Source organism: Hemicordylus capensis, chromosome 1 (assembly GCF_027244095.1).
Source record: "Hemicordylus capensis ecotype Gifberg chromosome 1, rHemCap1.1.pri, whole genome shotgun sequence".
Lineage (NCBI taxonomy): Eukaryota > Metazoa > Chordata > Lepidosauria > Squamata > Cordylidae > Hemicordylus > Hemicordylus capensis.
This window is the reverse complement of record NC_069657.1, coordinates 66,814,006-67,967,438: the sequence shown is the minus strand read 5'-3', so window position 1 is coordinate 67,967,438 and position 1,153,433 is coordinate 66,814,006. Positions and strand designations below refer to the sequence as shown.

Sequence of the window (1,153,433 nt, the reverse complement as noted above, 5' to 3'; positions counted from 1 at the left end):
CCGTTTAATTTTTGAATTAGAAATTCCACACTCAGATTTACATTTGGTATGTGAAATGTTTTCCCAACCATTCAAAATTCAAATGGTCTAGACTTATAGGCATCCCTTGGTTTTAATTTGGAAAGGTTGCAAATACACTAAAAGCTGTCAGCTGTGAAGCACTAATTACCAAAACATGTTAAGTATCAAATGCTCTCAGATACCATTGCATATTATTTATCACATGGTGTGGTCATTCACACAACCAGGCAGGTGGTGCGGTGGGCGGGCAGGAAGGCTGGTTGAACTCACCTTACTGTTTCTGGGAGCACAGATTGCACACCCAGTTGATCTGTGCTGCATGGTGCAGCGTAGAGTTCTGGAAGCCAGGCCTCCAGATATCCCACAATGCACCACCCAACATGCACGATGCATTGGGGGATTCCCCCAGGAGATGGGCACTCTAGGTGTCCATCTCTGTGTCCACTGGGGCTGAACGTAGCTCCAGAAAACACATGACCCTGGTCCCCAGATTAAGAGCTCACTCGAGCCCTTAACCCTAGCTAAGATCCGGGTTTCAAGGCTGGGCTAGGTGGTGCTGCCCTGCCAAGGTTGGGCCTGATTCCTGAAGTTCTCACACACAGCCTAACCTTGGCTGGGCTTCTCTAGCCTGGGTTAGGGTGCATGTGAGAATAGCCTTGGTGTCAGATAAAGACTACTACTGCATATCAGATGCAGTACTGTCAAATACTGGATTTCAGATATTCGGCAAATACCTGAGATCTGAAGAACACTGGAAAATACTGAACAAAAAAATTCACACAGGATAATTTTGACGTGAATTTTTGGGCTGCCAGTTCCGATGCTATTCTCACTGGGAATTACGAGAACAGTGTTGAAACTGCCTTTTCACAATGCTTAGTAGGCATGCAGCAGCCCTGCTTCCGGAAGCAGTGTAGGCATGCTTTTAGGGGCTCAGACACAGCATCTGCACCTCTTTCTTCCGTGGATTAGGATCTGCGCAGAATGTAAGCCCCAGTTACAAGTGTATTTAGAATGTTGCATGTGCTTCATATACATTGCCTCAATAATCCTTACAACAGCCCTGTGGCTGTCTAAATGCTGTATCAAATTTATTTATTTATGATGATAATTTATTTAAATATGATACATAAATTTATTTATCAAATTTATTTAGATATGATGATAAATAAATTTATTTATCAAATGGCACTCCAGACATGAGAATTTTTAACAACTGTTTCTATATGAATTCAAGAAACAAGCAAGTTAAAAATTGCTCTTGATGTCTGTCAATTATTTATTCTTGCAATGTCTGTAGGGAAAAGGGCTTCCAAACAGTATCTACATTTAAGCTGGGTTTTAAGATGTAATCCATATGGAAAGATATCTCTGAATTATATGACTCTTCATTTATAATAGACCAATTAGCAGTAATGTACTACTGTATAGTTCTGCTGGACTGTAGCAGATCTTCCCTGCCCTTAACATATAGTTTTGGCAACAAACTTTTACAAAATTGTTTCCTTGTACATCTCTGGTGAAAAAACCCACATAACATGCCAATGTGCTTATCTTTCTGGAAGAAAACTAATATAGATGGCTGTGTCTTATTCTTCCCATGTCTACTGATATAAAAAGCTGGAAAGAATGAAAGTTGACATTGATGATGAAGATGATAAAAGGAGATTAATAAACCAATCTGGATTAAATTGTTCAGTTTCGAATCCTTCTGCTAGATGGTCTTTCATGTCTAATTATACAGTAACATTCAGTATCCCATTCACAGTTCTGCATTGTTCACTGGAATGATCCAGCCCAAGTTAAGAACTCTTAATTCCCATATATTTCAATAGGAGAGATTTATGCACATATTTAACTCTCCCACTTAAATCAGTGGGAATTAAAAGTGCATAACTGTGGCTAGATCATGCCCCATCTGTTTTCATTCCCAGTTGAGCTAGCAGATCTCCACAATCTGTGACCTAGCAGCTGAATTCAACCCATTAACCGTGTGTGATAACCACCAGGTGCTTGAAAACTCATTTTCCCACTCCCAGGCAGGTAGCAAAAAGAGGAGGTTTACACAGCCTCTTGTAGGTGACCACACATGGCTCATGAGCTGCATTCAGCTTGGTAGGCTAGACATTATATGAGTATGTAAGCAGTTAGCCAAAGTATTTACCAGTTTTTTCTTCTGGAAACAAGCAGGCTTTGGGTCTGATGAAAACTGAATCCACTGACACATCTTGAATCACTGCTTCAGTTTGGCAAAGGCTATTGGCTCTGATAATACGTGCTGGAAAGTGTTTAAATCTACATCAGCTCACAGTTGGACTTATAAGGAGTTATAGTTTATCTTCAGTTCATTAGTAATAAAACTACTTACTTGAAGTATACTAATGATGCTGTACAGATCATGGATGACACTAAGCTTTTGTGAGCCAAATTAAAGTAGTTCAGTCAAAAGTAGATTTGCCCAATATTTTCCAAACATTAAGAAAAATTTAATACTTTAATTTTAAATTTAATAAAATTTAATAAAAATGGATACTTCCCATTTTAACTATTTTGAGATAGAGTGCTTGTGACTTCTTTGATTGGGGTCTCAAATCAATCAATCAATCAATCAATCAAAGCCCTAGTTCACATTCACCTGGGAGCAATAGGTTTCCTGCTGTGCCAAAGGGAGGGCTGAGCATATGGGCCACTATTTGGAGCACCCACATCATATGTTAATTTAGTGCTTGGTGATAGTAAGAACCCCTCTGCTGCTCCTCTACTACATGAAGCCTCTCTCTCTGGAATAAATTTCTGAATCAGGCCTAAGACTCCAAACCTGATCCCCACCACCACCGTTAATTTCCCTGTGCTGTGATGTCTGGGCTCCAAAGTCCAGGGCCTCTACACTCCCTGGGGGGCCCCAAATCCTCTTTAGTCTGTCCTGGGTGGTGTGGTTTGTGCCCTCAAGGATCAAGGTGTTAAAAAATGATGCTTAACTTACAGTGGGGGCCCTCCAAAGACCTTTAGGTCCAGGCTCCAAAATTACCTAGGTGCACTTCTGTTTTAGGGTGCCACAAGACTGTTTGCTCTTCTTGCTACCCCTCTGGTACAGATATCATATAATTTTAGAAAATCTTTATACCCATTACAGCTGTCTTTTCTCATAGATTATGAAGAGAAGAATTGTCATACACATAGACATACATACAGATTGCAATTTGTGTGTTCAAATGTGGCCTCTGTTGGAAATAGAGTGGTGGACCCAAGAGAGCTTGCTCTGATATAGCAAGGCATTTCTTGTGTTCTTCTGAATCCTCTGGAGCTGTTGTACATAGTGAAATTGTTTGTTCTGAATCGACATCCAGACTAACAAAGTGCTGGTGTTACATATTTCAGACTGTGTGCTTCAGAGTGAAAATCACCACTGCCTGTAGCATGTACACAGCATTAGCTACACCAGTGGCATTAATAGTTAAATGGCATTTAACTGAGATCCATAATCTGGAAATGATCCTGATTATTGATCCCAGTTAAATGCTATTTAACTGCAGTAATTTGACAAGAATTGCCCAGAAATCCCACATTCTCATGTCACATTCTGTGGGACCAAAAAGGGCTCAGCAATTATGGTGAATAATGCTCCCATCACTGTGAAAATGCGACCCTCCCATACATACACTGTAGGGAGAAATTAGTTACTAGAATCTAGGAGGGATATCTTGCACTGCCTTACTAGTGCATGTCACAGGTTGTTCTGTTCTTGACTCACAAACTGATTGTACTTTTTGTCACCCATACTGCCTTCTTCCATCTTTCTCTGCTTTATTCCCTCCACTCACATTAAACATTCCAGATGGCAATGTTTGATTCTGACCCATAGGTCCATAAAATCTGTGGACTAGACACAACTGTCAGAGTGTGTGTCTAAAAAACATTTGGCAACTTAATAAGACTCATGGCAACAGAGTGTTACAGTAAGTTCTTGGAAGCAATGTCATGAAAAAGTGCTATTTTCATTAGCAAAATATTTCCTTGAGACTATGTAGCTAGCTGGAAGTTTTCTCAAAGCCTTTACTTCACTGCAGTGGTATTCCTGTGAATTCATAATTGCTTCCTCTCTCTGCTATAATGTTGTTCTCTTCCATTTCTGAAGCAATGCTGGAATTCTCAACTCTGACCACAAGAATTGTTTCTAAAATGAACCACTAACTAGTAGATTAGTTTTTCAAGATCACACAAATCCCACTACTAAGCATGTCCGCCCCCCCAATCTATATTAGAAACATCCCCAGATACAAGAGGTTTACAGGTACCCAAGTGCAGGTAATGTCACATGATCCATAATGGAACCAGAAACTGTTTTTGTTTTGTTTTTAAATCTCCTCACCCCCATATCACCTCATTAAAAATGGCGGGGCCTACAGAACTGTGGTTACTGTAGTCACAACAAGCTGCAAAATTAGCATACATAGTCATACTTGGAACCTGAATAAAGGCTCCTGCTTCCACTTTTCCTTGCAAAATCTGTGGTCTAAGTCACACATAAAACAATGGTATGGCAAGTCTTCAGAAGCAACTGGATGGAGACTACATCTTGCAGCAAACTATTCATGTGAAGCAACTCACCATGCAGATTTAGAAACATTTCACCATGTCTTTACAAACTGGGGCGGGGGGCGGGGGAGAGAACAGTGGCATCGTAACATGGCAGCAGTCCTTGTCCACATTTGCCACCACTCCTGCCACCGCACGCAGTCCCCATGCTCACTCGTCACTGATGTCAGCAGCCAGCAGGTGGTAGGGAAGGCGAGAAGACCAGTGGGCCCGAGGTGGCAGGCGGGCCTGAGGCACCAAACTGGCAGGGCAAGATTGCTGGCAAGGCTTCTGGTGACTCTCCCCCCACCCCTGTGGGACCCTGGGTGCCCATGTTCTTGCCGCTTCATTATAGATGTGCCCCTGACACAGAAAGTTTATCAGCAGCATGGTGAAAAACCTAAATATGTAGCAAACTACTTTTCACAAATAGCGTCCTGCGGAAAAGCCTTTCTATGACGGCAGTTCAAGTGTCTATCACATCACTGGTTTGCATATGTGAATTTGGCCTAATACTGTAGTGATTAGCATTTATGATTCTGCTTCTAGCAATAATGGGCTGCATGGGGATGATCCGTCCTTGCTCAACAACAGATCTTATTTAAGCCATTAAACAAACCCTAGTATCTGAGCAGGTATGATTTTAATAGCTCTTAAAATAGCCCCACATCTAATGAGCCACAGCCTTTCATATTGATTAAAAATCTTTGTATTTACCAGGGTCCCTTTAATTGATAATTTCTGCTTCCACTAAATACCTCATATTACACACACTACTTGAAACTTAATGATAAGCACATCACTGATGTACACAGGGCTGGTTTTTGTGGCATCTAACTGAAAATCTTCATCTCTGCTACAAGAAGCCCTACAGCAGAGGGAGAGACCACCTGTTTCCCAGACAGCCCCCAGGGTTAGATACTGGTGTTGGCTGTCTGTTGCTGTTGAGTGCCTGCCTGCAGGAGAGGGAGAGGGTGAGACCATCCACCAGTCCCATGCTTGACCTGTGGGATTGTGGCCTCTGGCTGTGGCTGCTCTGCAGGATCGGGGCCCAAGAGTGATTCAGCAGTCCCTGTTTTCCATCTGTCCAGAGTGGTCATCTTTGGACATACACAGGGATGCTGCTTGTGGCAGAGGGCCCACCACCAGCAGGGTTGCCACTGAAGGGGTGACACCAATGGGGTCACCCCTTTGGGGGAGCCACTTCGGGGACAGCGAGGGTGAGGGCCAGGTTTCCTGGCCCAAGAATTCACATGTGGGTGAGTATTTAATGTTGTGGCTTCTGTTTTAATCAGTCCTGGGTGATTTTGTTTTAATTCTGTTTATAAATGTGTCTGGACATATCTGGAGATGGGGAGACAGGGGGCGTATCCACTGATCTTGGGGTGGCAATTCCAGTGGTGGTGGGGAACAGAAGAAGTAACGTTGGCAGGTCAGTGGGCCATTACAGGGGAAGGGGACTTGGAAACCTAATCGCTGTTTCCCCTTCTGGCTGTCCTGCCAGCTCTTTGACTTTGGGGAGCAGTGCCAACCAACCTTCGAACCTCACCTTGCTCCTTTGTAATGCCAGGTTGGTCCAGAACAAATCAGAAACCATCCATGATTTGATTCTGGATGAAGGCGTCAACCTGGTATGTATTACAGAGACCTGGCTGGGGGAGGCTGGGGACACAGAGTAGTCCCAGCTTCTCCTTCCAGGGTACTCTTTTGAGGAGCAGGTGAGGTACCATGGGCAGGGAGGTGGAGTGTCTGTGGTCTGTAAGAATAACCTCTCCCTTACCAGGATCCCTGTTGAAGTATCAGACCATATTGAATGTGTGTACTTAAGTTTGGGGACAAGGGATAGATTGGGACTTCTGTTGCTGTAGCGATCGTCCCGCTGCTCAACCGAGTCCCTAACTGAGCTGATGGACTTGGTGTCGGGCTTGGTGTTGGAGTCCCCCAGGCTTGTCAGAGGTACTGCTTTGCGGTGGTTCCACTCCTGCCTTTCAGGCAGGTTCCAGATGGTGTCCCTTGGAGACTGCTGTTCTTCAAAATCTGAACTTTTGTATGGTGTTCCTCAGGGCTCTGTATTGTCTCCGATGTTTGATTGATTGATTGATTGATTGTTAAATTTATATACTGCCTTCCATTAAAACAATCCCAAGGTGGTTTACAGCAAAATTTAAAAACAAGATGGTAAAAAAGACACAATTAAAATATTAAGTGAAAAATATTAAACAGATCTGATTAAAATTTTAAAACAAAAGCATAAAAGCAATACAGAGCACAAAGAGCAGCAGCAGATAATCAAATAAATGCCTGGGCAAAAAGCCAAGATTTTACACTCTTTCTAAAAGCTGTGATGGAGACCGAAGAGCGAATAGCCACCAGGAGAGCATTCCAGAGTCTGGGGGCAGCAACAGAGAAGGCCCTGTCCCGCATGCACGACAACCGAGGCGGCCCAGAAGGATGTTGTTCAACATCTACATGAAACCGCTGGGAAAGATCATCAGGAGATTTGGTGCAGGGTGCTAGCAGTATGCTGATGACACCCAAATCTATTTCTCCATGTCAGCATCATTAGGAGAGGATAACCTCCCTGAATGCCTGCCTGGAGTCGGTGATGGGCTGGATGAGGGATAACAAACTGAGACTGAATCCAGATAAGACAGAGGTACTCATTTTGTGGGGTCAAAACTTGGGAGATGGGTTTGATCTGCCTTTTCTGAATGGGGTCAGACTTCCCCAGAAGGAACAGATGCGCAGTCTAGGGGTGCTTCTGGATCCAAGACTCTCCCTTGTCTCCCAGGTTGAGGCAGTGGCCAGAAGTGCCTTCTATTTACCTTTGGCTGATACACCAGCTGCATCCATTTCTTAAGATAAACGACCTCAGAACAGTGGTTCATCTGCTGGTAACCTCCAGACTGGATTACTGCAGTGCACTCTATGTGAGGCTGCCCTTGTATGTAGTCCAGAAACTACAGTTGGTCCAGAATGAGGCAGCCAGGTTGGTGTCTGGGTCATCTTGGAGAGACCATATTACTCCCGTATCGAAGGAATACAGAATAATTGTATTCCGGGCAAAATACAAGGTGTTGGTTATAACCTATAAAGCCCTAAATGGCTTGGGCCCTGGGTATTTAAGAGAAAGTCTTCTTCGTCATGAACCCCACCGCCATTTAGATCATCAGGAGAGGCCCATCTGCAGTTGCCACCAACTCGTCTGGTGGCTACTCGGGAACAGGCCTTCTCCGCTGCTGCCTACTGAAATAAGAGCCTCTCCATCTCTGACAGCTTTTTAAAAGTCTTTAAAGATGCATCTGTTCACCCAGGCTTTTGATTAAATATTATTTTAATAGTTTTAATACTGTTTTAAAATATTATTTTAAATTTTTTAAATTGTTGTAACATTTTAACTTTTTGTTTTAACTAATGTATTACTTTTTCTGTTTTTACTTTGTTGTAAAGATCAATTCAATTTTTAAAAGGTTAAACTCTCCCAACTACATGCTTCATAACCTTGGAGTATGTCTCCTAAGCTGTGTTACAGGTCTTGTTTGGATTTTATTACCACTTAGTAGCTATGATGGAGTGAAACCTACACATTTTGCAGTCTTATTGATTTCATTGGGTATATACTTACGTTTCTCCCACTGAATTTAGTGGCTGACATTTAGAGCAGCCAAACTGGCTCAGAGCAGAGAAGCTGCTCTGAGCTCAGCAAGATTTTTCCTGAGCAGGAGTGCGGGTGGGGGCGGTGAACATAAGTACATTTTAAAAGCCCTGCTGGCTCAGGGCAAAGGCCCATCTCGTCTAGAATTCTGCTTCACACAGTTGCCAAATGTGTGCATCTAGAAAGTCCATAAGTTATTTCTGTAAGAAGGGTAGTGGATAACCAACCCTTCCCATTGCTGTTTTCTAGCACCTCGTGTTCAGGGGCATGCCACCTCAAAGTGATCTTACTATTTCCTGTCTCTATAAGCACTCTTTGCCTTCAAGACTATGTCCCTGAAGGTCACACAAACCTCAAGGACATATTGCTGGAAGGCAAAGAGCAATTATGGAAGCTGGGGAGAGCAATGAAAATCACTCCCCTCTCCCTCCCCATGCACACTCTGCTACCTGGGAAGATTCTGGCTAAATGCAGAGCAGCTTCTCTGAAGCAGACTCAGCTCCATTATGTCCTGATTTGGCTGTTCTGGATGTCAGCTAGTGGGAATTAAAAGTTCTGTGATTTGGTGGGGTTATGTCCATTTTGTTTTCTTTAAATTATACCAAACTGATGCAGTCACAGGATCCATGCTGTGTTCCAGACACTGGAAACCCATAATGTGAGTTACCACCCTCAGGGAAAACCTCACACCAATCCCTCAAGATTACAACAACTGCTTTGTGGTTGACTACCAGATATGGGAGGAGGAAATCAGCTTAGACTGAATGTTACTTAATGCTATTTTAAATTTGCCTAGACTATCATAGGTTGCCTCCTGCATTTCCTGGGAGACAAGACAATCACACACAGGGACATAGGCAGCTAAGCTGCTATATAAAAGGCTACACACATGGCTTCTGATGGGTTTTCTGGCTTATAAATATCTATTAAACATAATTCCCTTCCAAAATGCAATTTCAGCACTTGGGAGTTTTCTTTTTCTGAGAACTGAATGAACAGAAGCTATGTTTCATATGAATTCTCTAGCCTCTGCTGTCTAGTTGGCATTAACTTTTCCATTACCAATGCTTCTCAAACTTTTTCATAACAATGCTGTCTGTATTTGGAGGGAGGAGACTGAGGATTAATTTTCCCTGTGGGTGGCTTCAGCCAGCTATGCAATTACTACCAGCAACATGATGTGCTAGCCTGGAGACACCTTTTACTTACAGTGCCAACCAAGGAGAATCATTAGAGATTTTAAATAAGGAAAATTCCAGATAACAGCACATGTGTGCCATCGAAGGTACTGTGGGCTTGCATGTCATATAGTAGTTATAGCATCATCAGTGTATAGGGTATTTTGAATCATACTCTGACTGGCCTAGGTAAATGTGTGAGGGAGAAGCATGGGTATGCATGTCTCTCCCCCACAAACTGCTGTGCTGACTCACCATCACCTAACTGTCAGAGAGTGCTTCAGATACCACCCCTCTGTGCTTGGTCCCAGGGGTGTAGCTATAATTGAGCGAAGGGGTTCAAAGAACCCGGGGGGCCCAGCTCCTGAGGGCCCCCCAGCTGCACCCCTCCCTATTTCCTTCATTATCTCCCTCACTCCGAGGGGCCGCCGGAGAGAGGAGCGAACATGGGGCCCTCTCCCCTAGCTACGCCCCGGCTTGGTTCAGATGCTACATTAAATTTATATTAGAATGAAGCATAGAAGAACCATTCAAATGAAACTCCCCTCCCATGCATTATTAGGCAATGGTGTCGCAGCACACTGGGTGTGGGGGAGATGTTTACACCTACATTCCTCCATCATGCATTTACATGGGCCAGATCAGACTACTGTCCAAACCAGCCCACTTACATTTGAAAGCAGCATGCTCAGAACTGTGTAAATTGCATGCCAAATAAATTAAATTCTGTGCTCAGAGTATATCATACAAATGAAGTACAATTGTATGAGGTGATAAGCATGAGTTTGTTGCCAGCTTTTATGCTTCCAAATAATGTTTAGCAATGACTGAGGTGACAGACATGACAAGAGACAGAGAGCAGTATGAAGATTATGGGCAGGTGAGCAGGAGGGCCCAGAAGGCAGTGAATGGAAGGACAAGGAACTGAGGCTTTACCATCAACAACTCCTGAAAGCCCTGCTCAGTCTCCTCTAGTTCCTGAACACTAGTTAAAACACTATCCACCTGCTTCTTAGCTATTTTCTGCAACCACCATGAGGTTTAGATAATTATTTTTGTTTAATAACATGAAACAGAATTTGTCAAGATGGTAGCCTCTCTTCCAGATTGCCTGCTCATGTGATGGCTCCATCAATGTGCAAGTTGCATATGGCCGCAGCAAACTCACATATCATTATGATCAAATTTGAATTTTGTATCCTATCCAATAATCTTTTTTGTGTTTGAGAGGTTTGTGCCAGTGGGGATCCTGTAGAGATGTTGGGAGTGGGGAGTCAGGAGAAGAGAGGGAAAGGAGGAGGAAAGGAGAGGAAGAATGGTTTCTTAATAAAGTTATCAGTTAAACCTGCATAAGATACTTTGTGTTTACAAGGGAATCCGATAGAAAACATTTAGGCTGCCTTTGGGCAGAACATCAAAGTGGAGGCAACTGTGCAAGAGGTTCAATCTTGTGGTTGTCGGAATGCATGAAACCAACCCGAGGTTTTAGACCTCAAACCGTAATCTGAACCTTCGATTTGTAGTGAGGTTCGCTGCTGAAACCTCAGGTTTGAAGGCGGCATCATGTCATCCAAATTCTGCCATTGTTGTAACCTGGGTTTTGTGCTGTGGCTGCTCCCGGAACCATACAGAGGGTGGCTGAGACCAGCCCAGAAATGCATCAGCTCTATGTGTGCTACGCTTCTCGTTGGCTGCCTCTCCAATCAGTTGCCCCACCCTCCACAGTCTGCACACTCCTCCTTCCATTGCCTGGCAACAGGGACGCAATATTGACACATTCCAAGCTTCAATGCATTTAAAGGGAGAGAACCAAATTGGGGAAAGCCCGCTTTCCACTGTTTCATGGTCCCCCTGTGTCAATCTGCACAAAAAGGATGGGATGACAAGACAGACACAGTGGGAGAGCTCTCCTGTAATAAAGGACTGCATAAGTATGTGCACAAACACATGGAGTCCCAGTGACTCCAGGAGTTGGATAACTTGGTTGTTTCCCAACAAAGATCACACATGCCAAGGGACTGATACCACATTGCTTGGCAGAAACACCAGTGTGCTGACCCAGTGCAGAAACCCGCAGAAACCCCATCTGTGGAAACCTTCCTGTTATCCATAATATTAAGAAAGAGAGAACATGTATCCCCACAAATCCCCTGTCTGTATCTGTCCATTTGGTTGTGTTACTTGAGCAACCTGCAATGCACACCTTGGCACATTGCCCAGCATGCAGGACCTTTAATTGCAGTTTCCATACAAGATGTTTCAACAGCTTCCAGCCAGGCAAGAGGCACATGTGCAAGGAACCCTTTCATTAGTAACATGCCTGATCAAGTGCAGCTACCCAGCAAGAATCCTTTCCAATGTGTTGCGTGTAGAGTGTGGTCAGTCAGCAGGTCATTGATTTCCCTGGATGCCTGGACAGTGCCCATATTATTAAGGTTTCCATGGATGATGCCACTCCCGCCAACTGTTATCTAGTGGTCCCCTAAACACTGTACATATATGTATGTGTATCCAAATGTTCTGCCTTGGCCCCCTGGCTTGGAAGCGCCACAGACTGGTGTGGTACTATGTGCCCTAGCAAAGGAAAGTCTACCATCAAAGGGATAACCCAAACTTTGGGATAAAAGATAGCCCCAAGAATTCTGTTCTAATTTTTTGTACCAGGTTGTAGAGGAAGGAGCAAGCATGCAGTCTCGGCCATACCTTCTGAGAAGAACTGTCCTGGGTTACACCTGGGTGGTGTTTGGACAGGGACATATGCAATAGATGTATGCCCCTTCTCCCAAGGAGCGCTTCCTCATGAGAGTGACAGGCCATAGAGACATGCATGCAGGCCAGAGGACTGTTGCTGCCCAGCTCGGCTGCTAGATCCCTGCAAGCCCTGGGGAAGGGTATACCTTTCCTGGTCCTGGCAACTGCCACAAAGCAGGAGTCCAAGTGCTCCCTCTGGCAGTCTGGTCTCCCCGCAACACATACCCATGCATTGTATTGTATTTTCACCCCGCACAGCCACCTGGCTTGCCAGGGATCCCTCTAATCCATGGGTGCCATGCCCCAGGATGCCCCTCAGTGGCCAATTAACATATACTGCAATGCCAGCCCCAGTCTGGGCCATTTGAATGTGGACTAGGATCTATCCCCAGTGTTTCCCTAGTCTGCTCACCTGAGACCGCCCAGACACAGCTCAGACTCCTTGGGAGTCTGGAAGGGTTGAGTGGCAATGGAAAGGTGCAGAATATGAGTTCTATTATTAACCAGAGCTACCAAGAGCCCTACATCAGCAGGAGCCCCTAGAGTTAGACGGTCTACCTCATGAGCGTGTAATGGAGACCCAAAGCTCATGAAGCCTCTGGTGCTCCCCAGTGGGCTGGCACTCTCATGAGAGAGCTAATCCCCAGCCAGCAAGCCGACACAGGAGCAGGAGTATGTTGGGTCCTCCTGGATTACTTGGCTCAGGCCTACCATTCCAAGATCATCCTTTGTCATAGTGGACCAAACCCCAGAATCCTTTGCCTGCCCTCATATACATGTTCACTCCTAGGAAGTCATCATGACCCCTTCCCAAAGTAACAGAAATTTAGTGCCCCTCTGTACCCCACAATACCACTAGTTGTGCTTGTGCGAGACTGTATGACTGAGGGGCCCTTGCAAGGGCAGTGTGCAAGTGGGCATGTGCAATACCACCCTCAAAGATCGTGGCCAATGGTTGCCACTCTAATGATGTCCTGATGCCTTGCCCACAGGCTGGCAATGATGGTACTACGGAGCTTGCTGGGATGAAAATTAAGGCCTCAGTGGACCAGTAAGAGGGAGGGGGCCCTCTGCCCACAAACCAGAGGCTGCAAGTCCATGGCTCAATGACAGTCTGAGGGATTATTCCCAGGCTCACACATTAACCACAGGTTCATCTACATGAAGTTTCATGCTATGTCTGAAGGCAGCCTCTGTTTATCATCTCTATGAGCATATAGTCACATGTGAGCTGACTGGAACTGTGCTAGAGCTGTGTGTGAACAAATTACCTTTTTTGCAGTTTTTGGGGGGTAACAGTTTATGGTGGTAGTTTATTCCTAGTTGTTCACATAATACTCTCAGCAGACATATAAGAGAGGTATCACTTATTTCCAAGGTCAAATGTATTCCAATGATTACAACTCTAGTTCACTCAGGCCATCTGGGCAGGATCAAAGCAGGCAAAGTGTCTTCTCCTGAACCCAAATCAGTGCTTACAGAAATGAGAGCTTATTCTTCAGTTTACCAGTGAAATGGCCTTCGTATTAAAGGAATCTGTAGCTTACACTACTTTCCATATGTTTTTGCAAGTATGGATCACCATGAGGGAAGTCATTTAGAGTTTTCCTTCAGGTGCAAACAAGTCCAACTCCATTCCTGGGAAGAAAAAACAACAGCAAATTTGGCAGTGTGGTTAAATTGCTACTAACGTTTCATAGATTTCTAAGCTAAAGACACTCATGCCTATTTCAGCACATGGGATCATGGGGCAAAATCTTGTCCATATCGAATGCCATCCACAACAGTTCATTGGGCCATGCAGAATTTTGCTTTTGGAATGAGCACAAATGTTAATTTTCAAAAAGCAATGGTATTGTGATGTAGCCATTTTGCTTTGGATGGAAGGTTATGAAGATGGATAGGTTGGAGCATTAGGAAAGAGAAATGTGAGAACTAAGATCTCAGATCATCTTGGCTGGAGTTCATGCCATCTCAAGATATGAATCCGGAAGCTGTTATTGAGAAGAAAATAATTATGAACAAGCGAAGGGGAAAAGAGTGAGCAGAAGATAAAATTGCTGAGGTGATGGGAAAACAGTGGCTGAATATGGAAGAAGGATGAGCAGAGACTCCCTACCAAGCCATGCCAAAGCAGTGGATAGCAAGGATGAGTAAAGAGGCTATAGACTTACTTTACAACTTCACAGCTTCAGCCCTCCTGCAGATGTTGGCCCACAACTCCCATAATCCCTAATTATTGGCCATTGCAGCTGAGGATTATGGGAGTTGCTATCCAAAAAAACAGCTGGAGGGCTGAAGTAGAGCAGCCTTGCTGTTGATATATTATTCCATCTTTAAAAAGCAAGGCAGGTGGCTGGGTATGGTACAAGTGGGAAGCCAAAAGCTGAATCCTATGTGTAAGAGTAGGTACTCATGATTGCTTTGCCATGGGTCAAAATGGCTGAGAATCAACATGGCAAGGCTTTTCCTGGAGCCACCACATGCTGAAGCAATTGTATGATCATTTCTGTTAGGAGACGTAAACAGCTAAATAAGTACGGAAAAAGGAAATGCAAGCATGCCATTAGTAAATCCTGAGGCAATGTGGATTAATCTTAAACCTTTAGTTGTAGACAGACGGCAAGATTAATTGCACGTGTTTCAACCACCTGAGACAGGAGGCGACTGTATATATTCCATAAATGGCTACTTCACATTTTTAACAAGCTGTTAAATTGCTACTGACCAGAGACTAGAAGAAAACTCCAAATGCTGCCAGCTGCACTAAACAACTTCTGCTAGAATAATCAGACTGCAGACGATTCATTGAAAAGAGTTGTTTTCAAGTTCAAAAATGTAACCCCAAATAAGGGCAAGACAGGTTAAATAAAGCATTTGCTGCACCAGACGAAAAATGATAAATTGGCCAGGGACTGCCTTGAAGGAAATTCTTGACTACTTTGTAGTTTCCCCTAAATGAAAGGACACATGCTACAGAAGGACTCGTCCTTCTAGTCCTTTCCAGTAGGTGCGTTTAAAAGGCTTTGTGCTTGAAAGAATCACCTTGCCAGGGCTAATTTTAGTTTTATTTTCAAATAATTGGTATGTTTAGCTTACTAGGTCACATATCCTAGCTTTACAAATATGTTTTCTAAAAATATACCAGTATGATCTCACCTCCCACATTTAAACCTTGAAAACTCAGTATTTAAAACACTGTATAAAAATGTATGTCCGATCAAAAATATATATCTGAACTGATCAAATATGCCATCAAAACATATGCTATGGGGATTTGGACATATGAAATTCCATGGAGCAGCTGTGGCCAGGTGTCCTTTCCACCCACACCACATGCTATATATCATGTCATTTGTTATAGGGCTAGAACCAAGTAATCTGGAACCAGTGAACAGGAAACTGAATCGTCAGTCTAAGCAGCTCTACCATTATTTGTTTAATCACTTCCTGGAACCAGAAAGGTTAGGTGATGCATTCTGCATCCTATATAAACCCTTCCTTTGCCCTGGCTCAAAATTTGTGCAACATCAAAGCTGTTTCTTGCTCTTGCTCTTGTTCATACTCTCTAGCTTGTTCATCCTTCTCTCTATTACATTTTCTATTCTGAACTGTTGTGACTGAGCTGGCATTGCTCCCTAATAATAGATAACCTTTGCTCCCTCAGCTTAATTACTAGGTATGGTCAGATTTTTTTTAGCTTTGGTTCTCAGATCTGAACTGTGCTCTGCTTTGCTTTCTCCCTATGTCTTTGACTGAGGCTCAAACTGCATGTGACAGCAGCAGAGCCATCTGTTAAAAGCTGGGTATGCCCTAATATAAAGTGAGGGACTGATTTTAACAGCAAAAGGCCATGTAGGTGGATGAACCTTTCCTCTTCCCACAGGTTTCATACTAAGAGGAATTAAACTGAGGAAGGCGTACTTGAAAAAAGTAATACAGCCACTTTTGAACTGTTTGTTTGGGGAAAAACCCTCACAAAAAAAACACCAGGTTGGAATTGTGGATGACTCTACCAAATACAGACCTGCTTGGTGTAGATTTTCCAGCCAAGGGCCCCTGAAGTCAGTGACTGAAGGGCAAGGTTCTGAAATACCAGAAGATGCTGCTCTATCGTCCAGGCAAAGGCAGTTGGCCAAAAGCCCAGGCTCCTAGAATTTATAGCAGGCCCAGCCAGTCCTGGGGCTTCATCCTGCTTTCCAATAAATGAAGGCAATATTGCATACCTCTGTTTTTGTCTGTGCCTGAAAATAAGTCTGAGGATTGATCAAACACAGTCAAAAATAGCTTACTAGGCAAGGTTCCACCTCAGCCTGTGAAGTATGTTTTGAATCCGTGCCTTTTTCTTTACATACCTCTGACCCCCAGTTGAGAATATAGATACTTGCATATAGGAAGAGAGCTGAAAACAATTCTGGGATACAGTACGTCCCACATGACTTCACTGAACATACTCGAAGAAACAGTCCTAATAATAGTCCACTGCACTGGATTCAAAATATTATTTTTATAGTCTTAACAGTCACCAACATTTCAATCACACAATTAGAGTTGTGTCGCTTGGGAGAAACCCGTCAGTAAACGGGTAGCATTGTTTCAATATAACAGCAGACTTAAAGGTATAATGGGAATATTGCATCTGTCCTTTTTTTTGGCGATTATCAAGGAAATTCTGAAGGTATAGAAAAAAACTTAACATTTAAATCTTATTGAACAGGTTAGGACATGCAGGATATATATACTGAGACCTGGCTGGGGGAGGCAAGTGTGGGCCAAGCTTCTCCCGCCAGGTTACTCTGTTGTTGAGCAGGCTAGGGGAAGTGGGCAGGGAGGGGGAGTGGCTGTGGCCGATAAGAACGTACCAGGGCCCCTGTGAGACAGTTGACTTATATTGTTTGTATTTCTGAGGCTGGAAACTAGGGATAGATTGGGGATTCTGTTGGTGTACCATCCACCCAGCTGCCCAACTGATTCCCTAACTGAGCTGACGGCACTGGTCACAGATTTGGTGCTGGAGTCTCCCAGAATTTTGGTGTTGGGGGACTTCAATAGCCACTTTGGGGCTGACTTGTCTGGTGCAGCTTAGGAGTCCATAGTAGCAGTGTGCCCGAACCGGTCCGGCGGCCATTCCAAAGAATGGCCGAACTGCCGGACCGGTCCGGCCCTGCCTGGTTCGGGTCCGGGTGGGGGGTATGCCTTTAAGGGCGGGAGGGCTTGCTTAGCCCTCCCGCCTCCTTGCCCCCGCCAGCGCCCGTATTGAACAGTATAGGGGCGCTGGAAACCAGCCACCCCCCCCCCGCCGCCGCCGCGGCGAAATAACCCCCAAAGTCAGCCAGCCAGCCAGCCAGCCCTCCCTCCCTCCCAGCTAGCTGCCCTCCCACCCACCCACCCGCTCGCTCACCCGCTCGCACACTGGATAAAAAACGAGAGGAGCTCCGGCACAGAGCTCCTCTCGTTCGGAAGGCCTCCTGAAGAATGGCGGCTTGCGCGCGTGCGCATGCGCGTGCCGCAAAGCACGCCGTTCTCCGGAGGCCCAGTCTACCCGCCGGGCCTAGCTGGGAGGGAGGGAGGGCTGGCTGGCTTTGGGGGTTATTTCGCCGCGGCGGCGGCGGGGGGGGGGCGGCTGGTTTCCAGCGCCCCTATACTGTTCAATACGGGCGCTGGCGGGGGCAAGGAGGCGGGAGGGCTAAGCAAGCCCTCTCCGCCCTAGAAACAAGGCCCCCCTTCGGTGCCGGTCCGGACTTCTCCGGACCGTGCACATCACTAGTCCATAGTAGCCAAGACAACTATGGGCCTATCCCAATTAGTTGTTGCCAGCCACACACACTATTTGGTCTTTTGTTCAGATCAGGTGGGTGTTCAGTAGGTGGGGGATCCTGTGGTTTCCCCATTGTCATGGATGGACCAAAACCTGGTTAGTTTGGTTTCACAGCCACAATTCACCCCTGCAAGGGTGGTGACCTATTAGGATGGTCCATCCAAAAAGGCTGCTGGATCCTGTAGGATTCCAAAAAGCCTTGTAGGGCTTTTATGTTGGTGCTGCCAGTGATTCTGCCGATGTCTTGGTGGGAACCTAGAATAAGGAACTCACCAGGGCAGTAGACATGATTGCTCCTAAGAGTCCCTTCCAACCTGCTTCAAAAATAGCCCCTTGGTATACAGAGGACTTGCGGGGGCTGAAGCAGCAGGGTAGACAACTGAAACGCAAGTGGAGGAAAACTCAGTTCAAATCTGACAGGACACAGCATAGGACCCATTTGAAGGTTTATGAGGAGTGGGATCCTGGAATTTGGTCTGCATGCATTGTGTCTGCAGGTTTGCATTCAGCAGAGCTATCTCGGGTTGTGAGGAATTTAATTTCTACTCCTTCTTTCTTAAATGAGTCCCCAGAAATGTTGTTCTGCTGTGATGCATTTAATGGGTTCTTTGGGGACAAAATCTTCTGTATTCAGGCCGACTTGCACTCTGCTATTTCTGCAAAGTGGGTGTCCAGTAATCCCTCTTGCAGTGTTAGATTGGATCAGTTTCAGTCTGTGATTCCTGAGAATGTGGACAAGCTGCTTGGGGCGGTGCAGCCTACCACTTGTTCTCTAGACCCTTGCCCAACTTGGCTGCTTTTATGTAGCAGGGAGATTGTTGGAGGTGGCCTAGTTAATATCATAAATGCATCTCTGAGGGAGGGTAGGGAGGCAATGGTTAGACCACTTCTTAAGACCACTTCTTCCCTGGATCCCTTAGCGGTGGATCCCTTCCCTGTATCCCTTAGTGATGGATCCTTTCCCTGGATCCCTTAGCAATAGGCCAGTCTCCAATCTCCCTTGGTTGGGCAAGGTGATTCAGAGGGCGGTGGCTGACCAGCTCCAGGTGGTTTTGGAGGAAACTGATTATAATAGACCCATTTCAAACTGGCTTTAGAGCTGGCTGTGGGGTTGAGACAGCCTTGGCCGACCTGATGGATGACCTTTACCAGGGAATCAATAGATAGAGAGTGACTCTGCTGGTTCTTTTGGATCTCTTGGCAGCATTGGAGACCATTAACCATGCTATCCTTCTGGATTGCCTGGGGTTGTTGGGGATAGGTGGCACTGCTCTGCAGTGGTTAGAACATAAGAATGTAAGAGCAGCCCTGCTGGATCAGACCCAAGGCCCATCTAGTCCAGCATCCTGTTTCACACAGTGGCCCACCAGATGCTGCTGGAAGCCACAGGCAGGAGCTGAGGGCATGCCCTCTCTCCTGCTGTTACTCCCCCGCAACTGGTACTCAGAGGCATCTTGCCTTTGAGGCTGGAGGTGGCCTGTAGCCCTCCAACTAGTAGCCGATGATAGACTTCTCCTCCATGAAGTTATCTAAACCCCTCTTAAAGCCATCCAGGTTTTTGGCTGTCACCACATCTTGTGGCAGAGAATTCCACAAGTTGATTATGCATTGTGTGAAAAAGTACTTCCGTTTGTGGGTCCTGGATTTCATGGCAATCAATTTCATGGGATGACCCCTAGTTCTAGTGTTATGAGAAAGGGAGAAGAATTTCTTTCTATCCACTTTCTCCACACCATGCATGATTTTATAGACCTCTATCATGTCTCCCTCTAGTCGTCTTTTTTCTAAACTAAACTGGTTCCGCTCCTATCTCTTGGATAGATTCCAGATTGTAGAGCTTGGTGACAGTTGCTCCTCAAAATGGGAGCTGTTATATGGAGTCCCTCGGGGCTTCATTCTGTCACCACTGCTTTTTAATATCTACATGAAACCACTGGGTGAGGTCATCAGGAGATTTGGTGCTGAGTGTTATCAGTATGCTGATGACACCCAAATCTACTTCTCCTTGTCATCCTCATCATCAGGAAATGGCATTCATTCCCTAAATGCCTGCCTAAAGGCAGTAATGGGCTGGATGAGGGATAGCAAATTGAAACTGAATCCAAAGAAGGCAGAGGTGCTCATTGTAGGGGCTCAAAATCTGAGAGGTGAGTTATATTTTCCAGTGCAGGATGGGGTTGCACTCCCTCAGAAGGAACAGGTACACAGCTTGGGGCTACTCCTGGACCCAGGCCTCACCCTAGAAGCTCAGATGGAGGCTATGGCCAGGAGTGCTTTCTATCAGCTGATTAGACAGCTGCATTCATCCCTAGAAGAGGGCAACCTCAAAACAGTGGTGCATCAGCTGGTAACCTCCAGGCTTGACTATTGCAATGAGCTCTACGTGGCACTGCCTTTGTACGTAGTTCGGAAACTTCAGTTAGTTCAAAATGTGGCAGTCAGATTGGTCTTTGTGGCAACCCGGAGAGAGCATATTATGCCTGTTTTAAAACAGTTACACTAGCTGCTGATATGTTTCTGGGCAAAATACAAAGTGCTGGTTATTACCTTTAAAGCCCTGAATGGTTTAGGTCCAAGTTACCTTAGAGAGCACCTTCTTCTGCATGATCCCCACAGCACGTTAAGGTCATCTGAGGAGTGCCATCTCCAGTTATCACCGGTGCATCTGGTGGCAACTCAGAGGCGTGCCTTCTCCGTAGCTGTTCCTGAGCTGTGGAATGCACTTCCAGCAGAAATCTGTTGTTTGAGTTCATTGTTGACTTTCAGGAGAGCCCGTGAAACCTATCTGTTTGGCCTGGACTTCCAAGTTTTTTAACTAGTTTTAACTGTTTTAATTGTTAATGGTTTTATGCTGTTTTTAAATTGTTCTGTAATGATTGTTTTAAACAGATTTTTTTGTTGTTTTTATATTGTTTTGTAATGATTGTTTTTACGGGGATTGATCTGTGGGTTTTGTTTTTGTTGTTGTGCACCACTCAGAGCCATTTGGATAGGGCGGCATATTAATTAATTAATTAATTAATTAATTAATTAATTAATTAATTAGATAAATAAATAAGCAAGCAAGCATCTCCCTTTCTCAGAGACTTGGATGCAGGAAAAGAGGAAGTGTAACCCTGAGTATGTTTAACCTTCTGTCAGATGCGGAGTGCATTGAATAACTTTTTACCCTGGTACATTGCTGTAGGGAAGTGTCTGTGACAGAAAGTATTCTGAGGGAAAGTGCGGGGAAAGGAGATCTTGAGAAGGAGTGAGATTAAGAAGATGAATTTTTGTCAAGAAGCAGGGCAAAGACTGAACTGCTGAAATCACTCATCACTCACTTAGCTACAGAGTCAGCACCAGGAGCCAGGGAGGCTTGGCCTAAGAACTGCAGAGAAGCATGAGGATTGGTGCTTCATCTCTCCTGTATGGATTATAAAAAACTGCAAGACTCCTGTGGTCTGTTTCATTTTGCTTGCTTCTACTTTTCTGAACAGGGGATTGGGGTTTTTTTTTTTAATTTTAAAAAATAAACTTAAATTAAAACATATGTATATTATTTTATTTAAATACACATGCATATTATATGTGTAAAATCTGTATTTGTTTGTCGATTACTTTAAAGCTTTATAATGATTACATTTGTCTCTGAATTCATTTCATGATTGGTGTCTGATGTGTGGATTTGGGGAGAAATAGGAGGTTACAGAAGCGCAGTCTCTCTCTCTCTCTCTCTCTCTCTCTCTCTCTCTCTCACACACACACACACACACACACACACACACACACATCACTTTCACCACCTTCTACAGAATGTGTGCAGCAGCCCTGAGAAACACTTCAGAATCATATCTGCTCATGATGTGATTCTGACACAGGAAATTGTGTTCCATATTAACGTCTATAAAGAAAACATTTGTGGTTCATCCTATTTATTCCTTTGCTGTATCCTTGATATTTATTGACTGCATGGATGGATAATATATAAGGAACTTGGTTTTGTTGCTTACTTGGGAACAGAGAACGGCTGCCTAAAATAAAATCATTTTTGAAATATCCGTGGCATTTTTTAGAAAAAGATGTTACTCTTTCTAAAGGAGCTTGAGTCTGATTGTTTCCGCATGAGACTTAAATTGGAGACACTAGAGCTTATAATGGAAAAATTCAGACTTGATTCTGTCCACCTCATTGTTTTGATGGACTTGAGTAATGCACATGATGTACACAAAGAGTTCAAGTAACACCAAGAGAATTCTTTGGATCAAAAAATTTGTCTTATTTCAGGACAATGTTGTTCAATTCATTGAGTCATGGTATTCTCATTTCCAAAGCTGATATTTCCTTTCCCAGTTAGCAATGAACTTTGAAAAATTGTTTTGCATTACTGCTTTAGACTGTAATTATATACTTAAATAAGCAATAACTGAACACATCAAAAGACTTATAAAGAGTATTGTGTCACCATAAAAACTAGGAAACTTACTGAAGTTATCCATTAAAGCTTCTGCTACACATAGAGGGCCTTTCACAGAACCGTATGGGGGTAAGCTGGGGTGTTTGAGAGCTCCTATCCTAAGCATCAAGAGATTATCACAAGCTCTGTTTCAGTCACCAAACCCAGCAAACACACAAGTAACCCAGGCCAGGCCTCCATTGCTGAAATCAGGAGCTGGAAGCATAGAAAGTCCTTCAAAAACCTAGAAAGTCTTCCCAGCATGATTTGTGCTGCAAGTAGACTGGAAAGCCTCATTACATCAGCAGCTGCTCTCTGATGGGCTACAAAGGAGAAGAAGCCAGGCCCAGCCCTGCTGAAGCAGCTGCAAGTATAGGATCAGAGTGTGCTTTGAAGAGTGACATATTCACAGATGGTAGCACCTGTAGCCAACTCCTGGTAGTTGCTAGAAAAGGTAAATGGATCCACGTGACCAGAAAAGCAAGGTAGAAGAGCTCTCCTATCCTCCTACCAGGTTAAGAGCAGGGTACAAAAGCTAGGCTACCCAACCTGGGTTGAGGAATTTTCATGTGTCCCGACAACTATGCAAAACAGGGTATAAGACCTCCAACCTGATGTTGACGGTAGTGTGTACAGGTCTTATTTATTTATTTATTTATTTATTTATTTATTTATTTATTTGAATTCTATACCGCCCTTCCAAAAAATGGCTTAGAGCGGTGTGTTAGTCTTTAAGATGTCACAAGATTCTCCATTTTTACTGCAAGGAATTGATATGGCAATCCTTCTAAAATAAGTTGTCCTTTGGGGGATCTCCAAGCATTATAAATCTGGGTACAGTGTACCTGTGGAGGCGGGGGGGGGGCAATCAGATTGTACCGACTGGTCCACCCCATTGTATCACTGAGGAGTGGAAATGTTAGCATCTCAGAGAAAGCATTCATAACTAATATCCTAGAAAGTGAGTGTTGGTATTACTTTGTTAGATAGTTGAGAAATTTGGTTTTTTTAAAAAAGGCAAGGTAAGCACATTGCCCCCTGCTGCATCACTACATGTGAACAGAGCAGACAACTTAGCAAGCACAGGCCAAAATGTTCTCCCCTTTCCCTGAAAATTATCTTTGCTTGCCACAAAATGACAATGAAGTCTTCCTGGCCGATATAAACTTTCTTCATCATTCTGCTATAATCCAATTCATCCAGAGTTACACAAATAACTGAAATGTTCTGTCAATCATTTATTTGGGCTTTTCCAATAGAATACAAATCCACTGTTAAGTATCCAATGTTACTATTTTATTATACAAAATAGGCATTGCAATTTAGTAGGTCTGTGTACCTGTAAAAATGTCAGATCAATTAGACCTGATTTTTTTTAAAAAAAAGTTGAGTGAGTTGACAACACTCCACCCCCCACCCGCCGCACCCAGACCCCACAACACTGTCAGTGCCAGAGCTGGGTCAGTACTGACCCAAACTTTTACTGATATTGTATCAGACCAATTCCCACCCACCCCACACTGCCCTCCTACCTCCCCACACCCTTACCTTTACACAGATCCTCTTCACTCCATACATTGCATGAACCAAGGTGAATACCCAATAATCCTCTGCCTCTTTTTCTCCATCATGAGCTGAGCTCCAGTGCTGCTTCTGTTGCAGGTGATAAATTCTTCCCAGGTTCTGAGCTCTGATCCTGCAGCTTCTAAGTGATAAGGGAATTCTATACAGATTGAGCCTAGATAATATACCTTGGGGACAGTAAATTTAACAAAGGGGGGGGAAGCATTAAAGAATACCAAATAGGAGATCCTGGTGACAATGGGCCTATGGAGTGGTAAAGATTGGTTGTCACTATAGGATTCAGGCCATATACCAATGAAGTCAATAGGGCTGGTGCATTCAACATATTAGTGCACACAACTGCAGCACACACAAATCTTCTAATAGCACCTTGGACAAGGAATAAGATCTTTGAATAAATTTCCTCGCAGCTTTCAGCAGCATGGAAGATCTCTCCAGTAACAGCTGTACCCAGCAGTGCTGAAAATCTCTCTTCAGTAATCAGTGGCATTGGATATATTTATGGAATGTGCATAATTTCCTCTGCTAACTAAGCTAACAATCAATATTCTACATGCTACAGAATGAATCTAAGCTAAACTCATTATGCCTGATTTTCCAGTTTTACTGGTGAAAATGATGCAAAACTGGAAGATATATTTTAGTGGCTGACTTGAATACACACATTACATCATGCTTCAAAGCCATTTGCAATTTCAGAACCTCTGTGGAATTTCTGATGGCTGTTCTTATAAAAGAACAGGAGGAACCTTATTTGTCTACCATGTTGGCTTGTGTTAAACTCCAGAAGGTCAATTACTATAAAAGGGGAAATCACAAATTCCTAGCGGCTCAGGATTATGGTTTGAGTGTCAGGAAAATGCAGTGTCTCAGTAACAGTTGTACAAGTCGGGGAATGTTGTATGGACTGATTGCACTCTTCAGGTTACTCCTGCATATTCCATGCTCGAGGTGGGGCAGGGGGCGGATCAGGGATCAATGAAGGGCCCTAGTCTCCTGTAAATTGTAGTAACTGGGTGAAGCACAGAAAGCCTTAGGCTGAAATCCTGCAATGTGGTAACAGACATTTATTCATTCATTCATTCATTCATGTTTATTTACGGTCATAGACCAAAATTTACATACATAATAATACACGTAATAAAGTAATAATATATACATAATATAATCAGGAACATGGACTCATCCTAATCAGCAATTTCCCGTTAGCATAATCTGATTTACCATCTGTTGTCTAGCCTTCTTAGCTGCCTCACAGAACTTAGCAACTTTAAATGTTACTTCCTCCTTCTGATCTGAGAGCAGATAGTTGACGTAAAATGCATCTGTATGCCCTGGGAAATCAGTCAGTAAGGAGGAAATATAACAAGTTCGTAAGTCCCTATAAAAAAGACAGCGGAGTAAGATATGGAAGATAGACTCCTGTTCTCCAGAGCCACAAGGACATAGTCTCTGTTCTTTTGGGATCCCTCTAAATTTACCTTCCAACTCAGCTGAAGGTAGCACATTAAACCTGGCCAGTGTAAACATCCTGCGATATTTAGTGATAGTAATCTTACCCAGGTAATTCGCAGGTTTAGTATTATACATTTGTAAACCTAGGAAAACTTCTTTAGAGATTAAAGATCGATCAGTCTGCATTTCCATATCATAGATCCGCTGCTTTAATATCAGTCTTGCGTGACAAAAACCCATTTCTAATAGACCATCCAGGCTAAAGCCATATAAACTTATTTGGCGAGATATTGACTGCTTCCAGCTAGAATTAAATTTATCAATAAAAATTAAGTGAGCAAGGCCTATAGAAAAGAAAGACAATCTCAACCAGAAGCTGAGAATGGAAAACCACATCCGGGCTTCCATCTTAGGCATGCCAGTTTCCATCCTCAATATTACATTGGGAACACATCTAGGGATCTGTAGAATAGATCTCAGAAACTTTGTCTGAACTATCTCTAGTGGAGTGCAGTTAGTATACGGGCCCAACTGTGACCCATAAAGCAATTGAGAGCAGACTTTAGCTGTAAATAACTTAAGGGCAGCTGGTACAAATTGAGCCCCATCTTGGTGGAAATATGATTGAATGGCCAATGCCGATTTACGTGCATTTTGGGTAACGTATTGCAGATGTGCTTGGCGTTTCGTAGAGGCCTGGAAAACAACCCCTAGATATTTAAAGATCTTAACCTGTTCTAGTTTATGTCCAGCCAAAGACCATTTCAAGGTCTTTGGATGTTTAGCAAAGGCCATAATTTTGGTCTTGCTATAATTGATTTCCAGAGCGTATTCATGGCAAAAATTAGCCAGAGAGCAAAGCGCTCTACGGAGGCCAACAGGAGTCCGAGATAAAATTACTGCATCATCTGCATAAAGCAAAATATTAACCTGTCTACTGGCCAATTTAGGTGGATGGAAAGATGGATTAGTAATAATATCCACAATGGGGTTAATATAATAATTGAAAAGAGCTGGGGCAAGTATACAGCCTTGCCTCACTCCTCGAAAGGTAGGAATTTCTTTAGTGAGGATTCCAGCTGAGCTACATCGAACCTTCAGACATGAGTTCTTGTGGAGTTTATATATTAAAAGTAGCAGACGTCGATCAATAGAGGAGTTAAACAGTCTTTCCCATAATTTATCTCTGGATATGGAGTCGAATGCTGATTTAAAATCCACAAAGGCAGCAAAAAGAGTGGAACGGGGTAGATTAGAATATTTCTCCGCTAGATGTTGTAAGACTAAAGCATGCTCAATAGTAGAATGACTGGCCCTAAAGCCTGCCTGCTCATCAGCCAGCACCTGCTCTTTGTCCATCCAGTCCTGGAATTTGTTAAGTAGGTGAAATGCATACATTTTGCCAATAACATTAAGAAGGCTAATAGGGCGATAATTAGATGGTAAATATCTTTGGCCTCTCTTGTATATAGGAATTACAATCGCCAATCCCCATTCACTAGGGGGCGAGGTTGTCTGATCAATTGCTGTAAACAGAGAGGCTAATACCGGCAGCCACCAATCCATATTATTCTTGATGGCCTCTACCGGCAAATTATCTGAGCCAGGGGCCTTACCAGTTTTAAACTGATTCACTATTGAAGCAATCTCTGTACATGTTACTGGGGTCCACTCAGGTAATAGGTTAGGGTCCAGTTCCTGTTATATTTGTAAAAATGTTGTAGTTGCTCCCTCTCTAGCATATAGAGCACGGAAATATTCAGTCCATTCTCCAACAGGTATATAAAAAGATGGCGGGGAAGGTCTGAATTTAGAAGAGAATGATACCAAAGACCAAAACAAAGACACGTTTTTAGCCTGTGCGGCACAAATAAGACGCTGCCAATCTAGCCTTTTGGCCTCCCTTTTTTTTTTTTGCAAGTAAAATTTTATAAAATCTTTTTTTGACAATCAGATCTTGAGAAGTGACCTGATTAGAGTTAGATCGATAAAGATTGTAAGAGTTAATAAGATCCGTTTTTGCTGCACGGCATTCGTAATCAAACCACGGCTGGGAAAATCCAGCACGGGGCTTAGTATTTTTAGAATTGTTAGCAGTTAAAATTGGGTAAAAAGAGCATACTAGATTGTTATAATTTTCTATTAAAATATGACTATCTGTAGCATCTGTCATCTTAGCATGGTATTGCATGCAAGCCTCAGTCTTTAAGTGGTTAGTAACACGTTCATTTAACTGAGAGGTCCATTTAAGTCGTCTGGGCTGGGTTGCATTAAATAACCCTAAATCACCAGGAGGTTCCATAATATCTTGATCAATAGTTTTCAAATGGAGTGTAACCGGAAGGTGGTCACTTTCTAAGTAGTCATCTATTTTGAATCTCACTACATAGGGAGTTAAAGCTCGAGATATTGCTATGTAGTCAATCAATGAGGGTCTGGTGCCTGACCAGTGGGAAAATTCTGCTGGGTAATCATCCTCAGTAGCACCATTAAGGATGAGCATGCCCAGCAGATCAAAAGTCAGCTTAAGTTTAAGTCCCTGGAAGTTGCAACCTAAATCCTTGGACAGACGTTGAAGTAGTGGGGCATTTATTACAGTTTCAGGTGGACACTGATTATATTTATCAAAGAGTTTCAAATCAGTAGGTCCTATCCTGGCATTGAAATCCCCAGCAATGATTACAAAAGACCCAGGAGAAGCATCTTGACATTGCTTAATATAAGTCTTCATTTTAGACCAAGTACTCTTAATCCTTTCTAACTGGTATAAAGGAGGAATATACACATTTATTATTAATAAGCCAACTGTCTTAAATTTAAGTACGACTGCCATAGCAAGTTGATCTAGAGGAGGGAGTCTTGAAATTTCTGCTTTGATGGATGTTTTAATATAGATAGCTAACAGACATAGATAGGTAACAGACATAAACTGTCCCCTTTGCTAAGCAGGGTCCACCCTGGTGGTTTGCATTTGAATGTGCGACTATGAGGAGCCCCTGGTGGCGCAGTGGCAAAACTGCCGCCCTGTAACCAGAAGGTTACAAGTTCAATCCTGACCAGGGGCTCAAGGTTGACTCAGCCTTCCATCCTTCCGAGGTCGGTAAAATGAGTACCCAGAATGTTGGGGGCAATATGCTAAATCATTGTAAACCGCTTAGAGAGCTCCGGCTATAAAGCGGTATATAAATGTAAGTGCTATTGCTACACGTGCGACTACATGTGCGAGCACTGTAAGATATTCTCCTTAGGGGGTTGAAAGAGCACCTTCATATTTGCATGCAGAAAGTTCCAAGTTCTCACCCTGGCATCTCCAAGATAGGGCTGAGTGAGACTCCTACCTGCAACCTTGAAGAAGCCGCTGCCAGTCTGTGTAGACAGTAATACTGAGCTAGATAGACAAGTGGTCTGACTCTGTATAAGGCAGCATCCTCTGCCTATGTTCCTATGCAATGCCAGATACACTGCAATATGGCACACTGTTCAAATCAAGGCCTTCCCTTCCTATGTCTCACTTTAGAGCACGCAATAGCCCACTCTAGCTATAGCTCTTGTACATGGTGGCGCTCATTCTTCTGCTAAGAATACAGTGAGCCTTGGGAGTGCTCTAAGGTGAGGCATTGAAGGTAATTCCTGGCACACTCGTATTGTGCTATGTGCACAGGCAGCATGACAGGGGAGGGGAGGGTTATGCTGGAGCTCCATTAGATGTACCTCCATATACACATGGTGTATGCCTAGTTTTTAACGATAGATCACTTTCAGCCTTGCCCCCTCTCATCTTCAAATGCATGGGATTTGATTATGAGAAGCAATATACTGCTTATCAAAAGTAAAATACTAGGTAGAATCCACAGGTGCCCAGCTCCCATTCAATTCATGCTCCTGGTGGTTCGTGCCTGCTATAAACTACATTACAATTACTCAGTGCCTCTAAATTAATATAAAACCAATTACTAAATCAGAAGAATATCACAGGCATCTGGGGCATAGTGACAGCTATAGAGCCCACATATATCCTATTCAGGTCCTTGTGAATTCCACAAATTAAATTATACTCTCCGGCTCTCTGGGAATGTGATGGTTGCTGGTTATTAGAAAACTTCTATCTTCCAACTTCATCCAGTGCTTCATTTGCATATTTCTGTAAATAAACCAGATATTATAAAGTCGTCATAAGTCTCCAGTGACCTCTTTTTTCAAGGGAAACCTGAATCCAAGCAGCGCTGCAACCTCTGGAACATCTTACTGCTCGAGACGTGGACTGAGAGCAGTGTAACAATTGCTAAGGTAAAAATGCAATAGCTCTTCCTCAGGTTTCATATAACCATCACACACACACAATTGGTATGGTAATGAAAAGAATCCACAGAAGCAAGGAAATTAAAATTAAAGCTGTAATTCCATGCTTCACTCACTCTCCTGAATCAAACTACATTCTTAAAGACCACCCAGAACAAATGGGATCATGGGCTTACTCAAGTATGTTATGAACAGAATTTCTAGTGTGATTCTTATGTATTTCTGTTACAGATTTAATTCAGATTGAGAGCATAGTTTCTCATGGTTTACTTACTTTGTGCTTTATTAGCAGTGGCTGACTCCCCTCTCTCCACTTTTTAGAGGAAAAAACTAATACTGAAAACTAACGGCTTTTAAATATTTTATTTTATTTTATTTTATTTTATTTAGCACATTTCTAACTGGTCCAAACTTACTTCTCTGGATGGCTTACAATAAAACTAGAATATTGTCAGTGAGTAGGCTTTATTTTTATAAACAATCTTGTAACTGTCTACTTTTTCATAATTCCATTGGAAATTAAGAAAAATGTGTCAAAAACTTAACACTATCAAGAAACTTTCATTATATCCAAATATTGGACAGTTCAAATTGGAACTGAAAGTATGTGGTGTTTCTCATAGCTTGTACTTTAAAATTGTTTTGCTTCATTTGAAGGGAAAGGCAGCCTCTCTATGAAATACTCAACCATCTTATTGTGATCAAAAAATTGGAGGGTTCACACATAACAGTGGCAATTAAGTATGAGAAAGCTACTGGTTCCCACCAGGTACACATCTCCACTGCTGGTTCCATGTCAAGAAAACCCAGAAACGCTGGGTGGGAAATGTCAATAACTGACCTCAACCCATCATTCTCCTGACATTCTTAACCAACATTTGAAATTAACTTGACAATGTCAGGCTGAAGTCAGTTATTAAATCAACCAACACACTCTACCCAACATTTTCAGGTTCACATGACACAGAAATGGTGGCAGAAGCTGTAGTGTGCACCCGGCAGAAAATAGCAGCTCTTCCATACTTATTTGCTGCCATGTGAATTTGCCCTAAGAAAAATTATTCCCACAAAAATATTTTCAGACATGGACTGTACCAGCAGACCATACACTGAGCATGGCTTCCATTGCAGGGCTTAGCAGTCATTTTCCTTCCTGCCACACCACATGACATGCCATTTCTGGAACAGCTGAGTGATTTTTGATGCAACCTGGGGAATGCTTGGGGGGTAGAGAGCAAGAAGCCCTTATTCATGTGTACAACCCTTCTGCACTCCTAAAAGGATTTCCTATACAGCTGCCATCAGGGGCATTCCTTTCATGAAGCAAAGTGAGGCAGCCACTTTAGGCAACAGATTATTGAGTAGAGGTAGCCAATATGTACCAGCGGCACTCAGACTATTTGAAGCCAAGTTGCTGGCACAATTACTCTATGGTGCCCACCCAGAACCCCCCTCTACCTTTAGTATATTGGAGCGTGTCCAATATAAATTTCTAAGAGTGGCCTTACAGGTGCCTAGCTGTATTTCCAATGCCACTCTGTCTAGAAACCGGCATGATAAAAGTTGAGGCTAAAGTCTGGATGACTGCTCTCAATCACTGGCTCAATTTAGCTCTTTGACCACAGGGCCTGGCCCCATTAATACTGCAGGACAATTTCCAATCCTCATGGAAGCAGGCAGTCAATAGTAAGGTGGTGCTATTGGGCTTCTTCCCATCTCACCTCCTTGCTATGGGCAGTGACAAGGCGAAAAAGGCCATCAAACAGAGGATCCTGGATACAGAATGCCAGGTGGATCTAAGTATGGTTCCTGGATGTCAGGCCTCGGACAGCTCTAGGTTCATGGTATTCCTCCCCGCTACATATTTGACCCAGCTGGAAATACCAAGTCACAGAAGGGCGTTCACCCTTGCCCGCTGTCATGCCCTTCCATCCACTGTTTTGGAAGGTAAATACAGGAAGATCCCATTTACAGAAAGGCTTTGCCCCTGTGCCTCCGGGGAGGTGGAAACCACGGAACATGTACTCTTGTCTTGCCCGTTTTATAAAGATAGCCGGGAGAAGCTCATATTTCCTCTGCTTCGCAACTACCCCGGCTGTTCCAGTCAAGTCTACATTAAGATGTTGCTCTCAGATGAAAAGTGAACCTTCACGTACAATGTTGTTAGGTTCTGTGCGGCAGCGTGCAAGAGTTGTTGGACCCTGACTGCCAGCCCATAACCCATGGTTTAACTACTGACCAATTTATTTAAACATGTTTTTTTTTAAATACTTTTTCTGTATTAGTTGCTTTTAAATTATAATTAGATATGTACTTATATATTTAACTATGTTTTATCTCCTTTTTACTAGTCATCCCATTAGAGTATCCCTTATATCCCTTATAGACCAATTTTATATATAGATTGCACAAAATTGCTTATATCAGTTAGTTGTTTTATCAGATTTATTAGTCTTATCTGTTGTCTTCCCTTATTTTTTAGCTATCCCACTTTTACCCTTTAGCATATCTTATAGCTTATTTTAAATATTTTATACTTCTTAAACATTTTTATATTCACTGATAGTTGTATATATTTACCTATGCTAGTTTTTGACCGTAATAAAGCTGTTTGATTGATTGTGCGTCAGCAAGGCAGGACGGTGCTCCCTACCACTATAATCAAAGCAGCTCTTCAGTATCAATCTGACCCTTGTAAGCTCTGCAAGCAACTTGCAAGAAACACAAGGAGAGAAATGAAGGATGGTAGCAACCTTCCTCTTCCCTGCCTCCCTGCACCACTTTCAACCACTTGCAAGGGCTAGTTCTTGCAAGGGCTAGTTCTTGCAAGGGCTAGCTGGCCCCCCCACCAGAGGTGTGGGTCAAGGCAATATTTAGCACCTTGCATCATGCACCACAACACCTTACATAAGAACACAAAAACAGCCCTGTTGGATCAGGCCAAGGCCTATATGGTCCAGCATCCTGTTTCACACAGTGGCCCACCAGATGCCTCTGAGATCCCCCTGGCTGCTATTAAAAAATGCACTAATATTTCCCTTGTTGCTATAAAAATGCATTAACACCAATCCACCAGGTGGGAAAGTGTGCACAAAAAGGGGCTCTTCGTGTATTTCCCCAGGCTGATAGTCTGGTCTGGGAACCACCAACAATTTGTTCAAGGGAGCAGAGGACTGGATTAGTTCTCCCTCCCCACAAGCAGATTATCAGTATCAGTATTGAACTCAATTTGATCAGAATCCTGGATCAGACTGTCAGCCCCAGGAAACACATGTAAAGTTCCTTTTTCTGTGTGCATCTTCCAAATGGTTCAGAGTTAATATCTGTACCAGCCATCTTCTATCATGTTATCTTAGGATTCATGGATGTCCTTTATTTAAGAATAGTACATCTGTGTGGAATATAATGGATGTGTCTTATTTCAGACATCTCAGCAGAATGTTTTGTTTTTTCAAAGTTTTCATCTGGTAATGCTAACCTTATGGTCTGTAACACACACACACCCTCCCCCTTAAAACTATTAGAATGTCTTACAACATTTTGTTATACCCTCTAAAAACTACTGTCAGCACACACCTCTGAATTGCATTTTACCTGCACTTCCCATTTCCAATCTGACAAGCAAAAATAACCCAGCTTACTTTTACACATCATATAATACTATTCATATAAAACTTCCATTGTATTAAGTAGCTACTGATTTCCTTTTAAAGTTGCTTTTCATTTCCTAAACATGATTTATGATAAAAACAAAATATTTTGGAATTTCCAACTCCCATAGAAACAAGATCTTTATGTCTTGTTTTCTCTTACTAAACAGTGCTGTTCTAGCAGCATAGCCAATGTAAAACCACAGTAACCACCAAGAGTACAGAAGAAACTTTGCTCTCAAACTGGGCAAGAGCAAACAATTTGGAAATAATAACCAGCAGTTCCTAACCAGTGTGCCGTGACACCCTAGTGCACCATGGGACTCTGGGCAGTGTACCGTGCTGACTTCCCTCCAAAAGCAGGGAGTTGAAACTCCCCATTTTTGGAGCTGACTCGCCCCATAATTCATTGGGGGAGTCATGTTTCTCCTGGTGCATAAGGAGCAATTCAGCTCCAAAAGCAGGAGTTTCAGTTCCCCACTTTTGCAACAGACTCATTTCCTTAGAACTCTTTATGCCCAGCAACTCATGGGAAAATATATAAATAAATAAATGTGCCCCAATTCTTTTTTAAATCTGAGTGTCTCAGGATGAAAATGATTGGGAAACACTGCTTTAAATAAAGACGTATGAATACTAGGTTGGATCCTGACTCCTGGTCGAGTACCATTCTGTCATCGGAAGGTCCATCCATGGTTCAAGGAATAGAAGGAGAATTGTGCTTACACAAGGACCTCTTGTATGAGTGCAACACTCTTTCCATTATCAGAGGCAGCTTCCACTGTTCGGATCCAACCCAGAGTTACCGGTTTATTTTGCAAGCCTATACACACAATATGATACAACTGACCATCCTTTTATCCTTCTCTCCATGCCATAGAGCTCTGGGATACTGTCCTCAACTGTTTTCCATCCTACTCCTTGAAATACAGAGTTAACTTTTTCACTGGAAGAAGCTCCTGCTTTGCTTTTCCCTGGGGTCTGGTGTTCCCTCTAATAGGGATTCCCATATGTTGTTGATTACAACTCCCATAATCCCCAAGCAAAAGCCATTGCAGCTGGGGATGCTGGGAGTTGTAGTCCACATCTGGGAATCCCTTTTAGACAGAACACTGCCGGGGTCATTCTTAGTCCCTTGCTTTTCTGTCTCTGACCCTGGATAGCTTAGGACTCAAACCTTCCTCCTAAGGACTACATCTCCCAGGCATCCCTATGGTTCCCAGTTATCCTGCACAAGTGATGAGCTTCCTCTATGTCACTCCCTGCTTGTCCCCACCAGACACTCCCAAGGAGCACTGCAGCTGCCCAGCTTTCCCCATGCCAGTGCTGAGCAGCTTTTAAAGAGCAACCACAACCACCCTTCTACCTGTGGCAATTGCCCCATGAGCAGCTTCCTCCTTGTGGTGTGGGCTGGGAATTCCAAAATGGAATTCCAGCTTTTACTGAAGTGCACAGTTCTAATTTGTATACGGCCCCAAACTTGCATCTCTGGGTGATTTACAACGAATGCAACATAATTAAAACATTAAAACAATTTAAAACAAATTCACATTATAGATCTAGTTAAAAGCTTGGGTGAACAAATGTGTTTAAGTGTCTTCTCAAAAACTGTCAGAGCTGGGGAGACTCTTACTTCAGCAGGGAGTGTATTCCAAAGCCTTGAGAGGGCAACAGAGAAGGCCCATCCCTGAGAAGCCACAGACAAGCCAGGCGTTCTCTTAGGTGCTAATAGATACAGCTTATTTAAACTGAGTATTATCAAAGCAAAATAAACACTTTCTGATCCAAAAAGGTTTCTCTTTCTCCATTGCACCACCAAAGATTTATCTAGCAAGCAGCTCATTGTTATTAGTCTAAAGACAGAGTCAAAGATCTACTCAGGTCCAGATTGAGCAACAGCATCCAAGTTACTGAGGGAGGCCAAGTCCAGATGAGAGATCAATTCTAGCCAATGCTTTGTGGCATATGCTATGCTATTCACTCTCAGTCATTAGCTGCTGACACAGACTGGGAATGGATCCTTGTCATGTGCTTCTCCTTAATCCATTATTTGCTCAGAAAACCAGGAAGATGCTGGGTCTATTTTTTATTCAAGGCAGCAATTAACCAAATATGCTATTCTTTGTTCATTTGTTTGTTGGTTTATCTATCTACTTATCTATCTATTATATTTGTATACCACCCCAAACTGCCTTCTCTGCGTGGTTTACATCAACATAAAATAAATTAAAACAGGAATTAAAACCTTAAAACAATTTAAAGCCACAAGTCCAGTTAAAAGCTTGGGTGAATAAATTCCCATATCCTTTTAAAAGGTTGTCAGAGATAGGGAGGCTCTTATTTCAACAGGGAGTGCATTCCAGAGTCTCAGGGTAGCAACAGAGAAAGCGGGCTGGTGGCAACTGCTGATGAACCTCTCCAGATGACCTTAATGGGCGATAGGGCTCATCGTGAAGAAGACATTCTTCACCCAGGCCTAAGCTGTTTAGGACTTTATAGGTTATAACCAGCACATTGTATTTTGCCCAGAAATATAGTGTAGTTCTTTTAATCATATTATTATTATTATCATTTATTATTTATTCTATTTCTATACCACCCTTTCGAAAATGGCTCAGGGTGGTTTACACAGAGAAATAATAAATAAATAAGATCGATCCCTGACCCCAAAGGGCTCACAATCTAAAAGAAACATAAGATAGACACCAGCAACAGTCACTGGAGGTACTGTGCTGGGAGGTAATATAGGAGTAATATGGTCTCTCTGAGATGATCCAGAGAGCAACCTAGCTGCCACATTCTGTACCAACTGCAGTTTCCGGACTGTGTACAAAGGCAGCTCCACATAGAGTGCATTGCAGTAGTCAAGTCTGGGGATTACCAGCATATGTACTACTGTTCTGAGGTCATTTATGTCAAGAAACACACACAGCTGGCGTATCTGCCGAAGCTGATACAAAGCAGCTCTGGCCACCATCTCAACCTGAGACACCAGGGAGAAGTTTGGATCCAGAAGCACCTGTTCCTTCTGGGAAAGTGTGACCCCATCCAGAGCCAGCAGATCAAAATCATCTCCCGAGTTTTGACCCCGCACAATAGGTACCTTCTCTCATCTGGATTCTGTCTCAGTTTGTTGTCCCTCATCCAGCTCATCACTGCCTCCAGACAGGCTATGCCTTCCCCTGATGATGGTGACCTGACATGGAGAAATAGATTTGGCTGTCATCAGCATACTGATAACACCCTGCACCAAATCTCCTGATTATCTCTCCCAGCAGTTTCATTTATAATTCTATACCAATTTCCCAACTATTCTGCCTAAGGGAGTATTATTGAGAGATTGGTGACAATGGTTACAAGCAAAATCAGTAACAAGATTGTGTGTTTTTGATGTAAATGGTATGAAGCACTTGTATGAAGATATTTCCGTGTTTTATGGAAATATTCAGGAAATATTCCTGCTGAATAAGAAATACAGTACAGTACATAGATATACATGAGAAATATATAAAGGGTTGTAACTTGTCCTGAGTCCATGTGCTGTGGTGCGATATTAAAAGAAAAAATTGTTAAAATAGTAGACATTTTATAAATAATGTTTGTAAAGGAGAATAATTACATCTGTGCATGGATCAGCCAAAAGCAAAGATAAATATCATGCTAGGCACTTGCATTTTGAATCTTAATATATGCTTACAGGAACAGCTATAGACATCTGTGAATTCCACATACTGGAATGGCCTTTTTTCTTTTTGCTAAATGCAAATTACCATCAAGCTTTCAATTCAGGAAGTTATTTGTCAAGTTTGAAATAAAACTGGCAGTCCCTAAGCCTTCCTGGTGTACACCATTATGAATGCCAATGACTCTACTACCCTCTAATGTTTACTGACAACACCTTGAATTTCTAATTCAACTATAGCCAGAACAGACTAAATATAGTTAAACTGACAGCACTAATAGAACCTTCTGTATGTAATGAAATGTAAATATTTCTGATTAAATTATTTTTAACACAATACAGCTGTACTGGGAGCTGTTTACTTCTGGAGTGGAACTTGGCTCAAAACAATCTCAGGTGCCAGTCAATCTGTTTTGTCATTTCTAGTTAGTTCAGCTTCCTTAAAATGATGAAGGAGATGGAAATATTCCATTTTCTTTTACCAAATGGTGCAGGTAACTGTTGGGACACCCTGCATGTGGTCTGGCCGTGGTTCCTCCTTCTGCTATCAGCACAGTGCAGCTGCTGTGGCCCCATTCCTACAGGTATGGTATCCTTAGTTCACCTCCTGACTTTCCATTTTGTCTGTCCCATCCTACAGATGCCACACATGCCTGGCTGCCATTTCTTTCAGGAAGCAACTGCTTTATGGCAGTCAGGCCAATTAGAGCTTGGCCATTTTGCCAGCAGAGAAAGAGAAGGAGGATCTGTTAACCCCCTTCTCCTTGACCTAAAATGGTTCCTGAAAGCAGTAGTCCTAAATGGCAGAAGAGAGATGGCGGAAATGCCCAAGATTAAGCTGTTCTGTCTGTAGCATATGCTATACTGCTAGAACAAATTAGCCAATTAAGAACAACAGCCCAGCTGGATCAGGCCCAACACCCATCTAGTTCAGCATCTCGTTTCACACAGAAGCCCACCAGATACCTCTGGGAAGCCCACAGGCAAGAGGTGAGAGCATGCTTTCTCACTTGCTGTTGCTCACATGGAATTAGTATTCAGGCGCATCATGCCTCTGCGGCTGGAGGTGGCCCATAGACACCAGACTAGTAGCCATTGTTAAACCTGTCCTCCATGAATGTGTCTAAGCCCTTTTAATGCCATCCAGGCTTAAAGATGTTACCACATCTTGTGGCAGAGAATTCCACAGATTAACTAGGTGCTGTGTGGAAAAGGACTTCTTTTTGCTGGTCCTAAATTTCTTGGCAATCAGTTACATGGGATAACCCCTGGTTCTAGTGTTGTGAGAGAGGAAGAAACATATCTCTCTGTCCAATCTCTATACTCCATGAATAATTTTATACACCTCTATCATGTCTCCCCTTTGTTGCCTCTTTTCCAAGGTAAAGAGCCCCATTTGCTGTAGCCTAGCCTCATAAGGAAGGTGCTCCGGGCCCCTGATCATCTTGGTTGCCCTCTTCTGCACCTTTTCCAGTTCTACAATGTCCTTCTTAAGATATGGTGACCAGAACCAGCATTCTTATTTTCAGTCCCTTCCCTAATGATCCCTAGCATGGAATTGGCCTTTTTTTTACATCTACTGAGTGAACTGTAAAAGTGGCTGAGTCAACACTTTCAAAGAGCTGTCCACCATGACCCCAAGATCTCTCTCCTGGTCAGTAACCAACAGCTCAGATCCCATCAGCGTATATGTGAAGTTGTGGGGGTTGCCCCAATATTTTGCCCCAACCACATAGAGCCTTTGGAGTCAGGTAGTTTAGTTTACACTATTACTATTACTATTACTATTACTATTAATTAATTAATATGCATCACTTTACACTTAATTACATTGAACCACATTTGCCATTTTGTCGCCCACTCATCCAGTTTGGAAAGATCTTTTGGAGCTCCTCACAATCTGTTTTGGATTTCACTACCCTAAATATTTTAGTGTCATCTGCAAATTTGGCCACTTCGCTGCTTTTCCCAACTTCTAGATCATCAGAAGGACAGGAGACAGAGGGTAGGAATAAATGGACAGTTTTCACAATGGAGGGAAGTGGGGTCCGACAGGGATCTGTACAGGGACTGGTGCTCTTTAACATGTTCATAAAGAGCACCGGTCCCAGAACAGATCCCTGTGGGACCCCACCTCTTACTTCCCCCCATTGTGAAAACTGTCCATTTATTCCTGCCCTCTGTCTCCTGTCCTTCAACCAGTTACCAATCCACACATGAACCTGTCCCCTTATCCCATGACTGTTAAATTTACTCAAGAGCCTTGGGTGGGGGACTTTGTCAAAAGCTTTTTGGAAGTTCAAGTAGAACTTGAAAGTCAGCCAGAAACCACGGGTTGGGAGGGGGTGGGAGAAGCAGGCCGGGTGGGCATCAGAGATGCCCGAGTCAGAGAGAACTAGGGGCGGAGATGCTCTGCACCCGGTCAGCTAGTTTAATCTATTGCACTCCATGTGTACATATCCCATTTTTCATGAATATTATTTAATCAATAAGAAATAGTATAGGACTCATTGAGGGAGTTATTCCTATTAGAGATAGCACCTTTCTCTACAAGATCCCCACCACGTTACGATCATCAGGAGGGGTCCGTCTTCAAGTGCTACCAGTTCATCTGGTGGCGACCTGGGATCATGCCTTCTCAGTTGTTGCTCCTAGGTTGTGGAATGTGCTCCCTTTGGATATAAGAGGATTATCTTCCTTGGACGCCTTCAGGAGAACCTTAAAGACCCATCTCCTTAGCCTAGCTTTTAATGATATCTAGCTAATTGTAATTTTAATGAATTTTAATCTAATTTAAATGTGTTTTTTTTAAATGTAATTTTTTAAATTATGTGTTTGGTTTTAATGTCAGCTGCCCTGATCCAATTCATGTAAGCTGAATGAATGAATGAATGAATGAATGAATGAATATAATATTCTGTTCAGGTCCATAATAAATAATGTCCAACGTATGAGGTGTGACATACTGTAATGAACTTTTCGTGGTAGTAAAAACTGCTTATGTATTCTGCTTGGCAAGGCAGGGTAGTCAAATGCTTGGGATTCTCTGTAAGAAATCATGTATATGGCTTTAATATGACAGGAATATCCTATGGTGCTTATTTGAAAATTAAGGAGCGCTTAGTCAGAACGGTAATACTATTTGAAGAAAAAATGGATTTGAATGGATTTAGCAAATATATGGCATATGTTTTTTTCTAAATGGAAGCTTTAGTTAGAATGAGAACAAAAAGAAGATAATAGATTCCCCCCCCCCCAGCTTCTAGAGTACCTAAAATATTGTACAGGAGACCCTCTTTTTTCTAAGGGGTTACATTCTCAACCACATCTGTGAATGCCAAACTGTGATATTTGAAAACTTGTGCCTATTGGAATCTTGGGGTTAAGTTTTTCAGAACATTGCAAAGCACTGAAAATCACCAAAAAGGGGGAGGGAGGCACAGAAATAAGAGGAACACAGTACTCCAGCTGTCCAGCTCCACCTGTAATGGCCACGAAACCCTCTGATTTTCACACAACCAATTCCGCAGAAAAATCCATTAAATACCGGGGGAGAGCCCCAACATGGCTCCACACTGCCTGCAAGCTGGAAATGACACCAGAAGTGGCAATGGAAGTGTGAAACACACATGCAGGAACTGTGATGCAAATAGCCAAAAATTACCCCTGCAATAATGGAAACCAGGTATCTATAGCCTGACCACAAGTAGCCAAAACCTTGATGGGAAAACCCATGGAAAACAAGGGTCTCCTGTACTGCCATTCAAGCCCCATGTGTATTTGTAGCTTTGTGGTTCTAATAGCAGATTCAGCAAAACATGGTGCGTATTGTTGAAAGAGAGCCTATAGCATGTGAGTCCTGTCTCTTTGAGGCAATCACTCAGCTCCCATAGACACCTGTGACCGTGGCAGGATCACTTACAACACAATTCTGTGGATGTTTACCTGGAAGTATCCCACTAAGTTAAGTGGGGCTTACTGCTAAGTAAGTGTGCAAAGGATTGCAGCCTCAATACACCTGGTCTCTTGTTTTAGATAAAATAACATTTACATGCTTGGAAAATATAGTGAAAAAACTGAAATGTACAAAAGATTTAACCAGGGCTGCAGTGAATTTTGGGAGTTTTCAATTTTCAATTAGAATTTACACCACTCAAGGGGTGGGCATTTTTATCAGATTCGTACATGAATTTCCTGAATGTTTGCTTAATAGGTTTGCTGTAATCATCTAAAATTTGTATCCATTATACAGAATGGCCCAAAACAGATGCACTATAGGTTTCAGTTTCAAATGGTCTGCAAAAACCTGCTCACATGAGCAATTATGAAACAAGCATACTCAGGGAAGTCCCAGTGCTATCTTCTATGAATAGGATTTTATCTGCACTTCTAGAGTGCCCTGCTCATGAAAACTATCTGAACCAGCTCACATAGTTGGACTACAGTTCAAATTAGGCAAAAATTCAGTGCACACTTACATGAGAGTAAGTTCTTCTGAACACAGTGGAACCTACTTCAAGTAAACATGCATAGTAAACTGCAGTGTTACTATAATTGAAACTATAATGCATGACTTCTGTATTACCATCTATATTTATTTGTAATATGTAAAACCAAAGAACATCAAGCCATCGTAGGGCAACACCCCACTAATACCAAAGAAGTAACTGTGTTGGAGAGTAATGGGATTCTTCTCAGCTAACCAGAGTTGTCCAGATGGGAAATGATCTGGTAAGTTCAATCTTTTGTGGCTCAAAAATGGAATCCACCTTCTGTGTATCTTGACAAGTTTGTTACCACCTAATTTACAGCTCAAATGGTTGTTTGCCTCTATCTGGGAGGAGGGTGTATTTGATTAATTACAGAATCGGAGTATGAGGTACAAGAGTCCCTGTCATCCTATTTATTTGGATCAGTTTCAATCACTGCCATTCACAATATGACTCTGTTGTTTTACTCTGGTTTTTAATGAATTATGTTGTAAGCCACCATGAATTCATTTATTAAGAATGGTGGCATATAAATATTTCAAATAAATAAATAAATAAGCTAGCTAGCTAGCTAGCTAGCTGCCAGAGAGTATGTGAGCAACCAACTCCAAATTGAACTACCACCTATCTTGGCTAGTAAAAAGTGTCTGAAAGAAGCTCTATTCTTTGCTGTCTAAGAATGTGACTAGCTTACTGAGAAATGGAAGAGTGCCAAATACTTCAAATCTGCATCCAACCATGTCAGATTGTGACTGCAGGTCAATCACCTTATTGTTTTTTAAGGAAGTTCAGTTTGCTGTGAGACCATTAAAGAGAGGCAGAAGTAAAGAAAGGCAGCTATAATAGTGAACTTCTCTTGTATAAGATGTTACATTTTGCCTGGTATTAAATACGGAATTTATGACTCATGGCTTTCAGCTCCATTCACCAGATCACAGCCTACCATTCTTTTCTGGTTATGCCCAGGGGAGGAGCTATAATAGGGTGGATAGGTTCAAAGAACCTGATCCATCTAGCTCCTGGGAGCCGCCTGACTCTTGTAACTCATACTCAAAGGTGCTCTTACCCCTAGACTTTGAGGCTGAAATCCAGGGCCTCAACAGCCCCTGGGGGCCCCCAAATCCTCTTTAGTCTGTCCCAGGTGGTGTGGTCACCCGGTGGAGAATGATGATGATTAATTTGCAGAGGAGGGGGGCCTCCAAAGGCCTTTAGGTCCAGGCTCCAAAATTACCTAGGTGCACACCTCTGCTCATGCTCTGAACTCTCCCCTGGCCAGAGCCCCAGAAGGGCTGCACAAGCCCTCCAGTGTTGGGAATTCTCTCTGGTAAGAGAAACCCTTTTTCATCATAGCAGAGTGCACAGAGGCACAACACAGCGGAATTTAGTTAGGCATGCATGTATGCTGAGAGTAAAGTAACTTGGAGCCAGTTCATAGTTTCAAATCAATATAAATGGTATTTATTAGAGAACTCCATTCTAGAGTTAGGATCTCTACTCTATCTATCAAGCTGGATGCAGATGGATTCTGCATCTCTGCACACATGGTGCAGGGAGAGGAGCTTGCATGTTGCAAGGTAGAAGGAAGGGAAGAGAAGGAAGAGAGGAAGAGGACGTGCAAAGCAGGAAGGAAGTTAGTTAGTCCCTAAGAGTAGCAATCTACATTCCAAAGGGACAGTGTCAGAGCAGTAGAGAAGGGATGACCAGTGTCTTGACCCTCTAGCCCTCTGACTCACTAGTCTATCCTCCACTGTCATTGAGACAAGAAACAGCACAAAGTCCTTCACTTCCAACACAGAGTTCATCCATAGCCAGCATTTTCTGGCTGGGTGCATGAATCTCTATCTCTCTCTCTCTCTAGAGGGAGAGAGAGGAACATTCATCCAGCCAGCCAGCAAACACCGACTGGGGATGAGCTCTGGAGGGCTCATGCAGCCCTTGCAGGGCTCTAGACACGCCCCCCCTTGTGTGTTATGTCATGTGTAACAGGGTGTGTCCAAAGTTCTGGAGGCCCACTGCAAGTCCTCCATAGCTCATTCCCAGCCAGCAAACGCTGGCTGGGTGCATGATTTTCCTTCTCTCTCCCTCTAGCAAGGGAGAGAAAGGGAAATAAATGCACCTAGACACCAAGCGCTGGCTGGGAATGAGCTACAGAGGGCTTGCACAGGCCCTCCAGGGCTCTGGCCATGCCCCTTGTGTGTGACATCATGTGCAAGGGGCATCACTGATGCACGCACCATGTGTGCTCGGTGGAGCCGCCAGAGATTAGGGTGAACCCAGGCCCTCATCCCCATCACTCCACCTCTGGCTCTGTCCTCACATTCACTAGCATAACAGGCACCATACAGTGAATATGTTGTACAACCCATACAACAGGTTGTACTAGTTCCATCTAGTACAGTGCTGGATGGAACCAGTACAAGTTGAGTTGAGGACAGACTGGATGGAACTAGTACAAGTACATCCCTACCTGATTTGCTGTCAGCTGCAAATGGATGTTGGTGCCTCCGGATCCAAATGTGAATGCACATCTCTATCAAAGTACCACATGGAATCCAAACTGCAAATAGCACTCTTTTGCAGGCAGGTATCCCTGGACTAAGCCCATCATCTTGCACCACAATTGTAACCTAACATGAACAATGCATGTCACCAGTGGTTTTGTATCTCATGTGAAAATAGTGCCTTTTGTTACTGTGTAGCATAAAACACATAACATATGTTGCTGCTCATTTTACCAAGCATTACTTCTTGGTGCTAACCAGAATCGGCTTTTTCAGTCTCTTCTAATTCTGCAAATGAGTTGTGGCACATACAAGCTGTACTTGGCAACAGCTGGAGAACGGCAAGTTATATAACTAGGCTGCTTTTCTAAGCATCTGTAAATCTAATTTGTCTAAAACTAAACCACACAACCAAGCATTGGTCCTAGAAACAAAATTCAGGTGTGAAGCTTTTACTGGATTAAAGAAACTTAATTAAACATCTATAGAAAGGATTTCTACTTATATTTTTGTTGACTAAGAAATATGATAAATGCAATGATATAGCAGGGTGGAAGAGAAATGCTTGAGTGGGTATGTGCATACATATTCCCATTGGGGGTGTGTGTGTGTGTGTGTGTGTGTGTGTGTGTGTGTGTGTGCATATTCTAAGAAAGGAAGCATCCTAAGATTACCAAGGCAAAAATAACATAGGCTGGCAGTGGCTTTCCAGGGCTTCAACCCTACCCTAGCCAGAGATGCCAGGAATTGAACTGGGGCCTTCTGCAACCCAAGCAGTGCTATGCCACTAAGTTACATTCCTTCTCCTCAAAGTCCCAGCAAATCTCTGATGTATGGGATGAGCTCTACTTAACTCATGATGGAAATACTGTACTCTCTTTTTTTATTATTCCTTTAAATACATGTTCCCGGTTTGAAATAAATGTTCCAGACCAGAAACAGAGTCTGTGGCACAGCCCAGGTAAGTTCCACATCAGATTAACCCCGAGGTTTCCTATAACTCACATTATCTCCAAATAAATATTCACATTCTTCTTATTTAAAGCAACTGATGGAGAAGGATTCTTCAACTGATAGATTATCATAACAAGTTTCAACAACTCTCCATTTCCCATCACTGTTTTCCTCAGGCCGCAGAGTGCAACCAGCGATTAAGCCCAGCATCTGAAAAATGTCTTGCATCTCTTATACCAAGAACAGCTTGTCAAGAGTATGAAAAACAAGGCTGTTGTCTAATTAACACATTATAAAACAAACTCTAACCAAAAGCTGTTGAAAGAGAATCAAGTTAATCCATTTCTTTGATTGTTTGCCAATGCCTTGCTTTTCTCTTGATTAAAAATTAACTGATCTAGGACCCAGGGATAAACTTCAAAAATGTGCAGCATTTTTTACATTCTCTGTTTTGAAATTCCCTTTTTGGTCCAGAAACAAACAACCCAGGTTAAAAACTTGAATCACACTGGCATAATAAATCAGGATTTTAGTCAGGTATATACTTCCCAAAGGTTTTCTTGTGCTTCTCCAACCATGCAGATTAGTGTTATGGGAACACTGAATCTCCATACCATTCACTTTAACCTAAAGTCTTCCAACATCCCTCCAACAACTGGGATAAGCAGGGAAACCATTAAGCCCAACTCAAATGCTAGTTTTGAACGTGCATAGGTACCCACTAGAAGTGCCACTTGAAATATAGCACCTCCGAGTTACTACAACCCTCCCCTAAGAAGTATTCATCTGCCTATGCATATTTCAAATGTTATAGTACATTTGCTAGGGTTGCCAGGTCCAGACAGAGAAAAAAGTCTATATCCTTTGCCCAAAAAGTGGAAATAGAGGACACTTTTTACAAAAAAAAAAAAAAAAAATCCAAAAAGTGTCCACTTTGCAAAAATTTTTGCATACTTTTGGTATTATATATGCATATTTTGATAAAAATTGTATAATTTGAGAATAAAAACAGCTCACCACTGTGAAGCTGATGACCAGGTGAACTGTATGTCTGCTGTCTAGGTGCAGAGTTTTCAAGGGCCCTGCTTCTTAACTATAAATTCACTTCCTGGTTAGATTTACCACACACACAGTCCTCTGTCCTCCTCCCCCACAGGTCACCCAACCTTCTCTCCCCAACCAGGCCAGCTCTCTTGGCTCAAGGCAGGGCAGCCAGCCGGCTACTGAGCCAGCCTCTTTGCATGCTGGCCCAGCGGTGTGTGCACAGTCTCCCACTCGCTTGCTGTTCTCTACGACAACAAACATTTATATACCGCTTTTCAACAGAAGGTTTCACAGTAGTTTTCAAAGAAAGATATACAATAAGATGTTCCTGTCCCCAAAGAGCTCACAATCTAAAAAGAAATAGAAGGTAACACCAGCATCAGGCACTGAAGGGGTGCTGTGCTGGGGTTGGATACGGCCAGTTGCTGTCCCCATGATAAACAGAAGAGATTCACCATCCCCAACACCACATGAAGCAAGCTGCACCTGCCGGGCGCACCTATCCGTGCTCCTGCATCACATGGCTCTGCAACCTGCCACTGAAGCAGAACCTCCCCTCTGGCTTTCCTATTGGATGGATGGTCAGTAAGATGCCAGCAGGGGAAGGAGAAAGAAGAGAAGCTGCTTATGAAAGCAAAGTGTTCTGAGCCAACAAAATGTTCCAGCTGCTCCCCAGAACCTCAGACACAACAAATGCAAAAAAACTCATTTGGGCCGCAAAATATTTGTTTGTTTGTTTGTTTGTTAAATTTATAAACCGCCCCATCCAGAGGCTCTGGGTGGTGTACAACAATTTTTTTAAAAGACATAAAACCCACAATTCAAACACAATGCTAAAAACAATATTAAAACAATTCAAAAATGATTAAAACCATTTAAAACCAATTAAAATACTTTTAAAAAAACAACAACAACACTTTACAAGCTTTGGAAGGCCAGACCAAACAAATAGGTTTTTAGGGCTCTCTTAAAGGCCAACAGCAAGCCTAAACTGTGGATATCTGCCAGGACTGCATTCCATAGACCAGGAGCAGCTACAGAAAAGGCCCGGTTCCGAGTCACCACCAGATGTACCGGTGGTAACTAGAGATGGACCACTACAGATGACCTCAACAAGCAATGGGGATCATACCAAAGAAGGTGCTCTCTAAGGTAACCGGGACCCAAGCCATTCAGGGCTTTAAAGGTAATGACCAGCACTTTGTATTTCACCCTGAAACATATCGGCAGCTAGTGCAGCTGTTTTAAGACAGGCATAATATGGTCTCTCCGGGTTACCCCAGAGACCAATCTGGCTGCCACATTTTGAACTAATTGAAGTTTCTGAACTACGTACAAAGGCAGCCCCACGTAGAGCACATTGCAGTAGTCGAGCCTGAAGGTTACCAGCTGATGCACCACTGTTTTGAGGTTGCCCTCTTCAAGGAATGGACACAGCTATCGAATCAGCTGAAGCTGATAGAAAGTGCTCCTGGCCATAGCCTCCTCCTGAAATACCATGGTGAGGCCTGGATCCAAGAGCACTCCCAAGCTGCTTACCTGCTCCTTCTGGGGAAGTGCAACCCCATCCAGCACAGGAAGGTCTAACTCATCCCTTAAATTCCAATCCCCCACAATGAGCACCTCAGTCTTGCTTGGATTCAGCTTCAATTTGTTATCTCTCATCTAACCCATTACTGCCTATAGGCAGGCATTTAGGGAGTGAATGCCATTTCCTGATGTTGATGATGATGATGATGATTGATGAGAAATAGATTTGGGTGTCATCAGCATGCTGATAACACCCTGCACCAAATCTCCTGATGGCCTCACCCAGTGGTTTCATGTAAATATTAAAAAGCATTGGTGACAGAATGAAGCCCTGAGGGACTCCATATAATAGCTCCCATTTTAAAGAGGAACTGTCACCAAGCTCCACCATCTGGAATCTGCCTGAGAGATAGGAGTGGAACCACTGCAAAGCAGTGCCTCCTACCCCCAATTCCCCCAGGCGATCCAGAAGGATACCATGGACGATGGTATCGAACGCCACCAAGAGATCCAAAAGAACCAACAGAGTTACACTCCCTCTGTCGATTTCCTGCTAAAGGTCATCCATCAGGCCAACCAAGGCAGACTCAACCTCATATCCCACTCTAAAGCCAGTTTGAAATGGGTCTAGTTAATCGGTTTCCTCCGAAACCGCCTAGAGCTGGTCAGCCACCACCCTCTCAATCACCTTGCCCAACCATGGGAGATTGGAGACTGGCCTGTAACTGTCCATCACTGAGGGATCTAGGGAAGGCTTCTTAAGAAGTGGTCTAATCATTGCCTCCTTCAAACAAGGAGGCATCCTACCCTCCCTCAGTGATGAGTTAATGATATTAACTAAGCCATCCCCAAAAATCTCCCTGCTAGATAAAAGCAGCCAAGTCAGGCAAGGATCCAGAGAGCAAGTGGTAGGCTGCACCACTCCAAGCAGCTTGTCCCCATCATCAGGCATCACAGATTGAAACTGATCCAATCTAATACTGCAAGAGGGATTGCTGGACACCACCTTAATAGACTCTGCAGAAACAGTGGAGTCCAAGTCAGCCCGAATACAGGAGATTTTGTCCGCAAAGAACCCATTAAAAGCATCACAGAAGAACAAAGTCCCCGGGGATTGGTTTGAATTGGAAGGCGCCTGAATCAAACTCCTCACAACCCTGGACAGCTCTGCCAGACCCAAACCCACAGAAGCAATGCACGCAGACCAGAATTGGTTTTTTGCCACACGCACCGCCTCCGCATAAACCTTCAAATGGACTCTATGCTGTGTCTTGTCACATTCAAGCTGAGTTCTCCTCCACTTTGCACTCCAGTCAGCTACCTTGCTGCTTCAACCCATAACGCCTCTGTATATCAAGGGGCCACTTTTAAAGCAGATCAGAAGGGACACTTAGGAGCAATCGTGTCTACTGCCCTGGTGAGTTCCCTATTCCAGGTTCCCACCAGGGCATCAACAGAATAACTGGCAGGACCAACATCAAAACCCTCCAAGGCTTTTTGGAATCCTACTGGATCCAACAGCCATCTCGGGAAGACCATCTTAATAGGTCCTCCACCCCTGCAGGGCTGGCTTGTGGCTGTGAAACCGACCTTAACCAGGTAGTGGTCTGTTCATGACAATGGGGAAACCACAGGATCCCGCACCCACGGAACACCCCCCCTGATCTGAACAAAAGACCAAATCAAGTGTGTGGCCAGCAACATGAGTTGGTCCTCAAACTAGTTATAGGCCCATAGTTGTCATGGCCGCTATGAACTCCTGAGCCGCACCAGATAAGTCAGCCTCACAATGGATATTGAAGTCACCCAGAACCAAACGTCTGGGTGACTCCAACACCAATTCCAAGACCAGCTCTGTCAGCTCAGTTAGGGAGTCGGTTGGGCAGCGGGGTGGATGGTACACCAACAGAATCCACAATCTATCCCTATTTGCCAGCCTTAGAAAGACACACTCAATATAAGTCAGCTGTCGCACAGGGGCCCTGGTAAGGGAAATGTTATCCTTATGGACCACAGCCACTTCACCCCACCACCCATATCCCCTAGCCTGCTCCACAACAGAGTAGCCTGGTGGAAGAGGCTGGGCCCAAACTGGGCCACTAGCCTCCCCCATCCAGGTCTCAGTTATACAAGTCAGGTCGGCTCCCTCATCCATGATCAAGTCATGGATGATTTCAGTCTTATTCTGAACTGACCTGGCATTGCAAAGGAGCAAGGCTAGGTTCTGTGGCAAGGTGGTGGAACTGCTCCCTGAGGCCAGAGAGCTGACAGGGCAGCCGGAAGTGGAAACAGTTACTAAATTACTGGTTTCCCTTCCCCTGTAACAGCCAGCTGCTCTGCCAATGCCAATTCTTCTATTCCCCACCACAACAGTAATAGCTGCCCCAGAGCCACTGGGGCAGCTATAGTCCCATTTTATAGAGGACATGGGACTATTTATATAGTCCCTCATTGGCAATAGTCTCATGTCCTCTATAAGAGTCCCTCATTGGCAACCCTAGCGTTTGCAGAGGACATGCATCAACTGGACCTTAAGGCTAAGGGTTAACCTATGCATTGGAATGGGGAGATAACACAAAGGGAGATGAGACAGGTTTCTAACAAATAATCGTTGCTAAATAAATTTCTAAAAAATCAATGTTTTTCACAAGCAGATCTGTTGAGCTGGATAGGCTAGAAGTGTTCACAGCAAAGGATATTTTTGCCTTTTTCTCTCTCTGCCAGAAACAATGATTGGGTTTGTCTCTTTCTGTTATGATCCACCTTTGTTTTGAGGTTCATTATTCAGATTAGGGAGATGCATGTCCATCTCTTGGCTTCTGAATTTCTGGTTGTTTCCTAATTAAATTGATCAGGGACTGTATTCTGAGCTGGGAATCTGACCTTATTTGGAATACCAGAATCTGGTGTTTTTCTAACTTAATTAGTTTTATGGATGATGGGACACCCTGGCTTGGAGCAGAGTCCTTGTTTTGAATATGGAAATACTTGATGACCTTTACAAAATAATGCATAATGGAGTGGTTTTCCTGGAACCTTTAGTCAGACTCAATCACGCCTTTACATGTTCTTTAAATCTTTCTGAGCTGGGCAGGGAAATTTATCTGCGTTTTCCCATTCCAAAAGCATTTTTCTGGTGTGTTAGTTGCTCCTGCACAGCTGGACCTGGGGGTCTTCCCTCCAGCAGGGACACAGACATGAGTGAGGTGTGCTAACATAGTGGCTACTGTCAACACAATCTAGCATTTCAAAAGAGGATCAGGTACTGGTAAAATAAAACCTGTGGCTGTCATGTCACAGAAATCTGGAAGTCCCAAAGCCAAGAGTGCAAGCTACAGTTTCTTCCATTACCTCTACCTAGCCATTGGCTGAGCTGTCTGATGTCACACAACATTCATGAGCATTCTAAATGTTTATGGCAACCTCGTAGTACACAAGACCTAGAGAGAGAAATGGCAGCATGCTGGTGGTGAGGAAGACATGTGGAGAGTCAAGAGGCCACAGGGGCATAGTGGCTAGCATCCTTAGGGGGGGACGGAACAGAACTCTAGGATAGTGTATCAAACGCATGTATGTGCTGTTGACTGGAAGGAGTCAAAGAAGTGAAGTGTGACTGCTGTGTTCACTCAAAGACACCCCACTGGCAGGAAGGCCTAGCAGAGGGAGAGCCAGCAGACTCACCAGCCAGCTGTCCCAAGCATGGAAGGCCTGCACAAGGACCAAGGGGATCTGCAAGACCAATCATCCTCCCCATACAACATCTGGAAGTATTTCAGCTGGGTTAGGGACAGGGGCAGAAAGGCAGGTATACTCTGGGGCTGCATTTAGAGCAATGGGGAGAAGGTCAGTAGGGGTAGAGCAGCAGGATATGGGCTTAGCCGGACAAAGGAAAATTGGGAAGGAACCCAACTACATTACTGTCTGGGACAAAAAGATTCTGTATGGGCTTGCAGGTGTAAAAGCTGGAACTCCACTTGGCTTAACAAGCCGGAGAGGAAATAGCTTCAGTACATGGCTGGAACCCTATAGATACCGTTGTTCCCCTAAGCTGAATAAACCCTGTTATTTTGAAGCAGGGTTTGTTCTTGCTTTGAATACAAGTATGGCTTACTCTGTACCCTTGATGTAGAACTCCCCACATCCTGGGTGGCAAAGATGGCAGGCTGAATTTAAAATAAGCCAGTTAAAATGAAAGTACCGTAAGGAAATAAATACATTTTTTAATCTGATTAGCAACTCTAAGATGAGTAATTATTAAAATAACTTACTATATAAAATGGTGAGAGAAACCCTGTAGACCACCCAGAGTTCCTTTGAGGAAGGGAAGGATAAAATGTAAACATTATTTATTTATTTATTTATTTACACAGTCAGGCAAGTGTTATTGACTGGTTTGTTTTATTCAGACATCAAGTCCTTCCCAAGGACCTGGGATGGCTGAATTTTATTATCAAAGTTGTTGCTGTTGTTATTGATATCGTCGCAGAATATAGACTGTTCCCAGAAAGGTTGCTTTTTGTAATTGGCTGATGGCGATTTCTGTGGCCCCTATGGTGTTGAGGTGCTCTTCAAGGTCTTTTGGAACTGCACACAGGGCGCTAATTACCACTGGGATTATTTGGGTCTTTTTCTGCCACAGCCTTTCAATTTCAATTGGTAGATCTTTGTATTTGGTGATTTTTTCTATTTCTTTTTCTTCTATTCTGCTATCCCCTGGTATTGCTATGTCGATTAGTTTAACTTGTTTTTCTTTCTTCTCGACTACAGTTATATCTGGTGTATTGTGTGGCAGATGTTTGTCTGTTTGTAGTCGGAAGTCCCATAGTATTTTTGCATCTTCATTTTCTACCACTTTTTCAATGTTATGGTCCCACCAATCTTTGGCTACAGGTAGCTTGTCTTTTTTGCAGATGTCGCAGTGTATCATCCCTGCTACCTTGTCATGCCATCGTTTGTAGTCAGTCTGTACAATCTTTTGACAACAGCTGATTAGGTGGTCCACTGTTTCATCTGCTTCTTTTCAAAGGCAGCACTTGCTGTTTGTGGTGGATTTTTCGACTTTTGCTCTTATTGCATTTGTTCTTAGTGCCTCTTCTTGTGCAGCCAGTATTAAACCCTCTGTTTCTTTCTTCAAGTTGCCATTCTTAAGCCATTGCCAGGTCTTGGTGATGTTTGATTTTCCACTTATATTGTGCAAATATTGACCATGCAGGGGCTTATTTTTCCATTTTTCTGCTCGGTTCTTGACTTGTTCTTTCTTGTAGGCCTGCTTGGTTTCATTGGTGTTGAATATAGTTTTGCGTTATTGACCATTTGAAGTGCATCTTCTTCACTGTCCTTGATATATTCTTCAAGACCTCTTCTCTCCTCCTCGACTGTTTGATGGACTTGCAGCATTCCTCTTCCACCTGAGCTGCGAGGGAGGTATAGCCTATCTACATCACTGTGGGGGTGCAGAGCAGGATTGATGGTCATGATTTTCCTGGTCTTACGATCTAGTGTCTCTAGCTCTGCCTGGGTCCAGTCTATTATTCCTGCAGTGTATCTGATAACAGCTATAGCCCAGGTGTTTGTGGTGTGTATGGTGTTCCCGCCATTGAGTTTGGACTTGAGGATTTTTCTAACTCTCCTGATGTATTCATTTCCAATTTTTCTTTTAACTTCAGTAATGTTCTTTCTCTTCCAGATTCTTAATGTTGCTTCCATTCCCTCGCTATACCTCCCTCGCAGCTCAGGTGGAGGAAGGAATGCTGCAGGTCCATTCTATTCCTTCTGTTTTTGTTATTTTTCCTCTGTTCATTATTAATGCAGCACACTTGTCTAGTCCAAACTCCACTGCTATATCGCTACTGAATATACGGACAGTGTTTAGCAGTGATTCGATTTCTGGCTGGGACTTTCCATACATCTTCAGATCGTCCATGTACAGCAGATAGTTTATTTTACTTGATGTTTTAGATGTTTGGTATCCAAGGCCTGTTTTGTTTAGTATTTGTGAAAGTGGAGTCATGGCGATTACAAACAACAGAGGGGATAGTGAGTCCCCTTGGAAAATGCCTCTTCTAATGCTAACCTTTCCAAGTGTCTCGCCATTGATTGTTAACTGTGTACTCCACATGCTCATTGCTTTTTAAAATAAATATCTGAATGTTTTTACTGACACTAGTTGTTTCTAAACATTTTAGCATCCATGTGTGAGGCAATGAGTCGAAGGCTTTCTTGTTAGTCAATCCATGCAACACTTAGATTGGTTTTTCTTCTCTTGCAATTTTCTAAAATCATTTTGTCAATCAGCAGCTGGTCTTTTGTGCCTCTGGTGTCCGGGCAATTTCCTTTCTGTACAACTGGAAGCTGTTAGTTAATAAGTGTTGCATCACTTCATCTGCTATTATTCCAGTTAATAATTTGAACATGGTTGGCAGGCAGGTTATCGGTCTATAATTACTTGGAACTGCACCTTTTGCTGGGTCTTTCATTATGAGATGTGTTTTCCCAGTTGTTAGCCAATGTTCAATATCACCCCCTTGAAAAATGTGATTGAACTGTTTTGATAGTTGTTTATGAAGGCTTGTTAGGTGTTTAAGCCAAAAGCCATGCAGTTCATCGTCACCTGGTGCAGTCCAATTTTTAATTTTCTTTGCTCTTTCACTTATTAATTCTGGTGTTATTATTAGAACTTGCATTTGTTGGTTACATTTTTTGACCTCTTTCATCCAGCCTGCTTTTTTATTATAATCTATTAGATTGTCCCATAATTTCCCCCAGAATTGCTCTGTTTCTTCTTTATTTGTTGTTTCTACAGTTCTTGCAGTTTCTCCTTCTATGCTTGGTAGAAACGTCTCTGATTCGACTGGAATTGGAGATTCTGCCTGTGTTGTGTAATTCTGGCTTTGTATATGCCTATCTTCTTTGACACTGCTGTTATTTGCTGCTTTATTATTTCCAGGACTTCTCTAATTTTCCTTGAATCTAGGTGGTATTTTTGGATCAGATACTGTTTGGTGTTTTCATTCTCTAGCTTCTTGTCTTTCATATCTTTCAATTTACTAGCATCTGATCTAAGCCTGGTGATTTTATTTTCTAATCTAATCTTCCATTTAGGTGATGTACTGCTTTCTTTTTTTTACAGGTCCACTGATCTTATATCCGAGCTCTTGTGCTGTTATTGTTGCTGCACTGTACATTAGTTGGTTTGTTTCTTGCAAATTATTGGTTGTTATTTCTGCAAGTGCAGCATTTATATCTTTTAATGCCTGAGCAAGTTGTTTTTTGGCAACTGTTTTTAGAGCTTTTAAAGTCAAACCCTGGTGGTTGTTTGGTTCATGTGCTCAGTTATTTTTTGCTTTAGTTCTTGTTGCTTTTCTGTTAAACGGCATTTGGGTTTTTGAGGTGAAGGCAAAGGGGAGGTTGCCTGGTTTTGATTTTGAAACAGTTCAGCAACAGTGACATCCTCGATTGCCAACACCTCCTCCACCTGCGCCTGAGCAACTGCTTCAGTTGGTGGTAATTCTTCTTCCATGTCTTGAGCCTGTGTTGCTCTTTGCAGTTCTTCCAGCTCAACTCCTGTGAATACTTTATTTCTTATTATGAATCTTCTCTGGTCTGCTAGCCTTTGTTCTGTTATTTCTGTATCTGGATGCTTCTCTTTCCAAATTTGGTACATTCTTTTAAAATAGCCTCTTCTAGTTGGACTAGACTTGTAATAGCAGATCATTATTTCCTTGTTGGCATTTTTCATATATTTTTTCCGGTTAAGCGACATTTCTTCCAGTAACCTTGCAGTCTCCAGCCCTGGTTGCTCAACTGAAGATCCTGAGTCCTGTTGCCCACTTGCCAGCAGATGTCCAGGGACTATAGCACCTGGTGCAGTCCTTGCTGACCCGGGCGACAACCGATCCGGTATAGATTTATTAAAGTTACGTCTCACCATATTGTTGATGGGAGAGGCACTCTTTGTCTGGCTCCTCTGGTGAGACCTGTCCAGTATGGTTGGACCTCTGGCATAGCTCTCACTTTCCTCAGAGCACGCAAGCCCCACAAGCACGCCAAGGTAGTGCCTCACTACTACTACTACTACTACTACTACTACTACTAATTATTATTATTATTATTATTATTATTATTATTATTATTATTATTGTATTTCTATACCACCTGATATAGAAATCTCCAAGCAGTGTACAAGTTTAAACATAATATAAAAACAATATAAAACAGTTAAAAGTTCATAAAACAGATAACAACAGCCTCAGTAAGTTAAAACATATTAAAATTAAAATTTCAGTTAAAAGCCTAGGAAAACAGGTATGTCTTGAGGTTCTTCCTAAAAGCAAACAGAGCAGGAGATGCTCTCATTTCAGCAGGGAGCATGTTTCAGAGCCAAAGGGAAACCATAGAAAAGGAACAGTCCCAAGTTGCCACCAAATGAGAAGCCGGCAACCATAACCGGGCCTCTCCAGATGATCTTAATAGGATTAACAGCATTCATGACATTAAAGGCGTTCTATGAAGTAACCTGGACCCAAGCCATTAAGGGCTTTATAGGTAATAACTAGCACTTTGTATTTCACCTGGAAACATATCAGCAGCCAGTGCAGTTCCCTCAAAACTGGTGTTAAATGGATAGTCGCTTCACATTGACCCAGAGGGCAATCTGGCTGCCACATTCTGTACCAATTGTAGTTTCTGAACTACGTACAAAGGCAGCCGCACACAGAGTGCATTACAGTAGTCAAGCCTAGAGGTTACCAGCATATGTACTACTGTTTCAAGGTCATTTGCCTCCAGAAATGGACATATCTGGCGTATCATCAAAAGCTGATAAAAAGCACTCCTGGCCTCTGCCTCAACCTGAGAGACCAGGGAGAGTTTGGGATCATCCAGGGGCACTTCCTGACTACATACTTGATCTTTTATGGGGAATGCAACCCCATCCAGAACAGGCAGATCTAAACCAACTCTCAGGTTCCGACCCCTTACAGATAGTATCTCCATCTTGTTTGGATTCAACTTCAGCTTGTATCCCTCATCCAGCCCATTGTCGCCTCCAGGCAGGCATTTAGGGGGGGTCATGCCATTTCCTGATGAAGTTGGTATAGAGAAATAGATCTGGGTGTCATCAGCATATTGATAACATCCTAGACCATACCTCCTCATGATCTCACCCAGCAGGTTCATGTAGATGTTGAAAAACACTGGAGACAGTATGGAGACTTGTGGAACTCCATACTTTAGTTCATGCTTTGCAGAATAACAGTCTCCACGAGATACCATCTGGAATCTGCCAAAGAGGTAGAAACAGAACCACTGTAGAACAATGCCACCCAATCCCACCTCCTTCAAGCAACCCAGGAGGATACCATGGTTGATGGTATCAAAAGCCACCAAGAGATCCAAAGGAATCAGCAGAATCACATTCCCTTTGTCAACAGCCATTTGGAGATCATCCATCAGGCTGACCAAGGTAGTCTCCACCCCATAGTCCACCTGAAAGCCAATCTGGAATGGGTCTAGATCAGGGCTGCTCAACTTTGGCCCTCCTGCAGATGTTGGCCTACAACTCCATAATCCCTAGCTATTGGCCATTGTGGCTGGGGATTATGGGAGTTGTAGTCCAAAAACATCTGGGGGGCCTAAACTGAGCAGGCCTGGTCTAGATAATCTGTAATCAGTAATAAATAAATACATACATGCATTTTTGAGAAACAATATGTTTGTCCTTACACATAGTTTTTTGCATAAATGCCTTTGTGAATAAGAGGAAGGAATGTGCCTTTTCCTTCCTTTTAGAATAAGAGCATCTGCTTAAGAGCATCTGCTTTGCATGCAAAAAGTTCTGAGTTTACTTCCCAGAATCTCCAGTTAGAGCTGGAAAATACTCATCTGAAATCCTAGAGACCTGCTTCCAGTCTATGTGGACAGTACTGAACTAAGAAGGACCAGTGGTCTGACTCAGTATAAGGCATCTACCTACGTCAACATCCTATTTTTGTAAAGCTTTCCTGAAAGAGAGATAATTTTGACACATTATAGAAGGTGTATTGATGGTCTTCAAGATTCTTTCATTTTATTCACACAGCTATCTGTGCGAGATAACCCAGTTATGCTGCAGTTTACCCAGAGCAAATGTCATACCACTGATTAGAAAAAGGAAAGACATAGGACAACATCCTGACTAATGGTGCACACATGCTTCTAACAAAAGAACAAGTGCAGTGCTAGCCTCCTTGCTTTTGAAGCACAGGAGTTCTTGCACAAGAGTGATATTTTTTATACTCTCCCCTTGCTACAGAAGCACTCTTTGACCTGCAGAAACGTGTCCCTAAGGGCTGCATGACTCTCAGAGACACGTTCCTGCAGGTCAGAAAGCACTTCTGGAGCAAGGGGAGAATGGCAAAAATAGTTGAACTCTTGCACAACAGCACTCACACTTTGGAAGTGTGCTTCTGTTCAAAGCAGGCACATATAGATAGTCAGAATGTCATCCATAGGAAGTGTGTACCTTGTTTTATTCTAGTTATTTCTTCTGTAATCATTAGGTACAGCATTGAACTTGCCATTCTGACATTATTGTCTTTAACTTCTTGACCATGGCTCTGACCCTCAGCTTGACACAAAACTCTGACCTGATTTACTGACTGCAATCTTTTGGCTTTAAATTAATTAGGGTTCCAAATCCAATATATTTTTGGCTTTTCTGTTTACAGTGCACTCTGATTTTGACCCTAACCTAACTATAGCTCCAGATGATAGACAGAATGATCAAAATATTTCCTTCAAACATAGTAACCTTGGAAGTAATAAGGAAGTTGGACACCTAGAACCATAAACTTAATAATCCACTATTTATCCAACATGTTCAGTGAATGGAATGTGTAGAGAGGGGTGGTAGGCAGGCCAGCTGCTGTTTGTGCTAAACTAATCTCAAAGTGTGAGAGAATGTGACAAACAGTTGCCACATCACTTGAGGGGGAAATTAGAATTACTAGCCAACCCGCACAGAGCATCTGTGCGCTCTTTGGGGCTGGCTGTTCCCTTCTCCCTCCTGCCCCACTCTTCCTCCCTCCCTTCTGCCCCACACTCTTACCTCTCTTCCCCTCCCTCCCACCCCACTTTCTCTTGCCCTCCCTCCCACTCCCTTCCACCCCACACTCTCTTGCCCTCCCTCCCTCTCCCACCCCTCTCTCACCCTCCTGCCCCAGTCTCTCCTGCCCTCCCTCCCCTCCCGCTGCTCCTCTCTCCTGCCTCCCCTCCCCCCTGCTGCTCTCTCATGCCCTCCCCCACCCCACTCCTTCTTGACCTCCCCCCTGCCCCACTACCTCTTGCCCTCTCCTCCCCCTCCTCCCTGCCCCACTCCCTCTTGCCCTCCCCTCCCCCTCCCCCCTGCTCCACTCCCTCTTGCCCTCCCCTCCCCCTGCAATTTTTAAAAGTTCTACTTACCGGGCCGCTGCTGCCGCTCCTCCTCCCGGGCAGCAAAGAGGAAAGTCCCGCCGCCCGGTTCCCTCCCACCCCAGTCTGCCACGGGCTCCTCCTGGCCTCGGCAGCCGGTCCTGGCACCGCCTGGCTGAGAGCCGCCTCTGTGGCCTGTCCTGCCGGCAGGCCTGCCACGCCAAGTGCCGCCTCTGCAGCCTGCCGTGCCCGCTGCCACCGCTTGCCAGTCTTTGCGGCCAGCCACAGGCCAGCCACCTCTCCCCCACCCCCACCTTCTGCCCCAGTATCGGGGCCCGCCACCCAGCCCCCCACCACCCGGCCACCGCCCGCCTCACCGCCTCAGCTGGGCCCGCCACCGCTTCGCCGTGGCCGGGCCAGGCCCACATCCACCACCCATCGCCAGGCCGGGCCCGCCAGCGGTCCTGGCTCGCAGCTGACCAATTCTCCTTCTCCTGGGTGTGCCAGCCAATCAGGCGCCTCCACAGCCCAGCCAATCAGCTGGGCTGCCGGGATGCATTTTCCTTGGCACACCCAGGAGAAATATATATGTGTCTATGTATATATATGTGTCTACATCTACATGTTTCCTATGGGGAAATCCAGTGGTCCCCACATACTAGTAACTACCACTAACATCAGTGTAGCATAAATTGAGATCCTATGCATGCCCAGCAATAATGGAGACAGTAACATGTAGCTAGTAGTATCAGGTGACAACTACTGACATCCTGACTAATGAAGCATGAGGAGTCTGTGGGATGCACCAGAAGCCCTCACACAACCCCCCAGTCACCCTGCATGTGCACTGTTCTGCAAAGCGGATAATACTTCCAAGCACTGCTCATGCTCCAGAAGTCCTCTGTAAGATTGGAAGCACATTGCTGACCTTCAGCAAGATGTGTATGAACTTACAGAGCCCACCTCTATAAGATCATGTTTCCAATCTTACAGAGCCATGTGCTTCCCATGGAGTCATCCCCCTGCTCCATGCCGCAGTGCTCAGCAGTGGACACTATTAGCCTCCAGCAGACCACCTCATGAACCACCACAATATGCAGCCCTTCTGCCTTTAACACACAGTGTGCCATAGAAAAGGAGCCTCTGGATGAACTGGATTATTAGGAGAAACTAGTGGCATTACTTTTATTCCACCAGAAAGCAAAGCTTATGTATAATTTTGCTTCAGTAAAGTACCAAGTGCTCCTCTCTTAAGAGAAATGTGTGTGGATCATATGAGAAGCCTTTAATCAATACCAAACCCAGAAGCACTCATCATAAAGCATTATACTGATATAACATCCAGAGAAATGGTAAACAAAAGACCTATTTTTTGGTTGTCTTCCTTTACTTACTGGTTATTTTCCTGCTGATATTTAACTGGGCAAAGAAGTACCTTTTAAAGTGATGGCTGAGCTCTCATATTTAGCAGAGAGAGAGCCAATATCTCTATTCAGCCAAGCATAGCGTCCTCCCACCCCCAATAGCTGATGCATGGCTGATGTGTTGTTTTTTAGACTGTGAGGCCCTTTGGGACTAGGAACCATTTTCTTACTCCTTTTGCTATGTTAACAATTTTGTGAACTTTTTGTTGCTGTTGAAAAATAGCATACAGGAGGACCTCGGTATGCATGAGGGTTCCGTTCCAGCTAGTACTGCGGATACCAAAACCATGGGTCCCAAGGCATTAAGTCTATGGCATCACAGGGGTTAGGTTCCTGATGCCTGAAAAAACCCACTGAAAAAGCCAAAAAAGCCCCCCAAACAGCAAAATAAAGAGAAATGAAGGGCCCTACTATGCTCTGCAGGCCTTCAGCAGTCCAGCGATGCCACCCCAAGCCCCAAAGTCCAATTTTTCCATGAAAAATAACTGGAAAATGCCATTTTAAAATGAAAATGAGCCCTCAAATGGCCCCTACACTCAAAATGGCAGCCAGAAATTACCTCCATGGTCATTTCTGGCTACCCTTGATCCGCAGATATGTGGGTTTAACCATTCCCCCCCACGTATACCAAGGCTGGGTGCCAATTACCCAACCACAGATACACAAAACCTGTGCTATGAGGACCTCCTGTATAAATATTCTTAATACATAAATGAAATGAAATGAAATATTTTTAAAATACCTTGAAAATTAAAATAAAATCTTTAAAAGTCAAGATCTAGGCCTGGATGTTGAATGAAGTAAAGGTTACTGCTGTAACTGAATGGTAAATTAAGCCCATATTGCTTGCTGGCTGGGGAAAAACATACCATAAAAAGAGGATTAACTTTTACAGTTGTGAAGATCTGACAGTAAATCCACTGACTACTCCACCCAGGACCGTATAAATGTTAAAATGAAAAAAAAAAGCAAGGAGAGGTTCTTTTAAAATGATTTCCCCCCTTTGTTTACCTTTTTCAGTAGTTAAGCATGATTCATTCTCAACCCAAGAGAGAATTCTTTAAAAAAAGAAATAAGTGGGGTGAATATTTTGATTTTTTTTTAAATGTAGTAAATTAGAATAAATAAATGATAGCTTTGTTATGAATACAAGTTTAAAATCCTACTGCCCGCTGTCACCAACCGTATAATTTCTTATGATTACATGTGCTGAAAAGTGAAAAACTAGAAGACAGGAACTGTTTTATTTCAAAGTTTTTCAAGTGACAGTACTGAAATTCTAGACAGAGACCATCATAATATTTCTCCCACAGAAATGTTCAAAACAAAGTATTTGCCCAATATGGGAAAAAATGTTAAGTGCTCGTTTGGGAGTTTTTTCAAGAAAGGGGATCAGTATCCCCTACACTCTCTCAAATAAGTTCAACTCTCCTGAGGATCCATCACCTTTAATACTGCATAACACAAGTGCTAAATGACTTTCCCTTATGCTATGTTTGTATATTGTAATTATTTAATATTATATCTAAACACCTTTCTCACCCACTTCAACTGTGAAAATCTAACTCTGGATTTCAGAAAATAAGTGGTTCTAAATTCATACTACCTGCCAATTTAGTGAGCAAACTGAAAATTACACAATATTGACTAGACATCCACTAACACATTATTACCACTTTCTTGTATACAGAAAGGTTAAAGAATTATAAAGGAGGGTATATTAACGGGTGCTGAACTTTGTTCTAATCTGTTTTAGACCTCTGGACAGTATTAGTTACTGCAAGCATAGGATAAAAGTCATTCTAGTTTAATCAATCAAATATGTGTGAAAATCATAGGAGGGAACACCAGCCATACACATAACATGAAGTATAGTATCATAGCAAACAGTCAAGAGAGAGAATAGAATTGATTCATTTTTCTAAGATTCCCCCCCTGTGGGTTTAGCAGTGAGATGAGTGAGCAGCCATTTTTGCTGCATTATAAGAGATTGTGCTAGTGTTTATTTACCATTAAATTTATCTTGTTGTTAACTGCCCTGGGGTCCTAGGATAAACAGTGGTATAAAAATATAAATAATAAATACAGAAATAAATATTATAATATAATGTATAAAGCAAAGGACAATACTTGGCTTATTTTCTAGATTACTAAGTATTAAATTGGAAATGCTCTGCATACATTATCTTCCTGAATTCAAGAAAGAATTCTTCCTGCATTCAGTGCTTGCCTCTGTAGACAAGCGCTGAACATGAAGATATCAGGGGGCATGTCTGTGAAATGCATCTGTGTGGGAGGTTTGGCTAACCGGAGCACTCTTATCACATTCACTGAATAAGAAGAGAAAACTTATGAAGAGAACTTCATATACTCAAATATATTCTGGGGTTTATCCAAAGCAGAGACTTCCATTGTGTGGGAACTCAATATCCCTAATTATGGTGCTGGTCCCTTCCTTTTGCTATCAGTCAGCTGTCACCAGAGCTGGCATCACAACAGCTGCTGAGGGCCCAGAACCTTGAGGGCCCACTACTGACATGTGTCCTGGACCTCTTCTAGGGAGGATTTTGCCCAGACAGCAACCAGTGGCAGGTTGGGCCTCCTTCTTCCTACCATGAGTATTGTGGTGCAGTGGCTTTTTAGTTAGCGAAAATGCTGTTTCTCCCGTGGTCAGTGCAGTGGCAAAAATGCTAAAACAAACCATAACACTGCACAGTCAACACTAGTTACAAAGGGACCAGGTCAGATGCATAAAACATTTTGTCCAGGGCCCCTCTGAAAACTGAAGCTAGGCTTGCCGGTCACACCCTGTTATCGCCTGCTGTCTGTGTGTGTGTGTTTCTCTGTGTGAGTGTGTATATGCATTTGTTTGTGTAATATATTTATAGGAAATGCCAATAAGAACTAATTAACTCTGAATCTTGTAGTTCTTGAGGGAGCAGGTCACACCTAGCACACACACTCTTTGAGGCAGGTCTCATGATCAGTGAGACCCGCTTTTGCCGGTTTTGCGGGGAGAGCGGGCTAAGCAGACGAGCAGGGCAAGAGCCCTGGGCGGCCGGATCAGCCGCCCATATGACTGCCGGCTCGGTGACGGAGCCAGCAGGGGCTGGAGAGTTTGGGGGTTGCGTGGCCGCCCAGAAACTCCCTGCACGAGTGCACAGGGCATACTGAGGAGACCCCCGAGCTGGGAGGCTGCTTTTCAGCCTCCCACCGGGGGGTTATCTCATGAGTAGCCGCGGTGCGGAACTACGCCGCGACTACTCATGATCCCAAAAACCGGGTTTGCGGAGCACTCGCTCCACAAACCCAGTTTAAGGGGACGGCTACTTGAGCGGGTTACCTGCTCAAGAACCACTGGGCTCACAGCAGAGCCTGGTGGTTCATACAACTGTAGGAAATCGGGCTAGCGGAGGCTAGCCTGATTTTCTGCAATTGTGTGAATAGCCTCTTTGTCTCTCGAACTCAGATCCTATGGTTTTATGTACAATCTCTCTTTTCCCACCCACCCACCCCTAGAAAAGTGTCTGGGCTGGCCACCTGTGATTCAGAATATTGCTGGTTCTATTCTGCTTCTGATTTGCTCCCTCAAATCTCACTTATAACAAAGTAAGTTTGCATAAACCTCCTCAAGCATGATGTATAATTTAGCCTCTAAATTTTTGTTGGCTGTTTGGCTGGCTTTCTCTATAAATTATTATTATTATTATTATTACATTTTATATCCCGCTCTTCCTCCAAGGAGCCCAGAGCGGTGTACTACATACTTGAGTTTCTCTTTCACAACAACCCTGTGAAGTAGGTTAGGCTGAGAGAGAAGTGACTGGCCCAGAGTCACCCAGCTAGTTTCACGGCTGAATGGGGATTTGAACTTGGGTCTCCCCGGTCCTAGTCTAGCACTCTAACCACTACACCATGCTGGCTCTCTCTATAAAGTGATCTATAATTTGGTCTCTAAAGCACAATTACTAATTTGGCCTTTAAAGCATGAGCTATCATTCATCCTCATTTTTTCCCCACAGGGGAAAAAGCTGCCTAAGCTGCCTAGAGGCCTACCTCGGCCGAGGCCCTTTGGACCACTAAACCTGGGTAAAGTGGGTCAGTTTCCACCCACTTCTGCCACACTTGGGGTCGGTGGAATCTGACCTTTAGATTTCAAATAAAAGCATACACCATGACAATTTCAATGGGAGGGGGGGATATTTTTCAGCATTTTAAAAAAATGGCTCTTCAATTCCCTAAGAAAATATCCACATGCAGCAGCATCTACCTATTCATAGAATCCCAAAGAAATGTGTGTGGGATTGGAGGCCATTATGCTGCAGAGTCAGAGTCCAAAAAGGCACGTACACTCTTTGATCTTCTGCACTTTGGGCTCTGGCTTGGGCTGGGGTCATTGTCAAAGCTTGGCCACAGGCAACTACCAGAGTCATTCAGAATCCTAAGTTAGGACTGGAGGTCCGAGTAAGGAAGGAACCAGAAGTGTGAGGGACAAACCAAGAAGCAGGATTAGGAAGCATCTCATGCAGAGTGTAAGAGCTGAAGCCAGTGATCCAAGTTGAGCAGACAGACCAAGAACCAGGATCAGAAAATAAGCTGATAATCTTGAAGCCACAACCAGAGATCAAATTAGAGGCATAGTACGATTGACGTGGGCCCTGGGACAAAAAGTGAAGATGGGCTCCTGCCCCCTCCCACCTTCTTCATCAGAGTGGCAGGAGGGGGAGAGCATAGAGTAAGCTGTGTCACAGCTGGTGGCCCCCCCCTTCTCTCAGGTCTAGGGACCTTTGCCCCCAACCCCCTTTGTTCAATGATACCTTTATTTGTCTATATAAATTGCTTTGAGAACTTCTGTTGAAAAGTGGTGTATAAATATTTGTAGTAGCTCTGACCTACTACCTAGGTCAGAGCCAAGCAGACAAACAGGGATTGCAAAACACTACACACTAGGACCAGAAAAGCCTTGATAATGAGGCAAACCTTAATCCAAACAGGAAGTCTTTATATCCTTCAAGAAGGATCCAATAACTAGCCCAGCTGAGGTGGGACGAGTCCAAGACCTGAGAACAGGTCTTGGAAAGTGCTCAGTGGTCTGCCACGCAAAGCATCTGTATAAGAAGTTTATGGCTCACAGCTTCAATCCAGGCAGTTCCTGACAATGTGGAAGGGTCCAAAGCACTGAAGACTGGAGACTCGATAAGTGCATGCACTCTTCAGCATCCATTTCACCAGTGTTTTGCATCCCATGCCCTAAGTGCATTCCTTTCCAGTGAGTTCTGAAATTCTAGTGTTCCAGGCCCCCTTGATTTTTTCTTTTAAGACAAGCTTTTAGGACATGATTCTGCCAATTCTTTAGCTTCTTTCAGATCATGAAAAGTCACTTTCTGTAAATATAACCACAGCTTTAACACTAAGCAAAAGCAAGATTCATGCAAACTTGCTACCTATTCTTCATTATAATTACCCTATTCTGAGTGCTCTTTCCACAATTAGTTATGGATGGAGTTTATCCAGTTTTTCCATGAAGACAGAATTGTATGTTTCAATGAATTTCCAATCTGTTGCCTTCAGTCTCCAAAGAGGAAGAGAATAAGAGCTTCTGCAGAAAGCAATGAACAACAATAAGTATGCTTCTTTTAAAAGGAGTTGTTTTATAGCTGCTTCCTTCACAAACACAAAGAAGTTATTCCCACGATCAGTAGAAAACGGGCTAAGGGAACCTAGCCCGCTTTCTACTGATCGTTGGAACCACCAGGCTCGCCCTAATTCCCTCTTCCCCTTAAATGAGGTTAACGGAGCAAGCACTCAATTAACCTCATTTTTTTGCTCGTTTGCCGCCGCAGCGCATGGCAACACACGAGCAGACTCCTGACTAGAAGGCTGCAGCCTGAAGCATGCAGGGCATCCTGGAACTTCCGGGGGCCAAGTGGCCCCTGATCCCTGCAGCCTCCACTGGCTCCATGTCGGAGCCGGCAGTTGTGTGGGCAGCCAATCCGGACGCCCAGGGCTTGGACGCTGCTCATCTGCGGCTAAGCCCGCTCTTCCTGCAGACCCGCCAGAAGCTTTTCTCACTGATTGTGAGAAGAGCTTCAAAGTAATCTTAGATAGATTTAACTATCAGCCTTTTAGTTTAGAAAAAAATATGACTGTGGGGAGACGTGATAGAGGTCTATAAAATCATGCATGGTGTGGAGAAACTGGATAGAGAGAAATTCTTCTCCCTCTCACGTAACACTAGAACCAGGGGTCATCCCATGAAATTGATTGCCAGGAAATCTAGGACCAACAAATAGAAGTACTTTTTCACACAATGCATAATCAACTTGTGGAATTCTCTACCACAAGATGTGGTGACAGCCAACAACCTGGATGGCTTTAAGAGGGGTTTGGATAACTTCATGGAGGAGAGGTCTAACATCGACTACTAGTTGGAGGGCTACAGGCCACCTCCAGCCTCAAAGGCAGGATGCCTCTGAGTACCAGTTGCAGGGGAGTAACGGCAGGAGAGAGGGCACGCCCTCAACTCCTGCCTGTGGCTTCCAGCGGCATCTGGTGGGCCACTGTGCGAAACAGGATGCTGGACTAGATGGGCCTTGGGCCTGATTCAGCAGTGCTGTTCTTATGTGCTTAACTAAGAGTTTATTAGAGACAACTCCATTTTCTGCTTCTCCTTTCCCTCCCTTCTCCTTTCTAACTCTACCCCACCCCCCACTCTACAGGATCTCCACTGGGACAAACTTCTAAACAAGAAAACAAAAAATATACTGGATAGAGTACAACTGGAGTGGATGGTGGTAATATATCATAGTAATAATAACCTAATCATAGATGGTGGTAATATATCAAGTAATAATACATAAAGGCTATTCACATGAGGCTTGAGTAGGGATGCTCATGTGAAGCACTGGGATCGAGGCAGATCCTAGCACTGTCTGCCCCATTAGCCCGCATTTTTTAACCCGGGTTTTTACCTCAGTTAAAGGGCGTGAGCATGCCCTTTACCCCAGATCTGGGGTCATGTAAATGCTCAGGCTGCAGACAGCTCAAGCAGTCACAGAGCCAGGCACCTAGAGTGCCTGGCTTAAGGGGGAATCCTTCAGTGCACCACACTGCTCACATGGTGCATTTTGGGATTCCTGGAAGCCAGGACTCATTTTCCCAGCCTCTGGAGATCCCTGCTGCTTGAAGCAGTGCAGATTGTGTGGGTGCACAAGCTGTGCACCCACATAAAAAGTTGGATCATCTGGGGGGAAGGTAAGATCACTCTTGCCTTCCCCCTGCACTCTTGCTGCCAGGCTGCAATTGTTGTGTGAACAACCTTAAAGTGCTGTTAATTTGCCTATCAACCCCACTGAAAATTCTGAAAACTGAAATGGCTATATAGCATAATAATAATGACTCTATAATAATAAGACTCTATAATGGCCACAAGGCTTCACAACTTACTTTTCAACTCTATATTTAACCATTAAACCAAAATGCTCTTTATAAATACTTGTTATGACACTTGATTGCGATGAGCTCCCTGCTGATTTATGCACTTTGGCACAGTAATAGGTAGCCAAAATGGTAGATCGTCCATAATTTCCCAGGTTAAAAGGTGTCAAGCAGCCCTATTTTCATGGTATGTTTTCCTAGTCTGTTGTTGTAGTCATCACTGTTTTGAGTTCAGTCAAGCCTGAATTTAGTAGAGCAAGTTCTTTTCCATTTGACCTAACACTTGGCAGAACTTCTTAGGTAGAATGTGGGTTATTTTAACTTTCCATTTTATACTGTCATCCTTTTAAAAAATACAATGCCAGTTTGTAACTGCTTTGGGGCATAGATAGGTCAGGCAGATAGTTCAGTCAATGAATCAATAATGTTAAATGTCTCATAGGATCAGCCTTTCTCAGTGTTGCACAACAGCACTAGAAGTCTGCTGCCAAACTATTAGTTGGTTAGTCCAAATCAGTGATTCTCAAACTTGGGTCCTCAGGTGTTATTGGACTTCAACTCCCATAATCCCCAACCAAAGGCCACTGAGGCTGAGGATTATGGGAGTTGAAGTCCAATAACACCTGAGGACCCAAGTTTGAGAATCCCTGGTCCAAATCAATGTGTGAAATCCAGTGCCACTCCCCCTCCGCTGCCCACAAATGACTTTTGCCCTTGCTGACCACCTAGAATTCTCAGGTCATCATGCTACAGCAATGGTAGACATCACAGCTGACAGTTCCTCCCTTGTTGTAACTCTTAGTCCAATAGCCCTTGCAGAGCCTCTTGACCTATCATCCCTATGCCTTCTTGGCTCCCTGAGCCTTCAAAGCTCCCTTGCTTGACCATTTTCATCTTTCCAATAACATTCAATATTTCCAGTGTTAATGCTCTAGATGGGGTTTTGCTCCAGTTCTGCTGCCTTCTTTGTTCTTCTTTCTTCAACTCCGTTCCTCTGCCAAACATTAGGCTTGTTTCACACAACCAAAATCCAGGTAGGGAGAGCACCCAGTCAGGGTAGAAGATCTGGACGCACTCCCAGTCAGCAGTTGTGTGAGCTTTAAAATCAATGTAGGAGGATGGGAGGGAGAGTGATTGTATAGGAGGCAGGATCTAGGCCAGATGTGTGTGCCCTAGCCAGATTCTCTCCCAAGCATTTTACCAAAGTGGAGAAAAAAAATCTGACCCAGCTCCCACCTCACACATGATCACTTACCTGTCCTCCTACCTTGATTTTAGAGTTCACATGACTACCAATTGGGAGTGAGCCTGGCTCCCTAGCCTAGCTGGGCACTCCTCCTACCTGGATTTCAATCATTTGAACGAACCTATTGTTTCCTCAAGTTCTTGCTTTTCAACCAGCTGCCTGCTCCGCCACTCTTCCTTTGCTACTGAGACAACTGGCCAACCTCCCTAAAATGCCTGTCTCCTCACCCTGTCTCCCTACCCCCAGTAGAAGTACACCATTTCTCATGTGCTTGATGTTGGGGTTTGTGATTATTTAGCAAAGCACCAAGGAAGCTACCACTCCAGTTACAGTGTTCAGAGTTTAGTTGTTGCAGCTATTTAAGTAACACGCATGGAGATCACTGTAGAGTCTAACTAAATTGATTTATTGGTGAAGTACATTTGAGATAGGAAAGACCTATCCTATCTATCAGCTACATAATGGAGGGGGGGGGGAGAGAGAGATGTTTCCATCTTCTCTTTAGGAGGAAAGGAAGAGGACTGATTTACTACAGGAAGTACCTGAGGAGTCAAGGCAGGGGTCATAGAGCAGAGGCAAGCCCCTTAGGAAGAGAGCTGGTCTTATGGTAGGAAATTTGTCCCCTTAGCTAAGCAGGGTCCACTCTGATTGCATGTGAAAGGGAGACCAAAAGTGTGAGAAATATAAGATATTCCCCTTAGAGGATGGAGCCGCTCTGAGAAGAGCATCTAGGTTCCAAGTTCCTTCCCTGGCATCTCTAAGATAGGGATGAGAGAGACTCCTGCCTGCAACCTTGGAGAAGTTGCTGCCAGTCTGGGTAGACAATACTGAGCAAGATAGACCTATGGTCTATGGTCTAGTATATGGCAGCTTCCTATGCTGCTATGGTCATTAGGATAGTTGGTGCAAAAAGGTGGATGCACTGGAGCTCCATCTCCAACACTCCTTCTCACCGCCTGTCGCACCGACTCACAACTCCCATCTTCTCATGCAGCATCTGGGATCTGTCTCTGGGCAGTGTCTTAGTTAATCCACCATCTCTTCCAACTGGACTCCCTCTTTTTCTTGCATGTCTTGAACATAGTGATACTTTAGGGCAATGTGCTTAGTTTGAGACTTCATCTTCTCCATCTGGGAGATCTGGATACAACTTTGGTTATTCTCAAACATTACTGTGGGCTTTGGTTTCTCAGTCCCAACGTCCGATAGTAGCTGGTGTATACACACCGCTTCCTTGTATGCTTCAGCTGCAGAAATATATTCTGCTTTTGTGGATGAGAACGCAACAAGTGACTGCTTGAGGCTAGACCAACTTATGATTCCATTTCCATACAAGAATAGGTGTCCACTGGTGGACTTGCGGTCTGTTTTGTCTTTGCCCCAGTCTGAATCCATGTATCCCACTAGTCTGGGATTACTGCTTGCTGGAATCTCCAATATGTAGTGTACAGTTCCCTTTAGGTATCTTCCCAATCTTTTGACTGCAACTCAATCATTATTGGTTAGTGCACTTACTTTTCTGCTCAGGATTCCCACTGCTGAAGCAATCTGGCCTTGTCACTGTGGCTATATACAGAAGCTTTCCAATTGCTTTTCTGTATTGATTGTTGGCTGGTAAAGGCTCGCTGTCTCCATATTGCTTCCAGAAATTTGCATCCATTGGTGTATTGACTTCATTGATATCTGTCAGTCTCAGGCATTCTAGAAGATCCTTTATCTTCTGCTTCTGGTTGAGAAGAAATGTCCCATCCCCTTCTGTTTGGATGCCAAGGTAATAGGAGATGCTTCCAAGTGCCTTCACCTCTATTCCCTTGTTCAGGCGCTGTACAATCTCATTGCTGTGTTTTTCTTCATATGCCATAATCAAGTCATCTACGTCAGGGATTCTCCGCGTGTGGTTCCCCAGATGTAATTGGACTTCATCTCCCATTATTCCCAGCCGAAGGCCACTGGGGCTGGGGATTATGGGAGTTGAAGTCCAATAACATCTGGGGACCCACACATTGAGAAACCCTAATCTACGTAACTCAGGATGTAAGTCCATCTATTGTCTCTGAATCTTGAATATAGGCAGGGTCAGCTTTTCTGTGTGTGAACCCTGCCTTAAGTAGCAGATGATTCAGTTTCTCATTCCAAGCTCTGGCTGCTTGCTTTAAGCCATAGATGCTCTTTTGTAGTTTGCACACAAGCCCCTTCTTTCCAGGTACCTCAAAGCCTGGTTTCTGTTGCATGTAGATGTCTTCCTTGATTTCCCCATGAAGGAAGGCAGTCTTTACATCCAAGTGGTCAACTTGCATCTTTCTGGCTGCTGCCATGCTGAACAGTATCCTAATTGAAGTGTGTTTCACAACTACTGCATAGATCTCATCGTAGTCCTCACCATAGTTTTGGGGGTATCCTTTGGGTACTAGTCTGGCCTTGTAGCACTGTACATCCCCTTCCGCATCCTGCTTTACTTTGAAGACCCACTTATACCTCACAGTCTTTCTTCCAGTGGGTAGTTCCACAAGTCTCCAAGTCACATTTTTGTGCAGGGAATCAATTTCTTCTAATGCTGCTTTTCTCCATTTCTCAGCTTTATCAGCTAGCATCTTTTCTAGCCATGTGGCAGGTTCTTGTATTTCTCCTCCTTTTGTCACGAGTGAGAGCCTTTGGGGTGGAACCCCTTTGTTGGGCCTCTGTGAGCGCCTCAGTTCCGGCTCTGGCTGTGCAGCCCCTTCTGAATCTGGCACAGACTGGCTCTAGCTTGTCTGGCTCTAGCTTCATGAGGGTCCACTCACATGGTTCCTCTTTCACCTGGATCTCTGGCACAAGTTCTGGTACATCACATCTAGTTGGCCCTTGTCTCTCATCAAGATACACCACATTGCAAATTCTGACCTCTCCACTTGCAGGATCGAGGATTCTGTATCCCTTTGGGCCAGGTGCATATCCAACCAATACTCCCAGTTCACATCAGCAATTGAGTTTGGCCTTTGGGACATGTGCATAAGCCTTTTATCCAAATAGTCTGATATGGTTTAGAGAAGGATTGTGCCCATGCCATAGTTAAAATGGTGTCTTGTCTATTGCTTTGGTTGGCAATCTGATTTGCAAGTAATTTGCAGCCATCACTGCTTCTCCCCAAAATTTATTTGCCAAGCCAGCATCATGTAACATGCATCTGTTCAGTTCTAGTAGAGAGTGATTTTTTCCTCTCTGCCACATCATTCAGTTCTGGTGTGTATGCGGGAGTAGGTTCATATGAAATCCCTTGTTCCTCTAGGTATCTTTTCATGTTATTTGACATCTATTCACCTACATTGTCTGACAACCTTAGTCTTTGAGACTTTCTTCCAAATTTCTTATTGACCAGTGCAACATACTCTTTAAATTTTTCAAACATTTGACTCTTCTCTCTCAGAGGATATACATAAGTAAATCTTGAAAAATCATCAGTAAATGTATGTAGTGCCTGCCACCCATACGGGGTTCAAATGGACCACAGACATCAGAATGTATAAGTTCCAGAAAATACTGTGACTCCCTCTGTGTTTGTCCAGAAAAGCTGGGTCTCACCTCTTTATTAAGTAAGCAACATTGTCATCTAGTGGCAGCTTCTTTGTATGACTCCACTGTAAATTCGTTAATTCGTCCATTTTTCTCAAGCTCATTTATCATTTATTTGCCTATGCGCTAGTCTTTTATGCGCTAGCCTGCAATGCAGTTCAGCTATTCCTCTCCACATTTAAAAAAAATTGTGTTCCCATTAGCAACAAAAACAGGAACTTTGTAATTCTTGTCCAAATCAATAAACAGTTCAGGGAAATTCCTGTTGTATTCACAGACTGTGAGTCATCTCTGTAGCTATGGTAACCAGGTTTGCCTCCTCTAGAATTCTTTCTGCATTTCCTGCCTTTGCAGATGTGTAACCAGGGTGGGGCAGGCAGGGCACGTGCCCTGGCCACAGCTGAAGGGGGCGCAAAGTGGTCCCCGCCTAAGCTACTGCTGTGGCTGTGCTACGCTAAGCAGCTGCTGTTCCCCACCTTACTGTGCCTTGGAAGGCGGCTGCTGTTCTTCTGAGGACAGGACAGGACAAGAGAGACATGGAGCCCTTAGGTATTCCCTTCCTGGTGCCACCTTATGCACCACCTGCCAGCCCTTCATTGGGGAACCCCTGCAAGGGAGGGGAAAAGGCAACCAGAGGCAGGCATGTGCGTAATCAAAGCAGAGGCAGGAGTGTGTGTACTAAGAAGAGGAACATGTGTATAGAAGCTTTTCCTCCTGACCCACTCCAGCCTGGAGAACCAGTAAGCTTTGTACTTTTTTGTCTTGTTTTTTAAAACATTTTAGACAGCAGGAAACTTTGGAGAGTTATGTGAGCTGGTGAAGAGGGAGGGAGGAAGCTTGAAGAGGAGGAGGAGGTGCCACTGCAAGCCGCCAATGACGGCTCCGACTTTTCCCTTCCCCCTGCCTGCCTCACTTGCTGCCTGCCTGCCTGGCTCTGTTTTGCCTCCTTTTTTCCCTTCTGAACCACCACACAAAAGAAGAGCCAGGAGGAGTGGAAAGGAAAAATGCAAGGCTCAGGCTGGGAGAATTTGCTCCCCAGCTCAAGCGCGCTGGCTCACGCGTGCTCTCTACCCCCCTCACCTCTGTCTTTCTCTCTCTGCTGCTGGGTGGGAAAAAGGAAATGAAGATGCAAACCCAGAGCATTGGCTTTTGCTGCTGCTGCTTTGCGTAGCTTGGAGTTTCCCTCTGCCTCGGAAGCTCTCAAAATAAGGAAAGGGTTAACTCTCCTGGGGGGGGGAGCATTGATTTCGCTGCCAGACATGCCCTCCTAGCAGGAGAAGGAGCCTAATTGGTCCCCTGCTGCATTCTTGAGCTCCTGGTCGCTCTGCATTTGAATGAAGTGGAAATGTCTGGCAGACTAGCTGAAATCTCTCTTGCCTCATCTTCAAGGAATGTAAAAAAAACCCCACCTATATCAAGCAGCAGTGATATAGGAAGATGCTGAAAGGCATCATCTCATACTGCGCTGGAGGAGGGAATGGTAAACCCCTCCTGTATACCAAAGAAAACCACATGGCTCTGTGGTTGTCAGGAGTTGACACCGACTCGAAAGCACAACTTCATTTCCTCTGGATGGAAGCTCCCATTGATGTTAATAGGAGCAAAATTCTCTGCTTCTGAATCCACTAAATGAAATAAATAAATAAATGTTGAGGCTGAAAAATAGGCAACAGTGAATATGCTGGGAAATGCTATTTGATTTCATTAAGTGCAATGGACTAAAAAAAGGCATGAAGAATAAAGTTCTCTTCAAAGAGCTGAGCAAACTAAAATGTTTGTTTTAAAAACCTGTAATACAGTTGGCCATAACAACATTCCTCATAGTATGAATGGTAGTGATTTAATTTTGGCATGTCTATGAAAGATACAATAAAGCACCAATTAAAATTTTATTTTCATTAGCCAGCTGGTTTTTGGTGGATTTTTTGTGGTTTTTTTAATGATTTTCCTGTGATAGGAGTTAGTGGGCACTAGGGACTGGAATGATGCTTGCAATTCCTTTCATTTTTAATCTCAGAGATTTTTAAAATATGAAAGGTTAAAAAAGGACTCATTTTTTCCTGGAGGAAAGGTGTTTAATGCTAGCCTTTGCAAACAACCTATAAAAAAGACCCATGCTATTCTTTAATATTTTTCATTACAATTGAGGGTTAAATCTACCTGGAAATATCTTGTGTTATACTGTGTGTGATACACCTTGAAGGAAAGAACAATTTATTTGCATTAGGTTATATACAAATGAACATTCTATCTGTATCTATTAAATATTCATACCATAGGAACCTTCAAGAGGCATCCTGCATAACAAAATTATACAAATGTCCTTTGTCATTAATAAGAGGGCATTTATATTATTAGTTGGGAAAATAACATAAAAAGCAACTATAAGGAAATTCCAGACTGCCCACAAACATTTCAAGAGTCTTGGGGATTTTCCAGAGAACTAATGAGAGAGAAGGAAAAAATACTCAGCACACTTAAAAAGCTGACAGTGACACTTCATAGAAGCTTTGTATTCTTTGTATTTCACAAATCTTTCAACACTTTAATAACTCCCAGGCATTCCTTGTTTCAAGGTCAAAAGAACAATGTTGCTCAGGGAAAAAACACCCAGTAAAGCATAGATAAAAATACTAAACTAATCTTTCAGGCATCTCCTTTACAGCATATACCTAGTAATAAGTATCAGGTTTCTGCTTCTGTTGGCTTTGCTACCCACCATAAGGAATTCCAGAATTTCCCTTTGCCATAGATTTATCCGAGGGTTATAGGAAGACAGCCGTGCTTTTCAGAGTTAGTTCATGATGCAGCTTTATTGCTGGAAAATAGCAGCATATATTTCAGGACCTGAGCTGCAAAATATACAGTAGCAAGTTTTATACAGAGGTCCTGATAAAGAAAATGTGTATGTAACACTCAAGGACAAGAAGAAGAAAAACTACTACTAGTAGAAAAACATTGTCGTCTCGGGGTTGAGGCTCATATAAGATATAATTCCCATCGTTCTTATTCCAAAGTGGCTATATTGTGGACCACTTAAGTCATGACTTTCACATTGGAATTTAAATCTTAATTGCCTGTGTCTGGGATCTGGGAGTTGAACTGGAAATCTCATAGTTTGAGGCACAAGCCCTATTCGGACATATTGTACCCATACAGGTGGGGCAGGGGCGGCAGAAAATGAGCTGCAGGTACAGCTTGTTCCTCTCTTCTTGCCCCACCCCAGCTGCCTTACTCTTCTTCACCTTGCCTCACTGCCACATTAACTCCAAGTATGCAGGCTGGTCATTCACTTGGTTCCCCAACATGGTGAAGGGCAAGCCCATGCTCCTAGGATTGAAACGGCTACAGGGAGAGCAAGGCAGACAAGAATGGGAATAAGCCACACTTGTGGCTTGTTTTCCTCTGCCACCCTGGATGGGCCACCACTGGTTACCTGCATTCAGATGTCTATACACACACACGTATCTGTTGTTTGGGCTAAATGGAGCGATGGTTAAGGATACAGTGGGTGAATTTACCAGCTGGTCTCAGCTAAGAGCGAGTGTTCTGGACAATTTATTTATTTATTTATTTATTTATTTATTTATTTATTTTGATTTGTATACCGCCCTTCCAAAATGGCTCAGGGCGGTTTACAATTAAAACAAACAACTAAAACAGTAAAGAGCTAAAACAAATTAAAAAACAATATAACAATTAACAATTTAAAAACATTTTAAAACAACAATTAAACAATTACAGTGAATTAAAAACCCTGAAATCAGGTTTTGAATTTTAAAATAAAGCAGATATTAAAAACCCCAAAATTTAGGAAGCTGAGAAAGCTTGGGTGAAAAGATGGGTTTTCAGGTGTTTTTTGAAAATTGCCATAGTCAGTTTTGAAAATTGACTATGTATTTGTATAATGGAATGTGCTTAAGTCTCTGATTCAATTTAGCATCGAGGGATGAATCGATAGTGACCTGCTGTCCCTTATCTTAGACAGGGTTCCCCTTGAGGAGGTTCCCCAGTTTGACCATTGTGAAGGTTCCCAATTAATAAGGGCCAAATGGTCTCTCCAGATAGAAGAGCAAATCAAGGATATTTTGGCAGCAGATTACTCCTTCCATCTCCGTACACTTATTTTGGCAGAGCCCCCAAATGCAGGCATCCTTACCCACTATCAAATCCTTGTCCAGAAGATTCAGCACTGTTTGGCCCAGGCTGCTAAAATGGACCCCAGTAGAGGATGTAAATCCCATAGCTGGTTTGATCAGGATTGTATTCTATTCCAAAAAGATCTGGTTACAAAATTTAAACTCTACAGGGCCAGTGCAGATGCAGTGACGGCGCAATAAATTTTAGATTGGAAGAAGCAGTATAAAGCATTGATAAGCGGGGAAAGGAGAACTGAAAGAAGGGAGGCCTGGGAACTTTTGTATGCTGCCTCCAGAATGAAATATTCGAGAACATTCTGGAGGATCGTGTTGGCCAGTCCCAAAAGGAGCTCCCTTAAGTTGGGATGTCATATTTCAGCAGACACTTGGGTGACATAATTTAAGAACCTATATCTGGCCAACTGTATTAGGGGTACAACCCTACCACATCGTTTGGATGCGCTTCCCACTTGGCCTCTGGTCACCTCTCAAGAAATTGCTAGTTTAGTGGCCCAATTAAAACCAGGCAATGCACCTGGAGTGGACCTGATCCATGCGGAGTTATTAAAAGCAGGTCTCAATTGGTGGGCCCGTTTTGGTGAATCTCTTCTCCTATATTGATTGGGTAGGTTGTATACTGGAAGAATGGAACACAGCTGTTACTGTCCCTTTTCATAAGAATGGACAGCACTCCAATCCATCAAATTATCACCCAATAAGCTTGTTGAGCATAGTTAGCAAAGAGTATGCTAGACATCTTTGTAACAAGCTTATTGATTGGGCAGAGCAAGATAACATCCTTAGAGACAAACAGACTGGCTTTTGAGCTGGTCAATCTACATTGGATCAGTCCCTGGTTATAAGACACTTAGCAGAAAAGTATACCAACAATTCCTCCTCCTCATATGCGGCATTTATTTATTTCAAAGCTGCTTTTGATTCTTTCCCTAGATCTCTACTCTGGAGCAAATTGGCCAATACCTTCATAGACCCATGATTACTCTTCCTCATCCGTATGCTATACGACAACACTTTATTGATAGTAAAGTGTAATAATAAAGGCCACCTGTTTGAACCTGTTGCTATGCAGAAGGGGGTTAAGCAAGGATGTATTCTAGCTCCCTTTCTATTGAATTTTTACATTAATTCTTTAACCCCCCTCTTAGATAACCCTGACATCCACCAGCCTAAGCTAGCTGGTAGACCCATCTCGATTTTACTTTATGCCGATGATGCGGCCATACTATCAAGAATGCTAGTTGGTATGAGGAGGGCGCTACGAAAACTCACACAGTTCTATGAAGATGAATCGCTAGTTATAAATACACAAAAGACCAAGGTCATGGTATTTGCAGAACATAAATGGCAAATTAATGGGTGCAGGGTTGAGCAGGTTAAGACCTATAAGTACCTCCATCTAGTTTTTCATGCAAAAGGTTAGTGGGGCCCACAGTGTGAATACATAGCAGCAAGTGCGCAGAGGAGTGCATCTGCTGTACTTAAATTATTTCACACTAATGGGGGACATTACATTCCTGCAGAGGTTAGGGTGTATCAGGCTAAAATACTGACACAAATGTTCTATGGGGTCCAGATTTGTCCCACCTGTAATTTTAAGCTCTTAGAAGTGGTACAATCTGGATTTCTCCGTGCCATTTTCCAAGTCCCCAGATGCATATTGAATGCTATCTTGCATTTGGAAACAGGGTTGACCAGAGTTGAGGCACAGGCATGACTTCATACATTTAATTACTGGCTTAAATTATATGTCTACCCCCCAGGGCCTTGCCCCCTTGGTTCTGAAAGATGACTTTCACTCATCCTGGTGCAAGAGCCTCTATGACAATTTGGGCAGATATGGCTTCTCGCTGCAATATTTATTGGCTTTGGGTCATGATGCTGCCAAAGAAATTATTAAACAGTGTGTGTCAGATAAGGAAAAGCAATTGGATTTCAGTCTGGTTATCACCAGTAGCACTTCAGGTGGTTTTTCAAACTACCTCCAGCCAGCTGCATACTTCACCCACTTGACCACCTTAAATCAGAGGAGAGCCTTTTTGCTGGCTTGGTTTAATGCCTTGCCTTTTGCCATTTTGGATGGCAGATTTAAGGGGATACTGCCAAGGAACTGGCTATGTGCATGTGGTTCGGGTGACGCTGAGTCTGCCTTACATGTTCTTTTACACTGTGCCTATTATAGGGGCATTAGCACTATCTGTATCGAACCATTTTTTAAAAATAGGCCTGGTCAATCAGAAGAATATTATCCAGGGGCGTAACTATAATAGGGCAAGGGGAGACAGTTGTCTGGGGGCCCACTGCCTTGGGGGGCCCCTGGAGGCAAGTCACATGATTGACTCCCTCAGCTGTGCACCTGCCTGGGCTTCCTTCAGTTGCATTCATCCTCCAAAATTAATGTGGGTGTTAAGACCTGGAGCTACCAGAACAGCAGGTCTTTCTCTAGTACCATTAAATGACTTGCATCGTCCACAATTTACAAAACCTAAAAAAAAATAATTTAGGATGATATTCCCAGGATACCTGAGGGACCTCCTGCTCCCAAGCACTATTCAGCCTCATTTAAGATTTCTTTACTTCATGAGCTGAGCTTCAGTGAGTGGGGGCATTTTAAAATCTTGTCTCTGGGCCCACTCCAACCTTGCTACGCCCCTGATATTATCTCCTATCTTTGGGCAGATCAACATGCAGCTGTTACAGTGGGGACAGCAAGATTCTGTGCAGCAGCCTGTAAACTGAGATGGGAACAACTGAGTAGTTGTAACTGAGATTTTTGTGTAACCTGATGTTTTGTTATCTAGTTCTACTGTTTTGATGTTGTTTTGTTTTATGCTGATTTATATTTTGGTGTTTATGATAACTGGTCATTGACTGTAATAAATTATTTATTATATTTATTATATTTATTATTTATTAACACAGTCAAACAGATGTTATTGACTGGTTTATTTTATCCAGACATCGAGTCCTTCCCAAGGATCTGGGATGGCTGAATTTTATTGTCAATGTTGTTGCTGTTGTTATAGATATCGTTGCAGAATATAGGCTGCTCCCAGTAAAGTTGCTTTTTGTAATTGGCTGATGGTGATTTCTGTGGCCCCTATGGTGTTGAGGTGCTCTTCAAGGTCTTTTGGAACTGCACCCAGGGTGCCAATTACCACTGGGATTATTTGGGTATTTTTCTGCCACAGCCTTTCAATTTCAATTGGTAGATCTTTGTATTTGGTGATTTTTTCTATTTCTTTTTCTTCTATTCTGCTGTCTCCTGGTATTGCTATGTCGATTATTTTAACTTGTTTTTCTTTCTTCTCGACTACAGTTATATCTGGTGTATTGTGTGGCAGATGTTTGTCTGTTTGTAGTTGGAAGTCCCATAATATTTTTGCATCTTCATTTTCCACCACTTTTTCAATTGCATGGTCCCACCAATTTTTGGCTACAGGTAGCTTGTATTTTTTGCAGATGTTCCAGTGTATCATCCCTGCTACTTTGTCATGCCTTTGTTTGTAGTCAGTCTGTGCGATCTTTTAACAACAGCTGATTAGGTGGTCCATGGTTTCATCTGCTTCTTTACAAAGGCAGCACTTGCTGTTTGTTGTGGATTTTTCGACTTTTGCTCTTATTGCATTTGTTCTTAGTGCCTGTTCTTGTGCAGCCAGTATTAAACCCTCTGTTTCTTTCTTCAAGTTGCCATTCTTAAGCCATTGCCAGGTCTTGGTGATGTTTGATTTTCCACTTATATTGTGCAAATATTGACCATGCAGGGGCTTATTTTTTCCATTTTTCTGCTCGGTTCTTGACTTGTTCTTTCTTGTAGGCCTGCTTGGTTTCATTGGTGTTGAATATAGTTTTGCGTTATTGACCATTTGAAGTGCATCTTCTTCACTGTCCTTGATATATTCTTCAAGGCCTCTTTTCTCCTCCTCGACTGTTTGATGGACTTGCAGCATTCCTCTTCCACCTGAGCTGCCAGGGAGGTATAGCCTATCTACATCACTGCGGGGGTGCAGAGCATGATTGATGGTCATGATTTTCCTGGTCTTACGATCTAGCGTCTCTAGCTCTGCCTGGGTCCAGTCTATTATTCCTGCACTGTATCTGATAACAGGTATAGCCCAGGTGTTTATGGCTTGTATGGTGTTCCCGCCATTGAGTTTGGACTTTAGGATTTTTCTAACTCTCCTGTTGTATTCACTTCCAATTTTTCTTTTCAGTGTGTGCAATGTTATCAGCCTGGAGAATGCCCAAGTATTTGTAATGTTCTTCCTCTTCCAGGTTCTTGATGTTGCTTCGATTGGGCAGTTCTATTCCTTCTGTTTTTCTTATTTTTCCTCTGTTCATTATTAATGTAGTACACTTGTCTAGTCCAAACTCCATATTTATTATTATTATTATTATTATTATTATTATTATTATTATTATTATTACATATCTGTGTGAATTACTGTGCTTGTGTTCATTTTAAGAGTGAACCTTTGTACAAGTCCCTCAGGGTACAGATAGAAAGTGCATTGTGTTTGGTACAGATAGAAAGTGCATTGCTGTACCTACATTCAACTTGTGAATAATGATACCTGTGTGCAGATCTGTCCCTGTTTACCCTGTACACAGATTGTACGAGTGTTGAGTAAAATGTGTGAACTGGGCTTAATAGCTAACTGATAAAGCTAAGCAGAGTAATATGTGTTCAGGCTCCAGAATCCTCTTCAAGCACAGAATGAAAAAGGGATGTCTGTGTTACCAGCCCTTCTCAATAGCAAGCAGTATGAGTCCTTTAGATCAGCCATGCCAGGTATAAAAACCACGGGCCTTGCCTTCTGCCTCTGCTAAAGCTCTTGTTTTCAATGTGCCTTCTGCCTGCTGCATCCATCCCACTGACTCCAACCTAACCCTGACACTGTGAGCACACCCTTTAGGCACTTCAGTAGACTTTGCCCTGAAGTTATTATTTAGGGTGATTTCATACATAACACAGGAAGTCCGGTTACCATGAACCACCAATTCCCAGAGCACACATGGGACCCAACTTCTGGTGTCGTTAGACGTGTCGCCCAAACCCGCCAATGTCAGCATGTACAACCTGACTTGTGATTCTGAACCGAACATCTGTAACCAACTTCATATCTTGGTTATAGATGTAGGGTTTGGCACCACAAGTCAGACAGAACATGCCAACATTAGCAGGTTTGGACGAAATGCCTAATGTCAGCATGGTCATCCTGACACTGAAAAGGCAGGCTCTCACTTGTGCTCTGGGAACTAGCAGTTCCTAGAAACAAGACTTGCACTGTTAGGTGTGAAGCTTAGTGAATAGCAGTCAGATTGGGACACATACCCCCTGAAAACAAGTTCTGGGTTTTTTTACGCCATCTCACTGTGGTCCCAGTTCATGAGAGGCCCTGGTCCAACTGCTGGTTACTCTGGTAGAAAGTCCAACTAAGTTTTTGGAAAGAAAGGAAAGGTCAGTTTGGCTGGAATTTAATCTGTATAGGTCCTAGGGAGAAGTGAAGATGTGTGAGCAAGTAGGAAAGACTGAGACTAGAATGCTAAGTGAGAAGAAGAGGTCCTTGGTCATAGGAAAACAAAGCTGCAGGGAGGTCAAAGGAAGAGGGCAGAGCTGACTAAGAGATAAGAAACAAGAACTGAAAGAAGAAAAACTGAAAGAAAATTATTCAGGCACACAGTGCCCATGATCAAACAATGTCACATGGTGTACATTATGCACATGGGATGTCTCTTATATTGTCAGCAATATACCTTGTTGCAGGCAAGATATCACTGGGTTCAGTGTACTGAGGCCTGCAATAGAAGGGGACCAGATCTGGTCAGGCAAACAATGGAGGAACAGGACCAAGGCTGGCTCCTGGAGCAGGAGCAGGATTTGGAGAGTTCTGGGCTATCCACCAAGGGGTGGGAGGATGCTGCTTCAGCAGAGGTCTGATTCCAAATGAACCTTCAAATAGCTTTGCTCTCCAGCTTCTCTCTCTAGCTCTGTCCCCTCCTACAAGAATTGCCAGATCTTAAAAGGACAATGCTCTGTTCTGTAGACATTGAGGAGCTTCCACCCAGGTAGACTGGTCCTCAGAGTGCCCCTCTTGTGCCTGAACGTGAAGACAAGGACATAGTCTCTGGCTCTGGTGGAGGATGTGGGCCCAATGTGTCTGGAGCTTCCTACCTCAACTCATTCTCCAACCGTTCATGGGCTCCCCCAGCTGAAGGGTGTCTGAACATAGGCTATGACGCAATGGCAGGAGAAAGCCCTGTATGCACATGGACCTTCATGTTCCATGGAGAATAGACATCTCATTCAGTTCCATTGGCTGGATTTCAGCCAATATCCTCTCAGCATGTCAGTCTCTGGAATCCTTCTAATATACTTATTAAGCATGTGTTGTGGAAGAACACATATATTATATATTATTTCATTTGATTGATGCAAAATGTTGAACCAAAGGCATAGTGCATTTTCCTACTCATCCCCACAAACTTATAGGATAAATTAACCATAAAAAATGACCACCTTTAGAAGGATTTTTCACTTTCCATTTTGGCTTAGTTTACACTAGATTGGTGAATACCATTTTGAATAAATGTAGATAACTGCTTGGAAAGGAAATAGTTCCCTACAGAATAACCAGCAATAAAATAGGAACACCAGTCTCTTTCATTGAGCTGGCTTCCAGTAAGCAATGTAAAGATATTAAGTCAATGTCATCTTTCTTACTCCCCACCTCTACCTTCAAATCACAGTTTCAAGGTAAACAGCTTTAAATTCTTAAAAGTGCACATCTAGTTTAAACTGTATGTATATGAATATGTGAGCATAGTCAAAGAAAATTAAATAGCAGTGAAAAGTGTAAACAAGACTGGTGGTTACTATTTGTAGGGATTTTATAGTAAATGTAGCCATCTTGTGGAAGAAAGTAGAACTGCAAAGTAAGCAAGTTAAATAAGTGTATGTGCCTTAAATAAAATTGTTAGGTGACTTTCACATTCCCATCCCAGCCACAGATTAGTTTAACAGAGGGCCATTCGAGGGTGTGTATCCATTCAGTAGTGCAAAACAAACATATCACAGTGATGATCAGGAGGTTGAAAATTTGTTCTGGTTAGTTCCAGAGAGATTGCTAATCCTTGCTTACCAGGGATTGCTATTTTAGCACATCTGCCAAATGAGAAATAAATATACAGTGCACAGACTCAGTGATCAGGCACACAGATTTGTTCTAGGTGCTCCAAGACATGAAGAAAGGCAAAACTGTTTACCACTAATACCTCATCACAGTTTGAAATTGTGCATGAATCAACCAAATTTAACAACACTTCCAGGCCTACTATATTAATTTATACCAGATGAATACATAAAACATATAACAGACTAATACAACTCCTGAGCTTTAATTAGCTTTATGCTATTTTAAATGGTTTTATTTTTCAATGTGAACTGCCCTGAGATATTTTTGGATGGGCAGTATACATTAAATGATATAGAATAAATAATATATAAGTAACCTATAAGGTCATTCTCACAACCATTTATCCTGAGGCTGGGGAAGAAGGCAGTAGCATTCTTAGCTTCCCAGGCAAGGCTTGTGTGGACAGCCCCTTATTACCTTTCAAAACGAATGTGACAATTCTAAAATCTTTCCTTGTTTTTCTGATGTTTACACTGCTCAGTCTGCTCCAAACCTCTTTGCTTCCAGAGTCATATCACTTCTGCAGAAAGAATATGTTTCACTTTTAGAATATCTTTTCTCCTCACTGCTCCTTTGAAAAAAGTGTTTGATTCAACAATAACCACAACTGTGTTATGGTGCAGACATGATGTTGCTTCTACCTCAGTCATGATCAGGCCCCCGAGGCAAGCTGCAGGATCATATGCTTTTAGGATCATGTAGGATCAGGTGAATATCTTTTTATCTGCCCAGATCTTTTAGGCAATTAGTTTTAACTGGCTTTGTATTGTTTTATGTAGCCCGGCCTGTTGGAATGTTGGGATTTACGATGAATGAAGGGAATGAGGGGGATTTGCTATATACATTGTCTCTGTTCTTTATCTAAGACATGCTTGTATATATTTGAATGTGTCTGTAGTATTGGCTTGGAAGTTGAGTCACTGTGTTAGTTTGTCTCCACACTTGCTGACTTAAATTCAAAATAAGAGGTTCTCGCTCTCGTTTCATAAAAGACTGTTAGCCTCTTTCTTGTTTTCTTAGCCTATGTTTAGTAAGTAATAAATATCAAACTCTTGTTTCTCAGTTAAAGTTGGCTTCCTGTTCAATTACTTATGAAGGATAAGCAATTTATCTGCAACACTGAGTTATGGGCCCAGTTGAAAATCAATAAGTTGTAAGATAACAAAGAGTTTGTAGGCAAGAAAGCTGGACAAGATGACTACTTTTGCATCTGTGGGGAGGCATCCCAATGTTGAACTGCTCAATGAAACAAACTACAGAAAATGGTTTGCAGAGTGAAAATGTTGCTGAATACACTTGGACTGTATTATGCTCTGGAAGAACAAAGACCAAGAGAGAATGAAGAAAAACAATGACAATGGGATTCTGCAAACAAGCAAACTATGGGACACATAAATCTGACTGTAAGTGATCAGTTAATCTATCATATAGAAGACAAAAATAAAGCAAGAGAGATGTGGGAAAGATTAAAGGATGTCTTTCAACAAAGAACTATGACTAGTCAAAATGCTGCCACTGTGAAATAAAATATTCAGAGGGAGAGAGTTTGCAGGAGTACATGTGCTCATTTTGGGGGATACTGAAAAAATTGGAACTGCGGGAGATAAATATGCCTGAGCCAGCAAAGATTGGACTGTTACTTAATACCTTGCCTAAAGAATATGAGGATATTGTCAATTTTCTGCAAATTAAAGAAAGTGTGACTTTGAATTTTGTGCAGGAACATTTACAAGAATTTAATTTGAAAAAGCAAACAGAAAGGGAAGAATCAGTTAAAAATCAAGTCTACAAAGTTACCGATGGTAGGCAATGTTTTATATGTGGAAGCACCTTGCATTTGAGGAATGCTTGTCCTCGTAAAGAGCAAGGGAAATATTTTCAACCAAGAAAAGGGAATAAGACTAAATTCCAGAAAAATGGACTTCCTAACAAACAAACCTGCCTATGCAAAAGTGAAAACAATGAAAATAATGCTGAGAAAGATGAACAATTGTGCACTGAAAAAGAAATTCTCTGCAGGGTTGATGCAAGACAAAATAGAAAGAAAATATATTTAGATAGTGGAGTCACTTCAATAATTTGCACAATTTCTCTGAGACGAGTATGGGAAGTCCTATATACCTAGCTAATGGGCAGCAAATTTTTGCAGAAGGAAAAGGGACAGTTTATCTGAAGTGTAATCTTGGTGCGAAAAGAGTTAATCAAGTGTGTATCCCAGGGGCATACAATATACCAAGTCTGCAAAACTGTTTAATGAGTGTAAAAACAGCCACAAGGTGTGGATGTAGAGTTCTTTTCAGAAGGGACCATTGCTTATTTCAAAGGACAATCACGATGACAAATATTAATATACGGCTCTTCAACCAAAGTTCTCAAAGCAGTTTACATAGAAAAATAAATAATACCTAAATAAGATGGTCCCCTGTCCCCAAAGGGCTCACAATCTAAAAAGAAACATAAGGCAGATACCAGCAACAGCCACTGGAGGGATGTTGTGCTGGGGTTGGATAGGACCAGTTGCTCTCCCCCTCCTTAATATAAGATAATCACCACTTTAAAAGGTGTCTCTGCTGAGTTAGGAGGGGTAAAGGAGGAAAATTTATGATGAAAGGCATATTGAAAGATAATCAACTGTATGAAATAGATTGCAAAAGAGAGCAAGCTAATGTTGCAAGTGAGTGTGCACACAAAGATTGCATGAGTTTATGGCATCCAAGCAAGGATTGTATTTCAAAATTAGTAAAAGAACAAGACCTACAAGTTAAACCATGCAAATCTGAAGTCAAATGCACTGAATGTGTTAAAGCAAAAGGAACAAGGGGCACATATTCATCAACCACAGAAAGGCAATCCAGTGAGGTTTTGGATTTGATTCACAGTGATATTTGTGGGCCCTTTCCCATAAAGACACCAGGAAAGCATTTCTATTTCCTGACATGCATAGATGATTTTTTTTTTTTTTTTGCTTGCTATACTTACACTTACCTACTCAAAGAGAAAAATGAGGTGCTGCCAAAACCTAAAGAATATGTTGCCAGAGTAAGCAACAAGTCTGGAAGAAAACCTAAGGCTTTGTGCACTGATACTGGTGGGGAATATATTGGGAAGGATATTGAGCAATACCTAAAAGAACAAGGAATTAAGCATGAGAGAACAATACCTTAAACTCCAGAGCAAAATGGAGTGGCAGAGAGAAAGAACAGAACTTGGATTGAAATGTCTTGAATAGGGGTGTGCACAAACCAAAAATTGCAGTTCAGTTCAAATTGGGACTGAATTCAAACCAAACTGCTGATCCCCAAACCAGTTCATTCCAATGGACTGACCAGTCTGTTCAACTGAACCAGTTCATTGAGGGGCTATATTTGTAAAGGGGAATCCGATCAGGATTCCCCTTTATAAGCAAAGGGGTGGGGGAATCCTTGGAAAGTGTTCTAATGGGCAGCCAGGGGCAATGAGAGAAGTTGATTAAGATTCTTACAGGCCCGGCTGGGGCCTCTAGCACCACCACTCGCCCCCCTGGCACAGCCCTAGCATACAGTGCTCCCTCTCCAGCAACCCACCTGTGAAGTGATGGGGCGGTTCCAACCTCCATGGATTTGTGGAGGCCGGAACTGAGCTGCCACTGCACAAGTAGGTTGTTGGAGAGGGAGTGCCACGTGCTTGGGCTGTGTGTGGGGGTGAGCAGTGGTGCCAGTGGCAGTAGCCACTGCTAGGCCATTAAGAACCTTACTTCTCTTTCTACCCTGCCCCCTGGCCACCCTTTAGAACATTTTTCAAGGATTCCTTCACCCCTTTGCTTGTAAAGGGGAATCCTCACCAGATTCTCCAATATAAACATAGCCCCTTGATCCCAAAATGGTCCAACACAGACTGCCTCCAGTCCGGTTCATGATCAAACCATCGAACCAGACTGGTTTGAGGCAAACAGGTTTGGGATTGAACAGTTCATGCACACTCCTAATCTAGAAGTATGCTTCTTGACTCAGGTCTTAAAAACAAGTACTGGGAAGAAGCTGTAATGATTGCAACTTTTTTGCATAATAGACTTCCAACTAAACTAAAAGAGTAACACCCTTTGAACTGTGGAATGGAACAAACCATAACTTAAAGCATATTAGAACATTTGGATTCAAAATATTTGCACATATTCCTAAAGAACTAAGAAGAAAATTAGATTGCAGAAGTGAAGAAGGAATATTTATAGGTTATTTGCTGAATAGTAAAAGCTACAGAATACTTGATCCTATCACAGAGACTGTGGAGGGGAGAATCAGGGGTGGCATAGCACTGTATATTAAAGAAGAGATAGAATCCAACAAACTAGAAAACCTAGGAGGACCAGAGTCCTCCACAGAATCACTATGGGTGACAATACGAGGACTGAAAGGAAATGTGTTATTAGGGACATGCTATCGATCTCCAGATCAAGATACTGAGAGTGACCTGGAACTGGAGAAGCAAATTAGAGAGGCAACAAAGAGAGACACAGTGGTAATAATGGGTGATTTCAATTGTTCACACACAGACTGGGTACTGTCAAGGTCTGGCCAGCTGCTAGGGAAGTCCACGAAGCAAGCGGAGCTGCTGATATCGGATATGGCTTGGCTGAACGCTGTCGGCAAGGAATGTTTGACGAACGTTGATTCTCAGCAATGAGTAGGAGGTTAGAGTTGTGATTTATAGGGCAAGCCGAGAGCTCCCAGCTGGTAGGAATTCATGGCTTGTCAGCCCTCAGCAAGAGGCGTTTGCTCCTCCTAACAGCCTCTAATTGCGTCCTATGTCTCGTGATTCTGCGCTGTTGTGGAGTCACTGGTGTTCCATTAGGTAGCTCTTCTCCGCATTGGTCCCCCACGCCTTCTGCTGACTCAGGTTGCCGTGCCTGCTCTAAATCATTAGTTGGATCTACCACAGCCGTTTCATGAACGCTGACAGCTGGGCTCTGCCCCTCAGACACTCCTGAATCGGCTGGAAAGTTGACAGCTTCCCCTTCCTCCTCGCTGTCGGAGCTCGAGGGCATGACAGGTACATTATTTATTTATTATTTATTTATTATTTATTTATTCGATTTCTATCCAAAAATGGCTCAGGGCGGTTTACACAGAGAAATAATAAATAAATAAGATTCACATTCAGGTAGTGAAAAAGAGGCCAAATTTCTAGACATGCTAAATGTCTGTGCCTTAGAACAGTTCATTGCTGAACCAACCAGAGTGATGGTGGAAAGATTGGACTTAATCCTGAGTAGTGCCCAGAATCTGGTGCGAGATGTCAGAATTGCAGAATCATTGGGGAACAGTGACCATGGTATGATTCAGTTCAGCTTATATGTGAGTGGAGCATTGCCAGGGAAATCCAATACTGATGTGTTGGACTTCAGAAGAGGAAACTTCTCAAAAATGAGAGGACTGGTAAAAAGTAAGCTGAAAGGGAAAGTCAGGAGGGTCAAATAACTCCAGAAAGCATAGGACTTATTTAAAACCACAATAATAGAAACTCAGAATATATACCATGAAGGAGGAAAGGTACCACCAAGTTCAGGAGGGCACCAGCTATAAAAGGGAAGAAGACTTCGTTCAGAAAATGGAAGTCCTGCCCAAGTGACCAGAAAGGAACATAAACTCTGGCAAAAGAAATGCAAGGAGACAATTAGGAATGCAAAAAGAGAGTTTGAGGCACACATCGCTAGAAGTGTCAAGTGGAATAACAAAAACTTCTTTAAATATATCAACAGCAGTAAACATGCTAGGGAGGCGGTCAGACCCCTAGATGATAAAAGTGTAAAAAGCATTATTAAGGAGGATAATGAGACTGCAGAGAAGCTGAATGAGTTCTTTGTGTCGGTCTTCATGGTGCAGGACAGTGACCATATAGTCCAGGGCTTCTCAACTTTGGCCCTCCTGCAGATGTTGGCCTACAACTCCCATAATCCCTGGCCATTGGCCACTGTGGCTGGGGATTATGGGAGTTGTAGTCCAAAAACAGCTGAGGGGCCTAAATTGAGCAGGCCTGCCATATACCCTCTCCAGAACTGAGCTTCTCAGGCTTGGAGGATGAAGAACTGGGCCAATTTGAGGTGATGAGAAAGAGGGGCTATTCTTACGATCACAAAAATTGGGCTAGGAAAATCCTAGCCCAATTTTTGTGATTGTTAGAACCACCGGGCTCGCAGCCGAGCCCGGTGGTTCCGGAGCGTCTAACCCGCTCCTGTAGCCCACCTCTTAGCCCGGGTTTGCAGAGCGAACACTCAGCAAACCCTGGCTAACTGCTCGTGAGTAGCCTCAGCGCGGCTCTGCGCCGTGTCTACTTGTGGGTAGACCCCCGGCCGGGAGGCTTAAAAGCAGCCTTCCAGCTCGGAGGTCTCCCCAGTATGCCCTGCATGCTCGCGCAGGGCATACTGGGGCTTCCGGGGGCCGCGTGGCTCCCAAGCTCCCCAGCCCCCGCCGGCTCCGTCTCAGAGCTGGCCATCATGTGGGCAGCTGATCTGGCCACCCAGGGCTCCCTTCCCACTCACCGGTCAAAACTGGGTCTCTCAGATCGTGAAACCCAGCTCAGAATGTTCAAAACTGTCTTGAAAAAACTAAAAATTAACAAATCGCCAGAGTCAGATAGCATCCACCCAAGATTTCTGAGGGAACTCAAATGTGAAATTGTTGGTCTCCTAGCAAAAATATGTAACTTGTCCCTACAGTCAGGCTCTGTACTAGAGGGTTGGCAAGCAGCTAACGTAACTCCAATTTTCAAAAAGGGATCCAGGGGGGATTCAGCACTGGCATAACTAGGGAAAATGGCGCCTAGGGCAAGCACTGAAATTGCGCCCTCCCCTAAACATCTGACACGCATCTTTCAGAAAACTTGTATTTTGGAGTCATTCTCAGGTGTCAGGACTTGGGACAGTTTAGACTCTTCTTCTGAAGCAATTAGTTGGGAACAAGCTAAGCTGACTAATCAGAATTGAAAATGGTTGTTGGCTGACAGACAAGTGCTGAAAATGGTGCCCCCTTTAGGGTAGCTAGCTTGTCTTCTTTGGAAGCCATGATACTACTGGATGCCACCTCCTGAAACGGCTCTGTAGAGTGTTCTTAAACCTGGACTGTAACACCCCCTGAGATTACCAACTGCCTTTATCGGAGAAGGGCAAAAGCAGCTGTGTCTATATCTATGGCTATGATATGTTGAGAAAACACTGAGCAGTGGGAAATAAGAATTTAAAGGATTGAATTTAAAAACATGGGAGCAATACAGTGACAAGCACTTTATAACCCAAGACAGAATGTGTTTGGAATCACATTAGACATTACAGTATTTTATCTATCTTTAGTTATGTTAAGGCTCCTGGCAATGGAAGGTGAAGTGCTTGTACTGTGTTAAAGATTTATCAGGCATGAGTACAGAGTAAATATTTATCAGGCATGAGTACATCCATTCCAAAAGAAATATTGATTTCTGTTCACTATTATATGGCTTCTCTTTAACGGAAGATGAATATTTCTTTTGCAAATGAACAGTATCCCCATCCATGTTGTATCAGATCAACTGATACAGTTGAAAAAATGTTTTCTTGTTTTAATTTACCCAGGACAGGGTGGGGGGAGAAGAGGGTGGTTGAGGAAAACGGTTGGGTGTGCGGGGCTGCTGCTTGAGCATTAGAATGAACATTCAACTGGAAAATGCAATTAGGGAATGGATAAATCAAATTATTTTTTCAGTTAGATATTTGAAAAAACCATTTTATTAAAAAAATGTGTTCTAGAATCTTTGCACATCTCTTGGTCATCATGGCATTATAGGTGCTTGCGCTCCCCTCAGATGCTGGGCGGCATTCACACAACTGCTCTAGAGTATGCAATGAGCAGAGCAGCTGCTGGCTTCTTCTTGGGGTTCAGGGTTTCCCCCCTCAAATTTGGCTGAGGGGGTGGGGTGGCTCAGGGTCCCCCCCCTCAAATTTGGCTGAGGGGGGGCAGCGGATGGGTGAATTCCCCACGCCACCCCGACAGACAGTAACTTGGAGTGTGGGAGAGAGGTGTCGGCGAGCTTCAGCCTACTCTTAAACTTCCCCTAGGCTAGGCTAGGCCCTGGTGCGCCGCAGGACCTGGGAGGGAGGGAGAGAGGCGGCAGATTCTGGGCTGGTGTGCAGCGGCGGCGAGAAGCTCTGCGGCATCCCCTGCTGCTGCTCGGGGAGTTGTGTGCCTGAGAGCTAGGGACGGGAGCCGCCAGCTGCTGCGGAGGCCCACGCTGCACCCCTGAGCACACTGGTGCTAGCTGCCGGCCCGCCCCCGTCCATGCGTGCCTCTCTCTCTCTCTCTCCTCTTTCCAGGCTGAGAGTCCCTAATATGGTGGCTGCGTGGCCACACCAGGACCTGCTCACCAGGGCCTGCTCCCTGCTCACCAGGGAGCCTTGTGATGCTGGGTTGTTGTGGGGTGCATCGAAGAAGGATAAGCTCCCCCAGACCACCCAGCAGGGAGGCAAGGGCATTGCATTGCACCCCATCAAGCAGGCCCTGGCATGGCTGCCACATGATATTGGGAATGGGAGGCACGCACAGAGAGAGAGAGGCACGCACAGACAGGGAGAGAGAGAGAGGCATGCACAGACGGGGGCTGGCCGGCAGCTAGCACCAGCATGCACAGGGGCACAGCGCAGGCTGCAGCACCAGCCAGTGGCTCCCGTCCCTAGCTCTTGGACACATGACTCCTTGAGCAGCAGCAGGGGATGCTGCGCGGTGCGCACCAGCGCCAGGGAGCTTCTTGCTGCCGCTGCACCCCAGCCCAGAATCTGCCGCCCATCTCCTTCCCTCCCAGGTCCCGCGGCACACTCTCAGTCTCTCTCACCAGCCAGGAGCTAGCCTAGCCTAGGGGAAGTTTAAGAGTAGGCTGAGGCTCGCCGGAAAACCCTCAACTCCCAGAAGAAGCCAGCCACAACCACCCTCCTCCCTCACTAAAGAGAACATTTTAAGAAAACCAAAAAAACAGCATGTCTTCAAACGCACACACCGTCCGTGAACCACTCGGCAAGGGGGAAACTTAAAGAATAGGCTCTCTGCAACCATTTCCAACCCCCCCCCCCCCCGCCCAGTAAATTTAATTAAAATAAAAGTTTTTTTAAACACACACACACACTTACTTACTTACTTACTGGATGCTGGCTGCACACTTTATTTTGAAGTGACGATGAATGGACAATGAAATCAATTAATGAATGGATTCTTCTCCAGAAAACAGGCAGCCCGAGCAGAGAGACTCAACAGAAGCCGCGTGCAGTGTGTGTGGTGGTGACCCACCGGCGGAGGCCTCGCGCTGCAGAAACGCGAGGGGGCGGGGGAGTGCCCAGCCAGCCACAGTAGCCAATGAGGAACAGAGCAGCAGCAGGCAGCACTGCGGCACTCCGCCCGAGACACAGCGATGCTCAAGTCTCAGGGCGCCAAAAGAAGCTAAAATGGGGGGGTGCGGCATGGGGGGGTGCTGGGGGTGGGGCAGACAGTGGCATTTTTGCACCCCCCCAAGAGGTGCCCAGGGCACATGCCCTGCCTGCCCCCCCTGGTTACGCCCCTGGGATTCGGGAAATTACAGCCCAGTTAGCTTAACTTCGGTGCCGGGTAAATTGATGGAAAGCATACTCTGGTTGACAGAGTATACTTGCTTCCAAAAAGCTTTTGAAAAAGTTCCTCATCAAAGACTCTTGAGTAAACTTAGCAGTTATGGGATAGGGGGACAGATCCATGCATGGAACAGTAACTGGTTGAACAACAGGAAACAGAGGATGGGAATAAATGGACAATCTTCACAATGGAGGGAAGTGGAGTCCCGCAGGGACCAGTACTGGGACCAGGGTTCTTATATAGATTAAAACAAGCTGCCAGCGCTTGGAATGAAAAATTAAACCAATTGCTTCTAAGGGAAGGATTCAAGCAAAGAAAAGCTGATCCCTCCTTGTATACATTACAAGGCTCAGAGATGGAAGGTGAACATATATTCTCATATATACGTGGATAACCTGAAAGTGTGCCATCAAGATAAGACAGATCATGATGAATTAGTGAAAAGTTTAAGTAGAGAACTGGAAATTAAAGATGATGATGATGATGATGATTTATTCGATTTCTATACCACCCTTCCAAAAATGGCTCAGGGCAGTTTATACAGAGAAATAATAAATAAATAAGATGGATCCCTGTCCCCAAAGGGCTCACAAACTAAAAAGAAACATTAGACACCAGCAACAGTCACTGGAGGTACTGTGCTGGGGGTGGATAGGGCCAGAGGCGTAGCTAGGGAAAATAGCGCCTAGGGCAAGCACTGAAATTGCACCCCCTGTCCAAACATCTGACACCCATCTTTCAGATAACTTTACTATAATATCAGCTGAAAAATATAAGTCAAGCTCATTAATCTTTTAAAATTTCAAAAACTATTTAGCAGTGGATGTAGCCAGATCAAAAAATGCTGGAAAACTACAGATTTCAGTATGCTGGGGCTCATGAAATACCCACATACTATGTGGAGGTGTACTTGGAAAACTAAACAGAAGTGCCTGTCTAATTCTCTACTAGGCATTGTAGCATAACTATTACATAAGTTTTAAAAATAAATGGAGAATTAAAGGATATGCAGAGTCAACTGTGTCACTGCTTGGAATATATTCTAGTATTTCAGAAAGACAGTTCAAATGAGAGAAAGAGAGCAAGAAACTCCCAGTGGCCGTAATACTAAGGATTTCACACTGATTCAAAAACAAACTCACCATTAATAACCATATTATTAAGACACCACATTTAACTCACTTATCATAAGAAGCAAAATAAGAGCAAATGAATACAACCCTAGTTCATAAGCTTCAGATCAGTATTCACAAGCCCTGATTCTCTGTACATAGTGCCAAACTGAATATGTGTACAGTGACTTATATTATATTAAATTATTTTTTTTACCTGTAGCCTCTTCGGGGGGCTTCCTATAGGCTGTGGGAGGGGGGGTCTGCAAAGGTTACCTCTCCCTCTGCTGGCCTCTAGGGCCTTGCAGAGACCATTTGAGCATATGCAGTTGCTATTTTTTAAAATAATTGGTTATTTTAAAAAATGGCAGCTGAAAACAAAATGGCCACTGCGCATGCTGAAATAGCCTCTGCAAGGCCTGGCATGGCCTAGGGCCTCACAGAGGCCATTTGAGCATGTGCAGTGGCCATTTTGATTTTGGTGGCCTTTTTTTTTTTTAAATTAATTTTAAGAATTTGTGCCCCCCTTCAAGTGGCGCCCAGGGCACGTGCCCTGCCTGCCCTACCCTAGATACGCCTCTGGATAGGGCCAGTTACTCTCCCCCTGCTAAATAAAGAGAATCACCAGGTTAAAAGGTGCCTCTTTGCCAAGTTAGCAGGGGTTAAAGATCTAGGAGAAATGTCATATTATCTAGGAATTCAAATAAAAAGGCAAGAAGATGGGAGTTTTATTCTAAATCAAAAACAAAAGATGGCAGACAATGGAATGTCTTGGCTTGACAGAAATGAAGAAAGCAATCACCGCAATGGAAATAGGTTTTCCATTGAAAGAGAATACAGCGAAACTTTGGAAAATAATAGCAAATACAGAATGGGGATTAGAAAGTTGCGCTCTCTCTCTCTCTCTCTCTCTCTCTCTCTCTCTCTCTATATATATATATATATGAAATGTTTCCTGACCAGACACTGCAGCACTCATTGGGATATTGTGCAGAAGAGTAAACTCACCATGTTTCCAAGAGAGACTATACTGCAGTTAAAAGGATTGGACAATATCTATACTATTGGATAGTCCCTGTGACATCACTGATGATGGTGTCAACAAATCTCAGAAGGTGGGACTGAACCCTTCTCCCATCTGTGCTTTTATACCTGAAATAGCTTTAAAAACAACAACAACAATTTTTCTCCCAGTGAGGCTCTGTGAACTATGATAACCTCCAGGTTGGAGATTTGGAGATCCAGGAAAACATGGTCAAACCATACAAGAGAGACCAGTTAATCACTCAACTCAAGCTGTAATCCTTTGCATAGTTACCTGAGAGTAAGCCCTCCTGAGCATAGTGGAAATTACTTCCAAGTAAACATGTACAGGATTGACCGGCATGGATGAAATGCATGAGAAAGTGGCCAAAACGCAAAAAGCACCTTCCTTGAGAAAATGCATTAGCACCACCTGGTGGCTATCTTTATCAAATGCATTTAAAGAACTTCACAGTAATGGCAAGCAGAAACTATTTGAAACCGGTTTGATTTTTATGGCTTCCTTTCAAGAAATGATATTGTGTGAGAATTCCTTGTTAGAACTCCCCAAACAACTCTTACTGTTACTTATATAAAACGCTTTGTCTTGCATAAATTGCTTAGCTACATGACACTATCAAGTCCTGTTTCTGTGGCTGTTTCAGTCTAGAGTGCTTGATACTGTTGAACTGCTGTTCTTTTTCACTGTTACATAAAATGCTTCAAATATTGGGCAGAGTGGTACAAAAGTATTTTCACAAACAAAAAGAAAATAAAAATTAATTAATGGAAGCACAGTAGTAGTAGTAGTAGTAGCAGCAGCAGCAGTAGCAGAAGGTTTTTCAGAGTCATGATTATTGAAAAGGTCTGACACATTAAAATTTGCAATGCAGAAATACTCTATCTGTGCTTGAGATTATCACAATTAGACCCTATTCAGAAACAACCTTCCCCCCTTCCTTGTTTAGTAAACATGTGAGCAGGGAGTGGGAGTGTACCTGCTAGCCGCCATGCCCTTCCCATGCTGACAAAGCCACCAGCCATGCCCCTGGGAGGGTGGCCACACATGTGGTGTTCATCTGAAAAGTGTTTGCCCTCCACAGATACACCTGTACAAACAGAAGGCCACCTGCAGATGAACACTGAGTGTGTGGCCATCCAGGGCATTGCCAGCAAGTGCACTGGCATCAGAGGGCATGACTAGGTACAACCTTACTCTCCCTGCATGCGTTCACTGAATGCCTAGGAGGTCTTCTGGACAGGACTATGTTTTCCATATATCCTAAGGGCCTGGACCTTTTGCTTTATACCTCTATATGTAAAGGGCCCTTATGGTCATGACTGTGGTAGCTGCTGACTCCCAAGTTGTTTCCACTTGGACAGCTAAACCCCGAGAAACCGAGAGTCTGCTATACACAACAGAAATAAACAGGCAAGAGCATCATAGGCACGCTACATCTGGAACTGCTCACTGCCGTCATTTATACAAGAGCATGCCTCAGGCAGTTCGTCTCTAACTTTTTCCTTCATACTTGACTTGGTTGCCTGGGCTACTAAGCTGGTTGCCATCTGCTGCAACAATAAAGCATAAAGCTGGAGCAGTCAACATTCCTAAACTAACGCTCATAAGCAAAAGACTTCATATGACCCCAAATCATAGATACATATGCCTTTATTTCCCGCTCTCCATCCCTCTGCTGTAGCTCTTCAAAAACCCTACTTCTATAACCTGCGGTACATTTTAGATTCAAACACGCCAACAACCAACTGATTTATCTTTCCTGCTCCTTATATCCTCAGATCATACTGCTGCTGTCATATCTATGATAACTTTTCTAGCAAGAAATGCAGCCAACCATAAGATTTTGTATAAACATATATTAATAGCAAGATGATAGCTATTCCATTCCTTTGTAACTTGTGCTGAATTAGCTACTGCGTGCAGAACCAAGTGGGTATCCTAGAAAACACTGAGGTCATTCACACAATCAAAAATTGTGTTCTGCCCAGGCTTGGGGGCTGTGTACTGTATGCTCCCAGTTTTCGGTTACATGGAAGCAAGGTAAGAGGAAAACCTGGGTAGTTATGTGGAAGCAAGGTGGGAGGAATTTAAATTAATTAACAATTAATTTTAATTGTTTTTTAGCCTACTGTCCTTAAGGAGAGTAAGCTTATGAGTTCACCTGGCACTGTGTGTGTGTGTGTGTGTGTGTGTGTGTGTGTGTGTGTGTGTCCATGTGTCTGTCTGTCTGTCCATCCGTGTGTGTATCCCAATCAACTTTGCAATGCCTAAACCAATATGAACCAAATTTGGTACAGTTGTTGTGAGTGACACATAGGGTTACCTCAATGGCATGGGACGGTGAGCGGGAAGGTTTGGGGCGGTGAGCGGGAAGAGCGGGCTAAGCCCGCTCTCTCCGCTCACAAGCGGGGAGGGAGCCCTGGGCGGCCGGATCGGCCGCCCACACGATTGCCGGCTCCGAGACGGAGCCGGCGGGGGCTGGGGAGCTCGGGGGCCACGAGTGGACAGGGCATACTGGGGAGACCCTCGGAGCTTGGAGGCAGCTTTTTGCCTCCCCTCTGGGGGTCTACTCGTGAGTGGGCATGGCGCAAAGTTGGCTTGCAGCTGAGCCCGGTGGTTCTGACGATCGGGAAAAATCGGGCTAGGCTTTCCTAGCCTGATTTTTCCCAATCGTGGGAATAGCCCCATAGTTTGTAATGTCACCCACCCCGATTCAAGATGGCAGAAATGTGAATGTTTGAGGTGCGAGTGGGTGAATTGTGGACCTAACTGATCTGAAGCAAATTTGGTACAGTTGTAGTGAGTGGCACATAGAGACACGTCAATGGTGTAGTTTGTGAGGATGTAATCCACCCCAATTAAAGATAATGGACAAAAACATTTGAGGCACAAGTAGGCTAACTTGTGAACCACCTAACCAATTTGAACCAAATTTGCTACAGGTATAGGAACACATAGGGACAGCTTAATGGCATAATTTGTGATGATGTCATCCACCCCAGTTCAAGATGTCGTATGTGTGAACATTTAAGGCTGAAATGGGCTAACTTGTGAAGATTGTAATTATCAATAAGATTATAGTGAAAGGAAAGTAGGCGGATTAGTTCTTACCAGAACAACTTGTGTTCTGTGAAATTGTTTTGCTTGTGGCGATCTATTCCAATTGCACAGGTGTGCTGGAGCGCCTTTAAGTTCTCAAGGGCTGCTAGGCCAGATGGATAGGCCCAGCAGCCGCTCCACCCACTGCCGGGGGGGTGGGGTGAGGCCTGCTTGGCTTACCGCCCACCGCCCCACCCCCCAGCTGCACACATGGCGGCTAAAATTATGGGGGGAAATTGGCGGTTCGGTGTGGCAGGGCAGAGGCGGCAGGCTTCTGGAGAGCCCCCCCCCCCAAATGCAGGTTGTTGTGGGTTTTTTATGAGGGGGACATTGCAGCAGGGGGGCCTAACAGAGTGGGGCCTCATGGAGGTGGGGTGGGGCCAAAATTACCTAGATGTGCCACTGCCTGAGAGAAGAAAGCAGTGGCTAAAATCAACATTCTGTCCCTAGGACTCTGAGTCTTAAAAAGGCCTTGAGGGGGAGGAATCATAAAACCAAACCCTAGAACATAATTGGATATAGGTAATTTCCTAAACAGCAGTCATTTCACAACTAAACTTGCAAAATGAAACTAGATAGTTTTTATAGAATTAAGACCATCAAAAATATAGCTTTATTAATTAATACTCTGCATTTTTCCATCTGTAAATTACAGCAGACACCTGTCCATTGGGAACTGCAGAGAGACTACAATTTATTCCACATAGGTCATTATACACATAACAGATGGTTAACATTCTGTCTCCATTAATCTGGGCTAGAGTTCAATCGGCAATTTAGAGGTGAATGACTGTATCCTATTAGTAGTCCCTTGAGCAATCTTGTCTCCAACTGGCAAGCTAAAGATTATCAGATAAGCATGGTGGCTGTTAATATCCCCTCGGATAACTAATTTATGTCACATTTCAGAGTACAGTTCGATCTTAACAGGAGCTTTGTTGCATAACTGCCAAGACATTTCATTTACTGGATCTTTTATTTCTAAAAGAATAAGAAATGATATTATACTGACAAACTACGAAGACCAGTTGGTCTAGTATTGCCTTGTACAGTTAATTAATGAAGGCAGATTGGCAAAGGGCAAAATACCAGAGGAAGTGGGAAATGAACACGATCTACATCTTTATATAAAAGCAATCTGGAAAAAATACAGAAATGGGCAAGGAAAAATATAGTTTAGTATAAACAAGCTAAAAGGTGTTTTTTTTTAAAAAAAAAAATCAAAGTGTAACCCCCACCATTACTACCAGTACTATTGGTAGGTTCCCTAAACTGTCAACTAAAGGGTTTATGATCTCCCCTCCACTTTCTTAATGGATTGTGAAGCATGCTCAGAACATCCTTAGACTCTTCTAAAGTTTTCAAGTCCAGCAGAAAGCTCCTGCGGAGAGATGAAAAGAGAGATTTGAAGATCTTCTATTCTTTTATGAACTTGCTTATATATTGCAGTTCTTCTTTGGGCAAGATTTGCACGCCAGTTTGAGATTCTAGACAGACCCACCTGACCTCGTTGCACCAGGCCTTCGTCATTTCGGCTGCTCGCCCACGGGACTTTCAGTATGGACTATGCAGGAGTACTGTTGGGATAGTTGGTTCCCTTAGAACAAAGAGACTGGGGTTTGGTTTGAGTTTTATTTAGTGGCCCTGTGATGATATTATATGTATGCTTTGTGATTTTCTACTAATTTTTAATTGGGTATTTTAAGTTTACCTCTATGTATGCTTGGCAAATTTGGTTCTACAAAGAAAAAAATGTAAATGTTTATAGATCCTTGAGTTTGGCATAAGAAATTATATATTTTTTTGTTCTCTTTCTCTTTCTTGCAACCACTGGGAAATACTCTCTCTCTCTCCCGCCCCCCCTCTATATATAGAGAGAGAGAGGTGTGAACCAAAACCCCCATTTCCTGAGTAAGAGGGGTTACACAAGTAAGAGTTCAGAATAGTATCACCACTTCACATTGTTATAGAAGAGCACTTTACTTCTTGGTTAAAAAAAAAATCAATTCCTCAATACTTTCTTAAATAAGAGTCATACTTGTCTGAGCACAGACTTTATACAGGAGATTCAGAGTCTCTTAAGCTTCCATTACCAAATGCTCTTTTCTGTCCATGCTTTTTTCACAATAAATGCTTTTGTATAGTTGTAAAAGTGACTCGAGCAAAAGCATAGTTTACCATCAGAGCCGACAGCTCATATGTATATACTGTATGTGTGAATTTAAAAGTATATATATGCTGTGCATACAAATAATAAATAATAATATTAATATTTTAATTCCACTTTTTGACCCAAGCAAATCTCCAAAGTTACTAACAATCATAAGGCTAGTTCAAAACATCACCCAGAACAACAGTTAAAAACTTAGTTCTGCACAATGTCCCTGTCATGACCCAACGGCAATGCACAACCAAGCAGCAGCTCTCCAAACAAAGACACCAGAGAGGAGCAAAGCAGATATAATTCCAAAAGAGACAGACCAAACAAAGGATTTATCTGGGCATGGTCAAAGGCAAATGGGTGGCTGGGACGAGTTGGAAATAGAGATGTGCATGAACCTGTTCGGAGGCCCTTTTATGGGCCTCTGAACAGGTTCAAACGCTGGACAGTTCAAAGGTTCAACAGCGGGGGGTGTCTGCCTTTAAGAGCAGGAGAGGATGCACTCCACACACACACTCCCCGCATTTCTCCCACTGGCGCTTGGTTTCCTAAAAGTCTATCGGGGCAGCAGCATACCTTCCTGCCTCCCCGTTGCCCCCTTTACCGGAAGTAACTGGAAGTACTCGATGCACCTGAGGACATCATGCACATCACACGCACACACTTGACATGCATGCTCATGGCCAGCACACACAGGTGTGTGGAGTACTTCCAGTTACTTCTGGTATAGGGGGCAACAGGGCGGCAGGGAGGTCCGCTGCTGTCCTAACTGACTTTTAGGAAACTGAGCGCCGGCGGGGGAAACTTGGTGGGGGAGGAGGGTAAGTGAATCCTCCCCTGCCCTTAAAGTTATCCCCAACACCACTGTCACACAAGCCCCCGCAGGTTCCATACACTTCCCTAGTTGGGAAAGGGTTTATGGGGTTAGCTGTGTAACCAAATGCTGTCATCTATGAAAGAAAAATCGGGCAATTGGAGGAGAAGTCTTACTGGAAAATGGAGAGACAAAGGGGTGGGGCCAGGAAGCCAAGGTGTGTTCTATAAGGACAGCAGAGTCAATGAGGAGACTCTGGTAGATGCTTTTTAGAGACTCACAAGGCTTGGGTGTTGAATTTCCAACTTTGGAGGCTGCTTTCCAGGAAAAGAAGAACTGCGGCTCGGCCATAAGAATTTTATGGAGTTTCCTGCGGGCCACTGGATTATATGACTGGTTGTAGCTGAGGAATTTCTTCTCAGAGGTCCGTAAGTGGTGGTTAGGGGGCATTTTTTGTTCTCAAGAGGAGGAGAAGGCTGCAGTCAGACTCTAGAACAAGCTTTTTTAGAGCAACAGAGGCTGAAGAAAGGAAATCAGCAAAGGGTGGGTGTGTGAAGGGTGCCGGAACCTCTTCACTCCCTTTCAGAGACTCAAGCAGGCCTAAAATTAGAAACAATAAAGGCCAGCAGTGGGACTTTTGATTATAATCCCCCTGCCTTGCCTGCACAAGCATAAGAAGAATTCTGTTTCTGACTGTGATTAGAAATAAATTATGACTGCTTGTGATGTCTGAACCAACTAATATCGTTTTATTCTAATCAAGTTGCTTGGAATAAAATAAGATATGAAACCTGCTTCAAAAATTGGGTTCAGATCTCATTTATTTAAAGGAAGTTAGCTAGAATAAATCAAATGTGGTCTGTTCAAACATCACAACCACCTTTAGTTTGTTTTTAACAGCAATCGGAAGTAGAATTCTTCCATGGCTTCTGTGGGCAGAGGAGGGGGAAGCATATGCTCCTGAGGCTCAGGGACATCATGCAGAACCAAATTTTAATAGTGATTCTGTACGATAACTGAAATTGCTCATAGAAAACAACCGATGAAATAAATTAAAACATTTTTTAAACTTTAGTTCTTCAGTATCCCAGTTCTACATATTATATAGAAATGGGATTGGGGGGTGGATTACAAGCCCACACACATAACATCATCATCCCTATTTCATCTTTGTGTGTTACAGGACAATTTGAATGCTTTGACTGGCAAGCTACTCAAATGGAAGGGCTTGCCACTTGACTAGGCAAATTCATAACTGGAAGACTGCTAGGAGAGTCAAGATCAGACTGATGATACAAGATAAATTACTAGTATAGAGATCAGCTACAAGTAAGCAAAGGGAGAGACATCAGACTGGGGTGCAGTATCAGGAAGCAAAGTGCAGCGAAGGAACCAGGACATCTGTTTAGGCTAAAACAGGAACTAATCAAGTCAGGAAAGCAGGCCAAAGGGATCCCAGATGGAATATAGGAGGAGTCATGAAAATGGAATGAAGAACCAGAATGAAGAGACAAGGCCAAATCAAGTAAGAATTAGACTCAAGAAACTGAAGTAAGACAAGGTATGTTGACAAGGAATGTAGCTGCCTCCAGGAGATTTACATACAAACCAAAGGCCAAGTAAGGATAAGAAGCTGCCAAAGGAGGGTATTAGAGCAAAGGTGCCTTCCACAATATACCTCTAGGTACTGATCTGGCTGAGCAGCACCATTTACTTCATAGCTCTGTGAGTAATGAGTCAGATACTGGAGTCAGCTAATCCATAATCTAGTCCTGCTGTGCTAATTGCTTACCATGGTTGGACGGTCATCTGGGGGACAATTCCTGGGTTCAGGAGTTAACCTCGCGTTGGCCGTGGTTTCACATTATGTCCAAATGTGGCCTCTGTGTGTTCTAATTTCACTTCTTCCACAACCAGATGGCAAAATAAAGAATATGTACTTTACAGTATGTGGGTTGTTTTTAATAAGTTCTGTTTGCTGCCTGGAGTACCCTGTTATGAAATAAAAAGGTAGGATAAAAATCATCAATAAATAATATATAAAAAATAGTATATAAATAAAAGAATGGGTGATGTTAGCATTATTGTGAAATAAATGTAGGATAAGACATGCAAATAAGAAAGATTATTTTACTTTGGGCCAGTGCAAGACTGTGAGACCAAATGACCGGAGAAAAAGGGCTCGAGGGAGAGCAGGGAGAAAACTTCCCCACAGATTATTGCCTCCGGTCTGGGTGCGGAGATTGCACACCCAGATGTGCAGCTGCCTTCTCTAGCAGTGCAGAGGGCTGGAAGGCGCCCCCTGGAACTCCCATAATGCACTGTGTGAGTGTGCGGTGCATTATGAGGATTCCCCCCAAACCGGCTGGAAGCCCTGCAATCTCCCAACCCCGGCTGCAAGCAGCCAGGGCTGGAAGAGACAATTTTAAAAATGGGGCTAAAGGAGTGTTACTTCATTTATGAGGATGGCTGGCTTGGCGGGTTTGCCACCAAAATACCACCGGGATTGGGCACAATCCCATTGGTTCTCACATGCGGGCAAGACCTGGCTTGGCTTAGTTAGTCCAGTTTTGCCTGTGCGTGAGAATAGCTTCTGTGTGTGTTCTACGAGTTGTACACCTGCATCCTTTTTGACATTTCAAGATACCACAGGTTTCTCCCAGATCTAGCACTGTTTCATTAACACCCTTAAAAATACTGCTGCCCTAAGTGGCTTATTCTCTTTGACCATCACATAGAACAGCCCTGCTGGATCAGGCCCAAGACCTACCTAGTCCAGTATCCTGTTTCCCACAGCAGTGTTCCCTCTAAGAGGGATTCCCAGATGTTGTTGACTACAACTCCCAGAATCCCCAAGCAAAAGCCATTGCAGTTGGGGATTCTGGGAATTGTAGTCAATAACATCTGGGAATCCCTATTAGAGGGAACACTGTCCCACAGTAGCCCACCAGATGCCTCTGAGAAGACTACAGGCAATAGGTGAGGGTGTGCCCTCTCTCCTGTAGTTGCTGCCCTGCAACTGGTATTTAGAGGCATCTTGCCTCTGAGGTTGGAAATAGCCTGTAGCCATCAGACTAGTAGCCATCACAGCAACAATTGTTTGTATTGAATACACTGTATTATCAAACAAGCAATACAACAAATAAATAATTAACCCCTGCTAATTTGGCAAAGAGGCACCTTTTAACATGGTGATTCTCTTATTTAGCAGGGGGAGAGTAACTGGCCCTATCCACCCCCAGCACTGTACCTCCAGTGAGTGTCTGTCTGATGTTTCTTTTTAGATTGTGAGCCCTTTGGGGACAGGGATCCATCTTATTTATTTGTTATTTCTCTGTGTAAACCGCCCTGAGCCATTTTTGGAAGGGCGGTATAGAAATTGAATGAATGAAGGAAGGAAGGAAGGATAAAATTTGTTAATATGCTACACTTAGGTATTTACTAAAAGAAGCCTCAGTTTGACTAAATACAGAGTGAATAATCCTTCCTTCATCAAAGCAGAAAAGCCTTCAATTGCATCAACCATGTCAAGTTGTGGAATATCCTTAGGAAAATGGGCATCCCAGAACATCTCATTGTTCTCATGAGAAACCTATACACAGGACAGGAAGCCACAGTCCAGACAGGACATGGTGAAACAGACTGGTTCGAGATCGGCAAAGGAGTAAGACAAGGCTGTATACTTTCTCATTCTATATTCAATTTATATGCTGAAAATATACTGAGAGAAGCTAGACTGGAAGAAGATGAGCACGGTTTTAAAGTTGGAGGAAGAAACATTAATAACGTGTGCTACACGGATGACACCGCTCTGATAGCTGAGTATGCAGATGATCTGCAAGCTCTAGTAATAAAAGCCAAGGAGCACAATGAAAAAATGGGACTACAACTGAATGTAAAGAAGACTAAACTAATGACAACGGGTACAGCAACCAGCCTCAGAATCGACAATGAAGACATTGAAGTAGTAGATAACTTCTGCCTTTTAGGATTGACCATCAACAGTAAAGGATCCAGCAGTCAAGAAATACTCCACAGACTAGCACTTGGTAGGGTTGCAATGAAGGCCTTGGAAAGGATATTTAGATGCCGTGACATGTCTACACCTACAAATATTAGAATCATTTGGACAATGGTTTTTCCTGTGACACTCTGTGGATGCGAAAGCTGGACTTTGAAGAAGCAAGATAGAAAAAGCATTGACGCTTTTGAACTTTGGTGCTGGAGAAGACTTTTGAGGATACCATGGATAGCCAGGAAAACAAACAAATGGATCATAGAACAAATCAAACCAGAATTTTCGCTCGAGGCACAAATGACTAGGCTCAAACGATCATATTTCGGACACATTATGCGAAGATCCAGCTCCCTTGAGAAGTCTATAATGCTGGGGAAAGTGGAAGGAAAGAGGACGACCAGCAGCAAGGTGGATGGACTCGATTATGACAGCAATGAATGCACCACTGTGAGACCTTAAAGGCCAAGTTGAAGACAGATCATCCTGGAGAGAATCTATCTATGTGGTCGCTAAGAGTCAACACCGACTTGACAGCACTTAATCAATCAATCAGTCAGTCATCAAAGCAAACTTAGGATCCTTCCAGAGACTACAAAAAACTCCATGGCCTGAAGAACTAGCCAGCAAGTTGGGAGCGACAGCTAACTCAGCCTCCAGGTGCTCCTGCAGGCACGTGTTGAGCTAATGAGCTGGTCAAATGGCCAGCAGGAAGGAACCTCGTACAATTTCACAATGCCATCTGTTGGCCATTTTTGTGCAATCTGCAATGAAAATTAAAGTTATTTTAAAGTAGTTTCAAAGAACTGCAGTTTTTTATTGCTGTTTGCATTCTGGAAAGACTTTTAGGAGGGGTTTCAGCTGGACATAATTCACAGTTTAGGTTTATACCTAATCTATAGACAGTTTAAGTTGGGCACACACACAGAGCCAATGACAATACATCCGGGTGTATCTGTTTTTTAAGCAAACCTTATGCAGACTTGTAAATATTTAAAATCTGACAATACTGAGGTTCAATATTTAATCTAATGAAACAAAAGAAGTATGAGTGTGTTTGAAATAAGCAGAAATTGCCATATTGCTACCCTATTGACATATAAATGGTGCTGCCTGTAAATGACATTCTACTGTACTTGAAGTATCTAATTCTCAAAGCTCATTAGAAAAAGTGCTAATTATACTGACAGTCCTGACTAAACAAACCAGTTCTTTCAGGTCATGTGATCTTTTCTGCTAAAATAAATGCTGACTTTCTGTGTACGCATTGTTATTGCTCCATTTGAAGACTGTGACACAAAAAAGCAATCAACTGCATTTTAAATTACAATACCCACAATATTTCAAGTTAGTCTGCTGGATCAGTTTCCTTTTGCAACTGATAACAACCAGTGATAAGGGCAGCATATAATGGTGGAATGAAGTGTTAGTGAGCTCATCCCAACATTTTATTTCAAACTATCATCCTGCATTTTAAACCCACTGGCTAGGATTCAGCCCTGCAGTTCTGTGTGGAGAAATAGGTTTGGGCTTGTGTTTCTCTCTGAATGGCAACCCAAAGCTCCTAGCTATAGATTGTTCTTCTATTTTCAGTGGATCAGATGAATACGTGAGGACTTTATGTTATCCGTTCATGCCTGCACAGGAGCCTTTGGTATCCTAACTTCATAACTCAGTTCTGCACTTTAACACTTCTGGTTTTTGCCAATAAGTGTATATTGTGATGGCCCAGATTTATTAAAAGTGACACTGTTGGGCTGTGTGTGGGACCTGCTTATCTGTAGCTTTCTGGTCCTAGTCTTATTGGCCCAAATCTCTCATACTCTGCAACTCAAACTCAGAATCAGATGGGTCCAAGAGGCTGCTGCTATAACCAGCCTCTTCAGTTAGCCTCAGAAGCATTCCCTGCCCTTAGCATGGCCCCTCCTAAGAGGAAACCATGAAAGCCCTCTCAGCTCCTCATGGAGCTGAGTAGGTATCCTTCTAAGCATTTTATCTACCCTTTTGATATCCAAAACTTTCTCAAACTGTTCCACAGCACCCATAATTTTATTTATTCATTCAATTTATATACCACCCATCCTAAAGTGGCTCAGGGCAGTTTACACTAAAATTAAAAATACATAACAATTAAAATTAAAAACCAATAATCACCTGAATCAAGCAGCATGGAATGATTCCTAAATCTGGATGTTACTCCAAACAAGGCTTTGTTCACTATTTGCAGTTGTAAGTAACTGTGCGGATTCCTTTTTGTTGTCTTTTGTCGGAGACGCAAGTTTTGGGTGGTATAGAAATATATTAAATAAATAAATAAATTATAAGTTATGCCTTTCAGGGCCAGCCCACTAATGAGAGTGGTGCAGATTGGATGAGGCATTAGCAAAGGCGGCATCCCACCTCTACTGCCTCACTGGGCCCCCTTTCACTTTTTCTGTCCTGCTGCTGCTAACAAACAATACATGCTGTAAATCTCCTCACTCTGCTTTTAGAAATGGCACAGAGTGAGGAACACAGCAGCAGGAGGAGTACACATTTTCTGCACTATAGGGACTGAAGTGGATGTTTCTTGCTGCTCAGAGACCAGCAACTAGGAAAATGAGCTGTGATGATGGTTGCACACACACCCCACCAAGTAGGAGGGGTGGAACAGGTCATAGGGAAGTGGTGTCAGCAAGATGAAGGGGGCAGAAGGTCTGGGCATGGCAGAAATTTTTCCGTGGAGCATTCTCTGCACATCACAGGAAAGTGGCTGTGTGTTGGAAGAGATGAGAAGAGAGGTCCAGGTTGTAGAAGAGGGAGGAGGAGAAAAAGAAGGGTCTCATATGGGTGGGGGGAGGACAATTCTAGGAGTATGAAGATGGGGTGGCAACTTATCAAGCTGCGTTAGGCACAAGTGAGACTTGGGCCAGGCCTGTTGCCTTTCCTTCTGGAAATTTGGAGCTTTTTTTCTGTACCACAAGGGCTGACTGGTTTGCAGTTCCTTCAGTCAGGACACAAATCTTGTCTAGGGTGAAAATTATTAACCTACCTAGAATCAAAATCATTGCATGCCTCTCTACCTCATGGATCCTGATTCCCAGATAGATAGAATCAGGCAATTCAGTCAATCCCTTCCCTGTTCCTGTGGGATATTTTGTGGACACCAAACATGCAGTGCTTGGGTCAAGGTCCATAAATATCAAGCAAACCATTCTGCTAAGAATTGTATCATCTTTGCAGGGGTGTAGATATAATTCATCGAAAAGGTTCAAAGAACCCCAGGTCCACAACTCTTGAGGGCCCTCCAGATCCACCATTCCCTATTTTCTTCATTATCTCCCTCGCTCTGGGGGGCCACCAGAGAGAGGGGGGGTGAACACGAGCCCTCTCTCCCCTAGCTGTACCCCTGCACATTTGAATATCTGGATGTCTACAGATGCTTTATTTTTTATTCAGAAATACCTGGAATTCTTCTCCTTTTCAGGATGTTTACAGTCATCAAATTACTTCTGAGGCAGCTTCTTAATCATCATCAACTCAGGACATTGCATAGCAACATGGTGATGAAAATATCTATGTCACCTTACAATGCAATGTGCTGGTGCAACATCAGATCATCATTAGAAGACTGTCACATGCTTGGAGCACAGCATCTACAAATCATCAAAATGCTTCTTGAGTGAATGTCTGCAAAATCCTTACAGCACTAAGACAATCCTGTACAGTTACTAGCGACTAAGATCACTGAACTGAATTAGAACTGAACTGAACTGAAGATGGCTGCCTAAATCCAAAGAAACTGGAGTTATGTTGGAGTTATAGAGTTTAATGTATCCGTGATGTTGTTGTTGTTGTTATTATTATTTAATGTGATGATGATGATGATGATGTCTAAAATCACAGACACTATTTAGGATTTGGGAGAGCACGGAGAACACAGCGCTGTGGCAATTTTCGAGGTTTTAATTTCTCTGCGAGTCAAGGCATAAACTGATAACAAAATTTAATATTGCCTTAAATTAGTTAAGTTATATGAATGAGGACAAGACGCAGGAGGGGGGCTGAGGTCGTATTCACAATGAGAGGGAGGGAACTGATTGATTGACAGAGGCCTGGGGCAGATTAAATACACAGGTGAGATGCCTATTTTAACTCTTTTTACAGCCGAGCCACTCCCTGCAAAGCTCCTTCCGTTGCACCGAGCGAAACACCCCGGTCCCCGACCAGAAGGGCACACATCTTTCCTGAACAGATGCCACTACTCTGAGGAGCTTGGAAGCGGAGCATTACTGCCGCAATCAAAGCCATCATCTGCAGAGGTCGGGCTCACGCGCTGGCACCAGGCGCGCCGCAGGGATCGAGACCTGAGCCGCTGCGTGTGCGCGCATATGACCGAAGAGAGAGGAAAGGCTCGAGCAAACAAGGAGGAAGGAGGCGGAGAGAGAAGCGCCTGTGCCACCCTCACGGCCCCCGCCTGCCCGGACTCTCCAGTCCGCCCAGCATGCATCGCGGCGTAGTTTGAATGGCGCTGGCTAAGCTGAGTGGGCCCCGGCGCTAGGACTCCACCGCCGCCCAATTCTGCGGCTTCCCCCTGAGGCTGGGTCAGCACAGCACCGCCGCCCGCGGTTCTGGACCATGAGCGGCTGCCGGTGAGTGACTGCTGGGTCCTCGGAGCCAGCCTAAGCCGTGATCGGCGGCCAGGCCGCTTCATTCACACTTTCTTCCTCTCTGCCTGTACACAGGTGGGGAATCGGCTTCTGGAGAGCGGGTAGTCCGTCGCGGAAAGGGCGAGGGGCTGCGTTTTGCCTGCGTCCCGCTCTCTCCGCCCTTTCTTCCTTTCTCCCTTGCCCTTTTCTGGGGCGTCCCTTGGCAGGGAGGCCCCCTGCTTGCTGCTCCCGACGGGAGGAGTGTTCATGGGCGGGGATGGAGTTGGCTAGTCTCTACCTGTCTACGAGCCACCCACTTGGCAGTGCATGTTGAGAAGGCTACACCTGTGCCGTGGCACAAGGGTATCCTCAGCAGTCACTGTCTGTCAGAGTTACTGGGGGGCGGTGGGATGCTTTTGGAAACTCAGCAGCTCTGCCTCAGGCCGAAATGTTAAAACCGCCAGAGCGATTCTTTCGAACCCCACACACGCCCCTAATTCTTGAGGGTGTGCGGGACAACGTCGTCTTGTTTTCTTTCATCCTCGCCCCTTGTAGCTTTACAAACGGCCAAGGCTGTGTAACTTTTACAGGGCGAGCATAGTCTGCGAGCTCCCCTGTGATGAAGTAAGTGTGTACAGTATATACTAGTAACACGGCTTGCAGGCATGCCTCCTGTACCACCAAGTCCAGACTTTCTGTGTCACCAACAGGGGCATAGCTAGGGAGAGGGGGCCAGTGTTTATCCCTCTCTATGGTGCCCCCCCCCACCAGTGAGAGAGATAATGAAGAAAATAGGGAGGGGTGGGGCTGGGGGCCCGTGTTCTTTGAACCCTTTTGCTCAATTATAGCTATGCCCCTGGTCACAAAGTATCCGAAAAAACTGCCAAAGTTTGTTTGAACCCTAACTCATGCTTTCCAGTGGGAGAGTTTTCCCACATTTTCTGGGAACTTAATGAATTTTTCCAGGGTTTCCCATGTCTTTGGTAGTCTGGGCAAGATCTTCAGCCTGCCTGTGAAAATGGCATTTTTCTATCTTTTGTGGTTTGGTCTGGGACTTCTGTGTCAGTCAGTGAGGCCCAAGCAGCTTTATATTATAGATATAGCTTCTGCCAGCCAATCTTGACAATATTTAGCCATCTCACAGGGGCTATCTCTTGCTTTTGTGAGCCCCGACTCCACCACCCAGTAATTAATCAATACTGTTCCGGGTCTGCCAGAAAGAGAAGAGTCTTTGTTGCTGTTCTGCAGTGCAGATCGCCTCTGTTAGCTTGGGACTATGGGCTGCCACCCCCTAGCACCCTTCCCACAGCCCTGTAAACAACAACTGGACTTCTGGTGTACAACATGTTTAAGAGTGTAGTTATTGGGGAGTAAGCCCTAGAAGTTGCTTCTGAGTAATCTGGTTTTAGTACTGCACTGGGTTTTTCTTTACCACAAAGTATAACATAATAGGGTTGTTCTGTATTGTGTGGGGTGATATATATTTTTAAGACCTTTCCTTTTTCTTGTAAAATCACATGAAAGCATATGTAGCATAAAGGTGGGTAGACATACCTATGAAAGAGGCAGATTTAAAACATGTGCCAGGACATTTGCTGAGTTATTTGGTGGTGTTACTGCTCAAAGAAGCTAAATCCATGTCTAATTCAGGCTGTTTGGATAAATTCTTGTACCATTTGGTTTTGGGAGAAGATCCTAAAACCAAATGGTACAAGGAGGAGAGCTGGTCTTGTCCTAGCAAGCATGAATTGTCCCCTTTGCTAAGCAGGGTCTGTTCTGGTTGCATTTGAATAGGAGACAACATGTAAGCACTGTCAGATATTCCCCTTAGGGGATGGGGCTGCTCTGGGAAGAGCAGAAGGTTCCAAGTTCCTTCCCTGGCATCTCCAAGATAGGGCTGAGAGAGATTCCTGCCTGCAACCTTGGAGAAGCCACTGCCAGTCTGTGAAGACAATACTGAGCTGGACGGACCAGTGGTCTGATTCAGTATATGGCAGATTCCTATGTTCCTATCCATGTTTAACATGGGACAGCATCATAGAGACTTGTATACAAGGAGTAGCTTCTTTTAGTAGCCCTCTTCAGATGTTTTCAGAACAGGACACCATCCAAAATAGACGTATGGATGTACACTGTCCAAAGTGGGTCTGCCATCTCCACGGCGCATCACCCTTTCTCCCACCTGTGCCGTCGCAGTTGCGGTGTTCATCTGGAGAGGTGAATGCCATAAGCAAGATGGTAGGTATTAGGGATGTGCTCTGAACTGGGCAGCCCCGTTTGAAGGCGGGGGGGTGTCTGCTTTTAAGGGTGGAGGAGGGTGCATTTACTCCTCCCTCCGCTTTCCCATCACTGGTGCTTGGTTTTCTCAAAGTCCATTGGGGCAGCAGCATACCTCTCTGCCGCCCAGTTTCCCGCTTTACCGGAAGTAACTGGAAGTATTCAGCATACGCACAGGCGCGTTGAGTACTTCTGGTTTACTTCTAGTAAAGGGGGCAATAGGGTGGCAGGGAGGTACACTGCCATCCCAATGGACTTTGAGAAAACTGAGCGCCGGTGGGGGGGGGAAGCAGAGGGTGAGGTAAGTGCACCCTCCCCTGCCCTTAAAGGCGCACACACACCCCATCTTTGAACCAGCCAGTGTTCGAACCTATGCAGAGGCCCATAAAAGGGCCTCCGAACAGGTTTGTGCACATCCCTAGTAGGTGCTTACATAATTGGCATCACACTTATGGCATTTACCTCTTCAGATGAACGCCGTAACTGTGAGCAGTGCAGGAGGGAGAGTGAGTGATGCACTAGGGGTGGGACCTTTGGTCCCACTTTGGATGACACATACAAGTATGCCATTATGTTTTTAAGGTGTATAAAGAGGGCTAATGTCATTCTGCAAAATGTCACAACATTAATTATGCCTGCCCTTCTTGGCAGCTACCATCTATCATAACAGGACTTCAGCCTTTTTCACATCATGTTACTCTGATTGTGTTCTGTATTTCATCAGCTCTGAATCAACACCTAGGATTGTACATATTCAGTCCTAATCTGCAATACTTCTGTCACAAATATAGTTCCAGGACTATAATACTTTAAACCTTTTGTTTAGAATCTAGCATACTTTATTTTTGTTCAGGATGCTTTCCATTTTGTATATCAGCCTTCCTCCAAGATGTTCTCAACAGGTGTGTATGTACAGGTGAAACTCGGAAAATTAGAATATCGTGCAAAACACAGTCCATTAATTTCAGTAATGCAAATTAAAAGGTGAAACTGATATATGAGACAGACGCATTACATGCAAAGCGAGATAAGTCAAGCCTTAATTTGTTATAATTGTGATGATCATGGCGTACAGCTCATGAAAACCCCAAATCCACAATCTCAGAAAATTAGAATATTACATGGAACCAAGAACACAAGGATTGAAGAATAGAACAATATCGGACCTCTGAAAAGTATACAGTGTACTGTGCTTGATTGGCCAGCAAACTCGCCTGACCTGACCCCATAGAGAATCTATGGGGCATTGCCAAGAGAAGGATGAGAGACATGAGACCAAACAATGCAGAATTGCTGAAGGCCGCTAATGAAGCATCCTGGTCTTCCATAATACCTCATCAGTGCCACAGGCTGATAGCATCCATGCCACGCCGCATTGAGGCAGTAATTGCTGCAAAAGGGGCCCAAACCAAGTACTGAATACATATGCATGCTTATACTTTTCAGAGGTCCGATATTGTTCTATTCTTCAATCCTTGTCTTCTTGGTTCCATGTAATATTCTAATTTTCTGAGATTGTGGATTTGGGGTTTTCATGAGCTGTACGCCATGATCATCACAATTATAACAAATTAAGGCTTGACTTATCTCGCTTTGCATGTAATGCATCTGTCTCATATATCAGTTTCACCTTTTAATTTGCATTACTGAAATTAATGGACTTTTGCACGATATTCTAATTTTCCGAGTTTCACCTGTATGTGTTCCCAGTTGCCCTAGTAATAATTATGTATGTGTGATTATGCTGAGAGGTAGTAACAGTTATTTGAAGAGAACTACCAAACTTCCGTAGTTTGTAGGGAGTATTTGTGAGTTTTCCTCAATATGGCAAATAAGAACTTGGGAAGAGGGGCACTCCTGCTAGGGAAAATGACACAAAAGGAGGGGTTTAAACCATCTGGTCCAGTGTTGTGGCTCTGGAATTGGAGGATGTTTGTAGCAGTTGAACTTACAATTATTTTTAAAACTTCAAGATATATTTTTTTCATGCTATGAAGAGAATAAATATGTCCACCCTTTATCATTCTGAAGATGTTTTGTGATTAATTATGGGATAAAAGCATTCTGCCCCAAAGAAAGTTGATGAATGTTTCTAGAAAGATTTTTAATCTCCTCTTATTTCATTAGAATGGATCAGTTTCAATTTGTGACTCCTGAGGATGTGGACAAGCTTCTTCGAGGTGTTCAGCCTACCACCTGTTCTCTAGATCCATGCCCAACATGGTTTATATCATCTAGTCAGAAGGCTGTTAGAGATGGCCTAGTTGACATCATAAATGCCTCCCGGGGGGGGGGGGGCAAGATGCCTCAGTGTTTGAAGAAGGCAATTCTGAGACCTTTACTTAAGAAGCCTGCTCTAAAACCCTTAGTGATGGATAATTATAGGCCAGTCTCCAACCTTCCTTGGTTGGGCAAGGTGATTGAGAGAGTGGTAGCTGATCAACTCCAGGTAGTTTTGGAGGATAGTGATTATCTAGACCCATTTCAAACTGGCTTTAGAGCAGGTTACGGGGTTGAAATATCCTTGGTCAGCCTAATAGATGATCTAACCAAGGAATTGGAACAGGCTGTTTTCAATATGCTGATGACACCCAAATCTATTTCTCCATGACATCATCATCATCAGGAAATGGCATAGCTCCCCTAAATGCCTGCCTTCAGGCAGTAATGGGATAGATGAGGGATAATAAATTAAAGCTGAATTTAAACAAGATGGAGGTTCTAATGATGAGGGTTCATAGTTCAAGGGGTGTACTAGAACTTCCTGTTCTGGACAGGGTTGCACTCCCCTTAAAGAAACAGGTATGTAGTATGGGGGTGTGTCTAGACCCAGGCCTTACCCTGGTGTCTCAGGTGCAGGCTATGGCTAGGAGTACTTTCTTTCAACTTCAGTTGATAGAACAATTGTGTCTATTCCTTGAAGATAATTATTTCAAATCTGTGGTGCAATCACTGGTAATTTCTCATAAGAACAGCCCTGCTGGATCAGGCTCAAGGCCTATTTAGTCCAGCATCCTGTTTCACACAGTGGCCCATCAGATGCCTCTGGGAAACCCATAGGCAAGAGCTGAGAGCATGCCCCACTTCTGTTACTCCCCTGGTATTTAGATACCAGTTTTTAGATAGATACCAGCAGTGGTCCCTCTAATTTTTTTTTTTCATCTCTGTGCAGAATGTGTTTTGTGCAGTATCAAGGAAGTGTGTGCACACCTACATTCAGAGTTGGGCTTTCCTGATTCAACTTGAGTGGGGTCTAAAGTGAACTGAATGGACATCCAAAAACTTGTGAGCGTGCGCACGCCTTATAGGGAACAGTGGATACCAGTGTTTTTAGATAGGCATTTATATATCTCTGTTTTACTGCAATGCACTGTATGTGGGGCTGCCTTTGTATGTTTGGAAACATCAGTTCAAAATGCAGCCGCTAGATTGGTCTCTGGGGATTTTCAGAGAGACCATATTATGCCTGTTTTAAAACAGCGGCACTGGCTGCCAATAGGTTTCTGGGCAAAATACCTGGAAATTGCTGGTAATTACCTTTAAAGTCCTAAACGGCTTAGGACCAGGTTACCTGGAAGAGCACCTTCTTCAGTGTGATCCCCACCACACTTTAAGGTAATCGAGAGGTCCATCTCCAGCTGCTGGCGGTGACTCAGGATCAGGCCTTCTTTGTAGCTGCTCCTGGGCTCTGGAATGCACTGCCTATGGATATTATTTTATTTATTTTATTTTATTATTTTATTTAACATATTTTTCTAATGCCCAAAATTTATGTCTCTGGGTGGATTACAACAAAATAAAAACAGAAATTAAAACATTAGTTAAAACAAAGTTTAAAACATTATAACAATTTTAAATTTTTAAAACAATATTTTAAAACAGCATTAAAACAATATTAATTAAAAGTCTGGGTGAACAGATATATCTTTAAAGACTCTTTTAAAGCTGTCAGAGATGGGGAGGCTCTTATTTCACTAGAGAGCGCATTCCAAAGCCTCGGGGAAGCAACGGATAAGGCCTGTCCCTGAGTGGCAACCAGACGAGCCGATGGCAAATGCAGACAGACCTCTCCAGATGATCTCAGTGGGCAGTGGGGTTCATGACAAAGAAGACATCCCAGGGCCCAGGCTGTTTAGGGCTTTATGGGTTATAACCAACACCTTATATTTTGCCCGGAAACATATCAGCAGCCAGTGTAGCTCCTTCAATATGGGAGTAATATGGTCTCTCCATGATGACCCAGAGACCAACCTGGTTGCTGCATTCTGGACCAACTGTAGTTTCCGGACTACATACAACTGGGCAGCCCCACATAGAGCGCATTGCAGTAATCCAGTCTGGAGGTTACCAGCAGATGTACCACTGTTTTGAGGTCGTTCATCTCAAGAAACGGACGCAGCTGGCATATCAGCCGAAGCTGATAGAAGGCATTTCTGGCCACCGCCTCAACATCCTAATGTGTTGACATGGATAAATAGATTTGGGTGTCATTGGCATACTGGTAGCACTCTGCACCAAATCTGATTATCTCTCCCAGCGGTTTCATGTAGATGTTAAACAAACAACATCGGAGACAATACGGAGCCCTGAGGCACACCATACAAAAGTTCAGATTTTGAAGAACAGCAGTCTCCAAGGGACACTGTCTGGAACCTGCCTGAGAGGTAGGAGTGGAACCACCACAAAGCAGTGCCTCCCACTCTCAACCCCCTCAGACGCTCCAGAAGGATACTGTGGTCGATAGTGTCGAAAGCTGCTGAGATGTCCAAAAGGACCAATAGAGTCTCACTTCCTCTGTCCATTTCCAATTGGAGATCATCCATCAGGCCGACCAAGGCAGTCTCCACCCTATTGCCAGCCCAAAAGCCAGTTTGAAATGGGTCAAGATAATCAGTTTCCTCCAAGGCTTAAGAGCTTTTGCAGCCTTAAAACCAGCCCTAAAAACAACTTTTTAGCCTGGCCTTTAGTGACTACTGAAATGATTTTAAACTGGTTTTAATTTTGTTTTAATGAGTTGTTTAGTTTTTATATTTGTGAACCGCCTAGAGCCATCTGGGTGTGGTGTTTGAAACATAATTGTTTTATTTATTCATCAGATGTTTATAACTTCCATAAACCATATGGTAGCCATAATTTCTCAGTACTGTTGGTGTAAAGTAGTATTTTAGATAGAAATGGAACCAGGAAAGCATTTAATAATAATTTTACTCTTTGTCTCTGCCTCGTTACCTTACCCTCCCGTTCACTTTTACTGCTTTCCCTTTGTGCTGTAGAAGTACCAATGGACTGCCTTCTTCTGAGTCAGACCATTATTCCATCTAACTCAGGATACTGACTGGCAGGGCCTCACTCAGGCTTTAGATGAGTCTTTCCCAGCCCTAGCTGGAGATGCCAGGGATTGAACCAGGGGCCTTGTGCATGCAAAGCATGTACAGTATCCTGAGCTACAGCCCCTTCCAAAACTTTGGTCCGTGCATCTCCTTTGGAAAGTAGTCACAACCTAGCTTCCTTTTTCCTCAGAAACATTTTACACAATAGTTGTTCCTGATACACTGAAAGCTGCTCACAGTATTGAATCTATTATATTAATTCTCGTAGACATGCCTCTGTTGGGATGTGTCCCAGCAACCCAGCGGATTGGCTGGGCAGCGGAGGCTCCGGATTGGCTGAGCAGCGGGAGCTCATGCACGGCAGGAGGCCCGGAGTTGAGCTGCTGGCGGGGCAGGGGGTGGCTGCGGCCCCGGGGAGGAGGCAGCGGCCCCAGCCATGCGGGAGATCCCACTGCTTATTTGCCCGGCTGCTGTGAGGAGGCTGTGGCCGTCGCGGCCACAGCCTGGGCTGGGAGGGGGAGGGAGCAGGACAGATGGGAATGGGCGGTAATGGTGGCGGCGGGGCCCTTCTTGGCCACCCGCCACACTGTGAGGCTCTGTGGGGGGGATGGAAGGGGGCTCTTGAGTGCAGGGCTGGAGGGAGGGGGGAGAGAGGAGAGACTGGGGCAGGAGGGAGAGGGAAGGAAAAACAGCTGGCCCCATAGCGCACAGATGCTCTGTGCGGTGTCGGCTAGTACTGCTTTATTTTAAATAGTACGCCCTGCCGTTCTAGTGCACAGCTGCTCAGGGTGGCTTACAGCAGATAAAACTATATATTGAATTTGTTTATCTGTTTTAATTATTGATTTTAAAGTTTACAGATGTGTTAATTAGGGATGTGCCTGGAACCGTTCCAGAGGCGGTGGGGGTGCTCCCTTAAGGGCAGGGGAGTGTGCACTTACCCTTCCTGCTGCATTTCCCCCGCCGATGCTCAGTTGCATCAAAGCCCCTCGGGGCAGCAGCGTACCTCCCTGCCGCCCCATTGCCCTCACTGACTGGAAGTGGCTGGAAGTACCGGGCGTGCGTGCACCTTTCACATGCATGCGCATGCCATTTGCCCTGCATGCACATGATGAGCGCATGCATGCTTGGTACTTCCAGCCTATGAGGGCAACGGGGTGGCAAGGAGATACACTGCCGCCCCAAGGGGATTTGATCCAACGGAGCACCGGTGGGGGAGAGGTAAGTGTACCCTCCCCCACCCTTAAGGGAACACCGCCGCCACCTCTGAAAGGCGAAACGGCTCCTGTGGCTGAAACGTGTGCACCACTTTGAGACCTGGTTATAGAAAATATAGAAATGTATAAATATAAAACTAATAGAAACCAAATGTAAAAGTAGCAAATTAAAACCCACCAGATTCAAGCTGCATATAAAATTCTAAAGAGCCTCTCTAAAAAGATGGATCTTCGAGTGTGTTTTAAGTGGGGAGACAAGGGAGGAAGCGTGGTGAGGCTATTCAGTTCCAAAGGTCTGAGAGACTACAACCAAAAAGGTCCTCTCTCTGGTCCCTGCCAATTGGATCTCAGTGGCAGGGTCATGTTTCATATGATTAGCAGAATCGCATGTTGTAGCTTTTGATGGAATATATCCTTTCACTCTGTATGAGGAGGTTGTATATTTAAGTCAGGGCTGTACAACTTTGGTCCAGCTGCACAACTTCAGCCCTCCTAAAGATGTTCCATCAACCCTGAGTATTGGCCACTGTGGCTGGGAATGGTGGGATTTGTAATTCAAAAACAGCTGGAGGGCCAAAGTTGTGCAGTCCTGGCTTACACAAAACTGTTTTCAGGAAGACCCCAGACTCTCCTGTTTTTGCAAGCTTTTAATTAGAATTAATGTTATGGTTTAATAATTGTTTTATACTATTTTTAATCATGTCTCATATATTTTAATCTGTATTGACTTTTAAATGTTTAAAATTTTGTACCACCTAGAGATGTACATATCATCAATCATATTTTATATCATCTAAATAAATTAAACACCCCCCCCATAACTGAAAGAGAGAGAGAACCTTCTCTATACATACAAAGCTAGTATAAAATTAGTTTATCGGATCACTTCTTGTTTACTAGCATAGTGAATTGTGGGGATGCTCTGGCAATATATAAAATTTACTTCTCTAAGGCGTACCCGTCGCTAATCCCATGTATGGCAGCTCTCGCGAGAGTTTGCAAGCAAACTGCCAGCATGGGGAGAGGAAAGCGCCAGTGGACAGGCTTGTAGGTGAAGCAGGAAAGATGGCCGGGGTGGGAAGAAAACGGCGGCGGGTGGGAAAGAGCGGGGAGCATTAGAGGCACAGATGCTTTGTGCCTGGACCAGCTAGTTAATTTTGATTTCAGCAAAGCGTTTGACAAAGTTTTGCATGTTGTTTTGGCTAACTAACTGGTCAGATGTAGACTAGATCATAATACTGCAGGTAGATTCACAACAGATTTCTAGAACTACCCAAAGAGTGATCAATAATGGCTCCACATAAACACTGGAGGTAGGTTTTGAGTGGAGCCACAGGGCTTGGTCCTGGGTGTGGTACTTATCAACATTTTTACCAGTGATTTAAATTATTATCTATATATTTAATTCTCTTAGCTGGCATGCGTGTCTTGGATTTGGTGGCGGAACTCTCGCGACACGTTGTGAGAGTTCTGGCCTTGGGGGCGAGAGTTGTGGGCAAGAGAAAATGGCAGTGGCTGCGGGCTGCTACCCGGCCTGAAAAGGTGGGGGGGATGTCCTGGCCTGGGTAAAGAGGCAGCCTCGGCTGGCCGCTGGGAGGCAGCGGTAGGACAGCCAGGCCGTCCCAGGTGAGGAGGAGGAGGCGGCAGCGGTGGGTGAGGAGGAGGAGGCCTTGGCTGGCCCCTGGGGAGAGGAGGCGGCAGCAGGGCGAGGCAGCGGCCTCGGCTGGGAGGCGGAGGCAGTGGGATGGCCTGGCCTGGCCAGGCCGTCCTGTCCCAGGTGAGGAGGCGGCGGCTGAGAGTGTTTCCGGCTGGTGAGAGTGGCTGTTGCCACTGGGCCGAGGAGAGAAGGAAAGTGGCCAAGGGGAAAGCTGGGGCGGGCGGTTAGGAGGTGGTGCTGGTGGCGGGCCTGGCCCAGCCTGCAAAAAAGCAGCTGTTGTTGGGCCGAGGAGAGAGGTAAAGCAGCAGTTGAGGGGAAGCTCGGGGTGGTTAGTTAGGAGGTGGTAGCGGAGGAGGAGGTGGCGGCAAGCCCGGATGCTGAAAGGAGGCGGCAGCGGGCCCCGCGCGCCTGCTGGGGTCAGGTCAGGAGGTGGCGGTTCTTGACTTCGGGCAGGTGGTGTGGAGGTGGGGGGGAGAAACTGGCCGGCCGGGGGTGGGAGAAGTGGGCCCGGCGGGCATCAGAGACGCCCCGGGGAAAGAGTCAGGGTGAAGGGAGGAAGAGTCAGGGAGAAATAGGGGCGGATGGTGAGCGAAGCTGGCATGGGGGTGGGCACGGCTGGCCCCAACTAGTGCACAGATGCTCTGTGCAGGGTCAGGTTGTTGTTGTTGTTTTTCATTTTATATCCTGTTCTTTCTCCAAGGAGCCCAGAGTGGTGTACTACATACTTGAGTTTCTCCTCACACAACCCTGTGAAGTAGATTAGGCTGAGAGAGAAGTGACTGGCCCAGAGTCACCCCGCAAGTGTCATGGCTAAATGGGGATTTGAACTCAGGTCTCCCCAGTCCTAGTCCAGGACTCTAACCACTACACCATGCTGGGTGGAGGGAATTCTCCAGTTTGCAGATGACCTAGAACTGGGAGGAAAGCTCACAGAAGGAAAGAATAAACTTAATAATAACCTTGATGGTTTCAGCCCAGTCTTCCATTCTTTTCTTTTAAAAAATTTTTTTTATTAATATATCAAGGAAAAAGAATACAGAAAAAAGAAGAGTACACAAATGTAGTACATAACATATCATATATGTTTTAAACATCAATCCAGGAGTCAAGTATCATATCAACATCTTATCCTAACCATTCAAAGTCCACTTAGAACATTCATCCACCAATTAAAAATGTCAAACAAAACATCCAACAGAATAATTAAGTATCGAAGTTAAGCAATTATAAAGGAGTAATTCATGGATTCAATAGCAGAGAAAATCCAAATCTCGGATGAGGTATCCGGCCCTGTGACAAATTGTAATGTATAAAAGGTTCCTAAGTACAACTAAATTTATCTTCTGATTTATTTTGAATATATATGAAGTAATTCTAGCCATTGAGGCATATTCCCAAAGTTTAAGATGCCACTTCTATAGTGTCAGTAACGAGTGAGTTTTCCAATAAGAAGCATAAAGCATTCTAGCAGCAGTTTTTTATATATATGACAGCTCTGTATATTCTGCTGGTATATGAGACTTGGTAATATTTAACATAAAAATCTGTGGTAAACAATGTAAATCTATTTTTAACATTTGTTGCATCTTGCGGTGAACTAACTTCCAAAATTTGCAGAGCTTTAGTACATGTCCACCACATGTGATAAAAGGTTCCCAGCTGATTCATACATTTCCAGCAATTTCTGGGATAGTTATTGTCCATCTTTGAAATATAATTGGTGTGATATACCAACAAAAATACACTTTATACCAATTTTCTCTTAAAGAGCTGTTTGCTGTAAAGTTAATGTTCACTTTCCATTGGTATTCCCATTGTTGCCTGAATTGCTATATTCAAATTCTGCGTCCATTTAATCATGCAGTCTTTAACTTGCTCTGATGCTAAATCATACTCTGAGAGCCAGCGTGGTGTAGTGGCTAGAGTGCTGAACTAGGACCGGGGAGACCCGAGTTCAAATCCCCATTCAGCCATGAAACTAGCTGGGTAACTCTGGGCCAGTCACTTCTCTCTCAGCCTAACCTACTTCACAGGGTTGTTGTGAAAGAGAAACTCAAGTACGTAGTACACCACTCTGGGCTCCTTGGAGGAAGAGCGGGATATAAATGTAAATAATAATAATAATACTTCACTAACAGCTTGTATATAAGACCCAATAAGTGCTTGGCATTTTTAGTTATTAATATTTGAAATTCTGTCAAATCTCTGAGGATACTACCTTGCTTTTGTATTTCCTTCTGTACTATGCTGTTTATTTGTGAAAATTTGAAACCAGGAAGGTTTACTCACCCATTCCGATGAAAGAACCTGTATAGACTTCATTTTTGTTTTCCCAGTGGTCAAACTTTGTAAATTATGCACTGTTTCTCTCCAGTGAGCAAATCTTATAGTATGTTCTTCTTCATGGGAAAAAATATTTAATATTGATACCAAAGGAGCTAAAGGTGGGCTTATTCTTTTTTATGTTTATCCCAAACACTTAATAAACTACTCCTAATGGAATGACCCTTTATATCTATATCTGATCTTCTTATATCAGTCCATAAATATTTATGCTATCCTTCTGAAAGACTTGACTCCTCCATGAGCATAATCCATCCATATGTTTCTGTAATCCATGTAAGGCAACTAGCCTGATAATATAACTTCAAATTCAGAATTCCAGTCCTCCATGTTCTTTTGCATCTTGCATTACCTTAAACCTGACTCTGGGATTTTTAGAAGCCCAGAGAAAAGTTTATTTTCCTTTGCCACTCATTCAATGTCTCTTTTCCATTCTAACGAAGTAAAATTCAACAGTAATACATGTGAAAGGGATCTTGGAATTGTGTTTTCACAAGATGAACATGAGTAGGCAGTGTAATGTATTAGCCATTTTTTGCAGTTGCAATTTGGGTAGCACTTATAGAATCACCATGTTAAAAGATGCCTCTTTGCTAAGTTAGCAGGGGATGTTATTTCAGGTGTAAAAGCACAGATGGGAGAAGCATTCAGTTTCACTTTCTGAGATTTGTTGACCCCATCATCAGTGATGTCACCGGGACTATCCAATAGTATAGATATTGTCCTTTTAACTAATTCTCTTCCCCTCTTCCCCCCCCCCACCCCGCATGATGCAGATCAGGACTGAGACTGACAGAGAGGGTGGTTTGCCTAAGTCCACCTAATGAATTCATAGCTGAGTTGAGATTTGAACCAGGAAAGTCCTGATTTGCAGCTCTGCCTCTTAGTCCCTATGATCCACCAGCTACAATTAGTGCCAAGGCATAGCTTGCCAAATGTCTTAGCCATGGTTTTAAACTGTTGTTTGGTACATTTTGTGGCTAGTGACTGTGCTGGTGTGCACATGTAAATGCCAACCATAGTTTGCTCTGAAACTGAATGGGTGGGCAGGGGCTGATGACTTGAAAAAAGGGAGTACATGTGAGACTGCACACTAGGCAGTCTAGCAATATGTCTGCATTAAGCTATTATGGAAGAAATGCATGTTGTTCCTTCTCAGTTTAGATATGACTTTCCCTATGCCAGACTAGAATTGCTTTTCTATGGACTGCAGTCTTAAGACCACTCATGGAGTATTTGTTGCCTAAGTGGTTATAGCATACTTCAGTAAGTGGTTGCATGATTCCAACACAGTGTGCTAATTAAGATGGGCATAGGACTCAGTTGTACAAATCTGTCTTATAACTCTACTAAATTACTCATGTAATAACCAGCAGTTTCAGCTGAGCTTAACAGCGTGGCTAGACAACTTTTAATTTGCTAATTAAGATTACTAGGATTCTTGTTCTGGAAGTGACACATGCTCAGAGACTGAGCCTCTCTGAGTCTGCTTTAATATATCTTTGTTTATAAGGTCTTCAGGGCATGGTATGTACTGTGTTAGAAACGCCAGCCATGCATGCTACCACAACTTGCGCTTCTCCCAAAATATAGGACTGGTTCTCATTTTCATTGCTGATGTAATAAAATTGCTAGGAGGTGATTTTAATGCAAGTCAGTGTGGTGTAGTGGTTAGAGTGCTGGACTAGGACCAGGGTGACCTGAGTTCAAATCCCCATTCAGCCATGAAACTAGCTGGGTGACTCTGGGCCAGTCACTTCTCTCTCAGCCTAACCTACTTCACAGGGTTGTTGTGAAAGAGAAAGAGAAACTCAAGTATGTGGTACACCGCTCTGGGCTCCTTGGAGGAAGAGCGGGATATAAATGTAATAATAATAATAATAATAATTTTTGCATTATAAAGTGTGTATTTGAATATTAGTACCACATCAGAAAAGTAAAACTTGTCACATCCTGAGAATTACTACTACCAATGAAACTGCTGTTTTTCCAGATCACAGTTGTGTAATACAAATGCTTTATGCCAAAATAGAGTAAAAATCTGCCACAGGTGACTCTAACCACATGGGAAGTAGTCATGAGAACCAGGCCTCAAACATAAAATTAATAGTTATGATTATTTTCTCAGCATGGAAGTAAATGCAGATTGTCTGCAGTGCAATAGCAAACTTGTAAAACCTAGCGACTTGTTCTGTAATTTTGTTGGTTTAAAAATGTATAATTATGACACTCAGCACATAAAGTGGAAGAATGAAATTGCATTGCAGTGCACACCCTTGAAATGCTAGTTATTGATGTAATATAAATTATCTTAATGTACACAGAACTGTGGGATGGCAAAACAAATGAGGCTGAGATCCTGAAATTACTTAACAAGATTACATATAAAGTAGACCTCATTACGTTTTTTTAATTTGTAAATAACTTCAGGAATGAGATGTGTTGCTTTAAAAAGTGAAGTGTCAACATTAACATTATAATATTATATACAGCAAAGCTGCCACAACAGGCAGACTATATTTGCTTATCCTTCTGTTAGTGTTATAAAGGTGTTGATGCTTGGAGCATGGTACTGGGTTGACTTGGACTCCTGCCCAGTGTTTCCTCTAACAGGGTTTTCCAGATGTTGTTGACTACAACTCCCAGAATCCCCAGCTGCAATGGCTTTTGCTTGGGGATTCTGGGAGTTGTAGTCAACATCTGGGAATCCTTGTTAGAGGGACCACTGCTCCTGCTTTGCCCAGTGCTGCTGTTTTGAGGAAGCACTAGAAAAGCCAGCAGCTGTATCTTCCAGTCTAGCAAGACTGAAGATGAGAGTTTCTATTTATAGACTCTGCAAGGCATGTATGCATTGGCATATCACCCTTGACAGCATGCTGCTCAGCCTGAGGCTCTAGAAGATGCTTGTGGAGACCTAGTGTTGATAATGGATTTTCTCATATAGTTTTAAGAAAAGGAAAAATGAAAGACAGGGTTAAGGTCACAACACAGACAGTAACTAATTTTGTATTTTATTTTTTTAATTATAGAACTTGAATTTGGTCGCTTTTAATGTTCTGTAGTCCTTAAATCTGTGTGCAGAATGAGTTTTGTTCTGGGCAGCAGTGTGTGCGCATGTGCATTCAGAATAGGCCTTCCTGATTCAACCTGAGTGGGATCTAAAATTAATTGAGCGGACATCAAACTTGTGAGCATGTGCCTTAGAGGGAACACTGTTTCTGGTTTATAGATGCAGTGCTATCTGCCTCATTATTTTTCTTTTTAACTTCCCAAGCAGTTGTATATAAAGCATGTATACATTTCAGTACTTGTTGTGTCCCTTAAATGCACAATGATGTGCAAAGCATTTCAAACATGTCATCTGATGGCCTCAAATTTCATGGTGGGTGTAAAACAAAGACACTGTCCATTCATCATTCTGTGTAAGGTTGCATTTGTTTGGGTGCCTTAAATGGAGAAAGAGTCAAAGAATTGGTTTTGAGTGTAGCAGATTCCTAGAAAGAACCAGCATACACATGTTGTACATGTGAACGGAGTATATCAATGCAGCATTCCACACATGCTGAAGCAATCATATCATTCCTCCCTCTTTCTTCAGTATGTTACTTTTACTCCATAACATGAGTAATTTGCAGACAGCAAGGGGCTAGATGGAGACATGGAGACTTATACAGATTTCCCTTTTCTTGAACAGCTCATTATGCTGTCTTGCCCAAGGGCACACATGCAAAGGCAAGGCGTGGCAACAAGGCATTGCTGACTTCAATTCTGTGTGCACAAGCACTGCACACACAGTGGGCTGAGTGTTCCCATTAAGTAGAAGTATAGTATAACATACTATATATTTTATGCCATAAGTATACCAGTTCTTTAGTTTTTATTTAAGCAATAATTACAGGTACCCAATGTAATAAGATTAAACTGCAAACTGCTGCAGCTTAGGGTTTTCAAGCGTGCCTGTTGACACATGAGGAAAAAAACATTGCAGGGAGCACTCTGAGGGATGGGAGGAGGTTCTTGGATTCTTTCCTCCTGGTTCCCCCCTGAAGTGATAATTTGAGGACCAATGGTTAAAGTGGCCCCCAATCTGTGTGGTACAGCATCGGGACAAGGTCTGAACCCCTGCCTCCCTCTACTATATTGCCAACCCCAAACCTAAGTGTTACCTGGTGGAAATTTTGAGGCTGGTTGCATAGCAAGCTGTTCAGCTAGTCCCAAACTTGAGGAATAGTGTAGGAGGATCACTAACCTTCTGTATGGTGTATTCTGGAGCACCTTCCCTTTGAGACGAGGCTACAGCATCTGGGGCTCTAGAGCCTGGAAAAGAGAGGTGACCAAGGGAAAACATGAATGAGGTATATAAAATTATGCATGGAGTGGAGAGAGTGGATAGCAAGAATTTTCTCCCTCTCTCACAACACTAGAACCAGGGGTCACCCCATGAAACTGGAAGGTCAGGAAATTTAGGACCAACAAGAGGAAGTACCTTTTCACACAGCACATAATTAATCTATGGAATTCTTTGCCATGGGATGTGGTGGTGGCCACTAGCTTGGATGGCTTTAAAAGGGGCTTAGACAAATTCTGGAGGACAAGTCTATCAATGGCTACTAGTCTGGTGCACTGTTCCCTCTAAGGCATGCACATGTGCAGTTCATTTTAGATCCCACTCAGGTTGAATCGGGAAGGCCCCATTCTGAATGCAAGTGCACACACATTGCCTTGATACTGCCTCCCAGAACAAAACTCATTCCATACAGAGATGAAAAAAATTAGAGGGACCGCTGGTCTGGTGGCTGTGGGCAGGGTGGATTTGATTTAAATCAAACTGATTTAAATCACGATTTAAATCATTAGCAGGGTGGATAAAAATAAAAAAAATCCGATTTAAATCAAAAAAATCTGATTTAAATCTTTTTTTTATTTTTATCCACCCTGCTAGTTTTAAATCATTTAAATCAAATCCACCCTGGCTGTGGGCCAACTCCATCCTCAGAGGCACAATGCCTCTCAATACCAGTTGCAGGGGAGCAACAGTAGGAGAGAGGGCATGCACATACCTCTTGCCTGTGGGCTCCCCAGAGGCATCTGGTGGGCCACTATGTGAAACAGAATGCTTGACTAGATGGACCTTGGGCCTGATTCAGCAGGGTTGTTCTTTATGTATTTGAGAGTTCAGGGCTGAATGTGCAATCGGCTGCATGGTGAAGCCTTTGCATAGTATAACATGGAGAAGATTTCAGAACAGACTGCACAACAACCCAAGTAGTTCAGTAAGTTTGGGGGCATGTTCTACACCCTTCTCTGCTATCTGGGAAGGTTTTTGGTTAAGGGAGCAACTTCCTCCCTTGTTTTTAACGATTCCTAACATTTCCTTTTGAGAGAGCTTTGCATATGATCAGACATTGTCAGGAGGAATTTGAGGGTTTTGCAAAAATTCAAAACCATTGTGCACCCTAATATTTTTCTTGTATCCCAGGTAATCATTCCCCACGTATGTAGAAACCTCTGCTTTGTCAGTGGCTGAGCACTTTTCACTGCCCCAGTGATTGCTGCAGGGCGTTCAAGTCTGCTAGTAAAGGGAATGATGAAACTAAATGGCTGACATACTCTGTAGCCTTAGCAGGGCATAGCGAGAGCTCTGTTGCAAAGAATGAGTAGACTAGCTGCCCTGAAGACTTGCCTTACAGAGCATTGCACAGGGGAGTGGGATTCAGTTTTCACTTCTCTCTTCTCTCCACAAAAGCCTAGTTGGCTTGTAGAAATATGTTCCTGGGGGCTGTGCAGCCCCCTCAAATGGGTTATGGAGAGCTTAGATATAGGTAACCATTTGGAAAAATTAGATCAGTCATAATTGGGATTATAGTTTTGGAGATATTGGCAGATCACTTTGTTGGGAAACTTATGTTGTGACTAGTAGCTTTAATGAAGTTTACAAAAAGTATTAGTGAAGACTGGCATAATGTTGAAGTAAATTAACTTTTCTTTAATTGCCTTGGAAACCAGGGATTTTGGAGATTATGGCATCTGAAGCCCAAAATGTTAGAAAACGGAACCTACTATATCCTGAGGGTCATTCTGTTGATCTCCCTAGAAAGAGGAGCTCTCATTCCATTAATGAGAACATGAAGGAGGTAAGTGTGTGCATGTCAGTTTTTTTTGCCTCCTTTCAAATGCTTGAAGGTGTTAATTTCCATAGGTACTGATTGGGCTTGGACCAGGCCAAAGGGTATTGCCATGCTCTTGTATACCTCCCGTTCATTTAAATATGGGTTGTACAGGATAACTTCTTGGTAGGTTGTGTTCATAGTGTACAGACACCAGAGTGAAGGGGTTATGTTGTTAAGCTTAAAAACAAATAATGCTCTACTTGTGAATTTACAGTTAACTTTCTGAATGACAGAGCTATGATTAGGGTGGCCAACTATAGATAGCAAATATATAGAAAATGTTTGCTGTGTCTGTGCAAGAATATTTCAAGAAACAGTCCAGGATGCCACTACTTCCTGATGATAAACTTTCTGGAATCTTTACTAGGATGAAAGTGGTGACTCTTGATCACAAACCTGTTCTATTCCAAATACTGAACAGAATATAAAACTAGAGACAGCTCTTTAAAACGTCTTCCAGAGTTTGGTACAGTATAACCTACCAGCTGCTGCACAATAAACTCCCTAAGTGACCGACCTACCTACACACCCCAGTGTTGGTAAATAGTCTCACTTTTTGGCCTGATAGCTTTGCACTGCTGTCAGCAATGTTCTCTCTAATTTTTTTCATTTGTGTGCAGAATGAGTTTTGTTCTGGGCAACATTATCAAGGCACTGTGTGCACATGTGCATTACTATGTGCCAGTATAGAGAGAACGAACAAACAACACTAAATATGTAAGGAAAGAAATGTATCTTAGAATTCTATTTACAAAATTGGATTTTTACTTGCACTTTTAAGTATAATAAAAACACTTAGCTTTGCATCACAACAACAACCTGAACTATACTTAAACAGTTATTATTGTAGGTGATAATACTGTACTGGCTGGAAAAGGACTGCACTTCAGAAACATTGTTTTCTCAGTGTCATGGATTGAGTGTTTGTCTGACATGCAGTAATTAAAGCACAAAAGCTTTGCCAAAAATGTTTGTTGCAACCCTTCAGATATGGGCAGTGCCAGGCAGGAGGGGATGCCCACAAAGAAGTAGCTCACTCACCTGACACCCCCAATTGCTGGATCCTTGCAGTAACTTAAAGGAAAAGCACTTGTCACATACCTCAAAGCAAGGTTCTATTCTTTAACATTATTGGGGTGTGTATGTGTAGAGGGAGAGCATTTCATAGAACTATAGAATTGGCAGAGGTGTTTTATACATTTAGCACAACTCCTGCTCAATTGCGAAATCAAGAGCTAGTAGTTATATGCATACAAAGAGTTGCTATCTTAGCTGCAGTGTTAATCCCCAGGTAAATTTACCCCCATAGATCAAGTTGTCTATGCAAATGAGCATTGACCAAAATAGAGTTCCTCTGGCAAGAAGAGCAGCAACCATCAAACCACATCCATGTAAATTGTAATGGCCATATTTCACCGGAACTGCCCCCCCACAAAAAAATTCTCTTTGAAGAGAAACTCTTCAAGAAACCTCCAGTCAGTAATGAACTGACCTGCCTAAATCATGCTCCCACGCCCCCTGCACAATGGACTCGCCCAGCTTGTAGCATATACCTGCTTTCACCCCTGTGCCAAAGGAGCATGGATTTCCCCAATTAAAGAACCACAGCGGGTGACGATTACCCCAAGAATCTTAAACTTTGTTTTGGTTTAGAAGTGTAAGAACTGTCTGCTTCAGCTGAGTTTTGGGGGTTTATGGTTAATGGCAGAAAACTTCTGTCTGTGTGTGTTTTTTTAAGCATGGAGCTTTATTCTGTGCCATGTATAACACGTTGCTTATCCCAAGCCTTTGGGATGGGGCAAGCTAGACATTAATGTCTGCAACAGGGTGGTAAAAGTGTGCTGTCAAGTCAATTTTGACTCCTAGCGCCCACAGAGCCCTGTGGTTTTCTTTGGTAGAATACAGGAGGGGTTTACCATTGTCTCCTCCCACGCAGTATTAGATTATGCCTTTCAGCAGCATCCCATATCGCTGCTGCCTGATATAGGTGTTTCCCATAGTTTGGGAAACATACCTATAGTCTGGGAAACATACCAGTGGGGATTTGAACCGGCAACCTTCTGCTTCCCCCCTCCCCCAAGCATTAACCCCATTGTTGAATTCCCTCACCTCATAAATGATCTAGAAGTAGGGGTAAGCAGTGATGTGGCCAAATTTGCAGATGATACCAAACTCTTCCGGGTAGTGAAATCCGAAACAGATTGTGAGCAGCTCCAAAAGGATCTCTCCAAACTGGGGGAGTGAGCAACAAAATGGCAAATGCGGTTCAGTGTTAGCAAGTGTAAAGTGATGCACATTGGGACAAAAAACCCCAACTTCAAGTATATGCTGATGGGATCTGAGCTGTCAGTGACGGACCAGGAGAGGGATCTTGGGGTTGTGCTTGACAGCTCATTGAAAGTGTCGACTCAATGTGCGGCAGCTGTGAAAAAGGCAAATTCCATGCTAGGGATCACTAGAAAGGGGATGGAAAATAAAACGGCTAACATTATAATGCCCTTATACAAAACTATGGTGCGACCACACTTGGAGTACTGCGTACAATTCTGGTCACCACATCTTAAAAAGGACATTGTTGAACTGGAGAAGGTATAGAAGAGGGCAACCAAGATGATCAGGGGCCTAGAGCACCTTTCTTATGAGGCAAGACTACAGCACCTGGGGCTTTTTAGTTTAGAAAAAAGACGTCTGTGGGGAGACATGATAGAGGTCTATAAAATCATGCATGGCATGGAGAAAGTGGAGAGAGAGAAATTCTTTTCCCTTTCCCATAACACTAGAACCAGGGGTCACTCCATGAAATTGATTGCCAGGAGGTCTAGGACCAACAAACGGAAGTACTTTTTCACACAACGCGTGATCCACTTGTGGAACTCTCTGCCACAGGATGTGGTGACAGCCAACAACCTGGATGGCTTTAAGAGGGGTTTGGATAAGTTCATGGAGGAGAGGTCTATCAATGGCTGCTAGTCGGAGGGCTGTGGGCCACCTCCAGCCTCAAGGGCAGGGTGCCTCTGAGTACCAGTTGCAGGGGAGTAATGGCAGGAGAGAGGGCACGCCCTCAACTCCTGTCTGTGGCTTCCAGCGGCATCTGGTGGGCCACTGTGTGAAACAGGATGCTGGACTAGATGGGCCGTGGGCCTGATCCAGCAGGGATGTTCTTATGTTCACCCTACCACATAATCATTCCTATGATTATGATAGGAATGTAGCCCTGCTTGAAGGTTTGTCTTATTACCCTGTCTGTGAACTTTCCCTTTGCATCTGACACACAGCACAACAATTCTTTACGATTTAAAGGAGAGCAGTTATTTTCTCCCAGCAGCCGCCCTATCACCATTCTCCCCACTGCCACCACTGCTCTTTCTCCCTTTAGCCATCCCGTTGCCATTCACACCGCTGCCACTGCTTTTCTCCCTGCCACTGCATTCTATGGGGAAACTGGCTCTCCTGCTCTTACTGTGGCAAGAGCCTATTGGAAGTGGCAACGGGCGCACATGCACCCTGACGCCACTATCAAGGCACATGTGTACCTGTCGCCATTTTTAGTAGAGGTCTTGCCATGGCCAGAGCAAGGGAATCGGCTCTATCTACACGAGAGAATCTATTTCCCTGCTCTGGCTGTGCAAGAGCTAATATGGCACCAGCGCAAACACTGCAATGGGGACAGGAAAAGGCACAAGCAGCCAGCAGTCTTGCAGCATGGGGCAAGACTGTGCAGCGACTTAAAAGCACTGTGCAGGGCTCTAGACATTTGTGTGTGCATGAGCACGCACTCAGCTTAGAGGGAACATAGGCTGTCAGTACTTTTAAATAACTGAACTTTATGATAAGCTCTACCTGAGATTCCTGAAGGAAGAACAGTATTTGCCAGATGTTTTTGCTTTTGCCACCCTACTTTAGGACCTATCCCTGAATTGCCACACTTTAGTATTAATGTGGTTATGAGCCACATATTAAGTTATGCTTCAGGTGATATAATGCGATTATGGTCTCTGTATTCGGCTGAAGGAAAAACATTTTTCACACTTGATGGAGGGAACATGTAAAGCACAAATACATGAAACTTATAGAACCTCAGTTTGGTGATGAAAACCTGAGACTTCTGGCCACTGGTCTCTAGGTCCTAAACATCTGGCAGTGGCAATGTAATTGAGAAATGATAAATGAATGCTGCCCATAAAAACTATCCCCCCAAAAGTAGCTTTGTACAGTCAAAGATGGTAACAGCAATGTTTCTAGATACCTGCCTTCCTTTATCTTACCAAAAAAAACCCCAAAACCTCACAACAGTGTATTTAGTTATCATATGAGGAACCCAGATGGTCAGTCAGAATATAAAAAAATAACACATTCAACTGCTGAACCATCTCATTACATGCATAATAGTATCAAAAAGATGGATACTAGCTAATTTGTTCTCATGGGGATATCTCAAAGATATACTTTATAAAAAGAAAACGATCACGTAGCTCTCTAAAAAGTAAAATAAAGCAATTGGCACACAGTTATTCAAGGCACTGGCAGTCTCCATGCTTAAAGAACGTAGTCTCTCCCCCCCCCCATTTCATTAATGAAGAAGGACATTGTAGCACAGATTGTAGTTCAAAGTTTTCTCATACCTCTGATGTCATAATCCCATCTCTCCAAAGATGTCATAATATCTTGTCCTTCAACTAAATGGTCAGAGCAGCCATTGGTGGTTGTGCTTCTGCACAACAAAATAATTAGATTTTCCCCAGGGACTAGTAAAACAAGATGAAAAAGCCTGGTAAACTGTAAAATAAGTTTTAATCCAAACTCCAACACTTATGTTTTTATCTCATTCTTAGGGTAAGAAATCTGCAAAACATTTGGCTTTTTGCACAAGCAGGTAAGAACTTTTGTAAATCTTGGGGAAAATAATTATATAGTATATCTAGTGTTCAAATATAGAAGATGGGGCAAGTTTTCTGATTTAAATAATCAGGGAGGGAAGCATCTTTTAGTCCATTTTCTTATAGCTAAGGTTAAGATGTTCTTTCGTATGCTAGCAAATAAGCTGATGAGTGTTCTTCTCCCACCCCCCAAGATCTCTACTTGAGTTAATGATGCACTAAGGAGAATAGTTGCCTTTGTATCAGAAATCTGCACAACTTGTGATCATCCATACTGAGCACAGTTTACAAGCCATATATTGTGGACTGCCATGTGCCATGCACACACGCACCAGTTTTTGCATAGGGCAACACAAACAGGAGGCTTATTGAGCTCTTTCCCCGCTTCCAGCCACATACATGCCTGGTGGGCTCAGTTCAGTTCAACTGGTTGCAAATTATGTATTGTATCACTTCAACAATGGAGGAGAGCTGGCCTCGTGGTAGCAGGTGTGAATTGTCCCCTTTGCTAAGGTTCCCGGTTTTTATTTGAATGGGAGACTACATGCGAGTACTGTAAGATATTCCCCTTAGGGGATGGGGCTCCTCTGAGAAGAGCATCTGCATGCTTGCATGCAGAAGGTTTCAGTTTCCCTCCCTCCCCAGATAGGGCTGAGAGAAACTCCTGCCTGTAACTTTGGAGAAGCCACTGCCAGTTCGTAGACAATGCTGAGCTAGATGGACCAATGGTCTGATTCAGTAGAAGGCAGCTTCCTTTGTTCCTAACAAGCCTTCACGTGTTCATTGGTTGGGAGGATACTATATTCACTGGCCCACATGGTGCACAACATTACAGCTCCATGACACTGTGCCTTGGAGCTGCTGTGGAGCCCCGACTCTGGTAAGAATGGGAGGTAGCGCTATCAGCTCTTCCACAGTTTCCCCAATTGTCCCACAACCCTGTGCATCATGTTAACAACTGTCTTTCGAGTATTATTTCCATTCCCTTGTACATGTTCTGGGAGCAATTGAAAACACATTTGTGAAGGTTTCTAGTAGCCCAGACAGAGGACAGTGTTCAAATTAATCTAAATCCTGACTGTCCTACCAGCTTCATTGGATATGTTTTATATAAATTGAAGCACAGACGTGGATTTTGTCAGTGCAGTTTTCCTCATGTTACTTTCTAAAAGTCGTCAAAACATACTTTCAAAAAGGGAAATCTTATTTCAAAACATCAGAAGTTGAACTGCAAAATTTTAAAATAAAACGTTTTACCTTAAGATAGTAATTTAACTCAATTGTTTTTGCAGATCAACGGTTGGACAAACTGTGACCAACCCCCATCCTCTCTTCAGAGTAGTATATTGCAAAAGAAAAGTTCACTATCATTCTCCAAAGCCTTGTTTCAGAAAGAAACAGCTCCCTAAAGTTGGGAGCTGTGACATGGCAAATAAGGAAAATGAACTAGCATGTGCAGGTAATCTGCCAGCAAAATTGCCTGCTGATGGTCGCACATTCTTACTGAACTCCACTGATTCTGGTCGCTCTCAAACAGAGAGCCCTTCATCAAGATATAGTGGGTTTTTTTCAGAGGTAAGTTAAACTTAATTTTGTAATTCTTGCTTTAATACAACTGGTATTGCAGAATTCATAGCTAATGTTAAGTTTACTAGTATTCTCTTGTTTTGAGGTTCTTGTTTTTCATTGTTTGTCTTTCTCCAAGTGTAAACTTCCTGGGGCAGAGAGCTATATGCTTTCTGAGGTATTTAATCCAAAGAGACTATAATGTATCTATTTCAAGTGTACCTTGATGTCCTGTAGTTCTGTCTTCAGAAAGAATGTCATATTTCAAGCCTACATACCAGCAAATAAGAACTAACATGGCCATACAAAAGCCTGATCTCCCCCCCCCCCCGCTATACCCTTTACCTGGTCCTTAGTGGGCCTTTCAAAGTTTAATCAAGGTGTAGTTAAGAGTGTTCACTTCTAAGGAAAATAATTTGTGATACTTTGAATTGGATCCAGAGGAACTCATTCAGGCGGGGTGATTTCTGCCAGCGTTCTTCTCCATCAGCAGTCTCCCAAACTATCTCTCTCTCTATTGCTGAGGGTCCTCTGGGCCTTGGGATTGGCTATTTGGCGGCAAGAGGACACCAAAGGGCACTGTAAAGATAGAGGGTTGAGAGAGCCACATTCATCAAGCAGAACACCTTTCATGGTATGCTGGACCCAACCCTTCTGTGTTTGACATAAATGCTATTGTCTTGATATCTCATGCACCTCCTAGAAGTAGCCACCACCTGTGTTCCGCAGCACTACCAATTGATGTCCTCATGTCATCGGCATGCCTGTGGTCCAAGACTGTAAATCATTTTTACTGCTAGTGATCTGTTTATTATCTACATTTTTTTAAGGCGGCTTTTCTGCAAAGCACCCAGAGTGGTAATGCAGCTTTATTAAGACTCAAGATTGTAACATGGACATAACTTTAATAATTAGAATATAATATAACTGAGCTAGCATGGTGTAGTGGTTAGAATGCTGGACTAGGACTGGGGAGACCAGAGTTCAAATCTCCATTCAGCCATGATACTGGCTGGGTGACTCTGGGCCAATCACTTCTCTCTCAGCCTAACCTACTTCACAGGATTGTTGTGAGGAGAAACAAGTATGTAGTACACCGCTCTAGGCTCCTTGGAGGAAGAGTGGGATATAAATATTTTAAAAAATAAATTAATTAATCCTTATAGTTTTATATTACCCAAAGAGACAATATCTGTTTTTAGGACACCTTTGTTATAAGTTATTCTCCTTTATTTCTGTTGTTAAAGGTGATGAAACATCTGAATTTTCTGAGATTAAAACTATATATAATTTTATAGTGCCTGGTCATCAATTAGGGGGTTGGATTGTTCCAGTCTCTAAACCAGAGTGGAGAATAGGGTGTTCCCAATGATAAACATGTTTATAATTTAACTCTGCTAAATACAGTGACTAAACATTCCCTGAGGTTTCAAACAAAAAAATTCCAACACTCCACTGTGTCTTTCATAGCCAGAGTGTGCTGTAATTGCATTCTGTCTTCCTACTCTTTGTAGAAAGACAGAGAATATCCAGACTATCCAGTGCGGTTTCCATAGTTGGGGAAACGCAGCCATGTGCAGTATTTCCCTGAATTATTTATTATTTGCAGGGACAGTGTCAACCTTGGATCTACAACATATACTGTAGATATGTAGGGTAAACGTTATATATTTTTAATCCCACCCTTTCTCCAGAGAAGTTTACAGCAGTGAGCTACCTTGTTCTCCCCTTCCATTTTATTCTGGAATCATCCATATGAGTGATACTGACTGGCTCAGGGTCACCTAGAATGTGATTTAAACTTGGGTTTCCCTGATCATAGTCCAGCATTGATCATTATATGACACTGGCTCTCTAATAATAGTGTTCCATAAGGAGCTGTACTTAGTAGCATTTAGCATCATTGAGACCCAACAGGACAGGAAAAGTGTAGAAGTACAGTTGCTAGTTCATGTCTGTTTAAGTCCTTCTCATGTCTCTAGGTTTCTGAAGATCACGATACTATGGCACAAGTCCTCTTTAGTAGAAATCTGCGGCTGAATGTAGCTTTAACCTTCTGGAGGAGGAGAAGTATAAGTGAGCTTGTCGCCTATTTAGTGAGGTAAATATGGAAAAGAGCAGAGCAGAGCACAGCTCCAGTCCACTATGTGCTGAAGATTCCCATAGGCTCAGTAATGCCCAGATTTCTTTCTCTCTCTCTCTCTCTCTCTCTCTCTCTCTCTCTCTCTCTCTCTCTCTCTCTCTCCCCCCCCCCTTCCCCCTCTTCCCTGGTACCTCCATGGGCACAGATTGAAGCCTGGATGGGGATATAGGAGGTTTATACGGTCTTCCCACTCACCTTAACTGCTGTGTCTGGGTGCTTTCACAAGCACCCAGACACAGAGGAGGGAGGAAAGCAGGCATCTGTTGAGCCTGTGGGAGTGTGACTATTATGCCTGCAGTATATGGGATCTTAACTAAAAGTTTTGTGTCTCTGATTTTTTTTGTAATATCAACTATTGCTAGTGTTCTATATTTTTGCTTAATTTAAGCAATGTTTGTTCAATTTCCTGAAATATTGAGCTTTGAAAATCCAGAAGAATCATAGAGAGCAGTGACTAATGATTTTGTCTCTCTCTGATGTTTCTAGGATACAAGATCTTGGTGTAGTGGTAGACTGCCTTCCTATCCTTACAAGCAGGTAAAAGAGAAAAATCTAGAGGAAACTGTAACCCTCAGTAGGTAACCTTGTGGGGTAACTTTGTATCGCAGCTGAACACTTTCTGCAGTGATAACTACCAAGTTTTTAATTCTGTAATGTTGTCCTTTTATGACAGTGTCACTAGAACCCCAGTATGCAGAACCCCCAAATATTGTATAGTTACTCTAACTGATTTGGCCTTTGTGGATGATAGTGCCTTGAATAACTGTTCCCCAAGCACGGATGGGTTTTTCCCCCCTGTCAGGATATAAAGTTACCCCAAGCAGTGTTCCCTCTAACAAGGATTCCTAAATGTTATTGACTAAAACTCCCAGAATCCCCAGCTACAATGACTTTGGCTTGGGGATTATGGGAGTTGTAGTCAACAACATCTGGGAATCCCTGTTAGCGGGAACACTGACCCCAAGCCCATTTTAATGATTGGGGTAACTTGTTACCCAAATGTGATTTCTGCTAATAGGACTATCTGTATATCTTTGACAGAACTTACAAAAGTAGGCCAGAGTGCATTCAAAGTTCATTCATACCTGTCCTGATTTCCTTGGTAACAAATCGATGGCCTCCTAGGAATGTTGTTTTTGTGAGAGAGATGCTAAACCTGTCAGTGGTTGGGGAGCATGGAAAACCAAACATCACTCAGGATTACACTTAATAAAATGTGAGGTGGATAGCCTGGACCATTTAATCTGCATGACCAGTTGCAGACATAAAATCAGTGGGTGGCCAGTGGCACTGCTTTTCAGTCTTCTATATATTGCTGGTATTGCCAAGCCTTATTCGTTACCCCTGCTAACTGGGCAAAGAGGCACCTTTTTAACATGGTGAGTCTCTTTATTGAGCAGAGGGAGAGTAACTGGCCCTATCCAGCCCCAGCACAGTACCTCCAGTGACTGTTGCTGGTGTCTAGCTTATGTTTCTTTTTAAATTGTGAGCCCTTTGGGGACAGGGATCCATTTTATTTATTTATTATTTCTTTGTTGATCCTTTTGTGGAAAAGCGGTATATAAATATCTGTTGTTTGATTGGATCACAGTCCCACTTGGAAACACATCTCAACTATTACCACTGCTACCAACACAAGTATACTGCTTTTCAACAGAAGTTCTCAAAGCAGTTTACATAGAAACATAAAAAATAAATAAGATGATTCCCTGTTCCAAAGAGTTCACAATTTTAAAAGAAACGTAAGATAGATACCAGCAACAACCACTGGGAGGATGCTATGCTGGGTCTGGATAGGGTCATTTGCTCTCCCGCAGCTACACAGAAGAGTACCACCACTTTAAAACATGCATCTTTGCTCAGTTAGCAGGGTTTATCAGTCTCCTTGGATAAGACTGCCTGTTCCTCACTAAGGCTGGAGAACAGTGGACTGAGGGACAAATGTAAAGAATGATGGATGTCCGTAGTCTAAACCAGCCCATCAAATCAGAAATGATCTCCATGAACTACAACTTCGCACAATCTACTACAATTGTAAACACTTCAAGCCAAAATGTGTGTCAAGGCCTTTGCCCAAAGGCACTTGACTGGAAAACCAGGAAACACTGTGAAGAAATGGAAAAGTGGTTACTTTGTTAGTTCCGAGAAAAGACTTATTTTGAATTATATGAATGTAGTTTCATCTCCTTCAAAAATGTTGCATAATACCTTGATAACAATAGCTCAAGGCACTATACATTTCAAACAGTAACAATGTTTACTAAACAGTTACCGGTAGTTGTAAATTAATACTGTTGTCACTGATTTCTGATTGTGCATGTGGATGGGGCACATATTATAGATTATAGTGACAATAATCCATATGGGATACAAAATTACCCCACAATGGTAGAAATTGATATATTTTCATGATACCTAATGAAGGTTAAATGTAGTCTAGGTTTTGAAAGTACAATCTTATACATACTGACACTTCATATTTCAGCTTGCAGGAAGAAAAACCATATATTTCTGTTGGCTGCTGTGTAGATCTTCTGCCATTAGTAAAATCACTGCTTAAAAGCAAATTTGAAGAGTAAGTTTAAAAATATTCTTAAATGTGAACATTTGACTGCTGGTAAAATAAATGTCAATCTTTTCTCAACTTGCTGCTGCAGTTTATTAACCAATAACATTCATAGAATTGTGTCTGTATTGGGTCTGAAGATCATCTAGTCTGACCACCTTGTGCTACCACTATTATTCCTGCACACTAACACTCAAATATGCACAATCAACTTTCCTTTCTGCTTGTAACGTGCTGTATCATTTTAGATGCACCTGCCCTCACTCAGAGTCCTCTAGCTTATTAGTAGACCCTTTTATATGTAGTAAAAGTGTTCCAACTCACCTCCCAGGAGAGAATTTCCTTGACATGTTGTGGGAGGGTAAATCCAGAGCAGCCTTCTCTGGGCCAATTTCTTGCTGTTTCTGTGTAAGAATGTTTTAAAGATGAGCTGTCTAAGTAGATTTCTTTGTGGCTAAGAAACTGAGCTACGAATCGGGATGTTTCTGGTTCAAATGCCGCCTCTGCCTAAAGCTAACTCACTTGTTAAGTTTAGGCAACCTACTTCCTCTCAACCTTGGCTCCCAAGCTGCAGTATGGGGATAATGATGATACTAGCTTACTATAGAGAGGAGAGCTGGTCTTCTGGTAGCAAGCATGGCTTGTCCCCTTAGCTAATCAGGGTCTGCCCTGGTTGCATATGAATGGGAGACTAGAAGTGTGAGCACTGTAAGATATTCCCCTCGGGATGGAGCCACTCTGGGAAGAGCAGAAGGTTTCAAGTTCCCTCCTGGTTTCTCCAAGACAGGGCTGAGAGAGATTCCTGCCTGCAACCTTGGAGAAGCCGCTGCCAGTCTGTGAAGACAATACTGAGCTAGATAGACTAATGGTCTGACTCAGAATATGGCAGCTTCCTATGTTCCTAACTTTGGCATCCCAGTCTCCAACCACCACCAGCACATCTTGCTTGCATGTTCTGTCAGTTTCAGACTGGACTTGAGCATAAAACTCATCAACTTCTGACTGGTCTGACTCAGTATATGGCAGCTTCCTATTTTCCTATATAAAGTTGTTGTAAAGGTTACATCAAGATATTAAATGTGAAGTGCTTTGCACACTAAAAAAGTACTATACAAATGCAAATTATTATTTCAGGTGTGAACTCTCCTGCAGGTTGTTGGTTTTTTTTAGGGGGTTCTTTTGGTAATACTAAAATCTCTTGTTCCAGATATGTGATTGTTGGTTTAAACTGGCTTCAGGCTGTGATTAAGAGATGGTGGCCAGAGCTCTCTGCCCATAAAGAAAAGATAGAGGATGGGTAAGTTATATATTAAAAAACCTATTCGTATAGTATGGAACCTAATTTTACTCTGGGGTGGCTGGGGAGGGGGCAGTATTTATCTTGACTACTTTTTTCTGAATTACATTTGCAGTCTATTTTTGTAAGCTGTAGCAAAATAGTCGTAGTTGGAAAGGCCATATTATCTAAAATTACCTTGCTGTTTAATACAATACCACCTTAATATCCACAAGCAGTATTTTTAAATGTCAAGAACTCCAAACTGTTTGTTATGGATAACCGCAACAAGGTGGCATTCATTGTTGTTCAGATGCAATGATGTCAGACAGCTCAAAATATATAAATCAGACATTTTAAGATTTAATAACTGAGAATTTGTGGATGTCTTCCCAATAGTTAACTATAACCTCAGTATTTTATTATACATGTTAGAGATGGGGGTGGGTGGGTTAAAAAGTTTATGAGAACAAATAGGTACAAAACCTTTACAAAAATCTTACTCTGCAGAAGTATTTGGTGACATACTTAAGGGTGGCTAAACTATTTTGATGACAAAGTTTGTCAGAAAATAAGGCTATTCACACGCGTGTACAAAACCAGGCTAAGGAAGCCCAGCCCAATTTTGCATGTGCGAGTGTACCACCAGGATCGGGCCCGATCCTGGCCACTCCATGGCAGCAAACCTGCCTATGAAGCCTCCCTCATTTTTTCAGTCATTGGTCAGCTGAGTCTAGCACTCCGGGAAAGGAGGGGGGATCCCTCTTTTCAGTCACACAGTGAATGCACTCGCACAGTGAATTATTGAAGCTCCAGGGGGCAGTGCAATGCGTCCCAGCGCTCTGAATCTCGGGGTTACCAGTAGCAGCTGGTGCTCATCTGGGCAGACAGCCCACCGAGGGAAGGGGAACTGCTCATCTGTGGGGATGGGAGCTCTTCAGGGCTTCCTCCCCACAAACCCTATTGCCCTTTCTCACTGGTCTTGAGAAATGGCTCAATATCAGGGAAACTGCCTCCTGCAATCTTTTCATAAGAACATAAACAGCTTTGAATATCTTTGAGAAATCATTTATCTGTGGATGCAAGTAAAATGTCCACACTAGTTTGGTTTAACAGTCATTCAGTCTTTCAGGGAACTCTGCTAATCATTTGTTCTGTGAAATAAGGCCAGGATCTCTAATTAGAGAATTCTTGGCACCTTTTCAAACTAAAATTCCCAGGATTCGGGCACAGGGGTGAGTGGGGGAGCCATATATACATTTGTTTTGTGGGCTGCAGTCTGAAACCAATTAATTGATTCACTGTGTTAAGGTGAGATTTTAAAAATTTGGCATCCAACAAATCTTCTCGGCCTCCAAGGCATCCTCTGCTACAAGCAATATTCAACAGCCATCCCTTAAGTGCTAAGCTGCTTAGCAGCTGCTTTCTTTCCTCTGTCTTCTCACTGGAGGAGCTCATGCAAAACGGCTAAGCTGGTGCAGGGCCTACTATCAGGAGTACAGATCTCCCTCTAAGCATTTGAGTTTCCCCCCATGTGCTACTGAATGTTCCCACTTCTGCCAAATGTAATAAGCAAAATATTAAATCCTCAAAACATCTTTCTGTCCCCTAGAAGTGCCTCTTCTTTCTCCCCAAAGAATTGTAATTGCATGTCTATCTGCCACGATCTTGTTTTTCCGCCTGGTCAGGAATGAGGGAAGGTTTAGGTAGCTTGATTACTCTTCCTCCCCTCTTTCTGGCCTGTTCATGCTTGAGAAGGGTGAACAAAAAGCAAGCAAACCAAGTAGCTAGCAGTGCTCACCTGAATTCAGAGACAGAGGAGACCCCTTTCTCTCCCTATTATTATGATTATTATTAGGAAATGGTAGGTGAATAGGAGCAGTTAGGTGACTTTATATATTGAGAGTGTGTGCGTGTGTATTCTTATTTGTAGAGAGCTGGTCTAGTGTTAGAAAGCATGAATTGTCCTGTTTTGTCCTGATCTTTCTCTTTTCATAGAAATATTCAGATTTTAAAGGAACAATTAAGTGGATTGTGGGAACAAGAAAATCGTCTTACTTTGGTCCCAGGATATACGGGTAACATAGCAAAGGTAACTGGTTCTCACTAAAATAAATTAATTTAATAATTATTAAATTAGATTTGTTGACCCATGGAGTCAGATTTGTAGAACCTGACTTAAGCCTTAAACTATAATCTGTTTTATTTCTACATGTTTTATTAATCATAAATCTGAATTTGGTCTTCAGATACGAGTTAACAATGGCCTACACTGAAACAAAGAGATGAGTATAGGGAATGCTTCTATGCATTGAGGGGAATGATGATTTTTAGCAATCTCCCCTCTTCCCTCTGCAGCTGTCTGTGCCACCTGAAAATATGTCCCTATACAGGTGGACCTCAGTATTCACTTGGGTTCTGTTCCGCGATTGTACCACAGATACAGAAACAGTGAATATCAGATGATTGATCCCTATGGGATCGTGGGGGTTAGGTTCCAAAGCGGCCGAAAATTGGCCAATTTTTGTGGTGGGGGGGAGATTCTTACCTTGTTCTGATCCCCACCCGAGTCACGATGTGCCCCCAAAGCGGTCGGAAATCATGGGTTTTTTTCTCTTTTTTGACAGGAGCCGTTGTGGCTCCAGTCCCTAAAATGGCAGCTGGAAATGACCTCTGCACTTATTTCTGGCCACCCCAGCCCATATATGTGCAAGGTCAGCGTGTCGTGTCCCCCCCCCCCTTTTCACATATGCTGAGGTCAAGTGTCTTTTTTTCTTACCATAATTAAGGATAACAAATCCGCAAGTAAAGAGGTTTGCCTATATAATTGTTCTGAGGAAGTACAGGTGAGTGCAGAGGGAGTGGGGAATAGCTGAAAATTAATCCTCCCCCTTGTGTGTGCATGTTGTGTGCTTCATCCACAACTCTTAGCTTGATTACAGGTCAGTAAGAATATTTTTTTTCCTATAGGAGGCTTTCCAGACAGAGGGTGGGGTGGTGTTTTGCAGGAGATTCAGTGGACTCTTATCATTATGCATTCTGGGAATCATTGCAGAGGGTCCACACTAGCAATGTTCCTTCTTTCTGTTTTCTGTCTGCCCTGCATCGGCAAATATTACAGGTTTTGGTATTTCCCTGTTCCCATTTTTCCACCCACTGCTATCAGTCCTCTTTCAACATTCTGCCGTCTGTTTCCACCCACAATTCTAGCATGCTAGAAGGATATTCTAAAAAATGAATGATTTCACGGTATTAAAGTGCTGTGTGTTTATTCTTTTTCTCAGATGGTGTTAGTTTGTGCTATTCTTTAGGGAAGAGGGTTTGCAGCTGGCAGCACCCCCTCCTTCCTGGCTTTGCTATCTCCTCTTAGAGTTCAAAATCAACTATTAGCGGAAGCTCTTGCTCATCCGTCAGGACAGCTCCCCTTCCTCATTCACACGGCCAAGTGTAATTCATTAACCCTTTCAAAAACATTAAGGAATGTTGAAGATTGTCACTGCTTCTCCCAGTCACTTGATCCCTTTGGGATCCTGCACCCTGGAGAAGAGAGACAGGTTTCAAGATACAAGTCTTACCCTGCTGAAAGCATCATTTCCCTCCTTCCCTCAAGTTTCCCTGCTGCCTCTCAGTCAAAGCTAGAGAATCGGCAAAGAGCAGCATGGGAATCGAGCAAGTTTGTTGCAACAATAAACCAGAACCACAGCAGCTTCCTCTCCTCTTCCTCTCCTCCCCCCCCCCCAACCATCTTGGGAGAGGATGGACTGCTCATCCCCAGCTCCTACATCATCACCTATGCAGGTAACAACACATCTGCAGCTTTCACACTATCCAGCCACATATGGGTTGTCTTCCTGCAATATTTCTCCCTGCACATTCAAGTGAGGGGGAAATCTTGTCTGGAAGAACTCCAACTCTGTCATGAATTTGGTGGCTAATCATTAACAAAAAAGGGCAGCCAGCAACATTTCCTGTAGGAAAGGGAAGTTGAGGTGGTATAAATCACCATCTTGGAAAGCCTCTCAGTCAGGCCATGGGCCTGTAGGTATAATGGATTAGCTTTTGTGTGGTGTTGCTTTTCTCAGACTCCCCCTCCCGCACAATACACACACTGCATGTGTGACCCATTAGGAAGCTGGACTGAATAAATCTGGATTATTATAGCTGCTCTTCCATTTCTGCTCAAGCTCAGTTACGCATCCCTTGGTTCTTTGCCTGATCATTAGTCTGATCCTTGCTCTCTTTCTTGTGCCCCTTAATGCTGCCTCAGAATGTGGGCCTCTTCTCTCCCCCTTCCCCAAGTGTATTGCTTTCATTTTAATCAGTGAAAACCAATTCCGGGTAACAAATGGGAAATTGAAACAGGCTAGCTGAAACTTACTATCTTCCTTGGTGCAGTAATACTAATTCCTTTTCTCTGCATTATTAGAGAGAGGAATAGAATAGCAGTCAGTATGCAGTAAGCTCTATGATTTGAAACTAAGGGATTGCGAAAAAGCATAACAGCATTTTATAGCAATCTAGTATTCGAAGTGCTTCACATAACATCTTCCTTACAGGGCAGCTGCAAGAATTACAAGGTCAGTAGAATTATCCCTATATTGCAGATAGGGAGCTGAGAGAGAGTGTGGCTCGTAACCAGCAACTTTCTGATTTAGCTCAGTCTTTTCACCTCCATGCTATACCAACTCTCACAAATAACTGTGCATGGGAGAGAAGGGGAGAATGCTGCCCTTACCAACTCATGACTAAGTGTTTTCTTATCTGCCCCTATCATTCTCATCCTCCTCTTTGCTTCCTGAAACTGTCAGTTTGGGTGCAGGTACACAAGAACAAAAGATGCACCTTCTTCACTTTCCTTGCTTCATTAACTCTGAGTTGCAGAAAAGATGGATTTTAGAATCTCAAGCTTCAAAGCATGATGATGAGCAGCTGATGGTGATGGTCTGCTCTTTTGCAGAGCTTGCACACAAAGAACTAGGAGCTTTCTCAAGGAGTAAACTAACAGAACTTGTCTCCAGTTCTGTCTGTCTCATACATAGTCCAGTATTTTCCTAACAAGATAATTATTGTGTTGGACTAGGTGCTCAGTGAGGTGACTGGAGCCATTAAGCAGGGTTACAATAGAAAGACTAAGGGAAGATGAGTGTTCCTCCATTTACGATCATGAAGCTTAATGTCCCTCATAATTGGAACCAGCTGCACCAAATGGCCAGGGTGTGAAAAACCCAGGGAAAGTTACATGATGTGCACACTTTCAGTAAATGAACTTCTAAAATCCCCCAAAACAAAATGGAGATTCTGACCTAGGCCTAAAGAGAATCCTTTCTTGACAGGGGGCACTGGTGTTCATTCCCAGCACCTTTTCATTCAGCCCCAAAGTTTCAAAGGTTAATGACTGATGAGGGCCTTTTTAATGTTTTCATCAATACTTGCTGAGTTACGGAGAGAGAAAGTGATTGTGGAATAGGTTATATCTGATCAATGTTGGTGGTTGTGTGACTGCTTATGTAAATGCACACCTACAGTGATCAGCAGATTAACAGATTCAGTGTATAGCTTCCACCTCCATTCCAGAGGCGAGTTCACACACATACAGTTGTGTTTGTTATTTGGGGTGGGGGATAATCCCCCACACAAAGATCTTAAATGCTAGCCCCCTTCCACCACAAAGCTATGATATGTCTGGTGAGAAAACAAGAGTTTGACGCCTTTCCTCCTCAGAAGCAGGAGTTGTCTTGAGGGAGTATTCTTCAAGCTGAGATATTTTCCACTCTTTTTGTTCATACCCTTCTTTCCCTCCCTCCTTTCACCACTGAGTTCTATTAGCTCTGCCAGCTTGTTGTCTGTTAAGTGACCTCTCCATCCACAAACATTCCACTCCATTGAGTTACACTGAGGTAGTTTGTTGGTAGGGTTGCCAACATTTCATTGCCAGAATGAGGGACACAAGTTTGTGGGGTTGGCTGCGGGGGCTGGGACATGAATGCAGTAGTAATCAAGAGCCTGAGTATCATTGACGTATATGTAATTGAATTATATGCTACTGAATAAATGAGGGACAAATGCTGTCCCTATAGGGACCAACATTTCATCCCTGAAATGAGGGACATCCTGCATAATGAGGGACAGTTGGCAGCCCCATTTGGTGGGTTTGAGCCGCATTAGGGTTTTTTGTTCCTTTTTAGATTTTTATGAAACTGCTGTATCTGCAGCTTATGCTGCCAAATCTGCCAGTAACTCTCTCCCACAGGGGCTCTGGTTATGCATCCATAAGGCTCATAACACTTCAAGCTCTTTTGGAAATAGATACAAGAATGTGTGCCATGAATTGCTCTTTCAGTTAATTTAAATTTTCCCCCTTTCTGCTTTCTAGGATGTGGATGCTTATTTATTACAGCTGCACTGACGTTCTTGGAAGACAGAAGTGTGTATGTGTGCACTGATGTGTGCGTATTGGCTGGAAAAGCCCTTCAGTTAGCCCTGAACTGTGTACAGTTTCCAAAAGGACACCTCTTCTGAGAACTGTCTTAACAGAGGAGAACCAGACTTTCAGTACAGTTTAATACAACTACTAAAAACTCATCTGCTTCACATTGAAGTGGAAAAATTTCTAATAGGAGCAACTTTTACTTCAGTGAGGTGAAAGTGCACTATGAAAACTCTGTATGCCTTTGCTGCATTTGGGGATTTGTTCAGTTACTTGAGGAAGTCATGAAAGCACTACTATGTTTCTACTGCATCCTTGTATAAAACAGCAAGACTAAATCATGAAGACAGAATTGCAGAACCAGTTACTAGGAACCACAAGAGACCAGTCGCCATAAATATTTTTTAAACATTGTTTTTTCAAATGGATTGTAAAAATGTGTGTATTTTCAAGATGTTAAAATTTTGAAATGTTTCCTGTATTGAAGCTATGAAACGTGTCTGCTATATTAATCAAGATATTAAAGACTATTTTTGTTGCACTACTGAGAAACTATACCTAGCAAGAGGCCTTAAATACTACTATTGCAATTAGCCAATATAATAAAAATCCTTATAGCCAATATATTAAGATGCCGTATAGAGGTATGAAAACTCCTTATTAAAAAGAATCAGGGCGTTTATACAAATTGTGTACAAATCATTTTGCACACTTAAATATTTTAAGTGGATATTTCCACTGACTGACTACTTATGTACATGCATGACAGTTGTGAGAGGACTAAAATATAGACATGGATGTGGAAAAAAGCTGATTGTAAATGTCAGCAGAATGGTGAATCTGTAATATCTTAATATATTTTGTTTATCATTTACATTATCTGCAGTTGAGTAAACAAAGCATTACTACTGTTTTCATGTTTAATTTCCAGGTCATTTGACCTCTTCTGCTATACTTACAACTCATCCAACTCATCCCGGACCTCTTCTGCTATACTTATAACTCCTACTCTAGAAATGTTTACAGCCAGGGTAGGCCTGTGCTTTTCAGATTTAATAACGCATTTGCTACCTCCTCTAACAAATGTTGCTGCACATCTTGCAAATTATAGCTGCCATATGGCCGTTTTCCTGACTTAATATTTAAACTCAAGAGGAATGCAATACTTTCAGTACAAAAGTTTACAGCTGTACTTTGTCTTACTAATTTGTAATATTTTAGTTAAAGCTGCTGTGGCTTATCAGCTATATTAAAAAAGAGAGAGAGAGCTTGATGGGTTTTGTGGGATGGCACCTTTTTCTTTTATGTAACTAGTAAATGCTTGTCCAAATAAAATTCTATAAAGTGCCAGCTGTGCACTGAAATGTAAATGTATTTTTGCAGCATACCAACCAAACAGATGGATTTAATTTCTTTTAAATAAGGTCTGGAGTTATACTTCAGCTGCAGCCAGAGGCGTAACTAGGGAAAACGGTGCCCGGGGCAAGCACTGAAATTGAGCGCCCCCCTCCCCCCGCGTCCCCAACATACTTCTGACTGACACACATGTTTCAGAAAACTTTTATTTTAAAAAATTACAAAAATTACCAAAAATTTCAAAATGCACTACATACTTAGGTTTTTCCTCACAACAACCCTGTGAAGTTGGCTTGTATCTCAAACATAAGAATTATGATGCAATGATTATGATTATGATGCCCCTCCCTCACGCCCTGGTTCTGTTCCTGACTTTCCCTTGTGAGTGACTGTATTTTAACAAAACGAAAACCAAGGACTCCAAAGTAATTCGAGGGACTAGGGTGATAGTGCTAAAGACTCCTTATTCTCCCGCTGTTAAAGAAAGACTCCCCTTTTCCAAAACCGCGCGCTATTTACACCAGAAAAGGTTTCAAATGGAGGGGGAAGCATTTATGCTTTGTTTTATGTTACGATTTCAAAGTTAGAAAAACTATAAAAGGGCCATTTTAGAGAAGATATGCACTGCTTTAGTTGCATATCCTGCTTTTTTGAGATTCCCTGGAATTGAATAAAGCGATAATATACACCTTTGCTATTTAAATTGGTTGGAGAGTATTTATGACAATAAAAAATGAAATGGCATTTCAGATGCAACATTGGTTACCTAAGACCACTCAGATTTAACTAATCTTCATCACACTGACAAAAAGAGCAATTAAAATTAAAATCCATGACTAAAACCAAACCACTTTGGGGTTGTTTTTAATGAAAGGTGGTATATAAATTTAACAATAAATGTTTAGAAGTATATACTTTCACCCCCTGCCCAACCTACAATTAATTCCAGCTTATTTTCAAAGGGCTTCAAGTTTTATTTACAAATTACATGGCAGCACCAATGTTTAAGTAATCGCTAATTGCTCCTAATGATAGTTTTACTTATAGTTAAATTTATATACCACCTTTCATTAAAACATTCTCTGTTCATCTGATTTTCAGTCTGGTTAATTAAATCGGTGGAGGTTTAGACTTTCCTGATGGGCTGAAACAGCTAATCCATTTTGATGATGACATATAATTAAATTAGCTTGCATTACATAGTGAAAAAGTCCAGGAAGGGAGAGATGGGGGGATGTGGAACCCAAGGTTCCACATCCCCCCATCTCCCCCTCCCTGAACCTTTTCAGTTAAAACATGGTTAGATTATAGGGGAGGAAGGACTTGAATGAGCAAAAAGGGGAACTGGTTCGGGCATTCAGGAAGTTGTTCAGAAGAGGGAGTTGTTCAGGAAGTTTGCTCTGGTGCGTGTCCTCCTCTCAACGCATGCGCGACTGGCGGAGGGCACGCCGGGGAGTGAGAGTCAGAGACTTGGACTATGAAGACGCTGCGGCGCCCAGTGCTGGATGAGCAATGACAATGGGGGGGGGGGCGCGCCGGGACCAGGGGAGGGGGACTGCTCTGCAAAAAAAATATAAAATAAAATAAATCAAAAAAAATTCCCCGGCAAATCGGCGGGGGCACTTTTTGGTGCCCCCTGCCAAGTGGCGCCCGGGGCACATGCCCCCCCTATAGTTACGCCTATGGCTGCAGCACCTCTGCCCATGTATGTTAACAGAGGTGCTTGCATGTGCACTCTCTGTCACTCACTCACACCCACCCACACGCCCCATGTTGGCCTTCTGCAAGTGTGGTCAGAAGCAAGGGATCTGCAAGCTATGCCAAGGATCTTTACATCTAGAAAGCTGTCAAAACTCAGGCCTAGTTCTGTCATCTTGCTTTAGACGCTTGTAGCTGTGGGGAGGTGCTCTACAGTAACACTGTAAATGGACCCTCCTTCAGGGAAGGGCAGACAAGGCTTGTAGGATCTTGTTTGATTGCTTTTCTCTTACTTAAACATTGAGGTCTACCAGCTGGAACTGCAGTCACAAAATGCAGAGGATTGAGAGAATGGAGCCAGAAGCAAAGTGGGTGCTGGCAGAAGAGAAGCAGACAGATTGTCAGATAACAGGCACGGAAGTAGGTAAAAAGGCTGTTCTCGCAGCCAGCCTAGCCTGGGCTTAGCTAACTGTGTGGAGCTGCAAGATCCACGTGGATGCCAGTGTTCCTGCAATTCCTATGCCCATGTATCACCATAACTGCCTTGGCATTATGGCCTGAGAATGCGAAGTACCCACCTGCAAATAGGGCTGTCATATCATTCTCATTTCAGGCAGCGAAATATCTTGGATTGTCCCTGCTTCAAAGAATCTCCTGTGTGCCTAATGTTTGAACTGCTGTCACCTTTTGTGTTTAGGGGTTTGCGTTCAAGGCAACCAAGAGATTTTTGGTTCAGTTCTGATTCACTTAAAAAACCTCTCTGGATTGGTTTTTGATTCAGGTTTGGTTCAATACCCAAATATCAGATTAGACAGAGGTTTGCCATGAGAAGCCCTTATGGATTGTTCCCTTAACATATTGGGTAGACTGGCTCTCAATGAGAGAGACAATGGGATATGACATAAACATTTTCACAGCTGCTTGAACGAAAAGCAAATTGCCTTTGATTTAAAAAATGCTGTTGGTAAATGTAGATTGTAAGTGGGAGAAAGAGCACATGTCTTTTTAACTTTGGTGACTAAATTGGAGTATCTGAACAGAAAACTCTTAAAGAAGTGCCACTTCTGTCAGGGTTTTCATTTCAGTCTGTTATACATGTAATGTTATTGTATAATACAGGAAATTGTAACTTCTTGAAAGCAACACGTTGATTCACTTAACATCCCTTGACATGAAATTTGCCTTTGATCTACAAAGACGTGGAAAGTCACAATCAAGAATGTTTCTGCTGTCCAGTCATTAGAACTCTTTCAGAATATGCTAAAGAAATTTGATAACATATTGCAAACTAGGACTTGCTTGTTCCCTAAAATGTGAATGGAGAAGCCTTTAGACAATTTGAAGCTATGTCACATACGGAACCTGTTGGAACCACTTGTATCATTTACATATACCAGTATTGCTGGATGAGCCGCTAAGATGGTTTGTGAAGAGCCAAAAAGGTAAACACAAAGTCACCAAGAATTCTTGTCCTCCTGCATTCCAGGTGAAGAAATCTGGCATTCTCATCTTAAATATCTATGGTACTGTATCTTCCTTCAATGCTGGTTCTATGAGCTTGAGGAAGAGTGGGGAGGAAGGCTGCTAGCACTTACCTCCCTGCAGATGATTCCTCTGTCATTGTTGGACAGCCTATCCAAAAGGATACCATGACCAATGGTAGCAAAAGCCGCTGAGAGATCCAAGAGAATTAACAGGGCTGCTCTTTCCCTTACTATGGCTGCAAGCTGCAAAATAAAGTAAATCATAAATAAGCGTGAGATTGTTTTGATTTCGCTGAGTTTCATTAGCCTAGCCTAAAGTATAAAGGGTAGCTCTCTAGAGCTTGAGTGTAGTCCAGATAAAATATGGGCTTTATCACAGATCTAACTTTTTCTGGTGTTTTGAAAATAAAAGTATGAGAATGTGAAAGACAGCTTCTATGGGTATTGGGCAATAAACTGCAAAACACACACACACACACACACACACACGTGATAACACCATGTTCCAAAGAGGGTGTGTATGTGAGTGAGAGAGAAAAGAGGCACACCCTAGCAATAGTGATCAGCAACTAGTAGAGGCAGCCACAAATCAAACTTTCCAATTCCTGTTATCAACTCAAAGGAATATTGACCATAGCTGGGACTGGTCCACTTTGTGCAATGGAGGAGGGGGTCCTCCTGACACCTTGGCCCATCATCTTCATTCCCTCTGAAGTGTGGCTCTCCTGTATAAAACTACTTGCTGGTGAAGGCCCTAACATCATATTTTGTTTTAAAAGAAAAAAATGGTCCCCAGGTTTGCTCTAAAACACCTTATGAAAAATGTATTGCAGAAAACTATAACATCAGTTTGAAGTTTGTTCAGTTCTGTTTATTCTATATATCACATGTGCTGCTGAATGAAGCCTGTAATAAGCTTTTGCAATCACTCTATTTTTCTATTTTTCTTTCGGAAAGAGGCACACTAGCACTATATATAAATGACCTGCTGCAAAGAGAATAAATGGCACTAGCTTAATACACAACTAGCAAATTCTTGATATGGACAAGCTGCTTGGGGAGGTGCGGCCTACCACCTGTTCTCTGGATCCTTGCCCAACTTGGCTGCTGCTATCTAGCAGGGAGATTGTTGCAGGTGACCTAGTTAATATCATAAATGCATCGCTAAGGGAAGGTAGGGTGCCCCTTTGTCTGAAGGAGGCAATGGTTAGACCACCCTTAAAGAAGCCTTCCCTGGACCCCTTAGCAATGGACAGTTACAGGCCAATCTCCCTTGGTTGGGCAAGGTGATTGAGAGGGTGGTGGCCAACCAATTCCAGGCAGTCTTGGAGGAAACTGATTATCTAGACCCATTTCAATCTGGCTTTATTGCTGGCTGTGGGGTTGAGACAGCCTTGGTCGGCCTGATGGATTACCTTTGCTGGGGAATTGACAGAGGGAGTGTGACTCTGTGGGTTCTTCTGAATCTTTTGGCGGCGTTCGATACCATCGACCATGGTATCCTTCTGGATCACCTGGTGTCATGGCTCAGACTTCTGATTTAGAAGAGTCAGAGCAGGACGATTTACCAGCTAGTGAGGGATTAGAGCAGTGATTCTCAAACTTGGGTCCTCAGGTGTTATTGGACTTCAACTCCCATAATCCCCAACCAAAGGCCACTGAGGCTGGGGATTATGGGAGCTGAAGTCCAATAACACCTGAGGACCCAAGTTTGAGAATCCCTGGATTAGAGGAACAGCCACAGGATTTGGCAGAGAAACCAGACTCTGGAGCTGAGGATTCGCAACAGCTGCCAGACATGATCTCTGATCTGATCTCTGGGATTTCACCTGTCTTAAGACAACGTCTCAAGAGGCAGGCTCCGTGGGAGTCGCGCAGGTGTAGGAGATCCCAAGAAAGAAAGCCAAAGTGCTGACTCTGGGAAGCCTGATTGGCTGCTGGTTCTCTTGAGCCATATATATTCAACAGTCTCTCTTTGCTCTGATGCTGTTTGCAACTTCATTGGCTGCAGATAGTGTGCTCTTGAATTTCAACCATTTCTGTGTCCCAGTTTGCCTTGTCTGTACTTTCCTGCATTGTTCCCTTAATTCCTTGTTCTGTGTTCTTCACTTGTTTCATTCCTTGTTTTGTCTTTTCCTTCCACTTATTACTCAGTTAGTGTTAGAGGGGGATACCTAGTTTCAGTACAGGGGACTTAATCCATTGACTAATTGTTCTGTGAGCCTTTTATTTTCCTTCATTTGGTTTCACTGCTGCTTTCTAGTTACTCTCAGGGGGAGTGCTGAAGGGGGTTGTAAAATCCTGTTGGGTTAGCTGAGCTAACAGATTCATGACACCTGGGGGAGTTGGGATAGGGGGCACTGTTTTGCAGTGGTTCCGCTCCTATCTCTCGAGTAGATTCCAGATAGTGGAGCTTGGTGAAAGTTGCTCCTCAAAATGGGAACTGTTATATGGAGTAATCCAGGGCTCCATTCTGTCACCAATGCTTTTTAATATCTACATGAAACTGCTGGGTGAGGTCATCAGGAGATTTAGTGCTGGATGTTATCAGTATGCTGATGACAGCCAAATCTACTTCTCCTTTTAATCTTCAGGAAATGGCACTCATTCTCTAAATGCCTGCCTACAGGAAGTAATGCTCTGGATGAGGGATAACAAATTGAAGCTGAATCCAAGCAAGACGTAGGTGCTCATTGTGGCAGCTCAGAATGGTGAGTTAGATCTTCCTGTCCTGGATGGGGTTACACTCCCCCAGAAGAAGCAGCTTGGGAGTACTCCTGGACGCAGGCCTCACCCTGGTATCTCAGGTGGAGGCCATGGCCAGGAGTGCTTTCTATCAGCTTTGGCTGATTTGACAGCTGCACCCATTCCTTGAAGTGGATGACCTCAAAACAGTGGTGCATCAGCTGGTAACCTCCAGGCTTGACAATTGCAATGCGCTCTACGTGGGGCTGGCTTTTCTGCATAGTACGGAAACTTCAGTTCAGAATGCGGCAGCCAGATTGGTCTCTGGGGCAACCCGGAGAGACCATATTATGCCTGTTTTGAAACAAGTATACTGGCTGCCAATATGTTTCCGGGCAAAACACAAAGTGCTGGTTATTACCTATAAACTAAAGCATTCTGGACCAACTGTAGTTTCCGGACTACATACAAGGGCAGCCCCACACAGAGCACTTTGCTATAGTCCAGTCTGGAGGTTACCAGCAGATGTACCACTGTTTTGAGGTCGTCTATCTCAAGAAACAGATGCAGCTGTTGTATCAGCCGAAGCTGATAGAAGGCACTTCTGGCCACTGCCTCAACCTGGGACACCAGGGAGAGTTTTGTGTCCAGAAGCACCCCTAGACTGCATACCTGTTCCTTCTGGGGAAGTATGATCCCATCCAGAACAGGCAGATCAAAATTGTCTCTCAAGTTCCGACTCTGCACAATGAGTACCTCCATCTTAGCTGGATTCAGTCTCAGTTTGTTACCCCTCATCCAGCCCATTACCACCCCCAGGCAGGCATTTAGGGAGGTTATGCCCTCTCCCGATGATTCTGACATGGAGAAATAGATTTGGGTGTCATCAGCATACTGATAGCACCCTGCACCAAACCTCCTGATGATCTCTCCCAGCGATTTCATATACTGTAGATGTTAAACAACATTGGAGACAATACGAGCCCTGAGGCACACCATACAAAAGTTCGGATTTTGAAGAACAACAGTCTCCAAGGGACACCATCTGGAACCTGCCCGCGAGGTAGGAGCGGAACCACTGCAGAGCAGTGCCTCCCACCACCAACCCCCTAAGACGCTCCAGAAGGATACTATGGTTGATAGTATCAAAAGCAGCCGAGAGGTCCAAAAGGACCAACAGAGTCACACTTCCTCCATCAGTTCCCAGGTGGAGGTCATCCATCAGGCTGACCATGGCTGTCTCCACCCCATAGCCAGCCTGGAAGCCAGTTTGAAATGGGTCTAGATAATCAGTTTCCTCCAAGACTGTCTGGAGCTGGGAGGCCACCACCCTCTCAATTACCTTGCCCAGCCACAGAAGTTTGGAGACAGGCCTGTAGTTACTCAGCTCTGAGGGATCCAAGGCCGGCTTCTTTAGAAGCGGTCTAATAATTGCCTCCTTAAGACTAGGAGGCATCCTACCTTCCCTCAGAGATGCATTTATTATCTCTACCAGGCCTTCTACAACAACCCCCCTGCCAGATAGTATAAGCCATGTTGGGCAAGGGTCAAGAGGACAGGTGGTGGGCTCCACTGTTCCCATCAGCTTGTTCACATCCTCAGGAGTCACAAACTGGAACCGATCCAACCTAACCATGTAAGAGGAGTTGCTGAATACCTCCACATTAGATACTGAAGTAAGTGTGGAGACGAAATCTAAGTCGGCCCAAATACGAGAGATTTGTTCCACAAAAAATTCATTAAACACATCACAGTGGGTAATGGATGGTTCCAAATTCTGATTCAAGGGAGGAGGGGCACATACTAGCCCTCTCACAGCCCTGAACAACTCCGCTAGATGTGAACTTGCGGATGCAATACGGGCAGAAAAGAATAGCTTCTTTGCCACACATATTGCCTGGGCATAGGTCTTCAAATGAGCTCTATGTTGCAATCTGTCAGATTCGAGCTGAGTCTTTCTCCACCTGTGCTCCAGTCGTCTACCTCACCGCTTCAGCCCTGGCAGTTCTTCCATACACCAAGGGGCCAGTTTTGAAGCGGGTCAGAGAGGACGCTTAGGAGCGATCATGTCTACTGTCCCGGTGAGTTTGCTGTTCCAATTCTCTACCAGTACATCAACAGGATCGCCGGCAGAGCCAACACTGAACCCCTCCAAGGCTTCTTGAAATCCTATGGGATCCAATAACCTTCTCAGGTGGACCATCCTAATAGGTCCCTCACCCCCGCGAAGGTAGGGTGTGACTGTGAGTCCAACCTTAACCAGATGGTGGTCTGTCCATGACAATGGGGAAATCACAGGTATCCCCACCCATGGAACACCACCCTGATCAGAGTGAAAGACCAAATCAAACACGTGACCTGCAATGTGCATCGGTCCCGAGACCACCTAAGATTTGCCCATAGTCGTCATGGCCACTATGAACTCCTGAGCCGCCCCAGACAAATTGGTCCCGAAATGAACATTGAAGTCACCCAGCACCACAAGCCTAGGGCACTCCAACACCAAACCTGAGACCAAGTCTGCCAGCTCAGTTAGTTACTCTGTTGAGCAGCAGGGTGATCGGTACACCAACAGAAGTCCCAGTCTATCTCTGGTCCCCAGACTTAAGCACACACATTCGATATGGTCTGACACTCTAATAGGGATCCTGGTCAGGGAAAGGTTATTCTTACAGACCACAGTCACTCCACCTCCCTGCCCACGGTCCCTCACCTGCTCCTCAACAGAGTACCCTGGAGGGAGAAGCTGGGACCACACAGGGCCCCCAGCCTCCCCCAACCAGGTCTCTGTAATACATACCAGGTCGGCACCTCCAGACAGAATCAAATCATGGATGGTTTCTGATTTGTTCTGTACCGACCTGGCATTACAGAGGAGCTGGGTGAGGTTCCATGGGTGGTCGGCACTGCTCCCCAAGGTCAAAGAGCTGGCAGGACAGCCGGAAGGGGAAACAGCTAGTAAATTTCTACGTTCCCTTCCCCTGTAATGACCTGCTGACCTGCCAACATTACTTCTTCTGTTCCCCACCACCACCAGAATGGCTGCTCCATAGTCTGTGGTCACACACCCTGTCTCCCCATTTCCAGGTAAGCCCAGACACATTCTAAAAGATCCTCACACAGGACTAGTTAAAACAGAAGCCCCATTATTAAATGCCTCCCACATACAAATACCTGGGCCAAGAGGCCTAGCTCTCGCTGTCCCCCGAAGCGGCTCCCCCTTTGGTGTTGCCCCTTTGGTGGCAACCCTGTTGCCACTGGCAGCACTCCTATATAGGGCCAGAGAGATCCCCTCTGGTCAGCTGACAGGCAGGAACTGCTGACTCACTCCTGACCCCGATCCTACAAAGCATCCACTGCCAAAGGCCACAGTTCTACAAGTCATGCAGGTGACCGGCAGGTGGACTCACCTTCTCCCTCTCCCTCTCCTGCAGGCAGATGTTCAATGCAGCAGCAGCAGCAACAGACAGCCCATACCAGTTTCACCCTGGCGGGTTGTCTGGGAAGCAGGTGGTCTCTCCCAAGGCTGCAGGGCTTCTAACAGATTAGAATGCATCTGTTTCTTGAGACAGACAACATCAAAACAGTGGTACAATTGCTGGTAAACTCCAGGCTGGATTACTGCAATGCGCTCTATGTGGGGCTGCCCTTGTACGTAGTCTGGAAACTACAGTTGGTCCCAAGGCTTTGGAATGCGCTCCCTAGTGAAATAAGAGCCTCCCCATCTCTGACAACTTTTTAAAAGTCTTTAAAGATGCATCTGTTTTCCCAGGCTTTTAACTGATATTGTTTTGATTGTTTTAATGTTGTTTTTAGAATATTGTTTTACATTTTTAAATTGCGTATTAAATTTCTTGTTTTTAAATTGTTTTGTTTTTCTTTTTAATTAATGTTTTACTTTTGTTTTTATCTTCTTGTAAACTGCCCAGAGACATACGTTTTGGACAGTATAAAAATATGCTTGCTTGCTTGCTTGCTTGCTTGCTTGCTTGCTTTATTTATTTATTTATTTCCGTCTCCAGTTACCACTGGTTCATCTGGTAGCGACTCAGAGTGGGGCCTTCTCTGTAGCTGCTCCTGGGCTGTGGAATGCACTCCCAGCAGAAATTCGTGATTCAAGATCATTACTTTCCTTCGGGAGAGCCCTTAAAACCTATCTGTTTGGCCTGGCCATCCAGGGTTTTAAATGATTGAAAATTTGTTTTAAAATTATTTTAAATGGTTGCCCTGGTTCTCCAGGGTTTTTTAGCTGTTGAATTGGTTTTATTTTGTTTTTATAGTTTTGATTTTAACTGTTAACTGGTTTTAATTGTTTTTACCTTGTTGTAAACCGCCCTGAGCCACTTTGGAAGGGCGATATATAAATTGTATAAATAAACAAACAAATAAATAAAAAGAACAGGAATGTCATATATTTTTTGCTTTTAGAACTATATCAGTACTCAACATTATTAAGTGATCTTAATATTGTCAGTGGCTGACATGATGCACAGCATCTCATTGACATTGCAATCCATGTTGGGGCTGCTGCAGATATGTAAGGCAGCCCAAATACTGCCGAGAATGAGCAATTGCACAGGCAGAACTGCCACCATTATTCCCATTTGCTGGAATTGCCTATCAACTCCACACCATCATCCATGCTGTGATCTGCGATGGGCTGCTGCAGCCCCAACAAAGATCACAGCAATGATGGGACACTGCACATCATGTTGGCCACTATACTTTGTGTTTGGGGATTTACTCCATAGTTGTCTGTTTAAATAAATCTTTCCATCACCTTTTCTTTCCAGTGCAGCAGCAGGGAAATGGTGTGCAACATACCTCTCCCATCTGCTTTCCATGGGGCTAAAAAGGCACACAGATTCTTCCCACACAATATTAATCTGCTTAAATGCAACTTTTTGGCTCATTTCCAAGCCACCAATTAAGTGCTGTCATTCTCCCAACAAAATAGCTGAGGGAGAAATTACCTGTAAAAGTGGTACCCCCGACTTTATGCAGTGAAAATCAAAATCTCTCAGGATTCCAAGCAGATGATTACAGTTCAAAACTGTATCCTGGTGACATCATACTACAAGACATTGAGGTGTGTACATTATTTATGTAAGCAATGGCACATACAGCCAGTATGTGTACAGTCCCTTTAAGTGTACCTCACACTTAGGCCTTATGCATAATGTATGCATAGAGTCAAAGTACTGAATGTGTAAAATTATGTGCTGCAAAAATAAGTTTTATAATAGCTATGTTAAGAATAGTATTGCCTTAATCCACAACTGCCACATGTACTGTGATTTGCACATGGAACTTCAGTGTATGGTCAGCTCACAGTGTATATTTCTTTATACATGCACTGTTGCCTTCTTCATTGGGGAGAAAAAAATGACCCATTCATGTGTGAGAGCTCTGTGTTCATGTAAGAGCCACCATCCCTGAAAGCAACCAGAGGATCAACATGCAAATATGAAAAGCTTGTACTCTTTGGGGGCAAAATTATGTTGTTGTTGTTGTGGGGGGGGGAATTATGTTGTTGTTGTTGTTGTTAAAAATATCTATATGTTGCTTTTCATCACCATCAGCAACAATGTTCCACAGGATGGAGGTCAGAACAACCCTGCTCTGCATTCTACCAGATCTTATAAAGCACAAAGATGATGCCTGGATGATCTGATGAGTAGGCCTATATGGGGAGGGACACTCCTTAAGATATACAGGATCCAGACCATTAGGAACTCATGCCTGATTTTCAGTGGCACAACATGATGCATCATTTTTGCTCATCATAAGATCACAGATTGAATTTAAATAGCAGGCTACAGTTTATGCCATTATGTTGATTTAAGGAAACCATAGCAAACCCTTATTGTGCAGAGAGAAAGATCTGATGCTCAACAGCATTGTTAGAAACAACACACCTGTCTGGGCTTCACTGAGACTTTGATTTCAGAAATTTATGGATGGAGAGGTTTTAAAAGCAGGACTAAAATAGAATAAAGTTTGTGAGCCAAAGACAATTCTAATATAGCAGCCAAGAACATTATGCTTCAAGGCTATAACTCAATAAGCACCAACAATTAAAATGTTAAATGGTTTCTTCTATTGTCTGTGTTAAGAATAGATGCACAAAAGGGCATGCAACCTCCCACATATCAGCTCCCACATGGTTGCCTAATGATATATTTAAAACCCTTAAATGCCAGTCCAACAGATACAGCGATGGAGGCAGATTTATCTCTGTGGCCAAAGAAAATGCTTCAAATGGAACCAGTAGAGGACAGAACTAATTGTTAGGTTAAGTGAGCCAATACAATAGTTCACTTGCACCCATTTTTAATGTTCAAATGTTCTTATGGAACTCCTAAGTGCTGTTTTGAGAGGGAAGCTTATTTCCTGTCCCCAAGCAATCCAACACGTTACAAAGATTAAGGTCCAGGGGTGTAGCTATGGGAGAGGGGGCCCATGTTCACCCCTCTCCCCAGCGGTCCCTCAGGGTGAGGGAGATAATGAAGAAAAAAGGAGAGGGTGGAGCTGGGGGCCCCTCAGGAGCTGGAGGGCCCAGGTTCTTTGAACCCATCTGCTCAATTATAGCTACACCCCTGTTAAGGTCCCAGCACCTGTCATATGGTAATAGCTAGTGGCCACTGACCCCAGTCTATTTGCATATGGTCACAAATGGCCAGTCTATTTGCATATGGCCAGTCTATTTGCATATGGCCACAGCATATGACCACAAATAGAACAAGCTGTTTTGCTTGGTGTTCTGTGAGGAACTTACCTATTATAATTGCATAATCATATGGTGAGTCAAGATAATTGCTGGGTAAAAATTCAAGGCCACCATCCTTATTAAGGCTTGGGTTGCAGGATATATAAATGTGTGTTAAATCCCTGAAAACCAGGAATTACCACTGAAGCATGCATCTGCACGGTCAGAAATCTGCCTGTTTGCTGACTGCCTGGCCTAATTTTTGTAGACATTTTTGTAGACACTGTCAGGTGGAGGGTCCTGATATTTCTGAAGTGACTTCAGCCAACTACTACACACAACTACAATAATTATTTTGGATGTTTGTTGCTTTTACATATCTGCAGATTAGACTTGAATCTCCACATAGTCACTCTTACAGGTTTTTTAAAACACCAAGGCAACGTTAAAGTATGTTTCTTTTTCTTGTCTTTTTTACATGCTTTCTCTTGGCTTCCCTCATCTTCATTATATACTTACAGATCCTTAACTTGAGCTGGCTTCCCCTATGCCTAAAGCCATAATCACATTCAGAAATATTTATAGTAGGCCCGATATGGGAGACACAAGAGGAGAATCCCTAGCCACCACAGAAGAAGCACCAGAGACCCAGACAACGTTTGTTGCTCCATTCAGAGAACTTTGAAGCTGTCACTGAGACTATGGGAATTTGGCAAAACATTATGTGGGAGGGAAGCTCAAGAGACAGCTCTCTAAGCTGCAATTTGGCAGGTGCATCTTTGTAGTAAAACACGCTTTGGGTTAATATTTTGTAATGGATATTACTGGATATTGTGTGAGGCCACCTTGTGATTAACTGCAGATATGAAGTTTATTTTGTACACATGACATAGCCAGTATGCTAGAGAAACAGACTATACACACCGAGCACAAATTAAATGATGAAAGTTTCCTGACATACATACTCTTGGAACTCCACATGGGCATATTTACAAGGATAGTAATTACCCACAAATTATGTGACTCACTTCAGGCTTTAGTTGCATGAGAAAACAACAAAGCCATTTCCCTCAAACATCTTTCCTTCATCCATTTTTATTAGTAATGTGAAAGATATTTTATCTGTTCTGGGGAAATAGGATATCCACAAACTTGGTGCAAAGATATGTCAAATTTGGCCCCTAACTATCAGATCATGCCTGTAGGGGTAATACATAGACCTTAATTTGTACTTGTGTCACTCAAGTTGTAACAGAAGTTCAATGCATTCTCGGAAGAGATTTATTTTTATTTTTATTAGAAATAGAATGAGCAGAATAAGGAGTTTATGCTATATCTATAGATATTGGACTTTTACTCATTAGTGCTGCTGCTACCATTACTGTCTTGTTTTTTCCGCTTTGGTGTAACAAGGAAGACTATTAAGTTCAGCTTGGGGATGTGCACTCTTGTGATACTGTAGCAAGGATAGATGGTTAGTATTGCCGGTCCTGATCCATTGGTGCGTTGGATGCAGTTGCAGGTTGGAGTGCGCATGTAGATTTTCTTGCAGGGGCAAAGTAGAAAGCCAGGAAAGAGAAGAAGCAAGTGGTGCTGTGTGACAACTCTTGGGGTAAAGAATCAATGTGTTATAGGTCCATGTAAGTGTGGGTCGCTAAGAGTTGCTATGTAGTTCGCTAAGAGTTGACACTGACTTGACAGCACTTAATCAGTTTTTAAAAGTGTGGGAGAAGCATCCTGGTAGGCCACTGTGTAAAACAGGATGCTGGACTAGATGCGTCTTGGGCCTGATACAACAGAGCAGTTCTTATGTTCTTATCCTTTCTCCTTGGGTCTGGGGTAGGTTCTGAGAGTTCTCTGGGTGTTCTGAATGCTCACCTAAACATGTGCTTGGATTTGGGATACAAACAGGCAAATTCATGCCCTGGGGCAGTGCAGAAGTCAAGTTCCCTGACTGCAGGGGCTGAAACTTGCATGTAACAAAAAAGTTCATGTTTGCATGAACCAATCAAGTATGTGTGATCTTTAAGAAACAAAAGGTGGAATGGCTGGTCAAGTATGTGTGGAGTACTGAATGGATGAACTCAAAAGCTTTATCTGAGACCAGGACATCTCTTCCTGGGAGAGAGATAGGTTTCCTTTTTCTGTTAATGATCCTACCTCTAGATCCTTGCCAGCTCATTAACATTCTGAAAAGAGACTGGGGTATGTACCATGCTTATCTGGGTTGTTGTAGGAGTGATTAGCAAGGCTAATCCCATTGCAAAGGGGGTTAGCTATTTCTCTTGTGAAGGTCTCTTTGACCTGGGTCTGCTTGCTAGAGTTTTCCTTTTCACAAAAATGGTAGTGAAGAGAACATAAGAACAGCCCTGCTGGACCAGGCACAAGGCCCATCTAGTCCAGCATCCTGTTTCACACAGTGGCCCACCAGATGCCTCTGGGGAGCCCACAGGCAAGCGGTATATGCATGCCCTCTCTCTTACTGTTGCTCACCTGCAACTGGTATTGAGAGGCATTGTGCCTCTGGGGCTGGAGATGGCCCATAGCCACTAGACGAGTAGCCATTGATAGACCTGTCCACCATGAATCTGTCTAAGCCCCTTTTAAAGCCATCCAAGCCAGTGGCCATCACCACATCCCATGGCAAAAAATTCCATGGATTAATTATGTGCTGTCTGAAAAAGTAGCTACTCTTGTCGGTCCTACATTTCCCGACCTTCAGTTTCATGGGGTGACACTCAGTTTCTAGTGTTGTGAGAGAGGGAGAAAAATTTCTCTCTGTCCACCCTCTCCACTCCATGCCTAATTTTACACACCTCAATCATGTCTCCCCTTAGTCGCCTCTTTTCCAAAGTAAAGAGTCCCATTTGCTGTAGCCTAGCCTCATAAAGAAGGTGCTCCAGACCCCTGATCAATTTGTTTGCTCTCTTCTGCACCTTTTCCAGTTCTACAATATCCTTGAGGGTCATGGACGTCATGGAGTCATTTGTTATACTGACCTTGGACAGTGTTGCCCCATGTTTGCTTGTGCTAAGTGACCGATATTGCATAGTGTTCCAAATATGAGCATGTACAGAGTTCAGGATCCTGTGAACTCAGGTATCCAAGAGTGTGGTTGCAAGCCTGTGGCAACAAATCTCATAGAGGGGTGCTGTTTGCAACCCCAAAACAAGCTGTTTTGGAAACAGAAGGAATGGATTGTGTTGGAAGGAAAATAATGTTTAAAACCCATTTTCTATGTAGAGAGCTAAGCAAGTTTTTCTCTGGACTGTGGCCAGTATCTGTAACATTAATATGTCTACTGGTGGCTATGGTTCATTGGGCAAGGATTAAGGAAGTGATCTCTATTAAAACAAAAACATTTGTTGCTTGCTAGGATGGACACTCAGGGTAAGTTGTGGGTACACAAAGCGGGCCGTGAGTGGCACCCAGCTGTTCAGCAGGCGTGGAGCAGTGAGATGGTGTCCCCATGCATCTCTGCTTCCCATAGTGTCCTCTAAGTAACACAAACTGGTTCATAGCTGCAGCAAGCATCATTGTAAAAACTGTGGTTTTTCTATTGTTTGTGTACGCACTTTTGAAATAGGCAGATAGACCTGCCTTTGTAACTTCAGAATGCATTTGTTCTCCACTTTTGTAGCTGGTCTCTGCTTTACCAGGCCCCTTCCACTCTGGCTTTGGAACCATCAGTTAGTTTTTAATGAGTTTTTTGTGGACAAAATATCTTGTACTTGAGGCAGCCTGGATTCCATTGTTAGTGCAGAGTCTTTAGTGGGGTTATCCAGTAACTCCTCTTGTGTGGTTATATTGGATCAGTTTCAGTTTGTGACTCCTGAGGACTTGGACAAGCTGCTTGGAACTGTGTGCCCTACACCTGTTCTCTTGACCCTTGTCCAACATGGTTTATATTATCAAACAGAGAGATTGTTGGAAAGGGCCTGGTTGAGATCATAAATGCTTCTCTGAGGGAAGGTACGATGCCTCATTGTTTAAAGGAGGAGATTATTAGACCTTTTTTTGAAGAAGCCTGTGTTGGATCCCTCAGAGTGGGGCAATTATAGGCCTGTCTCCAAACTCCCGTGGTTGGCCAAGGTACTTGAGAAGTGGTGGCCTCTCAGCTCCAGGCAGTATTAGATGAAACAGATTATCTAGACCCATTTCAAACTGGCTTTCGGGCAGGTTATGGGATGGAGACTGCTTTGGTTGGCCTGATGGATGATCTCCAAAGGGGAATTGACAGAGGGAGTGTGGCTCTGTTGGTCTTTTTGGATCTCTCAGCAGCTGTCGATACCATTGATCATGGAATCCTGGATCACCTGCGGAGACTGGGTGTAGGGAGCACTGCTTTGCAGTGGTTCCGCTCATACCTCTCAGGCAGATTTCAGAAGGTGTTACTTGGAGACTGCTGCTCTATGAAGCAAGAGCCTTTGTATGGTGTCCATCAGGGCTCCATTTTATCTCCAATGCTTCTTAACATCTACATGAAACCACTGGGAGAGATCATCAGGGGATTTGGTGCAAGGTTTTATCAGTACACTGATGATACCCAAATCTACTTCTCCATGTCAGTTTCATCAGGCAATGGCATAACTTCCCTAAATGACTACTTTGAGGCAGTAATGGGCTGGATGAAGGATAACAAACTAAGACTGAATCCAAACAAGACAGAAGTTCTCACTGTAGGAAGCCGCAGTTTAGGAAATGGGATAGATCTGCCTGTTTTTGGATGAGGTTGCAACTCTCCCAGAAGGAACAGGTTCACAGTTTGGGAGTACTTCTGGACCCAACCCTCTCTCTGATACCTCAGGTGGAGAAGAGCTGGTCTTGTGGTAGCAAGCATTACTTGCCCCCTTAGCTAAGCAGGGTCCATCCTGGTTGCATATGAATGGGAGACTTGATGTGTGAGCACTGTAAGATATTCACCTTAGGGGATGGAGATACTCTGGGAAGAGCAGAAGGTTCCAAGTTCCCTCCCTGGCATCTCCAAGATAAGGCTGAGAGAGATTCCTGCCTGCAACCTTGGAGAAACCGCTGCCAGCCTTTGTAGACAATACTGAGCTAGATGGACCTTTGGTCTGACTCAGTATACGATAGCTTCCTATGTTCCTATGAGTGCTTTCTATCAGCTTTGGCTGGTTTGCCAACTGCACCTGTTTCTGGAAGTGAGTGACCTTAAGACAGTAGTGCACATGCTGATAACCTTCAGGCTTGACTTCTGCAATGCACTCTATGTGGGGCTGCCTTTGTATGTAGTCCAGAAGTTGCAATTAGTGCAGAATGCTGCTGCCAGATTGATCTCCAGCACATCCCGTAGAGACCATATTACTCTGAATGTAAAAGATCTACACTGGCTACCAATAGGTTTCTGGGCAGAACACAAAGTGCTGGTTATGACCTAAAAAGGCCTTAACAGCTTGGGCCCACAGTATTTAAAAGGACACCTTCTTCATTATGATCCCCATCACCTATTAAGATCTTCAGGAGAGGTTTGTCTGAGGGTGCCAACAGCTCGTCTGGTGGCAACTCAAAGGTGCATCTTCTCTGTGGTTGTCCTGGGACTGTGGAATGCACTTTCTGCTGAGATTAGTGCAGTTGCATCCCTGTTAGCTTTTAGGAAATGACTGAAAACACATCTTTTCAGCCAAGACCTTTAGTTAGTTGGTGTTTTTATGGATATTTTAATCTGGTTTTATGTTTTAACTGTTAATTTCTTAGTTTGTTTTATTCTTGGTTTGTTTTATGCTATAAAAGTCACCTAGAGACTTCAGTAGTGGGTGGTATACAAATTTATTAAATAAACAAACAAATAATAAATTATGATTTATTCACTTTTACATGTATAGCCTGTGCTTCCTCCAGACTGGTGTACGTGATTAAATGTATCCTCCCACCAGCCCTGTGAGGAAGGTTATGTTGAGATATAAGTACTGTTCCAGAGTCATCCAGTGAGTTTCATGGCTGAATGGGGATTTGAACTTGGATTTCCCCAGTTTAGTCCAGCACACTAACTACTGTACCACTCTGGCTCAGAGTTCTTTTGTAGTTGTTGAGTAGTATTCATTTTTGAAATACTATAATCAGGCAGACAGAGCTGTCCTGGTGACTTAAGGATGCATTTACTCTCCACAGAAGCAGCCTTTTGTAGCTGGTCTGTGCTTTACTTGTGGCTTGTACAGTCCTTTTCCTGTGTGAGTGTGCTTGTGCTTTGATCCTGCCATGTTAGATACAAATAGCACTTACATTTATATACCGCTTTATAGCCGGAGCTCTCTAAGCGGCTTACAATGATTTAGCATATACACAATATTGTAGTCCTGTTAAGCACTATAAAGCTAAAGCAGCTGAGGTTTTCCATATTACTCTGTATATCTGTTGATGAGCATTTGAGATTTGTGTGCTTGTGTGCGTGTTTGTGTTTTGATCTCACTTGTTAGCTACCAATCTGCACTCTGCCAATTATTGCTAAGGCACCCGCCTAATTGAGGCTCCACCTTTGCAGCTGTCCACAGTTGGCTCCACCTCTCACTACCTGTGGCTCCACCCATCACCTGCCCTGCCTAGTGCCCCCCCTTCCCCGCCCAGTCCCAGTAACCACCAGTTGCCACTATACTGTAGGTAAGGACATACTCATTTAGTTGCATGCAATGAGGGAGATATTTTGCTGCAATTTTTTTTCATTGTATAAAATTGGTCTGTGGATGATATAGAGAGAGTCAGGTGTGAAGTGGGGAAGAAGTAAAATATTGTAAGCTTCCCTGAGTGTAAAGGATTGGACAAGATATAAATTCTAACAAACTGATTAATTGAATAGAACTCACAAATGATACATAAATTTGCCACACCTCAGACTTGCACATTGTTGATTAATGCAGGGGTTCTCAAACTTGGCCCCCAGATGTTGCTGGACTACAACTCCCATAATCCCAGCCATAGTGGCTGAAGGCTATGATGGGAGCTGTAGTCTAACAACATCCGGGGACCCAAGTTTGAGAACCCTTGGGTAAATGTATCCAAGTGTTGCAACAAGAGAAGGCTTACACCTTCATGCCCCACTGTGAGCATCCAAAGATATTAGAGTGTTGAACTAGATGTACTTTGGTTTGATCCAGCAAAGCAATACCTATTCTCCTGTTTGCTCTTCTAATTGCTGCAGAACTTTAAACACACTCTGCACGTCTACCACATGTGAGCCTCCTGAGCTTAAAAGGCTTACCTTGACCTTATCAGCACTGTGCTCTTCCAGATGGAGTGATGTTAAGAAGGCCTTTTCTGCCACCTTAACAGATACTTTTCTAAATATTTTAATCTGACAGAGAAATGAGCAATTCCGCCATTTGAACACACCAGAATTAACCAATCCTGACCTGCAGATGTATGTAATTGCTCAGGCATCGATGGAACAATAGGAAACCCAACAAAAGCCAGCCCAGAGGTGGTTAAAGGGTGGTGGTGGAGGTTTGTCTGATAACAGAACACAAGAGCCTTGTGGAATCAGGCCCCAAACCTATCTAGTCCAGCATCCTGTTTCCCACACTGACCAATCAGATGCCTCTAGGAAGCCCACAAGCAGGAGATAAAGATATGCCCCCTCTCTTGCTGATGCTCCCCTGCAACTGGAATTCAGAGGCATCAGTGGCGGAGCCTAACTGCCGGCAGCCCATGTGCGGCCCCAGCGGCGGCTCCACTGACCCCATCCCTTGCGTCTGATGTCAGACGCGGGGGACATGGTCTGGCTCCCAAACAGAGCCTTGAGGCTCCATTTGGGAGTTGGAGTTCAACTCCCGAAGGGGCTACATGGCCCCTTTGGGAGCTAAACCAGCACTCCCGTGTCTGACATCAGACATGGGGGGCGTGTCAGGGCTGCGAGGCATGGCCCCTGATTTGGTGTGGCCCGGGTTCTTTGAACCCGTTGGCCCAACGGTAGCTCCGCCCGAGAGGCATCCTGCCACTGGAGTTGGCAGATGTACATCGACTAGTAGCCATTGATGGATCTGTGTTCCATGAACACTTCTAACTAGCCCCCTTTTAAAGCCATCCAAGCTGATGGCCATCACAACATTCTGTGGCAGAGAATTCTATAGATTAATTATGCCCAGTCTGTGTGAAAAGACAATGGCTCACTTACTGTGTGACAGACATGCTTGGTGCTTCCATGGCACTTGAAACCCTGCCAACGTGGCTTGCAAAGGCTGGAAGGCTCTGTGCCTAAGGCGCACATCCTCATTCTTCTGCTGCTGCTCCCATTGGGAAGTGTGAGGACATGCTCCTTAGTAGGCATGGAACCTCTACACCATTGGAAGCTGTGCTGGCGGAGTTTAAAGTGCTGCAGAAGCAGCAAGCATGCCCACCACTTAGACAGGTGACTCACTGCACAGTATGTGATCCACTTCCTTTTGTCCTACATTTCCTGCCAGTCAGTTTCATGGGATGACTCCTGGTTCTAGTACTGAGAGAGGGAGAAAATCTTCTCTGCTGCCAACAAATAGAACCTTGAAGGATAAGTTTATCTTCTTCAGAACTGAAGACATCAATCCTATACATTCTTACCTGGGAGTAAATCTTTGAAATCCAACTTCTGGAAAAGCCTGCATAGGATCAGGCTGCAAGAACTGCAAATTTTAGTAGGAACATCTATTCCACACACCCAAAGGTGTTATTTAAACTGTGCAAACAAAACTGTGAGGTATCTACACAACTGCCAGTAGGGCACCTTGGGCTAATCAGCATTATCCACATTCTGTGGCAGTCTCATAACTGACAACCTCCTTTACAAATGGTATCAGTCCCCAGCAACCAACCAAATTTTCACTCTCAGGTGAGACACTCTCTCATTTTCTTCTGTAACTTCTCTGAATGCTTGACTCAACCTTTGTTCTATAACAGAGTCCTTTATAGTGCGTGACTTTTCTTTTTTGTTCTTCAGTTTATTTGACATATAAATACCAAGACTTTTTTCATGTTCAGTTCCTATTAGGGTCCTCCATATGCAGGACAGAACCACCTAATGGCGCAGTGGGGAAATGAATTGATTAGCAATCCAGAGGTTGCCAGTTCGAATCCACGCTGATATGTTTCCCAGACTATGGGAAACACCTATATTGGGCAGCAGCGATATAGGACGATGCTGAAAGGCATCATATCATAGTGCGCAGGAGGAGGCAATGGTAAACCCCTCCTGTATTCTGCCAAAGACAACCACAGGGCTCTGTGGCCGCAAGGAGTGGAAACAAGACTCAACAGCACACTTTACCTTTATATGTGGGACAGCGGTGGGAAAAGCACATCAGTATGACAACGTAAATAAAACAGGCGGAACAGAGAATGTTTTGTTGCAGTAATCACATCTCTAATTCCAAAACATAACTTTGCTTATTGGTGGTGACGTGGTTGGAATGAAACGTTGAGGTTCTGGACTATTGGTGAAAGTGTCAGACTGCAGAAGAGAAGGTGAAAGCTGGCATTTAGTGTATGAGGTTCATTAATTTTGTGTATAAATAACAGTAGAACAAGCATTTGTGGAATTCAGTGCCCTTACCTCTTCTAAAGGATATTTCGATGCCATTATGTGTCTATACCTACAAAGATTAGAATAGTTTGGACAATGGTTTTTCCCATGACACTCTATGGATGAGAAAGCTGGACTTTGAAGAAGCAACATAGAAAAAGTATTGAACTTTAGTGCTGGAGAAGCCTTTCGAGGATACCATGGACAGCCAGGAGCCACCTAATGGTGCAGCGGTTAATGACTTACTTGACTAGCAAGCCAGAGGTTGCTGGTTCCAATCCCTGCAACTATATTGGGCAGCAGCAATATAGGAAGATGTCGAAAGGCATCATCTCATATTGTGCGGGAGATGGCAATGGTAAACTCCTCCTTTCTTTCTACCAAAGAAAACCACATGGCCAGGGGCGTAACGATAATAGGGCAAGGGGAGACAGTTGCCTGGGGGCCCACTGCCTTGGGGGGCCCTCCAGAGGCAAGTCACATGACTGACTCCCCCAGCCGCGCACCCGCCCGGACTTCCTTCAGTTGTATTCATCCTCCGAAATTGATGTGAGTGTTAAGACCTGGAGTTACCAGAACAGCATATCTTTCTCTAGTACCATTAAATGACTTGCATCGTCTACAATTTACAGAACCTTTAAAAAAATAATTTAGGATGATGGTCTATTGTGGCACATGAGAGATAGATAGATAGATAATATATATACATTTTACTATGCTTTTTGTTTCCACTATTCAGCCTCATTTAAGATTTCATGTGCTGAGCTTAGTGGGGGGGGCATTTTAAAATCTTGTCTCTGGGCCCACTCCAACCTTGCTACACCCCTGCACATGGCTCTGTGGTTGCCAGGAGTCGACACCAACTTGATGGCGCAACTTTACCTTTAAGTCCCACAGAACACAGTGAGGCTTACTTGTGTGTAGAAATGATAGCATTGTGCTGTATGATTCATGCCTGATATCTTTACTCTGTTATACAAGGGTCTTTGGAAAGTTTGCAGGAATGTGCTTTGGCATCAAATACACAACTGGACAAACTATCTGTGAATTCTTGTACCTTTTTAATGGACTGTTTTTGAAGTACAGAATAAAGACAAATGTGTAAACATTAGTTGTTTTCTAAAAGTATTTTAATTGATTTTAAATGGTTTTAATTGTTTTTGAATTGTTTTTATATTGTTTTTAGTACTATGTTTTCAATTGTGGTTTTTTATGTCTTTTAAAAGTTGTTGTACACTGCCCAGAGCCTCTGGATGGGGTGGTTTATAAATTTAATTAATTAATTAATAATAAACATGTACAACATATTTTTTTCAAATTTTTTGTACAATTGTTCGAAGTTCATCTAACAATAAAAACATAACCAACAACAGTTGACTGCGTCAAATAGTCTTTAAACTCAAAGAAGTCCATTCCAAATATTTTTCGGCCCTATATCTTGTTTTGTTCTGGCTGTGTGCGTTGACACAATGCTTTCACAGCATTGTAACAAAAAGAGCCAGTTCCATGCCTTTGCCTTTAAACCTGACAGCAAGCAAAAGTTCATCACGTACCGTTTTGCTCTTCAGCGCATCTAAATCTGTTAAAAGTTGCCTTGTCATAAAGCATTTAAAAGCACAGAAATGCTACCCCCGCCCCCTCCCCAATTATCTACCTTCTCTAACTTCGTTTGTACTTTTTCGGGTGCAGGAGCCGATTATTTCAAAGCACGGCGTTGAAATAATGCTATTTAGAGGGTTAGAGACGCGGAAAGGAAGCCTCTAGCCCTGCTTGTTTTAGTTCCGAATTTTAATATTCGCTCCCGCCCCTTGTGGTTTATTTCCTCCTCCTCCGCATCGTTCTTGCCCCCTCCACGCGCAAGGTTTTACCAAAAGCGACGCGCAACAGGGGCTCGCGTGGCGAAGCCAATTAGGTTGTAGCCTCTTGCGACGTATGCGCGTCTTTGTCACGTGACGGCGCACCCCGCCTCGTACTGCGCATGCCCCTGTGCAAGAGAGCGGCCCTTTCTCCTCCTCCTTCGCCCGGCTCCCTGCTGTCTTCCTCCCGGCGTCTCACTGAGCAGTCATAATGGCGGCCCGGCCCGGCAGACTCTCTGGGGCGCTGGTGTTGCTGCTGGCGTCCCTGCTCCCTGTCCGGTCGTGGGCGTCCGAGGTGACCGGCGGCGGCGTGGAGTCCCTTGGCGCTGGAGAACGGTTCAAGATCGAGGGTCGTGCAGTGGTGCCGGGAGTGAAGCCCCAAGACTGGATTGCGGGGGCTCGAGTGCTGGTGGACGGGGAGGAATACGTCGGCTTCCTCAAGTGAGTAGCATCCGGGGCGGCCCTTTGCCTCCCTCTTGCCCCATTCTCCGCCTAGGGGTCCCGCGTCCTGCCTCGCTCTGCCGAAGTTCCGCCTACCCGGCTGACTTCACTTTGACCTACGGTGGGAGGGATGTCGGGAACACGATCGCCGCCCTCTTTAGCGAGGGGGGCGCGAATCAACACCCCGAGGGCCGATCTTTGGGGGAGAGACGAAACTGTTGTGCTTGTGGGGGTGATTTTCCTGTGTGAGTCCAATGAGGGTTGTAGGGAGGACATTTGTCTCTTGAAACGTCTGCTCCATGGGGTTGGAATAACTTTCAGAGAGGCATGGAGTAATCTTGGCGCTGCGTTTCTGCTGTCTCATTTTCTTGCATCCTTTAGGCATGCCGTAGTCTCGCCTTTAGAGAAGTCTCCAAGTTCAAATTGCAGTTGCTGTCATTTCGGTTGGTTAGGGTAGGGTAGAAAATGTTCCCTGATCACAGGGTGGTTCTGGTGTAACAGTTCAGCTTGGGAGAGGACTACCTGCACATGTTTTTGCAGAACTGGTCTTGTGAGCAAGATTTTAATATTAACTCTGGGTCTTGTCCAAGGAGTTACCCACTGAGAAATTATAGTAGATAACTGCTTATATAATTTGCCCTATAAGTCGCAGATGATTTGGAAGAAGTCTTTGATATCCTTTGTTTTGACTGTGGCTGGACCTTTGTGAACTAGAATTGTGGTTATGACTAAGTTTCCCTTCCTAAGTACTTCAAGTGTTTCATGTGTTTTGTAAAGCCAGCAGTAGCCCTGTAAGATAGACAAGTATGGTGTCATTTTCCACATATTACATATCTGAGGCTACTGGGGCCTGAGGCTAAGGGAGTATAAGGCCCCCCCAAGGATCCATAGCCAAGCTGATATTTTAACTTAAAACTTGCAGCTCAGACTGGTATGCATTGTGCTGCACTTGTTCAGTAATATGGTAAGCCAGTGATGTAGTAAAGCATCATATTATGAATTGTTTAACAGCAGCTGTAATCACACTCTTGATGGATGCTTAATGTTCTAATATTAGTTTGGTGGTAGATAAACTGTTTGTATGATTCAGTAGGGCTTCTTTATGTAAAATGTTGTATCTATTGTGTGGTATAGTTCAGTTTATAGTAATCTCTATTTTAACAGGACAGATGGAAGCTTTGTGGTTCATGATATTCCTTCAGGATCGTATGTAGTTGAAGTTATATCTCCAGCTTATAAATTTGAACCAGTACGAGTGGACATCACTTCAAAAGGGAAAATGAGGTGAGTAACTTTCACTTTTTAAAAAAAATGGCATATTGAGCTAAATTTAACTGCAGAAAGTGGCAAGAAGGCAGAGCTGGTGGTTCTGAATGAGCAAGTCTTACTCAAACATTGAGTGTCTCCCACAGATGCACTTCTGCTGCATGTCTTGTGAAATTTGCTTTGTCTTGCAAGGAACAGGAAAACATTCTATCCCATTTTACATCCACATATATGGATATGCACACATGACAAAACATAGGGTTGAATCCAGGGAAGTCTGAACAGAGTGCTTCTCACTCATTCAGGCTTTTCCACATCTTCCTCCCTACTACCCAGGCTATCCCTAGCAGGGTGTGGGGCTGGGGGTTAATCAGCATTTGTGGGGGCCTCTTTAACATTTTAATATAATATACATTATATGTAAAACACACACACAAATATACACATTTGCATAACTTTGATTCCAAAAAGCATCATCCTCCCCATGCTTTTTACATGCTCTATCACATGGGGGGGGAACCCTCTTTATAAACTGAAAACTCTCACATTATGGAAAAATATTCTTCACCCTGCCCTTTTGCTGCTCTCTTGGTTTCCTGTGTGAGTTTTTAATATAGAGAATCAGATGTGTGTGTTTGAGATAACCAACAATGCTGTCCATATCGTTACCTCCTTGTATTGTATGTGTGTACACTCTAACCAAGAACATGCCCCAGGCCCTTCTGCAACATTCAGGCATTTCCTTAGCAAACTTATAAAGGCTTCCCAGGAGGATGAAAATAAAGAGCAACCACAGAGCTTGCAAGAACAGTTCTTCTCTTATAGCGACTGCCATTCATAACTTCACTCGCAAATGAATAAACACCACAGTTCTGTTCTTTCTCTGGACCTGAGGTTTTTTTTTTAACATTCTCACTGTGGCAACCCAGTGCCAGGCACACGCTGGCAGCTGGCTTGCTGCAGGTGTGTCTGCCCGGCCGCCGAGTCAACGTTGCTACTGCAGTACCTCTGCCTTCTCCTTTTCCTCTGCACAGTGCAGCTGGCAATCTCAGCCTCCAAGAGTCAGTGACTGCTGCCTGCCTCAGATTCTCACCTGGGTGCTTGGGCCTGTGGCCCCACACAGTAGATCTGACTGCTCAGCTCTCTCCTGCTGCTGTGCAGCCCTCCTGCTCGCTCTTGTCCTCCCTAGTTGCCTTGTGCATGCCATGCGGTTATCACAGGTGTGCGAGTGTGCACACAGTGTGTCAGTGCTAGTTGAGAAAACAGGGCAGGCTGCTCGGGAAGTGTGCCGAGTGTGGTGCCTGCCCTAAGGACAGCCCTGCCCCCCCCCACTCCTCTGCTGCTGCTCCTCAGCCCACCCCCCGCTCCACTGAGTATCCAGCAGCGCTAAGGAGTTTGATCACTTCCCGCTTCGTTCCAGTGACCGGAGTGGTGACCCAACTTCCCTGAACTATGTGTGATATGGTAACTAAATGAGAGGCATGCTTTGCTCTATTGCCTAATCAGGTCGCACCTTGTGATCTAGTATCCAGATCACAAGGTGCCAGGAAGTTCACCTCTTTCCTCCTTTGTGCGAGGAGAGATGCAAACATTCCAGTGATGCGTATGCTGGATACTGACTCCCCCCCACTCCTTTATTACAATAAGATTACAGTACATAAACATGATCAAAGATAGTAATAATACATGTGAGTATAACTGAAAAATAAAAATCTGTTAAACATAACTTAAACATAAAATGCAACCAACGTAGGAGAAAAAAGGGAGTGGGGTGTGACACCGTCTTCAAGGATATATCTTCTGTTTCAAAGCATAAACAATTCATTAAAGTTTGACCAAATAACTGAAAATAATTCTTCTTTACCTTGCCAACAACAACAAAGCAGTTCAAATGCTGACAGGGAACACATATCAGTGATACAAAGTTGCAGTTCAGGAGGGAATTTGTCTTTCCAGTGTTGTATTATAATCCTTTTGGTGACACCCCAAGCACAAAGAATCCACAATTCTTGATATAATGCTAGATTCCATATGCTGGGGATGTATCCCCACAGAACATGAATGTCATTAACAGGCAATAACTGCAATGTCATATTTACTATGTAGTGGTTTATAGCCTTTTTCTTGGAGCAAGCACACGCGAGGGAAAGATATGCTGAATCATCCCTGCAGAGCTGCCTGGCCAAGCTTCTCCCTAAAACTCTTCGGTATTGTTGGTAGGTTCAAAATGGCTGCCACCACCACCCCTCTTTGCAACAGAGCCTGAACCTCCCTGGGCGTGGAATCTCAGGGAAACTCTCTCTTGATTTTACTCCTGGACAAGTATGAAAATGTTCCATGTGTAAGCCTGCACGTAGTAAGGAAACTGATAGCTGCTGAGCTCCTGAGGATGTGTTTGCACCAGAGTAACCCCCCTTTTTACCCCTAACCCCCCCCTTTCCTGAGTTAAAAAAACAACTCAGGCTTGTAAAAAAACAAAAACAAAAAGAAAAACAGCTTTATTCAAGTACTACAGGCTGCTTCTGTCTGAAGATTTCTCAGCTACAGATAAAAATACTCAGTAGGTTACAATAATACTTCAGAAGCACCCCAAATGATCAAAAATTAAAAACAAAACAAAAAAATCTTGGTTACCCAGTTGCAAAGAACAGGTGTGTAGGAAAATGCAAAAGCACACTTAAATGCATACAGAGTCTTTTTCTACACCCTAGGTGTGTAGAGCATAGGCTAGTGTTTCTTGTTTGCGAAAACAGAGTCTTGAGGTTCTTCCAGAAAACAAACAGAGAATGACATGCTCTTATTTCAGTAGGGAGCATATTCCAAAGCCCTGGGGCAGCCATGTAGAAAGCCCGGTCCTGGGTCGCCACCAAATGAGCTGGTGGTATCTGTAACCATGTAAAAAGCCTGGTCCTGGGTCGCCACCAAATGAGCTGGACCTCTCAGAAGATTGTTACAGGCGGCAGGGTTTATGACAAAGGAGGCGCTCTCTTAAATAGCCTGGACCTAAGCTATTAAGGGCTTTATAGGTAAGAACCAGCACTTTGTATTTCACCCAGAAACATATCGGCAGCCAGTGCAGTTCTTTCAAAAGTGTTATATGGTCCCTTTGTGTTGTCCCAGAGACAAGTCTGGCTGCCACATTCTGTACCAGTTGTAGTTTCCAGACTATGTACAAAAGCAGCCCCACATAGAGCACATTACAGTAGTCGAGCCTAGAGGCTACCAGCATATGTACCACTGTTTTAAGGTTATTTGCCTCTAAAAATGGATGTAGCTGATGTATCAGCTGAAGCTGATGAAAAGCGCTCCTGGCCACCTCCTCAACCTGAGAAACCAAGGAGAGCTTTGCGTCCACGAGCATTCCAAAGCTATGTACCTGATCTTTCAGAGGGAGTGTAACCCGATCCAGAACAGGCATATCTAAACCATCTCTCGGGTCCTGTCCCCCCCTCACATTCAGTACCTCTGTCTTATTTGGATTCAACTTCAGTTTGTTATTCCTCATCCAGCCCATTACTGCCTCCAGGCAGGCATTTAGAGAAGATATGCCATTTCCTGATGAGGTCAGCATGGAGAAGTAGATCTGGGTGTCATCAAGATATTGATAACACCCAGCACCTAGTGATTTCATGTAGATGTTAAAGAGCATTGGAGACGGTATGGAGCCTTGTGGAACTCAACACTTCTGTACTTGCTTAACGGAACAACAATCTCCAAGTGCCACCACCTGGAATCTACCAGAGAGGTGGGAGCAGAACCATTGTAAAACAGTGTCACCCAATCCCACCTCCCTCTGGCGGTCCAGAAGGATACCATGGTCGATGGTATTGAAAGCCGCAGAGAGATCCAAAAGGATCAGCAGAGTCACACTCTCTCTGTTGATAGTCAGTTGGAGATCATCCATCAGGCTGACCAAGACAGTCTCAACCCCAGAGCCCACACAGAAGCCAGTTTGAAATGGGTCTAGATAATCAGCTTCCTCCCAGACTGCCTGGAGGTGAGAGGCCCCCACCTGCTCAATCTTCTTGATAAGGTTAATATCTCCTCCTTCCTCCGAAAACATTTCTGGAGAAGAGGATGGATGCTAGACTTTCTTTCTTCCTCCCTTAGAAACCATTATGAAATTCACGGCAGGACTCCCCAAATGGAAAAGTAAAAATAACTACCTGTTTAATGAGCATGTCTCCACTGCTATGAAGAGATTAAGCAGTTAATGATAACAAAACCAGACAGGAGGCTTTGGAGCATGCTGAAGTGTAACTGGTCACATTGCCATCTTGACCATAAGTAAGCTGGATACTAAATGAGAGGCGTGCATGCGCCCTGATGCCTGACCAGGGCACACATGCGCCTCTCTAGTATCCAGTTCACCCGGCACTGTGAAGTTCAGTCACCGCTCTCTTTGCATGAATGAGGAGGGAGGCGATAGAACTCTTTAGCACTGCTCTTGTTGGCTACTGAGTGGGGAGGGGTGCAGAGCAGCAGCTGATGGGGAGTGTGCAGGCGGGTGGACCCAGCCACGGGGCCTGTGGGAGAACAGGGCCGGGGGCGATCACCCTGCTGAAAGGACAGACCTGCCTATTATGACTCTCTGTATGCTGCGTTCTTCCTCTCCTAGTAGGTCAGAGACCTCTAGAACATGGAATGGGGCCTGCAGCAGAAGAAGGGGATTGATGGATATCAGGGGGACACCTTATATGAGTGGAAATGCTTCACTTTTCTACTCATGCTAAGAAGCTTTTTGGACCACCCTATAAACAACAGACTTGGAGCAGCAAATGGATATTAATTTAACGCAGGGCTGTACAACTTTGGCCCTCAGTTGTTGTTGCTCTACAACTCCCATCATCCCCAGCCACAGTGGCCAGTAGTAAGAGGAGACGAGACTTGTAGTCCAACAACACCTGGGGTGCCAGAGTTGTGCAGCCCTGATGTAACACTTCACTTTGATAACTGAAAAGGTTCTGTTCATTGATCTTCATTTTTTTAAAGGCTTCTACCTACTCCCATCTATATCTGCATTATGTCGTTTGCATGCTACCTAAAACTTTGAGATTAATGTTCTGCCTTTCAAAAGTTAATTTGGTAGAAATGATTTTAAAAATGCAACCTCGCTTGGTCTGACAGTATATACTATAGTCTCTGGTGCAGATTTTTCTGTTCAAGAGTATTATTATTTTAAATGCAAAGCTTTAACTTCTTCACAACCCTCTAAGGTATTAGACTAAGCCCTTCTGTTGAGAATTGTGTATGTTCCTTACGAATGTACATAGTACTTACTTATGAAACTTCTGTCCTGCCTTTTAGGCACCAAGACCTCACAAGGCAACTTACAAAAACTGGCAATGCCACAATAAAGCATGGATTAACATTTAAGAGTACGTAGCCTAGGTACAGTATCTTCCAGGTCAATGGAGGGGCCTCACTTCACCTTCAGCTGCAGCCTGATAGAAATGGCTGCAAGAGGACAGGGTAATTTCTTGGAGGGGCTTGGAAAAGAATATTCTCCAATTTGAATTATTCCCAACTATCCTTCTACTAGAAGGGATGAAAATAGTTCAGAGAGTATTCTGAATTAATATATCTGAAAACAAAACTGCAAAAATTAAATGAAATGTAATTAAACGCTCAACATGCACCCACTAAATCTTCTAATATTTGGGGGAAAATATTTTCCAAGTAAAGATTAACAAAACTATATTACCACATGTTTCATCAGGTATTCATAGACATAGTGAAAGTAAAAGGCTTGATTTATCTTGCTTTCATCTTGGAATTGGGATGCGAGGGAGAAATGATGTAAACTGCTCAGGCCTCTCTTGCAGAAAGTTGCACCAAATAAGCTGAAACAGATGAACAGCTAATACAGAAACACTTGGATGAGCAAGTGATTAGGCCAGCAGTCCTGCATACAACTATAGTGCTTAAATTTCTTCGAAGTCAAAGGAATTTAAGTGGCTACAACTTTTTCACAGAGTTGCAGCTTAAGTACAAATGCTGTGGGATAAATTGTCAAACTGGGATAACTTTTTAGGTGGAGAAATGGTAGAAAAAAAATGCTTTTAATCTCTTCCTCCAGAGCAAGATACGTCAATTACATCAAAACATCAGAAGTGGTCAGGCTGCCATACCCACTTCAGATGAAATCTTCTGGACCTCCTTCTTACTTCATAAAGAGAGAATCTTGGGGATGGACAGATTTCTTAATGAACCCCATGGTATGTATGGAAGCATTTTAGTGCCCTGCTTTAGGAGTTAATGGAAACATTAAATAGGGCATATTGTTTCTAGAGGAGATTATAAAGTATATACTAAGGCTTGTTTTCAAATAAGCATCATCTGTGCAATGTACAAGAAGCCTCTCTAGAGGGTTAGTTAGTTACATCAGCTTAACAGGGATTTCTTGTAGTATGTCGACTGGGAAAAGCTAGAATAATTATGGAGCAGTGGAAAGTTAAGATGGCATCATCTATGCCAGTTAGAGTTTTATCTATTTACAACAACAAATATTTATATACTACTTTTCAACAAAAGTTTCCAAAGTGGTTTACATAGAGAAATAATAAATAAGAAGATGGCTCCCTGTCCCCAAAGGGCTCACAATCTAAAAAGAAACTTAAGACAGGCACCAGCAGCAGTCACTGGAAGTACTGTGTTGGGGGTGGATGGGGCCAGTTACTCTCCCCCGCTAAATAAAGAGAATCACCATGTTAAAAAGGTGCCTCTTTGCCCGGTTAGCAGGGTTGCTGCCCCATTTTACATAAAGAAGGCAGAAAAGAGTATGCTTCTAAAATACAGATTAATAAATATGTTCATGAATGTATAATAATAATTATTATTATTAAAAATGTGTTAATTTCTTGCTTGTCCCACCTATACACTTGAAATTGCTGTTGGTGTGGGGCGAGAGAATGTATGGCAGGGAGTGTGGGAAAAATATATTGCATGTACATGGATCCCTCAAAGATCACCAGTTACAGGTGAACAACCTGTTTTTCTTTCCCCCTACATTGCTTAGCAGAGTCCTGTCTCCTCTTTACTTCTATGAAATGGGCCACTGTGTGCAACCAGTATGCTGTTGTCTTTTGTTTTCACATGACCCAGATTCTGTAACCTCAGTGCTTATTTGGGAAACATGCCAACTCTATTTGGAACTAGACAAGACTGAAGTAATTATGGTCACAGTTGTTAGGGAAGTTAATTATAGCCCCCAGTAAAAGAGGTTGCTGCTCTCTGGTCATGCAAGTTCACAGGGTAAGGGTGGTCCTAGACGTATAGCTGTATCTTGAATTGTTAATATCCTTTCCACCAGAATGGTAAATGGTTGTGGTTGCCATCAAACAATGTAACATTCACTTGACAATTCCAGGTTTCTGCAGATTAGTCATTGTGGCTTCTGCTTTGCATTAAAACAAAAACTACTGAAGTAATTTCTCAAGTTTTATGAAACAAGTGTTGCCCCTCTCCCCCCCACCTTTATTTTGCCATCGGCTGGAAGTCCTAGCAAAAATCATGACTCCTTCTGAGAAGTGGGACAGGCCACCTTCCCAGAGACTCTTTAAGACCTGTGTGTCCTGAGAGGGAAGGTAGAAGAAGAGAGCCCCAGCTAGGGAGCTTATACCATCAGCAACTCAAGGGATCCTCAATGGCCTGAGACAACTTGGTTCTATCTATTGTGATTTGTTTTTTAAATTGTAAAATTGTTCTAAATGCCATGGCTGGAAAGCAATATATAAACACAGTAAATAATGTCCTTTGAATTTGTACTGTTTAAGGTTATGATGATGATCCTTCCATTGCTGATCTTTGTATTGCTGCCTAAAGTTGTCAACACAAGTGACCCTGATATGAGGCGGGTGAGTAATCTTTGCAAAGGTTAATGTTGAGAATACGGTCTCTGAAAAGACCACCTCAATCTATTTATTTATCTATCTATAAACATAGGCCAAGAATGTCTGGGGAAACAATAATGATTTTGCAGTTACTGTTAAGGTAGAAATACAGTAGTGAACCAGAAACATCAGCCCTAAGTAAGGTCTTTCAGTCCAAAATTGACTACAGAAAATTTGATCTCTAAGAGATGCTAAGTGGAATAAACTATGTGCAGACTGTGTGTGTTGTATAATGTATTCAGAATACAGCATTTTATATTCAGCCAGGGATAAGATGGAAAATGCTATGGTGAAAGAACAGAAAGTGGGAGAGTGTAAAGAGGATGGAATGTGTGTTGGTATGGTGAGACCAGGAGGTCACAAACCAAGCATAAGACTGGATGAACCTTTTATGCATGTGAGTGTGTCAAAATAGTCTCCTTTTAACCAAAACCTTCAACTTTCTGTTCCCATCCACAAGAGGGATTGTGGTCTGCATCAAATTTCACAGCCCCACTGATAGCAATTGTATAGGAACATTCTCAGCTGTCCCCTTCTACTGTTGTTGAGAAGTTATAGAGAGCTGTGACAGGAAGGATTTCATAAATTCACTAGTAGCCTTTCCAGTTGGAGTTGCTGTAACATTCCACTTTAGACAATCTTATTTGGGTGATAGCCAACTGGGTCCATCACTTTCCTATTAGCAGTTGTCTTGCTAATGTTAAAAGAAATCAGAGATAAGATCTCTGGTAAGAGATGTTTATCTGGACGGGGTGGGTAAGAGAATGTTTTTGTATTGAATGAAGAGAATGTGTTGAATGTATTGAATGGTGAGCATCTACTGTGATTTGATTTCTTGGGTAGTTTTAAAGCTAGGTTGAGCATACTGCTTCAAAGTTTGTATGGGTCATGGGAACTAATTTTATAGTCACAGAAATCAAACTACCAGTCTTCCTATATATGTGTGTGAAAGTCAGACATTTCAGTCACTTTATATTGCCTTAACACAATAAGAATTCACATTCAAATCATACTCTTGTGACAGATCCATTCATTATAACATGGTTAAAATATGATACTTATTGAATTATCCTAATTTATTGTCCTTTCACCATGCGTTATACCGAATAGCGGAAGGCTAGAACAAAATGGAGATTCAAGGTGTTTACTCAATCTTCTCTGTTTAGCAGTGTTTGTTGTGTCTTTGGCTGCTTCTTTTTTGGGGTTCAGTTGGTATTTATTTCCTCTTTTTCTGAATGACCACTGTCTTTAGTAGTTCTTTACAGGTGTCCAGATTATTTTTATTTTATACTTATTACAGTCTAAACCCCAAGATTTCAAATTCTTTAGGTTGAACTAAATATATTGACTAGCTGCTTAGTGGCACTAAACTGGGCTACATCCATTTACTAATGTGAACCAGTATGGGGGCAGGGTTCTCTTGGGTAATGCATTGATTGTCCAGTGGTGAATTCCTGGTTGCACATCCTCTGTGGTTGAACAGGCTGGAGTGGAAGTAACATCTTCTGTTAGTAATTTTTGTCTCCTAGCCTATCAAAATTAATGTATCACATTGTTACTGGATTAGTTTCATATACAGAAAAGAGAAAGATCCAGACTAATTAAGACAATTGCTAGATACTATTTAAATAAGAGGCCATTGTTGGAAGGAAACCGTTTTTGCAGAAATACTCACTCTTGAGAAACATATATTAGAAGAATGGCAGTTCTTAGTCTTTAAAATTGGTTTAAAAACAAAGCTTTGAATAGTATAGATTCTTGGATTTGAAACTAGGAGATGTTTCAACAATAACTGAGCTTTTCAGACATAACACTTCTAGGTAGCAGGTGCTTGTCCTGTAAGACTACTTTAGACATGGTTATTTCTGCCTTTTGCTTTTAGAGCTTTCTTTTCATCTTTTATATAAAGTAATTTTTTTTCTTTTTAATGTAGTTCAGGCTGTGGCTGCATAAAGGAGTCTGTAGTAGAGGTATATGGTAGAGAGCAGCTGCAAAATGGTATAACCACTGAGAGAACAATCAACTTGCTGGATGTACTTTTAATATATGGTTTGAAGATGGAATCTTGGGTTTTGCTAACACACTCTTCCATTTTTGTGTGTATTTAGGAAATGGAGCAATCAATGAATATGTTGAATTCTAACCATGAGTTGCCTGATGTGTCAGAGTTCATGACAAGACTTTTCTCCTCAAAATCTTCTAGCAAGTCGAGTGGTGGTAGCAGTAAAGCTGGGAAGAGTGGGGCAGGAAAAAGGAGGTAGCTGTTTCTTCCCTTGGAACCACAATTTGCACAGCACTATTATGTGGTATCATCTGTACCTTCTGTGGAAGAACAAAAAGCCACTACTGTAACCTTAATCCAGTGTGAAATTGGATGCAATACAGCTGTTGTATGTGGTGTAGCTTTTTAACCTATTTAAATATCTTGTTCTTTAAACACATGGGGACATAGTTGCAGTTCTGTATCTCTGTAAAGTCAATATTGATGATGAATAACTTCTTTGTAGAGAATGACATTAAAGAATTTAAATTATGTGCAATACATTGATTTATAAATAAGGAATTGCTAAACTATTTCAAGAAATGAAAAGTGATTGTTTAAAAAGTATTAACAGTGACACATTCTTCTCTACCATATAGGCTAGAAATGCAGAATATTTTCCCGCAACATTTTGCATCACTTGAGTCCTAAGTTTTTCAGTGGTAGAACTCCAGCATATGTTTAGACTGTTTTCCTGTTTGTAGCAGTTCCTAAATTTCCATAACAGTTTGTGAAATAGTTGGGGTTGACTTGGTCTTCTGTGTTTTGATCTATTGTTAAAACATAAGATCCTTTTATTATATTCTGTCTCAAAAATCTTAACAAAAGCTTTATATATGCAGATATACATGTTATAACTGAAAATGCCTTGAAGAAAAGAGACTAACAGCCAATCCTATGTTTGAGACAAAATTATCACTGCTAGATGGTGGTTTGTACTAGTGCATGGCTAGTTCATATCCCATGGTCTCTTACAGAAGTGCAAGCATTCCATTAGCGTTTATCAGAAGAATAAGCAGAGCTGATGGGTCCCCTTAGCACTTATGCTAAAGTCAAGGCTGTAAAATACTCACTCTCTCTCTCCTCCACATAGTGTCCAAGAAGGCTGCCAGCTAGCAGCAACAGTAGCTTTCACCTCATTTGTGTTTAGAGATGTGCACAGAGGTGTGGTCTGGTACCTGCGGGAGTCTCCTTTAAGGGCGGGGGTGTCGCACTTACCCCTCCCACCACTTTTCCCCTGCCAGCACTCTGTTTTTCCAAAATGTTTTTGGAGCAGCAGCGTTCTTCCCTGCTGCCCCTGCCCCCATTGTTTGCCAGAAGTACTGATCGCCTGTGTGCCCGCCTGCCGCACGTTGCTTGTGCTGTGTGCATGCAGTGTGCGTGGCGGGCATGCGGTGGCGGCAGATGCATGCTTGATCAGTACTTCCAGTATTTCTAGCAAACAACGGGGGCGGGGCGGCAGGGAGGAACGTTGCCGCCCAAAAAACATTTCGGAAAAACGGAGCACTGGCAAGGGAAAAGCAGTGGGAGGGTTAGTGCAACCCCCCTGCCATTGAAGAATCCCAGTCACACCGGGGCATGTTCGAATCGGTTCGGAGGCCTCTATAATGGCCTCCGGACCAGTTTGTGCACATCCCTGTTTGTGTTCTTGTAGCCTTCCTAACCCTCAGTCTGTATGTGGAACTGGGAGACTGAACTGTCTGCTTTCACTTTGGGACAGTGAGGTTTATTTACATTCTTTGCTCTACTACAGCCTGTAGTTTTAGTGCAATACACAACCAATAGGCATGATTATCCATGGCTGAGAAGCCTGTTGTGCAGGGGAATGCCCAGGGCTTCTCAGAGAAGATGCCACAGCTGCTGTAAATCACACACCACCTACCTTCATACCAATGCTGATATATCTTAAGTTTTAACAACTCAGTCTGAACTGATGACAAAGCAGTCTTTCTAGGTATTATCTTATTTGGAACAAAATTGCCTCTGTGCTCTGAGGCATTGGGCATTCTAAAGCTGCAGAGGAACCACTATAGTAGGAGAGCTGGTCTTGTGGCAGCAAGTATGAATTATCCCCTTTGTTAAGCGGGGTCTACCCTGGTTTGCATTTGAATGGGAGGCAACGTGAGCACTAAGGTATTGAAGTAAAGGGACCAATGGTCTGACTTAGTATAAGGCAGCTTTATGTGTTCCTAGCTGCCAAGTTGCTATCCTCAGCATTCAAATGGTGCCTCAGTCCAAAGGGTCTCAAGGATAGTCTCATGGAAATAAAGCATTGTTTTTCTTCTTCCTCTGGGGCTGCACTGTTGGGATGGAGCAAAAGTACTCAAGAGATACCTGCAGGTGTGCTATCAGTAATTTCATCAGCAGTATTGAATTACTCAGAAATATCTTCAAGAAACTACTTTGTCCGTTCCAAAAGCTGAATAATTGCCTAGGGTTATGCTGGAAGCCTTAGGAGGTGCGGATGTCATCAGTAAGGAAAGCAACTAAAACTTGCAGTTGATCTCATAGTCTGATCAGAGAAGTATTCTGTGTTCAGCTGAAAGCAATTGGTCTCTAAACTGATGATTATTACAGAATTATGTGCAAAACTGATAATGAGATTTTAAAAGCATTTTGCGATCAACTGTACCCTAGACTTAATTGCTTCATTTGGGATGTTTTTAAAGGGGTCTGCTGAGGCCATCTACTTAGCATATAACAAGGAGGGATAGAATTAATTGAACAACTATATCAACTGGAGTATTCTTATAGAGAGCAGGCGTAAAAAATATTCAGACATTAATAGCAGCGAGGGAGAAATTTAATCTTAGACTCATATAATAGAGAAAGCTGTGACTTATACAAATTAAGGATATTACTGAAAGAGGAATGAGGCTTACCATCTTTTTGCATGGAGGTTGGCCTAGAAATACCACAGAACAAAGAGGGTAACCTATTGTAAAAAAATAAATAAATAAAATAGCACCATCAAGGATCCATTGCAGTTCTGGGGGAGAATGTAACAATAAAATTGCAATCATAGTGAGTGTCCCTGTAAAAATACATTGTATAAACAACTCTCATTAGCCATCCATTGTAAGACAGCTAACTAAAAGCGACAGTGCAGAGCTAGCCGGAACAGACCTTACCCCACTCTAATGTTTGATTCCACCATGCACTTTGATCTACCACTGTGGAAAGTACTGTGGAAGTCGCATATGTGTGTTGGTGAAGGACCTGATATTAAGAACATAAGAACAGCCCTGCTGGATCAGGCCCAAGGCCCATCTAGTCCAGCATCCTCTTTCACACAGGATGGAAGCCACAGGCAGGAACTGAAGCCACAGGCAGGAGTTGAGGGCATGCCCTCTCTCCTGCTGTTACTCCCCTATTCTGAGGGAGTGCTGTGAGCTCCTTGTATGTCTACAAGGAGAATCAAAAGCTGTTGGATTAGCAGTGTTTCCCAGGCCAGTAGTAGCTCACATAAAGCTTTCTAAACACCTCCCACAAAGAAAGAAGCTGCTGTGCTGTTGTTGAATATACCTTGAGGTAGGACTCATTGAGGATCTACACACGATCAAGGTGTAGTGCCTCAAGGGGCATGGCTTAGCCCGCTCTCCCCACACACAAGCACTTGCTTGTGTCACTTCGGTTGGGCGCTCCTGTGCCTGGCCGTGGCTCTCTGGGGATTGGGGGAAGGGGAGTGCTGTCGCCTGCCCCCCCCCCCTTGTTCCAAGGATCACTAGAAGCCAGGCTGGGCTCCCTTCCCTTAGCCCAGTTTCTAGTGATCCTGTGAATAGCTTCATTGAGTCCTTTTTCACAATCTCATGAGCAGACTTGAGGGCAGGTGGCAGAGAAGGCTAGAGCAGGTTACCTTTCCTGCAGACAATCTTGTAGAGTTGCTGGGCACACCGATCGCATACCCAGGCGAACCACTGCTGCCCCACACAGTGCAGAGGTTCGGGGGTCGGAACATGCATGGTGCATTGTGGGGATCTCCTGCCCCCCGAGATGACAAGGAGCCCACTTCTGTGTCAGTGCCGGCAGAGAGCAGTCATTCCAACATACGAGCAGTTAGCCCAAGTTAAGGGCACACACACACCTTTAACCTCGTCTAACCAGAAGGTTTTGTAGATGGGTTTGCCGCCGAGGTGCCTCTGGGAGCCCTGGGGCTCTCAGTGGTTCTAATGGGCAGCCAAGCCCAGGCTTAGCTGCTTTAGCCAAGTCTTGGCTGCTAGTGAGAACAGCCACGTTGCTTTTTCCCTTTCATGCAATTTATGTGTGCCTAATGGAGAGAAACAGAACTATTGATTTTTTTATTTTATTTTTTTGTGACTTGGAATAAGAACTGAGATTCTGTATCAGCTAGATATGACTTTCTGATGAATTTCACAGGATAGAATCTATTTCAGTCATCAACCACTGATTTTTCACACTATTTCAAATTTCAAGCTAATATTTGTTACACCAAAACATTGGCTCAGAGCTACTAAATACTCTACATCACTTCCGTCAATGTTTCCTTCTGCTAGCAACCCAATAAAACTCTTTGGAAGTATTCTGGGCTGCAATCCTAAGTACATTTATTAAAAGGTAAGTTGCATTGAACTCAGTGAGAGTTACTTCCAAGTAAACATGCATAGGTTTGGGATGAAACAGCAGTTAATAATATATGAAGTCTGCCTCTATCCAGCTTTTTAAGAGCCTCAAGCATGCTTATATCATTTATAAAATGTCACGGAGGCTCTTAGGCCACTCTCTTTGTTCTTTTTGTTTTGTGAAGTAATTTTCATCTAAATGTACTTGCAAAACGCCTTTCACTTCAACATTAAATCACATCATGAGACATATCATTGGAAATATGCCTGTTTCTGACCAACACCATTCATAATCATAACATTTGCATTCTAGTGCCATTGTATTTTATGCCCTCCAACACGGCTGGCTGACAAATTGGCATGCTATGGTGTGAGGTAGCAGAAGGGAGCAACTAGGTGAGAAGCAGCCAAAGTAGGGGTCAAGGAGGAGACAGTGGTGGAGTGATTTTTAGTGGTCATTTCTACAACCCCATAACTCTGGCCTGTGTGCCACCTGTCTGGTAAGAATGTGCACAGAACCGGTTTGGAGCCCCTTTATGGGCCTCCGAACCGGTTCGACCGGTTCGAAGGTGGGGGGGGGGATAACTTTAAGGACTGGAGAGGGTGCCCTTATCCCACCCCCTACTGTCATGTTTCCTCCACCGGCAGTGTTCTCAAATATGGTCCCGCCGGGGCAGCAGCATGCCTTCTTGCCACCCTGGTACATCGTGGGCTGGAAGTGGCCACCACTAGGGGTGTGCACGGAACCGCCAACTGTGGTCTGGCACTGGGGTGGGGGGTAGCTTTAAGAGCGGCGGGAGGGTTTACTTACCCCTCCTGCCGCTTTCCTGCTCTGGTGCTGTAATTCTAGGAGTAATTGGGGCGGCAGGATATCTCCCTGCCGCCCCTTCCCTGCTGTTGCTGGAAAAAACTCCCAGGAGTCCTTTGCACGCACTCACGTAACAGAGACATCGTGCGCGCGCTTCACGTCTCTGTGACGTGCATGCACGCAAAGGACTCCTGGGAGTTTTTTCCAGCAACAGCGGGGAAGGGGCAGCAGGGAGGTATCCTGCCGCCTCAATTACTCCTAGAATTACAGCGCCAGAGCGGGAAAGCGGTGGGAGGGGTAAGTAAACCCTCCCGCCGCTCTTAAAGCTACCCTCCACCCGAACCAAACCACCCAGGTCCGGACCGGTCCAGAGGTTTTTTCAATGGCCTCCGGACCGGTCTGGGCCCATCCCTAGCCACCACGATGTACCGGGGCGGCAAGGAGGTACACTGCTGCCCTGGTGGGACCATTTTTGAGAACAGCGCCAGCGAGGGAAACACAGTGGGGGTGGGTGGGTTAAGAGCACCCTCCCCAGTCCTTAAAATCATCCCCCCCACCACCTTTGAACCAGCATTCGCCAGTTCCGTGCACATCCCTACTGTCTGGCTAGGCAAGCAGGAGAGGCAAGATGAAGAGTTACAGCAGCAGTGGCTGGGCAGACTTGGACAGTACTTGTCTGCTTCTGCAGTTGCTCATCCTGGTTCTGCGTTCCGCTGCTTCTTTTGGCTATACGAGAGAAAGACTGAGCAGCAGGACATCCAGCAACAGTGGCAATCGCAGCACATCTGCACTAGCCGGCCTCTCTCTGGTAGGGCAGATAACATTCCTTCTACAGAGTGCCCAAGAATCCTTTGCATCATTACTTGGGTGGCTGTGGATGCTCTTCTGCATTAATGCTGGGCACTGAACATGCTGGCAGCTGCATGAGAGCCTCAATCTTTGCATTGCTTTCAAAAATGGAATATATCAGTGTGGAAAATGGCATCATTGGAGCAATATTTCCCAAACCATGTGGCCTGAGAACTATCACTGTGCCATGAGAAATAAATGATGAAAGAATGAAAGGCTGCTGTGTGCCCAAGGTATATGGACTGCCTACAGAAGGCTGCCTACAGAGCATCTATATGGTCAACTGCCCTGCTTCTGTCTTACTCAAATTTCTGTCTCCTGCGGGGAGGTTATTCTGCCTTGAGTCAGTGCAGGAGATGTGACTAGATCATTCAGTCATTCCTAGTGCAAATATGCAGCAGAATACTCTGACCTCAGGTTGCATCACTGCATGAATCCCTGCTCTGTGTTTGCCTTCTTCTCTTTCAGATGAAGCAGTCATACAAGACACAAGATGGGTGGGTTCTTCTGAGGACTGATCCTTCTCGCGTTTAGAGTCAAGCTAAATATCACTTGAAGCATATACATCACAAGTGTGTGCTTTTAAAAAATTTTATGTTAAACAGCAGCCAGATTGGAGCCCCCATAGATTAGGACCATAGCAGGGGGCATTAACCCTTCCCCTCCCACTGGCAGCTTTTTGCCAAGCTACAAAAGCTCGCATTGGCACCAATTGAAGCTCCCCCACTCCTTGGCAGATAGTTGTGGTGGCCCCATTCTGGACTGCAACTACAGTGGGGGTAGAGCTTAAGTTTCCTTTCCCACCACAGTAACAATCCATGGGGCCCTATTTAAATGTGTGGGAGGAGGGGGGTTCCCAAGTTCACACTTGCAAAGCATGTTCCTAAAGTAATATATAGTTTGACCGTCATACATTCCAAAAGCCAATCTTTTGGGATTGTGCCTCCAATTTTAATTCAAAATACATGTGTGCCCCAGAATGTGTGTCCTCTTGCACCTTAACAAGCTCCTGAACATTCCCAATCAGTCAGTTCACACAGGATATAACTGCATGCAATCACTCTGAGAGCATGCGAGGCTGGACTGCTGTGGAAATGCCATATATGTGAATTGGTATCCCTGGTGGATATGAAGCCGCCCCAATTTCTGTGATGGTGGTAGCAGTTTTTTAAAAATGGGAACAGTTGCAGGGATTGGGGCAACCACATGTGGAAGGAGCAATTGATGCAAATGGTGCCTTTATGCGAGTCTGACCCAATGATGAGTCTAGCCTCAGGCAATCAAACTAGAGCTGCATTAGCCCCAAGAATCCCAGCACAAGTCCATTCATCCTTGCTATTATCCAGTCGGACTGGTCCCCAATAAGAAGATGAAATTATTTTTAAAATTATTGGGTCTTACTATTGTACTGGTCTGTGACTGTAACAAAGTATCTGGATTTGGGTTACATCCAAAGTAGCATAAGTGCAACTCCATTCACATAGTGGGGCTTTCCTGACTCCTCCTAACTATTGCTGCTCCCTATGCCTCTGAAACTCTGCTTTTGAGGGTTGGGAGACTCTCCATAATGTTGTCAGACATATACATGGTTTGCCTCTGATTCTGCTGCACTAGGACATCTAGTCGGAGGTCATTTTCTGTCACTGCCATTGGCCATTGCACCAACAGAGGAGAATTAGCACCCGTCCTAAGATTTCTGTTGCTAAAATGATTGTTTTCATGGATTTAAACGAAAGTATCCCATTTTAATTCCAAGTAAACCTTTTCAGCTGGTTTGGCTTATCCATGGTTTCCTATGTATAGTAACTGAATATCTGTTGGCCATAATCAGTGTTTTGAAGTCTATAATCATATGTGCAAAAACATTTGAGTTGAAGCCTTTAGTTCTAATGCAGTATGGCTTGCACATTATGCTTAATAGCTTTGTGTTTCAAATAAGTTTACAAAACAAAACAGAGCAAGTCCATTTGTGCATCTGGCAGTCGTTTCAAGAATGTCAGGTGACCTCCTTCTCACACGTGCACATTGACTTGCCATTTGTTAGTAATGGCTGCAAAAAGCTCCCGGTCTCAGAGGACGTGAGACATTGTCCTTCCATTTTCTTTTGTGGGTAAATGTCCTTCCTCCTGTTGCCCTCATTAAAAATGAAAGGCAACAAAGAGCTCTGCCTTTAGGAACTTGCTGCTAAAAAGGGCAATTTCATTGGCAGTTTGCACACTACCTTTCCTACTGAGTCATTTCTACACACATTTCCTTTCTTTGACGAACTACCCATATCATACACTTTGGAGCTCATTTGGTGGCTCCATTACTTCACCTATGTATTAAATTGTTAATAGGCCAGCTTACAGACATTTGTTGTCTTTCCAGCAAAACTTTGTCCTTTCCCTGCTGTTCCCTCAATAGAACAAAATGATTGTTTTGCAGACAACTGCTTGCAGGCTTTCAGCACTGGTCTTTCTTGAAATGGGTTCATGCTGCTTATCCCTCTTGTATATTTAATACTTTTCCTACAGTTTATGTCTGCACATTTTTATGACCTAATTTTTATATCATGTTCCAAGACCGAAGTTAAAATAAGCTATCTTGGAATAGGCATATTTTTACAATAGTGGGGCATTTTACTTAGGATATTAAAGCAGTTTATCCAAATCTGAAGTAGGGAATTATTCCTCTGGCTTTTGCTGTATGCTTCTAAATAATAACCAATTTGCTCCATTTATTCCTATGAGAATAGAATTAGAAACATACAAATATTCTATTTCCTGTGTGCTGTTTGAGTTCTTATCATCTGCAAACTTGGGTTTCTGCTAATGAAGCCCAGTGCTTATACCATCTGGCAGTAATTCCAGGGTCTGCTGGACTAGGACCGGGGAGACCCGAGTTCAAATCCCCATTCAGCCATAATGCTAGCTGGGTGACTCTGGGCCAGTCACTTCTCTCTCAGCCTAACCTACTTCACAGGGTTGTTGTGAAAGAGAAACTCAAGTATGTAGTACACTGCTCTGGGCTCCTTGGAGGAAGAGCGGGATATAAATGTAATAACAACAACAACAACAACAACCACCTGTGGAGATGATATTCCAGAGCATACTAAAGGTAGTGGGTATGACCCACAACAGGATCATGTCCTGACCTAAAGTGGATTGCACCACCAACACCACTTTATTTTTTTGCTTCCAGCCTGGTCTACACATGCAGCAAACTGAGGTGGGAATGAGGTGGCATAATGGACAGTACTACTACAGACTACACATTTGTGGGATCACCTTTTAGAATGCTCCACTACAGTGAGAAACGAGTCCAGGATCTCAGCATGCCTAAGGCAGGATGCCAAATGCCACTCTCCACTTCCCTCTTGGGCACACACCCTCCTCCTCATTTTCCTTTGCAGCAGCTAGCGATCACCTGATTCAGCAAGCAAATGCCTCCTCCTCTTCTTCCTTCTTCACAATGGTAGTAGCCACCACCTCCACCACTTCTTGATTTGGCCTGCACATCCTCATCCTTTCATCCTTATCCTTTGCATGTTGAGCTAATTTGAAAAGTGGGGAGAGGAGAGTTGGAAAGCAGAGTGCTGGGGACCTCTAGAAAGTGTCCTCCCAGTACTCTATTCTCCTCTACACATTTCCTCTTCTATTCCTTCCCCGGCATGAAGGAAGTAGAGGAGGGTGCATGCAGGCTGCTGAGTCATATGGTGGCAGGTGCTGCCACAATGAAGGGAGAATGAGTAGCAGACATCCATCCGGTTGTCTGATAGTGGACAGAAACAAAATCACGGATTGTTACTGGGAGCTCAGAGGGGCAATGCAGGTCCAGAGGGGGTAGGGAGTATGCCCCTCCCCGCAATCTGTTACTCTAGGTGGCCACCTCACCTGGCTTTGTCACTTTGTTGGTCTTGTTCCTCAATGTATACATATGCCTACAAGTAGAAAACAAGCATAGTAGAGAAAATTCTAGACTAGAAATTTGCTCCCTGATGTGCTAGTGGGTGGGGGTTACAAGCATGGAGTTGTTTACATAGGGAAAATGGTATAGTCCTCTCTATTGTCTCAGGATTCTACAATGTTCTGTTGACTATGTAGATCAAGCTTCAGTTTTCTAAAGCAGAAACATGGAAAATAATAATAATAAAATAAATAACAAACAACAACCTGCAAAACTAACTATAACTATACCTGTATGCATGGCATTTTATTACACAGAATGAGAAGTCAAGAAACAAGAAGGAGAAACATGGGTGAAATTGTGAAACATTAGAAGTGGGCTCCTTGTTATAGTCTGGTGTTAAAAGTGGGTCTGAAAAACTTGAGGGGTACTGAACAAGACCTGGTGAAATCTCCAGTACGATTGGCAAGACAGAATCAGCTCTAGTAGTGAGGAATATGAGATTCAGGGCAGCAGTGACGAGAACAGGGTCTCAGGTGATATTAGTCTGGTTCAGATCAATGGCAGCCCCCACCCCCATAATGACTCTGGTAGTGGGTGTGCCACCAGCAGACTCATGACTTCGCAGGAATTACATGGAGCTGCCGATTATATGAACCAGTGCTGCCTCCACATAGGGTCTCCAATCAACTGCTGTGATTTTAGAGATTTTACTGAGCTTCTAATCAGATAACAGAAGGATATAAATGACACAAAGCCTCTCAAACATTTCTGATACAATGGAAAGGTTGTTTCTCTGGGAATAAGGAAAGAGCTGCGCTCTCTCTTCTGTCGGATTCTTAACCCTCCTACTTAACTTCTGCTTTTCCAGCTGGAGGGAAGGAAGGAAGAGCGAGATGCAGGGAAGATTTAAAGGAGTCCTGCAAAAATAAATACATATTCTGAAAGAGGGAGACACAAAGGAAAATGGCTTGAAGAAAACTGATGATGGCAACTTTGGGATCCACTATTTGTTTTGGAAAGGAAAGGAAAGTGTGACATCAAGTCAGTGTTGACTCCTGGCAACCACAGAGTCCTGTGGTTGTCTTTGGTAGAATACAGGAGGGGTTTGCCATTGCCTCCTCCTGCTCAGTATGAGATGATGCCTTCCAGAATCTTCCTATATCACTCCTGCCTGATATAGGTGTTTCCCACAGTCTGGGAAACATACCGGTGGGGATTCAAACCGGCAACCTCTGGCTTGCTAATCAAGTCATTTCCCCAATGCGCCATTAGGTGGCTCCTGTTTTGGTAAGTATCTGGTGTTAATTATGTGAAATTGTTCTAAGTGGGATGACTTGGGACCAAACTTGATACAGTAGGAGAGCCTTGCATTTATGTGCATTTATGCATATACCGTATTTTCTGGTAGAAAGGCTGCATCAGCATAAAAGCTGCACCATTGGAAATTGAATTTTTTAAAAAATCACATCAGAAATGCCACATCAGCATAAAGGCCACAACTAAAGCACCAAGTATACACACACCCTTCCATTTCCCATGGACAGCCATTTGCGCTCCACATGAGGGCATTTTGGCCCCTTGCTCTCTCTCCTCCCCGCCCCCCCGAAGGTGTTTGCTTGGGTGGGGGTGACCAGATTGGGCCTGCAGCGAGGCCATGGCCATATTTAGCAGCCAGTACAAGTGCTACAGGGGCAGTGGTGTTGGGAATTCTCTCTGGAAAAAAACCCCTTTTCATTATTATTATTTATTTACACAGTCAGAAAGGTGTTATTGACTGGTTTGTTTTATCCAGACGTCGATTCCTTCCCAAGGACCTGGGATGCCAGAATTTTATTGTCAATGGTTATAGATATCGTCGCAGAATATAGGCTGTTCCCAGTAAAGCTGCTTTTTGTAACTGGCTGATGGTGATTTCTGTGGCCCCTATGGTGTTGAGGTGCTCTTCAAGGTCTTTTGGAACTGCACCAAGGGCACCAATGACCACTGGGATTATTTGAGTCTTCTTCCGCCACAGCCTTTCAATTTCAATTTGTAGATCTTTGTATTTGGTGATTTTTTCTCTTTCTTTTTCTTCTATTCTGCTATCCCCTGGTATTGCTATGTCGATTATTTTGACTTGTTTTTCTTTCTTCTCGACTACAGTGATATCTGGTGTATTGTGTGGCAGATGTTTGTCTGTTTGTAGTTGGAAGTCTCATAATATGTTTGCATCTTCATTTTCTACCACTTTTTCAATTTTATGGTCCCACCAATTTTTGGCTACAAGTAGCTTGTATTTTTTGCAGATGTTCCAGTGTATCATCCCTGCTACCTTGTCATGCCTTTGTTTGTAGTCAGTCTGTGCAATCTTTTTACAACAGCTGATTAGGTGGTCCACTGTTTCATCTGCTTCTTTACAAAGGCGGCACTTGCTGTTTGTTGTGGACTTTTCGACTTTTGCTCTTATTGCATTTGCTCTTAGTGCCTGTTCTTGCGCAGCCAGTACTAAACCCTCTGTTTCTTTCTTCAAGTTGCCATTCTTAAGCCATTGCCAGGCCTTGGTGATGTCTGATTTTCCACTTATATTGTGCAAATATTAACCATGCAGGGGCTTATTTTTCCATTTTTCTGCTCGGTTCTTGACTTGTTCTTTCTTGTAGGCCTTGGTTTCATTGGTGTTGAATAGTTTCTCGTTATTGACCATTTGAAGTGCATCTTCTTCACTGTCCTTTATATATTCTTCAAGGCCTCTTTCCCCCTCCTCTACTGTTTGATGGACTTGCAGCATTCCTCTTCCACCTGAACTGCGTGGGAGGTATAGCCTATCTACATCACTGCGTGGGTGCAAAGCACGATTGATGGTCATTATTTTCCTGGTCTTACGATCTGGCGTCTCTAGCTCTGCCTGGGTCCAGTCTATTATTCCTGCAGTATATCTGATAACAGGTATAGCCCAGGTGTTTATGGCTTGTATGTTGTTCCCGCCATTGAGTTTGGACTTGAGGATTTTTCTAACTCTTCTGATGTATTCACTTCCAATTTTTCTTTTAACTTCAGTGTGTGCAATGTTATCAGCCTGGAGTATGCCCAAGTAGTTGTAATGTTCTTTCTCTTCCAGGTTCTTGATTGTCCATTGGGCAGTTCTATTCCGTCTGTTTTTGTTATTTTTCCTCTGTTTATTATTAATGCAGCACACTTGTCTAGTCCAAACTCCATTGCTATATCGCTACTGAATATACGGACAGTGTTTAGCAGTGATTCGATTTCTGACTGGGACTTTCCATACAACTTCAGATCATCGATGTACAGCAGATGGTTTATTTGACTCAATGTTTTAGATGTTTGGTATCTGAGGCCTGTTTTGTTTAGTATTTGTGAAAGTGGAGTCATGGCGATTACAAACAACAGAGGGGATAGTGAGTCCCCTTGGAAAATACCTCTTCTAATGCTAACCTGTCCAAGTATCTCGCCATTGATTGTTAACTGTGTACTCCACATGCTCATTGCTTTTTTTATAAATATCTGAATGTTTTTGCTGACACCCGTTGTTTCTAAACATTTTAGTATCCATGTGTGAGGCAATGAGTTGAAGGCTTTCTTGTAGTCAATCCATGCAACACTTAGATTGGTTTTTTTTCTCTTGCAATTTTCTAAAATCATTTTGTCAATCAGCAGCTGGTCTTTTGTGCCTCTGGTGTTCAGGCAATTTCCTTTCTGTTCAACTGGAAGCTGTTAGTTAATAGGTGTTGCATCACTTCATCTGCTATTATTCCAGTTAATAATTTGAACATGGTTGGCAGGTAGGTTATCGGTCTATAATTACTTGGAACTGCACCTTCTGCTGGGTCTTTCATTATGAGATGAGTTTTCCCAGTTGCTAGCCATTGTTCAATATCACCCCCTTGCAAAATGTGATTGAACTGTTTTGATAGTTGTTTATGAAGGCTTGTTAGGTGTTTAAGCCAAAAGCCATGCAGTTCATTGTCACCTGGTGCAGTCCAATTTTTAATTTTCTTTGCTCTTTCACTTATTAATTCTGGTGTTATTATTAGATCTTGCATTTGTTGGTTACATTTTTCGACCTCTTTCATCCAACCTGCTTTTTTATTATAATCTATTGGATTGCCCTATAATTTCCCCCAGAATTGCACTGTTTCTTCTTTATTTGGTGTTTCTATATTTCTTGCAGTTTCTCCTTTTATGCTTTGGTAGAAACGTCTCTGATTTGACTGGAATTGGAGATTCTGCCTGTGTTGTGTAATTCTGGCTTCATATCTGCTAATCTTCTTTGACACTGCTGTTATTTGCTGCTTTATTATTTCCAGGACTTCTCTAATTTTCCTTGAATCTAGGTGCTGTTTTTGGATCAGATACTGTTTGGTGTTTTCATTCTCTAGCTTCTTGTCTTTCATATCTCTCAATTTACTAGCATCTGATCTAAGCCTGGTGATTTTATTTTCTAATCTAATCTTCCATTTAGGTGATGTACTGCTTTCTTTTTTTACAGGTCCACTGATCTTATATCCGAGCTCTTGTGTTGTTATTGTTGCTGCACTGTACATTAGTTGGTTTGTTTCTTGCAAGTTCTTGGTTGTTATTTCTGCAAGTGCAGCATTGACATCTTTTAATGCCTGAGCAAGTTGTTTTTTGGCAACTGTTTTTAGAGCTGGAAGTCGAACCCTGGTGGTTGTTTGGTTCATGTGCTCAGTTATTTTTTGCTTTAGTTCTTGTTGCTTTTCTGTTAAACGGCATTTGGGTTTTTGAGGTGAAGGCACAAGGGAGGTTGCCTGGTTTTGGTTTTGAAACAGTTCAGCAACAGTGGCATTCTCTATTTCCAACACCTCCTCCTCCACCTGCACCTGAGCAACTGTTTCAGTTGGTGGTAATTCTTCTTCCATATCTTGAGCCGGTGTTGCTCTTTGCAGTTCTTCCAGCTCAACTCCTGTGAATACTTTATTTCTTATTATGAATCTTCTCTGGTCTGCTAGCCTTTGTTCTGTTATCTCTGTATCTGGATGCTTCTCTTTCCAAATTTGGTAAATTCTTTTTAAATAACCTCTTCTAGTTGGACTAGACTTGTAATAGCAGATCATTATTTCCTTGGCATTTTTTGTATATTTTTTCTGGTTAAGCAATGTTTCTTCCAGTAACCTTGCAGTCTCCAGCCCTGGTTGCTCAACTGAAGAGCCTGAGTCCTGTTGCCCACTTGACACCAGATGTCCAGGGACTCCAGCACCTGGTGCGGTCCTTGTTGACCCGGGCGATGACCGATCCGGTATAGATTTATTAAAGTTACGTCTCACCATATTGTTGATGGGAGAGGCACTCTTCGTCTGACTCCTCTGGTGAGACCTGTCCAGTATGGTTGGACCTCTGGCATAGCTCTCACCTTCCTCAGAGCACACAAGCCCCACAACCATGCCATGGTAATGCCTCACTGGGGGTTTCATTATTATTATTATTATTATTTATTTAGCAGAGTGCACAGAGGCACAATACAGCGGAATTTAGTTAGGCATGCGTGTATGCTGAGAGTAAAGTAACTTGGAGCCAGTTCATAGTTTCAAATCAATATAAGTGGTATTTATTAGAGAACTCCATTCTATATAGGAAAGTGAGGAGTTAGGATCTCTAATCTATCTATCTAGCTGGATGCAGATTGATTCTGCATCTCTTCACACATGGTGCAAGGGAGAAGAGCTTGCATGCTGCAAGGTAGAAGGAAGGGAAGAGAAGGGAGAGGAAGTGCAAAGCAGGAAGGAAGGAAGTGTCCCTGAGAGTAGCAATCTACATTCCAAAGGGATCGTGTCAGAGCAGTAAAGAAAGGATGACCAGTGTCTTGACCCTCTAGCCCTCTGACTCACTAGTCTGCCCTCCACTGTCATTGAGACAAGAGACAGCGTAAAGTCCTTCACTTCCAACACCCCTTCTCGATGTCTCGTGACTCAGTTCACAAGATTCATTTTCTCTCTCAGCTTTTCAGAGCAGGGTCTTGGTAGTGGCTTAGTGAGTAGATCTGCAAGCATTAAATTTGTTGGGCAGTAGATCAGCTTGATTAGTCCATCCTTTTGCAGATTTCTTACTACATGATACTTCACATCAATATGCTTAGTATGCCTCTTTACATCTTCTTGTTTGGAAAGTTGAATGCAGCTTTGGTTGACTTCATACAATGGTATGGGCTGTGGTACATCTATACCTAGATCTTTCAGTAGTTGACACAGCCATTGTATCTCATGACAGTCCTGTGCAGCTGATACATATTCTGCTTCAGTGGTTGATGATGCTGTTATGTCTTGCTTGGTGCTTGACCAGCTTATGGCTCCATCTCCATAGAAAATTATGTGACCGCTGGTGGATTTCCTTTCTGTTATATCTCCACCCCAGTCTGCATCTACATATGCTTCTAGTTTTGGTTTAGTGTTAGCTGGTAGCTTGAGCTTAAAGTGTGCAGTAGCCTTTAGATACTTATCAAGTCTCTTAATTGCATTCCAGTCCTTGACTGTTGGTGATGCAGTCTTTATGCAAAGTAAGCCAACTGCTGTACTAATATCTGGCCTAGTGAGTGTACTCATGTATAGAAGCTTACCCAATGCTTCCTGATATCTGTGGTTGTCAGATAGTGGCTCAGTTTGATCTTCTTGCTTTATGTAGTTCTCTTCCATTGGAGTTGGTGTAGGATTCGCATCTTCCAGTCTGAGCAGGTTTATCAGGTCTTTAATTTTCTGTTCTTGGTTGATGAGGAAACTTCCATCTTTCTCTCTTTGTACTTGAATGCCCAAGTAGTGTGCAATGTTGCCAAGTTGTTTGACTTCCACATCTCTGTTTAGATGATGCATTATTTCGAATCAAATCATCAACATACGCCAAAATGTATGTTCATTTGCCATCTCTGAATTTCGTGTACAGGCAGGGATCAGCTTCACTTCTTTTGAAGTTTGCTTGAAGCAGCATTTCATTTAGTTTTGTGTTCCATGCTCTGGCAGCCTGTTTTAAACCATAAATTCTCTTTTGCAGTTTGCATACAAGGTCCTCTTTGCCTTTCTCTAAGAAACCTGGTGGTTGTTGCATATAAATGTCCTCTTCTAGCTCGCCATGCAAGAATGCAGTTTTCACATCTAGGTGTTCAACATGCATTCCTTTGCTAGCAGCAATACTTAACAGAGTCCTTACTGTGGTGTGTTTGACCACTGGTGCAAATGTTTAATCATAATCTTCTCCATATTTTTGCGAATATCCTTTCACTACTAATCTGGCTTTTCAGCACTGAATCTCACCATCAGCATCATGTTTGAGTTTGAAAACCCATTTGCAGCCTATAACTTTCCTCCCTTAAGGTAACTTAGTAAGAGTACAGGTTTTATTTTTCTGTAGAGCCTCAAGCTCTTCAATTGCAGTTTGTTTCCACTTCTGGGCTTCTGGTTGTGGTAGCTGGGATATTTCCTCTCATGATGGGAGGTTGTTCCGCCGTTCTGGTTGTTCCGCCGTTCTTGCAAGGTAGGACAGTCTCGGGGCTGGAACACCTCTGGTTGAGTGCATTGATCACCTCACCTCACCCTCTGTGGTCCCTTCCATTATCTCAGGTGCGGCTGGTGGATCACTGGGGGTCTCTGTGTCGAGCGTGGTTGGATCTGGATCTGCTGTCTCCTCCTCCTCAATTCCGCTGGGATCAGGAAGCATAATCCAGTCATCAGGATGTTTGGTCTGGTTGCTTGCTTCGGTGTAGGCCCCCTCTGAAGACGTAGCTCTTTCATTCTCATCAAAATACACTGATCTGCTTATGGTTATCTTGTTGGTGTCAGGATCCAGGATTCTGTAGCCTTTGGATTGTGCTGAGTAGCCTATAAAAATCCCTTTTTTGGCCCTAGCCCCTAACTTAGTCCTTTTTCCTTTGGCATATATGAGTAAGCCGTGCTTCCAAAGACACGCAAATGCGCCATTGATGGCTTATGACCATGCCAAAGTTCATACGGTGTTGTTCCTACAGGCTTTGTGTGCATTCTGTTTTGTATGTATGTAGCAGTGATGATGCCTTCTCCCCAGAGTTTCTGTGAGAGGTGTGCGTCAGCAAGCATGCATCTTACCATATCCAGGAGGCTTCTATTTTTTCTTTCTGAGACTCCATTTTGTGATGGATTGTAAGCTTCCTTGGTTTGATGCACGATTCCATGTACTCTTAGGAACTGCTGTGTGGCGCTGGACATATACTCGTCTCCATTGTCTGTGCACAGGATCTTTGGCTTCTGCTCAAATTTGTTGCTTGCCATGGCCACGTAGTCCTGGAGTGTCTCGAGCATCTGTGATTTCTCCTTTAGTAGAAAGACAACTGTGTATCATGGGAAATCATCGATGAATGTGAGAAAATATCTGAAATTACCTATGGCTGCTGGTAGTGGTCCAGATATATTGCTGTGGATCAGCTCCAGAGGTCTTCTGGTCTTTCTTTCACTCTGCTTAGGAAATGGCTTTGCTTTGGACTCAAGACAACAAACACAGTTAGTCACAATGTCACATGGTACAAAATCAATGCCATCAACTAATCCCCTTTCCTCCATGTTCTGGATTGACCAGTGTCCAGAATAAATTTTTCATCGCCTTGCATCAGGCAAACAATGAAATTCTTATTTGAATCTCTTTCTGTAAAGTCAGCTTTCCTTGTCTGATTCTTGGGACAGTTTGCCACCTTGTGGCCAAACTGGTTACACAGAAAACATCTAAAGGCATTAGTCCCAGTGGGCCTCATTCCAGGAGCAGTCTCCCAGCTGGCGGTCATGTGACCACTCTCTCTGGACTGAGTTCCTTTGGCAACTGAGCCGGACCTCTTTGTATGTAAATGTGGGGGGCTCATGTGGTTTTCTCTTGCACCATTCCCTCCACACCTTGAGTTTCCTCTGGAATTGCCAATTGTTGCCTTAAGAGCAAAGTTATTTGCCAATTCTCCTTCATATCAAGAATTCAAAACTTGTCTTCTGCTTGCTTCAGCAGAGATAGTTTCCACAAATCTCTCAAAGGTTAGGTTAGCGGTGTGGACTTCCAATTGGCCAATTATATTGCTATAGCTGGGGGGCATGCTTAGGAACAGAGCTCCCTAGATTTCCCAGCAATCAATTTCATGGGATGACCCCTGGTTCTTGTGTTATGTGAAAGGGAGAAGAATTTCTCTCTCTCCACTTTCTCCAGCATCATACTTGCATCAGCGTATACTTGAAGTTGGAGGTTTTCATCCCAATGTGCATCACTTTACAGTTGCCGACACTGAACCAATTTGCTACTTTGTCACCCACTCACCCAGTTTGGAGAGATCCTTTTGGAGCTCCTCACAATCCGTTTTGGATTTCACTACCCAAAAGAATTTGGTATCATCTGCAAATTTGGCCACCTCACTGCTTACCCATGTTTCTAGATCATTTATGAATAAATTAAAAAGCACCGGTAACAGATCCCTGGGGGATCCCACTTCTTACTTCCCTTCATTGTGAAAACTCTCCATTTATACCTACCCTCTGTTTCCTGTCTTTCAACCAGTCAGCAATCCACACATATATTTGTCCCCTTATCCTATGACTGCTAAGTTTCCTCAGGAGTCTTTGATAAGGAACTTTGTCAAAAGCTTTTTGGAAGGCCAGGTATACTATGTCAACTGGATCACCTTGATCCACACACTTGTTGACACTCTCAAAGCACTCCAAAAGGTTTGTAGGCAAGATTTACCTTTGCGGAACCCATGCTGGTTCACTCCCAGCAGAGCCTGTTCTTCTATGTGCTTTACAATTTTATCCTTGAGGATGGGAGAAATTCTTCTCCCTCTCACACAACACTAGAACCAGGGGTCATCCCATGAAATTGATTGTGGGGAAATCTAGGACCAACAAACCAAAGTACTTTTTCACACAACGCATAATCAACTAGTGGAATTCTCTGCCACAAGATGTGGTGACAGCCAACAACCTGGATGGCTTTAAGAAGGGTTTGGATAACTTCATGGAGGAGAGGTCTATCATCGGCTACTTGTTGGAGGGCTAAAGGCCACCTCCAGCCTCAAAGGCAGGATGCCTCTGTGTACCAGTTGCGGGGGAGTAACAGCAGGAGAGAAGGCATGCCCTCAACTCCTGCCTGTGGCTTCCAGCGGCATCTGGTGGGCCACTGTGTGAAACAGGTTGCTGGACTAGATAGGCCTTGGGCCTGATCCAGCAGGGCTGTTCTTATGTTCTTACCCGAGAGATAGGAGCAGAACCACTGCAAAGCAGTGCACCTTATCCCCAACTCCCCCAGGCGATCCAGAAGGATACCATGGTTGATGGTATAGAATACCGCCAAGAGATCCAAAAGAACCAGCAGAGTCACACTCCCACTGTTGATTCCCGGTAAAGGTCATACATCAAGCCGAGCAAGGCTGCCTCATCCCCATAGCCAGCTCTAAAGCCAGTTTGTGATAATCAGTTTTCTCCAAAACTGCCTGAAGCTGGTCGGCCACCACCCTCTCAATCACCTTGCCTAACCAAAGGAGATTGGTGACTGGCCTGTAACTATGCATAGCTAAGGGGTCCAGGGAAGGCTTCTTAAGAAGTGGTCTAACCACTGCCTCCTTCAGATAAGGAGGCACCCTACCCTCCCTCAGTGATGCATTTATGATATTAACTAGGCCACCTCCAACAATCTCCCTGCTAGATAAAAGCAGCCAAGTCAGGCAAGGATCCAGAGAACAAGTGGTAGGTCAAACTGCCACAAGCAGCTTGTCCACATCCTCAGGAGTCATGTTAATTTCCTTTTCCTCCTCAAGGCCTATGTGGTCTGGTGCTCTTTTTCTCTCAATGTGTGTAATGGGTTATTCAGGAGTTAGTTCTTCCTCATAGCTGCAATTATAAAGAGGCCTCTCGACGAAGTTACCAGTCTCTTTTGTGCTGTATGCAGAGCATGGAGTGCAGTAACCTCTCTCCCCATACCAAACATGCTTTAAGGGATATTATACCATCCATTGTGAAGCTACATGCCTGAAACAAGCTGCCTAGGGCACAGATTTTGAGGGGTGGCAAACTTTGAGGTGTTCTGTTACTCTCACCTTCTGAATCACTCACCAGGTAGGTGCTGGTGGATTTCCTGACTTGGTTACCCATGGAGGCCTCTCAGGCCAGGCCAGGGTAGTCTACAGGACCTCAGAGAGCAGTTGATCCAACAGCACCCCAGCTCCAACTTTTATGTCACTTGACCCTGACTACCTGCTTCAGGCTCCACCCCTTCTGTTGCCGAGTAGTTGCCCCTGGGTCCTGTACTTTTGCAGCTAGCATTGGTTTTCCAGCTAGCACCTTGCTTTTTGTGCTCAGGATCTGAGTCCTGGCTGTCATTTGAGATTTTATACTGGTTCCAGTGCAGCTGCCAGTGGCACTCTTTGGACTGGACTTCTGGGATGAAGTCTGATCCTCGGCACCAGGAGGGGGACTCCAAATGTCCTGGGGGCCTCCCTGAAGCCCCCCACTGCCCCCACGCCAATCTCTTTCCTGTGTGCCACCATGTGGGCGGTTGGGAGCTGAGGAGTGAGAACCGAGCGGGCCTCCTCTGTGGCAGAGGTGGCCAAGCCACTGGTCCTGCCAGGCCTATCTGCACCTGCTGGTAGACTGAGCACAGGCGAGCCACTCCCACTTACCTGTGCAGTGCAAGTCTCGAGCATCTCGGACTTGCAACAATTGAGATTCACACTGCGCAGTCAGGCCTCCAACAGGCCCGGACAGGCCCACCAGCCCAGTGAGACCAGTGGCTTGGCCACTGCCACCATAGAGGAGGCCCGCTCAGCTCTCATCCCCCACCTCCTGGCTGTGCACATGGCAGCACACCCAGGAAAGAGATCAGTGTGGTGGGGGGCATGGTGGGAGACTGCTGGGGAGGAGACTGCTACATGAGAGCTGGAGGCCCCCCAGGGACAGTACATGTGTACTGCATGGTTTTCCCCCCAATTCCTCCCCGTCCAGCTTTCCCTAAAGTGGGGGGGGGCTCATGGCGAGGAGAGAGACCTCTAAAGATCTTTAGGTTCAGACTCCCGAAATGCCTAGGTGTGCCACTGGTGGTGGCTGCTGCTAAGAACAGGAGAGGAGACACTCTAGTCTAGTGCTGTCCTTTCCCCTTTCCTTCATTTCCTCTTCTGTTCCTTCCATCCTCCTTTTGAAATTCACCATGGAAGAAAGAAGTGTATTCGTTTAGAAAAAAAGGTGACTAAGGGTAGACATAGCAGAGGTTTATAAAGGCCATGTTCTCACGATCAGCACAATCATAGTTAAAGGGTGATTGGTAAGCCAGGCGTGCTCTCCCGGAGCATGACATGACAACACTTTAGCGCTGATCGTAGTCCCGCTGCTGTGGTTAACTAAGATTAAACTATGATTAAGTAATAACTATGATCAGATTGTAGTTACCAATCGTAGCTGAATTGGAAGTCATATCGTGATACTGACCGGCAGGAGATTTAGGACCGATAAAAAGGAAGTACTCCACACAGTGCATAATTTGTATATGGAATTTGTTGCCACAGGATGTGGTGATGTCCACCAGCTTGGGTGACTTTAGAAAGAGATTAGAAACATTCATGGAGGACAAGCCTATCAATGGTTTTTTGTCTCGATGGCTGTAAGCTACCTGTAGGCTTAGAGGCACAATGCACTTGAATACCAGTTGCAGGAGAACAATGGCAGGAGAGGAGTATGCCTTCATCTTCTGCTCATGGGCTTCCCAGAGGCATCTGGAGGGCTACTGTGGGAAACAGCATGCTGGACTAAATAGGCCTTGGGCCTGTTCCAGCAGGGGTCTTCTGATGTTCTCCTTATGAAAAAGAAGTGACTACTTGCCCACCTATTGACAGGACACAGTTCATCTCCACTGCAGCAGCACCAGCCAAGAGGACAGGAGCAGGAGCAGGAGCAGGAGCAGGGGACAAGGGGATGGCATTTGGTACCTTGCTTCAAGTGCCAGAATATCTTGGGGTGCTACTACCACATGCATATAGCTCTGCAGAGTCCAGTGGCAAATGAGAGTCAACAGACAGAATCCTATCTGCAGAGCACTGCATTAGAGGAAGGGAGCAAAAATGCAGTGGCAAGTTGGATCAGGCCCAGATGTTTGACAGGACTTGAACATTAACTCGCTTCTTTGCATTTTCACACTGGACCTCAAGGTGCACTTTATCCAGGAGAAACATATTTAGACCTTCTGTATACCACTTAAGTTGTTCTCTGCTACATATGATGTAAAGACATCCGTTCCTTTCTGGAATGATGTAGGGATCTGGGTAAACCTTGTCCTGAGGACTTCTTGGAGGCTTTCAAATGTACTTCTTCTACTAAACTACATTCTGGCAGTGTGGGGCCCTCTTGTCAGGAACTGAAAATAACTATTTTGGATACTCCTTGTGGCTAAACATCTGGTTCTGCATTACTGAAAGAACAGTATAAATACATCAGGGGACAGAAGATCTGCTTTGCTTGTTTTTGCACACATGGTATATCAGTGACAGAACCTCATGAACACTTATTTGGCTATATAGATGGTTTGTATAGAAACCTTCATAGGACAGAAATGACAGTCAGTGACCCATTGCATTATCAATTTAAATGCTGGTACCCCTACTTCCATTGGATAACCAAACCAAATCCCTGCTCTTTCTTCCATATCTTTATATTTGATAGGCAGCACCCAGACTAGTTTGTCATGACTAGACACCATTGAAATCAATGAGATAAGTTAGTCATGGCTAACTTAATTTCAATGGGACTTAGTCATGATGACTAATTTCATCTGGATACTCCCTTATGTATTTGTAGTTAGGTAAACAATGTGACACTCTATGGATGAGAAAGCTAGACTTTGAAGAAGCAAGATAGAAAAAGCATGGATGCTTTTGAACTTTGGTACTGGAGAAGAATTTTGAGGATGCCATGGACAGCCAGGAAAACAAACAAATGGATCATAGAACAAATCAAACCAGAATTTTCACTCGAGGCACAAATGACTAGGCTCAAACTATCATATTTCGGACACATTATGCGAAGATCCAGATCCCTTAAGAAGTCTATAATGCTGGGAAAAGTGGAAGGAAAGAGGATGACCAGCAGCAAGGTGGATGGACTCAATTACGACAGCAAGGAATGCACCACTGAGAGACCTTAAAGACCAAGTTGAAGGCAGATCATCCTGGAGAGAATCTATCTATGTGGTCGCTAAGAGTCGACACCGACTTGATGGCACTTAATCAATCAATCAAACAAACAAAAAATGTGAAAAATACAATAGTAAATAGAAAAAAGGGAGTTAACATGCAGTTTAGACATTGCTTGCAAATGAACTTTAGTCCTATATTTATACACTTTGCTAAAAAGTGGTTAGAATTCAATCTGTTCTTATAGGAAAGCCTATGCATACTTACAGTTCTATGCATACTTACTTGGACTCACTGAAATCAGTGGGACTTACTTTGAAGCACACATGTATAGCACTTGGCTGCAAATTTCTTTTTAAACTGTCTTCTAATGCCAATGTGAGGGTAGCTCGTTCTCCCTTGATGCTGCTGCTAGGCATTATGGATAAGCAGTGATCAGAATAGGGCTCATCCTTCCAGAACTGTGAACTGTGGATGACGTTTTGGAGGGTGTCCCCCCCCCCCCGCCGCCCTCTGGAGGTTCATTTAAAAAAGGAAAAGAAGCAGTGGATTCATAGTGAAATCTTAAGATGAATGGAACTTTGACCTTCTTAAGACACATATTCGTGCATACAACGTGTCAGAGTAAAGTCCACCCGCCAAAACACAGGCACACTGGAAATGTAAAGACTTGTGAAGATTGCTGGCCTTCCATCTCTGAGATAGAGATCTTTGGCTGAGCTGTTCACCTGGACTTCAGCAGTAGGCAAAGTACATATTTATCCCGTAGCTTTATGTGCAGTTCTCTTCCTTCCAGTTGTCAGTTTGAACAAGAAAGGTAAGCTCTCCCCTCATTCTATTGTCTATTTCTTCCTTTTTCATTTTCCTAATCCAATGTTCCCATCTACATTTAATGTTAAATGTTTTTTAAATATAATTTTTAAAGCAGCATATAGTTTCAGAGTGAAGTGTGAGGAAAGGGGAAATGTTTGACCCTTTCTTTAAAATTCCAAGAGCTGGCTGTAGGCGTTTGACCTATTCCTAGTTTTCCAGTTTGAATCTTGGGTCAAATCTATATTTTATCTTAGAAGTGGAAAGTCATGACCTCATTTTTGAATCATATGAAAAAAGCTTTACATGAAAAAAGAAACCATGACTTGGGGTTGGATTTTGCTTTAGGAAATTATAAGTATAACATCATAAAAACAATGATGGAAGACATGAATCCTTTAAAAAATATGATAGGAAATTTTATATTATTACTTTATTAGTAAATAGTTTGAAAGATAGTGAAAATAAGAAACATTTTGTTTGTTCTAAAATATGATACATAGTTAATTTTTTCTGTACTTAAATTGGCAGGATTTTCATTCATTCATTCATTCATTCATTCATTCATTTTTGACAGTATTTAGAGTCAGTTTTTAAGCTTAGAAATCCAATACGTTTTCTGAATTTCTTAGATGAAGGCTTGTGCTCAATGAGCAACCGAACATGGTTCATTACAGACGCTAGTAATCTGTACACAAGCCCTAAACGGCTTGGGTCTGAGGTATTTAAGAGAGTGCCATCTTCTTCATCAACCCCACTGCCTGTTAAGATCATCTGGGGAGGTTTGGTTGCAGTTGCCACCGCAGTTGTGATTGGTGGCGACTCAAAACTGAGCCTTTTCTAGAGTTGCCCTAGGACTCTGGAATGCACTTCCTAATGAAATTAGTTTCCCCTTCTCTGAATGTTTTTAAGAAGGACCTGAAAACATACCTGTTTATAGTTTTACAACTTTGGTTTTAGAGGGTTTTTTAAATTGTATCTTAAATTGTTTTAATTATGTTAATGTTTTAATGGTTTTATACTGTGAACTGCCCAGGGACTTTTTTGTATGGGACGGTATGTAAATGTACTAAATAAATAAAATAAAATAAACCCCTGAACTGAAATTTGATGCTTAATAGCACAGTCATTTATCAGGACATTGTAACTGCTTTCTCCACCTTACTCAGAGCTGGTGTTTTTGCATATTTAAGTTCTCCCTTTCTGTGCCAGAGCTTCATTTCAGATGTGGTCCAGGGAATGCAGCACATCTGTTCTGATAAAGGAGATATGTGCTTTTAAATTGAAACTTTGACGTTACATTATTTTCTATCTGCTCTTAGCATGATCACAATTGTGCTATATAATAGTGATTGATACAACAGGATGAAATGTCTTTTGTGAGACAGGAAAGTTGTACATATCAAAGAAGTGGTCTGTCACAAATGCGCTGTGACACATAAAAAACCTGAGCTGCCAAAGAGAAAAGAAAAGTCATTTTTGGCAGATCCTGGCTGCTGAAACCAGGTGTTTCAGTTTCTTTTCAAGAATTTCTCTCTGCAGGCAATCAATCTTGTAATGCTAAATGCCAGTTTCTGTTAGGTTTCCAGCTTTCATCTAAGTGAAGGGCTTCCTCAAGATAAAATGCATTTGAAAAATTCAATAGGATGTATTCTGCCTCTGCTACTTCACTGTGGACTATGGACAAGTGCAGACAAGGCCTTTGAACTTGCGAATTCCCACCTGCTCCCACCAGAAGGCTATGCGAGGTTGATCAACATTAATGCAAAAGGTACTAAATGAGTGAGAGGTGTGTGTGTGTGGTGTGATGTGATGTGATCAAGGGGTTTGGTCATATTCATATTCTCTATGAAAAACACTAAGGTGTCTTCAGGGGTGTTCATTTTCAGAAAAAGATTTAAGGAGGTTTATAAAATGATGCACGATTTAGAGAAAGTGGACAGATCTCTCTCTCTCTCTCTCTCCCTTCCTTATAATTGGCCCCAGGGCACTACCTTTGCTGCTTGAATAAAAGGTAATATGCTGCCCTGCCACCCCTGTCAGTCTGCCCCTCACCTGGAGCTGGGACTGATGTCAATTTTCCCCTTCAGCAGCCCGTCCTACCTTACCTGCTCCAGTACTGCCCCTCCTCTCTGTGTGCCAGTCTCACCTTCCGGGCATCCTCTGCTCCAGCCCAAGCTCTGTTTTCAGGTCCAGCCAGCGGCTGCAGCCTCCTGCTGGCCTCTCCTCATTGATGCTGCAGCTCCAGCACCAGAGTTCTCTCTCTTCTCCACTGTCTATTCAGCACCAAGCTCAGCACTCGCCACCCTGTGGTGAACTTGCTGCCCGAGGCTGTTGTCTCACTTTGCCTGATGTTATAAACAGTCTCCCCTGTTTATAGGAATAGTTCTCAGAGTCACCCAATGAAATTGTTTGGCAGTAACTTAAGGACAGACAAAACAAAATGCACAATTGATAGATAGAATTCCATGCCATGAGATGTGGTGATGGCCACTGGTTAAGATGGCTTTAAAGGGGAATTAGACAAATCCACGGAGGACAGATCTATCAGTGGCTGTTCTGAAAGAGAAATGGAACCTGTATGTTCAGAGGTGAATATGTCACTGAATACTAGCCACTGGGGGAGGGGAAGAGGGCTTATTACCTTCATGCCCTGCAGGTAGGCTCTCTGGGAGCACTTGGTTGGCCATTCAGTGAAATAGTGACAAGGATGAGAAGTCCTGGAGACAGAGGGAAGCGGACCAAGACACTGTCATACATCTGACTCAGCTCAGAGTTCCACTTTCTGTGCTCCCCTGCCTCATGTTCAAATGAACGAAACATCTTCCAAATGCGGGAAATGTTTTTCTGGTATTTTGTTCTGGAGTGGTTTTCGTTTTGTTCCTATGGTTCTTTTAGTTTAGTATTTTAAAATTCTATTTTTCAGCATGTTCTCCTCTTCTCTCCCCTGCCCCTAACCTTTCCTCATAGATTTATTTCTTCTGTGGTATCAGTATTTAAACTGTGAAGTTTTAAATGGGATTGTTGATTTTACTGATATTGTGTTGCTTTGGGGACATCAGAAAGGGGGAACACATCACGTACATATATACATGCATGCATGATGCTGGATTAGAAGGACTAGACTAATCTGTCTAACCCAGCATGTATGAGTGTTTGGTGTTATATAATTTAATTATTAAATTGGTTAGAGAGAAGTTTCTCTCTCTCTCTTGTACAACACTAAAACCAAGCATCATCCCATGAAACTGACTGTCAGGAAATTTAGGGCAGACAAAAGGAAGTACTTCTTCACACAGTGAATAAACTATAGAATCTACAGAAATGTTGGAGATGGTGACTAGCATAGATGGCTTAAAAGGGGATTAGAGCTATGGCAGGAGAAGAGATATGTCATCATCTCCTGCTTACAGGCTTCCCAGAGGCATCTGGTTGACTATTGTGGGGAACAGGAAGCTCGACTAGACAGATTTTTGATCTGATCCAGCAGGCTGTTCTAATGTACTTCATAGACTTCACTCTAGATTTTTTCTATGATGTTATAATGGTATAGGAAGCCACATAATGGTGCAGTGGGGAAGCAACCTGCCTAGAGAGCAGGAGGTTGTTGGTTCGAATCCCCGCTGGTGTGTTTCCCAGAATATGGGGAACTCCTAAATTGGGCAGCAGCAATATAGGAAGGTGCTGAAAGGCATCATCTCATACTACTATAGAAGTCAATGGTAAACCACTCCTGTCTTCTACCAAGAAAACCACATGGCTCTGTGGTCGCCAAGAGTTGACACTGACTTGATAGCATAATCTTTCCTTTCCTATATTAGTATAAGGGTGTTTGGAGGTCAAACATAAAACTGTGTATTAATTAATATCGAGGATGCTGCTTTTCATTTTCATATTAAATTGATCTCTATGTATTTTGCAAAGTTAAGTTTAAAAAAACCTCCTTTTTCTTCTCACAGTCATATTCCCCTGACATTCATTATTTGGAATCTAAGCTAAAGTCAATTGTCAGCTCAGATGCCATTGCATATATTGACTGGCTCTAGAAATTAATAAGGAAATGATGATTGGTATTCTTTCTGAGAGGAAAGGAACACCTATAGCTATACAGACAGTCCAAGCTATTTGTCCCTGAAGGATGCATGTAATGTCAGGCTCCTGTGAATTGTCTCATTCGTTGTGTGTGTTGTGGTCCTTAGGAATTGGAGTTTTCCTGTACTAGGAGACAGCTGAAACTTGTGAGAGAGGGAATTTATGCTTTAAAAATACTATTTTGTCAAAAGGAATAATCATGTTTCTCTTTCTTTTTTAAGAGACATGGATGAAGGGAGGCTTTTGCACCATCTTCTCAACTAATTCCAAATCTCTGACTTTGAGCAGAGACATCCCCCTTCACTTACAGGAAATGAAAAACTAGCTATAACTATAACTTCACCACTGTTCCAGGTCTTAAAGTAGACACAGATCAGCTAACAAGGGAACATGTTTATATTTGCTCAGTCTTACGATCTCCTGTAGCTATATGTAGGGCACATGACAAAAATATACCAATACTGGCTCTTATACTGTACAAACTTCCATGTACATTGTAAGGCAATATGCACACAGTTGTGCAAGTGTGCTCTTCTGCACATGTAAAAATTGCACAAATGCAGTTGCACAATAGTGCAGCCATTATTTCCAAAGGCTATACTATCACGCAACCACATTTGCCCAATTTTTGCATGGCGCAAGAGCTCATTTGGCCAACTGCAGGCAAGTTGTGTTACAACATGCATGGAAGTTTGCACAGTATGTGATAAGAACAATGTATGCATAAGAACAATGTTAGACTTGACCACAAAAGGACTGTGAGTCTTCACTCTATGAGCCTTGCAGGGACTTTCAACATTTTGTTGACTTGGCAAGATCTCACTACATATATAACTATATTCATTTGATCATCATGTTCATGAAGTATTTTGCCTCTTCAAAATCACATTCTATCCTAAACAATGGCCAGCATCCAGACTAAGTTAGTCATGAATAAGTCCCATTAGAATTAATAGGATTTAAGTTAGTCATGATGACTAAGTTTTCTCGTTGATTTCAAAGGTGCATAAATATGACAGATTATTCTGGATGCTGCTCAGTGTTGCCATTAATTTTAGTGTGCATACACATATAACCTGGAAGTATTATTTAGACTTTGAAATGCTTAGATACTTCCCAAATCATGATGGAATAATACTACATTTCTTATATTTGAAGGCCAGAGCCTATTTTTGTGACAAGTTTGTAAGCCAAAACTCAGAATAATTTTTAAGTGCTATTTTTTTCTTCTTATGCACAGAGTATCCAAGGGACTGCTATGAAATTTTGAAGCAGTCTAAAGAAAACCCCAAAGATGGTCTTTATGTCATTCAGCCAGGAAAGCAACCCATTGGTGTGTTCTGTAATATGCAAGATGGAGGCTGGACAGTAATTCAGCACATTACTGCCAACAGTACAGTGGACTTTGATAGAACCTGGCAGGACTACAAATATGGATTTGGCTCACTTCATGACAACTATTGGTTGGGGAATGAATATATGCACCAGTTAACCATCTCTCCAATACCATATACACTTAGAATTAAACTTGTAGACCTTAATGCTGAAGTCAAGTGGGGACAGTATGAGCCATTCCACATTGAAGATGAAGCATCTCAGTACAGAATCCGGCTTGGTCTGTTTAAAGGGAATGCTGCTGATGCTCTGAGTCAAGATACAGAAGCATATCTCCATGACAACCAGAAGTTCACTACAAAAGACAAAGATAACGATAACTATTTTCAAAACTGTGCCAAACTAGAGTACAATGGCATTCCTGGTGGAGGCTGGTGGTATGATGCGTGTGCTGGAGCAAATCTGAACCGACGAAATGTTATCTATTGGCAAAAGGATTGTAACAAAGCACATATGTGTAAGTATGCTTGGATGATGGTGAAGCCCACTGACTACAGCCGGGACTGTTCCAAGACTTGTTCTTCTCAGAAAGATGAACTGTAAACAGCTATGAAATCCAGAAAGAGATTGGCTCGCTCTTTAACTTTCCTGTTGAAGCAAAATGTTTCCTTTGGTTGTATCTTTTTGAAGCTAATCTGAGTATAAAAATAAAGCCAAATCAAAAATATGAATAATGAGCACCCCAGAGATGATTATTTTCATTCCAGTAGTAAATCCTGAGAGATTGCCTAACAGAGACATAGGGACATAGGAAGCTGCATTATACCAAGTCAGACCATAGGACCATCTAGCTCCGTATTGTCTTCACAGACTGGCAGTGGCTTCTCCAAGGTTGCAGGCAGGAATCTCTCTCAGCCCTATTTTGGAGATGCCAGGGAGGGGACTTTGAATCTACTGCTCTTCCCAGAGAGCTCCATCCCCTAAGGGGAATATCTTATAGAGAAAAAGGCTTACATCAGAGGTGTCAAATGGTCAACCCACAGGCCGGATCCAGCCCACAAAACTCAGCAATCCAGCCCCTGACAAGCAGCTGCTTCCCTCCCTGGCAGGTTTCCCCCCACTTCGTTGCCTCACTGCACTCCCAGCCTGCCAGTCTCTGCTTTGGCACACAGTGTGGTGGGGGAAGAAAAGTACCAGTGGTGGGGAGAAGAAACACGGTGGTGGACAGAAACAGCCAGCCATTTGGCCACAGTGTTTGCCCTCTGCTGCCCCATTGTGCTCTGAAGCTGTCTGGTTGGAATGGTGGACAGCTATTGCTCTGGCAGAGGGCCTCAGCCAAGCCGATTTCTTCCCTTCTTCCAGCCACTGAGGTCTGGCAGTTAATGTGGAAGGAGGAAACTAGCTGGTTAAAGGGAAGGCTGGCAAAGGCCAATACTAAAAGGGTAAACATTTAAATGGGAAAGTACTAATGAGTTTCTTAGAGATCATTTTTTGAACTTATTTTTATTCAATATCAGCAGATTTGGGGAGGGAAGTCAGAGCTTGATGATAAAATGCCCAGGGTACCAAACTAAAACAAAAATAAACCAGGAAGGATCTGAGGGTCATATGGACCTAATGATAATCTCAGCTGGAGTAAAAGTAATTGAATGAAATGTAATGCTACAAAGCATAAAGTATTATTTGGAGGTAAAAATAATTTTCTCAGGTCTTGTGAACTACTGAAAATAACACAGAAAGAGTTGTTGAAAATCTGGAAATTGCACAAAATAAACTAGCAATGTGCAACTTGGGGGTAACTGAAGGTCATTAGGAAATAGTTCTAAAAATACAAACAAAATTCAACTTTCCCCTGAGTATATTCTGGTGTAAAAAGTAGTGCATTCAGCCAATTTAAGTGGCAGGGCAAGGGAAGGAGGAAGAGGGGAGAGGGAAGAAGAAAGTGAGAGAAAGAGCGAGGAGGATGAGAGAGAAAGAAGGCGGCATGAGGCGGTGTGAGGTGGGACAAGGTGAGTGCAAGAAGGTGGCGTGAGGTTCTGTATGCCCCCCCCAAGGTGCATTGGAATAAAATCCGGCCCACAACCTAATTTGAGTTTGACACCTTTGGCCTACATGTTATTAATGATCAGATAAAGTGAGTATATATCCAGTATATTCACAGAGCATAGTATGCTGTAAAGATTGTCAAGTAGCGACGTATATGAAGAAACAATGCTGAAGGATTGTGGTAGAAGAAAATACTAAGATACGTCTAAACTTTAAAGAAATGCATATTAGTCAGGAAGAAAATAAAATCATAGCTATTATATCTGCTTTAAATTAAATAGGATACATGAATGAACTAGAAAAGCTGAATGAGTTTTGTAGCAATTTCTCTTGTTTTTTTCTATTACTTTCTATGGAAAGTAATCTTTTTTCCTAGTTTCCTTTCAGCCTCAGCAGTCCACACTGCAGTGATTTCTGAGCTGCTGCTGTCTTTGAAGAAGAAAGAAGGGAAGCAATTAATGCAAAAATGAAAAGCTCCATGCTCCCTTAGAAACTGTTTATTGTGGTCTGAGCTTTTTGGGGCCCTTCCAGATGGAGCTTCCATATACAGCAGTTCTCACGGGTTTCTTTTGTGTACTCATAATTATTTTTCATCAACTCTGGGGTGGAATGTTGCCAGTTGATTATGTATGCCTCCCCCTGTTCCCACCTGCTCACTGGGACTTTTCGAAAAATGTTAATTTTGTGGATATGCACTTCTGGATTATCCTCAACATTCCCCTCCACTTCTGTTGAGACTCCCATGGAGCTTGGTATGGAAAGGAAACAAGTTGTTCTAATAAGAACTAATCTGCCTACTTGTCTTTCACTATCCCTACAACTGGACTAAATTTGGTCCAAATCAGATAGGCACTTCACAAGTTAGTCTACTTGCACCTCAAACATTCATGCAGCTGCCATTTTGAATTGGGGTCGATGACAATATCACAAACTATGCATTTGAAGTGTTCCTATGTGCCCTACAACTGTACCAAATTTGGTCCAAATTGGTTCCCACTTGCACCTCAAATGTTCATGTGTCTGCCATCTTGAATAAGGGAGGATTATATCATTAAAAAGTATGCCCTTGAGCCATCCCTATATATCCCTACACCTGTAGCAAATTGGGTTCAAACTGGTTAGGTGGTTCTAGCTCAGTTGTGCCTCAAATGTTCGTATGTCCACCATGTTATTTCCACCATATGTATTCATATGTCTACCATCCACCATCACATCCAAATGGATTGTAAGGAGCTCCAAAAGGATCTCTCCAAACTGGGTGAGTGGGCGACAAATGTGCATCACTTTACACAGTTCAGTGTCAGCAAGTGTAAATTGATGCACATTGGGATGAAAAACCCCAACTTCAAGTATTCACTGATGGGATCTGAGCTGTCGGTGACTGACCATGAGAGGAATCTTGGGGTCATGGTGGACAGCTCGTTAAAAGTGTTGACTCAATGTACGGCAGCTGTGAAAAAGGCCAATTCCATGCTAGGGATCATTAGGAAGGGGATTGAAAATAAAACGGCTAATATTATCATGCCCTTATACAAAAACAAAACTATGGTGTACTGCGTACAATTCTGGTCACCACATCTAAAAAACGACATTGTAGAACTGGAAAAGGTGCAGAAGAGAGCAACCAAGATGATCAGGGGCCTAGAGCACCTTTCTTATGAGGTAAGGCTACAACACCTGGGGCTTTTTAGTTTAGAAAAAAGATTACTGCAGGGAGACATGATAGAGGTCTATAAAATCATGCATGGTGTTGAGAAAGTGGATAGAGAGAAATTCTTCTCCCTCTCACACAACACTAGAATCAGGGGTCATCCCATGAAATTGATTTCCAGGAAATCTAGGACCAACAAACCAAAGTACTTTTTCACACAACGCATAATCCACTTGTGGAATTCTCTGCCACAAGATGTGGTGACAGCCAACAACCTGGATGGCTTTAAGAGGGGTTTGGATAACTTCATGGAGGAGAGGTCTATCATCGGCTACTATTTGGAGGGATAAAGGCCACCTCCAGCCTCAAAGGCAGGATGCCTTTGAGTACCAGTTTCAGGGGAGTAACAGCAAGAGAGAGGGCATGCCAGCGGCATCTGGTGGACCACTCTGCGAAACGGGATGCTGGACTAGATGAGCCTTGGGCCTGATCCAGCAGGGCTGTTCTTATGTTATGTTCTTATCTTGAATTGGGGTGGATGACATCATCACAAACTATGTTGTTGAGGTGTCCCAGTCCTGATGTGTCCCTATAACTGTACCTGATTTGGTTCATATTGGTCCAGGCATTACCAAGTTGATAGCGGGGGACACACAGACAGACAGACACACAGACGGAATGCCGGATGATCTCATAAACCTCTGGAAAGTAGGCTAAAAAGGCCCATATATTCTACAGCTGTATGACAACAGAAGAAGGGCTGCATGTTCACAGGAAACCTTTTGAATCCTCGCACTGGAGGCTTCTTGTGCAGTAGATCAGGCAGCGGGGGTGGAATAATTTCCATGTCTCTCCCCTCATTGCAAAAGCCCTTTCCACTTGCATAAATTTATTCCTGAGGGTTTTACAGCCCTCAGGAATAGATTTATGTAAGTGGAAAGGGCTTTAGCAATAAGGGGAGAGACATAAAAATTGCTATCCCTCCCCTTCTATTCCACCCCATTCACTATGCAAGATGTCTTCTACAGAGGAATACTGAAGATTTCCTGCAGAGCCTCAGCTGTTCTTCCGTCACCATATGGCTGTGCGTCATGTCAGCCACTGTTTGTTGTGGTTTTAACTATTCCCTGGTTCTCTGAACATTGTTGCTGATCCTCAATTAATCACTTCCAGAAAGACTATGAATCATTCTGTTTTAATGAGTTTGTTGCAATCCTATAACACTTTCCTGGGATTAAGTCCCATTAAACACAGTGGGATTTATTTTCAAGTAAACATGCATATTTTGTGCTGTCAAGATCACAATTTCCCCCTTTTTATTTTTAGCGTTTTTAATGTTAACTTGCTGCTCTTGTGCACTTGTTGCTCTTGTGCTCTTTTGATTACTGTGAGGAATAGAGAATCAGCTATATAGCACAAGACCACAACAGTGCTAACTGTTTCTCTAAAGTACCACAAAAACAAATCTCTATAACAAGAAATCATTCAAATGCTTATAACTTTAAAAAAAATAATTCATGACAGAATGGAATGAAACTTGCATGCATGGTAGTACCTTCTGAAGCTATGATCCTTCCCCAACATTTCAGAAAAATAGCCCCAGTAGTTTACATGCAGGTACACTTTAAAATCTTGAAGTTTTTCAGGCTTGGCTTTTTGCCCTTTAAATCCCCACTAACCGACCCCGCACAGAGCATCTGTGCGCTCTTTGGAGCCAGCGGTTACCTCTTCCCCCCGACCTTCTGCCCGAGTCTCCACTTCCAGGCCCAGCTGCCTCTCCTCCCCACCGCCACTTCTGCCCCCCCTTCTCCCCCCTCTCCTGGGCTTTGCCTCCGTGGCTGGGCTGGGCCCACTGCGCCCTCTGGCCTCTGCGGCCAGGCCTGCCACTGCCATGGCAACCAATCCTCCTGGGTGTGCCTCAGCCAATCAAGCCTGTCCGCCGCCCAGCCAATCAGCTGGGTGCTGGGACACACATTCCAAGGCACACCCAGGAGAATTAATATAATAGATGCTCAGAATGTTTGACATGGGGACAATGGCTGACATGATGTGCAGCATTTATGGAGATGTAATGATGTGCCCTGGGTCTGCTGCAAACTGATAAGGCAGCCCCAATTCTGTTCAGAAGCATTGGTTGGTTGTGCAAGAAGCACGCTGTGTAAGCCGGTGTTTTTTATGCACAGCCCTACTTATGGTTTTTCTCCCACTGCTTCTTGGAAGGAAGCCCCATTAGCAGCATTGAGGTTTACATCTCAGTAAACAGAATGGGAGCAGTCTTCAGTAACAGAATTGTGTGTGGGGGGGGGGCGTTCTTTTATTTTTTTAAAAAAAAGAAAGATAGTGTGTCTGTGTCTGTGTAAAAGATTGAAAGAGTGGTAAAAGGTTAACTATGAGAAGCAGGCACAGTGGCAAAGGTGTGCCAGGTGTGGAAGGGAAGCATGTCCTTGAGACCCAGACCTCTGATACATTTGCCATCTTCATGGAAAACCACTCCTCCTTAAGTTATGCTATGGTTCATCTACACCTTTCCTTATCACTCAAGTGGTTCTGCTAGCATTTTCAAATCAGAATAAATGAGGTCTGAAAAATAATGGGGATATTACGGGAGCAGCACAAATTTCATAAGAGATGAGAAGAGCATCATCTGGGCACTCCATAAAATTCCCCATAACAATCAGTGTTCATGATGGAATAAACCTTCATTTGGAAGGCCCATAGGCAACAACTTACTTTCTCAGCTGCATGAAATAGGCTCATATCTACAGCACAGCACAATAAACCAGTCAGTCTTTAAGGAGATACAGCAGTTTTTGTTTCTGAGATGCTAGAGAGCACCATCAATATTGTTTCTAACAAAATTGTGTTGTTTTTCAGGAGAGACTGTAGGATTGAATGCTCATGTAAGTGATTCATGATCAAATAGTTAGCAGCACAAAAGGAGCAAAAATGGTAACTAACATATGTGATTTTTCAAGAGCAGTTCCACATTCTCATTGTTGAAGCAGAATAGATGTGCTACGTGACGTGTATATCTGAGATATTCCATCCAACAGAGGGCAGTGCTGTATATGAATGTCAACAAGAATATTGTGTTACAACCTAGTTACAGATTCATCTTTTGTATAGAGGCTTTTGTCAAATTTATCTAATTAAAAGAAGTTAATTATCTAATTAAAAGAAGTTGAAAGAAGTTAAAAGGTCTTTGTACATCTGCATTGCAGTAGGGTGCATTTTTAAGCTACAAAATGATATTCAATACATCTGTCCTTTCCTTGTCATCTGGAATAAATGAACCTTTTCTCACGAATGAGTGAGGGGTTGAGGGTGGGTTGTGGGAAAGGCAGCAGAAGCTCATTTTCTCCACAGACAAGCAACGTAGAGTTCCTGGGCATGCAAATTGCGCACCCAGACTAGTGGTCCCTCTAACAAGGATTCCCAGATGTTGTTGACTACAACTCCCATAATCCCCAAGCAAAAGCCGCGACAGCTGGGGATTCTGGGATTTGTAGCCAACAACATCCGGGAATCCCTGTTAGAAGGAATACTGACCCAGACAGTCTGTGGCTGTCATGGGCAGTGCAGCGGTCAGGATGCATCACTCCACAGTGCACTGTGTGAGTGTACGGTGCAAGTGGGGATCGCCCCAGCGACGGGCAGGCACTCATCATTTTTTCAGCGCCGGTTGAAAGCAGCTGACACTGACACGTGGTCAATTGACCGGGGTTAAAGGAGCCTCCTTAATCTCTTAGACCAGCTTCTTAGCCGGGTTTCCGGCCGATAAGCCACTGTGAGACAAGCAGATCCTGGCGGTTCCCACAGGCAGCCAAACCCAGGCTTGGCTGCCCTACCCTGTTCTTGGCTGCTTGTGAGAACAGCCTTGGTGTTTTCAGTATTTAAGTTAGAACATGTTTTGTTAGATCTTATTGCCTATATATTCTCCTGTATTTCTTTCCCTTATTTCAAAATCTAATTCTTTCATATGAGACTAAAATCCCCCATATATCATCAGTCTTTCTTTCCTCTCCCTCTGCTGTTCATAAGAACATACAGGATTACAGCAGTAACTAAAATATTATGATTCTCTTTTGATTTCTGCTCACTGGTAAACCCCACCTCTATTCCACCTCTAATTCAGATCAGTCTCCCCCAAATCATTTGTTTGGTTGTGAAAGTAACTTGAAGCCTGTTGAGCCTTCACATGCCCCCTTCCCCCTCCTCTTTGTGTCTTACTCTACTCACTTAGGAACATAGGAAACTGCCATATACTGAATCAGACCATTGGTCTATCTAGCTCAGTATTGTCTTCACAGACTGGCAGTGGCTTCTCCAAGGTTGCAGGCAGGAATCTCTCTCAGCCCTATCTTGGAGAAGCCAAGGAGGGAACTTGAAACCTTCTGCTCTTCCCAGAGCAGCTTCATCCCCTGAGGGGAATATCTTGTAGTGCTCACACATCAAGTCTCCCATTCAGATGCAACCAGGGCAGACCCTGCTTAGCTATGGGGACAAGTCATGTTTGCTACCACAAGACCAGCTCTCCTCTCCTCTTAGGGGATCATGGTTTGTTAATTAAACCACAGCTCTGCTGGTTGTCCAGACCCAATAGCTGTGGCTTAATTACGGTTGTTAAAGCACAAATTCCAGGTCCAGATGACACACGAGAGCATGTGAGCTCGGCAGGCATTGAACTGTATTCACGTCCTAACAGACCATGGCTTGTTGCATCATCTGAACTGGCCATAACCCTAGTTTACTCCTAGTTTATGTTCCAGGCTGGGCCTTCCTCTCTATAGCTATAGTTCCTTTATAACATGTGATTGAAAATAATAATGTCTTCTTCAGAAGTTATCTCCCCATGTTCAGTGATCGTGGGGAAAGCAGGAGTGTACTGAATAACAATTCTCCCATGCTAATGCACTCCCTAGCCACACACAGACACCACTGAGCACCCCTACATTTAGCACTTGTCTGCAGATGCAAGCACTGGACAAAGGGATAGTTTCTTCCTGTGATTTAGAGCTCTGGCTATCATGGGGATGTGGCTGGTTGTCCCCCTCCCCCCGTCCCCCGCACATTCGGTAAACATGGAGAGAGAACATTTGAAGATGACTAGTTAGCATACTGAACATATCGCTAGCTGCTTTCTTCTACACCTGTAGCATTACTGCAAAATGCAGTGATATCTTATACATTTTTCTTTAAAAAGACTGACATCCAGGTGAATGATGCACACAAACAACAAAGGAAGCACATGTGTGCTGTGCAACATTCCAGACTAAAACAGTTATGCTGGTTCCCACAGTTCCAAGGTCATTGCTATAATGGCTATGTTAAGAAGCATGTAAGTTGGCATCTGCCTATTATGTGCCTCTCACCTGAATTTCCAGCCCTCACTTATCACCTTTCTTGCCACTGCAATGCTGATTTGTCTGTCACCCCAATGATGAATGCACATTTGCTGGCTCCTGACTGGTTCGCCTCCATTTTAGAAACCATCACCTATGCTAAGGTGTTCTTACAGGGTATTACAAAGCCTGTGCCCCTTTAGTATCCCTGTTCTTGGAGACCCTTTTTTCTACTTTTCCTGCCCATCTGTATGGTACAACAAGATAGCAGTACCTTAGCATCATCTCCTTCTATTTAGTCCCTGATTTCTGCTTCAGGGATGGATGATGGGAAAGAAACACATTATTCAGCCATTCCAGTTTGTTCTTTCCTACTTCCATTACCAGAACTGTATGGGTTCCAGTCTGCTCTCATGCAGCTCTTATAACATATGAACTGGTTTAGAACAAGCATTTGCCTTCAGTTCCTAAGGCACTCTGGTTCTACAAGAAAGCATTTAAAGACACAATTCAGAATAATTCGTTTCCTGTTCCTTCAAAATGACAAAAAGGTGTGTGTGTGTGTGGGCGGGGGGACAATTAAATGATACGTTGCTATTGGATACCTCTTCGCTCTCTTCCCTGCCCTACTCCCTTTTATGGAAGCATAATATACAAGAAAGCAATAAACACACTCCATTTTAATACAGTTCCAGATATTTACAATGTATCCCAGAGTTCGGCAGTGTAACGTCTCCATTTTTAGCAGCATAGGTTGAGCACATAGTTAATAGTTACACTTAACTGATACTTTGGCATCCATCACGGTGTAATCTTATATATCTACTCAACAAACAGACCATAAACATTTATAAAAACATTCCTGCTCAACAGAAACTGGTGACAAAAATTACTTTCCATTTAACTTCAATAGTAAAAGGCAAAGCTTTTCTTCAGCAATAACATTGCAGCTAGCAGAACTTTTACAGTCTTACACATTTTGCCATTATTACACAGATTGTGTCATAAAATTGAATGCCATTCTAATCAAACACACATATCATACACATATGTATGTTTGTTCACATTCAAAATAAGCAAGTGTAACTCAAAAGCATACTCTATGCACAGAAAATGCTTCAATGGTGACTGAAGAAAGTAATCAAAGAGGTCTCTATAATAACCCACACTTTCCTTTAGCAATTATATGCAAAAGCATCAAAAACAATTGGCACAATACAAAATGCGTGGAATCAATAATATTGAATCTAGAATATACATGTTCACATTATTATACAAATAGTTTTAAATGATATCTAATCCCCTCCTTTTAAATTAAAAAGGGGGAATCCTTTGTAAACAACTTGCACAGTAGTCAAGTTATTTACAGTGTTGTAATTAACACAGCTATAGCTGCAGAGGAGGAACCTTATCTTTTCCAATGCACCAGTTATTAATTTAAATGCTTATGACATCATTGGAAGCAAATATAAATATACAATAACTCTCATGAAATTTGCGATGTAATATCCGAAGTGTGCAACATTACATTTCACAACTGTGCAGTTACCATATTAAGCTATAGTTGTAAATGATGCAATACAGAGATCCACTCGACACTGAAACCCAAACTGTGCATGTATTCATCCTTGAACTCGGGCAGGGTAGTTTTGTGACTGGAGTTTATGTTTAAGTTGCAATTCGGCAAACCTTTAATGCCAGAGCTATGGAACAACAAAGATTCATTTGTTTCTGAAAACTATAGATCTTTCCAGTCCTACAGCCAATAAGGTAAATCTTGCTGCTAAAGGTTTGCAGGATTGTACCTTAGTGTTGTATTCCAGTCTTCATTCCCAGCCCAGAGCTCAGGTGCACTCCTGTTCATATACAGAGCATGAATCATCATCTCTGTTCACTTCAGTGAGGGGAACATTTCCATATAAGCAGTGTCCCTTTGAGTACATGGAATTGTGCCCTCTACAGAAGTGAATGGGGAAGCCCTTGCTGGTAGGAATCTCTGTGTGTGCTGCAGATCTCCCACACCTATTGGATCAGGGTGCTGGGACAGAATAGCTAGGCTCTGCATCATTTTAAATCTTTAGCTTTCTGTGCTCTTGTATAAATAACCATTTATTTTCATAGCACTTTGTACACTTTGACTTCTGTTGCTTTGTGCTTCATCAGTTTACTTTGATAGCTGATTTTAATTGCAATTCTCAGACCACTTACTCTGTAATTATCCCAGTTACTGCCTTTATCCTGTCAGTTCCTCATCTCTACTGCAACAGCTATGTGGCATAAGTACCCTTCTTTATACAGAGAGACACTAAAATAGCCATTGTATATATCCTTTTCCTATCCTGCCAGAAGGGTTATAGCCTCAGTAACTTCCTGCTGATGCTTGATGGACTTCCCTACTTGTGCTGGGGATTTAGGCATTCAGCTATTGCCACCAAAAATCTAAAGGAAAGAGAGGTAGGTGATTGACTCATCTCTCTTTTTCACATTGCTTTAGTCACTTCTATCTATTTGACTGACACAGATGATGTGATTCATGGAGTAAGCTGACTCAAAATTATTCAATGAGTAAATGTTTGTAAAACTGGATACAGAATTGCAGTGTTAAGCATTAGCCTTATGATAGTTAAAATACCTGTTTCACATACAGGAGCTGTTGCTTCTTCAAGCAATACCTTTCTTTTTAATATGGTATATGTTTGTAAACATACTGGCAAACCATTTAATTTATTTCAAATAATTTGCTTTCAAGAAATGTGTTAGGGTCTAAAGTCCCAAATCTAAAAAGTTACTTGGGAGTAAAGCTAATGAAAGGTCAACATTATAGTTAACTTTACTCATGAGTAAGTGAAACTCAGCTCATAACTTAAAGCTGCACACATCCGGAACACACATGCTTGGAAGTTCCATAGAAATCAAAGGAGCATTGCTTAATGTGTTATAAAACTCCAGTACAGAACGAAGGCAAATCCACAGAAGGAAATAACATAAAACTCACATAAGATTGCTAAGTAATCTTATTTCTCCTTACTTCCAAGAAATGTGTTTAGGATTGGGGTGCTATAATAGTTATTTGGAATGGTAATAAACAAGTTGTATTCTTGTACCATTTTCATGGATGCCATACTTTGGATTGCAGGCAAGATTGCAGGTAAGAGCACATAAAGTTAGTTCTGTTTTTCATTTCAACAATCCAAATACACTGGATTTAAAAAACAAAACAGCTTCAGAACTATTTATGTATGAACAAATAAAATTCAAAATAAAATTATTACTGCCATTATTTGTAGGTAACATTAATTTCTCAAAGTTAGTACTGTTATTGGCTCCTTCATTTGCAAAAGACACCACCATACAGTCCATTTGCTACTGACCCTCACAGAAGAAGAAATAAATCTCAGACAATGTTCATAGCCTTGCAACGAACACCAAGAACAAGTCTGTCCAAAGATCGCAGTCATTTATTGTTGGCCAGTGATATTTGCCTTCCTTCTGCTTCCATGCAACCAGGAAAGACTTCTACCAGGAGTGTTTCCAGACAGCGATTTAACTTTAACCACAGAAGGGCAAGTGTGCGTTCATATATCGCCTGGCTTTAAGTTGAAGTCCCTGCGAGCTATTGGGGAGCACGCCATACACAATTCAGGTTTTTCATTGCTCATTAGAGTCTGGACCAATTTATGTAAGATGTATTTCTAAATCCATCTTTTGTGTCTTTTTTAAAGGCAAATTCAAAATATCCTTAACTCTCAGTACTTCACCCCTCTTAATCCTGCGGTAAAGCCTACTGTCTGGGAAAGCTCCAGGAGAAGTTATGCTAAGCCTCTTCTTATTGGACAGTTATAATTAATCTGGAGAAAGCTGTTAGAAAAATACGTAGGAAGGCGCAATGTTGCGTTCTAATAATGTGGACAATGAATGTATGGATCTAGTCCATCACTGATCATTATGGTCTTTTGACTTTCTGCTTTATCTGGTAGAAGTATGAACACGAAACTTCCTAAGATATAGACATTAATACTGCTCCACTGAATAGTCATTGACAATTACACCAATGTTTATCACTGTGGCTGCTTTCTTCATAGTCATAAGTATATATTTATAATCACACAATTTCCTTCTTTTGTTTCCAGACATTCAAAGCAACAACTCTACAAAGAAAGACTTGTGGCCAATTTAATTTACAGTGCCTGGTCAAGGCCAATTATTTTTCAAACACTTTAATTTAAATTAAGGCAGCTTTGTATTGCCCTGCCAGTATAACTTCTCTTCCATTTTCTTCTTCTTCCACTGACAGAAGAGGAGCAACTTAAAGGTTTTTCTGAAAGTTTTGTTACAGAGAGCATAGCAGATTGGGTTAACAGTACTATTTACATAGCATAACCAATAGCCAAGGTGCCACAATGTTGGAGGAATACAATCTGAGCAGAACGTGGAGACCAAAACCATTATATTGTATGGTGTCCAAGTGATTATGAAAGCTAGAAGAATGGCACTTAAAGTCTGGGCTGCTTTACGCTCCTTTATAAGAACCATTCTTTTTCTTTTAGTGATTTGATTATTTATGTTTGGATCCATGCTTTTCATGGAAGTGTCCTTGGATAAAGTGGCAGAACATGGAGTGATTTTTACTTTTCGGCAGCCATTGTTAGTTTCTGGGGTGCCAGCAGCTTTAACCACTAAGCGAAATTTATAAGCTACACATTTGTTACTTTTTTGAACATGGCCTTTGGTTGGTGTTAGAAAGTATTTCTGAGTCTCATAGTCCTTTTCTGTAGGATGGTCTTTGATTGAAGCTTCCTTCTTCTCTTCTGTATGTTCATCATCCTTCCCTTTTACTGGGGTCTTATACACTACTTGAAAGACTGAATCAGAGGCATGTTTATCCTCTTCTTCTGAAGATGCATAGCTGCTGCAAGTGGTTAGTTGGTCTGCTTTAGACCATTCATGACAAGTATTTTGAATTTCGGATGCTTTTGCTGTTGCTGAAGTACTTCGACTGGATGAAGACCATGAAGCCTGACATCTTTCCCTTTTCGCCAAGTTTTGTTGCTTGCAACTAAAACATGACTTCAGCAAGGCTTTCTGGGGCTTTATCATTTCAAACTCAGCCACAGAATTAGAACCTTGAAGTTCAGCCAGGTCTTTGGTGCGTTTTTCAGTCTCTTTATAAATACGGCAATACAAAATGGTCATCACCGAAACTGGAATATAAAAAGCTGCAATTGCAGTACCAAAGGTGATAATTGGTTCATACAAAAACTGTATCTGGCATTCTCCAGGTGGGACAGTTCGTTCCCCTACAAAGTACTGCCAACATAAGATTACTGGTGCCCAAAGGATAAAGGAAATTAGCCAGGCTAAGCCAATCATAATGCCAGCCCTTTTGGGTGTGCGTTTAGCCCTGTAGGTCAATGGCCTTGTGATAGAAAAGTATCGGTCAAAACTGATAACGAGCAAATTCATTACAGAGGCATTGCTAGCTACGTAGTCCAGGGCCAGCCACAAATCGCATGCCAGACTTCCAAGAGACCAGTATCCTATTAATATGTAGGACGTATAAAGATTCATGGAAAATATTCCAATGATAAGGTCAGCACAAGCAAGACTGAGTAAATAGTAATTGTTCACTGTCTTGAGTTGGCTGTTGACTTTGAAAGATATCATTACAAGAACATTCCCCACTATGGTTATTAAGCTTAAAATGGCTGTTACAGTAGCAATGGTAATTACTTCCCAAAGGCTATGACCTTCTAAATGTTTATGGTTTGCAGCTGTACCATTGACAACAGTTGAATTGCTATACAATTTTTCTTCCATCCTTTTTCTTGGCGTATTAACATCAGGTTCTTTTAAGTTGCTATAGCTTCATCATCTGTCCTTTGAAGAAGACACCTTTTTTAATGATAGAGAAAGAAAAAGAGAAAGCTCATGAAACATTAAGAGTCCACAGACAAATGTATTTAGCACAATCTGTTAGATCAATGTACAATTTCAGTTATTAATTATGCTGCATTTCAGAGATATTTAAATATTCTGTATGCAATTTACAGATACCAAGTAAGCACAATGTATTTTAATATATAAATTTCTTTTACTGTAAGAGGATGTAGGCTTCTGATTTATACAGAACTTTTCAGGCAAAGGTTTATTGATAACTGAATTATTAAGTAACAATTAGGTAAGTATAAGAACATAACAACTCTGCTAGATTAGGCCCAAGGCCTATATAATCCAACATCCAGTTTCACACAGTGCCCACCAGATGCCTCTGGGAAGCCCACAGACAAGAAGCGAGGGCATGTCCTCTCTCCTGCAGTTGCTCCTCTGCAACTGGTATTTAGAAGCATCTTGCCTCTGAGACTGCAGGTGGCCTATAGCCCTCAGACTAGTAGCTATTGATAGAACTGTCTTCCATGAATTTGTTTAAGCCCAATTAAACATCAGCTTTAGCAGAGGGTAGAAGAGAGAGAAACTGAGCTTATCAAGTACCCTGTGACACCCTGTCCTGGAAGACAGTGTGTAGAGCTTGTGGTGGGTCAGTGGTGCACTAACCGCCAGACCTTGAGGACCCAGTCTGGTCCTCCAAGTCCAGGGGAGCCTCCAAATAGCCAGGGCTGGGGGTCTCTGGCAGCCACACTGCGCCTGCCCCACCAAAGCTCCGGTTTTTGTTTTTTTTAAAAAACCTCTTACCGTGGCCAAGGGGTGGCTGCAGCGGAGAGTGGAGCAGTCCTTCCCCCACTCTTCCCGCTGGTGGTGGAGTGGGAGCAGGAGCAACACTGTGCCCATCCATTTGGGCCAGTGTCTTTAAGCAAATGTGAGGTGACCCTGCGCAGAGAAGGTGACTGCAAGCCCGTGACATCACGGGCGTGCGATGCTCTCTCCACTGTGCAGGTGCGCCTCACATTTGCTTAAAGATGCTGGCCCGAATGGATGGGCACAGCCAGGGGCGTAACAAGGCTGGAGTGGGCCCAGAGACAAAATTTTAAAATGGGCCCCTCATTGATACACACACACACACACACACACACACACACACACACACACACACACTTCACAATATAAAGTCATGTGACTTGCCTCATGTGACTTGCCTCTGGGGGCCCCCTCGAGGCCTGGGGGCCCCCAGGCAGCCGCCTCCCCTTGCCTAATAGTAGTTACGCCCCTGGGCACAGCGTTGCTCCTGTTTCCACCCCACCGCCGCCAGGGGAGGGGGGGGAGAAGGACTGCTCTACTACCCCCCTCCCGCAGCCACCATTGGGCCATGGTAAGAGTTTTTGGTTTTTCCCCAAAGCAGAGTTTTGGTGAGGCGGGCCCCCCAAAGGAGGTTTGGGGGAGCCTGGCACAGGGGGCCCTCTTGCAGCTGGGCGGTCCAGGCACCCAAATTACCTTGGTGTGCCCCTGTGGTGGGTACCAGCCGGCAGCTGCTTCTCTGTTTTCCTGAGGCTCTCCCTCTTTGGGAGCAACATTGCTACGGGCCTCTGTAGGTGGTAGAGCTGCAGCTTCCTGGAGGGCCCAGAGTGCTGACTCAGCAGTTTCTGCTGGGCTGTGCATCATTTCCTGGGCCAGCAGTATAAAAGAGCATGCTGCCTTGGCAGCAAGCTCGCTGCTAGTGGGGTTGCCACCAAAGGGGCAAGGGCTCTACTCTGCTTGCTGGGAATACAATTTTAGCTGTTTAATTATGTGCCTGGGTGAATGTGAACCTGGGGAGAGCTGGGGATGCTTCATTTAGTGTGGTTACGGGTAGGGGAAGGTATGGGGTGGGGTCTTGTTTACACCAGGAGGGGGGGAGTGTCTTGACATCTTATACCTATCCCTTCTTCTGGCTGGGAAGGGAGAAGAAGGGAACCCTCTGGGAGGGTACCTGGCTGCCATACCAGCTTGTCCTTTGGGCTGCTGTTTAATTCCAGGTTGGTCCAGAATAAAATCTCTATCATCCATGATTTAATTGTGGAGGAAGGGGCTGACCAGTTTTGTATTACAGAGACCTGGGCGGGGGAGCTGGGTTAGATTAGTTTTTCCCAGCTATGTCCACCTAGGTATTTAATGCAGCATCAGCATACGCTGGAGGGCCAGAGATGTAGGGTTGCTGTAATTTATAAAATCTCTATTTTCCTCTCTAGGCCCCCTGTCCAAGTGAATGCCGGTTCAAAGTGTTTGTACCTGGTGCTGGTCTCTCAGGACCAGAGGTGCACTGAGATAATTTTGGAGCCTGAACCTACAGGCCTTTGAGGGCCCCTCTCCCCTGCAAAGTAAGCATCATCATGCTTGGCTGGGTGACCACACCACCTGGGACAGACTAAAGAGGATTTGGAGGCCCCTAGTGACTGTGGAGGCCCTGGATTTCAGCCCAGAAGTCCGGGGTAAGAGTATGTCTGCTTGGGACAGAGAGTGGAGATTCTGCTGGTGTACTGCCCACCTTGCTGTCTAGGTGTATCCCTGCCTGAGCTTATGGAGATGGTCTTGGATTTGGTGTTGAGGCCTCCAAGAATTATTGTTCTGGGTGACTTCAACATCCATGCTGAGGCTGCCTTGTCTGGGGTGGCTCAGGATTTCATGGCTGCCATTACAACCATGGGGCTGTACCAACACATTGTTGGCCCAACACATGAACTGGGGCACACTCTGGATCTGTTTTTTTACTGGGCAGTGGGGTGGTGATTTGAAAGTAGGGGATATGTTATTTGTGCCCTTCTCAGATAACTTCCTTCGGAGGTTTAGAGTTTCAGTGGCTATATCACTCTGCAAAAGTGGGGGACCTATTAAAATGGTCCACCCCCAGAGACTAATGGACTCCAATGGATTCCTGAGGGTCCTGGGGGATTTTCCAGGTGGTATGGCAGGTGCTCCTGTCGAAGCTCTTGTTGCTCTTGGAATGGAAAGAAAGCTCGGGCAGTTGACACAATCACTCCCAAGTGCCCTCTCCCACGAAGCAGAACCCATGCAGCGCCTTGGTATATACCTGAGCTGAGGGCGATGAAGCAAGCTGGGAGACGGCTGAAACACAAGTGGAGGAAAACTCAGGGTGAGTCTGAGTGAACACAGGTTAGAAATAATTACTGAGCCTTTTCTGTGACAGTGATGGAACAGAATATGTTTTTTTCCATCCACCATTGCATCCTCTCAGTGTCGCGCAGCAGGGCTTTTCTGGGTGGTGGGACGCCTCTGGAAATTTGGCCCCAGGCAAGATGTGTTAGAACCCTTGGTAGCACCTTATGATGCACTTGCACAGCACCTTGAGAGTAAAGTCACTCGCATTCACCAGAAGCTGGACTCTACAGCTGATGCAGTGTCATTGGGAGAGTGTTCAGAGTACCACCTGGACCAGTTTTGCTGGAAGAGGTTCAATTATTGGTGCCCAAGGATGTAGACAAGGTGTTCAGTTGAGTTTGGTTGACCACATGCATGCTTGATTCTTGCCTTTCATGGCTTATTAAATCTAGTAGGGAGGGAATTTTTAGCTGGGTCCAACAGGTTCTAAATGCCTCATTGAGAGAGGGAGTGGTCCCAGCTAGGGATGTGCACAGAACTGTTTTGAAGAACCAGTGGTTCCGCTGGTTCGAAGGCGGTGGGGTATCCCTTTTAAGAGCGGGGGGGAGGGTGCACTTACCCCTCCCGCAGCTCTTCCCCTGCCTGCGTCAGTTTTTGAAAAAACCCATTGGGGTGGCAGTGTACCTCCCTGTCGACCCGTTGCCCTCGTCTTACGGATATGACTGGAAGTCACTGGCGTGCCTGCACAGTGCATGTAGGCACGTCAGTGACTTCTGGTCATATCTGGAAGATGAGGGCAATGGGGGGGCAGGGAGGTACACTGCCGCCCCGATGGGCTTTAGCAAAATGGAGCGCTGGCAATGTGGTGGGGGGGGTAAGTGCACCCTCTCCCACCCTTAAAGATACACACACACACCATCAAACCACCTCCACCTGGTTCTATGCACATCCCTACCCTGATCATCTCCCAGTGTGGAGATTCCAGAATACAATGAGTTAATAGTTGGTTGGGGAATGGTTGCTAGGTAAGCCTGATTGTCAAGAGGGCATGGCTATGTTCTGAATGGAGAGTTCTGTGAATGAGATCCTGCAGAGGGCAGTTAGAAAATGACAGTTGGGGCTGAAGAGAAAAAGAACTGGAGTTGGCGGGGTGGTGGTGAAACAGAGGCTTGGAAGGTATGTATAGGAAGGAAATTGTATTAAGAAAAGGGGAGCTAACTGAAGGAGAGAGTGGAATAAATATCTTTCAAAAGAGACTTCCAAGGTGGATATAATTTACCTTGGAACTCCTAAGCCTGAGAGTGGGTATTTATTAAAGATTGGTAAACCGTGTAAGCCATCTAATGGTGCAGCGGAGAAGCAACCTGCCTAGAGAGCAGGAGGCGTTTTTTCGAATCCCTGCTGGTGTGTTTCCCAGAATATGGGAAACTCCTATACTGGGCAGCAGCAATAGGAAGGTGCTGAAAGGCATCATCTCATACTGTGCAGGAGATGGCAACGCAAGCCTCTCCTGTACTCTATCAAGAAAACCACATGGCTCTATGGTCGCCAGGAGTTGACACTTACTCAACAGCACAATCTTTCCAATATTTTTCCCCAAACTGTGTAACAGTTAACTATGATTAACAAAATCTATAGCCAGGATACGGAAAGATTAGTCTTTTAAAAGGAACAATACAAGATTCAGGTCAGGGACTGAGTGGAGAAGAAAACCAACTCAGAGATCATAGCCACTGACCCTCATTAACACACTGTAAAGCAAATAACATCTTAAAGACTGGAACCAAACTTGTAAATAGTTGTATAGTCATCTGAAGAAGAACACTGTTCTGAAATATAACTTTCAGCTTTTCATTTAGTCCTGGATCTATGGTTGGTTCATTCCCAAGCCTAATGCCATTACTTGCAAGTATGCAAAAATGGGTAAAGAGGAATTTTAAGAAAGTAGTGGCAGCAACAGAGAAGGGAAGAAAGTGGTGCAAGGAAGACATTAAAAAGAAAGGGTTGCATGTGGGTTGCAACTGTGGCACCCAACGTTTTAAAAAGTCTTCTCAAACCTTCAGGAGAAAAATCTTAAAGGACAGTGGAAGTGTAATAATAGCAATAGGTGGGCTAGAGGTGTGGCTATTAACCAACCTTGCACATCTCTCAGTTTTGCTTCTGTGAAAAGTCCAAACAATCGTGTTTTATGAGACTGGATTTTTCCTCATTACTAATTTTCACAGGTAGTTTGTCATAAATGCAAGAGATATATAGAAAAATGTGAAACATCACTATTGCTTTTAACTTGATAAGCTTGATTCTCAACTGGGATACATGTGATCAAAGCATGGAGAGGAAACACTTGCAATGTCACATTGATAGCCATATGTAAATTATATAGTTTAAATCTGGGATTAATGCTCTCTGTTCATCTGGGTAATATAATTGGGACACTTATGGTCAAACTGCTAGTTGCTACATATAAAATATGGGATTTGCTGTGCTACTTGAATCAAAATGTGTTCGGAAGGGGGAAGAGAGAGAAAGAATGAGACTGAGATGTGCACAAAAATGTATTACTAAATGGTGTGTTGTATGTCATGTGCGTAAGGCTGCTACTTATTCCAGCTTTTCAGATTACTTTTAAAAATGGATCAGTTTCTAGGGCACTTTCAAACATGAGACTTAAATTAGTTTGTTAAGCAGATGTAAAATCTTATTGGCCATAATGCATACTCAATTTCAAACTGGCTTTCTTCTCCTTGCTGAAGCAGATATTAACATCTCTTATACATGGTATAAATAGCATAAGAGGGGCTTAAAGGTGGTTTTTAGTGCCATGTACAAAATGGACTTTGGAAATATCTGGTTTATCCCTTGAGTTTTTATTGGTCTAGAAATCTGCACATGGGACAAAAGAAAATATCAAAATTAATTTTACTTGAACATAAAATGAAAAAAAAAAGTATAATTGAAAAACAAAAATTAAAAAGGAATACAATCATAAAAGCGATGAGTAGCAACAAAATTTAGGAAATGTGCAGAGGCTGCAGAACAAGCCCTGGGATCCTAACTATAGTTCAAGAGGACACTCCATCCCTTTGCTCTGGGGTCTAGCCATTAGCACTACTGTCAAACCATTTGTTTTGTGAGCTCTTAGACATCAGTGTACCTATGGACACCCTTCCTCCTTGCCCATTTGGTACATGTAGCAGTGGCAGCAGCTTTGCTGGTGCTGCTATTTCCATCCAACACTGTGGACTGGGTCCTGAATGACCAGGTGGGAAGGCAATTGAACAATAATGAGGTGGCTGCTGCTGAAACTGAGCTGGGTGTAGGATTGTCTCATGTCCAAGATTGGCCTGAACAAATCCAAGAATTGGATGTCTTGTACAGGATGTAGAAAAGGTATTGTTCTGGATGTCCAGGAATTTGAGCCTGAAGATTGCTTTATGAATTTTACCAATTTTTCTGTTGCTTCTATCCAGGCATCAGGGGCGTAGCTAGGGGAAAAGGGGCCTGTGTTCATCCCTCTCTCTGGCGGCCCCCCAGAGTGAGGGAGATAATGAAGAAAATAGGGAGGGATGGAGCTAGAGGGCCCCCAGGAGCTGGGGGTCCGTGTTCTTTGAACCCTTTTGCTCAATTATAGCTGCACCCCTGCCAGGCATTGTTACTACATGGTGCTAAATGTTTACAAGTCCTATATTCTTACCCTTTCTCTGGCACCAAAGCGAGATAAGTCAAGCCTTCATTTGTTATAATTGTGATGATCATGGCGTACAGCTCATGAGAACCCCAAATCCACAATCCCAGAAAATTAGAATATTGTGAAAAGGTTCAACAGTCTAGGCTCCAGGTGTCCCACTCCAATCAGCTAATCAATCCATAACACCTGCAAAGGGTTCCTGAGCCTTTAAATGGTCTCTCTGAGCCTTTAAATGGTCTCCCTGGCCCCCACTCAGGTCAGGGAGTTTGAGCAGTGCATCCTCCTGCAAATTCAGCCAGATGCTTTTGGGTTTGATCTAAGCTTCTTTGTTGGCATTTGGCTTCAGGGCTATTAGAGGAAGGAAATGCAGGACGAATCTGAGCTCTGCCACTTCCTTTGGTTAAATGCGTTATAGCAGGCAGTGGGAGAAAAGGCAGCTACTGTTTGCCTTGCATTGTGGACAGCATTCCGTGTGTACATTTTGTTTGCACAGCTACAGCTTTATCTGTGCAGTGAGTGTGGCAGCACAAGAAAAATATCCCCAACTTTTTTTTAATTGATTAAATGAGAGAGTAGAATTCAGTTGCCATTTTTGCTGTGCCAGCTTTGAGATGAATAGCACCAGTGCAAGAGTTGGATTTCTACTTCTGGTTTCTAGTCCTTCTGGTTGAACAGTGTTTGCAAAAGCCTGAAAATATTAGTGTCTTCTTAGGGCTTATAAATGTGAGGTGAAGGGAGGGACTGAAATAAAGGCAGATATACTTATGGTAGGGATGTGCACGAACCTGTTCAGAGGCCTGTAAAAGGGCCTCTGAACAGGTTCATACACCTGGAGGTTTGGCCGGTTCAAAGGTAGGACGGATAACTTTAAGAGCGGGCCTGATGTGCACATGTGCGCCGGCTACTTCTGGTCCAAGGAGAGGATGGGGTGTCAGGGAGGTATGCTGCCATCCCGCCAGACTGGTTTTACAGAGAGCGTCGGTGGGGGAAACTGGCGGGGGGGGGATAAATGCACCCTCCCCCACCCTTAAAGTTATTCTCCCCGCCTTCAAACTGGCCACTGGCGGTTCCGTGCACATCCCTAATTTCTGGTGCAACGCCTGCTGTTTTCTTGATACACTGGCTGGATTACTCTGTTTGTTGACCTGTTTTTTTGCATTGCAATGCAACAGAAGAATAAAACTAAATTTTAAAGAAAATAAGCTGCAGATATTTCCCACTTGTTCTAGTGTAAGCTATTTTATTTGATGCTTTTTGATACCCATTCTTCATTTCAAACAACTTCCTACATTCTTATGGAAACCATGACAGCAAATTTGGAAACAAATACTCTTCTGTTTTAACAGGGGTGTGTGTGATGTTATCCACTCTGTGTGCACATTTAGTTCTTGTTGTATGACATTTTATTTATTTATTTGTATACCGCTTTCCAATAAAAAGTTCTGAAAGTGGTTGACATTGGAAAGATTAAAAAAAATACATTATCCCATCCCCAAACTAGTCGATTGGTTTTGGTTAATCTAAGGCATGTGTGAGTTCCAATCTCCAGGATATTTTGAAGGAATGGGAAGCCTACTGTTTTTACAGGATAAGAGCAAGAAAGCAAGGATGAATTCAAACTTAAATAAATATAACTTAAGACAACAGGGATTTATTTATTTATTTTTATTTCATACATTTATTTATTTATTTATTATTTTATTATTTAAAACAAAATATTCATTTTATAGTCCGCTTTTAAATACCAATTGCTATTAAAACAGAAAACAGATAAGGGCAATTGGCCAGCTGCTTGAATATTGAAGTATTATCACTTCCAGTAACTGTTTGTTGAAGTATATGTTTTTATTATACTTTGTAATAAAATAGAATAAAATCGTAAATACACTTCTTTCCTTCCATATTCATGGTGTGGGAGTATGTGGGCATACGTGAACGTGTGCACATTATGTACAGAGGCACATAATAATGAACATGTGCGCACAACTGCCTTGATACTAGGGGTGTGCATGGAACAGGTTCAGAGGCCCTTTATGGGCCTCCGAACCGGTTTGAAGAACCAATGGTTCCCCTGGTTCAAAGGCAGCAGGCGTCTATCTTTAAGAGTGGGGGAGGGTGCACTTATCCCTCCCGCTGCTGTCAGTGTTTGTTTTTCAAAGCCCATTGGGGTGGCAGGGAAATGGTACAGGGAAATTTTAAGAAAAAGGAGAGCAGGTCCTTACAGCTTCCTGCTGGGGCGCCACATCCCAATAATGCACCCCCCCCTTACATGCAGTCCCAGCACGTGATGCACACGTTCATTACTGAGCACCATAGATGATGCTTGAACAAGAGTGCATCATGTGCAAAAGCCTTGGCAGAGGTATAATATCCTATTTACCTGTATCCAAAACTAGGTTTTTCCCAAGTTCTTTGATGTTAGAAATTGTCTTAAAGTCTGACAAGTCGTGTGGGTGTTTGTGTTCAGAGTCGTTTTCCTTTCAGGTAAATACGGATATAACCTATAGTTAACCAAGAGAGTAGTCTTGAATTTAGACATCTTCGATTCTGGAAAATGCAGTATGTTGTCTAGAGAACTGTATTATTTGGAGTTTGTTTACGTTTATCTCAAGAGCCTAACGTAGGCACTGCATATTGGTGGGGATAGTTGACTACTTGTACACCCACTTTTGTGCGTGGGTGTAGTTATTATGTGTTTCACTTGTGAGGAACTTGCTGCCCCATCCAAACCACGTTTACTTGGAATTATGACTCTGTTTTCAGTGGCTGTTGCTTCCAAGTAGGCAGACGTAGGATTGCAGAGTCGTGTGTAGCCAGGGCCGGTGCTAGGGTTTTTTGCGCCCTAGGCGAGATCACCTTCTGGCGCCCCCCCCCCCCCGGCCAATCATATTTCAAACACAGATGTATTATAGGAATGAAAAGCACAGAATTTGAAATCCCCCCCCCCCCCCGCCAGCGCTCATCGGGGCAGCAGCGTTGCCCCCTTTACCGGATGTAACTGGAAGTACTCGACACGCCTGTGTGCGTTGCACACGCACCCAACGCGCACAGATATGTTGAGTACCTCCAGTTCCATCTGGTAAAGGGGGCAACAGGGCGGCACGATGCCAGCCCAACGGACTTTTAGGAAATCGAGTGCGGGGAGGGGAGAGAAGTGCACCCTCCCCTGCCCTTAAAGTTACCCCAGGCCAGTTCCATGCACCTCCCTAATGTGGGGCCCATGGAGCAGACTTGCAGGAGCTAGGCAGCCAGGGGAGCCAATGGGATGAGAGGCAGTAGGGATGGGGGGGGAACCCTTCTGGGCAGTCTCGCCCCGCAGTGAGCCAGCTGGCTGGGTCCAGGGGGGCTGGGGGGAGGTGGTGGTGTCTTGCCATGGAGCTGGTGGCCCTTTGGCTACTGCCGGCCACCAGGCACTGCCAGGCTCTCCCGGGGCTGTGGCTGCTGGTTTCTGCAGCCCTCTTGCCTGATGTCTCTGTGCCACCCACAACCCTAACCCTACCCCCCCACCAGAGAGGGAGCAGCGGCAGTCCGCTGAGTGTGCGGGGTGGGGGGGGGCAGCCTTCTTGCAGGTGGCGGCAGCAGTGGCCTGAGCCTCCTCCTTGCAGGCCTCTCCTCCGCGGCCGACCAAGCAGGCGCTGCTTTCCGCCCTCCTGCCGCTTGTGCCGGCGGCGTCGCCGTGCGCCCCGCGAGCTCCTCAGTGGGCAACTGCCAGGCTGCTGCTGGGCGGGTGCCACCACCGAGGCCCTCGACTCAGCCGCGGCGGGCTTCCCGTGCTGAGAGTCACTCAGCAGAGCCGGCCCGCTGCTGATGGCGGCTCCGGGGCGCCCAGTGGCCGGTCGGGGCTCTGGGGTGAGGGTGGTCGCCCTCCTCCTCCTCCTCCTGCAGCCACAACTGGCAGGCTGGGCAAAGCAGGGCGTGGGCGCGGGCTGGGGAGCCCCGCCACGCCAGAGGCGCGGCTGGCTGGCTGGCCGGGGTTGCGGGGTGCCCAGCAGCAGCAGGCCGCTGCCCGGCAGGTGCCCCCACTGGCTGGCCTTCGATGGGAGCCTCCGCGCGGGGGGCTCCCTCTGGAGCGGGAGGCGAAGGCGGTCCTCGCAAGGCCTGGACTGCTCCGTCCAGCAGGCGCAGCACGGCCAGAGAGAGCGAGCTGAATCCCACCCCGCCCCCGGAGGAGGCGGCGCCGCCTGCTTGCTGCTGCTGCTGCTGCCTCGGGGGCTGGTCGGGGCCTGCTGCTGCTGCCTGCCTGGCCCCAGCGCGCGTGGCGGGGGGGAGCCCTGGGATGGGGGCGGCGGCAGCCCCGGGTTGGGTCCCCCGCCTCGCCCCGCCGCCAGACAAAGGGCTGCTGCCTTGTCCTGCCTTCTTGGCCCCTCGCTCTCCCCCGCCAGGCAGGGGCCTGCAGGCTGACCGTTCGGGGTGGGGGGGCGGCAGGCTGGCCAGCGCGGCGCCCCCTCCATTTTGGCGCCCTAGGCAACTGCCTAGTTCGCCTTAATGGACGCGCCGGCACTGTGTGTAGCTCTGCAGTTTAAGCTCACACTGGCATTATTAGCAATAATAAAGAGCGCACACTACGCAGACGAAGTAAAGAACTAAATGCTGGGCTTTTCCGGGAGGCTCGTGGTGGCTAAATTTTTGCTTATATCTGAGGAGGCGCGAGTAGTTAGTAAGCCGTTTCTAGCGTCTTCCTCCTCGCTAGGCCCAAACCTGGCGCGTTCTCTTGTTGCCGCTTTCAGGGGCAGAGCGGCTTGTTTCCCGGAGGAGGCGGAGACCCGCGCGGGCCTAGCCCAGGCCAGCGGCAAGAAGCGTAACGCGCAGAACTGCTCTCATCATGCAGCCCGAACGAGGCGCCCGGCCCCGAAGGGGAGGTGGGCGGCCAAACCGGAGGCGACCAAGTGGTAGGGAAAGACAAGCGGAAGGTGCTGGAGGCAGCAGTGAAGATGGATGCAACCGAGGAGGAGGCGGGAGCCGGGGAAGAGGCGGAGGAAGAGGCGGGGGACACGGCAGGCGAGACGCTCGTGGCAGAGGGATTGCTGAGCCTCCCTCTCCCTCCGAGCACTCGGTAAGAGAGAAGACCGTCCCTCGCTGCGAGGCTAAGGTGGAGCTAAAGTATCAGCGCCCCCCCCCCCCGCTCCCCGCCACACGCCCCGGCGGCACACAACTTGCAGATAACAATGTTTCTAATCGACTTGGACTCCTTTTCGAGGTAGACCGAGTTCTGCAGTACGTGTCACCCACCTGGAGGCGTTTTTCATCTAAGGCCCTGCTATGTCTTTTCAGTCCGCCTCCTCCCCCATTAGTAGCCAAATTACTAACATATATTTGGGGTTGGAAGCATCCCCATCGAAAAATATCCCGTAGTAGTGTCTTGTTGCTCCGAAAAACGCTGAGTCGTGTGTTATGCGTGAGTCTATTGCATTTATAACACAATTGTGAGCATGTTTACTCAGAAGTAAGTCCAATCAAGCTCACCAGGACTTACTTCCTGGAAAATTTGTCTGAGTTTGCAACCTTCCTGTGGCACAAGGTTTCATGTACTAGGTAAAGTGTGCTGTCAAGTGTATTTCAACTCCTGGTGCCCACAGAGCCCTGTGGTTTTCTTTGGTAGAATACAGGAGGGGTTTACCATTGCCTCCTCCCACGCAGCATGAGATTATGCCTTTCAGCATCTCCCTATATTGCTGCTGCCTGATATAGTACCAGTGGGGAATCGAACCGGAAGCCTTCTGCTTGTTAGTCAAGCATTTCCCCACTGCGCAGGGAAGCTAGGACCTACTGCCAAATGCCGGAAGTGTTATCCTCAGTTGGGAGTTTATATATATTTTTATTTATTTTTTACATTTATATCCCGCTCTTCCTCTGAGGAGCTCAGAGCTGTGTTCATACTTATTTTTATCCTTGCAACAACCATGTGAGATAGGTTAGGATGAGAGATACATGACTGGCCCAGAGTCACCCAGTGAGTTCATGTTTGAATGGGAATTTGAACTCAGGTCTTCCTGGTCCTAGTCCAACCACTACACAATGCTCGCTCTCACAGGTAAAGAGAAAAGGTGACTTTTTTGGTTTTGGCTTTTAAATGGGAGGGACTAAAATGCTGTTGAAACTCGAGTAGCGGTGGGTCTGGGACATTTCTTTCTGCAGAACTAGAAAATAACACCATCCTACTCCTTTTCAGGGTGGATAGGGCCAATTACTTTCACCCTGCTAAATAAAGAGAATCACCACGTTAAAAGGTGCCTCTTTGCCAAGTTACCAGTTAAAAGGAGCTGCTTGATTATGAAGGAGAAGCTTGGACTTTGCTAGGAGTTTGTTGGCTTGCCTACAAAGTGGCTGATAGATGCACATACATATTATGAACAGCCTTGCCAAATGTACTCTATAAAATAATGCTAGGTCAGTTTGATAGCACAGTAAGCAAGCATTTGCCCAGACCCGGACACCGTCTTTTCCAAGATTCCATACATTTTGGCTAGCCTTGGTAGCCGAGCTACAGTTTCTGGTTGCCAAACTAGGACCCTGTCCCTCTTCATCATCATGATCTTATGGATGTTTACTCAGAAATGTCATCTTATGTTAAATGGGGCTTATTTCCTGTCCCCCTCAGAGGAGTAGGTGAGGATCATCCCAGTAAATGTACTGGGCTGTACAGTTCAGCACAGATGTGAAGCTAGGCTGGGGCTGTTTTAATGGCAGGCAGGCAGCAGAGGTGCTTGCAGTGCAGCTGCTGCCCATCACTAAAATGGCCAGCCCCAGCCCAAGACTGGGACTTATTTGATGGCAGAGAGGAGAGGCAAAAATGCACGACAGTTAATATATGCCTATATGCGACTTGAATTCTCAAAGTTGGGCACAGAATTAAGAATTTATAACATAAAATCAACAAAGGAGAAGTGACACAGAACTGGACCAGGTATCAGTAAAATCAAAATAGATACCTGTTTAATGTGTTGGAGGAACCAATGTGAAGGTTCAAAAGAGGAAAAGTAAGATGAGTGGTTAATACCATTACTTAAAATCAGGGTGGATTTGATTTAAATCAAACTGATTTAAATCACGATTTAAATCACTAGTAGGGTGGATAAAAATAAAAAAAATCCGATTTAAATCAAAAAAATCTGATTTAAATTAAAAAAATCGGATTTTTTTGATTTAAATCGGATTTTTTTGATTTTTATCCACCCTGCTAGTGATTTAAATCGTGATTTAAATCGTGATTTAAATCAGTTTGATTTAAATCAAATCCACCCTGCTTAAAATACAGCAATAATGGGGGAGAGAATTACTTGACTTTGATCTTGTTATGCGAGTTCACATACATTCTCAGTAACTACAACATCCTTATGATAGGGCAGTTTAATCTCCATATTACAGATATGAGGAATAAACCACTGGCTGGTTTCTTTAAGTCATCCAGCGAGTTCATGATACTGGCGAGATTTGAACAGGGTTCTTCCTGGTCTAGAGCCTAGTCTCAACAATATTACTGCTAGCTCTCTGTTTATAATTGCAGTTGGAATCAATAACTGTGAAAGGCTCAGAGTAATTTTTATAAATTCTTAGAGTAGGATGCAATGGACCATGTGAAATCTCGTATGTCAAAATATTCTCAACAGATGTCTGTCCAGCCTTTTTCTTTAATCTTCTTCACACCTCCCTAGGCAGCTTATTAAACTGCTTTCATACCACCCTTTTCACATTTGTTAATTTTTCTATATGCTTCAGCATTGTAGAAATTAACACCTGCTATTAACTTTCGAATTTGTAAGCAATACAGTTCTGAGGCTTTTAATGGTGGAAATTGTTTTTGCTACTTGCTTTAACTAAAGGGGCACTCCTGTGCCTCTTTAAATTAATGTGTTAAAGATACATTGTACATGTGACAATTATACGCATGTGCCTTTGCCACACTGATGGTGAATGATCAGTGTTCATCCTTTTTTCCTACACAAAAGTGACATCTGTGTAGAAAAATTATGACAATTTTGTGAAGTTGCAGGGGAGTAATGGCAGGAGAGAGGGCATGCAGTTGCAGGGGAGTAATTATAATCATTATTAATTAATTAATTAATTTATTTGATTTGTATACCGCCCTTCCAAAATGGCTCAGGGCATTTAAAACAAACCACTAAAACAGTAACGAGCTAAAACAAATTAAAAAACAACAATTAACAATTTAAAAACATTTTAAAACAATTAAACAATTACAGTGATTAAACAATTTCAGTTGTTTTTTGAAAATTGCCATAGATGGGGAGGATCGTATCTCAGCAGGGAGCGCATTCCACAATCTTGGGGCAGCGACCGAGAAGGCCCATCTCTGTGTAGCCAGCAAACGAGTTGAGGGTAACTGGAGATGGACCTCCTCAGATGACCTCAGTGGGTGGTGGGGCTCATAACGAAGAAGACACTCTCTTAGATACCCAGGGCCTAAGCTGTTTAGGGCTTTGTAAGTTATAACTAACACTTTGTATTTTGTCCGGAAACCTATTGGCAGCCAGTGTAACTCCGTCAGTAAAGGAGTAACATGGTCTCTGCGAGATGACCCAGAAACCAACCTGGCTGCTGCATTCTGAACCAACTGAAGTTTCTGGACTACGTACAAAGGCAGCCCCACGTAGAGTGCATCACAAAAGTCAAGTCTGGAGGTTACCAGCAGATGTACCACAGTTTTGAGGTCATTGATCTCAAGAGACAGGTGCAGCTGATAGAAAGCACCCCTGGCCACCGCCTCAACCTGAGAAACCAGGGAGAGGTGTGAATCCAGAAGCACTCCCAGACTGTGAACCTGTTCCTTTGGGGGAAGTGTGACCTTATCTAGAACAGACAGATCAAAATCGTCTTTAGAGTTCTGACCTCGCACAATAAGTACCTCAGTCTTATCTGGATTCAGGTTCAGTTTATTCTCCCTTGTCCAGCCCATTACTGCTTCCAGGCAGGCATTTAAGATATGCCAGCTCCTGAAGAAGTTGACATGGAGAAGTAGATCTGGGTGTCATCAGCATATTGGTAACACCCGGCTGCAAATCCCCTGATGATCTCTCCCAGTGGTTTCATGTAGATGTTAAAAAGCATTGGAGAAAGTACGGAGCCTTGAGGGACACCATATTTAAGCTCAGATTTTGAAGAGCAACAGTCTCCAATCGACACCATCTGGAATCTCTCCAAGAGGTAGGAGCAGAACCACTGTAAAACAGTGCCTCCCACCCCCAACACCCTCAGACGTACCAGAAAGATACTATGGTCGATAGTATCGAAAGCTGCTGAAAGATCCAAAAGGACCAACAGAGTCACACTTCATCTGTCAATTCCCAATTGGAGATCATCCATCAAGCCGACCAAGGCAGTCTCCACCCCATAGCCCGCCCGAAAACCAGTTTGAAATGGGTCTAGATAATCAGTTTCCTCCAAGACCGCCTGGACCTGAGAGGCCACCACCCTCTCAATTACCTTGCCCAGCCATGGGAGGTTGGAAACAGGCCTATAATTGCTCAACTCTGAGGGATCTAATGCAGGCTTCTTTAGAAGAGGTCTAATGATTGCCTCCTTAAGACAAGGAGGCATCCTGCCCTGCTTCAGAGGGCAGGAGAGAGGGCACGCCCTCAACTCCTGCCTGTGGCTTCCAGCAGCATCTGGTGGGCTACTGTGCAAAACAGGATGCTGGACTAGATGGGCCTTGGGCCTGATCCAGCAGGGCTGTTCTTATGTTCTTAAGTTCTTATGAAGCAGTCCAGTGATTAACATTTTGCAATAGCAGAGTGTACCCACTTGGGGGCAGAGTGTTCTATATGAAGTATTTGGTAGGAATTAGGCATGCAGTACCAAGTGTTTCTGCTCAAATGATCTGAATAAAGTTCTTCCTCTGAGTTTTGGGAGTAACAGCCACATGCATTAGTGGAGAAATGTTGTCATGCAGCAGTGGTAATTTGGTCCATGAGCAGGCAAATTGCAAAGCTTGAACAAAGCTTGTTGTCTCAGTATATTGTGACTTTTAACAGGATCACATTTAAAATGGGCTCTAGGCACATTTTTACCATTTAATTGGTAGGCATAGAGATGTTCATGTAATGACACCAAGAGTGCAGCTATTACTGGTGGTATTTCAGCAATCTGTTGCCTTCTACTATAGGATGGCAGTAACCTCTGTAGTTTCCATGGAAACTCTGTTTACCCCTTCCTGTGTAAGGGAGGTTCGGTTTGAGAAATCTTTAACTTGTTAAGTCATGTAATATACACACAAGTTCACACCAGTGTACCCAATATTAGTTGATTTGCAATATTGGAAACCATCTGGTCACAGTGGAGTAGAATACTCCAACCATAATCATGTATTGTTTCTGAAAAGTTCACCATTTTTAAACCACTATGAGTGTGAATAACCCATGCTCATGATGTTCCTTTGACATTTTTTCAAGGTTTCTACAGATTTGCAGAGTAGATGGACCACACTTCACTGCCATTATTATTATTGTTGTTATTATTATTATTATTATTTATTTACACAGTCAGACAGGTGTTATTGACTGGTTTGTTTTATCCAGACATCGAGTCCTTCCCAAGGACCTGGGATGGCTGAATTGTATTGTCAATGTTGTTGCTGTTGTTATAGATATCATTGCAGAATATAGGCTTTTCCCAGTAAAGCTGCTTTTTGTAATTGGCTGATGGTGATTTCTGTGGCCCTTATGGTGTTGAGGTGCTCTTCAAGGTCTTTTGGAACTGCACCCAGGGTGCCAATTACCACTGGGATTATTTGGGTCTTTTTCTGCCACAGCCTTTCAATTTCAATTGGTAGATCTTTGTATTTGGTGATTTTTTCGATTTCTTTTTCTTCTATTCTGCTATCCCCTGGTATTGCTATGTCGATTATTTTGACTTGTTTTTCTTTCTTCTCGACTACAGTTATATCTGGTGTATTGTGTGGCAGATGTTTGTCTGTTTGTAGTCGGGAGTCCCATAATATTTTTACATCTTTATTTTCTTCAACTTTTTCAATTTTATGGTCCCACCAATATTTGGCTACAGGTAGCTTGTCTTTTTTGAAGATGTTCCAGTGTATCATCCCTGCTACTTTGTCATGCCTTTGTTTGTAGTCAGTCTGTGCGATCTTTTTACAACAGCTGATCAGGTGGTCCACGGTTTCATCTGCTTCTTTACAAAGGTGGCACTTGCTGTTTGTTGTTGATTTTTCGACTTTTGCTCTTATTGCATTTGTTCTTAGTGCCTGTTCTTGTGCAGCCAGTATTAAACCCTCTGTTTCTTTCTTCAAGTTGCCATTCTTAAGCCATTGCCAGGTCTTGGTGATGTCTGATTTTCTACTTATATTGTGCATATATTGACCATGCAGTGACTTATTTTTCCATTTTTCTGTTCGGTTCTTGACTTGTTCGTTCTTGTAGGCCTGCTTTGTTTTATTGGTGTGGAATAGTTTCGCATTATTGACCATTTGAAGTGCATCTTCTTCACTGTCCTTGATATATTCTTCAAGGCCTCTTTTCTCCTCCTCTACTGTTTGATGGACTTGCAGCATTCCTCTTCCACCTGAGCTGCGAGGGAGGTATAGCCTATCGACATCACTGCAGGGGTGCAGAGCATGATTGATGGTCATGATTTTCCTAGTCTTACGATCTAGCGTCTCTAGCTCTGCCTGGGTGCAGTCTATTATTCCTGCAGTGTATCTGACAACAGGTATAGCCCAGGTGTTCATGGCTGCTTGTATGGTGTTCCTGCCATTGAGTTTGGACTTGAGGATTTTTCTAACTCTCCTGATGTATTCACTTCCAATTTTTCTTTTAACTTCAGTGTGTGCGATGTTATCAGCCTGGAGAATGCCCAAGTATTTGTAAGGTTCTTTCTCTTCCAGGTTCTTGATCTTGCTTCCATTGGGCAGTTCTATTCCTTCTGTTTTTGTTATTTTTCCTCTGTTCATTATTAATGCAGCACACTTGTCTAGTCCAAACTCCATTGCTATATCGCTACTGAATATACGGACAGTGTTTAGCAGTGATTCGATTTCTGACTGGGACTTTCCATACAACTTCAGATCGTCCATGTACAGCAGATGGTTGATTTGACTTGATGTTTTAGATGTTTGGTATCTGAGCCCCGTTTTGTTTAGTATTTGTGAAAGTGGGGTCATGGCGATTACAAACAACAGAGGGGATAGTGAGTCCCCTTGGAAAATGCCTCTTCTAATGCTAACCTGTCGAAGTGCCTCGCCATTGATTGTTAACTGTGTACTCCACATGCTCATTGCTATTATTATTATTATTATTATTATTATTATTTTAACATTTATATCCCGCTCTTCCTCCAAGGAGCCCAGAGCGGTGTACTACATACTTAAGTTTCTCTTTCACAACAACCCTGTGAAGTAGGTTAGGCTGAGAGAGAAGTGACTGGCCCAGAGTCACCCAGCTAGTTTCATGGCTGAATGGGGATTTGAACTCGGGTCTCCTCAGGTCTCCCCGGTTCTAGTCTAGCACTCCAACCACTACACCATGCTGGCTCTCGTCGCCATCTGACATTATACACAAAATTCACACACACTCACACTATTGTATTAAGAATGATTCGAACATGAGTGTAACACATTTGCTGGTGTCTTCTCAAAATAAGAGCTAGTTTCTTACATGCTGAGTAAACAAATATAATTGTATATTGAAAAATCTACATAAAAGATCTCTGTTCAGATTATTATGAATAATATGCTTAATATTTTATTATCTTGTTCATGTTGGCACTTTTGTTGTGAATATGCTGTTCCTGTATTATATGACTGTGATTATGAAAAAGCTAGGCTAAATCTGGAAAGACTGTGTCAAATTAAATTGAATTATGTTGTATTTCTGTCATTTTGATTGGCTGGCCTCATTGCCATGAAGATGAAAGATTAAATATAATTCTCATGTGGACAAAATATTGTTTATGAATATAATTACTGGCAAACATAAAATAGCATTTCAGCAAACTTACAGTGACATGCAGTTTTATGGACAAAACTGCTTGCCAGAAATGCATACATTTGCTTTCTTAGCCAATTAGAAATTTGCTGAAATTATTAATTTGTTTTGGCAAGAAGCCATTATACTAGTTTACAATGACATACTAACAGCTAAATCACAGAATTAAATGTTCTTGATGCTGTGGTTATTAGAGCCGAAAATGAACAACTCTAAATCCCAGCATTTCATGCCATTATATAGCAAGGAGATATTTGAATCCATCCTGGATTCAATAAAAGCCGATGAGCTGTGTAAAACAAAGATATTTGGTTCTAATGTCTGAAGAGTTGAGACACTGTAAGGTGTGGTGATGATGGAGAGGAAGAGGGCTGGTTTCTTGGTCAGTTTTTATCTTAAAAGCTACAGATTCCAGAACAACACATATATGTGGCAACATAAAAGCTACAGCATGCTAATTGCATTTTACTTTAATTGTAAAATTTGCATTTTACTGTTTAAATATTTTAAGTTGTTTGTAAGCCACTTTGAGGGTGTGGCATATTTGAAAAGTGGGGAATAAATCATATAAGTAAATAATTAAGTGGGAAGTTCAACGTAATCCCCTACTTCTTTTCCTCATAATTGTGGAATTGGACCTATTTTGGAGAGATGTCTGTGCCCAGTTTTGAGCACAGTCTTGGAGGACTTCTGCTCAAAGCTCGCCTTTCGTCTTTTCAGCTTTTAACTTGCAAGTACAGTATATATTCTTGGTTTGATTTACTTTGAAATATTGCTACTGAAAATTTGAATCCTAAGAATTAAGGGCTGGAGAAGGGCACTAGAAATAAAAACTCTGAGATGAACAGCATTTGGATGGCTACCATGATGACAAAGGGGATGAGAGTAGCATTCTCCTGGGTAACAGTACCCAAATTAATCGATCTGTGACACTGTTTTATTATTCAGAATATACCACATGTAAACAAAAAGTTCTCAAAGTGGTTTTCATAGCAAAAGGAATGAGAAAATGGCTATCTGTCCCAAAAGGGCTAACAATCTTAAAAGAAACACAAGGGAGATGCTACTGGCATGATGGTATACAGGGTTGAACAGGAACAGTTGCTATTTCCCTGCTAAATATGAGAGCCACTCCTTTAAAAGGTGCCTCTTTTCCCAATTAGTGTGGGTTATGTGTGCTGGAAGGATTATATTATAGATCAGGGTTATAATGACAACACATAGAATTAGAATGACAAATTCTGCATTTTGTCACTGCATACTAGAGAATAAATCAGTCTGCAGATTTGCTATAGTGTCCTACTATAAGTCTGTAGAAATAGTTGTAATTTAAATGAAAACCAGCAGTGTACCCTAATGTGCATCAAAGTCCTAATTGATGGAATTGTGTAGCATGGACTAGTGTTGCTCTAAAGACTGCTTGCTGCATCTATAGCATGGAAGCTGGGCTCCTTTGATGATAAGGAGAAGCTGAGCTGCAATTTAAGAATGACAGGGTTCTGCCAGTCCCAAACCCTTTGAGTGAAAATCCTGTTCACCAGCTGTTCAGGAGAGAGAGCAGGGCTGATTTAGGACCCTCTGTTCTGCCTTCCCTTCTACCAAGCAGCTCAGGATTTTGGCTTTTTGATAGGTTCTTTGCCCCTGCAGCTCTATGTTGGTGTTTTTGTTTTTTTTAATAACAGTGTGGTGTCCCCTTGATTCCATGGAGGATGTATTTTGCAGGCTTCGGAACAGATTCTACTACTACTACTACGACGAATATTTATATACCACTCTTCAACAAAATTCTCAAGGTGGTTCACATAGACAAATAAATTATACATAAATAGGATGGTCCTTTGTCCTCAAAGGGCTCACAATCTAAAAAGAAACAAGGTAGACACCAACAACCGCCACTGGAGGGATGCTCTGTTAGTGTTGGATAGAGCCAGTTGCTTTCCCCCTGCTAAATATACAGGTGAAACTCGGAAAATTAGAATATCGTGCAAAAGTCCATTAATTTCAGTAATGCAAATTAAAAGGTGAAACTGATATATGAGACAGACGCATTACATTGCTAAGCGAGATAAGTCAAGCCTTAATTTGTTATAATTGTGATGATCATGGCGTATAGCTCATGAAAACCCCAAATCCACAGTCTCAGAAAATTAGAATATTACATGGAACCAAGAAGACAAGGATTGAAGAATAGAACAATATCAGACCTCTGAAAAGTATACAGTGTACTGTGCTTGATTGGCCAGCAAACTCGCCTGACCTGACCCCATAGAGAATCTATGGGGCATTGCCAAGAGAAGGATGAGAGACATGAGAACAAACAATGCAGAATTGCTGAAGGCTGCTAATGAAGCATCCTGGTCTTCCATAATACCTCATCAGTGCCACAGGCTGATAGCATCCATGCCACGCCGCATTGAGGCAGTAATTGCTGCAAAAGGGGCCCAAACCAAGTACTGAATACATATGCATGCTTATACTTTTCAGAGGTCCGATATTGTTCTATTCTTCAATCCTTGTCTTTTTGGTTCCATGTAATATTCTAATTTTCTGAGATTGTGGATTTGGGGTTTTCATGAGCTGTACACCATGATCATCACAATTATAACAAATTAAGGCTTGACTTGTCTCGCTTTGCATGTAATGCGTCTGTCTCATATATCAGTTTCACCTTTTAATTTGCATTACTGAAATTAATGGACTTTTGCACGATATTCTAATTTTCCGAGTTTCACCTGTAAGAGAATCACCCCTTTAAAAGGTGTCTCTTTGCTCAGTTAGCAGAGGCAGCAAGCAGTCTCTAGAGCAGGCCTGCTCAACTTCGGCCCTCCTGCAGATGTTGGCCTACAATTCCCATAATTCCTGGCTATTGGCCACTGTGGCTGGGAATTGTGGGAGTCGTAGTTCAAAAACAGCTGGGCGGCCTAAGTTGAGCAGGCCTGCTCTAGAGCAACACTATGATTATTATTATTATTATTTTTACATTTATATCCCGCTCTTCCTCCAAGGAGCCCAGAGCGGTGTACTACATACTTGAGTTTCTCTTTCACAACAACCCTGTGAAGTAGGTTAGGCTGAGAGAGATGTGACTGGCTCAGAGTCACCCAGCTAGTTTCATGGCTGAATGGGGATTTGAACTCGGGGCTCCCCGGTCCTAGTCCAGCACTCTAACCACTATACCACGCTGGCTCTGTCCATGGCCTTGGACTGAGCAACTTTAGTTTGCTGAACTTGCAAGGGTTGCCTGTGAACCAGCTGTCATACATTGATTGGAAATGGTTCTCTTAGAGCTTCTTCTGGTTAAAGTAGGGTTTTGGAGCTGCTGCTTCACATGCTGTTTCTGTGATATTCCAGTAATGCTGGAAGATGCAGACCATGTGGGAGACATCCATGTCATTATTCCTTCCCATGCTGGCATTGCTCCAGCGTCTCGAAGGATTGCTGCAGGTGAAAGCAGCCACAGATTTTCTATCCTTTCTAGCTTTTTTCGTGTGCTGATGCCTGCCCCCCATCTGGTGCAGTAAGTGGGATTGCTTCACAATTAAAGGTGTTAATTTCCGTCTTTTTGTCTGGCCCTTCCTTGCCTTCTGTGTGGTAAATCTGGAGTCTTGCTTACTACATCAGGCAAGGGATATAGGCAACAGCAACAACAGAATGTGTAGTCTCTGCATCTCCTGATTCAACAGTAGATTTAAAAGTGAAGGAATCTTCAGACTGGCAAGTCTGTCTGATAATGGTCAAAGCTATGTCTGCTTCTAGCTGACCCTTAAGCATGATAGAGTTGTAGTACTGTTTGTGGTTGTAGCAGACGGGCAGAAACAGAAGCCTCATACCTAAGTAGTGTATACCAAGAAGGAGGAAAGGTACCACCAAGTTCAGGAGGATGCCAGCGTGGCTAACAAGTAGAGTCAGGGAAGCTATAAAAGGGAAGAAGACTTCCTTCAGAAAGTGGAAGACCTGCCCAAATGAAGAGAACAGGAAGGAACATAAACTCTTGCAAAAGAAATGCAAGGACACAATAAGGGATGCAAACAGAGGGTTTGAGGAGCATATAGCTTGAAGTTTCAAGGGGAATAACAAAAACTTCTTTAAATATATCAGAAGTAGAAAACCTGCCAGGGAGGCGGTTGGACCCTTAGATGATGAGAATATGAAAGGGATTATTAAGGAGAATAAGGAGATTGCAGAGAAGCTGAATGAGTTTTTTGCATCTGTCTTCTCGGCGGAGGATACGGACCATATACCTTCTCCAGAATTGAGCTTTTCAGGTTTAGTGGCTGAGGAACTGGGTGAATTTGAGGTGACAAGGGAATATATTCTAAACTGTCTTGAGAAGCTAAAAATCACCAGGGCCAGATGGCATCCACCCAAGAGTTTTGAAGGAACTCAAATGTGAAATTGCTGATCTCATAGCAAAAATATATAACTTGTCCCTACAATCAGGCTCTGTACTAGAGGACTGGAAAGTAACCAGTGTGACTCCAATTTTCAAGAAGGGATCCAGGGGGAAATTACAGGCTGGGATCCAGGGGGAAATTACAGGGATCCAGGGGGAAATTATAGGCCGGTCAGCCTAACTTTGGTTCTGGGTAAATTGATGGAAAGCATATTTAAGGACAAAGTTGTTAAACATATAGAAGAACAGGCCTTGTTGAAAGGAGAACCAACATGGCTTCTGCAAATGCAAGTCCTGCCTCACTAACCTTTTGAAGTTATTTGAGAGTGTCAACAGGCATGTGGAGAAAGGTAATCAGCTTGACATAGTATACTTGGTCATCTAAAAAGCTTTTGATAAAGTTCCCCACCATAGGTTCTTGAGTAAACGTAGCAGTCGTGGAATAAGGGGACAGGTTCATGTGTGGATTGGTAACTGGTTGAAGGACAAGAAACAGAGAGTAGGAATAAATGGACAGTTTTCACAATGGAGGGAGGGAGGAAGTGGGGTCCCCCAGGGCTCAGTACTGGGCCCAGTGCTCTTTAACTTGTTCATAAACAATCTAGAAGATGGGGTGAGCAGCGAAGTGGCCAAATTTACAGATGACATTAAACTATTTAGGGTAGTGAAATCTACAACAGATTGTGAGGAGCTCCAAAAAGATCTCTCCAAACTGGGGGACTGGGCGACAAAACGTCAAATGCAGTTCATTGTAAGTGATGCACATTAGGGCAAAAAACACCAACTTCACATTTATACTGGTGGGATCTGAGCTGTCGGTGACTGACCAGAAGAGAGATCTTGGAGTCGTGGTGGACAGCTCATTGAAAGTGTCATCTCAGTGCATAGCAGCTGTGAAAAAAGCTAATTCCATGCTAGGAATCATTAGGAGGGGGACTGAAAATAAAAACGCTAATATTTTAATGCCCTTATACAAATCTACGGTGTGGCCACATCTGCAGTACTGTGTACAGCTTTGGTCACCGTATCTTAAGAAGGATATTGTAGAACTGGAAAAGGTGCAGAAGAGGGCAACCAAAATGATCAGGGGCCTGGAGCACCTTCCTTATGAGACTACAGCATCTGAGGCTCTTTACTTTGGAAAAGAGGCACCTAAGGGGAGACATGATTGGAGTGTATAAAATTATGCATGGAGTGGAGAGGGTGGATAGAAATATTTCTCCCTCTCTCACACCACCACCAGGGGTCACCCCATGAAACTGAAGGTTGGGAAATTTAGGACCGACAAGAGGAAGTACTTTTTCAGACAGCACATAATTAATCCATGGAATTTTTTGCCATGGGATGTGGTGATGGCCACTGGCTTGGATGGCTTTAAAGGGGCTTAGACAGATTCATGGTGGACAGGTCTATCAATGGCTACTAGTCTGGTGGCTGTGGGCCATCTCAAGCCTCAGAGGCATGATCCCTCTCAATACCAGTTGCAGAGGAGCAACAGCAGGAGAAAGGGCATGCACATACCTCTTGCCTGTGGGCTCCCCAGAGGCATCTGGTGGGCCACTGTGTGAAACTGGATGCTGGACTAGATGTGCCTTGTGCTTGATCCAGCAGGGGTGTTCTTATGTTCTTATATATTATACAACAATCAGGATGCATTTTTAAGATCTGCAAGGCTGGTGAAAATGATATACTTTTCTTTTGGTGTCTGCTCATCTTAGAATCCGTCTTCTAAATCCAACTCTTTATTTGTGTTGGTGCCCTTGGCACTCTGGATACACTTGCCTAGTTTTCTGTATTGAATGGCTTGTCAGGCATGCTTGTGATTCCTTCTCCTTTAGAAAAGTAGGTCACCCCCACCCCATCAATGGTGACAGCATCTTTTCCATTTTTGAATGGTGAAAGATGAATCCACCTGGATTCATATTTGGGTTCTTTATTCTCATTGGCTAACTTCATGACAGTGTACTCATTCTCAAATTGGAGCTTTAGTGTTTAATTCCAAAGGTATAAAAGTAGCATAAATTGGTGTCTGATCTTAACCAGGCTGTCAAACACTCAAATCTCACTAATTATTAAATGCTGTATTATATGTTCCCCATGTTACAGTGGTTATTTCCACTCGTATCAAGAACCAAATCAAGACTAGCCTAGTTGGTCTGAAACTAATGTAGAATGTAAAATTTAGGGTAGAACCGAAGCAATGGTTATCGTCATTTACATCCATAAAAAGTGGACAGTAGATCTTTGTCTTTGATCAGCAAAAAAAAATAAAAAGTAGCTCACATTGGCATCCAGTCAAATCCTTTAAATATGAAATTTCTAACTGTTGGTACTGAAAGTGTACTATACTGCAAGCTTACCTGGGCTAGTACGTCTGAGTTTTTCATTGAAATTACAACAGGATGGCACTAAGTGGAAAGATGGATGTTCTATTTCTGTCAGTTTGATTAAGTTTCTTTAAACCATCTCATTTTAGCCCATACTCGTACAGTTCTGGCCTTCCCAGAATATGATAAAGATTGAATCTCGAGTCACTGGTGACTAGACTTACTGTATAGTCTTTCAAACTAAGAAAGTCTAAGGAAGTTTCAACACTAGAATGATGGACCAATCTGGCTGTAAAAGAAAGGAATGCATGCAATTGATGCAAAGTCCCTCCCCTCCTCAGTGAACATGAAAAGTTTTGGTGATTGGAAGAAGATTATGGATTTAAAAGATTTTTAACCAGATTTAAAAAGATTTAAAAGATTTTTAAAATCCATAATCTTTTTTAAAATCCATAATCTTTTACATGATCCCCACTGCATGTTAAGATAATCTGAGGAGGTCTGTCTTCAGTTGCCACCGGTTTGTCTAGTGGTGACACAGAGGTGGGCCTTCTCTGTAGCTGCTCCTGGGCTGTGGAATGCACTCCCAGCAGAAATTCGTAATTTGAGATCATTGCTATCCTTCAGGAGAGTCCTTAAAACCTACCTATTTGGCCTGGCCTTCCAGGGTTTTAAATGATTAACTGCTGTTAATCATTTAAAATTGTTTTAAATTGTTGCCCTGATTTTCAAGGCTTTTAGCTGTTTTATTGGTTTTATTGTGTTTTAATAGTTTGATTTTAATTGTTAATTTGTTTTAATTGTTTTTATCGTGCTGTGAACTGCCCTGAGTCATTTTGGAAGGGCGGTATATAAATCAAATAAATAAATAAATAAAGGCCAAAGCAACTATTTTGCAGCCTGGAATTGTGATTCCGTTTAGCCATGCAACAATCTTTCTCCCTAACTCCATTTTTAATAGTACATTGTATTAAGGTGGGCTAGAGAAGGGTAGATGATCATTAGGAGATCAAAGTATTGTGTGTTGGTATTATTATTACTATTTGTATATTGCTTTTCAACAAAAGGTTAACAAAGCAGTTTACATAACAAAAGGAGTGAGAAAATGGTTTTGTGCAGGAATGGCCCAAGGTATTTGGGCACCTGAGGTGAGGTGAAAAATGCCACCTCACCTTGTGCACCCCATCTCTGAAGTATTCTTAAAGGGGGTTGTGGTTGGGAAGAGAAGGCTGATAGTAAGCAGCCTCCTCTTGTCACTTTGGCCAGCTTTCACAAGGGTGCTGGGGCAATGACAAGAAGCTGTCAGCAAACAGCTTCTCCTTAACAAAGTAGTGAGGACTCTGCGTGAAGAGGGAAGGTGTCCTTCATGGAAATTTGAATATGACGAATATTTATATACTGCTTTTCAACAAAAGTTCCCAAAGCAGTGTATATAGATATAAATAAAAGGGTTCCCTGTCCCCAAAGGGCTCACAATCTAAAAAAGAAATATAAGATAGACACCAGCAACAGTCACTGGAGGGATGCTGTGCTGGAGATGGATAGGACCAGGTGCTCTTCCCCTGCTAAATAAAGAGAATCATCACCTTAAAAAGGTGCCTCTTTGCTCATTTAGCACTGAGCAAGACTGCTTGGAAGAGAATCGTGCTTCCCAAACTTAGGAGTTTGGGAGGCAAGTAACTTTTTCAAGCAGTCTAGCAAGGAATTCCCTTGAGAAAAATATTGCCATCAAATGCATTGGGAATAAATGATCCTTTTCATGCAGCTGTTTTTGTCTTTACCCTTCTGGTGATCTGCAGCTGATACTGATCCTACATACTGTGCTTTGATCTTCCTCCTCCATGCTTTGCAAGGATCAGACCGGAAGCTTCCAACCTTTGCAAAAGCTCAGCACAAGGAAATAGTAACCACTTTAAAAGCCACCTCTTTGCCCAGTTAGCAAGAGTTATATAATGGGTGTTTAACTGGGATGCTGTTGTATTTGTAGCTTAGTAACACTTGTCAATAGGAGGAAAAAGTCTTAACCAGGCTCAAATGTATTTTGCCTAGGCAATGCAACTTCAACCATGTATAATTTAATCAGTTTCCCTCCTCCTTTGCTAGTTTTACAGGGCATGGTCTGCTAGGGGCTTTTCCAGCAGAACCCCCCACCCCCGACTGGAACAAATCTAGGAAGGAATATCCAGATGCTCTTCTATTAAAATGTGTATATATAGGTCTTAGAGGAAATAGGAAGCTTGACTAAGCAAAGAGCACAAGCCTTTTTAAGAATGAAAGAAATTGTAGGACTTAATGGTTGGTGGTTTGTCATTAAAACACTTTCTGTTCTGCCCAAGGTTTAAAAGAACACAGCTTTATGGCTTAAAAGGAAACTGTTAGCAATGAACAGCAGGTGGAGGAGGCAGTCTGACCTTTTCTTTTCATATTGATCATATCCAGTATTGTACATGGCTGTTCTAGCTGTTAGAACAGAAGTAGTAGTTGGCTGCTAAAAGAAGCATTAGAAATGATGTCCACCTCCAGGTTTTTCTGTCGTCCTGCAGTGGGACATCATGGACTTCCTGCAAACGTGACTTAGTAAAGCCTGGTTGCTAAGAGGAGCAAAGCACAACACAAGGGACTAGAAGGGACAGAAGAGTGAATTTCCTCCCTTTCATGAAAGGTTAAGAATAAGCTTAAAAATATGTTGATAAGAACACCGAATCTGTCTGGCACTGAGAGAGAAACCACAGGCAAACTATAGATGAGACATGTAGGTAGCCAGAATTAAGTCAGGACTTCAGAAGGCCTTAACAAACTGTCCTATGTGAGCCCTTCTGCCACCATCACTTGAATAATATGGGCATAGCAGTGGACACTTTTGCGCAGTGATGCCAACCGTGTAGGTGGTGGTGGTATCATCATCATCATCATCTGTTTTATTAAGCATATGTATATACCACTTTCTGGAGAACGTTTGCAACAAAAAATTCTCAAAGTGATTTACATAGAAAAAGGTTATAAGATTATTCCCTGTCCCAAAAGGGCTCACAGTCCAAAAAGTAAAAGAAGTTATACACCAGCAACAACCACTGAAAAGATGCTGTGCTGGTCTCCCCTTGTTAAGAATAAGAGCTCCACTACATTAAAAAAGATGTCTCTTTGCCCAGTTAGCTGGGGATATGTAGATTTACAGAGTAATCCTAATTGTGTTTTGTTCAGAAGTATATTTTTTTTTCCTGTGGGATTTTCTTCCAGATTTAGGACTGTAGCCTTATAGTCAGTTAAAGATCTTCTCTAAGGTGTATTATTTCATCAATTGAGAGCCAACTCTTTTGTGTTTACCAAATTCTAAAGATTGTGTTGTCTTCCACTTTTTTTGTTCTTCAAAGGAAAAGTGTTAAGCACCATCCTCTGATCCATAGTTGTTTCTGAATACAGTGTTAATATTTCAATGTTTATTTCCTAGATTACCAACAGTTCAGAATGTAACACACCAAGAACTGCTAATTTTAAGTAACAAACCTCCCCCCTGCTGCCCAAGTTATTGAATTAGGATTGCTTTAAAACTAAATTCTGAGTATTGTAATGAGAATTTGTGAAACCTAAGTCATAGGTAAAAGAGAGATAACTTTGTGATGCAATTCTTAAGAATACCAGGAGATATGACACAAAGCGGGTGGGGGGGAGGGCTCAAGAGTAGGGATGTGCAATTCGGATTTTCAGTGTTTCGATTCGGATCCGAACCGAAACACCCCCGTTCTGTTCTGTATCCGAATATACAGAACACCCCTGATTCGAATGAGATTTTCAATGAGACACCATGAATCCACTCTTATTTGCTATCATAGAATCCACACTCAGAACACCTCAGAAACAACAGAACCCTGTACCCCATGGGTTAGAAACCCTTGGGGGTGGTTGGCACCCTATGTGCACTACACCACCACTCGCTCTGGGCCACCGCAGCACCCCCCAAGTGCACTTATGGGGCTGCTGAAAGCTCCATTATATTATACCTTATGAGGAAAAACCTTAAAGACGCGTAAACTTCAACAATTCACCAAAAATCAGCCCTCTGCACAAATCCTTTGAAAAAATTCAGGTAGCTTCCTTGCCCCTACCCGGCACTACCACCAACCCCACACCGCTCTAGGCCACCCCTTTCCCCCCGGCGTGAAGCGATACACCCTCCAATATACCTAATGGGAAAAACCTGAAAGACGCATAAACTTCAACAATTCACCAAAAATCAGCCCTTTGCCCAATCACTCTGCAATTGGGGTGGTAGCCTCCACCCATTAGGCACTACCACCCCACCCCACTCTTTTGGCCCAGATCCCACGTTATGTCCCCGATCTGCCGCAAAGACACTAAAACTTCAAAAATTCACCAAAAATTAGCCCTTTGCCCAATCCCTCTGCAATTGGGGTGGTAGCGTCCACCCATTGGGCACTACTACCCCACCCCACTATTTTGCCCCTGGGACCCGAAATCAGAGTAGAAGAATTTCAGACCTTTTTGCATTGAAGTCAATGGGAGGCAAAAAGGCAGGAAATTCAAATAGACGTCAAAATCCGAAAATCCGAATATTCGGAGCCGAAATGGAGGTGATTCGGTTCGGCTACGAAAAATTTCAGCTGGCCAGAAGGGTGATTCGGTTCGGATCCGAATCACCCAAAATTGGCTGTTTCGGGTACAGATCGTTCTGTACCCGAAACGTTTCGCACATCCCTACTCAAGAGATGGAGAGAGTTTGACCTGTGAAATGGACCAACACTGATAATTTGAAAACCTGCAGTTTGCTTGGAAGCGAAGCCATTTTCTTTTATTTCCTAAAAGTCAATGATGATTTTGTTTCCTTTTTATACTTAATGCATTCTAGTTGAAAAGTAAATATTGTCTGCCTCTAGATGGAAGCATAAATCTTAAAGCAGCATCCATCTGTCCATCTATATAAAATTATCCTAAATGTACCTGTCGCTAATCCCATGTGTGGCAACTCTCGCAAGAGTGATAAGGATGAGCAGGAAGAAACTGCTGGCCAGGAGAAGGGGGGGGGGGGGAGAAGCGGCAGCCCGGCCGGCCCCCCGCTTGGGGAGCATGAAATGAAGATGGGGGGGAGATAGGGAGAACTAGGGGTGCAGATACTCTGCACCAGGTCAGCTAGTAGTTTTTCAAGGCTTTCACTGGAATTGGAAAGGCCAAACAATAAATTGCCTCAACAGTGAGAATTCTTCCATTGGGTATAATTAAGAAATGTATGTAATGTTCCAATCTTAAAATATCCAGAGAAGTAGTGGCAGTAATATTCTGGGGTATGGTGTTGGCTTTCAGAATGGAAATTGTTTCTTCATATTTAATAACCAGTGGTGAATGTGGAATAAGGGGTAGAGTAGAGTAAGTGCTAAATTATTCTTTAATTGCTTGATTAACTGTTAAGGCACAATTATTAAGGCAAAATTATTCCTCAATAAATTGCTGTTCTGAACGTTCTTTACCCCTTCTGATATGGCTTTCAACCAGCATTGTTGGGATGTGCCAGGATAAGTGGGGTTGGTCAAATCCCCATTGTCTGTCATACTCCCTCAGCTCTATACCATGCTTTTCTTAATCTGAACATATAGCTGAATAGCCTACATGCTTTGCCTGTGTTCTGGGTTAGTGAAAGAGCCTTGAGGTTGCTTAGCAACCACCAAACATGCATCAGAACTTGAAAACCAGTAAGCCATCTTTGTTCCCTTTCTTTATTTGATTTCTGAAAAAGCAAGCTGACAGTGGTACTGCAGTTATTGCCATGAATGGAAAAGTCAGTGGAAGTCTTGCTTCAGCTTTTACATTTTGTTTAATGCTGAAAGTCATTGCACACTTACTTGAGAATAAGTCCCATTGAATTGGAGACTTCTTCCAGATAAACAATTATAGGATCAAAGCATTTATTGTACATCATACTTTAGCTTGCGTTCTTATTTGCACTGCATTTGGGAAATCCATGAGAATGTTAGCATGAGTAAACTCAATGCTTGCTAATGAAAGAAGTGGGAGAAAATTATTTTTGAAATGTGCCCGAATCAATTGATTTTTAGGGCTGCCTGAAAAACAAGATGCTGTCTGATAGTAGTAGGGAAACAGCTTGTCTCCATTGAAGACTGAATGCGTGTAGAACTTTGCATCACTATGTCAAATTCCATTCAAATCACTTTTGTTTGGAATAGCCACAAAGATAGGTGGTACCCAGTCTTCTGCTATGTTTATGGCTCTCAAGATTGAGCAAGAGACTATAAAATATTTTATATTAGTGGCACAGAGATGTTTTCCTTCAATGTAGCAATCTAAAAAAGAATTGTCTCTGTAGTGATGCATAACTACATTGCTAGTACAAGATTACGTTGATGTCCTTTTTTATTGGAAAAATAGGGGATGACAGGAACACTATTACTTATTTTCAGCTATTTTACACCTGACTTTTTCTTTTGAAGTCACTGGAAGGATTTCATTGAATTTAAAAGTGTGGGTGTGGAGGAAGAGAATGCACAATAAGTTTCTCATTGTTAATAAAAATAGTCTGAATAGTCAGACTTCTTTCTTGACAGCAAGGTTTTTCAACCTTGATCGTTTTTGTGTCATGATGAAGGTGGTAGGTGTGTATGTGTCTTTCCCCCCGCTGGGGGATATCATTTATACTAGTATCCACACCTTGATGCTGCTTCTGTTTTAAAAGAAAAGATACATTGCTTAAGGATGAGACTTCTGTTTCTGCAAACACCAATAAAGGAATTTTGTATGTATAAGCTTTATACTTAGAGGGTGTTATTAAAAGCTTTTTTAAAAAATTACTGTTTGCTTTTCTGCCTGCGTACTTGACTTCAGAGAAGCTCCTATTAGGGCCTCTTTGATAAGTTTTTGTTTGTAGGTGGAGACTAATTCCTCAGTACAGTGTTGTTTAGGAATGGTGCACAGGTGTTTAAATTTATGGTATTTTGCTAACAAAACAAGTGCACATAGTTACCTGTTCCTTACCAGACAACCATAGGCATATTTAATTGCTGGCAAAAGCAATTTTTATATGCATAGGTTATTCATAATTGATGTTTGTCCATTGCATTTTGCAGTTGAGACTTGATTCCTGAGAATAAAAAATATAGTATGAAGCTATGAGGAGGTCATGTCTTAGACTGGAATGGGCTTATGGCAGCCGTAGTTATGTAAGCTGATGTGTTGGAAGGATGATGGGGCAAAGAGTCCTTTGTAAATTGTTTCCATGAGTGCTCATTTTGTTTCTCTACAGCATGAGTAATTTTAATTCTGGCTTCAACCCTTCCAGCAGTTTGTGAATGAAACAGCCAAAGCTAGGCAACTACACAAAGTTTGGTTCTCTTACAAAAACAATTGATTTCCTTAATGGCCATGCTTTTCTGATATTTAGGTTGCCCTTTGCTGTATTGGGAGTCTGACCAGCTGCATTGTATTTGTTGTATCTATATATTTAATTCTCTTAACCAGCATGCATGCCCAGGATTTGGTGGCGGAACTCTCGTGACACGCTGCGAGAGTTTGGGACTGAGGGAAATACCGGTTGGGGGTTGGAGGAGCCCGGAGGGGGAGCCCGAGGACAAGGAGATGCCACTCTGGCGACAAGGAGATGCCACTCTCGCCACCCTAGCGAGGGTGGCGAGAGGAGACGAGGCGGCGGGAGGCTGAGCCGCGCTGCCGAGAGGAGCTTGGTTGGGCAGGTGGCGGCAGCGGGCTCCTGAAAATGGCCGGGCGGAGGATGGCGCAGCAACTGGGGCTGTTGTGGTGGGCATGGGGGCTGGGAGGGGGGAGAGCAGTGGAGGAGGCGGGTGGCGGGTGATGAGGAGGCGGTCCCTGGCAGAGAAGGTGGCCAGCGGGCGAAAATGACGGGGAGTGGACTGGGGTGGAAGGGAGAGGGGAAATGGCGAGGAGAGACTAGTGGCGCAGATGCTGTGCGCTGGTTCAGCTAGTTGTGTTGTATTTCTCTTTAATGACAGTAAGGTGTCGTACCTAAAAAGTGAACCTTGCTGATTTTTCTTTAGTAACAAATCACTTAGCAAGAGAAAAAACAAAAAGAGCTGTATGGATTAACAGTCAGGCTGGGTTTAGATAATAACCTAAACCATAGTTTAGATTGTCATCTAAACTAAGCAGTGGCAAATCTTCTTGGGCTTTATTGTTCACAAAGGGAGGAATTCGTAAGCTTCCACTCTTGGTTTTGGATAAAATGTAGTTTCTCATTGTATCTGAACTTGAAAAAGAGTAGCTTATTCTAACCGTGTTCCTTAAAACTGTTGGAAGGAAAGGACTTTGCGCTGTCTCTTTGCCTCAGACAGTGGAGGACAGACTAGTAAATCAGAGGGCTAGAAGGTCAAAGACATTTGGTCATCACTTCCTGCTGCTCTGATGCTATCCCTTTGAAATGTAGATTGCTAATCTTCTGGGATTCAACTTCCTTCCTCCTTCTCTCTCTTCCTACCTGGCTGTTGACCTTGCAACATGGCAAGTCTCTTGCCCTGCACCATATGTGCAGAGAAGATGGTGAATCCATCTGCATCCATTTAGATAGATAGATTAGAGATCCTAAATCCTCACTTTCCTATCTAGAATGGAGTTCCTTAATAAATACCTTTTTATATTGATTTGAAACTAGCAATTGGCTCCAAGTTACTTTACTCTTAGCACACATGCATGCATAACTAAATCCGCTGTGTTTGTGCCTCTGTGCACTCTGCTATATTGAAAAAGGGATTCTCTCACCACAGAGAATTTCCAACAAAAACAAACCAGGATCAAGCCATCTAATAAATAACAGTTTCCTGAGTTGGACATAATGAGAAATTGTGATTTATTTGAAACCAAAATGAAAACTTTGATTTGCATTTGTGGGAAAGAAGAGGAAAGGTCAGGGGCATGAGCCTGAAGCTTGCTATGACTCATTCATGAAAATACAAGTCATGTTTTATGTGATGGTTTGAATTTGGCATTAGTTTGAAGTGATTACATAAAACATTATTTTTTAAGTAGCCTTTAAAAATGCACAAGGCAGTTAAACAAAATAAAGTATCCCTCTCTCTTGCAGTGACATTTTTCACACATACAAATTCCTATTTCTGCTCTTGGTGGGACATGCACAGGAAACAGCTGCAATTGGTTGGGTGTTAATACCTGATTTTTGAGTGGTACGACCAGGGTTACTAGAAGCTCAGACCAGGTTATCATCTCAGCATTTTTTTTAAAGGGCAGAAGCCTTCATGTGGTAATTTTACTGTTTCAGCAGGAGGGTGGATTTGTACAATGTGCTTTTTTCTAGCGTGGGCAGCATTTCAGTCTTCCACGCAGAAACTGTGCCCCATTACAAATCCATATTTGAAAATGGGAGAGCCAAGTCACCAGGAGCTTTTCCGGACTGCGTGCTTTATTACATGAGGAAGTGGCTTAAATTAGCAAGATGAGAGTATATAAGTGTAAATTAGCATAAATCTGAGTAAAGCTGGGACTATTCACATTGGTGGATCCCTTCTTGACTTGAGCTGTGGGTGGCTTCATATCCCTCGACTGCTGCTTCCTGGGCTCTAACAGAGGCACTGCAGCTCCCGTGGGGACCAGAGCCAACATGGCTGCTCCATGAGGAGGAAGAAGCAGCAGTGGTGGTCCTGTCACTCTGTCAGCTGCTCTGCTTGCCCTGGCTTCCCACTGCCATTCGCTCTCACTGCTGATCCTGCCTCTGCTTTTTGTGCTTGGAGTGCTGGGAGGATGACGAGGAGGCGCCAGTGGCAGCGGAGGCCCCAGTGGCTCTTTGGAGGCTAACTTAAGAGGCTTCTGCAGTCAAAAAGGCAACTTGAGGTGTTTGCCAGGGATTGGCTGGGTCACTCATTCTCTGGGGCAGAGTTTTGCTAATCCCACAAAAGCATTTTCAATACTCCCCCAAAGTGCAACTTTTAAAAGTTGCATATACAGAACATTATGAGCACATTGTCAAGAAAAAAGCAGAATAATGCCACTGGCTGTATGAACGACATGGTATTGAAGTTGCTGTAAATACCCTCCTTGTCTGAACTCCAACCCACCCACCCCTAAGAGTAGTGAAGGAGGATTGAATCGCCATTTTAAAAACCTTCACCTGGAGGTTTTCCATTATCAAGAAGCTAGAAGTTACATCTTGTGCACATGTCAGTATTTGTCCCTAAATGTGAGTGAATGGTGACCTGTTTTTGTGTACATCTTGCCCTTCAATAAGAAATGCAGATAAAATGTTAATTTGCATAATTTAACTGGGTTAGAGTACTCCATCTGCATCCATATAGCATTGTGGCCAACAATAGCTTTCATTCTACAACAGAAGTTCAGTCTAGTCTTTCTCTTACCTCTATGAGATAACCAGTATACTTGGTATTGGTCTCGGGTTTGGTGTTGGAGTCCCCCAGGCTTATGGTGCTGGGGGACTTCAATATCCACTTTGGGACTGGGTTGTCTGGTGCAGCTCAGGAGTTCATAGCGGCCATAACAACTATGGGCCTATCCCAAGTGGTCTCTGGACCGACACATATTGCTGGTCATACTCTTGATTTGATCTTTCATTCTGATCAGGGTGGTGTTCCGTGGGTGGGGACTCCTGTGATCTCCCCATTGTCATGGACGGACCACCATCTGGTTAAGGTCGGACTCACAGTTGCGTCCCACCTCTGCAGGGGTGAGGGACCTATTAGAATGGTCCATCCAAAAAGGTTATTGGATCCAATAGGATTCCAAGAAGCCTTGGAAGGATTTGATGTTGGCCCTGCCGGCGATCCGGTTGATGCCCTGGTGGAGAATTGGAATAATCAGCTCACCAGGGCAGTAGACATGATCGCTCCTAAGCGTCCTCTTCGACCTGCTTCAAAAATGGCTCCTTGGTATATGGAAGATCTACGGGAGCTGAAGCGGCAAGGTAGGCGACTAGAGCGCAAGTGGAGGAAGACTCGACTCGAATCCGACAGATTACGACATAGAGCACATTTAAAGATCTATGCTCTGGCTATACGTTCAACAAAGAAGTGTTTCTTTTCTGCCCGTATTGCTTCCGCAGGCTCTCATCTGGCAGAGCTATTCAGGGTTGTGAGGGGTCTAGTAGGGCCCCCTACTCCCCTGAATCCATCTTTGGAACCATCAGTTGCCCGCTGTGATGCTTTTAATGAGTTTTTTGTGGACAAAGTCTCTCGTATTCGGGTCGATTTAGACTCCACAGTTATCGCAGTGTCAGATGCAGAGGTATCCAGCAACTCCTCTTGTGTAGTTAGACTGGATCAATTTCAGTTTGTGACTCCTGAGGATGTGGACAAGCTGCTCGGAATGGTACTTTCTACCACCTGTCTGCTTGATCCTTGCCTGACGTGGCTTATACTATCTGGCAAGGGGGTTGTTGTGGAGAGCCTGGTGGCAATTATAAATGCCTCTCTGAGGGAGGGCAGGATGCCTCCTTGTTTAAAGGAGGCAGTTATTAGACCTATTCTTAAGAAGCCTGCCTTGGACCCCTCAGAGTTTAATAGCTACAGGCCTATCTCCAACCTCCCATGGTTGGGCAAGGAGATTGAGAGGGTGGTGGCCTCCCAGCTCCAGGCGGTCTTGGAGGAAACTGATTATCTAGACCCATTTCAAAATGGTTTTCGGGTGGGCTATGGGGTGGAGACTGCCTTGGTCGGCCTGATGGATGATCTCCAATTGGGAATGGACAGAGGAAGTGTGACTCTGTTGGTCCTTTTGGATCTTTCGGCGGCTTTCGATACAATCGACCATAGTATCCTTCTGGAACTTCTGAGAGTGTTGGGGGTGGGAGGCACTGCTTTGCAGTGGCTCCGCTCCTACCTTTCTGGCAGATTCCAGATGGTGTCGATTGGAGACTGTTGCTCTTCAAAATCTGAGCTTTTATATGGAGTCCCTCAGGGCTCCATATTGTCTCCAATGCTCTTTAATATCTACATGAAACCGTTGGGAGAGATCATCCGGAGATTTGGTGCTGGGTGTTATCAGTATGCTGATGACACCCAAATCTATTTCTCCATGTCAGCATCATCAGGAGAAGGCATATCCTCCCTGAATGCCTGCTTGGAAGCAGTAATGGGATGGATGAGGGATAACAAACTGAGACTGAATCCAGACAAGACAGAAGTACTTATTGTGCGCGGTCGTCACTCGGGAAGCGATATTGATCTGCCTGTTCTAGATGGGGTCACACTTCCTCAGAAGGAACAGGTACGCAGTCTGCGAGTGCTTCTGCATCCACACCTCTCCCTGGTTTCCCAGGTTGAGGCAGTGGCCAGAAGCGCTTTCTATCAGCTTCGGTTGATACGCCAGCTGCGTCCGTTTCTTGAAGTTCATGATCTCAAAACAGTAGTACACTTGCTGGTAACCCCCAGACTTGATTACTGCAATGCGCTCTATGTGGGGCTGCCTTTGTACGTAGTCCGGAAACTACAATTAGTACAAAATGCGGCAGCCAGGTTGGTCTCCGGGTCATCTCGAAGAGACCATATTACTCCTATATTACAGGAATTGCACTGGCTGCTGATAGGTTTCCGGGCAAAATACAAAGTGCTGGTTATAACCTATAAAGCCCTAAACAGCTTAGGCCCACGGTATTTAAGAGAGCGTCTTCTTCTGCATGATCCCCATTGTCCACTACGTTCATCAGGGGAGGCTCGTCTGTGGCTACCTTCATGTCGTTTGGCGGCCACCCAGGGACGGGCCTTCTCTGTTGTTGTCCCGAGACTTTGGAATGCACTTCCCGTGAGAATAAGAGTCTCCCCATCTCTAGTGGCTTTTAAAAGGGATTTAAAGACTCATCTTTTTACCCAAGCTTTTTAACTTTTTAGCTTTTTAACTTTTTAACTTTTAAATTTTTAAACTTTTGATTGTTTATTATTTGTTTTAAATTGTTTTTAGTATTTGTTGTTGTGAACCGCCCTGAGACCTTGGGGTTAGGGTGGTATAGAAATGTGTTAAATAAATAAATAAATAAATATTGACAAAGGGGCCTTCTCTTTTCTGATATGTCGCCTATGAAGTCAAAGTCAAAGGCCTGATGTCCAGTGTGTTTTGTAGCTTTATAGTCTTCTAGAAATGTGCATGACATAGATTAAAAAACTGTATGCCCAGTACCTCTCTCTCTGCTTGACCTTTTTTCCTAATTAAACTTATTTTTACCTTCAGTCGGTTTCTGTAAAGGTCACAGATGGAGCAAGCACATAATAAAATTATTTCTCATTGCATGATTTCCCTCCTCCAAGATATTGTGATAATTGAGGGGTGCAATATTTTTGGTAATAGGAGAGTGACTGTGGAGAAGTAATAAGTGATTGCTGTAAGAGGGCACTAAGGGAAGCTGTACCTGTGGATATCTGAAATGTTTAAAATTGTCAATATGAAGGCAGTGCAAGTAAGTAATGCATTGTGGTTTTCTCAGATTTGTTTTCTTTATTGTCCAGTTTTATAATTTGACAATCCTTATAGATTTAACTTCAGCGGTAGCATTGTTTAAAACAGCTGCATGTTAGCAGCAGAAAATGTTCTAAAGCTAGAGAAAAGTCATGCTGTTTTGCCTTCAGACCATAATAGTCATCTTCAGGCAAAATCTGAAGAGAACAAAGCACAAATGCATGAGGAGTCCTAACACCTATTTTAACTTCTCTGTGATATCTGATAAAATTGCGGTTGAATTATTTTTACAAATGGTTCCAATCATTAATTGGAAGGAGAATGAGCTTATATCCATAATGTGAAACTTGAAAAGCTGAGAAGTGTAATGGAGAGTGATTTAATTAATTCCAGTGAGACAACAAACTGGATTATATTTTTTTGATTTCTCGTCATGCTATCTCTTCAGTCAGTCTCTACATTACTTAAAATGCCATATATTTTATCATGCCAGTTCTTTTATAGTGATGCACCTTTCACAGCTTTTTAAATATAGAGTGAAGAATCAGCATTTTGACTTTCGTCTTGGAAAAACAGAGGTTCTGTTTTTAGAAATAGTTACTTGGATTGTTCAGAAAGTTGTATTTTTCTTTGGTTGTATTCCTTTGTGGTTTCCTCTGAATATATTGAGTTGGCCATTTTGAAATCTATGAATAAATCTATGACTACAATTTGCTTCCGGTATTCCATGATGAGTAGTTAGGAACATGACAAAATAATGTTAATAGTTTTCAGAGAAAGATTTGTAGCAAGTCTGGAGTCTGCACTGAAAATCAGTGGGCCAGGAAACTAGCCAAAGCCTGCTGTCATGGGTGGGGAAAAACTTGATAGACTGTGTGTGGTTTTTTAAAAAAATGCATCTGTACCCTATGGTAGCGATGTGCATGGAACTGTTCAGCGCTTCATTCTAGGAGTGCTGAACCGGTTCTGGCATCCGGTGTTCAGACCAGTTTGGAGGGGGTGGGGAGGTCACTTTAAGGAGCAGGGAAGGAACTGCCTACCTGCCAGCCCTCGCCCTGCCACTTTTTTCACAGTTGTCTGATTTTATCCTAAATAGTGGGTTGTGTTCCAGATCATGCCTCAGGAAGACAGGAAGTAGAGTTCAAAGTTGTAAGCCAATATCCGGTAGCTAAGTAGGCGGCGCCCAATACCCCAGTTCCATTCCTGTCTCTCCTCAGGCAGCACGCCTTCAAGAGGGCTCTGCTACCTTCCTTCTTCAGGCTGGATTTTTCTCCTTGTCTTGTCTCTCCTTTGCATGTTAGGGTGGGTAGGGAGTCCTTGTGGCTATCCCATTCTCCAAATGTTGTTTTTTGTCTAAGTGACATCTATTTAATTATCCCAGCTCCCTCCCACCCGAGCATGCAGGGGACTTTGGGGGTTCCCGTTTCAGAGGGTCTTCCCTCTGAATTCCAACTTGGGTCCCCCCAGGCACAAAGCCTGCGTCACGGGCTCCCGTCCCGCGGTGGACGTGCACACTCCACCCGCCTTCCAGCGATCCTTTTTCCAGGTTATGGGGAGGGCATCCGTCACGTGATGGGTTTGTCAGGCTCCGCATGCTCCAAGACAGGGCCAATCAGAATTTAGCACATACTCTATCCCCTTCAGCCACTCCCTTAGAGACCCAGTTCTGGTCCTGTCTAGCTCCAAGAACGGTTGTGCCTTTGTGAGGTCCTGATCTCTTGCTATTCTTATTCTGTGTGCGAAAGGGGGAAGAGGAGTTGCTTGTTTCCCAGTATTTACTTTTTGTCTTGTACCTCGTAATTCCTCAAGAAAGAAATCAAAAGCTGCAAAACAAAAGCTGTGCATTTCGGAGGGCAGTAAAGCCTCTGGAGTGCAAAAAGCTTCCTCAGAGAGGCTGAATGACCCAAATGGAAAGTGAAACTGCCAGCAGCGCGGCTGAGTGAGTGCTGGCTTTTGCTAGCGGTATGCCAGCAGAGTTTTTTCCAGATGTCTTCCTCCAGCCCTGCTACAAGCGCAAGGGGCTATAGTAAGGGGTGCTGGCTCTTTTCTTCATTACGAGCCCAAGTTTGCTACCAATCGGAAACGACCTGGATCCAGCACAGCAGCTTCTGACTCTGCATTTCCCTCAGTTCTCTGCTGAAGCGGCCCGCGCCTGGATTTGAACTATGGCTTAGCAATTCTGTCGCTTTTAGGGTGTTCCTCAGGCCGATAGATCCATTGGTCTCTCTCCCCTTCTAGCGAAAGTGATCGGTTTGCTCCCAGGTCTCCCAGAACTAACCTACCTCTGTCTCAGAGGAAGCCCTTATTCTTCCACCTAGTTAGACGCAGATTCCTCCAGATATTCCTCATGATTAATACTCACCTTTACTAGTGTGGTGTAGTGGTTTGAGTGCTGGACTAGCACCGGGAAGACCCGAGTTTGAGTCACCATTCAGCCTTAACTTTGGCTGGCTGGTTCTGGTCCAGCCACTTCTCTCCCGGCCTAACCTTCTTCACAGGGTTGTTGTGCGGAGAGTCTTAAGTATATAATTAAAAATGCAAATATATTGATACTTTCAGAGGACTCCTCGGCTCTCTCTTCTACTAAACAGAGTGAAGCATTCTAGGAGAGAGAGCAACTCATTCAAGCCAGCTCATTTAGGCTTGTCCAGCAAGCAGACTTGTAGTGCTCTTGGTTCACACACGTTGGGCCATTAAGGACATACAGAGTACTGGTCTTGTGGTACCAAGCATGACTTGTTCCCTTGTCTGGGCAGGATCTGCCCTGGTTGCATGTGAATTGGAGACTTGATGTGTGAACACTTCAAGATATTCCCCCTCCCTCCCCTCAACCCCCCCCCCCAAACCCAACAACAAACCACCACCACCAAATAGGTTGTATGTACTTCCAGATGATGTTATCTTTCTCTTAGTCTTCTATGTTCTAGATGCCCTGTGGCACAATTGCATTCTAGAACGTTAATGGACGAGGAGCATGGTGAGTACCCAGGATTTCAGAGGATTATCAGTGCTATTTCCTAATCCATGGGTGCGTGATGACGTATTGTCGGTCACCAAGGCAGTCTCTGCTAACTCTACCTTGCGAGGGCTGCTATAACACTGACTAAGGAGCTGCTCGGCTGTTCCACCTGCAAAACAAACAGTTTTGACACAGCATTATGAACCTTGCTAAAACAGTGGCATTGCCGTCATTCTAGCCGAGACTGCATGCAACATGCCCCTTGGTCACTGGCTGCTGGGGTGGTGGTAATGAGGAGGCGCTTATGGTTAATATATATTAGTGCTTAGACCATAGCCTTAAGCTTAACCTGGTATCCTCTTCCTCCTTAAGGGCTAAGTTTTTCCCTGGTCTGGGCCCTTCTCTTGAGGTCATCTTCGCCACTACAGGTCCATATTCCGACATTTCTCCAATGCTGCATAGGTTTGTAATCCTGCCAATAAGTCTTACAGGATACACTTGGCACCAACAGGGCCAACAGCAACGGTTCCAAAGGTAAACAGGAACCAGTCTTCCAGGTAGCCCTTCTGACCAGATTCCAGCATAGTCGAAATCTTTGCCTTGGAGGCCAGCTTCCTCCTTCTCACAGCTTGGAGCCATTCTTCTGTGGCCTCGTGGGTTCAGGATTGCTTTTCCCCAGGGCATCCACTTGGAATTCACAGTTCAGCAGCACGGCCAGGTCTTTCACCTATGAATCAGGTTCACGCATTCGAGCCAATTCCGTCAGTGGAGCACTTCAAGGGAATCTCCCCGCTTTCGTTCCTGATGCCCCAGACAGCTCCTGAGAGAGGTGCTCAATCTATATCGCCTAGCTGCTTCATCTAGAAGTGAACCTTACGGATGCTATCCGTTTGTCACATCTTGGAGGCCCTACACAAGGGGAGTTTTCTAGCATCCATAGTCTTATCGAAGTCCTGCTTCCGGTCCCCATCCACCCATCCTACTGCAAGTTTCTACACTTCCAGGCTCTGGGCAGACACATCCTAGACACGACTATGCACTTCAGCCTCTCCTCTCGCGCAGGGCTCTAACCAAGATAATGGTGGCCCTCATATACAGGATACGAGAGGAGGAGCCTCACGTGCATCCCTATTGGCCGATCTGTGGATACGTTTCCCCTCTCTTCCGCAGGTCCACAAGAATGTGCTCTCTACAGATCAGACCCCCACAACTTGTTGCCACTAGGCAGTGGAGTGACCTGGGTCTCTCCCAATCTCTGCTATTGTTGGAGCCCTCTTAATCATGGTTCAGGGCATCTTTCACCCTCATTAGTATGCATAGCCAAGATGGTGTATTGGGCCCGCCCGCTCCTGACCTATCCACGGATCTCCCCACTATGTCATAACGTGTGGATCCATGATTCTCTGCTTGGAGACCACCCCATGGTTCTGCTGGCTCTCCCACTCCCTCCAGGGATCCTGTGGCCATTCCAGAGCTTGTCTCCTCCAAGGCTTTCAAATGGCTCGCACTCATATCGGAGGGCATTCAGCCCCTCCGCTGGTAGATATCCCCAGACTCCGCCAGGGGGCGGCCTCTCTCACCTCCTGCAAGCAAGGGGTTCATGGAAGGCGCATACAGATCAAGTTACTCTTACTGCACGGAGAAGTTCTCTGGCTATCCGGAGATTTTTCTATTCTAAAGGAGATGAGATCATTTTGGCTGCCTTGAAATTATTTGCGGCCAAAGTTAGGAGCCAGCTATTATATGGGGCGCAACTTGGTCCCTTTCCTTCATACCAGTCTATGGATGTGGTTCAAAATGACTTCCTTAGGGCTCTACTTAGATTACCTAGATGTGTCCCCAATGCATTATTAAGGTTCGAGTTGGGTGTTCTGAAGATCGAGGTCTGGGCCTGGTTGTCTATTTTGACCTATTGGCTTAAAGTCAGATTTCCACCCCCAAGGATGGATTTCTCTTATCTTGGCTGATGTATTCCAGCCCACTTGGGACCAGGCTATCCAGGACAAAATTGTGTCCTTGGGTCTGTCTATGGACTACCTGGTCCTGTTAAGTCACAACCAGGCCAGGCAGATCCTGAAACAAAGATTCTTGGACTTCGAAATCCAACAAGAACTTTCCTGAATCCCTGATTGTACTAAAAGGAAGTTGGGTTTGAGCAGTTCTAGTTGGGGCCCTGCTGCTTATTTGAATGCCTTGAGCTTGACATGCTATCAGAGGGCCTTTTTTAGAGCAAGACTTGATATGTTACCTTCCACGGTGCTCTCAGAGAGGTTTCTGGGGATTCCTAGAGAGGATAGATTATGCCCATGTGGTATGGGGGAAGTCAAATCCATCCAACATGTTTTGTTGCGCTGTCCATTATATAGAAATTTAAGATGTTCCTTACTTACTCCTCTTCTGACACCCTTCCCAGGTTGCTCTGGAGATTTTTATGTTTCCTTTCTTCTTGCGGATAGAACTATAGATGTCACCTTTAAGGTGGCTAAATTCTGTTCTATTGCAGTACTGTTGCGGCAGCGAGCTTTTCTTTGATTAATTTTAAAATTTTATTGATCATTTGTTTGTGGATATTCATCTATATATTTAAATATTTCACTTCCTTATTGTATTTTTCTATGCTATGCGATGTTTTGTTATGTTATGTTATGCTGACCTTGGGTCGCAAATAAAGAACTTTGACTTTGACACCTCCCGCAGGATCACGGTGCCCACGGAAGCGACCCCTGACAGCCTGGGGAAACACTGCTTCTCTCCTTGGCATGGGACCCCTGGTGACGCAGGGAGGCCTTCCTGAATATCCACCTCTTGGAACTGCGGGCTATCCACTTGGACCTCACCCAGTTTTTTCTTACATGATTTTTGCAGACAGCATCATGTTGGTACACACAGCCAATGTGGCTGCAAATGCTTTCATTGCTGATCAGGGGGGTACGAGGTATCGCTCCAGCATGAGGGCAGCCACTTCCTATTTAATCTGACTCTCCTCTTCCTGATATCTATCATGACAGAGCATATAGCGGCACACTGAACCTGTTGGATCATGACAGCGCATCTTAGCAGCAGATTGAACCTTTCAGTGGACTGGTTCAGCTGCCAGATCATAGGTATGGGCTCTCCACCCGGAGGTTCTCCATCTAACCTTGCAGGTGTTCGGCTTGATCTCCAGGGATCTTCGCCTCTCAGGCAATCACCAGTTGCCCGGTTTTCCTCGCCAGGTCCCTTCCTTAGCCAAGAGCATGGATGCTCCCACGGTTGCCTGGCCTCTGGGCTCCCCCTAACCGTTCCCTCTAGCCTCCATCATCGCCAAGGTGCTACGGAAATGGGTCCTTCTTATGGCAAGCATCATTCTCATCGCCCAGGGTATCAGATGCCCGTGGTGCACGGACCCGGTCTCTCTTTCCGTCCAGGATCCGCTACCTGGGCCACAAGGGCAGGTATTCCTTCGCCAAGGGCCACCCTCCCTTCTTCAGCACACAGACCCAGACTGGATCCACATAGGCTCATGATGGTTGAAAAATTCCTCCCTGGTCGGGCCTGGTATCCGCAGTGGTACGACATACCATTCTAGCCCCCAAATGTCTCTCAATTGTCTTTTACAAGTTCCTGGTCAGTGTTTTACCCGGGGGGCGTGCAAGATGGATCTCTCTCCTGCCATGGCAGGGATATCTGAAGTATTCTTTCATCCAAGAGGACCTTTTTTCAGGTTGGTGATCCTTCACCCTGTGCAATTTGTCTCAGCACCGGCTCCGGTTTTTTAGTCCTCTTTCCTGGAGTTGCTTCAAGCTCCATCCGCATCTCAATCATTCTCCTGTAAGGTGCCGACTCTTTGGCCCCTCCTTCCATCCACAGATCTCCATACCGGGATCCAAATAAGATTTTCACTGCTCTCGCACGCCCTTTCTGTCAGCCCATCAGTTCAGTCCTCTTGAAGATCTTCCCTTACTAAGTCTCCTTCTAGTTTTCGTCCCTCAGTGCAGAGGTCTCGGAACTAGCAGCGCTACACCGCGCTAGGACTCATGTTGCCTTTACAGAGAAGGCAGTTACCTTTCATTCTTAGTTCTCTGTGGGGCCCTCAGGACCTACCTAAAACAAACTAATCCCCATCGCATTTGGTCACCATCCCAGAGCTATGGGTATGGGTCTCTAAAGCGAACTTAGCCAAGTGAATAAGGGCCTCTATCTCCTTGGTTCCAAGACTCTGTGCTTTCCCGGACCGTCTTCATGCAACACTAACACATCAACCGCCTTCACGACCAATGCACCACTCCAGGTCATCCATAAGGCACGCTATCTATATGACTACTACACAGGCTTCCATCTCTGTTCTCCAGCCACTACGAGATTCCACATCTCAGGCTGAACAGGCAGTCATGCCCTGTTCCATTTCTCACAATAGGTGGTTTAATGTCCGCTTCTCCCTCCTAATCCCGGTTCCGTGCACATCCCTACTCTATGAAGGCAATGGTGGATGAAATCAGGCCTCCATAGTGGGAGTATAGAGAGGGAGACGTAACTGCCTTCTGTTTAAAGTCCTACCCAGTATAAGTGATTTCATATGATGATGAGAAAGGGGAATTACTGGCTGGCCAGTGCCCACCTGAGAGGGCCATGACATTGCAGAATTTCCCCCCCAAGATAAGTGCAATATACCATAGGATAAAATCTTGAACAAGACCCAAGATTTACAGTTTGGAAGAAGTTGGTTTGACCTGGGAGCAAGGTTTAGGAGTGGCAAAAAGAGGAAGCCTTTGTACTACTAACAGAGGACTGGAATCAATGAAAGGCGCAGATCCAGGCAAAGGAGTGCCTAGTGTAAGCTTTGGATTATATGCTGCCTGCTGCTGCTGCTAATACTACAACAACTATTTATATACCAGTTTTCAACAAAAGTTTCCAAAGTGGTTTACAAAGAGTACTTCCTAAATAAATAAATAAATACTGATGGACCCCCTCGCCAAAGGGCTCACAATCGAAAAAGAAACATAAGATAGGCACCAGCAACAGTCACTGAAGGACTGTTGTGCTGGGGGTGGTGGATAGGGCCACTTGCTCTGCCCTGATAAATAAATTGAATCACTACTTTTAAAGGGTGCCTCTTTGCCCAGTTAGCAGGGGCAGATGTGTCCCAGCTGTGTCTGCTGCTGAAAGATAGAGACCTGGTCACTGTTGTTGAGATTTTGATGACCTGCTGATTAGATTGTACTCTGCATGGTACAGAATTTGCTTCAAAACAAATTACTGGTAATTTTTGAGAAGGGAAGGCCAAGACTCAGAACATAAATTTATTGATCCTATATGATGAAAAGTGGGTGATGGGGTCGGTGTTTTCAGAATCAAGTGTTTTGAGAACTTCTCTGCAATAGCAGATGGAAGATAGATGTGTTATAACTTTTAGCTGTCAGGCTTTTTGTTTAGTTGGGGTGGCAGAGAAAAAGAATGGTTGTTTGCTGAATGCACTGACCTCCAGCACAGACATTTAAATAGTCAGTTGACAAGAATCTGCTATCTAGCAGATCTGTTCTTATGTTCTTATTGAATTCTTATGTGAAACTCCGTTAGTCCTGGAGAATTAGTTAAGCAATGAGAGAGTGGAAAGGGGCAATTTCAGGGAGAGGAAGAAATGGCTGTCCTAAACAAATGTGTACCTGAAGACCCAAACAAAGGTTTTGTGTCAAGGGGGCAAATGTGGTTTTTGTTTGGTTGTTTTTGGTTAATGGGGATTGTAATGACTGGATTGTAAAGGGATTGTTATATCTAATGAGAGAAATATTTAGTGGTGATGGAATCTGTATAATTAATACACTTAGCCAGCCATGCGTGGGGATGCGTGGTGGACCAGATGCATGGTAGACCAGAAGCTAATGGCGGTGGTGAGGAGAGGCAGGCAGGTGGGCGCACGAGAAATAATGGTGGCGGGCAGTGGCGAACCTGGTCACAAGAGAGAGAGGGCGGGGGGTGTAGTTTGGACAGGAGGTTGAGGCCTGCGGGAGCCGCCGGCGAGAGCGGCTGTTGTTGGGCCGAGGAGAGAGGGAAAGTGGCTGAGGGGAAAGCTCGGGGGAGGCGGCGGCAGGCCCGGCCCAGCCTGGCCGTGGCAAGGAGGCGGCGGGCCCTGCACGCCCGCCGGGGTCAGGAGACAGTGGTTCCTGATTTGGGGCGGGCAGTGAGGCAGTGATGGGAAGTGGGGGGAGAAGCGGGACAGCTGGGGGGGGAGAAGTGGGCTGGGTGGGCATCAGAGACGTCTGGGGGAAGAGTCAGGGAGAACTAGGGGCGGACGGCGGGAGAAGCCGGTGTGTGTGGGGAGGTATGGCTGGCCCCAACTAGCGCACAGATGCTCTGTGCTGGGTCAGGTAGGTATTTTTTATTCTGGGAAATAAAGAATTGCTTTGTGAATGAATTTCCTGAGGAGACCTTTTCAGCTGTTCAAGCTATCTTAGCATGTTAGCCATGTGTCTTTTGAGAGTGGGGACAATGTTGCCGATTTTGTCATTTTAATATTTGTAATTTATTATTACAAATACTAGAATAGTGTTATACTGCTTTTCAACAAGAGAGTTCTCAAATAGGTTTCTGTAGCAAAGGAAAGGATGTGGACCATCTCCAGCCTCAGAGGCATGATGCCTCTCAATACCAGTTGCAGAGGAGCAACAGGAGGAGAGAGGGCATGCACATACCTCTTGCCTGTGGGCTCCCCTGGTAGGCCGCTGTGTGAAACAGGATGCTGGACTAGATGAGCCTTGTGCCTAACCCAGCAGGGCTGTTCTTATGTTATGTGTGTTCTTATGTAAATATAAAGTATCTGGTGTGTAGTCAGGAACTTGACAAAAGAATGTTAATGGTTCTCTGAACTTGTTGATGGTTTTCTGAATGGGCAGTTGTCTTTCAAGGGTGGGATGGGTGGTATTTGCAAAGCAGTACAACCACTATTTTCAGGTATAGCAATGGTCTGAGACCAGTGGCTCTGCAAACCGTGTGTAATAAAAAAGAACAGAGTTGACAACTTAAATGCAGATAGAGAGTTCAGCTGGAGTTAACTAAACTGGGGTGCAACTTGAGGAGGGACTGCATCAGTTACTCTCTGGGAATCTGATGTAAAGGGCCACTGGATTTGCTTCTCACTCTAGCAATACCTATTTGCTCTGCTATGTTCTGCTTCTATATTTGTAATTAAAACAAAGCTATCTAGCGCTAGCTCATCCAAACCAGTAATGTTTCTTTTGGAACTTCTTACTGCTTGGAGAGGTGGAAAATGCATTATATTAGTATTCCACCTTTCCCCCAAAGAGTTGGATGATATATTCTAGACTAGGGGTTTCCAAAAGCTTACTCCTTCTGCCACAAACCTTTACTTCAGGTACTCCAAAGAGACTGTGTGTTTGTGTGCGTGTTTGCTCACACATGTTTGCACAAATGAATTTAAGCGTTACAATTATGAGACAGACTACTTCAGTTGCTGACTTACAACCCATTTAAGTTACTCATGTGTGCTCCCATTGAAATTAATGGGATAAGTTTACTTGTCTTATTAATTTCAATGGGTGTACTTGATGCTAATTTTCTGAAACTTGTCAGTCAAACTGAGGGAGGAGTATGCTGAGCTTCAGCATGTACTCGGTAAGTCAGGAGTGGAGGAGGGTCTTCAAGCCAGCAGTCTTCACATGGGGAACAAGTAGTGCAGCTTCTGCATGGGGAGGCAGGAGGGCTTTGAGCACCCCCTGGGAGCACTTAATGTACCTTTTTATTTTATTTTATTTTGACATTTATATCCCGCTCTTCCTCCAAGGAGCCCAGAGCGGTGTACTACATACTTGAGTTTCTCCTCACAACAACCCTGTGAAGTAGGTTAGGCTGAGAGATGCGTGACTGGCCCAGAGTCACCCAGCTAGTATCATGGCTGAATGGGGATTTGAACTCGAGTCTTCCGGTCCTAGTCCAGCACTCTAACCACTACACCATGCTCTATTTGGAACCCCTAGTCTAGAACAATTTTCCAGAAAAGCCTTTATTTAAGGCTCTAGAGGCATTTTTGGTGAAAATGGGGTGTGACATATTTTGGGTTTTATTCAGGGTGCTCTTGCAGCTCTACTGGGAAACAACTTCAGTTGCTATGTTTTTTATTTTCAGGTGGGAAAGGCAAACTAGTTTGGTAAACAGCATTCTTGAATTCAGCATATTCAAATTAGGGGAGAAAAGGGTTTACCAACATTTCACCAAAGATGCCTCTAAAATTGCTCTCTTCATGAAAGTGGTTCCTGACTAATATACAAATATGTGTGGTAGGTTAGGCTGAGAAATAGTGACTAGCTCGAAGTCTTCCAGTGAGCTCAGTGACTAAGTGGGGATTTGAACACAGGTCTCTTCTAGTTTGTCTAACATGTTCCCGAGTATGCCAAACTAGCATATGGTTCTAGTGGTTGCCCCTGGGCTGTGGAACGCACTTGATTGATTGTTAAATTTGTATACTGTTTCATTAAAACAATCCCAAGGAGGTTCATGCAAAAATTAAAAACAAGACTATAAAAATGACACAATTAAAATATTAAGCTAAAATATAAAACAAATCTGACTGTATAAGAACTGTACAAAATACAAAGAAGCAGCAGTAGAAACAATCATATAAAAGCCTGGGTAAAAAACCAAGATTTAATATGCTTTCTAAAAACTGTGATGGAGACGGAGGAGCAAATAGCCACCATGAGAGCATTCCAGAGTCTGGGGGCAGCAACAGAGAAGGCCCTGTCCCACGTGCACGACAGCTGAGCCTCCCTCATTGTTGGCACCTGGAGCAGAGGCCCCTCAGATGACCTCTGCCAAAAGCAGAGCCAGGTCCAGTAATACCCCCAAGCTGCATACCTGCTCTTTCAAGGGGAGTGCAACCCCTTCCAGAACTGGTAAAATCTCCTCATCCCAATTGGCTCTCCTACTGACCAACATTACCTCCGTCTTGTCCGGATTCAATCTCAGCTTATTAGCCCACATCCAACCCATCTCGGCCTCCAGCCCCAGATTCAGGACATCCACTACCTCCCTAGGACTAGGTGACAAGGAGAGATAGAGCTGAGTGTCATCTGCATATTGCTGACAGCTCAGTCCAAATCCCCGGATGACCTCTCCCAGCAGTTTCATGTAGATGTTAAACAGCATGGGGGACAAAACCGAACCTTTCGTGACCCCACAGGCCAATGACCACGGGGCCAAGCAATAGTCCCCCAGCACCACCTTCTGGACCCACCCCCCCAAGAAAGGAACGGACCCACTCCAACACAGTACCTCCAATTCCCATACTCAAGAGGCGGTCCAGAAGGATACCATGGTCGATGATATCAAATGCCGCCAAGAGGTCCAGCAGAACCAACAGGGACTCACTGCTCCTGTCTAGACTGGACAGAGCGACCAGGGCAGTCTCAGTCCCATATCCGGGGCGGAAGTCAGATTGAAAAGGGTCCAGATAATCTGTATCATCCAAGACCCTCTGCAGCTGGGATGCCACAGCACGCTCTATCACCTTGCCCAAAAAGGGAAGGTTAGATACAGGTCTATAGTTGTCTGGGTTGGAGGGATCAAGGGAGTGCTTATTTAACAATCGACTTACCATTGCCTCCTTGAGGCACGATGGCATCCTGCCCTCTCTTACTGAGGCATTAATCATCATCTCCAACCACCTGTCTGTACCCTCCCTGGCAGCTTTTATTAGCCATGCAGGGCAATGGTCAAGAGTACATGATGTCGCCTGCACAGTGCCCAGGATCTTGTCCACATCCTCAGGCTGCACCAACTGAAAAGAATCCAACACAATAGGACCAGATGGTACCAAAGGCACGTCTGCCGGAACTGTCAAAACTCTGGAGTCCAAATCAGCACAGATACGAGCGACTTTATCTGCAAAGTGACACGCAAACTGATCACAACGGGCTGTAGATGATTCCTCCCCCATTGCCTGGGCGGATGTTCAGCAATGTCTTTGCTACACGAAACAGCTCTGCCGGTCTGCACTGAGCAGATGCAATGGAGGTGGAGAAAAAACGTTTCTTCGTCGCCCTCACCACCACTGAGTAGTCCCTAAAATGGGCTCTAGCCTGTGTTCGGTCGGATTCGTCATGACTGTTCCTCCAGTGTCGTTCCAGTCATCGCCTGAGTTGTTTCATCGCCCTAAGCTCCGAGGAAAACCAAGGAGCAGATCGGGCTCCACCAAGCTGGAGAGGGCGTTTAGGAGCAACCCTGTCAATATCCCAGAGTATTCTTATACAGTCAGGGTATTCTTATACAGTACAGTTCTTATACAGTCAGATTTGTTTTATATTTTAGCTTAATATTTTAATTGTGTCATTTTTATAGTCTTGTTTTTAATTTTTGCATGAACCGCCTTGGGATTGTTTTAATGAAAGACAGTATACAAATTTAACGATCAATCATCTCTCCATTCCAGAGATTCACCAAGGCCTTGACAGGGTCACCAGGTCTGGACACTGGAAACAACCCAAGGGCCGTCTGGAAATCAAGCGGTTCCATAAGCCTCTGGAGGCGGACCATTCTAATTGGTCCACCACCCCTATAGAGGGCAGACAGAGCAGTTAAACTAAACCCCACCAGATGATGATCTGTCCATGACAAGGGAGTTATCTCAAACTCCCCCCCCCCAAACTTGATGTGTGTGTTTAATTTTTATAATTGATTTTAATTTTAAATTATATATGTGTTAGATGTTTAATTTTTGGGGTTGTTTTGTTATTGTAAACTGCCTAGAAACTTTGGTAGTCAGCGGTATATAAATATGTCTAAATAAATAGTGACTATGGCCTTCTTCTTAGCCTACATTCCAGTAGGCTTATGACATAACCCGGCTTTCTGTGTCTGTGTGTCCCCTCCCCCCATCAGCTTCACAATGCCTGGACCAATATGAACCAAATCGGGTACAGTTGTAGGGACACATAGGGACACCTCCGTGGCGGTTTGTGATGATGTCATCCACCCTGATCCAAGATGGCCGATGCGTGAACTTTTGAGGCGCAAGAGGGCTAACTTGTGAACTGCCTAACCGATTTGAACCAAATTTGCTACAGCTGTAGAGACACATAGGAATGCCCTTATGGTGTGGTATGTGATGATGTCATACACTCCAATCCAAAATGGTGGTTGTGTGAATGTCTGAGGCGCAATTGGACTAATTTGTGGACACTCTAACCAATTTAAACCAAATTAGGTACAGTTGCAGTGAATGATGCACAGGGTCACCTCGAGCGTAGTTTGTGGTTATGTCATTTGCACTGATTCAAGATGATGGACGTGTAAAATTTTGAGGCACAAGTGGGCTAATTTGTGAACCTCTTAATCGATTTGAACCAAATTTGCTACAACTGTTTGAACACATAGGGATGCCCCAGTGGGGTAATTTGTGATGATGTCATCCACCCTGATCCAAGATGGTGGACGTGTGAACCTTTGAGGCACAAATGCATTAACTTGAGGACTGACTAACTGATGTTAACCAAATTTGGTACAGTTATAGTGAGTGACACACAGGGAGACCTCAATGGTGTAGTTTGTAATGATGTCATCCACCCCTATCCAAGATGGTGGACACATGAACATTTGAGGTGCAAGAGATCTAATTTGTGGATCTCGATTTGAATCAAATTTAGTCCAGTTAGTCTAAATGTAGAGACAGTGAAAGGAAAGTAGGCTGATTAGTTCTTACTAGAACAAATTTTCTTTTCTGTCTTTTGCTGATATATCCAGTTCGCACAATATGATATTTTCTTATATTGTAATGTGTAGCCGAGGTGTGCACAAATAGCGGTTTGGCACCAAAACAGTTCGTACAACACCGAAACAGGTTTGGCGCCACGGGGAGGGGAATGGGAGCTTTAAGAAAGAGGAGAGCTCTCCGCCACCCTATGTAGCTTCCTGCTAGGGCAGCTTTCTGCCCATGTACCCCTGTGCACACACCATATGAATGCTGGCACTGCGTGGGGGTACTTGGGATGCGCGTCACCCCTGCAAGAAGCTGCATGGGGTTGCGGAGAGTAGGTAAGGACCTGCTCTTCTCTTTCTTAAAGCTCCGGCTTCCCTGCCTACAGCGCTGAACCAGTTCTCGAATCATGGTTCATGCACACCCCTAATGTGTAGTATTATTTGTATTCCCTGTTTGCCTGGCATGTTCTTACAGTGCTACAAATTTTCTCTCTGAGAAGCTTATGCAAAACTGGTGTCTAAATTGAATTATGTTTTTATTGACTACAATAAAAATATGCATGCTCTAATATTTAATGGTTGACTTTTTGTAAATATTTGGTGGCAGTGGGTAAGTTACCAGTCTCTAACTGCTTTGAGTGTTGTAATTGGGGCTCATAAAAACTCTTTACTGGAAGTGGAGAGCAGTAGGCAAACAAAAGGTCATTTTAGTTCTGTGTGTCTTTGATAAATGCTGCATTAATAAATGCAAATTTGTTTTATAAAGCAGCAATAAATTTTGCAGCCAATGAAAATAAATTTGAATTTATGGAAATACTTGGAATAGACTAAGACTGTGTATACGTTTTCTGCTGTGTCTCTGAAGTATGAAATGGAATTACAGATTGTGAGCATTTGTAATTTAGGTATGTCCCCTCAAATGTTAGTAACAGTGAACTTGTGGAATTAGGCTATGCTACATTATGAGCATTTCGTGGCTATTTAATGTTTGCTCAGATGAGAAAAATAAACCAGCACATCAATAGATATTTTGCCCCTATTATTTCCATATACAGAAAATTGTGTTTTGATTTAATCTTATTGTAAGTATGGGATTGTGAGTAGAACCATCTGGTTGCTAGGGCAACCCTGGAATGTTCATTCAAAAGCTAGCAGCTTGGAGTGGGTGGACAACCATTAGAACTTGTCAGTTGCAATTGGCTCACTGGGGACAAAACATAAGGATTCTGGGGATGATGCCGGAGATCTACTCTGATTTGATATTAAGGATAGGTCACCAGCAAAATGGTAAATGGTTTCATTACAATAGATTTTGAATTTGAGAAAAATAGTTTAAACAGCAACTTTGAGTGAGGTGTATGGTTTTCCAGTGTATTACCATGGGTCTTTATGGTTAGTATTGCCAAGTGAATCTTAATTGTACTTTCAGTATGTTACCCAGCTACAAAAAAAAAGTTAACTTTTATTTATTTCTGTATCCAAAAATTCTTGCCATGTTTTGTAAAGATTTCCCATGAAACAGGAGAAAAGTAAGGAGCTAAAACTTGTCAGCAAGAAGTTGGAGTGAATTTGGTTCATCTAGGGGTAGGGTTACTCAACTGTTGCCTTCCAGCTTTTTTTGGACTACAGCTCCCAGAATCCACAGCTACAGTGGTCAATAGTCATGGATGATGGGAGCTTTAGGCTAATATCTGTAGAAGGGCCAAAGCTGAATAACCATGATTTAGGGTCATGATTAATTGGTGATTAATTGGTCTCTAATATATAGAGAAGCAATTGAATTCATAAGCTAGTTTCACTAAGGTTCCTGTCAGATTTCTCCTATGCAAGATATTGGTCTCTGAACTTTGGCAAAGCTTAATATATGAGCAAGCCATAATCAGCTTGTACCTTCACCAAAGGGTGCATTTGCATGCATACACTCAAGGAGCAGTAGTTTTCTTCAGCAGTAAATTGTCATGCTTCTGTATTATCTGAATTGCTACCTTGGTTTATTTCATCCTGAATTAGGAGTGCAAACTGTGCAGAAGTGAAGAATTGTTTAATTATGACTAAATCACTGCTATTTTAAGAGTATGTGAATGTAGCTAATGGCTTTCAACAGATCCAGAAGAGCGCTGAAGTTAAAAATGATAAAACTAAGATAAGGTGCACTTCCTGCTCCCTTCAAGCCTGGTAAACCATATCTTGGAGTGTCCCACCAACCCTGGTGGAATAATATAATACTACAAACTTATTTCAATGAAGAAAATGAAATGAATTCTCTTTTGGATTGTTGGAGTGAACTTTATGTCTCTTCAATTGTATTTACTGACCAAGAATGTGAAAAGTGAATCAGGAAGTCCTGGTTTAAATCTTACCCATTAACTCATTGAAGAACCTTGGGCAAGCTACTATGTCTTAGCTTCAGCCTTTGGCCCCAACTCCATCTGCAAGAAGATGATACTTGCTGTAAGCATTACTAGGATAATAAATGCATAATGCTCTGGTTACCCAAAAAGAGCTTTGTAAGGATAGAGTGGATGACACCAAGATGTGGTGACGGCCAACAACCTGGATGGCTTTAAGAAGGGGTTGGATAACTTCATGGAGGAGAGGTCTATCAATGGCTACTAGTCGGAGGGCTGTGGGCCACCTCCAGCCTCAAAGGCAGGATGCCTCTGAGTACCAGTTGCAGGGGAGTGACAGCAGGAGAGAGGGCATGCCTTCAACTCCTGCCTGTGGCTTCCGGTGGCATCTGGTGGGCCACTGTGAGAAACAGGATGCTGGACTAGATGGGCCTTGGGCCTGATCCAGCAGGGCTGTTCTTATGAGTGGTGGTGAATTTAAAATGATGATTACTGCTGTGATAAACCTGGATTGCTGAGGTGTGTCCAGAAGTGTAGAATCCTTTTTTTGATGTGCTTGTGGATATTTCTGGGCTTTTGTCTTCATTAGCTGGTAACATCAGGCATCTGTGCTATTTTCTTAAAATGCAATATTTAGAATCTTTGAATTAAAGAACAGATTATTGAGCCATAGCAAAGGTCTCTGCTCTAGTGTTTAGATAGTTAAGGGCTTAGTTGCTGGAATGCTAAAATGGGCTTTGAAGAAGCAAGATAGAAAAAGTATTGACCCTTTTGAACTTTGGTGTCAGAGAAGACTTGAGGATAACATGGACAGCCAGGAAAACAAACAAATGGATCATAGAACAAATCAATCCAGAATGTTCACTTGAGGCACAAATGACCAGGCTCAAACTATCATACTTCAGATACATTATGCAAAAACCCAGCTCCCTTGAGAAGTCTATAATTCTGGGAAAAGTTGAAGGAAAGAGAAGAAGAGGACAACCAGCAGCAAGGTGGATGGACTCGATTATGACAGCAGTGAATGCACCAACGAGAGACCTTAAAGGCCAAGTTGAAGACAGATCAACCCAGAGAGAATCTATCTATGTGGTCGCTAAGAGTCGACATCGACTTGATGACGATCAATCAGTCAACCAATCAATTAATCACTCACTCAAAATGTAGCAGTGAGGAATGTATTATCTACTTGCTCGCACAGGCTCTCCCCCCAAAATCTAATGAATTTACTCCTGCGGGGGCAGGAAGAAGCTGCCTTGGGCCAGTTTTTAAAAATCTTTATTCTGTTATCATTAGTATTCTGTCCTCTCTCTCTCTCTCTCTCTCTCTCTGGCATATCTGTAGCTAATCCCATGCGTGGCAGTTCTTGTGAGAGTTTGTGAGCTGCCAGCAAAGAAAGAGGACAGCTGCAGGGGGAGGGAAGAAACCAGTGGTGGCCAGCCGGGGGAAAAGGTGATGGTGGCGACAGGTGGGCAGGCGGGGAAAGAAAACAGCAGGTGGGCGGAGGAAAGAAATTGGTGTGTGTATGTGGGGAGGTGGGGTGAGAACAGAGGAAGAACTAGAGGTGCAGGTGCTCTGTGCCCGGCCCAGCTAGTTTTATATAAACTGCTAATAAGAAAGAAAGATGAAATGATCTTTTTAACTGGGATGGACAGGAAAAAGGGGAATGCAGAGAAGAGAGTAAAGGAACAGTGAGAATGGCACAAATGAGAATTAACTAGCAACTACATATAGGCAAAGCTAAAGTGGTCCACAAAACACTTTGCCTTGTTATACTTGAACAAATGAAGCTGTCTTATACTGAGTCAGACCACTTGTCCGTCTGAGTCAATATAGTCTATGCCAGGCTTTCCCATACTGTGTGCCACGGAACATCGACTGGTGTGCCATGTGGCCAACTGGCAAGCTGTACTTTGGAGGAAAGACTGCTTCAAGTGTGGAGAGTTCGAACTCCCCACACTTTAAGTTAGCATCCCAACTCGACTTTAGGATACCTTACTTGCAATCTGAAGTAATGTAGTCCCAGGGACGCTGCCCTCACTTGACCTTTCTGCAATTCCAAGAAAGCCTGCACTACTGTAACTTCAGCATTAAAAACACACATGCATCTCCTCGTTAAAATGCTTAAGAAGGGAAATTTTTTAGTCCATATAGTTTCTAATGCCGTTTTGTTGGATGGGGAAAATTCTTTCTCTTTGACTAGTCTTATGTACACAGAGTGGTCTGGGAAGATCAAAGAGGTCTTACCTCCCCTAAGACTTAGTGGCAATCAGGGAGACTACACTATGTGAGCATTTATATTCAGAAGAGCTGGTCTGATTATTACGAATATAGGAAAAATACCATCTTCTTCTCTCCCCACCCCCACCACCCCGTTTCCCATTGGAATAATCTTTCTTTACCATTTTAAATTGCTTATATTTACTTCAGAGAGAGGGCATTGCTGACAGCTAATACCAAATTTGTTGACTCTTAAACATTGCATTATTTACTTGTTCTTTAGTAACATGTACCTAAAAAAGTGTTGACTTTTAATGCAAGTGTGCATGAATTCTGCGGGGAATGGTGAGGGAGGGAATGGCAGTGAATTTACCCTCCGCCAGTACCCAGTATGCTCTGTGGAGTGGTTGCGGCTGACCCAGAATCCTGTGGTGAGGCTGCCCCACTCTTGCTGCTCAGGTGGCCTCCACACATTTGCAGAGGCTAACTGAGCAGAGGGGTCAGGGCAACCTCCTTGTGGAATGCTGGGTTGGCTGCCATTGCCCTTTAGAGTAGGGATTCTCAACTTTGGGCCCCCAGATGTTATTGGACTTCAACTCCCATAATCCCCAGGCCCAGTGGCCTTTGGCTAGGGATTATGGGAGTTGACGTCCAATAACATCTGGGGACCCAACATCGAGAATTCCTGCTTTAGAGCATAATGGCTACTGGTGGTGAGTAAGTTTGCTGCCATTTAAGAGGCAAACAGAAGGAGCAAGGTTAGAGGGCTTCTCTTGTCAGTCCCTTTGCCTCTCCTGGACTTTGACATCTGGTCCGCTCTGTTTCTGGAAGCTTTATCTCCACCTCCCAGCCAGGACGAAGCCCAGCCTGCCATGTTGTTCTAATCTAGAGTCATTCCAGCTAGTGGCCTTCCAGGAGTGCCTGACTTTGAACATCTGTCACTGGCTCAGCAATGTCTTGTGAGAGAAGGGGCTGCTGGGCTTTTGGAGGCTTAAATCCCTGGAAGGCAAGCCAATGGAATGGCCAGCAGTCCGACTGTAGGTGGCTGGCCTTTGGGTCTGGGCCTTCAGGGTGGGACTGAGGGCTGGGAGGAGGTGATACTGCAGTGGTGGAGGTCTGGGTTAGAGGTTGTTTGTTTTTTAATGGTACTAGGTTGTGCCAGGCCTTTTTGCAGATTGGGCTCTCTTGAGTGGGATGGTGCAGGGGATGCGTCCGGCAGTTCTGGTATGGCTATTGCTGTAGTGGTGGAGAATAGAAGAATTGGTGCTGGCAGAGCAGCTGGCCGTTACAAGGGAAGGGAAATCAGTAATTTAGTAAATGTTTCCACTTCAAACTGCTTTGTCAACAAGTAGGCCTTGGGGAGCAGCTCTAGCTATCCACAGAGTCTGGCCTTGCTCCTCTGTAATGCCAGGTCAGTTTAGAATAAGACCAAAATTGTTCATGATTTGATCATGGATGAGGGAGCTGACCTGACATGTAGAACTGAGACCTGGTTGGGGAAGGCAGGTGGTCCAGCGTGGACTCAGCTTCTCTCTCCAGGTTACTCTGTTGTGGAGCAGGCTAGGGGAAGTGAGGGGTAGGTGAGTGGGTCAAGTCCATAAGAATACCATCTTCCTTACCAGGGCCCCTGTAAGACAGTTGACTTATACTGAGTGTGTATTTCTGAGGCTGGGAACTAGCGATAGTTTAATTAATTTTTTTTTTAAAAAATTCTATATCCCTCTCTTCCTCCAAGAAGCCCAGAGCGGTGTACTACATACTTAGGTTTCTCCTCACAACAACCCTATGAAGTAGGTTAGGCTGAGAGAGAAGTGACTGGCCCAGAGTCACCCAGCTAATTTCATGGCTGAATGGGGATTTGAACTCTGGTCTCCCCGGTCCTAGTCCAGCACTCTAGCCACTACACCACACTGGCTCCAGTGTTTGGGGATTCTGTTGGTGTACCAGCCACCCAGTTGCCCAACTTACTCCCTAACTGAGCTGGCAGAGCTGGTCGTGGAGCTGGTGTTGGAGTCTCCCAGGCTTTTGGTGCTGAGGGACTTAAATATCCACTTTGGGGCTGGCTTGTCCAGTGTGGCTCAGGAGTTCATAACTGCCATGACAGCTATGGGCCTATTCTAGTTAGTTTCTGAACCAACTCATGTTGTTGACCACACACTAGATTTGGTCTTTTGTTCGTATTGGGGGGTGTTCCGTGGGTGGGGGATCTGATGGTTTCCCCATTGTCATGGATGGCTCACTACCTGGTTAAGGTTGGTTTCACAGCCACAACCCAACCCTGCCGGGATAATGGACCTATTAGGATGGTCTGCCCAAAAAGGCTGCTGGACCCAGCAGGTTTCCAAAAGGCCTTGGAGGGTTTTGAAGTTGGTGTGACCAGTGATTCTGTTGATGCCCTGGTGGGAACCTGGAATAGGGAACTCACCAGGGCAATAGACATGATTGCTCCTAAGCGTCCCTCCTGACCTGCTTCAAAAATGGCCCCTTGGTATACAGAGGAGCTGCAAAGGCCCATTTGAAGGCTTATGCGGTAGTGGTGTGTGCAGCAAAAACGGGATTTTGGTCAGTGTGCATTGCATCTGTGGGTTCACGTTCAACAGAGCTATCCTGGGTTGTGAGGAGTTTAATTTCTGCTCCCTCTGCTTAAAGTCAGTTCCCATAAATGTTCTGCTGTGACATTTTTAATGGGTTATTTGCAGACAAAATCTCCTGTATTCGGGCTGACTTGGACTCCACTACTTTTGTGGGGTCTATGAAGGAGGTGTCCAGCAATCCCTCTGGCAGTTATTAGGTTGGATCAGTTTCAATCTGTGAATTTTGAGGATGTAGACAAGCTGCTTGGGGCAGTGCGACCTACTACTTGTTCTCTGGACCTTTACCTGACTTGGCTGCTCCTATCTAGCAGGGAGATTGTTGGAAGTGGCCTAGTTAATATCATAAATGCATCACTGAGGGAGGGTAGGGTGCCTCCATGTTTGAAGGAAGCAGTGGTTATACCACTTCCTGGGCCCCTTTGCGATGGATAATTATAGGCCAATCTCCAATCTCCCTTGGTTGGGCAAGGTGATTGAGAGGGTGGTGGCCGACTAGCTCCAGGTGGTTGTGGAGGAAACTGATGATCTAGACCCATTTCAAACAGGCTTTAGAGCTGGCTAGGGGGTTGAGACAGTCTTGGTCGACCTGATGGATGACCTCTACTGGGGAATCGACAGAGGAAGTGTGACTTTGTTGGTTCTTTTGGATCTCTTGACAGCGTTCAATACCATTGACCATGATATCATCCTGGATCGCCTGCGGGAGTTGGGGATAGGGGGTACTGCTTTGCAGTGGTTCCACTCTCATCTCTCTCAGGTAGATTCCAGATGGTGGAGCTTGGTGACAGCTGCTCCTCAAGACAGGAGCTGTTATATGGAGTCCCTCAGGGTTCCATTCTTTCACCAATGCTTTCTAATATCTACATGAAACTGCTGGGTGAGAGGAGAGCTGATCTTGTGGTAGCAAGCATGACTTGTCCCCTTATCTAAGTTTGCATATGTATGGGATATTTGATGTATGAGAACTGCCACTCTGGGAAGAGCATCTAGGTTCCACGTTCCCTCCCTGGCATCTCCAAGATAGAGCTGATAGAGATTCCTGCCTGCAACTTTGGAGAAGCCACTGCCAGTCTGTGTAGACAGTCGTGAGTTAGATGGAACTGTGGTCTGACTCAGTATATGGCAGCTTCCTGTGTCATCAAGAGGTTTGGTGCCGGGTGCTATCAGTATGCTGATGACACCCAGATCTGCGTCTCCTTTTCATCTGCATCATCAGGAAATGGCGTTCATTCCCTAAATGCCTGCCTATAGGCAGTAATGGGCTGGATGAGGGATAACAAATTGAAGCTAAATCAAGCAAGATGGAGGGGCTCATTGTAGGGGTTCATCTGAGGGTTGATTTAGATCTTCCTGTGCTACATGCGGTTACACTCCCTTGGAAGGAGCAGGTATGCAGCTTGGGAGTACTCCTGGTTCCAGGCCTCACCCTGATATTGCAGGTGGAGGCTATGGTTAGGAGTGCTTTCTATCAGCTTCGGCTGACAGCTCCATCTATTCCTTGAAGAGGACGACCTCAAAACAGTGTTGCATCAGCTGGTAACTTCCAGGCTTGAATATTGCAATGCGCTCTACATGGGGCTGCCTTGTATGTAGTTCAGAAACTTCAGTTAGTTAAAAATGTGGCAGGCAGATTGGTCTCTGGGGCAACCCAGAGTGACCATATTATGCCTGTTTTGAAACAGTTGCACTGGCTGCTGACATGTTTCCGGGCAAAATACAAAGTGCTAGTTATTACCTTTAAAGCCCTGAATGGCTTTGGTCCAGGTTACCTTAGAGAGCGCTTTCTTCTGCATGATCCTCACCGTGTATTAAGGTCATCTGAGAAGGTCCTTCTCCTAGCGATGTGTGAACAGGTTTGGGGGTTTGGTTCGGGGTTGAACCAAAACCCCTCCCCAAAGTTCGGGGGTTCGCAATCTTAAAATTATCTTTCACATTTTTTTTAACTTTGTACTTCCCTCGGGGAAGGTCCTGGAGATGGCGGGAGGGGTGCCCGCGGAAGTTCCCCTCCCCCCCGCTGGTCTTCTAAATCACCCCCTTGCCTGGTTTGGGTGCTCTTCGTCTGGTTTTCTGCCTTCACCCAGTGGCCTGGCGGGTGCTGGGTGCCTGCACACATGGCCTCTGCGTGAGAGGCCATGTGCGCAGGTGCCCAGCCCCCAACATGGCTGCTCAGTAAAGGCTGAAAACTGGCTGAAGAGTGCCCAAACCAGGCGATGGGTGATTTAGAAGGCTGGTGGAGGAAGGGGGATCTCAGTGGACACCCCCCCCCCGCCTCCAGGAACTCTCCCAAGGGGAGTACAAAGTTGAAAAATAATATATATTTAAAAAAATAATTTTAAGATCGCGAACACCCCAAACTGAATCGGGGTGGTGGTGGTTGAGGGGGTGGCAGACTGGCTTGGCCTGGTTGGGTTTGAGGCCGGGCCAGCCTCGAACAGAACCGGGCCAGCTGATTCCGTGCACATCCCAACCTTCTCCAGTTACCCCCGATGTGTCTGGTGGCGACTCAGAGGCAGGCCTTCTGTGTAGCTGCTCCTGGGCTGTGGAATGCACTCCCCGAAGAAATCCATAATCTGAATTCATTAATGGCCTTCAGGAGAGCCTGTTTGGCCTTGCCTTCCATTGTTTTTAAATTCTTGTAAATGTTTTTAATGTGTTGTAACCTGGTTTTCCAGGGTTTTTAAACTGTTTCAAATATTAATTGTTTTATGGTGTTTTATAATTTATGTTTTTAACTGTTAATTGATTTTAAATTGTTTTGTTTTAATTTAAATTTAAAATTTAAAGAGTGGTATAGAAATCAATCAATCCATCAATAAAAATGTAAAGCAGTATTTCTCTGCCCTCACTGCCCCACCCCCAAAATGGTGCTCACCAGCCACTATTGGCCCTGGAATGAAAAAGGTTGGGAAACACTGGTATGGTATATACTGTCTGGCAGTAGCTCAGACAGGAGTCTTTTCAGCCTTACCTGGAGATGTCAAGGACTGAGTCTGGAAGCAGGTATTTGGCCACTGAGCTATGGCCTCTTCATTAAGGTTGGATTTTATGGAGGAGTAGAAGAGCAAACTGGAGAGAAAGGGAATCTACTCCAGGGAGAGAACAGTATATGAGAAAGTGTGAAGGCAAGAATGAAAGAAGGGGGGAAATGGATGCAAGGAGGAATGGAAGAAGGGATTGATGGGTATCTTTATTTCTGCAGCAAGCATATGAAATCTGTTGTATGTTAGTTTAAATCCATTGATTAAGTAGATTTCATTTCATTAAAGGAGCATGAGAGTGGAAGGTTAGCAATTCTAAAATAACAACTGAAGGATATTTTGCGCTGACTTAAGTGCTTTTCAGGATTCTGTTCCTCAGTCTTAAAAAAAAAAAAAAAGCAACTCCTCCCCATAGATTTAGTATAGAAATTATTTTAGAACATTCGATTCTAAATTAAAGTGGGGAATATAAGTGGAATGTGCCCAAGCGAAGGATCCCTCAGCCACCTGGGCCATCAAATGAGGAATAACATGGGGACTTGACAGAGAGGCATTTGCGGGCCCTGGGCTGGACCTGTTATAAATAGGAAGCCCAAGCCAGCTATTATGAGAATAATGAAGAAGTCCTGATAAAGCACTTACAGCTTTGGTGGTGGAGGGGAAATCTGGAGCCACTGTTTCTGCTACACCTGATAAGACAGGCAGGCTTGCAGAGGAGGTTGGTGGAGAAGCGGGGAAGTGCCTAAGAGTGGAGAAGCAGGAGGATACTGGGTTCCAGTAGCAGATTGAGATAGTCCAGAGCCTGAGGGGTCATACCTTCCCACTAAACAGAGGAAGAGGTTAAGAAGATTGCAGTCACTCCCTGTGAAGCAACAGCCAACAGATCACCCCTGAAGAAACATGGTGATTCTCTGGAAAGGCTGTTGTTGACAGGCAATAATTGTGAGTTCTGCGAAGAAACAGGGAGGGCTGTTGGACATTAAAATTGCCCCCAAAGCCTCAGGGGGTTTCTGTAAGTTGTTAAACATTTAAAGAATGTGTCTCTAGTTGCCTTGTCTGGTCTGTTGCACCATGCTCCTAGCTAATGCTCCAGGTCCTTTTGGCATTATAGTTCCACCATAAGAACCATAAGAAGATCCAGCACTTCCACCATAAGTGCTGGATCAGGTTTTATCTAGTCCAGCATCCTGTTACACACTGTGGCCTACCAGATGCCTCTGAGAAGCCCACAGGCAAGACCTGAGGGCATGCTTTCTCTCCTGCTGTTGCTCCCCTGCAGTTATCTAGGTATCTAGAGACATCTTGCCTCTTAGGCTGAAGGTAGGGATGTACACGGAACCGGCAGGGGGAGGTTCGAAGGTGGGGGCCATACTTTTAAGGGCGGGGGAGGGTGCCCTTATTCCTCCTGCCACATTTCCCCCGCTGACGCTCCATTTAAAAAATGTCTGGGGTGGCAGCATACCTCCCTGCCACCCCAGTGTCCGCTTCTGGAAGTACCCATCACGCATGCACACGCTGTGTGTGCCGGGTACTTCTGGCTGAGGACTGTAGTTGTGAATATCTGAAGTGTATTAGAATGGTTTGAGGGTGTAAGATTATATTGGAGCTTCTGGTGACAATGAACAAGTATAAACTCCTCAGACTAAAGTAACTACTTTGCTTTAGCTCCTGGCTGTGGTCTTTTTCTATCTGATTAGATGGAATAGGTACAACAGCAGACACCAAAGTTTGTAGTTTACAAACTCAGTTCACTAATTTTTCTGTCAATGGCTACTAGTCTGAGGGCTATAAGCCACTTCAGCCTAAGAGGCAAGATACATCTAAATACTAGATGCAGGGGAGCAACAGTAGGAGAAAGGGCATGCCCTCAGCTCTTGCCTGTGAGCTTCCCAGAGGCATCTGGTGGCCCACTGTGTGAAACAGGGTGCTGGACTAGATAGGCCTTGTGCCTGATCTAGCAGGGCTGTTCTTATGTAGTAGTTGCGGTCCCCCCTTCCCCAGTAAAGCATCTGAAGTATAAATTCCCCAACAAGAACAACCTAGTGTCAGTGACTGTTGCTATGGTGTTATGTGTCACATACAGACATAGTGATGAGTATATGGAGTGTCAAGAGCAAGTTATTTGGCATTCCAGCCAAAGAAAATTTTGGGACATTGATGCAAGGTGGCTGTTTAATCTTTTAGAAAACTTAAAAGCTAAAGCAAATTAAAGCTCTTATTAACAAATCTTGCTGTGACTTGTTATAGGCTACTACTGATCTTGAATCACGAGAAGAGGAAAAAGAACAGGGAAGTTATTCAAGAAGAAAGGTAGTTTCCAACTGGCACCGCTATGAAGGTACTGAGAAAGAAACACTAAATGACAGTGGTGAATCTCAGCGTGGGACGGATTTCAGTGTTCTGCTTAGCTCAGCAGGTAAGCAAGAGAAATCACAAACAGCAGTGTTTATATGCTATGTATTGTTTATCTCATAATAATGACATTTGGAACATCTCGCTCTTCTGCTGGTAATGAAACACCCCTTAGAAAGTTACTCATACTAATTAAAAGTTCATGAAACTGCCCAGAGACGTAAGTTTTGGGCAGTATAAAAATGTTTTAATAAATAAATAAATAAAAAGAAAAATGAAATTTTACAGGCAAATTAGAATGGTGCTTTTAGGCAGCAGAGTATTGATGCATTTCCCTGGCCCATCTCTTCATATGTATTGTAGAATGCTCAACAATTATAGGTGCTAAAAACTAAGTTTTAAAGTGATGTAATTCTCTGATGTGTAAATTTGTGGTTTTTTCACATCAATTGTACTGAGGTATTTAGTAATGCTTGATCTAGTTCAACTCCCTAGGCAGCGTGGGAGTGTCTTTGAGTTGTGTTTGTGTGTGTTGACGTTAATTTATCTCATTCTATCTAAAGATAGTTGCACAGGGGATTTGGGGTTTTTTTGTTTGGTTGTTTTTTTTTTAGGTTGCTCATGTGATAGTGAAATAACTAGGAAGCAGTGGGTATCATACTCTGCTTCATTGTTGCCTTTCATTTATAAATGCTCTTTGTGAAATGCAGCCATTTTAAAACTATGCACTACTAAATCTTTAAAGTTAGTCTTGTTAATTGTGCTACTGGCCCTCAATGGTTAGGAGGTGCACAGCACTAAGTGCACAGAATAATATGTGGTACCGTATCCTGTGCGCAGATCGGTCCTCTAGAAAATTTCTCTCAGCTTGAAACAGTACAAACTAAATTCCTGAGGGCTATTTTTCAAGTACCCAGGGGTACAGCAAATGCTGTCCTTCATAGGGAAGCAGGGGTCACTACTCTGAAAGCAAAAGTATGGTTTTGCATAATTAAATTTTGGTTAAGCCTGGTATTCTTTCCGGCTGGTCTTGCCCCTTTAGTGTTATCAGACAGTTTCGTTTCCAAATGGAAATCAGCTCTGAAATTAAAATTGCATCACTTGGGTACATCTCAAGAAGCTCTTACTGGGCGAGGATTAGAGCAGGCGCTTTGCTTTGTGAAGCAATGGCTCCGAGATATAGATTTGCAGGAGGAGTCTGCATGGCTGCCCAAGGGAATATAATTAGGTCTCAAACTTTTAACTATAAACTGGCTGAATATTTAGAAGTTAGATCTTGGTACCAAAAATTTAGGAGATTTTTGACCCTCATGTGATTGAATGTTCTCCCTTTGGCAGTACTTGATGGTAAATTCAAACAACAGTGCTGTTGCCCCTGTGGTTCAGGGGATATAGAGTTTATCACCCATGTTATTCTTTATTGCCAATTTTATAAGGATGCTCGCACCAAATTTATTGCTCCTATTTTAGCCATTTATCCTGGTCACACAGACAAACTTTATTTGGAAATTATGCTGACCAATTTCAAACCTGTAACTTCGGATAATGTGGCAAAGTTCTGTTTCGTGGCGTTGAAGCTCCGTAAAGAGTAATTTGAAAAATTTGTGATTTTGTAAACTTTGAAATTTCTTGCATTTTCTTATTAATGTTATTAATTGTTGTTAATTGTTAATCTGGTCTGTGACTGCAGTAAACTTACTACTGCTGGTACTGTATCCTGAAGGGGACAAGTGAAGCAAATCCCTTTTTTCTATGGGTTATTTTCAGTTGAAGTCCTATTATGTTTGTGTAGATATGTATAGCACTAGCAAGCTTTTGAAATAGTTCAGAGGTGGATTAATGCTAGCTCAGCCTCTGACATGTCCCATCTCCCTGCGTTACTGTGTTACATTACAGCTTTGAACAGTTGTGCACATTTTGATGTTACCCATATTGCCTGGACACTCATCTGATGTAATCCTTTATTATTATATATTTATGTATATATCTAATATGCATCTCTGTCCTGCTCTTCATTGAAACTCACAGCAACTTACAAATAAAATATATAACACAAATATAATCTCTTTCTCTTCTCAAGAATATGATCCAACAAATGGATTTTGTCAGAGTAAAGGATGACTATGAAGAATCTACTTGACTAGGTGCCAATGAACATATACAGGGGAAAAAATGTGTGGTGTAGCCTTCCTGCAACTGTAATTTCCCCCACTAGTAGTCTGAAGGATGTTCATTCCCAGGAAGGAAGTATGTAAAGATGGAAAAGAGGAAATATGTGTTAAGTTAAGATATATATGTATCCAGAAATACTTTAGGAACATTTGGAAATGGAACCAGAGCAATAATTGGGGGGTGGTGGTGACTTGTGACTTTGATAGGTTAAAGTGAACAAGATGATTCTTGAAATGATTACTAATGTATCACCTGAAATATTTTGGTTGGCATGAACTCTACATAAGATTTTGTCTGTGGACATCTAATCTGCCTTTGTTACCATCATTCTATTAGCATGCATGTAAAATATCTGGAAAGAGATATGTGTGTTCATGACAGAGCATGGAAAACTACCTTTAGAGTATTATGCCCTTACTTTCCATTTTGGAAAGGCATAAAAAGAACATAGTTTCACATTTCTACAAAATGTTAAATATTGTAAGAATGGGAAATTTTCCCAACTCTTGTGCCTTATAGCTGGTGTAGAAATGGTACTTTTGACCCTCATGACCATCATAAAATGCAGGCTAACAGTATGCTCCCCAGTCCATTTGTTAGTAGGCTGAAGAATCATACAAATGTTTCATATTGTCACATTGGGAGTCCTGTTGGACTAAGAATGAAGCATAGAAAGGTAATAAATAGTATTTTAAAATATGTAGCTGGCTAACTGATGTGTGCTATTCTAATAACAAGAAGGGTTTTCTCTGTAGAATAAAGGATGTAGAATCTTAAGCATTATTATTTTTGCATTTTTAGTTTCTTAATTCCGAACTAAACACTATCCCCACCGCATGTTAAGTTCATCTGAGGCAGGCCTTCTCTGTAGCTGCTCCTGGGATGTGGAATGCACTCCAGGCAAAAATCTGTAGCCTGAGTTCATTAGTGGACATCAGGAGAGCCCTTAAATCATATCTGTTTGGCCTGGCCTTCCAGGGTTTTAAAACTGTTTTTAAACTGTAAAGATCTGGCCTGGTTTTCCAGGGTTTTAAAAATTGTTTTAAATGTTTTAATAATGGTTTTATGTTCTTATAGGGTTTTTTATTTTGACAGTTAATTGATTTTAGTTTTAATTTAAACAGTCTTGTCCCAGCTTCTCCTTCCAGGGTTTTCTGTAGAAAAGCAGGTGAGGGGACGGGGGTGGGAAGGTGGAGTGGCTGTGGACTATAAAGATAACAGCTTCCTCACCAGGGTCCCTGTTGGGGTATCTGATCATTTTGAATGTGTGTACTTAGGTTTGGGGACCAGCGATAAATTAGGATAAATTGGGATGGTGTACCGATCACCCTGCTACCCAACAGAATCTCTTACTGAGCTCACGAACTTGTTTGCTTAACTTGTGTTGGAGTCTCCTTGTGTTGGAGTCTTGTGTTGGAGTCTCTTTGGTGCTGGGGGACTTCAGTGTTCACTTCGGGACCAACTTGTCCAGGGCAGCTCAAGAGTTCATAGCAGCCATGACAACTATGGGCCTATCCCAAGAGGTCTCTGGACTGACGCATGTTGCAGGTCATGCCCTTGATTTGGTCTTTTACTCTGATCAGGGTGGTGTTCTGTGGGTGGGGAGTCCTGTGATTTCCCCATTGTCATGGACAGATCACCATATGGTTAAGGTTGGACTTACAGTCACTTCTCACCTCTGCAGGGGTGAGGGGCCTATTAGAATGGTCCACCTGAAGAGGTTATTGGATCCAATAGGGTTCCAGAAAGCCTTGGAGGGATTTACTGTTGGCTCTGCTTGTGATCCTGTTGATATCCTGGTGGAGAACTGGGACAACAAGCTCATCAGGGCAGTAGACACGATTGCCCCTAAGCGTCCCCTCCAACGTGCTTTGAAATTGGCCCCTTGGTATATGGAAGATAGGGGGCAGAAGCAGCAAGGTAGACGACTGGAGTGCAAGTGGAGAAATACTCAACTTGAATCTGACAGATTACAGCATAGAGCACATTTAAAGATCTATGCTCAGGCAATATGTGTGGCAAAGAAGCGGTTCTTTTCTGCCCGTATTGCATCTGTGAGCTTACGTCCGGCGGAGTTGTTCGGGGGGGGGGCTAGTACGTGCCCCCACTTCCTTGAATCAGAATTTGGAGCTATCAGTTATCTGCTGTGATGTTTTAAATCAATTCTTTGCAGACAAAATCTCTCATATTCGGGCCGACTTAGATGAAGATTCCATAATTATTGTGGTGTCTGAATTGAAGGTGTCCAGCAACTCCTCTTATATAGTTTTGCTGGATCAGTTTCAGTTTGTGACTCCTGAGGATGTGGACAAGCTGCTTGGAGCAGAGGCCTACCACTTGTTCTCTTGACCATTGTCCAATATGGCTCGCTCTATCTAGCAGGGAGGCTGTTGTAGGCAACTTGGTAGAAAACATGAATGCTTCTCTGAGGGAGGCAATTATTCAACCTCTTCTAAAGAAGCCTGCATTAGATCCCTCAGAGTTGAGCAACTATAGGCCTGTCTCCAACCTCCCATGGCTGGGCAAGGTAATTGAGAGGTGGTGGCCTCTCAGCTCCAGACGGTCTTGGAGGAAACTGATTATCGAGAGCCATTTCAAACTGCCTTTTGGGTGGGCTATGGGATGGCCTTGGCTGGCCTGATGGATGATCTTCAATTGGGAATTGGCAGAGGAAGTGTGACTCTTGGTCCTTTTGGATCTCTCAGCAGCTTTCAATACTATCGACCGTAGTATCCTTCTGGAACGTCTGAGAGAGTTAAGGGTGGGGGGCACTGTCTTACAGTGGTTCCGCTCCTACCTCTCGGACAGATTCCAGATGGTGTTGATTGGAGACTGTTGCTCTACAAAATCTGAGCTTATGTGTGGCGTCGCTCAGGGCGCCATACTGTCTCCAATGCTCTTTAACTTTTACCTAAAACCGCTGGGAGATCATCAGGGGATTTGGTGCAGCGTGTTATCTGTATGCTGATGACACCCAGATCTACTTCTCCATGTCAACATCATCGGGAGATGGCATGACCTCCCTAAATGCATGCCTGGAAGCAGTAAAGGGCTGGATGAGGAAGAATAAACAGGCTGAATCCAGATATGGAGGTACTTATTGTGCGAGCCAGAAGTCCAGAGATGATTTTGATCTGCCTGTTGTAGATGGGGTCGTACTTCCCCAAAAGAAACAAGTACGTAGTCTAGGAGTAGTTCTGGATCCACACCTCTCCCTGGTATCCCAGGTTGAGTCAGTGACCAGAGGGGATTTCTATCAGCTTCGACTGATAGGCCAGCTGTGCCCGTTTCTTGCGGTGAACAACCTTAAAACAGTAGTACATCTGCTGGTAACATCCAGACTGGATTACTGTAATGCGCTCTGTGTGGGGGCTGCCTTTGTACGTAGTCCGGAAACTGCAGTTCCAGAATGTGGCCGCCAGGTTGGTCTCTGGGTAATCTCGGAGAGACTATGTTACTCCTTTGTTGATAGAACTACACTGGCTGCCAATAGGTTTCCGGATGAAATACAAAGTGCTGGTTATAACCTATAAAGCCCTAGTGGCTTAGGCCCTGAGTATTTAAGAGAACGTCTTCTTTATTATGAGCCCCACTACCCAGTGAGATAGTCTGGAGAGGGCCATCTCCAGTTGCCAGACGTGGATTGGCCTTCTCGGTTGCTGCCCCGAGACTGTGGAATGCACTCCCTGCTGAAATATGATCCTCCCCATCTCAGGCAATTTTTAAAAAGCACTTGAAAACCTACCTCTTCACCCAAGTTTTTTCAGCATTTTAAATTTTTAAGTTTTAATCTGTTTTTAATTTTTAGATTGCGTAAATAGTTTAAAGATCTTTGTGTATGTGTTAACTTGTTTTATGTTGTTTTTTTACCACCCAGAGACAAAAGTTTGGGGTGGTGTACAAATTTGACAAATAAATCGCCCTTAGCCATTTTTGGAAGGGCAGTATAGAAATCAATCAATCAATCAAATAAATAATAATTAAAAGCTATCTCAGAAGAGAGTCACCTTAAGTGGTGCAGCGGAGAAATGCTTGACTAACAAGCAGAAGGTTCCCGGTTCGAATCCCTGCTGGTACTATATTGGGCAGCAGTGATATGGGAAGATCCTGAAAGACATCATCTCATAGTACGCAGGAGGAGGCAATGGTAAACCCCTCCTGTATTCTACCAAAGAAAACCACAGGGCTCTGTGGGCGCCAGGAGTAGAAATCGACTTGACGGCACATTTTACCTTTATCTCAGAAGAGGTTATAGCGTTTTCGGAGTGTTCTGAAGGTATACATTGTCAGTAGTTCTGTATGAGACATACTTTCTTAACGAGGCATAGATATATGACCTTCCCCCAGTATGTGGCTTATTTGGTTAGTACAGAGTATAACTATTACTGCCAGCCCAATACAGGGTACTGTGTGCCATGTTCTTGATTATTGATTGGTGCTCTCTGTAGCAAATGTCTGTAAGACAAACTGTTTCCCCCTTTAAACTTTCTGCTTCTAGAGATTTTCTCACTAAGGTCATGAAACATTTGCTGTTTTGACTGGTGGCCCAGATCCCCTTTCTCTTTGTTCTAGTGATTGGAAGCTGATGGCAAGTGAGAGCCATGAGGTTAACTGTGTTTTTATTGTGTTGAATTAGATGGGTTTACTCTTAGCATTTTGAGGACCTTGACCTATAATGGAACACTTATAAATATGAAATTATAGGGAACTGATATATCAGTAGAAGATATGGGACAGCTGACTGGTGATGTGTTTGATTATTATTATTTTTTTACATTACATATTGTAAACAACTTGGGCACTTTGCTGGAAAAATTGGGAAATTTAGATAGGAACAAACCCTGAGGAAGGAGATGAACAGATATGTCACTGCTATCCTTGTGGTATCCAAAAGCATGTAAGAACAGAAATAACACACCTAATGTGCAGGTGAAGGAAAATTAAGTTGAGATTTTAATAAGCAGTAATGTCCTCCACGAGGGCATCATATAAACAAATTTGAAGATATAGGTAAAAACATTATAAGAACCCTGCTGGATCAGACCAAAGGCCTATCTAGTCCATTATTTTGTTTCTTGCAGTGGCCAACCAAATCCCTCTGGGAAGCTCACCAGCAGGAAATGGAGACATATTTCATCTCCCACCATTGCTCCCCTGCAGTTAGTATTGAGAGGTATACTGCCTCTGAACCTGAAGGCAATATAAATTCATTGTGACTTGTAGCCATTGATATATTTTTATCTATTCCCTTTTTAAAGATTTATTGTTATGGGGTCTCAATTTGGGACTGGCTTGACCTGTGTGAGTGCAGGATTGTCCATGGAAGAAACGATGTTAAGCGCTGATGCTAAAAAGCAACCTTGGGAATCAGGTATAGAAGGAAGCATGGCTATTGCCTCCTTTCTCCATGGGAATCTGTAAAAGTCTCACTGAGTTTGGGGATATCCTTCTGGAGCTCTTTACAATAGTTTTTTGGTTTGACATCCTGAATAGCTTGGTATCATCTGCAAACTTGACTACTTCACTGCTTACCTCTAATTCCAAATCATTTTACTTTCTTTCCATTGACCTTTTCTGAAATGTCCAGATGCATGAGAAAATATTGGCAGGTGCCACTTGTCTTGCACAGATGAAAAAGCTGCCCCTGTTGATTCCCAGTTCCTAGTAACTATTAAAGTGACAGGATCCCACCCTCTTCCTGTATCTAGTCAACTTGGTGGAGAGAAGTCCTTGCTAGCAAGCAGGCCACCTTAGGGGTGTGCACAAAACCAGTTTGCCCAGTTTGGTTCAAGACAGAACCGGGCATGTTTGGTTTTGTGCATCCCTGAACACCCTCTAGCTTGGCTCGAATTGGAGCTGGTTCATGGGTTCAAACATAATTTTCTTTAAAAAGGACTCACTGCCTCCAAGGGGCACAACCGTGGGGGTGGGCGTGTCTCCAGTAGTTTCCCCTCCCACCCAGTCTCAAAACGGCCCTGTTCGGGTGGTTTTCATGGCCATTTTGGAGGCCACTGTTAATGCACAATGGGCATCTACCAGAGACACCCCCGTAGCCTCCCCCCCCCATATGCGGTAAGTCTATATCTATATAAATATAAATGTGAAGGGCGACCCTTCAAGCTGGACCAGTTCAATGTTGAACTTACATTCCTAGGCCACCTTACTTTCCTGTCCTAAGTAAACCCTTTGGGGACCCCACACTGATGGGGTTTATCAGTGTTATCCCTGGATTGTTCTTTATACAGCTGTCAGCAGCAGTTTGCAAGAATCTACTTTCAAGAGGAGTTTTCACATATTGGCAGTTATTGCAGCTGAAATCAAAGCCAGATGGATTTTGTTGTTCTTTAACTGGCTGTGAATACATCTTACAGTACACAGGCTAATAGATATATATGTCTGTATCTGGACTCAAATTATGCTATTTTTTAATCTGAAAAAAGCCCCACAATAATGCTCAGATGCACTTCATCCTTAATATTGTAGTTGCTGCAAAATCTGTGAAAGATGTCAGAATTTAAATGTGGATTATTCTGTCTCCATAGATGTAATTTAACTTAATGAAAATATGAAAGGTCAACATTTACTGTTTAAATGAGGATCCAATAATAAAATTCCCTCTATATTTACAGAGGTGTTAATGTTTATTAGAATTGCTGCTTAAATGATTACTTTTTGGGACCTGTAGCATTTCCATTCAGGAAATTGAAGCAGAAAACCCGTTGTGTTTTTGTTTGTTCTCGCAGTTGTGAGTTACATTTTTAATGGTGTGTTTTCTTGCATAGTACTATCAATTTCCTTTCAGTCATGTCTGTAAGCAACCTATTCTGTTGAAGCATTTGTTTTTGAATAATCTACTTAGCATGATTTTGCTTACTTGTGACTAGATTGTTTTAAGATGGTAGCTTATATGTTCTAAAAAATCACATCTATTTTTTCTAGTGAAACATAATTTAATATTAAAGGAAAGCAGAAACATACCTTGTGTTTTTGCTTATTTTCCAAAGGGGAAGGGGTTATATGTGACTTAGTAAGACCTGTCCATGTTACATTTTGGCAATTTCCTTTGTCTTGCCTTCCATTGAAATATATAATAATAGGTGTGTATGTCATTCAGATTGCTTACTTCTGGGGCAACATACCAGCTTGGATGAAAATTCTTCTTGCTAGTGGCTTATTCCTGTGGGAGATAGCTGATTTGTGTAGGTCTGCACAAATGCAGGCCATTAGCCACATGTGGGCCCAACAAGGGTTGATAAAAGCTGATTCTACTGCTTGGCTGTGACTGTAGAAATAATAGAGTTGTGAAGCAGGACACAATATACTGGTAGAGTGTGTTCAGTTTGTTGAGTCATGGATTATGCAGACTTGGTCTTGAGGGCTGAACTTAATCAGTGGTCCATTGTTGACTTAATCTTTGTTGCCAAGCCAAAATTAGGCTCACCCTTCAAGGAATTCTTCCTCTTTCTTGCTCAAACATATCAATGAGAGGTGGTGGATCCACTTGACTGCTGCATGTCCAAAGTGCTTGGGTTGTTGCATCCAAGCAGTGGTTAAGGACACCCTCCATGCCTCTCATTCTTGCTCCTGAGCAGGAATGGAAGGCACAGGGAATTGTCCTTCTAGCCACAGCTTGGCCAAGGTGCTCTGGGCACTACAACGACCAAGCACACCCCCATGCCTATCTTTCCTGTTCAAGAGCAGAAAATAAAGTTGCGGGACTTGCTTGTTTGACCCTCTGACACTCCAGGTACTTTGGCAACCCAGCAGCCAAACCACTCAGCATTTTTTCAACTTAGCAGTTTGGCAAAAGGTGGGGATCATTGCATAACTGTTTGGACAATTCCTACATGTCTCCTGCTCCAATGTTGGGGCTTGTTATACTTGCCAGACGGTGGTGCTGCAGTAATCATAATGAGCATAATGAAATGTAGAAGCCTGCACTTGATGATTGGTCACTTTAGCAGGCTGAAGGAGTTGCTTGGTTTATGTTTTCCATATATTCATCTGCCTTGTGACATACTTTAGTTTATAATATATTTTTCTCATTGTGGAGATGTTGTTGAGCTGTGTGTATTAATACCCTTGACTGTCAGATATCCAATGTGTGTGCAGTTGAAATTCAGTAGATTCCATTTCTATGTATTAAATCCTTCATTTATGGCAAGCATGAAATTTAACATCCTCTGAAATTAAATTACTTGTATAATTGTTTTTCTTGTGTGCCTTAATGACTTGAATATGAAATTATTGTAGTAGAAGACTATGACTGTTAAATGCTGTAATCTTTTCATGCAGAATACTATTTAATGATTCACAATAACACAAAAATGTGATTTTGGAAGTGACGGTGAAATCAGTAAAGTAACTCCTTAAAAAAAATAAATGTTTGCAGATATCTCAGCCTCCCCATCCTTAATTCTTCATTCTTTGAGTGCTTTTGTTTTTGCTGTCATCTTGCTGTATCCTGATTCCAAAAATATGCTTGGCATACCTGATTCCTAAGAGATGCATGAATAACAGCATTAGAGGCATCTTTCGTGTGGCACATTTTTCCTTCTGTGCTGTTCATTAGTTCCAGTCTATGCTGTAAAATACTAAGGTAATATTTTTCACGCTGTCTACCCGCTGAGAACCCTTTCTAAGGCCAGCTGTTGGTTTTGTGAGGGCCCTGGACAAAGTGTCCTTATGGGCCCCTCCTACACTGGTTGCCTCCCCACATTGGGCTTACTGGACTTGCATCCTCCTCTTCCTCTACCCACAACTTTGTAATGGCAATGGTTGTGGTGGTGGCAGCAGTGGCTGGAGGAGGACAGAAAGGGTGGTGATGAAAGGCTGATGCCACTGTTCCCCCTCCAATGTCCAGCCCTGAAGCACTGGATCACTTCAGAATATGCATTTTGTCAGGTCCAGAATACATATTTTGTCAGGTCCAGGCCAGTGTTCCCTCAAAGGCGTGCATGTGTGCACACGCTCACACATTTTTTTAATGTTTGCCCAGTTAATTTTAGATCCCGCTCAGGTTGAATCAGGAAGGCCCCACTCTGAATGCACATGCGCACACACTACCTTGATATTGCCGCCCAGAACAAAATTCATTCTGCACACAGGTGAAAAAAATTTGAAGAGAACACGAGTCCAGGCATTGGGGGAAAGTAATGGTGCACACACACCAGTCTGTTTTCAGTGCCAGTGCTTAGAAGGAGAAACACGCGTGATGAAAGCAAGCTGGTGCATATTCACCATTTAAATTCCCCCAGTTCTTGACCCCTACACAGTTTGTCACTGCTTGGGTCCTGGACATTAGAATAATTTTGACAGCACGTTCTGCTCTGGCCTGCTTTCATTGTTACTGCCAGCCTTCTGCCTCCTCAAATCAGTGTCATAGTAGGCAGTAAAAGCAGGAGGAAGAGGAAAAGGTGTGTCTGCATCAAAAGTGGGCTGGAGAGCATTTCAGCTTTCAGTCCCCAGTTTCCCTACCCCAATATAGTGTTTTGGAGCAATGCCTCAAGGGCCCTAAATACTGGGACAACAGAAATAGTGTGCTTTTTCCAGCCTCCAGCGCTGGGAGAAAGGAAAATGAGGGATCCTAAGCAGCAGCGACCGGCCCTTTTGAGGGTCAGCAACATGTTTCTGAATATAATGCAGGGATTGTTCTAAACTCTAAGGGATCTCATGCAACAGTTCACACAAGGGGATTGGGAGAGCTATCGGGGCGGATTAAGATTTTTGCCACCCATAGGCAAAAAGGCTTTTGCTGCCCTTTTATCTTTTAAAAAAATTGCCACTGTGTGGCTGGATGGGGCACAGCACTTACTGCAGTGGCTGTGGGGGGATGGGAAAATTTCCCCTTTTGTGATGTAAAAAAACTGTGATGGTGGCTGCAGGGAGGGTGGGGGGGCAAGGAGGGGAAAGTTCCTCCTTACTGCCAACCACCCTCATCCTGCCACCCAAATTTGCTGCCGTAGGCAAGTGCTTCTTATGCCTATGCCTTAATCCACCCCCTGGGAGTTATGCAACAGTTCTAGGTGTGTCCCTGCAGTCCCTCAAAGTGCACCTGCTTTTGTTAGGATGTTATCCACTGGCTTGATAGGATTTCCTTAATTTCCTTAATTAAGAAGAACTACTAACAGATTTTTCAATGTGTATTTCTGATCCATTAATTACAGCAGACGTTTAATTCTTTTCCTCTTAAAATGTGTTTACAATACAAAATAAAATTATATTTTCCTTTGGTAAATATGAAGTTGAAAATCTGAACCACAAAAAAAAAATAGTGATGTAACTAAGAAGAACTTCAAGTCTGAGCCTTCTGGGAATGAATCTTGAAACTACTAACATCTTTGTTCAAGCAGAAGAAACAAAAGAAGTGGAAATAATGGCATAACTTGACTGGGCTAGAAGATTTTCACTGTGTTTTGAAGAGTTGCCTTTGGTCACTTATTGATCAGTCAATCTTAAGTGTCCAAAAATAGATTTTTCACCTCAGTCCACAGCTTAAAATAGATTTTTCACCTCAGTCCACAGCTCATTTGAGCCCATGTAGGTTTGCTATAATGAAATGGAACTATGTAATACATGTTGGGAGAGATGCTGGCATAGCAAACTAAGTCAGTGAAAAGCCTATTTTGTGAGGGAAATACTTTGTAAAATATGGAAGACTATCACCACTATTGATAAGTGACACTATAAATACAGGTGGCCCTCATCTGCGGTTTCAGCACGGATGTGTCTTAGAGACCTGGTTTCTTTATCCATGTTATAAAAATAGGCTAAAACTCACCTATTCGCAGTTATGAGTGGTTTGAAATGACCCAGAAATTACTTCTAATGTCATTTCCAGCTGCCATTTTACAGTGCAGAACCATTTCATGGCTCTTTTAAATTAAAAAATAAATAAATCCCACTATTTTTTTAAATGAAAATTGGGGTTTTGAGGAGGCATTGCTGGAGACCTGGACAGCAAGGTAGAGTGCAGAGCCATATCTTATTTATATTTCCCCCCATTCCATTTTTAACTCGCATGCGTGTGTGTGTGTGTGTGTGTGTGTGTGTGTGAGAGAGAGAGAGAGAGAGAGAGAGAGAGAGAGAGAGAGAACCTAACCCCTAGAAATTATTCACAGTTTCAGTATTCATTATTCACAGTTTCCTTATTTGCACCCATAGGCAAGAATGGAACTCCTGCAAATAATGAAGGCCGTCTGTATTGCATTCTAAATAGCAGTTAGTATTTTGCTTATACATTGTAAGAGAGTTCAGTTTTTAATCATTTGTCTTTTTAAACAATTACACAGTTAATAAAGAATAAAAATATGCAGGTATGCCCAAAATTATATTGCATAGATTAAATTTTATGCCAGACTTCTACTTCCTCTTTGCACAAATCTATAAAATTTAATCTCTGAACAATTTCAGTTTGCCAAATCATTATTTGATTGAAGAAATATTTTGCAACTATTGAACGGATATGTAGATAAATGGAATATAGTGGCTCAGCAGTTTGAAAATAGGAAGTGTTAATTAGTGTTCTGTGACTGAAATACTACCCCTAGTAAATACAGTATCAACCTTATTTAATGTTTACCTTAAATATACACGATTTGCCACCTGGTCCTAATATAGTTGCTTGGAAGTCCTGTTTCTTGGTGTGTATTTTTAGAATTTCCGCCTTAAGACATAATGACTGACATCCAGGCTGTGTTACTCAGTATTACTACTCAGTAGTGGTCTTGAGGACTACTTAATTTTGATAAGACTTTTGTCAAATAATTTAGTCAGTATGTCAGCCAGTCTTCCTTCCCCTTCTGATTGCTAACAGTAGTTTACTATGTGATCACTTGGATTTTGGCAGGTTGGTTAAGCTCAAGCGCCAGTTAATCATGAAAGGCTTCTTAAGGCCACTGCAGGAAGTGTACCAAAAAAAAAGAAAAAAGGGGGAAAAAACTTTTTTGTTGAGTCAGCTTCAACTTGCTGGTCCTTGCTACCTGCCTCTGTTGCAGAATTTGACCTTCTACTGATAATGTGAGATCAAGTGCGATTCAGTTTTATAGCTGAAATTCTTATCTTTTGAGTCTTGAACAGGCTCCAGCTGCCTACTCTGACATAACTTGTGCCTCAGGGCCTTGGCAGTGAGGAAACATATGAGGCTGCCTGTTTTTCAGTATTAATGTCAAAAAGTCCTGGTGCTTGTATTATCACAACCTGAATTTGTATTTCACTGGCTTACTTATAAGGATACAGGTTTAGATTTTGGCTGCTGTGCTTTGATTCTTGAGATTGTGTTTACCAACTTGATATGCAAGCTAATAGTTGTTGCATAGAGTCACAGGAGAATCAGAACTAGTGTAAAATAAGATCAGTTACTACTTTCCTATTCTGGTGGTATTCAGAGAGAAACCTCTAACATGGGCAGCAAATATGAAATGAGCTGTGATAATTACAGTGAAGCCAATCTTGTGTTGTCCAGAGCAGTGCTGCAGAATTAATTTACACACAAGGGGGAAAAGAGTCTTTGCAATTTTGAAGAACATTAGACACTTTCTCTTTAATTTCAGTCATATATCTTGACACATTTATTTTGTATCAAATGAATTGTAAAACAGATAAAGAAAAGTCATTTTATGTCTCAGCTATCTTTACAAGCTTTTACTACTTTAAAATCCACCTAATTTGTTTGTTTTTGTACATTTATGCAATATTCAGCATTCCGATAGATAAGAACCTAGAATTATAGAATAACCAGCATCTTTTTGAAACGGAAATGGCAAATTCTGTCTTTTAAAAACAGCCTTCTAATTATTCTGACTACAAATAAAATAAAAGTAGGGTTTTGAAAATAAATTGTGAATAAAGCATATCTTACTAGATATTTATGTAAGTAGCTCTGCAGAGCTTAGAACAATAGCCAAGATATGTAAATTAGCCCATTCATCCTAGCATTCAAGTAATTGATGCTATAAATGTCCAGATTGGTAACCATTTGTATAAGAAACAAGTTGTTCTAGTATTTATTTATGTCACACACTAGCTTGAGATCACAGTATCCAACCGCCTCCCTTCCTCTGATCCTGTTCTTAGGAAGTAGTCTCAGAAGAGCTGGTGAGGGGGTTAATTGCCATCCTTTCCCTCTACCAGCTGTCAGGGAGAGGGTTAAGACTGCTCCTCACTGGGAGACTCTAGGTCCATTTCACTCCCATCTATCCAGACCGCCTCATCCCTGGCCATCCAAGCCTTAAATAAAGCCCTGTGATCAGGGCAATCCCAGCCACCCTCTCCTGACTCCGTCCTCTCCAATGTAGCTGCCTGCAGCCTCCCTCCTTCACCTGTTGCCTGTCTTACCAGCTGTTTTATTTTATTTTATTTTTATTGTTGAATTTATATACCACCTTTCATTAAAAACAATCCCAAGGCAGTTTACAAAAGTTAAAAAAACATACAATAAAAAGACAATAAAAATATTAAGCTAAAAATATAAAACAAATCTAATTTAAAATGTATAAAAAACAAGCATAAAAACTATACACGGGTAAAAACACCTAAAAGCAGCAATAGAAACAATCATGTAAAAGCCTGGATAAAAAGCCAAGATTTAACCAGCTTTCTAAAAACTGTGATGGAGTCCGAGGAGTGAATGGCCACTGGGAGAGCATTCCAAAGTCTGGGGGCAGCAACAGAGAAGGCCTTGTCCCGAGTGCACAACAGCCAAGCCTCCCTCATTGTCAGCACCCAGAGCAGAGCCTCCTCAGATGACCTCGTCAAGCAGGCAGCAACCCTTGGGAGCAGGCGGTCCCTCAGATACCCCGGGCCCAAACTGTTAAGGGCTTTAAAGGTCAAAACCAGCACCTTGAATTGGACCCGGAAACGAACTGGCAGCCAGTGCAACTCTTTCAGAATGTGTGTGATGTGCTCCCACCGGGCAGCTCCAGATAAAACCCTAGCTGCCGCGTTATGCACTAGCTGCAGTTTCCGGATATTCTTCAAGGGCAGCCCCACGTAGAGCGTGTTACAGTAATCCAGCCGTGACGTGACTAAGGCATGGGTTACCGTGGCCAGATCTGCCTTCTCGAGAAAGGGACGCAGCTGGTGCACTAGCCGAAGCTGTGCAAAGGCTCCCCTGACCATCACCTCCACCTGAGCTTCCAAAAGCAGAGCCAGGTCCGGTAGTACCTCCAAGCTGCGTACTTGCTCCTTCAAGGGGAATGCAACCCTATCCAGAACCGGTAAAATCCCCTCATCCCGATTGGCTCTCCTACGTTTTCAGTCTCAGTTTATTAGCCCACATTCAACCCATCATGGCCTCCAGCCCCCGATTCAGGACATCCACAGCCTCCCTAGGATCAGGTGACAAGGAGAGATAGATCTGAGTGTCATCTGCATGTGGCTGACAACTCAGTCCAAGTCCCCGGATGACCTCTCCCAGCAGTTTCATGTAGATGTTAAACAGCATGGAGGACAAGACTGAACCCTGCGGGACCCCACCTTCTCAACCCCTGTTGAGGCCCTGCCTTCTCCTCTTTGCCACCAAGAGGCAACCTGTTGGGCCATGCTGGCCCATACATGGACTGTGGGTTCCTGTGTGTCTTGGCTCTCCCTGGCAACTGTGTAGGGTCCCAGCTGACTTTGACTGTACCCAGGGGCTGTATTGCCTCCATCTTCTTGCCCCCCCCCAACTGGGTGAGTACTTGGATCCCGCTTGCGATCAGCGGGAAGGCCCGACAATTTATTTATTTAAAATATTTATATCACAGCCCTCCAGTACACTACTGCTCAGTATAGCTAGTACGAACTAATCTGCCTACTTTCCTTTCATTTCTCTAGAACTAGACTAAATTTGATTCAAATCAAGGCCCACAAGTAAGATCTCTTGTACCTCAAATATTCATGCGTCTGCTCTCTTAGATCAAGATGGATGACATCATTACAAATGACACCATTGAGGTGTCCCTGTGTGTCACTCACTACAACTGTACCTCATTTGGATCAAATCGGTTAGACAGTCCACAAGTTAGTGTACTTGCGCCTCCATAAATGTTTATGCATCTGCCATTTTGAATCAGGGTGAATGACATCATCACAAACTACACAGTTGAGGTGCCCCTATGTGTCCCTACAGCTGTAGCAAATTTGGTTCAGATCAATTAAGCAGTTCACAAGGTAGCCCACTTGCACCTCAAAAGTTTACGTGTCCAGTAGTGGACACCCAACCTTGGCATAGACAAAAAAATCTGGGCAAAAAGGGGTTAATTCCATTTATCCATGGGTCGGGGCGCCTGGAAATGACCTCAGAGGTCATTTGCAGTTGCCATTTTGTGGAAGAGAGCCATTTTATGGCTCATTTGGAAAAAACCCTATGATTTTCTGCCAAATTTCGGAAACTTTTGCACTTGCAGGCAGCATCCTTGGTCTCATAATGGCCAATGGTAGGGTGCTTTATTTAGCCTGTTTTTGTGTTTTTCAGGGGATTTGGTGCTCCCCCCCTTAAAAAAAATAAAGTTTGGGAACCTAACCCCTGTGATCTCTTAAATTCAATAACTTATCTGCGGTTTTGTTATCTGAGGTAATCTGCGGGAACGGAACCCGCATGGATAATGAGGTACTCCTGTATTCTGTATAGTTTTTTCAATTGCAGTGCTACGTAGCTCACACTTCAGATTGTCTGTATGCAACTTGGTACAGTTGGCTGCTTTCACCTTTATAAAATCACAGCTTGAAAGAGCAAACACCTATTCAGTGTGGTGGCTGTCGGTCTCCCTTAAGCTGTGCTTCTGCTAGGTGCATGCTGTGTTCTCTATTGGTTTTTTAAAACTCAAATTTGAATGTTGTCCTTGTACATAAACTTCTTTCTTGAATCCCACTTAGGTTACAAATGATACAACTTACTATTGAGTTTTACTACTCAATTTTTAAAAAGGCAGTGTTAACCACAGGTCTGCAAAGATGAACACCCCACATATTAACCAAACAGAAAAAGACTCCAGACATTGTGCTTAATTTTGTTTTGATTCATCTCTTTTGTAAATACGTATTTTGAAGCTCAAACCATGATGTCACTTCTTAACTATGATCAGCACAAGCTATGGCTTGGCATGTGTCTGAATTGAGCCAGTAATTCCTTTTTATTATTGGTGGCTTCCTACTAGACCAGAAACTAGCAGATCCTCATAGGTGTCAGGATCCAAGAGATGCTGTATTGTGTATTACCAGAATTATCCATGGAGGCCCATATGGGTATCTTAATACTTCTGCTTTGTCTTCTGACTTAGCTCTGGGGCTCTTTAGTTTGGAAAATATGCAGCTACAGGGAGACATGATAGAGCTGTATAAAATTATGCATGGAGTTGAGAGAGTGGACAGGGAGAAATTTTTCTCCCTTTCTCACAGCACTTGAACCAGGGGTCATCCTATGAAACTGAACATTGTGGGTAATTTAGGGAAATTCCCTAAAAAAGGAAGTATTTCTTCACACAGTACATAATTAACTTATGGAATTATCTGCCGCAGGATGTGGTGATGGCACTAGCTTGGATGGCTTTAAAAGGGGCTCAGACAAATTCATGGAGGACAGGTCTACCAGTGGCTTCTAGTCTGGTACTACTAAATACCAGTTGCAGGGGAGCAATGGCAGGAGATGTGGCAAGCTTTCACCCCCTGTGGGCCTCTCAGAGGCATCTGGTTGGGTCACACTGTGAAACAGAATGCTAGACTAGATAGGCCTTGAGCCTCATCCAGCAGGGCTGTTCTTATGTAGTGTTCATTTTCAGATTATGAATATTTAGAACTCTGCTAACCAAGCAACATGGGACAGGATGAGGACTCCCTCTTCCTAATTTCAACCCCCATGCCTCCTGAAAATCCACCCCTGAGGGTCAGGGAACATTTGGGAACAGGATGACACGTGGCATGGCAGGGTGGGGAAGAGGGAATATGACGTTTGACAGAGGTATCTTGCGTGGGTGCTACTATTTATGCAAGATACCTGTGCATGATATTTTTGGATTCCCCCTCCCCTTGCAGCCACTCATGCCACATGTCATCCTGTTCCTGAAGATCTCCTGAACCTCAGGAGTGAATTTTGTGGGGAGGAAGGTGTGGGAAAGTCTCCTTCGGTGCGCTTCCTTCTGCTCATGCTTGTTTGGATTCAATCCAATGTGAGCTGTAAAATGGTTAAGATTATTGTTACCATATTGGATGAAGGAAAACTTTGTGATATGAAAATAGAACTCAGGAATTCATCAGTCCCCTTTAAATAAACACCAAGATATCAAAATCTTATAATAAAAATGCAGAAATTGGCAACATTGTAGGCTGAATTTCCATCTGTTCAACATTTCCTTTCTAAGTTTCCAGCATTACATTTTTTTTTGCCTTATCGAACAAGCTGTCCCTTTTCAATACATTTTGAAGTGCTAAAAACAGGATATGTGGAATTTAAACCAGTAGCTTTATTTATTTCTTCCAGCAGAAAAAGTTTTGTAATTTCAAGGCAAATGCACATTTACTACTACTTCTAATAGATCAGAATGTTGGTCTAACTCTGTCAAAAGCTGTTGGCTAAATATTCAATAAAGTCATTGTGTAAATCTGCTGTAAGCTGTATTTCTGCATTGAGGTTTGTCCTGAAAGAGCATCATAAAACTCTATTTCCTTAATTTGATTAGTGTTTTATGGGAAACTCATGTCTCCTGCAAATGTGTTTTGCTTTCTGGATGTGTGGGGAAGGGGATATAGCACGAATAAACAACATAATGATAGGGGGGCAATCCAAAACATTGGCTCCATGTGGTAAGGAAGCAAATCTCACTGCTGCTCCTCCTGCTCCTCCTCCTCATGCCCGAAAAAGAATAGCCCTACATAGTGACACATGAGATGGATATAGCCCTGCCTTTGCCTTTAGTCATGGTTTTCTTGTTTAGAATCTGGATTACCTCCTTTTATGTTGTTGTTTTGAAGTACTTTTCTGTTACAGCAATACATTTTAGACTATCAGAAGGCAAAATAGAACAAACTGTTACCTAATGCACTGTTTGATTTAAGAGCTGTCTCATGATTTTGAGCATTCAGGCTTAACAACACTAGGGTCAACTTAGCTGTCTGGAAGATAAGCTCTGGGGAAACTTAGCCTTTTCTTCAGCTAGAGTATATTGGTCTTGAGGGCTGTCATCCTGGCTTCTTCCCCTTGGAATTGATATACTACTAAAATTGAATCTAGTATATCCTCTTCTGTTATGATTGAGTGGTTAGCTTGCAGTTGCGCTCAATTTTCTGCCAATTCAGTTGTTTTAGTATGTAAATATATACCAAAAATAATCTGCTTTATGACCTAATTTTGTAATTCATGATGTCATTATTTCAAATAATCTTTTATGCTGAAGTTGGCTGTTCTTTCAGGTTTCACCCATATTACTCCCAGAAACCGGAACACTTGAAGTACTTGTACACTAGATCTCTTTAGCACTGCTGAGACCTTGCTTTTCTGCAGTAAGGTGGAAGCAGAATTAAAATGTTGGTTTTGTTTTACTATAGTGCTTTATTACCCAGCAATGCCCTTCCCATGGCCAAGAGCCTTCCTTCTATAATATTTATTCCAAAGTAACTTCTATTCAGCAAAACTCCTTTTCAGTGTTATTTCAAAGCTTCCTTTTTCAAGTACAATTGTTTTTATTGTTCTTCGACATGGTCTCTGCCTTTTACACCAATGTGCTTCACGTAAGCACCGAGATCTACCAAACTTTTAACCCTGACTTTTGGTGGGAACCCTGCCCGCACCGCTATATGCGGTTGTGCCTCTCCTCATCCCCTCAGTCTTTCTTTGTCCGTGCTACTGTTGACTTTGTCAGGTCCTATTAGGCTTCAGATTGAAAATTGAAAGTTTGTTGTTCTGTTTACTCCATTTCCCCCTGTTACTTCCCCTTACTTTGATTTACCTTTGTTTAATTGCATTTTTCCATAACCATTTTTATTTTATTCAGTTCTCCCCCCTCCCTTCATTTTTCCTGCTCTTGCCGAGCAGATCATTATGGCCATTGGCTGTTTTTTCTGTGCCTTATGCCAGGCACAATTAACTAAGAAATGTGTTGGTTGTGCCGTGAAGTTACCATCTTCGGACACACATAGCAAGTGCTTACTGTGCCTAGGAGAAACTCCTGTAGTGGATGCTTGCTTGCACTGTCAGATGTTTACCAGGCAAGTAAAAGAGCTTCGAGGCTTTGCTATGTTTTGTGGGAATGAGCTCTTCATGCCTCACAGGACTTGTCTGAGTAAACCAGTCCTTTAATATCAGCCGATATAGTCCCAGCTATGCAGCCGGACTCTGCCATCGCTACTTCCCGCTCTCCAAAACCTCCTCCAGTACCGACAACTTCAGTGCCTGCTCTTACAGTCTCGAGAGAAGAGACCTCAGTTGCTGCTCTGGTGGTTCCACCTCCACTTCCCCCAGTCACTCCTGGCATGGGTGCAGCAACCTCAGTATCGAGGAAAAAGCCTTCAGGATTGGAAATCCTAACGAAAAAGAAACAAAAGCTAAAGAAAAAAACAGGAATCTCTGCAGGCTGACCAACTTGTGAAGCACATCCTTAAAAAGAAAAAAAAAAAGTGGTCTGGGAATTGGCTGACGCCTTCGTCCCGAAGAAAAAGAAGCTCATGCTTCCACAGGTGCTGGTGAGAAATACTGAGGCTAATGTTCTCTCGGTGCTGAAACCATTGGAGGATGATGTGGCTAGTCTGGTGCCTAGGGCTGAATCCCCAAATCATTATCCTACTTGGCCAGGCTCGTCTGATGAAGGGGATCAGGAGAAAGGGGATCAGGGACCAGACCCTTACTACCCCTTTTCAGATGCCAGTGATTATCTGGCAGAGGAATGGGATGAGGCTTCAGAATGCCAGGACCCAAGACTAGTCCAGGAGATGCTTGGTTGGTCTCAATATGCGGCGGAAGCCTCTGCTTGGGACAGGGACTCCCGATACCATGATCACATTTTTCCTGGAGCTCGTCAACGCTCTGGAGGCTGGGACCGTTTTGACAGCTACTATGGAACAAATACTGCATTGGCTAGCAGTAGACAGACAGGCTCAGAAAGGTACTTGACAGTGGTTCTGACACGAACCCAGATGATTGGGAAGTGTGATGCTCATGAATGGGTCAGAGATTACCTCCCTGCCTATACCTCAAGATACAGGGATGATCCTCAATCCAGGGAGGAATGGCATGATTGGGGCCATATGGACCGCTACGCTCCTTTGCGCTGCAGCCCAGAGAGATTTTGATTCCGTGGTCAATCTTGCTCCTGATCTCCTCACCATCCATTGTTACTTGCTCAGCATGGGAATCAAGCTCAGGCTGAAAAGGATACTGTGGTTCCTAAGGGTCCATTGCCGGCTTCTGATGTTACTAAGGTGGTCCCTGAACCAGCATTGCCATTAGGACCCAAAACATATCCGACTTCGACAAATGAACTGACTAAAAACTTGAAGCCTGAGCATAACGAACCTCAGACAGAGAGTGAAGGAGAATCTGGAGCGCAGGATTCCGAGACTCCATCTTCACTGGCTTCCTCCATGCCGGATCAGATAGCTGACAGCAAACCTATCTCACTTTCTGAGAACTTGAAGCAATACTCGAATAGCTTCTGTCCTAGGGGTCTGTCTTGACACAACAGAAAGGGGAACTTGATCCTCTCTTTAGCTTTATTGATGCTGAAACAAAAGTTCCTGCGTCCTTCCCTTTGAATATGGCTCTCTTAGAGGTGGTGAAGAGCTATTAGAAGAAACTGTCTTCAGTGCCACAACCTACCCGCTGCTTGAGAATTTTTATAGAGTCAAAATGGATGAATATATTTCTGCCTTTCTGCATAAACACCCTAAGCCAAATTCAGTAGTGGTAGAGGCAACTGTAAATAGGAACTGAGATCGCTCTACTAATAGCACAGGTGACAAGGAGGGAAGAAAGCTAAATAATTTTGGAAGGCAGCTTTATTCAGCATCTACATTACATTGAAAGTCTGTGAGCAAGCTTACAATGCACACTATAACCATTTCCTATGGGAGAAGATTACTCCATTCATTGACTCACTGCCACAAGATAAAAGGGAATCAGCAAGAGTGTTCTTAAAGAAGCGACACAACTTACTAAACAGGAGTTTTGTTTTGCCCGCTACTCTGTGGAATGTGCAGCCAAGTTGCTGGCTACGTTCGTAGCCTTGCGTAGGCATGCTTGGCTTCATTTCTCTGGTCTTACTTATGAAGAACAGACAAGAATCGAAGATTTGTTCCTACCCCTGATCCAGGGACAATATGTTACCATCCAGATGGACAACACGACGGCCAAGATCTGTGTGAACCAGCAGGGGGGCACACGCTCCAGGTCCCTCCTGTCATTAGCGTTGGAACTTTGGCAATGGTGCATTCAGCATGGGATGACTCCTCACGCTGTCCACATTCAAGGAATAGAGAACTTTTAGGTGGACAGTCCGAGCAGAGCCAACACTGTTTCTCAAGGGTTGGGGAACAGACTGCAAGATACTCTCGGGCATGTTTCACCAATGGGGATGCCCTTCCATAGACCTCTTCACAATGCAGTTGAATGCTAAATGTGCCCAATACTGCTCCAGAGCAGGGATAGGGAAAGCTTCCCTAGGAGATGCATTTGGAATGACCTGGAGAGGTTGTTATGTCTACCTATTCTCACTGATTCCATTACTTCCAAAGGTGCTCTGGAAAATCCAGAAGGAGAACGCGACCTGCATTCTGGTGGCCCCGTAGTCTCTGAGGAGACCATGATTTCCCAGGTTACGCAAACTGGTACGGGACTTTGTAAGCCTACCATCTCTACCACATCTTCTGTCACAGGCCAACAGTCAAGTGCAGTCCCTGCATCTCACAGCGTGGATGATCTTGCCTCCTTCTCATTAGAACTTCAGGCAATTCTTCAGGGAGCTAGGAAGCTGGCGACGATAAAGTCATATTTACATGAATTGATACGTTTCTGTATTTTTGCTTCCCAGCAAGGGATTGATGTTTTGTTGCATGTTACTGACATTTATACTTGTTGCATTTGAAGTTCTGGTTTGAAGTTGTCTTCATTAAAGGTTTATCTCTCAGCTATAGTGGCTCATTCCCCTAAGACCACTCCTTCCTGGTTTCAATATCCCATGGTCATATCAAGACAAGACCTTGAAGGTCTCTCTCATTCTCTACCAGATGGTCCAGTAATGGCTTCTGCATGGGATTTAACTTTGGTCCTAGGTTGCCTCATACACCCCCCCCTTGAACCTTTGGCTACAGTGGAACCCTGGCTACTTACTTGAGAGGTGGCTTCCCTGGTGGCCATTACCTCCACTCATAAAGTGAGTGAGCTCCAGGCCTTGAGTATAGACACTCCTTATTTGACGTTCCATAATGATAAGGTTGTGCTCTATCCTGATATTCAGTTGTTGCCTAAGATAGGTTCTGCCTTTCATAGGTCACAACCCCTTACTGTGCCTGCATTCTTCAAAAATGCTACCTCTCAAGCAGAACAAAGTCTTCATAGACTGGATATTTGCAGGGCTCTGGCTTTCAATATACAGAGGTTTTCGGTGTGGACGCAGTCTAATTCACTATTTGTGGCCTATGATGGCCCAAGATGGGGCACCCAGGTTTTGGCTCAGAAACTTTTGAAATGGATTGTGTTTACCATAGAACTCTGTTATAAGTTGACATGGAAAATGTTGGCTCCTACTATAAAAGCACATTCTACAAGGACGGTAGGAGGAGAGCTGGTCTTGTGGTAGCAAGCATGACCTGTCCCCATAGTTAAGCAGGGTCTGCCCTGGTTGCATCTGAATGGGAGACTAGAAGTGTGAGGACTGTAAGAGATTCCCCTCAGGGGATGAAGCTGCTGTGGGAAGAGCAGAAGGTTTCAAGTTCCCTCCCTGGCTTCTCCAAGATAGGGCTGAGAGAGATTCCTGCCTACAACCTTAGAGAAGCCGCTACCAGTCTGTGAAGACAATACTGAGCTAGATAGACCAATGGTCTGAATCAGTATATGGCAGTTTCCTATGTTCCTATGACGGTCTCCTCTTCTTCAGCATTTGACTGTTCTGTGCCCCTTGAGATGATTTGCCAAGCAGCTGCTTGAGCAACACTACACTCATTCATCCAGCACTATGCTGTTGATGCCAGGGTGTGTAGAGATGCCTTTGGCAGGGCTGTTCTTCATTCAATTTTTGATTGATCCCTTCTCCAGATATGGCAGCTTGTTATGTGCCCATTGGTGTAAAAGGCAAAGACCACGTCGAAGAACGACAGGTTGCTTACCTGTAACTTTGGTTTTTCTAGTGGTCATCTGCTCTTTTACACATCCTCCCCACTGGGTCTAATTTAACTGTATGTGGACTCGGGGACTGAGGGGATGAGGAGAGGTGCAGCTGCATATAGCGGTGGGAGCCGGGTTCCTGCCAAAAGTTAGGGCTAGAAGCTTGGTAGATTCTGACATGGTCTCTGCGAAGCCCAATGGTGTAAAAGAGCAGATGACCATTAGAAGAACCAAAGTTACACGTAAGCAACCTGTTGTTCTCTGCTCAGTGCAGTTGGGGGATTAGTGCTGAATAGTCTCTTTGAATTGCCTGCTGTGATCTTCCCCATAGGGAGGTGGGAAGAGACTTTGCTTGCTCCCCCCCACTGCCCGTTTCTTAATGGCAGAAGAGCGTTGTCCACAACTTTAAGAAAGGAAAGGAAAGGAAGTGAGTAATTAAATCATCTTCCCATAGGGAAATAAACAGACAGGGCAATTCAGAGTAAATGCCTAATGAGGCATTATAAGTAGTGCCTAACACTTATTATGAAACATGCTTTGCAGACATAGAAACTGCCACATGGGATCCAATTCTGTGGGAAGGACCCACATGATCAGTTCACCCATGTGATTTCAACATTCAGGCATAACCACCAGCATGGGATCCCTTCATAGAAAAGCAGCTCCTACGCAGCTGCATTGCCTTTTGCATCTGAAGGGCACCACTTTCATCAAATAAAGCATGCATTCCTCACTTTCCGCCACATTGTTTTCAGCCAAGACCTTGAAAATAAAGAATAGACCTTATCAGTTTCTCAGTCTGAATTGTCTACAGCAGTTCTAGAAATATCACACTTTTCATGAGCTACAGTGTTGAGTGTACATTGCTAAAGGAAGGTCATCTGATTCACCTCCCAGTAAAGGTTGAAAATGAGTCAGTCAAACCAACCAACCTCCTCTTTCTTCTGCTTTCCTCCATTCTCAGAGAGCCTTCAGAAACTCTTCTACCATCATTTAGCTCTGAAATCTGAAATTGACACTGCGCTGGAAGTAGAGCACAGTTTAGCACAAAGGCATTATACTCAGCTGAAATATAGTAATACTGCATAGTGCACTTCTTACTAACAGAAATGTGTCCATTGAAGACAGGTTTATTTGGAATTGGTGTTCTTTGCTGTATCCCTATTCATCTCCTTTCCTTATAGCATAGTCCTATACATGTCCACTCAGAAGTAAGTCCTGTGTTTTCAGTGGGGCTTACTCTGTAGTAAATCTGTTTAGTCTCTATGTTATATACATTTGGTTGCTTGAGAAAACAATATCTTAGTGGATGTGGTGTGCTTGGCTTACTATCTGTTTTTCAAAAGGAAGGATACAGACTAAAGTTAGTAAAAATACATTCAGTTTACAGTCTCTAAGCACTATGTTTGCTGGGCTAGCAATCCTACTGTCGCTCATAATTTGCTGGAGGTGTGTGTTGGGTTTCACGGTACTTTCATTTTGTGTTACTGGCTTCCTACTTGGAAAAGGGCTGGCCCTGGGGGCAAACTACCCAGCTTGGCCAGGGTTACTACAGGATTTACAGAATAACAAAAATGGGGGAAATCCAGAATGGTTTTCATATATCTTTATTATAGGCTCCCACTGAGTTTTGAGCATTGGCTCTTCCTCAGTGAACACATTTATACAAAAACATACCTGCTCTCTGGGCATGTGAACTACAGTTTGTAACAAACAAACTGGGGAAACCCGCCATCCTCATTGGTGGAGGGGTCGTTCCACTGAGATACCAATTAGATTATCCAGTTTGACAACCCCAGTAGAATGTTGTGTGTTGGGCATGGTCCCTCCATCATGGAGGAGCAAACTCGCTTTCCCTAAGAGAGAAGGCAGATTGAGAGAACTAGGTAGCAAACACCTCTTCATAGTAGGGCGCTGGTTGAGGCAGAATGATGATGAAGCAGAGTTATTTTTGACCACACACGTGAATAATCAGGACATTCATCTATCTCCATCACTATTTGTCCTTCTTTTTCATCCTCTGCTGCTCGCTACACAGAGCTGAGACAGGCAGCCATCATAGTGATATGCTGTATTTCAACATTATGCTTTCATAGTTTCCTATAAGGCTTTCCCACACATGCCTCAGACAGGTTTTTGTCATAACTGTGCACTAGCAGTGCTATAGTGGCTGTAGATGTGTATGTACCCACTCTTCTGTTATTAAAAATCTTATAGGAAGACCAAGAAAGTCTAGCACCGATTCCAGCTGTAAATAACTGGGAGAGGAATCGGTAATAGGTGCACATAAAGCAACAGCCAGAGAGTTTTTGCAGCTGCTTGCATTAGGACATTTGCCATGCACTTCAAGAAGACATACAAGTGGAAAATTGCATGGCTCTTCTTGAATGTAGTAGGATTTGAGCCTTAGTGGTTCAAGGTGAATGATAGGGATTTACAAAGTGCCAACCATTCCCAGTAGGTTCTGAGCATTCATTTTTTTTTTTTTTTTTTTTGCACTGGGATCATGTTTCTTCAAACCCTGCCTGACCATTTGAAACCTTTCTTTGTGTGCAGTTCCATTTTCCATACAAAAATTATTTAGCAGTTTGGAAAGTATGATAAGTGTGATATGTCTGATAGTCGAAGAAATGCATCCTTTCGTTTCATTTCTCTTCTGTTTGTTTTGGAAGTAAATAAGTGATAGTGATGTTTGCTTTGCCTCCTTCTGTGGTGTTCACTGTGGTGTTCGCTACAGTCAGTAGCTCTGCTCTGGCTGAAATTCCATTGAAATCAATTAGACAAGTAAGTTGTCACTAACTTAAACTTCATTGATTTGCAGCTCAGACCCAGCTATCGTTAGCTGAGTTTGGGGGTTAGTGAGTTATATATACTAAAGAAAGGATGTTTCATAGGATCCAGTATTGACAATATTGCCTTCAAAAGTTCTGTAGGGCCTGCCTTCCACCTACTTGTGTTTCTTAGACTGTGATGCCTAATTCATCCAGATTGTACAGTCTATTGAACCTGCATAGGTCACTGGCAGAATTTGCCACAATCTTGCTCCCTCATGTGCATTCACTGTACGAGTGATTATCATCTGAAAAGTATCTCGGTGACACCTGGTTGAGATAACTGCAGGGAAAGGATCTGACTTGACTGTAATAAAATGCACAATTGTTTGTCAATACCAGCACAGTTTTAGTTGGATTGGCATCTACTGCACTCAAACAAATTTTGGGATCTTGCTAAAAATATTACACAAACTTTTATTCTTCTCATTTGTCATACATTCCTCTATTTTGGTGATTTGGTTATACAGAATGTAATTTTCACCTATACCTTAAAAGATCAGCTTTAAATGACATGTAGTATGCTCAGTTTTAAATTATATGTAACATGTTCCCCAGCCCCAGATTTTTCCATATGTTCTGCATCTAAACATCTTGTGTCTGAACTTCAGCTTTAGAACTGCAGCATTGGAAAAAAATACATCCCTGTCTACTTTCCTTTATTTGTTCTTGTCAAATGGTGGCAAGGAGTACACTCTCAGTTCATTGGCTTAGACTACAGAGTGGGAGGGAGGTATGGTTGCTGCCATGTTCATTCTCCCATTGTTTCTCTCAGTAGGCAAGTATGGCATTATCCTGCTGCCTTAGGAGGGCATTGCTGGCAAAAGTTGTTATGAAAGACTTAAGTAGAACACAACCAACTGCGGGCCAATTATGTAAATACTTTCAACAACCACTAGAACTAGGGTAGTTTGGAAATGTATAGCTACGTATGTTGATTGTATAAAACTTATTCAAACACTGAGAATTGTAAGGTAATCCATGTGCAGTGAGATGTCTGAACATCAGGTTTGTGTAAATGCCCACTCAACACTGCTCATAGGAAGTAATATGTGATATGGGCATACAGGTATGCTGATGTATTTTGATTTCCCCGAAAGGATGCAGTCCTGCAGTCTAACACAGGCTGGAAGAAAATAAAAAATCGATGACTGGTGGAGAGGTGCATGCACAATCTCAAGACCTGGACTTACACTCTACCATTTATTGGCTCTTACCAGGTTCTTCAATATCTGAACCGGCCGTAAAAATAGTTCACACTATTAGTATGCATGGTTGTATGTTTAAGCTGGCTGCCTGGGTTTGGAAAATGAACATTTCTCCTTGTATAGAAAAACATGGAAGGTTCTGCTTCCTCTATATTGTATTGTATCACTGAGTGCCAGTACAACCTGCATTCACACAGCCATTTACTGGGGGAAGTGCTCACCATAATTTGAATCATTTCAGAAATGACTTTACTGCAGCATGTTACTGCAGTTGTTATCCCATAAGTATATAAGCCACACTTTTCTTTCAGCAGCAAATAGGAAAGTTATTTCTTATGTTTAATGGTTTAGCCTTGTGAGCCACTGCATAAACACAGCAGAAGGGCACTAGTGTTTCAGTGCCTGCATAATCAGTGCTGGATCAAGTGGAATGTCTACTGTTACCTTATTTACCTGAATCCAATGCTAGGCTTTTTCCAAGTGCTTTTATATTAGAAATTGGCATGGTGTGGTGGTCTGCCTTAAATTAAGAGCCCCTTTTGGATAACCCCCACCCCCTTTTAAGGCTGTAGTCCTGAATTAAGAGTCATCTTTGATTTGGGTAAATATGGCAATACAGCAAGCTCACAAGTCAAATTAATATAAAATTTATATAAAGCCCTCCAGATTCGTTCAGCCCCCTCCTTGGCTGCTTTTAAGGCCCTTCTTAAGACCCACCTGTTTTGCCAGGTGTTTAATAATAATAATAATAATAATAATAGTTTTTGGTGTTGTTCACTGCCTAGAGTCTTTGGAGGAGGCGGTATATAAGAAAATTTACAATAAATAAATAACTAAATACATTAAATTTAAAACAATAAAACAGAGCATAGAATAAAATCAATTAAAACAAACCCAAATAAAAACAAAAACCCAATTAAAAACCCATCAGACTATAGTTGATCTTAAAAAGCCTCTCTAGACAGGTTTTAAGGGCTTTTTTTAAAACCCTAAGGGAGTGAGCATTCCCAAGTTATGGGAGGATATTGCATAGCTGAGGGCCACATCCAAAAGGCCCTATCTCTTGTAAGATTTTCATTACAGACATTTTTTTTTTGGTTGAACAGAACCATATATATGGCATAAACTATATGTAAGTGGTAATGATGCATATACTCAGCTTCACTTGCCATGCAGAGGATGTCTTCAAGTGGAATGCTGCAACTCTGCTTGTACACCACTGGGAGCAAAAATCAGTGTAGGTTTAAGATCCCATGTCTACTTAGTTTTGAAAGCAAAGATAACCTGCAACCTGAGTGTGTATATGTGTCCGTTTTCCTCAGTAAGTCTCACTGAGTTGAATGGGGTTTTCTCATACTAAGTGTGTGTTGATTTTACAACAGCATTGACAGAGAACAGAGTATTCTAATTTACAGTGCTCTGTGGGGGCGGGGGGGGAGTGTCTGTGCACCTTGGAGATTTTCTTTGCTCTTTGTGTTTTCACATAGTACCTTCATTTCCCCTACGTTTCTTGTTTAGGTTTGTAGTCCTAATGTAATGATAGAAAATCCAGAATATAATTTTGAATGTGAGAGGGTATGATCTAATAATCCATTTATTTGTGAAGTTATCTGTGTTTACAAATATAAACCACCCACCCACAATATGGACATGTTCAGGATTATACTATAAATCTTTGGGGCAGGAGCTATATTTTCTTTGTGTTTGCCCAGAGCCATTCTAATATCGGAGATTTCAATTTTTTCCTGTTGTGTGCAAACAAGTGTCTGCTAGAGCTGAATTTTAAATGGCACAACCTTGTGTACATCAAGGAGGGAATTTTATTGTTCTTTACTCAATTTAATAGATGTATACAGCAGAACTTGTTCTTCATACTATTTAAAAGCTCAGATTTGGCCGATTGCTCAGCATGAATTCTGAAACTCTACTGAACAGTATATTTGTGACCTATCATTGCCAAATCAAGTGCTACTGAGTAATGTTAAACTTTTCTCTCTTTTGGTAAGGCTCCTCCATTGTTGCTTCGTTCATTTTTCCTGCTTCTTTCCCCACCCACGTTCTTCTCTCATTCATACTAGACCCCACATTAATTATCTGTTCCTTTCCCCCACTATTTATTTCATTTTGCCAGCCGCCTCTTAATTTTCATAACTTTAGAACATCACCCTGCTTCTTCATCATTTCTGTCTGAATGTGACAAGGGAGGGGGAAAGTGAGGAGGAACAGATACTTCAGCAAAGAGAACAATCCAACAATCAACATAGGAAAATTTGGCATCAACGTGATGGTAAAATTAGCTGCTCTAAATATAACCTGATAATGCTCACCTTTTGAAAGTATAATCTGCACATTTTAGCTTGTCAGATTCTTGTAAGTCATTTTTAAAATCTAAAATATGATATGGGCCAGCATGTTAAACTCAAAGAAGAGGGTGCCTCCCCCAGAGTTTATAGTTTGAGCAAAGTGCTTGGTTGCAAAGGATAAGTAGATATAGTGGGCATAATAGTGAGCCAGCGTGGTGTAGTGGCTAGAGTGCTGGACTAGGACCGGGGAGACCTGAGTTCAAATCCCCATTCAGCCATGATACTTGCTTGGGTGACTCTGGGCCAGTCACTTCTCTCTCAGCCTAGCCTACTTCACAGGGTTGTTGTTAGGAGAAACTTATGTAGTACACCTGGGCTCCTTGGTGGAAGAGTGTGATATAAAATGTAAAAATATATTAAAAAATAAAATAATGAAAACTTGATAGAACAGAGAGAACCAGCAGAATACCATACAAACAAAATGAAATGGAGGAACACATTGGGTGTGGTGTTACTTTGTATGTCAGAGTAACTCAGAACTGTGGTAGCAATGGAAAAGTGAACAGCTGCTGTAATTGCTGCTCATAAAAGCAAAGGCTCAGTTGCTTCATTTGTTTAGTTTAAATTGACTAACCTTTATAATTATGTACATATTAGTGAGATGACTTCCTGACCATTCCTTTGTTAAGATGATTGGTGGCTAATATTTATTTATTTATTTATTTATTTTATTTTTACATTTATAGCCCGTTCTTCCTCCAAGGAGCCCAGAGCGGTGTACTACATACTTTAGTAATAGCCCAGGATTATCAGTTGATGTTTCATCAATGGAAGCTAATGACATGAGATGGGCTCCTGATAGCTGGGAAGCTCTCTCAAATGTTTGGAATGAGGGAGTCATCAGAACTAGCAGAAGATGAAACTCCTCCAGCTGAGAAGGTGGGCGGGGAGGGGGGGAGGGAGCATAAAAAACAAATAATTCCCAGAATAAATAATTACAGTTTGGAAGGAGAGATGGAGGGAAGAGAAAGAGGGGCACTAGCTGAAAGTTTCTAACTGGAAGCTAGAGCTGGGGGTACAGCCTTGTGTGGAGCTTCCTAAATTACTCTTTGAAGATCTGCTGTAAGCAGAGTTCCTTTGCCTCCACTTAAGCTTGGTAAAGGTAAAGTGTGCTGTCAAGTTGATTTTGACTCCGGGTGTCCACAGAGCCCTGTGGTTTTCTTTGGTAGAATACAGGAAGGGTTTGCCATTGACGTGACGTATGCGGCGTGCGCGCGGCAGCGTCAGAGACAAGCACGCGCGCCGAGAGGAGGGCGCATGCGCGCCGCTAGCGCTCATCTCTTTTCAGCCTTTACAAAGTTTAAAGCCTTTACAAAGTTTTTACAAAGCTCCTCTCTTTGAAGCCTAATACAAACAACGACGGGGGCAGGGGCGGCAGGGAGGCACTCTGCCGCCCCAAGAAGATTTTTCAATGGACCAGCACCGGAGGGGGAAGAGCGGCAGGGAGGGGGGAAGTACTACCACCACCACCCTGCTTAAAGAAACAGTCCCCCCCCGTGCCGGACCGGGGGCCCGCCGGACCATGCACACCCCTACACACTATGAGATTATGCATTTCAACATCTTCCTATATTGCTGCTGCCCAATATAGGTGTTTCCATAGTAGGAGAAACATACCAGTGGGGATTCGAACTGGCAACCTTGTGTTTATTAGTCAATTGTTTGAGATATATTTATTTTTCATATTTTTAATAATACAGAGGCCATTTACAGAGGTTAGTATCACTTGTTCCTAAACCTGTTCTTTTGAAGTTTTTAGTGTACTACTTTATTTACTTTTGCCGCAGTGAATGTAAAAGTGGTGTGCAGCATTAATGTAAGGTAATGTAATGTATTTTCTCTGGGGACAGAAAAATGTAGTGTGACTGAAGAAAAATTTAACTAGGACCATACTATGGGCTTGGGATTTATATAAAACAGTTTTTGAAATTACTATCCTGATCTAAAATGTAAGTACTATGTGTTTATGGTTAAAAAAAAAAAAAAAGAACAGCTCTGCTGGATCAGGCTGAAGGCCTTTTTAGTCTAGTATTTTGTTTCACACAGTGGCCCACCAAATGCCTCTGAGAAGCCCACAGGCAAGAGGTGAGTGCATCCCCTCTCACCTGCTGTTGCTCCCCTGCAACCGTTAAATAGAGGCATCTTGCCTTTGAGGCTGGAGGTGGTTTATAGCCCTCAGACTAGTAGCCATTGATAGACCTGTCCTTCATGAATTTGTCTAAGCCTCTCCTAAAGCCATCCAAGCTAGTGGCCATCACCACATCCTGTGGCAGATAATTCCATAGATGAATTGTGCGCTGTGTGAAAAAGTATTTCCTTTTGTTGGTCCTAAATTTGTTGGCCATCCGTTTCATGGGATGAACCCTGGTTCTAGTGTTGTGAGAGAGGGAGAATTTTTTTTTCTGTTCACTCTCTCTACTCCATGCATAATTTTATACATCCCCAATCATGTTCCCTTGTAGTCACCTCTTTTCTAAACTAGAGAGCCCCAGATGCTGTAGCCTTGAACGTATGGTGTTTTGAAATAGTGAGCATCCTAGATTAATTGGAAGCATAGAAATCATTTTTTTTAAACTTTGTTTTGCTACATAAATTAAATATATGTTTGCATCTTCTGATTTACGACGGAAATCACTCACAAATAGCTTGTGCAGTCCTCGCCTCATCCTATACCATGATTTGATTAGTATTCCAATTTTTGTTATTTTGGGTTAATGCAAAGATGTGTAAATTTCCCCATTTCTAAAATTCTGTTGGCTGACATTCGCTTTAGCATAGCACATGTGCAGTAGTATGAGACTGTCACTGCACTGTGGTTTGAATTGGGGAAGGGTGATTTTTTTTTGCCAGTCTTCCCTTCCCTCTGAAGTCCATTGTGCATCACCAGATATGTCTCTGAGAGTTGTACAAGGGCTTCAGAGGGAAGAGAAGATTGACACAAAACTATATTAGGCAAGTTCATCATTTTCAGAGTTGTAATTAATGTTACCTATATCGGGCAGCAGGTCACCTTAATTGGCGCAGAGGGGAAATGCATGATTAACAAGCAGAAGGTTGTGGGTTCGAATCCCCACTGGTACGTTTCCCAGACTATGGGAAACACCTATATCGGGCAGCAGCGATATAGGAAGATGCTGAAAGGCATCATCTCATACTGCATGGGAAGAGGCAATGGTACCCCTACCCCCCGCAATCTACCAAAAGAAAACCACAGGGCTCTGTGAGCACCAGGAGTCGAAATCGATTTGACAGCACACTTTACCTATATCGGGCAGTAGCAATATAGGAAGATGCTGAAAGGCATCATCTCATACTGCGCGGGAGAAGCCAATGGTAAACCCCTCCCGTATTCTACTAAAGACAACCATAGGGCTCTGTGGTCGCCAGGAGTCAACACCAACTTGACGGAACACTTAATTAATGTTCTCTGGATGATAATACCTAGGAAGTGTTTGAGAAGGTACATTTGTTTTACTGTTTACTGATTATTCCAATTAAAAACTATTTTCCACATAAAGCTTTGAATTTGTTTCAGTATAACATAACTGGTGATACACAATCAAAGAAATCAGAGAAACAGGTCTCTCTGCTGCTCAGTTTTTAGTTGCAGTAGTTAATCTGTAGAAATTTGGATCTAAACTTGTACTTGTTAATTCAAAAGGTCTCCATGTGTGGCTCCTGGAGTGCAGGGGGGTATTGGCACTGCTGCCATTTTGTGTTCTGGCTTTAGTTCATTGATCTTAGGCTTCCAGATTAGACCCCAAGTCTGAAGTCCACCTAGCCCTGATGTAGATATAACTTTCAAAGCTGATTAGATGGATGAATGGGAGGCAGAGGGTGAGAAGAGGTCTGTGTCTATTAGTTATGATAACTAAATGAATTTCCAGGCTTGGAAGCAATCTGCTTGTGACTTCCAATTGGAAATGGGATGCTGAGTTAGAGGACTGCAGCTTGGCCTGATCCAGAAGGCCTCCTCTTATGTTTTAATGTGTACTCAAGATTACCGGTAGCTTTCTTGTAGAGGGTGAGGCCAGGTCTCTTAATGCCTTCTCCCATCCACCTGAGCTGGTCATGCTGTGGCTTCTCCAGCATTAGGAGAGAAGTATGGATTTAATGACTCTGTTGAGGTTTAACCGAAATCTGTATTGCAGTCCCAAGTCTGGAGGCTGAGTTAATTTTTGAATGCTAAGGAGCGTTCACCTCACTGTATCATGAGTCGCATCTCCTTTTCCAGAATAATCTGTAAGATGTTTGAGAGAAGCCATGTTCAGAGCACTAACCCTTGCAACCTTGGCCACGTGTTATGATGGTGTGTGCACAACTTGTTCTGTGCTCTGGACGTGATGCCTGGAAGGAAAACGGTCTAGTGTGTTTGTCCCTCTGGCTCTCACATGACCCTCTATGTGTGTTGTCTATGTATGTATGTATGTATGTATGTATGTTTTTGATTTGATTCTATAATGCCCTTCCAAAAATGGCTCAGGGTGGTTTACACAGAGAAATAATACATGGATCCCTGTCCCCAAAGGGGTCACAATCTAAAAAGAAACATAAGATAGACACTAGTAACAGTCACTTGAGGTGACTGTGCTGGGGGTGGATAGGGCCACTTGCTCTCCCCCTGCTAAACAAAGAAAGTCACCACATCAAAAGGTGCCTCTTTGCCAAGTTAGCAGGATCTACAGAGCACTTGCTTACTCCCTAGAGCACCTTCCTTTTGAGGCAAGGCTTTGAAACCTGGGACTTAGAGGTATATAAAATCATGCATGGTTTAGAGAAAGTGGATAGAGATAATTTTCTCTCTCTCGCACACAACACTAGAACCGGGGGTCATCCCATGAAACTGATTGCCAAGAAACTGAAGTACTTTTTCATACAATGCATAATCAACCTGTGGAATTCTCTGCCATGAAATGTGGTGTTGGCTACTAGTTTGGATGGCTTTAAGAGGGGTTAGGATAACTTCATGGAGGAGAGGTCTATCAACAGCTACTAGTCAGAGGGCTTCAGACCACCTCCAGCCTCAGAGGCAGGATGCCTCTGAATACCAGTTGCATGGGAGTAATAGCAGAAGAGAGGGCATGCCCTCAGCTCCTGCCTATAGGCTTCCAGTGAAATCTGGTGGGCCACTGTGTGAAACAGGCTGCTGGACTAGATGGGCCTTGGGCCTGATATAGCAGGGCTGTTCTTATGTTCTTATGTAAATGCAGTGCACTGGTGATGCACTAGAAATGAATTGGCCAAAGGGGTGGTTTTTAACAAATTTTTGAAATTTGTGCATCTTTAAGCTTTTCCCCATAGGGAGTAATGGGGATTCCAGCAGCCCCATAACTCTGCATGGGGCACACTAGGGTGGGCCAGAGTGGGTTGTGGTGTAGTGCACATGGGGTGCCAACCACCCCCACACTACATCCATGGGATACTGGGTATTGTTGCTTTCAATTCTTGAGGTGGTATTTTCAATTTTTGAGGAGTGGATCCTTTGGTGCAAAATGATAGTGGGTTCTTTGTTCATTCATCATTTTGCACCAAAGATGATGAATTAACATCTTTGTTAATTCCCTGCTAACTTGGCAAAGAGGCACCTTTTAATGTGGTGATTCTCTTTATTTGGCAGGGGGAGAGTAACTGGCCCTATCTACCCCCAGCACAGTACCTCCAGTGACTGTGGCTGGTATCTATCTTGTGTTCCTTTTTAGATTGTGAGCCCTTTGGGGACAGGGATCCATGTATTATTTCTCTGTGTAAACCACCCTGAGCCATTTTTGGAAGGATGGTATAGAAATCAAATAAATAATTCATCATCATCATCATCATCATCATCATCATCATCATCATCTTTGGTGCAAAATGATAGATGACCATCGAATCCACTATCATTTTGCACCAAATAATCCACTCTCAGAACACCACAAAAATTGAGTTCCAAATCTCTGAATTGTCTTGAGTCCAAATCTGGGTGATCTGTTTTGTACCCGAATCTGGGCAATTGAGCACTAAGATTTGTTTTGTCTAAAAATAGCCCAAATAGTCTAGAATCAGATACAAATCATTTTGTACCCGAATCTGTTTGCATATCCCTAATAACAGAGCACATGCAGTGTCTTTATAGACCACCTCCCTGCACCCAACAAATATTTCAGTTCAGCTACTTTGCTGTCTGAAAAACATTTGAGATTCAGTGTGGGAAATTAATATGATGGAGGCATTGTAATCTCTTTAGGACATTAGGAAAAGTTGTATAGTAATTTTTAGGGAAGAAAAATAATGTAAACTGAATGCATACAAGTGAGAGGGAAATTTGCATGGGAAAATTACCAGAAAATTTTCCAATTCAAAAATTTCCAGAAAACCTACATCTCTGGATGAAAGTTAGAATTTGTTAAACAGATGATGTGTAGTATCATCTATGTTTTGCCAGCATGAACAGGACTGAATTGTTTCCTCTATGGCACCATGGGGATGAAGGGTGTGTGTGTGTGCGTGTGTGTGTGTGCATGTATTGGAAAGATCGGTATGCTACGGGGATGGTTGAAGATTATAATGTATTGTACCTGGGGGATCATGACTGTGGCAGGAGAGATTGGTTTATGGCATAGCTGGTGCACCCAGGGGTATGGGGTACAAGTTGGGGGTTTGGGTAAATTGTTGCTATTTGGTGCATTCCATAGGGGTAGAGCTGATGACTTGCCATGCCACCTTAGGAGCTGGGGTGGATTTTTTGGAGCAAACCTGGAAGGGGGAAGTACTCTCTAGAATTTGCCCCCACCTTACTATATTGCAGTAAAGAGCTGTGGTGCAGGGCTAGGAACCAGCTTTGATTAGTCAAGATCTAATCAGTTTAAGATCTCCTGTTGTAAGGAATTGGTTCTTTTTTGAATACCTTTTTAAAAAAATTGTTGACAGATTGTCATGACATTCTTGCAACAATTGTTGTCTTGAAATATTTTTAACACAAATGTAATTTGCAATGCCATTTAGTATTAATCATCAGCAGATGTATTTACTGATTTTAATGCAAACATAAGTCCTGTGCGTGATTTTTTTTGACAATTTTAATGATAAACAGATTTTTTTATGACATTCACTTTATTTTACATTTGGGAAACTGTAAAATTGTTGACAGAATGCCAAATGATGAGTGCAGATGGATGACAAGGTAGAACTGATTTCTCAGTTTCCTCTCTGTTAACCTTTGACTGAAAATCTTGTTCTGCTTTTCAGTTAGGATTCAAATAGTTCAAAATGAACACAGCTTTTTATTGGATGGTGTTAGTAGGGTAACAGATTTCAGAGCTTTCTTTCAAGTAATCCTTTTTAAATTTACCCTTCTTTTTCTAAATGTATGCACAGTTAGGAACTACTTTACTGCCTGTGTAGCTTGTGGTTACATTATTACACCTTCACTCTTTGAGAAAACAGTTTCCTCTTCTGGTCAAAGTCCTTTCATATTCCTTATCATTGGATCCCCAAGACAGCAGAGAATAAACTCTCCCATGTAGGATAGACTAGCTTGCAGCCTTAGAAAGCAGAGATGACATGGTAAGTGTTGTGTGTGGAAGAATTTTAGAGGCTGTTCTCAAGACCAGCCTAACCCTGCCTGCGCTGCCCCAGGCAGAGTTAGGCTGGTCATAAGAAGCAGCGGGATCCGCATGGAACCCTCCGCTCCCTGCCCACCTAACCCCCTTAATCAACCCAGCTGTTAGTCAGGGTTATGGCGCTCTCTCACCCTTAACTCAACTACCGGGTATCATGTGATGCCTTGTGTTGCATGCAGTCCGAGAAGTCACAGAGACGGCGCATAAAGCGCCCGTCTGAGGAGGAAATCCTCAATGCAACGCACATGCTGTGCATTGCATTGAGGGATGCCTGGAGGCCAGAACAACCAGTTTTGGCCCCGGATCCCTCTGCCCTGCTCCATGCTTCACGGAGCTGCATGGAGCAGGGCTGCCCACGTGGGTGAGTGGGAGGCATGCCAAAGAAGATCTGTTTGGTCAACTTCGGGGAAGGTAAGGTGAAAGCAATCTCCCCCCGCGCTCACCCCACCCGCCCAGGGCAATCATGTGAATCACTTCTAATGCTAGGATACCAGTGGCTAGTTTCAAGATTTTAAATGGTTCCTGCTTTAGCTGTGGTGTGGCCACTGTTGAATCTGTCCACATCCTCTTGGTTCCAGTGTTCTAAGTACCTCTTTCCCAGTTCTATTCCATTCCCTCAACTATTCTCCCCAATCCTCCTTCCCTATTCTTTTTAGCTTTTCAGACATATTGGCTGTCAGTACCAGCGTGAAGTGTAAAGAAAAGGTGTAAAGAAAGCTGAATGATTATTTTAAATATAAAAATAGGCAATTCTACTTTTAATTGTATATAATGTCTTGCCCCACAAATAAGTTGGAAATGACACTGTAGAGTAGTTAGACCACAATCACAGTTTTTCAGGAAGATTAATAAAGGGTGTGGAGTTAGAAAAATAAGGAAAAACCTCTTTATAATCAGAAGGCCATGGATAACTGGGTACATTTGTTGCATAATTAGAGTGAAAAACTGAGAACAAAAAAAAGTCTGGACTAAATTCCTGATTCTATCACTTGCTGAGCTAATGATCTTGAGCTAATTATCAGCTAATGCTGAGCTAATGATCAGTTAACTATTCTGTGTTCCAGTGTATCTTGCTTTGGAGCAGCTTTTTCTAAAGAGCCACCAGTTCACCTTACTTTTGACAATAGTTAAAAGATCAATGAGTTAAAAGACACTTTTGAAATGCTTTCAGTTGAAATGACTCTTGCACAGTCATTTTGCTCAAAATAATCTCTGTTCTTGTGAAAGTATTACTTTGACAATTGGCCATTTAAACTGAGTTGCTTGTTATGTGCTGCACCTTCTATCAAGGTGCAAATAACATTATTTAACGGTTTCCTACACCGTGACTCTGCCAGAGGTCAGCCCCACATTGAAACTGCCATAGAGAACAGCTGGCCTGCACTGTCTACTCCAAAACCTGAGAATTTGTACAGGCACCATCAGAAGTTGCATGTTCTTGTTTCAGTTGTACCACTTCAAAACATTTCCACTAAAACGTAGCCAGACTTTTAAAAAAGTGTTAATCCTGAACGTATGTACATGTGTGCGAGAAAGCGAGAGCGCTACGCCGCTATATTCTGCCCTTTTGTATATCTTGCCCTCCCTTCCCACCTTCCATGGTACCTGGTATGAAAGGTGGTGCATGTATCAGATCCATTCTGTGTTACTGTAGTCAGAATCATGGTGGTGCAGTGGTTAGGGTGTTTGTTTGGATTAGGAACGGGGAGACCTGAGTTCAAATCGCAACTGAACCATGAAGCTCACTGCGTGACCCTGGGCCAGTCATCATCTTTAACTAACTTACTTCACAGGATTGTTATTTGGATAATATGGGGGAGGAGAACCTTGTACACCACTCTAAGATCCTCGGAGTAAGAGTGGGATAGAAATATAACCAATAATAATGATGATGTGCACACACATTTATTTATGTGTTCTCAGCAATTGGGTATCTTAATTCAAATGTAAGAGTAATGCCATTTTTTAAACATATATTTATGTGATGATGGTTAATTCATTTTAAAACCTATTTTATTTTATCTGTATTTTTTAATCTGAGGACACATTTCTGAAACAATTACTTTTGATAGGTTTTTCAGATTACACAACACACACAGACGTATAGTCTTTGCATTTCTGTTCTACAAAGTGAATTTGGTTGCTGAGTTGTCAATCTTTTTATTGTTTCAAATGTTTAATTTCTAATGCTGTCTGCAAGCAAACAGTTAGCTTTTCTACCTATATCAATGAGTCACTTTTTGGTAGAGAGAGCTGAAGATATTTGCTTGTTGATATGTCTCTCACCTCTTGCTAACACTGTTGGTTGACGAAGTAACTTTTTAAGTGTACATTGAATAACAGATTCAGTGTGCTATGCTTCAAAGTCTTCTAAAATCTATGCTTCATAGTCTTCTAAAAATATTTCTACAGCACATTGCTGCACATAATTAAGCAAGCCACACAGCTTTGCCACTTTTGCCATTGTGTTCAGTGTCCCAAACAGATAAATGCAGTCTCACATCCATGTCAGTTATATTTCTGTTGCCACCAACAGAAGCTCTGGGCAACAGAGAATGTTGTTTATTGCTGAAGAGAACCTTAAAACAAACAGAACTTGAAAACAGAGTAGAAAAACAAAACGCCTTCTGTCCTTCCAACATTTATGACTACCAGACATCTGAAAGAGGAGTACAAACCAGAAACCTCCCTTCCACTTATCAACTAGGTGGAGGTGAAGAGGTGGACAAAAAGTCAGAAATCCAGAATGCTTCTCCCTGTTATGACTGTATTGCTTCACAGGAGTTGTTTCTCATTTACAAAGGAAGTGCTAGCCAGAATATAAGGAGAGATGAACCCTTAAAGATGACTCTGGCTCAGCGTTGTGGTAGGATTTCCAGCAGTTGTTGGTACAAGATTGATCCCACACCCTCCATTCAGGCATTGCTCCTCAGCTTTGGCTATGAAGTTTGCTTCATGGGCTACTGTGTGTTCCATAGTCATTATCTGAGTGTGTGCTCATGTGTATGTGCACTCGCATGCTTGGTGAGGAAGAAACAGTTGAGAAATGTAAGGAAGAAATAAATCCTATGAATAAAGTGCAATGAAAATATTTTGAAGAAACGAATGAGAGAGGTGGGGTGTGTGTGTGTGTAGGCTGTAGAACGGTTATTATTCATATAGCACCTTCTGTGTGCATGGTCCTTTACAGAGCGAGAAGACAGGTTCCTGCTCAGATGAGATATGATGGATTTCCTTTAAAATATTATGGTGCATGATATTTTAGAGATGATATGGTACAAATAAATGTTTTACTTAACTGGTTAATTTTTGAAGAGATGAGTATTTAAGAATTTTGCCAGTCCAAATCCAATTAACAAAAAGCTTAGTAGGCTGCCAGTCCTAGTTTTTGGACTAATGTATGTTGGTATCTTGTCCAAACTTTGCTGTGTGCCGGATTTAAATTATGAAGTTATAGGCAGTGTTTGCACTATATAGCATTTCAGAATGCTCTTTGGCTCCCGAATTCTTTCGATTTGTTCATTGTGTGGTCTCATTTAAATAAAAATGTGTATATATAAGACCTCATTTGTAATGCTGCTGAACTCTTAGCTTCAGCTTCCATTGAAAATGCATGTTAAGCCTTCATTGTTTAATGCTATGCTTTTGCCTCAGTTACTGTAGTTTCACAGCTAACTATAATTGTCACTTTAGGTCGCTTTACTTCGTATGTTTTTAGTGTGGGTAATAAAATAGCCTTTAGAATGTGGTGCTGCCATTGTATTAAATTATTTGCTTTAATAGCTTGCACTAGATACTGAAGCACAGTAAATATTACTTTGCAAATAGTAACTGAGGTATGGCTTTATGTATATGGGTATTATTTTCCAATTTTAAATACACAGCATTTGATGAATTTAGATTTTGGCAAGCAATTCTAGACAAACCTAATGAGAGGAGCTTAATAAGGTAACTTGGAAAAAAAACCCATTTGAAATGAATTATTTATACAGTGAAGGAAATGGAGCAAGAAAATTTACCTTAAAGGTTTGAAATTCAGCCTTAGTATGAACAAGGACACAACTGAAATCCCCTTGTATTGTAACCACAAAATAAAAGGAATATTATTCTCATGAGTAAAGCTGAAATATTTTATTTAAAATAAACTTACCCATCAGATGACTGATTGAAGACCATCTGTGGATGCTGTATCTCCATATACTGAGACACACTCCCCAGGTAGGAAGCTTTCTGTATTAGAAATACATTCTGCACACACTAGCTCTGCAATTTCTTTTTCTCTACTGTGTCTGTCTCATTTGCTGGTGCTGCTTCATTTTGTTGCTGCTTGCATCCAGTTTACTCCCAGTTATTCCAAATTCTTGGGTTGGCTGTCTGCATGGTACTTTAGATTATTCTTTTTTCTTTTTTAAAGAAGAGGAATGAACTTTACATCTTCTCAGACAATAGAAGCAGATGCATCAATTCTGGTTAACTCAAATGTTTAGTATTTATCAAATATTAAATGAAAGCTTCAGTACAGTACTCCAATTTGCTTTTGTCACATGAATTCCGATACTGAAAACTTATTTCTGTTCCAGAAAATCCAGTATACTGAGGCTGTATGTTGTGTTGAACGGCATAAAAGACAGGGTCACTGGACTCCAGGATCTGCCTTAACTTTTCACTTACACAGCCTCCTTTTGGCAGTGGTTGTTGAATAGCCTGCTTCTCTCTGCTTCTGTCAAACACAAATGTGAAACGCTGTTTACAAAAAGGGAAGAAACTCCCAAGGGGTGTAGTGTTGTGTCATATCTCAAGACAGTGAGTATGCATGGCATCAATGAGTTGCTTATATGAGCTATTCAAGTCAGGCACTGAACTGATAGGGTGACGTTTTCCATACACAATCCACTAATTATTTCTTCTGATGGACAGCAGTGTCTACTGGTAGAAAGAAAAATCAAATGATGCTACAAGGTTTTATAGGTCCTTCCTGTTTGAATGGCTTTTCACCCCAGCAAACCTCCCATTAATACCCAAATGTACAAGCAGTGATTTTAGTGTAGTTAGTGTTGAAGAGAAGCATAATTTTTTTCAAAGTAGATCTTCATTTGTAGTTAGCTGGTAGAACAAAACATCTAAAAGGGTAGCCACTGAAAATTTGTATATTGAATCGATGGTTTTTATTTGATGAAATCCTCACTTTATTTCAGAATATATACTTCAAATTGTATTTTTTATGTTAAAATATTTTAGTGATCTGATTTGAACCATGTTTATTTGGAAGCAAATTCTACTGATTTCAATGGGACTGATTTCAAAGGTTAAGTGAGTAGTGAACAGAAGTAGGAGGATTAGGACAACATTATTATAAATTATTTAGAAGTACTATTCATTTACAGTACTGTAGTGTAACTGGGCAGTAGTATGAAAGATTTCTCAAATTTTCTTGTTTTCTTCATTCAAATAAAATTTATGGCTTATAAATCCTTGTTAATAGGGCTTAATTTTTAAAATTATAATACATTCCTTTTAGTGCCATGTGAATAAATGCTCATTTGACGTTAGGACATGTTGATTACTTCTTGTTTTAATTCAGGGAAAAACAGCATACATACACATTGATATATTAAAAATTGGGCTTAATAACTCCCTTTACTGGATGTTGAATAATTTAATATAATCAGTTATGTTAAAAAAAAATCTGAATCTTAACAGTCCATCTTATTAAAAAAACCAAAACACTTCATAAAAGAAATTGCATCTATCTCCCCCCACTCCACCCCACCTTGCATTGGGAATGAGAGTAAAGGCATGACATTTTGGTTAGGAAAAAGTAGATAGAGGATCATTGCATGGGGGGGAAGAGAGGTTAGATAAGATAAAAATCAATACCAGGAATGTGACCATAACCCTGGTACTTCTAAGCAATTCATCATAATTTTGTCCTGATCCTCCTATTTACAACATGATCCTTCTGTTTACTACCCGCTTAACCTTCCTTTTGCTTGCTTAGTTCATCCATGTAATTAATGATGGCTAACTCTGTCCTCTACATATCTTTGCATCTGACATTTCAAGATCCATACTTGGAGCCAGAACATACAACAGAGCATTTGCCTGTGTGGAACTTAGGTGTGTGTACAGTATACTGTCATGCAGAAAAACTCCTGTGGAGATTGCATGATTCAGGCAAACACAATATATGTCTGGAATCACTTCTGTAATCTTAACTTTACTTTTGCCTTTCAAACTAATAGCTCAGAGCTGTGTTTGTGACTGCTTAAAGACACATCTGTCTGCATGAGCATAAACCCGAGGAAACCAAGGAAAGTTTGTATGATTATAAAATGTGTGTGCATTATATATACACAAACAAGATTATGGGAACAACTTGGATTCAGACATGAAAACCAGACATTTCGGAACGAATATACGCTTTAATGTTCTCTGTGTACTTATGAATAGTATTATGGAATCAGTTCTATAGTATGCGTTTCTGAACCCAAGCCATTCATTTTATATGCAATAAAGGATGAACATGTGGGTGAGTGTGTAACATATGAAATGCCTGTCAGACTGAAGCTAAATCTGTGCCAAAGATGGAAGGGGGAAAGAGCTGAAAGAGCAAACATCATCAACATTCTTTCTTTTCTTCTCCCCAATGATAAGTTGGAAAGGGTTATGCAACAGTTTCCACCATTATAACAGCTTCCTAGATTACATACTTTAGGGCCAAACTTATTGTATGATTCGGCCTATGCATGTGGTGTTGTGTTTAATGTAAATCACCGCTGGGTTCAGCCTTGATCTGTACCACAGTGGTGGTGAGGGGAAACAGCCCTGTACTCGGGCATGGGCAAGGATGGAACTGGCCTTTCCCAAATTTCGTCTGGCCCCATCCCTCTCAGCGGTTTTTTCTGGTCTCCCGTGCCTCCAAAATTTGTTCCAGGGCCCAAAAATTTACCTCCCCCCCGCCCCAAGCTGATGGAAGACCTGACTGCTGAAGCAGGCTACAACATGCATGCTTCCTCGAATCTGTTGCCTAAGGCAAGATGTTGTTGGTGTTTGTCTTCCTTTGTGATGGAGATTATTGATCTCCATTCTTATTGTAGAGCAATTCAGGAGAGAGGTAAAGGTAAAGTGTGCCCTCAAGTCGATGTCGACTCCTGGCGACCACAGAGAGACAGACTCTGAAAAGAAAGGATATTCCAGAAGGGTATTTCTTGGAGGGAGGGGATGTGATCAGGCCTTTGTGTTATATTTCAGCTTCTTGAGGACATGTAGAGTGTAGAGAACCCTCCTTTTCCCTCGGGATGCAAAATGTCTTTCAGGGTTAGCTAAGCTCCAGCTTGAGCTGCTGTGGCCACCTCTCTCTCTGGGCCCAGCTGCTCCAGCCTACTCCTGGTTTGTGAAGGCCAAACAGGAACTCTTACAGTGGCTATGGGACTGAGGAGAGAAGAATGGGGGCTTTAGTCCTTTATACCCACCATAGTCCTGATTTAGATCCTTCCCTGTCCTTGCTATTTACATTGGAATATAACTCCTGTTGATGCAAATAGCAGCTGTGGGGTACCTGATCCAGGCAGTGCGGAAAAGTGTTAATGCTCCCATCTTCCCCCTCTGCAGACTAAATCACAGCCCTAGCCAGCAGCCGTTGGTATTTTAAATGTAAGCAAGCAGTCCCCTATCACGTAATAGGAGTATTGCAGGAAGGCTCCATTTCCCTCTAGCTATGGAAAAGCCCACCTTGCACAAAGTGCTACCAGCCAGTGTTTGAGAGGAATGTCTCTGGCATCATGAAACAGACTTTGTGGTATTTTGAGATGAATAAATTATTAAAAAGTAAATTTTCAATATTTGACTTATGTGTGTTTGGGGAAAGATAATTAGTGTCAGTGGAGAGAGTGATAATTTCAAAAATGGCAATTAAAAAATGGAAGTCAGTTTCTGGACCCCCCACCCCCTTAATGTTTTCTGAAAACACTATCCTCATTATAAGCAACTAGTATGGTAAATACTTTGTATATACTGTGTTTCAAACAGATGGTGTATTTCAGGTTTTTGTGTGACGTGAACGGATGCAGGGAGGGGCAAGTGGCATATTTGTGACATAAATTTTAATAGGACTCATTGCTTCTTTAAGAAACATGGTTATTGTTTGATTTCTTTTGTCTTTGTGTAGTTAGAATCTTTCCTATTCTTGTTTTATTGTGAGGTTTTTGGAGGGGCTGGCTGTATTGCTTCTGTACAGTAATTATTCAGTATTTCAGTTGAAATAGTTATACTCTGCAAACTGAATATATGATTATTGTTAAATTAAATGAAATCCGTCTTTAGAGCTGTAATTTTGGCAGTCAGTTTAGTCTTCTGTATGCTGTATTATTAATATCTTAGGGAAATCTGTAAACGTTTGTAAAAATTGAGAGAACCTCCAGAGGTCAAGAGCTTTCTTATTAGATGTAAAGATGATTTAATTTAATAGTTTTGTGACAAAATCAACCATTCTTAAAATTGCTATTAGAATATAATTCTGAATGGAAAACAATCTCTTCATTTTTTTCTAAAACTAAAATAATAATTCATGATAAAATGGAATAGAAACTTGGCTTAATAAAATGGGATGAAACATGGAGAAAGTCAACATAGCCAGCATAGTGTAGTGTTTAGTGTTGGACTAGGACTGGGAAGACCCGAGTTCGAATCCCCATTCAATCATGAAACTCACTGGGTGACTCTGGGCCAGTCATGTCTCTCTCAGCCTAACCTACCTCAGAGGGTTGCTACGAGGATAAAGATAACCATGTACACCACTCTGGGCTCCTTTGAGGAAGAGCGGGAATTAAATGTAGTGAACAAACATAGATAGATTGGAGAAGAGGAGAAACAGCTATAGCTATAGGGTGGAAATGTAATAGAATCTTTACAGTTGAAGGGCTTAAAGTTTAGCCATAGACTCTCTACCTCCTGTTTGTACTGAACATTGATATAGGTGTAAAATATAATTGCTTTATCCAAAAACCCAGCAGAAATCCACCTTAATAGCTCTGCTTTGGCCAGCTACTTCTTACTTTTACACACTGCCTCCTTCCAGCTATCCATACTCCCCATTATCTTAAAGGGACAGTATCTTTAAAAACATACACCACCACATTTCTTCCCCTCTTAATACCCTCCACTATTTTAGACAATGGACATTACATAAAATAAATCTTTAGTCCACAGATAGTGGTCTAACTAGCTGCCTTTCACATTCAGTTTCTATACGATCCTCTCATTCATCGATTGAGCAACTTCTGATGTAACTTGTAGGTGGCAGAATTACCTAGCAGAAATGGTGAAAGATCTACTCATTCTCACCTACTGGAACAAGATAAGAAGCATTCCACACATGCCCATCAGGCAATTAAGCATAGAATCCTTTCCTTTGAATAACTTTGAGAGGATGTAGATCTGTTTTCTCCTTTCCGCACAATCCGAGGTTTCTTAACTTGAATGCAAGGACCATGTTCAAATTCTTGCCCCTTAGTACCACCACACTGATCTGTATATATACTGTAGATTTTTCTTGTTCCCGTCCCAGTACTTTTCTCTTATCCCAAGGTGTAAAGCCTCCCAGCTAGGGATGTGTGTGAACCTTGGTTTGTGCAGTGGTTCGGATTCAAACCAGTTTGTGGTGGCAGGAGCAGTGAACAGCACCTTTAAAAGCGAATAAAGCAGGCCTTAGCTGAGTGACCGCTGCTCCATGAAGCTTCCTGCTGCAGGCAGCGGCACAGTACCGGCACACACATGGCCTCTGTACATGTGCAGAAGTCATTTGCATGGTCAGCAACACCATGCTGACCACACAAATGGCTGCAGCATGCCATTTTCCACTGTCCACTGACTGTGGGCAGCCATTCCAGTGGTGGTGGGCAACAGAAGTAGTGACATAGGCAGGTCAGTGGGCCGTTACAGAGGAAGGGGACTTGGAAATCTAATAGCTGTTTCACCTTCCAGCTGTCCTGCCAGCTCTTTGACCTTGGGGAGCAATGCCGACCACACTTGGAACCTCACCTTGCTCCTCTATAATGCCAGGTCGGTACAGAACAAATCAGAAACCATCCATGATTTGATTCTGGATGAAGCTGCCGACCTGGTATGTATTACAGAGACAAGGCTGGGGGCACACAGTGGTCCCAACTTCTCCTTCCAGGGTACTCTTTTGAGGAGCGGCTGAGGGATCATGGGCGGGAAGGTGGAGTGGCTGCGGTCTATAAGAATAACCTCTCCCTTACCAGGATCCATGTTAGAGTGTCAGACCATATTGAATGTGTGTACTTAAGTCTGGGGATCAGGGATAGACTAGGACTTCTGTTGTTGTACTGATTGCCCCGCTGCTCAATGGATTCCCTGAGCTGACTGACTTGGTCTTGGTCTTGGTGTTGGAGTCCCCTGGGCTTGTGGTGCTGGGGGACTTCAATGTTCACTTTGGGACCAATTTGTCCGGGGCAGCTCAGAAGTCCATAGCAGCCATGACGACTATGGGCCTATCCTTCTACCTTGCAACATGCAAGCTCCTCTCCCCTGCACCATGTGTGCAGAGATGCAGAATCCATCTGCATCAAGCTAGCTAGCTAGATTAGAGCTGCTATCTCCTCACTTTCCTATGTAGAATGGAGTTCTCTAATAAATACCATTTATATTGATTTGAAACTATAAACTGGCTCCAAGTTACTTTACTCTCAGAATACATGCATGCCTAACTAAATTCCGCTGTGTTGTGCCTCTGTGCACTCTGCTATAATGAAAAAGGGTTTCTCTTACCAGAGAAAATTCCTAACACCTGATATACTGCATCTTCCATCCAGGTAGATCAGCTTGTTATTGTGTGAATGGTGTGAATGGTGCATCAGTGTGAATGGTGCAGAGGCCATAAAGAAGAACAGCAGGTTGCTTACCTGTAACTGTGATTCTTCAAGCAGTCTTCTGTGCATTCATACTCTTCTTTCCTGCTGCACTGTATTTTTGTTCTACTATCTGTCTGGGCTATGGCAGCCACTCAAACTGAGGGGAAAGTGTAAAACACGTCCATTAATTAGAGGACAGCACCAGGGGCCTGACTTGTGCCAAAAAAGGGAACGTGTTAAGCTCGAGAAGGTTCCTGATGAGGCTTCCTGTAGGCATAGAAGTCCTATCAGTGTGAATGCACAGAAGACCACTCAAAGAATCATAGGTAAGTAACCTCCTGTGATCCTTGCTAAATAGTCCTTTGGAGGCCTCCTCAAATCACATAGTGGGTAAGTACAAACAATCATTTTTAAGTGAGCGCTTGAAAGCTTTATGAAGTTTTTTTGCTGTTCATTTTAGAAGAATGACTTGGGCTTTGGGTCTTGAGGTAAAAAATCCAGCTTTCCAGGAAAATGACTGTGGCTTTTGTTTGTCAGAAGCTGTTAACTTTTTAGTTCTTCTGGTGTTTACAAACTATTCTTAGAGTTTATAAGATTCCTGGGATAGGTCCTTGTTGACACCATGGACCTCTAGGTGTCTTAAGAACATAGGAACATAGGAAACTGCCATATACTGAGTCAGACCATTGATCTATCTAGCTCAGTATTGTCTTCACAGACTGACAGTGGCTTCTCCAAGGTTGCAGGCAGGAATCTCTCTCAGCCCTATCTTGGAGAAGCCAGGGAGGGAACTTGAAACCTTCTGCTCTTCCCAGAGTGGCTTCATCCCCTGAGGAGAATAGCTTGCAGTGCTCACACATCAAGTCTCCCATTCATACGCAACCAGGGCGGACCCTGCTTAGCTATGGGGACAAGTCATGCTTGCTACCACAAGACCAGCTCTCCACGTGCATCCTCAGGCTTCCCCACTGTTGCAGTGAATCACTGCAATCGACTTGTATCTAAATTATCTTGCTTAGTCATAGAGGGACTAACCAGGAGGGCAGGCGTCTAGGAGATGGGAGGGGGGACCACCAAAAAAATACAACATTCTTCTCTGACAGAGGTTGCAGCACGGGAACAGGCAGCTCAGCAGGCTGCTTGTTGCTTATTAATCAACTTATTCCTAGTTGTTACAGGTGAAACTATCGTAGGACAAGAGCCCCTGGTGGCGCAGTGGTAAAACTGCCGCCCTGTAACCAGAAGGTTACAAGTTCGATCCTGACCAGGGGCTCAAGGTTGACTCAGCCTTCCATCCTTCCGAGGTCGGTAAAATGAGTACCCAGAATGTTGGGGGCAATATGCTAAATCATTGTAAACTGCTTAGAGAGCTCCAGCTATAAAAGCGGTATATAAATGTAAGTGCTATTGCTATATAAACATTCATTCCCAGCATTCAAACGCTGAATGGAGAAAACTGGACATAATGGAAAGGAAGTGCTATTGCTTTGTTGTCCTTGAGAATATTTAACTATCAAGTGCATGTGGCTAGATAACCAATATTTCCTATGGGGAAAGTTACTTGCCCTCTTTGGCCGTCTTCCTAAAGATCAAAATAAGTTGCTTCATGTTTCAATCAGAAGCCTTTTGTCTTGCTAAACCGATTAACTATTCAAGAACCAATACTGACTGCAGATCAAAGAGCATGGCAGAATTCATTGTACTACACTGATGTGCCTAGTTCCATTCTACCTCTTTGCTTCCTGAGAATGGATCCTGAATTTAGGACTTTTCGATGGAAGTCACCCAAATGCACGACACACTGGAGAAGGTAGAGAAATTCAAATCCATGGCTTGTTCACATGGTATTGCTGCACAACTTACAAACCATCCGGATACCACCAGTTGTACAAATTCTTGTATATTATCTTAATAACATAGTAAGTTGCCTTATACCAAGTCAGATCATTGGACCATCCAGCTTAGTATTGTCTCCACCAGTGTTTCTCAATGTTTTTTGGAGTCTTGGACCAGTACATTGTGCGCAGTTTCCCGGACCAGCAGTTTATTTATTTTTAATTTTTATTTATTGTTAAACTTGTATACTGCCTTTCACTAAAATAATCCCAAGGCAGTTCACATAGAAAAATTAAAACAAGACTATAAAATTACACAATTAAAATATTAAGCTAAAATATAAAAACAGATTTAAATTTTAAAAAATTAAAAATACACACATAAAATAACCATAAAAAATGCAAAGAAGCAGCAGTAGAGACAATCACATAAAAGCCTGGGTAAAAAGCCAAGTTTTCACATGCTTTCTAAAAGCTGTGATGGAGACAGAGGAACAAATAGCCACCGGGAGAGCATTCCAGAGTCTGGGGGCAACAACAGAGAAGGCCCTGTCCCGTGTGCACGACAGCCGAGCCTCCCTCATTGTCAGCACCTGGAGCAGAGCCCTCTCAGATGACCTTGTCAAGCGGGCAAAATGACCTTGGGAGCAAGTGGTCCCTCAGGTAACCAGGGCCCAAATTTTAAAGGGCTTTAAATGTCAAAATCAGCACTTTGAATTGTACCCGGAAACAAACTGGCAGCTAGTACAGCTCTTTCACAATGGGTGTGATGTGATCCCAGCGGGCAGCTCTAGATAAAATCCTAGCTGCCTCATTTTGCACTAGCTGCAGTTTCTGGATATTCTTCAAGGGCAGTCCCACGTAGAGCGCATTACAGTAATCCAGCTTTGATGTGACTAAGGTGTGGGTAACCGTGGCCAGATCTGCCTTCTTGCGAAAGGGACAATGCTGGCGCACTAGCCGAAGCCGTGCAAAGGCACCCTTGGCCACCACCTCCACCTGAGCTTCCAAAAGCAGAGCCAAGTCCAGCAATTTCCCCAAGCTGTGTACTTGCTTCTTCAAGGGGAGTGCAACCCCTTCCAGAACCAGTAGGATCTTCTCATCCTGATTGGCACTCCTACTGACCAACATTACCTCCATCTTGTCCGGATTCAGTCTCAGTTTATTAGCCCACATCCAACCAATTATGGACTCCAGCCCCCGATTCAGGACACAGACAGCCTCCCTAGGATCAGGTGACAAGGAGAGATAGATCTGAGTGTCATCTGCATGTGGCTGACAACTCAGTTCAAGTCCCCGGATGACCTCTCCCAGTGGTTTCATGTAGATGTTGAACAGCATGGGGGACAAAACAAAATCCTGCGGGACCTCACAGGCCAATGGCCATGGAGCTGAGCAATAGTCCCCCAGCACCACTTTCTGGACCCTCCCCCGAAGAAAAGTTCAGAGCCACTCCTAAGCATTACCTCCCCAAACTCAAGAGGCGGTCCAGAAGGATACCATGGTCGATGCTATTGAGAGGTCCAGCAGAACCAACAGGGGCACACTCCCCCAGTCTAGATCCTGGCATCGGTCATCCACTAAAGCGACCAAGGTAGTTTCAGTCCCATATCCAGAGTGGAAGACAGATTAAAAAGGGTCTAGATAATCTGTATCATCCAAGACGCTCTGCAGCTGGGACACCACCACACGCTCTGTCACCTTGCCCAAAAAGGGAAGGTTAGAGACATGTCTATAGTTGTCTGAGTTGTAGGGATCAAGGAAGGGCTTTAAAAAAAAAGTTTTACCATTGGCTTCTTGAGGCCATGATAGCATCCTGCTCTCCCTTAATGAAGCATTAATTATCACCTCCAACCATCTGCCAGTACCCTCCCCGGCAGCTTTTATTAGCCATGAAGGACAAGGGTCAAGAGCACGCAATGTCGTCCGCACACTGCCCAGGATGTTGTCCACATCCTCAGGCTGCACCAACTGAGAAGAACCCAACACAATAGGACCAGATGGCCGCTCCTACTAGGAAGGCCTCAGCAGGGACATTGAAATTCTCCAAAACAATAAGTTCGGGGCAACCCAAGGCGACCTCTGAGACCACCCCCACCAGCTCAGGTAGGGAGACTGAAGTGCAGCGAGTGGTCGGTACACCAGCAAAATCCCCAGCCTATCTCAGAGGCCCAACCTCAAGGACAACCATTCGAAGTGCTGACATTGCCTGACTGGGCACTTGGAAATGGAAAAGGTCTTACAATAGATGACTGCAACACCCCCTTCCTGACCTACCAGGAGGGGCTGCTGCAGGATCAGGAAACCTGGAGGACAGAGCTAAGGGAGATCAACCCCACCCAGCTCATCCAACCAGGTCTCCATCACACATACCAGGTCAGCATGCTCATCCACAATCAAATCGTGGATGAGAGATGTTTTAGCATTTAACGACCTGGCATTCAACAGCAGCGCCCTAATCCTCGAGGGAGTGTTCTCAGAGCTCCCTGGGGCAGCAGGGTTGGGAGAAGTGCTGGAAAAAGGAACAGGCCTCAGTTGCCTGGACCATTTCCCCCTGTAATGGTCTGCCCAACACCCACCGCCATATCTCCCTCTGTCCGCTACCTGTGATATTGCTGCTTCCAGCCCAGCCCCACTTTTCCACTCTTCCACACACATCTCCTCAGCCCAACCAACCATAGTTCCTCTGTTAGATAAAAAACCAGATCCAAGTCTCGCTCAGTATACTCTCTTGCTGGTTTCTTGATGGGAAAAGGAAGTTTTCTGAGGCCCCAGGTTGCTCACCCCAAGGCTGAGAACCACAAGGACGAGCCCTTGTGCTCTCGCCAAGAGGCTCATGTCATGCCCCTGGCCCAGCCTGCTCTTTATAGCAGCAGCCCCAGTGATGACACGCCTGGAGAAGGTGGAGCAGAGGCAAACACAAGAGTAGGTGCCCTGCCCAAGCTGTCTCCCTTCCTCATGGACCAGCACAGTTAGTAAAGGGGTCTCCCCCTTGCCCCCAGGCACCCCCCCCTAAACAATTTCAAGCTGGTTTCAATTCCAATCTTTTCACTCAAAGGTGGGGGGCAGGGCCCAGGATCCATGTAGCCTGGGCGAGCTCCCTGCAGTTCATTTCTAGGCAGACAGCCCTCGCTGCTGGGATTACATTCATTTTGCGGAAGCAAAATGAGCATTATCCCAGCAGTGAAGGCTGCCTGCCTAGAAATGAGTTCCAGAGAGTTCTTGGAGGCGGTGGCCGCCACCGGCTTGAATTTTTTTTGGGGGGGGGGGTTAATTCCTTATGGACCAGCACAGACCAGCACTCAATTCCTCATGGAGCAGCACCGGTCTGTGGGCCAGGGGTTGAGAAGCACCAGTCTACACTGACAGGCAGCAACTTCTCCAAGGTTTCAGGCAGGAATCTTTTGCAGCCCTAACTGGAGATGCCAGAGACTGCACCTGGGAACCACTGCATGCAAAGCAGATGCTCCACCTCTGAGCTGCAGTTCCATCCTCAAAGGTGGTATACATGGTTCTCCAATCCAGGCACTGACCACACCAAGACGTGTTTAGCTTCAACAAGCTGACTGTATTGTGTGCCCTTAGACCTGTTCTGGGATCTTCTTGAATTTCCTGTGGAGTCACACATTTAAGTAGTTGCATTCCTACACACAAAACTAGATTGGGGTCTTCTTTCCTTTACCCTACACAAACTTTTGGGTTTCTATTCTGCACTACAGTACTATACTTTTCATGGATGAGTTGGATTCCATCATGTCGGACAGAGTCCTCGCCATAATATACCTAGGCTACACTATAGAATTCAACACAATATCACCACCTGAAGTTTTCCCTTTTTCCACAAGATGCTGATTCTTTCCTTCAGAATGAGGTAATAAGGCAGATTCCATAATCTCAATGTCATCTCAGCTTTTACTCCTCTTACTTTATTGCTTCCTCTGAAATGTCAACTACTTTATAAAATACAGTAAATTTTTCCTAGTGGGTATTATCCCATGCTTTAACCCTGGAAGTTGGCTAATGCCAGCTGCCAGGATGCCGATTTCCATATTACCATTCATCCCAATGCAAAAAAGTGTCTCCTTTGCAATACGCAATTGGTGCTTCTAATTTCGTAGCCTGTCCTTTGGCACTGAGGATGTTGACTAAGTGTATGGCAGCTGTAGCAGCCCACACACAATGTCTAGATTTCACAGTCTTCCTGAATGTAGATCATTGACTATTAGTGAAGGACATCAGGGATAAACTACTCAAAGGAATTCATATCAAAGTTGCCCTCCTGGATCCTCTATTATACTAATCATATGAAGTCCCACTTGATACCTATAGACTGCACCCAGTTAATTGGCATTATCCTTGATTCCAGTGCTCATATTTACTTACTTGGAATTGGACTGCTTCATTTGTTATATTGGTTTCAATCTGCTAGAATTCTTCAATGCAACTGGCTTATAACATCCACTATTGCCTTGGAATCCTGACAGTTACCAGCTTTATGGGTCAGAGTGTTATTCTCTTGGATACATCCTGTGCAGCTGTGGTTTGTATTCCCTATGCTATAGGACTGGTTATCCAGACTGCTCAGATTCCCTTGGGTGTTCCTGCCCATTCTACATTGGTGATGGCACCAGCAGAATCTACTTTGGGGACTGTTCTCCAAGTTCTCTAATGGCATGTAATGTCCAAAAGTCTCCCTATCCAGTTTCCTGTTTTGAGGGATTTAAATAGATTGTTATTGATGGTTTTAATGTTTTTAGCAATATGTTGAAAAGCAAAATGGAGACAAAGTCTCACATTGCTGTGAAGCATTTATTGTCCAATGTGTTTCAGCCTCAGAGGCCTTCTTCAGGGGCAATAATTTGTAACTAGCTGACCTGTCTCACCCCCTTCAGCCCCAATTGGTTGTTCTCCCACCACCAGTTCATCCTACCTCCGTGGCTGGCTGGCCCGACTGCTGCTTCCCCTCCATGGCCGGCCACCACTTCCCATCCTACACCCCCTGCTGGCCATTCCTGCCTTTTGGCTGTTAGGCAGGCCAGAGAGGGAGGCTGCACTGCCCTCTTCACCATCATTGTCTCCCCCCTGCGCCTCTAGCCACCCACCTACTGTTTGCCTGCCTGTCGTTTTCTCTTCTCCCCCACCCACTGGTTTCTTCCTTTCCCCGCCCACCAGCCAGCCTTCCTCCCAAGCCGGCCGGCTCCCCCCGCACCAGCCCGGCTGGCGCCTCCCTCTCCCCCGTCTGGCTGGCCAGTGCCGACGCTGTTTTTTCCTCCCCTGACCCCGTGGCTAATCGGCAGCTGCTCGCAAACTCTCATGAGAGCTGCCATGCATGGGATTAGCCAAGGGTACATCTTAGAGACCTTGAGCAAGTAGCCTCTTACAAGTACTCTTGTAAGAAGGCAAAAGTTACCTGCTCAAGGTCTCTTTGAAATAACTCAAATTATTGTCCCTGAAAAAGGCCTCTGAGGCTGAAACACGTTGGGCTTCAATAAATGCTTCACAGCACCGTGAGACTTTGTTTCCTCTTTTGCTTGTCTGGTTGGGTGCTTCTTCTTTTTTCCATTAGCGGTATGTTGAGGCCACAGAATCTCAGCCATCAATAGTTGGAATTCTAGAAACAAAATAACTGCTAAACATGTTTAAAAGATCTGTGGTAGGAATGCAAGTTCTTTAATGAATTTTATTAACAGGATTATTTTATTGGCAGGATTACAACTATGCATGTTCTTTGCCTCCCCTCCCTTTCTATCTGACTGTTCTAGTTGCCATAACAACTTGATTGTACCATAGCACTTCCTGCTTGTGGTTAAGGTTCCTTCAGTATTTCTGGTATGAAATACTGGTATTTAAAAGAATGTTTGTTTGTTTGTTTGTTTAATTTCCTACAGCATTTTTGATGGATTATGTGTGTCCTTGTTATATTCAGGTCTGTCTCCTTTTGAGCACAACATGTGTTCCAGAAACCTCCCTTAGTCTCCTGTCTTGCACTACTTGCTTGTATTTTGGGACTGCTGATGTGATAGATGAAGCTTTAATGTTTAACTTTTAAGTCATACCAAAGCCATTTTTTAAAAACTGGAAAATACTTTGCATATCCTTTCTAATCTATTTATTAAAAAAAAATCTATGGGAATTGGTGAGGTGTTTCAAAATGAGGGGTCAGGCAAAGTCAATATGGTCAGATGAGCGTTGTGTGATTACTAGATAATCAGTAGAGGGTTCTGGTGAGGAATTGCAGGTCAGGTCAGAGAGAGAGAGAGAGAGACCACCACAGTCTTTTGCTCATTTTTTACCCATACCCTTCAAATGATGATGAATATAAGGATGTTGGTCACCTTATGCCAACTGGAATGGAGACACACAGAAAGAATGCATTGGTTTCTCTATATCCAGGGACTATCTCAGGTACTCAGGAAAGTGATTCCCTCCATTATCTCCCTGAGCTGCAACTTGTTATATGTTTGAAGTATTTAAGCTTCTTTTATCTATGTATCTATAGTGATATGAATTTTTTGCATTTGTATTCTGTCTTTTCTACATGGAGCTCAGAGCAGCATGCAGGGGATTATCCCATTTTATCCTCACAACAATCTTGTTGGGTAGATTAGGCTGAAACCTAGTAACTAACTCAGGGTCTTGCAATAAGCTTCATGGATGCCTGCCTGGTTCAGCAACATCATTCTGTCCTATACATCACAGTGGCTCAGTCTGTAGTTATAACAATAGCATACTGAATAAGAAATAAGGTGGTGTTTTGGATTTTTCAGTGTGGTAGGGTCACACCAAGGGCCAGCTTTCCAAGAAATGAGGTGAAGCAGACACTTTGGGTGACAGATTCCAGGGAGTGTGTATTTTCTTTCTGTACAATGTCCATCTGTGTGGTGTGTTTGAAAAATGAGTATGTATGTTATTTTGATTTTGTGTGCAAAAATGTCAAGGAACTGCACTGGTTAAAATTAAATACTTCAAACCAGTTCTTAAATTATGAGACTTGAGAGATTCTCTGTGGAAATCTCCATTGATTCTGAGCAGTTGAAACATGATCTTTTGATATTATTGAATTTTCATTAATGCCATGAGACTTTTAGAAATTGTACCGAGTTTCTTCTGTGAGACAAAATGTATGGATGACGAGTCTAGGCTCACATGCATAGCAACACCAGTGGAAGAAGAGAACTACAGCAAGCATCTACCAGCACTGCTGCAGTCCCTGAGTTACCAAAATGGACTTGCGGAGCAACTCAGGACCTTTGGCAACAGTGTAGGCTGGAGGGGGAGGTTAGAGCCCTTCTGATATCAGAGCTCCTCCTGCTTTCCATACTCTCCCCTATCCTGCTTGAGCCCACCTGTGACTCAGTCCACGTTGTTGCTGAGGATCCTTTGACAATACCTTTTTGGCAGGCTTAGGTGGTGCTGTTGTGCCAAGAGTTGCTTGCGCTTTCTTCTGCTTGCATTGCTATGCATATCTGCCCAGGGATGCAGGTTTTAGGCGGGAATATAAATAAGTTACTAAATTAACTAAATGAAATATGCACTTTAGTATTCAATGACAGAAAAGTTTTTAAATTTTTTTAAAAAGGATAAGGAATTGCTGTAATGTAGAAGTAAGGATATTTATTTACAGATTTACACTAGGGATGTACAAAACAGTTTGAGCTCAAAATGATTCAAGTTCAAAATGACTGTTCCGAGCATTTCAAGCTCGAAACAAAACACCCTTGAAATGAAGGGTCTGTTTCGAGCTTGAAACAAAACAGCCCCATTTTGTCTCAAATCCTTTAGAGTGCATTTTTGGAGGGCTGTTTCTCCCTTGCTGATTGGTTTTCTGGCACTGGCTTCTGATTGGCTTGCAATCTCCTTGCTTCTTGGTTGATTTGCTATCATTCAAATCAAGTGTTGTCAGGTGCAACTGTGCCCCCATTGCCTAGGAGAAGGGGGGAGGCCAAAGGAGGGAGTTTCAAAATGTATTTAAAGGGATTCTGGGAGGCAGAGAGTCCTCCGTGTATCTGTCTCTCGAGGATTACATCAGAGCATTAGATCAGAGACTGCAGCAGAGGAGAGGAGAAGGGTGGTGTGTGGCCCTGCCTGGCCCAGTGGAAACCACTGTAGAAACCTATAGCATATCTGTGGCTCTCTCTCCGTCTGCCCCACTTTTAATTTGTGTATCCTGTAGAAAAAACAACTGCTTTTCTTTGCATAGATAGATAGATAGATAGATAGATAGATAGATAGATAGATAGATAGATAGATAGAACCAGCAGCCCCAGTGGCTTTAATGGGGTGCTACTCTATTTTTTTTCCCCTTGTGTGGATTTTTTCTTTGTAGCCAGCCTCTACGGAAGTGCAGACCGGTTCTGGATAGAACCGAACCCCAACCCAGTTTCTTCCAGACTGGAACCAAACCTCTGTACAAGTCCGTGAACTTAAAAAAAAAATTAAGTTTAAAATAAATAAATAAATAAAAAATTACTTCCAGCCCCTTTGGGGGACTTCCTGTAGGCCGTGGAGGGGAGGGGGTGTCCATAAAGGTTCCCCTCCCCTGCCAGCCTCTTAAATCACCACTGCAGCCCGGCATGGCCCACGGCCTCGCAGAGGCCATTTACACATGTGTGGCGGCCGCCAAAATGGCCACCGCATGCACTTACGGAGGCCTGAATAGGCCAAAAAGAGTCATTTTAACTGGCTGTGGTGGTGATTTAAGAGGCCGGTGGGAGGAGGGGAACCTTCACGGACACACACCTCTAGCGGCCTACAGGAAGCCCCCCCGAAGTGGCTGGAGGTAATATTTAAAGTTTTTTTTTTAAAAAAAAATCACAACCCACCCCCCCACCCCCGGACTGGAGCAGGGTGGGGTTAGATGGGGGCTGGACCAAACTTGGCCGGTCTGGTTCGAGTCCAGTCCAGACTCGAACCGAACTGGGCCAGCCAGTTCCGTGCACACGCCTTGCCTCCAGTGGTTTAATAACTGGGATGTGATGGATGTTTGTTCTTTTTCATCCCCAAGCTGCACCTCTTTGCTGCTATTGCTGTGTGCCTGGATTGGACTGCATTTGATTGATTGATTGATTGCAGGCTGGTGTGCTGTGACATCTGTCTCATGCCCAGCCGGCCCAAGCTCTCTTTCCCTGGTGTTCCGTGTGTGTGTGTGTGTGTGTGTGTGTGTGTGTTTCCAACGTTGTTGTTGTTGTTAATAGTTTGGGTTGTTGGGTTTCTGACTGGTGCCCACCTGCTCTCCCCACAGCTGTTGAGTCTTGGCCCAAGTGTCTTGTGGAGAAGCACCTGGCCAGACCCAAACAGAAGAGGCTTAGAGAAGATGCTGGAAATTAAGTCCCCCTTGGTCTCTAGTCAGGTTATTAGGGAACTTAGAGTTCTTAATCTTTAAATAGGACCTAGTTTCGGGGAAGAGGTTTGTTGATGAAACTGGGGGTGTTTGGTCAGCACCCCCAGTTCAGGCAAATGTGGGGAATTTAGCTCAAAAGTCGAGACAGTTCCAAGCAGTTTTAATTTGTTCAAGCGTCTGAACTCAAGAAAACCGGTTTGGGAGAGAGGTTTTAATTAAATCAAATGAAATTATTGAGAAAAACAAATTAAAAGCAATAAGACTAAGTTACTAGGTGGCCCTAACGTAAAGGCAATACAGAGATGTTTAAAAATAAATTATTGTAAGGCACATTTAGCTTAAAATTCCAGATTATGTGTAAATTCCCAGGTGGGCAAGAGAGAGATGTTAAGAGAGGGGAAAGGGGAAAGTTTGAATCAAAGTGATAGATGGGGCCCTGAGAGCCGGACAACCGTTATACTGTACCTGTCACTAGGCAATGGGGCTTCGAGCAGTGGGAGACTCACATCCTTCCGGGAGAGCAAGGTGGAAGGCAGGAGGGTTGCAGAGGTTAGCGAAAGGATGAATGCCCATGAGATAGGTATCTCTGTGGGTCCAGCTCCTTACACCTGCTAGGGACGCTGGCTAGAAGGGCACACCGACCAATCCAGGTAGTTATTTCAGCTCAGGTGGTCCCAATGGAGAAGGGAACACCAAGGTGGTCTGCTGGAGTTCTTGTTTCAGCATACTAGATAGAATAGAATAGTTAGATAGAATGAATAGAAGAGCCTGGACAGGCTGGGATGGAATGCATTGTGTCTGATGGTCCTTCCTGGGTAGGACAGGGTGTGAATAGCGTAGTGTATGCAAGGCTGATTGTAATGAAAACTAGAGGATACAGCTGCGTCAAAGAATATCCTGTGTTGGGACTGTCTCTCCCAATAATTCTGTCAAAGGTTTTGATAGGCACACTTTCAAAGTTATGTCACTGACTCACTCCTTTTATGATGGAGACTGCTGCTGCACTTGTCTTATCTGCTTTCACTTTCTAGCTTAATTGCTTCATTAGCAACAGGTGTTAGTTCTCTTGTGAGAGGATGAGGGGAGTTTTAGAGTTCATCCTAAGTCCAAAATGACCTCAGATGCCAGATAACTCACAATAGCTAGTTCTGGAGTCTGCTTATCCGGGCCTCCACATAGGGAGGGTGTGTGTGAAGCTAATCCTCTTTGCAGTTTGTATTACTTGTAGCCCAAATCTAGGGATGATCAGTCCACTACCAGCTACGCGCCTTGTCCCCATGTATAACATAAACTGGAAGCTCACATTGCTGTGCAGCTCCTGAGCACAGCAAAAGTGCAATCTCCAAGCCTGGAGATGCAGCTGTAAACAGCAAGGCTTCTTGGAACTGAGAAGAATAAGCTCTGCTAGTAACAGGTTTTAGGTATGCACTAGAACCGTAGGCCAGCAGGGGTGGGTTATCTTAGAAGAGGCCACAGTAATCAGTTTCAACACAATGTTTCAAGAATTTGTGTTTAGTTCAGAACTCGAAACACAAAATCTTTTTCGTGCACATCCCTAATACACACACCAAAAATCATAGTAAATTTGTAGTGCTGATCACATCACATCACCTATGGAAAGATCAATTTTGTCTATCAAGCAAGTACAATTTTGTTTTAGTCAAAACAAAGTGTATAGATTTTAGAATCTTATAAATTCATATGAAAATGGTGGTTCAAAATTCAAAACAGCATCATCTTAGGAGTTTAAAAACTATCCACGTACTGGCAATTTTATATCTAAATACAAATCTGAAAGAGAGTATTTGAATTCCTATTGTGAACAAAGGAAAAGAAATTTTAATCTTCTTTTGCTCTTTAAGTAATGGACTACAGTTCTATTTTTTGGAAGAATTGTATTTATAAATAAAGATTCCTTTTTAAAATGGGTTAAATGATATGAAACAGTACATACTTTCTGAACTTATAATTTCAGTTTCAAAGTGAACTGTATTCTAGTGCATTACAAAGTCTTGCTTCTAGAAGGTACTGCAGTATATGCTGAAAAACCTTTTAAATATCCCTAACCTTTTCCTGCTGTTTGACTTTCATACAAAGTAATCAGTGTTTAACTGCTAGCTGTGAGGGGCAGTTCCTGTTAAATTTGTCAGTAAAGAACAATGAAGTATGTTTTGTCATGGTCTAAGACTGCTCCACCTTCATTGAAGTGTTCTCACCTTTATCGATGAAGGTTTCATCTGTAACATCCAAATTTTCTGACTACAGAAAATGATAGTGCACACTGCATAAATTTATGCTCTGGCTTGGATTAACAGGCACATCTCATGGCCACGTTCTCATAACCATTTCTCCAGCACTGAAGGTTAGCCAAGATCAGCAAGTGTGCCTGGCAGATGATAAATATCGCTGCCAAGTTGCTGCAGTACATGTGATGCTGGTTAGCGGCTCCTCAACAGCCATTGGCCTCCAGGAACCTGAATGGGAACTGGATGGAATCTGGTGCACTCACCTGGAAAGCCTTCAACATGCCACCAGCCTTCCATTGGCCCTTATGATGGAGCTATCCACCACATCCCCAAGATCTCTTTCCTGCTTAATCAACAACAGCTCAGATCCCATCAGTGTATATGTGAAGTTGGCTTTCCCCCCACTCCAGTATGCATCATCTTACATTCCTTATATCAAACTTTATTTGGCATTTTGATGCCCAGTTTGGAGAGATCCTTTTGGAGCTCCTCTAAATAATGTCATCTGCAAATCTGGCCACATGGCTTACCCCAATTCTAGATCATTTGTGAGTAAATTAAAAAGCACTAGTCCCAATGCAGATAATTGTGGGACCCCACATCTTACATCTCTCCATTGAGAAAACTCAGTTTAATCCTATCCTCTTTTCCTGTCCTTCAACCAGTTACAAATCTATGAATGAACCTGTCCCTTAAATCCTTGCCTCAGGTTTACTCAAGAGCCTTTGATGAGGAACCTTGTCAAAAGCTTTCTGGAAATCCAAGTATACTGTGTCAACTGGATTACCTATATCTACCTATCTGTTGACACTCATAAGAACATAAGAACAGCCCTGCTGGATCAGGCCCAAGGCCCATCTAGTCCAGCATCCTCTTTCGCACAGTGGCCCACCAGATGCCGCTAGAAGCCACAGGCAGGAGCTGAGAGCGTGCCCTCTCTCCTGCTGTTACTCCCCTGCAACTGGTACTCAGAGGCATCCTGCCTTTGAGGCTGGAGGTGGCCCACAGCCCTCCGACTGGTAGCCATTGATAGACCTCTCCATAAGAGAGGTCTATCACTCAAATAACTCTACAAGGTTTGAGAAGTAAGACTTAATTTTGCAGAAGCCATGCCGATTCTCCTTCAGCAAGGTCTGTTCTTCTGTATGTTTAACAATTTTATGCTTTCCATCAATTTGCCTGGAACAGATGTTGAGCTAATTGATCAGCAATTTCCTGGATCCCCTTGGATTCATATAGGTTATGACCAAGGTGTGTTGGTCATAACCTATAAAGCCCTAAACAGCTTGGGCCCTGGGTATTTAAGAGAACGTCTTCTTCGTCATGAACTCCACCGCCCATTGATATCATCTGAAGAGTTCTGTCTGCATTTGCTACTAGCTCGTCTGGTGGCTACTCAGGGACGGGCCTTCTCCGTTGCTGCCCTGAGGCTTTTGAATGCTCTCCCTAGTAAAATAAGAGCCTCCCCATCTCTGACAACTTATAAAAAGTCTTTAAAGACTCATCTGTTCACCCAGGCTTTTTAACTGATGTTATTTTGATTGTTTTAATCTTTTTAGAATATTGTTTTAAAATTTTAAATTGTGTTTTAAATTTCTTGTTTTGCTTTTGTTTTTAATTAATGTTTTATTTTTGTTTTTATCTTGTAAACCACCCAGAGACGCAAGTTTTGGGTGGTATTAAAATATGCTAAATAATTTTTTAAAAAATAATAATAATTCATTTTTGTTAATTAGTGTTACACTGGCTATTTTCCAGTCTGCATCTAATACAGAGCCTCATTGTAGGGACAATTTACATTTTTTTGCTAGAACATCATTGATTTCACATTTGAGTTCAAGAACTTTTGCGTGAATACCATCCAGCCTTGGTGACTGGTTAATCTTTAATTTTGAAGCGGCTTAGAATACCTTATCACCAAGACATTAGTAGTCTTAGTATGATGTCTTTTAACAAATTATGTCTCCACCTTAAAGCAAAATAATGTGATAATAAGTAATAGACATAGTATGCAAGTTCTTGTAAACCTCTCATGAAAAAAGATTGGCAACTGAGCACAGTGCTTTCTTGTGAAAGCATTATTTTAGTAGAGCTTCCCAGCTATTCAGGCCGTCTTTTTGTGCTTTAGAGAACTGATGAAGTTGATATCCAAAACTTCTTGTGCATTACAATAAAAGGATAAAGTACATAGAAACCTCCCCCACTCCCCTCCTTGTTTTGCTTTCCAACCCTGGGATCCTCCCATTTTCGTACTCTGCTCCGACCCAGCAACATGTATGCTAGATATGTGATAGTGCTGCATCATCATGTTCTTCCCACCTTTTGGTTTTCACCATAACATCCAAATATGGCACATGTGTATATTCCTATGTACTAGCCACAAGTGTACTTACTGTGTGGAAATGTTGTTGTAATATGTCCAGCCAGTGGTGATCTTAATTGGGGGCAGAGTCCCTTCCTTCTTCCTGACTGTACCTTTGTTGAACTGGTCTTTTCCTGTTACACAACAAAGTAGTCTTAGCCTATAATGGCTGCATTCCTTTGAGCTCTCATAACATGGTGTCAGAAGTCTGAGTTTGAATCCACAAACCTTTGAAATGGCTCACTTTCCTGAACCAGAAGCTTTCAGATTTGACAATCCTTCTGCTTGTTCAGGATGGAAAGAAAGATTTGCTTGCTTCAGACTAGCGACAAAGCTCCACAAAGGCATTGTGCACATACATTCTCTTCTTTATGCCATGGGAAAGGAAGCAAACAACCTCTTTAAATTGTTTACCTTTGCTTCAGAGTGTCAAAAGAATGACATGAGACTGTCGGGTAAATTTGATGCCCATTTCATTCCAAAACGGAATGTGCTCTATGAGAGGGCTTGTTTTTATCAAAGGACACAGAAATCTTTGGAAAATTTTGAATCATTTATTAGAGGGCTGTATGAACTCTCTGAGCACTGTGACTTTGCAGACAGGAAGGAAGAACATCTCAGAGACACTTACTACCAGTGACTGTAATCTGGCAAGAGTCTTTGTTTCCCCCCCTGAGCCTTGTGATCCTTGTATATACACTGAGTGGGTCTTGTGCCTGTGTAGTAGCCTCCTTTTGAAGATTCCATGCTCCACATGGCATAACCAACTTTGTCCCCCACATGTATAGTGCAGCCGTTAGAATAGATGGTGTGCCACTCCCTCAGTTTCTTTCTGACCATTGGCAGTATGGCATTGCAAAGGTTTGCTCCAGTCTTTTTGATAAGATCACCTATATGTAAGGAAAAAAACAGAATTTTAAAGCTTCAGATATTGTTTTTTAAAATTATTTGTTAGCTTGCTCTTATTCAGAGCATTGTGCTTCCTTTACTTATGGACGCTAAAAATATATATTCAAAAATTGTGTTTGGTGTGGTGGGAAGTTGCCTTCAACTAACATAAGAACACTCTACTGGATCAGGCCCAAGGCCTATCTAGTCCAGCATCCTGTCTCACATAGGGGCCCACCAGATTCCTCTGAGAAGTCCACAGGCAAGAGGTGAGGGCATGGCCTCTCTCCTTCTGTTGCTCCCCTGCAACTGATGTTTAAAGGCATCTTACCTCTGAGGTTGGATGTGGTCCATAGCCGCCAGACTAGTAGTCATTGATAGACCTGTCCACCATGAATCTGTACAAACCCCTTTCAGGGCCATTCAAGATACTGGCCATCACCACATTCCATGGCAGATAATTCCATAGATTATGTACTGTGTGAAAAAGTATTTCCTTTTGGTGGTCCTAAATTTCCTGGCCATCAGTTTCATGCAATAACCTCTGGTTCTAGTGAGAGAGTGAAAAAATGTATCTCTGTACACTCTCTCTACTCCATGCATAATTTTATACACCTCAATCATGCCTCCCTGTAGTTATCTCTTTTCTAAATTAAAGCACCCCAGATGCTGTAGCCTTGCCTGATAAGGTAGGTGCCCCAGGCACCTGATCATCTTGGTTGCCCTCTTCTGCACTTTTTTCATTCTATAATGTCCCTTCTTAAGATATGGTGATCAGAACTGCACATTGTCCTCCAAATGTGGCCGCACCATAGATTTGTATAAGGGCATTATAATAACATTTTTACACTGAGTCAGCGCTTTCAGTGAAGTCTACCATGACCCCAAGATCTCTCTCCTGGTCAGTCACTCACAACTAGACCCCAAGAATGTATATATGAAGTTGGGATTTTTTGCCCCAATATGCATCACTTTACACTTGCTTACATTGAACCTCATTTACCATTTTGTCGCCCACTCACCCAGTTTGGAGAGATCCTTTTGGAGCTCGTCACAATCTGCTGTGTATTTCACTACCCTAAATAGCTTAGTGTCATCTGCAAATTTGGCAAATTTGCAGTTTACCCCAATTTCTGTATCATTTCTAAATAAGTTAAAGAGCAATGGGCCCAGTACAGATCCCTAGGATGACTCCACTTATTTCCTTCCATTGTGAAAACTTTCCATTTATTCCTACCCTTTGTTTCCTCTCCTTCAACCAGTTACCAGTGCAAAATTGAACTGTTTGCTATGAACTCTGCCCCTTCTGCCTGGGAGAGAATTATATTCCCAGGGAGTTCAAAATCTGTTAGGCTTTTTCAAAGCAGACAAGAAAGAGCAGAGAACTGAGACTTAGGGCTTCCCTTTTAGATACAGCACTTAGACCTCCAGGAGCTATGTAGACTTCAACAGCAATCCCTTTGACCAATCTTATTTTGACATCAGCACCTCTTATTTTAAACCTATCTCCAAAGTTGACATTGAAACCTCACAGGTCTCCAGGGGCTTTGCCATTGAAGAGATCATCCAGCTCAGAACTACACCCCACATCAAAAACACAACAGCTCTCTTAAATGGGGCTTTGACAATGAAGAGATCTTCAACTTCAGAATCACACTCCTCTATACTAAAGGGGAAAAAATTGGTCAAAGACAAAATAGCTTCAACATCAGCCAAGGTGCCTACAAAGAGAACAACACTGACATTGATAACTTTATCCCCTAAACTCAAGGATAGATACAAGTCAACTATTACACATGTCCCTGCATTGATAGTGGAGTGTGAGTTAAACAGAGACATCGATGGCAAGTAGAGGTCCCATGAACACCACTACATTCGCCATATTGACATGATAGGACAAGCAAATGGAGAAGAGATCATACACATCATTTTTGTGGTTCATGTCCTGTGGGGTCTCCTAATCCCTCTAACTAGACAACACCAATAACTTCAGAAAGAACTTATAGACCAATTTACCCAATGCATACTTATAATTCTACAGATTCTCATATTTTTGGTCCTTTCCATGATGGCTTATGGCATCTAAGTTATTGGCCTTTACCACAGATAAATCCTGTAAACAAATGCCGAAGACGGATAAACCATCAACTGTAACTACTGATCATCAACTGCTTACAGCTTAAATTTTAGAAATTGTACTAGTGTCTTTTGCAGCACTGACGTCTGAGACTGCGATACAAGAATGCGATGAAGAATCTATAATAATCAAATCTGCAAATGAACATCAAGAGAATGATGCAGATGCAGACCAGTTAGACAATTTGCCTGGCCGGTCTGATGAATTTTATTTAAATTATCTTTTAACTAATGAGCACACTGATATTATTTCTGTTATGGTCAGGTTTTGTTATATTATTTGTAAAATACGTACTGGTTTATTGTAAATGTTTACTGGTCAATGACCGAATAAACTTATAACTAACTAAAAAGATGCAGACCAGAAAGATTCCGCTGATGATTGTATATGATGAAGAATCTTTTACATCTGACAAATCATGAAACTTCATCAGACAAATTAGTAGGCCCCAGAGGTTCCATTTCACCTTCTGAGTGAAAACCATCATGTACAAATTAAGGACATCGTGATGGCATTGGCTCTAACCAACACCTACTCTACTGGACTTAGTCTTTAATTTTGTTCATTTTCTATCCTTGCAGTCTGTTGCATTTCCTGTTCTATTTTAGGTTGCCAGACAGTAGTTGCAAAAACCCTCTGCTATATCAGAAGGCTCCAAAAAAATTGAACAATATGTACCATGTACAAGAAGAGGGTTGTTCTTTTATCTACAGGCATCCACAGCCTAACTCATTGATTATGGATTGTGCTTCAAGTTCAAGATTTAACAATCTTGTTAAAGATTCAGCACCAAGAGTTGGTGAATGAAGAAAATTACTTATTTGGCAGAAAAATATATCAACTTCAGCAATACATATAGTTAATTATTTTGTCTGTCTGTCTAGGTACCATCACTTTCTTTTTGAGGAATTTAAAGAAGTGGTTACCACAGCAACTCAAGAGTTGCAGCAAATGTTCACGGAAATTTTCACTGTCAACTGATCTCACAAAGCAGCAGATCACAACCTTCAAGCATTTGGTGCCTTGTGAGTCAAATAATATTACTTCAGCAGCGACTCATAGGCATTGTGCTTGATTAAGATGGTCAGCATTGCAATTTGATGCAAGAAATAAAATTGAAGATCTACCATTTAAGGGTGACAGTCTTTTCAGTGACACCACTTATGAGACTTTGGAAAAACTAAAATAAAAATAAAAATCCTGAATATACAGCCAAGACCATTGCTGTATTGACAAATAAGAGTTCTGATTAAGAGGTCTTAAGGTTCCTCCAACTACGGTTGCATCTGAATGGGAGACTTGATGTGTGTGCACTGCAAGATATTCCCCTCAGGGGATGAAGCTGCTCTGGGAAGAGCAGAAAGTTTAAAGTTCCCTCCCTGGCTTCTCCAAGATAGGGCTGAGAGAGATTCCTGCCTGCAACCTTGGAGAAGCTGCTGCCAGTCTGTGAAGACAATACTGAGCTAGATAGACCAATGGCCTGACTCAGTATATGGCAGTTTCCTATGTTCCTATGTACCACCTATTCTCTTCTGCCTGTATTGCATCCGCAAGCTCACGCCTGGCAGAGTTGTTCAGGGTTGTTAGAGGGCTAGTATATGGCCCTCCTCTCTTGAATCAGAATCTGGAAACATGAACTACCTGCTGTGATGTTTTTAATGAGTTTTTTTGAGGATAAAGTATCTCACATTTGGGCCGACTTAGATTCAGGCTCCATAATTACTGCAGTGTCTGATGCGGAGGTGTCCAGCAACTTCTCTTATGTGGTTAGGTTGGATGGGATCCCAAAAGAACAGAGACTATGTCCTTGTGGCTCTGGAGAACAGGAGTCTATCTTCCATATCTTACTCCGCTGTCTTTTTTATAGGGACTTACGAACTTGTTATATTTCCTCCTTACTGACTGATTTCCCAGGGCATACAGATGCATTTTACGTCAACTATCTGCTCTCAGATCAGAAGGAGGAAGTAACATTTAAAGTTGCTAAGTTCTGTGAGGCAGCTAAGAAGGCTAGACAACAGATGGTAAATCAGATTATGCTAACGGGAAATTGCTGATTAGGATGAGTCCATGTTCCTGATTATATTATGTATATATTATTACTTTATTACGTGTATTATTATGTATGTAAATTTTGGTCTATGACCGTAAATAAACATGACTGACTGACTGGTTAGGTTGGATCAGTTTCAGTATGTGACTCCCAAGGATGTGGACAAGCTGCTTGGAGCGGTGCGACTTACCACCTGTTCTCTTGACATTTGTTCAACATGGCTTATACTATCTAGCAGAGGGTTGTTGTAGAAGACCTGGTAGAGATTTTAAATGCTTCTCTGAGGGAGGGCAGGATGCCTCCCTGTCTTAAGGAAGCAACCATTCAACCTCTCCTGAGGAAGCCTGCATTGGAATCTTTAGAGTTAAGCAACTCTATAGGCCTGTCTCCAACCTTCCATGGCTAGGCAAGGTGGTGGCCTCCCAGCTCCAGACAGTCTAGGAGGGAACTGATTTTCTAGAGCATTTCAAAATGGTTTTCAAGTGGGCTGTGGGGTGGAAACTGCCTTGGTCGGACTGATGGATGATCTCCAATTGGGAATTGACAGAGGGAGTATGTCGGTCCTTTTGGAGCTCTCAGCAACTTTCAATACTCTTGATTATAGTATCCTTCTGGAACATCTCAGGGGGTTGTGGGTGGGAGGCACTGCTTTGCAGTGGTTTTGCTCCTACCTTTTGTGCACATTCCAGATGGTATCCCTTGGAGACTGTAGCTCTTCAAAATGTGAACTTTTATATGGCATCCCTCAGGGCTCCATTCTGTCTTCAATGTTATTTATTTAATAATAATAATAATAATAATAATAATAATAATAATAATAATAATAATAAATAATTTGATTTCTATACTGCCCTTCCAAAAATGGCTCAGGGGGGGTTACAAAGAGAAATAACAAACAAATAAACAAGATGGATCCCTGTCCCCAAAGGGCTCACATTCTAAAAAGAAACATAAGACACACACCAGCAGCAGCCACTGGAAGTAGTGTGCTGGGGGTGGATAGGGCCAGTTACTCTCCCTCTGCTAAATAAAGAGAATCACCATGGTAAAAGGTGCCTCTTTGCCCAGTTAGCAGGGGTTAAATGTTGTTTAGTATCTACATGATTTGGTATCTACATGAAACCACTGGGAGGGATCATCAGGAGATTTGGTGCAGGGTGTTATCATTATGCTGATGACACCCAAATCTATTTTTCCTTGTCATCAAGAGAAGGCATATTCTCCCTAAATGTCTGCCTTGAGGCAGTGATGGATTGGATGAAGGATAACAAACTGAGACTGAATTAACATAAGACGGAGGTACTTATTGTGTGGGGTTGGGCCTTTGGAGATAATTTTAATCTGCTAGTTCTGGATGAGGTCACACTTGCCCAGAAGGAACAGGTACACAGTTTGGGAGTGCCTCTGGATTCAAACCTCTCTCTGGTATCTCAGTTTGAGGTGGTGGCTAGAGGTGCTTTCTGTCAGCTTCAGATGATACACCAGCTGCTTCCATTTCTTGACACAAATGATCTCAGAACAGTGGTACATATACTGGTGTTAATGAAACTGCTCTTGGCGTATTGGCAAACCACCCCTGACTAACTTTTGGGCTTGTGTGTGGAATCATCAACTCCTGAGTGAGCAGTTTGTTACATAGCTGACCAGAGACGTAAGTTTTGGCGGGGTATAAATTTTTATAATAATAATAATAATAATAAAATAAATTTGTGCAAAGCTTCAGTCCTGGAAATGACTGACAGAGAGTTGAAGTCAAATGCAATCAGGTTTAGTTAAGAGTTTTAGGGGTACAGAAAAGAAATCTTGATTAGCAAGCAACACAGTATTAACAGCAAAAACTAATCAGGCTATCAATATCAATAGTACTAGATTGAAGCTCACATGAGGCATTTTAACTTGAGATTCAAATTAAATCCACTCAAGGCGGACCAGAGAAATGGTCTTAGGGAACAGCTTTAGATTTTGAAGGGAGCAGGAAGAAAGGGGAGGAAGAGATTTCAGAGCAGAGATTAGTATACCTAATTTCTTCTGAAGGTGTTTTTGAACACTTGTTGCTCCGTCGATACCAAGGAACCTTTCTCTCCAGGAATAAGCAGGGAAGCAGGATGCAAGAGCGGGGACCCATGTCCCACTCGCGGGTCAGAAAACCAGAAAAAATCCAAAGGAAGCCTGATCTCAGTTTCTTGATGGAGCCAAGTATGCTACACAGATTGGACCTGGAAGCAGGGGTGATCTGGGGGTGAAAACCGGGATGGGCACAGGAGCCAAGGCACAGCTGGATGGCATAGCTGTGCCCAGATGCACACACACAAAGCAGGAGAATCCAGAGAAGAGAGACACTGCTTGGTGGTCTTGAGGACAGAAAAAGGCAACGTCTTACCTGGGAGCCAAAAGTAGACCACACTTTCCTGCTGAAAATGGTGATAGACAAAAGAATACATTTTGTCTTGTTCAGACTTTGGTGGGAGTGCTCTAACAGCACAATGAAGTGAATAGGTTTGAGAAACCTGTGTGGGATGGAGTGAATGAGCATGTTAGAGCTTATCTCATGTCCAGGAAGACCTTGATGGGTACTTGGAATGTTTTAACTAGTGCTCCTCCTGAGCCTCGAGCCACCATTAACTTCTCTTGTTAGAGAGACGAGCCTGTTACGTGTTTGTATATTCCTTCCTGCGAAGGCGATAAGCTCAAAAGCTAATCCAATGTGCCAACACTGAGGGGAGTACTTGGCTATTCCTGATTGGAAGAATAGCACTTAATTAACTCGTATCTGCTTTGCCTTTCTCATCTGTTCTGGAATCAGAGAGAAGAACACGAGGAATAGTCCTCTTTCAGTTGTGGGTTAGGCTTGGTCTTGGTTACCTTTTCCCATGCTACAACATATCATTGTGAATCCAAAATGGAAATTACATGTCTGTAGCTCCAAATCATGTGTAGAAGTGCAGCTGGAAGCCCCCAAACAGGCTATCTTCATAACATAACCTCCAAAATTGATTACTTGCAATGAGCTCTTTGTGGACTGCCTTTGTACATAGTCTGCAAACTACAGTTGGTACAAAATGCAGCAGCCAGATTCTCTGGGTCATCTCGGAGATACTATATTCTATTCTAAAGGAACTACACTGGCTTCCAATAAGTTTCCAGGCCAAATACAAGGTGCTAGTAATAACGTATAAAGCCTTAAGTAGCTCAGGCCCTGGGTATTTAAGAGAACATCTTCTTCACCATGAGCCCATGTCACCCATTGAGATCATCCGGGGAGGTTCGTCTGCAGTTGCCACTAGCCCTATTATTATTATTTTATTTATTTATTTAAAATATTTATACCCCACCCCTCCAGTATACTACTGCTTGGGTTGGTTCACAACAATAAAATAGATATGATGTAAAATAAAACTAATAAAATTAACCAAAATAAGTAAACAAGTTAAAAGTCAGGCTAAAAGCACAATTGGAATTAAGTTTAAAATTAAACGCTAAAAATATTTGTTATTTCTCTGTGTAAACCACCCTGAACCATTTTTGGAAGGGCGGTATAGAAATTGAATAAATGAAAAATTGAGAATTAGGCACTAAAAACTAAAGAACCAGATATAACCAAAGATGGAGCATGTAAAAGCCTCTTTTGAAATATATGTTTATATAATAACATATAAATATAACATATAAATATATGTTTATATGTTTGAATTATATGTTTATATATGTTTATATAAATATATGTTTATATGTTTATACCTCCCACTGAGGTAGGGAGCATGGTGAAGCTCTTCAGGGAGGGTGTTCCAAAGCCGAGGGGCCACAGCCAAAAAGACCCTGTCTCTAGTCCCTGCCAAACAGATCTCTTTTTTGTTCTGTGGCCATGAGCAGGGCCTGAGATGATGAGTGGAGGGCCCTGGCAAGTTCGTATTGGTGAATGAGGTCTGAAAGGTACCCCAACCCCAAGCCTTGTAGAGCTTTAAAGCTCAAGACTAGCGCCTTGAATCTAGCCTGGAAGTGATAACCGATAACCGATAACCAGTGAAGCTGCTGCAGGATGGGTGTGACACTCATGAAGCAACTTGCATCCACGAGTATCCTTGCAGCAGCATTCTGGACCAGCTTAAGCTTACGAACCATCTTCAAGGGCAGCCCCACTTAGAGCTCATTGCAGTAGTCCAGTCTGGAAACCTACACAGGGATGGGCCTTCTCTGTTGCTGCCCTGAGACTCTGGAATGCACTTTGCTGAAATAAGCACTTCCCCAACTCTGACGACTTTTAAAAAGTCTCTAAAGACTTGTTTTTTCACCCAAGCTTTTAAACTTGATACAAGTTTCAAATTGTTCAAAGGTTTTCATTTTTGTCTTAATTTGTGTTGTGCTGTTGTAAACTGCCCAGAGATGAAAGTTTGGGGCAGTCTACAAATTTGATCAAATAAATAAATAATTAGGGTAAAATTGCAGTTGTTTTTGTACAGAGGAAAGAGTTAGGGTAACAAGCAAATTTGTTGTACTCTCTCCATGGAGCAATGTTTGGAGGACATTCCTGCTAATTCTCATTTCCATTCCTTTGACAACATTCATTAAAAAAATTATAGTCACTTTTGTGCTTTTAAAATACCATTGTAAATTTGGCCACTGCAGGCCTTATGGTCAGGGCAGTAAAAGCATGACAACACACTAAAAGCTGAGAAGTATTGTTGTTATCATCAGTTTTCCATCTCTAAGGGTGTAGACTTTGTCAAAAACCACAATGAGCATTCATTCTTACGGATGGTACTGACCACCCCAGTTGACTCATGTTACTAATTCTTCTACAACTCATGCTTAAGCTTGGAGAGACTCAGAAATTTGGGGTGTTTTATGGCTTTCAGAGTGTCTCAGAAACAGTGTGTGGTGGGAATAAGCCCCTCCTTCCAATAACTCAGAGATGGGGAGGAAGATGGCAGCTTGTTCCTGCAGTCCTGCTGAGCCTTGAAGGTGCTTGAAGCATCTCCAAAGTTCCATGTGACATCACAAACAAGACCCTACCCTGGGCAGTGTCAAGATTCTTCCCTTTGTCAGTTGTAAGCACAAATTCTGGTTGCGAAGAATAGTTGAACTTTGGAACCTAATGGCATTCATGTTACATAATGTGAGAGCTTTATCCTCCATAATTGGGTGGCAGGGACAGATGGCATGTGGTTTAGAGACGTACATGACCCCATCACTGACTGAGATCTGGTTGATGGTGACTAGAGATGAGGCCTTTTCAGTTGTGTCTGTGGAATGTGGAATGTCTTCCCAGAAGAGCTCTACCATGATCCCTATCTCAGGTTTTTAAGAAACATCTGAAAACACTTTTTAGATTTTATTTGCTGTTTGTGTCTAGTGGGTTCTTAAACTTTTTGTTCATCTGGTTTTAACAGGGAATTTTAAAATGGGAATTTTATCAGTTTTATTGTTTTTGTGACCTGCTCCAAGCAGGGTACTGGAGGGGCAGCATACAAATATTTTAATTTAATAATAATAATAATAATAATAATAATAATAATTCAATTTCTATACTGCCCTTCCAGAAATGGCTCAGGGTGATTTACACAGAGAAATAATAAAGAAAGATGGATCCCTGTCCCCAAAGGGCTCACAATCTAAAAAGAAACATAAGATACACACCAGCAACAGTCACTGGAGGTACTGTGCTGGGGGTGGACAGGTCCAGTTACTCTCCCCCTGCTAAATAAAGATAATCACTACGTTAAAAGGTGCCTCTTTGCCAAGTTAGCAGGGGTTAAATGCAGATATCCCTTTTGTCTTTTGTTTTGAATGCATAGGGGTGACACCTGCAGTTCAGAACACGTTCAGTATACACATTGCTGAACATGTGCATAAGCTCCAAAGATATTAATATAGATCGGCATATAGTTTGAGCTTTTTCTTTTTTAACGGCATTGTAGTTTAATGTTGGCTTTACTGGACTTTTTTTAGAAGGTGTTATGTTTATATTACATTTCCTTTTGTGTTGCATGTCTACTCTGTGATCCACTTTGAGTTTCCTAATGGAAGAGTATGGGGATATTTAAATAAAAAATCCCCCAGCAATGAAATTAAGGATATTCTGAATCTCTTCTGCCCAAGAGAACAGGAGAATGTTTTGTTTTGCTAATTAAAAGTGACGTTGATCTCCTGCCATTTAAGAGATGCTCTTATCTGCACAAACACCTTGTATAATCTTTTTTGATAGTAGTCCAAATGGGGGCAGGCTGCTAGAACAGAATTTCTTGTGGTGAACCACAGAAGCACCTCATCAGCAGGCTTCTACCAATGGTAAAATGTTGGCTTAGGTGTATAAATAGGACTGAAATTTATTGTAAAGTATTTTCCAGGCAATGTAAACTTGTCCACTTGATTTCAAATATGTACTTTTCATAATTTTTCAGACCAAAGTGAGAGGAACAGCTTTTGCTTAAGATTAAGCTAGGGCGCAGAATTTGTTGAGTAACTAGTAATATTGTTATAGGAAAAGCTGGTAGTTTTGAAATGGGCTATTCCAGATTTTTTGAGTGATTTAGCTTGCCGTTTCATAGAATGGTGTACTGAAGATAATTATACATTCATTTGTCCTTTTCAGATGTAATGCAGAACCAGAATTGAATCCTGACCAGGCACAACATCCCTTACCTAGCCTTGGATATAATGAGAGATTTTGGCTTGTTCTAATTTTAAGCCAGAATCAGAAGGATAATCCTTTCTCTCATGGTAGAAGTAAGGCAGCGGGGTTCATACACAACTGATCCTAGAAAATGTCTTGTGAAACTAACATGGACATAGTCCTGGCTGCATGTTATGTTTCATAATTTGACCGCCTTCTTCTTGGTGTGTTGCGTGTTAAAGGAGCTCTCAAATGGGTTGCTGGCAGAAAAGAGCAATTCTGTGATGAGTGGGTGTGTATGTTAATTGATTAGTTTTCTCTGCACAGTTTCTTAGCCTATATAATCCATAATATATACTGCATGGAATGATACGGTTTTCTGTATACAACCAGCAGAAGTTTTGGAAGGGCAGGTAAGCTAAATTTGAATGTAAAGAAGAAAATACTTCCCAGGGATTTATTTATTTTATTTATTGTTAGATGTTTATACTGCCGTTCATTAAAACAATCTCAAAGCAGTTTACAAAACATTTTAAACAATATAAAATTATAAAACAGTTACACAATAAAAATACAAATCTAATTAAAAGTTTAAAAAATATACACAATAAAGCTATAAAATACAGAGCAGAAGCAACAAAAACACACAAATAGAAGACAGTATTTCACTTCCTTTCTAAAAAATTGTGATGGAGACTGAGGAGGGGATGCCCCCTGGGGAGTACTCCAAGGTCTGGGAGCAGTAACTGAGAAGACCTTGTCCCACGTGCATGACAGCTGTGCCTCCCTCATTGTTGCCGTACAGAGCAGAGTCCCCTCGGATGACCTTGTCAAGCAGGCTGAAACCCTTGGGAGCAGGCAGTCCCTCAGATATCCAGGGCCCACACCATTAAGGGCTTTAAAAGTCAAAATCATCACCTTTAATTGGACCAATTGGGCAGCCATTGTAGCTCTTTCAAAATGGGTGTAATATGATCCCAATGGACAGCTCCAGATAAAATCCTAGCAGCCACGTTTTGCACTATCTGCAGTTTCCAAATATTTTTCAGTGGCAGCCCCATTGTAGAGTGTGTTACAGTAATCCAGCCATGATGTGACTACAGTGTGGGGAATTGTGGCCCGATCTGCCTTCTTGAAAAAAGGCACATAGCTGGAGCACTAGCTGATTTATAGTGATATATGTATTTGCAAACAGTTCTGTATTACTGTATTAGAAAGAACCCTTGTTTCATGTGGGCTTTTGTAATTCTTCTGAAGAAAAGAGTCTACTTTTTCTGACAATCTTTAAGGAATACTGCTTAAATTTAAGATATGAAATCTATAGACAACTTGGAAAAAATAAGATTTCATTTCATATTTTAACAGGAAATGATATGTTTTGTTCTAAAAAGTTTTTGGTGAAACTAAATATGAAGAAAGACAATAATGGCTCAGCTAGACAAACACTGAATTGCACATGAAAAACGGAAACAGTTTTAATTTGTACATCATAAAAGTGTAACCTTCAACACATTTGTAAGCTTTGCTGTAGTACTTGCTTAATAAACAAAAGCCATATTATGTTTGCCAAATTACTGTTAAATTACAGCAGGTTTAAAGAGCTGTTGAAATGGTTAATAAGTTATATTCACTCTATCCTAATGGAGCCTTTCTAATTGAGTAAAATAATACAATTCATTCCTTCCGGATGTGCATAAAGAAGCCAAAATCAGACCAACAAATATATTCAAACCTGAGAACATCCACAGGAGTACAGGCTCTTAACACACTGCATTGTGTTTGAAATACATGATGGAGGCATGCTTTATTTTCTGTAAAGGACTCCACTGGTTGACCCCCCCCCCACCTCTGCTCTTAATTATCTGGCCTCTGTCCTAAATTTTGTTAAGTAGGTAATACTAATGAGTACAAGTGATGGAATAAATTGTATATAATTCTCCAATACAGTATTTACTATAACTTTATTCCATGAAGTTGTATATTCATATGAAACTCTTAATTAACTGTTATTTGAGCTGAGGGTGGGTTATAAGGTTATTTATTAAAGCTAACATTTTTCATGAATGATTAGGTAATTAGGGGAATGTTTACTGATTGTAGAATGTGTTACTCCATTGTTGGTGTATCTCAATGTGCAGGGTGCTTTTATGAATCAAGGTGCTTTTTTATGAATCATACGTTATCACTTAAATAACACATTTATTCTATTGAAAGGATTTGCTAAGCATTGTAATTACATAACTTATTTTCAGCTTCCTTTGTCTCTTCCACATGGTAGTGCTGCATTCTTGAACTGTTTTAGTGGATCATATACTGGTTCAGATGTCATGCAGTACAATGGCTAAATCCTCTGCAACAACTCTGCCTTGAGATTATTTTAATGAAAGGTGGTATAAAAATTAACAACTAAAATAAATAAACCAACTCCGATCCTTGGGTCGGAGATGTTGCAGTTCTTTCTGAGCTACAGCCCGCAGGCATACCTATGCCTCCCAGCTGACCTCCATGCATGCCCAGCCTCCCCAGTGTCGCTCCCTGCCCGCCCCCCAGATGCTCTCAAGAATTGTCGCAGCCACCCAGCTTTCTTCGTGCCAGTGCTTGGGGGCTTTTAAAGCTTTTAAAGCTGGAGCAGCAGTTGCCCCACGATGTACTGCCTCCTTGTGGTAGGGACTGGGAATTCTGAAATGGAATTCCAGTCTTTCAGAGGCACAGAGATCTACTAAAAAGAGTGTTGGTGACCTTTTTTCATCACAGATAATGTATATTTTTAAAATGTTCGTCTTTTTAGAATTCCCCCAAAATGCGGCTCTAAGCTGGACTAGTGCCTTTTGCTGGTTTGAAAAAGATCCATCTAGTGCAGCTTTGCACAGTGTAAGGCCCAGGCATTTTGAAATCAGCATTTTGGTGTAACCTTCTCTTGAAATGGAGGTTCTGCATCAGAGCCAAACTGCCTGTGAATGTAGAAACTTCTCTTGACCATGCTTAGGAAATGAAGCCTCTGTATTCACAGGAAGTTTGGCTCTCAAACTTCCATGTTCAACAGCAGTCTGCACCAGAACAGTAGTTTGTTGGTGCTGGGTGAGAATGGTTCCGATTCTATATGCACATTGACAGAGGAGTAAAATCCATTAAACTCAGTGAGATTTGCTTCAAGATTAAGAGGGAATAGCTAAATAATTGCTGGAAATGAAGTTGGGAGGAAAATAATGGAAAGATCCCTTTTAAATTGTATGTTTAAATTATCCACAGCATACCACGAGGCATAGACTCTGTTTGTTTGTATATTTTAGACAAGAATGCCAATAAGAAGAATGCTGCCAGCTCCTACTTTGTACAGAATTCAGCAAGAAAGAGATAGTGGCTGACATGATGAAGAAAAATACTCAAAAGTAATTGTGTTGAAATTAAATGAAACCAGATAGGCAATGCCTAACTTGTTCATTTGATTTCAATAGGCCTACTTTGAGTAATTTTCCTCATCTCAGCTATTAAACAGAAGCCTGTGTTGTGGGTGAGCCTGGTGGCCTCCCTTTTCACGTTCGAGTCTCCTGGTTAGGTCAGACGCCGGACACCAGTCTCAGAGTTTCAAACAAGTTTTATTTTCTTAGTTTGCAAACAGTTTGAGTGATGGCGGCCGCCCCGAAGCTGGGAGCAACCAATCTTATATACTAGGCAGTGAACAGTTTATTCTTGCACTTGCGCGCATCAGCCCAGCTTAAACAAACATCCCTATATGGTTATAGCTACAGGTCAGCAAGCTCTGATTGGCTTGGACATTTCCTGTACACTTTCAAGTTGGCTTCTGCTCCTGCCCCTTTACTGGAAGGTCAGGCCGGTTTCATACATTTTCCAATTTACTGGTAATTATACGTTAGCTTTTAGCCAGAACTAGTTTTAGAAAAACAATAACATACAAACATTTCCTGGAACATCCAGTGGTTAGCTATGTCCTATTGTTGAGAAACGGTCTGCGCTTTCTATACCCAGTTCCAGAGAAATCGATCAGGCAGAGGTCACCCAAACTGGAGCTAAAGAGAATAATATTTTCAACTGCGGATATCACACAAAACTGGAGTTAAAAGCAAGGTAATATTTTAACACTCAACACTCCCCGCTTCGGGCCCCCTAAACATCCTGTTTTAGAGGGGCCTGCTTAAACGGTATTTGGCATCCAAGTTCTCTCTTATCTCAGCTACCTCTTGCCGAGTCAGCATGATAAGACTCTAGGTCCTCCAACCCCTTTGAACCGGTCCTATCTTGGGGAATATTGACATTAGGTTGCAACAACATAGCAAACAACAGCATGTCCCTACTAGGACAAAGATGATGAGAATGCTAAGGACCAGATTGCGAAGCCAGGAAAGACTGGTAACCAAGAGAAAAGACCATCCCACCACCACCCTTTCTCTATGGTTAGGGTTTTTGTGACTTCCCGCAGCTCTTTCAGCTTCTTTTTGAGGGGGGCTTTGTTGTCAGTGATGTTAAAACAACATAGCCCTTCAAAATGCTCACAACCATAGTTATTTTTTAACAGCAGATAATCGATGGCCACTCGGTTCTGCAGGACTCCTGTCCTGACTTGGTCCAGCTCTTCCATCAGAAGGGCAATAGCCTCCGAGGTCTTGTTGACCGTCTGCTGCAAGAGGCATGCTAGACCATTTGTCAATTGATGCAGCCTGATGACTGACCCTGGTATCCCTATAGCCGAGACGGATAGGGCGATACACTCGGCTGGGGACAGCAGGCACAGCATGTACTCTACAATGCCCTCACATTTCTCCCCACCCAGATCTTGCCTGGTTCGGTGAGGTTGAGCGAGGACCTGGAGTATGTACTCCCGGGAAGGCAATGCTATGTGGGAGGTTAGCCGACCGAGGGCACACGGTCCTCCTTGGCAGTGAGCAGGGATATAAGTATAAGCCAGGTGCCCACACAGTAAAAAAAAATCCCAATGGTAAGTACACATCCCTCAGAGGGGAATAGAGATTTTGAATTCCAGAGCAGTTTAAAGAGAAGGGAACCTCAGAGCTAGATAAGTCTGGCCCTTCCTTGCGAGGATCGCGTGGCCAGAAATGACCAGACATCATCAGACATTCAATGGGGTTTGGGGCATTTCCCAGAGTGCTTATCTGGGCTTTTCTGTGGTTGGTGTGGGAACGGGGCCTAGATGGACCTAGGGAGGCCGTCCAGGGGTGTGTGTGTCCAATTTATATATGTGTGTATCTGTATGTATGTATATGTATATATGGGGGGGGGAGGGAGAGGGAGAACGAACGTATTCCTCCGTGAGACTTGCTCTAGATGGTGGGGGGGGGTCTGCAAGGGTTCCCCCTCCGCCTGCCGGGCCCGCCTCCCAAACCGGCCCATTCGGCTGGCTCTTCAGCCCAGTTAGGCCTTCCCCCTCCAGTGTGGTGGCCATTTTGGAGGCCCCTGCACCTGCACACTCAGCCTCTGCACAGGTGCGGTGGCCTCCAAAATGGCCACGGCACCAGAGGGGGAAGGCCCGAATGGGCCGGTTTGGGAGGCAAGGAGGCCGGCGGGGGTGGAACCCCTGCAGACCCCCCGCCACCTAGAGCAAGTCCCCCGGAGGGGGTAAGTTCTAAAAAAATAAAAATAAATAAATAAATAAATTTTGTGAATCCCACCCCCTCAGACTGAACCAAACTGCCGGGGGGGGGGATGTTCGAGGAGGTGCCGGGCCAAACTGGCCCAGTCCAGTTTGGGTCTGGTTCAGACTCGAACTGAACTGGGCCAACTGGTTCCGTGCAAACCCCTAAATTCCAGTTGACAAAATGTGGGTGCATGGAGCCTCCTTTCTAAAGCCAGCGTAATATCCCTGACAGTAGTGCCATACTTTGTAGTATAAAGTCTTTACAACTTATATGGCATGTAAGTTAAGATGGACACCTTAACTTGGAATCCTATTTAATAAGAGTGACCTCGGTCTACAAATACCATTTTTATGTCATGTCATTTGTCCCTCTAGCCAATTGTAAAATGAGTCTTTCATAAGGACAGGCTTGCGTGATAAGGCCCAAGGTCTGTTTAGTCCAGCATCCTGTTGCCCACAGTGGCCCACCAGATGCTTTGCGGAAGCCCACAACTAAGAGATTAAGGCATGTCCCCTGCAACTGGTATTTGGAGGAATTTCAGAATGGCTTATTTCTAGCATGCTCCTTTGCTGCAAACAGGTGAAGACACTTCATTTAATTTCTCTGGAATAGTAAAATGATTTGTCATGTCAAATATATTCAGCTGTTCTCACCTGCTTATTCACATTAAGGATATTTCCTGACATATGCTGTCTTGTATTTTTTTAAATTATTTATATTATTTCTTTCCTTTATTTTTAACTAGACAGCTTGTGTGAAGACTTTCTAAAGATGTTGTTTATAGTACTGTAGTGTTACTACAGTATTTTATTTTTAGACCAGTTCTTCAGTGTTGCTATCCTTTTATTAAATGTTTCTTCCTGTTAGTAACCTATAATGTAGTGAACATGATTTAAATTGTACCCAGGACTGTAATGAAGATTTTAAATATGATAGTGATCAGATAAAATTAAATTAGTTACCAGGCTTCTAGATGACTGTGTAATTACTGTATGCTTTTTATTTTAATTAAAGAACAGTAAATATTTTTATTGGAAATAAACAGAGCCCTTTGTGGATTTTTAAAATTATTAACTGTTGGAGACTTCCTAATAATTCCAATGTATGTTGTGTACTTCACTTTGTAATTCTATGTATTTACATACAAGAGCCATTCTTTACAATGTGCATTTACAAATTTCCTTAGAACTATATTATCATGACTCTCTTTAAAGAACACAACTTTCATTAACCCTGACCCCTCCTAACTGGGCAAAGAGGCACCTTTTTAATGTGGTGATTCTCTTATATTTAGCGGGGGAAGAGCAACTGGTCCTATCCACTCCCAGCACAGCATCCAACCAGTGGCTGTTGCTGGTGTTCATGAGCTTGAAGTAGTGCTGTGATCAAGGGAGTAAACTGGCTCAGTTTCAGCGATAGATCTGGCTGGGGGTGCCTCAGAGATATTGTTGGGTTCCCCGTGTGGGTGGGGGTCCTGGCTGGTGATCCCCTTGGGAACCTCTTTGGGGGAGTTTCTCATCAGGATCAGCTGAGGGTGCCTTGTCCGAGATGTCCTTAGGGTCCTTTCAGGGATTACTTGGGGAATGGCTTTCTAGGGCCACCTGTTGGGGGTTCATTGTCAGACATTGCTTCAGTGTCCTCATTGAGGGGATCCCAGGGCAGGGGGTGGCGGGCACTTGCACTCTTAATTAACTTTGTTTAACCTCAGTTACATTGCATACATCCACATAAAAGAGAGGAGATCTGGTCTTGTAGTAGCAAGCATGACTTGTCCTCTTAGCTAAGCGCCCTGTTTGCATATCTATGGAAGACATGTGTGAGCACTGTAAGATAACATAAGAATGGCCCTGCTGGATCAGGCCCAAGGCTCATCTAGTCCAGAATCTATTTCACACAGTGGCCCACCAAATGCAGCTGGAAGCCCTCAGGCAGGAGCTGAGGGCTTGCCCTCTCTCCTGTTACTCCTCTGCAACTGGGATTCAGAAGCATCCTCACTCTGAGGCTGGAGGTGGCCTATAGTCTAACGACTAGTTGCCGTTGATAGACTTTTCCTCCATGAAGTTACCCAAACCCCTCTTAAAGCCATCCAGGCTGTTGGCTGTCACCACATCTTGTGGCAGAGAATTCCTCATTATGCGTTGTGTGAAAAAATACTTCCCTTTGTTGGATCTAAATTTCTTGGCAATCAGTTTAATGGGATGACTCCTGGTCATGTGAGAGGGAGAAACATTTCTCTCTATCCACTTTCTCCACACCATGCATGATTTTATAGACCTCTGTCATATCTCCCCGCAGTCATCTTTTTTTCTAAACTAAAAAGCTGTTGTAGCCTTGCCTCATAAGGAAGGTGCTCTAGGCCCTTGATCATCTTGGTTGCCCTCTTCTGCACCCTTTCCAGTTCAACAATGTCCTTCTTTAGGTATGGTGACCAGAATTGTATCCAGTACTCCAAGTGTGGCCGCACCATAGTTTTGCATAAGGGCATTATAATATTAGTAGTTTGATTTCCAATTCCATTCCTAATGATCTGTAGCATGGAGTTGGCCTTTTTCACAGCTGCTGCTCATTGAGTCAACACTTTCAATGAGCTGTCCACCACGACCCCAAGATCCCTCTCCTGGCCAGTCACAGACAGCTCAGATCCCATCAGCGCATATGTGAAGTTGGGGGTTTCCACCCAATGTGCATCACTTTATACTTGCTAACATTGAACTGCATTTGCCATTTTGTCGCCCACTGCCCCAGTTTAGAGGGATCTTTTTGGAGCTCCTCACAATCTGTTTTGGATTTCACTACCCTAAGTAGTTTGGTGCCCTCTGCAAATTTGGCCACTTCACTGCTTACCTCAACTTCTAGATCATTTATGAATAAATTAAAAAGTACCAGACCGAATACAGATCCCTGGGGGACCCAGCTTCTTACTTCCCTCCTTTTCCTTTACGGGATGGAGCTGCTCTTGGAAGAGCATCTAGGTTCCATGTTGCCTCCCTGGCATCTCCAATATAGGTCTGAGAGAGATTCCTGCCTGCAACCCTGGAGAAGCCATTGCAGGGGTGGAGCCACCATTGGATGAACAGGTTCAAAGAACCTGAGCTGCCAGCCCCATGGGCCATGCCTTGCGACCCCAGACATGCCCTCCATGTCTGATGTCAGATCGGGGTGTGTGTGTGTTATTTCACTCCCAAACAGGGCTGCATGGCCCTGTTTGGGACTGAAATTGGCCTGCGCTGCATTGGCAGTGCAACCGGAGTGTGTGTCTTTGCCTTTTAAAGGCAGAGAGAGCTGCTCCTGGTAGAGGTGTGCACGGAACCACACCTCCACGGTCCGGCACTGGGGAGGGGGGCTCTTTAAGGGCAGGGGAGGGTGTACTTATTCCTCCCGCCACTTTCCCCCGCTGGCACGCCTGTTTTGTAAAGCATTTGGGGCGGCAGGGTACATCCCTGCCACCTGTTCCCCCGTTCCTTGCCAAAAAGCTTCAGAAAGCCTGACTGTGCATGACGTCATGTCTGCACGTTGCGTGCATATGTCAGACGTATCTGGACTGGTCTGGAGGCCTTTAGAATGGCCTCCGCACTGGTCCGTGCACATCCCTAGCTCCTGGCCTTGCTGCCAACGCAGTGCTGACCGAACTCCCTCCCAAACTCCCTCTGTTTGGGAGTGAGATCATGCCCCTGGGTCTGATGTCAGATGCGGGGTGGGGTGGGGGTGGGGCCAGGAGGCTGCGGTGGCCAACATGGGCCGCCACTAGCCTCCCTCTGCCACTGAGCCATTGCCAATCTGTGTAGACAATACTGAGCTAGATGGACCAATGGTCTCATTCAGTATATGGCATCTTCCTATGTTCCTATATGATTAGCTTTGTGGTAATGTCACTGTTCCTGGGCAGAACAAATACCATTTGAAAAAAGAAAATGGTGTACACTGCACAGCAGCTGTTGATTGGTGTAGTGTGAATAGCACTGAATTTGGCACAAAAATGGTTTTCCAATCAGAGAACTTACATATAAATAATGGGTGGCATTCAGATCTTTGGCAAAGCAGTGCATCATCGGTGGAAGCTCATTTCATGAACTAAAGGAGAGTTCCACTCATGCAAGGGCCTCTTGGGAATTTTTCCTCCATCCATGGATGGTACTTCCAGTGACAGTGCACTGTGTTGACAGAGGGCTGAATGCCACCCAAACCCAACAATAATCAGTGCTGAAACCAAAAAGTTGTAAAAACCCAAAAGGACCTTGAAACAACAACAGAGACCAAGTAAGCAAAGATAACTGAAAACAATGAATTAATCCGGACAAAAGAACCAGTTCTTCAGTAAACAGTGAAAGGTAGGCAGACTGGGGACAAAATAGACTTCCCAAGACAGAGAGTGTGGGTCACCACAGAGAACAGCCTCATGTGTGTCACTGACAATTACTCCTCTGAGAATGCTGGAGGATCTTCTAGTTGCCTTCTGGGCATGTTGAACAGGAACGTATAGTCCAGGGCATTTCTTACGGCAATAAAATTAATCATTCTAGTTGCTCTTCTTGGGGCCTGTTATTTATATGTGCTCTTTCCTGAACATGAGTAACTAAAATGAGACTGAACTTACTGCATCTGCTTTCACCCGTGCCATATCGTTCAGTACAGTTTTCCAGCTCTTTAGCAGCATAGCTAGCCCACAATAATCTTTGTGATCCATAACAAGGATTATGTGAACTACCTTTTATGCTAGTAGTTTGAGTGGTGGTTTGATATTTGAATTATCAAAACTGACAGTAAGATTTCCTTCAGTCGGTTCAGTTTATGATATAGTTTTTCAATATAGTAATAATAATAGCTATTTAATAACATAGAAATTGTAGATTACTAGGAGAAAGTTGTCACTGCTACAGAATTATTACCGAAAGCCTGCTGAGCCAGGAATGGTTAAATTTGGTTTAAAAAAATAGTAATGGAAAAGAGTTATATATTGATTTGCTTTGAAGTGACCACAGTAAAATAGCTGCAAAAGACATCTCTCTGAACCCCTTCTAAACCTTCCACCAAGATTTTCCATTTTGTAAATGAAAGTCAGTTGAAATGGCAAACATACTTCTTCTCTCTCTCAAGCTTGTTATCTCTTGGTTGCCTAGCAACCATGACTTTGCATACATGCAAGACATTAACTACTTTTATAGTGCCTCTGCTTTGTATTTTTAAGCATGAAAACTGATAGAACATCTGAAGACTGAATATATCTATGCTTATCAATAGTCAAATGGTTTAAAATGGCTTCACAGATAAATATGCATAAGTTATTTGCATGAGCAGTATAATAGAGTGCTAATATATATTCAGTGTATGAAAGAAGAACAAGGTTCAATTATGAAATTATACTGAACCACTTTACATGTTACTAATTTGACTTCTAGCTTCTAATTTGACTATTAACACAATAGACCATTTTTATTTGGAGTAGTTAATAAAAAAGAATGGCCAGGATCCAAAGAAATTTGCTGCACGGTTTGCACATGCATGAGGAGTTTTCTGGCCCCTTTGCCTGCATCAGCTTCTTGGATCCTCAGACAGCCATTCCTGAAGATCAGGAGCCATGTGTGATGTGGTGCAAGCAGGCTTGGACTGGGCAACAGGGCATATTCCCAGTGCGCCCCACCCGCAGGGTGCCCTTGCACCACCCCGCACTCCTCAGCAATGAATACTCCAACCTTTAAGTACCCATTCTGCTCAGAACTCAGCGCCCTCCCTACATTAGGGGTGTGCACGGAACCGCCAAACTGCGGTCCAGCACTGGGGTGGGGGGTTGCTTTAAGAGCGGGGGGAGGGTTTACTTACCCCTCCCACTGCTTTCCCGCTGTGGCGCCCGTAATTTTAGTATTAATTGGGGTGGCAGGATACCTCCCTGCTGCCCCTTCCGCACTTTCGCTGTGAAAAGCTCCCAGGAGTCCTCTGCACGCGTGCACAACGTGCGTGTGCTTCACGTCTCTGTGACTTAAGGGGGTCTCTGTGACATGCAGGCACGCGCGCACATGCGCTCGCAGAGGATTCCTGGGAGCTTTTCATAGCGAAAGTGGGGAAGGGGCGGCAGGGAGGTATCCTGCCGCCCCAATTGCTACGAAAATTATGGGTTCCAGAGTGGGAAAGCGGCGGGAGAGGTAAGTAAACCCTCCCCCTGCACTTAAAGCAAACCCCCCACCCGAACCAAACCACCCAGGTCCGGACCGGTCTGGAGGCCTTTAGAATGGTCTCTGGACCGGTCCGGGCACATCCCTACACTACATCATCATCATCAACTCTATTACAGCCATTGGCCAGCAAAAATAGAAGTAACAAATGTGCCCTCCCTACATACATTCCACCACCCTCTCAGTGCCCCCAGTCCAGCCCTGGGTGCAAGGGATTACAGCTTGAGGGGGATAGATAACCGGTCCCTGTGCTCACTTCTAGGTTGCACATAAAGATTAGAGAATGAGAATGTAGTCTAAGACTCAGGCAAGGCAGGGGAGGGTCTATTAGCACCTTCATCTCGCTGATGGAGAAGCTCTGACTAGAGAACCAAAAGTAAAGCTAAAGTGTGCCGTTGAGTTGATTTCGATTCCTGGTGCCCACAGAGCCCTGTGGTTTTCTTTGGTAGAATACAGGAGGGGTTTATAATTGCCATCTCCTGTAGTATGAGATGATGCCTTTCAGCATCTTCCTATATCGCTGCTGCCAGATGTAGGTGTTTCCCGTAGTCTGGAAAACATACCAGTGGGGATTTGAACTGGCAACCTTCTGCTTGTTAGTCAAGCATTTCCCTGCTGCACCAAGCCTGTCATTAAATGGGGCCAGCAGGGACCCTATTAGCTCTTCAGGTAGCCAGATCCTGGCCTGGTTGGCTGCAGTTTCCAGGTGGTCTGACAGCCCTTCATCCTCTAAACTGTTTCAGTGGCTTAGAGAATAAGGCACCACCTGAGCTCTGCTTCCAGAGCCCCCAGCATTGTGGGGGCTGTGTGCATTCTGCAAAAGATGGGATATGCTGCATAAAACGTTCCCTGCATTTTGGATAGTTTTGCACTTCAGTTAATAGTTATGTACTAGCTGAACCAGGTGCAGACCATCTGCGCCTCTATTCCCCTCTTCTTTCTCCCCCCCCAGCTCACCCGCCAGTCTCCGCTTTCTCCCATCTGCATCCCCACTGCGGCTTTTTTCTCCCATCCACCCACCTGTCGCCACCGGGTTTTTCTCCCTCCCGTCTGCCCACCCACTGCCGCCAATTTTCTCTCTCCCCCATCTGCCCACCACCACCACCACTTTTCTCTCACCCCCACCTGCCCACCGCCGCTGCTTTTCTGTCCCCTCCACCCGCCTGCTGCCGCTGCTTTTCTCTTCCCTCCACCCACCCGCCACCGCTGCTTTTCTCTCTCCTCCACCTGCCCGCCACTGCTGCTTTTCTCTCCCCACCATCTGCCTGCCTGCCCTCCCACCTCCACCACTTTCTTCCCCCTCTTCTCCTTCCTCCTCACTTAGCCAGGCATCTCACCGGAACTCTCGCAGTGTGTCGTGAGAGTTCCGCCGCCAAATCCTGGGCACACATGCCGGCTAAGAGAATTAAATATATAGATAGATAGATTCCTTTTAGACTTACGTATCTTTTAAAGAAAATGGGTTGTTAGCATGTATTTTAGTTCAATTCTATCCCATTCTGATAACTTATACAACTTCTTTTTAATTATTGCTGGTCTTCTTCTTAGAGAAAGTAACATTCATAAAGCCATGCTCTTGGAGCAAATCCTATTGGAAAATACGCGAATAAGGAAAGTACTATACTTAAGTCTGGTAGCAGTATTCCAATTCTAACAGATTTAGATCAGAGCTGCACAACTCAAATGTCTTACTGGGCTGGAACCAACTATGACTTGATGTATAGGGGCTGAGGTAAATCTTCATTGCATTAATAATTATGTTAAAATTAACTATAGTAATGAAAGCAATTATTCCTTTTGTGGATATTTTCTCCACCTGACAAGGGACCCACAACTTTAACCAAGGATAGTGGCCAGAAAATAGACCCTATCCCTGCTCAGTCAATGGGATGCCTGGAATGCTTGCCAGTCCTAAAGAAATGCCAAATCCTTTCCTCTTCCTAAATCACTGTTGTTTTCAGACAGCAATACTAGGCATGCTTACTTGAGAGTAAGCCTTACTGAGTACACTGTGGAATGTATTTCCAGGTAAACATGCATAGGATGGTATTGTAAGACACTTTCTGGAGAGGTCAGGAGATGACCCCCCTTGGAGAAGAGGGAACTGACCACAAGAGTGATGATCCTCTTCTTTTCTGGGGTGCACTTTGCCCATGCCACCTTATGCAGCCCACTCCATCAAGCAGCAACAACTAGCCCGCTCACTTGTTGGTTCATTGCTGCCAAATGCATCTCATTGTTAATGAAACTGCCTTGAGGGTGATTGGCCTGTACCCCTAGTTGGGTGAATGTGGGGAATTTAGCTCAAAAGGTGAGACAGTTCCAATCAGCCTTAATTTATGCAAACATATGAACTCAAGAAAACCAGCTTGAGAGAAAGGTTTTAATTAAATCAAAAAGGAGTTTGTTAAAAATAAAATCAGACTAAATTACTATGTGGCCCTAGTTTAAAGGCACTACAAATATGCTAAGAAACAGATATTGTAAGGCACATTTAGCTTAATGTTCCAAATGATGTGTAAATTCCCAGGTGGGCTAGAGAGGTACTATAAGTTAGAGGGGCAAGAATTCAGAAATAAGAGAAAGGGATTGATTCAGCTCTGAAGGGGCCAGGTGAAGTGTGCTGTCAAGTCAGTTTCGACTCCTGGTGCCCACAGAGCCCTGTGGTTTTCTTTGGTGGAGGGGTTTACCTTTGCCTTCTCCTGCACAGTCTGAGATGATGCCTTTCAGCATCTTCCTGGATCACTGCTGTCCAATATAGGTGTTTCTCATAATCTAGGAAACATACCAGCAGGGATTCAAACTGGCAACCTTCTGCTAGTTAGTCAAGCATTTCCCTGCTGTGCCACCTAAGGTGGCAAGAGGCCATATCACCTGTCCTGGAGAGGAACAACAAGGTGGTCTGCTAGAGTCTCTTGTTGCAGTCTGCTGGGGTCCAGAATGAGAGGCACAAGGGCACACAGAAGTGTTTTTCTCAATGGGAGTCCCAGGTGTAACACGAGGAAGCACACACTGGGCCATGGAGTTAGAGATATTTATACCCCAAAATGTTCCTTGAGCACACTTGTCTTTTGTGCTGCTCTATTGAAAAGGGGGGAGCCCATACAACCTTTTTAAAAATAATGTATTGTGTCTTAGTCCTTCCTGTTAGGAATGTGTGTGAATCACCTATGGCATTCAAGGCTGATTGTGAGGGCAATTGGAGTGTGCAGGTGTGTTTAAAGAATTCCCTGTGCTGGGACTGACTGTCCCAATAATTCTATCAATAGTTTTGATAGACACATTTTCAAAGTTACATCACTAACACATCCCTATTTTAATGGAGGCTGCAGATAAGAAACTTGTCTTATCTGTCTTTTCTCCCTGGGAGAAAAGAGGTTTCTCCCTGGGAGAAGAGGGAGGTTTAGATTTCATTCCAAGGCTGAAATGAGCTTAGACATTTGCAGTAGCTAGTCCTGGGAATCTGCTTAGCTGGGCATCCCTTATAGAGAGTGTGAAGGTAATCCCCTTTCCAATTTGTGGGGCTTGTAGTCAGATCTAGGGGCAACCAGTCCACTGCCAACTAAGCGACTTGTCCCCATGTATAACATATACTGGGAGCTCACATTGTGGTAACAGCATCTGGTCTTACAGTAAGTGACCAGCTGTACTGAGCTGCTGCTGCTGCTGGATATCCACGGGACAAGTCAAAAGCTCTTTAGGCTCCTACTGTTGCTGCAGAATATTTCTACTTGGGGGCCAGAAAAAACATCCCCATGTGCTTTATCTGGCCCCCAGGCCTTGTGTTTTGCAGGCCTGATGTAGATGGAATACTTGCGCTTCTGTGGTAAATGCCCCAAACATTTAACCTTGCACATGAGTACACATTTCCTTTTCAGAGCTCTAGAAATAGGCCCTGCTGTCTGGAACATGGAACAGGCTACATGAATGGGGTATGTGTCAGCAATGAGTGAAAATATATAGGAAGGAGGAATGGCAGAGAGAAAGCTATTTTCAATTTAAAGTTATCCCTCATGGCAGCTGTAGCTGCAAATAATTATAAATTGGCTAGAGTTATGTAAAATAATCTTTTTGTGCATGGCAGGAGAGGGATTCAGGAAAGGTAAAAGGGAGAGTGAGAGAGGTTTTGGGTTTTTTTTTCAGCCAGATTTTTGGATCACAAGTTGATGTTGCCATAACATAGTAACCCACAATTATGCATAAATATTTTACTTGAATTCAGAGCCTGTGGACAGATCCTTCCATTTGTGTTCTTGTGCTCTATCTCTCCCCGCCCCCACACCGATTTTCTCTAGCCTTGACTATTATATTCGTGATAGCTGGCAGTTGAATATTTGAATTGAAAGGCAGTGCTGTGTCTGTGTTCTTGTTTAATCAAGCTAGAAGCAAAAATTCTCTATGCTATATGGAATTGACCTTGCCTCATTTCAATCTGAAGTGTTTTCTCGTTACTGCAAGTAGGATGTACTCAAGAAAACTGTGTAAGGACTGCAGATGAATTAAACTAAATGAAATTTGGTATGAGCACTGAGGAGAGAAAAATTCAAAATTGCAATATTTAAAATAATTACAACTTGATTCAGAAGCTGCTTTCTTTGCTACTTGAAAGTTTTGAGAAGTCTGGAGGGCTGGCTTCCAGTGTTTGGGCGTTTTGCCCTGCCCTTTTGGAATCACATCTGCTTCTCACCACACCTCTTATTTTTGCCCCTCCCCATTTAAAACAGAATGTTCTCAGCATGACTCTTGTAATGCAAAAGAATTTTTTCTTCACAGTACTTTGGAATTGATCATTGCTCTCTCTGGACCATCTTAATTAGAGCAAAATTAGTTGTAGGCAAATGACGTACTCTAGTAACTCTCTGTTATTAGAGAGAAAGAAATAAAGGCTTTTGAAACATTGTTTATCTATTATCATTTTGTGAAAAAATATATCGAAAGAAGTAAGCAGAAAGTATACATGTTTAAACACTTTCAGGGCAGCACCGCCACAATAAATCTGTTGAGTCTTTATGGTGCCACAGGACACTCCACTAGACTTCCCCCCACTTCTACAACTCTTGGGCTCCCCGTGCACAGCTTCTGGTTCCAGTATAAAGGTCCCCCTGTGCCCCAGAAAAAGCAGCCTAGTGTTCATCTTACAGGAAGCACCCGCCTTCATGTAGTGCAGTTAGTAATGTGAGAAATTCCGACAGAGTCCATCTGTACAGGTCTACAAAATATATATTTACCACAATTTGATTTTAAGCCAGGCAACAGAATGGCATGCATAGAATTACCCTCAAAATAGCCGGTTTAGACCAAGCAACAGATATTGCCTGAAAATGTGTTACTTCTCCCACATGGATTTGTGAACCTCAAACATGTTAATGTTCCATGTCCTATTACCAGAACTGCTCCAGAGTGCTGGCTAGACACTCGGATTGTGCTACTGGCTTTACATGGAAATTGGCTGGCTAGAGGGAGCAGCTTAGCTTCAGTATCAAATTTGTGCAAGTTTGGTAATTGGAAAAGATTAGGAGGCAGAAATTTAATAAAACAGATTTATTTAGGGGTAAATTGGTATACAGGAAGTCAGATGTTAATTAGGCAAGGCAATACAATCTTAGTTAATGTTCTAAGTGAGAATCTTGCTGAAAGTAATAAAGTGCTTTAAAGATAGGAGCGAGAAAGAAGGGAGCAAGGAAGCTTCTCAGAGAGGCAAGAAGTAAGTATACCTATCCTTGGTGCAGTGGTGCATTTGTTACACTTGTTGATTTCCCCAAGGAAAGGATAGCAAGATGGGGAAGGAAAAGGGGCCGAGGAGTGAAAGCTGCCACTCGCTTTGAGAGTCCAGCTGGGTTCCGAGATGGAAAGGTTTTGAGAGGAATAAGACTCTGAGGCCATATGCTTTGGCCAGAGACTCTGAGGCCATGTGCCCTGGGGTTGTTTCCAAGCCATTCTACGTACCCTGAATGTAGCAGATTCTATAAATAACAAGGGACTGTATTGCTGCTTGAACATAATCTGGTTGAGTGAATCTTGCCCAACAATGGCAATGGGAAGTTATGCAAAACGTGTTACTTGGGCTGAATTGAGCTGTGCTGGATTGCATATCTGAAGAGCAGGGCATCGTTAGGGGTATAAGACCATACTTTTCCAGTTTTGATGCAATCATTTCCCCGAGTCCTTGCTAGATAATGGCTAATTCAAAAAAGGGTTAGGATTTGCACCGCTTATCATGTGTGATTTGCAAGGAATGCTTTATCGTTATCTCTAGTGGTTACCTCTGGAGGTTTCAATCCATAATTAGTTTTATTTTTCCAGTCTAGTCTGCTTAGTGTCTTCTCTTTTGCAAAAGAGAGGGGCAGAGGTGGCCCATTCAGTCTTTGTCCTGACATGGGTGTGTGTGCTCCTTATGCTTTGCTCATGTTGAATGATCAGCTGTGGGTCTTGCTAAACCCAAGCTGCTGAAAAGTTCATGAGCCCATGAACTGAAACATCCAAAATGGAGACTGTGTTCCCACAGTCTCATGCACATAGAGGGGTGCTTTCTATACTACCCTGAAATACAGCTTGTCTGGTAACAGTCCTAGTATACCAATTCAGGTTTTCTTGGAGTATTATTTCACTTTGAATCTTGAAGAATTACTCTGATACTGGGGGAACATTGCCTCTTCTGTAGCCAACTATGCTAGCTGGGGAAGCAGACAATGATCAGCCTAGTAGAGTTATTCCGGATTGACTAGCACAAAGCCCTCAAGTGTGAATTACTTTGGATCAGGTCTGGACAGTGAAGAGTCTCTTTAGGGTACCCCAGAGGGAGATAGAATCAAGAGGTAAGGACTTCTCAAAAGAAAGAAAAAACGTTTATTAAAGGAGCACAACAAAATATGCAGTCTGAGATTGAAGGCTGTACTAACAAAAAGGAAGGGGGAGTGGGGGATCATATAAGCTATTTGTGGAAACAAAAGTAAAAAGGCAGTGGGGAGGAGGAGAGAAAACAGAGATAATAATTTATCCTTAGTCTGCTGAGGTTGAGGTGAAGAAGGGATCTTGAGCAGGGAGATTTGGGTTCTGTACTGCAGTAAGACCTTCACTGCAGGGGTAAGGAAGTTGCAAAGATAGCAACTTGCATACATATGGGTACTTACCAGCAAGTTGCCAGCCCAGTACATATGGGTACTGAGCTGGCAACTTATATACATATGGGCACAGGGTAGGCACTTGGGTCCATTATGTGTCTTATGCACAGAGTGCCACAAGTGAATTCTTAGACCTGTGGGCAGTCATGGAGGGAGGCCAGCGGCAACCTGGGGTGCTGCCTCCGCCACAGCTCCCTAGCCCCGCCCCCTGCATCTGACATCAGATGCAGGGAGTGTTTAGCCACACACCCCACATCTGATAGACGCGGGGGTGTGATTTCTCTCCCAAACGGAGTTGTGAGGCCCTGTTTGGGAGCAAAATCAGCCAGCACTGTGTTTGCAGCGTGGCCAGGAGTGGCTTTCCTTGCCTTTATAAGGCAGGGAGAGTTGCTCTGGCCATGCTGCAAACAGAGTAATGGCTGGTTTTGCTCCCAAATGGGGCCGTGCGGCCCTGTTTGGGAATGAAATCACTCCCCCCGCATCTGAAGTCAGATGTGGTGGGGGGTGTCTGGGGCCGCGCAGCGCGGCCCCTGAGGAGCAGCAGCCCGGATTCTTTGAATCCATTCGCCCAATGGTGGCTCTGCCCCCGCCTTTCAGGATGAGTGCAAATTGAGGCTCCTTGGCAGCACTGATTCTCCAGCAGTCCTATGTCTGAAAGCAGCACTGGGTTCTAGGCTTCTGCAAGGGTGCCCCTCACTAACCTTTAGGAGTTCTTTGAGAGTGTCAGCAGGCATGTGGATAAAGGTGATCCAGTTGACATAGTATACATGAAATTTCAATAAGCTTTTGATAGAGTTCCCCACCAGATGCTCTTGAGTAAAATTAGCAGTCATGGGATAAGGTTCATGTGTGGATCAGTAACTGGTTGAAGGACACGAAACAGAGGGTAGGAATAAATGGACAGTTTTCACAATGGAGGGAAGTAGGAAGTGGGGTCCCCAAGGGATCTGCATTCTGTACTGGAACCAGTGCTCTTTAACATGTTCATAAATGATCTAGAAATTAAAGTCTGAGGTCAATAAATAAAATTCCAAAGATCTTTTGATTTAAGATGAGAGTTGAGATGCTTACTATTTCACTCTTGGCCCCAAAAGTGTGGAAAATGCAAGTTAAGGTGTTCACCTTAACTTTTGCACCACATATGCAGTAAAGACTGTGCAACACAGAAATGTTGGGAGATATGACATTACAATTCACAACAGCAGCAATTGGTGATAACACAAGTTCTGCTGTTGTGAATTATCATTGACTCCTTAAAAAGGATGCAGGGAGAGGAAGAGACTGAATAAGGCTGATCATTAAATGAATGTGAGAAGAACAGTGAGAGGTACCACAAGACTAAATAGGAGAAAAAGCTGAAGGAAAGTGAAGAGGGCATCAGTTTCTCACTATGATACTAAAGCATGTGTACTTAAAAGTAAATCAATCATTACAACTAATGTGCTTACTTCCTAATAACTGTTTGTTCTGGATATTTGGATGGTGGAAAGGTGAAATACAACTCCATAAAACAATATGGCGCATTCACACTTTGGAATTCTTTCTGGATCTATCATTACACCTGGATGGTGTCTGCTGTGGCCTAGGGGGCTTTTGCCTAGCTTTGGCTGGTGCACCAGCTGCTTCCATTTCGGTCTCTGTGACATCTGGCTGTGGTGATCAATGCCTGTGTTACCATAATGCAGTCTACATGGGGTTCCCCTACAGATGTTTCAAAACTTTCCGTGTCCAAAATGCAGCTGGGAAGTCCTGATAGGTTGAGATTTTATATAGGTTGACTTTTCCTCTATGAGCTACATCTGTCTTAGTCTGTTTTGCAGCTGAATTCAAGGAGCTAGTTTTGACCTTTAAAGGTCCTAAGTGGTTTACTGAAGGACCACTGTCTCCTGTATGAATGTGTCTAACCAATAAGAATGTGTACAAAATCTTATTGAATGTGCCATCTTTATCTAAGAATGATCTGGCAGTCTAAGAGGATAAGGCCTCCTCTCTGGTGGTCCCTCCCTCTAGAGCTCCCCCGCCCAGGAAATTTGACTGATTCCCCTGCTTTGTGAACTTTTCAGCATTTTAAAAATATGTCTCTCTTCTGGTGGCCTTCCTCATTACTGCAAATTGAAGGAATGGGTGGAAATTGGTATTTTAACTGTCTTAAGTCCAGTGTTGTGCTGTATTCTGTGTGTGTGTGTGTGTGTGTGTGTGTGAGAGAGAGAGAGAGAGAGAGAGGGGCGGGGGACGGATTTGTAACCCTGAAAAGCAGAGTAAACTTTTTTAAAAAATAAGGAAAGAGGAAGAAAGAAGTGTCTATACACTAGAATCTTTCTTTCCTTGTACCTTCTTGTGCACACATAAATGTATCCTCTGGAGACTGGACCCAATCCGTTCCCTGCCTAACCTTGCTGCTGGTGCTCCAGAATGGGATGCACAGTGAATAATGCTCTTTTTCTAAGATAAACTTTTCAGCAACTTTTATTTGCCTGATCGGGGCAGTCTAAGTGCACATTTCCTCTGCTGCCTGACCAGTGCCAGCCCACCCATTGTAAAACACAAGAATATGTGTGTGCTGCTTCTGCTGCACCGGTAAGGCATAACTGCTGCTAAATCTAGTGTGCAACATGACCCGCTACTTCCAGTTCTGGTGAGGCACCTCAGGGCCAGTAGACCCTCATATACTTGTTTTGCTGGGTCTGAAAAGCTGCATGCGGTGGCTTTTCACCTGTGATTGATGAAGATTGCCGTGTTTGGTAATGCATGTTCAGCATAGTGAAGAACAGCCTGAAGGCAGTGAGGACTCTGCTAACAGAAGGGAGTTTTTCGTGTGAGCTTGTTTAAATTCATTGTTGACACTTGAGAAAAGATTTCATCCAAGTTCTCACGTTTTATTCAGTGCAGATTTTGAAACTGTCCGTCAACATTTTAATTACAGTATGAAGTTCAATTATATTATTTGCTTATTTGCTTGTCAAGAAGAGAACTTTTTTCATTTCTTCTTGAAAGTAATTATGCTTGCTTAATAATCTAACTATATAATTATTTCCTGTAGAGGGGATGCGTGGGGATGTGGCAAGCTCTGCCTCCGCTGCAGCCGCGGCCAATGGCGGGCCCAGAGGGAACTACACGTGCAAGGGCGGGAGGGAGGAGCGCGCGCCAGGAGCCAGTTGGGGCGGCAGGAGAGAGGATGGTGGGAGGAGGGCGGGCGGCAGGCGAAGCTCCATCACCCCGAGGAGGAGGACAGCGAGGCGTAGGGAGGCGGAGGCGGCATGGTGGGGGAGATGGCTGGGCCCAACTAGAGGCACAGATGCTCTGCACCCGGACCCACTAGGCTTTTTTTAATATATGTTTATGCTTTGTTAGTGGTTTAGATTGGGTAATTTTGAATAATGGTATAAAATGGACCAGAATTATACTATTATCCTGCTGAACTATATATTAAGGATAAAAGGGGTAAAGACCATTTGGTCACTTTGAAAACATTTAGTAGTAGTGTTGGCAAATTCATTGAAGACGGTCCAGGGAATTTGTTAATAAGATCTAATAATTGTCAATAATGCAGATGCAACATCAGCTAGGACACTCTCTTAAGCAAGCTATTGAGTCTCTAGAACTAATAATCAGGCTGCATCATAGGGAAATTAAAATAAAAAAGAGGGGGTGTACCAGAGGGCATGATGTAATGCATGTAAAAGTCTGCAATTTATAACAGTCTTATGATGGAGTACTGGGGGAGCTACTCTGTTCTGTCACCAATGCTAATTGAAGCACAGGGAACTAGAGAACAGAAGAGAAACATGCTACTCTTTACGTTAAAGCTAGACAGTATGCTACCACCTAAAATTAATATTAATCTCTAGCCTTGTTAATGTAAAAATTGGAGCCTTGTCCAGTTCTTATGAAATCGGAGATGCTGCAGTCATGTACAGCATCCCTGAGAATGCGCCCACAATCCTTGCCTGCACATTGACACTCTTTATGTTGGAGTTAGGACCCTGGCAGCATCAGCTCTCAGCTGCAGTGTCTCATAGTGACCAGTGGGGTGGGGCTTTTTTAAGAGTCATGGATAAAAGTGCTGGAATCCTCCCCTCTTTGTTCTTTCAGTGCTGGTCTCCATTTTGTCTCTCCAGAGATGGCTGTTTATTTTGGTCTCTCTCTTCAGCCATGAGCTACAGCTGAAATTAAGCTGCAGGCTTTTTCACATTTGTTCGTAACCTTTTCTTTAAATAAACCCTTGTAGTTCTTCAATCCTAATGAACTGTGTCCAGACCTCTTGTTTTGCTGCTTTCTTGCCAAACTGGTTTTGCTCTGCTATTTGGGGACTGAACTGCCATTCTTCCCCTACACTCTACAGTGCCGCCTCCCTGCTCTCTAGGGGTGTGCACGGAACCGCCAAACTGCGGTCCGGCACTGGGGTGGGGGGTAGCTTTAAGAGCGGCGGGAGGGTTTACTTACCCCTCCCGCTGCTTTTCCACTCTGGTGCCATAATTGTAGGAGTAATTGGGGTGGCAGGATACCTCCCTGCCGCCCCTTCCCCACTGTTGCTGTAAAAAACTCCCAGGAGTCCTTTGCGCGCGCGCACATTGTGCGCACGCCTCATGTCTCTGTGACGTGCGCACGCGCAAAGGACTCAGAGCGGGAAAGCGGCGGGAGGGGTAAGTAAACCCTCCCGCTGCTCTTAAAGCTACCCCCCACCCGAACCGGACTGCCCAGATCCGGACCGGTCCAGAGGCCTTTACAATGGCCTCCGGACAGGTCCGGGCCCATCCCTACTGCTCTTCTTGCTGCAGTGTTTGTAGAGACAAACTCTGTACTCATGAAGAGATCTTCCCTGTTATTAGAGTGCTGGGGTGTCCCAGTGTTAGGATCTCTTTATGAGTACAGTGCTCGTCTCTGCAAACAAACAGGCAGAGTTTCAGAGCATGACAGGGGTAGGCCTTTTGGGAATGCTGTAAGTGAGCACAGTTTCTCCAGATCTATCTATCTGTCTATCTATTGTATTTTATTTTATTCTATTTTTATACCACCGGATATATAAATCTCTAGGTGTTGTACAAAATTTAAAATATTTAAAAGTCACAAATTAAAATACATGACAATAAAAATAATAGAATAAAATAATTATTAAAACAAGCTTTTACAATTATTAAAATTAATTCTAATTAAAAGCCCAAGAAAACAGTTGAGGATAAAGATTTCATAAAGACTTCCATAAAAACTGAGCAGGATTTGCCATATATCTCCTTCACTTCTGTGTTCTGCTTTACAAGGGGTCCTTGTGCTTCATTTTGTATGTTTTGTGGAGACTTTGTGGTGGTGGTGGTGGCGGCTATGCCCCGAAGACAATCTGTAATATTTTAAAATCTGAAAAGCTAATTTCTTACAATTTGGTGTTGGAGATGGAATAGAGTATCTGTAGAACTTCATAATTTCTAAAAATGTGGGAACAGTTATTATTGTGTCTCTTAATCATAGGAGTCCTGGGTGCAGCCTGAGATCACGTCTAGCATCCGTTGTCACTCATCATCATGAACCTGCTAAATTCCTCCTCTACCCTATTTTGAGACTGTTATAAACTGCAGATATTTAGGACTACCACCATGCCTACCTCAACACCTGCTTTTTTGCTTTTATGACCATCTAGCCTGATAAGAGTTCTGGACAGCTTGAATGCTCACTTAAGATTTTGTGTCATTTTGGTTAGTCCTTAATATAAAAGTATTAACAGACTGGATTTTGAAACATTTTTCTGATAGACCAACATTAGCTATATATTACTTTTGTCATGCAGAATACTAGTGAAAGAATGGAAGGGAGAGAACTCTCATTTTAAGTATTTTTGAAACCAGACATTACTGAAACTAGTATTTATAGCTATATTATGGTACTGATCCAAAGATATTATCACGCATTAATATGGTATCTTTCTCTGATCTTTGTCAGGCATGATGTTTAAGGTTCCAGTACAGTGCCATAAATTATACATGTAGCTTTAAATGCTTATGGAGATATCCTCCAGTCCTGGGAAATGCATGAAATGAATCCATTTGTTTGTGTAGTATTGGATTATTTAAGGTATGCACATAGAAAAACCTGCTTCCTCTTGTCTAGCATCCTCACAGGAGTGAAATGATTATCAAGACAAGTTAAACCTACAGGTGGCATAGGAATTAGGGATGTGCAAAATGTTTCGACATCGAAATGTTTCAACTAGAAATGGGCTGTTTCAAACTTAAAACAAAACACCCTTTATATAAAGGGCCTCTTTTGCACCCAGAACACAATAACCCTGTTTCAATTCAAAATGTTTTGACGTTTCGAGTGCCATTTTGGAGGCCTGTTTTCCTCTTGCTAATTGGTTTGCTGGCACTGACTTCCTGGCTTGCGATCTCCTTGCCGATTGGTTGGCTTTTTATCATACAGATTAAATGTTGTCATGGGCAACTGTGCCCCAATGGCTGGGTGGAGGGGAGGGAGAATTAAAACAAAAGGAAGGAGTTTCAAAATTTATTCAAAGGGTATGGGGCAGAGAGAGCCCTTATAGTTCCCCTCTTTTGAGGAGGATATATCAGGAGAGGAGGAAGGAATCAAGGAAGGAATGATTTTGTTGTTTTCTCAACACGGAGTATAATATGCTGTGCTATTGCTGCTATAACTATCTGGTTTTATTGGATCTCAGATTGACAAAGGCAGAGCTTGGGTACCTGCTGTCTTCCCCCCACTCAAGGACATTGGAGAGGAGTGCAACTTACTAGAGGCAGGCAACTTACTAGAAAGTGGGGAGGTGCCTGAGGGGGAGCAGGCACTTGTTCCAGTGATAGGGAACAATGGGGAAACTCAAAACACCCAATTGTTCCCCATGGGTAGCTTCTAGGAAACTGAATAGCTGAAACTGTTATTTCGGCCATGAAACATTTCTGCTATCTTGTTTTGTGCATTTTGCTTCATGCACATCCCTAACAGAATTAATATTGCTCATACTGAATGATGAAAATCACCCTACTAGATTGTTACAGCTGTTTACCCAGGGTTTACCTTATTGATTCTGTTACACCTTTGTATTGCTGCCCTTGTTTACAGTGCTCTGTATCTTAACCTTTAGACTGTAACCCTTTGGTGTATGGTGTTTCTCATTTTTGTATTTTAAAATTTAGGTGCTTTATAATGTGGTGACAAATAGATATTGTGTCCTGTCTTTTTAAAAATAAAAGTCAATATAACAAATTTAATTGCATTTAATAAATTTAAGGTAATGATATTGGTTGGGGTAGGGGAGATGACTGTTTGGTGGGAGTGCAAGTTATGTATTTATTTGGCCTCAGAGTTCAGAAAAGGAAAGACATCTGGGTGGCACTGTTCCCTCTAAGGTGTGCACATGTGCACACGCTCATAAATTTTCTGATGTCCGCTCGGTTAATTTTAGACCTTGCTCAGGTTGAATTAGGAAGGCCCCACTCTGAATGCACATGCTTACACACTGCCTTGATACTGTCGCCCAGAACAAAACTCATTCCTCACAGAAATGAAAAAATTAGAGGGACCACTGCTGGGTGGATGATATGGCTGACTGGTCCCACCCACCACATGCTTAGGAACGTAAATGTGTATGTCCTGCTAGCTTTCCCTATGCAATGTTTACTACATTAAAATCTATATATATAATTCTCCTGGGTGTGCCTTTCGAATGTGCGTCCCGGCAGCCCAGCTGATTGGCTGGGCTGCGGGGGCGCCTGATTGGGTAAGGTGCACCCAGGAGAACCAGCGGGCCAGGCTGTGGGCGGCCATGGTGGCTGTGGAGCTGAGGCGGCGGAGGGCCCGGGCGAGGCGAGGTGGCGGCGGGCCTGTGCAGGCGAGGCGGCGGTGGGCCCGGGCAGAGCCGCGGGTGGGCCCGGGCAGAGCCGTGGGCCTCGGCCGGCAGCTTGGGCAAGAGGGTGGGGGAGAGGAGGCCAGCCACAGAGGCCAGCAAGGAGCGGCAACAGCAACGGCGGGGGTGGGTGAGGTAGCCGGCCCCAAAGAGCGCACAGATACTCTGTGCGGGGTCGGCTTGTAGTATTTAAAACATATGTACCCTACATGATTATGGAAACTGGAATTGTGCAGAGGGAGGGGGAGGAGGACATGTGTGTTCATGTCCTTAATTGTGTGGTGGGTGGTGTCAGATGGATCTTCCGAACCACCCGTTGTGCCAGAGGCGTAACTAGGGAAAACGGCGCCCGGGGCAAGCACTGAAATGGTGCCCCCCCACTGCGCCCCCCCAACATACTACATTATACTTAGGTTTTTCCTCACAAGCGCCCGCCGCCGCCGCCAAGCCAGGCCACTGACTGGCCGCCAGGCGCCAGCAAAGCAATGGGGGGGGGGGGCGCAGGCGGTGCGGAAGGAACCGCTCGTGGGGAAGGGGGCACTGACGCGCTCCCTTGACTGCTGCAGCGCTGCTGCACTGAGCAGGAAACATTTGTATTAACAAAAATTTGAAATTTTTTTTAAAAAAATTGGTCATGGCGGCGCCCCCCATGTGACCAGAAAAGATGGCGCCCGGGGCACGTGCCCTCCCTGCCCCCCCTATAGTTACGCCTCTGCGTTGTGCTGTTTTACCTGGCAGCAACTGATTGACTCACCTGAGCTGCTGGAAGCAGAGTTTTCTTCATCTCCTTATATAAACAGTAGTGAAATTCAAGGTTGTTGCCTGGCAGTTTGGAATGAAATCTCTTACATCCTATTTTAAGAGAAGAGACATGGAGATATTTATATGATTTTAAAAAATTTGGCCATGAAGTTATCAATAGCAATAGCACTTACTTTTATATACCGCTTTATAGCCGGAGCTCTCTAAGCGGTTTACAATGATTTAGCATATTGCCCCCAACATTCTGGGTACTCATTTTACCGACCTCAGAAGGATGGAAGGCTGAGTCAACCTTGAGCCCCTGGTCAGGATCGAACTTGTAACCTTCTGGTTACAGGGCGGCAGTTTTACCACTGCGCCACCAGGGGCTCCTTCTTCTGTATCCTGCATTTCATCTAAGACTTGGGGTGACGTGGGGAATTATTTTTCTTCATCTTCATGAAACCTTATGGTAGATTGAGACCCCAGGGCCACTCAAAGGATTCATGGCTGAGCGAGAATGTGAGCCTGGGTTTCTTAGTCGAAGTTCAGCATCCATCCACTACGGTGCACTGTCTTTCTGTATTTGTATGTGAAAGGCTTCTCAGCCATGATACTGAGATGGTGCTAAACTGAATTATTGCTGCCTGAACCATTACTACAAAACACTTGAAAGAATGGTAAAATACTCTATTTTCAAGAGTGCTGTAGGCAAATATGAGATACTGCTAATATGGCTATATTGACACATTTGTTTTTGTAGGAATGTAGAAGTGGCTTTGGTTTATTGGGTATTAGAAGGAAAGTTGCTAAACAAGCTTTAAGGCATATATTCTCTAAAGTAAAGTGTGCCTTAGGAGAGAGGAGAGCTGGTCTTTTGGTAGGAGGCATGACTTGTCCCCTTAACTAAGCAGAGACCACCCTGGTTGCATATGAATGGGAGACTAGAAGTGTGAGCGCTGTAAGATATTCCACTCAGGAGATGGAGCTGTGCTGGGAAGAGCATCTAGGTTCCAGGTTCCCTCCCTGGCTTCTCCAAGATAGGGCTGAGAGAGATTCCTGTCTGCAGCCTTGGAGAAGCTACTGCCATTCGGTGAAGACCTGAGGTAGATAGACCAATGGTCTGACTCAGTATATGACAGCTTCCTATGTTCCTAAGTCGATTTCGACTCCTGGCACCCACAGAGCCATGTGGTTTTCTTTTGGTAGAATACAGGAGGGGTTTACCATTGCCGCCTCCTGCGTAGTATGAAAATAAGCCTTTCAGCATCTTCCTATATTGCTGCTGCCCGATATAGTACCAGTGGGGATTAGTCAAGCATTTCCCTGCTGCGCCTTCCCCATAATTGCATTTGCTCTGAATTGCCCTAAAGCAGGGCTGCACAACTTGAAGTCCCTCGCAGATGCTGGACTTCAGCATCCCTATCCCAGACTATTGGCTATTGTGGTTTGGGATGGTGGGAGTTGTAGTCCAACAGCAGCTAGAAGGCCAAAGTTATGCATCCCTGCCTTAGAGAAATACTAGATGGTGTCTCATATGCTGAGCACTATACCTAAAAGCTTACTGAGCTTAAACTTACTCTGATTGACTGGACTAAAAAGTGTGGGAATCTACTTGTACAATGAACATTTGGATAGTGCTAGGAAGGGAATGGAGGAGATGACTGTGATAATAGTTGGAAGGAAGGAGGGGGAAGAGGAAACAGCAGTGGGGGTCCAATTTCCAGCTTCAAGCTCTCTTCAGAGATCTAATGGTTTTTGGCCAGGAATGTTTTTAGTTTTTATTAGGATTGGGTGCCTGACCCACAGTACTTGCCTTATTTTCCTGTTTCCCTCCCTTTTTGTTATCCACCGCGTTATATTTGGGTAGTCAGGGATAGGGAAGCTGAAGTCCAGCATCTGCGAAAGGGGTTGAAGTTGTGTAGCCCTGCTTTAGGGTAATTCAGAGCAAATACTATTTTATTTTATTTTATTTTATTTTATTTTATTTTATTTTATTTTATTTTATTTTATTTTATTTACATACACACATATTTCTATACCACCCCACACCTGCATCTCTGGACAGTTTACAATTAAAATCATTTAAACATTAAAATCATTTAAAACCCAACATTAAAAATGTTAAAACTATAAATCTAATTAAAAGCTTGGGTGAATAAATGGTTCTTCAGTGCCTTTTAAAAAAGTTGCCAGATATGTATTTTAGCAGGGAGCGTATTCCGAAGTCCAGGGGCAGCAACAGAGAGGTAATTGTGAGGGAGGCAGAGAATATATGCCTTTACTGTGCATTAGTATTTCACCTGGAAACCATTTTTTGCAGTGGCTTTGCTGCTGCCCCCCCCCTTTTTAAAGCAGAGATTTGGGGGGAGGGAATACCTATCTTCTCCTGGGCCTTATCACCCCCCTCCTCCATCAGGCCTTATAGCTGGGTTGCTGCAGGGTGTAAGGGCCACCACTGCCCCACCCAGCCTGGCAACTGGGTTATCATTTGGTATGAGGTCTGCCTGTGGGAGGGCCACCCACCACTCCCTCCATGTGCCTAGCCGCTGGGTTGTGGCTGGGTGCAAGGACCACCTGCCATCCACTCCAGTGAGCCTGGCAGCTGGGCTGCCCCTGAGCACAAGCACTGCTCCCCGCTTCGCCATCCCTTCACTGTGTATGGTAGCTGAGTTGCCACTGGGTATGAGAGCGAGGGCCCTACACACCAAAACTGTGGCATTCTTTTTAGAGCACGAGTGAAAATGTAAAGGATTTTAACTCTCATGTTAAACTGAAGGTTTTTGGATTACTGAATTAGAGTAAACCCCCGGAACAATATCAGAATGGAGGAAATCCATTCATTTCTAGTTTTGTGAGACCCTCTTGTATCAGTGAGCATTTCTTCTTTGAGGGGTAATGATTCTGCTATGCTACACTGTGTGGTTAGATATCACAGTGGTATCACCTAGTCACAGAACATGAGAATTATGGCCCCTACAAAAACTGAAGAAAAAATTACCAATGTCTTCCAATCCAAGGAGGTGCATATTTAAATCAGAGTTTATAGAAGTTGGCTCCCAAACATAGTTACAGACTTTAACTTTCACAATCTAACTAAAACAGAATTCAAAATTCCTAGGGTAAAATTCCAGAGCTCTTTTCAGAGAAGAACCCTAGCAAATGTCCTACTGTTTTTAACCAGGCAAATGGTTATTTCCTCCTATTTTTCTTCTAATGGCCTTGTACTTATTTTTCACAGTAAATATAAGAGAGAACATTGTGGAATGGAGTACAATAGATGATCATTAGAAGTAATCCTTGACAGGAATCCTTGACTCTGAAAAATACATTGGGGGTAGGGACCAACAGTTACACAGACCAGAAATTATATTCTGAACTGTAGAACATAGAAGACATACATTAAAAACATGTTTGCTAACTTGTAAAGAATTCTTATGTGTGGAGGCAGTGTAAATTTCTTTCTTATAGTTGTTTTTTTCTTTCCAACCAACATTTTTAAGGCTTAAAATTATTTTAAAAATGTAAGAGGTTCAATAAAATTGGCAAATCAATTTTTTAACAAGAGTTACTTGTTTGTCAAACATGAGCAAATAAGTGTGCAGAGGGAGACTGCACAGAATGAAAATGTTTTTTGCTCCAAAACAGCTAAATTTTTAGTGTAGACATGGGTGACTAAAGAACCCTATCTGTATCATTTTCAGCCTACTTTCTGAAAATAAGCTTATGAGATCACCCGGCATTGAGTGAGTGAGTGTGTCCCTATCAACTTGGCAATGCCTGGACCAATATGAACCCAATTGGGCACATTTTATATCCCACTCTTCGTCCAAGGAGCCCAGAGCAGTGTACTACAGACTTAGGTTTCTCCTCACAACAACCCTGTGAAGTAGGTTAGGCTGAGAGAGAAGTGACTGGCCCAGAGTCTCCCAGCTAGTATCATGGCTGAATGGGGATTTGAACTCGGGTCTCCCCAGTCCTAGTCCAGCACTCTAACCACTACACTACGCTGGCTCTCACATAGGGAGACCTCAATGGTGTAGTTTTTAATGATGTCATCCACCCTGATTCAAGATGACGGATGCATGAACATTTAAAGCACAAGTGGGCTAACTTTTGGACTGCCTAACTGATTTGAATCAAATTTGGTATAGTTGTAGCAAGTGACTCATAGGGACACCTCACTGGCAAACTGCTGATGATATCCACCCCAAAGATGGCAGATTTGTGCACTTTTAAGGCAGAAATGGGCTAACTTGTGAAGATGGTAATTATTAAGATTATAATGAAGGGAAAGTAGGCAGATTAGTTCTTACCAGAACAACTTGTTGAGAGCTATTGTGTGGTCAATGGAGAAGTAATCTGTAAATTAAACATCTAATAACTGTTTTCTAACCATAAAAATTAAGACTAGATTAAAAGTGGGGGTGAAAAAATAGATAGTAGAAAAACCTAGGTAGTCATTAATAAGGGTAGGCAACTTGTATTTTTATACACTTCCCAGTTCTTACTATAAATGTGAAGATTTGCTTTTTTGTATTTCCTTTATTGCATCTGAAATAGCATGCTTAAGAAGAAAAAACTTAAAATGAACAATAAACCAGTAAGTAAACAGCAGTAGTTGTTCATGAATGGTCTTAATTTTAAATCCATTTTGTAAGTTTATGTTATGGGCTTCCTTTGTATCTATTTGTATTAAGTATTGTATGATCAGGGCAATCCTGTCAACCATAAGTCATGACCTGTCATGTAAACTGAAATTTTAATTAATATGCAGTATTAGAAGCAGCCCACCAGCTTGGTTCTCTTTATAATTCCAGTTATGACCTTTAGTGACAAGGGCGGAGGGAGGCCAGCAGTGCCCCTGGTCCAGCCCGCCGTCATGGCCCCCTAGCCCCAGCCCGCCGTCATGGCCCCCTAGCCCCATCCCCTGCATCTGATGTCAGATAGGAACATAGGAAGCTGCCATATACTGAATCAGACCATAGGTCCATCTCGCTCAGTATTGTTTACACAAACTGCAGCGGCTTCTCCAAGGTTGCAGGCAGGAATCTCTCTCAGCCCTATCTTGGAGATGCCAGGGAAGGAACTTGGAGCCTAGATGCCCTTCCCAGAGCAGCTCCATCCCCTAAGGGGAATATCTTACAGCGCTCACACTTCTAGTCTCCCTTTCATATGCAACCAGGGTGGATCCTGCTTAGCTTAAGGGGACAAGTCATGCTTGCTACCACAAGACTGGGGCGCGTGGCGTGGCCCCTACAGGGTGGTGGCCTGGGTTCTTCAAACCCATTCGTTTCAATGGTGGCTCTGCCCCGTTTAGTGATAAACTTGTTCATAGTTGTTCATACTTATTCATAGTTGACTATGATACAAATGAAGTATTGAGACCTGGTGTTTAAATTCTCTGCACAAAATAACAGAACAGAACACTCTAGGCTATTTATTTCTGGAGGTGACCCAAATTTATAGCTAGCCCAGGCCACATGACTGGGCACTGCCACATGTCCGCCTTGCAATTTCAATACAGGCTATTCTTGTTTAATAGTAGCCTTACTACAAAAGAAGATATTTATATAGTTTTCAACCAAAGTTCTCGGAGTGGTTTACACAGAAAAATAGTAACACCATGAATGAATGAATTACACAAGATAGACACCAGCAACAGCCACTGGAGGAATGGGGTTGGATAGGTACAGTCGCTCTCCCACTGCTAAATCTAAAATAATCATTGCTTCAAAAGATGCCTCTTTGCTAGCAGGGATAGCAAAGTTGCAGTTGCAGGGGAGTAACAGCAGGAGAGAGGGCATGCCCTCAACTCCTGCTGTAGGTTTCCAGTGGCATCTGGTGGGCCACTGTGCGAAATAGGATGCTGGACTAGATGGGCCTTGGGCTTGATCCAGCAGGGCTGTTCTTATGTTCTAATAAGTCTTAAAGGCTTATTAAAATGTTACATTACCACATGGAGACTGCCATGAATAAAAATTGTTCTTAATGGCAACACTGGTGGAATGTTGTGCTGGGATTGGATAGGTGCAGTTGCTCTCCTCCTGCTAAGTCTAAAAGAATCACTGCTTCAAAAGATGCCTCTTTGCTAGCAGTGATATCAATAAGACGTGAAGACTTCTTGAAATGTTACACTCCCGCATGGAAGTTGCCACGAAGGATAATTGTTCTTAATAGTAGCACTATATGTAAGGGATGTGATTTTAGAAATCCACTGGGGCTGTTGTGTAGTGACTCTATGCATTCTGTGTCACCTGCATAGTAAATAATTTTCAAATGTTACTTTTTTCTTATGGACTGACCTTGTAGAGGGATTTTCCAGCAATCCGTGTGGGGTGGGGAGGGGGATTGGTAAGACTTTTTTAATGTCTTTATAAAGAGGAGGAGGAACCCAGGCCACCAATGCATCCAGTTTTAGCAGCTAAACTGGGGTGGGCAAACTTGGCCCTCCAGCTGTTGTTGAACTCCCATCATACCGAGCCACAATAAATTGTCAGTGGGGATGAAGGAGTTGTAGTTCAACAACAGTTGGAAGGCCAAGTTTGCCCACCCCCTGAGATAAACCATTATTCAGATTATACGAGAGAGGTTGGGGAATGATTTAATGAAATTCACGTATCCCAATCATCCAACCATCCAACAGCATTGCATCCCTCCCGATATTGGCTTGGAGTCTCCAGAAAGGATTAAAAGCAATCCTGGAGATGTTAAGGGCATGATGTTGTGAGAAATATGGGCAGTGGGTTGGCGGGGAGAAAAATGGTGGAGAAATCTCCAGGAATAGCTGCAGTCAGAGTTGTCCAGAGGAGGAAGGAGGTGGGGAGAGAGAGATTAATTATGCAGCTCACTTTATCCATCCTATCAAAAAGAAGCACCCCACCGACTGTGTCAGGTAACCATACAGTTATCGCAGCTTCTACCTCAGCCACAGCCCAATAGGAAGAGCTCATCTGGAACCAGAAGGATTGCCCACATTGCCCCCTCCCCTCCACCTTTCTAAAACTATGCAGTGTCTCAAGACCCACTTATCCTATTCTTGCACGGCTGCTCATTTCAGTGGGCAGGAGAGACAGTTGATCATGATCACCATCCTTCAAAGCTTGAAGGGAGAGAGGGTTGACGTAGGTTGGTTGGTCGCTCCTTCCTTCCTTCATAGTGAGCTTTGGCCATGCATGGCTCAGCAAAGGGGACAAGGGAGGTCTGTCAAAACTCCTCTTCAGTGCCTTCATTAGCTGCCATATCGGAGGTGCATAGAAGCACTGCCCAAAACATGTGAATTAGAACATAAGAGCAGCCCTGCTGGATCAGGCCCATCTAGTTGAACATCCTGTTTCACACAGTGGCTCACCAGATGCCTCTCAGAAGCCCACAGGCAAGAGGTGGGTGAGGTCATGCCCTCTCTCTTGCTGTTGCTCCCTTGCAACTAGTATTGAGAGTCATCTTGCCTCTGGAGGTGGCCTGTGGCCATCAGCTCATAGCCATTGATAGACCTATCAGTGCTGAGCCCTAAAGAGCAAAATGCTTCCATCTCTGCAAATGTTCCTCATCCCCCCCGCCAACTGGCATTAAAGAGTGACATTGGAGAGTGGGGAGGGTAGAGAGTGGAGGGAGGGATTTTTGCAAAGCCCAAAGCATTTGTTCTTTTGGGCTTGCCAGTTCTTGTGTTGTGAGCAGTGCAACAGCAGCAAGGACCTCCAAGTCCTGGGGCCTCTCGTTTTCCCACGCACCTCACAACCAGCCAGCAGGAGCGTAGCGAGACTGAAGTGGACCCTGGGACTAGAAGTGAAGATGGGGCCCTGGGTGCCCTGCTTTTGCCTACCACCACCACCACCACTGTCCCCATATCTTTGCTGCAGAACTATCTGGACATGATGAAACACAAAACAATTATCAGCATGCCCTTCCTCTCACTCCTATGCAAATAATGCCACATGCTCTAAATCTGCATTCTGATCAGAGTTGGCAGCTTTCCACCGTGTTGGAGAGACAGGAGGAGAGGGTGGACTTTTCCCCAGCCAGCAGAGGCCCCCTCCCTCTTGGGCCTGGGGACACCCCCTCCTTTTGTCCAGTTATAGGTACTGCCCTGACAGCCAGCTTCCCAATAATTTCCTCCTTTCAGAAAAGACAACAGGGAAGCTTGCCTGGTTGCAGTCACGGTACAGTGTGCATGGTGAAAGAAAGGGGAAAGGAGAGGAGCAAGGAGGTGCTCTGTGTCTCTGACTCTTGTTGCTAGTAAGGATCTCTTGGTCTTCTACCCCCTGCTCCAGCTTCCTCCTTTTGGTGGCTTGGTCTCTAGGCACCAGGATGGGGAATCTAGTTGTAACAGCAGCCTGGAAGCCAGTCATTGTTGAGCCCTGGTATAAAGTGATGAAGGAATTCCTATAGCCTTTATTATTTTTATACATATTGCATTGTATGATATTTTCGGAAGACTTAAAATAATTTGGTTTGGTTGATTCTTGAGCATCATAATACAATAATGTAATAGATACACTAAGCCACCTAATGAGACAGCCAGGAAATGACTTTTATTAGCAAGCCAGAGATTGCCAGTTTGAATCCCTGCTGGAATGTTTCCCAGACTATGTCAAACACCTATATCGGGCGGCAGCAATATAGGAAGATGCTGAAAGGCATCATCTCATACTCCGTTAGGCAATGCCTCCTGTATTCTTCCAAAGACAACCGCAAGGCTCTGTGGTCTCCAGGAGTACAAACCGACTCAACGGCACACTTTACCTTTAATATATACTCTAATATAAATGTTTGGGGATGTATTATTTTCTTGAAAAGCCTTGTTAGTCGAAGAAAATGATTGCACTTTAAGACTAACCTGTAAGATCTTTTAAATACTTTTATAAAGCATTAGCCTTCATGAGCAGTGACTCACTTCATCAGATGCTGGACTTGAAAGCACAGTGGAAAGTTCCGTTGATCAAAAGCCAATATTCTAACATTCTTAAAGGAACAGTAACAATATCTTTTCAGTAGAGTCTTTAAAGTGCTCAAGAAAGCCATAGGCTTTATTAGATATATTCTATTCTTGAGTATATACATAGTCTAGAGACTATGCATTTCTTTTTTGTCAAGGGAAATATTTTCCTTTGTGCTGGGGCAGAGGACAACTGGCCATTTACCTTGTGTGTCTTATTTTACCATGACTATTCAGAAGGTAGATTTGAGGGCTGACCATACCAATAAGCCTAGATATGTTCATGTTGACATAATAAAACAAATAAAAAATAAACAAATAGCACTTTGTTTTAAAATATATATTCTCCCAAAATGTTTAAATAATATTAAATGTGAATTTATATTATTGATACACTAGGAAAATTTGTAGCCACCTAATGGTGCAGCGGGGAAGCAACCTCCTAGAGATCAGGAGGCTGTTCAAATCCCTGCTGGTGTGTTTCCCAGAATATGGGAAACTCCTATATCAGGCAGCAGCAATATAGGAAGGTGCTGAAAGGCATCACCTCATACTGTGTGGGAGATGGCAATGGTAAACCACTCCTGTATTCTGCCAAGAAAACTACCTGGCTCTGTGGTTGCCAGGAGTCGACACCGAAGAGGGAAGATCTTGGGCTGGCAGTGACTGTCTTTCTGCTTCTGCCCTACCTTTCTTCAGGTGTGTTCAATCTATGGGGCTGACTCTGCTGCTTTAAAGCTCAGGCTGGGCCAGGGGCGTGAGTCTCTTGGCGTGAGCCGAAGGGCGAGAGCACAAGGGCTCTCGTCCTTGTGGCTCTCAGCCGTGGGGTGAGCTGCCTGGGGCCCTGAAGATCTTTTCCTTCTGCCCTGAAGATCTGTCTTCCCACAATCAGGAGATCACGCAAGTCTGGTCTTGGTTTTTTATTAAGCCAAGAAGCCGTGGTGGTTTATTCTGGGGAGATGTGCCTGGGGGAGCGAAAAAGTGGGTCTGGAGTGGGGGCGGCAATATCACGGGTAGCGGGCAGAGGGAGGTATGGCGGTGGGAGTTCGGCAGGCCGTTACAGGGGAAATCGGTCCAGGCAATTGAGGCCTGTTCCTTTTTCCGGCCCTTCTCCCAACCCTCTGACCCTAGGGAGCTCTGGGAACACTCCTTCGAGGATTAGGGTGCTGCTGCTGAATGCCAGGTCAGTTAACACAAAAACATCTCTTATCCACGATCTGATTGTGGATGAGCGTGCTGACCTGGTATGCGTGACGGAGACCTGGTTGGATCCGCTGGGCGGGGTTGGTCTCTCTCAGCTTTGTCCTCCAGGTTTCCAGATCATGCAGCAGCCCCGCCTCGAGGGTCGGGGAGGAGGCGTTGCAGTCATCTTTCGAGAGACTCTCCCCGTTTCTAGGTGCCCGGTCAGGCAATCTCAGAATTTCGAGTGTTTGTCCTTGAGGGTGGGCCTCCGAGATAGGCTGGGGATTCTGCTGGTGTACCGACCACCCCGCTGCACTTCAGTCTCCCTACCTGAGCTGGCGGGGGTGGTCTCGGAGGTGGCCTTGGGTTCCCCCAGGCTTATTGTTTTGGGGGATTTCAATGTCCACGCCGAGGCCCCCCTAGTGGGTGCGGCTCAGGATTTCATGGCCTCCATGGCAACCATGGGCCTGTCTCAATTGGTATCGGGCCCTACCCACGTGGCGGGACACACACTGGATCTGGTTTTTGCCGACCGGGAAATAAATGATCTGGAGGTGGGGGAATTTGAGACCACTCCCTTGTCATGGACAGATCACCACCTGGTGGGGTTTAGTTTGACTGCTCCGTCTACCCTCTGCAGGGGTGGTGGGCCGATTAAGATGGTCCGCCCCCGGAGGCTTATGGATCCGCTTGGATTCCAGACGGCCCTCGGGGAGTTTCCAGTGTCCAGAGCTGGTGACCCTGTCGAGGCCTTGGTTGATCTCTGGAATGGAGAGATGGCCCGGGCTGTTGACACGGTTGCCCCCAAGCGCCCTCTCCGGCTTGGTGGAGCCCGTTCGGCTCCTTCGTTTTCAGCAGAGCTTAGGGCGATGAAGCAACTCGGGCGACGGCTGGAGTGACGCTGGAGGAAGAGTCGTCACGAATCCGACCGAACATGGGCTAGAGCCCATTTTAGGGACTATGCCGTGGCGGTGGGGGCGGCGAAGAAATGCTTTTTCTCCGCCTCCATTGCGTCTGCTCAGTGCAGACAAACAGAGCTGTTTCGTGTGGTGAAAACCTTGCTCCACACATCCCCCCGGACAATGGGGGAGGAGCCATCTACAGCTCTTTGTGATCGGTTTGCCTGTCGCTTTGCAGATAAAGTCGCTTGCATCCGTGCTGACCTGGACTCCAGAGTTTTGGCAGTTCCGGCAGACGTGCCTTTGGTACCATCTGGTCCCGTTGTGTTGGATTCTTTTCGGTTGGTGCGGCCTGAGGATGTGGACAAGATCCTGGGCAGTGTGCGGGCGACTTCATGCGCTCTTGACCCTTGCCCTTCATGGCTAATAAAAGCTGCCAGGGAGGGGACAGGTAGATGGCTGGAGGTGATCGTTAATGCTTCATTAAGGGAGGGCAGGATGCCATCGTGCCTTAAGGAGGCGGTGGTAAGACCTCTATTAAAAAAGCCCTCCCTTGATCCCTCCAACCTGGACAACTATAGACCTGTGTCTAACCTCCCCTTTTTGGGCAAGGTGATAGAGCGTGTGGTGGCGTCCCAGCTGCAGAGGGTCTTGGATGATACGGATTATCTGGACCCTTTTCAATCTGGCTTCCGCCCCGGGTATGGGACTGAGACTGCCTTGGTTGCCCTAGTCGATGACCTACGCCGGGAACTAGACAGGGGGAGTGCGTCCCTGTTGGTTCTGCTGGACCTCTCGGCGGCGTTCGATACCATCGACCATGGTATCCTTCTGGGCCGCCTCTCGAGTATGGGAATCGGAGGCACTGCGTTGCAGTGGTTCCGGTCCTTTCTTGAGGGGAGGGTTCAGAAGGTGGTGCTGGGGGACTACTACTCGGCCCCGTGGCCGTTGGCCTGTGGGGTCCCGCAGGGATCGGTCTTGTCCCCCATGCTGTTTAACATCTACATGAAGCCGCTGGGAGAGGTCATCCGGAGATTTGGACTGAGTTGTCAGCAATATGTGGATGACACTCAGCTCTATCTCTCCTTGTCATCTGATCCTAGGGAGGCGGTGGATGTCCTGAATCGGGGGCTGGAGGCCGTGATGGTTTGGATGTGGGCTAACAAACTGAAATTGAATCCGGATAAGACGGAGGTACTGTTGGTCAGTAGGAGAGCCAATCGGGATGAGGAGATTTTACCGGTTCTGGATGGGGTTGCACTCCCCTTGAAGGAGCAAGTACGCAGCTTGGGGGTACTACTGGACCCGGCTCTGCTTTTGGAAGCTCAGGTGGAGGCGGTGGCCAGGGGTGCCTTTGCACGGCTTCGGCTGGTGCGCCAGCTGCGTCCCTTTCTCGGGAAGGCAGATCTGGCCACGGTTACCCACGCCTTAGTCACGTCGCGGCTGGATTACTGTAACGCGCTCTACGTGGGGCTGCCCTTGAAGAATATCCGGAAACTGCAGCTAGTGCAAAACGCGGCAGCGAGGGTTTTATCCGGAGCTGCCCATTGGGAACATATCACCCCCATTTTGAAAGAGCTGCACTGGCTGCCGGTTCGTTTCCGGGTCCAATTCAAGGTGCTGGTTTTGACCTTTAAAGCCCTAAACGGTTTGGGCCCGGGGTATCTGAGGGACCGCCTGCTCCCAAGGGTTGCTGCCCGCTTGACAAGGACATCTGAGGGGGCCCTGCTCCGGGTGCCGACAATGAGGGAGGCCCGGCTGTCGTGCACTCGGGACAGGGCCTTCTCTGTTGCTGCCCCCAGACTCTGGAATGCTCTCCCAGTGGCCATTCGTTCCTCGGACTCCATCACGGCTTTTAGAAAGCTTTTAAAGACTTGGCTTTTTACTCAGGCTTTTACATGATCGTTTTCTACTGCAGCTTCTTTGTGTTTTTATTTGTTGTATTTGTTGTATTGTTTTTTATGCCTGTTTTTATATGTTTTTATATTTTTAACATGATGTTTTTATTGTCTTTTTATTGTATGTTTTTAACTTTTGTAAACCGCCTTGGGGTTATCTTTTTAATGAAAGGCGGTATATAAATGCAAAAATAAATAAATAAATAAATAAATAAATAAACCTTTAGGAAAAGATGTGTGCAAATATAGGGAGGGCAAGTTGCCATTCAACCATCAATAGACATAAAATCAATGTTCTCATCTTTGAAACACATCAAATATGCTATATTCAAATTATGTTATAAAGTGAATTTCTGCTTTTGTGAGATTAAGAATTAAATTGGTTTTCTGTATTATTGGAAGCTTTCTAACCTAGAATGTAGCATACCTTTGAACTATGAGAGGAGAGCTGGTTTTGAGAGGAGAGCTGGTCTTGTGGTAGCAAGCATGGCTTGTCCCCTTAACTCAGCCCTGGTTGCATATGAATGAGCCCTGTAAGATATTCCCCTTAGGGGATGGAGCCCCTCTGGGAAGAGCAGAAGGTTTCAAGTTCCCTCCCTGGCAGCCTCTCCAAGATAGGACAAGATCTTTTTTTTTTTAATAGGACAAGCTTTTTTTATTGAACCAACAAACTACCAAAGCATACAGTACGTTGCCAAAGCACAATTATATACAAAGTGGTTGTTTGTACATCATATATCTACAAAGATTTACACACAAGGTTATAACCCACGAGGTTATAAAGTATATGCAGGCAGTACTGTAACTCGGGGATGGGGAATTACAAGGCACATCAGGTAATGGGGGTGGGTGGGTTTACGTCCATTTCCATAATTTGTCCCATTGCTGTTTAGAAGAGATACACTTGTCTTTTTGCACATAACCATACAAACCTTTCCAGAAGAGATTTACTGTCTCATCCACGTGAACCTCTTGGTCGCGTCTTCCCTCCCTATTCCTATGGAGGAACATTGCCTAAATGACATACAGGTTTACTAACCTGATTACGAGAAGGGGAACGTTCTAATTCCCTAGTATGGGGGCACCCGTTCCGTCCTGTTTCCTTGAAGGTTTCTTTCTGGGGCCTCGAAAAGAGGTTCTATCGCTCAAACCCGAGGTTAGTTCTTCCCAAGTCTGTTTTTCCAAATCAGGCCACTCTAACAACTTGCTTACTCCCCGCCACACTCTTTTGGCTACCACATACTCTTTTAAGAAATGTGAATGGGTTTCCCTGAATGTTTTGCCTAGCTCACTAGCTTTCTGTTTGCAGGTGGTTTAGGACACTCTTGCTAGTCCTCTGGGAGCCATGGCTTAGCCGCATTAAGCGGTAGTACTTGGTGGTATAGACGCCACCTTGTTTCCCATAAATGGAAAGGGACTTTTTTTCTCCTTAAAGAGAGTGATAGGGTGATCGGGTTGCAACAAGTACTGTGAAGTGCGGTGTTTGTAGCGTTTACATTCTAAATCAGGTTTTAAAAAACACACTTCTAGAATCTCTCCATAAATTGTTTTCCATAGCTGCTTAACTGAGGAGGATCCTTTAAATAGATCCGGTTCAACCTTCCATTTTTTAAGTGTGAATAACAAATCTCTCAAGTAGTCTGGGTGTTCTCTTTTTAATACTTTTGTGATATTACAGTTGAAAGATTCTTCCCCCCACCATGCTATTCCCCATGCTGACTTGCGCCAATGCAGAGCGAAAAGCGAGACCCAGGTTTTTTGCAGGAGGTTGGACATATTATGGACATTCACAAAAATCCAGTTGCCAAAACTGTAGGACATGAATTCAGTTACAAAATAGGGTTGCAGGGCAGGTAGGGCTAGGCCTCCCCACTCAACCTCCTTAAATGCTGCCACACAGGCCAAAGGGAAGGATGCTGTGTGCCATACTAGACAGAAGATCTGGCTTTCAACTCTCCGAAGGAGATCTAGCGGGGGAGGATAGACTACTGCCAGGTTATGCACCGGGGGTATCAAATACCCAAGATAGGGCTGAGAGAGATTCCTGCCTGCAACCTTGGAGAAGCCACTGCCAGTCTGTGAAAGACAATGCTGAGCTAGATAGACCAAGGGTCTGACTAAGTATATTATTATTATTATTATTTTATTATTATTGCTTGTTTACACAGTGAGACAGGTGTTATTGACTGGTTTGTTTTATTCAGACATCGAGTACTTCCCAAGGACCTGGGATGGCTGAATTTTATTGTCATTTGTTATAGATATCGTCGCAGAATATAGGCTGTACCCAGTAAAGCTGCTTTTTGTAATTGGCTGATGGTGATTTCTGTGGCCCTTATGGTGTTGAGGTGCTCTTCAAAGTCTTTTGGAACTGCACCCAGGGCGCCAATTACCACTGGGATTATTCTGGTCTTTTTCTGCCACAGCCTTTCAATTTCAATTGATAGATCTTTGTATTTGGTGATTTTTTCGATTTCTTTTTCTTCGATTCTGCTATCCCCTGGTATTGCTATGTCGATTATTTTGACTTGTTTTTCTTTCTTCTCGACTACAGTTATATCTGGTGTATTGTGTGGCAGATGTTTGTCTGTTTGTAGTCGGAAGTCCCATAATATTTTTACATCTTCATTTTCAACAACTTTTTCAATTTTATGGTCCCACCAATGTTTGGCTACCGGTAGCTTGTATTTTTGCAGATGTTCCAGTGTATCATCCCTGCTACTTTGTCATGCCTTTGTTTGTAGTCAGTCTGTGCGATCTTTTGACAACAGCTGATTAGGTGGTCCACTGTTTCATCTGCTTCTTTACAAAGGCGGCACTTGCTGTTTATTGTGGATTTTTTGACTTTTGCTTGTATTGCATTTGTTCTTAATGCCTGTTCCTGCGCAGCCAGTATTAAACCCCCTGTTTCTTTCTTCAAGTAACCATTCTTAAGCCATTGCCAGGTCTTGGTGATGTCTGATTTTCCACTTATATTGTGCAAATATTGACCATGCAGGGGCTTATTTTTCCTTTTTTCTGCTCGGTTCTTGACTTGTTCTTTCTTGTAGGCCTGCTTTGTTTCATTGGTGTTGAATAGTTTCACGTTATTGACCATTTGAAGTGCATCTTCTTCACTGTCCTTGATATATTCTTCAAGGCCTCTTTTCTCCTCCTCTACTGTTTGATGGACTTGCAGCATTCCTCTTCCACCTGAGCTGTGAGGGAGGTATAGCCTATCGACTTCACTGCGGGGGTGCAGAGCATGATTGATGGTCATGATTTTCCTGGTCTTACGATCTAGCGTCTCTAGCTCTGCCTGGGTCCAGTCTATTATTCCTGCAGTGTATCTGATAACAGGTATAGCCTAGGTGTTTATGGCTTGTATGTTGTTCCCGCCATTGAGTTTGGACTTGAGGATTTTTCTAACTCTCCTGATGTATTCACTTCCCATTTTCTTTTAACTTCAGTGTGTGCGATGTTATCAGCCTGGAGAATGCCCAAGTATTTGTAAGGTTCTTTCTCTTCCAGGTTCTTGATCTTGCTTCCATTGGGCAGTTCTATTCCTTCGGTTTTTGTTATTTTCCCTCTGTTCATTATTAATGCCGCACACTTGTCTAGTCCAAACTCCATTGCTATATCGCTACTGAATATATGGACAGTGTTTAGCAGTGATTTGATTTCTGACTGGGACTTTCCATACAACTTCAGATCGTCCATGTACAGCAGATGGTTGATTTGACTTGATGTTTTAGATGTTTGGTATCCAAGGCCTGTTTTGTTTAGTATTTGTGAAAGTGGGGTCATGGCGATTACAAACAACAGAGGGGATAGTGAGTCCCCTTGGAAAATGCCTCTTCTAATGCTAACCTGTCCAAGTGTCTTGCCATTGATTGTTAACTGTGTACTCCACATGATCATTGCTTTTTAAAATAAATATCTGAATGTTTTTGCTGACACCAGTTGTTTCTAAACATTTTAGTATCCATGTGTGAGGCAATGAATCGAAGGCTTCCTTGTAGTCAATCCATGCAACACTTAGATTGGTTTTTCTTCTCTTGCAGTTTTCTAAAATCATTTTGTCAGTCAGCAGCTGATCTTTTGTGCCTCCGGTGTTCGGGCAATTTCCTTTCTGTTCAACTGGAAGCTGTTTGTTAGTTACTAAGTGTTGCATCACTTCATCTGCTATTATTCCAGTTAATAATTTGAACATGGTTGGCAAGCAGGTTATCGCTCTATAATTACTTGGTTCTGCACCTTTTGCTGGGTCTTTCATGATGAGATGAGTTTTCCCAGTTGTTAGCCATTGTTCACTATCACCCTTTGCAAAATGTGATTGAACTGTTTTGATAGTTGTTTATGAAGGCTTGTTAGGTGTTTAAGCCAAAAACCATGCAGTTCATCGTCGCCTGGCGCAGTCCAATTTTTTATTTTCTTTGCTCTTTCACTTATTAATTCTGGTGTTATTATTAAATCTTGCATTTGTTGGTTACATTTTTTGACCTCTTTTACCCAGCCTGCTTTTTTATTATAATCTATTGGATTGCCCTATAATTTCCCCCAGAATTGCACTGTTTCTTCTTCATTTGGTATTTCTATGTTTCTTGCAGTTTCTCCTTCTATTCTTTGGTAGAAACGTCTCTGATTTGACTGGAATTGGAGATCTGCCTGTGTTGTGTAGTTCTGGCTTCATATCTGCTAATTTTCTTTGACACTGCTGTTATTTGCTGCTTGATTATTTCCAGGACTTCTCTAATTTTCCTTGAATCTAGGTGGTATTTTTGGATCAGATACTGTTTGGTGTTTTCATTCTTCAGCTTCTTGTCTTTCATATCTTTCAATTTACTAGCATCTGATCTAAGCCTGGAGATTTTATTTTCTAATCTAATCTTCCATTTAGGTGATGTACTGCTTTCTTTTTTTACAGGTCCACTGATCTTATACCTGAGCTCTTGTGTTGTTGTTGTTGCTGCACTGTACATTAGTTGGTTTGTTTCTTGCAAATTATTGGTTGTTATTTCTGCAAGTGCAGCGTTGACATCTTTTAATGCCTGAGCAAGTTGTTTTTTGGCAACTGTTTTTAGAGCTGGAAGTCGAACCCTGGTGGTTGTTTGGTTCATGTGCTCAGTTATTTTTTGCTCTAGTTCTTGTTGCTTTTCTGTTAAGCGGCATTCGGGTTTTTGAGGTGAAGGCAAAGGGGAGGTTGCCTGGTTTTGATTTTGAAACAGTTCAGCAGCAGTGGCATCCTCTATTTCCAACACCTCCTCCACCTGCGCCTGAGCAACTGCTTCAGTTGGTGGTAATTCTTCTTCCATATCTTGAGCCTGTGTTGCTCTTTGCAGTTCTTCCAGCTCAAATTCTGTGAATACTTTATTTCTTATTATGAATCTTCTCTGGTCTGCTAGCCTTTGTTCTGTTATTTCTGTATCTGGATGCTTCTCTTTCCAAATCTGGTACATTCTTTTTAAATAACCTCTTCTAGTTGGACTTGACTTGTAATAGCAGATCATTATTTCTGTGTTGGCATTTTTCGTATATTTTTTTCGGTTAAGCGACGTTTCTTCCAGTAACTTTGCTGTCTTCAGCCCTGGGTGCTCAACTGAAGATCCTTTTGCCCACTTGCCACCAGATGTCCAGGGACTCCAGCACCTGGTGCGGTCCTTGTTGACCTGGGCGACGACCGATCCGGTATAGATTTATTAAAGTTACGTCTCACCATATTGTTGATGGGAGAGGCACTCTTTGTCTGGCTCCTCTGGTGAGACCTGTCGTATGGTTGGACCTCTGGCATAGCTCTCACCTTCCTCAGAGCACGCAAGCCCCACAACCACGCCAATGTAGTGCCTCACTGGGGGTTGTTGTTGTTGTTGTTATTACATTTATATCCCGCTCTTCCTCCAAGGAGCCCAGAGCGGTGCACTACATACTTGAGTTTCTCTTTCACAACAACCCTGTGAAGTAGGTTAGGCTGAGAGAGAAGTGACTGGCCCAGAGTCACCCAGCTAGTTTCATGGCTGAATGGGGATTTGAACTCGGGTCTCCTCGGTCCTAGTACAGCACTCTAACCACTATACCACGCTGGCTCTAGTATATAGGCAGCTTCCTATGTATCTATTGCCTCAGCTACAGAATTACTGATCTTTTAATTCAAATTTAGTTTTTCATTCTGGTTTTCAAGAGACACTGTGTTTGAGGTGAACTCTCTGTTTAATTTCTAGTGTCATTTCTGTCTTATATCTCAAGTTTCCAGTTAAGAGATTATGTTTACTTGAGAAACGGAAATGATAATAGAAATGTAATCCCATCAGAACTCAAAGCAGCTTGTGTATCTACCGTAATCTCTCTTGCATCTCAACGGATTCCCAGCTGTGTGCAGTCATTTAATCCCCATGGAGGAAAAAGGTATTACAGAAGTTATCATATAGTTTATTCATGCTGTTTTCATATTTGAATATGTTTTGTGAGCATTGTTTTTGTCCAAAGTATAGTAATGAATTAAATCACTTGAGATATGTGCCTATACCTGTATGTCCAATCTTTAGAAGATCTAAATCACAAATTGAATTTAGTAGTTTCTCTGAGGCACAATGCACACATTTTTTCATGCAGGTATAGCCTGGAGTAGTAGTTACTTATAGACCTATGAAGGAGAGGAATAGGTTTATGGGAGACATGCAAAAACCTTCCATAGCAACAGGAACTACAAATTCTGGCTGGGCTTACCAGCCAAACCCATTCTTGTACCCACCCATTGCTTCCTCAAGAACTGTGCTGTGTGCAAAGAACTTGAGTTATATCCTGTCAGATAGTACCAAATAGTAAAGCGTGCCATTGAGTTGGTGTCGACTCCTGGCGATCACAAAGCACTGTGGTTGTCTTTGGTAGAATACAGGAGGGGTTTACCATTGCCTCCTCCTGCACAGTATGAGATGATGCCTTTCAGCAGTTTCCTATATCACTCCTGGCCTATATAGGTATTTCCCATAGTCTAGGGAACAAACCAGTGGGGATTTGAACCGGCAACCTCTGCAAAATCCCAATGAAAACAGAGGAACTACCCCTTATATCCTCCATATAGAAGGGGAAGGGAAGCAGAGCAGAAAGTTTCTCTTTTTCACGTTAGGCCTTTGCTAAAAGCATCAGCAGTGCCTCACTGCTGCTGCCTCTTGTAAAAGCTCAATGGCAGGGGAAACCATCACTCTCTTCTTTCCCCAAGTTCTCAGTGGAGGGGGGGGGGAAAGGAAGGGATAGTTTCTTTCCCTTTCCATTGGGATACTGCAGGGGAAGGCAACACAGCAGCAAGACACTGGGCAGGTCCAGATGTCACATAGTACCTCACTCAGGGGTGTAGCTAGGAAAGATGGGGCCCGTGTTTGCCCCTCTCTCCAGCAGCCCCTCAGAGTGAGGGAGATAATGAAGAAAATAGGGAGGGGTGGAGCTGGGGCCCTCCGGTTCTTTGAACCCCTTTGCCCAATTATAGCGACACCCCTGACCTCACGTTCAGCCTTGATCAACCACAGGGGCTCATGCTCCCCTCTCCAATCCCTGCATGAGTGTCTACTGGCTTTCTAATTTACAAAAAGCAGAGATTGGTCACAACATCCCAACCTACCAATTTTGGCTAATTCTAACCTACTTGTTTCAGAAAACCAGAGCCCAGAAACTAACTTGAACCCTCAGGGAGTTAAGATTTTGGTGACCAATCTCGATTTTTCCTAACCTAGAAAGCCTGTAGACACATGGGGATGAGAGGGGGGAGCTTGCACTTCCAGGCCTGAGGGAGGTCGTATGGAGCCTGGCTGCAACTGAGGCTCTGCATGACATTTGATGCTGCCCACTTAGTGAGGCAGCTTGTGGATAGTATTATGCACTTTGGCTTACAAGCATGGGATTTGGTAGAAATATCAGATATGTGTGGTTTTAAAAAGTAAGTACAGGTGACCCCCATTTTCTGCTGCGGTTCCATTCTACACTACAACCCAGATAAAATGGGTCATTGAGTCAATGGGACTTGGGTGGGGGTTAGGTTCCTGGAAGCGTGGAAAATGGTGACAGTCAGCTAAAAGGGGCCCTAGAACTGATAATACAGTGCTCTGCCATGCTCTGCAGGTCTCTAGGTGTCTAACAATGCCCCCCCCCCAAGTCCAAATGTGCAGCATTTTCATTAAAAAAAAATCACATTTTTGTTTTTAAAAAAATTCAGACAGAGTCACAAAATGGCTCCTCTGCTCAAAATGGTGGCTGGAAATGGCCTTGAAAGTCATCTCTGGCCACCCCAACCTACGAATACACAAAATTAAACCTTGGTTGACGCCTTCTTTTCTGTGTTTGCCGGGGTTGGTAGTCAATTCCCTAACCGCTGATAGGAACCCCGGGTGTCGGGTCCGTGAATGGCAAGGTTTGCCTGTAGCTGATTAAATGATTTTAATTATTTAATTTAGTTTTGATTGTAATTGTTCTTGTTTTGATGTAAACCACCCTGAGCCATTTTTTAGAAGGGTCATATATAAATCAAATGAATGAATGAATGAATGAATGACTGTAAAAGCTCAGCTTTAGGACAGAAACTACCTCTCTTTTCCTCCCTGTTATCTGTGGAGGAAAGGAGGTAGTCTCTCCCCGCCCATTGCCATCTGCAAAAGCCCTAATGGGAAATGTGAAGGAAAACAGGAAGAAAGGGGAAACATGGATTTTCTCTTTCCTTAGCTTTTTGCCGGAGACAACAGTGAGGTGCACAAGACTTCAGATTCAATCTTTCAGATTTCCTGGTTCCTCTGTTCCCTGCTTCAGATTCTTTGTTTGCACAAGGTGAGAATGGCAGTGACTAGAAGAAGGACCTCAATATTTGTTCCCTGGGGGCTATGGAATGATTCATTCCAATGTTTACAAAGCTCTCTCTATGGGCACTTTCTGAAAGGAGTGTTTAAACACTCCTCTTTCACCTGCCATTTGGTGCATCTGGTTAGTATTACAGTTTTGTTTTTTTCCATGGTCATTTCAGTTTTTTTGTTTGTTTTTTTGTTTGTTCATGGAATGTATGGATTATGAATTTTTTGTTTTTTATTTGTATTTGTTTATGTGTTTGTTGTCTTGAGCATGGAAAAGACTGCTAAGAAATGGTTTTATTAATGATAATAACACCATGCAAAACAATTGATGCATATGATGTATGCTAGGACAGTTACATTTCATTGTTGTGTGAAAATATACACAAGCCAGAAATACCATACTGCAGTCAGGGGCAATTGGTGGACATTTTGAAGGTGGACAACTAAGGACAATATAGTTTTCCATGTAAAGTACACCACCATCCTTAAGTGCACAGTTAAAAGAACACAATGACAATCCAGATGATGATTATAAGCATGACAGTGAGGAGGAAATTCATGATACAGATTCGTTTATCATGTAAGAGGATGATGATAAAGAACAACAATATCCATAAATAAACAAAATATGACATCTGTCACCAGTACTGTAAGTCTTTCGTACTCCATTACAATGTTAAATACTAGAAAGTATTTCATTACATGTTTCATAAAATAAGACTTACAAATGAAAGTAAAAATGTGTAGCCTTTACTGATGCTTCTTGCCTTCATTTTAAGGTGCATTTTCCAGGAAAGTGTACTGGATTGTGTCATATTTTCAAGACCACACATAGCCAGGCAGCAGCTTTTCAAAAGACTTAGCTGGGTGTGATCATGGGGAAACAGCTGGCTGGGATGGGTGGAAAAAGACTTGTTCTGTGAAGAAGGGCTGCTAAAAATGAATGAAGGAAATAAAGAGAGGGCAACTGGAAGCTCATATAAGGTGAGGGAGAGAGGGATTGGGCCAGAGAATATGGGGTGTGGTAACATAAGAAGATGTGAACAGGCCCAAGGCCCATCTAGTCCAGCATCCTGTTTCACACAGTGGACCACCAGATGCTGCTGGAAGCCACAGGCAGGAGTTGAGGGCATGCCCTCCCTCCTGCTGTTACTCCCCTGCAACTTGTACTCAGAGGTATCCTGCCTTTGAGGCTGGAGGTGGCCTATAGCCCTCCATCTAGTAGTCGATGATAAACCTCTCCTCCATGAAGTTATCCAGACCCCTCTTAAAGCCATCCAGGTTGTTGGCTGTCACCACATCTTGTGGCAGAGAATTCCACAAGTTGATTATGTGTTGTGTAAAAAAGTACTTCTGTTTGTTGATCCTAGATTTCCTGGCACCCAGTTTCATGGGATGACCCCTGGTTCTAGTGTTATGGGAAAGGGAGAAGAATTTCTTTCTGTCCACTTTCTCCACACCATGCATGATTTTATAGACCTCTATCATGTCTCTCTGCAGTCATCTTTTTTCTAAACTAAAAAGCCCCAGGTGTTGTATCCTTGCCTCATAAGAAAGGTGCTCTAGGCCCCTGATCATCTTGGTTGCCCTCTTCTGCAACTTTTCCAGTTCTACAATGGCCTTTTTTAGATGTGGTGACCAGAATTGTACGCAGTACTCCCAAGTGTGGCAGCACCATAATTTTGTATAAGGGCATGATAATATTAGCCGTTTTATTTTCAATCCCCTTCCTATTGATCCCTAGCATGGAATTGGCCTCTTTCACAGCTGCCACACATTGAGTTGGCACTTTCAAAGAGCTGTCCACCACGACCCCAAGATCCCTCTCCTGTTCAGTCACCGACAGCTCACATCCTATCAGTGTATACTTGAAGTTGGGGTTTTTTGTCCCAATGTGCATCACTTTACACTTGCCAACATTGAATCGCATTTGCCATTTTGTTGACAACTCACCCAGTTTGGAGAGATCCTTTTGGAGCTCCTCACAATCCATTTTGGATTTCAGTATCCAAAAGAGTGGTATCATCTGCAAATCTGGCCACCTCACTGCTTACCCCTCTTTCTAGGTCATTTATGAATAAATTAAAAAGCACTGGTTCCAGTACAGATCCCTGGGGGACCCCACTTCTTACTTCCCTCCATTGTGAAAACTCTCCATTTGTACCTACCATCTGTTTCCTGTCTTTCAACCAGTTAGCAATCCACACATGTACTTGTCCCCTTATCCCATGACTGCTAAGTTTCCTCAGGAGTCTTTGATGAGGAACTTTGTCGAAAGCTTTTTGGAAGTCCAGGTATACTATGTCAACTGGATCACCTTGATCCACACACTTGTTGACACTCTCAAAGCACTCCAAAAGGTTGGTGAGGCAAGATTTACCTTTGAGGAACCCATGCTGGTTCTCCCCCAGCAAGGCCTGTTCTTCTAGGTGCTTTACCATGTTATCCTTGAGGATGCTTTCCATCAATTTGCCTGGAACGAATGTTAAGCTAACCAGCCTATAATTTCCCGGATTGCCCCAGGATCCCTTTTTGAAAATCGGGGTTACACTGGCTACTTTCCAGTCCTCTGGTACAGAGCCGATTTCAGGGATAAGTTGTATATTTTAGCAAGGAGGTTGGCATTTTCACATTTGAGTTCTTTGAAGACTCTTGGATGGATGCCATCCGCCCCTGGTGATTTGCTAGTTTTCAGTTTTTCCAGACAGTTTAGAACAGCTTCTCTTGTCACTTCTATCTGACTCAGTTCTTTAGCCTCCATCCCTGAAAAGCCTGGTTCAGGAACAGGTATATGCTCAGTATCCTCTGCCATGAAGATGGATGCAAAGAACTCATTTAGCTTCTCTGCAACCTCCATATCCTCTTTAATAATCCCTTTCACTCCCTCATGGACCTAATGGTCCAACCGCCTCCCTGGCAGGTTTCCTGCTTCTGATGTATTTAAATAAGTTTTTGTTATCCTCCTTGATGCTTTTATTTAAATGTTCCTCATACTCTCTATTTGCCTCCCTTATTGTCACCTTTCATTTCTTTTGCCAGAGTTTGTGTTCCTTTCTATTCTCTTTATTTGGACAGGCCTTCCAATTTCGGAAGGAAGTCTTCTTCCCCTTTATGGCTTCCTTGATGGTACCTGTTAGCCATGCTGGCATCCTCCTGGACTTAGTAGTACCTTTCCTCCTTTTGGGTATACAATCTAACTGGGCTTCTAGTATTGTGGTTTTGAGTAAACTCCATGCATTCTGGAGCAAAGTGACTCTCCTGATTTTTCCTTTCAGCTTTCTTTTCACCATACTCCTCATTTTGGAGATGTATCCTCTTCTGAAATTCAAAATGTCTGTGTTAGACTTCCTTGGTGATTCTCTCCCCGCATGTATTCTGAATTTGGTCGCTATGGTCACTGTTCCCTAAAGGGTCAATGACACTGACATCACATTCCAGGTCTTGGGTGCCACGCAGGATTAAGTCCAAGGTCACCTTCTCTCTGGTTGGTTGCAAGACCAACTGTTCTAGGGCACATTCATTCAGCGTATCTAGAAATTTGGCCTCTCTGTCATTACCTGACTGTGAATTTCCCCAGTCTATATGTGGGTAATTAAAGTCACCCATTATTGCCCTGCCTCTCGACGCCTCCCTGATTTCCTCTTGCAACTCCCAGTCACTGTAAGAGTTTTGATTTGGAAGGCGATAGCACGTCCCCATTAGCACATTTCCTTTCAGGCCTTGTATTGTCACCCACAGGGTTTCTGTGGAGGACTCCACTCCACCTAGGTTTTCTGCCTTGTTAGATTCTATCCCTTCTTTAACATCCAGTGATACTCCACCTCCAAGGCGCCCCTCCCTGTCCTTTCTATAGAGTTTGTATCCATGAGTTTGTGGTGCAGTGTGGAAATGCTTGATTAGCAAGCAGAAGCTTGCTGGTTCAAATCCCTGCTGGTACACCTATATTGGGCAGCAGCGATATAGGAAGATGCTGAAAGGCATCATCTCATACTGTGCAGGAGGAGGCAATAGTAAACCTCTCCTGTATTCTACCAAAGAAAATCACAGGGCTCTTTGGGCGCCAGGAATCAAAATTGACTTGACGGCACACTTTACTTCTATATAAGGATAGCAGAGTCAGTGATGTTGCTGCTGTTGGAGAAAGCCTGAGGGGCAAACGGAAACTGTTGGAAGGCAAGCAGCTCTTGGAGGTGAAGGTTGAGGGTGCTGGAACTCCTTCACTACCAGTCTGAGGCTCAGCGAAGCCCTAAACCAAATTAGTGAAGGCTTATAGAGAGTTTTGTTGCAGATTGCACATGTTCCCTGTGTTGCAGATTGAACGAAGTAGCATTGCAAATTTGAATTTTATGCTCTTTTAAAAAACATAAGCAGTTGTCAAATCCCTTGGTACAGACAGACAAATAAATGGATGCAGGGGTACAGATCCTCCCAATTTAAAAAAAAAATTAAAATGGCTGCTGAAAACAAAATGGCCACCGCTCATGCTCAAATGGCCTCTGCGAGGCCTGGCATGGCCTAGGGCCTCACAGAGGCCATTTGAGCATGAGCGGTGGCCATTTTGTTTTCAGCAGCCATTTTAATTTTTTTAAAAAAAATTTAGAAAAATGGCGCCCCCCTTCAAGTGGCGCCCGGGGCACGTGCCCTGCCTGCCCTACCCCTAGATACTCCCCTGGATGGAGGAAAACTCCTGCTCAGTTCACCTAGGAATCTAAAATGGCACTGCTATGGCTAACTCACAGGCTAATGATATCACCTCCTGGTGTATGTTACTAGTTAATGTCATTATTAGCCCATTTGCCAAGTCTTTACTGACGATGGTGATGGGGAGAGCGGCAGGCAACGCATGGCTCCCCCAGACCTAGCCGCGTTAGATGGCCTGTACTCACTGTGCAAGGTCGCCCAATGGTAGACCTGTCTCTGGACTCTGCACCCTTGAATGGACCTAGCCTTTGGATTAATAACATTTCTTGGTATTGGGAGCACTTGGTAGATAACATAGAACCTTGCTACTGTTCTACAACTCTTAGGAAACATAGGAAACTGCCATATACTGAGTCAGACCATTGGTCTTTCTAGCTCAGCATTGTCTTCACAGACTGGCAGCGGCTTCTCCAAGGTTGCAGGCAGGAATCTCTCTCAGCCCTATCTTGGAGAAGCCAGGGAGGGAACTTGAAACCTTTTGCTCTTCCCAGAGCAGCTTCATCCCCTGAGGGGAATATCTTGCAGTGCTCACACATCAAGTCTCCCATTCAGATGCAACCAGGGCAGACCCTGCTTAGCTATGGGGACAAGTCATGCTTGCTACCACACGACCAGCTCTCCTCATCCTCTTAGATGAGGGAAGATGAGAGGGTATGCTTAATAGTTTGCCAGTATCTAGAACTTTGCAAGAGTAGGTTGGGACTTGAATTTCTTTGTGGTTGTTGTCTCTAAAGAGCTTAAATGAATAGTTGAACAGAGGAATATGCTGGGGCATTTCTGTTAATACAAAAGAACCGGAAGCCCCTTCTACTGTGGCAAAGATTAAATTGTAATATTAGTGAACTATGTATCATCTAGTACATAGTGAAAAGTGGTTTTGTGAAATGTGCTGTGGATTTATTCCAAAAAATTTAATGTGACTCTAAAATACAAGGCTCTTTATTTAACCTTGTAAACCGGGGATGTCAACCTCCCGGCCTGCAGAGCTCCTTCCTCTGACCCCGCAAGCAGACGAGTCATTCTTTCATTTCTCCTCACCCTGCCCTGCACCAAAACACCAGCCAGCTTCCCCATCCCCAACACACACACAACCACGCCTTCCTTCCACTAGATTGGAGCGGCAGCATTCAAAGTGCCAGCCAGCTTTCTTCTTCAGTTTGAGTGTCTCCTCCTTTTCCTCCCCTGCTCACCATGTACCAAAGCAATGGCCACCTTCCTTCTTCCCCACCTCCATCAGCAGTATTTTTCTCCCACCCCATTTATCGTATCAAAGCAGAAGCCATGGGTTCCTTCCTTCCTTCTCACTTCTCTCCCTGCATCCTTATGATGAGTTCTTCAGCACACAAAACAGTTTTAAAAAAAATATATATATATATTTATACCCCACCCCTCCAGTGCACTACTGCTCGGGGCATCTCAAAACAATAAAATAGATACAAGGAAGTCAAAGGAAGAGGAAGTCAAAGGAGGAAGCTGGCGTGGGGCACTTTTTCTTTGGGCAAGGGAGGAAGAGAGTGAGGTAGAAAGTGGAGGGAGGAGGAAGAAACAAGGGTGAGTGGAAGGTAAGAGGGGGAGGAAGAGGGGTTCTGCTTTCCTTGGGCATACTGTTGCATTGGATATAATTATCGAATGCTAAAAATCTGTTAAGAACAGTAACAGTTAAAACATAATGGTTATGTTCAGAGTTACTTCTTTAAAATACAATAAATAAATAAATAAACTTTCCCTGAACATATTTGGGTCTTCGGGAAGTATGATATCTAGAATTTCCTCAAAAAACCCTACCAAAATTATTTAAACTTTCCCTGAGCATATTCCAGTGTAAAAGTAGTGCATTCAGCTATTTATTTATTTATTTATTTATTTGATTTATATACCGCCCTTCCAAAATGGCCCAGGGAATTTAAGTGACAGAGCAAGAGAGTGAGGAAGAAAAGAGAGTGAGAAAGGAGAAGGTGGGGGAGGAGAAAGACAGTATAGATAGCAGTATAAAAGATAACGGTATAAGGCTATGTGCAGTCCTCCGGAGTTGCATCAGAATTAGAGTTGCCATGTCTCCTGAAATTCCAGGTTTTACACGGATTTTAAGCACCTCACACACCTTGCTTAGCCCACCCAGATTCTCCAAAATTTCAGATTTCATTGGGGGGGTGGGGGAAGCTAAGCTCTAGCCCTTGTAGAAGCAAAGTTATAGAGCAAAATGCACAGTCACTATTCTGCTCAGAAATTATTTTCCAGCCAGTTTACATAATATGCAAGTTAGGTAACCAGATCTGGAAAGCCAGAATATGGCAACCCTAATCGGAATCCAATCTGGCCCATCACCAGGTTTGAGTCTGACATTCAAACAAAACCAAACTAGAGATACTAAACCATGGTTAGTAGTTTCCATGTTTCTCTTGTATTTAGAGATTCTGGAAGCAGGTTTGAGCTTTGTATTATCAGCAGGGCCTAAGGTGTCCTTTCCCCTCCCTTCTATATATGTTTTACACAAAGCTCTGAGTCACTCATCAGTCCTGGACTTGTTCTAGATTTAGCTTCTGCTGTGTGTGAGTCATCAAAAATCTGATGTAGGTAAGTGGAATATTGCTGACAGGTTAGGCTTAAAAATCACACAGGATTAAAGACTGAGGAAGTTGGGGAAAGTTCAAGAAGGACTTTCTTTCAGAAGTCCTTTCATGATTCCCATAAATAGCATTTGTGAAGAGCTGCAAGGGAGGAGAGCTAGTCTTGTGGTAGCAAGCAAGAATTGCCCCCTTTGCCAAGCAGGGTCCACCCTGGTCGCATTGGAATGAGAGACTGCATGTGTGAGCACTATGAGATATTCCCCTTGGGGAAGGGGCCACTCTGAGAAGAGCACCTGCATGCTTGCATGCAGAAGATTTCAGGTTCCCTCCCTGGGCTCTCCAAGATACGGCTGAGAAAGATTCCTGCCTGCAACCCTGCACACTGCTAGTCTGTGTAGACAATACTGAGCTAGGTGGACCAAGGTCTTACTTGGTATAAGGCAGCTTCCTATGTACTACTTTAACATCCTGAATCCCATCAGTATTATTTAAGGAAGGGTGGGCAATCTTGGCCCTCCAGCTGTTGTTGAACTTCAACTCCCATCATCCCCAGCCACAATTTATTGATGGGATGATGAGAGTTGTAGTTCAACAACAGCTGAATGGCCAAGAATGCCCACCCCAGGTTTAAGGTGTACAACTTGCTTGTTGGAATCTTTATTATGCATGCTTGGGACAGGCTGATTTTAACCCTCGAAGTCTAACCTTTTACATAAGAACATGAAAATCTCTTCTGGTTTAGGCCAAGGATCCATCTAGTCCAGCATCCTGTTTTCACAGCGATCAGACAGCTTCTGAAACCCACAAACAAAGTATAATGACAACAGCCCCAACTCCTTTATGCCACCCAGCAACCAGTATACTACCTCTGAACCTAAAGGTTCTGTTTCGCCATAATGGCTATTGAGACTCATCTGCCATGAATGTGTCTAATCTCCTTTTAAAGTTGTTTAAGCCAGTAGCCATTGTGATGAAATTGGGGTTTCTCTTATTTTAGAATTTTTATTAGAGAAGATTTGTTTTATATTTGTAGTAAAGTATAAAGTTATACTGGCAGTTTTGTACTAAGTGTAGTATAGGTAAAGTGTGCCGACGGGTCGGTATCGATTCCTGGTGACCACAGAGCCCTGTGGTTTTTCTTTAGTAGAAGACAGGAGGGGTTTACCATTGCCATCTCCTGCACAGTATTAGATGGTGCCTTTCATCATCTTCCTATATCGCTGCTGCCTGATATAGGTGTTTCCCATAGTCTGGGAAACATACCAGCAGGAATTCGAACCGGCAACCTCATTCTTGCTAGGCAAGTGGGGGTGGCAAAAGCACCATTGTGATTAGGCAGTAGAAATTCCATATGCAGATAGGGGAGAGAGTCCGGGACAGTTAATCAGAGTGAAACTGTTACTGATCGGAAGATGTTCTTTATGTAGCTCTGTGTAAACCGCCCAGAGATGAAGGTTTGGGGCGGTATACAAATTTGATTGATTAATTAATTAATTAATTAATTAATTAAAGGAGAGGAATGTTATGTTTATTTCAAACAAGGATACATTTTGGGTGGTGGTTTATCTTGGGTGGGATCTTTCACTATCAATTCCCATGTGAAGATTGAAGTATTGTTGTGCCAAGACAAGACAGCTACCCTGAGATGTTTGAGGGATCAGGGCGAGTGCTGAAAGTTTGCTCAAGTGGTGGCAGTGGCTGATTATCTAGCTATAAATGTCTCAAAACCTCATGATGGTCAAAGCCATCACCTTATCTTGTGGGGGTGAATAGCTTGTATTAATATGTGTTGAGTAACTGTAGTAGAATGTTTGCATCTAAAGCTTTGGATGCAAATCCTTGCATTCAAAATGTTCATCTTTTCAGCACTCAAGCGTCCTAAACAGTTTCAGGTATTTTACATTATGACTTCAGCAGTTCGTTGAAATGCTTTGGACCTTTTGTTTGAGAAATCTATAGAGATCAGAGTTCAAACGTCAGATGAAGCACTGATGACTAAAGCTGGAGAGTATGCAACTAGAGGACACAAGCAGGACTAGGTATGCCCTGAAGATGAATAATTGAGGCATTTTAAAAGTACTGTGTACTGAGAGGGGAGGAAGAGAGCTCATTTTCAAGAGATCAGGTGTCCTAGAACTAACTGACTTGTTCTGGGTTTTGCATAGTCTCAAAAATCCAGGTCATCTCTTCTGAGAGCAAACGTATTCTGTTTATAAATAAGCAAACAATATTACCCAACTGCCTTAATGCTACTGTTTGACAACAAACAGCTCTTAATACAAGGAAATCAACCTTGTCATTATATTAGGTTGGTTTACATTGCTATTGTATTTTGTGGTTGGACAATATCTGAGAAATATGATGGCCAAGTGCAAGCTACATCCCTTGAACTTCTAGGCTCCTTGGAGGAAGTGCAGGATATAAATGTAAAAATAAATAAAATAATAACATCCTCACCTTCTTAGGATATTTCCTGCAGTAACAAGCTTTTGTCCTGAGTCTTACTCTTAATACAGCAATCAGTTATACAGCTAGAACTGGAAACCATTTTGGACAAATGTTGGACCTGGAATCTGAAAAATCAGTGACAATGCAGGACTCCCCCGCCCCTTGTTTTGCCTGACAAAACAAAGTCTAGGCAAAGAATTTTGTGCCACTGTTTGGACAAAGGTAAACAGATTTCTATGGATCCAAAGATTATGCAAAGACATATAAGATGAGACATAACAATAACAGGTGTAATGTAATGGTGATAAACTTTGCCCACACATATAAAAATCTCTTGCAGATCATGTCCATGCTCATTCAATGAATTGTTCAAACCTGAAAAGATTAATGTATCATGAGTTTTAGCATTAATCAGATGCTAAGAGTTTTTATAAAGTGTTCTTAAAACTTGTGTTTTCTTTATATAGGCTTGAGATTTACAGCATGGTGGAGCACACTGTGCCTAGTGTAACAGCCTGCCTTGTAAATGCAGGGCAATGGAGCAGAAATGTGAAACATCAGACCCACAACATCAAACTACTCAAGTATTTTAGGCATTTGCCTGTATTAATTATTCATAAAGGATTTATATATAGGTCTGCAAGCACTGCTGATGCCATCAATAATAATAAAAAAGACATTAGGCATCACTGAAATTGCTTGAGAGAGACCAAATTTATAGGTCACACCCCAGCTTACTAAAATTCCTTTGTGGCCACATTTAAACAGTGATGAGAAAAAAATCACTATAAACATAGAAATTTATTTCCTTGAGAATGAGGACAGTGCACTACCAGGTAGTGCAAATAAAGCATGACTGGTCATGAACTCAGCCTTATTAGCTCCCTTGTGAGTTATTTCAGTCATGTTTTACTGCTCATCTTCCTCAAATCACTGAGTGGTGTTTGGCTATGCCATTCCCTCCTTGTGTTATATTTGCGTTAAAGAGACTTGTTTAAATTGGATTCAAGAATTCTGACATCATAATTATTTAAATTACTTGCACCTGCAATTTTAGCATTGTGTCGTCGTCCCCCCCCCATTGAATGTACACTGAGTGGAGAAGAGGGAAAAGTAAATTAAAATTATATAGCTTACACAGACTTCTAGCATGAAGGTTGAATGTATATTTTTAGGTTTTGCTCTAAGAGGCATGCTTGCAAGAGACTGGCTGTGAACTGCTAGTCACTGGCAAAGAAAAGTGTTAGATGCACAAGAATGATGACATATTTACATTGTGATTCTCAAAAATTAACTGTCCAGCTTTTTAAAGCACTTTGAACATATAAGAATTCAACAGTCTCTCCAAAGAAAACTGAATATTTATTTATGACTAATTTGTGAAAAAACATACATGATTGCGAGGAAAAAGTGAGAAGTTATGTTATATTTATTTATTGCTTCATACAAATGTCTTATGGAGGTTTACAAATAAACAATAAAACCAGAATTAAAACCAAACAAACAACGAGTTAAAAAAAGAAAAGAAAACATAATGCTTTGTCTGGAGATGGGGAGACGGGGTGTATCCTCCGATTCTTAGGTGGCTATTCCAGTAGTGGTGGGGAATAGAAGTAATAACATTGGGAAATCAGTGGGCCATTATAGGGAAAGTGAAATCAGAAATCTAATAGCTGTTTCCCCTTCTGCCAGCTCTTTGACCACAGCGAGCAGTGCCAACCACCCACAGAGCCTCACCTTGCTCCCGTGTAATGCCAGGTTAGTGCAGAATAAATCAGAAATCATCCATGATCTGATTCTAGATGAAGGGGCCGACCTAGTATTCTTCACAGAGACTTGGTTGGGGGAGGCTGGTGGCCCAGTCTTGTCCCATCTTCTCCCTCCAGGGTATTCTGTTGAGGAGCAAGTGAGGGGATGTGGGCGGGGAGGTGGAGTGGCTGTGGTCTACAAGAATAACATCTCCCTTGCCAGGATCCCTGTTTGAAGTATTGTTAAATTTTGTTGTTAAATTTCTATGCCGCCTTTCATTAAAATAATCTCAAGGCACAAAAGTTAAAACAAGACTACAAAAATTAAAATAAGACTACAAAAATTACACAATTAAAAATATCAGCTCAAATATAAAAATATAGATCTAATTAATAGATGAAAAAAACAAGCACAATATAACCACAAAAGATACAAAGGAGCATCAATAGGAACAATCATATGAAAGCCTGGGTAAAAAGCTAAAATTTAACATGCTTTCTAAAAACTGTGATGGAGACTGAGAAGTGGGTGGCCACAGGGAGAGCATTGCAGAGTTTGGGGGCAACAACTGAGAAGGCCCTGTCATGTGCTCTCTTAAATACCCTGGACATAAGCCATTAAGGGCCTTATAGGTAATAATTAGCACTTTGTATTTTGTTTGGAAACCTATCGGCAACCAGTGCAGTTCTTTTAGAATCGGTGTTGTGTGGTCCCTTCAGGTAAACCCAGAGACCAGTCTGGTTGCCGTATTCTTTACCAATTGTAGTTTCCGAACTATGTACAAAGGCAGCCCCACATAGCGTGCATTACAATAGTCAAGCGTAGAGGTTACCAACATATGTACCACTGTTTTAGGGTCCCTAGTCTCCAAGAATGGATGTATCTGGCGTATCAGCCGAAGCTGATAAAAAGTACTCACGGCCACAGCCTCAACCTGAGAAACCAGGGAGAGTTTGGGATCCAGATGCACTCCCAGATTATTGAATGTGCGTACTGAAGTTTGGGGACCAGGGAGAGTCTGGGACTTCTGTTGTACCAATCACTTCGCTGCCCAACAGGTCCCTAACTTTGCTGATGGACCTGGTCTTGGGTTTGGTATTGGAGTCCCCAAGGCTGGTGGTGGACTCCATTGTCCCCTTTGGGACCAATTTGTCTGGGGCAGCTCTGGAGTTCATAGCAGCCATGGCAACTGTGGGCCTATCCCAAATGATCTTAGGACCAATGCATGTTGCTGTTCACACGCTTGATTTGGTCTTTCACTTTGATCAGGGTGGTGTTCCATGGATGGGGGACTCCTGTGATTTCCCCATTGTCATGGATGGACCATCATCTGGTTAAGATTGGACTCACAATCACTTCCCACCTCCACAGGGGTGAGGGGCCTATCAGGATGGTCTGCCTGAGAAGTTTATTGGATCCAATAGGATTTCAAGAAGCCTTGGAAGGATTTAGTGTTGGCCTAAAACAGTTTAAAATAACCAATTAAACAGCAGTAACAACAACCATAAAAACCAACTTACAGCTGATTGAAGGCTTGATGAAATAAATGCATCTTGAGCACTATTAAACATGCTAGAGATGTAGAAACTCTCACAGGGATTTCTTTCCAACACTTCGGGGTAGTTACAGAAAAGGCCCAACCCTGAGTCACCACCAGATTATTATTTTTTAAATTGTTAGATTTATATATCATCTTTCATTAAAACAAGCACAAGGCGGTTCACAAAAGTTAAAACACATAATAAAAATGCATTAAAAGTATTTAGCTAAAAATTTAAAAACAATCTGATATTAAAATATATAATATACAAATACAAAAAAAATACATGGATAAAAACACACAAAAGCAGCAATAAAATAGTCATGTAAAGGCCTGGATAAAAAGCCAAGATTTAACCAGCTTTCTAAAAACTGTGACGGAGTCTGAGGAGCAAACGGCCACTGGGAGAGCATTCCAAAGCCTGGGGGCAGCAACAGAGAAGGCCCTGTCCCGAGTGCACGACAACCTAGCCTCCCCTCATTGTCGGCACCTGGAGCAGTGCCCCCTCAGATGATCTCGTCAAGTGGGCAGAAACCCTTGGGAGCAGGCGGTCCCTTAGGTATCCCGGGCCCAAACCGTTAAGGGCTTTAAAGGTCAAAACCAGCACCTTGAATTGGACCCGGAAACACACTGGTAACCAGTGCAGCTCTTTCAAAATAGATGTGATGTGCTCCCACCGGGCAGCTCCAGATAGAACCCTAGCTGCCGTATTTTGTACAAAATGCAGTTTCCAGATATTCTTCAAGGGCAGCCCCACATAGAGCGCATTGCAGTTATCCAGCCATGATGTGACTAAGGCATGGGTAACTGTGGCCAGATCTGCCTGCTCGAGAAAGGGGCGAACTAGCTGGCGAACTAGCCAAAGCCGTGCAAAGGCACCCCTGGCCACCGCCTTCACCTGAGCTTCCAAAAGCAGAGCTGGGTCCAGTAGTACCCCCAAGCTGCATACTTGCTCCTTCAAGGGGAGTGCAACCCCATCCAGAACCGGTAAAATCTCCTCATCCTGACTTGCTCTCCTACTGTCCAACATTACCTCCGTCTTGTCCGGATTAAATCTCAGTTTATTAGCCCACATGCAGCCCATCACGGCCTCCAATCCCCAATTCAGGACATCCATTGCTTCCCTAGGATCCGGTGACAAGGAGAGATAGAGCTGAGTGTCATCTTCATATTGCTGACAACTCAGTCCAAGTCTCCGGATGACCTCTCCCAGCGGCTTCATGTAGATGTTAAACAGCATGGGGGGCAAAATCGAACACTGCGGGACCCCATAGGCCAACGGCCACGGGGCTGAGCAGTAGTCCCCCAGCACCACCTTATGGACCCTCCCCCCAAGAAAGGAACGGAGCCACTCCAACACAGTACCTCCAATTCCCATTCTCGAGAGGCGGTTCAGAAGGATACGATGGTCGATGGTACTGATTGCCGCCGAGAGGTCCAGCAGAACCAACAGGGACGCATTCCCACTGTCTAGCTCCCGGCGAAGGTCATCCACTAGAGCGACCAAGGCAGTCTCAGTCCCATATCCGGGCGGAAGCCAGATTTAAAAGGGACCAGATAATCCGTATCATCCAAGACCCTCTGCAGCTGGGACGCCACCACACACTCTATCACCTTGCCCAAAAAGGGAAGGTTAGATACAGGTCTATAGTTGTCCAGGTCGGAGGGATCAAGGGAGGCCTTTTTTAATAGTGGTCTTACCACCGCCTCTTTGAGGCACGATGGCATCTTGCCGTCCCTTAATGAAGCATTAATGATCACCTCCAACCATCTGCCTGTTCCCTCCCTGGCAGCTTTTATTAGCCATGAAGGGCAATGGTCAAGAGTACATTATGTCACCCGCACAGTGCCCAGGATCTTCTCCACATCCTCAGGCTGCACCAACTGAAAAGAATCCAACACAACAGGACCAGATGGTACCAAAGGCATGTCTGCCGGAACTGCCAAAACTCTGGAGTCCAGGTCAGCACAGATGCGAGCAACTTTATCCGCAAAGTGGGCAAGCAAACTGATCACAATGAGCTGCAGATGATTCCTCCCCCATTACCTGGATGGGATGTGTGGAGCAATGTTTTTACCACACGAAACAGCTGTTTGCCTGCACTGAGCAGATGCAGTGGAGGCGGAGAAAAAACATTTCTTTGCTGCCCCCACCACCACGGAGTAGTCCCTAAAATGGGTTCTAGCCTGTGTTCGATCGGATTCAGCACGACTCTTCCTCCAGCGTCGTTCTAGCCATCGTCTGAGTTGTTTCATCGCCCTAAGCTCCGCTGAAAACGAAGGAGCCGAACGGGCTCCACCAAGCCAGAGAGTTTAGGAGCAACCGTGTCAACAGCCCAGGCCGTCTCTCCATTCCAGGGATCAACCAGGGCCTCAACAGGGTCACCAGCTCTGGACACTGGAAACTCCCCAAAGACTATCTGGAATCCAAGCAGATCCATAAGCCTCCGGGGGCGGACCAGTTGAGGGCAGACACAGGCAAACTTGTTCTGAAGATCTTAACAAGCAGTGGGTATCCCGAAGCAGAAGGCACTCTCTTAAATTCTCTGGGCTTAAGCCGTTTAGGGCCTTATGGGTAATCAATAGCACTTTATACTTTGCCTGGAAACGTATGGGTGGCCAGTGTAATGCTTTTAAAATAGCTGGCTGCTGCATTTTGTACCAGTTGCGGTTTCCAGACTTCAAGTGGAAGCAGTATCATATAGAGCATACTGCAGTAGTCTAGTCTGGAGGTTACTAGCAAATATACCAGTGTTTTTAGGTCATTCTCCTCCAAAAATGGCCATAGCTGGCATATCAGCCTATGCTAATAAAAAGCACCCTGGCCACTTCCTCAGCCTGAGAAACCAGAGAGAGGCCTGGTCAAAAAGTACTCCCAGACTACACAACTGTTCCTTCTGTGGCAGTGACTCCTTCCAGAATAGGCTGCTCTAGCCTATCCCCCACCCCCCAATAATTACCTCCATCTTGCTTGGATTCAGCTTCAATTTGTGCTCCTTCATCCAGCCCATTACTCCAGGCAGGCAGGCATATAGGGAATTTATGCTGTTCCCTGATGTAGATGACAAGGAGAAATAGATTTGGTTGTCGTCATCATGCTTGTAACACCAAATCTGATTATCTCTCCCAGTGGTTTCATGTAGATGTTAAAAAGCACAGGAGACAATATAGAGCCCTGTGAGACAATATACAAAACCTCCCATTTAGAGGAGTAGTCGTCTCCAAGCGATGCCATCTGGAATCTCCCCAAGAGATAGGAGTGGAACCACTGCAAAACAGTGCTTCCCATTCTCAAGCCCTGCAGAAGATCCAGAATGTCCTTATGGTTGATGGTATTGAAAGCCACTGAAAGATCCAAGAGGAACAGCAGAGTCACACTCCCTCTGTTGATTCCCATCAGGCTGACCAAGGCAGTCTTAATTAATTCTATAATAGTATACAGCATTAAAGAGGCAGATAGTGAAAAATTAAATAACACAAATATTTCATTACTTTTTAAAAATTGTTTGCTTTTTTTCTTACATATTCATTTATGAATTTAGACCACCTCATCATACATCATTTCACCAATAGACGGATAAATCCTCTCTAGGTGTTGTGTATTAATTTCATTCCCTATTATATTTCCTTCTTTTTATTGGTGCTACATCAGTTCAGAATACAATAACAGGAACAGAAACCCCCACAGGTTATATATGGAATTAACCCCTGCTAACTAGGCAAGGAGGCACCTTTTAACGTGGTGATTCTCTTTATTTAGCAGGGGGAGAATAACTGGCCCTATCTACCCCCAGCACAGTACCTCCAGTGACTGTTGCTGGTGTCTATCTTATGTTTCTTTTTAGATTGTGAGCCCTTTGGGGACAGGGTTCCATCTTATTTATTTATTATTTCTTTGTGTAAACCACCCGGAGCCATTTTTGGAAGGGTGGTATAGAAATCGAATTAATAACAATAATAATGATAATAATGATAATAAATAAAAAATTGTTGAAGCGGTAGCACAACTTGCTGTTCCACTTGATATTTTGCAACATTATGATACATTTTTAGACTTGCACAAAGATGCTACACTGGCATGTAAGATCTGACTCAAGGCAAATAAGGTTAAAGTCTTGTTTTATGGGAGAACCGCAAATGTTTTAAATTTTGGTTGTGTAGAGATTAGATAAACAGAAATGCAGCTAACATTATAAATTTGCTCCCTTGGAAAATCTGTATCTTCATACTGAAATTTATGAGTTTTTATTTAGAAACAACAAGGACAAGTTTTTTATTGGAAAAAAATGACTTGCCATCTGGATGATCAGCTACATCTTATGAATGTTGCATGGCAGGGGGTTGTGTGTGTGTGTGTGTGTGTGTGTGTGTGTGTGTGTGTGTGTGTGTGTGAAAAGATGTTTGTTTTACTCTGTACAGTATAGATATTTTACACACTTGTCACAAATCTAAGAGCTATGATTGACTGATTGATTAAGAGCCATCAAGTTGGTGTCGACTCTTAGCGACCACATAGATAGATTCTCTCTAGGCTATAATACTAAGTAATTTAATCAAAATTATATATATGTAAATATTGTCTTTTTAGTGATATTCTTAAGCAGCAAGGGAAAAGGCAGGCACCTGCTTGATGTTTGCTGCCTTTCTAGAGCATAGCAGTCTCTGTGCTTTTTCATCTGATTTTCATTTTGGCCGATAGACTCCATGAAACATGTAAGAAGTGGGTACCTCTCATCTACTCTTGGTTCCTTTTTTGACTAGAAGAACAGTAAGCATAAAATCAGAAGTACTCTTCAGGGAACAGAAAATATATTTCACACACAAATGCTGATTGTTTTCGTTTTACATGAATTCTTTTGGAAATGTAACTGGGAAAGTGTGTGTGTGTGTGTGTGTTTTCACTCACTGAAAAGAGAAGTATGAATATTTTAATAAATTTTACATATATTCCTTGTAAGGGACAATCTGGCAAAAGGCACAGACAAAGATTGATCCCAGAAAACTAGGATAAAAGCAAAGTTAAGCCCAGCATTTGTGCAATGTTTTGTTAAGGCACTTTCAATATTGTGTATAAATGAATGCACTGCTAAAAGGGTATCCAGTAGGCCTGTGCAAATTGGAAACCTGGGAATTCAGACATTGGAAATCCTAGTTCTCACCACCAGGATGCAATAGAACATGGGGCAAGTGCCCCAAGTAGCCCACTGGTAGCGGGCTAGTGGGGGCCCTTCTCTGGCTTCTCAAGATGCTCTGACATCATCCTCATGTGGACAGCGTGACTGTTGGGAGAGGGTGATTTGTTAGGGCCTCCGTACCTCTCTGACTCCCACTCTAGCAGCACTAAGGGAACTTTGTTTCTCTTCAGAGACTTGTTGTTTGTCAAAAGAATGGTGAGGTGTTTTACTAATAATTGGTTGTTGTTTGGATGCTAGCTCTTCCAGAACATTCTTTCGACTTTATGTACTCAAAAAGAACTTTAAAAAAATAAGAATATAACAACAGCCCTGCTGGATCAGGACCAAGGCCTATCTAGTCCAGCATCCTGTTTCACATAGTGGCCCACCAGATGTCTCTGGGAATCCCAGAGGCAAGAGGTGAGGGCATGCCCTCTCTCTTGCTGTTGTTGGCCTATAACTGGTATTTAGAGGCATCTTGCCTCTGAGGCTGGAGGTGGCTTATTGACACCAGACTAGTAGCCATTGATGGACCTGCCCTCCATGAATGTCTCTAAGCCCCCTTTAAACTATATAGTGTGGCATAAAATTTCATAGACTACCTTGGGATTGTTTTTAATGAAAGGCGGTATATAGATCTAACAATAAATAAATAAGTTAGATAGATAGATAGATAGATAGATAGATGAGTGCTTTTTCCACACAGCACATAATTAATCTAAGTCCTGAACTTCCTGGCCTTCAGTTTCATGTGATGATCCCTGGTTCTAGCGTTGTGAGAGAGGGAGAAATTTTTTTCTCTGTCCACTCTCTCTGCAATATGCATAATTTTATACATCTCAATCATGCCTTGCCATAGTCGCCTCTTTTCAAAAATAAAAAGCTCCAGATGCTGTAGCCTGGCCTCTTATGAGAGGTGCTCTAGCACCTGAACATCTTGGTTGCCCACTGCTTCACCTTTCCCAGTTCTACAATATCCTTCTTAAGATACAGTCATCAGAAACATACTCAATACGCAAAATGTGTTCGCACCATAGCTTTGTATAAAGGGATTATAATACCATCATTTTTATTTTCAATCCCCTTCCTAATGATCTCAAGCATGGGATTTGCCTTTTTTACTGCTGCTGTGCACTGAGTCGACACTTTCAACAAGCTCTCCACCACAATTCCAAATCTCTCTCCTGGTCAGTCACCGGCAACTCAGATTCCATCAGTGTATATGTGAAGCTGGGGTTTTTTGTCCCAGTGTGCATGACTATACACTTGCCAATATTGAACCTGATTTGCCATTTTGTCACCCATTCACCCAGTTTGGAGGGATCTTTTTGGAGCTCCTCACAATCTGCTTTGGATTTCACTACCCTAAATAATTTAGTGTCATCTGCAAATTTGGCCACCTTGTTGGTTATCCCAATTTCTAGATAATTTATCAACAAGTTAAAGAGCACTGGTCCCAGTATAGATCCCTGTGGGACCCCACTTCTTATCTCCATTGTGAAAACTCTCCATTTATACCTACTCTCTGTTTCCTGTCCCTCAGCAGTTTACTGATCCACACATGAACCTGTCCCTTTATTCTATGACTGCTACGTTTGCTCAAGAGCCTTTGGTGGACAACTTTGTCAAAAATATTTTGGAAGTCCAAGTATACTATGTCAGCTGGATCACCTTTACCTGTTGACACTCTAAAAAAAACTCAAAAGCTTAGTGAGACTTGCCCTTGCAGAAGCCATGCTGGTTCTCCTTCAGCAAGAACTGTTCTTCTAGATGTTTAAACAATTTTATCCTTAAGTATGCTTTCCATCAAATTAGCTGGCATAGAAGTTAAACTAACTGGCCTGTAGTTTTCTGGATCCCTTTTTGAAAATCGGTTACATTGGCTACTTTCCAATCCTTTGTTACCTGATTGTTAGGGACAAGTTGCATATTTTTGCTAGGAGACCAGCTATTTCACGTTTGAGGTCTTTGGGTGGATGCCATCTGGCTTAGATGATTTGTTAATATTTAGTTCGTAAAGACAGTTTAGAACATCCTCTCGCGTTACCTTGCATTGACCCAGTTTGTCAGCCTCCAAGCTCAGTTCCAGAGCAGATATATGGTCAGTATTCTCTGCTGTGTACAAAGATGCAAAGAACTCATTCAGCTATTCTGTAATTTGCTTCGCCTCCTTAATAATCTCATGTCCTAATCATCTAAGGCTCCAACAATCTCCCTGGCAGGTTTTGTCTGCTTCTGAAATATTTAAGGAAATTGTTGTTACTCCCCTTGACACCTCCAGCTATATGCTCTTCAAACTCTCTTTTTGCATCCTTCACTGTCTCCTTCAATTTCTTTTGCCAGAGTTTTCCCCTTTCTGTTCTCTTTGTTTAGGCAGGACTTCCCTTTCCTGAAGGGATTATTCTTCCCTTTAAAAGCTTCCATGACTCTACTTGTTAGCCACATTGGCTTTGTCCTGATCTTGATAGTACCTTTCCTCCTTTTTGTATACGTTCCAACTGAGCTTCTAGTATTATGGTTTTAAATAAGTCCCATGCTTTCTGGAGTGATATGACCCTCCTGACTTTCCCTTTCAGCTTCCTTTTTATCAATCCTTTCATTCTTGAGAAGTTTCCTTTTCTGAAGTCCAACACATCTGTGCTGGACTTCCTTGGCAGTGCTTCACTCGCTATTAGCTGAATGGTATCACACTATGGTCACTGCTGCCCAATGGTTCTGCAACTCTGATATCTCACACCAGGTCCTGGACACCACTCAGGATTAAATCCAAGATCACCTTTTCTCTGGTTGGTTCCACAACCAACTGTTTCAAGGTACAGTCATTTAGGCATGTCTAGAAATTTGGCCTCTTTGTCAATACCCGCATTTGAATTTACCCAGTCTTTGTGTTGAACTTTGGTACTGGAGAAGACTCTTGAGGATGCCATGGATACCAGGAAAACAAATGGATCATAGAACAAATCAATCCAGAATTTTCACTCGAGGCACAAATGACCAGGCTCAAACTATCATACTTTGGACGTTATGCGAAGACCCAACTCCCTTGAAAAGTCCATAATCCTGGGGGAAGTTGAAGGAAAGTGAAGCAGGGGATGACCAGCAGCAAAGTGGATGGACTTGATTACAACAGCAATGAATGTACCATTGATAGACCTAAAGGACCTAGTTGAAGACAGATCATCCTGGAGAGAATGAATCTATGTGATCGCTAAAAGTAGACACCAACTTGACAGCACTTAATCGATCATTGTGTGGGTAATTGAACTCACTCATTACTACAGCTCCATCTCTCTTTGATGCCTCTCTGATTTGCTTCTCCAGCTCTGATTTGCTTCTCCAACTCTCAACATTTTGATCCGGAGGTGATAGCACATTCCTAATAACAAGTTTCCTTTCACTCCTTGTATTGTCACCCATGATGATTCTGTAGAGGGCTCTGGTCCTTCTAGGTTTCCAAGCTTATTGGATTCTGTCCCTTCTTTTATATACAGTGCTACTCCACTCCCAGTCCACCCCTCCCTGACCTTTCTATAGCGTTTGTATCTAGGAATAATAATGTCTCACCGGTTCTCACCATTGTGCCAGGTTTCCATTAAACCTACTATATTTATTTCATTAGCAGCCAACCACTCTAGCTCACCCACCTTGTCTTGGAGGTTTCTGGCAATCATATATAAATATGCCAGATTGGTTTATAAGACCTATATGCTGAGTATCTTACCTGGCGTTGACCCATGCTATCTCTCTCGCTATCATTTGACCTTTTTGACCAGCTGTCGTGTGTTTTTGTTTGCTCTACTCCTGGTTCTACTCTGTCCCCTTCTGGTTTATCTGAAAAGTTTGCATCCTTACACCTTAGGAGATTTTGCTTGCCGAATGAGATACCACCCAGTTCCTGTCAGCAATCTCCCAGGTGCCATTTTAAAAGCTGCTCTGCGATCTTTCTCACTTTAAGCCCCCACCTGGGGTTCCATCTTGGGTCAAGTGGAACCCATCCCTTTTGTATCGTCTTGTCTTGTCCCAAAATGTATCCCAGTGGTTAACAAATTAAAACCCCTCCAACTGGCACCACCATCTCATCCACTCATTGAGACCCCTCAGCGCCACCTGTCCCACTGGTCCTGCATGTGGAACAGGTAGCACTTCAGAGAACGTTAACCTGGGGGTCCTGGATTTCAATCTGCTATCTAGCAGCCTAAATATGGCTTCCAGGACCTCCCAACGGCATATTCCAACATTGCTGGTGCCACGACACCTGACTTCTCTGCAGCACTGGCTAACAGCCTATCTAGATGCTGCAAGACATCATCAACCTTTGCACCAGGCAGGTAAGTCACTATGCAGTCTACATGTGGGTCACAGACCCATCTCTCTACGGCTCTAACAATCAAATCACCCACTCCTAGGAGGCCCCCAACCCCAAGAGGAGTCTCCTCTGTGCAAGAGGATATGGGAGTATCACCCAAGGAAGGGGTCTCTTCTAAGGGAGCATTTCCCTCTTCCTCAAACTGATATCCTCCTTTCCTGAGACTGTCATTTTCCATGTCAGCAGAAAGAGCTGTCGGCCTGGGAGTGGGATGCCTCTATCACATCCCTGAGGGACTCATCTACATATCTCCCTGCCTCCCTGAGCTCCTCCTGATCAGCCACTTTGGCTTTGAGAGAACAAGCTTGTTCCCTAAGACCAGGAGCTTTTTACGCCGAGCACAGACCCATGACTTCTGCCCCTCAGGCAAATAGTCATACATGCAATGCTCTGTCCTCCCCTGCTAGCATTCCTCCCCTGCTAGCTTCATAACTAGTTTTATTGGCTATTTATAATATATAGAGCTTGTTTTCTTGAAATCTAGGCCTCAGCTGCAGCTGACAGCTTATTAATTAATTAATTATATTTCTAGACCGCCCCATCCAAAGGCTGTGGGCGGTGCACAACAAAGGTCAAAGCTTTTAAGCTCTTTAATTTTAGACCAAAAGTAAACGTTTTAAGTTCTATCCTCCAAAAAAATTACAAAAGTTGGGGAGTACTCACCTACTCCTCATTCTGGGTCTCCTTTGTGATAATGGGAGACAGCTTGTGTGCCTCCCCGCAAAACTCCTTTGATATCTGTTAGCAGACTCCTGTTCACAATGCTCCATTAGTCTGAGCCTTGTCTTTTCAAGAGCTGCTTTCAGACTGAGCCACCTTAAGAATGTGGCCCCTCCCACAAGCTGTTTGATTTACCAGCAGCTAATCCCCACCCACTGTGTCTCTAGGCACGACTGAAACTGAAAGTACACATCCTGTAGGGAAAGATACCTTCCATGGAAGGACATGACCTATGTCTTGTATACCTGTGTTATGCCTCGATACCTGTAAAGTTTGTTTAGGATTTTTAAACAAATGAGGAAGAGCCATGTATTGTGGCTACTGGCAGCTTTATATGATTTAGTGTTAAGGTCCCCTTTGAAGTCCAGATCAACATCCTCTCTGTTGATTTCTCCTTGGTACCTACTAAAACATCATCTCTTCCCTCTCTAGTGCATATTTTACAAGAAATGCCGTGATCTGTAGCTCCTTCAATAATATCTAAGGTGGATTTGGCAGATACTCAGGGTTATAAGTCTACTATGATATTGAGACAGTCAAGTGAGGATGCAAGAGAGGACTCAATGCCCAGGAAGTAACCCCAAGATTTGGAAGGGGCACTAAAGAAGGAAAGGCATTATTTAAGACTAGCTTAACCTGCGCAGAGCATCTGTGCACTAGTACTTGATTGCTCCCCTCACCCCCGCCACAGCCCCCCTCACCTCAGAGATCTCTCCATTCTCACCTGAGCCTCACTCCTGCTCCTCCTCCTCCTCCTCCTCCGTCCCATTGCTTCCATCCCCCTCAACCCTCTTGGTCACTCCTCCATCCCTTTACTCCACCCCCCTCACACCTCTTGGTTGTGGCTGCAGCATTGCTGGTGCCTGTTGGTCAAGCTGCAGCCCCTTATCCCCTAGACCTCCTCACCTGAGCCCTGCTCCTGCCCACAGGAGCAGCAGTGGTTGACCGGGCCTTTTCTCGCTGCTGCCACCTCCATGGCTGATTCCCCTCAGGCTGCTGACAAGCCCAGTCCCGTCGCTTGCCTGCCTCCCTCTCTCCACCAATGGCCTTAGTAGCCCCAAACAGCATCAGTGGTTGACTGGGCCTTTCCTTGCTGCCACCATAGCCACTCATTCTCCTCAGGCCACTGACAGGCTTGGGCTTGTCTCTCACCCTTCCTTTCTCTCTTTCCTTCCCTTCTTTTTCTCTCTTCTCCATTTGCTCTTCCCATCCCTTCTTTTCTCTCTCTCTTCCTTCCTGAGTTAACAGATCTTGTCCATCTTGTTCCCTTATCTATTTCACACAACAGCAGCCTCCTCCTGAAGCAGCTGTTTCCTCCCTCACTACCCTTCTCTTTACTAACCCCTGCTTACTATCCTTTTATATATAGATAGATTCTTCTCCTCTACAATCAAGAACATCTTCTGACCAGCAACAGTTGCATTCCAATTGACCTTAACCATCACAGGTTCCTTCTCCCTATCTGCATATGGAATCCACACTGCCCAATCACCACAGTGCCACAAGCTCCTCCTCCCTAACTGCATATGGAATCCCCACTGCCCAATCAGGTGCTTCTGCTTGCGAACTCTTGTGAGAGCTTCCATGCCCTGGATTAGCCATGGGTATGCCTTAGAAAATTAGATATTGACTAGCTGGGCTGGGCACAGACTTTCTGTGCCTCTAGCCACCCATTGCCACATCCCCACCACCAACTGCCTGCTGCCACCGTTTGCCCACTGGCTGTTGTTTTCTCTCTCCCGCCCACCAGCTTCTCCCCTCCCCCTGCTTCTTCCCAACCACCCACGGGCTTCTTTCTTTCTCCACCTGTCCACTGGCTTCTTCCTCCCCCCGCTTCTTCCTTCCCCCACCCACTTGCCGGCTTCTTCCTCCCCCCCTTCCTTTCCCCAACAGCCAGCTTCTTCCTCCCTCCCACCCCACTGGCTTCTTCTTCCCTGCCCGTCATTTCTTTCCTCAGTTTCCTTCTTCCCTGGCTGTCACCCACCTGCCATCACCGTGTTGTCACCGTTGCGGTTAACTGCTGCCGCTATTTGTTTTCCCCCACCCGTCCCCTGGCTATTCAGCAGCTCTCTGAACTCTCGCGAGAGCTGCCACACATGGGATTAGCCACCGGTATGCCTTAGAGCAGTGTTTCTCAACCTTTTTTGAGTCAAGGACCGCTAAATTCTTCGTGCAGAGTTTCAAGGACCGCTACATTCTTCATGTGCAGTTTCCCGGACCAGCAGTTATAAAGGGGTTTCAAATCTATCTATCTATCTATCTATCTATCTATCTATCTATCTATCTATCAGACTTCTATACTGCCCAAAACTTGCATCTCTGGACAGTTTACAATTAAAATAATATAAGCATTAAAATAATTAAATTTGGAATCTTTTGCAAACATGGAATATTAGGGATTCTCAACCTTGGGTCCCTCAGTTAAACTCCCATAACCCCCAACCACAATGGCATTTGGCCATTATTGCTGGGGATTATGGGAGTAGAAGTCTACCAACATCTGGGTACCCAAGGTTGAGAACCCCTGAATCTAAAAGCCTGGGTGAACAAATTTGTCTGCAGTATGTCTTCAGTATGTGCGGGGTGGGGGTGGAGGTGCTTGTGATTACTCAATGGAGAGGGGATGTTGGGCCATTAGAAAAATTCAAAAGCTACATTGGGCCAATGAAAACAACACACAAGCAAGCTTTTGAATTCCTCCAAATGCTTCATCAGGCTGGATGTCAAGCAAAGCAAAAAGGAGGTGAGGAGAGTAGAGCTGGGCAGGTTCAGTAGAGCCGGAAATCTACAGTTTAGCCCTCTCATGATGGAGGTGGAGTTTTAGCAGGAGTTGTGTACTCGCAGGGCCGGATCCAGACGACGTTAGTCACGACCACCCACTGAAATTAATTTAGTCATCTCTCATTTGTGTCAATGCTGCTTGGTCATGATCACCTTACTTGATCTGGATCCTGCTCTTAGATGTGCACTTTGTGAGGCGGACCTAATGAAACCCGTGCAGCTCCTCAAAAACTCCTTAAAAATGGTTACATGACAGGTGCTGGGAATTGGTTTTTTTTAACGGTGAAAGAAAATGTGAAGAAGAGCGGTGGGGACCTGGCATTAAAGGGAAGGGGGTGATTCCGAGATGGCGGAGGGCGTGGGGCGTTGTAGTGGTGGATGCCTCATTTTCCTTGCTGGGGAGATGAGGCACTGTTCAGGGTGGGTGAGGCAATGGTGCACCGGACCGCACTCGGAAGGTCGCCTGGGTCCAAGAGCTGCCACCACTGTGCTTGCGCACCAGAGTGTAGCAGGTGTTCCCCCATCCTCTCTCACAACGCGCGCTTCTGTGTCCCCCTCCCAACTCCCCTTCGTGTGCCAATCACACCAGCCTGCCTTTGGGGCCACGCAGCTCATGTGGTCCCACATGCTGCTTGCGCATACCTGCGAGGTGAGCCAAGGCAGCCCTCCTCCCTCCCTCCTCTGCTTAGCCCTCACCATGGCATGATCCCGGCCAGAGGTTGTCCCCTGCACCCGTCGAGGTCATAAAGGGGACCGCCGTCTTCCACCAGCGGTGCAGACCAGGGGGTTATAGGGGCCGAGGGACCACAACACCCCACCAATGCAAGAGGGAAACAGCGTTTCCTCTCAAGGTGCCTTGGCCGCAACAGGCAGCTGGTTTTAAATCGGTTTGGATCAGACACGAATCGTGCTGGGCATCAAATATCCAGGATCACTTCATTCCAGTGCCATTCATCCAATGACCCTTTTGCATGAACTCACAAAATGGTTAATTTGCCTGTTCCCCACACCATGCCACCTCCCTCCGCCGCTTAGCCCTCCTTGGTAAGCACGCTTGCTTCCCCTCCCCCGAGGAAGGTCCACCTGGACTCCCTTTCTGCAAAGGCCGAGCCAAGGCGGCCCTCCTCCCTCCCTCCACCACTTAGCCCTCAACACGGCATGATCCCGGCCAGAGGTTCCACCCCCAGCGAGGTCACAAAGGGAACTGCCGACTTCCACCAGCGGTGTAGACCAGGGGGTTACAGGGGGCAAAGGGACCACAACACCCCACCGATTCAAGAGGGAAACAGCGTTCCCTCTCAAGGCGCCTCGACCACAACAGGCAGCTGGGTTTCAATCAATCAACCATTGGCTGCAAACAATGAGCATGCAAGAACCAGCAGCCCTTCAAGTGGCGCCCACTGCCATACCTTTTCCTCCATGCCCCTGCACCGCATACAGTTTGAAGCTGTAAAGATAGGGAATAAGATAGCTGTAGGAAGATCTCAGCAGCCCATGGAGGCAAGGCACAAGAAGGTGATACTCTTCCTCTTCCGTGCCATGTGCAAAATTGAGGAAGTGAGTGCCTTGATTGCAGTTGGGGGGGGCGGGGGGGTTGACTCCCAGTCAGGGACCGGCACTCAACCCTTCGGGGACCGGCAGCGGTCCAGGGACCGGTGGTTGAGAAACTCTGCCTTAGAGAATTAAAGATATAGAAGATAGATTGTATCATTATATGCTTCTGACATTGAATCAACATACGTATCAGTAGTCCATCCTATACTAACAGTGAAAACACTTCTATCAACATCAGTGACACTGTTGAGATAATCTCTGATGTTGTTATATTCGACAGCCCAGCCTACACCTGTATTGTTTTTGCGATTTGAAGATGATATACGGATTCCAAGACACAGTCTGTGTTACTTGTACATGCCTTTCTCACTAGACACAGACAGGAATCAACATTTACAGAATCCATGTAATACACTAGGCTGAGATCTGCAGATCTGCAATGGATGTGATATCTCTCTACAGATCTGGATTACTATCTGTACAGACCTTCAGTACTGAGTTGTCCTAAATGGTATTGATATTTCAGGAGTTTGTTGTTGCCACCAGTGAGAAGCTGGGACATCCCTTCAAGATTGAGTGTGGATTTTCTTACATGCGGTGTGATACCAGATGTACAGAATCAAATTGTTTTTTGTCTGCTGTTCAAAATCTGTGCTGTGGCAATCATGTGCATTATTCAGCTTGTCTGCCTCGTTATAACCATTCTCATTGGAGAGATCCATCTCTTCATCATTTTGTCCCCAGATCTCCATATTACAGATTGGAACCACCATCTTCTACTATATCTGTACCTCAACATAGGGAACAGAATGTCATATTCTGTTCCCTGACATAGTCTGTTCCCTGACATTGGCTGACACCAAGCCAGCGTGGTGTAGTGGTTAGAGTGTTGGACTAGGACCGGGGAGACCCGAGTTCAAATCCCATTCAGCCATGAAACTAGCTGGGTGACTCTGGGCCAGTCACTTCTCTCTCAGCCTAACCTACTTCACAGGGTTGTTGTGAAAGAGAAACTCAAGTATGTAGTACACCGCTCTGGGCTCCTTGGAGGAAGAGTGGGATATAAATGTAAAAATAATAATTATAATAATAATTAATAATAATAATGTTGCCAACCTCAACTTCCTCAACACATCAGTATCATTGGCAATAATATCTTAAGGTTTAATCCCAATCATGTTGTTATCATCAACTTTATCATCACAGCCAGCACCTGTAAGGGAAGAGGAGGAATGTAGGTCTCAGGTTCTGAAACTGAGGAGTCCTTATAATTCAGAGGAAGGCGTCATACATACTGACAGCCCTCCTGAGCCATCTGTATACAACTCAGTCCTCACAAAAAACCTTCTCTTGCTGAAGACCTCAAAAATTATTACTTATCCATTCTACAGTTGGCTAAGTCACTGGGTTTACAGCTCTAGGACCCAGTTCCTCTTAGAGAGGACCTGCTGTTCATTCATGCCTCTTCTTCTCCTAGTTCAGCCACATTGCCCATGTTACCAATCCTTGTCCAGACAGTGAAAGAACCTTGAGAAAAGCCTTCATCAGTACTACCAACTTGAAAAAGACTTGAGGGAAATGTATAAGGTCCAATAGAAGGGCTGTACCTGCTTAAACACTGAACTCCATTTAATGATCTTGGACCATGCTTCATCACAGAGGCCTCATAGGCAACTTTCTGGCCCTGTAGAGAAAGAGAGTTACAAGCTGGATGGACAAGGTGGAGAATTTTGTTCCATCTTCTCCTTACTCATCTAAATAGCTAATTATATGGTTTGAATGTGTTTCATGGTCCCACCATGCCTTATGAGAGCAAATGCAGGAACACTTACAATCAGCCCCAGAAGACTTAAAAAATTATTTTTTTCAGAATTCTATGCCAAATTGGCAGATTTAACAAGACAACAGATTTGAACCACAAAATGTCTTCTTGACTGAGTCTAAAAATCTAGCATGAGCTGACGTATTTGAACGTCGTGCTTGGCTGAGGTCCTTATCCTTTATGCAGGGTACCAGGGAGAGACTGGAGACCACCCGTCTGAAGGAGAAGGTATATTCAGCTCTCAGACATGTAGCACCCTAAAGCTGCTTAAGAAATCAAATTTTTACAGCAAAAGTGTTTTGATTACTTACCTCATAGGGAGAGTAAGGGATTACTTACTTCATAGGGAAATCCAGCTCAGTACCCACATTTAAGGAACTTCAGCCTGGTGTTTTTTTAAGGCTTTAAATATCACCAAAATTCCTTCAATCAGAGACAGAAACAATCCTCCATCAGATCGGTCTATTAATACTGGGAAGCAGCCTTTGATATCTCAGCTTGATCACAGCTAGTCCTTCCACATCCTATGGGGCATCCTTTAGGTGTACCATCCAGACATAGGCTCTACTATGGTGTTGTCTCATTCTTTAGCAAAAGGAACATAGGAAGCTGCCATATACTGAGTCAGGCCATTGGTCCATCTAGCTCAGTATTGTCTACACAGACTGGCAGTGGCTTCTCCAAGGTTGCAGGCAGGAATCTCTCTCAGCCCTATATTGCCAGGGAGAGATGCCAGGGAGGGAACTTGGAACCTAGATGCTCTTCCCAGAGTGGCTCCATTCCCTAAGGAAAATATCTTACAGTGCTCACATGTAGTCTCCCGTTCATATACAACCAGGGCAGGCCCTGCTTAGCTAAGGGGACAAGTCATGCTTGCTACCACAAGACCAGATTTCCTCTCAAAGGGGTTTTGAGAGGAGTTAACAATCTACTCCTAATAGTAAATAAATCTATTCCACCATGGAGCTTCTCCTTGGTCTTATTAGCGCTTATCACTTAAACTATTTGAACTTATGGCTAAAGTCTCTTTCAAGTATCTTTCTTTGGAAATTTCATTTTTGGTGGCCTTTATATCAGCTAGGAGAGTTAATGAATGCTCAGTGTTGAGATTTGACTCACCACACCTCACTTCTTTAGATGTGTCTTCCATTCTCTCATTTTTCACTCTCCAAGAATCAAAAGCTCCCAAATGTCTGACCATGCCATCAGTACCATGAACATCCCCTCCCACCCCCATGAATGCTCCTACCACCTAGTCTAGAAGTAGCACTCCTCCTGAATTTGGGTCTTTGGCTATTTCTGGGGTTGGAGTGCACCATCAGGAGCTATTGGTGAGAGATGAAATTGAGGAAGGGGAATAAGATGGATTAGCCTACCCTTCCCTTCCCTTTTCTTGTTAGTCCACTTGGCCCACTTTCGTTCCATCATCCACATGCAGAGGGACTGGAACATAGTCATAGAGGACTAGTGTTGTAATTCGAATTGTAATTGCATTGCGCAATGGATTTAGCACCTTGTAATGATGGCCTATATCCTCAACACTTCCCTCTTAAGTGCTGTAAAGGTTGTTGCTCCTCTTATCACTGTGTAATATTAGAGACTGTAATCTCAGAGGGTTTGCAGCAGCACCATTTAGTGATGCCTCTGATCTGGTTGAATTGAAGTTCTCTGAGTAATTACCACTTTCTCCTGACAAGATGCATTTCAATCTGTGTTCCCGTCTTGAGACTCTCTTGGGAACTCTGTCTTGGAGCACTTATTTCTGCAGCATTCTTTTGTTCCTCTAGCAACTGTTAAACATTCCAATTTTCACTATTACTTCAGTTGCTAGCATCAATGTGTGTGTCACATCTTGCTGCATTATTTGACTTATAGTAATAAGTATCAGGGTTTTTTTGGCAAATTTTGTAAGGTTAATTATATTTATATGAAAAATATAGCCTTGCACACAATGTCACACTGGGTTGTGCACTGTAGGGTGGTTTTTTGGGGTTTTTTTTAGAGTTGTTTGTTTTTGAGCAGGCGGGGGAGGACTGTCAACATTGAGTATTTGGACTTGGATGGTGATGTGGAATGTAATTTCCCGTCTGGAATGAAATGTTTCTACTTTAAGCTTAGGAAGTTTGGCTTCTCTTTGTTCTTTTATATTAACCTTACATCTTGGAGAACTATTGCATTTTACTTGGAGAGACCAAAGGAAAATGTTCTGTTTACAAACATTTTAATTCAAATAGATTTGAACCATGTTGTTGTCAATTCTAGTTACTGCTGATTGGAGTTATGATATGGTAGTTTTAAATTTGAAAGCATTCACAGGCATTGTCCAATGGCTTATTAGTATTCATGGTGTAAAGGAAATCATTTTCTGGGTAAGAGAATGTTAAAAAGATAATTGGTTAGATCAGCATTCTCATTAACCTAATTTGCATTAAATGTGCTCCTGTGAATTGTAGCTATTGCTTCTCTATTTGAGAAACTTGCTGTGTGATTTTAGCTGCCATCCTCAAACTGCTTTTTAAGGAACATTCCTGCCTTCAATGGTGCCACTTTGGATTAAATTGTTTGAGGACTGTACTCTTTGTGTATTTAAAATGCACAAATTATCATAGGATAATTTACATTTACAATTCAGTTCAGTCTCTTTTTGATCTCATTGCACCTGTTTTAAGACAAGCTGTCAATAACTGCGGCAGGGATACCAGGCCATTTTTAATGGCCAGTGGCTGACATCCTGACTAAATGAGGCGGGCCACTTCAAGAGCAGGTTTCTAGGAGGGTTTCAAGTTCCCTCCCTGACTTCTCCAAGATGGGTCTGAGAGAGATTCCTGCCTGCAACCTTGGAGAAGCCGCTGCCAGTCTGTGTAGACAATACTGAGCTAAATAGACTAATGGTCTGATTCAGAATATGGCAGCTTTCTATGTTTCTACAAGGAGGGGGTCATTTTAGTCTATCTCTGCTTACGCCAGAAAAGCCCTGCGCCTCCTGAAAATATGTCCCTGGGAACTTTGCAACTCTCGGGGCATACCTTCAGGTGGTGCAGGGCACTTCCAGTGCAAGCACAGAGAGTCTGAAATTGGCCCCCCCCCCCCACTTCATGCTGCAGAGTTTTTTGTGGGTGTTTAAAAAAAAAAAAAAAACCCTCTCTGCAGCACAGGCAGTGGTCTTCCTGGTGCCCTGCTGCTGGTTTAGTCAGGATACCAGCTAGTGAGTTTTTCTTAAGTAGAGAATAAAATTGTATTGTTGTAGTATTTGTAGGTACATAATCACTTCAGTCAGCTCTTTCCCCATCTATCTATCTATCTATCTATCTATCTATCTATCTATCTATCTATCTATCTATCTATTTCTCTAAGGCATACTCCTAGCTAATACCATGTGTGGCAGCTCTTGCGAGAGTTTGCGAGCGAGCTGCCAGCAGGGGGAGAGGAAAGCTGCAGTGCCGGCGAAAAGGCTTACGGGCCAGGTGGGAAAGATGGTGGGGGAAAGAAAACAATGGTGGTAGGCAGATGAAGAAAACGGCAGGTGGGCGGAGAAGAAAATAGTGTTGGCGGGCAGGGAAAGAAAACTGCGGCGGTGGGTGGGGGGAGAACTAGAGGCGCAGATGCTCTGCGCCCGGCCCAGCTAGTTGTAACTATTTCTTTTAAAAGCAGAAGTACAATATGAGGTGGACCAATAGCAGCTCAGGATTTTAGGTGTGCATATGGCCAGTTTGATTGCCAGTTTTTAGGTACACACATTTGATCATGAAACTATGTGCTAATAATAATCTGGAGAGCATCCAGTAGCATCCCAAACAGGCCATTGTTGAAGTAGCAATTGAGCTATTTTTGAGTATATCAATGGCTTGATTGTCCAATATGTGGAAACTGTACCGTATAGAATAAGCATATAGGGTTAAGAAGGGGGACAACATTAATTTTCTGTTAGCAGAGAGAGGCAGTGAGTGCAATAAAGCCCGTAGGAATACAGTTAAGCAGTGTCTGAGGAACTCTCCTGCATAATCAAGAATATGTCTTGCATTATCATCCTATCCTTCCTTCATTTTATCTTCACAGTAACCCTACTCATGTGTTGTGTTCAACACTCCTACAATCTATACCAGCTCAGTACTACAGATCTAAATGAAGGGGCCTATAACAAAATAATATTTTTGTATTAAGTAATAAAATTATAATTTTAATAAGTTCTATTTTATTAAATAAAATACAGATAAATAATTAACTCCCTGTTGTCTAAGTTTTATTTAAATTTGAATTCATCCTTGCTTTCTTGCTTTTGACCTGTAAAGTCAGTAGGTTTTGGGGAACAGGGAATCATTTTATTTTTTTATCTGTCCAATGTAAACCACTTTCAGAAAATTTTAGAACATAAGAACAGCCCTGCTGGGATTAGGCCCAACACCCATCTTGTCCAGCATCCTGTTTCACACAGTGGCCCACCAGATGCTGCTGGGAGGCCCACAGGCCATTGGAAAGTGGTATATAATGATAATAACAATGATATCACACAACAAGCACAGAACAAGGACTAAAAGTGCACATATACTGGATGAAAACATGAAAATACTTAAAATATTAAATATTTTGCATGAAAGGCACATTAACCAAATATAGAGAGGGCATGCCCTCAACTCCTGCCTGTGGCTTCCGTCTGCATCTGGTGGGCCACTGTGCGAAACAGGATGCTGGACTAGATGGGCCTTGGGCCTGCTCCGGCAGGGCTATTCTTATAGTAATTAAGATATTAACCAAAACAATCAAATATGCAGAAGGATGGTGCTAAAAGCAACAGAAAGCAGCACCAAATTCTCCATGATATATGTATTGATTGAGTGCTACTTCATCAAGTAGTAAAACATTTTGTAACCTATTCTAGAATCACTGTTGAAGGATCACACATAATTAAAAAAAAATTCATAATTTTAATTTTTTTTAAAACAAATATTTATTTAACATAGTTGTGTTTGTATACAGACGGCCATGACCAAAGTCTCTACACAGTTTACAGCAATAAAACAAACCAAGATAAGTTTAAAACAGCTAAAGCATATAAAAAGTTCAAATTAAAATAATACCCATAAAACTACCAAATAGCTAAAAAGCTTGGCTGAAAAGATATTACTTTAATTTTTTCCTAAAAGCCAACAGGGATGGATATAAACATATAAAAGTAAAACCAAGTATTGGAGGGGAGGGAAGGTAAAATGGGGGGCTGCATGGGTTTTCCCCCCATATGTGTTAAGATTTTTCTAAAGCACATCTTTTTTTAAAAAATGAACTAGTTCAGCTAATATTCAAATAATAAATCTACTTTCAAAAGTACAGTGGTCCCTCGACTTACGAACTACTCGACATCCGAAGTTTTCGACTTACGAATGACAAAAATGACTGGAAGTCGTTGCCGGTTTAGATGCGGCTTCCTCGACTTACGAATTTTTAGATGCGGTTTCCTCAACTTACGAATGTTTCCAGACCTCCGTGGGTGTGCTTTTCGACTTACGAAAATTTCGACCTACGAACGTGCGTTCGGAACGGATTAACTTCGTAAGTCGAGGGTCCACTGTATATATTAATTTATATATTAATTTTTATCTGGTGGGGGAGGAAAATACCCTTTCATTCCAGATTAGGCAAGCAGGTCCCCCCAGAGATTGTGTGTATTCTTTCCACAGCACCATAGCAGCGATTACTACTTATAAGTAGTGTATTAGCAGAACTCCTACCTCAGCCTTTTGGGGTTCTTTGAGAGGTTTCAAAAGGTCAAGCAAGATTCAGAAAGAGCAGCAGCTGCAGAGGAAGTGGCATTTTCTGGGAGGGCCAGGGGAACAGCAGCCAGCAGCAAGTGAGTGGCTCTTAAGGATCGCTGCACGGGGGGCTTGGAGTATCTGTGCACACGTGCAGCTGCACACCTTAGAGGGGATGGTGCTCAGGAGTAAGACCTGTGGATGTTGCCCAACAAATTGGAAGCACTTCAGGCTGGTTCCTATACCCGTTGTCATTAGTTTAGTCTTGTTTACATTTAGTCGTAGTCCCATTTTTTCACTGTGCTCCTTGACTCATTACTGGAGCTTGCAGATCATCCACATTCTCAGCTATCAGAGTGGTGTCATCAGCGTAGCGCAGGTTATTGATGTTTCTTCCTCCAACTTCATGCTAATCTTTTTCCAGTCCAGCTTCTCTCAGTATATGTTCAGCATATAAGTTGAATAAATAAGGAGAAAGGAGACAACCTTGTCTTACTCCTTTACCGATCTGGAACCAGTCTGTTTCACCATGTTCTGTCTGGACTGTGGCTTCCTGTCCTATGTATAGGTTTCTCATGAGAACAATGAGATGTTCCGGAATGCCCATTTTCCTAAGGATATTCCACAACTTGACATGGTCAACACAATCAAAGGCTTTTCTGTAGTCAATAAAGTACTTAATGACTTCTTTCTGGTATTCTTTGGCTTTCTCAATTATCCAGTGTGCATCAGCAATAATATCTCTTGTTCCTCGGCCTTTTTTGAAACCAGCTTGAACATCCGGCAGTTCCCTTTCTACGTAGGCCTCTAATCTGCATTGGATGATCCTGAGCATTATTTTGCTAGCATGTGAAATTAAGGATATTGTGTGAAGGTTTACACAATCTGTTAAGTCTCCTTTCTTTGGTATGGGTATACCTCTTCCAACCTGTTGGCCACTGTGGTGTTCTCCAAATTTGCTGGCATAGTTTGGTTAGAGCCTTGACTGATTCTTCTTCTGTTTCCTGCCATATTTCTGTAGCTGTTCCATCAATTCCTGTAGCCTTCTGATTTTGTAACGATCGGAGTGCTGATCTAACTTCATCTTCCCATGCTAGAGGTTCTTGCAAGTAGGGAATATCTTCTAGAGTATATTGGATGTTGACATCCCTGCTGTACAGATTTTCAGTATACTCCTTCCATCTCTGTTTGATCTTCTCTGAGTCAGTTACTATCTGTCCTTTTGGCATTCCTTAACATACCAATTCAAGGTTGGAACCTCCTTCTGAGCTCCGAGATCTTTCGGAAAAAAAATGTTTTTCCATTGTCTATTTCCATCCTCAAGGTCTTTACAGATGTCCTTGTCGTACTGCTCCTTGTCTCTTCTAACAGCATTCTAAAATTCCCTGTTAAGTTCCTTCCTGAGGTCTTTATCTTTCTTGACTTTGGCTTCTCTCCTCTTCTTGGCAATTTCTACCATCTGTTCTGACATGCATTTTGCTTTCTTCTGTTTCTTTGTCTTTGGCAGTCTCTTTTCACATTTGTCTTTAACAACTTTGATTTCATCCCATAGTTCCTCTGGTTCCCTATCAATGAGGTTCAGAACTTCAGAAAGGTTCCTGATGTTCTCCTTGAAAATAGTGGGTGCATTCTCAAGATCAGATCGTAGAAGCTGGATAGCTTTGTCTTTCAGCTTTAGATTGATGTGGAACTTGCACATGAGCAGTTCGTGATCGGTTCCACAATCGGCCCCTGGCCACATCTGCTATAACAACTGAGCTCTTCCACCTCTTTGCACCAATAATGCAATCAGTTTGATTTCTGTGTACTCCATCTGGTGATGTGTATAGGCGCCACTTTGGTTGTTTGAAGAATGTGTTAGCAATGCAGAGATCACTGGCTTGGCAGAAACTAATAAGTCATTCTCCTGCTTCATTTCTGTTTCTTAGGCCATACAGTCCAACTGTGTTTTCCTCCTTGCTATTTCCAACTTAATAGAGAGGAGAGCTGGTCTTGTGATAGCAAGCATGACTTGTCCCCTTAGCTAAGCAGGGTCCACCCTGGTTGCGTATGAATGGGAGACTAGAAGTGTGAGCACTGTAAGATATTCCCCTCAGGGGATGGAGCTGCTCTGGGAAGAGCAGGTTTCAAGGAGCAGTCCTGCTATGCTACCTCATCGTAGCAGGCCACTTCAAGAGCAGGTTTCTAGGAGGGTTTCAAGTTCCCTCCCTGACTTCTCCAAGATGGGTCTGAGAGAGATTCCTGCCTGCAACCTTGGAGAAGCCGCTGCCAGTCTGTGTAGACAATACTGAGCTAAATAGACTAATGGTCTGACTCAGAATATGGCAGCTTTCTATGTTCCTAACTTTGGCATCCCAGTCTCCAACCACCACCAGCACATCTTGTTTGCATGTTCTGTCAATTTCAGACTGAACTTGAGCATAAAACTAATCAACTTCCTCTTCTGCTTCATCAGCTGTTGGGGCTGATGGACTTGAAAAACTGTCATGTTAAAGAGTTGTCCACAAAATCTAATTGATATTAGTTGGTCACTGACTGCATTGTACCCAAGTACTGTCATTGCTATATCCTTCCTGACTATGAAAGCAACACTGTTCCTTTTTTGTTTTTCGTGTACTGGGTAGTAAACGGCATGATTTTCTGACTGAAAGTGTCCCATTCCAGTCCATTTTATGTCAGATGTCAATCTGTAGTCGATTCATTTCATTTCACTGTGTCAGGCTCTCCCATGTTCATGCTTCTTATGTTCAATGTTCCCATTGTAATTCTGTCTTTGCAGCTTTGGATCCCCCCCCCGCATGGCAACATCAGTCGCTAGATGTCCATAAGTTTCTTGCCTAACCGCTTTATAAACACCATCGGTACTCTTAGTACCCTTCCTCAGTAGCATGTTGAGCACCATGTGACCTGAGGGGCCCATCATCCAGCACTACATCAACAATCATTCTATCTTGTCTATCCATGTGATGTTCTTGGTAAAATACAGGAGTGGTTTACCATTGCCTTCTCCCACACAGTATGAAATGATGTGTTTGTCATTCTCACTAAAGTGACAGTCCTTTCTATATCACTGCTGCCCAATATAGGTGCCTACTTGCTTTAGCTGGGATGACCTTGGCACCTACTGGGAGTATTCCTCCCAGCGTACTTCACTCATCCCTTCCAGGAACACCCCCCCCCCCCGCCTGCCACGATGAGGTAGCATAGCAGGACTATAATACTATGTATAATATTGTAAATAACATTTTTGGGCCGGTGTGTGTGTATGTCAAGGGGAGCCACATGCCACTTAAATAAATCATTGTTCCATGGGATGGAAAAGGTTGGGAAACACTGGTTTAGTAGATCTGTATTCCATCACATACAAAAGTTTGATGTTCCAGAATGTGAGGAGAAGTACAGAATGCTGGGAAAGAGTCAGGAAGAAAGGTACATTGGTGACAGTTGGAAACTAAAGATGAAGAGAGAACTAACTGAGCAAGGCAGGGGGGGGGGGAGAAGAGAAGAAAGACAAAATGGCAGAAAGCTGAGGCAAGAGCAAACACTGGCAATAGAAGTAATTGGAACATTTTACAATTGGGTTTGGCTGTCACACAAATAGAGACAGGCTATTGACACTATTGCTATGCAATTAACTATGGCTTGGTGCTAGATTGGGTTTTTGTTGTCCATTGATTATTGGTGAGTTAATGGTTAGAGATCTAGATTATTTAGATACAGAAATATTGTACATATTCATTACATAGGAACATAGGAAGCTGCCATATTCTGAGTCAGACCATTTGGTCTATCTAGCTCAATATTGTCTACATAGACTGGCAGCTGCTTTTCAATGGTTGCAGGCAGGAATCTCTCTCAGCCCTATCTTGGAGAAGCCAGGAGGGAACTTGAAACCTTCTGCTCTTCCCAGAGCAGCTCCATCCCCTGAGGGGAATATCTTACAGTGCTCACACTTCTAGTCTCCCTTTCAAATGCAACCAGGGTGGACCCTGCTTAGTTAAGGGGACAAGTCATGCTTGCTACCACAAGACCAGCTCTCCTCTCTAAATAAAGTTGGAAATAGCAAGGAGGAAAACACAGTTGGACTGTATGGCCTAAGAAACAGAAATGAAGAAGGAGAACAACTTCTTAGTTTCTGCCAAGCCAGTGATCTCTTCATTGCTAACACATTCTTCAAACAACCAAAGTGATGCCTACAACCTGGGTGGACCCTGCTTAGCTAAGGGGACAAGTCATGCTTGTTACCACAAGACCAACTTTCCTCCCATTGAGAGTGGTTGCCAGTCTGTATCTCCCCATCCATAACGGAGATGTGTACATTACATGAATATCATTCTGTTTCTCTTGTACAGGGGATTCCTTCACTCAGTTCAGATTTGCTGAAGAAAAGGAGTGGACTACAGAAAACATTTGCCCAAAGCAGGTAATTGAGAGTAACTTGCTTTTGGAAAGATTGCTTTGTGTATTTTATTTCAGTATGTAGTCTGTTTCATCCTTGGAGTTTGGGGTGGATAGTCATTTAAGCACAACCCAATAAAACTGGTGTAGTTCACTGACTAATATTGTGATATCGTTAGAAAGTCCCTGGTTCAATTCTCACCTCAGCAAAAACTCAGTATATAGCCTTATGCAGTCACTAATATATCAGTCTCAATCTGCATCTGCAGAATGCGGATTATATTACTAATTTGCCTTATAAGGTTATTATGATGATTACTGAGATAATGTATTGCAGTGCTTTGAACAATTTAAATGCTCTGTGCAAATTTTAAGTATTATTACAACCAGGAAAATAAAATAAAATTATTATAACCCAATACAAATCTATTAGATAATTATGAATTAAAATTATTCATAATTATTTTGTCTTTAGAGATAAAAGCAAGTCCAAAAAAAATCCTCGGCTTCTGGAAAAGACTCTGATTTGGATGTTAATCAATCTAAGGCAAGGGAAGAAAGATCTTCCCAAACTGTAACCCAGTGTTCTTGAGGGCTTTGAACAGGAATCACGGTGGAAGGGCAGGTGGGGGAAGAGAGATGATATGTCAAGTGCTGTTACCTAGTTATTACCTATAAAGACCTTAATGGCTTGGGTCCAGGGTACTTAAGGGAAAGCCTTCTCTATCACAGACTCCACCTCCTACTGAGATCATTTGAGATGCTCTGTTTACAGTTGCCACTGGCTCGTTTGGGGTGATTCAAGTGATTCAAACTCAAATTGCCCTAAAAATAAAGGGCCTGATTAGAGTTGGAATCAGCCCCAATTTGAGTTCGAATAACTTGAACCTATTCAAGTAGCAAGCGCCATTTTGGAGTGCTGTATTTCCCTTGCTGATTGGTTTACTGGCACTGGCTTCCGATTGGCTTGAGATCTCCTTGCTTCTTGGTTGACGTTATCATTCAAGTCAAGTATTGTCAGGGGCAACTGTGCCCCCCATTGGCTGGAAGTAGGAAGCAGGAAAAGGGGAAGCCAAAAGAGGGAGTTTGGAAATGTATTTAAGGGGCTGCTTGGAGACAGAGAGCCATTTTGTGCCTCAAGAGAGAAGGATCAGAGGGAAACTTCAGAAGCATTGAGCAGTGACTGGTAATGGTGGACTGGTGGACTCCCAGTGAGTGGAGAGAGACAGGAAATGCTTGCCTGCCGGGCTTATCTGTCTCTCTATTTCCCCCCTCATTTTTATTTGCAGTTACTTTTATTTTCTTTCTTTTTTTAAAAAAAATTGTACGAGCCTTCACTGGGTGCTGCTTGGCCAGCCCCCAGTGGCTTTAATAACTTTCATAACTGAACCACTTCAAGCTTTGTCATGGTGACCCAGGCAATGCTTTCTGTATTCACTACACAGGTCAACAGGGGGAAGGACCCTAAACATCTTACGATGTCAGGGATGCTGCAGCACCTGCGACAGCATCACCTGGAGGTCCCTGCTGGTCCCTGCTATTCCTGCTGGCAGGAATAGACCTGATGTGTCTTCAGCGGCAAAGCATCTCTCTTGCTCCCAAGCTGTGGAAGTTTCCTGTACAGTGGGTGCAATCGATGAGCAAGTGGTCAGGTTGCACAGGGCCTCATCTCATCACCTGGGTCCTTGGGGAGATGATGGCTTTGGATGACCAGCCATTCCAAGTGGTGGAGAACACCGGCAACATCCCCTTATTCACTATTTTCAGTAGGCAGGTGGTGCCCTCCCTGTACCAGGTGTGCATAGAGGCCATGTTGGGCCTGCTGCACATAGCAGCACCTGACACCAGCATGCACTACACCGCCCATCTGTGGACCAGTCGCAGTGGGAAGCACACTTCTTTCCTGGCCCTCACTGTGTACTGGTGGGGGCAGGAGAGCAAGGGAATATATGCTGCTGGTTGTGTGGTCAGTTCCTCCCATGCAGCAAATCACAGGTGGGGTGTGATACCTGTGGAGGTGCTGGACACAGACCACACAGCATATGACCTGTCGGCAGCCATGGATTGCCAGGTTGCGGGGTGGCTGTCTGGGCAGCCAAACCTTTGCCAGGGATTCATGGTCACCGACAATGGTCCCAACTTAACAAAGGCAGCGGAGCAGGGTCAGTTTGTATCCATCCATTGTGTGGTGCACACTCTGAACCTGGTTGTGTGGGATGTACTTGGCCTTTCTGGAGTTGTGTCCAGAAGATCCATCCCTGCTGCAGGTGCTGGTAGGGATGTGCAAACAGGTTCAACATCAAAACAGTTTGGCTTGACTGTTCGAGGTCGAACTGAACCAACCCCTGTCAACAAGTTCACAAGTTTTTTTGTTTTTTTTAACCAAACTGAATGGTGGGGGGGGGGGGGCGGTTCAAGGGGGTACCAGACTGAACTGGCCCGGTCTGGTTTGGGTCCAGTTCATACTCAAACTGGAACAGACCCCTGGATGCTGGGGGCCATCCTACTGCTACTGCCACTGCTGCTCTTGTGAAGAGGTGCCGCAAGATAGCAGCTTACTTCCACCAGAGCAAAAAAGGTAGACAGATGCTCAAGCAGAGGTAGCTTGAGCTCCACCAGTCTGAACATCCAGTCGCTCAGGATGTTCCGACCCAGTGAAATTCCAGCAAGAGAAACCCCGCCTTTCTCCTGTTCTGGTGCCTGCAGGATAAAGAGGTGGCCCTGCATGCCCTGGCAAAGAGGCATATCCAACCAGGAATTAATGCCCCTTTCTGAGGTTGTCTTGGCAGTCAAGCTGTTCTTTGTTGCCATGAACAGCTTGTATGCTGAGGCAGCAATGTTGAGCCAGGCTTTTCCTGCTGCTCTTCTTAAGAAGAGAATTGGTGCGATCCAGACCTGACAACTGAGGAAACAATAGCTTTGGCAGGTCCGCTGTGGACTGGACTGTTGGATTGGCTCAGCAATCCTTTGAGTGCATTGGTAGCTCATGTTTTGTTCTGTCTATGCGACCCAAGGATGTTGGGCAAAATGGTCACCCCTGAACAGCTGCCCAGGTGTAGGGACCTCCTGGTTGCAGCAGTTAGGTAAGCAGAGGAAAGGAGACTGGGGCGCAACCAGGAAAAGCGTGTTGGAGCGCCTACTCCTAGTGCACAGTCCACCCCTAGCAGCAGTGTCACCACCTCTTCCCTGTCCATTTGTTGGGCCAAGTGAACTGGCAGTTCCGTCTCCATATTCCACCCAGTGGTTCACAGAGGGGTTCCTTGGTACCTTGCCAGCAGGCTGGGAGGATCCCACAAAGCCCTGAAGTAGTGCTGAGCAGCATGTGCTGCAGTACCTGCAAGAGCCGGTGGCAGGCCAGGAGATGGAGCTGATCCAGTTTTGGGCAATGCATTTCCAGTTCTGGCTGGACTTAGCAGTGGTTGCTGGATGGTTCCTCTCGTGCCCACCAACCAACATTTAGAGCAAGAGGGTGTTCTCTCTGGCCTGCAGCATGGTGACACACCATAGCTCACCCATGGATGCTGACATGGAGCAGCTGGTCTTCCTGAAGGCCAACCTTCCCCTGGTAGGCTGTCCAGAGCTGGTCGTGGAGGGTGTGACTCATGATCACCTCCACCCATTTCAACATCACTGACAGCTTGACCCACCCTGTCCAACCCCAAAACCAGATGTGTTACAATCTGCCTGTTAGTGCTGCTGACACATGTAAACAGGCACGCAGCCACCTGCAGAATCCTATGGGGATTTTTTTTGGGGGGGGGGGGTGTTAATTGGTGTTATAACAACATTTGCAGTAGTCCAGCCTGGAGGTTACCAGCATGTGTACCACCATTCTGAGATTGTTCATCTCAAGAAACAGACGCAGCTGGCATATCAGTCAAAGCTGATAGAAAGCACCTCTGGCCACTGTCTCAACCTGGGAGACCAGGGAGAGGTTCATATACAGAAGCACCCCCAGACTGTGTGCCTGTACCTTCCGGGGGAACGTAACCCCACCCAGAAGCTACCATCTACGGTTTCGAGTATCTGTTGTTGAGTTATTGACAACCGAACTCGGCATATGCGTTAAAAGAATGGAACACAAGGGGATAATTCCACCTATCTGCGGGTTAGTTTCCAGCTGGAAATGACCCAGAGGTCATTTCCGGTTGCCATTATGTTAAACTGAGCAATTTTGTGACTTGTTTACTTGAAACCCCCCACAAACAATAATGGGGAAATGCCCCCCAAAGGACTATTTCAAACTTCTGGGGGGCTTTGCTGGATCACTGGAGGCCCACAGAGCATGTAGGGCACTTTATTTTTCCCTTTTAAAACCTTTTCCTCTATTTGGGGGCAATTTTTGGGCCTTCAAGCACCTTATGCCTGCAATCCCATTGCCCCAATGATTCATTATTCTTGATTTCCGTATCTGTGGTAATTGTGGAGAATGGAACCCCCACAAATACTGAGATTCTCCTGTATAGTACGCTTTGAAGGGCAAGCAGAAATTGAGGGAAAATAAGCACTTTAGAAAGAACGCTAAGCTGAGAAGGGGAAAAAACCATGATTTCTTAGAAGGCTGAGAGGGGAGAGTCAATTATTATTATTATATATTTGCACAGTCAGACAGGTGTTAATGACTGGTTTGTTTTATCCAGACATCGAGTCCTTCCCAAGGACCTGGGATGGCTGAATTTTATTATCAATGTTGTTGCTGTTGTTATAGATATTGTCGCAGAATATAGGCTGTTCTCAGTAAAGTTGCTTTTTGTAATTGGCTAATTGTGATTTCTGTGGCCCCTATGGTGTTGAGGTGCTCTTCAAGGTCTTTTGGAACTGCACCCAGGGCACCAATTACCACTGGGATTATTTTGGTCTTTTTCTGCCACAGCAGGGGCGTAACTACTATTAGGCAAGGGGAGGCGGCTGCCTGGGGCCCCCCATGCCTCGAGAGGCCCCCCAGAGGCAAGTCACATGACTATATATTGTGAAGTGTGTGTGTGTATCAGCGAAGGGCCCATTTTAAAATTTTGTCTCTGGGCCCACTCCAGCCTTGTTACGCCCCTGTGCCACAGCCTTTCAATTTCAATTTGTAGATCTCTGTATTTTGTGATTTTTTCTATTTCTTTTTCTTCTATTCTGTTATCCCCTGGTATTGCTATGTCGATTATTTTGACTTGTTTTTTTCTTCTTCTCGACTACAGTTATATCTGGTGTATTGTGTGGCAGATGTTTGTCTGTTTGTAGTCGGAAGTCCCATAATATTCTTACATCTTCATTTTCAACAACTTTTTCAATTTTATGGTCCCACCAATTTTTGGCTACAGATAGCTTGTATTTTTTGCAGATGTTCCAGTGTATCATCCCTGCTACCTTGTCATGCCTTTGTTTGTAGTCAGTCTGTGCGATCTTTTTACAACAGCTGATTAGGTGGTCCACTGTTTCATCTGCTTCTTTATAAAGGCGGCACTTGCTGTTTGTTGTTGACTTTTCGACTTTTGCTCTTATTGCATTTGTTCTTAGTGCCTGTTTTTGTGCAGCCAGTATTATTATTATTATTATTATTATTATTATTATTATTATTATTAAAGTATTAAGTAGATGTGGCTATTGTTAAGGGTGGAGAGCTTCTATTGAAAGATGTTTGATGCTCGGAATTCACCTTGAAATAGGATTTATTACATAGTTCACATGGGAGTATAGTTTACTCCCATGTGAGGAGCATACATTATACATGCTGTTGATGGGAGATGTAAACCAATCATTTATTTCTTTAGTTTGCCACCTGCACACTTCTTACATTGTTTCAAATTAATAGGAACTGGACCAGCAAACTTTCAGCCAATACTTCGATTTCTATTCTCCCATATTGCATTTAGGTGAGGCTTCTGCTGGAACTGCAGAAAGAGCAAAATGTTTCATTTTCCATCTCTCATTTCTTAATGACATAAAATGCTTGACATGGTGTCATTATGCTGTGTATTTTCCCTGCCACCTCCCATCAAGCAGCACCCAGTAAGTGAGGAAGGAAAACATGCAGCGTGTATTTTGCATCACTAGACTTTTCACGGAAAGGGGAAGAGTGAAATGTGGGGCTGCTGTTTAGCGTGGTAGCTCCATTACTGCCATAATGGCTAGTTCCAGTCTTAAGTTGAACAAGACCTTACACTTGGCTGCAGCACCCTTGTGGGGAATTTCCTACACTTTGTTGTAAAATCTGCATTAAAGTCTGTGCAATAAAATGTCTTGGACATTTTCAAAATTTTATCAGTCAAGCCATGAATGAACTTGAACAGAGTTTTGAGTCAATGATTAATATTTTGTATGTATCATACACCTGCATGTCAATCAAACATTCTTTGTCACAGACTTTTGACATGTCATTTCAATAAGCTGTAGAAATTCTAATCTATTAATTTTAAAAGCTGATTTCTCTTTATGAGAATACATTTGCTATAAACTAAATGCTGTTACATTACATTCTGTTTAAGCTTACTACTAGCTTCAAATCAGTGCTGATGGTGATGATTGAATTTTTAATGGTACAGACAAGGAGCTCTATGAAGTTCATACTATGGTTGGTTCATTAGAAGAAACATCAGCATAGTTTCAGTTTTGAGATAGCTTTTCTTCCATTCAAAATAATTCATCCATCTCATTGGCTTCTGTGCTGGCTATCTACTTCTTATCTTTCAGAGAATTCTAAGAAATCTAATTTCTGTAATTGTGGCAAAGGTGGTCAAGGTGTGGTGTCTGAATTCCCTTGTCTGATTACACTATTAATCTCTTGTTAAAGTGTGCTGTCGAGTCGGTGTTGACTCCTGGCGACCACTGAGCCCTGTGGTTGTCTTTGGTAGAATACAGGAGGGGTTTACCATTGCCTCCTTCCACGCAGTATGAGATGATGCCTTTCAGCATCTTCCTATATCGCTGCTGCCCAATATAGGTGTTTCCCATAGTCTGGGAAACATTCCAGCAGGGATTCGAACCGGCAACCTCTCGCTTGTTAATCAAGTCATTTCCCTGCTGAGTCATTAGGTGGCTAGTCTCTTGTTAGTAGATGGATAATCTATTTCAGAGCCTTGCTTATGCTCCAGTCTGTACATGGAGCTCTTGTGAACCAAGGCTTCCCAGTTCATTGCAGGTGAAGTAGTTGACATACAGCTTTTTTGCAATTATAGAAATGAATATGGGTCCCTTTAGAGGAAAGTATTTGTGCGATCATTATTAATACAGATTTAATTTAGTTTGCTGTTGGTTTTTTAAAAATTATTATTATTGTCTTTCAGTTGTCTGGGCTATATGTTGACTGCCAGTCCTTGGTCCAGGCACTTGAAGAGCTCCCTCTGCATCTCAAACTGAATGTGGCTGCTGAACTGGTGCAGGTAACATGCAAGCTACTTGTAAATATCTTGAACCTTATTTTAAATTTGAGATGCCTCAAGTTCTTTTAATGAAATTGGCACATCTTGTAAGATACAGTGTGTGTGTGTGTGTGTGTGTGTGTGTGTGGTGGGGGGAGGGTCTCTACATGCCATGTGCATCTCAGTCAAGCGCAGGATCCCCTAAGAGTTCCATTACCAATTTTGTTTCCGATTTCCTCCCTCCTCTTTCCTTTGGAGCAACATAACAGAGAAAACAGAAAATGTTGGGGGGAAATGAAGTGTGTGTATGTGCTCTCTCTCTCTCTCCTCTCTCTCTCCCCCCATGTTTACTGCTCTGGGTAGGAATCATAGCATATATACCATCTAGCTATATGCAGTGGATCTGGTTCATCACCAGAGCTGCCAATCAGACACACATAAAATGGTTGGTTGTGCTCAGGGTTTAGAGCATTTAGGTAACAAAGTAACAACAAAGTACATTCTGCAAGTGATAAAAAACAAAATATTCAGGTGGAGGCAAGAGAGCTAATGAGACTTGTGAGTTAAGCCTAGCTGCTGGCTAAGATTACAATTTATCACAAGCTAGAAAAATCAATCTGCACTAGAAAGGAAAGGGTACATAACTCCTAAAACAGTTTTGTTCTCCTGTGGGACTTCTTAAAATGACTCAGACACTGACATTGCTCACTTTTTTCTTGCTCCAGCTCAAAGTCATTCCTGTGAATGCAGTGGAGAATTTTGTATTAGTTTTGCAAGTAAAGTGCCAGGACTGGATGTAATTCTTTTTCCTGCTGTTAATCGTGCTAAGGCCGTGGTTGGCTTTATGGTACATTCTGTCCTGTAATGAAATAAGAAGATTCTCCTGCAGTGCATGATTAGAGACAGCAGGTTAATGAATTGCAGATTGTGGGGCTCTAAGTTTGCTTCCTTTTTCTTTTCACCACTGAAATGAGTATTGTGCTGGCTTGGTTGTCCCAAAGTTGATAATATTTTAGCAATCAGCAAGCCAAAATCTTGATTATTTAGAAGGGTGAATACTTCTCAAAAAATTAAAACATAGATTAATTTGGGGAAAAGAAATCTGTCATTAATATTTTTTACAGTCTACAGGTACGTCCCTCAGTGAAGAAAGGTAGGTTGGCTCAATTGGTTTGCCATGCCTGACTTCAAGTGTGTTTTTTAAATACGCTCCATAAGAGCATTGCCAGAAAATTCCAATAGTGTAAATAATCATGACTTCTAAAAAGCGACATTGTAGTAGATGAAAGAAATCAAGTTTTCTTATCATGTTCAAATAATGTGATATTTTCTATGATAAATTATTCAGTTTTTATCATTGACATATACCTTCATTCAGCATGCATTTCATTTGAATCCTGCACAAGTTTTATATATATTAAATAATTGCTTTTTTCACATTTAAAGAAAATTTCCCTTAGGAGTAATTGAGAACTGTTTTGCCAGCATTCACCATTGTACTTTGTTCTTTTCTGATGGTTCTAGGATGCAACGCCTGTTGCACTCCCCCAGATTAAATCGAAAAGTAAGGATGCTTCCAAGAGGAGTGCTCCATTACAGCAGCATGTCGGGCAAAGCATTGGGGTATCAAGCTGTTGCCCTGCTACAGACTCTGCGGCAGCTGCCCACTTAATGCTACCTAATAAAGGTGGATGTGGAATTATTTCTTCAGAGATACCCCAGAAAACACTTTCAGTTACCCAGCAAGAAACAGATCATTTGGATGAAGACCTTGACCTGCTCCTGAAGCTGGACAACCCTGTTAATCCTGAAAAAAATGTTTCATTGGAAACAATATCCCATGATACAGCATCTGGGGAAGATCTGAAAATGCCTTATGAAGAAAATGGTGAGAATTGGTTTTTCCTGTCTCCTTAATTTGATTTTTTTCCAGCTGAGTTCTAGTTTATAATATCAAATAGAAACTTGCCCAACTGTCCTTATCTCCACATTCATTGCAGTGCATGGCAATGATGTAAACTCTGCACTTCAGTCAGTTCTAGTATCTCCCTCCCTATGAGATCATCTTTTTTTTTTTAGTATACAGGTGGACCTTGTTGTTGTTGGAGGGACCACTGGAAGGGACCACTGGAAGAGAAATTAGAGGGACCACTGGAAGGGACAGGGAATAAATAAAATAAAAGCCTATGTCACAATAATAAAGACCAAATAAATGTACTGGTCTTTTAAGTAGTCACTTTACTGTTCACTTTTGCATGGTAGTATTAAATCTGTCTAATCTCAAGCAAAAAGCATTTAAGAAAAACAGAGCTGATAACCCAGGGGAACCAGACTGATATATTTCTAAAAGTGAGCTTTCAGTGCTTTTTGCCAACAATGACCAAATACTGTGTCAACTGTATTTCTAGCTGAAAATCCCAACCATTTTACTCACATGGTTCTGAGATGCATATAATCAATCCAAAGATCCATGTTAAATGCTTGGGTTCCTACATACATTCATTCTCTTTAATATGCACTTTTTGTGTATTTTCTGTGACTCCAGACTGCTTACTTTGGATTCCATGTTCCATTAATACATATAGTGAAGTCGTTGTTACGACAATCCCTACCTGGTTTCAAATCCAGACTAAAAGTGAGGCAAGAGGATGCGTGCATGCCTCATACTTCACTGCCCATTGTGTGCACTGTTGTGAGTGGCGGCTGTAGAATCCCAACTCCAGTGAACTCAGGGAAAGGAGCCCTGCTGCATTGCAGCAGGCTGCATCTCTGCTGCCCGTGCAGTGTCCTGTTGGATGCATGAGGACTTCCGATCCCATGCCGGACAACCAGCACCTTGCTGATCGTGTGGGCATGCGAGTGGCAGAAGTTCATGTGGGGGAAGGTAGGTACGATCCTGCCTTCTCCCAGCCTACCTCAGCCCCAGTGGTCATGAGAACTACTTCACTATGTTATAGTACTTGAATTTGCCAGATTTGGTTGGTTTTAAATGCCTTGAATCATTTTTGGATTTTGCACCACTATCAGTTGCATTTACAAATGGTGAGATTGAGGGTGAACTCATACTCTGAATCAGACCACTGTATAAATGAAACCAGGAATCAGCAGTCTGAAATCCCAGGAAAGACACCAAAAAATGCATATAAAAGTGTTTGAATTGAGTGGTGCTTTGAACCTCTGATAGGTTACCTTTTTTCCTAGGTTCAAATGTGTCAAAATAACATCACCCATTTAGCCTAGTCTCCTGTGCATTATTACTATTTTAAAAAATCAGACTAATGGAATTAATTTAGTATTTGCTGATGTTTCAGCATGCTATTAATATCAATCACTGTGTTAATGGCTAGTTAGGATAATTTCTTACAACAATCTATTTCAAAATGATGCAAATTACACAGGTGACTTAATTTTAAGTAAAATAGACAACTATTTTGGCTCAACAAGAGGAAATAAGCTCAACAGCCAAGATAAGAAAACAGTCTAAAATTATAAAGACTATAGGCTAGTTCAGATATCATGTGGATCCATGATGGATTTGCTTCAGTGCAATGTCCCAGAGCTGTAGTAGCTCACATGCTCCTTCACGTTTCATATCTCAACTCTTTTTTTAAGGATGTAGCTTAGGATAACTAAGACTTTTTTTGTTGAGTTGTCACAACTGATCTTGGTTGATTTTCAGCCCTAGTAGGGAGGAGAATTCTTCTGATGTGTATGAGTGGGGGAGGGAGGACCTTTTTCTTTAACAGGAGAGAAAGCATGATCAGAGGGGGAGAAGGTGAGTGGTTTTATGTTGATCTGCAACCTCCACCTCTGAGCTCCCATCATAAGAAAAATCCATGTATATGATGATCTGGAACCTAGATCATCTGCCTTGTGGAAGATGATGATTTGAATGTGCAAACAAAAGAAAATAAAATTCAAATTTCATCTTTATTATTTAGTTATTTATTCGATTTTTATACCGCCCTTCCAAAATGGCTCAGGATGGTTACAAATAAAACAGAAACCATTAAAAACAACAATTAAAACAGAAATATAAATAAGAACACCAATCTATATATGGGTATAGCCGGGGGAGCACCAGGATTACGGCAATGGCGGCGATAGTAGGAGGAGCAAGTATGGACCTGCTTTCCTCCACTTTAAAGGGGATGTGTAAGCCCTCATTTTTAAAGGGATGTGCCTGCGATTCGGATGTTGAATCACGTTTCGGCATATCCCTACTTTTATGTTCATGTAGCCTTTTGCAATGAGGAGACCTGCCTTTTTACTCCATCTGTCTTCCAGTAGGCTTTGGTTCACAGCTTGTTGGTGACTCCCTTTTTTAATTCAATCAGCCAACCAGTCCTTGGAAGCTGGATCTTAATAGGTTCTAGGGCATGTTTGTATCACAGCCATAAACAAGTTTTCCATGTCTTGTCATCCCCAGAGGGATTACAATACCATTTTGTTCTATTTTTATTTTGTCAGTCCTTTCAGAACTGGGTGGAACTGAAGAAAGCTGCTCAACATCTCAAAAGGAGGAAGTAACATCCAAAAATATTACTGAGGAAGACCTTGAAGATTGGTTAGATAGCATGATTTCCTAAGGCCTGTGTATTGTTGTCATGCAGTTAATCAAAAATGACAGTATGTGTGTATAAAATATCCATTTATAAGTATTCTGTTAAGTAACAGCTTCATTTTAATTACGTTGCATGTCTAACTTTGTCTTGGGACTCTAAAACAAGAAATCTGGGCAGATTCTAAAACAATGGATATTAGCAGAGAGGATATATCTAAAGACATGTATTAGCATTTATTTGAAATGCTTGAAGAAAAATGTAAAGTTCTGGTGGCTTATGCTGCAAATGAACACAGACAATAGCAAAACAATTTCAGCTTTTATTTTTCAACAGCTTTATTGCTCAGAATTATGAAATAAAGTAGTGATGGTAAACGCATTTGTGTGTTCATTAGGTAGGTAGTTCGTGATGTGACTTCATATTATTTTGTTATGAACCAGCCTGAAGTATGACAAAATTAAGATTTGGTTGTAAATTCTTTATTGCAATAGACACCTTTATTCAAAGGAAAACACATAAACATAAGCAACTTTAGCACTAATTGACCATGAAGCTTTTTTTCAAATTTGGCATAAAATTTAATTTTGTAAGAGTGTGAGACATTTTTTAACCAGTAGCATCTAATAAGCTGTTATTGGTACAAGTATGTGATTGATTAACTTTCAAGTATTTCGTACAATTAGACTGGAAAGCAACACAACCAAATAACAAAAATGTCAATCTAAAATGCCAACATTAACAAAAAACAAAACACAAAATTTGCATAGCTATGTCTGCAAAGATTTAAGGCACTTTTATTAGAATTTTAGGGGGAAATACAGTATTGGAAAACTTTTAAGCACAAAATAATTAAAAGTGTACACATTAATAGGAAATGGGGTGAGGTGGTGGAAACAGGGCTAGTTGAAATATTGTTATATCATGATGAGTCAATCATTTGTGTTGTTTCTTGACATTCAAGTTCTTAAGTTGCAGGTGCTGTGCATGTAACAAAATATGATGTAGCCCTTTCAACAGTACCATTTCCTATTCCATTAAGGGGATAGGTTAAAACCAAAGCTTAAGCATATTTCTTTGTCCTTTTCCAATAAGAAAATTGAAATCCAGACAATATAAGGCCTGTTTTCTGCCAGGTGCAAAAAGCCCATCTGGATACTCCAGTAACTAAGCAAACTCATCTATTTTATGGAGAAGTTAAATATATATAATATCTATATTATACCATTAAATTAGAACAGTCAGATTTTTGTCTAGATCTTATAGTCTGAATGCAGTAACGTCTTTCATATGTTTATCCAAGTTGATCTTCATACTGTTTACGGAAGCAGTCTCCAGCTGGAAAGAAATCCCAACATCTTTCTTGATACATTTTCCATACATATGATTCCTGAAATTATGAGGGATAGAGACATTATTTTAAAAGATTCACTATAGAGAATAAGCAATGTCCATTTCACTGGTACTGTGTATATTCAAAAGTAGAATATGACAATGTGCATCTTAGCTAGGTTCTCAGGCTGGAATGATGCACAGCCCTCCATTGCTGGAAGGAGGATTCATGGAGAGCTGTGTGCGCACAAACTGCTTTGTGCAGTGATCCAGGCACATTAATTATACATGCCTCCCCTCCCTCCTGAAGCCTTTTTGAGTTGCAGAAATCATTTCTCGAGGGCTACGCAACCCTCAGGAACAGGTTTCTACAACTGGAAAGAGTTTGGGGAGGGAAGCAAAATTAGCTCCCCCTCCCCATTTTGTCTGGACTGCTATACAAAGCAGCCTTCAGTGCAGGGATGCTGAAGGTTGCTTGCTCACCTGCAGCCCTCCAGTGCCCTCCTTTCAGCAATGGACGGCTATGTATCATGCCGGCCAGTGCCATTAAAAATAGCAAGTATATGTTCTAATTATTCTTCAAATGGTCTTCTGTATGGAATCTGTGCCTATGCAGGTTTCAGAAAATTCTAGAGCTTAGGAATAGCCCCTGCTCTCAAATCCCATTCTATATGCATGCTTTGAGCATGGGAGAAAGCTTGTTGCCTCCTTTCCTTGAAGACTGCAACAATCCATTTAAAGATTTATCTACAACAGAGATTGGGAAGGGGGAGTTGTGCTTCTAAGAATGCCTATTATGGACTGATTCTCCATGGTTTATGTGTAGTCAATACATATGGGAAACCAGCAAGCTGACATATCTGGTGGCAACTGCAGACACATCAGGTAAACCTGCTCTGAAGGACAGGACAGCCAAAGGATGCATTCGTTCTTGCTCTTGTGTCTAAAGTGTGGTGCTCCTCAAATATCATGGATGGAAACCATGTTGCGGGAATAACATTGGTAGTATAATGTCCTGATTTACTGGGAAGGAAGATGAGATTTTCAGATTGAATGAAGTATTTGGCTGTAAAACCACCTCACCTTTGTGGAAACATAGGAAGGGCAAATGTGTGCAAAATGTTCTAATTTCACTGAGTCATCTTGCTGATGTTATAGCCGCCAAGAAGGGAAAACTCATCTGAATGTTGAGGGTGACGGTGGATCCATGACATGTTCCACTTATTAGATTTAGAAAATAGTCAAGTGGATTTCCTGAACAGACACTTGCATCTGTTTCTCCCTTGAATGTGTTTTGCTATTGAGGTAGTATTGTAGCATATGTACCTGTTTCATACTAGAATTGTCTACTTGTTTTTACTTCTAAAAGGGCACTGAAGACACATTTATTCACCCAGGCTTTTAATTAGATTTATAGTTTTAAAAATTTAAATACTGGGTTTTAAATTTTTAACGTTTTAAATGATTTTAATTGTTAATTGATTTGATGTTTTAAATGATTTTCATTGTAAACCGCCCAGAGATTCAAGTTTTGGGCAGTATAGAAATATTATAAATAAATAAATAAAATTCTTCATGCTTCCACTTTTTTCTTAGCTCTCCATGAGAATGGCCTCTGTCAGAATTATTGCAAGACCTGCTGACTTGTGAGGCACTATCTGTTCTGAAGATCTTGAGCCTGAAAACTTATGTACTGAGGCTGGATCAAAGTGGAGGTTGAGGGAGGCAGAGCTGAGTCAGTGGTCTGGGGCCCACACCCACAGATGCTTTATGGGGTAAGATTTGACAGAGGAAGGCATGGCCTCAAAAAGTTTTCAAAAATTGTTCCCAGAGAAAGATGCTCTGCCTCAAACTTTGATTTCAAAATGCTGCTTTTGTAAATTTCAAGCAGCCTAGGCAAGATTCAACGTTATGTCCTGCAAACAGAAGTTCTTTAAAAAGCCATGCTCTGTTGTATGCCAGACAAAACATCCTCCCCCGACCCTCTCACCATAGCAAATGCCAAAAATAGAATACTTGTAAAAAGCAAGGTCAAATGTGTTTGTGAGAGTATTGCTGAGAGGAAAAACTGAAAACTCTAGATGGTTTTCCCTTCCTGCTGCGGAAGCAGTGCTCAAAAAGGAACTGAGGGAAAAGGTGTTTTCCTAATTTCAAAGTATGTGTAAAGCAGAAGGTTTCCTTACTCAAGGCCAGGGACTGGAATGCTTTCCTGAGCTCCAGATGTTCCAAAATGTTGCTTTGCACAGATCCCATATGTGTAATTCCATGGAGACCATGAAGAAGATTACATTTCCACACAGCATAGTTCTTTAAACAAAACATTTTCTCGAGTTAAAGGCTGGACCAGACATCATTTGTGTTTGCCTGAGTGATATTAACATTGCCCAGTTGCTTGTTTGCAGATGTTTGAACCAGGCAATCACTAGGACAAGCTTTCAGAGATAAGCCATAATTAATATTTGTGATGGGGGAGACAAATTTTGAGTTCAGGAAGCTCAAAATGTGAATTCCCCCAGTTCTGAAAACCATCTGAGTTAAGCCCAAACCCTTTGAAAATTTTGTCTGCCTTGTATTGAGGGCTTGCATCTCACCAGCACCACTGCCAGCCAGCCCTCGCTTCCTTTCCCTTCTCCCAGTCGTACCTGATGGCAGAGCGAGGGACACAGAGGAAGCAAGCTCTTTCCATCTGTTCCTCCCTCCATCTATCTCCTCCTCTATTGGGGTCCATAAGTAGGGTCATAAGAACAAGAAGCCCTTGAAACAGCTATCTGAGGAATCTGATCCAGTGCTCCCTTTTAAACCATTAGGAGTTCACTCAAGCCCACTTCGCCCCACACTGTTTCCCCCTTTGTTTTCTTTCTCCTAACACCTTCCACGGCTGTTGTAGGGCAATAAGCATGTTCTGCCCTCGGGCTGTTTTAATTTACAAGCCAATATTTTCTTCATACCTGAAAAATGTCCCAAGTATCCAGAAACCCCTACCTTATTTGTGGCTGGCCCTATTTCATTACTCTACTGAAAGGAATAGTTCAAGTTTGTTGATACATTTACCTGTCCAGTGTGCTCAGTTTCATCCTTATTAATGAGATACATCAGAAAGAACCTGAAAGAAGAATATGAAACTACACATGGTATCTTTCCTGTTTCTTGAGAAAGCAAACTTGATTTCAATGGCTGACGATCTCCACAGGGCTTAAAAAATGGAAATCAACTTATGGCGATGCAAACTGTGCAACCTTCAGGGAAAGATTCCTAGAAGTAAAAACTTCATCTGGAGGGAGGAAAGAGCAGCTAAAATTGCACACACACCCCTCTATTGCTGTTGGGGCTGCGAGGAAAGACTGGAGTATAGTTAAGCTTCAGTCTTTTTAAATCTCCACAGGGCTACATCCATTTTTGTAGTCCTGCAGAGAATGTTAGCCAGTATGAGAAAAATCTGAAGTAGTTGTAAAAATGTCATATGGCTCTTCAGTTGACCCAACAGAAAACTCTGACATGTCAGCTGGGGGTTAGCCTGCATGTCAGCCACTGTATACCAGTGTGGTCCTGCAGGCTTCCAATCCCAGCTGAGTAAAAATGGAGGTCCCACCCACTAGAAAGCATGAAAAAGAGGGGAAACAAACAGTCAGAGGGTGCACAATTCAACAACTGTATTGAACTCTGTAGACGTCCTTGTATTTTGCAACTGTGAATTATATTTTCTCCATTTTTTTTCACAATCTGGAAAACCAGCACACAACTACATGGAGACAGGTTAGTATGAACTGAGTGGTACACAAGAGATGGTTTCTGGCTCCACATTCATGCCTCCGGATTCACCTTTCTCCACAGTTAGATATCGAAGTAAATGACTGTGGGAAGAAGTTCAGTAGCAAGAAATAGCTCTTAGGTTTTACTTTTTCTAACACAATTAGAATTAGCTCTCTGTGCTCAGATTATAAGGAATGTGTGTGAGGAGGTAACTAACTGCATATTGGGAGTGGGAGGCACTGCTTGCAGTGGTTCTGCTCCTACCTCTGGGGCAGATTCCAGATGATATCTCTTGGAGACTGTTGCTCTTCAAAAAGTGAACTTTTATATAGAGTCCCACTACTCCATACTGTCTCCAGTGCTTTTCAACACCTACACGAAACCACTGGGAGGAGATCATCAGGAGATTTGGTGCAGGGTAGTGTTATTGTTATTGGTGTTGTTATTATTAATTTGTCAAATTTGTACACTGCCCCAAACTTTAGTCTCTGGGTGGTTAACAACAACATAAAACAAGTTAAAACATACACAAAAACCTTAAAACAATTAAGGCAAGCTAAAAATTAAAAACAGTTTAAAACTGAAAAATTTAAAAAGCTGGGAAAGCTTGGCTGAAGAGGTGGGTTTTCAAGTGCGTTTAAAAATTGTCAATATGGTGTAATCAGCATATTTTTACCAATATGCTGATGACACACCCAAATCTATTTCGTCAGGAAAAGGCATAACCTCCCTAAATGCCTGCCTGGAGGCGGTGATGGGCTAGATGAGGGATAGCAAACTGAGACTGAATCTAAATAAGACAGAGGTGCTTATTGTACACTGTATGCTGTCAGAACTCAGGAGACAACTTCAATCACTTCCCCAGAAGGAACAGGTGCACAGTCTGGAAGTACTTCTGGATCCAAACCTCTCTCTGGTGTCTCGGGTTGAGGCAGTGGCCAGAGGTGCTTTCTATCAGCTTTGGCTTATATGCCAGCTGTGTCCGTTTCTTGAGATAAATGACCTCAGAACAGTAGTGCATATACTGGTAACCTCCAGATTTAATTACTGCAGTGCACTCCATGTGGGGCTGCCTTTTGTATGTAGTGTGGAAACTGCAACTGGTGCAAAATGCGGTAGCCAGTTGGTCTTCGAGTCATCTTGCATATTACACCTATAATAAAATAACTACATTGGCTACCAGTATGTTTCTGGGCAAAATCCAAAGTGCTGGTTATAACCCCTAAAGCCCTAAACAGCTTAGGCCCAGGGTAGACTTGTCATTCAAGGGAGGCAGATATGCTAAGTCTGGAGTGGAGGACTGGTCTACCTGCCATCCCCAACTGGTAGACCCCAACTGGTTAACCCTGGGGGAAACTGGCATTTGCCGGATTTCCAGCAAAACAGGCCTCAAAATGGTGCGGAGAGCACCTGAATCGGTTTGGGTTATTCAAATGTGATTCATCGAGACAGCCAGCCAAGCCAGCTGTTCTCAACTAATCAATTCAATGGTTCTCTGATTTGATTTGACTTTGAATCAAATCACTGAATTTGATTTGTGCATTCTCTTACTAGTTAGGTCTTGGGCCTGATCCAGCAAGGCTGTTCTTAAGTTCTTAATTGTAAACTACCCAGAGATGTGAGTTTTGGGTGGTATACAAATTTGCTAGATAGACTGATAGAGAGATAAAGCAAACAGATTATGCAGAGCATGATATGGCTAAATTGGGGATGGTCAGGGAATGGGGATTGTGGAGTTCACTAAGTGCCCTACTACCTAAGCCCAATTCAGACATTATGCTGTACAAGTGAACAGTTGTCTGTACATGTGTTTGTGTGAATGACTTTACCTGTGAGTACATACATACATTACACTTACAATGCAAATAGTTTCAAAAACTCAGACCAGAGCCCCTCATACTTGGAAGAACAAGATCTAGTTTTAAATAAGGAATGTTTGTGGACTGCCAGAGTAAGTAAATCAAGAAACCACTTGTCAATAGCTAGAGGATATTTACATTTCCACTTTTGTTAATAATGTGTTTAGCCACCAGAAAGGCCCTAGTGAGCCATTTCCATTGATTAGGGCTCATTCCTTCAACATCAGGAGGCAATCCCAACAAAACTGAGAGTCTAGAGGATATTATTATTATTATTATTATTATTATTATTATTATTATTATTATTATTATTTTGATAGAAATAATAATAATTGATTTTGATAGAAATCAAATAAATAATAATAATAATAATAATTTATTTATTTATTTATTTGATTTCTATCAAAATCAAAATACTGAAGAGAGGATTTAAGAAAACTAATCTTCACTTTATCAAAAGCTTTCTCCTCATCCAAGGACAAAAGTAGAAGGTGGGGAGGGGAGAGACATACCCTCTGAGGATGCCACTATATTTAGGGCCAACCTAAGATGATCTGATCCCTTTCGACCTCTAATAAAACCAGCCCGAGAGGAATGAATAATTGTACAAACGCATAGGTTAAGCCATTGTGCCAAGATGGATGTAAGTATCTTGGCATCAATATTCATCAGAGAAATAGGTCTATAATTGCAATGTAATTTGGGATCTTTATCCGGTTTTGGAAAAGTTGAAATTGTTGTCAAGACCTTCTTTGTAATTCACAGCAGTAGTTTCCCTGCTTAAAAGTTAGCTTGCTTTGCTACCTCCTGTTGCTTGATTATTTGCAATATTTTATTTCTGTGACTGATCTTATGCTTTTATTTGTAAGCTGTTTTAAATTCATAAATATAAGCAGGATAAATCACATAAAAATAAGTAATAAACTGTGACTATTGCTTAAATGGTTTTCAGTTCTTCAAGAGTAGAATTTGTCTGGAAAGAATGTCAAAGAACATTTCAGCTGCTTACGTGGTTACCACCCGCAGATGGAGATTTCTTCCCAGTCTGATTCAGAGTGCTGACATTTTTTAATACATGTCTCAGATGGAGTAACCAAAGTTAACTTCTCTTTGAGCACTTTTTATAAATACATTTATATTACTGAAAAAGAATATTCATGTACTCACAGGTAGTTGGCCAGGTTGTGTTCTTGTAAAGTATGCATTTCAAATCCATGTGGAGTTGTGTCAAAATAGTCATTACCAATTCCACAAATAAAACATTTGGTCTAGAAATAGAAATATAGGTCAAATATATGCTGCATAGTAAATTCATCTCAATCCTGATGAGGAAATTGTTATACTACTGAAATGAGGAAGAATAGAAGATACCTCCATATCTTCTTTGACTTGCTCTTGCTGGTCTCTTAATTCACCAAAGGCATCAATAATTAGACCTATAATTTCAGTGGAAATAAGGTAGTAGGGTAAAGCAGCTGACATTATTTAATTGTAACCTTAAGCAATGCACCCAACCCACACTCTCACTCAGCCCCACAACCTACCAAATCCCCTCTCTTCAAACCCCGTTTACCCTGTCAGGGCAGCAGTGGCAGTGCTCTGATAACCCTGCAGTAAGAGAGGAGGACTTTTTCTCCCCTGCCCCCTTGTGTCCTGGAATGTAGTTTTCCATGAGGAACACTGCAACCTTTCATTCTAGCATACTGCTACACAGTGTGGGAAGGCTTCAAACGTAGGAAGGAAACAGCTTGTTCCTTCCCTCTCCCCACAGTAGTTGCCACTGGTCTAACCAGTGCTGCTCCCATTGGCCTTGCTGGGTAATTCAGGTTTAAGGAGAGGCTTTGGAAGCAGCTCACTTTATTTCCAACCCACTTTCATGCAGCTCTGCTAAAGTTGTCCATCTCTAGAACACACAGTTTCTAGACACATCGTGAGCTGGGCATGGATACTAGGGATGTGCATGAACAGCCAGTTCAGAGGTTTGATCATGGACCAAACTGGTGGCAGTTTGGTCCATGATAGAACCAACCGGGCCTGGTTCAGGCCAGAAAAGGACAGCTGGGCTGGGGCAACAAGATCCTTACCCGGCTGACGCAGCAACTAGCAGCACCGCTCACCCTTCCTGGCCGGCCCCAAGCATGCTCCCCCTCCTTTACTGGGCAGGCTGCAGCCTGGTTGGGCCATTTTTGTGACCTCTGCATATGAACAGAGGTCAGAACCGAGCCACAGCTGGCCTGGCCAGTTCTTCAGGAGGCCAGTGGGGTGTTGGGAGGACCCCCCACCTCCACACACAACCTTTACTTGTAAAGGGGAATCCCCACCAGATTAGGACACACCTAACAACCATTTGAAACATAATAGTTACACTATATTGAGGAATTGTAGGAAGGAGGGAGTAGAAAAGAAATGTTACTTGGTTACTTTCAAATGAAAATTTGGGCTGACTTGGACGCCACTACTTTTGCAAGGTCTATGATGGAGGTGTCCAGCAATCCCTCTTGCAATATTAGATTTGATCACTTTCAATCTGTGACTCCTGAGGATGTGGACAAGCTGCTTGGGGCTGTGCAGCCTACCACTTGTTCTCTGGATCTTTGCCTGACTTGGCTGCTACTATCTAGCAGGGAGATCGTTGGAGGTGGCCTAGTTAATATCATATATGCATTGCTGAGGGAGGGTAGGGTATCTCCTTGTTTGAAGGAAGCAATGGTTAGACCGCTTCTTAAGAATCCTTCCCTGGACCCCTTGGTGATGGATAGTTATAGGTCCGTCTCCAATCTCCCTTGGTTGGGCAAGGTGATTGAGAGGGTGGTGGCTAACCAGCTCCAGGTGGTTCGGGAGGAAACTGATTATCTAGATCCATTTTAAATTGGCTTTAGAGCTGGCTATGGGGTTGAGACAGCCTTGGTTGGCCTGATGGATGACCTTTACCAGGGAATCAACAGAAGGTATGTAACTCTGCTGTTTCCTTTGGCTCTCTTGGCGCCATTTGATACCATCGACCATGGTATCCTTCTGGATCACCTGGGGGAGTTGGAGATAGGAGGCACTGTTTTGCAGTGGTTCTGCTCTTATCTCTCAGGTAGATTCCAGATGATGGAGCTTCGTGACAGTTGCTCCTCAAAACAGGAGCTGTTATATGGAGTCCTTCAGGGCTCCATTTTTCACCAATGCTTTTTAATATCTACATGAAACCTCTGGGTGAACATCAGGAGATTTGGTGCTGGGTGTTATCAGTATGCTGATGACACCCAAATCTACTTCTCTTTTTCATCATCATCAGGAAATGGCATTCATTCCTTAAATGTCTGCCTACAGGCAGTAATGGGCTGGATGAAGGATAACAAAGTGAAACTGAATCCAAGCAAGATGGAGGTGCTCATTTTAGGGGCTCAGAATTTGATGGATGAGTTAGAACTTCCTGCACTGGATAGGGTTGCACTCCCACAGAAGGAGCAGGTACACAGCTTGGGAGTACTGGACTCAGGCCTCACCCTGGTATCTCAGGTGAAGGCTATGGCCAGGATTCCTTTCTATCAGCTTTGGCTTATTCAACAGCTGCGTCCATTCCTTGAAGAGGATGACTTCAAAACAGTGGTGCATCAGCTGGTAATCCTCCAGGCTTGACTATTGCAATGGGGCTACCTTTGTATGTAGTTCGGAAACTTAAATTAGTTCAAAATGCAGCAACCAGGTTGGTCTCAGGGCAACCCGGAGAGACCATATTATGCCTATTTTGAAACAGTTGCACTGGCTGCCAATATGTTTCCGGGCAAAATATTTATTTGTTTGTTTGTTTATTTATTAAAACATTTTTATACCTCCCAAAACTTACGTCTCTGGCAGTTTACAACAGAATAAAAACAAAGTAAAACATTCGTTAAGACAACAATGTGGGGGGGGGGGACACACATTACAACAATTTAAATTTTTTAAAATAATATTTTAAAACAGCGTTAAAACAATTAAAACAACGGTAATTAAAAGCCTGGGTGAAGAGATGTGTTTTTAAAGACTTTTTAAAACCTGTCATAGATGGGGAGGCTCTTATTTCACTAGGGAGCGCATTCCAAAGCCTCGGGGCAGCAGTGGAGAAGGCCCGTCCCTGAGTGGCCACCAGACCAGCTGCAGACGGACCTCTCCAGTAAATCTCAGTGGGTGGTGGGGTTCATGCCGAATAAGGCATTCCCTTAAATACCCAGGGCCCAAACTGTTTAGGGCTTTATAGGTTATAACCAGCACCTTGTATATTGCCCGGAAACATATCGGCAGCCAGTGTAGCTCCTTCAATACAGGAGTTATATGGTCTCTCCGGGATGACCCAGAGACCAACCTGGCTGCCGCATTCTGGACCAGCTGTAGTTTCCAGACTACGTACAAGGGCAGCCCCACATAGAGCGCATTACAGTAATCCAGTCTGGAGGTCACCAGCAGATGTACCACTGTTTTGAGGTCATTCACCTCAAGAAACGGACACAGCTGGCGTATCAGCCGAAGCTGATAGAAGGTCATTACCTTTACATCCCTGAGCGGCTTAGGTCTGAGCTATCTTAGAGAGCACCTTCCTCTGCATGATCCCCACCACATGTTAAGGTCATCTGAGGAGGTCCATCTTCAGTTCCCACCAGCATGTCTGGTGGCGACTCAGAGGCAGGCCTTCTCGGTAGCTGCTCCTGGGCTGTGGAATGCACTCCCAGCAGAAATCCGTAATCTGAGTTCATTATTGGCCTTCAGGAGAGCCCTTAAGTTCTGTTTGGCCTGGCCTTGCAGGGTTTTTAAACTGTTTTTAAATTGTAAAGGTTTGACCTAGTTTCCCAGGGTTTTAAAAAATGTTTTAATTTTTTAAATAATGAGTTCATGTTGTTTTTACAGTTTTTGATTTTAACAGTTAATTGATTTTAGTTTTATTTTCATGTAAACCGCCCTGAGCCATTTTTGGAAGGGTGGTATAGAAATCAATCAAACAAACAAACAAATTCAATGTTTTAGTTAACATTTGTGAATGTTAAATGTGATGGTCAATGAATGAATATTTTCTGAGACTCATTATGTACAGCATAGCGGTAAGGTACTGTACAACTGAGGGCAGGAATGTTCAGTTTTGTATTTCTTTATACACTGAAGACAGCTTTCTGATACTTAGCTTTTAAAAAAGGTATTCCTGAATTCTGCACTCAATTATTTTTATCCTATCACATATATAAACATATAATTAAAAAGATGTAGGAACATAGGAAGCTGCCATATATCAAGTCAGACCACTGGTCCATCTAGTTCAGTATTGTATACACAGATTGGCAGCAGCTTCTCCAAGGTTGCAGGCAGGAGTCTTTCTCAGCCCTATCTTGGAGATGCTGCCAGGAAGGGAACTTGGAACCTTCTGCATGCAAGCATGCAGGTGCTCTTCCCATCCCCTAAGGGGAATATCTTACAGTATTCACATGTATTCTCCCATTCAAATGCAAACCAGGGAGTGCCCTACTTAGCAAGGGGACAATTCATGCTTGCTACTACAAAGCTTAAACTTAACTGTTCAATTAACATACCTTGAATAATGGCCAGCAAGATGACAATGACAAAGAAGAAAAATGTGATATCAAAAACAATTCGATACATTTCATAAGGGTCTCCTGCAGGATCTTCAATTTCATCGCCGATGCCTCCACCTGCTCTTACACCCACATACATATGGAACAGGTAACACTAAAAAGAAGAATTTACTAAATTTAAAAAAAAAATCAGTTGCTTTGAATTAAGTTCTCTTGACAGTATACTTTACCTTTACTCTGGTGATAGCCTGTCTACATCCTTCGGAACTGTTCTAAAAGCAGGCCATAATTACAACCAGCTCTCTTAGCATGTCAAGTTTTTAAACCACAGTCCACTATTAGCTCTGAAAGCACTTTTCAAGATGGTTTTCTCTGAACATCACCTTATTTTTTACAGTTCTGTCTAATATTTTAAGTGACCCAGAAAAAGGTTGGCATGCTCTTTTTAAAATATAACAAAGTTTTCCCCGTGACACTCTATGGATGTGAAAGCTGGACTTTGAAGAAGCAAGATAGAAAAAGCATTGATGCTTTTGAACTTTGCTGCTGGAGAAGACTTTTGAGGATACCATGGACAGCCAGGAAAACAAACAAATGGATCATAGAACAAATCAGTCCAGAATTTTCACTCAAAGAACAAATGATCAGGCTCAAACTATCATACATTGGACACATTATGCGAAGATCCAGCTCCCTTGAGAAGTCCATATGCTGGGAAAAGTTGAAGGAAAGAGAAGAAGAGGATGACCAGCAGCAAGGTGGATGGACTTGATTACGACAGCAATGAATGCACCACTGAGAAACCTTAAAGGCCAAGTTGAAGACAGATCATCCTGGAGAGAATCTATCTATGTGGTCGCTAAGAGTCAACACTGACTTGACAGAACTTAATCAATCAATCAAAGTTGATGGTCTCAAAATACACTCAGTCTGGATACTGTGTAATTTGTAGCTTTTATTTAATACCCTTACATACGCATTTTCGAACTCAATATTATGAGTCCATAATATTGGACTCAAATTTCAGTTAATTTGTATTAGAGTTGTTAAAATACTTACCTTCAACATAAAGCAAGAATTTACCTAACTTAAATTTTTTTAGTAGTTTTGTTACATATTCAAGACTGTTGTGTAACATAAGTGCTATTGAAACAGTCAGATATACTTCTGTGCTAGTGGGTGGCCTCTTGTGTGTGGACGGTATCTTTCCCATCCCTGCCTCCTCACAGTAGATTCCCTTGTGAAGATTCCTGTATCTGCTGCCACTCCAGTAGTCCTCTCCTATAATAGCTATTGCCCTTGTTAGTAGGGAATGCTTCAGGCAGGGGCTGTTATTCCAACAGAGGAAGTCCAAATATTTTAAAAACAAATAGGACTGATTGTTTCATGAAGAAAAACAAATGAAATAAAAGTTGATTTTTTCCAAGAAGCACACAGTTCAAAACACAGTCAGTTACAGTTTACCATCTTATAATCAGAGTCCCTTTCTGCCAGTCTCCTACTTGTCAGTTAACTTCCAACTGACTCTGCTTCCTAGGTTCTGAGATCTATGGAACTTCCCCAGTCAACCCTGATACCTAGCAACAGTTGCCATGCTCACCTCACAAACCCCTGCTAGACTGATCAACTTATAAACACATAAACAGCTGTTAACCAGTGAGTTATTCACTTCCTTTACTCCCAGAAAGCTACTCCTGAAGGATGAAACGGCACAGGCTGCAAGGGAAGCAAGAAATATCTGGAAACGTCTTCCACAAAGAAAGTGTAGTGTTTCTGTGTAATATATGGGGATTCCTCCCTCTCCCTACACTACATCCCACACTACTACCAAGGATCTTCCAGTCCTCGGGAGTGGTTTTTTCAGGGGAGTCAGAATACTACTGTGGGGAGAGGGAACAGGGAAGATAGTTTTAGGGGTGTGCACGGAATTGCCAAACTGCGGTCCGGCACTGGGGTGGGGGGTGCCTTTAAGAGCAGGGGGAGGGTTTACTTACCCCTCCCACCGCTTTCCTGCTCTGGCGCCATAATTTCAGAAGTAATTGGGGCGGCAGGATACCTCCCTGGTGCCCCTTCCCCGCTGTGGCTATTAAAAACTCCCAGGAGTCCTTTGCATGCATGCATGTTGTGCGCGCGCTTCACGTCTCTGTGATGTGCACGTGCGCAAATTCCTCTGCTCTTAAAGGCACCCCCCCCACCCGAACCAGACCGCCCGGGTCCAGACCAGTCCGGGCCCATCCCTAGATAGTTTGTACAAGCACTCCTCTAGATTCTACACATTGTGTTTGGGATGCAATGAAAACGTTATTTTGAGGAGCTCTGGCAATATTTTACTGAAAGGAGAGAACTAACACAATAATAGAGTGGATAGAAAAATATTAAATATTACAAGCTATGTAATATAAAATTGCTCATAATCCTAAAATGACATGCCTTTATTACCGTAGGGAAATACTGTTAGTTCAAATAACTTCAGCTTTAACATTGAATAGCTTTAGTTTATTTGACAAAAGCTGTTTAAAATGAACTACATAGGACTAAATGCAATAACAGCTACCATGAATATATTTGCCAATGCCCAGACTAGGGATGTGCAAAACATTTTGACGTCAAAGCGTTTTGGTTCTAAACATGCCATTTCAAGTGCTTTGAGCTTGAAACAAAATGCCCTCTAAATAAAGGGCCTGTTTTGACTCTGGAACAAAATAACCCTGTTTTGCTTTGAAACGTTCTGAGCGTCACTTTGGAGGCCTGATTTTCCCTTGCTGATTGATTTTCTGGCATTGGCTTCCAATTGGCTTGTGATCTCCTTGCTTCTTGGTTGGCTTGTTATACAATCATGTATTGTCACGGACAACTGTGGCCTCATTGGCTGTGGGGAGGGAGGAGGAAAACACAAAAGGTGGGAGTTTCAAAATGTATTCAAAGGGGGTGGGAGGCAGAAAGAGCCCTTATAGTTTGACTCTCTTGAAAAGATCAGGAGGAGAGGAGGAAGGAATCAAAGATTTGATTTTGTGGTTTTCTCAGCACTGAGTATATGTTGTGATATTTCTGCTATTATAACTATCTGGTTTGCTGGATCTCAGATTGACAAAGGCAGAACCTGGGTGCCTGCCTGCCTTAAGTTGTGGTTTGTTTTGTTTGTGAGATAGTGTTGTGCTGAGAAATGGACAGTGGTAACTTGCTCTCTGTGTGTAATATTTCTTGGTGACTGCTGTGATGGGCTCCACGCCTGGACTTGAGACTAACTTGTGTTTCACTTACTGTTCTGGTGGTCTCCTCTGGAATCTGCATTGCAAGGTGTACTCAGTCAAAACATGGCAGAAGTTGCTCTAGTTGAGCTTATGGCTATGCTTGCTATTAAGGGTTCTGCTGTAGCAGCTATTCAATGCTAGGAATGTAAGGAATTATAATTGTGTGTGAGAAAGCAACTAGTGCCAATAATGTTACTGCAGCACAGGCACTGTGGCTGGCAGTGGATTCTTGGTTCAATGATTCTTTTCTGGCCATTTTTGGACTGTGTTTGAAATGTGTTTTCTGTGTTGGAAGGGACAGATCCCCTTTTACTGTGTACTTCTGCAATGTTTTTCAAAGCAGGGCTACAAACTGAATTGTAAATTGCAATGCAAAACTTGCATGCACTACACTCTGTGAATGCAGCTTGTTCCAGCCATAGGGAACAATGGGGAAACTTGAAACACCCCATTGTTTCCCATGGGTAGCCCAAGGGACACCAAAGTGGGTTGTGTGGTAGGGCATGATGAGTGCTACCTATCACCAAACCCACAAAAGAAATGGGCAAGCAGGTCCATATATCAGAATAAAATGGATGAAAAATGTCTGAGTTATAGCAGTTTAGCAACTCTGGTGGAAGAGTAAGTGTCTTTGTTGCTGACCCTTCTCTTTTACTGATTTTTCTTTATTTGGAGTTTGAAATTGTTTCAGAAATAGAAGTGTTCTGATGGGATGCAGCTTTCAATTTTTTTAAACAAAAATTAATATCTCACATGTTCTGCAGTATTAGAAATGCAGAACAGTTCATGCAAGAGACTGCTTTGGGGCTCAGCAAGATTGTTGCTGATCAGCCAAATGAGTGCAGAGGGGCACTAAATGTGTTATCTTGCTGTCAGGAATATGTCCTTGAGTGCTGTGTGACCTTTAGGGACATATTCCTGACAGCCAAATAGCACTTTTAGAGGGAGAAGATATCTGTGAAAATCATTTCCCTCCCCCTCCACACTGTTTGGCTGCTCAGCAATAAGCTTCCAGCACTCCAAAGCAGCCCTTTCCTCACTTCTAACACTACAGAACATGTGAGTCACTGAGGCGTGTCTCACGATCAGTGAGACCCACCTCCAGGGGGTTTGCGGGGAGAGTGGGCTCCCTGCAGACAATCATTATGCCCTCCCTGGGCGGCTAGATCAGCCGCCCACACGACTACCAGCTCCGTCATGGAGTCAGCGGGGGCTTGGGAGTTTGGGGGCTGCATGGCCCCTGGGAGTTCCAGCATGCTCTGCACAAGCATGCAGAGCATGCTGGAGAGACCCCCGAGCAGGGAGGCTGCTTTTTAGCTTCCCAGTCGGGAGTCTCCTCATGAGTTGCTGCAGCGCGGAACTGTGCCACCGCAACACATGACCCGGAAACCCTGGTTAGCAGAACACTTGTTCCACTAACCTGGGCTAAGGGGAGGGCTTTGCAAGCCGGTTAGCTGCTTGTAAACCACGAGCTTGTAAACCTGCGAGCCCGGTCGTTTACACGACCAGCAAAAATCGGGCCAGACTCTCCTAGCCTGATTTTTTGCTGGTTATGAGAATAGCTTCACTGTGTACTTCAAAGTTATGGGAGTTTTAAGTTCCCATTTTATACAGAAGAGAGAGAGAACTGTGAGCAATTTATGCAGTGCAAGTGAAAGCAGAAACATGGAAAGAGCTGGAAATTGTGTACAAATCCAAGTTTAGAATGGCTGCAGTAGGATACAATGTCGTACAGAGACAGATGGTGATAGCTGTCTGACAGAGAGATTCATCTGCACCCCTTATGTTCTAGCAGAGGCTTTGGGGCTAGATGCACAGCATACTGTTCAACCCATTGTAGCATAGGGAGAGTGATGTTGAAACCTTCCACTCCGTGATGCAGTTAAGGCTTCGGGCTTGATTGGATCTTGTTCCAAAGCCATTCTGAAGCAAATCTCTACAGTTCAAAAAGGAGGGATTTACCCACTGTAGCAGACACCTAAGGGTTGGATACAGAGCAAGCTGCAGGAAGTTAAAATTCCCACTCTCTATGCTGTTGAGCAGCCTATCTTATAGAACTAATGTAAAATTAACTGATGTGATATATGCTACATACTTTGGCCATCTTAAAATTTAGCATAGATGCTAGGAGTTGTAGAGCAATAGTGCATCTGCCATATCCCCTATGCACTGTGCATTAATGTAATTTAGTGGATTTATATTTCAAAAACCAGGGAAATTCTGTGATCAAGAAATCTTCATTTTAAGATTGACCAAAAAAACCTTCATATTGACCAAAAATAACAAAATTGTAAGTTAAGGCTTTCACCTTAACTCCTGAGCTTATGCTTACTTACAACTTAGGCTGCTTAAACCCACACTTTCCTTGGTCTTCCAACTCTGATTTTCTTTGCTTACATGGCACAGAAGTTAAGATGGAAACTGTAATTTAATACTTCCATCTGAAGTTTTTCAGTTAAGGATTGAATTTGTTGGAGCCTTAACTCATATCTTAAATTGAAGATTTCTGGGTTGAAGAACGTATGTCTGTGTCTATATACATTTTTGTTTGTGGGAATATGAAAGGCCTGCCCAAGGCCATCAGAAATGGGGGTGGAGAAAATGCCTGTGTCACTATGATTCCATTGTTCTTCCTTATCCTGGATTCAGATTTGCACGGTATTGCTGGCACCAGTTTTTCCAATCTGTTGTGCGCTCTCCCATAACTGAGATTCCATCAGTATATGAACTGGTAAGAAAGTGAAATCCTTATGCACTGTTAACCTTTGAACACCATGGAATGTAGCAGAGAAGGGGGAAGAGAACAAAGCAAGAAGAAAGAATGAAGGAAAACAAAGGGTGAACTGAGAAGGGTGGAGGTGAATGCAGACCTATGGAATAGGGAAAGAGAGAAAAGCAGTAAGAGAGATTAGGGTGGGGAGACATGGATAAGAAAAGAGAAAATGTGGGGCTGTAGAGAGAGAGAGAGCATGTATTAAAGACTACAGAAAAGGATGAGGGGAAATGTCCAGAAAATAGGCAAAAAGGGGAAAAAACTACCCTCCAAGTGTGATTTAAGTTATGAGCCCCTATTCTAGGATACCAAGAAATAAACATTCAAGAGTCCTTAATGACTGTATATACTTCAGTCACTTTAAAGTTAATAGGGCCATACTTTTTATGATTTAACATATTTGCACATAGATTGCAAATGGCTAGATGAAAAATTGATTTTGATGTCATTTCAGATATGCCTTCTAGAATATGAACATGTAGTAGCTGCTAGGCAACAGAGATTTCCATTTGCTCTTATAGTGACATTTCTGGTTTTAAAATTTGCAGTGATGTTCTATAACTTACAGTCATCATGTCATCACATTTCATGTCTGGCTCATCCTCATCTTCACTTTTGTTATAGAATTTGCGGAAGAAGTTGAATGCCACAACTGTGTAAAGGTACACCACTACAGCCAGAAGTCCCACAGTCAACACGAGCTACATGTATGCAAAATAAAGTATAATGGAGGAAAGCACAGCAATTAGAGGTTGAAATCTCTCTTGCTATATATAATATAAATGAACTAGATTATCTACACAAAAAGATATGAGAAATCATGGTTTCCTAAAATAGTGAGACTGGAATATTATGAATGCTATACAAAATATATTGACAAACGAAGATATAAGAAAAATTTAGTTTCCCTGCTGTCTAAAATAAGAAGGGCATTTGGACCAGACTGCATACTTAAAGTTGCTCCATGTGGCAGCAGTTATCATTTGGTAAGTTCCTGTAGAGTTACATACCATAGGATGGTGTGTATACTACACTACACTACACTACACTACAGCACAGCCATATCATATAGATTTATTTTGGAGTTTTCTTCTGAAATGCCCTTTAAACATTACCTATTAATGCCTAGCCTGAGAATAAATAATCAATGCCAATATTAGGAGCTCTGAAGTCTGGAACATTGTTCTTTAGTATGGTATCTATATAGCTATTAAATTAGCATCATTCCAACCTTTGACAAATGGAAAATGTCACGTTGCAATGCAGTCATCTACAGAGAATAACTAAAACACTGTGGAATGTACTTCATTGAATAAACTGGAACAAGCTCAATTCAGGCTACTCTTGCCAACTTAAAACTTCATACAGTTAGCAGTAGTGTAACCATCTGCCCAGAAGATGGATAGAAGAGACAGAGGGCACAGCCCAGACAAATAATTCAAATAAACAAACTGCCATGTTTTCTTAATTCTGCATTGGATAATGGCCATTGCTTTTTTCTTTGAGAAATAAGCAATTTATAACACTAATATATAACCCCTGCTAACTGGGCAAAGAGACACCTTTTACCGTGGTGATTCTCTGTAATTAGCAGGGCCCTATCTGGCCTTATCCACCCCCAGCACAGTACTTCCAGTAACTGTTGCTGGTGTCTATCTTATGTTTCTTTTTAGAATGTGAGCCCTTTGGGGACAGGGTTCCATCTTATTTGTATGTTATTTCTCTGTGTAAACTGCCCTGAGCCATTTTTGGAAGGGTGGTATAGAAATCGAATTATTAACAACAACAACAACATTTGGGCAGTAATTACCCTTTTAAAACACAACTAGAGTTAGATCAGGGCAAAAAACAGTACAGAAATTTCTATATCATGTGAAGGGCATGTGGAATAGTGCAATTTAAAGAAGTGATTGGATTTAAATGTTGTACATAGAAAATTGCCTGTTTCCTTGGAAACAACATGAATTTATTGACTGGTTAAAATTGACATTTAATACAAAGAAGAGTTACCTAAATAAATATTTCTTCTGCCTAAGATATAATGTCCTCTTTCGAAGATTAGGACTCACAACTCACAAGCTGACATCCAAGCTGTGCTTGTGCAAACGTACTAGTGTGAGGATCTTGCACTAGCTAATTGTGCTAAGTTGGGAGTTTGTGTTTCAGACTAGTGTTGCACTAGCATAATAGGATGCACTTAAGCAGTCAGATGAAGAAGTAGACATCTGCATCATGTTCTCCTTCCTTTGTTGCGCAAATGCAATACTTGTGCAAGCTGACTGAGAGAGACCAAGGGATTATGCAGCTGTGGCCAGCCATGCAGCTGTGCAACCTTCTCTTGTGTGCATGCATGACCCTTCTCATTACACTAGTGCAACATTAGTCTGGATGTCAGCCACAATCTGCAGCTTTGTGTGATGAATCTGTTGTTGGACCATAGACTGTAGACTGCAAATGCTTGAATGTACAACAACTTCCTGAACATAAAAGTAGCATGTCATTATTGCTGACAGGCTAGTTTTATTTATATAGTGAGGTTTGGCTATTATCTGATTCTAGGATATAATGTTGTATTTCTTTATCAGACTTTTAATAATATATCTGAAAGCAACATTATGGTTGTCAATTGTTGCTTAAGCAAATGGCATTCCAGGTTATTTGACAACAGTATAATTTTTCAGTGGATGACTTCATTTTAAGGATATCCATTATGTTACCTGTAACTTACCTGTTTGCCATTGTGGGTTACAGAAGATAGAATGGTACGCAGTGTCTTAAAACCCATAGCAATATCAAGCAAATGAGCAGCAAAGAAGAAGTTGTTGTAGTGGCCAAGGATAGACATGGTTGTGTACCAAGCTAAATACAAGAAGGACTGAAGAATATATAAATTGTCAGGGAGAGCCAACTGCATATATGGATTTTGCAAGTATTATACTTTTTATAATTCTTTAATTAAATTTTATTTACAAAATGCTTGTAATTCAAGAACGCGCATTTTGTTCTATAAGCAGATCACATCAAATTATTATTATGGATTCTAATAAATATGTGCTCAACAGAATTACAGGGATGCAGCAAGTTTATGTAAATCATATGCTTCTATGAATTCAGGAACTCATTTGTCCTTTGATTCTTCATAGCTTGACACTGCTCCAGTAAATAATGCTGTCTATAGTGACACATCCTTGACCTATCCCTCTGGTTTCTTCTCCATTGTGTTCAAAACATACCATCTTCCTCACTCTTCAAAAACAAAACAAAACAAAAACCTTTCAGCCTATCCTCACTCAGAGACTGGCTGATCTCATTCTTGGCTTTTGCCTCCAAATTTCTGGAGCATGCTGTTCACTCTTGCTGTCCCGACTCTCTTTCTTCTAACTTCACTCCTGGGCCCCGCCAGTCTGGCTTCCACCTTGTGCACTCCACTGAAACTGATATCAAGATCACAGATAATCTTCTCATAGCCAAATCCACAAGTCTCTTGCTCCTTTTTAATCTTGACTGCTCTGTTCTCTTTGATACAGTTGGCAATCTGTTCCTCCTTGACTCCCTCCATGCCATTAATAAGTTCTTAGCTGGTCCTCCTATCTGTCCAACTGCTTGTTCAGTGTTTCCCTCAGGCTTCTATTCCTGGTCACCTAGACAATCTCTACGCTCCCTCCTAGGGCGAACCTCATCAAATCCCATGCCAATCAAGTACTATCCATTCCTTCAGCATAATTGCACATTGCTCGGAGCATTTCCAAGGGGAGAGGAGAAAATTGACATACACCCCCCCCCATGCATGCACACCCACACTTCCATAGCAGGGATGCTATTCCTGCAGCCAGGCAATGTCAGCCATTGAAGTTAAATTCTCATTTTAGTTCTTTCTGCTTAGGATTGCAGTTAACCATTGTTTTGTGCAATGATCAAATGTTCTTTTCCATAACCCCAAATCATAAGAACAGCCCTGCTGGATCAGGCCCAAGGCTCATCTAGTCCAGCATCCTGTTTCACACAGTGGTCAACCAGATGCCGCTAGAAGCCACAGGCAGGAATTGAGAGCGTGCCCTGTCTCCTGCTGTTACTACCCTGCAACTGGTACTCTCAGAGGCATCCTGCCTTTGAGGCTGGAGGTGGCCTATATAGTCCTCCAACTAGTAGCCGATGATAGACCTCTCTTCCATGAAGTTATCCAAACCCCTCTTAAAGCCATCCAGGTTGTTGGCTGTCACCAAATCTTGTGGCAGAGAATTCCACAAGTTGATTATGTGTTGTGTGAAGAAGTACTTCCGTTTGTTGGTCCTAGATTTCCTGGCAATCAATTTCATGGGATGACCCCTGGTTCTAGTGTTATGTTGGTTACGTTATGTTAAATCCATGCTTGGGCTTCAATCTAGAGAATACACTTTAATGTGAACGCACTAGAATTGTTTACTGTTATTCCTACTGTTTACTGTTCCACCCCACCCCATGTAAATACTGAAGGACAAGCATCTTTAAAAACTGACGGAAAATTAAAGTTATGTGTGACACATGCAGGTCTTTTCTGGAACCATCACTTAATTGCAGCCTTCATATTTTACACCAATGGGATTAAAATGTAGACCACGCACAGAAGTTTAATCATGTGGGAAGACTAAGTGTAGGACTAAGCCTCCGGGTCATATTTCTCCCCCCACCCTGCCTTAAAAAAGATATAACCCTTAATGTGAAACGAGGTCTGCTTAAATAGGTCCTACTTGTTCAAACCTTCCACCATGAAAAAGATATTAATAGAAGTTGTGAGCAGCACCAACTCATGCAGGCATTTATGCCCCAGTTGACATCAAAAATTGAATATCAAAGGTTGTACACGTCGTAATGGAGGAAGCATGAGCAGGAGGCTGGTTCTTTACTCACCCAGGCACTATGCAAACCAGCCACAAGAATAATATAGCTGAAAAATATTTCCTGTATACTTACATTGTCAGTGAAAACTACACCAAGCTTCCAGATATGGTATTTGGCATCAATAGAACTTAACCTAAAAGTACAAAATAAGTTGAACTTGATGTCAGCAACATGATTTAATTAAAGCATAAGCATCTTTCTTCACATTTATCTTCATGTTCCTCAAATTTGTGGAGGTGTGTTGGTTAAGAAGACAAGCAGCATGAAGACAAGAATATATTTTATACTCTGTAGTTTTATGCTGGTCTGTGACCGCAATAAAAATTGATTGATTGATTACTCTGTAGATGTATTTCACATTAATTTTATATGTTTGAGTAATATTGTGGCTAATACGTGTTGTGTTATACCTCTCCCAGACTTGTGCCAAAGAAATGAACCTGTAATGAGAATGAAAGAATCCTATTTTCTCTTTACACATTATTGCTTAACATTCACCAGTCACAGCAAGGTTATATTTTAGCAACAATATTATAGTTATGTGCAGGTACTCAGCACTAGAGTACTAAGCTAACTTGGCAAAGAGGCACCTTTTTAATGTGGTGATTCTTTTTATTTAGCAAGGGTAGAGTAACTGGCCCTATCCACCCCAGCGCACAGTACCTTCTGTGACTGTTGCTGGTGTCTATCTTATGTTTCTTTTTAGATTGTGAGTCCTTTGGGGACAGGGATCCATCTTATTTATATATTATTTCTCTGTGTAAACCGCCCTGAGCCATTTTCGGAAGGGCGGTATAGAAATAGAATGAATGAATGAATAAATAAATAAACAATCATCATCATTCAGATCCAAGCAGCTGTATAAAAAAGCATTGCTTTGTTCATACTCAGGTATGATATATTTGCAATTATGTTGCTGTGCATCAGACCAGCTCTCTGGATTTCTTCACAGACTTTTTCTATGCTGCATCATATGCTCACCTCCCCTGTTCTCCCCCATCACACCACCCCAGTATTTTTCAGGGCAAGTTTGGATCTTAAAAGGAAACGCTCAGATGTGTGAATTACTCATGTATCCTTTTTATTCTGTTATGCTGTTGTATTCACAACAACAAACTGAGTGGACATCTTACCAGAAGGTGAGATGTCTGTGTTCCAGAGGTACATCTAACTGGTACATCAATCCATAGAGGAGAAGTACTCGTATAAAGCAACAGTTAATATAGGGTTTTTCTAAACCATCTAACACTGCTTTCTCTCTCATCAGCTGTGGTTATACTTGTTGCAGTTTAAAGGCCAAACCATACCATGAAACAAGAGTTGCTTCCTCTAGTTCAGTCTGTTCCACTGGACTGAAGTCAAGAGCATTTTTGTCCAGACCTAAGAGTTCTGCGATGCGTTCTGCTCCATATAAATCACCATACTTGTTGATAACCTTCAAGGGGAAAGAGATGAGGTATCATCCACTTTCATTTAATGAGTATTTATCAGAGTTTGTAACATTTTAGTATTCTAGGGTTGATACTCTTGGAACAATGACAGCTCAGACAGTTGGGGGGAAAGGCATTCAAAAACTGAAACACATAAAAAGCCATTATCTGAAAGTGTCTCTGTAATTTAAAGCAAATTGATGGCATGTTTTTCTTCTCTTATAAAGAGGTGTGTGTCCCAAGAAAGACAATGGCTGCAAAAAAAAATTGTGGGTACAATAGGTAGGGAATTTTTTTTAGCCAGCCTAGAAATGAAACCAAAGTATTCTATCCCCACTCGCTGTACACCTTGGAGATCACAGCTAGCTTTTCCCTATGTGACTTACCGCAATTTAGAGTTCAACCAGACAAAATGCAATGAGTATATTTCTCTTTTTGATGGCAGTTTGGATGCATGAAGGATGTTAAAATACAGAACAAAGACACCAAACAAACCTTGCAAGAAGATCACAAGTGTCTGGCTGGAAAGGATATTCGGCAGGAAGGAGCAGAAAGTCTGAATTTTTGCAGAATCTCATGAAAAGGAGAATGGCCCAAAATCCATAGACAGTATAATGAAGGGGCTGTGTGTGTGTGTGTGTGTGTGTGTGTGTGTGTGTGTGCGCACACACGCGCAGACTGCACACAGGTCAGGAGTACAAACTGTGGAGGCCAGACCCTATAATTATGGCTACAGACATCCTGTATGACGTGGCTTCTGGCAAGGAAGGAGGCTATGTGTAGGCAGCCTTTTCAGGTAATGGAGAACAAGACTGAGATGCTAGAGCAAAAAGTACTACAGCAAACCATTCATAGAATGGTAGTGTGATGACAAATAAGGAAATGGGAAATTTTCCTCAAGCAGGCAGAGGACCCTCTGGAACTGGAGGACTGCAAAGGAGTGTTGAGTTTTGTGGAGTGCTAGTGAAGTCCTCATACGGATAACAAAGCCTTAGATGCCACAATCCCCCCTTCAGAAAAAATCAGAATCATGAGGCAAGGGAGTAGTGCCAGGAAGAGGGAGTGCAGCAACCAACCTAGTTGCTGACAGGCTACCAGCAATCCCCTTACCCTTGTAGGTGTGAGGTTGCAAGTGGTCACTTTAGCAGCAGTTCTCCCAAGAGAGTGGTTTTCAAATGTTTTATCTTCAGGGAACATTTTAGACATTCCTTTTTCAGCTGCAGAACATGTGTATTGCAGAGGATTCTGAGATACATTCTACATACCACTCAAAAGACTAAACTAGATGTGAGGTCAAATATATCATTGTATATGTTGGGTGGTGTTTTCTCTTTTTTAAAATAACAGCCACACAGGGACCTAGTCTAGATCACAGAACAGAGGTAGATGCTGTTTTATCCCCATGCCGCTTTCCTACCAGTCCCACCAAAAGCTTCTGTGGGCCCCCGAAAGGCAGAGGCGTAACTAGGGAAAACGGCACCTGGGGCAAGCACTGAAATGGCACCCCCCACCACGCCCCCCCCAACATACTACATTATACTTAGGTTTTTCCTCACAAGCGCCCGCCGCCGCTGCCAAGCCAGGCCACTGACTGGCCGCCAGGCGCCAGTGCGGGGGGCACAGGCGGCACGGAAGGGACCGCTCGTGGGGAAGGGGGCACCGACGTGCTCCCTTGACTGCTGCAGCACTGCTGCACTGAGCAGGAAACATTTGTATTAACAAAAAATTAACAAAAAATTGAAAAAAATTGGTCATGGCGGCGCCCCCCATGTGACCAGAAAAGATGGCGCCCAGGGCACGTGCCCCCCCTGCCCCCCCATAGTTACGCCTCTGCCGAAAGGTCCCTTTGAAGCAAATAGCACCTTCAGGGATCTAAAGCAGCTTGATGAGGATTTTCAGCAGACAATGACACAGGGTAAACATCCATTAGCTCTGTCATGTGATGTGGTCCTGACCTGGATCAAGGCTTGCACAAGAACTATTTTAAAGAGAGAAAACCTCCAAACTAGACAACAGTGAGGCCATTCCCACGATCACTGGAAAGCGGGCTAAGGGAGCTTAGTCCGCTTTCCAAGGATCGTGGGAACCACCAAAGCAGCTAGCCTGCCTAATTCTCCCTCCCTTTAAATAAGGTTAATGGAGTGAGCGCTCCGTTAATCTCATTTGGTTGCTTGTGTGTCTCTGTGGTGCGCAGGGCACCCTGGAACATCCAGGGGCTGTGCAGCCCCTGATCCCCGCAGCCCCCACCGGCTCCATGATGGAGCCGGCCGCCCAGCTATGAGCAGCTGCTTGTCTGTGGGCAGAGCGGGCTAAGCCCGCTCTTCCCACAGAACCCCGTCAGGTGCTTCATACGTGTCGTGTGAAGCGCCTCAGTATGTTTAAAGTAATGTCTAGTTTGGCCCCCACTTCACACAGGGCATCAGCCAAGATCTTACCTCATGTCATCCTCTGTGTGTGAGGCAACAACTGGTGAAAATGATAGGCCTGTTAGCAAGCTGAATCTTGCATAGGGAGGATACTTTATTTTGCGTCTGCTTCCATATGCTTCTTCTTTCTTAAGAGAACAGTGGAAGGTTCCTCTCCACACTAGCCTCTTGGGCTTAGCTATATGTTCACATGTTCTGCAGTGAATTGTGGCCTTCTGAACTCATCTTACACCTGCTTCTTCACATACTGTAACAAGTATACCTTACCATACTGCATTTTAATGGCTGACATGAGATACAGTTCCAATGTCTTCCTGCTGTAGAGAACCGGCAGTACTATATTTATTTCCATTGTCATGAATAGGGGAAAGTGTGGTAATCCTGGTAACAATACTGCTAGTGCTCTACAATGACATTGTTGCTGCTCAGTCTGCAGCAGCAAAGCCCTAAGTTCTAAGGAAGATGTTAAAAAGGCACATCATGTCAGCCAGCCAATGTTTATACACACACACACACACAATATATATACACACACAAATATATACATACATACCTATGTACACACTCACCTTAACATTCAAAAACCATTATTTAAAGAACATACCTTTCGTTTTACAAACTTGTCCCAATAATTATTAGGAAAAGATCTGCATAGATACAGAAAATGAGAATGTCAAGTTAATTAGGCAAAATCCATTAAAAGTACAGTATTAGGTTGGCATTTTATTATAGTTTGCATTAGGCAGATGCTTTTTATTTGCTGATCTATGGGCAGAATTTTGCATCATATGAATGGGGTAGATTTCTGTAGTACTGAAGAAACTGGACTTCACCTGTAATACTGAATTGTTTTTTCTTCTGCGGTTGCCTCATCACCAATAAATTGACATTTAATAAGTGATACTGTTCTTTTATCCATCATTACACAGTACAACAGCGCTGCAAAACTTCGGCCCTCCAGCTGTTGTTGGACTACAATTCCCATCATCCCCAGCCAGTGGCCAATAGTCAGGGATTATGGGGATTGTTGTCCAACATCTGAAGGAGGGCCAAAGTTGTGCAGTCCTGTAGTACAATGTAGACTATGAAATTATTCTCCATAGGATTAAATCAGGTTACAAAATTCTCAACAGCTCCTGCCAGCTGTGATGTAAAATACAGTAGCACTTTTCTGCAACATACTTATTAACTTTTCCAAAACATTAATTTCACTACACTTGAGTCTAGATATTATTTCTGCCATGGATTGTTTGCCAAATGAAGAATTTTTTTTAGCAAGGAAATATTATAAGTTAGACTGCATCAAAACCATTCTTTATTAGTTCAGTTCAGTTTTGCATGTTTCTCAAAAACAATACTGATATTTTACTAGTTTCTACCTCGCTTCCAAACTTTAAAATGATACGGGGTGGTTCAAAACACACTCGATCCATATTGTATGACTGACAATACAGTTAATCTAGTATCAACAATTATTGAGCCCTTTCTCACAGTAATGTGAGAGGGCTTGAGGGCAGGCAGCAGAAGCTCGCCTTCCCCACAGATGATCTGGTTGCTGGGTCTGGGTACACGGATCGCACACCCAGATGGTCCGCTGCTGCTCTAGGCAGCAGGGAGGTACGGGGGCTGGGATGCATGGTCCTGGCCTCTGGGAATCGCATAATGCACTGCACAAGTGCACAGTGCATTGTGGTGTTCCCCCTAGCGATGGCTGGGAGCTCGCTCCTGTGCCAGCAGCAGCTGGGAGCAGCCGGTGCTGACACACAAGAAGGTAGCCCGAGTTAAGGATACACTCATGCCCTTAACACCCGCTAAGTGGCAGGCTCTGCAGGTGGGATTGCCACCACAGCACTGGCAGGAGCCACTCAGCTCCCAACTTTTCTCATGGGCAGCCAATCCCGTGCTTAGCTGCCCTAGCCTGGTCTTGGTACTCTTGAGAACAGCATCAATGTTTAAGCAGAAGCAACAACAACAGAAAAGCTGAGAGTACTAAGAATGCCAGGATTTTTCATAAATCAAAATGGCACTAGCCCTGTTTTAACTTGTCTGCAGAACTCTGGCAAGTGGGCAAGGCGTAGGATCAACTAGGAAGAGAATATGATGTGGTTGTTTCTCACACTAACAGTCACTGGAGCCAACAGCACTAATAGGGAAGTAATGTCATATCTATCTTGCACGTAGTCTCCCCACTGCATACGTTACTAGAGCAGTGTGGGAAGCAGCCATGCTGCCAAAGCAAAATAGGAATGGAGCCTAACTGTGAAAACTGGAAGCAATTGGCCTTCTGTAGCTGAACAGCTGCTCAATATTGCTATGTTGCTGCTTTCAAAATTATTTACTACTACAAACTCAAAAGGCAGACATTTACATGGAATGTGTTGCAACTTTATTATCCACTTTGCTTTGTTAACAACATGCATCAACACACCCTACCTTCGCCAGCACATCAGATGAAAGTGAGATGATATTATTATTAATTATTATTATTATTAGTAGTAGTAGTAATAGTAATTCAATTTCTATACTGCCCTTCCCAAAATGGCTCAGGGCGGTTTACAAAGAGAAATAATAAATAAGTAAGATGGATCCCTGTCCCCAAAGGGCTCACAATCTAAACAGAAACTTGCCGGTTGGCTCTTGCATCCCGGAAGCAAGTATGAAGGGTTATGGGGTGGGGTGGGGTGGAGGAAGAGGTCTGCTAAATACAGATCCTGGAATGCAGAGCCTTCCATTTGGCAACCACAGTAGCAGACTTCAATTTAACCATGTTCAAGTTTGGTTTTTCTATAGGGGCTTTTGTTTTTATTCTACTGACAGAAATTTCCCACCAACTTGATTAGCATGCACCAGAAATGTTGAAGACTATAAGGAACTTAGATCAAGAAACAAAGCCAGGGTCTAATGAAAAGCTGTGCAGAAAATTGGAAGAGTGGGGTAGATTGGAGTAGGGATGTGCACGAATTGGATTTCACATTTTGTTTTGAGCAAAGTGCAAATGCAGAATGGTTGAAGGAAATGCAAAATGGTCAAAATGTTTCATCAAGTCGAACCAGCTATTTTGAAGAAACAACTCGAAACCTTTAGAGTGTTTCGGCCAAAGGGAACAATGAAAACTTGAAACATCCCATTGTTCCCTATGGGTAGTTCCTAGAGACACCAAAGTGGGTTGGATGGTAGGGAATGATGGGTGCTACCTACCACCCAACCCACAAAAGATCCTATGGGGGTTTGGGGGAATCTTTAGATTTATTAACAATCTCCTGCTTGCCCATTTCTTTTGTGGGTTGGGTGATAGGTAGCACCCATCATGCCCTACCACACAACCCACTTTGGTGTCCCTAGGAGCTACCCATTGGGAGCAATGGGGTGTTCTGAGTTTCTCATTTATTCCCTATGGCCAGAACAAGCTGCACTCACAGAGTGCACACAAGTTTTGCATTGCAATTTGTAATTCATTTTGCAACCCTGCCTTGAAAAACACTACAGAAGCACACATAAAAGGGACTCGGCCCCTCCCAACACAGAACACACATTTCCAACACATTCCAAATAGACAAAAAAACAACAACAAAACCCACCAAAATACATTGACCCAGAATCGACTTCCAGCCATCATTGGCAGTTCCTGCTCTCTCACACACAATTATACTCCTTACATTCCGAGCACTGCAATAGCTGCCACAGCAGCACCCTTAGCAGCAAACATAGCCATATGCTCAACTAGAGCAACTTCAGCCACATTTTGACACTTTGAATATACCTTGCAATGCAAATTGCAGACCAGAGCAGTGAGTGAAGCACAAGTTGGTCTTAAGTCCAGACATGGTGCTCATCACAGCAATCACCAAGAAATATTACACACTCAGAGAAAGCTGCCATTGTCCATTTCTGGCCACAACACTTATCTCACAAACAAATCAAAACCACAATTCAAGAAAGACAGGCACCCAAGTCAATCTGAGATCTAGCAAAGCCAGATAGTTATATAGCATATTATACCCAGTGATGAGAAAAGAAAACCACAAAATCAAACCTGCTTTCCCCCTCTCCTAATGTATCCTCTTCAAGAGAGGCATAAAGGCTCTCTCTGCCCCTCAGTCCCTTTGACTGCATTTTGAAATTCCCTTTTGTATCCCCCCTCCCTCCCCCCACCCAATGGAGGTACAGTTGCCCATGATGACAACACTTGATTTGTATAACAGGCCAACCAAGAAGGAGATTGCAAGCAACTCAGAAGCCAGTGCCAGAAATCCAATCGGCAAGGAAAAAGCAGGCCTCCAAAATGGTGCTTGAAACATCAAAATGTTTCAATCAATATAGGGTTATTCTGTTCCAAGAGTGAAACAACAGGCCCTTTATTTAGAGGTTGTTTTATTTCAAGCTCAAAACATTCGAAATGGCCCATTTCAATGTCGAAAGAGCCCATTTAAATGTTGAAAGATACTGTGCATCCCTAGATTGGAGGCTTCAGACTGGAACTCACTATTAATAATCCCATCAGCCACAGCAATAACGCCTGGAGGCAGCAGGTAGGGCAGGGCTGGCTGAGGTTGGATCCCTGCCAGGGTCTCTGCACAGTATCTAAGCCATTAAATTTGGAAAAGGTAATGCAAACCAGAGCAAGCACACAGAAATATCGACAGAGACTATATCAACTCTAAAGAAAAATATTCACTAAAAAGAACGTTAAGTCCTGCATCAAGCCAAAGACCCATCTAGCCCAGCATCTTTCCTCATGCATTTGCAAAGCAGCCACATCTAGGAAGCCCACACATGGAGGGCAACCATCCCTCCTGTTGGTGTTCCCTAGCATCTGGTGTTCAGGGGCATGCCACCTCAGATCCTGATGGACAGATACAGCTATCTGTCCTCCATGAATTTGTCTAATACCCTTTTAAAACAGTCTAGATTGGTGGCAATTAAAATTTGCAACATAATATCCTATATCAGTGGTGTCACGGGAAATAACCAACAAACAAATATTTGGGGTAGGTCACAGTTCTACCACACTACTGCAGTGCAAAGTGTGTTACTTACGGAGTGTTAATCACTAGGCGATCCCATTGTCCTTTAATGTCATCTTCGGAAGGCTGCTCTGTAATGTATAGACCATCAAATTCCAATTTCCTTGCAATATCCTTCTCCCGCTTGAAAACAACTAAGGGAACCTTTTGGGGAATATATTTAAATGAGTTTTAATGGTTTGGTACCTCCAATGGAAACTAGGTGTTTACAAATGTCTTAAAGTTTGGAATATAACATTTTATAATAATAGTGTTTTGGTTATTACCTTTAAAATCCTTAATGGCTTGTGACCAGGGTATTTAAGAGCATGCTTTCTTCATTTTGAACCCTGAAATCTATTAAGTTAATCAAAGGAGGTTCATCTGAGGATGCCACCAGTTTGCCTGGGGATGACTCAAACATGATCTTTCTCTGTAGTCGCCCTGGGGCTCTCAAATGAGAGCTGCTCCATCCCTGGTGGCTTTTAGGAAACAACGGAAGATACATCTCTTCAGCCAGGCTTTTTGTTAAATTTTACTGATTCGTAATTTTAATTTTATTTATGTTTTAATGTTGGTTTTAAATTTTTGGCATTTTTTAAAAACTGCCTGGAGAGGTAGTATATAATACTGCAGTATATAATAATATATAATAGGCAGTATATAAATGTATTAAATAAATAAATATTTAATACAAATATTCAAAACTTCAAAAAAAAAGGCTTGCTTTTAAGAACAGGTGCTGAGGTTGAGAAGATTACAGGATGACCAATAGTAGGCCTTTGCATGAGTGCAAAAGACGAGAGCAGGTACGACCCAATCTAATCTGACCCCCCAAAACATCAGTTTGGGGTCATTTGGACCCTTCTCAAAGTCAAGGTTGGGATCGGGATCAGGATCACACAAAATATTTAACAAGTTTTAAAAGTAACCTCAGATACACACTGTGAACTCAGAAGAAAACTAACACAACAACAGAGAGTTGCAGGGGAAGTGAGGTAACATCAGAGAGTCTGAGGGAAAGTTACCTCATACCAGAGACTCACAGGAGAAACCCAGAAATCAGCTGATGAGCTGCTTGTGAGTAAAAAAAAGGGGGGGCTTTAAAACTTTATTTTATTTTTATTTTTTGACAATGAGATATGCAGGGCAGGCAGGCGGGCAGAAGATGGGCTTTCCCCCCATTGCTAAAAAAAAACCCAACCCAAAAAACCTCATACCGCCATTTGGAGCTCTGGAAAGCTCTGAATTTTTGTGAAGGGGTCAGAGAAGTCCAATCAACTGCGCTGGCAAAGTTTGGGTTAATACTCTCTTAGAACCCCTTTGAATTTACCGATTCAATTTTGCACAGGCCTAATAATTTTGCACAGGCCTAATTTGATACCCCGTTTTGGAATCAGTGCTGAAGTTGCAACTGGCATGTGTGATAGATTTACAAGGATTCTAAGAGTAAGATGAGATTGTGTAATTACAGGTATCTTGTTTGATAAGGACAATTTGTGATGGTAAAAAATAGGTTGTTCACCTGTATTTTCTTATTTGTAAGTGATCCATACACATTCATGATCTTGGGTTCTGCTCCTGTGCAGGACCTTGCAAGTGGAATATCCAAGCTACTCATGACACTCACAATCCACCTTTCCACTCAGCATGACTGTTCATTTTGATGGTTGAAGCGTCTCTCCCTTGGTTCCTAGATGACCTCCTTGACCGGACGATCATCTATCTTGTAGTGAGATTTTTAAAAATAGGTTCTGCTATGGAGAGGATGGGAGGGTCTTATTAATCACTTGCAGCTCATAAGTTACAGGTCAGCAACTTTTTTATCTGTAGGACATTCACAATCCTGGATGATTAGCAAGCTTTCCCAGGATGAGGGAGAAGAAGTTACTGCAAGTCCCCTTTCAAGACACCTCTTCCAAAATTTGCCTCTGCAGCAGAGCATATGTCAATTGCATAATGTCTCACAAACAGCAGCTCCGAAGGCTTTGCAGATGTCTTCCTCCTGTATTCCAGACAGATGTGCAGCCAAAGTTGCAAAAGCTCTAGCAGAATATGCTTTGAGAGTACGTGGCAGCTCTACTTTTTGTATCTTCTAAGTTAGAGATATAGGTTCCACCAACCAAGCAGTTAGTCATTGGTATGAAGTTGGTTGACCTTTAGTCCAGCCTTTGTATGCAACAAAAAGTTGTTTGCTGAGCCAATAGCCTGTCCATATAGAATAATAGTGCCCTACACACATCTAAGGTGTGCAATGATTTTTCTAATGCCATGGATGGGTTTCTGGAAAATGTAGGCAAAACAATATATTGGTTAAAGTGAAAATCGGACAGAGGGTTCATTGTCATCAGCACCTTATTGGGATAGAAACTTGGGTATAGAGAATCCAACGTTAGGGCTGCTAACTTTCTTTGCCATAATTATGGTGACTAAAAAGATGTCCTTTAGGGTGACCAATTTCAAAGACATGGTCGCCATTAGCTCAAATGTCTTTTCCATCAATGTTGACAGGAATAGTGAAAGACTAAATTGCTCTATGGGCTGCCTAACTGGCAGGCACATGTTATTCAAAACCCTTTAAGAATATTTTGCAACTGGGATGAAAAAATGCAGTACGGCCATCCCATCCTTTACGTCCAGAAGATATTGCTGTTATATATACCTTTAAGGACACATTAGCTAAGCCACTAGTTTTTAGGGTAGTCAATATAAAAGTACTTGTCTTATGGTTGCCAACTCTGGTGTGAAGTTGTGGTGTTCTGCATAGGAAGCAAATCTTTTCCACTTGTAGGCATAATTGTGGTGAGTAGATGCCTCTTGCTCTTTCAACAGTATCTTCTATCTATCTATCTAATTATCTTTAATGTACCCATCACTAAATCCATGTGTGGCAGCTCTCATGAGAGTTCATGAGCAGCTGCCAGATAGGATAGCGACGGGGACGGGGGAGAAAATAGCGATGCCGGCCAGCAGCCGGAGGAGGAGGCATTGAGCCGGCCAAAGCAGGAGGCAGCGGTGGATGGTCTGGCCGCCAGGAGGAGGAGGTGGCAGCAGGAGGGGGCGGTGGGCTGGCCCGGCCACTGGGAGCAGGAGGTGGCCACTGTCTGGAGTTGGCGGGCGGGTGGGAGGAGGTAGCGGGCAGGATTTCCAGCCAGCCCACCAGCCAGAAAGAGCTGGGGGTGGGGGGAGAAGAGCGGATGGGAGGAAATGTAAAGTAGTCCTTCCCCCCAGCTCCTCTGAAATGCATCCCCTGCTGAATCTTTCCCGTGACCTGCCCTTGAGATATATCTCAGGCATTTCTTGTTTTCTTTTATTGGAAATAGGCCTAAGGCAGGATGTCCCCAACTTTGGAAGATTCTGACCAAGTAATTGATTTTTATCTCCCATTCGTGATGTTGTAGGCCCAATGCCACTCTGCTCAAACTGTCTGCTAGGACATTTTCTGCCCCCTTTATGTGTAGGCTGCTTGGGAACACTTGAGGGACTATGTACCAGTCCCAAATTTGTACACTGAGATTGCAAAGGGAGTGGGATACCATTCCCCCCTGCCTGATTAGGTAAGATATGATGGTTGTATTGTCTAGTTCCACTTGTCTAGTATTGTCTAGTATTAGTATTAGTATTAGTATTAGTACTAGTATTGTCTAGAACCACCTTTCCTTGAATAAGGGGTAGAAAGGATGTCAGTGCCAGAAACACCATTAATTCTAGAAAATTTATGTGTAACTTCCTCTATTGCTTTCCCCAGAAACCCCGAGTCTTGCAACCCACATAGTGAGCTCCCCACCCCAAAAGGGTGGTGTCTGTTATGATTCTGACAGATGGGAATGGGATCTGAGAAGATACTACCCTCAATAAATTCCTTCCTATAATCCACCATCTCAAGGAACTTGGGACAGAAACAGAGATACGTAGGTTTATCTGTTGACTGTCTATATTGGGTCTGAAGACAGAGAGGAACCACAGCTGTAGGGAATGCATCCTGAGACACACATAATGAACCATGGCATTGCAGGAGACCATTAGACCCAATAGCCTCTGAATTTGGTGTGCCATTTGTACAAGCTGCTCCCCAAAAGAGAGTGTCAAATTCTTTATTTGCAGCTGTCTTTCCAAAAGTATGCCCTTTTTGTATGTGCATCCAAAATTGCTCCTATGTATTGAATTCTTTTCATAGGGTCCAGATGTGACTAGGGGTATGCACAACCAGCTTGGGCAGCCACCAAAGTGGTTCCCTTTAAAAGCTGGTAAGGAGCTCCTTAGCTGCTCATAGACACCCTGCCGCTTTTCCGGCAGCTGTGCCTGCTCTCTAAAAGGCCACGTTCCCTGAAGCCTCCAAGCAGTATTGGCATGCGTATGGCCAGAGCACATGCGTGCCAATGATGCACAGAGGCTGTAGAGAACAGTTCTGCAGCTGCACGCAGCCTTTTGGAGAGCAGACACCACTGCTGGAAAGGTGGTGGGGTGGGGTCAAGCAGGTAAGGAGCTCCTTACGGGAAGTGCTCCCTGCCCCACTGAGCCCGTTTGAACACTGGCACCAGAGCCAGTCGGCACTTCCCAGAGATGCCGCCGAACGGGCTCATGCACAGCCCTATATGTCCCTCTTCCAGTTTACCTGGCTCCCCAAGTCCTTTAGAAGACGAACAACATAAATTATCTGAGAATGTAACTCTTGTTCATCTCTTGCCCTCAGGAGCGAATCATCCAGGAATGGAAACACTGTTATTCCTTCCATCTACAAATGGCCTGCTATTGTGCTCATGCACTTTGTAAATACTCTTGGCACACTTGACAAGTTGAACTAAAACCTATTGGTACAACTGCATTGTCCACTGTGAACCTTAAATATTTCCTATGGTTTTCTTGTATGCCAATATAGAAGTAGGCATCTTTTAAATCCGATATCGCAAGCCATTTATCCTTGCAAAGGAGTGATAGGATACCCGGCAATGTTATCATATAAAACTTCCTTGTGTGGGTATACTTGTTCAACCATCTTAAGTCCATTATGGGCTGAATACCTCCATCTCTTTTCAGAATTTTAAACAGGAATAGAATCCCTCTCTCAAACAGATCCACTGCAGAGGGGCAATTGCACCATTTCCCAATAAAACCTTCACTTCATTGATTAGAGTAGGCGTTGCAGGATTGTATTTAATTCCTTCATAAATCCCCATTGCTTGTTGAGGTCATCTGAAGAGGTCTATCTCCAGTTACCACCGGCACGTCTGGTGGTGACTCAGAACCGGGCCTTTTCTGTAGCTGCTCCTGGTCTATGGAATGCATTCCCGGCAGATATCTGCAGTTTAGGCTCACTGTTGACCTTTAAGAGAGGCCTAAAAGCTTATTTGTTTGGCCTGGCCTTCCAAGGCTTGTAAAGTGTTGTTGTTTTTTAAAGGTATTTTAATTGGTTTTAAATGGTTTTAATTGTTTTTGAATTGTTTTTATATTGCTTTTAGCACTATGTTTTCAATTGTGTGTTTTTATTTCTTTTAAAAGTTGTTGTACACTGCCTAGAGCCTCTGGATGGGGCAGTTTCTAAATGTAACACTAAATAAAATAAATAATTAATAAATAGGTGGTATTTTGAACTCTGTGTCATAGCCAATGGTGATAATGTGCAGTACCCAGGCATCTGGTGTTATGTTGTGCCAAACAGGTGCAAACAGAGCCAAGAGGATACTGGTGGTAGGTTGTACTAGATGCAGTGGTGTCTGCAAGTGGTCCAATATGCTGTTTGGCTTGATCTTGCTGTTTATTATGAGATCCCTGCTATTTGTTCCTTGTCCCCTAGGGCTTTTGTTGGTATTGATGATAGAATCTCTTATAATCTCTCCTCTCTGGTCATTTATAGGATTGACATTGTCTTCTTTTTCTTTCATGTCTGTCTGTAGGTTAGCTGAATGAAGCCATGCATGGTGTCTTATTGAAACAGTAGTGGCTAATGATCTGGATTCTGTCTCCGCCAAATGCTTTGCAGTACTTAGGTGCTGTATCATAACATCAATGGATTTCACTAAGGTATTCCTGAATTTATTTTGAAACTCCTCTGGAAAGTCTTATATAGTCCTAAATGGAGTGGTGATATTTTGCCATACATATAATTAGCAAATATTATTGAGAGGCAAGCAGTGGAGTATACTCTCTGTCCCATATTGTCACGTTTTCGACCTTCCTTATCTACTGGAGTGGAGTGGTGATGACTTGCCTTATTACTAGTCCACAGTCAATCACCAGAGAATTAGGTGGAGGATGTTTTAGCAATTAAGAGCCACCTCCCTACTGTACCCTGAATAAACTTTCCAATCTCCTAGAAATTGGTGTGGGTAAAGTTAGAAAGTCCCATGCTGACTGTGCAGCTTTTGATATTACAGGAAGCCTAGGTAGCGCAACAGAGAGAGCAGCATGCAAAGCTGACGTAATGATGCACAGAATCTTTCATTTACAATGACTGTTTCTTAACTTCCAAACCTAGTGATTCTCCCATCCGTACATGGTAGGTCTTCATTTCCTCTGTTGGGGAAATGGATGGTCTTGCTGTTCCTGGAACATTTTCATCAGATGGTTGCTCTGTGATTGCTAAACCAGAATCAGATTTGGGAGATGTATCATAATCCTCCCCAGAAAATATTACATCATCTCTCTATCAGTAGCAATTTCTTGAGTATGCTGTGTGACTAATTGGTTTGTCTGATAATACCTACACTGCCATTGTGAATGAGGCTTGAGGCTTGGACATGTAGTAACAGGAACCAAGTTTGTATTAGAAATAGCTAATGGTCTTGGAGGTTGTAATGGGCTGGTCACTGCTGGTGTCTTAAATGCAGACCTTTCAGACAGAACCCTAGTGTAAGAGGGGGCCACCCTTTGTGTAGAGTCTTTCAAACAAACTCCAAGTTCTCCTCCCATACGTTCCATGGAGGTAGCTTGCTGTGCTTTCCACAAACGATATTCACCATAATTTTATGGCAGTCCAGGGACATAGCCCAGCAATATTCCTTGTGAGCTTCAAAAGCCTTGCCAAATTTTTGACAGTGGATGCACTCCAGGACTGAAGGCGAGCTCCAAACCCCAGCATATCTACAGTGATGGCTGCAATGAGTGTATTCCAAAAACTCTGTTTTTGGTGAAGTACTGGTCCAGGAGAATAAATTTTGGTAGGGACATGGATGGGGTTTTAGGAATGGCAATAAAATCTTCACCCATATCCTTATCCACATCAAGTCCCCTTAAACATGGAAGCAGAGGTAGTGCTCTCTGTAAAGTCTAGTAAAGAAAGTAATGAACATGTACTAGCCTGACCCAAGCCTTCATCCAAAACATCCAAAGGATTGCCCTCCTTGACATCGATGGTCAACACTGAGGGCAACAGCTCTCCTTGAGCAGGTGTAATTCACTGGATACAGAATCTCTCATTCCAGTGCTGATGTAGCCATAGAGATAGACTCTCCCTGCTTGGAGGTTACTGATGTCAACACTGCCTCCAGTGAGAACACACACAGGGATTCTATCAACTTGGATGTTGACATTGACATATGGGGTGATGAAAAGTGTGTGTGCAAAGACTCACTTGGCTTCCATGTTGATAGCTGGGATAATGTTGATGGAAAGGCAGCAGGCGATCTCTGCACTTGTACCTCAGTGGGCATGTGGAGATCCTTTCTTGAAGTCGAGGCTGCTGTGGTGTCAACTGACTTGTATTTCTTCGCAGGCGATGAGGCAGACATTTCCTCATTAGAGGCTTTCCTTTTCTTCTTGTGTTTCTTATGGTTAAGCATGGAGAAGGTACCCTTGGAAACCTCTGCTGGTCGCTTAAACACATGTTCTCCCAATGTGGATTTTTCACCTGGCACAGGAGTTTTAGGTGTGCTGCCACAACAACCCTCTCTCATGATACTGAAGTCAGTGCTGACATTGTTGGTTGTTGGGACCGCAGCATCAGTGTCAGAGGGCAAAGTGCCTGCTCTTAAAGTGCCACCCCGAGATGGAGCACCCAATCCTTAAGTGTCTGGCTGGAGAAGGACATGCAAATCTTGCTAGTCCTGGTGTTATGATCCTCCCCCAAACAAAGTAAACAGGAGTCATGGTGATATGTGGAGGCTAGCTTCTCACAACACTTCTTACACTTCTTAAATGTTTTTTTAAACATCCATGGGGAAATCAAAAGCCAAGCCATGTCAAATCGTAACGCAGTTTGATCCAAAAACAAAGCCAATATCCAAAATCCAAGATGAACTGTCAGTAGCTAGTCCAAAAGTACAAATAACCAAAAGATCTCACTAATGTTTTACTCTTTCCCACAGAACTAAATCCAACTGAGGAACAGAGTCCAATGAGGTGAACACTTTGTCGGTTGGAAAGGAACTAAAGGAGAGGCACTTCAACTGCCAAAATGAACAGTCACACTGAGCCTGAGGGGCGGGTTGTGAGTGCCTCAAGGAGCTTTGATAGTCCACTCGCAAGCTCCTACGTAGGCACAGAACCCAGGGTTATTAATACGCTATGATCATGCTACAGATCAGTAGCATCTTCAAAAACAGGAGAACAGTTAATTTAGATTAAGTATATGGATTAAATAAAACTGGGTAATAAACATTTCACATTCATATTAAAATGCCTGACATATAAAGAAAGACTCATAGATCACAGTTCTGCATTTAAAACTTCTGGCATGTAGGTTATATAAGCAGAGAGGTGCAGAAGCAAACTTGGGTTTCTGTACCATGGAAGCCCTACATGTGCCCTGTACTTCACCGGATATAGAATCACCACATATAGACACTTTAATGTAAAGTGAGACCTATATACATAAAGGTCTATGCAAATAGGTTTGACTTGTGCAATTTGTGCACCACAAAAATGGATTGGAGTGATCTCATGAGAAGCATATTTGCAAAGACATTTATGCAGCTAAGCCCCAGTTCACATTAAAAGAGTAGAGAAAGGAGCACATACCTGAGAATTTTTTCATGACCTAGTGCATATGCCTAGGTTGTGTGTTGAATCAGCCCTGATTCAACACATGCATGCAAAAGTGGCTGTGTATAGTTTGGAAGAAAAGAGACTTATTGCTGAGTAAGTTGAAGAGAAAATGAAATGACTAACCTTCAGACAGTAGTATCCAACAACACATACAAAAGAGATGACTGTATGAACAACAGCTAGAGCCCTCAGGGTTGGTGCCATATAGCCTGTACTCTCTTGTAAGACGAAGAACACCACTCCCTCTTCATCCTCATCTAAAGAATGCCATAGATCTGAATCGTCTTCCAGTTCTTCAAATGGCTCTTCTGTCACCTTTAATTGATACATGCTTACATAAGGAATTTCTGTGCATCCAGGTGTCAAAATACTTTTTTTTAAAAAATGCAAGCATTTTTTTTTTACATTTGAAAGCTCTTTTGTCTCATATTTATTTTGAACTTGTAGGTGAGGCCTGTTGTTGACCAGGCAAAGTCATTTTAAACTGCTAGGAAAGTTGAAGAAATGAAATACAGGAGGCCTTCTAATGAGTCTCCAGGAGGCTCAGTTGCCAGAAGCCTTGTAGGGAGGAGGAGGAGGCTTTAACATCTGCTTCCCAGAGACAGTGGCCGCCCAGTGGTGAGAGCCTGAGTGGTTACTTTCTGCTGTTGTCAGCTTGCCAACCTGGGTGCCCCCTAGCTTGTGGGGCTGTGGCTGACCTGCAGGTGAGTCTGTGTGGGATCAGGGCCAGAGGGGGTAAGTCAGCAGTTCCTGAGGGTCAGCTGCTCAGAGCAGCCATCTTTCTGGGCTTATAAAAGGACTGCTGCACTGTGGCAGCAGGCCTGCCACTGGCAGGCCTGCCACTGAAGGGGTGACTCCAAAGGGGTGACACCAAAGGGGGTTGCCCCTTTGGGGGAGCCACTTTGGGGGGAAATGAGGGTGAGGGCCTGGATATTTGTTGGTTTCTGTTGTTGTTTCTGGATCCTGGGTGTTTCAGATCTGTCTTGGTTTGTCTGGGGATGGGGAGACAGGGAGTGTGTCCACTGACTGTGGGATGGCTATTCCAGTGGTGGTGGGGAATAGAGGAAGAAAAGTTGGAAGGTCAGCAGGTCATTACAGGGGAAGGGAAGTCAGAAATCTATTAGCTGTTTCCCCTTCCGGCTGCCCTGCCAGCTCTTTGACCTTGGGAAGCAGTGCCAACCTGCCACAGACTCTCACCTTGCTCCTCTGTAATGCAAGGTCTGTTCAGAATAAGTGGGTTATTTTCCGACCCGCTTCAAAATTAGCCCCTTGGTATATGGAAGAACTATGGGGGCTGAAGCGGTGAGGCATCCATTTCTTGAGATAAATGACCTCAGAACAGTAGTACATCTGCTGGTCACCTCCAGACTTGACTACTGCAATGCGCTCTATGTGAGGCTGCCTTTGTATGTCGCCCAGAAACTGTTAGTTAGTCCAGAATGTGGCAGCCAGATTGGTCTCTGGGTCATCTCGGAGAGACCATATCACTCCTATCTTAAAACATCTACACTGGCTGCCGGTAAGTTTCCGGGCAGAGTACAAGGTTTTGGTAATAACCTATAAAGCCCTAAACAGCTTGGGCCCTGGGTATTTAAAAGAATGTCTTCTTCACGATGAACCACACTGCCCATTGAGATCATCTGGAGAGATTCGTCTGCAGTTGCCACCGGCTCATCTGGTGGCTACTCAGGGATGGGCCTTCTCCATTGCTGCCCCAAGGCTTTGGAACACACTTCATACTGAAATAAGAGCCTCCCCGTCTCTTACAACTTTTAAAAGGGCAGTCAAGACGCATTTGTTCACCCAGGCTTTTAAAAAGATATAGTTTTAATTGTATTTTAATTGTGTTTTAATTGAGTTTTAACTTGTTAATTTTAATTGTTGAAATGTTTAAATCTTTTATTGGCTTTTTTATTGTTTTGTAAACCGCCCAGAGAATTTGTGTTTTGGGCGGTATTGAAATGTATAATATAATACAATACAATACAATACAATACAATACAATACAATACAATACAGTGGGGTTAATATTTGCAGAAACTGTGATATTGGAATGCTTTACCGAACCCCCCAAATAGGGCTAGGTTCCTTAGCTAAACAATCCACTTGCAGCAAGAGTGGATAGAGCAGGCTATTTGAGGAGAGTGGCTATTAAAACTTTAAAATTCCCTACACATCAGGTCAGGACAGTTTCCCCTTTGTTCCTGGGGGCAATGCCAGGAGAATCCCCCTAGGAATCAGATTGGCTGGAACAGCTTGAGTAGCAACTTTTCCAGCCAGTAAGACCAAAAGAGGAAGTTGCAGGCAGGGGAGGAGGGTCTGGAGGAAACTCCCTGCTCTGGAAGATTTCCTAGCTGCTAGTAAGTCTGATCTTTTACTAGCTTGTTTGAGTGGGAGGGGGATGCAATCCCTGCTTTCTCCTTTCTGTCCCTCTTTCTTCCCTTTTGCCCTTCGCTTTCTGCTTTCTTCCTTCTTCCCTGCTTTAGAGGAAGGAAAGTAGGCAGATTAGTTCTTACTAGAACAACTTGTTCTATTAAAGTGCTTGCAAAAGGGAAATAAAAGAGCAGTTTGACATTTCAGATGAATTTCAACTTCAAACATTAATGTTACTGAATAATTACCATATATGGTAAATTTGAATCATAGTAAATTTGAACTTGGGAAAGATCTTCTGCTTCTCTTAGTCATGATGTTGATTTGAAATTACTGATCTGATTATAGAGTATAAAAAATCTGTTCAGAAAAATATGATTATATTTAGAACGTCTTATAAAAAATTCCAAAAAATATTACAATTTCACCAAGCATATTCCAGTTAGAGATGTGCATTAACAGCTCGTGCATGGGCTGGCAGGGTGGGGAGCAGTTCTCTTAAGGAGCCAGTAAGCAGGTCCTTACATGCTCCGCTGCTTTTCTGCCCCACTTCTTTTCTGCCAGTGGCGCTCGCCCTGGCAATGGTTGCACAGGGCTGTGGCACTGTTCCCTGTAGCCTCCGCAAAGTGTTGGCATGCACATGGCTGGCGAGTGTGCCAACACCACGCAGAGGCTGCAGGGAACAACGGTGCCAGTGGAAAAGCGGAGGGGCGGCAGCGGAGCAGGTAAGGACCTGCTTACTGGTTCCTTAAGGGAACTGATCCTCGCCCCATCGAGCTGTTCAAACGCTGTCCCTGAGCCAGTTTGGCGATTCCCAGCCGAACTGGCTTGTGCACATCCCTAAGCCCAGTACTAAAAGTATGTAGTGCATTCAGCTAATTTCAGTGGCAGAATTGTTCAGTCAAAATTTGCTGTCTTTAGGAAACTGGGAAGTATGATATTCTGAAGGGAAGAGAGCTGGTCTTGCGGTAGCAAGCACAACTTGTCCCCTTAGCTAAGCAGAGTCTGCCTTGGTTGCATATGAAAGGGAGACTAGAAGTGTGAGCACTGTAAGATATTCCCTTTAGAGGATGGAGCCACTCTGGGAAGAGCATCTAGGCTCCAAGTTCCTTCCCTGGCATATCCAAGATAGAGCTGAGAGAGATTCCTGCCTGCAACCTTGGAAAAGCCACTGCCAGTCTGTGTAGACAATACTGAACTAGATGGACCTATGGTCTGACTCAGTATATGGCAGCTTCCTATGTTCCTATGAACTTCTATTTTAAAAAATACCATTTTAAAAAAATCACCAAGCATATTCTGGTGTAAAAAGTAGCACATTCAGTTAGTGCCAGTGGCAGGATTGTGTATTCAAAATTTGGTATCTGTAAGTGATCAGAAAGTATGACTTTATTTTGCACAAAATTCTTCAAAGTTTATAATAGATTTGTTGAAGAATGAAAGACTTCAACCCACCCACCCACCCCATTCCCTGACTCTTTGTGTACAGATGACTGGCAGTATTGTCAGCAATCTGAGCATCCTCAGCTCCTGGACAGAGCTTTTCAGTTGATGGAAACAAGATGTGGGACTGCTTTTGATAAAGTTTTGATAAAGCTTTTGATAAAGTTCCCCACCAAAGGCTCTTGAGTATACTTAGCAGTCATGAGATAAGGCGACAGGTTCATGTGTGAATCAGTAACTGCTTGAAGGACAGGAAACAGAGAGTAGGAATAAATGGACAGTATTCACAATGGAGGCAGGTAGGAAGTGGGGTCCTCCAGGGATCAGTACTGGGACCAGTGCTCTTGGTCCCAGTTGTTCATAAATGATCTAAATTGTTGATAAATGTTCCTAATAAATGTTAGGAACAGGTTCCTAACCTGTTCATAAATGATCTAGAAGTTGGGGTGAGCAGCAAAGTGGCCAAATTTGCAGTTCACACTAAACTATTTCGGGTAGTGAAATCCACAACAGATTGTTAGGAGCTCCAAAAAGATCTCTCCAAACTGGGGGATTGGGCGACAAAATGGCAAATGCGTTTCAATGTAAGCAAGCACAAAGTGATGAATTTGGGGGCAAAAAACCCTCAACTTCACATATGTGCTGATAGGATCTGAGCTGTTGGTGACTGACCAGGAGAGAGATCTTGAGGGCGTAGTGGACAACTCATTGAAAGTGTCGACAGTGTGCGGCAGCTGTGAAAAAGGCTAATTCCATGCTAGGTATCATTAGGAAGGGGATTGAAAATAAAAATGCTAATATTATAATGCCCTTATACAAATCTATGGTGCGGCCACATCTGGAGTACTGCATACAGTTTTGGTCACCATACCTAAAGAAGGATATTATAGAACTGGAAAAAGTGCAGAAGAGGGCAACCAAGATGATCAGGGGCCTGGAGAACCTTCCTTATTTGGCTAGGCTACAGCATCTGTGGTTCTTTACCTTGGAAAAGAGGTGACTAAGGGGAGACATGATCAAGGTGTATGAAATTATGCATCAAGTGGAGAGGGTGGACAGAGAGAAACTTTTCTCCCTCTCTCACAACATTAGAGCCAGGGATCAACCCATGAAACTGAAGATTGGGAAATTTAGGACCAATAAGAGGAAGTACATTTTCATACAGCGCATAATAAATCTATGGAATTCTTTGACATGGGATGTGGTGATGGCCACCATCTTGGATGGCTTTAAAAGGGGCTTAGACAGATTCCTGGTGGACAGGCCTATCAAAGGCTACTTGTTTAGTGGCTGTGGGCCACCTCTAGCCTCAGAGGCACGATGCCTCTCAATACCAGTTGCAGGGAAGCAACAGCAGGAGAGAGGGTATGCACATACCTCTTGCCTGTCGGCTCCCCATAGGCATCTGGTAGGCCACTTAGATGGCCCTTGTGCCTGATCCAGCAGGGCTGTTCTTATGTTATGTTCTTATGACTGCTGGTGGAAACTCTGCCCTGTTCTGCTCTGGAGCTTCCCAGCTGAGCACTAGGGTTTTGAGCTCATCCCTGCTCTTTGAATCTGGTTGTGGCACATGCAGTGCACAATCCTAGTTTAGACCCTTGTGTCAGCCTGGTACCCAGACATCTTAGATGCTTGAATCAAGGTGCCAGCTGGTTTGGTGCTCCTTTGGTGCTAGTCTGTTTGGGCTTATTCTACCCAATCAATAACTGCTTGCTTCCCAACCCAAGCTAATTGAGTTGGCTGCAGCAGGGAGAGGGCTCTACTGGTATCTGAACAGAGCCATAGTTGATGTTCCAGCCACAGATATGCACATGTGCAGAAAGATGTAGGTCAGAGCAAGCATGATAACATATCGACATATTAGATTTAGTGTGGGGTGGGGGTGGGGGTGGGGTTAATCTCAGCATTTCAGGACAGGTAATGTTTGCATGGATTAATGGAAGTATTCAGTTCGCAAATGTGGTAAGCTAAGTGCTGCAATATTATGCAGGTGCTTGTGTAGCATTGTGTTTAAGAGACTGAGCTATAATCAGAAAGTCCACAATTCAAATTTCTGCTCTGCCATGAACTTATTAGATGGCCTTAGTCATGCCATAGGAGCCTCCACCTCCCATCTACAACACAGGGTTAAATTCTGACCTACCTCTCAGGGTTGTTGTAAGTATTACAACAAAGTTAATTCATGTGAAGCACTTTAAACACTCTGAATCCATTAAGTATAATGCTAAATATTATGATCACAATGAATAAGAACCAGAAGATAAAAACAAGAGAGAATCCAATGTTATTGTCATTGGCCAACATGATGCACAGCTCTAACATCTCCATTAGAACTTGCTCCACTACTGCAGACCTGGAAGCAGTGACACTTGTAAAGAGAACTGATGGTAGTGCTTCCCCATTTGCAACAATGGGAATAAGTAGAGGGCTTGCAGGGCTGCTCAACTTGGGCTCTCCTGCAGATGTTGGCCTAGAACTACAATAATTCCTGGCTATGGGCCACTATGGCTGGGGATTATGGGAGTTGTAGTCCAAAAACAGCTTTGGAGGGCCAAAGTTGAGCAGCCCTGAAATAGAATAATGCTACTAGCGCTAGCACAGTTTCACCACTACCTCCAGGGTCTGCAGAAGTGGTGCCGCAAGTTCTAATAGAGACATTACAGCTGCATATCATGTTGATTGGTGTTCTAATTGAATATGAATGTGTCATCCTTTAGAAGTTAGTTGGGTTAAGAACTAATTATTTTTACATGGCACTATTCATTTTCATTAGTTCATGTTGCTTACTATAACTGCAGTTTTGATTCTCACCATAGCAAATGTCACTCTGAAAAATAAAAGCATCCTACTTAGAATTAATACAGTTATATTACCTTGTAGAAGAGCAGAATAAAGTTGATAGCAAACGCAACAAATAGTGCAAGAAATCTTAAATTGTAGAAATTTCTGGCCAAATAGTGCTGAAATTCAAAAAAATATTAGTTCATAAGGCAAGAATCAGAATTCAGAAGAAAATCAAGCAGATTTTTAAAAATAAATCCAAAATAGTAGATATAAGTTCAGTTATATTTCATTGCAAAATCTTTCCCCCCTGGAAATGTTCTGTTCCTATTAGGCACATGTTTTTAAAAGCCCCACTAGATTTCCCTTGTTTAAAAAGCAATCTGTCTGTCTCTATTTGTCAAAAATTATCATTAATACTAAATACTAAATTTTAGTAATAATAGAATAATATGAATATTAATAATACAATTATTCAGGGTTTTTGTCCAATGAGCTGTCCCGTGCTCTGCTTTTTATCTTGTTGTTAACCACCCTGTGGTTTTAGGACAAAGGGCAGTACATAAACACAGATAGATAGATAGATAGATAGATAGATAGATAGATAGATAAATATTAGGGGCTAAGAGTGAGAAAGAGGGTCAACATACCAGCATTTTTGTCTGATAAATCTCCAACACTTTAAAAAAGTTTGCCATTACTGCATCAGGTTTCTCTATCTTTTGCCCATGCCTTCGTTTCCTTTTCCTGGGTTCTTCAATTTCCAAATTTTCAGAATACTCATCATCTTTTATTTTATCTTGTTTTTCACCATCCTCAATGCTAGAAAAAATGACAACAAAAATATTCAGTAGCTTACAATGTACTGTAAGTAGTCTGACACGAACAAACTGAGATTAATGTTGATTGCTAAAAAGATGAATGAGGTCAAAACTGAGAGTTATTTAATGCAAGCCAGGTTTGGTGAACTCAAACAAATCGGGTGGGAACTGACAGGAAAAGACCTATACAAAAGTGATGGTTCACAAAGTGAAAAAGATATAATTTATTGTCACATACAAATGCTTATCTGCAGGGACTGTGTGTACTCTGTGTTAAATACCAGAAAGTTTGTTTTTAAATGCAATGGTTTTATAAAAGAAGGGAAACAATTTGGTATTAAGCACCAGGTTAGACACTTTGATTTAACAAGATTAATTTCACAAGTCCGCTAAAAACATTTTTTGTATTATGTACCATAGCACTAGGGTTTGTTTGATTTCAGTCTAGTACCCATCATAGGAACAGTTGGCACGAACAAGTTTCTATTTTGCACTCTCCTTCCAGAATTGATTTCAGAGACCAAGAATTCTGGTTCTTGATCCTCCTCAAGCTGTCTGAGCTATGCCCTGAACACAATCCCAAGAACAAATGGAATTATTCATGAACTTACAAACAAGTATTAGTACTACATAGACAGTTCAAGGCTATAGTCCCGTGAAGGTCTTTTACAATCTTTAGGGGCAAAGCTTGTGTCCTGGATCCATTTGGCTTAGCCAGAAGGGTAGGAGGGAATGAGCAATATCTGGCAATGATTGCTAGTTTTCTCTCTGTGAGGACACTTGTACCATTAAAAGACTTAGTAAGATGTTAGTAGCATATGGTAAGGGTGGGTGCCTTTCACAACATTGCCATCCCCTGTTCTAGGATCTGCACAATAACAGATTAAAATAATTTCTCTTTAAGTGCAGAAAGAACATAAATGAAGTGCCAGTTGTATAGATCTTAAGCATCTGAAGAAGAGCAATGACAATGAACAAATATATGGAGAGTTTATCAGTGCTTAAACTTGGGTATAAATCAGTCAAATTGTCCTTAACTTTAAAACATTGGACATATCTTCATATCTTCTCCTTATCTTTGAAACATTGGTAATATGTCATAGCAAATGAAAACTTCAATATCCAATAAGTTTTTAATCCCAGTATTCTAGGGGTTAATCTATTTTATAAAGGAAGGTGTGTGTTAGTTTAAGGCAGGAGTAGGTAACCTTGGCTACAGCTCCCCACATCCCCAGCCATGATAAACTGTGGGGGTCCTGGTAGTTATCGTTCAACAACAGTTGGAGAGCCAAGCCTACTTCTAGTCCAGCCACCTTAAATAGAGCAACAGGGAAATGCTTGACTAATAGGCAGAAGGTTGCCAGTTTGAATCCCCACTGGTACTATATTGCGCAGCAGCGATATAGGGAGATGCTGAAAGGCATCATTTCATACTGCACGGGACGAGGCAATGGAAAACCCCTCCTGTATTCTATCAAAGGAAAACCACGGGGCTCTGTGGGCACCAGGAATTGAAACTGACTTGATGGCACACTTTACCTAGTGTTCTGAAATTCCCATCAACAGTAAAGCATCCAGCAGTCAAGAAATACACTGCAGACTAGCACTTGGTAGGGTTGCAATGAAGGCCTTGGAAAGGATATTTAGATGTCATGACATGTCTATACCTACAAAGATTAGAATTGTTTGGACAATGGTTTTTCCCATTACACTCTATGGATGTGAAAGCTGGACTTTGAAGAAGCAAGACAGAAAAAGTACTGATGCTTTTGAACTTTGCTGCCGGAGAAGACTTTTGAGGATACCATGGACAGCCAGGAAAACAAACAAATGGATCATTGAACAAATCAATCCAGAATTTTTACTCGAGGAACAAATGACCAGGGTCAAACTATCACATTTCGGACACATTATGTGAAAATTCAGCTCTCTTGAGAAGTCTATAATGCTGGGGAAAGTTGAAGGAAAGAGAAGAAGAGGAAGACCAGCAGCAAGGTGGATGTATTATGACAATAATGAATACACCACTGAGGGAGCTTAAAGGCTAAGTTGAAGACAGATCATCCTGGAGAGAATCTATCTATGTGGTCACTAAGAGTCGACACCAACTTGATGGCACTCAATCAATCAACCAATCAGTGTTCAAAGACTACTAAAGACACTAACAAATTCAAAGCGGATATTGTGTTGAAAGTCTGCTTGAAACTAATGCAGTTAGGTATATTTAAAACAATCATTTTAATATGATTTAGTTAAATATAACTTACTCAGCCTTCTCAGATTCTGTCCTTGCTTCTGATTCATCATCCTTTGCAATGTCAGATGCCTGAAAAATGTTGGATTTGCATAGAAAATTGTTTTAATAGAGAATCTGAAATAATTAATTTAAAAAATAAAAAATATATAACTATCACCACCACTACGTGAAAGTTAGTAATAAAACATGTTGCTTACCTGTAACAGGCAATTTTTCTGGTGATCCATGCTTATTCACAACCTGGGTTCTGCGCTTGCGCAGTAGCCCATCGTGGAGAAATCCACACTCTGAGGTGTTCTTTGGTTCCGCCAAATAACGGGTGTGTGAGACTGTTATTTTTGGTGGGAGAGTGCCATTATCCTCAGTTCCTGATCAACCACTGCAATGTCCGTGGATAAAGGCAGCTAAGATAAATAAGTCAGTACAACTATGGAGGAATCCTAGCAGCGGCATAGGCTAGGCAGGTGTTGTGAGTGAACATGGATCACCAGAAAGATCACCTGTTGCAGGTAAACAACCTGTTTTATCTTTGGGGTGATCCATGTTACCTCACAATCTAGGTGATTAGTTAGCTCACCAGGATTCTGTTCAGACTAAGGACTGCCTGACCAAAGTTGGCCTCTGCTACTGAGTGGATGTCCATAGTGTTGAGGTTTTGTGATTATTCAGCAAAGCACCAAGGAAGCTACTACTCCAGTTACAGCGTGCAGAGTTTAGTTGTTGCCGCTATTTAAGTAACACACATGGAGATCCCTGTAGAGTCTAAATGAAATTGATTTATTGGTGAAGTACATTTGAGATAGGGAAGACCTGCCCTATCCATCAGCTACATAATAAATAGGTAGGGAGAGAGAGAGAGGTCTCCATCTTCTCTCTAGGAGGAAAGGAAAGGGACTGACTCACTACAGGAAGTACATGAGGAGCAAAGGCAGGGGTCATAGAGCAGAGGAAAGCCAGGACAGGTAAGGAGACCCTCACTAACTACCTCTACTCCCAATGCCCCTAGTGGTCATTAGGATAGTTGGTGCAAAAGGTCTATGCACTCCATCTCCAACACACAGCATAGTGCTTTATAAAAGGTATAAGTCCAAAGACCATATGGCTGCCTTGCAGATATCTTTCATACAGTTGTCAGATATATGAGCTGCTGATGTGGCCATGGTCCAAGTGGAGTAAGCCCTGATCTTTGAAGGGGGCTGAACCCCGTGTTGGTGGTAACACATGAAAATGAGTTCGACAATCAAATGGGAAAGTCTTTGGCAAAAAACAGGGTGACCCTTGCTTCCCCCTTTTTAAGGTTAAGGTAGTAGAGTAAGGTTAAGTAAGGTTAAGGTAGTAGAGCAGGGCTCGTCGAATGTTGAGGGAATGCATCAACTTCTCCAGTAAGATAAAGGATTCTGGAAGAAGGCAGGTAATATATCTTGATTGAGATGAGAATCAGAGGCAAATTTAGGAGTGAAAGAGGGATCCATCCAAAGAACTACTTTTTCTGAATAGAACTTAGTTTACGAAGAGTCACTGAGAAGAGCTGTCAGGTTGCTGACATGGCATGCCAAAGTTGTAGCAGGAAGAAAAGCAGCTTTCAAGGACAAGACTTTAGACTAACAGAGAGCAGCGGTTTGAAGGGAGGTTTGGAAGAGAGGATCGGGGAGAAGAGAGGACCAGGGAGACACTCAAAGGTTCAACAGGATCTTGGTGGGGTGGGGATGTTCTTTGAGGAAGCATGTGGAAATCAGATGGGAAAAGACTGATCATCCATCCCAGCCAGGAGGTCTTGTGAAAAGAGCTGCCAAATGTACCTTGAGAGATATATTAGAAAGACTGGAATGTTTGAAGCCCATTAAGAAGAAGAATTTGCTGGACAGTAGCAGTGAGAGGGTCAAAGGCCTTAGCTTCAGTATGGGCAGTGAAATGCCTCCACTTGCATAAAGTTTCTGCTCGTTCAGTAGGATGGAATCTAATAATTGAGCCCCCAGGGTCCAAACCCCCAGGAGAACTTCCATAATCCATGGGTTGAGGCATCAAAGAATAGTGCAGGGCAAAATGATGAAAACATTCTCTCCAATGTTGAGTGGGAGAACAGCGAGGGAAGCCCTGGCTGGTGAAGCAGACGGGGTCTTTGGTATTGGTACTGCCTCGTTATCATAATCTCCATCGAGACCGTGTAACTGGTAACCCAAAAAGTTGAACCTGAAGGAGTACTGGTAGATGAACCCATGAAGGATTCCAGGTTGTGAGTCCTGGACTTATCAACTGACATCAAGGAAGGTTCTGGGGAGGAATGTTGATCCTGAACTGGAGAACCTTGAAGAGAACATGCCAGTGACAAAGCTGGAGAAAAACCAATGATGATCAACGAAGGTAATCTCAGCACTGATGTTGGCGTTGGTGTCAACAGTGGTAGAGTAGTCTGCGCCACCATAGACACAGAAGAAGACAAAGTGATGATCGAAGATTTAGGAAGAAATGGGGTAGTAGTGGACGTTGAAGAAGCAGCGATGACCAAGGTCTTGGAAAGAAACAGCATAGAAGCTGATGCTGAAATTGATCCCGGACACTTGGGCAACTTACAAGGTTGACATAGATTAATGTGAAAACCTTGACATCAGCATGGGTGACAAAGAAGACAAGATGACTTTATGGACCTTAAGTTTTCCAAGAGTCCATTAGAGCAGTAGGAGAGAGACAAGAGGAAAAACAGAAAAACAGTTCAAAGTCAAGCTGAAAAACCAAGAGAGAGAGAAAGCTGAGAATGAGGAGAGCAGAGTGAATCCTTCCCAATGAGAGCAGCATGGTGGTTGAGAAGGAACTGAGGAGAATGGTGCTCTCCCACCGAAAATAACAGTTGCACAGTTGCATGATTTGGCAGAACCAAAGAATGCCTCAAAGACATTGGAATTTTTCCACAATGGACTACTGTGCAGATGCAGAACACAGCTTGTGAGGGAACATGGATCACCTCAAAGATCTTAAAATACATACCCAAGAATACAAATAATGAACTACAATCTAATTAACCTGTGTTTCAATCTTGAAGTAGGTTTTGACTCCACTTGAATTGTGTGTGTATGGCACAATCAGATTGCAATGCAAATAGCCCTTCTATGCAGCTGATCAGCACAATTACTAATTTTTTGACCAGGGTTTTGGTGTGGGGAAAGAGCTGCTCATGCAGCACCTGTCTGGGTGCATATTATGCATCTAGCTGTAGATCTGCAAGCAAAAGCCTTTTTCCATGCATGTCTGTCCTCTAGCAGGATTTGACTGCATGATTCTGAGCCAAACTAGACATTTGGGACACCTGTGTGTGTTAAAGCCTGTGCTTACCCCCATTTACCTATAAAGTGGAGATGGGAGTGAGTCTATCTTTTATATACAGGGGTGAGGAGCAAAACCCTCCCCAACTTTACCTCACCATGCTTAGCTGCTTTAAGCAGTTTTCTCCTTACCTAGTTCTTTTTTTAAAAAAAAATCTCAGAGTCTGGGGGAAAACTGCTTAAAAGCAGTAGAACACAGTAATAGAAGGTTGGGAGGAGGGTTTCACTTCCCTTGCTCTTCGCATTCCTTTGGGCAAAAATAGTAAATCCTGGCCTTTGTTTTATAGCCAAATAGGGCAAGCATGTATTTAACAAATAAACTGTTGCCCCAAACATCTAGTTTGGTTCTCTGTAACGGATTTAGGAAGAGAATCTGTTGTTCCCTTGCCAACAGAACAACAGGAGGAAATGTCCACAGCTTCCCCAGGAAATTAATTATATTTAATTCAGAACTTATCTCTGGAACTCTGAACAGAATATATATTTATCTTTAAACTTTTGTGATCTAACTGTCTTACAAAATCAAAATAATCAATTATTGTATAGTTTAAATGTTATAAAACAATGCTATTTCACCATGTACTGTATTCATGTAAACTGGGACAAATGGTATAATGTTGTAGCTTCACAGCATGGATAGATAGAATGAAACAGATCCCTCGTGATCATTATATGCAACAATCTAAATATGGTTTTCATGCTTTTTCCTACATTGTAGTACTCCCCATGTAGGACATTCGTAACTTTTCACCTGTGGGGGACATATCTAGTCACATTTCTGAGGAGGAATATTTGATGTTATGGACATCATTACTGGATCAACAGTACCCGCCTCCCGGCTCCTTGCATAGTTTTACCAAGCAATTTTCCTGAGGAATGTGACATGATCTTACATAAAAACTCATTTTCTCATCTTCTGACAGTTGTTAGCAATGCATACAAAAGGACATTGCAGCAGCCTGCAAAAGCAATGGCAGTGGGGAAATGCTTGACTAACAAGCAGAAGGTTGCCGGTTTGAATCCCCACTGGTACTATACCGGGCAGCAGCGATATAGGGAGATGCTGAAAGGCATCATCTCATACTGCATGGGAGGAGGCAATGGAAAACCCCTCCTGTATTCTACCAAAAGAAAACCACAGGGCTCTGTGGGCACCAGGAATTGAAATCGACTTGACGGCACACTTTACTTACAATCATCAGGAATAGTTGAAATAAAACCAACAAATAAAACAAACATTAAGAGAGTGGTAGCATGATGGCCAAGAATAGAAACAGCTGGTACAATACAGTGAATATTAAACACTTGGAAAAACAAGGAGGACTTCACCTGGTGTGTAAAAGTTAAGAAAGGAGGAGCCAGGAACATTTATCTGAAGAGGGAATTCCACAATGGGGGTGCCACCACAGAGAAGGCTCTCTCTCTCTGGTAGCTACTAACCTCTCCAAAGGTGGGAATGCTTGCAGAAGCATCAGATTACAATTGTAACTGATGGACAAGTTCATATGCTATGCAGGAGGACATGAGGCCACACTTACAGATAAAGTAACACATCAAATTATCACTTCTAAGTACTTGGCCAAACCAGAAGTTTGCTTTAGAGCTGATAGGCATATGTGAATGGGATTATGCCAAATACTGCACAGCCTGATAAGGGTAAGATGGTAGTTGCATGTTGATTTCATCTCACAATTCATCCTTCTGTAACTCATGAATTCTAATTTGTTATTTTTATTTCTGTGCTAATTTTATAATTTTTCTGTTATTTCATGCTATTATTTCTATATCTAAAATGTTAACATATAAAAATACCACTTCAGAGAAATTAATAACATTTGAAATATCCTTTAGATTGTGTCTGTGCTGGAACAAAGCAGGGTCTACAAGCTGTTTCTGTGAAGTATAAAGGACTGTCAAGTTGTCTGCCATGATGTGAACAGATGTGGCTTCTATGCAATGACTTTTAAAGCCTTCTAAAATTCAGTTCCATAACTGACTTTGAATCAATGACATACTAAAATTTCAGAAAGATGACATGTGCACACCATTTCACAATTTTACTGGAGTCTTCATAGTAAATCAATAAAATAAACACATATTTAAGAACTAAAATAGCAATGTGCCACACAGTACAGTTTTTTAAAAACCTACCTGTGTTTTCTTCTTCTTGCGAATAGTCCTTTCCACAGAAGGGGGAGTTTCTGATCCAACAATATCAGCAATATCCCCAAGGCCAACATCATGACCATGTTTTGACCCACTTTCTTTCTTCGAATGAATGCCAAAAATATCTGACAAGATGTCAGTTTCTCCCTTTTCACTTTTTACAAATTGCACAATTTCAGCCGTAATGCCATGTTCTGTAACTTCAGCTTTCTCGGCTTCAAGGACATCATCATGGATTCCGAATTGTGTTGGATCCGGCATGTCTCCTAGAATTTTGGTAACTCTGATATTTTTGGCACCTTCCACTAGGCCACCCCCAAACACAGTACTCCAAAGAATCTGAAAAAGACCCCATACTACAGTGACAAGCATTTGGAAGAACCCTACAAACAGCATCCAGAAAAAAGAAACAGACACTTTTACCAGTTCTTTTACAGTCATCTTTCTCACTTTTCTGTACTGTTTCCTTAGGTTTTTTAATCTAATCATTTTAAAAATCATGGTAGCATTTTTCTTTACTGTAACACATGCCATTGCAAAAGCTGATGCTGATTCAAGGGAATTTTCTTCTCGCTCATCTTCTCCAACTTCCTTCACATAGCAAGTCTCATCCTCTCCCTCCCCTTCAGGTCTGTCAACTGTATCTGATTCCGAGATCTGAGATGCCAATTGCATTTCAAAAATTGTGTCCTCGCAGAAGTTTACAAAAAGTTCCATTTTCTCTTGTTCTCCACCTTCGTTTACAACATCAAAAATGAATTGTCTTTTTGATTCTTTCACTTGAGGCTTTTCCCATTGCGTCCTACTGGATTCACTGATTTCAAAATAAACTCGCTCTATCTTCTTCGCACCACCTATTATCTCAATGCGTCCCAGGTAAGGTTCAAAATAATTAAGGACACTTTCTGCTGGATCTAATAAAGTTTGAAGTCGCGAATCATTTGGCATGTGTTCTGAAAGGTTTGTTAAGAGCACTGCCACATTAAATCCAATATCTTTGGCTGGTTCATGAAATCTTTCAACAAAATCAACATAGTTAAACATGTCATTTTCATCAGCTTCCGCACAGGACAGCAGGAACTCAATCTCTGACTGTGTGTATTGCTTCTGACCTTCCATGGCTTTCTGGAATTCCTTCTTTGAGATTATGCCTTTACCTTCTGGGTCATACTCTTTGAAGGCTTCTGAGCTGGTTAAATCTTTCAATTTGAGAAACATGTCAAAGAACTTCAAGATCATTTCTACATTGCTAGATGATTCAACCAGAGTGTCCACCATCTGTTTTCCAATTGTGCCATTTACAACATTGCCTACAATGTAAATTTAAAAATTGTTATTTGGCTTATTTATAAATGCACTGAAAGCATATTTTAAAAATCATGATAATTTGTCTTTAGATATATATTTTTAATAAATATCTTTTTGGTTTAGTACCATTGATCAACAGTATTTTAATCTTAATTTATGCTCATCTCGTATTTAAGAGACATTTTACCCAAAATTATTATAGATGGCTTTATATAAATTATGAATATAAAATTATGGTGACATTTGAATTCCATACTAATGGAAGCAAGAACATTTAAAACAGATCCAACCTTCAAGTAGTGACAAGAGCATCACCACCATATCCTTCAGAAGATCCAGTAGCTCCTTCAGCAATTCAATCTGACTGGAATCCTACAGCACAAATAGAATAAAAATATAATATAATATAATATAATATAATATAATATAATATAATATAATATAATATAATATAATATAATATACTGGCAAATATATGTCTTGAGTAAATTGGAATGAGGAAACCACCTTTAGCAAGAATGTTGTATCAGATAGTGCTACTACTTTATGAAATGTCAGGAAGGTGAGTTGGAGAGCAGAGTATGCAAGTCTCCCACATGATGGGCTGAAGTAAAGACATGAAGAAAGGGACATATAACCAGAGGTTTAAAGGACTTGTACATCAATTGAGTTAGGACTTATGCAAGGTCCCATGCAGGAACCTGAACAGGTACTTTTGAATATAAGTGGGCAAGGCCATTGAGGAAGTGTTTTACAATGGCCAAAAGGAAGAGTGAACCTAACAAGAAGAGTCAATACAGTTATGGCTAGATGTGAGATTACAGCTAGATGTGCAAGCACTGAAGATATAGCCAACTCCAATCTAGCCAGGGAAAGAAGGGAGGAGAGAATTAATTCAACTGGGGAGTCCACAGGCCCTGTGCCTTTAAGATGAAGTTTTAAAATATTTTCTGCTTTGTGGCATAGTATTGCAAAGTTGAAGGGTTCCTTGATTCCAGGCAGATTAATTGGAGTCCAGGAGGCACAGCAGACATTAGTAGGATCTGCCCTTTGTTCAGAGATTGATGCTCCATGCTATTAGATGAAGGTGGGTCATGCTGGGGTGTAGGATGTAAACCTCATCTCTGGTTGGAAGATTAGGGTGGGCAGGAAGGTAGATGTAAGTGCTATCAAATAGGTGCAGTAACATAAACCATGGCTGGTGGGGCCATCAAGGGGCAATGAGAATATAGTTTGCTCTGCCCCGGAGTTACTTTATGCAGCATCCAAGGTAAGAGAAGAAGATGGAAACAGGCAAGTGAAGCCACTGTTCCAATCTAGGGGGAATGGATCTCTGAGAGAGCTCTGTTTGTGTGCTGCCCTGGCACAGAAGTGGAGTCATTGAAAGTTGTTGCAAACAGATTAAGCATAGGTTGGCCATGCAAAAGCTATGTGATACTATGTCAGGACTAACTCTCCATTGGTGGGATGGGGAAGTTCCTGTTAGAGAATCTGCAACAACAATGGATTGCCCTGAACACAGTCAGCCAAAATTAGTATGTGGTGGCAAAAACACCAATTCAATAACTAGAGAGGTAAGTCAATGAGTTTGTGGGAATCTATACCTGTCTGGTGATTTATGTAATTCTTCATTGCAATCTTGTCAGTGACTATGAGCACCAAAAGGGTTTGTCAGAAGAAAGGTACATGAGGCACTGAAAATGGCTTTGTGCCTGAGAAAGTTTGTATGGTCAGACTCACGAGCTGTTTATAGTGCACTGATTGGATGACTCCCTTGTGGACTCCAGGGTCCCTAGAGTGGGCACCACAAGGGAGTCATCCATTGTGACCATGGTGGTTGTTACCAGAGGTACAAAGAAAAGCCGGCTCCTCAGGTTCAACCGAGATTTTCACCAGTGAACCGCATGAGACTCAAGAGGGAATTGTGGGGAACCCTGACTGAGAATGACAAGAAGGGATGAAAATATCTAAGAACCAGCTTTGGATTGGATGCAAATGAAAGAGAGCTAAAGGTTTGACAGAAGTGGTAGCTGCCATTAGACCTAAATGTTTCTGAATGGTTAGTGCAAAATGACAGGGAGATGTATGTAGAGAAGGTTGTTAGAGTAATGGCACAGTCAAGAGATAGGTAAACTCTTATACCATAGGAGTCCAATATAGCACCTATTATCTCGATCAATCTTGAGGCTGGAGGGTTGTTGTTGTTGTTTTAAGTTGCCCATGAGACTGAAACATTCCATGACATCAAGTAAGGTTGTCAAATTGGTGGGTGAGCAGTTGGCGATAAAATGAGATAATCATCTAAATATTTAAAAAGTGATCTGTTGACTCGGATAAGCTGTTATGACTGCTGTACATTTTGAGAATACTCTTGTGGCCATAGATAGCCCAAAGGGAAGGACCCTGAACTGAAATGTGGAATTATGCATTCACTGGATCTCTGGATGCAAAACAAGCACCTTCATATAAAAGGGGAAGGATGGCATGGAATGAAATCATGCAGAAGTGACAATGTCTGTCAGATCTTGGTGTTGATGTCCGTCAGATCTTGCACTGGGCAGTCACCATCTTCCTTTAGTGAAGTACTGTGAAGTACCTGGAATAAAACCCCTGATGGAGTTGGGAAGCTGGCACCCTCTCAAGTGCTTTCTTTGCAAGCAAGGTGGGAAAGTTTGTCGAGAATAGGTGTGCATGTTGTGGAACATAGTTTCTGCACTCGTTCTGAAGTGTCATTGACTTTGGAGCAGAAGAAAGCATCCTCATCAAAAGGCAGATGTAGCCTCATGGGTCAGACCTGAAGACCAGAGCCAGCCATGTCTTCTGAGTGTTACTGCTCATGCAATGGCTTTTGAACCTCAGTCTGTCATATGACAAGCTGTGTAGATCTGCTGCTCAGCCTGAAAAACCATAGATCTTTTTTATCTCATAAGAAATGATGGTATTGTCCCATTCATGCCACATAGTTGGAGACTCAGAGCTGCAAGGCTGCTGTGGAATAAAACTGTCTTCCTAGTGCATCCAGTTTCCTTTATTCACAATCTGCAGGAGCTAGCAGAGGGCATTGTTTGGGTTACAGCGGGGTTGCCTCAAACACAATGGTTTGGTACCAGATGTTCAGCAAGAAATACTTAGATTGGATCCTATACATGTTTTCTTAGGCACTGATTTTCCTTTGTCCCAGGGATGTCTTGCAGCCTCTAAAAGAGATGGGAGTGCTGGTAATGCAACAGGGGGATGAGCATCACAATCAAGTCATAGACAGAATCTTTCAACAATGGTGCAAGCTGGTGTACCCTGGAAAAGATGCCATTTTGGCTACCAGTTATATATAAGGCTTCATGATATTGGACAGAGAGAGATGGCCTGTTGTTACCAACCCACTCTGGCAGTGTTGGGGACATTCAAACTAGAAGAGGGGAATGTTAAGAAACCAAGCCTGATAGGGAGACAAAGGAAAATACCTGAGCCTTATGAGGACAGGTCAGGTCTCTAGGACAGATGAGCAGGAGTACACATAACTTTTGGTGTTGGATTTGGTCCAAAGACTACCCATTCAGGCACATCCCCAAGTGAGTGGCCCAAGAGGTAAAGGAATGAGAAAGGCCCCATGGAAGTCTGTGTTGAGTAGATTGTGAATCTGATGGTTTATATAACATGGCAATAGGTGAGTGGCATTGTTCTGAAGAGTGTATGCACAATGGGTAAGCATGAGGATATGGAGGACAGTCCCAATCCCTATTTCCATGACTCAATGGAGAAGGTGAAGGTGAATAATCACATTCATGAAAAAGCAATCATGACCTTGAAAGTTAACAATGGATCCACAAAATGGATGAATATTGTTGATAGCCATACTGCATTCTTTGGAATAACATCTACACACATATTTCTCATCTTCATACCAACTACTAGACAGGTAGTAGTAGTTAGTTATAACCTTTATTGAAGTCTTCTCCACAACAATGGTGGGGTAGATGAGCTACATGCTATGGAATTTTGTATCTAGGAATTATGTGAGCAGCAAAGTGTCAGGGTCAAGGTAAGTTTCTTCAGGAACACAACCATACTCCAACTGCAGCTGAGCAGCTGAAGCATAATGAGATAACAGCTGAACTGACAGGCTAAGTAATGGGCAGCTGCTGTCAGAGTCAAAATCGAGGTACTGAACATCAGGCTCAGGATCCATGTTAGTCTTGGAAAACTGTGGAAAACTTGAAAGGCTGGAGTTTTTCCTCCACTTTGTTAGGTTAGCCTGAGATGAAAGCGAGGAACCCAAAGCCTCTTGTTGCACCTTTCTTTTATGTTCCTGTTTCATACATTCAACAGTTTCACCCACAGACTTTATCTTTTTGAAATACTTTAAATGTTGGTATCAAGACTGGTACTAAAGGAGGAGCTGATTTCAGTTTTGGTAACAGGATGTTTGGAGGCCTCTCAGAATACTGGGTCAGACGATTCCAAGATCAGAGAAGGGGAGAGCTGCAGCTCTGTTCTGTGTTTAGTGGATGAAGCTATTGGGAGGCAGGGGCTTGACATAGCAACAAGTTTCAGGAAATGACAGAATGCTTGCAGAATGAACCAATGAAATTGGAGCTGCTTGGGGCCTTGCCAAAGAGACAGAGGCCGGCAAAGCCTTCTCCCACAACAATGCTCTTAGGCATAAAGCATGGTTCTAATGGGCCTAACAGGTACTTGCAATATTGGCAGATTTGGACTATGTGTTGCTCTGGCCATCCTCTGATGGATGTTTATCCCCACCCTAATGGCCATAGGCTTACAGCCACAAATGGAAAAGCATCACATGAAGGAGGGAAATGAATGGGGGAAAGAGCAGGGCAGCAGAAGAAAAATAAAACCACCAAAATGAGAAAGAGTAGAGTACTAACAAAGAGAAGAATAAAGAAGCTGTTTGATCAGGCACAGGCCAATGACCAAGTATAGACAGGATTCTTCCTGAGGGATCTGCTTCAGCACTTGAAGAACAACTACAGAGGATAGATGGGAACTAGATTATACCCTGGTACTCTGGGGATGTGATTCCCACCAAAATGCTTTGAGGCAAAGTTCTAGCAGGTTCCAAATTAGAGTAATGAACAGGGCCAGAACCCATAGGTGAAACTGAACAAAGACCACAAAGGAAAAACAACATTCCAATGAAGTTTTAGGAGATAAATGCTTATAAAGTAGACATAAAGTAACACAACTAATAATATCTGTTACCAAATAGGTTAACAGATTTGTGGCTTTGCTGATTACAAAGATAATCTCTTAGCTCAAACTCTCAATGTATATTTTACAATATTTTATATTTATAATATACATTCAGCAAGGTTGCACCATGAGATTTACCTGTGAAAGTTTTATAGGATTTACCTGTGAAAGTTTCATTTGCATGTTGGCAAAAACATGAAGGAAGCCAACAACTGCGTCCCACAGTCTACTGTGAGCCAGGCTCTGCTGGTTTCCTATACAAGGACCCTGAAAATTATGAAAAATGCTTTAAATTTCATTTTCAAGTATCTCTTATTAGGTAAAGCATAAATTCATTAAGTATATGCATGTACAGTAATATATAAAGTATTCTAAGCCAAAAATAATTATTAAGTTTTGTATCAAAATAATTTTATATTAATTGAGGCAAATTGAGAAGGGGAATGGATGTGGAACAGAATGAAGGGGCGTGTATGGGTGTGTGAAAATAATGGGTGTGTGTATAAATGATTACTTGGATTCTTTCCAGTCTGGCTTCTGGCTCAGATATGGGACAGAAACTGCCTGGGTCACTCTGGTGGATGATCGACACTGGGAGATAGACAGAGGGAGTGTCACTCTGTTGATTCTCCTGGATCTCTCAGCAGCTTTTGATACTATCAGCTATGGTAACCTTCTGGGTGGCCTCTCTGGCCTGAGACTTGGGGACATGGTTATACAATGGCTCTGGTCCTATGTAGAAGGTGATTCAGAAGCACAGATGATGGCAGTTTGCAGGGGTGCCTTCTACCAGCTACAGTGGTATGCCAGCTGTGACCCTACTTGAAGAAAAAGTAGGGTCGGACCAGTCACTCATGCTTTGGTAACATCTAGGTTCAACTACTGCAATGCACTCTATGCAGAGCTGTCCTTGAAGACAGTTTGGAAGCTTCAGCTGGTCCAGAATGCTGCCATGAGGATGCTCATGGGCATAAGTCACCTCACAAGGACTGCACCCATCCTGCAGCTGCTTCACTGGTTACTTGTTTGCTTCTGGGTTAGATTCAACGTGCTGGTCTTGACTTTTAAAGTACTACATGCCTTGGGTTGGGGTCTCTGTCAGACTGCATCTGCCAATATGAACCTGCCAAGGCCCTCCATTCAGCATCCCAGGTTCTGCTCATGGCCCCACCATTAACAGAGATCTGATTGGAAGGGACAAGAGACAGGACCTTTTCAGTTGTGGCCCCTTGATTTTGGAACATACTCCTGGAAGAGCTCTGCCATGCTTGCTCCCCCAAGGTTCTTTAAGAAACTGTTGAAGATCTACCTTTTCAGAGAGGTGTTTTAACACTTTAGTTGTAAAGTGGGTTTTTAACTGACATATATCTGGTGGGTTTTTAACTTGTTAACTTTTAATGCTTTAATTTATAATTTTAAATGTTGGTTTTAACTGAGATCTGTTTTTTGTTGTTTTCTATTTTATAATTTTTATTTTGTTTTATGGTGTATTGGTTTTACTGACTTTGTTAGCCACTTCAAGCAGTAGATAGATAGATGAACTTTATTATGATCATAGATCAGACTGACCAAGCAGTAGTGTACTGGAGTAGTGTACTGGTATAAACATTTTAAATAAATAAAAGATAACAGCACAGTGAACAAAGCAATTGATGTATTAAAAGCTATACAGAGAGGAAAATAAGGATGATGAGGATACAGCTGCAGGAAGTCTATACAGTAAAAATGTAAAATTGGCAAGTTAGATTACTAGCTAACATCCAGACTGATGCTACACTAGCATAACAAACAAGTTGTATACATGCATGGTCACATTGCTGCATGGATGCTCAATGTTGCACAATCCTTGTGCTCTCTGTCTGCTTGTGCAGGCATCGCATTTGTAAAACAAGAGACAGGATGTAGGCATTTACTTCTGTGCAGTCTTCTCCCCAAGCTAGCATGCAACAGCTTGATCTTCTTTGCATCGTCCCCTGCAACATATTAGGACTAAGGAGGAGGTTTCACAGCATGAGGCATACCACAGGTTGCACATCTTATTGCACAAATGCACCATGTTGCGACAGCGCAAAAATAGCCTGGAACACAAGATCCCAACCCAATGGAATTAGCTACTGCAACTTGTTTGAGCAAGTGCAGCATTAGTCTGGATGTCAGCCTCTGTGTATAAGGGCTGGACTGATCTCTCTAGGAGTGGCTTTTTCCTATTACAAAATCATTTATAGCAATTGGACCATAAGGAACGATTCTTCCTGATCCTCTGGAATATGTTACTAAATGATGTTCCTGCAAGGGACCTATGACAAGGAGAAGTGTGGCCATTTTGAGGCCTCAAATCTCTTTCAAATAGGCTGTTGCTCAGACTTTGCATGTATTTCTTTGCTCATGTACTTCTATTGTGTTCATTGCCTACACAAACAAATCTTTTTATTTGAAAATGGCCTGAGACTCAAAACGATTTTGTTTTCTTTCCAGCTGAGGCCTCCTAGCCTCCACCAGCCTCAAGAAGCCAGACAAAATCTTAGCTATAATTATTTTTCTTATGTTTCGATCTATGTTTATACCTTTCTAAAAGCCTACAAATGCTGATATGCTTTAATAAACATCATCATCATCATCATCATCATTAGTATAATCAGGCTGTGCTAGAAAATTGATTTTATACTTTATTCTATCCACCCCACCCGTTCTGGGCCTTATTACTAAGATTTTGGAATCATCCCTGGCTACATGGAGTTTCTTAATTAGTATTTTTATTTCCCCTCAGAATTTGGAATTTTTTTGTATTTTCAAATATGGCCTCCGAACATCCTAATTGAAAATGGGGTGGCAGTAGTTTGAGACAACATAAATTTCTGGAGTGCTGCTCTATTATATTTGCAGGGAGTGGGAGGTAATTGCACCTCATGTCTGCCCCAGAATAAAGCAGGTGATGGAAAAGATTGGATTTTCTTTCCTCATCCTTGTAGCAACTAGCTACCTAGACAGAGGGTCTAGACAGAATAGAATAGCAGTTACAATAGAGTACTTCAAATCCTTTGTCTGCAAATATCAGTGCCCTTTCTGTATAAAGAACCACTTCTACAGCTGCTATTGATCATTATTTTTTCTGAAAGCAGAGTCAATCTTAAGCCCCTGTTGCCTTTAAAATCCATGTATCTATCTCACATCCACATCCATATACAGGTGGCCCTTGTTATCAGTGGGGGTTCAGTTCTGGGCTACCACCACGAATAACGGACATGTGGATAATGATACCTGAAGCCAATGGGAATTGGGGGGTTAGATTCCTGGAGGTAGGAGCGTGTACGGACCATGGTTCAGGTTGTGATCCAACAAACTGGTTCAGCCCAGTTCGGCCAAACTGCAGACCATTCTGGCAGTGCAAGGCAGCATCGGGGGGAGTGGGGCAGCAAGCGGCACCTTTAAAAGTAGTTGCTGGTCCTTACCAGTGTGACCGCCACTCCAGGCAGCTTCATGCTGCAGTGGCACTCCCCCCAGCAGCCCACGCATGATGTGGGTTTTTATTTTTAAAGGTGCCGCTTGATGCATGCCCCTCTTACCATTGGACCAGTCCACAGTTCGGTCAAACTGGGGCTGAACTAGTTCGCCAGACTGCAGACTGGTCTGAATTTGCACTGTGACCCAAACTGCAATCTGTGTACGCCCCTACCTGGAGGTAAAAAAAGGTGATAAGAAGCAATAAAAATGGAGAAATAAGTGGATTAAAGTACTGTGCCATGATCTGCAGGTGTCCATTTCCCCCCCAAATACCAAAAACTGCCAATGTTCTGTGAAAAATTGTGCAATTTTTCCCCCCAACTGAGAGCCACAAAATGATTTCTTTTAGCAAAATGGTGGCCAGAAATGACCTCAGAGGTTATTTCCTTGGAGATCATTTCCAGTCACTCTCAAACAACAGGTAAAATTCTAAACAGCCAGCGTGGTGTAGTGGCTAGAGTGCTGTACTAGGATTGGTGAGACCCGAGTTCAACTCCCCATTCAGCCATAATACTTGCTGGGTGGCTCTGGGCCAGTCACTTCTCTCTCAGCCTAACCTACTTCACAGGGTTGTTGTGAGGAGAAACCTAAGTATGTAGTACACCGCTCTGGGCTACTTGGAGGAAGAGCAGGATATAAAATGTAAAAAGTAAATAAAAATAAAATTTAATGCTATCGTATTTGCAGATGACAAGGCCCACCTGTAAACACACTATACAATCTAGAGGGAAAAAACCTACTTACCTGGATATATTCAGTAAGTGAATTAAAAATCTGCTTGGTTACAGCTAATGCTTTGGAGAAGTTACGTTGTCCAGATTCATCAATCACATCTTTCCCAGAGTAATACCAATAGAAATCACTGATTGATTCCTAAGAATAAATAATAGGTTCTTTCTCTATATATTTTTGTGAGGGAGTAGTTTCACAGAATCACATAAGAACATTCTAGAGATTGGATGACAAATTTTCTGTGAAGTACATGTAAACTTGTATATATTTGTATAGTTAATAGAACTCTGAAAATAACAATTAGTAGCAAGAGGCACATGCTCAGATTAATAATGAAGATTATAAAGTGTATGAAAGACTAATACATTTTATTATCTCATCCATTGTAGTATAAGTTGATATGTCGGTGATGCAATGCATGTAATAACTCCTCAACTCTCAACAAAAAGACCCTTTATTGCTCAAAAAGAGCCAGTCCTCAGTTAAACATAGCTTAGCTTAACTGAGGAAGGTGCGTTACACCAAAACTTTTTATATATGTATACCAACATTTAGTTTTTCTTTTTGCGCAATATAGGGTCTTTTTTGTGAGTCATCCATTATAGAAGTAGTACAACATATCAGCACTACGGTACTATCCTGCATTTTTACTAAGATTGGTACAAAAAGACAGCATCAATTTAGAGTCTTCTCAACCATTCAATCATCATGACCCATACCCAAAGGCATAGGACCCACCAGTGTTGGGAGTCTGTCTGCTGCACTTGCAGTTCTGCTCAGCAGTTGGGCAGAATGGATTTGCAAGTCTCTTCCTTGAGATCAGGCTGGATGGGCATAAGGCTGATGTCCCTGCCCTTGTATGCCAAATCAGATTGAAGTGTAATTAATAAAGTTGTGGCCTGTTTATTCATGCAGTGCAGTTTTGTTAGCTTCCTTATTTTTCCCACACTCCCACTGAGAAGTATAATAGTAGTAGTAGTTTTTAATTCCATTTCTCACTCAATAAGCCTCTAGGCCCAACACTCAGAAAGATGCAAGCAAATATAAATCATTTATATTTTTTAAAATATGTATGCTGCAGTATGCATGCTGACAGTGACTAGGAGTTACAGAAGGAAATCAGGGAGGCGTCAAAGAGAGACAGGGTAATAATAATGGGCGACTTCAATTAGCCACACACAGACTGGGTAAATTCACAGGTAATGACAAAGAGGTCAGATTTCTAGATACACTGAATGAGTGTGCCCTAGAACAGTTGGTAATGGAACCAACCAGAGAGAATGCGGCCTTGGACTTAATCCTGAATGGCATCCAGGACTTGGTGTGTGATGTTAGTGTCATTGAGTGTTTAGGGTACAGTGAACATAGTGCGATCAAATTCAGCATACAGCTATATGCAGGGAGAGAATCACCAAGGAAGTCTAACACAGACAATTTGAATTTCAGAAGAGAAAACTTTTCTAAAATGAGGAGTTTGGTGAAAAGAAAACTGAAAGGGAAAATCAGGACAGTCACTTTGCTCCAGAATGCATGTAGTTTATTTAAAATCACAACAACAGAAGCTCAGTTGGAATGTATACCAAAAAGGAAGATATGTTCCACCAAGACCGGAAGGATGCTAGCATGCCTAACAGGTAGAGTCAAGGAAGTTATAAAGGGGAAGAAGACTTCCTTCCAAAATTGAAAGGCCTGCCCAAATGAAGAGAACATAAAGGAACACAAACTCTGGCAAAAGAAATGCAAGGTGACAATAAGGGAGGTGAAAAGAGAGTTTGAGAAACATTTAGCTAAAAGCATCAAGGGGAATAACAAAAACTTCTTTAAATACATCAGAAGCAGGAAACCTGCCAGGGAGGTGGTGGACCGTTTGACAATGAGGGAGTGAAAGGGATTATTAAGGAGGATGAGGAGGTTGCAGAAAAGCTAAATAAGTTCTTTGCATCTATCTTCATGGCAGAGAATACTGAGTGTATACCTGTTCTTGAACCAGGCTTCTCAGAGAGAGAGGCTGAAGAACTGAGTCAGATAGAGGAGACAAGAGAAGACATTCTAAACTGTCTGAAAAAATTTAAAACTAGCAAATCGCCAGGGCTGGACAGCATCCAACCAAGAATCCTTAAAGAATTCAAATGTGAAACTGCAGCCTCCTTACAAAAATATATACCTTATCCCTACAATACGGCTCCATACCGGAGGACTGGAAAGTAGCAAACGTCTGTTCGAGACAAATTGATGGAAAACATTCTTAAGGATAAAATTGTTAAGTACATAGAAGAACAGGCCCTGCTGGGGGAGAACCAGCATGGCTTCTGCAAAGGTAAATCTTGCCTCACAAACCTTTTTTGGAGTTCTTTGAGAGTGTCAACAGGTGTGTGGATAAAAGTGATCCAGTTGACATAGTATACCTAGACTTCCAAAAAGCTTTCGACAAAGTTCCTCATCAAAGACTCTTGAGAAAACTTAGCAGTCATGGGATAAGGGGACAAGTACACGTGTGGATTGCTAACTGGCTGAAGGACAGGAAAGAGAGGGTAGGTTAAAAAAATGGAAGGTTTTCACAATGGAGGGAAGTAAGAAGTGGGGTCCCCCAGGGATCTGTACTGGGACTGGTGCTTTTTAATTTATTCATAAATAATCTAGAAGTTGAGGTAAGCAGCGAGCAGTGAAGTGGCCAAATTTGCAGATGACACCAGACTATTTAGGGCAGTGAAATCCAAAACAGATTGTGAGGAGCTCGAAAAGGATCTCTCAAAACTGGGGGATTGGGCAACAAAATAGCAAATGTGGTTCATTGCTGGCAAGTGTAAAGTGATGTATATTGGAGCAAAAACCCCCAAATTCACATATACGCTGATGGGATCTGAGCTGTTGGTGACTGATCAGGAGAGGGATCTTTGGGACATGGGGGACAGTTCACTGAAAGTGTCTACTCTTTGAGAGTGCCTTCTTCTGCATGATCCCCACCACATGTTAAGATCATCTAAGGAGGTCTGTCTTCAATTACCACCAACATGACTGGTGGCGACTCACAGGCAGGTCTTCTTTGTAGCTGCTCCTGGGAGTGGAATGCACTCCCAGCAGAAATCCATAATCTGAGTTCTTTATTGGCCTTCAGGAAAGCTCTTAAGACCTATCTGTTTGGCCTGGCCTTCCAGGGGTTTTAAACAGTTTTTAAACCATAAAGGTTTAGCTTGGTTTTCCAGGGTTCTAAAAACTGTTTTAATTGTTTTAATAATGGTTTTATGTTGTTTTTACAGTGTTTGATTTTAATAGTTAGTTTTTTTAGTTTTGTTTTAATATAAACTGCCCTGAGCCATTTTTGGAAGGGCAGCATATAAATCAAATCAAATAAATAAATGCATACATGCATGCATGCATGCATACATACTCAATGTGTGGCAGATGAGAAAAAGGCCAATTCCATGCTAGGGATCATTAGGAAGGGGATTGAAAATAAAACTGCAAATATTATAATGCCCTTATACAAAACTATGGTGCAGCCACACTTGGAGTACTGCATACAATTCCGGTCACCATACCTAGAGAAGGACATTGTAGAACTGGAAAAGGTGCAGAAGAGGGCAACTAAGATGATCAGGGACCTAGAGCACCTTCCTTATGAGGCAAGGCTACAACACCTGGGGCTTTTTAGTTTAGAAAAAAAGATGACTGCTGGGAGACATGATAGAGGTCTATAAAATCATGCATGGTGTGGAGAAATTAGATAAGAGAGAAATTCTTCTCCCTCTCACATAACACTAGAACCAGAGGTCATCCCATGAAATTGATTGCCAGGAAATCTAGGACCAACAAACGAAACTACTTTTTCACACAACACATAATCAACTTGTGGAATTCTCTGCCACAAGATGTGGTGGTGACAGCCAACAACCTGTATGGCTTTAAGAGGGTTTTGGATAACTTCATGGAGGAGAGGTCTATCAACGGCTACTAGTCTGAAGGCTATAGGCCACCTCCAGCCGCTAAAAACCAGTTGTAGGGGAGCAACAGCAGGAGAGGGGGCAAGCCCTCACCCCCTGCCTGTGGGCTTCTCAGAGGCATCTGGTGGGCCACTGTGTGAAACAGGATGCTGGACTAGATGGGCCTTGGGCCTGATCCAGCAGGGCTGTTCTTATGTTCTGTCCAATAGACACTCAAAGCTGCTTACAAGGAAACCACTTAACAAAATCCCACAATTAGCACAATCAACAGCATAATTAAAACCACAAAAGACAGGAGGAAGAACAAGACTGAACAGTGTCATGGAAGCTCTAAGAACAGAGGAAATAGAAGAAGATAGAACTATCCAAAGTCAGAGATGAAATAAAAATTTATTATTCTCCATCTTACCTGAAGACGCAAGAGATAATCAACTGTGCTAATAATAATATTAACTGTTGTAGTATTTCCCATCTGAGTGCGTAGATAGTTTTGAAAATCTGAAATGAGAAACAATTTAAAGTTACAAATAAATGAAAAATATATATTAGAAAAATATTCATAAATATGTCCATATTTGGGTTCATATAGAAAATGAAAAATATGACTTGTTCAATCATTTTGAGGGGATTATCTTTATAACTGCAGGTGATAATGCCACATTTAATAAATATGCCAAATTTAATATTTCTTAAGTAAAAGCTGTCAGAAACAACGGATGACATCCTGGCTAAATTACTCAGTGGAAGTCCTATTGAAATTAAGTAGTCTTTTAGAGTAACTCCTGAGCAGTACTATTGAGTAACTTGGTTTGGATGTCAGCCACTATTTACAATTTGTGTATGCTCTTGCATAGTGTATTGTGTCAGTTATTAGGTATGTGAATTTTATAGTAGCAATTGATTTCTACTTAGAAAAAATCTACATGTTAAAATGTTTTAAAGAGTTCTGAGGTACCATTTCATCTGAAAAACTTTGAATTAATTTTATTGGCAAAATCACTGAAAATCCGTTTAAATAGAAGCACTGTATTGTGTTTTGCCTCCAAAAAAGTATTTTAATGAAACTATTATTGGAGCCTACTTACCATTGTTATGACCTTCACACAGCAGTTGTAAAAATCTAAACAGATCTTTAGTAAACTCATCATTCTGTAGTACTTTCTCACCTTGAAAATATACAGTACAATGAATTATACAATCATCAGTCATTTTTGAAAACATGCAGAACATATATTGTCTTCCAACAGCATCCTTCAAACTAAGTGATTTTAATAAAAAAGCAAATACTGTAAGCTGATTTACAGTAATTTTTAAAAGAAATATATTGGAGAGAATGATAAAAACAAACTATGAAACAGAAAAAGCAAAACCAAAATATTTAGCACTCCAAAGCATTCATGATCAAAACTACAGGACTAAAGATCTAATAGATAAATGGTTAGTCATTAATCAAACCATGCCTTAAATATGAAAGACACTTCTTTAATTAAGCATCAAATTGTTTCTCCAAGCTCAACACGCAACCTGCTGCAGACCATGAAACTAAACCTAAAAGATGTCTGGAAAGATGCAATTAAAGAAGATTTCTTTCTGTATTTGCAACACACAATAGCATCAAAAGCTGTAAACCCAAACGTACCACGCTCACGTACGATGACTGTGGATCAAAGAAAAATAATAAGAATACAGGATAAGAAAGTTGTAAGTTACATGTTATTTTTTGTTTAAATGTTTCTCTTGGAAACTAAAAAAAAGCATAGTAGTTAAATACTAAATTATTTTAAGGCAGCTATCAACAAAGGAAACCACGGCCTTATAAGTCCTGACCATTTTGGTTTTAAAAGGGAAGAGAAAGAAAGAAAGAAAGAAATGTAATCCTTATGTGAATTAGAAGTATCACATTGATTATACTTACGTGTTCCTTCTTCAGTAACCATTCCAAGGCCTTCTGCTTTATTTTGTCTCTCAAAGGCATTCAAGTCAAGAACACTTGTAACAACAACAACAAAAGACAATTCAGAAAGGATTGCTGTATCTAATAGCAACAGAGACCCTGAATTGCTGGCATATATGTTTACCAATAAACAAAGCATCCCAACAGTAAAAGTAAATTGTAAATGTTTATACATATTAAATTTGAAGGCTAGAACCACTGGATTCAGTGGCAAAGGTTTCACCTCTAAAGGATCAAGGTTCCCTCCTAAATCTAATCTTGCTTCATATATTCTTTCTATTGATATCAGCAAAAGCTATATGTGAATGTTGGGAGTGAAAAAAAATAACCTAAACCACTTTCACAATACTTAGTTTTTCCTCTTCTTTCCCCTGAATCACCCTTAGAGCTAACCTCTTTTCATATTTTTGAAATGTCTACCACTTGGTAGAAGACATAACATTCTTTCAAAATTCCAAATATTTTTTTAAATGTAATGGCTGACATCCTAATAAAATACCAGTACTAAATCAGATATGGCACAGCAGGGAAATGACTTGACTAGCAAGCGAGAGGTTGACAGTTCAAATCCCCACTGGTATGTTTCCCAGACTATGGGAAACACCTATATCGAGCAGCAGTGATATAGGAAGAAGATGCTGAAAGGCATCATCTCATACTGTGCAGGAGGAGGCAATGGTAAACCCCTTCTGTATTCTACCAAAGACAACCACAGGGCTCTGTGGTCGTCAGGAGTCAACACCGACTGGACGGCACACTTTACCTTTACTACATCACATGCACCTGTGCTGCACATGGGTTCCACTAACACAGCATCAGCACTTCTGCAGGGTGGTGTGAATTTTGAGGACCTACCTTTCACCTGGAAGGGCTCTGTGTCAACTGAAAATATGTTATTGAGAGCTGTACAACCCTCAGGGATATATTTTTGGATGGCACTGAAAGAGTCAGGGGGAAGGGGAAGTAGCCGAAACTCCCCTCGCTCCATGAGCACTGGTACTTGTAAGTCTGGAACTCACCTGCAGCATCTCATGTAATACCAGTTCTTTATTAGTCAGAATGTTGGCCATTTTCTATACTTAAGGCTTATTTAATTAAATAAATAAGTAAGGATTTATTTATTAGGAGTTAGGATAGATTGATAGGGCTGGGACAAAACATAATTCAACCCAGTTTCATATACTGGCTTCTTCCTACCCCCACCCAAAGCTGTTTCATGTTCCTGAAGTGGTTATTTTCTATCAGTAACCACTTTGTGGGCAAAAAGAAATGCATGCCTTTTGCATGTGTTTTACATCAAGCAAATGGCACGCAGCAAAAGAGTTAACTTCTTCTTCCTTCATGCTGTGGTCCAATTCAAGACTGAGCCCCCTGGAGCTATTTATTTAGCAAGAAGAAACACTTCCAATTGGAATCATGTCTCTTAGAAGCATATTTGTGGCCATGTCTGGGTTGACCCTCAGTGTATTGTTTTCATGTTCTGGGAGGAAAGACACAAACACACACATACACACACACAATTGCCTAGACTAGGGCTGCGAGTTGTAGTTCAAAAATAGTTCTGGTCCTAAGTTGTGCAGCACTGGCCTAGACCATAAGTCATCGTAACAAACATAACAAACACAGTTGTGAACATATAAGGTTATGCAATAAACATTCATTTATAACAGTTAATGTACAACATATGCATTCAAGTAGATTAGATGCAGCATCTCCATCATGAAGGGAAATGAAGCTACCTTTTCAATTACCCTATCTCTGTTGTCAAGAGTTTTCTGTTGAGTGGATGAACAACAAAGATCAGCATGAAGCTGTTGATGCCACAGAAACTAAACTACTCTTTAAATACGAAAGTTATTTTGCAATAAGGTGTGAGAAGTTCTGAGAACCTTTAAAAGGGGAAAGTGTGCGGGTGAGAGGGAGTGCACATACCAGTGTCAAATCCCCTTACAGAATTCAAAAAGCAGCCTAGCATTCTGTGGAGGCACTTCCTGAGGAAAATTCAGGAGAGTGTGCACCCCTCTGGATCACGGTCAATATATTTCTCCAGAATGGTAGCTAGGGAGAGTAGGAATTTTGTGGTGCAGCACTGACAATATATTACTAGGAGGAGAAGCGCTCTTACTCCCAGACCTTGGAGCACTGGTCTGTGGCCTCCTAAGTCCAGGGAGGCCTCCAGATGTCCTGGGGGGCCTCTTGTGCTGCTGCCCCTCTGCTGCCTGCACCCACCACTGCCCTGGCTGCCATGCCACTCCTTGCTATTTTCGCTGCCTTTTTGCAGCTGCCATGTGCATGGCTGGGGGGTGATCCGAGCAGGCCTCGGCCTCCCCCGAGGTGGTGGTGGGCACAGTGGCTGGTGGGCCTGTCCGTCCGGGCCTTAGCACCTGTGGAGTGGGAGTACCGAGCCATTGCAAGCCCGTGATGTCACTATAACTATAAGAAGATTTTGTGCAGGGAGGGCAATTTGCTCTCTAAATAATATAAAATCAGCCTTCATTTTTCCATTTGTTGACCCATTCATCAACAAATTCTAATTAAGTTGACTGATCCATACATCCAATTGATTGTTGATCCACATCAACAAATTCTAATTAAGTTAATAAAATATGCAAAAATATCGCTCTAAATTAATTCTTAGATTATCTGCCAATTCCACCAATCAGCTGTCAGTTTTAGAACCAGTTAGCACACGAAAGCTGGTCTCATTTTTTGCTGTACAATGTTTCTAAACCATCGTCAAGTATGGGATCACACAGAAAAATGTCAGTGTGAACCAGGATATTCACAGAAAAAAGGAACAAAAATTTCTGTGGTCATAATGTGTGGGTGGTGTAACTGTAGTAACTACAACTGTAGTAATTGCTACTGACCAGAACTTGCTAAACCATTTACATTCCAGTTCACACTGACATTTTACCATTCAATCAGGAGACACGACATGGAGAGAGAAAGAAAAGTGTATCACTTGGACATGGAAATAGTCTACAGATGCAATTAAAAGTATAAGGTTATGGTTTAGGTCCTTACCTACAAGACTGCATTAAGCCTGAAAGACTTTGAAAAAATCCTGCATCTTTTTTCTCTTTTAGATAGTCCAACATTTTCTGAAAATAAACAGGAGATAAATATATATTGAAACAAGCTAGAGCTTTTTATGATACCAAGAACACATGTGTTCTTTGTTTATATTTACAGTAGTATCCCTAATATGACATACACTTAAAGAACAACAGGTTACTCATAAGAACAGCCCTGCTGGATCAGGCCCAAGGCCCATCAAGTCCAGCATCCTGTTTCGCACAGTGGCCCACCAGATGCTGCTGGAAGCCACAGACAGGAGTTGAGGGCGTGCCCTCTCTCCTGCCATTACTCCCTTGCAACTGGTACTCAGAGGCACCCTGCCCTTGAGGCTGGAGGTGGCCCACAGCCCTCCGACTAGTAGCCATTGATAGACCTCTTCTCCATGAAGTCATCCAAACCCCTCTTAAAGCCATCCAGGTTGTTGGCTGTCACCACATCCTGTGGCAGAGAGTTCCACAAGCAGATCACGCATTGTATGAAAAAGTACTTCTGTTTGTTGGTCCTAGACCTCCTGGCAATCAATGTCATGGAGTGACCCCTGGTTCTAGTGTTGTGTGAGAGGGAAAAGAATCTCTCTCTCTCCACTTTCTCCACGCCATGCATGATTTTATAGACCTCTATCATGTCTCCCCGCAGTCGTCTTTTTTCTAAACTAAAAAGCCCCAGGTGTTGTAGTCTTGCCTCATAAGAAAGGTGCTCCAGGCCCCTGATCATCTTGGTTGCCCTCTTCTGCACCTTCTCCAGTTCAACAATGTCCTTTTTAAGATGTGGTGACCAGAATTGTACGCAGTACTCCAAGTGTGGTCGCACCATAGTTTTGTATAAGGGCATTATAATGTTAGCCGTTTTATTTTCAATCCCCTTTCTAATGATCCCTAGCATGGAATTGGCCTTTTTCACAGCTGCCGCACATTGAGTCGACACTTTCAACGAGCTGTCCACCACAACCCCAAGATCCCTCTCCTGGTCCGTCACCGACAGCTCAGATCCCATCAGCATATACTTGTAGTTGGGGTTGGCCTACAAAGCCCAACATATACTCGCCTTTGGTTGTTCTAGTGGTCATCTGTACTTCTGCACAAATGGGCTATGCTCCTGTGCAGAGACCTCATCGGAACCCAACAAGCTTAATTCTCCTGCTTTGGGCACAGAGCCGTATCTAGGGAAAATAGCACCTAGGGCAAGCACTGAAATTGCTCCCCCCCACCCAGTCCAAACATCTGACACCCATCTTTCAGATAACTTTACCATAATATTAGCTCAAATACAGGTATTTATTTTATTTTATGTTTTTAATATCCTGCTCTTCCTCCTCCTCCTCCTCCTCCTCCTCCTCCTCCTCCTCCAAGGAGCCCAGAGCGGTGTACTACATACTTAAGTTTCTCCTCACAACAACCCTGTGAAGTAGGTTAGACTGAGAGAGAAGTGACCGGCCCAGAGTCACCCAGCAAGTATTATGGCTGAATGGGGATTTGAACTCAGGTCTCCCTGATCCTAGTCCAGCACTGCGTCACCTTACAAGGGATATATACAATCATTCAGGTATGTTTGCCAGGAAATCTAGATTGGGTCCTGCTCCCCTGTGTGCTTACTGCTGTGTAAAGCCAGAAGCTGCCCTCTGCCATAGTTTCCTTAACTGATTGATGAAACCCATCTACTTTTTCCCCGGATAAAGCTATTATTAAAGCGTTTGTTGGTCCTAAACCTCCTGGCAATCAATTTCATGGAGTGACCCCTGGTTCTAGTGTTATGGGAGTGGGAGAAGAATTTCTCTCTATCCACTTTCTTCACACCATGCATGATTTTATAGACCTCAATCATGTCTCCCAGCAGTCATCTTTTTTCTAAACTAAAAAGCCCCAGGTGTTGTAGTCTTGCCTCATAAGAAAGGTGCTCTAGACCCCTGATCATCTTGATTGCTCTCTTCTGCATCTTTTCCAGTTCTACAATGCCCTTTTTTAGATGTGGTGAACAGAATTGTACGCAGTACTCCAAGTGTGGTCACACCATAGTTTTGTATAAGGGCATTAAAATATTAGCAGTTTTATTTTCAAGCCCCTTCCTAATGATCCCTAGCATGGAATTGGCCTTTTTCACAGCTGCTGCACATTGAGTCATCACTTTCAACGAGCTGTCCACCATGACCCCAAGATCCCTCTCCTGGTCAGTCACTGACAGCTCAGATCCCATCAGCGTATACTTGAAGTTGGGGTTTTTCGTCCCAATGTGCATCACTTTACACTTGCCAACCTCCTCACTGTCTTAGCCTACACTTGTCAAATACCTCACTCCTGTGGGATTCTTGGATTGATGACCCAGCTGCCGATTCGCTGGCGCATTCATCCTTGCTAAAAACAAATATACAAAAGGATGCTGCTAGGCTGGAGGAGGGAACTCCAATGGTTTTGGAAGTGGACTCAAAACCCCTGTTCGAGGCATTAATTGCTCACCGCAGTGAAGTCCCCACTAAGTCTCTGGCAGAAGAGATTGCAGAGGTGGAAAATAGTGTTCAGACTACCCCATCTCATTCTCCTTGGGCGGCAAATGTGCCTGCGTCTTTGCTGCACAATGAGATGGGACCTCCTTCGCTTTTGATTAATGAAGGACCTAGTGCATCTGAAATGACAGCTGAGGTTCAAACGAGCACCATTTTAACTTCAGTTAGAGCCAATTGACTTGAAACAACTAATGAAGGTCTGAGTTTCCTGTATTGGAATACTGCTGGTCTACGATCAAAGCTGGATTTGGGAAACGTTCTTTCTTATATTAGCAGTTTCCATATTCTAATGCTGCAGGAAACTCGGGCAACCCAAGAATTCCCTTTGGAGAATTATACTTCCTTTGCCTTGATGGCAGTTAAGGAGAATGCTAAGAAAGGCAGACCAAAAGGAGGTCTAGCTGTTTATATTAAAACATCTATTAAAGCTGAAATTTCTAGGCTCCCTTTTCTTGATCAACTCGCTATGGCAGTTGTACTTAAGTTTAAGACAGTTAGTTTATTAATAATAAATGTGTATATTCCTCCCTTATACCAGCTAGAGAGGATTAAGACCATTTGGTCTAAAATGAAGACTTATATTAAGGAATGTCAAGACGCTTCTCCTAGGTCTTTTGTAATCATTGCTGGGGATTTCAATGCCAGGATAGGACCTAATGATCTGAAGCTATTTGATAAATATCACCAATGCCCACCCGAAATTGTAACTAATGTTCCATTATTCCGTCGTCTGTACAAAGATTTGGGTTGCAACTTCCAGGGACTCAATCTTAAGCTAACTTTCGATCTACTGGGCCTTTTTATTCTTAATGGTGCTACAGCTGACGATTACCCAGCAGAATATTCTCACTGGTCAGGCACCAGACACTCATTGATTGATTACATAGCAATATCTCGAGCTTTAACTCCTTATGTAGGGAGATTTAAAATAGATGACTATTTAGAAAGTGACCATCTTCTGGTTACACTCCATTTGATAACTATTGATCAAGATATCATGGAACCTCCTGGTTACTTAGGGTTATCTAATGCAATCCATCCCAGCCGACTTAAATGGACCTCTCAGTTAAATGAACGCATTACTAATCACTTAAAGACTGAGGTTTGCATGCAATATGATAGATGCTGCAGATAGCCATATTTAAATGGAAAATTATAATAGCTTAATATGCTCTTTTTACCCAATTCTAACTGTTAACAATTTTAAAAATACTAATCCCCATGTTGGATTTTCCCAGCCGTGGTTTGACTATGAATGCCGTGCAGCAAAAACGGATCTTGTTAACTCTTATAATCTCTACCGATCTAATTCTAACCAGGTCACTTCTCAAGATCTGATTGCAAAAAAAAAAGATTTTATAAAACTTTACTTCCCCCCCACCCCCCCAAAAAAGGAGGCTAAAAGGTCAGATTGGCAGCGCCTTATCTTTGCAGTGCAGGCTAAAAATGTATCTTTGTTCTGGTCTTTGGTATCATCTTTTCTTAAATTTAGACCTTCCCCGCCATCTGTTTATATTCCTGTTAGAGAATGGACTGAATATTTCCATGCTCTATATGCTAGAGAAGGAACAACTACGACGTTTTCATGAATAGAACAGGAATTGGATCCTAGTTTATTACCTGACTGGACCCCTGTATCATGCACAGAGATTGCCTCAATAGTGAACCAGTTTAAAACTGGTAAGGCCCCTGGCTCAGACAATTTGCCGGTGGAGGCCATCAAGAATAATATAGATTGGTGGCTGCCGGTACTAGCCTCTTTGTTTACAGCTATTGACCAGATGAACTCGCCCCCTAGTAAATTGGGATTGGTGATTGTAATTCCTATACACAAGAGAGGCCAAAGACATTTTCCATCAAATTACCGCCCTATTAGCCTCCTTAATGTAATTGGTAAAATGTATGCACTCCACCTACTCAGCAAATTCCAGGACTGGATGGATAAAGAGCAGGTGCTGGCTGATGAGCAGGCAGGCTTTAGGGCTAATCACTCTACTATTGAGCATGTTTTAGTCTTAAAACATCTAGCAGAGAAATATTCTAATTTACCCCATTCCACTCTTTTTGCTGCCTTTGTGGATTTTAAATCAGCATTTGATTCCATATCCAGAGATAAATTATGGGAAAGGTTGTTTAATTCCTCTATTGATCGACGTTTGCTACTTTTAATTTATAAACTTCATAAGAATTCATGTTTGAAGGTCCGATGCAGTTCAGCTGGAATACTCACTAAGGAAATTCCTACCTTTCAAGGAGTGAGGCAAGGCTGTATACTTGCTCCAGCTCTTTTTAATTACTACATTAACCCTATCATGGATTTTATTACTAACCCATCTTTTCATCCACCTAAATTGGCCAATAGACAGATTAATATTCTGCTTTATGCTGATGATGCAGTGATTTTATCTCAGACTCCTGTTGGGCTTCATAGATCGCTTCGCTCTCTGACTACCTTTTGCCATGAATATGCTCTGGAAATCAATTATAGCAAGACCAAAATTCTGGCCTTTGCTAAGCGCCCGAAGACCTTGAATTGGTCTTTGGCTGGACATAAATTAGAACAGGTTAAGACCTTTAAATATCTAGGGGTTGTTTTCCAGGCCTCCCCAAAACACCAAGCACATCTGCAATATGTTACCCAAAATGCACGTAAATCGGCATTGGCCATTCAATCATATTTCCATCAAGATGGGGCTCAATTTGTACCAGCTGCTCTTAAGTTATTTATGGCCAAAGCCTGCCCTCAGTTGCTCTATGGGTCACAGTTGGGCCTGTATACTAACTGCGCACCTTTAGAGGTAGTTCAGATAAAGTTTTTGAGATCTATTTTACAGATTCCGAGATGTGTTCCCAATGTAATATTGAGGGTGGAAACTGGTATGCCTAAGGTGGAAACCCAGATGTGGTTTTCCATTTTGAGCTATTGGTTAAGGTTGTCCTTTCTCTCTACAGGCCTTGTTCACCTAATTTTTATTGATAATTTTAATTCTAGTTGGAAGCTGTCAACATCCCGTCAAATAGGTTTATATGGCTTTAGTCCGGACGTTCTATTAGAAATAGGTTTCTCTCGTGCAAAACTGATACTAAAGCAGTGGATCTATGATATGGAAATGCAGATTGATCGATCTCTAATCTCCAAAAAAGTTTTTCTGGGATTACAAATGTATAACAGTAAACCTGTGAACTACTTGGATAAGATTACGATTACTAAGTATCGCAGGATGTTTACACTGGCCAGATTTAATGTGCTACCTTCAGCTGAACTAGAAGGTAAATTTAAAGGGATACCAAAAGAGCAGAGATTATGCCCTTGCGGTTTTGGAGAAAAGGAGTCTATTTTTCATATTCTACTCCGCTGCCTCTTTTATAGGGACTCTCGATCTCGTTATATTTCCCCATTATTGGCTGATTTCCCAGGACATACAGATGTTTTCTACATCAACTATCTGCTCTCAGATCAGAAGGAGGAAGTAACAATTAAAGCTGCTAAGTTCTGTGAGGCAGCTAAGAATGTTAGACAACAGATGGTAAACCAGATTATGTAAACTGGAAACTGCTGATCAGGATGAGATAATACCGGATCTTTGAATATATTATTATTATATTGGTTTTATATATAAAAACCCAAATTTGCTGCCCAGATTGTTCAGTATTGAAACGGAAAGTTCTTGGACAGGGACAGTAGCCTGATGTACCACTGGAACTGAAGGGGGCGGTTTGCGACACTCGTATCAATCCCTAGAGGAGTGTTGTGGCAAGCGGAACGCAGCCTCCCTTCTGAGTGTGAGGGGGGTTCACACCAACCCCTCATCGTTATGGGTTTTCCATACGTGGGGCCTTCTGAGAAATGGGACTCATAGCAGGTTCAAGCATAGTCCAAATAGTCAGACCGATAGTCCATTCAGTACCGATTGCACGATCCAGAGTCCCGGTGCCACGCACCATAAGAAGGCTCAACGTCAATGAAGGGAGAGCGATATTCCGCTGCCCAGTACTGATCTGGATATGATTGATCATGACGGTCCCAAGACTGATCCTGTCTGTAAGTCGAGGAGCGTTCTTCCGAGCCCCAACGGGCACCACGGTCTCTAAGAGGGACACTCTCTTGGTGCTTTCGAGGGGGTGACCGGCACCTAGGCAGCCACAATGCGTCTTTTGGGGGCTTGGTTGGAGAATAGACCTCTTCTTCTGGCAGTGAAGACAGGTCTCAACAAAGTGGGATTCCCCCAAGCACAAGAGACACTCGGTATGAGTATCAAGGGAAGGGATCTTAGATCCTCATTGAATACATTTTTAAAAGTTTGGCATGCCTGACATAAACGCCAAAGGCCAGCCAGCCACCATGCTCCGTCCCGGCCAGGATCGGAGCTCCGAGAAAGGAAAAAACCCACAAGAAACAAAATGCCAAGGGGAAAATGCTACTACGTGAAAGAAATAAAGCAAGAAATAAAGGAAGAAAGGAAGTGTTGTGAAGAAGCTGGGAGAAAACAACAAGGGGACAGCAAGATCCTACTCGTTGCCAAGCTGTAGATTCCATGATGAAGCATGGATGAAGACTGAGGGGATGAGGAGTGTCTCAGCCGCATATAGCAGCTGGAGGTGGGGTTCCCACCCAAAGCAGGAGGAAAACTGAGTTTGTTAGGTTCCAACAAGGTCTCTGCACAGGAGCATAGCCCATTTGTGTAGAAGACAGAGACCATGTCAAAGAAGCAGTAAATCTCAACTGCTCAATGCTTCAAAAATTAAAATATTAACACTCTTAAAATATTATGTGTACAAAGAAACGGGCATGATATATAATATGGTTACCTGCTGAACAACCGAGTTGCCTCCATTTAGAACAGCAATACCAAGTTTCAAGGTTTCAACTACCATGTGGCCCATTTCACCTGTTGATTTAAAATACAGTAATTAAACCACATGTATAGTAATTTATTTTAAAAAATATTTCCAGGCAGCATTCCTCACTCCAAACTGCCTTTTAAATTTCTAAAAGAGTTAAAACAATACTTGTGGAGCCATTGTTTGCAAAAAAAAAAAAAAAAGTTACAGCCTTCTCACATATACACAATTCCTGCAACAACTCTGTGGCTGATACCTGGACTGGGGTTATTTGTTTACATTTCTAGTTTGATGGACTCAGGGAAAGCTAAAGTAAATGTCAGTATAATGACTGCCAACATAAAGTGCACTTTTTGTATTGGCATTTTAAAAAACTTCACATTTTATACTTTAATATGTTTTTAATATGCTGTCACCTACTCTGTATCCTTGAAAAGGAATGGAATAATGACATCCAAAGAAACAAATGAATACATTTAGCTAACCATTTATTTATTTATTTTACAAAAAGATTTACCTTTACTGGCACTAATCATTTGTAATACCATCTCAGCAGCTCCACGTTCATGGAGTCGAGATTGCTGATAAAGAGTTTTCTGCTTTTCCATTTCTTTTTCCTGAGTGTGAGAATATAGAGTTATAAGTATTTGTTTTTCCTTAAGATATGAAGCAGCGACATTTAGTAGCCAAAAGCTGAGATATATATACCTGAGCCATTTTTGGAAGGGCGGTATATAAATCAAATACATACATACATACATACATACATACACTGATCATTTTAAATATTCACCTACATCCTCATTAAATTGAAGTCTAGAGGACTAAAGTAGCTATGAATAGCAATAGCACTTACATTTATATATCGCTCTATAGCCAGAGCTCTCTAAGCGGTTTACAATGATTTAGCATATTGCCCCCAACATTCTGGGTATGAACTGGATTATCAGACTAATAATCACCCTAGAGAAGCAACATCTGTTAAATACTTATTTTTATAACAAATTTCCATAACACTTTTGTATAACAAGGCTTCACTCACAACTGGAGAAACAATATGCATGGAATAAATGCTTTGGAAGGAACAATTTGAATTTTAAAAAGGATAATAAGCAGGTTTTTCAGGTGCATGGAACAAAAGGGAGGGAAAAATGAAGCGAAGGAGAGAATGTGAGAGAAAGGATGAAAAGAAATGTTGGTAGGAAGAAAGTCAAGCATTATTTGCAATTACTGAAAATGTAATCACGATTATGTACATATCTATGTAAATTCTTTATCTTGGATGAATACTTTCAGGAAAGAGTTTGTGTACCATTTGTAATGTTTCAAAATAGCTGTGATCACTGCATCATCTCTAGGAAATTGGGATAAAATGTTGCTCTAGCTTTGTAAATTGGGCAATGAAAACATTATCCTTAACATTTACCTCAAATGTCTTCTCCTTTTCTTCTTCTTCTTCTTCTTCGTCAACTTCTTCATTCTGACAGCTCTTTTTTTTTTCATTAGAAAGAAATAGTCTCAGATTAAACTGTGGCTTTTAATTTTGTTGCTTGCAATGAATGAGAAAAGGGCAGTTCAAAGAGGTTTTTACAATGCAATGTTCATTCAGAAGTAAGGATATTCCAGACTGCATGACTTTTTCATGTAAGATATTACATGACTTTTTCATGTAAGCTTCTATGAGCTTACACAAGGAACTGCATGGTAAGTTATATCAAGGTGTCTATATCTAGCAGTTCTTGGGCTAATTCATCCCACTATTTTCTGTCTGAACCAGAAGTAGAGTACTGGGGAACACTGCAGGCTGGGGTCCTTTCTTATACCTCTCACTGAAGCGTAACATTTTAAATTTTCAATGTTGTTGTTGTACACTTCCAATTTAAATAACTTCTGGCTTACTAAACTTCTGCAGCATTTCCCCTCCCACACTTCTTCCGAGACTCCTGTAGAGCTTGGCATGGAAGAAACCATATTTGAATGTAGATTTCAGTGGTTGACATCCAGAGCAATGAACTACATGAGGAACGAGTAAAGTTGCACTTGCACAAGGTAATAGATTAGTTGAGATCAAACCCAGGGTTTTACAGAATTGCGCTTTAGTGCTCTTGCACAAAAGTTCCCATTAAAACAAAAGAGATGTGCAGCAGTTGCTCAGTTGTTGCACAACCTCAGGCAGGCTTGCAGTTACACAAAACTTGTCTGGAATGGAAGCTCAGTTCAGTTCAGTTTATTTGAACCCTCAGACCCCAATGAAGACAGGACACGCTTAGTTGGACTAAAATAGGGCCTCTTTATTAATGTACAGCAGAATAAGACTTGCAACGAGGTACCTAACTAACCGGAGTGCGGGTACTCCTTCTGTGTGGGACCACCTCCTCGGGAGGGCCATCTCACACCATGGCGAACAGCTGGGTCTGATTCGGTCAGGCGCCAGGTCCTGACTTCCTCTCACCACGAGGCTTTCCCCCACTGGGGGGGGCAACCCGACCCAAGCTGCCGAACTCTGAGTTGGTGAGTTGAGCCACCCCCCAAGCGGTGGCAATTCCCATCCCTCTGGGCCACAAAACCCTGAAAGAGCTGTTCCTTGCCTCCCACCACCCCAAATGGCCCTCCAGCCAAACACTGTTAATCAATCTACCTACCCAACACCTGCACTCTCCTGCCACAAAAGTGTGGCAAACCTCTGTTTAGCCCTGCTTAACCTATCCAGCTAGCACTTCTTGAATACCCCATTGCAAGTCCTGGAGGAACAGCTCATTCCCCCACTCAGTCAAATGTACTCCATCCCCCCCAGCACAGCGAAGCATCCTGAACCCGAATGCCAGGATGTGGGATCACCCTTCCACCCAAAGCGGTGACTACTCTACTAATCTCCCTGTTCACTTTCTTGCAAGCCCTATTAAAGCACAGCAGGCCCACCTGGCCCCTCCAGTTCAGCCGTGGAAGCAGGTTGGACCATACCAACAACAGGTCCGGCCACTGCGTAGCCAAGCCACACAAATCTGAATAGTAATTTTGTCATCATTATCAGATAAAAGATAGCTAACATAGAATTCATCTGGGCAGCCAGGTTAATTTGCTAGGAGGGGCACCATTATTTCATAGCGAGTGTCCCTGTAGAAACTACAGCATATGCAGTAGTGTCTCCATAGCACCTGACTTTCAAGGACAAAACTGTAGGGGAAGAATGTGAGTTCACTCCCCAAATAGCAGAGCAAAACCAGTTTGGTGAGAAAGCAGCAATGCAAGAGGTCTTGAGAGAGTTCTTTAGTATTGAAGAACTACAAGGATTTATTTAAAGAAAAGGTTACAAACAAATGTGAAAAAGCCTGCAGCTTTTTTCAGCTGTAGCTCATGGTAGAAGAGAGAGAGAATAAAACAAACAGCCATCTCTGGAGAAACAAAATGGAGACTAACACTGGAAGAACAAAGAGGGGAGGAGTCCAGTACTTTTATCCATGACCCTAAAACCCCACAGTGGTCACTATGAGACATTGCAGCTGAGAGCTGATGCTGCCAGGGTCCTAGCTCCAACAAAAACCACTCTGTCCAAGGGACTTTTAAAATTCTGCCTTCAAACACAGCAGAAGGTAAAATGTCAAAGTGTGCTAGCGTGAAAGTTCTATGCAATTTTGCTACTGTAAGCTTATCTAAGTAATTAGCAGGTTTCATATTCAATAGTTGGTTACCCACCATTAATCTCCTTGATATAAAACTTCTATTGGATTCCCACACTATGTCACAAATTCTTTGGGAGAGCCCCAGGCTAGCTTGATCAAGATTCATAGCCAACAATGACTGTGGAGCAAACCTATAGGAAAACAGTTTCCTTTCAAGTTCTGTTTCCCAGTTGGAAGAGAACTTATTTGCTAACATGAGCAGTAACCATCCAGTGGGATTAAGGTTTATTTTGAGCCAAAATTTAAATATTAAAAGCCAGATTTTAGACTCAACATTTGTCAGACCTGCCTCCACTCTCAGAGCTGTATTAGAAAAGCCTCATGGTACTTGAAATAGCTTTCTGAGAAATTTAGATTGGACAACTTCTACATCTTGGATTTTAGGCTAAAGGCCGTGCTGTGCTCCATAGAGCAAATGAGCTAACACCTTGGACTCTTATGGCTACCAGGATAAAAAGTCCACCTATAGAGTAGAAAAACACCAATATTTTTGATGATGACCTTTGAACATTTTGAATGACATATTCTTGATGGAATTGACGACTATTTTGATGGATTTTACACAACTAGCTAGCACCAAGAGATTTGTGCTAGCACCATTCATTGCTCTGGATGTCAGCTACTGTCTCCTTGTTCTCTTAATAAATCACTTCCTGAAAATCCTGCTTAAAATCCTCTGGCAATTCTTTAAAAATATCTAAAAACCCATCTTTTTAACCAAGCTTCCTCAGCCTTTTAAAATTTGTTGGTTTTAATGTTGTGATTGATTTAAAATTTTTGAATTGTTTTAAATTTTATATGTGTTTTAATTGTTTTATGTTAACCTCCCAGAGACAAAAATTTGGGCGGTATATAAATTAGATAGATAGATAGATAGATAGATAGATAGATAGATAGATAGATAGATAATAAACCACTTCCTGAAATTATGCTGAATTGGTACCCTTTCCTCCTGCCTGATTATCTGAATTGAACTTGGCCAGAATCCTATGCAATTTTCCTAGGAGTAAGTCCCCTTTAATTTAGTAGGCCTTACTTCTGAATCTGTTCTGCTGATCACAATATCCTAACTTAAATTGCTGTTCTTGTGTTATTTCAATTACTGTGAGCATGCAATATTGCACACATACTATGTGTGACATACACCCACACAGTAGAAAAGCATAGTAGGAGAAGGAGGTTGTCCACACCTTTTCCCAATGGTTCAGCTACAGAATATAACAGGGCATCACTAAAATTAGGACGTTTTGACAAGCATTATGACAATCACAATGCATTATGACAAGCATTGCTTCTGTCAAAAGGGGATGAAAACAGCACACATGATAGACCTTTGTGATACAACATACTTCCTTTTCTTACCAGGTGGGATTACATTCACCCACGGAAGAGGGGAGAATGTATAAAGGAGATACTATGTCTGGGAGTCGAGTGGATAGGGAAAGCAAGAAAAAGGAACACACCAGGAGAAGCAGAGCAGCAACCTTTCTCTTCATTCACATCTTTTTCACACTCTCACACACTCCAGTTACACACATTGGAAAGCCAATTTAACCCCAATCTTTCCAGCAAAGAAAGGACTTGTTTCCAGACAAATAAGCCTGCTGAGCTGCTGGTGCCAACTCTTGTTGAAAGGGAGATATGGAAAACTAGTTCAGGAATTGGAAACTGAAATACCTGAGACCATTTAAGAGCACCTGTGAACTCATCACACCAAGGGTAAGTCTTTCCCCGCCTTTTCATGCCAGGTTAGGCTACATTCTCTAGCAGCTCAGAGACAGCATCTCAACAGCTTGCAGTGCCAAGTATATTCCAACCAACTCTCATCCAGGGTTCTGTTTCAGTTGGCCTCTCCCTCAGAGTTCTCTGATCTCCATGGCATCAGCCATTCAAAGGATTTGTTTATTTCATTTTATTTTTATTTTTAATATTTATATCCTGCTTTTCCTCCAAGGAGCCCAGAGCAGTGTACATTAGTGTCCTATAGTACTGCTAGAGTCTGAGGATTTTAGAATTGTTTCCTGAGTAGGCATTATCTGCCCGAAATCTATTTTTCAGCAACTCCAGCCTAATTTCTAGCCCTAAATCAACTACCTTCACTCAGAAAAAATATAGGATTATAATTTTATAGTATAATCATTATGCTGTGGTTATAGTCTTACTGGCTGACATCCAGTGTAGCCTAATGTTGGTGATGTCAATCCACCTGTGCAGCTGCAGGCTTGCAGTGAAGTGTTGGCAGTCTTCTGCTTTTCACAAAAGTGCAAATACTTCGAGCAGCACATTCACACCGCAGAACTAGCACTTCTAGAGTGTGGGCACACTCCATAAAGTATTTGCACTCTTTACGTATTTGCAAAAGTTTAGGACTGCCAACACTTCACTGCAATCTCACAGCCACGTGAGTGGATTGGCACTGCCTGCATTAGGCTGTGCTGGATGTTGGTCATGGGAAGGTTCCCAATAAATAAAAACAGAGTCCTATCCCACCCACCCCCATCTGTGAATATAGATGAGCATGAAGCACAATACTCAGCCATTATGGGAAATTGGTAGCCTGTGAATACCTCCTATATCCCTGTCCAGCATTTCAACCTCTGCTCAGACAAGAGAAAAAAGTTCTGGGCTGCTGTTCCTTGTCACAGTGGGTGAATAAGGACTGAATTATATGGAAGGCTCATACAGATCTGAGTGATGAGTGTCCATGCACATGTGCCATGCATATGTGCCATAGAAAGGGAAAACAGGGCTGTTGTGCCAATGAGGATCCCTCAACATAATAGTGCTGTGTCTATGGTGCACTGGATCAAGAACCAGATTAACCAACTACAGATCAGGTGCAACTTCACTTATTAGTGAAAAGAAAAAAGCAGGAGGGTTATAAATAGAAAATGCGATGTTGTTATTTCAATTACACAGTTATTTAGTTTTTTTTAAATCCTATGTGTCCCTTAAACAGCATATATAGAATCAGAATCAGTTTATACAGGATAGGGATGTGCATAAAACAATGATTCGCTCAACAATTCGATGCATAGTCTGGGCACCTTTAAAAGGGAAGAGAGCAGTTCCGTACCTGCTCTTCTGCCACTCTCTGCAGCTTTCTGCTGGTGGGGGAGCTCCCCCCAGGACCTGTTGTGTGGCACTGGCGTTCTCCCCAGCTGCTCCCGTGTGGCAGGCGCAAGCACATGACCTCTGAATATGCATGGAGGCCATGTCCGTGCCAGTATCATGCGAGAGCAGCTGGGGGAAACATCAGTGCCATGTGATGGGTGCTGGGAGGAGTGCCCATGCCAGCAGGAAGCTTCGGCAAGCGGCAGAGGAGCAGGTATGGATACTGCTCTCCTCCCTTTTAAAGGTGCCATGGCTGTGCATCGAATTGTTGATCGAATCATGATTCGCGCACATCCCTAATACAGGAACCTAGTCTCCAATTAGATTTACATGTCACTGCTAACTGGGCAAAGAGGCACCTTTCAAAGTGGTGATTCTTTTTATATTAAGAAGGGGAAGAGCAACTGTCCCTACTCAGCCCCAGCAGAGCATCCCTTCAGTGGCTGTTGATGGTGTCTACTTAGTGTTTCTTTTAGACTGTGAGCCCTCTGGGGACAAGGAACCACCTTCTTATTAGTCATGTAAACCACTTGGAGAACTACTAATGCTGCTGCTGATGATGATAGCATCATCATCAGGCGTACAAAGATTACAAAGATACATATAAATGAGATGTTGAGCTGGGTGTAACTGTTTTAGGATATATTTTGTAATTAGAGACTCACCTTTGCCATCATTGCTGAATATGAAGTGTATAAAGGATCATTTTCCAGTTCGCTATAGGAAGGGAGACATATTACTCAAAATGTTTCTGTGGTCGACTTATTAAAACTGCAGTTCCATTAACATCAAGACAGAGAGATTTTAATCTTCCAACAAACCCTGATACTATCATATGAACCTATAAATCTAGGCACTATATCAGATTATTTGTTAAGACATACATTTGCCATGTGCATTCACAACTGAATAATACACCTGTCTGCTTCACAAGAGAGGAAATTGTTTTGCTTCTATAGTGCTTCAAAAGTGCTTATTATCGACCAGAGAGTCAAGCTACATCTTTTCTATAGCTCTGATTATTATCTACGATCATATCAGGTACTAAATCTATTTCCTGAAAACTCTGATTAAATATAAATGTTTCTTCATTGTTTTGTTAAGAGGATTTTGAGAAGGCTGCAATCTCCCTATTAAATAGGCACGTATCTTAAAGTTTTGACAACTTCTTTCAATTTAGTTTGTAATCTTTTTGAAGATTAATGCCACATAAAATTGGCACAATAATTCCTAAGTCTACCAGCAAAATCTTCCTAGATAGTCTAAAAAGAGTGACCATAACAAATGTTCAGTTCGTCATCTCCAGCGAGAACTCAGGATCCAACTATATGCTATACACAAATACATTTAACAGAGCCTTGACTGACCCAGTGTTTTAAAAAGGGAAAGCTGCTAAGGGAAGGGTTGGTGTGGCAGACATGAAAAAGATACACACTTCCACCTAAACACTTCAAATTTCCTGCTCCCAAAGCAGATTTTGTTTTTGAATAAATGGCTGCGAAGCTTTGTTACATGCATTTGAATTTAACATGTAGTTAGCCCTGTAGAAGTGGACATTTTCAGCAGAGATTTGACCCTTCTTTCAGACTAGAGACCATGTACCTCCTGCTTATGAATAAGTCTGGCCTATCTTAGGAAGAATTTTCCTTCTTAGATTAGCACTCCATAGGGATGTGCAAACTGGTTCTAGTTTGAACCTGATTCAGCTAGGTGCCCAAAATGGGGTGCTTGTCCGAGTTGAAGCCACCGCAGTTCGAAAGGGGAATCCAGTAAGGATTCCTCTTTATGAGCACAGGGGCAGGGGGCTTCCCTAAGGTTAAAAAAAAAAGATAGGGAAGTCAGTGGAGCTTACCCTGAGCAAGCGGCAGAAGTGGCTCCCATCAGCCACTGCCAGCCTCTTCCAGGGTAGCTGAGCTGGCTGCAGACTGGTTTGGGCCTTCTGCAGCCCAGATTGAACCTCCGTGCATGCACAGAGAACTGGTTTAGGGCTTTATGTGGCCGGTTTGTGCCTCTGTGCATGCTGCAGGCTGCAGCATGGCCCAAACTGGGCTGCAGCCACCCCGGGCTGTCTTGGGGGAGGCCAGCCGCCATTGCACACACCACCACTGCCACTTGCTCGGGGTAAGGTCCCCTGATTCCCCTATCTCTTTCTTTTAACCTTAGGGAAGCCTCTGCCCCTTTGTTCATAAAGGGGGAATCCTTATCGGAGTCCCCTTTATGAGCAGAACCCCAAACCGGTCCAGTGGTTGAACCAGACCGGACCCAGGTCAACTGGAACTGGACCAGGCCAGATTGGTTCAAATTCGGTTTGAATTCAAATTGAACAAGTCTGACCATTTCCATGAACATCCCTACATTCCAGTCCTAATACTATTTGGCTTGATCTAGGCAAAGGAAACCTACACATGAAAAATGAAGCTGCAAATTGTAAAAGTAATTCCACACCCAGCAAGTGGAGCTGTGCATACAGTGACCCTTGCTGGGTCAATACACTATTCTTGGGTAACTCAGCCTTCAAAACAGAATTTGTTTGATGCTAGCAGGGACAAGGACAGCCATCAAACAGAGATGGCTATTCCTTTTTCTCACTCATGCAAAAAGGGAGCAAGCATACTGTAAATTAGACTGGTTTCCTGGCAAGGAGGTTGTTGATACAGGAACGCAACACAAAAAAGAGCAACAGCTGAAAGGGTGTATGAACTATGGACTTTCCCCCATTTGTGGGATTCCCAGATGCACCTGGCTGGCCACTGCATGAAGCAGGATACTGGAGCAGATAGGCCTTTGGCTTGAATGGTTCCTATTTAAAGGCCCAGCTGGTGAATGAAGTTGACTTGAACGCACTGCATGTAACTACAATATGACCTGAAGAGCACATACCCAACAAAGGAAAATATTTGTTCCTTAGCACCCTCTGTGTTGTGTGACATTCCAGGCCCTATCTCCAAAAACATGGGTGGGGTGGGCTTTTAGAAAGGGGAAGATTCTTCTGAAGAGCTGAACTTTCAAAAGAAAGACAAAGAAGAGCTCAACTGACACCAGCTACCTCAACCCAAATAATGGAAGGACGTGTCCTTTCACTCAGAGAAATCCAAGAGGTGCTTTTCATAGAGAAACAATGCCTTTCTGAGATGAGAGAAAGACATTTTTTTGGACAGTTTCCAGTAGGGGTGTGCATTTTGAAATTTTCTTGTTTCGATTTGTATCCGAATCAAAACATCCCCATTTTGTTTTGTACCCAAACTTTCTGAATCCGAATCAGCCCTGTTTTGTTTTGTAGCCAAATTTTCCGAATCTGAATCAATTTGGATTTTTAAAAAGGGTCCCAGGGCAAAAAGAGTGGGTGGTGGTGATAGTGTCCAATGGGTGGAAGCTACCACCCAAATTTCAAAGGAATTAGGCAAAGGGCTGGTTTTTTTGTGTGAATTTTTTTTTAAATTTACACATCATTAAGAATTTTCCCATAGGGAATAATGGGGATTCCAGCAAATGTATCACTTCAAATCAAGGGGAAAGGGATGATCCAGAGCAGAGTGTGGTGAGTGGTAGTGCCCAATGGGGGCAAGGAAACTCCCAGAATTATTTCAAAGGAATTAGGCAAAGGGCTGATCTCTTGTGATTTGTTGAAGTTTACGTGTCTTTAAGATTTCTCCCATGGGGAATAATGGAGGTTTCAGCAGCCCCATAATTCCACTTGGGGGGCACTGGGGTTGCCCAGAGCGAGGGGTTCTGTAGTGCACATAGGGTGCCAACCACCCCTACACCCACATACCTGTGAGGTACTGGGTTTTGTTGTTTCTGTGGTGTTCATTGTAGATTCTCTGGTAGCATATGAGATTTTCAGTGAAAAACAAGAATCCACTCTCATATGCTACCAGAGAATCTACACTCAGAACACCACAGAAACAACAGAACCCAGCACCCCATAGGTTAGCAACCCTTCCCCTGCCAAATGTGGGGTCAGTAAAGAGTGGGAAGAAGCAAAAGAGCCAATGGGGAACAAGGAGGAAATTGTCAGCAGGTCAGCCCATGATTTAGGTCACTGATCAGAAGGCTGGAAGGGTGGGAAATTCAAAGAGATGTCAAACACAAAATGGAGACTGACTCAGAGATCACCACAAAATGGAGGTCCGAAACAACAAAACGTTTTGTAGCCAAAACAGGGACGTTTTGTTTTGTGTACAAAACTTTTGGATCTGGAAAATGGGTGTTTTGTTTTGTCTACAAAACACCTGAAACAGGCTGTTTTGGGTACAAAACATTTTGTATCCAAAACGTTTCGCACATCCCTACTTTCCAGGAATTCAAAAGGGAGTGGTTAGGCCACTTCAAAACTTATGACAAATTGTGAATGAAATATAAGGAGGCCCAATGCAGTTTTCTGTTTTGACACGAACAATGGTGGTGTTTTTGTTTTTAATAGTGTACCTCAGAATTTGATATCTATAGCTTTGAAGTTTGAGTATAGTCCAGTTACCTTCTTTCAGTGAGAGCATTGCGGCTGAAATGAAGAATAATCTGATGAAGAGGATCAGGATGTTTTTCAGTCTCTTCTTCCTCCTCCTCACCATTTTTTGGCGGGGTCTGTGCAAGAAGTTTATCAGATTATTTTATAAGTAAGGCATTCTCAGTTGTGAAAGGAAACAAAATATAACTCAATTGACATTTTACATTTTTAATATTAAATTCAAAATTCTTTTCTCAATATCCATATGCTTGAGAGCTTAAAACATACAATATACATCACCAAACTCAAGAATATTTAAGAGATCTTCTTCATCAACCCCATTGCCTATTAGGATCATCTGAGGAAGTCTGGTTGCAGTTGCCACTGGCTCGGTTGGTGGCGACTTGAAACCGGACCTTTCTAGAGCTGCCCTGGGACTCTGGAATATGCTTCCTAATGAAATTAGAGGTTCCCCTTCTCTGAATCTTTTTTAAAATGACCTGAAAACATACCTGTTTAGCCAGGCTTTTAGTTTATAGTTCAGGTTTTAGCATATTTTAGCATATCAGATTTTAGCATATTTATTTGTATTTTTAAAATTGTTTTAATTGTGTCAATGTTTTCGTGGTTTTTAGATTGTGAACTGCCCAGGGATGTTTTTGTATGGGGCAGTAAAGAAATGTAATAAATAAATAAATGCATACATAAACAACAATGCCCAATTCTGTAACTCTGCTTTAAAGTGCAACCTTAAAAAGAAGTATAATCACCTGGAAAGAGGAACAATGTTTGCAATTTTTCATAGATACCTCCTGTAGAAAATTAAGAGTGTAAATATGTAAGAAATTTCTATATCTTTTAATATTTGTTATACTTTACCAATCTTGAGTCAGAAGATTACAATCTTCTCTGACGTAATATCAGTGGTTAGCATGAGGGAAATTACCCAAAGCAGGCCCGAAATTAGAAAGAGTAGAAATTAGAAGTAAAAATTAGTAGAAATTAAAAGAACAAATTAGATATTGCCTAACTTTTAATTTCATCAGGACTGCTTTGATTAATTTTAAAACAATTCAAAACCATTTAAAACCAATTAAAATAATTTTTAAAACAGTTTAAAAACCTTGGAAGGCCAGGCCAAAAAAGTAAGTTTTTAGGGCTCTCTTAAAATGTTGTGCGATTTTGGATAAACTGTATGACATTGCCTTGAGATCAGATGAATGAGACACATAGACTTTTTCTCCCTCTAAATGCTTCAGCACAAAAAAACCCCTGTCTAGTCTGTACTCCATAGGCACACCTTCTGCTGTCTCTGGGATTAGTGTTTGTCTGCAGAGGCAAGGACAGAACCCAGGGATGGTTTCTCCATGTGATTTTGGAAATGGACCTGGGTCCTGGGAGTAGCAAGGGGAGTGGCTATAGAGCGCATCCATGTTGGAGCAGGGCTAGTTGGCACGTACACATTCCCCCTGTAATTGGGGAATTGAACAACCAAACAAGGCTATAGGTTTATAAACCAACACCCACGTAGCCTCTTGCACAGAATTGTATAATCATTTAATCTCTTGCTTGTATATAATTTCTTATTTAAATGTGTCTTACCATTCAACTATCATGGTATCAAAGCCAATGTATCTTTTGTCTCTAAAAGAGAGACAAATGACACATTATACCCACTATCACAAAAATCTTCTAAAATAACATTCTAATCTCTTTATGATTCCTTCTCTCGTAATTTGACAAAATTGTGACCTAGCAGCAAAACTGTGGCCTAAAGGCACATTTAATATTCTCTTGACTCAATTAATAATTTAGAATAATTATGTCAGTGACAGCTGAAGTAATACAGCATTTTAAGAGAAAAAACAAGCCTAAAGGGCCAGACAACTTTCCCCATGATGACAGGTTAGTCCAACTTCACACCAACTGAAATGATAAACCTATTCTTGGTTTTTCTCCATTGATGGCCATGGCCATCATGTAATAGAAAACTTTATTGATAGCTGCTAAGAGCTAGGCATCTCTCTCTCTCTCTCACACACACACAAAATAATCATAGCTCTCTAAGTAACTCCTTTGCAGATCTCTTAAAAAGATTAGGCTTAACACTTCTTGAAAGTTAACAAATCAATTGCTAATTAAGAAAAATAATGACTTTTCCTAATGGAAACTAGGCTTTATAAAATACAAGTTACAAACATAAATAATTCCACTACTTCTAATATATGGGAGGACAGTTCTAATGCTGAATACTGTTACACATATTTACACTTCATTAGAATACCATTATATCAGTATATAAATGAAAAGGCAAAATTGACTTGCATAAAAGCTTAGAATGCTAAAATAAAGTGCGGATTATGCAATAACCAAAATTCAAAAATACAAAGAAGCATTCATTGTGTTAAGCCTTCAAACAAATTTTAATTAGAACATAGGAACACAGCAATTGCCAAACTTAACAAAACAGAACAATGATCCATTTTAGTTCAACTCTATTTATAAGAAAAGATAATGACACATACTTCACATAATGATATAAACCACAGCTGTGCCCATGTGCATAGTATATGTAACTGTGTTACAAATCTACAGCTTGGATATTTTTTCTCAGATCACAGCAGATATATAGTTTATGCTATATAAATATAAGAATGTTAATTCTGGCACAGAAAAGCAATTCTATATATATAGATAGATAGATAGATAGATATAGATATATATATATATGAATGAAACTGAGTCCAGCTATATCTGTACTTACAGCCAAATCCTGAACTAGTTTCTCCTCAAAAGAATATTCCTCTGTTTCTATCCAATATTTCTGATAACCATGGAGGAACAGGTTAATAGAGCGGTGCCTGGGTTGGGGGAGTGAAATCAAGAGGGATAAACGGAATATAGTATAAAAGCTTAGGCTGTTAATGATTAGTAAGCATATGCATTTTGTACAATTTTGTTCCTCTGATTGGTCAGTAAATACTCAAAATAAAACATTCACTTTACACTCAAATTCAAAATAAAACATTCAACAGTTGACAGAAATGAAGAAATATAGATCAAAGTTTAGTATTTTAACCATTTAGCACAACAATACAGATGTATAAAGTAACAAAAGCTTTCATAGACTCACAAACTACTGCATGCTAGGGCTGTGCAGAACCGGGGCAATTCGACTGGTTCGAAGTTGAACTGGAGTGGCCTCAAAAAAAGGTGGCCGGTCTGAGTTCAAATTGGACAGGGCCCAGTCCAATATGGACTGGTTCAACCCAGTTCAAGGGACTCTGCTTGTAACAGGGAGGGGTGATTTTTTGAAAATTTCCCTTTCCCTCTGAAACTCACTGTGCATTACCAAAATATGAAACCCATTGTGCGTTACCAAAGTATGTTCAGCATCAATAACCCTCAGGGAAATATTTTGGTGACAGTATCAGTAACAAAAACCAGCTGGACAGTCTGGTTGCAAATGTTTAGTCAGTTTGCTCCTATTTACAGATTTAAAACCCCCTAATACAACCACTTTAAAAAGGCAACAAGAGAACTGCATAAGTATCCTATCAGAGATAACCAGTCATGTCTAGCTTTTGCATCCCATAAGCCAGATTCACAGTAAAGTTACACATCAATAACTTTGTCTGGGGGATGTTGTTGTTGTTGTTGTTATGTATTCAGTTTCGATAGTGTCCTTCCAAAAATGGCTCAGGGCAGTTTTCACAGAGAAATAATAAATAAATAAATAAAAGGGTTGGAAATCTAATACCTCTACAAAAGGGAGAGGGGTGATTTTTGGAAACCTCTCCTTTCCTCTGCAACCCCCTGAAAATCAGCACCTTAGTTTAACCCTCAGGAGCCAATTTTCTGCTGGCACAGGCGCTCCAGAAGGAAGAAGGAATAGCTGAAAATCAACCCTCCCCCCCTTGTGCAAATGGAGAAATTTCTTTAGGGTACAACCCAGAGGCTTCTAAAAGACCATACAATCACAAAAACAATTTAGACATTTTTAGGACAACATATTCATTTTTTATCTGTTACTGGAAATTGTATGTCATGATTTCATTGGTATCTTGCTTCACTGGCAGAACTTGTACTCTTTTTTTCAAACTCATTTTTGAAGACTGACCAATCAGAATCCCTTATGAAATTGTACAAACTCATTGTATGATATCATTTAATGGCTGGGAAAGGATTAAGTGTGTGCATAAGGAAGAGGCTCTCCATTACATTACCGTTAATTTGAGTACGAGCCTGTCATATTGAGTTTTTTCATGTACTTTTTCCAGCCATACATGTTGAAAGGTGCTCAGGAAGAAATTGCTATTTTTGTGTCTGAAGAAAAGCATATAGGTTTCAACTAACAATAAACACATAATTTGACTTCACAAAAGCAGTAAGAGCAAAGGTAGTCTAAACCTGTACATTATGTAGAATCATCACCTTATTCTGTCCATGTGCATACTTCTAAATGGATACAAGAATAAAAATGTATTGAAAAATCCTATCAATTAGGTCTATGAAGGTCCAGTTCTACAAATGTTGAATTCAAATACATAGTGATGCAAATACAGGCCATAACCCTCTAAAGCAATATCTAAAATTTTCTCCACTTGCTGCAGCCCCCAAAGCCACATCGGCAATTGTGCTGGAGAGTTGCTTGATCTGCAAGAGAAGGTTTTCAAAGGATCAACGGGCTGCAAGTCCAAGGGCACAAGTCCCACTTTTGACACAGCCCAATGGGCTTATGAATGTATAACTGGGTACACAATTAGAACCTTCAGTATGTTAAGAATCTTATACATGTTTATTGAGAGATAGGTCCCACTAACTTTGGCACAACTGGGCAGGATCCAGACTAAATGAGTCATGACAAAGTCCCGCTGAAATTAATTGGACTTAAATTAGTCAGCACTAAGATCTCATTTATTTCAATGATGCTCAATCATGACTTAGTCCAGATCCTGCCCACTGACTATAAGTAAGTTTGCATAGGACTGCAGCAGTAGAAAAAGTCAATCATTTGAGAAATACAGTTATTCAAATTAGCTTTCTCTGTCAATTTCTTTGAATTGGTGCTATGCAGAATTAAATAAACACACTGTAATGTCTTTAAAAGATTTACCATCATGGGCAACTGAACAGCAACATACATTCTAAATTATGAAATATATTGCAAGCTTTTCAGTGAAGGAGTGGGAAGTTCAACATATTCAGATTCCTAAAGAGAAAAAAATTGCAAACATATCTAGATTTTCTCAAATAATAGCTGGATGAGCTTCAATTAATCAGAGGGTTACAGTAATATTAAGAACCTTTAAGCCATGCAGAAACATATTGTGTTAAATAATATTCTGGCTGTTGTTTTAAGGAACTATCAAATTTTGAATTGTCTGTTGTCTCAAAACCAACTAAAAGATCAGATAAGCATACCCAGAAAATGATATATGCACATGAGAAAATATATAGATAATTGACGTTTATAGAGAACTGGTTGGACAGCACTTATTGTGAATAATCAGTGTAATTTGAAATAAATTATCCAGATATATATTTTAATTAACATTGGGTACAATCCATCATTTTCCTCAAGTGCAACTCGCAAAGCTGCATGATGTGAGAGGGGAACCCAACAAGGCACTACTGCCTCCTCCTCCTCCTCCTTGCTCTTTTTTGAGCATAGTGTAGTGCTAGGTGCACAGCTATAAACCCCATTACCTACAATGAGAGGTCCAGGCTTACCCCTCACACAGGTCATGGCTTGCATCTAGTGGTCCTGCTCCTCTTATTTATTTATTTTATTTATTTTACATATTTTTATACCTCCCAAAACTTACGTCTCTGGGCGGTTCATAGTCATGCACACATGCTAGCTTATTCCCTGCATTTGCAGCCTGGGACGTGTTAGACCACAGGAGGGGCATTTTACTATGGCCAGGTTGACCAGCCTGCTTGACAAGAGTTTAAGGAGAAACTAGGCTTTTGGGCCTATGATGGCATAAATCATAAATATTTTCTGCTGTCTCTGTTGTGATCTGGTTTTCAAGCAGTTTCCAGATGTCAAAGGGTGCTCTTTCAGGGGCATGCCAAAAGGCACACCAAGGGCATCTTGGCAACTTTCCCAGTTTAGTTTAGGTTCTACTTCAAAAAGATCTGAAGGGATGTGGCATTTTGACAGGATGAGCACAAACCACAGAAGCCCATGTATGATGCGCTCCTTTAAAATAGTTAGTTTCGTTAAAAACACCTAGATACAAATTTGCAGGCATTGATTACGCAGATTTTACAAATGTTATAGTTCAATAGTGATTGACCAATTGATTTATAGGCCAAAGAGGGGTGAAAAATTAGGTTATAGGTTATTATTATTATTATTTACATTTATATCCCGCTCTTCCTCCAAGGAGCCCAGAGCAGTGTACTACATACTTGAGTTTCTCTTTCACAACAACCCTGTGAAGTAGGCTAGGCTGAGAGAGAAGTGACTGGCCCAGAGTCACCCAGCTAGTTTCATGGCTGAATTGGGATTTGAACTTGGGTCTCCCCGGTCCTAGTCCAACACTCTAACCACTACACCACGCTGGTTATTAGTGGTCTGAATCCTTCTGACCATTCATTATGAAAACAAACAAGGAGACAAAATTGAAGGGGTGACTCCAAGACAGGATATAAGGGAGGGAAATGACAAAAAACAACAAAACCCCACAGAATAATAACCAAAGAAGAGACAGAAAAGAGAGAAAGTATGAAAATAGATAGCTTCCAATTCTCAACATCCAGATCTCTGACTGATGATTAGAACACATTGCCTGAACCCTAAAATTGTTTCTTACTGATGTCTGCTGAAGATTGTCAAGAGCTGGGTGAGAATAAATGCTGTTAATTTTTAATCACTTGTCTGTGTGTTTTCATGGGTCTTGGAGGAGCAAAACCAGCCAAGCAAAAGGCAAAGAACATAGACTTCTGAATGCTCTTTTCTCCTTCTGGGAAGAGGGAATACTGATGCCCCAGTCTCTTACAGAAAAGTCTGTATCTTTTTATGGGAGGCATCCATGGTGTTCCCACTGAAAATAATGACATTGCTGTTGACCTAGCTTTACATATAGACAGCTGATGAAAGGAAACAAAGGGGGTCTATACTGGAGGAGATAGATTATGTCAAAAAAATCTGTGGAACTATGGATATACAAGTGTAAAAGCTGAACACTTCAGTGTACAGACATTAGAAACTAAGCCTCCAAAACCCCAGACTACTGGAGTCAGGGCCTTAAACTATTATATGTCACCACATTGAAAATTATTATTTTATCTCATTATCATTAAAGTTTTAAATATGAAGTCATGGATCACTCTTACATTTGCACAACTGGGAAAGAGTGGGCCAGTTTGCTGTACATTTATAGTTTAGAAGGAAGGCAGGTAATGGGGGTATATGATAGAGTTGTATAAAGCAAATAGTGAGAGGGTTTTTAAAATGTATTTCATAATATTAGTACCTGTGGTCAACTGTTGAAGTAAAATGCTGAGAGATTCCAGACAGACAAAAGGAAGTACTTCTTTACAGAACTGAAGTACTTCTTTACACTATGGAATTTACTGCCACCAGATGTGGTGATGGCCACCAATCTAGACAGTTTTAAAAGAGGATTAGACAAATTCATGGAGGATATGGCTATCAATGGCTACTAGCCTTGGTAGCTATATACTTCCATCATGACCAGAGGGGGCATGCCCCTGAACAGCAGGTGCTAGGGAGCAGTTGCCCTCTTTTCCCACTTGCAGGCTTCTCAAGTGTACCTGGCTGGCTGCTGCATGAGGCAGGATGCTGGACTGGATGGGCCGTGGTCAGATCCAGCAGGGCTTTTCTAATGTACATATGGGAAGGCCTGTGCAGATTCAGAATAGTTGGATCTGATAGAATCTGAAAGGGAAATTGTTGGAGGGACCGACATCCCCCCACCCAAAAAACTCCTTCCAGGTTACGTTGCATCAGATTGGGACTGCAACAATTTTCTGATATTTTCCCACCCTTCTCTTGCATTGCCTCCCCCTCTCTCCATCCTCCTCCCTTACCTGAGACCTAGGTGGCTGCAGGACACAGCAGCACTGTTGTCTTCTTCACTCTTCATTTCACCTTTGTTGCAGCTTCTGGTTTAAACCCCCCCCGTCCCCCCCTTTAGGCAATGGCTATATACCTTGAAGTAACTTCCATTCCCACAACAGCCTGTGCCTCTGGGTCCTACAACGGCCTTAAAGGGTGTGTGTGTGGCGGGGAAGGTACCATGTTTTAAACCAGAAGCTGCAGCCATCTCCAGTGCTCGGGGGGAGTGGAGGACATCAGACAGTGGAAGGGGGCAGTTCGGACAGATATTCCATAACTACAGGAGGGATTTTAGTTGGAGTTCTGACTATTGGAGCTCCTTTCTGTAGTTGCAGAATTCATTCGAATAGAGTCAGCTAGTGTCCAACAAGGGAATATTGGCTCCAACATGCTCTTGTGACTTATCCAACTGCACAGCCCTAGCATTTATATTTCCCAAAGCACTGAATGATCAGTGCACTGAGTGCACATACACACCCAGTCAAGGGCTAACAGGAAGGGGAAAGATGGCTCTAACTGCTTTTATATAGTCATTGGGTTGTCTGAATTAATCAAAAATGATACAATGTTAAAAGAACAAGCTGGAACTTCATTTATAATAATAATTTACAAAATTCTTACTCTGCAGGTTATCACTATGCAATCTACTTCCATTTGAACTGGAAGGATTAGAGGATTTGTAATCACAAATAATGCAGTGATCTCCAGGTTTGACCCAGCAGACTGCTTAAAAAACTTGACTGTAGTTCAAACAGGTATCCCCTGATAAATGAGCAATAAGGCAACTTTTAAAAGTGGTGATTCTTTTTATTTAGCAGGGGAAGAGCACCTGGCCTTATCCAACACGAGCACAGCATCCCTCCAGTGGCTGCTGCTGATGTCATGTTTCTTTTTTAGATTATGAGCCCTTTGGGGACAGGGAGCCTTCTAAAGAATTAATTAGTTTATATTTGTGTAAACTGCTTTGGGAACTTTTGTTGAAAAGTGATATATAAATATTAATAGTAGTAGTAGTAGTAGTAGTAGTAGCAACAACAACAGTGTTTCACAGAAAATGTGTTCCATTTTTATTGACAACAGTAAGAATCTAATGAAAAAAGACAATTAAAACATATGTACCTTGGAAGATTATACAATGGTGCCATCCTGAAACAAGCAACAACAGCTCTTTTACGTTGCTTTGATAAAAGTTTGTGCCAAACAGCTTTCTTTGATCTTAATGGTTGCTCAACCTATGGAAAAACATCACTGTGAATACTCTGATTTTAGCTAATGCTAATCTGTAAGGCAAAGGCAAGGATTAGTTGACATTGTTTATTTCTAAGACTAGACACCATGCTGAGTCCAATTAAGCCAATAGGTTCTCACAGATGTTTTACAAAATAAAAATGGATTATTAAAAAAATACATTTTAAAAAACCCAATTAAAACTTCCATCATAAAAACAGTAAAAAAAAATTTGACCTACACAAATCAAACCAGCAGCTTAATGTCAGTAAAAACCAAAGCCTGACTCAAAAGTCAAAACCCCTCTGGAACAGAAAAGATGACATATTTCCTGATGGAGACTAACCAATAAAAACCTATTCTGTTTTATTTTCTGAAGAGAAAAAGAAGTTGGTCTCTCTGATCTTAAGGCACCAGCCAGAGGAGATATATGAGAGGAGGAGCTCCTTCAGATACTTTAGACCCAAATCATTTTCATGTTGGAAGGTCAAAAACAGCACACTGAATTGGGAGAAACTAACTGTAAACTAGTGCACACTAAGCATCAGTATTACAAGGCTCCAATGAGAAGTACTTATTAAGATGTAACAATTGCAATCTTGACCAGCTGCAGTTTCTGAACACTATCAACAGCAGACTTCCACAGCAATAAAATATCAAGGATACTGGGACATGAATCACACCAGTCTAGGATGAGCTTCAGCTGGTTCACCAGGAAAAAGGTATATTGGGCTGCAGATATCACCTGAGCATCAAGTATTTATTTAGAAGATTTAAAACCTGTTTTTGCACAGCAGTTCTTGATCCTTCAAGGGAAATGTGAAGTTATCTGGGATACGCTAACCAGTTCTCCAGATTGACTAGAATGACTGCTCTCCACAACTTTGCCTTATATGGACTGAAGGCCAGGCCAAACAGATAGGTCTTAAGGGCTCCCCTGAAGGCCAATAATGAACTCAGATTATGGATTTCTGCTGGGCGTGCATTCCACAGCCCAGGAGCAGCTACAGAGAAGGCCCACCTCTGAGACGCCACCAGACGTGTTGGTGGTAACGGAAGACAGACCTCCTCAGATGACCTTAAAGTGCGGTGGGGATCATGCAGAAGAAGGCGCTCTCCAAGGTAACTTGGACCTAAGCCGTTCAGGGCTTTTAAGGTAATAACCAGCACTTTGTGTTGGTTATTAATAACTTTATTATTGACCAAATAAATAACTTTATTATTGACCAAATAAATGCTCAGAGAGCTAACTTGTCTCTGAAAAACTGGATTCCCCCATAATGCATATTTTAAAATTGTATATGGCTATATGCAGAGTGCAGTTTTGGAGCCTGGACCTAAAGGCTTTTGGAGGCCCCGCACCTCTGCTGCAAGTTAAGCATCATCCCCATACACATACATGCGTGTGCGCGCGCACACACACACACAGACATTGTGACACATGCAGTATTTTTAACACGTGGATTCTTGAGGGCGCACACAGTAACTGCACTCACAAGAATGTAAAAATATAAGAGGTACATTTATGCAAATATGTATTAGCAGAAATTTTTCAACACGAAACTTAACATATTCCCATTCCACATATTTCTTTTCCCACCCCCCCCCCCCCCGTCGCTAAAGCAGAGGTCACACTCACCCATCCGGCACAGGTCACAGTCACTCTCGGCCAGTCAAAGCAGCGCGGACCGATAGCGCAGCAACCAGCACCACCCAGGACAGACTAAAGAGGATTTGGGGGGCCCCAGGGGGTATGGAGGCTTTGGACTTCCACCCAGAAGTCCAGGGGTAAGAGCTCCTTTGGCTAAATGAACTTCCAGGAAATATAAAAAAACCCCATTTATGATGTGAAAACTTACATATGGAATGAAGGTCTTTTTCTTGGAATGTCTGTTATGTAAGAAATCAAACCATGAATGCTTACCCTCTGTATGTATATATACAAAAGATAAACTTTATTATCATTATTTAAAGAACCGCATATGTAGTAGTAGCAGCTGATTAATCTCTACCTCATCATTTCCCATTAAACAGAGGATCAGTGAGGAAACGGTGTCTGAAAACTACATTGACAACAAAATTCAAATGCCATTCTATTTTACTGAAAAGTGTAGGTTTTGAGTATATACTGTATATGCTCTGTGTCTAAACCTGTCAGAGCCCACCTGGACTCTGATCACAAGAAGACCCTCTTGAAGGAGTACACCCTAACCCCACTGAAAGCGCGCACGCGCACACACACGCACGCGCGCGCGCACACACACACACACACACACACACACACACACACCACAAATAGAGGTGATCTCATTTCAGGGCAGAACTTCAGCACTGGATAAGTGCTTGCCTGACTCAGAAGAAGGGAGAGGCCAGTTCAGGCACCTGCTTTGGATAAGGGCAAGTTTGAACTCCAGAAGGGAGTGCGGCTCTTGGCTTCCATATAACCCCTCCATTAATAGCCTGGCTTCACTGGTTTAACAGCTCCTTTATTTAACTCTGGGCTCCAGCTGCTGCCTCACCCCACCAAACCTGAGCACAGGTAACATTTTGCTAAAAGATATTATTTCCATATGCAGAAAAGGTAATGATTGAGTTTCTTTAACTACATGTTAGACAATGTACACAGGTATTTAATACTTTCTTTTGCTTGTTGTTCAAGTTATGGAATTGCCAGCTATTGAGCATTATATTAATGCTGAGATTTATAGGACTATTGATTGATGTAAATATATAAGCGTAAAGAGGAATGTTGCCCTGCAAAGTTACTATATAAACAGAATTCCTTACATTTTCATATACATATACATATTTTGACCATACTGCTACTTTTAAAAAGGCAGTTAAGACACATTTGTTCACCCAGACTTTTAATTAGATGTATAGTTTTTAATCGTTTTTCAACATTGTGTTAATTTAAAATTATTTTAATATGTTAACATTTTAATTTTGTTTTAATTTGTATTGTTTTGTTGTAAACCACCCAGAGATGTAATTTGGGGCAGTATACAGATAAAACAAAACAAACGGAACCAGGATTTAAGTACACGCAAGGGTGTGCTTAGGAACATAGGAAGCTGCCTTATACCAAGTCAGACCATTGGTCCATCTAGCATCAATTGCAAATATTTTCCTCGAGTTGTTCAGTCCATGTTTCATTAAGCAATCTAAATATCAGTGCATGTTTAGAAATGCATGCCACATTCTGCTTTAAAAACATATTCTGCTTTAAAAACATATACTGTCACCTGTTCCAGATGATAGACAGCTGCTGAAATTCTTTGCACACGTTCCACAGTTTTCTCAGGATCAGCAGGCTCATCAGTTTTCAAGACATCTTTGTACAGATTCAACTGCCATTTCACTGCTGGGTCCTCTGACTATAAGTCAACATATTTGATCTTGTGTTATAAATGTTTAAATGTATACTGTGAACTTTATTTAAACAAAAATGTTACAAAGGAAACAAGGAAGAAAATTTCCCACTCAAAGTTAAATATTTTACATTGTCTAAGGCTAAAAGATTTTTAAACTGACAGGTTTTTTGTTTACCTTTTCCTGCAAATGCAAATTATTACGTAAATGTTCTTTGACTTCTTCTTCTGTATCTTTCTGTGAACAAATATAAACACCTATTAATTTGTGCCATAATAAAGTTTAAACCAACATATCAAAAGTATCATTTTTGCAAGTAAATATCCTGATGAGAACAGTCTACAACAACTTTTAATATGGTAGCAATGTTTAGTCAATTAATTAGATCAATTTAAAATCAGGCAGAAGATTTTTTAAAAATATTATTTTTAATGTGTTTACGTATCCACAGGTAGCAGAAGGGAATGCTTTTCTGAGATGAAACCTGATATGAAAGACACGTGCATTTTCCAAAAACAAATAATGCTTTTTCCTTCAGAATGATATGTCCATATAGAAAATAGTTGTACTTTTAATCAATTAACTAATTATCTCATATTATTCATCAACTAATGTTTCTTTAATGATGGCACAAAATTTTATTATTACATTATGTTGCAAAAACAGGCCACAATCGGGGCGGAGCCACCATTGGGCCAACGGGTTCAAAGAACCCGGGCTGTGCCCAATCAGGGGACATGCCTCGCAGCCCTGACACGCCACCCGCATCTGATGTCAGATGCGGGGGTGCAAGTTTAGCTTCCACGCGGGGGCTGTGCAGCCCCTTTGGGAGCTAAACTAAGGCTGGCGCTGCCTTAGCATAGCTGCCAAAGGGGCCACATGGTCCCTTCAGTAGTTAAACTCCAACTCCCGAATGGAGCCTCAAGGCTCCGTTCAGGAGCCCCCCGCCCCCGTGTCTGATGTCAGATGTGGGAGTGTGGCTAGCCCCTGTGTCTGATGTCAGACGCGGGGGGCAGAATCAGCGGGGCTGCTGTCATGGCCGCACACAGGCCACTGGCGGTCAGGCTCCGCCACTGGCCACAATTTAACACAGCATTATGTACAGACTGTGACTAAACAGTGTAATCACTAAATATGCCTCAGTCTTTGAAACAGAAATATGCTTGAGGAAAGTCTCTGCAATTCTAGACAAACTTTAATAGTAAGAAAGTCTCATTTAACTAAATGAAATTTAATTCCAAGTAAACATACTGGGTAAACATACTGCAGATCTCTGAGCAGTTACCATATATAAATTGTTTGAATAAAACAGTAGCTGTATCAAAACAAATCATATGTTTATGTCTACCTTTGACTGCTTATTCCAGAATGGTAGCTGTGTTATCCTGTTACAGCAAACAAAGATAAGAATCCCATGCTCTTTAAAAACATTGGTGTATTTCACATGGAACACCAAACCATGGGTTTGGCCCCTTTCTTGACAATATTGTAATGGATTTGAGATTATGATGATGAATGCTAGTTACCTTTTGTTAGGAAGATCACTATCTAATAGATCTGGATTGTGATCTGTTGCCATTCATAAAGCTGGGTTTTGTGCCTGCCCAGGACCTCATGGATGGATTCCAAGAGCAACCCATGGCACCCATGCTCTGCCTCCCACATTTGGCATGGCCATTTATTTTGGCAGTTTGGGCAGCATTCCCTCCATTTCTTTCCAACTACCTTAGCATTAACCTCATTAATGTTTTCCTCATTAACCTTAGCATTAACCAGTTTTTGATCCTCGGTTAGGTTCTGAGAGTAAAGTGATTGGACTGCTTTTTTCTGGCTTTGTGACTTGGACAGTTTATTATTATTACTCTTTTGCCTTTTGGATGTCAGATTTTGTCCATTTTACTGCTTTTTACACTTGGCTTTCCAAGACGCTAAGAAGACTTTTAAGAAATTCATTGATTGTGGCAGCAAGTTGCCATCTACTGACCACCACAACTGTTCTCTTTTATGTTTGGGCAAGAAACATAATACTTCATCTTGTAAAATCTGCCTTTAGTTATCTCACCAAACTTTGAAGAATCGAGCTGTGCGTCTTCAAGTATCATTGTATGAACAAGCACTTCAACCACCAATGCATTGACCGCATCGCCTTCAACATCGGTATCAACACTGAAGTCAGTGTTAGGGGCTGTAGTGGCCACACAGTCTAAAGCCTCAACATCTGGTATAGCCTTGATGGATACAGTGTTCAAGCACCCAACTGGCGTGCTGAAGAGTTCTTCTCCTCCTCACCATTAGGAACACACACCAAAATGAAGGGCATCAGACAATGATTGACCTTCATCCCCATTGCCAAAAAACCATAAGAAGAAGAGTACTGCTTCAAATGCAAGGTCGACAGTCAGTACAGCATCTCTGACTGCTGTCGAGATGACATCGGGATTGACATTGACGCAGGGAGGACCAACTGACCCAGCGCCGGCTACTGTACCATCTACAGTATTGAAATCTGCTGGCAGGACTCCATCTTCAGCTGCTGTGCAACATTTGACATCAAGATTTACATTGATGCTGGGAAGGTGTTCTACCCAGCCATTGATGCTGTGCAAAGATCTCATGTCACTGTGCAAAGATCTCACTGTGCAAAGACACTCCACTTCAGTTTTAGCACCTTGTCAGTCTCCATTGAGGGCTATGGTTGAGAAGCCTTGACATTCTCCCTTGACAGTGAGGGAAGGTACCTCTTGACTCCATGGACTGGTATATCCAAGGAGATCTGTCATCAATGCCAAAATCATCAAGCTAGAGATTGATGAGCAGCATCAAAGTGAAGAGGAATCTTTGGACCCTGTGGCCACCAAGAAAGTTTTCTCTCTCTTGGGCTTGACAGAGAGTACCCCTTCGGCCTCAGCGTTTAAGGGATTCCTGAGTCAAGATTTATATGTAGATCCTGATTTGGATGAGGGGGACGTACCAGTCCCTAAAACACAATCCATGTCTCCAGGATGTTTTATTCCTGCTAGTCCCATCACTCATCCTGCAGCTTCCCTTTAAAGGGGTGATGCTGGACAGTCCTTCATTCAAGCCTCAATGCAAGTGTACCCATCAATGGTGTTTCTCATTGGGTCATGACTACTCAACCACACCACATTTTCCTAGTTACTCGGAAGGCTGTAGGGAAATGTATGGCACTGCTTCCCCAGGACTTCCTTATGATTATGTTTGTGGAAGGCATAACAGATTTCTACTATGGAAACATTTCACCATGTGCAGTTTCATTCCGGAGATCCTGGGGCTTTTGCTGCTCAGTTGAGTTCCTCTCTCTTTAGGGCTCCAGCTCTGGTGACTGGCTGTACTTCTACTCTGTCTCAGACTCAGACTTCTGTACCTCCTGTTTCGACTCCTATTGTTTCATTGCCACAAGTGCCTACTTGTATCTTACCCCAAGAACTTGCTACTATCTCTACACAGCCTCATCTACTGTAGGATGACACGATTGCTCCTGCTTTGCCTGTTCATAACCCTGATGTACAAGTGGAGAGTAGGCCTTAATCTAAGGGCGACTACAACTCTTCCTCCAACTCCAAGGCAAAGTCAGTGGGCACTGAACATCCATCTGACCCTTCACCAGAGGAAAACACCGTTGATTTCCCCAAATGAAGAATTGAAGGTGTATCACCTGCAAATTTCTGAAATGGTGAGGCCTTGGGCCTTGAAATCAGGAAACAGACAACTGAAGTGAAGGATCCTGTATATGACTTTATGGCTTCCTCTCATTCTGCTCAACCAGCAGCCTTCCCAATCCTGCCTATTAAATCTAAGGAAGGACAATCTGCTTGGGAGGTGCTCCAAATGTCTACTCCCACTTCAAAACATTTAAAATGGTTGCATCGTGTATAGGAGGGCAATTGCTCATTTCTAGTGAAGTATCCAACTCCTAACTCGTTAGTGATTGACTGTGCTATCTCTTCTAAATTGGGATGCTGTCATACTACTCTGGCTGATAAAGAGGTCCATAAAACTGATGTTATGGGCCGCAAAGTTTACTCTACCACTTGCCTTTCAATACGCATAGCTAACTATATTGCTTGCATGATCAAATATCACCACTCTTTGTGGGAATGTTTATTGTTTGATTGAATGATTAAGTGCCGTCAAGTCGGTGTTGACTCTTAGCGACCACATAGATAGATAGATAGATTCTCTCCAGGATGATCTATCTTCGACTTGGCCTTTAAGGTCTCTCATTGGTGCATTCATTGCTGTCGTAATTGAATCCATCCACCTTGCTGCTGGTCACCCTCTTCTTCTCTTTCTGTCAATTTTTCTCAGCATTATGGACTTCTCAAGGGAGCTGAGTCTTCACATTACGTGTCTGAAGTATGATCGCTTGAGCCTGGTTATTTGTGACTCAGGTGCAAATTCTGGATTGATTTGTTCTATGATCCATTTGTTTGTTTTCCTGGCTGTCCATGGTATCCTTAAAAGTCTTCTCCGACACCAAAGTTCAAAAGCATCAATACGTTTTCTATCTTACTTCTTCAAAGTCCAGCTTTCACATCCATAGAGTGTCAACATTTATACCAAGATGAAAAGTCTTTGACACCTGAGGAATTAAAAAAGCGTTTTAACCCCTACTAACTGGTCAAAGAGTCACCTTTTAAATGTGGTGATTCTCTTTATTTGGCAGCGGGAGATTAACCGGCCCTATCCACCCCCAGCACAGTACTTCAAGTGGCTGGTGTCTGCCTTATGTTTCTTTTTAGATTGTGAGCCCTTTGGGGACAGGGAGTCATCTTATTTATTTATTACTTCTCTATGTAAAACACTTTGGAAACTTTTGTTGAAAAGCGGTATATGTAAATATTTATTGTTGTTGTTTTGCGGAGACTTTTATTAAATCCACCAGTACTACATGTCATGTCAACAGTTGAACACTCCAAAGCATTTGTCAGTAACTGAGTCCAGAACAATGTTGACTGCTGTCTCTATCCAACACAATGTTTGGCTTCACTCAACAAACCTGAAGAATAATAGGAATGAAAAGATTGAAGAATTGCCTTTTGATGGCAAAGGTCTTTTTAGCGAAGAGACCGATAACGCCATGGGAAAATTAAAGAAATCTAAATATATGGCAAAATCCTTCACATCTTCCACTACGCAACTTTATTCACCTTCTTGATTCAGGCCTTAAGGCCATCAAAAGCCTACAAGCCTAATGAAAGAAAAGATTTTAGGAAGCCTTTCGGCCATTGCCAATGTAGGCCTTATGATTGGAAGGCGAAACAATCATGAGGTCATGCAGTAAACCACAGGATCCCTCCAAACCGTATCTTTGATGTTTGGGACAGTCCACCAGTTCCAACTTCACCTGCCACTTCCATCAAACTGGCAAGGTATGCACCTGCATGGCACCACATGACATCAGACAAATGGGTTTTACGCATTGTCCATACAGGCTATGCAAAAGAGTTCAAGTCCCTGCCAGTTTATACAGGCATATGATACACGCCTGCAATTACTAATTTGATGGCAGAAGTAAAGGTTTTGTTGGAAAAAAGAGGTATTGCCCCTGTACGGTGGACATGTCAGAGAGAGGGTTTCTACTCTCACTATTTCCAGATTCCAAAACAGGAAGGTGGGATCCTTCCCATTATGAACTTGAGATGGCTCAACAAATATGTCTATGCCAAGAAATTCCATATTATAATGTTGCAAGAGATCCTTCCACTTTTCTTCAAGGAGTAGCAGCTTGCAATGTTGGATCTAAAAGATGCATACTTCCACATAGGCATAATAGGAAAACCACAGGAAGTACCTCAGATTTACCATCAGAAATGCAGTGTTCCAGTACAAAGTGCTCCCCTTCAGATTGTCAGCTGCTCCAAGGATGTTTATAAAACGCATGAGTACCATCATTGTTCATCTAAGAGTGAGGGGCACTGCCATTTTCTGCTTCTTGATAATTGGCTCATTGCTGAGATGATGAAAGATGACTTACTTTCTCAGACTTCACATGTGTTGCGTCTCTTAGAAACTTTGGGGATTCAGGTGAACTGGGAAAAGTCCCACTTGGATTCTGTGATTGATTAAGTGCCGTTATGTCAGTGTCGACTCTTAGTGACCACACAGTTAGAGTCTATGTAAAGTTCTGTAAAGGGCATAAATTACATCAGTGCAGTTCTAGACACACAAACCAAAAGGGTATACTTACCAGAAGAATGCTGTCTTATACAGGATTTAGTTCACAGTTTCTGGACAAAGTCGATTCAGAGAGCCCATTTCATTCAAAGAATGCTCAGTCTGATGGCCTCTTGCAACTCCATGGTTCAACACGCCCATCTGCGAATGTATCCCCTTCAGATATGGTTCCCTTTGGTTTTCAGGCCAAACATAGACAGTCAATGCAAAACTCTAGAGATTCCAGACTTAGTCCAGAGATCCCTAATGTAGTGGACACTGGACAGGGCCCTACGAGAAGATGTACCTTCCCAGCCTCCATCTCCAATGATGCGGGTCACCAACTATGCTTCCCTCTCTGGTGGGGGAGGCACACTGAGGCTGACAACAGGCACAAGGTCAGTGGACTGCACGACAGAGGCTGCTACATATAAACCTTCTAGAGCTTGTGAACATGCTACAGATGCTAAAGCCATTCCTACCACTGCTGCAAGGACAGGTTGTCCAGCTAGAGCTTGATAACACCACAGCTATTGCTTACTTGAACAGGCAGGGAGGAACTGTCTCCTGGTTCCTCTGTGCCCTCAGCATCCAATTATGGAATTGGTTCATTGATTATCAGATTATCAGTTGCTTTGCATATCAAAGGCACAGAAAATGCTCTAGCGGACTATTTAAGCAGGTCAATACGGAGTTCTCTACAACAAGAGGGGGAGGTCATTCCAAAATATTTGTCCAAGAACTTTAACTCATGCGGGACTCCTTCCATCGATATGTTAGCGACATCTCACAACAAAAAATGTCTCCAGGACTGCTCCAGGGCTGGGAGCTCTCTCCATGGGGGATACTTTTCAGCCAAGTTGGGTGAACGGTCTTCTGTATATGTTTCCTCCATACCAGATACTGGGCAAGCTGATTGTCAAGATTCTAAGCAAGAACGTCACATGCATTTGCTCACCCCCTGGTGGCCTTGCCAATCATGGTTTCCACTGCAACTCATAATAGAAACATGTGTTCCGGTGTCTACCCAGTTTTCCAGATCTTCTGTCACAGGACAGTGGGAGTGTTCTGCATCCCAACTTAAAAACTCTGAAGCTGACTGCATGGAGAGTAGGCTCCTCAACAACATACTTTTAAATGAACAAAAGTCCTTTACCAGTTGTAATTATTCTTACAAGAGGAAGCATTTCAAATCCTATGCTAGACTTCAGGGCTTCCGACCTTCTGAGGCTATGATCAGAGACATGTTACTGTATCTGACTAGTATGAAGAACGCTGGTTTAGCTAATGTTTCCATAAAGGTTCATTTGGCTGCTATTTTCTCACAACACTTGGGATGGGATGGTAGGGCTGTCTTTTCCCATCCTGATTGCAAAATGTTTCTCAAAGGGTTGAATAATCTTTATCCCCCTATAAGGCAACTCTTAGTGCAATGGAGTCTATCTTTGGTGTTATCCACTCTGACAGATAAACCATTTGAAACAATGGCAACTGCCTCTTTGAAACTAATTTTTTGAAACAAACTACTTCTTTGAAACAGTTTTTCTTGTGGTCATTACCACAGCCAAGAAGGTTAGTGAGTTGACTGCTCTATGTATGGATAGACCTCTGTTGGGGGAAAATCAAAGAAGGGGAAGTGAACCAAAGTTTTACTTCCTGGCTGTGGTATTTGGGAAAGATGCTGTGAGTGCAAAACAATAAACAATAGCCTCTCTGTGGCTTGAAGGTTGGACATGCACAGTAGTTATAAAAATATATCTAGCCTAGAGTACCGTGATTGGTTAATGCTTGTACATTGTATGTACAATGTGTGGGTACTCATTCTGACCAAATGTATTTGCATAACTGATAAGACTTTGGTATATAATCTGTAACCACCATTTTGTGGAGTTCTTCCTCTCTCGTTCTGGTGATTGATGGAAACCCGGTACCGTGATCAATAAAGCTTTGATTCTGATGGAACGGTATGGCCCCTGCCTATAAAGAACCCTAGCATTACAGGAGAATTTCTCCAACACCTTACGCTAGATTTTACCCTAACAAGGTGCTAATGAGACTAGATCCATTTTTCTGTCCTAAAGTGGTTTCAGACTTTCACCTGAATCAGGATATTGTCCTACCAACATTCTTTAGAAACACTACCACACCTCTGGAGAGATTGCTACATGCTTTAGATGTACGCTGAGCACTCCTATTTTATTTGGACAGGACTAAGCACCTTCGTAAGTGCAAGTTGCTCTTTGTGATTTATAAATGCAGAGCTAAGGGCTAATCTATTTCCAGGCAACGTTTGTCTCATTGGCTGGTCAAGTTAACCTCCTTAGCTTATAAACTGCAGAAAGTTGACCCTCCAAGGACTATACAGGCCCATTTGACAAGGGCTTATGCCACTTCCGTTGCTCATTTATCGGGCATATGAACTGAGGACATTTGTAAAGCAGTTACCTGGTAGTCTGAAGAGCCATTTGTGAAACATGATGCTGTTGATCTTTGCTCTGCTGTGGAGGCAAATTTTAAGAAGAGCGTCCTAAAAAAAGGTGTTATAATAACTGCTGGCTCCCTCTACCTGGGAAAGATCACTAAACACCCAGATTTATTTATTTATTTATTTATTTATTTATTTATTTATTTATTTATTTGATTTAATATACCGCTCAATCCAAAGACTCAGGGCAGTGAACAAAACAAGAACAGCAAACAAGATTTTAAAATAATAATAATTATGAATGGCAATGGATCACAATCCAGATAAACAGGTTGCTCACTTGCAACTGACTATCTGGTAGTGATCCACTGACATTCATAAGACCCTCCCATCCTTCCATATAGCAGTCAGTGAATGATGCTATATATTTAAACAAATAAAAAATATTCTCTCTCTCTCTCTCTCTCTCCGTCAAAGGTTCCCCTCAGAGGCAAGCATAGTCCTTGTCATGACTAATAATGTTAGAAAATTATATCATCACGGGGGGGGGGGGGAGAGAGAGAGAGAGAGAGAGAGAGAGAGAGAGAATTTCCTAACATTATTAGTCATGACAAGGACTATGCTTGCCTCTGAGGGGAACCTTTGACATTATTTTCTCTCACAGCAGTCATCCAGGAACTGAGGGAATGGAGTCCAAGCCACCAAAATAAATGACCACATCGAGCGCGAGAGGTGAAGCATGAAGAGCTCATATTCATTACTGAAGGGGATGTGGCAGGGAAGAGGTACTGGGTAATCTGGTTACGGGAACAATCCAATAAATGGACCCAGGGAGAATTAAGAAGAGTGAGAGAAAGAGACAAGTCAAAAGAACAGGAAAGAATCCAAAAGAACTCAAGTAGAAGAGGGGAAAAGAAAGAGCCAGGAGAACCAAATGGAGACTGAGAGTGGCAAGCAGAGAGAGAGCTGAGCAAGTTCAGGGAGAGAAGGATAGCACAGCCAGAAAGAGACACCAGCATGAAGAACAAAAGAGGGGTAGAAAGAAGCCTAAGTCTGAACACAGATTCTGTCTGAGCTCTGCGGTCTGACTGAGCAAACCCTACAGGATTGGTGGTCCCCACTGGGGGCCTCCTTTTTAACCAGTAATGGAGTTACCACACTCCCTGCTTTAACTGGTAGGGGGTGAAAAAACCCTAACAGAACGTCCTAGCTTTACCTGATGGTGACATATACACCTACACACAATCACACATACCCAAGGAAAGGCAGGGGGAACCAGGGAGAAAAGGGGAAAACCCCTGGGAGCAAAAAAGGAGGGATTCTCCTTGTACAACCCTATCCAATGTGAAGGAAGGCAAAGTCAGAATCTCTGTGAAGAAAATGGGGTGCAAAGATGGAGGAGCAGAGGGTCACAATCTCCAGAATGGAGCCCAGAGACTATGCAATATGGTGGGCTTTGGGATGGCTATTATTATAGGTTGGAAGAGACTTTATTACATACTTCACTGGTGCCACTCTCAGTTAATGAGTGAGAGTGACTCCAGCGTGACTCCGGTAGAGGACAATGGGTTTGTCCTCCAAGAGTGACTCTGGTAGAGGACAATGGGTTTCAAGGTAGTAAGAAATGAAGATGGGATCTTCTTTTTAGGAAAAAGGTGAAGTATTTATTTTAGCAAATTAGGGTTTGTTGATACTGCAGATTATAATTAGCCAAGAGGTATGACAGAGATTTTAGTGCTGAGGTTAGGAGTGCAGTTATGTGATTGAATGAAGGGGAAGTCACAGCTGTCTTGCCCTGGAGTTTCAGGAGTGCCAAAGCTTCCATAAGGCAAAGCCTGTTTTTGATATTAGGGTGCCTGATCTGGGCTTCTAAAACCTGCGCTCCCTCTTTGGCTAGTCTCTCTATGCTGCTTCTTGCCACAGTGGTGAACATTGTCTAACACCTGGACTGTCCATGGAGCAGGTATGTCCAGACTGCTGATGGAGAAATTCTGGGAATTCTGGGTTCATTTAATGAGCAGAGGCCCTCACCATCCATCAGGTTCAAGCTTTATTGTTCATGGCATGCTGGATGTCTCTCTTCCAAGAGCACACACTCTGGCTTTTGGCAAGAGTCTTTATACTGTTTAGAGGCTATAGGATTGAGTACAGAACCTATCAGAGGCCAAGGTTTCATGGTATAGACCAATCATACTAGTACAAGGCAAGCAGAATAAAGCTTAGCCATTGGTAGACAAGGTGAACCAATTACAAGGCAGAAACTAGCAATAATGACGAACCAGCTTTAGCTGTGCTTATGCCTAGTCAGGCCGGGAAAGCTATGGTCAACAGGTGTTTACCTCTACTCAGGTGGGGCAGAGGATTGTTTCCAAGAAAATGGGCCCTTGTAATGGCAGGGTGCAGAAACTTGTGACCTTTAGGGCTTGTGACCTTTAGTATGATAAGCCCTAAACACATATGAAAGCCTTGGTATACATATGACAGGCTTGGTCTCGGGCTTGGTGTTGGAGTCTCCCAGGCTTGTAGTACTGGGAGAGTTTAATGTTCACATTGGGACCAATCTATTATTTATTTATTTAATTAATTTTATCAAATTTGTGCACCACTCCAAACTTTTGTCTCTGGTGGTTTACAATAGCATAAAACCAGTTTAAAACATATACAAAAAACTTAAAACAATTTAACGAGTTAAAAATAAACCAGAGATTAAACTCCCACCAAAAATTGTTTTTAGGAAGCTGAGAAAGCTTGGGCAAAAAGATGGGTTTTCAAGTGTTTTTTTTTTTTTTTTAATTGCCAGAGATGGGGAAGATCGTATCTCAGCAGGGAGCGCATTCCACAATTTTGGGGCAGCGACCGAGAAGGCCCATCTCTGCGTAGCCACCAAACGAGTTGGCGGTAACTGGAGACAGACCTCCTCAGATGACCTCAATGGGCGGTGGGGCTCGTAGAGAAGAAGACACTCTCTTAGATACCCAGGGCCTAAGCCATTTAGGGCTTTATAAGTTATAACTAGCACTTTGTATTTAGTCCGGAAGCCTATTAGCAGCCAGGAGTAACATGGTCTCTCCGAAATGACCCAGAGACCAACCTGGCTACTGCATTCTGAACCAACTGAAGTTTCCGGACTACGTACAAGGCAGCTCCACGTACAGCGCATTACAGAAGTCAAGTCTGGAGGTTACCAACAGATGTACCACTGTTCTGCGGTCATTGATCTCAAGAAATGGGCACAGCTGGCGTATCAGCCGGAGCTGATAAACAGTCCAGGGTGGCTCAGGAGTTGTCCAGGGTGACTCATGACAACTATGGGCCTATCCCAGCTGGTCTCGGGACTGATGCATATTGCTGGTCACACACTTGATCTGGTCTTTCACTCTGAACAGAGTGGTGTTCTGTGGGTGGGGTCTCCAGTGATTTTCCCATTGTCATGGACAGACCACCATCTGTTTAAGGTTGGACTCACGACCACGTCCCACCTCCACAGGGGCGGAAGGCCCATTAGGATGGTCCTCCTGAGAAGGTTACTGGATCCAATAGGATTCCTAGAAGCCTTAGAGGGATTTAGTGTTGGCTCTGCTGGTGACCCTGTCAACACTCTGGTGGAGAACTGGAAAAATCAGCTCACCAGGGCAGTGGACACAATCACTCCTAAGAATTCTCTTGCACCCACTTCGAAACTGGCCCCTTGGTATACGGAAGAACTACGGGGGCTGAAGTGGTGAGGTAGATGACTAGAGCACAAGTGGAGAAAGACTCGACTTGAAATCTGACAAATTATTACATAGAGAGCATTTGAAGATCTATGCTCAGGTGATACGTGCGGCAAAGAAGCAATTATTTTCCTCCCACATCATGTCCACAAATTCACATCATCCAGTGGAGTCGTTCAGGGCTGTGAAGGGGCTAATCTGTGCCCCTTCTCCCTTGAATCAGTACTTAGAACCAACAATTACTCACTGTGACATTTCTAATTAGTTCTTTGTGGACAAAATCTCTTGAATTTGGGATGACTTAGATTCAAACTCCACAATTGTTACAGAGTCTGATGCCAAGGTGTCCAGCAGCTTCTCTTATGTGATGACCCTGGATCAGTTTTTCGTGACTCTTGAGGATGTAGACAAGTTGCTTGGAATGGTGTGGCCTACCACCTGCCCTCTTGATCCTTGCCCGACATGGCTTATACTATCTGGCAGGGAGGCTGTTGTAGAGGGCCTGGTAGAGATTATAAATGTGTCTCTGAGGGAGGGCAGGAAGCCTCCTTGTCTTAAGAAGGCAATCATTAGACTGCTTCTGAAGAGGTCTACCTTGGATCCCTCAGAGTTAAACAATTACAGGTCTCCTAGCTGGGCAAGGTGATTGAGAATGTGGTGGCCTCCCAGCTCCAGGCGGTCTTGAAGGAAACTGATTACCTAGACCCATTTCAAACTGGCTTTTGGGCGGGCTATTGGGTGGAGACTGCCTTGGTCAGCTTGATGGATGATCTCCAATTGAGAATTGACAGAGGGAGTTTGACTCTGTTGGTTCTTTTGGATCTCTCGGTGACGTTTGATACTATTGACCATAGTATCCTTCTGGAACATCTGAGGGGATTGGGGGTGGGAGGCACTGCTTTGCAGTGGTTCTGCTCCTACCTCACAGGCAGATTCCAGATGATGTCTCTTGGAGACTGTTGTTCTTCAAAATCTGAACTTTCCTATGGTGTCTCTCAGGGCTCTGTATTGTCTCCGATGCTGTTTAACATCTACATGAAACTGCTGGGAGAGATCATCAGGGGATTTGGTGCAGGGTGTTAACAATATGCTGATGACACCCAAATCTATTTCTCCATGTCAATATAATCAGGAGAAGGCATAACCTCTCTAAACACCTACCTGGAGGCAGTAATGGGCTGGATGAGGGATAACAAACTGAGGCTGAATCCAGATAAGACGGAGGTACTTATTGTGAAGTGTCAAAACGAGTTTGATCTGCTGGTTCTGGATGGGGTTATGCTACCCCAGAAGGAACAGGTTCACGGTCCTGGGGTGCTTCTGGATCCGAACCTCTCCCTGGTGTCCCAGGTTGAGGCGGTGGCCAGAGGTGCTTTTTATCATCTTCGGCTGTTACGCCAGCTGTGTCCATTTCTTGAGATGAATGAACTCGGAACAGTGGTACATCTGCTGGTAACCTCTAGGCTGGATTACTGCAATGCATTCTATGTGGGGCTGCCTTTGTACATAGTTCAGAAACTGCAGTTGGTTCAGAACGCAGCAGCCAGGTTCGTCTCTGTGTCATTTAGGAGAGACCATATTACTCCTGCCTTGAAGGAATTGCGCTGGCTACCGATATGTTTCTGGGCAAAATACAAGGTGCTGGTCATTACCTATAAAGCCCTAAGCCGCTTATGCCCTAGGTATTTAAGAGAACTTCTTCTTCTCCATGAGCCCCACCGCCTGCTAAGATCATCTGGAGAGGTTTGCCTGTGGCTGCCGCCAACTTGTCTGATGGCTACTCAGGAATGGGCCTTCTCAATTGCAACCTCTGGACTTTGGAATGTGCTCCCTGTTGAAATAAGAGCCTCCCCATCTCTGGCAACTTTTAAACAGACACTGAAGACACATTTATTCACGCAGGCTTTTAATTAGATGTATAGTTTTAAATAATTTTAATACTGGGTTTTAAATGTTTTTATCTTTAAATGATTTAAATTGTTAATTGATTTAATGTTTTAAATGATTTTAATTGTAAACTGCCCAGAGACACAAGTTTTGGGCAGTATAGAAATATTATAAACAAACAAACAAATAAATAAATAAACACAACTAGGTGAAGGGGATAGTGGAATTTTCCTTCATCACTGCGCACCTCTCTAAGGGCACACACAGGGTGTGTGTATACAGGGGGCCCAATTCTGGACCTCCTAAAATATGTATATGTACATGGAAACTGGGTAGCAGGCACATAACTATGTACGAATATGATGGATTTCAACAAAAGTTCCCAAAGCGGTTTGCATGTAAATAAAATAAAATAAAATAAAATAAAATGGCTCCCTGTCCCCAAAGGGCTCACAATTTAAAGAAGAAACATAAGATAGACATCAGCAACAGCCACTGGAGGATGCTGAGCTGGGGATGGAAAGAGCCAGTTGCTCTCCCCCTGCTAAATAAAGAGAATCACCACTTTAAAAAAGTGTTTCTTTGCTCAGTTAGCAGGGGACTATCTGATGAAGTGGGCTCAAGCCAAGTAAGTTGATGCCATGATAAGTCTGTATGCCTGGCATAGGACTCTTTTTGTAGTTGACTACTTCTGCAAACCTTGAGTGCTTTGACTGTTATTTTGTTTTAAATCTTGAGTACCTAGTAGTAGGAGAAAGGCAGTATAAAAGGTTTTTAAATAATCCTGTTTGTTGGGATATGTTCCATGCATAGAAGTGGCAGGGCAGCTCCTGCTACCACAGAGCCCCATCTGCACTTCGAAACCCCTTGGATGAGAACCACAGAAACTATGTGGTTACCAATATTTGAAAACTTGCTCCTCAGTGTTTTGTTTTTAAGGATAAATGGTTGACTTACACAGCTGAATCTGGACTTAGCAAGAGAAATCAGTTCTTGATCTCCTGGAGTACACATATTCAATCCAATGGGAAGCATTTTTTTAAGTGCAGATACAATCAGAGAAGTCTGTATCGAGTATAAATCTCCTCTGCGCTTTGATTTCTTTCTTTCTTGATCATGACCTCCAGACTACAAGTGGAAGATACATATGAAACATATTATATAATTATTTGATCATTTGTACTAACATAGTTCTCTTCATACAGTTCCACCAAATCTATACATTTATACGTGTGTGTGTATCTCAAAACATTGATACAAATCAAAACATGTTATATTTGAATGCTTAAACTTGATAAAATAGAAGAGAACAAAATTTCTGTGGGATATGTTTAAGCAATTACATTGTGCTAATTACTTGAACACAGAAAAAGTATATTTGAATTTTCTGGAATCTATATATTTCTAGAAACATATATACACATACAAATAACACTTGAAATGGGTACAAAGTTATGACAAACTGTTTGAAGACATCAACCATGTTTCTCATGTCTCAGTCTTATATACATATATGAAACGTATCTGCATTGCTGCTTCTTTAAAAGTCTGATCTCTGCAAGGTATGAATTCAACAAAACATACACCTATGAATATGTGCACTAGAACACTAGTCTGCTTTAGGTTCACTGTTGATAAAGAAATATGGTAATATATATCAGACTACACTGTCAATAGCTTTAGTCACCCAGGGTATAAGTAGAGTGAGCCCTAGGAAAGAAACAGTAAACAGGTTGCAAATCAACAAAGCAACTGTCCTATACTTCCCAAAATACACAGTGTACAATTTTATTTAAAATCAAACTTTTTATTTAAGGCAGCAAATCAAAGCTCTGGGCAACAGCATTGTTTCTTACCATTAACAGAATCATACTATAAACAAACTTACACTAAACAGCCACAAAAATGTTCCCTTTCTGAATTTCATGCATGGAATAGATACCCATTTACCCCAGTGAGAATCGTGCCACAAACATGAATTCAGGATTGGGCTCATAGCATATAACCAATACAAACAGCAGATGCTTGCTATTAACCATCCACATCCTTTACCTGTACAAATGAAAATTTAAGGCCAACAGCAAGTATTCACTGTACAAGCTCAGTACACTGGTACAGTAAGAGCCATTCATACAGCTCATTTGCCAACAATTACCACACAATTTCTATTCTAATGGAAGGAGAAAATTCTAATACGGGACACAGTTGTGGTAAATTGTTACAAAGTTCTCCTTTTCATGGAAACTACCAAAGCATCTAGCCATTCCTACATGTTTGGCAGTTTAAAGTGAACAAAAACACAATGTGGTGGTTTTCTTAAGGGACTGATGATTGCAAAAGAGTACTTTGCCTCAAAGCTTTGCTCGTGGATATGCCTTAGAAAAAGTTTTCTACAGTAGCAATGAGTTAATGGCTCTATACTTAAAATGACATTAATTTGTACTCTACTTTGATAGCAGACAAACAAATGCCACAATGTTTCACGGGGACCCAGTGGCGTCACTAGTCTCTTAATCAGGGGAGGTAACTGATGTAACAGGGGAGGTAAGACCGGTCAAGTTTTGCTTTCTTCTGTTCCTTGGAGGACAGCTTTCCCCATAAAAGATTCCTTATATTTGCTTCAGTTTGCATGGACATGCATGTTAACATAAATGTAACAGGAAAAAATACATTTTAAATGTGATGTGCTCCATTCTGTCTCTGCCACCAAATTTCAGCCTTTGTAATCTGCCACCCAGGAAAACTCCATTGAGAAATATGAAAGCAGAATTACACAGAATAATGTACTGAGTTGATGACAACAAAAAGATACATTTTCCTTAAAGGTATCTGCTCATTTTTATTATATGCTGGCTAGGGACCCATCAGATTTGATAGAGAGGAGGATAAAGGGTTCTAGCCCTTCAAGACCTCTACATATCACCTCCACTAACCAAACAGAGTAGGTCTTTATCTGCCAGTTGCTTAACCTGCTACAGTGACAATGGCTACAGTTAATGGGAGGAAGAGGAAGTGGGAGGAAGAATTTGTCTTCCATCATCCCCAGTCCTTCCATCCATCATTAAAGCCATTACTCCATATCCCCCAACTAATATGCCCTCCAGGCTCTGAGAAGATAGAGAATAGTTCTCCCTTGATTTCCAGGCTCTGAGAAGATGGAGAATAGTCCGTTCTTCCAACGCAGTTGTATCTCCTCCTGTCTGAAACACTGATTCTGTTTTGGGGGGCTAGTGAGGTAAACATCAGAAACATATTTCCCCTCCTCATGTAGAGGAAGCATACTGCCCTCCCTCTCCTCCATCCCTGCTGGTCATGGCTGAACCACACAGTGTCAGGGATGGTGTGACATATTTGGTTTCACTGCAAAATGTAAGAAACTGACTATTATATTGATACACACACACACAAAGTGATCAAGAGCAATTTAAGACAGCAGTGATGTTTCAATGCTCATTCAATATTTTCTCAGAAGACTCTTAAGGATGAAGTATAGGATTGAGACAGTTTATAGGACTACTGGAATTACTGACTTGTCATTATCTTATTCCTGCATGAATCAGTACCTTAAAATTACAAGGAAAATTCAAGTTGTATTCCTGAAATTATGCCATGTACAACTAGTATTACTAATATACTAGTAATATTTACTAGTATATTACCTTTTGGAAGGGTGGTATAAAAGTTTTAATAATAAATAAATAAATAATATAAACACATTGATAATGTAACATTGGATGTATTTATTTGCAGCATGGTCAATAATCATGCCACTAAAGTGCCATATTGGGAGCCTACTCCTGTGGAGATGCAGCAGTTTGTAGCCTCTGGCCACATAGTAGAGTAAGGTGTTAATACACACATCCTGTACTGAGTTCTGAGCAGTTATGGTAAAGTGATTATGCTGGATTTATTGTATGGCTGGAAGCCACAAGCTATTATGTTGTTAGTAAGTCATCTTCATATGACCTTCCAATGCAGCAGTTTACAGGATGAGTTGTAGAAGTAAAAATTGTACCTTTAAAACAAAGGGTGGTGGTAAGTATAGGATGATCTAGTACTAGCATTACTCTTATAGCTGTGCAGATACTGGAGGACAGATTGCATGGACAATCATGGTTGTGCAGGGGTGTATCTAGGGTGGGGCAGGCAGGGCACGTGCCCCGGGCGCCACTTGAAGGGGGGTGCCATTTCTTAAAATTAAAAAAAATGGCAGCCAAAAACAAAATGGCCGCCATGCATGCTCAAATGGCTTCTAAGAGGCCCTAGGCCATGCCAGGCCTCGCAGAGGCCATTTGAGCATGTGCAGTGGCCATTTTGTTTTCTGAGGCCATTAAAAAAAAATTAAATGGCCATTGCATGTGCTCAAATGGTCCCTGTGAGGCCCAAGGCCTTGCCAGGCCTCACAGAGGCCATTTGAGCATGCATTGCAGCTTCCAAAAATGGCCACCAAGCCGATCTTTGCAGGCCCGAACAGGCCTGAAAATCAGCCCAGGACGATGCTTGGACAGGGGGTGCAATTTCAGTGCTTGCCCTAGGCGCTATTTTCCCTAGATACGCCTCTGTGGTTATGCTATGTAGATGTCATGATTTTGTTGTGTCTTGATGTGCAGCTGATGTTAAAGTGACTTGTACAATTGTAGTCATGTAGACACAGCCTTACATAGCAAACTATGATACTATGGCTTATCTTTTAACTATTACAGTACAATTATTACACTACTATTATTATTTTTTGCCTTGAATGATTCCATCATTTTCCTACAGCCAGTAAGTTCTATATGTACTAGTGGCTGAACCTATAATTTCATTTAAAGCAGGATAATTTTAAACTGACTTGCTAAAGAAAGTACACAGATTTTTGTCTGCTTCGAAATGTTCATTTCAGCACATCTTGGATATGGGTAGTGAAAGCAGTGATGAGGGATGAAATAATTTGTTGAGCAGATTCAGTAACACTAATGGGCAACAGAAGCAGTGACAAGCACAGTATATCATTATTTTTGTTTGTTTAAAGATCACACCACATTCATGAGTCTCTTGAAAGTGCAGTGTCTCAGTAATAAGGTCTTAAGTATTTCCCCCCCTAAGAATAATTTATAAAAAAGAAGCATGGTAACAGAGGCAGAACAGAGACCTTAGAGTAACCCCACTCCCGCTTAAAATCAGAACCCATGCCTGTATGGAAGAGGTGTGCAGGAGTGTAAAAACAGATGTTCTAGTAAAATCTGCCTAACTTTCCAACAGGATTTATACTGGGCAGAACATGTACCTTCCCTTTGTGACGCCACTGCTGTGATCAATGGAAAGAATGCTGAGAGCCTGGTCATCTCTAAAACTAAAACATAAAGACACATCATGCACTTTGACCTGTACCTTTACTTGCATGGCCTGTATGAAAGAAAAAATACAAGGGGAAAAAAGTAAGTAAAGTTGATGAAAAGATGGACATTTTACAAGTCAAGTAGAAACAGTATTTTCCCCCCTCAGTAAAGCAACTAAAATATCCTGCATTTCTAATAAACCATTATTATGAAACCCAAATGTAATAATGTGCTTCTTTAGCAAGAGAATGATGTATTCCTTTTCTCTATTAAAAGTATGTTAAACTTATTGAGAACTATTTTTAAAAATATAGAATACAGTATTACCAATGTTTATTATACTCTATATAGGTTCCACATACCAGAAAACTACTGTTTTATTCAGCATAATAGAAAGAAAGCTACTACTTCAACATAAACATCATTACATTTGCCATCTTTATGCTCTTCTTTTAATATTAATGTTTAATATTAAACATTACTTGAATTTAAAGCTAAGGAATGTTTCACAACATACACTTACCGATTTTTTAAAAGCCTTGTATCTGTTAACAAACAACATTCACAAGAAATGCAACAAAACAAGTGCTTTTGCTTTAAGTGAAACTAATATTATAGAAAACGTTGTGCAGATTACAGAAATATTGTTTCTGCAATTTTTTTCTGACTATTTATCCTATTGTATTCTGGTCAAGGACTAATGAATGCCAATAATTCAAATTTTGCAAGTTAAGGACTTAGGAATAATATTGTGAGGTCACTCACACAATCAAAAACTGTGTTCTATCCGGGTCTGGGAGCTATGTGTGCTCCCAATTTTTGGTTGTGTGGAAGCGAAAACCTGAGAGAAACACCTGGGTAGAAATGATTGTGTAGAAGCAAAGTAGGAGGAAAAACTACCCAGGTTTTTCCTCCTACCTTGCTTCTAAATAATCAAAAATTGGGGAAACAAACAGCTCCCAAACCTGGCTAGAATACAGTTTCTGATTTTGTGAATGATCCCCATATCTACCTTCCCCCAGAAATAGTAGAAAATAAAGAAGAAACATTTTCCTCCTGTGTATTTCAAGGTGTGAGAGCTATGCACTTGCTTAACTTTCCTAATGAAATCAATGGCACTTAGAAATCCTTAATTTTGACTGGACTGCATTTGTCCTACAGGTACTTTGCAATATTAAAGGGGAGTAAGGTGTAGCCAATATTATTAAAAGAAAGACTCAAAAGAATGTTTACTCATTTATGTTCTAACTAATATAATATCCCAAACATTTATTTCAGTGTGGTCATGGAAAATATTGGTTGACAATCTGGACTAATGCTGCATGTGCCAAGAAACATTTCATGTATGCAACAAGGAGGAACAATTTCCCTTTCCCTCTGTAGCCCACTATGCCTCCTGAAAATACATCTCTGTGGGTTGCAGGACTCTCAGGAACATATTTTCAGAAGGCATTGTAGGCTGCAGAGAAGGAGAGATTGGCAAAAATCGCCCCTCCCTCATTGTGCATGCAAAATGTTTTCCAAGCATGTGCAATGTTAGTTTGGCTGTCAGTCATTGCTTATAGTCCCAAGACATGAACAAAATAAGAAACATGTTTAATTTGAGCCATTAATATTAAGTAACATTAAAACAGTAAACTTGGAACAGATTCATTTTTAAAACCCCTTTTCTACATCTAGTTTGCAAAGAGGACACCATCACTGAGTGGAAAGAGAGTACCATTGAGTAACAACTCTTGCTACACATATGGTGGGTCTTTCTGCATTTTTCTCATGTTCATTAAAGGGCTTGTGTATAAAATGGAAGGAATTCATTGTCCCTCTGTCTCTCACACATGCACACACAGGCTGATAGCCAGGCTAAATTACTCATAAGTGGTCCCCCTGAAATTAATGGGTCAAGTTAGTAATGACTAACACATCCCATTAATTTCAATAGTACTACTCATACCTAATTGAATCTGAATATCAGTCACAAAGTTTAGCCCAGAAGTCACATTTTCTGGGTCTAATCATTTGGCAAATAGTAAAGAGCAGTTATAACTTGGATAAAAGAATTCTTCTGAGATCAATTCTTCAACGCATGTACAGTATCATTAGACTATAAAAATGACAAGCTAATGTATGTGGAACTGACTGTTAGCAGAACAATGAAACCACAATATAGGAGAGAATTTATTAAAACTATTTTAATATTAGAGCACATGGACATTTACTGGTATTTAAACTGATACATTACATTATTTACATACATGCTAAATGTTTGAATTATATACTGCAAAGTTGATTCTCTGTGTGGAGGTGTAAGATGCTTCTGGCCTTATGTAATTGCTCATTTCTGCTTCAGTTTTAGCATGTAACAATAACTTAAACTATTTTAACTGAAGATTTTGCATATAAAACTCTTCCCTAGGCTGGAAAGATCAAATAACTTTATAGTCTCTTCTGCCCTAAAATCCTATCATACTATTGCATGAACAATAGTAAAGGTTTTCAAAAAACCTTTTTGGATCTCAAAGACTGCAATTCTAAACACGCTGAGTAAGAAGTAAATCCAGTTGAACTCAGTGGGGCTGAGCTGACATGCATAGGATCAGATTGTAAGTGATTTATTTGCCTCAACTGCAATCTTGTCTATTGGCTTAGGGATAATTCCCAGTGAGCACATTTAAAAACTGAACTTCATATATGAAATCGCTAGTTTGTCTAACAGAAAGGTAGTGGAAACCTGATACAAAGGTTGTCTTGAAAATAAATGAAAAGTAGATCTCTTTTTTCCCTTCCTAATTGGGGGGAAAACCCTAATTTGTGAACAACTATTTTAAGCACAGAGGTACATCCACACATTTCTGCAGAATAGTTTAAATATGTTAAACCTAAGTATCCTTACATTCTCGCATGAGTGCAAAGTTTAATTATAGTGCTGGTTATTGAAATGAAATACTAAACATCTGATACATTGAAGGCAATCCCTTTCTGTATGATCAAAAGGCTGTGTGAATGTTTTCCATTGCTGAATCTTTGACCCAGCACTAGAGGTTCTGCACAAGAGGTTGCTGCACAAGAGGTTCTGGACTGGGAAATGTGCCAGAACAAGCAAATAATTACTATGGCTAGTTTTGTCAGATTTGAACATTTAATGGGAGGAACACAGCAAGACTGAATACAGGCTGTCCTTATTCTCCCTCTAAGGTTGCTGCCACATCATGATCATCTGTAGATCAGCACCTGAATGTATTTATTCCAAAAATGTAGCATTATATTGGTCAGACTATATATTTTGTTTATTACTCCATTACCTTATGTAATAAAACCATTAGGGATGTGCACGGAGATCTTCGGTGCCGGCGGGGGTAGCGCTTTAAGGGCGGGGGTAGTGCTTTAAGGGCGGGGGAGGGTGTACTCACCCCTCCCGCCGCATTTCCCCCGCCGGTGCGCTGTCAGTTTTAAGCCCCTTGGGGCGGCAGCGTTCCTCCCTGCCGCCCTGTTTCTGCCATCGGCCGGAGGTGGCCGGAAGTCGCGAGTGCACGTGCGCCTGTTGTGTGTGTGCGCGTGCACCCCTCTGCCGTGCGCGCGTGCGCGCACGACAGGCGCACACGCACTCGCGACTTCCGGCCACTTCCGGCCGATGGCAGAAATGGGGCGGCAGGGAGGAATGCTGCTGCCCCGAGGGGCTTAAAACCGAAAGCGCGCCGGCTGGGGAAATGCGGCCGGAGGGGTGAGTACACCCTCCCCCACCCTTAAAGCGCTTCCCCCACCGGCGCCGAAACGCCGAAACGGCCCCAAATCCGAAACGTTTCGGAGGCCTTTACAATGGTTTCCGAAACATTTCAGGCACATGCCTCAAAACCATCCAAATAAGCTAGAAAATTCAAAATACAAAGTGTGTAGTATTAACTTGAATCCAAAGAACAGGCATATATCCTGCTTATTTCTGAATTTGTTGCTTAACAAAACACTGTGACAATGAAGGAGTGGCGTATCATTTTGCCCTCTGCAACGTGATACTCTTAACACTGTTTGGGTGTTGATTTGTCAATTCACCATAAGTGTAGTGCAAATATTTTGCACAGGGCTGTGTCTACCTTTTGCTAAAAAAAAATCTGCAATGAGAAAAGTTGAATTATGTGACCTAAATTATGCAGTGTAATGTATGCTGTTTCGCAACATTTCATTTTGCTTCTACTAGGGACAAAGAGCACTGAAGAGCCCAGCCTTCTAACCACTAAAAGTCTTGTTTAGCAACTCCTCTGGATTCTGAGATTCTACCAGGCATAGTCCAGAAATGTTCAAGCATATTTTAACAAACATGAAGGTTAGGAACTTGTACCCCAATCCAACGTGAGAGTTTGGCACAAATAAATTCAGCACAAGCCTTTCACTTATACTGTTGATACAGAAGGACCTTCTCATTCTCACTGCATTGCTAATCTGGGCATTAATGAATTAACAGAGTCGTACATTTGATGAGAATGGGTACATAACTAAAGATGAGGCCACTGCTATTAGGTGTGATTAGCTGCTTGTGACGATAGATGAATCAAAATCTTGCTTTTTGAGAAGTAAACCTGAGAGGTTTAGGAAGTTGGATTCTGCAACCAATACTGCATTCTGCACTTTTTCTGAATTTCTGCGGAATCATGATATACACATGGGTTTTGGATTCCGATTATCCAAGAAGTATTCTACATCAGTCACTTCCATATACATTAGAGCACCAACATAAAGTGCATAAATGTTTGCTTTACTCAGAATGTAAAACTGAAGCCTGAGTTCCCTTGATTAAGGTTGAAGCAGGTGAATCATCCAAAGTACCTATGAAATATGACACTATTTTAAGTTGGAAACATGGCCTATGAATGCATGGGTAAAAGTAATGTTTAGATGTAAGTAGTTTAAATGTGATATAAACTACTGTAAGAAATAATCACATCCGTATGTCTCCATGAAAACTCTTATACAAAGTTAAAAAAACAACAGAGCTGTGGAGTGGAATGTGGTTTCCAGTAACCTATTTAAAAGTTGACATAAATCCATTATTTCAGTACAGCACAGGTAACCCATCTTTCTCAGACTAAATGTTCACTAACTTACCATTCCCCTCCGAGCAATCTGCTGCCATATTATCAGAAAAGAAAAATTAAAAAAAAAACTTGCTCAGCTTTAAATAAATTCAGTTTAACAAAGGTTAATAAAATGGTATCACATAAGTAAAAATGGCATTCTGCTCTATCTGCTTTTAAATTGTGATCAAATATGGTATGAGACATGTCTGATATTAATACATCATTCACCTTTTGCATAAGCCAATAAACCATATTATAAGATAGATATATTGTCTGTTTCATACACATATGTACAATTTTAAGTTTCATTATGTATTACTTGACCAGCTAATCATCTTTAGCCAATCAGCACATAACAAAAGTTTGAGTGACAGGAAAGTACAATGAGATGGTAGAATATTGGCCCTTGCCACTTCAGACTGTGAAGAGAGGAAAGAAAGAAGGAATTGCAGTTTTGAAAGTCCTCCACATGAAAAATTCCTTGTAAACAGAAAAACAGCAGAGCAGACAAAAGACTACACTATAGCCTCACCCTTTGAGTTGCTGTGCTTCTATTTGCAGGGAGGTTTTTTCCATTTACATAGGAAACATTTAAACATAGTGTAATACATCTGCAGATTAAAATGGTCCAGTCTGTTTTATCACTCATTCTGCTACATGAGTGGGCTCAACAACAGTTTCAGAATTAAAGGATGCACATCTGCCTGCCAACAACAACACAGGATCCAGGATCCTTACCCATGAGTCTTCTTTCTCCTGTTGATGCTTAGGTACCATTTCATTGTGGGTGTTGTCTCTGACTCAGAAAGGAGGCAACCAAGTTTTTTGGGTTTTTTTAAAAAAAAAACACCTTGAAAAGCTTGGCTAGAGGCCATACTAGAGGCCATACTGGAACTCAGAAAGATTTTTCCAAAATGAACATATATTAGGAACAAGCCAGGACAGCCACTTCTGAATCTAAGTCTGAATCCCTGAGGTCAACAGGTAAAGCTGGAAATGCAACAAGCAGAAGGAACTGCTCTGTTGACCAGGAAAAGATAACAAGACAGGGCCCTAGTATATAATCGAGGTTTGACCAGTCCAGTAGCTCTATACAGTACTGCCTTTTCTATTCATGAAACCAACCCCTTGGTTTTATGAATAAATTCTCCTGAAAAGAACTCCAAGGCCTCAGCAGACACACTCCATATTAGGGTAATCCTCATCCTCAAACCATGAATCAAGCTTCAGAATCCAACACTTTCGGCATTCACAGTATATTCCAAACTATTTTTGAAACAGGTTAACTAACACCAAGTAAACAGTTTTCCTTTACTCCAGTAAACCATCAATATACTCCGCAGGGAAGATGAATCTGAATGGCCCAAGAGACTAGCAAAGTCTAATACGTAAAGGCCAATGTTTGTTTGTTTAAGTGTTGATATGCTGCTTTTTCGACTTTAGAGCTTCCAAACAGGCTCAGAACAAACAATCATCACCAAAAGAGGAAGGGCTCCAAAAAGCCACAAAGAAACAAAGACCATGGAATATAATAGAAAACACAGTGGTTGATATCCAGACTAGTGTCGTGCTAGTGCAGCAGTGCCTGAAAAGCACACTAAAGCTGCATCATCATGCGAAGAGGGAGGGGCAATTTCTGATGATTTCCCCTTCCCTCTGAAGCCTATTATGCTTTCCAAAAAGTATGTCCCTGAGGATTGTTTAGCCCTCAGAGACATATTTTCAGGAGGCACAGTGGGCTACTGAAAGAAAAAGAGATAATCATCTGTTGAATGATGCTTCAGCATTAGTGTGGATATCAGGAACTGCTGCACCAGCACAGTGCTAGTCAAGATGTCATACATTTATAAAGCATTGGATGTACACAGAACCAACAATACATATACAATCACATGCAATCACATGAAGTTATAAACATGAGCCAATAAAACATATACATACAAACAATATATGCTAAACTAGCACGACAGTGTAATTGAAGCACAGCCACCTCTGTTCCACCTCTCCAGAAAATACCTATGGAGAGGATTATGATAATGCTGGCAATGTATGTGGGAGGAAATAAGCTATAGCTCAGTGGCAGAGCACATGCTTTATATGCATTAAGCCCCAAGTTAAATCCCTGGCATCAACTGGGAAAGACCCATCTGAAACACAAGAGAGCCACTACCCCGTCAGTGTAGACCGACCTGGATCTATGGTCTGATAATCTGATTCAGTATAAAGTAGCTTCATATGTTCATCTGGTCTTGATAGTTTTAGTTCTAAAATTTCAGCCACTTCACTCAGCATGTTATCAAACAAATGGATACAGTCTATCTTGTGGTTCTTCCTTAGAAATCTGTTCTGAATGTGAAAGCTTGCTCTCCTCAAAGGACATCTTCAGGAAAACTGGGCTGATGTGGCTCTTCTTTTTTACTTAGGCAGAGTTGTTATTGTTTATTTCTGAGGCATTAGAAGGCAAAAAGGAATGAATGCTTTCTTTTCCCCTCCTGGACTATTTGTGTAATTTTAGACCATTTCCTGCCAGTTCTGCCTGTCATGTAACCCATGACCTCAGCATATTCACTGGCAAGTGAGTGAGGTTCAGCAAACTGTTCAGTGCCATGCATCTCACCTCAACATCTGCTCGCTCGCTCCACCTGGAACCAAATTCCATCCCAGCCCCTATGTTGGGCTCTATCCCAGCAGGAGTAGGGATGCAAAACAATACAACGAATATTTATATACCACTTTTCAACAGAAGTTCCCAAAGCAGTTTACATAGATATAAACAAACAAACAAACAAATAAATAAAATGGCTGCCTGTCCCCAAAGGGCTCACAATCTTAAAAAAGAAACATAAGACAGACATCAGCAACAGCCACTGGAGGCATGCTGTGCTGGGGATGGATAGGGATGTGCACAAAACTGAAAGTCCTGGTTTGGTTCGATTCGAATTCGAGCTGAATTCAAACTGAACCAGGAGACTCAGGTTTGATTGAGCTGTCCCCAGGTCCAACCACTGAGCCCCCCAAACCTGCTCGTGAACTGGCTTGAGAGGCATACTTGTAAAGGGGAATCTGGCAAGGATTCCTTTTTACAAGTAAGGGTTCGGCAGCAGTAATTCTGGTGGGGGATGGGATGAAAAATGCTCTAAAAGCTTTGCCAGAAAGAAACGGCAGCCGGGAGGGGATGTAAACATGTCATTTCTTTATCGGTAAGCAAGAACACAAGCCGATGGCAGCAGCAGGCAGAGGCCCGGATGGTGGGGATGGCAGTGATGGTGCCTGGCAATCTGCTGCTACATTGCGCTGCCCATCGCAGCGGGGAGATGGTGGCCGTGGCAGGGGATGGCAATGGGCGATCCTCCAGCAGGACCAGGTATAACTGTGGCTGGCTTCGGGCCTCTGCACAGGTGTGACCTCCATTACAGTGCGGTCTGGGCCTGCACAGAGGGCCCAAATGGTTGTGATCCTCCTACCTTTGTTTTGATAGCTAAAAATCACTGCTTCGGCAAGGTCAGATGCTTTTGGATTATTTACTCTTTCCAGAATATCCGATATTCTACAAGGGGTTGGTTTCATCTTCCCAAACTAGGGAGCACAGAACTATGCATTGTCTCAACATATTGGTCAGACACTATCATCTTTCAAAGTCAATTGAGCTTGCAAGTGGGGTGGGGGGAGAGTTTTCAAAGAGAAACACGACTTGATCTTCTGTCCCAAATAAATTAACATTTTGCTGAGAAAGAAAATACCTCAATAGAGAATATCCATGCAGTTTGGAGTATTCTTCCTCCCAATTGACCTAACATTACTCTGGTATAGAAACTACTCCAACAGAGAATTTCCATGCAATTAGAAGTGGTTTTCCTCCCAATTTACTTAACATTGGGCTAGAATGGAGACTATCCCACTGGAAACAATTTGGGGTGTTTTTCTAACCAGTGTCATATTTTTATTAATAATAGAAATATGGTACATGGCCATACTTGTGGATATGTTGTATACCAAGTGCAGTTAACAATATTCTGGAAAGGCGTACCTGAGAGTGCAATGGTTTGCATGGTACCTTCTGATTTACACACCCAGGGTCACAATTTACCCAATAATACAGGATATGAGTTAATCCAGCCTTTCAAGATTATTTTTGAAAATCTGCCTCTTACTTACATGTCAGGAACAACACCCACAACAAAGAGTGCCTTGTTGTTGACAATTGTTTTGTCTTGTATTTCAGTTTATAATTGCTCAAAATAATACAGCATGTTCATTGATATCTCTCCACCCCTCCCCCCATCATATGAAAATACTTTGATATTGTAAAAAGTGCAAAAATATTATTGGGACAGAAATTTTGGTCAAATAGATATAGTATTCACATTTCATTATTATATGCATGTACAGGCTTATTTACATGCTGTTGCACATAATAAAATAGAAGTCTGAAACTTTCCATTAAAGATAATGCAACAAAAATGCAGTACTGAACTACAGTACTACACAACAAGCAGAAGGGTTAACCAGGAAAGATTTAAGAACAGGAAACAGGTTTCACAGCACAGAGCAAATATATAAAGTGTATATATTACTTTAAATATTCTGTTAGCAAGAAATAAAAGATTCTGGCCCACATTCTTCACTGTATTAAAATGACAGAGCAAGAGCTCTGCCTCCACAGGAAGCCAGGACACTAGCTGCTCTGAAGACCTGCTAAGCATCCAAGCATGTGGGGAAGAGGATGGGGAAGTATTTTTGCATCTCTTTCTTCCCTGAAAAAGCCTTGCTCACTGCCAGAAATATGTCTTTGAGGACTGCACAACTCTCAGGGACATATTTCCAGTGGAAAGCAAGGTTTTTTCGATGATAGAGAGGGGAGATAAGTGAACATTGCTTCCCAGTCCCCCTCCCCAAACCCTGGGCTGCACAGCAAGTTGACTGCAGCTAGTGTCCTGTCTCCGTGTGAGGGTGGAGCTCTTGTTCCACCCTCCTAATGTTGTGAAGAATTTGAGCCACTAGGTGCCTGTAATTATCCTTATTTTCAATTTCCATTGTGGCAAATATGCTTAAAATGCATTTAAGAATTTCTAACAAATGAACATTGTGTGCTTAGAAAAGTCTCAGCAAATTGTTGGGCATAAGGTATATTTTCAAGTGACCAATAAGTCTAGCACTGTGGAAGAATAGTTCAGCTCATATATTACAAAGAAAAGGACAGCTATTCATACAGACATTTTAGACCCAATGGGGCAGGATCATCCTTTTAAACTATGAAAGTGAATTATCCAAATGCACAAATAATTCTTCTCCTGAGAAAACAGAAGATGAAAGCCTCTGAGGTGGGTCTCACAATTGGTGAGACCCGCCTCCAGAGGGTTTGCGGGAAGAGTGGGCTAAGCCCTCTCTCCACGCAGATGATCATTAAGCCCTCCCCGGGTGGCCGGATCGGCCGCCCACATGACTGCCGGCTCTGTCACAGAGCCAGCGGAGGCTTGGGAGTTTGGAGGCCACGCAGCCCCTGGGAGTTCCAGCATGCTCTGCGCAAGTGTGCAGAGCATGCTGGAGACCCCCCCGAGCCGGGAGGCTGCTTTTTAGCCTCCCAGTCGGGGGTCTCCTTGTGAGTTGCAGCAGCACAGAGCCGTGCTGCGGCAACACACGATCCGGAAACCCCGGTTAGCGGAGCACTCGCTTCACTAACCTGGGCAAAGGGGAGGGCTTCACAAGCAGGTTAGCTGCTTGTAAACCACTGGGCTTGCCTGCGAACCCAGTGGTTTACACGACCAGCAAAAATCAAGCTAGGCTCTCCTAGCCCAATTTTTGCTGGTCGTGAAAATAGCCTCCATGTGTACTTAGCTCCACATGTATACTGAAGCTACTTTTATTCTTTCTATTTATATATACTAATGTACACCAAAAAGGTCTAAATGCACATCTAGACATCCATTACACATATCAATGCATGGAAAATAGGTGAGCCAATAGTGAAATCTAATTGCAAGCACTTTAGAACTTTGCATAGCTTTTTAGCTCTGGAATAGCAGAGGCACTTTTACCTGCAGACCTTGGGGCCCTGGTCAGTGGTCTCCAAGGTCTAGGGGAACTCCAAATGGCCAAGGGGGCCTCCAGCAGCCACCCCGTGCCCGCCCAGCTTCTGCCCCACTGCGCCCAACCTCAGTTTCCCCCCCTTATAAGAGAGCTGGTCTTGTGTTAGCAAGCATGACTTGTCCCCTTAGCTAAGCAGGGTCTGCCCTGGTTGCATATGAATGGGAGAATTGATGCATGAGCACTGTAAGATATTCCCCTCAGGGGATGGAGCGCTCTGGGAAGAGCATCTAGGTTCCAAGTTCCCTCCCTGGCATCTCCAAGATAGGGCTGAGAGAGATTCCTGCCTGTAATCTTGGAGAAACTGCTGCCAGTCTGTGTAGACAATACTGAGCAAGATGGACCAATGGTCTGACTCAGTATATGGCAGCTTCCTATGTTCCTAATGTAAGCTGCCATGTGCATGGCCAAGGTGTGGTGGCTGGGGTGGGTGGGCCAGGGGGTGAGCCGAACAGGCCTTGCCTCTCCCCTGCATGGCCGTGATGGTAGTGGATGGAGCGACTGCTGGGCCTGTCCATTCGACTCAGCAGGTCTTGATAACTGTGAGGCGCTCCAGTGTGCCTGCAAAGTTGATATTAAACTTGGAACCTTCTGCTCTTCCCAGAGCCTGAGGGGAATATCTTACAGTGTTCACCTGTGGTCTCCCATTCAAATGCAACCAGGGTGGACCCTGCTTAGCTAGGGGGACTAGTCATGCTTGCTACCACAAGACCAGCTCTCCTCTCAAAGATTAGCTCTCCTCTGCTTTGTTAGAGAACAGGTTTAGCAACATCCCTTATGAAGAAGGTATCTGACACTGCGGATCAGCAGCGATTGAAACAGTTGGGCATGTCCTACCTTATTGTGCTTTTAATAGTGATTTACATATTAAGTGAATTACACTTCTTTCAATAAATTTTCTGGGTCATTAGGATGAATTTTACACCTCTCTTCTTTTATCGAATAAGCAGTTTGCCATCACTCATAATGTAGCCAAATTGTATATGTCTGCATCGTAACCACCCAGTTACGATGGGTCCCTCTAATGGTGGAAAGACTAAAAGACATTAATAGTTCTTAATATGTTGGTTCATTGCTATTATATGGTGTATACCTTTTATGCTTTTTAACCTCTATTTAAAGCTGCTCACAGTTTATGTAGTTTGTACTGTTGCTGCTCTTTGATTGTAATAAAGTTATTAATTCATTTGTTCATTCATTCATGATACTTTTAAGTGTATGTATTAGATGTTGAGAAAACATAGTAATAATATGATTCTCCAAAGTGTATAATGATTTGGTGGACTCAAATACACTCCTTTTTAAAGCTTTGAGAATTTTGAATGTGCTTTTTCAAATATGTGGTTTAAAAAATGTATAATGCTATGTTGTGGTCACAAATTACAATATTAGTTATAGTAAGAGCTTCACCAACACATAACTGATATTATTACCAATTCATTGGTACATTTACCATGAGTGACAGACCGCCTCTTCTGATGTGAGTAAATGTTACCTGATCATGTGTTTATTGTTTAATTACAAGCATAAAAACAGGTTGCTTACCTGAACTGATGATCTTTGAGTGATCCATGTACATTCACAATATTGGGTATTACACCTATGAGTAATTCCACAGATGGACTTCTTTAGGTTTTCGTGGTGCTCCAGCCCCGCCCTTTGAGTGCAGCACATCTGTTATCTTGGCAGTTGGAATGTGTAATTCTCAGTTCCTGGATGACTGTCCTGAAATAATGAGCAGCCTTGCAGTAATCCTTAGTAGGTAAGTGAGACAGGTAAGTAACATACTGCAGTGGGAAAGGTTAGGCAGGCCACGTGAATGTACACAGATCACACAAAGATCATCAGTTACAGTTAAGCAAACTCTTTATCTTTCTTGTGATTAATTGTACATTCACAATAATATTGGGTGACCGGCTGGCTTACCCATGTAGGTGGGTGCAGTGCTGCTACTGTAGAACTTTCTTCAGCACCGCTTGACCAAAGTTGCCTCCGCTGCATTGTGAATGTCCAGTCCATAATGTTTAATGAAAGGCTTTTCATACGCCCAAGTTGACATCTTACAAATGTCAGCTGTGCTGGAGATGCAGCTCCTGATGGCATCGACTCTTAGCACCAGCAACCCAAGAGAATGGGCTAGTTAAGCTGACATACTGCCCAACTCAACATGATAGCAGATGGGTTGACCAAGCCACTAACAGGAGAATGGTTCCAGATTCTTTGAAAGAAGATGGGAGTCATGGATCAGTGCATAAGACTATGATAAGGAGTTTTGGAAATGCAGCTCTTGATGGTATCGACTCTTCGAATCAGCTGACATGAGCACTGAACTTGTGGAGTGTGCTTTTTTAGATAGCAGGGGTTTCACTCACTGTTTCCTATAGGCCAGTGTTATTAACTCCATCAATCAATGTGACATGGTTCTCGATGTTGCCTTGCAATAGTGGACTTTAAGGTTAGGAAGGATGCCATAAGTTCTAGGAAGTTTATCATGTGTACTTCTCAGCCAGCTGTTCCAAAAACCTTGAGCTCTTTGGTTTTTGTAGTGTACACCCTGCCAATCTGTTAGAGACACATCTGTTGTCATTGTTACAAAGATACTGGTGGCTGAAAGGGAATGCCTCTGCTGAGATTTATTTCCCTTGCCCACTATTGAATTGAGTGTAAAATCCTTGGACAGTAAAATCCAAGAACTTGGAAAGTAATCTATCCTTAGAGTATAAAATCTAAGAACTTGCACTGGTCACTGATATTGGGCCTGAATACTTGCAGAAACCACATTTTAATGAGCACATCCAAAACCTCGCATATCGTACTGTTGAGTTGCAGGATGCCATTAAACCCAGTAGCCTCAGATTCTGTGTGAACTACTCACTAACTCCACTATTGCTATAATTCTTTCTTGAGGAGGATAAGTCTTCTGGCCCTGTGAATTTAGGATTGCCCCTATGTATTTTATTCTGTGAACTGCTGTCAAATATGATTTCTTCCATTTGATCTGAATGCCCATGTCTTTCAGGAGACCAAGAATGTTCTGTATTTATAGGCGGACCTTGCAAATAGCTGCCATGGACCAATCATCCAAATTTGGATATATCCAATGCTTCTTGTTCTTAAGTATGCAACCACCACAATTATATACTTTGCAAACACTCTTGGAGTTGTATTGAAGCCAAAAAGAAGAACTTTTTGAACACCAGTTTCAGCAGAGAGGAAGAAGAGAGAGAAAGGGTGTGTTCCATCTGCCCTGTATCATCTTGCCCTGGAAGGCGGTGAGTAGAGGCTGTGGTAAGTGCCAGCAACTGACCCCCCTGTCTCCCTGAGGCTCTCTCTCTCTTTGGGAGCAACCTTGCTGCTGCCGTATGTTGGTGGCAGAGCTACAGCTCTCAGGAGGGCACAGGGTGCTGACTCAGCAGTTTCTGCTGGGTCTTGCATCATTTCCTGGGCTGGCAATATAAAAGAGCATGTTGCCCTTGATGAGTTAGCTGCTGGCGGGGTCATCACTGGAGTGACACCAAAGGAGGGCACCCCTTTGGAATCCCCTTAGGAAATGGAAGGGCTCTACTCTGCTGGCTAGGAGTAGTTTTGAGTTGTCTTAATTATGTGCTTGAGTGAGAATGTGAACCTGGGGAGTGCAAGGGGTGCTTCAATTAGAGTGATTATGGGTAGGGGAAGGCATGGTGTGGGGTCTCACATCAGAGGAGGGGTAGAGTGGTTCAACATCTTATTCCTATCCCTTCTTCTGGTTGTTTCTGTAATGGGAGGGTTCCTGACCTGCCTGCATTGTTGTTTAATGCCAGGTCAGTCCAGAATAAGATATCTATTATCCATTACTTAATTGTGGAGGAAGGGGTTGACCTGGTTTGTATTACAGAGACCTGGGTGGGGGAACTGGGAGAGATTAGTCTTTCCCAGCTGTGTCCCCCTGGATATTTAGTGCAGCATCAGCAAAGGCTGGAGGGCCCTGTCCAAGTGAGTGCTGGTTCAGAGCATTTGTATCTGGTGTTGGGCTCTCAGGACAGAGTGGAGAATCTGTTGGTGTACTGCCCACCCCACTGCCCTGCCTGAGCTCACAGAGGTGGTCTCAAATGTAGTGTTGAGCACTCCCTGAATGATTGTTCTGGATTACTTCAGCATCAATGCTGAGGCTGCTTTGTCTGGGGGCAGCTCAGGATTTAATGGCCGTTATAACAACCATGTGGCTGTCCCAACATGTTGTTGGCCCAACACATGAATTGGGACACACTCTAGATCTCCCCACCCCATTTGGTCCGGATGTTGGTGATATGAAAGTGGGGGATGTGTTGTCTATGCCCTTGTCATAGTCAGATCACTTTCTTCTGAGGTTTAGAGTCTTAGCAGCTACACCTCTCTGCAAAGGTGGGGGACACATAAAAATGGTCTGCCCTCAGAGACTGATGGACTCTGATGGATTCCTGAGGGCTCTGGGGGATTTTCCAGCTGGCATGGCAGGCACTCCTGTTGAAGCTCTAGTTGCTCTCTGGAACGGAGAGATGACTTGGGCAATTGACATGTTCTCTCCATAGTGCCCTATCCCGCAAAGCAGAGCCCATGGAGCACCTTGGTATACACCTGAGCTGAGGGTGATGAAGCAAACTGGGAGATGGCTGGAACGTAAGTGGAGGAAAATTTGGGGTGAGTCTGAGCAAACACAGGTTAGAGCCCATTATCAAGCCTACTCTGTGACAGTGATGGAACAGAAGAAATGCTTTTTTTGGTCCACCATTACATCCTCTCAATGTCATCCAGCAGGACTTTTCTGGCTGGTGCAGGGCATTTTGAGATCTGGCCCTGGGCAAGATGTTTTAGAAACCTTGGTAGCTTGCCGTGACGCATTTGCACAGCCTGGGTGAATGATGTTCAGCCCGTTCTAGATTGAGTTGTACTTCCTCTGAAGGACCAGGTTCACAGTTTGGGGATGCTCATTGATCCAGCACTGTCACTAGAGGCTCAAGTGGCCTCTGTGGCTTGGAGTGCCTTTTATCAGCTTTGGCTGATATGCCAACTGCAACCGTACCTGGATAGAGATAGCTTGGCCACAGTTACTCATGCTCTGGTAACCTCTTGCTTAGATTACTGCAATGTGTTGTATGTGGAGCTGTCTTTGAAAACAATCCAGAAATTGTGGCTGGTACAAAATAAGGCTGCACGATTATTAACTGGGACTGGACATTTTGAGCATATTACACCAGTGCTTTGTCAATTGCACTGGCTCCCAGTCTGTATCTAGGCCCAATTCAAGGTGCTGGTTTTAACCTTTAAAGATCTAAATGGCTTAGGACCGGGTTACCTGAGGGTAGGGGTGTGCACGTGACATATAATACAGCTAGTAGAATTATTTGATTAAAAGTTATTGTTTATGTTGTAGTTCTATAGCCTACGTGTATAACCCAATGATGTACTGATGTTGATAAGGGGAATTGCTCCCACTTCAAGGATTGTCTGCAAACATAACAGAATGATTTACTTCTGTTTAAACAAATGATAAAAGGAACTGTGTGTGTGTCTGAAAGAATGCATGAGTAGGCAAAGGATATACCAGCCCCCCAAACATGAGAAATGTAGGGAACTAAATAGCAATAGCAATAGCACTTACATTTATATACCGCTCTATAGCTGGAAGCTCTCTAAGCGGTTTACAATGATTTAGCATATTGCCCCCCAACATTCTGGATATTCATTTTACCGACCCCGGAAGGATGGAAGGCTGAGTCAACCTTGAGCCCTTGGTCAGGATCGAACTTGCAACCTTCTGGTTACAGGGCGGCAGTTTTACCACCGCGCCACCAAAATGCCCAAAAGGACCAGGGAGAACTGGATAAAGTGCCGAAGACAGCAGAAAGGAGTTGCTCGAAAACACGGACTATGGTCGATCCTGGGATTAGAAGATAAGAATGGATGCAAACATAGAACAGCAAACAGCTTCAAAGGCAGGCAACTCTTTTAAGTCAGGCATCAACAGAGGTTTTCTCTGAGAAGCACAGAAGATTGTGGGGCCTCCAGCTTCTCCCAATTCCCCATTAAAGACTGATCACTTTTAGGTGGGGCTGGTAAGTATGCATGTGTGAATGAACGAACTATAGTTTAGCTAATACTTAGAGTATAACAATAAACTGATGAATTAAATCCAGCTGGTGTCCGGGATCTGTTTCTTTGGACTTGTACTAGCCTATCCGAAGTAGTACTCCTAATTAAAGGTGACCCCTCAATAATTGGTCACATAATTGGTGGAGAATGCAGGCATGAGGGATATGGTCACCCCGGGTGTACTGTTGGAAGGATTGGTGGGGTGCATAGTCAAAATTGAACAGATGGACTAGGATGCAAGAGAAAGTGGGGGAACCCGTTGTTTTTGAATTGATGTGCACGTATAGAGAATGGAAATGTTTCGTAAGAAGGTGGGAACTCCGATATTGAGTCTCATAGAAGACTATCCTCCTCCAAAGGATAAAGAGGATGGATGTAGAATGCTCAGTAATTTGACATATAGAATAGAACAAGAGTTACTAGCACGAAGAGAAATAAAGGAAGCTAAGGACTCTGTTTGCAAGAGTCAGGTTTTTTAGGTCAGTTCAGAGTTGAACTGCAAACTGGCTTCTGCAGAGGCAGCAGCAGCACTTGCCACTGAGGAATTTTTGCAACAAAGAGTGTTGCCAGTATTGGAGTCAGGCAGATTAGCTAAGGCTTGTGAGTGCACACAACAGTTTGGTGACAGCCCCAAAAGCGTAGAGGGGTGGGGGTCCCCAGCTGACAGACTGGCAGGAATCCAGAAGTCCAATTGGCCCAGGCCCAATCACAAAAGGAGGTTGATAAAGTGGTAGGGGTTCAATTGAATACCCCTGCAGAAAGCAGCTATTTGAGAAATACAAAAGTGCAGGCAAAACCTCTCAGACACAGCACTAGCCAGATTACGCTTTGCCCAAGAGAGTTTTGTCAGATAAATGAAGCCACTAAATTAGCAGAGGAGGGTAACAAACCTGGGAGATCCGTTCAAGAGATCTTTGGAGGAAGTAATTGTAGTGTAAACAAAAGACCCATTGATCCAGGAGGAACTGACTAAGGCACACTCCCTCTGCAGGACATTTGGGCACATTTTGCAAAGCGAGCGATCACAGGAGCCCAGTTAGTCCAGCAGAAAACTGTGCTAGTATTTTTATTACATACAGCCCTAAAAGACATCTTAGGAGACCTGGGAAATTTAGTAGATAAAAATATGGGAAATGTTGAGACAAGAAGGGGCAGATCTTCAAAAGTTAGATGGGAAACCAGATATTGTTTTGGTGGAAGAATTGGGACGTTTGTTAAAAAGAAAAAACCCAAGGGAAATCAGAGGGGGACCGTAGGACGGCAGTAGGAATCCTGGGCGGCATAAGAGACCATTACCCTTGACGACGCCATGGGCACTGCTCAGAGCACTCAAAAAAAAAGTGGGGAAGGAACATTTAAAGGGAAACAGTGTACTCCATCACAATGTATTTTGAAAAACTGGAATAAGTTTGGGCAAAGCCCCTTGAAAAAGAAGTGTATGATATAAAGTATTGTACTAGGATTTGGCCATTTTACGCTCTTGAATAAAGTGCCTGGTGGCCACCCGTGCCCCAAGTATGAGAAATGTAACAGTGGTTTTTATGTGGAACGAATTTAAATGGAAAGGAGAGACAGTATGGAAAGGAAGGAAACTTGGCAAGTTGAAGAAAGAGAGAGAGAGAGATTGCTTCATATGAAGAGCAGAATGTGTAAGGTTTTACCGTTTAAGAGTGTGTTTTGTCTTGGTGTTGTTGTGTCATTTGTTCTGTCCTGACAAAAAGAAAAAAAGGGGGGAAACCAGATCTGAAAATATATATAACTTCTATGAAGTGTTAAGCATAAAAAAAGAGTTAAAATGGTCTCAGACAGATGGAGGAAAAAGGCAGTTGAGGAAAAGCCTGTAGAATTTAGTTGTCTGCTCATAGGCTGCTACCCTGTGCCAAGACTTAAGTGTGCTTGTGGGCAAACACGAGCACCTTTTGCTTTGCATACCACATGCAGTTTACAATGGGCAGCTGTTTATTCTATTGACTCCTGAATACAGGTTTTAGACAAGTTTAAGGTGTATCTGATTTTGGAAAATTGGAAAGAAAAGGGATCTTTGACCACCATGTTTCTTCTTATTGTAGCAAAATGTAAAAGGTGTAATTCCTCTGCTTTAACCATGGTATGTGAGCCTTGGGGGGAGTTGGAGCCTTTTCCTCTCCCCCTGCTTCAATAAAAATTTCTTGGGAACCCAGCCAAACTTCTAGTTAGATACCAGCTAGTCAGAGGAATAGCTAGTTGAGAACTCCAGTTTGCAACCTATTCTAATTCATTGAACTTTTTTATCAAGATATTTAAAGCATATTTCACCATTAAGATTAAATGTAGGATGTTTTTGGCCGCTTTCTGTAAACACTCAGGATTTTTGTTTGTAACTTTTTTGTACATTCTATTATGGGAGGTCCTGAGGTCCTCCTGTCATTGCTGCCATTGATGTTAGCAATTATGTTGAAGGGGCTTGCTGTTGTTCCTCCATACCCAATGCAGTTAGTGGCACCAATGGCACAATCAGCCTTAGTTCATTACGAAGGGCACTTGCACCATCACAAGTCCTAGCATGGTTGAGGGCAATGGAGTATTTCCACACCCTATAGATATGAAGGAGTGATTCTTCAGTTTTGATAAGTGCTTACTCTTTGATGTCAAGGAAGGAGAGGAGTGCTTGGAGTCCATGTGCTTTTTCTTATTCTTATGCTTCTCTGGTTGATCTGGTGTCAACTGCTCATGCTCCACATCTCAAGGGTGCTTAAAAGATCTAGTTGGCTTCGTAATAGGACATTCTGTCCTGCTTTCTTGTGCAAGATCAATGTCGGTGCTCTGTTTGGTGTTGGAGCCAGAGTTTTCTATGCCAATGTATATAATGAACAAGGTGGACTCTCCATAGTGGTTGTGTTGTTGAGCCTGGACTGCCTTGCTTCTGAAGTAGTCACTACTGTTGATAGGCTTTGGGGCATTGGGGTGGGAGGACAAAGAGCCTGATCATATAAAGTGGCCTCAAGCAGAACAGAAAAGAACAAACAAATTTTGCACATGCTTGTGTTGTTGTCCTCCCCCAGACAGATTAGGCATAAGCGATAGCAGTTAGTTGTCGGCAATTTCACACTGCAACCCTCACACTTTTAACAAGACATTTTAACATCCATCAGGCAAAACAGCAATCCACAGACAGACCAATCATCAAGCTGAAGAAAACCAAACAAATATAATTTTCTCTTTCCCCACTTTAGTCAAGAACCAAGCTGAACCGTGGAGCAAAGGCTTGATGAGGATAATACTATGGCAGTTGGAAAGGAACTGAGTGTTACATGCTCCAACTACCAAGATAGGCTGCACACAAATGGTGAGGGCTGGAATGACACAAGGAGCTACTGAAGTCCATCTGTGAGGCTATTTCTCAGGTGCAATACTCAAAATTGTGTCTGTATGTCAGATCATGACAAAGATTCTTCATATTTCAGTATATTACTAAAATTAATATAACAGAGATTAAAGCTGCTGTTGGAAAGCAATAAAAGAATAAAGTCAGCATGGTTCAGCCATTACAGAGTTTGACTATGACTGGGGAGATCCAGGTTCAAATCCCCACTCAGGCATGAAGCTCATTGTGAGCTGGTCATATTTGTCAGCCTAACCTACCACACAGGGTTATTATAAGGATAACATGTGGAGGGGACCTGCTATGGATTGGGACAACAGAAAGGTGAACGGGTTAAAGCCCTGGATACCACAATTCTGATTCTGATCCCCACTGCAGCTGCTATTTCAGCAAGAAGAAGCAAGCATGCAGGGCCAAACTACACATTTAATATAACATCTAATTGTTCTTAGTCACACATAAGATAACTTTAGCTCGACCAGAGACCAGTGTCTCATGTTTTGAGCACCACATGTAAAACATCTCATTTTTAGATTTTTCTTGTGATCAGTGTCTCTTGGATCACACGTATATCAAATGTCAACTTTCTAACTAATGTTGAAATGCCCTAGCCATTTTGACATACTTAATGTCATAAAGAAACAATTCATAGCACTCCCAACACAATGTATACTCTGGAATTGAGTGGCATACCTAGGGGTATCTTAGAATATCAAATCAAATGTATAGACCCCCACAACTGACAATCAAAAGGTTAGATTTCAGATTCCTAGGAATGTTCAACAATACCTCCCTCCCTCAAAAGAAAGCCTAGATAATCTGACACACAACTGTGGTTATTAGACCTTTTGGCTTGAGAGAGTTGCAAAATGCTTAATGCATCTGTGTCTATGTAGGAGGAACAAGCTACATTCATGTCAAGAAGTTCCTGTGTCAAGAAGCTCGTCTTACCTAAAACCTCTGCTCCCAACATTCTGACCTTTCTCCTTTCTTTCTTTCAGTCCCTATCCTCCACTACTGAAAATTATGAACTGTTTATGTAAACATCTTCCCAAAAAATAGCTATGGTAATCTCAGCAAGAATTAACTTTGTCCTTTTTCAAATGTAACTCCTCTTCAGTGGGAGGAGAGCTGGCCCTTGATAGCAAGCAGGAATTGTACCCTTTCCTAAGCAGGATCTGCCCTGGTGTGCATTTGGATAGAAGACTACATACTGTATGAGCACTGTAAGATATTTCCCTTAGGGGCAGAGCACCTGCATGCTTGCATGCAGAAGTTCCAAGTTCCCTCCCTGGCATCTCCAGATAGGTTGAGAGACTCCTGCTTATAACATTGGAGAAGCCGCTGCTAGTCTGTGTAGACAATACTGAGCTAGATGGACCAACGATATGACTCTACTCACCCATAGGTAGCTTCCTATGTAACTGTAGGAGGAAGTTTTCATATCTCACCATCAAATATTCCATTTTTCAGGTGGGTTGATTTTGGGGGAGGGGGTTGCAACTATGAAAATCCCTGTACTATGTGAACCAAATTTTAGTTTTTAAGGTAAAATGGAAGTGCCATAACAATTCTGATACTCCTTTGAGTTTATGAGTCCCAGCCTTGTTTACAAATATGTTATATTCCATTGGTAAAACACACCAGTACTGGTATAATCTTGCTTCAGTACAATGAAAAACAACGTGTCTACTGCATTAATGAAAAAAGATCAAGACAAATTTGTACTGTATTGCACAACTTTTCTTTCATTAAATAGTATCTGCATTATTTAAATTTATTGCTGCTTTTAAAGTATTCCCATATACTTAACTTTTATAATTCTTCTTTCTTTGTAAAGGTTGCAGTGTCACATTAAATACCTTTTTTAAAAATCACAGTATGCAGTGAATAGAACTGATTTCCACAAAGAAGCAATTATTTCTCAACGTATTCACAGTGAAACTGAGTTTGTTACAGTTAGTGCTACTGTTACAAAGTATAAAGCATTAATCATAACACACATGGACATATCTAAATACATTTTGACTTACTTTTGACATCTTACTTTTGCTGTCTCCCGTCAAAAATGCCAAATTGTTGATTTCATTTTGAATCACAAAATTTTGTTCTTCTCTCTTGAAATTCTGAAACAAATACCACATTAAAATATGAGTGTGTGTGTGTGTGTGTGCATGTCTCAGCTGTTATATTCATATTATAAACATGAAACATTAAACTATATCTTACATGTGATTTACACCATAGAATGAAGACTTCAGCTACCATTCGAAAAAGTTCATCAGAATCTGCATCTGGTTTTTTAAGCCAGTTTGATCTAAAAAGAAAACAGAAATATGTTTTTCAGACTAACATATTATTAATGTGTTTTATATTGAAAATCACTATTTCTGTTACCTCCCTCACTGTTGCTTCCTTCTGTATTGGAATTTTCAAAAGCACAGTAGGTTATTGGATAGAGGAAGCAGCAGTCCACTGTAATATAAAGCTGTATGTATGTGAAGGTATCTGTATGTTAGGGAGTGATGCTCTTTACTCCTTTTACTGATGGGCTGAAAGTGTAGGCAATCTTATGCCTGTTTACTCTGAAGTAAGTTCCACTGAGTTCTATGAGGCTTACTCCCTAGTAAATTTCCCTAGGATTTCAACCTAAGATGCCAATATAAAAAGATTTCCTGCCACAAATAAGTGTATTCATTTTTCATAATAGCTCATGGGCATCCTGATCTTAAGCACCACCCTACTCACATTATTCACACATACAGAAGTACACTTCTTATCTGTACCCTGAATTTCAGGGGGCTTGTACCAGGTTCCTTTTTTAAATGAATGCACGTATAGACATTCACTCAATGACACCTGAATGCACATTCAATATAGAAAGACAAAAACATGCTGGGATAAGCATCCTACCCAGCTTCAGGAGCTGTGTGTGTGCTTCCAATTTTCAACTGTGTGTGAGTAAACAAGTAGGTAGGAGGAGGGGAATGATCGTGTTTGAGACAGGAGTTGGGTAGGACGGCTTTTCCTCCTACCTTTTAAAAATGCTGGGTATAAGAGCTGGACAGAACGGCACCATCCAAATCAGCTTCTCTCACACACATGTTCCTCATACCTACCTAGTTGTTTGCTCAAACACAATCAAAAAGCAGGAGCGTGCACAACTCCCGAAGCTGGGTAGAGCACTTGTCCTACCCTGTTTTTGACTGTGTGAACTGCCTTAGTGTCTGAATAGCAAACCTATGTAGTGGTATTGGAATTATTTTGTAACCATGGCATCTGCAGGTTTGTGAAGAGGTTGCATAATAGACCTTTTGCAACAAAACCAATAGAAATTCACATGGCCATCTTATAGACTAACAAATGTGTTTTAGTATAAATGTTGATGGGCTAGAGCCCACTGTCAGATGCATGAAGTTCCTGAGGAAGTCTAATTCTAGAATTATATCTTTTTCCTAAAAGATAAATAGCTGAAGAAAATGTTTATAAAATATATGTGAATATGCTCATTGCCATTATCAAATGAAGAGCTTAAACTGCCTTGAGGCATTCAGAAGCAAGCTTTCAAGGTTAGAGAAATACTTTATAGTTTAATGAGCACTGCTGATTTGTTCTTTTAAACCACTTTTGACATTCTCAAGATTTTCACAACATTAGAATATTCTGAATTGTAAAATTTAACGGGTAACCTGTATTGGAAACCTGTAATATTGGATTAAATTGCCTGGTCATCCCTCTGTATTTCTTTATTTATCTTTAACATCCTGGATTCTTTTGTTTATACACTACTACACAGAATTTAAGCTGATGTTAAAGCAATTATTCACATGTTCCTTTCCTGGCCTAACCTAAATTTAGTGAAGCTTGAGGTCAGTAATGTTCGCTTTGCCCTATTTCTTATTGATTTTTTCAAGAAAGCACTCCATTCTTCTTTGTGTCAGGTGTCAAAGCTATCAAACTTTCCATTTGCATTCCACTGGCTGGCATTAGTTAACACTGTTTGCTGATCCATGAAGTGACCTTGACTTGCATGGTCTAGATAGGCAGTATTTGTCCTGTTTATTTGTTAAAAAATAAGGTGACTATTTTCAGAATAACAAATCAGCTGAATTTCTAAGTTTTCAGCTCTGTAATGAAATATTCTTTCATATATGCAAGCTAAGTGTAAGAGCAATGTTTCAAAGAAAAAACATTTTATAAGAATTTAGAACTGAGATGAGAAAAATGTTCCCTCTAGTTTCAGAAAACATTTTACTTTTTTTTGCTACCTTCCTAGCTACTTAGTTTCTTAAATTGCTCTTGATAGCTATGAAGTTCAAGAGGTAGGAACATAAGAAAGAAAAACATTTCATTATCTGATTTTGTTAAGTTTCATTCTGGAATGGAAGGAAATGTAACTGCATTATGGTGTTACTAGTATTTTTAAGCCTGTTATGATAACGGGCGCTAGCTTTCTATCCCGTCTTTTCTGTCTCTCTCTCTCTCTTTCTGTCTCTTTTTTCCCCCCTTGTCCCCTCTCTCTTTTTGTTGTTGTTGTTGTTGTTGTCTCTGTTTTTGTTCTTCCTTATTTTGCTTATACTTTTGGGGGGGTGTGTGTGGATGAATAACGGCCCCCGCCTAACGCCCTCCCGCGCACCCAGCTGCCGGAGCCCACCTTACCCGCTCCAGCCCGAAGGAGAAGAGAGGAACTCGGGAACAGAGCTACTCTCTGTGTTAAGCTGCTGCCCATACTGTCGCAATGGACGCAATAGGCGTCCTTTGCATCCATAGCGGCAGTTTGAGCAGTGACTTAGCACAGAGAGGAGCTCTGCTCGTGAGCTCCTCTCTTTTCCCTCGGGCTGGAGCGGGTAAGGTGGTCTTCGGCAGCTGGGTGGGCGGGAGGGCGATAGGCGGGGGCGGCGACCTTCTCATGGGCCATTTTGGCCCTTAATCTTTTTTGGGGGGGAGTGGGGAAGGTGATTTTGGGCAGCTGGGAGGGCGGGTGAGCAGGCGGGGGCGACGGCTGTGAGCGGGCGGGGGCCTCGTTGGCGGCTTCGCCGCCACCTCGCCCAGCTTCCCTGTCCCCCGTCTCGGTCTTCCCCCGCTGCCATTGCCCTCACCTTTTTCAGGGCGGCCGCTTCTGGTTGCCTCGGCCTCCTCTCGCCGTGCCGCAGCTCATGGCCGAGGCGGCGGCTCTGCCGCCGCCTCGGCCACTTTCCCCCGCCGCCACACACCGGCTAATGGCCGCCCGTGGCTGTGGGACACTGGTGTCTGCAGTCCTGTGTCCCTTGGGCTCTTCTGGGCCTGCGCTTCGCGCAGGCCCAGAACAGCCCAGGGAGGCAGGGACGCAGATCCCCAACGTTCCAAAGCCACGGCCACTCACTTAGCCTTTTATTATATAGGATGATTTAATACGTTGCTGTATGTACAGCAGTACAATATTTACTCTGAAAGGACTGGAAAAGAACAATGCAATGATATAAGCTTCCTTGAAATAATGCTCTAAATTAGGCAAATATAGTTCACCCTGTAAAAACCCTGTGAGGAGCCCACGAACTCACTTCCTGGAAAACACATGGTCTATCATAATGTTTTCAGTCTCAGAGACTCCAACACCTTACTCCCACATTGGCCTTATGATTGTGTTATTGACCTGCTCCCTGGGATGTGGCTGCCTGTAGGGTGCCTTTATTTCTTGTCAGAACCAGTACTAGCTGCATTATGGAAATTTATTGATTAAAATATATGTGAATGCACAACGGATCATGACAAAGATATCAGAATAACTGAGACTCTGCAATGACTATCAGGTACTGAATGCCATCACCAGAAAAAGTGCTATGCATTGAACCCCATCTCCAGGATATTCAAACACCTGATGACAGCAACAATTTATACCAAGCTAAGTCTTCCCCCTCAGGCCTAGCTCCCCTAATGCTATGTGATGACTTCCAATCCAGTTGGAAACAGACAGCTATAAATAAAATAAAGTCCCTGGGTGTATCCCCACTTCACTTAGTTAACTTGGGGTATGACCCGGACAAGGCACTCATCAAACAATGTATTATGGATATAGAGCGCCAATTTGACATAGGCAAGGCCCCAAACTTCCCTGTCAGTGGAGGACTCAGGGATGGCAGCGCCTCCTTGCCATATCTAATGCAATTGGAAGTCCCAAAGCACAGGAGGGAAGTTACGATGGTGCGCTGCCATGTGCTTCCCTCAGCCATGCTTGAAGGTCGCTATAGGAAGATCCCAATCTCAGAGTGCAAGTGCCGCTGTGGCTCAGGGCAGGTAGAAGCAACAGGACATGTTCTTCTGCAGTGCCTGTTCTACATGCCTCCCTCATCTTACCGCTATTACATGGCTATCCTGGGTGAACGGACCAGTTTTACACTTCTTTGCTGCTTTCCAATAACAACCCTGCTGCCACCTACAGTGTTGCCAGGTTCTGTGTGGCAGTGATTAATATCCAGCAGGCGATGACCTCCCACGCGTGCCCAGAGGCCACCTCTATGAACTAGAGTACAGCCACAGCTACTGCCTTAGTGTGGTAGCCCAACAACCTATAGACCCACAACTTCCTGGCTGCTACTTTACTGGTTTATTCCTGATTGCCTATATTGGATTTTAATTATATTACTTTGTACCTTTTATGTCCTTATATTATATGATAGCCTTTTAATGCATATCAGCTCATTATTTTAAGTGATGACTGTCATGATTTTATAAAATCTTTTCATATTTTATAAGCATGCAACGTGATCTAGGGTACTGCTACATGGTTTATTCCTATGCTTCTTATTGCAGTCGCAGTTAAATCATGTTATGCTAGTAGTACCCGGAGTCTACTATGTCTCTTATTCCAGCCATAGCTAGATTATTAGTGCAGTCTTATACCTATTTTTTATATTTTAAATCATTTTATGCTAGTAATGTATTTTAGTGTCTTTTATATTTTATAATAAATATTATATATTTAAATCATCTTATGATAGTAGTGTGTCTTAAGAGTGTAAAATTATTGCTATTTAGGTTCTAAAATGTACTTTATGCTGGTCTGTGACCATAATAAAGATTGATTGATGGATGGATGGATGGATTGATTGATGGATACCAAGCTAAGTAACTTGCGTAGAGAGCAAGAGGTTGCTGGTTTGAATCCCCACTAGTATTGTTTCCCAGACTATGGGAAACACTTATATCACGCAGCAGCGATATAGGAAGATGCTGAAAGGCATCATCTCATACTATGCAGGAGATGGCAATGGTAAACCCATCCTGTATTCTACCAAAGAAAACCACATAGCTCTGTTGTTGCCAGGAATCAACACAGACTCACCGGCACAACTTTACCTTTATAAATTGGTAGCCGGTGTTGGGCGGGGTGGGGGTGGGGGCTATGATCTTGTGCACATTCAAGAGGACATGAATGGAAAATGGCTTTTAGCACTCATTATGGCCATTTGGGTTATATAGTCATGTCTTTTGGGCTATGTAATGCACCTGCAGTCTTCCAACATTTTTTGAATGCTACTTTTCAGGATATGCTCAACTGATATGTGATTGTTTATCTGGATGATATACTCATTTACTCAAACTTCCCAGAACAACATACACAACATGTCAAGGCTGTACTTCAGCAGTTACAAGATCACCACTTGTAAGCCAAATTGGGGTAAAATGTTCCTTTGATCTGTCTCCTGTGGAATTGCCAAGTTCAATAGTTTACCCTTAAGGGGTCAAAATGGATTCAGCCAAAGTTCAAGTCATACTGGATCAGTATGCACACCAGACATGGAAAGCTCTCTAGCAGTTCCTGGGCTTTGTGAACTACCACCTTTTCATTAAGAACCTTTTGCACTAACCTCCCCCTACTGACTTGCTGAAGAAACACCAGCCCTTTCACTGGAATCCCAAGGCACAGCATGCATTTAATAACTTAAAACACTTTTTATTGCTATCCCCAGCTAACTTGGCAAAGAGGCACCTTTTAACGTGCTGATACTCTTTATTTAGCAGGGGGAGAGTAACTGGCCCTATCCACCCCCAGCACAGTACCTACAGTTTATTTTTACATTGTGAGCCCTTTGGGGACAGAGTTACATCTTATTTGTTTGTTATTTCTCTGTGTAAACCAACCTGAGCCATTTTTGGAAGGGCGGTATAGAAATTGAATTAATAATAATAATAATAATAATAATAATAATAATAATAATAATAATAAATAATGATAGCTCCCCCCAGTGAGGCACTACCTTGGCGTGGTTGTGGGGCTTGCGTGCTCTGAGGAAGGTGAGAGCTATGCCAGAGGTCCAACCATACTGGACAGGTCTCACCAGAGGAGCCAGACAAAGAGTGCCTCTCCCATCAACAATATGGTGAGATGTAACTTTAATAAATCTATACCGGATCAGTCGTCGCCCAGGTCAACAAGGACTGTGCCAGGTGCTATAGTCCCTGGACATCTGGTGGCAAGTGGGCAACAGGACTCAGGACCTTTAGTTGAGCAACCAGGGCTGGAGACTGCAAGATTACTGAAAGAAACATCACTTAACCAGAAAAAATATATGAAAAATGCCAACAAGGAAATAATGATCTGCTATTACAAGTCTAGTCCAACTAGAAGAGGTTATTTAAAAAGAATGTACCAAATTTGGAAAGAGAAGTATCCAGATACAGAAATAACAGAACAAAGGCTAGCAGACCAGAGAAGATACATAATAAGAAATAAAGTATTCACAGGAGTTGAGCTGGAAGAATTGCAAAGAGCAACACAGGCTCAAGATATGGAAGAAGAATTACCACCAATTGAAGAAGTTGCTCAGGCGCAGGTGGAGGAGGTGTTGGAAATCGAGGATGCCACTGTTACTGAACTGTTTCAAAATCAAAACCAGGCAACCTCCCTTGTATCTTCACCTCAAAAACCCAAATGCCGTTTAACAGAAAAGCAACAAGAACTAAAGCAAAAAATAACTGAGCACATGAACGAAACAACCACCAGGGTTCGACTTCCAGCTCTAAAAACAGTTGCCGAAAAACAACTCGCTCAGGCATTAAAAGATGTCAATGCTGCACTTGCAGAAATAACAACCAATAATTTGCAAGAAACAAACCAACTAATGTACGGTGCAGCAACAATAACAACACAAGAGCTCGGATATAAAATCAGCGGACCTGTAAAAAAAGAAAGCAGTACATCACCTAAATGGAAGATTAGATTAGAAAATAAAATCTCCAGGCTTAGATCAGATGCTAGTAAATTGAAAGATATGAAAGACAAGAAGCTGAAGAATGAAAACACCAAACAGTATCTAATCCAAAAATACCACCTAGATTCAAGGAAAATTAGAGAAGTCCTGGAAATAATAAAGCAGCAAATAACAGCAGTGTCAAAGAAGATTAGCAGATATGAAGCCAGAATTACATAACACAGGCAGAATCTCCAGTTCCAGTCGAATCAGAGACGTTTTTACCAAAGCATAGAAGGAGAAACTGCAAGAAACGTAGAAACACCAAATAAAGAAGAAACAGTGCAATTCTGGGGGAAATTATGGGACAATCCAATAGATTATAATAAAAAAGCAGGCTGGATGAAAGAGGTCAAAAAATGTAACCAACAAATGCAAGATCTAATAATAACACCAGAATTAATAAGTGAAAGAGAAAAGAAAATTAAAAATTGGTCTGCGCCAGGCGATGATGAACTGCATGGCTTTTGGCTTAAACACCTAACAAGCCTTCATAAACAACTATCAAAACAGTTCAATCACATTTTGCAAGGAGGTGATATTGAACAATGGCTAACAACTGGGAAAACTCATCTCATCATGAAAGACCGAGCAAAAGGTGCAGTTCCAAGTAATTATAGACCGATAACCTGCCTGCCAACCATGTTCAAATTATTAACTGGAATAATAGCAGATGAAGTGATTCAACACTTATTGACTAACAAACAGTTTCCAGTTGAACAGAAAGGAAATTGTCCGAACACCAGAGGCACAAAAGACCAGCTGCTGATTGACAAAATGATTTTAGAAAACTGCAAGAGAAGAAAAACCAATCTAAGTGTTGCATGCATTGACTACAAGAAAGCCTTCGATTCATTGCCTCACACATGGATACTAAAATGTTTAGAAACAACTGGTGTCAGCAAAAACATTACAATATTTATTTAAAATGCAATGAGCATGTGGAGTACACAGTTAACAATCAATGGCGAGACACTTCGACAGGTTAGCATTAGAAGAGGCATTTTCCAAGGGGACTCACTATCCCCTCTGTTGTTTGTAATCACCATGACCCCACTTTCACAAATACTAAACAAAACAGGCCTCAGATACCAAACATCTAAAACATCAAGTAAAATCAACCATCTGCTGTACATCGATGATCTGAAGTTGTATGGAAAGTCCCAGTCAGAAATCGAATCACTGCTAAACACTGTCCGTATATTCAGTAGCGATATAGCAATGGAGTTTGGACTAGACAAGTGTGCTGCATTAATAATGAACAGAGGAAAAATTAAAAAAAACCCAGAAGGAATAGAACTGCCCAATGGAAGCAAGATCAAGAACCTGGAAGAGAAAGAACATTACAAATACTTGGGCATTCTCCAGGCTGGTAACATTGCACACACTGAAGTTAAAAGAAAAATTGGAAGTGAATACATCAGGAGAGTTAGAAAAATCCTAAAGTCCAAACTCAATGGCGGGAACACCATACAAGCCATAAACACCTGGGCTATACCTGTTATCAGATACACTGCAGGAATAATAGACTGGACCCAGGCAGAGCTAGAGACGATGGAAAATCATGACCATCAATCATGCTCTGCACCCCCGCAGTGATGTCGATAGGCTATACCTCCCTCACAGCTCAGGTGGAAGAGGAATGCTACAAGTCCATCAAACAGTAGAGGAGGAGAAAAGAGGCCTTGAAGAATATATCAAGGACAGTGAAGAAGATGCACTTCAGATGGTCAATAACACGAAACTATTCAACAGCAATGAAAGAAAGCAGGCCTACAAGAAAGAACAAGTCAAGAACCAAGCAGAAAAATGGAAAAATAAGCCCCTGCATGGTCAATATTTGCACAATATGAGTGGAAAATCAGACATCACCAAGACCTGGCAATGGCTTAAGAATGGCAACTTGAAGAAAGAAACAGAGGGTTTAATACTGGCTGCGCAGGAACAGGCACTAAGAACAAATGCAATAAGAGCAAAAGTTGAAAAATCAACAACAAACAGCAAGTGCCGCCTTTGTAAAGAAGCAGATGAAACTGTGGACCACCTAATCAGCTGTTGTAAAAAGATCGCACAGACTGACTACAAACAAAGGCATGACAAGGTAGCAGGGATGATACACTGGAACATCTGCAAAAAATACAAGCTATCTGTAGCCAAAAATTGGTGGGACCATAAAATTGAAAAGGTTGAAGAAAATGAAGATGTAAAAATATTATGGGACTTCCGACTACAAACAGACAAACATCTGCCACACAATACACCAGATATAACTTTAGTCAAGAAGAAAGAAAAACAAGTTAAAATAATCGACATAGCAATACCAGGGGATAGCAGAATAGAAGAAAAAGAAATAGAAAAAAATCACAAAATACAAAGATCTACAAATTGAAATTGAAAGGCTGTGGCAGAAAAAGACCAAAATAATCCCAGTGGTAATTGGCGCCTTGGGTGCAGTTCCAAAAGACCTTGAAGAGCACCTCAACACCTTAGGGGCCACAGAAATCACCATCAGCCAATTACAAAAAGCAGCTTTACTGGGAACAGCCTATATTCTGCGATGATATCTATAACAATTGACAATAAAATTCTGGCATCCCAGGTCCTTGGGAAGGACTCGATGTCTTCATAAAACAAACCAGTCAATAACACCTGTCTGACTGTGTAAACAAGAAATAATAATAGCTCCAGCATTGCAGAATCCAGATCCACAATGTGAGTTTGTACTAGAGCCAGATGCCGTAGTGCTGTTCCAGAGCAATGAACTGACTGGTACATTGCACCCATGAGTATATTTTCCCCATCAATTAATCCCACCAGAATACAATTATACAATATGGGGGAAAGACTTACTGGTATTAAAACCACATTTCAAAACTAGCAACACCATTTAGAGGCAGCCTAGCACTACACTCAAGTTACTGATAAACCACTGAAAAAACAGGTTTGCTCATCTGTAACTTATGATCTGGTAGTGATCCGTTGACATCCATAAGAATGGGTACTGCGCCTATGCAGAATCCTTGTGGTGGAATGCCGCAGCTCCTCGAGGCACGATCTCCTGCAACACTATCACTCTTAATTTTTACACATGGACAAATTTAAGTGGTGAAGATCCATAATTGGTTGGATTCTGCCTCCCTGCTTTGGCATCTGAAAATACCAGAAGTAAAAGCCTGCCTGCCTGTGTGCCCACTGCATAGGGGCAATTGCACTCTTTGCTAGCAGCTCCTTCATCTCTTCCCTCAGCAAAGGGGTTGGTTGAGTGAATCTCACTCTGGAGAACTTTGGAATAACTTTGAACTCAATGGTGTAACCCATGGAGACTATCTTGAAGACCCAGCTGTCCGATGTTATGCGGTGCCATGCAGGGTCATAGCATGCCAGCTTGATAGAGTTGGTCGCTGGAATTAATGATGGAGTCGCAAACCTGATGGAGTTGGTTGCACACGATTATGGTATTGTCCCTGATGGTGGAAGTGTTGAGGGGGATTGGGTCAGGAGATGTAGCTGCAACAGTGAGTGATCACAAACCTCAAAACTTCACAAACCTCAAGATGCTTCTGAGGCTCCATTTGCTTGGTATGTTGTCCTTCATTGTTTTTATTCTTGTTCTGGTAGGGACATCTGTGGTAAGGACAGTATTGTTTCCTGAAGTCCCTCCTGTCCTGTTGTCTTAACATTGGCCTCTGTCTAGAATATGCCTTATATCTTGAAGTGTAGGTAGATGAAGAAGAAGAGGCTGTAAAGGTCTTTGCCATAACTTTTGACTTTTTAAACTTCTCCATGGTGGAGTCTGTTTCCTCACTGAAGAAACTTTCCCCATCGAACAGCAGATCTTTGATCTCCTTCATATCATTCTGTAATGAGGAAGAGTGAAGCCAGGAGTGCTGTCTTATTGACACAGCGGTAGTCATAGATCTAGTCACAGTTTCGGCTAGATGCTTTGCAGTGCTGAGTTGTTGGCATGTGAGTGTCGAAGATTTAGTTTGAATCAGTGATCTGTTTGAATCACTTTTTTAAATCTTCTGGTCATAAACGTGTCCAAATCCTGTTGAAATACTTCCCACAGACAGTGGTTATATTTAGCCATGCAGGCCAAATAGTTTGCTTTCTTGATGAACAGGCAGGCCATGGAGTATATTTTCCTGCCCAGGAGATCTAATTGCTTCTTTCCTTATCCCCAGGTGTGGTGTAACATCTTCCCTACTTTATGGTTGTTGCATAGTCGATGACAAGCGAATTTGGAGCTAGGTGTGTCAGAAGGTAAGTATTTGCTGATTCTTGAACATGATACAAACTCTCTAATCTCTTTGAAGTAGGAGTGCATGTGTGTATGACTTCCCATGAGCATTGTGCTGCCCTGAAGATCATGAGAAGTATCAGTAAAGCCACCAGCTGTATGGATTTTGATTTTCCCGTGAAATTATAGACCAGGTCATCAATGTTTGCCAACTGAGACTTTAAGTCCAGGCCAAAGGCATCAGCCATCTCTTTTATTTGTAAATGATAAGCTTCCATCTCTTCTGTAGGAGAGACATGTGTGACAGGTGGTACTCAATAGGTCCGGGTCATCAGCATCAGACTCAAAATTCGATGAGCCATGCTGTTCAGAGGAAGACCATGCGGGTAATGTAAGGATTAGTAGCTGTGTCTCAGTAGACATTGTCAGACTTCACTTTTGTGATTGAGTTTGTGTCTCTGCAGTGGAAACAAACTTTGGATTAGGGTCACGGACCACTGTCTGAGTGGTAGAGAATACCATCAAGCGTGAGGGTGGTGAAGTAAGTGTTTGAATTGCCACTGACTTGTTCATTGGAGCAGGTCTATGTTGAGAAATGGAGGCGTTGCCGCTGGCCAGAGTGTGGACTGGCTGAACCTGTGCAAGAGATGAGGTTACCAGGTCATATGATTTTAGTTGGGCCATTTTCCATGTTCTGTTGTCCTGAAAATCATAGGGAATAAGGGGAACCCTGGAGAAGATATCCTTATACCAGTGGTAGCCAAGGTAACAGCAGCCGCAGATCAGTGACAGAAACCGCATGAATGCCATGAAGAGGTACTTGCTAGGTGGGCAGCAGCTAGCACATAACATACTAGAGGCTGAGGAGCAGTGGGTTGTTCTGTAGCAGGAGCAGGTACCCCTGTGACTGTCAGGTCTTCCTGCAGGTGATCCACACTCCGGGGCAGAAAACCCTTAGAAGTTGTTGTCGAAGGCATGATTGTACTCGAATCCAGGAAGGGGAGCAGAGTTCAGGCCGTAGTTGGGTCCAAACCAGTGTCTCTATCATCTTCTCCATCTTCAGTATCGAAGGTCATGCCAGTGGTTGATATTGAGGCGTGACTTGCTTTGATGTCGACAGCTGTCACTAGCCATCAATGTTGAGGCAGGAGTTTGACTTGCATCAGGCAATGTCAAAATCAGAGTCTTTGGTATCTGTCAACGGAACATCTCGACATCTATCTGTCGGTGTCGAGGATGCAGAAGACTGGACCAGAGTAGGTGTTGGTGAAATTGACCTTGCTCGTGACATTAAAGTCATTGACATCAATGGCTGTTCGATGTTGAGAGGTTCCCTGGAGATCAGTTTCTTAGGGAGCTCAGTCTCAATAGTCTGTAAACCCAATGGAGGGGGGTTGATCCCCTGTCAAGTCAATGTTCTTCACGTTCTTCGGTGTAGGTGCCAAAGTGGAGTCCTCTTTAGATGACCTCTTTCCTTTCAACTTCAAATGCCCTGCAGAAACACTCTCACGTGAAGAACTCGGAGGCTTAGGGCTACGGAAAGTCTTCGAAGTCGAAGTGGACATCGAGAGCTTCAATGGTTCCAGTGGAACAGTCCTCAGTGTTGATGTCGATGGGAAGGGTTCTCCCGGCGTCGATGGGCTCAAAACATCATTGTAGATTTTTAAAATTTATTGTTAAATTTATACCACACCTTTCGTTAAGAAAATCCCAAGGCGGCTCACAATAAAATTTAAAAACAAGATTATAAAAAAGACACATTAAAATATTGAGCTAAAAATTATAAAAACAAATGTGATTTTAAAAAATCACAAACATAAACACAGTACAAAATACAAGAAGCAGCAGTAGAGACAATCATATACACGCCTGGGTAAAAAGCCACGATTTGACATGCTTTCTAAAAACTGTGATTGAGTCTGAGGAGCGGATACCCACCAGGAGAGCATTCCAGAGTCTGGGGGCAGCAACAGAGAAGGCCCTGTCCCGAGTGCACGACAACCTAGCCTCCCTCATTGTCAGCACCAGGAGCAGAGCCCCCTCAGATGACCTCATCAAGCGGGCAGCAACCCTTGAGAGCAGGCAGTCCCTCAGGTACCCTGGGCCCAAACTGTTAGGGGCTTTAAAGGTCAAAACCAGAACCTTGAACTGGAAATGAACTGGCAGCCAGTGCAACTCTTTCAGAATGGGTGTGATGTGCTCCCACCGGGCAGCTCCAGATAAAACCCTAGCTGCCGCGTTTTGCACTAGTTGCAGTTTCTGGATATTCTTCAAGGGCAGCCCCACGTAGAGCGCGTTACAGTAATCCAGCCGTGATGTGACTAAGGCATGGATAACTGTGGCCAGATCTGCCTTTTTGAGAAAGGGACGCAGCTGGTGCACTAGCCGAAACCGTGGTACTAACCGCAAAGGTACTCCTGGCCACCGCCTCCAACTGAGCTTCCAAAAGAGAGCCGGGTCCAGTAGTACCCCCAAGCTGCATATTTTTTGGCACAAAGCCTAAGAGCCCAATTTTTTCTCATTTGCTTCAAGAAAGTTAGGCAGATCTTGCATGTAGAGACATTATGCCCTTCACCCAAGCAAATAAGGCACAAGTCATGGAGATCCTTTGAGGGGTGTTTTGCGTTGCAGCCCTCACACCTCTTAAATGTTTTTTTCTCTTCAGCTTTAATCCGTTCTCTTTTTCTTCTTCTTTTTGCAGAAATGTACAAAAGGAAACAAATTACAAAAAACAACAGAGAAAACTCAGCTCAGGCCCAAATAAAAATAACACTTCATTACTTCACTCAATAAATTTAGAATATTTGTAAATGAGATCTATATATATATAATTGAATGTCTGTTTTTTAAAAAAAACATTTTGTTATTATTTTTTCAACAAGATAACAGAAATAGAAAAGAGACATAGAAAAAAGAAAGAAAGATAAAAGTAACTTTACAGTTAACATTACTTGGACATCTCATAATTACATACATCAATTGGGTGGTTCAGCAGCCCTCTGTTCTCCATCTTCCAAAACACACACACAGACAAAACCACCCTTGCCAAGAATTGTAAAAACAAACAAAAAACAACAACAACCAACACACACACACACACACACACACACACACACAGAAATAACATTTTATTTAGCCGTCTGTTCTAGAAAGAAAAACCAAATCTTGGATGAGGGTGTTGACTCTGTGCTAAATTGTAAATTATGAAAGACTCCCAAATAGAAATAAATGTTTCATCTGAAGTATTCCATAAGTAAGCAGTAACCTTAGCCATAGTGGCATATTCCCATAATTTTAATAACCACTCATTGACAGTCAGGATTATTTGTTGTCTCCATTTAGCAGCATATAAGATCCTTGCTGCAGTAATCATATACAAAAACAGCTCTGTATACTTGGTAAGAATATAGGATTTAGTCTTATTTAACCAAAAAAACCTCTGGAGAATAAGGGAAATTTATGTTTAAAATTCCTTGCATCTTAGGGTGAATTTTTTTCCATGAAGTCATGGAAATCCTTTGAGGTGAGTTTTGTGTTGCAGCCCTCACACCTCTTAAACATTTTTTTTCTCTTCAGCCTTAATCCGTTCTCGTAGTCGATGGTCAGTAGCACCATCATTGTAGTCAAGCCGTTCCATTGTCAATATTTTTTTTAAAAAAAAGATCATGAAACTCTCAGAAGAGGAACTATTCCGAATGAGAAGTGACAGCATGAGGTCTGTTCGCAACGGCTGTCAGAAAAGAACTGGGGACCATGGTATTTAAGGCCCACCTTAAATACCACCACGCTGGAGGCATGGAGGCAAGGCACAAATACCTCGAGGAGCTGCAGCATCCCACCGTGAGGATCCTACGCAGGTGCAGTACCCATTTTGATGAGTCTCAATGGATCATGATCCAGATCCTGTTGGTACCCACCTTCAGGTTGGAGACACAATATGACTAGCCACCCGTAACCTCTGCACCACCTGTCCCTCCAAAAAGATGGACTATAAGTACCTGGGCCCCTTTCCCATTACCCACATTGTTAACCTCATTGCATACCACCCACAATTACCTCCCACTATGAAAGTCATATGGTGTCAACACTGTATAGTGTCAACATTAACAACCTAAGATATGCTGATGACATAGTCATTTTAGCTACCGCCCAGGAAGATCTATAAAACCTAGTTATGGAAATAGAAAAAAAAAAGAGCCTTAAAATAAATGCAAAGAAGACTAAAGCAAAGTGCATAAGTGAAATGAGAATTCCCCTCAGCATACAATGCAATATCAAAACTCTCGATCTAGTAGGATATTACTGTTATCTAGGGAAAGATCTTTATCATTATAATGACCAAACAAAAGAAATCTGAAGCTGCATAGGACAAGCAAGAGCAAAAATTAACTAAATGAAGATATTCCTCTGCGAGAGTAATTTGCAACTCAGATTTGCAACTCGGAATCAGAATGATGAAATGCTACATCTGGTCTCATATCAGCGGCCATTAGGCTGTTTATAGCTAAATCCCTGTCACAGTTTACCTATGGAGCCCAATTGGGTGCTTATAACATTTTTACCCTATTAGAAAGAATTCAATCTGATTTTCTCAGAGCGCTGTTTAACACTCCTAAATGCACCGCTAATGCAGTGCTCCGGCAAGAGGCAGGGCTTCTAAAAGTGGAAACTAGGGCTTGGAGGATTATCATTAACTACTGGCTGAAGATTCACTTGCAGCTGGTAGGTTTAATATCTTTCTTCCTTTCCGTCCCCCCCCCACCAGCCTACTTGGTCTGAGGGGATATTTAACACATTGCTTTCAATAGGGTTAGACTCTGAACAACTCTTGGAGTTGGGATTACGGAGAGCAAAGGCTCTGGTATGCCAACGTCCTTCTGACATTGAGCTACAGAATGAGACAGCTCACCTTCCAATACTATATAGGCCTTTAAAATCATGGGCAGGCTTCGCTACTGCCCCATACTTGACCACTATCACCTTTTCTAAGTTTCGTTGGGCCTTTTCTAGAGCTTGTTTTAATGCCTTGCCATCTGCTTTACTGTATGATAGATTTCACCAGTGGCTGATAGAGGCGCGACTATATCCCTGCAATGCTAATGAGATCAAGACAGTTGACCATGTGTTACTTTACTTTGAATTTTATCAAGATGTCAGGAAGCGTTTAACTGCACCCTTGCTGGCTCGGTATTCTGATAGCCCCGGGTGCTTTTGTATACCTAACAATTTGTTAGTGAACTTCTTACTTGAACATAAAGACTCTAGTGTCTCTTATTCAGTGGCAAAATTCTGCTACACTGCGGGTAGAATTCGGACCACTCTGGTGCGTTGTGGGACTGGTGGGATTGTTTGAATGTATTTTCTGATCGTGCTGCTGTTTTATTTGTTTGTTTTGCTGGTCAATTGACCAGCAATTGACTGGTGTGCAAGAACTTTTCTTCCAGGTTCACAGTGGCATGGCCCTGGCCTCTGTGTGCACAGAGGCAATTTGCATGCATAGAGGCCATGCTGACGACACAAATGGCTTGCACAGAGGCCAGGGCCATGCTGCTGCCCCACATGGGATACCGGGCGCCGCCACCCTGCATGGGATACCGAGTAGAGAGCCGCTTCTTGAGACATTTTACAGGCACTGCACTAATGCTGGTAAGTACCTGCTAATTTATTTTTAATTATGCCTCCTGTCGCACCCCCACTGCTGCCCTCATCGGCCGCTACTGCTCACAAGCAGCCAATTTCCAGGTTTCTCTGTGATTCTCTGGTGTTACATTATTTCCCCTCAGATTTGCTGATGTTATCTCACTTCCTCTGCGACTCTCTGGTGTAAGAGAACTTTTCTTCCAGGTTCACAGTGAGTATCAGCGGTTACTTTAAAAAATATATTATAAGTTTTGTCTAACTCCGATCCAACTCCAATCCTGACTCTGACTTTGAAACAAAAGTCTCAAAAGGACCCCAAACTGACATTTTGGGGGTTAGATTAGACTGGGTCAGACCCAATCCCAACATTTGCATTCATGCACAGGCCAAGTATATAACGAGATGATATAAGAACAAACAAAAAACAAAAAACACTTAAATAGAAGGGACAGTAAACCAGAACAATACTTTGGGGATGGTGAGGTGGGGGTTAAATTGTACAAAATACAGAATGGAAAAGGAGGTTCCTGCAGTGGTTAATGCAAGACTGAGGAGATTTGGTGGGACATGCAGTGAGTAATGTTCAGGGGTGGGCTACTGCCCAAACTCATAGGATAGAGGTTTGGAAGGTTCTGAGATAAGTTGTGCACATGTCCGAAAACCCAATAGTGTGAATAGCACATAGACCACATAGGAGAATCCAGTAAATTGAATGGACCGCATTTTCTACCTCAGATTCAGGTTCTTAATATATATAATTTGACTATAGGTTCAAGATAAATCCATTTAATATATTTTAGTTTCTCCTACCTGTTGTTGTCTACGTAGCGGATCAGCATGGGATAAAAAGCATAAAGGTCTCGGCAAAGAACTGCAAATTCATCTAGAATGAGGAGCTCTGCTTCTTGGGTATCAGTTTTACTGTCTGCTTTCAGTTGCTCCTCCTCCATCACTATCTTTATGGCTTTCTTCTTTAGTTTTTCCAGAGTTGGAATAAAATGACTTTTCAACAGATCCGGCCTGGCTTTGCTAATGATTGGCTGAGCATACACTATACATAAAATACATGCATGTGAAAAGACATTTATACCATATTAGTTCAATTTTAATGCAAATTTCACACACACACACACACACACACACACACACACACACACACAGAGTACTAAAGAGTTTTTAGATTTTTTTGTGCAAAATGAAGTCATACTTCCTGATGACTTACAGATACTAAGCTGCATACAGAATCCTGCCACTTAAATCAACTGAATGCACTACTTTTTTACATTGGAATATGCTAAGGAAAAGGCTTAAATATTTTTTTAAATTTTTTAGATGAAATTCTGAATATAATGATCATATTTTAACTTATTGTTCTCAAAAGCGTTCTAACACTCCATATTCAGATCAATAATTCAAAAACTACATCATACCCAGGAGAAGCAGTAGATCTTTTTCAGATTTAAATTCATTATGGTTCAAATTCATTAGGGATGGTAATTATTCAATAAAACAAATAATATTTGAAGTAGAAATCCAACAAATTTAAAACTGTTCTTTTACTTCCCTTTTGTAAGCACACTAATACAAAATTCTGTGACATATATTTAATTTCTTGAACTTTCCTGTAAGTCTAATCTACTCAAAATGATTTCGCCTGGTCATCGACAGGCCTCACCTCCTAGTAATACAGTATATATCCAAATGAATTCAATTCTCATTTATAGCTGCACTGAACTGTGATCCCAGATGAATAATATTTCCCTAATTTTTATTAACCGAAACATAATGACATCCACATTTTATTTGTATATATAAAATATTTGTATCATGTACTTTCACAAAAAGTCCCAGGATGGTTTACAGAATGCCAACTTACCCCAGTGAAATATTATTATGCAGTGACTGTCCAAAATTTGGTGATTGTTCACATCAATATGTGGATGCTGAAAATCCTAGATTAATTTTTGGAATGTCACCATTTATAAGCAAAACTAAATTACGAAAATCACATTTAGGTGACAGCCAGTATTCACCGGTGTATATTTGAATTTTTAGACATCTGAATGTGTATCTGGGATTTTCAACAATCACATGTTCAGAACTTTTAAAAATACCTGATTAAAATATGTTTTTCTCCAGAGCTCTAAATACATTAAGAATATTTTTTTAAAAAAATTATGAAGCTCAGTACCTACTCAACAATGAAGGACTTTTCTCATTTTTTGAAACATGCATACAGATGTCATTCAATTAACCTTTTTTTGGCATAGTACATAAGAGTTCTGTGCACAAAATGCATCATAATAAAGTACATTCTTCTATTAATTTATGGGGCTATTTTTAACTTTTCCTGATCTTCGTTTTACAATTTAAGCACACTGTATGGAATGAAGACTGGATTTATATAACCAGGGGGAGAGGGGGGTGGACCCAGGAAAGTCATTGTGGACATGTGGACATTGTGGCAGCCTTAGCTTATGCATGTTTACTCAGAAACAAGTCCCAGTGGGTTCAGTGTTTACTTTACTCCCTTGTAAATTTGCCTAGGATGGCAGCCTCGGAGTACATGTACCATATATACTCGAGTATAAGCCGAATTTTTCAGCACCCAAAATGTGCTGAAAAAATCAGCCTCGGCTTATACTCGAGTCATCTATCTGCCCATGCTAAAATGTCCCCCTGTAATAAAGTACCGTATATACTGGTCACAATATACCCCACTGATGTCTCAGTTAATGTAATTTTATTGGCATTTATTTTGATTATTGAAACTCACCAGTAGCTGCTGCATTTCCCACCCTAGGCTTATACTCGAGTCAATCAGTTTTTTGGTTTCTTAGGTAAAATTAGGTACCTCGGCTTATATTCGGATCAGCTTATACTCGAGTATATACGGTAATTGTGAGGGGAAAACCTTCATAAAGAAAGTTCAACTATGAGAGAATTAACATTTTCTCTGTGCTATATAATATAACAGTGGGTTTGTTTGTTTTTTAAAACCCTAAATGTTTGCCATTAGTACCTGCTATTCTCTTCATCCAAGATGCTTCATCTATTCCCAGGTTGTTGTTGATTATTTTCAAAATGTTTCCCAATATTATGCTGAGATGCTCAGAGGTTACCATTGTGCAGCAGGGCCCAGCACTTTCTGGAATGTTTTCAGGACCTTTTTCCCACCAGTATGATAGATAGTTGCACAACATGGGCAAGATCACCTCAATCACATGTGGCATCTCAGTATATCTGGCTCCAGACTCTGCCAAGCTGTTTATTTCTTTCATTAAGCCATCTAAATGAGGGATTTCTGGACACATTTCTTCTACTGTTTCGGGCATACCTAGAACTTATATTATGCAAGATAACAATAATTTCGCACAAGTTAACACACAATAACTTTGAATAGTTGAAACATGATTTAAATAATTTTATTTCTATCATGATTTACATTTTTTTTTCTACCAAGCGACATGTTTTACTTTCTCTTTCCTTGGTCAAATATTAGGAAGATTCTCTGTGACTGCAAACATGATTCATTAGTTCCCTCTACTGTTCAGCTGCAATGGATGTTTAGCTACATTCAGCTCTATGGAACTTTTTATTCACTCCATATCAGTTAGACCTAACAGCCACAAATATCAGGCAAAGCTAGTAAACCTGCATCTGCAATGCACCACCTCAGGTTACAGGTGAGCACTTGAATGCTTTCATACAAGGGAAATTCCAAAAACATTTCAGTAAAATATTTCTATCCAAGGTGATACAGGAAAGTACTGTTTCAAATACAGTATAGCAAAAGGTCTAGCAATGGGGGAAGGGGGGGGCAGTTAATTTTTCAAATGCAAAAGACTTTATATTTTCTGAAGCAGAGTACTTACTAGCTCTCTCTCTGGGAGTTTTTGTGTTGAAGACAGAGAGTGGGTTGTAAAGATTGAGGGAAGGTTCAAGAAAGGCTACTGGAATTGCTGCTGCAAGGGAAGCTAAGCATTCACCAAGAGCTGGACGTTGCCTATATATAAGAGAATTAAACACTGTAAAAACACACACAACTCAGAATATACAGAGAAGTAATCTGAATTGACAATCGGCCTTTTATTCCCACCCCTCCTCACTGGCCTTAGTCTAGCACAATCATAAAGCAACACAGATTTTAAAGATTCTTGGGCATCAGTGGACCATCTCCTTGCTACCATCTACCTCGTGGGTCCTCTCTTCACCACTGCTTATCACTTCCCTGAGCCTTCCAGTAACAAGTTTAGTGACTCCTCCTCCAACTCCTCCTCTCCTCTTCCTCCCTGTAACATGAACTGAAACCTGTAGTTGGAGGCTGAAGCAAACAGCATATCTGAGCAAGGGACTCACAGGAACATCGGAAGCTGACATATACTGAGTCAGACCATTGATCTATCTAGCTCAGTATTGTCTACACAGACTGGCAGCGGCTTCTCCAAGGTTGCAGGCAGGAATCTCTCTCAGCCCAGGTGCCCTCATACTAGGGAATTGGAACGTTCCCCTTCTTGTAATCAGGTTAGTAAACCTATATGTCATTTATGCAATGCTCCTGCATAGGAATAGGGAGGGAAGACGCAACCAAGAGGTTCACGTGGATGAGACAGTAAATCTCTTCTGGAAAAGTTTGTATGGTTATGTGCAAAAAGACAAGTGTATCTCTTCTAAACAGCAATGGGACAAATTATGGAAATGGATGTTGGACGTAACCCCCCCCCCCCCCCGATTACCTGATGTGCCTTGTAATCCCCCATCCCTGAATAGCAGTACTGTCTGCATATACCTTACAACCCTCTGGGTCTCCAAATCCTTGTGTGTAAATCTTTGTAGATATATGATTTACAAACTACTTTGTATATAATTGTGCTTTGGCAACATACTGTATGCTTTGGTAGTTTGTTGGTTCAATAAAAAAATCTTGTCCTATTAAAAAAAAATCTTTCCTATCTTGGAGATGCCAGGGAGGGAACTTGGAACCTAGATGCTCTTCCCAGAGTGGCTCCGTCCCCGAAAGGGAATACCTTACAGTGCTCACATGTAGTCTCCCATTCAAATGCAATAAGGGCAGGCCCTGCTTAGGTAAGGAGATGTCATGCTTGTTACCACAAGACCAGCTCTCCTCTTTGCCTCCTGCCCAGCAGGCTGGGCTCCTCCAAACAGGACAGGAATGACCAGAGTAGCAGCAGCACCAGGAAGAAGGTGAATAGCATCAACTTGCACAGCAGAAAATCAGTTGCATCCTTAGTCCCAGAAGCTGTATCAGTTTCCCTCAGCTGCTGCTGGCACTGCACTGGACTTCTGATACTGCCCTCCTGGCAATTGTTTTTTGTTGCCAGGAGGGGAACGAACTCTTCATGGGTTTCCCTCTTCTTTCTGTTGCCACTTCTCCTCTCTCTCACAGGCAGGTGCCTGGGGCTGAGACATGCTCTTTCTCCTCCTCACCCCCTACAACTTCACTTCTCCTCTTTCAGCTTTCTTCATTCTTTTCTAGTTGCTGCTGCCATTTCCTTTCCTACCTCTTTTTGCTCACTTTATTCCTAAATGAAATGGCAGCATCTAACACCAGACTCAGGAATTTCAGTTGGTGGTGGCCCCTGGCAGATGCCCAATCATACTGACCATTGATTCTAGGAATGCTTACTATTCAAAGCCCATGTACACCTACTATATGCAGATCCAACTGGAATACTCCATTCCAGTTTTGTGCATGCAGGCTACTCCTACTTGGAGCAAGAGTAAAATGTCTCTAGCCTTGGAAAGGACCAGAATACAGGAGGCAAAAACTGGCTTCCCACTGCAAGTTCTGGCCTTGTACATTACCAGGCTTCATGCCCACTCAAGGGTCAGCGAGAAAGGGGGAGGAAGGAAATTTTAGATATATACAAACATAGGAAGCTGCCGTATACTGAGTCAGACCATTGGTCTATCTAGCTCAGTATTGTCTTCACAGACGGGCAGTGGCTTCTCCAAGGTTGCAGGCAGGAATCTCTCTCAGCCCTATCTTGGAGAAGCCAGGAAGGGAACTTGGAACCTTCTGCTCTTCCCAGAGCCTGAGGGGAATATCTTACAGTGCTCACACTTCTAATCTTCCATTGATATGCAACCAGGGCACACCCTGCTTAGTTACAGGGACAAGTCATGCTTGCTACCACAAGCTCTCTGGTCTGACAGACAAATAGACAGACAGTATATTTTTTGTAATATATATTTGTATGTCTAACGGAGAAAAGATATGAAAATTCAAACTTATCAGATATACATTCCTTTATTGGAATACAAGTCTAAGAAATTCAGCCATGTTCCTCATGAAATTCACACTTTTACTTTTACAGTAATACTTCGCTCGCAATGTTTCCCCAGTGGGTTCTTTATATAGGAAATATTTTCAGATGAAATAGTCCTAGGAATTCTAAGTATCTTTTAATCTGCAAGGCAATGCCACATCAAACCAATCTCTGTGGATAATCAAAAGTAACAGCTCAAGATATTGCCCTCCTTGAGCTGCTGTAGAATTTCTCATGACTCACAGGCAAAATCACTCTTAGGGACCAAATCTCAGCAGAAGCTGTCATCTCTCTTGGTCCACACTCATTTCCCCCCTGTAACTTCCAATATTAAATGCAAATAGTAACCTTTATGGAATGGATTAATATTTTTATTAATATTAATATCAATACTTCTCACAGGGAAATTAATGGATTAATCCCATATAAATTGATTTAAATGCTAGTGGTGAAGGGAGCACATATTGTTATTTTTGATTAATGTTATTTATTTGTACATATGGGCCATAACTATCCAAGTTTCTACAGAAGGTCAGTTCAGATGTAACACAAAGCGATGATTTATTTTAATTACGGTGTGTTTAAAAAGCCAGGATTGGTGCTATAGATATTCACCAAATCCTGGCTTATTTCATTGTATTGTGGTTTGCTTGTGCTCCACACACCCCCTACCTCTTTTGATGTGTCCAGAATTAACACCAGATTGACCAGTTCTGCCTTACTCTGGCAATTTGTCACCACATCATCTTATCACCTCACCACCTGGTCTTGGTGTAGCAAGCATGAATTGTCCCCTTTGCTAGCCAGCTTGCCAGTGTCCACCCTGGTTTGCATTTGAATTGAAGAATGGTCCCCAAATTCCATCCTTGGGAACAAATGTTTAACCTTTCCCCAAAATCCCCATAGGACCCTAAAGGAATTTGGGGAAAGGTTAAAAAATTATTAAAAAGCGCCTGCTTGCCCAATTCTTTTGTGGGTTGAGTGGCAGGTAGCACCCATCATGCCATACCACACAACCCACTTTGGTGTCCCTAGGAGATACATATGGGAGAAAATGGGGTGTTTTGAGTTTCCCCATTGTTCCCTATGGCCGAAACTCTCTGAATGTTTTGCGTTTGTTCCATCAAAACTGCCAGGCTTGGTGAAAATGTCTTGGCCATGTGTAGAGGCATTTTAACCCCCGGACCTTGGGGACCCGATCCGATCCTCCAAGGTCTGGGGGGGCCTCCAAATGGCCAGAGTCAGGGGCCTCCTGCCACCCTGTGCCGGCCCTGCCAAACCTCTGTGTTTAAGAAAAATTATTATTATCACAGCCGAGAGGTGGCTGTCTGGTGGGGGGGAGCAGATCAGCCCTTCTCCCCTCTCCCCCCCACGGCGGCAGGGCCAGAGCATCACTGGGCCTGTCCGTTCAGGCCAGCGTCTTTTGCCAACTGCAAGGCGCATCTGTGCAGTTGCAAAATCATCGCACACCCGTGACACTGGCAAAAGACGCAGTCGGTAGAACACACTGGTCCGAACGGACAGGCTCAGCATTGCTCCAGCCCCCTCCATCACTAGGGGAAGGGGGAGAGGGAAGAAGGACTGCTCTCCCCCACCCCGCAGCTACCCCTCGGCCACAGTAATAATAATATTTTTTTAAACGATGGAGATTGGGCGGAACATGCAGAGTTTAATTTTAAAAAACCACGGAGCCTCGCACCGGGATGGTGGTGGTGGTTCGTGGCTGGGTGGTCCAGGTGATCCAAACACCCAAAATACCTAGGTGCATCCCTGGCCATCTGCATTTCATTTTGAGCTCAAAAATGAATGCAAAATACATTTCATGCACATATTAGGGACCTGTTGGGGCTGCTATGCAGTCTGAAAGGCTGCACAGTGCAATTAAGTCATTCCTTAGCTGCCTTATTGTGCAATTCTGTTGGGGCTGCCTTTCACATTGCACAAAAGCCCTGGTGAATCCCTAATGTTTTTAATTATTGAATTAATTACTTGTAAAAAAGCAGAATTTACATGTTTTAAAACAAACATTTCATTCCTACAGAATACTGTATTTTGGTGCTACTGTCACCGTTAGTAATAGAATGAGAGTAGTTTTTTTTAGTATGTTCAATTCTTTTCAGAAAATACCTTTCAACATAGATGTTCTTTCCAGTTCCAAGAGAGTAAAGGCTACAAAGTATTCTATAACATGAAACCTGGACATCCCCTACTGAAAGAGAAAAAGTAAACATTGTTAGGTGTTTAGTCAATACATCTTTTAAAATCCAGCATATCACCTATGAAATCCACTCAAATGATGGCCAATTGATGTCTCATGGACACTATTACATTTCAGTTAATGTTCTAGCTACTGCTGCCAATATATTTTAGAATTTAACACAATTCTAAAAATTCATTAATGCAGTACTCTCATTAATCAAATTCTATACATAAAGGCAAAATTTTAAAAATCCTATACTGTTGTTTGAAGCCTGTCCTAAAAGACATTTGAATAAGTGTGTGTTTTTAATTGAGTTTAAAGGGTTCTAGATCACAATCTCTAGTTTCTAATTCTCTGTAACTCACTCACAATTTCTACCAATGCCTGAATAAGAAAAACAAGTTGGTTACCTATAACTGAAGTTCCTTGAGTGGTCATCTGAGCACCTGCGAAGGGGCATTCTCATAGATTCTTTTGTGGGTGAAAATATTTGTGCACAGATGACCACAAAGAATAATATATACTTTCCAGCCATATTTATTGGTGTATCTCAGCTAAGCACCAAGTTTACATAATCAAAGCCTATTGCATTCTTAGGAGGGTTATCAACCCTTTTCTGTGCTTTTAATAGGTGAAATGCCCACCCATCAATGCATCTCTATGCTGGGACAAGCAGTATCTCTTGAACGTCTGTCTATTATGTAAACTGCCCAGAAATGCGAGTTTGGAATGGAGTACCAATATACTAAATAAATAAATAAATATCTGGTAAGCCATAGGATACCTATAAGAAGAAAGTGCACCAACCACATCCTCTCAATAAAGGTGACAAATTAGACTGGTGACAAATTAAACTGAAAATTGAATTTGGTAACAAATTAGATTGAATATCTAATCACACTCAGGAAGTTGTTTACTTATTCCTGTGTTAAAAATTATATTTTCACCCTCAAAAGGACTTGCATCCATAACCTCAGAGGCTCAGGGACATTTGTCTCTCCTTTTTCAATTATAGCTACACCTGTGATTTTTGATAACTTCCATGGAATAAATGCACTAAAGAAATGACTAAAAATGGGAAGGCAGAGTTTGCATGATGCAAATGAAAGCAAATTATGGGATGAAAGTTGAAAACAGTCACAATTATTTAATGAGAACTAGGTTCTTGGGGGAGGATACACTATCCTACAGCAATATTGTAGGCCAGTTCAGAGATATTGCCAAACCGTGGTTAAATGTACCTGAGGTTGGAGTGTCTGACCATCTGAATGCAGGATTTCCCCCAACCATGATTCCACTAGTGCTTTGAAACCTCGATTTGAACCCTCAGTTTCAAGTTGGTCAGGTTGCTGAAACCATAGGTCAACTGGCCCCATCGTGTTATTTGAATTCGGCACCCATTGTATCTGGAATTCATGTTGAATCTCCTCCCACAAACCACAGAGAGGGAGATTCAGAGCAGCTCCAAAATGTGTCAGCTCTAGGCAACCCTTGTCTCTCACTGGCTGTTTCTTGGAGGGAACACTCTGCCTTCTGCTGCCTAGTAACTCATCACTTCCCTTCTTTCACTGCCTGGCAACAGGCATGCCAGGTTCCTAGATTTTCCTCATTTAAAGGCACAGAACCAGAAATGGGCATAAGACCGGGGGCGGGGTTTGTCTTAGGAACCATGCCAACTCTTGCTTCCTTGGCACCTTATCCAAAAATAGCCTTGTAGGTTTGCCTCGCAGAAGTAATCCTACAGTAATTAAATACATTTGTCTATACACTGGGCATTGTATAGACGTTTGTCTATACAATGATGTATGCCCCCCATACTCCAAACAGAGCAACATGTTTGCACCAAAGGGCTTGTTTTGAATGGACCAGGTGAATGACCCCAGCCCAGATAATTTTACTGCCAATGGGGTCACCTGCCACCAGCAACGTCGGAGTCCAGCACTGTGGCATCGCAATCAGCAACTGTCACAGCCAAGGAGACCAACCAGGCTGGGGATGCCCCCAAGAAAGTGCAGACAAAGCTCTGGACTGAGGTGGAGATGGGTATATTTGTTGACCTATGGACCTCAGACTACGTCCTGGGAGACTGGAGCAAAAGTTCTAGAATGAGGGCACCTTCACCTGGATCTCCAGGTAGATGGTGCAGAGGGACTTCCAATGCACTGGGGTATAGTGCAAGGAAAGAATCCAGAACCTCAAGAAGAAATTCAAGGAGGTGACCACCCAGAATAAGATGTCAGGAATCTAGTCTAGGACTATGCCACAATATGAGCAGCTTCTATCAGTTCTCCCGAGGTCTTCCTGGAGGATATGATTCAGGTGGGTGACACATGGATGAAGTGATGCGAGGCTTCCACAAAATGGAGTTCCCTGCCATGGAAGGGTGCATTGACAGCACACATATGCAAATTCTCACCCAACCGAGGAGGGGCAACAAGTACTACAACCATAAGCACTACTACAGCATGGCCCTTCAAGCTGTAGTGGACTCCACAGGGCACCACATGGACATCTACGCTGATATCTCCAGGAGAAGCCACAACACAACCATCTTCTGGACTCCCCACCCCCACACCTCAAAGCTGAGGGCTGGAACTTTAGTCTCTGCCCCCTTCTCCATCGTTAGGAGAGGAGAGCTGGTCTTGTGGAAGCAAGCACAACTTGTACCCTTAGCTAAGCAGGGTCTGCCCTAGTTGCATATGAATGGGAGACAATGTGTGAGCACTGTAAGATATTCCCCTTAGGTGTTGGAGCTGCTCTGGGAAGAGCAAAGGGTTCCAAGTTCCCTCCTTGGTGTCTCCAAGAAAGGGTTGAGAGAGATTCCTGCCTGCAACCTTGGAGAAGCCACTGCCCGTCTGTGAAGACAATACTGAGCTAGATAGACCAATGGTCTGACTTGGTATATGGCAGCTTCATATGTTCCTATGTAATCAGCATTCTGGTGAAGCCTGTGTTACTCAGGCATTCCCAGTACAAAGGAATCAGAGTAACAGTGCCAAAGCACAGGAGATAAGGTGAGCCTTCTGCCAGTATGTTTGATAAACGTCCCCCCATCCCATACCACAACAGACACTTGTGATGTACCAGACTTCTTCCTTCTCTTTAAAGTGCTGAAGAATAACACAGCACACCAGAGAAAGGCGCAATCCCACCCACTAACAAAATAACACTCTCACATTAACCCTACCTGTGCCCCATGCATTGCAAACACTTTTAGTAATTAAATAAATCACTCTTCTCAAACAAACAAAAAACTTTTTCAAGTGCACATTTGTGTTTCTTAACCTGTAAGTGGGGGATGGGAAATGTGACTTTACTCACTGGTGTTAGAGCCTAAAAGAGGAATGTGAAAAATATGTTGGGGGGATGAAAGGCTCTAGAGATCTGGTCTTGGAAATGCCTTAGAGTAGCCATGCAGGAATGTGGTTCTGGGGTGTCAGGGAGCCTTTTGCAGACTCCCATAAAGATTGGATGCGATGGCCATGCTTCCTTCTATACCTGATTGCCTAGGCTGCTCTTTAGTGTCAGTGCTGAACACTGTTTCTTTTGTGGACACTCTTGCTCTCAGACACAGGTCAATTCATACCCACCACCTCTTGTAGGGGTGTTCCAAGAGTGTACCGACAGTCCCAAATAGAGACTTCAAAACAGTGGGGTGGGTACGAAAAGGGATGTGGCTTGTAAAATGGCAGGGTGGTGGTCCTAGGTGGGAGTGGATAAACTCTGAGTGTATGGGGGAGGTGGTCAAAGCCTAGGTGGGTTCTGAGGCAGTGGTGGTCTCTGGGTCATCTCGGAGAGACCATATTACTTCTGCTTTGAAAGATTTATACTGGCTGCCGATAAGTTTCTGGGCAAAATACAAGGTGCTGATTATAACCTATAAAGCCCTAAATGGCTTGGGCCCTGGATATTTAAGGTCTTCTTTGTTATGAACCCCACCTCCCATTGAGATAATCAGGAGAGGTCTGTCTGCATTTGCCACGGGCTTGTCTGGTGGCTACTCAGGGACGGGCCTTCTCCGCTTCTGCCCCAAAGCTTTGGAATGCGCTTCCTGCTGAAATAAGAGCCTCCCCATCTCTGACAATTTTTAAAAAATCTTTAAAGTCACACCTGTTCACCCAGGCTTTTAATTAAATGTTGTTTGAACATTGTTTTAAACTTTTACTATATCATTTATTTTGTTTTAACGACTGTTTTAAGTTTTCTGTTGTCATTTATTTTAACTAATGTTTTAACTTTTTGTTTGTTTGCTTGTTGTAAACTGTCTAGAGATGTGAGTTTTGGGTGGCATATAAATATGTTAAAATAAAAAAATAAAAATACTGACACCATGCCCACAATCTGGTAATGCAAGCAGTGCTGCAAATGGTAGGACTGAGCCTGGGAGGACCAGGAAGGAGGAGGAATGACTCTAGCTAGTGGGAGGATGTAGTGGAACCTCACTTACTGAATCGTGTGTGGCGCAATTCTCAGCTTCAGTGCTGAGCTTAACCTCAGCTATGCCTACCCGCAAGTTTGGCATTATATCTGAATTGGCCCCATGTGTCAGATGCGAAGGAAGCATCCCCATGTAATTATACTTTTCAATCTAAGTCTCTCTCAGAATCCTTCCAGATTGAAAGGAGGGTGTGGGGTGTACGCTGTGGGGAACAGCAAGTACATAATAATAAAATGAAGCTAGAATGCAGGACATTTCAGGTCTTGGCCTTGCTTATGTCAGAGAACAGAGTCAAATATTGTATTTAGCCAAATAGAATACTTTGAATTTAAGACAACTACCTTTAAAATGCAAGTTAAATACAGGTTACACTTTTATTTATCCAAAAGGAAGAGGACTCTGAATGTAAGATGACCCTCCAATTTCTAACATCAAAGAATTGGCGGTCGGGGGGCGGGGACACAAGCTTTGATTCAGGTAAATACGGTATTCACTATTACACATGCATCCATTGTTAAACCTGAAATAATTTTCCAAAATGGATGATAAAAAAATGAGAAGACTTACAAAGCAGATCAGTGCCAAAATGATGCTGAGCAACATGTTCAAAGATTGATGTTAAGATGGGCAACAAAGCCACAGTCGTATAGTTGATATTCTGCGAGACACCTTTAATTTGTGTTCGGGAATGAGTAAATTTTCCAAGTTTAAGATTTTCTGATGTCTTCTCAAGATCTTCAGCTGCATTTTCAAAGAAGGCACGCAAACCTGCTTTAACCAGTTCTGAGCCTGATTTCATGACAGTTCTGCAAGATCAATTTAAAAATGCTACTTAGAAGTGAAATGGCAATGCACTATTGTATCAGAACAAATCTTGGCCTACTCAGTTAATTTTTGATTTTTTTCCATATAGATGTCTACATAAACAATCAGGGGGAAAAAAAATCAGATTGTTGAATTCTGTCCATATAAAATTTGCAATGAAATGTGCACTTGTAAATACAAATTTGAGACATTACAATTTAGACTATATTTTTATTTATTTAAAATATTTAAACCACATCCCTTCGGTGCACTACTGCTTGGGGCAGCTCACAAAATGTCCACATTTTGTACTCAGTTTCAACTTTGGATGTGTGTTTTGGTTATGTCTTTGATACACATAACCTCACCACGAGGTAGTAAACCAATACCTGATTGCCTTAGCAGTGAGTAAACCAGGGAGTTACCTAGAGGGCATAACTGAAGGCCTGTGAACTTGCATAGGCTGCACAACTTGGCAACACAATACACTAACCATGGCGGCAGAGGGCACCAAAGCCATCCCTCACACAAGGCACTATTAATCCCAGGGGCAGCCTTGATTGCAGGTGGCAGCTCACATGATTTGAATGTTACTCTATATAAAAAAAACCACTACACCTCTCTTCATATAGAAAACTAGATGATAGGAAGGGTTTTGATGTATCCTTCTCCTTCTAGTTTTCTGTGTGTAGGGGACCATTTTACATGGAGGAGCCACAGAATTTGGGGGTATTTCTGACCTTCCACAATCCTGGTTGAACCCGGCAACCTCCGTAGTGCAGATCCCAGTAAATTAAAGTACAGGGGGGGACAGGAAAGAACAAACCAAATAATTAACGAGTGCATTAACGGAGACTATTGAAGAGATATCTTGAATAAAGATGTGCACTAAATAGATTTAGTGTTCCATTCCAAGTTCAGAATGGAACACTAAATCCCCAGAATGTTCTACTGGAACTACTGGTCAAGCTGGTTGTTCGACGGAACAACCCCATTGTGACTCGGAACATTCCGAGCAGCATTCTGGAATCCAAAATAGCTCACAGAATGCTCAGAATGTTCCAACTCGGAACAGACTGTTCTATTCTGAGCCCGGAACAGGTCCATCATTTGAAGGACGTTCTGTTCCAAGCTCGGAACACTTAGAATGGCCCCTTATGAGTGCAGAATGTTCTGCACATCCCTAATCTTGAGTTAATTCTCTGTTGCTATTTCCTACCACAGAACTGAATCTGCCCTGAAAGAGACAGTCATATGAATTATTGAGTGCCTTCCCCCACCTTTTATTACTACATTGCTAGTTATCTCCCACTTTCCACCTTACTTTTTCAAACTGCCCATCTTGCAACTTCTTGGTTATTTTACATCAGATCCAAATTTTCTTATTAAAGCTAGACAAAACCAGAGCCTGTATTTCCTCTTCTACACAGATTTTGTCTTCTGGTTGCAAATTTATGGGAGTAAGAGGTCTTATTGAACATGTTCACCCACCACATGTAGGGAAATATGGCAGGGAGGCAAATTTTAGTGATATCCAGCTACTGCAAAACTGCACCTGCATATCAGCTTTTAATAGTCTGAAGAAATTATGCACCCAGATACTGGAGATGGGGCTCACTCTTGACATAGGACTCTGCATCGGGACAGCAACACAACACCCTCTGTCATGATAATAAAGCCCTCTCCTGCTCAGTATAAATGGACAGACTTTTTCATCATCTCAGGTGCAACTGAGAAATGCTGGATGGTAAATGCAGCATTCACATTTGCACAGAACTGCTGAAAATAACAGGCATGGTACTGGTACTGTGAAATGAACATTTTCTCAACTTTTAAATGTGGTAAGACTTTTGAGGATACCATGGACAGCCAGGAAAACAAACAAATGGCTCATAGAACAAATCAAACCAGAATTTTCACTCGAGGCACAAATGACCAGGCTCAAATTACCATACTTCAGACACATTATGTGAAAACCCAGCAACCTTGAGAAGTCTGTAATGCTGGGAAAAGTTGAAGGAAAGAGAAGAACAGGATGACCAGTAGGGATGTGCGAACCGGTTCGAATTCAAACCGGTTCGAATTCAAACCAGGGTGGTTCGAAGGTTCGAATTCGAACCGAACCAGCCATCAGGTTCGAACTGCAGGTTCAAATTCGAACCAAACTAGGGGTGGTTCAATTCGAACAGGTTTGAACTGGTTCGAACTGGTTCGGACATCCATAAGTTGGTAGGATGGTAGCTGGCACCCAGGGGTACCTGTCGTCCAAACCCCAAAGCAATCGGACACTCGTACGATTTTTTATGAATTTTTGAAAATTATTTTTATTTTTTTCTCATAGGATATAATGGGACTCGAGCCAGCCCATTATTCCTTATTGTGGAGCACCCATGGGTGCCAACAACCACCTTTAAGGTTTTTCTCCATAAAGAAGCATGGAGGTGTCAGCAAATGTATAGCTTCACATCGGGGGCAAAGGGGTGGCCTAGAGCAGAGTGTGGTGGGTGGTAGTGCCAGGTAGGGGCAAGGAAGCTATCAGAATTATTTGAAAGGAATTGGGCAAAGGGCTGATTTTTGGTGAATTGTTGAAGTTTATGCATCTTTAAGGTTTTCTCCCATTAGGTTTCTGAGGTATTCTGAGTGTGGATTCTATGATAGCAAATTAGAGTGGATTCATGGTGTCTCATTGAAAATCTCATTTGCTATCATAGAATCCACACTCAGAATACCTCAGAAACAACAGAACCCTGTACCCCATGGGTCAGAAACCCATGGGGGTGGTTGGCACCCTATGTGCACTACACCACCACTCGCTCTGGGCCACCCCAGCAACCCCCAAGTGCACTTATGGGGCTGCTGAAAGCTCCATTATAACTTATTATGAGGAAAAACCTTAAAGACGCGTAAACTTCAACAATTCACCAAAAATCAGCCCTCTGCCCAAATCCTCTGAAAAAATTCAGGTAGCTTCCTTGCCCCTACCTGGCACTACCACCAACCCCACACTGTTCTAGGCCACCCCTTTGCCCCCGACGTGAAGCTATACATTTGCTGACAACTCCATGCTTCTTTATGGAGAAAAACCTTAAAGACACGTAAACTTCAAAAATCACTTAAAAATCATCCCTTTGCCCAATTCCTTTCAAATAATTCTGATAGCTTCCTTGCCTACCCTAGGAACTACCACCCACCACACTCCACTCTATGACACCCCTTCCCCCACCCCCCAACGTGAAGCTATACATTTGCTGCAATCCTAATTATTCTCTATGAGGAATTCAAAAATACTTTAACAATTCACCAATAATAAGAGGAGTGTCCAATTGCCTTGGGGTTTTGTGGGTGGTAGGCACCCCTGTCTATCTACCACCCACCCCGCTTTTGTGCCCCTAGGTGCTCCACAATAGGGCATATGGACTGGTTCGGGTCCCATTATACTCTATGAGAAAAATAATTAAAAATATTTCAAATATTCATAAAAAATCATAGGGGTGTCTGATTGCTTCGGGGTTTGAGTGGTTGTTGGCACCCATGGGTGCTCCACAATAAGGAATAATGGGCTGGTTCGAGTCCCATTATATCCTATGAGAAAAAAATAAAAATACTTTTCAAAAATTCATAAAAAATCGTACGAGTGTCCGATTGCTTTGGGGTTTGGGTGGCAGGTACCCCTCGGTGCCAGCTACCATCCTACCAATTTTTTGGTGTCTGAACTGGTTCAAATTCGAACAAAACCAGGGGGTGGTTCGAACAAAACCAAAACCGAACCACCCCCTCCTGGTCTGAACCCGGTTCGAATTCGAACCGAACCAGGTGAACCAGTTTTGTGCACAATGCACATCCCTAATGACCAGCAGCAAGGTGGATGGACTTGATTATGACAGCAATGAATGCACCACTAAGAGACCTTAAAGGCCAAGTTGAAGACAGATCATCCTGCAGAGAATCTATCTATGTGGTTGCTAAGAGTCGACACCGACTTGACGGCACTTAATCAATCAATCAATCAATCACGATTCAGTATGAACATTTTCAAAATTTGCATTTTAAATTCATTTTTATGTGATACTATAAAAAACTAAATCTTAAGTCTTATTGAGGAATTTTAAGACAACCGTATCAATTTGCAGAATTCACCATTTTTACACCTTGTTTTCCAAAACCACTCAACAAAACTGTGACTATAACTGGGAATATACTGAGGGGCAGGCTTAAAAATTAGGATAATACATATTTTACATTTTTTCAAGCAGAAGTCTTCACCATCAAATGTGCTGTTTGAAAATAACATTAGAACAAATAATTTTGGCTCTACTCATTCAATCTATTTTCCCCTTCTTTAAAAAAAAAATGCTCTGAGCTACATACTAACAGACACAAGTAGAACACAAGAAAAAATGAGTAAACTCACCTTGTATCTAGTGTTTGAGCTAAGATGTGCAGGCAGCTAACCATTGTAGCAGCATCACTACCTAATAAAAATTAAAGAAAATGTAAATATGCCCATTTAAAACACAACAGCTTAATGTTATGAATTGTTTCTGAAATTAAGTTGCTTGTTACAGTGCACTTGATCTGTGGATTCTTTATATGCCAATGAAATCTGAAATTATTTTAATTTCATTGTTTTCACCCTACAAAATTTATTAGGTTCATGGATAATATGCAGACTCTGGTCCAAAATCCATCATTCCTGCTCACCCTTTGTATATTTCTCCCTATGCACAACTTACTTTGATTTCTATGGCCAACATTCCAAACCAAGAGTTATGCACGGGGAATAGTTCTACATGCATTCAGAGAGGGGCTATTTTGAACAATCCCTCTTTCACTCTGGACCCATATGTGCCTCCCCACAAGGACATATTTTTGGGAGACATAGGTGGCTGCAGTAAGAGAGGGCAATTGCCCCAAACCACTCATCCCCTCTATGCATGTGTGGAAATGTTCAGCACGCACAACTCTTTGTTTAGATGTATGCCTTTGTTTCAAAATCTGCCACGCAAAAAACATCGGGAATGTTAAAAAAAATAATAAAAGTGTCACGTGATGAGATTATGAGTTGTAAGAAGGAAGTATTTTGTACCTCCCAATGGGTGCAAAGAATCTCTAGATTCTACTTGACTATTCTAATGGGTGCTCAAGGTTAGGGATGTGCTCGGAACCGCAGCGGGGCGGTTCAAAGGTGGCGGAGGTTTCCCTTTAAGAGCAGGGGAGGGTGCACTTACCCCTCCTGCTGCTCCCCCCTGCTGGCATCTGTGTTTATTAATGCCCATTGGGGCGGCAGCATACATCCCTGCCACCCCGTTGCCCGAGTCTTCCGGATATGATCAGAATTCGCCAACGTCCCTGCAGGCGCATCAGCGACGTCCAGTCATATCATACACCTTCAAACCAGCGGAACCGCCAGTTCTTTGAACCAGTTTGGAGGCCCATAAATGGCCTCTACACCGGTTCCATGCACATCCCTACTCAAGGTTTCAGGAGAGAAGAATGTGGATTTGCACTTGTTCTCCTTCTCAACTCAGGACTAACCAGGCTAGGAAAGAGGCTCTGGAAATCCTTCTGTGGCCTCTTCCTTCTTCAGCCTCTTATAAGCGGCTCTTCAAACCACAACAATTTCCTGTCCTTCCTCCTATCTTCACACATGTGAGTAGGCCATTATGTCAACTCCTGATTAAGCAGAATGTTGGATCACAGTGCTGGTAGTATGGTGTTCCCCTCCTTCAGCATCAGATAATGGAAAGACACAGCCATTTCCTCTCTTTATACCCAGGCTGCTGCTTTCTCTGAGGTTCACCTCTCATTCAGTGATCTCCTTCACTATTCCCTCCTCACAGGGCATGGGCCCATGGGTGTAGCTATAATTGAGCGAGTAGGTTCAAAGAACCTGGGCCACCCAACTCCTGAGGGGCCCACAGCTCCAACCCTATTTTCTCCATTATCTCCCTCACTCAGAGGGGCTGCCAGAGAGAGGGGTGAACACGGGCCCCCTCTCCCCTAGCTACACCCCTACATGGGCCCCATCCCTGCATCCTGTTGAGATGCAGCTACCACCTGATCCCTCCTCCAGTTTATAAAATAAATTATATTCATTCATAGAATTGTGTCTTTATTCAATTTTGAGGGGAACTATCTCATTTATAGAAAAAAATATTTCAAGGCAAAACAGTATTTAATCCATACAGATGATACCTGATATACTTTTGCAATAACTTGTGCTTGGTGATAATTTAAATTTTTATTTAGATTTTTCAAGAATATGTCAGTCAGTCAGTCTATATTATGGTTTTTGACCAATACCAGAACACCTAAAACAAGAATATGTTTTAATTACAATGTTTCTATTTTACTATGCTCTGGCGACATTTGACACAGCTCCAGTTGCATCGTCTGTTTGCACACTGGGGCATTAGGAGTAGAGATAAAGAAAAAGGTTCTTCTTCTTTATTCCCCCTCTTGTTGCCTCTTTCTTTGCTCTGGCTTTCTCTGATTGGTAGACTGATGTTTTCAGGGGTTTCTCTCTTCCTCCTCCTTCCTCTCTGTTCTGCCTGCAGTCTCCATTAGCCATGAAGCTTCTTTCTCTCCCTCTCTGGACTATGAAGTTAGAAAGCTCAGGGACACAGATGTTTCTATTCAAGGATGTAACCTCCCCAATAAACCTTACTTGCTTTTGAACCTTAAATGTCTGTCTAAAGATACTCTTTAATGGGCTTGTTCTACACACACACACACACACACACACACACACAAATTGGGGTTAACTTAACTTCTCCCTGCCAACACCTTTTCTACTTAAGAAGAGTCATCCTGCTCCGCTTGATTTGCTTTAATATATTATTGCCCACACAATAATCAAGAAACAATAAGAAAAACATTATTATAGTAGCTGAAAATGGATTTTGCAACATGAGCCAATGGAACAACAGAATGTATACAGGGGCATGATAAGAGCAGAGGATTTAAGAGCAGTAGGATGAGACAGCTTTGGGGATTCTTCATTCTTGAAGATATCCTGTTTGGCATTACTAAACATTCAACATTTTCCCACAAACCCCAAAAGATCCTAGGCAGCTCTTACTGAATTGAAAATACATAAACTGCTTTGCATTTACAACTTCATTGAAATCTTTCTTAACTTACCAAAAAGTGAAATCCTATGTCTAACAAGAGCAGCAAGTTTGCAGAAAAGGCTAAAGCAGAAAAGAATTCAAAACAGCAGGGAAAAGATATATGGATTAGATTCATTTAGTTAAAAAATAGTAATATAATAGCAAGGAACAACAGTGAGAATAGTAGATATGAAACAAAGATAGTACATTTACTTGGAATTAAAAACAGTCTGATACTAATTGCATTTTGAAACAAAATGTTCATGGATATGTTTAATATTTAGCAAAAAATAATAATAATTAAAATGTGTTGCAATGCCCACCAGTCCCAATTGCACCCCAGTGCACCCCAAATTACATCTTGGCCCTCTGAGGGCTCTAACACAGCTGTATTCTATCCAAAGTCAGTTTTTTCAACATCTTAATATAAAATTTGGCTGTATGCAGGCTTGCACCAATTTGAGTAAATTTCTCCCCATTAAGCCAAAGCGTAGCCATGAATGGTGGTAACTACCATGCTTCAGAGCAAATCTGGTATCTCCTCTGAGTGTTTTTGAAAAAGATAAGCATTAGGGATTGGAGAAGGTGAACCCATCAACTAAGGGGAAGAAGTTATATACAGGGGAAGTCAACTTTTCCCTTTTGCAGTTCTTGCTTAGAGTGAGTTATGACACAATCCTTTTCATGACCAGAAAGAATGTCCATTCTCCTATAAAAAATCCTTGATTAAAAAAAAATAATGGGAGGATATCCTTCAATAAAATATCAAACAGCATGACCCATAATCCCCATGTGAACACTATCTACACTATCCCATTATTTATTACAATATTTTTCACTTCCATCATAAACTCAAGGCAGTGTTCATGGGCTCTCAGATGTTCACCCAAGCAATAACCAGCTCAGACCTGCTTAGCTTCAGCTATGTGGCTGTATCATGTCCCCTCAGGGACCTGGGACATCTTGTACCATCAGCCTGTAGGATTCTTTGCCCAAATGATGCTTCAGCAGTTGTGAAGACATCTATCTGCTAATGCCAGACTAAGGTAAATGGAGTATTTTGCGCAACTGGTCTTCAGATATAAATTAGTGACAAACTGATACTCAGAGCTATACAGGTTGTTGCCTCTATTACTGAGCATCCAAAATCCTTGAGTATGGCACTATTATACAGACCTTAATCCCACTACTCAGAATTGGTCTGGACATCTTTCCTCCTACAAATAACCACTGAAAGACATAAACAGTGAATCTGAAAATAATACTCACTGCTCTCTGTAAATATACATAATTGACCTGTGCATACTCTCTCTTTTGAGTATAATGATTTAAGGCAAAAACAGGAGAGAATGGGTTTCCACATTCTATAAAACATCCTTTCCATGTAGAGATCAGGCTGATGAAAGAACATGTATAGAATGTCTCATGCTCAAGCATCAAAGTTTTCTACTCCATTGGTCTTGAATCTTGTGAAGAATTGGTCTCCTTCCAGTTCATAAATGACACAAATAGGTGCATCCAAGGAAGGCCTGACATATTAATTATGCTGGAGAAATCTCAGTGTTGCTTTCACACACCTTGATCTAGACTGTGTCAGCTCAGTCAGTCAGTCTGGGCATTGTATATGCCCTTCATGTGATCTCTTGAGATGAACATCAGATGACCTCTCCAAAAGGATCTCTCCAAACTGGGTGAGTGGGTGACAAAATGGCAAATGTGGCTCAATGTAAGCAAGTGTCAAGTGATGCATATTGGGGTTAAAAAACCCCCAACAAATTCACATATTTGCTGATTGGATCTGAGCTGTCAGTGTCTGACCAGGAGTGAGATCTTGGGGTCGTGGTTGACAGCTCATTGAAAGTGTCGACCCAGTGCATGGCAGCTATGAAAAAGGCAAATTCCATGCTGGGGATCATTAGGAAGGGGATTGAGAATAAGAATGCTAGTATTATAATGCCTTTATACAAATCTATGGTGCGGCCACATTTGGTGTATTGCATACTATTCTGATCTTAAGGTGGATATTGTAGAACTGGAAAAGGTGCAGAAAAGGTCAACCAAGAGGATCAGTGGCCTGGAACACCTTCCTTATGAATCAAGGCGACAGCATCTGGGGCTCGTTACCTTGGAAAAGCGGCGACTATGGGGAGACATGATCGAGGCATATGAAATTATTATTATTTATTTACACAGTCAGACAGGTGTTATTGACTGGTTTGTTTTATCCAGACATCAAGTCCTTCCCAAGGACCTGAGATGGCTGAATTGTATTGTCAATGTTGTTGCTGTTGTCATAGATATCGTCGAAGAATATAGGTTGTTCCCAGTAAAGTTGCTTTTTGTAATTGGCTGATGGTGATTTCTGTGACCCCTATGGTGTTGAGGTGCTCTTCGAGGACTTTTGAAACTGCACTCAGGGTGCCAGTTACCACTGGGATTATTTTGGTCTTTTTCTGCCACAGCCTTTCAATTTCAGTTTGTAGATCTTTGTATTTTGTGATTTTTTCTATTTCTTTTTCTTCTATTCTGCTATCCCCTGGTATTGCTATGTCAATTATTTTAACTTGTTTTTCTTTCTTCTCGACTACAGTTCCATCTGGTGTATTGTGTGGCAGATGTTTGTCTGTTTGTGGTCGGAAGTCCCATAATATTTTTACATCTTCATTTTCTTCAACTTTTTCAATTTTATGGTCCCACCAATTTTTGGCTACAGATAGCTTGTCTTTTTTGCAGATGTTCCAGTGTATCATCCCTGCTACCTTGTCATGCCTTTGTTTGTAGTCAGTCTGTGCGATCTTTTGACAACAGCTGATTAGGTGGTCCATGGTTTCATCTGCTTCTTTACGAAGGCGGTACTTGCTGTTTGTTGTTGACTTTTTGTCTTTTGCTCTTATTGCATTTGTTCTTAGTGCCTGTTCTTGTGCAGCCAGTATTAAACCCTCTGTTTCTTTCTTCAAGTTGCCATTCTTAAGCCATTGCCAGGTCTTGGTGATGTCTGATTTTCCACTTATATTATTGTTGTAGTAGTAGTAGTAGTTGTTATTTATTATTTACATTTATATCCCGCTCTTCCTCCAAGGAGCCTGGAGCAGTGTACTACATACTTATGTTTCTCCTCACAACAACCCTGTGAAGTAGGTTAGGCTGAGAGAGACTTGACTGGCCCAAAGTCACCCAGCTAGTATCATGGCTGAATGGGGATTTGAACTCGGGTCTCCCCGGTCCTAGCCCAGCACTCTAACCAGTACACCACACTGGACAGAGAAAAAACTGTCCCCCTCTCTCACAACTCTAGAACCAGAGGCCACCCCATGAAACTGAAGGTTGGGAAATTTAGGACTGACAAAAGGAAGTACTTTTTCACACAGTACATAATTAATCTATGGGATTCTCTGCCATAGGATGTGGTGCTGGCCACTAGCTTGGATAGCTTTAAATGGGGCTTAGAAAAATTCACGGAGGACTGGTCTATCAATGGCTACTAGTTTGGTGGCTATAGGCCACCTCAAGTCTCAGAGGCAAGATACCTCTGAATACCAGTTGCAGGGGAGCAACAGCAAGACATAGGGCATGCCCTCACTTCCCAGATGCCTCTGGGAAGACTGCGGGCTTCCCAGAGGCATCTGGTGGGCCACTGTGTGAGACTGGATGCTGGACTAGATAGGCCTTCCAGCAGGGCTGTTCTTATGACCCTTGAAGGCCAACCTGAACAGTAGCTGAGTCTTTCTCTGAAGCATGCAATATCTTGTCTATTTATGAAATGGAGAAAGTCACCATTGACAGGATCTTAAAACAAATGAGGAACGGGGAAAAATCCTTGTGTGTTCTCTTAAGATAATTTCACTCTGTATAGGGGAAAGGGCCTACTGTGTTGTCATGCTTGGCATCACTCCTGTACCCCCATATTTCTTTTGGTCTTGGCCTCCTCCATGTTGTTCAAAGCCTGAATCTCAGTTGGAGGGAAATGCAACAAGTTATTCTAATTTGGGTGAATCCCTGACATCTCAGATAACAGTAGAGTCATGATGGGCCAAAAAGGAAGGAACCATCTCATTATTATAGCTGTCCACAGAATCGGACAGCTTGCAGTTGGTTAGATAAAATATATTAGGCAGAACTAATTCCCACCTGCATCAGCTTCAGAGAGTTTTAAAGAGTGAGCACCTGCAACAATGCCAAGAGCAGTTCAAGGTCTCTGAGCTCATTTTGATAAGAGTCCCAGAATCAGTCTCTGATGAGTCATGCTGGAAATCACTGCCTCCATTCTCCCAAAGCATATTTGCAGGAAGAAGCCTGCATCTGCCCCCTTGTCTTTTGAAATGCTTGAAAAGGACTGGAATCCTCACAATGGGGATTTCTGGTAAATTTCAGAATTCAGTCTGTTGTCAACTATTACTCATACAATTCTATAGAAAAGATAATCAGTGCTGTACCTGTTATAATTTTCCTTTAAAAATACTTTAAAGTTAGCTGAAAACAGCGATCCTGGCAAGAGACTGAAAATGCACCTCATTGGCTGATGAGATTATGACATCATTTTCCTGAGTTTCTCTGGAGCAACTTCAGCTTATTTTGCTGGCTGGCTTTACTATTTTTTCTTCTTCTAAATTTGCTGCCAGCAAGCCCCAAAATTATTAAGGTGAGCAAACTACATGGGGGGGGGGAGAAGGGTTTTTTCCAGTTTTGTTAACAACTATTGAGGAGGTTACAGCTCTGATTTGGCTGGGATACTGCTGGGGTGGGGGAATTGAAGACCCTTTCTCTGATATGGCAGGCCTTTGGTGTTTGAGGTGGCTGCAGCTCTGATTTGGGGGGATACTGGGGTGGCGGTGAGGGATTATTTCTCTGACATCATCTCTAGTGATCCTACTATTGAGTTGGAGTGTGGGGGAGCAGAAGGCAAGCATGGAAGCTGTGTTTCCCGAGTTTCTTCCATCTTCCTAAGGGGAGATGACACTGTGCAGGGAAGGCCAAGAAGATTAAGTTAGGAGCAGAGCAGGAGGAGGCTGGCAAAGAAGTGTTGGGAGAGTAAAGTGCCTTTTACTTGTTGTGGGGTGGCAACCCTGTTCTGATGGTTCTTCAGCTCAAGAGTTATCAGGCAGATCTGTGGCACCACTTAAATTAAGGCAGGGATACCATCCCACAACTACTATCACCCACAACCCCTGCCAAGAAAGATTCTATCTGCCTTGGAATCCCTGCTCTTTAATCCTGAGTGAAAGAAAAAGCCCAGTAATAACTAATAATGGTGCCAATACATGCTGCACAGTGCCTTTTTCTTTCTCCATATAGACCTCCCTCCAATATACCAAGGATTAAGGAGCAGGAAACACAGCTTCCATGCTTGCCTTCTGGTCCTCCGCACCAATCCCATTACCAGGATCACTAGAGATGGTGGTAGAGAAATAATTCCTCACCCCCCTCCAGTATCCCCCCAAATTGGAGCCCCCTTACCACCTCATGTAGTTTGCTCACCTTAATAATTTTTGTGCCTGTTAGTTGACAGAAAGAAGAAGGCAGAGAAAATCCAGTAGAAATAACTGTAGGATATCTGCCCTAGAGAAGAAGAACAGGAGAGTGATTTCATAATCACAGCAGCCAATGAGGTGCATTTTCAGTCTCCACTGTTGCTAGGCTAACTTTGAAGTATATTTTCTTGAAAACTATAGAAGTTACGACAAATCTTGTTCCTCTACCTACTGATTATGTGACTGAATGCAGTTATGGGACTGATACAGAAATGAGAATTAGTAAAATACCACATTCCAAGACTCATCAAATCTTTAAGTGCACTGCTCTAAAGGAACCCCTTTGTTTTGTACACAGTAGCTTTGGAGGTATCCTCTTTCTCTTTCCACATGCACTATAGAGAGATATCCCTTCACTTACATGGGATGATTTGCTATTACTCCCCAATTCCCTGGGATACCTTGCTGTACCCCAGGTTGGTGGACTCTGGCAACCAGTGATCTAAGGCACGCTGCATTCTCCTTGCACCAGTAGCCTCACTGACTCAGACCCCTCCTTCAATAAAAAAAACCTTTGCCTCCTTCCAAAGATGTCAGCTAGCATTCAGAATTAACCTGCAGTTGAGCCTATCCTTCAGTGGAGCAAACACTTCTTGCACATTATTGATGGTGAGTCATTCCACCCTGAGTTCTATCACTGGGTACAGAACATGATAGCGTAAACAGGAAGGTGTCTAAGAGAAAATATGGTACATATAAGGAAAAATAAAAGTACCAACAGCCTTGCACCTCTTCAAGACTGATTTGTGCCCACCACAATAACAAAGGGGACAACAAATGATCAGCATAAGCAGCCTCATTGTTTCCATGATTACAGTCCACCTACCTTTTAATGTAGCCTGTCTGATCAACTGGCCAAGATCCAGAAGCAAATGAATTGCTGATAGAGGGTCAGAGAATTGGATTGGCAAATTCCCAATCTGAGACAGGTGCAGGCTTTATTCAAAAGGGCAATAAAGTGGACTCTGAGCTCTCCCTTTCAGAGTCTGAACTGCGAGAGGGAGCTGTGAAGAACGTCTCAACTGAACCACCCTCTTCCAGACTTTTAAATGTAATACTTAATAAAGCTCCCAACATACTGGAACTAAGCTATCCACCTTCTTCTGTAGAAAGTCAGTATAAAGGTATGGGCTAATGAAGTCTTCCCTAGGGCTTTAGTTAGAGTGATTAAAGGAGAGTGGGGCCATTTTGGTTCTGCAAAGGCTATTCCAAATATAGCCAAGAGGTTGTAATCCCTACCCCAAGATATTATAAAGACATCAAAGATTGCACTTGTAGCACTAATTAATCTGTATCAGCATTAATTTTGTGGGGTTTTCTCCCTAAGGATGGAGATGAGCTAAGAGAATAAGGAAAAAGGAAAACTGAATAATACCAAGAAAGGTTCATGAGGACTATTGCCGTAGCAATCAGGTGAGATGAAAGTTTCAAAATTTCTTCTGTATGTGGAAGCAGTCTACCACTTACCAATGATTGTTGAAGAAAATTCAAATAGATTATGCCCTGGAACTAAAATCTCTCCCATATGACAGACACAGCAGAGAATATACTAGAACAGGTGAGAAAGTAATCTAACTGTAAGCATCCTGAGTACAATGCAGTGATTAGCAGAAGACTGCATCTATTTGTCAAGAATAAATCCTGGAGACTGAATTTATCTCTCTCTCTCTCTTTTTAGACTACTTTCCTTAAGGAAAGTAAACTTATGAGATCACCCAGCTTTGAGTGAGTGAGTGTGCAACTTTGCAATGCGTGGACTGATTTGAACCATATTTGGTTCAGAGGTAGGGATGCATAGGGCCACCTCAATGGCATAAGTTGTGATGTCATCCATCCCAGTTCAAGAAGGCGGACACATAGAAGTCTGAGGCACAAGTGGGCTAATTTGTGAACCACGTGAACAATTTGAATCAAATTTAGTAGTTGTAGGGACACCTAAATGGCATAGTTTATGATGATGTGATCCACCCTACTTCAAATTGGCAGATACATGAATGTTTGAGGCACAAATGGGCTAACTTGCGAACTACCGAACTGATTTGAACTAAACTTGGTACAGTTGTAGGAACACATAGAGACATCTCTATGGCATACCTTCCGATTATGTCATGCACCCCAATTCAAGATGGTGGATGCATTAATATTTGAGGTGGAAGTGGGAACTGATTTGAACCAAATGTAGTCTAGTTGGAAGGATGTTTGAGGCTCAAGTGGGCTAACTTCTAAAAACAGTAATTAAAATTTAATATTATAGTGAATGGAATGCAGACAGATTAATTACCAGAATTTCTTGTTTTTATTGGGTTACTAGCTTGGTGGATTGTGGTAATGTTAAAGATTTAATTTATCGAACCACCCTGAGCTATTCTGTAAGGGCGGTCTAGAAATTGAACAAATAATAAATAATAATCTTGATCTGAAGAAAACATTTGGCAAAATTCTCAGTGATATCTTGGTTAGCATATTGGTCAAATGTGAGCTAGATGATAATACCAGGACCACATTTGAGCACTGTAAGATATTCCCCTTAGGGGATGGATCCACTCAGGGAAGAGCAGAAAGTTTCAAGTTCCCTCCCTGGCTTCTCCAAGACAGGGCTGAGAGAGATTCCTGCCTGCAACCTTGGAGAAGCCACTGCCAGTCTGTGTAGACAATACTGAGCTAGATAGACCAATGGTCTGACTCAGTATATGGCAGCTTCCTATGTTCCTATGGATTCACAAGTAGTTGGGACACTGTTTTCAAAAAGTGCTCATCAGTGGCTCCTCAAGAAACTGGAGGCGGTTTTTGAGTGGGATGCTGCAGGGCTTTGTTCTTAACATTTTTACTAGTGACTTAGATGAAGGAGGTCGAGGAAATCCTCATCCAATTTGTAGATAAACCCAAACCTGGGAGAGATAGCCAACATCTCAAAAGATAGGAATAAAATTCAAAATTCCTTGATGGAACTGAAAATTAGACAGATGGACAGAAAACTGGACCAACAGTCCAGTTGCTGGAGTAATCACCTGGGTTACTGAATAGGTTTTTGGAGGAAGGCACATCATGCATTCTGGCACAAATTTGCTTAAGTTTGATAACAGGAGGGAGGAAACTAGGTACAAAGGTTCACGAAACCTGGAGTGTATTGAAGTGCAAGGCGGCTTTCATTCCTTCCCTTTTGTCTCTTGTCAACTCTAATTGGGTCTGTTCTGCATTTCTCTCTGCCTGTGCTCTAATGCAATCAGAGAGCGGCATTTCCTTCAGTCCCTTCCAGCCATTTGCAAATGACCTGACAGGCACCTAGAGAGACACATTGCCAGAATGACCTTTTCCCGGAATGTAGCCATTGTTTCTCTTCCAAATAGGCTAAGGGAAGAAAATGGATGAAAGCTAAGTTTAAAAGGTACCACAAGAAGTGACATAGCAAGCTTGGCTAGCAACATACTCAAAAAATGCAAGCTTACCACCATTTCCTTATTGTTTTGGCCAGATTTTATTCCCCTGTCCAGACGCCCACACATTAAACAATTTTTGAAAACCCAATTTTATTAGTTCACTAGTGTTTCAGGCCCGTTGTGATAACGGGCGCTAGTAGGGGAGAGTTCCCCCCCCGCCCCACTTCCTCTGGCCTCCCCCCCCCCCACGCCCTCCCAGCTGGCCGAGACTTCCTTACCCAGAGCAGCCCGCGACAGTCGGGCGATCAAAAATCCATTTTTTGCGAAGAAGAGAGGAGCTCCGGAACAGAGCTCCTCTCTGTGCTAAGCCAATGCCCAAACTGCTGCTATGGACGCAAAGGACGCAAAGGACGCTTTGCCGCCGCCTCGGCCAGTCTCCTCCTTCCCCGCATTCCCGGCTTCTTCGGGGCGGCCGCTTCTGGCCGCCCAAGATGGCCACCGGGTGCCGGCCGTCATGTCTCCCTTGCCCTGTTCTGTGCCTGCGCTTCGCGCAGGCGCAGAACAGGGCAGGGAGACACGAACACACGCTTGGTGCCCGTCCACGGACGGACACCAAGCGTTTTATTAGAGAGGATGTGCAGTAGGATAGTGATATGGTCTGGGGAGCAAAAGCAGTAGATTATCCTTACAGTTTTTTTCAATGTCCTGTCAGGATATGAGATTCCTCATCCAGCTTCATAGTTGGATGATCACCTCAAAAGATGCAATTCCATAGGTGAAAGTTCAGTCCAGTGATCTTCAGTTGTTTCCATGTTTGCTCTGATGTGTGATGGCTAACATGCTTTTTGACTTTACTTTGGCTTAAGTGGGGGAAATTAGTTCAGTTTGGGTACCAAAATGCATACAACTGTGTTGTTTTATAATGTAGCCAGGAAGCTGGCTGCAGATAAAGACAGAGGCAATGTTATGGAATCAAGAAGGGAGCAATGGAATCAGGACAGGTTTCTTGGGAAACAAAAGTTAAGTTGGAATTAGAAATCCACAAGATAAAACAACAGTAGACTATCTTCTAAAGAACAAAGACAGGGTTCCTGGCTATGGGATGCTTTTCCTTAAATATGCAGACTTGAGAAGATCCTAGGGACAGAGAGAGAGATGAAGGGCGATAGACAAAAGGAAAAAGGATAGAGTTAAAAACATATATATCTGTCTTAGGCTAGTCTGCAAATCTGGAGAGTGAGGACAACATAGTTGCTGACATCTTTGGAAGGATGGCCAAACCTGGTCTTGGCCAAGCATGAGAACTGCAGGGAGCTGCATGGCTCCTGGTGGCAGTGTGGCAGAAATCCAACTTAGAGACCCGCCACTTAGCTAGTGTTAAGGGTGCAAGGGCATCATTAACTCAGGCTTAGTGCTTGCGTGGTACATTGTAGGAGTCCCAGGAGCCAGGAAATGTCCCAACCCACACACCTCCACAATGCCAGGGGAAACAGTGGACCATCTGGGCTCAAAGGATCACATGCCCTGACCTTCTCAGCCCTGGTAGCCAGATTGTCTGTGGAGAAGATGAGTTTCTGCTTCGTTCCCCACTGCCTGCCGCCAAGTCCTTCTCACTGATCGTGAGAAAGGGCTCAGTGACTGTCATAAAACCAAAAAAAGAATTGCCTAAATATAGTGGAAATCCCTGCACCTAACTAGCTAAGCTAACTAAGGAAGAAAGAGAGCAAAGCCTCTGAGAGCAATAGGAGCACTGATATTTTTAGTGGGTGCAGGAGAAAAACTTAAAGGATTCCTCCACCTAGCTGAAGTTTCAGAAGATTCTGGAACTCCTGCCTCCTTGAAGTGAATGAGAGGAGTCACCCATTGAGGAATGTCTCCATCCAATGAGTGAGAAGCCATTAGCAATAAAAAGCATGTGATGGAATTGTAAAGGCTAGATCGTACTATGCAAGCTTATTTAATATTTTAACAGTTTCACAGACAGAAGCAGAAAATGATGATTAGAAATGAGTTATTTGCATCTTACCAAAATATTTGATAGTATGTCTTTTAATATTGAATGTTAGAAATGAAATCAAAGTGTCTTGGCTGAAACATATGGAATCTGAAAACTAGCTAAAAAGTATAAGCATTCACACAGTACAACGTCACTGAAAATCAATTTTAACTAAAAGGTCTTATTTAATATCTTAATTATATAGAATTGAGAGTAACAATTACATTAATATGGAATGTGTTACAATTTAAAGCAAAAACGGAAAATATGGAACAAGGAGCAATCCGATTAGAGAAATAATGCAAAAGAAAAATGTATGGGTCATAATCAGAAAACCATGATTACAAAAATGGTTTTAGCTCTTTGTAACTGCTCCCAAAGATTGTGATGGTATCTGGCCATACATGCCATAAAAGTGGCTATATGAATAGCTGTCAAATAAAAATGGTGTCCTATGTTGTCAGACTTATTTATTTATTTTATTTATTGTTAAATTTATACCCGTCCTTTCATTAAGAAAATCCCAAGGCGACTCACAATAAAATTTAAAAACAAGATTATAAAAAAGACACATTAAAATACTGAACTAAAAAATATAAAACAAATCTGATTTTTAAAAAAAATTAAATTAAAACACAAGCATAGAAACAGTACAAAATACAAGAAGCGGCAGTGGAGACAATCATATACACGCCTGGGTAAAAAGCCATGATTTGGCATGTTTTACCATGTCCCCAGCAAATGATGCAGGGGAAGAGGAACCCAGATACTTCACTCCAGATACTTCACTCCACACTCATGTTGAAAACCACTATGAGATCTTAAAGCTGCCTCACACTCTTTGTGGGGGTAGCACAGATCCCCTACAATGCCAACACCTATCATAGTAAAACATCACTGGAGGTTGATAATGCTGGAAGTCATACTGCACACGATGAAATTAACCTCAATATTCATCTTCTTTCTGAACTCACAAAAATGAAACCAGCTTTCTGGTTTTCTCTGCCACTTCTCCTAAGATATTTGGAATGGCCATTGGCAGTAATTTGGCTTTTCTCAAAACACAATGAAGGGGAGTTTGATAGCTGTGTTGTCTACTGTGAGTGATTTGCAATTGCGGGAACTGGGGACGGGGGAGGGGACACAGAGTTCAGTTAGGGTTCCAGCTATCATTACTTCTCATCTCCAAGCACTGAGCAAAATGCCATCTGAATCCAACCAAAAGCCAAGTGAGGGGGCTGGAAAGAGAAGGAATGGCCTCCCTCCTGCCTCAGGGGATCCGCTAGCACTGCCTCTGTGGAGCAAGAGGAGGAGGGGGGAGCATGCAAGATGCTGGTTCTGCATCACTAGGCAGTGTGTGATCACTGCTGTGGGGGGAGTTGGAGAACACCAGAGAAAATGCAAGTTTCCTGCAAAAGATTCAGTGGGGGAACAGCTGCTTCTTCCCACAAAAGTCTCTGAGCTCTAAAGAATAGATCTTTGTCCAGCTGGGATGCACACCTGTGCTGACTTCTCAACTCACAAGCAGAAAGTTCCTTCATGAAGCTTCTTCCTCATCCTCCCCCCCTCCCCCCTCCTCTCCCCAGTCTCATTCTGCTCCCGTTGCAGTAGCACAGGTAGAGAGAGGCAGAAAGAGAGAAAGCTGCACAAAAGCTTCAATGAATTTCAGCAGCCCCATCTCTTCATGGCAAGCCACCTGGGATGACTGCTTCTTAACCTTCTGGTGCCCGCTCTTCTGGCAAGAAGGTGCTGTGGTTCATTCCCACGGTGAGGGGGAGCCCAGAAACAAGAGCAGCACCAGTAACTAACCAGTGCCTAGCTAAGCGTCATATCACCTCCCATGCCTTTCAAAAAAGAGCCCCCACACACACACCAAGAATGTGGCAGCAGTCCTCACAAGCATGGAATGGAAGCAAATACACATGCAGCCCATCATACAACTGCATCTTGCAAATTCAGACTCAATAACAACACACATGATGCCAGGCTTGGATCCCTGTCTTCTGCTCCCCCCGCCCCTGCTGTCCTGCCACATCTCAGGTCCCTCAGGGGTTCACTCTCCTCCCCCTTCTCTGTCCAGTGTGGCCATCACAAAAAGGAAAGCAAGCAGCCCTAAAATGCCCAGAGCTCCCCATGCCCCCGCCCCAGCGACTGCGTAGTGACGGGGGGACTGATTGTATTGTAGGGACGTGTGGACTGGCTGTCTTCTGCTGTGGACCTCCTTTGCAGACCACGGTCCATTGGTCCAGCAGCAGCAGCAGCAAAACCTCCAACGCTGATCTTCTGCTCCTCCTCCATAGCTGTCAAACTCTCTCACTTTCCTCCTCTCTGATGTGATTTGTGATTGGTTGGAGGAAAAACCCAGTCTAAGCCAGTGGGAATGCACAGGAAAAAGATCTGCCAGGGATTGCGGAGAGTAGCCGAACAGGCGCGTAACAATGATAGGGCAAGGGGAGACAGTTGTCTGGGGGCCCCACTGCCTGGAGGGGCACCCCAGAGGCACCTCATGTGACTCCCCATTGCCCCCTGCCCAGCCCCATAGCCCCTCAGCCACTTGCCCTCTTCGCCGTCTCTCCTGCTTGTTCTGCTGGCCCGCAATCCAAGCAGCAGACAAGCTGCAAAGAGCTCCTTTTCTCCCGCCTCTCAGCTGATCGGCGGGTGGGCGGGGCTTCCAGGGAGGCCTCCGTGTAGGCCGCAGTGAAGCCTGAACTCGAGTAGGGCCCAAGCCAGCCAGGAAGGAGGAGGCAGCCAGAGTGTTCTCTGCAGCAGAAGACCCCTTGCTGCCCTGCTTAACCCAGACCAGCATTTGCCAGGTAGAGTGTGAACTCCTTTTTGTGGTTACCTTCCCCCCCCCTATATAGGGATCTGCTTGCCATAGGGCTTGGATATGGGGGGGGGGAGGGACCGAGAAGTCTCTGAATATTTATTTTGAAACAGCTTGGAAAATTTGCTGACTTAAAAAAAACTATCTAAAAAGTCCTATAAGTGGCTTGTTTCATGGCAGAAAATTGCAAAAACTTCTGGAACAGTATTTTATTAATTTTATTTATTCATTCATTCATTTGTAAATGCACTTATGTTCAAGTTGTTTTGCAACCCAGAAGGTCTGAGTGAGAACTGTGAAGCATGTGTGGTGCTTTTATTTTATTTTTCTTGTGTGTGAACTGCTCCCCAATAACTTGCAGGGACTTCAGGGTAAATCTGGCCAACATGTGAATGCAGCACCTCCATTCCAGAGGAGATGTGTCTTAAAGGGCTTTAAAAACCTCCTGTGAAAAACCTCCTGCAATCAAACTTGACTGAATTTGTTCAGAATTCTGGGAAAACAAACATAGGTTCACCCTGCATGGTTGAAAGTCTCCTTTGCTAATCTGCAGCGAGGGGCCCATTTTAATAATTCATCTTTCTAGTGTGTTCTAGGCATTAAAAGTAATACAAATGTATAGTACTCAATGTATATCACTATATATTGTGATGTGTGTGTGTATTCAGTGAAATGTATTTGCAGGCAGCATACCTATTTTGGAATATCAGACTTAAATCCTTGGGGGCCTGGGGTGTGCGGAGGCCCTGGACTTTGGGGGGGGGGCCCATTTTAAAATCTTGTCTCTGGGCCCACTCCAACCTTGCTACGCCCCTGTAGCCGAACCTATGTGAACTGTCCCTTTAAATCCCCAAATCAAACATCTTGCAGATTCGCTCTTCAGATACTCCAGGGGCATGAAGGCATGTGTGAATAACTCCCTGGGTGAGTGAAAATGGAAGCATCACTCTTCTCCAAGCTGACACCACTCAGAGCAGATAGCTCTAAACACTGAAATGCAGATCAGATGAATAGCTCTAGTAGCAGAGCTGATAAACTGTAAGAGTAGCCCAGAGAAAACCTGCTCTGCTCCTTGGCAGTTCTGCTTGGTGTCCCTCACCTTGCCACACCTCTGAGTGCTTTGAAACAATTATTCTATTATAATACAACTCTGCTCATGAGAAATTAATGTGCAGTGCTTCATGCCTGTAAAGTTGCAAGAGAGTAAAGGAGGGATGGACTCAAACCTGCCTCTCAATCTTTCAATAAAAAGTAGGCTGGTATGGACATAGCCTTAATACTAATTTACTATAGTTGACCAAAAATTCTCAGAAACAGAATTTAAAATTATCTTGTGTTGAATTCTGCAAGCCACCGTGCAGAATTTAGCAACACTACATGTCAAGATTGGGTTCTGATTAGCCAAAATATGATGTATACAAAATCCATCCAGATGTTGAGTACTCATAACAATATATAAGTAGTTTAATGTTCTATGATATATGAAAAGCCATCCATGAAACCAAAAGGGGATTTTTAAAAACCCTATAGAAACAGTGTGGATTGCAGTGCTTGCTGGACTGGTTCTGTGTGCAGATGCCCTCATAAATGTTGAGTGCTGTCAGCTTTTAGTGCCCAAAAGGATATCAGGTTTTTTCACCAGAAAGACTGGCCGCAACTGAAAATCAACAAACAACACCAAATCAAACGCAGAAGTGTGTCTCTGGATATGGATATATTATTAGTCCTGCCTATAACACCTGAAGTTCCTACTACAGATCATTCCAGCCTACCAAACTGGCACTAATTTTAAGTTTTTTCCTGGCCTGCAGGTGAGTGTGGAGTCATTATCTAATATGTGGTACTGTATGTGCATTCATGCAGCCCCCTAATGATGCAGCAGGGAAGCAACTTGCCTAGAGAGCAGGAGGCTGTTGGTTCGAATCCCCACTGGTGTGTTTCCCAGAGTATGGTAAACTCCTATATCGGGCAGCAGCTATAGGAAGGTGCTGAAAGGCATCATCTCCTACCATGTGGGAGAAGGCAACAGTAAACCACTCCTGTATTCTACCAAGAAAACCACATGGCTCTGTGGTCACCAGGAGTCGACACTGACTCAACGGCACAACCAACCTATGTGCATTCATAATTATGATGCAAACTGTTCTAGCAAGAACTGATCTGCATACTTTCATTTCACCATCCCTACAACTAGACTAAATTTGGTCCAAATTGGTTAGACAGTTCACAAGTTAGGTTAACTTGCACCTCAAATGTTCATGCATCTGCCATCTTGAATCAGGCTGGATGACATCATTACAAACTACATCCTTGAACCATCCCTATATGTTCCTATACCTGTAGCAAATTTGGTTCAAATTAGTTAGCTGGTCCACAAGTTACCATAGTCTCACCTCAAATGTCCGCGTGTCAGCCATCTTAAATTCGGGTGGATGACATCACAAATTATGCCTATGTGTCCCTACAACTGTAACAAATTTCATTCAAATCGGTCAGGCGGTTCACAAGTTAGCTCACTGGCTAACATTTACATGTCTGCCAACTTGAATTGGGGTGGAGGGGCGGGGAGAGCAGAAGACCCCAATATCACAAACTATGCTGTTGAGGTGTCCCTACAACTGTACCCTCTTTGGTTCATACTGGCCCAGGCATTGCAAATTTGATGTGGGAGTGGGGGAAAACACACACAGATGGACACACACATGGGTGATCTCATAAACCTGCTGGAAGGTAAGCTAATCATATCACATACAATGAAATACAATTTTGTATTATAGTAGGTCTGCAGAATACTGGTCAATATCCAGAACAGTATATTACGAGTGCTTCCAACTTCCTGCGGCACACAATGTGAGCTGCCATAATACTGTGCATCTCCCTGAAGAGTGGGCATTTTTATGCAAGAACACAAATACTTTACGGAATTTGTCTATGCTCCAGCAATGTTCCAATAAAGTGGAAACATGTCACTTGAACCTCAGCAACATGTTTCTGGAGAGCCAGCTTGCTGTAGTGGCTAGAGTGCTGGACTAGGACCAGGGAGACCCAAGTTCAAATCCCCATTCAGCCATAATACTAGCTGGGTGACTCTGGGCCAGTCACTTCTCTCTCAGCCTAGCCTACTTCACAGGGTTGTTGTGAAAGAGAAACTTAAGTATGTAGTACACCGCTCTGGGCTCCTTGGAGGAAGAGCGGGATATAAATGTAGTAATAATAATAATGGTGATGATGATGATGATGACGATGATGATGACGATGATGTGCAGAAGAGCTCCAGAAAGTAATTGCACTATTATGCAAAAGTGCTCACACTTCGGGGAAAGCATGCAACAGTGTAGGAGTTAACACTGTGTGCTGCCAGATGTTAGGAATGCTGGTTGTATGCTGCCCTGGATGTTGGCCACTGATTCAGTATTTGATCAACCAATGCAAATAAATTAAGTTAGTACAAATATCATTTATTGGGAATATCTATTTTGGATACACAAAACAGTTTTAGCCCTGTATTAATCTGTTAGTACATGCATGCATTTCCCTTACTCTGCTTGAGACATGAATGAATTGGCTGGAGTAATATGGGAATGAAACAAACATTTTAAAGTATGCTATTAGTTTCATTATATCATTAAATGTACAATATCATAGTTTGTCTCTTAATACTACATACCTTGCTACCATTTCTTTTTCTTTATTTGAAGCATATCCACTACTGCTGAGTGGCTTAGTTGGGGAGGAGAGGAAGTACAGGCAATGATTGGTAAAGTACTGGTCAACTAATGGTAGCAGAACCTAGGAAATACAGATAAAATAATCATGTATACAAGTTCAAGCATGACTGAGGGAAAAACAGGTCTAGTGAAGGAGAAAATTAACTCCTAGGTTATTCAGATTGTTAGGGGCTGGAGTTTCTCCAAGTGCACTGCTGGATCTGGAAAAGCCATTTCAGAGTTAATGTCTCTAAACCCTATGATCTTGATCCCAACCCCAACCCCCATGTAGCTGCTATTTAAGTTTTTAAAAAAACACACAAAAAACCATGTAGGGTGAAACCATGTTTTTAACATCATGTGTACTTTGGCTATAAAGTAGGGGCCATTTTCAGGGAGGAGGAAATGAGGAGCAAGTCTCCTGATAACAGGTGGCAAAGTGAAAGAGGGGAGGGAAAAGGACTCCTCACCATAGCATGGCCTGATTTCCCTAACTAGCCTGTAGCTTGATGCCAATGAAATGAATGCTGAAGACAAATATGTATCTGTATTCAAAGAACAATGACACATCATGCATCTCCCCAATGGCTCCTTCAATATTCTTGAACCCTCTCCCCAACACCATAATAAGCATTTTGCTAGTCCTCTAATATAAAGTATCTGCTCAGTATAACATACCACAAGCACTCTGACAGGGCAGGTTCCTGCTCTTCAGACCACTGCTTCCCCCACCCCCACCCCGTTCTATTGACCAACCACACTTTTCTGCCTCCCACATCCCCAACCATACAGCTCCTCCTGGTCTTAAGAACTGTGAAGTTTCTTCAGAGCCTCTTCTCAGGTTATTCCTTTCTTGCATGATTTTTTCCCCCTCCTCTGTGTCACATTCTTCCTGCAAATAGAATTCAGGCCTAGGGTCCAAGCTGCCCAGCTAGCATTGGAGCAAGGGTCCTGGACATGACGGCTGAAACAGCAGAGGAGCTGCCCACAAGGTAGCTAAGGCTGCATGGAGCTGAACAAGGATAAAATGTTGCACCAGCACCAGCCAGAGATTGCAGGTAGCAACTGACTGTATTATTATAGTAGGCCTTGCTGCCCCACCCATTTTGATACATCAGTGGAGATCCTGGAAACACTTGTTGAATCTTGTTCTCAGAAGTAGAGCATAATTGTAACATGCTGCCAGGTGAGTACTCTTCCTTCTATTAATAATAATTTTAATTATTGCCATTTGGAATATTTATATACTTCTTTTCAACAAAACAGTTCACAAAGCAGTTTACATAGGAAAAGGAATCAAGAAGGTTCCGTGTTGCAAAGGGGCTCACAGTCTAAAAAGAAACACAAGGAAAGATGGCTTCAATTTACGTTTGCCATTGTCTTTGTTCTGTGGGCGAGTCTGAGGAGTTGAGTGGTATAGAGGAACTGAGGCATGTGAAAGGGGTGTACGTCTACTGGGTTGTACCTACTACCTTTGTACAGAGTTCCCACTCGCAGGAACCTACAACTAGTCCCAACATTAATACTGCATTAGTGCTTACACTTATGCCTGCTGCTAGGCTTGTACATTTTGATTAGGCAACAAAATGTTTTGTGTCCGAAAATGGCATTTTCGGACATTTTGTATACAAATCAAAATGAAAAAATTAAAAACAATTTTTTTTGTATACAAATCGAAATGACCCTATTTTGGAGCCGAAGTTTTGTTTTGTTCTTCGGAGCTTTGGTATCTGACTGCAGCAACTAGGGAGGCAGTGAGTGTCTGTCAAGAAGAGATTAGCAGAAGATAAGATATGCAAAAAGCAGGCACAGCATCCCTGAGGAAGCTCATTTCCTTGGAATGTGTTCTATTGTGATGCAATTATGTGCTAAGAAATTCTGATTGCCAGCTCTAAAAAACAATGCCCTGTTTCCACTCTGTCTGGGTTGATTGCTTTGAGGGTGGAGGGGGGGAGTTTGTTTCAATTCATTAAGTTACTTGCTTGCTTCCCTTTCTGGCTGCCTCATTCAAGAGAGACAGAGAAAGAACTAAGTTTGCATTGCATGTCTAAATTCAAGTTTCCATGATGCCATGCTTGCCTTGCTACTTGCCTGAGCCCAGCATACTGCTCCCTATTTAGTTACCATGTATGTGTGGACAGTATATAATGCAATTCAAATGCCTGCCTGCCTAAGATAGTTCATTGTTCTGCTGCCTCTGTGTGATCCTGCTTTGGAAACTGGTTCTTTGTAAAGCTCTGCTATTGTTGTTGATGTGTTGAAAAAAATTTCTGTGGATGAGAACTGCTTGCTTGGCAGAGGAGGGAGTGTAGGGCACACTTGATGCTGCTGTTAGCCGTAGTTTGCTGCAGCAGTAGAGTGTGGGCTTGGGGGTTGCAGTAGTGGAGCGTGGGCTTGGGGGTTACAGCAGTGGAGCGTGAGCTTGGGGGAGTGAGGGGTTGTTGAAGTTTGTGTGTCTTTGTGGCAGATTTGGGGCAGAAAGGTGTCTGCTGGGGCAGGACAGTGGGTTGGGTGGAAGTGCCCCAAGGGGTGCCTGCCACAACCGAGACTCCCATGGAACTGGCCCAAGGGCTGCTTTCTTAGGAATTGTTGAAGTTGGAGTGTCTTTGGGGCAGAAAGGGGTCTGCTGGGGCAGAACAGTGGGTTGGGTGGAAGTGCCCCAAGGAGTGCCTGCCACAACTCAGACTCCCCTGGAATTGGGCTAAGGTCTGATTTTTAAGTGTATGTCTTTGGGGCAAAAAGAGGTCTGCTGGGGCAAAACAGTGGGTTGGGAGGAAGTGCCCCATGGGGAGCAGTGGGTTGGGAGGAAGTGCCCTGCCACCACCCAGATTTCAAAGGAATTGATCAAAGGTTTGATTTTTTGTGATTTGGGGAAGTTTGAGTGTCTTTAAGCTTTCCCCCCATAGGGAATAATGGTGGTTTCAGCAGCCCCATAACTGCACTGGGGGGCACTGGTGTGGTGCTGAGCAAGTGGTGGTGTAGTGCACAGAGGGTGCCAACCACTCCCCTGGATTGCTAACTCATTGGGGTACTGGGCTTTGTTGTTTCTGAGGTGTTGAGTTTAGATTCTCTGGTAGCAAATGAGATTTTTTAATGAAAAACCATGAATCCACTTTCATATGCTACCAGAGAATCTACTCTCAGAACACCTCTAGAACAACAAAACCCTGTACATAATGGGTTGGCAACCCATGTGGGTGGTTGGCACCCTATGTGCACTACAGCCCCACTTGCTCTGAGCTACCCCAGTACCCCTCAAGTGGAGTTATGGGACTGCAGAAACCTCCATTATACCCTACGAGGAAAATCAGAAAGACGCGTAACTTCATTAATTCTTTAAAAATCAGCCCTTTGCCAAATTCCTCTGAAAAAATTGTGGTAGCTTCCTTGTACCAACTGGGCACTACCACCAACCACACTCCACTCTGGACCACCCCACGCCCCCGTGTGAAGCTCTACTTTTCCTGAAACCTCCATCATACCCTATGGGAAAAATCTGAAAGATGCTCAAACTTCAAAAATTCCCCAAAAATCAGCCGTTTGCCCAATTCTTTTGAAATTTTTGTGGTAGCTTCCACTCATTGGGCAATATAAACCTCACCCACTCTTTTGACCATGTGACCCATTTTTAAATCTGAATTAATTCAGATTCAGATTCAGATTAATTCAGATACAAAACAAAACTGGGGTAATTCGGAAGGCTTAATTTTGGACAAAATTCAAAATGAAGTTGATTAGGATTTGGTACAAATCGAAACAGAAAAAATACAAAACGCGCAACCCTACCTGCTGCACTAAGGTATAAAACCTCTGAATAATAATATACAGAAATGCTGATTCCTACAAACAAAAACTGCGAACACAATTTACTAATTTGTGGTGTAATTTCAGAAATTGTGAAGCTAGCGGATTGGGAAATTAATCATGTGCTCCATAAATTAGTATTACTTTTTATTCATCCTAAAGGAACCATCCTGCCCTTTAACTTGATTACTATATCACTTTTAATGTAGACAAATATTTTTCACAAATGGTGCCTCCGAGCAGTATTTTGGAAGGTTCACCCTGGCAGTGAAAATCAGATGCTTCACTGTAGTTAAAGTTATCACATTAACATACATGGCATTCTTGCATTTCTGGGTGGGTTCAAACAAACATCCTCCTCTCCACATGAGGAGGACGGGGCAGTGGCAAGAATGCACCCGCCCCAACATCACTCAAGTATGTGTCGATGCAATCTCAGGATGTTCTGTAATCATGTGTGAGGGGTGGTCGTCCAGATCACCTCTCACATATGTGTTCCAAAACCTTGTTTAAACAAGCTTTTGAATTATTCCCTCTCACACACATCAGCACATCCTTGAGTGATATTGGGGTGAGCACTGCACCCCTCGTGTGCAGAGGCACAGTTTATATTAACAACGCTCACACACAATTAGAGGATGTGTGCAGATTGCATCGGCATTACTTGAGTGACGTCAGGGTGGGCACCACACCCCTCCTTACATGTAGAGGAGGATGTTCATCTGAACCCACCTTGAAAATTAAAAGTAGATTCTTTGAAGTAAAATAATACTCACTTTGGCAAAGAATTTAATTTCTTGGTCATGTGGGGATTTCTCAGTTTTTCCACTGGTAACAATGGCTTCTGCAGAGAAACAATGCAAAAGGTAAATAACACTGGCAAGCACATCATTTTGTAAGATTACGGGCTTCTGAAATATCCTAAACAATTTTAATTTTTAAGAATGCAACTATGTTCTGTGTAGCAGGCAACCTTGTGCTCCTCATGGATTTATTCTTATGTACGACTAGACACATTTTGTGTAGTGTCTAACACATTTCTGAAGTGTGAAATAATATTTTATGCAGTGGACATATGAGGCTTAATAGGAGCCAGATTGTTTCCTAAAAAGAAATAGATCAGGAAGAGGAAAAAGGTAAATAAGAAGAAAATGAATACTTTTTCTTTTCAGTCTTCATAATTTTATACTAATAGTTTGGCAAGGGTTCTTAATCTGGGTTCCATGGAGTAGGTTCATGTTCTATGACATCTGCATACAAATAAGTTCCATTCAGCAAAGTCCCTGGCAGCTTCGGATAAGTTTATTAGTTGCAAGTGCTACCTGTTTCTATTGATCCGAAGTAGAGATCAAAGAGTAATTACCCTTAATAATCACACTGTGAATTGCCCCGTGTCAGTTTGTATTCCTGCAGGAGGCATTTATTTAACTAATTATTTCCACTCATAGTCAGACCAACATGGTGCTGGCAGAACAATATTTTCTGTTGCAAAAGTGGAGGAGGGCTCTTGGTGCATGGGTTACTTATTTATTTACTAAATTTATACCCCATAACCACAGAATTATAAATGTTGCTCATATCACTAATTGAAGTGGAGAAACACAGAAGCATATCCAAAGTAGTTCCAAAATATCACCAGTAAAGTTGACATGTGATGCTGCCACCTAAAGATTGGGGTTGAGAAAAATCTGGTCAGACCTTCCATCTCCACTTGCTTGAAATCCACCAACCACCGATGAGAAGCAGAAGTAAAAGTAGAGCTGTAAAATGATCCTTTAGGCTTGATAGAAGGACAAAAACAGGTTGCTCACCTGTAACTGATGATCTGGTAGAGATCCGTCGACATCCATAAGAATGGGGTTCTGCGCCTGCGCAGGGACCATGCAGTAGCTATGCCGAAGCTTGTCAAGGCATCCTAGCCCCTCCCCAATGCCCTGAGCATGCTATTTAAAAGTGGGCAGGATGCATGTTCCTCATTTTTTAGACGACTGCCATGGAGGACGACCATCCAGTTGAGCATGTGAGTTTTCGTGATCAACGGAGAGCGTTATCAGTGGACGCCAAAAGCTCTGGCCTGCACACACAGATACACACACAGAAGGACTTTTTCTCCTCAGCTACTACGTTTCGTCAGAACAGTAGTCAAGTTCGTTCCAAGATAGTCAGAGATAGTTATAGGCACATCAGCCGTTCCAAGGTAGAAAACCGAGGGAGGGTCATCAGCCGGTCTGTGTCCAAAGATCGTAAATTGCAAAAACATGTGTCTAAAGCCCAAGTCAATAGCCAAATAGGTTGCACCATAAGATCAGTCCACTAAGTAGCAAAATAGTGAAAGAACTCACAAAAACTCACAGAAAAAACAGGAGCAACTTCCCGACTAGCTGCAGACCGAGGTCCAAATACAATGGTGGTCGGAAAAGAACTGAGGAACGTGCATCCTGCCTGCCTTTAAAAAGCATGCTCAGGGCGTGGGGGTGGGGCTAGGACACCTCAATAAGCTTCGGCATACCCACCGCATGATCCCTGCGCAGGTGCACAACGCCATTCTTATGGATCTCGATGGATCTCGATCCAGATCAAGAACTGTATTTGCATTTTTAAAAGAACTAAGGATAAAAACCTTATGTGCTTTTAGGAATTGTAGTTGTGGACTTTGTTAGCATCTTTGAGACTGAAGGCCAGAATGCAAGATAAAAATAATAATAATAGCAACACTGGCCAAGAGGAGAATTGATCTAGGAGTGGGGAATTAGCCTAATTTGGATGGGAATGCATTCCCTCTGAAAGACCAGGTGCACAGCTGGAGGATACTCTTGGTCTCGGCTCTACTCTTGGAACAACAGGCAGCAGCTAAAGCCAAGAGTGTCTTTGCACAGCTTCAGCTTGTGCGCCAGCTGCAGCCTTCTTGGAAACAGCAGATCAGGCTATGGTCACCCATGCTTTAGTAGTATCTCTATTAGATTATTGCAATGCATTCTAAATGAGACTGCCCTTGAAAAGCATTTGGAAACTACAAATGCTGCAAAACACTGCAGTCAAATGACCGGGTCTCATGATCAGTGAGACCCGGTTTCGTCTGGTGAGCAAGAAGAGCGGGCTAAGCCCGCTCTCCTCGCTCACGAGCGGGCAGGGACCCCTGGGCGGCGGGATCGGCCGCCCACATGATGGCCAGCTCCGAGACGGAACCGGGGGTGGGGGGAGCGGGGACCGCGCGGCCCCCTCAAGCCCCAGTATGCCCCGCGTGAATGCGCAGAGCATACTGGAGAGACCCCCGAGCCGGGATGCTGCTTTTAAGCCTCTCGGCCGGGGGGCTACTCATGATCGCAAAAAGCAGGTTTGCAGGAGCACTCGCTACGCAAACCTGCTTTTTGCCAGGGGTTCTTGAGCAGGTTAGCCGCTCCAGAACCACCAGGCTCGGCTGCGAGCCCAGTGGTTCTGACAACCAACAAAAATCGGGCTACCCTCTGCTAGCCCGATTTTTGTTGGTTGTGAGAATAGCCCCAAAGTGTTGTTGGGGGCTTTCAGATTGGAGCATATTACTCCAATTCTTTTTGAATTACAGTGGCTTCCTATCTATTTCAGGGTTCAATTCAAGGTGCTGGACATTACTTTTTAAAGCCTATACTGTTTGGGCCTCAAGTTCCTGAAGGACCACTTACTGCCAAATGATTCTGCCTGCCCATGGAAAACTTCTGGACAGGCTCTGTTTGCCTTTGTTGATGAAGGCACAACTAGTGTGCAGGTGGGACAGAGCCTTTTCAGGTGCAGTCCCCCAGGCTTTGGAACTTCCTGTCACAGGGAGTTTATAATGCTCTGTCCTTGCCAGTCTTCAAGATGATATTAAATCATCTGTTCTCCCAGGCTTTTTATAATTGACTGGAGGAAACCTCAGTAGGTTATGTTTTATATGCTGTATTTGATTGCTTTCTGTTCTGGTTTTATGATGTTCTCATTTTATGATGTGTGTTTTGTGAATTTTAATTTTGATTTTAAGGTTTTGTGTTAGCCACCTTCGGGCTATCACAAAAGGTCGAGCATGACTTGAAAAATATAAATAAATAGTAACATAATTAGTGAAAAACATTATCTGTAGCCTAAAAACACTGGAGAAACTCACCTAAATGTGCAATGAATTCTTGAGCAGAGTCAACATATTTTAGTATCTTCTTCAGAAATTTATAGGCAAACCTCTTTTCCATTGACGAAGCATCCAACTCCACATAATTTAAACCTCTAGGAGGAAAAAAAAGAATAGTATGCTTACTATAACTTCTGGATTTTAGTGCTTTAAAGGTAAAGTGTGCTGTTGAATCAGTGTCGACTCATGGCAACCACAGAGCCCTGTGGTTGTCTTTGGTAGAATATAGGAGAGGTTCACCACTGCCATCTCCTGCACAGTATGAGATGTTGCCTTTCAGCATCTTCCTATATAGCTGCTGCCTGATATAGGTGTTTCCCATAGTCTGGGAAACATACCAGCGAGGATTCAAACAGGCAACCTCTGGCTTGCTAGTCAAGTCATTTCCCTGCTGCGCCATTAGGTGGCTGTTTTTAATACTTTAAGACAGGCTAAATTGTCATACATTATGTGTTTCTTTCAAATATTCTTTCAAAATAACTGTTTTTATAGTAGCAATTTCAAAGCAGGAAAACTAATAATTTAAAATGTATTTTTATTGAATATCTTTTGCCATTAATGAAATGCTCACTTATTTGGCCAGTTGTATTAGAAATATGCTACAAGAGTGTACAGAGGACATAATCTATTGGTTAGTAGAGAGAAGAGGCTGATTGACCAGTGCTGAGATTCCTATAAAATGTTTGGCTGGCTCTTCTTAAAATATCTTTCTCCTAGTTGGAACTTTTCTAACAAAGCAAATTTATGTATAGTAAAACTACTGTATTTGAAACCAACATGAACATACATCTTTTTTCCAGTTACAGATAGATTTCCAGTGAGTACAAATCTTAATATCTCTGTGTGGGGCTTAAAGTAGAATGGAGACCAGTATGTCAGAAATTATATTCTATTTTTGTTTTAACTCTGATGTACTGTATTGTGAATTAGGAGTAAGGGTAGGGAGAATAGAGAAGCACATCCTCTGATACAAGGAGGAACTTTGCTCAATATGAAGTCTCAAAGTCTTTGGGTTTTTCTATTTTGTGAACACTAGTTTGGCAAATGTCTTCCATTTCTGGGTAACTTTCTCAGGCAACTTTTAAGGAGTGTCAAGTAAACATATTTCCTAAGATATGTCTGTTGCAGGAGAAAAATAGGTTGCTTACCTGTAACAGATAATCTCTCTCGTGATCCATGTTCACTCACAACTGGGTCTTCTACACCTGCGCAGTAGCTCTGCAAAGGAATCTCTAGCATTGATAGGCACTCTCCGGCATTTTGAGGCATGAGGGAGCGCCCGGTAAAATGGGCAGGAGAGCACCTCTATCTTCAGTTCCTGATTCAGCTGCTGCGTCAAGACTGACAGTAAGATGTGAAGAAGATGCCAAGGAGACAGGTATGACAGGTAAGAGCAAGACATTGTGGATGTACGCTAGCAGTGGGGACAGTCAGGTGGGTGTTGTGAGTGAACATGGATCACCAGAGAGATCACCTGTTCCAGGTAAGCAATCTTTTATCTCTAAAGTGATCCATGTTCCCATGGATCCCATGATCCATGTTCCCTCACAACTGGGTGAGTGACTAGCTCCAGATGGAGGTGGGTGCTAGTGTGTTCAGAGTACTTTCTTGAGCACCGCCCAACCAAAATTCACAGATCTACAGCATGTTGCCGGTCCAATGACCACATGGCAGCTTTACATATGTCAGTCATGCTGATGCTGGACATGTGGGCTGCAGAAGTGGCCCTGGCCCTGGTGGAATGAACCTTCTCACTCTGACCCTTGTCAGAGGCTGAACTCCCTGTTGCTTGTTGCAAAAGAAAATGAGTTCCATGAGCCAGTTGGAGGGTGTTTGTCAGGAAAATGCAGAGCCCTTGTTGAGACTCGAGTAGGAGATGAACAGCTTGTTGAAGCGGCGAAAGGATTTCATGCAGTCCAAGTAGTAAAGGAGGCACCTATGAATGTCCAGAGAGTGCATGGAGTGCAACTTCCAGAGACACTGAAGGGTTAACAAAAAAGTTAGGTAAAATGATGTCCTAGTTGATGTGGAAGTCAGTGACCACTTTAGGATGGAAGTCAGGACAAAGCACCACTCTATCTGGATAGAATTTGGTAAACAGTGAATCAGCCCTTAGGGCAGAGAGCTCATTGACCCACCTGGCTGACATAATGGCAATGAGATAGGTAGTCTTGAGTGAAAGAAGTTTCAAGTTATATGAGAGTAAGGGTTTGAAGGGTGCCTCTGTGAGAAAAGAAAGCGTGAGAGATAGGCTCCACAGTTCAACCGGCTCCCTTACTGGAGAGGGTATAATTTGTTTATGCCCTTCAGAAAATGCTTAGAGTCTAGGTGGACAAAGACTGATCTGCCATCCTGCCCTGGGTGGCATGCTGAGATAGGCACAAGGTGCACTTTCAGAGATGTATTTGACAGACCCAGCCTTTATAGGGAGATCAAGTATAGAAGGATGTGCTTGACTGATGCAGAGGAGGAGTCAAAGCCCTTGAGTGAGGCATGGGACGTGAAGCGTTACCACATATAAATGTAACTTTTCCTGGTGGAAGCCTCTAATTTAGCCTCGACACCATCAAGTTGAGTGTGACAAGAGCGTGGTGGAGGACTTGACTGGCTTCCCGAGAGAGCAGGTCCTTTCTGTATGTGAGATGATGATGCTGGCCCTTGGACAGATTCAGAAACATCAGAAACCAGGGTCGCCTTGGCCAAATTGGGGAGATTAGAATGCAGTGGGTCCGTACTTAGATGATTTTGCCCACTACCTTGGATAGCAAAGGGAAGGGCAGGAACAGGTAAACTAGGTCTTCCATCCAGGGTATTTGAAAAGTATCTCCCAGGGACCTCTGGCCGATTCCCACCCTGGAACAATGCAAAGTATCATCTTTTCTGGGTGGCAAAGAAATCTACTTTGGGTATCCCCCAGAGACTGAACACATCCCAAAGAACCATCTTGTTCAGTTCCCATTCGTAGAGCACTGAGAGAGTCAGTTCCCTGCTTAGAGAGTCTGTGAGGGTGTTGTACACCTCTTTTATGTAGAGAGCTATTGAGTGGATGCCATTAGTCAGGCACCACTCCCAGAGCTATAGGGCCAGATTGTTTAAGAACTTTGATACTGTGCCATCCTGATGATTTATATATGTGATGGTTATCATGTTGTCTAGATGTATTTAGATCACTCAGCCTCGTAGGACAAGGAGAAATGATTTCAGTGCCAGAAAAACTGCTAGGAATTTGAGGAAGTTTATATGGAGTTCCTGTTGCTGGTTTCACAGACCTTGAGACCACAAGTTGCAGCAGTGACCCCCCACCCAACCCTGTAGAGAGGCATCCATTGTTAACATGACTGGTGGAGTGTGTAGGTGAAAAGGCACCCCTTGAGAAAAGGAAGTTGACATGGTTCACCACTGCAGAGACTGGAGGACATTTAGCGGAGTTGTCAGCCACTTTGTTTCTTTGTCTAGGTTTGGGCCTAGATCTGCGAGGAGAGAGAGAGTAAACTGAACATCAGAATAGAAGGAAGATTCACTTTTCCCAGTCAGAAGCCAGTCATCCAAGATGGGTAAATAGAAATACCCTGAAGATGCAGGTGTGCAGTGACCGAAAAGATGCAGGGAGCTGTGGATAAGCCAAATGGTGGCACTCTGTATTGGTAGGCATGTGGGCCTAGGCAGAAACAAAGATACTGTTTGTGGTGAGGACATATTACAATATGAAAGTAAGCGTTCTTCAAGTCTAACATCACAAACCACTCTTCCTCAGATTATAATGGCTTGCAAGAAGATCATTCAGAGCTTGCTTATGGGCAGAAACTCATTAAGCTTCCTCAGGTCCATAATAGGGTGGAGGCCCCCATCATGTTTAGGGACTTGGAAGTACCTGGAGTAGAAACACCGTGCATAAACTCAGGTGCAATAGGCTCAATGACCCCTCTCTGTATCAGACTAACAATGTCCTCCTCCAAGATAGAAGTTGAATGGGTGTATTTTATGCCCATATACATGGGTAAAGAGTCAAATTCAAGAGCACAGCTGGAGGCAACTATGCTCAACACCTAGGTGTCTGTTGTTATTTAACACCAAGAGGGGAGGAAAAGTGCAAGGCAGACAGAGAGGTGTTGGGGGGTGGGTCAGGTACTTCCAAGACCTCACAATCAAAAACGCTGTTTGGCCTGGTCCTATTGCTGTGGCTGGTTCTGGCGTTGTTGGAAGGAGTGCCTTGAATAGAATTTAGAACCACACCTGAAATCTCTGTGATCCTGAGGCTTGGGCTGATAGTGTTGCTTACTGAAGGAGTGATACCTGTGTGATAAGGAGGATTGCTGGGTGGATGGAGCAAAGGTCATGGCAGTATAGAGCGAATTTTTGAGTTTCTCCATCTCACCCATGTCTTTAATGAAGAGAATTTCTCCATCAAAAACCAAATTTTCAATTGTGTCCTTCATGTTAGGCTCATATGGGGTTAAATGCATCCAAGCGTGATGCTGTAGAGAGATGGAGCCAGCCAGCACTTTTGACTCTGTTTCTGTCAGATCCTTGGCAATGCTAAGGTGTTGGCTGGTCAGGTCGGCAGACTTGGACAATGTGAACATATATTTGGTATGGAAAAAGGGAGGTCTGAGACATCTTTGAGACTGTCCTATAAGGAGTGCTGAAACTTGGCCATACAGGCCAAGTAGTTGGCAATCTTAAGGGATAAGCAGGAAGCAGAGTAAAACCTCTTGCCCACAGTGTCAAGCTTGCGGCCCTCTCTATCAACTATGGCAGAGTGCTTAGTAATGGACTTCAACTGGAATTCACAGTCAACAACCAGAAAGTTGGGAGCTGGGTGTTCAAAAAAGAATAGGCAAGGCAATTTTTTCACTCTGCACAAACTTCTTTCTTTCTTTCTGGCACAGTGAATGTAACAGGTGCCTCCCAAGCAGCTTTGGAAGCAGCAACCAGGAAGAACTGCCAGGTGAGCAGCAGTAGTGGAAGCAAAAAAATCATAAACTAGGTCCTTTACTTCAGTTGTGGATCCTTTAAGGCCAATGGTTTTTGCCATTTCAGCCACGTGGACTGGCTAGTCTCCTCGATAGGCAAGGCCGAAGGTGCAGAAGCCACCTGATCATCAGGAGATGTACCCAATGGGGTTTTAGTTATATCCGAGTCTCCCCCATATGAGTCTCCCCCATATTCATCTTCAGAGAAGGGAGGTTCGGAGGTAGGCAAAGTAGGATTCATAGGCTGAGGCAGTTCTTTGGGAGGCAAGGTTGGCTTGCTAGGTGCGTCACGTTCCCTAGACGGTGACTTAGGCACTGGAGTGGCATGTCTGCTGTGGTTCCCAGGAGTGGCAGGGTGCTTGAAACTGTCAGCTGGCTTTGGAGTTCTAGGTTCAGACAAGAGCCCCCTCAGCTTCATGGTTTCCCACCACTGATAATCTTTGAAATTGTAGGGCAGCCGGGAAAACCAAAAAATAAGTGTTCTCTGTGTCTGTAACACATGCAGAGGTGACCAGGGTCAAAGGCACCTGGAAAGCTCAAGCAGTTGAGGGGATGTGTGGGCAGGTGAGTTGCTGGATGATAGCACTCATTCCAAGGATTAACTGGCGAGCATGCAGGTGTTTGTTTCACTGGTGCAGCTGATGGGTCTTAGGAATAGAACCAGTATAATCATTATCCAGCCCCTCCGTTAATAGAAAACCTTTAAATGTTGCCATGGAAGGAACACTGGTTGTTGAGCCCAATAAAAATTCCAATCACCTCTTAGTCATGATAAAGACTGAAGGGGATATAAAGGTAAAGTGTGCCGTCAAGTTGATGTCGACTCCTGGTGACCACAGAGCCCTGTGGTTGTCTTTGGTAGAAAGAGGAGGAGTTTACCATTGCCATCTCCTGTGCAGTATGAGATGATGCCAAGCATCTTCCTATATCGCTGCTGCTCGATATAGGTGTTTCCCATAGTCTGGGAAACATACCAGTGGGGATTCAAACTGGCAGCCTCTGGCTTGCTAATCAAAACATTTCCCTGGGCGATCTCCCATTGTCGGCATCAGAGGCAGTAGCATCTTTGTCTGGGGAGTGGCCGGGTGTCGAGGACCACTGGAGAAGGTGGTCATGAAAGGACAGGTAAAAGGTGGCTTGCCGATATCACAGACACTGACGGTGCCGAAGGCTGGGTCGAGACCTGCATCAAAGGCTTCAGGTTCGGCGTCATCAATGTTGAGGCAATCTTCCTTGGCAAAGGGTCCAATGTCAGGGCCTTCAATGTTGAGTGCTTGGGATCAGCAGCATCTCTCACCGATGTTGAGCTCAATATTGGCTTCAATGAGTGGGTCTTTGTAGCTCTTGATGATGGTCAGAAAGACCCCTTAGGCTGGATGGTGGAAGGCATATGAGGCTTTGCAACAGCTGATCCTGACACCGACTTTGACGAAGACACGGCTGCACCTGACATCTCTTTGATGTTGACTCAGAGAAGCAGTGGCGCTTGTGATCAGGCTGGTCTCTAGAGGTTTAGGAGTCCTCATGTTTGCAACTTTTCTGGTGAATCCTTGCTGTGCTTGGAGGAGCTTGATGTCAGTGGCATCAGTGATGATGGACTTGGCCAGGGTGTCCTGGGGCAAAAAACATTTTTGTATAAAGCGGTTCTAAGCCTCAATTCTCTGCTCCTCCTTGACTGTTTATTGAAAGAAAGAAAGGTAGATTTTACAACTGCTGGTGTTGTTACCACTGGTGTGTTACCACTGCCCCTGGTGGCACAGTGGTAAAACTGCCGCCCTGTAACCAGAAGGTTACAAGTTCGATCCTGACCAGGGGCTCAAGGTTGACTCAGCCTTCCATCCTTCCGAGGTCGGTAAAATGAGTACCCAGAATGTTGGGGGCAATATGCTAAATCATTGTAAACCGCTTAGAGAGCTTCGGCTATAGAGCGGTATATAAATGTAAGTGTTATTGCTATTGCTATTGCTAGTGCTGTTGTGGCTTTCGCCGAGACATATTAGGCAGTCCTTATGTCTATCAGAAGACAGCAAGGTTCCTCTGCAGGACCTGTAGTGTTTAAAAGTTTGGGGTGAATCCATAATCAAAGTGAGGGATGGGCCGTGTTGTTACCATTTTTTTTTTTTTTTAGTAAAGTCATTAAGTTCAGGGACAAGGTGAACGGGGAGTTGTTAAGCACTCTAAGATAGGGTTGTGCACAAATCATTTTTTAAAATTTGATTTGTACCCAAATTGTATCGCCGCAGATTTGTTTTGGGTCGGAATCTGGCCAGTTAACACAGGGGTAATTTGCTTTGTCCACAAATCTCCCGAAACAGGTAGATTCGGGTACAAATCGTGTTGTGCCCAAATAGATTTTGCACAGACAGCAGGTGCAGGCAGTGATTATCTCAGCAGCAGGAAGTGGAGGGAATCTCTTCTCTTTTTCTCAATCAGGAAAGCAGGAACAAAAAGTAGAGAATCCACTCCAGGAAGCAGGCAAGCAGGGCAAAGCAAAGCTCCTCTGGCTCCCCCTCTCTCTCTTCTCCCACGAGGCAGAAAGGCAGAATGGTGGCTGCCTGCCTTCTTAAGTACATTTGAAAATCCCTCCTTTGAACTCTCCCCCACCCATGCCCCTTCTTTGACCCTTCCTCTAGCCAATATGTGTTCAGTCACCTATGTCAACACAAGATTTGAAAGGAAACAAGCCAATCTGGAACCGGGGGGGGGGGAATCACTAACTATTCGTTGCACACTGGAAGTCACCAATCTGAAGTTTGGGAGGGTGGGATTTTTTTTATTTTTTAAAAAAATCCTGACATGAAATGGAGACAGCAAGAGAGATCACCGCAAAATGGAGATCTGAATCTACAAATTTTTCAGGTCCAAAATCTGGGCGATTTGTTTTGTCCAAAATCGCCCCAAACAGGTAGATTTTGGTACAAATCATTTTCTACCCAAATCAATTTGCACATCCCTATTCCAAAGTCAAATGGAGAGGAATTAGGAATTAATCCAAGAGGAATCTGAGTGAATTGTCAAGGGCTGGTCCAAATGAAAAAAAAAAAAACGGGGAGGGGATACAACTAACCAATATGAGGTCCAAGAGAATAGCCAGAAAACAGGCTGAGTCAAGCCGAAAGTAAAATTCAAACAATATTTCTCCACAGGAACAGTGAGAGAAAATGGAGCAAGAACCTTTGTGTGGCAGTGAGAGCAGCAGACGAGAACGAACTGAAGAGGAAGGTGCTTTCCTGCCTATTTTACTGGGTGCTCCCTTGCACATCAGAATGCCGGAGAGCACAGATTGGAGCTAGAGATTCCTCCGCAGGGCTACTATGAAGGCACAGAAGATCCAGTAGAGAGGGAACATCAGATATCACATCAGAGATCAGAACTTCCCATTTCACTAAAAATATGTTGCTCCTGTGAATATTCAAGTGTTTCTAAGGATAAGCCCAATTTTGCCAATATTTGTGGGGCTGGTTTCTTAAAATTCTGTTCATTTCTGCCAAAGGAGTCCTATATTGTGGTCATCTAATCTGGAAATTCCCTCCAAAGTCATACAGAGTTTCATATGATCTATTCTTCTGTTCAGAATGCATATGAAACTTGGGACAAGAATATGCAGTAATTTAAAATAAGGTGTCCTTAGCATGCAAATGTGTAGGGTGGAGAAGTTATTCGAATGTACTATATCTACTCTTCTTGTTTTGACCCTATATAGAAGTTACATAAAGCGAACTATGGCCCATTGAAACTGAAAGAACAAGCTCCTTGCTCTTTTCCTATAGTTTGTCCTTTTATATCCTCTCTCTTTGTTTCATTTATTGTGCTTGCTGTTTTTAATCCTTATTTCTGTTATGCCCATTCCAGTGTTAAACAGATTAGAATATACTTTTCACTACTACTCTAAAATTCACTAGCCCCAAACCACAGATGTATACAGATTACACAATATTGCTGCACATGAGGATTTCTTCCATTCCCACCAGATGGCACTATCAGCTTCAACAGTACTGATCACTTATTTGGATAAAGGAAGGAAGAGTATTTTAAAAAATCCCTCAATGGGTGAACAGTGCTGTCAGAGCCATCAGCACTGAATAGCATTGAGTGGGCACACAAAAGGTTTGAGCCATGAATTATATTACAGGTGTTCATTGTCCCTTCCCCTTCAACCACAGCACCTGGGTTGTACATTCAAATTCAGATTTCATGTACCAGCATGATTCTGTAGGCGTATTAGTCCTCTTCTCAAACTTTTTCCTTCTTTCACTGCATACAGAAAACAAGAATGTGCACTGAACACAGGGAACAGGACTGTGCTGGCTGGCCCTGCCCTCTCTCCCTGATGCCAACACATATACTGGCCACTGCCACACACTCTAGCGGCTGCACATTTGGCATTTGTGAACAAAGGAGTGTACCCATACAACATGCCAGTGAAGACCCTGGATGATCAGGATTCCCTCTGGCATGTTGTGCACATGTATGCTGTCATAAATCTGTTGGCACGGCTGACCCAACAGGATTTATGATCCCTCCAGCTCTACTTCTGTGAGTCAAGATCAAAATTCTGTAGATAAGAGTAGTATCTTAGCTGCATGGACAAAAGCGAAGAATGACTGTCAAAGATAAAGTAGTATAAGCAAAATAAAGTCCCTTGAAACTAAACTAGGTACCCCCCTCTAATATACCCCCCTCTAATATATCTACCCCCCTCTAATATATCTGAGCAATAACTGAAACAAAGGCGCAAGGAAGGAACAGAACAAGGACAGGCTGAAACAAGAAAGGGTAGACAATTCTAAGTACGAGGAACACTGTCTGCGGAAGGCAACATTGCTGACAGTACCGTCTCAGGAACAGCATCCGCTTGATATAGGGCTCGAGATCATCGGCAGCCAATCAGGCTTTCCTGACTCAGCATTTCTATTTCCTCTCCTGTGAGATCTTGCGCCTGTGTGTCTCCCACTGAGCCTTTCTCTTGAGACGTCTTCATAACACAGGTGAAATTCCAGCTTCCTCCTGATCAGTCTCCTCAGCCCTCATCTCTGCCAGCTGTTCAGATTCTCCTGTCTGCTGCCGCCACACCTCAGCTCTAGAATCTGTTCTCACAGCCAGGTCCTCCTGCTGTGCTTCTGAGCCTGCTCTCCCAACCAAGTCCTCCCGCTCCTCCTCTGACTCTTCTGACTCAGAGGTCTAGGCCATGACACATACTCCCTTTGCTCACAAATACCTAGAGGCATTGTCAGTGCTCACACTGACATTGAGGTAGGGCCAGCAGATGCAGCAGATACAGGGGTGTGCACAAAAATAGAGAACCCAGTTCGGTTTGAGTAGAGAATTCAGTTGGAGGGCTGTAGGCCACCTCCAGCCTCGGGGGCGGGGTGCCTCTGGGTACCAGTTGCAGTGGAGTAACAGCAGGAAAGAGGGCATGCCCTCAACTCCTGCCTGTGGCTTCCAGCAGCATCTGGTGGGCCAGTGTGCGAAACGGGATGCTGGACTAGATGGGCCTTGGGCCTGATCCAGCAGGGCTGTTCTTATGTTCTTAACCAGATTTAAACCAAACCGGGTCCAGTCCGATTTTGTGCACACTAGTTCTAGGCCTGGTCTAGCTCAAGCCCGAACCAGTTCAGGCACAGAAGCGGGGAGAGGAAACTATTTTTTAAAACGGCAAACTTACCACTATTGCAGGGCTTCAGGGGTTGCTGCTGTGCCACTGAGGCAGTCTCCTGAAGTCTCCCCTCCCACTGCCGGGCTACCCTCAGTCTGAAATGGGCCATTTTTGGCTCATTCTGTACCTCTTTGAGCTGGCATTGGCCATTTTGGAGGCCACTGTGCATGCGCACTGGCCATTTGCGTAGCCAGGTTGTGACCACAATGGCTGAAAGTCCACCATCACACACCCCAACAAATACAAAACTGGCTCCGGACCAGCCCAGGGGGGTCAGCTTGACCTCGAGTCAAGCCGGGCCAGTTCGAGTGCGAGCCTGCTTGAAGTGAGTAGATATGAGTTCTGAGCAGTTGGTCAAGATTGTGTTACAATTTGTACAAGAAAACAGGCAGGTGCCACCAATATGATCCAAGAAACTCTGGCCTATTGTTAAAGTATGCTGGAGCTGGTTCCTGCAAGGCCCTGGACAAAGGGTGTGGGTGATCTTTGTGCTGCCAGGGAGGGTTGGGGTCATGAGAGGCTGAGAGGCTCAGCTAATGGGGGCTCACTTGTTATTGGGAGGAGGAGGAGGAGGGTGGCGGTGTTCATTTTTTATCTGAATTGTATTTTATATATTTATGTTAGCTGCCTTATAGACTATACTGTAGAAAGGAAGGATGTACATATTTTAAATAAGTAAATGAATGCATTTATTTGGAAGCAAGTTTCACTTAAATTCACAAGATTGTTTATAATTAAGTAGATTTACAAACAGGGTGTTGACAATGAGAGTTAATCTCTAAGACATTGAAAGTGAACATAATGACAACAACCAGCTCACATAACTAATTTTCTCATGATCATACTTGGCATTATTTAGTTGTTAACCTGAAACATTTGGAACTGCATTGATAATATCTAAATATTTACACATATCTAAAGCACCACTGTATGCTTCTTTCAGAAACAAAACTTTAACACAATTAAAAATCAGAAAGATGCAGATACACGTGCTTTTAACAGCTATAATTTGGTATTGCTATATGACGTGATAAAGTAAGTTATTTGTACAAAGCTGTGTAACTTACCTAGAAATGGCAATGCCATTAACTAGAAGAAATTTAAACAGTTCTTGTGCTTTCTCTCTGTCCCGAGATTTTTCTTTAGCTGTCAAAGTGTCATATGGTACCAACAATGGGTGGCTACCTCCACCTATGGAAAGATGAGATTATTATTATCATTTACTGCTATAACAATTGTTTCAAAATGTTAATAGGCAAGCTACTCTTATAATGTGAATGTGGCCTTTGCTCTGTGGTAGAGCCTCTGCTTTGCATACAGAAAGTCTCAGATTCAGTCCATGGCATCTTCAAGGAAGGCTGGGAAAGACTCTTGTCTGAAACCCTGGAGAGCTGTTGCCAGTCCATAGTGGACAATATTGGGCTAGATGAAATAATTCAATACCAGGCAGCTACCTATGTAATGTTTTCTGTATTTTCAGATTTCACTCCCCTACCAAATCTCAGATTCTGTACAAAGTATTTCAGTCTTACCTTTGCTTTCCAGTTCAATTTTCTTCTTTTTAGCCCAAATGTTATGATAGTTTTCTGCCACGACCTCAACCATTCCCTGTATCACCACCAAATAAAGAAAGGATGATCAAAGTCAAAAGGGAGGGGAAGAGAATTCTGAAACATAGATAGCACAATTCCACAGAAATATATATTACAGCATTTCTAAAACATTTATTATAAATCTCTGCTATGGATTGTTATTGCCATGTTTTAGAACAGGGAATGTGGAATATTAAATAGAATAAACATTGTTTACAAAAAGTCTGTTTAACAGTATATAATGCAACATACTGGGTTTCCTAAAACCAGCTGTCATTAATGGACTTTTAGTACTATGGGGCAGCATTAAGACCTGTGGTGTAGTGTAGCACTACAGGTGGAAGCTCTTTCCATGAAAGGAACAGAATTCCACTGTAACTACTGGTGGTGGTGCTGTGCTGCAGGTCTGAATGCCACTCATAGTCACTAGAAGCCTACAGCCAAACAACTGGCAGTGGCTAGTTAGTTCAAATTAATGTGTAAAATTAACCCCTGCTTCCAACAATGTTTTCCGACCCTTGCAGCTACCACATGGTTGCCTGGTAATAATGATGCAGTGACAGGAGAAAACACAACTGGCAGAATTCCCTGTGAGAGAATCTCTGGAACCACAGTTCCCAGTCTTCTAAATGTTTCTTGCTTACCAACTTTCTTCCTGCCAAATAGTGCATCCTCCTCTTGTTTCTAGACCTCATGTGAAATTTGTCCTAATCCTATTTTCTCCTTGGTTCCTCCTTTCTTCAATAGTACGTCTCTGACATCTATTGTTTCATCAGGTTCTCACTTTTTCAGACCACTGTCTACAGTTCCCCCTTCCTTTAGCCACTTTTAAAAATGACCAACCTATCTGCCCTCCCCAGAGCATACAGCCTCTCCAGATTCTGAAGAATGAAACCTCATTATTCAAGTCTTTCCCTCCCCCAGGTTTTTCTCTCAGTCCATTGCTTACTAGTCTGAACTGCTTCCTTTGGTCTCCTTATCTCTGGGCTCTCTATTCCTTAGCTTCCCCACATCCTGTGAGCTCTTCCCTCAAAGACGCTGCACTATGAGTTATTTAGATTCCTGAGCACATTTCCATTTCCATTACAATTCCATGTCACCACCACAGCTCAGAAAATTGATATCTGAGTTTCACCATCATAAGCAGAATATAATATGGATGTTTTACAGGTGGCAAGGTGAGATTAATTATTATTTAAAATGTTTCATAAAGATAAATTATAAGTTTTCATTTTCAAAACATGTTAACACTGAAAAATGCTAGCTAATTTTTAACTGATAATTTTTATCACATTTGAACACAAAATACACCAATATATGTTATTCAATTTGAACAACTGATGAGCACAAAGGCCCCCTTCTCGTGTTACACCAGTGGTATACCAATAATGCCATGGCAGCATAAAAAGCCAGGGACCAAAATATGGGGGAAAGCCCATAGTTTGGCTTATCCCTATGCCAACATTGTCCCCCTGGAGACAGAAGTAATACTGGTGACAGTGGGAGCCAGAGCAAAGGCTCCATGAGATTTAGGGTTTCTCACAAAACATCAACAGGATAGGAAGGAGAAATGCAACAGGGGCTCCCATGGTACTTTCAGAACATGAGGCCATTCACACATTCTTGTTAGCCACTCTTGATCTTCCTTAAAGGTGAGTGGCTTTTGGAAGTTATATTCTTTTGACTGTTTTAATACAAACCTGGAGTTCTCTGGAGAGTACAACGTTTGAAAGATCAAGTGGTGTTGGGCTGTATCCATTTCCCTATGGTTAAAAAGGAGATATTATTGGCTGTCATTACATATGTACATGTTATCCTATTTTGAATTAATCTATTAATATTATGATTAAAATGCATATATTGCTTTTAGGGAAAAGATGTGAGAAAATGGTTCCTACAAAGGGCTCACAAACTTGCCAAAAAACCTGAAACTCTCTTTCCCTTCTAAATATAAGGAAACTACCACTTTGAAAGGTGCCTCTGCCCAAATAGCAGGGATAATTTTAGGGATACAAAATGCTTGAAAAGCCTATCTTAAATCTTTTTTCTAAACAAGATGCTTCTACTCATATCTTTATGGTTTTAGGCCAGGGCTGCTCAACTTCATTCCTTCTGCAGATATTGGCCTAAAGTTCCCATAACCCCGGCTATTGGCCATGGTGGCTGGAGATTATGGGAGTTGTAGTCCAAAAGCAGCGGGGTGGGGTGGGCACCTAAGTTGAGCAGACCTGTTTTAGGCAATGGCAGGAGCTGAACTCCACAAGACATGGTGTTCTACCAGCTTTGGAATTCTTCAGAATGATTCTAGGTGCTCTGACAAAATGCAGGTTCACAGAGGTCAATGGGCTACTGGAGCATGGTTAGAAGTAAAGGTAGCAGCAGACCATTCATCTTTTAAATTCAAATTGTTTCCTTCAGATAGCAACTTTTTATGCCAACGGGCTCTTTCTCCTAACAAAAGGAATACTTTTGCTGTTACATTTTTTTAAACTAATGTCCATTCTTTTAAGAAGCTCTGTTCTTTGTTCCTTATATTACAAGGGGATTAACATTTCCCCCTAGAATCCTTCTTCCTCAGTATGGATGTTGCTTGGAGATGGTGAAATAAAGCAGAGCTGCTTAACTCCTTTTTTGCATCTGTCTTCTCCCACAAGGGAAACTAGGGTTACCTAATAAGGTAGCAACTGTACCAACAAAGAAATGAGGGATTCATAGCTCACAATGGGTAAAGAGATGGCAAGGACACACCTAGCTACTTAAGATGTATGTAAGCCTCCAGGGCTAGAAGAATTACATAACAGGGTATTAAAGGAACTTGCAGAGATGATCTCAGAGCCATTTTCTATCACCTTTGAGAACTCTAGTGAGATGCTGGACATAAGCAAACATTCCTATCTTCAAGAAACGGTGGGGAGGGGAATCCAGAAAATGAGAGACTAATCAACTTTACACTGATACCTGGCAAGATCCTAAAACACACGTCTGTGAGCACTTAGAAAAGAATGTGGCAATTATTAAAAGCCAGGATGGGTTTTGAACACATCAGGGCAGACTAATCTTATCACTCTTTTTGATAGAGTTACTAGTTTAGATCACACAAATGTGTGAACATAATGTTGAGTTCAGCAAAGCATTAGACAGAATCTCCTATAATATCCTTGTTGAGATGATAATGTGTGGGCTAAATGATACTACTGTTAGATGGATTCACAGCTGGTTGAACAATTGTAATCAGCGGTTGCTCATTCAATTTTATCTATCTATATATCTATCTATTTCTATACCACCTGATATGCACATCTCTAGGTGGTATATAAAATTTAAAATATTTTAAATTTACAGATTAAAATACATGACAATAAAAAATAATAGAATAAAATGGATATTAAAACAAGTTTTTAAAATTATTAAAATTAATTCTAATTAAATGTCTGAGAAAACAGGAAGGTCTTGAGGTTCTTCCTGAACACAAACAGAGAAGGAGATGCTCTTATTTCAGTAGGGAGCATATTCCAAAGCCCTGGGGCAGCCACAGAGAAAGCCCGGTCATGGGTCACCACCAAACGGGCCGATGGCATCCATAACCGGACCTCCCCAGAAGATTGTAACAGGCGGCAGGGTTTATGACAAAAGAGGCCTTCTCTTAAATAGCCTGGACATATGCCATTACCCGCCCCCCCCAAGTCCTGTTATGCTGCTTCATTGTGGCGGGGTGTGTGTGTTCCTGGGAGGTATACTCCTAGTAGGGTTATGCAAAGCGTAAAGGTCATCCCAGCTGCCCCACTAAAGCAAGCAGTCACCTATATTGGACAGCAGCGATACAGGAAGGTGCTGGAGGCAGATGATCACTTCAGTGACAATGACAAAGGCATTATTTCATACTGCATGGGAGAAGGCAGTGGTAAAACACTCCTGTATTTTACCAAGAAAACCACATGGATAGACAAAATGGAATGATTGTCGATGTAGTGCTGGATGATGGGACCCTCAGGTCAGATGGTACTCAACATGCTACTGAGGAAGAGCTGAGGATCTCTCAGAGTACCAATAGTGTTTATGACGTGGTCAGACTAAAGCCTTTTGGATTTTCTTTGGGAAAAGAAAATCCAAAGCTGCAAAGACAGAATGATAATGGGAATGTGGTACGTAAGAAGCATGAATATGGGAAAGCTCGACACAGAGAACGATGAAATGAATCAACTACAGATTTACATCTTGGTCATCAGTGAATTAAAATGGACTGGAATGGGACACTTTCAGTCATAAAATCATACCGTTTACTACTCGGGACATGAAAGCCAAAGGAGGAACGGTGTTGCTTTCATAGCCAGGAAGGATATAGCAATGACAGTACTTGGGTACAATGTGGTCAGTGACCAACTAATATCAATTCGATTTTGTGGACAACCCTTTAACATGACAGTTCTTCAAGTCTATGCCCCAATGACTGATGCAGAAGAAGAGGAAGTTGATGAGTTTTATGCTCAAGTCCAGTATGAAATTGACAGAACGTGCAAGCAAGATGTGATGCTGGTGATTGGAGTCTGGAATGCCAAAGTTGGAAATGGTAAGGAGGAGAACACAGTCAGCCTATATGGCCTAGGAAACAGAAACGACACAGGAGAATGACTTATTAGTTTCTGCCAAGCCAATGATCTCTTCATTGCCAACACATTCTTCAAACAACCAAAGTGGTGCCTATACATATGGACATCACCAGATGTAGTACACAGAAATCAAACTGATTACATTATTGGTGCAACGGGGTGGAATAGCTCATTTATAACAGCAAAGACGTGGCCAGGGACCGACTGTGGAACCGATCACGAACTGCTCATGTGCAAGTTCCAAGTCAAGCTAAAGCGGAAAAACAAAGCTATCCAGCTTCCACAATATGATCTTGAGAATGTACCCACCATTTTCAAGGAGAACGTCAGGAACCACTTTGAAGTTCTGAACCTCATTGATAGGGAACCAGAGGAACTGTGGAATGAAGTCAAAGAAGTTGTTAAGGACAAATGTGAAAAGAGACTGTCAAAAACCAAGAAACGGAAGAAAGCAAAATGGATGTCAAAAGAGATGATGGAAATTGCCAAGAAGAGGAGAGAAGCCAAAGTCAAGAAAGATAAAGACCTCAGGAAGGAACTTAACAGGGAATTTCAGAAAGCTGTTAGAAGAGACAAGGAGCAGTATTACAAGGGCATCTTTAAAGATCTTGAGATCTTGGAAGGAGTATACTGAAAATCTGTACAGCAGGGACATCAACATCCAAGATACTCTAGGAGATATTCCCTACATGCAAGAACCTCTAGTACGGGGAGATGAAGTTAGATCAGTACTTCGGTCATTATCAAGTCGTAAAGCTACTGGAATTGATGGAATAGCTACAGAGATATGGCAGGCAACAGAAGAAGAATCAATCAAGGCATTAACCAAACAATGCCAGCAAATTTGGAGAATGACACAGTGGCCAACAGATTGGAAGAATTCACTCTACATACCCATACCAAAGATAGGAGACTTAACAGATTGCGCAAACCATCACACAATATCCTTAATTTCACATGCTAGCGAAATAATGCTCAGGATCATCCAACGCAGATTAGAGCCCTACATGGAAAGGGAAATGCCAGACCTTCAAACTGATTTCAGAAAAGGGCAAGGAACAAGAGACATAATCGCTGATGCACGCTGGACAGTTGAGAAAGCCAAAGAATACCAGCAAGAAGTCAATATGTGCTTTATTGACTATAGAAAAGCCTTTGATTGCGTCGACCATATCAAGTTGTGGAATATCCTTAGGAAAATGGGCATCCCAGAACATCTCATTGTTCTCTTGAGAAACCTATACACAGGACAGGAAGCCACAGTCCAGACAGGACATGGTGAAACAGATTGGTTCCAGACTGGCAAAGGAGTAAGGCAAGGCTATATACTGTCTCCTTCTCTATTCAATTTATATGTTGAACATATATTGAGAGAAGCTGGACTGGAAGATGGTTTTAAAGTTGGAGGAATAAACATCAATAACCTGCACTATGCAGATGAAACCACTCTGATAGCTGAGAATGCAGATGATCTGCAAGCTCTGATAATGAAAGTCATGAGCACAGTGAAAAAATGGGACTACAATTAATTGTGAAGACTAAACTAATGACAATGGGTACAGCAACCAGCCTCAGAATTGATAATGAAGACAGTGAAGTGGTGGATTGCTTCTGTCTTTTAGGATCAACCGTCAATGGTAAAGGATCCAGCAGTCAAGAAATACGCCACACACTAGCACTTGGTAGGGTTCCAATGAAGGCTTTGGAAAGGATATTTAGATGCTGTGACATGTCTACACCTTCAAAGATTAGAATCGTTCAGACAATGGTTTTCCTTGTGACACTCTATGGATGTGAACTTTGGTGCTGGAGAAGACTTTTGAGGATACCATGGACAGCCAGAAAAACAAACAAATGGATCATAAAACAAATCAATCCAGAATTTTCACTCGAGGTACAAATGACCAGGCTCAAACTATCATACTTTGGACACATTATGTGAAGACCCAGCTCCCATGAGAAGTCCATAATGCTGGGAAAAGTTGAAGGAAAGAGAAGAGGACGACCACCAGCAAGGTGGATGGATTCGATTACGACAGCAATGAATGCACCACTGAGAGACCTTAAAGGCCAAGTTGAAGACAGATCATCCTGGATATAATCTATCTATGTGGTCCCTAAGAGTCAACACTAACTTGACGGCACTTAAATCAATCACTCAATCACTCAATCAATGAAGCCATTAAGGGCTTTAAAGGTAAGAACCAGCACTTTGTATTTCACCCAGAAACATATCGACAGCCAGTGCATTTCTTTCAAAACCGGTGTTATGTGGTGCCTTCATGTTGTCCCAGAGAGAAATCTGGCTGCCACATTCTGTACCAACAGTAGTTTCTGGACTATGCAAGAAAGGCAGCCCCACATAGAGTGCATAACAGTAGTCAAGCCTGGAAGTTACCAGCATATGTTCCACTATTTTAAGGTCATGTACCTCTGGAAATGGATGTCACTGTAGAATCAGCCAAAGCTTATAAAAAGTGCTCCTGGCCACCGCCTCAACCTGAGAAACCAGGGAGAGCTTTGGGTCCAGGAACACTCCCAAGCTACGTACTTGGTCTTTCAGGGGGAGTGTAACCCCATCCAAAACAGGCATATCTAAACCACCTCTCAGGTCCTGTCCCCCCCCCCCCGCCCCAGTCAGTACCTCCATCTTATTTGGATTCAACTTCAGTTTGTTATCCCTCATCCAGCCCATTACTGCTTCCAGGCAGGCGTTAAGGGAAGATATGCCATTTCCTGATGAGGTCAGCATGGAGAAGTAGATCTGGTTGTCATCAGCATATTAACACCCAGCACCAAACCTCCTGATGATCTCTCCCAGCGGTTTCATGTAGATGTTAAAGAGCATTGGAGACCGTATGAAACCTTGTTGAACTCCACACTTCAGTTCTCACTTAGCGGAACAACAGTCTCCAAGTGACACCATCTGGGATCTATCAGAGAGGTAGGAGCAGAACCACTGTAAAACAGTGCCACCCAATCCCACCTCCTTCAGGCGGTCCAGAAGAATACCATGGTCGATGGTATCGAAAGCCTCAGAGAAATCCAAAAGGATCAGCAGAGTCACACTCCCTCTGTCGATAGCCAGTTGGAAATCATCCATCAGGCCAACCAAGGCAGTCTCAACCTCATAGCCCACATGAAAGCCAGTCTGAAATGGGTCATTAATGGTTCCACATCATCTTGGAGCAAGGCATCATGTGTAGTGCCACAGGATTGTATCCTGGGCACTGGGCTGTTTAATATATTCATAAATGATTCTGATGTGGGAGTAGAGTAAAATATGTACTTATCAGATTTGCAGATCACAAATCTAGAGGGGATAGTTAACATCTTAGAAGGCAGAATCAAGATTCATAACGAACTGAAAAGGTTCAAACATTAGTCAAAGGATGAAGATCAGCAGTGACGATATAAAGTCCTGCACTTAAGTTAAGAAAAATAAAATGGAGAAGTACAGTATGGGGGATACCTGCCTTGACAGTAGTAGATGTGAACATGAGCTAGTTGTGTGATGCATCTGCTAAAAATGCTAATTCTTTCTTGGGTTGCATTAACAGAGCCACAACGTCCAGATCATGAGAAATGATTGCCAGAGAAGGGGAGGATCATATTTCAGTAGGGATCGCATTCCACAATCTCGGGGCAGCAACCGAGAAGACCCATCCCCGTGTGGGGCTCATAATGAAGAAGGCATTCTCGTAAATACCCAGGGTTATTATAGGTTATAACCAGCACTTTGTATTTTGCCTGGTAACCTATTGGTAGCCAGAGTAGCTCTATCAGCAAAGGAGTGGTATGGTCTCTCCAAGATGACCCAGAGACCAATCTGGCTGCCACATTATGTACCAACTGAAGTTTCCAGACTATGTACAAAGGCAGCCCCACATAGAGCACATTGCAGAAGTCAAGTCTGGAGACTATGTACCACTGTTTTGAGGTCATTCATTTCAAGAAAAGCAGCTGGGGTATCAGCCGAAACTGATAGAAAGCCCCTCTGGTCACCGCATCAACCTGAGATACCAGGGAGAGGTGTGGATCCCAGACTGCATACCCTTTCCTTTTGAGGAAGTGTGACCCCATCTAGAACAGGTAGATCAAAATCGTTTCTGGAGTTCTGATCTCGCACAATAAGTATCTCCGTCTTATCTGGATTCAGTCTCAGTTTAATCTCCCTCATCCAGCCCATTACTGCTTCCAGGCAGGCATTTAAGGAGGTTATGCCATCTCCTGATGATATGGAGAAGTAGATTGTCATCAGCATAAATATGAGAGAGAAACTCTGTTCTTGGCCTTGAGCCTAGCAGCAGCCTGACTGCTGATAATTCTCTTGCCTCACTTTCAGCTGAAGTATATATAGAAACTCTAATAAAGTCTGATTGAAGGCAAACAATTACATTTGTGAAACTTTGTTTCTTCCACATCATCTAGCTTCTTTTAACAACAAAATCTTGTCAGGGCATGAGGGTATATGTTGTAGAGTTCAGGATGAAAAATATGAAAAATCATGCCCCAATAAAGCAATTATGGCCACTGTGGATGTTTTCTGTTTATATACCTGAATTCTGTTAGATGAGGCCATGCAAGTTATAGAGAATACTCTTAATCTTAGAAATGAATGTAGGCCACCTACTCATTCCATGTGGAATTGGCTGAAATTGTCTTGTTTAAGAACTATTTATCTTTCAACAATTTTGGGGGGGGGGGCAGAATAAAGTTATTGCCATAGACTCTAGGAGTGTGCAGAAATGGTTTGATTTGAACCAGCTTAGTTCAACCAGTTTGAGCTGGAACTGAACTGGTCCCCACAAAAGGGGGCCAGTCTGGGTTTGAACCAAACTGGGCCAGGTTCAACCGGGATGCTTGTAAAGGGGAATCTGGTAAGGATTCCCCTTTATAAGCATCCCAAACCAGGTTGAACTGTTTCAACCCAGTTTGAATGTACATACCAAACTTCTGGCTGGTTCTAACAAAATGGTTCGCAGACCAGTGGTTTGGTTTGAACTCAGTTCAAATTTGAACCAAACCTTCCAGAATGGTCCCATGCACACCTCTAATGAGTTCTCCCATGGCCACAGAGGTAGTCAATTTATTTATAGGATCTTTTGAGTCCAAATATATTTGTCCAGCAGGCAGACCTGCCATCCTTACTGGCCTGGGCGTCTTGGCGGTTGTCGGGGTCGGGACTGGGCCAGAGCTCGCAGAGGGATGAGTGGTGCGGCCCTCCAGGAGTAAGATGGCATGGCTGCAACCACAGGGAGCTCTCGGGAAGCAGCCAGGCCAGCACATTGGTAGCGAGGTGCCTCCAGATGATGTCAGCAAGGCACCTCACAGGGAAGGAAGGGGACGAGAGTGGGTGGAGGGAAGAATGGGCTGGGAATGTGGATCAGAAGGGCTTAATAAAGCAGGGCAGATGCCCAATTAAGTGGGGAGGGGTTGCGTGAGCTGCCAGAAAAATTTAAGGTCGACATGGCTGATGATGAGGGGCAGTTGGAGGGCGAGTGGTGGAGGCCTCCAGTGAGAGACTGCCATGGTGACCCCAAGGAGCCCAGAGGAAGAGGAACTGGGTGAGCAATAACACCCCCCACAAACACTCTGAGGCCCTGCCATCAGGAGGAACGGCTCCGGAGGTACGTGCGTTGTGGCAATCATATAAATAATCTGATCTTATTTTATTCTGGTGCCGCTTCATTTATGATATTTTCTTTATTTGGAAGGGCAACTTGCAACCACTTCATGAATTTCATTCAAGGATCAATCATAGACATACCAGTATCCAGTTTGTCCTACAGGCTGATTCTTTCCAGCTTCATTATTTAGATGTACTGGTCATAAGGTCAGGTTAACAGATACATACTTCTCTGTATTAAAAAACTAGAGATTGCAATACTGTGCTTAGATTTGATAGCTGTCATTCCAAACGTGTCAGATATGATTTACCGTATGGTTTATTTTTAAGTCAAATGGAAGTGCTTTTTAGGATGTGATTTTCTTGCAGAATTCGACAAGTTACAGAGAGACCTTATATGTAGAGGTTATCCTCTACTGGTTATACAACAAGCCAGAGTTAGAGCTACTCATCAACAAGAGAGACACTAATGCATCAGAAATCCAGTTATGATAACTGCAATAAAGTAGTATGTACTTTTCCATTTAACCATATAGCCACCAGGTCTACAAAGGGAATTTGTAAGTCATATGAGAAACATTTCTAATTGGCTTGTCCAAAGTGATACCTTCTTCTCCATAGAACAGTCAATTCCCATATCTGAATCTAGTCCCCCAGTCCCCAAGGACATTTCATTTGCAGAAATTGTATATACTGCTGTTACACTTCTAAACGTTATGAATTTACAAATCCTGTTGTCCAAAAGATTTACGCTTTACATCACTTTACCATGTGTAATTCTGCCTCTGTAGTTTATGTTGTTCAATGATCCTGTCATCCTGGGCTCTACAACATATACTCTCATGTCTTGACAAGAGTTTGTTGTTAAAAGAGGCTAGATGGATACTTAGATTGAACTGCCTAGCCCCAAAGGGCCTCAATGAGGATCTTGATCTTACAATGTTAATAAAATTCTGTTAGTGCAGTTACACCTGTTTCTGTATGGTCAGCAAGGTATTTTGTTCTATTCGTATTCTTGGTATTTCCATGGATAATTCATTCTATCTTTAGTATTTAAGTGTTTGGATCTTGTAAACCTGCATTGTAAGGGTTAAGTTAATTTCATTGTGTTTTACTCATGGTCTGCTGTTTCGCTCATTAGTCCATAGACCTGTGGTCTCCTTACCAGGGGCGTACCAAGGTTGGAGCGGGCCCGGAGACGAGATTTTAAAATTGGCTACTCTCTGCCTTCCTCTCCTTCTCCTGGCCCCATGTCTCTGCCAACTATCCCAACTACAGTTACAAGGTGTAAATAACAGTAGAACCAACTAATACAACAATATCAATGAAGAACTTTAATAACTGCACATATCCCAACTCAAGTCCTTGAGTTCCATAACTTGTAAGTTCCAGCGGTCTGAAGGCACCAACTGTATTATAGAAAATAATCACCCCGTCCATAATGGAAGAGAGAGGTTGCACAGGCACAGCTGCTCAGATCTTGCCTTGAAGGCAAGGGAAAGCCTCCTCCATCGCCAACATCGCTGCACTGAGGCCGCTTTCTTATATAGTATGAGGACTTCTTCTTTACCGAATAGCTAAGTTGTTTAGAAGTGGAGTATTGTGCCTTGTAAACCACTGTGAGTTACTTTTTATATTTTTCTTGCATTTTAATTTTAGTTTTCTATACTCATCTGAGTCAAGGTTAGGCGGTGGAGGTGGGAGGCAGGGTTCAACCTACCTTCCCTGATGACTGCTCTGAGTCCGTGCAGCATGCAAGCCACGTGCTCACATGGCCAGCCCTGCTTGGAGCAGCGTGGATGACTCTCCACACTGCTCCCAGCAGCTCAGGTAAACAGAGGCTGGGACTCGTCTTCCTGGCCTCCATTAATCCCACAGTGTACCACGCACCGAGCACAGTGCATTCAGGTATTTCCCCAGGGGATGGGTACTCTAGGTTCCTGTCTCTGTGTCAGCACAAGCTGCAAGCACAAGTACCACACACAAGTAGCTCGCGCTGACACACAATCTCAGAGCCGAGGTTAAAGGCGCATTTGTGCCCTTAACCTCGGCTATGAGCCAGGCTTCAGCACTAGGCTGAGTGCTGCAGCACTGCCAGGATCTGCGTGGATCCCAGTGGTTCTCATGGGCAGGCAAGCCCAGGCTTGGCTGCTTAAGTCTGGGCTTGGCTGCTGTAAGAACAGCCTCCATGTGTTGTATTTATCATGGTTTCTTTAGTTTGAGGATCTTTGCCACATTGTTTAAACCTGTCAGTTTGTTTGTAAGAAGCTATTTATTATAATATGTGGTTTAATTCGCTTAAATCTCTGTGTTTGAACTTGTTAGTTTGTTTGTAAGAAGTTGTTTATCATAACCTTGGTTTAAATACCTTTGCTATTTGTTTTAACTTGTTACTCCCTTCATAAGAAGTTATTTATTATAACCTCTTTTGTCTTTGTACTTGAGGTTTATAAGGTCATAACATTTATATGTTTTTATCTTCTTTAATTTCTCTTTAGTTTTATATAGTTCCTTTAATAATTGTTCCTTTTTATCTTTATTGTTACTAATGTTATAGTCCCCTGAAAAAGAGTTTTACTCAAAACCTGTCAGGATCTACTCCTCAATTATTCTAAGGGAGAAACTGCTGCCTCTCCCTTAGTAAGTAAATGGTGGGGCAGAGTACATGTTTGAGGTGTGGGAGTCAGATGGGGAAGGTTTGGGGAGCAATTTCCAAACCTCAGGCTGGTTCAAATATCTGATTTCCTCTTCAATTTGAGATGTAACGATGGATAGCTTTTGAACCACTTAGCAATAGCAATAGCACTTACATTTATATACCGCTCTATAGCCGGAGCTCTCTAAGCGGTTTACAATGATTTAGCATATTGCCCCCAACATTCTGGGTACTCATTTTACCGACCTCGGAAGGATGGAAAGCTGAGTCAACCGTGAGCCCCTGGTCAGGATCAAACTTGTAACCTTCTGGTTACAGGGAGGCAGTTTTACCACTGCGCCACCAGGGGCTCCTTCAAGATGAAGGAGGGAGGGTTCAGCCATCCTTAGTTATAAGAATTCTCTTTGCTGCAAATACAGGGTTGTCTCAGGAAGGAGGAATCACTACAATAGTGGCTGAACAGTATTCCTTTTCTAAGGTGCTCAGATACAAACTGGACAAACTGACCCTCACAATTATGCAGCAGTGGAATGATGCACAAGATGAGAGAAGATATTTGCTCACATCCTCCTCCTCCATGTGATGCAAGGGGCCAGTGGACATATTGTCCAAACTGGCCCTATATAAATTATACATGCATGACAAATGCCCTTTAGATGCTACTCCCTTCCTTCTAGAAAACTATGTGCTCTGGAAAACAGAGGCTTAACTCAATTACTGTGTATCCTCTGGGGCTTGTAAATCCTATTTGTAGGGATCCCAGAAAATTCCTCATTTTCTGGGATCCCAATGTCCCTGATAGTTATGGTGCTTGCCCTTCCCTTCTGCTGCCATACCCTATTGTTAGGACCCAAGGAACCCTGGCATGTATAGTTCTAGAGAAAGTATGTCACAATGGATGACAAAACTCTCTCTAGCTCTCAAACTACAAGTCCTAGAAGTTTCCTGTAGAAGTATGTATGTCTCTACCTCTCTCCCCTATACTAGAAGAGGGCCAGGCCTGCTTCTTATTAAAAATGTTGATTATTCTGTTCTACCGTTAACTATACAAATATAGGAAAATATCTGTATAAACACCTTTAATAATTATCCATAATGTAGCATCAATTTTCCCTTCATTTTAATGGACTTGCATCAGAGGCCAAGGCTCCCTAGATCAGCCGGTACTTGGACCCTGTATAACCTACATGGATACAAGATGTGCCTCACTCAAGAAAAGAGTGAGTTAGCATCCATATGGAATATGAATAACTGAGGAAGCCATTGGAGTGTGTGGGTGGAAGCCTCTGGAGGTTGCTGGTCTGAGTGATTATCCCCATGAGGAAAACGTAGGCAAAAGCCCTTAACTGGGGCTATTCACAAACACTTTTCCTTGCTGCATCTGACAAACCAGACTCTTCTACCACAGAGGAAGGAGGGCAGCTTGATGAGCCCAAATTTCTGTCACTGTTGACAGACCCCTACTGGCAGCTTTGTGAGGCCAAATTCTGCAAATCCTAACAAGATAGACTCCTGGGGTGGGGTGAAGATGACTTGATGAGTCTAAGTTTTGAGCCTTGATGATTCATTTATTACCTCTATAATGATGAGCAGCAAAGGATAGGCAATTAGCCTCAATAAATTCTTTAAGAAAAGGAACATCTGAAATGATGTTCCTGGTTGCATATGAATGGGAGACTAACACTGTAAGATATTCCCTTTAGGGGATGAAGCCGCTCTGGGAATTGCATCTAGGTTCCAAGGTCCCTCCCTGGCATCTCCAAGATAGGGCTGAGAAAGATTCCTGCCTGCAACCTTGGAGAAGTCGCTGCCAGGCTGTGTAGACAATACTGAGCTAGATGGACCAAGGATCTAACTCAGTATATGGCAGCTTCCTATGTTCCTATGAAAAGGTTCTCATAAAGGTGAAAAAAGTTAAGCACAACAAAAGCATTTGTAGCAAAGCTACAAGTGACACCAAATGCATCATTATGTGAGATGCATTTCACTCTCACATAGTGTCAGAGAGGCTAAGCCATGGACAGCAGTTGGTATGGGATACAATGCCAAGACTGGGACACCCAGGAAAAAATGCCAGGAATCAAGTCCATTAAATGGTTGGAAGCCAGAGGGTCTAAGCTAGGGATGTGCAAAAAATTTCGGGCACAGATCGATCTGTGCCGAAATGAGCAATTTTGGGTGATTCGGGGCCGAACCGAATCCCCCCCGATGTCCCCCGATATTTTTCAGAGCCGAGCCAAATCACCCGAATTTCGGGGCTGAAAAATTCGGGTGATTCGGCTCATGGCCGATTTGGGGGGATTTTTTGAAGTTTTAGTGACTTTGGGGCAGTTCGGGGGCATAGAATGGGATCTGAGCAAAAAGAGTGGGGTAGGGTGGTAGAGCCTAATGGGTGGAGGCTACCACCCCAATTTCAGGGGGATTGGACAAAGGGGTGATTTTTTGGGAATTTTTGAAGTTTTTGTGTCTTTGGGGCAGTTTGGGAACAGAAAGTGTGTCTGCCCCAAAAGGGTGGGGTGGCGTGGTAGTGCCTAATGGGTGGCAGCTAACACCCCAATTTCAGGGGGATTGGGCAGAGGGCTGGATTTTGTTGATTTTCTGAGGTTTTTCTTCATAAAGTGCTTTGTGGTAGATTGATTCATTCATCATATTCATAGTAAATGCGAGTGTGAAAAAGTGAAAGTGGGGTCATGAGAGTTCTTTAATTGAAAGAAATCTCATTTGCTATCATTGAATGAGAATTCACACCTCAGAAAATAAGGGAATAACATCCCTTCAGAAAAACTTCTGAGGTGTGAATTTTCATTCAATGATAGCAAATGAGATTTTTTTCAAGTAAAGAACTCTCATGACCCCACTTTCACTTTTTTCACACTCTCACTTACTATGAATATTGAATGAATCAATCTGCCACACTGCACTTTATGAAGAAAAACCTCAGAAAATCAAGAAAATCCAGCCCTCTGGCCAATCACTCTGAAATTGGGGATGGCTGGTAGCCTCCACCCATTAGGCACTATCTACCAGCCCACCCCACTCTTTTGGGGCAGATCCACTTTCTGCCCCCAATCTGCCCCAAAGACACCAAAACTTCAAAAATTCCCAAAAAATCAGCCCTCTGCCCAATCCCCCTGAAATTGGGGTGTTAGCCTCCACCCATTAGGCACTACCACTCCACCCCACTCTTTTGGGGCAGATACACTTTCTGCCCCCAAACTGCCCCAAAGACACAGAAACTTCAAAAATTCCAAAAATATCACCCCTTTGTCCAATCCCCCTTAAATTGGGGTGGTAGTCTCCACCCATTAGGCACTACCACCCCACCTGACTCTTCTGCCCCAGGCCCCACTTTCTGCCCCAATCTGCCCCAAACTGCCCCAAAGACATGAAAACTTCAGAAATTTACCAAAAATCACCCCTTTGCCCAATCCCCCTGAAATTGGGGTGGTAGCCTGCACCCATTAGGCACTACCACCCCACCCCACTCTTTTTGCCCAGATCCCATGCTATGTCCCTGAACTGCCCCAAAGTCACTAAAACATCAAATATCCCCCAAAAATCAGCCCTTTGCCCAATCCTCCTGAAATTGGGGTGGTAGCTTCCACCCATTGGGCACTACCACCCCACCCCAAAATGTTTCCCCTGGTCCCTTCCCCCCCAATCGATTCGTATTCAGATTCGGGTTAAATCCGAATCCGAACCAAATCAAGGGTGATTCGAGTGGGCCATGTTCGGGCACAAAACAGAACAGGGGTGATTCAGTTCAGGTCCCGAACCGAATCACCAAAAATCCGAATTGCACACCCCTAGTCTAAGCAGCCGCCGAAAGTCAGGAACAGGCAAAGGGTCAAACTGGGAGACAATCAGAAGCCAGAGGGTCTAAACATGATCTGAGAACAAGGAACAAAGGTGGGGGGGGTGTCAAAGTTGAGTATCCACCAGGTCAGAGGGTCAAGACAAGAGACTGGAGTCAAAAACATGCTAAAGTTCAAGCCAGATGCAGAAGACAAGAGGGTCAAGCAGGGAAGCAGTCATGAACAGGCCAAAGATCACACCATGAAGTCAACAGAAACCACAAGGAGATCTGCACCAGACCAAGGAACCTTGATGCTGAGGCAATCTTGCTCTAGGCTGGAAGCCTGTTCTATCCTTCCTGTGTGCAGGGAGGCCAACGGCAGACTCCAATGGGCTGTCATCATAGGACCTGGAGGCTGGAGGGGTGCTGTGATGAATGACTTACCACCAGAGGCAGTTTGGAGCAGAATCCTTGCCACAAGGATAGCACATAGCAGCTGTGAACCCCTTCATGCAGTGATGGCTCTGTCCCTGACAAGACTAATTCTGTTACCAGCCTGCTCGCTTTGCCATTTTGGGGTTACTTCAGTGTACTTCCTAGACTCAAACCTCAACAATTTCCTATGATTGCTTGGGAGAGAAACGCTGAATGCATTCCAGATAAACGGTGGTTCTGACAAAGTTTTCCTAAAAAGACAATATTCAGGTCCATTTGCAGAAGACCTGCCATGAACCCAAGGAAATACCCTTGCAGATTGCATTATCGAATGAATGAATGAATGAATGAATGAATGAATGAATGAAATAATGACATAAGCAGGTGTCATAATAACATGTTAATTAATGTTATGTTCTGCCTGAACATTAAGGAACAAAAGAGAAAAGAATGCCACCTTTCTTCCCTCTGTACATAAGAATAGCCCTGCTAGATCAGGACCAACACCTATTTAGTCCAGCATCCTGTTTCGCACAGTGGCCCACCAGATGCCTCTGAGAAACCCACAGGCAAGAGGTGAGGCCATGCCCTCATTCTTGCTGTTGCTCCCCTGCAACTGGTATTTAGAGGCATCTTGCCTCTGAGGCTGGAAGTGGCCTATAGCCACTACACTAGTAGCCATTGATAGACCTCCATGAATTTGTCTAAGCCCCCTTTAAAGCCATCCAAGCTAGTGAGCATCACCACATCCCATGGCAGAGAATTCCATAGATTACTTGTGCATTGTGTGAAAAAGTACTTTCTTTTGTTCATCCTAAATTTCCTGGCCTTCAGTTTCATGAGATGACCCTTAGTTCCAGTGTTGTGAGAGAGGGAGAAAAAATTCTTTCTGTCTACTCTCTCTACTCCATGCATAATTTTATAAATCTTGATCATGTCTCCCGTAGGTGCCTCTTTTCAAAACTAAAAAAAATCCAGTTGCTGTAGCCTTGCCTCATAAGGAAGTTGTTCCAGGCCCCTGATCATCTTAGTTGCCCCCTTCTGTACCTTTTCCAATTCTACAGTTTGATAAGAGTCCCCAAGGCTGAGTCAAGCTCTACCCAACTCTTCCTCCCCATCATTATCAGAACTGAGCGAGTCCATGCCAGAGGGTGTTATATTTCCTTCTCCTTCCTCTTTTGTCCAGGTAATTGCTCTGCAATCTTCCTTTATTTTTAACATCCTTTGTCATGGAGCATACAGGAAAACACCACCCTGATATAACCTAATTATAACTAATATTCATGTGTTGTCAGAAGCAGTAATTCTTGAAGACATCAGGAAACTGCTGGAGGAGCCTGTTGGTAGGTCTCCTCCTAGCCTGCAAACATGTTAGAATGCTCTTATTAGAATGCTCTTAACGGATGTGCATGAAGAGTGGTTTGAACCGTAGTTCAAGCACTTTGGGGGAAATTGGGCAGAGAACTTTAAGAAAAAGGAGAGCAGGTCCTTACCTGCTCTTCGCTGCCCCTTGCAGCTTCCTGCTGGGGTGGCATTCATCCCAACAACCCCTGGCATGGTGCCAGCACACACAGCACTCGCTCATATGTAGACACCATGTGCATTCTGGCACCACATGGGGGGTTATTGGGATGCATGCCACCCCAGCAGGAAGCTGCATTGGTCAATGGAAATCAGGAAAGGACCTGCTCTTCTTTTTCTTAAAGTTCTCTGCCCAATTTCCCCCAAAATGCTTGAACAGCAGTTCATGCACATCCCTAACTCCCTAACTGACGGGATCACACGTTTGCTTTTTGGATCATGCTTTTGCTGCTGCCATTGCATCTGCCACTTTTGTTGCCCATAGGCCCACATACACCTTGCCATTGGACACTGCCAAAGTATGCCCATGAGTTTGTGTTGTGTTTGAGCTCCCCGGAGAGGATTCCCACCAGCACAATCTAGGTAGATATGACACACGGCTTTCCTCTTCTCTCTCTCTCTTTCACCCTTAGATCTTTATCCCCCTTCCTAGCATAGCAATTTGGTAACGTGCCTAAAAAACCACTCTTTCACTTCCTGTACCCCTAGTACCTCTCAAAGCAACTCTTTGTTTTCAAAGTCACATCTCCATCCTCTTTTCGCATCCATGTCATGGCTGCCTGTCCTGCACAGCTCTTAAGGTATTTTTCTTGCTGTTCATGGGTCTGCACAATTTGACACTAATTTCCCCCACTTGAGCCAAAACATAATAATGGAGGTTGGTAGCTGACATGCTTCATGCAGACCTCAGAACAGTTCACCATGCCAGAATTTGCCCAAACATTAAAAAGGGGGAGAGAGACATAGGAATTAGCCCTAATATGGTAAGATAGATACTGTAGAAAAAGATGAGCATTTTTCTAGAGAAAATTATTTTCTATCTTTTAAAAACAGTTCAGTCTTACTTGACTGGATTGTGATATGCTGCGGAGCTTTTCATTTTCACGCTGTTGTACCATTGATTCGCCTTCTTTAGTCCTTTCTAGACTCCATCCCATTGCCAACATGGTTTTAAGGGATTCTCTGGCAGGCCATCGATATATTTCCTTCTCCTTAAAAAAAAGAAGTTAATACACATTTTGTAATGTTTCACCTTTAAAAAGCCTAAAAGTAAACATTTTGTTCACAACAACAAGCATGAAGTTCTGAAGTCAATTGGTGTTTCAATGATGTGCTTAATATCTCGGGTGGGGGGAGGGGTATTACCAGCAATGTTAATTATATTGGTATTGCATAAATCTTTTTCTAGACATGATATTGCTAGGATAGATACAGGAAATTGATCTGAATGTGGGGGTGGAGGGAACAGAGTAAAATGCCTGTATTACAGCTACTTGAAACCTCTTTCTTCCCTGCATCTAGCAGCCTGGCTTGCATGGGCTGTTTTCTCTTAGATTCAGAAATGCAGCAGTGGGCAGAGTCTCTCTTACCCCCGGACTTTGGGGCGCCAGTCTGTGGCCTCCAATGTCCGGGGGGCGGCTCCTGCCGCCACCCCACTGCGCCCACTCCGCCACTGTCCCACCATGCTGATCTTTGCCTTGTAGCTGCCATATGCACGGCAGGGTGCTGGGGGGTGAGCTGAGCAGGCTACCCCCATGGTGGTGGGGCAGTGGGTGCAGTGGCTGGTGGGCCTGTCCATCTGGCCCAGCAGCCCTTGAGAACTGCAGGATGCTCCATCACATCTGCACAGTGGGAATCTAACGTCGCGAGCAAGGGGCGCTTGACCAGTTGAACAGGCCCACAAGTCGTTGTGCCCACTGCCACACCACCATGTGGGAGGCCTGCTCGGCTCACCCCCCATACGGCAAAGATCGGCAGCAGGCTTCTGGGGAGGCCCTCCAGGACATTTGGAGCCCCCCCCCCAAATGCAGGTTTCTCCTCTTTTTTGTTAAAGTTTAAAAATGTTAAGGGACGCCCTCACAGCGGCGGCGAGAAGGGGGGGCTCCAAAGCCCTTTGGGTCCGGGCACCAAAATTTCCTAGGTGCGCCACTGGCAGCAGCCTATAAACTTCCCACTAGCTTAAAGCTACATATTCCCCCTGGCAATCAGGAGGAAACACAAGGCAAATATCCACACCCACCCCATCATCCTACTGATTATCTTTTTGGCAGAACAGAGCCAGGAAGGCTGTTCTCCTGCACTCTGGAACAGGGTATATAACTTCATAGTGCCATGTGATCACTTTTTTACTGCTTCTCTGAACAGTAAAAAGTTCTTGGGTCAATGCTACAGGGCTTTGTTTGCTTTGTATGACAAAACTCTGGAGACTTCTGGAATATTACATATTTTGAAGAGTTTATAAGAAATAAAGTCGTACTTCCTGATGACCTACAAATTTTGAATGCACAGTTTTTCCAATGAAATTAGCTGAATGCAATGCTTTTTACACCAGAATATATTCAGTGAACATTTAAATAATTTGTTAAAAAAAAATCACCAGAAATTTCAAAGATAACCATCATATTTTAACTGTTACTATTTTCAACACTTTTTAACAATCAGTAATCGAATCAATAATTCACCTGCATCATGCCTAAGAGAAGCAGACGGTCTTCCTCATATTCAATCTGGCGAGGATTCCCCTTTAGAAGCAAAGGGGTGGGGGAATCTTTTAAGAGTGTTTTAAGGGCAGCAGCGAGAGGGCACCTTACTTGCACCTGCAGTGGCAGCTCCTCTAAGCCCCACTGGCACTCCCCCTCAGCAGTTCAGGGTAGCAGTGGCTTGGTTCCAGCCTCCATAGATGTGTGGAGGCCATTTGAGAGACCTCCACAGATGCACGGAGGCTATTTGTGTGACTACCAATGTCCAACTGTGTGGCCTCCATCACAGGGATGTAGGCCACTGTTTTTAACTTTTAAAGCCCTAAAGGCTAGGGTAACTTAAGGATGTCTGCTCCCATAGGAACCTGCCCAGTTACTAAGATTTCTGTGAGCTGTCCCAGCTGTCAGAGGTTAGATGAGTGGCTATTTGTGATAGGGCCTTTTCAGTTTTGACACCCTAGCTCTGGAAAACACTTTCCAGGGAGGTTTGTCTCACTCCAACTGATGCATTTTTTTGTGCCAGCTGAAGAATTTTTTTCACATTGCTCTTTAAAATTCAATTTTATGCATTATTTGTATCTAGCTGGAGTCTTTTCCCCCTGCTGCTCCTATTTTATGGTGTTTTATATGACTATTTATCATATTATTAGGTTTATATTCTATTTTTATGTTTGTCACTCTGGGTGGTTGCTCTCTGAAGGAAACAAATCCCTAAACACACAAACAAGTATTTAAAAACCTAGTGATCTACCTAGTCACAGCACACAGCATGGATTTGTTCTAAGAGACTTTCATTAAGATCACAATCTACCTTAGAGCTAGGTGTGTTTAAATATAGTGGCTAGCATCCAGAGCAGTGCACCATGGGCATGCCAGGAAGATGCAACCATGCTGGAGAAAGCTTTCCCAAAACCATTGTGCCCATGTGCAGAACAGGGAGGAGTGAATTGCAGTTATTTGCACTGCTTCTAGAATTGTGCTGTGTCCCGCCCCCCAATATGTCTCTGAGCACCTTGCAGCCCTCAGCTGAGCACTCAATACTACAAATTATCTCCCCAGTGTGGACTCATCTTCCTGGCATGTCCACAGTGTGCTGCTGTGGATGTCAGCTGCTGAAATTAAACAACTTGAAAGTACCTAATTCTGAAGCTGACTGTGGCCTAAAACACTTAGCTTTTAATCAGAATTTCTGTTAAGGAGCTAACAGATGATTCTAACTTTGAGGGCAGAGAAAGAGAGATTAGGTTTAAGATTCTGAACTGGAGCCTTATAGAAGTCTTTTCTCTCACATTTTGACAAGCTAAACTAAATGTATACAGTATATGTATGGTATTAAATTTATACTCTGCCTTTCTGTACAGGAGGGCACACAAGGAAGTTTATGTTTAAACAAAATGACAATGAGTCAATATAAACTGTTAGCATAATCACACAGCATACGTGCAATGGATCTTTGACACCGAGACATGTCTTGATTTCAAATGAAAGCACAGACAGTATTAATAAAAAACTGCACTAAACCTTTGATTTAATTGTACAAAAACAGCTTAAGCTTGTCTTCATTACCTTTTCAGTTAATGTTTTAAAAGGCCTTATTGAAGGATGTGTCTTTATATTTTCATCGAGTGAAGCAGCATATTTCCATCCACCATTGCTCTGAAAAAAGATGGACTATTCATAAAATATATAATTATCACATATATCTAGTTACCAAGGAAAACTCTGAATGGTTACTGACATAAATTGCTTTTTAAAAGAAAGAAAAATGATTAGATGAATTGGCCAATAAATTATTAGAAGCCACAGCAAAAACCATGTTCAGAGACAGTATCAGATGTCCTAGTTGATACAGATTTACAGATGCTACAAAAGAAGGCTATCAGCATTATGGTTTGGATTAACACCGAAGTACAACAGCATATAAATCCCACATGTATTTTGTTTTTGGAGACAGTCCAGCCATACAAAGAAAGAGGAAAAATGATCATGTAATACATGTTGCAGAGACAGTGAATACCCTTCTCATAATGATCCTGTCTCACTTGTGCCCTGAATGACTGGACATTCCCATTTGTAAGAAGATAAGAACATAAGAAAAGCCCTGCTGGAATACGCCCAAGGCCTATCTAGTCCAGCATCCTGTTTCACACAGTGGCCCACCAGATGCCTCTGGGAACCACACAGGCAGGAGTTGAGGGCATGTCCTCTCTCCTGCTGTTATTCCCCTGCAACTGATATTCAGAGGCATCTTGCCTCTGAGGCTGGCCTATAGCCCTCAGACTAGTAGCCATTGATAGACCTATCCTCTATGAATTTATCTAAACCCCTCTTAAAGCTATCCAGGATGTTGGCTGTCAGATCTTGTGGCAGAGAATTCCATAGGTTGATTATGCATTGTCTGAAAAAGTACTTACTTTTGTTGGTCCTAATTTCTTGGCAATCAGTTCCATGGGATGACCCGGTTTTAGTGTTATGCGAGAGGGAGAAATATTTCTCTCTATCAACTTTCTCAACACTATGCATAATTTTATACACCTTTGTCATGTCTCCCCTCAGTCGTCTTTTTTCTGAACTAAAAAGCCCCAGGTGTTGTAGCCCTTCCTCGTAAGGACGGTATTCTAGGCCCCTGATCATCTTGGTTGCACTCTTCTACACCTTTCCTAGTTCTACAATGTCCTTCTTAAGACAGATATTTATTTATTTATTTATTCATACATACATACATACATACATACATACATACATACATACATTTATATACCGCCTTTCGTTAAAAGAAAACCCCAAGGCGGTTTACAAAAGTTAAAACATACAATAAAAAGGCAATAAAAACAACAAGCAAAAAACATAAAAACATATAAAAACAGGCATAAAAACAATACAACAGATAAAAAAACACAGAAGCAGCAGTAAAAACGATGATGTAAAAGCCTGGGTAAAAAGCCAAGTATTTTTACTTGATATGAAGATACAAGATATGAAGACCAGAACTGTATGCAGTACTCCAATTGGGCCCGCATTATAGCTTTGTATAAGGACATTATAATATTAGTAGTTTTATTTTCAATCCCCTTCCTATTGATTCCAAGCATGAAATTGGCCTTTTTCACAGCTGCCACACATTGAGTCGACAACTTCAACAAGCTGTCCACCACGACTCCAAGTTCCCTCTCTTGGTCAGTCACTGACTGCTCAGACCACATCAACGTATATGTGAAGTTGGGATTTTTTGCCCCAATATGCATCACTTTACAATCACAATATCAGTCACTTTGCACTCACAAATGGCATTTGCCATTTTGTTGCCCACTACCCCAGTTTGAAGAGATCCTTTTGGAGCTCCTTGCAATCCAGGTATTATATTATTATTATTATTATTATTATTATTATTATTATTAATTTACAATGTCAGACAAACTTACAAAGGCAGCTGTGAGCTGCACAGAGAACAATTTGTTATGTGCTGGCTAACAAATAAAGTTGATTTATTATTATTATTATTTTTTAACACAGTCAGACAGGTGTTGACTGGTTTGTTTTATCCAGACATCGAGTCCTTCCCAAGGACCTGGGATGGCTGAATTTTATTATCAATGTTGTTGCTGTTATAGATATCATCGCAGAATATAGGCTGTATAAAGGCTTTCTTGTAGTCAATCCATGCAACACTTAGATTTGTTTTTCTTCTCTTGCAATTTTCTAAAATCATTTTGTCAATCAGCAGCTGGTCTTTTGTGCCTCTGGTGTTCGGAAAATTCCTTTCTGTTCAACTGGAAGCTGTTTGTTAGTTAATAAGTGTTGCATCACTTCATCTGCTATTATTCCAGTTAATAATTTGAACATGGTTGGCAGGCAGGTTATCGGTCTATAATTACTTGGAACTGCACCTTCTGCTGGGTCTTTCATGATGAGATGAGTTTTCCCAGTTGTTAGCCATTGTTCAATATCACCTCCTTGCAAAATGTGATTGAACTGTTTTGACAGTTGTTTATGAAAGCTTGTTAGGTGTTTAAGCCAAAAGCCACGCAGTTCATCGTCACCTGGAGCAGACCAATTTTTAATTTTCTTTGCTCTTTCACTTATTAATTCTGGTGTTATTATTAGATCTTGCATTTGTTGGTTACATTTTTGACCTCTTTCATCCAGCCTGCTTTTTTATTATAATCTATTGGATTGTCCCATAATTTCCCCCAGAATTGCACTGTTTCTTCTTTATTTGGTGTTTCTAGGTTTCTTGCAGTTTCTCCTTCTATGCTTTGGTAGAAACGTCTCTGATTCAACTGGAATTGGAGATTCTGCCTGTGTTGTGTAATTCTGGCTTCATATCTGCTAATCTTCTTTGACACTGCTGTTATTTGCTGCTTTATTATTTCCAGGACTTCTCTAATTTTCCTTGAATCTAGGTGGTATTTTTGGATCAGATACTGTTTGGTGTTTTCATTCTTCAGCTTCTTGTCTTTCATATCTTTCAATTTACTAGCATCTGATCTAAGCCTGGAGATCTTATTTTCTAATGAGCCCCTGGTGGCGCAGTGGTAAAACTGCCGCCCTGTAACCAGAAGGTTACAAGTTCGATCCTGACCAGGGGCTCAAGGTTGACTCAGCCTTCCATCCTTCCAAGGTCGGTAAAATGAGTAACCAGAATGTTGGGGGCAATATGCTAAATCATTGTAAACCGCTTAGAGAGCTTCGGCTATAGAGCAGTATATAAATGTAAGTGCTCTTGCTATTGCTAATCTAATCTTCTATTTAGGTGATGTACTACTTTCTTTTTTTACAGGTCCATTGATCTTATATCCGAGCTCTTGTGTTGTTATTGTTGCTGCACTGTACATTAGTTGGTTTGTTTCTTGCAAATTATTGGCTGTTATTTCTGCAAGTGAAGCATTGACATCTTTTAATACCTGAGCAAGTTGTTTTTTGGCAACTGTTTTTAGAGCTGGAAGTCGAACCCTGGTGGTTGTTTGGTTCATGTGCTCAGTTATTTTTTGCTTTAGTTCTTGTTGCTTTTCTGTTAAATGGCATTTGGGTTTTTGAGGTGAAGGCAAAGGGGAGGTTGCCTGGTTTTGATTTTGAAACAGTTCAACAACAGTGGCATCCTCGATTTCTAACACCTCCTTCACCTGCGCCTGAGCAACTGCTTCAGTTGGTGGTAATTCTTCTTCCATGTCTTGAGCCTGTGTTGCTCTTTGCAGTTCTTCCAGCTCAACTCCTGTGAATACTTTATTTCTTATTATGAATCTTCTCTGGTCTGCTAGCCTTTGTTCTGTGATTTCTGTATCTGGATGCTTCTCTTTCCAAATTTGGTACATTCTTTTTAAATAACCTCTTCTAGTTGGACTAGACTTGTAATAGCAGATCATTATTTCCTTGTTGGCATTTTTCGTATATTTTTTTCGGTTAAGCGACGTTTCTTCCAGTAACTTTGCTGTCTTCAGCCCTGCTTGCTCAACTGAAGATCCTGAGTCCTGTTGCCCACTTGCCACCAGATGTCCAGGGACTATAGCACCTGGCGAGGTCCTTGTTGACCCGGGCGACGACCGATCCGGTATAGATTTATTAAAGTTACGTCTCACCATATTGTTGATGGGAGAGGCACTCTTTGTCTGGCTCCTCTGGTGAGACCTGTCCAGTATGGTTGGACCTCTGGCATAGCTCTCACCTTCCTCAGAGCACGCAAGCCCCACAACCACGCCAAGGTAGTGCCTCACTTATTATTTCTTGTTTACACAGTCAGACAGGTGTTATTGACTGGTTTGTTTTATCCAGACATCGAGTCCTTCCCAAGGACCTGGGATGGCTGAATTTTATTGTCAATTTTTATAGATATCGTCGCAGAATATAGGCTCTTCCCAGTAAAGCTGATTTTTGTAATTGGCTGATGGTGATTTCTGTGACCCCTATGGTGTTGAGGTGCTCTTCAAGGTCTTTTGGAACTGCACCCAGGGTGCCAATTACCACTGGTATTATTTTGGTCTTTTTCTGCCACAGCCTTTCAATTTCAATTTGTAGATCTTTGTATTTGGTGATTTTTTCAATTTCTTTTTCTTCTATTCTGCTATCCCCTGGTATTGCTATGTCGATTATTTTGACTTGTTTTTCTTTCTTCTCGACTACAGTTATATGTGGTGTATTGTATTCCAGTGGGTGAGCCTGAGACATTTGCACCACACAGCGGTACCGGCCAGTGGCCGCTCTTGCCCTGGCCGATACCAGCTGCTGAGGGATGGGGCGTTGCCCCTTGGTGGGCCACTTACACATAATCCTGGGTACCCGGGCCACCGGGGTGTGTGTGCTGGGGGCACTAGCCAGTACGGGTGAACAGGTGTGGCAGGGATCTGTGCCGCCTGCTGGGGCACCTATGGTAAGTGCTGAACCTGCGGCTGGTTTCTACCCGAGGGGGATCTTGCCCTCACCGCGACATGCTCCCTATGGGGCCCTGGATCTGCCACTTGGGGACCACCTCTTGCCGGCTACTAGGGAAAAGATTTTGAAGGGGGAATTTGTGGACATGTTCTCGCTATAAGCATAAAGAAGGCGAATCGTACAAGGAGCACGAGGCAACAAAAAGAAAGCCAGTAGAGAAATTGTGGAACAACTGGCTTTCTGGCTATACCATTTATATGGGAGTGGTCCTAAAGGCACAGCCCGCTAGGGGCCTGGCCTTGGTTAAGTACTTAGACATCATCCATAGGGCGGTGTCAGATTTTTCTGGCAATGCATGGGTTAGATACAATGAAAATTTTAGAATGTGGACTGGGTTGGACCCCTCCTTGCCCTGGGAGGCACCCCACTTGGAGCATTGGGTGCGCATCATGTCTCCCACACGGCCAGCGGAGGGCGATAGGTCAGATAGCGGGCACCTGCTTTCCAAGCCGGGAGCTGCCGCTTCTCTGACTGCAGCGGGCCAGCAGTGGGTTCAACCCCAGCTGGTCTGTTGGGAAAACAACAGCAGCGGCCACTGAGGTAGGCAGACCTGCAGGTTTCAGAATGCCTGTGGCGTGTGTGGAGTCAAGCACCCGAGTTCTGCTTGCCCAAGAGCCCGGGGGTGGGGGACAGGTCCTAGGCCTTGGCCTGGTGGTGGTAAGAAGGGGGGGCCCCCAACACCCCCTCAGGGTAAATGGGCCCAGCCCAGTTAAATTGCCAGTTCTGGAGCAGCTATTATAAAGCTATCCCGATAGGAGGGCGGCCACCCTGTTGAGCTCTGGTTTCAGGGAGGGCTTTAGGATTCCTTCCACTTCACGAAGGGCCGCTTTCACGGCTAGCAATCTTAAATCTGTAACTGGTATGGAGGAGGTGGTGTTTAAGAAAATAGATAAGGAAGTGTGGGCAGGTAGGGTTGCCAGCCCTTTTGACCGCCCACCCTTTCTTAATTTGAGAGTGTCCCCCTGGGCGTGGTCCCTAAGAAGGCCCCGGGTGAATTTCACCTCATCCACCATTTGTCCTATCCTCGGGGGGGGGGGGGGTTCAGTTAATGATGGTATCCCTGACCATCTCTGCTCCGTTCGCTACACATCTTTTGATGAGGCGGTGAGCATGGTTAGAGGGAAAGGGGTCGGCGCCTTGCTGGCCAAATGTGACATAGAATCCGCCTTTCACCTGCTTCCCGTTCAACCAGATGACTTTGACCTGCTGGGCTTTGCTTTGCAGGGAAGTATTATTTTGACCGGGCTCTCCCTATGGGTTGCTCAATATCATGTGCATCATTTGAGGCTTTCAGCACCTTTTTGGAATGGGCGGTCAAGAGATTGGCAGGTTCTATGTCTACAGCTCATTTTTTAGATGATTTTCTTTTTGCTGGTAGGGCCAATTCCAGGGAATGTCACCTCCTTCTGCAGAGTTTCATGCAGCTAGCTAGGAAGCTGGGGGTTCCCCTCGCTCAGGAAAAAACAGAAGGGCTGGCTAATCGGTTGGCCTTCCTTAAGATTGAATTAGACACAGTGGCGTGTTACTCTTGCCTCCCACTGGAAAAGTTGGCAGCCCTGCGGGGTCTTTTGGGGGTGTAGCAGTTTGCACATAAGGTCACGCTTAGGGAGCTCCAGGTGTTGGTGGATCACCTCAGTTTTGCTTGTAGGGTGGTAGTGCCTGGTAGGACTTTCCTCAGATGTCTCTGTGACCTTATGGCAGGCCTAAGGGCCCCCCATCACAGAATGCGGATCACCGAGGGGGTTAGGGCGGACCTAGCTGTCTGGGCCACTTTCTTGGATGGCTTCAATGGCGTTTTGTTTTGGAGGACAGAGCAGCTACATGAGGCTGAACTTCAGGTTCACTCTGACGCTGTGGGGGGCATAGGCTTTGGGATCTATTTCCGGGGGTGCTGGTGTGTGGGTCGATGGCCAGCCAGCTGGGAGAGGGATGGTATTACATGGGACCTTACCTTCCTGGAGCTCTTCCCCATTGTCGTGGCGGTGCACTTGTGGGCTGGGGAGTTTGCTAACTCCACGGTCCGTTTCTGGTGTGACAACCAGGCGGTGGTCCAGGTGGTTAACTCCCAGACCTCCCGCTCCTCTAGGGTCATGGGTCTGTTGAGGGCATTTGTCCTGCAGTGCTTGAGGGCCAATATCGGGTTTGTGGCTAGGCATGTTCCCAGGCTTCAGAATAATATCGCAGATGCCCTACCTTGCTTTCAGTTGGACAGGTTTCGGGAACTAGCGTCGGAAGCCATGCGGAAGCCAAGCCCATGCCAGAGGCCCTTTGGAGGCTTGGTGTGTAGAGGCACGGCAGGCTATCGAGGCCTCTTTGGTGCCTGCTACCAGGAACAGTTATGGGGCGAAGATTGCGGCTTTTGCTGCATTCAGGCAAAGGGAGGGCCTTGCAGAGGAATGGCCAGTGCCCGTAGAGCATTTGATGCAGTTCTTAGTGTCTCTTTATGGGGCTGGTAAGGCTGCCTCTACTATGGGCGGTTATGCATCTGCTCTGGCCTTCGAGGCCCAGGTTAGGGGCATGCTAAATTCAATGGGGGACCCTCAGGTGAAGCGGATGCTTGAGGGGTGGTCTAGGGGGATGCCTAGTTGCCCCAACAAGAGGAGGCCCCTGACCCTTGCCACTCTATCGGCCTTGATCCATCAATTACCGGCTTGTTGCCTGTCTCCAGGGGAAGCGGCATTAATGAGGGCAGCTTCCCTGGTCTCTTTCTTTGGGGCATTCAGACCCAGCAAGGTGTTGCCCCGCAGCAGTCAGTCGCCTGCTGGGCACTGTCTGCAGCTCACAGATTTGTCCTTAGTAGATCAGGGTGTCTCTTTGGTTCTACGCGTCTCTAAGACGGATCAGAGGGGAAGGGGTCAGGTGATTCATTTGCACACGGCTTCTGACCCACATTTATGCCTGGTGGCTGCACTTCGGCAGTATGTATCGGGCCACCATGATTCATCTGGGGGCTTATTTGTTCATGAGGGTGTAGACCCCCTTACCCAGTATCAGCTGTAGGCAGTCCTGAAGAAGGCGATGACCTTTTGGGGGGTGTCGGCCTGAGGGCTTAGTCTGCATTTTTCCAAACTGGGGCAGCCACTACAGCCAGTCGCATTGGCCTGCACCCTAGGGATATGATGAGGATCGGGCGATGGAGATCCAAGGCGTTTTTGTGCTACGTGAGCTGAAGTTCCAGCAGTGGCCGTTGTTATCTGTTTCTGTTCTTTTGACAGGTGCTGGTGGGGTGGCGGCTCCAGTACGAGTGCCTCTCTGTGGCCATTCGCTGATATTTTGGGCATACAAGAGGGCCAGCACCTCCCAGTTTGGCACCCAACTTGGTTTGGGGCTTCGAGCCACAGTTGCCTGGCTGGGGTTGCGGGGCATGCTTTGGGGGCAGTTGCTCCCGGCATTAATTGATTATGTAGATAGGTATTCCTGTCCTGATGTTTTGGTGTTGCATTTAGGGGGAAATGGCCTGGGCAAGCGAACTGGGCTCTCCATAATCCAGCAGCCCTCTTCTGATATTATGTCCCTGTGGAATAGTTTCCCAGGTATACAAATTGTATGGGTGGAATGGCTGTAGGGTAGAGTTTGGTGAAGGGTGCAGTCTTTGAGGGGGATTGAGTGTGCCCGTTGTAAGGCATCTTCCACCAAAGGGAAGCTCATAGTTAATAATGGGGGGTATGTGTTGGCACAGCCGGACCTTTCGGCCTCCTTTTCCCCCTTATTTCTGCCTGATGGGGTGCATTGGTCGGTCATGGGTTGCGATTTATATTTATCTAATATTCAGAAGGGGCTTAGGGCAGTGTTGGAGAGTGGTGAGGCAGGACGGCCAAGGCTGACCTCCCTGTGTGGCAGGGACCGTGTGGGTTTGGGTTAAAAGTAGTGGGGGTTTAACATCAGTGAGCATCCTTGGATAGTTGAATGGGGATTGGTCAATCGCTCCCTTGTGGTTTGTGTGGCCCAGAGATGACAATTCGCCATGAACTGGCTTCAGGACTTTGTGAACCCTTGGGTTGCACAGTCCGGGGTGGGCAAAGGCCTAGAAGAATCCAGACCCCCTCTAGGTGGTTGGCAATGAGGGGGAGGTATCAGGCGGGTGCCTGATGCCTTCCTGAGCCAGGTTGTGTTGCCCAAGCAAGGCGCGGGGGAGGACTAGGGTGGCCAAACCTGGCCGTTGCTAGGCCCCGCACTGTCTTGGGGAGGTGGGCTTCCCAACCTAGTTCGCTTGCTCTTTGTTATATAATTCAATAAAGCTATGGCCAGTTTACCCATTAATGGTTGTCTGTGTCTTCTTGGGCTGGGGTCTGGGAACAATTACCTTTGCAGAAGCTATGCAAGATTTACCTTTGTAGAAGCTATGGGGGTTCTCCTTCATCAGGGCCTGTTCTTCTATATGCTTAACAATTTTATCCTGAGAATGCTTGCCATCAATTTGCCTGCAACCAACGTTAAGCTGACTGGCCTGTAATTTCCTGGACATGCCAATACCCCCAATCCCTTTATGAAATTTGGTGTTACATTGGATACTTTCCAGTCCTCCTGTACAGAGCCTGATTGTAGGGATAAGTTACATATTTTTGCAAGGTGGTCAGCAAGTTCACATTTGAGTTCTTTGAGGACTCTGATGGATGCCATCTGGCCCTGGCAATCTGTTAATTTTTAATTTTTCCAGACAGTTTAGAACATCATCTCTCATCACCTCTATCTGACACAGTTCGTTAGCCTCTGTACCTGAGAAGCTCAGTTCAGGCACAAGTATATGTTCAGTATCCTCTGCTGTGAAGACAGATGCACCAGCTGGAGGGCTGAAGTTGTGCAGCTCTGTACCAAATGAAAGTCTATAAACAGCTGCTGGGTTAAGTAAATTCTATGGAACTTATCTGCTGACCAGATTGATAAAGATAACAAGAAATATTTCAGGCTGGAACCATTTGGGAATAATTGTGTCTACCTTGGAAAAAGCCACTAGCCTAAAATTGCTGATCTATTAATATGGTCACAATCTACCATATTAAAACCATATTTCAGTTTAGGCAATGAAACAATGATCAGCCAAAACTGGGCTAAGAAAGCCAAGCCTGGTCTTGGCTGATCATAAGAACTGCTGGGAGCCACGTGGCTCCCAGGGTGGTACAGCAGCAAACCCGCCAAAAAGGCCAGCCTCTTAAACAGGGTTAAGGGAGCGGGCATGCCCTTACACCCATTGTTTTAATTGTCTGCTAGCACTGGCTGCTTGCAGCCAGGTCTGAGACTGCGGGGCTCCTGCCTGTCGCCAGGGGGATACCCACAATGCACTGTGCACTTGCTCAGTGCATTATGGGAGTTCCGAGGGCTGGGACAACATGTCCTGGCTCCCGACCCTCCACACTGTCAGAGGAGGCAGCTGCATGTCTGGGCATGCGACCTCTGTGCCCAGACCCAGGCCAATGACCGTTTGTGGTGAGGTAAGCTTTTCAAGCCTTCCTCTCCATACACCCTCTAGCCCTTTCTCACTGATCATGAGAAAGGGCTCTATATGTCCCAAAGAAAAGAAGAGCCATTCAATATAAATTATATTTACAATATTTTAAGAAAACATTTCTTCTTAGAATTATAAATAAATATTACAAATAAAACTATATATGCCAATGTTCTATTGTGCTCAGAAGCTGTCAGAAAATTCACAGCTATGGGGTGAGTGGGAGCAGGCAGAATGTGAAAAACACTATCAAAATGCTGCTCTGGTACAATAGCTGATGGAAAGGCAAATTTGTCATGGAGATAAATTGGACAGATTTCTAGCATTGTTCTTTAGTTGTCCTTTCCTGATAACTGTCAGGTTTATAATGATCCATACCTTGTCATAGGCCCATTTGTCATGTGTATGTTCAGCATACTTGTTGACAATATACTCCAACTTTTCAGGAAGAGTAAAGCTACAAAAAACAAAAGAGCAATGTTATTTACATATAATTTGTTTCAAATAGGCATATGAATAACTAGATGAGTGGTGAGATGTTTGCTCTAGTTTAACATATGCACAAGAAACTATGCTTTCTCATTATGTTTCTGTTTACAGGAAATATAACAAACCAGCCACTTCATTACAAAGGTGTTCCTTGGAGAATTGTAATAAGAGGTTGAATTGGAAGGAAGAGGTTATTACAGCTCCAGGCTACAGTAAGCACTCCATTCTAAACACTAGCACTGTTCCAATGACCATCAAGAGACAGGATGTCAGTCAGTTCCGCTCATAACCGACCTGTTAATGCAACATTGGCTTCAACAGAAGAGCATAACAAGGCTTATTATGAGAATTAGTATTCACAGAATGCTTTGATTTTGTATAACACTAGATTCTGTTACAGACATGATAAGGCCCCTAGGAGGCTGAAAGAAGAGTCCCAGATTAGTAATTAAGAGTAAGATTGTTATGACTCACTTCACTGTGTTGATAGGTTTGGGATCAAAGTTTCCTTCAGCATCCACTGAAGTCTGTTTTTCTAAAGTTGAGATAATTCGAGTGTCTAAATAATCTGGTGGCAAAGCCCCAGCTATAGCACTTAAACAAGGCAAGGCCATTCGGAAGAGCTCTGGATCGTACTTCTGCAGGAGAGATAGGAACTGGTTGGAAAGTCCAATAGAAAAACATGCAAAGTGTTAGTCAAGACCGCACAGCCATATGGAAGCAGCATTAGTAGATGCCGTTAAATGAAGAAGCAAATGTTTAAAATGCATGCGCATAGCAGAAAATCAAGCCAGCATAAGGGCCATATATATACATCATCCTTTGCATCAGAAGTAATTGTTAAAGGCTCTGTTCACAGTGATGGCAAAATCTGTGAATAGAAAAATAATCTAAAACTAGGGCTGATCTGAAAGGGAGAGCGTCTTTTGTGAATATTTTCAGCAGTGTGTCAGTAAAAGCACTCCTTTTGTCCTTTTGGGGGTGGGATTGTTTTCAAGGACTTGAAAATGTTTGACACTTCAGGAAGCAATTCCATCACTGTACATCAGATTATGTGTTATTTTTATATCTACATTTTTGGCATTCATATTTTTGAATATGGATATTAGCTACTTTCAGCCTAAACAGTGGGTGAGATCTTAATTATTTATCTATGCCATTTCAGAGAAGCTGACACACTCTTATTAGAAATTCAGTTTGGTAAGAGGTATTTTATATCAATATTAGCACAGAAAATGACTGTATTTCAAGACTTTACAGAATAAGGGGAGGATAATTATTTGGAATTTGAATTTTGCACATGTCATCAACAAAAGGAAGTTCATCTTAGTGATAATTTTCAGGACAAATGAAAGACAAAACTAAACGCAAATTCTATACTTCAAAAATGTAAGACTTCCATGTTGGCTGGATCTGTTAAGAAATGACAAAGTGTACACATTTATCTGACAGTGTGAGAAATTCGTCCCAGTTCTAAAATCTACTAAATCAGTGGGTCTGTGGATCTTGTTGTCTGAATAGAGCCTTTAGTAATTAAGCAGAATATTTTGTTTTGGCTAGATGGTTTTATTCTTAGTCTTTATAGAATTAAGTGGAAGCAGAATTCAAAAAAGCAATTTGTGCAGTGCAAAGGTAAGCTTTGTAGTGTTTCATTCTTGCAAATGTTAATCTGGATTACTACTTTTACCTTATGAGAAAGAGAATCAAAAGTTCCCCAGAAAAGTTTCTCAGTTAAATGTAACTCTTCTTCAGCTGCAATTCCATAACTCCCCCATCCTGAAGGCAAGCAATAATATTTCCAGCACTGCTCATAGTGATTTGTTAGAAGCTATGAATAGCAGAAAATATTTGTTATATATTAAAGGAAGAAGAATACTAGGACAAATTGACAAAGAGTTTTGAAGTACCTTTAGAGATTAACAGGTTTATTTCATCATAAGCTTTTGAGGACTACAGTCCACTTCATCAGATGCATGAAGTGTTATCCTCAGTTAGCAAGCATATATTTAAGTACATGGGACTAAACAAAGCTGGAAAACATTGTAAAGTTTTCCAAAGAACAAGGGAATGGGAGAGGTGTAATATGTGACCATTATTATTCAAGTTAAAAGGTAAGAAATTAAAGTACAGTGATGATTCACAACAGCAGAAATAGTAGATAAAACAGGCTTCCTGGCTATGCTAAGTTAACAGAAATATTGAAATAGGAACAATGGTTTCATTTTAGAGCTTGTAGATGGTGGACCCAGTCTTGTGAACAATGAGATAAAAAAAGCTATGGAATAAGAAAGGGGCTGTGGGTGGCTACTTTTAAGTGAGATGCATGAGATAACTACAGTAATAATTTACACCAACATACATAGGAGCTTTGCTGAATCAGGCCAAGGCCTATCTAGTTCAGCATCATGTTTCCCATAGAAGCCAAACATATGCCTTTGGAAAGCCCACAAGTAAAACAGATTATAGTACAGTCTTCCTGGTTGAACTAAATTACTTAATATGCATTGAGATAAGAAAATATGGTCTTTGTTTAAGCCAAAACAAATATAATCAATCCTCCTGAGAAATTCTAGTTCATTCGTTCCTTGCTGGGGTTTCCCTTTGAAGTTTCTTTGTTATAAAATGGTGGCTTTTAGGTCAGCAGCAGAGTGTCCTGGGAAACTGCAAAGTTTCCCCATGGGTTGGAGAATGCTGCTAGTCCAAAATGTCAATTTTCTGGTTAAATTAAGGGCAAAACTGAAGGTAGTCAAATGATAATATGCCAAATCCATACTTCAAAAAGGTAGAAGAGAAAGTGACTGAACACCAATGATTGTTACCTACAACTCCTAGAACCTTCAAAAAAAATTTGAAGAAAAAGAAACGAAAGCCCTAAAAATAATGAAATATTTTGTGTCATTAATAGTAATAGAAATATTTACCTTGAGTGGCATTTTACAATATTCATTAAGTAAAGGTACATCAAAAACTAGCCGTCGCAATAGCTGCTGTAGCATAGAAGGCCGTAGATGACTGTAATTGGGGGGGAAATCATCATTAGTAATCTGCATATATTTTGATAAAGCTGCAAGACAATAACAGGAGTGATTGGAATGCAAGACATTCAGTACAAGTATTCTGTAAAACAGATTCCCTAAAAGAAAAACAGGAGCATGATTAGAATCTGTTTATTCATGTAGAATGGAAACATTTGTTGGGTGGGGGGATCACTATTTAACCACTATGAAGCTAGAAAGCCAGCAGGAGAGGGGGCACTTCCCAGTGTATTGCATTGCACAGAGTGCCACATGTATGACTATTTGCTTCATGGGCAGAAGTCATGGGTATGTGCTCGGTGCAAGGAGCTCCTGGCTCTCAGGGAACAAGTTCGTTCCCTCAAGACCAAGGTGGTGGATCTGGAGAAGCTCAGAGAGACAGAGAGGCATGCGGACGAGACGTTCAGGGATGTGGTAGAGGCATCCCACTCCAGGGCTGATATCTCCACTGCTGTTAGGGAGAATGGAGGTCTCGGGGAAGGAAGAAATCAGTCTGAGGAAGAGGGAAACACTCGTTTAGAAGGGACCCCTTCCGTGGATGATGAGCCCATATCCTCTCGCACAGGGGATACTCCTCCAGGGGGTGGGGGCCTCCTTGTAGTGGGTGATTTGATCATTAGAGGTATAGAGAGATGGGTTTGTGACCCACGTGTTGATCGCACGATGACTTGCCTGCCTGGTGTGAAGACTGCAAACATCATGCAGCGTCTAGATAGGCTGTTAGGCAGTGCTGGGGAGGAGATAGGTGTCGTGGTGCACGTTGGCACCAAAAATGCGGGGAAATGTAGTCAGGAGGTCCTGGAAGCCAAATTTAGGCTGATAGGTAGCATTCTGAAGTCCAAAACCCCCAAGATAGCATTCTAAGAAATGCTACCTGTTCCATGCACAGGTACAATGAGACAGGCAGAGCTGAGGAGTTTCAATGCATGGATGAGACATTGGTGCCGGGAGGAGGGGTTTAGATTTGTTAGGCACTGGGACACATTTTGGGGCAAGCAAGGCCTGTACAAAAGGGACGGGCTGCACTTGAACCAAGATGGTACCAGACTGCTGGCACTTAAAATCAAAAAGGTTGCAGAGCAGATTTTAAAATGACACCTGGGGAATAGCCAACGGGAGCTAGACAGTAGCTTCGTTCAGCAAATGCCATCCCTCAAAGTGCGAGGGTGCAGAGGATTCAGATAAAACAGAAGGGGACACAGCAGAACCATATAAAGAGCAGACAGGAGCCTGTGCCAGCTGGTCAAAGAGTCAAAAGAAAGATAGCAGACACCAGGGAAGAGATTCAGCGTATAGGTGCTTATATGCCAATGCCAGAAGCCTCCTAGCCAAGATGGGTGAGCTGGAGTGCTTGGCTGCTAACACAGAAATAGATATAGTGGGCATAACAGAAACATGGTGGAACAGTGAGAACCAGTGGGACACTTATCTCTGGATATAAACTCTATAGAAAAGTCAGGGAGGGGCGCCTTGGAGGTGGAGTAGCACTGTATATTAAAGAAAGGATAGAATCTAACAAAGTAGAAAACATAGCTGGACCGGAGTCCTCCACAGAAACCCTGTGGGTGACAATACAAGGCCTGAAAGGAAATTTGCTACTGGGGACGTGCTATCGCCCTCCAGATCAAAACGCTGACAGTGATTGGGAGTTGCAGGAGGAATTCAGGGAAGCTTCAAGGAGAGGCAGGGCAGTAATAATGGGTGACTTCAATTACCCACACAAAGACTGGGTAAATTCACAGTCAGGTCATGGCAGAGAGGTCAAATTTCTAGATACGTTGAATGACTGTGCCCTAGAACAGTTGGTCTTGGAACCAACCAGAGAGAAGGTGACCTTGGACTTAATCCTGAGTGGCACCCAGGACCTGGTGCGGGATGTCAGTGTCAGCGATGCTTTAGGGAACAGTGACCATAATGCGATCAAATTCAGCATGCATGTGGGGAGAGAATAACCAAAGAAGTCTAACACAGACACTTAGAATTTCAGAAGAGGAAACTTCTCCAAAATGAGGAATATGGTGAAAAGAAATCAGAAAGGGAAAATGAAGAAAGTCACTTCACTCCAGAATGCATGGAGTTTACTCAGAACCACAATACTAGAAGCCAAGTTAGACAGTATACCTGAAAGGAGGAAAGGTACCACTAAGTCCAGGAGGATGCCAGCATGGATAACAGGTAAAGTCAAGGAAGCCATAAAAGGGAAGAAGACTTCCTTCAGAAACTGGAAGGCCTGTCCAAATGAGGAGAACAGAAAGGAACACAAACTCTGGCAAAAGAAATGCAAGGTGACAATAAGGGAGGCAAAAAGAGAGTTTGAGGAACATTTAGCCAAAAGTATCAAGGGGAATAACAAAAACTTATTTAAATACATCAGATGCAGGAAACCTGCCAGGGAGGCGGTTGGACCTCTGCATCTGTCTTCATGGCAGAGGATACTGAGCATATACCTGTTCCTGAAGTAGGCTTTTTAGGGATGGAGGCTAAAGAACTGAGTCAGATAGAGGTGACAAGAGATTATGTTCCAAACTGTCTGGAAAAACTGAAAACTAGCAAATCGCCAGGGCCAGACAGCATCCATCCTAGAGTACGCAAACAACTCAAATGTGAAATTGTCGGCCTCCTTGCTAAAATATATAACTTATCCCTGCAATCAGGCTCTGTACCAGAGGACTGGAAAGTAGCCAATGTAACACCAATTTTCAAAAAGGGATCGAGAGGTGATCCGGGAAATTACAGGCTGGTTAGCTTAACGTCCGTTCCAGGCAAATTGATGGAAAGCATTCTCAAGGATAACATCATAAAGCACATAGAAGAACAGGCCCTGCTGGGAGAGAACCATCATGGCTTCTGCAAAGGGAAATCTTGCCTCATGAACCTTTTGGAGTTCTTTGAGCATGTTAACAAATGTGTGGATAAGGGTGATCCAGTTGACATAGTATACCTAGACTTCCAAAGAGCTTTTGACAAAGTTCCTCATCAAATACTCCTGAGGAAACTTAGCAGTTATGGGAAAAGAGGACAAGTACATATGTAGATTGCTAACTGGTTGAAAGACAGGAAACAGAGGGTAGGGATAAATGGAGAGTTTTCACAATGGAGGGAAGTAAGAAGTGGGGTCCTCCAGGGATCTATACTGGGACCGGTGCTTTTTAATTTATTCATAAATGATCTAGAAGTAGGGGTAAGCAGCAAGGTGGCCAAATTTGCAGATGATAAGAAACTCTTTCGGGTAGTGAAATCCAAAACAGATTGCGGGGAGCTCCAAAAGGATCTCTCCAAACTGGGGGAGTGGGCAACAAAATGGCAAATGCGGTTCAATGTTGGCAAGTGTAAAGTGATGCACATTGGGATGAAAAACCTTAACTTCAAGTATACGTTGATGGGATCTGAGCTGTTGATGACTGATCAAGAGATGGATCTTGGGGTCGTGGTGGACAGCTCATTGAAAGTGTCGACTCAATGTGTGGCAGCTGTGAAAAAGGCCAATTCCATGCTAGGGATCATTAGGAAGGGGACTGAAAATAAAACTGCTAATATTATAATGCCTTTATACAAAACTATGATGCGGCCACACCTGGAGTACTGTGTACAATTCTGGCCACCACATCTAAAAAAGGACATTGTAGAACTGGGAAAGGTGCAGAAGAGGGTGACCAGATCAGGGGCTTAGAGCACCATTCTTATGAGGCAAGGCTACAACACTTGGGGCTATTTATTTTAGAAAAAAGAAGACTGTGGGGAGACATAATAGAGGTCTATAAAATCACGCATGGAGTGGAGAAGGTGGATAGAGAGAAATTCTTCTACCTCTCACATAACACTAGAACCAGGGGTCATCCCATGAAATTGATTGCCAGGAAATTTAGGACCAGCAAACTGAAGTATTTTTTCACACAACGCATAATCAACTTGTGGAATTCTCTACCACAAGATGTTGTGACAGCCTACAACTTGGATGGCTTTAAGAGGGAAATAACTTCATGGAGGAGAGGTCTATCAATGGCTACTAGTCAGAGGGCCACCTCCAGTCTCAAAGGCACTATGCCTCTGAGTACCAGTTGCAGGGGAGTAACAGCAGGAGAGAGGGCATGCCCTCAACTCCTGCCTGTGGCTTCAAGCGGCATCTGGTGGGCCACTGTGTGAAACAGGATGCTGGACTAGATGGGCCTAGGGCCCGATCCAGCAGGGCTGTTCTTATGTTCGTATTTAGAGAAGCAGTGACATAGGATCAGGAAGATTCTAATTTCAGCTGACTGTGCCATGATGGGATGAAATGAAGAAGATGATATTTCCCCCCTGCTGTTAATCTCAAATTTGACAACAATCTAGGACAAAGCAGTAGCCATACTGGGTTGTATTTGACCACATTAAAGTAGCAAATAGTTCTGGAGAGAATCTATGTGGTTGCTGAGAGTCAACACCAACTTGACGGCACTTAATCAATCAAGCAATCAATCAATCAATCAATGATTAGTTACTTGAATCACATCCTCACAGATTATAAACATGAGTTTTCCATTGCATCCTAATAATTTAGTACCCTAGACTAGTGATGAGCATTAACATTTTTTGGGGAAGTATGGAAAAAACACATGAATCATTACTATACTCACAATTTTCAGAAAAAGATGCTCAAGTAAAATGAGTAGAATGGAAAAGCGATGCTACCCTGTACATCAAATATATACTTTTGGGATTTAAGAGTAGAATGGGAAGGCATCAGGGATTTAAAACTATAAACTCCTACAGGGTAAATGGGCAGATTTACAAGAACAGCAGTACAGATCAATTTCCTCTAAACTAATACTTCCTCCACCTCAAAACAAAATTTGCATTGACAGAATATGATTTTTTTTAAAGTTAAGAATCACACTTATATAAAACAGAACACACTTATATAAAACAGTGTTGTATATATACTTACTGACATATAGCAAGCAAACATTCTTCAATAGTGTCTCTTTGGGCTTTTGTAAGAGATCGTCCTTTGGATAGTCGATATATTGTATGAAGCATGGAATCAATTAGGGAGACATAATGCTCAGTTCCCGAAAAGAGAGAAGCACACCTTGTGAGTAATGGAAACACAGCTGTGCAAATATATCTGTTCAGAGCAAGAGCTGTCTCCGTAGTACTCAAAGAAACCTGCATAAAGGATATATGCAGCAATTATGCATCGTTCATGAGGTAAAAATTGTGAATATAGAAACCTTTCAGGTTACAGAACATGACTGTCTGATCAACATATTTTCTACTTCAATGCAGAGTCTTAATTGTGCATAATGACACAAGGCCTGCACAACTTGACTACCAAGCAGGGCCAGCCAGCCCACTAGGGAGACTTGGGCAGTTGCCTAGGAGACCAATTTTTGGGTGGCACTGCCACCTGCCCACTCGAGCAAATTAATCGAATTTTGGTGGGCATGGGCGCCACCACTGCCCCCTGCCTGCCAGCAATGCTGCCTGCCTAGCTAAGAATAAGGGAATGCTTTGCTGTGCTGCTGCCAGCGCTGTAGCTCCCAGGGAAGAAGGTGAGTGGGCAGAGCTCTCCTCATGGGTTGCTTTCCTCCTCCTCCTCCCCACTTAGCATGTTCTGTCCCTCCCACCTCCCTGCCTCCCTCCACTTTGTTGCTGCTGCGGCTGCTGAAGCAGGAGCCTCCATCCTGGTTTCTCAAGTGCCTGAGCCCAAAAGTAAGTGATGCGTGCAACAGTTGGCTTGGCTGTAGTTGGGCCTGATTGATCACGGAGGGAAGCTCCCACAGCACCATTAAAAGCTGCAAGTCAGGAAGAAAGAGTTTGCTTGGCCCTGAGGCTTGCAGGGCCTGCACTGTTAGGGGAAGAGAGGAAGTGGCAAAAGTGGAAGGGCAGGCAGTGAGTGGGCTCCGAGTTCCTCAACTCTTTTCCCTCTCCCACTGTAGCCCCAAATCAGCATGGGGGGATAATAATAATAATAATAATAATAATAATAATAATAATAAATAATAATACAACACAAGTCAAAATAATTGACATAGCAATACCAGGTGATAGCAGAATAGAAGAAAAAGAAATAGAAAAAATAACAATATACAAAGATTTACAAATTGAAATTGAAAGGCTGTGGCAGAAGATGACCAAAATAATCCCAGTAGTAATTGGCGCCCTACGTGCAATTCCAAAACAACTTGAAGAGCACCTCAGCACCATAGGGGCCACAGAAATCAGGAGTAATTTAATCAGGATGTCAGCCAGAGTATTTAATCATGAGGAACTTTTACAGAAGGTTTAAATTGTGAGGGCATGAAGCAAAGGAGAGAAGTTGAAGAATTAAATGGGGATAAATAAACACACATACTGTTTAAAACAAACATAATCAATGTATATGTTTTTATTAAAATTTAAAAAATATAAATAAAAGTAGGAGTAGGTCCATAACATTTATTGCTTTTTGGATTTTGTATCCCATGGTTTGTCATATTGGAATTGGGCCTATTGTTATTCCTACACACTAACTCTTCCCCATCCATTAGCTATTCTAGATAGCCAGGGGCAAAAAGGTTTTAGCTGTCCCTTTAAAAAAAAAGGCACGGTGGCAGTAGCTGGGTGGGGGCAAGGGGAGCATTCCCCCCTTTTACATGAAGAAGAAGAAGAAGAAGAAGAAGAAGAAGAAGAAGAAGAAGAAGAAGAAGAAGAAGAAGAAGCAGAAAGCCTTGGCGGCAGCAGTAACTGCAGTAACTGCAGGGAAGGGGGAAGAGGAGCATTCCCCCCTTTAACTTGAAGAGGGGGGGAAGCCGCTGTGGCGGCAGTAGCTGGGCGGCAGTGTTCCACTGTGGCGGCAGTGTTCCATCTGGACTGTGGCTTCCTGTCCTGTGTATAGGTTTCTCATGAGAACAATGAGATGTTCTGGGACACCCATTTTCCTAAGGATATTCCACAGCTTGACATGGTCAATGCAATCGAAGGCTTTTCTGTACTCAATAAAGCACATATTGACTTCTTTTTGTTATTCTCTGGCTTTCTCTATTATCCAGCGTGAATCAGCAATGATGTCTCTTGTTCCTCGTCCTTTTCTGAAACCAGCTTGAACACCCGGCATTTCCCTTTCCACGTAGGGCTCTAATCTGCATTGGATGATCCTGAGCATTATTTTGCTATCATGTGAAATTAAGGATATTGTGTGAAGGTTTGCGCAATCTGTTAAGTCTCCTTCCTTTGGTATCGGTATGTAGAGTGACCACTTTCAATCTGTTGGCCATTGTGTCAGTCTCCAAAATTGCTGGCATATTTTGGTTAGAGAATTGACTGATTCTTCTTCTGTTGCCTGCCATATCTCTGTAGTTATTCCATTAATTCCTGTAGCCTTCCAACTTGGTAATGACTGGAGTGCTGATGTAACTTCATCTTCCTGTACTAGAGGTTCTTGCAAGTAGGGAATATCTTCTGGAGTACCTTGGATGTTGCTGCTCCTGCTGTACAGATTTTCAGTATACTCCTTCCATCTCTGTTTGATCTTCTCTGAATCAGTTACTATCGGTCCTTTGGCATTCCTTAACATATCAATTTGAGGTTGGAACGTCTTTTAGAGTTTAGAGATCTTTTGGAAAACCTTCCTTATTTTTCCTTGTCTATTTCCATCCTCAAGATCTTTAAAGATGCCATTGTAATACTGCTCCTTGTCTCTTCTAACAGCTTTCTGAAATTCCCTGTTAAATTCCTTCCTGAGGTCTTTATCTTTCTTGACTTTGGCTTCTCTCCTCTTCTTGGCAATTTCCATCATCTCTTCTGAAATCCATTTTGCTTTCTTCCGTTTCTTGGTTTTTGACAGTCTCTTTTCACATTTGTCCTTAACAACTTCTTTGATTTCATTCCACAGTTCCTCTGGTTCCCTATCAATGAGGTTCAGAACTTCAAAGCGGTTGCTGATGTTCTCCTTGAAAATGGTGGGTACATTCTCAAGATCATATCGTGGAAGCTGGATAGCTTTGTTTTCCCACTTTAGCTTAACTTGAAACTTGCATGTGAGCAGCAGTTTGTGATCTGTTCCACAATCGGCCCCCGGCCACGCTTTTGCTGTTATAACCGAGCTCTTCCACCTCCTTGCACCAATAATGTAATCAGTTTGATTTCTGTGTACTACTTCTGGTTATGTCCATGTGTATAGGCGCCACTTTGGTTGTATGAAGAATGTGTTGGCAATCAAGAGATCACTGGCTTGGCAGGAACTAATAAGTCATTCTCCTGCTTCATTTCTGTTTCCTAGGCCATATAGGCTGACTGTGTTCTCCTCCTTACCATTTCCAACTTTGGCATTCCAGTCTCCAACCACCAGCATCACATCTTGCTTGCACGTTCTGTCAATTTCATACTGGACTTGAGCATAAAACTCATCAACTTCTGCATCAGTCATTGGGGCATAGACTTGAAGAACTGTCATGTTAAAGGGTTGTCCACGAAACTGAATTCATATTAGTCAGTCACTGACCTCATTGTACCCAAGTACTGTCATTGCTATATCCTTCCTGACTATGAAAGCAGCACCGTTCCTTCTTTATTTCTTGTGTCCTGTGTAGTAAACGGTATCATTTTCTGACTGAAAGTGTTCTATTTCAGTCCACTTTAATTCACTGATGCCCAAGATGTCAATCTGTAGTTGATTCATTTTATCTTTCATTGTCTTGATCTTTCCCATGTTCATGCTTCTTACATTCCATGTTCCAATTGTAATTCTCTTCGCAGCTTCAGATTTTCTTTCCTCGCATGGCAACATCAGCCGCTAGATGCTAGTACTATGAGTAATTTCCACCAATTTCTTTATTGTCTAATTTGTTCTTTTAATTTCAGTTTATAGAAAAATAATTGCTTGAATTGATTGATTAAGTGCCATCAAGTTGGTGTCGACTCTTAACGACCACATAGATAGATTATCTCCAGGATGATCTGTCTTCAACTTGGCCTTCAACAGAAAAATGACAGAGTGCTATTAATTAGGAATGTGCACCAATGTTTTGGCAGGGTGGGGAATGGTACCTTTAAGCATGAGCAAAGCAGGACCTTACCCTGCTCCTCTGCTGCCCATCTGCTTTTCCAGGTGTGGTTCTACACCACTCAGAAGTCCGCACGTGGTTGTGGGGCTTCACTCAGCAGCCTATGTGTGGCAGTGGGATGCACATGGCCACCACGTATACACAGTGGCCATGTGCGTGGTCAGTATGATGTTGCTGACCACGCAAATGACTGCCACACATGCACAGTGGTCATTTGCATTCCTCCTGCAGCACATGGGTGAAACCCCGTGACTGTGAGCGGACTTCTGAGAGATGCAGCACTGCACCTGGAAAACTGGTGAGGCAGCTGCAGAGGAGGAGGCAAGGACCTGCTTTACACATGCTTAAAGGTACCACTCCTCACCATGCCAAAACATTCATGAACATCCCTGATTAATAGCACACTGTCACTATTAATTCCCTACTACTACTATTTCCTAGTATTAATTTCCTTAAACTACTTAGTCTTTGGTGGTGGGGTATAAAATAAATTTTTGTTTTTATTTCTTCAAGCCCCCAAAACAGCCAGGAAAGGGTAGGGGGAGCTCTCAGATGTGTGAGAAGTAATTACAGAAGATCAGTCAAAAGCATATTTTAATGTTCTGCATGTTTCTGATATCTTGAGGCTATTTTAAATTATTGTTCCAGATTAGAGTTTCGTTAAAGTAACAATTAAGTCATTAGTATTACTGATTATCTTTATTTAAATGTCATATTTAAATAATGCCAGGTCAAATAATGCCTTGCTCCTTTGTAACGCCAGGTCAGTCCAAAACAAATCTGAAATAATCCATGATTTGATCAGGGATGAAGGGGCTGACCTGGTGTGTATCACAGAGACTTGGTTGGGAGAGGCTGGGGGCCCAGTTTGGGACCAGCTTCTCCCTCCAGGGTACTCTGTAGAGGAGCAGGTAGGGGAGTGTGGGCGGGGAGGTGGAGCAGCTGTGGTCTTTAAGGAGAATATCTCCCTTACCAGGATCCCTATAAGAGTGTCTGATCATATTGAATGTGTGTACTTATGTTTGGGGACCAGGGATAGATTGGGACTTCTGTTGGTGTACCGATCACCCCGCTGCCCAACAGAGTCCCTAACTGAGCTCGCGGACTTGGTCTCGGGTTTGGCGTTGGAGTCCCCCAGGCTTATGGTGCTGGGGGACTTCAATATCCACTTCGGGACCGGGTTGTCTGGTGCAGTTCAGGAGTTCATAGCGGCCATGACAACTATGGGCCTATCCCAAGTGATCTCTGGACTGACATATGTTGCTGGTCATACTCTTGATCTGATCTTTCATTCTGATCAGGGTGGTGTTCCGTGGGTGTGATTTCCCCATTGTCATGGACGGACTACCACCTGGTTAAAGTCAGACTCACGGTTGCGCCACACCTCTGCAGGAGTGAGGGACCTATTAGAATGGTCCATCCAAAAAGGTTATTGGATCCAATAGGATTCCAAGAGACCTTGGAAGGATTTAATGTTGGCCCTGCCGGCGATCTGGTTGATGCCCTGGTGGAGAATTGGAATAATCAGCTCATCAGGGCAGTAGACATGATCGCTCCTAAGCATCCTCTCTGACCTGCTTCAAAAATGGTTCCTTGGTGTATGGAAGATCTGCGGGAGCTGAAGCAGCAAGGTAGGCGACTGGAGCGCAAGTGGAGGAAGACTTGACTCGAATCCGACAGATTGCGACATAGAGCACATTTAAGGATCTATGCTCTGGCAATACGTGCAGCAAAGAAGTGTTTCTTTTCTGCCCGTATTGCTTCCACAGGCTCTCGTCCAGAGGAGCTATTCCGGGTTGTGATCAGGCTAGTAGGGCCCCCTGCTCCCCTGAATCCAAATTTGGAACCATCAGTTGCCCGCTGTGATGTTTTTAATTAGTTTTTTGTGGACAAAGTCTCTCATATTTGGGTCGATCTAGATGTAGACTCCACAGTTATTGCAGTGTCAGATGCAGAGGTATCCAGCAACTCCTCTTGTGTGGTTAGAATGGATCAATTTCAGTTTTGTGACTCCTGTGGATGTGGACAAGTTGCCCGGAACGATGCGTCCTACCACCTGTCTGCTTGATCCTTGCCCAACGTGGCTTATACTATCTGGCAAGGGGGTTGTTGTTGAGAGCCTGGTGGCAATTATAAATACCTCTCTGATGGAGGGCAGGATGCCTCCTTGTTTAAAGGAGGCAATTATTAGACCTATTCTTAAGAAGCCTGCCTTGGACCCCTCAGAGTTTAATAGCTACAGGCCTGTCTCCAAACTCCCATGGTTGGGCAAGGTGATTGAGAGGGTGGTGGCCTTCCAGCTCCAAGCGGTCTTGGAGGAAACTGACGATCTAGACCCATTTCAAACTGGTTTTCGGACGGGTTATGCAGTGGAGACTGCCTTGTTCGGCCTGTTGTATGATCTCCAGTTGGGAACTGGCAGAGGAAGTGTGACTCTGTTGGTCGTTTTGGATCTCTTGGCAGCTTTCGATACTATCGACCATAGTATTCTTCTGGAACGTCTGAGGGAGTTGTGGGTGGGAGGCACTGCTTTGCAGTGGTTCTGCTCCTACCTTTCTAGCAGATCCCAGATGGTGTTGCTTGGAGACTGTTGCTCTTCAAAATCTGAGCTTTTATATGGGGTCCCTCAGGGCTGCATACTGTCTCCAATGCTTTTTAATATCTACATGAAACAGTTGGGAGAGACCATCCGGAGATTTGGTGCTGGGTGTTATCAGTATGCTGATGACACCCAAATCTATTTCTCTATGTCAACATCATCAGGAGAAGGCATATCCTCCCTGAATGCCTGCTTGGAAGCAGTAATGGGCTGGATGAGGGATAACAGAGACTGAACCCAGACAAGAAGGAGGTACTTATTGTGCGGGGTTGTCACTCGGGAAGCAATATTGATCTACCTGTTCTAGATGGGGTCACATTTACTCAGAAGGAACAGGTACGCAGTCTGGGAGTGCTTCTGGATCCACACCTTTCCCTGGTTCCCCAGGTTGAGGCAGCGACCAGAAGCGCTATCAGCTTCGGTTGATACGCCAGCTGTGTCCGTTTCTTGAGGTTCATGATCTCAAAACAGTAGTACACTTGCTGGTAACCTCCAGACTTGATTACTGCAGTGCGCTCTATGTGGGGCTGCCTTTCTACGTAGTCCAGAAACTGCAATTAGTACAAAATGCGGCAGCCAGGTTGATCTCCGGGACATCTTGAAGAGACCATATTACTCCAATATTACAGGAGTTGCACTGGCTGCCAATATGTTTCTGGGCAAAATACAAAGTGCTGGTTATCCTATATAATAAAGTCCCTGGTGTGTCTGTCCGTGTCTGGTGTCTGCGTCCGTGTCTCCCTCAGCTGTTCTGGGCATGCGCAGAGCGCATGCCCAGAACAGCCAAGGGAGACACGACCGTAGGCACCAGGTGGTCATGTTGGCTGGTTGGTCGGCCCAGCCGCGGGGAGGCCAGAGGCGGCAGCGGCAGGTCCGGGCCGGCCGCGGGGAGGGCAGAGGCGGCAGGGGCGGGTCCGGCCCGGCCGCGGGGAGGGCAGAGGCGGGAGGGGAGAGGCGGCGGCGCCATCGCCGCCAGACGGGGTGAGGAGGCAGCGGAAAAAGCCGGCCTAGGCGGGGGCAGAGCTGCCGCTGCGGCCGCCGCCGATGGACGGGGGGAGGAGGCGGCGGGGGGAGCCGGGTGAGGCGCCGTCGCCGCCGGGCGGGGGGGAGGAGGCAGCCGAAGAAGCTGGGCGAGGCGGTGGTGGAGCCGCCGCCGTGGCCACCGCCAAATGGGGGAAGGAAGCGGCGGGGAAAGCCGAGCGAGGCACCCCCGCCGACGGGCGAAGGGAAGGAGGCAGCGGAAGAAGCCGGAAAGGGGAGACGGGCGGTGGCGGGGGGCTGAGGCCCAGCCGGGGAGGCCGGCGGCGGAGCGGAGGCCGGCAGCGGTGCGGAGGCCGATGGCGAAGGTCCCGGCCTGGCCGTGGAGGCCGGCGGTGGCCCGGCCGGAGACGGCCCGGCCGGAGACTGGGGCGGGGGGACAGAGGCAGCGGCGGGCCCGGCCCGGCCGCAGAAGCCACAGGCGGCAGCCGGCCCGGCCCGGAAAGGGGAGGCCGGCGGTGGCGGGGGCGCAGGCCCGGCCAGTGAGGCGGTGGCGGCCCTGGATACTGGGGCGGAAGGTGCGGGGAAAAGGCTACTAGCACCTGTTATTTTAATGGGCTTAAATGAAGTTAGTGGAGCAAGTGCTCCGCTAACCCTGTTTTTCAGATCATGAGTTGTCACGGTGCAGCTCCACGTCATGGTGACTCACAAGGACACCCCTGCCCAGGAGACTACAGCAAGCCTCCTGACATCGGGGGCTCACACGGGGCATTCTTTGGCTTCTGGGGGCCAGGTGGCCCCCAATCCCTGCCACACCTATTGGCTCCTTGATGGAGCCGGTAATCGTGTGGGTGGCCGTGTGCAGAGAGAGCAGGTCAAGTCCACTCTCCCTGCCAAACCCCACCCAGCTCTTCACACTGCTCATGTGGAAAGCCTCATCTTGTTATCCATTTTATTGGCAATGACAAATGTGGACTAAGAACACAATATACTACTCGTCAAATGACCTAGTGTTTTCCCCTTTACAAAATTGATGTATTTTATAACATTAATAAACTGTTTCCTCTATGCAAACCCTAAGCAGATCAGTATTATTATGCCCATATTCCAGGGGGTGGGGTGAGGCTTGAGAGAAACTGCCTTGCATAGGACCACTACGTAAGCCCAATGGGTATGATTTGAATGAGGGATTTCCTGATCTATAGCTCAGACTCTCAGCAATGACATTCTACCAGATCTCTGCTTTTATACAGTAGTATTTTCTACAGGATCAACTTCCATTGGTAAAGTTGCATACAATTTCTGAATTACTGAGAACTCTATCAGGAAGATATCCTAAGATTCCACAGGTATCAACCAACATATATTTATTGAACACAACCCTGAGTGTCACTAAACAATGTTATTTATTGATTACATTTTTATACTGCCCCAAACATCAGTCTCTGGACAGTTTACAAATTGTTAAAACAACAATAAAACTGATAACAGCAGCAAATTAAAACAGCTAGAACAATTAAATGTAGCCATCAAATCCCCGAGAAAAGGGATGTATTTTTAAGGTCCTCTTGAAGGCTAACAAAGAGGTCAGGCCTCACACCTCAGTGAAGAGCATGTTCCACAGCTCAGGAGCAGTTATTGAGAAGTCCTGACTGAGTAGCCACCAACCAAGCCAACAGCAGCTCTAGGTAGACCTCTCCTGATCATGGCAATAAATGGATCCAGAAGGATACCATGGTTTATGGCATCAAAAATTACTGAGAGATCCAAAATAACTAACAGAGCTGAACTCCCTCTGTCAGTTCCCAAATAGAGATTATCCATCAGGCTCACCAAAGTAGTCTCAACCCTACAGCCTGCTCGTAAGCCACTTTGCAATGGGTCTAGATAATCCATTTCCTCCAAGACCAATAAAATAATATACTAATAAATATACTCACTGTATCCAATGAGGCACATGCTCTTAAATCTGGTAAAAATCCAACCTCTAAGAGGTGGAGAAGGAAGCTTTGGTCTTTTATACCATAGACACGATCTAGAAAGAGAACCATGGGTGCCTTATGATCAGGGCAGAAACTTGCAGACATGTCTGGTTCAGTGCCTGTCCCATCTGAAAAGAAATACAATTGACCTCTTACAAAATACTGCTCATACAACTTCATTTTAGTTTTATACCGTTGCCATTCAGAAATCCATTACAATGGAGTGCTTATCTTGAATTTAAATAAATTCAGTTGCATAATTATCCCAAAGTTTATAATTTTGAACTCACAGAAGGCAATCAGACTATATAAATATCCTATTCTAAGTATCCCAGTTCCCTTGGTTTTATAGTCACATTATAAAATATTTAAAATACAAAAGGAAACAATCTGAATTACTTGGAAGTGGTCTAGCACTTTACATTTTAAGGCAACAAGCTGGGGGCCAATAAAAAATTATTGGGGGGGGGGGGGCGTTATCGATCTCTGCTTCCTCTGGAAAAGTGTGGTGCCCTCCAATAATATGTTCCTGATGTCACACAAAAATATGTCACACAGCCCTCAATGACATATTTTTGGAGGGTGCAGGGTTTGCTGCCATTGCCTTAGTCAAGATGCCAGTTAATATCTACTGAGGACACTATACTATATTCTCTTACATATGTCTATTTGGATAGTTATCTACAATGGCTGATCAGAATCCCAAGCATTGTGCCAGCCAGCATTATGTTTAAAAACGTTCCTATACAAACTATTCAGAGGTCCCCAATAATAATGGCACTCAGAAAGCATGTTAAACATATGCAACACTTCATATATTATTGTTTTCAACAAAATAATTTAAGACTAATTTTAGAAAACAGACTATGGAAAATCTGCTTTAATACCCCCCCTTAATTTACTTAACATTAAAAAATATTTAATTTTGTCTGAAGCCCAAATTAGATTTATTGAAAATATTTTAAAATGCCTTAAAGATCACAAACTGATATAGTTACCTTTGTTTACTGTTGGCAGTTTTAGCGGTATGCTTATAATACCAACCAAATCTTCTGTTGGTACCAGGGAGCGCAGGATCGATCGGATTCTAATAGCTTCACCTTTTCCAGTTTGGATAAGCTGTTAAAACAGGATCTTGGTTTCTTTTTATAGTAGATTCACTTATTATTTATTTATTCTGTTCTATTCTATTCTATTCTATTCTATTCTATTCTATTTCTATACCGCCCTTCCAAAAATGGCTCAGGGAGGTTTACACAGAGAAATAATAAATGAATATAAGATGGAACCCTGTCCGCAAAGGGCTCACAATCTAAAATGAAACACAAGATAGACACCAGCAACAGTCACTGGTGATAGTGTGCTGCGGGTGGATAGGGCCAGTTACTCTCCCCCTGCTAAATAAAGAGAATCACCACGTTAAAAGGTGCCTCTTTGCCAAGTTAGCAGGGGCAACTTAGTAGTGGTGAAAGGAGTTAGAATATGCTCATATTTTTGTTTCTTAAAATGCAAATCACTACAAAACTGTGACTTTTCCTTCTAACTATATGAAATTATTTTAATCTTGGTATTCAAAGGAAAGTTCCATAGGACACTTTGGATGTTTTGGACACTGCAAACAGTACCTGAAGAGTAAACATGAGTGATGTCCAGTTCCTCCTTTCATGTCTTCTGTGTAATATGCAAAATGGGAACCTGCTCATCTGCTGTCATGATCCACCCAAGTTTCTCAAATGGAGACTCAGGATCAGAGTTGGATGCAAATGACACCACAAAACCAGCCCCACTCAGGGAACCCCCCGATGAGGAAGGTCCTCATTACCCCTAGGAAGACACCCCGCTGGAGAGATGCCCCAGTCTGAAGGAGTCTACTGTGTTCCAGGATCTAAGTGAGAACCTAGAAGTGGACTCCCCGGTGCAAGGTCCTCAGACAGAGATCCATGAAAACAGGACGGTGCTGACCTAGACTGTGCTGACCTTGCTGCAGACCCAGAACTCAGACCTTGCCTTGACTTCAGAACTCTATCAGTACCTGCTGCACTCCTTTCACTCTGCTCCACGAGTGGTTACCAACAACTGTTGGAGTTCCAGTGCATCAGCCTTTCGCACCAACTATCCTAATGACCACTAGGGGCATTGGGAGTAGAGGTATTTACTGAGGGCCCCCTTATCTGTCCCTGCATTGCCTCTACTCTATGATACCTGCCTTGATTCCTTAGGTATTTCCTGTAGTGAGTCAGTTCTACTTCCTTTCTCCTTGGAGAGCAGATGGGAGCATCTCCCCCCCACCCAATTCATTATATAGCTCATAGTTAGGATAGGTCTTTCTTATCTCAAATGTACTTACCCTAATAAATCTTTTTTACTTTATACTGCACTAGAGTCTCCATGCTTGACTAACTGCAACAATAAGGCTCTGCACTACTTCATAACTGGAGTGGGCAGCTTCCTCTTGGTACTTTGCTAAATAATCACAAATTACAACTGCTTACTGCCACACTGCTCTAGGGAGTTAGAGGCTTGCAACCAGACCCCACTCCTAGGAAGAAGCATGACATCTCCTTCATAGTGAGATATGTGAGATTCACATGCATCTAGAAGTCACACATCTTTACCATGAGGGAGATGCATGAATCCCAATTTTGCATATTATGCAAAGTGTGTCAGTCCTTGTTTGTACTATCAAAGGGTGCCTTCAGGATTTATATTAAAATTGACATTACCAAAAAAAACCAGCTACAAGATACTTTCTAATTTATATATAAAATTTGCTAAATGAACAAGGGCATGGTCTATATTTTGTTTTTTAAGTTTTTTACTATGAAAATATACATGATACAGCACATACAGCACAATATATATCACATATACCGGTAGCACAATTACAAATTTTATTTTGTCATGTGTACTCATCCATTCAAAACCCTAATGATTTTGGGAGTAAAAAATACATCATGATAAATGATCTATAATGATAAAATCAGGACATAGTGGACTGAGATATTATAAACAAGCATCAGGAGAATATATATATATCCATCCTGAGGTGACAATATTTTCTAAGTGTTAATATAGGGATATATATCCGAGGCCCATTCACACGTTATGTTGAACACTTGTACAAGTGTACACAGGTACAGATCTGTTCACAGGTATAGTCATTCATATGTTATGTTTGGAAACAGGTTCAGAGAAGTACACTTCCTATCTGAACCATGCATTTGAAGGGCCTGTATTCAGGTTCACTTTTAAAATGAACAGATACAGTCATTCACACAAACACATCTATGAATGGGCCTTTTCTGTTGCTTGTATTTTGAAGTGTCTGTGTATTCCCTATGTTTTATTCTGTAAATTGTGTAGCAGGTCAAAAGTTCACAGTTTCAGTTCACAAGTTGGTTTAGGAGCAGAAAGGAGGTTAAATTGAATTAGTTTGTTTAAAAAACACACTGTGGGAAATATAAGCTAATTCTAACTGGGTGCATTTGAAAAATGGAGATGGAAAGCTTAAGCACATAAGGGAGCCTGTCACACACTGAAGTCAGTCAGTCAGTGTCTAGTCTGGCGAAGTCAATCTGTAGTCTATCATTCCCACCCCACGCCTAATTGCCTTACTATTCTATCAGTTTTGAAAAAGGTAAAGGACAGAGAACGCCAAGCCCGGTTAGCAGAGGCAGCCACAGCAATAAAGAATTCCACTTGGTGGCAGCAGGTTGCTATAGCACAGGGCTGGCTGAGGCCAGATCTCTGACAATACCACATGTGAATTCTTAGAGCTACTTGAACCAAACCTGGAGAATTCCAGGGTGAAATGAAATGCTCACAGTTAAAGTGTGTCATTTTTCTATCAGAAGTAAAGAGTTTGGTTTCTGACTGAAGCAGCAGGCCGTCAGGATCAATTGACAAGAAAAGCACCACAGAAACCCAGAATTAGGGGCTGACATCCAGACTAATACTGTGCTTGCACAACGAACAAAGTTGCACTAATGCAAGACAGCCACATGGCTGCACAAAGTCACTGGGGTGTCTGAAGTTGTGCTCTTGCACAAAGGTTCCCTCTGAAACATACGAAGAAGAGGCTTCACAGCAGGAGGTGCACCACCTTGCTGTGCATGTGCAAACACATTTGCACTGATGCAACAGTAGTCTGGAATGCAAACTCTTGACTTAAGTGCATCTGGCTAATTAACATCATTGCACTAGCACATGTTTGCACAAGCACAGCATTAGTATGGATGTCAGCCAGGGAAAATATACAACAAAGAAATAATAGAGGGAAAGCACTAAATGGTTTACCAGGTTCCTAGTCCTGAAACAGTTCAACTGAAAAAACATGAAGCAGAGATGTGATCAGGTTCAGTTCTGCCAAGTAAGCAAAGTTGGAAGTAGCAGCAGTGAGGAGAAAGGAAAGCAGAGTGGTAGCCAAGAAAAATCCTCCGAAGACTTCAGAGTTCCCTTCAGAATCTGAATGAATTCCTGCTTCCATTTTTTAATATATATATATTTTTAAAATTCACCAAGCAAAACAGTTCAGGCTTGTTTGACTGATTATAATTTTAAAAAGCTATAAAATACAATGAAAGTTGTGCTGTCGAGTTGGTGTCTACTCCTGGCAACCACAGAGCCCTGTGGTTTCCTTTGGTAGAATACAAGAGGGGTTTACCATTGCCATCACCCACGCAGTGTGAGATGATGCCTTTCAGCATCTTCCTATATCGCTGCTGCCCAATATATGTGTTTCTATTCTCTTGACAATGGGGGACATATTTGATCTTTCTCTAGGGGAACATGGGATGGGTTCTCTTGATTAAAGTCATACCTTTCTGCTGTTACATTTAAAAATATATATATATTTGTCTCTTAATAAGCAAACTATGGGTTCGTTCTCACGATCAAAATCAGGGCCGGAGAATCCAGGCAAGCTTCAAGCCCTGTGCATGCTCCCGAAAAAGGAGCATTTCTTCCATCCATGCTATAGTGCTGGGTATGCGAGGTGGGTTGGCCGCTACCGTCCAACCCAGATTGTGGCTAGCACACAATCACTCCCCCCCCCGCTTCTCCTACCTCAGTGTTTGCTGACACATGACTCTTTCTCAGGAGCATGCACAGGGATTGAAACTTAGCTGGACACTCCCCTATCATGATTTTGATGGTGAAAACCAGCCTATAATATAACTCTTATGTTAGTTAGGATAAATATTTGAAGCTAATCTGGAAATGTAATTAATGTGACTTTTTACTATTTCTCCACAAACAAGAAAGCCACTTACATGCATTTCTGGTGCACAACGTCCAAGCAAATCTATAAGAGCAGAGTAGAAAGACATAATCGCATTGCCCATGTGCACAATCTCTTCCTCTTCCTCATCTTCTTCAAAACTGCTAAAAAGTAATAACCAGGCATGAATAGTTCAAAAGATCATTCAGAAGATTCAAAGTGATGTGGAAACTAGCTGCATAATAATAATTTTAAAATGTCTTAGCTTCAGCAACACATGCATTAATGAGCTTAGCTACCCTTTCTTCTGCATGTTTCAGAACAACCTCCTAGTGTGAATTCTGTAGCAAGCTGGCATAAAGGCAGTGTACAGAAACAGAGCTGATTCTCTTTCTTTATTCAGAGCTTTTGCCAAAATAAACAGAACCAACTACCTTGAAATTCCTGCTAACCTGCCCTGTGGCAGCATGTGTACTGGCTAGCACCCAAGATATAATGTACAGTAGCAAGAATGATAAGCACACATTCTTCTTGAATCTGAGAGCTGAACTAAATGCAACAATCAAATGCACATAATGGAACATCAGCAAGAGTTCCCATCCATTGTTTATCTGAAACAACCCTACCCTTCTCCTACCCTCCCAACCAACTGCTCTCCGCCCCCACACAGGGTTTGCAAGTGTATTTAAAGCATGTGTGCAGAAAAGTAGTTTCCTGGGCGGGGGGCAATCTGGAGTGGTGAAGCAACAGGTAGAGAAAGGTTAAACATCTCTCTCCTACTGTCTTATTTACTCTAAAGTGCCACCTTTCAAAGCAGCTTTTCTCTTTAAAAAAGGTCACCGCCACCGGTGTTTTGTTATTCGGCAACTCTCTGTATTTAACATTTGCTTAGGCTGAGGCAAGTTTGTAGCGAATAACTGAACTGGAATGCACCAAAAATGCAATCTAGCCCAACTTCAAAGAAGAGCTCAAAAAGCATCTACTGGTACATATCAGCTGCCCCACCCTCCAACTAACCTACGAGAAGGAGATGCAGACCGCAGTAAGGAACAACAGAGGCCAAATGAACTATACTCAGTTCAGTCCATTGATCCATGGTAACCAATCAGCTGTGCCTCTGACTAGCAATCCCATTGCTTTCACTTGAAGCTAGCATGAGGCTGCAGTAGCTTGGGCTCAAAGGGCAGATAAAAGAGACTGCACAAGGGGGTCAGAACCAGGGCCGGACTGGGGGCACTGAGAGGGCGCCGGAATGTATGTGGGGAGGGCGCCAGGTTTTGAGCAGAATAGGTAATTAAGGGTGAGAGTTGGGGCGCAGGGGCACCGTGTGGGTAGGGCTCACCGGGAATATGCCCTGTTGACCTATGGGCCAGTCCGAGCCTGGTCAGAACACTGTTGAATTGAAGTTGGATATCAGTAAAAGTGTAAGAACACTCCTATTATAGTTCAACATCCTGTTTCCAACAGTGGCTATAACCAGACAGATTTATCCGGGAAGCCCACAGCAGGATATAAAGCAATGCCCCTCTCTTCTGAGTGCTCCCCAAAGCAAATGGGTATGTAAAAGAACTCAACAAATGCTCTTATAGCATCAACAAGACATTAAACCCTGATCTGTGGCATTCTAGAAGCAGAAAGCTAGATAATCAGATCAGACAGTTTATATACTCTTTTTATTAGTTTATGACTTTTAATAAAAAGCTTTGAAGAGCAAAAAAATAATTTGGCATATTCATTATTATCAGTAAATACCCACTTGGTGCATGTGTAATGAACAAAACCTGTGCACACTGCTTGGGGTTCCAGTTCTGAAGCATGGATGTCCACGCAAGTGCCGGGGGTGAGGGGCAAATTTCACAAATCCCTCCTCCCCTCAGAAGTGCTTCATGTGACCCACAAGTGGTTCTTGAGGGCCATACAGTGGAAATGGTGGAAAATATTGTTTGCATTCACTTACAGTTCTCTCTTATATCCCTGAGAGGGAAGATCAAGAGCTGGGTTCTCTGAGATCTTTATTGCTCCTTGCATGGCAGCCAACAAACCATTTCCTCCTTCTCCTCTAAGGGCTGGGCCAAAACATTCCGGGCGTCGAATAAGAAGCTTTACAACAACACTGGCATTTTCCTCTACACTTTCTCCTAGAATTAAAAAAAAAGCTGAATATTAAATCAAAGAAGGCTGTATGATGACTACAGCTTAAAATAAAACTGGCTTAAAATTGAAATTCAGTACACAGAATAAATTAATCAGTGCTGACACTCTTTAATATATTTGATGCAGATAATTATTTTCTTCTCATGTCAAAATATGGATTCTCGGAGACAGGTCTCAGTGGAGAAGACTGTGGAGAGAAAGCAGAAACTGACCATTCAGAATGGCAGTGGAGGCAGGATCAGAGGCATTAAACCCTAGGGATTTGTGCAGAGTGACAGCCTTACCTTCAACCAATAGAAGCATTATCTAATCCTTATCAGATCTCTTATTTTATCAGACATTTTCAAGTTTTTTCTATGCACTTCTGATTGATAGAAAGGTATTTATCGTTTGAGCTACAATTAATGTGGTTTGATCCTATGATTTGCTGAGCTAAGGCAGCTACTTAGAGGCCCGGACCTAGAATGCATTTCTCCAGATATTTGTCAATGCAAGATTTAAACTTACCATTAACAAAAACAGCAAATCTTAAGAATGATAGATAACGTTCTCCCTCTATTGGATTCCAGCCAATGTCAGGATATCCTGTTGCTAAAAGCATTGGGCAGCTCTGAAGTCCACATCCTGCCAAGTAGGTTACAACCTGTACAACAGAAACATGATCATTTTTGAAGCAGTGTTACTTCCAAGGAATCAAACACATAAAGCAAGGAAACACAATGTTTAAAGATCTCTATCTGCAAATATGCACAAGCCTTCAGGATACAAAGAGCAGAAGATATAATTTTACTGGATATAACCCTCTAAACCAAAAATGATTTGCTTGAAGAAAGAATCCATTTCACATGCATGGACCTTTCCTAACAGGCCTCAAAATGGTTGCTGCTGGGAGAAGACCACACATCAATAATTTAGTGTACATGTAGTACTTTTACACCATGTGTGTATTGCTAAAGAGCAAAAGCTCAGTGATAGAGCCCATGCTTTTCATGCAGAATGTCCCAGATTCAATCCCTGACACCTAGCTCCAAGCAGAGCTAGGACAGACTTCTATCTGGAACCTGTGAAAGCTGCTGCCAATCACAGTAGACAATACTAAATGAAATAGCCTAAAGATATGACTCAGCATAAGACACCTGCATATATACATATGATCTGTGCAGTTAGATCTGTGGAGGGGAAGGACTGTCATAGGAACATAGGACTGCCATAGGCCTTCTACCAAGTTAGACCATTGGTCCATCTAGCCCAGTATTGTCTACAAAGACTGGAGGTGGCTTCTCCAAGTTTGCAGGCAGGAGTCTCGCCCAGCCCTATCTGGAAATGCCAGGAAGGGAAGTTAGAATCTTCTGCATGGTCTTCCCAGAGCAGCTCCATCCCCTAAGGGGAATATCTTATAGTGCTCACATGTAGTTACCCATTCAATAGCAAACCAGGGCAGACCCTGCTTAGCAAAGGGGACCACAAGACCAGCTCTCCTCCCCAGAAGCCCAGGAATATTTCTTTTCTGCAAAGGAGGCAATTAACCCTGACAGAACTGTAAAAATAGACTATATTCCTGGTAAATGTGTAGGTGCTGTGGGAAAAGAAGGTTCTCAATGAGAAGGTTTATCTACTCATTGATATGGTGTTTGCTCCCATATTCTTTTAAATGGAAGTTTATTACTATGAGAAGAGAAGGTATGATTTTAAGCGTTAATCCATGTCCACGCGATAACTTATATTAGGGATGTGCATGCGGCTGGGCGGTCCAGAAGTGCTGCGCTTGGCACTTTAAGGGCAGGGGGAGCGTGCACTTACCCCTCCCGCCACATTTCCCCCGCCAGTGTTGTTTATTTCCAAAAACCTTTGGGGCAGCAGCGTACCTCCCTGCCGCCCCGTTGCCCTCATCGGCCGGAAGTGGCTGAAGTACTGGGCGTGCATACCGGAAGTGGTACTTCTGGCCACTTCTGCCCAATGGGGGCAATGGGGCGGCAGGGAAGCATGCTGCGGCCCCGAAGGTTTTTGGAAATAAACAACGCCAGTGGGGGGAATGTGGCAGGAGGGGTAAGTGCACCCTCCCCCCCACCCTTAAAGTGCCAAGCCCAGGACCTTCAAACTTCGAACCAGCCCCGGCATTCGAACCAGTTCGGAGGCCTCTAAAATGGCCTCCAAACAGGTTCATACACATCCCTAACTTATTCCTCTTCCATATATTTTCACTATGCTGGCATATTGTCAGAACACTAGTTTTATCCAGAAAACATGCTAGTGTTCCGTACAGTGTATAGGGGCAAACTGTGGATCATGCCCTAAACTTCCACCACATTTTTAGGGCCTAGATTTTACTATATTAAATTAACATTTTATTGTTTCTTCACAATTTCTTTGCAAAATTGAATCTATGGTGAACACTTCATTCATTTCCAAACAAACTTTTAAATTCTATACAAAGGTGCTTTGTATGATTTACATCTTCCTTAAATATTATATCTGTCTATCTGTCTGTCTGTCTATCTGTCTATCTATCTATTTAAAATACTTATAACCCGCCCCTCCTGTACACTACTGCTCGGGGTGGCCCACAACAATAAAATAAATACAGTGTAAAAGAAAATGAATAGAATTAACCAAATTAAGTAAACAAGTTAAAAGTCCAAGCTATAACCACTTCAGAATTATCATTGCTATTTTATAAGTTCAAAATTAAAAGTCATTTAAAAAGCTAAAAATTGAGAATTATAAAAACTAAACAACCCACCAGATATAACCAAAGATAGAACATTTAAAAGTCTCTTTTAAAAGATGCATTTTTAGGTGTTTTTTTAAAAAAGCACTGAGGGAGGGAGCATAGTGAAGCTATGTGAAGGTGTTTCAAAGCCGAAGGGCCAAAACCAAAACGGCCCTGTCTCTAGTCCCTAACCGGATTACGGTTAGTGGCAGGGCCATGAGCAGGGCCTGAGATTATGACTGGAGGGCCCGAGATGATGAGTGGAGGGCCCTGGCAAGTTCACATGGGAATGTGGACCAACAGGTACCCTGGCCCCAAGCCGTGTAGAGCTTTAATGGTCAAGACCAGCACCTTAAATCTAGCCAGAAGCGGACCAGTAACCAATGAAACTGCTGCAGGATGGGTGTGACTCATGAAGCGACTTGCGCCCACGAACATCTTAGCAGCAGCATTCTGGGCCAGCTGAAGCTTCTGGATCATCTTCAAGGGCAGCCCCACATAGAGCACATAGCAGTGGTCCAATCTGGATGTTACCAAAGCATGAGTGACTGGGGTTAGGTCTGACTTCTCCAAGTAGGGGCGCAGCTGGCATACCAGTCATAGCTGGTAAAAGTCACTTCTGCTCACCACCACCTGTGCCTCCAAGGATAGCACTGGACCCAGAAGCAACACCAAGTTTCAGACTTTGTCTTTCAGAGGGAGTGTGACCCCATCCAAGACCAGATTTACCTCATTATTAGGATTATTAGTTTTACCAACCCAGAGCACTTCGGTCTTATCTGGATTAAGTTTCAGCTTGTTTGCCCCCATCCAGTCCAGAACAGCCTCCAAGCCCCAGTTCAGAGCATCCACTGCCTCCCTGGTGTCTGCTGACTTAAAAGATAGGTAGAGCTGGGTGTCATCAGCATATTGATGGCACCATAGCCCACACATACGGCTGACCTTTCCCTGAGGTTTCATGTAGATGTTAAACCACATGGGGGACAGAATAGATCCCTGTGGCACCCCATAGGCCAGAGGCCAATGGGTGGAGCAGGCATCCCCTAACACCACCTGAGTCTGACCCTCCAGATAGGAGTGAAACCACTGTATAACCATGCCCCAAGTTCTAACCCACAGAGGCATCCTAGAAGGATATCATGATCGATAGTATCAAAAGTGGCTGAGAGGTCCAGGAGAATCCACAGAGTCAAATTTTCTTGGCATCTCCAGGCATAGGACATCCATCAGGGTGACCAAGGCAGTTTCCATCCCATATCTAGACTGGAAGACAGACTGGAAAGGATCTAAGTAATCAGATTTACCCAGGGCTGCCTGGAGCTGAGGTGCCACAATGTTCTCCAACACCTAGCCCAAGAAGGGGAGGTTTGAATTTGAAACTGGTCAAAAGTCATTTAGGTCATCTGTGTCCAATGAGGGCTTTTTTAGGAGGGGCCTAATGACTGCCTCCTTCAGCCGAGGGGGCACCACCCCCTGGTTTAGAGAGGCATTCACCACCCTCACCACTCATGGACCCAGTCCCTCCCTAGAAGCCTTCACCAACCATGAAGGGCAAGGGTTGAGGTTGCATGTGGTAGACCTTAGCCTTCCAAGCAGCCTGTCTACCTCCTCAGGCAACACAGTCTGAAAACTATCCAATATAAAAAGACCAGACGGTGCATCTAGCTCCGGTGTTGCAAAAATCTTAGCATCCAAGTTAGAACAGATAAGAGTGATTTTATCCACAAAATGTAGTGTAAATTGGTCACAGAGGACTGCTGGAGGTTCTGTTTGATGGTCTTTGAGGTCCTCACATAGGAGGCCCTGAACCACTCAAAAAAGCTCCACTGGACGACACTGAGAAGACGTGATGGTGGTGGAAAAGTAGGATTTCTTCACCACCATCACAGGCCCTGGCTCAGCTTGTTCTTAAATAGCAGCAGCAAACACCTGGAAAGGGTGGAGCAGAGGTAAACAATCAGGGCCCTGCCCAATAGAGCTCCCTTCCCTTCCAGCTATTCAAAACACACACACACACACACACACACACAGCTTATTCTTGCCTTTTTGTCTGGCTAGTTAAACCCAAGGTTGACTAAGTCCATGAAGTAATGGACACTTCCATGTTTTGCATGAAATCTCCCACCCCCAGGGAGGGAGAATGGCTTGGAAACTGCCTCAGGGTACGTTGCATGGTATATCTTACCCCTGGCCAAAGCGCATGGCCACAGATTCTGTCGGATCACACTATCCGACAGACTCTCAGACACACGGGTTTTAGCTCTTAGCTACTTGCTCTTCTTCCCTGCTTTCTTCATATTCCTCATGAGGAGGCCTCGCCATCCAACAAATGTGCAACTGACACACCAACTTATCGGGAAGGATAGGTAAACTAACATCTTGCCTATCCAAGCCTCCTTGCCTCTTTATCCCTTCTCTTCTCCCCTCCTCACCTTTCAGGCACTTTTAATGCAAGCCTCTAGCCAAGCGCAGGTTTAGAACCTTAGCCAAAACTTATTGCAGCTAAGACTTCCATTCAGGATATTAGCCAGATTCATTACATTTGCCTAACCAAACATCTTCTTCCTTCTGTATTCCTGATTTTACCTTTAATAAAGCTTTTAAATTGTACTAATGTTTACTTGTTCTTTCCAGTACGCCAAAACTTGCTTAAATTGATACTAGAACCGACTGCTCCCCAACTTAGCAAGTCAATTTCCCCGATTCAAGCCAAAAGCATAGCTGAGGTGTCTAGCCAGCACCTTGGGGTAGTTCTGGCAACAAGAGCTGCCTGGAGTTGGTGCCCATTTTTTAAAAGTTTGACAAGAGAAGGACATGCAAATTTTGTAGGCCATTGTATTATGATCCTTGCCTAAACAGAACAAACAGGAGTCACGCCAATTCTTTGAGGGCAACTTTTCCTCACAATCCTTGCACTTCTTTAAAGTTTTCCAAACGTTCATTGAGAAATCGGAAACCAAAGCTGTGTCAAACCGGGAAGAGAGTTCAAATCCGTCAACAAAAAAACAGTCCATTTAGCAATGAGTAGTCAGCAACCAGTCCAATAAGTCAAAAACTCCAATCTCTCTCCCTCTCCCTCTCCCAACTGAACTGAGAAGCCCCAGCAGATGAGGTGAATGCTTTGACCTCCTACGTTTTCTATACTTGAAGAAGAGATTCCATGGTCTATATTTGAAAAGAGTCTTGACTTTTTCCTAATTGGCTATTTGTTATTAAATATATCCTTTACTTCATTCATACATTTAAAATATTTATAATCACCACTATAACAAAGAAATCAAAAATATGATATCTTTTTTACTATTTTGCTTAAGAATGAGTAGACTGGTGACATAATACAAGTTACTAATATGTCTATTGAAAATAGTCTCATTAAGGCAAGCTACAATTGGAAAAAAACCCAGAGTGTAATTACTCCATTGAAGTAATTACTCAGAGTGAAAAACAGTATGCAATTACCTTTTCTAGGTCTGGCTCCTCCAGTGCAAGTGCAAGCTCATTATTGTCCATTACAGAGGCAGCTGCTACATCTAGTGGAGTAGAACCCCTCATAGAAGGAGAGGCTGAGGGCGGGGGGAACCCAATAATACACAGCAATTAAAATAATTAGTTTGCAGTTATGCTCCTTATACAGCAGATGGCAGCAGTTACATAGCAGTTTAGATGAAACTCAAACCTATTCTTGTATTCTACTTTTCATAGATCTCTAATTCATCAAAGGATGTGTTTGCTTCTGGAGAGGGTCCCAAAACTTTTAGTTTTCTGAATCTGACAAATATTATTTATTATCATTCCTCTTAGAGCTGAGTCATACTGTACTTTAAACTTGGGTACAAAAAACATATGGGACTTTAAATGGCAAAATATATGCATGACACTAATGGTGCATCCACATTTAGGTAGCTTGATTTTCTTGAAATAAACATGCAAGTGGGGTCCTATTCTTACCTAATCAATGAGACTATACATAATTCAGGAAAACCTGAATATTTAAATACTTGAGTACCATTCAAAATGGTACACAACACTGGCCAACATCCTAAAGACACACTGGTACTATGGATAAGTTTCTGACTAATACTGCACTGGTGCTCATGGAGGGCAGATTTAGATGAACCCCCCCTTGCAGAAGCCCTCTGTATCACCCCAAAACATGCTCCTGAGGGCTGTGTGACCCTCAGGGACATAGTTTTCTGGTGACACAGAGGGCTTTCAGCAGAAATCATAGTTGCTGAAATCAGCTCACTGTGTGAGTGCCAGTGCTGAGTTAGCTGATCACAACCATGGCACTGGAGCATCTCACAGAGCACCAGTGCTTCATTAGCTAGGCCACAGCGTGTACATTTTGCCATGTAAACTTTGATATGTTTTATACCCAAGTGTAAAAAACAAAGTATGGATCAGCATGTCTCCAGAGCTGCAGAAATGCCACAGCTTGTAGGGCTAACTGGTTTGGAAAGGAGCCCTGACTTGTCACTGGCATGCATCTTTTTCCTTTGGACTCTTTTTCCTTTGGACTCATGTCAGTTAGACTGTACTATGAAGATGCTTCATAAATAATAACATCCTTTTCTTAGAACTACTGTACAAGTGTAGCATTACAAATGCTGATTAGTTCACATTCAGTCCCATTTACTTTGTGGAATTTTAAGGGTTTTCATCCATGATACATTTTACTGTGTAAGCGTAATGCCATTTTAAAAAAATTTAGCATGGTAAATAAGGAGGAGCTAGATGACACTGCCTATTTGGCAAGTGAAAAGGTACTGCTTTAGTTGTGCCTAATGCAATCCCACAGAAGCAGGCTATTAGATCTTTAATTCCCAGCTGTAACTCTGTCAAAAGGAAGCAACACCAAGAAACAAGGATTTAGTTCTGCTAAGTCTTTCATAGTATTTAAATGATAAGAATTAGCTCCTTACATTTGTAATTCAATTCCAAGAATTCTAATGCTACTGAAGAAGGTATAAGTTTACCCTTTTGCATTAACATAATAGAAATAAAACTTAAACACCAAACCAAGATCATAAGCTTTTGTAAAAAGGCAAATGTAGGTAAAGAAAAGTTAAAACTATGTGGCATACCTAGTCCCACACTGCTATTTTCAAGTAAGTAACTTAGATGTTCAAACATAGCCTTTTGGTTCTGGCGACTGATTCGACAGAAATAGCAGAGAAACCGACAACAACTTGCCACCATTTTAGGAAAAGCAATCTGTGGGATTAAAAAAAACTGACAAAAGTAAGTAGTAGTAGGAAATGTATTATGTATTAAAATACACAGTCCACAGAAATGGGAGTAGACCCACTGCACATCCAGAGTTCCCACTGACAATGAAGTGATGAGAAAATGCGAACTTTGGATTGGAGATAGGAGACAGCATCCAGATTGAGCTAGTTATGACAAAGTCCCATTGAATGGCATGATGGGGAAAATTACTCAAAGTAGTTCCACTGAAATTAAAAGGATAATTGCTCAACTTGTCCATTTAATTTCAATGGGACTACTTTGAGTAATTTTCCTCATCGTGTCAGCTAGGGATGTGAACAAAACTGGTTTGCCCGGTTCCGTTCAAATCCGAACCAGATTCTTATTTATGTATTTTTTATTTCTCTATGTAAACTGCTTTGAGAATTTTGAAGAGCGGTATATAAACATCAGTAGTAGTAGGTTCAAACTGAACTGGGCTTGTTTGGTTTTGCCCACCCTCCTCAAGTCAGGCTAGATTTGGTTCAAATTAGAACCAAATTCTAATTTGAATTTCAATCAAATTAGGGTGGTTCAAGGGTGAGGTGGTGTTACAAGAGTTGTAAATAATGAATTACTTACTGCCACCAGTGGATGCAGCGGCCTCGGGGGGTGCTGCTGTGGCCACGGGGAGGTCTGTGGTGGCTCCCCCTGCCTCTGACAGCCTCCCTCGAGACTCCCAGGGCCATTTTGGCCTATTTTGGGCTTGTTTAGACTCTCTGCGTGTGGTGCCATTTTTCTGGGCCTCCGTGCATGTACACGGGTAATTTGCATGACCACACAAATGGCCTATGCACGGAGGCCAAAATATTATTTTATTATTTACTACATTTTTATACCGCCCCTCCCAATTTGGCTCAGGGCGGTTTACAAACAAGACAAAAACAGTCAAAATCAATCAACAACGAAAACAAAAATCCTAAAATACCATAAAACAATCAGTTAAAAACAATTTTTAAAAAACCCTAAAAAACACAGTACATTAAAAACCCCTAACAACAATTTAAATTGTTGTAAATAATGTAAAATAATGGCTACTGCATACACACGCAGAGGGCTGAAATGGTCCCAGAAGATGGGGGGAGCGGACAGGGGAAGGGGATCTGCTGCAGTTCCCCGTGACCTCAGCAGCATCCCTCGAGACTGCCACAGCCACCAGCAGTAGTAATTTGTTATTTACCAGTCTTGTAACCCCATAAGGACTATTTACCAGTCTTGTAACCCCATCTTCATAAGGTGAAGTGTGCTAAATTGATTACTTCCTCATATTCATAGTAAGTGTGAAAAAGTGAAAGTGGGGTCATGAGAGTTGTTCTAATTGAAAAAAATCTCATTTGCTATGATAGAATGAGAATTCACACCTCAGAAGTTTTTTCTGAGGTGTGAATTCTCATTCTATCATAGCAAATGAGATTTTTTTCTATTAGACAACTCTCATGACCCCACTTTCACTTTTTCACACTCTCAATTACTACGAATATGAGGAAGTAATCAATTTAGCACACTTCACCTTATGAAGACAAACCTCAGAATTCACCAAAATTCCCCCCTCTGCCCAATCACTCTGAAATTGGGGACGGGTGGTAGCCTCCACCCATTAGGCACTATCTACCAGCCCAGCCCACTCCTTTGGGGCAGATCCACTTTCTGCCCCCAATCTGCCCCAAAGACACCAAAACTTCAAATATTCCCAAAAAATCAGGCCTCTGCCCAATCCCCCTGAAATTGGGGTGGTAGCCTCCACCCATTAGGCACTACCACCCCACCCCACTCTTTTGGGGGCAGATCCACTTTCTGCCCCCAAACTGCCCCGAAGTCACTAAAACTTCAAAAATTCTCAAAAAATCAGCCCTTTGCCCAATCCCCCTGAAATTGGGGTGGTAGCCTGCACCCATTAGGCACTACCATGCCACCCCACTCTTTTTTCCCAGATCCCATGCTATGCCCCCGAACTGCCCCAAAGTCACTAACATTTCAAAAATTCCCCAAAAATCAGCCCTTTGCCCAATTCCCCTGAAATTGGGGTGGTAGACTCCACCCATTGGGCACTACCACCCCACCCAAAAATTTTGACCCTGTGCCCCTTTTTTACCCCCCGAATCAATTCAGATTTGGATTCAGATTAAATCCGAATCCGAACCGAATCAAGGGTGATTCGGGTGGCCCATATTCGGGCACAAAACAGAATAGGGGTGATTCGGTTCGGGTCCTGAACCGAATCACCTAATTCCCGAATTGCACACCCCTAGCTAAAAGAACCACTTTAGCTGTACTGGTATAAATAGTTACTTGCATCAACAAAGACAAAGAAGCATCTTGTGGCTTGGTTCTGTCCCCTGCAAGTGCATTTCCCTCCCCACCATCATATTTACTATAAAGGAGGCACAGACAGATTTTTACTCGGCTTTCTGTGATCTGGAAGGCACAAGACCCCTAGAATGCCAATTTTGCATGCATTGTCATTGTGGCTCAAAAATATTTATTAATTTCCACATTCCCATGCATAGAGAAGAGAAAGCCAAGATATCTGTCTAGCAGTAAAAGCATTAAAATGTTACATCTGCCATTTGCATTACAAAGGGCATGTCTGGGTCACTACTCAAAACCATTAGCAATTTTCTTCTGTCATCTTAAAACAATTGTCATCCATATTTGTCAGCCTAAGTTACAACTATTCAGCTGTCAAACCGCAGAGTAGCACAATAATCATTCATCTTCCTAATATATCTGCAATGAAGTAACATTAGAATTCTGTGACTTAAATACTAGCAAATGTTATGCCAAACGCTCATACCTACATGAACATACATAAAGGCTAGTATATTAGAACATTACATGCACTAGCATTTGGCATAATATTTGCTAGTATTTAAGTCACAGAATTCTAATGTTATTTTATTGCCAATATAATAGGAGGATGAATTATTATAGTGCCACTCTGCCATCATGGGGGGCTTCTTGGGACCTGAGCAACCCCAGCAGGAAGCTGCATGGAGCAGCGGAGAGCAGATAAAGAACTGCTCTCCTCTTTCTTAAAGCTCCCGGGCCCTGCTCCCTAAATGTGCTCAAACTGTGGTTCAAAACACAGTTCATGCACATCCCTCAACTAAACTGAGGGACTGCCTACTCCCAAGGGTTCCTGCCCTCTTGCCGAGGTCATCGGAGGGGGCTCTGTTCCATAAACCGACAATGAGGGGGGCTCAGCTGTCGCGCATGTGGGACAGGGCCTTCTCAGTTATTGCCCCCAGACTTTGGAATGCTCTCCCAGTAGGCATCTGCTCCTCAGTCTCCATCACAGTTTTTAAAAAGCTAGTAAAATCTTGGCTTTTTACCCAGTCTTTTAGATGAAAGTTTTTTGTTACTGCTGCTTTGTATTCTATGGTTATATTTTGTGGGTTTTTTAAACTTTTAATTAGATTTATATTTTTATATTCAATTTAAAAAAATTATCGTGTATAGTATTTTATTGTTTTAAATGTTTTGTAAACCGCCTTGAGATTTGAAAGGTGGTATAAAAATTTAACAATAAATAAATAAAATAAATAAAATGAGGAAGATTCAATGCATACTATACTCTGTAGTATACAATTTACTAGTGGGGTACAAGGTGGGGCCGGGGAGATCAGAAATGCTCCAATTTGGTCCACTTCAGTCCATATGGAGAAAACTTGAATCTGGCCATGGAAAGCCTAGGCTGGTTCAGGATTCTCCAACGTGGTTCGGTAAAAAATTGAAGCATTTTGGAGCACCTAATGGTGGCAGGAGTCTGCATTTTTTATTTTTTTTATTTTTTGCCACTGATCATGGCTTGGTTTAAAAAAAAAAAAAACTGCCCAGCTGCTTGCTTGCCTGCCTGCCCTTGCATTTATGCTTAGATTTTTGTTTTAAACTTTTAAGCCTACTTTTAACTTACACTTTAAGAAATAAAGCAGCCGCCAGTCAATTTGCAGGTTTATCCTGAGATTCTCTGGTGTTACATCACTTTCCCTTAGATTCTCTGGTGTTAGGTTGCTTTTCTTCCGGGTTTCACAGTAAGTGTCCCTGGTTACTTTTAAAAAGCAATTTAAGTTTGGTCGGGAAAATACCCAACCTTGCTCCCAACATTATGAAAGGTCCAAAGGACCTCAAAATAAAATTTGTGGAATTGGGTGAGATCTGGTTGGACCCAATCCCAACATTATTGATTAGGCACAGCCCTACAATTTACTAACAATTATCTCCCAAGTGATTATAATACAATTAATCATTAATACAAACAAATAATACAAACAATGGTTGTCAATTCTCTTGTGCCATAGCTGAAATTAAGGCACAAATAACATGTTACAATGAATGCCTGGCTGTCACCAACCTACATCTCCCCCCTCCATGTCACCAACGAACTTTTAGTTAAATAATGTCTTTATCATGCAGATAAAGACATAGGTTGGCAGTATGGAGGTGTTAATCAAATGGCTAATTTTGGCAGAGAAGCTCAGATTTATTCAATAAATTTCAGATTCAGGACTGAACTAGACATTACAACCTCCACCCATAAGTTGTACTGGGATGGTCATCTCAAGCGGTGAATTAGTTGGATGTGGAAGGAGTGTTGCCTGCTGCTATAATCTGCTGCTGCTTTTTCTTTCCTTCTTCTGGTGCTCTGTGGATTTGAAAAGGAATAAGGGAATGGAACAGAAGAAGGGATGTGCACAGAACCGGTGGGGGGTGGTTGAAAGGCGGGTGGGGCATATCTTTAAGAGTGGGGTGAGTGCCCTGCATACTGGGTACTTCCTTTTAAATCTGGCCAAGGAGGACACTGGGGCAGCAGGGAGGTACGCTGCCACCCCAACAGAGACTTTTTAAATGGAACGCCAGTGGGGAAATGTGGCGGGAGGGGTAAGGGCACCCTCCCCCACCCTTAAAGGTATGCCCCCACCTTCGAACCGGCAGAACCACCAGTAGTTTAAACTGGTTTGGAGGCCTATAAATGGCATCCGAAAATGTGCACATCCCTAAGCAGAAGGGGAAGTATAGTGGTGAGGGGAGTGGCAGCCTAGAGTGTCTCCCCAGAGACAATCTAGGTTGCCACTCTCCTCTCCTCCACATTTCCTCTTCTAATTTGTTTCCCTTTCCCTTTTCTAATCTAGGGAACATCAGAGGATAGAGGAACAAAGATGACTCTTTGCATCTACTGGCACACAATGATATGAAAAGAAGCATGATTTGATACAGCATTGAGTTACATACTACCAGGAAAAAGGAAGTGGGTGGGTGGCAGAGGTGATGGCATTTGATTCCCCATCTCAGATCTGGGAGAATTTTGCACTGGCTCTGTCAAGACTAGGGATGTGCATGAATTGTGATTCATGCACTGATTCAAAACACAGATTGGGCACCTTTAAAAGTGAGGAGAGCAGGTCTGTACCTGCTCCTCCACTGCTCCAGGCAGCTTCCTGCTGCGGTGGCGGCATGCCCCGCAGCAGCCCTTGTGTGGCAGCAGCACACACATGGCCACCGCACATGTGCTGAGACCATGTGTGTGCTGCTGCCACAAGGGATGCTGGAGGCATGCCACCGCATCAGGAAGCTGCGTGGTATGGCAGAGGAACAGGTACTTTTAAAAGTGCCCAATCTGTGCTTCAAATCAGTGCATACATCTCAATTCGTGCATATCCTTGGTCAAGAGACAAGGACTCTAACCATTTGTGTGCATTGTGCTTTATAAGTAATGAGAAGCTTAAAAGAGCAGATTCAATTCACACATCTATCAGGACCATTCTTTACTAACCCTTCTCCAAAATATACCCCAAAGGAGCATTGGTTACTTACCGAGAAGACTTCTTCTTACTATTGGATTTGAGGGCATCTCCTGTGGGTTATCCTTCCCATGTGCTCCAGAGGCAGGATTATGCAAAATAGCTAATGCTTTAAAATAGCCCTTCCCAGTTCTGAATAGCCAAGTCCACAGACAAAGTAAATTATTTATTCAATCATTCATTCAATCAGTCAGTCAGTCATTCAATTTCTATACCGCCCTTCCAAAATGGCTCAGGGTGGTTTACAGATAAAACAAAAACAGTTAAAATAAATCAACAATTAAAACAGATATTTTAAAATACCATAACACAACAGTTAAACAATAAAAACATTTTTAAAATCCTGAAAAACCAGGTACATTAAAAACTCTTTACAACAATTTAAAAACCCTGGAAGGCCAGACCAAACAGACTTTTTGAACCCATGGAAGTAGGTAGCTAGGAGATGAACGAGGCTTCATAAAAATAAAGGATTCTGTTCCCTTGAGATAGGCCTTCAAACAGCGGCAGACATCCAACATGTGCCAAGCACATTCTGTAGGATGAGACGGCTTATGACAGAAAGATGATAAAAGTATATATTGAGACCAACAGAAAACCGGCGACACTTTTGGAACAAAAGAGGGGTCTGGAATCAAACAAACCAAACCTAGTGGGGGGAAATGCAAAGGTGTTTACTTACAGAGCTTGTAACTCAGACACTCATCTAGCTGAAGTAAGACCAGTTTAAATGATACAAGGCACAAAGATATGGAGCGTATGGGTTCAAAAGGTAGAGACTGTAGAGCCTGGAGAACCGTATGCAGATTCCAAATCAGAAAATGGCATACTGTGGGAGACAACAGGAGAGGAGCTCCCTTGAGGAAATGATTAATGTGTGACTGCAGGAGCTGTCCTTGTGGACTATTGGGTACTAGAAGACCTGACAAAATGGCTGTCTCTCTTTTCAAAGTGTTAGCCCTCAAGCCCTTCTCCAAACCATCCTGTAAAAAATCAAGGAGCTCTTTTATCCCACAGGATTCTTTGCAGCTCTGGTTTCACTGACACCAATGCAAGAATGCCCGCCAAGTGCATTGGTAGATGTGGTTAGTGGATGCCTTCCTTGATGCCAAAATAGTATCCAGTACCTGTGGAGAGTATCCATATTGACTCAGGATGCTCCTCTCAGTTTCTAGATAGCTAACCTTAACCAAGCCAGATTGTGATGAAGACCTGACCCTGCTGAACTAGATCTGAAGACACTGGGAGAAACCACGGAGGCAATGATATGTAGAATTTTGGAAAACCAAGGTCTCCTTGGACAATAAGGCGCTATCAGGATGACTTCCACTTTGTACAGATACACTTTGCACAGAAAACGACCGAGTAGAGGTACTGGAGGGAACGCAAACAAAAGTTCCTACGGCCATATCATTGAGAGAGCACCCACTGCTTCTGAGCCCTTGTAAGGAAAATTGGGTGAAACAACGTGTTGTCCGATGCAGCAAAGAGGTCTACCTGGGGCATCCTGAAGCGTGACACAATCAGGTCGAAAACATTCTGGTTGAGACTCCACTCTGCTGGATGGATCTGCATTCAACTGAGCCAATCAACCTTGGAATTTAGTACTCCACTCACATGATGCGCCCATAGGGATGCAAGATGTGCCTCTGCCCACTGAAGGAACAGAACCATTTATTGATGTAATGAGTGCATTCTGCCCCCCCCTCCGCCCAATGATTGTGGTTGCATAGAAGTCTGTGTCAAATGCAGGGCTGATGGTACTGGTGTTGGAGGTCTCCACGGGTGGACAGGGTCGCCAAGAGGGGGAGTGGTGGCAACTGCCAGACCCGAGCCAGGTATATGCATCAGTGCAGGATGGACGTAACCGCAGGTGTGCCACAGCAGTGGAGTGTGCAATTGTGCTGCGGAAAGTGTAGACTGTGGCTGTACTGGAGGATCAATCTCCAAAGCCGAAAAACCTCAAAACGTCGAAGTCGAAGGTGTACTGGGGGTCTAGTTGAGCAAAGAGAGTAGTGTGTGCAAGGTGGCCGAAGGGAAGCCCTCACCGTTACCTTTGGTATCGAGCTCAACATCAAAGTGGGCAGGGGAGACTGATGACGTGGCATTACTTGTCTTGATGCCGAAACTACTGGCATGTGTAGAGTAGAAGGTAATGCTGGTTGAAGCGTCTTTGGTGTCGGCGGAGACAATGCGATCGGTGTCAATGCTGGAGATAACGAACGAGTTTTCGACGTCGATGGCCCTGGAACGCTGGTCGATCCCAACTTTAGAGGTTCCATCGATATGGTGGCTGGAAACATCATCCCGACATGGAGCATTGAGGTCAAAGGGAGCACCGGAACTGACCCCTGTGTGTCTGTTGGGGAAGGAGTGCAGTCCCATGTCAAGTCAACCAGGCATTGATAGTTACTTCCAGGTGTCGAGGGAATTGGAAGCCTATCTCTTCCTCAATGCCGAGTGCCCATGTCAGATGTCACAGTCTTGTTCACTTTCTGTGGAAGACGAGATACGACGAGTGGTCTTCGATGTCAGGGGTGTGTGGCTCGACACCGATGTCAACGTTGATGGTTTTTATTTGTGTGGAGTCGAAGGCGAGACATGTGCTTGAGTTGGCGCTAATGTCGATGTCAATGGTTTCGATTTGTATGGAGTCGAAGACAAGCCATGTGCTCGCATCAACGTCGAGGAGTGGCTCAACGCCGAATGACGCCTTCCCGATGGTTTCGTTGGTGGTGTCTTCGATGTCAGTGGGAAAGGGCGGGGTGTGCCCGGTGTCGATGGGCTTAACACCTCATCATAAATCGCTGCTCCAAGGTGAAGCGCCCGATTTTTCCGAATTTGTTTGGAAAATGACTGGCAAATTCAAACAAGGAGGCATCCTACCCTCCCTCAGCTATGAGTTAAGGATATTAAATAGGCCATCTTGCTGTGAGCACCCTTGCCAAATTGGGCCCAGTGTTAAGAGCTCAAAAGGCAAAGCTTAGGCCAGTGTCTAGGCCTACTGTATTTAAGAGGTCAATTAGTAACTGAAGGGTGAATATAACTTTGTTGAGCACTGGAAACTGAATGAAATTGTTTATTCTCTGTTCAAGGCTTGACAGAGCGGGGAGAAGTTGCCCATCTCCACTCTGAATTATGTTTATGCGTTGTGCAATGCTAAGTAAATAATGAAATCTGCTTTTGAAACTGCAAATGCTAAGCATAATCACATTTAAAAGGCCTTAAGGAAGCAACACATAGATAACGGTACCTGCATATTTTAGGGTACATCATATACACGTGAATTAATTGCTGAATTCTATGCATCTTATCTTACTAACACTTTCTTGGGACCAGAAAGGCACCTCAGGTCTGCCTTCAGCTGACCACAGGCCTATCACTCTTGAGAGAGACAGGGACGTTTTGAGAACATCAAAAAGAAAGACTTCCCCTGATTCAGTAAACAAGTGTCCGAATACGACCTGGATCCCAGATCCTTTGACCATATATGGACACAGAGAATCCAGTGGAAAGAGGCTATTGACACTTGACTGGAGACATAAAGAAAATGCTGTGGCTGTCTCTGATATGAAATATGGATAATGAACCTGCAAAGGTATAAAAAGAGATAAGCCCCTCAATATGGAACAAACAAGGGGACCAACAAGGGAACATGAGGAAAGGCACGCTCTCACTCTGTGGGGAGGAGCAGCGTGAAACCCCTGTCCTGTGAAGGCAACCCGTGTCTCTCAGGCTGCTCACCCCTGACCCTGTTTCCACAGCTGCAGAGCCTAGGCAAAGGAATCTCCTCTTGATTGATTGAAAGTTGTTCCAGTTCTCGAGATAGGAGATACCTCCATTCAATAATCAATCCCCCTGTCTGAACCACCTGAGGGGTGAGATCAGCTGTGCACTCAAGCCTGGTACTCTAGTCCGTCCATTTTGAAACTGACCTACAGGAATCAAGTAAATATTACCCTCCAACAGCCAATGCTGCCTATGGTCCTGCTCCCTCTGAATAACTCGATCTCTGCTCAATACCGCCTTCACCTTCTTTTCCCCTCCTTTCTCTGATCCCCAGTGAGTACCTCTCTCTCCCTCAGTCATTGCCTGTAAGCCTCTCTGTGATTCAGCTCACAGATGCACACACACACCACCACCCTGCCTCCCTCTTTCACTCTTTTTCTGTACTGTTTCGCTCTAGCCTGAACTGGCATTCCCTCTCTTTGTCCGGGACCCCATCCCTTCTCCAGTCATTTTTCTTTCTCCCTCTTCCAGCTTGCATTGATGTTTTGGAATGTTTTTGCTTAGCTAAAGAAGCTGCAAAGATAACACACACACCACACCAAATGTAGCTGAGGGAATGATTTTAGTTGCAACTGATTTGTCTACACTACACTGAGAAACTGATTGATTTGCTTGCATTGGTTGATTCATATTACTATGTAACCAATTGCCAGAAATAAAGCTGCTTAAAATATAGAATTGTGTGATGTCTCTTTCTCTCTTCAAATCCAGATTGCACATGACCTTGACAATGAAAAGAACCTAGCCAGTGTTTTTGCTAGTTGGGGATGGGCTTGTTCACTCTCTCTCTTTTGAAGAGAAGAGTAAGAGGGCAGGGGGTGAACAAAGCTTGTCCACAACCATCTCCAACAGTTTCCCTGCTAGATAGAAGCAGCCAAGTTGGGCAAGGATACAGAGAACAAGTGGTAGGCTGTACTGCCCCAAGCAGCTTGTCCATATCCTTAAGCATCACAGATGAAAAATGATCCAATCGAAAACTGCAAGAGAGATTGCTGGACACCACCTTCATAGATGCTGCAGAAACAGTGGAGTCCAAGTCGGTCCGAATACAAGAATTTTGTCCACAAAGAATCCATTAAAAGCATCATACCAGAACATAGTCTCTGGGGACTGGTTTAAAATTGAAGGAGCCTGAATCAAACTCCTCACAACCTGGGACAACTCTGCTGAATGTAAACCGTAGAAGGAATGTGTGCAAACCAGAATGGGTTTTTTGCCACACGCACTGCTTCCGCATAACCCTTCAAATGGGCTTTATGCTGTATCCTGTCAATTTCGAGCCGAGTTCTCCTCCACTTGTGTTCCAGTCACCTACCTTGCTGCTTCAGACCCTGAAACTCCTCTGTATACCAAGGGGCCACTTTAAAGCAGGTCGGAAGCGATCGTGTCTACTGCCCTTGTGAGTTCCTTATTCCAGGTTCCCACCAGGGCATCAACAAAATCACTAGCAGCACCAACATTAAAACCCTCCAAGGCTTTTTGGAATCCTTCTGGGTCCAGTAGCTGTCTCAGGCGGACCATCTTAATAGGTCCTCCATTAAGCTGCTTTTCCTTTTTTCCTTATGTTCTCTAGTGGCTGAGCTCACAGAAGAAGAATAAAAAGAGGAGGATGAAGTAGATTCTCTCCTCCTTCTCTTGCGCTTTACTCCTTTAGAGCTCTTCTTTTGCTGAAGAGACTTTGCCAGCATTTCTTGAAACTGGGCCTGCCAGGCAGGTGGTACTATATTTTGGGAGTCACTGGGTATGGGAGGGGCGGGGGGTTCAGGCGTATCTATCCTATGACAGGAGAGGGGGCACTTGGCCCTGATCTCACTGGCCTGATCCACCACTGGATTAGTTGGCAAATCCATTGGGGCTCCTGCCCCCGCACATCCCTTCTGAGCAGTACTCATTTCCTGCACTCTGTCACTGGGTTGGCTCCAATCTTTCCAGACTTTGTGGTAAGATTCTGAAGGCCTGGATGAAGGTGTGTTGACTCCCTTCACCACTGCTGCTTTGCTTTGTTTGCAGCCTTCATGGACAGGCCCTTGAAGACCCAGGTGGAGCCGCGTCTCCCCCTTGCACCATGGCTGCCTTGGTTTCCCATGCACTAGGCCCAGGGATGCAAAGGGTGTTGTGGCCCTCAGTACCTCCTGCAGTGAACCTTGCTGGCACAGGTGATGACGAGGTTGGTCTAGATGGCTCTTCTGGTATGGCATGATGAAGTGCTGTAGGGGGTGAGCGCTGGCAATGCTTGTAGGGTTTGATTAGATGCAGGATCAGGCCCCAAATTACCCTGTTTTCCTCCAGCACAACTACGGTTCTCATGGCCTAGAGGAAGAAGACCTGGTGTGTCTTCCTCAAGGTCCACTGTGATAGATAGATAGATAGATAGATAGATAGATAGATAGATAGATAGATAGATAATTTACCGTCCATGACCTTGGAATTTACCGTCCATGACCAAAACAAAGGTCCCCTGTGCCTGGACTGGCAGGCAACAGCGAGGACCTAGTGGTACTCAGTGCACTGTTGAGGAGTCTGCGTAGTTGAAAAGGCGCATTATTCTTCCTTATATGAACAAGCACATTTCTAACCCTAGGCGCAGATGCTGCATTCTTGAAGAGACCAGCTCCAAAGAAAGATGAAAGGAAGAATGAATCTTCTTTAAAGGAGAAAATTGAGGTGAGGTGTAATGAAAAAAATAGAAATAATAATAGAGGGGAAAATTCAGACAGAACAATATAAGAGTTAGACTTTTCAAAGAGAAATGAAAAAGGTTGTCCCTGGAGCTGGATGCAGGACTAAATGAACTGGGCTATCCTTTCCAGGCTTTTAAAGCCTTAGCTGTTTTGCATAGTCCTACCTCTGGAGCACATGAGAAGATAACCCACAGGATATCTCTTCATCCTGCAGCAGATAACAGCCCATTCTGGCTAGGGACCAACTATTGCCTACTCTGCCCCCCACCCCATGAGTCCAGACATTCAGCTTAACAATCCAAGAAGGTTGGTGCCCTTACTCTTGTATCACCCTCCAAGAGAGCTGACATTCAGAGGAACAAATCCTCTTTGGTGTTGCCCCACCACTTGTGACCTGCCAGTTGCAGCATCTTAGCTATCACTGGAATATAAACTATTTCCCTAAGGCCTTCAAGCCAGTATATAAATAACAACATCTTCCTCTTTTTCTTTATTCTAAAAATATTATTTTCTTTACTTATATATTCTGAAAAATGTACACACAGTTCCTGAATACATTTTCATATTTTTCATTACTGCCACTATTTGCATACCTGTGGAATAAAATAAGGATACTATTCTTAGTACACATATCTGGAACACAACGATTTAACAAATAATTTGTTTATATCAGTTCCCTTGATATTCTGATAAGCACGTTTCTTTTTATTTGAGATTTTACATATTTGAGAGAAGCTATTATATATGTATGAGTATCTATAGATCGATCAATCGATTGATTGATAGATTTTTATAGAAAACATCAAATAAAGGCAAACTTGGAATAGCGATTTTAAAAAGGCTGGATATATTTCTATCTCAAATTTAGAATCACATTGAGTATGTGTGTAACGAGGTGCACAATTGCTGCCTTGTGGCTACATGAATATGTAGATAGATATATACATAAAAAGGCATTATTAATGTAGGAAAAAATCTTTTTCTCAAAGTGCTCCCAGCAGAGGGCTATCTTACTCATAAATATCACTAGCATATTATTTATAACAGGTTTTACTGAAGAGTTTTAATTCTCAATTTTCAACTTCTGTTTTATGTGTGATCTTTATAGCTCATCTCTAATGCAAGAAACCCTGACTTTCAAAATCTAATGAATTGTACAGACAGCTCACTCTATCTTGCATATGCTAAACATACCATATATCACATAACTTCTAATTTCTTCCAGCTACATATGGCATTCTTTGCAAAAATGGTAACAGGCACTGAAATTACCTGAGATCTGTCTCCTCCAAGCACGTTTACCATTACTTCCATAACAGTCTCATGCATGCCCAGCACTCTCATTAAGTTAGGATGCTGATAAAATACCTTGTTGTTCATGATATCTCTAAATGGATAAAAATGCAATAAAACATTAATTTCATCGTTTGGAGGACATTATGGTATGTTATGATTTTTTGTTTTATAATTCAATTTGAATACTCAAATTCTAAAATTAGAACACATATTACAAGATGACATGATCAAAACAACACTTTGTGTACTTTGCCAAGCACACAGCTCAGTGATAGAGCGAATGCTTTGCCTGCAGAAAGTTTCAGATTCAATCCTTGTAATCTCCAGGGGCAGGGGGCGGGGAGTATTTCAGGGAGCAGCAGGGTTGGGAAAGACTTCTGCCTGTGAGCCTGGAGAGCCACTGCAAGTGAGAGTCAGGTTTGATACAGTCTTTAGCCACTACTACAGGCATAGCTCAAGATCTTCAGTAATGAAGCTAAGATTCAAGGCTTAAAAAGAAAATGATGAAAATTATTTCATACCCTAGGCCATTAATCATAAGCAATTCCTCTTCTTTGCCCATTCTGACACTGAGAAGGGAACGAATTTGACCCAGTGCTGCCAATAAATTGATTGTATCCTGCACAGAGGCGGCACTTATGGTGTAGGACTTCCTCAGAGCCTGCAGCAGCTCACCAATACTATCATATTGCCTTCGAAGGAGATTAAACATAATACGAACTAATTCTGGGTCTTGGATCTGATCTTCTTGAGACCAACGCACCATAGTTTGAGATATCAGTTGTTTCAAAGTGGCTGCAGTGGAAAATGGAGAGAGGAAAAGAAAATGCAAACTATTCCGTATGAAAAAATAAGGCATTTCAAAGATGATTTGAATTCCATAAATTGAAAATTCAATTAATAGTGACTATTCCAAAGAATTCACAAAAGACAAGATGAATCCCTTCATACATGAATGGAAATCATTTCCATGTGTACAAAGGTATGTTTGAAGTGCTTTCTACTTCCAGCTGAATTCCCTCACACATCAGTGAAACACCCAACCAAGAGTGGTTTTTTGGAAGGCACAAGGGACTGCTGTGGAAAGGGGAATTGGAAAGACCAATCCACATTCACTGTTCCTCCCATGCATGGCTTTTTGGATCCCAGCTGTAAGTTACATGTTTAATATGTTTAATATAACAGTAAGCTTAACTTTAACACCATGAAAATTCCATTCCCATATAATGTGGCAGAATTGAATTATCAACAATCTAAGAAGGAACACAACATGAGTAACTGTGGAAATATCTCCTCATAACCTAAAAAAAATCATGGACAATTAACTTTACATGAACCTTCCCCCTTTGTTTCTTTTGAGAAGCTACAAAAATCTAAGGACAATATTTCTAATATTAAATGACTAAATAAATGATCTTACCCCATCTTTCTACAAAAGTATTCAAAGGAAACATCAGCAATACACTAAGACAGTGAATTAAAACAACAGCTATTTGATCTGGTTATTGATTGATCGAATGTATATACCGCCTCATATAGCAATCTCTAGGCAGCGTAAAAAATTAAAAATTAAAATTAAATATAACACATTTAAAATTCATAAAAAGATAACCATAATAAATAAATGACACAATTCTGAAAAAGCCCACTGAAATAGAATTATTTTTATTGCTCATCTAAAAGCAGACAGTGAAGGGACCAGATGTACTACTTGAGAAGATGTTTCAGATCTTTGGCACCAAAACTGAAAGGGCCATCTTCCACATATCCATCTGCCATACATTACACCTTGACTTAAATAAGAACCTCTCATAGAACAGAGGCAGACTAATATAGTGTTCTTTAGTGTTATGTTATGAACCAACAGGTTTTGCGCATGCAAAACCAAGCTAAGGAAGCCTAGCCTGGTTTTGCATGCATGTATGTACGGCCAGGATCGGGCCCATTCCCAATGGCACCATGGCAGCAAACCCACCTATGGAACCCGCTTACAGAGTAAATGCTCCCTTAACTTCATTTTTCAGATTGTCAGCCACGGCCGCAACTAGCTGCAGCTAGAAGACTTGGGGAGGGGAGGGGGGATCCCCATAATATACCACACACTTGCACAGTGCATTATTGGAGCTCTGGGGGGGCAGGGCAATGCATCCCCGCACCCTGACCCTCAGAGCTACTGGCAGCAGCTGGTGCTCGCCTGGGCAGGTGATCCACTCACCCAAGGAGAGGGAACTGCTCGTGCATGGGGAGGTAGGTTTTTTAGGGCTTCCTCCCCACTAACCCTATTGCCCTTTCTCACTGGCCATGGGAAAGGGCTCTCAGGTGACTAAGAAACATTGTTAAATTCCTGGAAGGAAATATGAGAGTTCTGATTTTTGTTCTATGTAATTATTATTAGTTTTATGTGTGCACAAATGTATTTAACAAGGAATCTGTGGTAAAGGGAATAATTCTAACCAGAATACTGCTCAAATCCCTATGACTAATATAGTATGGCAGGAATCTTTTAACATAAACAGTTGCAGTTCTATATCACTAGTTCTAGCATATCTCCAGCTGAAAGAGACACAAAGGCTAATTCAAAAAAAACCCCAAAGATTGGAATCTGAGATAGAAATGCTAGATTTCTTCCATATTCAAAATACTGGGAAGTGGAAGAATGGTATTTTAAATTATCAGATGTTGTGCCTCACATTTTAACAGATGTAAGTAGGTTTTATGACAGGTGTTTCTAGATGGAGCAGTTTAAACTGGGTATGCTGAATGAGCACACCTCATTTCTACAATTCACATGGAACTGCAAATCATTATGTGGATTTCTGTTAGTCCAAACTGTTTAGCCATGTTAAACAGGGAAGATGACAGAGAAACTATTGACCTTAACAGTTATTCTCACATCAAACCTCTTGTATCTTTTATCTTGTTGCACTTCTAGTGTGGGCAGCTCTTACAGTGGCTATGAGACCTTCCGAAATCACCCATATACATAATGACTCCAGATTATGTTGTCTCTTTGTTACAACAAATCACATACCCAAGATGAATAGATATGGCTCAATTCAGACATCATCCACAATTTGCACTGACCATGATTTGGGCTAAATAAATAAGCTGTTGGTAGGCTTTCATTTTCCATTGTTTCAGCATAAATTCAGTCCTGGGCGAAGCACCCCCTGGTGCTTCACCCTCTGAAGGCTGAACAATAACTGAGAAAATGGTTTGTCAATTCAGATACCATACCAAACTAATGTACCAACTATGGTTTGCAAACCCACTTCAAGCCATTGTTTCTGACTCAGTCATGATGGATCATTGATTCAGAAATCATGCCAAACCACACTTGTGCTTTCTTAAGCTTGATTTGGCTATGTACTCAAAATCACTATACAAACATGTATTCCCACTACAAACAAGAAAATAATGTCTGAACTGAAATTCAGAAGGGATGGGGAAGGAAGAAACATATAGGGGGAGAACTGGGAGACCAAGCGAGAGAGTAAATAAAAAAGCAGATACATGCAAACCTATGTACCAAGTACTGTAAAGGTACTGTGTATGATATCCTCTCATGCACCACTTTCAGCAGGCAGCTGGTGTCCTCACTGTACCAGGCATGCAGGGAGGCCATGTTGGGGCTGCTGCGTGGAGCACAGTCTAACATCAGCATGTACTTCACTGCACATCTGTGGACCAGCCACAGTGGGAGGCACACTGCTTTCCTGTCCCTCATAGCACACTGGTGGGGGCAGGAGAATGAGAGGGCATCTGCTGTTGGTGGCATGGCCAGCCCCTCACATGCAGCAAACATCCATCCATCCACCCCATCCACTGGCCATATGCCACGGCCCCGCACGTTCGAGGGCCCCACACACTCCCTGCATGGAGCGCATTTCAACATCCCCTTGCAGGGTGCGAAGGGCTCCCTCTCGCGCAGCTGCAAGGTGTGAGGGCAGGAGCACGCCCAGGAAGGAGAGCCCCATCCTCCAGCGGGGTGCCGCAGAACGGCCCTGGTTAGCAATGGCCAGTTCTGTTGCCGCCACCATGGCCCAGTCTGGAAGCGAGCGCGACAGCGGGCCAAACCTCTGGGAGTCTCTGGAGGTGAGATGTGCAGCGGGCCCGTTGTGCTTTGAGAAGGGGCTCCCCTGCCTGCAGGAAGGTCGGCCGGCCATCCCACCCACTCCCTGCCTGTTGGAGACGTTGTTGGACCCACCCAGAGCAGCCGCCGTCTGCTTGGGAAGGAGGAGAGCGTTGGCAAGACTGCTGCTGCTCCCTACCCTGACTTTCCCTGGATTCTGAGCGGGGCAGGGACTTGATTCTTGGGCTGCTCCCTCAGCACCTCTGCTGAGCGCATCTCTAGCCCGATTCCCTTTGAACTGGCTCCCAGCAGCAGCTACAGCAGCAACACTACCTCCTCCCCCAGAGGCACCGGGAAGGGGAGAGCAGCAGCCTCATCACCTGTGCAGTTTCCGCCTGGATAGAGCAAGGGTGCTGGGGATCTGAACTCGGGTCTCCCCAGTCCTAGTCCAGCACTCTAACCACTATACCATGCTGCAGTCAAGGGCAGCTGCAGACAAGGGCAGGGACACTCCTGCTCTTGTCCAGTGACTTGCAGGGGACAGGAAGGAGCACAAAAATCCCCATTCAGCCATGATACTTGCTGGGTGACTCTGGGCCAGTCACTTCACTCTCAGCCTGACCTACTCCACAGGGTTGTTGTGAGGAGGAACTTAAGTATGTAGTACATTGCTCTGGGCTCCTTGGAGGAAGAGTGGGATATTCTATATTATTAATTCTTCTAGACGGGCCATGCGCCCTGCGCGGCAGCTGGAAAGCAGTTTGACAGTTGGATCGGGGGCGCTGTGAAGCGGCAGGGAGCTCAGAGGCTGTCAGTCGAGCAGGCGACAGTCCCTGGCAGTGGCAGGGGGAAGAAAGGACTGCGAGACAGAGATAGAAAGACGGAGGACAGAGAGCAAGAGACTTGCGGGGGGGGGGAGACTTGCGGGGGAGGTGAGCGTGGGTGGCAAGAGCGAGTGAGAGCATTGTGGGAGTGGCAAGAGACTTGCGGGGGAGAGCGGGGGTGGCGAGAGCGAGCGAGAGCGTTGTGGGGGTGCAATGCCACATGCTCAGTGCAAGACCACACAGATGCTCTGTGCAGGGTCAGCTAGTAAAATGTAAAATGAATGAATAGTATGACATGTGTCTGTGCAATTATTCCCCTTAGGGGACAGGGCTGCTATAGGAAGAAGGATTCGAGCTCCCTGCCTGGCATCTCCAGGTCGGGCTGAGCGGGAATCCCGCCTGAGAGCCTCAGGAAGCCACTGCCAGTCTGTGTCGACAGGACTAAGACAGTACTAAGCTGGATGGGCTAATGGTCTGACTCAGTGGAAGGCAGCTTCCTATGTTCATATTTTCCCTTGGGCTCATTTGCAAGGTGCTTGCCACTTTAAGGAAGCTCAGTGCTGTTTGCTGGACAGGCTTTCCCCAAACAAACTTCTGCTGTGCTTTGCAGCCACTCTGTTATCCAGGCTCTATGGTATCCTGGGGGAGGGAGCCTCAAGCAGCGTCCTACAGCGTTCCGTGGCTCCACACGGGCACTGGGAGGGGGTAGGCAACCTCCCCTGCTTGCTGAACCTGGTTTTAGAGCAGGGGCTGGGAACTGGGTGACCCTCTTTTGACAGAGCCCTGTTTGGGAGTATGCAGAGGTTCCACACGGTAGTGCTAACCCTGCCTTCAGACCTCAAGCCCTGTTTTTGCTGGTCATGAGAATAGCTTCAGTATGTTGGAAATAAACATACCTAATAAGGTCATTTGTGAAATATTCCTGCATTGGTTTTGAGGAGTGTCCCCTTCATCTTCCCATGTCCCATCCCAACTTGTTCCCAAGGTTCCTTCCTACAACCCCCCAAAGCAACATTTTAGTGAGCTGGTGGGAAGAGAGGTAGAGGAGTTTTTTGGCATCCACTTCTATATGCCCAAGCCACCTAATGGCACAGTGGGGAAGTAACTTGCCTAGGGAGCAAGAGGTTGCTGGTTCGAATCCCTGCTGGTATGTTTCCCAGAGTATGGGAAACTCCTATATCAGGCAGCAGCAATATAGGAAGATGCTGAAAGGCATCATCTCATACTATGTGGGAGGAGACAATGGTAACCCCCTCCTGTATTCTATCAAAGAAAACCACATGGCTCTGTGGTTGCCAGGAGTCGACACCGATTTGATGGCACAACTTTACCTTTACTTTCTATATGCCCACAGGAGTTATTTTTAAATTTTTTTTATTTTGCTTCACCTCTGCACCACCCACTTTGGCTCTGCCCACCACCTGCCCTGCCCAGTGCCCACCCAGTCCCAGGAGTCACCAGCCGCCACTGGTCTCAAATGGTGCCAACACTCAAGTTAGTGCTGACCTTAGCTTCCCAGGAGCAACCTGAAAAGGTGGCAAAGAGAATTCCTCTCTTAGTTGTTATCTAATAAACCTAGCCATGCCTCCTGATGGCCGGAGAAGATCAAGGAACTACTAATTCAGGAGATGGAGTAGGGCATTGTGATAGGAACAATATACAGATGGGTTTTACAAATGCATCTGCCATTTTGTAACTAGTATTATGAGAGGCTTTTTCTCACAGAAGTGAGAAATAGTGAGGTATTTTCGAGGGCTCTGCAATCAAAGTCAAAGTTCAGCAGCAGGAATGACTTAAAATATCAGAAATGCTACAAGTTTTGCAAACTGCACTAGTATAAGTGGAAGACTAAAATAAGTAGGGATGGGCCCAGACTGGTCCGGAGGCCATTTAAAAAGCCGTGCATGCGCAAAGGACGCCTGAGAATTTTTACAAGCAACGTCGGGAAAGGGGCGGCAGCGAGGTGTCCTGCCGCCCCAATTACTCTTAGAATTATGGGCGCCAGAGCGGGAAAGCGGCGGGAGGGGTAAGTAAACCCTCCCGCCGCTCTTAAAGGTACCCCCCCACCCCAGTGCCGGACCGCAGTTGGCGGTTCCGTGCACACCCCTAAAAATAAGCAGCCATATATTGTAATGCCACAAACCATATCTGTTTGGAAATTGCAGCAATAGGACAGTCATTTTAAAATAAATAATAATATAATAAACTTTATTTGTTAGCCACCCCATAACAAATTGTTCTCTGGGAGGCTCACAACATAAGATTAAAAACACACAATAAAAACACATAACACATTACATCATAACATTTTATATTAGACATAGTTTGGAATACCAGACTAAATTATTGAAAATAAAGGATACTATAGGACAGCAAAATCAGAATACCAAGGAACAAAAACATTCTGAAGAAAGAGTATCCAATCTATTGAGATATCATGCTGCATACTCCCTTAGAATATAGCATGACCCTTAGCATGAGAGACATCTGATGATCCAAAAAACAAGCTAGGTTGCAATCCTAATCTGTTCACCAAAGTATCAATTTATGATGATAATATTCACCAAAGTATTAGTTTATGATGCTAAATATATATATTCAAAAATAACCCTCTCAGCAATTATGAACATATTTTTATCCATTAAACATTGTGAAGGTTCTAAAATTTCACTCAGAGGCTGTTCTCATGTGCAGCCTAACCCTAGGGATGCCTAGCCTGGGTGAGGCTGCGCCTGAGAACCACAGAGATTGGGCCTGATCCCAGCGGGCCAGCACCGCCCAGCCCAGTTTTTTAGCTCAGTTGCTAGCTGAGGTTTAGGGAGTGATCACTCCCTAAAAGTGGGCTACTTGTGGCTGCACACAGAAAGAGGTGCCTAGAGCGCCTGTCTCTTGGGAGAATCTCCCAATGCATCATGCGTGTTGTGCGGTGCATTGTGGGATTCACAGAGGCTGGGACAAAGAGTCCTGGCCTCAGATGGATCCATCCTGCTCCACACTGTACTGAGCAGGGCTGATCATATGGGAGCGTGCTCTGCATTCCCACTGAGCAAGGAATGGTTGTCAGGGGAGAAGTCAAGGTTTGGGAAGCCTTCCCCCCACCTACCCACCTGGTAGGTCATATGAATGACCCCTTTGTTGAGTACTGATGCCATTTCAGCAGTAGTGTGTGGCATTTGTATCAGGTTGACATCTAAACATGCTTTGAAAGAAGTTTTAAATTATTCAGCAACATAAATCCCAGATTGCTCACAATATTATCACAGCTCCAGTGAAGCAACCTGAATGGTAGCTGGAGATTTTAAGGAAAAGTACCACTGCAGAACAACCAGAAAGAAACTCTCATCAATTCCTATTTTTCATTTCTATTTTCATTCATTATTTTTCAGTTCATTAAGCACTTAAGGAATAAGGCATGCCATACTAATCTCCTCTAAGTGATTGATGACTGCCTGGAAGAATTTCAATAAAGGCTCAAGGGGGAAAACTGGTGAATGTAAATGGGTTCAGCACAATTTATATTATTGTTGGTTTGAAAGATAACTTATGTGTAACCAAAATGTACCGTAAATGAAAACCTTATTCACATTATACTATGCTGCCAACAATGCTCTCCTTTCCATTTCATGGACAGTTCGTACTATTTGAAACTTAAAAAAATAATTTAATTGAAGCAGGGGTATTTTAGTACATTTAAACTTTAAAAAAAAACTTTAGTGAGATAGCAAAAGGAGATGGGCGACATCCAGACTAAGTTAGTCATGATTAAATCCCATTGAAATTAATGGAATTTAACTAACTTGACTCATTAATTTCAATGGTGCTTAGACATGATTAACTAATATGGATGTTCCCCAATGGCTCCAGCATTAACTCCATTGTTTTTGTGGGTATATCATCATCGTCATCATCACCACCACCACCACCACCACCACCACCACATTTATTTAAGATATGACTAGAGCACATAATTAGTATGAATTTTTCAAACTTGATTTAAAAATTTCAGAGGCATACCAGTTTCATATAAGGCCTGTTATTTAATGGCTACAGTTGTTCCTTGTAACAGAAGGAGGGTGGGAAACCTGTTTGCATTTGCAATGAGCTTATATTTCTGATGTTCCCACACTTAGTCAAACCTCTGTCCTATATATGTGTGCAACTATACTATGAATACAGTTTCTTGTTATCAAAGGAGGATCCCTCATGGTGGGAACAGATTTTGCCAGTCCTATCTAGAAAACACTGTGTTTTTACATACAGTAGATTGCAGTAGCAAGTGTGCAAAGTGTACAGTAAAGCTCAATGGTAGAGAGGCAGCTAGGTGTATAATACCAAGCACTTGCACAGAAGAGCTGCCAAAGTAAATATGTTGCTATGAATAAATCCTGTAGGGACGAACAGAAGTTGAAGAACTGAGGATTTGCAGGATTTGCAGTGAGTACCAAAGCCTACTTGACCTTATGAACTTGTGGCTTTGGGGAGGTGAGGTAGATTCAAATTTTGAATTCCAAACAAGAGAGAAACTTGAACAAGGTCATCAGGCTTCCTAAATACCAAAAAAGTACAAGTCATGTGGCAAAGCTCAACATCCATCAGAAATTCTCATGCAAAGCCTGCTTCTCTGATCTGAGCAACAGAAGGACTCAGCTCTCTGCAACAACTCACTAAGTGGTCTTAGGTGAGCCACCCTCTCTCAGCCTTAGCCTCCTTCACATGGAGGAAAGATACCACTAAGTCCAGGAGGATGCCAGCATGGCTCACAGGTACCGTCAAGGAAGCCATAAAAGGGAAGAAGACTTCCCTCCGAAATTGGAAGGCCTGTCCAAATGAAGAGAACAGAAAGGAACACAAACTCTGGCAAAAGAAATGCAAGGTGACAATAAGGGAGGCAAAAAGAGAGTTTGAGGAACATTTAGCCAAAAGTATCAAGGGGGATAACAAAAACTTCTTTAAGTACATCAGAAGCAGGAAACCTACCAGGGAGGCGGTTGGGCCGTTAGACAATGAGGGAGTGAAAGGGATTATTAAGAAGGATATGGAGGTTGCAGAGAAGCTAAATGAGTTCTTTGCATCTGTCTTCATGGCAGAGGATACTGAGCGTATACCTGTTCCTGAACCAGGCTTTTTAGGGATGGAGGCTAGAGAGCTGAATCAGATAGTAGTGACAAGAGAAGATGTTCTAAACTGTCTGGAAAAACTGAAAGCTAACAAAGCACCAGGGCCAGATGGCATCCATCCAAGAGTCCTTAAAGAACTCAAATGCGAAATTGCCGACCTCCTTGCTAAATTTTTCAACTTATCCCTGAAATCAGGCTCTGTACCAGAGGACTGGAGAGTAGCAAATGTAACACCGATTTTCAAAAAGGGACCCGGGGGCGATCCGGGAAATTACAGGCCAGTTAGCCTAACGTCCGTCCCAGGCAAATTGTTGGAAAGCATCCTCAAGGATAACATTGTAAAGCACATAGAAGAACAGGCCCTGCTGGGAGTGAGCCAGCATGGCTTCCGCAAAGGTAAATCTTGCCTCACCAACATTTTGGACTTCTTTGAGGATGTCAACAAATGTGTGGATCAAGGTGATCCAGTTGACATAGTATACCTGGACTTGCAAAAAGCTTTTGACAAAGATCCTCATCAACAACTCCTGAGGAAACTTAGCAGTCATGGGATAAGGGGACAGGTACATGTGTGGATTGCTAACTGGTTGAAAGACAGGAAGCAGAGGGTAGGGATAAATGGAGAGATTTCACAATGGAAGGAAGTAATAAGTGGGGTCCCCCAAGGATCTGTACTGGGACCAGTGCTTTTTAATTTATTCATAAATGATCTAGAGGCAGGGGTTAGTAGCGAGGTGGCCAAATTCGCAGATGATACCAAACTCTTCCAGGTATTGAAATCCAAAACGGATTGTGAGCAGCTCCAAAAGGATCTCTCCAAACTGGAGGACTGGGCGACAAAATGGCAAATGCAGTTCAATGTTAGCAAGTGTAAAGTGATGCACATTGGGACGAAAAACCCCAACTTCAAGTATATGCTGATGGGATCCAAGCTGTCGGTGACTGACCAGGAGAAAGATCTTGGGGTCGTGGTGGACAGCTCGTTAAAAGTGTCGACTCAATGTGCGGCAGCTGTGAAAAAGGCAAATTCAATGCTAGGGATCATTAGAAAGGGGATTCAAAATTAAACGGCTAATATTATAATGCCCTTATACAAAACTATGGTGCGACCACACTTGGAGTACTGCGTACAGTTCTGATCACCACAACTTAAAAAGGATATTGTTGAACTGGAAAAGGTGCAGAAGAGGGCAACAAAGATGATCAGGGGCCTAGAGCACCTTTCTTATGAGGCAAGACTACAACACCTGGGCCTTTTTAGCTTAGAAAAAAGATGACTGCGGGGAGACCTGATAGAGGTCTATAAAATCATGCATGGTTTGGAGAATTTGGAGAGAGAGAAATTCTTTTCCCTCTCACATAACACTAGAACCAGGGGTCACTCCATGAAATTGATTGCCAGGAGGTCTAGGACTAACAAACGGAAATACTTTTTCACACAACGCGTGATCCACTTGTGGAACTCTCTGCCACAGGATTAGTGACAGCCAACAACCTGGATGGCTTTAAGAGGGGTTTGGATGACTTCATGGAGAAGAGGTCCATCAATGGCTACTAGTCGGAGGGCTGTTGGCCATCTCCAGTCTCAAAAGGCAGGATGGCTCTGAGAACCAGTTGCAGGGGAGAAATGGCAGGAGAGAGGGCATGCCCTCAACTCCTGCTTGTGGCTTCCAGCAGCATCTGGTGGGCCACTGTGAGAAACAGGATGCTGGACTAGATGGGCCTTGGGCCTGATCCAGCAGGGCTGTTCTTATGTTCTTATGATCTGCAATATGGGGATAACAATGATGGCTTTACTTACTGGGTTATTGTAAAGATTACAATATAATATAGGTTGAGTGCTTTGAATAACTGAAAGGGTTAAACAAATGATGATGATGATGATCTTTTTCTTCTTCTATCTATATAATTCTCCTTAATGTACCCATCGCTAATCCCATGCGTGGCAGCTCTCGTGAGTGTTCGTGAGCAAGCTGCAAATTAGCGATGGAGGCGGGTGACCCGGCCGGCTGTGAAGGAGAAGCAGCCACCGCCAGGCCAGCTAGTGGGGCATGCAGAAGTGACTGCTGCCAGGCTGGCCGGTGGGCCAAGGAGAAGTGGCTGTTGTCGGGCTGGCTTGCAGGTTGAGGAGAAGCGGCCACCGAGAGAGAACTATATACTCTGCGCCAGGTCAGCTTCTTGTTGTTGTTATGGAATTTACACACAGTCTACCAGATTTTATTGACCGGATTTAGTACTTTAATTATTGGGCCTTTTCCAAGGCTCTAGGGTAACTAAAGAAAAATTAAAGATAGTGTTGTAGTATTCATGCTGTCCCAAGTAGTGTGACCTTCTGTAGTTGATGTGTTGTAATTATATCATTGCCCAAGGTATCAAGATGGTATTCAAGTTCTTTTGGTACTGCACCAAGGGCAGCAACAGCTACTGGCACCCTATTATTTATTTATTTATTATTAGTAGTAGTATAGCAGCTTCATCTTCAGATGCGTAATCAAGGTGGGGCAGGCACGGCATGTTCCCTAGGCGCCAATTGCAGGGGGTGCGCAAAGTGCCTGCCATTACCCAGCCCTGCCCTCAACCACCACAGTTTTTTTTTTTTTTTTAATTGGTTTTGGGGGGTTTTTTTGGAAAATCCCCGCTGCCACCCCACTCACACAGCCACGACTCACAAGTTGCGCAACAGAGATCTGAGTCGGGGCAGAGAGCATGCGCGGCAAACACCCCCCCCCCCCAGGAGCCTCCCTGAGCACTGACTTGCCGATTATTTTCAGGAGAATGAGAAAGGGGAATAGATGCTTTCAGGCAGCATCCAACCCATGCAAGCCTTTAAAACATAAAGTTCCCTCCCTACTGGTTCTGTACCTGGAGGTGGTCATAGTGGTGGCAACAGCAGCTACGTCTGCTTTTACATGTGTTCTCTCTCCCTACTACTACCTAGCAGAAGAAGATGTGGAACAACAGGAAGAGCCTTTCATCACTTCCTGCTGCTCCAACATCCCCACTTTTTGGCTTTTAAACAAGTAGCTGTGAAAAAGGCCAATTCCATGCTAGGGATCATTAGGAAGGGGATTGAAAAGAAAAATGCTAATATTATGTGCATGGATACAAATCTATGGTGCGGCCACATCTGGAATACTGTGCACAGCTTTGGTCACTATATCTTAAGAAGGACATTGTAGAACTGGAAAAGGTGCAGAAGAGGGCAACCAAAATTATCAGGGGCCTGGAGCACCTTCCTTATGAGGCTAGGCTACCAAATCTGCGGCTCTTTACTTTGGAAAAGGGTTGGCTAAGGGGAGACATGATTGAGCTGTATAAATGCAGTGGAGAGAGTGGACAGAGAGACATTTTTCTCCCTCTCTCACAATGCTAGAACCAGGGGTCATTCCATGAAACTGAAGGTCGGGAAATTTAAGACTGACAAGAGAAAGTACTTTTTCACACAGTGCATAATTAATTTATGGAATTCTTTGCCATGGGATGTGGTGATGGCCACCAGCTTGGATGGCTTTAAAAGGGGCTTAGACAGATTCATGGTGGACAGGTCTATCAATGGCTACTAGTCTGGTGGCTGTGGGCCACCTCCAGCCTTAGAGGCACAATACCTCTCAATACCAGTTGCAGGGGAGCAGCAGCAGGAGAGAGGGCATGCACATACTTCCTGTGGGCTTCCCAGAGGTATCTGGGGGGCCACTGTGTGAAACAGGATGCTGGACTACATAGGCTTTGGTCCTGATCCAGCAGGGCTGTTCTTATTTTCTAATATAAACTCTTACTTGGATATTTTAGTTCCTCCTCAGTAGTTTCTCTCTTTTCTGCTTTAGGTGGACCTTTTATTTTGTATATCAATGAACAAAGTTTGTCAGTCCATGAGATATCTTCATCTTCCTCCTCCTCCTCTTCTAATGGAATACCTAATGGATAATAAAATTAATTTGAAACAAAGTGGATTCCATACCCTGTTAGAACTCCCATAATGTTAAACCAATATCCTAAGTTTAAAAGAACACATGACTTTATCCTCTCCTGTCATAGTTCAACACTTCAGCCACTATACTGCACTGTTTCTTAATATTAATAACCACCAGCTCTGCATGTGCAGCTCCAGAGAAGGGTTGATGAGACTTAGGGGAGTTCAGAGCAGGAAATTCCCAAGCACAGACCAGCATGTATCATGGAGAGTGGGGAGGATTCAGTAGGTGATTGGTTCTGCCTCTTATTATTGACATCATACTTTTGGTGCATTCCATGCCAAACAATAAACAAGTGTTTTACTATTAACTGAATGTTTATATTCCTTTATTCTTATAAAGCTCAATGTGGTACAAAAGTAGATAAAGTAAAATATAATTAAAATAGTAAAGGGCACATACAGAATAAAACTGTAGTTTAGCAATCCAAAAATCAGTCAGCCAGTCAAATGCTTTTAGCTGACAGCAAAAAAATGGCCTGTGAGGAAATCTGGTGAATCTCCAGGGGAAGGACATTCCGCAGTTTAGGAATCACTGCAAAAAGGGCCCTGTCCAGGTTACTGCCAAGTATGGCTATGAAGAAGGTGTATTATTTTAGAACTCAGGCAGTTTTATACAGGAGAAGTCAGTTGTTAAAATGTGCAGGCACCCAGCCATTTAAGGCTCTGAAAGTGATTACCAGCACATTGAACTGTGCCCAAAAACAAATTGGAGGCCAATAAAGATGGCAGAGCAAAGGGGTCACCCAGTAGCTATATGGAGATCTATACAATAGTTTAGCTGCCACATTTTAGACTAGCTGAATTTTCTGAACACTTTTCAAGGGAAATCCCATGTAGAGCACATTACAACAGTCCTGGCTTGATGTAAACAAGGTATTGGTGATAGTATTGGTCAGATCTACCATTTCCGGGAAAGGGCCGCAGCTGTTCTCAGCCAGAGTTGGACATATGCACTCCTTGTCACAGCCACTATCTTGGCAGTAAAGACCAGGTCCTTAAAAGGCAGTGCTCTCCGAGTCCAGAGCAGCACTTTACATAAACCCAGGGTAGCTTTACTACTGACTAAAAGCACCTCAGTCTTGTCCAGGTTTAATTTTAGCTTGTTTGCTCACATCCAGTCCATTGCTCTCCATCAGATACTGGTTCAGGGCTTCAACCATTTCCCTAGTTATGGCATGGATGTTTATACTTTTGGATGCTTATATAGTCATGGAATTTTTTAAAATTTTGCTTCAAGTACTTGAAACTGTGAACAGAAAGAGGCTTACATATTACATTATTGCAAGAACCTCTGGGTGATGGCACAATGGATTTCTGTGCACTCTGTATCCCCATGAGGTTCCTCTTAGAACAGGCAGGGCTACCCAGTGTCAAGGATGCAAGAGAATTGTTGCTCCCATCACAAAAGTTACCAGAAATGCATCATAATATTTCCCCCCACATGGCAGTCATTCATTTACATAGGAGAAATAAAACACTGTACTCCATTTCTGTGTTTCCTTTGGGAGAGATGCTTTCAGAAACTAGCACTTTGAGATCTATTGCTTGATTGTAAATGCTTTCACAAACTAAGTCCCAGAAACAACACCCCCACCCCCACCCCGAAGGCAGGCAGAAGTCACGTACCACAGTGGATTAAGAGATCATCATGAAATTCATATAGTTCTTCCCGAATCTCTTCAGGACAAGGACAATCCTCTCCCAGTTGAAAATTTAACAACATATTAATCTGAAATGATAAATTAAAGAATAATCTTTGACAAGCAGTTACATTTGATACACAATAGTCACATAAGGCAAAGTATTTAAACTTGAGCAATCCTACTGATTTTGACAACAGGAAAATGCTCCGAAGGAAAATTCAGTTGAGATCTCGGCCTGAGAAGAAATGGCACATTACACGGAAATATATAAGAAGGCTTCGCAAAGCACATTTTGTAAAGGAACTCAGCTTAGGGAGGGAGAAATTTAGACTGGAGAAATTGAAGATGCTTAACCCTTTTCACAATGGTTATTTTTGTCATCCAGATAACTTCTTAAACCTCCCCCTACTGGGCTTTTCAGCACTTCAGAGACCCACATTTGGGACTTCATTCCATGGCAGAACTTCCTGGGGAGTGCAGCCAAGGGATGCAGTGGAGTGACATCATCCCTTGTATCAAGGAGCCAACAACAGTGAAGCCTGAATTAGACATTAGGTTCATCCACATGGGGGAGAACCTCCTGGCAACCATTACAAGTCTTGTGCTAATCTTGTGTTAGCAAGGGACCTGAACAGGCTAACAGTTTTGTTCCCAAAGGCGCACTGTTTTGTTGAAATATTGCCTCGCATCAGTTGGGTGGCAGCCAGGGATACAGAGGCTGCTAACAGGGTGGGATTATGTCCTGGAGGGTGGCATGTTTACTAAGCAGCCAAGAGTCCACATCATTTGCCAGGAATTATTTTCCTGATGGAATCCACCTCTCCCATGCCAATGGGAAGGCTTATATGTCAGGTCTGAGGGCAGATTTTGCCATTCTGTTGGCTAGGTGTCCTCATGGTGGGACAGGCACATGCTTTTAGTAACACCTGTCTGTGGTGGGAACTGGAAAGCAGATCAGTTATGCTGTTTTAGACGTAACAAAACCTGCCCCATTCAGCAGATTCTTATGGTGGGTAATTCTTCCCCAATTAGATCTGAATCAAAAGCTGGCCAAATTTTCTCCACCTTCAGTCAAACAACTGGAGTTGGGGCAAACAGCAGATGGTGCGGTGCCTTTGCCCCAGTCCTAGCTTTGACTGATGGGTACTCTCTCCTCAGAAGTCCACTGAGCTGTAAGCTGGGGATTTATTCATTTGCCTTCTGGCTGTCGATTTCTCTTCTCTGATGCCTACGCTGCTGTTATTTTTCAATTTTGTTATTTAATAAAGTTTGGCCAAGCAGATTGCCCGTGCCCATTTACCCATATGCACTTGCCTGGCATCTTCATTGTACTCAGTGCAATTCAGTTTGCAGGTTGTTTCTATTATATTATTTTTAAAAGATTATGTGTGTATATATTGTACAGTGCTGTGATTCATGGAGAGGCAACATCTTTGGGTGAGTCATGTTAGGAGGAGAGGACTCTGAGGACCAAATTGAGGGGCTGGTGATCCATGGCAGCTGCAGGCTATAAATAAATAAATGTCAGTAAACTAATACACTCTAACTCCTCTGCTGAATTTTGCTTAAGTATTGGAATGGATAACCTGGTCCATACAATGTGGAACTATCCCCTTGCGGGAAGATAAACCTACTAGTGCCTATTAGTTCTTTAGATACTTATACTATATTAAAAATAATAATAATATTGTTAATCCAGTAACTTTGGGGTTAGGGGTTCCTTTAGGATCAATAAAAGATCCAAAAAATTAAGCCAGGCAGCTCCCTAGATTGCCAAGGAAGCCTCCCTTTCACGTCCTTTTAAAGCAATCTGAGGAGGGACAAGAAGATTTTGGAAATTCACTGTGGCAAATATATCCTGATTATCAATTGATGGAGGGAACAATCACTCCCTTTTTAAGACAAAGTCACCTGGAATGGCTAAATCCATGCAAGTGCTAACAATGCTATCGAGGAATTTAAATTTTGCCAGAGCTGCTATCTATATGAACCCTAACAAACTTCACGTTACATGATGCAGTGTATCTTTTCCATCCCATTAGTTAAGAAAAAGCTTTTTTTATGGACACTGGCTGACATCCTGACTAATGAAGCACTGGTGCAATGGGAAAGGTACCTGTGTAGCACCAGTGCTTCTGAAGAGTTCCAGATTAACATTGCAGCAGTGCTGATGTGTGCAGGGGTGGAATTTCAACGACTTCCGCTTCACCCAGAAGCTCTCGATATCACCTGAAAATATGTTTCAGGTGATATATTTTCAAATGACACAGAGTGCTTCCTAGAGAAGAAAAGGCTGGGGAGATTTGCCCGCACCACTCCATTTCGCTCCATGTAGTAATTTACAACAGAAAGAAGGAAATAAAGAGAGAGAGAGAAAGAAAGGAAGGAAGGAAGGAAGGAAGGAAGGAAGAACTGCATTTACTTGCTCTTGTGGAGGAGAGCGAAATTCTTTTGTCTTCCTGGCAGTCAAAGCAGCAGACATATTCAAGGCTTGCATGAGTTCATTATATCTGTATTTCTGATTATACTGCAACTTTGAGACATAAGTATCTGCAAAAGATACAATGGCTTCCACTCTGTGTTTGAGCTCACAGTCACAGAAATAATTCAGTAGCTCACACATCTGGCATGAAATAAAAGAAATGTATTATAGAGTTAAATTATGAACTTACACAATGCAGACATAAGTACAAGAACTACAGTACATTTATACATTATTTCCTGAGGGAATTTAATTTTATTGACAATTAAAAGAATAATAGATTGGATTGAAAGGAGACCTCCTATATGCTGAAGGAGTATGCCACTGAAGAAAGGATAGTTGTATTCTTTGTACTACTATTGCAAAATAAAAGTGCAACTAAATTCTTCTGCTTTTGCAAGAGTTTATGCAACTTCTTATGGAAGCATGAGAACTGCTACAGAACATTTATTAAGCACCATGTAAAACTTTGTGCAAGCTTTGGCATGAGCAGTTGCAGAACCCAAGCTAGTGGCTATTTCTTTCCATTGTTTGAATCCAACCCAATGTATCTTATTTGCTAATTATTCTATGTGATAATGAAAGCAGAAGGGGAAACATCATTGGTTGATATCTAGAATAATGCACACACATAGCACTACAGGGGAGGGGAGATTTTCACTGATCTCCCCTTCCCTCTGTACCTATCTGTGATTCCCAAAAATGTGTACCTGGGAATTGTACAGCCCTTAGGGACATATTTTCTGGACTCAGTCTGCTACAGAGGGAAAGGGTGATTGATGACAATTGCCCTCCCTTGTAGAACATGATATGTGTTCATTGTATATGTGCTTAGTTAATTTGGATGTCAGCCGTTATATATGTAAAATGAATAAAACTCCTTTCTACATTTTGATAGAAAGTTCTGCATCCTCACTGCAGTTTAAGATGTTCACCTTTCTTATAAAGAGGGCATATGGCACTGTATTGTGAATTTTACCTTTTGTGCAACAGTAGCATCCTATACCATAAAATGGTTAGGTGTGCGGCCGTGCTGCCCGTGTCTTTTTGGGCAGTTCTGAGCATGTGCGGAGCAGTGCGGCCGTGCTGCCCGTGTCTTTTTGGGCAGTTCTGAGCATGCACGGAGCGCATGCGCAGAACTGCTGAAAAAGATACGGCCGCCCAGACACGGGCGGCCATGTTGTATCTGAGCAGGGAAAGGGGGCGGTGGCAGGAAGGACTGGCCCCGCTGGCGGCGGCCACCGCCGCGCCAAGACTGGCCCCGCTGGCGGTGGCTGAGAGGACTGGCCCCGCTGGCAGCGGCGGCCGCCGAGAAGACTGGCCCCGCTGGCGGCAGCCGAGAAGCTTGGCCCCGCTGTCGGCGGCGGCCGCCAAGAAGACTGGCCCCGCTGGCGGCGGCCGAGAGGACTGGTCCCGCTGGCAGCCAAAGGTGAGGCCAAAAGCAGCACCCCCCCCCCCCACTAGAGCCCATTATTAAAACGGGCTTACAAATACTAGTAGAATAATAAAATGATTTGACCCTGGTCACACATTAAGGCCAATACCAGAATGAAGACAAAAGCTGTTCAAGATTCCTATTGGTTAGGCTCCTTCTCAAATTACTGGGAACACTTTATAGTTGTTTATTTCTAATATCATCACTTATGCATTTACTTTAAAGTTGTCACCTGGAGTTTAACAGATTCAGGCAATCTTGTTTGCAGCAAGCCTTTTATTGGAGTCTTAGTTTCCTTGATTGGCTTTTCACCAGCCTCTACAGCTTTTTCTTCTATCTGTGTAACATCTTCCTTCTCAGCTTTATCCATTGCTTCTTCCTTGAGCTCACCAAACACACATGGATCAATGAGGAGCAAAATTTGTTTAACATCATGGTCATCAAAAACTCCCATGATGAGTAAAGTTCCTATAAGTTTAAGAACTGGAACAAATTGGAACTCAACTTTCCCTCCAACAGGGTCTCGTATATGAGTTCCACTGCAGTAGACTGCTTCTGTCAGCATGCTAATAGCCTTGGACTTAAGTATCTCAAGTGGTATTTCTGGACTAGGTTTCTGATGATCTTCATGAGACAAAATGAAACAAGGAGTAGAGAACTTAAAATCTGGCTTCAAGCATGTACTAAGTCCTACTCCAGGCAAACCATGTCTCTTTAATTCATCTGGAAATAATTTTATTTTTCTGGTTTCATCTGTAATTGGAATAATAAATTCATTGTTCATCATGAGCTTAGCTTCCTTGGAGTATTCTAAATGAATGCTGATAAGCAAGTCATAGAATCCAGAACGTAAGAGTCCAGGCAAATATTGATTATCTATTGTATAAAATAACTGAGAAAGATCTACATGGCTACAAAGTGCATATGCTACTCTGTTATTACCCAGTGCACAAACAGAACTATACAGTTTTAAAGTATGATAGTGGAACTTCATCAAATCCTCTTGTTCACATAGCTCCAAAATATCAATACATCTGAAATGAGAAAAAAAAATCAACACAGAATTGCCATAAGTTTCATTTCCTGAATAAAGTACATTTTATTGGATACTTTGTTAGGAGGGCAGAAGGATGAGTTGTATAAAAACAGGTTGCTCACCTGCAGTTTTTGATCTGAAAGTGATCTGTTGACATTCATAAGCCTGGGTTCTGCACCTGCGCAGGATCTCGCAGGTGGAATATCCAAGCTCCTCATGACACTCACACACTGCCCCTCATGCTTGGCATGACTGTTTATTTTGGTGGTTAGAGCACCATTCCTTCAGTTCCTGGATGACCACCATCATCTGACGATCATCCAACAGAGTCTTTGAGAGAGCACTTATTAATATTCTTCTATGCATTTACTACTGTGGGTAGGAAGGGCAGGTCTTATTAATGTTAATGGATCTCTAACAGACCATTACAGGTGAGCAACCTGTTTATCTGTAGCGTGATCCATTGGGCATTCATAAGTCTGGGTGTTTAGTGAGCTTACCCAGGCAGAGGCAGCAAGACCCTCTTCAAGACACCTCTCCCAAGGTTAGCCTCTGCTGCAGAACAAAGGTCAATTACATCGTGTTTTACAAAGGCAGCTCTGATGACCATGCAGTCACTTTACAAATGACTTCCATTAGGATACCTGAGTCATGTGCTGCAGATGCAGCTTAAGCTCTTGTAGAGTGTGCTCCAATTGTGCATGGTGGGTCCACCTTCTAAACTTTGTATGCTAAAGAAATTAATTCCACCGATCAACGGGACAGGTGTTACCTTGATATAGGCTTGCCCTTGGATCTGCCCTTATAGGCTACAAAAAGTTGATTACTCTTACGAAAGGCCTGAGTTCTATCTAAGTAAGATAACAGTGACCTCTGGACATCCAATGCATGTAAAGATGTCTCTAAAGGTGTAGTAGGGTTTCTGAAAAAAAGTGGGCAGTACTATATCCTGATTCAGGTGAAAATCTTATACCACTTTAGGATGGATAAGGGATCCATCCGATGAGCATTTGGACAGGATAAAATCTAGTATAAGGTTAATCAGGACCGTTAACTCACTAATTCTCTTGGCTGTGGTTATGGCCACTTAAAAAGCAGTCTTTAACATAATTAATTTCAAGGAAACAGTTGCCATAGTTTCAAAAGATGGCTTGGTCAGAGACACAAGAAACAATGAAATGAAATGTTCAATCAGTTGTCTAACTGGGGGATACAGATTATTTAATCCTTTCAGGAATCTTTTGCAATGCAGATAAGAAAATGCAGTTCTACCATCCCATCCCTTATGTTTTGAGGATATTTCATCTGAGTGGACCTTCAGGGAAACACTGGCCAAGCTACTGCATTTCAGGGTTGTTAAATATAATAGTATTTGTCTCATAGATGCTTCATCAGGACGAAAACTCTGTACACATGCATACAATTTAAACCTCCTCTACTTGTGAGCATAATACACCTAGTGGAGACCTTTCTCTCATTTAAGAATATTCTATCTAGAACCCGACCTTCCAAGCTTCAGATTGGCATGTAGAAATTGACCCCTGTCTTGGGACTGTAGATCCAGACACTGAGCTAGGCATCAGTATCCATGTATTGATTGTATGAATAGAAGTGGAAACAATGCTTGGCGCAGGCACCATGGGGTCAGACACATTCTCTTGGAATTCAGGCCACTACTTTGCCCAGTAAAGGGTGAAACATGTAAAGTAGTCTGTTCCTCCTACTCTGCTGGAATGCATCCCTGCTGGAGTTCTTTCCCAGACCTGCTCTGGAGCAATATCTGGGGCATTTCATATTTTGTTCTGTTACAAAACAGATCCAGTGATGGATGGCCCCAGGAGTTGAATATCTTTATTAAGTATTTTGGATGAATCTCCCATTTGTGGTGTTGTAAACCCATTGTTGTCCTGCTTAAATTGTCCACCAGAGGTTTCTCTTCCCCTTCTATGTGCAGTGCAATTGGGTAAACTTGATAAGCAATGCACCAGTTCCACAACTGGACACTTGTGCAAAGGGAATAGGAGATTATACACCCTTGTCAGTTTATATAGTCAATGGCAGTGGTATTGTCTAGTTCTATCTGAACTATCTTTTCCTGAAGCAAAGTAGGAAGGATTTTAATGCCTGGAACACAGCTAACAGTTCCAGAAAATGTATGTGAAACTTTCTGTGTTGAGTTGTCCATATTCCCTGTGTTTTACATGTCCTGCAAGGGGTCCCGCAATGGGCCCCCCATCCTATGAGGGACTGTTGCTGGTGTCTATCTTATGTTTCTTTTTAGATTGTGAGTCCTTTGGGGACAGGAATCCATCTTATTTATTTATTATTTTTCTATGTAAACCACTTTAGACACTTTTGTTAAAAAGCAGTATATAGATACTTGTTGTTGTTTGATGGTCTCTGTAATAAATGTAGGCAGAATCCTGCCCTGCGGTCAAATGCTGACCACAACTTTCTGCTGAGAAGGGTGACATCCTTGATGGACAAAAGAATACATTTTGTGCTGTTCAGTTCTAGGTGGGTGTGCTCTAGAACACAATGAGGCTATTCCCATGAACACTGGAAAGCGGGCTAAGGGAGCTTAGCCCTCTTTCCAGGGATTGTAGGAACCACCGGGTTCGCAGGCAATCCGGGTGCTCCCAAAGTGGCTAGCCCACCTAATTCCCCCTCCCCTTAAATGAGGTTAACGGAGTGAGTGCTCCGTTAACCTCATTTGGTTGCTCGTGTGTCACCGTGGCGCACGGCAGCACATGAATAGACCCTTGACCGGGAGGCTGAAAGCAGCCTCCTAGGCTTGGAGGTGTCCCACTTGCGCGGGGCATCCTGGAACTTTCAGGGGCTGAGCGGCCCCGATCCCAGCAGCCTCCACCAGCTCTGTGACGGATTTGGCAGCTGTGTGGGCGGCCAATCTGGCCACTCAGTTATGAGTGGCTGCTCATCTGTGGGGAGAGCAGGCTAACCCCACTCTCCACACATACCACATTGAGGTGCTTCACAGCAATTGTGTGAATCGCCTCAATGAAGTGAAAAGGTTTAGATAACCAGAATGTAAAAATGTTGACTAGGCGGACTCAGAGGTTATCTGGTGTCAGGAAGAGCTTCGGAGAAAAGATAACCGAGTTCTTTACCATAATGAGTGTGTTTCCCATACTTCATGCCAGCCATTAATGCTTGGGTTAGAGAGATGAGCCTATTGCAGTCTTATCGGTTCCTTCTTGGGAAGGTGATTAGCCCAGAAGGCTAATGTTTGGTGCCAACATAGAGGGGAGTTCTTGGCTACTCCTCTTAGAGGAATAACTTCTTGTTAACTCATGCCTACTACAGCATCCCAATCTGTGCTTGAACAGAGAGGAGAGCATGAGGAATAGTCGTTTTTCAGTCCCAGGTAAGGCTTGACCTGGAGTTACCTTCCCATGCTACCTGCTAAGTGACTTGCCCGCGATCCTGCAAGTTCAACTCATCAAAATGGAAACTACAAGCCTATATTTCCAAATCACATGTAGGGGTGCTGCTGGGAGCCCCCAGTCTATTCTCACACTTCACTAAACAAGCCCTTACAGTCAAAGGGAAGGTCCTCAATTTTTTATTTCCTATCTGGCTGTAGGTTAGCCAAGTGCAGCCATGCATGCCTTCACAGAGAAACTGCAGATGTCAGTATACATGACTCTGACTCCATCTTAAGATGCTGGTGGGTAATGTTCATGGACTCAGCCAAAGTATTTTTGAACTTTTGACGGAATTCCTCTGGCAGGTTCTTTATGTCCTGCTGTAGTGATGGAATTTAGCCATGCAGGCCACATAATTCTCAATCTTTATGGATTTGTGGCCTTCCTTGTCCACTGGCGCTAAGTAATGACTGCCAGTTTTGCTTGAGGTAGCATAGTCTATAACTATTGGATGTTTTAATAGAAATGACACTTCTTCATCTTGCACCTGGTACAAACCTTCCAACCTTTAAGATGATGGGGTTGTAGTATTGAGTGCTTCCCATGCAGACTGTGCAGCCTTTGCAATAATTGGGAGCATAGGTAAGGCATAGGTATGCAGTATGAGATGATGCCATAAAGTCGTACACAGGGTCTTTTACTTCAGAAGTTTGTTGTCGTAACTCCTGACCTAGAACTGCAGCCATCTCAGACACATGCACATGATAGTCTTTAACTCCTCAGTAGGGGAGATGGAAGGTCTACTTAGGACAGTCTTGTCCAGAGATGGATCAGAAGAGTGTTATGTCATTGCAGACTCCACATCAGAGGAAGATGTATAATCTCCCCCTGAGACTATGCTCCTCTCAAACTGGCTGAACCAAAACATCCGAACCACACCGTGATCATGGTTAAAGCTGGCAGCGGTTACTGGCATAGGCTTGGCTGGAACAGAATGCCTGAGAAACATCAGCCGAAAAAGGAATAGGCTGTAATATAGAAGGTCCTGTAACAGCAGCAGGAATTTTAAACAGAGTGTCCTCTTTCTACCTCTGTGGTACAGACAGAATGTCATGCTGCAAATGATGTTGAACACCACTGTCAACTCTCATTACTTCTCTGACTTCCACAAACAGTAGTCTTCATAGTCATATGGCAGACTTGGAGACATGGTGCAGTTATATTCTTGGATTCGCATTGGTCTCCTATGACAGGAACGATGATGATGAGATCACAGCAGAGAAGCAGAGGAACTGCAGTTACCGGAACAGTCACTTAGTACAGTGAGTACTAAGCAAATGTCCCGAGTACATCCCTTAAGCAGGGGTGTGATCCAGGTGTTGAGTGCCTCTTGGGAAATAAGCTGCTTTCATCGGATACATTGAGGAGGTTTTTGGAATGGGAATAACATCCTCCATGTCGAGACCTTGCCTAAGGAAACCTCTATATGTCAAAGCCAAGCGTATGCTTTCTGAAGAATCAAGCAGGGAGAGCAAAGAGTGGGTAGCTACTTGATTAAGGTCTTCCCCTCTAAGGACTCCCTCCTCCATGTTGACATTGATAACAGACATCGAGGGGGAAAGCTGGCCCTGCGATAGGGCTTGTTGATGGATCTAACAAAGAAGACAGCCATCTCAGCACAGTTGACATCAGAACAGGGTCTGAGGCTTGCTCCTTTGATACCATGGTCAGCATAGATGATCACTATGGAACCGACAGTGATGGAGACTATGGTGTAGTCAACATAGTCGATTCCCTCAACAACGAGGGTGATGTGCACTTTGGTATTGACAGTGGAAACCTCCCTGCCACCAGCACTTGAACCCCTGATGGGGAAGGTATACAGAGCAAGGTTTTCAATGTCTAAGGCATTGTCGAAGGCTGGGCTGACTCAAGAGATCTATGCTTTTGCATTGGCGAATCAGAATGTTGATCCTCATCCAAAGACCTCTTCTGCTGCTGCTGCTTCTTGTGGCAACTCCTGGAGGAAGAGTCTTTTGATACCTCCCCAGGGCATTTGAATACATGTTTTCCCGATGCCAGTCTTGAGTTTGAAATCAACACCAATATATTGGCTGGTATCAACACCAAGGTAAATATTGACAACGGTGAATGTGGAGATCATGGCATAGGAGTCAGAGGGTGAAGTGCTTGCTTGTACAATGCTGTCCTGAGGAAGTGCTCAGTTTTTTAAGGTATTTTAGGGTAAATTTAGGGGGTTTTAGGGTAAATTCAGCAGGTCCTTGTATTATGATCCTTGACTAAACAGAGCAAGCAGGAGTCACGCCAATCAGTTGAGGGTAATTTCCCTCCATAATTTTTACACTTTCTTTCTAAAAGAAAGTCTTTCTAATGTTCATTGAGACACAGAAAACCACATAACTGGCCAATTCAATCCAGGTAAACTTCCAAATCCTTCAACAAACCAGTCAGTTTTGCAGAAAAACAGCCAAAAACAGTCTGAGTTCAATAGTACTTCACACAAACTCCCTCTCCATCTATAGGAACGGTCATGCCTAGTGTGAGGGGCAGTGTGTGAACTCCACAAGGAGCTTGGATATTCCACCTGTGAGGGCCTGTGCAGGCACAGAAACCAGGCTTATAAATGTCCAACAGATCATGCTACAGATGCAGAAGCATGCAAACAGTGATTTTATAATATTTGTAATATAAAACAACAACCTTGAAACATTAAAAATGAAGCAAGTCAGGGACTTGGATCCAGAATAATGAAAGTGGAAGCTCACTCACACTATAAGGTTTTCCTACATCGCCTTCCCACTGCAGCCTTTTGCATCCCCTGAAGGTCAGGAGACCCTCCTAAAGAGCTTTGGATGTGGTATGTTTATCGGAGGGAAATTGGCAGAAATCAGTGAAGAAAGCATCATTTTGTAAGAGAGTCTTCACTTTCACTATTCTGGATATGGTATACTGTAAGAAATGAGGTATATTATCTGGTTAGGAAATAACTCCTCAACTAGCTGACCCCGCACAGAGCACCTGTGCGGCAGTACACTCTCCCCACCTTCAGGCCCAGTTTGTTCTCCCCCCAACCTTCTGCCTCAGTTAGTTTCCCCCCCCCACTCTTAAGGCCCAGTTAGTTCTCAACCTTCTGCCCCAGTCTCCTCTCCCTCCACCTTCTGCCCCAGTCTCCTCCTTGCTCCTCTCGCCCCCCCACCTTCTGCCCCCGTCTCCTCCGCTGCCTCCACCTTCTGCCCCCGTCTCCTCCGCTGCCTCCACCTTCTGCCCCCGTCTCTTCCGCTGCCCCCACCTTCTGTCCCAGTCTCCTCCGCCACCCCCACCTTCTGCCCAGTCTCCTTCCCCACCCCCCACCTTCTGCCCCAGTCTCCTCCATCTGCACCCCATTTCTTTACTCCTCTTCAGGCCCATTCCTTTTCCACTGCCACCTCTTCCTGACCCCAGCGGGCCTCCTCCTCAGTCCTTCCCCTGCCCGCTGGCCGCCTGTAAAGGCCGGCGGGGCTTTGTTCGCCCGCTTGCCATCCTCCTCCTGCCAACCATTTTCCTCTGGCCAGTGGAGCTTCGCCTGCCGGCCAATCCACTTGCTTTAGAACACTGCCCATCATGCATTGGAAGCCTCAACGCATGGACCGTCTACCGGAATATATATAGATAGATAGATAATTTTCAAATATATTAAATGGCAGCTTTTTGAAAAGTATCTTAGTGATCTGAAACACTGGATTATCATCATCATCATGTACAGTATTTTTAGACTTCACTGGAATATTGAGTAGCAGGATGTTTTAACAAAATTCATTCTACTACTCTCCTTCCAGTTTTATTAAAATTGGCTTACATACAAAAAATGAATTGCCAGTCCAGGTTTCAGATTACACCTTGACATAAGTCTGTACTTCCAGATACATGGTTTAATATTTTTGTAATATTAATATAGAAGATCAGCACTAAGCTCTCAATACAGTACATTGCAAGAATCAAGACTAAAATAACCATTTATGATACAATATAATTCACAGTGTAACTTAAAGCAACAAGCAATTCATACAACTATTAAACTAATACATGAAGATTTTAGGTGGCACATCTCTCTACATTATTTTCTACACTAAAATAATAAGGAATTAATCCAGAATGGGTTTTTTTTTTTAAATATTCATGTAACAGCAGCAAAGAGTTTACATAGTCAAATGATAAAATATCTTCAAACAGCCTGGCAAAGACTTATAACATAGCTCCAATTTGACTAAGAAGATACTTATGGAAATACTTCAACATGTTTATCACTTGCTAGATCAGGAACTACTAATGTAAATCTTATGTGCATAAGAAATTGAATGTACAACCCCACACACATTCAGACACAACCTGTCAAACATTACAACTTGTATAAACCGAAGTAATGATGGATCAGTTGTTTAATTTTAGTAGAACCATTTTGTTATTCTAAGGATTATGTGGGCATGTCACAAAAATAACTGCTCAGAAACTGTATGGTAGTGGGAGCAGGGTCTCTTATGCTGATTTTACTGAAAATGTTACCTTTTTTTTAAAAAAAGGGCTTTGTGCTAGGACTCCTATATCTTTTACTTTTCATGAATTATGTCCTCTAGCTACAATTCCCCCTCCCCTACAATACATTGTACAGTATGCACTTCTTGAAAATATTGGGGAGGTTTTGGGAAAGTATTTCCATTGCTTATTGCACACAGAGTAAAAGCATTCTGGAATATTCAACTTATTTATAGACTGCCATCCAGACACTGACCATACTTAGACCTGCTTAGCTTCAGCAATGTGGCTGTCAAGAGTCATCAGATGTTGCCCTGGGACTGGCAGGTGCCAATGCAACTTGTCTATACCAATACATAAAATGTGTAACACTACAAAGGAAATAAATCTAACATACTCTGCTCTTAAGGAAGCTATTAAAGCATTCTTCAAATGTACCTGCTTTCTTCTGGAATATGGAGAGCCATCATCTGCAAAGGTTCCAAACATTGCACCACCCACCCATGGCGGTCACTGACCCGCTCAGCCTCTACTTTCAGGAACCTATTTGGCATCCTGCTCCACACAACAGGTGTGATTGTTTGAACATCCAGTCGAGGAGGGCATTGAGGAATAGGGTTTCTTTCTTCACTTTTAAAGATTGCTGCTGACAAAGGCATAGTGTTCTATAAAACACCAAGTAAAAAAATGAAAAATGTAAAAACAGAAGATTTAAACTCAATTTAGCAATATTCTATGGTATACATATTAAAATAAAGGGCAATTTTTAAAAAGTCATGATTAAAGATATTCCTGACAAATGGCTCCTGGGGCCTAGCCTAGCCCAGCCCAGCCCTGTTACCCTGTTAGGTGGTAGCTAATAGCAGTTTGATAGATTTTTTAAAATTTTGTAATGGCAATATACTGTATTTACCCAAATCAAAGATTTGGAATTTAAGACAACCACCTTAAAATATAGAAGTTAAATACAGGTTATACCTGCATTTACTTGAAAGCAACAGGACTCTGAATTTAAGATGACCTCCTGATTTCTAAAATCTGGGAAAGAACTAGTCAGATCAGATTCAGGTAAATACAGCATTTTCAACTGTATGAGACCTTACTGAAAGACTTTAACTTTTGATTTGTCTTTGGTGTCATTTCACCAGCAATTCCAGAAAAGGTGGGGAAGAAGTGAGACCCTTTATTGATGCATATCCAGTTGACTAATTAATAGTTTGCATTCCTGAATTTATTTTAAAATCTATAACATCTATTAATAGTGTTTTTTGTTTAAAAAGAATACCTTTAATTTACCCAGTTCAAACTGTATAAGGTTTGTGCTTGTAGGCTGTAAAAAAACTGCTGGAAATAATTTTGTGTTTGGTTCAACCTGAAAAACATAATTATTACAATTAAAATCCAGCATCTCCTGTCACCTTATGTCAACGTTAACAATGTGGTACATATATTAAATAATAGAAAAAGGCATCACAAATACAATCCTAAAGAAGGGTAGTTATAAAATAGTCCAGAGTGCGACAGGAAGCATTATTTTAGACTGAAGGTCACATCATCCATGTTAAATTAGACCGTTTACTTCAAAGCAGATGTTTTATAGACAAGAATATACCCGGAGGCTTTGAATAAAGGCTAGAGGAGACTGGTAGATGGTCTCCTTCAGAAATTTCCTGATGACTTCAGAAGTTCCTGCTTCTGATAAGCTATGAATAATGGTTATTGATTAGATTATGTTGGGTGGCTTCCTGTATGCTCCTTTAGACAAAGGAAGTTTAATGAAAGAGTGATTGCTCTGGCAATCTCCTGAATAGACATTTGGAGAGGAGCACATCATGCATTCTGGCATATACTTCCTTAATTTTGATAACACGAGGGAGGAAATGAAGTAGAAAGTTCATGTAACTTTAAGCTTATCAAAGTGAAGAGGGCTTGTTTCCTTTTCCTTTTGTCTATTTCCAACTTTAATTGGGTCTGTCCAGTTTCTCTCTCTGCCTGTGCTCTAATGCAATCAGAGAGGGGCATTTCCTCTGGCTTGTTACAGTTCTTTGCAAATGAACCTGGAAAGCACTTGCAGGAATGACCTTTTGTCTGGAATGCAGCCAGCATTTCTTTTCCAAACAGACTAAGGGCAGTGAAAATGGCTGAAAGGCTATATGTGAGAGGTACACATGAGCCCCTGGTGGCGCAGTGGTAAAACTGCCGCCCTGTAACCAGAAGGTTACAAGTTCGATCCTGACCAGGGGCTCAAGGTTGACTCAGCCTTCCATCCTTCTGAAGTCGGTAAAATGAGTACCCAGAATGTTGGGGGCAATATGCTAAATCATTGTAAACCGCTTAGAGAGCTCCGGCTATAAAGCGGTATATAAATGTAAGTGCTATTGCTATTGCTATTACACTGAAGCATCCAAAATGCAAGCATGGCTAGTAATTGTAATTTTATTTACAGTCATTGACCAAACAAACAGTAAAAACTAATAGACATGAAAATGTATGTATGTTTGTGTGTGTGTGTGTGTGTATGTGTTGTGTGTGCGTGTGTGTACACACACACACACACACAGAGTTTAGAATTAGGATGATAGTAATATATCCATACAAATGGAGAGAAGGGTCTGGTCAGAAGACAGGTAGCTATGGACATGTCCTTGCTCTATTTTTCTCCTTGAACTCTTACCCTAAACCTCTATCCTCTTCTTTGGCACTATGACAAAGTAAATATGTATTGGGGCAACCTAAGCCATTTCCAGAGAGTTTATAAAACCCTTATGGGGAGATCATTGTCAGCTACCTGCTTGGTGCTATAATCACCTTTTTTCTTATTCTGTACCTGGAAATAATTTTCGCTGTCCTTAAATTGTTCAGAAGAGATTGCATTAGACCAAAGGCAGAGAGAGACACAGGACAGACCAAATTAAAGTTGAAAAGAGACAAAAGGAAAGCCCTCTATAGCCCTCCTTTTATGGAGTTTTGTTGTACTTTAATGTTTGCAAACCATCTTGGGATGCCTTATGAAAGGTTGTATAAAAATTGAACAATAAAATAAACAAAGCAACTCTTTGTTTTCAAGGCATGTGTCTGTGTTCTTTCACTTTAAAGTAAAGATAAAATGTGCCGTCAAGTCGATTTCGACTCTGGGCACCCACAGAGCCCTGTGGTTTTCTTTGGTAGAATACAGGAGGGGTTTAAAATTGCCTCCTCCCGCGCAGTATGAGATGATGCCTTTCAGCATCTTCCTATGTTGCTGCTGCCCGATATAGCACTAGCGGGGATTTGAACCAGCAACCTTCTGCTTGTTAGTCAAGCATTTCCCTGCTGTGCCATTTAAGGTGACTCCTTCACTTTAGCCTACTCTAAATTCCAGGGCATCCATACTGCAATCAGCTTTTCTGGTACTTGAAAGTTACAACATAGCTGTATGATGGTTTGCACCAATTAGGACCAGTTTCCCCCACTATGAGGAAAGTATAGTCACAAGCAATGGTTACTACCACACTTCAGAGCAAACCTGGTAACAGAGATGGCTCCCTTGTTCTGTTCTCTCCTTGCCCACTCTTTCAGTAAGCACTGAAAGAGGAGCGTAGGAAAGCACAGCAGAATGGCAATGCAGCAATGGGTCTCTGTAGTCAGAATGAGAATACTGTGGTTGTGAAGGGAACTGAGATGGGCCTTGGTGCTCTGATGCTCTATGTGACCACTTCCTGCTCCATATTTGCCACAGATTCAGCTAGGAGGTGGTAGCAAAGAGAGGGCAGTAAAATTGTCTCATGTAGCAAATTATCTATCTCTTTAACTGTACAGAACCAGATTAATTGTACAAAGCCAACAGAGGGCCTGCTTCCTATTAGAGTTCAAATAGTAAAGTTTGCCACAGGAACCATTTTCTCACGTTGTGCTGAAACCTCAATAAAGAACAGAGGCCTACAATACCCTGACTCTGAGCCAGACCTGAGTGAGCACACCTATACCACATGATACCATATACCTCCCCTGAAGAGTGGCAGGTAAAAATGAAACCTTAGAAGAAGAAGTTCATTCTTTATTACAAAAAGGGGTGATAGAACCAGTTCTTCTGAAGGAATGGGAGACAGCTTCTACTTGAGATATTTCCAATATTCCCAAATGGGACAGAGGACTTGTGACAATTGAACCAATATGTGAAAGTGAGGAAATTCTGTATGATTTCCTTACAAGGCATCCTTCCTCTGCTAGCAAGGGAGGAATGGTTTGTGACACTAGACTTAAAGGACATGTACTTCCATATAGGGAAAAGATTTCCCGAAACAAATAATGAGACTCTGTGGTTATAAACTCCCTTCTTAGCCCTTGAAGGACCCATCCCTTCCTGGATATGTCAGGAGGGGAGAGAATTCAGAAGGAAAGAAAATGAAGAGGGGGGGGGGGGAGAGAAACATCTTTCTAAATCTGAAAGCAAAAGTTAAAATATTTTTGCCAAGCTCCAACCATACTTCCTGAATGCAAGGGAGGGCCAGTCTGAGAAACTGTGTAACTCCTCCCAAGGAGTTGACTTTGTTGGCCATCTAGCCTGACTGAAGGTGAATCACAGGGATACTTAAATGCCCTCCTGCATTCCTCAAAGAAAAAACATAACAAGATGAAATACTCCATGTCATAATATGGTTGTTAGACTTTTGTGAATACAGTTTCCGCATACAAATACTGTTCTCCACTCTAGATAACTGAAAAAATGAAAACAACAATTCTGTGTTAAAACAACAATTAAGTTAACAGTCTTAGTCCAATGTTCAGGCTGAAATATTTCCTGCTAACATGAACAAAGTGACAAAATATGAGTGACCAAAAAAAGAAGAATTTGGAGTGACAAAAATGCAACCCTTCAGCTATATTTAATAATGTTCCTACCCCACTCAAAGTGTACCTTATAAAGAAAAATTATAAATAATAAGCATGAAGTTGACAGATTAAAAGTAAAACCACCAACCCTTTTTAAAAAAAACCCTTTAAATTTAAGCAGCTTTATCTTGCTTTTTTTCTTCTTCATAGAGCAAGAGCAACCTGTAGAGAAAGTTATCCCTGGCTTTCATTGGACTTCCTAAACAATAACCTAAGCTATTTTTTAAAAAATGTTTTCAGAGTAGCTTGGATTATTGGATTATTTCCGAGTAAAATCCAAATTCCAACCCCTCCCTCACATGCCAGATTCTTTAAACCCATTGCCTCTTCATTTTCAGAAAAACTCACCATTGCTACTGCAATACTAATGAAAAAACTACATTCCCCAACAGCCATCATAGCCCCTCTTTGCCTGATTCTCTAGAAAAAAGGCAGAGGGATGGACAGAACAGATTGGATTATCTTCCTTCCCTCTTCTAGTGGCAGGAGAGCCACTACTGGCACTGCTACATGAGCGAAATGTGGTTAGGAGAATTTTGTTGGAAGGGAAGGGTTTGGGGAAATCAGGCATGGGAGGAAGGTAAGCCAGGAGTTCAAGACCAGATTTTAAATCTACGTTAGAGAGGAATCTGGGCACTTGCAAATCTTGTCTCTTATGTGAAGAGAGACAAGCACATTTCACTTTCATCTGTAATGCAGACAGACTTCTGCAGTAGGTAACATTCAATGATATTCAGTAATGAATTGTACAAAGGGCAGTGGTGGCCCGTGAACGTGCCTCCAGTGGGGCAGCTTTAAGAGTAAAGTAATTACTCACCTCTGCCACCTCAGCAGCTGAACGCTATTCAGAGCCACAATGTGGTGCCCAGCAACCCCTACGGCGGGGAAGCACCTCCACCACTCACCTGGCTTCCAAGGAGCCAAGCACCCGCCAACAGCCAGGTGAGTGGCGGAGGTGCTTCCCCGCCAGAGGGGCTGCTGGGTGGCACGTTGTGGCTCCGAATAGTGTTCAGCTGCTGAGGTGGTGGAGTTGAGTCCCAAATTACTTTTCTCTTAAAGCTGCCTCCTGCCGCCACCACCCCGGAGGCACGTTCACGGGCCACCACTGACACAGGGAGCCCAGTTCCTGCAGCCATTTTAAATACCTACAACTGAATCATACATGATGTAAATCTTATTTACAATGGTTGTGTTCACATATAATGCCAAACCATGTTTTAGCACAATGGGAGCAAGCCTCGAGAAGCTTTGGGCTCATGCATTTCCTTCTTGCCCCCATTCCTCACATGCCGTAATCCAGGAGTTCTTGACAGTGGCAAACTGTAATTTGCCTCAATGTCCAATAGCCAAACTATGTCTTGCATTTCCTAGAAAACAAAGATAAAACCCTGGATCAAGCACAAGGGGAAGAGGTGGGGCACAAGCCTGACACTCCTTGTCGACTGTCCCAGTCATACCAAACAATGGTCTGGTATAATGTGTGAATGAGGCCAGTGCTAGAAGAGCTATTAAGTAAATACATACACATTGTTGTTCCTCGGAGCAATGCAAAGGAATGGTATCAGCAACAACGGGAATTCGCTAACGGTGAGATTGACACCTTTAAAAATATGGAAGTAATTTTCTAAAATAAATACCACAGAACAGCACAATTCTGTTCTTTTGTATTGTGATCAGGTACTGAATTAAGTCATTATGCTTTTTTTTTTCCCATATGTCATTTCCTCTTTCTTTCACCACACAGGATAAACGTTGAGCTAATGTTCAAATCTTTATCGTCATAAAGATCATACAAAAATGTTTATCTTCAAAATTATAGTTTCACAGTATGCTTATTTTATATCAATCACACACTGCACTAAAAATAGAATTATTAATTTCATTCAAATTTCCTGTGACACTCCTGACTGAAGAAGAAAACGGTCTCACAGGGAGAATCATAATTTCACTAGATAACAGCCTTTGTCTAACAAATGGTAAAAAGAATTTCAGCAAACACTGTTTGGATTTTATGCACAAAATTGATAAATTGAACCCTATTGTGACTAGCATGGTTTTGAATTTACTGGAAAAGCATTGATACCTGGTAGAAAGTTCCCAGTTCTTTTCCATTTGCTGTGAATGACAACATCCCAGTAGCCAATTCAACAAGGCATCCAATTTCTAAATCAACATTACTGCGACCTGATCTCTGTGAATTGACAGATGTTTCTCCTCCCCAAACCAGGTAGCAATTGCTACGTTTAACACTGAAAGGAAGCAACCAGAAATTATCAGAACAAATAGGGGTTAAGATAACAGCTTAAGTGACCCAAAGACAGAGGTTTGGGGCAGCATAGAAATTTGATAGATAAATAAATAAATACATAATGAAAATGTAGACTTCTTAACACATCCCATCTCATAGGGTTGTATTGCAATATAAAAATATACAGTAAAAGCACTATTAAAACTACATTTAATGAAAAAATACTAAAAACTCATTCCCATTGAATAGCATTCTCACTACTACGGTGAGCATAGTTAAAGATTTAACTGAGATCATCATGCCTCAAGCACTTCTGTGGAGCATGACATAATTCCAGTCAAACCCCTGCGCTTAAACTGAATTTAACCTAGTCAATTTGATCCTGGATATCTATTCCAGTTCAATATGGTTTAACTACAGTGGTTTGACCAGGACTGTCAAGAAAAAAACAGGTTGCTTACCTGTAAGGTGATCTTTCTGGTGATCCATACTTATTCACAAAATGGGTTCTGTACCTGCACAGTAACCACCACAGGAGAATTCAATAGCTCCATAAGGTGTTGTTTGGATCCACCGAATTGCACACATGGTGCAAACTTTATTTTTGGTGGGAGAGCACCTTCTCCACAGTTCCTGATCGGCCGCTGCAATGAGCGAAGACCATGGCTGGATGAAAATCAGGCAAGCCATTATTACTGTGGAAGTACCCTAGCAGCAGGGTAAGCCAGGCAGTTGAGAGAACATGGATTATCAGAAAGCTCACCTGTTACGGGTGAACAACCAGGTTATCTTTGAGGTGATCCATGTTCCCTCACAAAATAGGTGAATTAGCGAGTTCACCAGAACAGTGGTGGGTGCTAGGATAGAATTAGAACACCTTTTTTAAAAAGAAGCGCCCAACCAAAGTTGGCCTCCAGTGTTGAATGGATGTCCACAACATAATGCTTCACAAAGGGAAGCTCTGAGGACCACATAGCTGCTTTGGAAATGTCTGTGATGTCAGGTGTGCTCTTATTGCACTTATGCACTTTGTAAAGACACAAGGTGCTGTTGAATGTCTGAAGGGTAGAACTGTGTACTGGAAAATTGTTGAATCCAGAGTGAACCTCAAGAACTTCCTGTGTTTGGGCTTTATCCCTACATGGAAGTAGGTGTCTTTTAAGTCTAGTGTCACAAACCATTCCTCCCTTGCTAGTAGAGGAAGGATGCCTTGTAAGGCTATCATACAGAATCTCCTCACTTTCACATATTGGTTCAATTGTCACAAATCCTCTGACCCATTTGGGAATTTGGGGATATCGTAAGTAGAAGCCTTTGTCCCATTTCTTCAGAAGAACTGGTTCTTTCACCCCTTTTTGTAATAAAAATGAACCTCTTCTACTAAGGTAGGACTTGATTGTATGGATGTTGCGATGGGTCCGAAGTGAAGGTTCTTGCTGTGTAGCTGGACCTTTTAAGCCTACTTTCCAGTGGGCTTATAAGATCACCTGGCATTGTGTGTGTGTGTGTGTGTGTGTGTGTGTGTGTGTGTGTGTGTCCCTCCACCATCAATTTTGAAACGCCTGGACCAATTTGAACCAAATTGGGTACAGTTTTAGGGACACCTCAATGGCATGGTTTATGATGATGTCATCCACCCCAATCCAAGATGGTGGACACGTAAACATTTGAGGCGCAAGTGGACTAACTTGTGAACCGCTTAACCAATTTGAACCAAATTTGCTACAGCTGTAGAGATACATAGGGATGCCCAAATGGCATGGTGTGTGATGATGTCATCCACTTCAATTCAAAATGGAAGCCGCGTGAACATCTGAGGCGTAAGCAGGCTAATTTGTGGACTGTCTAACCTATTTGAACCAAAATGGATACAGCTGCTGTGATTGACACACATGGACACCTCAATGGCATAGTTTGTGATTATGTCATCCACACCGATTCAAGATGGCAGAACGTAAACTTTGGAGGTGCAAGTGAGCTAACTTGTGAACCACTTAACCAATTTGAACCAAATTTGCTACAGCGATAGGGATACATAGGGACACTTCAATGGCAAAGATTGTGATAATGTCATCCACCCCAATTCAAGATGGTGGACACAAACTTTGGAGGCTCAAGTGCACTAAATTGTGGACAGTCTGACCGATTTGAACCAAATTTGCTACAGCTGAATGGACAGATAGGTATGTCCGAATGGTGTAGTTTGTGATTATGTCACCCACCCCGATCCAAGATGGTGGATGCATACACTTTTGAGGCACAAGTGCACTAACTTGAGGATTGTCTATCCGATTTGAACCAAATTTGGAACAGCTGTAGTGAATGACACACTGGGACACCTCAGTGGTGCAATTTGTAATGATGGCATTCACCCTGATCCAAGATGGCAGACACATGAACATTTGAGGCACAAGAGATCTAACCTTTTGATCTCGATTTGCACCAGATTTAGTCCAAATGTAGAGACAGTGAAAGGAAAGTAGTTCTTACTAGAACAACTCCCCCGGCCCCCATCCGTTTGTGTGCTGAAGAAACCCTCTCCCTCAAACAGTAGGTTTTCTGTCTTATCCTTCATGTCACACTGAAGGGAAATTGACCTAAGCCAAGCATGTCTTCTAAGGAGCACTGCACTTGTGATGGCACAAGACTCGGTCAGGTGATTGACTGTACTTAGGTGCTGCCTTGTGATGTTGACAGATTTGTTGACGGCTGACTCGAATTTGTCATGAAACTCTTCTGGCATATCCTTAAGGTCATCCTTCAAGCTATCCCAAACAGAGTAGTGATACTTTGCCATGCAAGCCATGTAGTTGACTATTTTGAAGGACAAACAAGTAGTAGAGTAAAATCTTCATCCCATGGCATCCAATTTTCTGCCTTCTTTATCCACTGGGGCTGAATGTTTTTGCCTGACTTGTTGCTAATGGCACAATCTACCACTAATGAGTTTGGTGGTGGATGTCTAAAGAGGAAGGGACATAACTCCTCCTGAATTATGTATAGGCTCTCTAAGCTTTCTGATGTAGAGATTGAGGCCAACAGTGTGTTCCAGCATGTTTTTTTCCTGAATTTGCTAAGACTGGCAGCATAGGCAGAGATGTTGGTTGTGATGAAGAATAGGCTATAAAATCATAAACAGGATCCTTGACTTCCTGTGTTGTTTTCAATTCTAAACCCAATGCATTTGCCATTTCAGCCACCTGTATTCTCTGGTATTTTGTCTCCTAAGTAGGTGAATTGGAGGGCGGGAGAGCAACATTCTCATCAGGAGAGGGATTCAAGGGATTTTTTGATTGAACCTATTCTCCCTCAGAAGAAGAGGTTGAGTCATATTAACCCACAGAGTATTCTTTGTCTTTCTCAGTTGATTTCTCTGGTGGCAGAGAGTAATGAACAATCTCCAAATAAGATTCAGCCCAGTGAGTATGACCAAGGGTCTTCTGTTTTTCCTAGGGTTCCATTAGTCCCTGTTCTTTGAGAATAGAAATCCTTTCCAGATCACCGCTTAGTTTCATAGACTTCCACATCCTGTAATCACTGAAACCGTATGGAAGCACAGGTGATGGTAGATAGTAAGGGTCTCTGTAGTGTCTGATATATGTAGCCTGGGTCTAGAGCCCCTGGAGAGCTCCAATAGTCCATAGTCCATGTCATGGATGAGTAACGTGGAACAGAATGGTGGTACCTTTCATTCCAGGGGTAGGAGAGAGAACATGGAGGTGCTACCCTATCAGGGGAAGCTGAGGGAGTCTTAGAGACTGGAACAATTTCTGACTCTTCATATTCATCTAGTGCATGCATAGAAAATCCTCTAAAGGTAGACCCTGATGGAGTGGTAGCTGTGTACCCCATTGGAGATTCTAAATTTCTTTAAGTAGATTTTTCATATACAATCAAGGACATCTCCCTAGATGGATGTCGCCCCCTACTCAAGTCAGAGGCATCATCACAGTCATAATGGAACAGAGAGGCCTCTGGGGAGAAATCTATTAAGATAAGAGACACATTGGAGATCCCTGTCTTAGTAGAAGTTTCCTGTGCCTTGGCCATCAACAATGCCAGTGTAGTGACCATCGACACTGATCGTGGAATCAGTGGAGATGGAGATGTCAGTAGAGACAGAGTAGATTTAGTGGCCGACGTTGGTAGCGAAATCAACACCAGTGCTGTTCCCAATGTCAAGGGTTTTGCAGTGCTTTGAAAACTTTGATGCCCACCTTGCACAGTGGATGGGTATGGAGTGTGTGGTGACTTCTTTGAGGTCAATATAGAAGCTTTCTCTGACATAATCCACATTGATGGTTGATTGACTGATGTCAATGTTAAGTGGTGTTTTAAGCTCAAGGGGTCTGGAGAGTCTCCTCTGTGATATTTTTGTTTCTTATGGTGTTGATGCCGATTGCCCTCGGCATCCATGCCGACTGCCCTCGGCTCGTGGAGCCCTCCGACTTCAACCTCAATCCTGAGGATCGATGACTGTCCAACATCAAAGTCGCTGAAGTCGATGGTAAAGGCATTCTTGGCATCAGTGTCAGGGGCCTCAATTTGGTCTTGTACAAAGCCACCCTCAAATGGAGCTTCCTGCTTTTTTGCGTTTGCTTTGAAACAGACAGATATTGCAGGATTGCACAGTGTGATGTTTGCTCAGTCAAATCAAGCATGTATCATTCATGTCAGAGGAAGGTAGCATCCACCTACAAGTTGCACACTTTTAAAAAGTATTTTAGAGTCTTGGCTACTGTAGCCAAAACACAAAGTGAAAGAGAAATCTGAAATAGTCCATGTCTGAAAGCCAGTAAGATCACCGATGGAAGAACAAATTTAAAATGAAATCCAAATGAGAAACAGTCTAAAGGTCAAAGTCAAAATGATCTAATAAACATTTTACTGACAAGAAACGAGTAGCTAACAGAGCGAGTCCTTCCCCAGGTATACGCTTCGGCGGTTGAGAAGGAACTGAGGAGAAGGCGTTCTCCTGCTGAAAATAAGAGTTGCGCCATGCGCACAATTTGGAGAGCTGAAGAGCACCTCATGGAGCTATTGAATTTTCCCACAGGGATTCCTTTGCAGGCGCTGAACCCGTTTTGTGAGGGAACATGGATCACCTCAAAGATTTCCAGGTTTTCATAAATGTGCAGTGCTCAGCGATCACAACTGACTCTTTAACTATGCTCACCAGGGTCATGAGAATGCGACCTGTATAAGTCTAGTTAGCACACACCAGTCCAAATAGAAAGGCCTTACAATGCTTCTGAAAGAGGCTTAGATTAGAGATTTGAAAAATACTCAAATGAAGTGAATTCTGGAAGTGCAGAGCAGTCACGAATAATGCCTGCATCTATCCCTTTACCCTGAATATGGCATACAAGTATGGAAGCATTAAGAGGATGTTTTCATTAGGCCTAAGATACTATGCTGAGACATAAAGGAGAAAGTATTAAGGACTCAAGTCATTTACAGCTTTAAAGCTTAATCTTTGCCAGTGCTGTCACAGGAGAACCTCATTAGCCACAGAGGTTCCTTTATTCACCTACCATCACGAGTAATGAAACCATGACTAACAAGGCATTATTCCTATGAGGAAAGGCGGTTGGGTTCCAGAATGCACAAAAGTTGTAAAAATCCCCCCCCCCAAAAGCAGGGAGTGATGATGTAGTGTGCTCCACGGGATCTCCTTGTGCCCAGCAATGCCCCCCAGAATGCAAAATGCCCCCAAAACTTTAAAAAACCTGCTTGAAAATGCTTGTTTTATTAAGAAAAGAGGAGGCAAATGGCAGATAAATGGCAAAGAACAGCTTTAAAAAGCACTCTACCTTGCTCTGTGGGCCTGCCTTGTGCCTTTCTTATGCCCAGCAACTTATTTTATTTTTTTATTTATCAAATTTGCACACTGCCCCAAACTTTCATCTCTGGGCAGTTAACAATAACATACAACAAGTTAAAACATGCATAAAACTTAAAAACAATTTAAACTATTTAAAAGTCAAAAACAGATTAAATCCTAAGAAATTTAAAAGCTGAAAAAGCTTGAGTGAAGAGGTGTGTTTTCAAATGCTTTTTAAAAATTGCCAGAGATGGGAAGGATCATATTTCAGTGGGAATTCATTCCACAATCTTGGGGCAGCAACCAAGAAGGCCTATCCCCATGTGGCTGCCAGCTAAGCTGGTGGCAACTGGAGACAGACATCTCCAGATGACCTCAATGGGCGGTGGGGCTCATAATGAAGAAGACGTTCTCTTAAATAGCAATGTCCCCCTGCCAAATGCCCCCCTCGCGCAAACCACCAAAAATTGAAGGGGAATTTTCTATCTCAAAGTAACAAGCTACAAAATGGCTCCTGATTACAAGACGGAGGGTGGAAGTGACCTTGGCAGTCACTTCCGGCCCTCTAGGAACCATGGATACATGGGTTTTAACCCTTTAGTATCTGTGGATAAATGAAACTGCTGATATAGTGTCAATTAGACACCCGCAAATACGTGAAACTGCTGATATAGTGTCCCCGTATAACAAGGTTCTTTTGTATTACCTTAGACTCAATTTGTTCCTAGTTTAAGAAAAAAATATACAGCAGCCATGAAGGGGATGATCAACATCAGGACTGTGGTATACAGGGAAGGAGTATTTAACCTTTTCCCACCATGCCACAGTCCTGACAAAAAATGTTCCACCACAAGCTGCTATTTGCTTCAGGACAAGGGCCATTTTAATCAGGAGCACAGCATAAGGGGAAGTTAAGCACACACACACACATGCCATGACTTACAATTTAGTTCTTAATCAAGCGAGAGAAAGTTTCAGGCATTGTTATTTTTAAATTTTGATTTAAATCAGTGTTAAGTGTTAAGTCGGTGTTAAGTGTTAAGTCGGTGTTAAGTCAGTTAAGCTGCAAAGGTACATCTGAAAATTGCTTTTTTAATTACAAGTACCAACTCTCTCTCTTTGGTTTCTCAGCTGTTTTATATGATAAAATTAAAACATAATTATGATTTTTTTCCAGTTGTGCTTAAATTAAATATTTGAATTCTGCAATGCAAGTTTTCACCAGCAGCAAGATAGATATTCAAATTATCTGTCCAGCGGCTTTACCTATAATGAAAATGCTGAGGAAATGTATTTTATCTTTGATAAGGAGCCCAATAAATATTTCTATCTAAAACAGACTCAATAAAAACTAATAACTGTATTCAAAATTGGTAAATTATGGCAATAAGTAATAACAAAAAGCACATTTCCAGGGTCAATTATTACTTATGAGATCGAACAAAGTTTATCTTCACAGTATTATAAAAATTAAAAGTTCTTTTCAAATGTAAATAAATTTCATTTAAACACATATTATTCAATAAGTAATTTATAAATGCCACACCTTTCATGAACTCTGCCTCTTTCATCTCCCAAAGTAACTGTTACTGTGCAGTTCTTATTTAGGTCAAAATATTCACTGTAAAAGTGGTAGTCAGGAGTTACCCAACCAATCCAGACTGAAGAGGGGTCTTGTCCAGCAAATATTCGCACTGAGTAATAGTACTGAAATAAACAAAATAAGTGTCTGCTCCAGAAGTGGCAAATAGACATACTTAAAATGTCATTATTTAACGTTCTTGAATGGAAATTAGCACAGTACTTGCTCATTAAAAAAAATTCATCCCATGCACTAACCAGAGAAAGCAAAAAATTAATATAACAGGTTTGGTTTGGCTTGGCATTAAATATTCATTCTTACTTAAAGATATTGCTGGAAAAATGTTAAAAGCAGTACATATGTTCTCAATGACATGTTGTAGTACACATTGTTCAATTTTCATAGAACATATATGGGTCCTAACTACTAACTGTGTTTAGAGCAAAAGACCAATAGCTGAAGACAAACTAAACTTTTTCTAATATATTTTTAAAAAACTAGAAACCAGATCTAGAACTGCGGAAAAGAGAGCAATATCACCAAGATTTCTTGCCTTAGAAATATAATTCCTGGAGGCTCATACTGCTTGCCTGACACATAAGGTGAGCATGAAGTCCCCCATTCTTCTCTGGCTCTCATTTTAATCCAAGTTAGAGAAAAACATTCCTTTCTTTCCTGACCCAACCAGCTCCCAAAATTGCAGTTGTCCTTGAAAAACTTTCATTTTCACAGTTTACTTGCACCTGGCATGCTGCACAGAGTTAGATGAGGATAAAGACATCCCTTCCACCTGCTGCTTATGCAACAGGAGCTGCAGCCTGATATGTAGATGGCAGGGAAAGGTGGTTTAGAGGACTGAAGGTATGGGTGGAAGGGGATAAGGGTGTTCATGAAGATAGGGTAGAGATCAGAACTCATGACATCACTGAGTTAGCCCATCACTAAAAATATGAGTACATACTTACTGTTGTGGCATGAACATGTATCTCCTGGTTTTGTTTTCTGGAAATAAAATAATTAGTAATTTTAAATTTTAGATGACACTGTAACACACCAATATAAGCTGAAAATGAGCTTTTATGGATTGGCTTTTATTTGGTATGTATGAAATATACTATGACAGCACTTTTATTCATGCAGTGAAACTAGTTGGAGGCAGAATTATGAAAGTAAAATGATGCATTCATTCTATCTGTCACTAAAAGAAAAGGATGTAAAATCAGCCAGCTTTCTGATGTCTTCCTGTATCTTGATTGTGTTATTTAAAGTAGGCATATGCTAAAGATGAGAAATTCTAGCGGCATATAAATTCAAAATGCAGAAGTACAACATTCTGATACAAAATCTTTAGTGACACAGAACGACTCCCAGTACATTCAATTTCAGCTGAAGTCTGTCATGCTTAGAAACCCTGAAGATCAAAATCATCAGCTAAATAATCAAAGTCATCTAGCTACAAGGAAAAAAAATCTTAGTTTTAAAACAAGGATTTGGTCACTAAAATCACTTTAACATTATTTCTATATTTTAACCCAAAATACTGCATTTTATAATTCAATTATACCCGATGATTCATAAAATTGCATTGTGTAAGCCAAGGAATTAAAAGTTCCACAAATAAATAGTGAAGATTTTCCTGGTTCTGCCCCACCACCCACAACTGGAGATGAGGTGGGCAGTTCAGGGGATGAGACAAGTTGAAAAGACTCTATAATTCAGATCCTTTGCAGCCCCATGCAGCTAGCACCAGGAGAAGTAAGGGAACCTGAACCACCACCTTCACCAAAACCTGAGGAAACAGCCCTGCTTCATCCTCAGTTTCGGAGGCATCCTCAGATGATCTACCAGCTCTTGCAAAGGTCCTGCGGTACTGCTGGAACCAATGCTTAGAAAATCAGGCTATGTCCCTTTAAGCAAGAGACCCTTTCCCAGGGGAAAAACAGGCCAATGCAGTCTACAGTGGCAACGGCCATAAAAACTGTAGTCTGCTTCAAGCAGCCACTGGAGCAATATCCCTCTTATGTTGCTAGACCCAGATCTCATGTGTTCTTCCTGACTCTTTGCCCCTCAGAAGTGTCCGAGGTCAGCGTCCCTCCTGGATCCGTACCTCAGCAGAGATCATGGCTCAGCTACAACAGGACAGAAGAGAGTTGTTTTAAAACATAGATTTGAGACTAATACAAGATTAAACTTAAATCTAACCTTTTTTGGAAACCATCAACAAGTTCCAAATTAGTGCCGTAGTTAAAAGATGAGTGGAATTCAATTGGCATGCTCAAGCGACAATATATCATGTCCGCATTGCTATTCTGTGTTCCAAATGTCTTGTGTGTTACTTTTAAGCGTGGTGGGCTGTCAATATTTCCATCAATTCTTGTAACCTGGAAGCAAAGGTTGTCCAAAGTTTGCATATGGAACAGAAAAAAGGAAAACCTCTATGACTCGAGGAAAGTCCAGAAAGTGATTGCCCACAAAGGCCTCCAGAGGATCCAAAACAGGATCCAAATAGTTTGGATCAGGGGAATCCAAGGATTTAGACTTGAGGGACTGTATGCTTTTGCATCAAGCCAATCAGGGTACTGGCTCATAAAAAGTGGTAATAAAATGTTTAAGGCAGTCTTGAATGTGTGCTCCCCATCCTATGCACACTTGGCTTGACAGCACACACTTGATGATATAATGTTACTGCTGAGCAGCATAACTGGGAAGCACTCTCTAGAAATCTATTAAAATCTATTAAGTCAGAGCAGCCTAGAACTAGAGGTAGGCTCACAATGACTATCCCTTATGGCCTGAATGCCATCTTGTGGTCTCTACTATTCACAAGCTGCCACTTGGCTACTTGTGGCTTAGACAGCATTTTTATTGGAATAAGCATTTTATTGGAATAAGTTCTGGTAAAGAAAGTTTTCAAGATACAAAGAATAGCTCTTCTGAAATCCTGACCTAGAAAAAGAGCTCTATGTGCACAAAGGCTTCCCACACTATTAGCGTCATAGAGCTATTAAAAAGATACAATCTAGCCCTTTTGGATGCTGCACATCTAAAAGAATTAGAACATTAAGAAAATTATTTCTTATATAACATCTTACATAAAATGCTATATGGAATGTAACTAACCTTTTTATACAGCATCAAACCATCACTCAAGGAAAAAAAATACAAAAGGTGACTAGTGGGATAGGATAGCTAAACAGATTGACAGCAGTATCACTTCTATTTTCTGTTCAGGATCCAGCACACAACTGGTGCTAAAGAATTCTTAAACAGTGGTAGTAAATTTGCACATGAATTCATCATCATCATAAAACAAATTTAATATATCCACATTTAATGCAGATTCAAACTGACATTGAAGAGATTAATGAGAACTAGCTGGCCCGGGCACAGAGCATCTGTGCCTCTAGTTACCCCTCGTGCTTGGCCCTCATTCTCAGCCCTCCCCCCTTCTCTTCCCCCCCCCCAATGTTTTTTCTCTCTGGCTGTTTTCTCTTTCCCCCACTACTGCTGCTGCTCTCCCTGCTCACCCGCCTGCCCACCCATTTATTGGCCTGTCCGTTGGCCTTATGTTCCAGGCCAGGAGCTGGTGCCTGCCTGCAGCCTTGAGGAGAGGTGCAGCAATGCAAGACAAGCCGCAGTGCTCTCCAATGTTGTCCGTCCACTGTCGGTGAGGGAGGCAGCAAAGCCATGGGGAAAGGGAGCAGGATGGGCAAGAGGGGTGGGGATGAGTGGCCAAAGGCAGTGGATGGGCAGGGGGCAGCTAATAAAAGGCTTCAGGGGGTGGAGGGGAGGGGCAACAGCTGGATGTCAAGCCTGTGACCTTGTTAAAAAGGGTCAGGCTAGGGATGAGAGGCAGGTGAAACCAGGGAGTGAAGGGACCTCCGGTGAGGAGCTTCCACACAGAGGAACCTGCTGCCAGGAGGAGGAACCAGGTGAAGGCAACCCCCTCCCTTAACTCTAAGGCCAAACCCCAGGGACTGTACCAGGCTTGGGCTGCTAGCTGACAACCCACATCTCCACAATGAGCCTTTCCAGATCCCTGTCATGGCTCAGACTTCGGAATCAGAAGACTCAGAGCAGGAAGACTCGCCTGCTAGTGAGCCACAGCAGCAAGAATTGGCAGAGAAACCAGACTCGGGACCTGAGGATTCTCAACAGCTGCCAGACTTGAATTCTGATGTGGAAGAGCCTGGGATTCCACCTATAGTGAGACGAAGCATTCAAGAGGCAGGCTCAGAGGGACTCACGCAGGTGCAGGAGATAACAGGGAAGAAAGCCAAACTGCTGACTCAGGGAAGCCTGATTGGTTCCTGGTTCTGTTGAGCCATATATATTCAACAGTCTCTCATGGCTGAGTGGCTGTTTGCAACTTTGCTGGCAGCAGATACTGTGCTCTTGGAATTATATCTTTTCCGTGTTCCAGTTTGTCTTGTCTGTGCTTCCCTGTATTGTTCTCTTAATTCCTTGTTCTGTGTCCTTCGCTTGTTTCATTCCTTGTTTTGTCTTTTCTTCCACTTATTACTCAGTTATTATTAGAGGGGGGTACCTAGTTTTAGTTCAGGGGGACTTAATTCATTTACTGTTTCCTTTGAGAGCCTTTTATTTTCCTTCATCCAGTTTTGTTGCTGCTTTCTGTTTACTCTCTCTCTCCGGGAGTTGTAAATCCTGTAGGGATAGCCGGGATAGCAGTTCACGACAATCCCACTTGGAAATGCTAGGTACCATGTCTGGGACTTCCTGCATGCAAGCATGTGCTCTGGTAGTATGTGGCCCACAGACTGAAGTAGGCATCTAGCTCCAACACTGAGCCACCATTTTGTACCTGCCTCTTCCCCTCCCCCTGCCACTATTTTGCACCTGGCATTGTTTTGTGAACCTCATAATTCTAGTAAAAACAGATTCTGTAAGCCTGAGATCTCCCCATGCCTGTCTTAGTATAGCCTCTTACTAGGCACTATTACCTCAATATGGGGATGGCTTTTAGGCACATTGACAAATGTTGGTAAACGCTTGCTAAACCACATGGCAACTTCTCTGTTCATGTTTACAGCAAAAGGCTCAAAGCCTTCTTGAAGTCCACACATTGTATAATACTTGAAGGTGCTGGCATCTCTTCCAAAGTTCATGCGACCAATCTGAGATAGACCCAATGAGCATATAGGGACAAAACCTGAATAAATGAAAGATGAATTAGAGTTAGGGAAAGTTACCCAGAAATAAACTCAGAACTGATTATGTTGCCTATAAGCTAAGAGCATCCACACTTGCACTATGAGATCTCTCTTAATTATATTTATTTAATATACTATATACCACCTATAACAGAAGTCTCAAAGCGGTTCACAATCAAATAAAACAATTTAAAAACATTTAAAACATTTATACAATTCAATTTAAAACAATAAATAAATAAAAATTCAACTAAAAGTCTGGCTGAACAGGTGCATCTTCAATGCATTTCAAAAAATCATCAGAGATGGAGCAGCTCTTATTTCAACAAAAAGTGTGTCTACAGTCCTGGGTTGACTATAGAGAAGGCTTGCCTCTAAATTACCACCAGCAGAACCCTCAGACAAACCTCTTTTGACAATCTTAATGGGTGGCAGGGTTCATAATGAAGAAGGCATTTCCTTAAATAACTTGGGCCCAAGCCATTAAAACAGTTTTAATACAGACTTAGAATTCAAAGTCATACTCTTCAAAAATGCTAAAAGATCAATATGCTGTCCTGACAGGAAAGAGACTGTTAGCAAATACTGTTTTTTGTTTTAATTAGGAGCTATACTCTCAAAGATGGGCTTCTGGGTCTTACAACACTGCCAGAACCACCTCTTCAAAATGAAAAATTCACAATGAGATACTTTTATTAATCAACTATCTAAGAAGTGTTGCTCACTGTATGTCTACCATGATCACTAATAACAGTGATGCTCCCCATCTTATACTACTTCACTGAAGTAGTATAGGGTTAGGTAACTAATGCCTATTAAACAACTATTAAACAGCTTCAAAAGTTGTGGAAACCCCAAATATGAACCATTTTAACATCCCAGTAATTTGAATGTTACTGCAAGATATAACGTTTCCTTTACTCTTAGCAGTATTAGTTCAAAGATTTAACTTACCATTCTCTATTTCAAAGTCAGCAAAAGCAAGTTCTGAACCTTTATTGGTGATTAGCAACTCCCCATTCAATGTAAAAATCATTGATTTGTCATCTAGGCTTATCATACAGCCCACGACATCTCCTGGTTGCCAATTTCGTCCAAAGAATCCACTGCCTTGATGCCAACGTTGACCCTGAAATAAGTGAACAGTTTTAAATGTGTTTGCATAAGAACATGTGTGTCACAGGGAAATTTAAAATAAGACCAATATTGAAGCTAGACTTCTCAGAAGAGAGGCAGAATTACCTTCATCTGGGAATAAGCAAAACATGCAACACTTCACAAGAAGACATATCTGCATACTAAGTGGTGGAGTGTCATCTGTGTGTATGTACATGTAAGTTTCCATCTGAGTTAGTTTTTTATAAAGAGAAGGTAAAGTTGTAGCTTGGACATGATTTGCTCTGAGGCAGCCAGATCTGTAGCCTTAGGTGACATTACTTTGGAACCAAAACTGGTTCTATCAGCAATTGCACTCTTATAACGTCTTCTGTAATCCGATTCAGGATTACACGGACTCAGGATTGAATCCTGGCTCTGCACAACATCTCCTGCCCTTGGGTGCGTGCACTCCACATGTTGATGATCTGTGAATACTATTCCTCTTCTCCCACTCCATGAAAACAAAAACTGGAACACCAAGGTAAAACAAGCATATTGTAAGAAATATATATACTGCACCAAAGCATATGTCATTCACTCAGATGCCTCTTGATTTATACCAGCCTTATTTCTCAGTCCCACAAAGAAACTTGACACACCCAAATGTACATGCCTGCTCCATGCTGCATTTAAACTTTTATTTTTTAAAAAAATGTGCAGAAAATGACCCAAGGGCCATAAGTTAATTTCCTGGCTCAATCTAGACTTTTAAAAGGTTGCGACCACCACTCATTTGGGCCCCCCTTCCCCCCCAATTTGTTTAAAGAATGGGGGCACTTGCTTTGTCTAAGTGGCATACTTTTTTTTAGAACTGTGTAAGGCTGAAAAAACATGAGAATTCCTTCTTGTGGCTACCTTTGGCAATGATCATTTCCCCCTACAATGCCCCATATTTTGTCAGTCTAGTATGGGGGGGAATGGTATCTTTACAGTAGCTGTGATGTCCAAGTCAGCTTGACTACAAGAGACTTTATCCACAAAAAACTCATTAACAACATCATAGCAGGTAAAAACAGGTTGCTCACCTGTAACTTATGATCTGGTAGTGATCTGTTGACATCTATAGGAACATAGGAAGCTGTCATATACTGTGTAAGACCCTTGGTCCATCTAGCTCAGTATTGTCTACACAGACTAGCAGAGGCTTCTTCAAGGTTGCAGGCAGGAATCTCTATCAGTCCTATCTTGGAGATAGCAGGAAGGGAACTTGGAACCTTTTGCTCTTCCCAGAGCGGCTCCATCCACTAAGGGGGATATCTTATAGTAGGGGTGTGCAATTCGGATTTTTGGTGTTTCGGCTCGGACCCGAGCCAAAAAACCCCGTTCTGTTCTGTAGACGAATATGGCCCTCCCGAATCACCCCCTTATTCGGTTCGGACCTGAATTTATTCGGGTCTGAATCCGAATCGATTTGGGGCAAAAAAGTGGGTCCCAGGGGCAAAATAGTGGGGTGGGGTGGTAGTTCCCAATGGGTGGAGGCTACCACCCAAATTTCAGGGGGATTGGTCAAAGGGCTGATTTTTGGTGAATTTTTGAAGTTTTAGTGTCTTTGGGGCAGATAGGGGGCATAACGTGGGATCTGGGTCAAAAGATTGGGGTGGGGTGGTAGTGCCTAATGGGTGGAGGTTACCACCCCAATTGCAGAGGGATTGGGCAGAGGGCTGATTTTTGGTAAATTTCTGAAGTTTATGCGTCTTTAAGGTTTTCCCCCATGAAGGGTGTATTGCTTCACGTCGGGGGGAAAGGGGTGTCCTAGTGCCGGGTAGGGTTGGTGGTAGTGCCGGGTAGGGGCAAGGAAGCTACCTGAATTTTTTCAAAGGATTTGGGCAGAGGGCTGATTTTTGGAGAATTGTTGAAGTTCACGAGTCTTTAAGGTTTTTCCTCATAAGTTATAATGGAGCTTTCAGCAGCCCCATAAGTGCACTTAGGAGGTGCTGGGGTGGCCCAGAGAGAGTGGTGGTGTAGTGCACATAGGGTGCCAACCACCACCATGGGTTTCTAACCCATGGGGTGCAGTGTTCTGTTGTTTCAGAGGTTTTCTGAGTGTTTTCTGAGTCCTGGGTTCCTATAGAAGTTCAATCCTTTGATCTAGACCAGGCCTGCTCAACTTAGGCCCCCCCAGCAGTTTCTGAACTACAACTCCCATAATCCCCAGCCACAGTGGCCAATAGCCAGGGATTATGGGACTTGTAGGCCAACATCTGCAGGAGGGCAGAAGTTGAGCAGCCCTGATCTAGACATTGAGTTTCCTCAGGATATCAGCATCTGCCCTGAAAGTCAGTGTTAATTGCTCATGACAATGTTTATTTGTCTGAGGAAATTGAGGACCATCTCCTGTGTATCCCCGTGCATCCCCGATTTCTGTTGTCAGGAGGACATTGTCTCTTGGTGTTCTCAAAATAATCTGCACTTCTGACCTTTGCAGATGAACAATTGCTGTGCTGGCAGACTCTGAGTGCCTTGCCCAAAGAGGTGTTAGAAGTCAGAATGTTAAGGAGGAAGAGACTAAGTTGTGTGTGTAAGAGAACAATCAAATTGCTTTATGTACATCTACCTAGTGTGCATAGCTAAAAACATTCCAAGGCAATAGCAGTGAATATATGAGACAAGAAGTCAACACTGACAATTGTAGCAAGCATTGTAGGTTACATTAACATTGTAAACATTCTACCAGATGAAATGCAGGATTAGCTTTCAGCTGTCCCAAAGCCATTACCTGAGAGCAAAGTCCAAACAATCTGACTTGTCTCATAGGAGTTAATCATTTCACTCAGAGTTCAGCAATTCCCTGAATCAAGGAATCTCTTATAGGAATTCCAATATCTAATACAGACCCCAGCCATGCCTTTTGGGTTCTGAATTCTGATCCAAATTGGCTTATTGTTTTCAGGAAGGGTCTATTTGTTGGAGATGGAGTTCCAGTGCATCGACTGTTTGAACCGACTATCCTAATGACCACAAGGGGCATTGGGAGAAAAGATAGTTAGTGAGGGTCTTCTTACCTGTCCCTGCTTGCCACTAGTCTATGATCCCTGCCTTGACTCCTCAGGTACTTCCTGTAGTGAATCAGTTCTCTTCCTTTCCTCCTAAAGAGAAGATGGAAACATCTCTCTCCCCCTATCTATCCATTATGTAGCTGATAGATAGGACTAGGTCTTTCCTATCTCAAATGTACTTCACCAATAAACCTATTTAGTTTAGATTGTATAACAATCTCCATGTGTGTTCTTTAAATGACTGCAACAACTAAACTCAGAACTCTACTCTGTAACTGGAGTGGGTAGCTTCTTTTGGCACTTTGCTAAATAATAAAAAACCCCAGCAGTGTTCCCTCTAAGGCGTGCACACGTGCGCGAGCTCACAAGTTTTTGATGTCTGCTCAGTTAATTTTAGATCCCGCTCAGGTTGAACCAAGAAGGCCCTATTCTGAATGCATATGCATGCACACTGCCTTGATACTGCTGCCCAAAACAAAACTCATTCCGCACACAGATGAAAAAAATTAGAGAGAACACTGAACCTCAACACTGTTTTCCTTGATGTTCGCCAAACAAATCTGCATCTCTGAAGCTGGAAGATTCATGTTTGCTGTGTAAACAGACTCCAGGAAACGCTAAATTATATATGTCTGTCATATCTGCATGACAAGACATCTGTGCACGGACACCTATCTATGGGTGTATTCCTAAAGTGATACCAAAGTGATTCTCTTACAATGAAGTCAGAAAACAGTATAACAATTGTAGTAAACATAAGGCAGTTGCATACCATTGCAAATTATTTTGCAAGAGGAAATGAAGAATTGCATCTGGCATTCTTAGACCATAAACCTTTAAGCAAAGAAAAGACCAGGCGGATTTGCCTGTCGACTCAGAGTTAGCTGGTTCATTCAGAATTAACCAATGCCAGGCATTAAAGAATTTTTCAATGAAATCGGGGTATCAGAAGCAGGCCTAAACCTAGCTTTCTGTGCCTGCAACTCCAGGCCAAGTTTGTGACTTTGGCTACAACACTACCGGTGTCCAAATAGGTGGTTATAAATTCATGAGGCCTTTAAGGAATGCTCTGCTATCAGGGTGTAAGAAAAGTGTCTTGCCATCCCAGCCAGGATTTTTTGCTGAGAGTGCTGCTAGATGGACCTTTAGTAACACATTTGCCAGGTTCTGAGATTTCAAGGTTGTTAAGTAGAGAAGAACATCCCTAATTGTAGCCTGTTTCGGGTTTAAACCTCTAATCTTTGCATAAGTTTTGAAACATAGCCAATTTCCCAAGTAGTTCCATCTTGTAGAAGGCTTGCACTGGTTAAGCATTATCTTAGTCAGAAGCCTATTCACCATGCTATCAGGCTTAGCGTGAGCACATCTGGATGCAATATTTGGCCATTGTCTTGTGTTAGAACTACTGTTTCTTGTGGTAGGTTGTAGTACCTGTTTTTTTCACAGGTTGCCTTGGCCACCATGGTGTCACTAGAATGCACATTACTGGAGCAGCCAGTAGACATGCTACCCAGAGGCACTCTTACCTCTGGACTTCCAGGCCCAAGTCCAGGGCCTCCACAGCCCCTGCCTCCCCCCCCCCAAATCCTCTTTGGTCTGTCCCGGGTGGTGTGGTCACCCACCCAAGCATGATGGTGCTTAATTTGCAGGGGCTGGGGCTCCAAAGGTCTTTAGTTCCAGGCTCCAAAGGTGTACCTCTGGTGCTATTAGACAACTGATCAAGGGTTGTGGGGGATACATGTAAGGGATTTCCCATGCCAAGTCCATCTGAAAAGTATCCTCCAATGACTGCTGTTCGTGACCCACTCTGGAACAGAATTGGATGCATTTTGTGTTCTCCAATGCTGTAAACAAGTCTATTGTTGGACAGATCCAGGTCTTGAAGAGAGGTGCAATATATTCCATCTTTATCTCCCATTTGTGCTGCTATCGCACGGAAGTGCAGCTTAGACTGTCTGCTAAGACGTAGTCCAGACCCTTTATGCGAATTGCCAAAGGGTAAATCTGATGCCTGATGCACCAGTGCCAAAGTTGTAGGCTGAGTGCACAAAGGGATCATGACACTGTCCCACCCTGTCTGTTTATTATACGCCAGGGCAGTAGTATTGTCCAGCTGAATTTGTACTACTGGCCGCTTAGTGATGGGAGGAAGGCTGTCATCCCCTGGAATGCAGCAAGGAGCTTCCAGAAACTGATACCGAACTATTTTTGTTGTGGAGTCCATTTGCCTTGATTTTGATGGTCATTGCAGTGAGCGCCCCAGTCCATCAGAGATGCATCTGTTGTTATCCAGATAGTTGGGTTTAGCATTTGAAAAGTGATGCCCTCCCCCAAAAGATTCACCCTGCTCATTCACCATCTCAAAGAGCGTAGTATTTGAGTGGGGATCTCGAGGTGCATATGCAGGCTGTCTATATTCAGGCGGAAAAGAGAAAGAAACCAGAGCTGTAGTTTCCGCTTCTTTAATTGTGCATCACACTCTACTGTATTGCAAGATGCCACCATTAGGCCGAGCAGTCGTCATATGAGCCGGGCAGGCTGGATTGGATGTTAATGGAAATTCTGGACCATCTCCCTGATGCATTCGTAGCATTCTTGGGGTAAGTATGCCATCTTTGTTTCCATGTTTAGTATAGCACCAATGTAGCTTATGACACGTATTGGCTCTAGGTCAGACTTTTCGCAATTGACCTGGATTCCCAGGTCTTGGCGGAGGTCTAATACATACAAAGTCTGAGAATGTAACTCATTTTGGTCTTCTGAAGTTCTGAGCCAGTCGTCCAAATACAGGTAAACTGAAACACCCTGTGTTTTCTGTGTTCCTTCCTGATGCCTATGTGAAAGCATGCATTCCTTAAATCCAGCTATTCAAGCCAGTTTTCTTGATATAGAAGTGGTAAGAACTCCTGCAATGCTATCATGTGGAATTTTTTCACATGGATAAACTTGTTTAAGTGGCAAAGATCCATAATTGGTTGGATTCTGCCTCTTCTTTTGGGTATCTGAAAATACCGGGAGTAAAATCCCTCCCATCTGTGTGCCCACTGCACAGGGACAATTGCACCCTTTGCTAACAGCTCCTTCACCTCTTCCTGTAGTGATCGGGTCCATTGTGTGAACCACACCCCAGAGAATCTCACGATCATCTTCAACTCTATGGCGTGCCCCATTGAAATGATCTTGAGGACCCAGCAGTCCAATGTTATGCGGTGCCATGCAGGGGCATGGCATGCCAGCTTGATAGAATTGGTCAACAGTGTCAACAGGGTTGTAAACCTGGTGGAATTGGTTGCATTGCCCCTGATGGATGAGATGTTGAGATGGATTCTGTCAGGAGATGTGGCTTTAATGGTGGGCGATTGCAAGCTTCAGTGATATTTCTGATCTCTTCTCTTTCAACTTTGAGTGTCCAGTGGGTGCACTTGCATGCGAAGTCATTGGAGGCCTAGGGTTTATAAAACCCTCCGATGTCGAAGAGGGCACCAAGGATTTCCACTGTTTTGTTTGAACAGTGCTCGGTGTCAATTTCAGTGTCGATGGGAGGGGCTCTTCTAGCGTCAGCGGGCTCAAGACATCATTGTAGATTGCCGCACATAGCCTAAGGGCCTGGTTTCTTCTCATTTGTTTTGAGAAAGATAGGCAAATCTTGCATGTAGAGATGTTATGCCCTTCACACAAGCAAATAAGGTACAAGTCATGGAGGTCTTTCGAGGGGAGTTTTGCATTGCGGTCTCCACACCTCTTAAATGTTTTCTTCTCTTCTTTGGAAGCCATAATCCATAATTGTAGTCCATCTGTTCCATAGTTGATAAAACCGTAAAGACAGAAACCTTGGTTTGTTTAGATCGTGAACTCTCAGAAGAAGAAACTAATCTGAACTAATGAGGAGTGACAGTACAAGGTCTGTTCACAATGGAGGTCAGAAAAGAAGAACATGGTGTCTGGCCCACAATAAATAGAGCCATACTGGAGTCATGGAGGCAGGGAGCAGGTGCTTCAAGGAGCTACAGCATTCCACTCGCGAGGATCTTGAGCAGGCACAGTACCCATTCTTATGGATCTCAACAGATCACGATCCAGATCTGATAGTTCTAAATCTGGATTCAAGGGAGAGAAGAGGGGCATATACTAGCCCTCTCACAACCCTAGACAACTTCACCAGATGTGAATTTGCAGATGCAATGCATGCAGAAAAGTACTGCTGCTCATACTGCCTGAGCATTCTGTACAGTAATCTGTTGGAGTCAAGTCAAGTATTTTGCCCCTTGCACTCTAGTCAAATATCTTGCCAAATAAATAGCTGGAGTGCCTAGCCAATCACTCCCGTGCAGAGCTGGGGGGGAAAATGCTGGCACAAATTGCCAGGGAGGAAATGGTTAGATAGGGGGCTCTGAAAGTTGCCCCACAAGTAGGGAATCCAACCATCTGCTGTTTTTAATTTGTCTCTTTAAGTAAACCAGAAACTGGACTCACAGAAAATCATGGAAGAAAAGCAAAAACACATAAGAGAATCTCAGGAGAAAGGATGTAATCAGGCCCCCGCTCCCCCCACCCCCCGCCGGCTCCGTAACAGAGCCGGCCATAGTGTGGGCGGCCGATCTGGCCACCCAGGACTCCCTGCTTGCTTGTGAGCGGGGAGTGCGGACTTAGCCCGCTCTTCCCGCTCACCGGTAAAAACCGGGTCTCACTGATCATGCGACCCGGTCCCTTTAGTTTCTGAATTCCCTTTCCATGTAATGACCTGCTGATTGCCCAGACCATATCTTCTTCTGTTCCTCACCACCACTGAATAGCTGCCCCAGAGCCAGGGAAAACACCCTCTGCCTCCCATTCTCTGTACAAATGTAGATACATACTTGTATTGGTTCAAACCAATCCATCAGCAATGAAGGCACACACACACAAACACACACACACACACACACACACACACACGAACTTCTGTATTTGCGGACTTACCATCTGAAGTTTTGTGTATTTGTGGTTGTGTGATTTGAACATAAGAACATAAGATCAGCCCTGCTGGATCAGGCCCAAGGCCCATCTAGTCCAGCATCCCATTTTGCACAGTGGCCCACCAGATGCCTCTGGAAGCCACAGGCAGGAGTTGAGGGCATGCCCTCTCCTGCTGTTACTCCACCGCAACTGGTACCCAGAGGAACCCCATCCCCGAGGCTGGAGATGGCCTACAGCCCCCCAACTAGTAGCTGTCAATAAACCTCTCCTCCATGAAGTCATCCAAACCCCTCTTAAAGCCATCCAGGTTGTTGGCTGTCACCACATCTCGTGGCAGAGAATTCCACAAGTTGATTATTCGTTGTATGAAAAAGTACTTCCGTTTGCTGGTCCTAGATTTCCTGGCAATCAATTTCATGAGATGACCCCTGGTTCTAGTGTTATGGGAGAGGGAGAATAATTTCTCTCTAGCCACTTTCTCCACACCATGCATGATTTTATAGACCTCTATCATGTCTCCCCACAGCCATCTTTTTTCTAAACTAAAAAGCCCCAGGTGTTGTAGCCTAGCCTCATAAGAAAGGTGCTCTAGGCCCTTGATCATCTTGGTTGCCCTCTTCTGCACCTTTTCCAGTTCTACAATGTCCTTTTTTAGAAGTGGTGACCAGAATTGTACGCAGTACTCCAGGTGTGGCCACACCATAGTTTTGTATAAGGACATTATAATATTAGCCGTTTATTTTCAATCCCCTTCCTAATGATCCCTAGCATGGAATTTGCCTTTTTCACAGCTGCCGCACATTGATTTGGCACTTTCAATGAGCTGTCCACCACGACCCCAAGATCCCTCTCCTGGTCAGTCACCGACAGCTCAGATCCCATCAGCATATGCTTGAAGTTGGGGTTCTTCGTCCCAATGTGCATCACTTTACACTTTCCAACACTGAACCGCATTTTCCACTTTATCGCCCACTCACCCAGTTTGGAGAGATCCTTTTGGAGCTCTGCACAATCAGTTGTGGATTTCACTACCCAAAAGAGTTTGGTATCATCTGCAAATTTGGCCACCTTACTGCTTACCCCTGCTTCTAGATCATTGATGAATAAATTAAAAAGCACTGATCCCAGTACAGATCCCTGGGGAACCCCACATCTTCCCTCCATTGCAAAAACTCTCCATTTATACCTACCCTCCTGTCTTTCAACCAGTTTCCTGTCTTTCAACCAGTTAGCAATCCACACATATACTTGTCCCCTTATCCCATGACCGCTAGGTTTTCACAGGAGTTGTTGATGAGGAACTTTGTCAAAAGCTTTTTGGAAGTCCAGGTATACTACGTCAACTGGATCACCTTGATCCACACACTTGTTGACACTCTCAAAGAACTCCAAAAGTTTGGTCAGGCAAGATTTATCTTTGCGGAACCCATGCTGGTTCACTCCCAGCAGGGCCTGTTCTGCTATGTGCTTTACAATGTTATCCTTGAGGATGCTTTCCATCAATTTGCCTGGAATGGATGTTAAGCTAACCGGCCTGTCACCCAACCTCGGCATATGCAAATGAAATCTGGCAAAAAAGGGGTTAACTCAATGTATCGGCAGGCCAGAGGCAGCCAGAAATTACAGCAGAGATCATTTTCAGCCATCATTGTGGGAATCAGAGCCATTTTGTGGCTCATTCACTTAGGAAAAACCATGAAAAATCATGGAAGAAACTAAAAACTGGACTATTTTTGACTAGGGGTGGGATTGCTGAATCACCAGTGGCCCACAGGGCATGGTAGAGCATTCAGTTTTGCCCTTTAAAGCCCCTTTCCCGTGTTTTTCACTAATTTGGGGGGTTCTGAGAACCTAACCTCCACAATCCCATTGCCTCAATAACTCAGTATTAGCAGTTTCCGTATCCATGATAGTAGTAAAGGGAAGCCCCACAAATACTGAGGTTCTCCTGCGTGCGCACACACACATATCTAACACATATGCAGCATTTGACTTACAACCTGCATCATAATTACAACCAAAACTGTTACTAAAATAACTTTTAAAAATGTTAATGTATCATGCATTAATTGAGACATGACGTATCTATTTATTCTTGAAAAGTGTTTAGGAGCTCGACACATTAGCTTATCAAGTGCAACTGGATCTCCCAAGTGCAAACATTATTTTTATGATGTAAGATTTTAATCACAGCTACAAAACTTAGATTTTTATTAATTGCTTGATTTTGTACTGAAAAGGTACTAACTTTGCTGCCTTCAAACACAAATGCTTGGTCATCAGCTCCCAATTCTACATCAGGCCGGCAGCCTGGCCTTGCCCACCCAACACGCATATCTCCTCCAGTTACAGCTTCAAATTCAAAGTACCATTTCCCAGTTTTAACTGCATAAGACCGCTCTACTCTGAAGAAACGTATCTTGTCAATGCTCACTTTTTCCACTGTTTGGACAGCTGTGAAAAGAAGAAATAACAACATCAAAATGTGAAGAAAAAAACACCCTGGAATGGAAAAATAAAGGAATATAATGTCTGACATCCAGAGTAATGAACCACTTGCAGAGGGACTGTTGCATTAGCTAGTAGTGCCAAGTTTGGAGCTTGTGTTCCAGACTAGTACTGTATTACCGTAAACATGCTCATGGTTATGCAACAGTTGCACAATTGCAGCACACTGCATTTATTTCAATGGAAACTTCTGTGCTAGAGTGCAATCACTGTTTTTAGCACAACTATAACATCCTTTTGGACTAGCACAACAATACTTGTTTGCTTGAGGTTCCTTGCTCTGAAAGCTGGGTCATTGTTTTAAATATGTGAGTGATTTTTATTTTATTTTACTAAAGAACATCCTGCCATTACACAGAATACTCCACAGATATATATTTTATCTCCACAAATGCAAAATGACTGATCTAAGAAATGTAAGATTATTAGATTCTATTTTCTAAGGTAAATATTCAACCATTGCATTTTATGGGGCTGGCTGTGCCTTATTTCCCAAACAAATACTCTGTAAAGTTTAGCATGTACTATAAAAAGGTAATGAAATTACAGACCTAACCCATCACCTACTAAAGTGAATGAACAGTAAGTAAAATGATTCATCGCACTGGAAACTTTTTCACTCTGAGAAATATTAGTACACAGAGACCTGAATGTCATTAAGAAGCGTGCAGAGTTTCTCCAACCAATTAGGACTACCGAATTAAAATATAAAAGTGTCACTTTGGAGTTCTAATGCCTCTTTCATGGACTATTATAGAGCTGCAGTGTTTTGGAATGAGGGATATGTTGATGCTGACTGCAAAGCTTTCAGATATCCTGTTGAAGAACAGAGATAGGGTTGTCTCAAAACCATCTTTATAACATGGTTGTCCTAGATATTCCCACCTTATTTGTGTTTCAGACTGGTATCACACTAGTACATATTTGCACTTGTGTAACAAGGAGAGCAACCTGTGGCACACCTCATATGTTTTGAGGTCGTTTGGCTCCATCACTTTGTTTTTTAGACACCAGGTGAAGATATTTCTGTTCATCCAGCTCTTTTAAAATAGGGTTTTTTGTTTTTTTTTAAACAATTTAAAAGGAAAAAAAAGCTGATACATCAGCCGCATCTGTTTCTAGAAGAGAATGCTTTTAAAACAGTGGTGCACATGCTGATAATATCGAGGCTTGGCTACTGCAATGTGCTCTATGTACGGCTGCCTTTGAATGTAGTCTGGAAATTTCAGTTAGTACAAAATCTGGCAGCAAGGTTGGTCTCTGTGATAACTCAAACTAATCAGGTTACTCCTGTTTTAAAATCATTGTATTGGCTGCTGATAAGTTTCCATGTCCTGGCAATTACGTTTAAAGCCCTAAATAGCTTGGGCCCCGAAAACCTAATAGAACACCTTCTTTTGTATGATCTCACCACCAATCAGGTCTAGGGGTGTGCACGGAACAAACGGGTCTGCTTTGGTTCAAGTATGAATCGGACCCAAACCAAACCAGGCCAGTTCCATCTGGCACACCCGTGAACCCCCCGGTTCAGTTTGGTCCAGGGGGGTTCGTGAATGAAAACAAATTTAAAAAACATTTTTTCAACTTACCCCCTCGGGGGTGGGTGTTTCTCTGAGGTGCAGGAGTGTGTGTCTGTGGAGGTTCCCCCTCCCCCTGTCAGCCTTCTCTCCTTCAAAAATGGTCCCGTTTGGCCTTTCTCCTGGTGTGGCGGCCATTTTGGAGGCCACCACACCTGCGCAATGGGCCTCTGCGTGGCCTGGGTCATGACCTGGTTCTATTGTATTTTAATTTCTGCAAACTGCCTTGGGATACATTTTATCAAAGCCAGTATAGAAACTGAACTATAAATTTTTTAAAAAAAATAAATGAGGCCTCTTTGGTGGTCTTTAAGAAGGCCTTAAAACATATATTTTGGGTCAGGCTTTTAGCTGAAGTTTTCAATTGTTTTCCTTTTAATGATTGTAATTGTTTTAACTGTTTGAATTGTTTATATCTGTTCCTTTTGTAAACCGCTTTGCTGTTTAATGGTGGCTGATATAGAAATGTAACAAGCCAACAAACAAACATTCCCTAGTTAAGGTGGCAGCAAAATGAAAATACTATAGAAAATACTATGACCTACCTTACAGGGATTTTATGAAGATGAAATGGATAGTAAAGCATGTTAACAGTGTTAGAATGCTACAGAAAGTGTTAAAAGTAAAATAACAACACATGCCTAGTTCTTGATCTGGGGGTTCAATGCTATATCCATAACCAGCAAAGGTACGAATAGCTTCACGGAGACTATCTCTGTTTGATTTCTTAGTACGTTCATCTAATAATGTATATGGCACCAGTCGAGGATTTCTTTTGTTTTTGAGATCCTGGAAAAAGTACATGAAAGAAATATTGTTTTCAACATATATTGCATATTAGTAATAATATAACAATGGAGGAGAAGCCACCTCTGAGGGATGACTATCCAGTCAGTCTCACAGCATGTTTAAAATTATTTTTATCATGTTTTTATTTGCTGTACACTGCTTTGAGCAGTTGTCTAGAAAAGTGTTATAGAAATCTCCATTCACATATTATAAACACACACAGGACATATAAAGAAAAGAGGTCAACTTGTTCAGACATTATGTACATATGGGTTTCTGTACACACATAGGTGTGTCCATAGCCTATTAACATTATATTCAACACATGTGTGATCTGTGTACATTGTATGCATATACAGAGCTGTATGCAAGTATGGTTATTTAAACATTATGTTCAATACACATACAGAAGTAAACTTTCTATCTGAACCCTACATTTGACAGGTCAGTACTCAAGTTAACTTTGAAAATAAATGCACACACATGCACACAGACACCTGAACACACGTACAACATAATGTCTGAATAGGTCTTATGTGAATGACTGTACATGCATTCACTTTAAAAATGAACCTGGGTACAGGCCCTCTCAAATGCAGGGTACATATATGAAGTGTACTACTGCATATTAGGGATGTGTGAAACGTTTCGGATACAAAATGTTTTGTACCCAAAACAACCTGTTTCGGGTGTTTTGTAGACAAAACAAAACACCCATTTTCCAGATCCAAAAGTTTTGTATACAAAACAAAATGTCCCTGTTTCAGCTACAAAACATTTTGTTGTTTTGGACCTCCATTTTGTAGTGATCTCTGAGTCAGTCTCCATTTTGTGTTTGACATCTCTTTGAATTTCCCACCCTTCCAGCCTTCTGATCAGTGACCTAAATCATGGGCTGACCTGCTGACAATTCCCTCCTTGTTCCCCATTGGCTCTTTTACTTCTTCCCACTCTTTACTGACCCCACATTGGCCAGGGGAAGGGTTGCTAAACCATGGGGTGCTGGGTTCTGCTGTTTCTGTGGTGTTCTGAGTGTAGATTCTCTGGTAGCATATGAGAGTGGATTCTTGTTTTTCACTGAAAATCTCATATGCTACCAGAGAATCTACAATGAACACCTCAGAAACAACAAAACCCAGTACCCCACAGGCTTGTTGGTATGGGGGTGGTTGGCACCCTATGTGCACTACACAACCCCTCGCTCTGGTCAACCCCAGTGCCCCCCAAGTGGAATTATGGGGCTGCTGAAACCTCCATTATTCCCTATGGGAGAAATCTTAAAGACACATAAACTTCAACAAACCACAAAAGATCAGCCCTTTGCCCAATTCCTTTGAAATAATTCTGGAAGTTTCCTTGCCCCCATTGGGCACTACCACCCACCACACTCTGCTCTGGGTCATCCCTTTCCCCTTGATTTGAAGTGATAATTTGCTGGAATCCCCATTATTCCCTATGGGAAAATTCTTAAAGATGTGTAAACTTAAAAAAAAATCACCAAAAAAATCAGCCCTTTGCCTAATTCCTTTGAAATTTGGGTGGTAGCTTCCACCATTGGACACTACCACCACCACCCACTCTTTTTGCCCAGGGACCCTTTTTAAAAATCCAAATTGATTCGGATTCGGAAAATTTGGCTACAAAACAAAACAGGGCTGATTCGGATTCAGAAAGTTTGGGTACAAAACAAAATGGGGATGTTTTGATTCGGATACAAATCGAAACAAGAAAATTCCAAAATGCACACCCCTACTGCATATGCATTGAACCTAATATGTGAATGACTGTACATGCATACAGATCTGGAGGTGGATACACAGACTGTGCTTGCATTTTTTAAAAAAAATTTTATTACTAAAAAAACCCAAAAACACCCAGGCATTCTAATTCTTCAAGGTAATCTGTAAAATAAATAAAAAGCTAATATGCTCAAATGTACTGAACAAAAAGCATCAATTTAAAGTCCTATAAAACTTATCTTTGCGAAAAGCGCTGCACTATTAATTAAGCTGCAGGTTGGTGGGACTTCAATATACACTCATAGCAAATGAACAGTCCATTCTATCAGTCAAGGTCTTCATTGGTTAACTTGAATTATCAAGTGATAGCTTTGTTGAATGATCACATTATTGGAGTTTAGGTTAGGGGTGTGCACAAACAGTTCAAAACTAGGCATCTTTTACATGATCCCCACCGCACATTAAGGTCATCTGAGGAGGTTCGTCTCCAGTTACCACCAGTTCATTTGGTGGCGACTCAGAGGCGGGCCTTCTCTATGGCTGCTCCCGGGCTGTGGTATGCGCTCCCAGCAGAAATTCATAATCGTAAATCCTTACTGACCTTCGAGAGAGCCCTAAAAACCCATCTGTTTGGCCTGGCCTTTCAGGGTTTATAATTAGTTTTAATTGTTTTAATGCTAACCTGATTTTCAGGGTTTTAATTGTTGTGATAGTTTAATTGTTTTTTAAGATGTTTTTAAATTGGTGTTAATATTTATATCTCTATTTTAATTGTTATTGGTTTTAATGGTTTCTGTTTTTAATTGTAAACCGCCCTGAGCCTTTTCAGAAGAGCGGTACAAAAATCGAATAAATAATAAATAAATAAATAATAAATAAAATGTTCATGAAGCATTTCGTGCAGGCGGGGGGCAAGAGGTAGCTTTAAGGAGAAGGTATGCAGGTGCTTTCCTGCTCCTCCAGTGCCCTGCCACCATTCCAGTCATGGCACTGTGTTGTTGTTGTTGTTGTTGTTATCATTGTATTATTCATTTTTCTATGTAAACCTCTTTGAAAACTTTAGTTGAAGAGTGGTATATAAAGTAGTAGTAGTAGAACCTGTGGTCCAGTTCAAATTCAGTTTGAATTTGAACCAAACTGCAGAAAACGGTTCCATGCAAAACTCTAGTTTAGGAATATAATGCTCAAAAATCAGGACAAACTTTTCAATAATTAAGTGTGTCATCCAGTAGTACAATTTTAAATAATTATGACCTTTACTCTATCAACATTCTACTAGTACCCAAACACTCTTTTTAAATCTTTTTTAAAAGTATTTCTTACCTGCTGATTGCCATAAGTCCAACCTTGTTTTATTCTGTCTTTTGCCCAGACAGTATGTGCATTCTCTGCAAGTTTATCAACCAATATTTCTTGTGAAGGTAACAATTTCACTTCAGAAAGATCTAGAGGTGCTGGTTTATAGCCATTTGACATCATGTAACTGTAAACCAACAAAAATAATACAGGTAGAGTACTACATTTTGAGATAAGATCAATCTCATTAGCTTGAATAAATAAAAAACTGTTGAAAATTTCCCACTCAGTTTAATTATTTAACAAAAGTATCATATTGGAACCCGCAAAAAGATAACAAGGGTACAGTGTATTGAATAATCTCAACAAAAATAGTGAGAAGAAACAGCTGACACACAGAAAAGAGGAAAGCAATGGGAGCCCAAACTTATTTAATAAATTTAGACAGGAAGTTACAGCTTTAAAGATCTTCAAGCTCTTAGACAGATTTAGTTATACATATTAATGAAAGATAAATTCATAAATTGTTCACAATTTCATGGAACAATAAATTTACATGCCAAAGTGAATATTTTATATTTAGTCCACACACCCACTAATATAACCAAGTGGGCCTGACAGCAATCACAACCAAATGCAGAAACGAACATATACTCCACAGGGCAGTCAAGCAAAAAGAAAGTGATATGAGGAAATTGTTAGATGTACTAGAGTGCAAACTTTTCCATATTACTCAACATGACAAAATTATATACTATTTGAAATGTCTCATGTCACTAAGTTCACACAAACATGAAGACAGGCCCAGAATTGATCTATGATGTACAGCTGCCCATTGCACCTTTCCAGTTAGTTCACTCCCCAGTTATGCTGGCAAACCATGTTGCCCTTGCCCAGGTAAATAGGCTGCCACTGCCTGTTTTGAAGTACTGTGGTAGTTGCCTTATAACAGGTTCTCTCTCACACAACTGCTCTCCCCACAACATCCATTCTGATTGAAGGTTACCCCTGAACAATCCCCCACACATTTTCAAAGGCCCTACAGAAAAATTTTCTGAAAAGGGGAAGGGAATCTCTTAATGGTTTTTGAATGCTTCTGTGAAAAGTGCCTCCCTTTCCGGCTCAGCCCTACAACGGAATACCACATGGAATTCCAAAAAGACATTCCACCCACATTCATCACTGAGCTTAGAGTACCAGGCAAAACATGCTATCCACTAATTACTCATGGGTGCATTAGAGATCCAATCTATGTATTCCACTCCACAACTAATAACTTATTTAAAAGCCATTCCGAGCAGCAATTTCTATTCTGTAATTATTAAACAAATAACAAATGAAATCAATATTGTATCCAATTATTATAATGAGCTTACTTCTTTGGAAGTTTGATTTTCTTAAGGTCATCCTCTGCTCCTGGATTGATATGAACTACATGGCACCCAAGGGCCAGAAGTGTTCTATAAAAATAAATGGTTTATTGTATAAAATCAGATACAACTACAAGCTTTATGAAGTGTTATAGAAAAATTGTGGTGCAGTGTGGGTCACAGAGTGTTTTCTCCCTTCTCTCCATATACTTTTGATTCTACCCCTTTTCATTCAACACCATGGAACTTCCACAATTAGTGGCAGATTATTGCATGGCATGCAAGTACACCTGATATTACTTCCTTCACAATGTTCTTTTTTCTTATTTCTTCCTATTCTCTATTATTACTTTTTTTAAGCCTTACAGTCTTGTCATTAAATTCTAGCCATGTTTACTAACACAATTATTTCAATTAGACTGACTTTTCAGGTGAGTATGCAGCTCAGTCTATCTGGACTGATAAACAGACTACAGTTCAGTCTATTTACCTATCTAGCCAGCTAGATTGTTCTACAATAGTTTATAACTTATTTTGGATGTTGGGACAAAATCTGTATTACAAATATCAGTTAGTACGGTGTCAATGAATTAAGTATATGGAAATTCATTTTTTTACTGAGTCATAATATTACTGCTAAAATAATGAATTTATATTTCTGAGGTAATAGAGAGTTACTATGCTATATACTTATGCATTCTTCTAAAATATTCATAAAATGTAAATTAAACAGTAAAAATGGGTTTACAGCATGAAAACAATCAACTTTTTTTTAATCTTTGAGGTTACTTTTCTCTGGGTTAATTAGCATTGGACCCTCTACTAAAGCCAGGACTTGGTATCTAAAGAACTGCTGAGGTAACTTGAAGCTCTCCCTAAAATTATTTATATAATTTCTGTGAGGAAAACTTTGCCATAAAGGCCATGGAGAAATAATGATTTGCTTTGCCATTAATTTTTTTTTTTTAAGAATCCATAGGAGGGATGAACACAACACTTGCTTGTAAATTTCTAACAAGATTGAAGAGCCAGGAGTCTGTTGTGAGAGAAGGTGGGCCCTCCCCCATATTTATAGTTCACTATTCTAAAGTGCAAAATTTGGACTTAAAATTTATATATGATGCACACTTTTTGAAACAAAAAAAGGTGACAAAAATGTTCTGGTGTGGAATTAAGCTACATATGAGTGCCTTCTTTTATTTCTTCCATTTATAACTCACTTCAAAGTTTCTGTTGACATTTGCAGATTATAGTTCTTCTCTGTTTCAGGTAGTTTTGAAAATTCCACCAGACAAGGGTGTTGTCTTTTATTATCATCTCGTATCTGTAATGGAATGTAAAAAATATATATATATTTAAATAAGTTGATTTGTCGGCGATGCAATGAGCATATTAACTCCAAACTCTCAACAAAAAGACCTTTTATTGAGCAAACAAGAAAACCCTAAAGGTTGGTAAACATAAAACCATTAGACGTTTTGGTGTGACACACCATCCTCAGTTAAGTCAAAACAAATGAGCACAGATGAAAACCAGGGTTCCCTTGCTGTTAAATTGCTTAGACATAATAATACACAGTTCCCTGACTGGCGGAGAGATAATGATCGACGTTGGGGGAGAGAAGGGGGAACACCTGATTCTTCTCAGAGGCTAATAAACTTCATGGCATTAGCCAGCATCTCCCGAGCATTAATGTCAGGTCTCAATTTCTCTATAATGCTTCCTTGATTATTTAAATAAACTTAGATGAACTGCAGGCCAGTGAAAATAACTTGTTTCTTCCAAACATAAAATATATGTTTTGTGTCTGTCTATCATAAATTTCAACAAGGCAGTAGCCTCCTTCAGACATAAGTAAAAAGAGGTGCTGTACCTGGGACATAATCTCAAATGGGGCCAAAAGTCTCTCCCTGGCTGCATCACTTACCCCTGCAGCCACTTCTCATGCTTACAGTGGTGTTCAACTGAAGAGAACACCACTTCCATCATGGTGGGCACTTCTGTGATCACAAGGTGTAGGTGCCCTCACTTCCTGATCACAGAAGCGGCATTCGCCTCTTACAACGAATGCTACTGTAAGCATGAGTGGTGGATGTGGGGGTAAGTGATAGGGACAGGCCCAGTTACCAGATAAAGGTAACGTGTGTCGTCAAGTCGATTTAGACTCCTGGTGCCCACAGAGCCCTGTGATTTTCTTTGGTAAAGAAAGAAAGAAAGAAAGAAAGAAAGAAAGAAAGAAAGAGCCTCATTTGGACATTGGTAAAAAGAGTTACCAGATACAGGATTTCTTTTTACTAACATCCAAATAAGGCTAGTCTTCCTTCCTTCCTTCCTTCCTTTCTTGTAGGTCCATCAGTGTGAATAGCACAGAGAATAAAAGAAAAATATAGACAAGAGGAAAAAGAAAACAAGAGAATAGACAAATTGTCTAAAATAAGTGATACAAAGAGAAAACTAAATGAGCCTCAGCAAACCTCAGAGATATCTCAGACATACCTGGAGTTTGGGGCCTTCATGGCTCAGCTACTGTGGAACAGCTGCTGCCACTACAAGACTGGCTGAAGTAACTGCAAAAGCTACCATAAAAAGCATTATGTGCCACTAGCTTGTACCTCCTTGCTATTGTGACTGGTCCTACCAGTCATAGCAGTGTCATAGGTGCTGCATAGCAACCAGACCATGTGACCTCTTAACACTATGTATTCTTATGTTCAGTGCTTTATACAGTTGTACAGTGCAGCAGAGCTGTAGATAAGGCCCACAGTAATATGCATTGGTTCAATTTCTATTCTAAATTTCTATTCTATTCTGTTTTGTTTTGATTGTTTTAATGTTGTTTTTAGACTATTGTTTAAAAATTTTAAATTGTTGTGTTTTAAATTTCTTGTTTTTGTTTTTAACTAATGTTTTACTTTTGTTTTTATCTTGTTTTAAACCGACCGGAGATGTAAGTTTTGGGCGGTATAAAAATATGTTAAATAAATAAATAAATAAATAAATAAATAAAATAAACAGAATCAAAATAGTTTACTAAATAGCATTGGACAGGGGTTCAAACATCTTTAAAAACTTAGGAATCAGATATATTTTCTAGGAGCCAGCTGGAAAGGAGTGAAAAAGACCAAAATATGCTAGTGAGAAAAAAGATCCTGATCCTGCTTTGTGTGTTTTGATCTGTTCCCATGTGGTTAACTGAAATGTGAATGGCTTAAACTTACTTGGGAGTAATATTCTCTGAGTTGGGAGCCCTTCATCCAATAAATGTCCACTGTTGGTTGATAAGTTAGTGGTAAGAGGAAGGTACTCTGCATATTAGCACAGTCACAATACTACTACATATAATCCAAAGCTGCACCCGAGCACTTAAGCAACTTCTGAAGCTATATCCTAAGAAGCTCTGGGTCAAATTGTACTACTTCCAAGGAAAGCTCATGGAGGGGATGATGGAGGGAATGGTGAAGGGGGAAGAAAGGGGTATACAAAAAAGGGAGAGATGGAAGCGGAATGGGGATGGGGAAGAATGAAGAAAAACAACAAATGGGGGGAAAGAGGAAAGAAGAATATAAGGAAAGAGGGCTTAGGTCTAAGAAGAATGTGTAAGTAACAACAAGGAATTTTTGAGAAAATAAAGTAGTAAAGAGAAGGAGGAAGAATAATATTATGTGATGAAAAGAAGGATGTAGGAGAAGAAGGGGTCGAGGTCGTATACCCAGGAACTCACACAGAAGGAGCGGAAACTTGTTTCTTTCCTTCTTCAGAAACGGGGAGAGGCAGTTGTCAGGCTCATTTTTTAAATTAATAGTTTAATGAATATTTTTCTCATTTACAACATATTCAATTCCTGACATATTTTGTATCCCACTCTCTTACCCACCCCACGACCATATCCATCCAATGAATGAAGGAGGGAAAGGAAAGAAGAAAAGAAGAAGATGAGAGAGAGAGAAAGACAAGAAATTGCTGTAGCATTTGAGTGCCTAGGTGGGTTAGCAATAAGGAGATTAGAAAATGTATAGTTGTCTTTTAGTATACATATAGTTCTAGGACAGGCCTGCACAACATGCAGCCCGGGGGCTGGATGCAGCCCGCGAGGCCTTTTTTCCTGGTCCCCGGGGCTATTTCCCCTTCCTCCCCCTGCTGCTTAAACCCCCCCAAAAAATTCCAGCCTCTGTGCGGCTGAGGAGATGGCTGCGGGGGTGCGGGTGTTCTTCCTTACCCTCCCTCATGGCAGCAGTGGCGCACAGCGGCAGAAACCAGAGCGACACTCGGGCCTGCCATTTGGCCCAGTGTTGCTTCCCAACTGCAAGGTGCGCCTGCACAGTTAAGTCTCTTAAGTCTCTCTCTCTCACCCATCAAGACTGCTCCATTCTCTCTCTCTCTCTCTCTCTCTCTCTCTCTCTTTCCCATCAAGACTGCTCCATTCTCTCTCTCTCTCTCCCTCAAGCCAAGCCTCCTGCTGCATCCTTTCCATCTTTCTTTCCCCTTCTCCCTTCTTTTCCAAAATTATGAGAAGAAGTTCTCTTCCATGTTTTGTGTGATGATTTGGCAGAGGTGGAAAGGAAGAACAATGCATTTTATTATGTATTTTGTACAGATTGTATATTATTTATATTATTAGAATGAATTTTAATTCAACTTATTTCATATTAATTTAAATCAATCTTGGCCTCCCAGAACATCAAAAGTTAAATATTTATTAAATTCATTTTTAATTCATTTTTAATTCATTTCACTTTAATTCAGTTGATTGGTTGATTGATTGATATTAAGTGTTACTCTAATAATCAGCACCCTAGGAATTGACCTCGGCCCCCATGAACCAAGTCACGGTTGGTTTCGGCCCGCCAGGTCATTTGAGTTGTGCAGGCCTGTTCTAGGAGGATGTGCTAAATCCTTAACTACTTTTCTGATTTACCAGCCTTGGTGAAGGCCCATTTTTTGTGCGAAGCTAGATCAAGTAAATCTTGTACCCAGTCCTCCACTCTACCAGCATTCATGGCCTTCCAGTGTTGCAATATTAACCATTTTGCCACTAATAAACCCCTCAAAAGTCATTGTTTGGAATTCCAATCTAGCTTCCATGAATCTGGGATATACCCTAGCACTGCATATTTGCCATTCATTCACACCCAATTTTTAAGTCACCAGTTGATTTTTGCATCCCTCATGATAAGTGAGTGTGGGCCACAAGAGATGTGGAACTAGTATTCAATTTGTCTATGCGTTCAAAACCATAGTTATGAAAACAAACCCAGACTATGCATGTTTGCATATTTTTTTGCATTATTTATTTTTCTTTTAATCAATATTAGTTTTAGAATAAGCAGGATTTAGTCTGAACCAGAGCCCGCTAGAGGGGCAGCTCTAGAAAATGGTATACTGTTTGTAGCGTGTTTTACCATGACCAATGAGCAATTCCAGGTTTGACTCGGCAGGCTAGAACCATGCAATCTTTGTTTTCAAAATAATCAAGGGAGTGATGGAGCTTACTTTTCAAAACTAAGACCTCCAGATATCATTGGTATTATTATTTCCATATTACAGGTATGGGGAAGAGGTTCACACTGGAAGATAAAATAAGCTCCCCTAAAGTTGCCCAGTTAGTTCACTGGTGAGCTAAAATTTGAACTAGGGACTTCTGGCTAATAGCTCATATTTCTTAATGTTAGGGAAAGTCCCAGTCAGCTGCAAGCTGTCACTGCATAAACTATGACAGCATTCTCTGTTTCATAAAGCAGCAAGAGCTGTCTGGCTTAGTGTATGTAGAAATTACTGGCAGAGGATTATGATCTTTTGTTTGTTTAACTTCTGCCGGGTGTTCATGTATTAGTCTTTGTTTCCTTCATATAAAAACATTCAAACACTACCTTGCCATAAGTCCAACCAAGTTCTATTTTATTCATTCCCCAGAGTTCATGGATATTTTCAGCAAGCTTGTCCCTGATCTTCTCAAGATGAAGAGGCAAAACTATCTATGAAGAAAATACAAAAAGTTTCAACAGAGTACAAAATACTCAGCAATATTTCCAGAATGCTTTAACTTTGTGTACTGTATTTTATGGACTATAAGACTCACTTTTTTCCTCGAAAAATATCTGCCAAAATTCAGGAGCGTCTTATATGTTTTAACAGTTTAATATGTTAAAACTCTGAAAAACTGGATTAAAATTAAGGTGCGTCTTATAGTCCGTAGCATCTTATAGTCCGTAAAATACGGTACTTTGCTGTATCAGCTGTACTGGATGCTGAACCATTTCCAGGTGCAATTCAAGGCACAGGTCATTTACCTTAGAGTCCCAAAGAACAAAGTATTTAAAGGATTTTCTCTCCCCATGTTGTTATTATTGATTGAGAATATTTATATTGTTTTTCAACAAAAAGTTTTCAAAGTGGTTGAATCTGCCCACCATGTGAATCAGTGGAGTTCTATCATACAGAGTTAAAAAATCATTTTGTTCTGACAAACACTTTAATTCTCTTGTGTTGCTTCCCGAGTTCCCCATGGGCTTAGCATCAGATTCTACCCAGGCTGAGGCTCTTCATATTGCTGCCCCTTGTGGCATCCTGCTGCACTGCAGCATGCTTGTGAGCTTCCAGCTTCTTGGGCAAGCCCTGCTTCATGGGATCAAACCTTGGCTTCCCTTGCAACAGAAAGGATATAAGTAGCTTCCTGTCTGAAGCAAGCCTTGCCTCACTTTCAAATTCTCTTTGGTCCTGGTGCTTTCTGTTTATTCTCTTTGACTTGACTACCTGACTTCTCTGACTTGGCTTACCAGGTATGGCTACCAGACTCTTGGTATGGCTAACAGGCCTTTGGTTTGTTTAACTGGCTTGACCCTTGGCTCTTCTCCTGATCTACTGCTTACTGTGTGAGCCAGGCCAGTCCACCTAGTTCTTGACCCCTGGCTTTGATTCTGACTCTTGACTTCGCTTTTGATTCCTGATTCCATGTTGGATTCTCCCAGATCTGACCTTGGACACTGTGACACTTTGAGGAAGCTGCCCAAAGTTCAGTCCTGACACTTAATTTGATTGTTAATGTTTGTTGCAGTATTATTATTTTTTATTTTGCAGATATTTGTAATAGTTTTTATTTTTTATTTTTTATTTCGCAGATATTTTTTATTTCACAGATATTTGTAATAGTTAGCTACATTGGATGACTCAATTGTTGGAGGAGAAAAGGTACCATTTTTAAAAAGAAATAAAACATTTTTATTACAGATCAGATAGTATTGTAAAATACATATTGTAAGAGTACAGTAATCTGTTACTAAGCAAGGGTGCTCTGATAAAGTACATTTTCAATCAAGTGTGTATTACATAATGTTATTTTCAGTTAAACGTACCTGGCTGGTGTCAATTGGACAAGGAATAAAGTTAGCTTGAGAAAGAAACTGTGTGGTACCAAGCAAATCTCTAACTCCATCAGAATCTCTCTTATATTCTTTTACTGGTTCCAGTTTCATCTTCTCTTTTGGAAGCAAAGCTTCATAGCAAGGCACATAGCCAGTAGGAGGTAAAAACTTGAACTCCCCATGGCGTCCACCCATTAAGAAACGAACTCTACACAACAGTAAATGAAAGGAGTTTAACAGTATTTACAAATTAAAAACCTAAACACAGGACAAATATCTCATTTGATGACAAAATTAAATTATAATATTTCTTAATATAAAGGCTATCTTTGATGCACTAACTTAGTTAACAAAATTGAACCCATTCTCAAAATTCTTTAAACAATGTTATTAAATAGCAGTGAATTTTTTTTTAATATTATAGGCAGACCTCAATATCCACGGTTTCGTTATCCACAGTCATGTATCCACGGTTGGGTAAGAGACACTTGACCTCAGCATAGGCAGAAAAAAAGGGGGGGACCATGCAGACCTCACATATCTGCGGGTTGGGGGTGGCCTGAAATAACCACGGAGGTTATTTCCAGCTGCCATTTTGTGTTTCAGAGCCTCGAAATGGCTGTTTTAAAAAATAATGGGGGGATGGTGATTTTCAGGGTACAGTGCAACTCAGGGGACCAGCAAAGCATGGTAGGGAGCTTCCCCCCATATTTCCCTCCAAAATTTGGCTGTTTTTTTAATCATTTCCAATTATTTCCCCAACAACCAGGAACCTAACTCCCACAATCCCATATCCCCAATGATTCAATATTTGCGGTTTCCATATCCACAGTTACAGCCAGGAATGGAACCCCTGTGAATACCAAGGTCCTCCTGTATAAAAAAATCCCTTTATTTTTTTGAGAAAATTACTTTCTAAATCACAACCACAACTGAACAAGTTTTCACATGTCTTCCATAAAAAGATATCTCTGTCTAATGTAGAATATTCAAATGCAATCATGTAACTGAGGACAAAGGACCAAATGATTTTCACAGGTCTTGTACCATATGTCATGAATAATCTTTAAATACTCTATTATCAAGATTTTATATAACCTCTTCAATGGTTGAGTCAGTAATTCTGCTTATTCATGTACACTGAACATGAGCACAAATCCCCCACCCTCCAGACAAGGCTGAAGAATAAGAAATGTATTATATGCAAGTCATATAGGTTTCAGTGGGAAATTGTAACCTAAGGGCTTTTTGCACAAATGGAAGGGCTTTTTCCTCCTGTTTGCATGAGGGGGATATTTTTGCCAATCCTTCTCCTACAGCAGCAGTCCCGCCGCAATTGTTCTGTATCCCATCCTGCTCCAAAGCAGAACACTCTATCCTAAGGAGTGAATGAGGGGGACATGCAGACTGCTGTGTTTGAGAAGAGGGTGAGAAAGTTCCCATGCAATGTCAATTCTAAATTTATTTATTTTATTTATTTATCATATTTTTATACTGCCTGATATGTACATCTCTAGGCAGTGTACAAATCCCAACATTAAAAACTACAAGTTAAAATACATAAAACACAATAAAAACAATATAATGTGGTTTTTAAAAAAATTAAATTAAGGAGTGGATAAAGGACAGATACAACAAAAGTGTTCAAAATACAAGAAATATCGAACATTACAAATTGTTAGCAACATTGGGAAAAGGAGAAGAGCAGCAACCTCTTCCCTCACTTATCACCACACATAATTTGTCAGCTGACTAAAGAAGCAACCTTACATTTCATAAGTACAGATAAAAATGAGGAAGAACCATTTCTATTAAAAATGCCAAGTTAAGAAGACAAAAATAAAAATAAGTCCTGTACATTTATATTAAAAAGAGCTTTCCAAAATAGTAAAATATAAGTGTACGTATATTCAAACAGTATTCTTATAAGAAAAATAAAGAATATCAAACACTGGATAGCTATACACCCTTATCCACACTGTGTACCTTATGTACTAAAAGCATCATAAATCAAATCCCGACATTGGGAACAAATGAAAACCTTGTCGAATGTTCTAGTTTATAAAAGGCTCCCATACAGACATAAATGACTCAGAAGACAGACCCTTCTTGTGAGCTGAGACTTTCAAAATTGATGCATAATCTCATAATTTCAAAAACCAATCATTTAAAGAGTGTATCTCAGATACACACCCATTTGAGGCAAATATAATCCTAGCTGCAGTAATCATATACAGAGATAGCTCACTGAGTTTAGAAGAAATATAGGGTTTGGTCATACTTAGAAGAAATATTTCTGGAAGAAAAGGAAGTTTAACCTCTACAATTTGTTCAATTTTCTTATGAATTTGCTTCCAGAACAACTGAGCTTTGTCACAGCTCCACCACATAAAATTCTAATTAAAAGCTTGCGAGAACAGGAAAGACTTAAGAGACTTCCTGAAAACAAACAGAGAAGGAGATGCTCTTATTTCAGAATGGAGCATATTAGAAAGCCCTGGGGCAGCCACAGAGAAAGCCTGGTCCTGAGTTGCCACCAGATGAGCTGGTGGCAACCGTAACCAGACCTCTCCAGAAGATTGTAAAAGGCAGGAAGGCTCATGACAAAGGAGGCACTCTCTTAAATAGCCTGGTCCCAAGCCATTAAGGGCTTTACAGGTAATAAACAGCACATTGTATTTCACCCAGGAACATATCAGCAACCATGCAGTTCTTTCAAAACCAGTGTTATATGTTCCCTTTGTGTTGTCCCAGAGACCAATCTGGCTGCCGCATTCTGTACCAATTGTATGTACAAAAGCAGCCACACATAGAGCACATTACAGTAGTCAAGTCTGGAGGTTACCAGCATATGTACCACTGTTTGAAGGTCATCCATCCCTAGCATTTGACTTAGCTGACATACCAGCTGAAGCTGATAAAAAGCACTCCTGGCCACCGCCTCAACCTGAGAAACTAGGGAGAGGTTTGGGTCCAGGAACACTCCCAAGCTACATATCTGATCTTTCAGGGGGAGTGTAACCCCATCCAGAACAGGCAGGTCTAAACTATCTATCGGGTCCCGACCCACCCATCCCCTGTCAGTACCTCCATCTTATTTGGATTCAACTTCAGTTTGTTATCCCTTATCCAGCCCATTACCACCTCCAAGCAGGCATTTAGGGAAGATATGCCATTTCCTGATGAGGTTTACATGGGGAAGTAAATCTGGGTGTCATCAGCATATTGATAACACCCAGCACCAAACCTCCTGATGATCTCTCCCAGAAGTTTTATGTAGATGTTAAAGAGCATTGGAGATAGTAATCAAGCCTTGTGGAACACCATATTTCAGTTCTCACTTTGCAGAGCAACATTTTCCAAGCGACACCATCTGGAATCTACCAGAGAGATAGGAGCGGAACAACTGTAAAACAATGCCACCCTATCCCACCTCTCTCGGGTGATCCATAAGGACACCATGGTTGATGGTATTGAAATGACACCATATTTAGAATTGAGGTGTCAATAACCCATTCACTCAATCGCCAAAAGCAAATCTTATGACTGCACTAAATGAGTTTTAATTAAGTAGATTAAGAGCCAGCGTGGTGTAGTGGTTAGAGTGCTGGAATAGGACCAGGGAGACCCGAGTTCAAATCCCCATTCAGCCATGAAACTAGCTGGGTGACTCTGAGCCAGTCACCTCTCTATCAGCCTAACCTACTTTACAGGGTTGTTGTGAAAGAGAAACTTAAGTATGTAGTACACTCCTCTGGGCTCCTTGGAGGAAGAGCGGGATATAAATGTTGTTGTTGTTGTTGTTGTTGTTGTTGTTGTTGTTGTTATTATTTATTATTAGGTGTTGGAAACAGAGGATGCCACTGTTGCTGAACTGTTTCAAAATCAAAACCAGGCAACCTCCCCTTTGCCTTCACCTCAAAAACCCAAATGCCGTTTAACAGAAAAGCAACAAGAACTAAAGCAAAAAATAACTGAGCACATGAACCAAACAACCACCAGGGTTCGACTTTCAGCTCTAAAAACAGTTGCCAAAAAACAACTTGCTCAGGCATTAAAAGATGTCAATGCGCACTTGCAGAAATAACAACCAATAATTTGCAAGAAACAACCCAACTAATGTACAGTACAGCAACAATAACAACATAAGAGCTCAGATATAAGATCAGTGAACCTGTAAAAAAAGAAAGTAGTACATCACCTAAATGGAAGATTAGATTAGAAAATAAAATCTCCAGGCTTAGATCTGATGCTAGTAAATTGAAAGATATGAAAGACAAGAAGCTGAAGAATGAAAACACCAAACAGTATCTGATCCAAAAATACCACCTAGATTCAAGGAAAATTCGAGAAGTCCTGGAAATAATAAAGCAGCAAATAACAGCAGTGTCAAAGAAGATTAGCAGATACGAAGACAGAATTACACAGCACAGGCAGAATCTCCAATTCCAATCGAATCAGAGATGTTTCTACCAAAGCATAGAAGGAGAAACTGCAAGAAACATAGAAACACCAAATAAAGAAGAAACAATGCAATTCTGGGGGAAATTATGGGGCAATCCAATAGATTATAATAAAAAAGCAGGCTGGATGAAAGAGGTCAAAAAATGTAACCAACAAATGCAAGATCTAATAATAACACCAGAATTAATAAGTGAAAGAGCAAAGAAAATTAAAAATTGGACTGCTCCAGGTGACGATGAACTGCATGGCTTTTGGCTTAAACACCTAACAAGCCTTCATAAACAACTATCAAAACAGTTCAATCACATTTTGCAAGGAGGTGATATTGAACAATGGCTAACAACTGGGAAAACTCATCTCATCATGAAAGACCCAGCAAAAGGTGCAGTTCTAAGTAATTATAGACCGATAACCTGCCTGCCAACCATGTTCAAATTATTAACTGGAATAATAGCAGATGAAGTGATGCAACACTTATTAACTAACAAACAGCTTCCAGTTGAACAGAAAGGAAATTGCCCGAACACCAGGGGCACAAAAGACCAGCTGTTGATTGACAAAATGATTTTAGAAAATTGCAAGAGAAGAAAAACAAATCTAAGTGTTGCATGCATTGACTACAAGAAAGCCTTCGATTCATTGCCTCACACATGGATACTAAAATGTTTAGAAACAACTGGTGTCAGCAAAAACATTCAGATATTTATTTAAAAAGCAATGAGCATGTGGAGTACACAGTTAACAATCAATGGTGAGACACATGGACAGGTTAGCATTAGAAGAGGCATTTTCCAAGAGGACTCACTATCCCCTCTGTTATTTGTAATTGCCATGACCCCACTTTCACAAATACTAAACAAAACAGGCCTCGGATACCAAACATCAAAAACGTCAAGTAAAATCAACCATCTGCTGTACATGGACGATCTGAAGTTGTATGCAAAGTCCCAGTCAGAAATTGAATCACTGCTAAGCACTGTCTGTATATTCAGTAGCGATATAACAATGGAGTTTGGACTAGACAAGTGTGCTGCATTAATAATGAACAAAGGAAAAATAAGAAAAACAGAAGGAATATAACTGCCCAAAGGAAGCAAGATCAAGAACCTGGAAGAGAAAGAACATTACAAATACTTGGGCCTTCTCCAGGCTGATAACATTGTACACACTGAAGTTAAAAGAAAAATTGGAAGTGAATACATCAGGACAGTTAGAAAAATCCTAAAGTCTAAACTCAATGGCAGGAAGACCATACAAGCCATAAACACCTGGGCTATACCTGTTATCAGATACACTGCAGGAATAATAGACTGGACCCAGGCAGAGCTAGAGACACTAGATCGTATGACCAGGAAAATCATGACCATCAATCATGCTCTGCACCCCCACAGTGATGTAGATAGGCTATACCTCCCTCGCAGCTCAGGTGGAAGAGGAATGCTGCAAGTTCATCAAACAGTAGAGGAGGAGAAAAGAGGCCTTGAAGATTCTATCAAGGACAGTGAAGAAGTTGCACTTAAAATGGTCAAGAACAAGAAACTATTCAACACCAATGAAACGAAGCAGGCCTACAAGAAAGAACAAGTCAAGAACCGAGCAGAAAAATGGAAAAATAAGCCACTGCATGGTCAATATTTGCACAATATAAGTGGAAAATCAGACATCAGCAAGATCTGGCAATGGCTTAAGAATGGCAACTTGAAGAAAGAAACAGAGGGTTTAATACTGGCTGCACAAGAACAGGCACTAAGAACAAATGCAATAAGAGCAAAAGTGGAAAAATCAACAACAAACAGCAAGTGCTGCCTTTGTAAAGAAGCAGATGAAACTGTGGACCACCTAATCAGCTGTTGTAAAAAGATCGCACAGACTTACTACAAACAAAGGCATGATAAGGTAGCAGGGATGATACACTGGAACATCTGCAAAAAATACAAGCTACCTGTAGCCAAAGATTGGTGGGACCATAAAATTGAAAAAGTTGAAGAAAATGAAGATGTAAAAATATTATGGGACTTCCGACTACAAACAGACAAACATCTGCCACACAATACACCAGATATCACTGTAGTCGAGAAGAAAGAAAAACAAGTGAAAATAATCGACATAGCAATACCAGGTGATAGCAGAACAGAAGAAAAAGAAATAGAAAAAATAACAAAATACAAAGGTCTACAAATTGAAATTGAAAGGCTGTGGCAGAAAAAGACCAAAATAATCCCAGTGGTAATTGGTGCCCTGGGTGCAGTCCCAAAAGACCTTGAAGAGCACCTCAACACCATAGGGGCCACAGAAATCACCATCAGCCAATTACAAAAAGCAGCTTTACTGGGAGGGAACAGACTATATTCTGCGACGATATCTACAACAATTGACAATAAAATTCTGGCATCCCAGGTCCTTGGGAAGGACTCGATGTCTGGATAAAATAAACCAATCAATAACACCTGTCTGACTGTGTAAACAAGAAATATAATATAAGCCAATGTAAGTCAAAATAGGTATGTGCATGGTCCGGAGCAGTCCGGACCAGCACCGAAGGGGGGCCTTTCGTTTAGGGCGGGGAGGGCTTGCTTACCCCTCCCGCCTCCTTGCCCCCGCCAGAGGCCGTATTGTATCTAATAAATGGGACGCTGGAAACCAGCCGCCCCCCCCCCCGGCGAGCGGATTAGGGGCAAAAATTGGTAAGGTACTGCCGCCGTCCCTGCCGCCGTCCCGCCCCCCCTCCCCCCTGAGTGCTCACCGCATTGTTTCTTAGAAAAGAGAGGAGCCCGCCGAACAGAGCTCCTCTCTTGGCAAAGTCTGTGAAGCAACTGAGGACTGGGGCGCGCGCGCACGATACGACGTCTAAACTTCCGCCGGAGGCCCGGTCTACCCAGCCTCGTCCCGCGCCCCGTTTCCAGCGCCCCATTTATTAGATACAATACGGCCTCTGGCGGGGGCAAAGAGGCGGGGAGGGGTAAGCAAGCTCTCCCTACCCTTAAAGGGGGACCCGCCACCCGGACCCGGACCGGCCAAGTCCGAACCGGTCTGGAAGTTCGAAGGCCTTTAGAATGGCCTCCAGACCGGTTCGGACACACCCCTAAGTTAAAATCCAAATGGGAGCTGGTCACACACAAGGTAGGCCACATGTTGGATTTGCTCTTTTCTTTATCTGAAATAAGTATTTCCTTTAATGTGTTTCGTAAGGGAAAACAAGTTGATTACCTGTAACAGGTGATCTTTCTGGTGATTTATGTTCACTCCCAAAATGTGTTCTGTGCCTGTGCAGTAACCCCCATGGAAGAATTCCAAGCTGCATGAGGTGCTCTTTGGTTCCGCTGAACTGTGATGCAGCGCGACCATTATTTTCAGTGAGAGAGCACCTACTCAGTTCCTGATTGGCTGCAGTTATGAGCAAAGAATGTGGATTAACCAAGTGAGGTAAGTCATTATTACTGTGGAAGTATCCTAGCAACGAGGTAGGCCAGGAGGACAGTCAGCAGAAAGATCCCTTGTCACAGGTAAGCAACCTGTTTATCTTTGAGGTGATCCATGTTCCCTCACAAAATGATGAAGGGCAGATCTGATGACCACATAGCTGCTTTGCAGATGCCTTTCATGCTGATGCCCAATATGTGGGCAGCTGATGTGGCCATAGCCCTAGTTGAGTGAGTTTTAACCTTTGAGGGGTTTTTTTTTAATCTCTTGTTGGTTGCAGCACATGAAGATTAGCTCCACAAGAAAATATGTCAGCCTTTGTCTCAATACAGGTTGTCCTTTTTTCCTTCTGTATAGGAAAGAAATAATTTTTTGATCTTTCAGAATGGTTTTGTTCTGTCCAGATAGTATAGGAGAGACCTCCTGATGTCCAGGGAGTGTAGATAAAACTGAGAGACTCAATGGTTCGATGGGTCCTTTGAATGGTTGAAAGAAGTTATTTATTCCTTTAAGGAATCTATTAGAGTCTGGATGGGAGAACACAGTGCATCCATCCTACCCCAGATAGCTTGCAGAGAGTGCTGCCATGTGAACTTTGACAGAAGGACTTGAAAGTCTCAGTTGTTTCAGAATATATGAGAATTTTACGGATGGACACATCAAAGCCCATGAAGGGAGCATATTGTGTGAACCTCTTTCATTTGCATATATAGTTTTTTCTGGTTGACTACTTTCTCTCATTCAGGAGGATTGCATCTAATAATTGAGCCTCCAGGTTGTTAAGTTCAGTACATGTAGGTTGGGATGGAAGCGTGGCCTGACTCTTGTGAGAGGAGGTTTTGGCGGTGTGGGAGATGTTGGTTTTGATCCCAAGACAGACGCAGAAGGACGTGAAACCATGGCTGTCTGGGCCACCATGGGGTGAGAAGAATGCATTGCATGCTTTCCTGCAATATTTTGCTCATGATCTTGGAGAGCAGAGGAAAGAGAGGAAACAGGTAGTATAGGTGTTTGGTCCAGAGCATCTGGGAGGCATCTCCCATGGAGTCCTTCTCAATGCCCTCCCTGGAGCAATAAAATTTGCATCTCCTGTTTTTCCAAGTTGCAAACAGTTCTATTAGTGAGTTCCACCAGCTCTGAAAGATGTTACCAATGACTTCTGGATTGACTTCCCACTCATGTTACTGAGAGAAGGTTAAGTCCCTGCCCAGGGCATCCACCAAAGTATTATCCACACCCTTGATGTGCAGGGCAATTAGGTGCATGTGATGGTTTATGCACGTGCACAAACCATCCCACAACTGAAGTGCTAGGTGGCAGAGAAACCAGGAGACTATCCCTGCTTAGTGGTTGAAATATGCAATCACAGTCATATTGTCTAGCAGAACCTGCACTACTCAATCTTTTATTAGAGGCAGAAATTATTTCAGGGCATACAACACTGCCAACAATTCCAGAATGTTTATAAAGAGTTTTTGCTGTTGTGGTGTCCATTTGCTTTGGGCATGAAAACCTGCACAATGGGCTTCCAAACCATTCAGTGAGACATCTGTTGTCACCGTAGGAATATAGGAAGCTGTCCTTGGTTTTCCTCGGAGCTCAGGGCGATGAAACAACTCGGGCGATGGCTAGAACGACGCTGGAGGAAGAGTTGTCACGAACCCGACCAAACACGGGATAGAGCCCATTTTAGGGACTACTCCGTGGCGGTGGGAGCGGCGAAGAAACGCTTTTTCTCCGCCTCCAATGTATCTGCTCAGTGCAGACCGGCGGAGCTGTTTCATGTAGCTAAGACATTGCTGCACACATCCCCCCAGGTAATGGGGGAGGAAGCATCCACAGCCCGCTGTGATCAGTTTGCGTGTCACTTTGCGGATAAAGTCGCTCGCATCCGTGCTGATATGGACTCCAGAGTTTTGGCAGTTCCGGCAGACATGCCTCTGGTACCATCTGGTCCTATTGTATTGGATTCTTTTCAGTTGGTTCAGCCTGAGGATGTGGACAAGATCCTGAGCAGTGTGCGAGCAACATCGTGTGCTCTTGACCCTTGTCCTTCATGGCTAATAAAACCTGCCAGGGAAGGGGCAGGTAGATGGTTGGAGGTGATTATCAATGCCTCGTTAAGGGAGGGCAAGATGCCATCGTGCCTCAAGGAGGTGATGATGAGACCATTATTTTAAAAAGCCCTCCCTTGATTCCTCCAACCTGAACAACTATAGACCGGTCTCTAACCTGCCCTTTTTGGGCAAAATGATAGAGCGTGTGGTGGCGTCCCAGCTGCAGAGGGTCTTGGATGATACGGATTATCTGGACCCTTTTCAATCTGGCTTCCGCCCCGGATATGGGACTAAGACTGCCTTGGTCGTTCTAGTGGATGACCTATGTCGGGAACTAGACTGGGGGAGTGCATCCCTGTTGGTTCTGCTGGACCTCTCGGCAGCGTTCAATACCATCGACCATGGTATCCTTCTGGGCTGCCTCTCGAGTATGGGAATCGGAGGTACTGTGTTGCAGTGGTTCCGGTCCTTTCTTGGAGGGAGGGTCTAGAAGGTGGTTCTTGGGGGACTACTGCTCGGCTCCATGGCCATTGGCCTGGGGGGTCCCGCAGGGTTCGGTCTTGTCCCACATGCTGTTTAACATCTACATGAAACCGCTGGGAGAGGTCATCCGGGGACTTGGACTGAGTTGTCAGCAATATGCGGATGACACTCAGATCTATCTCTCCTTGTCTCCTGATCCTAGGGAGGTGGTGGATGTCCTGAATCGGGGGCTGGAGGCCGTGATGGGTTGGATGTGAGCTAATAAACTGAAATTGAATCCAGACAAGATGGAGGTAATGTTGGTCAATAGGAGAGCCAATCGGGATGAGGAGATTTTACCGGTTCTGGATGGGGTTGCACTCCCCTTGAAGGAACAAGTACGCAGCTTGGGGGCGTTATTGGACCCGGCTCTGCTTTTGGAAGCTCAGGTTGAGGTGGTGGCCAGGGGTGCCTTTGCACGGCTTCGGCTAGTGCGCCAGTTGTGTCCCTTTCTTGAGAAGGCAGATCTGGCCACGGTTACCCATGCCTTAGTCACGTCAAGGCTGGATTACTGTAACGCGCTCTACGTGGGGCTGCCCTTGAAGAACATCCGGAAACTGAAGCTAGTGCAAAATGCGGCAGCTAGGGTTTTATCTGGAGCTGCCCGGTGGGAGCACATCACACCCATTTTGAAAGAGCTGCACTGGCTACCAGTTTGTTTCCGGGTCCAATTCAAGGTGCTGGTTTTGACCTTTAAAGCCCTAAACGGTTTGGGCCCAGGATACCTGAGGGACGACCTGCTCCCAAGGGTTGCTGCCCGCTTGACAAGATCATCTGAGGGGGCTCTGCTCCAGGTGCTGACAATGAGGAAGGCTTGGTTGTCGTGTACGCAGGACAGGGCCTTCTCTGTTGCTGCCCCCAGTCTCTGGAATGCTCTCCTGGTGGCTATTTGCTCCTCAGTTTCCATCACAGCTTTCAGAAAAAATGTAAAATCTTGGCTTTTTGCCCAGGCATTTATTTGATTGCTCTTTATAATCTTTATTTGCTGCTCTTTATAATCTTTATTGCTTTTATGCTTTTTGTTTTAAATTTTTTAATCAGATTTGTTTAATATTCCCCCCCCCACTTAATATTTTAATTGTGCCTTTTTTACCATCTTGTGTTAATTTTTTTTTGCTGTAAACCACCTTGGGGTTGCTTTAATGAAAGGCGGTGTATAAATTTAACAATAAAATAAATAAATAAATAAATAAATAAATAAATAAATAAATAAATAAACCAAGTCAGACCATTGGTCTATCTAGCTCAGTATTGTCTACACAGACTGGCAGCGGCTTCTTCAAGGTTGCAGGCAGAAATCTCTTTCCAGCCCTATCTTGGAGATGCCAGAAAGTGAACTTGGAACCTAGGTGCTCTTCCCAGAGTGGTTCTATACCTTAAGGGGAATATCTTAAGTAGCTCACATGTAGTCTTCCATTCAAATGCAAGCAGGGCAGACCCTGCTTAGCTAAGGTGACAAGTCATGCTTGCTACCACAAGACCAGCTCTCCTCCTCTTGGATGTCATCACTGTCAGAGGCAGAAGTTCTATACTGCCTAATATAGAAATCTCTAGGCGCTGTACAGATTAAAACATAAGGGAGGTATCAAGGCTGTCTGACGAGTTGTCTCCAGCAGCGTGGCGGAAGCTGCAGAATTTATAGCAGGTTGCCAGCTGGAACCAATCAGTGCTCTGCCCATTCTGCTGCCTTCAATTAGTCTCATGCATGCTGCAAGTGACTGCAGCTTCTCAACTCCTTGATTTGGTCACACCGCTTCTCATGCATGCGTGCCCTGGGAGATAACACTGGCAGTGAGATTTCCTCCTGGGATTCATCACTCTGCTCTGCCTCCTGCACCAAGCCCTCCTCGAGTGCCTCCTCACTCTGATCATAAATCTGGCCCTCTGGATCCTCAAGTAAATTCACTGCCTCCTTCTCCTCTTTCGAGTCATCGAACAAAGGCCTGACAATTCAAGCAACCTAGCAGGATACCATGGTCAATGATATAGAAAGCCGCCAAGAGAACCAAAAGGATCAGCAGAATCACGCTCCTTCTGTAGATCACCAATTGGTGAGATATTTAATGAAATGCACTCACAATTCTGCTATGTGCAGTGTGAGAAAACTGCTATTTTGGCTTTTCAAAGCTTTTAGGGCTTTAAACTGAACACCTCTTTGCAGGTTTATGTGGTTTTATTGCTTCCTTGTTCAGACCGGCTGGAGAATTTGTGCTGAATATTTTGTACCCTTTCTAAATTGCCCTAATATTTTGCCCTAATATGCTAAATATTTTGTATCCTTTCTAAATTACCCTAATCTAAGCTTCTGTTCCTGTGGAGGGGATTGATTTTGTTCCTTTCATTTCTAAAAAATTTAAAATTGATTGTTTTTTGTTAAAATTTTTAACAAAACTGATTTTAAAATTTTAAATCAGATTTTTTTATTTTGTTGTAAAAATTGTAAATAAAATACCTATTTTCTCATTTAAAAATAACATGGTTAAAATTAAATCTCATCACAAACATGTTACAATTATACTTACACTTTCTTAAAAATGAATTAATGGCTCTATCGCGTACATTGAGTTACCTACCAAACCAACAAACATTGGCATTGATTTCACAGTTTCATCTCATAAAAATGGCTCTAATCTGCTAGCACTTCCCAATAACTACCAGTTCTTGCTTCTGGAAATTTCTAAGCTTTTAAGTTTGTTTCTAAGCTGACTAAAATTACCTGTGCAAAGATACAGGCTAGATAGTAGGATTGCTGTTTGTGATGGGGCTGGGCCAAAGCAGAGGAATTAGTTAAGACAGAAATACAATATAGAAAAGAAAGTGGAGTAGAAAGAAGCATTACACTAATTAGGAATTGTAAGGGCAGCTTAGGCAACTCAGGAGACTGCTGCAATTGCAAATGTGAAACGTTCTGTTTGATCTACTTCATACCATTCCTAATGTACTGCTGCATCTACAGCTTGACACGGGAAATAAGGTATCAGTTATGTTTAAAAAACCATCCAGGTAAAAAACAGCCAGGTAGACCTTGCTATGTGCAGACTCATTATCTGTGGTTTCGTGTATCTGTGGTTGGATAACTGTCACTCATCCTCAACATACGCGGGTGGGGTGGGGTGGGAGAGTTAAAAACAGGGTTAATTTTGCATATCTGCAGTATGGGGATGGCTCATTTAGTTTTTTAAAAAACCCTTTTCCTGCTAAAGAAGGGAAGAATTTGGACTTTTGAGGGGCACTGCTGGATAAGAACATCCTTGCTGGATAAGGCTCAAGGCCTATCTAGTCCAGAATCCTGTTTCACACAGTGGTCCACCAGATGCCTCTGGGTAGCCCACAGGCTGAGGCATACCCTCTCTCCTACTGTTACTCCCCTGAAACTGGTATTTAGAGGCATCTTGCCTCTGAGACTGGAGGTGGCCTATCGCCCTCAGACTAATAGCCATCGATAGACCTGTCCTCCATGAATTTGTCTAATAGACCTGTCCTCCATGAATTTATCTAATCCCCTCTTAGAGCAATCCAGGATGTTGACTGTCACGTCTTGTGGCAGATAATTCCATAGGTTGATTATGCATTGTGTGAAAAAGTACTTCCTTTTGTTGGTTCTGAATTTTTTGGCAATCCGTTTCATTGGACGATCCCTGGTTCTAGTGTAACGAGAGGGGGAGAAACCCACCTCCCACAGTTTTCATAGTGATGTGCAAAGTGCACAAACACCTCGGGCATCCACCAGCAGGACGGGGAGTGGTTCCCTTAGAAAGCAAGTAAGGAGCTCCTTACCTGCTTGTCCCTGCCCTGCTGCTTTTCTGCAGGTGGCACCCACTCTCCACAATGCTGTGCGCTGCAACAGCGATGTTCTATAATGTGGCTGCAGCGCTGTTCTGCAGTGCTGCGGGAACAGTGCCACAGCCATGCACAGCCTTTTGGAGACTGGGCACCACTGGCGGAAAAGCAGTGGGGCAGGGACAAGTAGGTAAGGTGCAACATCCCTGCTTTTTAAGGGAATTGCTCCCTACCCCACTGAAGTGGTTCATATGCTGGCACCCGAGCCAGTTGGCACTTCCTAGAGGAGGTGCCGAATTGGTTCATGCACATTCTTAAATTTTCAACCCTCCGGGAACCTAACCCCACCAATCCCACAGACTTTAATCCCACAGTCACAGTTAAAGTTGACTGTGTCCTTTTAATCCATTACCTGACAGCATCCATGGAATTTGTGGGGAACGGAACCCACATGGAAACCAAGGTCCATCCGTATTTCCTAAATTAGCAAAATCAAGTTATCACACCCTCCTAGGTGTTGTAAGTGCTCTACCGAGTTGCAAATTAACATATCAGTTATCAGATTTGCACCATTGTTTAAGAAAAAGATAAAGATGTATCCATGGAAAACTTGACTTAAATCAGTGATATAAACTGATTTAGTGATTTAGGTTTTTCTCTTGGTGATTTAAATCAAGATTTAAACCAATGATTTATATCTAATTGATCCTGATTTCAAATAAATTAATTGTTCATGATGGAGAGTTTCTAGATAAAGTTTAAGTTAATTAATCTACACAATTTGTTTCATTATTTGTTTTCCAAATAAAGTAGCAAATGCACAGTAAGGGCTTCTGACACTGATATGTTGTTAGTATCAGTTAATTAGAGAAGTACAAGACTACTGAGCCAAAGTTTATTCAAAAGGTTATACATAATATTTAGCTAATATAGAACACCAGATCCATACTAGAACTGACACAAATAGTCATAACATTCATTTTAACGTGTTTTGCTAGGACTGTTCCCCAACTGTCTGAACAACTGCAATGACATTTCTAGACATTTTACATTATGTTCCTAGGATCAGCTTCAAAAAATCAAATACTTTCTTTTTAAGTGACTCTATGTCAGTTTCAAATAGTGGCACTGCAGGGCTGTCTCTGTTTAACATACCACCTGTTCAATTACCAATGCACAACCCATTTATCTCAAAGATGTTGACTTTTCATGTCAATACATCTGGACCCTTGAGTTTCCCAAATCCTCTTAGCTAGTGAGATAGATGAATCTGCTGAAGAGCTAATTGCATGTTTGTCTTTGGCTTTATTTCTCAGTATGTAATGCATTTATATATCCAGATTAAATACATATTGATGAATTTCCAGAAACAGAATTCTTGAGATAGATATGCTTGTTTAGCACTTTCCTTGATCATCTGTGCCACGTAACAGTATAAAAAGGAAGCTAATTATAGCTTTATGATGTCTATACCATGGTATCAACCCCTTTTCTCAGACTAAACAATTCAGCAGGTTCAAAATACAATTATTTCATCAGCATTTCAAAGCAGATTTACAACTGAGAATAAGTTTTACAGTAAATGTTTTTAGACTTAGCATTTTGTGAAGTAATGGGCAAATATACCTTAAATCATTTCTAGATTTAAAATTGCTCAAAAATGAATTATATATATTTTCAAGCCTTTCTACTACTATATTTTAGGAAGCTTTACACAATTTTGACCATCTATTAGAATTTCAAACTATTTACTAATCAACTTTTAATGGATTTATAAATTTGTAGTGTATTTAGTTAACTTTAAAGACACAACTAGATGATACTTTAAACACATTGTTTGGCCCTGTTGGCTGGATACTTTTGTTTGCTTGTTTGAATTATAAATAGCAGCCATGAAGAAACCTGCTGCTTGGAGCCAGACTCCTCCTGAGACCTCACATAACACCCCTTCCCTTTGAGCAGCTTGTCATGGAGTAGTCAAAATGGATAGACTGCATGTGGAAAGTGCTCAAATGGCTTGCCACATCAAACTGTCACTAGGTTTCCAATGGCCACCCAACACAACTACTGGAACAGCTCACACATTTATTTTTGAGATATACAGTCTGCCCACAATGATTTTACCACCTCATTTTTCATTCAAGAAGTCATTAGTCTGAAATCTACAGTTACCAAAGTAGGTTTAATACAAAGGATAACTCTGGAGATGTTCATGTGGGAGCTATTTCAGTCAAAGGCCTTTCTATGTAAAAATGAGGTGGCAAAGTTACAAAGTGTATCCTTCACTGACACATTAATAATGTGAGAATCAGCCCTAAGGATTCTTTTATCACAAAGAGTCATGGTCTGCAATGCTTAGCAGCCAAACAAACTGATTTCCCCCTTTCCTTTCAAAGGTCCTTTTCTCTGGGATTCAGTTCCTTCTCAGATTATATCAGAGATAATTTTCAAAAGTAGACAGCCTTATGAAAAAGACTTTCTTTTATGTGAGTTTTCCCATTGAATAACGTCTTCTAAGACAGAAAGTATAAATTAGATTTTTAAACCCTCATAATCTATCTAATTCCCCCCACCCCCAATTTGGATTCTTGTTTAATGGATCTTTCCAGAAGAATTCAAGCTTGAAAAATGTGAGTTCTTATATTCAGTTGTTGGTATTATGATAAGCCACATTAGGCCACTGTGAAATATCATTGTCATCCATGGCTTAGATCTAGAAAAGTTAAAGGTGGAACTTCATGCATGCAACAGGGCTTTCCCACCTCCTCTCTCTTGCTGAAGCCTCTTTTATCCAACAAAAGCGGGAGGGTCAGGGGATCCTCCGGAGTAACATGAGATGTGGCACAGTGGGTTGCTGAAGGAAGGGGAACTGGCAGAAAGTGTCAAAGCCTCATGAAAGCAGACATGACTTCATCTAGCACAAGTGATGCGCTCTCTCTCTCTCTATCTATCTCAATCTCAATCTCTTTAAGGCACTTTAACATCCTGCTGATTTTTGAAGGAAGAGTTAAGCACATGTTAAAAGATTACTTAACTGTGGCTGGGTCAGGAGTGGCCAGTGCAGGCACTGCAAGGGGGCGAGGGCTGGGGCTGTGAGAGGCACCTTTAAGCCCAAATTGATAGGTGCTTACCTCCGCTCTGGCTACAGCTGCAAACTACTCTGAGCAGCAGCAGCAGCACACTTCCTCCAGGAACTTATCTAGACCACCACCAACTACATCCACAGACAACCGCAGTTCTAACTACAAGCACACCTGGCGCAACCAGTGGCAGCAGCAAGAAGGAGGCACCTTCAGGGGGTGCTCTAATAAATCCTTCCCCCTTCTGCCACCCAACCATCCCACAAACAATGACTACCTTCCAGTCGGTGGCAGGCTTCTCCACTTCTACCATCAGTGGGAAGCCATTATCGCCCACAGATATGCACTGGATTTTCTCTCCTAGCCCCCCAATCACATTGTGTCCCTAAAGTCAAAGAATCTGATCAAACGTCTGAGAATGAAACAAGCCACCCTCCTTTTGGTTCAGATCAAAGCCATCAAACCAATACCATTGAACAAATTAAAATGCAGTGTTTACTCCATTTTATTTCTAGTGCCAAAGAAGGACAAGTCTTGGAGGGCAGTTCTGGATCTCAAACGACTCAGTCACTTCATTTGAAAATGCAAATTCTGCATGGAGTCCCTGTGCACCATCAAGGAGGCCATTCCCCTCAAGACTTCCTGGTATCTAGCAACCTTGCTGAGGCTTACCTCCATATTCCTATCCTTCCAGGGCACCATTGCTTCCTCAGTTTTTGCTACAATGGCAGCCATTACCAGTAAAGGGCTCTCCCCTTTGGGCTCTCCTCAGCCCTGATAACCTTCATCTAGTTGGTGGTGGCCCTAGTAGCACACCTCAGGATGAACGGAGTCCATATACACCCATAGCTGAACAACCTCCTGATCAGAGCACCAGTTCCCCCATCAAGTACAGCAGGTGATACACTGCTTCTCAGCGCTGCAAGAAGTTATTTATTTATTTTACACTTCTATCCTGCTCTTCCTCCGAGGAGCTCAGAGTGGTGGTGTACATGGTTATTTTTATCTTCACAACAACCCTGTGAGGTAGGTTAGGCTGAGAGATACATGACTGGCCCAGAGTCACCCAGTGAGTTGCATGGTTGGATGGGGATTCGAACTCGGGTCTTCCCAGTCCTAGTCCAATACTCTAACCACTATGATATGCTAGCCTTCCTTATCCAGCCATTTCTGGACAGAACTTCTGCAGACCTGATGCTGTTGGTGTAACTGCTCGGGTCCATGATTGCGTGCATAGAATGCATACCATGGGTCCGGTGGCATTCCTGGCCTCTACAATGGCTGCTCTTCCCACTCCAGGAGAATATCATGACATGTTTACACAAGTAAACACATCTGACATGGTCTGTTCGACAGTCCCTGCTATGGTGGCTGTTGCCAGCCATGCTCCAGGGCCTTCCTCTGGTGAACCCAGTACAGCTCATTCTCACTACAGATGTGAGTCTGATGGAATCAGGAGCCCGTTGCGAGGATCAATAAGCTCATGGGGAAAGGTCATCCTGCAAGAAACGACACAACATAAACTGTCTGGAGTTGCGTGCAGTTCGCCTAGCTCTACTACAGTTTCTCCCCATCATCCACCATGCAGATATTCTAGTCCGCACAGACAACATTGCAACGAAGTTGCACATCGACCGCCTGGGTGGCACCAAGTACAGAGCCCTCATGAGAGAGTCTCACCAGCTGTTCCAATGGGCAGAGAAGCACCTAACATAGATATCTACCGAGCATCTACAAGGCACAGCCAACTCCCAGGCCTATTGGCTCAGTCACCAGACCAATGACCAAGTGGAGTGGCTGCTTCATCCAGTAGTATTCCTCCAAATCATACAGCACTCTGGGGAGCTGGAAGTGTATCTATTTGCCTCTCCCCACAACTATCTCCTGCCAAAGTTCTTCTCCTGCTTCTTTGACCCCCGGGCAGAAGCGATGGACGCACTGAAGGCCCCTTGGACACCTGGCCTATTTTATGCCTTTCCCCAACAGCTGCCATCGGGAAGACTCTCAGGAAACTGTGGGTGGAGAGAGCGGAGCTCATACTAATAGCCCCCTTTTGCCCATGGAGGCCTTGGTTCTCTGACCTCCAGAACCTCTCTCTCAGTCCACATGCAGCTTCCTCTTTGGCCAGATCTTCTAGCTCAGGGGCCCATTCTTCATTCAGAACTTCAGTGGCTCCAACTCTGTGCCTGGAGGTTGAGCACAATGTCCTAGTATGCAAGGGTTACTCTAAGGCCATCCAGGAGACTATCCTCGCATCCAGACACCCCTTGATGAACTGTATTTACCAAGCTTCATGGGTGGTGTTCTCCAGATGGGCTCATAGGAAACAGGTCAACCCCCTCCAGGCAGGGGTGGCCAAGGTGTTGGCATTTCTCCAGACCAGCCTAAACATGGGGCTACACCCTAGCACTCTCAATTGGAAGACATCAGCAATTTCCTCAGTCCTTTCCCTAACCTTGCAAAATCTGCATCTCAGGCAATTCCTGAAGGGGACTACAAATCTCACCCATCCCACCATCCACAGGTTCCTGTCGTGGAACCTGAACAAGGTGCTGAATGCTCTCACCAGGGAACCATTCGAGCTTCTGACAGATTTGCCTTTCAAGCTCTTCTCATTCAAAGTGCTCTTCTTGGTGACTATTACTTCAACCCATAGGGTCTCCAAACTGGGGGTCCTTTCAGTCCGTAAGGAGCTATGCATATTTCAGCCGGACACAGTGGTCCTGAAACTGGATCCCACCCTTTTGCCCAAAGTCAACACTGAATTCCATCACTCTCAAGATATTGTGCTACCATCCTTCTGTCCCTCTCCGGCCCATCCCAAGGAATGGGTTTGGCACACTGTAGACATCTAGCGGGTTCTTCGCATCTACTTACGTAGGACCAAAACAATTCACCATTCTGTCTCCCTCTTTGTGTCCTTTCACCAGTCTTCCCTGAAAGCCAAAAATCTCTAACACCTTGGTTAACTGTATCAAGTCTTGCATTAACCTGGCTTACCAAGCCCTCAATCTTGCAGTGCCTAGGGGCATCACCGTGGACTCCACTCGCAGTGCCACGACGTCTGCTGCCTTCTTCGCTCCTGGAAATCTGTAAGGCGACTATGTGGTCATCCATTACGCCCTTCATTAAGCACTCTAAAATGTCTTCCTTTTGTGTGGCTCAGGCCATTCTCAGACAAACTGTTCTTCAGCAAATAGTCTAATAGGCATCCTTCCCCTCCCTACTATGCTTATACGATTGAAGGATGAGCTCCTCAGGCTGTTGGGAGGGGGCGGAAACCCTTTGGCTTAAGGGTTCCTTTTCACAGCTGAGGAGCTCGTCCAGCCCGCTCTAGGATGCCTTCTTCTTTTTCTCTCTGCACAGGAGGGCCACTTTGTGGGAGGGGACAACTTCCAGCATAGTTGGCTTTGTAGGCTTTGTCCTGCCTTCTGTATGTTGTATCCTTTCTCCACTTTTTTTCTCTTGAATCAGTATATAATCTTTTTACCCTTTGTATCGAGTGCAACAGTCCCAGAACTGGGGTTTGCGACCTTCCAGGCAGGAAGCTAACCACACTTACAGTTCAAAAGGTCAGGTCCTGACTGTTAGAGCATGCTCAGTGCTCAACCCATACAATTGGAGGATGAGCTCCTCAGACTGTGGAAAAAAACACAATGGATGGTATTCATAATTTTAAAAGAATACTAGGTTTGGCAAAAGGTACCAAATTAACACTCTTGAATCTCAAAGATCTTATTATTGTATACAACTGAGCACTGAGTGCTCAGAGTGTCATACTGATTCATCAGTGTTCCTTGAATCCTTTTACTGCATGTGAGAAGAGAGTTTGACCTCTTGTTGATGCTGTCAAGATTTCAGTTAGTGCCAAATGGAGTGCTACGTGTAGAAACTTGTCCACTGATAAATGATAGAACCCAAAATAATTTCACATAGGGCACACAAAAATCATCAGATCATAGTGTCTTCACTCAGTCCCAACCTGGGAATGAGTCACACCAAAGCCAAGAAGTATCAAAGATTCTATATTTCATTGTCCATTATCTATGACTCAAGATTTTGACACAAAATTGTTTTTCTTTTCATGATTGACAGTTGGGAAGTTCTTCAGCAGTAGGATGCAGTGGCCATGTACAACATTAGGAGGCATTCAATGAAGTCGCCTGACAAAAAACATCAAAACATTAATCTGAAGGGAAGATGTACTTACTTGACACCTGCTGAGAAGCTCACCACAGGGAAAAAAAGTCCATCAGTGGTAAAGTTCTCAAACATTCCTTGCACAGGCTGCCCATTAATGCGGAAAGAAATGCTGGGTGCCCCTAAATCCAGGCAACAGCTGACCACGTCATCAGATGCTAGCAAATGCTGATTTACAGATGCAACTGCTCTGGATACTCGACCTAGTAATTAAAGAGTCATATAAACAAAAGGTTATGACAGTGTAAACAAAGAGAAGAAACTGTATTAGTGAAGACTTGTGAGATTTTTATGATACCAAATCATTCCCCCCCCCCAATACAAAATATGATCTTGCCCCTTCACCCCGCTTGCAAGTTCTTCTAGTTTAGGAAATGAGAGAAACACTGTTTAAAATTATACATGTCAGAATAGTGCTTAAACTTAGCATATCACTTGTGACTTCTGTAGCTATGTGCTATCAGAGAGGGCTTCGTCAACACTTTACACTATGTTAACACTCATTCAATCCCCTGTGCCTATCATTCATCCATATACCTTAAATGCTATATCCAAATAGCATTTATCCTTTTGCAGCCACATTACACTTACAAACCATATTTATGTACAGGAGGACCTCAATACTTGCGGGGGGTTCTGTTCTTCGGTTGTACCAAGGATACGGAAACCGCGAATATTGAGGCATCATTTCAATGAGGCATTGGGGTTAGGTTTCTGGTTGCCAGGAAAATGCGAATAAATGCTGATTTTCAGCCAAATATTTTGGGAGGGAAACATGGAAGGAAGCTCCTTACCAAGTTTTGCTGCTCCCCCCACATCACATTGTGCCCCCCAAATGCCCAAAATGCCCCCAAATAGCTGGGTTTTGTTTTATTTAAAAAACAGGGGGCATTTTGTGGCTCCTAGAAACAAAATAGTGGGCAGAGATGGCCTCTGCAATTATTTCCGGCCACCTTCAACCCACGGATACACAAAGTCAATGTTTTTGTTTTTCCCCATGTATGCTAAAGTCAAGTATCTTTTACCAGACTGTGGATAGGTGTATCTGTGGATAATGAGGTGTGTGTGTGTGTGTGTGTGTGTGTGTGTGTGTGTGTGTGTACCCTCTTTTCCATTAAAAATGCTCAAGGCTACTTCCAATAAGAAATAGTAGGTGTGTACAGATCGATCTGCTAGTGATGTGTGAATCAGTCCACCATGTATCAGAGATGATTCGCTGATTTACTTGCTAATCTAATCACCCCTTAAATAAAGGGGCTGATTCGATCACAAATCAAATCACCCCCAATTTGCATGGATCAATTCACTAGCAATTTGTTTCGCGGGTGCCATTTTGTCTCTGTGCTTTTCTATCACTGAATGGTCTCCTGGCACTGGCTTCCGGTTCGCTTGAAATCTTTTTGCTTCTTGGTTGGCTAGTTGTCTTTCAAATCAAGTGCTGGCAGGGGCAACTGTGGCCCCATTGGCTGGGGGGAGGGAGCAGGGAGGGGAGGCCAAAAGGAGGGAGTTTGAAAATGTATATAAGGGGCTGCTTGGAGGCAGAGCGAGACATTGCTTTTCTGCCTCAGGAGAAGAAAGAAGTTGGATCAGAGAAGGAGAGAGACTGCAGTAGCACTGTGCAGAGTGGTGGTGGTCTGGCCCTGCCTGGCTGGCTGGCTCCCATATGGTTTGTGGAGAAACAAAAATCTGACTCTATTTACAATTGGTTTAATACTATGGTAAACATCCTTCCCACTTGTGAGCAAATTCCTGTTTGCACACAAAACTCAAACCTAGATGCAATATGACATCATTCTCTATTGTCTATATCTTATCATGTTTTACAGTAATCTTAAACTATCTTTATTGAAGATATATATATAATATATTTTCCCTTTGAAAGAATGTTAGCAATTATAGTCATAGCGAAAAACTATTTTTGGATTACAGATTGGAGGTCAAAGCCTAATACAAAGAAAACTCATTATCTTCTTTCCTGTTATTCAATTTCAAATAGCATGCACTTCTTAAAATGCTCAATTTTCCATTTGATTTAACACAACAAAGTGTTCACCTACACAACTCCCTTGAATTTAAATAGGGTTTGCATGGTAGTAACATTCAGTGACTTGCAGCTAAAGCTCTTGAACAAAACAGAAAAAGCTGGCCTGACGCATTTTAAAAGGTTCAACAGAAAAAAAATAAACAAATAAAATAAAAGCTGCAATCGAAAGCACAGTTACCAGGGAGTAAACCACACTGAAAATATTGGAGCTTACATTTGAGTAAACATACATAGTATTTCACTGTAGGAAATTAATTATTTTAGCACCCTGTCAGCATTAATCTAATATGAAGGGCACTTAATTTTCATAAATGTTTAGGGCACAAAAAGTGTGCTTTCTAAGGAGCCAAAATACTCTCCTCAAAATACTCTTGACATGGAGAATGGTTGCATTTTTCCTGTTCACTTCCTTTTGTCCCAATCTAATTTCCCTCCAACTGATTTCTTGGAGAATCTCTCTTTATTACACAATCCCAGCCAATCTGGGATCAATATGATGAGGACATAGTGCAACACCGAAAGAAATGGTTACATTCATTCAGGGCATATTAGGCTAATTATTTGCTTTTACTCAGCATGGGTGTCAGCGGGGTGGGGGGTGGGGAGAGACTAATCAACCAGGTCAATGCTCTTTTTTACTACACTGCAGTGGTTGATTAGTTGTCTTAGCCTTACTTTCACCACTTCAGTGCTAGTGTGGCAGGACAGCAAGTGTTGGCCTATTTGTTCCTTCCCTGATAGTCAGTGTGGCAGATAGGTGTGTCCATGGAATCAGGTGGTGGTGGGGGTTTGATGGTGTGGGGGGGTGCTGCTTTAAGAGTGGGGGAGGGTGCACTTACCCCTCCCTCCATTCTTCCCCGGCTAGCACTCCTTTCTTCCAAAGTTAATTGGGGAGGCAGCATACCTCCATGCCACCCATTGACCAGATACAACCGGAAGTATCCAATGCACCTGTGCACGCTGGGATGGGGGCATGCCCGCCATGCAGCTGTGCACATGCGCCAGCACAGGCAGGTGCATCAGATACTTCCGGTTGTATCCGGTCAACAGTGGCAACGGGGCGGTAGGGAGGTATGTTCCCTCTCCAATTAACTTTGGAAAAAAGGAGTGCTAGCAGGGGAAGAGTGGAGGGAGGGGTAAGTGCACACTCCACCGCTCTTAAAGCAGCACCCCGCCACCATGGAACTGGCAGAACCGGCTGCCTTTCAAACCAGTTCGGAGGCCCATAAAGGGCCTCCGAACCGGTTCCGTGCACATCCCTAGTTGCAGACACACGATGCCCAGTTAAGACATAATGACAAATCATAGTTTGTCATTATGTGTACAAGCTGTGGAAAGCTTTGGGTTCATGCGTCCCTCCTCTTCCTCCCTCCCCCCACATGAAAGTTTCTGGTTGTGGTTTTTAATGAACTATAGGTGGTCCTCATTATTCAAAGTCCTGGCACCCGCAGTTTTACATATTCATGGTTGGGTCACATGGACATAGTTTTTTTAGCCGCTATTTTAAAAATAGGCAAAATTTGCCAATCCGCAATCCCTGGGTGGCTGGAAATTATTTCTGATGTGCTTTCCAACGACCATTTTGCAGCATGGAGCCATTCTATGGCTCTTAAAAAAATTCCCCCAAGGATTTTCTAAAACATTCTCAAAGATTGGGTGGATTTGCAGTTTGCGGAGGGTGCTTTCTGGAGAGCTGGAGGCCTGAAGAGCAAGGTTCTTATTCCCTTTATTTCTGCTTTTTGGACCGTTTTGTAAAGATCAAGGAACCTAACCCCCCAATTCCCATTGACTCGAAGTTTCATTATTTGCAGTTTCCGTATTCGGGCCCATGGGCAAGAACTGAACCCCTATGAATAATGAGGACCACCTGTACATTGTTTTGACCAAATGCAAAAAACTTATCTTAACAAGCCAGGATATCAAACTGGGATCAATTGTAAAACCCTTATTTTTCAGTGTTAGTCAGATTGTTTTAATGCCACAATTTTATTGGCTACTCTAATTTCTTATTGTTACTGATATAATTCTATTGCTTTTATTCTTTTAAGTGCAAGCTGCACTGGATATATTTATACTGAAAGGAGGGGTATATATCAATAAAATAAAATAAAAACATAGGGAAGACTGTGAAAAAGAAAAAGCCTAAAAGAGCTTTCCCATACACTACCCATATCTACTAGAGCCTGCTTCATGTCTGGTTGTGGAACAGATTGTGGCTGGCCACAAGTGGGGATGTTGGTTGTGGATCAGACTTCTTAACTTCTTTTTGAGGGCTATATGTTGTATGTGGTTGAACGAGAAGTGGGTGGATACAACTCCTCACAATACCATCTGCTTAAGTTAAGAGTCTGGAACTGTAGGTTTTGCATTGACATACAACTTCTATCAACTTTATCAGTCTAGCTTCATGCTGATGACTTCTGAAATACGGAACTCGAGCATCGCCTATTGAGGGGGATTTCAGGGTTGAAATGAATAATCCCTGACCATGCAACATCTCTTGCATCTTTTCCTTTCATTATTTATGTATTTTTGTAATACTATATATACAAATACAACAAATATTTATATACTGCTTTTTGTGTGTGCATAGTCCCTTATAACAGATGAGAGGACAGGTCCCTGCCCCACAAGGGAGTCAACAGAGGAAAGGGAGGAGAGTAGAGGCAGAGAAAGAGGGAATTCTATATAATTATTCCATGTACATGCATTTAGGATTAGTTGCAGTAGAGTACAGGAACCAGGGGTGTGTGTCAAAGGCTTCACGGAAAAGGGACAAAGGAAGAGGAGCATCACACAGGTGATTTGGTAGGGAATTCTAGCTATAAGGGGCAGCAAGGGAGAAATGGTGAAGTAGTCTGAGGAAAAATGTATAATAAACGTAAGTGTTGCTAATTGTAGTATGGCTGCCCCATGCTCACTTTATATCATGACGACAAATGTTCCATGTTTCCCAGTTACCTTTGCCTCTTTAGCTAGTCAGAGAAGGAAATCTGTTCCATTTCCCCCAAGACCAAAGCAGGCAGTGACATTGACTCTATACACTGTATTCCTTCATTAAGAAGAGAATGTATCAGCATTCATAAATTTGATAAATAGTGATATATTATAATTAACGATCAGCCCTCATCACAAGTTCTGCAACTGTTTGTGTGCACAATTATAAACACTACTGGGAAGACCTACCCCAGCACTGACACGATCTGAAAGACTGCCTCCCCGGATCTCCACAAGGACAGTGTTTGCCTGAAGAGACAAACACTGTTCTCAAGGACATGTTCTCCCATGACTGAGAAAGCTAAGGCATCAGAGCTCTGAGTCATAAGAAGAATCTCTCCCTGAGTACAGCATTTGTCTCTTCAGAGTGGATGGGATGGGCTTTCAAATTGCATCAGCATGGGGATGGGGCTTCCTGGTAGTGCTTATACCCATGTACACCATACAGGTTACATGATGTATGGTTAAGGCTCTTAGTACATTAAACCAGTTCTTACCTGACCATAGATGAAGTCCATCAAAGCCATATGAGTATAGGTCATCACCAACACCATTGCCTCCCCATCCTTCCCCACCTCCTGGATAAGGAGCATAGCCTGATGTTGAAGCCCAGCCAACTCGTAGATGTGTAGGTTCTGCCATTAAAAATGGATCTACTTGATCAATTATTAGTTCAAAGTACCATTTCTTATACTGCGCTGAGCCTTCAGCAATTCCCAGAAATATGTTTGGCCTCATACTAAAAGAATAAAGAACAGACAGTGCGTAAAATACACCAGCGTAATACTAATTTTTTGTGTGATAGCGTACAATACTAAATTTGATATCTGATTTATGTTACGAAACCACAATAATTATCAAAAAGAACATGAATTAGATCAGGATAAAATAAGAAGACAAAATTACATACACAAATACTAGTTTGGAGCCATGTAACAAATAAGGGCACAGACAACAGCAAAATGAAGCCTTCAGAAAACAGTCATTACAATACTTATTATCAAGTTGACCCAACAGGACTGGAGTATCTAACCCAGATTCTGTCTCCAGTATTTTACCAAGGGTTGACAAATTACCCAACCCATCCTACCCAACCCATCTCCCACACAATCACTCTTTCCTCCTCCCCCCTTGCTTTTTTGAGTTTACATGACTGCTGATTGGGAGCACACCTGGCTATCCTACTGTGGCTGGGTGCTCCTCCAACCCTGTTTAAGGTTGCGAGAACAAGCTTGTCCAATAAGCAAGTGTTCCATACAGATAATCTCAACAAGGTAGAAAGAAAATGCTGTGGCGGAAACAGTTAAAAGATCCTAAAGAACAATATTGTGAACTGACAGCTAGTGCTTTCCTGTTATAGAAACCTTCCATGAGATAAAATATAACAAACAAAATACAATCTGTGTAACTGATACCTGGTCACATCATTCACCAGCCGTGTTTGCAAAAGTAGATCTCTTCGAGGAAGAAGATTGTCACAGATTAAGTTCTGATTAGAACGCACTGCTACTCCATTACAGAGACAAAGAGAGCAAAGTACATCAAGAACCTGGAAAACATTGTTAGAAGTTGGCCTTGCATGCATCCAGTTTATAACACAATATTAGCCAATTCAGACACTATGTTGTATGTTTCTGTACAAATGTGTCTGCACACATGTGTCCTTACCCATACCTTAAGCTCTTCTTCAGAGGCCCTTCTCCAGGTGCCCCTGCCAAACGAGGTGAGGCTAGTGGCTAACCGGGGAGAGGGCCTTTTCGGTGGTTGCACCCCAGTGAGGTTCGCCTGACTTCATCACTTTGTTCTTCTAGACACCAGGTAAAGACCTTTTTGTTCACACAGGCCTTTTAAATTAAGGTTTTTAAATTTGGGTTTTCAGATTTGTTCTGATTTTTAACTAATTTTAAAATGAGTTTTAACCTGTTTTGTATTGTATTTTGTATTTTCTTTCTACCTTTTTTGAACGTTATGATATAATGAGTTATGATTTAATGAGTGTTTTTATTGTATATTTTAATTCTCTGTTGTGAGCCACCCAGAGAACAATTTGTTATGCGATAGCTAACAAACAAAGTTTATTATTATTTATTATTATTACAGGTATCTGTACACATGTGCCTGTTATTGTATGAATGATACATACATTCATTTTGAAAATGAACATAGATACAGGCCCTCTCAAATGCAGGGTACAGATACGGTGTGTGTGTGTGTGTGTGTGTGTGTGTGTGTGTGTGTGTGTGTGTGTGTGTGTGAGAGAGAGAGAGAGAGAGAGAGAGAGAGAGAGAGAGAGAGAGAGAGAGAGAGGTATGTGAATAATTGTATGTGCATGAAGATCTGTAAATGCATAAACTATATCCAGACTGCACATGCATTGAATATAGTGTGTGAATAGGACTACTATTAAAAAGTTATTTCAATAGTTAAATAAAACTGGGGGAATGGGGAAAATAATTCTAAATTCAAAATATGCTGGTGCAAATTCAGAGTAATAGAATGGCTTTATTGCCATCAATAAAGCATGAGCGCAAGTGGAGGAAGTCTTGGAATGAATCTGATAGATAGCAACACAGAGCTCATTTGAGGATCTATGCTCTGGCAGTGCAGACAGCAAAGAAGCAGTTCTTCTCTGCTCGCTTTGCTTCCGCAAATTCATGTCCAGCTGAGTTGTCTAGGGTTGTGAGGTGGCTAGTTCCTGCCCCCTTTGCCTTGAATTTGAATCTGGAGCATCTGTCACTCACTGTGATACGTTTAACAACTTTTTTGCAGGTAAAATATCTTGTATTCACACTGAACTAGATTCCACAGTTACTGCAGAGTCTATCGTAAAAGTGCCCAGCAACTCCTCTTGTAGGATTGAACTGGATCATTTTCAGTGTGTTACTTCTGATCAGGTGGGCAAACTACACTGGACTGTACGCCCTACCACCTGCTCTCTTGATCCTTGCCCAACTTGGCTTATTTCATCTGATAGTCATATTATCAGAGAAATTATCTGGTAATATCATAATACTTCTCTGAGGGAGGGCAGGATGCCTCCTTGTCTCAAGGAGGCTATTATTAGACCTTATCTGAAGAAACCTGCATTGGATCCCTTGGAGTTAGCTAATTATAGACTCGTCTCTAACCTTCCTTGGTTGGGTAAGGTGATTGAGTGAGTGGTTGCTTCTCAGCTCCAGGCAGTTTTGGATGACACAGACTATTTAGATCATTTCCAGACTGCCTTTCAGGTGGGCTATGGGGTTGAGACTGCCTTGGTTGGCCTGATGGATGATCTCCAATTGGCGATAGACAGAGGGAGTGTGACTCTGCTGATCCTTTTGGATCTCTCAGCGGCTTTCGATACTATTGACCATGGTATCTTGCTGGGTCGCTTGAGGGAGGTGGGATTGGGTGGCACTGTTTTACAGTGGTTCCGCTCCTACCTCTCTGGCAGATTCCAGATGGTATCGCTTGGAGACTATTGCTCTGAAAAGCAAGAGCTGAAGTGTGGGGTTCCACAAGGCTCCATACTGTCTCTAATGCTTTTTAACATCTACATGAAACTGCTGGGAGATATCGTCAGTAGTCATGTGCACGGACCGGTTCGGAGCCCATTCTAAAGGCCTCCAGACCGGTCCGGACATGAGGTGGTTTTGGTTCGGGTGGGGGGTTCCAATTTAAAAAGGGGGAGCTTTACTCACCCCTTCCAGTAAAGAAACGTATTTCATGTAGTAATTGGGCGGCAGGGTGCCGCCCGCTTCAATCTCCGGCTGCTGCGTGGGCTCCTCCTTCATAGACATAATCGGGCGGCAGAATCGCTCCAAGTCCCTGCCGCCCGCCCTCTTCATGCTAAGCAAGCCCCCCTCGGCTGGCGGCCGCCCCCTGTGACTATCAAGGGGTTCCCCCCTTCCCTCCGCCCCCTTCCTGACAAATGGCCCCCCATTACAGGAGGACGACAGGAGAACTCCCTGCCGTCCCCCTTCTCCTTTGCCGGCTGGGCTGCAAATGGCTCCTAGGAAGCCTTTCGTGCGCGTGCGCGAAAGGCTTCCTAAAAGCCACTTGCAGCCCAGCCGGCAAAGCAAACTGATGGCAGGGAGTTCCGGGTGGCGGGAGAACTCCCTGCCGTCCGCTTGCTTTGCCGGCTGGGCTGCAAATGGCTTCTAGGAAGCCTTTTGCGCACGTGCGCAAAAGGCTTCCTAGGAGCCATTTGCAGCCCAGCCGGCAAAGGAGAAGGGGGACGGCAGGGAGTTCTCCTGCCATCCTCCTGTAATGGGGGGCCATTTGTCAGGAAGGGGGCGGAGGGGAGGTTGGAACCCCTTGATAGTCACAGGGGGCGGCCGCCAGCCGAGGGGGGCTTGCTTAGCATGAAGAGGGCGGGCGGCAGGGACTTGGAGCGATTCTGCCGCCCGATTATGTCTATGAAGGCGGAGCCCACGCAGCAGCCGGAGATTGAAGCGGGCGGCACCCTGCCGCCCAATTACTACATAAAATACGTTTCTTTACTGGAAGGGGTGAGTAAAGCTCCCCCTTTTAAAGTTGGAACCCCCCACCCCAGTGCCGGACCGGTTCCGTGCACACCCCTAATCGTCAGGAAGTTTGGTCTGGGATGCTATCAATATGCTGATGACACCCGGATCTATTTTTCCATACCAACTTCATCAGCAAATGGCATGACCCCCCGCCACAAGTGCCTGCCTGGAAGCGATATTGGGCTGGATGAGGGATAACAGGCTGAAGTTAAATCCAAGCAAGACGGAGGTACTGTATGTAGGGGGTCGGGATCCAAGAGATGGTTTAGATCTGCCTGTTCTGGATGGGGTTACACTCCCCCTAAAAGACCAGGTTCATAGTCTGGGAGTGCTCCTGGATCCCAAACTCTCCCTGGTCTCTCAGATTGAGGCTGTGGCCAGGAGTGCTTTTTATCAGCTTTGGCTGATATGCCAGATACGTCCATTCTTGGAGATTAATGACCTTAAAACAGTAGTACATATGCTGGTAACCTCTAGGCTAGACTACTGTAATGCACTCTACGTGGGGCTGCCTTTGTATGTAGTTCAGAAACTACAATTGGTGCAGAATGCGACAGCCAGACTGGTCTCTGGGTTTACCCGAAGGGACCATATAACACCAATGATAAAAGGACTATACTGGCTGCCGATAGGTTTCCAAATGAAATACAGAGTGCTAGTTATTATCTATAAGGCCCTTAATGGCTTAGGTCCAGGGTATTTAAGAGAGTGCCTTTTCTGTCGTGAACCCTGTCACCTGTTAAGATCATCTAGAGAGGTCCCCAACTACGGGTGCCACAAACCCGTTTGGTGGCAACTCGGGACCGGGCCTTTTCTGTGGCTGCCCGAGGCTTTGGAATGCACTCCCTGCTGAAATAAGAGCATCTCCTTCTCTGTTTGCTTTTAGGAGGACCCTGAAGATGCACCTGTTTTCCCAGGCCTTCAACTGAGATGGCATTTTAAAATTTTAATGTGTTTTTAACATGTTTTTATCTATAATTTTTATCTTTTTATGAATTTTAAATGTGTTTATATTGTATGTTTTAATTCTGTAAACTGCCTAGAGATTTTTATACTAGGCAGTATATAAATTCAACAAACAAACAAACAAATAAATAACAAAAAAAATGACTAAAACCCCTCGAACCGTGCACTCACAGACTTGATCTTTGGGGGGAGGGCTGCCATTTAATTATATTCCCTTTTAGTCTGAAAGAGTGCTGCACACCTAGTTTTTTGTTTGGATCGCTACACTCAGCACTCAGAACTACATGGCTTGTTCCTGCTTTCCACACAGAAGGTCTCAGGGTCAGTCCCTGGAATCTCCAGGTACAGTTGGGAAAGGCACCTGTTTGAAAACCTGGAGTGCCATTGCCAGTCACTGCAGACCATATCAAGCTGGATGGACCAATGGTCTGATTCACTATAAGACAGCTTACAGTACTATGTATCTATGCTTGTTGCAAAATAACTACTGCTATATCCTATGCAAGGCAAACGAGACTGTCCAATTGTACTTAAACTGCTTTACAAAGAAAAACCCTAAACAAATTGACTCCTCCTCTCATGTTTTTGTCAGTTCAGATCTAACACAGATAGAACTAAACCTACAGATCTTAGAGATCATGCTAGGGCCTGTTGGTGAACTTGCCATTTCCCCCTGACTTTTGGGACAGTCCTTATGTGACACTCTGTTAGAGATGTGCACAAATCAATTTTTTTATTTGATTTGTGCCCAAAACAAATCACTCCTGATTTATTTCGTATCCAAATCTACCCCCTCCAAATCACCCCAGATTTGATTTGTATTTGCTTTGCTTTGATTCAGATTCAGATTGATTCAGACCACTTAACAAGGTCCTAGGGGCACCACATTTGGGTGGTGGGTAGGTCCCCATGGGTGCCACCTACCACCCAGATTGCAAGGCAGTGGGACCCTTGGTTGATTTTTAATGAATTATTTTCATTTTAACTGATTTTGAACATTTCCGCCATAGGAAACAATGAGGATTCAAAGTTACCATATCCTAACCCTAAAATGGATCCCCAGCTTTCATGAAAAGAAAAGAAAAGAAAAGAAAAAAGCTAAGCTCTAGCCCTTGTAGAGTTGGAGTTATGGAGCAAATTGTGCAGTCGTTATTTTTCAAGTGTTTGGATTCTTTGGTGTATAATAACATTTCCTCATATTGAATCCCTGTGAGGATTCATTACACACCTTCCTTCTTCTGTTCATTTTGACTGTCACTGGACAGTGCCAACTGTCAACTGCCATGTGCCAACTACACCCCCCCACCACCTGCAAGGTAGTGGGGTACTCATCTTAATTTTTAGCAATATTGAAATGTTTAGATTCTTTGATGTCTAATAACCTTTCCTCATAATGAATCCCTATGATGATTCATTATACTCCTTCGTTTCTTCTGTTCATTTTGACTATCATTGGACTTTGCCAATTGTCAACTGCCATGTGTCAACAACACCCACCCCACCCCTCACACAGGGGTACTCAGTTTATTTTTTAGGTATTTTTGAAGTGTTTCGATTCTTTGGTGTCTTCATTACACACCTTCATTTCTTCTGTTTATTCTGACTGCTTTGTGGGTGGGGGTGGAGAATTAGTGGCATCCCATGTTCCATCTACCCCACAACCCACTGGGTACTCAGTTTACATTTTAGGAATTTTTGAGGTGTTTAGACACTTTGGTGTGTAATGAATCCTCATAGGGATTCATTATGAGGAAAGGTTATTAGACACCAAAGAGCCTAAACACTTTTTAAAAAATCCTAGGGCATAAACTGAGTAGTACCCCACTGCCTTGTGGGTGGGAGTGGGTTGTAGTTGGCACATGGCAGTTAAGAGCTGGCACTGTCAAAAAGACAGTCAAAATGAATAGAAGAAATGAAAGTTTGTAATGAATCCTCATAGGGATTCATTGAGGGAAAGATACTATACACCAAAGAATCCAAACACTTGAAAAATAGTGACCACACATATTGCTCCATAACTCCACTTCTACAAGGACTAGAGCTTAGCTTTATTTTTTAAGTGAAAGCTGAGAATCAATAGGAGGGAGCCGAATCTTGAATTGCCTTGAATTGAATCAGGCATGGTTCTATTTGTACCTGAATCTAGCCAATGGACCACAGGGGTGATTTGTTTTGTCTCTAAATCACCCGAATCAGCTTGATTCGGGTGCAAATCAATGTGTACCCGAATCAATTTGCACATCCCTACACTCTGTGCCATTTTGGGATTTTCCTCAGTACCAGAATTGATTAATGCTGCTGCCCAGGTGCATGGGATGGACCAAGCTCTATACATCAGAGCAGTGAAATGAGTTTCCTCTTACATTAGTACAAGGAATTTTGGCTATGATCTCACTATAGTATATTGATGTTATTGCTACACACAACAGACCACAGAGCCGGGTTCTTAAGCATTTTAAATAGCACCCAATGGTTAGTCACACACAAAAAGCTGTGTCATGTGATAAACTGAGCCTATATTGGCTGTACAGGAAAGCCTCAGTATTCACAGGAGGTTCTGGGTGAGTGCCGCAGTCAGATACTGGAACCGTGAATACCAAGGCATTGGGGCAATAGAAATCTGGGGTTTTGGTTCCAAAGGGCAAGGAAATGGGCTAAGAACGGGCTAAAATGGGTGAAAAATGAAACAAAAAATGCAAAATAGAGTGCCCTACCATGCTCCACGCGTTCCAGCAATGCCCCGCAAGAGGAAAAAAAAATTGGCCAAAAATTGTGAGGTTTGTGGTTTTTTTGTTTTTGTTTTTAAAGGGCCATAAAATGGCTCCTGATCAGTGGCAAACTCAAAATGATGGCCAGAAATGACCTGTGAAGTCATTCCCGGTCACCCCCAACTCGCAGATATGGGGATTTTAACCCTTTCCTACCATTTTTAGAAATCGTGTATACCAGGGTAGTCTCATGAGAAACCAATACACAGGACAGGAAGCCACAGTCCAGACGGAACATGGTGAAACAGATTGGTACCAGATCGGCAAAAGAGTAAGACAAGGCTGTCTACTTTCTCCTTATTTATTCAACTTATATGGTGAACACATACTGAGAGAAGCTGGATTGGAAGAAGATGAGTGAGGTTTTAAAGTTGGAGAAAGAAACATCAACAACCTGTGCTACGCTGATGATACCATTCTGGTAGCTGAGAATGAGGATGATCTGAAAGATCTAGTAATGAAAGTCAAGGAGCACAGTGAAAAAATGGGACTATGACTAAATGTAAAGAAGATTAGACAGCAGGTACAGCAACCAGACTCAAAATTGATAATGAATACAGTGAAATAGTGGATAGCTTCTGCCTTTTAGGATCAACTATCAACAGTAAAAGATCCAGCAGTCAAGAAATATGCCGCAGACTAGAACTAGATTGGGTTGCAATGGCCTTGGAAAGGATTTTTAGATGCTGTAGCGTGTCTATACCTACAAAGATTAGAATGGTTTGGACAATGGTTTTCCCCATGACATTCTATGGATGTGAAAGCTGGACTTTGAAGAAGCAAGACAGCAAAAGTATTGATGTTTTTGAACTTTGGTGCTGGAGAAGACTTTTGAGGATACCATGGATAGCCAGGAAAACAAACAAATGGATCATAAAACAAATCAATCCAGAATTTTCACTCGAGGCACAAATGACCAGGCTCAAACTATCATACTTCAGACACAATTACATGAAAACCCAGCTCCCTTGAGAAGTCCATAATGCTGGGGAAAGTTGAAAGAAAGAGAAGAAGAGGATGACCAGCAGCAAGGTGGATGGACTCGATTACAACAGCAATGAATGCACCACTGAGAGACCTTAAAGGCCAAGTTGAGGACAGATCATCCTAGAGAGAATCTATCTGTGTGGTTGCTAAGAATCAACAACAACATGATAGCACTTAATCAATCAGTACTAATGTAGGTGGCTATTACCCTGTGTTTATCGAGGTCCTCCTGTATATTCCATTCAGCCATGAAACTCATTGGGCGACTATGGGCCAGTCACTTGTCTCTCAGCCTAACCTACCTCACAGGGTTGTTCTGAGGATAAACATAAACCATGTACACCACTTTGGGCTCCTAGGAGGAAAACAGGATATAAATGTAATAAATAAATAAATAAATACATAAATAAAATATTGGTCTGCTTGGCATTCTAGCTTCCATTGTTCCCAGAGAAAAAAATTGTTATGGTGCAGCTAACAAGTTGGTTGTTGTTGTTGTTGTTGTTAATGCCATTTTAAAGAATCAGTCCAGCAATTAAGTTTTATGAGTTTTCTGTTTCTGGTATATACCTGCTACACATTTCCCCCTGACCAGTTTGTGTGTATTGTTTCCTGTTCCCATGTTTTCTTCATTTAAATACAAACCTGCCTTGTCACTAGGCAGTGTTGTAGTTGCCTAGTATGGGTTGCATGACATCTTTTATGACTTACCCTTCCCTGCCTGGAAAATGCCTCTGGGACACATATTGTCGGAGTCAGTAGAATGTGTTGGTAAGTTTTCATTATTAAAGAGCAGGACTCTAGTGCCTGGAAGATCCAGTGTCTGGAAGATCCAGAGTCAAAATTTGTTAGGAAATCACCTACCATAGGTTAATAGGTTAATTTGATTTCCTGGTTTCTGCTTTGTTTTGTTCTCTGGCTAATGTGCTCATGAAACTCCCACATCTCAGAATCCAGATTTAGAAAATTAACATTTAACTCTTAGAATCTTATATTTACAAGCTTTGTGTTTTTCTATTATTTTAGGACAAAGAAAAGCTGCTTTTCAATCACTTTTAGAAATACTTTATTTATTTTTGAGTAACTACTGAATCAGATTTCATAATCAAGAAACCTAATTTTAATCTATTGTATAATGTGGCTTTCAGGGATGTAGCTATAATTGAGCAGATGGGTTCAAAGAACCCGGGCCCCCAAGCTCCAGAGGGACCCACCCCCCCAGCTCCACTCCTTCATATTTTCTTCATTAACTCTCTCACTCTGATGGGCCTCCAGGGAGAGGTGTGGACACGGGCCCCCTCTCCCCTAGCTACACCCATGGTGCCTTTCAATTACACTATTTATGTCTATCCATGATTGAGCTTGAACAGAGAATTCAGATTTATAAGAGAATCAAAGGCATCTTGAAATGCCAGAACACTAAAGGAAAGTCTTTTTGAGGCCCTGGCCAGGAGCAATTCCAAATTTTGAGATTTTAGGATCTATTTGTTTTTTATCCAGGACCCAGCTGAAGGGGCAAGGCACAAAGGGCACTTACAATGGCTGGTGTGTGTGTGTGTGTGTGTGTGTATATACACATGAACCATGTACATGTGCCATTTGTATACATGGTGGCATGGGCACAGCGTCCATTGGACAATCAGGGACAAATGTCTCCAAGGGGCCCCCAAACAGACCACCCCGCTGCCCCTGCCCCACTGCACCACGCCCCTGCCCTGCCACCCCTGCTCCACCACTTCTTATCTTTGCCCCTGTGCGGCAGTGGCAGGTGCTGTGGCTAGACGGGCCTCTCCAGCTGGCTGGCGTACCTCTTTTTCTCTTGCCAGCTGGCTGGCCAAACTGCATGCCTGAACAGTTTGACTATGGAAGTCACATGTCCATGACATCACGGGGATGCAATGTCCATAGTCGAACTGCGTAAGCATGTAGTTCAGCTGGCCAGCCAGCCAGCGCGAGAGAGGAATGCTGGCCGGCCAGAGAGGCCCAGCCACAGCACCATCATGGGGGCAAACATAAGAAGTGGCGGCGGGGCAAGGGTGGTGGTGGGGCAAGGGCAGTGGCGCAGGGCAGGGGTGAGGGGAGATGTTTGTTGGCCGCTCCTTGCATCTGATGTCAGATGCAGGGGGCGTGGCTTGGGAAGTGCCCCCTACAAAGATTTTGGCCCTGGGCTCCTGGGGGTTTCGCTATGCCCCTGCATGGTGGTTTGTTAGACCCTGTGAGCTCACAATCTAAAATTGACATGTTTGAGGAAACGGTAAGACAAGTGGAAGCAGGGATAAAGTGAAGAATAATATGCAATTATTTCATGTACATGTTTCTAGGCATAGTTTCACTTTACTTTGCATAGTTTATCCCACAAGGTGTAAGGATCTGCCCTGACGCCGTTTCTGGGGAATCCTCGGAGGAGGACCCCAGCATGTCCCAAGGGGTGTCTTTAGCAGAGGACTCTGACATAGTCCCTGCAGAAACCCAGACAAAGGAGGACCCCAGCCTGACCCAGGAAGAACCCCAGCCTGAAGAGGAGGATCCCAACAGGGCCCTTGAGGAAGACCCTAGCCCCCACACGGAGACTCAAACTGAGGAGAATGCCAATAGAGCCCCAATCAAGACCCCTCTGAGCCATGACACTGAGGATCCCCAGCCATCTGTCTCCTGGGGTTTCTCACCATCTTCAGACCTCCGGGGGACCATGGTGAGTCCAATGGAGAGGTGCTAACCAGCCCCCAGGAGCACCATCGCTGCTGAGCCCACCTGCAGGAGCAGTGAACAAGTGCTTGCCTGGCAGAATGGCAACGTTTGCTAGGAAATGTCCTCCTCGGGAGTAGGAAGTCTATGCAGGAGGAATCTCACGACCAGCTCCAGCTTTAGTGCCTAACAAGCTAGAGACCAGCTATCAGCTGGAATCCTTTACAAACCTCCTAGAGTTTCAAAATAGCTGCTGGTACAACAGCTCTGCTTATTGTATTCTCCAGCTCCCAAATACCAGTCTCCTGGACCCAGTTACCAACCCCACTGCTGAACTATGTTCCAGTCTCTTTCCCCTTGAACCAGCCTCACATTTTTTTGCCCTCAACTGAGCCTGTCCACCTACCAGCCCAGCAAGCCTGCCTGCATTTGCTCTAGCCTGGTGAGTGTACACCCACACTCATGGAGGCTACGAGGAGGGATTATAAATTCCTGAGGCTGGCTCCTGATTTGTTAATTGCAATTAGCAGGGAGCCAGAATTATATCTGCACAGGTACAATATTGGCTTTTAGTAAACTAGAAAAGGAACTACTTCTGAGGAGCTATATTTAGAATAAAGAGACAAAATTCTATATTCACACATCTTTACTGTTTGCAAAGTACCAAATTTTCATTGTTTACTTCCTTTTGCTACAGGGTGATGCTATTTGTTTTGTCTTTACGTTATTCAACATATTAATGACTCATCCTGTATTTGTCAAGCATACCTTATGGTTGCGTCCATGCTTATCCAGCAATGAGATGACAGATTTGATATGGCCTTCTTCTATCAGATTTAAAGCCTCTGGGCTTTCAATCAAGATGCAGTGCAACACTTCCAAAATACCTGTATGAAAGCCACAGGCACAGAGATCATTTTGGCATTAAAGAACAGGGTGTACAGAGAACATCATTCCAAAACTTTTAGAAAGGAACATCTTAAGGGAAAGAAAAGACAATATCTTCAGATTATTTGTCTATTATATCTCTAACCTACACAGAATGAAGCCACCTGCAACAGGCTGCAAGGTCTTCAAGATACACTTATTTACTTTAGGTCTGGATTTTCAATCTATCTAGACCAAATGTAAAATATGGTTAATATGTATATTCTTCAAATATGTATATGTTGGCTCTAATAGAAAATAACAAACTCATCAACAAGGGGCCATGTTTCAATGAGGGCCATTATGAGTGGGGGTGGATCTTTACTTTGATATGAAGTCCTACACCTAAACGGCTATGAATCTTGACCTCTTGCAAATTAGTCAGAATACTAAAATAGCTACAACCAAAGTGCATAGCCTGGCAATTTAAATGTTTATTTTAAGTAATATCTTATCAAAACCTACACACATTCATCTTTTCTAGGCAGAATTGTCAATAAAATGATGAATCTTTAGTGCAAATGAAATCTACACCTTTTAATATAATGAGACTCTTTCCTAGTATTGCCAGAGACTTCAAGAATAATCTATATATTGATTTCTCCTGGGTATGCCTTTGAATGGCCGCGGAGGCGAGGCAAGGCGGTGGGCCTGGCCGCGGAGGCGGCACTCGGCCCAGCAGCCTGGGCCTGTCCCTGCCCGGAGACTGGGGCAGAAGCTGGAGGTGGGGGTTGAGGTCGCCCGCCCCAAAGAGGCCAGCTGCAGAGGCTAGCAAGCAGCAGCAGCAGGCCCGGTGGGCCACAGAGGCGGCACATGGCACGGCGGGCCCAGCCACAAAGGCGGCACTCAGCCCAGCGGCAGGACAGGCCGTGGAGGTGCTGGGCCTGGCCGTGGAGGCAGTTCTCAGCCAGGAGGCAGCGGGACCCGCTGTGCCGAGGGCAGGCGTCCGTGGGATGCTGGGGTAGGAGGGAACCGGGCAGCAGGACTTCCCTGTTTGCCACCTGGAAGGAGGAGCGGCGGCAGCGGGGCCCTTTTTGGCTGGCCGCCACCCAGTAAGGAGAGTAAAATGGGGAGAAGGGAAGGGGGAAGAGAGAGGGGGAGGAGGAGAGGGGGGAGGACAAGAGAGCAGGAGGCGGGGGAGGGCAAGAGAGTGGGGAAGAGGGGAGGGGGAGGGCAAGAGGGGGGCAGGGGAGGGTAAGTGAGCAGGGGTAGGGGAGGGCAAGAGAGGGGGGGAAGGAGGGCAAGAGAGCAGGGGGAGGGCAAGAGAGCATGGGGCGGGGGGAAGGGGAGGGCAAGAGAGAATGGGGGAGGGGAAGGCAAGAGACAGTGGGGCAGGGGGGAGGGCAAGGGGGAGGGGGAGGTTAAGAGAGTGGGGGAGGACAAGAGAGAGTGGGGCAGGAGAGAGGGCAAGAAAGAGGGGCAGGGGGAGAGGGGAAGGGCAGGAGAGAGGAGCAGGGGGAGGGGGACGGTGGGCAAGAGAGAGTGGGGCAAAGGGGAGATGGGGAGGGCAGAAGAGAGGAGCAGGGGGAGGGGGAGGGAGAGCAGGAGAGATTGGGGCAGGAGGGTGAGAGAGAGGGGAGGGAGGGTAAGGAAGAGTGGGTTGGGAGTGAGGGGAGGGCGTAGCAGAATGGGGCAGGAGGGAGGGGAAGAGGGGTAAGAGTGTGGGGCAGAAGGGAGGGAGGGAGAGAGTGGGGCAGGAGGGAGGGGGGAACAGCTGGCCCCAAAGAGCACACAGATGCTCTGTGCAGGTTGGCTAGTTCACTGACAAATCACAGTTGAGAAGCTATCTCCAGAAATGAATACATACCATAAGAGCATCTTATTAAGTTGTCCCAAAGCAAGTAAATATGGCAGTGTCCTCTCCTCTAAAAGTCCGGTCATTTTAGCTCAATTTTTAGCAAATAAGGGGGGGGGGCGAAATCCCAAAGATATTAAAATCACCACAGATGTTGAGGACACTGCTGTAACACACTAAAGGTCGTGATCATTATGACTTGAGCTTTAGTTGCCTTCTTGGGAAAATGGCCGCCAAAAATCATTTTTCACATCTCACTCAAACAGCTCCTCCGGGAAAATATAACATATGAAAATTGTAGAGCATCAAATTTTCTATTAAAATGTGGTGTTCAATTTGGATATCAACCAACAGCTTTGCCGTAAAGTGAAGTTTTCCGTTGAACGCTACTTCATGGTGACTGCGCCATCCCTGTTTTTTGTCTGTAGCTCACTCAAACATTTCCTGCAAAACTGAACTTAAATATAATTAAGAAACATGAAATGTATTGTAAGTCACATGTGGGGTCCTCCCCGCTTCTTTTTTGCTATGCCATTCAAGGAACGCACGGAGGGCAGAGTGCATGCAGTTCATGAAACATGTGCCCTACATGCTCATTTCCACACCATTGAAAAGGTAGAGTTCCAGTGCTTTAAAAAAACCCAGAATCCCTATTAGACCTAACCCACAAGCTGCAATTTACTACTACTACTACTACTACTATTACTACTACATTTATATACTGCTTGTCAACCAAAATTCTCAAAACAGTTTACATAGAAAAATAAATAATACATCAAGAAGATGGTCCCCTGTCCCTAAAGGGCTCACAATCGAAAAAGAAACATAAGGCAGATACTAGCAACAACCACTGGAAGGATGCTGTGCTGGGGTTGGATAGGGTCAGTTGCTCTCCTCCTGCTATACAAAGAGAATCACCACTTTGAAAGATGCCTCTTTGCTTAGCTATCAGGGGTAGAAAAAAACTTATTTCTTCACAGCTTGTTTTGTACTGGGAGCATGCAATTCATAACTTTTCTCAGGGACATCACCATCTAAATCAGAATGTTGAAAGTCAGTAGCAATGTTGAACTTCCCTTCTTCATTTTTATCTTCCAGTGACTGAAGATGTGTGGTTGTGTCATTCTGGTCAATATCATCTTCACTTGCTTCAGGAAAATCTGGTGGGTTTGTGTTAAGCCTAAGGTATGACTGCCTATTAGGGATGTGCACGAATCAATTTTTTAAAATCACCCCTGATTTCTGTGTCTGAATCTGTCCCCCTGAATCACCCCAGATTTGATTTGGATGTGGATCAATTTGGACCACTTATAAAGGTCCTAGGGACACCAAATTTGGGTAGTGGGTAGGTCCCCATGGGTGCCACCTACCATCCAAATTTCAAGGTAGAGGGACACTTGATTGATATTTAATTATTTATTTACATTTTTACTAATTTTTATATTTCTGCCATAGGAAATAATGGGGATTCAAACTATCCTAACCCTAACATGGATCCCCAGCTTTTAATTAATTTATTTTTTTAAAGCTAAGCTCTAGTCCTTGTAGAAGGGTAGTTAAGGAGCAAAATGTGCAGTCACTATTTTTCAAATGTTTGGATTCCTTGGTGTCTAATCATATTTCCTCATAATGAATCCCTATAAGGATTCATTGCACACCTCAATTTCTTCTATTCATTTTGACTGTCATTGGACAGTGCCAACTGTCAACTGCCATGTGCCAACTACACCACACACACACACACACACACACACACACACACACACCCCACACACACACACATACCCCTGCAAGGCAGTGGGTTACTCAGTTTATTTTTTAGGAATATTGAAGTGCTTAGATTATTTGGTGTCTAATAACCTTTCCTCACAATGAATTCCAATGAGGATTCATTATACTCTTTAATTTCTTCTGTTCATTTTGACTGTCATTGGACAGTGCCAAGTGTCAAAACACATTTTGCTCCACAACTCCATTTCTATAAGGGTTTGAGCTTAGCTTTAAAAAAAAAATGAAATGAAAAAATGAATCTGGGGGAATTAATAGGAGGAATCTGAATCTTGAATCTATTCGAATCTGGCACAATTAGATTTGGACTCAAATCTACCCAAAGGACCACAGGGGCGATTTGTTCTGTCTCCAAATAGTCCGAATCAGCTAGATTTGGGTACAAATCAATTTGTACCTAAATCAATTAGCACATCTCTACTGTCCATGGCATTGGCCACAAACTGTGAAACATTGTAATCCAGTTTTTCTACAGCCACAACATGGCCCAAATCCTTCAAGCAATTACATGCAAATAATTGCAGGAGTGTGTCTGGGGTGGGTGGCTTTAGAATTGGAATGGGAGTAATGTTGGTGGCTGATGGTTTCCAACCCCCCAAATTCATGAAAACTAGAAAAGGAGGATGAGCTGTGAACCACTGAACAAGTTTCTAAATGCCTGCATCATCTTTGGCTATGCTCGATTCCCTCGTATCAACATGATGTTCCATAGTACCAAAGTTTACACCAAGGAAACCTTCTAAACCACATACATTATGAGCAGTAGGCATTCCCAGAATCCACCTATTCAACACACTTTCTGACATTCCTCTTCCATGAGTAAGTCCTCCTGACGTTTTCATAGAATGGATCAATGTTTGTTCAAAGGTCATGTCAGACCAAATTCCTCCCCCAAAATTGTTTGTCCTCCTGATAGCGAAATAGCCATTGTTGACTAACTTCCTGTACTCTTCTTTGGCCCCTGCGGTGTACCTAACACAACTGGAGGTCCCTAGCCATAGGTGGGCCTTCACACTGGCCCAGTGCCAGCCCTCCCCTCAGCTGTGTTTTAAGGTCATCATAGAAAGACCTCACTCTCGGAACATCTGTGCCCCTGTGACTCAGGGCTGGTTGCCTCCTCCACTGCCCATACTATGGAGACACACGTGCGGCCCTCATCCTGCCGCTGATACATAAGTACACAGGACGTATAAACCACTTTTACACCTCTCTCTTGCTCTCTGAAGCTAGGCCCAATGTCACCTACAATGTGGCCAGTTTCTGAGCAGCTGCATCTAAAATTCATCGGACAATGACAGGAGAATATTCTGCAAGGCAGCCTTGCAGTTTTAGGCTCCATATTTTTACTACCCTTTGGGTTTGTACAGTTTTTATAGCCTAAAATGTTATACTTTCATAACTTGCAGTGACTGTTTCCTAGTTCCTTTAATGTTTAATCTAAAACCTTTTAAGTTCTTATAGCTTTTAAAATAATAATCAGGTCAATTTAGCTATATTGCTTTAGTATGCTAGTCAAAGACCGAAATAAAGACTATGCTATAGTCACCTTAAATGGCACAACGGGGAAATGCTGGACTAACAAGCAGAAGGTTGCCAGTTTGAATCCCCTCTGGTACTATATTGGGCAGCAGCTATATAGGAAGATGCTGAAAGGCATCTGCTCACACTGCACAGGAGGAGGCAATGGTAAACCCCTCCTGTATTTTACCAAAGAAAACCTCAGGGCTCTGTGGGCACCAGGAGTCAAAATCGACTTGACGGCACACTTTACTTATGCTATGTTTGCTGTATTATTATGACTTTTATGCTTTTTATGGAATCTACCCTTTTACCTGTCTTTTGCCCTGTACTCTATGCTTGTCTTTGACTGTAATAAATATTGATTGATTGATTGGACTCCTCTTTCTCCATTTTTGCTTCAAGGTTTAACATGTCTTGTAAGTACAGTTGATATGATTTTGCATATAGGAAGTGACCATTGCCGTAAAAATATGGAACCATGTCTTGCACACAACAAATTGTAACAAATGGGTTACTATTGCCCATTCCTTCTGCTTGGATTTAGTGCTTTGAAATAGTAACCATGTGAAAGTATTGAATTAACAGTTTTGCAGTGGTGCTTACTCTTTCCAGGTTTTGCATTTGCTCTTTGAATTTTTCTGCAATTCTTCTCAATGCAGGTTCATTATTTACTGATTGAAAGGAAGGGGACTGCCACTGAAATGATGAAGAATTTCCTGAATTGTCTCACAATCTTCAAAGGAGAGTGGCTTGTGATAGCAAGCATGAATTGTCCCTTTTGCTAAGCAGGGTCCACTTTGGTTTGCATTTCAATGGGAGACTACACATGAGCACTGTAAGACATTCCCCTTAGGGGATGGGGCTGCTATGAGAAGAGCACCTCCCTGGCATCTCTAAGATAAAACTGGGAGAGAATCCTGCCTGTGACCTTGGAGAAGCCACTGCCAGTCTGTGTAGACAATACTGAGTTGATTGACTGATGGTCTGACTCAGTAGAAGTCAACTTCCTATATTCCTATGATGATCATCCTCTAACATAATAATTGTAAGTGCTGTGAAAACTAGAAAATAATTTCTTATGCCCTCACAAAAGCATGGCCCGGCAACACTGTCGGTGCACAAGGTGCATAAATACTGCTCAGGATCTGCTTCAATCCACTTCCTCCTATGATGTAACCATTTGAACACATGAATGACATCAGAAGATGAAAAACACCAATTCTAACCACAACTTTTGATAAAGATGAGTCTCCACTACACATGGAAATAATGTACTGTATAATACAGTAATAAATATTCTTATACAAACCTTTCTTATACAAAGGTTGATCTAATGTCATGAAGCAGATTTTCAGGTTCAACCCTGCATTTCTTTCAGCTGTAAAATGAATACACAGCATCATAACTGCTTGGTGGAATGTCAACAAATGGTAAGAAAAGAACATGAGCCATCTTCAGTCACTTGAAACTAAAAATGAAGGAGGAAAGTCCAACATTGCCACTGAATTTCAACATTCTGATTTTGATGAAGGTGATATCTTTGAGAAAAGTTATGAACTGGATACTCTCTGTACAAAACAAGCTGTGAAAAAATAAGTATTTTTTTCTAAATTGCAGCTTGTGAGTTAGGCCTAATAGGGATACCATGTCTTTAAAAAAAAAAAAGCGCTGGAACGTTACCTTTTGAGTGGTGTGGAAATGAGCGTGTTAATGAACTGCGTGCACTCTGCCCTCCATGCTTTCCTTGAATCACAAAAAAGAAGTGGGAAACCCCCTCTTGTTACTGATGGTAAATTTCATGTTCCATAATTATATTTAAGTTCAGTTTTGCAGGAAATGTTTGAGTGAGCTACAGACAAAAAACAGGGATGGTGCAGTCACCATGAAGTAGTGTTCCACGGAAAACTTCACTTTATGGCAAAGCTGTTGGTTGAGCTCTACACCGAATACCACATTTTAATAGAGAATTTGATGCTCTACTATGTTCATATTTAACATTTTCCAGTTTGAATAATAACAGTTTGAATAATATATGTGAAAAACTATTTTTGGCAGCAATTTTTCCAAGATGACAACCAAAGCTCAAGTCATAATGATCAGGACTTCTAGTATGTTATTTACAACAGTGTCCACAACATCTGTGCTGATTTTCAGAATTGCATCCACCCTTAAGTGGTTGAGCTTTGGTGAACATATTTAAATTTCGCATTCTATTTCAAAAATATGATTTGTCACATAATGAGGCTAATCCGATGATCAGGCAAAATCAGGCTAGGAGAGTCTAGCCCAATTTCACCTGACCGTGTGAATCACCGGGCTCGCAGGCAAACCCAGTGGCCTCCAGACGGTTAACCCACCAAAGTAACCCTCCTCTTAAAATGGGTTTGCGGAGCGGGTGCTCCGCAAAGCTGGGTTTTTTTGCTCATGAGTTGCTGCGGCGTGGCTCCACACTTCGGCTACTCATGAGTAGACCCCCAACCAGGAGGCTGAAAACTAGCCTCCTGGCTCAGGGGTCTCTCCAGCATGCCCGGCATGCTTGCGCAGGGAATGCTTGCTGGAGCTTCTGGGGGCCACACAGCCGCCAAACTCCCCAGCCCTGGCAGGCTCCGTGACAGAGCTCGCAGTCGTGTGGATGGCTGCTGTGGCCGTCCAGAGCAGACTGCTGCTCATCTGTGGGGAGAGCGGACTAAGCCCGCTCTCCCCACAACCCCCCTAGAGGCTCTTCTAAATGATCGTGAGAAGAGCCTCAATGACTAGCACTACCCAGGTAGGAGAGTTGTAGTCCAGGTAGGTAGCTTCAAACTTCAGGTAAAAGTGATGTAGGAAGGCATATGCATGCCTCCTATCTCACGCCTGGGTCGTTGTGTAAGTTCTGGCTGCCAGCAGCTCCTCCCCGGGCTGTCAGCAGCCTGAGCTTTCATAGAGCCGGAGGGAAGTTGCTGCTTGGCAGTGGGAAATCCTCCAATGTACTGTGCTACTTACGTGGTGCATTATGGAATTCCAGGAAGCTGGGTTGCCTGCCCCTCAGCTCCCGATTGCCCCGCCACCCGCCACCCTGCCACTTATGTGGGTGCACGAGCAGCAGAGCCCTGGTCGGGCTCGAGATTGTATTGGGGAAAGTAGGCAGTATCCTGCCTTCCCCTAGCCCTAGCAGTCATATGAACAACCTTAATATATTTTATTATACAGTTGAGGTATTTTGTTAAGCCATGAAATGTATGAGACCCTCTAATACCCAAGCACTAAATACTGTTTTGATTTCTGAACATAGCAGCATCTGACCAGTGAATTCAAGCATGATACATAAAATTATTTCAGGACCTAATTCACTGGATAAGTTGGAAGTGATGAGCACTGGAAGTACTAGGGGAAAGTTCTTTTCATATGCAACAACGAAAACTAGCACTAGCTTAAAAGCATATCTTACCTGAAGAAGATTCTAGTCTGTCCAATTTACTAATTAACCAGTCTAGATTATTAGAAAACTGAGCACAATTGTTTCTGTTACCACGAATGAGAGCAGCTGAAAGAAAAAAAATTGAGAATACCAGTCAAATGAGTAGAAATACAGTGTTTTAGTAAAATGCAAAAATATAAACTTCTGTCGTGTTTCTGTGAATACATGTTGATATTAACTTTATTACTTATTCAACTGCTAATACTTAACATGACCTAAATGGCCATGCCACTGTGGATAACTGATGATAAGGGGTCAAGAAATGTTGGCTCTGTTCACCAGCCAGATAGAAACGTTTTACTTGTTGAGCTATGTTGGTACCTTGCCCATTTGGATTTTTTTTGCTCGCCAGGCATCATTTTTCACTCATCACAGACAAGCAAACTAGTGGATTCCCTGAGCCCTGTTGATTATTATATTTAATTATATGTTGATTATTATATTTAATGATCTTAAAAGTATTAGAGGGCAGATACAAAAAATATTCAGCACATCCTTGTATGGTGATAAAGTGGTACTCGTATTTTATTATATAGTAAATTTCATAATGACTTTTGGATTGCTCTTATTGATCCATATCTAAGAAATGGTTATGGTCATTCAGATCAATCTTGTATTAGCTATTTACTTTTGGATCAAGACACTGAGGTTACATATAATTAGGTTTGTGCATTTCGATTAGGCAACAAAATGTTTTGTGCCCCAAAATTCCATTTTCGGACATTTTGTATACAAATAGTAATGAAAAAATTAAAAACATTTTTTTTGTATTCAAATCGAAATGACCCCATTTCAGAGCTGAAGTTTTGTTCTTCGGAAAAAATTTCGGACCTTTGGTCTCCTGACTGCAGCAACTAGCAAGGCAGTGAGTGTCTGTCAAGAAGAGATTAGCAGAAGATAAGATATGCAAAAAGCAGGCACAGCATCCCTGAGGAAGTTCATTTCCTTGGAATGTGTTGTATTGTAATGCAATTATGTGCTAAGAAATTCTGATTAACCATTGCTAGCTCTAACAGACAATACCCTGTTTTCACTCTGGGCTGATTGCTTTGAGGAGGAGGGGGCGAGTTTGGTTCAATTCATCAACAACTTAGTTACTCAGTCACTTGCTTCTGCCCTTCTGGCTGCCTCATTCAAGAGAGAAAGAACTAGTTTTGCATTGCATGTCTAAACTCAAGTTTCCATGATGCCATGCTTGCCTTGCTACCAGCCTGAGCCCAGCATGCAAGCCTGCTATGGCTACTGCATGCCTGCCTGGGAATGGATTAATCTGCTGCTGCATTGTTTGCTTTTTTGTTCAAGAAGATTTTGTTTCCCACCCCCTTGAGAGAATCACTGCCTGACTGTGCCCTGTGCCAGCAGCCACCAGTGTCCTTAGTGAGTGGGGAGGCAAGTTGGAGAGAGATTTGGGGTTGTAAGTGAATTTGGGGAGGCAAGTTGGAGGGAGGTTTGGGGTTGCAATTTAATTTTAAAAGTTCTGTGTTATGGTTTAGTTTAGAAGAAGTTTAAACAGGGGTTCTGTGTGGGAGCATCTAGTGATTGTGTAGATTATTGTGAAGCATGGGGTCTGGGGTTGCAGCAGTGGAGTGTTGGGTTGGGGGTTGTAGCAGTGGAGCATGGGGTCGGGTGCTGCATCAGTCGAGCATGGGGTCGGGGTTGCAGCAGTGAAGCATGGAGTCTGGGGTTGCAGCAATGGAGCGTGGGGTCTGGTGTTGCAGCAATGGAGCATGGGCTTGGGGGTTGCAGCAATGGAGTGTGGGGTCTGGAGTTGCAGCAGTGGAGTGTGGGCTTGGGGGAGTGAGGGGTTGTTGAAGTTTGCATGTCTTTGTGGCAGATTTGGGGCAGAAAGGGGGCCAGAGAAGTGGGTTGGACATTAGCACCCCAAGGGGTGCCTGCCCACCACCCAGATTACAAAGGAGTTAGCCAAAGCCCTGATTTTAAATTGATTTCTGAAGTTTATGCATCTTTAAGGTTTTATCCCATAGGGAATAATGGAGGTTTCAGCAGCCCCATAACTGCACTGGGGGGGGGCGGTGCTGGAGTGGCCCAGAGTGAGTGGTGGTGTACTGCACAGAGGGTGCCAACCACCCCTGGATTTTGTTTTTTCTGAAGTGTTCTGAGTGTAGCATATGTCATATGTAGCACTAGCATAGCAAGTGTTCTCTGGTAGCATATGAGATTTTCAATGATAAACCATGAATCCTCTCTCATATGCTACCAGAGAATCTACATTCAGAACACCTCAGAAACAACCAAACCCTATACCCCACGGGCTTGTGGGTATGGGGGTGGTTGGCACCCTATGTGCACTACACCGCCACTCACTCCAGGCCATCCCAGTGCCCCCCAGCTGGAGTTATGGGGCTACTGAAACTTCCATTATTCCCTATGGGGAAGAATCTTAAAAACGCATGAACTTCAAAAAATCACCAAAAACCAGCCCTTTGCCCAATTCCTTTGAAAAAATTGTGGTAGCTTCCTTGCCCCACTGGGCATTACCACCCACCCTACTCTGCTCTGGGCCACCCCCTTTCCCCCTGACATGAAGCCATACTTTTCCTGAAACCTCCATTATTCCCTAAGGGGAAAATCTTAAACTTCAAAAATTCACCAAAAATCAGCCCTTTGCCCAATTCCTCTGAAATTTGGCTGGTAGCTTCCACTAATTGGGCACTACCACCCCCACCCACTAGTTTTGCCCAGGGCCATTTTTTAAAATACAAAATGTTTCAGATTCAGATTTTGCAATTTCGAACAAAGAACAAAATTGGGGTGTTTAGGATTGGTTGATTTTGAACGAGGACTGAATGGGGGTGTTTCAGATTTGTGCCAAAACAGAACAGATAAAAACCAAAACCAATTTATTTTGATTGCTAATAGGATTGACAAGTTATTATATCTTCTACAGCCCTTTAACCTCTCTGTATTATAGCTGTTGGATACTGTTGTGCTCTGATGTTTTTCTTGAGATTCTGATATACAGTAGAACCTTGTTATCTGCAGATTCATTATCTGCAGATTCGCTTATTCACAGTCCTCCTGTATTTTCTCTCTCCCTTTTCTGGTCAGTAACTGAATAAAGATCTATCTATCGATAATCTTAGGGAGCCCCAAAAGTTATTCACACTAGATGAGCATTTGATATAATTAAGCCATCATTTCTGGATCTAACAACTTTGCTGATACTAACTGCATTCATAAAAACCTATTTACATTGCCCCAATGGTCTCCAATGAACAACCTTCATATAAACATATTTAACAACTTAAAGCACATTAAACTCCTCTAATCTTTTACACTAGAAATAAATGACAAGAAAAGTATTAGAAATATTTTTATATTATTATAATATTAACTCAGAATGAATGAAGAAAGAGCTTTTCAGTAAAATATATTGTGCCACAGTGTTGATCTAGTATTACTTTATCTCATTTGTGTCTTATAGCATTCTGGACCACTGTAGGTTAAATTAAAAAAATCCAGTGCTGGTTAACACATTTTGAATAAAACCAGGCTTGCATATCTTAGGAACAGATGGAAAGAGAGAGTACATTTGTAAAAGCTATCTCCAAGTTTTTCACATTTCTGGGTATGAGGATTCCACACAGCTGCAGGGAAACTCACAGGATGGTGGGCAATGGCACTTTCAGTCCACCTACTCATTTAAAGGCACTATAGAATATATAATTATTATTATTCAGCAGCATCATTACATGGATGGTAATGGAAAGTTCTGCAGGTTTCTGCAGGCTGAGATAAAAACAGCTATCTTAATCACCGGTCTACAGTAGCCCAATATCTACCACAGTTATTACAGCTACTAGGGAGACATATAATTGTATGCAAATATTGAATGAAGGGATCACAGCAGTCCTGTCAAGCAAAATATAAGCAGAATGAAGGAGAAAACAGACGATGAAGTATTCATTTTCTAAATCAGTTGACTGTGTCCCATTATGGCCTACTTTCTTCCTAATTTGTGTGCAAGAGCCTCCATATTTTCTCTTCCTCATCGCTCCCCAACAGAAACATGAATAATTTCTGAATCCAAAAGGGAAAGACCCCACTTCTCTAAGTTGCAAGAAAATCATTTGTCCTTCATAGGACTATATGAATAAAAGTAGTCATAGTAAATGGATCAGGTTTGCCTGTACACTAAAACTATATTATACAATGTTACTTGTATTACATATTAGAATATAATTAGATTCTGGGAAAACAGATAGTTTTTCTGAGTGGGATGAAAAATTTGAAAGGCTATTTTTATGTTTATTGTAAAGATGATTATCTACATGGTTACTAAAATACAATTCTGTTTCATTTTAATTGACCCCTATGAAAAAAGCAAATACATGGTCACATTGCCTATATATTTTTAATCAACCTGCTCCTTAACTCACTCTTCATCCCATGACATAAACAAACATAACATAAGCTGGAAAATACATTTTAATAATGCTGGCTGATATGATGAGGAAAATCATTCAAAGTATTCCTTTAAAATTTAAAGGACAATGCTTTTAAATTTTTTGGTAGAGTATGTGTTAATAAGTTTAATAGGAGGAAGTGATCTTGAATAGCTATAGAACTCACCTAGCAATTTATAAAGAAGATTAAGAATTTCTTTCCATGCTGTACCATTTTCCTCTCTGCCAACCCCTGTAAAATGAGCAGTACTATAGTAGACGTTCAAGCGATCAATGCAGTTCAAAACCAGTGCCAGCATCCCCTATAAAAACACCATAAATTAAAATACGTTTGTATGCCCAGAAATGTATTCCTTCACATTTTTAACCATTCAATAAAAGAAATGTTTAAAAGCATTCTGTTTCAAATACAATATTGAGCTTTAAAATGCTGGGTATGATCCATCCCCACTTCATGCAGTATATTCAGCTACTAAACGGGAGGTATGTGTAAACTTCTCATAGTGACACACTGAGCGTCAAAACAGACACTGGCAGCATTCAAACATAACACAAAACCGGAGGTGAAGAGGCCTCTGGTTTCAATTTCTGTATGTCCGAATGCGGGCAACTGCATTTATGACAGAAAACTGTCCCATGGTTTCCCTCCCCAGACTCTGATTTGTACCTTCAATTTGTAGCGAGTTTTGCCATCTAGACCTCTGGTTTAGAGATGCCAACATTTTGTCCAAACACAGCACCGCAATCTGACTGTTTTGCAAACAGAGTTGAGGAGGAAGCTCCTTCCTTGCTCCAGCTGCTATTGGCGGCTGAGTCTGTCCTTATGTCAAGAAGGAAGCCCAGGCAGCCAGTTTCCCCTCCTCTGTGAAGTTTCACTGACTGCAGAGAAGGAGCTCTCTGTGACATCTGAATTTGGTCAGGAGAGTGGGGGAGTGGCTCCACGTTACATGCAAAAGTGGCCACTGTGTTCCATTACTTTGCTTACGCATGGGATGTGTGTGATTTGGACTGAGGCTATGATGCTCGGGGCAGAGAAATTTAAACCTTTTCTTTACACACAAGATTTCCCTAATTTAAATTACCTTCCATTAGCATTAGAAGCAAACCTTCTTTTCCTCCCCACATGGCTAATAGCAACATTGGAGATGGAGATTTAAATAGGAACATTATGGGTGTGTTGGGGAAGGAAATCCCCCCCCCCCAGTGTCACAGGTCTGATCCAAATTCTGCCCCTCACTCTGCACAACTACTTTTAAACAAACAAACAAACAAACAAAAATACATTGGAGATAACATCATGGATCTCACATGCCACATCTAATATGGACCCTGATAACTCCACTAGTGCCTACTGACATTCAGTGGCCCTGATTCAGGAATGCAAAGTACTCATGTTGAAGAAGAAGCGGCTTGCTTGTGCAGAGAAAGGTGGCTGGATTGCTCTATGGAATCATGCATTTCAGAGATGGGGCTGGGGGCATTCTCTGCACTACATGTGACCAGTCAAAGACTGTAAGAAAGGAGGACTTAAAGAGCTCCAGTGAGCGCTACGCAGATAACTTTCCATACGCAAATATGCACATCTGAGAGATTGATCATGACCAGTAATTGTTTTTAACATCTTATATATTCATTAATCTAAACTATAAATACTTTCTACCAAAACTCACTCACTTATTTGTTCCTTGTCAATCAGGATATAACAGAAGTATGCTGTATGTTATGAATAGTTGTCTTCAAAGTATTCTCAGACACCAAATTTGCATTCAGCAAATTATTTCTTCACTTAAATTATGGACATCTAATTATGTAGTGATGTACATTAGAATAAATGCTAAAGCAAAACAATTTACTTTAAAAAACCCCAGACTTCTTAATGTGCAGTACATCCATTAAAATATTAAATAGTCATATTGCCAAAACTATATGAAGATCATATAATCATGGTGCTGAATTTAACCATGTATTGAAAACTGGATTCTCCACATTTCAGCATTACAAATGTTCCCCCCCCCCCGCTGCCCCCCCGATGAACTGGGAATATAGCTTTTTAAAACCTTCCAATGATTGAAGAGAGATGCCCTACTCTAAACATTACCATCCCATCCATACCTCCTACCATCCCATCCCATCCTACCATTTGTACCTTGAGTAAGATTGAAAGTGGTGCTTGAGCTTTCCCTTTGTGCACTTCTCCCCGACTCTTCACTCACTCCTTCACTGCTAATCAAACTGGGGCACACACATTTATTTGAACAAGGGATAATACTTAATATTGAAATATCAGCAAGATCCTGCATTCAAACAAATGTTTACTTATTTGGTGGTTCACTTCTCTCCATAGTGAGGAGACAGCAGATGAGAGTGAGGTTCATTTTTCACTTCTTCCTACATATATCCTGGATGAAAAATATAATCTTAACAGACTTAACAAATACTTACCGTATTTTATGGACTATAAGACTCACTTTTTTCCTCGAAAAATATCCGCCAAAATTCAGGAGCGTCTTATATGTTTTAACAGTTTAATATGTTAAAACTCTGAAAAACTGGATTAAAATTAAGGTGCGTCTTATAGTCCGTAGCGTCTTATAGTCCGTAAAATACGGTATATTAAAAATCCTTGCCCATGTACTTTGAGAGAATTGGTTAATTAAAACAAAATAGCACATTACAGAAATGCTGGTAAGGTAAAATCATAATTGTCTCCTTTGCTAAGCAGGGTCTGCCCTGCTTCGCATTTGAATGAGAGACTACCTGTGTCAGAACGGTAAGATATTCCCCTCAAAGGATGGGGCTGCTCTGGGAAGAGCATCTGCCTGCTTGCCTGCAGAAGGTTCCAAATTCCCTCCCTGGCATCTCCAAGATAGGGTTGAGAGAGACTACTGCCTGAAACCTTGGAGAAGCCACTGCCAGTTTGTGTAGACAATACTGAGCAAGATGGACCAACAGTCTGACTGAGTAGAAGGCAGCTTCCTATGTCATTTACAAGTTCAAACTTTCTAGTAAGCCCTTCTAACCTCTTCTTTGAACAGATTTTGTCTGTTCTTGAGTGAGCGAAGTTTGTTTTGTTTATCTTCATGTTCTAGCTCTTCTTCTGGAGGCAGAAAATATGTAATCAAGTCTTGCAGAGTCTGAAGAACCTCTTCAATAGGCAGGGTAATGGGAGTTGGAGTTCTGTTATTTCCACTAAACACAACAGAAAGATAAAGCAAGCAATTATCAACAAAGTAAATTAGTAATAATCATCTAAAATGACTTCAATTTTAAATTATTACTTTAAATTTTAGGGATTCAAAAAATTTTCAGTTTTAAAATATTATTCCTCATACACAGAATATTTGGTATAACCTGGTTCAAAGCAGGACAATCTAAAAACATGGATTATGATTTCCTTATGGACTGTTGGACAGGATAGCCCCAGACATCAAAGGGGAGTCTCCACACCCTTGCACATTCTAGAAAAAATCATTGTAACTACTAACTTTAGAATATAAAAAAGATTGGGGCAGACTAGCTGAAATGTATCCAGTAATATGGTGCGATGAAAGAACTGTCTTACTGAGCATCTAGTGGGAGAAAAAAATGTTATCTTTCTAGAGCATCTCTGCTTCAAAGAAACTCAGTGACTCCAGTCTAGGGATAGAGGAGAGGTTTGTTGGTTTGTTTATTACATTTATATCCTGCTCTTTCTCAAAGAAGCTCAGAGCAGTGTACATGTTTATTTTAATCCTCACAACAACCCTGTGAGGTAGGTTAGGCTGAGAGAGACATGACTGGCCCAGAGTCACCCAGTGAGTTTCATGGTTGAATGGGGATTCAAACTCAGGTCTTCCCGGTCCTAGTCCAACACTCTAACCACTATGCTATGCAAAAAGTCCAACCCTGGATGACTGCCAGTCACTAAATAACTTCCAGTCAATGAGGAAAATAATTAGTTATTCTGGCTTGGGTACATTCCTGATGCCCCAGAATAACAGTTTTGCAATGGGTCAGGAATATACCATCTGCAGTGTTACAGTTGCCCACAAAGCTGACTGGTAAGACATAGAGGCTATTCTTATGATCACAAAAATCGGGCTAGGAAAATCCTAGCCCGATTTTTGTGATCGTAAGAACCACCACTCCTGTAGCCCGCTCCTGTAGCCCGACCCTTAGCCCGGGTTTGCAGAGTGAGCGCTCTACAAACCCGGGCTATCTGCTCGTGAGTAGTGGCTCCGCGCCACGGCTACTCGCAAGTAGACCCCCCAGCCAGGAGGCTTAAAAGCAGCCTCCCGGCTCCCGGTTCTCCCCAGTGTGCCCTGCGCGCTCGCGCAGAGCATACTGGGGCTTCCAGGGGCCGTGCGGCCCCTGAGCTCCCCAGCCCCTGCTGCCCAGGGCTCCTGCTGCCCAGGGCTCCCTCCCTGTTCGTGAGCGGGAAGAGCAGGCTTAGCCCGCTCTCCCCGCTCAGCGTCCAAACCTAAACATAATTTACTACGACAGACTGACTCCCCCCACCCCACCCACATTAGATCTGGAGAAGTTTTAGTGGGTTTACCAAAAAACATTTGAGGTCTTTGTACTGCTTTGATAAGAGCCCCTGAAAGAGCTCCACTGAGTCATACTGAGAACTACTGCAGCCATTTCTCAAAGTACCCTTGCAGGCAGAAACCTGCACTGACCTCTTTCACTTCTGGGATGATGGAAAAAGGTGGACACTTCAGCTACCCCAAGACTCATCAAACCCTTTTATCAAGACCAACCATTACTGGGATTGATGAGCACTCAATCAACCCATGAGGCCAACTTTTTACTGTAAGGAGAGTTGGTTGCCAAGACCCAATGTGCACTTTCACTCCCCATCCCTTGTGCATGCTGTTATCAAGAATCCTCTGCTTTCCTTTTTGAGAGTATCCTTGTTTTTGCTACACATGCCTTCCTTGTTTTTGCTACACATGCACATAGAGAGCCATTCCCTCTCTCCATGGGGTAAGTCATTTTGTGTTTCCCCTGTTTCTGGATACCCCCAGCATACCCCTAGTGAGTGGACTCTGGCAATTTGGAGTTTTGACATCTGCCTTCTCAGTTCATGAGAAGCCTCACTGACTCGGTTCCCTGTCCTGCAACTAAAGAACTTGCCTCCTTTTCCAAAAAGGACATCAGCATCTCCTTGATCCTTACTCTCCAGCTCCGTAGACTAGCCTAGCATAGGTCTTTTTCTCTCTGTCTAAATTCCCCGGTTTCTTTCCACTGTTCCTGTATGATAATGCACACTTTTATAATCAGGACCTCTGCTGAAAGCTCGGGGGCGGGGTGAGGAGTGGGGAACTGGAAAAGGCATTTTAAAATACAAAATGTAAAAAAAAAAAATTAAAAAGAAATAGTTAATCACTGCTGTTTGCCTTGTAAATTATTGCTTTCCAATAAAGTCTGCCTTTGCTTTTCAAGAAACCTGCCTTGAATCTATTGCTCTCCTTCAGGGGTACTCTAACACTGAAGTGGTCTTTACCGGTGTCCAGCTTTCTTGCAACCTTATTAACAAAACAGCTGTAAGCATTTTACATCCAATTCAACTTAATTTCTCCCATTTAAATCAAAGCATAGTCACCGAGTGTGGTGACAATTGTGCCTCAGAGCAAATGTGGTAACACTATTGATCAACAAATCTGCTTTTCTACAATGCCCTGCCTTATTTTCCAAGGAGATTTGAAGCATGCTGTCAGAACAAAGAGTGGGATTTGGAATATTAACACACCATTAACTTCAGTGTGTGTGTGGGGGGGGGTAGATTCATTAATCAAGTTGATTTATTGATGGAAGGACTGTGCTGTGAAGTTTGTTTTGCAAAGTTAAAATTAACCATGACATTGTGAAAGGACATTGTAAAAAGAATTCTTCAGAACAATAAAACCATTGTGATCAATACATTGATAACATTCTTAGGATCAGTCTAAGTGTAAGACTATAACTGAGGACATAATCTAAACATCACAAAGCTAGATAGCACTCTTTACCTAATAAACTGACTAAATAATCTTGTTGTGTTGCGTATAATTCGAGCAGCCTGGGATTCTTCATGTTGACATCTTTGTAATGTAAGACCATCATCCATGTGTCCTTCTTGATGTAATATAACCTACAAATAGCCAAAGTAATGTTTTATTTTTAAATTAAATTTATTTTTATATACTTATTTTTCGATTTATATACCAATCTTCCACAAAAAGCACTCAAAGGAATGCACCACAACAAATCAAAAATCTAAAACCACCATTAAAAAGAAATAAAAGAAACAACATCACCGTATACAAACAAGTACAAAACAAGATTAAAAGTTCATCAAACCTAAAGTAACCTCAAGCTAGGCCATAAGGCCAGCGTGAAAGAGTGATTTTCACAATCTACCTAAAAGATAGAAATGGAAAGGGACAGCTGAGCTCTGTGAGGGAAGTAGTTCAAACCTGGATGCAGCAATGAAACATGTCCTATTCCAGGTACCCTCCAGCCTCACCTCAAAGGGAAGTGGGACCCAAAGGAGAGTTGTGAAGGAACAACTCCTTCCCACTTTGTTTTATGGTTTGTAATTTGTTTTGTACTTGTCTTTTTCTTTGTCCACTCCAGGCTCTGCAAGGGTTCAATGTAACAATCTCTTGCAGCCTTGTCAGAGATAAAAATAGTCAGCTGCAGAATTTTGGAGAGAGTATACAAAATACAAACAACCAAACTTGCTAGCCTTCTCTACCAAGGCCTAGCATGATAGAGTAGGATTAGGTCCCTCACTGCGACTTTCCCTAGCAGTTTCTGCCCAACCCACCCCTGCTAGCATATTAGCCTGGCTCTTAAAACACTCAGCAGCTCACCCTCACCCCACCCGCCAGCAGCCTCCTCCCCTTGAGTGTTACACTCTCCCTTATATTCTGTTCCAAAGGGATACATTGTCCAATCAGAAAATTTCTTCCCTCAGGCAGCTGGAACCTTCTGTCTCTGCCTGGAGACAACCAATGGCAACCAATAGCAACACACTCGCTGCTCGCTACCCACATCGGCGGCACGGCTGCTTTGCTTCAGCCCCCGTCCCCTCAGAGCACGTGGGGATTGGGAGCTTGCTCCCATTGGCCTCGACCCAGTGGGGGGCAATAGCGGAGGTTTCAGGCTCCAGGGCAGTCTCACACAGAGAATACTGCTGCAGTGTAATCTAGATATGACCAAGGCACATGTGAACATAGCCAGATCTGCCTTGTACTGGAAGGGCCAAAGCTAAGCCAAAGCACTAATACTTTCAAATGCTAAGCACCTTACCAAAGGAATGATATATTGATACATAGGGGGTGGGGGCAGGCTAGCTGCACCAATACCAAATTTCTAATACCTGAATAATGCAATGTTTTTGCAGGTATTTTATTAGCATGGGTTTGAATGCATTTTATGCAGACAATACATCCAAACTGAACATCCCATAACAAGTTGGAAGGTTTAGCTGAGACAACTGCAAGAGATTTAGAACCAATTGATGTACCCTATACTACAGGATTTACATCAGTTTTTAAGAGATGTTTTGAGTGCTTATAGCTTGAGTAGAGCACTCACAAAGAATACTCTACTTGTTCCAGAAAAGAATGAGTGGGGAAACTAAAAGCAAAGTCTAACAAAGCAAATTGCAGTACTGGGGGAGTACTGAGGCAGCTGTGCACATACAATTCCTTCAGAGTTTGTACAAGGACAATACACAGTAGCCAGTGGGTTCAAACTCAAGCACAAATGCACATATTTAGATTCCACTGATATCAATAGGGTTGATCTTGTCCTCAGCCCAAATGGCAAAGTGAAGAGACTCTACATAATTCCAAGTACACCAGGGGCCAAGTAGACCCAGCTGCCAAAAGGCCCAATTTAGCCCCTAAGAGAAGTGCAAGTGAAGAACCCTCTGCTGGGGTGCACATAATGTTGCAAAATGCACATTTCTGTGCAACAAGCCATAGCAAAGCAATATAGGACTCCTGTACCTATCAGCTAGGATCCAGATATAACACCTCTCCCCTTCCCCACATTGTCCCATGCACACAAGCTATTAACAGGTGGAGCATTCTATCAAAATGTAAAACAAAGATGTTGAATCAGTGCTTCTTAAAGGGCAATGCTCCCTCAGATCCTTACTTTCATGGCCTTATGACCCATTCAGCTGTCCTCTCTTTCATTTGGATGATTGTGCATTTAGAAAACAAGAAATATAAATATTTTGCTTACCTTTCTTTTCAGTGGTCCTAAACGGACTGTTTTAGCATCCTGTGCTTTGTAAGTCAGCCACAAAGTACTGGTTACATGCTGTACAAAACAAATGGAATCACCATACTTTATTTCAGGAACTCCCATGCCATCTATATCACGTTTGTGAGCAGAATCCAGTTTTTCCTTTATCCCAGAAAAGAAAATAGTTGAATATCAGCTCCACATATCATAATTTTGTGTACAAAACTTGTATTAATAGTGATAAAAGAAGCAAAAGATTCATAGCTTTTTGAGAATACTTCCAAGTAAATATGTACTGGATTAGGCTATGAACTAAGAATGTACAGTATGGAGAACTTCCGTGTCACCAGTTAACCATATCTGAATTAAACAGGAAATATAGCAAGAAGTCACCCAAAGGAAATAAAGATATGCTTTCTGGCAGAATTTCCTGCAACAATCTTGTTCCTTCATTTGTACAGCTAAGCACTGCCTATGTGAAGTGCAAACTGACATGGAAATACATATTTGGCATGCAGATATCTGAATTGGAACTGTCCAGGAAGAAGTACCCTCAGAGCAAGCTATGCTGATTGTTTGTGCAACATGCTGTTGCACAACAACCCAAAAAAACTCTTTGATAATAGCACTACAGAATTGAATGGGGCTTAGGGAAGAGCAGTATTTGTTACCTCGATTCCTGATTAATGCTTAAGAACAGAAGTTACTCAACAGAACATTTTATTTTTCTTAAGTTGTTTATTTTTCCTACTTGCATACTTCACTTGCATCAGATGTTCTGCTTTATGTCCCTCAATCACTTGAGGTTCAACAGATGAGCACATGAGATGGAGTGTTTTTCATTATCATACCTCAGTTGTGCCTCCCCCAGAAGGCCCACCTGGTCCAGTTTTTCACACATGGCCAAAATTCATGCGTGGAGAAGATTTGGGGAGGTTGTAGTATGCCTGTTGATTAGCAGCATTATTTAAATATCTTCAGCTGCTGTATTCATTTGGGGGGATGGGGTCATTTTATTCTTATGAATTTCATATTTTTAATTATGGTTCTGCTATATTTGTTGTTAGCTTGACTATCAGAACAGATAGAAAGGCAGATTATAAATCCTTATTGTAAATAAAATAACAGGTTGCTTACCTGTAATGATGTTTCTTCGAGTAGTCCTCTGTGCATTCACATGTGTGTGATTCGTGCCTGAGCAGAGACCCGCTATAAGACCTTCTAGAGATTAAAATACAATATTTTTGGCAGTAGTCCCCCACTACATGTATTCATACTTGTCTGTCTCCTCAGTTGTGGCCACTACTGCATTACCATAAGAGCGACAGGTTGTAGTGGGGAGGTGGGTGGGTCATATGAATACACAGAAGACCACTCGAAGAAACATTGTTACAGTTAAGCAACCTGTTCTTCGGTCTCTGTGCATCATATCATTGTGAACCACCCCGAGACTTTGGTTTGGGGCGGTATAGAAATGTATATTTTTTAAAAAAAAAAATAATGTGTGGGAGATAGTGAGAATCTTACCTGGTGGTGAAATAGCTTAGGAAGTTCCCATAGCAATATGGAGGACCTTGAAGATGAAAGCAGCATAATTTCTTGCCCTCAGATCCAAGGCATAGTGCCAGATGAAGGTGGAGATCTGAGACCAGGAGGCTGCCTTGCAGATGGTGTCCAGCAGAATGCCTACGAGGAAGGCAGCGGAGGTCGCCATGGATCTAGCAGTGTGTGCATGCAGAGAAGCAGGTAAAGGCTTATCCGCTAGTTGGTAACAAAGCTCAATTCAAGGGCATTACCAGGATGAGAGCCTTTGTAAGGAGACCTGGAGGCCCTTGTTATCCTTTCCATAGCAGATGAAGAGAGAGTTGGACCTTCAAAATTCCCTTGTTATTTACACATAGAAGGCTACGGCTCTGCAAAGATCCAGAGTGTGCCATTTTCACTCTTCTGGTGATGTGGGATTAGGAAAAAGGACCACAAGGGCGATTTATTGAGAGATATTAAACTGGGAGACCATCTTGGGTAAAAATGTTATATCTGGAATCAGAGAGAACTTTTCCCTGTGAAAAAATGAGGGATGGTGGGTCCACTCAGAAAGCCCTGAGCTCTCTAACACGGTAGGTCAAGGTGATGGCCACTAGGAAGATCATTTTAAAGCTAAGTAGATGCAGGTCTGTGGTGGCCATGGGTTCAAAAGGCTTAGCGGTCAGCATGTTGAGTACTAGAGATAAGTCCCATGAAAGGGCCAGCTTGGGAGTAGGAGGAAATGGTCTAAATCTTTGAAAAACATTTTAATCATGGGACGCTTGAAGGAACCGAGAACATGATGGGCTGAGATGGCCATGAGATGTACCTTCAGGGAAGCAGAGGATAAGCCTTCTTTTTTCGAGTGCAGGAGGTAGGTGAGGACATCCTCCAATGAAGAGTGTAGTGGGTCTAGATAATTCCCCTTAGCATATTCTGTGAAGCATTTCCACTTTGCATTGTAAGTCTGGTGTGGGGGCGGTTTAAATGTGTTGTGAAGAACAGTGTAGACAGTTAGTTTGGAATTTGTGGGGCCAGGTGTCATGCTGTCAGCAAAAGGGTGAAGAGGTCTGAGTGAGCTTCTTTTGAATGTGGTGAGAGGAGTAGATCTGGTTGGCATGGGAAGCAGAGAGTAGCCCCTCCTACCAGTAGTTAGATTTGTGAACCAAGGCTGGCGCAGCCACCATGGTGTGATCAGAATGCAAGGCAAAAGGCACATGGCTGCTCTGTAGTTTCTGGAGGACTTGAGGAATTAGCAGAAAGGGGGAGAAAGCGTAGATGAACTGTTTTGACAGGAGACAGGAGAGCATCCACCTCTCTGGCAGGACAGCATCCCCCTCGGAGCCGCGGCCAACTCCACCATGGCAGAAGAAACAGTGGCATTGTCGGTTGGGCATGAAAGTGTCTGTTATCGGAGTGCCCCAGCAGTTGAAGAGGCTGTGAGCACCCTCTAGGTGCAATTGCTACTTTTGAGATGCGTACTTCTGGCTGCAGAGAGAGTTGGCTATCGTATTTTCTTTCCTCGGTATGTAAAGTCCTTTAGGAAGATGTTGTAAAGAACACACAAGTTCCACAGGTCTAGAGTTAAATGCAGGAGGCTTCTGGACCTTGTTCTACCCAGGCAGTTTATATATACAGAGGTAGTTGTATTGTCCTTAAAGACTAGGATGCGCTTGTGGTAGAGAAGTTGTAGAAAATGTTTAATGGCAAGGAAGACTGCCAGTGGCTCACTGCTGGGGTGAGCAGGTGGTGGTGGTGGCAGCGGCGGGCCCAGTCCAGCCACCGGGGTGAGCAGGCGGCACCGGATACAGCCTGGCCACTGGGGTGAGCAGGTGGCTGGGCTGCCAGTAGGAGGCGGCGGTGGGCCCAGCTGCCGGGATGAGGAGGCGGCGCCAGGCCGGGCCTGCCTCCACAGCAGGAGGGGAGGGTCCGGCTTGAAAGCCGGCCAGAAACTGTGGGAGGGAGAAGTGGGCTAGGTGGACCGTCAGAGGCGCAGATGCTCTGCGCCCGGCCTAGCTAGTTAAATATATTCATGTTAAGGGTCAAAGGTGTGATTTCTTGTGGTTGACCTGTAGTCCAAAGCTTTGTACAAGGGCTACTGTGCTGCATGTGTGTTTAAGTGGGCTTTTGAAAGGGGCAACAGAGAGATCTGTATGCTCTGGCATCAAAGAGAAGCAGCTACCACTGCCATGGTTTTGGTAAAGATGCATGCTGCTGAAGCCAGACCAAAAGGGGAGAATGGTATATTGGTAGATGTAGTCCTCTGTTTTGAAGCTAAGGTACTGATGATGTTGGGGATATATAGAGATATGGAAATATGCATCCTGTAGATCGAGGGATGCTAACCAGGAACCCTGGGAAAAGTGCAAGAATCATCTAGATGGTCACCATATGAAGGCCACAAAGGTAGGGGGTTGGTCTTAGTCCCCTGTCCCTCTTTGTCACTGTAAAACATCTGGAATAGAAACCATGGTGGAAGTCTCAGGTGACCTTCTGAACTGCCCATTTTCGCAGGAGAATCCAGAAGAGAAGGTGGTGGTGCTGTTGTGTGAGAGTCGGATCTTGTAGGTGGTTCAGTGAATTCTATCAGGTAGACATGTTTGCTAATGGAGAGGATCCTGGGGTCTGATGTAATCTCTTGCCAACAAGACAGTTATGATACTAGTCTTGTCTGGTAGTCAGATCTTATTGTAAACAGGCTGTCATTTGGTGGCAGGTGGCCTCGCCGTTGGCTGCGATTGACTGTGCATTAACTGAGAAGTTTATGAAAAGACGGGTACTTGGAAGTATGGTAGGAGTCCGAGGGTGCTGAATAAGGTCTACTATATGTGAATTGTTGATTCCACTTCCTGGGTTTCCTTGTTCAATATGGTTGCTAAAGTGTTCTTGAACGAGCTGTTGACCTTAGCTTCTGAACATGCTCTAGAGTGTTGGTCTTGTCTCCAAAGAGGTGCTCCCAATCAAAACGTAAGTCCTGGATTTTGCCTCAGGAGTTAAGGAGGTGGATCTAAGCCATGCATGTCTCCTCAGGGTGACAGAGGTGGAGATAGTGCAGGAAGCACAATCTGCAGTGTGTCACACAGAATGGAACAACTGCTTTACATTTTTTGTCCTTTTGTAAGTATATTGAAGTCTGCCTCCTACAGGTTCAGTTGGATGATTTGATCCATGAACAGCTTCTTGAAAAGCATGTGTGAATATCATGCCATATAAGCCTGGTAGTTGGCAATGCGCAACTGAAGTGCTGCAGGAGAGACATTCCTTTCCCCAATTGTATCTAATTTATGTCTGTCCTTATCAGCTGGTGTGGATAAAGGTTTTTGTCAAGAGCATGACTGAGACATTTCTGCTACCACTGAGTTAGGTACTGGATGTTTAAACAAGAAGGTGCAGTCCTTAGTTTAGGTGTTTTACATGTGGTCCAGGCATCTAGCAGTAGGGGAGGCCATAGCCAATTTCTCCCATGCATGTTTGACTACTTCTAAAATTGTAGGAATAAGTGGCAAGGACAATGGAGTTTTTGTATCTGATTCAATTAGATTAAATATGGAGTCAGATGCTGCCGTAGTATTTTGATGTGATTCAGTCCCAAGGGCCTTAGCCATGCATTCAATTTGATCTGAATAGATATATATTTCTTCAGTGGGAGGGTCTAATTTTGTATCGGATTCTACTGCATAGTGTGAAAGGTCAAGCGGGGGGTCTGATAGAGTATCCAATGGTAGTGTCTGTGTCTCAGCATCAGACTCACATTCCAAAGGGGAAACGACCATGTCCACATCTGGATCAGGTTCAGTATGAGACATAGAGAGTGGTAGATTAACAGGGATAGGTACATTCCCTGGTTGTGCAGATGAGGTGTGGTCACCTCATTAAGCTGACATCTTAATCATGGGTTGGTTAGATGGCAGGCTTCCCCCTTGAAGTTTGATAGGTGGTGGAGAATTCCTGCCTGAAACTAAGTGACGTTGATAGCTTCTCTGGGCACGAGAAGGTAATAGGCAGTCCTATGTGTTGCAAGGGGACCTGCTACAGGACTGTGGGTGGCGGTACTGAGATGGTGAGTGGTAACACTGGGTAGGCTGATTGCAATCCGAAAATGTCCCATGCCCATACCTTACAGTCTCATGCCCATATCTGCTAGTGTACTGGTGACAGGAGTAGACATGGGAGCAGAATTCATGACGGTGACAGTGGCATTTATAGTCCTCCTCAGAGTAGGGGTAGTCACCATAACTAGTACATGTGTACTCCCCATAGAGCAAGTGTGGATGATAGTCACATGGTCGGTGCTCTGTTCCTAGAAGTGATGAGCCTCAGTCTCGGAGGGAGGGCAGATACTCCCCTTCATCACCCTCTTGGGAGTCATAGACTGGGTAAAGATCTGGGTCAAAGAGCCCATCGGGCTCACTGGGTGGTAATTCCTGGTGCTAAGAGTTGGAATTGAGTGACTGCTCCGGTTCTGTGATCTAGGGTAGAACAGGGACCAATGGACCTTCACGGGCTTAGACAGAGGGATAGTGTGATTCCTTTTCTTCTTTTCTGCTGGTTCTAAGCTAGAAGTCACTGTTAATGAGCACTTTTTCTTGGAGACCTTGGTCTTAGGCTTTGTCTTAGCCTGGGAAGGCTTAGAAACGGGTTGGGCAGCAACATTTGATCCCGATAGTAAGAGGCTCGCCACAGTGTTAGGGACTGCCAAGGAGCCCATGTGCGGAGACTTGAAAATTGACACGCTGGTAAAGCAGGCACATTTGAGGCCATTTCGGGAAGAGCTGTAATTGTGATGCCCTGAAGCAAAGAGGGTCGGGCTGAAAGCTCTTGCTCCCAGAGGGAGAGATGGAGTTGCGAGGCTCGGTTGCAGAGCACTTGGCATGTGAAGCCCTGGCAGATAAGGCAGGCCTCAACACTATCTTCCTCTTCCAGGCACAATAAACACTTCGGTTGTGGTGCACTTGGCGCGTGATGCCCTGAAAGATAAGGCTGGTCTCAACCCTATGTTCCTCTCCCAGGCACAGTAAACACGTTGTGTGCTTATTGGAGTGGGAAGTTTGGACAAGCAGGAAACAAAATGCTTGAAAAAGATCCTGCTGCTATCCATAAATGGGAAGGGAAAGGGGGGAGGTGGATTGAAAGAAATAATGCTAATGAAAAGAAGGAGAAACAAGCAGAGAAAAAGAAGGAATAAGCAATTGTAACAGAAAGCGGTACTTAAAGATTCTTAAAAATATATAGTCCCCAAACAGTGCAAAAGGTGTGATCTCCGCGGTGGTTGGTGAACAATTGAGGAGACAGACAAAGTGGTCGAGGTATGGATACATGTAGGGGGTGGGGCTACCACCAAAAATGTTGTTTTTTAATCTATAGAAGGTTCCAGAGCGGGTCTCTGGGCAGGCGCAAATCCCACACATGTGAAGCACAGAGCCATGAAGAAGAAATGCTCTTTCTGTGCAATCTAGAAAAAAACTTACATCCTCAAAACTCACTGAAAGCAATTAGGCATAAGCACTTAAAGATATGCCAACAGCCCATTGATTTATACTCATCTAAGGTATGGCTACCTTTAGCTGGATTATACCCAAAGTCAACTATGATTAAGAAAAGGGGAATTAAGATTTCTTTTTTAAAAAAAAATTACAAAAGAAAGAATTTAATAATGGTTGTCTTAACTATGTTAATTCCCTTTTTCACTTCACTGGATTACAACTGTCATATTTCAATGCCAATTTAAGTCTAAATAGATAACATTGTCATGCCAAGATGAAATGAAATTTCAATATACTCCTTGGGGATGCCATTACAGTGTGCAGACCACAGGAAAATTATGTCATATCAAGCTGATGGAGATTGCTGTGTGAAATTAAATGTACTTGCAGTGAATATCAGCAGTAAGGACAACACTCAGAATACTAGCAAAGATTACAAAACTCTATCTAAAATGAAGTGGGAGTGAAATCTTTCAAAGTCACATCTATAAAATTAACTGATCAATGTCTGTTCTGTGTACTCAACATACAGTGCAATTACATTAGCAGCTATGTACAGAGCAATATGACTATTTTAAAGCATTTTAAAAGACACATATGATGCTGAAACAAAACTGTCAATACATTGGAATCCGACAGTTGAAGAGACAGAAAAACAGAGTCCATAATGTTACAAATTTGTTACTTACACTGAATTCATGTAAGAGGAAAATCTATATATTTAATTCTCCTGGGTGCGCCTTAGAATGTGCGTCCCGGCGCCCAGCTGATTGGCTGTGCGGCGGAGGTGCACCCAAGAGGATTAGTTGTTGCGGTGGCCAGGCCATCCTGGGTAAGGGGGAGGAGGAGGCAGCAGGGGTGGCAAAGCTCGGCCTGGCCGCTGGAGGCGGGAGCGGGAAAGGGGGTGAGTGGGAAACGTTGGAGGTGGGAGGGAAACAGGCGGCAGGACTTCCCTGTTCACCGCCTGGGAGGAGGAATGGCGGCGGCGGGGCCCTTTTCGAGCATCCGCTGCCTGGTAAGGAGGGCCTGTGGCGGTGTTGAGGTCCGGCCGAAAATGATCGTCTGCCACAGTAAAATGCTCAGTGCAGGTGGGGATGGAGTAGCAAAATAAAAGCCTTATATATCCTACACATTACTACAAATGTGCCTAAACACAATTCAGTATCTGAATCGCAGCTCAATCTCTTTAAAACTAAGGGCTTTGACAGCCCCTTTAACATGGAAGAGAGCAGGTCCATACCTGCTCCTTCTCCACTCATTATTGCAGCACACACACACACCCCAGCTATAATCGCGTGGTAGCCATGTGTGTGCTGGTGTTGCGCAGGGACAGCTGGGAGATGCCCCACTGGCATGTGATCATAGCTGGGGGGAGCACCATGATAACAGAAAAGGCAGCCTATAGGTTTCTGGGCAAAATACAAAGTGCTAGTTATAACTTATAAAGCCCTAAACGGCTTAGGTCCTAGGTATTTAAGAGAGCATCTTCTTCGCTACGAACCCCACCACTCATTAAGGTCATCTGAGGAGGTCCGTCTCCAGTTACCGCCAACTCGTTTGGTGGTCACACAGAGATGGGCATTCTCGGCTGCTGCCCCAAGATTGTGGAATGCACTCCCTGCTGAGTTACTATCCTCCCCATCTCAGGCTATTTTTAAAAAACATTTGAAAACCCTTTTTTTTACCCAAGCCTTCTCAGGTTTTTAATTAAAAAGTACTGTTAATTTTACGGTTTTTAAATTACTGTATTGTTTTAACTTTTATATGTGTTTTAATTGTTGTTAGCCGCCCAGAGACATAAGTTTGGGCGGGGTATAGATTAAATAAATAACTAAATAAATAATATACTGCCCAAACTTTTGTCTTTGGGTGGTTAACATAAAACAATTAAAACACACATAAAAAGTTAAAACAATTCAACAATTTAAAATCCACCATAACATTAAAACAGACAATTTTTAAAAGCTGGGAAAGCTTGGGTGAAAAGATGGGTTTTCAGATGTTTTTTTTTAATTGCCAGAGATGGGGAGGATCATATATCAATAGGGAGCATGTTCCACAATCTTGGGACAGTAACCGAGAAGGCCCATCTCTGTGTAGCCACCAAACGAGTTGGCTGTAACTGGAGACGGACCTCCACAGATGACCTCAATGGGCAGTGTGGCTCATAGTGAAGAAGACGCTATCTTAAATACCCAGGGCCTAAGCTGTTTAGGGCTTTATAAGTTATAACTAGCACTTTGTATTTTGCCCAGAAACCAATTGGCAGCCAGTGAAGTTCCATCAGTAAAGTTGTGAATTACTAGAGCAAGGCCCAGGCCCATATGCAGAGTTTTGACTTCCAGTTTTTTCTCAGTTTAACACACTATATAGGTTTTGTAAGAAAATAATTTTTAAAAGTGTTGGGTAATGTCTACCAAGAACTAAGGAACAGACTCAACTTGACAGTAGTAAAATGAAGGTCATCCCTAATCACCTACAGCAGGGGATTGAACTAGTGATCCAGTTTAAAGAACAAAAGGAGAATGCAAGTTAGGGGGCGAACCTCACATCTGCCAATAGCTTAGCTTCCCAAAGTAAATTTTAACCACTGGCATTTATTTCTTGTTCATGTGTGTGAAAAATCACATTTATATGATAAAATTTAGATCCAATATCTAATTTTTAATATTCATTTTATATTCATTGGATAGTAATTTGTGTTACCTTTGATGCTCTAAAACAAAAGGAAGTTGCTTTTGTGTCTGCCTTTTCTTTGTCCAACAAGACAAGACCCAAGTCTTCAGTCAGGGCCAAAAATTGTCCTGTAGTAATATGTCGAAGGCGAAAGGGCTGTCCCCAGCGAATGTTACTCCCACTCCAGCTAAGAAAATTGAGTAAAAACATTACACTTGTTCAAATGGGACAAAATGGGGAAAAAATATGGCACAGGCTAGCAAAAGCAAAACACTTTTAGGATCTACTGTAAAATACATGCCTAATTATCCCACTAAAATCAAAGGGACTGATACATGCCTAAACCTTTGGCTGGCTCATGTACTCAGAAGCCTAAATACCATATTGCTCATTACTTCTCTCTTGTACATTTTATATCATTATTGATTTCATTAATTATTAAATGTAAATTCAGTAAGCAACTCAAACCTATCCGATAGTAGTATTTAAAAACATAGAACAACAAAAGCAAATAATTAGGGTACCACTACCAAAGATAATATCAAAACACCTTATTCGAAGGGGTTCTACTCTCCATAATGACCTTGCACGTGCACCAGCTCCTCCTGCTTCATAAAATACCCTCCTGCAAAAAAGATTTTTATTCACAAATATTAGACTTTACGAACAAACCTGTTTGTTTACATTTAGCTACATTCCAATTCCAGTTAAAACAATGGGACTTCAGCATTCATAAGTATATGGAGTCCTTAGAGATGTGCAAAATGTTTCAATGTTTCAATTCGAAACAAGCCTTTCTAATGTTTTGAGTGCAAAACAAAACACCCTTTAAATAAGCACTTGTTTCAAGCTCGGGGGAAAACAACCCCGTTTCAATTTGAAATGTTTGGACATTGCGAGCACCATTTTGGAGGCCTGTTTTTCTCTTGCTGATTGGTTTTCTGACACTGACTTCTGATCAGCTTGCAATCTCCTTGCTTCTTGGTTGGTTTGTTATCATACAAATCAGGTGCTCTCATAGGAAACTGTGCTCCCATAGGCTGGGGGGAAGGAGGGGGGAACATAAAAGGAGAGAGTTTCAAAATGTATTCAAAGGAACTGGGAGCCAGGGAGAGACCTTATAGTGTGCCTCTCTTGAGGAGGATCAGGAGACTAGGAAGGAATCAAGGAAAGTTTGATTTTGTGGTTTTCTCAGCACGAAGTATAATATGCTGTGCTATTACTACTATAACTATCTGGTTTTGCTGAATCTCAGATTGACAAAGGCAGAACTTGGGTGTCTGCTTTCCTTGAGTTATGGTTTGTTTTGTTTATGAGATAGTGTTGTGGTGAGAAATGGACAGTAGCATCTCTTATTTATTTATTTATTTATTTAATGGTGATTGCTGTGATGATCTCCATGTCTGGCCTTGAGACAAACTTGTGCTTCGCTCACTGCTCTGGTCTGCTCTGCAAGCTGCATTACAAGGTATATTCAGTCAAAATGTGGCTGAAGTTGTTCTAGTTGAGCTTATGGCCATGCTTGCTGCTAAGGGTGCTGCTGTGGCAGCTGTTGCAATGCTAGGCAGTAAGGAGTCATAATTGTGTGTGAGAGAGCAACTTGTGATGATGATGTTACTGCAGCTCAGGCACTGTGGCTGGCAGTGGATTCTGCACCAGTTACTCTTTTTTGGCCATTTTTGGACTGTGTTTGAAATGTGTGTTCTGTGTTGGGAGGGACAGATTCCCTTCTATTTGCTTCTGCGATGCCCCCCCCCACTCCCTGCAAGGCTGGGTTGTGAAATGCATTGCAAATTGAAATGTGCGCAGCTAGTTCCAGACATAGGGAACAATGGGAAAACTCAAAACAACCCATTGTTACCCATGGGTAGTTCCTAGGGACACCAAAGTGAGTTGAGTGGTAGGGCATGCTAGGTACTACCTACCGCCAAGCCCACAAAAGAAATTTGCAAGTGGGTGATTTTAAACAAAATTTCAACCTTTTCCCCAAACCCCCATAGGATCCTATGACAGCTGATTGTGTGAAGCTGACTATAAAGATTACTGTCTGCTTTTGTTGTTGTTTTGTCAAACTTTTTATTATCCTTTTGTAATATACTGAAGTGACAGAAGTAGGTTTTGAATCTTTGAGGGAAATAGAATTGATGTTTGATTAACTTTAATCCCATTTGTCTTGGCATGTTTCTTAAATTACTTGATCAATTCTTCACAATGTTGCTGTTGTTTCAGTACAATAGAAGAAATACATAGATGAGAAGAATTAGAAGAAATGTATACTTTTAAATTCATTTTGTGTTTCACTGAGGATTTCAGATATCATCATCAGAGTTCATCTTGATGATTATAATCATTCTATGCCTAAGCACGAGTTTAAAATTTTGTTCATTATTTTGTTCTCTTTTACAGTGATGTATATACTGCCTTTCTTTGCTCATGGTTAACTAGGGTAAAATGTATAAAGGATAATTGAAAATGGAATTCCAAGCAATTATTCTACCAGCACTAACAATAAAATACTGAAGCGATTAACTTCTTTTCTAACACTTCTAAAATGCAGCAGAAATAGCAAATGTAGCATAGAAGGGTCTTTTGAATTCAGCAAGAAGACCCCCAAAGAGTCACTGGTGAGTGTACCTTCAAGTAAAAGAGGTGCCCCTAATACGAAACAAAAATATGAAATATAATAGAGTTGGAGACAAAGGTACTTTGAGCAAGCAAAAAGGTACATCTGCCCATGCAATGTGACATGTCTAATTTCTGCAGCCCCCCATGCCACAATAGCAGATGACTGCCCAGAGTCAGAGCAACAATCATACTAGGAACAAATGTATGGAATTTACTTCTGAGTAAATGTATTTAGGATGTGATGTAAGTCATGTTCCTGTTACTTAATGCAACAAATCCCAGGACAAAATCATAGTACATAATGTTCCCCATGGAATGAAAATGCATTGATTAAAATAAATAAATACTAGCTGTATGGTGTTTTCTTCTACATCCAACCTTAATAGCACTGTGTGGATATAACTGCAGTGAGAGGCTGGCCCATTTTCAGTGTGCCATGAAAAACAGTAGGCATTCTAAAACGTCACATGAAATATAAATACATACACTCTTTAAATCACAGCTTTTTAGGTTTTCAGCAATAAAACCATGACAGAACTAAAAACATAAATCATAACTCACTTGTGTGGTGAATCATTCTGATCTGTAGATGGAATTGTCAAACACTCATCGTGGCCATGAAATAAACGTAACACATGTCCACCCAGTAGGTATCCTAGAGAAGGAAGAAACATCTTATTTTTGAAAATTATTAACGAATAAGTGTCCGAGTATCTCAGCATCTGAATATTAGCAGATGTATAAAGCTTATGGGGTAGCATAGTGGTGAAAAGAGTGAGCAGAGGTGTCCCCATTTCATATCCCTCTGCCCCCAGATCAAAACTAGATATGACTTTAAGCATGCCATTTTCCCTTTCTTCTTTTTATGGTAAATAGTGGGCACCAGGGCCCCCAATCTGAAAGGTGACCCTAAACCAAGGGTGTTTTAACCATTTTACTTTGCACCAAGGAATGTGAAAATGGTCTCCAGTTGCTATTTGTTTCAGAAGGGAACTTCCATTGATGCCAAAGGCAGATATGAACTCCTTAGATTGCCTTAAGCAATCTCTCTCTCTCTCTCTCTCTCTCTCTCTCCTTCATCTTTTGTCTGGTACATGGAGAATGTACTTACCTACCTTTGCAGTACTGTTGCAAGAATTACTAACATAATGAGGCGAATCTCACAATCAGTGAGAAGCACCATAAGGGGGTTTGTGGGGAGAGCGAGCTTAGCCCACTCTCCCCACAGACAATCAAGCCGGCAGCCCTGGGTGGCCTGACTGGCCGCCCACAGGAATGCTGGCTCCGTCACGGAGCCAGCGAGGGCTGAGAGGATCGGGGGGCTGTGCGGCCCCCAGAAGTTCCAGGATACCATGTGCAAGCACGCAGGGCATTTTTGAGAGACCCCCAAGCCGGGGAGGCTGCTTGCAGCCTCCCGGTTGGCGGTCCACTCATGTGTTGCCATGCGCCACAGCAACACAAGCAAAAGGGGGAGGTTAACAGAGCACTTCCTCCATTAACCTCGTTGTAGGGGAGGGGTATTTAGGGCGGTTAGCTGCCGGGAGCCTGCAGCACATGATTGCTCCAAAGCAGGCTAGGCACCCTTAGCCCGTGAGAATCCCTTTTGGGCAATCGTGAGAATCGCCTCAATGTATGTAAAGCATTTTGAACACTCTATATTGCTAAGTGTTATTTTCAGCTACAAGAACGGATGACCAATTTTGAAAGCGCTTTTATGTGCACATGAAAAAAAGCATTTTCAAGGGTTTTTTTTAAATTGGGAGAACATAAAAAGCAGTTCTGAACTGAGCACAAGGTGCAGAGATAATGAATATAAGCCCTGCTATGAATTCAGATCTCTTCCTCATGCGTCCTTTTGAAAAGAGTAAAATGGGGAGCAAATATATATACTGAAAAGAGAAAAATGGGAGACTAAGGTAGGCTAGTGGAAACAAAAATATCCAAAATAACTAGTACTGTAAAATACAACCATTTGCAGAAAAAGAAAGGTTAAGTAGCACAGTTTGAATAGCCAATTATCCAAATTATTGAAATATGTCAACAGGCTTGATAGATAAGTGAAGCCATTCTCCTTTCACAAAATTAATCATTTGTATAAAAATCAATACTGCACAGCAGTAGCAGGTGATTGGGGAAGGGTAAACAACCTAGCTGTTCTATAGATTTACATTTTAATGAAAGGCAGCTTTCCAACCCATTTAACACAGAGAAAGTAGGACAAATGAGGGCACTTTCTTTCACAGCAAAAAGGGGGGAAATGATTCATCATCATCTCACTGTGAACTGTTCAAAACTCACCTGCTGAATAATCAAATTAAGATTTATTTAAAGGCAAACATTTAAAAAGAAATAACATTTTAGGTATTATAGTGCCAATACAAAGAGCTGAAATTATTCTAGAAGCAAGCCCAATATGACTGAAACCAACTACCAAGGAATTTGGAACTGCCACAAGTTCCACAAAAGGGGGAAAGGGTGTTAACAGAGCATGCCCCACACCTTGGAATTAACCCCCAACTTGGCCGAATAAATGGCTGCATGTACCCAAACTTGAGCTTTGAAGGTCAGCCTCCATTTTAAGCAAACATATTTGTATTATGCTTTGAGCCTGGAGAAAGTCCTGGGACAATAGATACTTCCAACAGACCAAATAGCTTTACTCATATGCAGACTGAGCAATTCCTGGCCATTCAAATTGAATTGGTACATTTGGAGCCCATTCCCCTTTGTGATCACACCAGTTGTGATCACTCAGCTCTGACAAGCCTCAGTAAAAAAGATTAGCATGCCTGCCCTCCTATCTTTTGAGCCCCTGGAAATTCCTCACTCAAGAGACTCTTTCCTCCCCCCACCCCCACATTTTGTCCAGGTTTCCTAGAACTGGTCCAAGGACTCAGACTTGGTGTTGCTGGTGGAATCTCTACTTACTGCTGCTCTGGAATCTCCTGGTTAAGTGCCTGCCTCTGTGCCTGAACCTGACATGGGGCACATGCTATGCTCAAGTACCACTTGAACACTGGTGATTGCACAGCACCCAGACACTTTGGACCCCTGGATTAAGGTGCCAGTCCAGCAGTCATGGATGCTTTCCTTCTCCCCTACAGTGAAGGCTTTAGTGCAATGTGGAATCTGGGTTACATGCAAAGATTCACCTCTTCTCATTATCCTCAGCGGGCTAGGAAATGAATAAATCTGCCATTTTCCTCTCTCCCCGTTCCCTTCTGCATCATGCTACATTTGTACTTCTTCTTCTTCTTCTTCTTCTTCTTATTATTATTATTATTATTATTATTATTATTACATTTATATCCCGCTCTTCCTCCAAGGAGCCCAGAGCGGTGTACTACATACTTGAGTTTGTCTTTCACAACAACCCTGTGAAGTAGGTTAGGCTGAGAGAGAAGTGACTGGCCCAGAGTCACCCAGCTAGTTCTATGGCTGAATGGGGATTTGAACTCGGGTCTCCCCGGTCCTAGTCCAGCACTCTAACCACTACACCACGCTGGCTCTGTGGAGGTGTTCTGCCTTCAGTTCAATCCTCCTCCTGTAACAGTAAGTCAAATACCCAGCTACTGTGTTGTATTCATGTAATAAGACTCCCCCTCATTTGAAAACTCCTGCCTCTGTCCCTCCGGGGTACACTACGACGACGACTATTAGGAACATAGGAAACTGCCATATACTGAGTCAGACCATTGGTCTATCTAGCTCAGTATTGTCTTCACAGACTGGCAGCAGCTTCTCCAAGGTTGCAGGCAGGAATATCTCTCAGCCCTATCTTGGAGAAGCCAGGGAGGGAACTTGAAACCTTCTGCTCTTCTCTGAGCGGCTTCATCCCCTGAGGGGAATATCTTGCAGTGCTCACACATCAAGTCTTCCATTGAGATGCAACCAGGGCAGACCCTGCTTAGTTATGGGGACAAGTCATGCTTGCTACCACAAGACCAGCTCTCCTCTCCAACTATTGCTGCTACTACTGCTGCTATTTATCTACCACTTTTCAAGAGAAGTTTCCAAAATGGTTTATATAGAAAAATAAACCATCAATAAATAAGACGGTTTCCTAACCCCAAAGGGCTCACAATCTAAAAAGAAACATAAGGCAGACACCAGCAACAGACACTGAAGGGATACTGTGCTGGGGTTGGATAGGGCCAGTTGCTCCTTCTGCTAGATATAAGAGAATCACCACTTTAAAAGGTGCCTCTTTGCTCATTTAGCAAGGTCTATACTACAGTGATGCTTCACTGTTCAGACCTGATCTGTAGCTATTCACACTTGCTAGTTTGGTACTAATTGATCTGGGTCTTCTCTACCAGAGAGCTTCTTGCCTTCTTGGTTGGCCAGAATTGGTTGCGGTAGGGAAAGAGTTCCTCTAGCACTTTAGTAATTCTCCCAGCTTCAAAGTATATGTTCCCTAAGGTCAACCTGTTGTTCTATCCATGGTTATGCAACTAAGGTGAATATATGTATAATGAGAATGGTCCAAACAAGAACAGTAACAGAGAAGAATAACATATTCTTTTCGCTCTGCTAACCCTGTTTAAGGGGAGGGCTTCTTTGGCAGGCTAGCCGCCAGAGAACCACCGGGCTTGCCTGCGAGTCTGGTGGTTCTCACAGTGGGAGAAAACTGGGCTGGGCTCTTTTAGCCCAGTTTTCTCCCATCGTGAGAATAGCCTCACAGTCTTCTGTAAAACTTGCCTGCATTTCTTTGGCCTTTCCCCCCTTCCTTTCTCCTTCCATTCACTTATGTCAGAAGTGTTGTTTAAATGTCAGATGTTGTGCATTGGGACACACACATTGTTGTGCACCCACATACCTCCACTAGTTCAATTTTCTCCCTAATTACTGGTAAGAGGTTCATTCAGATGTGCCAAAAAACCTCCACAAATCCCCAATTTGTTTTTTTTTTTAATGCCACTGCTGTTAAAAATGGCTCTGGAAAGGGACTGTGGAAGTGAGAAAATGGGACCTATATAATGTTGAGTCTTCAATGCTATGAGATTCTCAATGCAACATATTTTGAAAATATCTTGTCACTGTTTTTTTGGTTTTTTTTCAGGAACATATATAAATTCTATATTTTATTTTTTTTAAAAAAAAGCTCTCCATCACATAAGCAGAGAGAAAGTATGTTTGAAACATCCATTTTGATCCGGAAGTATATAGCAATTCCAGAATGTATATCCATGGGAAGTGGCAAGTTCCACTTTTGTCCACAAACAGGAAACAAACAAGCAACAACAACAACTTCATTTATTGGCCACCCAATAACAATTGTTCTCCCTGATCACTTGCACCTTCTCCAAGTGGGAGACAAAGAGAGATGTGAACCATGCTCCAGCCTATCCCCTCCCTGCTGAAGTTGCTCGAGAGCAGGGGCATAACTACTATTAGGCAAGGGGAGTGGCTGCCTGGGGGCCCCCACGCCTCGAGGGGTCCCCCAGAGGCAAGTCGCATGACTATATATTGTGAAGTGTGTGTGTGTCAGTGAGGGGCCCATTTTAAAATTTTGTCTCTGGGCCCACTCCAGCCTTGTTACGCCCCTGCTCAAGAGTAGTGACTGGGGATGACCCCCAACTTCCTTAATCCTATCTTTTCTATGATTGTTTGCAATTATTCACAGACACTTTCCCCCTTTCCTGCTATTTCAACAGTCATTTTTCTGTTGCTTCATTTATCCTCAAGTAATCCTAATCAATCAAGGATCAGATACTAGATGATGGCATCAGAATACACTATGTGGCCAACTGGATTTGGCTATTTGCTGGTATCACTAAAGGCAAATTAAACCCATTCAGAATAAGGACCCATCTTCCGATAAAGGTCACATAGGTGATCCTAGCAAACCAGGGATCAAAAAAGGAACACTTTCACAGCCCCTTCTCAATGATCCTTCAAACAATCACTGAAACAACCACAGGGAAGTGTGGGGCTTATTCAGTTCTGACAAAGATTTTCATGAAATGAGGTCCCTCTTTTTGGCTCAATTCTATATGCAAGAATATCCTCATTTGTGCTGTTCCAGGCTTGGGTTGGCAGGGGTATAGTGGATAACCACAGCAGGAGTCTAGGCTAGACTGCAGGAGATCAGGATCACAGTCAGCTGTGAGGTTGATTTGCTACATGACAATTCAAAAAGCAGAGAGCTTGGAATGTTGCTCCAGCAACAATGACAAGTTTATATACTTCTGCAGCAAGACAGGTGTCAGACTCCACTCCTCTGAGGAAAACTCTTAGAATTTAAGGCACTATTCCAGTTCCCTAGGCAGTGGCAAGGCTGGAGAGAGGCATTCTACCCCTGCACATAGCATGCTAAAGGGGTACCCTCCCACACTGGAGAAGATGAATCCTCTGGGTTAGGGTCCAGCAGAGTCCACACCCGCCCGAGGATGGTAGCATCCCCGCCCAAAGATGGTAGGATGGTCCCCAGGGTTATCCTTCTGTAGGAGTCTCTGGTGAGATGGCTACCTCAGAGGCTCTGTACTTAGATAGTTCCTGAACCCAGTATTTCCCCATCCTGTGTCACGACCACTTTTTTTGATAACCAGAAGTCTGAGTTTTGGGTCATGACACCATCTTTCCTCCATTCTGAACCACTGAGTGTATTATACTTTGAGCATGTACATAATGCCTAGTAATTCAGGAATGGAGAGATATATGTACACACCCTCTTGCTTTGGGTTACTGGAAATCATAGGGGAAAGAAGCATTTCACTGGGATAGCATTATCACTGTTAGAATCTGAAGAGCATAGATGTTTTTAGCCATGGAATTTACTAAGCAAATTTACAAGTTAAAAAGCAATTGAAATGATCATCATAATGTAATTTAACAAACCTTCTTCAATGCTACTTCCAGAACAAGTGGGGTGCACATTCCATAGTGTTTGCATAAAGGATGCATCCACCTGTATGTTTCCATATGATACAGAGAGATGCTGAAAGAGAAAGACATATTCACAGAGACCACAATAAAAACAATTAAAGACTTTCCTCTGCCAATTTCTTTTTCTAGAAGCAAAACTTGGCTTCTACACAATCCCACCTCAAGCCTAGTTCCCTTGTTCCCAGTGTCACCCCTTCTTCCTTCAGCAAATGTACTACTGCAAATGTACTAGCTGTGATCAGAGATTATTTGCATATTCAGCTTTATTTCAGGGGAAATAATTTGAGACCACAATTCCATGAGTAGGCAGAACACATGAACAGGGAATATGCAGTTTATGGTTGGAAAAATGAGGGACAAACCTGAAAGGATGCGGATGTGGGCACACATTAAAGCAATCATGAGGATTCCTAGATTCTTACCAGGTATCTTTCAGAGGACAGGCTAACCAGGATAAGATCATCTCCAATCCGTACCTTTTCTCCCTCAGACCTTTGCTTAGAAGCAGGATGTATAGTCCACCAGCAGGCTTCACCTAGAGTACACAGAATTGCTAATACCAACTCTAACATGCAATAAATAATATACATTTCTCAGATCATTTTGTAAGAATGATCACAGACTATTTACAAAAATGAGGGACAACACTCAGATTCACATTGCACAGAACTCCATTGAAGATGGTGTCCACTAAATACTTCAGTTTTGTCATGTGCACCAGCTCATTATTAACACAACTTGTTTGCTTTGTATTTCTCTTATTTAAGACACTGTATAGAGGTGTGCACAACTAGTAATGAATGAAGCACATCTATCCTAATTTGCATTGGAGTTGGTCTTTCTGGGCCTTTAAAAAGAATTCTTGGGAAAAGCTTAGGGTAAGAATTTTACAAAACACAAAAAAATCCCAGTCAAAGGGATCTTCTCCACCATTTCCAGCCCTCTTCTACCTGTTTTCTTCCCTGATTCCACACTATCCCAAACTTAAAAGTTTCAGATATGGTGGAGGAAGACCCATTGCTGTGAAGGCTAGTAAAAGCAGAGTTCTTCATAACAGCGAGTTTGTAGCTGTTTTCAATGAAAGCTTCAGATTATATATTTGAACCTACAGTTGTTGTTCAGAACAGTGGAAAATGCATTTTTTAAAATTACTCTTAGTAAGTGAGTTAGGAGGATTAAAAATTTATATACAGTCTCCAAGCATGCTCTGAAGTCTTCACTGCAGAGTGAGGAACTTAGAAACAGCACTTGGCTTAAATATAGAAACTAGTTTTTTTTATCCTCCTGGTCCAAAAATCAGAAGGAATACAAAATTACACATCCTAGTCTGCATGTCAGTAAGAACAGCTTAGAAGAAGCTTCAACTTCTTGACAACACTTAACAAGTATAAAGTGATGTATATTGGGGCAAAAAAACCCAACTTCACATGTATGCTGATGGGGTCTGAGATGTCAGTGACTGACCAGGAGAGAGATCTTGGGGTTGTGGTGGATAGCTCATTGAAACTGTCGACACAGTGTGCAGCAGTTGTGGAAAAAAGCCAGTCCCATGCTTTGAATCATTAGGAAGGGAACTGAAAATAACACTACTAATATCATAATGCCCTCATACAAATCTATGCTGCAGCTATATTTGAAGTACTCTGTACAATTCTGGAGAAGGTGCAGAAGAGGGCAACTAAGATGATCAGGGGCCTAGAGTGCCGACTTTATGAGGTTTGTCTACAATATCTGAGGCTTTTTAGTTTAGAAAGAATTATACGAAACGCTTAGTTGCCAGATTGGCTTTTTTTTAAGCCAAAGGGCAACATGATAGAGGTCTATAAAATTATGCATGTTATGGAGACAGAGAAATGTTTCACCCTCTCACATAAGATTAGAACTATGGGTCATCCCATGAAACTGATTGCCAAGAAATTTAGTGCCGACAAGAAGATGTACTTTTTCACACAACACATATTTAACCTATGGGATTATCTGCCACAAAATGTGGTGACAGCCACCAGCCTGGAAGGCTTTAAGAAAGGCTTAGATAAATTCCTGGAGGACAAATAGCTACTAGTCTGAGGGCTATAGGACAGCCTAAGAGGCAAAGTGCCTCTGAATACCAGTTGCAGGGGAGCAACAGCAGGAAAGAGGGCATGCCCTCAGCTCTTGCCTGTGGGCTTCCCAGACATCTGGTGGAGTGAAACAGGATGCTGGGCTAGACAGGCCTTGGGCCTGATCCAGCAGGGCTGTTCTTATGTTCTTACCTGCTGTTCCCACTACCTCACCCCAGGCCTAGAAAACCTAGTAAGCTTGGTTTCCAGACGGCTTGCCATCTTTGTTGCCCTTCTCTGAACCTGTTCCAGTTTATCAATATTCCTCTTAAAATGCAGGGCCCAGAACTGGACACAGTATTCCAAATGAGGTCTGACCAGTACAGAACAGAGTGAAATGTTATTTCCTGTTTAGGGGGTGCCTCCCTGAATGGTTGCTATAACATGCAAGACTAGGCCAAACAAAGGGTTTGGGTGCCCCTGTCCCCAGCTCTTTGTTGCTTTGTGGCTATCTGGGAACTTGGAGCTATTCTGATTGTGCAGAGGTGTGTGTTTTCCATCTGCAGGATTGCAGTCTTTAAGATCACATATCCCAAAGCACAGCAACTTTCTTGTTCCTCTTTCTCAGTGCAAGAAACAGCTTGGCACAGTGTTCAGAGAAGACTGACTCTCCACAGGTGGCAGTAAATAGCTATTAAAACCAATAGCTGCTGGTTTCTCACCACACAGATACTCTGTTTAGGGCTTCTGTGAGAACCACTCTGCATTTTCAGTCCTGAACACTTTGAATTGTGAGCCATTGAAAATAAATGCACATTCGACAAAAACAATTGTATTTAGGACCGAAACTTACATAGCATCTAATATGTTTGCTGCATGGGGTGACATGTATTATTTAAAATGGTTATAATTACACTTTCATGCACTGTAGACTTTTGCTTTCTTTAATGCTTTCTCTGTGTGCAGCAATACCTAATGAAAGTTATATTTTTTCTTCATGGATAAAGGCAGATTCAAAGCTTTGCATTGTTAATAATATATTCAAATTTTGTTAACCCAATTAGAATATTATATTATAGAATAACTCTTAATAAAAATGTAGAGTTTCTGAGCATGTACAGTAAGTTTTCCTTCACTGCAGAACAGGCCTACATAACATGTGACCAACTATGCTGAATGTAATACGTCATCCATGTATTGTGGCCTGCCAGGTGCATGATAAATACTCTGTATATACAATTTTAGGCAGGTAGCAAAATCAAGAATTTTATTAAGCCCTAGCTGATCACCACACATGGCTGGCAGGCTGCATTCAGCTTGGTGTGTTACTACAATGTAACTAGCCATCACATATCTGAGAGTTGTGGGGGAGGGTTTCCAGGGCATACATACCTGCTGCATTTTCTTGTAGTCCCACATCAAATGCAAGTTTATCCGTCTGAGACCTTGATGTAGTCAAACACGTCAAATACTGAAATAACATGCTGAAGTTATTATGACTACTGAAATCAACACAAATAATTGTGTCACATTTTCGTATAGTGCCAGAATACAATGATTTTTCCATCTAAATGTGCTCAAGGAAACTTAATATATTTCCTATTCCTTTTATGTATCTGTGTGGATCAGATGCTTACATTGAAATGCATAGGGAACCTCTTATAAGTAAGGAACTCTGTGCAAACATTAGAACTTCAGATTATTAGCAATCAATGGATTGGGATGACTGACTTAAAAGAGAGAAGATAATAATTTTAAAAATTAAATACTTTATTACAGTCACAGACCAGTTCAGACTAATTTACTCATTTCACTTGCAATAATTGTTTTACCTTTAGCACATTTTTCATTTTTAAATAGATGCATTACTGCATTAATATAGAGTAATGCATGCAATTCTATTTGCTATATAATATATTTAAAAAATGCATATCTTGCTCATGATCCTCCATGACCAAGAGATGACCCACCATGACCTAGAAATTATAAGAGCTGCATTACTCTCATCCACAAACAAGATACATGTAAGATTAATGCAAAACAGCAGGTCAGGGGCAAGATGGTTGTGCAAGATGACCCTTGCCTCTCATTTGCCATCCCTGGAGGTGGCCTGAATGACAATCTGCAGGATAGGGAGAGATGTAGGGCAAGCAAGATATGGCCCCTCTTCTCCCTCCCAGCATCACACCTCTCTTGCCAAGTTACTGTAGCTTTGATATGGATTATCAATGTTTGATGGGTGGGGACATATTCAGGCAGGAATAAGAAGGTGGGAGGGAGGGCACAAGTAATTTTCTAGGAGAGGAATCAAGGAAAAAGCGGTATGGTAAGTGGAGCAAGCAAAGGCGTGTGTAGAAAAACTTAGCTACTCACCCCTTTTGCTCACCCCCACCTGGCAAGCTACAGGTAGTACTTACTTCCATCCTCCCACCTCCACAGTGACAGGTACTTTGCTAATAATAAACAAACAGCTTACCATTCCACTGAATGAATGACGAAGTAGTATAGCATGGCCATATAGCAGCGTTCTATGACCACCACCTTGAGCTGCCTGTAGAAAATAATAAGGAAATTACAGTTCTCCCAAGAACTGGAACAGAGATACTTCATTATCTTAACAGCTAGAAATACTGCACATTTTTGCATGAAAGTATTAAAAGACTGGATTAGTCCAAGATGTTCAGATGAGGAGCAGAGCTTTACACTCACAATGACAACAAAATAGCTGTGCTATCTTACCCCTGCTAATTTGGCAAAGAGGTACCTTTTATTGTGGTGTTTCTCTTCATTTAGCAGGGGGAGAGTAACTGGCCCTATCCACCCCCAGCACAGTACCTCCAGTGACTGTTGCTGGTGTCTATCTTATGTTTCTTTTAGATGGTGATCCCTTTGGAGACAGGGATCCATTTTATTTATTTATTATTTTTCTGTGTAAATCACCCTGAGCCATTTTTGGAAGGGTGGTATAGAAATTGAATCAATCAATCAATCATCAATCATCATCATCATCATCATCATCTCAATATGAAATATGACAAATGTTTACAAATTAGTATCAATATTCAGTAATTGCCTTTGAGACTGCTCCAAAGCACTTCAGTTTAAGCTGTTAGGGGCTGACTCACATATTCATGAAAGACATGCTGTACATTCATCCTGAGATAATATAATTTCAAAAATGCAGGCGAGGGATTACACCTTATGTCAAATAAAAGTCTGAATGTGGAAAGCTAGCAAGTCAGGGAGAAGGTCTCTATGTACAGATTCAGGGACCTCTCAAGGATATGATTATGAGATAGTCCACCTGCATTTTGAAACAGTCTGCTCCCAGAATAAGTGTACAGCCTATTCTGTCTGAACATATAGTCTGACCCTTAGTTCCACTAGGGCATGGCTGCACAACTTCAGCCTTCCAGTCTCTTTTGGCCTGTTTTGGGACTAAAGCTCTCATCATCCTCAGCCACAGTGATCAATAGACAAGGATGATTAGAGTTGCAGTCCAACATCTACAGGAGGTCTGAACTGTGCAGCCCTGCATTAGGGGCTGGTGCAGATGGATCTTGATGTCACCTCATATCTTGTGGGCTAGAAGATGCAGTAGTCTTGTTATCTTCAGTGCTGCTGCTGCACCACAGCAGAAATCACACCAGCAGTCCCCTCCATCTGCAATCTGCCACAGTGGTAAAGAGGGTAACTTGTTACTCTCACTTACTGTAGATTACTGCAATGCAGTGTAGGGGGTGCTGCCTTTGAAAATAGTCCAGAAACTGCAGTTGGTACAAAACAGGGCTGGAAGACTATTAACTGGGATTATTAACTGGATGTTTTGAGCATATTGCGCCAGTGCTTCATCAGCTGCACTGGCTCCCAGTCCATTTCCGAGCCCAATTCAAAGTACTGGTTTTAACTTTTAAAGCCCTAAATGGCTTAGGACTGGGCTACCTGAGAGCATGAGTTGCCCCATATGTCCTAACCCAGACCTTAAGATATTATTCAGAGCAGCTTCAAGTGCCCCTACCAAATGAGGTGAGGTGGTGGCTGCTAGGGAGAGGGCCTTTTTGGTGGTTGCACCCCATTTATGGAATAGCCTCCACAGTAAGGTTCACCTGGCTTCATTACTTTGTTCTTTTAGATGCCAGGTAAAGACATTTTTGTTCACTTTGACTTTAAAATTTTGATTTTTAAATTTGGTTTTTAAACTGATGTTAAAAGTTCTTAAATTGCTTTGTATTTTATTTTGTATTTTCTTACCCCCACTTTTGGTCTGCTATGATTTAATGTGTTACGTGTTTTTATTTTATGTTTTAATGCTGTGTTGTGAGTCACCCAGAGAACAATTTTTATGGGGTGGCTACCAAATAAAGTTTATTATTATTGTTGTTGTTTTGGTTCTGCAGTCAAAAGCTACTGCTCAAAATGGAAGTCATGGCAGAAGTACTGGGTATGAGCTCCTGGCTCTCAGGTAACAAGTTTGTCCTCTTGAAGCCAAGATGGCTGACCTGGAGAAGATCAGGGAGGCAGAGGTATGTGGATGTCCTTCAGGGATTTGAAAGGCATCCCACTCCCAGGCTGATAGCTCCTCCGCTGTCATGGAGAATGGAGGTCTCAGGAAAGGAGGACATCAGTCTGAGGGAGAGGAAATGAACCTTTAGAAGAGACCATTTCCTTGGTTGATGTGCCCATATCCTCTCACACAGAGGATACTCCTCTATGGTTGGAGGCCTCCTAGTGGTGGGTGATTTGATCTTTAGGGGCATAGAGAGATGTGTTTGTGACCCACATGTTGACCACACTGGGACTTGCCTAACTGGTGTGAAGGTTGCAGATGTCACGCAGCATCTAGATAAACTGTTAGCCAGTGCTGGGGAGGAGTCAGCTGTCGTGGTGCACGTTGGCACTAACTATGCTGAGAAATGTAATCGAGAGGTCCTGGAAGTCAAATTTAGGCTGCAAGGTAGCATAATGATGTCCAGGACCCCCAGGATAGAGTTATCTGATGTGCTACCCATTCCAGGTGCAGGGCCAGTGAGCCAGATGGAGCTGAGGGGTCTCAATGTGTGGATGAGACTGATGCCAGGAAGAGGGGTTCCGATTTGTTAGGCACTGGGATACATTTTGGGGCAAGTGAAGCTTGTGCAAAAGAGATGGGCTCCACTTGAACCAAGATGGAACCAGGATGCTGGCACTTAAAATATAAAAAAAGGTCACAGAGCAGCTTTTAAAATGATGCCTGGTAAATTGCCAACAGGAACTGGGTGGTATCTCGTTGGGCAAGCAAAATTCCCTGTGGTGCGATGATGCAAACATGTCAGATAGAGAAGAAGGGGACAGAGCAGAACCAGGAGTAGAGCAGATAGGAGCTCTTAAAAGTTGGTCAAAAAGGTCAAGTGACGTTAAGTGAGATAGCACACGCCAATGCCAGGTAAGAGACTAGGCATATTGGTGTTTATATACCAATGCTAGAAGCCTCCAAGCCAAGATTGGTGAATTGGTGCTTAGTTACTAATGAAAATATAGGTATAGTGAGCATAACGTAAACCAGGTGGAAGGGTGAGAACTATTGGGATACTGTTATTCCTGGATGCAAACTCTACAAAAAGGACAGGGAGGGGCAGATTGAGGTTAGAGTAGCACTGTATGTTAAAGAAGGGATAGAATCCAATGAGCAAGAAAACCTAGACCTTCTCATTATGAGTAACAATATGAAAGCTGAAGGGAAATATTTTACTAGGGATGTGCTATCGCCCTCCGCATCAAAACAGTGAGAGTGCCGTGGAGCTGGAGAAGCAAATCAGAGAGGTGTTGAAGAGAGTCAGAGCTGTAATAATGGGTGACTTCAATCACTCTCATATAGACTGGGCAAATTCACACGTGGGTATTGACAGAGAGGCCAAATTTCTAGACATGCTAAATGACTATGCCTTAGAACAGTTGGTTGTGGAACCAACCAGAGAGAAGGCAATATTGGACTTAATCTTGAGTGGTACCCAGGACCTGGTGTGAGATGTCAGAGTTGCAGAACCATTGGGGAACAGTGACCATAGTGTGATCCAATTCAGCATATATGCGAGTGAGTCATTGCTAAGGAAGTCCAACACAGATGCATTGGACTTAAGAAGAGGAAACTTCTCAAAAATGGGAAAAAAGCAAGCTGAAAGGGAAAGTCAGGAGCATCAGATCACTCCAGAAAATATAGAACTGATTCAAAAAGACAATAATAGATGCTCAGTTTGAATGTATATCAAGGTACCACCAAGTTCAGGAGGATGCAAGCTTGGCTAATAAGTAGAGTCAGGGAAGCTATAAAAAAGAAGAAGACTTCTTTCAGAAAATGGAAGTCCTGCCCAAATGAAGAGAACAGAAAGGAGCATAAACTTTGGCAAAAGAAATGGAAGGAAACAATAAGGGATACAAAAGAGAGTTTGAACAGCATATAGCTAGAAGTGTCAAGGGGAATAACAAAAATGGCTTTAAATGTTTCAGAAGCAAAAAACTCCTGCTAGGGTGGTAAGCTGGCTTGATTTGAATCAAAGTTCAAATAAAGCCAACCTGGTTTGGGCACTCCAAGTTCAAACCAGGCTGGTGCCCCAGAGGGGGGCACCAGTCCAAATGATATCTGGACTGGCCCCGGTTCAAACCGAACTGGTTTAGACTGGCTCGGAGATATACTGGTAAAGGAGAAGCTGGTGAGGATTCCCCTTTACCAATAAAGGGGCAGAGGGGCTCCCCTAAGCCTAGAGGGGGTGGGTCTGTAGTACTTACAAATAGCAGCAGAGGCAAATGGGGGGAGGGATGCATCTGTCTTCAAAGGGTGGAGGATATAGATCATATACCTGCTCCAGAACTGAGCTTCTCTGGCTTGGATGCTGAAGAACAGAGCCAATTTGAGGTGACAAGAGAGGATGTTCTAAACTGTCTTGAAAAATTAAACATTAACAAATTGTCAGGGCCAAATGGCATCCACCCAAGAGTTCTCAAGAAACTCAAATGTGAAATTGCTGATCTCCTAATAAAAATATGCAACTTGTCCCTCTAGTCAGGCTCTGCACAAGAGGACTGGAAATAGCTAATGTAACTCCAATTTTCAAAAAGGGATCCAGGTGGTATCCAGGAAATTACAGGCCGGTCAGGTAACTTCTGTGCCAGGTAAGTTGATGAAAAGCATACTTAAGGAAAAAATTGTTTAAAAGATGGAAGAACAGGCCTTGCTGAAGGAGAACCAACATGATTCCGCAATGGCAAGTCTTGCCTCACTAACATTTTGTGAGTTCTTTGAGAGTGTCAACAGGCAAGGAGATAAAGGTGACTGGAAGTCCAGGTGACCTGGACTTCTAAGAAGCTTTTGACCAAAGGCTCTTGAGTAAACTTAGCAGTCATGGGATAAAGGGACAGGTTCAGTTGTAGTTTGGCAAATGGTTGAAGGACAGGAAACAGAGAGTAGGAACAAATGGTTTTCACAATAGAAAGAAGTGGAGTCCCCCTGCAGTCTGTACAGGGACCAGTGCTCTTTAACTTCTTCATAAATTATCTAGAAATTGGGGTAAGCATCAATGTGGCCAAATTTGCAGATGACACTAAACTATTTAGGGTAGTGAAATCCAAAATAGATTGTGAGGAGCTCCAAAAGGATCTCTCCAAACTGGGTGAGTGAGCGACAAAATGCCAAATGCTGTTCAGTGTAAGGTGAAGTGATGAATATTAGGGTAATAAACCCAAACTTTCATATACACACTGATGGGGTTTGAGCTGAGGATGACTGACCAGGAGATATATCTTGGTGTTGTGATGGACAGTAGGGATGTGCACAAGATCAGTTTTGCCAGCTCAGTTTTGGCTCTGGTTGAACTGGACCCGGTCCAGTTCAACCACTGGACTGGATAGAACCAGTTCAGAGCTCTACTGGTAAGGGAGAATCCAGTGAGGACAGGGCAGCTTCCCTAAGCCTAGAGGGGCTGGAATGCGAGTCATTTAGTACTTACAAGTACTATCATTACCAGCGGCAGCAGAGGCTGCAGAGGGGCTGAGGGTGTGGTGGCTCACCCCCACCAGCCTCCCCCAGAGTTGCCAGGGTCTGCGTGGTGGTGGTGGGGAGCCACCACCACCTATTATAGTACTTGTAAGGAGAGGAGAGCTGGCTTGTGGTAGTAAGCATGACTTGTCCCCTTAGCTAATCAGGGTCTGCCCTAGTTGCATATGAATGGGAGACTTGATGTGTGTGAGCACTGTAAGATCTTCCCCTTAGGGGATGTAACCGCTCTGAGAAGAGCATCTAGGTTCCAAGTTTCCTCCCTGGCATCTCCAAGATAGGGCTGAGAGAGACTCCTGCCTGCAACCTTGGAGAAGCCGCTGCCAGTCTGTGTAGACAATACTGAACAAGATGGACCTATGGTCTTACTCAGTATATGGCAGCTTCCTATGTTCCTAAATACTAACTGACTCTCTTCCTGCCCCCTCTAGGCTTAGGGAAGCCCCCCTACCCCTTACTGGTAAAGGGGAGTCCTCACTGAATTCCCCTTTACCAGTAGAGCTCTGAACCAGTTCAGTTCAAACCAAGCCCAGATCGGTTTGAACTCAGACTGGCCGTGGTCCGTCTGGTTTAACCTTGAACCTGTTGAGCCAAGCTCAGACCAAGTCAGTTTGCATAACCCTAGTGGATAGCATGTTGAAAGGGTTGAATAAGTGCACAGCAGCTGTGAAAAAGCAAATTCCATGCTACGGATCATTAGGAAGGAGACTGAAAATAAAAATGCTAATATGATAATGTCCTTATACAAATCTACGATGCGACCACATTTGGAGTATTGTGTACAGGGCTGTCCTTAGGGTGGGGTTTCCAAGGCAATCTCCCTGGGTCCAACGCTGGGACAGGACCTGCACTGAAGCAGCCTGCCCTCCAAAATTTACCTTCCTCCCCCACATCTGGTCAACTGACCTGCTGCTGAAGAAGCCGAGTGAAGGCTTTGTGCAAATGAAAAGGCCCCCTGCAGCCCCGCTGCCTCCACTCCCTCTCTGGCCCAACTCTCAGCTGTTGGGCAGGAGACCTCCGGAGACCTCTCTGCTAATACAGGCCTCCCTGAGTCTCTCCTCTAGTCCCCAGTCCCTGACTCTGCCTGAAGCTCTCCAGCCTGGAATGGAGGCAGAGTGGGAAGCACTGGCTGTCCACCAGAGCACTATGCACACCCTCTGTCCTCCCTGCCCTGCAACCCTGGGCTGTGCTGAGAAAGTCTTAGAGCTCTCCTCCTCCTCAGAGCCAGCAACAGAAGGTATGGGATTTCTCTTTTCCCATTATTCTCCCACTTTGGGAAGAGCATCCCCTGCTTTGGGAAGAGCATCCCCTGCTAACTGGGCAAAGAGGCACCTTTTAATGTGGTGATTCTCTTTATTTAGCAGGGGGAGAGTAACTGGCCCTATCCACCCCCAGCACTGTACCTCCAGTGACTGTTGCTGGTGTGTGTCTTATGTTTCTTTTTAGAATGTGAGCCCTTTGGAGACAGGGAGCCATCTTATTTGTTTGTAAACCTTTCTTTGTAAACCGCCCTGAGCCATTTTTGGAAGGGTGGTATAGAAATTGAAATTATTATTATTATTATTATTATTAATGGAATGGCTTGCTATAGGGCTTATTTATGGAATGGCTTGCTATAGAGCTTTGCTATTGGGCACAGATGCAGGGCAGGGAAGGAGGGCTCTGAATATGGAATTTGAAATGGATTGGAGAAATTGTTGATTTTTAATAATTTTCCCCTACTGCAGTAAAGCTGTGTTCTCTCTATCCATAGAGCCCTTCACACCTCGTGAGAGTGGGGCTAACAGTAAAACTAAAAAACCCTATCTTTATTTATTTTATTTGTAAATGTACTATGCTCAAGTTGGTTTGCAATCCAGAATGTCTGAGTGAGAACTGTGAAGCAAGGGGTATGTGTTGTGCTTTTAACTTTTTTCCTTACAAATGCATTATACATCCAAGCTGGTTAGACGTGTCTAAAAACCTCTCTTACTTACACTGTGTACACAGTATGTCATCAGTCAGTATGATTTTGTTATCATATGAAATGTTAAGTGGGCCCCGCACATGCTGATTCACCCTCAGGCCGCATCTCCCTGATTATGTACACTTCTGGCCACCGTGTCTTAAGGAGGACATTGCAGAACTGGGAAAAGTGCAGAAGAGGGCAATCAAGAAGATCAGGAACATGGAGCACTTTCCTTATGAGGCAAGGCTACAGCATCTGGGGCTTTTTAGTTTGGAAAAGAGGTGACTATGAGGAGACTTGATAGGTATACCTCGTATAAAATTAAGCAGGGAGTAGAGAGAGTGGACAGCGTGATATCCCCCCCTCCCACACACACACACTCTCAAAACACTAGAACCATAGGTCATCCCATGAAACTGAGAGCCAGGAGATTTCTGACAAGAGTCAGCAGTTCTTGAGGGCCAGCTGCTCAGAGTAGCCATCTTTCTGGGCTTATAATAGGACTGCTGCACTGTGGCAGCAGGCCCGTCACCGAAGGGGTCTCTACCAAAGGGGTGACACCAAAGGGGGTTGCCCCTTTGGGGGAGGCACTTCGGGGGGCAACGAGGGTGAGGGCCTGGTGATAATTGTTGGCTTCTGTTGTTGTTTTTCGATCCTGGGTGTTTCAGATCTGTCTTGGTTTGTCTGCGGATGGGGAGACAGGGTGTGTGTCCACCGTCTGTGGGATGGCTATTCCGGTGTTGGTGGGGAATAGAGGAAGTAAAGTTGGAAGGTCAGCGTGTTGTTACAGGGGAAGGGAAGTCAGAAATCTATTAGCTGTTTCCCATTCTGGCTGCCCTGCCAGCTCTTTGAACTTGGCGTGTAGTGCCAACCTCCCAGAGACTCTCACCTTGCTCCTCTGTAATGCCAGGTCTGTCCAGAATAAGTTGGAAACTATCCATGATCTGATTCTGGATGAAGGGGCAGACCTGGTATGTATTACAGAGACTTTGTTGGAAGAGGCTGGTGGCCCAGTCTGGACCCAGCTTCTCCCTCCAGGGTATTCTGTTGAGGAGCAGGTGCAGGGACGTGGGTGGGGAGGTGGAGTGGCTGTGGTCTATAAGAATAACCTTTCCCTGACCAGGATCCCTGTGGAAGTGTCTGACCATATTGAATGTGTGTACCTAAGTTTGGGGACCAGGGATAGACTTGGATTTCTCTTGGTGCACTGATTGCCCCGCTGCCCAGTGGAGTCCCTAACTGAGCTGACAGATTTGGTCTCAGGTTTGGCACTGGAGTCTCCCAGGCTTGTGGTGCTGGGAGACTTCAATGTCCACTATGGGACCGATTTGTCTGCGGTGGCTCAGGAGTTCATAGCAGCCATGACAACTATGGGCCTATCCCAAAGGGTCTTGGGATCGACGCACATTGCAGGTCACACGTTTGATCTGGCCTTTCACTCTGATCAGGGTGGTGTTCTGTGGGTGGGGACTCCTGTGATTTCCCCATTGTCATGGACGGACCACCATCTGGTTAAGGTTGGACGCACAAGTCACACCCCACCTTCGCAGGGGCGAGGAGCCCATTAGAATAGTCCGCCCAAGGAGGTTATTGGATCCAATAGGGTTCCAAGAAGCCTTGGAGGGATTTAGTGTTGGCTTTGCCGGTGATCCTGTTAATGCCCTGGTGGAGAACTGGAACAGCAAGCTCACCAGGGCAGTAGACATGATCACACCTAAGCGAACTCTCTGACCCGCTTCAAAATTGGCCCCTTGGTATAGGGAACAACTACGGGGGCTAAAGCAGCGAGGTAGAGGACTGGAGCACAAGTGGAGGAAGACTTGACTCAAATCTGACAGATTGCAACATAGAGCACATTTGAAAATCTATGCTCTGGCCATACGTGCGGCAAAGAAGCGATTCTTTTTGTCCTGTATTGCATCCGGAAGTTCATGTCCAGCGGAGTTGTCCAGGGTTGTGAAAGGGCTAGTGAGTGCCCCTCCTCCCTTGAATCAGAATTTGGAACCATTTATTACCCACGGTGATGTGTTTAATGATTTCTTTGTGGATAAAATCTCTCATATTCAGGCCAACTTGGATTCAAACGCCACGATTACTGCAGTGTCTGAATCAGAGGTGTCCAGCGACTCCTCTTATGTGATTAGGCTGGATCAGTTTCAGTTTGGGACTCATGAGGATGTGGACAAGCTGCTTGGAGTGATGCGAGCTACCACCTGTTCTCTTGACCCTTGCCCAACGTGGCTAATACTATCTGGCAGGGAGGTTATTGAAGAAGGTGTGGTAGAGATCATAAATGCTTCTCTGAGGGAGGGCAGGATGCCTCCTTGTCTTAAGGAGGCAATTATTAGACCACTTCTGAAGAAGCCTGCCCTGGATTCCTCAGAGTTGAGTAACTATAGGCCTGTCTCCAACCTTCCGTGGCTGGGCAAGGTAACTGAGAGGGTGGTGGCCTCCCAACCCCAGGCAGTCTTCAATGAAACTGATTATCTAGACCCATTTCAGACCAGCTTTGGGGTGGGCTATGGGGTGGAGACTGCCTAGGTCGGCCTGATGGATGATCTCCAATTGGGAATTGACAGAGAAAGTGGGTCCTTTGGGACCTCTCATCGGCTTTCGATATTATCAACCATAGTATCCTTCTGAAGCATATGAGAGGGTTGGGGGTGGGAGGCACTGCTTTGTGGTGGTTCCACTCCTATCTCTCGGGCAGATTCCAGATGGTGGCTCTTGGGCACTGTTGTTCTTCAAAAACTGAACTTCTGTATGGTGTCCCTCAGGGCTCCATATTGTCTCCAAAGTTCTTTAACATCTACATGAAACCACTGGGAGAGATCATCAGGAGATTTGGTGCAGGGTGTTATCAGTAAGCTGATGACACCCAAATCTATTTCTACATGTCAACGTCATCAGGAGAAGGCATAACCTCCCTAAATGCTGGCCTGGAGGCAGTGATGGGCTGGATGAAAGGTAACAAGCTGAGACTGAATCCAGATAAGACAGAGGTACTTATTGTGCGGGGTCGGAACTTGGGAGATTATTTTGATCTGCCTGTTGTGGATGGGGTCACACTTCCCCAGAAGTGACAGGTATGCAGTCTGAGGGTGCTTCTGGACACAAAACTCTCCCTGGTGTCCCTGGTTGAGGCAGTGGCCAGAGATGCCTTTTATCAGCTTTGGTTGATATGCCAGCTGCATCAATTTCTTGAGATAAATGACCTCAGAACAGTAGTACATCTGCTGTTCACCTCCAGACTTGACTACTGCAGTGCACTCTATGTGCACTCAATGCTGCCTTTGTATGTAGTCCAGAAACTGCAGTTAGTCCAGAATGCGGTGGCCAGATTGGTCTCTGGGTCATCTCGGAGAGACCATATCCCTCCTGTCTTAAAAGATCTACACTGGCTGCCAGTATGTTTCCGGGAAGAGTACAAGGTTTTGGTTATAACCTATAAAACCATAAACAGCTTGGGCCCTGGGTATTTAAGAGAATGTCTTCTTCACTATGAACCACACCGCCCATTGAGATCATCTGGAGAGGTTTGTCTGCAGTTGCCACTGGCTCGTCTGGTGGCTACTCGGGGACGGGCGTTCTCCACTGCTGTCCCAAGGCTTTGGAACACACTTCCTGCTGAAATAAGAGCCTCCCCATCTCTTACAACTTTTAAAAGGGAAGTCAAGATGCATTTGTTCACCCAGGCTTTTAATTAGATACTGTTTTAATTGTGTTTTAATAGTTTTAACTTTTTAATTGTTGAAATGTTTTAATCTTTTATCGGCTGTTTTTATTGTTTTGTAAACCGTCCATAGAACTTGTGTTTCGGGCGGTATCGAAATGTATTAAATAAATTTAAAAATTAATAAATAAATAATACTTCTTCATACAGCACATAAAGCCACTAGCTTGGATGGCTTCAAAAGGTGCTTGGACAAATTCATGGAGGACAGGTCTATCAACGGCTACTAGTCTGGGGGCTATAAGCCACCTCCAGCCTCAGAGGCAAGATGCCTCTAAATACCAGTTGCAGGGCAGCAACAGCAAGAGAGAGGGCATGCCCTCAGCTCTTGCCTGTGGTCTTCTCAGAGGCATCTGGTGGGCCACTGTGTAAACAGGATTCCGGACTAGATAGGCCTGATCCAGCAGGGTTGTTCTTATATAAGTAACTAAGACTTAGTGAGGAGAGCAGGTCTTGTGGTAGCAAGCATGACTTGTCCCCTAGCTAAGCATTTGAATGCACTGTAAGATATTCCCCTCAGGGGATGAAGCGGCCCGTGCCCAGCCATGGCGAGGTGGCCACTCTCACCCCGCCTCCACCTCTGATGCGGGGGCTAGCTATGCCCCCACGTCAGACACAGGGGGCATGGTCTGGCTCCCAAGCGGAGCCACTGCAGGGAAGAGCCGTGCCTGGCCACACCGCAAACGCAGTGCTGGCCGTTTAACTGCCAAACAGGGCCATGCAGCCCCCACTCAGGAGCCAAACCAGCACCCCCTGCATTTGATGTCAGATGGGGGGGATTGGGGCCACAAGGAGGAGCGGCCCCTGATTGGCGGCAGCTCTTTGAACCCGTTTGCCCAATGGTGGCTCCACCCCTGGGAGCCACTCTGGGAAGAGCAGAAGGTTTCAAGTTCCCTCCCTGGCTTCTCCAAGATAGGGCTGAGAGAGATTCCTGCCTGCAATCTTGGAGAAGCCGCTGTCAGTCTGTGAAGACAATACTGAGCGAGATAGAGCAATGATATGACTCAGTATATGGCAGCTTCCTATGTTCCTGTATTCCTAAGACTTCGCATCTTACAAAAATCAGCACTTTCCTTCACTACACCTTCTGCACCATTGCTGGTTTATATTTGTATGCCTGCAAATTAAAATGTTTTCTGCAGTGTTATCTTCTGAATAGAAACTTTAAAAGGCACTTTCTTACCTTTCTTATAAACTTTCCAGAAGCATTAAAAAAATAAAAAAAATGCATTATAAGACTGTGTTTCTCATTTATTGTTAGATGACCAATATACTGGTGGTGTGGATTTGAATTTGCTAAATATCTTTCAGTCACTATAATTTTACTTTAAGATATACACTTTATTTTCAATTTACCATTTTATAGTTCTATACAATTCACTGATGAATTTATCACTGTTAAAATCCCATGAAAGAACATGGTCATTAAGAATATTGCATCCTGACACAGGGTTTTTACAACACTGGGTTTTTTTGGAAGTGCTTTTAGATAGCAGATGGACAAAAAATTGCTGTGGTCAAAGGTATTACTATAGATACTTTATTCTCTTTGTATTTAAGGCTATTTAACTCTTTGAACTATAGTACGGCTAAGTGGAAAGTTTGAAAAAAAATAAGAAAATTAATCCTTTATTTTAGATTAGTTTTCAAAATCTCGGTATTTTCAAAAATAGTATTTTTTCTTTCTAAATAATCTACTCTTAATTGTCCCTGGAAAGACTAATAGATACATATGAGCAGCTAGAGTAGACATAACTGAGTAGCATATAACTAGCTTGATGTATAGACCAAGGTCTTCAAATCCATAGTGTTCCATTGGTACATGCCCAATTCACAATGGAAAACAAAGCTGACAAGTGTGCTGCAGGTCAGCAGACATCTGTTTACAGAAGAGTTTTCCAAGATGCTACACTAAAGAAAGTGAACTTTAAGTTAGCCTACCAATAATCTAATATGTGAAAAGAAAATTAGATAGACTTGTAATTTTGTTTTGTTTTGTTTTTTAAAGCAACCTACAAAAGATTGTATGAGTTTTACAGTTACAGGCTTTGGGTGTTTTTATTTTGTGTGCTTCCATAAAAAAAACTGGTCCGACGACAGAGAGAGAGAGAGGGAGAGGGAGGGAGAGAGGGAGAGGGAGAACGAACGAACGAACAAACAAACAAACACAGAAGGTATCTTGATATATATCAATTGGCACATTCCACAAAGCAGAGCAAGAGCTATGCATTTGCAGAGAGGCTGCTACACAGCTCAAGCAAAGAGTCCATCCTGCAGCCAAGTGAGTACGGAGAGGAAAGGGGGAGTGATTTTAATTGCTCTCACCTATCAAGGATTTTTTTATTTCCAAAAATATGTCCCTGACAGTTATACAATCCTAAGGTTGTTGTGAGGTAAAAATAACTATGTACACCACTTTGAGCTCCTCGGAGGAAGAGTAGAATATAAATGTAAAAAATAAACAAATATGGAACACATTTCTGGAAGTCAAGAAGTACTTTTGGAGGGAAGAGAGGCAGCAAAAATCACTCCTTCCTCCTCCTGCATGCATATTCTGCTTCTAAGCAACCCTCTGGATGAACTCCAAAGCACTTGCTCTGTGAGGGTGCACCTTCAGCTCCGCCCTCCTGATGCTGCAGAAGGACATGTGGGCCAATAAGTGTAAAGGGGGGTGGATTCAATGGCAGCTCAAGACCTCTGCTTGCCCGAGGTAGGGCACCAAATGCTGCTTCCTCTTGCATGCACCTTCCTCCCCATCTTTCCCATTTTTTTAAAGAAGTGAGATGCACCCTAATAATCTGCTGCCTGGGACCACAGCCTCATAAGAACATAAGAACAGCCCTGCAGGATCAGGCCCATGGCCCGTCTAGTCTAGCATCCTGTTTCACAGAGCGGCCCACCAGATGCCACTGGAAGCCTACAGCAGGAGTTGAGGGCATGCCCTCTCTCCTGCTGTTACTCCCCTGCAACTGGTCTCACTTCGTCTTATGGAAGGGCTGCCCCTCAAAGGATCTATAGGCTCCAGCTATTGGAGATTGTGCCAGTCCACATAAAGTTATTTCCACCAACTTATCTGCATTGCCAGGTGTCCTGTCAGGAACCGCAGGCCTTGAATCAGGATTCTCAGGTTGATACCTGGCCTATCAACTAGTAAGCTATTGTGACAGTGAGGTCATTCACACAATCAAAAAATGTGTTCCACCCAGGTTTGGGAGCTGTGTGTGCTCCCCATTTTTGATTGTGTGGAAGCAAGGTAGGAAAAAAACCTGGGTAGCATTTCCTTCTACTTTACTGCCATACAATCACTTCTACCAGATTTTCCTCCTACCTTGCTTCCACACAACCAAAAATTATGAACACTTTTTGATTGTGAGAATAACCTCAATGAATGCTTTGACTACCCAGGTGCAAAAGGGAAGTGGAGCACAGATATAAATTATTAAATCTGCAAGCCCCACCTCCCACCTACCTCCAATTTTGCTCAAATCATGCCCCCTGCCCAAGCTTTGTAAAAAATATATATATAGCTACAGTATAAGGGCCATCAGGATAGACAAGGGGGTCAAGCCTCTCTGCCCATGCTTACTCCCACTGGTTTAAGCACCATCAGCAATCACAGACAGAACTCTCATGTCATCTTAAACATAATGAACGTCAATGAGGTCATTCACACAATCGAAAATTGTGTTCTAACTGGGTTTTGGAGCTGTGTCCGCTCCCAATTTTTGGTTGTGTGGAAGCAAGGTAAGAGGGTAACCTGGATAGAAGTGATTGTGTGGAAGAAAAGCAGGAGGAAAAGCTACCCCGGTTTCCCTCCTACCTTGTTTCCACATAATCACTTCTACCCAGGTTTTCCTCTTACTTTGCTTCCACACAACCAAAAATTGGGAGCACACAGAGCTCCAAAACCCAGGTAGAACACAATTTTCGATTGTGTGAATGACCTCACTGTGGTGTAGTGGTTAGACTAAGGACCGGGTCTCATGATCCGTGAGACCTGGTTTGGGGTGGTGAGCGGGAAGAGCGGGCTAAGCTCGCTCTCCCCGCTCATGAGCAGGGAGGGAACACGATTACCGGCTCCAAAACTGAGCCGGCAGGGCCTGGGGAGCTCGGGGGCCACACGCCCCCCCGGAAGCCCCAGTATGCCCTGCGCGAGGGCGCAGGGCATACTGGGGAGACCCCAGGAGCTGGGAGGTGGCTTTTCGCCTCCCCTCCGGGGGGGGTCTACTCATGAGTAGGCATGGCGTGAAGCCGCACAGTGGCTACTCACGATTCTAAAAACCAGGTTTGCGGAGCGCTCGCTCAGCAAACCTGGTTTAGGAGCAGGGGTTCTTGAGCGGGTTACCTGCTCCAGAATCACCGGGCTCGCAGCCAAGCCCAGTGGTTCTGACGATCGGCAAAAATCGGGCTAGCAGAGGCTAGCTCAATTTTTGCTGATCTTCAGAATAGCCCCTAAGACTGCAGAGACCCAGTTCCAAAGTCCTGCTCAGTCATGAAGCTCATTAGGCAACTCTGGGCAAGCCAACATAATTTACCTCACAGGGTTGTTGTAACAATAAGATGAGTGGAAGTAAATCAGGTATGTTGTCCTAAGCTTCTTGGACGAAGGGAAGAATATAAAATATAAATTCCTACATCCCAAGAGTGTTGTCACAGCTGCCTCTACATGGTGGCTTCTTATTCTTCTCTAGTAACATTTAGGGTAAAGAAGTCACATAGCAGGAGCCAACAATATGGTTACTTCTCTTGAAAATATTAAAACTTGTTTTTAAATAGTTCTGGCTATTTAATTGTTTTATAATTTCTGTTTTAATTGTTGATTGATTTTAATGCTGTTTAATGTAAACAGCCATGAGCCTTTTGGAAGGGTGGTATAAATTTTATTATTATTGCTATTACTTCTTGTTTACACAGTCAGGCAGGTGCTATTGACTGGTTTGTTTTATCCAGACATCGAGTCCTTTCCAAGGATCTGGGATGTCAGAATATTGTTATCAATATTGTTCTTGTTATTATAGATATCGCCGCAGAATATAGGCTGTTCCCAGTAATGTTGCTTTTTGTAACTGGCTGATGGTGATTTCTGTGGCCCCTATGGTGTTGAGGTGCTCTTCAAGGTCTTTTGGAACTGCACCTAGGATGCCAATTACCACTGGGATTATTTTGGTCTTCTTCTGCCACAGCCTTTCAATTTCAATTTGTAGATCTTTGTATTTTGTGATTTTTTCTGTTTCTTTTTCTTCTATTCTGCTATCCCCTGGTATTGCTATGTCAATTATTTTCACTTGTTTTTGTTTCTTCTCGACTACAGCTATATCTAGTGTATTGTGTGGCAGATCATTGTCTGTCTGTAGTTGGAAGTCCCATAATATTTTTGCATCTTCATTTTAGACAACTTTTTCAATTTTATGGTCCCACCAATCTTTGGCTACAGGTAGCTTGTCTTTTTTGCAGATGTTCCAGTGTATCATCCCTGCTACCTTGTCATGCCTTTGTTTGTAGTCAGTCTGTGCAATCTTTTTACAACAGCTGATTAGGTGGTCCACTGTTTCATTTGCTTCTTTACAAAGGCGGCACTTGCTGTTTGTGGTGGATTTTTCGACTTTTGCTCTTATTGCATTTGTTCTTAGTGCCTGTTCTTGTGCAGCCAGTATTAAACCCTCTGTTTCTTTCTTCAAGTAACCATTCTTAAGCCATTGCCAGGTCTTGGTGATGTCTGATTTTCCACTTATATTGAGCAAATATTGACCATGCAGGGGCTTATTTCTCCATTTTTCTGCTCGGTTCTTGACTTTTTCTTTCTTGTAGGCCTGCTTTGCTTCATTGGTGTTGAATAGTTTCTTGTTCTTGACCATTTGAAGTTCATCTTCTTCGCTGTCCTTGATATATTCTTCAAGGCCTCTTTTCTCCTCCTCTACTGTTTGATGGACTTGCAACATTCCTCTTCCACCTGAGCTGCGAGGGAGGTATAGCCTATCTACATCACTGCAGGGGTGTAGAGCATGATTGATGGTCATTATTTTCCTGGTCTAGCGTCTCTAGCTCTGCCTGGGTCCAGTCTATTATTCCTGCAGTGTATCTGATAACATGTATAGCCCAGGTGTTTATGGCTTGTATGGTGTTCCCGCCATTGAGTTTGGACTTTAGGATTTTTCTAACTCTCCTGATGTATTCACTTCCCATTTTTCTTTTAACTTCAGTGTGTGCGATGTTATCAGCCTGGAGAATGCCCAAGTATTTGTAATGTTCTTTCTCTTCCAGGTTCTTGATGTTGATGTTGCTTCCATTGGGCAATATTATATCATTATTATTAATATCATTTATGGGGTAAAATGGCAACTTTTTCATTGAAAAGTGGTATATAGATAATTTAATTCTTTAAAAAAAACCACCTACACTGGTTTTTTAGCACTAGAACTGGCTTTAAATGCAAAATCTATTGATGTGCATGCATATATGAACCTCTGAAGAATTTGTCAGTCATATTTAAGAGTATTCCAATGCCAATATTTCATGGGGTGAAAAATACTTAGACTGATTGGTGCTTACAAATTGTTCCCGATCCAAGGATTGGAGAATTTCACTAATATTTCTTAAAGAAAAGTTACTGCCCTTTTTTACATACACAGATGAGTAAAAAATCTTGGCTAGGCTAAATAATTCTGGGCCTGGGGTGGTGGTAGTGGGTTGAAATTCACAAGCATTAAGGACAATCTTTTACAATGTTCTCAGATTTCCCTGCCAAGACTACCAATCCAGCTGGCAATCTAAGGACAGAATAACTGCCACAATTCACTGGCTTGAGATATCCACAAGAGGCACTTGATAAATCAATGGAAACATGAATCAGCAACCCACATAGTAATTTTGTTCTTACTAATTCACTTAAGTGTGGAGGCCAGACCTGTGATATTTTGTGATTTACGCCAAGCTATGTAGTGAGCTACTGAAAGCTGTAACAGTTTATATGCTTCATGGGCAGGCTGTAATTGTTACTCCGACTGCATTTACACAGCTAGAAGCAAGGTGGGTCATATTGATCCAGGTTGCCAACCTGATTCCCACACGTTAGCATGAGAAGAGCACCTCTCACTCTCCTAAGCTCTCTTTAGTGCAGACCACTGACTTGGTACATAGCCAAATAGGGAAAAATGTAGGGATGTGCAAGAATCGCGTTTTCAAGATATGATTCGGAACATATGTCCTGCCCCTTTAAAACACAGGAGAGCAGGTGCATACCTTCACCCCCACCAATCACCACCACTTTCTGAATTGGTGGTGCTCCTCCCAGCTATCTTCACATGCGTGGAGGCCATGTGCGTGCTGGCATCGCACAGGGGCAGCTGGGGGAGAGTGCTTCCGGCATGTGAGGATAGCTGGGAAGAGCACTGCCAATTCAGGGAGCAGCAGCGAGTGGAGGAGGAGCAGGTATGTACCTGCTCTCCTCCATTTTAAAGGGGCAGGGGATGTGTTCCAAATCACATCCTGAAACATGTTTCGTGCACATCCCTAGAAAAATGCACATGCCATAACGAGGGTATTGATGCTTTTCCTTAGCTCCTACACCAGCGAAAAGCTGTTAATTGCAATGAATGCAATAACACACTCAAGGCTGAAGAAAATAGCTGCAGACCTGGGTCTGGGAACCAGGGTGTCATTGGATAGCTGAAAAGCAACAGAGGGAAGGTGCTGTTTTGAAGGTAGAAGCCTTCCTGCCTTTGTCTACTGTTCACAACTTGAGTAAGTACAAGTTACTAGTTGTAGAAGGCAAAACAGCCATTGGTTAGTTCACCATTTTTATACTCAAATTGCTCCACCCACTTTCATTATAACAGGACTTGAGGTTCAGTAGCACATGGAGCACTGGGTTAAGTATAAATGAACATGAAGTAAACTATAGTTTTGGGGAGAAAGCATTATAACTATCTGCTACAAACCTCACTCAAAACGGAACAAAAATAATGCACAGTATTGTGATCCTGCTGCTATATTTACAATTGTTCCAAACTCTACAGAAGGCACAGATGCCTAAACATAGTCTACAAATAAAGCTCAGACCCTGAGGAAGGGTAGGCATCAAGAAACCTCCACCCCATGCAGGGAAGAATGACATTTAGCCTAAAATTACCATAATGAGGTATAGAATTTTGCATTTAAAAAAAGCAATAGAAACAAAAAGTCTGCTTCTGAAATGGAGGAATTACTGTAACCCAATGTCATTTGCATACAGAATTATATTACTGCAAATTAAATTAGCAAACTATAATCCCCACCCCACAGAATTATGCCAGCAACAGTTATAACTGTTTGTATAACTGGCTTTGTATAATAGGCTTGTATAACTGTGACCTGGCTAGCAGAGGCAAGTGGTCCAGTGTGGGCTCAGCTTCTCCCACCAGGCTACTCTGTTGTGGAGCAGGCTAGGGTAAGTGGGTGGGGATGTGGAATAAGAATAAGAATAAGAATAATACTTATTATTCTGTAAGAATGTAAGAATAAGAAGAATACCATCTCCCTTACCAGGGCCCCTGTGAGATAGTTGACTTATATTGAGTATGTATTTCTGAGGCTGGGTATTAGGGATAGATTGGAGATGCTGTTGGTGTACCATCCACCCCGCTGCCCAACAGACTCCCTACCTGAGCTGACAGAGCTGGTCGCAGAGTTAGCGTTGGAATCCCCTACACTTTTGGTGCTGGTGGACTTAAATATCCACTTTGGGGTTGGCTTGTATGGTGCAGCTCAGGAGTTCATAGTGGGCATGATAACTATGGGCCTATCTCAATTAGTTTCTGAACCAACTCATGTTGCCGGCCACATACTGATTTGGTCTTTTGTTCGGATCAAGGCTGTGTTTCGTTGGTGGGAGATCCAGTGGTTTCCTCGTTGTCATGGATGGACCACTATCTGGTTAAAGATGGTTTCACAGCCACAATCCACCCTGCAGGGGTGGTGGACCTATTACGACAATCCATCCAAAAAGGCTGCCTGGACCCATTAGGATTCCAAAAAGCAATGGAGGGTTTCAAAGTGATTCTGTCAATGCCCTGGTGGGAACCTGGAACAGGGAACTCACCAGAGCAGTAGACATGATTGCTCCTAAGGGTCCCTCCTGACCTGCTTGTAAAATGGCCCCTTGGTATACTGAGGAATTGCAGGGGCTCAAGTGGCTGGTAGACGACTGGAACACAAGTGGAGGAGAACTCGACTGGAATCTGACAGGACGCAGCATAGGACCCATTTGAAGGCTTATGTGTGCAGCAAAAAAAGATTTTGGTCTTCGTGCATTGCATCTGCAGGTTCGCACTCAGCAGAGCTATCCCAGGTTGTCAGGAGTTTGATTTCTGCTCCTTCTGCTTTAAACCAGTCCCCAGAAACATTCTGCTGTGATTCTTTTAATGGGTTCTTTGCGGACAAAATTTCCAGTATTTGAGCCGACTTGGACTCCACTACTTTTGTGGGGTCTATGAAGGAGGTGTCCAGCAATCCCTCTTGCAGTATTAGATTGGATCAGTTTCAATCTGTGACTCCTGAGGATGTAGACAAGCTGCTTGGGGCAGTGCGGCCTACCACTTTTTCCCTGGACCCTTGCCTGACTTGGCTGTTTCTATCTAGCAGGGAGATTGTTGGAGGTGGCCTGGTTAATATCATAAATGCATCGCTAAGGGAGGGTAGGGTGCCTCCTGATTTGAAGGAGGCAAAGGTTAGCCCGTTCCTTAAGAAGCCTTCCATGGACCCCTTAGCGATGGATAGTTATAGGTCAGTCTCCAATCTCCCTTGGTTGGGCAAGGTGATTCAGAGGGTGGTGGCCGACCAGCTCCAGGTTTGGAGGAAACTGATTATCAAGACTTATTTCATACTGGCTTTAGAGCTGGCTAGGGGGCTGAGACAGCCTTGGTCAGCCGGATGGATGACCTTTACCAGGGAATCGAGAGAGGGAGTGTGACTCTGTTGGACCTTTTGGATCTCTCAGCAGCATTCGATACCATCGACCATGGTATCCTTCTGGATCGCCTGAGGGAGTTGGGGATAGGGGGCACTGCTTTGCAGTGGTTCCGCTCCTATCTCTCAAGTCGATTCCAGATGGTAGAGCTTGGTGACAGTTGCTCCTCAAAACAAGAACTGTTATACTGAGTCCCTCAGGGTTCCATTCTGTCACCAATGCTTTTTAATATCTAAATGAAACCGCTGGGTGATGTCATCAGGAGATTTGGTGCCGGGTGTTATCGGTATGCTGATGACACCCAAATCTACTTCTCCTTTTCATCTGCATCATCAGGAAATGGTGTTCATTCCCTAAATGCCTGCCTACAGGCAGTAATGGGCTGGATGGGGGATAACAAATTTGAACTGAATCCAAGCAAGATGCAGGTGTTAATTGTAGGGGTTCAAAATTTGAGGGATGAGTTAGACCTTCCTGCACTGGATGGGGTTGCACTCCCCCCGAAGGAGCAGGTATGCAGTTTGGGAGTACTCCTGGACACAGGCCTCACCCTGGTATCTCAGGTGTAGGCGAGGTGACCTCAAAACAGTGGTTCATCAGCTGGTAACCTCCAGGCTTGACTATTGCAATGCGCTCTACGTGGGGCTCCCTTTGTATGCAGTTCGGAAACTTCAGTTAGTTCAAAATGTGGCAGCCAGATTGTTCTCTGGGACTTGTTTTGAAACAGTTGAACTGGCTGCCAATATGTTTCCAGGCAAAATACAAAGTGCTGGTTATTACCTTTAAAGCCTTGAACAGCTTAGGTCAGAGTTGTCTTAGAGAGCACTTTCTTCTGCAGAATCCCCACTGCACATTAAGGTCATCTGAGGAGGTCCATCTTCAGTTACCACCAGCACGTCTGGTGGCAACTCAGAGGCGGGCCTTCTCTGTAGCCGCTCCTGGGATATGTAATGCACTCCCGGCAGAATTCCATAATCTGAGTTCAATACTGGCCTTCAGGAGAACCCTTAAGATCTATCTCTTTGGCTAGGCCTTCCAGGGGTTTTAAACTGTTTTTAAAATGTAAAGTTTTGGCCTGGTTTTCCAGGGTTTTACAAACTGTTTTAATTGTTTTAATAATGGTTTTATGTTTTTACAGTTTTTGATTTTAATAGTTAGTTGATTTTAGTTTTGTTTTAATGTAAACCACCCTGAGCCATTTTTGGGAGGGCGGTTTAGAAATCAATCAATCAATCAAATAAATAAATGAAAAGAGGCTGGTTCAAATGAACAATGGACTTGCACCAGCCCTACATGTGACAACATTGGGGCCACTCCACCTCAACATCACTCAAGAATGTGCCAACATGTTCTTGGCAAATCCTTTAACCATGTGTGGGGGTGTGATAATCCAAATTGCTCCTCTAAACATGCTGCAAAACCCAGTTTGAATTGCATTGGCATGACAAGATTGTGTTGGCATGTTTTTTGAGTTATGAGAGGGCCCATTCGTGCCATGGCCCCAACATTGTAGCATGTAGGGCTGCTGTGACCATTGTTCATCTAAAGCAGCCCAAGGAAGTTAAAGGGGTGGAATTGTGAAAACTTTAGTAGAAATTGAACAAATGCTTTCAGTTTTCCCATCCAACTATGAGGGATGGTAATTTTTAAAAAAGAAAAAAGAAAATCTGCATTCTAAATAATCTGATAGGGTTACCACAGAGTGGATACATGTTTAAAATGACTGCAGTCTGGTGGGCCTAATCAGATAAAAAATTTCAGTAATCAGAGCTCAGATGTCCAGCTGATGGTTCAACTACCCACTATAACATGCGAACCACATTTAAACTTGACTCCAGACTAGTGTTCTCTGACTTGCTAATGCAAACCAAAGTTATGGCCTTCACCAGAAGACCTAAGACTCGCTCCTGGAGTATAAACGGCCACAAGATCGAACAGGTCACCTGTTTCAAATACCTAGGAGTGGTCCTGCATGCCTCCGACCCAAGAAAGGCCCACTGAGACCATGTTGCCCTCACTGCCCAGAGGACCTCCAGCACCATACTAAAATTCCTATGGACCAGACGGGGACAATACATACCTGATGCGCACAAATTATTTGAGGCCAAGACGCTGGCACAACTCCTCTATGGGGCACATTCTGGCCCTCCCACCTCCAATCTTGCCCCTTTGGAGCAGGTGCAGTCAAAATTTCTAAGAGCGGCCCTCCAAGTCCCTCATTGTGTCTCAAACGCTGCCCTATGCTTGGAATGGGCATGATTAAGGAAAAGGGCCTTGTGGTCTAAACTGCCGCTCCTGAGCTTTTCTCCCCCTTTGCTACTTCCAATGGGCCATGATCAGGCAAAAACAGCCATCAAACAAAGAATAATGGACACTGAGCACCAGGCTGACCTAGGAAGGGTTCCATCCTTCCTATCCCCAGAAAACCTCAGATACTCTGCCTCCCCTGCCGCGTATCTGTCATAGCTTGAAACCCCAAGCCACAGAAGTTTTTTTTACCTTCACCCACTGTCATGCCCTCCCCTCCACTGTACTGGAAGGCAAATACAGAAAGATCCCAATGGCAGAAAGACTTTGCCCCTGTGACACTGGGGAGGTAGAAACCACAGAACATGTACTTCTCCTCTGCCCCTTTTACAGTTTGGGCCAAGCTTATTTCTCTGCTGCTTCGCAAGTACCCTGGCCGCCCAAACCATGTCTATACCAGATTGCTGCTTTCAGATGAATTCCCAGCCTTCACATTTAATACCGCCAAGTTCTGTGTGGCAGTGTGTAAGATCTGGTGGACCATGACAACAGGCCTTCCCCTCTGCATAATTTTGAACTGCTATGTCACTATTTTCTAGTGCTCCTATCCTATATACTCTGTTTTTCATTATGTACATTAGAATTTTAAGAATCTCATTGCTCCCCCTCCCTCGCAAGGGTAGCCATTTTAAAGTATCATATAATATAATAGCTTTTAATATTAGAGTAATAATTTTAAAGTAACATAGTTTTATGGTTCCATATGTAGTGTCTTATACTGATTTTATAATATATTTTATAATATAGCTTATAGTATTGAATCAGAGCTGTAGCAGTAGTAGTTTGTAGTCTTATTTACAACTTTAGAGAAGCACTTTTTTTAGTAATTATAGCCTAAAATAATTATTAGTAGTTTCTAGTAATGTTATAGAATTTCTATACAGGTAGTACTTATTGTGCAGTAATTATAGTTTATAGCAATTTTAATGTAACATGACTTCATAATTTCTCTTATGACCATACCGCTTCATACCCTAACCCAAACCGGCTCTTATGCTGGTCTTGGACTGTAATAAAGATGATTGATTGATTGATTGACTGACTTGCGAATGCAATAAAAGTGGAAGAAGAAGGGGAAGGACTTGGTCTGCTTTCTACACAGAAGGTTGGAAGCAGAGAGGTAGCAATTCTGAGTCCAATAAGGTTCTGTCTCACCACTTCAATCCCTGCTAAGTTCACACTCTCAAAGTGTTGGATGTAGTGTTGGGATAGCATATACTGTATGAGGAACATAAAGGCTAGAAGCTGTAGACAACAGTTAATTTTTTTTTTAGTGTGTGAGAGCACCATTAACACTGAAAAATATTTGATGTTGCTCATTACTGCCCTCAGCTAATGATGAGATTCTGGGCATGGGATAGGCCACTGGCCTCAGGCAATTAAACTCACATGCTTTGAGGGAAGGGAGGAAGAAGCTTGTGGACTGCTCATTGTGAAAACGGAGCAAAATGCATGCAGTACATGCTTTGCATACATGAAGAATATGCCCCCAAGAGCAACCTCTTTTTCTGTCTACATTCACTATTACATTGCATTCTGTCTCTGAATGAGGCTGAGTCACCCCAAACAGCTGAGAGGTCTATCTTGCAATTGCTAGGCAACCACAAACCGTTTCCCTTTTCTCGCCTCCAGAAATTACAAATGATTATCTGACCAGGACTGAAATGCAGCAGGGTTGAGAAGGCCTGACAGCTAACCACACAGTATTCAGAAGGAATGTGAAGGTCGGGGCAGCTTTACATTTGACAGGAAACAGAGAAAAGCAGATGCACAACTGACTTTTGCATTCACTCTCTTCATTCCTGGGAAATTCATAATATTTCAGGCTGCACAGGACAGTGGAGCAGATATAACGTTTTTTGCTGAAAAACGTAGCCCCATCTCTTCGTTCTCTGCTTTGCCCATTTAATTGTCAAAGGATACTTAACACATGACATGACATCAACAACATGTTGCTACTTTTCCCCATCTCCACCACTGGCAGGCAGCCCAATGGATTAAGTCTAGTCCTGTAGAAAAGGGAAAAATTGTGCAATGCTGTCCCCATCTTGCCTTGTACATCCCTTTATATCGCACAAAGGAGACAGAAGAAGGAGATACAGAGCTGCCATCTTCAGTGACAGCTTTACATTTCCCATAATGTCTAGCTTATGTTGCTAGCTTAGGGCTGGGTTGTATACGCACCTAGTTCAAAATAGAAGGAGACATAGAAGGTGTGCAAGTCACTTGTGCTCCAATTCTCACTGCTTTCTGTAACATGCAAAGGCATTCCACATGTTGATTCTTACTTTTATCCAGAGTGCTAACATATTTAGGACTGACTTTATTTTCTAAAAGCAATATCAGGACACTTCACAATTGTGCACATCAATCTATGTATGACAGTTCTCTTTACAGTAAGAATAACCACCCACCCATAAATTTCTTTGGCAAGGGTAGTCAAGCATATATCATTTCTATTGATACAATAAATATATGTGAAGATATATGACTAACTTATTTAGGCTGATGCTTTTAATGAAGACATTTTAGCAATTGTCTTTATTTTACACATACACTGAGAAAAGCACTCAATGTATGTGAAAACTGTCTTTCTTTTATGCCACAGGGATCCAGCAATGGGGGACTGGGGCAGGGGGGCTACTTGTCTGTGGAGTACTTGTTCCTTTGTCCCGTTTCATAGTGTCATCTATGAAAGTGTCCAACAAGCTTCCTCAAGATTATTTGGGGTGGGTGGGTCGCCTCTAACACAGGTCCATTTAAATCTACACTATCTTGTTATGGAAAATCTCTAGTCCCAGTGCAAAACACACAGACAAAACCCTCCCCCAGTGTCTTGTGAAAGAATTTAAATTTGTAATTCCACAATGGTACTCCGAAGCTCTAAGACTGGGAGGACTCTAAGGGAGGAGAGCTGGTCTGGTGGAAGCAAGCAGGAATTGTTGCCTTTGCTAAGCAGGGTCTGCCCTGGTCTGCATTTGAGTGGGAGACTACATGTGTGAGCACCATAGGTTATTCCCCTTAGGGGATGGGCCCACTCCAGGGAGAGCATCTGCATGCTTGCATGCAGAAGGTTGAAAGTTCTCTCCCAAACATCTCCAAGATAGGGCTGAGAGAGACTCCTGCCTGCAACCTTGGAGAAGCCGTTGCCAGTCTGTGTAGTCAGTACTGAGCTAGATAGACCAATGGTCTGACTCTGTAGATGGCAGCTTCCTTTTTTCCTATCACTACAATTCGAAGCACTCTTACTATGGAGGAAGTCCCACTGAACTCAGTTTCTTTGAGTCAACATGCCAAGGATCACAATGGAGGAAGCATTAGCAGACTTTAATCAGAAGGAAATATTCACCAAGGCTGAACCCTGGAACCCTAGAACTCATTTTCTATGCCAAATGCTTGGCATATTTTTGGCTCATTTTTCTATGCCAAAGCTGAACCCCTGGGATATGTGAAGCAGCAATAAAGAACATTGATTTGAGTATATTCAATGGGTACTTCCACTAGAAGTGAGCAGCAACCCTAGTCAGCTTCAGTGCATTAGGAATAAAGAGTAAGAGCTTCCCAAGTAAAAAGACAGGGACCTTCAGGCAGGCTTGGGAAGTAAGCACTGCCCCAGAGTCTATTTTCCTTACTGCCTTGCTATGGTAAATACATTTTCCTGGCATCCAGGGGCGTAACTATCATAGGGCAAGGGGAGACAGTTGTCTGGGGGCCCACTGACTTGGGGGGCCCCCCAGAGGCAAGTCACATGACTGATCCCCCCAGCTACTATGTGTTTTGTTACCACTATTCAGCCTCATTTAAGATTTCTTTACTGCATGAGCTGAGCTTCAGTGGCGGGGGGGGGCACTTAAAAATCTTGTCTCTGGGCCCACTCCAACCTTCCTACGCCCCTGCTGGCATCCCAGCAGTCCAGCCCACAGTATGCAGTAGTTTCTTTCTACAGAGCTGGAAGCCACAATGAATAAAAAAGTTCAAGCAGAAAATTCAAATTTCAAATTAAAATGGCCAGCTGCAAACTGAACTGAGACCAAGTCATGGGCATGTTTTTCTTTTTCTTTTTCTTTAAGAATTTCAATCCCATTTATGCTGACATCTGCTCCTTGGAGGTTTAGATTTTTAAGTAATTGCTAATTTCCCTGTGGATTGGGAAGATAAAATTAACACAGTGTGATAATTTGCACAAAACCTGGGGCTGATTGGTATGCTGACCTACAGATTCCACCCCCACCCCCACCCCAACTATGAATGGGATTTATAAGAACAAAAACCAGAAAATACGCACAATTAGGTTTGGTTTTTAAGTACAAGACAACAATTACAAAAATATAATATAATCAGGGAATCATATGGCTGAAAGCCTCCTGTGCCAAGTCAAATTCTTCAAACGAATCACCCCCAATAGAGTTGACTATACCAATCAGATTACAATGTATCTAAACTACCAAGAGCCACAAATGGCAATCTTGTTTACTAAAGTAGATTTTATTGAGCCTTTTCTTGCAATAAGAAACTGGACTAAGGTCCAGTGGAATGGATGTGAGAGTAGCATGAGATATGCTGCCTATACAGCCAACCTCTTGTTGTTGAATGAAGGAGTCTTGATGGGGAAGGGTTTTTTAAATTAGGTTTCCAGTTATTAGGTTCACCAGTTGTCCAGAAATACTTGGCCAGTGTTTCATCCACCTAGGAAAAAGACACACTGCACATGCTCAGATGCACTCAGCTCAAGGTGCCAGAACTGTTGAATAAATTAAAGTTGGAAATATGTCTGGTAGAACAGTCATGGCCGAGGCTCCATGAAAAAACAGGAAGCACAGGCAACTGCCATGCAGACACAATATAAATCACAAACATTTCCCATCACTAGCCTTTTCAATCTTTGCACCTTTCCCGTTCCCTAGCTTTTTTATCCTTTGCACTTTTTTATCCTTTTGCACAGTAGTAACAAAAGATTTTTTTTTTAAAAACCCTGTGCCCAAAAAGCCCAAATTCAACACCAAGAAAGCGGAATTCTGTGACCCATTTGAATTATATAGATTTGACAAATTTGCATATATTTGCTTATTTTGCATAATTTATTATTCTTTTGCTAATCAAGGAGAGGTGCAAAGGTTAAGCAGGACGCTGAAGCATCACTTCTTAGAATGATTACACACTCAGCCAACTTCCGTGATTGACCACACCCTTTCAAGACTATCTTCACAGCGCTATGGACTGAGATTTTCAGCAGAATAGAACACTGAGATTTTCAGAAGTATGTAGAGCCTTTGTTATACTTCAAAATGTTCATGATAACTTCATAATAGCATTTTAGCATTTGCACATCAAGCGCATTACAAGAAGTTCTATTTTATCCAGAGATTATATGCCAGTTTTTCAATATATGCACAAAAGGTTAGTCTGCTAAATATAAGAGTTTTCATGATATTTAAAGAATATATACATTTATTGCTTATTTTTTAAAAGTCAAAGATGACTTACTAACATTTTCAAATAGCAAATATTGAAAGGATGAGAGGAAGTTCAGCAAAGACCAATATTTTATGACTGATCATTAGTCCCGAGGTTTGTGGCCACAACAAAAACCACATGAAACAACCAGTGTACAGAATAAATCCACTGAGAATACTGACAAGCAAAAGGTCTAGTAATTTATCACAAGTACAGGTGGCCCTCATTATTTGCAGGGATTCTATTCCCACCTATTTTCGTGGATAACAAAACCGCAAACAAAGAGACCTCAACCCTCTGCAGATTGGGGGATTAGGTTCCTAAGCACACTGAAGTGTGTCGAACGTCTGAAGAAAAAGCAGGAAGGAGCAGAAATAAACACAGTACCTTACTCTCCAGAAATGCCCCAGAAACTTTCAAATCCTCTGATTTTTGTTCTTTTTTGAGGGTTGTTTTTGTTTGTTTTGTTTGCTGAAAAAGAGCCACAAAATGACTCAGCACTACAAAATGGCAGGAGGAAATGACATCAGAAGTCATTTCCGGCCACTCAAGAACTGTGGGTAGGTAAAAATAACCTTATTTTCACCCTGTGGATAAAGAATCTGGGTCTTTTTGACCCAAATGGGGATACGCAAAACCATGAGTGCTGGGACCGTGGGAAACAAGGGCCACCTGTACAAATGGAGTAAGGTTCATATGGTGACTGACAATCAGACAAATGCGTGAAACACATACCCATTCGGAGAGATCTCTAGGCTAGCAAAGTGAAAAACAAAATGGTAAATGGAAATTTAGTCTCACACATAGGGTGTGTGTGTGTGTACACGCGCGCATGTGCAGTCACATAAAACACAAACTCAGACAATATTTAGACATATATGGGTATGTTGAAGAGATGAGGAGTATATTAACATTGGACATTTTAATATTTTACTGAAATAAACAATAATGATCAGCACATTCCACCAGGAAATTTTCCTACACTAGCTCCACTGAAGCTGTTCAAGAGCTATGCTTCATCATTGCAATTGGGCTTGCCCAGGTAGATTGTGCCCCCTATATATAACATTTATTGACTTCTAATACTGATATCCCCAAGAAACTGACTAGGATGAAGCATGCTAAATATAAAATTCAGCTGCAGGGAAAAGTAAATTACTGCCATAGTACTTCAGCAGCTTTACATAATCACATTTATAAGACCAAAGGAATTGGTCAGCATATAAGTTAGCTGTTCTTGCTTTTACCATGAAAATCCATTGGGATACTTTAGCTGGCACATTTACTGTCCTCCTTTAGCAGCTTCCTTTTATAAAGATGATCTTCAAGTGAATTCTTAGGTCTTTTCCTTACCAACAGTGTAACCTGCTCCTAATCAACAGTCTCAAACTGGCCTTTTATTTGACAACTAATTTTATAAATTTAGTGTGCAAATCAAGACTCCAGTTTACAAAAATATAGCAGAATCTCACACACATATCAGTAATACACACACCCCTCAGGCACTGGAATCAGTCCAAAGATCTTCAGACAAAGCAGTCATTTTATGCCCATTGCTTTACCCAAGCATTTCCCCATTCACACTTGCCAAACAGATGGCCAATACTGTTGATGTACCACCCCAAATGAGGTTCTTTTCTAGGTCAGCGAACCAAAGACTTCCCAGACAAGAAAGGTTTAAAAGGGTGTTTTTTTTTAATTTGCCCTATAGCAGCAAAGGTTCTGGTCAGCTAATGCTCAAGTCCCAGAATGCCTGCTCCATGACATGACAGCATATTTCTACAGCAAAGATAAGAAATAAGTTTCGTTTCTCAAGGAAAGATGAGTTTCACTTTTCCAACAGTGTAGATAAGACAGAAGAAATAGGTATCACTTTCCCCCACAACAGCCCCCGCAAATCATCTTCACAGTCAGTACTCTTCCACTAACCATCTAAGTGCATGCCCAAGACTTCTTCTGCTCATTCCCTGCTTGCATGGCCATTACAGCAAAGAAAGAGAACAACTCCTAATAAAATAATAATCCACAGCCCCGCCCCGCTCTTTCTGTGCTACATACATGATCCTAAAAGCAAATGGCGTTACTGTGGTTTAGGCTATACAAAACTGTCAGTTTTCACAGAGCTGGTCACCTGTGGGCAGGGCCGGGGTTGGTTTTAGTCTCCCCAACCCTCCAAAACCACTATTTGAACTTTTGGTATTGAACCCACAGCATCTCCCCACAGAGAGACACAGAAGATCTCCTTGATTTGGGGCTTCTTTATTTATTTAAAATATTTTTAACCCACCTTTCCATGCAATGCATTCAGGGTGGCTTATCATCAGTGGCTGACATCCTAACAATTATTGGATGGAAGTCCTATTGAAATACCTCCACTGACTGTTGCTGGTGTCTATCTTATGTTTCTTTTTAGACTGTGAGCCCTTTGGGGACAGGGATCCATCTTATTTGTTTATTATTTCTCTGTGTAAACTGCCCTGAGCCATTTTTGGAAGGGTGGTATAGAAATCAAATAAATAAATAAGTCCTTTAGAGTAACTCCTGAGTAAGGGAGTACTCCTCAGTTCTATTAAGTAACGGTCTGGATGTCAGTCAAAATATTTAAAATGTGTATATTAAAAACAATGGCTGGGTTCATACAATCACAAGGATCTGGTTAAAGAGTTATTCAGGACTAGTGAGCCCAGTGGGGCTGTATTGCATGAACCCAGAATTTAAGGACAATCCTGGTCAAACTGTTCCGGTTAACCAGCATTTAGCCAGGATAGATTACCAGGTCTGAATCCTTTTTCACAATCAGCTGCACAGAGGTCACTAATCCTGATTAACCTTTTAACCAGGATCCTTGTGATTGGGTGAACCCAGCCAATGTAAAACAATTAATAAACAATAGCGCAAAGCAGAAAAAAAACAGCATTAACAACAAAGAGTGTGAAATTACTCTTTCATTACTTAAAGGGTCAAGCACATAAAATCATTTTTATGATGGTGCTTAAATGATATAAAGAGAAGGCTCTAAGCAAATGTTCCTGTGAAGTGCATTCCACAGTCAAGATTCAACTACAGGAAAGAAGGCCCTGTATCTGGTCACCACCCACCTAATTTCCAAAAGCTGGGGTACTCAGAACAGGACCTGAAATGATTATCTAAGTGACTGGGCCGGGGCGTAGCTAGCCTGCCGGCAGCTCGTGTACGGCCGCGGCGGGCACCCCGATAGCCCTGCCCCCTGCATCTGACGTCAGACGCAGGGGATAGCCATGCCCCCGTGTCTGACGTCAGACGCGGGGGGGTGTGTGGTCTGGCTCCCGAACGGAGCCTTGAGGCTCCGTTCAGGAGAAGCAGCTTAACTGCTGAAGGGGCAGCACGGCCCGTTCGGCAGTTAGACAAAATCTGGTGCTGCATTCACTGCAGGGAACGCAGCACCAGTCTTAGCTCCCGAAGGGGCCGCGTGGCCCCTGCTTGGGAGCTAAACTACTGCCCCCACGTCTGACGTCAGATGCGGGGGGCATGTCAGGGCCGTGAATGGTGGCTCCTGATTGGGCACGGCCCGGGTTCTTTGAACCCGTTTGCCCAATTATAGCTCCGCCCCTGGACTGGGCAGATTCACATGGGAACTGGTGGCCCTTGAACATATCTTGAGATGGAGAGGTGTAAGTGTTCCATGCTAGGCATTACAGAGAACAGGAAATGTACATCACTTGCATGTTCCCCCCCATTATCCTTCCCCATCACATATATCAGAATTTCCAAAGCTTCTGTAAGTTTTACCACAGAAAGATCATTTGAAATAGATCGAAAGGTTCTTCATACATCAATATCTATCTATCTATCTATCTATCTATCTATCTAATTAATTCTCCAAGACGGGCCATGTGTGGGGATGTGGCAGAATGGAGGAGATTGGCTGACAGATGGGGCGGAGGTGATTGGCTGAAAGAGGGGGAGAGAGTTCCGGAGCAGCAGGAAGTTTTGCAGGGCAGCTGGAAAGCCGTTTAACAGTTGGCTCGGGTACGCTGTTAAGTGACAGGGAGCTCGGAGGCTGGGGGGCGGCTTCGGGAACTGGACAGTTGGCTTTGGGGGTTGCGGGCAGCAGACGGTTGGCTGAGCTATGCCATGAAGAGGCAGGGAGCAGGGAGCTCAGAGGCTGTCAGGCAAGCGGGCAAAAGTCCCTGGCAGTGGCAGGGGGGAGAAAGGACTGTGAGACAGAGGTAGAAAGATGGAGGACAGAGAGGGGGGCTGTGGGGAGAGCAAGCGAGAGTGTTGCGGGGGGCGAGAGCAAGCGAGAGAGTTGCGGGGGCGGCGAGAGCAAGCAAGAGAGTTGCAGGGGCGGCGAGAGTGAGCAAGAGAGTTGCGGGGGCAGCGAGAGTGAGCGAGAGAGTTGTGGGTGCAGAGAGAGTGAGTGAGAGAGTTGCGGGGGCAGAGAGAGAGAGAGAGAGTTGCAGGGGTGGCCAGAGTGAGCGAGAGAGTTATGGATTGGCGAGAGCGAACAAGAAAGATGCGGGGGTGGCGAGAGCAAGCAAGAGAGATGTGGGGCTGGCAAGAGTGAGCGAGAGAGTTGTGGGGGAGCAGATCAAGAGAGAGTGTTGCAGGGACAAGAGCGAGTGAGAGCATTGCGGGGGTGAGAGCGAGTGAGAGCATTGCAGGGGCGAGAGCATTGCGGGGGCGAGAGCGAGCGAGATAATTGCAGGCAACAAGAGTGAGCGAGAGCATTGCAGGAGCGAGTGAGAGTGTTGCGAGGGGAGAGCGAGCGAGAGTTGCAGGGGTGAGAACAAGCGAGAGCACTGCGGGGGTGAGAGTGAGTGAGAGCATTGCGCGGGGTGAGAACAAGCGAGAGCATTGTGGGGGCGAGAGTGAGAGAGAATGTTGTGGGAGCAAGAGTATTGCAGGGGGTGAGAGCGAGAGAGAGTGTTGATGGGGCAAGAGCAAGCGAGAATGTTGCGGGGGCAGTGAGAGAGAGAGAGCATTGCGGGGGTGGCGAGAGTGAGCGAGAGCATTGCGGAGGGCGAGAGCATTTCAGAGGGTGAGAGCGAGCAAGAACATTGTGGGTGCAAGAGCGAGCGAGAGCATTGCGGGGGATGAGAGCGAGCAAGAGCATTGTGGGGGAAGCAAGAGCAAGCGAGAGCATTGTGGGGCGGCGAGAGCAAGTGAGAGCATTGGGGGGCAGTGAGAGAGTGTGAGAGTTGTGGGGGTGCGAGAGCAAGCAAGAGTGTTGTGGGGGCGGCAAGAGTGAGTGAGAGAGTTGTGGGGAAGCGAGAGCGAGTGAGAGAGTTGTTGGGGGGCAAGAGCATTGTGGGGGTAGCAAGAGTTGTGGGGTGTAGCAAGAGTTGTGGGGTGTAGCAAGAGTTGTGGGGTGTGGTGAGAGAGTTGTGGGGGTGGTGAGAGCAAGCAAGAGGGTTGAGGGGGGAGGATGCTACAAGCTCAGTGCATGACTGCACAGATGCTCTGTACAGGGTCAGCTTATATAGATAGATAGATAGATAGATATACATATACATATACATATACATATACATATACATATACATATATATAATTCTCTAAGGCAGGGATTCTCAATGTTGGTTCCCCAGATGTTTTTGGACGTCAACTCCCATAATCCCCAACCAAAGGCCACTGGGGCTAGGGATTATGGGAGCTGAAGTCCAATAACTTCTGGGGACCCAATGTTGAGAATCCCTGCTCTAAGGCGTAACCCTGGCTTGTGCATTGCAGCTCTTGTGAGAGTTCGCGAGCAGAAGCATTGTGGTGATTGGGCAGTGGAGATTCCATATGCAGATAGGGAGGAGGATCCAGTGATGTTTAAGGACAGTTGGAATGCAACTGAGGAAAGAGCCCCTTCAGGAGAAGGAGGATGCCACTGTGCGAACTAGATGAGGAAACAAGATGAACAAGATCTGTTAATTCAGGAAGGGAGAGGGAGAGGGAGAGGGAGAGGGAGAGGGAGAGGGAGAGGGAGAAAGAAAGAAAGAAAGAAAGAAAGAAAGAAAGAAAGAAAGAAAGAAAGAAAGAAGTCAGGGGGGAAAGACAGAGGGGAAGAGCAAGTGGAGGAGAGAGAAAGAGAAAAAAAGAAGGGAGGGGAAGAGAGAAAGAAGGAAGGGCAAGGTACAGGCCCCAGCCTGTTAGTGGCCTGAGGGGAACGAGCGGCCATGGTGGTGCCTATTGCCAGCAAGGAAGGGCCCAGTCAACCACTGCTGCTGTTTGGGGCTACCGAGGCCATTGGCAGAGGGAGGCAGGCAGGCAAGGGACGGGCCCAGGCATGTCAGCAGCCTGAGGGGAATGAGCGGCCATGGCAGTGGTGGCAGCAAGGAAGTTGTCCTTCAACTGCTGCTGCTGCTGCTCCTGTGAGGAAGAGCAGAAGCAGGACTCGGGTGAGGGTGGGGAGGTCTCTGGGGATAGGGGGATGCAGCTTAGCCAAAAGGCACCAGCAATGCTGCAGCCACAACTAAGAGGGGTGAGGGGGATGGAGTAAAGGGATAGAGTAGTGACCAAGAGGGGTGAGGGGAAGCAACCAGATGGAGGAGGAGGAGCAGGAGTGCAGCTTAGGTGAGGGTGGAGAGATCTCTGAGGTAAGGGGGGCTGTGGCAGGGGGTGAGGGGAGCAATCAAGTTTATTTATTTATTTAACATATTTCTATACCGCCCAAAACTTATGTCTCTGGGCGGTTCACAACAGATAAAAACTGTTGGAGATGAACTTCCAGTGCATCGACCTTTTGCACCAACTGTCCTAATGACCACTAGGGGCATTGGGAGTAGAGACAGTGAGTAAGAGTCTCCCTATCTGTCCCTACTCTATAACCCCTGAACTGACTCTGCAGCACTTCCTGTGCTGAGTCACAATCCTTCCTTTCTTCCTAGAGAGCAGATGGAAACATCTCTCTCTCTCCTTACCTATCCATTATGTAGTCCTTTAGATTAGATATAGGTCTTTCCTATCTAAGTGTATTTAACCAATAAATATTTAGTGTTTAGTCATACAAGGATCTCCACGTGTTTTCTCTAAATAGCTGCAATATCCAAACCATCCTCTGCTACCTATTCTATAACTGGAGTGTGTGCTCATTCCTTAGTGCTCTGCTGTTTTACCTATTATGGGTAAAAATCAACAACCTCTAACAAAAACAGCATTAAAACACAACAATTTTAAAAAATTTAGAACAATGCTCTAAAACAACATTAAAAACAATCAGAACAGTATCAGTTAAAAGCCTGGGTGAACAGATGTGTTTTAAGGACCTTTTAAAAGCTGTCAGAGATGGGGAGGGTCTTATTTCAGTAGGGAGTGCATTCCAAAGCCTCGGGGCAGCAACGGAGAAGGCCCGTCCCCGAGTGGCCACCAGATGAGCCGGTGGCAAATGCAGACGGACCTCTCCTGATGATCTCAATAGGTGGTGGAGTTCATAACGAAGAAGACGTTCTCTTAAATACCCAGGGCCCAAGCTGTTTAGGGCTTTATAGGTTATGACTAATTCATTGTATTTTGCCCGGAAATATATCGGCATCCAATGTAGCTCCTTCAATACAGGAGTAATATGGTCTCTCCTGGAAGTATTAGTGTGCAGATGCTCTGCACGGGTTAAGCTAGTTTTCTTTTAAAAGCATGTCATTGTAACCTAGATGAATTAAGTAGCTTCAGCATGGTTTCATTAGCAAACCAATAATTTCGAATAGATTCTACCAAACTTAAGATCTTGGGAGTACATGTACATAAGTATGCCATGATAGGCCTCACATAAGCCATGATAGCAACATACACCAAGATAACAATGACACTCCCATCCCTCAACTCATAGTCTATTTAAATTTTATGAGAAGTGAAGAAAGCAGACACACTAGTGAATAGTGCATCTGTTTCCTTTTTTTAAAAAAAAACCTAACAAGTAAAGGAGGCAGGGGCGTAGTTGTAATTGAGCAAAAGGGTTCAAAGAACACGGCCCCCAGCTCTTGAGGGCCCCCCAGCTCCACCCCTCCCTATTTTCTTCATTATCTCCCTCACTCTGGGGGCCACCAGAGAGAGAGATGAACACAGGCCCCCTCTCCCCTAGCTACACCCCTGAAAGGAGGAACACACAGACCTAATCTTCAGCTGCTTACCAGGGTAGTTGAAATGCAGATTCACTGATAATTACATCAACATTTGTGAAGCTTCTACAATAATTTCTTTCAAAAGCAGACATAAAAAGTCAGGTTGCTTACCTTTAACAGTAGTTCTTGTAGTGGTCCATTGCCTTTCACACTTTAGATGTCTGAGTCTGTGTAGACAGGACCTAGGAACCTTCTAGAGATGTAAGCTATACACTTTTTGGCAGTAGCCCACCCCCTTGGTGACACACATATAGTCCCTCACAGACTACCTCCCTCAGTCCCTGACCACTGCGATCATACATAACAGGCAGGTGACCGCTACACCGGGGAGGAGGGAGGGTCGTGTGAAGGACAATGGACCACTACCAGAACTACTGTTACAGTTAAGCAACCTGACTTGATCATTAGTGGTCCTATTGTCCGCCACACTTTGGAGGACACTTTGGACCTGGTGAATTAGCGAGCTATTCACCAGGATGGCGGGAGAAGTGGACATCTACTGAAGAACTATGTCGAAGATTGCTGCTCCAGACTGTGAATGGGCTCTTAATCTGGTGTCCAAAGTATAGTGGTGCATGGAAGACAAAGGTCCTTTCCATGTTGCTGCCCGACAGATGGCATCTCATGGAATTCCATGGAGGTAAACCATAGAGGTCATCACTGCACTTGCAGATTGCATTCTAATGGAGGGTGGTAGTGGCTTCTTAGAAAGTGTTTAGGCCTGTTTGATGGCAGATGTGATCCAGGCTGACAATCTCTGACAGGAGACTTGTTTTCCTTTGTTTCTCCCAACATAGCAGTCGAACAAGGAGGTGGACTAATGGAATAGTCAAGTACGATGAAGGTAAAAGGGCAACACATGTTTCACATGCAGGGCATGCCAAGCACGTTCTTCATCTGAAGACAGTGAGGCAAAGAAGACTGGAAGGCAGATGACCTGAGAAACAATTTTTTTAAAATTTATTTTTCTCCCCCTCACATGTTATTGAGATACCACTTTAGGTAAGTATTGAATGTCCAGCCTGAACAGGATTGTATTCCGTTGGAAGGATTTGAAAGCAGGGGTCATCCCTAAGAGCCCTGGGCTCCGATACTCAAAAGGCAGAGGTCATTGCTAAGAAGAATGATGTTTTAATGGCCAAGTATTTCAGCAGGCATGTAGCCATCGGCTCGAATGGTTTGTGCATTAGCATAGAGAGAACCCTCTTGAGATCCCATGGAGGAGCTAATCATGGAGCTGGGAGATACAAGTGGAGCACTCCCTTTAAAAAAGTTTCTAACAGGATCCAATGAGAAAAGGAGAGGAGAGGAGAGGAGAGGAGAGGAGAGCTGGTCTTGTGGTAGCAATCATGACTTGTCCCTTTAGCTAAGCAGGGTCTGCCCTGGTTGCATCTGAATGGGAGACTTGATGTGTGAGCACTGCAAGATATTCCCCTCAGGGGATGAAGCCACTCTGGGAAGAGCAGAAGGTTCCAAGTTTCCTCCCTGGCTTCTCCAAGATAGGGCTGAGAGAGATTCCTGTCTGCAACCTTGGAGAAGCTGCTGCCAGTCTGTGAAGACAATACTGAGCTAGATAGACCAATGGTCTGACTCGGTATATGGCAGTTTCCTATGTTCCTAAAATATGACCATGGGGTGTGTGGGCGGCAACTGCAGCAAGATGAATTTTAAATGACAGAACATCAAGATATAACTTTTTTTTAAAGTATGAAATAAATCCAATGAGACCTCTTTGGGGTTGAGCCCTTTGAATGACACAAAAATGGTAAATAGTGTCCATTTTGCTGTGTAGGAGCATTGCGTCCAAGGTTTCCTGGCAGTTGAGATGACACCCAGGACCCCCTGGTCTCAGATCACTGGCCGGTGATCCTCCAGGCTGTGAGATGAAGGCTCTTCATGTCTAGATGAAGTACTGATCCTTGCTCTCTGGCAAGATAGGTTGGGATGGCTGGGTAGAGGCAGATACCTGACGTTTGGCCATGGCTAGCAGTGGAGAACCAGCCTTGATAAGGCCACCAGGGATTGATTAAGATGCAATCTGATGCTTCCTCTCTGATCTTGGTAGGAGTAGTAATGGAGGAAACATGTATAGCAGTTCCTTGCTCCAAGACAGAAGCACATCTCCCAAGGAGTTGTATCCTTGGCCCACTCCAGTGCAGAACTGTGTTTCCTCAGTGGCAAAAATGTCTATGCATGGATGATCACATCTGTTGAAGAGGCCCTGAACCACTGAGAGGTCCAATGTCCATTTGTGGGATGTGTTTGTTGTGTCTGACTCAAGGAGCCTGCCCATATATTTCCCTTCCTTGCAATGTGTTCTGCAGAAAGCCAGATCTGATGATGGAGGTACCACATCGAGATACTAATAGCTAGGTGCGACAATGCTGGAAAGTGTGTGGGCCCCCCCCCCCATGGTTAAGATATGACATTGTGGTCACATTTTCTGTCATAGCCTGCACTGAATAGCCTGTTAGCAGTGGCCCCGTCATCTGAAGGCGTGCTAGATAGAGAAAGGATGCTGGTGGTGGATGCCATGAATGCCAGCATCTCTTATATGGACTGAGCAAGATGAATGTGTGATGTTAAGATCTTGTGGTCCTTGAGGAAACTCTATGGTCCTTGAGGAGCCAATGTTGACTTCTCCCAGTTCACACACAATCCTAGCTTGCCTAGAAAGGTCAGCATAGGATGGATATGTTGATACAACTTCTCTTTGATTCTGGCCACCAAGGGCCAGTCATCTAAAAAGGGAATAGACAGACAGTCTGTTGGCAGAGGTGTGCCACTACCACCACCACCATGCACTGGGAAAGACTCTAGCTCCAGGGGACAGACCAAAGGGCACAACCTTGTACTGGTAAGTTCTCTTCCCACTGCAGAAGCGTAGGTATTGTCTGTGGTGTGGCCAAATACAAATATGAAAATAGGTGTCTCTAAAGTCTATTGCCACAAACCAGTCGTTGTGAAAGCAGAAACTGTAAGATCCGGGTGAGAGTGGTCATACGGAACCGAAGGGAGCAAATAAAACTGTAGAGGCTGCAAAAATCTAGAATGGGTCTCAGGCCTCCATCTCATTTCAGGGTCATGAAATACCTTGAGTACTTCATGATACCTTGAGTACAACACACCCCTGGCTGTGTTGGTGTGCACTGATTGAAAGGTGCCTTTCTTGATAAGGGATCGAACTTCCTGTTGCAGGACAGGGTAGGAAGTGTATGGAACTATATTGCAAATTCCAATCAAATTATAGTCATCACCCACTGGTCCGTAGTAATTGCCTACCATGCTTCTGCGAAAGGGAGGAATCTTGAGGTGGTGATTGTGTCAGGCCCTTTTATAGTAGGCTGGCTTGGTCTTAGGAGTGGTTTTCTGCAATGGCATTGGCACAGTTGACTTGCAAAAGGAACTGTAAGGTCAATACCTGTTCCTTCTGAGATCATGATGGCAGAATGGCTGGTAGGATGATCTTTGTTGAGAGTGTTGGGTCCAAGGGCATAGCTTAACTGGACTGATATGGCCATGTGTGTCTCCGTTGTGCCACTGCCAGCACCACTGCCCTAGAATCACAGTCTGCCTCATGGCAGGCAGAGTGCAGTTGTTGCTTGGTGGTCTGTAAGCCTACAGATAAAAACGTCATAGCATTCTTTTGGTCCAGTTGAAGCTGTCAGATGAAAGGTTCAAGTTTTTTAAAGAGAAAAGGGGTATACTTTTTATATATAATTATATTACCCTAATAGTTTGATATGTGTGCCTGAAGGCTTGCAATGGCATATATCTGTTTACCAAATGAATCTAGCTTTTTGCTATCGGGATCTGATGGCGTAGATCATAACTTCTGTTTCACCCCTTGCTGAGAAGACTCAACCCAACTATTGAGTTGGTTTGGAATACAAAAACAGGAAGGGCAAATCACTTTGGTGTACTCTATAGAGGTTTTCTAATTTCTTTGAAGTTGAAGTGGGCAAAAGCAAGCTGCTTGCTGCCTCCATCAGCGGCGCAGCTGATTTGCCTGTGGCCCTCCCCTCAGGAGCACATGGGATCAGGAGCCAGCTCCCATTGGTCCCAGCCATTCCCGGTGTGGGGCCGGAAGGGATGAGCCTGCAGCGCGCTTGTGCCGGCTTCAGTCCGCCTCTTGCCTTCAAACCCTCCCTCCCATCCCTCAGATATTGACTGGGCATTAGCTGGTCACCATTCGGGTCCGGGCAGGAATTTTTTGGGTCTACACCTAATTGGTTGATGGTGTGCGCCTTTTTTCACCTGCCTCAGGCTATATCTGTGTTCCAGGTAGCTAGCTAGAGCATTAACTAGGGCAACTCTGTCACGGACAGGAAGGTACAGTGCAATGGGGAACAGCTAAGAAAATGGGTGTGGCACCTTAGGTAACCTTTTTTACATCAAAGAAGATGAGCAGATCCCTTGAGGCCTGACAGATCAGGGATGCTGCTTAACTCCTACCTCTCTGCAGGTGACATTCTTTCTGTATGGCTGTGCGGCATCGGAGGGGTGGCATTTGATAGTGGAGACCTGACCTTAGGTCAGCGAAGAAGGGCGCCCCTGCTTTAGAGCGGAGGAGCTGCCTGGAGCCAAGGTGCTATCGCCACAGTCATTTAGGTGATGGCGGCCACAGCCGTGGCCTGCCTGCTAGGTACCGTACTGTAAGGGGAGGAACCAATCCCAGCTAAAATGCCTGTAGGCACAATACAACTAAGCCTCAATACAATTGACCAATTCCACAATAGCAATGTCTCTGTGTCTCCTTGAGTCTGGGTGCAAGTGATGCTGCAGAAACAAAATGAATACGGCCAAACACAGGATCTGCAGTCTCATGTTTCAGTTGCTGTGTCTCTATGCCCAAGGCTGACACCAGACCATACGCTGGACCTGTGCAGAGTATGGTGTCTAATCCTCAGGAGTGAACTGGTTCTTATCTGCATCCAGAGGATCAGCTGGGGATTCTGGGGATTGGTCTGGGTCCTTATTTGCACAGGACACAACATCATCCTGAGAGTCTGAGGCAGATAAAAATCCCATGGGGCGTCAACCTTTGTATCTGGCACAGCCTTGATTGGTAGATGGTGGCACTCCGTGCTTTGTGGCTGGCTGTCTTTTTTAGTAAACCCTTGCTGTCTTCTTTGTCTCACGTTTGGGTGCCTTATTTTTCCTATTAAAGGAAGGAGTGGGAAAGCAGTGACCATTCAAATGCAAACCAGAGAGGACCTGCCCAGCAACGGAGACAACCCATGCCACAAGACCAGCTCTTCTCCCAGCTGGATTTGGACCTATGGCACCTTAGGCTACGACTGTAGTGGTAAGCCCTGTCCCTCTTTTCAGGTCCCCAATAACTGTGCCCATGGTGATATACCACAGAACTGGGTTCTACCCACACATATTCATAATGTGCTCTGTGGCTGTCATAAGCATAGTATTTTGAGAAGGCTCTCTACCGAGGTCCCGGCAAGTAAAAAGTCCTCTTGCTCTCCCTCTCCCACTCTCCAAACCCTGGGATGCTTCATCTGGTGGGCCACTGTGTGAAACAGGATGCTGGACTAGATGGGCCTTGGGCCTGATCTAGCAGGGCTGTTGTTAAGTTCTTATGTATTCTTACCATGTTGCTTCTTCACCCCAGCTTGACCCACCAGCTTCCCTTGTTTAGCTGGTTTAAGCCCCGAGGAGGAAGCCTTTGGTGTTAGCAGCACCTGCCCCTTTAAGAGAGGGAGCACAGGGCCCGTCTTCGGTACCAGCACTGGCTGTGACTCATTCTGTGTCGGCTGTTTGAATTCCTGAGAGCACAGCATACCAGAGCTGGTACAGTGCTGCTGGGATAGCTGGCTAGTGGGAGTGGCTTGTAGGGCCAATATAGCATGTAGGGCCCCCTCCCACAGCAAAGCACAGAGGTGGGAAGTGTGTTTGCATCAGGCCTGTCTAGTAAAGCCCTGGCAAATAGCACAGAGGTCAGTTTGTTGGGTCTCCAAGGCACGTTAAGCACTCCTCACACCTGTCTGAAATGGCAGCTCTTAAAAGAGACTCTAGCAGCCACATACTCCCTCAGGATCTCTGAAGAGAAAAACCTTGAGATGGTGGGGAGGGGCAAGCTAGACAAAGACATAAAATGAGAATGACTGAAACATGAGAAGATAGACAGAATAAATGAAAACTAAATTAAAGAGAAAAGGTAAGGAGGTTTGTTTGGTGGTGGTGATTGACAGCTCTCTTCACATGAAGTGAGGCAGAAGGTCTCCTGAAGTCGCTATCGCGGCGGTTGTTGGAAGAAGACCGAGGGAAGTAATCTGTGAGGGGCTATATGTGTGTCACCAAGGGGGTGGAGCTACTGCCAAAAAGCTTATAGCTTACAGCTCTAGAAGGTTCTGAGGTCCTGTCTACGAAGACGCAAACATCCAAAGTGTGGCGGACAAGAGGATCACTAACAAGAAATAAGCTAATTGCTTATTCAAATTTAGAATAGCAAAGTTCTTACCTAGGTCCTATCTTTAAAAGTCCTTTCACATTCTATGCTAAGGAAGTATCAGACATGGAAGGAGGTACCCAAGGAACTTGTGTGCCTTTTATAGCTGCATAGAAAAGAGAAATCCAGCTATTGCAGTTCCTTCTCTGATAGGAAAAGCCACACCTATTCTCCCTGCCATCTCACTATGAAAGCAACATGCACTCTCACTAGGTTAGATTGGCCCAATTCAGACATCATGTGGCACCAGGACTGCATCCTGGTTTTCTTCACATCCCCTGGTACAACAGGACAGAAGAAATTATCCTACTTCCATTCCAGGTTTATCTATCTATCTATCTATCTATCTATCTATCTATCTATCTATCTATCTATTTGATTTGTATACCGCCCTTCCAAAAATGGCTCAGGGCAGTTTACAGAAAAATAATAAATAAATAAGATGGAACCCTGTCCCCAAAAGGCTCACATTCTAAAAAGAAACATAAGGCAGATACCAGCAACAGGCACTGGAGGGATGCTGTGCTGGGGGTGGATAGGGCCAGTTACTCTCCCCCTGCTAAATAAAGAGAATCACCAGTTTAGAAGTCATCAGGATCTGTTGTGACATCCAGACCAGGTGCAGGGCTGTCCTTAGAGAGCCCTGGCAGGGTGTGGGACCCGGGGCAAATCAGCCAGTGTGGGCCCCCTTCCAGTTAATTCTAAGGGGGGTTACAAAAGCGGGGCCCGGGCAGTTGCCCTACTTGCCATCCCCTAAGGACAGCCCTGACGAGGCAATCCTCGCTTATTCTAACCAGGATTTCTAAATAAACCAGAAACATAAGCTGGAATACAATTATGTTCTAAACCTGGACTGGAAGGTTTGCAAGGTTCTCCCAGGCACTAAGCCCATAAAGACAGCAGAGCTAACTAATGTCAGATCAGTGCATAAGTTTTCAGCAGAACTTCTGTGGAAAAGTTAAAACTGTATTTCTAGCTCTTAGCATGCATTTATTTCAATATTATTTGTTTCATAAGATAAAACACCCAAACTCTAAATTTTATGATTCATGTTTATTTCAACTGGAGTGTTGTTCATATGGGGGTACTTGCCATGAGGCGGAGTAGCCTAACGCTACCACTCAAACACAAAGCCACCTGAATGAGGCTTTAATGCAAACAAACCTATCTACAAGTAGGGTGTCCTGAAAGTATCTCATCCATCAAGCAGGGAACTGGAAGGAATAGCAAGTTCATGAGAGGAGAGATTTCACATTGGTTAAAATGCAACAAGATGGGGGCAGGAAAGATGAAAAGGCCTAAAAATGTATGATATACTTTATAGACAGTCCTACAGCAGGTTATTCCACAGAGGTAGCCTCCATGAGATATGCATTAAAGTAGCCCCAATGTCCCAACTGTTCTTGTACAGCCACTTAAGCTGTAAATATCACTGAGTTAAATGGGAATTATTCTCAGATAAGCATGAAAAGGGTTGCAACCATATATAAAGAAATGATCTGAAGAAGCTTGGGAGTCTCCTTGATTAGGGTTGCGCATTTTGTATTTTTTCTGTTTTGATTTGTACCAAATCTGAATCAACCCCATTTTGTATTCTGTCTGAAATTAAGCCTTCCAAATCACCCCAGTTTTGTTTTGTATCTGAATTAATCCGAATCTGAATCAATTCAGATTTTAAAATGGGTCACATGGTCAAAAGAGTGGGTGGGGGTTATATTGCCAAATGAGTGAAAGCTACCACAAAAATTTCTAAGGAATTGGGCAAACTGCTGATATTTGGTGAATTTTTGAAGTTTGTGTGTCTTTCAGATTTTCCCCATAGGGTAAGATGGAGGTTTAAGGAAAAGTATAGCTTCACATGGGGTGGGGGGGAGAGGTGGCCCAGAGTGGAGTGTGGTTGATGATAGTGCCCAGTTGATACAAGGAAGCTACCACAATTTTTTCAGAAGAATTTGGCAAAGGGCTGATTTTTAAAGAATTAATGAAGTTACGCATGTTTCAGATTTTCCTCATAGGGTATGTTTCTGCAGTCCCATAAGTCCACTTGAGGGGCACTAGGGTGGCCCAGAGCAAGTGGCGGTGTAGTGCACTTAGGGTGCCAACCACCTACATAGGTTGCCAACCCATGAAGTACAGGGTTTTGTTGTTCTAGAGGTGTTCTGAGAGTAGATTCTCTAGTAGCATATGAGAGTGGATTCATGGTTTTTCATTAAAAAATCTCATTTGCTACCAGAGAATAGGGGTGGGCAATTTGGGTTTTCGGGTGATTCGGCCCAGACCCGAACCGAATCACCCCTGTTCTGTTTTGTGCCCGAATCTGGGTCACCTGAATCACCCTTGATTTGGTTCGGATTCGGATTTAATCTGAATCCGAATCCGAATCGATTCAGGTGGGTAAAAAGGGGCCCAGGGGCAAAATTTTGGGGTGGGGTGGTAGTGCCCAATGGGTGGAGTCTACCACCCCAATTTCAGGGGGATTGGGCAAAGGGCTGATTTTTGGCTAATTTTATAAGTTTTAGTGACTTTGGGGCAGTTCGGGGGCATAGTATGGGATATGGGCAAAAGGAGTGGGGTGGGGTGGTAGTGCCTAATGGGTGCAGGCTACCACCCCAATTTCAGGGGGATTGGGCAAAGGGCTGATTTTTGGGAAATTTCTGAAATTTTCATGTCTTTGGGGCAGATTGGGGCAGAAAGTGGGGCCTGGGGCAGAATAGTGGGGTGGGGTGGTAGTGCCTAATGGGTGGAGGCTACCACCCCAATTTCAGGGGGATTGGGCAGAGGGCTGATTTTTTTGGAATATTTGAAGTTTGGGTATCTTTGGGGCAGATTGGGGGCAGTAAGTGGATCTGCCCCAAAGGAGTGGGGTGGGCTGGTAGATAGTGCCTAATGGGTGGAGACTATGACCCGTCCCCAATTTCAGAGTGATTGGGCAGAGGGGTGAATTTTGGTGAATTTATGAGGTTTGTCTTCATAAGGTGAAGTGTGCTAAATTGATTACTTCCTCATATTATTCATAGTAATTGAGGTGTGAAAAAGTGAAAGTGGGGTCATGAGAGTTGTTTAATTGAAAAAAATCTAATTTAGAATGAGAATTCACACCTCAGAAAAAACTTCTGAGGTGTGAATTCTCATTCTATAATAGCAAATGAGATTTTTTTCAATTAAACAACTCTCATAACCCCACTTTCACTTTTTCACACTTACTATGAATAGCCTCCACCCATTAGGCACTACCACCCCACCCCACTCCTTTGGGGCAGATCCACTTTCTGCCCCCGAACTGCCCCAAAGTCACTAAAACTTCAAAAATTTTCAAAAAATCAGCCCTTTGTCCAATCCCCCTGAAATTGGGGTGGTAGCCTCCACCCATTAGGCACTACCACCCCACCCCAATATTCTGCCCCAGGCCACACTTTCTGCCCCAATCTGCCCCAATCTGCCCCAAAGACATGAAAATTTCAGAAATTTCCCAAAAATCAGCCCTTTGCCCAATCCCCCTGAATTTGGGGTGGTAGCCTGCACCCATTAGGCACTACCACCCCACCCCACCCCTTTTGCTCAGATCCCATGCTATGCCCCCGAACTGCCCCAAAGTCACTAAAACTTTAAAAAATCGCCAAAAATCAACCATGAACCGAATCACCCGAATTTTTCGGGTCTGAAATTCGGGTGATTCAGCTCATGCCCGAAAAATATCGGGGGACATCGGGGGTGATTCGGTTCAGCCCCGAATCACCCGAAATTTTTCGTTTCAGGCACAGATCGTTCTGTGCCCGAAATTTTTTGCACATCCCTACCAGAGAATCTAAACTCAACACCTCAGAAACAACAAAGCCCAGTACCCCAATGGGTTAGCAATCCAGTGGGGTGTTTGGCACCCTCTGTGCACTACACCACCACTCTCTTCGGGCCATCCCAGTGCCCCCCCAGGTGGAGTTATGAGGCTGCTGAAACCTCCATTATTCCCTATGAGGAAAAATCTTAAAGACATGTAAACCTCAAAAATTCCTAAGAAATCAGCCCTTTGCCCTATTTGGAATCTGGGTGCACCACACTTGGGGCACTGCCACCCAACCCACTGTTTTGCCCCTGAAGCCCCACATAAACAAGTAGAAAGAGTGAAGAGAATGATGAACAACAATGACACTTAATTTTTCGGTACAGTTATTTAAGAATTTTGCAGCATGTGGGAGCCTGTCCCTGTGGCACTAGCACAGCAGCACAACCCATATGTGGATTCAAGCAATCTTTCAATAAAAACACTCTCTCCCCATGGAACAGTGACCACAGGTCCTTTGAGATAGCAAGATAGACCAATGAACTGCCTTGGTACTATGGAACAGCTTCAAGTGTTCATTTAACTGAAGTGGAGTGAGCCGTAGCCCAAACAAATCAGCCTACTGTTCAGAATTGATTAGATTTATCATCACTGCATTTAAGAAAGTGCAAAACCATGGATCATGGTTACAAAAAAGAGAGAAGCAACTAAGATTCCTGGGGATGTCAATAGATTGACAGGGGTATTCCCCACCCCCTCCTTTTGTCTCCTGTAGTCCCATGTGGATGACCTGTCCCTGCAATGGCAAAAGTTGTGAACCACTGTCTTAGACATCATGACCCACCAAATTACATTGTGGCCTAAATTACATTAGATTGCTCAACTTGGGCAACAAAATTTAGACACCACTATAACTCATAAAAATCAGAAGAAAAACAAAATAGCTCTTCAAAAGAGCCCTGAGCAAGTCAAGAGATTCTTTCTAAACCTTTGGAAAGAAAAACCTGTGTAATTTCAGAACTTTTCTAACCAGCTTCTCGAAAAGCTTCTCCACACAATTTATACCATGGCTTTTCGAAAGAGCTTTGGAATTGCATTGAGCTGCCAAAGATATTTGGGTAATTCTGTCTCAAAATGCTGTCTTCCAAATCCCTTTGCAAGGTCAGTTTGCATTTCAATCACACTGAATACAACACATACTTAACTAAACCATTCATACTCAACAGCTTTTTGCATATCTTATCTTCTTCTAATCACTCAGTGCCTCAGCTGGATTGGAGAGAGTCAGAGAAGTCAATTTCAATTGCAATGCTTTTCCGAAGAACAAAGCATTCTGTCCAAAACACAGTCATTTTTATTTGGAAACACAAATCTCTGGTTTTAAATTCTTGATTTTGTTTTGGTTACAAAACCTCCGAAATTGCCATGTTCGGGCACAAAACGTTTTGTACCTGAATCAAAATGCAAAAGCCTATCCTTGAGTAGTTTATGAATGATGTTCCAAGCTGTGTGGCAGAAATGTGGGACACAGTTTTGGAAAATAAGACACATCTGTTGATGCAGGTTATATTTGACATAATCACACATTTCTGCATATGTAGACATCACATACCAATTTGAGGTTGGAACCTCCTTCCGAGTTCAGAGATCTTTTGGAAATTTTTCCTTATTTTTCTGTGTCTACTTCGATCCTCAAGGTCCTTACAGATGTCATTGTAGTACTGCTCCTTGTCTCTTCTAACAGCTTTCTGAAATTTCCTATTAAGTTCCTTCCTGAGCTCTTTATCTTTCTTGACTTTGGCTTCTCTCCACTTCTTGGCAATTGCTACCGTCTGTTCTGACATTCATTTTGCTTTCTTCTTTTTTTGGTCTTTGGCAGTCTCTTTTCACATTTGTCCTTAACAACTACTTTGATTTCATTCTACAGTTCCTCTGGTTCCCTATCAATGAGGTTCAGAACTTCAAAGATATTCCTGATGTTCTCCTTGAAAATGGTGGGTACATTCTCAAGATCATATTATGGAAACTGGATAGCTTTGTTTTTCCACTTTAGCTTGACTTGGAACTTGCACATGAACAGTTCATGATCTGTTCCACAAATGGCCCCTGAAAATCTGTACAGCATGTTCGTCAACATCCAAGATACTCTACAAGTTACTGCTGACTTGCAAGAACTTCTAGTATGAGAAGATGAAGTTAGATCAGCACTCCAGTCATTACCAAGTCAGAAGGCTACTAGAATTAATGAAATAGCTACAGAAATATGGCAGGCAACAGAAGAAGAATCAGTCAAGGCATTAACCAAACAATGCCAGCAAATTTGGAGAAAGACACAGTGGCCAACAGATTGGAAGAGATCACTCTACATACCCATACCAAAGAACAGAGAATTAACAGATTGTGCAAACCATCACACAATATCCTTAATTTCCCATGTTAGCAAAATAATGCTCAAGATCATCCAACGCAGATTAGATTTCCCTGTGTGGAAAAGGAAATGCCAGATGTTCAAGTTGGTTTCAGAAAAGCCAAGGAACAAGAGACATCATCGCTGACAAATGCTGGATAATTGATGAAGCCAAAGAATACAAAAAAATAAATCAATATGTGCTTTATTGACTACAGAAAAGCCTTCAATTGTGTTGACCATGTCAAGTTGTGGAATATCCTTAGGAAAATGGGCATCCCAGAACATCTCATTGTTCTCATGAGAAACCTATATACAGGACAGGGAGCCACAGTCCAGACAGAACATGGTGAAACAGATTGGTTCCTGGTCGGCAAAGGAGTAAGACAAGGCTGTATACTTTCTGATGACACCACTCTGATAGCTGAGAATGCGGATGATCTGCAAGCTCTAGTAATGAAAGTCAAGGAGCACAGCGAAAAAATGGGACAACTAAATGTAAAGAAGACTAAATTAATAACAACGAATACAGCAACCAGCCTCAGAATTGATAATTTATTATTTATTTTATTTATTTATTCGATTTCTATACCGCCCTTCCAAAAATTGCTCAATGTCTTAATGAAGACATTGAAGTGGTGGATAGCTTCTGCCTTTTAGTAGCGACCACCAACAATAAAGGATCCAGCAGTCAAGAAATACTCTGCAGACTAGCACTTGGTAGGGTTGCAATGAAGGCCTTAGAAAGGATATTTAGATGCCATGATGTGTCTATACCTACAAAGATTAGAATCGTTTAGACAATGGTTTTTCCTGTGACTTTCTATAGAAGCAAGATAGAAAAAGTATTGACGCTTTTGAACTTTGGTGCTGGAGAAGACTTTTGAGGATACCATGGACAGCCAGGAAAACAAACAAATGGATCATAGAACAAATCTATCCAGAATTTTCACTAGAGGCACAAATGATCAGGCTCAAACTATCATACTTCAGACACATTATGTGAAGACCCAGCTCCCTTGAGAAGTCCATAATGCTGGGAAAAGTTGAAGGAAAGAGAAGAAGAAGATGGCCAGCAGCAAGGTGGATGGACTCGATTACAACAGCAATGAATGCACCACTGAGAGACCTTAAAGGCCAAGCTGAAGTCATTTCATCCTGGAGAGAATCTATCTATGTGGTCACTAAGAGTCTGCACTGACTTGACGGCAATTAATTAATTAATCAATCAATCAATCAGACATTGCATCATTCCATGGCATACATCATTCAAAGAAGTCTAAAGTCTTTCCTATAGCCATTTCCAACATAAGAAGATACTGTTGACCAACTTCATTTTCATGTTTAAAAATAATTCCCTCTGGCCTTTTCCAACCAAAGGAACCCATATGTTCTATTTGTTATTTCATATGCAATTTCTGGCCCATCAATGCACTACTTTTATGCACTAAAAAGAGAAAAATGCTGAAAATATATTTAAATAATAATAAGCCAAAAGAAGCATGAAAATTCCCAGTCAAATGAAGTTAAACAACAACAACAAAAAGAATAATGAAGTAAGTTTAGAATAATTTATCATTTATTCAAAAAGGAAATTGCTGCCAGCATTTATATTTATGTGTTCTATTTTTCTACTTCTGAAAGCCCTTGTGTTCCAATGTAGGTTTTATCCATCACAACTCTACTTTTTTCTAGCATTGATTTTGACAGGTGCCTTCTAGATGCCCTGTAAGGAGAAAACTGCAGGGACATTTTGCTGTAGGAAAGCTCATTTGCATAATTACAGCTTCTTGCCATGTAGCTGCAACAGTTAGAATTTCTTTGTGCTCTGTTTATAGGAATATCCATCAAAATTTATCCTATGATAAAATATATAAATTAAAATAGGGGAATACCAAATAGCTTCTGAAGAGGGCAAAACAGCTGCATGCATAATAATAGTCTAACTCATTAGATAAGCTGGTTTGTCTGCAGATAATGCAGATAAAAGTGGGGATGCTCATTTTCTGTTTTAATCTTTTCTGGCCCTCAGTTAAAGGAATTCACCCACAATTTTGACCAACTCAGTGCCTGTATATATGCATAAAATGCTATCTCAGGAAGGGTAGATATCAGTTCCTGGCAGATTGTTCTTTGGAACAATCTCTTTTTTCCTGTAGAGAATTACATTTAGATATTTTTAAGGGAGATCTGGAACTCAACACTGATCCATTCACACACAGGCTCCACTCCAACATAGTCACATTCACCAGAGATACTAGAACTTGCCCATTCACTGAAATGGTAAGGACATTTCTGTGAAAATATCTTCATTTCACTTGGAAAACTGCTGCCTAGATTGCAATGTACTGGGAGGCCAGAGCTTTTACTTGGGATTTCCCCCCCTTTCTTTTTCTTCAAGACCATGTTCAGATTGTGACTTGCATTTTACACGATATCCAGTGCAGGCAGAGCATGTCGTCCCTGTGTTTGAAGTTCTATCATTAAAAAGGTACAAGAGGAGGCTTGTAAAAAGGCTCTGGAATTACCATATGGGGTATGTGAAAGGCTTTCACTAGCACAAGAAAGAAACTTGTTCATTCTTCTACCTCTCCTTCCCAATTGATGGCCTCTACTGCTCTTTCTTAATGCCTAGACCCAATATCCCAAGCATCTATTCCTCTTTTGCCCTTACTGCTCTATTTTGTTTAGTCTAAGATGAACAGTCCTATCTCAAATATATGATCATTTCTTCTGACACTTAATTAACTTTTATTTTAAAAAAATCAATGGATTGATACATCAGTCAATTGGTCGGGAAAATTTTGCATATTATTTTTATTTATTTATACTCTTTTACATGCCATCCATATAAATGGTGCTTTACAGAGGACGAAAGAGCAATTTTCTCCCTACCCTACAAAGCTCAGGTTATTCTTTGTAATGTCATATCCCTCAGGGCTCAGTATTGTCTCTGATGTTGTTTAACATCTACATGAAACCGCTGGGAGAGTTCATCAGGGGATTTGGTGCAGTATGCTGATGATACCCAAATCTACTTCTCGATGTCAGCCTCATCAGGAGAAGGCATAACATCCCTAAATGCCTTCTTGGAGGCAGTAATGGGCTGGATATGAGGGATAACAAACTAAGGCTGAATCCAGATAAGACGGAGGTACTTCTTGTGAGGGGTCAGAACTCGGGAGACAATATTGATCTGCTAGTTCTCAATGGGTTCACGCTCCCCCAGAAGGAACAGGTACGAAGTCTGGGGGTGCTTCTGGATCTGAACCTCTCCCTGGTGTCCCAGGTTGAGGTGGTGGCCAGAGGTGCCTTTTATCAGCTTCGGCTGATACGCCAGCTGCATCTGTTTCTTGAGATGAATGAACTCAAAACAGTGGTACATCTGATAGCACACAGGCTGGATTACTGCAATGCATTCTATGTGGGGTTGCCTTTGTACATAGTCTGGAAAATGCTGTTGGTCCAGAATGCGGCAGCCAGGTTCGTCTCTGTATCGTCTAGGAGACACCATATCACTCCTGTGTTGAAAGAAATTACACTGGCTGCTGATACGTTTCTGGGCAAAATACAAGGTGCTGGTCATCCTATATAATAAAACCCTAAGGTACCTGCGTCCGTGTCTCTTGCGGGTGTTCTGCGCATGCGTGGCGCGCTGGAATTCTCATGAGATTCTGTGAGAATTCCAATATGCTGCCCGGTAACAGCCGTAACGAAGGCAACAACTGAAATGGAGGACGAGGGAAGAGGACGGGGCTCCCGAAAATGGCAGGGAGGGAGCTGAGGAGGAGGACGGAGGAGGACGGGCAGCGGGCGAAGCCCTGCTGCCCTTTGGAGGGTCAAAGGAAGAGGAGGACGAGGGAAGGGGAGGACAGGGCTCCCGAAAATGGTGGGAAGGGAGCCGAGGAGGAGAACAGAGGGCTGGGACGGAAAAGGGCGGAGGAGGACAGGTGGTGGGCGAAGCCCTGCAGCACAGCGCCTCCGACACCGCCTCGCCGCTGCCCACCACCCGCTCTTGCAAGCCATCATAAAAGCCACACAAAAGCTGAGCTGCAGCCCGCAAATGAGACAGGTTCTGGGGTCGAGGTTCGGGCCTGAAGGTGGAGGAGGAAATGGTTTGTACTTCAAGGCCGGTGGGGGTCAGAAGGGGAGAAGCAGGGTGGAGCCCCACATGGCAGGTTGAACCTGATGGAGACGCGCTCATGGCTCCGGAGACACAGCGCGACTCGGCCCACCCAGTCCCACCTTGCCCTTGAAGAAAGACTGTTCTTGCAAACATTTCTACACAACTCTTCTAGTGCCCGTTAATGTAATGGGCTTCATGTCTACTAGTTACCTATAAAGCCCTAAACAGCTTAGGCCCTGGAATGTCTTCTTCACCATGAGCCCCACTGCCTGTTGAGATCATCTAGAGAGGTTTGCCTGCAGTTGCCTCCAACTCGGTTGGCGGCTACTCAGGAACTGGCCCTCTCCTTTGCTGCCCCTGGACTTTGGAATGCGCTCCCTGTTGAAATAAGAGTCTCCCCATCTCTGGCAACTTTTTAAAAGGCGTTGAAGGCACATTTATTCACCCAGGCTTTTAATTAGATTTATAGTTTAAATTTTTAATGTTGGTTTTAAATGATTTTAATGTCAATGTTTTTAATGTTTAAATGATGTTAATTGTTTAATTTGTTCAGTTTTGATTTTAACTGTTAAATTGATTTGAATTGTTTTTATTAGTTGTAAACAGCCCTGAGCCATTTTGGAGGGGCGGTATATAAATCAAATAAATAAGATAAGATAAGATGATATTTGTCTCTTTGGGCTTACAATTACAATTACATACTTGCCTTAAAGTATAGAGGTAAATGTAATGGTTCTTTATGCAGAAGCCAAGGGATAAAACTGTAGGCCTCTTAAGCTCACAATTCAAAATGTATGTATTAACTTCCTGGAAATGACCTGTACAAGCACATCCATATGACAATGTGCAGTCAACTAATCACTAGTAATCAGGTGACTTATACAGTAACTGAAACACAACTCTTTAAACAAACTTCAATGACAATAAGAAAAATGTTATATGTTCATATACACAGTACAAAACATAAAGGGTGCAGTTCAAAGAAAGCTATTCACTCTTATTAAATTAAATGATATTTAAGTGCTTCGCTGGGAAGTTGTCATGTCTAAATACCTCTGGTCTACCCCCAGCAGGTATGATTCAGGGGGGAAAAAACCATACATGATCAAGTATCAGTTACTGAACTCACTCAGCCGCTCACAGAATGGGGCACCAGCATTAGCATATAACAAAACCGATCCCCAGTCCCACTGCCAGGGCAACAGAAACCACAGTCAATGATATACCACCAGTTGCTGCAGCACACCTGTGCCATGTCACAATGGCTCTTTAAGGGCTGACAAGTCAGCAGGGTCTACTCCTTCTCCCTCTGCAGCATTGGGGATCATAGGAGCTATGGAGACTGAAGCAGCCATTCCTTTAGAAAGCCAATGAATAGGTATAGGGTTGCCTTGCAAAGTACAAGATACACATTTGCACAACAGTGTATAAAACAAATGAACAGAATCAGGTTGTTACTCATTGCACTGAAATGAAGAGGACTGACTCTTATTCCCACAAAGAGTCAGCAATATGAGAGCTGCCCTCACATGATGCAATCTAGGGATATGCACAAATCAATTTTTTCTATTCAATTTGTACCCAAATCGAATCACCCCCGATTTTGTTTTGGGTCCGAATCTGGCCAGCTAGCACAGGGGTGATTTGTTTTGTCCACAAATAGCCCAAAACAGGTAGATTTGAGTACAAATCGTTTTATTCCCGAATCGATTTGCACATCCCTAATGAAATCCCACATTGCAGGGACACATTTAATGAACAACAAAGCTGCATAAGCAGCAACAGTTCCACAGGACTTTCCCACCCAGTTATCATTTACCTCCTGACAACATTCCAGTTGCATGAGGAAAACGCATGCAATCAGCCCCATTCACATTATTACATTATTCACATGTGTATCCCTATACCAGATGACTCCTATATACCATCTTCATGCAGTCTTCACATGTTGGCTTAGCACACATGTATTTCAGTGAGGCTTAACCATCTATTCAACTTCCTTTAGATTCTACCCTACACACCACCACATTAATTTACAAGTAAGGTATATTTATTTAAATGCTGCTGGATAATTAGGTTTGGGAAAATATACTTAAGTTGTGGGGGTAGGGGTGGATTTTGAGTGTAAACCATTGAACAAAAGGATTTTGCACACCTATTCTGCTCCAGTGATTCCTAATGGAAAAGTAACACTACTCTACACATGACCTAAATTCAAAGCAACTTTACTGTCAAATACTTTGGGTTGGCAAAAGCTTGCTATATCTCAAAGGATGCACTTCTTCAGCTCTCAGCAACTATTTCCGTTCTGGTAGTATAATAATTGGTCTCTGAAGAAGTGAGCATTATACACACACACACACACACACACCATATATATATATATATATATATATATATATATATATATGTATATGTATATGTGTGTATATATATATATATATATATATATATATATATATATATATATATATATATACACACATATACATATACATATATACACACACACATATATATATATACACATATAAAATTATTTTTATTTTATTTTATTTTATTGAAGTGGCCAGGTGAATTAAATGCACCTGGCATTTCTTCAGAAAAGGTTGAGATTTAGAAAATGTTGAGTGAGTAAAAAGAAAAAAATCCTAAATAAAAAAGGAGGTTGAAGGTATTATTTACCCCATTCTGAACTGGCTGTTTTGAAAGGTTTCTGGATCAAGGCAGGGAGATGAGAGAAGCAGTTTAATCTTTGACTGGCATCTCACAATACTACAAAGAAAATGATTTACTCACCCCTTCGTTAGAATTGTCTCCTGAATTGGCAAGCATCTCTTGAAGGGCTCTGACAGATAAAGACTGCTCCAGTACAAAGTTACAGATGCAAAGGTCAGGAGGGACATACTGTAAAAATAAAGCAAGCAGCAAAGATCAGTGCTATATCTGATGTAATGGGCTCTGGCCCATGAAAGCTTATGCCACAATATATTTGTTAGTCTTTAAGGTGCCTCAAGACTCTTTGTGGTTATTGCTGCAATAGACTCTTACATATTTACTTCTCTGAAAATATCACTGTAAGATTAAATATTAGAACAAACAAAACACACCGCACATACACACCCCAGTACTACTGCAATATACAAACACAGTTAAATAAATGCTTGTTTCTGCTTTAGACAACTACAGGAAGATTTCATTTAGATTGGTACTCTAAACACTGCATCTTGCCCAGACTCCCCTGGCGGTAGAATCTGATGGGCCTAAGGCTACAATTCTAGGCACATTTACTTATTTGGTGTAAACCCAACTGCACTGGGATTGACTTCCAAAAAACATGTCGAGAATCAGGTTGTAAATAACTCTACAATGAAAATTAATTACTATCTCGGCTCAGTCTTTAATTAATCAAGGCACACAGAATTCAGGTATTTATTTATTGCTGTAAATTCAGGCCTATTTCACACAAAAAGCAAATGAGGTAATAAAACTATTTCCAAGTGTTCCACTTCAGATTAAGGTGAAGAATCAGATGGCTTAATGGTTCCCCTTGTGGGGGGGGGGATCCCTGCATATTAATAGTCATATAAGGGAGAAGTGTTCCAGCCTATTCTTTCTCCAATATGCTAATTTGTATGTGCAGGGAATTATTTTCATAAGCTATCCAACTTGCATCCAGCTAAGTGTGCTTAGTAACAATGGCTGACATACCGCACAAGAGCATTCCAACCTAGTAATGTTGCATTTTTGCAAATTGCATTACACAAGAATAAGCCCATTGTTTCCAATGGACTTATTCTTGTGTGATGCCATTTGCATTTGCATGATTTTCGCAAATTGTGCAAATGCAACATTAATAGGCTGATGTACTGTTGCACAGTATATCAGCCGCTAACATCAATGAATTTAAACACTCATATCATAACATGCTGCTAGATTTCTGATCATTGTATAAATGATCATTGTATAAAAGACAGAAGTAGAAGTTTTATATGGTTTTGTTTTGTTTTAGCACATATACTGGAATTTTCTTTTGGACAGAATCTCTATTGTGTTGGGAAAGTATACTAAAATATGAGTACCTCTTCACGCATTACCAACATTGAGACATTCAATTAAACTAGCTAGTAATGAACTCGTATTTGGGGGACTGTTGTTATTATTAATATTAATATATAAATAATACATTTGTGCTTGTAATATAGATTGTCACTGCTCATTATTGTTATACTACTGAACAACAGAAATCTATGTCTAATATTCTGTGCATGCACACAGTAATTCTCTCTTGCTGAATTAACAGTGTCACTATGTTTGACGTCAACAACACAAAACTGAACAAAATGCCCTTTCCTCTTTGTTTTCATTTAGTGGGAGACTATATTTTACAGACCAATTTCTTACTCTATGAAGGTTATGTTATTAAAGTTGATATTTGAATTTAAAATATATCAAAACATTATAATACTATAAAGGCTATGTCTGTGAATATTTCCTAATTGTCAATGTGAGACAAGCAGAGGACAAAAGCTTTGAGCAACATGTCCCTGTTTTTCATATCCATAGCCAAGGGATTTGCTAGGCTAATTAGGTGACATAATAGGAAAGGAAACATTCCCCGTGGCTAATTTGATTATAGTGTCTATAACTCTAGCCTTCATGATTCTTAATTATGGCTACATAGATCAAGGTCTTTTCAACCTGCACATAATACTCTGATTTCTTATTACTAGTGACATTCTCACTCCACATTCCCCATTCATGGTTGTTGTTTTTCTTCATTTGTTGAAAACTCACCTGAACCAGATTAAGTCCATTCAAACAACACTTAGAATGTTGGTTAGAAGGAAAGGAAATCAGGCTATGATAAAGGTTTCGATACTGCACAAATTCCTGTGTATATAAAACAGGTGAGGGTGCAGCTTCCGAACCCCTGAAAAGCATGCCTGTGCTGCTTCTGAAAGTGGGGCATATTAATAATTATATATTTCTAAATATTATATTTCTAAATATATATTATTAATACCACACTGTCAAAACAAACAAGTTTATTACTTATAACTGATGATCTTTGCGTGGTATAAGATAGGAGGGAGGGGGAAAGGTCCAAGGAGTGGTGCCCATTTGCCTTTGGAGGACAGTGTAGGAAAGAATACAGAGGCAGGACTTAAAGTCAGGGAGAACCAAAGGTCTACCAAAGATTTTAAGGGAAAGTTGGACAAAGTCCATCCAGGTGGAGTCATCATGAGGTTAGTTTTAAAAGCCCTTCTCAAAGATATTTTAGAAGTTACAGCCTGCAGAGAAGGCAATCTCTTGTGCCTTCTCTGCAGCAGAAGTGACCTTACATCAGGCCAAAGGACAACCATATCTTGGTGAAAGGCAAGAAAAAGAGGAATAGCCACAGAGCTACCAGTTCAACTACATGTTGAGCTTAGGTAATGGAAAGAAGAAAGGAGACTTTGAATGACAGGAGATGTAAGCAGTTATTTCCAAGGCCTGTGCTTGTGTGTGTACTCACACATTTTTTGATGTCTGCTCAGTTAATTTTAGATCCCATTTAGGTTGAATCAGGAAGGTCCCATTCTGAATGCACATGCATGCACACTGTCTTGATCTTGCTGCCCAGAACAAAACTCATTCCGAACACAGATGAAAAAAAATAGAGAGAACACTGGGTGTAAGTCATAGGAAGCCAAGGGTTTGAATGGCTTAGACATAAGTTGAATGAGGACAAGGAATAGGTCCTAAGTTGGTATAGGTTGTGGCAGTGAAGAGAAGATATGGGACAAACCACTGAAGAAGTTGGAGGAGACCTGGTCTTGTGATGGCAAACATGAATTTTACTAAAGAGGGCTCACCCTGGTTTGCATTTGAGTGGGAGACGTGTGTGAGCCTTGTAAGATATTCCCCTTAAGGGATGGGGCTGCTCTGGGAAGAGCATCTGCACGCTTGCATACAGAAAGTTCCAAGTTTCCTCCCTGGCATCTTCAAGACAAGGCTGAGAGACATTCCTGCCTGCAACCTTGGAGAATCTGCTGCCAGTCTGTGTAGACAATACTGAGCAATATGGACCAATGGTCTGACTCAGTATATGCCAGCTTCGTATGTTCCACTTTGCAAGAGGGTCTGAAAAAGAGGATCCAGATGAGAGAGTGGGATGGAAGGCTGTAATATAGACATAATGAGGGAAGGAACAATCCATTAAAAGTTCTATACACACATTATGTTAAACACTAATAAAATCTGTACAATGTACAGAGGTACAGAATAACACAGCTAGTTAACCACATGTCATGTTGAATGAAGGTACAGCGCCCTAATCTTTCCCTTCATTTACTTATTTTATATTTTCTTCCTCCATCCCTTCCTTTACTGCTGTGCTTTGATTCCAAATTATTGTTTCCTTTGTTATTCTTAGTTTTACTATTACAGAATCCTGAGCACACTTTAGCAATGTTTTTTCTTTCTTTCATTTTTGCATCAATTTGGATGTCATACCAATATCCAGAAATCTGCATCAGGTATTTGTATCAGTTTACCAACCAATTCCCTCTCAAACACGTTCAGGATTTATATAATCTTGTGAATGGTAAAGATGCAAAATCACAGGTTCACACAGAGAACTGAGTGAATATTCAAATATGTGCTTTAGCCAAACTACAAGAAGCAATGATTCACTTAACGTACACCTATTTTCACGCTATGGCTGCAGTCACAGAACTCTGCTGGTTTAGGTGAGATTTTGTCAGTGCAAGGATATGACAGCATTAAAGATGTCATGAGAACACCTTCTGAATAATATGGACACCATTTCTGGCAAAAGGTTATTCACACTTTAGCATGCAGCAAGAATAAAAGTGTTTTTCTGACAATCTCAAGATGTTTTAGAAGTAATCATTGACTCATAACTCAGCTTTGCAAGGCTGTTGGACACAACAGATTAATCTGAATCAGATGAGAATCTGCTCCATTTAGGCACTTGCAAAGATAATGAGATGGTAAATGGATAATGTTAATTAGCTACCCAGGGTCCTCAATGAAACACACACCCTATTATGAAAGTACTTCCAACTAATGTTGCCCTTTTAAATTTTATCACTGATTTGGGGAGTGATAATTGAAAGTCATCAATGTCTGTATCGTGCTGTGAATTGGGCTTTTTATTTCTCAACTTTACATCCATTTTTCCTCATTGCTTTATGCAGCTACAGTCTGCAAAAGTCACAATTTCCCCCAGAAGGTATAATAAAGAGCATTAAAGACCAGAAAACGAGTATAGGCAGCCCAAAGATTCAGAACTTTGTCAAGTGGAGGTAGCTATTTAGATGACTACAGTGTTCCAACTTTAATGTAATCAGCTTTTACATCTATAAGTTAATTCTACCTCATATAATTATTATTATACCACCAAGACATCTTTGATGCTTCTGAAAACCACTACTAACTTTTAAAACCATATATTAATATATGACACCTGAGCAAACAGGCCTCAGCAGCTGCAACGCAAAGATTTAGTTATATATATGGGAAGCAGGGGTGTGCACAAAACCACCTTGAGTTCATTCGAACCAAACCCAAGTTTGGTTTTGGCCCCCTTCACCCCCCACCACCACCCATTTGGTTTGAGGGGGTTCTCCAAACAGTTTTTAATTTTCTTTTCTTGTTTTCTTTTAACTTACCCCCTCCGAGGGCTTAATGAAGGTGGCGGGGGGGTGTCTGCAGAGGTTCCCCCTCCCCCTGCCGGCCCTCCCTTTTCCAAAAAATTGTCTGGTTCACATGTCTTCGGCCATTCCTGGGCCTATTCCCCAGTGTGGTGACCATTTTGGAGGCCTCCCTGCCTGGCCTGGTGACCCGACCACACAGGGTCCCATTGCATAGGTGCAGTGGCCTCCAAAATGGCCACAGCACAAGGGAACAGGCCTGGAAAGTACCAAAGACATCCAAATTGGGTGATTTCGGGGAAAAGGAAGCCTGGCAAGGTGAGGGGGAACCCACGTGGACACACAGCCCCGCCACCTTGGAGAAGCCCCCCAGAGGAGGTAAGTTAAAAGAAAAAGAGAAAATAAATAAATACATGTGCAATGAACCCCCAAATGTGGGTGGTGTTTGGTCTGGGGTTGAGCTGAACCAGGGTGGTTAGGCTTGACCCCAAACCATCGAACTGAACCAGTTCAATATTGAACCTGTATGTACACCCCTAATGGGAAGTGAAATAGAAGCTTATAAGAGGCAAACAAACCAGATCAGTTTAAGACTGCAATCCTATGAACACTTGCATGAGACTAAGCCTCATAGAGAATTACTCAGTATAAATATTCATAGGAACAAATTTAAAAAGTTATTAGATTCTCATAATACAGACTTGCCCACATGCTAACCTTTTTGAACTTGTTATAAAATCATTAGTTCTTCAGTGAGGTTTCCTTAAACAATATTACTGCAAATTGAAGTTGGCTTTCCAAGATATTGGGTCCCAACTGCACATGATGTTTTGCCTTTTGGCTAAGATCAAGTGTAGTAACTATCAGTCATACAGTTTTTCCCTGATTTTTAAAAAAAAACCACAAAATGCATTTATGGAGGTTGCAGCCTTCGGCAGAAGACTGAGGGTGGATAGAGGGAGAGAAGCAGAGGTTTCTTCCTCTCCAACAGTTGATTCACTAAATATCATCCCCACCATTCATCCCCCCCACCCGCCGTGGGTAAACATGTCATGTTTATCCCTGAGCTTGCTAAATCAAAGTAAAGCATTTTGTAAAAGAGCTCTTACATTGTTTTACAATACAATTAAATAAATGCCAGGTTTGGATATAGGGTTATAAATCCTAACTTTCCAAAATCAGGACAGAATTCATTGTTAAATCATACTGCATTGTAAAAACAATCTGTCCCAACAGTCTGGGAGTCTTTTTAACAGTGTTCTGCTTTCTAAACCTTTAATTTAGCATAGTCTCATATTTTCCTAATTTGCTCAAGTTTCCTCTGCTGTTGTCACTGTTGATAGAAGCTGCTAGCTTGACGGAACTTGGAAGATGTTTTCTCCCCACACTAAAATATTCTGGGTTTCCCCTGCAGCTTTCTTCTCAGTCGCCTCTGCACTCATTGCAAATGTGCTGGTTCTGCTATGTTTGCATGCTCTTTTTGCTTAGACTTGTGCCTGCAATTTGTCGCAACTTTTGGCAAGTTTCCCGTGCAGAACTCAGGTATATTTATAACCTGCTAGGCAAGCAGGCTATAAATCACACAAGATAACAAACATCGGCCTCCAATTTGCCTCCAAAACTTGGGGCTATGCCCATTCCCTCCATCCTTCCCCCAAGGCAAGAATAATGGGTTCTGAGGACAAGAAAAACTACAGAGACTCAACCCACACTGCTAATACTACATGCAAGATCATTCTTATAAACATTCACAAGCTTGCCCATAACAGGAGGGTCTATAGCCCACAGCTACCGAAGACAGAAGAGGAAAGGGCTCCCTGTCCTTTTATTAGTTCTACAGAAGTAGAAATGTGTGCAGGTAATGTATTCCCTAAGACTAAAGGTAATATGGCATGACAAGGCACACCTACCAAAATACCCTGTACTGTACAACTATTAAAGATACAAGAGTTATGACCCCTACTGAATCTGGACACTCCACAAAGAACTAAGACAACTCTCTGTTTGACTTGAACTAAATTGGCAAGTTGTTCATTTAAAATCAAAAGAGTATACTAGAGACCAATGTGTATGGGGTCCTTTGAACTGAAAACAGGGGACCTTCAAAAGCCTTCTGTTAGATTTTTGAGCAGGTTCCATACAACACCCACCTATAAAAATGCAAACTTGAGGACCAGAGGAACTACCATAAGATGATGGTAACAGAATAAGGTTGTTAACATGACCAGCTGTACCAGGGTAGGATAGGGTTAGCCTAGATAGGGCTGGTTGTGTAAAGACCCAGGAACACTCCTGATCCTGCTGCTCCTCCCTCAGGTAAACCTGATTTTAAACCTGAGCTTACAGTGAGCTAGGAGGGGAAATGCTACCGGTCATGTGGGTCATCAGGCTGCCAGCAACTGCTCCTGAGCTGCCAGCAGCCATCTTGGTCATAGAGCGGGGGGAGGGGGGAGGGGTGGCGGGAGAATGGCCCAAGAGCATGGAGCTTTCCCAATACAGTCATCCCTCGCCAACCACTAGGGTTCCATTCTGGCAAAACCTCGCCACTGGCAAATTTGCAGTTGGTGGGGCATTAAAGTCTATGAAAAACAGGGAGTTAGGGGAGCCACAACCACAAAAGACTTAAAAATAAAGAGAGAGAGAAATACAAAGAATTTGCTAAAAATCACACCAAAAAAAAAAGAAAAAAGAAAATCCTGTAATATCACCAAGAGTCACCAAGAAGAATGAGCAGATCGAACCTCTGGACTTCTTTTGAACCCCCAACAAATCATTCAAAGGCATTTTAAATTGGCAAGGGACAGCAAGGTCAGCAAGAGTTAGCAAGGGTCACCAAGAGGAATGAGCAGATCGAACCTCTGAAACCCCCCCCCCCCCAATAGCTGGAACCCCGCCAAAATCACTAAAAACACCTGGCCAAACTCGGATACTCAGGTTGCAGTTGGGAAGACCTGTCACTATTTCCCATTCACATTTACTCAAAATCGCAGTTGGTAAAACCATGGTTGGCAAGGGATGACTGTATACCATACTGCTCACACAGTGCATTGTGGGATACCTGGTGGCCTGACTTATTTCCCCTCCCCCCCCCGATTGCCACCTGGCTCACCACAGCACAGGTGACAGAGCCTTGATTGGGTTTGTGTCATGTGGGAGCAGGAAGGTAGGTTTCTGCTTTCCCTCAAGGTCCACCACCACCACCACTAGTGTTACCTGGGAGACCCCAGTTACCACAAACCAGACGAACAAGGATGATTGAAGGAAGCAATAGTCACCATTTATTGAACCAAAACCAGCGCTGGTGGGTTTTTCCGGCGCCTCACGGCCTACCAGGAAAAACGCGCCAAATACCCAGTGCCTTGGGATTTTATACCTTGGCATTGTTGCACAGCTGGGCATCCCCCATTCAGCCCGAGGGACCAATTAATTCATTACATTTACACATGTGTTTGCCTTGAGGCTGGACTTTGCCCTAAGTTTCGGTTCTTCAGTAGACAGATAAGCAAATTAAGAGAAGACACATCCACATTCCAAGAAACAGAACAGTTACAGTTTGGAATAAGCCTATCATTCGACGCCTATGCTAACGAAGTTTGCAACATCCGTACCCTCTTCCCCCACCCTGTCTGTCCTTGGCAGATAAGAGACTCCACAGTTTCAGCAGTAGAGAACAATAAGGAATTTTCCATCTCACACTAGGATGAGAGAATGACCTTAAGGAGATGGAAAACGTCACATCAGTTTACAGAGGTCAGTCTCTGGTGTTATGTTCCTCACCATCTTAATCAACTACTCAGAAAATAGACTCAACATGTGCAACTGCCTTATTTTTTTATTTATTTTGCATATATATACCACTTTTCAGGCGAACCTCCCAAAGCAGTTATCCTATCTATCTATCTAATTTCTATACCACCTAATATAGAAATCTCTAGGTGGTGTACAGATTAAAACATAATATATAAAATATAAAATATTTAAAATTCATAAAAACAGATAAAAATCACAATAGATAAAAACACATTTAAAAAAAATAGATTTCAGTTAATAGCCTGGGAAAATAGGTGCATCTTCAGGGTCCTTCTAAAAACAAACAGAGAAGGAGATGCTCTTGTTTCAGCAGGGAGTGCATTCCAAAGCCCTGGGGCAGCCACAGAGAAGGCCCGGTCTGAGTTGCCACCAAACAAGTTGGCGGCAACCATAACCGGACCTCTCCAGATGATCTTAATAGGCAACAGGGTTCATGACAGAGAAGGCACTCTCTTAAGTACCCTGGACCTAAGCCGTTAAGGCCTTTATAGGTAATAACCAACACTTGGTATTTTCTTCGGAAACATATTGGCAGCCAGTGCAGTTCTTTTAGAATCAGTGTTATATGGTCCCTTCAGCTAAACCCAGAGACAAATCTGGCTGCCACATTCTGTACCAATTGTAGTTTCTGAACCACATACAAAGGCAGCCCCACATGGAGTGCATTACAGCAGTCAAGCCTAGAGGTTACCAGCATAGGTTACCCCCCGGTAACTGGGCAAAGAGGCACCTTTTACCATGGTGATTCTCTTTATTTAGCAGGGGGAGAGTAACTGGCCCTATCCACCCCCAGCACAGTACTTCCAGTGACTGTTGCTGGTGTGTGTGTTATGTTTCTTTTTGGGGACAGGGAGCCATCTTTTTTGTTTGTTATTTCTCTTTGTAAACCGCCCTGAGCCATTTTTGGAAGGGCGGTATAGAAATTGAATTATTATTATTATTAGTAGTAGTAGTAGTAGTAGTAGTAGTAGTAGTACCATCGTTTTAAGGTCATTTGTCTCCAGAAATTGACTTATTTGGTGTATCAGCCAAAGCTGATAAAAAGCACTCCTGGCCACAGCCTCAACCTGAGAAACCAGGGAGAGTTTAGGATCCAGGAGCACTCCCAGACTATGAACCAGATCTCTTAGGGGGAGTGTAACCCCATCCAGAACAGGAAGATCTAAACCATCTCTCAGATCCCGACCCCCTACAGAAAGTACTTCCGTCTTGTTTGGATTAAACATCAGCCTGTTATCCCTCATCCAGCCCAATATCACCTCCAGGCAGGCACATGCCATTTTCTGATGAAGTTGGTCTGGAGAAATAGATCTGGGTGTCATTAACCAAACTTCCTGATGATCTCTCCCAGGGGTTTCATGTAAATGTTAAAAAGCATTGGAGACAGTATGGAGCCTTGTGGAACTCTACACTTTAGCTCTCGCTTCTCAGAACAATAGTCTCCAAGTGACACCATCTGGAATCTGCCAGAGAGGTAGGAACGGAACCACTGTAACACAGTGCCAATCCCACCTCCTTCAAGCAACCCAGCAGGATACCTTGGTCAATGGTACTGAAAGCCACCGAGAGGTCCAAAAGGATCAGCAGAGTCACACTTCCTCTGTCAATGCCAATTGGAGATCATCCATCAGGCTGACCAAGGTGGTCCCAACCCCATAGCCCACCCGAAAGCCAGTGGTAGTGATTTAGCCTTTTACTGACTCAGAACACTAGTCCATCTAGATGACTATCTACATTAATTGGCATGCCTGATAAATGAGAATTTCCTCCTCCTTCTGCAGCCCTCCACACCACATCCCATCCCATTCCTTAGGGTCCCCTGGTGATGTGGAGAAAAAAGGGCATGGAATTTACGCTGCAATAATTTCCTTCCACATATACTGATTAGGATCCAACCCTGTACCTGCATCTTAGTTTTCATCAATCAAATGAACACAATAACAAAAGCAGCAGCTGCATTTTGCAGGCTCACAAAATGGGGCAATGGACATTGCAAAGTACAATGAATGGATAGCAATTATTCCTAAAACCACCAGGGAAATTCCTTCAGGTTGTGAACAAACAGACTAGGAGAAACTGTGAAAATGGTACATTTGGCAGATTAATTAATTACGTGTTCCATCTACATAATGAACAGAAGGGCTGGAACTGGAGCTTTAAAAACAAATAGGCAAGATCCAGCAAAGCACATTTAGTTCCCACTGTTTTTTGTGCAAAAGAGTTAAGGATGTGCCTAAAGGTCACAAAGTTGTTTACTTACCACACTTCATTAACAGAGGCACTTAAACCTGGAAGCTCCTCTTATTTAAGAAAAAGCAGCTGTTGAAAGCTTCAATCTAGACTGTGACCATGGTGCATGTGTGTGTTTCTTTTCCTCCATTCCATTTCCACACCAAAACACAGACACACACACTCCCTCTCCCCCCCACCACCCCCTGAGTTCTATGTGATCCTTAAGTGTCTGTTTGCAGCAAACAGCCACTTTGGAAGCATGTAGTAGTTCCAGGAGGCAACTTGCAGCAGAAAAATAGTATGGCAGGGAGAGAGTAACATCCCTTCCACCACTGTGCACTATGGTCCCAATCTGAATCAGTGGTCCTGCAGTTGCCTTTAAAATAAGAAAAAGAAAAAAGAGGGCCACTCTGGTTTAAGCACATCAGTTAATAATGATTGACATCAAGACTAAAGAAACACATGTGCAGACTAAAGCAGCACAGGCAGTTGAATGTGTGGTTTTACAATCCATAGGGACATGTCTTTGGGTGGCACAGAGTGCTTCAGAGGAGAGGAAAACTGGTAAAAATCACACTCACACCCATGTGCAAGCACCCACACAGTTTGAATCTGGAACACAGCACACTGCATGCATAGTTTGTTAGTCTGGATGTTGATCAATATGCTTAAGTTAATGTCTAGTTTGGGTCTAACTCTGCCAATGAAATCAATGTGACTTTTTCACTGAGCCCAATAATATTAGCACAGGATGCTAAAATAAGAATAAATGATTGTGTGCAAATAATGCTTGGCTTGATGCTATTACAGTATTACAAAATGTCCATGATATGAGTAGAATTTTACTAAGTTTTGATTTCTGCTTATTATCTTAATTAGAATTTCATTTGCATTTCTCTTTAATTCTCACACATAATTAAAAAGACACAGACATTTTCTGCAGCATAAAAAGACATCAATCAACTATGCATTAGACTGATATATTTTATTTTACTTGCGAAACCATTTTTCTTTATCTCCTCCTCACACCTTGAGGCTATCTCCTTCTCACACCTTGAGGCTTGTGAGTACAAGCACACAGTGAGATATGGATATAAGAGTTCATGAAACAATTTGTAGATTTGGGTCACGATGAAGCATAATCTTTTTCTAACCAGACTCTTCTATTACTATACATAATTGCATATTTGTTAACAATTGGCACCATGGTGTAGAAGTGTTTAAAGATTCTTGAGTTTTCTTAAATAAAAACAAACTCTTTTCTTTCTTGACAGAATATAAAATGTATGACTCTTTTTAAATGCAATAAATTAGTAAGTATACATATAAAGAGAATCTATTCTACCCATTATGGTGATAAACACATTGTAGTCCTGATCACCCCATCTTTATCAGCAAAAACCATGTAGGAAGGCTGTTATTCATTCCATATAGCTAAAACCTGGGGGTAAGAATGGGGGAAAGTGTACAAATTATGAGAATGGTATTATCACAGGGGTGTGGTCCTGCCATGGAAATACCCAAAGCTCATATTGTATTCATTATCAGCTGTCTTTTAGAGGTAGGTTTCATTTTTCAACTGGTCTACAGCTGACAAATATCAACCAAGCTGCCAAATATGAATCAAAGGTAGAATCTTGCCAAATATCAATCAATGCCAAATATCAATCAAAGGTAGAATATTTGGTACAGCTGCCAAATGTCAATCAAAGGTAGAATCTTGCCCTCAGCTAGGTCCTTGGGGAAATAGGGTTTTCCTGACGAGCTTATCAGAATGAGTCTGATGAGTACAATTTGACATTCAAAGACTACACTGCTTTAAAAAAAACAACCTGAATTATATGGGTTTCTTTTCTTTCTTTTCCAGTTTCTGGAAGCACAGACTAAGCACCCTTAATGAAGGACTACTTGTTTGTTTGATTCGCTTGTGTGATTTCTATGCCACCTGACTCTGAAGGCTCTAGGCGGCTCACAAACACCAAAAAACAAACAAGAAAACTGACTACGGGCAGGAGCTGGGCTGCATCGATCTGACAAGGACTAGGGGAAAGATGTTTGGCAAAAGAAGCCTGATAAAGCTGATCAAGAGAATGAGGGTTTTCCCTGATCTTCAGAAACGGGGAAGAAAAGGATCAGGGAAACTACAGAGGGGTCACTCTGACTTCAGTACTAGGGAAGATATTTGAATAGAATATAAAGCTGTCAGTCTTTTGAGTATCTTGAAAACAGTCCAAAGATTGGTAGAAGCCAGCACGGATTTGTCAAGAACAAATCTTGCCAGAATAATCTTATATCTATTTTTGACTGGGTCACTAACTTAGCTTATTGTAGAAATGCTGTGGATGTAATTCATTTTGATTTCAGCAAAGCATCTGATAAAGTTCCACAATATTTTGGCAATTGCATTGGTCAAGTGGCTGGATGATTATACCCTCAGGCAGATTTGCAATTGGTAGAAAACAATACAAGAGTTCTCATCAATGGCTTCTCAATGAGAGAGAGATTTTGAGTGAGAGGCCCGGACTCTTCAACATTTTATCAGTGACTTAGATGAAGGGGTGGAGTGGATGCTCATGACATTTGCAGATGATACAAACCTGGTGGGAGGGGGGGGAAATAATTAACAACTCATGAATAGCATTCCAAATGGCTTTGATAGAATGAAAATTAGACTGAAATTAACAAAATGAAATTCAACAGATATATTGTTGTACTACTTTTTTTGCACAGGCAAAAAAAGGAGTACAAGTAGAGGATGGGGAATACCTAGCTTAGCATTAGTACATTTGAAAAGGGTATCAGGATTGTGATCACAATCACAAGCTGAACAGGAGTCAGTAGTAATACAGTTGCAACAAGAAGTTCTGATAAGAACTAATCTGCCTACTGTACTTTACTTTCACTATAATCTTAATTTACAATTACCAAATTCCACCTCAAACATTCACGCATCCGCATCTTGAATTGAGGTGGATTACATCATCATAAACTACTCCATTGAGGTGTCCCTATGTGTCCCTACAACTCTACCAAATTTAGTTCAAATTGGTTTGAGGTCCACAAGTTAGCCCACTTGCACCCCAAACTTTCACACATCTGCCATCTTGAATTGGGGTAGATGACATCATTACAAACTACATCATTGAGGGATCCCTGTGTATAGTGTGATCTAGTTCACCTTATACAAACTACAATTAGTACAGAATGCAGCAAACAGATTGGTCTCTGGGACAAACTGAAGGGACCACATAACACCGATTTTAAGGGATCTTCACTAGCTGCCGATATATTTCCGGGTGAAATACAAAGTGCTGGTTATTACCCATAAAGCCCTTACTGGCTTGGGTCCAGGATATTTAAGAGAGCACCTCCTTTGTCATGAACCCTGCTGCCTATTATGATCTTCTGGAGAGGTCCGGTTACGGTTGCCACAGGCTCGTTTGGTGGCTGTCAAGGACCAGGCTTTCTCTGTGGCTGCCCTGGGGCTTTGGAATATGCTCCCTGCTAAAATAAGAGCATCTCCTTGTCTGTTTGTTTTCAGGAAGACACTCAAGACTCACCTGTTCTCAGCTTTTAATTAGAATTTTAATAATTCTAAGGCATTTAATTAGAATTTTAATAATTTGTTTTAATAATTGTTTGATGCTACTCTTTTTATTTCTGTTTTATGCTACTGTTTTAATTGTTTCATGTATTTTAATCTGTGCTGATTTTTAAATTTTGTACACCGTCTAGAGATGTACATATTAGGTGGTATAAAAATTAGATAGATAGATAGATAGATAGATAGATAGATAGATAGATAGATAGATAGATAGATAGATGGATGTGACTGGAGTAATGGAAAGGAAGGAAGTCCAACACAGGTGCACTGGACTTCAGAAGAGGAAACTTCTCAAAAATGAGGGGACTGGTAAAAAGGAAACAGAAAAGGAAAGTCAGGATCAAATCACTCTAGAAAGTATGGAACTTATTTAAAACCAAAATAATAGAAGCTCAGTTGGAATGTAGACCAAGGAGGAAGAAAGGTACCACCAAATTTAGGAGGAAGCCAACATGGTGACACAAGCATCACTAACAAGTAGAGTAAGCAAAGCTATAAAAGGGAAGAAGACTTTCTTCACAAAATGGAAGTTGTGCCCAAAGGAAGACAATAGAAAGGAACATAAACTATGGCAAAAGAAATGCAAGGAGACAATAACGGATGCAAAAAAAGAGTTTAATGAGCATATAGCTACAAGTGTCAAGGGAAATAGCAAATACTTCTTTAACTATATAAGAAGTAGAAAACTTGCCAGGGAGGCAGTTGGACCTTTAGATGATGAGGGCGTGAAAGGGATTATTAAGGAGGAGGATATGTAGAGAAGCTGAATGAGTTATTTGCATATGTCTTCACGGCGGAGGATACTCACCCTATATCCAATTTGGAATAGAGCTTCTCTGGCTTGTAGACTGAAGAACTGGGCCAATTTGATTATCTAGACCCATTTCAAACTGGCTTTCAGGCATGCTATGGGGTGGAGACTGCCTTGGTCAGCCTGATGGATGATCTCCAATTGGGAATTGACAGAGGGAGTGTGTCTCTGTTGGTCCTTTTGGTCCTCTCGGTTGATTTCGATACTATTGACCATAGTATCCTTCTGGAATGTCTGAGGGGTTTGGGGGTGGGAAGCACCCTGATGCTAAATTCGTTTGTATAGTAATGCTTTTCTACTTTCACCCTGTACTAATTGGAAATTGCCTTTGATGAAGCCTTTTGGCGAAACAGCTCCTTATCCCAGGGTGGCTGTCTGGTTTTTCCCTGGTGTCATTTGTCTTCTATCATCAGTCACTATCAATCTCTACAGAGTATGTTGCTTGCTCTTTTTGAATGAAGGATTCATGATTTGAACTACAAGCATTTGCAACATCTCCTTGAGTACATCGTTTCTTCCTTTTGGATCTGAGAATTTATTACTTGCATTGTATGTACTTTTCATATTCTCACATCTGAAGACATCTCGGACTTTGTTTGGATACCTGTATATACTGGTTTTTCATTTTTCAATTGCATATTGTAATTCCACCTGGTATTATGTTATTGTATGTCTATATGTGTTATACAGATGTGTTTGGCTGTTTTTATGTGTGTTGAGAGCTGGTTATTTATTCATTTAGCATTCATTCATTTCTATTCATTATTCATTATATTCATGGGTTTTTGAATTTTTCCCATCCTCCTTTCCGTGGAGGAAAAAAACAAGTCCCCCCCCCCTTGTTTCTGTGGAGGCAGTGATGGGCTGGATGAGGGATAACAAATTGAGGCTGAATCCAGATAAGATGGAGGTACATTGTGCAGGCTCAAAACTTAGGAGAGGATATTGATATGCCGGTTCTGGACAGGGTCATGCTCCCCCAGAAGGAACAGGTATACAGTCTGGGGGTGCTTCTGGATCTGAACCTCTTCCTGGTGTCTCAGGTTGAGACGGTGGCCAGAGGTGCTTTTTATCAGCTCCGGCTGACATGCCAGCTGGGTCCATTTCTTGAGATGAATGACCTCAAGACAGTGGTACATCTGCTGGTAACCTCTAGGCAGGATTACTGCAATGTGCTTTATGTGGGTCTGCCTTTGTACGTAGTCTGGAAACTGCAGTTGGTTCAGAACGTGGCAGTCAGGTTGGTCTCTGTATCATCTAGGAGAGACCATATTACTACTGTCTTGAAGGAATTGCACTGGCTACCCATATGCAAAATACAAGGCAGAGGCATATCTAGGGTATGACAGGCATGGCATGTGCCCTGTGCACCACTTGATGGGGGGCTCCACTGCCAGTGCTTGCCTGCCAACAACAATGCTTCCTTCCAGTTCCACTGGTGCTGTGAACAGCCGCTCGCCACTGCCCTCCAGGCACCCCGCACTGCCTCTGACCAACTCACTAGTTGTTGCAAGCCAGCAGCATGCCTTCATGCATGTTCGCAACAACTGAGGAGGCCCCCCCCCTTTGACTGACATCGGTTATCACCGACCCCTCGTGCGTGCCTGAGCGTTGTTCGCATGCTCCTGTCCTCGCTGCTGCTCTGTCCGCTCCCATTGGCCGATGGCGGAGCCAAGCGCCCAGCTGATTAGCTAAAGCAAAGTGCGCGAGGCCCGCTGCCGGTTTGCTTTTCCCAGCGTGGGCCGGGCAATTTTCACCATGCCAGGCTGCAGCAGGCTGGGATGGAGCCGCCAATCCTTCATTTATTTATTTATTTTATGTGCTGTGCTGATGATGTGGGCATGCTCTCCTCCAAACTCCAACAAAGCAGCAAAAGAGAAAGACTGACTGAAGTTGCATGAAAGCGCCACTGATAAAATGGTAGGTTGGTTCAGGGGGAGGGGGAGAATGCACCAGTTGTTAACCCATCTCCCCCTCCGTGCACTTGAAGATAGGGAGGAGGAAGCCAAGAACACTCCTCCTGCGGGATGAAGTGAGGGGAGTAGCCACCACCACCACTACTGCTGCCTGAGGGCAAAGTGCAGAGCCGTGACCTTCCCTTCTTTCTCTGTCTGCTCATCCTCCTTCTTCTCTCCCCCGCCTGCCCCCATGGAGCAAGAGAGGTCACTGGGGGTGGGAGGCAGGGGGGGCGAGGAGATCCAAACATCCCGAGTGGCGGGAGAAGCCTCAGCAGTTTCTCTCCTGCCTCTCCCCCCGCAGTCAGTGAAGGGTACCAGGAGTGAGAGAGGGATGCCTTCCCTGTGGACCTGGAGCAGTCGCGCACTAACAAGACAGCCAGGAGGTGAGGTGAGGCAGGGGGAAGAGGCTGGCTGTGTTGGTATTTTGGGAACACGCACAGAGAAGAGGCTTGCAGCAGCAACTGTAGTAGTAGCAGCCGGCCCACGAATGACTGACTGGCTGACTCTCAGCACTGCCCCCACGTACCTTTCCCATTTGGGGGCAGGGGAGAAGTTGGCAGGTTGCTGGAGTCTGACCTCTCTTCCCCCTTCTCATCACCATCACCTCCACCCATCAATGTTTTGAGGGTCATCATCCTCTTCTTCCTCCTCCTTGAAAAGTAGCCCATGGCTATACTTTTTCCTGTGTTTTCTCTCTTAATTTTTCTTCCTTTCTTTCACATGAGGTTGTGGGGGGCAGCCTTCAAACTGATCAGTGCAAAGCTTGAGCAAGTGGGTTTTGTAGGGAAATCAGTGGACCTGGAGAAACCACAGGTGGTAAGAAGCTGCTGGCATATTTGCTCTCTAAAGCTGGATTTCTCTCCTCTCCCTTCTTTCTTTTACACCATAAACTAAGACTCCATTGTTTCCTTACCCTGTTCTAATTCCCACCACTGGCATCATCAGTTTTCACTACCCTCTGAGGTGAAACGAGTGGTTTCTTTGAGAGGAAACAAAGTTTAAATCAGGATTAAAATTTAGGAGCAGAAACAAACTCCCTTTTGAGTTCTAGTGCTGGAGTTGCAGCTGTCACTCAGTAATAGACTTTGATCACATCATAGACCAATTTGCATCAGTGAAAGCAAGGAAGGTGCGGTTATAATTTTCGTGTAGTGCCATAATTTTTTAATTAAAAGACTGACGAGCTTGACTTGTATTTTTGAGCTGATATTATGGTAAAGTTATCTGAAAGATGGGTGTCAGATGTTTGGCCAAGGGAGCAATTTCAGCACTTGCCATAGGCGCTATTATCCATAGACAGGCCTCTGATACAAGGTGCTGGTCCTTACCCATAAAGCCCTAAACAGCTTAGGCCCTGGGTAAGAGAACATCTTCTTCACCATGAGCCCTACCGCCCATTAAGATCATCAGGAGAGGTCTGCCTGCAGCTACCGCCAACCCCTCTGGCGGCTACTCGGGAACAGGCCTTCTCTGTTGCAGCCCCTGAAGTTTGGAAGGCATTCCCTGTTGAAATAAGAGCATCCCCATCTCTGGCAACTTTTTTAAAAGGCACTGAAGACACACTTATTCACCCAGGCTTTTAATAAATTTAAAATTTTAAATAATTTTAATACTGGGGTTTAAATGTTTTTAATCTTTTAAATGATTTTAATTGTTAATTGATTTAATGTTTTAAATGATTTTAATTGTAAACCACTTAGAGACACAAGTTTTGGGCAGTATAGAAATATTTTAAATAAATAATAATAAATAATTTGGGGTGATGAGAGAGGATATTCTAGTAAGAAGTGTGGTCCCCCAGGGATCTGTACTGGGACCGGTGCTCTTTAACTTATTCATAAATGATCTACAAGCTGGGGTAAGCAGCGAGGTGGCAAAATTTGCAGATGACACTAGGGCAGTGAAATCCAAAACAGATTTTGAGAAGCTCCAAAAGGATATCTCCAAACTGGGTGAGTGGGTAACAAAATGGCAAATGCAGTTCAATGTAAGCAAGTGTAAAGTGATACATATTGGGGCAATAAACCCCAGCTTCACATATGCAGTGATAGGGTCTGAGCTGTCAGTAACTGATCAGGAGAGAGATCTTGGGGTAGTAGTGGAAAGCTCGTTGAAAGTGCTGATTCAGTGCCCAGCAGCTGTGAAAAAGGCCAATTCCATGCTAGGGGTCATTAGGAAGGGGATTGAAACTAGGTGGCCAGATTTGGCTTTTAAAAAGCCAAATTCTGGCTTACGGCCCATTTGACCCACGAGTATACCCCTTAGGTTTTGGCAACTCTGGATTGAAAATAAAAATGCTAATACTATTATGCTAGTATACAAATCTATAGTGCGGCCACATCTGGAGTACTGTGTACAATTCTGGTCACTGTATCTTAAGAAGGACATTGTTGAACAAGAAAAGGTGCAGAAGAGGGCAATAGGGATATGCTTGAAACACAATTTGGCATCAGGATCTCAGCACAATCCCTTTAATTCCGATGGCTTCTACAGCTCCTTTAGCACGGAGGAGAGCAGGTCCACATCTGCTCTTCCTCCACTCGCCACTACTTCCATTATGGTGGCACTCCCCACAGCTATGTTTGAGCGCCAACAGGTTATCTCCCAGCTGCCCCTGCATGCCGCCGGCACACATATGGCCTCCGCAGCATGGTTGTTGACAATGCAAATAGCCACCATGCATGTGATGGAAGCACTTGGTTTAAAAAGGATTGTTCTGTGATTAAGATGGCAAATCACGTTTCAAACACATCCCTAGAGGGCAACCAAAATGATCAGGGACTTGGAACACCTTCCTTATGGGGCTAGGCTACAGCATCTGGGTTTTTTCTTTTGGAAAACAGGTGATTATGGGGAGACATGATAAAGGTATATAAAATTATCCATGGAGCAAAGAAAATGGGCAGAGATAATTTTCTCTCCTTTCACAACACTAGAACCAGGAATCATCCCATGAAACTGAAGTCCAAGAAATTTCAGACTGACAAAAGGAAGTACTTTTTCCACACGGTGCATAATCAATCTATGGAATTTTCTTCCACAGGAGGTGATGATGGCTACTAGCCTGGATGGCATTAAAAGGGGCTTAGACAAATTCATGGTGGACAGGTCTATCAATGGCTACTAGTCTGGTCCCTATGGGCCTCCACCAGCCTCAGAGGCAAGATGCCTCTAAATATCAGTTCTAGGAGAAAAAAAGGAAGAGGGTTGTTCTTATGAGGCAATAATGGACTGAATGAATGATAACAAACTGAAGTTGAATCCAAATAAGATGGAGATACCGATTGTGTGTGTGGGGGGGGGGAGTGTCAAGACCCAAGAAAGGGTTTAGAACTGCCAGTTATGGATGGGGTTACACTCCCCCTGAAAGATCAGATATGTAGCATCTGAGTGTTCCTGGATTCAAATCTCTCTCTGGTTTCTGAGGTTAAGGCAATGGCCATGAGTGCTTTTTATCAGCTTCAGCTGATATGTCAGTTAAGCCAATTTCTGGAGGTAAATGACATTAAAACCTGATTATCTAGACACATTTCAAACTGACTTTAGAGCTGGCTATGGGGTTGAGACAGTCTTGGTCGGCCTGATGGGTGACTGATACCAGGGAATCGACAGAGGGAGTGTGACTCTGTTGGACCTTTTGGATCTCTTGGTGGTGTTCGATACCATTTGCCATGGTATCCTTCTGGATTGCCTGGGAGAGTTGGGGGTAGGGGGCACTGCTCTGCAGTGGTTCCGCTCCTATCTCTTGGGTAGATTCCAGATGGTGGTGCTTGGTGACATCTGCTCCTCAAGATGGGAGCTGTTATATGGAGTCCCTCAGGACTCCATTCTGTCACCAATGCTTTTTAATATCTACATGAAACTGCTGGGTAAGGTCATCAGGAGGTTTGGTGCTGGGTGTTATCAGTATGCTGATGACAAATCTACTTCTCTTTTTGATCTGATGGTGTTCATTCCCTAAATGCCTGCCTACAGGCAGTAATGGGCTGGATGAGGGATAACAAATTGAAACTGAATCCAAGCAAGATAGAGTTGCTCATTGTAGGGATTCAGAATCTGAGGGATGAGTTAGACCCTCCTGTACTAGATGGGGTTACACTCCCCTGGAAGGAGCAGGTACGCAGCTTGGGAGTACTCCTGGACACAAGCCTCACCCTGGTATCTCAGGTGGAGGCTATGGCCAGGAGTGCTTTCTATCAACTTTGGCTGATTTGACAGCTGTGTCCATTCCTTATAGAGGATGGCCTCAAAACATTGTTGCATCAGCTGGTAACCTCCAGGCTTGATTATTGCAATGCGCTCTATGTGGGGCTGCCTTTGTACGTAGTTCGGAAACTTCAGTTAGTTCAAAATGGGGCAGCCAGATTGGTCCCTGGGGCAACCCAGAGAGACCATATTATGCTTGTTTTGAAACAGTTGCACTGGCTGCCAATATGTTTCCAGGCAAAATACAAACTGCTGGTTATTACCTTTAAAGCCCTGAACAGCTTAGGTCCAGGTTACCTAAGAGAGTGCCTACTTCTGCATGATCCCCGCTGCACGTTAATGTCATCTGAGGAGGTCTGTCTTCAGTTACCACCAGTACATCCAGTGGCGACTCACAGGCGGGCCTTCTCTGCTCCTGGGCTGCGGAATGCACTCCCTGCAGAAATCCGTAATTTGAATTCATTATTGGCCGCCAGGAGATGGCCTGGCCTTCCAGGGTTTTTTAATTGTTGCAAATGTTTTTAACTTGCTGTAACCTGGTTTTCCAGGGTTTTAAAACTGTTTTAAACTGTTAATTGTTTTATGCTGTTTTATAGTCTCCATTTTAAATGGTTAATTGATTTTAATTGTTTTGTTTTAATGTAAACTGCCCTGAGCCATTTTTGGAAGGGAGGTATAAAAATCAAATGAAGGAAGGAAGGAAAGAAGGAAGGAAGGAATACATAAATAAAACAGTAGTACATATAAGAACAAAAGAAAAGTCCTGCTGGATAAGGCCCAAGGCCTATATAGTCCAGCACCCTGTCCAGCACCACCAGATACCTCTGGGAAGCGCACATGCAAAAGCTAAGGTCATGTGCCCTCAGTTACTCTTTAAAAGTATCTGAGACTTTCAAAGCCTACTGTTACTCCCCTGCAATTGATATTTAGAGGTATCTTGCCTCTGAGGTTGGAGATTACACATGCTGGTAACCTCCAGATTTGACAACTGTAATGCACTCTACATGGGGCTGCCTTTGTACGTAGTCCGGAAACTAGAACTGGTCCAGAATGCAGAATGTAGAATGCAGACTCTGGGAGAACCTGAAGGGATCATATAACATCGATTTTTAAAGAATTGCACTGGCTGCCAATATGTTTCCGAGCAAAATACAAAGTGCTGTTTGTTACCTATATAGCCCTGAACAGCTCAGGTCCAAAGAACCTAAGAGAGCACCTCCTTTGTCATGAATCCTGCCACCTATTAAGATAATCTGGGGAGGTCCAGTTGCAAGTCGTGGTTCTATGACCTATCTGCAATGCAACAAAATGTGACCATATTTTATATAATGCTGCTAAATTCTCCAAAATTCATCAAACAAACAAAAAAAGAAAAGAAAACAACAACAAGCAGCAACCACTATTGCATCTAAATTATGCTTTAAATGCCGTACAAACAGCATCTGGGAACCACAAGTCTCCTACCTTTTTGACTTAAGGTAGACTTAAGGTAGAACCTATGCCTAACTCAGCCAGGTCAGCCAAGCCAAAGCCAACATTTCATGCTATAAAAAGTACTGTCACAAAATTGGTGCAGAACAAGAAGTATTGATTCAGAGGGTTGGTATCTATTGATTCAGAGGGTTGAATGGCCTTGAAACTATTAAGCCTTACCTTAGGGATTACGATCTTAATCTATTTAAATGGATTTTATAACTTAACTGAAATGCTATCAATTCTGATGTAGAGTGCAAATGCTGTTTCATAGCACATCTATCCTTTTAATATGAATTTTACTGTAATTGTTTATATTCTTGATTAAACTGAAATGTGATTCCAAAGCATTTTACAGAGAAGAAGGCAATTGTAATAAAAGCATATTGAAATTTATATCTTTTAATTAATATGATGTATATTTAGTATCCAGATTCCAGTGCATTAGTCCCATTTGTGCTGAGTACATTTTCATGCTTGTGCTAGACTGCTATGGATCAACTATCAAAATAATTTAAAAACAAGGCAAAAATAATGAAGACAATATTTAGTAAGAAAGAAAGAAAGGAGATTTAACAGATTGTGCAAACCATTGCACAATATAATTAATTTCACATGCTAGCAAAATAATGCTCAGGATCATCCAATGCAGATTAGAGCCCTATGTGGATAGGGAAATGCCAAATGTTCAAACTGGTTTCAGAAAAGGCAGAGGAACAAAAGAGACATCATTGCTGATTCATGCTGGATAATGGAAAAAGCCAAAGAATACCAAAAAGAAGTCAATATATGCTTTATTGACTACAGAAAAGCCTTCAATTGCATCGACCATATCAAGTTATGGAATATCCTTAGGAAAATGGGTGTCCCAGAACATTTCATTGTTCTCATGAGAAACCTATACACAGGACAGGAAGCCACAGTCCAGATGGAACATGATGAAACAGACTGCTTCCAAATCGGCAAAGAAGTAAGACAAGGCTGTATACTTTCTCCTTCTTTATTCAATATATATGCTGAACATATATTGAGAGAAGCTGGATAGGAAAAAGATGGGTGTTGTTTTAAAGCTGTAGGAAGAAACATCAATAAACTGTGCTACGCTGATGACACCACTCTGATAGCTGAGAATGCCCCTCCCCTTGGCCTCGTGCAGAGGGGAGGGCAATTTGTGCCAGTCACCCCTGCACGAGGCCAAAAAAGGCCCGTGATTGGCCAGCGCCCGGCTGATCCGGGCGCCCGCCCCAAGCTATCAGTTCGGGCCAGGCTTTCAGTAGACTATGAGCTCTCGGTCGAAGCTCCTCTTCTCAGTGGGAGGCACTTGGGCGGTGTCGGAGGGCAGTGTCTTCAGGCGTTCCGACTCCAGTGGCGATCATCGGGGCTTGGCCTTTCGGCATCGCAGGGAGGACTCCCTTGCTTTCCTGGCCGCGTGGACGTCGCGGCCCGACTTTCAGCCAGCTGGCCGACCCGGTTTGGGGGACGAGGGTTGCGGTGCAGCTGGGCGGTTTTGGGCTGGATTGGCTTGGCGTCGGGGACTGTGTGGGTTCGGGAGGCCTGCCATCAGCTGGGTGTGTGGGTTGGGGCCTACCTTGAAGGGCTTGGCGCTCGGCCTTGGGAGTTTTTCTCCCCCGCCACCCCCCCCACCCCGCCTTTGTTTTCTTGTTGGCCAGTTCTCCTACTCAGCACCCCCCCCCGTCCTTTCACAGTATTGGTCTCTTTTAAGGGGCCTTTTTGGTGGGTGGTTGGCTTGTGTGGGTTTCCTCCTTCCTTTTGATTTTGGTGTGGGCTTGCAGCAATTCAGCTTGATACTGCTGCTAATAACAGTTAAACCCGAACAAAAGTTGGTTTGGGAAAAGGAAGTAGCCGTACATAGGTGTTGGTTTTGGGGACACCGTAGTGCTGCAGGTTGACTTTTTGGTTTGGGCAAAGACCAATACAATGCCGGGTAAAGCAAAGGGTAAGAAGGGCAGTAGGCCTGTGAAGCCTCCTAAGCGGCCTGCACCCCCCCCCTTCCTCGGACGAGGAGGATGATCAGGAGATGGTGCTTATTCGAGGCCTTGTGCAGAGGATGGAGGCACTAGAGAAAGCCAGGGCCATTCCTCCTCCTGACAAGGAGGCTGGGCCTTCAGGTGTTCCAAAACCTGCGCCTAAGCGCACGAGGGTGGCGGCTCGGACGCAATTATTAAAATCTATTTCTGATAGGTTAGCTGCATTAGAACAAGGTGCTGTTCCTGGCAGTCCTGCGGCTCCTGCTCCCATGGCACCTTTGCCTGGTGCTCCAGATCCAGTGGTTCCGGTTCCAGTTCCTGATGTGCCTGAGCCGGTGGCTCCTCTCGATCCCGCGCCTGCTGCGCCAGTGGGGCCCAGCCCAGAAGGCCCATCTGCACCTTTGGTTCCGGGTGAGTCTGTTCCACCTACACCACTGGGCGGTACCGGCCAGTGGCCGTCAGTTCCCTGGCCGATACCTGCTGTGGGCGGATGGGGCAACCCATGGTGGCCGCCTTTCACTTCACACTGGGGTATGGGGCATTTTCCAGGTGCGGGTTACACACAAGGGTATCCTAGCATGACAATGGGGTTGCAGGGGCGGCCGAGCAAGTGTGGTTGGGGCGTCCACCCTACCCGGCGTTGCCGGCAGTGGGCCCTGCTGGGGCAACTAACGATTCAACAGGTCAGACCGGTGGAAATGGTTTCTATCCCATGGGTATATTGCCTACGGGACAGCATGCCCCTTATGGGGCTGTTGGGCTTCCCTTGGGGGATCATCTCCTCCCTGCTACCAGGGAGAAAATTTTGAAGGGCGAATATGTAGATATTTTTAGCCTCCTGTTCCGTGAACTGGAGGTGAAACATAAGGAGGGAGAGTCGTGTAAAGAACACGAAGCTACTAAGAGGAAACCCGTGGAGAAGACTTGGAACAATTGGCTTTCAGGCTTCACCATCTACATGGGGGTGGTTGTTCAGTCCCAACCGGCTAGGGGTCCGGCCCTGCTTAAGTATATGGACATCATCCACAGGGCGATGTCAGATTTTGCGGGAACGGCGTGGGTCCGTTATGATGAGAGTTTTAGAATGCGGGCTGCCTTGGACCCCTCCCTGCCTTGGGATACCTCGTTGCAGGAACTTTGGCTAGTGATCATGTCGCCGTCCCGGCCGGTTGAGGGGGACAGGTCCGATAGTGGCCACCTGTTATCCAGGCCACAAGGAGGGCCGTTGGCCCCTTCGGCGGGCCAGCAGTGGGTTCAACCCCACATGGTCTGCTGGGAGTTTAATAGTGGGGGCCGGTGCATGCGCCCGGCCTGTCGTTTCAGACATGCTTGCGGACTATGTGGGGCCAATCACCCGAGCTCCGGTTGCCCCAGATCCCGTTCTTCCAGTTCCGGTGGTAGGTTTAGAGCTGGGGGAGGCAAGAGGGGCGGCCCTCCCCCACCCCCTTCGGGTAAAGGGACCCAGCCCAATCAACCTTGACGTGCTGGTCCATTTGTTGGGGGAATACCCGGATAGGGCATCCGCTGACTACTTATTGGCAGGGTTCCAGGATGGGTTTCGGATCCCTTCTACGTCCCGGCGGGTGCCTACTGTGTCTAGAAATCTTAGGTCTGTGGTGGGGATGGAAGCGATTGTCCTTAAGAAGATTAATAAGGAAGTAGCAGCGGGCAGGGTTGCTGGGCCTTTTGATCAGCCCCCCTTCCCTGAATTGCGGATTTCCCCCTTGGGTGTTGTGCCCAAAAAGGCGCCGGGGGAGTTCCGGCTTATACACCATTTGTCCCACCCTCGGGGGTCTTCCGTAAATGACGGAATCCCCGATGCCCTCTGCTCAGTTAGGTACACGTCTTTTGACCAGGCTGTGCAGATGGTTCGGGCCCTGGGGCCCGGGGCCTTGCTGGCTAAATGCAATATTGAATCTGCGTTTCGCCTCCTTCCGGTCCACCCAGCTGATTCTGACTTGTTGGGTTTTGCATTTGAGGGCAAGTTTTATTTTGATCGAGCCTTGCCTATGGGATGTTCTATTTCGTGTGCGGCTTTCGAAGCCTTCAGTACATTCCTGGAATGGGCTCTGAGGCGCAGGGCGGGCCTGGCCTTTACGGCCCATTATTTAGACGACTTTCTTTTTTCAGGCAGGGCCAATTCTACGGAATGCCAGCATTTGCTGGGCTGCTTTACTGCAATGGCCCGGGAATTGGGGGTTCCCCTTACTGCGGGAAAGACTGAGGGGCCGGTAACCCGGCTTTCCTTCCTCGGCATTGAACTGGACACCGTTGCCGGCTGTTCCGGGCTTCCCTTGGAGAAGTTGGGCACCCTTTTGGTCCTAGTGTGGGCTATGGGAAGGGCTCATAAGGCCACGCTTCGGGAGCTCCAGGTGGTAGCCGGTCACCTTAACTTTGCCTGCAGGGCAGTGGCTCCTGGCAGGGCTTTCCTCCACCGCCTTTGTGATATCATGTCTGGTTTGCGGGGCCCACACCATAGAGTCAGGGTTACCGAGGGGGTTAGGGCTGATCTGGCCTTGTGGGAGTCATTCCTCTCGGAATTTAATGGAGTATCTTTCTGGAGGGATGTGCAGCTCCTGGAGGCCGAACTGCAGGTCCATTCGGACGCTGCGGGAAGTGCCGGCTTTGGAGTGTATTTTCGGGGCCGGTGGTGCGCTGCCCGTTGGCCTGAGCGTTGGGTCTTATGCGGGTGGACCAGGGACTTAACTTTCCTGGAATTTTTTCCCATCGTGGTGGCGGTGCACCTTTGGGCGCGTGAGTTTGCTGATTCCACGGTCCGCTTTTGGTGTGACAACCAAGCGGTGGTCCAGGTGGTTAACTCGCAGACTTCCCGTTCCCCGCGGGTTTTGGGTCTCCTGCGCGCATTCATGCTGCAATGCCTGCGAGCGAACATTTTGTTTGTGGCGCGTCACGTCCCGGGCTTGCAGAACGACATTGCTGATGCCCTGTCTCGCTTTCAGGTGGACAGGTTCAGGGAATTAGCGCCCGAAGCAGCACTTCAGCCGGAGCCCATGCCAGCCGCATTGTGGCAACTTGGCAGGTAGAGGCGCAGCGGGCTATTGCGGCCTCGCTGGCACCTAGCACCTGGGCGAGTTATTCTGCCAAGTTGGATGCCTTCTCTCGGTTTCGGAAGGGTGAGGGGTTGGAAGAGTCTTGGCTGGTGCCAAGTGACCACCTGTTGCAGTTCCTTGTGCAGTTACGCAGTGAAGGGCGGGCGGTATCCACCTTAGGTGGCTACGTTGCTGCGCTGTCTTTTGCTGCCCAGGCGCGGGGTGTGGCTGATTGCTCGGGCGATCCCAGGGTCCGGAGAATGCTGGAAGGGTGGGCCCGGGGAGCCCCGCGTGCTGGGGATGGTAGGCTCCCTTTTACATTGGATTTGATCAAATCCTTGCTTGTGCACTTTACCATTTGTTGCAGATCTTCCTGGGAAACCACTCTTTTTCAAGCGGCCGTCCTGGTTGCTTTCTTTGGGGCTTTTCAGCCAGGGGAGCTGTTGCCTAGGAGTGGCCGCTCCCTTCAGGACCGCTGTCTGCAGTTTGCTGATCTCTCTCTCTCTGCGGGAGAAGTGCGTTTGATGTTACGCAAGTCTAAAACGGACCAGAGTGGGAGGGGGCAAGTGGTTCGTTTGGCGGCATCTGGTGCTCCCCTCATTTGTCCTGTGGCGGCGCTGAGGCGCTACCTTGACATGGGCCCACGCATTGGGGGCTGTTTATTTGTTCACAGCGGTGGGGATCCTTTAACCCAGTACCAATTCTTGGCTGTGCTACGTAAGGCCCTGGCTTCTGCCGGGGTGCCCTCTGCGGGTTTCACGCTCCACTCCTTCCGGATTGGGGCTGCAACCATGGCCAGTCGGTTGGGTTTGAGGGAGGAAGAGGTGATGCGCATAGGGCACTGGAAATCCAGTGCTGTGTGGCGTTATGTGCGTTGAGTGGGTGCTGTGGCAATAATGGTTTATCTATTTCCTTTTGGCAGGTGCTGGCGGGGCAGCGGCTCCTGTGCGTATCCTCATTTGTGGCCATTCGTTGGTCTTCTGGGCGTTCAAGAGGGCCAGCACCTCACAGTGGGGTACCCAGCTGGGATTGGCTGGGCGGGCAACTGTTTGTTGGAAAGGCATGCGGGGTATGCTATGGAGCCAGCTGCTCCCAGCGGTCTGGGATTATGTAGGCAGGTCTCCCCGGCCGGATGTTATTGTCATCCATCTAGGGGAGAATGATTTGGGCAAGCGGACTGGCGTTTCTTTCGTTCAGCAAGCCTCTTCCGACCTGCAGGTTTTGAGGGCTTGGCTGCCTGGGGCACACATTGTTTGGGCCGAATGGTTGCAGAGGTGGGCGTGGCGCGGGGTCCAGAATATCAGGGGCATTGAAAGGGCCAGGCGTAAAGCATCTGCCGCCATAGGTAAGTTGGTGGTGGCGGATGGTGGGTCGGTGTTGCACCAGCCTGGTCTCCTCGCCCGTTTCCCGCATTTGTATCGTCCGGATGGGGTGCATCTTTCGGAGGAAGGGTGTGATATCTATATTCGTAACCTCAGGAACAGGCTTGCTGAACTTTTGGAATTAGGTGGGGCAGGGAGGTCAAGCTAGGCTAACAGTGCGGGTACGAGGGTAATTTCAGGTATTAATTTGGTGAGCACCTTTGAATAACTAACTGGTAGATTGGTCAATCGCTCCCTTGTGGTTTGTGCAGCCCAGGGAGATTGATTACCATGAAACCAGCTTCGGGAATACACCTGCCCTTGGGCTGCGCGATCCGGGATGGGTTAAGACCTAGAAGTATTCAGGCCCCCTCAGGCGAGGGGGTTGGCTTTGAAGGCGGGAGATAGGTTGTACCTGCTTCTTGCCTGAGCCAAGGTGCGTCGCCCTTAAAGGTTTGGGGAAGGATGAGGTAATCCTAACCCAACCTTAGTTTACCCGCACTGTTATGGCAAGGTGATTAATCACTGATCTGGTTGTCAGTCCGCTATGCTTGTTAAATAAAGTCGTGGCCCTTTATCCCAAATAAAATATGTGTCCGTGTCTTTTTTGGGCTGGGGTCTGGGCACAATGCTAATGATCTGCAAGCTCTAGTAATGAAAGTCAAGTGACAGTGAAAAAAATAGGACTACAATTAAATGTGAAGAAGACTAAACTAATGACAATGGGTACAGCAACCAGCCTCAGAATTGATAATGAAGACATTGAAGTGGTGGATAGCTTCTGCCTTTTAGGATCAACCATCAACAGTAAAGGATCCAGCAGTCAAGAAATATGCCGCAGACTAGCACTTGGTAGGGTTGCAATGAAGGGCTTGGAAAGGATATTTAGATGCCATGACGTGTCTACACCTACAACAATTAGAATAGTTGAGACAATGGTTTACCCCATGACACTCTATGGATGCGAAAGCTAGACTTTGAAGAAGCAAGATAGAAAAAGCATTGACGCTTTTGAACTTTGGTGCTGGAGAAGACTTTTGAGGCTACCGTGGACAGCCAGGAAAACAAACAAATGGATCATAGAACAAATCTATCCAGAATTTTCACTCGAGGCACAGATGACCAGGCTCAAACTATCATACTTCGGACACATTATGTGAAGACCCAGCTCCCTTGAGAAGTCTATAATGCTGGAAAAAGTTGAAGGAAAGAGAAGAAGAGGACAACCAGCAGCAAGGTGGATGGACTCGATCACAACAGCAATGAATGGACTGTTGAGAGACCTTAAAGGCCAAGTTGAGGACAGATCATCCTGGAGAGAATCTATCTATGTGGTCGTTAAGAGTTGACACCAACTTGATGGCACGTAATCAATCATCAATCAATCAATTCTACCCTTAGCCAATATCAACATTATCTTCAGTGGCAACACAAATTTCTCTAAGCAAAAGGAATTCGAATTCATTTCAGTAAGGCAGAATGTGGTGGAGACTGCCTAGGTCAGCCTGATGGATGATATCCAGTTAGGAATCAACAGGGGAAGTGTGATTCTGTTAGTCCTCTTGGATCTTTCAGTGGTTTTCGATACCATCAACCATGGTATCCTTCTGGACAACCTGAGAGGCACTGCTTTGTGATGGTTCCACTCCTACCTCTCAGATAGATTCCAGATGATATCGCTTGGAGACTGCTGCTCTGCAAAGCAGGAGCTAAAGTATGGAGTTCCACAAGGCTCCATACTGCCTCCAATGCTCTTTAACATCCACATAAAGCTGCTGGGACTGGGAGAGCTCATCGGGATATTTGATGCAGAGTGCCATCAATATGCTGATAACACCCACATCTACTTCTCCATGTCAACTTCTTAAGGAGTTGGCATATCCTCCCTAAATGCCTGCCTGGAATCAGTAATGGCCTGGATGAGGGAGAACAAACTGAAGTTGAATCCAAACAAGATGTAGGTACTTACTGCGGCAGGTTGGAAATTAGGAAGTGGTTTAGATCTGCCTGTTCTGGATAGGGCCACACTTTCCCTGAAAGAACAGGTACATAGTCTGGGAGTACCTTCTGGACCCAAACCTCTCCCTGATATCTCAGGCTGAGGCAGTGGCCAGGAGTGCTTTTTATCAGCTTCAGCTGATATGCCCGCTATGTCTGTTTCTCTACATAAACTACCTTAAAACAGTGGTGCATATTATTTATTTATCATATTTATATACTGCTTGACCTCCCCAGGCAGTGTACATAAGTTAGGGTCTTATACAAGTATAAAACAGGATAAAATGATTAAAACAATGCTATACTATAAAACAGACAATTTTAAATTAATTAATTAAAGGCCTGAGAAAACAAGTGTATCCAAACAGCAAGAGACAGAGAAGCTCTGATTTTGACAGAGTGAATTTCAGAGCCCCAGGGCAGCCACAGAGGAGGCCTGATCTCGAGTAGCCACCAAACGAACTGGTGGTAGCTGTAACCTAACCAGACCTCCCCAGATGGGAGGATTCATGACAAAGAAGGTGCTCTCTTAAATACCCAAGAACCAAGCCATTAAGGGCTTTATAGGTAATAACCAGCACTTTGTATTTCGCTCAGAAACATATTGGCAGCCAGTGCAGTTCTTTTAAGATTGGTGTTATATGGTCTCTTTGGATTATCCCAGAGACCAGTCTGGCTGCTGCATTCTGCACCAATTGTAGTTTCCAGACTATGTACAAAGACAGCCCTACATAGAGTGTATTACAGTAGTCAAGCCTGGAGGTTACCAGCATATGTACCACTGTTTGAAGGTCATTTACCTCCAGAAATGGCTGCAGATGATTTATCAGCTGAAGTTGATAAAAAGTGCCCTTGGTATTATATATGCTAGTAATATCCAGCCTTGACTACTGCAATGTGCTCTGTGTTGGGCTACCTTTTTATGTAGTCTGAAAACTAAAACTGTTTTGACTAAAACTGAAAACTAAAGCTGGAATGCAGCAGCCCAGCTGGTCTCTGGGGCTACCCAAAGAGACCACAATACTCCTATTAAAAAACAACAACCCAACATTGGCTGCCAAAAAGTTTCCAGGCAAAATACACAGTACTGGTTGTTACCAATAAAGCCCTGAACAGTTTGGGCTCAAGGTATTTAAGAGAGCACCATCTTCTTCATGAACCCTGACACATATTAAGATCATTTGGGAAGGTCCGATTGCGGTTACACCAGTTAATTTGGTGGCGACCCAAAACTGGCCTTTCCCTAGAGTTGCTCCAGGGCTCTGGAATGCACTCCCAAATGAAATCATAACCTTCTCATTGCTGGATGTTTTTAAGCAACTTTTGAAGATGCACCTATTTTATCAGGCTTTTAGTTTATAGAGTTTTATTGATGGTTATTTTAGTTTGTTATATATGATATAAGGTTTTAATTGTTGCTGTGTTTTAATTTGTAAATCACACAGAGATTTTAAATAAATAAATACATTCAAGAACATATCTGCCATTTATTTATTTATAAATAAAGAAATAAATGCATTCAATAACATATCTGCCATTTGGGAATAGTATGGTCTGTCACTTTAGGAACATAGGAAGCTGCCATATACCGAGTCAGACCATTGGTCTATCTAGCTCAGTATTGTCTTCACAGACTGGTAGAGGCTTCTCCAAAGTTGCAGGCAGGAATCTCTCTCAGCCCTATCTTGCTGAAGCCAGGAAGGTAACTTGAAACCTTCTGCTCTTCCCAGAGCAGCTCCATCCCCTGAGAGGAATCTCTTACAGTACTCACACTTCTAGTTTCCCATTAATATGCAACCAGGGTGGACCCTGCTTAGCTAAAGGGACAAGTCATGCTTGCTACCACTAGACCAGCTCTTTCTTTTGGAAGCTACACCTCCCAGACTATGGTCATGAACTAGTCCTCAGACACATTCTACAGCAATCTTGAGATGGAGGAACTGACTATTCCACATCTACTGAAAGCATAATCTGAGGGAGAACAATCTTCATATTGCTTTGAGGAAGATGACTGGATGCTTTACTCTGATTCCACAGCCAGTGAATTGGAACTCTCAGCTGAGGAACCCAAACCCTTTCCCCAATCCACACAACATACTCAAAGTCCCTTGCTTCCTTGTAAGTCTTTCCTGAGAGAGCAGAAGGTGCACCTAAGGACCATTCAAAGGCATCAGAGTACAAAGCTCCAAGACAGAATTCCCTCCACCTTTAGCTTTCTTGGCCTAAAGCATTTCCATTAGGTCATCCACACTTTTTTGTTCTGTTGCAAATTCTTCCCACCCCCTCATCTTCTCCATTTCTTATCCACAGTCTTAGAAGCTTCCAATTAGTCTGCTGCATTACTGATTCACTGACTCAGCCTTCACTGAAACTACACTTTATGTCAATAACTAAAAGGAGATGGTGCATCTGGCAGAAGCAGTTCAGCAGATTAGAAAGCTAAATGCCAAAGCAATAAAATGTTTGTTAGCAAACTTTCATTAATAACATGTGCAAGAACTTTTATGAAACAAAACCACATATTTGCATAGAGAAAAAGGCAACATGAAGTGGGTAGATGTTGACTTTCAAACTGAGAGACTCTGTTCATATTCTCTCAGGCACGAAGTTGCTAGAATGGCCTCAGAAAAATCACTAGCTCCCAGTCTCAACTCTATAACATGAGAATAATTTTATGAACTATAAAATGAGAATAATAATGATCTAGATAAATTGTGATAGGATCCCCCCGCCCAATTATTCAGTCATGAAACTGGTATCAGATTCAAAATAGGAAGAATACTTTTAATGGACAAAATAAAAAGAATGAATTAGGGTTACAATCTGAAGCACTCTTACTTGGGAGTAAGTCCTGTTGGGAAAAGCGGATTTACTTCCAAGTAAATAGAGCTAGAGCTGTACTTCAGCTGTGCTTAAGGGCTTTCATATGTTCCATAGTACTGATGACATCAAACATCTTCTATTTGAACTCCCCTCAGTTTCAAGAGTAGTTTGTCATACAGACTAAGTGGAGTTGCAAATCTTGAATTGCAAGGTAGCTGGCAGCACTATCTCTAAATTGAGAATATGCTATTCAGCAAAACTCAGTGAATTAGGAAATAAACTAGCCGACCCTGCACAGAACATCTGTGCGCTCTTTGGGGCAGGGCAGTTACCCTACCTTCTGCCCCAGTCTCTGCCACCTCTCCTCCCCACTTCCACTTCTGCCCTCCCCTTTTCCCCCCCCTCCTGGGCCTTGCCTCCGCGGCTGGGCCAGGCCTACTACCTCTGGCCTCCACGGCTGGGTCACCACCGCGGCAACCAATCCTCCTGGGTTCGCCTCAGCCAATCAGGCACGTCCACCACCCAGCCAATCAGCTGGTCTCTGGGACGCAAATTTCACGGCACACCCAGGAGAATTAATATAATAGATAATTTGACATTTTGCACTTTATATATCCTACATTACAGGCAGTACAATTAAATTCTTAATAGGAATTTGCAGATTAACGACCATCAATTACATTAACTAAAAGCCTTGCAAACATTATTCTTACTTTAGCTTCTGAAGTTGGTTCCAGAAAGCACAGGCAATTTCCAAGCCCTTCAGCAGCAAGACAGAACTTTCGCTGTTCTTTGTGAATGTTGGCAACACATTGAAGTACCACTTCATCATCCTGTCATGAAACATGAGAACCAGTGAGTAAATATAAAATATTTGTAAAGTTTAGCTCAGTAATGGATTGGCTACGTTTCTATGAATCTCAAATCTCGTCTACATCATTGTGTTCTCCTATACCGTCTCTTTTTTGGCAAATGTTGGGCAGTTTGCTGGTTTGGATATACAAGCAAACCATGGTGTGCTGGAGACCAGCAGGAATGCAAGTAAGTGAGGGCAAGCAATATGTTAGTCCAAGGCTTTTCTCTCATGTAATCTCAGAACATTGTGCTATTGGTGAACTGAGATATGTCTCAACTCATGTTACTAAGAGAGCCTGCTCGGGGACTCTCCCAAGGAGCACTCCTCTATATTTGGAACTACAAGCCTGTAGTTACCACTGTTTACACTTTGGATTTCATGGAACCATGAGATCTCCATTCAGTTTCGCCTGTAGCTAACTCCAAGGGCATGTCACTTTGACAAGCAACTTGGGAAAAGGGACTCTTAGATCAAGTTCAAAGCATAAGACTGCAGGAGGGCCTCACCTCGTGGTCACTCCCTGATTACTCAACAGGTGGGAAGCTGAAGTGGACATGATTTAATCAAGAGTTATTATTTAAAGAATAAGCCAAGTATTTTCCCTGTTGGCATGGAGAATTAAGTCAAGATAGCACCTTCTCAGGAAGGAGTGATAAGAAAGCTCCTTTGCTAATGAGCATGGGTTTTCCTAACCCAGTCTGCCAAGCACTCGTGGCTGCAAGGTCCAGTTCATTTTTGGATTTATTTTTGGCTCCTGGGCATCTGTCTAGTCTCTGGGTCCCTGTTGCTGCCGTCCTGCCCCGGAGAAGAGAAGCCTCTCAGTAAAGACTGAGCAGCAATGTTTCAATGCATTCTGTTGGAAGGAGTGAGGTAGTACTGTATATAAACCCTATCCTTAAAATTCTACTTGTCTTTCTCCTCATTTCTCCTAAAATCCAAATTTGTTCATTTCTTTCTAGGCAGCCTTGAGTAAACCCAATCTGAAAACAAAAGCCAAATTAACTCTTTGTGAGCCATAACTTAGTCTTCAGAACTTGTTGGTTTATTGCTAGTCCATATCAGTCAAACAATATTGCTTAATGACCATTATTTTTCTCTTCCTGTACCCCTAAAAACCTTTCAGCAAACCTCATTTTTATTTTGAACTTTAACCTATCCATTCAGCTCTTTCTGCAACTGAAGCTTTGAGCAAAATTATTATGAAGGTGGACTGCTCCATTTAAGATAGCTAATTCCCCCACAAGAGCCAAAAACGTAGCTTGGGGTCACCAAGTCCCCAGGAGCAGTTCCATTAACACTCATTACATCATTTTGTGATGGTATAAATGAAACTGGTCATTTTGGTTACTTGTGTATTTCAGGATAAATAGCAAGAAAACAATAAAATCATATGACATAGAAATAAACAAAACTGACAATTTTGCACCTTCTCAGTTTTTAAGTTGATCAAAAGGGTAATGCTATCGAATTTTGATTTCTGATTAATTCCTTTTTAGTCCTGGAACTTCTATATGGTTTTATTGAAAATTTACCATTTTGGACTGCTGTGGATTTTATTATCATTTGTAATATATCTATGGAATATCCTCCCTAGAGAGATCAAGCTGGCAATTTCTCTATATATGTTTAGGCACCAGGATAAAGACTTCGAGGCTATTCTCATGACCACTGGAAAGCAGGCTAAGGGAGCCCAGTCCACTTTCCAGTGGTCGTGGCTAGCTCGCCTAAGTACCCCTCCTCTAAGGCTGGTCTCTGGGTCATCTCGGAGAGACCACATTACTCCTCTGCTGATGGAACTTCACTGGCTGCCAATAGGTTTCCGGGCAAAATACGAAGTGCTAGTTATAACTTACAAAGCCCTAAACGGCTTAGGCCCTAGGTATTTAAGAGAGCATCTTCTCCACTATGAGCCACACCGCTCATTGAGATCATCAGAGGAGGTCCGTCTCCAGGTACAACCGACTCGTTCAGTGGCTACACAGAGATGGGCCTTTTCAGTCGCTGCCCCGAGATTGTGGAATGTGCTCCCTGCTGAAATACGATCCTCCCCATCTCTGGCAATTTTTAAAAAACACCTGAAAACCCATGTTTTTCACCCAAGCTTTCCCAGCTTTTTAAAACTGTCTGTTTTTAATGTTATGGCTGTTTTAAAATGTTGCATTGTTTTCAATTGTATATGTGTTTTAATTGTTTTTATGTTAACCACCCAAAGATGAAAGTTTGGGCAGTATAGAAGTTTAATACATAAATAAATAAATAAAATTAGGTTGATGGAGCTAGCGCTCCGCTAACCCTGTTTTTGCGACCATGAGTCACTGCCGTGCGGCTAGGCAAGCCTCCCGGCCTCGGAGACCTCCCCAGAATGCCACTCACATGGGGCATTCTGGGACTGGGGGGGGGCAGGTGGCCCCAGATCCCCGCAGCCACAACCGGCTCTGTGACAGATCCAGTTATCATGTTGGCGGCTGATCAGGCCTCCCAGAGAGGGCTGTATGATCATCTGTGGGGAGAGTGGGCCCAGTCCACTCTCCCTAGCAATGCCCTTCCGGCTCTCCACACTGCTCATGTGAAGAGCCTCTTCCTCTTCCAGTGAGCTTTTAATTTGTAATTGCAGGTTCACCTGACTTCTGTCAGCTCTGTATCAGCTTACTGGCTGTAATTGTTTTTAGAGTTCGTCTGTTTTTGTTTTTGATTTTGATTTAATTTATTCTGTAAACTGCTTTGAGGACTCTGATAGGTATATAAAGGTAAAATGTGCCATTGAGTTGGTGTCGACTCCTGGTGACCACAGAGCGCTGTGGTTGTCTTTGGTAGAATACAGGAGGAGTTTACCATGGCCATCTCCCACACAGTATAAGATGATGCCTTTCAGCATCTTCCTATAATGCTGCTGCCCAATATAAGTGTTTCCCATAGTTTGGGAAACATACCAACAGTGATTCAAACTGGCAACCTCTGGCTTTCTAGTCAAGTCATTTCCCACTGCACCATTAGGTGGCATGATAGGTATATACATATACTAAATCAATGTAAATATAAAAGACACACACACACACACACACACACACACTCACACACACATATATATATCTTACTGTAATTCTTTTTTTTTTTTAGTGCAGAACATCAGCAAGTCCAACTAGCTTTGGAAAACCACATAAGGAGCTCCCTTGCCTGTTTTTCATACCACATGATCTTTCTCCAGAATATAAGTGCAAAGATAAATATAATGAAAAGATAAAAGATACAGTCAGAATCAAGCTAGAACTTGCTCTGACAAAGTACAGGGCTCAACCAAGGTTTTATATCTTGGTGCTGAACTTGAATGATAGAAGGAAAGAAACTACCTATACATTTTCCTTTCTCATTACAACCATAAAAATGTTATATTTAATGACAAAAATACTGCTTCTCAGCATTCTGCACAACTGCTTTCTTCCACAATACAGGATAGATCCTAAGTAAAATGGTATGACTGCCAACACAGAAATTTAAACCCAACTGCATTCTAATTAAAATTGGGATTTGCTGTTAAAAACTAGATATTCCCATACTGATAAAAAATTAAAGAACCATTAAAGTAACTTTAACAAGGCCAGGAATTTTATTAGCTTTTTTCTGTAATGAATGTATATATTTCCTTGATAGTAGGTTACATTTATCAGATACACTCTCTTCAATTATTAAAATATGCATCTGATTTTCATCACATATTGAACTTGATGCAAGGCTTGACAAACCCCAGGTGCCAGCTTGCTATGGTACCTGGAAATTTAAGTATGCCGCATGAGCCAGGCAATGGATGGATATGAGCAGGAGAGAGAGCAAGTGAGATAGAGGCAGGTTGCTTCCTCTTCCTCTTGCTCGTGTTCATCCATAGTCTGCCTGAGCTGGGTAATGGATGGACATGAGCAGGAGGAGGATGGAGCAAGGAAGTTAGGGGCAAGCAGGGCAGGAAGTCCCCCCCCCCATACACACACACAATAGAGCAGAGGGCTCTGCTGGGGCTGAACAGCAACTCTTTCCTCTCATGTAAAGTGGAGGGTTCTGCTAGGGCTGAGTGGCAAGTGCGCTCTGCAGCAGGTTCCGCATGGCTGAAATACTCCAGCCATGGCATTTATTTATTTATTTATTTAATTTATATACCGACTTTCATTAAAACAATCCCGGCAGTTTACAGCAAAATTGAAAAACAAGATTGTAAAAAAGACACAATTAAAATATTAAGCTAAAAATATAAAACAAATCTGATTAAAAATTGAAAACACAAGCATAAAAGCAATACAAAGTACAAAGAGCAGCAGCAGAGACAATAATATAAAAACCTGGGTAAAAAGCCAAGATTTCACATGCTTTCCAAAAGCTGTGATGGAGACTGAGGAGCGAATAGCCACCGGAAGAGCATTCCAGAGTCTGGGGGAAGCAACAGAGAAGGCCCTGTCCCGCATGCATGACAAGCGAGCCTCCCTCATTGTCGGCACCTGGAGCAGAGCCCCCTCAGATGACCTCGTCAAGTGGGCAGTAACCCTTGGGAGCAGGCGGTCCCTCAGGTATCCCGGGCCCAAACCATTAAGGGCTTTAAAGGTCAAAACCAGCACCTTGAATTGGACCCAGAAATGAACTGGCAGGAATGTCCATCCCTCCCGTAAGGATGGTTTGGAGTACTTGTTAAGTTTTGATAGGCCACTTCTAATTAGAAGATACCACCCATCTTAATTAGAAAGACGTCACCATAAAATGTTTAGATATTGATCAATATTGTTTGGCTTGTGAAAGGTATGAAATATGCATCACTTGCAGACACATATTAGGATAATATGATCTCACTTGTCAGCTAACCATAACCCAATAGCCAACTCTCATTTAAAAAAAAAAAAAAAAAAACCCTTCCATGTTCTTGCGGCTTTCCTTGTTTAGAAAACAAGCTGTTTACTGGTACCCGATTTACATAAATGACATATACCCATCTAAATTCATCAGCTAAGCTATGTTTTCTGCAAAAAAAAAAAAAAAAGCTAACAAAGCAAAACAGCTTGGTAGCAATAAGAACAGACTTGAACCAAAGGTCTCATATATGGATTCTTGATTCAAAGCATAGAAGCCGCTTATGTGATTATGACTGACATAATGTGATTACATATGGTATACAGGTATATATATTGAATAATGCAAGCCACATTCTCCTTCAGCTTGACACGAAATATGTACATTCTCTGATCCTTGTCTTCTTTGTAATTTTGAAGAGTAAGCAGAGCAAACAAGAAGTCTACTGCATTTGTTTAACTAAGAAGCATACTTTACCAAAAACCAGCCAGGATAGGACATTTTTAATTCAATGAAATACTGTTGTTTGCACATTTCTCAGTAATCATGATAAGAGTCAAAAGCACATTCTTCTCTTGGTAATGCTACAGCATAATCTCAGAAGTAATGCTACGGACTTTACTCAGAAGTAAGTCTTCTATGTTCAATAGGACTGACTCCCAGGGAAAATATCCAAAAAACTGGAGGCTGCAATTTTATGCATATTTTCCATTTAATACAGTGGGTTTCATTTCTGAGTAAACATGTACAAGATTCTACTATAGCACTAAGAAGCAACTCCTTCAAATATTTTTCCATAGGAAAAAATTATTTTAAATAAGACAGTCATGCTGCATCACTTGGTGCTCTGCAATAGACCTTTGTCGAATCACACTCATGAACTCAATGTTGATGGCAAAGAAGGCAGATAAACATGTTAACTAAAATGTTCCCATTGACAAGGCTAAGAGCACTACATGTTCTGGAGGATAATAATCCATGAGGATCAGACACAGTAACAAGAATGCATTTGCTTGCTGGCATCACTGATTGAATGTGCTGGTGAGAAAACATACAGGAGAACTTAGTGACCGAAATAAATGTTTAGAAATACATTTCTTGCCCATTTAAATAAAATTTAAATCAAGCTGCATTTGTAATTTGAAATCTAAATAACAAATAAGTTCCTACCTCCATATTATAGACACATTTCTAAAATGTCTATATTATTGACGCATATGCTTTGATATATGTATACCCCCTTTAATTTGATATGCCTACTACGCCAGATATCAGCCACCTAATGGCGCAGCAGGGAAATGACTTGATTAGCAAGCCAGAGGTTGCCAGTTTGAATCCCCACTGATATGTTTCCCAGACTATGAGGAACACATATATTGGGCAGCAGCAATATAGGAAGATGCTGAAAGGCATCATATCATACTGCACAGGAGGAGGTAATGGTAAACCGCTCCTGTATTCTACCAAAGACAACCACAGGGTTATGTGGTCGCCAGGAATCAAAACCGACTCGATGGCACACTTTACCTTTACTTCATCAGATAAACAGGTTGCTTACCTGTAACTTTTGATCTTTTCATGATCAGGTATCATTCATAACATGGGTTTTTCTCCTGCACAATAGTCCCTGCAGAAGGACTCCAAGCTCCTCAAAGTGCTCTGAAGTTCCACCCTTTGCACACAGGAGATACCTTTGGTGGCAGAGCACTTCCCAGCTCAGTTCCTGAACAGCTGCTATTTGAAGAAGGACTTCACGAGGTAAATAAGGTAAGACAAGTAAGTACCTCCAAAACGTGGGGCGGCTGGGTGGGTGTTGTGAATGATACTGGATCACCAAAAGATCAAAAGTTACAGGTAAGCAGCCTGTTTATCTTAATGGTGATCCTTCACAACTTGGGTGGTTAGAAAGCTCTTCTAGTAAGGAGGATGTGTACACATCTTAGGATGTGTAGTTAGAGAACTTTCCTTAAAACAGCCCACCCAAAACTAGCCTCAGCAGCAGATTGGATGTCTATGGCATAGGGCAAATTGGAAGACCAGGTAGCGACCTTCCTTAAAGCAGAAAAAAACAATGCCAGACAGATGGGCAGCAGAGGTGGCTACAGACCTAGTGGAATGGGTTCTGATAGTGCTAGGAGACTTAACACCTTGTTTTTATAACAGGTGGCTATCAGTTGGACCAGCCATTCGGAAAGTCTTTTTCGGGAAATATGTTGGTTCTTGTTTGCACCTTCAAAGGCTACAAAGATTCTGTTGGACTTTGTAAAGTCTTTGGTCGTGTGTAGTACTCTCCGAACATTTAATGAATGGAGAGGGCATTCCAGCGGGGAGACACGGTTTATGAAAAACAAAGGAAGGAAAATGTCTTGGTTAATATGGGAATTGGAAACCACTTTAGGTAGGAAAGCAGGATCAGTTAGCATAACAGGTTTATTTGGAGAAAACAGAATAAAAGAAACTTCAGCTCTTAGAGCAGCCATTTCGCTAAGTCTCCTTGCAGTAGTAATGGCAGTTAGGAAAGCTGCCTTTGAGGAGAGTAGTTTAAGAGGGGCTGTGCATAATGGTTCAAAGGAGGCCTCCATATGAGTGGAGAGTACTGATGTGCACAAATCAGGATTTGAAGCGCAATTTGTAACACATCCCCTGCGCCTTTAAAATTGAGGAGAACAGGTGCATACCTGCTTTTCTGTTGCTTCCCGCCACTTCCTGAATCGGTGGCTCTCCTCTGAGCTATCTACACATGCTGGTGGCATTCTCCCCCAGCTGCCCTCATGCAACACCAGCATGCACATGGCCTCTGCCCTGGCATCGTGCTGGGGGAGAGCACTGCTGGAGCATGCAGATAGCTGAAAGGAATGCTGCCGATTCAGTAAGTGGTGGTGAGCAGTGGAAGAGCAGGTATGCACCTGCTCTCCTCCATTTAAAAGTTCAGGGGATGTGTAATAAATCACGCTTCAAATGGTGATTCATGTACATCCCTAGAGAGGTCTAGGGAGAGGCTTGAGGGTTCAACTGGCTTTTTTTCAACTGGTGGAAAAGGATTGTTCAGCCCCTTTATAAACCTTTTGCAGTCAGGGTGGAAGAATAAGGTCTTAGAGTTCCAACCAGCATGAACTACAGAGAGGACTTTAATGGATGAGTTTAAAAGTCCTGCGTGTTTTAAGGAGGTCAGGTATAGCAGAACTTGGCATATGGAGGTGGTAGTTGGTTCAAAGCCCTTAGACTTTGCATAGTTTACAAATCTTTTCCGCTTACATGAGTAGTTTTGACTGGTGAAAGCTTTCCTCTCATGGAACAAAATTTAGTCTACGAGTTCACCATCCAGGCCGTTATGTTCCACGTTCGTAGGCTGTGGTGGAGGCTCTTGCCCCCGTTCTGTGAGAGGAGATCTGCACACTGGTGGAAGAGGAGAGGCCCTGAGACCAGTGTGAGGAGAGGGAACCATGGCTACCTCAGCCACAATGGTGTGAGTGTTGTGCATTTTGTCTTTCGTTGTTGGGTTTTCTTTACAATTCATGACAGGAGAGGGAAGGGTGGTACATAGTAGTAGAGGTGTCTGTTCCAGGGCATTTGGAAGGCATTCTCTAGGGACCCCTTGCCCAGTGACACTCTCAAGGAGAAGAGGGGCACCTCCTGTTGCAATGAGTTGGAAAGAGGTCCACTTGGGAAGTTCTCCAGTGCTGGAAAAGATTGGACAGAATGTGTGGTTGAACTCCCATTCATGTTGGCAGGACAGGTCTGTTTTTCTACTGAGATTGTCTGCCTGAGTATTGTAGTTGCCCTTGATGTAAAGGACCAGTGGATAAATGTGATGATTTATGCACCAGCCCCAGAGTTGGATGGATAGGTTGCACAGGGATCTGGAGACCATGCCACTTTCTATGTTTATGTATGTGATAGCAGTCGTCTTGTCCAGTAGGATTTGGATGGTTTTTCCATTTAGTATCGGCAGGAAAGACTTCAGGGCCAGGAGAACAGCCACGTTCTAGGAAATTTATATGGAGAAGCAATTGTTGGCAATTCCAGAGACCCTCTGCTTGAAGTCCTGCACAACAAGAGCCACATCCTCTCAGGGAGGCATCTGTTGTAAGAGTCAGGGTGGAAACAGGAGGATGTAATGGGATGCCCATTGTGAGATTCTCTGGTAGAGTTCACCAGAGTAGGAAGTCCAATAATGGTTGAGGCAATAGAGGTTGCAGACACTGGCTGTCCACACTGGAGCTGAATTTTTAGAGAAGCCACAGCTGGAGGCACCACATGCATAGCCTGGCATGAGGAACAGTCATTGTGCAAGACACCAGCAGGCCCAAGAGGCACTGGACGGCCTGAGCTTTCTGAAGTGTTCTGTACTGGAAAGAATGAATCATATGTGGGATTGACAGCAATTTTTTTCTAGCAGAAAAGCTCATTTCAATCTTGCGTCTAGCATGGAGTCTATGTACATTAGATACTTCTAAGGGGCCAGGAAGGACTTTTTTAAATTCACCTGAATGCCCAGCTGTTCTAACAGCATGAGCATCATCTGAATGTGACTGGCAAGTAGTGTTTTGTCCAGAAAGGTGATCAGCCAGTCACCCAACTATTGAAAAATCACCATGCCCTCTGTCCTGAAATAGGTAATGATTGTGCTCACACACTTTGTGAAGATGCACATCATTGAGATGACCGTATATTGGTAAACCTAGTCTCCTATGGTGAATTGTGTCGATGGAAAATTGCATCTCAGGACAGGTGTTGAGATGGTAGTAGAAGCACCTCGTCCTTGAGGGGTTCACACCCAGACGTGGCTTGTGAAGTCATCAACGTCAATTAAATTCTGACATTAGCAGAGCTTGGCTGTGGAGCAGGCATGGACATCAGTGTCAGGATGAACATTGGGAATAATGCCGGTGTTGATGGTGGGGCTGTTGAAGCCATTTTGACAATCTCAGGAGAAAAGGATGAATGTGAGCTGACAGCTTGGACAACCAATGGAAATGGTTTCCGGAAAATGTCTGATATTGATATCAGTGAAGGTCAATGGGGTTACTTCAAGGGTGATTGGCAGCATGACATTGAAGTCAATGTCACAGTCAATGGTCATGCTGGTGTACGAGTCCAAGAAGCAGATCGAGATGCAGTTTTTGGAGTCAACATGAACAAGGTCGACAAGGCCATTTTTCAGTGTTTCGATTCCAAGGAGGAATCCTCCTCTCAGTGTTTCTGCTTCTTGTGATGGTTATGGCCATCTCTGGAAACAATACGGGATTTCTGTGATAATGGAGGATGGGGTCGATGGAGTCAAGCCTGACCTCAACATCATGTTCATCAACAGAGCTAGCAATGAAGGAGAATGTGACAGTGGAGTCAACAGGTGTAGAGATTGCTCATAGGGCAGCCCTCAAATGTAACTCCCTGCTCTTCCGAGTCTGTTTTGAAAAGGACAAACTTTACAAAACGCAGGTGCTGTGGTTTTCCCCAAGACAGAGCAAACAAAGATCATGCCTGTCAGAAGAGGGAAGGGCTCCATAACAGGAGGAATATTACTTGAAAATCTTTTTAAAGTCCATTAGACACAAAATTAAAATGCTAGGCAAAGGCCAAGGCCAAGGGAAATTAATAATAAACCATAAACTTTTCTTTCAGGAACAGAATACAAAGAGCAAGAACCTGAGGGAACTGTCCACAATGGTGGTCAAGAAGGAACTGAGCTGGGAAGTGCTCTGCTGCTAAAGATACTGAACATTCTCCATGCGTGAAGGGCGGAGCTTCAGAGTGCTTTCAAGAGCTTGGAATTCTTCCACAGTGACTATTGCACAAAGCCAACTTTGTGAAGGATACCAGATCACCATTAGGATCCACATGTACTGTATCTTTATATAGCACTGAAATGGATAAACACTTGCTGTAGTTGAGTTCAAAGTCAGCAGTACTGAATTACCCAATGGGGACTCAGCTACTTCATTATTTCACATAATGACAACTGAATATGTGGAGGTCGGGTGGATCTACAATTGAGCAAACATGTGCAATGAACAAAGGCCTCCACTAGAGGGAGCCACACCCAAATTTCTGACTGATGTAAACTGCTCTGAGAATCTTTTTTTTTTTTAAGCAGCATATAAATAATAATAAATGTATGAAATTCACTGCCACAAAATGTGGTGATGGTCACTAGCTTGGATTGTTTTAAAGTGGGGTTAGACACATTAATGGATAAATTCAAGTCTCTCATGGGTCATTAATCAGGATGACTATATGCTACCTCCACGTTCAGAGGCATGACGTTGTATCTGTTTGGCAAGGCAAAGCCCATGACAGGCAGGAAAGAAATAGATCCAGCAAGTCTAAGGCTGGAGAAGAGGACTGGAGAAAGTATGTGAAATCTTGGCTTTCTACCCACGCTTAAATGATTGTTTCTATTGATGCTGTTATTTATGGTTATATTTTGCTTGATTTTTAATCAAACAAGTTTTGATTTAACTTTTGTGTGAACTGCCTTGAGATTTAATGAAAGGTGGAATAGAAATTTAACAATAAATAAAATAAAATCCCAGTTTGATATCTTTTTTATTCACAAACTGTGGTTAGAACAAACTGGGATTTGACAAGCTGCATCCCCATATCTGTTTCCTTTGGACCAGGAACTGAAGCAGCAAACCTCCTCCCATTGCATGTGAGGGGGGGGGGCACATGCTAGTAAGCCTGGGGGACTTGCTAGTAATGATAATCATGGTTTAATGATTAATCATGTTTAATCATGGTCTAGGGAGGCATCTTGCCTCTGAGGCTGGAGGTGGCCCATAGCCACCAGACTAGCAGCCATTGATAGACCTGTCCTCCATAAATTTGTCTAAGCCCCTTTTAAAGTTGTCCAAACTGATGGTCATTACCACATCCCATGGCAAGGAATTCCATAGATTTTATGTGCTGTGTGAAAAAGTACTTCCTCTTGTCAATCCTAAATTCCCTGACCTTCAGTTTCATGGAATGACCCCTGATTCTAGTGTTGCAAGAGAGGAAGAAAAATTCTCTCTGTACACCCTCTCCACTCCATGCATAATTTTGTACACCTCGATCATGCCTCCTCTTAGTCCCCTCTTTTCCAAAGCAAAGTCACTCTCCCTGGTTGGTTCCGTGACTAACTGTTCCAAGGCACAATCATTTAGCATGTCTAGAAATTTGGCTTCTCTTTCATTACCTGAATGTGAATTTACCCAGTCTATATGTGGGTAGTTGAAGTCACCCATTATTACTGCCCTGTGTCTCTTTGACACCTCTCTTATTTGCCTCTCCAACTCCAGGTCATTCTCAGCATTTGACAAACAAATATATCTGACAAACAGTAGAACATTTCTTAATCTACATCTGGAAATTCATCACAAAAAAGAATCCAGATTTTAAAATACACACACACACACACACACACACACACTTTAATTACAATAAAACTCTATTCTTAAAGGGCACAGTCCTGTTTAAGGAGTTATATACATTTAATTATTAAAATCACATCTGTGTATGTAACATAATCATAAAATAGTCTCTATAGAGGTTAAAATGTTCAACGCTCAGAAAATGCCACCATAAAATGGGAGAAGTCCAAATAAAACTTCTTTTTGCTGGGGGATAGCATATCCTGGTTCCATCGACATTCATATCTTGTTATATTGCTGTCAACTGCCAAGCACATTTCAACTCAAGAATGAGTCTTCTTCAGTGGAATCCACTATCACTGCTCATCATTGTTCAAAGAACCTACTCTCAGAACACCACAAAATGGAAAACAACAAAACCCAGTAACCCATGGGCTTTGGGGATGGTTGGCACCCTATGTGTACTACACCACAACCTGCTCTGGACCACCCTGGTGCCCCCACATGGAGTTATGGGGCTGCTGTGGAGTTATGGGGCCCCATTATTCCCTATGGGGGGAAAGCTTAAAGATATGCCAATTCAAAACAATTGTTAAAAATCACCCCTTTGCCCAATTTCTTTGAAATGTGGGTGGTAGCTTCCACCCATTGGGCACTACCACCCAACCCATTGTGGCCACAAAATGGAGGTAAGAATCCTGAATTTTGGGGGGTCCGAATCTGAGTAATTTGTTTTGTACCCAAATCTGGGCAATTGATCACAGGGGTGATTTGTTCTGTCTACAATTCACCCAAATCAGCTAAATTCAGGTACAAATAGTTTTGTACCTAAATCAATTCACACATCCCTAGTGTTTTGTTGAATCCATATAGGGTTTTGTTCTTGTCATGTCTGCATCTGGAAAGCCAGCTTCTTCCAGATATTTATGTGCATCAATTATATTAAAAATGCTCTTTCTGGCATGGAGAAAAATGGCATGTTTCTCACCCATTCATATAATGCTCTCCCTTATTGAGCAAGACAAGTAAAAAAGGTTTTAGTAATGAATAATGTGTAGCCATATAAAGTTAAGAAAGCTTCTCTACTTTTTAAAAAATCTTTCCCATCTTGAAATATAACCAAGTCAGCTCAAAATTAAGTGGCACACACTCTTTCTATATAAAGAACATTATTGATTTGGAAAGCCCCATTTTCTCCTGCAGCTGCAAGTAATTGTTGTTTCAATCTATTCAATAAGGAGAAGTAATGTTGCAATCTAAGTAACAATATATAGCAGGAGACAGCCAACAAAGTAGCAAATCAAAACAGATGTCATTAACAATGGTACACCCAAGAAGACTTTTCCCTTCAGTCTACCATTCTCTCTCATTATTAAGTTCATTTGAGTAGTTTTGTGAAATTATGTCATATTTATGTCATTTCTTCCTTGAAGAAAAAAATGTGCTGCTTGGGGCAAAGTTCATTACAAATTATTGTGTTGTGGCTGTTGGCACGTTCATAGGATTGTGTCTGTCTGCCTTGTGATCTGAAATAAATTCCTGTGGCCAATTTAGTTAATGCAAATATTTTTATCATTAAAAAGCATGAAGAATGAAAAAAGTGAATATGAGGGTAGGTACTCCTATCCCTATCCAAATATTTTCCGCATGTGCACACAAACTAACCACTGCATTGCAGTAACTGAAGATGTGAGCTGGCAAAAAATGTTGCCTCCTGAAGTAATCTTAATCGCTTCCCATGTTTCATTTTCATTTCATTTTGTTATTGCTTCTATCCTACTATATTATAGGCAAAACTGAGTAACTTCAGGAATACCAGAGATATATTAGAATCGGCAGAGTTTTGCACTTCTCTAATATTGTATACAATGTATAGTTATTCTATAACTATACAATAACTATACAATAGTTATTCTACTTGAAGTTATGCTTTCAAATAACTTTATTGTACATCTTGCATATTTCTTCTGCCATCTTTGCTATAAACATCTTAGGACCCAAACCACTGAGCAAGCTCATAGCCACAGTACTGTAAATGTAATGTAGAACCCCTCTAGCCACCACATTTTTAAAATGCGAAAGAATCTAATTCTCACAATCTTTCAGTAAGGGCAGTAGGTCTCTAAGTACTCTGGCTCAACATCCTGATTTGCCACTATCCTTATCTATCCAGGACAATGGGAAGCAGCAAACACATGATATCCAAAACTAGCAAATGTTATCAAAACACTAACAGCACAACAATGTGGCATGTGAATCTGCTGGCACAAGAGCTATCAATAGAGAGCACTGTGTAAAAAGAAAGTATCTTTAAAGAAAGGGTAACGATGTGCAATAAGAGTTTCCAAAAGCATGTTTCATATGTTAGATTTTCAACACTGAAGGAGTTTAAATACATCATCAACACATCTAGAATTATAGTAATCCTGGAATGGCTCTGTAAATAACGACCTTTTTGTTCACTAAGGCCTTTTAAATTTTGATTTTTATAACTGACTTTTAAGAGGTTTTTAAATTGTTCTGTATTGTATTTTGTTTTGTTTGTTTTTGGTGTGTTGTGTTTTCATGTGTTATGTGTTGTTACTTGATGTTTTAATGCTATGCTCTGAGCTGCCCAGAGAACAATTTGTTATGTGGTGGATAACAAATAAAGTTGAGTTGTTGTTTATTATTATTTCTTGTTAACACAGTCAGACAGGTGTTATTGACTGATTTGTTTTATCAAGACATCGAGTCCTTCCCAAGGACCTGGGATGGCTGAATTTTATCGTCTATACGATTGGTTGTTATCGATATCGTCACAAAATATAGGCTGTTCCCAGTAAAGCTGCTTTTTGTAATTGGCTGATGGTGATTTCTGTGGCCCCTATGGTGTTGAGGTGCTCTTCAAGGTCTTTGGGAACTGCACCCAGGGCGCCAATGACCACTGGGATTATTTGGGTCTTTTTCTGCCACAGCCTTTCAATTTCAATTTGTAGATCTTTGTGTGATTTTTTTCTATTTCTTTTTCTTCTATTCTGCTATCCCCTGGTATTGCTATGTCGATTATTTTAACTTGTTTTTCTTTCTTCTTGACTACAGTTATATCTGGTGTATTGTGTGGCAGATGTTTGTCTGTTTGTAGTCGGAAGTCCCATAATATTTTTACATCTTCATTTTCAACAGTTCAACAATTCTGTGGCTCCTATGGTGTTGAGGTGATAGACCTCTCCTCCATGAAGTTATCCAAACCCCTCTTAAAGCCATCCAGGTTGTTGGCTGTCACCACATCTTGTGGAAGAGAATTCCAGAAGTGGATTATGTGTTGTGTGAAAAAGTACTTCCTTATGTTGGTCCTAAATTTCCTGGCAATTTCATGGGATGACCTCTGGTTCTCATGTTATGCGAGAGGGAGAAAAAACTATCTCTATCCACTTTCTACACACCATGCATGATTTTACATACCTCTATCATGTCACCCCACAGTCGTCTTTTTTCTAAACTAAAGAGCCCCAGATGCTGTAGCCTTACTTCATAAGGAAGGTGCTCTAGGCCACTGATCATCTTGGTTGCCCTCTTCTGTATATTTTCCAGTTCTACAATGTCCTTCTTTAGGTAGGGTGACCAGAATTGTATGCAGTACTCCAAGTGTGGCTGCATCATAGTTTTGTATAAGGGCACTATAATATTAGCAGTTTTATTTTCAATCCCTTTCCTAATGATCCCTAGCATGGAATTGGCCTCTTTCACAGCTGCCACACATTGAGTCAACACTTTCAACAAGCTGTCCACCATGACCCCAAGATCCCTCTCCTAGTCAGTCACCGACAGCTCAGATCCCATCATCGTATATATGAAGTTGGGGGTTTTTTTTGCCCCAATATGCATCATTTCACATTTGCCAACATTGAACCACATTTGGAGGATCCCTGCATTTCCCACTCCCCAGTTTGGAGAGATCCTTTTGGATTTCCTCACAATCCCTTTTGGATTTCACTACGCTAAATAGTTTGGTGTCATCTGCAAATTTGGCCACATCGCTGCTTACCCCTGCTTCTAGATCATTTATGAATAAATTAAAAAGCACTGGTCCCAGTACAGATCCCTGGGGGACCTCACTTCTTACTTCCCTCCATTGTGAAAACTCTCCATTTATACCTACTCTCTGTTTCCTGTCTTTCAACCAGTTACCAATCCACACATGTACTTGTCCCCTTATCCCATGACTGCTAAGTTTTCTCAAGAGTCTTTGACGAGGGATTTTATCAAAAGCTTTTTGCAAGTCCAGGTATACTATGTCAACCAATCAGCTTTAGCCACACACCTGTTGACATTCTAAAAAAGCCACCAAATGTTGGTGAGGCAAGATTTACCTTTGCAGAAGCCATGCTGGTTCTCCCCCAGCAGAGGCTGTTTTTCTATGTTCTTTACAATTTTATCCTTGAGAATGCTTTCCATCAATTTGCATGGAACAGATGTTAAGCTAGAGAGTCTGTAATTTCCTGGATTGCCCCAGATCCCTTTTTGAAAATCAGTGTTACATTGGCTACTATCCAGTCCTCCGGTACAGAGACTGGTTTTAGGGATAAGTTATCCCTAAAAGGTGCAAAGAGGCACCTTTTACCATGGTGATTCTCTTTATTTCCCGGGGGAGAGCAACTGGCCATATCCACCCCCAGCACAGTACTTCCAGTGACTGTTGCTGGTGTCTATCTTATGTTTCGTTTTAGAATGTGAGTCCTTTGGGGACAGGGAGCCATCTTATTTATTTTTTATTTCTCTGTGTAAACTGCCCTGAGCTATTTTTGGAAGGGTGGTATAGAAATCGAAATAATAAAAATAATAAATAAAATAATAATTATATATTTGCAAGGAGGTCAGCAATTTCACATTTGTGTTCTTTAAGGACTCTTGAATGGATGCTGTTTTGCCCTGGCAATTTGTTAGTTTTTAATTTTTCCAGACAGTTTAAAAAGTCATTTCTTGTCACCTCTATTTGACTCCGTTCTTTAGCCTATGTCCCCGAGAAGCCCAGTTCAAGAACAGGTAGATGCTCAGTATTCTCTACTGTGAAGAGAGATGCAAAGAACCTGTTTAGTTTCTCAGCAACCTCCTTATCCTCCTTAATAATCCCTTTTACTCCCTCATTGTCTAGCAGTCAAACCACCTCCCTGGCAGGTTTCCTGCATCTGATGTGTTTAAAGAAGTATTCATTATTCCCCTTGATACTTTTAGTTAAATGTTCCTCAAACTCTCTTTTTGCCTCCCTCATTGTTGCCTTGCATTTCTTTTGCCAGAGTTTGTGTTCCTTTCTCTTCTCTTCATTTGGGCAGGCCTTCCAATTTCTGAAGGAAGTGTTCTTCCCCTTTATAGCTTCCTTGACTTTACCCGTTAGTTAAGTTGGCATCCTCCTGGTCTTGGTGTGACACCTTTCCTCCTTTTTGGTATACATTCTAAATGGGCTTCTATTATTGTAGTTTTAAGTAAACTCCATGCATAATCTGGAGTGAAGTGACTCTTCTGATTTTCCCTTTCAGTTTTCTTTTCACCAAACTCCTCATTTTAGAGAAGCTTCCTCTTCTGAAATTCAAAATGCCAGTGTTAGACTTCCTTGGTGATTCTCTCCCCGCATATATTATGTATTAGATCAAACTATGGTCACTGATCCCTAAAGGGTCCATGACACTGACATGATACACCAGGTCCTGGGTGCCCCTCAGGTTTAAGTCCAAGGTTGCCTTCTCTCTGTTTGGTTCCATGACCAACTGTTCTAGGGTACAGTCATTCAGTGTATAGAAATTTGACCTCTCTTTCACTACCTGAATGTGAATTTACCCAATATATGTGTGGGTAGTTTAAGTTACCCATTATTACCGCTCGATCTCTCTTTGACACCTATCTTATTTGCTTCTCCAACTCCAAGTCACCCTCAGTGTTTTGAACCGTTGGGTGATAGCACGTTCCTAGTAACACATTTCCTTTCAGTCCTCGTATTGTCTCCTGTAATAATTCTGTCGAGGACTTCGGTCCTCCTAGGTTTTCTAATTTATTGGATTCTATCTTTTCTTTAATATACATTGCTACTCCACCTCCAATCCTCCCCTCCCTGTCCCTTCTGTAGAGTTTATATCCAGGAATAACAGTGTCCCACTGGTTCTTACCATTCCACCAGGTTTCTGTTATGCCCACTGTATGCCCTGCATACAGGCAGTAATGGGCTTGATGCAGGTTAACAAACTGAAACCGAATCCAAGCAAGACAGAAGTGCTCATTGTAAGAGTTCAGAATTTGAGAGATGAGTTAGATCTTCCTGTGCTGAATGGGGTTACACTCTCCCAGAAGGAGCAGGTGTGCAGCTTGAGAGTACTCCTGGACACAGGCCTCACCCACAGGTGGAGGCTATGGACTGGAGTGCTTTCTATCAGCTTCGGCTGATTTGACAGCTGCTTCCATTCTTTGAAGAGGATGGCCTCAAATAGTGATGTACCAGCTGGTTACCTCCAGGCTTGACTATTGCAATGTGCTCTACGTCTGGCTGCCTTTGTATGTAGTTCAGAAACTTCAATTAGTTCAAAATGTGGCAGCCAGATTGGTCTCTGGGGTAACCCAGAGAGACCATATTATGCTTGTTTTGAAACAGTTGCACTGGCTGCCGATATGTTTCTGGGCAAAATACAAAGTTCTGGTTATCACCTTTAAAGCCCTGGACAGCTTAGTCTAGGTTACCTTAGAGAGTGCCTTCTTCTGCATGATCTCCACCACACATTAAGGAGGTCCATCTCCAGCTACCACTGGTACATCTGGTGGCGACTCAGAGATGGTCCTTCTCCGTAGCTGCTCCTGGGCTGTGGAATGCATGCCCAGCAGAAATCCATAATCTGAATTCTTTATTGGTCTTCAGGAGAGCCCTAAAAGGAGAGCTTTATTGGCCTTCAAAAGAGCCCTATCTGTTTGGCCTGGACTTCCAAGGTTTTTTAATTGTTGTAAATGGTTTTAATGTTGTAACCTGGTTTTTCAGGGTTTTTAAACTGTTTTGAATGTTTTAACTGTTATTGTTTTATGGTGTTTTCCAACCTCTGTTTCTAACTGCTAATTAATTTTAATTGTTTTGTTTTAATGTAAACCGCCCTGAGCCATTTTAGAAGGCATAGAAATCGAATGAATGAATGAATGAATATTCCCCCACCCATTTTTCTTACTGATTTGCAGCAGGTAGTATGAACTCGCCCATAATAAAAGCTTGCTTGCAATAAGAATCAAATGTGAATTATCTCACACTGGTAGGAAGCAACTTAACATGCTTTCCCCCCCAAACTCCAGTCCTCAGACCAGTTGGTTCCAAGAAGTCCCACTATTTTGAGGCTAGCAGGATAAATTAAATTGAAACTGAGAGAGAGACAGTATTAAACAAACTAGTTAGGGTCCCCACCCCCATGCCACATGACATTCTGTTTCTCTCTCTGGGTGATAAATGACTTTGCTCCAGACCAATTTCACACCCTTTGGCATTAGGCTAACATCATATAAAATTCTCTGACCCATGTATCCTTGGGTTTTGCAACATGAAAGGAGGAAATTGGCCAAGGGCCAATACACAATCAGCCACTGCCTATTCAGGTTCCACAGAGAAACATGAAGAAAATATCTAAATTCCAAAGTATATTCCAGGTGAGTTTATGGTTTTCTAAATTTACAATAATATAAACTGTAAAATTTAACCAACTACTGTTCCCAGAAAAAAAAATCTATAATTTATTTCAGCTCCATTATTCTGCTTTTGCCTAACACAGATTTACTACTGTAATCATTTAAAAAGGATCTTAAAACAATAATTTAAAGGGGCAGAATGAGAATCTATTAGAACAAATAATTGGGGTCTGAAAAAAGCAAGATCTAACATAACATAATAGTAAAAGTACTTGAATTAGACTAGATTCTACAGATTATATAGGAAGCATCCTTGAAAAACTGGACTAAATATGAATGACTTTTTATTTTGTTTGTATTCCTCTTTTTCTTTACCACACATTATCAGATATACAACACATACAGGAATCTCACCGCAGTGCTCAACGTTATTTACAAAGATTCAGGGGCGTAACTACCATTAGGCAAGGGGAGTCGGCTGCCTGGGGGCCCCCGTGCCTCGAGGGGCCCCCCAGAGGAAAGTCACATGACTCCCCAACACCCGCAGAGCTTTGGTGCCGTGGAAAAGCCAACCCCAAGTTTGGAGCAAAGGCGGCATGCATGCAGCAAAGTCCTTGTCTGCAGAAGCAACTCTGAGCTGGGAGCACTCTTCCCCATGGGAGGGTGGAGGGACGGGGTTAAAGCGAGGGAGTGGAGTTTTCTAGAGAAGCTGGCATAAAGGGGATGTGAGTGTGAGTGCACTATATATTGTGAAGTGTGTGTGTGTGTGTATCAGCGAGGGGCCCATTTTAAAATTTTGTCTCTGGACCCACTCCAGTCTTGTTACGCCCCTGCAAAGATTGCATTTATTAATTAACATAAGCCCGAATTCTACCTGGAAGATAATAGGGAGACAGTGACTTTATACTGTCTGCCTCAGTGGTGTAGCGAGGATGCTGGCAGCCCCTGTCACCCCAGCCATGCCCCCGAGTCTGATGTCAGGGGGCATGGCCACATTAGCAAACAGGGCCACACCCCCTGTTTGGAAGTCAAATTTGGCCAGCGACATGTTTGCAGAGTGGCCAAGATGGCTTCTCCCTGTTTGCAAAGGCAGGGAGAGGCTTTACTGGCTAGGCTGGGAGCCCATGGCTGGCTGAAATGTCTCAAAAATGGAGCCGGTTTGGCGGTTTGAGGATGGTGCTAGAGGGTGGCAAGTATCACCTTTAAAAGTGGGTAGAGCAGGTCCTTACCTGTGTGTCATAGGAACATAGGAAACTGCCATATACTGAGTCAGACCATTGGTCCATCTAGCTCAGTATTGTCTTCACGGACTTCAGCGGCTTCTCCAAGGTTGCAGGTAGGAATCTCTCTCAGCCCTATCTTGGAGAAGCCAGAGAGGGAACGTGGAACCTTCTGCTCTTCCCAGAGTGGCTTCATCCCCTGATGGGAATATCTTGCAGTGCTCACACATCAAGTCTCCCATTCATATGCAACCAGGGCAGACCCTGCTTAGCTAGGGGGACAAGTCATGCTTGCTGCCACAAGACCAGCTCTCCTCTCAGTGTCAGTGTCAGAGTGTCAGCGCTCTATGCAGCTTCCTGCTGCTGTGGCGTTCCCCCCAACAGCCCATACATGGTGGCAGCACTCACATGGCCTCTGTGCACGCACAGAAGCCATTTGCTTGTTCAGCATGTTGTTGCTGACCACACAAATGGCTTCCACACTTGTGCAGAGGCCTTGTTCATTCTGGTGCAGCATGTGGACTGTCGGGAGCCGCACCGCAGCAGCAGGAAGCTACATGGAGTAGCAGCACGCAAGTAAGGACCTGCTCTACTCACTTTTAAAAATGCCACTCACCACCCCTGCTCTCCCCCAGTGGCACCCTCGAACCGCCAAACTGGTTCATGGTTGGGCCAAACCGGCACAAACCATTTCACAGAAGAATATTGAGAAAGAGGGCTTCTGTGAAAATATGACTTTTCACAAGTATTCGAAACTGTGCACGGACCGAGGTTCATGCACTTCCCTAGCAAATGTCCTCATAGCTGGCTCATTTTTAATTTGGCAGTCCAGATCCATGTGTTCCTGGAAGTTTATTTCCACAATGAAAAATGTGCCCTGTTTCAAACGCATGCATGCATGGTTAAGGCATGGGTATCTAAGTATTCATCGTTTCATCTCTAAACTCTTCATGCATTTTCTTCCGCAAAAGGCATCTCTATGTGCACCTACTAAAAACCAAATAAATGAACATGATTAAGTTATCTGAAGTGACAGCAACATACATTTTGTACAACAGACATGCAGTACAAGACCATGTGACTATTTTCATGAACATAAATCATTATATTACAATCAGCTCAGGACTTTTTGCTGGCTTGTTCTAAAAGGGTTGGTTAATGGTCAGATTTCAATTAAAGAAGCTGATATATTGGCTTAGCTCTAAGTAAAACTATGAGGGTATTCTCACGATCAGTGGAAAGCATGCTAAGGGAGCTTAACCCGCTTTCTACGGATCATGGGTACCACCAGGCTCGCAGGTGAGCCTGGTTTCCCCAAAGTGGGTAACCCACTTGAATACCCCTCCCCTTAAACGGGTTTAGTGAAGCGAGTGCTCTGCTAACCCCGTTTTTTTCATGTATTGCCGTGGTGCGGCTCTGCGCCACAGCAACACATGAGGAGACCCCTGGCTGGGAGCCTGCAAGCAGCCTTCCGGGCTCGGGGGTCTGCCCAGCATGCCCTGTGCATTTGTGTGGGGCATCCTGGAACTTCCAGGGGCCCCGTGGCCCCCATTCCCCGCAGCCCTGCCAGCTCCGTCACAGAGCCAGCAGTTGTGTGGGCGGCCAATCTGGCTGCCCAGGGCTCCCTTTCCATCGTCTGCAAGGAGAACGGGTAGCCCGCTCTCCATCCAAACCCCCTTTACAGCGCTTCCCACTGATCGTGGGTATCGCCTCTATATTTTAAAATAACATTTGCTGACAAAACAAAATCCTATGAGATTCTATTTCTTTTCTTCCACAGCTATTACAGGGGCAGTCTTCTGGTTGGAACTTAACATCTCTAATAACTTAAAAATCTACTTTTACATTTCTGTCACAAATGTATCAATAATAATAAAAGCAGAACAGCACATTTTAATTCTCAGTTGTTCTTGTACTTCACATTAGCTTTAGTACTCTTATAGTTCCAAGCAAGCAACAAAAATGTTTATTATTGGTCACTAGATGTCTCTTGTACTTTGTACCACTGAATTTTATTCAGAATTGGTACTATACCTCATTATTAAATCTAGTTCATTCCAGGTGCATTACATACACAGATACACACACCTTGCTTGGTACGCAAATTATGGTTGATCTAAGCACTATTTCATGCAAGTTTTTAAAAATATTATTATTATTATTATTATTAATTATTTACACAGTCAGACAGGTGTTATTTACTGGTTTGTTTTATTTATTATGTGGTTTGGGAGTTGCACAGTTAGGGAAAGAGCATTGCTGTCCAAGGTTGTTAAGACCGCGGAGAGAATAATTGGGTGTACTCTTCCCACTTTAGATCAAATTTATGCCACCAGGAGTTTTAACAAAGCAGTAGAGATAGTGCAGGATCCCACGCACCCTGGAAATGATCTCTTTCAGCTTCTGCCTTCGAGAAGGAGGTATGGGGTCATAAAGGCCAGGACTAGCCGCTTGAGAAATAGCTTCTATCCAAAAGCGGTTTTAGCTTTGAATGCAGCAAAATACAGTTTCTGATGGGGTTTTTGTTTTTCAGTTCTCAGAGTTCTTTAGTGTTTCTTTTAGAGTTTTTAGAGTAATGGGTATATCGGGGGGGGGGTATATTGGGATATATTCAGCTATTCTTTGTTAGGTCCTGTAGAGGTTGTTGTAGATTCTTTCAATCTCGTTGTTCTGTACAGGACAATGACAATAAAGATTTATCGTATCGTATCCAGACATCGAGTCCTTCCCAAAGACCTGGGATTGCTGAATTTTATTGTCAATGTTGTTGCTGTTGTTATAGATATCATCGCAGAATATAGGCTATTCCCAGTAAAGTTGCTTTTTGTAATTGGCTGATGGTGATTTCTGTGGCCCCTATGGTGTTGAGGTGCTCTTCAAGGTCTTTTGGAACTGCACCCAGGGCGCCAATTACCCAGGGCGCCAATTTGGAACTGCACCTTTTGCTGGGTCTTTCATTATGAGATGAGTTTTCCCAGTTGTTAGCCATTGTTCAATATCACCTCCTTGCAAAATATGATTGAACTGTTTTGATAGTTGTTTATGAAGGCTTGTTAGGTGTTTAAGCCAAAAGCCATGCAGTTCATTGTCGCCTAGAGCAGTCCAATTTTTAATTTTCTTTGCTCTTTCACTTATTAATTCTGGTGTTATTATTAGATCTTACTAGATCGGTGCCTGTGTGTGCAGCTGGGCTAGTAGTAGCCTGGCTTGCACACAAGGCGATTGCCCAGGTTAAGGGAGAACTCGCTTCCCTAACCTCAGCTAACAGCTGAGCTATGAAGCAAGGCCAGGCGGCACTGCCCTGTCAGGATTGGGCCTGATCCGGCAGTTCTCACATGTAGGCTGGGTGACCCAGGCTAGGTTCGGCTGTGCATGATATGAGTTCCTGAAGGAAGCACATTTCTCAGTTTCCAAATCAAAAACTCTATTTTCCTCTTTCCATTGAAGACGGCGTCCAAAGTTTCTGCTCTACCACAGTTGACATATTTTGCTAAGAAACTACTATGTATAAAATTTGTTTGCTTAATTTAAAAGTAAACCTTTTAAGGCTGACATAACCACATCCATCCAATCCATGGATAGTCAAGCTGCTTTTTATACTGCAGTAGCATGATAGAAATTTGGATAGGCTGGGAGATGGGAATCTATGTGCTTCACAGATAGCATACTGGATCCAAGGGATTCGTACTCAAATTGTGCCTTGGTCACAGATTTGGGATTAAAATATATGTAAGAGAAATAATAACCTTTTTCAGAAATTCAGAATTCTATTTTAAAACTTTTGGCAGGAAGGAGCTCAGCTTCAGGTCTGTAATCCATGGCTTCTGCAATTACAGCTACAAAAAAATTTAAATTTTAGGAAGCAGAATAGAACAGTGTGTCAGAGAAAAACACTTTGATGCAGCTGGTAATTTTTCCCTAGCTCACACACTCTCCACATTTGTTTTTAAAGAAGGACGGAAAGAGTACCAATTACAGTCACTCAAACATAAATTAGGTGACATTTCTTCAGTTTCTGCATGTTATATCAGACCATGCGGGAGCAAGTTTTTTTAGCCTGTTCTCTCATCACCTGCAATAAAATTGCTCCTGTAATTTAATCCAAGTTAGTTTATACTTCATTGTAACCACTTTTTTTTTGTTTCATTGAGAATAATTTTTGCTTATTACAAAAAATTCTAGTTAAAAAGGGAGTTCAAGAGGTTCTTAAGAGCAAGTTGTTTATGTAACAGTGCTTTGGGAAGAAAGTAAAATGTGATCCAGGCCTCATCATGCATACCATGATGCAAGGATACTTGCATACCATGATGCAAGGATCAACTGAGTGCTATATTAAATAAATAAATAAATAAATAAATAGTTACGCTGAATGCAGGTATGGCAGTACACTTCCTATCTGTACCATTCATGTGCAGAGGCCTGTAGTCAGGTTCATTTTTAAAATGAATACAGGTACATAGTTGGATACTGTATTCTTCTATGGTTGTGCATTTCTACCATGTTATCCTACCCTCAAAAGATCACTCTTTCTCGTATACTGAACCCTTACGTTTCATCAGTAACAAATAAGGCCTTTCTTTTCCTGCTGTCCAGCTAAACTCTTACTCTCAAATATAAACTTCAAAATATAAAGTCTGAATTGGCTCTTACATGGTAAGAGCTACACCAAACCCTTTCCAACAAGAAAGAGAGAGCTGGATAGATAGATTTCCTCAACATCCCTTTATCAAATCTCCTTAAATATTCCTTGCTAAACTGAATTGCTGCCGCAAACGTATGCTAGTGCTAAAGAGACAGGCCACTAAGATATTGTGCCAGGGGCATAACTATAACAGGGCAAGGGGAGACAGTTGTCTGGGGGCCCACTGACTTGGGGGGCCCCCCAGAGGCAAGTCACATGACTGAATCCCCCAGCCGCACACCCACCCGGGCTTCCTTCAGTTGTATTCATTCTCCGAAATTGATGTGAGTGTTAAGACCTGGAGCTACCAGAACAGCATGTCTTTCTCTAGTGCCATTAAATGACTTGCATCGTCCACAATTTACAAAACCTTAAAAAAAAAATTTCTGTTGTGGCACATAGGTTATATGGAGGGGGGTGGCATTTTAAAATCTTGTCTCTGGGCCCACTACCACCTTGCTACGCCCCTGTATTGTGCTAAGAGCCATAAGCCACTCTGTCTCACATTTCTATGCCCTAGCACCTGATTTCAAGATCTTCAATGTACTTAGAGCCTATATTACTAATGAAGATTGTATACCATGTAAATACATACATAGTCATGTTTGAAGTGTCTACACATGACTATTTTATTTCATGGCATCGTTTTGGAATATGTATGTAGCTACTTCAAACATGGTGGACAGCTTGTGTATTTAATTCATAATCTCTGAAGCAGGCCTTAATATTTTGTTGCAGAAAGGGCTATCTTTAGTATTTCAGACGATGACATAAGTATGCCAGTAAATGAATGCTCACCAACTCTATTTTCTTCACTTATCTCTGAGGTTCTTTTAGATTCCCCCACCAAAACCACCAGAAGATCCAATGCCTTATTTATTCCCTATAGTACAGTCTTAGTACTTAGGAATGTCTAAGAAGGTAAAATTTCCTCTGGCACAGGGCTGAATACTTTTAATTTTTTTAAATGTGTATTATCCTAATCTTCAAAGCTCCAAAAACTCCTGAGATACATGGCCAATATTTTCAGTGCATATATCCTAATTAAAATGTGTCCCTTTTATAGTTTCCTAAAACAGATAGGTATAGGTATAGGTATAGGTATAGGTATAGGTATAGGTATAGTATTTAAATGAATGTGTCAGCTGGCTGCCAGTAATCAAAGCATTGGATGTTTAAAAGAAAAGCAGGTGAATAAAATGGATTTGGCAGTTGGTGATTTTTCTAAAAATTTAGACAAGCAACTGTAGCAAAGAGTTGCCTTTGGTTCTTTGCTTGTATTCTGTTTTCGTGGAGTGTAATTCGTTGACCTTAGACCACAGCTTAGACCACAGTGTATTGCATGCCATGAGAGGGTTGTTTTGTGGCATTTCCTAAAGATATCTTGCTATAGCTTTTATTTGTTATATGGGATAAAAACATATAGACCTTGCCTTCTGGTTGTAATATAGTCATTAACTGGCCTCTCAAAAACAGTCTCATTAATAGTCATTAAATGGCCTTTCAAACATTGCTTTAAGCTCTTTGTGATTTCATTTCAGCAAAATAATGAAACTTAAAATATAAACAACTCAAAAGCCATTTAATAATAAATATTTACCAAAAGCAATAATAAAAACTAGGAGATATAAAAGCACATATAAAATGCTCTTGGGTCCCAAAACATGATCTAAGGAAACACGTTCCAGCCACCTTGCTGAAGCTAATCAGGTCTTGATGTGGTCAATGCCTGGATGGAAGACCCATGAATGCCACCTTTAGGAATGGGCCATAGCTCAGTGGTAGAGCATCCGCTTCACATGTAGAAAGTCCCAGGTTCAATGCCATGTAGGGTGTAAAAAGTTTCCTGGCTGAAACTCTGGAGAAGCCACTGCCAATGAGTGTAGACATAGGCAGGTATAACGGTGATGAGATGTGCATCTTCCAAAATCCACAATCTTCTTTTTCAAAGACCTCTTTAATGTGTAAATAAAACATAAACACAGATGTTTAAAAATAGTAGACATTTTGATGTGACACATCAGCTTCAGTGCTATACAGCAGTAGCTGAAACGTGGTCTTAAATACAATAATAATGATAATAATATTATATTATTAGTATATAGTATAAGAGTGTTAATAATAGGATATTTATGTGACTGATAGGCTTAATTGGGAGGCAAAGCAGATTTGAAAGAAACAGGATTTGGAAGTCAATATTATTTGTACAGCACCTATGACCATGAGACAGCATTTAGTGAAGTCAAGACTGTATGACAAATGTGAAATGAAGGATTGCCAGATTTGTGAGAATAATGAAGGAATGTGTCAGACAAAGGGGGTAGTATATAAAATGGTTTGCATGGAATGCATGCATTTTTAAATCAGGGGAGACAGGCAGACCCTTGATAAAAAGATACAAGAAACATCTGGCAGACATACAGCATAAAAAGAGAACAAAACTGTGGGTAGTGCATGTTAAAGAGCAACATCAAGGGAGAACAGTGAATACAAAGATATTCACTTTGGCTGTGGAGGCAGATGTGAGGAATCAGAAAATTAGGAAAGCTATGTACATAGAACAGCTGCATCCCAACATAAACATAAAAGAAGAAATGAGGGAGGCAATGAAATTCATCGGCTATTGAGTGAGGGTAGGAATTTTCATTCACTCCCTCCTATTATTATTATTATTATTATTATTATTATTATTATTATTATTATTGTTATTTTACATTTATATCCCGCTCTTCCTCCAAGGAGCCCAGAGCGGTGTACTACTGTTATGTTAGAGTGGGAATTTGTACTCTCTCCCTCCAATTATGAGACACTCATTTTGTAACAGGATTGGTTGACACTGGCACTGTAACAAGATTGACTAACTGCTGACAGTTTTGCCGAGTCATGATGTTGAGTTATTGTATTGCAGAACACGTTTCAGCCACTACTGGATAGCACTGGAGCTCATGTGTCACATTGAAACGTCTGCTATCTTTGAACATCTGTTTTTATGTTTTATTTATGCATAAAAGTGGTCTTTGTAAAAGAAGTGTGTAGACATAGACAATACTGAGCTAGATTGACCAATGGTCTGAATCTGTATAAGGAAACTTCCTATGTTCACAGCATGATTGCACCTCTGTATCCTCAAACTTCAAAATGGACCACCTATACTTGAAATTTTCTGGACAGACAGCACAGATTTTGTCTAACGAAGGAATGAATTAAAGTTTTTCCTAATTATTATGATGGATGAGCTAGGCCTATCTTGCTTAAACAGTTCTGAACTCCTGCTGTAGCTTCTGACATATGAATCTCTACCTACCAATTGACAAGTATATCTTTCACAGCTACAGTTGCAGCAGCAAAGCATACTACCCGACACACAAGTTAACAGGTAGTGTAAATACTGTTCAAGCTAGTCATATGCTGGAACCCTAAAATCTATTAACCAAGTGTAGATAAAACATAAGAACATAAGAACAGCCTTGCTGGATCAGGCACAAGGCCCATCTAGTCCAGCATCCTGTTTCACACAGTGGCCCACCAGATACCTCTGGGGAGCCCACAGACAAGAGGTATGTGCATGCCCTCTCTCCTGCTCTTGCTCCTCTGCAACTGGTATTGAGAGGCATCATGCCTCTGAGGCTGGAGATGGCCCACAGGCATCAGACCATTGATAGACCTGTCCACCATGAATCTGTTTAAGCCCCTTTTAAAGCCACCCAAGCCTCTGGCCATCACCAAATCCCATGGCAAAGAATTCCATAGATTAATTATGCACTGTGTGAAAAAGTACTTCCTCTTGTGGGTCCTAAATATCCCAACCTTCAGTTTCATGGGATGACCCCTGGTTCTAGTGTTGTGACAGAGGGGGAAAATTTCTTTGTCCACCCTCTCCACCCCATGCATCATTTTATACACCTCGATCATGTCTCCCTTTAGTCACCTCTTTTCCAAGGTAAAGAGCCCCAATACTCTAGGCTCCTGATCATTTTGGTTGTCCTCTTCTGCACCTTTTCCAGTTCTACAATATCCTTCTTAAGATACGGTAACCAAAGCTGCAGCCGCACCATAGATTTGTAAAAGGGTATTATAATATTAGCATTTTTATTTTCAAGATCCTTTCTAATGATTCCTAGCATGGAATTAGCCTTTTTCACAGCTGATGCGCACAGAGACAACACTTTCAATGAGCTGCCCACCACGACCCCAAGATCTCTCTCCTGGTCAGTCAGCAACAGCTCAGATCCCATCAGCATATGTGTGAAGTTGTTTATTAGATACTTTATTTACAGCCAATGGACAAAACAGTTGGTGTTTTTTGCCCCAATGTGCATCACTTTACACTTGCTTACATTGAACCACATTTGCCATTTTGTCACCCACTCACCCAGTTTGGAGAGATCTTTTTGGAGCTCCTCACAATCTGTTGTGGATTTCAATATCCTAGAGAGTTTAGTGTCATCTGCAAATTTGGCCACTATGCTGCTCACTCCAACTTCTAGATTGTTTATGAACCAGTTAAAGAGCACGGGTCCCAGTACCGATCCCTGGAGGACCCCACTTCGTTCAGCAAGGTCTTTTCTTCTATATGCTTAAAAACTTTGTCGTTAAATATGCTTTCCATCAATTTACCTGGCACCGAAGTTAAGCTGACCAGTCTGTAATTTCCCGGATTCCCCCCTGGATCCCTCCTTGAAAATTGGGAGTCACAATAGCTACTTTCCAGTCCTCTAGTACAGAACCTGATTGTAAGGACAAGTTATATATTTTTGCTAGGAGATCGGCAATTTCACATTTGAGTTTCTTCAGAACGCTTGGGTGGATGCCATCTCTCCCTGATGATTTGTTAATTTTTAGCTTTTCAAGACAGTTGAGAACATCTTCCCTTGTCACCTCAAATTGGCCCAGTTCATCTACCGCTAAACCTGAAAAGCTCAATTCTAGAGAGGGTATATGGTCAGTATCCTCTGCCGTGAAGACAAATGCAAAGAATTCATTCAGCTTCTCTGCAATCTCCTTATCCTCCTTAATATTCCCTTTCATACCCTCATCATCTAAGGGTCCAACTGCCTCCCTGGCAAGTTTTCTACTTCTGATATATTTAAAGAAGTTTTTGTTCTTCTAGCTATATGCTCCTCAAGCTCTCTCTTTGCATCCCTTATTGTCTCCTTGCATTTCTTTTGCTAGAGTTTATGTTCCTTCCTGTTCTCTTCATTTGGGCAGGACTTCCATTTTCTGAAGGAAGTCTTCTTCCCTTTTATAGCTTCCCTGACTCTACTTGTTAGCCACGCTGGCATCCTCCTGAGCTTGGTGGTACCTTTCCTCCTTGGTATACATTCCAAATATGTTTCTAGTACTGTGGATTTAAATAAGTTCCATGCTTTCTGCAGTGATCTGACCCTCCTGATTTTCCTTTTCAATTTCCTTACCAGTACCCTCATTTTTGAGAAGTTTCCTCTTCTGAAGTCTAACGCATCTGTGTTGGAATTCTCTGATAATTCTCCACTCACATATGTGCTGAATTGGACCACACTATGGTCACTGTTCTCCAATGGTTCTGCAACTCTGACATCTCACACCAGGTTCTGGGCACCACTCAGGATTAAGTCCAAGGTTGCCATCCCTCTGGCTGGTTCCACAACTAACTGTTCTAAGACACAGTCATTTAGCACGTCTAGAAATTTGGACTCTCTGTCATTATCTGAATGTGAATTTACCCAATCTGTGTGTGGGTAGTTGAAGTCACCCATTATTACTGCCCCCTCTCTCTTATCTGTTTCTCCAACTCCAGTTCACTAGCAGCACTTTGATCCATAGGGCAATAGCAGCAGGTCCCTAGTAACACATTTCCTTTCAGTCCTCGTAATGTTACCCATAATGATTCTGTGGAGGACTCAGGTCCACCTAGGTTTTCTAGCTTATTAGAATCTATCCCTTCTTTGATATACAGTGCCACTCCTCCCCCAATCCTCCTCTCCCTGACCCTTCTATAGAGTTTATATCCAGGAATAATCGTGTCCCGCTGGTTCTCACCATTCCACCAGGTTTCTGTTACACCCACTATATCTATATTTTCATTAGTAACCAAATACTCCAGCTCACCCATCTTGGCTTGGAGGCTTCTGGCATTGGTATATAGACACTTATATGCTGGGTCCCTCACCTGGTGTTGGCATGTGCTGCCCCCCTTACCATCGTTTGACCTATTTGGTGAGCTGTCCTGTGTTTCCTTCTGCTCAACTCCTGGCTCTACTCTGACCTATCCAAAACATGTTCACCCTCACAACTTAGGGGATTTTGCTGGCCGAAGCAGATACCAGCCAGTTCCTGCCGGCAATTCCCCAGATGTCATTTTAAAAGCTGCTCTGCGACCTTCCTGATTTTAAGCAAATAAAAGGAATAATACTCACTAATTTAAGAGGTTCTGAATCTGGGACATGCCCATAAGGATTTCTTTAGTGAGATACTTGGGAAAGGAGAAATCAGTGGTGGAGCAGATGCTTTATACGTATAAGAGCCCAGGGTCAATCCCCAGCATCTTTGCTTAGAGCAGGGATTCTCAACATTGGGTCCCCAGATGTTATTGGACTTAAACTCCCATAATTCCCAAGCCCAATGGCCTTTGGCTGGAGATTATGGGAGTTGAAGTCCAATAACATCTGGGGACCCAACGCTGAGAATCCCTGGCTTAGACGAACTCAAGCAGGAAGGCAAAGGGAGACTTGAGCATGTTCCAACATGTCAATAGTTAGAATTATTTTAATATGATTATTATAAACTCTCAGCTGTACATTCAGATTCAATTTTCAACAGATCTTTTTGTGTTTGAAAAATAGGTGGTCGGGTGATTAATTGAATCTGTTGATATTTTACAGGTGAACCCAAGAGTACTTGTTTATTCACATACTGTTCAAAAGCAAACTGGTTCACAACTCTGCAGCTGGGTTCTTTTTTGAGAGAAGAAAAAATAATTTTTAAATTATTTTTGTATTTATATTATCTGTACTTATGTATCTTAATTGTGTGTTGTTTTAATTAAATTGTAAATCCTTTAGAGCTTATTTTAATGAAAAGCAGTATATAAATCAAATAAATTTTCAAAATGATCCTATGCTCGAAAATTGCACTTTAATAGGTGAAGATCTCAAGTTCTTCTATAACTCAACTCATAATTCAATTTGCAAATAATGTTGCTTTTCCACTAGTGTACAGTATGTCATTTTTGACACAAAGGAAACTCTAGCAAGCTATTTGCTCCCAGAGTTTACCACTGAAATACAATTGACAACATTGGTGTGTAACCCATGCTGTTAGAACCTCTTTTATAAGCAGCAGTGAAGAAGAGCAAAGAAACCAACATACAGTACTTGCAGCTGCTTACAGATGACAACATATACATTTTAGGCAAAATGCAAGAAGATAGTAGGGATGTGCACAAATGGTCTTCGGCACCGGAGGGGGTAGTACTTTAAGGGCGGGGGAGGGTGTACTCACCCCCCCGCCGCGTTTCCCCCGCCGGCGTTCTGTAAATTTCAAGCCCCTCGGGGCAGCAGCGTTCCTCCCTGCCGCCCCGTTCCCCCCGTCGGCCGGAAGTGGCCAGAAGTAGTGAGCGCGTGTGTGCCCGTCGTGCGCACGCACGATGGGCACGTACGCACGTTCGCAACTTCCAGCCACTTCCAGCCGATGGGGGGAACCAGGCGGCAGGGAGGAATGCTGCCACCCCGAGGGGCTTGAAATTTACAGAGTGCCAGCGGGGGAAGTGTGGCAGGGGGGTGAGTACACCTTCCCCCGCCCTTAAAGTACTACCCCCACCAGTGCTGAAGCACCGAATACCGCCCCAGTGCTCGACTCCTGGGGGGACTCCCCCAATGCACTGCACTTGTTGTGTGATGCATTGTGGAATGTGCAGAGGACTAATTGTCCTGGACTCCAGAAATCTGTGCTACTCCAAGTAGCACAGATCATATGGGAAAGCGACCCGCATTCCCACCACTGAGGGAGGATTATCTAGGGGAGAAGGTGAGTTCAGTGCAGCCTTCCCCCCTGCCCACCCGATCATGTGCATAGCCTTGTTGTTTGAATACACCTTCAAATCCCATTTTACCAACACAGTGAGTCCCAATTTTCAAAAGTTTGCTCTGGTTCGATGAATGCCAGTTTTCCTTACGCAAGGACGGATTCACACAATGTATCTACTATGCATAACTGGCAAGGTACAATTTCTGGCAGCTTTACCCCCTCCATCCATCACTTAGAGAATATCAAAGCTACCTTCACATGGCAGTGGTTGCTTACCACATGGATTGGCCCAACTACCACCAAGCCCAGCACCAAGTGCCACCAGGAGCGTGAAATGCTGCTGAGGACTTCACACAGCCAAGCCAATCAATACTGCAAATAATTTATTATCACTTTAGCATATTATTGTTTTTATCATAAACCTTGAATCCAATTCAGAACATGACAGATATTGGGTGATCCAGTATAAGTACTTAAACAGTTAACTTGACCATAACTAGAAACTACATTTAATAGAGACATTTGAATATGTTGGAAAGGACAGATATGCAACAGGGAAGTCTAGCAATGAGGACTTTACTGCTAAGAGCTCTAATGTGGCTAGGTTTAGATTAGACTCAATAGTTGAAGACAGTCCTATCTGTGCAATCCCACCCTTCATAATTTATTATGCATTTATGGCTAGTTCATTCAAAGGGTTTAATGGACAGGGAAGCTTGCCCTTTCGGAATGATTTTAAAAATAAAAATGGTTTGCCATCCTCCGAACAAAGTAATAATTATATAACAAGTTATATTTCTACAAAATAATTTTAAGTATTCACTTCTAAAAATGAATATTGAAACAATTGAAGCAATCAAAAAATAAAAGCCATCTAAGCAATGTACTTCCTGTGTGATGAACATTTAGATCAGTTGTTTCTTCTTCATACCCACTAGCTGGCATACTGAAATGCAGGTAAAATGTGCCAAATGTTAAGTTTATGTCCATTTCCAAGCTCCAGCTTCTGGCAATGTGTGATTATAATTATTACTGCGAGTAAGGGATGGTGTCCGTCTCTGCAAGAGCAAAGACTGGTGCAGACCTGCAGTGCAGAGGCCTGGTGTTGGTGGGTGCTCATGGGTGGTGGCTGTGCTGCTGGGGGTGGAGAGTGAGGGTTTTGGAAGCTGGTGGGGATGGAATAGGAGTCAAGAGGATAAGGAAACAAAAGCAGCAGCCAGGAGAATGGGATTTGCATTACTCAGCCAAACCTTTAGCTGAAGGTTCCATATTAATAATGTATCATAGACAAAGATCCTCTAGTCAGCAGCTACAAATAAGCACTTGGTTACTAAAGGCTCTGCTGACATTTAGCCAGTTCACTTGCCTGTTTGTTCTTCACATCATAAAATATTTCACAGATAATTAGCATGGCACATGGCAGATGATCAGTACATGGCTTAGATTACAGGCACCAGGCTTGAATACATTACTTCATACATATTATGCAGAGAATGGGATATCTGTCCTCATTATTTTTATTTTTAAAAAAAAATCCCATTCTTAGTGCTGCATCATTCCCCTAGAAGTTATCCTCTCAGAAAATGTCTTGCTGTGAGCTAGTTGAGTGTATGTTCAAAACCTCCTGCCTTTGGGGCAGTAAAGGGAGGACATTCTCTGAATTTTCCTTCCCTATGTTTCATGAAAAGCACCTGTAGGCATCAGAATTTCTCCTGGTTCTGTGTCAGCTCCAAGAGGAAAGCAAATTCTTCTCTTGGGGGAGAACGCAAACAAATTTCCTTAGTTTGAGTGACCAGATGCAAGGAAGGCAACTCTGCATTTCATAGTTGTAAAGAAGAGTTCAGTTGGCTAGGGACTTTGAAACAATTATGGCCTCTTCTTTCAAAGCATGTGCTTTGAGTTATTTGCCAGAGCCATCTAGAATATTGTGCTAAGGTTCCCTTAAATCTACAGGCATATCTGGTATGGAACATGTGTGTGTCTCCTGTCCCATTCCACATTTGTCTTCTCAGGTACCCTGCCTCAGGACTTATTTATTATTATTTATTTATTACATTTATTTATTAATGTAAGACATAAGCACACAACAGGCACCTCAACTTCAAACCACCAACTGGGGCTGCAAGGACAAGGTAACTTGCAAAGGAAGGGGAAAGGGACATCATGGCTGGAAGCAGGACTTCTGTACCACCTCTGTCCCATCCCCCCCAAAAACACAAGAATAGACATGGGACAGAATACTCATGGCATCCATGGCCACAAAATAAGAATTCAGTTTACAGGAAAGGGGCCTATGAAGATCACAAAAGGCAACTAAGATCCCACCATATCCTGATAAAAGCAATCGGACCATCCTGGATGAACATGGCATGCCACACCACCTATGGCCATTGCTGGCCAAAATATCCTGTCCCATTTTCTCTTGCATGATCAGAAGAAACTGAAATTTCAAGAAATTCACAGATGTAGAACAAACAGAAACTGGAGACAGTGCCAATGCAACTATCTACAATGGATAGGCAAGAACGTTTTGCTTAGATGGCAAAAAATAAATATTTTTTAAAATGACCACCACACATGCTCAAACAATCCCTGCGAGGCCCTAGAGGCCAGCGGGGGAATCTTTGAAGACCTGCCCCCCACGGCCTTTAGGAAACCCCTCAAAGGGGCTACAGGTTAAAAAAAAATAAAATTTAATATAATATAAGTCACTGTACACATATTCAGATTGGCACTATGTACAGAGAATCAGGGCTTGTCAATACTGAGCTGAGGCTTATGAGCTAGGATTCTATTCATTGGCTCTTAGTTTGCTTCATGTGATAAGTGAGTTAAATGTGATGTGATGTCTTAATAATATGGCTATTAATAGTGAGTTTGTCTTTGAATCAGTATGAAATCCTTAGTATTAAGGCCCGCTGGGAGTTTCTTGCTGTCTTTCTCTTATTTTAACTGTCTTTCTGAAATACTAGAATATATTCCAAGCAGTGGCACAATTTACTCTGCATATCCTTTAATTATTTTCAGAGTATCTGGGAAAAGTCAAATTCTCCATTTATTTTTAAAACTTATGTAATAGTGATGCGACAGTGCATAGTAGAGAATTAGACAGGCACTTCTGTTTAGTTTTCCAAGTACACCTCCACATAGTATTTGGGTATTTCATGAGCCCCCACATACTGAAATTTGTAGTTTTTCAGCATTTTTTGGTCTGGCTACGTCCACTGCTAAATAGTTCTTGAAATATTAAAAGATTAACGAGCTTGACTTGTATTTTTGAGCTGATATTATGGTAAAGTTATCTGAAAGATGGGTGTCAGATGTTTGGACAGGGGGCGCAATTTCAGTGCTTGCCCTAGGCGCTATTTGACTGCAACTCCCATAATCCCCAAGCAAAGGTCATTGCAGCTGGGGATTCTGGGAGTTGTAGTCAACAACATCTGGGAATCCCTGTTAGAGTGTTCTCCACACCCCACACCCAACCAGGGCTTAGGATTTGCTTCTTGCCCCAGGCCTTGCCCCTGGAGCATTAACAAGAGTGGGGGGAAGAGGTTACCGTGGAAGAGGTTACCGTCTTCCTGCCCCATCCCTGCCATTACTGCTGGAATGATAATAAATCTAGCAGTCAGGCTGCATGAAATAGAGGGGGCTAACAAGATGTCCCAGGGCAACAACAAACAGATAGAGACAATAACAACCAATTGAAGAGGGAGGAGTGGCTGAAAGCTGAGGGGGAAGTCCAATCACTATCTGCACCCTAAATATATCAATAATGGCAGTGATGAAAGGAAAAGGTAAAAGGTAAAGTGTGCTGTTGAGTCAGTGTCGACTCCTGGAGACCACAGAGCCCTGTGGTTGTCTTTGGTAGAATACAGGAGGGGTTTACCATTGCTGTCTCCTGCACACTATGAGATGATGCCTTTCAGCATCTTCCTTTATCCGCCCAGAGACAAAAGTAACTGCCCAGAGACAAAAATTTGAGGCGGTATACAAATTCTATCTATCTATCTATCTATCTATCTATCTATCTATCTATCTATCTATGGTGTTATCGCCAGCAGCTACTGCATCAGAGATAGTGCCCTCTCTCTCAACTTCAAATTTTATACAACCACCTATATTTTCCACCACATTTTAATTTCCTTCTCCTTCAACATGTTTACTAACCAACCTCTTATTCATGTTTCACAGGGTGGCTTCACATGCTACATCGAAGCAGAGCTGCCGGAGCCCCAGGAATGCACGTGCACCCTAATTTCAGTGTCAGGAAGGATATACCAAGGTGGGTGCATCATACGAACCCAACAATTTATTTATTTATGCAACAAATTTCTATACCACCCAAAACTCATGTCAATATCGGCACACTCTGCTCTACTTGTTGTATGGAATCCAATATCTATAACTAAGATCTGAAAAGAGGGACAGATTTGGGTTCCATACCACAAGTAGGGAGAATATGACCGGACTGGTGGATTCGTACAACATGCCAATCTCGGCATAACCTCCCCGACACTGAAATTGTGGCATGCAGACCTCCTGTGGCTTCGACTGTTCTGCTGACATGTGAAGCCATCCACTGAATAACAGTAATCAGACATTGTTTTTCTCTCTTTTGGAGTATACAGTTCACTCCCATCATTTTATTGCATATATTTATTATTTCTCTGTGTAAACCGCCCTGAGCCATTTTTGGAAGGGCGGTATAGAAATCGAATTATTATTTACCGTATTTACATAGTCAGACAAGTGTTATTGACTGGTTTGTTTTATCCAGACATCGAGTCCTTCCCAAGGACCTGGGATGGCTGAATTTTATCATCAATACTGTTGGTTATTATAGATATCGTCGCAAAATATAGGCTGTTCCCAGTAAAGCTGCTTTTTGTAATTGGCTGATGGTGATTTCTGTGGCCCCTATGGTGTTGAGGTGCTGTTCAATGTCTTTGGGGACTGCACCCAGGGCGCCAATGACCACTGGGATTATTTGGGTCTTTTTCTGCCACAGCCTTTCAATTTCAATTTGTAGATCTTTGTATTTGGTGATTTTTTCTATTTCTTTTTCTTCTATTCTGCTATCCCCTGGTATTGCTATGTCAATTATTTTAATTTGTTTTTCTTTCTTCTCGACTACAGTTATATCTGGTGTATTGTGTGGCAGATGTTTGTCTGTTTGTAGTCGGAAGTCCCATAATATTTTTACATCTTCATTTTCTTCAACTTTCTCAATTTTATGGTCCCACCAATTCTTGGCTACAGGTAGCTTGTCTTTTTTGCAGATGTTCCAGTGTATCATCCCTGCTACCTTGTCATGCCTTTGTTTGTAGTCAGTTTGTGCAATCTTTTTACAAGAGCTGATCAGGTGGTCCACTGTTTCATCTGCTTCTTTACAAAGGCGGCACTTGCTGTTTGTTGTGGATTTTTCGACTTTGGCTCTTATTGCATTTGTTCTTAGTGCCTGTTCTTGCGCAGCCAGTATTAAACCCTCTGTTTCTTTCTTCAAGTTGCCATTCTTAAGCCATTGCCAGGCCTTGGTGATGTCTGATTTTCCACTTATATTGTGCAAATATTGACCATGCAAGGGCTTATTTCTCCATTTTTCTGCTCGGTTCTTGACTTGTTCTTTCTTGTAGGCCTGCTTTGTTTCATTGGTGTTGAATAGTTTCTCGTTATTGACCATTTTAAGTGCATTTTCTTCACTGTCCTTGATAGAATCTTCAAGGCCTCTTTTCTCCTCCTCTACTGTTTGATGGACTTGCAGCATTCCTCTTCCACCTGAGCTGCGAGGGAAGTATAGCCTATCTACATCACTGCGGGGGTACAGAGCATGATTGATGGTCATGATTTTCCTAGTCTTACAATCTAGCGTCTCTAGCTCTGCCTGGGTCCAGTCTATTATTCCTGCAGTGTATCTGATAACATGTATAGCCCAGGTGTTTATGGCTTGTATGGTGTTCCCGCCATTGAGTTTGGACTTGAGGATTTTTCTAACTCTCCTGATGTATTCACTTCCCATTTTTCTTTTCACTTCAGTGTGTGCAATGTTATCAGCCTGGAGAATGCCCAAGTATTTGTAATGTTATTTCTCTTCCAGGTTCTTGATGTTGCTTCCATTGGGCAGTTCTATTCCTTCTGTTTTTCTTATTTTTCCTCTTTTCATTATTAATGCATCACACTTGTCTAGTCCAAACTCCATTGCTATATCGCTACTGAATATACGGACAGTGTTTAGCAGTGATTCAATTTCTGACTGGGACTTTCCATACAACTTCAGATCGTCCATGTACGAAATAGAAATCGAATTATTATTATTATTATTATTATTAGTTTGCATATATTACATGCCATTCATTATAAGCAATCTTTGAGTTTTTGTTTTATATTATTAAATATCTAAAACAAGAGCATGTGGTTTTCTAAATGTCTTAAAAACTATTTTGTTTAACAATGGGGAATATTCATGTGTTCATGCCTATTCATAAAAGTGCAAAAATAGTTTGGAAATAAATGTTATTAAAGACCACACAAATTTATGCTGTGCAAAAATTGTACATTAACAAAACAAGATTGTTGTCGAATAAGCCATATTTCACTCTCTCACACACTCAACTTTGTTATTCTTTCCCGGATTTTAAAATAAATGTATGGTTTACAGTCAAAGCTCAATGGGAAGGCACATAAGAGCACAGCCTGAAAAAGTACAGAAAAATAATGGTCTTGCCAACAAAATCTGGCACTTATAGAATGAAGAAAAGAGATGTGTGGCATATTTTTCATTTATAATACCTGTTCAGATTCTTCTACTCATTTATATTGTTTGTGCAAAGATGTGTAATTCTGTACTACAAAGGAGAAATATACTTTGGTCTCAAAAAAATAAATCAGCAGCAAAAGATCAGGTCATAAATAGCGCAATATAAACAAAAAATGTATTAAAACTATCTAAAACCAAAAGAATGAACAAGCAAAATAAATTCATATTTGCAAAATATTTCAGTGTGACAATATATTCTGGAGTGCAAAAAAGAAAGCTTCATGTATAAATTTGCCAGACATGTTTCAACATGAGAGTTTTCATCAGTGCCTAAAACGTTAAAGTAATCAATCTGCTCCATAACTGAGTGGAATCAGGCAGATTAATATTCATATATCTATATCTACATACTCAGCCATTTATTACACATAAGAAAAGTTTGCTATAGAACAATATGTAGGTGTGCAACTAGTACAAACTTTGCCCTTTCAGATCTAGAGCTCACTCCATCTCAAAGGGCTGGTCAGGGTATCCTAAAAGTGGCAGAATCACTTGTAAGAATACCAGTTGCTCAACTACCTCACATGTCAGTCTGGAATGGTATCACAATGTCCCCTGTCATTGAGAGTGAGAGAGGGTGGATAGAGTTAAATCATAAAGATAAAATCTCATTTTACATCATTGATTTAAATCAAGTTTCCCATGGATACTTCACATATTTCTTAAACAATGGTTTAAATTCAGTCACTAAAACATGTTAATTTACAGCTCAATAGAGCATTTACAATGTCTATAAGGGTATATTTTGTGTAATTTTTAGAACATTTGATTTTTACTAATTTAGGAAATAGTACATAATACCTGGTTATTTATGTAACAACAGGTTGCTTACCCATAACTTTCGTTCTTCTAGTGGTCATGTGTTCTTTTATAACTATAGGGCTTTGCGCATGCACAGAGACCATATCAGAATCTTCCAAGCTTCATCACCTGCTTTTGGAGGGAACCCCACCCCCAGGTGCTATATGTAGCTGCACCTCTCCTCATCCCCTCAGTCACTGCGTCCACCTTCAGTAGACCTCTGTGGGGAGGATGGGAGGGCGTGATGACCTCTTTGATTGATTAAGTGCCATTAAGTCAGTGTCGACTCTTAGCGACCACATAGATGGATTCTCCCCAGGATGATCTGTCTTCAACATGGCCTTTAAGGTCTCTCAACAGTCCATTCATTGTTGTTGCAGTTGAGTCTATCCACCTTGCTGCTGATGGTCCTCTTCTTCTCTTTCCTTCAACTTTTCCCAGCATTATGGACTTCTCAAGAGAGCTAGGTTTTAACATAATGTGTCTGAAGTATGATAGTTTGAGCCTGGTCATTTGTGCCTCAAGTGAAAATTCTGGATTAATTTGTTCTATGATCCAATTGATTGTTTTCCTGGCTGTCAGTATCCTCAAAAGTCTTCTCCAGCACCAAAGTTCAAAAGCATCAATACTTTTCTATCTTACTTCTTCAAAGTCCAGCTTTTGCATCCATAGAGTGTCACGCAAAAAAATCATTGTCTGAACGATCCTAATCTTTGTAGCTGTAGACATGTCATGGCATCTAAATATCCTTTCCAAGGCCTTCATTGGAACCCTACCAAGTGCTAGTCTGCAGCGTATTTCTTGATTGCTGGATCCTTTACTGTTGATGGTTGATCCTAAAAGGCAGAAGCTATCCACCTCTTCAATGTCTGTATTATCAATTCTGAGGCTGATTGCTGTGCCCATTGTCATTAGTTTAGTTTTCTTTACATTTAGTTGTAGTCCTATTTTTTCACTGTGCTCCTTGACTTTCATTACTAGACCTTGCAGATCATCCGCGTTCTCAGCTATCAGAGTGGTGTCATCAGCGTCGCGCAGGATGTTTCTTCCTCCAACTTTAAAAACACATTCATCAATTTACAATCCAGCTTCCCTCAGTATATGTTCAGCATAAAAGCTGAATAAATACAGAGAAAGTATACAACCTTGTTTTACTCCTTAGCTGATCTGGAAGGAAGCAGTCTGTTTCACCATGTTCTGTCTAGACTGTGGCTTCCTGTCCTTATATCGGTTTCTCATTAGAACAATGAGATGTTCTGGGACACCCATTTTCCTAAGGACATTCCACAACCTGACATGGTCAATGCAATCAAAGGCTTTTCTATAGTCAATAAAGCACATATTAACTTCTTTTTGGTATTCTTTGGCTTTCTCAGTTATCCAGCATGAATCAGCAATGGTGTCTCTTTTGTTCCTTGACCTTTTCTGAAACCAGCATGAACATCTGGCATTTTCCTTTCCATGTTGGGTTGTAATCTGTGTTGGATGATCCTGAGTATTATTTTGCTAGCATGTGAAATGAAGGAGATTGTGTGATGGTTTGCACAATCTGTTAAGTCTCCTTTCTTTGGTATGGGTACGTAGATTGACCTCTTCCAATTTGTTCGCCACTGTGTTGTTCTCCAAATTTGCTGACATAGTTTGCTTAGAGCCTTGACTGATTCTTCTTCTGTTGCTTGCCATATTTGTGCAGCTATTCGATCAATTCCTGTAGTCTTCCATCTTGGCAGTGTCTGGAGTGCTGATCTAACTTCCCATACTAGAGGTTCTTGCAAGTAGGGAATATCTTGTAGAGTCTCTTGGATGTTGACGTCTCTGCTGTACAGATTTTCAGTATACTCCTTCCATCTCTGTTTGATCTTATCTCAGGCAATTACTGAGACTATTCCCACAATCACTGGAAAGCGGGCTAAGCGGGTCAAGGTGGCTAGCCCACCTAATTCCCCCTCCCCTTAAATGAGGTTAACGGAGCAAGTGCTCCATTCGCCTGATTTTGGTTCCTCATGTGTCGCCACGGTGTGCAGCGACACATGAGTAGACCCCCAGCCAGGAGGCTGCAAGCAGTCCCCTGGGCTCTGGGGTTTCTCCAGTAACTTCTGGGGGCTGCGCAGCCCCCGATCCCCGCAGCCCCTGCCAGCTCCGTGACAGAGCCGGCAGTAGTGTGGACAGCCGATCCAGCTGCATTTTGATCGTCTTCGAGGAGAGCAGGCTAAGCCCACTCTCCCCGCAGACCTGGAAGAAGCTCTTCTCACCAATCGTGAGAAGAGCTTCAGTATCTGTCCTTTGGCATCCCTTAACATACCAATTTGAGGTTGGAGACTTCTTCTGTGTTTAGAGAACTTTTGGAAAATATTCCTTGTTCTCCATGTCTATTTCCGTCCTCAAGGTCTTTACAGATGTCATTGTAGTACTGTTCCTTGTCTCTTCTAACAGCTTTCTGAAATTCCCTATTAAGTTCCCACCCGCACCCCACTGGCAGTGCCTTCACTGGCCACTACTAATATACAACCCACTCTTTATTACAGACTATCCTAATAACCCAGTGCTTTATTTTTTAGACTGCCTTATCCTTTGAGTTTCAGAACAACTCCTCTTTGAGACTGTTCCTACCCAGATCCAAATCCCCACTCTCACTGAACTTTACTTCCAACTTCTGTCACTCTCTGCCTCTTATGACTGACAGCTCCAAAGAGTTCTAAGACAATTTGCATAAAAGTAGTCCTGCACCATTTCAACACATGTACCTATGATAATGTCCAAATATGTTCTCAGTACAAGGACAGCAGTGAGACCATTCTGCATGCAAGTTCACAGAAACAGAAACACACACAGAAACAGTTTAATCTTGTTTCTATGCGACATCCCTGAGCCTTGGGATAGGCCCCTCCCCTCACTGCATAAGCCTTGGAAGAATTCTACTTCTGATTCCGGTTAAAAAAAACCCAAGATTGGTCATGACAACCAATCAGGTTGATCTTGGTTAATTTTAACTAATTTTCTTGAAATAAACCAAGATTTGAATTCAAGGTTTGAAGTGAGTTTGAGATATAGGTTTATTTCAAGGAAGTTGGTTAGAATACACCAGGATCAGTTGGTTCAGATGTCATTACTAACCTTGATTTGTGTTTAACCACAATCAGAAGCAGAATTCTTCTGAGGCTCATGCTAGTGTTGGGGGATCATGCCCTCCCGAGCCTCAGGGACAATGTGTGAGACCCGGATTTAATGTGGTCCTACCAGCTCTGCTACTTCTCTTGGCACACCCTTGCTAGAAAGCAGAGTGAATACTGCATGTTGAACATTGCTCTAAGTCCACATCATTCTTTAGTAATTTAAAACTATGAATATCAGTTTTTAAAATTATGATGTATTTGAGAAATATAATGCATTTCAGTCAAATGTTCTATTAAAAGATTCATTGAACGTTTATGAAAAACTGGTGTGTGTGTTTTCTTATTGGAAATATTGCATGCCTTTAAAAAATTGATTCCATGATATGGACTCTACTGAAAAGCTTACAATGTTAGTAGCACCATCTTTTTTTTAAATGAAAGAATACTTTCTCTGTAACATGCACTTAGGCAAGTCATATATTAAGCTTTTAGAGATCATGACACATCATGGCCTGACAGTAAAGGATAGTTTATTGATCATTTAACATTCACCAAATTATAGTGGATGTGTGGTTTTTATCTTTGGCTATATAAGTGTCAAATATTCTCTCTTCCTGCATAGAATCCACATATCATGTAAATGTGGGGCGAGGGGTGGAAACTCTCAGTGCGTCCTCATTTATATTGCAAGCATTTCTAAGATATGTGTTAGCCAGTTATCCTTTATTGGCAATTATTTCACATGAACTGCCAAAAGAAGTGAACAGATTCTCATTATTATAGGCCTGTATTAAGAAGAAATTATACAGGGGCTATTATTCAGATAATATGCATTCAAAAATGCTTCAACAGAATATGAAAACTGCATAGAAAATCTGCAACATACAGAGAACTGAAAATAAATACCACCACAAACAAAACACTGTTGCTCTTATAGCCTCAGATATTATACATTCTGTTCAGCTGTAACATTACACTTGTTTAGCATATAAAAGCCAATCTTACTTTTTATTCTATATATTTAGGTATTACTCACAGAAGTATAAAGAATATAAACTCAGGAAATCACAAGCTAACAACATCTTAACAATTGTATAATATGTGGAATGAAGTTATGTTACTGAACTGCCCTGAGACCTTGGGTTAGGGCGGTATAAAAATATAATAAATAAATAAATAAATAAATAAATAAATCTATAGTGATGTGGTCTATCAGGGATATCCAGATATTTCTTTCACTAAGCTTGCATAATAACAGATATTCAATTTTTGCAAACCTCAGAAATTTTACTCTAGTGCTACGTACGTAATGCCCTTCCCAGTTACTAGTGAGCATCTTTTTATTATTTATTTTAGACAGTAAATTAACAACCGCCACCACCAACTAGCCACCATTCTCTGGGCAGCTCACAACAACACAGCAGTAAAAAGCATCCAATAAAAACACATAAAACTGGACAATCAAATTAAAAAACAAAATACAACCTTTTTATTTATTTACAAAATGCAAAAATCTTATTCTAAATCAATTTTTAAAAGCCTTAGTGAACAGTAAGTTCTTCACCTGGAGTCCAAAACTGCAAAATAACAATGCCAGGCGAGCCTCACTGTGAAAGCTATTCCATAAACAGGGCACCACCACCAAAAAGGCCCTTTCCCTAGTAGCCACCCACCTCACCTTATTTGGTAGGGGTGCACAGAGCAGGGCCTCTGAAGACCTTAAGGTCCAAGTTGAGACATATGAGCCAAGGTGCCCTCTCAGGTGCTCTCCAGTCCCAAGCTACTTAGGACATTAAAGATTAAAAACAGCACTTTGAATTGGGCCCAGAAATGGACGGACAGCCTGTGCAGCTGACAAAGCCCTGGCGTGATATGATCAAAATGCCCAGCCCCAATTAATAATCTTGCAGCCCTATTTGGGACCAACTGAAGTTTCCAGATCATTTTTAAAGACAGCCCCATGTGCAATGCATTGCAGAAATCTGTAATAACAATAGTAAAACCAACAGCAAGCAGCATAAACTGGATCCAAATAAACAGAGTACAATACAGTTACCAAATAACCAAATGCTTAAAGGTCAAACAAGACATGAGATAGATATATTTGCCATTCTATAAATGGGACCTCCAGTAGGTGGTTATGTACACATTTTAGTTTGGAGCACACCCATGACACTGGTAGAAAGGGTTAAATCTCTTCTCTCTGCACCATTTTTTTGCCTACTTCCCAGTAGGCTTATGAGATCACCCAACTGTGTGTGTGTGTGTGTGTGTGTGTGTGGTTTTTTCCCCCCTGTCCGTCTGTCTTTCCCACCCTATCAACTTCACAATGCCTGAACCAATATAAACCAAAAAATATAAACCATAAACTGTTGTGGTGAGTGACACACAGGGACACCTCAACGGCATCGTTTGTGATGATGCCATCCACCCCAATTCAAGATAGTGGATGCATAAACATTTGAGGCACAAGTAACTTGTAAAGTGCTTAACTGATTTGAACCGAATTTACTATAGCTGTAGGGACACAAAGAGACAACTCAATGGCCTAGTTTGTGATGATGTCATCCACCTAGCTTCAAGATGGCAGATGCATGAACGCTTGAAGCATAAGTGGACTAACTTGTGGATTGTCTCAACAATTTGAACCAAATTTGGTACAGTTGTAGTGAGTGACCCACAGGGGCACCTCAATGGCATGGTTTGTAATGATTTCATCTACCTCAGTACGAGATGGCTGAGATGTAAACATATGAGGCACAACTGGGCTAGCTTGTGAACTGCCCAATCAATTTGAACCAGATTTGTTACTGCTGTAGGGGCATATAGGGATGGCTCAAGGCATAGTTTGTAATGGTGTCATCTACCCTGATTCAAGATGGTGGACACATAAATGTTTGGGATGCAAGTGGGAACGTATTTGGACAAAATTTGATACAGTTGTAGGGACACATAGGGACCCCTCAAAGGCATAGTTTGTGATGATGTCATCCACCCCAATTCAAGATAGCAGATGCATGAACAGTTGAGGCACAAATGGACTAACATGAACTGCCTAACCGATTTGAACCAAATTTAGTCCAGGGATAGTGAAAGCAAAGTAGGCAGATTTGTTCTTATAAGAACAATTTGTTCTAATTATAATTAACCCTCTGAAATTTGGGCTCCTGTATGTTTTGCCCTGCAAAAGAAAGAGGACAATTTCAGGGGACAATTTCAACTGAAAAAAAATTGTGTTATTGGAAATGGTTAATCACAGCTCCAATCTAAATCTTCCCCTCACAAGTACTTTGATCTTTTAAAAGAGCAAAACAAAACACAGGAAATCCTGTTCAAGGATCTCCAATGTTCTGCTTAGTTTGGCCCTTGGATAATAAATATATTTCCAGCATCTGGCAAAGTACAAAAAGCAATGAGGCCTGACGGGCCTCTTTATGAAGACTGATCCAAAATATGGCTGCCAAAACAGAAAAGATCTTTTCTTGCACAGTAATAGATCTCCTCTCTGAAAAGGTATTTTGATCATAAGATCTAAAAGGATGGGAAGGGTCATATGAAACAAGTTTCTTTGTTGTTCTTGTTGTTTTAATGAGACTGCTGCACATTGTAGCATTTTCAGTGCATCAGCCATGCCTGCCTTACACCAGAAGCTTTGCTGTGGTTTTGTGGACACTAATTACTTAACTGAGCAGAACACAATGTCATATTTCTCTATAGAGATCATATTTTTCCCTCCCCCACCACTATTGGGATGATTACTTTAAAAAAGATTCTAGGCAACAGGCCAATGTGTAACTACTGGGAAGTCTCAAAGGATTTTCCACTCTTATTTTCAATCATTGGCTGTGGTGAGGAGATTGCAAGAATGTGCTTCCTAAGATGCCAGCTCAGAGCCTGTTACTAACTGCCAATAAATCATTTTGGCAACTAGCCTGTTGCTCAGTATTTATTTGCTGATGTCAATACAAGACCTCCACTTATTATAGGATACGTACAAATCTACCAAATATTTACCATATATTGGCTCTCAAGAGCTTCCAGGCAGAAGTCTAGGTGCTAGTGTTGATCAATAAAGTCCTATAGAGATCTACATCTGAGGTGAGTTCACCCACAGCAGCAGGTTTGGCTGGCATAAACCTCAGATTCTCATGATCATGTGCTCCCTGTACGAGCTGCAACCTCTGCTGAAATCATGTTGCCCAAACCTGTAGAGCCACACTTCCCACCACCACCCAACATCTACTGCTCAACTCATAGGTTACAAATGCCAGGTAGCCAAAGGGAAGCATGGCTCAGGAAGTGGATATTGGTGGGTTTGGATGACACCATTTAAGTGGAAGTTGCAGCTCATGCTGGAAGCTTGCACTAATGGGAACCAGAAGCTTGTGCCAGCCGGATTTGCTGCGGGTTTTCTGAACCCACCCTTTGACAACTACACCTACCATGTTTCACTTTGATCTACAAGATTAAATAAAAGCTCTCCCTTAGTAATACCACCCACATACCCACAACACATGATAACGTGCATAGTGAGGTATTTTTGATGGCTACTCTCTATCCATAGAAGAACTCCCTTTCTCTAAAGACCTATTGTCTGATCCTGAAAATGTTCTGGAAATACTTTTTGAAATACTTTCTAGTTGGTTTAGTGACACCAAGAGATAGCTTGCGGGACACACAAGCCGGGTTCAGACATAACACAAAACTGGAGTTAAATGGGGCAGAGGTTGGAACTCCAGTATGTCTGAATTTTGGAACTGCGGTTTTGGGCCAAAAGCAACCCACGGTTTTCCTCACCGTACTCCGATTTGAACCATTGGTTTGCACAAAGGTTTGCCACTGAGACCTCTGGTTTGGTCGCTGAAGCATTTTACGTCTGAACCCAGACACTGCCATAACCACAGTTTCATGCCAATTTTCAAACTGTGATCATAGAGATAGCAGTGCAGACATGCCCAGTATCGCAGCCACTCCATGCCTGCAGTGTTTCTCGCTGACCACCTCTCTGAGCAGCAGCCCTACCCCTCCTCTCACCCTCACAGCTATGGTGTTGCCCAGCAACAAAGATGCCACCATATTGCATCCCTGGCTTGTCAGCCTGTCAAGTGGCACAGCCACACAGGGGCATTTCCTCTTCCCACTCTGTGCTTGCTCTCCGCACCTGGCAAGCAAGAGGGAAAGCAGACGGGATGACTGGACAGACACTAAGTGCTTTGCTCCCCAAGAAAGAGGCAACAATGATGTATGTTATATTGTATGTGGCAGCTTCCTATTTTCCTATGTTTACAAGCACAAACACTCCAGGTGGCAACATAAGCAGGACACCCCATTACAGTGATGAGAGTAGAAGAAATAGCTGGTGTGTATGTATGTGTGTATATGTATGCGCACGTGCCCAGGGCCGGGTTTCAAAGGCAGCCCCAAGAAGGGATTCTCGAGCAGGCAAGTTCTATTTTTTTCACAGAAAGATTGGAGAAGGGGGGCCCACGCCCTTCTTCTTGAGGGTTTAGTGGAAAGCTCATTCACGAGAGTGCCAGGCCATGGGGACACCCCCTCATAACTCGTGAGAAGGACCATCAGAAGGGAGAGGAGAGAATTGCCGAGCAAATGCTGTAATGCTGCCTGTTGGCAAAACATCCCCTTCTCCCATGGACTGCTCTCTCGTGAGAGTGACAGGCCACTAGGGCTCTAAATCAAGCCAGGTTTCTCCATAAAGGAAAGCCACGGGGATGGGTACTCCAGTAACTGCTCTCCCTGTCTTAGTGACTGCCACCAAGTAACTGTCAAAGTGTGTCAATCTGCCCATGTGGACATGTGCACCCTTGCTTGCACCCCAAAACGGCAATCCCGCTCTCCATGGGTTGCTGGAAATCGGAGCTCCCTTCTCCTGCAAATCCCTGTGCTGGCAGATCTGCATATAGTGCAATGCATCACTGGACCAAGATTTTGAAAGGGTTTTGAGATCCATCCATGCTCCCAGTGTTCCCACTGTCCACGCATGCAGCCAGGCTCTGACACATGGAGCATCAAAATCCCCTTTGGGTGTGTGCAAGGCTATGCTTAGCCATGGAGAGTTGGGGGCCCACTGCAAGCAGGCCCCCCTTTTCAGGGATTAGCTCAACTGGTGAGCGTGCAGTCCAATATGAGACCCAGGGCTAGCACCCCATGGTCCTCCACAGTAGACTGGCCCTCTCATGAGAGGGATAGACCACCAGCAAACAACATTAGCAGGGTACCCCATCACAGCACCAGGAGGCATATGTCCAAGCAGCCAGGTTCTTTTTTTTTCTTCCACAGAAGGGTTGGGGAAGGCTGGCCCAGCCCTTTCCTCTTGGGGGGTTTGCGCTCCCTAGACTTACTCACCAGGGACAGTAGTGCTTCTGTCAAAAGAGAGTACCCACTACTGTTAAGACAGAGTATGCCAACCCAGGGCAGACAGTGCTCACTGAAAAGAGTACCAGACCATGGAAACACCCCCTCACAACTCATGAGAAGAACCATCTGCAGGGAACGAGACAGGGGTGTGGATGAGCAATTGCTAATAATATGTTATGATAAAACAACCCCTTCTCCCACAGACTTCTCTCTCACAAGAGTGTCAGGTCACTGGGGGTCTATACTGAGCCAGGTTGCTGTATGGAGGAAAGCCGCAGGGACGGGTACCCTGGAACTAGAGGTTGCTGCACCACGGTTAGATGGATGTCTGCAATGCAAGTAGACGTTTGCATAAGTAGACCTATGTATTATTTCTCCTTTGTGTTTTACTCCTCAGCATCATATTAATTATTACTAAGGATTCTGCAATAACCATAAATATAGCCACACAATAAAAATAAATAAAAATTAAGACTCTGTACATGCATTCATGATCCTTTCACTTACTTCAAGGCAAAATACCTTTAAAACCAATGGAATTTACTTGCACGTAGATGTGACTAGTATTGGTGTGCTAGGCATCTGTTCTTTGTGCAACAGAAGCTCATTTCAATATAAAATTATGACAGATCCATTGTAAAAAATAGTTTCATTATAGTGACATAATAAACTACAGATGTATTAAGGTCTCCAATAGCTCTTCATTTCAGGCTCGCTCATATTGCCAAAATGATAAGATGAATCAACAGATATAATTGACTAAGGAGCAAATGTAAAAGAAAAGGCAAACAAAATATAAGGTCAACTCAATGTGAATATATGAAGGTAATAATGGGTACAATGTAAACTTCAGGAAAACACACATACAAATATTTTAGAGATTGCGCTCAGAATATAAACCAAAAGAGATCAGTACTGGATACCAGCAAAATATATATACATGGAAGCTAGTTCCTTCAAATTCATTGAGAGCAGATCCTAGGAAATATTCTTAAGATTAAAATATGCTTCAGCCTTATGAGGAAAGGTTCTGTGAACCTGGTGTGTTTAGCCTGGAGAAGGGGAGATTGAGGGAAGAGAACATAATAGTATTCTTCGAATACCTAAAGGGTTGCCATAAAGATAACAGCAACATTTTGTTCTCTGCCGCCCCAGAGGGCAGAATTAGGCCTTAATAGACTAAGCGATACTAGGGTGAATTTTGATTGAACATCAGGAGAAACTTAATAGTAAGGGCAGTTTGAAAATGGAACCAGTTACTGGGGTATGAGAGGCTATTTCCACATGTGAGGTTTTCAACTAGAAGCTGCATTCTGCTGGGAATGCTCTGGCTCTGAATTTCCTGCTCAAGTTGAGAGTTAGATTAGATGTCCTACAAAACACCATTCAACTCTATAATTTTATTATAGCAGTTTAAGTTAAGATGCAGTCTTTGTAAACAAGCTACTCTTAAATGTAAATCAGATATATTTATTTTTATTAATATCTAGCTTTTGCCCCTAATCCTGGCTAAGATATTTATTTTTTATTTATTCATAATTATATACCACCCTTCCTCCTAAAACCCCAGGGTGCTTAACAATAGGATAAAACAATAAAATTCAATAAAGCAAACATAAAAACAAGATAAAACAACAGCACTCAACATAATCAATGGAGAATGTGTCTGCTGGCATGATCCAGAGGAAAGAGCTTTGAGCTTTGAACCAGGATCTACATAGTCCAGCATGGGGAGAAAAGATTGCAAATCCCACTCATGATTCTTAGAATCTGTGAAGCAGCCTAAATTTGAATCAGGAGACCCATCTTGCAATACGGTGGTTACTATGAGGTTACACAATATGGTAGTAACACAAGGACTGTAATCCAGAGCACTATGCATGATCTTACAGATGTGAAAAAAGGCTTTTCAGTTTTCCCCTTCCTCTTCTAGTCCCTGAAATGTCCCCCAACCAAGACAGGAGATTCCTCTAGGGATATGCATGGAACCGCGGAGGCGCAGTTCGGCGCTGAGGGGGGTCTCACTTTAAGGGCCGGGGGGTTGTACTTACCGCTCCCTCCACTTTCCCCCTCTGGTGCTCCATTTTTCTACAAAGTTTTAGGGGCAGCAGCATTCTTCGCTGCCGCCCCTGCTCCCGTCATTTGCTGGAAATAGCAGAAGTATCCACCATGCATGCACCAGCTGCCACGTGCAGGTGTCTGCATCTGCTGTGCGCACATCCGCTGTGCACGCATGTGGCAGGCGCGCGTACGGCGGCGAGCATATGCCCAATGGGTACTTCTGCTATTTCCAGCAAACAACGGCGGCAGGGGCGGCAGGGAGGAATGCTGCCGCCCCCAAAACTTTGTAGAAAAATGGAGCGCCGAAAAGGGAAAAGTGGCGGAGGGGTAAGTACAACACCCACCACCCTTAAAGCGAGACCCCCCCCTTGCACCGAACTGCCAGACTGGGCCATGTCTGAACTGGTTTGGAGGCCTCTAAAATGGCCTCCAGACCAGTTCGGGCACATCCCTAGATTCCTCCCAAGCAGCTTCCCATGAGGCGCAAGGGCTGCAGCTGGAAATCTCAGAACAATCTCAGAAAATTAGAATATTACATGGAACCAAGAAGACAAGGATTGAAGAATAGAACAATATTGGACCTCTGAAAAGTATACAGTGTACTGTGCTTGATTGGCCAGCAAACTCGCCTGACCTGACCCCATAGAGAATCTATGGGGCATTGCCAACAGAAGGATGAGAGACATGAGACCAAACAATGCAGAATTGCTGAAGGCCACTAATGAAGCATCCTGGTCTTCCATAATACCTCATCAGTGCCACAGGCTGATAGCATCCATGCCACACCGCATTGAGGCAGTAATTGCTGCAAAAGGGGCCCAAACCAAGTACTGAATACATATGCATGCTTATACTTTTCAGAGGTCCGATATTGTTCTATTCTTCAATCCTTGTCTTCTTGGTTCCATGTAATATTCTAATTTTCTGAGATTGTGGATTTGGGGTTTTCATGAGCTGTACGCCACGATCATCACAATTATAACAAATTAAGGCTTGACTTATCTCGCTTTGCATGTAATGCGTCTGTCTCATATATCAGTTTCACCTTTTAATTTGCATTACTGAAATTAATGGACTTTTGCACGATATTCTAATTTTCCGAGTTTCACCTGTACATTGGCTGAGCTGCAAGGGTCCACACACCCCACTAGATGGAATTAGGTATAACTAATCTCTGCTCTAAAGCCTTTGGCTCAATTTTTCTCCTGATCTCTTTAAATCCAAAGCTGTTCTCCAAGACCATTTCTCTGTTCAGCCTTGAGTGGATTTAATTTGGATCTCAAGCCAAAACGCCTATTCGTGAGCTTCAATTTAGTACTATTAATATGATCAGCCTTGTTAGTTTTGTTAGTTAATATTGTGTTGCTTGCTAATCAAGATTTCCTTCCTGTACCCCAACCCCTATCCCCAAAAGTGATTCTATTTTTGATCTTCAAACTCTATCAGTCATTTCTGCAACTGAAGCTTTGCACGAATTTATTCTGAACATGAGCTGCTCCATCTAAACTTGCTAGTTCCCCACACAAGCTCAAAAGTAGTCAGGGGGTGTTTGCCAGTTCCCCAGGACCACTATCATTAACAGAGGCTGGTGTGTTTGAACAACACAGAAATGGGTGGAAGCATCTGCTCATGCCACAAGTGCATGCTCACAGAACCATTGCTTCCTACCAACTTACTTTTCGGTGGTCCTGTGAAGCAGCCCCAGAGGTTTTTCTCAAGGAACAATCTATCATATCCTGGTTGCATTTCACAAAAATGTGCTAAGTTGCAAAAGTGTTCAATTTTCCAGTGTAACAAAACGAGTATTATATAAATCTAGATGCCTAACATGGGGACAGACACACCATTTTCCTCTGTCTCTCTGAAGTGAGCAACTTTGTTTTTCTGTCTTGGTCCTCAGATTCATTAAAGCATGTTTAAAATTGTACCCAAAATGAAGAGTGTCTTAATTTATTCTTGCTGCCAACATTTACAGTGCATGCTTTCATTATATCCTGTCTTAGAGCTATTTCAAATGTTAATTGGTTAAGAGGTAAAATCTCTCATGCACTACCTTTAACACCTCATTTTCGAGTGGAAAGTGGTTTGAAAGAAAGTTTCACACAAGGAGGCAATTCTCATGACTGCCAAAAAGTGGGAGCCTAGCCCACATTTTGGCAGTCATGTGCTGCAACGGGAGCCGCACAGCTCCCGGCAGCGAACTCCGCTAATTCCCCCTCTCCTTAGCCCAGGTTATTGGAGCGAGCGCTCCGCTAATCCGGGTTTTGGGTGTGTGTGTTGCTGTAGCGTGGCTCCATTGCCCCTGCGGTGCAGGGCATCCTGGAACTTCTCGGGGGCCGCACGCCCCCCGATCCCTGCAGCCCCCACCGGCTCCATAACAGAGCTGGTAGTTGTGTGGTTGGCCAATGAGCCACCCAGGGCTTCCTGCCTGCTCGTCTGCAGGGAGAGCGGGCTAAGCCTGCTCTCCCCGCAAACCCCCTAGAGGCAAGTCTCACTGATCACGAGACTTGCCTCAAGATCTTCTCAAACATCCATCTCAAAAAGACAACAAACCCATCCCATTGACCCTTAATTGTTTACTTTTCTTTATTTTTCATTTTCTCTTTACAACTGTGATTCCATGTTCTCAAATATTACTCTCTCATAAAAAAAATACAGTCCCATCAGTATCATTTTAATAATTGCCCAGTCAAAGAACAATGAGTTCTAATTTCTTATTTTAACATTGTTTAGTCCTCATGGCATTTTTCTGTGCTAGTTCAAGAAAAATGAAAATTTGATTCAAAAATAGTTATGAAAATCCAAAACAAAGTGACTGGATATACATACATATACAATATAAACAGTATTGCACACACACACACACACATATATACATCCTCAATATATGAACACACTGTATAGTTGTAATATACAATTATTAGTATACAAAGACAAACAACCGTTAAGGGTAACTTGTACAATTAAAAGCAGATAAGTGGGTGGGTTCTTTTGCAGTGATAACATTTCTTAAAGTCAAGCTGGATTATGTTTCCATGGAGGCAAGACACCCACAGGAAAAATTACAGCATTTTAAAGCACTTGCTGGAGGCTCCCGGGCAGCCAACTAAATGACAAGGCACTAGTTGCAGGCTTTATTAGGTCACTTAAATTTTACCTGAAAAATGGTAGCTCAAGGAAAGACTCTGAATATGTTTAAGCGTGTGTGTGTGTGTGTGTGTGTGTGCGCGCGCGTGTGCTGGCTTTTAGCAGGTTCCCCCCACCTCAAGACAAAAGCCCTGTTTTTATCATTGACTGAACAGATAAGCTTACTGATCTGTAATGAAATTTCTTGTAGAATCCAAGTGTTATCTATACTACAATCATCATCTATTCTTGGCAATACGTACAGTATAAACAGTCCGAAAATTGGTTTGTTTATCTCAGTACAGACAGCACACAACCTTCAACAGTCACTTTTGTACAGAATAACCTTGAAGAATGCTTCTGATAATAATCTCCCCCGTTTACTCTTTAGGTGTTGCAGTTATGGTCTAGTGTGCAGAATTGAGATGATATTGATAGGGCGTTTAGATGAGCAAAGTAACCTTTTACTTAGATATATTGTCTGCTTGAGAGCCCTGCCAGTGAATGTTGATTCAAAGGAGGGACAATCCCTGCCCTTGGCTTATCCAACCATGAAGAGACCAGCAATGGCACACATTTTCAGAAACTATCAAGTATTGGCTATCCTTAATGGCAAGAAGTAAAAGTATCTCTGGCTAACTGCTCACCCCCTATTGTATTAGATATAGCTGTTACACCCAATAAGGTCAGTTAAAAGTATTTTTATTGTTATGGATATTGGATTATAATTTTGTTGCTGTGTTCAAATATAACATTTTTAGTTTATTTTGGAGCTGAATTGATAAGGAGATGGAAGGCAACTATTTATTCTTGAGCTAGAGTTGTAATGCTGACTGAGTCCAGCTGATACCCTCCAGCCACTTAAATTTCATCTGACTGAACATCGATGGAGTCAGCTACAATGAAGTGTGAAACCTAGGCCTAGAAAGAAGGGGTTTGTTAGAAGAAGACTGATATGGATACTAAATAAGCACAGTCCAGACAGGAATATTTCCTGGAAGATAAAGACACTTGGGGTTCTTGGGGAATACTGTTTGAATATCATTTACTAATAAATATTATTTTCATGTTTGGAATTGATTTTTGAAAAGTATATCCCATCCTTCTCCCAGAGAATACAAAGCAGCTAATAAAAAATTAAAACCATCAATACAAACAGTGTTAATATAACTAACACAGGATTGGAGGGCAGCCCTGCATAAAGACAGGACCGCAAGCAGCCAAAATCAAGGAACCTCAGAGAAAGCTGCTGGGAAAACAGAGTCTTCAACCTGCATTGAAAGACTGATAGGCAGGGTGCCACTGCAGTGAGTTCCATAAAACGAAATCTACCACAGATAAAGTCTGCTCTCACTTCACCATCAACCAAATCTTAGAGGGTGATGGAATGTGCAATTGGACGTCTCTGAAAGATCTAACACATTGGGAGGAGGCAACAATCTAACACATATGCAGATCTAACACATATGCAGGAGGCAACAATCCTTTAAGTATCTTGGCTCCAAGCAGCTTTAAATATTAGGTTCATAATCAAAACTGGGAGTCTAATACAGGCACTCTGAATTTCAGAAGAGGAAACTTCTCTAAAATGAGGATTTGGTGAAAAGAAAACTGAAAGGGAAAATCAAGAGAGTCACTTTGTTCCAGAATGCATGGAGCTTATTTTAAACCACAATAGTGGAAGCTAAGTTAGAATGCATACCAAAAAGAAGGAAAGGTACCACCAATTCCAAAAGGAATGCCAGGATGGCTAACAAATAAAGTCAAAGAAGCTATAAAAGATTTCCTTCAGAACTGGGAAGGCCTGCTGAAATGAAGAGAGCAGCATGGAACTATGACAAAAAATAAATGCAAGGGCACAATAAGGGAGATGAAAAGAGAGTTTGAGGAACCTTTAGATAAAAGCACAAAGGGGAATAACAAAATCTTCTTTAAAAACTTCAGAAGCAGAAAACCTACCAGGAAGGCAGTTGGTCCGTTAGATGATGAGGGAGTGAATGGGATTATTAAAGAGGATATGGAGACTGCAGAGAAGCTAAACAAATTCTTTCCATCTGTCTTCACGGCAGAGCATACTGAGAGTATACCTATGCCTGTAATGAGCTTCTCAGGAACAGAGGATAAAGAACTGAGTCAGACAGAGGTGACACAAGATGGCGTTATAAACTGTCTGAAATAAATTAAAAATTAATAAATTGCTAGAACCAGATGGTACCCACCTGAAAGTGCTTAAATAACTCAAATGTGAAGTTGTCAACTTCCTTGCAAAAATATGTAACTTATCCCTACAAAAAGGCTCTGTACTGGACTGGAAAGTAGCCAATGTAAAAATAATTTTTAAAAAGGGATCGGTGGGTTGGGGGGATCCAGGAAATTACAAGCCAGTTAACATAATGTCTGTGCTGGGCAAAATGATGGAAAGCATTCTCAGAGATAAAATTGTTAAGCATATAGAAGAATAAGGCCTTGCTGAATAAGAGAGATGCACAAAAGAACACCAAATAAAAATCTTAATATAAAAATCTTAAATTATGAAGTATTTTATTTAAACTTGCTTAATAGATTATAACCCTTCATTGATTCCTATATATTGATCCCCCTCATAATTCATAATAATTTAATCTATTAAAATCCTATAAAACTCATAAGCCAGTTTCGTTTTGGCTATTTCTCCACCTTCTTCAGTGGCATTAATAAAAAATTATTTACAATCCCTCAATATAGCTGGGTATATTAAATGTTCTAATACTCTGGATAAAATAAAGAAATCCTCTCCTCTTGCCAGAGGAGATTGGCTGAGTGGATTGGTAACTGGTTGAAGGAGAAAGAGAGAGTAGGAGTAAATGGACAATTTTCACAATGGAGAGAAGTAAGAAGTAGGATTCCCCTGGGATCTGTACTGGGACCTGTGCTCTTTAACTTGTTCATAATTGATCTAGAAGTTGGTTAAGTGGTGATGTGGCCAAATTTGCAGAAGGCACCAAACTATTTAGGATGGTGAAATTAATTAATTAATTTCTGTATGTAAACCGCTTTGGGAACTTCTGTTGAAAAGTGGTATATAAATATTTGTTGTATTCGTATCCAAAACAGATAGCAGAGGTGTTCTTAGCCCTGGACTTCAGGGATGAAATCCAGGGCCTCCACAGCCTCTTGGGGGCCTCAAAATCTCTTTAGTTTGTCCTGAATGGTGTGGTCACCCAGGAGAGCATGATGATGCTTAATTTGTAGGGTGGGAGGCCTCCAAAGGCCTTTAGGTCCAGGCTCCAAAATTACCTAGGTGCACCTCTGCAGATAGCAAGGAGCTCCGAAAGGGTTTCTCCAAACTGGGGGAGTGGACAACAAACTGGCAGATGCGGTTAAATGTTAGCAAGTATAAAGTGATGCATATTGGGGCAAAAACACCTAACTTCACACATAATCTAATGGGGTCTGCACTGAAAAACATGTCTGCTGGATCAGGCCCAAGGCCTAAACAGTCCAGCATCCTGCTTCACAAGTGGCCCAACAGATGCCTCTGGGGAGCCCACAAGCAAGAGGTGAGGGCATGTCTTCTCTCCTGCTGTTGCTCTCCTGCAACTAGTATTGAGCCAGTTCGAAATAGGTCTAGATAATCTGTTTCATCCAAGACTGTCTGGAGTCGAGAGACCACCACCTTCTTCTCAATCACCTTGGCCAACCACGTGAGGTTGGAGACAGGCCTATAAATTGCCTAACTCTGAGGGATCAAGTGTAGGCTTCCTTAAAAGAGGTCTAATAATTGCCTCCTTTAAACAAGGAGGCATCATACCTTCCCTCAGAGAAGCATTTATGATCTCGACCGGGCCCTCTCCAGCAATCTCCCTGCTTGATAATAAACGCCATGTTGGACAAAGTCAAGAGTACAGGTGGTAAGACATACAGTTCCAAGCAGCATGTTCACATCCTCAGCAGTCACAAAATGAAACTGATCCAATTTAATAACATAAGATGAGTTACCGGATACCTCCGCTAAAGACTCAGCACTATCAATGGAATTCAGGTTGGCTTGAATACGAGATATTTTGTCCATAAAAAAACACATTAAAAGCTTCACAACAGCTAACTGATGACACCAAAGCCAGAGCAGGCCTGTATAAGTCCCATCACTACCCTCAACAATTCCGCTGGATGTGAACCTGCAGATACAATACACACAGCAAAGAATTCCCAGAGCATAGGTCTTCAATTCTGTTCTGTGCTGCAATCTGTCAGATTAGAGTTGAGTCCTTCTCCATTTGTGCTCTAGTTATCTACCTAGCCACTTCAGCTCCCATAGTTCTTCTTCATGGAGCTAATTTAGAAGTGGGTTGGAGAGGACTCTTAGGAGCCTTCGAGTCTATCACTCTAGTGAGCTCATTATTCCAATTTTCCACCAGGGTGTCAACAAGATCACTGGCAGAGCCAATATTAAAACCTTCCAAGGTTTCTTGGAAGCCTATTGGATCAAGTAACCTCCTTGGGTGGACCATCCTAATAGGCCCTTCATCCCTGCAGAGGTAACTAGTGGCAGCAAATGGAACCAGGTGGCAGTCCATCCATGGCAATGGGGAAATCATAGGAGTCCCCACCCACAGAATGCCTCCCTGATCAAAGCAAAACACCAATTTGAGCATGTGAGACCACATAGTCAGGGCCACTATGGACTCCTGAGCTGCTCTTGACAATTCAGTCCCAACATGACCACTGAAGTCACCCACCACCATCAACCTGGGCATCTCCAATGTTAACTCTACAACCAAATTTGACAGCTCGGTTGGAGATTCTGAAGTTCCAATCTGTCCCTGGTCCCAAGAATCAAGTACACACACTCAATATAGGCAGGTACTCTGACAAGGATCGAGGTAAGGGATATTTATTTTATGTATTAAAAATTTGTTATATACCACTTCCTCCAAAGGGCTATGTTGGTCTTATAAGCCACTCCACCTCGCCACCCACGTCCTCTCACCTGCTCCACAACAGAATATCTTGTAAGAAGAAGCTGGGACCAAACTGGGCCACTAATCTCTCCCTACCAGGTCTCTGTAATGCACACCAGATTGGCTCCCTCATCCACAATCAAATCATGGATAATTTCTGATTTATTGTGAACCAACCTGGCATTGCAGAGGAACAAAGTGAGACTCTGTGGGTACCTGGCAATTCTCCCCAAGGTCAAAGAGCTGACAAGGCAACTGGAAGGTGGAAACAGCTATTAAGTTTCCCTCCCCCTGAAAAGGCCTGCTGATCTGCCAATGCTCTTTCTTCTGTGCTCTACCACACGGGAACAGCCGACCCCTGCTGAGGAACCACACACACCACCTCTCCATCCCTCATAAGCTAAGACACTACTTAGCCAAACTAATACAGAGGCAGTCCCAAGACCAGCCAGAAGTCTTTCAAAAGAATGTTACTGCCCTCAACCATCAGTCCAACTGCTCAAGAGCTGGAAGAATTTGAGGATTATTAACAGTAGCAGCAGCAATTTGCCAGGAAAACAAATGCCAGGAACAAGAGAGCAGGAATACAGTAACACAGATCTCCTTGCAGGTAAGCAACAGCAACAAGATGGAAAAAGCCAGCCCAGGAGCCTACCCTCCCTAATTGAGGGCATGCCCTCAGCTCTTGCCTATGGGCTTCCCAAAGGCATCTGGTGGGCCACTGTGTGAAAGAGGATACTGGCTAGATAGGCCTTGGGCCTGATCCAGCAGGGCTGTTCTTATCTAACTGTTGTACCATAAGGTTATTCACATGCCCAAGTACACCAAGCTAGAACAATGGTGCATGTCTGCTTCAATCTAGCCCCAAATGCTAAACATCATCACATGGTCCTGTTCCACTGAGGCTGACCTGGCAAGGCAAGGCCCTCTGCCTTATCTGGGCACCCATCAACCAAACTATCTATGGACATTGGAGTCTTGCAAAACAAAACTATTTTATGGAACATGTTATCAAATGAAACGGCTTTACACTGAGTCTGACAACTGGTTTTTCTAGCTCAATATTGTCTACAGTGACTGCCAGTGACTCTCCAGAATTTCAGACAAGAGTCTTTCCTAACCCTACCTGGAAATAGGTAGATTTAACTTTGATCTTCTGTATGCAAAACGTGTACTTTACCACTGAACAACTGCCCCTTCCCATAAGAGGCGCTCTTACTGCTGGACTTCTGGGCTGAAGTCCAGGGCCTCCACACCTCCTAGGAGCCTCTTTAGAGACCGAATGGGGAGTAGGGAAAGAAACATGTGGGGTGGGAATATGTTAGGTTGCATATTGAAATGTTTTTGCTAATGCATATTTGCATAAATATACCTGTTTTATATTCTTACATTCTTGTGAGTTCAGTTGTTGTTTGTGCCCTCAAGAACCCATGTGTTAAAAATACTGCATGTGTCACAGGATGATGCTTAACTTGAAGTGGGGCGCCGGGGGGGGGGGGCGGTGACAGGCTCCAAAGGTCTTTAGATCCAGGCTCCAAAACTACCGAGGTGCACCTCTGCTTCCCATACTTAAACAGAACAGAACCAATGTTTTTCCTCGAACATCAGCAAAACGTACACATTGTGCTTGGGAAAGATTTGGTTGCAACAGCAGTTTATAAAACTGTTATAAAACTACCAGCACTTCATTGTAACCAAGTCGCTATGGATTCATGAAAACTTACAGAAGCAACTTTCTCTCCCCTTCCTCCTCCACTGCTGGATATAGCACCCTTCAAAAAGCTGCAGAGAGCTAGATGACGCCTGAGGACAATGTGGGATGTAGTATGGAGGCTGCAAAGGAAAGTGCCTCCAGGAAGCTTTTCACACAGGGCTTTTACAGCCCTTTAACTTGCATCTCCTCCGGAATGGAGGGGATGTGTTCACATATCGGCTAGATTTACGGTACCCCAATGTCCCTGAGAGTTATCAGGGAGCAGTTCACACACAATTCAGGTTTTTCACTGCGGGTTAGAGTGTAGCCCGATTTATATCAGGGGTAAAATTCCAGTATTTGAGGTGGGTTTTGGGGAAAATTTTAAGTTCACAGTAAAGCATCCCTGTAAACTGACAGTAAAACCAGCTGTGCGTAAAAGTCCCAGGCATTTTCCAGGAATTATTTATTTATTTATTCAATTTTTATACCGCCCTTCTGAAAAGGCTCAGGGTGGTTTACAATTAAAACAGAAACCATTAAAACCAACAACAATTAAAACATAAATATAAATATAAACACCGAACAATTAAAACATCTTAAAAAACAATTAAACAATCAGAACAATTAAAACCCTGAAAACCAGGTTAGAGCATTAAAACAATTAAAACTAATTAAAACCCTGGAAGACCAGGCCAAACAGATAGGTTTTAAGAGCTCTCCTGAAGATCAATAAAGAATTAAGATTGTGGATTTCTGTTGGGAGTGCATTCCACAGCCCAGGAGCAGCTACAGAGAAGGCCCGCCTCTGAGTCGCCACCCAATGAACCAGTGGTAACTGGAAACGGACCTCTTCAGATAACTCTAAAATGCGGTGGGGATCATGAAGAAGAAGGTGCTCTCTAAGATAACTCAGACCCAAGCCGTTCGGGGCTTTAAAGGTAATAACCAGCACTTTGTATTTTGCCCAGAAACATACTGGCAGCCAGTGTAACTGTTTCAAAACAGGAAAAATATGGTCTATCCAGGTTGCGCCAGAGACAATCTGGCTGCCGCATTCTGAACTAACTGAAGTTTCTGGACTATGTACAAAGGCAGCCCCACCTCCAACAATCCCCCTGCTAGATAAAAGCAGCCAAGTTGGGCAAGGATCCAGAGAACAGGTGGTAGGCTGCACTGCCCCAAGCAGCTTGTCCACATCCTTAGCAGTCACAGATTGAAACTGATCCAATCTAATACTGCAAGAGGGATTGCTGGACACCTCCTCCATAGACCTTGCAGAAATAGTGGAGTCCAAGTTGGCCCGAATACACGAGATCTTATTCGCAAAGAACACATTAAAGGCATCACAGCAGAGCAACTCTGGGGATTGATTGGAAGTAGAAGGAGCAGAAACCAAACTCCTCACAACCCGGGATAGCTCCGCCAAGCGTGAACCTGCAGCCGCAATGTGCACAGACCAGAATCTCTTTTTCACTGCATGCACTGCCACCGCAAAAAATTACCCCTTCCTTTTTCAGCCCCCCATAAGAATACCAATATACTAGCAATATTTATTTACTTATTTTCTTCCAGAAGGAGAGGTCTACAAGAGAAACACGTCTTTGGCTTTTTATGACTCCTGGAATTATTCAAAAAATAAAGACTGCAATTTTAAAAATTAAATATGTATCGTCATACTTGTCTCTAAGCTAGAAATACAATTAAAAGACATCCCCAAGCAGCCGACATTTGCATTTTAAGTTACCAAAAGCATAGCTTGTTCTTTAAACAAACCAAAACCAGAACCCAGTTCTCACCATTCCTAACGATCATGCCACTGTAGGCAGTAAATGTGACTATAAACCAAAAATTAAATGCTATTCCCCCCTCCAAGTAGGTTTTAATCTCAAATTAGAATAACCTTTCTGCCATTTGATATACTGCAGGTATCTGGTTGTATAAAATGTTTTCCACTTTTATTTTACATATTCCCTGTACTGAATTCTGTTTAAATACTATATTTTTTATTTTTAATCAAATGTATACATTAAAGTACCAAAACTGGTTAAAGGTAATTGTTGTAACTATATTCTTTTTAGAAACATATTCTTCAAGCAAGCTGTTAGCCAGACACTAGGGTTAAATAAAATTTTAAAAGAGAAGGAAGTAAACCCTTTTGAAGTATTAACATAAAAGCCAATATAGTGTCTGTCATTTCATTACTGCTCCTTTGAAGGTCAACATCTACTTGTTTATTTGTATATAAATTCCAAGTAGAACCATTTCTGTTTCTAAGAGAATGACTGCTTTGAGCAGACAAAAATAGCAAAACTGAGGTCATGAAACCTGTGAAAATGCTTTATCTCCTCTTCTAATATGTAATTTGCAGCAGATGTTCTATCTTTCTGAATTACTCTTCTAATACTTGTTCCAAAGTTCCAGAATGATCTTCTCCTCTGAAGGCTGATGATATAAGGAAATCACTTTCTTTTTGCCAGAAAAATAATAAAGCATTGGTTGAATCACTGCAATCCTGTCTAACTATGCCTATATGCCTAGTGAGATGATTTCTCACTAAGGTGCCTCCTTTAATCTTTAATCTTACAAAATCCTAGCTTAATGAAGATGAAATATCTACAAGTTTAACTTCTTGATCCTATTGATGTGTGTTATGGTGAATGACATTGTGAGAGTGTGTGCTGCCACAAGTATAAGCCCTGTTCAGGCATTAGTTTTAAAACACTGTACAGACGTACAGCCATCCAGAAGCACATGGGAAGTCCCACCTGGTGCATCACTCACTGCCTCAACAGCACTGCTCACAGTTCCAACAGCGTTTGTCTGAAGAGGCAAACACTTTAAACATGATGGCAGGTGTTTCTGTGATTGCCATCATGGTTACAGCATTCACCTCTTCAGACACACACTGCTGGAACCACAAGCAGCACCTGAGAGATGAGTGATGAGTGGTGTAATATGCAGGCAGGACTTCCGGCATGCTTCTGGATGGCTGTACATGATTACAGCATTTTAAAATTAATGTATGAGTAAGGCTAGTCACATTCTATGCCTGTCAAACTCTTACTAGAACATGAGAGATGGGAGAAAGGGAAAATGACACATTACTGCAGTTGCAAACAAGATAAGCTAGTGCAGCATCAACGATGCGTGACAGAGAAGAGGAAAGGATATGATGATGGAGGATAAATGAAAGTTCATACCAACACTTTCCAGTTTTTGCAGTAGCCACAGATCAAAAGAGGACAGGTTTAAGGAGTGTGTCAAAAGTGTGAACATAACAGCTAAAGTTAAATAATCCATAAAGAATTGGGTGAAAAGTACAGGTGACCAGTGATAACATGGGAAGCTGTCCACATGGGAAATAAGATAATGGTAATAAGATAATCTACTTCACTCACATAATTGCTTCTTGCCTTACATTTGTGATGTATGAATAGTTCATGGACAATTTTTTCCAGATTCCTCAAAACACTGATCAACTTGCCGTTTGACATTTATTAGTATAACAATATTATCCACAGTCTAAGTCACAGTTTCCCTAGAATTTAATTAGAATAGTCTCTCATTTCATAAGAACTGCACTGTAGGCTCCTAGAGTTGCCATATCCATTGACTCAGAACCTTGATGAGGCTTGTGCTTTTAATAATTGCCCACTATAGCAAGCTTCACTTTATTTGCTTCATTTGCGATGGTACTGACAATAAGATGAACCAAGCCCATTAATTAATGCAGGGCCAATTTACCCTTCCAAAGTAAGACCGAAAATTAAATCAGTTTAATTACCAATCTTCCTCGATAATTACCATGAAAATGTACTGCAATATTTCTAGTGACGGCTGCTTGTGCTAGTCCTGCTTTCTCAGCAGGTCTTCACTGTAGTTGGTATTTAGACACCTAAATTAGAAAATTTAAACATACTGATTGAGTTTCAAACAGATTTTCCTACAGATTTACTACAACCTTCAAGTGCAAGGCTGGTGTTGTTCTTGTTACTTTGTTTCACTGTGTTTCTAGATTGTATGTGAAAGAGGAACTTGTATCTCTTACAGAAGACAGACTCGTTTTGAACTCTGCTTTGAAGTTGCTATTTTCACAGACTAAAACTGAAAGTTTTCTGCCTCATGTACTTAGCTATAGCTTTTTAAGAAGGTTATCCATTTTTCTGCAGCCTTAGGGAAATCTGTTCTTCACTGAGAGAACTGCCAACATGGAATGCATTACTGTACTTCTTATCATATACTCTGGCTTAGTACCTGACTAAAGAATAAAAACTGTATTGGGAAATGGCCAGTTGGAAAAAAAATGCTTTAAAAAAAAAAAAACCAGTAGAAAAGGCATCAAGCATTCCCTCGTGTTTTTTATTAACACATGTATTAAATTTTACCACAGTATTAATATTAGGAGCTATTGTTCTCCTACCCATTAGAAGAGAGCCCAGAACAGCTCATAATATCAGCTCCTGAAGGGACCAACTCTGGCCTGAGAGAATTATTGCGGAAGGCCATGGGCCAATCCTTTCATGACGTGAGGCAGTCACCTGAAGTGATGGGTTACTGAAGTGAAGGTGCCAGCAGGGCAGCAAAATGCCCTTCATTATCTCACTTGCCTCGCTCTTCCACTCACCACCATTCATCCTCTTTTGCTGTCTTCTTCATAGCAGTAACACCTTCACCACCTGACTCAACACCCACCTCCCTCCCTCATGTGTCATTGCCTGGCTGGTAATGAAAAGGGGAAGGAAGAGGAAATGATGAAAGAACAGTAGAGTGCTGGAGACTTCTAGAGAGTTTCTCCAGCACTCTGTGGGAAAGAATAAACGTATTTGACCTAAAGATCTATCTAATCTAATCTAGGCTATCTATCTTTAGGGCTGACACAAGTTTGTGCAACACTTGGCCCATCACTGTAGATAATTTGCTGAAGCTTTGTGCATGATTGCACTACTGGGTTTGGCCAACCAGTCAATCAATAGCTGGCTAGCAGTGTTGGCCTTTAGGCTAAAGCCAAAGGGTGGACAGACTACACAGGAGTTCAAGGTTCACCAGATGCTGGAGGTTTGGTCAGCCACAGGCTGCACAGTCTGATACTAGAGTTTCATATTCTTTTGAAACACTCCAGGAGATTTTGTGTCACTTTAGCTACTTGTGTTTTCCCATTTCTAAGGTGTATTAGTCTGTACTGTGATTCATTGGCCTTTCTCAAAGCACTTAGGATTTGTGAGCTTGTGGTATGCTTGCACAATGACATATCTGGCCAAGCCCTTGAGCACAAGGACATACATCTTTCAAGGCATGGCATTCATATCCATCTAAGGTGGTCTAAGAAGGACCAAAGATGTTGTGGAACCATCAAACATTTGCTGCATAATAGAGCTAAGAATTTGTGCTTGGCAATAGCTCTGACAAGATATTTGCAATTCAGGATGAGTATGACTCCCCCCTCCCCTTACAGTATGCCAGAGCTCTTCCCTTATATCAGTTCCAGGTGGTAATCAAAACAGCCTTCCCAAAAGTCAGGTTGCCTCCAGAGGAGTTTGGTACACACTTCTTTCATCATACTCAGCTGTGTGCCTCGGTTTCTCAGCTCTGCAGATTCATTCACCATCAGTAGATGGTGCTCTATGCTTTTCCATAATTATGTGAGGTAAATGCCATAGCTTCCTGTTTAAAATTTGACACATTATGCCTAACGTTTATGGGATGCTAACAGTTTTTCTCTCTCCTTTTTAAAGATGTTCTTGGGAGGTAAACCCTCATGTTGATATTGGTGTGTGGCCACAGTTTCATTTTTGGGGCCAATTGTCAACATTTATTTATTTATTTTACTTTTTAAAAAAAATACTGCCAAAAACGTACGTCTCTGAATGCTTGGGTTGCAGGCAGCCTGAGTGTTCACATGATAGAGGAGTGAGGTAGAACAGTGGGCTCATGCCCTTCTACCCCACTATTAGCCCAGGTAAAAAATTTGGGCTACCTGGTCACAGAGTGCCTGGATTGGGACCATTCTCAGCACTTCTCATGACCGGTTCTAGCCAGGTAAGGCTGACCTAGCCTTGGTAGAGTCAGCCATGAGAATGACCTTGGTGTCTGCTTTAGCCTCAGGGAAGTTGCACTAGAGTCCCAGCTCCCTCCGAGCATCAGGACTCTGAGTGCACAAGTCAGACAATCCCCCAAATGGATTCCATTTTCAAACACCTCTGGGTCCCAATGCCTTGAGAAGCTGTTCCATGGAACTCTGTCAACTGGGCATCCACCTCTCCTCAAAACATGTACTGAGTTAGTTCTGAGCAGATTATCAGACCAAGGTAATTGTCCCCTCAAGTAGATCACCAAGGCTGAGGCTGCAGACAGCCACAACAGTGTATGTAGATGATCAGCAGCAGAGGACTCTACAGCATTCCTCTCCTACCATTCCATACTCGGGAACTCACTGTCAAACATCTGCAAGCCAAAACTGGAACATGTGAATATGCAGGCTCAGGATGCCTGCAACCCAAGCATTCACAAAGCTCGGTGGCAAGAACACCCAGCAGTGGGGAAATTCCCCAATCCACCACACTCCAGGCATGGTGCATTTAGGGCTTCTTCCTCTGGCCCCCAGATCTGCTGCTCAGCACAGCACTACAACAAACAGCAAAGCTCTCAGTTGCACAATGATCATGTGTGTGGAGGCAGGTAGGAGCCTGCTTCCCTGCCAGCCCTCCCTGACCCCCGTTAAGTTGGTTGTATGTATGATCTCATTGATTCTTAAGCCTGTGTTGCTCACCCATGAAAGAGAAGACAGCGATCTCAGCTGAGGATACTGCCTTCTAGAATTTATACCTGCACTATAGTGTGTCACACCGCAGAACTCTGTGTAAACCTCTGTGTGAAACAGGTGGTTCTACTCCTACCTCTCAGGCAGAATCCAGATAGTGTCCCTTGGAGACTGTTCTTCAAAATCGAAACTTTCATATGGTGTCCCTCAGGGCTCCATATTATCTCCAATTTTGTTTAACATCTACCTGAAACTGCTGGGGGAGATCATCAGGAGATTTGGTGCAGGGTGTTATCAGTACACTGATGACACCCAAATCTATTTCTCCATGTCAACATCATCCAGAGAAGGCATGACCTCCCTAAACGCCTGCCTGGAGATGCTAATGGGCTGGATGGGATAACAAACTGAGGCTAAATCTAGATAAGATGGAGGTACTTATTGTGCAGGGTCGGAACTCAGGGGACGATTTTGATCTGCCTGTTCTGGATGGGGTTACACTTCCCCAGAAGGAACAGGTGCACAGTCTGGGGGTGCTTCTGGATCCGAACCTCTCTCTGGTGTTCCAGGTTTAGGTGGTGGCCAGATATGTTTTTTATCGGCTTCTGCTGATACGCCAGCTGCATCCATTTCTTGAGATAAATGACCACAAAACAATGGTACATATGCTGGTAACCTCAAGACTTGACTACTGCAATGCCCTCTATGTGGGGCTGCCTTTGTATGTAGTCTGAAAACAGCAGTTGGTACACAATGCGGCAGCCAGGTTGGTCTCTGGGTCATATTGGAGAGACCACATTACTCCTGTATTGAAAGAACTACACTGACTGCTGCTAAGTTTCCAGGAGTGTTGGTACAACCTATAAAGCCCTAAACGGCCTAGGCTCAGGGTATTTAAGAGAACGTTTTCTTTGCCATGATCCCCACCACCCATTAAGATCATCTGGAGAGATTTGTCTACAGTTGCCATCCCTGGTGGCTTCGCAGGGATGGGCATTCTCTATTGCTGCCCCGAGGCTTTGGAATGTGCTCCCAGTTGAAATAAGAGCCTCCCTATCTCTGACAACCTTTAAAACAAACAACGTGTGGGTCCCCAGATGTTGTTGGACTTCAGCTCCCATAATCCCCAGCCCCAGTGGCCGTGGGTTGGGAATTATGGGAGTTGAAGTCCAATTACATCTGGGGACCCACACGTTGAGAAACCCTGCTTTAAAAGGTTAGTCAAGACACATCTGTTCACCCAGGTTTACTTAGATTTAAAATTTTAATAGTTAACACTTTTAACATGTTTTAAATTTTAGATTGTTTTAATGTTTTAATTTTTTTTTAATGGTATTTTTATTGTAAACCACCCAGCGACTTGAAATTAAATAAATAAATAAACCTATTTAATAAAGTTGCAGCCCAAGCTTAGCTCATATCTTGTCTCTCATTTCTAGGTGTGGGTGCAAGGCTTAATATTCCATTCGGCAGGAAATCATAATTACTGCCTATTTAAACAATATTTTTAAATGGCAATGAAGACTACTCCTTATAACTGAATTAATCACGGATATATGACTACAGCCTGTAGAGGTCTTTATGATAGTATGATAGTTTTTAACATATTGTCTGGCGAAACCGGCTGTCCTTACCCCAAAAACGGAGTGGTGATGCGGCCCAAGGAGACAGGGACAGGTGGCAGCCGGGGAGAAGCAGAGGAAAGACTGCCAATGAGCAGGGACTCGACTCCAGTGGATGAGGGGCAGATGCCTGAAAGAGCTGAAGGGGAAGTGCATGAGGATAACATCAGCAGCACGCCTCCTGAAGGGAGGGCGTCTGAGGAGGAGGAGGGAGAAGGGGGAGAGACATTGGCAGCAGCTGTAAAGGGTAAACAATTACAGTGAATAAAGAGGGGTGTTGGCCCATAATTGGGCACAGGGTGATGCTCAACCCCCTCCGCATCCCTGCTCTGAAGCCGGACCCAGTAAGCCTAGCCAGGCTTGGTAAAGGGGACAGGGACATGTAACAGGACACATATGTAACTTAATCAAGAGATATAAAATAGTAGTTGATGGAGTCATTTCATATCCTGCTTTAGCATACAAAATATATACAATCATTCCATAATAAGTGCCAAAGTACTTTAAACAGACAAAAGTGATGGTGGTACTGAATAATAAAATGGCAGTTACTACACTACAAAAAGAGGCTTGGCTTTTGAAAGTGTTAAACATGAAGGTATGATGTTACAAATTTATGAACTAATTGCTAGTGTTATTCTGAAAGTTTCATATTAGATCAAATTCAATATGCATTCTACTGAGTACCTCCACTGTGATAAAATGCAAAGTTATAGTAGGATCTCTTCAATTTACACAGAAGATGTATATATGCCTAATAAAACATTTCCCATAAGCTCATGCTTCTGTTCTTTGTATCTTATCCTAAGTCTATAAATGTTGTGCAAATACTTCACAACAAATTTTAAATTAGTATTCTGTAGCGAATGTTCAAATTTGTTACATGCTGACATTCACATGTGAATGACTGCAATTTCAGAAAAATTTTCTGAAAGTTTGAAAATAAACACATAATTTATTTCCCCACTTTTGAGACATACCTGAGTGAATGCTATCAAACACTAACTATTAGGAAATCATCTAGTGACTGTCAGCATTCACCAGTCTATCTCTATGTTTTTGGATTTGTCTGGCATTGTCAACATTCACATGTGAGGCATTTGCCAAAGTCAGACATTTACCAAATGCCAAACATTCACTGTAATGCATATGGCATACTCTTCCAAGCTGAGCACCAAAGAAAGAAGCAAGGCCTGATCACATTGTGTAGATAATTCCATGGTAAAATATGGAACAAGTATTAATGACTTCATCAGATGCAAGTGGATCACACAACGTATGAAAGTAGAAATGAGCCAGATACTCATCAAACAGTACAAAATAAAAATACAATATCAAAGTTTTTGATATTGAAGAAGGCTTATCAAAATAGCGCATAACCTCTTCTTTGGTTCCCCTCCAGCTACCCCAATATGGATGACATTAATCCAGCAGAAACATCACAAAAGTAATATTAGATGATTTGCCAGTATGTCATCACACCTACAAGATATGCCCCACTCATTAGTCATCATCATAAGCCCCACTTTTATCACACTTATACCAGTATGCTCAACTACTGCTGTTAGTAGTTCTGTAGGCACTGCAGAAGACTATTCAGCCTGGAAAGGAGCCAGATATAACAGGTGTATAAGCAAAAATATATAAAACAAGCATTGAATTTCACAGACATCAGAGCAGTCAAGTGTATTCCAAAATGAAGCAGAGCTGTTAATAGGAGCTACTGTATATAGAACCCTAGGTAAATTTCCAACAGTGAGTGAAATGCTGGGTCTGTATTTAAATGACTGACAATTTTTTATTTAGATTCTAGATATAGGTATAGGTATAGGTATAGGTATAGATATAGATATAGATATAGATATAGATATAGATATAGATATAGATATAGATACAGATACAGATACAGATATAGAGAGAGGAACCAAGAATATTATTGGGAGGAAAGATAGGCATGATTTATCCAGTGAGGACAGCTACTCAGAAATAGCTGTGGGAACATTAGGCTGAATATCAAACCAATGAAATGTTATTAAATTGAAAAGCAGTAGAAAAGCAACAGCACAAAAGTAACTTGGATGAACTGATTTTTTTAAATAAAAATTGGCCTCAGTAGCAATTCACATCTGGTCAAAGACCATAATGAAGGATTTACTTACTTACTTTACTCAATAGCAATTTATTGTTGGGATTGTTCAAAATGTGAATAAGGAGCCAAACTCCATAACATAACATAACATAACATAACATAACATAACATAGGAAGGAATAGGTGATTCTTCAGATGCAATATTTTCTAGAAACTTTCTTACGATAGTTTCCATAAGGAGGTATCCTTGCTTTTTCTTAGAAGAATTATCCACAGAAACAAACAGAAGTGAGGGGAAAAACCCGTGTGAGATCTACCAGAAAAACAAATATTGTATTACAACTAGCCAACAATGCCCATAGCTAAAGTCCCTGTGGTGCAGAAGTGGTTAAGACAACTGCACATGTGCATTTACATTGTACCTTTTACAAAACCATCCATGCCTCCTGGCTCTAACCTTATTTGTGCAAATTTTTGGGACATCAGAATGAGTTCTATGTTGAGCTCTTCCTGTCAGGTTGGCACAAGGGAATTACCTCGGCCACGGCCAGATTTTGTGCAGCTGCTATAAAAATAAGAAATGCTTTAACAAATTTTAATTGATATGTTTTATGCGTTATTCTTTTCTTTTTCTTTTCCTTTTTCTGATAATTGTATTATTGCTCCTGTTGTATGTATGTTATGTTTGGTCTTATACCGTAAATAGATAGATAGCTATAGCTATAGATAGTCTCTAGAGTGGAATTTTGGTAAATTTGGTTATATTTCTATATTGCCCCAAACTTGCATCTCTGGAAGGTTTACAATTAAAATCATTTAAATATTAAAATCATCAACATTAACATCATTTAAAACCCAACATTAAAAGTATTAAAACTATAATTCTAATTAAAAGCCTCGGTTGGACAAATATGTCTTCAGCCCTTTTTAAAAGTTGCCAGAGATGTGGGGGCTCTTATCTCAACAGGGAGTACATTCCAAAGTCCAGGGGCAGCAACAGAGAAGGCCCATCCCCAAATAGCCACCAGACAAGCCAGTCAGAGGTGTAGCTAGGAAAAATAACGCCTAGGGCAAGCACTGAAATTTGCGCCCCCTGTCCAAACATCTGACACCCATCTTTCAGATAACTTTACCATAATACAAGTCAAGCTCGTTAAATACAAGTCAAGCTCATTAATCTTTTAATATTTCAAAAACTATTTAGCAGTGGACGTAGCCAGACCAAAAAATGCTGGAAAACTACAAATTTCAGTATGCTGGGGCTCATGAAATACCCAAAAACTATGCGGAGGTATACTTGGAAAACTAAACAGAAGTGTCTGTCTAATTATCTACTATGCATTGTAGCATCACTATTACATCAGTTTTAAAAATAAATGGAGAATTTGACTTCCCAGATACTCTGAAAATAAATAAAGGACATGCAGAGTAAACTGTGTCACTGCTTGGAATATATTCTAGTATTTAAGAAAGACAGTTAAAATGAGAGAAAGAGAGCAAGAAACTCCCAGTGGGCCTTAATACCTTAACACTGATTCAAAGACAAATTCACCATTAATAGCCATATTATGAAGACATCACATTTAACTCACTTATCACAAGAAGCAAAGAGCAAATCCTAGCTCCTAGATACAATCCTAGCTCATATGTTTCTGCTCAGTATTCACAAGCCCTGATTCTCTGTACATAGTGCCAAACTATATATGTTTACAGTGACTTATATTATATTAAAAAAATTTTTACCTGTAGCCCCTTCAGGGGGCTTCCTAAAGGCCTTGGGGGTGGGTCTGCAAAGGTTCCCCCCCCCCCGCTGTCCTCTAGGGCCTCACAGGGACCATTTGAGCATGTGCGGTGGCCATTTTTAATTTTTTTTTAAAATAGCTGTTGAAAACAAAATGGCCACCGTGCATGCTCAAATGGCCTCTGCATGTCCTGGCATGGCCTGGGAAGGCCATTTGAGCATGCGCAGTGGCCATTTTGTTTTCAGCAGCCATTTTAAAGATTTTTTTTAATTTTAGAAAATGGCGCCCCCCCTTCAAGTGGCGCCTGGGGCACGTGCCCTGCCTGCCCCACCCTAGATACGCCCCTGGAGCCAGTGGCAACCATAGACGTAGCTCTCCAGAAGATCTCAACAAGCAATGAGGCTTATGGCAAAGAAGTCGTTCTTTTAAAAACCCAGGGGCCTAAATGCATTTGTATTATGTGGACTAGAGTTACCTAACATTCATGGGACAATCTACTATTAAGATAATTTAGTGATAGTGCAGCTAAAAATATTGATGACATCTCAGCAGAAGGCAGCATTAAAAATAATGCCAAAGAAGATGCCAGTAAGACCACATCCTGTGATGGCCAAATAAGATATTATTATGAATCCAAAAGCTAACTGCTCAAGATTTATGTCCTTTTGGCTGATCCTAATAATGATATAACTAGAATGTAACTTGTAGGTTTTTTCTTATAAACCACCACAGCTACTGTACCTCTATTTTTCATAGTCTAAGGAAACACCTAAAAGTGACTGTAGACACATAGAAAGCTGCTTCTATTGAGTCAATCCATTGATCCACCTATGCTGATAGGAAATGGCTTTCCAGGAACTCAAGTAAGCATTTTTCCCGACCCTACCTGGAGATGCTAGAATTGAACCCGGCATCTTTTGTAGAGATGTGCAAACTTATTTGAGTCTGAATTAATATGAACTCAAAATGGACCATTTTGAGTGTTTTGGACCCTTAAAATAAACAGCCTGTTTTAAGCTCGAATCAAAATGATCCTGTTTCAAGCTTGAATCAATTTGAGTGTTTCGAGCACCATTTTGGGGGGCTGTTTTCCCCTTGCTGATTGGTTTTCTGGCACTGACTTCTGATTGGCTTAAGATCTCCTTTCTTCTTAGTTGACTTGTTATTCAAATATAGGGATCATAAGAACAGCCCTGCTGGATCAGGCCCAAGGCCCATCTAGTCCAGCATCCTATTTCGCACAATGGCCCACCAGATGCCGCTGGAAGCCACAGGCAGGAGTTCCAGCTCCTATGTGTTCTTTTGGGGGGGGGGATTCTAAATTTGTTAAAAATCACCTGCTTTCCCATTTCTTCTGTGGGTTGGATAGTAGATAGCACTCATCATGCCCTACCACCCAACCCACTTTGGTGTCCTAGGAGCTACCCACTACCCATGGGGAACAATGGGATGTTTCAAATTCCTCATTGTTCCCTATGGCTGAAACATGCAAAACATTTGAATTGATTTGAGTTTGTTTCGTTAAAACAGCCAGCTTTGGCACTGTCACAACAAATTGTTTCAAGGATTTTGCTATTTGTTTCAAGCTCGAAACAAATCACAAAATCCATTTCATACACATTCCTAACCTTTTGCATGCAAAGCACATGCTCTACCACTGAGCTATGGCCTCATCCCTCCATCAGATAGGGCTGCTGATCAAAGCAGAGTATCTGTATGGCTCCCAACTCAGAACGAGTCTTGTACAAGTTTGTATACACACATTACAGCAGAAAAAGAGAACTTGTTCATGACAAGTCCTTAATCTGGCTTTCACCCGCACTAATCAATATAAATAAGTAAGCTGGTAAGGGGCCTGAGAAGCACAAACAGGGAATGGAAAAAAGGTCTGAGAAGTCTGGCATCTTCTTCATAATGGGGTCCTTCCTGAATTAAACTAAAATGAAGTGTGAAAGGCAAGACCTTGGTAAAAAACAGTTTAGAATTTGTGAGGCAAAAAAGAAGAAGAAGAATGGCTAAAGCTATTTATTAAGTACACAAGAATCACCTTGTTGGATAAGAACAATGGTCAATGTAACTGCAGCATTCTGTACCTAACAGTGGCCAAGCAGATGTCCTTGGGAACTCACACATAAGATGCAATGTCAATAACTATGCCTATCTATTTGACCCTAACAACTTGAAATTAGACGTATATATGAACATGGGGGCTATTGAAAGATCTGATCCATGAATTTGTCTAATCATCTAGATATAAATACCAATAATTACTTCCATAAGTAAATTATGTAATGGGTGAAGAAGTACTTGATTTCCCCTATCCTGAACCTCCTGTTAATCAAATTTCACTAGATGACTTCATAATCTAGCAATTTCTGTCTGTTTACTCTTTCCACAAAATTCATGGTTTCATAAAACTTATTTCATATTTTCCCCTTAGTTTTCCTTTGAAAACTAAATTTATTTAGTTATTTATTTAGCCAAATTTATTTAATCAATATACATCTATGGAAGACTAACACAAAAGCTTATTAAATGGCTTTGGAATTCTGTGCCCAAATGAAACAAATGATTGTAAATAAGATGTGTAGAATATGTGGCATTCATGTATTAAATTAAAGCTCTTCTGGCAATGAATTTCAGAATAGTTGTTCACTCCTTTAGTGGTTGATGTTATTTGGCCACAGGCATCTTTTGTATTATTGCTGAAGGCATAAGACTCTGTATTCCAGGCAAGTGGTATTTGCATTGCATGTTACTGTCTGTTTACTGCTGGAGCTATTTTTCAAACACAATATCCAGTCAAAACCTCCACAATAACACTTTTTCTGCCACAGCAGGTGTTCTGGGGGGTCTGAGTGCCAACAGTGAAATTCTGATGTTTTGAAATGGGAAAGAAATTACATATAATTGTTCTGCAATCATTAACATCATTGTATAGAATGACAAAGCCATTTACCATTTATACTTTCACAAACCCATTTTCTATTTTAATGCATGGTAACATGCAATCTGTAAGGTTAGTGATTTTGTAAAGTTTTTAAAAGGTCCATTTGAAGACAACTTTGCTTTTCACACAGCATGATTCACAAGCCTATTATATTTAACTGGGATACTGTTGCGAAATAAAATGTCACAGTCTATTTTTGTAAAGTACGATTTTAAAAAAGAATAAGTAAAATGACTTTATAGAAACGTTTAACATAAAACTCTCTGAATTCAGTACCAAAAGCAATTCTACTGCCCCCAGACAGGATAGTCTATGACGAAATGCTTCTCATAATATTAAAAGTTATTTATCTCTAGTAAATGGCAGAAATTGCTAAGAAGTGTGGCATGTTTGCCCAAAACCTATACAGTTGTGGTATTGTGGAGCTCAACATTAAGAAATTATGTTTTTATCGTAATTCACATGAGACCTATTTTCCATGAGGAAACTAACACAGATTTGATTATCATACCTAAGATAGCTTCAGCTCCTAAACTGCTTCATATGTGATTAATTCCCCAGTAGGAAACATCAGACATTATCAACAAAGAAAAGAAAAACCACCACCAAAACAAACCCTTGAACTTGTAAAGCTTCCAAACCTGTTTTTCCACTTAAGAGATGGTGCCAGGCACTTTTGTGAGCAGACTGCAATGTGTTAACAAAACTGTTCTGGAGGTGTGGTGGAATGCCCTGAGACTACCTTTGGACTTGTGTGGGGAATTAGCGGAACTATAGTGACCAGCCTGTTACAGTATCCATTTGTGCAAAGTTTTGGTCTGGAAATAACGAGAGAGAGAGAGAAATGGTACAATCAGATATGTTCAGGAATTTAGGGGTATGCAGGCAGCCCCAAGACAAGCCATTTCGGTAACAGATGTGACACAGTCAGACCAGATAGTTAGAAAGGAGGATGTAAGAGTGAAAAGAATCAATGGTACCTGCTGGTATAAAAAGAAGGCAAGCAGTGGAAGGAACAAGGAGTCAAGTTCACTCGAAGTGAATTGCCCTGATAAAAAGATATGAGACTGAGGAACTAGGGATGCTGGAGCAAAGCAGAAAAAAGAGTGGTGCTCAAAGGACTGATGAGGCCAAGAAAAGATCCTGAGAGTCTTAGATCAAGATCGTGTTGGAAGAACTGCTATAAAGAGAGATGAACCAGCAGCTAGGCATCTCTGCACTTCTTACCCACAATAACCACTGGGACTAGGATAAAGTTATATAGCTATAGCTCCGGTTCCTTGGCCTCAGTCAGAACTTGACAGCACAATTGCAGACCAAAAGGTTTGGACCCAATGGTGCCTGACAATAGTAATAAGCACTTAACCTTAAAATGACCTAGCTCTGAAAGCTCTTTTCAGAAGTTTTGCACTTACTGCAAATCCAAATCCAAACTGGATGATCATAAACAATGCAGCATAAAACTTAATATGAATCTGTATTCTTGAGCCTTGTGCAATTAGTGCAGTAAATTGTGATAAAACAGATAGAATATTTAAATATTAGATGTCCCCCATACAAGATTATGATCAGGCACTATTAGATCCTATCTTAGAAGCAGCAAAGTAAATGTGTTCCTTTACTTCGGATCCAAAGTAAAGGATCCAAAGACCACTTAAAGAATCTGCACTAGCAAGGTGACAACTGACATTCAAAAGCCCTTGGTATAAATACACTCCAACGTTCTCAAGTTAAGCAGCCAAGGATCTGCTACTTAGACGTAGAGATACTGACAGAGGACAAGTAGTCTTTATATAATCTTTGCTCTACCCTTTTAAAGGAAGGAAGGCTACGATGAGACATTCAATAAAAGCCCTGATCATACTAATGAAAGTAGGAAGGGGAGGAGGATAAAAACACAGCATGTAAAAGGACACGGCAATCTGCAATTCCTGATTACAATCATCCCTGAATCCTAAGCAACTCCCGAATATCAAGATTATAGAATGATCATCCAATGAGTATCAACATATTACTCTGCACATTCAGCACAGCTCACTCTTGACATAGAACCCAAGTTACACATCTTAGAAAGCCAAAATTATATAGGGCTAGATAACATAGTAAGAACAGGCACAATCATTGCAGTGGTTGTGACCCAACAGACAATTCCATGATGATTTTTGGTAGATTACATTATTTATAGACATTGGTTGATAAACAACATAGGCATACATTCTGGGCAAGTCCTTATCTCCCAGGACTAATGAGAGATGCAAATTGGAAGTGGAGTTTTTGAGGACAGGTGAGATTGACCTCGGGTTTTTCCCATTTTTATTGCTCTCTGAAAAAACATCATGTAACCCAAAATGGGTTAAATCCAGGGATATTCCATAGCCTCTGGCAGGCTGCATATCCTTTTCTATTATTGAAACATAATTGCCTATGTAGGGCATAAGTTTGTATTGGAGCATAAACTGAATGGAGGAAACCTCAGCAAGATTACTGCTCATCCAGAGTGTATTATTTTAGTGATTTCCCCAAAATAGTGATTTCCTCAGTCCCAGCACAGCATCCCTCCACTGGCCTATTGCTGGTGTCTATCTTATGTTTCTTTTTAGATTGTGAGCCCTTTGGGGACAGGGATCCATCTTTATTTCTCTATGTAAAAAACTTTAGGAACTCATTGAAAAGCAGTATATAAATATTATTATTATTATTCCCCACCTTTTAGTACTTTGGAATCCATCTCTCTCCCTCAATATTGAGGCATGGTAGATGAAACAATTTTCTTTCCCAAACGCATGAGGCATTTGTCTTCTCAGCCAATGGTATATGCAGAACTCCTCTTACTTAGGGTGACCAGAGACAAAGAATTACAAGGAAGATTCCTGACCTACAGTAGTTGTGTGGGAAAGGGAATGCAACTGATGCAGCTACTCCTGGCGGGAGGGGGAACCCCTCTTTTACCAACTAAAAAGTTACAGAACTGCCCTTTGCATCTAGTTTTATATTCCTACTGTTTTAGGGAGGTAGCTTGTTTCACAGGTAATATGCGTGAGAGAGGAGTGCCTTTTTTACTGATCCCCACTTACAGGCTCCATGTATGCAGGGGGCAATTGTTACCTGTGCCACTAGAGGGCATTACAAGAAGGGATGGTTTGCCCGTTCCCTCCCACCCACGGCATGTTGCATTCTAAAAAAGTCTTTCTCTGCTGTAATTCTGGGTTTATATTTCTGGATTTATTTATTTTTTATATTTATATAATTCTGAATTTTTTCTTGCAAGCAACAGAGGGTCTTTCCAGACGTCTGGATTTGTAGCTCTGCTTCCCCTCACTTCTCAACTAGTAAACGTATATAGTCAGAATTCCAAATACCCTTCTTCAGCATTTAAGCTGAAGAACAGTGAGTACACATGTTCACAACACCTGTCAGTATAAGAAGAATGCAATGCTACTATCTATTGCATATTAAATGCAAGGGAGAGGTGAATATGGAAGTAATCACTGTTTGCACTAGTATGGTGAGAAAGTCTGGACTGGGCCATAAATATCCTGAAATGATCAGTTCTCAGTTTTCATACCTTTCATAAGTATTTAAAAAGATATTCTGTGTTTATTCAGCTTTTTCATGAACACAACTGACTGTAGGGGTCACATTTTACAGCACCAAGTGATGTCACTATTCTTTTCTAAAATTGTTTTTGGGATTCCAAAGTACAATCTTTCTTCAGCAGTGGCCAATAAGGTGCCCTAGGGAAGAGCACAAGGACAAAATGACACTATCTATTCTGTCTATTATATCCTCAGCAAAATCAGAGATATACTGTCTCTGAATATAGCCTTCTAACTATCATTACAATCGTGATGGCTTTCCAGTTCTTTATAAAACATTCACACCAGAGTCCATTACAGTTCATAGCAATATTGTGGCAATTAATTCAATAACTTTCCCTCAATTTCAGAGAAACCCTGAGCTTTTGTATTTCAAAAAGGACTGTGTATATTCCCTCTATTCATCATTTCCATGTGCCTCACAGTCTTATATACGTTAACATGGCCTCCCTTTATGTTTGTCAACCTTTTTTTGCCAGACTCCAGTGTTTTTAACAGTTGCACAACAAGCAGAAATTCAGCAGGTGAAGTTTTTCCAAGCACCAAATCTGCTTGCCTAGAACAGCATCAAGTGCTAAATACTTGTTTCCTTTTACATGTATGAAAGCCATGCCAGGGGGAAGAAAAAATGATAACTTGCCAGCTACTCATGCACCATCTTTTCTTCCATGCTAAATGAGTGTGTAGCTTATTTGTAATTTATTTGCAGAGGAACAATTAAATGTTTATCCCTGTAAGGATTAGGTACTTTTCACTGTAGATGATGCACACTCTTACATTACTGACAGAGTCATGATTCCATATTTGGAAATTATTCTGTTACTAGCCAATCCCGCACAGAGCATCTGTGCGGCGCTTTGGGGACGGCTGTTTTCCCCTCCCTCTTCCTCCTGCCAGGTCTCTCCTCTCTTCCCCTTCCCTCCGGCCTGCGCTCTCCAGCCCTCCTCCCCTCCCATTCCCCCCTACACACAGAGCAGGCAGATGGGGCGAGGAAAAACAGTGGCGGCGGGGCCCTTCTTGACCACACACTGCAGCTTTTCTCTCCCCCCGCCCACTGCCCGCTGCTGCCTTTCTCGCCCCCCGCCCACCGCCACCTTTCTCTCCCCCCACCCACTGCCCCCCGCCACCTTTCTCTCGCTGCCCGCCGCTGCCTTTCTCTCCCCCCTCTTCTGCCCGCTGGCCGGCCGGCCACAACCAGCACTTTCTTCCCCCTCTCCTCCTCAGTCCTCACTTCGGAACTCTCGCAGCGTGTCGTGAGAGTTACGCCGCCAAATCCTGGGCACGCATGTCCCAAGAAAATTAAATATATAGATATTTCACTGTAATTGTGGCTGTATTTAGTTTCACTTGGATTCCTGAACAAAACCTCTTATTGCATCATTATAATGTGTTGGATTTTGTTTTTAACTGAGCTACATAAAGGCTCTCCGATTCAAGTAAATCTTTTATATTTGAAAGGGATGGCAGGAAAAGCTATGAGTTAAATGAAAAAGATCAAATGCAATAAGAGTTTGACAGATATATGATTTTAAACTCAACAGTCTGGAAGCAAAGCATGGTTTTCTCTCCAAACTGTGTGCTATAGCATGCATCAATAAACACATGCAATCCGTTATTTATGTAGCCTTTGCTCCTTGGAAATGAAGATTCTACCATGTCCCCATTATTTCCCTAAGTTACAGTGGCCAAAAGGAGCAGGGAACACAACAAGCCTGATTGCTACCTTGATCCTAAACATACCAACTACTATCCAGTCCTGCACATGCACATGGGGATCTGTCATCATGGCCTGTGGAAAGATGCTGTGTGACTTTAGAGTGTTCCATCTGCAGTATTGGAGTGCCAAGCAGTCCTTATACTGTGTAGGAGCAAGTTTTATCAATATCTCCTGCATTATATACTCAGGATCCAAACATTAGTGTTTTTATTTCTGAGCATTAATAGATTGGCCAGGATTTGGCCCTTTTTCAATGCAAATCTTTCAGCACAATTTATGAAACAATTTATTTTATAGCTCTGAAGGCTTAATGATAACATGCACACACAGAGAGTTTTGTATCCAAAGTGTGTATACACAAGAACTCAGAAGACAACTTCCCCATTTCCTTCTCCCTAGAGCAGGCTCTGTTGCCCCCCCCCCCAAACTTTTTCTGAGGGCCTTCAGACCCTCTGGAAGGGGTGAAATGGAGCACTGAAGGCTGCAGGGGGAATTAATTAATCCCCCAAACCAGGCACAGCAACCTTTTGCAAGCTTCACTCATGGAAGAGCTTTAAGCACAATACTGGCTAACATCCTGAATAGCAAGGCAAGTGTCCTTCTAGGGCCGGCAGAGGCATGATGGAAGCCTTTATGCAACTTAAAAACATAAGAACAGCCTTGCTGGATCAGGCACAAGGCCCATCTAGTCCAGCATCCTGTTTCACACAGTGGCCCACCAGATACCTCTGGGGAGCCCACAGACAAGAGGTATGTGCATGCCCTTTCTCCAGCTGTTGCTCCTCTGCAACTAGTATTGAGAGGCATCATGCCTCTGAGGCTGGAGATGGCCCATAGGCACCAGACTAGTAGCCATTGATAGACCTGTCCACCATGAATCTGTCTAAGCCCCTTTTAAAGCCATTCAAGCTGCTGGCCATCACCACATCCCATGGCAAAGAATTCCATAGATTAATTATGCGCTGTGTGAAAAAGTACTTCCTCTTGTGGGTCCTAAATTTCCCAATTATCAGTTTCATGGGGTGACCCCTGGTTCAAATGTTGTGAGAGAGGGAGAATAATTTATCTCTGTCCACCCTCTCCAATCCATGCATAATTTTATACACCTCAATCATGTCTCTCCTTAGTCGCCTCTTTTCCAAGGTAAATAGCCCCAGATACTGTAGCCTAGCCTCATAAGGAAGGTGCTCCAGGTCCCTGATCATTTTGGTTGTCCTCTTCTGCACCTTTTCCAGTTCTACAATATCCTTCTTAAGATACGGTGACAAAAGCTGTACACAGTACTCCAGATGTGTCCGCACCATAGATTTGTATAAGGGCATTATAATATTAGCATTTTTCTTTTCAATCCCCTTCTTAATTATCCCTAGCATGGAATTAGCCTTTTTCACAGCTGCCGCACACTGAGATGACATTTTCAATGAGCTGTCCCCACCACCCCAAGATCCCTCTCCTTGTCAGTTACTGACAGCTCAGATCCCATCAGCGTATATGTGAATTTGGTGTTTTTTGCCCCAATGTGCATCACTTTACACTTGCTTACACTGAACCACATTTGCCATTTTGTTGCCCACTCAGCCAGTTTGGAGAGATCTTTTTGGAGTCCCCATTCCACCTGGGTGTATGCTATTGCACAAGAGCCATTAGAATTTCAAGTGCTCCTTGAGTTTTGGAAGGGCCCTCTAAGACCAGAGACACATCACTACAGGTCAGAGACATGTTTCTGATCTTAGAGAACCCTTCAGGAGTGCAGGCACTGCTTGGAACTCTAATGGCTCTTGAGTAACAGTACATACAGGGGGAATGGGGGAGTTGTGTGAGGGCTCCTGTTGTGTCTCCATAGTCTCTCAATGTGCATGCTTCATTCGTCAGGATCATTGTTCCCTCTAAGGCATGTGCATGCTCACAAGTTTTTTGATGTCCGCTCAGTTAATTTTAGATCCTACTCAGGTTGAATCTGGAAGGCCCCACTCTGAATGCATGTGCATGCACACTGCCTCGATACTGCCACCCAGAACAAAACTCATTTCCGCACACAGATCACAAAAATTAGAGAGAATACTGGTCAGGATGTCAGCCACTGTTTATCCATGTACTGCTGAGAGTTTGCTACTCATTTCTAATCTTTAATTATAGAAAGGCGGACTCATACAAATAAGCCACCCATTGAGAAAGCGTCACACAGATTTAAATGGACCCTACTGTTATATAAGGGATTTGGAGGATCCCAGCCTTATCTGAAAAGGAAAGCTGAGATGTTTCTTTCAAGATGCTCCTATGATTGAAGGGGACACAGAAACACACAGAGAGATAATAACGGTGACAGTTATCAATAAAAGAGTCTATATATTTGTTTACAAAATTTATACCCCACTCTTCTATTAAAAATGCTTGAGGCAGCTTTGTACTAATCAATTGTATTTCAGAAACATTCATTTCACCAAAGATATTTTACCCAAAGTGGTGTTTTGTAATAATATTCATAGGAACATAGGAAGCTGCCATATACTGAGTCAGACCATAGGTTCATCTAGCTCAGTATTTTCTACACGGACTGCAGCAGATTCTCCAAGGTTGCAGGCAGGAAACTCTCTCAGCCATATCTTCAAGATACCAGAGAGACAACATGGAACCTTCTGCTCTTCTCAGAGTGGTTCCATGCAACCAGGGCAGACCATGCTTAGCTAAGGGGACAAATCATGCTTACTATCACAAGACCAGCTCTGAGGTTGCCCTCCCCTCAATTTAATTAGCACCACTAACCCACATACTCATTCATACTCAGTCACTGCATCAGAAACTGCCACAGAACTGGTGGGAGAGAAACCCTAGATTTTGCGGGCAGCAGGGATTTGCCTGACTCAACACCCACCTCCCTGACTGCCCTCCCCCAAGGAAAACAGTCATCTGTGCACCCCAAACCACTAAAGAACTAGATAAAATTCTAGCTTTCAAGAACATGACAGAACCTTTTGGTTTTAATGTCCTTGGTATTGTTGGCAAGATTCTATTTCTGCTTGGCACTCTCCGATTTCTCTCGGGGCTTGTTTTCACCTTCCTTCATTTTTTTGTATTTTTTCATAAACTCTGAAATCCAGGGCAGTCAAGATTCTTCTCAGGTTCCCAAGTATTGTGCTCCTCAGAGAATCCTTTCCACTTGAGAAGATACTCCACTTGACCCTTCACAACACACCTGTCTAGCACCTTCTCCATATGGGAGTTTTCATAGCATCTGTGCTATGAAACATTCCTTTGACTTCAATCTCTGCTTTGTCCGTGTGTACAAGAATGGCAGGCTGATGGTCAAAAGGGGGCTCTTGATTGCCCTGTCTTTCAACCCAGGATAAATACCCATGTAACACAATCTGATCTAGGATTTAATTTAAACCTGAGCTCGAGATTACTGTGATAACTGATGTGAAGTACTTTGTATACTCTCTAGTGCAGGCCTGCTCAATTTAGGCCCCCCAGCTGTTTTTGGACTAAAACTCCCATAATCCCCAGCCATAGTGGCCAATAGTCAGGGATTATGGAAATTGTAGGCCAACATCTGCAGGAGGGCCAAAGTTGAGCAGCCCTGCTCTAGTGCTAAATAAATTATTGTTATAGTTTTCAAGCCAGAGCCTCAGTTGCTGTGAAGCAATAATTAAGGGACTACCATTCTATCATCTATGAACAACTTCACACATTTGGATTAGAGATAAGGACTTCCAGAGCAGAGGAATAGCTGGCTTGGCAACACACATAATCCGAGTGCCACTCAAAGAGCATACAATCCACAAGGTGAGTCTCTGGCTATCTTGCAGTGTCATACAGCAGGAGTGGGCAAAGAGTGAATCATGTGGCTACTGGACCACTGGCCAACTTCTGGTAGACTACCTAATGTCTATTGTTTGTGGTATTCTCACAAAGACTGCTAGGCTAAATGATCCGATCTGCTAAAGTATTTCTTATGTTCTCAAGAAAGAGTGCATTCTCAGGATCAAAACACAGATTAGTTATACTGTGTTAAGTAATCACTAAAGTATGAACTCTTGCTAATTTAATACACCTCAATGGACCATGGGAAATTCTTCTTTTTAAAAATAAGTCAGGCCATGGAAGACTGAAGTTAGCCCATTTCTGTCACAGAAGATGCAACCACATACCATTGATTAGCAGCATCCCTACACCCTCTGACATTGCAAGACAACTGGTGGTGGTGGGGAGTTATCTCTAGGATCTTTAGATGCAGTAGCTTGGGGGTGCAAAATATCTTGGGTCAGCCCTAAGCAAAGGATGTAATTTCCACCAGTCTGGCTTGACTTCAGCACTTTTTATTTTAGAAATCAAGCGCTGCAAGTGAATGGCCCAGGTATGCTGATCAAAAACCCTGGGATACCTTTTCTATGTAGACAAGGTTTGGTGGTTCAGACTGCAGGGCAGTGCACTACTTAATTGTGTAAACAAGCCCCAAGCTAGGCCCTCCTCTTGTATGCCTACCTCAACAAAAGAACTGAACTCCTAAATGTGCAGTAATACAGCTGAGGGAGAAATAAGCACAAGTATCACTGTATCAGTTACTAAACTGCAACCTCTTGAAGACAGCAGCTTGAAAATGACTCACAAAAAATAAAAAGTGGAAGCGAAGAGAGAAAAATCAGATTTTCTTTGACTTGATTTACATGGATTTTGCAAGTATTCCAGTATATAGACCTGCTCATGGAACATATCAAATGGGAAATGTCTTGCACATTCCCCAAGTGGTATACTCCACAGGAAACCCTACTATGTAGATGATTTTGAATAGCTACATCTAGAAGAGAGCACATTATAAGAAGTACAATGAACTCTAGCCCTCAACGTGTTTATGCAATCATATCTAACACTGCGCTTATACATCTCATGTAAGAAACTATAAAATATCAAGCAAGGAATCCCCTACAAATAAACGTGTTTTAGGACTGCATTGCTTGGAACAGGATTTGTTAGTTAGCCTAACGGACAATCTAATAAGTTAGAAGCAAGTATTACGTGCAAGTTTTATGTGTATACTGTTCGTGTACCAAAGGGTGCAATTAATCTTCAATATTTATGGCCACAATCAGAACCGTATGCAGGAGGCAAATAAATAACACCAGACCCCTCACTGTGCAGAATTCAGGGAAGAGTTTAGAAGCAGATACCTTTTTCTGAATGGGAAGTTCTATAGAGAAGGGCATTTTGTTCTTTGAGCTTTGAACAGCATATCTATCACTCCACACTATTCAGTGGTACCAAGAAGAAAGAACCTCCAAAAGAAACCAGTACACCTTTACTCCACATCCCATAGATAACTGGATTATGTGAAAGATGGGAAGAGTTTCTAACACTCCGAGTAATGAATACAAGTTGCAGTCTTACCAGAGGACACCTCATGTAGGAAAAGGTATACATTCTTTGCCTGTGAAGTGCATGGAGGCAAGGGTAGGGAGCGGGGTGGGGGGTGGGTAAGCTTTCCACTTTGTATTCATTGAGAATATGAAATGGAGCACCTTGGACAGCCCTTTGGAAGGATGTCATGTCAAAGACATACTTTGGATTTTGGAAGATGCAAGGCTAATGGCAAATGCTGTTGGGGGAAATCAGCAACTGTCCATGGTTTAAGTTTCTGATGAGCAGGTATCAGGTAAAAGGTTTCCTATCACATAGAACAATGGCAAATATAATGGAATAAAACAGTTTTATTCATTGAAATGACCTCTTTCATCATGAGGTTCTCAGAAGCAAGCAAGTGCCAATGACACTTTTATCACACCTAGCAATTTTTAGGAGCTGCACTAGCAACCTTCCTCACATCCTTCTCTCTTCTCTCACCTCCCTGGGCAATGATGCGTGCCAAAGACTTATTCTCGTTAGCAAGCATATCTATTTTGGAAACTTCACCTTTTTAAAAGTTGCATTATAGACTGTAGGGACTCTCTGTTCCTGACATGTTTTTTCCAGAATGAATGAGATAAATGGTGAAGGAGTAGTGGAAGGAATGAGTGTATTTGAAGATTCATTTCTTATGCCATCTATACTCCAACAAACAAGACATAGGATTTCACAAGGGGGCAAGGAAAGGATCTTTCCCACCTCTTATCAGTAAAGTTAATATGTTGATTACTTCAAAATCAGATTGTGCTAGCTGGTATAAACCTTACAGAAGAATGGTTTGAAAGCTTTTTTATGGAACATTATGGGAGGTGCAGGTTTTAACCCTCTTGGTCAGAGAATGCTTTGCATCCATTTCGAATGAACCTCTTTTTTTAAGCACAGAAGAGATACCAATTTACCTCCCAGCACAATTTTCACATTATAAACATTCACTACGCCTAGATGTCTGCTATAACAGAGCGGATTGCAGAGGTTTCAAAGACCCTTCTTCAAGCTTTATTCATCAGCTTTACCTTCCTGCACCTGCAAAGCTTCTCTCAATTGACAGTGAAATGTAACCTAGACCGAAGTTTCAGGGATCAGGTATCTGGCATGCAGCATTTAGCAACCCAAGTACAAAGTTGACAAGGATGCTTTAAACACAAGGAATCGCAGAGCAAACAGCTCTCCTTCTGTACCAAACTGGTACCGAGACGGCTATTAAACAGATTTAAAGGGAGATGGCACAGAGAATTCTCACTGCTTGTCTGTTTCAGATTGTATCCTTGCATTATTTTCCACTTCTCCAAACAATTCTGCCTGGGTAACCAAGCGCAAGCAGAGAAATAGTTTTTTAAAAAGAAAGAAAGAAAGAAAGAAAAGGCTATTTTGTAATGCAATACAGCGGGAACAGTTAAGATGACAAAGGGGGGGGGGGAAGAACCTGATTCCATCCTGACCTAGAAAAACAGATACTTACAGTTCGTAGGAACTGTATTTCATCTTCCCCTCCTTCACCCCCTTCAGCCATGGCTCTGGAAGAAGCAGCTCTGCTCTGCCTCCGATTGCCTCCACTGGCGGCGGCAGCCCGTTGGGATCAGTACAGCTCCTTTCCCCCTATCTGTATTAGCATATAGCTAATCCATAGCCATATAGGGAGCCCAGCTAACTCCACTGCACTGCAGACTGTCAGTCAACCCCCTCACTGCCAGAACCAACAGAGCTGCCTTTCCCAATTCCACAGCAAACTACCCCCAATCCCCTCACCCTCTCTCTCTCTCTCTCTAGGGAGAAACGTATTGTGAAAGCATTGCAGGAAGCGCTCTATGCATCAGTAAGGTTCCCCCCTCCTGCTTTTAAATGTCTCTCGCCAGCACAATAATGGGGAAGTGTTAATGAAAGCAAATCTCTCACTCTCATTTTGCCAGATTAGTGTCTTCAGATTTTTTGCGTGTACAAAAAGTATCCCAATCAGCAACTGTTCTCCTACTGGTGAGTATTTCAAAGGGTGGGAATACTGACTATCAGCATCCTAGGGCTATCATTTTAACAGCACGTTTAAAACATGTGCAAATTATTTATTGCATTTCTACATGAGCAGCAGCAATTCACACTGACAAGTCCATTTAATCATGTACAGGAGCTATGTATAATGGTTAATAATGTTGCCATGTCCAGAATCGGAATCAGCCATTGTGAGCTTAGTAAAAAGTTTTCATCTGAACCATGATGAAATGTAAGTAAACATGCTCATTCTCTTTGGGATCCACTTGCTCCCATACCACTTATATTTTATTTTATTTATTTATTTATTTTTACACTTGTATCCCGCTCTTCCTCTGAGGAGCTCAGAGTGGCGTACATGGTTATTTTTATCCTCACAACAACCCTGTAAGGTAGATTTAGGCTGAGAGATACATGACTGGCCCAGAGTCACCAAGTGAGTTTTATGTTTGAATGGGGATTCGAAGGGTCTTCCCAGTCCGAGTCCAACACTTTAACCACTATGCAATGCTGGCTCCATTCTTCATCAGTGTAAACCCTACAGTCCTATCCTGTGCATATTTACTTGGAAGCAACGTTCACTAAAATCAGTGGGGTTTGCTTCAGAGTAAACCTGGTTTGAATCAGAAGAGCCTATAATAATATTTCAATCTTTTTAAAGTTCGTAAAATAAGGGTTTATCCAGGGGCATTCCCAGTAGCTACTGCGCCACTCTTCCTACAAGACAACAAAGACCAAAAGCCACAACTCACTAGTAAGTTCTCCCACACACACCTCTGAAACGAATGGGAGGTTCCACTAGAAAACCTGTTCCACTTTCGGAAGCATTTCAAAGCCTTGTCCATTGGACTAGCTTTTGGATTTAATGGGTGCCTTTGTTTTAGACTCTGCTTTCATACTGACCAGTTGTATTCAACTTTCACCAACACATACTTAAAACTACATCCTGTCCCAATCCCTAAGGATGGGACTAGTTGAAAATCTAAAGAAATATGTTCATTATCTCAGTAGGCAACTTTGAGTTTCAATTTGCAGATGGAGCCATGGGGAGGTTAAGTAACTAGCCTATTAAAAAGTACATGAAAGCAACAGAAACTAATTATTAAATCTCATGGGTTTCCTTAAACATACAGGAAAAACCATGAGCGAGATCCTATGCCCTTTGCAACAGCAGCAAATACTTTTGCTCATGGCAGGAAAGGTAAAGTGTGCCGTCAAGTCGATTTCGACTCCTGGCGTCCACATTGCCCTGTGGTAATGCCCTTTGGTAGAATACAGGAGGGGTTTATCATTGCCTCCTCCCGTGCAGTATGAGATGACGCCTTTCAGCATCTTCCTAGATTGCTGCTGCCCATAGTCTGGGAAACATACCAGTGGAGATGTCCAACCTGAGGGTGGGAGGAGCTTTCAGTGCATTAAGAATTATTAAGTGTGTGTTGTGGGGGCGGATGATAACTGAAAGGTCCCTGTGCAAGGATAAACAACGCATGCAGAAGGTCCAAGGTTCATTCCCCACCATTTCCAAGTCAGAGTGGGCAAGATGTATCTGATACCTTGAAGAAGCATTCAGGGTTGCTCAATATCCTGCAGATGTTGGCCTACAACTCCCATAATCCCTGGCTATTGGTCACTGTGGCTGGGGATTATGGGAGTTGTAGTCCAAAAACAACTGGGGGGGGCGCTAAGTTGAGCAGGCCTGATACTGTACTGAGCTAGCTAGAACTATGGACTGATGTCATATGTAACCTATATATATGCAGCTTCATATGTAAACCACCTTGGGATAAATTTTATGAAAGGTGGTATATAAATTGAACAATAAAATACATGATACATAGGTTCTTGTAGTTCCTTAAGAACAGAAAACTGCAACACCTATTCTAGCAGTCTAATTTACCATAGCATGTGTTTCTCTCAGCATGAACTCAGTTCACACACAACGTTTGAGGCAACCTTTCACCCAAAATACATTTAAGTATGAAAAATGTAGATGTATATATGAGATTAAGGAAATAAGTTATCTATAGATTACAAACCATGCAAATATCAACATCTTTACAAAGTAAACTTCCTCCAGCAGTGGGAAGAACTCCTAAGTGCAGGAGTCTTTCCCTCCCCCACCTTTTGAATGCCAGAATGTAAAACCCTGTAAAAACAAAATTGTCAAGGGCCTATCAAAGGACCACAGAAAAACCTCCTTTTGTCTGTCAGCAACTTGCATCATAAAAAACTTCCCTGCTGTTTACCTCAGAAGGTGGAATGTACTGAGCACATGCAGCTCTAACGCACTCCCTCCTCCCTTCTGGGAGGCTTAAAGGGCACAAGGTTCTCAGTTTGTTTGACATCTGGGTTATAGAGACTGACAGAGAAAATGTGTCCTCTTACTTCCAAGACATTCAAAAACAATTGAGTACCTTACTTTACCTTCTCTCTTCCTTTCTGCTTTATTATTCAGGTTTAAAACAGACGTGATGAATAACTGAATAACCTGCCTTAAAAAAAAACCAAAAAAGTTTAAAGCAGTTTTTTAAAAAAAGTAAAACAATATTAAAGGTAAAGTGTGCTGTTGAGTCAGTGTCAACTCTTGGCGACCACAGAGCCCTGTAGTTATCTTTGGTAGATTACAAGAGCGAGTTACCATTGCCATCTCCCATGCAGTATGAAATAAAAATTATGCCTTTCAGCATCTTCCTATATCGCTGCTGCCCAGTATAGGTGTTTCCCCATAGTCTGAGAAACATACCAGCAGGAATTCGAACCTGCAACCTCTGGCTTGCTAGTCAAGTCATTTCCCCACTATACCATTCGGTGGCTAAAACAGTATTAGGAGGCTCCAATTTTTATCTGAGCAGCAACACTGGTGGAAGGATGTTTAACCCTTCCACTACATGCTGTTTTTCTGATTGAAACTGCATCCTCCACCAGCTGTTATTAGCTTCACTGAGAAAACAAGACCCACACAATACAGCTATGTTATGCATTTCCCCCTGCAGATGCCACAGCTTAAAAATATAAATATATTGGAGCTCCCCACCCACCTGCCATGGCTGTTTTAAATGTTTTTGTTGTTTTTTTAAAGTTGGGAGATGGAATCATGAATGCCCCACATCATGTCTGCTTTGACCCTCAGAAAGAAAAGTAGCACACTGATGTAATCAATAAAAACTTAAACGTTGATGAAGTCTTCTGCACTTTTTGTTTTCTAATGTCACCCACAAATATGCAACAGGCTATAATGTTCATAAATCAAATCCTTAGATTGGGTTTCCCAACTCTGTTCTTTTTCCAGCCACAGTTGGAAAACGGTACCATGAAAGGAAAGACAAATATCACAACATAGGTTTCAGTTAAGTCTTTGTGGATTAAAGAGAGGTGAGCAAAACCAGAAGAAAAGAAGAAAAATTCCCCAAAGGAAATATCTAAATGCAAACCAGCACATTCCCCTCATAAGAGATAGCAGCAGGTGGGGAGGCTGGTGTATTGCATGTTCCCATCTGTAGTTTTACACTAATTATGAAGCTTGGCACGTTGCAATAGGCATTTTTCTTTCATCAGGCCAGGTTTTTCTGTGAGATTTATGTCATCTGTCGTTATATCAGTAATAAGAAAAAATGAAAGGCATCTAAAACAAGATTCTTTCATTATTGTGTGGTCCTTATGTTCTGAAAGAACCACTGATTTATATGAATGTAAAATAATGAAATAGAAAAGGATTGCTTACACTTTCCAAACTGAAACATGAAATTTGATTTTTAAAGATAAAGGCTACAATCCTATGTATGCTTATCTGAGGGTAAGTGCCATTTAACTCAGTGGAACTTAGTCCTGAATAAAAAGGCTTAGTATTGTGTTGCATGTATTATAAATACATACATATTAAACCTTTAAACATGGGCACCCTCATACTCATGTTCACACACCAAACATTCCTGTAGCATCCTCAACACTACAAAAATGTATTGAGACCAGACCATAAGAATTTGCAGGCTGCAGCTCTGTCCTATATGTTTACTTAGCAATAAGTCCCACTGAGTCCAATATTACTTTCTTCAGAGTACGCATTCATCCATAGCCCTATTCATATATTATGTTGTACCAGTGTACAGATGTCTATACACTTGTATGCCTTTTTGTGTGCATTCATTTCAAAAGTGAACCTGATACAGATCCCTCAAATGCATGGCACAGATAGAAAGTGTGCTGTTGTACATACGTGTAACATAATGTTTCAACAGCCGTACCCAGTGGCATCTCAAAACCACTGGGCATCTGAAGAAGGGTGCCAAATGCCATTTCCCCATCTCTTTCTTCTAAAGTGGGGGGCAGGAGGGTATTTGTCACGCCCAATAACCTGCTGCCTGATGCAACTGCCTCGTGGAAGGTCTACCACAACTGAATCTGTGTACTCTGTACGAGTGTTGAACACAACATGTGAATAGGGCTGATAAGTGTATCTTTCATAAGAACATAATTCCAAGCAATCACTAGCTATGAAACACCCTAGCATAAATTAATGTATGAATTGTACATAATGAAATTTTGTTCAACATGCTCTCTTGAAACTATATAGTACTTTTCAGTTTATCTATAACAATCCAGTCCAAAACACATTAGGACCCCTGCTAACTGAGCAAAGAGACACTTTTAAAAGTGATGATTATTCTCTTATATTTAGCAGGGGGAGAGCAACTGGCCCTATCCAAACCAGGCACAGCATCCCTCCAGTGGCTGTTGCTGGTATCTGCCTTATGTTTCTTTTTAGATTGTGAGCCCTTTGGGGACAGGGGACCATATTATCTATATATTTAATTCTCTTGGGACATGCGTGCCCAGGATTTGGCGGCGGAACTCTCGCGACACACTGCGAGAGTTCCAAAGTGAGGACTGAGGAGGAGGGGGGAAGAAAATGCCGGCGGTGACACGCCGTCTGTCTGGTGGGAAAAGCTGCAGTGGCGGCAGGTGGACAGGAGGCAGAAAAAGCGGCAGTGGCAGGGCCCTTCTTGGCTGCTCACCGCGGCTCTGTGTGTGTGGAGGAACGGAAGGGGAGGCAGACTGGAGAGAACGGGGCCAGAGGGAAGAGGAAGAGTGGAGAGATGGGGCAGGAGGAAGAGGGAGGGGGAAACAGCCGGCCCCAAAGCACCGCACAGATGCTCTGTGCAGGGTCGGCTAGTTTGTGTATTATTTTTCTATGTAAACTGCTTTGAGAACTTTAGTTGAAGAGCAATATATAAATATTTGTTGTAGTAGGTTAAAAATTCTATGGAAATTAATTGGATGTACTTCCTACCTATTCATTTAAGAAGTGTATGTCAGGTAGTGCTAGAAACAAGCACTAAACATGGCAAAATGCTGACTAATCCCAGTTAATAGTCAGCATTTTATTTATTTATTTGCCACTTAAGGCCTCATTAGAGTTTGTATGGTGTTCTCTCCTACACAGTACTGTACATATTATTTTGGGAAACAATTTCCTGCACCAATAAACAAAATATTTTAGTTTTATTTTACATTTCTAACATTGACAAGTGAACTGTGCTCTTGTTTTACTGTAATCGTACTCTTTAGAGTTTTGTTCCACTTTGTATTGTGTCTACATGTTTACTGAAACAGATAAATTCAGTTGAGGTGGAATAAGGGAAGTCCATAACTGTCAAGGATCTTTTCCCCCAGACTTATCCTTGAATTCTCCTGCACTGAGGAACCCTTTACACATTCTCCCAACCACAGCCCACTGGCTCCCACAAGACTAGGAGAAGATTTAAAATAACACTCAAGATCTAGCATTTTATGGATAAATCAAATTTCCCTTGGTATGAGCACAATTCCTGTGTCTGAGTTTTTTACTACCTTCTTTAAACCAAGAGTGCAGCTGGGAAAGGACGATGCCGGTATAAGTCTCCCTCTCCCTCACACACACTTCAGATCATATGTGATTATTAATCAGAAGAACCTATAATATTGATTGATTGATCATATGACCCTGGGCAAGATGTGTTAGAATCCTCAGTAGCATGCTGTGAGTGACACATTTTCACAGGACTTTGAGGGTAAAGTTGCCCACATTCCCCATGGGTTGGACTCTATAGTTGATGCAATGTCATTGGGAGAGGTGTCCACAGTAACACCTGGTCCATTTTTGCTAGAGGAGTTGCAATTATTGGTGCCCAAGGATGTGGACAAGGTGTTCAGTCAAGTTTGGCTGAGCATGTGCATGCCTGACACTTGCCCTTCATGGCTTATTAAATCTAGTAGGGAGGAAATTTTTAGATGGGTCCAACAGGTTCTAAATGCCTCACTGAGAGAGGAAGTAGTCCCAGCTCCATTGAGGGAAGCTATTATTCAACCACTCCTAAAGAAACCCAGTCTGGACCCAGGGGATGTTAACATCTATAGGCCTGTGGCAAATATTCCCTTCTTGGGCAAGGTGCTTGAGTGTGTAGTGGCTGGCCAACTCCAGACACTCTTGGGGGGAAAAGATTATCTAGATCTATTTCAATCAGGCTTCAGGCCCAGCTTTGGAACAGAAACTGCTTTGGTCACCCTGTGGGATGACCTGTGCAGAGAGAGAGAGTGAGAGAGAGAGCAACCCTGTTAATTCTCTTGAACCTTTCAGCAGCGTTTGATATCTTTGACCATGGTATCCTTTTTGAATAGGCTGGCCGAGTTGGGTGTGGGAGGCACTGCTTGGAGGTGGTTTTGCTCCTACCTCAAGGCCAGTTTCCAAAAGGTGGTGCTGGGGGATTACTGCTCAACCCCATGGTAGTTAGACTTTGGGGTTCTGCAGGGTTCCATTCTTTCCCCTAAGCTTCTTTCCCCTACATGAAACCACTGGGAGAGATCATCTGGAGATTTGGCCTGAGGTATCATTAGTATGTGAATGACACTCAGTTGTACCTCTCTTTTTCATCAGATGCAGGTGAGATGGTGACTGTCCTGAATCATTGCCTGGAGGCAATAATTTACTGGATGAGGGTGAACAGGTTGAGACTCAGTCCAGACAAGACAGAAGTACTGTTGGCCGGTGGTTCTTCTGCCCAGGTGAATGGTGTTCAGCCTGTTCTAGATGGGGTTACACTTCCCCAAAGGACCAGATTTACAGTCTAGGGGTGCACATCTATCCAGCATTGTTGCTGGGGATCAAGCTGCCTCTGTGGCTCAGAGTGCCATTTATCAACTTCGGTTGCCACTTTACCTGGATAGAGATAGCTTGGCCACAGTTACTCATGCTCTGGCAACCTGTCACTTAGATTATTGCAATGCATTGTACATGGGGCTACTTTTGAAAATGGTCTACAGGTAGAAACTGCAGCTGGTACAAAATTAGGCTGCAAGATTAACAACTGGGACTGGGCGTTTTGATCATATTACATCAGTGCTTTATCAGCTGCACTGGTTCCCAATCCATTTCCGGGCCCAGTTTGAATGCTGGTTTTTAAAAATTTATTACGTATATCTATCAAATTTGTACAGCAGCCCAAACTTTCGTCTCTTTTGGTTTTAACCTTTAAAGCCCTAATGGCTTGGGACCAGGTTACCTGAAAGAGTGCCTTTCCCCATATGTCCCGACTTGGACCTTGAGATCCTGCTCCATGTACCCCTGCCAAATGAGGGGAAGTGGGTAGCTACTAGAGAGAGGGCCTTTTTGGTGGATGTACCCTGTTTATGGAATAGCCTCCACAGTGAAGTTTGCTTCATCACTTTGTTCTTTTATACGCCAGGTAAAGACCTTTTTGTTCACTTTGACTTTTAAATTTTATTTTCAAAACTGATTTTTAAAAATTGCTTTGTATTGCATTTTGTATTTATCCCACTTTTGGTCTGCTGTGATTTAATGTACTGTGTTTTAATGCTGTGTTGTGAGCTGCCTAGAGAACATCACCACAAACTACACTGCTGAGGTATCCGTACAACTGTACACAATTTGATTCATATATGTCCAGGGCATTGCAAAGTTGATGGGAGAGGGGATGCACACGCAGACAGACACAATGCTGAATGATCTTTTAACTTACTCTCCCTAAGGAAAGTAAGCTCAAAATAACAGTACCCAACATAAGAACAGTCCTGCTGCATCAGGCCCAAGGGCTATCTAGTTCAGCATCCTCTTTCACACAGTGGCCCACTTGATGCCTCTGAGATGCCCATAGGCAAGAGGTGAGGGAATGCCCTCTATCTTGCTGTTGCTTCCCTGTAACTGGTATTTAGATTAGAGCCATCTTGCCAGGGAAAATAAATATTAAAAGCACATTGAAACAAGTTGTTCTAGTAAGAACTAATCAGCCTACTTTCCTTTCACTGTCTCTACAACTGGACTAAATTTGGTTCAAATCGAGGTTCACAAGTTAGAACTCTTGCACCTCAAATGTTCATGTATCCACCATCTTGGATAAGGGTGGATTGCATTGTTACAAACTATACCATTGAGGTGTCTCTGTGTGTTACTCACTACAACTGTATCAAATTTGGTTCAAATGGGTTAGACAGTCCTCAAGTTAGTGCACTTGCGCCTCAAAAGTTCACACATCCTCCATCTTGGATCAAGGTGGATGACATCATCACAAACTGCACCATTGGGACATCCCTATGTGTCCCTACAGCTGTAGCAAATTTGGTTCAAATCAGTTAAGCAGTTCACAAATTAGCCCACTTGTGCCTCCAAAATGTATGCGTCTGCCATCTTGGATCAGGGTGGATGGCATAATCACAAACTATGCTGCTGAGGTGTTCCTGTGTGTCACTCACTGCAACTGTATGCAATTTGGTTTAAATCAGTTAGACAGTTCACAAATTAGCCCACTTGCACCTCGGATGTTCATGCAGCTGCCATCTTGAATTGGAGAGGATTACATCATCCCACACCATGCCGTTAGTACATGGTTCAAATCGGTTAAGAGGTTCACAAATTAGCCCACTTGCACCTCCAAAGTTTATGCGTACGCCATCTTGAATCAGGGTGGAAGACATCATCATAAACAATGCCATTAAGATGGCTTGTGTGTCACTCACTGCAACTTCATTCAATTTGGTTCAAATGGGTTAGACAGTCCACAAATTAGCCTGCTTGCACCTCAGATGTTCACGTGGCCACCATCTTGAATTGGACTAGATGACATCATCACCCACCACACCATTTGGGTATCCCTATGTGTCCCTACAGCTGTCACAAATTTGATTCAAATCGGTTAAGCGGTTCACAAGTTAGCCCACTTGTGCCTCAAAAGTTTACTCGTCTACCATCTTGGATCGGGGTGGATGACATCATCACAAACTATGCCGTTGAGATGTACCTATGTGTCCCTGCAACTGTACCGGATTTGGTTCATATTGGTCCAGGCGTTGCAAAGTTGATAGGAGGGACACATGGACACATACACAGAATGCCAGGTGATCTCATAAGCCTACTGGGAAGTAGGCTAAAAAATAAGATCTCTACTAAGTGTCAAAAAACTTACTGAGAAGGAGTCAAATTAGCCTCCTGGGGAGGGCATTCCACATTCTGGGACTCACAATTAAGAAAACTTTGTCCCACATTCCCAGCTACCACATCTCTGAAGGTAAGGACACAGAACAGGGCATCTCCCAAATACTTTAACAGGTAGGCAGTCATTTAAATACCCTGGTAAATTACCATTTAGGGCTTAAAAATGAATAACCAGGACTCTGAATGATGAGTGCACACAAACTGGAATCCAACAGAAAAACATAATATTGAAGCAGCATGTGTCAAAAAGCGGACTCCTGTCAGCACTCTAGCCACAGCATTCTGCCAGTGTGGTGTAGTGGCTAGAGTGCTGGACTAGGACTGGGGAGACCCGAGTTCAAATCCCCATTCAGGCATGAGACTTGCTGGGTGACTCTGGGCCAGTCACTTCTCTCTCAGCCTAACCTACTTCACAGGGTTGTTGTGAGGAGCAACTTAAGTATGTAGTACACCCCTCTAGGCTCCTTGGAGGAAGAGCGGGATATAAAATGTAAAATTAAAAATAAATAAATTCTGTATCAGCTGCACTCCTCAAAGGTAGTCCCAAATTCATTCCATATACTCTGAACAGTATCGGTTTCTATGTTCTAGTATCTGTCCATGATAAATCACCTTTCCTGATGTTTCTTTTTGGGGATGGCTTATTTAAAATGTTGTTGTTAAAAAAGTTACCTTTCTTTAGGTTCAGCCCCTATTCTGGCTCTCTAGGGGGATAGGAATGGGTGACAGATGGATCTCAACTCTAGTGCACAAGAATGTAAACGAATGCAGATCACCATAAAGGTTTCATGTACTTCAATGCTTGCCATTTCACAAGCCACAGCTGGTGAGGCTTATTTTGAACTGCTGGCAACAGATTGCAAAACAATGAATATTTTTCTGGTATATCTTTAACCCAAAAAATAAACATCATCTTGGTTATTCAATCAGTGGAAAACAAGATAGTGCAGAATCAATGAACACAGCAGAAAGAGTACAGACTTTAGCAATATGCCGCTGAAAGGACCTTGGACAGTGATCCTTGGTATGAGTATATTTTTTATTATTATTATTATTATTATTTATTGTTATTAATTCAGTTTCTATACTGCCCTTCCAAAATGGCTCAGGGCAGTTTACACAAAGAAATAATAAATAAATAAGATGGATCCCTGTCCCCAAAGTGCTCACACTCTAAAAGAAACATAAGACAGACACCAGCAACAGTCACTGGAGGTACTGTGCTGGGGTAGATAGGGCTGGTTACTCTCCCCCTGCTAAATAAAAAGAATCACCACATTAAAAGGTCCCTCTTTGCCAAGTTAGCAGGGTTGGTGATGCCACCAACTCCTGGTGGACCCTTTGCAGCTTGAGACTAGAAGAGATCATTCATCTCTAGTTTGGGATACAAAGCCGGCTAAATCCCAGTTTGTTATCAGGCTGTCTTTACAGGTAAATGAAGGGCACTTCCTAATATGAAGTCAATCTGCAGTTGTCATTACTTATGTCCCTTCATTGATGAAATGTTGGGGGGTAAGTTAATCTTGAATATATCCAATAACAGGCTTTCGTACCATGACATGATCTCCCCCACCCTGATACTTGAAATGGCTCCTTTCTAAGCCATTTGCACAGCCCTTTTGCTATGAACCAGTTACATTTATTGTCTCGTAGACAAGGAAGATTCTAGTCATTAAATCCTTATCTGGGTTTGCAACATCCCTACACAGAGGCTGATGTGTGAGTGTGAAGGGATAGAGTTTTGATAGTTACCTATTTGGTAGATCATGGGCATTCTGTAGTCACCCTTCTATTAAAGAGTGGTTCAACAAGATTTAATTTAATTTATTTATTTATTTATACATTTATATCCCGCTCTTCCTCCAAGGAGCCAAGAGCGGTGTGCTACATACTTGAGTTTCTCCTCACAACAACCCTGTGAAGTAGGTTAGGCTGAGAGAGAAGTGACTGGCCCAGAGTCACTCAGCTATGGGAGCTCATGGTAATGGATAAGATATCAACATATATTAAAACGCCCATGAACATATAGAGATTACTTTCTTGAGATATGGTTACCATTACTCAATTTCATAGATAGAAATAAACTGCCATATTAAAGTCCCGAAAGATGTAACTGTTATATTGACAAGTCATAAATTAGACAATGAGCAAAATGCATTCTTATTGCAGTCTTATTGTTATCCTTGTTTCTTGTATGTGTACTTTAACGGGTAAGTACAGCCGATAGAGCATTACAAAGTGAAATGCTTGAAAATACACAAATTCTTGTTTTTGTATATCCAAAGTAACTTGAAAATCCTTGTTTTTGTTTTTTTTTCAGGTGGTTTTTTTTTTTAGGAACAAGCATTTTCAAGTTACTTTAGATACACAGGAACAAAAAGTTAAATTTTTTTAAAGGGATGTTATAGACACAGAGTATCTTGATTTTAGCAAAGCATTTGACAAAGCTCCCCAGCTAACTGGGCAAAGAGGCACCTTTTTAACATGGCAATCAGAGGCGTAACTATAGGGGGGCAGGGGGGCACGTGCCCCGGGCGCCATCTTTTCGGGTCACATGGGGGACGCCGCCATGACCAATTTTTTTTAAAATGTGTTTTTATAATACAAATTTCTCCTGCTCAGTGCAGCAGCACTGCAGCAGTCAAGGGAGCGCGTCGGCGCCCCCTCCCACACGAGCAGTCCCTTCCACACCACCCACACACACACCCCAATTGCTTTGCTGGCGGCCAGTCAGTGGCCTGGCTTGGCGGTGGTGGGCGCTGCGGCGGGCGCCTTTCATGCTGCTCACTGCGCCTGCCCTTGGCTGAGGCTCACTCGCTCCGTCGCTCGCTTAGTCTGGAACAGCCAGAAAGAGGCCCTCTAGTAGCTTGCCAGCCAGAGGGTCTCTAGTCAGTGCGACTCGGCCGGCGTGCCGTGTCGCGCTGCGCATGCGTGCGGTGTGTCCGTCCTCCTCTGTTTGCCTGCACATGGTGGCGCGGTCGCCGTCGCGGAGGAAAGTGTGGTTGCTGGGGCTGGGGCTGTACTGCAGCAGTCGCAGGCAGGATGACGAGGACACACACGGACACCCGCACGGAAGAAAGGATTCGGCGGCGGGCGGGTGGAAGCAGCAGACCAAGTGTCAGGGTGAGAAACTGAATGAGTTGCAAAAACTACAGAAGCCACATGTGGGGGAAAAAACATATTAAAGAATCAGACTTTTATTTAGCTGCCCAACTATGGTTCTCAGATGCCTAACAGGTGTTAATGTTTGCATTATACGCTCCTCTCTCCACCCCAAAAGAAAGAAAAACAATCATAAAGATTCTTTGGCACTCAATCTTAAATGCATGCATGTATATGGAACTGAGAGTCAATTCCCACAGCCTGGGTAGTACAGCAGTGTGAGTTGACTCAAGCAGTGTAACATAGCTGCCTGTGCATTGTTACAAGGCGTTTCAAGAGAGTTTTACCATGAGTTCTGCTTGCTGGCATGCTCGTTTTTGCACTGTGAAAGCTTGACTTGTGATCTCAGTTTATGCTGAAGTGCTCCTATAACAGCTCCATCTCACAAAAACCTTCAGTGTTAGCTTTAACAAGTGCCTGTGGTATCCTGCTAAAGACACAAAGTTTGGCAAGAAAAATGGGGGAGGGGGTTATATGCCAGGACCTTTGGAGATTGTCTCTTGCTTGTGAGGAAAAATCTAAGTATAATGTGGTGTGTATCATCAATCATTGCATCATAATTCTGTTGTTTGAGATACAAGCCAACTCCACAGGGTTGTTGCTTGTGAGGAAAAACCTAAGTATAATGTAGTGTGTATCATCATTGCATCATAATTCTGTTGTTTGAGATACAGGCCAACTCCACAGGGTTGTTGCTTGTGAGGAAAAACCTAAGTATAATGTAGTGTGTATCATCATTGCATCATAATTCTGTTGTTTGAGATTCAAGCCAACTTCACAGGGTTGTTGTGAGGAAAAAACACATGTGTGTCAGTCAGATGTATGCGGGGGGGCGCGGCGGGGGGGCGCAATTTCAGGGCTTGCCCCGGGCACCGTTTTCCCTAGTTACGCCTCTGATGGCAATTCTCTTTATTTAGCAGAGGGAGAATAACTTGCCCTTCCAGTACTTCCAGTGACTGTTGCTGGTGCCTGTCTTACATTTCTTTTTATATTGTGAGCCCTTTGGGGACAGGGAGCCATCTTATTTATTTATTATTTCTCCATGTAAACCGCTTTGGAAACTTTTGTTGAAAAGCGGTCTATAAATATTTGTTGTTGTTGTTGTCGTCTCCTTATAGAGCAGTTGGTAAAACGTGGGCTAGATGATGCTACTGTTGGGTGGTTTCACAGCTGGATGAACAACCATACCCTCAGTTATTAATGAGTACTCATTAATTGGTCCACGTAATCCATCCTGTGGCAAGTGGAGTGCCACAGAGTTCTGTCCTGGGCTCTGGGCTGTTAATCATTTTCATAAATGACTTGGAGGGGGGAATAAAGGATAGGCTTACTAAAATTGCAGATGACATGAAGCTGTGGTGGTAGGGTGGGCATAGCTATCTCTTTAAAAGCAAGATTCAGTTCAATCTGGACAGGCTCAAATACTGGGTCAAAAATCAACAATACAGATTTCATGTAAGACAAAAGTAAAGTTCTGCATTTGAGCAAGAAAAATAAAATACAGTACAGGACTGGCTTGGCAACAGTACATATGAAAGGGTTCTAGGTGTCTTAGTGGACAACAAATTGAACATGAGCCAGCAGTGCGATGTAGCTGCTAAAAAAGCTATTGCAATCTTAGGCTGCATTAACAGAAGCATAGTGTCCGGATCATGAGAAGTAATTATTCTACTCTGTTCTGCATTAGTCAGACCTCACGTGGAATACTGGGCCCCACATTTTAAGAATGAACTTTTAAAAATGTTGGTAAACTAGAACTCATTCAGGGGAGGGCAGCAAAGGTGTTGAAGGTTCTGTAGGACCAAGTCCTATTGACAGAGGACTATTGACAGAGCTGGGTATATTTGAAGTGTACGTATGCGTCCCTACAGTTCTAGAAAATTTGGTTAGACAGTTCACAAGTTAGCTCACTTGAGCCTCAAGTGTTTACGCATCCACCATCTTGAATTGGGGTGAAGGACATCATCTCAAACGAATCCACTGAGGTGTCCCTATGTTTCCCTACAACTGTACCAATTTGGTTCATATTGGCCCAAGCATTGCAAAGGTGATAGGGGGACACACCTGGATGGACACACATCTGGAATGCCTGGTGATCTCATAAGACTACTGGAAAGTAAGCTTAAAAAGATATAGCCAATCAGTGCAGAAAAGCTGGCATCAACAACCAATTGCCTCATGGTTGTTCCTCCCACCAGGTACCTCAATAGCACTTTGCCAGTCTACACTAGACAGGCTGGGGTGCTGGAATTCTATTCAAATTGAGAAACTTTACCACAAATCATGTGCTAAAAAAAGAGACAAGGGGACAACTAGGAAGCTACAGAGAGGGATGCTACTATTTGTCAGCAATGCTACCTCAGTCCTTTGTAATAACTAAGTGATGGAACTCCAGATGAATTGAGAAACATAATGTAAAAGAAATCTTTTTCACCATCTTCCTACTTATCCCACGTCTGCTGAATCTTGGACATATAGCCCTTACATTCCATTAGGGAAACACTTCAAATAAGTCTGCAGAGTCCCTTCTGGGGGAAAGAACCACCAATGTTTCACCACATGCAATGAACACAGGGTGCTATGGGTGCCACTGCAGGCCCTACCATTTGCCTCCACCCCACTCGCCTCACCTCTCAACCTCCCAGCTTGCTGCCAGCTCTCCTGCCCAGCTTACCTGCCCACCACCAGCAATGCAGAGACCTCATTATATCATGTTGGCCGGCTGGGGGAAAATGCAGAAGGCCATGCTGCCAGTTAGTGGGGGCCATGCCTGACTGTGGTGGTGCTGGCAGAACTAGTGCCTCAAAAAAGGCGAGGCTGATTATTTATATCTATACCCTGTACCTCTAATACACTACTGCTTGGGGCGGCTCACAAAATTAATGAAATAGATACAATATTAAAGGTTAATAAAAACAAATGTTAAAAATCCAAACTAAAACCACATTTAAAATTACATTTTTTAAAGCAAGTTTAAAGTTATTAATAAAAAGCTAAAAACTAAGAACTAAAACTCTAAAAAATACCAAATATAAGCAGCAAATAAAACATTAAAAAGACTCTTGAAAAAGATGTATCTTTCTTTGTTTTTCAAAACCACTGGAGGGAGCTTGGCAAAGCTCTTCCCAGAGGGCGTTCCAAAGCTGAGGGCCACAACCAAAAAGGCATGTCTCTAGTCCCCACCAACTGGATCTCTGTTAGAAGCAATTTGCACTCACAAGCAACCTTGCAGCAGCATTCTGTACCAGCTGAAGCTTCCGAACCGCCTTCAAAAGGCAGCCCCACGTAGAGTGTTGCAGTAGTCCAATATGGATGTCACCAAAGCATTACTATAGGAGGTAACTATGCCACTGGTTTCCTCCCCTGCCACACTTGGGCTATCTAAATTTCTGGGTTATTTAACAATTTTGTTGCACAAATAAAAGCCCTGTTCAAGCATTATGAACATGAGGATGCTGGGGACAATTAAAGGGTCTCTGAGACATTCCCTTCAGGAGATGGGGCCGCTCTGGAAAGAGCACCTGCATCCTTGCATGCAGAAGGTTCCAAGTTCCCTCCCTTGCATCTCCAAGATAGGGCTGAGAGAGAGACTGGCCTGAAACTTTGGAGAAGCTGCTACCAGTCTGTGTAGACAATACTGAGCTAGATGGGCCAATGATGTGACTTGGTATGATTATTTTATTTTATTTTATTTATATACTGCCTGACTCCAAAGGCTCTAGGCAGTTCATAAAAATAAACACAATAGAAAAAGAATAACTATTGAACAACAGAAACAGAATAACTATTGAACAACAATTAAAATTTAAACAAAGGATTCTGGACACGGAATTCCAGGCAGATCTAAGCAAGATCTTCCTGGCCCCGGATAGGCGTAGATACATCATCTCCCCCTCTGCATATTTGTCACAATTGGAAATACCAAGTCACAGAAGGGTGTTCACCCTTGCCCGGTGTCATGCCCTTCCCTTCCCCATTCTGGAAGGCAAATACAGGAAGATCCCACTCATGGAAAGGCTTTGCCCCTGTGACACTGGGGAGGTGGAAACCATTGATCATGTACTCCTCTCTTGTTCCTTTTACTGTATAAAGACAGCCATGACAAGCTCATGTCTCCTCTGCTCCTCAAATACCCTGGTTGCTCTAGTCAATACTGTACACAGGTTGTACATGTGTTTAATATAACGTGTGAGTAGAACTATTCTTTCCATGATTAGAATGCTGGGTGCCCCAGTGTTCTAATCACAAGAAGAATCTCTCCACAAGAACAGCATTTGTCTCTCTAGACCACCTTAGGCCCCCAGCTGGTTTTGGACCAAAGTAAAGTAAAGTTGTGCCGTCGAGTCGGTGTCGACTTCTGGCAACCACAGAGCCATGCGGTTTTTCTTTGGTAGAATACAGGAGGGGTTTACCATTGCCATCTCCCGCGCAGTATGAGAGGATGCCTTTCAGCATCTTCCTATATCGCTGCTACACAATAAAGGTGTTTACCATAATCTGGGAAACATACCAGCGGGGATTCGAACCAGCAACCTCTTGCTCCCTAGACATGTTTCTTCCCCACTGTGCCATTTTGGACTATTTATTTATTTATTTATTTATTATTAGAGACATTTAATATACCACCCACTCTGAAGACTCTGGGCGGTGTAAAACAACAGGCAAACAAGCAACATTAAAAATTACATTACATTAATAATTAAAAACTATTAAAGAATTAAAGTAACTACCAGAAAACAGAAAAATGAACTACAGGGCAAAAGCCTGGCAAAAAAGAAAAGCCCAATAGTGATTTGAAGATTGGTAAGGAAGGAGCTAGCCAGATCTGTAGGGGGGGAGAGCTCCAAAGGAGCAGGGGAGCAACCGAAAAGGCCCTTTCACGGGTCCTAGAGCCCCGAACATCTCGGAAATCAGGGACCGACAGAAGGGCCATCTGAGCTGATCTAACCAGACGGGATGTAACTGGATGGGAGAGGTGGGTCTGTACGTAGACAGGCGCCAGGCCCCGCTAGGCTTTGGAAGTCAGAACCAGGACCTTAAATTGAGCTCGGAAGCAAATAGGCAACCAGTGCAATGACTGAAGGAGAGGTGTTACCCTGTCATATTTTCTGGCACCCCTGAGTAGATAAGCTGCTGCATGCTGCAGCTTCCCAATCGTCCTCAAAGGTAATCTAGATAGAGAGCGTTACAATAGTCTAAACAGGAGATAACAAGGGCATGGGTCACCGTCATTAATGCCTGCCGATCAAGGTAAGGGTGTAATTATGGGACTAAAACTCCCATAATCCCCAGCCACAGTGGCCAATAGCCAGGGATTATGGGAGTTGTAGGCCAACATCTGCAGGAGGGCCAAAGTTGAGCAGCCCTGCTCTAGAGTCTAGACAAACACTGATGATGGAAAGTGAAGCTAGGAGCAGATTAAAGAGTGTATAAGTGCAGGGATGGTGTTTACAGGTGCACTTTTGTGTATACTGTACTTAGGTATAGGGCTTCAGTGAAATGACAACTGGAAATTATTTACATCAGATAAGTGAAACTTTAAATAAACAGAAGTGAGATTTTTAGCACCAAGGAATGAATACCAATTTTTACATACTGCTTTTCAACAAAAGTTTCTAAAGCAGCTTAGATAGATAGATAGATAGATAGATAGATAGATAGATAGATAGATAGATAGGCTCCTTGTCCTCCTTGTCCCCAAAGGGCTCACAATCTAAAAAACAAACAAACAAAACATACAACAGACACCAGCAACAGCCACCGGAGGGATACTGTGCTGGGAATCGATAGGGCTCTCCTCCTTCTAAATAAAGACAATCACCAATTTAAAAAGGTGCCTCCTTACTCAATTAGGTGGATACACAGCACCTGATGTTAGCATTAAAAACAACAACCAGTCTTTCATGCGGAATATAACATTCCCATTTTCTAAAGATGGACCGGATTCAGTTGTCATATCAGTACAAAATTAAAGAATAATTTGTTACCTTCATGGTAACAAATGAAGTATTTGTCTAGAGCAGGGCTGCTCAGCTTTGGCCCTCCTGCAGATGTTGGCCTACAACTCCCATAATCCCTGACTATTGGCCACTGTGGCTGGGGATTATGTGGCTGGGGATTATGGGTAGTCCAAAATGGTGCAGTGGGGAAGTAACTTCATGGTTACCTACAATATGCTGGGAATTAAAACCACTTGTGTGATCATCATCAAAATCCTGTTCCTCCTGTTTTTATCATTGGCCAACACACTATTCTGCATGGAGTCTAATGTACAGATGCTCTACGTTCAACTGAGAGATTTTGGATGATTCTGCACATGAATCTTGCTTCTAGCTTGTTTTTTTGGCAGGTTTTGCAATAGCTACTGCCAACCAGCCAGACAGAATTTGTGCAGTGGCAACAGCATGGCAGGAAGAAGCAAAAGCATGATGAGTGTGTCAACAGGAAATAAAAATCTATGTTGTTGCTACTGGGAAAGATTTAAGCCACATGTATGAGTCAGCTTTTAAAAGGTTTAATTTCTATGCTTAAAAAGAAAAAAAGCACAAGACGTTTAATCAATGTTGCTGTTTGCCAGAAGCATAACATCATGTGTATAGACTGAAAACTGTAAATAAAATCCACATTTGGATAATAGTAGCTCTTACTATAACTGATTTGTACACTTTGGAAAGCTCTTGTACACACAGGAGCCAATCTAGCAAGATACTGTACAAGCCTGGGTTTATCAGACCACTTCCTGTAAGCTTCTTTTTTCTTTTAACTCAGAGAAGCATAAAAATAAGGCATGGGAAGCCATTAAACCACTGCATTGTAATAATCCAGGGCTGTACATAATCATTGCTTTTAATACACAACATTTCCAGAACGAATATATTATGAGATTTGTTAATCAATGATTATAAATGCATCACAAATTTAAATTTAGCCTTACAATCTGCTTCCAACTTCTAAGCAGATTGCTCTGAAAAGCCACATCATCCTATTTGGTACGAGAAAAATCTGTATTATACTGGCACAGTTGTGCTTGTATAGTTAAGATGAGGAGTGTTTTCAACATTTTGCCATTATAAACCCTGAACATACTATCGCTCAGAAAATAAAGAGAATCCATCCAATCCCCATGAAATTGTGCACACATCAACTAGGGGACAAGGGTCACCACTAGGGATGTGCACAGAACTGTTCAGCACTCAATTCTAGGAGCGCCAAACCGGTTCCGGCAACTGGCGTTTGAACCAGTTTGGAGGAATCGCTTTAAGGGGCAAGGAAGGTGCTGCCGACCCGCCAGCCCTCTTTCTCGCTTCCGGAGTTGTTCTAAAAAGTGGGCCTGTGGTGCTGCAGCAAGCCTCCTTGCAGCCGGGATCAGCGTTGCCACGCAAATGACCAATGTGCATGTGCGGGCTGTGTGTGTTGGCCATTTGCGTGGCAACACTTATCCCAGCTGCAAAGAGGCACGCTGCAGCCCTGTACGCCCACTTTTTGGAAGGGTGCCAGCAGGGGGGCAGTGGCGGGGCGGGGGCGGGGGCTGGCCGGTAGGCAGCAACTTCCATGCCCCTTAAAACAACCCCTCTGGGTGGCTCAATAGGTGGGTTTGCCACCATGTAGCCACTGGGATTGATCCCAATCCCGGTCGTTCACACAAGCGTGCAAAACCAGGCTGGGCTCCCTTAGCCCAGTTTTGCACACTCGTGTGAATATCCTCAAAGCCTTGGTCTTTCAGTTGGGCAGTGGGTTGGGGAGGTATGAATCCAAGCAGACATTCAGTTGCAGTTTCCCTAATCACTTCCTAGAGATACCCCTGATGAATTTCTGCCTGATGCATCTCTGATCAAGACAAAATGTGGGTGCATGGAGCTTCATGTACAGACTGTACAAAGTATTTACAGCTTATATGGTGTGGAAGTTAAGGTGGGCACCTTAAGTTGCCACTTCCATTCTTTTTAGAGCACAAGTGAACCATAAAGCAGTTTAACTCTCATTTTAAACTGAAGGTTTTTGGATTATTTGATTTCCAGGCATTTAAAAAAGAAAAATATGATTAGACGGAGAAAAGCTTACCCAAACCACAGGGTAAAACAACCAGATGTTGAACACCAAAAACTTTGTAAAACCTTCAACTAAGGTAAAGTCACACTGCTCCACCCACCCCACTTGAAAAAACATAAGTAAATGAAATTAGTGGATTCAGTAATAGTGACAATGTGATCCCACCTCTTGATTATTCAGCAGTGAATAAGGACACAAGAAGCAGGTAATTTGTATTCAATTTAAATCTGTTCTTTATTTTTTGCTTTTTCTTAAAACACACACACACACAATGATAAATAAAAATAACTAATGTTCTAACAACCGTGTCCAAAACTAAAGATTCTCTTCCCAGAAATTTCCCATAAACCTGAGTTCTCCTGCTTGATTTAATTTCCTTCAGGACAGTATTATCAGCAAAATAGTGTAAAGGTTGTGCACAAGTGACATAGCCATCCACACACAGAGACACAGGCACACACACACACACAGGCACCCCTCACTTGTTTCAGCGCACTCCTCATCCTGGCCCTGGGCAAGCCGGCATTCCCTACCAGCTGCCCCAGGGCTCAGATGGCCCCTGGGGCTCAGATGGCCAGATGGCTCAGATGGCCCCTGTGCATGTGTAGAGTCCCAAACAAGTGAGGAGTACATGTTGGAATGGAGTGGTGGGCAGGAGTACTTCCTCCCTGGTCTGGTTCGAAGTCAGACCTCTCAAAACGGGCTGGCTTGACATCAAGCCCGGCTTGAAGCAAAGCAGCTCACACATCCTTACTCCACTACAGGCAGAGAACAGGCTCTGGAAAGGTGGGGGGAGGGCTGCTGCCCAAGGGCTGTGCATCTCCTGAGTGAAGGAAGGAGAAAAAGAAGATATAAGAGCTCATATGTGTTTCCATTCTTTAAAAGAGTTGGGGTTTCGAGATGGGGGAGGGCGTTTATTCTCGAGGAGGCTCATAAAGCAGAGTATGAGTCACTATACTCTTTTTACTATAGTAAGAAGGTGCAATTCAGAAGGTTAAGGCCTACTATTTAAGTCAGATTGGCTTAAGGCCTACCACTATTTTGCTAATAACACCATCCTGAAGGAAATTAAATCAAGCAGGAGAACTGTGAGGTGTTATGGGAAACCTCTGGGAAGAGAATTGGTAGTTTTGGACGTGGTTCTTAGAGCATTTGTTATTTTTTAGTTATCATTGTTGTTTGTGCATGTGTTTGTAAGGGGGGAAATGTAAGAACAGATTTAAAGTGAACACAAATCACCTGCTTCTTGTTGTGTCCTTATTCACTGCTGAATAATCATAAGGTGGGATCACACACTGACACTATTACTGAATCCATTAATTTCATTTAATTCTGTTTCTTCAGGCAGGGTGGCAGTGGAGGGAGAATGTGACTTTTTCTTAGTTGAAGATTTTACAAAGTTTTTGGTGTTCAGCATCAGAAAGTTCTCTCTTGTCATTAGAGCGCACATGCTTATATTATTTGATTGGTAATTTATAGAACTTCAGTCAAAATAGAACTTTGAAAAAATTACCATTTGGATCCTGATCACTCTGTTGGGCTGAGTGAAGTGTTGCCAATTTTGCAGACTTAAAATATCCCTGAAAAATTATGTGTTGTCCAGACAAGTTGTTCTGTTAAGAACTAATCTGCCTACTTTCCTTTCACTATAGTCTTAACTGACAATTACCATCCTCACAAGTTAACCCACTTCAGTCTTAAACTTTCACATGGCTGCCATCTTGAAATGAGGTGGGTGATATCATCACAAACTATGCTGTTGAGGTGTCCCTATGTGTCCCTACAGCTGTAACAAATTTGGTTCAAATCAGTTAGGCAGTTCACAAGTTAGCCCACTTGTGCCTCAAACATTCACGCATCTGCCATCTTGAAACTTCTTCAGCCTAGGGGCCATTAGGATTGTGCATGAATGTTTTGGCAGGACAGACAGTAGTACCTTTAAGCATGAGTAAAGCAGGTCCTTACATGCTCCTGCGCCACCCCGCCACTTTTCCGGGCACGGCACTGCACCACTCAGAATTCCGCATGCAGCCGCGGGGCTTCACCCAGCAGCCTGTGTGCAGCAGGACACACATGACCACTACGCATGCACGGCAGCCATGGCCACCATGAATGCATGGTAGCCATGTGCGTGCTGCTGTTGCGCACAGGCTGCTGAGTGAAGCTGCCGCCCCACAGCCATGCACAGACTTCTGAGTGGTGCAGTGCAGCACCTGGAAAAGTAGCGGGGCAGCACAGGAGCAGGTAAGGACCTGCTTTACTCATGCTTAAAGGTACTACTCCCTGCCCCACCAAAATGATTTGATGAGCCGCACCAAATCAATCTATGCACATTCCTAGGGGCCATAGCCTCCCTGCCCAAGCTGATCAGGAGCCAAGGCTTCCTAGTCATTATGTCAGCACTTCTAGTCCCACACCACCACATATTGCCCAGAAAGAGTACGGCCACTTGGCTGAACTGAATAAATGGATACAGGGATGTCTACTCACTTAGTGCCAAGAGGAGGCAGACACCCAGCTGGTTGGGATGTCTGAAAGCAGCCTGGCAACCATTGCTACTGCTTCCTTTAGATTCCCTTCCTTCCTGTCCTCATGACAACACAATGAAAAGACAATGCATGATCATTACTACAGTGAAAAGAGATCCCAGAGGCCTCTGGCAATGCATGCTCTCATTTTGAATATGGCATCTATTGGGTGAGTAAAGGCACATTACATGCTGCGCAGCATTATATTAAACACCATTCCTACCTCCCTGTGCAAATGCTCCTATAAAGGTACACAAGATGTTTGCAGAGTCGTAAGTAACACTTTCTATACTGTATGGCAGTACATGAGGTGCTATTTGTCAAACAGCAGCTATCTCGTTTAAAATAAGAGGACACCTGAGAGTGCTGGTTGGAAGGAAGCCGTGCTGGTTGAAAGTAGTGAGATGGAAGCCAGAACACAGCACTGGCCAGGCAAAGGAAACACTGCTGGCCAGGCAAAAGGCAGTGCCACATTCTGGCTACCCTCCCTAGCAAGCCAGCAGCCCTTTCTTTCTTTTTTGTGAGGAGTCACAAAAGGTACGGTGCAAGTCAGATGCTTCAGGCCTCTAGTTGGCCATCACCAACTTAAAAGGTGGATTTCCCCCCAAATTCATTTCAATGTAACCCCTCCCCTCCCCACCCTCATCAAGCACCACCACAACAATGCTCAAAGCACTATTTCTCTGGACCCAGGACAAACATACGTGCCCTGTTCCTCACAAAAGACCTCATCTGTTTTGAAAAAATATATACAATTGATTGGTGTCCTTAACATCCCTTTCTTCAATCTCTTTTTGTTTCTGGAGGCCCCATTTGTATCTATAGCCAGACACGACAGTATAGTATATACTACAATTAATTATACATAAATGACAGTGCTCTCTAGACACTGCTCCTGGTCCCTGGGGTCTAGTATCAGTTCTTCTATGCTTTCTGGAAACCAGAGTTTTTTCTCATTTACTTACATATATTCTGAGGCCTGTAATTCCTATCAGCAGCACTGGTTTCCAGTTCCCTAGAATTTCAGTGTCCCAGATTGTTATCATGCTGTCAGTTGTGTGCCACCAACTGGCGGGTGGGTTGGGGATTTTCCATTCTAAAGCAAATGATATTGCTTATAATAAAGCATCAGCTTATTTTAACACAAAATTTATCTTCCTAAACTCAAAGTGTCAAAATCATAACAATTCCATTGTCTTGTTACTATGCCTGCAGATCTAGCATCACAGATCTTTAAAACTCATTGTTCAGACCAGACTAGAATCTTCACTGTCCACTAGCGAAGCATTTTATTATATACTAGCCGACCCCACACAGAGCATCTATACGCTCTTTGGGGCCGGCGGTTACCTCTCCCCACCTTCTGCCCCAGTCTCTGCTTCCGGGCCCAGCCATCTCTCCTCCCCACTGCCACTTCTGCCCCCCCTTTCTTTCCTCCCTCCTGGGCCTTGCCTCCACGGCCGGGCTGGGCCTGCCACCTCTGGGCTCCATGGCCGGGCCGCCACCACGGCAACCAATCCTCCTGGGTGCACCTCAGCCAATGAGGCACGTCTGATGCCCAGCCAATCAGCTGGGCTCTGGGACGCACATTCCAAGGCACACCCAGGAGAATTAATATAATAGATTCATATGTTTCAAGGGATTGTCGTACAAATGCATAAACTAGTATTTATGTTAACCTTTTGTCTTATAAATTTGTCAGCATCAGGACTTTTGAAATTCAAGGAAATGCCTTTGATAACCTTTTAATGAACAGGCACATGTGTTTTTTTAATTAGCTACTTTATTTAGAAGAAATGGATATTATTCAGTGACTTCCCAGTTACAGAGAGCTCCAATTGCCCCTATTTTTTAATTCCTTACCTGTTCATAGTAAATCACTGTCTCTGTTTTGTTCCTACATTGTCTTTGGGAGAGATTTTGAGAATGGCTTTTAAATTTTGTCAGAATGTTGATATGTCTACTAAAATTGCAGTTCTTGCCCATATATTGTTTTCCTTCCATTCAGCCCCCACCCAGTTATTTACTCAGAAGGTAAATGTTGCCAGATGCATCTGAATTGCAGCTATTCTATAATAAATACAACCAGATCCACTGTGAGATTAAATATTTTAAAGATTTTCCCCCATAAGAAAACTGCTGGGCTCAGCTTACAAACTGTTTCAGGAGCCAATACAAGATCTGCTACTGCAAAGTAAAAGTAATCCAAAAAACAGCAGGCAGAGAAAAACCTTAACTATTAATGTGTAAGGGTATAAGTGCTGGGGTGGATGTCTTGGAAGTGGTCCCAGAACAGACAAGGGTGTTCCTGTTTTCATGTATTTGACATTAGAGAGTATGAGACAATGGATAACAACACACTATACATCTCTGGTATCTGATAAAAGAATAATCAAATATTAATTTTATTGCAGAATTTACTCTTTCTATATAAAATGCCCAATAAGCTGGGTGCATAGAGAAATGAGTAGATTACTCATTACAAAAAATGCTAGTAAACAGAACCGTCTGAACAGTATAATAGCATTATTCACTTATTCTGAAATAAATTTCACAAATATGTATTACTAATAAGTGAGACCCGTCATTAACTGGGCAACGTAATTTTGCATAGGTTACACTGCTAGGAAAGCTCAAAAAGTGAAATCTAGCAAGCCCTCTAATATTGCAGGGATAACCTTTCTGGAAACCGCAATACTGGAGTTCTTGACCTGACCCCAAAATGGAGTTCAGTTCCTTAGCTATACAAGCCACTTTCGTGGTGAGATCGGATGGAGCAGCCTGTGTGCGGGGAGTGGCTGTTTAAGCTTTAAAACCTTTCCTGCACATCAGCTGAGATGCATGGGGAGGTGTAAAGTTTAAATAGCCATTCTCCCCATTTTTCAGCCAATGCATGGGGAGGTTTAAAGCAGCAGCACAAGGGGGAAGAGTGGATGAAGCAGCCTGAGCCTCTTGTGTGGCTTCTTTAAATCTTCCCACGCACCAGCTGAGAAGCAGGGAGAGTGGTTATTTAAACCATATACCAATTTAGTTAGGCGGAGTGGGAAAGTGTGAATAGCTGAAACTACGCCTGCAAAAACTACGCTGGTATACATGGAGGTGACCTGTGAATGGGCAATATCGCTATTCAAAGGCCAACCTATATATGTCATAGAATCTACATAGTTAATTCTCTAAGCCGACAGGAATGTATGGAGATTCTTGATGGAACTCTCGCGGGATTCCGCAAGAGTTCCACCTGACCAAACTGCCTGGTAACAGATGGAACAAAGGTGAAAACTGAAGAGGAGGACTGGACTCCCGAAAATGGTGGGGAGGGAGCCGAGGAGGATGACGGAGGGCTGGGACAGAGGAAGGTGGGAGGCGGGCAAAGCTCTATCGCCCTTTGGAGGGCCAGGATGGACGAGGACATGGGGCAGGAGAGACTGGGGCAGAAGGTTGGGGCGGGAGGGGAACAGGTGGTGGGCAAAGCCCCGCCTCCCATTGGAGACTGGGGCAAAAGGTGAGGAGGCAGGTGTGGAACAGGCAGCAGGCAAAGCCCCGCCACCTGTTGGAGACTGGGGCAGAGGTGGGGGGAGGGCAGGCGAGACTGGGGCAGAAGGTGGGGGGAGTGTATTGTCGCACAGATGCTCTGTGCGGGGTCAGCTAAATTATTATTAATGTGTTTGCAAAAGGAAAGTAAAACAACAATTTGAGATCTTTAAGATTTCACCTTCAAATATTATTCATTTTATTGACTAATTACCATTTATGGTAAATTTGAATCATAGTAAACATGAATCTGAGAAATTGCTTGGGCATGATGTCATTTTAGAATTATTGATCTAATTATTGAGTGTTAAAAATCTGTTTAGAACAATAACAGTTAAAATGATGGTTATATTCAGAATTTCTTCTAAAAACTACCAAAAACAATTTTTCACTGAGAATATTCCAGTGTAAACAGAGGTGCATTCAGCTAATTTCAGTGGCAAGATTGTTTATGCAAAATTGGTATCTATAGGTCACTGAGAAGTATGTCTTTGTTTTGCACAAACCAAACAATTCTACAAAATATATAATAGATTTACAATATTTGTACCCTACCTTTTAGGTCCAGATCTCAGAAGCTGGCTAAGAACACATCATTAAAGGAATAAAATACATACAATAGAAAAGTAATAAACCCAGATAGCAAACACATAAAAGAGCAGATGAAAGCAGTCAACTAAAAGCCTTATATTACAAAACAAGTGAGTTTCTACTTCCCTTCATATAGTGAGGGTGAAGAGCTCATGAATTTCCCTAGGAAGGGCACTCTAAAGCTGTAGTACCATGACTGATAAAGCCCTGCCCTGGTATCCACCACTTGAATTTGCATTAAAGGCTGGCCTCTAAATTATTTAGCTCCTGAATCTGTGGCAAAGAAGCCTCCCCCATTACAAGGCCAGCTCCTGCCAAGAACACCCAGCAATTCTGGCTAAACTGACATTTTTAACAGGCACTTAATTGCTCTGTGGCCCCTTCTCTCCAAAAGCACCTTTGAGGAGAAAAAAGGGTGGACGCGATGCTGTGTTTATAAGAATGGAAGCACATAGATGTTGGGGTCAGATGGACAGTGAAGTCAGGAGAACAGCGAAGAGAGTCAAGAGTGTTGCAAGCTACCGAAGCCTGAGACACTAAATATTTGTAGTATCTGTCATTGTGTTAGAGACACTTCATGAGAGGCAGGCCATATATTTTAAAGCTTTTCTTCACAACTAGGAGGCTATAAAACAACAGGAGCCCTGAGCAGTTCCATAAGAACCCTCCATGGTTAACTCAAATATTTGACTTATGCATAGTTAGTTTGACTTCCAGCAAATAGAAAAGCAGCTCTGCAGTAACCATAGACAGAAAGTTAGTAAATAAACATTATAAATAAAGTGAGACATGAAAGACTCCAGAGTGAAGGGGGGTAACTCCAGTCCAAACATGTTCCTTGTGCATCTCCCTTGTTGTTTCTCTTCCTTTTTTCTTTAACTAATAGCCAAGGTTTGTGTTAGGATGCCCTCTGGTGGTACTTCCTGATAATTTAGGGCATAACTATGCTGAGCAAAACAATTCCGCAGGTACTCACAGCTGTTGTGGGTTTTTTTACTCCCTAAATAACAGCTGCATGAAGGATGGAATCCTTATCAAGACTACCATATGGAGGGGGGCTTTTGACACCACCATGATCCCATCGAGGTCACACACATACACACCTGAAGCCTTTATTTGCCCCGTTCAGAAGAGAAGCTCCCCATGGCAGAAGAGATGCAGCTGAGTTGTAGTTGTTTTTAGTTAAAGCAGTCGCTTAGGCTCCAATTTCTATCACTTGCAGGGGAGGATTTTTTTTTAAAGCACTGCAGGGTGGAGGTGGGGGACAAAACAGTGATGTTTGGAGGAAAGAAAAATAACTAGCTGAGGAATCCCCAACAAAAGTTGATTTTAGTTTAGCAGGAGCCATAGAGGCTGTTCTCACAACCAGCCTGGGGCAGCCCAGCCTAGGTTAGGCTGGTCGTGAGAAGCAGTGGGATCCTTGGGGTAACCTAACCCTGTTAATGAACCTGGCTGTTAACTGAGGTCAAGGGTGCACCTGCAGCCTTAACCCGGATATCATGTGTCTCCTCAGGCTGTGTGCAGCCTGAGAGGACACAGAGACAGGCACCTAGTGCACCTATCTCATGGGAGAATCCCCAAATGCAACCTGCACATGGCGTGTTGCATTGTAGGATGCGGGTGGCCGGAACAACGGGCTCTGGCCTGAGATCCCTCCATGCTCCTTTATGGGGCGCGGAACGTGTGGGGGAGTGGGAGGCGCACCAAAGACAGACTGTTTAGGGGGAAGGAAAGTTAAAAGCAGCCTTCCCCCTGCACCCTCCCCAACCACCCATGACGATCATGAGAATCACCTCATAGTCTGTCTGAGGCTTCCTGCTTTCCTTTGTGAGGACCCAAGCTCATAAAGGACTGAGTCTCTCACCAGCTAGGATGAACAAGGGACAACTTGTATGTCCTCAAACATTCCTTCTTATCCACCAACAATACCAATCCAAAAAGGTCAGGACAGCCTGTCCTCGGATTACAACACCGGGTTGAAATGGCCACCAAGTCCAGCCAAACACAAGCAATCCTATGCCCAATCTGGACTATAGCTGGACTAGGAAGGGAGGGGAAAATTTGCCACAGAAGAAGTGATAAGGTGGATGTCCATCCTCACCTGCTATGGTTGGGGTCCTGGATGCATTTTGCTACATCATAGGAAAAAGTGGTGGAGGAAGGAGTTGAAGGGGGGAAGCAATGGGTAAGAAAAGATTATAAACAACCCTCTTCCACTCACTGGGTCTCCATTACAAAATTGTGCTCACCACTTTGCATCTTGGTAAAGATACATTTCCCAGGCCTGGGTCTGCTGACACATTTATTCCAGCTCCAGTCTCTGGGTAAAAACAACCCATACTTGCCAAACCATTCATTCACAGTATTTCACTGTATTCATATGCAGTTACAGATTTGTGCCAACAATAGCTCCATTTTATGATCTCCCTGCAGATTTCCTGCACATTCATTCACAGAAGTGTTTTCCATTAAGAAATTCTGTTACTATGGAAAGCTGCCATCAAAGGAGATAGTAAGAGAGAGGATCAAGAAACAGAGAAGGGTGCATGGTGGTAGGGAAAGGTAAAAGGGTTGGACAAAGGGCCCCTAAATTCTTAAAGTCTCTCCTAGGTGGCGTGGCCACCCAGCCAAGCATGATGATGGGCCTTTAGGTACAGGCTCCAGAATTACTTAGGTGCATCTCTGTATCTAAGATAAGCGCTATACCTATGACAACACATGCCGAGTCACCTGGAATTTATGCAAATTGTAATTCAGCCAACCAGTCAACAGGGAATTGCACTAATTCATTTCTGCGGCAATAAAAGCATGCCTAATCATTTTAACTACTGGCTGAGGCCAAAATAAAAGCCAAAGTAGCAATACTAAGTAAATGGGTGTCTTCCCTGCATTAAGTAGTGGCATAAATTAAGTACACAATACGCAGCAAAGAGCATGACAGTATTATAAGAGTTAAAATGTAATTACAATTGTTTTCACTGAAATCCACTTTGGTGTGGCTTAAAATATTACCACATTAAATACAAGGGGGTAGATTAACGGCAGACAAGGCTGAGAAAATAAATTAACAATGAATAATTTATCTAACAAACTTAGCCTTTTTCTTCTTGCTAAATATCTACAAGAAAGAAACAGCCACTTGTGATTTTAAAAGGCTTTAAAAATGCTCTCCAGATGGAATGCTATATTTATTTCATATTATACACAGAATTTGTGCTTTTTGAACATGCAATATTTATTGGGTCAAAGCTGAAGCATTTGGGTTTGTAAGAATCTCATTCCATAGAGGACAAGCTATATGAACCAGAAGTTAAAAAAGGGTTTGTGCATTTACAATTAACATACCAAATTATATTATATTATTGTTTAGAATATTTCTTTTCTACAAGAACAAAGCTCTCAAAGCGGCTTACATAGCAAAAGGAATGAGAAGATGGGTCCCTGTCCCAAAGGGTCTCATAATCTGAAAAGAAGAAAACCCAAAGGAACAGCAGCCTCTGAAGAAACTCTGTGCTGGGCTGAATAGAGACAATTGCTCTCCCCCTGCTAAATATAACAGAGTCTCTGCCTTAAAAGGTGCCCCTTTGCCCAGGTAGCAGCGGTTGCTTTAGGGATTGTGCAGCATTCCCTTAGAGTTGAGCCTCTGTTATAGACAACCCACCACTCAGTCTGTCCAAAAGTTATTGCTGCTGGTAAATGACATTTGTCTCCCTCACTATCCCTCCCTCACAGGGGGAGAGTAACTGGCAGCAGGGGGAGAGTAACTGGCCCTATCCACCCCCAGCACAGTACTTCCAGAGACTGTTGCTGGTGTGTGTCCTATGTTTCTTTTTAGAATGTGAGCCCTTTGGGGACAGGGAGCCATCTTATTTGTTTTATTTCTCTTTGTAAACTGCCCTGAGCTATTTTTGGAAGGGCGGTATAGAAATCAAATTAATAATAATAATAATAATAATAATAATAATATTGCTGTTTCTGTTGAGATTCTGTATGGTTACACAAGAGTGTTACAAGATCCCATTGGGACAAAGCTGGGACATCACCAAACACGGTCGGATTAAGCTAGTGCGGGGCCTGTAGCATATGTTATGAAGGGGCCCTACATTTAAAAAAAATGCACATAAATATTAAAAAATAAATTATTTACTTGCATAGTAAAGTAATTCAATTTTTTTCATTTGCTATGTTTTGGAGTATGGGAGACCAAGCCACAAACTCACACTTACTACAACAACTGTGAACATTTATATACCATTTTTCAATCAAAATTCTCAAAGTGGTTTACATAGAAAAATAAAGAGTGGATAGATGATTCTCTGTCTCCAAAGGGCTCACACTCTAAAAAGAAATATGTGGTAGGCACCAGCAACAGCCACTGGACAAATGCTGTGCTG

The 1,153,433-nt window shown here is 42.9% G+C and overlaps 6 protein-coding genes and 6 long non-coding RNA genes across 41 annotated transcripts; 8 read left to right on the top strand and 4 right to left on the bottom strand.

The window, feature by feature from the left end:
* The first annotated feature begins 109,479 nt into the window (after positions 1–109,479).
* On the top strand, positions 109,480–149,711 carry KATNBL1 (katanin regulatory subunit B1 like 1). The gene is made up of 10 exons (XM_053286568.1): positions 109,480–110,495; positions 129,323–129,450; positions 134,319–134,359; positions 135,656–135,938; positions 137,912–138,030; positions 138,559–138,609; positions 140,558–140,647; positions 141,846–141,935; positions 143,913–144,006; positions 148,288–149,711. The coding sequence occupies exons 2-10, from the start codon at positions 129,337–129,339 to the stop codon at positions 148,318–148,320; spliced, it is 915 nt and encodes a 304-aa protein (XP_053142543.1). The 5' UTR covers positions 109,480–110,495; positions 129,323–129,336; the 3' UTR covers positions 148,321–149,711.
* Positions 149,712–173,675: 23,964 nt separating this feature from the next.
* Positions 173,676–185,773, top strand: EMC7 (ER membrane protein complex subunit 7). Its single transcript, XM_053285677.1, has 5 exons — positions 173,676–174,075; positions 175,240–175,359; positions 181,421–181,559; positions 183,117–183,197; positions 185,342–185,773. The coding sequence occupies exons 1-5, from the start codon at positions 173,846–173,848 to the stop codon at positions 185,492–185,494; spliced, it is 723 nt and encodes a 240-aa protein (XP_053141652.1). The 5' UTR covers positions 173,676–173,845; the 3' UTR covers positions 185,495–185,773.
* Positions 185,774–211,923: 26,150 nt separating this feature from the next.
* On the top strand, positions 211,924–216,446 carry LOC128342444 (fibrinogen-like protein A). The gene is made up of 2 exons (XM_053289735.1): positions 211,924–212,102; positions 215,664–216,446. The coding sequence occupies exons 1-2, from the start codon at positions 211,955–211,957 to the stop codon at positions 216,359–216,361; spliced, it is 846 nt and encodes a 281-aa protein (XP_053145710.1). The 5' UTR covers positions 211,924–211,954; the 3' UTR covers positions 216,362–216,446.
* A 9,013-nt stretch (positions 216,447–225,459) lies between these two features.
* On the bottom strand, positions 225,460–344,755 carry CHRM5 (cholinergic receptor muscarinic 5). 4 transcript variants are annotated; one of them, XM_053280527.1, is made up of 3 exons: positions 344,621–344,755; positions 341,299–341,868; positions 225,460–230,689 (listed from the first exon to the last, which is right to left on the bottom strand). In XM_053280527.1, exon 3 carries the CDS (start codon positions 230,612–230,614, stop codon positions 229,025–229,027), a length of 1,590 nt encoding a protein of 529 aa, XP_053136502.1. In that variant the 5' UTR covers positions 230,615–230,689; positions 341,299–341,868; positions 344,621–344,755; the 3' UTR covers positions 225,460–229,024. The 4 variants fall into 4 exon arrangements, with proteins under 4 accessions (XP_053136502.1, XP_053136499.1, XP_053136501.1 ...); XM_053280524.1 differs by having other exon boundaries at positions 341,299–342,074; positions 344,621–344,743; XM_053280526.1 differs by having other exon boundaries at positions 341,299–342,071; positions 344,621–344,741.
* Positions 234,844–476,557, top strand: AVEN (apoptosis and caspase activation inhibitor). 3 transcript variants are annotated; one of them, XM_053280536.1, is made up of 6 exons: positions 234,844–234,961; positions 297,585–297,753; positions 464,223–464,293; positions 471,540–471,635; positions 473,139–473,502; positions 476,085–476,557. In XM_053280536.1, exons 1-6 carry the CDS (start codon positions 234,893–234,895, stop codon positions 476,201–476,203), a joined length of 888 nt encoding a protein of 295 aa, XP_053136511.1. In that variant the 5' UTR covers positions 234,844–234,892; the 3' UTR covers positions 476,204–476,557. The 3 variants fall into 3 exon arrangements, with proteins under 3 accessions (XP_053136511.1, XP_053136504.1, XP_053136522.1); XM_053280529.1 differs by lacking the exon at positions 234,844–234,961 and adding an exon at positions 241,866–242,526; XM_053280547.1 differs by lacking the exon at positions 234,844–234,961 and adding an exon at positions 286,349–286,484.
* On the top strand, positions 373,910–381,666 carry LOC128338330 (uncharacterized). Of its 2 annotated transcripts, XR_008312572.1 has the most exons (4): positions 373,910–373,993; positions 375,470–375,782; positions 379,478–379,576; positions 381,477–381,666. It is a non-coding gene; the product is annotated as an uncharacterized LOC128338330 (long non-coding RNA). The 2 variants fall into 2 exon arrangements; XR_008312573.1 differs by lacking the exon at positions 375,470–375,782.
* Positions 453,451–455,867, bottom strand: LOC128338337 (uncharacterized). Of its 2 annotated transcripts, none has more exons than XR_008312575.1 (4): positions 455,807–455,867; positions 454,438–454,549; positions 453,912–453,988; positions 453,451–453,517 (listed from the first exon to the last, which is right to left on the bottom strand). It is a non-coding gene; the product is annotated as an uncharacterized LOC128338337 (long non-coding RNA). The 2 variants fall into 2 exon arrangements; XR_008312574.1 differs by having other exon boundaries at positions 455,640–455,849.
* Positions 476,558–476,642: 85 nt separating the features above from the next.
* Positions 476,643–1,121,369, bottom strand: RYR3 (ryanodine receptor 3). 23 transcript variants are annotated; one of them, XM_053280309.1, is made up of 106 exons: positions 1,121,174–1,121,369; positions 1,031,066–1,031,185; positions 996,177–996,284; positions 939,585–939,659; positions 938,501–938,579; positions 935,492–935,604; positions 935,022–935,121; positions 928,743–928,836; positions 926,107–926,181; positions 925,587–925,743; positions 915,871–916,035; positions 913,641–913,762; positions 910,668–910,836; positions 907,814–907,949; positions 903,191–903,286; positions 894,501–894,619; positions 883,231–883,364; positions 882,313–882,554; positions 876,785–876,977; positions 855,243–855,459; positions 853,761–853,865; positions 849,114–849,217; positions 847,900–847,983; positions 846,551–846,710; positions 843,341–843,488; positions 840,863–841,068; positions 830,459–830,633; positions 829,295–829,503; positions 826,536–826,714; positions 825,299–825,335; positions 824,298–824,458; positions 816,763–816,928; positions 811,093–811,179; positions 810,246–810,472; positions 801,088–801,889; positions 799,361–799,561; positions 796,922–797,024; positions 795,099–795,236; positions 781,831–782,104; positions 781,286–781,400; positions 767,583–767,712; positions 765,958–766,061; positions 760,296–760,431; positions 759,592–759,772; positions 757,687–757,798; positions 753,415–753,535; positions 752,375–752,544; positions 742,759–742,979; positions 737,721–737,811; positions 736,487–736,627; positions 735,274–735,455; positions 734,689–734,767; positions 724,008–724,097; positions 720,807–720,953; positions 702,958–703,020; positions 701,198–701,273; positions 700,733–700,856; positions 689,016–689,131; positions 685,675–685,742; positions 681,055–681,176; positions 663,694–663,743; positions 660,962–661,022; positions 656,314–656,552; positions 651,236–651,317; positions 646,694–646,824; positions 645,841–646,161; positions 643,629–643,869; positions 625,938–626,025; positions 625,742–625,834; positions 608,184–608,204; positions 603,142–603,156; positions 598,726–598,896; positions 583,744–583,803; positions 583,440–583,571; positions 580,087–580,199; positions 573,640–573,736; positions 571,646–571,687; positions 570,906–571,012; positions 567,094–567,145; positions 561,061–561,123; positions 560,152–560,251; positions 559,602–559,681; positions 552,242–552,318; positions 549,176–549,249; positions 548,900–548,917; positions 548,346–548,426; positions 547,670–547,758; positions 543,332–543,460; positions 539,249–539,353; positions 534,166–534,247; positions 532,553–533,877; positions 527,095–527,153; positions 524,657–524,828; positions 524,099–524,185; positions 517,533–517,724; positions 508,462–508,592; positions 504,029–504,071; positions 500,876–501,003; positions 499,641–499,701; positions 497,419–497,565; positions 495,257–495,391; positions 488,664–488,820; positions 484,489–484,553; positions 484,285–484,385; positions 480,560–480,611; positions 476,643–477,566 (listed from the first exon to the last, which is right to left on the bottom strand). In XM_053280309.1, the coding sequence occupies exons 1-106, from the start codon at positions 1,121,222–1,121,224 to the stop codon at positions 477,471–477,473; spliced, it is 14,685 nt and encodes a 4,894-aa protein (XP_053136284.1). In that variant the 5' UTR covers positions 1,121,225–1,121,369; the 3' UTR covers positions 476,643–477,470. The 23 variants fall into 23 exon arrangements, with proteins under 23 accessions (XP_053136284.1, XP_053136293.1, XP_053136303.1 ...); XM_053280318.1 differs by having other exon boundaries at positions 608,184–608,201; XM_053280328.1 differs by having other exon boundaries at positions 651,236–651,314.
* LOC128338322 (uncharacterized) lies at positions 490,198–495,431 on the top strand. The gene is made up of 3 exons (XR_008312569.1): positions 490,198–490,322; positions 494,567–494,648; positions 495,315–495,431. It is a non-coding gene; the product is annotated as an uncharacterized LOC128338322 (long non-coding RNA).
* Positions 692,492–697,586, top strand: LOC128338341 (uncharacterized). Its single transcript, XR_008312583.1, has 3 exons — positions 692,492–692,590; positions 693,926–693,984; positions 697,156–697,586. It is a non-coding gene; the product is annotated as an uncharacterized LOC128338341 (long non-coding RNA).
* On the top strand, positions 850,626–855,205 carry LOC128338325 (uncharacterized). The gene is made up of 3 exons (XR_008312570.1): positions 850,626–850,840; positions 851,798–851,874; positions 853,804–855,205. It is a non-coding gene; the product is annotated as an uncharacterized LOC128338325 (long non-coding RNA).
* Positions 1,121,370–1,142,605: 21,236 nt separating the features above from the next.
* Positions 1,142,606–1,146,411, bottom strand: LOC128347099 (uncharacterized). The gene is made up of 3 exons (XR_008317391.1): positions 1,145,883–1,146,411; positions 1,144,880–1,144,973; positions 1,142,606–1,143,212 (listed from the first exon to the last, which is right to left on the bottom strand). It is a non-coding gene; the product is annotated as an uncharacterized LOC128347099 (long non-coding RNA).
* Between the last annotated feature and the right edge of the window lie 7,022 nt (positions 1,146,412–1,153,433).

What these genes read in the sequence shown, in the direction of transcription:
- LOC128342444 (XM_053289735.1), top strand. Translation starts at nt 211,955, where the DNA reads ATGCATTTGAAAAATTCAATAGGATGTATTCTGCCTCTGCTACTTCAC. An exon ending in GATCAACATTAATGCAAAAG is followed by an intron (nt 212,103 to 215,663) that starts GTACTAAATGAG and finishes TCTTATGCACAG; the next exon opens with AGTATCCAAGGGACTGCTAT.
- EMC7 (XM_053285677.1), top strand. Translation starts at nt 173,846, where the DNA reads ATGGCGGCCCGGCCCGGCAGACTCTCTGGGGCGCTGGTGTTGCTGCTG. An exon ending in ATTTCTTAATGAACCCCATG is followed by an intron (nt 181,560 to 183,116) that starts GTATGTATGGAA and finishes GTACTGTTTAAG; the next exon opens with GTTATGATGATGATCCTTCC. An exon ending in GTGACCCTGATATGAGGCGG is followed by an intron (nt 183,198 to 185,341) that starts GTGAGTAATCTT and finishes GTGTGTATTTAG; the next exon opens with GAAATGGAGCAATCAATGAA.
- AVEN (XM_053280529.1), top strand. Translation starts at nt 242,296, where the DNA reads ATGCAGCCCGAACGAGGCGCCCGGCCCCGAAGGGGAGGTGGGCGGCCA. An exon ending in AAAACATTTGCCCAAAGCAG is followed by an intron (nt 464,294 to 471,539) that starts GTAATTGAGAGT and finishes ATTGTCTTTCAG; the next exon opens with TTGTCTGGGCTATATGTTGA. An exon ending in TGGCTGCTGAACTGGTGCAG is followed by an intron (nt 471,636 to 473,138) that starts GTAACATGCAAG and finishes TGATGGTTCTAG; the next exon opens with GATGCAACGCCTGTTGCACT.
- RYR3 (XM_053280309.1), bottom strand. Translation starts at nt 1,121,224, where the DNA reads ATGGCTGAAGGGGGTGAAGGAGGGGAAGATGAAATACAGTTCCTACGA. An exon ending in CTTATGATTAATGGCCTAGG is followed by an intron (nt 781,401 to 781,830) that starts GTATGAAATAAT and finishes TTATCCATTTAG; the next exon opens with AGATATCATGAACAACAAGG. An exon ending in CACAACCTGGCCAACTACCT is followed by an intron (nt 480,612 to 484,284) that starts GTGAGTACATGA and finishes TTCTTCTTTCAG; the next exon opens with GTTCTTTCTGATGTATCTCA.
- KATNBL1 (XM_053286568.1), top strand. Translation starts at nt 129,337, where the DNA reads ATGGCATCTGAAGCCCAAAATGTTAGAAAACGGAACCTACTATATCCT. An exon ending in CTTCCTATCCTTACAAGCAG is followed by an intron (nt 138,610 to 140,557) that starts GTAAAAGAGAAA and finishes TTCATATTTCAG; the next exon opens with CTTGCAGGAAGAAAAACCAT. An exon ending in AAAGAAAAGATAGAGGATGG is followed by an intron (nt 141,936 to 143,912) that starts GTAAGTTATATA and finishes CTCTTTTCATAG; the next exon opens with AAATATTCAGATTTTAAAGG.
- CHRM5 (XM_053280527.1), bottom strand. Translation starts at nt 230,614, where the DNA reads ATGGAAGAAAAATTGTATAGCAATTCAACTGTTGTCAATGGTACAGCT.